At 39.2% G+C, this 1,153,433-nt stretch overlaps 20 protein-coding genes, 4 long non-coding RNA genes and 1 pseudogene across 56 annotated transcripts; 8 read left to right on the top strand and 17 right to left on the bottom strand.

Annotated features, from left to right (window-relative positions):
• Window positions 1-31,465: 31,465 nt before the first annotated feature.
• Window positions 31,466-137,963, bottom strand: SH2D4B (SH2 domain containing 4B). 3 transcript variants are annotated; one of them, XM_085064081.1, is made up of 9 exons: window positions 133,196-137,963; window positions 133,009-133,088; window positions 77,953-78,112; window positions 76,731-76,878; window positions 68,009-68,153; window positions 60,493-60,703; window positions 57,579-57,706; window positions 34,755-34,975; window positions 31,466-32,246 (listed from the first exon to the last, which is right to left on the bottom strand). In XM_085064081.1, exons 3-9 carry the CDS (start codon window positions 78,051-78,053, stop codon window positions 32,154-32,156), a joined length of 1,047 nt encoding a protein of 348 aa, XP_084920207.1. In that variant the 5' UTR covers window positions 78,054-78,112; window positions 133,009-133,088; window positions 133,196-137,963; the 3' UTR covers window positions 31,466-32,153. The 3 variants fall into 3 exon arrangements, with proteins under 3 accessions (XP_084920207.1, XP_084920208.1, XP_084920206.1); XM_085064082.1 differs by lacking the exon at window positions 133,009-133,088; XM_085064080.1 differs by lacking the exons at window positions 133,009-133,088; window positions 133,196-137,963 and adding an exon at window positions 90,587-102,797.
• LOC146435500 (rap1 GTPase-GDP dissociation stimulator 1-like) lies at window positions 122,194-142,136 on the top strand. The gene is made up of 13 exons (XM_085064758.1): window positions 122,194-122,320; window positions 123,893-124,003; window positions 124,838-124,960; window positions 125,121-125,246; window positions 126,820-126,948; window positions 128,095-128,220; window positions 128,925-129,068; window positions 133,033-133,167; window positions 134,749-134,874; window positions 137,949-138,088; window positions 138,959-139,085; window positions 140,105-140,233; window positions 141,445-142,136. The coding sequence occupies exons 1-13, from the start codon at window positions 122,194-122,196 to the stop codon at window positions 141,576-141,578; spliced, it is 1,677 nt and encodes a 558-aa protein (XP_084920884.1). The 3' UTR covers window positions 141,579-142,136.
• A 1,022-nt stretch (window positions 142,137-143,158) lies between these two features.
• Window positions 143,159-179,328, bottom strand: TSPAN14 (tetraspanin 14). Of its 2 annotated transcripts, none has more exons than XM_085064084.1 (9): window positions 179,229-179,328; window positions 163,886-163,983; window positions 156,800-156,850; window positions 152,128-152,274; window positions 151,121-151,291; window positions 150,417-150,542; window positions 149,165-149,209; window positions 148,479-148,598; window positions 143,159-146,779 (listed from the first exon to the last, which is right to left on the bottom strand). In XM_085064084.1, exons 2-9 carry the CDS (start codon window positions 163,964-163,966, stop codon window positions 146,708-146,710), a joined length of 813 nt encoding a protein of 270 aa, XP_084920210.1. In that variant the 5' UTR covers window positions 163,967-163,983; window positions 179,229-179,328; the 3' UTR covers window positions 143,159-146,707. The 2 variants fall into 2 exon arrangements, with proteins under 2 accessions (XP_084920210.1, XP_084920209.1); XM_085064083.1 differs by lacking the exon at window positions 179,229-179,328 and adding an exon at window positions 178,533-178,664.
• A 5,232-nt stretch (window positions 179,329-184,560) lies between these two features.
• On the bottom strand, window positions 184,561-194,548 carry PRXL2A (peroxiredoxin like 2A). Of its 5 annotated transcripts, none has more exons than XM_085064073.1 (6): window positions 194,359-194,548; window positions 188,173-188,352; window positions 187,711-187,802; window positions 186,121-186,261; window positions 185,199-185,363; window positions 184,561-185,042 (listed from the first exon to the last, which is right to left on the bottom strand). In XM_085064073.1, exons 2-6 carry the CDS (start codon window positions 188,348-188,350, stop codon window positions 184,944-184,946), a joined length of 675 nt encoding a protein of 224 aa, XP_084920199.1. In that variant the 5' UTR covers window positions 188,351-188,352; window positions 194,359-194,548; the 3' UTR covers window positions 184,561-184,943. The 5 variants fall into 5 exon arrangements, with proteins under 5 accessions (XP_084920199.1, XP_084920202.1, XP_084920200.1 ...); XM_085064076.1 differs by lacking the exon at window positions 194,359-194,548 and adding an exon at window positions 194,311-194,329; XM_085064074.1 differs by lacking the exon at window positions 194,359-194,548 and adding an exon at window positions 193,873-194,023.
• Window positions 194,549-201,550: 7,002 nt separating this feature from the next.
• Window positions 201,551-204,849, bottom strand: EXOSC3 (exosome component 3). The gene is made up of 4 exons (XM_085064071.1): window positions 204,546-204,849; window positions 204,295-204,444; window positions 203,285-203,436; window positions 201,551-201,847 (listed from the first exon to the last, which is right to left on the bottom strand). The coding sequence occupies exons 1-4, from the start codon at window positions 204,810-204,812 to the stop codon at window positions 201,646-201,648; spliced, it is 771 nt and encodes a 256-aa protein (XP_084920197.1). The 5' UTR covers window positions 204,813-204,849; the 3' UTR covers window positions 201,551-201,645.
• Window positions 204,850-207,412: 2,563 nt separating this feature from the next.
• On the top strand, window positions 207,413-211,458 carry LOC146435496 (uncharacterized; annotated as a pseudogene). Its single transcript, XR_014852965.1, has 5 exons — window positions 207,413-207,559; window positions 207,664-207,775; window positions 209,170-209,250; window positions 210,134-210,208; window positions 211,257-211,458. The product of XR_014852965.1 is annotated as an uncharacterized LOC146435496 (transcript).
• A 14,080-nt stretch (window positions 211,459-225,538) lies between these two features.
• On the top strand, window positions 225,539-242,938 carry MAT1A (methionine adenosyltransferase 1A). The gene is made up of 9 exons (XM_085064069.1): window positions 225,539-225,878; window positions 232,671-232,748; window positions 233,251-233,373; window positions 235,079-235,191; window positions 236,764-236,907; window positions 237,671-237,889; window positions 240,894-241,076; window positions 241,583-241,716; window positions 242,173-242,938. The coding sequence occupies exons 1-9, from the start codon at window positions 225,785-225,787 to the stop codon at window positions 242,273-242,275; spliced, it is 1,191 nt and encodes a 396-aa protein (XP_084920195.1). The 5' UTR covers window positions 225,539-225,784; the 3' UTR covers window positions 242,276-242,938.
• A 1,696-nt stretch (window positions 242,939-244,634) lies between these two features.
• Window positions 244,635-248,688, top strand: LOC146435494 (uncharacterized). The gene is made up of 6 exons (XM_085064077.1): window positions 244,635-244,832; window positions 245,149-245,228; window positions 245,645-245,759; window positions 246,318-246,424; window positions 246,651-246,765; window positions 247,576-248,688. Exons 1-6 carry the CDS (start codon window positions 244,769-244,771, stop codon window positions 247,761-247,763), a joined length of 669 nt encoding a protein of 222 aa, XP_084920203.1. The 5' UTR covers window positions 244,635-244,768; the 3' UTR covers window positions 247,764-248,688.
• Window positions 248,689-249,758: 1,070 nt separating this feature from the next.
• On the bottom strand, window positions 249,759-258,619 carry LOC146435493 (uncharacterized). Of its 2 annotated transcripts, XR_014852967.1 has the most exons (4): window positions 256,619-258,618; window positions 255,252-255,357; window positions 254,951-255,092; window positions 249,759-252,319 (listed from the first exon to the last, which is right to left on the bottom strand). It is a non-coding gene; the product is annotated as an uncharacterized LOC146435493 (long non-coding RNA). The 2 variants fall into 2 exon arrangements; XR_014852966.1 differs by having other exon boundaries at window positions 249,759-255,092; window positions 256,619-258,619.
• A 2,691-nt stretch (window positions 258,620-261,310) lies between these two features.
• On the bottom strand, window positions 261,311-264,094 carry LOC146435492 (pulmonary surfactant-associated protein A-like). Its single transcript, XM_085064078.1, has 4 exons — window positions 264,015-264,094; window positions 263,265-263,450; window positions 262,560-262,637; window positions 261,311-261,799 (listed from the first exon to the last, which is right to left on the bottom strand). Exons 2-4 carry the CDS (start codon window positions 263,401-263,403, stop codon window positions 261,423-261,425), a joined length of 594 nt encoding a protein of 197 aa, XP_084920204.1. The 5' UTR covers window positions 263,404-263,450; window positions 264,015-264,094; the 3' UTR covers window positions 261,311-261,422.
• A 5,690-nt stretch (window positions 264,095-269,784) lies between these two features.
• Window positions 269,785-557,549, bottom strand: LOC146435489 (pulmonary surfactant-associated protein A-like). 4 transcript variants are annotated; one of them, XM_085064065.1, is made up of 12 exons: window positions 557,423-557,549; window positions 485,511-485,599; window positions 337,780-337,877; window positions 309,829-310,032; window positions 309,084-309,142; window positions 287,431-287,541; window positions 282,898-282,952; window positions 278,359-278,669; window positions 277,983-278,108; window positions 272,435-272,570; window positions 271,061-271,138; window positions 269,785-270,339 (listed from the first exon to the last, which is right to left on the bottom strand). In XM_085064065.1, exons 10-12 carry the CDS (start codon window positions 272,553-272,555, stop codon window positions 269,963-269,965), a joined length of 576 nt encoding a protein of 191 aa, XP_084920191.1. In that variant the 5' UTR covers window positions 272,556-272,570; window positions 277,983-278,108; window positions 278,359-278,669; window positions 282,898-282,952; window positions 287,431-287,541; window positions 309,084-309,142; window positions 309,829-310,032; window positions 337,780-337,877; window positions 485,511-485,599; window positions 557,423-557,549; the 3' UTR covers window positions 269,785-269,962. The 4 variants fall into 4 exon arrangements, with proteins under 4 accessions (XP_084920191.1, XP_084920192.1, XP_084920193.1 ...); XM_085064066.1 differs by lacking the exon at window positions 277,983-278,108; XM_085064067.1 differs by lacking the exons at window positions 277,983-278,108; window positions 278,359-278,669.
• Window positions 284,783-288,073, bottom strand: LOC146435491 (mannose-binding protein-like). The gene is given in 3 exon segments (XM_085064757.1): window positions 284,783-285,333; window positions 285,805-285,927; window positions 287,890-288,073. Coding segments are annotated over 3 exon segments (519 nt in total). The 3' UTR covers window positions 284,783-285,121.
• RASGEF1A (RasGEF domain family member 1A) lies at window positions 398,762-552,957 on the top strand. 8 transcript variants are annotated; one of them, XM_085064059.1, is made up of 15 exons: window positions 398,762-399,314; window positions 457,625-457,728; window positions 499,919-500,033; window positions 529,145-529,324; window positions 534,849-534,977; window positions 540,443-540,580; window positions 543,887-544,108; window positions 544,391-544,465; window positions 544,690-544,782; window positions 546,366-546,468; window positions 546,747-546,826; window positions 547,458-547,649; window positions 548,822-548,945; window positions 549,202-549,274; window positions 550,305-552,957. In XM_085064059.1, the coding sequence occupies exons 3-15, from the start codon at window positions 499,992-499,994 to the stop codon at window positions 550,327-550,329; spliced, it is 1,476 nt and encodes a 491-aa protein (XP_084920185.1). In that variant the 5' UTR covers window positions 398,762-399,314; window positions 457,625-457,728; window positions 499,919-499,991; the 3' UTR covers window positions 550,330-552,957. The 8 variants fall into 8 exon arrangements, with proteins under 8 accessions (XP_084920185.1, XP_084920183.1, XP_084920184.1 ...); XM_085064057.1 differs by having other exon boundaries at window positions 457,621-457,728; XM_085064058.1 differs by lacking the exon at window positions 457,625-457,728.
• Window positions 557,550-560,378: 2,829 nt separating the features above from the next.
• Window positions 560,379-593,151, bottom strand: CSGALNACT2 (chondroitin sulfate N-acetylgalactosaminyltransferase 2). Its single transcript, XM_085064055.1, has 8 exons — window positions 592,996-593,151; window positions 576,139-577,386; window positions 568,592-568,808; window positions 567,949-568,050; window positions 566,377-566,555; window positions 564,658-564,752; window positions 563,519-563,600; window positions 560,379-562,353 (listed from the first exon to the last, which is right to left on the bottom strand). The coding sequence occupies exons 2-8, from the start codon at window positions 576,800-576,802 to the stop codon at window positions 562,061-562,063; spliced, it is 1,632 nt and encodes a 543-aa protein (XP_084920181.1). The 5' UTR covers window positions 576,803-577,386; window positions 592,996-593,151; the 3' UTR covers window positions 560,379-562,060.
• Window positions 593,152-605,675: 12,524 nt separating this feature from the next.
• RET (ret proto-oncogene) lies at window positions 605,676-790,451 on the bottom strand. Of its 5 annotated transcripts, XM_085064050.1 has the most exons (32): window positions 790,362-790,451; window positions 789,317-789,441; window positions 757,133-757,232; window positions 738,354-738,498; window positions 736,720-736,800; window positions 728,456-728,533; window positions 699,472-699,669; window positions 696,922-696,982; window positions 695,699-695,834; window positions 691,533-691,590; window positions 686,165-686,256; window positions 685,973-686,058; window positions 684,321-684,643; window positions 643,046-643,297; window positions 641,131-641,424; window positions 640,412-640,653; window positions 639,162-639,363; window positions 638,497-638,696; window positions 633,970-634,228; window positions 632,651-632,776; window positions 631,739-631,849; window positions 629,057-629,176; window positions 627,550-627,806; window positions 626,364-626,511; window positions 622,821-622,928; window positions 621,138-621,352; window positions 620,919-621,041; window positions 619,149-619,219; window positions 615,103-615,240; window positions 613,108-613,207; window positions 611,408-611,555; window positions 605,676-609,504 (listed from the first exon to the last, which is right to left on the bottom strand). In XM_085064050.1, the coding sequence occupies exons 13-32, from the start codon at window positions 684,364-684,366 to the stop codon at window positions 609,347-609,349; spliced, it is 3,318 nt and encodes a 1,105-aa protein (XP_084920176.1). In that variant the 5' UTR covers window positions 684,367-684,643; window positions 685,973-686,058; window positions 686,165-686,256; window positions 691,533-691,590; window positions 695,699-695,834; window positions 696,922-696,982; window positions 699,472-699,669; window positions 728,456-728,533; window positions 736,720-736,800; window positions 738,354-738,498; window positions 757,133-757,232; window positions 789,317-789,441; window positions 790,362-790,451; the 3' UTR covers window positions 605,676-609,346. The 5 variants fall into 5 exon arrangements, with proteins under 5 accessions (XP_084920176.1, XP_084920177.1, XP_084920178.1 ...); XM_085064051.1 differs by lacking the exons at window positions 695,699-695,834; window positions 696,922-696,982; window positions 699,472-699,669; ... (4 more) ...; window positions 789,317-789,441; window positions 790,362-790,451 and adding an exon at window positions 692,748-693,085; XM_085064052.1 differs by lacking the exons at window positions 691,533-691,590; window positions 695,699-695,834; window positions 696,922-696,982; ... (5 more) ...; window positions 789,317-789,441; window positions 790,362-790,451 and adding an exon at window positions 686,699-686,795.
• Window positions 790,452-871,391: 80,940 nt separating this feature from the next.
• Window positions 871,392-893,390, bottom strand: BMS1 (BMS1 ribosome biogenesis factor). 5 transcript variants are annotated; one of them, XM_085064044.1, is made up of 23 exons: window positions 893,357-893,390; window positions 892,610-892,849; window positions 892,077-892,267; window positions 891,634-891,713; window positions 890,026-890,214; window positions 889,409-889,551; window positions 888,022-888,143; window positions 887,087-887,283; window positions 886,243-886,379; window positions 884,939-885,765; window positions 884,505-884,606; window positions 883,413-883,570; window positions 882,801-882,882; window positions 881,784-881,860; window positions 880,573-880,755; window positions 878,980-879,168; window positions 878,190-878,370; window positions 877,624-877,682; window positions 875,466-875,588; window positions 874,334-874,481; window positions 873,283-873,458; window positions 872,625-872,786; window positions 871,392-871,913 (listed from the first exon to the last, which is right to left on the bottom strand). In XM_085064044.1, the coding sequence occupies exons 2-23, from the start codon at window positions 892,783-892,785 to the stop codon at window positions 871,677-871,679; spliced, it is 3,939 nt and encodes a 1,312-aa protein (XP_084920170.1). In that variant the 5' UTR covers window positions 892,786-892,849; window positions 893,357-893,390; the 3' UTR covers window positions 871,392-871,676. The 5 variants fall into 5 exon arrangements, with proteins under 5 accessions (XP_084920170.1, XP_084920172.1, XP_084920171.1 ...); XM_085064046.1 differs by having other exon boundaries at window positions 892,610-892,852; window positions 893,357-893,373; XM_085064045.1 differs by lacking the exon at window positions 893,357-893,390 and adding an exon at window positions 893,164-893,239.
• A 2,528-nt stretch (window positions 893,391-895,918) lies between these two features.
• LOC146435485 (uncharacterized) lies at window positions 895,919-899,495 on the bottom strand. The gene is made up of 3 exons (XM_085064755.1): window positions 899,417-899,495; window positions 898,348-898,817; window positions 895,919-898,206 (listed from the first exon to the last, which is right to left on the bottom strand). Exons 1-3 carry the CDS (start codon window positions 899,493-899,495, stop codon window positions 897,268-897,270), a joined length of 1,488 nt encoding a protein of 495 aa, XP_084920881.1. The 3' UTR covers window positions 895,919-897,267.
• A 1,707-nt stretch (window positions 899,496-901,202) lies between these two features.
• Window positions 901,203-909,028, bottom strand: LOC146435484 (uncharacterized). Its single transcript, XR_014852962.1, has 2 exons — window positions 902,898-909,028; window positions 901,203-902,164 (listed from the first exon to the last, which is right to left on the bottom strand). It is a non-coding gene; the product is annotated as an uncharacterized LOC146435484 (long non-coding RNA).
• A 1,182-nt stretch (window positions 909,029-910,210) lies between these two features.
• Window positions 910,211-912,326, bottom strand: LOC146435483 (uncharacterized). The gene is made up of 2 exons (XR_014852963.1): window positions 911,561-912,326; window positions 910,211-911,514 (listed from the first exon to the last, which is right to left on the bottom strand). It is a non-coding gene; the product is annotated as an uncharacterized LOC146435483 (long non-coding RNA).
• Window positions 911,071-917,908, top strand: TMEM254 (transmembrane protein 254). The gene is made up of 4 exons (XM_085064049.1): window positions 911,071-911,242; window positions 912,888-912,991; window positions 914,209-914,268; window positions 916,406-917,908. The coding sequence occupies exons 1-4, from the start codon at window positions 911,141-911,143 to the stop codon at window positions 916,524-916,526; spliced, it is 387 nt and encodes a 128-aa protein (XP_084920175.1). The 5' UTR covers window positions 911,071-911,140; the 3' UTR covers window positions 916,527-917,908.
• Window positions 917,909-923,792: 5,884 nt separating this feature from the next.
• LOC146435481 (uncharacterized) lies at window positions 923,793-954,611 on the bottom strand. Of its 4 annotated transcripts, none has more exons than XM_085064041.1 (12): window positions 954,408-954,611; window positions 949,404-949,430; window positions 945,819-946,161; window positions 941,545-941,661; window positions 940,412-940,653; window positions 936,147-936,312; window positions 935,597-935,693; window positions 934,628-934,703; window positions 933,818-933,943; window positions 932,428-932,595; window positions 932,063-932,120; window positions 923,793-924,458 (listed from the first exon to the last, which is right to left on the bottom strand). In XM_085064041.1, exons 1-12 carry the CDS (start codon window positions 954,506-954,508, stop codon window positions 924,360-924,362), a joined length of 1,620 nt encoding a protein of 539 aa, XP_084920167.1. In that variant the 5' UTR covers window positions 954,509-954,611; the 3' UTR covers window positions 923,793-924,359. The 4 variants fall into 4 exon arrangements, with proteins under 4 accessions (XP_084920167.1, XP_084920165.1, XP_084920168.1 ...); XM_085064039.1 differs by having other exon boundaries at window positions 954,214-954,569; XM_085064042.1 differs by lacking the exon at window positions 949,404-949,430.
• Window positions 954,612-965,517: 10,906 nt separating this feature from the next.
• Window positions 965,518-977,996, top strand: PLAC9 (placenta associated 9). Its single transcript, XM_085064037.1, has 4 exons — window positions 965,518-965,710; window positions 975,496-975,593; window positions 976,518-976,638; window positions 977,817-977,996. The coding sequence occupies exons 1-4, from the start codon at window positions 965,653-965,655 to the stop codon at window positions 977,825-977,827; spliced, it is 288 nt and encodes a 95-aa protein (XP_084920163.1). The 5' UTR covers window positions 965,518-965,652; the 3' UTR covers window positions 977,828-977,996.
• A 901-nt stretch (window positions 977,997-978,897) lies between these two features.
• ANXA11 (annexin A11) lies at window positions 978,898-999,565 on the bottom strand. 3 transcript variants are annotated; one of them, XM_085064033.1, is made up of 16 exons: window positions 999,412-999,565; window positions 992,876-993,006; window positions 990,870-990,930; window positions 989,659-989,771; window positions 988,124-988,498; window positions 987,470-987,557; window positions 986,993-987,087; window positions 986,424-986,537; window positions 986,108-986,198; window positions 985,912-985,991; window positions 985,681-985,737; window positions 984,687-984,780; window positions 983,910-984,005; window positions 981,319-981,377; window positions 980,626-980,748; window positions 978,898-979,641 (listed from the first exon to the last, which is right to left on the bottom strand). In XM_085064033.1, exons 2-16 carry the CDS (start codon window positions 992,936-992,938, stop codon window positions 979,582-979,584), a joined length of 1,569 nt encoding a protein of 522 aa, XP_084920159.1. In that variant the 5' UTR covers window positions 992,939-993,006; window positions 999,412-999,565; the 3' UTR covers window positions 978,898-979,581. The 3 variants fall into 3 exon arrangements, with proteins under 3 accessions (XP_084920159.1, XP_084920160.1, XP_084920161.1); XM_085064034.1 differs by having other exon boundaries at window positions 988,130-988,498; XM_085064035.1 differs by lacking the exon at window positions 992,876-993,006 and having other exon boundaries at window positions 999,412-999,564.
• A 5,070-nt stretch (window positions 999,566-1,004,635) lies between these two features.
• LOC146435478 (uncharacterized) lies at window positions 1,004,636-1,048,444 on the bottom strand. Its single transcript, XR_014852961.1, has 7 exons — window positions 1,048,400-1,048,444; window positions 1,047,866-1,048,008; window positions 1,037,188-1,037,365; window positions 1,008,198-1,008,298; window positions 1,005,384-1,005,436; window positions 1,004,915-1,005,047; window positions 1,004,636-1,004,717 (listed from the first exon to the last, which is right to left on the bottom strand). It is a non-coding gene; the product is annotated as an uncharacterized LOC146435478 (long non-coding RNA).
• On the top strand, window positions 1,035,266-1,143,582 carry ZCCHC24 (zinc finger CCHC-type containing 24). Its single transcript, XM_085064036.1, has 4 exons — window positions 1,035,266-1,035,861; window positions 1,052,118-1,052,318; window positions 1,128,266-1,128,430; window positions 1,137,083-1,143,582. Exons 1-4 carry the CDS (start codon window positions 1,035,622-1,035,624, stop codon window positions 1,137,194-1,137,196), a joined length of 720 nt encoding a protein of 239 aa, XP_084920162.1. The 5' UTR covers window positions 1,035,266-1,035,621; the 3' UTR covers window positions 1,137,197-1,143,582.
• Window positions 1,143,583-1,153,433: the final 9,851 nt, after the last annotated feature.

Genomic DNA, 1,153,433 nt, shown 5'->3' with positions numbered 1-1,153,433 from the left:
TTCCTCCTCATCCTCTCTTTTTCTAAGAGCACTGATTCTAAGAACACCTCTAAGAAAACACGACTTCATTGCTGAGGCTGGCAAACATCTCAACACACACACATAACCTGCCAAATTCCTGAAGCATGCATCGCACCTACAAACATGTCCTAGTTCTTTATCTCATTAAAGACATATCTTAAAAGAAGATAAATCACCCTCCCCTCCAAAAAACCCCACAGACAAAACAAATGGACAATACCATTTGTTTTGAAGTACACTTTATTTATACTTGTTACAGTCTGTTCGCTAATTTACATGCAGTCAAAATAAAGATGACCAAAAAAGGTGCTCTCTGCTCATGACTCCTCAAAACCAGAGAGCTAATACAGCCCTAAGCTCTGAAGAAGCATAGGCAGGGTGGCTACTCTGCTGGAAGCCTGACTGAATGAGAATTGCAATAAATCAAGCACTATGCTTACAAGGAGGATGTCGTGCATTTGCAAGGTCACCAGCAGACAAGCAGGAGCACAGGTTGACCAAATGTACAGTTTGAGACATTTTCATACCATAGGCATCAAGCTGGGCTTGCCACAGATCAGAGGTAGTTTGCAACAAGTGACAGATCACTAGAAGAGCTGTGCAGCCATGACAGCCTCCACTAGTAAAATAAAGTAGGCAAACCACTACATTCTTTACAAACCTACAGCCTCACAAAATTCTTGTGTCCTTGGAACTATACACAGTAAGCTTGTCTGAGCAGGGTAGATGTGTTTATGTACATGTTGATAAAGACACCCTGAATGACCTCCCCTCAGCAGCCAGGCTAATGTTTTTAGAAAACCAAGAACAAAATAATTTGCATGCATCCAGATGGCAATGTCATGTAAGCAATTCTCAAGAGCAGAGACTAAGCTCCACAGGGTACAAGATACACAGCTGTGCATTATGAGAGTGCTGATGTTATTCTATGCTGTGTTAGGAAACTATTTTGTCTAGAGGCATCATATGTCCTTTGAGCAACAAAGGTTTGGAGACATCCCTGAAACATGTCATGTTTCATACCTCTGGGCACCGTCTCTGCAGTTTGATTATTTCTTATTGGTCTTAAGAGAGGATAAATTCTGATATTCCAGTAGCATCTTCCCCATGATGAGTCATTTCAGATGCTGCAGAAACATCTGCTCTAAAATGCCTTTTGAATCTCCAGTTAGATGGAATACCTGCCTGGAAAGCTGCTAGTGTCTCAGAAGTGATGAGTAAAGAAACACTCTCTCTCATGAAGTGAAAAACCTAGAGAGTAACTGATTTCTGGATGGTTTCTGAAGAGAATATCAAGATCCTCACTAAAAGCAGCCAGTTATTCTAGTTGTCCATATACATTTTTAATGTGTCATGGCCACATCCATATTTTCAAGAAGCTCAGGGCAGACCACAGTAAGAGCTGCATGTACCATGCCTCTTAGTCACTTTTCACTTTTTACGTGCACAAATAAAGTCAAGCAAAACTGAACACATAATATGCAATGTGTTCTTGCTCCATATAATTGAGTATAGGAATATAGCTGATTTTTTTGTAAAAAAAGGTGCTAAAATAATGAGTAAGACACTATAGAGAATCCTGGAATTGTTTACATTTAAAAAGACCTTGAAGATCCTTGAGTCCAACCATTAACCCAATACAGCCACATCCACTAATAAACCCCTTCCCTATGTACTGCATTGGCACATCTTTTGAATACCTCAAGAGCTGGTGACACAACCACTACCCTGGACAGCTTGTTCCAGTACTTGGTCACCCTTTTGGTGAAGAAATTTTTTGTAATATCTGTTCTAAACTCTTTCAACTTTAGGCCATTTCCTCTCATCCTGTAACTTGGTACATGGTAGGAGACTGACCCTCACCTTGCCACAGCAAAGGCCAGTGGCGCCTGGCTTGTATGAGGAATAGTGTGGCCAGCAGGACCAGGACAGTGATCCTCCCCCTGTTCTTGGCACTGATGAGTCCACACCTTGAGTACAATATTCAGGTTTGGGTCCCTCACTACAAGAAAGGTATTAAGGTGCTGGAGCAGGTGCAGAGAAAAGAGATGAAGCTGGTGGAGGCTCTGGAGCACAAGTCCTGTGAGGAGCAGCTGAGGGAGCTGGCTGTGTTTAGCTGGACATAAGGTGGTTGAGGGGGACACCTCATTGCTCTCTACAACTTCTTGAAGGGGAGTTGTGGTAAGGTGGGAATCAGTCTCTTCTCCCAAGTATCAAGTGACAGGATGAGAGGAAATGACTTCAAGTTGCACAAAGCAAGGCTTAGATTAGGTATTACAACCCATCCAAGCCACAAGCAGCCAGTTTGTCCAGGAAAATACTCTGGGAAACAGAGCCAAAATCTTTGCTAAAATCCAGGCAGACAACATCCACAGCCACTCCCTCATCCGTAAAACACATCACCTTGTTGTAGATCAGGCTGGTCAAGCAGGACCTGCCTTTCTTAAACCCAAGCAGTCTGGGTGTGATCCCCTGGTTGTCCTGCACATGCCACATGAGGACACTGAAGAGGATCTACTCCATGGTATTTCTCGGCACTGAGGTCAGGCTGACAGGTCTGTAGTTCCCTGGATTCTCCTTCCAACCCTTTTTGTAGATGGGTGTCCCATTGGCTGATTTCCAGCCAACTGGGGCTTCCCTGATTAGCCAAGGGCTGCTGGTCAATGACAGAAAATGGCTTAGTAAGCAGTTCTACCAGCTCCCTCAGTACCCTTGGATAGATCTCATCTGGCTCAGTAGACTTGTATATGTCTCCAAGTGGTTCAGCAGAATGCTGACCATCTCCCCTGGATCAGGGGGCTTCATTCTGCTCTCCATCCCTGTCTTTCAGCTCAAGGGCTGGGTACCCAAAGAATAAATGGTAGTGCTGTTAAAGCCTGAGGCAAAGAATGCATTGTGCACAGGAATAATGTGAACACATTTGTGTGTTGTGTCATGGGAGAGTTTACCCCAGAGTGGATGTGATCAACATAAAAAAATAAGGGAGATAACCCCTGGGTGAGTTACACAGACATGTTTAATTGTCTTGTGGAACCTATTTTTACCTATCAGCTGTCAACACATAAATGAGGATGTATGCTATTATTTACCTGCTAAGAATACTAACATTCCAGTTGTGAGCACTTTTAAGACACAGTCTTTCTTCTTTCTTTTTTCGTCTTGAGTCTTAATGTAGACTATCTCCTACAAACTACACTGAGGAGCTGTTTGCAGGGGTATTTATTTTAGCTGTTGTTCCTGGTTCTTCTTATCCATCATCTCTCATTGGTGCTGCTCTTTTGAAGTAAGAAAAAGTACACAGCTCTGAATTAGCACACATTTAAATGGCAGAATGTAATTCAGACAGCAGCCACACAAGAACAAATCAGGAATTGTTATCTCCTTTAAACCCAAACCTTTCTCTAATACAAATCAACTTTAGCAGATTAGACCTTCATTATGTGCGGTTTTACATCAATGACAATCCTACGATCTCATCGCTTGTGAAGCAGCAGGGGTGAAATGTGAGCATTCAACCACTGGAAACTGGTTTGACAGGTGCAGGGAAGTTAAAAAATGCAACCACAATGTTCCTATTCTTAAAAGCATTTCATGCATTAATACTTCTGCAGGATGACATTGGCAGTATTAGCAATAGGATGCTTGGGAGGCAATTCCCTACAAGGCTGGGGCCAGCATTCATACAGGATGCATTTTGCATCTGGTCCACAGGCCAAGATGCTGGGAGGACTGAACCATCTTAAATTCTGTCCACAGCTGTTTGCTGTGCCATTATATATTTTGTCAAGATGCACGCAGTTTCTTGCAACTAAGGAAGAGAATTAGTCATTAAAAACATGATACAAGCAGGCTCTACTCAGAATCAGAACAGGTTGGATCCTGGTTGCAGAAAGAAATGGACTTTCAGCAGGAGAAATGTGCAAAACCTCGTTCCTGTGCAGTGTCTTTGCTGCCCTCTGCATTTGAATTGGTACAACACCACCCTGTCATGACTTGCAGTTTGACACACATGCGGAAGACATCACCATGATATTAAAAGAAAATAATTCATTAAAAAACGAGGGGGAGGGAGAAATCTGGTGCGGAAGCAGCTGTGCCAAGCTGATCAGCTCAAGAGTGCCACCTGCTGAGAACGAGTCCCAGGGCCGGTGGCTCGTTCACACAGACCGGCTCATTTACACTGCTCGTGGTGGGACCTTTCCCACTCCTGCCTTGTCTCACACACCGCAGGAAAGCTCCCTTCCCCCGGCCGGGTTTCATTCTCTTTTAGAGATGGTCAAACACAGCCACGGACAGCATCTGTCTGGCAGTTGTCTAGAAATCAGACTCGGCCTGAGTCCAAATGAACTGTGGACTTGGTGCCTATTACCCATCTCTCACTTCTTCAGGTTACAACAACGGGTTTAAAGGACGCGTCTTCAAATCATTCCATATTTATTCTTAATGTGGTCTCTTTCCTTAGCTTAATCAGCCTTTTGTCATCCTGTATTACTAAATGCTAGTAGCTTATGACATAGGAGCTCTTTTCCTTTGTTACAGCTAAGAGACAAACTATTTCAGAGAGAGAGATAAAACCACAGTGTGTATGAAGGAAGGAAAGGAAGCAGACAAAACATAGTTTCTACTGTCAAGCTCATAAAATTGAAGAAACTACAGATTTTCTGTAAGTGAATGCTTGTATTTTCACGTCAAAAAAATCTCAATCTGTGTCAACACTGCTCAGCTCCTACACCACACAACCTTCCCGTTAAACTTCAAAACAAAATTCTTATAAACAAGGTAAAGAACTGACAAAGGGCAAATACTGAGATGAAGATCTAAATCCTCTTTGGGACTGGATTTATTTCACCGTAGTGCCACAGCCACTCAGAAACAGGGAGGAGGATATTTTCAAGCACCTGAAAGCAGTCCAAGCAACAGAAATCTTACACCTCCAGGAGATTTAGACTATTGTTTGTAAGACATAACCTGTTATCCCTCTATACATAGACTCAGCATTACCATTCACATACAAGCCCTGAATCAAAGGGAAAATTCAGGAAACTAAAGCACATGAGTTTGCTTTTTCTTCCCTACAACATCTCGTGGCAGAGTAAAATGAGGAGAAAAACCACAAACCACATATCATCTTCCAAAGTAATGGAACCATCAAGAAGGAAAAGCCTATAGACAGAGTGATCTGTTTCATGGTTTGTAGACTGTGTTTCTTAGTGTGGAAATGAAGCCTACATGAATAATCTGTTAGCAAGTCTAATTCAGGGAGTGTTCTGAAGGGAAAAATCAAGTGCAGCTCTCAGAGTTTGTAGTGCACAGCCTCCAGAGGTATAGCAAGGAAGGATATCTTGACCCACACATTTTGAAGTGAAGCTCGTAAACTAAGTCAACTGCCAAGATTTATCATGTAATACACACCAGCAGAAAGCACCCAGTTTCCACTGCACTGAAGCCAGTAAATCAGATCTAAGGATTCTCCTTGAAATCTTTTAGGTATTTTAGGGGGAAAAAAATGAAGGACAGGAAGAGAGAGAGAAAATTCTGATCATTCAGGCTTACTTGTGACTCATATTTCCTTACAAAGGGTATTAATTGGAACACATGCAAGAAATCTGCCATAATTTTAAACAATCATAAAACTATAAAATTAAGTAGCCACAGGTGTTTTGATACCCTGTATTTGGTTTTATTTGAATTTTCTCTTCTAATCTTCATGATCTCTGAAAAAATGAAACCTGAACACTTCACCAAGCTTTGTCATAAAGGTGTTTCTCTGTAGCTGTAGTGGTTTTTTTCTTTCAGATGCTGTGTTCCAAGAAATCACAGCACCAAAACTGCTTGGTGCCCTTGCCCACCATGGCACTTTTAAATGGACATAGTTTACTCCACCATTCAGAGTAAAAGTAGTTCTTTCACATAAATATTCAGGTTTTAAAATGGCAGTGATATCCTCTAATGATGCATGTGATTACAAGTTCCTACATAACTTAACTACAGGAGGGTGCACTAGACTTGAAGATCTCTTCTCTTATTAATAATTTCCAGTGGGGGGAAGAGAGGGAGTTCTCTTTTTTTGGCTATGATGAAGAATGAATTGCAGTCTGAATAGCAAATGTCAACAGTGTGTTAATTATTTATGTCAACTCATGGGCAGACTGTCATAGAGCATTACAGTATTATCCTAGTCTTCCTTCCATTTTTTTTCCTTTGTGTAACTGAGACATGAACTTTCTGGGTACACATAGAAACACATGGTATATGGAAACTTTCATGTGTGACATGAAGAATTATTTTCACAAATATTTTAAATTTTATTATCTCTAGTAGGCCAGATAAGACATCCTGTTTACAAGCAAAGTCTTCCAAAGGAGAAAAAGGTCTTGTTTTACCATGGGTTTCTTGATTTCTTTTACCATATGCTAGCAAATGCAATGCTATTCTGGAGAAAGATTAATGTATTTGTCGGGTAGATTTACTTCATTTTCCTAAACATGTTTCAATCTGCACTAATTCTACCCTGATGACTATTCTGTCAAAATATAATTTTCCCTTTAAGTTCATATGGTGAGGAAATTTTCTTATAGTTATAAGCAGGATGACAGTGTTAGTCGACTTTAATTTTGCTTGTGTAAATCTGAGTGTACAAGTATATATGGAATATATGCATTGATGTGACCAGCTAGGCACATAACCACTAATGTCAGTGAAGTAATTTCTATAAAATGTAATCTTAAATAATAAACCAATATATCCATTAAGTTTCACATAGAGGCAACCAGAACTAGTGAATTCTATACTGCATAAATGTTGTGATGGAAAGGTAAAGGTAGAAGCCATTTCCCAGGTATTTCATACATATAAGCAGGCTGGAATGTGTTAAAGTTTCCTGACATACACCCAACCTTAAAAAATAAACTCAAATTCTAGCCTACACTTCAAGTCAGTGTTATTTTCCTTCAGGCTGTTTAGGCTTCTTCTGTAAGGCAGCTGCATACCTAAGACAGTGGAATTGTGGCATCATCAGTTTAGCTAAACTTGCTTTTTTATTCACTTAATAAGACCTTCAGACTTGCATAGTGCTATTCAGCCAGAACAGAAGGAGAGGGAAAAGGGAATTATATCCAAAACAATGAGGATAGATAGAATAACCTTAAATAGATAATCATATAAAATAATTCCTTAATAATCTCTTTTATTCATGACCTTGTTTTTCATTATGCTTCTAAAGGGGACAATATCAATTTGCTTGAGTTCAAATTCATTAAAACTTCAGACCTCATTAACTGCTAAAACAATATCAGAGTAAATGTTTTACATCTCTTGGTTTTGGAAAGCTGTTTCTGCTGAGGGGAATTTATGCAAAATTTTGCAAAGAAAAGCCTCACTCATTTTTCAGGATAACTTTTTTCTGCCTCTGGATGGTGCTGGCAGAAGGAATGAAAACCTTCCCTCTATGGAATTTCAGTGCTCTGTCTTGGTGAGGCATGTGAGCAGCCTGATGAAGAGCCAAGGGATGCCAGGGCTATTCACAGAATAACATTACAATGAAAAGCAGATAATGTTCTAATGCAGAACAGCATTCCCAGTCACAGCAACAGCCAGGAGGACTGTGCATCCAAAGCACACTCAGTATCAGCTTCCTTGGCCTGTCGCAGCATGTGCTGCCACCTGCTAGCATTAATCCCACTCTACAAACAGAGCCAAGCCACAGAACCCAGGTTATCTGACAGAGGTACCAAACCTTTGATAAGGCTGACCTTACTAAATTAGATTCCAGATAGATTTCATCACCTCAGGTCTCACACATTGCCTGTGCAAAGAAAAGCAAACAGACTTGTAGTATATAAGACTAGATAGTAAGAATATCCATTTTCTTTGGTAGTAAGAGCTTTCAAATGTGAGGTTTCCCTGTAGAACTTAGATAGAAACCTGTTTTTCTATTAAAATACTGTTTGCCTTATCCTTGGGATTTTATCTGAAACATTTATTCTTGTTGTAAAATTCTATATGAATCTTAATAAAATTTTGTCTAAGGCCTCAGGCACCAGCCTTACTGCTGTGTTTGTTCCATCACAATGAATGTTGCAAGACTCTGCTACAGGAAAACTTCCTGAATAATATTAGACTATAAAATAGCTTTCAAAACCGTGCTGGATAAATGAAATTAATATTTGATTGGAAAAAGCCAGAATGCTCTCAGAAGAGCACATTAAGAAGGATGTGAGCCTACACACTGTGTGTAGGAAATTGGCATGAATAGTAGTAAAGATGGGGAGATTGAATGAGGCAGGATAAGAGCACCACGATCTGTAGTCAGGATGACTCAGTGCTTTTACTTATGCATTTACACCAAGGGGACAGAACAGTAATAAAGTTCATGTCTTTCTAGGCCAAGATCTTAAAAAGAACCCACTAGGAATTCACATACATTCAACACACAATGTTCCACTGCACTTCCCAGTCAAGTACTTCTGCTATAATCTGATTTACCATCAACACTGCTTCCATGAATTCCACCTGTGTAATCTATTCTTCTGACAGACCTGCAATTTGCCCACACCTGTAACTTGCCCAACAGGAGTCACTGCTCAGCAGCTTTGCAGTACAACTGCTTTGGCATCGTGTAGAGGAGACATTGACCCTACCACTGTTATGCAACATTGTACCAAAGCACAAAATTTTTTGAGTTTTCCCATACTCAGTCTCATCATAGACCATCAGTCTTCCAAACTCCAAACTTTTCTTTGGAATTTTTTTTTCTAAATCTGAAGTCATCATGAAGGTTTAGGTTTTGTCCCTGTGTATGGGTGATAGGCATACTTTAATTGTTTACCAGATCTTTTTTAAAGATTGTCATTTGGTTCTTGTTGAGTGGCTAAAATAAACAGCTTTGTCTAACTGCTCTTAAGACTGGACTTTTCTGTGTGCCTACAAGATGTCTACTGAAGCACAACATTGGTTACCTAAAATGCACAAAAATATACCTGATTTGCTTTCAAATCTCCTGACCTCATTTTGCTGGGTGCCCAGAGAAATTCTTGATGGTAATAGAAGTAGGCAAGAGATTGCATGAATTCTCAGTGGAAGGGCTCAGGGCAGTGTGAAATCAGATACACAGGACTCCCAGAGAATTGATTAAAGGTCTTGACCCTTAACCATGGGGATTCAGAGCCAGATGAAATAGAGAAAACCAGCTTGATTACTCCACTCAAGTTCTAGTCACAGCAGAAGCAGCATGAAGCTCCCTCTCTATATGGCAACTCTGACACTGTACTAAGAACTTTATAATAGCTACTTGTAAGCATGTGCTCCAAAAAGAGGGGAATGGAAATACCCAGGTTCCATACAACTATTTCAACTATCAACAGCTTCATGGCACTAGAAGCTTCACGGGAAGTTTCAACTCCTAATGACTTTAGTATAAAACAAAAATAGGGTGAACTCCTTAAGGCATCCTTCTAAGTGATGTACAGTTTCATTCCAGGTTTTAATGTCAACTGAGCTAGCATAATTTATTTATTTTCTGAAGTTTCATGGTATGTTTTCACAACTTCCCAATTTGTCAACCAAAAAATTAACCAAAGAGGTCTTGAATGTTCTTAGTCTATATGTATCATTCTGAATGATTACTTGTTTGGGTTATTCTGAATAAATGTTTAGCAAGGTGTAAGTAAGCAAAATATCTAGTCTAGTTAGACTTATTGAAATAATTGAACTCCTATTTTTACATTACTATGAGGACTGTTGCACATACACCATTTCCTTTCTGTACTAGCTACCAACACCTTTCTCTTTTTTGAACATTCTCCTTCCCCTAGTTGGTTTTGTGATTAGGAGACACCAGTTTCACTTTGAGGCTTACATAATGTACCTTCCTCTTATAGATTAGTAGAATTAATAATTCCACATGTGTGTCTCCAACACATGCCACAGTTGTCGCTGCAGACTATGCATATTTATGTACAAGTTGTGCAAATATGTGTGTGCATAAGTCTAGAAATTGGAAAAAAAAAGAGAGAAAGAAAGGGTAGTAAGATAGAAGATCTTGGTGTTCCATCAAATCACTAGGGACAGAGAGTTTATTTAAATGTAGTCAATATAGTCCTTTCTGTCACAATGCTATTCCTTTTTCAGCTGATACTTGTCGTTTAAAGCAATTCAAAACTACAGCAAGACGAAAAAGTTACTTTGCTTTAATGGAGAATTTGTAGACAATTTGCTGCATAATGGAAAGTTTTATATCACTTTTTAAAATTTCTCCTTTTTTTACCTTCTTCATCTTGAGTACTTATAAAAATCAAAAGCAAATTTTAATTTAAAAACAAAACACCCCACAAGGCTTTTGTTGAATGCATCCAATACCTTTGAGGACACATGGCACCAATATTAATCAAGGGATAGTTAGATTCATAGTCATGAAAAATGAATTAATAACTCAAGTGTTCATAAAAGTAACAGCAATTACAATGATATTATTAAATTTTTTTGAAGTCCTTTCATAGTCCCGTGCCATCAAATCAGCGCCTAAAACACACTGATAGCATATCATTGAAATTAATGACAGGACTCTTGAGAATTTGGCTGATTCAGACACAGTTAATGTAACAAACCAGCACCAGAACTTCTCAGGTCTCACTCTCCATATTCTTATGAGGAAGAAATAAGTCATGCTGTAAAGTTGTAGTCACAAGGTTCCTACTAGAAGCTATAAAGGATGCATATAACAAGGTTTTCTGTCCCACATCTCCAACATGAAGGAGCTCCTTTAGAGAACATGTGGAAATTAATTATCATGTTGAGCTACTATCCCTAAAGCCATGTTAATGTTTTATTAAACAGCAGCTTTTGACTTAACTGAAAGAATGAACATATGTGATTTGTAACTCTCAGTGTTACTAAAACAAAACAAACAAACAAAAGCACTTTGTCTTCACTACAACTCTAGCTTTTATTGAGGCAAATCTTAGTAGAAGCACATTCAGTTTTACAAGAAACTTTAATTTCAAGGCCTAATGCACATGATGCAGTCTCAGGCAATAAAATGTATCACAGGTTGAATGTGTCATTCTTCCTTTTCACCACATAAAAAGATGTTTGCTCCTCAGCTATCAGACAAATGAACCCCCATGGGTTAGAAGAAACAGTTATTGCAACTGTAGGCATTTATTCTATTAAAGAATTTCTGAAATGTTGGAAAGACTTTTCTCAAAGTTAACAGTGTGATGAAAGACCACATGTTGGGAGAGTGGAATCAATTTTGGAATGCTGGAGTTGAAAAACCACAGGCTTAGGAAAAAGATTTTAAATCCTCAAAACATTCTCTACTCACTATTAAAAGCAGAAATGGAGTCTTTGATGTAGAAATCAGTATTTACAATTAAAATAATTATCTTACTTTCCTTAATTCAGTCCTTTTGACTTTTTTCTGAAAGAAAAATAACAACACAGTGTATCTGCGCTACTAGTGAAAGGCATGATTATCCACTTTTATGTTTACTTCAGTTGCTGCTTAATGTTCATTAATTATTTTCATGTTTAAAAGGCTTTTTCTCTCTCCCCTATAATACTGAAACTTAATTCCCAGATAAACTGTAGCTCCCAAAAAGGAAACCTGACATGCCAATTATATCTCACTGTCAATGCTTCTGTTGTTACAGCGCCATGGGAGAAAATCTCAGCTGGTCTACATGGCTACAATTCAACTGATCCTATGGAAGCTGGACAAGCTGCACTGATGGTTTGATATCTGATTATGAGAATTTGCAAATCTCTGTTCTGTTGTGAGATACAGAGTGCAATTCAGAAGAGAGTATTGACTACTTCTAGCTGCCTTCCTCTAAGCTGTTAATCGATGACTAATTAGTCATTTAGATTACCTCAAAATAAATCCTGCTTTAAGAGTATTTTCCCTAACCTCATAGCAGTCTCAGCCTCCCACAAAGATTCTCACTGAATGTGAGGCAGTTCCCAGAAATATCTCTGAAAAAAATATGGACAAAAGTCTGCCCCTTTTCCTTATAAACCAACATGCTTCACCTGCAATAGTCAAGCCACAGGGTTATCACCAGAGCTCATGAAGGGCACATGTTCTCATCATTCTGACATAATAATGCTCTTTGTAGTCTGAGCACATGAAGAAAAAGCTAATTTCAGCTGGTCACTAAGTTGAACTTGGTCAGCACAGAAAAACCTCAGGAACAGTGCTTTGACACCATTCAGCCAGAATTACCCTCTCCATCCATTGTAGAGCTTCCCTGAGTTCCTATGCAGGACCTCTATTTTGAAGTGTCCTTGCATGGAATTCAGAGATGTGCTTTATATACACTTAACAGCTTTGCCCTGACAAACCCTGAGGACTTAGATATGCTCTAATCAATTTCACCAAACAATTGCAGCAGACTGAAATATACTGAACTTTTTTTTTTATGCCTTTGCTCTCACTTTATTTGCTTGCACATGTCCAGTGATAATATCCAGGCTCTAACAGTGCAGGCATTATTGTTTCAATTCTTAAATAAACACTAGCAAATAACCACCCATGCAAGAGTGTTGATGCTCTGTTAATTTGAAAATTATGGAGCAAAGATACCTTTTGCAACTTACGTAACTCATGCTTTAGTATTTTGCTACCATTTTCCACCATCTCATTCAACTGGGGATTTCTTGTGACATATATTTCACTAAAAACATCTATTTTACCCATTGCCTTGTAACTTATAATCAAAGTACATGTATATACTAAGTATGATAACTAACATAATGCAGGCACACCTGTGTCCTTGCCCTCTCCCTGCCCCTCCATTATGGAACAGGCAAATTTTTTCATTGTTGAGGGGATTGGGGAGTACATTTGCCATTCCAAATTCATTTCTTCAGACTGGCTTAGTTTTGCTCAATAGTAAAAAAACCCCTTCTATAATTCAGGCTGAGACTATGGTTTTCCAGTACTAAGAGCCCTCAATTGTCTGCATGCCCTTATTCAGAAAAGGAGCTGCCTACCTGGTAGTCACAGCCATAGCTCACTTTTTTCTGAGACACTTATATTGATTTCCTTCCTAAGTTTAGGATGTGCAAATGAAGAAAATAATTACCCAATGTTCAGTACTTTCCATATTCACTTACATCTGTGTATAATGTGGCACCTAGGCAAGTACCACACCCATTCTACAGAGTACAAGTAAATTCCCATCTTTGAAAACATTCCTTTATGTATATTTTTTATCCTAATAGTGATATTGTGAGATAGGTTTTGAAAAAATTATATTGTTCTGTGGGCTCTAGCCTGCTTTTTCTGAACTCAGTTCTTTCATACAAAGACTCCTAAGAGTGCCTGAATATATGCATGCATGTGTGGATAGTGACAGCAGTGAAATTCAGTGAGCCTGTAAGGTGAGTAAAACTGCAGCTGGAAGGAGCTCCCCCTGAAACATGGTGCCTATACTTGTGCTGTGAGATCAGAAACTGATCCTGATGTGGAGGGAAGAGATGACCAAGATTGCAAAAGCAATCTATTTTTAAAAGAGTAAAGAAGTACCTGAGAATCACAGATCACCCAGCCATATGAGATATTTGGGCAGATCCTGGAAGACTTGCAGCATTCTGAGAGTAGTGATAAGTAAATAAAATTATCTCCTCCACAATGTAAACAAAACATCTTACTAGAGCAAGTGAATTTCCTTCTAGCTGGCTTAGTGAACAAGGTTAAGCAATAGATGTGCCACCCCTGAGATTTACTGAGGTATTTGACTCTGACAACACAATTAATTGGAAATATTTGCAGAATGGCCAGTAAAATAATAATCTTAAAAACTAATCATTTATGACTTGTTATTATACCACAAAACTTCAGGTGAGATCTTTCAGAGGTCTGTCCCATGGTTAATTTTTTTAACTATTCATGCCATAATACATGTGAATTATTTGATTAATTAAATAAACAAAGAAAATTCACACATCACATTATACTGGGATAATTTAAAAGCATTTTGAAGGAAAATATCAAAATTTGGAATAACCCTGGTAAGCCAGAAAAATGGTTTAAAGACAGTAAAATAAATTCAATTAGGACCAGATCAAAGCACTGCCCATAGTAAGGAGAAATAGAGAGCATAAATACAAAGAATGGAAAAACACCATCAGATTACATCAGGGAAAATTCTGGTTGTTAAAATTAAACCTGAATAAGAATCGACTTATTCTGAACTGTATTAAAAGGAATATTGCATATCTGAAATGGATAAATCTGAAAACCAAATTGCTTGGTTTTCACCATCCTGTTGAGAGCTCAGCTAGAACCCTGACTGTATTTTGGCTTGCATGCTTAAGACAGACAAAAGCAAATTACCAAATCCTGAAGAGAGCATTAAGAGTCAAAGGTTTAGTAATGTGAACTAAAAGGAAAGGCTGCAGGAATTCAGTGGGGTTAGTCTAGAGAACAGGGATCTCACAGGTAACATGACAACAGTTCTATAATGTGAAAGCTGGTAAAAGTGCTATAGCAATAAATTGTTCTCCAGTCTCACTGGGAGGAGGGAAAAGAGAAACAAACTTTGGCTGCTGAAGAGTTTTCTAATTCACAGTGATTCTGTGTCTGTCATTACAGTGTCCAGGGAAGTTGTGTCACTCTTAGACAGTGAAGGACAAAACATATGTCATTAATGCTATCACACCGAGAGGAGATGAGCTAGATAAAAAGGTACATTTCTAGTGCTGCATTTCTAAGATTTGTATGAATTCTTTTGCTAAAGACACAAAACAAAATACTGAAAAATATTGTACAATGCTGATATTTGCAGTTTCACAGTCAACATGTCAAGCTGGTTTTTCTCCATCTTAAAATAACTGAAAGCCCAGATGGTCCCTGAAGTGCTTAAATTGCATTGATCATCACCTGTTCTGCATAGTACATTCTTTTGCACATTCAAGCTGTGAGCACTCTACACATTTCATACAGCTTTACAGCGAGAATGACAGGTAATAGTAACTTTTCCCATGCTTATCTGTATGCCATCCCTGAATAGAAAATTTTATCATTAGTAGCTTGTTTGTTTTTCAAGCTTATTTTTAAGTCATTGAAAGAGTTTGAGTACAGCTAAGTTATTTTCTGCTATTCAAAACAAATATCTTAAATCTGCCTAGTGTTTTGTAGACAAAATGTGTTATAGAAGTATTCACAGTATTGTTCTTTTTTAAATCCCACTTCACAAGGTCCATTGCTATCATGTCTGAAGCCCATGGAATCTGTGTTGGTGCTGTTTTTCCCCTTATTTAATTACTTGCATTATGAGGACAACAACACTGTTTTTAATGCTGATTTCTCATGGAAATGCCAATACTATATAATTTCTCTCTAATGATATTTGGGGGAAACAGTGCAATTTTTTTAATTAGTAAATATGACTAATAATGCTATGCTTTTCAAGCCATTATGTCTGTAATTTAGCCTTGGCAGTGCTGTGGTGTATTAAAGCATATTCCCAAAATTTAGGACTCCTTAACAATCTTACTGTCTCTGCAAGTATTTGCCTAAGGCATGCAAACAAGCACGCAGACATATTTACCTGCTTTCTCCTGACTGCTTTCTGAGTTATTTCCATCACCCTCCATTGCCAATCATCCTCCACTTTCTCCCTTGATTAACTTCATGAGCTCAGTTTTTCTCAGTTAGGAACCTCTTGCTCAAGTTGTGGGAGAAAGAAACTCAGGAGAACACACCAGAATCTGAGAAACTCCCCCCCCACACTCCTCCCTCTCAAACAACAAATCTATATCTGGTGTCCTCATCCAGTGTTGGTGGCAGAACTAGAAGGCTACAAGGTACGTTAAGAAGATAAATTGTTTACACAAATTCAGTTTCTCTGAATACAGAAGTAAAGAAAAGGAAGAAAGGAACAGAGACAACACATTCAAAAGCCTGCAAATTATTTAAGCAGCAACCTGATGTAAGAGGCTGACATTCAAGTTCTTGATTTAAGCCACCTCTCAGCGGTATCCATGGATTGAACTATTTCCAATAGTCATCACAGCTGTGAAACTCTGGCTAATCTTCCTCCATACTAATGTTAAAATACCAAATTTAATTTGAGATATCTAAAGAAAAATCATAGTTTTAGTCCATCACGTTATTAATGAAAAAAAACAAAGTTTCCCAATAGCACTTACCTGGAGACCTTGAGAGCTCACACAGTCAGAAGGACATCTCCTAGCACAGATAATGTAGAAGAGAAGAAGCACTAGCAACAAATCATGAGAAAGGGACAGCCTGACTCCTAGATGAACTACTGCCTAGGGACTTGCTAGCAGGGATTTATTTTCTTTCCATTTCATTTCAGTCTCCAAGGCCTTTTCACCTTGTACTGAAGTTTCCCATGCATTCCCATCAAAGGGGAAAGAGAATGAGGAGATGTCCTAAGTTAACATGAACCAGTGGAGATCCCAGTGGTGGAGCAGAAGAGCAATGCTCATCACTCTCACCTGAGGGCCAGGGGCAGCTGCTGTCCTCCAGCTGCTCCACATCCACCTGAGAGTATGTGGAGGATGAGTCACCCAAAAGGGTGAAATATTTCTTATTATTCCTCTCCTTTACAGGCAAACACATTTCTGTTCCTGGAAAAACAAACTCTATACATCATTAGATCAGGAGCAGCAGTTTGTGTTTTGGCAAAACATCCCCATGTCTTCTCAAAAAGATGGTGGTGGGACAGATAAGACCTAAAACACTCTCTTAATTAGGCTGGGTTACAGGATTGCATCTGTGTACTATATTTAACACACATAAAAGGTACTCATCAATTGAGCATTCTTGTTGATAACCATATTCTAGACCCTTAATTTTCTTAGACGCTCTAATCAAGAACTGTTGAGAAGTATTTTATCAAATAACATTGAAAGAAATATTGTTCAAAACTGATTGATTTTAGATGCCTAAATTTTTTGCCCAAGTTCCTTTGGAAGGATGTGTTCTGCAGAGCACTAGTGAATATAAAGCCTTACAAAATGTCTCTAACAAAACAAGACAATGCAAAATTATTCATCTGGTTTGAAAAGCTGGGCCATAGTATATTCCCAAGACTGTGCTTGAAACTGAGATACAAATATATGAACTGCAGAGTGTTGCCAAAATGATCAACCCTGTCTGCTATACTTCTTGGAAGAGCATATTATCATCCTGGTCTGTATATGGCTACTGTTTCTACAAAACAAGTCAATTTTTGTCTTGCTCTCTGACTTTAATTTTAAAGGCATAACTCCACATGCAAGCCAAAGAACCAAATGCTATTAAAATATTTATTTTTACAGAAGGTTCTGTCTGCTTGTCTGCTAAGTAGAAGGGTGATGAGAAAGTGAATTCACTGATATTTCAGTACTCAGGCCTTTTGCAGTGACAGGGACACACTAGTTAAGGAGGATTTTATGTCTGTTCCAATTTTAGTGTGATCTGAAACATTTTAAATTGGCTGTGTCTGCCAAACCCTGAGCAAGGTTTAATTGTGAATGTCCAGACAAAACCAGAATGCAACCTACTTGACTCCATGCCTGTCAAAACTACCCTCATTATACATTTATGGTGAGTAATGAACCCTTGTCAAATCCTGGCACAATTTTGCAGCCAGAGGTTTCCTCTCCTACATGAAGAAAGATTCTATTCTAGTATAATTATTTATATAAATATATAATATATATATATATATAAAGCCAACTACAAGGGGATGCTACCAGTTACTCAAAGATCTCCTATTACACCTAGAACAAATGGGAAAAAAATTGATCTGGCTTTCCTCCTCCTTCAACTTTGGCCCATCAGGATTTTCCTGACTCCAGCATTATGAGTTATAGATGCTCGTCCATCTGAGCACCCAAATTTATGAGCTGGGCTTAGCAACTTGCCCACTCTCAGAGCTGAGTTCATACATACTCACTTGCTTCAGTGTTTAACAGCTTGACTCAGCACTGAGCTCACTACTTCAGATCTCTGAGCACAAGAGGAACACTTCCACGTCTGCTTGCAGCAGGAACATGCAAAGCGGAAGATTTCACTCACATCTGTGTGAATAACAGTATTTAGACTATATTCTCATTTTCAGATTCTGTACTCCAGGTTCAAAAGGAAAGAAATTAGGTATGCTGAACCTCTGAGAGAGTCAGTTTTTCAAAGCCTTTCCCTTTACATCAGTTTTAATGAGGTTTTAATTGCACTTTTCTTCCTTAGGCAGCACATACATAGCAAAAATTCGATGCACTGTTTGTGTAGCATTAAATACACCCTCCCAGCAAAGCAAACATTTGGTGTCGAACATTTTGCATTAAAGTATTTCAGGAACCACTAGGAAAGCTATGCAAGCACTTCAGGCTTTAGTGAAATCAACCAGAGGTCTACAAACTTTTCTAATGAGCATGTGAGTACCATGTTATAAAAAGGAATGTATATGTTTGAAACAGACCCTATTCATGAATTTGATTTTAAATTGGTTTGGTATTTTGAGAAAAACTTTGACACATTTGTGGCACTATTTTACTCAGACTGGATTATTTCTGGAAGTCAAATCTAGCCAGATTTTATTCAAAAACTTGAGAATTTTTCCTTTCAGAAACATCTCTATTTGGAGACCTTGTACTGCATGTTACTGGAAGAATGTTTACTGTAAGCAACTATATGTACAGATGCATTTTACAATATTATTTTCCTTGCTGTTTTCTTAGCAAAAATTTTATAGATCCACTTAGCTCCTGGAAAACTTTTTTTTTTGTTAATGAGTTATATTTTACAAGCTTCCTAATACTTCACGTATGTTTGACTGGCCAGCAGCTTGCAACCAGACACCTGGACTTGCCCTTGTGAGTCATTTATTCAAGGACAACTCAGTTCAGGCTGCTCACTTACAGATGTTAATGTAAGATGAGCTGTGTTACATTAATGGGTAAACAGCTACCTAATTAGCAGTCAGAAAACCTCAGCAGGTAAGTCAAGAATACAGAGTGAAATTCTGGCCATAAAATCTGCAGAAACAGGACGAATTTACAGTAACATGGTGCTGGAAGCCCAGCACTGTGGTTAAACAAGCTTGCACTCTGCAATGCAACACCAATGCCTATCACTGTGCTCACACTTTTTGCCTTGAACATCACCACATCATCACATTTTCTCTGATGGCATAAAACTTTCATACTATTTTTCCACTGACTTGGGTTTTTTCTCTGCTTCCTACAGAGGTCTAACTCCTCTGCCAATTAAGTCAATGGGATTTTTACAGTTGACCTACATCGAAGAAATACTGGCTTTAGGCCTATTGAGTTACAATTTCCACACAAGTAACACTAGAGAGGTGGTTTTTTCACTTCACACATGATAGACAGCTTTTAAGGAATATGAGTGAATGAACCAGGTAACTAAACACAAGTCAGAAGTCAAAACCCTCAACAAAATAATTAAGTAAAATCCAAGCTTGTATTGTGAGCATTGCAGTTTCATAAACAATAATAGACTCTTATCCAGAAAATGAGTGGTATCTGAACACACAAGAAAGGATTTTATATATATTGCAATGATGAAAGCTGATGACTTAAAAACAACTTTCAGTGGTTTCATTTAAAACACTACTAAAACCAAAGTTCTTTGTCCATCAGGAGTTTCTAAAACCTTTACTCTAGTTCATTAGGCATGCAAAAGCCCCAAAGATCCCTCTTGCATTAAACTACATGTTGCTTGGTGCTGGTGGGACTGCTACAAGAAAAAAGGCTTGTGAGGATGTGGATTTGAAGTATTACAAATTACTTTTTAACTGCATATCAGTGCCATTTTATTGATAATGAGGGATTTGCTGACTATTTACCACTGACATTTTGAGAAGCTGTTCTGTAATCCAAAATGATCTCCTATTCTACCACATTCATTTTTAAGCTAGGATCCAGAGGGGAAAAAAGTAGGCATTCAGCACAATATGACATTTTGCTGTATTGAAAGAGTTTTTAAAGGACTTATCATCCAAAATAGCACAATAGATTAAAAAATATGTATGGGCATTTTTATTGGAGATTAAATCTTCTCAGAAAGTTCAGATGCTTTTATATGAAGCATAAGAGTTCAGACCCTCATCTGAAAGTGTTTCATGAAATTGAGGTCTTTGGGATGCATCAAGATCATCTTTTGAGACTTCCCATTCTCTATATAGCTTCTTGTAACAGACATTTAACAAGTTGTAAAATGAAAATAAAGGCAAACTTGCACAGAGTTCCAGGAGTTTTGGATCAGGCAGGCACTCACAGAGCATCCTTTTAGCACTCAGATCAAAACTAGTGAGAACCAGGAACTTTATGAGACCCTAAAGGGAGACTGGAAGTGGAGGCACTGAACTATTCTTAAACTTCTAGAGAGTTCTGTTATGGCCACATATAAAACCAGAATGAATTCAGTTTGCCTGAAACTGTTTTGCTTTCTTTAACTAAATTGTTTATCCAAGGTTTTCTTCTCTTCTATTTCTACAGTAACTTTTCTACAACAACTGTTCTGGCATTGTTGCCAAAGAAATGTGTCAAGCACAGTTTAATGGTGCGCTGAAGTGACAATTACTGGCAAACACTAGATTATAATAAACAAAATAAAACAAAAAGGAGAAAAGGCAGGAGGTAGGAATCAAGAAGGGGATGTCTATATCTCTGAAAGAAGCAACATAGCAGAAGATCCTGGACCTGTAAAACTGAGAAACAAGAATGAAGTAGAAATAATGAAGAAAAAGTGAAGTAGTTCATAGGCTGAGTTGTGGAACAGTTATTAGCTGTTTATTGCCCCAGAAACACAACCCATTCCTTTTACAGCCTTAGGATTAGTATTGAGGAACTCTTATAATATGTGTCTAAATCCATTGAAGCATCACAACTTTCTGTGCCTCAACACAGGCTCAAAATTTACATTTTTAAATCTATATTGAAACGCAATTTTTCCAATATGTTAAATATACATTGTACATATAAAGTTGTGTAGAATATTTGAGACTTTTCAGTTTGGCCATTTCTATTGTGGTGCCAAAATGTGAATCTTGGAGCACAGCCCTTGACATGCAACTAAGACCTTTGGGTTTGAGTGTTTTTTTCAACATAGTATTGTGCAATAATGTGCATATTACCTTAGGAAGAGAAAGAATACAAGAAAACCAATAATCAAGTTGTTGATTCACACCACAAATTCCCTGCTGAAAGGAAAGCTCTCCATAAAGGAAGTTAGTAACACTGGTCTGCCAGCCTTCCTGAGACAGGACATCGTTCAGATGCTGGTACAAATTCATTGGCTGTACATGTATCTATTGCCATATTCATTCATTTTCCTGCTGTCAGTAGTGACCAATTGTTTCCTTACATTCTTTGGTTAGAAATGAGCTGCTTTTTCTTTTGCTTATATACCTCCCAACACCCCAGATACTTTATCAGTCACATCTGTAGCTGTTAGAGAACTCAGAGCAACAGCATTTTACTAGACATGCAACAACCACAATCACTGTAAAATATGAAGTTGAAAGAAGAAACTCCATGAGGCTTTCAACAAATCCTCTCAAATCCCATCACATAGGGTTTTTTTAAAATAAAACAAAACCAAAACCAATGATAACAACTGCAACAAAACCAGCAACTACTCCATTGCTCTATGGCTACATTAAGAATTTTAACACTGCAAAAGTAAAACACAGGCAAGAATTTCCCATTGGTTTATGCAAAATATTTGTCAGTCTCTTCAGTAGAACTTTTGCTCATATTCACACATAATGAAGTCCAGCATCTCCACTGTAATGTAAAACGAAAAGTTAAAAACAAAAATGGGTATAGCAAAAGCTCTACTGAAAGATGACCTCCAGAAATGACAGCCTCAAAGACATTCATAAAAATAAAAGGGCAGATGTGTTAGTTCAAACAATAAATTGGTCAACTATGGTCCTCCAGAGGGTGTAGTCACAAGAAAAATATTAAATTCTGGATGCTGAAAGATTAAAGGAAATTAAGCAAACTCCACACAAATCCAGGAGAAACCATCTTGAAATTTTAGTACAAACATGACTTCCAAAGGCCCCTTAAAACCTCAAATTATTCTAAGATTCTACAATTCATCCATTCTGAGTCAAAAGCAGCATCCTTTCTTTCATGCCATAAAGAGGTTCTTTACCTGAATTTTGTGCTGTGTAGAACAAGGACAGGAGAGTCTTCACCTTTTGCTTGCTGCTTCTCATCAACTACAATTACAGTGCTATAAGTCTACATTTTATTTTCTCTGGTGAACTCCTTGGTTTGTTAAAAATTAAACTACCATGAAAAGTACCCACAAAATATCAAATAAGCATAAACATATCAGCTGAACTACTTGAGAAACCATTAACTTTGTTTAGGTGCTCTCTAGCTTGTTCTATTGTAGTGAAAGGATGCATATAGACATTACTTTAGAAAAAGAAATCAAAACAGAATAATTTCATTGTGAAAACCAGGCAACATTGCATTCTTGATAGCCATTTACACTTCTTATTATGCAAAAGTTTTATTGCATTACATTTCTGAGCATTATTTCAGTATGTGTTAAACAGTCCCTGTTTTTGAAAGTTTATAGACTGTGTCAAAGCACTTCAAATCAACCAGAACATAGATGTTTGCCACTCTACTCTCTAGCACAACAATCCTGTTTTGGGCACTTCTTATTTTGACATTTTTAAGTCTTCAGACAGTTTTCCTTCTCCTGAAGGAAACTGTGTTTAGTGCTGTCTGGAGCAAGATGGCAGTGATAGTATTTAAATTTACAGTTTCAGAGACTGATAGAATTTACTTCATCAAATAGAAACAGTTCCATTAAGGGAAACACAAAGTGCCCTGATAATGTGTGCCCCAGCAGTGACTTTGAAGGTGAGAAGGCAGATTTATTTTCTTTTGCATTTCAGGCTTGACCCAAGACCCATTGGAATGATTGGAAAACAGTCTCATTTTTGTAAATACCCTTGATACTTAATTAATCTGTGATTTGCTTTTTGGGATTTATGGAGATACAAATGTGTTGGAAATTTCTTCCTTAAGATTTATTCTACTTCAGACTCAAAGTTTGGACTTGGTTAATAAATTTGGGCAGTGAACACTGACCTCCTTAGCAATCACTGGATGATTTTCCTATTTCAATAATCAGCTGGTACCTTCCCTTCATCCCAGCACTGTTACCCTGGCAATACAGGGAAGCTAAGCCAAAACACAAAAAAAAAAAAGCATCTTACTTACTGATCTGCCTCCATTGTGTTAATATTAGTGGAGAAGAAGGTTCCTTCCCTTGTGTTTGGAGACAATAGGGCAGCTTCTTTCCCTACACCTTCCCATTTCTGTTGTCCAGCCACGAGTAGCACAACTGGACAGTAAGTCCTCTTCAGCAACTGAAGGACAGTTTGGCATTTCCTACTGTCAGTTTCACCCTCCCAATCTGTAAATTACCTCCTGTGTTCAACCTGAGAGGAATCAATCCATGGGGCATAATTTTATCAGGCCTGCATTTCAGGTGCATTTCTGGTGCATTTTGGGTAGGGAAACAGGAGGCTTTTGGCTAAGGAAAACTGCTCGGGAAGTTTCGGCGAGCAAAGCTGTGAGATGACGCCTTCAGCCCCCGAGCGTCACTGCTGTCCGAGCTGAGTGGGACAGCTCCGTCCTGCATCCTCCTCCTCCGTGCGGCCACCAGCCCCTCCGGCAGAGCCACAGCATCCCGAGCCGAGCCCCGGCATGTCACGGGGTGGGTCAGCTTCGAAGGGACCGCAGTGGGGCATGCGATGCCACCTCCCTGCTCCAGCGGGCACAGGGCTGCATCCAGCCCCCCCAACACACACCACCACCCCCCCAACACACACCACCAGGCACAGCACTGCATCCAGCCGGCTCTGGGTGTCCCGGCTGAATGAGGCCCCACAGCCCCTCACGCTGCCCCTGGCTGGGCCGCGCCCAGCTCCCCGCTCCAGGTGCCCTCAGCGCCGGGACAAGGGCAGGAGCCGGACAAGGGCGGAGTGCGCCAGAACCGGCAGCATAAAGCAAAGCCAGGCAACGAATCCGGTTGGATTCAAATCCATGACAATAATTTTACCCCAGGAAAAGCGAGAAGCACTGTCTGACCGATCCCTGTCTCGACCATCCCGTGAGGGAGGCCGCGGCTGGGCGCTGCTGCCCGGCCTTGGAGCTGGCTGGGACTATCCTCACAGCAATACACCTTGCAAGGAAACTCAGTCCGTGACCTTGCTCTTCCCTGCGCCTGGTTAATTACCGCATTACCCTGGAGAGTTTTAAACCATTTCAGATTCTCCCTGAATCACCACATGCAGGAGTGAATGCACTCCCTGCCAGACTGCTGCAGTTTGTAAGGATGCAGCTATCAGCTTCTCACGCCTCGTTTTCCCATTGTCTCTAACAGCACAGTAAAACCAAGTTCATTAATCCCTTCAATCTTTATTGAAGCTGATTACAAAGATGCCACCATTCTGCAGAGACAAAGTTATCAAAGAAAAAAATCTGAAAAACTATTGTCTGTCTAGCCTTTGAGAACTTCACTTGATATTCAAACAGGTAAAGCAACATAATTCAGTCTCAAGTAGCCTCTCTGTTCCATTAAAATTTCATTGATTTGCTGCTGATAGAAAATGAACCACAAAAGACATTGATGAAAAAGCTTTATAAAGGGATATGGCAAGTGATCATCAATTACTGAAGTGTAACTTGAATTGAACTTTAGCACTTTGGGCAGGTGCAGACCCAGGATTACAAACAGATTTAGCCAGCAGGCAGGTTTCTCCTTGGTTGTTTTGAATTTGGTTCATTATTAATAAGTCTGGGGGAGGAAGACAGATTAAAAAAAGCCCCATGCCTCTTAATTTATCACCTTTATCTGTGGCCCAAAGTAAAAGCATCCAAGCCTTTTCAAGGCACCTTGACTGTCTCCTTGGCAGACAGAGTATTTTTAGCCCACTGGATCTGAGCTGCTCCCAAGAACAGATGGGTTAGCACTCCAAGCACTTCACGACTGTATGTGCACTGCTGTAGAACAGAATGAATAAAAAATGACCCGGCTGTGAAATCCTTATTCCCCACTTCTGTCTCATTGACTTCAACAAATTGTGTACATGTCTCCTCACCAACAGGAAAACAGTGTCTGCCAGTTTCACAGTGCTTCCTTTTTCCCCCATTACACACTGATTCTTGTCTAGGGTGGGGAAGGGAAGTACTTATTTTTTCTTTCATAGCAATATTTCAAGGTTTCAAACGTTTTCCCACTCTCTCCTGACCTATGTCTCCTCAAATAACCAGTGGTCTATGGCAGAGGAGCTGATACAACACTGATCTGGAACTCTGGATGAAACGCCCATTTCTAGTCCAGCCTGAGGAGAGCAACTGGAGTCCAAGCTATTCGTTTCTGCCACTCAGCAATGGCTGTTTTGTGGGATGTTTCACATTTGCAAGCAGCTGGTTCACTGCACATGTTCCCATTTGGTATTTGAATGTGTAGTCTGAACTTTGTATTTCTTAATCGGAAACCTTCGTCCAGGAGGAGACTTCTATTGTGATTCATCACAATGACAAGTTGGAAAATTAGATCCTTGTTTTCTGCAGGAGTTCATGAATAGGCTTGGTCTTTCACATAACCATTGATAAAATTAATCTTTTTCAGAGAAACTGGAATAGTAGGTCTAATTTCCATTACGTTATTTATTATTCCACTTAAATCAATTGTTTTTTGATGCGCAGATTTCTTAGTAGTGTATAAATGTAAATCATACTCTAAGGATCCAAGCATGTAACACAAATGTATTCAAAACTGTGGACAAGAGACATCCATTCTTTTTTCTGAACTCACTTTCCTAGCTTCATTTTTTTTCTGGAGAAAATTATCCGAGCTTATTTAAACCTTCACAAATTTATTTCAGTAATCAAATTAGATATTTAACAGGCTTGACATTTTGAATAACTGCTCCCTGGGTATTTCCATTCTCCCTTAAAAGAAAACTAGCATTAAGGGAGAGAATGGATACCTAATGAAATGTCAAAAACATTGAATAGCTGCATTGAATTTGGAGCCTAATGTACCTCACTTTCTTTTAGAGATGAATAAAAATATAAAAATTTTTGGTGTTAGATTTGAGCCTATCTTTCATATTTTCTGCAATTAAAAATGCCTTTAGATACTTTTATTCTTTTTCTTCTTCTTTTTTAATCTAAGGAATTGAAACAATATTATGAACCTTGGCATTTTGAAAACAGAACATTTCTCCATTAAAAAGTGTCAATGGAAGATTTTATAGTAGCTCTGGGGAAAGTGAAAAGTGATTTTAATAGGCAGTCCTAATAAAAAAATTTCATATTTATCAGCTAAGGATTGCCACATGAACTGCAGTGAATGTTGTGGGAGCTCAGCATTGGAATTCAGAGAACATTTTTATCCCACAGAACAGTTTGCTCACAGACATCTGTTTCTACTGTTTTCTTATTAAAAATATAGCATTTAGACCACTGAAATTCAAAATGAACAAACTAGCATTATGTGGGTATAGCATATAATATGTAACAAAATATCATCTAGAAGTCAGACCAGAACTTATCCATTGCTGTTAGAATTTTATTTTTTTCTGGGATTCCTTCAGACAAAATGTCAACAGTAAAAATGACAACGAAACATACACCTTAACACCCCTTCATTACATGGTGTTTGAATGACTTTCTAAAAATGTATTTCACATTAGCATCAGGCTATCACGAGCAAAAAGGCACAGAGAATCCAGAACAGACAAAAGTGCAACAGGCTGGCTGTCTTACTAATTGGAGTGCAGTGTTCACTGTTCAGCTCTCTGAAATGACTTGCTGTAGTCCATTATTAAGATTAAATTCCTGGACGAGAAAATATTTTCTTGTCTACAATACTGACATCTCCTACAGGACAGCAAAATAACCAGGGATACCTTTATTCTTCACTGAGTTTTTAAGTGCTATAAAAATTACATTGACAAGTTCATCATACTTTTTGTGGTAAGCAGTGCTTAGTTTCTGCATTTGTATATCCTGATATACATTATACATTTCACAATTTTCTGCCCCAAATAACCTGTAAGAATACTCAGTAACTTTTTTCTGAGACAACTATGTCTGATTTTCCTTTTAGGCAACCTATGCTCTATCAATTTATGGAATAGAAGGTGCATTACAATTGGCCACATCTTCACATGCATTGACCATTAATGATAAAAATTGTGCAATTAAAATAATTGACTCCTACCAAACAAGAATTTGCCACCACTCCCAGTCTACACACACAAAATATTTCTTTATTGTGTTCTTGATCCACACTACTTCTGTTTAATTCCTGAGGCACTGTAAAGTTACTTACTGAACAACTTTTGGGTGTTTTTCTCACCCAGCAAGAATTCCTTCCTGTTACTGTTGTGTGAGGGAAAAGTAGTGACCACAGGCCTCAGCTTACATCGTTTGCATGCTGAGCAGGAAAACCAGTGCCTCTCAGGAACTACTTAATCCAAGCTTTGCCTGCTGTTACAGGCAAATTTATATGGAATAAACCAGTCCTGCCTCCTCTCTTTTCTCTCAATGGCTTGTGAGCATATGACTTTCTCCCACCCACAGTTCTCAATAAAACTGAGAACAGGGGAGAAATGGCAGCTAAACTTTCAAGAAGTCATTACCATGCCAGGTGTTTTCTTTGTACATACATCAGGAGGTCACAAATAAAACCAAACTGAATCTCCAGTCACTTTTGAAGTTATTTCTCTTCCATAAGAAAAATCACTTATTGCTGTATAATAAAGATACCATAAAATGTTACCTTCATTTAAAACTACTGGAAGAAATTCCAAGAGAGAAGAAACCAAACCTATTGAAGATTCCAGCCTAGTAGGAAATTTGCATTAGCTACAGGCCATCATGTAAATATACAAGCTACAGGATTAATCACTAGCAGTAAACAAATATTTGAAGAGAAGGTTTCACTCAGCACTTGCACGGCAAGAAATTAGCTATAAAAATCAATTATGCATCATTATCATCTGACGGTATGTATCCAGGAGATTCATCTCAGGAAATACAAGCCAAGCATCTGGTCAAGTGCAAACACCTCATTCAGCAATTGACAGCATGGCCAGAGACACATTTCACAGAGGTCACTTACCCCATCCTCTTGGGAAGGCAAAAGGAATCTTAAAGCAAAGCCGTAATACAAAAGAAAGCCAATCCTTGAAAATCATTGAAAAATAAGCTCTGATCTGTAAATTATGAAAACAAATTTATTTATATAAAGAGAAAGGCTTCTCCCCACTGTGAACTATAACAGTGTACCTGAGACCAGGTTTGTGTTGTGGCTATATGTAAATGGAAGAATTTAAACTGCAGTGGAATGTGGTGTAAATCCATTAATGCTCTGTATTCAGGTTTGTGGTGACTCGAGGGAAGACTGAAGAGAAGTGGATCCCTAGTTCATACAAAACTAAATTTTTTTACTGTAGTCAGTGTATTAATACTGCCTCACCTCAGCCAAGAAATAGCTTTGTTTAATTTGATTCAAGGTAACTGAAATCTAGTGGAAATTCTCACTCTGGATCTGATTTTTGGAAAAAGTTTCTACTCAGTAAGCCTGAAAATAAATCTCTGTTATAAAAACAATTTTTAGGTATCTTTTTCTTGAGGCAGGTGTTATTCTATTTAGCTTAGCATTTGTTCAGAACAATAAGGATTTAGTAGTTAAAAGAATAGTCCAGGACATCTATTATAAAACTAATATGCAAACACACTATATCATTATTCCATTAATTACAAGACTGGCATCTATATTCCTTGAGTAGCTTGGAAATCTCATCCATGATTGCTGTCAATTTCTTTGCTTGGTTTGTGTTCTTTTTCAGAGAAGAGAGCAGTATTAAATTGGAGATGTCTATGTACAATAACAGATTAAAACAAAATTCAAGGGAACAGATGGCTCTGTGGATCCAGGAAGACGCAAGAATAAATCCTCAAGAGATGCCTTTTCTCAAACACACCTGTAAACAAGCTTGGGACCTTGTGTGCCATATTTTATTGGTGTGAAACACATATGAGAAAAATTCAATTCATTTCAAAGTTTAAAAGTTTACCTTACTGCTGTGGCATTTTTCCTTACAAAACACAATTACCATAGTAGGGCTCTCAGTGAATTCCTGGTGGTCTCTGCAGCACAGACCAGCCCAGCTTGTACACATTCAGGAGTGTCAAATCTACCTCCAAGGCAGACACAGCTCAAAGCTGAAATCTTGCAGACTTGCAGAGAGAAAAGGAGGTAGCAGTGCCAGTCTTCCTCCCAGAGCAGCAAAAATCCAAAATGCTTTCAAAACAACAGGATAAGCACATTATCCCCTTTCTTACCTTTTTAATTTTCCATATTTTCTCCAGTGGTTTACCTTCTGTTTTTCCTACTAAGTGGGCTACCTTCTCATAGTCCCCTTATTGTCTTCTTGCCCCCTCAGGCAACAAGAAGCACCTGTTAACTTAGAAAGCATCTCCATGCTTGTGCTTCACTCAAGTATATTGGCAACAGCTGCACATCTCTACAGAGGAAAGCTGTTCTGGGTTTCTGCTAGCTATGATTGCCTTTTGTTTCCTTCAAAACTTATATTCAGTTAAGTGCACTGTATTTCATTACTGCTGCTTCTGGTTATATATTGTTTAGATTTCTTTCCCAGTAACTATGAATTGGTTGGCTATTTTTCATTATTTCTGTGGGGCTGTGGGGAAAAAAAAAAGGCAATTCCTTTACTTGATAATTCTGCCATTTATTAGGATAATAAAACTCTCAGTAGAAATTGCAGTTTTCCAAGTAATATCATTTGCAGGGGAATTTACAAGGGCTTTATTTTAAAGCTAATCAAAACTTAGAGTGAGAAATGGATGGAATTCATTCAGAAAAATTTAGAAAATTAGAATTAGGAAATGGTCTCTGAAGTGACAGTGATGTTAATTACATCCCAAGAGGCCACATAAGCTGAAGAGCTATTATTTCCAAGCCTTCTTAATGGCTAAACAAAACACGAGTTGCTGGGAAGTGTGTCACGAGAAATAAACAGCTGTATTATTATCAGCTTCTGAATGTGAACTCCATGTGCAACAAGTTCTTCAATATTCTGTCTATAAACATTCACAGAATTGTGTGCCATGGGTTGAGTAATCTTCAAAAAACTTGGGAATCGGCATGTCTTCTAGCATGCCTAGCACCTTTTCCAAAGAGCAGGTGGCATTTCCTGGGGATTGTTTTGTTTTTCTTGGTTTGTTTGGGGTTATTTTCAGTGCATAAAGGCAAAAGGCCAGTCTGTAAAGATGCCTAGGTGTCTAATCCTATACAGGCAGCTACCGCTTTCTGACCTCAGAGGTAAGCCTATGGATACTTACATTATTTTAAAGTTTAAAGGTCCCTTTCCCTTCTCCCTTAAGTAGAGGTCCAGTTGTTCTATGACAAAACTGTGCAGCTGTAAATAACTTGACACTGAGGTGGTTCTTGAGATGCCTCTGATGGAGGGAGCAAGAGGAGAGCTGGTTTCTCAGAGAAAGCAGATCTTGCTCTTTGCATATTTGCTGTGTCCTGACTTGCTTTGTTCTGAAGTGCTAACAGTAACTATTTAAAACTTCCTGAGCCACTGTGCCAAGTGATTAGTACAGAAACTGTTCCACTGTCTCTGGGGGAAGTTTAGTAGAATTTTCTTTCTGTGGGTCACAAACACTGATGGATTAAATCACACAAAACCTAATGTTAACAGAAGAAAAGTTCCTGATCAACAATGAACAGTGTGTGACAAAATCTGTACTTTAATATGAGCTAGCCATAGAATTAGTTATTAGAAAAATACTGCAATCACTTCCACAAGTATTTATTGTTGTAGCACCTTAAATGTTTAGTGTGCTTTATTGGCTTGGACAAGAAAATTTCTTTTCCTGGATGATTTTACCATCTAGATCAGTCAGAGTACAGAAGGTAACAGTTAGTCAAGAGTTAAATGACTGTTTGAGGAGAAAGGGATTTACAGGGGGGTCAGGAGGGGTCTACATTAGGATTTGGAGGAGAACCCCATAGGGTTCAGAGACTGCCCAAAGCAATAGCTTATAGAAATATGCTCAATGTGCCTTTCCTATGTGTACTGTGATGAGATTTTATTAGTTTTATAGTACAAACACTAAGCAACTACTGCACACATCTAGGCTTCTGCTCTGTTTTCATGGGTATAATATATATAGCAGATAGATCAGGAAGACATTGTGTGTATCTTTTTTTGATGATAATGTAATCAGCTGTACCTTTCCTATGTATAAATATACCAGCCCCACCATCTCCCGTAACTCAGACAAGGAAAATACCCAGTCCTACAGCAAAGTAAAGCTAGAAATATCCAGTGTGTCTCTTGCACATCTGAAAGTGGAAAACATGACAAGGCCAGTGAGAGAATTGCAGCAAATCAAACTGTTTTCTTTAGAATAAACTGACCACTTACTGTACAGGAGTAAAGTTCCTTCCAAGGCTGTTGGACTGCATGAAAATGCAAATAAAATGTGTATGACCTTATTCTGTCTCTGCTGTGGGGAACTGTAGGCCTGAATTCAAAAGCATAATGGCAGGGTTTCAAGCTACACCCAATTATGTAAGCAATCACAAACTTCTCAGGGATATTTTAAAACTGCTTCTCTTGTTATCAAAAGTGCACCACTGAGTAATGAAATTGTCAACAGAAACTGTCTCAAACCTTGCTTTGGAACACAGAATCTCTTCACCAACATTGATACTTCATACAGTACTCTATGAATAGCTCCTGCCCATGCTTCTTGCTGTACAAAACATGAGAAAATTAAGACAGGAACTTAGCATTCAGTGCAATTGGCCACAACCCCTTGAAAATTTTCTGGAAGTAGTCCTCTTTTGCCATTTGCTGGTCATTTCTCACCTTTCGAGTGCTAGCAATATGAATAATGATGATAATTCAGATGCAAACCAGAAATATTTTAGGCCTCCTAACGAGGATACTTTTTGGCCACAAGACCAGTGGCTTTGAAAGTTGGATAACTACTTTCATTGTTTACTTTGGTAACTATCGATCACTACAGCTATCCAGAATGCATTCCTGTTAGTCCTGGATCAGTTATTCAAATAAAGGGCTGTAGTCTGGTGGATTCTTCTGCTGTCCACATGGCTCCAGTAGTAGCTCCCCACCTGAGGATGTGATGATTTCTTCCTGGAAAGATAAAACCAATTAAAATATCAAAGATCTAAGCCACACCTACCTTCTAAGAATAGCAATGAAGACCATCACTACACTGTAATTGGCAAGCAATTATGAATAAACACTTGATAAAATAATTACAGACCAGTAAAAGGATCTCATTGATTAATAATTTTCCTCATGCTTTGTTTACCTCATTCTTATGCTGGTACTAACTTGTGCTATTATCAAACAATGAAACCAGTGCACACAAGAGGCTCTGATTTGTACTACTTGGGAGTTGCTACACTACTTAGGAAACCAGCTACAGATGCCAATAAAGGGTGTTCTCATAGGTTAATTTACCAGACAGATGCCAGTTTTACTATGCTACTTCCCGCAGGCAGACTGAGCAAGAGCTCTGTGCTGAGTGCTCTCCCACAACATCAACAGCTTTCTGACTGATGACACGAAGGTGAAAAACATTACCCTTACTAGGGTAAAGGCAGTCTTTACACAGAGCACCTTTGCTCATTAATTTTTTTTTTTTTTTGCCAAGCATGTCATTCCAGTGACTGATTACCAAGACACTTACTGGAAAAGTGGAGGTGTTAGTCTTTGCATTTATTCCTATAGTAATGATAGTTCATTTTTGTTTTTGTAGAAGTTGAAGATTGATAGATGCACCAAAATGAGCTGGAATCCAGAATTATACTGACTAAAATAGCTATTCTTCATCTGAGAGTTTAGATCCAAGTTATAGATCTATATATGGGCCTAACATTTTCAAAACGTATCTAGTTTCTATTGAAATTCAGTGCAAATTTGGTGCTCGATTTCCTCAGAACACATGCAGGCTCCCAGTGGTTGTTCCCTCCCAGTCACTACATCAGACTGAGAATCAGTTCAGAAAGTTCCTTCCCAAGTTAAATGATTTTCAGAATCAAAGAGTCACAGAATCATTTCACATGGAAAAGACTTCTGGGATCACTGAGCCCAACCTTTGACCAATCACCACCGTGTCACCTAGACAAGAAGGTTGTGAAGAAGTAAACAAAATATTAGCAATGATCTTGGATATGGTATTACTGCTTTCCACACAGTATTTAAATGCAAATAATAAAAAGAGAAGATGCACACTCACACCATATTCTGTAAAGTTTGTTCTTCCAGCTAATGGTTACCACCCCCTTGTGTCTGCCAGCTGAGTTGCTTGAGGGACCTCTTAGGTTTTTTAATCAAAATGAAACAAGATTAAGTCAGTAAGTATAAGCAAGTAAAAAAATTAGTTATGCCAGCCCTGCTCATTTTGACTGAAAATGAACAGGCCTTCAAAGAAAAGTCCATGCAGCCTTTGGGGTGGAGAGGTATACTCTTGCCAAAGGTAGTCCTGATGAAAGCAGCACCTTCCTCAGACAATGTAGCAATAGCTGCAAGGTACAGTGTGCCCACAGCACAACCAGTCACATACCAATTGCCTGGCTGGTTACCAGGAGGCTTTGGGACACTTGACAAAGTACTTCACCAGAGAGGGCAGGCAGAAAAGCCTCCAAGAAATGCATGTGACAGACAGGATAACATTCCTCCTGAAGTGATTGCCAAAGAGACCAGTTTTAGAGCAGCTATAAGCTAGACAGGGAAAAGAGAATTATATGTTGGCATTAAAGGGGAACCAGATGTTGCAAAACAGGTGAAATAAAAGCAAGACTTAAAAGACAAGGAATTTAGAAGAAAAAATAACCTGAAACTGAGTACTTAAAAAATTAAAAACTGTGAAGAAAAGGAGGAGCAAAACATTTATATAGTTACTCTGAGACAAGTGTGAGAAAAGGATAAAATAGGAATGGGAACTAGAAAGAGAGGATGAAGAGGAATTATAAGGGTGGCTAAGAAAAAAGCGGAATTAAAACTGATGTAGATAGTGAGAGACACAAGAAGATGAAAACAACTTATGCTTTCAGAAACAGTGCTACTGTTTAGCTACAGTCTGGCAACAAGAAACAGAAGTTAGAGGTAAAGTAACTCAAACCCATCTGAAGTCCAATAGTAAATTACTCTTATAAGATTGTTTTGGGCAGTAAGGAGTGACCTGTAACACATCCCTAAAAGAGAACTCTCCCTGCTCCCTTCTTCACTGCAGGGTCACACTCTTGCTTTTGCACATTACAGCCCTCACATCAAAGGTAGAAAAATGCTGAAATTTCATTGAAAGACCTTTCTATGGTATTTGCAATCCAATTTTCCACAGCAAAAAGGCTCAGAAAGCATTACATCTGTCAGCCCTTATTAGTCCATTTGTAGCCAAGGAGAGCACACACTGTATAAGGGGACACAAGTACACACTGGAGCATTTGAAAGTAGGGGAAAAGCCTTCTGATCCACTGCAACAGAAGTATGACTGTTACAGCTAGGTTTAGTGTACAATATTGTTTCCCCCATTATGGTCATTACTATTTTCCAGTGTAGTTTCAAGTTACATAGCTCCTCTTTAAATTATTAATCCATTCCACTCACTATTGATCTCCACCTAGCAAGTGTTACCTTGTGAAAATCAATGAGATCTGTGAGTGTTGGGTGTCGGTTTGGATCTACCCCCAGGAAGCTGTAGAAATCCCCTGAAGCATCAACCAGGAAGTGCTTGAAGCCGTTTTGCTGGCGATAGGACAATGCGTAGCCCCAGATTTTCTCGCTGACTCGCACCAGGAATGCGCCTTCAGATTTATTCATCAACAACTCCTCTGCTTCCTGACGGCTGATAATGCCTGGCAAGAAAAAACTCCATGGTTATGCAGGAAACAGGTCTGTCAGAGGCAGTCAAATGCAGCAAATACTGAACAGACGTGAAACCACAAAGGTGTAACTTCCCAAGAGTTTACAGGAGTTGGAGCAATGGAGACAATGTTTGTGCTGTTTGCTTCTGAAGGATAGCTGTAGGAGTTTTGATAGAGTCTGGGGGGATAAGCCTTTTAATTTGATGATTAATAATTGCTTTTTCCCATCCTTACTGCTTTTTCAAAGGGAGTGCATAAATGCAACTGGCCTCTCAAACAAGCAAATTCTGAACAAGTGATCATTTAAACAGACTAGTGTGGCTTGGTACTCTAGTTTCAATTTGCAGTACATTGCTGATATTTGCAATTGTATTGCAGTTCTTCAGATTCTGTTACCTTATAACTATTTATAGGTCCCACAGAAGGAATGTAAAGCAAGAGCCAGGAGAAAAAGCATTTCTCTGCTTTTGTACATCCACACATATCCACATCCATAGATGCATATATGTAAATTGGAGGAAAAGGTTTAACAGGAGTAGAGTTTCAAGAACTTTCCCATTTTGTTCTTTTGAGTTGCAAAAATCTTCATCTCTCTTTTTCTTTCTGATTCTAGGGAACAACACTTAAGTAGCTGGCACTTCTGCTTGCATAGAGATTGTAACAGATAAACCCTATTCTGATCACAACCCACAAAAAGGTGTGATCAGAATTGCACTTGGCACTGAACCAGGTCTTCCCATCCACCCAGAGAGACTGGTTCCAGTCTGTCTGGTCGGCCTAGAGGACAGTCAGCTCATGTCTCAATTATCTGTGAAACACCAGATGCTCACTTTCATCAGGAACAGATGTTGAATTAGGCCATTCTGAATGTGAACATGGCACATACGTCAGTAAATAATGTATGTACATGTTCCAAAGTTACTCTCTGTGAGGATAACTTTCTCCAAACAAGGCATGTAATATTTAACAGAACTGCTTGCCATCACAGAATCCTACACATGTCCTAGTGAGAGGTCCATGGAGTCCTAGTATGGAAAAGTCCCATTGTTTAGGTTTAATAATAACCATAGCCCAGGGGTTATCAGTTTGTGCAAAGAAAGGCTTACCTGAAAGTTTGGAATGCTCTAATTAAGTCCACAAGGAAAATTATGCCTCTGGGAGACACAGGAAGGGACTGAGGAGGTCTGAGTACTAAAAGCAAGCACTGTGTGGTATTAGGAGAGGTAAAAAAGCACCTCCTTTCATTTTTTTGTCTACTTTAGGAATATTAATTTCTTTTACAGTTTTATTTGGTGCAATGATGAAGGGCTCCATTTCAATCTCACCCTCAGTACTAAGAAGAAACAAACACATATATAGTCTGCTGAATGACGTATGTTTCTCTTTGGTGGAGGATGTTGCATCATCTCTGCTCCAGACAAGAAAAACAGGCAGTACTCGTACAAACATAAGCATTTGTTTAGACACAGCAAGTAACTGTTCAGCAACAGTGTCAATTGATGCACTTTTCAAAATTAAAAACAGTTTTATTGGGGGTATTCCAACAGGAATTGTTAAAAATTTTTGAATTCCATTCACATAAAAAGATGGCACCAATATGAATCCATATGATACAGCATATTATGGGAAGCTGAACCACCACATCCCAATATCACGTACCCCAGAATTACACAAGAACTCATTCTGAAATCACATTATCTGTTAATCCAGTCTTCTCTCAAGCTGGCCTAATTTAAATATACAGGAAAGTTTTTATTAGTGATTATGATGGCTACTTCCTTGACAAATCTCTGCTGGAAATAAATATAGATGAGCCACACTAACAAGTCCAGAATGACAGGAAAGGATAAACTGTTCCATCACCAGCAAATACTACATTAATTACAATAAATCAGTATTTATACTGTAATTCTAGATTAAAGGCATGGTGATTAGTTTTGAGATAGGATCTGGGTGCTGTTGCAACTACCTCCTCTCCAGTGTCAGAACTGTTATGTAGCTCTGACAGGGCATGAGATGGCTTAGACAATTCAGCCTCGATGAACATGGAGTACTTGTAAAAAAAAGAGGCATAATATTATACAGTGAACACTATTCTTAGGATATTTCTACAGTTTGAATCACCATCAGGCATATAATATGAAATTCGTTCAGCATTGATTAGTTTAATGGCAAACAATCTATTCACCTGCTCTCAACTCCCACCAGTGGAGCTAAAACCCTGGAGGCTTCCGCAAGATGTTGTCTTCTTTGCCAGACCTTATTTTTGTTCTGTTCACTTTATATCACTGAGTAGGTGAGAAACACTACACAGCTCACAGCCAAGTTCTTTTTTGGTTTTAATTCTCTTTTCTGCTAAAGATGGTGTAATAAATTATCAGCCAGCCACCTTATTCCCTTTCATTGTCCTGATTCTGTTAATAGCTCATGAGAAGCCATCTCCTCCTTCTCCTTGTCTCCCAGTTATTTCATTTTTCTCTGATTCAATTCTTCAGAGTGTGGTTATTACAGCAATCAAAGTCTCCCTCTACCCTTTAAAAAACATGATCCTGTTCTCAAGGTAATTGGAAAAAGAGTGGCACTGTTCTCTCCTGAGATGGCTGGAGAGAGACATCTCTGAAACCCTACATTAAAAATTGTTTTAACAAAAATCAAGAAACTTTGGTTTCCTAAGGCTCCAGTAAGAGGTATAGAATCACAGATGCTCTTATTTGTGCTAGTTAGGATATTAATTATAAATATTATCTGGAATAGAAACCACTGATCCTTTGAAAACTAATTTTCCCCTCACTCTCATTCTTGCTAATCTCTTAAAAAGATTAAAAAAATGAAAAATGCAGTATCTTCACTTGGTGTAAAGAAACACTGTGTCAAGCTCATCCTTTCACATACGTCATTTAAGTAAATACCTCACAGTTAATTAATCTATCATTGGTACCATCATTTTAACTCATCATGTGGCCAAACCACAGCATATTTGGACAACAGTGAGCTACCCCACTGAAACTCACATCTCCTACCTGTCACACCAAAGCACTTCTCTCAGAGAATACAAACTGCTGTTTTCTGCCACAAACCCTAAATAAGCAGCAGGGGTTTGTCTGAGAGGCTCTCTCCTCAGAAGCACTTCAACCCACCCAGCAGCAGTGAGTTTTAGCTCTCTGCCCCCAGATTCACTGCATGCATCTATCCCAAACACACACATCTACTGCCCACTTGAAACAGTCTAGTTTTGCAATGCTTGTAGACATTACCATTTTGGCTTCTTAGCCAGAGAATAACATTTTCTAAGGCAGTTATTTCAAATCACAGAACACACATCATCAATTGACTTGTTCCTAACTAAGAAATTCATTTTTAACATAAAGAGCCTGTAATGGCAATTTGTAGATGACAGGGAAGTCTTAACTTTTTTTTTGTAATTATGTTATTTTTACTGCCACCAATCTTTCAAAAAGGAAAAAGAACATCCTAACATTTAGGATCTATCAAGCTCATGTGAGAAGAGGCAGGTTCATTATTAATTTAGTGAGCCCAGCTAAGAAATCTTAATGCTGTCTTCCAAGTTTACAGGAGCCTCAACAGCAGAAAGTGCTGTTCTGCAATATTACACAATGACACCTCAGCTTCCCACTCTACTTTCAGGATTATCCTACATACACCCTTGAGTGTGTAGGATAAAACTCAGGGTATGAAATACATATATATTTGTTACAGGAATGCCATACCAAGCACCAGTCCCAACTAGAAAGGCTGATACGCTTTGCCAACAAGGCAGCCTACGTACTTACTAGCAGTCTAGAACTATGTTTTCATTATTATACAGATAAAGTTACATCATGTCCATTGTTGTAATCTACCAAGGGTCTAAAGTACCACATGTAATAGTCGTGTCTATATATAAAGATAATTCAGCCTTTCATGGTCAATATATTTTTAATATAAAAGTACATTTTATAACATATGAATAATACAATCTATTTGCATATGTCAAGAGGCCAGCTAGGATTAGAGGGACAGCAGGTACAAACACAGCTCAGAAGCTTTCATTTAACCTTCTGCAATACAAGCTATTTGCTCAGCTGATGCTTTCTCTTTCCATATTTTTCCATTAGCTTGATCTCAAACACTCCAGTGCATGAGGTCTTACTCAGAAAAAGCGTTACAAATACTGGCATGAATAAATGAGAACAATGTAATGAAAGCATTCATGCCAAAAGTGCTTTCACAACCATTATGAAAAGCCTTCTGTTTCGTGCAAAATTGATTTGATGAACAATTATGAATATTCACATGTAATCACTGCAGAAGGAGATTCATCCTGTTTATAAAACTTAAGATATCTAACCAAGGAAGTGTGTGATGTAGGTCACTAATCAGGACCCAAAACAGAGAGAAGCCAATACCAGGATCTCCTTTGTTTTCACTAGGATTAAATCGAAGCCCAACTGAATACAAATATGCTTGGCAATCATTACAGGAATGATTCACATGCTAAAGGTTGTAAAAACACATTACACCTAGAGCAAGTGTAAACAATAAATAAATGAGTAAACACAAGGAATTATGAGGAATTAGTGGATAACTCCTGAATAATGTAAAGGAGTATATTTGTTCAATTATACGGGCAGATCTAATCAGTACTTTGAAAATGATAAAATGGCCATGGGAGGGAAGGATCAGTTTGCTAAGCATCAGCCAACCCCTTCCATTTTTTTAACTCAAAAACTGAGCTAGACTGACATACTACTCTAAATATATCATTTAGAAGAAAAAATTTCCCAGTGGAAAAAGAGCAAATTTTCTAGAAATTTCCAAATCAACTTCTTTCTTAAAGACTCAATTTGACAGTCAAAAGTTAGATTACATCTCACAATGAAAGGAAAAAAAAAAGCTCAAATAAATTTCAGGGTAAAAAAAAACCACTGTAGTAACTTGAAAATAACTTTGTATAAAGCAGATTTTAGGGTCTTGAGCATTTTGAATCAAAACAAAAAAGTTTTGAAAACCTCTCTGGTTTGATGAGAGGAAAATACATCATAGGTTTTTCTCCCCACTTCATTATCATTTAAAAAATCATGCAGTTGGAAGTAAAGATCAAACCTACTTGGGGCCAAAATCTGAAGAAAGGCAATCAGTTTTGACAGAAATAATCAGAAAAGTAAACAGAAATGCAGAAAGGATTGATCCAAGTGCAGGCAGCCTGGCTTCAGAGGAGCTGGCAGGCTGTGTCAGCATGGCAGCATTAACAGGAGCCACTGCCAGGAGCAGCAAGAACACATTCTGAGAACATGGAGGGGGCAGAGCTTTCAGAGCCCACAGAAAATGGAGATACACATGAGGAGCCAGCACAAGTTAAGAAGAAAACTGAAGCTGGGGAACTAAAGTTTAGAATAGATCTGACCTTTCTGAGATCCCACAATACGGTGGGACAGTGAAGGCTTGAAACAAATACTCAAATCATGACACTAGCAACCATAGCTGGTCTGGGAGAAGACAGAAAATCCAGCTCCTTCAACCACTCAAAGACCAAAAGCATAAAAGCAGGCAAGATGAAGTAACTGCTTCCCTGCAGTGCCAGAACTAGAGCAGCTGTAGTTTATACTCTCAAGGAGAAGCATCACTCAAAGCAAGTTTCCTGAGGTCGACTTTCCCAATTCTCTCCCACAGGTGCAAGTCTGTATGTGGACTCTTAAACTGACTGAACACAGTTCTGGGTGTTCATTGGCAAGGACACCATTAATCTACAGCAGGGTGATGTCTCCACTGAATACTTTATGTTATCCTTGAGCATGCCAATGTCACAATGGAGTTTAAAGAATGCTGTTATCAGAATGGTAGTTTATGGACTACGCTGTGACTGAAATAGTCAAAAGACAATGAACATATTTAAGTCATGCATTGTCATTTCTCTGGTAGCTCCAGCAGGAGCAGCATGCACAATTAAATACACACACAAATATTTGCAGCAACAGGATCTTACAGTGTGCTGCTATTAAAGAGGTTTCACCCTCTCCTTCCTGTTAGTCACAATACTTTTTTGAATAATGCCACAAAACAAATACTGAAAGAAGAGATCAATAGTACTGTGTGAGAAAAGCCATAGCTGACAATAACAATAGCTCTGCCTCTGCTATTTCAGAAGAGAAGCAATGAAGGCTAAAAAGCAAAGCAAGGGAGTAAATCAAAGACATCTGGTAATGGAAACAAAGCTGTTGAAGCTATTCACCATCTGCTGTTAAGGCAGAATAAACTCACATGGGACTAGATCTTCAAAAGAGTTCTGTTCCCATTTAGACATTGAAATAAATGGCCAGGCTCAGAAAAAAAACACCAACCAACAAAAATCCAATAAAAACCCAAACAAAAAAATGAGCACAATGACCGACAGGTTTGTTGGGGTTTAAGGGGGAATTCTGGGGTTTTTGTTTTGGTTTTTTGTTTGTTTGTTTTCCAAAATCTCCTGTCATGGCAGGAGCCCAAGACCCAAGTGCTGAATTCCTACGTAATTTACCTATTTACAGCTAGTAAGAATGCACCTATTTCATGCTGTGCTGCATGTTGGTAATGTAAATCCTAGTAAATAGTAGTATTTATGGATACTGATAAGAGAGAAAATATGGGCAATAGGTCACAAAAAGCAAAAGCAAAACCTAAAATATGAGTAAATAAAACCTGTCTCCATAGAACTGCAATGGAAGACAAAGCTGGGATGTATTTAGAAATCAACAGGTGAAATACACATTTGAAATGGATTGGCCATCTCACATATGAGTTATCTCAGTAAAAATAGGTAAAAATATATAGACCTCTTTTTGTTTGGGTAGTTTTTTTGGAGGTTTGTTTGTAGGGTTTTTTTGGCTGGTTGGTTGGTTGGTTTGGGGTTTTTTTTATAATGTGGATTCAGCTCTCTGTTTTGTCAGGGTACAACAGTTCTTAGAATAAAGCAAACTCAGTCCTCAGAAGATTTCTTAATACCCTAAGAATAAGATTCTCCAAAGCAATCAAAAACCTACTGAAATTCTGAAAGAAATGGGTGCCTTACACCTCTGGGAGTCTTCAAAATTCCCATCTAAACGAGTAATGCGGTTATAATGGATATTTTTCTTCAGGTCTACAGAAAATCAAGTGTGTTACATCCATTGTTGCCAGTGTGGCTCACAGTTAATTCCCTATGCACTCTGCAGAAAATACACCTCTTAATTATCTCCTTTGGAGTTCATTCTACATCCAACTATCAAACACTGTAAAAACCCTTTATACTCACTGTCAAAACATTTACACCTTACTCACGAGCAAGCAGTGCAGCACATAAAAGATAGGTGTGGGCATTACTTGTCTGAATATACCACTGTATAATAGAGCTGTAAATTTTCCTGTTAATGTCTCCTCAAAGCCTAGTGTTGGTTTCTTTCCTTCCTTCTTTTCAGAACAGCCTATAGAGTGCATTAGCTGGGAGGAAAACAATTTAACCTCTCTCTTTTCTTTGTACATTACTGTCACCTACCAGAAGAGAAAAGATAGCACAAAATACCTTTAACCTTTTATCTCATATATATAATATCTTTATTCTTTTTCTTTAGATAGAGGCTCTTCTGACCTGAAATCCCTGCATTAAATCTCTGCCATTACCCTTTAATTTTTGAGTTTTCTCTTCTAGCCTACATAGGTTCTGAAAACAAGCTTACATTAAAATTGGAACAGTTAACCACTCCATTTTCAGTGGTTTCTCAAACTAAATTCCTGTGTGTAGTTTACTATCTGTGATCAGTAAATTGACAGAAGTTATGGGTCAAGAATATTTCACTTTGTACTGTTTTCACTGTTGGAACACTGTTGTGTTTCAAAATCAGAAGCCTCAATGTTCTAGTGAAGTCACTGGAAGATCAATAATAGGAAGGCTGGGTGTTCAGTTTTGCTTTTATTTGGTTGGATTTTTAAATCAGCAAATACCTTCAGGTCTATATAAACATTCTAGATTCTATTAGAGATATCTGACATTTCCTCCAAGTAACATGGAAAATAAATATATGCATGAGGATGTCTTCAAACTTGATAAAATATCACTACACTAATCGAAGTTTGAAACTTTGTTACAAATATTATTCCTGTAGGATGCATTAGCCTCCTTACAGTACAGATGAGAATGAATTTTTATTTCTATTTTGTGCAAAAAAGATAGCAAACTATACAGACCATCAATAAACTTCTGTGATGGGTGCATGATGTGACACATGCAGAATAGATATTAAGTCCTTGCTGTATCTTCTGAAACATGAAAATTTGCTTAATCAGTAAAGCACACAGTAATATCTCACTAAAGCCTGACAGGGCTAGAAATTGTACAGTGGCATAATAAAAAGAGAGCAAAGAAAGAGAGCAAAGAAACTGATTTATGCTCTGATCCTGGCTCAGCAAACTAAAACACATCTGTTCTGGTACAATAGTCACTGATACTGTTTTGTGTGAGAATTGAAAAGTGTGGCATTTTTTTTTAGATGGTTAGTGGCCAGGATTCATCATTCTTTCTCCAGTCAGATAAAATGTTTGCATTCATTCAGTCTTGGTCTTGCAAGCAAGAGAAGAAAAAGAATGGGGAATTCCAGTGTGTGGGCATCTTTTGAAGTACTTTGCTTGTTTACATTACTCACCTTGTTACTTCTCATCTCAATTCTCAAATGTTACTGAATTTGAAAATGAAAGAGAAGAACCTTCCAGTATGCAAATTAGATCTAAATCAAGAAAAAATATGAGAAAGCTGATAGTGCAAGGAGAGGCAGGGAGAGGAAACCCCTTCCTGGGATCCATTTACGTCCTCATAACTCCAGCCATCATTAGGTTCTTGTTTCTCCTAAATACTTCTGAGGGCAAGACATGTAAGACTGAGTTTTAAAAAAACAAAACAAAGAAACCAAAGAAAGCCCACAGTGAGATTTTTGTTTAATTTGAGTTTCTGCAAAAAGGCAAATAAAAGAATTAATTAAAGCAGTCTCTTAGTAGAACCTTCCTGGCTTTGTACAACTCATTGCAAGGCAACACTGCCAGGTGTCATTCCAGGGGAGCACATGGAGCAAAGATCAGTGCATGGAACACACTACCACTAAATAGCCCTGGCTGGGATGATCTTCCAAAGAGCCCATTAATGCCTGATGGGCAGTTGCTGGGGGGGATTTGGGAGGTTCAGTTCTGAACACACAGAAACTGAGCAAAGTTTGTGAAGTTGGGGGTAATTCTTTCTGGAATCAAAGGCTCCTTTAAAAAAATAGTTTAAAGAAATATAGAAAAGCTGAAATTATTTGCAATTCAAAATCAGCAGAGGCTGAACACTTCAACCACTGAAGGCAATGCAATCAGTACTGAGTGCCAGCCCTCTGACTTGCCATGCAAGCTGCATTTGGAACTCTCCCCACTGCTCACTCAGTGTGTGGAAATGTTACCAATTCCCACTTTCTGCAAGTGGAAGACAAGGGTGAAAAATTGCAAGTGTTAAAACTACTGTCAGTCTCAGGGATTGTTTTCGAGAAAAACGTCTCCTCAGATTTTCATTAACTTGCAGTGTCTTCCTTCTTTCAAGTCTACATGCATATTTAACCACCAGGATTTTCTTTTAAAAACAGTGTCAGAGGAAATACTTGTACTTGCAAATCTACAGGTGTTTAATCTCAACAAGAAAGACAAGTCAAGCACAAAACTTCAACTGTGCAGTCTTTTAAAACAACTACATATTTTACTCTCTCTGAAATAAGTGTTATTGACTGAAGTGTGGAATACTTTACAGGACATGTAAATCCATAATCACTATTAAAAAAAATTAAATGCTAATATATATACATATATTTATTTACTTTAGCACCAAATTCTGCTTCTGCACTACACATTTTAATACATTGATGTTTCTTAATGAGTAAGATGCTTCCTTTTGACCTCAATTTTGACATAAGAAAAATACCATATGCTAAAACTAAATCTATATGTTTTCACTCACAGTCTTTCAGTATTGATATGTGAACTAGTTTTGATCCTTCTGAATTGTGAATACACAGATGCTTAGGCACACAAACATTCAAGTTTGCAATGCAGACTGGATCCTTTTGTAACCCGCCCCTGTTCTAAAAATATGGCCACATTGAAGGGTGTATAGAAAAGACAGTAAATAATGAACATTCTCTAAAAAAAAAGGTTGCTGTGGGTTGAGAAAAAGTGAACTCCATCTCAGCCAAAAGCAGGACATTACCCACCATTTGCATGCTCTATCATGAATATAGCACTTGTAGAGGAAAATGGGATTTAATTCAGCGCCCGTGAATTTCTTAACGTCTATGCTGTGACTGTGGTATTATACTGAATAAATTATATAATAAATCAGCATAAACTCTGGAAAAACAGTTAGGGCCTGATTAGATTTCATCTTGTATATAGCGCAGTTATTTATTCTGGGGCAGTTTTTGACCCATTATACCCATTTTTCTATCATGTAATTAAGTACAGAAAATACAGAGGAATTAAAAAATCAGGCCCACGTCCATACAGACTGGACTGAGACAATCAGCTGCCAAAAAGCTTTCTAATAATAATAGCAATAAATTACTTAGAATTGTAGCATGCTCTGATTTTTTATCAAAATGAGTAAGACAGAAAGGCATTAAGTCCTAGTGCAGTTCCCCGAGCCGCTATTGGCATAGCTGAAAATGGCTAGAACATGTAGTAACTGGATTTACTAAATGCAGAAAAGGAATGAATTGCTCAGGTAATAGGAAGCTACTGGCAAATTTCATCAAGCCAAGTGAAAAGCAGCAAATGGACAAGAATATTCTGAAATCCTGGTGGCTGCATGACACAGACTATAAAAAGGCAAACAAAAGCAAAGCAGATATATCTATAACACCACATTTTATGGGTATTCCTGCCTTATCAGATAATCTCCAAAAACCATAAAAACCTCACCAAAACAAAACAAAAAACCCACCCATCCACCCCAAACCAAAAAACCAACAAACAAAAACTGGAGGGAAAACCAGTGCATTCAATCATGAGGCAAATTTTAAAAAGCCTGCAATTCTTAATGGTTAAAACTCAGAGAAAACCAACAGTGTCACTTTCTCAAGCTCTAGAAAACAGAAAAATAATGTAAAAAAAAAAAGTTATTCTCAGTTATTTATTGTTTCATTGTTCACATTGCCATAAATCTTCTCCATATGTTTTGTATAAAAGCAATATATGCGTTCATTATAAAAAACTAAGTACATTGAAGAATATTTCTGATACATATTTCAGTTTTCCCCAGTTTTTTCTTTAACTAAGACAAATCCATAAACTTCAAATTTGGATTTAGAAATTGAACTTACTATTCTTATTAGAGGTTTGACATGTTTTACTTGGATGTAAGAACACAACCAAAGTATAGACTCTAGCTTCAGGCAAACAGGAAATATATCCTGCTTCTAAATAGTCCTACTTAGAAAAAAACTTTAAAAAAATAAATGAGATGTACTGAATGAAAGCACATTTTTGAACGTCTGAAGAACAATTATCATCTTAATGTTTATAAAAAGGAAGACAACTGCATTGGCTTTAGACAAGCAGATGGATTCAAATCATTTTCTGTATGATGCATCTCTGAATGAATACTTAAATTACTTTCCATAAAGGCAATTAATCTGCAGTTCTACCTAAAACAAACAAGCTTCACAATTACTTCAGTGAAAGAGTGAAGTAAAATGTTGACATGAGTAATGACTCTGAGATATTCAAAATCTGCTTGTGTGTAAACCAAAGCCCAAAGCTCTCCACAGACATCCATGCTTAGTAAGGTTTATTCAAATGCCAAATTGCTGTGAACAAATATCTTGAATAGTGCAATACAAAATGCATGACTGGGTAGGAAAGGTTTTGTAATTCTGGTTACCAACAGAGAAGTGATACCTATGCTGGCCATGTTTTGAGCATTATGAATGTTCAGAGCCTTTTTTGGGAGCCTTCCTGTTACACTGCTAGGTTAAATGGCTTTACTTATGCCAATACTGATTTGTCATTCAGTATACTGGGAATGCATTATGAATAAAACTTCATTAATTTAGTGGCCTCACTGACAAAGCATTTGTCCAATAAACAGACACTGAAATGTCTAGAAGATAACTGAGTTACATGTAAATATTATATTACAGCCTCTGACTAGGTGCTAATTTGCTAGAGCTGCTAATGTTTTCCACTGGCCTTTACATATTGATACTGATTTGTATTGATGTATCTCTGCCTTTTATCTGAGTACCTGGAAGTTAGCTTTTGATTCTTCATTGCATCCAACAAGATGCTTTACACCTCTAGTTTGACCTGCAGCACCAAGAGGTGACTTTTATATCCTGGGCTCCTTTCTCCTCGTGTTACATTTTGTGTGCCTCATGACACAGCTGAGGGTTGCTGAATGCCCCCAGGTGAAACTCTTAATTTCAGGAGGAACCCAGACTATGGCCAGAGATTTGGCCCTCAGTTTTTAGCCACTTTAACATAATATTATGAATACACTGAGCAGATACTAGCTGATAAAGGCAGTCACATAGTGCAACTGGCTCTGCAATCACCACAGCAAATTGTCACTATGAGGCAAGGAAACTTTCCAGGAGGCTTTAATGATAGTGTTCTTGACTGTGAATTAGACAGAAGTAGTGGAATGCATTGTCAGTTTGCTTTTAAATAATAAAAAAGCCCTCAGTTAAAAAAAAAAGTACAGTCCAAGATCAAAAGTGAATGATCAGCCCTTTTCCTTTCTGTAATTAAATTAATAGATCCAAAAAGTACAAAAGCCTGACATATATAAACACATTGACATGCTCACAATGGTCTTTAAAAGCACTCATATCTTACAGCTCACCTAGAACACTATAATCTCATGGGTGTTGAAGTTGTCAAGATACGTTTTCCATAAACCTAAATGACAGCTGTACTAGTAAATCACAGTGTCAGCAGAGCTCACTCAAAAGGAGAAGAAAAACAAAAGCCACAGTTAACATGGAGCCCTGGAAAATTCAGATTTTACAGCTGAATGTTTCAACAGATAACTAGGCAGAAAATATACTGTGTTCTTTGCTTTTCACACTCTTCTCTCAAGTGAAGGAAAATGGTTTTTTGCTTAAATATATTCCCTTTGTGTAAAGTTTATGAATGCATCTATTTTTTAGGTACATTAGCATCTGAAATCTAAAATCTATTTTCATCTGTGAGAAGCTTCCAGATGACATCACTGAGCTTGTAAGAAATCTTTCTACATATTTTTTTAATGAAGTAATTATTAGAACTTTTATTGCTAAAAGGGATACAAATTTAAATCATGGTATATCTGGAGAATGTTCCCATAGTCAAATTAAAACAGCAGGTCCAGGTAGATTTCTACAAATCATTTTCTGTAACTACTTAAACTGTATTTCTTTATCTAGCTCAAAGAAAAGTAAATCTAGGGATAATATTGGTAACTAATTTTTCTTCTCACACACTTGGCTAGATTTGGGAACTTCAGGCTAACTTTGTTAATTATAGAGCTTTCTAGCTGCTTGCAGCATTCTTGAATATTGATTTCGTGTCCTTTTCCTCAGGGGAAAAAGTTACCTTTAATCACTCAATAAAGTGAACCAGACACCAAAGAGCTGTTGAAAGTCAAATGAGAACAACACTGGGATAGTAAAAACTTCACACCTAACGAGTGGCAGTATAAGAACCATGTGCAGCTCTGACAGTGATCCAGTTCTGGACATCCTCTGGGGTCTGACACAGTTCTCAGTTAAGGCACTAAAAACCAGCCACTAAATTGCCTCATTTCCTACCAGCAGTGGAACTCAGGTAAGTGAGCTAGCAGGATAATCTGAATGAAGTGTTTAAAGACACTACTTAAGAACAGATATTATTTCAGTGGAGGAACCAACTTCACCTCAAGTTCTGAAAAGGTTCCAAACAGAATTAGACACAAATTTTTACTTGATTTTTTAATACAAAGTCTGGAATTAAGAGTCTTTCATTTCTGCTAAATTTCATGAACAAAACATGACAAAAGGAACTGAAGACAGACAGCTACCATGCAGAATAATTTGTTCCTACCACATCCTAATTCTCAAAGCTTCTGTCCCCACCCTGTAAACAACAGCATGGTTAAGAAAGACAACAGGAGAGGGAGTTCTCTCTCATGACTAATGAACTACTACTTACTTTCTTGTAGTTTGGATTAATTATCTATAAATGTTTGCAGTACACTTCAAGTAGAATAAATTCCTTTTATCAAACATATTGGAACAAATACGCAATAGCCCCATGCACTCTTGAAAGATCCATACTGTGTTTAACTGTGAGAAGCAGTGGTAACAGCAGTGGCAGAATGTTCCTTGGAATTACACATAATTTAGATCTCAGTCCTCTCCATCGTGGATTAAGCCCTCCTGTGTATTATATGATGGATGTTTATCTTGGATGGAGAGGTAGGGTTTGAAGCAGCCAGAGCCAACACTAATCAGTGTGCCAGCCTGCATAGCTCTTTTGGAGTTTTACCTCTTCAAATGAGTCATGAGTTTGTGATTTGACAATTCCATTCACTGCTAGGCCAGGAGAAGGAAGAACCAACCTTTCTGAAACTGAAGAGGGGAGGAAACTGTCATACCCTTAATATTTGCAAGGAAAAGCAAATTTCTGTTTCCTGCACTCCATCTCACTGCATGCCAGCAGCACACAGTGAAGTGACACATGCAGGTGAGTTGCCTGCAGTCACAGAAATTTCTTCCCTTTGTTTTCATGCCATTTCCTACTGTTTACCTCCTGTTGGGAAAGCAGTTTAAGTGTCAGGATCTGCTCCTAACTGGGTGAACTGGAATTAAGCTAAACTAGCAGCATAATTTCACACAGCCCCATGCTTTCCCCCCTGCATGACTACACACAATACCTGCTGGTACCCTGTTTGAGAGAGTTGTCTTTACTTAGCAGGAAAATAGTATTACTTCAAAGGAGCTGTCAAACTAATACCTTGTAATCTTTTCCCTTGAGGCTGGATCAATAGGACTGCAGGTTCAATACTTAGCAGAGCAAGAAGAAGGACCAATAAGGCATCCAGCTGCTGGGAAACCAGGGAAATTTACTGACCTTGGGTCTGCAAGTGTTTGCTGGGCTTTAAATAGATAAAATAATAAATATAACTTAGTCTGTCGTAAGATGAAGAAAATATATACAGAAGCCTGTGAAACAGAAAGCACATTCTTGTAAGTGTGCAGGCAAAGGAACAAAAGCTGGAGGCATGGCTGATAAACACTTACACATAGATAACAATAAGCAGGATAGGAGCAATTAATCCAAGACTAACAAAGCTCTACACAGGACACCTGTGGTATGCTGGAGGGCTGACCAGGAATCAAACAGATACAGCATTTAAAGGTGCACAGTGGGAGCTGAATGTCATGTGCTGGTAGTGACTGACACCCCTTGTGCATAGATAAACTCCAACTAACACACACACACACACAGTGCCACTGGAAGGAGAAAGTGTGATCCAGCAGGTAAGGACCAGAACACAATTCATGTAAAAGATAAAAGAGTACCATTGCTCAGATCAGGTTGCTGGACAGATGAACAAGGCCTTCTGCATTTGCTTTGGTCACTATCAACAAGCATTATGATTTCTTCCAGTCTTACCATAAACAACCTTTGTAGATGTCTGGGCTCTTTACTTGCATGTAACATTCCTTATTTTGTGTAAAAGTGTCACTTTTATGTCTTTACATACGATTTCTTCCAAATAGCTCTTGATCTTATATCGTGTGGTTTTTATAAATGATTCTTTATTTCCAAGCACTAACAGCAGAGCTTCCTGTTCAGACACACCTCTCCATTTTGTTTTATGTAATGTGATAAAAGCCTGAAGGAGCTGCAGTAATAGAGAAATGTACTCACAGACCAGTCCAAAACGGAGACAGAGCTGTAATGAAAAACTACAGGTAAATACAGTAAGCTACCATGATAGCTTACTAAAAAAAATTGTAATTGCTGACAATGGCATGCTCTGGCAGTAGCAGACAGGGAAGAAAATCTTACAAGTGTTTTAAATAAAGGGGGCAAGAAGTCTTCAAAATGTAAAGCAATTTGGTTTTCAATATTTTTAAGTAAATTCACCTGGGAGTAAACTCTCTGAAAAAGTTGTGGAATATTCCTCACAAATCCAAAGAACTGCCTGACCCAAACTAGAAAATACTTTTTTCTTTTAATTATTATTTTAAACTAACCCTGCATTGTATGGGCTCTGTATCTGATCAGTTTGCATCCATGAAACTGTTAACACATCACACCTGTTTCCCCTTTGTGGTCACATGTTCTTGATTATCTCTCAGTTTTCATGTCTTTAATACCTGCCAAGAAAAATTACTCCCTTCTATCTTTAGAACATGCCAAATCTTTAGAATATAGCTTCCAGTTAAAAAGCAGTCAAGAAAGACAGTGTATTGTAAAAGAATAAGAAAGCTCATTTCACATTAGCAATTAGCCTACTTGCATTAATTATTCAATTGCCTCATTCTACGATTTCCCTGCTGTTCTTTTGTGCTTCCTTTCTCCTTGCAGTGCGTTACAGCTCACATTACCTCACTTTGATACTTCCCTCCCTTCCAAGGGGAGCCATGAGTCTAAAACATTTATTTTGTTTGCTAATAACCTGTCTGTGTAGACACTTTGGAACTCTAATGGCATAAGAAAAACAATTCCAAAGCCTTGAAAAGAACCAACAGACTGAAACAATCATTATGACCTAAGTAGAATGAATTAGTGTGTGAAGGATCATCTTATTTCTCAGAAAACAGCAAAATATCTCTCATTTCTTAAAAAAACAACCTGAGAGCTGAATTGAAGCTGAGGAGGGATTTGCTTTTTGTCATGTTATGGATCTGACTTAAGACAAAAACAATCAAGTACCAGAATCCACCACAGATCCTTGACACTTAACTCCAAATACTGTGTGATCTTTGAAAAATACTCTCAGAATATGCAGTAAATGTTTGATAAGAATATGTTCAGGAAACAGACAAAAATAATGTTCTATCTCACAGCAAGTAAATATAATCATGACTCTAATTACTACTCTCATGCTTATATCCACCCATACAGAGAATTTATATAAAACTGCAAGGACAAACTGGTTCATGTATGGTGCCCCAATAAAACTTCTATATGTAGGTGATAAAAATTACTGCTTTCTAATTAAAATTACATTATTATTACTATTTAAAGGCAATGGTAAAAATCACAGGTGAGTCTATCCTCAGTCCTTCAAATGCAGGACAGATTTTCTAGCCTCCCCTCTGTATAACACACCAGAGGGCTCTCATTCATCCTGCATCACCATTGTGAGAGGGATATCATCATTCCATGCCTGAATTCAGCAGGGATGGAAAGCACAGGACTAAGCAGCCTTGAAAGCCCCTGTGCTCTGTGTAACCACAGGATGGGGACAATAGAGGTGACAGCAGAGCATGCCTTCCCACTCAGGCCTAACTGTACTTCTCAATCCATTTTCTAATGCAGGGTTACCTGATGAGAATGTAATTTGATGTCCAAAGTTACTCCATATCTTTTCTTCCTGCCAGCATTCCCAGTAAAGGTAACAGCCATTCCTTCTGAGAAAACCACACAGATTGGGGATTGTGATTGATACTGACTGTAGCATTACTCGTTTGACACAAAACCAACCAGGTGGGAAGCTAGTGTTGACCTGCAGCAGTCACAAGCCACAAAGCCTGTAGATACCTGAACTGCTGATCACAAATGTGTCAGTCCTCTCTGAGGCACTTTTGTGTCCCTTAAAAATATTACAATACAAGATATATATTTCCCACAGTTCAGCTATGTGAATATGTGTGGCTAGCACAGGTTTTTCCCACGAGAATTTTTCTTGTGTTTTATAAATAAAGATAAATTTTGGATGTTATTGGAACAGTGTCCCAGAACTTGGACAGTGCAGGCCTGGCCAGTCAGGCCTGGGGGAAGGCTTCTGACTGACCAATCTGGGTGACTTTTGAGAACTCTATATATGTGATGAAATCAAAACAATAAAGGTCATTCCTTCTTGCCACTGAGAACTGGTGTTTTCATTACTCTGCTAGCTGCTCAACAGCGACAAATATGTCCAGTGCCATCACTGCTGTTCAAGAACTCATCATTAATAGACTTCCAGAAATATTAAGTCTTGACTCCTTTACTGGGAACACCTGATTTGCAGAACCATTATCACTATTTTGGTGAGCTAGAGTTTCCTCTCGTAAACAAGTTTCTTCCTGAAAACAGCATTAGCCATCTAAAGTTAAAGCTTCATCTGTAAACATCTGCAACACATTCCTGTTAAATGGAAAATTTTCTTCCCTGGCTCCCTGACCTCAGAGATTACTCACCTTCTGCTTTTCTCACCATTCTTTTAATCCATCCTTTGATCTGCTCTGATCATCTCCTCCACAGTTCCCCACTCCCTCAACTGCACCACCACTCTGACTTCCCCTGTTAAAACAGTTCTCCACAATAGGATTCATGCTACTGCAATTACCTTTTAAAGGTACAACCTTTAGGGAAACTACCTCATGTTTCTAGGTCTGTGATATCAGCCTCTGAACCTTCCTTTGAACTGGAATGCCAGTGGAGATCTGCTAGTGCTTGGCAAATATGCTCACAGCCACCCACAGACAGGCAATGAATAAGTTCTGTGCTATGCTCTCTGCCCACCTGAGAGATCCCTGCTGTATTGTATATAAACAGCAACAACCAAAAAACACTGCTCTCAACTAAAGCTGGGGAAATATTTTCAGATCAATGCCCTCTGCAAAGACCAACACTCCTATATTCAAAATGGAAAACAACCAAATGCAGACCAAAGTATGTAAGCATGAAAAGTCTAACACATGAAGTTAAAAATTGCAAAACCTTCAAAGGTAACAGCTGACAAACTAGTTGGAATGGGTAACTTTCCCTTTATTGGCATGGATCCCAGAGAGGTTTGAAAAGAAAAATCCAGTTCAAAGCTAAACTTGGCCTAAACAATGAATGTGTCTACCTTTCCAGCCTGTTTGAGAGAAAGCTCTCCCATCCTGAGCACCAATTTACTTCCCTGCTTTCCCAGCAACTGGGATCTTGGCAAAGAATGCTCTTAATTCAGATTAGCAAAAACCTTTCATACAACTTGACACCACATTAGGATGCCTTTCTGGTTATCACACTGTACAGAATTTATCTTTAATTAAATTTAGACCATTTTGTTAGTTTTCATAGTCAAAAAAATGAATAATATTTCTTTTCACTCAAACATAAGGCAACTATTAAATAACAGAAAAGAAATAGACAATGATTACCTTAAATCCCAAGACACCTTAATCGCTTGCTATGGTTCTTCTTTGTTTTAACAATTTGAGAATTGAGCATAATTGCACTGTGGCCACAAAGTGGGCATAAGCTACCTTAAAAAAAAGGTTAATTGTTTTCCAACCCAAATGAAGATCATAAATCATATAATTGTATGACAAGACTAAAGATAGATTTAATTTATAAAAAAATCTGAAAATAGATACTACTTTTTTTTTCTTCATGTACTTTAATCATTCTAAATTGGAAGGGTGAATGAACTGGTTTTTGCCAGGGTTTCATTATTCAAATATAGCAAAAATAACTGAATTTATATCCAGAATTCTGCTCCCCATTACAGTTTCTATCCTTAGCATGTCAAATTTTTAATCAAGAACACAGTAAAAACTATTTAAAATAGATAAAAACATCTACTGGCATTTAGATAACTGATGACAATTTCAAGAAACAGAGATGCTGAAGTTGAAGCTGCTATTCATTAAAGAAGTAACTTTTTGTGAATAAAGAAAGAAGAGTTCTGATTTGAAAGACTTTTTGTTACTACAGATTTTATTACCCTGCTTCAAAAGAAACATTTTGTAGTGATTCTTCAAATGAAGACAAAAGGAAAACTTCAGGTACATTAAACATGCCATATGTTACCCTGTTTCATGTACCATGAAAATGCCCCAGACAATGCATATTTTTAAATAGAATCCAGATTGGTTTGATGACTTAAAGTGGAAAATAAGCCAAATATATGAGGATAAAGACATTTGCATTATTATTTGTACTTTGCTACTTTAGCTAAACACATCTGTCTCAAGGCTTCATCTCTGTGTAAGTAGAATATATTATATGTCCACAGTAAAATTTGAAGACAGTGAATCAGCTAATGCTTAGCTTCAGCTAAAAAGCTGAACAGCCCGACAGTCAAAGCAGGCAAGCCAAGGTCTATTGACCCTGGCAAAAACATATAATTCTGCAATAAACTGATATCTACTTTTTCAGCACTGCTGCAATTGCTCTCTTAGTGCACTGCATTCAAAAAGCCCTTGATATGAGGCAGAATAATAAACTTCCCCTTTATGGTCCAAAACTTAGATATAAGAAAATACAGAATTTGCTCAAGGATGTGAAGGACCTGATTATACCTGTTGAGGAGATGCTTGAGGTGGCCCCAGTGGCTCGAGTTGTCAGCTGCAATTCTTGGCTTTGAAGAATGGCTTTCTTTTGTAATGCCAGTTTCTTATACAAGTCAGATATATTCTGCTGTATTTTTGCTCACAAAAAAACCTCATTAAACAATTATATATAATGTCCTTGTTCCCTGAATACAAGACAACAGGAGGGCCAGGAGTTGGACTCAATAATCCTTGTGGGTCCCTTCCAACTCTGCGTAATCTGTGACTTAGCTTGGTTTCCATCAGTTTGTGTACATTACAAAATGTACACAGACACTACATACATAAAGCTACCAAACACTGATTATTGCACCTATAATAACCTCTTTAGACTCCACCACTGCAGAGGAGTTACAAGGCAGCTGAGCTGTTCACAATTTACAAATGAATCTGACCAGAGCTGCAGAAGACAAAAAAATTCATGCAGCAAACAGGTACCAAGGCAGCACTCACATAGGTCCCTGCAAAGAAAGAGCTTTAGGATGGGAGTGTATCTTAATTATCTTTGTCAGGCTCCTTGAGTGAGAGGAGGATAAATGAGGCACTTTACTCACTTTCATAAAAGTCACTGCAGTCACAGTTTCTCAACTGAACTGTTCTCAACTCATGAGCAGCACGATCTGAGAAACTAAAGAATGATCATGAATGTCTTGATTCTTGCAGTGATTAACAGACTAATCCAAAAGCCACCAAAATCAGTAGAAAGACTGCCCAGGCACTGGCTCAAGCCCAGACACCTCCTTAACTTTAAGCGTAAATTATGTTCATAACTACTCATGGCAATGTATACAGATGTGAACTTCCCACTCGCAGGAAAAGCATTTATCATTGGATCATACAGAAAGATCATGGTTGGAAGCACTTTTGGCAAATGTCCACAAATGAAATTTTAATCAGTTTGTCTCTCAGAATGCAACCACATCAAATGTCTTCTCTAAGAAAACAAACAGCATTGTCTGCATCATTGTTCATAAGAAATTAAAGTATTTAGCATTATACAAGCTATACATGAGTGACTTCAATGTCTTTGACTAATTAAGCCAATGAAAATAGCAGCTTGTTAAAGTCTTTTCACAAAAGGATTTGTGTATCACACAAAGAAATCTGAAGTACATGCAACACTAAACTTATTCAGAAATCTTCCTTGCCTGGTTCAGTTTGGAACACCCACACGTCTTCATCTTAGGCTTAGAGAATCATGAATCAGATGAGGGTCAGCTTAGTGCTTTGAACAAAGCAATAGACTCATCAAAAGCAGCAATGGAAAAAAAAATTTGAGACTTAACTTTAAAGTCTTGCTAGTCCTTCAATTATATCAGCTATTAAGCCAGAACTCCTTTTTCTTGATGTTTAAGAATACTGACTATAAAGACCATTGCTAATACCTATGAACATAAGATGTCTTACCTGTGAATTTGATATCAAAGATTCAGCTGCATAGCAAATGCTATACAAAGCAAAAGTCTCAGAGATGCTAGCAATCCAGCAGATAAGACAGCAAATTTTGGATCTGCACATTTCCCATTTCAGGAAAACTGCCTGAAATTATACACTCTCAGTTATTTTTGAGGAAAAAAGAGATCAAGAATTTTTGTTCGCAAAAGAACACGAGAAATAAAAAATGCTACTCTAGTTTATAAAGTATAACAAGGATTCAAAAGACACGAGTTCAAGTCATTCTTGCAAATCAGGTAACTCAAAAACTTGAATGTCAGTCATCCACATCCCATATCACTGCAGTATTTGCCAGTTAATTTTGGAGTACTTCTCACCCTATCTTGGTCTCAGTACTCTTGCTTGGCTTGCTCTTTTGCAGCAAGTATATTTTGGCTAAAATATTCCTGAAAAAAACTTTGGTGATAAGACTCCCAAATTAGTCTACTTAATCAGAGAAAAGAAAACAGGAAAATCATATGCTAATAGTAGGAAAGATGCAAAAGCCTTGTTTTAACAGGCACTCAGTTTCACCATGTCAGTAGATTTTGCTTTTTGGGCTCAGAGCTGGCAAGATTCATTTCCTGAGCAGATGCTCACAGCTCTGTTCTAGAGGAAATGAGGGGTGAGGGTATTACCATGGAACCAGGGAGCAATCCTGTTGGTGTTCCTCTCCAAGCCAGCCCGGCGGGGGATCTGCTCCTCCTTGAACCAGCGGATGATGACATCGCGGCAGAAGGGCCGGGAAGGACGCTCCCAGAGGGTACTGCATGAAGGACACAGGATTAGCAGTGTGTGAAAACAAGGGGCAATGTAAATGTTCATCTGGGTTTGCATATTTACAAAACATACAGCCCCACAGTGTACACAGTGTAACTTCTGTTCAGTAGAACTCACTGAACAACTTTAACTCTTTAAAATTTGTTAGGATTACTTTGTGTTTTTATGGAAACCGCAGTGTTGTCCTTTTCACACTTGCAATGGCACCTTAAACATGTTCTTACAGAACTTAAATTGAAAAACAATTTACCACAATGGACATTTCAGTCATCTACCTTTTCCCATCTCATTTTTATTCCAATATAAATATAGACAAGCGATTTTTTTCTTTTCACTGGCAAGAAACTCTAAATCAGAATCAGCTATAATACATTGTGTCCCCAAACACAAACCACTAAGCACAGGAGAGGGAATGTTTTGTTTAAACTTTTATGCTCCCCTTGCATTCTTTACTTGACAGCCTCCCTTACTCTTTCTACTACTTTCTATATGTTTTAGCTAGCAGCAGGCAAATCAGGTAAAATATGTGGAAAATCCAACCAACTACCCCAAATAAGGCCAAAGATATACCATATCAGATTCAAGTAGGATGATATGCAACTGAGTCCTTCTTCCAGCTTTATAATATTAGTGACACTAGTGATTGGTTCTGTTGTTATCAAGTGATAAAGCCAGAGTAAGTGCAGATAATTATTGCTGATTTACATGAATATGTGTGAGCAGCTCCATCAATACTCATTGTAAAATTTGAAGACATAACCATGACTGAGGGGAGAAAGTGAGAATTTCCTTATCGACAGACATTGAAAAAAGCAAAAAAGCCAAACAAACTACACATGTTTCTTATTCCTTGATTTTCAATATTTTCTATATGGAAACAAGAAATCCTTTGAATTCCAAGCCTCTACAATCCATTCTTGTTCATTACCTCATTTCTCTCTAATTCAGTTTAGTTTTGAACAACTGTTCCTGTATTTTTTTTCCATCCTAGGAAAAATCTCAAAATTACTGTGCCAATCTCTCTTCAGCAACTGTGCTTCAGCTTTTTCAGTAGGGGCCAGAAGAAATAAAGAACTACAACCACAAAAGTGAAAATGAAAAACCCACAATAGGCAAAAGGATAAAAGTGAACAGGCAAGCCAAAGAGTTTCATCAGGAAGAGAACACTCAGCAAAGTATGAAATACAGTAGGAAAAAAATCAAATGGTTTTCCATAAGCTATATAGACATTATAAGAGAGAGAGATCTCAAAAATACAAGAATACTATTTTCATGTGACTTTTTAAAAAAATCGCAAAGCAAGGTAAAAACTACAGGAGCTACACTTCAGAGACAAAACACTGAATCTGTATTCCCTGAGAGGCAAAACCAACTGTCTCACAGTTGTGGCAAACAAGAGCATTGCATCTTCTCCTTGACTTCTCAGGTCACTCAAAGTCAAATTTTAGATACACGTGTGCTCCTACTTTACCATACCAGAGTTAGGTGTGAGAAGTCAAATTACATAGATTTATGTATACTCACTATCAAGGCATTTGTTTAAAACTTTTATTTTTCTTGATATCATCACAATCAAGTAATGAACAGACAATGAAAAGTTGTAAGAAATAAAAATAAATACTGCCTCATTTTTGTAGAATAGACACAGTTTTGAAATACACAGATAGCATTGAAGATGAACTCCATAATGATCAGAATATTTTTCAGCTTTTTTTCAGGGCCTATCTGGAAAGGATTGTATTTAGCACCAAAAAATCCTGTAGTAAATAACTTCACAATAGCAGCTGAGAACTTCAGGTCAAAGTTATGGATTGTCTTTTCCAAAATTTGCCACTTTTACTAGTGTTTTTTTATCCTTTAACTTGAAATAGACTTTAAGCGGTTTGGAAAAACAATAAGAGCATTCCTTTGGCAAGTTGATTTGATGAGAACTTTAAAGATAATGCTCTGTCCAAGAGTGAAATTCTGATTCCTCCTCAAACTGAGAGTTTTAGTTGCTTTCATTGGGAGAGTTTCTGTGTTTCAACATGTAGAGCTAAGAATTTGTCAGAGCAAATGGAACTATGGTGCTATACTAACTGGTAAAGAGAAAGAATGTAATGGGAATCTTCCCTCTCTGAGCTTGGACATTGGTTGTTGGGATTATTTAGAGGGTTTTTTTTTTTAAGTATTTAATGTTACCATGCTGCCAGTGCTCACATTGCCTCCATCACCACATGAAGCCAAATTAATGTATAAAAAATAGCCAGTAAAAGAATAAAGTAACTAGCGAGCTTTCCAGCACTCATCTGCCTGTTTGGATTCTTTTCCTCTTCTGCAATTCACCATGCTCCCTAAATAGTCAAATGAAAATTTAACAAATACCAAAGGCACTTGGGCTTGCCTGAAAAACCCCACTAAAACCCCTGAAACTCTCTGTTTAAAAAAAAAAAAAGCTGTTAAGCAGCAGGCAGTATTAGGCGTGAGGCTTAAGACTTGCCTAGGAATTTGTCCATTTGACTTCTCTATATCACAGCCTCGCATACTGATCTCACACTGTCATTTCATGGACTCATCTCTGTGTGAACTCTAAGAAATCTGCCTGAAGAATAAATGGCATTTAGTTTTCAATAAATCTGTTTTCCTTTTCCTTTAAACATTCTTTTTCTGATCATCAGGAAATATCAAGATTGAGGACTCCCAAAAACTGAAGAACAGTTTGTTGAAATGGTGGGGATTGGAGAGGGAGCAATTCAACAGAAAAACTGTGACTTTGAAACAGCACAAACCGACCTGGACGCTGCAGACAGAGGCAGCAAAGGACTCGCACTGTTGTTGTTCAGCTTTATCTCCTGCTCATTGTTCAGGTTTGTCCCCTGGAACAAGTTGCTCAGGCCAGCCACTCTTCCCTTCTGGATGGCCCGCAGGGATTGCCGCCGGTACTCGTCGCGGGCTCTGCGCGCTTTGTGGCTCCTCTCCTCGTCAGCAGCCTTGGAGCGACGCACTGCGCGGAATGAACGGGAGCAGAGACTTTAGAAATACTAACAGCCATTTACCCCTTTGCTTACAGAGCAGCTTAGTGTCTTTGTTCCTATAGGATCTGATCTTAAGAATGTATAAATTATAACACATTATCGAATGCAGATAACTGGATGACTTCCCTGATTCTTCAAATATGGACCCACTGCTAGAAGAAGCCTAAAATTGTCAATGATCTGATCACTTCTGGCAATAACTGAGCCTCTACATATTGTGATTACATCTGATACTTCTTTTGGCTGCAATAAGAAAAAATTCTGCTTGGGGACATCTTTTCCCCTGGCAGTGCACCGAGTTCTGCTCCTAGAAAGGAAGTTAATTACTGCTTAAAATTAGGTCTGTGTTTAACAGAGTTCTTTGCCACCATGAACATAACTAGAATTGATGGGTCAACTCCCAAAATTTACAATTATAAAAACATGTAGGCTGCACTTCTGAAAGGCATATGCCATCTTTGTCATGTATTTCTAGTCACAGAAGTCCCCACCTTGAAAATTGTAGTCTAAAAAGGGTTTCAATAACAATGGATAAATTAATACCATTGAAAAGGGCATGCTGATGCTATGGATGTGTTTTCTCACACTTGAGTCTCTGAAATTGTATGTGAAGAACCAGAATTTTTATTGGAAGATTTAATACACACCAAACAATGGCACTGACCAGAGAGTTATCCATTTCTGCAACATGAAATGAGACTGCTGCTCTGGCCACTGCAGGTCAGGCATCTTTCACTAACGCTTCATTTTAAAATTAATGTTCCAACAATGCTGTCTTTGACATGGTATAACTTAAATGCACCAAGAATTCTACTGCAAATATTCGTCATCTATCAGCTCTTTTCTGGTGCCTCAAGCCCCATTTGGATGAAGTTTTTGAGTCACAAATAACCGCAGGCAGGCAAATTATTCCAGGGCAAAACAAACCTTGAACATCCAGTGAAGCAAATATTAAAGAACCCAGCTATTGCCTCCAGTAGCAATTATCAATCCTGCCATGACTATCCTGCCTTAGATCATATCCAGTTCATAAAGTGCACACACCATTTCCTACTTTTCTGTGAGGATACCTGTGACTAGGAATGCATGATATAATAACAGACAGCTGCATTTCATTAGGCTGCTTGCATCCCTCTGGTTTATAGTCCCAATTTAAAGCAAGCAGAAGTATAAATGGATTTGTCCAAATTCCAAGAAGGTTTAATAGAATCAAGAAATAAAAGCACTCAAAGCCAAATGAAATGAAATAAAACCTTGTGGGCAAATGAGGGAAAGAGAAAAAACCTTTAAGTTTAGAATTATATAATTTTATCATAAGCAGAAAGGCATGCAGGACTAAAAGCTCATCAAGATAGCATAATAAACGAGTCATAGATGCTTCATATGTACACAACTGGCAGGATTTCAGTTTCACTTAACTTCATACCCTGTAGTTTTGGCTAAACACAAAAACGTACAGTAACAAACAAATGTACAGCGCAGGAAACACAAGCAACAGACTTCACTATCTTATAAATCGTTATTTTTAAGGGTAGATAACGTCATTTATGTACACTGCTTCAACAGCTCCAGTATTTCTGTGATTTATCCCTTATACAGCCACTCAGTAATGGTCACTTTAAACATGAACTTCGTGTTTGTAGCACAAGGAGAGATTGCAAGGAACATGAGTGCAATGCAACTTTGCAAGACATCAAGAAACTCACAACTGTTTGTCACATCACCATATTCAGATTGAGGGCAGGCTGCCTGCAGCTTTCTGGGATTCTTTTCTACTGATGTACAGGCTGCCTGGCAATGAGAAAGGCAAGCTATCTTCATGCCCCACTTCCCTCACTCCTTTCAATAGACATTCCTACTCTATTTTTGCTAGCCAACAAACCTGTACCATGAGAAGTCAGTGACCCAGACTACGTTTTCCCAAACTATCAAACTTTAGTATTTCTTATCACAAAAGTATGGGGCGAGGTAGCATAGTTTGCAACTGTGAAATATCAACATTCAGAAAACCTTTTGAATGTATGTATGACATGCAGCCTTCCCCATGCATATATATATATATATGCACATGTATGTATGTGTGTTTACATTTATGTTCATACCCATACATGGGTAGATGTGTTTGTATACTCATAAGGATAGGGAAGGCTGCATAGAGATTTTCAGATTTTATATACAGAATCATCTTTTTCATGTTATGAAGAATTTTTATTGAAATTTCACAGCTGAGGTATCTGAAGAATTGCATGATTGACCATAGGGATGCATAGGATCTCTTAATCAATTTTTTTCTCATTACTGGAGTCCTGGTTTTCTCCCTATCCCCTTTCTTATAGTTATTGCCCAAAACATCCCTCTCTTTCCTCTACCTTTAGAAGTTGTCTAGTACAGCTTCAACTGTGGACCTGCATTCCTATGTTACCTTAAGTTTCTTTTAATCTCTTATTAGCCAAGGGGCTTAGTGGGCAATTAATCAAAGTCACTGGCACCAATAACCATGTTTTGTGACAGAAATAGTACTGAGGATAAAGCCATCACAGTCAGAAATCTACAGAAACGTTTTTCACTACACCCCAGACAAAATGGTATATATCACATGAGCCATCCTCCCATACTGACACTTCCCACCAATTTCTCTATCTTGAGAAAGTCACTCAAAGTCTGAAGGTAAAACTGGATGTATTCCTGCAGCAGGTTTTTCTTACAATAGAATTTCATGACTATTCATACTTCTCTCTGTGGCTTTGAACTATCTCACTTGGAAGAAAAACTTCATGTCTGGATCAAGTCTAGCACAAGTATTTTAAGATTAAAGAAGCCAAAATTCTACATTATCTGTATTTTGAGACACATTGTAGACTTTTTGGTAATAAGAAAGCAAAAGGAGACAGGACTTCTAGTACTGTCTTAAGTAGAAACAGATTATTTTCCTAAGCTGGCTGTCCTTTTACAGTAAATTTACTTCTGGCATGATCCCTGTGAAAAAGCACTAGTAGTCAGTCAATATTCTCAGTAGGCAGATTAAATATCTGGGAAAAAAACTTAAAAGCTCTGAATCACCACAACAGATCCCTATATCTACCATAAAGAATTACTACAAATAATAATATTCACATTCTTAGATATATTTATTTATTTTTCTTTTTTTTACACTATAATGTAAGGACTGACAAGATGGGGAAATAAGCAATTCTTTCTCTATGCTAACTTAAGCTGCCTTTTGCAAGACTGTCTTCTATATTTTCTTAGGATTGGGAAATCCCTATTTGCACTCCTGGCAAAGTTCTAATAACAAATAATTTGATATAGACGAGGATTAATTCATACTGTGCTACTGCTGAACTTCATCAAATCATTTGTCAAAGACCCTCCATTTTCTATAATCTACTTTGTGCTTTTGAAGAGCTTTGATTTACAGTCAGATAAGTGAAAGCAGAAAAAACCCCAAACTAGAATATGAACCATAATTATTAAATTATTTTGTTTTAGCTTTGCCCTTGTTAAAAATTCTTGGAAGCTTGTTATGAGCTATTCCAAATGACTACCTAATAGATAAAATTCAATCTTCAGATTTTCTGAGTGCACACACAAATCACACAGTGTTTTTTTCCCTTTTCCAATTGGAAAATAATTTTCCACAGATACTCTGCAATATGGCTGCAGTTCAGCAATCTTCTTATCTGAAAGCACGTGAAGAATCCCATTCCTATTCAACAATGCTCTATGAGACTGGAGTTCAGGGGGCACACACTTAAGGTTGAGCATTTGCTTAGTTATTGCATAGCTGAACTGGGGACCACTCACTTTAAAATCCAGCATTTTATCAAATGCTCCTGCTGGTAAACTCACTCGAATTTTTGGGGAAGATAAATACCAAATGAATTCCTTTTAAAGTCAGACAAAAATAAATTCATAGACATATTTGTAGAACATAGAAACATAACAATATAAAAGAAGCTATAATGAATCAGCCTGGTATCCTTCTTCCAAGAAAGACCAAAAGTAGGTGCTCAGGGAAAAGCATAAGAATAGATAAACTCACTCATCTCTGTCTACATTTTTACTGAAGTATTTTTCTTCTGGAGATGAATAAAGCTAGTCAGATGATATCTGAGCACTTCCCTGCCTGATACAGTTTGCAGGGGTTTGTTTGCAAGTGTATTAACAGAATGCCTTTTGCAATTTTCAATCAGATGAATATTCATTCTACAGTTTTTCCTGTTATGTTTCACAGATTTATTTTCTGTCTTCACAGAGAGAGGCCACACTTAAATACACTAGAAATCTAAAAAATGGGACAGCCCACCGAGAAGTCCAAAACTAATCAGAAAATGCACCCTCTGCTGTCCAAGCCTAGCCTTAGTTCTTGCTTCTCAGTTTCAAAAAATAGGTTTTGAACAGTAGACTCTCAGAATAAGTCCTTTCCACTATTCATCTTCTTATTTGCCAACCTGCTCCACTTATTAACTTACAACTGCCCTCTAAAATACCCCAACATATATCTATTACATTACATCAAAGTGTGTAATCGCTCTTACAACATCATTTTTCCCTTTTAGCATCAATTTCCCAAGTTATTCTACATTTGTTATTTAGTACACTAAAAAGCACTAAAATCATGTATTTCAATTAACACAGCAGTTCCATGAGCCATTATTGTTCTTTGGCAAATAGCAGAAGCAAAATGAACCGAACAACAGAAACTAATATTAGCAACACTTTGCTTATTGCCTTGGCAATAAACAGCTGAGGGATAATGTGATGAGGAGAGATGCATCCTCATCACATTCTGAATTCCATCCACTGAACAAGTCAGTAGTGTCATCAATATCATTGCTACATTTCTCTCTCCAATAGCTGCCCTAGCACTGCTGTTCCCCTGCAGCACTAACCCCCAGACCCATGGAACGGGGCTCACTACAATTAGATAAGACCCAAAGGAGTCTGGCCTTGTTCCTAATGGGAAAAATGATTCCCACTGCAGGTGTGTAGAGAAAAAAAATGTAAATATTACATGTGCTTGTAATTCTCTTATGCATTCATGCATTTATTTATTACTTAGAAAAGCTGACTAGTGGATAGCTTTGCCCAGCTTCACTAAATTTCCTCTCAGCATCCCATAGGAATACATGCAGACAAAATGGAAGGATTACAATAAAAAGAAAAAAAATATCTGAACCTAAAATAAAAAGTGAAAAATCTGGTGAACCTGAGATACTAATTCATTCCATAGCAATTTCAGATGTTCCTACTTCCAAATATTTGTTACTGACTGCTGCACCTTTCTGCTTCTGCAGTAAACTTAAGGAAATGGAAGATGTTAATATGCCTGAGGAAGCTCAATCCAAAGTTTGATAGCATGGTTCTAAACCAGCCAGGAAATGGTCTCAGATAAGGCACTAAACACTGCATCTTGGTATCTTCATTTGTCACACCCATTTGCTAATGGAGCACAGCTCTAAGCCCTCAAACCAACTGGGGTAAACCGAGACACTGAGATAAGCATAAGAGGATAAACAAGGATATGATACACTCTAGTCATTAGTCTGCAGTTAGTTTAATGCTAAATCAATTACTGATAACAGCATAACTCTGGCAACACAGAATGTATAGCTCTGCAAAGCCAGCTGTTGTGCCACCAGTGAGGCAGAAGGTGCTGAGATTTTGCTCTGCCACAGCAGCACTACTGTTGGTCACAAGCTCAGCTGAGCTGGGCTTGGTCACCCTTTGGCCAAGGGGACAAGTCTGCAGGGACTGAGGCACACAGACTGGAGGTGACAGAATTGCTTCAGAGCATGCAGAACACTCCAAAGCTTTCCCAAGATAAAAGTGGCAGACTATCCCCACCAGCATGGGATGCAGTCACGAGTGTTTTGACAGACCAAAAATGCCATTATAGAAATCATGGTCAAAACCTTTCACAGCTCATTCCTTTTCCCCTCTGCCTTCTCCCTTAATTATTCTACTGCATTTTTGATGTCCATCCCTGCACAAACAGCATTCCTCAAGAAAACAGAAGCAACAATTTAAAACATCAGTTACCTCATTAATGCAATAGTGAGAAAATGATGTCTGGTTTTAGTAGTTTTTGTAGTATTTTGTTTTATTGCCAATTTCAGTGTAAATGTAAGTTGGATTCATATTTTTCTTTTAACAACATGGTTGGAATGTTTTCTTTCTTTATATACCATCAAAGAAATGCTAAAGTACATAATACCATCCTCTATGCTGTGTTGCCAGCTGATGCTGATTTTCTGCAAAACTAAAGGGCTACTTTTTCCCCTACTCATTCTGCTCTTTAATACCCAAAACATAGAAAGTTAGTTTTTCTTTCCATAAAAGCATGGAAGTACACCTGGATTTAGATAATTCTCCAGGAAATAATTACCTTATCTTTATTGACAGTGTAATGTACAGAGGTTTTATTGATCAAAATTAACATACCCTGTTATGAGCTTGGAAAACAGCACAGTGTATAATATAGATTTAACTCCTCTTGCAGAAAATGATTCATTATCAGATCAATTCCAGGTAATAGCCCTTCAGTAATTAGTCCTCAGGAATTAATGAAGTGGTGACTAAAACCATAAAATAAACTCATTGTATATTTTGAAATTTATTCATAATGTGGACTTTACTTATCTACAGTATAAATATATACATCTACATAATAATGTAGTTGTTCTGTTCCTTATAAGCTTTTAAAAATCACCAAAAAATTAAATTAATCGCAATTATGATATGTATAAATAATTTTAGTCTATCTAAAAAGGAACAGCACCTCCATGGAATGAGATCATCATCATCCTCAGGAGGAATTTTTAGAGCAGCAATCTAAGTATGATTTACTGTAATCTTTTGAAATGAAGTGAGTTTCAGCACTGATATCATAGTTTCACCCCACTACCATATGGAAGCAATTAAAATACTGATCAAGACAGATTTTACCTCTTCAGAGATAGCTAAGGACAAGCTGTCAAAATAATTATGTCCTGAATTATTATTACTAAGCCAAAACTGTTAATTAAGTACATTGGATAAAGCCTACTGATTTCAGTCACTGTACACAAAAAATTTTGTACAAATTATTGACACAGATTCAGAAATATTAAACTTCTGTTTGCAGTTTTAACCTGGCAATTTCCACCAAAATAATACAGCATTTTGTATTGCTCTAGGTAGAAGACATTTTTGGGCACACCTTTTCCATTGTGCAAGTGTCCTTTTATTTGCTCTCAGAAACATATTAATGTTGTGAAGGTAATTCTACTCACACTGTTCTTCCCACTCCTGGTCATCGTCGCTGTGCTGACTGTGCTGCTGAGCTTGCTTGAGGCTCAGATAAAGCTCCTTCGCCCGGATTTCTTCCTGCTGCCTGATTAGTTCTTCACCCTTTTGTCTCTCCTCTTCTTCTCTTTTCTAGAGAAAATGAAGGAAGCCAGAAGTGACTAAGGAGGTAGAATATGCCAAAAGCTGAGACATTGCTTCAGTTTCTTCCTGTCACAGAGGAGCTACGTTACCTTGGGCAAATCACTCTCTTCTAACTTTGGGCTTCTCACCTATCACAAGCATCATTGACTTTTCCTACCTCTTTGGAATCTCTGAGGAGGGTGCATTTTGCAACCACAGGTATCACAGGAATGAGGAACATGTAAGCATCCAAGATCTGAAAACTCTACGGAAAACATTTTATCATCAGGTGGCACCAAAGGCTGTGCTGTCCTACAGCACAGAAGCAAAGCTTGGTTTAAGCCCATGTGTTCCCCCACTGAAGATCCTGCTGCCTTCAAGCACTATGCACATCATCCACAGAACCTTAGAATTTAGTCACTGATTTACTGCTGTTCTTAGTTTAGCAACTGTCCCAATGTGTCATCATAACCAAGACAGGGAATAATATTCTCCAAAAATCAAGATTGCTACATTCTGGAGGAAAAGGCAGATCCTTCAGCACACAACAGTCACTTTGCAAAATGTAGCTAAAAGTGCCACACCAAAAGACTCCCTTCCAAGAAAATTTTAAAAGAGGTGAAAATCTGATAAAGACTGCTTCTGCAGCTTGCCTCCCTCATATTATCAATAACACAGGAGCTCAATTAATGCAAAACTAGGAATCTGTTTTCTAATGAATGATCCCAAATCCCTTAGGTAGTGAAGAAGCAGATTTGAATCATGTAGTTTAGCAGAAGCCCACAAAACACTCCAAAACTGAACTTCATTAAGTGTTACTCATATTCTTGAAATAACTTGAATTTCAAATAACAGTTTTTATTTAATTTTATAATGGAACCAACACTATACCCTTATGGGTAACAAACATAAAGGTAAGAATTTTATTATAAAACCCTGAGTGAAATCACCCTGACTTACTACCCCAGTTACCTGACCTAAACTATGAATAAGGGAAGCCCAAACTAGATTGCTTCAAACGTTAATCCTCTGAAATTTCTAGGGTGAAGGTTTTGGGTCCAACCGTTAACATTATATGATTCAATGAACAATACATTAGGCTGCTCTTATTGTTTCTGAGAATGAAAAGCCTAGTACTGTTCTTCAGTCAATTCCAATAAAAGTATCTTGGATTATTTCTGGCATCATCCTTCCATTGTTATTTCCTGACTCCTAAAAACATGAGCTGAGTGGACAGTTCATTATTTTTGAAAAGCCAATGCTTTTAGACAACACTAATTTCAAAGCTAAGCAGCTTTCTCAGGAAAAAAAATCTTTTTAATATCTCTATAGAATTAGGGAATTGCACATTTTAGCTGCTAGTAAATGGCTCTATTCTCTTCTTGAAAAAGAAAAAAAGAGATCAGCTGTTCTTTATTCTTATGAGGAAAATATTTATTCACTTAGCTTCACTGGCTAAAAAAATTCAATACATCTAGGCTATCTTGGAGGAAGATTAACAGACACAGAAGCAATCCTGGGTTATCAGAATGTTTTCTATTCAACATCTTAAACCACAAGGTAAAACTTAAAATAGAGTAGGGGGAAAAAAAAAAAACAAACCATCAATCTCACAGCAGTTTCCCTGAATCACACAAGAGTTTTGTTGTAAGTTTGGGCTTGTTTTTTAATGTAGCTGTTGTTGAAGCACTGCTAGTAAAAAGATGAAAGTGTCTATGAAAAACAAACAAAAAGCCCACACACCAAAACCTAGAATTCAGGTAGAGTTTGAGCTCTTAATGGAAGGCAACAATGCCTACTAAGAAAATCCTACCTTTTTTACTGAGAGGGAGATTTACGTCAAAGAGGACACAGCAACAGAAATTTAACACTGGCCCTTTATTTTGAATTCACCAAAACCATTTCACATAATTTTTCTTTCTACAGAAAGAAGATATTTAACTTTTTATTAAATTAGCACAGGTATATTGCACAACTCCTTAAAGGTGTGTGTAAGAAGAAACAATCCTTGCTAGCATGACACAGGAAAGAACACTCATCCTTTTGTCAAGTATTACTAAACAGTGTGTGTTTGTATTTAAAATGAACAACCATTGAACTTTTCACATTGACTCCACTGGAAGAGCACAGCAAGCAGTTTATCTGCTTCTCCCATGAACCCAATCCTGCACACTGGAGCTGGGAGAGAAGAGTTTGTAGTAATAACTACAAACATTACCTTCTGCCTGACAGTTGAGAGAGATTGTGCTCTGTGCCTGTCCCTTTCAGCTCTTCCAGAATAATTAGGAAGGTGACAATTCAGTACAGAGTTGCAAATTGTTGAGAAATAGCAAGCTGCTGAAACAAATCACACTGGCAATTCAACAGGCAGCAGCAATCCTCTCTAGCTTTAAATCCACTGGAGAATTTGAACATGCTAAATGATCTTATCTATCCTCTGGCAATTGAGGATTTGCTACCAACTTGTTACTGTCTATGTGTGTCTCACCATGTTTGACAGCTTTTCTATGAGCAGCTCTAAATAATATTTAATATTAGCCATGGTTAAGTTCTGTTCTAGTCCAAGGCAGATAAGAGGAGATTAGGTCAGCATTTAGTTTTTGCTGCAGAAAGATTTAAAATATATACTGAGGAAAAGGCAAAACAGAGCAGTGGATTTTTTTAGAGAGGCAAACTGGGCTGCTGGCTGCCACAGTTCTTGAGGCCTTTCTGGGGAGTCTTATGGGATGCAGGACAGCTGAATGACCACCATCCTGCTCATGGCAAAACCCACAAGATCTATGTGTTACAACAGTCCTCTCCCTGAAGTAAATAATGCCTGGGGTTCCCTCAGTGCTTCCGGCTGGCAGGAAGTGAAAGTTGCAGGGAGCCAGCTGCACTCCAGCTGCAGTGAGCCTCCTGAGCCCACTCAGCAACCACCTGGGCCAGGGAGGACATTCAGGCTACCTAACACACAGCTGAGAGCCCTTAGGGACTCCCTGCTCCGGAGCAGGAAATCTGGAAACACCAGGGTCCTTGGCTGCAGGACAGGCTGATCTCAGCAAGGCTGACAGAGCCAGCCGAGTTCAGAGATCAGACTTCTCTGCAAACCCACCTGACAGGTCCAACAGAGCTCTGAGTAATGCCAGAAATATGCCCAACTCCTTCCCAGCCTTTTTCTGAGAAAATTGTCTCACTTGCATCAGAAAAGAAAGTGTTTGCAGAGGCATTATTTTCTTCTCTACTACCAGTGTCTCAAAAGGAACACAGGGTTTGCATCACTTCACTATGCATGTATTTGCACTGAGACAAATGTATGAAATGCAGTCATGCTTTATGCAGAAGCTATGAGATTTCAGCCCTGCTTCATGCAGAAGCTACTGTTTCAGCCACAGATGTGGCCCAGCACATGCAACTCACACATCTCATACAAGGAGGTAACAACATACTCCAATTCACAGACCCTGTTTTCCATGAGCTAGAAACAAAGCTAAGGACTGTTTCTGGTTGGGAGAGATGTGACATTTACTGCACATGCTAGAACAGAGTGTCCTTGAGTAATTTGCCCTAGATCCAGTGACCATCTACTTAAAGCTTGTCTCTGGATGTTAGAGACTCTTCACAGCTTGAATTCCTGTCAGCTACCCTCATTAGTGGCTCAGATTTTCCCATTTACCCACAGAAAACACCTGAGCTTTGCTAGTTTTTACCAGCATTTCAGAATAAAGATATTGGCTTCAGCAGCACAATCATTACCGATGTCACTGAGGAAGAGATTTTTCTTCAAAATTGGTTCCACAGTTACTCACAAGTAACAGAGAAAACCTGAAGACCCAATTCCCAACCAAAATTAACAGCTGCCTCATTTCCAACATTGTTCAAGAAACAACTACATAGCAAAAAAAGAATTACTTAACTATAGTGACATAAAAGAAAACAAAATTAAGTATGACTGAATTATTGTAATTGCCATTGAAATAACTAAGGCATTTGCAGAATGAACTGGGTGCCAAACCCCAGCAAGAAGCTGTTGTCATATTCCTAGATTCTAAATATGCTGTCTTTGGGAAAGAGTTCAATGTTTTCTTGGCACAGCAAAGCACAGAGCTGAACTTACAGCTTATTTGCACTTAGAGATAAGTCCCACTCAAGTGCTTGACGTTTACTTGGAGACAAGTTTTTTTCAGATGAAGACAGAATGCTCACTGCTATATCATAAGAAGCCCACAGTACTCCAAGTGGAGATGGTGACATTTCACTATATTCCTAAACTCTACATCTGGCAGCAATTGTCTGAAGAATCAGGTCCACAGCACTTTGGGGCACAGTAAAGCACTCAGACACATGTTGAAAGCTCATCCAAGCTCAATAGAAAATGTATTCTTTCTATTAAGCGTAAGTTTAATTAGATGTTTCCTGAACTGAAGCACTAATTATTCTGTTCTCTGAAGGTTGAGTCTCAACCTATCTTCTTTGATGAGACACATTTCATCTCCCAAGGAATTTTTAAGAAGCAATCTGTCAACTGTGCCTATATTATTAAATTTGGCAGGTATCTGATGTTGTCATAAGGACAGTAGTTTACTATTAATATTCTCTTGCTTAATGTAGACCACATGAAGAGTGAACTGAGAAATCTCTTGTATTTCTGAATGCAGCTGAAGGATACCCAGCCCTGGCTAGATGACACTCACACCTTTAATTTGCCTTAGCTTTGCACTTTGTTCAGACTCTTAATGACAGCGACTGATAACCGTAAAAAATTATGCCCATGGTCTCACAGCCTTTGTGAATTAGCAAAAAGATTAATGATAGTAATTGGCTCTCTTATTTGTCCTTTGCAATAGGTGCAAAAAAGAATAGCTGTCCTTAAACTGCAAAAATAGAGTAGTCAAGGTTTATATTCTAGCATCATAAATTAAAGGTATTTCTGCTTAAGAAACACCCAGGAAAGCAATACTTTTCTAATAGTGTTGGAAAAGGAAATAGGGAACATCATTCACTTTGCTATGTGAGATACCATTTATCTAGTGCAGACAGCCCTAATGTCCCATGATAGGTCAAGAGGAATAAAAGCATCTTAAAAAGGAGTATTGTGACACAAAATGGTTAGAAATTAAACATTTCAGCAGAAAGGAGAGAGTTTCAATTTCCCACATCAAACTGCTTCAAGAAGATGAAGCATTAGCAGACACTGAACTTTCCAAACCCCAGTCTGGAGAGCTGACCATGTTTAAACATGGTCTGGTCATCATCCCAGAAGGATGTTCCTTCTTACCAGTGCATTAAATATCTTAAAGCTGGTAAAGTGGGCTTGCCTACTGATCTGCACCAAATTCCACACCCTTTTCTTCATTATTTCAATTACTTCAGTCATACATCAGTAGATTCATTAATTCATCTTTTTCCCACTACCTTAGTTCTATTCCCTTTTTGTAGTTGGACATGAATGCCAGAAACACAACTTTTTTCTCCTGTCTAAGTACCTATCTACCCATCCAGCTTGTAAATATTTCATGTACTTCTTCCACTGCACCAGAGTCATTCTAAAGAGCAAAATGGGAAGGAGAAGGAAAGCCAAGTAAGCTTAAACAAACCAGTGGACAGCAGAGTTACTAACTCCCTCACATTAGCCTGTGAGATTCACCTGTGTTTTTTGAAGTAGTCCTACAGCACAATATGCAAGATCTGATCTTTCAAGACCAAGTCACAGATAACCTGCTTTTCTGAGTAGCAAAGGAGTGGTGTCAAAGTACCAGGAATCAATTGTACATTTGTATCTCTGCTGGTGGATCTCTACGGCAGTCCAAATCTCTCCTGACAGATCTCAAATTATAGACCTAATTGAAGAGCCAAGGGTGAAAGTGGAATTAGATTCTGTTGCTGGATTAGTACAGGAAATGCTGCAGGGAGAACTCAGTAATGGGTATTTGTGGAGGGGCGGCAGCCCGGTGCCGCCCATTGTGAGATCCCATTGACCGAGGTCAATGCGGCGGAGGCCGGAGCCGCCGAGGATGTGATTTCTTGGGGCTCAGTCGAGGATGAGCCTTGAGCCGCCCTCCCTCCTCCCACAACAAAGTTTTGTGTTACTCTATAGGTTAAAAGTTTGCTGTACCCCTCCCCTCTCCGCCCCCGTTGCCTCCCTGCTTCTAGCTTGTTCTGTTGCTGTGCTCCCCTGATTGGTTCTATGTATTCCCCTCCCTTGTTGTTGCTAATTTGCTCCCCCTGCTGCCTGTCATGTTTCCCCGGGCCTGATTGGCCCCACCCCTGCGTTCCCGCCCCGGGAAACCCCGGGGCTCCCTTTAACACCTCGGTGCCATCTTGCCCTCGTGGTCAGAGGTTTCGGACCCCAGACCCTGCCGGACCTCTGCCCGAGGACAACAACAGTTCCTTCCCCGCTTGCACTCCTGAATAAAGGACTGTTGCTGCTCCTCCACGCTTGGGACTGGTCTTGTTTCGTGGGGATCGCCGTCTCATTCTCCTGCCTGCCCGGACTGTTCCCCTACCCTGCAAAGGGTCCCCCCAAACCCAATCGGGGCACCCTGGGATTGGGTAAGCCGCCGTCGGGTGGCCGCAGCGAGGGTCGAGCCGCTGACCCTGGGGAGAAGCCCACCTGCTAGCCGGGTTCCCCCTGCCTCAAGGAGCCGGACAGCCGCAGCGTCCGAGGACTATTGCCCTCAACGAGGGCAACCTCGAAACGCCAAACCACCGCAGGTATTTAAAAGCACAATCAGTGCATTATATCTTGTTTCGAAATTAATTCTTTAAGCTAAAGAGTTCCTTTCAGCTGGGTCTTGTTTTAAAACTTTTGGTCCATTTATTTAAATTTTTGCAAATACAATCTTCAAATACTTGATTTCAGGGAAACCATTGGGCAAGAAAGGGATTCTGTTTCCCTGACAGAAGAAGAAATACACTGGCAATTTTAGGAACAGAGATAAAGAAATTCTGGCTGAAGTAAATTGTTTTAAATTTAAAGTAGAACCTAGACCATATTCTCATCCCACTTACAGCAGCATTCCTTGCTCCTACCAGGCACACAACTGGATGGAAGATACCTGCTCATGTCCTGGGAAACAGTGGAAACACAGATCACAGTGACATTATGAATCAATATTCCATCAATATGAAAATGAGCAGAATTTGGTGCCGTTCCTTTCAATTACATCAACAACTCAACAACTAGTTTTCCTTAATAGAAAACTATGAATACTGGCCACTAAAACTCTCAGAAGTTGCTCACTCTGCTTTTTGGAATAGTCTGTTAGAAACACAACAGTGCCAGTGAACCTGTGGACATTTACCCCACCAAGTGCCCTGTAAATCAACCACAGAGATGTAAGTGAACACTGTATCAGCCTTTGTTCAAGAGGGCTTTGCTTTCCGGAGAGCAGAGGAAAGAGTGTTTAATTAGTTGCTCTGCTCATTATTCATACATTAATAAAGCACTTGAAAGGTATAGTTTCATTACTCATTGACATCGAATTTCAAAGGCCCCATTCTCTCCTGTGAATTTAAATTAATTGTGCAAAGGTAAATCAGTAGCTGTGAGCAGAGGAGGCTGCAGGAACCGCCCTGGCTTTGTGCTCCACAAGCACCTCAAATCCCAGGCCCACAGGCTGCACAGTGATGAGTAATTTGCTGTTTGCAATCAAACCACAGAAACTTAACACTGAGTTTTCAGCATTCCTCCCATCACAGGAGAAAGTCTATCCCTGCTTTCCACACCTCAAATCATTGCACCAGGAAAGGAAAAAGAGACAAAGCTGTCAGCAGGGGAGAGGCATGGAGATGGAAGTTACTGGGTCCTAGCAGTCCCGTTTTCTCCAGGCTTTCTCCATGGAAACTCAGCCTTACCCATCCTGTGCAGTCCCAGCATGCACATCCCAGGCTCAGAGGACTGTGATAACTTCTCTGCACACTGAACCCATTCTATGTTACTTTCTTATTTTTAAACAAGTTTTTCTCTTTATCAAGTAATATGAAAAGGGTGGACAGAGACTTTTCCTATTTAGTTTTTAAATTGCTAATTTCAACTAGAAAATGTGAAAAAAATAGTATTTCAAACAAACATTAAAATACTGTAATTGGGCTCATGGAAAGTTCATTATGAAGTCAATAAAAATCAGGCAAATGAACTTCTCCCAGGAAAGCCAGCTGGACATTTCCCATATGTTCAGTAGGGGAAGGATCCATCCCTTATTATTTTGATGGAAGTAGTGACACAATTTTCACTTTCAACATGTGAACAAACTCATCCAAAATACAGAGAATATGTTCAAGCAAACTAACTTAAAATGAGATCTTTCCCAATTGTACAATTTTTTCCCCAGTATGACTCACCCAGCACAGCTGACTGAACAATTCAGTTAAAGTGTGAGCTGAATAACCAGTTTGATTGTTCTGGCACTTCTGAATGAGACCTGTAATTTTTTCTCATCGCTCACCCAGCTGTTCTGGTGAACACCATGTAGCTATCCATATATTCCAGAATCAAAAATTACAACTCTCTATTTTAATGCTTATTAATAAACATGCACTGAAGGTGACAAGAACTGTGAATCCATATAAAACACTATTAAAAAAATGAAATTACTCTATACAAACCTTCAGTTCCTCCTGAATTTTTTCTTCCTCCAATTTGGCTGCTTTCCGATCCTCCATTTCTATTTTCCATTTTTCTGCCACTATTCTGGCTTTTTCTTGAGCCATAGCATCACGGAATTTCTTTGTAATTTCAGCTTCCTTTTGTCTCCTTCAGAAAAAGTTGTTAAAATAAAAAGGTGAGGCACTGATTTTCTTAAATTAAGGACCAATATTTACTCACTGGTTGCAACAAATAAATAGCATAAGACTTCATGGACAGATGCAAGCAAAGAATTAAAATTCACTTAACAAGAGACCTACTGCAAATCAGATTCAAATAATTATCCAAAAAGCAGACAATTTACAATTTTTCATAAATTACTAATTAAAATAGCACCTTCTAAGTTAGACAAGTACTTCTCGGATGTCTTTAAGTCATACCTTATATTTTTCTAGCAATCTTGCAAAGCATGATTGGGAATTTATTGTCTTTCAAATATCAGTACAAATGTCTCTCAAATTCTTATGCTAGATTGTTTATTAGCACTGACAATGCAAAAGGAATTCAGAGCACAAGTTGAAGGTTTTAATCCCTGCTTAAATATGCAAACACTTGACGCAAAAACAATCTCACACAAAAAGGGATAACATAGAATAACTTGATATTTAAACTGCCACTTTTCAGTGCTGCACTACAAAGGGAAGTGTGTGAGGCAGGTGGCCTAATTCCTAACAATATCAAGCATCAAAATACTTTTGAATCTCCCCCAAAACTGCAAAAGGCTCTGCTAGAAACACCAGCATGGCACTTTGTATAATCAGTTTTTGAACCGCTGGAATAAGAATTAATACAAGCAAAATGCAAATAAAACCAATTTCAAAAAGGATTTTATGTACCAAATTCCCATTGTGGGCTCAGAACTGTGATATAACAAACATGTTTAATTTAATCATCTCAAAAACAGACTGCTTCATTTTTCTTTATTTACAGGCTGGTCAATGGTTTAGCTAAATTCCCAAAATAGTTGGCTCCACTTTTTTGTCAAAGAGGGTTTTTGGTTTTCAATATTCAACAAAAACAAAATTACATTTTTAACGTGCTGGAAAACTGACAAAACAGGTGAAAGCAAACATTCACAAAACATACTCACCAGTTTCACCCACCATTACCTGCCACCCTTCTACAAGGTCATGCCTCCCCGTATGCCAAGTGGACCCTGAACTCAGATTCTTAAATCCTCACCATAGCTCTTCTGCCTCCTTCTGTGCTTGCTGCCTGGCTCGCTCTGCTATGAGCTCCTCTGAGATCTGCTCGTAGGGTTTGTCACCAGGGGCTTCTCCCATCACCCAGACCCACACCTCACCGTCCTTCCCACGCAGCCACTGCACGTGTTTGCCATTGCCTGCAACGAACCAAAACATAAACACCGCCTCACATCCTCACAGAAACACAGGGGAAAAGATGGGAAATCTGCAGTAGAGAAACATTAAGCTTGCAAGTTACAAGTAAGAATAAAACATTGCTCAGAGGTTCAATGAAATCTTTAGATTTGACCACATCTGGTCAAATGCCGGGGAAAAAAAATGAAGGGGCTTGCATGCTGCAGATCACGCCATCTTTAAAGACTCACTGCCTCATGAAAATAAAAATTATTGATTCTGGAATGCACTTCCCAGAATTCCAGTATTATGATCCCTTTTTAATTGTGGTATTTTCTTACTTCACTCAGCCAGGGATGAATGAAGAGCATGGAAAAAGAGATGGGGATAAACAATAACCAGTGACATTATGTGACTAGCAATGCTTTGTCCACAGAGAATGTTGAGTGTTGAACATGTGGAGAGACTTCATGGGAACACCTTCAAAGAATCCAGGAATTTCCTGCTCCCACTGTGTGAAGCAGGAGTTTCAGGGAGCCTGAATACTTGGAGCACACCACTCAGTGCTGCAGAGCCTGTTCTGCTCATGAAGACAATTCAAAGGGATTAAATTTCTGGTTCAGTTTTCATGACACAAACTACACAAAAATCTATGGTTACGGTGTTGACAGAGTGATTTTAAGAACACCAAAAAAAGCCTGAGAGCTCTTTATAAAACACTTCATTTGGTGAACATTCATATACAATAACCAGCTACAGGACAACAAACATAAGATCCTATACGAATACATTTTAATAGTTATTTACACTACCTGACTTAGTGCCTAGGTTTGGTCTTTTCCTTCTGCTTTTATACATAGAACTCTCAAATATTATAAGCTTTTTAGGGGTTCATAATAAGACATTTGTAGAAACACCTCTTATGCATCCATTTTAATGTTTAATTTCTTGCAAATTTATTGAAACTGTTCTTCACAAAAGGAGATTCTGCCACAAAGACCACTGCCATGTTTGACAATGGATTTAAAGAATTCAGACTACAAGGCCCTAAAGGGTCAGGAGTTTGTATCATTCTCTGTATATTACAGTCCCCTAGATTTCATCCTCTCACCCAAACAGTGACATGAGAAAATTGTGCATCATGACATAGCATTTAAAAGGAATCTTGTCTCATTTGGAAACATAAAGAAGTGGACAGGGCAACGTTTTCCTAAGTAGTTTTTTCCCAGTGTTCCCATAAGAGCTAAAAAAAACCTGGTCCTATTTGAACAGTCAGACTTTGCTTCCACTTTTCCTACATCTTTCTCTGCTAGCATCAGCTGAGCTACTCTCACATTCAGCTACCACTTGTTTTGTGCAAGGACATATCCATTTAACCAGATTAAGTTTCCCAATGCACAATCAATAAAGTGTTTCTGACATGTCAGGCTGAAGGGAGAAAACTGCAGGAGGAAATGGAGTGGGGCTGTTGACAGCAGGCAGTGTCAGTGCCAGCCCACACTCACAAGTGTTGACAATCCAGACTGAAGGCAATGAACGGATCGGATCTCGCCATGAAAGCTAATATTCTATATCAAATTTGAAAATGTAATTTATACGAATCCCCAATGTTGGCCTAACGGTAGTAACTTCAAAGAGGAGTGGAAATTTAAGCTAATGGTGTTTTCCTTCAATAACTCTCAAAAGCATTTGCTCTTTCACAGTCTATCAGATTATGTCTCAGGTTATAAATGTGAATGTATTTCATTGCGGTTCATAGTCTGTACATTTCTGTGCTCCTGTCAACACAACATTTATGCTGTATTTTTTGGATACAGCATTAGAATACCATCTGCTGAGACCTGACTGGCCATATCAGTACTTGCCTGCAAGGTTTTCACCTACTGCATTTCATGGTGAAGTACCTTGAGAAGTATGGAATGATTTCCCAGAAGTACTGATCCCATATAACCAATGGCAGCTTTTGTTTTGAAAGCATTCCTTGTCATCTTTCCTGTGAGGAATCTGAATATCCTAGCTGCTCTCATCTATTAGTACTTTAAAGAAAACATTGCAAACAACATGCCTCCAATTAATTTATCTGTACCATAACTAGCAGATACAAAATATTACTCCTGTTCTGAGACAACTTCACTACTTCTGCTCATTTGTGAGCTTATCAGATGGAAACAGAAAAAAACCAAAAAACAAAACAAAAAAAACCCAAACTATCAAAAAAGAAGAAAAAAAACCACAAAAAAAACCCCAAAACTTTTCAGGTAAGCAGACAAATTTTATATTTCCTTCCCTCAAGGTTTTCTGTGCCAAAGATTTATTAATGTGTTTCTCAGAGGCACAACTTACCCATTGCAACCCAGCCCCATAAAACAAACAGCTGATTTGTAGACATGTCTTGAGAAATTGCTCTCTTTCTTCTTTTAAAACAATGGATCTTTTTTATTAAGTTCTAGACAGTATATGTATAAACTCTTTTGAAACTATCAGTATAATATATTGTTGGTTCAGCACTACCTCCTGCATATCACAGTACAGAACTCTACTGTATATACATACGTGTTCAAATATAGTTTAAACTGAAAGATCACAGCAGTATTAAAAAATGTAGCAATTTTAACTTTCATCATTAAACAGACAGACCTCCATATATATAATTTTAAAACAGTTCAACTTGTGCACATGTGCCTTAATTCAGGTTTTCTCTAGAAGAAGAGAAGGCCTCTTCACACCCAACCACTGATTTTACTTCAAGAAATGACTCCCATGCAAACCTTCCCTTAAACCTGTGCTCCCATAAAGCTGCAGCTGGGCTTTACTGTACAATCTGGCCATAAAACTTGTAGTTTCTTAGCACAAAGTCACATCAAAAATGAGTGTGCAGAAAAAAAAATAAGCACCTCAGGGAGAAAATCTGGCACTGTGAAAACAGAACTTCTGCCCCAGAAAAAGTCTTTGCAGCCTGCAGAATCACATTCACAGTGAGAGGGTCAGCTCTTCTAGGCTAATGATATTGGTCTTGTACTTTTAAACTGCAGAATCTATGGCAAGATCAAAGATGAAAGTACAGAATATTATTTTCCCTAGTACTTGTAGGAAACCAGTGTTGTCTGCTTTGCAAGCAGAGAATTGCCACTACTGAGGACTGATTGTAACAAAATAATTCCTGATTTAAAATGCCTCTCAACTATTAACAAAACATCTTATTTTTCACAAAAAAATTTAATACACTTTATTGCAAAATGAAACAAATTTTTAAAAAATTAAAAAATTCAACTAGATATAAAGAAAGCGATAGGTCCTAACTAAAGAAATTTGAAATGCAGCTGAGAAGAAGGCAAGACAACCTCGTGTTTGCTGTTCAGCAGCACGCTTCTGAGCCCAGTCACAAAGCCTAATGCAGAGTCAGGAAAAAAAAATGAAATCTCTTGAGCCCCAGTCTTGTGCCTTGACCACAAAAGTACTTTTCAGTTCCTGGAGAGACTGAGGCAGGCTGCAAATAACAACCCTTAGGAAGCAGTGAACATCAAAATTAGCCTGGATTGAAGAGTAGAAATGGAAGTGTTTTAGAAACAAGCACTGCTTTACCAGGAAAACTTACTGAATAATTTCTCAGGTCTTCTCCATCCCTACTCTTCAGATCAATGATTTACCAGCTTTAATATTCCTCTGTTTTTCACCTAAAACAACTCAGTGGCATCAGAAGAAGACAACATAAACTCTTGAAGTTCTTTTTACCTGAAGCCCATCCATTAATTAGTATCTCACACAGAGTTCCTCTAAACTTGCACCTATATGGCTTTGAGACCAGTAAATTGGCTTGTGGATATTGCTCCTTACTCCAGACAAATGCCAGGTCAGAAAATGCAAAATCAGGACTCTCAAATTTGCAGCACAGAGAGATCACAGCAAAAACTTTGTTGGAGACCTAAAGCCAGAACCAACAGCAACTCAAGCTTGCACATGTAAACACACAGAAAGACAAGACAAAATCATGTTTTCTATTTGTCTGTTATTTACACAGCAATTCTGTAACAGCAATGGAAGTGTAAAACATTGCCCTGGAGAGCAATAGGAAACTCAGGCTCTCACCAACAAGAATTACGAGGCTCTGCCAACAGAGGAGCTGAGCCACTCATTGGCTTTAGTAGTTTTATTGGTTCTTGGGCTCCATTTTTACATCTCCAATTAAAAGTGCTTTAGAAATAATGGTAATTAGAGCAAATAGAATACTGCTGGAGTCAGCTTCCTTTCTCCAAGCTTGTTCACCATTGCTTTAACAGTTAGAGAATTCCCAGCAACTCCCATCTGTGATCCATCCCCAGTGTTTACAAGGGAACCATTTCCAAGGACTGCTAGAGGGCTGACTTGGTGTCCAGATTCCGAGCTGTGCCATCACCCAGCCACAGTCTGCCTGCTCAGCCCAGCAAAATGATAGAGAGCACCAAGTACCCTACTGCCTTCCTGTGCTAGGGAATACCACAGGCTGTGCCAGGTGTAAATGCAGAAAATTAGGTGATCAGTGATTTATAACCTCAGAAACAGGGCAGCATTCAAGGTCTGCTGAATGTTTTATAAAAGAATCTGTTATTTCCATGAACAGCATTGTTTCTCTGAGGTTGGGCTTCCCACTGTAATTCTTCCAGCTTCCAGATTCTTCCAGAAGCTACAGATCTCTGAAATAGCAATTGACTGTCCTTCCTCACATGCTGGAAAGCTTTGAGGTCATACACAAGTATCTTTTGACTCTCTATAGAAAACATGTCTATTCTTTTCTCTCTCTGGGCTAGAATAAATCCCTGAAATTTATTATGCACTTGAAATAGGCTGCATGTGCATTCAAAACTGATCAGTCTGATTTACTTTTGCCATGGAGAGCTAAACCAAAGCTTGTAGAGTTTGCTGTGTTTGCAGGGTTCTGGGTTTTTGTTCTTCTGCAGTTCAGATGTCTGGTATACTCTGGTCTAAGCACAGTGTCTTTTACTTGATATTTCTTGGCTTTCCAAGCACGTTATTTTCATGGCTTGTCTAAAGCAGAAGCTTGAATTTTGATAGTCTGGAGGGTAGATGAGGTTCCATTCAGAGTTTCATAAGCTAGAGGACATGTGCTAGAAGCACATTGATTAGGATGAAAATGAGGATGTGAGCTTCAGGCTGTTCTCAGTTCCTTGAGCTTAGCCAGTACAAGTATTGAATTATCTTTTTTTTTTTTTTTTATACAAGCACACAAATAGGAACACATAATCTCACTTCTTTCTAAGGGGAAAACCTAGGAAATTACTGTGAATGTTTTCAAGAGACTATTCAAAGGACAGGATGCACTTCTCAAAGCATTAAGTGCTGTAAATTCATTAAAATATATATATAGAATAACTAGATGGTAATAGGAAAGTAATGAAAATAACACCAGCCCACAATAAACTGAAGATCTGCAATTATTAATTTGTGCTCTGCCCCTGCTAATAGTCATGAGAGCATAGAATCCCTCTCTTCCAAATATACATTCAAAAAACCCTTCATTTCAATTCTTAAAATAAGAAGAATGGGGGGAGTTATGCCCCTAACATTTCAATTTACACACCTTTGAATTTCAGCACTGTGTTATGTGCCTTTCTATTTAGGGGAGGATTTGCAATGGGAGAAAGGAATTCAGCTGATTACATTAATATATCAATAAGGGTTGCAGGATTTCAGCACTGCTGAAAAATCAGCCTTTTATGGTTCTCCAGCTGCTTCCTGATCATATAACAAACTCAATCTTCTGTTTATGGAATTACAGCCTGTTACCATGGAAATAATTATGCTGCAATATACCCCTGCAGGATCAAATAAAGGAAGAGTGACTGAAGAGAGCAAATATTAAGGGAGGAAACAGTTACTCAAATAAGGCTCTGGTAATTAACAAATGTAGCAGGGATAACTGTACACAACACTCAAAGGTAAGTGGGTTTGCACTAGGACATGGTATGTATTTATGCAACAGACACAGATAGATTTGCATGTTGTAAACCAGAAAGAAGAAGAAAAAAGAAACACAGAAATAAAGTATAATTTATGTGGTGTATATCCAGTATGTTCCAAATGGTTCCCTGGCCAAGGCACACTGTAACACTATTGTAATTGGAGCACTTTCAACCAGGAGACGACTTACAAAACTCTTTCTTAAAGATATTATTCTAACTCTTTGTACAATCTACAGGCAGCCTCTTGTCTGTCCATTTTAATGGCTTTCCCATTCACTGTAAACAGCACAAAAATAGAGGTAAACATCAGAGGAAAACTGAAGATTTTAAAATCATTCACATCAGTATCACTCATTTGAGATTTTTTTTCCTCCATTAAAATTGTCAAGAACAGCACCATATTTTCTGATTCCTCATCCAGACTGAATCTTCTAAAGAGTAAAAGCTATATACAGGGCTTGGTTTCTCACACAGACCTATCACAAAACCTCCAGGTTTTCCCTTTGAGAACAAAATAAAACCGAGTCTGCTTCAGGGTCTGCTTGAAACTCAAAGCAGAAGGATAAGGGTTCTGTGTCACAGAAAGAACAGAGAACTATGGATCATTTTCTGCACCAGGCTCTCCTACTTAATGCAGCGTGGCAGGTTTGCACTGACTCCTTTTGTCAGGAATACAGGATCACAGAAGCAGGGAGAACTATACCCTACAGTGAGACGTTTTAGCACCTCAGTAAATAAGTGGACTCAGAGGTTATTGAACTGCCATCAGTGTCTGGCTAAATCCACTGCTGACTTGAACACATTCGGTTTTCCTGCACCTTCCAAATCCTGCTCTCAAAACCTGGTTCCTTTGTCCCTGAATGTTTTAGTTATTTATGTTAAAAAATGGCCAGATCATCAAGAAAATATTGAATTAACTTGGGCAAATCCCATTCTCCCCTTGGCCGCAGTTCTGCCCTCTTTCCATATCAAGTATTCATGAGTTTGCAAACAGTCACAACCTCATATCATTACCAGGGCACAGTACATGGGAGAAAGTCTAACACCACTGTCTCCAGACAGGCAGGGGAGCACAGTGCTGCAGAGAAACACAGGAATGCCCTCTGTGCCAGGGGCTCCACCAACCCAGAAGCCTCTCTCAGAGTGGCTGATGCCAGATGTCTCAGGAAACAGGAGCACTGCAGCTTGCATGTGTGCAAGAGAACGCCCCAGGTGGGCAGCAATATTCTGCTGTCACTTTTCTGCAAAACACAGAAATCAGCTGCAGGCCAAGATACGAAACCAAAAAGCAGAGAACTCATGGCTGATCATAGGAGGTGAGAGGAGTCCCTCTGGATTTGTTCCATATGGTACACATCTAGGTTATACAGCAGCTGGAGGTCTCTAGCTAGCCCCAGGTCCAGAGAAATGAGCTTAGAAAATGCTGCCTAACCCTACCTCAGCCACACTGAGCACAGCCCTGAGCAGCTCAGCTCTGGCCCCAAGGTACAGAGTGCTGACAGAGCTGAAGCATTTCTCCAGCTGCTCTACATCGTGAATGTTACATTATAACTTGGGCAATTACTTCAAATTAGGGGGCTCAGTCCCCTAACTACAGTTATTTTAATGTTCTTGCTCATGGTCTCTTGTTACTTGTTCATCCCTATCTGAACAGGAAACAAAAGACAGGGCTCTACCTAATTCAAGACCACATAAGGCCAAAAATTTCAGAAAGAATGAACTCTTACGTCTCTGGTTAGGATTCCGTCCGATGATACAGAGAAAGAGACACTGAACACTGGCAGAGGCACATCTCCATAGGAGAAAAAAATCTTAGCTAAGTATTACCAGGGTCTTTAGAGGCTTCAGCATAAATGAGGAATATATTTCCAAGTTCAAAGTCAGAAAAAAATGTCACAGCATGTACACCCACAGAAACACACGCCCACTCACTGGCCTTCATCTGACACTGATGTATTCTCCAACCATCCACTTGGGATATTTGAAATACTTGCTTCCAAATAGCATCATCTATTCTCTAATGATTTTCTAACACAAATGTCATTTAGATAAATAAATAATATTCAAGCCATGCTGTGATAAGCCTACCCTATTTTCTCCCAGCTACTCTTGTTAAGGACAGGTAAATAAGAACATTTACAAATAGCTGCCATCTGAGCACCATGAGCTGCAGTTCACAATGAATAAATGTCAGAATTAACAGCAGCAGACCAGCACTGTCTCCCTTCCCAAGTGACTGTCCTTCAGCTACCTAATGCTCAATAGTTTTTGAGATCTCATTTTGGGAATGCTGACAGTTCTGGATACTGCATCAGTGTCAAAATCCAAATTGGCAGGGTCCTTTGCTTACTCCCAGCTCAGCTATAGAGGCTAAAGGCCTCCTGCCTAATCACATAAATATATTTCCTTGCAAATTGCAAAGCTGCCTGCCAGTCAACTCTCAAAAAATCCCAAAGGGATCTTGAAATTTTGAGGAGACTTCTCACAGTGATTTTAGCATAGTAGGAACAAGAAAACTGTTTTATTACAGTGAAGATATATTCCTGAAAGATCTGCCCAGGAGCAATTTGTAAGTGAACTGATGATGGGCCTCCAAGAAGGAAACTCACCTGTGATGCTATTCCAGCACCAGCAAGCAGTCATTATTTAATTAAAGCTACAAAATATTTGCTTTGCCTTGAATAAGCTCATTAAATGCTGTAATTTTGGGATGACCCACATGTTGCCCAATTTTTAATAATTTTAGGCAAGGTACAAATAGAAAAAAAAAGGGAACAATTTATTCAATATCTTCTAATGCAAATACTTCATTCTGAATTGATGTTTATACATTGTCCCCTTTCAGACATCAATCTGTGTTTTTTAAATGGCAAAGAAGTTAAAACTGTTGAATAATCTGAACACATTTCATTCACCCCCAAAGTGAAGTAATTCCTTCAACATTGACTCATTCTGATACTAATTTCAATTTTAACCTTTCCTCATGACATGTGGAAACAAACAATCCAAATACAGAAGCAGGCACAATTTAGCACTTACTGCAGGTGATTAATATTGTTTTCTTTAGAAATTAAGAAAAAGACTACACTATTTGGCTTGCCAAACACTCTTGACAACTTACATATTAGTTCATGGTTTGGACTTGTTTGTTTTCTAAGCAGCAAATTTTATAGTACTGAATAGGACATTTTTGGACAACCTGCACTCAGGGGCACTTCTGTTAAAATCAATGCAGATTTTGGGCCTTTAGTGGTTAGTTTCTAAACAATTAAGAAATTATCATGCTAATGAGCATTCCCTAAGCCTATTGCTGATTTTAACTCTAGCATAAGGCCTTTCTGACCTGTATATACCAACCTTTTTGCCCCCAGGTCTGCCCTTGTGGTTTCCATAGGACAACACACTTAAAACACAAGAACGCTTCATCCTGAAATCACCATAGCAAATCAAAACTGAACTCACAAGCACTGCTCTGGTTGGAAAAATCCACACCTTTTGCTGTGCTGCTGGGTGCACACATACACTGCAGCTAAGCTCTTGAACCGATGGGGAATTGTAGCAGCTGGGGTAGAGAACTCCAGATCGAGCAGAAAGCCCTTTTCAGAGCACTTTTAACTAGAGAAGTGTCCATTGTCATCAACTACTTTTGTTCAAACTCACCATATCCCATCCCAAAGAGGTAGGGAAGAAAGTTTTCATATGTGGTTATTCAAACTTTGAGGAAAACAGAAGGATTTGAAAGGCAGTGCTATAAAGATAATTCCAATTAAATTGGTATCAAATTATTTTATACAAATGTTATGTTGGATTCACAAACAACATCCACATTTTCCTGTCACCTATAAATTTTCAGAAACTCAGCACAACATTGGAGATATTGAAGTCTCACATCTATTCTAATCTGTCAGGCTACAAAAGTATCTATAAAGTCAGAGTAACTCCTGGCCTTCAGAAAATAGCATGAACATAAAACATGTCATGTATTAGAGTCAAAAACAAAACCTGCAGATGAAAGAGCTCAAATCCCTCAGTTTCAAAGGAAAAAAGAACATGTAACTGTGGTAGCTTTGCATTTTTTGGTAGCCACTAATTTAAAACAGGAATAAAACCACTACATTCCACACTGTGTAGCAGGGGAACAATGTTGGAAATTTCACTTTTATGTCAAGGGCAAATGAAAATTAGGCAGCTTCAAGGTTCAAAAAATAATGTCAAATGTCTTCCAGAAAAAAAAATAAGAAAGGATTACTGACATCTACTCTGACTCTTGAGTCATACAGGCAAGAATATTGCACAGTAATTACTATTTTATATCCATAATTTTTGCTTGGCTTTTTTCATCTTTTCTGTTTTAAGAAAGAAACCATCTTCACTGGGAGACCACTTAACATCACATTGGGGAACACAGTGTGCAGTAGTAATCAGTTACAAGTATCTGTACAGTCAGTGGCCAGCACACCTGAAACAAGTTGTATTTTGTAACTCTGGTGTACATCAGTTCATGAAAGTAAAAAAATATTTCCAGCAGAACTAGATGCCTGACTTGCAAATGTGATTCCAACAGTACTTCAGTACAGTTCTGAAGAAAGTTGAAATTTCCTAACAGTGGGCAAAAGTCAAACCTAAGCAATACCTTTAACTGGCAATTTAAGAAGGTAAAATGGAAATGGGCTATTGTGAAATTTAACTCAATATATATTTGTGACTACCTTTGTCAGAGTAAATATAATCTATAGGTTACTCTGCTGCTCTCCTTCCCCCTGTTCCTTATAAATCAGAAAACTAATTACCCAGAAAATGGTCTCCTGTAGTAGGAAGCTGAACAGGTTTAACGTATAATTTATATATGGAAATTTAGGTGTCAACATGGTAACAATTAATCAGATAAATATTTTTGCAGTTAGATTTTTCTGTATCTGTCTCCCTCAAAGAATGAGCTTGATATGGATTATCTCAATGATGTGATGTAGTTTTGGTTTGTGGAGCTGAACTGCATTTTTTATTTTTTCTCAGCTACAAATCAATCAAAACGAACAAGGCTTTTGTGCTGTATGAGAGAAGCTGTTCTGATGCCATCCCTCTCAGAGGGCCATTCACAGTGAGAGCACTAACATGAAGAAAATAGAAATTAAACAGAATGAGGTTTTCCAACATCCACCTTGCAATCTGTGAGGGGACATTTTAAACTCCTATTATGGCTGATTAGGGTGTTCTGAACATTCCCCCCTCATTTTAAGGCTACCATTGTTACTTCATCTAGTCATGTCATAAAGGTCTGTGCTTCAAGTGAGTCTTGGAAAATAGTTTTGCTTTGAAGCACATCTCTAACAATAGTCTCTGAATTGATAACTAAGGGGCACCTTGAAAGATTCAGAAGCTCTAGTTATTTCAAGTCTGACAGTTGAATCCAACAACATCTCTGTATTAGGGTGTTTTCTACTATGGGTGCATTCAAATAAGCAACACTTCACATGCTGATTGCAGTCCCATAACCATTAAAGAGCTTTCTCAAAATCACCTACCAAAAGTTACTAGAAATGTTGAGTATTCAAGCTTTAATAGATTTAAAGACAGGATAAGATCTTTGACAAGGAAATGAGTGTTTGAGGTATCTCTGTGGCATTTCCTTGTTGAGTGAGGAATCACTGCAGTTACATTTCCAAGATGAAAAGGCTTTCTGTTGTACACCAGCCTAACAGCTTCATCCTATGAATGGGGAAAGAGCTGGAAAGCCACTAAGAGAAAAGAGCAAGGAACTAAGTATTTCTGTTTATTTGAAACCACTTGGACCCCAGACCAAGCAGATGGAAATTACATTTGGAGAAATTCTCTTTTGATGTTTCTTCTATAATTTACTTATTTGCTTTTTAACACATTCAGCATTAATAGCAGCCTCTGGAAGGAGCTCCATATTTTAAGTACATATTGCATGCGAACATATTTCTGGTTTCTTCTTTCTGGTTTTGATTGTTGGCTTGCCACACTATTTTACTACTTCCTAGACATAATCTCTTGGAGACTATTTACTAATATAGTTGGAAATTTAATCTCATGCAGTATAGTGGTTTTGATATTACATGTTATTCACAAAGAGCCCTTCATAACAAGCTCAAATTCCTAAAGTTCTCTCCTACTCCAACCAGCTGGAAAAATTTAATGCCAAGCCAAGAAACTGCACAGGCTTTTGCCTGACCTAGAGTGAGGGGTGGGGAAGACAGGCGAAAGAAAAACCTCAGCAGGGGAGGGGTAACTTGGTCATGGTACATCTGCTAGCACTGACAGAACAGCAGCAGTGACTCCTGACTGAAACAGGCACTTCAAAGCAATTCCCCTTACTACATCACAAAGACATTCCCAAAAGAGAGAACTAGCCTTGACATACAAGGAGCAGGAACATGGTGCTTTTGCTGTCCCAGACTATCATTTTGCCCATGGGGTCAGCTGGCACTCCTGGTAATCTCTTTGAGATGCCTGCTGCACCACAGCTGGTTGCAAGCCCACCATCCCCAGTTCTGAAGTACAGAAGGTCCCAAATCTTACTCTGGTTGCGCCTTGCTGTCTTTCTCAGCACAGCCTCCTCCATTCGGGCTTTTTCTTCCCTTTCCCTCCAGCGCCTCAGCTGCTCTTCTCTCATCTTGTAGAACAAGATCTGCTTTTGCTCTTCATTCAGCTCTGCCAGGAGCTCAGGGTCAATATACATATCACGCAAGATTTGCTGCAGCATGATGACTCAAAAAAAAAAAAAAAAGAAAAAAAAAAAGGAGGAAAAACAAAAGAGAGAAAAACCTACTTCCAGTTATACTCACTACAGTGATAAAACCCCACTGATGGCACTCCAGAAAGCAAACTGCAGCAAAGGAGCTCTCCCACAACTGCCTGCCCAGGAGAGGTTTGATTCTTGCTCCGGCCCTTTTTGTGCAGGCATATTCTGCTCCTTGTCTTTACAGGAACAGAGTTCTTTGCTTAGCTCATCCTCCAAAGGTAGGGACAGGTGTCAAGTGAATTTAAGAAAAAGGAACAGAAAAGGATAAGGAAAAAAACCATAAAATGAAAAGGCTGGGAGAAAAAAGAAAAAGTCACTTCAGTGGTCTTGACTGCAAGCCAGTAAAAATAAGGGATTCCTGATTGAACCCAGCAGCTTTGCTCCCTTGAGCAGAAGGAAATTCAGCATAGTCTCAGACTTTCAGGTCAAGCAGTTCCCTTCAGCAGCAATACACTCCCAGGGATGTGAGCGTTGCCCAGGGGTTTAAAGTGATGTCATGGTTAAAGGTATCACCTACACCAACAATATCTATGTCACTTTGGGAACTGATCTCTCCTGATAAGAGAGGAGTTTGCATATTATTTCTCAGTCTAGCCTGTTAAGCAGTCTCAACAGAGAAAGTCATGTTAGAGGTCATAGTTACCTGGTGTTGACAACTACTGTCAAGCAGCAAATTGACTAAAATGCTTCTAAAATTAAAAGCAGATGTAACAAAAGCCACAAGAATCTTGTTATCACTTTATAAATAAATTAATATTAATTAAATGAGTTCTTAGCCCTTCACGCAGACTATGTGTGCCCTGATGTTAATTCATTTTCCTCTTGGTGACTAGAGAAAGTTACAATGCCGCTCTTCCAGGAGATTATGGCTTTTTACTATGTAACAATTTTATCAAAATCAGTAAAAAAATTATTTCAGCACCAGGGCCAACAGCCACTTAATTATGTAAAAGAAACCAAACCCAAACCCAGCACACTAAAAAGCCAACCCTCTGGGTTCTGGGAGCCTGTTTTCACTAGGCAGCGGCTCAGCTCCTCTGGGGAGGGATGGCACTTTGTGGGAAGAGGGCCACTTTCTGAGACAAACCAAGATGTGACCATGCAGGGGGGCATGAAGAAATACAGATGACATTTGTAGCCACATCCTACTGCTTGATGGTCACACATGAGGGAAGAGAAAGAGCAAGCCTATATTTCCTCATAAGAAACCTACTTTATAGATAAGGAGCTGTCAAACTCTTACATGACTTCCATGACCTCACATTCAAAAACATCCTGCTAATGCAGCTATTAATATATCCCTCTTTTGAGGTATGCAAAATGCTATTGTCCTAATTTGGGTAGAAAATAAAACTGATACAAACCAGAATTCCAGTGGAGACACTGTACCATCTGGAAGCACAATGCCAAAGATGCTTGAATGATGCCTTCAGCTGAAACAGGATTTCAGAACCCATCATATTTGGGTTCTAACGAGCATAGTCCACATGCTACTCTGCAATTCAGGATCTGTCTTATGTACAGATTTTGTCTCCTAAAACAAAATGCCTTTATTGTTACTATTTTTTAAAAAATACAGCTTGGCAAGAAAAAATTTCGAGAAAGAAAGATTTTGTTATGCCTCTTTATTTTACTTAGTCAGGTATAGAAAGCAGAGACCCTGAGGGGATTGGCTTTTGTTTCTCTGCTTTTATTCAATTATATTAGAGCTGTGGCTCTACATTTTGGCACTAATTGAAAAAGACTCGCCTTTGCAAAGGCTTCAGGGCAAGCAGTTTCACTGTTTTACTCATTTGTCATCATTCTTATTTTATTTTGCTTGACTTCACAGACCAGAAATTAAATCCTGATCAGAAGCTATCACAGTGCAAAGAACACACTCTTCATCACGGATTATGTGCATTTAAGCATGATAAGTAGCACCATTTCTGAACTGCATTCAGCTACAGAAGTAGCTCAGGATGGAGATACAAGATACAAGACAGAATACAAATAAATATTCAGGCAACTTGTAATGTTCAATGAGCAACCACACAAGAAAAACAGCATGAGCAAAGAGATGATGTGACACTTCATGAACAACCCATTGCCTAAAGATTATTCGCCAAAAATATTTGAGGATTACAACCAAATGATCAAGTGAAATTAATCAGGGTAGGAATTATTTTTTTCTTTAAAAAAATTAAAAAGTCACATGTGAAAGTGTTATCACCTAATTGCAGCAGCAAATCTGATCAACTTCCTTGTCATAGATTCTCTTTGAGTTGCAGCAATCCCAAAATAAAAACTGGAAATACAAAGAAGTAAGGAAGATAAAGAAATATCCCACCTGATGTAAGCCAACATCCAAGAGAAGTAGAAACAAGCATCAATTTTGCCATTAATTTCTTGTCCAAGATAACAAGACTCTGCCTCATAACACTTGGTCTTCAAACTATCATACGGATTGCAGTTTTTCATCATCTTTGCTTTCACTGGTAGCTAAGTTTGTTTCAAGACTTACTATTCCTTTATGGGATGGAAAACCCAGTGGATCAGTGGATAGAATCAAGTTCTTTCACCAGTCCCTTCTTTTCACTTTCTCAATAACACTGGATTTGATCTGATAGCAATCTGGAAATGGAATGAATGGAAGGAGATAGCTGTTAACCACCTGCAGATCCCAAAGGCATACAGAACCTCAGTCCTGTGAGTAAATACTAGGCATGCTTGAGAATCTGATGTTCCACTTATCAGGAAAGATTAATGGTGGATGATGTTCCCAGAAATACATGCTTTGAAATATTTTGGCTCTATGAGGTATTTTGCCCAAAACAGACTTAGGCTGTTGTCTTCAACAGGAGCTAAATCTCCCTCATTAAGACCTGGCAACACCCAACCTATCTATATAGAGCACCTTGCAGGATATGAAAGAATTTGACAGCAGGTTCAGCTTTCATATACCCTCACCAGAGCAGAAGCACTAAGAAGCAATAAATAATTCACACAATTAAGTTTAGTCACTAATCACCATTTCAGCACCTCAAATTTCTTCTGCATCTGACACAAATCCTTTCAGATTCACATTTCTCCTCTCTGAAGAAACACTCTCGAACTATTAGAAAATCCTTAATGGACCCCTTTAATACAGTCAGAATGACCCCAAACATGCACTGCAAGGAGTAAAGGAAGACTGACTACACAAAACTTACTCATATGCCCTCGTGTATTAACCATCATGAACTAGGTGGACTGCAGGAAAATTCTCCCTCTCACTCTTATTCCAGTCCAGTTTGTTTTCAAGCCTCTCCACTTGCTTTCCTGCCCGCTATGATGAAGCTTCTTAACAAGACAGCTTCCTCACTAGCAATCCAAATGTAAGAACCTTCCTGACTAGCTGTGATCCTTTATCTGGAATGAAGTATTTGTGTAAAAACATTCTATTTCTACACTGCTTGTCTTCCTTCTGTGGAGGCATCTGTTTAGATGTTACTTCACATCCTTCCTTTAGTGATTTTTTTAACAGCAGATTGTTTTTGAGCTCGCTCCCACACAGGGGTGTCACAGGCATCTGCACGGCTTTGCTTCCTGCTCACCCTCTTCACTAAGAGCAAGTCAGATACTCCATTTCTCTATGAAGAACCATCTCTAGAGTGATGTCAGGTATGAGATGTCTGACAATCAAAAATTCAAAGAAAACAACATAGTTGGAATCTAAAAATGAGAGGTCACAGATTTCCTTGCATAACTAAGAGCGGATCTTCTTACTGTGAACCTCTCCCATCAGAGGGAAAGGAAAAAACCAATTATTCTCTGCTTTGAAGACACAGTCCTGTTCAAGAGATAAAAGAACTGCTTCCCTGTTTGCTATCCCCGTGAATCTGTTGTCTGTATATGAAATGTTCCCAGCAGTATCCTATGCCAATTCAAAACTCGATTTTTAACCTTTTAGATACTGATTCTCATTACAGTTCATGTTTCCACAAATATTCCAAATACATATATTTGATGGAATCATCACAAAGAAATTATCATGATCTCTCTTGATTTCTCAGAAAATTAAGCAAATCTGTGATGTCCAAAACAACCTTGAAGAAACCTACTATAAAAACTCTTGCTATTTCTAGGTTTAGCTCATATTTTGTAAGCTTTGCAACTCCATCCAACACAGTCAGAAAGCCGAGGGATAAGAGATAACTCAGATATAACACAAAATAAAACTTTTATTGCAAAATGATTATTCTCTCTCTTTCCTTCCTGTCCCAGGCCTGACTAATATATAGATGAATTAATGACTAAGAAGACTAGGAAAATTTGAAGTAAGGATGCCTGCTTCCTGATTGTGGCCATCCATCACCTTTCCAGCCTTCCTGGGAAGCATTTTGAGTAGTTTAGAAGGACAGTGAGCTCTCCACTGCTTTTCCACCTTGGTTACCCCTAGTTCAATAGCTAAGCTAAAATCATTACAGAACCATTACAACTCAGCGGCCTATACACAAAATAAAAGTGACTATTAATGGAGTTCTTTGCTGGCAGTCATTACCTTACGATAATTGCCACACAACTTGATGCTCTAATTAGTAGCAGTCTCTGCAAGGAGCCCAGAGCTGTTTAAAATTTAAGTTTGGAGTTTCCTTTAATTGTAAATGGCATCTTCTGGGACTAGACATACTCTGTCCCACCTCTGCTATAGCATATTTCTGGCTAAGCACTCCTCAACACTGCCCTTAGAATTTGCCTGCTGGGGAAGGGGGAGACAGGGGACAAAAAAAGTACAGAAAAACATTTTAATTTCATTTTTTAAGAAAGGGGGAAGTGCTTTATTGGCTAAGGCCTGCAAATCTCTGCATCCATTTTCCTCTAAGCTTGTGCACCTTCCATTCCCTGAACTGAACAGCTCGCTGGCAAGGCTGATGATTGCTGAGCCAGCAGAACAGCATTTGTATTTGGATTTTATGACACAGCCATATAATCTACTTTAGCCATGTCATTTACATAGAAATATTGCGCTATAACCTACACGTTACAGGTGAAGAGAGGGCTGTAACACATTTTTCTCCTTAAAGAAAGGGATATGAAAAAGGAAAAAAAAAAATCCAGCAAACAGCAAACGTGGTGAACAGGTTTTCCCAACTGTGAACTCCATGGTCTTAATTTTTTGTGGTTTGTGTCTTTATATTTTTCGTTTTTCAAGAGGAAGCAGCATGCCGTATCTTAATTTTTTTCAAGGCCTGCTGTGTCAGCATCAAAAGGAGAACAGTAGAACCTGGAACTGAATGGTGCAGGAGGGAGGGAGCTGACCACACAAAAGGGGAAAGGTGAAGTTAACATTTGGTTGAGATCTCCTAAACCCTACAAATCTGTCACTACAAAAGCAAGTATGTTTTGGCACTCCTCATAGCAAACTAGTCTTGTGTCTGATTTGCAAGTTGCTGATAATTAAAAGCTAGCTAAAACCAAAACAAATTGAAAGCCATCCCTTCCCTACCTCCTCTATCAAAGATGGGTGTAGAAAAACCTGTCTGGTTTTACTCCATTTCCATAGTCAAGTCTGTGGCTCCCTCTAAGGGCTGAAATGAATTTCTCAGCAGCACCATCTGCAGCTGGATCAGAATGATTCTTTCCCTGAAGCTGCTATTCCATTACAAAGCACCACATAAAGCAAGAATGAGGGTATGCTTTTCCAGACCTTCCTTTTCCATAGACAGCTAGTATCAGTAAATCACACTACAGCATGTTTTGGAGCATGGGCAGGCTTTGCATGTTCATCATCTTCTCCGTACTGTACGAGATTGCAATTTTTACAAGGCATGGTGTTAATTTAAAAAAAGATAATTAAAAAATTAGATATGTATAGCAAAATAAGAATTGAGTAGATAAATTAAAACTTCATCTTAATGAAATGAAATGCAGCAAGAGAATGCAATCCAATAATACAAACCAATCCATGAGAAAAGATGTCTTACACTGTCAGTCACACAGCTGCAAGTGAAACAATGCTAACTGGGGATTTTAATGGTGCAGTGAAGATTTACAGTGGCAGGAGTCTCACCAGATAGATGGGTTTTAGTTGTTTTTATTTTAATTGAAATCTGTTATTCCTCAGTCCCACAAAGAAATTAGACAATCAAATACAGAGAGCACTGACAGTAGGAAAAGCAAAGGGATGGGAACTAACCCACAGAAAGTGGCTTTTCCAGGGTTGCAGAGAGTAGAGCCATTTGTCATTACTCCACTCTCACAAGGTTAATTCTGTACTCTGCAACACTACTTACCCTTCAGAAGAAGTCCCATCAGTGATTATTTTTGCCTGGCACTGTGGAAATCCTACCCAGCAAGATTACTTTGGGTCTATCCCTTTGAGTTCTGTGCCACAGCTGTCACACACACAAATTGCACTGGAGCCTGTGATGCCTTCAAGGTTCAGCACAATTTATTAGAGATTTGGGGAGCTGAGTGGAAAGGGCAGCCCTCCAACTTCTCTTCAAATTGATAACAGATATTTGAAATTCTGACCTGCCTTGCAAAGATCTGAGAAGTACATAGAACAATACATACATGATGTTTATTGCTATTAATACACTAACAATAGCGAGACACAACCAAGAGCTGGCAAGTCCCATCATAATTTTTCAAATGGAAAATGAAACATCCACTATTAAAATAATTCAGAGTGAAAGCTAATAAAGTAAACCAAACAGAAAAAAAGCCAAGATTCCTTGACAGAGTTCATCTGAGAAAACATGGCAGATAGACTTACAAGCAACAGATAGTGTTCCATAAGCCAGACACTGAAGAGAAAGACCTTGCAGGATAGGGGCAGAAGAAGATGACAAAACACTCCCATACATTGCAGTTAACTAAAACAGAGTGCTTGGTACTTCACCAACCTCTCCCTGGGATTGTGCTGTCTAATTCAGTTGGTGTATATCTCATTTACAAAGCAGTAATCAAGCTCTTCAGGTTGAACCCTTAACTACAAATGGGGTGTACTTGGTGGGCAGGCAGCAGGCTCTACTTAGGAAGCAATTACAGCTCACTAAATGTCTGGAGCAATCTAGCCTTAACAGACTAAAAGGCACACTGGTAACAGCCTCCAAGGACTTTCTTAGCTCAAAAAGATACGCAGGATGCACTGCTCCTGCTCTCCTATTTACACCTCCTTGCTCCTGTAAGGGCCTGATGTTACACTGCACTGTACAAAACACAGCACATGCTTACATTGCAGCCAGCTTTGTGCTGGTTAAGTACAAAATACATCAGTCCTTCTGTTTCTCAGCAGAAGTCTCCATGGCCAAAGCAGGCCATCCATGACCCTTCCAAGCAGAACTGGTTGCCTTTCAATTCTGGAGTGATAGGCTTTTCTTAAGACTCTACACACCTTGTCTTTTTATTGATTTACCTCCATCTGATCTTTATAATGATTTAACTGAGAAGGAAACTCTAAGTGCAGACAGCTACCTAAAGAATATTGCTGTGGTCTGCTCTTCTTTCCCTGACCCTCAGCACACACCTTTCCAAACCCAGCTGTCTGCATAATAAGAGGATATTTATCTTCAAGCAAGAATTCAGTTTTCTCCTTCATATGAATTATTCGCTTTGTGTATCTGCGAAGCCCAAGAGACCTTTCAATTCCATGACCTAATTGCTACATGAAATTATTCCAGCATTTGGTATGTTTTCAGTGAAGTTCATTACAATAAGCCACCCAAGAGATATCATGCTCTAAATTATGCAAGTTTCTTCTCTCAGATACATATTAACTTATGAAAATGCTCAGTAAGTTCACTTTTTTCCATCTCACCATAAGTGTATCAGAACATATCATGTGAGAGCTAATTTTCTTTAATATACTCCCCAGTACAATTTAGCTGCATTATACATAATGCAGCAGTCATAGGATATCAACTTCACACCAGATTAGACACTGCATTATGGCAGCTAAATTGATTACTTGTGTAATTGAAGGCCACCAATAGGAAAATTTTAATCATTTAAGTGACTCATCAGCTTTATATATAAAATGTCTTGCTTTAGCGGCACCATGCAAGTGACTTCCTTTTGGGACATAGCATTTTTGCTCATTTAAGCCACTTATTGTCATCCTTGTTGGCAAAACAATCCTACAGATTTACAAAAGACAGAGCATAATCTGAATGCTGACAATAAAGGATTTTTTTTTTAATTTTTTTTTTTTACTATCAGACTCCTGTTTGCAAGACCCGATCAAAATTCAGCAAGACAAAAGTAGTTTTGTTTCTGATGGGGAGTTTTCTGGGGTTTGTGGGTTTTATTCTGTTGCTCTTTTTAATTTTAATTTTTCACTCACTATAATAAGCCAGCCTTTCCTTTGTTTTTAAGGGTCAGATGGAAAAATCCACAAATACTTTTGGTATCATATTGTTCTTTTATCTTCAGCTTCACTTGCTGCCCACCTCCTAAGCAAAACCTCTGCTGCAAAAAAGTGCCTAACTTCCTGCTGCAGATCACATTCAGCACTTTCCATGTCTTGACACTGAGGTGCTGTTCAGAAGTTTAAAAAGCAATACCTGAAGGATTTTAAAAATCCTTCCCTTTTACTTCAAGTCTTATTAAGACCTTCTCCACTGCTGTCACATACTATGGAACAAAGATCAGCTCAGGACATTCCTGAAACTTACTTGATTTTCATTTTTTTTAATTCTAATCATCTTCACAGTTTCAAACCACAAAACCTAGATTAAGCCCACTGGCTCATTTTCACAATACAAGCCTTTGTAGCTTTGGCTTTCACGTCTGTGCTCCGTTCACCTGACAGAAAATATCCTCTTCAAAGCTCTTTGCAAAATTATGACAAATCTACGTTTCACAATAGGGATGTTCCCCTGTCAATCCCTTATGGCAGACTTACGTGGTAAGAGCAGCTCTATTTCATTCTCTCTGCCCTTGTCATATCCTGAGTCATGAGAGTCACCTCCTCATTCTTCTCCAACAGTGCCATGCACTGCACTTCTTCAGGCTTTTATTTTCCCCTAAGTTTCTACATTTTATGTTTCTGCTGTTGCTTCCTGCACTAAGCCTCTGCCCACTGCCAGCAAGTATTACCTGGGAAGGATGACCAGCTTAAGCAATTTCATCCCTGCTCCTCTCACTGCAACAGAGGACTGCAGTGTTTTTGTTTTCCCTTTCCCCTTTCCAACAGGGATATGAGCCCCTCTACAGTTCCCATGACCTAAACATGCAGAAGCAATACACTTAATTACATTAAATATATTATACAATATGCTCACAAAACAATCAAAGTTCTCAGAGGTGACTGAGGAATTTCTTCCTACAGAAACTCTTGGTGCACCATACAAGACAGTTCATGCTAAGAGACACATGACATATGTTGGGCAAATATCCTAGCCACTCCTGAGCTACAATGGACTCACGTAGGTTATGGCTACTGCTCCAGGTCTTTCTTTCCTCTTAGTGAGTCATCTTAAGCCACCACCATGACCTCAATTTAAAAAATAATATTATTTGTAATTGCAAAAGAAGCAAAATTTTTACATGTTCATCTTAGAATTCTTCAAGCACCTCCTTATTTTACCATGGGTTAATTAGTGAGCTGCCCAGAGGCTAGGTGATGAACCACTAGCACTGTTTTGTATTTTTCTGCTCTCACTGATACCTGTATGGATCACCAGCAGTGGGGATCTCTTCCATTCCCCACAAAGCATTTGAAGACAGAAACTGCTGTCAGCTGCCCTCAGAAATCTGAAGTAGGGCTCAGATTCAGCCACCAAAGTATGCTCCAGCCATGGGCATAGCCATGCCTGCAATGATTAGAGTCTCCAGCTGAAAGCCAGTCACAAGTGGCCGCAACTGCCTGTAGGTCCATTTCTATCACAGCTGGAATAACCTTGGAGTTTGTTAGCACATCACTGATTCAGCTCCTGTCATATTTTCAGGATTCTGATGTCTCATACCAAGGTTTATCACACTCCACACCAGTGGTTGCCTTCCTAATAGGCCCTGTCTTCTCTCCCACAGAGCACTTGCCCTGAGTGCACAACTAAAGAGCTCAGAGCTCTGCTTCACTCACACTGCCATGCACTCCGGAAGCCTTGAGCAAGTGTTCCGCTTCAAACTACAGAGCAGCTTACCGCTCTTTTCCCTCAGCCTTCTTTCAGTCCTCTCCTCATGACTCCAAAGGGCCAGGCTGGCACACAATCACAGCCTGTGGCCCAGCTCTCCGTGCTAGCCACAGATCCTCCACAGAATCTGGGTTGATGCTGCCCTGGAGTGTGCTGCTACCTCCCTGCTAAACCTGCTAAGTAGAAAAGATCATTTATTCCTCATGAGAGCAAGCAAGCAGGTCAGTTTCTGTAAGTAAAGGTGAGGCGCGGGGAATTCATCTCACAGTCAGCATGAACTGCACAGTGGCTCCAAGTGTGAACTATGGAGGAAGACCTGGTCCCACTGATCTGACTGGTAAAATGTGACTCATTTAGTAGAGGTGGGAGGTTTTACATTAATACTCTCAGGAGCTTCAATTCACTCATCCAGTAGGCTACATTTTATGGATACAAGCAGTTCCTTTGATTAAATTATACTGATAATCATTAGTCTCTCAGTAAGATGAGTCATACACTGACCTGGAGCAAGTTAGTGAGAACTTTTTAATTTTTCACTACTGGCACCACAAACAGTTCTTTGCAAACTAAATTAACCATCAATTCTGAGCCCTAGAGTGCTCCAGTGAACCACATGAAGCCACTCCATTTTCTTCTATGAAATTCGGAAAGGTAATAGATCTGTTATATTCAGCCTTAAAAACAAATGCTACAGGGATAACTGGGTAAAGCTATAATGGCTTGTGATGATCAGAATGATCCAATAGTCCCTGCTGGCTTATTTACTATGAATCTATAAACTCACCCAAGAGTGAGACAGACTGCTCCTAAGTGGAGCTGTCATCAAGCAGATCAAAGAAGTCAGCACATAAAAAGCATAAGTGCCAGAACACACTGGAGCAATGCAGGACTTGCACCGAATATTTTATTTTTAGTCTTTATTCATTTTAAGTAATAATACTTATAACCTTAATTATTACGGAAAACAAGAGTTTTCTATCCCTCTCTAAATTTCATTGGATTTGCCTACAGATTTGTCACCAGCAGAGACTCCCTACTTTGTTGGTCCATAGGGGACCAACATATAGACTGAAGCAAGCATTTAACTTCATGCTGCATAGTCAACTTTAGTAAAATCAATTGGATTAGCCAGACTGTGCAATATTACAGAGCTTTGTAGGTCACCAAAGAAATAGGATCAGACGATGCATCTTCCCTGAAAAAGCACAGTAACTACCAGGTACTGCTATGAGATATGCAGGAAAATAGGCTGACACAGGCCAAATTCTTATCCCAGATACAGCTCTTTGGAAGCCACAGGGAAGCTCACAAAACCAAGCAGACATTTGGCTGAAGGGCTGAAAATCTACAAAGACACTCTAGAACAGGGGGCTTGTTTGGAGAAAAGTTGCCACATCCAGGAGCCTTTGGCCAAGAAAAAGTAGGCAGAGCACTAAAACAACTGTGAGGCTTCTCTAGGCTACACAGGAGTTTGAACTGCCCCAACTCCACTCCAGGCCCTTCCCACAGACCCCAAGGCTATACAAAGAGTTTGGCTCAGCTAAACAGAAAACTGGTCCTGGAGATTGCATTTGACTGCACTTTCTCCCTTTCCATTTAGTCTCTTTTCCTACAATTCTACAGAAATACTCAGACCATATTTCTTTAGTTGTTGTTGTTCCATTACAAAAATGCTGCATTAAAACTTATTTTCTGGAAATAAAATCCATTTTACAGCAAGATGGTAAATATTTGCATTCTTGAGGAAGGGTACTACAGATATTCAGTATGTAGAACAGGGACTAAATGCCTATTTAGAGAAAAAAACAACCTGCAGGAGGATGCAGATGGTTGATAGAGGAAGTCAGTTTAAGGCCACAGCTGAATTTAAGGTCAGAGCTGAATTTAAAAAAAGGAGGAGAAAGGAAAACTGTTACAAACTAAAAATAAAATAATCAGACTACACTGTTTCAATAAAGCAAGATCCCATATTTTAACGACAAATATTTCATTGTCATCTACATCTTCAATCAGAAACTATGCTGGACATGGAAATTGCAAAAATGCAGCCAAGATCCAGATTTCCATGATGTTTGCCTCCCAGAAATTCACTACCTTCCAAACTTACAATGATCTATTTTTCATTATGAACAAATTCCCTATTTTTTAATTCAGCAGGGGGTTGAATACAAAGGTGGTTCTCTGCTACTGTAGATCACTGTATCTTGCAGCTCTTATATATCAATGAAATAGTTTGTACCATTAATAATGTGATCGCCTAGTGAGCAAAGATTTTGTGATTTTTTCAGATGTTCAATAAGCAAAATCATATAGAAGGATAAGTATAGGTATTTACACACTCATCACACAAGGATTGTAAAATTCATATATGCAACTCCACTCAGAAGAAAAAACCCTCATTTCACAACTTTTTATGTCTAATGATATATTGCCATCACTAATGTGGAATGAAGAAAAAGAAGAAGAAAATGAAAGCAGTTTTATAATACTATAAGCAAAATGCATGAGCACTTCTCTCTGAACAAAGAAGGTGCTGGATTGCTTTGCTGCTCTTCAGATATCTAATAATAGGCAATTTTCCACTCAAATGATGTAGAGGAATATTTAATTTCAGGAATCTGTCACAATGAACAAGCATGGCTGGGCTCTCTGTATCTTCCAGAGTCCCTCCAAAGGTCAGCTGGAATGACCTTCCAATATCCCTAAGTGAGGACTCCATTCATTTTTTATACAGCTCAGCTGTAGGACCTATCTGCTTCCTTCTCTTGATATTATAATTTTCACTGCCTCAGGAGACAGAGAGCTGGAAATAGAGCACCTCAAGTCAGAATTCAGTCAGTGGGCTTTGAATCTGTCTCTTGAGCATCAGCATGGCAACTGAAGGAGAACTGGCCTAAAAAAACCCCAGCTGTTAATGAAAACTATTGGAAGCAAACCCTCAAATACTCAAGAGGGCCTAAGAAAGAACTGACACCAAAAATTAATCTCAGCAGTGAAGAAGTTCCTCTGATCTCCATTATAAAATGAAAAAGAACAGCAGGATTTATATAACAATGGGTAATTAAAAAGTGGCATAGAAGATAGTGAATATTTCATTAATGTTAGTTCTTATAGCATTGTTTGAATTCTGCAGCCCAATACGAGTTCTCTGAGCCTGACAGAGATAAAGTACAAATAACTGACGCTAATGTCTGCTTCTAAGCCTTTTCCCTGAGCAATAAATCTACTAATTGCAGAAAGCAGGATCTAGCTTTCCTTTTGTGCTCTACATGTTGTCACACATGGATGGAAATAATTAGCATTTATCAGAATGGTTTTGGCTAAAAAAGGTTCAGTGAAAGCCTAAGTATTTTGGAGACTTATCAATAAACATTTCATTAAGAAAGGCTGGTTGGGGCTAGATCTATCTATGAAAGAGAGACATTCTCATTGCACTGGCTCTAATACTAAAATCCTGGATGCAGCTGAATGAATTCTAAAACTTACTCTCAGCAGGCAGTAGGCAGAACAGAGGCGTGTGCATTTATAGCCCATTCCCACACCAGCTTTATGAGCCTAGCTGGCTATCTCTGCAGTCTTCTAATTGAAATACCAGGGTTTCAATTCCAGAGATGACACCTCAGTACAGCTCTGGTGGTGGAAGCATAAAAATGAAGCTGAAATCTTCCCAATGTAGAAGAAAATGAAATGTCAAAACCTCAAAAAACTTTTCTGAAACCAAGCTGCTGTTGTGAAGCCAGCTTCTACTGTGACACATGTTATGAGGCAAATTATCTTTTTACTGAACCAGACAGGAAGAATGAAAAATCTATAGCTAATTTAAAATCTGCCTGGTGTACAAAATATCTAAAATATTTTCCAAATGCATAGTGGCAGAACAGTTCTCCTAAACAAGGGATTTGCCCAGTTGCCCTCCAGACCATCATTGATACTCCCTTAACCATTGCTTAGTCTCTAAAAAAGTTCATTAATTTTTCTCTCAGAAAGTTTCTTACCAAGATCCTGAGGGAAAAAAATTGATTTGAAAGTTTATGTAAGGATATGACCTCTCCCAGCCTCAACAAAAATAGGGAACCTGTAGAAAAGTTACTATCCTTTTTCTCCCTTTATTTTTTTAGTATGAATAAACTCTTACTGTTAACCTCAGAAAACCTAGGATTCCTACTATGCCATACATTACAGCCAGAGAAACAAGGAATGGAAATCTGGCCTGCACTCCTGATAAGAAAGGATTCCTAGGTAAAAAAGGGTTGCAATGGTTCACAATTATCCTTTGGCCACACAGATCCCCAGCTCTTGTTCCATGGAGCAGAGCTCAGGAACATGCACACTGAGATTGCATAGGCTTTACTGCCTTAATGCAACTCACAGATTTCTAATTCACTACAGGTACTCCCTACCTAATTACTAAGGCCTCAGTACTCCAGGGAGAAAGGGAAGGATTAACCTTGCTTTTAACCCCTTTAAGGAAAATCTGCAAAGAAATCAATCTTAGAACACAGCAGTTCAGACACAGCTCCATCTGTGCAAGCCTGTGCCATGGCCTTTCAAGCAGCCTGAGGACTTCCACAGGCAGCAGCATCTGCACAAAGCCACCAGACTGCATCCCAAGAACAGTGGGTGCTGGTCCACTAGGAGTGAAGTGCAAGACTGACAAATTAGAAGTGAAACTCAAGAGTGTGAATAACCTTCTGGACTGAAACCACAGAAACCATCTGTCCCAACAGCACTCCTTAAGATGTTGCAGAAGTGAAAGACAGTAAATCCAAATCCAGTGTGCACAGAAGAGTTATTCTTCAGCACAAGGTGATTTAGTCATCATCCTGAGACTAGTGGTGCTTATGCCTTAGAGCTAACCTGAACTTCTTCTGTGATACTGTTCCAGCACCAAACAAGACTGGGCATAGTGTTTTGAAAACTGAGACACATTAGCATGTGGGACCCATAAAAGTGACTCACATGAAGTAAGAAACCAAAGCATTGCAGCATTACCACCAACTCAAATCTTCACATGCAAGTTTCCAGACTAAAGTTAAATTCTGCCAGGATCACAAACTATCACATCTATTCCTGTTAGTCACTTCTTTGCTTTCCAAAAGCATCTCTTAGCAATGAGGACTGAGATGACTAATATTTTTCACCTGCCTTTTCTTGAAAAGGGTAGTTTCTTTCTGGTTCCAAAACTCACAGACTTCAATTCCATCAGGTCTGTCAGTCACAGGAATCTCCAGATAATCTCCAAATGCGAGTCAAGGGAAAGAGGATACGGTGGTGTTTTTTTCCTCAGCTGAAAATACTCAGGCTGACAGGCATCTGATGCTTTCCATTTGGTATTTTTATTCTGTACTAAAAAGCATAAAAATCTGTGGGTGTATGTATATTTTTATTGCACCAGCACCACAAAAAAAAACAGAAAGCAAGAAGTGGTGCATAAAAATTGCAGCAAGGGAGAATACAGATAGGCAAAACTACTGAAAAATAAATAGGCTTGAAGGATCCAGATACTTCATGGATGTATAGAAGAGGACACCTGAAGTACTGGTGACTGTCACTATTATAAGTACTACTGCTTTTAATTAATGAGCAATACAAAGCTAAGCCAGTCTGAAAGTGAAATAAGAGTGTTCCAATGAACCACTCCCTCCATTTTTGACAAAGCTATGACTTTTAATGTGTAGACAAGATTTTTGTCACCAGATTTTCACAATATTGAATATGTATTAAAAAAAAGGTTTATAAGAAATACCAGTGACAGCAGCAGTTCATACACTTACTGAACAAGTCTTCTTTCATCATCAGGAAATGTTTCACTCAATCTGAGAATATGACCATTGGGTATATCCCAAAAAAAACCCCTGATCAAACTTCCAGAACTCCAAACATGGTCCCTGGATACACATAAATTCTGTCTCTAGTATGTACATAGGGACCAGAGTGCGCCACAAACACAATGGCAATTTGTCCTGGATTTGGTGATATCTGTAGGCTACTCAACAGATATCTGGAGTTACAAGAGAATTGTAAAATACCAAGAAATACAGGACAAACAGCATGCTCATATCACATCCAACACACACAGGAACATGTAAAGTAAACCCAGTGCACAATAAACGTGTATGCTTCTTTTCAGGAAATCTTGGACAGAATTCTGGTAGCTGTAATTATGTGGCTTGACCTATAAGAACTATAAATAATTATTTTCATAATAATCATAAGTGTACCTTTAAACTCAATAATGGTATTTGCTTAAATGGATTCCCCATCAAAGTACTTCAGAGTAATCTGAATTGCAGAGAGCAATAAATCTTTGATGTCCTCCCTACAGCTCGAGCAGCATCGCAGCACACAAGGAGATGCAGCCACATCTCTGAGAGCACTGTGATGCTGTGCACTGCTCCCTGTGTGGTGATGGGAGCCCATGGAAAGGATGGCACTCACTGTGCATCTTAATGTGCTGCTGTACATCAGCTTATTCCCAATTCTTTCCCCAAAGCAGTCTACTGAAGCACGACCACTGGCTCCAGCTTCTCCTCTCAGATATACTCACCCTCTGCTCCAACTCCTCCACTCTCCCTTCTGTTCTGTTAGGTTTATTTTCATCACACTTACAAAAGTTTCGTGCTGAGCAAATAAAATGATAGCTCGTTTTCTAAAAATCTTTTTATGTTTCCCAAAATAACTGCATTTACTAGACCTGTGAACCAGACCAAAATACCCTTTCACTAGTATTCAAAGGCAGAGAAGATAAACAGTACTATATATGAAATCAGTGTACATTCCCCAGTGCAGAGTCCTTTCCAATATATCTCTTTCTGGTATTTTACTGCTCAGATCAACACAGGTACACACTCTCCACTTTTTTTTCCCCTACTGCAAAGAGGACAGTTTACTTGAAGCCACAATCAAATGAATCACATTTCCACCTTTTAAAAAATTAAAGCAGCAAATTAACCCTCAGATGAGACATACATCACACTGCAGAATATTAGATTAACTTAAAGCAATCCATCAACTAAGAAAGGAAGAAAGACTCATCCATTTATTCTAGGTAACTTCTGCTGAAAGGAAGTTTTTTCTTTGTATCTGCAGACAAAATAGTTTCTCCCTGTCTATCAGTCTTGGGACATGCCTAGAAGAAGGGCATAAATATAGATTCAGCTCAGGTCCCCCAGATGGAGGCCCAGCTTCACCTCAGAAGCTGTAGAAGCATGGGGTCTGCTCAGACCAGAGCACATTGTCCCTGTCAGCAGTGCTGAGCAGTTAGTGCTCCACCAGAGCTGAGCTTGTTCCCCACCCGAGGAGCAGGAACACTGCTGGCTCCTCTCACTGCCTCTGCCACTGACCCTCTACCAGGTTACTGATGAAATATCTTGATTTTTCAGTTTGGGTGTAAACTTTTCCAGTGCACAAATTGCTCCCTGTACATTTGTACAGCACCCAGCATAATCAGCACCCGATGCTGGTAAGAACCTTGTGCAGTGTCTCTCACAACACATTTGCAGGATTATGTGCAAACAGAAAGAGCATTTTAGTTTGACAGTGCTGTTCTATAGATTTGGATTCCCATGCCATGTTATTTTGTCATAATCTTTGAAACTGATTAGTTTGCATATAAAATCACAGTTCATTTGGCACAGGATTTCCATTCCATACCTGGCTGCTTGTCAGTGCTTTGTGCAGTGTTATGAACCTCTGTTTCCCCATTAGTATTCACTGCAGCAAGATGATGAATGACACTGAAGATGTGTTTATCTGATGTGATTTCTTACTTGTCTTCACCCATTTACTATATACCTCATTTTGTTTCCTTTGCTGTCTTCAATTCTTTACCAAGAAAAGATGCTAATTTTTTTTTTCATTAGTACCATTTTCTACATACCCACGAGCCTGATCCAGTTTCTTTGAAAAAATTCCTGTTGACTTCAAAACACACTGGAACTGGCCCCCATGGAGGATGAATGTAACACCACCTACTCGTCTCCTCTGGTTCTTCTCTCTTTTGGGGCTTCACACTTTACCAGCTCTGCCAATAAAATGCTAACATTTGCCCCCCTTGCTCGCATTTCAGAAATATCCCAACCTCTGGCCATGCTGACAGCGTGTGGCAATTCTGCCTAAGCCTCAATCTGCACTCTGACCTCAATAAACAGCAGTACCTTTGACGCCCAAAAGCCGACAAGAACCAGCTCATCTTGTCAATCTCTGAACCAGCAGGAAGCTCTCATCATTTTGTGACATGCAGCTTAATCCATGACTGATCTTCATCCCTTTTAAGCAGCCAAGCATACATGCTCTATTTGTCTAGCATCTGTAGAAAACATTTTTTCTGAATGTGACAGTGCAAACACATAATGCAACACACACAAGATTTTTTCCAATTACAGGATGTAAGGTAGCAATCTTTACCTTAGGACTTTTATTCTCCAATTCATACGCAACTTTGCAAAACATGTAATTTCAATTGAAAAAAAAAAGCCCTGCCAGAAAGAATTCAGCTCATCCTCCCTCTTCATAAGCCCAGCCATAGGGACCAGGTTTTTAATTATCAAGCAAGACAGTCAGTAAAACATCTCTACCTCCTTAACAGGATCCTCAGGCTCCAAACTCATTATCAGATTGCTTTTTAAGAGTCAGCAAATTGAACTCCCTCCAGCACTATAATCAGCACCATGATTATAATTCCATGGTGCAGTGAAGTTTTAGGACACTACAGACTTGGAGCCACTGTTACAACCACAGCCCCTGAAATACACAGCCCCCATCAAGCAGCACCACACTGGGAAGCTCAATCTGCTTACTGGAACAATCTTTAAATAGTATTAACCGGCAGACAGCACTTCCTCTCACTCAGGCTGCAGCAACACTAGGGGGTTGTAATGCATCCTGAATAGAACGCAGCACACGCTTCGTAAGCTGTCCTATAACTGGCTCTTACTTATTAGAGGTTCAACTCTCCCATAAAGTGCGCTTAGAAAGGCAACAGAAAAAAATCCCTGTACATTTTTTTCAAACTACTGCTTGAAAAACAGCATTGCTTTTTTATAATAACCATTAAAAAAAAAAAATAGAGAATATTTAAGAAAACATTCTACTTGATCAAAAAGAGTAAGGCAAAGATGACACCTTCAGGCTCCAAAGTTTCTTTTATAGAAAATAAACAATCCTTTTTTATATTTGGGCCACAAACTTGAAAGATATGAAGAAGAATAAGAAAAGTTTGGACCATGTTTTCTCAAGTGCTTAGCACCTGCCAGGTGAGGTCCAGGTGAGGATGAAATTTGGCTAGACTTTAGAATCAGCTTCTAGGAGCACTCGAATCTGGCTGTAAGTAGATGCCAATCGTAATTGTAGTCTCTCTTGGAATTCTGTCCTTTATTAGATTCAATAATCGCTCTTCTGACTGACAGCAGAGGGAAATTCAATATAAACTATTTTGAAGATCTGAAAGGTTCTCTCCCAGCATGATAATTACTATGTTTCCATTTCTGTTAATGACAGAACTGGAAACAAAAGCAGTGGTGGAGGATTAAGTAATTACGGAGTATTAGATGCATTTGAAGAGCAGGGTCACAGAAAAAGGCAGGAGGAGAAAAGAGAGTGAGCATGCTGTGGGCTGCTCATCAGCTTGAAAGCTGTAAAATATTCCCCCTTATTCACAGCTTGGTAGCTGTAAAGGACACAGACTTAAAGTACAGATCAGCTATTCTTTATTGTCCCCATTCTGGAGAGCTACAGCTTTTATGGGTAAGTAAAGCTCTTGTTAACTATAGATAGATACAATCTCTACTATGTGATTAATTTTCTCTCATCTAGAAATTGCAGATGTATGTGACAGAAATAGAGAACTAACTTAGGATCATTTAAATATACAAGTGTAGTTCTATGATAAATGCAGTACTATAGGTGACCTAAAATTTTTGTGTCTTCTAATTCAGACAATAATTAACACTTGCAGTCACATGAAAATTAAGGCTGGTTTAAAGAATACTAGCAAATTATGAGAATGGGAATGAAAAGTGAGCCTAAAGCACTGGAAAATGATGAGTTCTTATGAAATTTAAGTATCTGAAAGAGAACTAAAATTGATTCTTCTCTATTGACAGTATACCATGCCTCAAAGCAAATATGCTCACATGTGCCTCTGCATACATACTGTGCTTTGTGCAGCACTGCTGGAAGGACTGGAGCTGCATTTAAGTGGTCCAGCCTTTGAATGTGCTTCTTTATGACTCAACTCTCAGCATAGGTAAAGCTGGAGTATAAACCCTTAGCTACGATCTTTCTACGTGAAAGGAATGCCTTTCATACTGGATTTAAAATATACCTTTGAGATTTTAATTTCCATTAGTCTCCAGATCATTCCAAGGTATTTGTTAACTGGATCAAAGGGTTCAGCCTTCCACCTTCATTCACATGACGGGAACTCACGTCACAATCGGACCTAGTGACATCAGCAGAACTAATTTTAGTAATGCCCAATATGTTTAAGTGTGAAATAATCTCTTTTTAAGAGCAGTATGACAACTGGGCAGCCACTTAGAGTAATTACCTTCCTAGTCAATTAAATGATTTATCAAGTAAAGTTAAACATCTCAGTAGTTTTGGGACACTGATTAAAAAAAAGCAGGTCAAAATGTAATTTAAAAGCACCTTAAACAGTCAGAGAGGTGGGTACAAAATAGAAGTGGACTAAACCAATATTAGACAGGTATTGCTTCTGGCTAAACTACCTCCGTTTGTCCAAAGTCATTTCTGTAGGACTGACTTTCTATTGCAATTCAGGCAGAGACAGCTGAACTTGGTGGGCTGTTTCTTCTACTCCTACATCATTTATGTGTACCTGTCCTACTTTCTGACTGTTCTGCTCAGAAGGCTTATCCTTTTGATATATTTGCTAGTCATGGCTCAAAGTTTTTATTCCCACTTTTGTTCCTGCTCTTTACAGCCTGTTTTTGCTCACACAGCACTGTTTCTGCTGCTCAAGTACAAAACTTTGAGCAGGATAATGATAAATGACAAACAGAAATCCATACGCTTCTAAGTACAGGTTTGTTAAACTTACCTTTTCAAAATAAACATTCATTCATGTAAAACCATGTAACAATTCAGGTAATTTTTAGATGTAAGCTGTGTTACCTTCCTTACAACTAAAAACACTAAAGCCAGCCTGCACAGTATTACAAATTCCTTGTGTGTGCAGTTTTCAGCATTCCCCAGCACCTTACCACTTGCTTCAACAGCATTATAAACCCATAATACATCAATACCACAGGGAAATCCCACAGCTGCTGCTTTTAATTCAAACTTTTTTTTTCCCCTTCTAGATTTTAAAGCATTGTGTCAGATGCACTTAAATAAATTAGAGTCAACAAAGCTTGTTGCTGTCTAATGAAAATTCAGCCACTCTTATGTAGAGCTAGAAATAGACTGCACCAAAGTCAATAAAGCCATCCTGACCTGTACAGGCTGCAGGAGACACAGGGCCCCAAGAGCAGTTTTGAACTAACTCCTCAAAGGCGCTCAGCCTCATTTTCTGAGGTGCTTTGTCAAACAAAGCTCTTGCACTTCAGGAAGGATGAGACTGTGTCTGAAGGCCTATACCCTGTGTTTCCATCTTTCCTAACTCGTTTCTAAGAACTCATTTGCATCACAGGGTCACCAACAACCAAGAAAAAAAAAAAAAAAAAAGGAAAAACAAGTCCCCTCTTCTTGCTCTATGGCAATCCAAGTAACTTCTAATATCCATTCACCTAAAACTATCAGTCTTGTGCTTTGCGATCCCCTCCACATGCATTAAAAATCCTAAATTAAATAATAAAATACACTGCTGCTTGGAAAGAGCTGAATCATCTTTTCACTATTCTAATACCAAAATTCAGTTTTCAGGGGGAGCCTTTTTCTAATGGAGATACAATTTAAACTAAAATCTGCACAGAAAAAGTACTTCATCCAGGACCCAGACCAGGAAAGGACAGTGAAAATATACTCTTATTTATAAACTGGAATGGGGATTTTGCTACGGTCCTTTGTAGTTTAGAGTGCAAATCTATGTCCTGTTCAGTCTAAAAATATTTGGGACTAAAAGCAGCTCAGCTTTACTGAAAGATCTGTAGAAGTTCCTTCAAAAACACCAATTCCAGAAAGGAAAAACAAATACCCATTTAAAAGAAATTAGCCCACGTTACAAATTAGAGAATATTTTACGACTAAAAAAAATATCCGAATGTTCAATGCAAATGCTAAAACCTCTAGCATCCCAAAACTATTTTATCCAAATAATTTTATAATTCTTTAACTTATTTTTGCAAAAAAAGTAGAATAGGAAGGGATGTAGTCACAAAGTAACTCAGCCAAGATGCACAAACTCAGCACAGCAAAAGGATCTTATGACTTGTTCATTGACAGCCCCTCCTTCCCTTTATTAAACTTTTATTTTTCCTTTCCTCCAAAGTCCCTCCCATATACTTTGGTAATTTTGATATTAATAAAATAATTTAGATAATTTCTAATGACTGTAAGCATTTCTTCCAGACAAATAAAAGTGAGAGAACCTGCCAGGATTTTTGAACTTGATAGTACTAGGTACTCTCAAAAAGGCTTATACAGCATTACGTAAACATAAACTTGTCCATGAAACCCTTATTGCAATATTCAGCCTAGGAAAAGATACCCAAGATAGAAGTTCTTCACGTTATCTTACACAGCCTGTAGCTATTGTAAGCACGAGCCCTGTAAAATGCTTTACAAGTGACTGTGGGCTAACTGCCTCATTGACTCTGTTTCAGTGCTACAGCCAGGGCTTTCCCCAGATCTCAATCTGTGTAAGCCTGCTGCCTTTCCAAACCGTGTCTGATACAATCACCCTCTCACATTGCCAGCACACAACAGCTACTGGGAGGTCCCAGAAGCAAATCCTTGCAGAACTTGGGCTGCATTCCAGTCCTCCCAGCCTGTCCCCTCCTTCAATGCCCAGGCAACACCAACCACTTGTGCAACAGAGCTCAAACCTACTCACACAGCACAGGTAACCAGGTCAACTTAAGTTAACATAAACAAAATATTACCCAGAAAAAAAAAAAAAAAACCAACCAAAAAAACAACCAGATATTCAGAATTGTTAAGACGCCTGTGTCCACCTCCATACATTTAAAATCTGATCCTTCTTGCTCTGCTGAAACAAGCATAAAAGTAACACTTTCTAGATATTGATATAGTGATGCACCAGTAAGCAGATTCTCCAATTTGCATTTGGAGCAGAGCTCTAAATTATAGGTCATATCTTACAGCAGCATGTAACTTGTATTAAGCACCAACAGAGCTTATAAGGCCACAACTTTTAAAATGTGTGTCAGACTTGAGACTAATCTTTTTTTACAGTACAAAGTATCTATACTGCATAAAAATAGCCAAACACACACACCCACTAACCAAGAAAAAGTATTTCTGGCACATCCGTTATGCAACCAACTTCAATACTATCTTCCAAGGATCTTCTCCACATCTCTCTTCAGTTATAAAATGGGTCAAACGCACATGTCAGGATCAACATTATAATACTCAGCACTACAAAATTTCAGACAGTGCTGCAAAAAAATTCTACATTTAACATAATTTACACAAGCTCCCACTACTGTCTACTTTATTCTGGAGACCTCTGATATTAATAAGGCACCTCACTCCATGGGTCATGTGATACCCTTACCTTCAATAGTGCAGGAACAAAATCCTCCTCTCCCAATGGCTTTTTCCAGCTCTTGAGTGGAGTCATACAAGCAATTAGCAAGAACAAGGCAGGTGCAGGTGGAGGACAAGTTGCAGACAAAATATACCTTTTTTTTTTTTTTTTTGCATTGCACCAGAGAAGCAAAGGAGAAATGAATGCCTTTCAAAGCCAACAATATGTCTTTGTACTATAGCTCTTCAAACAACATTTGTCACACACAAGCAAAACAGACAAATGCTCAGGCCTATGAGCCTACTTGCATAGAAGCAATCATTAATTAAACCCTAGAAGTTCAGGAATTTTAATCTGGACAGTGGACCTTTGTGCTGTGCCTGTTTCGGGGGAGTCCAGGCACAAAGGGCCAATAATTGCATTTGCTTTGTTATCTGTCATCTCTCCATGTAGCTCTCCTACCACTGGAGCCCTGGTGGGGCCTCCTTGCTCTGCCAGCCGCGCCAGTGCTGGGTTTCCAGCCCTGTTCCCTGCACAATGCTTGGTGAGGCACTGCAGACACACATTGTGGCTTCAGCCTTGCAGCACCATGCTCTGGTGACACCTGCAGCCAGCCAGGGCTTTGCAACAAGTCCCTGTGGAGAACTGGATTGAACACACTGCCATGGCCAGGAATGAACATCCCTGCTTCCCTGCAGAGGCAGCAGACAGCTGGGGTCAGGGATGGAACATCTTCCCAGCTCTCCAGCCACCATTCTGCCCCCTGTGCCCAACACCTGTTGACATCCTTCCTTTGGACAGCACATGCTGGGGCTGAACACCACAGCTTTCTTGTCACTGTCCATAGTCTCCTACATCCAACTACACTCGCCATAGAGTGTTTAGCAGGGAGGGCTGAGGACTAAGCTTATGCTTCATATCAGCAAAAAGGCTTATTTTTTCACAGCTGTTCTTTCGCTTGGCTAAAACACTCCTTGTAGGAGTTGTAAGCCAAAGGAAATTAGTGTTTTGTCTGCCATGGAGTCTAATTGGATTTTCCTCCACTGACAGCTCTTCAAGATAAATTTAGGGAGCCAGAAAAATTAGGCTGAATGCTATTTGGCTGAAGACTATGGCCTACTTCCCATACACACACAATAACCATAGGGAAGGGTTCCTTTAATTCACTTTATGCTGCAAAACTTAAGATGTGTATTAACTGCGTGATCAAAGGTATCTTTAGAGACCAACATCACACTAACAAATGCAGAAAACTAGATCTCCAGTGAGCAAGCAAGACAGAGAGATTTCATTCATTTCCAGGAATGAATCATATTTATCCCCAGCTGTCACATTTTGTCTGACTGCTTATCTACTCACATGTAGCTTTGCTGTGCTGACAATTTACTCCTTTTTCAAAATTCATGATGAAATCAACACCTCCTGGAAATAAACAGCTATGAAAGAAGCTGAACTTTTATTTAAACCAGCAAGTTTCCTGATCTCATGTTTATATAAAAAAAAAAAAAAAATCACCTGAAAATATTACCCAAACACAAATTGTGCTGATGGTGCTTTACCCAATGCTTTTGAGCACAGCACATTTGTGGTTATTCCTGCAAGTATGACTTCCAGCCTTTGGATCTAGAATTTCCTTACCTTGCGTAAGGAATTGGAGCATCTGGGAGCTCAGGCTCAGCATTAGCCTATGAAGGTGGTGTGTCTCAGACATGTTCCCTAAGCACTAAGTCACAGTTAAATTATCACCTAAAAGGCACACACTGGTACACAAGTTTACAACATTTTGATATCCTTACACTAAAGTGAATTTTATTCCTATTCTTCTTCCTTCAAAAAAAATGAGTACTTGTAACAAAATGCAATTAAGCAGCTTTTCATGCTATAGGTCATCTCTCTGGCACATATGTTCATCCTGACTGCACTCAGGTGGCACTCTTTTGACTTATCTCACTGACCTGTTTTAGGTTATATTTTTCCTCTCATCTGTTTTCAGTCAGGCTTCTGCAGCCATTTTTTAGTTGACTCCACAGGGTGTAACATCAGCCACAAGCCAATGGGATCTGCTAGCCACCCACAGCTTGCCTCACAAAAACTCTCCCCGTACTCCCTCCTTGGTGGAATTCAATTACCCAACAACAAAGCCAAAAATTATAAAAATATACAGTTGCTTTGTGCCTCCCAAACAATCTCCATTTCACAATTAATTGCCATTTTTTTCCACCATAACAATGTATCAATTTGGCTTACCATAAGAGTATCACTTTTTACCAGGGCCTCTTCTGAGCCTGCATTTCTCTACTAGCTTTCTGAAAACAACTTCTGCCCATCTCAGTTTCTTACTGTTAACAAAGAAAAAAAGCCTTCATTTATGCACTTACAGCTTTGTACTCCAGCCACTCCACTGTGAAACTCTAACCTTTAACCATACAATTCCCACCCAAAACCCACAACATTTGTACATCTCCTTTCACTGCTTCCAAGTTCTTCATTCACTTCATTTTGCTCAAGTTGGAACTATGCACAGGTTCTCAAAGCCTTCCTCCAGGGCTCTGAAACCCTTTCCTCCATCAGCAAACTCTTCTTTTGAAATCTCTCTTTTAAGTGCTTTCTGCTCAGCACCCCTTTGCAGCACCCTTTGTCTGACAGTTGGTGGTCGTGCACTGAAAATCCAACACTGCAACCAGCCATGGCAACCAGATGATGACCCACTTATGTTCTATGGCTCTCTTCTTTTTCTGCTTTACTGCTAGGTGATTTCTTTACCTCACAGAAGAAAAAAAAAAAAAAAGGTGGCAAAAAAGTCATGCATGACACCATATTTGTAGCAGTCCTATCTGATTTGTGACAATTAAGAGAATTTTAGACATGGATTATAAAAAGCTTTTTTAGATCCTTGTGATTAACAGAGAACATTCATGTAAGTACTAGCCAGTCAGGCCCTAATTCCTGTCTTCAACATCCCTTTAAACTGTGGCTCAGGCTAAACAGTAAAAACCTTTAAACCTGCTGCTTTCTCATGTTTTGTGAATAGTAAAATGTCCAAAGGTCCATCCCATGGGATCACAGGTATTGAACAATGCTTTAAGGGGCTCAGGATGGGCCAATGCAGTCCAGAAAGGCTGCAAAAGCAATGGGCAAAGGCTAGCTTTTGGGGACAACACAGTGTGCTTTCCTCTATTTTCCAGCGCTTGGCAAGAGGTATTTTTAAAGCATGCTTAGAAACTGTTATGCATTTGGCCATTGAGAATAATTACCAATACTTAGACCAGAAGAAAAGAATAATGGGGAAAATATAGTCCTTTTCAGATTCTGAAAGTGGGTGGAAGGAGATATTTCACTTCCCACATAATGACAGGGCTCCAGCCTTCTAGGAAAAAAACTGTACTCATACATTCCTACTCCTTTCCTCCTTGAAGAGAATTGCTGAAGAATGCAGAGGAACAAGAGTTCAAAACCAGCCAGGTCAGGAGTTGTTCATAATTATATCCCTTTCATCCTCAGGATATTAGTTTTTAATTCTCTTCCCAGGTCCTTTTTAATCCTATGATTTTTCTCCTACATCTCATCACCCTTGAGTGCAGTGACAAAGACACAAAATGTATCTTTTAACATGGCTGTAAGTGGCTTTTCATGGAGACATAGATAATAGCTTATCTGATTTATAGGACAATTTTCTTGCCATGGGTTTGAAAGCCTGAAGAGATGGAGGATCTCTTCCTCCAATACTTTAATTCATGCAGCAAGATAAGATAGTTCTATTGGAAAGAACATGTCAGCCCAGTCCCAAAACAGTTGCATGACTTTCTAGAAATGAAATACAATAATTCACCACTGGAAAAATTAAAAAAAAAAAAAAAATCTTTCCTCAAATTGAATTGCACCTTTCTCCTCCCTTCCTTGGTAACAAAATCAAAAGCAGCAGCTTTTGCTACCCTTGGTTACAGCAAAATGCTATAATCATGTAGCTGCACCACTCACAGCCAGCAGGAATGTATTTGACCTTACAGGCTTTATTTGCTCTTAATACACATACACTTAACCAGCCCTCCTAGACTTCTCTATCTCAAATTTACACCTTTACAACTCACATGAAATAAATTTAATATCACATTCCCAGTCATGGAGACCTGGAGCTTTATTTTGACTATTATACAATAATTCCCCTCAGCATACAGGTACATTTATTATCATAGGTTTATACAGGACATGCCACAAACCACAATTTTTTTTTTTTTTTTTTATTTTAGGGGAGAGTGTTAAAAAAATACTGTGTGAGAATAGAGACTTACAGCTATATGAATTTTGCAGGCTGCCACACTGATGTGAATGCAGGTCAACTTTTCATTTTGCTTTGCTTTCAATTACATTGCTAGACAGATTCAACTGCTATTTTGCAGTATTATGAGTTGAAATTTTAGTTTCTTCAGGCCACATGTTATGCCTTTCAGCTACTCTTGACCTGCAGAACTCTAGCGGTTTCTCAACATGGACTCTCATCCCTCAGCTGTTACACAGGATATAACAAAATAGAGACTTGTGTTTCCTGTCCTGGTGATATAATACTTCTACAGAAAACTACAGTCAAGTGAAGGCCAGATGAGAATTTCAACAAGAAAAAACAATGAGTTGTTTTCTCTCTCAATACAAAATTACTTTGCGGCCCTTATCTCTTGTCCACGTTCTGCAAACAAAATTGCAAACAAATTCAACGTAAATACTGTAATGAATTTCAGTGCAATTAAACAAGGTGAAACTTCCAGCAAAGAAAATCCCTGTGCAGTTGATTACTGGAAGTTAAGAAAGTATACCTGGGAAAGGATACATAGTGTCTTCTTTTACTGTTCTTTAATAATCTATTACCAGAGACATTAGACAGAGCAAAATAAACCTCCATTGTGAAAAACTAACACATCTTTATATGCTGGAAAAACACATTACCTTGTTTTCCTGCTTTGAATAATGATTATGATGATGATAATGATAATAATCCATGGAAGAATCTTCTGAAGTGTACTAAAGTTAAGTGACAGAAGGATTAAATTTAGTATGTGAAATTACTGAAGGAAGAGGCAGTGAAACACAAGGCATTTGACTGGATTAAGTTGTTTCAAGCCCTCAAACAAATTGCATCACACTGCTCAGGGTCAAAACAATAATAAGTAATACCAAGTGTAGCATCTATATTGAAGGACAGAGCCTATTGTTTCCTCTAGAAAATGAGAGGAAAATTTCTACACATGTGAATGGCTAAAAAAAGAAAAAAAAAAATCAGAAGCCATTGCTGTTTTAGAGGGGGCATAATCAGTCGCTGAAAGAGAGAGATGTGTGGGATTCTTCTTTCTCATTCCCTGAGAACTTTGTAGGTCAAAACTAGCACTGACAATTGACACAGCAATGGTTCAAGGGATCCAAAGAGCTCACCCCTCATGGCTCTTTCCCCACTGCAGAAGCCAGATGAAATTGCTCTGCTACCGCATGTTTTCTGCACTAGTGTCTCTGCTCTCATTAGGATGATCAAAAACCAACTCCCACAGCAAAAGTCTGGTTCCTATGCCTCTTACTCAGTAACTTATGCACAGATTTATGTGTGAATTAATAATCCATGCCTTCAGCTCAGGAAGAAAGCCTTTTGTACCTCAGTCTCGAGAGATTTCTAAATTCAGACCCTGCAGGCAATGAGTGCCCATTTCCCCAGCTTCTACAGTGAATTACTAAAGCTGATGAGCAATATTCTGGCAAAAATGCTGATTCAGGAGAATGAGTAGTATTCCTTCAGAACATGTTTACTCTGCTAAAACCCTCCTCAGAGGCCAGGCAGGCAGGCACTCCCTGCTGTCTGACCAGCTGGCTGGCCCCCTTCCAGCCTGGCTCCCTGCTGGCCAGGCAGCACGCCAGGCAGCCCCTGGCTGGCCAAGAACCACTGCTGCCAAAAAACTGAAACAAATTGTTCTGCTTTGCTTGTAGTTTCCACCATGTCAACAATCTATTCCAGCACGGGATGAAACAAAATGTCAACACCCCAGAATTTTCCACAAAAGCAAAATACCTTTTTCTGGTCAATTTTAGTCACAATCTGTATATGTTCTACTGCCTTTTCACAAAAATAACTGTCTTACAGTGTCTGCTTCAATGCCCCTGCAGAAGCATGGATGTAAACTCAAAGAGTATTGAGGAGTAAGTTCCAAGCTGGTTAAGTTAATCAAGTTTTTATAAATAACAAGCACGATAAAATTCTGAGTCCCTGAGAAAAGGGATTAGTATTTTAACACAGTAATTTAAATGCTGCTTTCTCTGAGACTTTTAAAAGTAGCTCTTCAGTCAGCTACTGCTCATACCACTCATTTCAAAACACTACACACTGAAACCAGAGGATGTTTTGCAAGGACTTTGTCTGTCACCATGCATATATGGTGTTATTCTACTGATCTATTCCCCAGAGAAATAAAAAAGCATCTGGATTTCCAGTTACCACTGCACTGACCCAATGAGTGACCAGTATATACTGTCCCCTCCTATCTGTAAAACAACCTCCTCCACCTTCAGAAATCCAGTTGTCTTTCCATAGCTTTACAGATTCTAACTAGAAATGTATTTGCAAATATTACTATTGCTCTAATTAGAGAACACAGTCTTGGAAGTCAAATACCAAAACATTTTGGGTCTTGACAAGATAAAAAACAGAGTTCAGCAGACAACTCATTCCCACAGGCTCCTCATTTATTTCATATTGCTCAATCAGCAGCTGTAGCCTTCTGCCCACTCCCACTAGATCTAAGTTTAAGATCAAAGCTGATTAAACTATCAGGTTGCTCTGGTGTTTTTTTGGTTTTGGTGTTTTTTCTTGTTTTGGTGTTTTTTTGTGTAAAAAAACTGCATTCTGCTGTTTATACAAAATCATTTATTCAGCAAATTTTGGCAAGGAGAACTGGACCTGATGAATCCAGCCATCTTTCTAAAGATGGCAGCTTCTTTAAAGCACATAAGCCAAATTGTTGTTCTTAAATAACTGATTTTAATTTTTTAAGACAAACAAATGTTCTTCTTAATAGACAGTGACAGCCTTTAATTATGTTCCACTTCAACTCCCTTCATCCTCTCTTCAAAACAGCTCAGGACACTTTTAGTTCCTCAGAAACAAATTCCTGTATGCACTAAATTCATGCATTTTCATTTTAAAAACCCCTCACATTAACTAATGGATACATTAGGAATAGGTAACATAATGAGTTCATCAAACAACAAAAGTAAATGATAAATTATTAACCCTCATCATATAATTTCTAAGGCAAGACTCAGGAGTCATAATTTTCAATGAAACAGTTTGTAAGGCAGAAATACTATTTTACTACAGTTTTGGTAACATCCTACATTATAGACTACTATACGTTTACTTCAGTCACCAGATTTCTAGCAATGCTCCTTACATTAATTGCAGACACTTTAAGTCTTTTTGTTTTCAGAAATTAGATGGAAGAATCTTCATATTGAAAGGATAGATTTCAAACAAATCGGTATAATAAGCAGTAACCTCAATAAAATAATATCTGGATGCTATACTCCAGATCTTGTAAGGGATTAAAAAATAATTCATCAAATCATTAACTACGACATGCAGAATATCCTTCAGACCAACAACAGGATTAATAGCATGGAAAACAGTAAGAGTGGGACGAGTTTACAAAAACAGTTGCAAGGAGTGCAGGAAGTGAAAGTGCAGAAATCTGACCTCTGCACAGGTAAATTGTAGGATTATAGTAAAGCACAGTTACTAAACACAAACATGATAAAAAAGGATTAGTCTCTATGACTTTTGTGGAGGCAAGTAACGCTCAACCTGTCTCTTTAAACATATTTTTAAGGAGCTGGTAAGAAGGTCAAGAAAGGAGGTACTGTTAATGCATTTCAATTTCTACAAACCTTTCAATAACCTTTATCTAAGTTATCTTGGGATATGAAAGATTATTATCTGATGAAGTTTGAAGAGCTGAATAAAGACTGCTTTCACAATAGAAAGCCAAAATCATTAGAAGTTACCTTTGCTGGAACCTGTGTAATTCAAGATATGGAACCTGTGTAATTCACGATATTCATAATTGCCCAAGAAATAGCAGAAAGGTAAGGAGTTTTTTGATTATTTGGAGTACTCAAAATTGAAATTGTCTGCATAGAATTGCAGAAAAATTGTATCATCCTGTATGACTTGAGATAAAGAGGCACATCAAGGTCAGTGTCTGCAAATGCCTACAACCTACATGGGGAAAAGATGGCCAAATTATAAATTATGGTGGGGCTTAAGTTAACAGCCTCTGGCCAGAAGATAATGAGTCATCTTGATCAGCTGCACAAAAGCCATTCTCAAACAGACAAAGAATTAACAGAGTAGAGAAAGCAAAACATGACAATCTCTGTCTTAGTTCACCTGAGTCTTGATAATACTTTCAAATTCTAGATCCTCAACCAAAAAAAAGAATAAAAGTGCACTGGAAAAGGATTCAGGAAAATTACCAAAGTTTCTGTAAATACTATGCAAATTGGCAGAGGAATTACAAAGGAGGACTATAATAAAAATCCATCTGATTATAACAGGCATGGAAGAGCAGATAGTGAAGGGTAAATCCTTTCTCTTACTACAATAACTCAAAGGCCATCAACTTTTCCCTTTTTGGTAAATATTTTAAGACACAGGGAACTATCTTCCTCTTACAACAGTGAAACTCTGGAAATTAATGTCACAGTGTGATGCAGAAATAAAAAAATATGAATTAACTTATATAGGTTAAAAAAATTTAGAATAAAAGTCAATCAACATGTATTAAATACATACTGATGCAAATACTAGGTATGTTTCTAAAGTCCAAAGTTGCCAGAAACAAAGGGAGAAGTATTTTACCTCATCTGTTTCTTGCATTCTTTTGGGGCCTGCTACTGGCCGTTATCAGAGTAGATACTGAGTTGAGCTGCAAGTACTATATGTATGATAAACAGATATTTAGAAATGACAGGCTTGATTTGGGTCCTGTAATTATTTTTCTCTCCTCCGCACCTCAAATTCTGCCACACTTATTATATGCTAATTTCTGTTTCCAGATAGAATTTATCTCCGCATGTTTATACCTGCACAAGAGCTATGTGCTGTCTGAGAAGTGACCAAGCCTTTGACCTCGTGCTCTTGGATTAAATAAGCATATTTAGATCCTGACCCTTCAGGAAATGATTTTATAATCAGCCTTTAGTGTTGAAAAGAATTACCACAAGGAAACCAGAATTTTCCATGCTGGCTCACCAGTTTTCTCTCCCATTCTGTTTAGAAACCCTGAGTAAGCACCTGGAATACCTTGAGCTTTGTAGAGATGACACAGAAGCTGAAGAACAGATCCTTGAAAGTTTGAATGGGATTCTCCTGGCCCTTACTGAAGATAGTTAAGTATCACTCCAGATCACTAATTAACCATATGCACAATTTAAAAGCCTTCATTGCAGGTTTTGTCTATTGTGATAATTTGTATTTCAAGGAGTGATTGCTGCTGAAACTATAGCTGTATTGCTTTTTTTCTCTCTGTATAAAAATCACAAAATTACTTGTGACCAGATAAAATTATTAAAATGCCTAAAGCTCCAGAGAAATTCCGGATTTAATATTCTATTTACTACAAACTCCTACAATTAATTTAGGGTGACCCTATCGGGTCAGGCACTTAAAAGGAGTTTCTAGTCTACTTATAGTAAAGTCCCTAAAGCCTCAGCACATTGTCCTAAAATGACATAAACCTACATTTATTTGAATCTCCTGGCAGATGGTGATTTACTACCTTCAGGACAGCTAGCCGTACTTTTAATGAAAAAATGGTAAGGGAATTGTCTGTTCTAATTGCTAGTCTAATAAAAGATGCTGTGCCTACCTACAGAATTAATTGCTAAGCCATACCTCAGGAACAGCATCTTAATCCCTGACTTCCCGTGCCTTATGCAGGCATCCTTTTTTAGTCTGAGAAGATGAAACTGTTTTCCTCATTGCTGTGCCACCTACGCTTCAATTCAGCATAAAGCAGAGTAATCAGCTGGAACCACACTTGCTGCAATTCAAGCAGATGACTGTGCCCATCTATTCAGACCAAGACAGCCTTTAAGGACCTTGTTAAATCAGAGCCTTGGATCCCACTGATACCCACTCAGAACTCTAGGAAACAAAGGAGCATGTTAATAAAACAGCTGCAAACCTAGTGCAGGTATTGCTAACATTCTTATCACTGCAGAGCAGAGATCCTTCCGTCTACTCAGAGGGAGTGGGATCTTCCTAACTTTGGCAAAAATCCTGAAGGGCAATCCACGGTGTGCAGTCAAAGCAGCCCATGTGCTTTCCGAGATAGCCAAAAATGGTAAGTTGTGCTCAAGTATTACTACAAGGCATCTTACAGCACATGTATTGTTTTCACTCTTGAATTTTGTTTCACAGCTACCTGCTATTGCTATTGGTACTGCAATTGTTTTATTCCTAAATTGCAAAAGCCAGCAAGTCCCTCTCTTTTATCTATGCAGAGGAAATGAAGAAACCATGTATGGAAGCAGATTTAGTTCTAACACTGATACCTTTGCTGGAGAGCACAGACCAAGAAATGCTGCTTCACGCTGGGAGGGCTATTGGCCGTATCTGTTATGATAATCGTAAGTATCCACTGAAGAGCATCTCATCTTCCCTAGCTCTAAGGCATTACTTTAAAAGGCACTGTAACCTGTAACTCATAATAATTTTATGAGACCTGAGCACGTGATGCACTTCAGCCTCGTCAGACACACAGCTCACACAGCTCACAGACACCTGGCTGAATGAACTCCAAGCACCGCCTGAACTTTCCTGTATACTTTTCCCCTGTATATTTTTGACTTCAAGGTGGCACATCTCTGTCAGAACTGCATTGCAATTATAAGAGGACCAGAGCCTCATACATAACTTAATAAATTTTTGCCTTGGGCCCAAATGCTGAATGGCTTGGACTTCTTCCAAAGCAGTAAGAACATCTATAAAGCACTTGTTTAAAAAGTGTGTTAGAAAAAAAAACAGACCTTAAAATAATAAAAAATACTGTGATATATATCTGTGTAAGGAATAGGCTTCTCTGAGGACCACTGCTTGCATGCAGGAGATTTTTGTGCTCCAAACTGCCTGGACACCAGCTTGCCTGCTTGTCTCACAAAATTAACAATTTTCATTTACTTGCCCAAACAGTCTAGGATTTTTCTTTTAACTCCCAGACTGACCAAAACATTTAGTGTATACTGAAAGTAGTAAAGAAATTTTCAATTTTCAGTTATCTTCTATCCACAACCCACTGCCTTCAACCTATCTTCTCTTATCCTTCTAGTGTGGATCCTTGTTGCTTTACTTAGAAAGCTGTGAGTTTGCCTCCCTGCACTGTTCTTATGAAATCTAAGCATGATAGGTACCTGGCATCAATTCCACTAAGCTCCCTGCAAGTTATGTGCATCTGCCAAGGAATGACACAATAGTTTAAAAAAGCTTTTCCCTACAACTGCATTCAAGGCTCATGCAACTCCTGTAGACCAGCATTGCTACAGCATATGGCCATACTGCACATCTGCTTCCCTTCTGGCAGAGCACAGCCCCAGCACACATTTGCCAAGATGACTGTGATACAGTTTAATAAATTCTACCACTAACACAGCAATAAATACATCAAAGAGAAGAAAAACTAACTCCACCAATTCCCTGTCAGAATTTCAATTGCATGAGCTACAACAGCACCCAGATACTTTCTGGTGTATGCCATACACACTGTCACCCAAGAAGCAGCCCAGCTCTCAGCAAGACACTGCTGCAAAAGCTGTGCCATTGTACTGGTAAGTAACCATCACTGTCCAACTTGGTATCTTATAGTTCTTGGCATTCTCAAAATCATTTCAGATACTAAGCCTCCATTCATTACAAAACTACAAAATTAAAGAAAACAGTTACCAGTGCTTTCTTCAGCATGCACATGTGGATGGAGACACTGCCTTAATTCAAAGTAAAATCAGGAGGTTTAGCAAAAATCTGCCCAAACTTGCATTTCCTCCACACACTTATTAGCCTGAAGCTACCACACAAAAGCTTTACAAATCCTAACACTGTGAGAAAGAACCAGAATACCTTGCTGCTAAGCATCTCAATTGGACCCTTTTCACGGATTTAATTAGTTCCTAATTTAATCACCTTTAATATCTATGCTTCACTTACCAGGTGACCTTCAGGAAGAGCTGGTGAAGGTTGGAGTAATCCCATCACTGGTCCGAATATTAACTGACTATGCAGAGAGTGAACCACTTGTCCACGTTGCTCTACTGGCCTTGTACAATCTTGCAGACCTTGGTAAGGGCTTTTTTTAAAGTTTTTGCATCTTAGAACAAAATACCATCTCCAAATTGTCACTGCCTTTCCATGCCCACTGGTTTGTGGACTTTATTTTTTCTAGGGTTTTTTTTTTCTTTGTTTTTGGGGTGGGGCAGGGGTGGTGTTTGTTTGGGCTTTGTTTTTAAAACACTACTGATACCTAATCAGGAACTAACCACAGTATCTGGATTGGAGATATAACCATATAACCACTTTTTTATGGAGTACCAGCAATTACTGGTGTTACATTAAAACAATTAAGTTTTAACAGACAGCTTTTGACCCCAAATGAAAAGTAGAGATGGCATAACTTCATATGATAAATTGACAGTTTCAGCTACTTCCAATTTGGTACATTAAAGCTTGTTTATTAAAATTTCATTTCTAGTTAATTATTAAGTTTCTATACCTGACTGAAACAGCTTCCATTTTCATTTACACATTTTTCATGGCAAAAGCACCTCCACTAATTTAAAATATATTTGCCCTACTTTACACAAGCTGTGAGTAGTAATGGAAGAAAAAGATCAAGTAAAAAATTATTACCACTCTCTATATACCATCTAAAATTTGATCTACTGCTTCCTGCATTTAGGGGGAGAGACAGGAAAGGGGGCATGGTCACATTATTCTCTAAGGACATCTGTCCTTATTATGTCTGTAATATCATTTAATGCCATATTACATTGAAATGTACTCTATGTCAAACAGTGGCAGGTTTTGCTAACATACATCTTGAAGATGTTTAGGATCCCAGAAAGATTAGAACCATCTAATCAAGGCAAAAAATGTACTACTATAATAAATTGAGGTGTGCCAAGTTGTTATATAAAATAACCATACTACAGATGGATTTGTAAGAGTCAGTGAAATTGAGCCAGGATTAATTTGACACCTACAGGTGGTGGACGAGGTTTACAGGAATTACAGGAAAAGAGCTAAAGAACTTGGAGGGAGAAGGGATAGAGTTTTGCTGTCTCAGTGCTGTCCAAAACAGAGCAATCTACAGGAACAGAAAAAGCCTTCAAAAACAGTGCCTAATCACTTCAGATTATAGAGAGATATGCTTTAAACGTTTAATCAAATAAAGAAACATTCAAAATCCTGACTTTATCATATACACAGATTCAGCCAAGGAAGCTCTAAGCATGACAAAAGTTGCTGAACAGCTGGTCAAACAACTGAAGAGAGCAGAGAGCCATGAGAGGTTAGAAATTGTCTTTGAGGTCCTGCAAGCACTTGCAGAAAATGGTAAGGCTCCTCTCGGTCTGGGTGGAACAAGGGGAGACTGGGTATTGTATTGGTTTAAGCTCTGAGTTCCAAGTGTGCCACTGGATCCTGCTAATGGAATCAGCAACTCTTTCCAGGAGAAATAAGCCACAAGAACATGTGAGATCCTGGCCTGAACAGGACTTTAAGAGGTGAGACAACAAAGAAAGGAGGGAGAGAGTAGCATTCCACTCCATTTCAGTAGATCCAAAAGACAGCAGATTCAAACTTATTCTCAGTGGTGTCCAAGAGGAAAGAAGCAACACAGATTGTTTTTTTAATTTAATAAATGAGAACAACCAGGTACCAGTTCAATCCCTGTTTGGGCCATTTACTTGCTGTTCCTTGTAGGTCCCTTCCAGCTCAGAACATTCTGTGAATCTGTGAAGAAGTGTACTCTAAGCAACAGTGCAACATAGCTCCACTAACTAATTAGATACCTGACATAGATTTTAAAGAAAACTGATGACTGGCAACACAAGAAATGTCAAAGACCAATGCAGAAAGCTTTGCTCATTCTGCCTTGGTGTCATTCTAGCACCAGAAAGCTGTTACAAACAAAACCCAAACAGTGACTGCACCTGAACAAAAGAGTAGCTAAAGTTCAAGGATTTAGCTTTCTATTTTGAAATGCTTCCACAATGAGTCAAGAAGCTTTTAATGGGCTTTTACTGTGATCTCTACAGATGCTCTGAAAGTGCAGCTGGTGGAGGCAGGCGTGCCAGAGGTGCTGTCCGAGATCCTGCTGAGGCTCAAAGGCTGTTCACAAGCTGAAGATACATGCATTGTAAAGGCTGCATCGGATCTGATTGTCTCTCTGCTTCTCGGAGGTAAAAAACGGAATATTACAGGACAGATACATAAAGAATCAACATCCAGAAGTCCCTTTAGCAGAGGAGTTGCCATCTTCTTTCCTGCTTTCTTTTACTTAACATGGACCCCATGCACAATCTCTTTCATCATCCTCACAGGAATTCTCAGGCACCACACTTTTCATTTCTACAGCTTAGAGCCCAGTGCTTGTGCTGCCATGCTTCCCTTCAAGCGCATACATGTGTTGCCTCAGGTCATCTAAAACCACCGTGTCCCTGCACAGAACAGATAGGAACACGCACAGGAACCTGAGCTGTCGTAGCTGTACTGTGCCTACAAGGTCACACCCTGCTTCTGTAACTTTACTTCCAAAGCTGGCTTAAGAGCCAGTCTTAAATTCAAAGCTAACCATCATATTTAGTCACAGGGTATTAAACTACTCCCCCATTCCCTATTCCAAATCTGTTATGTACTTGGAATATCTGCATTAGCAAATGAAATGTACTAACTTCTTGCAGTAAGTTCTATCTATCATCTATCTATTAGGAACAAACTACACTTATTGCTGACCCAGATGTTTTACTAACACTTTAAGCTGATTTCAGGAACAACACAAAAAGGCTCAAGACCTAAGAGCAATTTACTTTGTGAGGCCCTGCTATGCTGTACTTTGGGCAAGACAAATTAAAGAACAAAACATCAAGAACTGGACACTTGCACTGCATCCCACCACTCTCAACCCCAAAGTAATAAACAACATAAAGGTCCTTAATTATTAACCTTAACAACAATCTAACTAATCACTAACTGACTGAACAGTTCAATTTCGAGCTAATTATAATCAGATACAAGATATTCTCTATTTCTCATAACACAAATAAGTAAGTAAATACAGAAGGTTTTTGCTAAGGGTCGTGCCATCATCTCTTAAAACATGGATACTTACACCACATCCAAACACTCGCAGCTAGCAAGACAGGGGCAATGCCTATTGCTAATTTTACAAAATAAGTGGTATGGTCGGTTGTTCTCTACCCTTCAAAGATGGAAAGCCACTGTCTGACTGCAGAGAAAACCAACACTATCACATTTCACTACTCCCTCCTTCTGAAAGTTACATTCTTTTCTGCAGACTAGAGACTTGCATACTTTCAAGTTACAGATACTAGTGATACTGAAGTAATTTGGGGGACATAATCATGAAAAATGGAGTGATCAGGTAGGCAAGCTTTTGCACTTTTCTTTTTCCTGAACCACATTTGATTAGAGGGGAGACTTTGGAAATATTTCATGGCAAATATATTTGTTAGAAATAAAGAAATAACAGTCAGTCATTGATGTTTTCTGTTTTAAATCACTTTTAGGAAGGGAGGGTTACTCAGACACATGGTGGAGGGGATAAATCTCAAGATAAGCCATTTTATCTTTCAATTCCTATTATAGAAAGCAATGAGCCTTTATACTCTGCAGAGAGAAACAGAGATACTCTTTTAAGAAGACTCCTGGAAGGCATGCTGTGCTCAGTCTATCAGCAAAAGACACCCACCACACTTCCTGTCCTTTCTGACTGATTTCACACAAAATTGCTCAACTTGCTGCACTAATAAGTACTTAATTATTATAAAAGATTCCTTCACATCTGTCTGAAGGTTGGTTTCGCCTTTTTTTTTTAAAGCAAGCTATCCTATACACATATCTGCACCTCCACCTCACAACCTTTCTAGACACCCTTTCCTCCTGTACCCTGTTCTGAATCAGCCATTGTGCATCATGGCTCTACAAAGGCCACAGAACTGCCCCTGGTGCCTTTAACTAGCTATTTCAATTTCCTCAACTGAATGGCTTGCTTTGTGACTTGCTCTTCTCCCTCCATCTTCCCCACAACACCATTAGATGTTTCATGTGGAAGAAGTGAATAATTCCTCTCATACCCCAGTATGTGCCACTGATGTATGCACAGCTTTTAAATCTAAGAAAAAAAAAACCTATGGAAATCTGATCTCAGCATCAAATGACTTCTAAGCAGTGAAAAGATGACAGACAGCTTTTGCAGCTATGAAAAGTGGCTCTTCCTATCAGACTTCAACTATGAGCCATTAAATTGAATGTTCTGCTGCTATCCAAGCAAGAACTCCATAGGAGAGAAAAGCAATTTGGAGCTCTGTGACTATCAAAGCAAGGCAACCGCTAATGAGCTTTGCCTATTTGCATTTTACTACAGGAGAAAAAAAAAAAAGCTCTGACATTATTCTGTTTGAGAGGTGGGGGGGAGGAGAGAAATTATGTTCAATTAAGGTTAGTCTATATGAAGATCAAAATATTTTCCCTGTAGAATTTTATCAGACGAAAAGAGGTGACCTATTTCTATAGAAACTCTTCCTAAAGAGGACTGGGCAATTTTCCTCATACTCTGATCTCCAAAGATTAGGACCAGACAAGAGAACACTTGAAGAATGACAAGCAAAACCATCAGCTTTTGAGAATGTATGCATAAAATGGTATCAAAATAGTATTTTCACATGAGTAGAATTTCAACTATTTCACAGACTAACAGTTCTCTCAGGAAAATATCCACTTACACTTTATAAGCATTTGACAAATTCTTACGTAACATATGTAGCAATACGGGGGGAAACAGGCTACTAAGTGAAATGTTAAGAGATTAGAAGAATAACAGGCAGTGGTTCAAAAGGCAACACAGAGGAGTGTCTATGACATCGAGGTGGAAATAACATCTATACCAGCAAAGGTGTTTAAATTACTATAGCCACTTTTACATGCTATACATACAAAAATTACAAGTCTGTACACTCAGTCTGTAAATGCAGTTAGAACCAAGAGAAGAACTAAAGCTACTTTTGGCCAGACCACGTATTTGCACAAGGTGTGTACAGTTCCATCGACAACTCTTTATTGCAGGTGGACATGTAGTCTTTCTATGTAGTATTCACACACCCTTGTGCCATTTTTTAACAAACAGCCTTCGCAAGGTAAGAGCACAGCAATAAGGAGATGTTGATGTGCATCAGGCACACACTTCTATTGAGGTATAACAAGCTGCATAAAGTAAAATACAGAAAATTATTTTCCAAATGGCACCTTCAAAATACCTCCTTCAGAAAAGATGCCACCTATGCATAGATGGATTCCTTTTGCTCTTTAGCATAACTTTCTCATTTCCTGACAAAGTGAGTTAAGCAGCTTATGATAACAAAGCTGCCACCTGTCCAGGGCAAGTTCTCAAAGACAGCAGACATACAGACTGCACTGACATAATGCATAGCATTGCTGGGCAAAGTGGTAGTTTCTTGGAATGTACAAATCTGCTCTTTTACCAGGATTAAATAAACCAGAACTGTCCAGTTCAACTCATATTTTCCTAGCTTCATATGAGTGTTGTCATTTCAGAAAGTGGGTTTCTCAAAAGTGGTAAGAAAAACCTAGCTCTGGCTCTTTTTCTCTCAAGGAGTAATTAAGGACAACTTATTTCATAGAAGACAAGGAATAACAGCAGTACAGAACTAGTAATCAGGTTTACCATTGGTGGATAAGATCTCTGGTTTCACAACAGTGTCTTAAATCAGTAGAATAGCAAAATTAAAGGAGTTTTAAGCTATCCTGGGGAGAAATGGAAAATGCCACTGGTATTCTACTACATATACACTGGAAAATACAGCAGCACTGAGGAAAAAAAAGACTGGAGAATCTATTTTTTTTTTAATTTGACAGTGATTGTCCCTTGAAAGCTCTCGAACTAAGCTTCACTGAAGTTTTTCTCAGCATCAGTTAACAGGTAGCTGATGCTCACTTCTCTCTAGAGAGATGAAGGTTACAAAAAACAATGCAAAAGCTACAAGTCTTGATCTTAGCAAGACATGAACATAATTAATGCAAAGACTCCCTGAAGTCTCAATTTGCATTATTAGTTTCTATCACTGTGTTTCTTACCTCTCTTACCTGTTTGGTTTCACCTTTCTTCAGATGGCAACTGTTTGCGATTGTTCCAGCTGGGAGTCATCCACCAGCTCCTGGATCTTCTGGAGAAACACGTACAGAGTGGGGACACCTCTGTCCAACAAGCTGCACTCAGTGCACTTCAGAACCTTGCTATACCAGGTACAGAGTTTGAAGACAACTGACTTACTGTGATTCTTTGTAATGATGGATCATCTGTGCAGCTCTGTCCAAGTCACCAATACCAGTCCCTTGTGTTTTGAGGGGCAGTTGACCTTTTCCCCCTCCCCTGCAGGAACATATATTTGAATAATTCATCGGGACTTCCCCATCTACAAAGAGTTTAAACATCTCAAAGTGTGATCTCACCACCAGCTGCTGAAATGGTTTTGTATTAATAGCATACAGCAGCTTAAGGTGAAATCTGGAAGGGTTTATAGCTTAAAATACAGAGTATGGAGTGGAGCTACCTGGTAGGGATGTCAAGCTTTTTCTTCTATAAAGCCAATATTCATTGTTACACACAGAAACAGTAAATCTTGATGTCCTTTGAAGCTGCACTTCAAAAAGCTCAACTGTGAATTACAAAATATCAATATATCAATACAGAGCATTTTGATTATCTGTTCTGTTCAAGTCTATTACAAACGATTTGAGACCTTTCCAAGTGTGTGGACATTTAAAATGCTCTTCCTAAACTCTACTTTTCCTCATCAATTCATAAAAATATCTCTATTTTATCTGTAATATTTGTTAGATATTCCCTAACAGAAATACATCACTTCTAGAAAGACAAACTATCACTTTCAACAACATAATCTGCTACCTGGAAAAAAAAAATACTGAGTGGAAATCCATAAACATGAATTAAATATGTAAACAGACACAGAAGAACTCTTCAATTCAAGTATTGATCTTAAAAGACAACAGATGCATATAAAAAATTGAAAAAGTCATTATGATCTAGTTAAAGGAGTTACTCTGTGCCACAGAATATTAAAAGCAAGTTACTTAATAGGGTCTGCTTCCCAATTTGCCCAATGAAAGGACAAAGGGATATAAACAGTTATCTCCCTAATTTCACTGTCCAATCTTCCTCACCACTCCCCCAAAAATGCATGCAGAAGATAGGAAAAAAATTGCTCTGGAGGAAGCAGCTTTTGGTAGCGCAATTAAGCAGTATTAAAACTCCTTCCAGACAAGCTTCTGATTATTACTAGGGATTACTGCATCAACCACTGGAGCAAAGAGACAAAACTAGGGGAGGAAAGCACATAAACAAAGGCAGGAACAACAGAGGATCAGTGAGCTCAAATACAAAAAGAAAAACCATTTTCAATAAATATGGCTGAGTAAATAATTTCTGCCCCCCCCCCAGTTCAGTTAAGATGAGCTAGCACAGAACAGGCTTTCTCACATGAGTGGGCAAATGGATGGATAATCTATTATGACTAGAAAAACAAAGAGGAACATCAACACTGTCTTATGTACTTTGTTCTGAGCAGGGCTAAGATCAAAAATAACCAAAATAACCTAAGAAGAGTTCCTAGGTAAGTTTTAGCTCAAAAGAGAAGTCTAAACAATCAGGTAAATCTGACTTAATTTCTGAACTCTCTAACAAGTTGGACCTTTTTCTAGAAGCATAACACAGCCCACAGTTCAGCAGAGTTATGTCATATATACATTTTCAGGTGTTTGTGTCATTACTGAGCTTCACATCAACATCTCTTTTCCATTTTCTAGTTGTGAGCAAGGTTCAAATGCTGGAGGAAGGTGTTGCAGAGCGGATTGAGGCACTTCTAAGGTCAGAGAGTCCTCCTGTGCAGTTTAAACTTCTTGGAACGTTACGGATGTTAGCAGATGGCCAAGGTAGGCAACTGCTAATGCTCACTGAGATCAATTACCAACTCCCCTCCTCCCTTAGCCCTGCAAAACAACGGATGGGCAAGACGACAGGCCAAGTGCCCTGCTAACCTAATTCCACTCAATCTGGAAAGCTTCCAGCAGACATTATTGCCCAAGGCTGCACACTTTCCAGACTGACCCAGTCAGCCTCAGAGGTAGTTGAAACACAAACCACACAGAAAGAATCTGCAGTAGTCACTAAGAATGGGCAAAGGCCTAAAAAGAAGATGTTTTTCACCAAAGATACAGCAGCAAGGCATGAGTATGATGAAAAAGAGCCAGGCTTTAGCATCAAATCACAGAACAGCAAATTAATAAAGGACTAGAGAAAATAAAAGGAATAAAGGGAGCTGGAAAGGAGAAAGGCAGGAGAAATTAATTTCTACCTGTCACGCAGTGTTTCTATACACATTGCCAGTTTTACCTTGCTTGTGAGGCTCAAATGTTGAATTTACTTTGCATGTTAATGTATTGGATTATCTACTTGCACTTCATTCAGTTTTACACAGAGGTGGGCATGCAAAAGCAGCAGTAATCTTGGTGCACATCATTGCATTTAGAGAAACAGACGCAATGTCAGAATTACATTAAGATCTACTACAATAACTTCATTTAACCTTAGGTTTACTTAGCTCTTACCAGAGCATGACACAAAAACAAGCATTGTGGGGTTTGGTATTGTCTTTCGTGTTGCCAGAGCAGCTGCTCTAGAGCACTAATCAGCAGTGATCACTTGGTAGGCAGGAATAACATGAGATAAGTCAAAACCAGAATCAGAACAGTTACGACCATTTTGTGATGGGAAGTGACAACTGACATGGAACAACTGCAGACACCATTTCATTATGGAAGATGATAAAACCTCAGCCTCCTACATTCCATACTGTACTCAATCACACCACTGCAGACACCATTTAATATGATAGCAACTTGCATCCTTTATCAAATTAAAATGCATGATGGAAAATTTAGATCTGGCCCTCACATTAATTTGCACTGCTTCCAGTCCAGTGAAAAGCTGATTTCATTTATATTTCACTGCCGTAGGAAATTAACATTGCAAGATACATAGAAACTTAGCATCTTCTTGCTCTGAGGCTTTGAAGAAGTCATTTTAAGTTCATTTCTCCGAAGTTATATCTGAATTGTGACGGGGGAAAGCATTTAACTTTTAAAATTGAGACATCACAGTAACACAGATCTAAATTATCAAACATTAAATTATCTTTTCCCATTTTATTTACCAGACCTAATACAAAATTGGAATTTGGCACAAGGTACAACTTCTGAAACAACATAATTATCAAAATGCAAAGTAGAATAAAATATGCAAGAGATTCAATGTTTATCCATTCTCACCTATGAACACACAATTCTCCCACTTTTAATTACTTTCTATTCTGTTTATCTATGAACTAACATTGCCCCTAATTAGCTCAGCCTGAAACTCTTACAAACACACATCTATGAAGAAGTCCACACTAAATTAGTTAATTGCCTTATCTAGTATAAATTCATTATTCTATCAGCAGGCATGCTGAGGTACAGACTAGAAGAGGTAGGTTTCTTCCTAACCACAGAAAACTGCAGGCAGAACTGTCAGCTTCATTACTCTGAAGAGATGCTAACTCCTGCTTCTTCCACCATATTGCTTCAGAGGGACAGGATAATTCGTGTGCTTCAACAGCCAAAGGTTTTCAGCACAACTGAAAGTTCAATCTTACACACAGTCTATTCAAAATTGTATTTTCTAAGTTATAAGATCTCTTCCTTTTAAGAACAACTAATTGGGGTTCATCTCAGAGAGCTCTATTGCCAGTAGACACCAAGCAGTCCCTGCCAAACTGAGTAAAGAACCTGCCTTCGGAACAAACCTCTCAAACTGGTTGCATCCTCCAGCCTCTCATTTCTTTCAGCTTTCTGTACTAAACTGGGTTACTGTGATCTCTGCAGACTAACAAGTAACATCTGACCTAGAAACAAAAGTCTTGTGTTACAGGAGGTAACATGCAGGTAGCTGTGCAATGCCCAGGAACTCTTATCTCAAAATAAATTATGTCAACCAGGCTGTAAGCTCCCTGATTCCCTGTGGGATTTTGACCTGTGGATTGTTCCTTAGTGTACCAGACAAACTAAAAAGGAAGTGTGTGTACTTTCCCATCTCCCTACCCCAAAACAGTATAGGCTGACTTAGAGCTTCTGGAAAATATCCAGAGTAGTCATGTGGTTTATTGACACTGCCCTTTTGGTGCATGCCCCATTTGATCCTTCCAGCAGATCTCAAAAGAAATGCAATACACAGAGAATGGGACAGGTGATGCCTCTATCAAACCTATCCTTTCTGTTACAAATGTTAACATAATTACAGTTCCACTCCTGTGGAAAAGTTATTTAGTGAGGTTTTTTCAAATGTCAACCACACAGACTAATATTTCTAGCAAGTCTTGAGATAGGGTTCCTGAAACACAGGAGAATGCAAATTAAAAGGCTCTTCCACACTCAAGGGGAATTTTTGATGATGCTTTATACATGGTTCAACACATATTCTTAAGAGTCAGGTCATCCAATTATCAACATGATGCAATTCTGCACTAAGACTTGGCTTCCCACACCACTAACAGTAATGAATTATCATTGAAACAGCACAAACAGGCTCCCAAGAGCCCATGGTTACATTTGTGCAGGGCTCAAAGTGCAAGTGCAAAAAGTCAAATGGGAAAGGGACAGGCCTCCTGAAGCAGCACAACAGAATATCTGCTTTCAAAGATAGAAAGTTGCTCATTTTAAGCCCTACTTCAGCTTCCTCTTTAAAAGGATAGGTCTATTGGAATAGCTTATTTTGTCCCTCCCCTGCATAATTCCTTTGGTCATATTTCCTCTGGTAAACATTTCCAAGATCCTTTGAAAATCCAATGCCTTAACTAGAGCTCTTAAAGGATGTTGAGAGCAGGTCCATGGCCCTAATTACTTCGACATTCACATTTCTGTGACAGACAGATCTGATTTTGAATGCCTTTTGATGATGCTTTTCTCTTCAGCTGATGCAGCTGAAATCCTGGGCCAAGACCCCTTGCTGCTCAACAGACTCGTGCAGTGGTGCAATGTGAGTGACCACAGCGGCCTTTGTGGAGAGGCAAACCGGCTGCTGGCATCGATCCTGCACCACAACAGATCCCAGGTATGAGAACTACTGGGCTGATACATTTCTACTTCACCCTTCTCAAACGTTTTTAAAGCTTGCTGACATAGCTAGGGATTAAACAGCACACTCAGTTTTACAATGAAAACCATGAATGTTCACAGTAAAAACCTCTCTAGTCTGCCTCAATACAAGTAAGGGGGAAGTGAGGGGGAAACATGAGCACCCCATAAGCACAGACACCTCACAGAAACGACCGTCACTTGTCAACTCTGACCCTGCTGCAGTAAGGCTTGACAGACCATAAGCAAGTAAAGCTTTTCTATAGCGATAAATATATTTCAAATTTCAAATTAAATTGGTAACAATAACCCAGGCAGGTCCTAAATGTCAGTCCTCCAGAAGCTCCAAAAAGCCCACTTACCCATGATGGATGAATCTGGCATGATTTTTATTTGCTGGCATTTTAGAATAGGTTTCTGTTTTTTGTAAATCATCTTATTGCACACAGGCATCCTAGGCCTGCTACACTTTCAGGTATTAAAGTAGATACTATCTTCACAGGCTTTGTCAAAAGCAAAACTAATCCTTGGTAGTTTGATGGCTTGAAATGAAAGAGTGGAATAAGAACAAACTGAAACAAGACAAATATTTATCTTACAGATATGCATTTACAATTAATTCCAAATATTGATATTCTAGGTAAATTACACCAGCCCTAAGCAGATATGTACGATCAGTGCCAAAAGCAATGCTACCCCTAGTTTTCGAATATTGTCAGTTTGCACTGCAGCAGACAAATAATTTCCATCTATTCAGAAACTGAAAAGTGCAATCTCATTTCCCTCCCTTTTCATTCTACTGTATTCCTATGTCAGGCTTCCATCTGTTTTACCTTTGCTTCAACAGGAAGTGGTCAAAGCCATCCAGGCAGCACAAGGAGTGAAGCATCTGGTTTCCATGGCAACAAGTGAACATGCTGCCATGCAGAATGAGGCTCTGAATGCTTTGGCAATAGCATCTGCCATCGATTTAGGTATTGTTCTCTTAAAAGCATTTATCTGTGCAAGATCCTCAACTGCTAAGAAACATTGTCATGCTGTTAATTCTAGGTAACATGTATGAAAAAGCATGTTTAGCTCTTCAGCATGAAATAAAGGTTGTCAGCCATTCAGATCATAAAATCAGTAGCCTTCGGGAATGGCCTGAAGATTTTTATTGAGGATAGAGCCAAATTATCATGCTGCATGGACAGGCACAAGCTATTTGAGTAGCATGATATGCTACTAGTATGCTAGAATGCTAGTAGTATGCTAGAAACATACACAAAAAAAGGGGAAGGTAAAGGTGATGAAGATGAAAAAAGGATTAAGCCTAAATGAACAACAAATTATATACTTGAATGAACAATGAAAACTGTAAGCAGAGGAAATAATCTTAAGACAGACATGAGGAAAGAATAAAGAAGAAGCATAAATAAAAAGGCATTGTAGAAGCTGCAAATGAAGCAAGTGAGAAAACTGTAAAATTCAAACTACTTTTCCTGAGCTAATTTTCAGAGAGCTACCCATACTTTTTTTCCAATTTTTCCTGCATAATTTAAAAATGGGCCCCAATTTCTTATGATACTACAGAAATCTACAAACATCAAAAGGTGAATTGAAATGAAAAAAACTTGCAATCTGTGATTTCCTGGTAAGACTGACCAATCCATTTTACTGATTGTCTACCAATTAAACTCCCAAACTTATTTGGCCAACTAATGTGAAGCAACATTTCCAGCACTGAACATTGCAGGTTTTAATCTATTATGAGGTTACTTTAGGACCAGTGTACTATAGATAGTATGTCTTCAAGAATGAGGCCAGTAAAGAAATTCTGTACAAAAAAAGAGCACAGAAATTCTTCAGTACTGAAGACAGATGCTCAAGACATCCCTGTATAACCAATTTGAAATGAAGCCAGTCTAGAATTTTTTTTTTTTTAATGCAAGGATATTCACTTTCTACTTTCTTTTCAGATAACAGCTCAGGTATTTGTTGACTTATTTTTCAGAAACCCTTGAAGAACCTTTTAAGGAATCACAGCTAGTTCAAAGCTTACACAAACTTCTAAGAGATGATAATACAACTCCTGAGGTGAAATACAATTCAATGGGCCTTTTGTGCAGACTTCTTAATTCAGGTAACTTAAAGTTGTCTGTGATGGAAGGATGGATAATTTGCAATGAAGACAAGTGTTTCCTGTTACCAAAATATACTGCCTGCAATCCTCCAGTGAATGAGTAAAGGATAGTAGAGGTTCATTCTTTATTGATCACCAAAAATCATAGTCAAGTAGTTTCCTTCTTTATGAAAAGCTGATTAAACCCTCAGTTGAGTAAAATAAAAAAGGCTTTATTCCAGTGAATCACTGACATAATCAAGTCCCAGAATAGCAAAGTTAGAGCCTTGGAGTAAAGGCATCTTTGTCCAACTTCACCATGCACAAATGCCTGGCAGTCCCAGATCATTTTCATGTCCAAAGAAACAGTCTGTACCATGTTCATAGGCAGGCATGCATTTGTAAACAAACCAGAAGCTGAGATAAAGCAGTCATTTTAGCAATGCTGCCTTCATACAGTAACTTTCAGTAAAGCATGTGAAGGACATTATTCCAGTTTCACCCCATGGTTAGGGAAGACTTAAAATGCTTCAGGCAAGACCAGACTATCCTGGATGTGCAGCACTAAATAAAAACCAGCACCTTGAAACCAGGAGCCCAAAGATCTTGTGGTGGTTTCTCACATCTTAGTATGAAAATCACATTAATGGAAAATGATGACTGTACTTAGTCATCCACTTAGGCATGGATTGACCACAAGGTGAGCTACCTTTCAAATCCTGGAGCCACCCTGTATTGACAGACAAGCTAGATTTTACAGCATACTGTATTTTTTCCATGTAGCCTCATAGATATTGGAACAGGGATAAAGCAGTTGCAGCTTTCAGTGCTACTATGCAGTATTGACATAACAGATATGATCTATACAACTTTTTTCCAGAGATGCATATACCTAGCATTTTGTAGACTAACTGTAACACTAAGAGTTGAGTCTTACTAATATGCAATGGTAACAAAAAGCATACAGACAAAAAAAGTGCTAGAAATTGTCCTGTATTATAATTTCAAAATTGGCTTTTTTCTGTCAGTCAGTACTTCAAAGTCAAACAGGAGAAAAAAAAATCTTAACCTGTCCAATACTCCCACAATGGCTGAAAGGGTATCTGTTGAAAAAAAGGTTGTAATTAAAGCAGCTCGTTTTGAACAGCAAGTACTCCAAACTTCATCTTACAATTGTTGGGAGCCACTATGTCATGGCAGGTAACTAAGTGAACATTTCCTCTCCCATTCAGGTGATCTGAGACAAGAAATAGAAAAGGACAAGATTAAAGACACCCTTGAACGACTCTGCAGTCACAGCAATGCAAACGTGGTGAAGGAAGCCATCATAACATTACAGGTTTTGAGAGGAGAGACACCCCACTAACCTCCCTTCTCCCACATGGCACCCCAGCACTGCTGCTGAGGCAGACAACACCAGCTTTGCAACCCTTGCATCTGTTGCACCACTGCTGCTCTTCACTGAGCCACTAACACACAGGAGTAGGAATAAGTCCTGTAAAGCAAGTGCTGTTAAATATCACAGGAGAAACATCAGTCACCACTCATTATACATTTTTCAGCTGCTTGGTTTTGTGAAATTAGGATACACACTTGCAAATTTTCTTGTATCAATGGGACTTTTAAATAACTATATATGAAGGTCTTAAGCTTTTACCATGCAACCTGGAACAAGCTAGATTAAAACTGTAGCTTAAACAACGCACAGGGCTAACGGGCACCAATTCAACCAACTGTGAGCCCAACTGTTAGGTGAACATGTTAAAATCAAAACCATCTTTAAACTAACTTCCCCTTCAATCTCCAATTTTAAAGCTCATCTCTGAAACTTTCTATATTCATAAGTTATATTTGTAAATACTTGGGCTACAGCCTTGCCCTAATTTCAGAGTTGCACCTGGAATGAGACTCTGCAGAAGCGAAGTTTATAAGAAACTGCAGTCAGTGAACACAGAGTGCTTGACAAGACACAAAAATAAAGCTAGTTAGAAATCACAGGTGAGCAGGGAGAAGATTTGGAGACAGCCAGTATTCTATTATCACCTTTAAGAGAATCTGGGTTTAACTTCAGATAATGAAAAACTGTAGCAAAACAAATGTCTCTGAACATTTCTGTGGAATTCTTTTGTATTTAAAAAAAGTCGTTAGATGAGAAAGTAACATTGTATTCCACAACTTCTTGTTATGGGAACTTTTTTGAAGCAATTAAAGGTACGTTGCAGAGTCATGTTGTCCACACCTAAGAGATGAAATTCAAAACCATGTAGTGGGTAGAGACTGAAAAGCTTGGGAGCAATTACTTTCTGTTCAACCAGCAAAAAAGCTATTGAGAAAATAAACAAGCACTGTTCTTCAGAAACCTGTAATAAAGAAGACTATATTTAGAAGTCAACAAGACCTCATGTTCACAAACAATTTGAGTACCACTGGCTTATGTCTGCAAACAAACATGACAACTTTGTTCCTGCAAAAGCTTTCCCACTTACAAAACCTAGTAACACTATTTACCCCACTACACTCACCATCAAACTCTCAGGAGTACTCTTGAGAAAGGGAATTCCACAAAACCACCCCAGACAAGTCACTTGGTGAGTAACACACAAGCAGGTTTTGCACATAAAACTGCTGTTTTTCTTTTCTCTTGTTCATTTCTTTGATGTCCAGAAATTTAACAGTTACTCTACGCCACTCTGCAGCTCTTCACTTGCTCATGGCTTTCCACTAACAATGCACAGAAAAGCATCAGTCTTATCTATTATTCAACAGCCCAAACTGAAAAGAAAAAATATCAAGAATTAGTTTCAGCAAAATATACGAACAAGCAGCCCTGGACCTTTACCATTTCTGAGTTATCCACAAACTGCAGTCTCAGTAGCCATTCTAAACCTTAGAGAACAAAATACTAGTGACTGGAAGCAACAAATCTTAGCAATCGAACTCCAAGAGTAGAAAATATTTAATTTTATTTAATCAAATTTAAGGCTTGAGAAAAAATATATTGAAAGTCACTCAGAAAAGCCATCTCAGAAGAGGAGATAGAAGCCCCCCTTCCAATGGCTGAACAATGTTCAAGCTGCATGGCAATGTACAAGCAGTAAGGAGAATAAAGTGGGAAAGATGGAATGGGGAGACAAAACCCAAGGCAATTCTACAATTAAATCAATGGCCACAGCAAGCTCAATGGACTGGAAGCACAAGTCTATCCACATGGCACTGCATGAGGTCACCAAAGCTAAAGACCTCTTGGGAAGAAACATTCAGAGTTTCACAAGGCGACCAAAGGTCCTTTGGTCACTGCACTGTTTTCAGCGTTTATATTCATCCTCCTCTTCATGTACAGGGAAACTACATCCAAATGCAGGTCTATTAATAGCAATAAAGAAGCAGTTGCACTGTCAAACAGACTGACAAACACATACACTGCTTAACGGAAATAAATTGTGCTCATTTCTGAGAAATAAAAGTGATCACATTTATGTTTCCTTCTTTCAGTCCAGTTCTTCAAGTCTGACCTCATTTGAGATCTTCATTAAAAACCTTGGTTCCATGGTAGTGTTTGTGAAGTTGTTCAAAATGCAACCACTGAAATCTCAACATCAACAATGTATCAAACCTCTTTGTGAGATCGCTGAATTACTTTTGCTTTGAGGCTTTAGAGGCAGGCTCACACCCAGCTGTTTTTGAAGACAAGACTTTTTTAGAGCATAACCTAAATCTTTAGCCATGAAGTCACTGCAGATCCACAGAGAAGGTGCTAAATAAAACTAAGTAGAAAGTACTCCCATTACAAGTCTGAAATTACACTAGCCATGTTATGGGGGTATGTCAAAACATATAGGGTCAAAACAACATACAGCTCCAGGATTTAAAAAATGATACTGAATAAGCACAGAGAAGTTTATCCACAGTGGCAAAAAAGGAAGTGAACCTCAACAAGTTGAACTTCTTTCCAATTCAGTTCCAAATAAGTGAAGCACTGATACAAAGCTGGTGTTAATATGGCCAACGCCATCAACAACAAACTTTGAGAAGACAACAGTTCAATTAAATTCCATTTTGCATACAAACAGTACTTCAAAAAGAACAAGTATTAATTTGTCTTCAGGCAACTTGGCAAGATTTGCAGACCCTAGAATCCTAATCCGCAATGCTGGCTCTTGTCAGCAGCTAATTTCAGTGCATGAACTCCACAGCCATCCTTGACACCAGGATGACTTTCCCCAAACTGCAGGAATTCCTTCCTAGCATTAGGAGCTGTCTGGGTCAAAAACTGGCAAAGGGAAATGTACTCCTTAGCTGTCATTTTCAATGCAATATATTATGAATCAAAATTCACAAACAGGTCATGAATAAAAAAGTTACAAATCCTTCTCCAATTTTACATATATCAGATTATTACACATAACCAAGTAAGTTGGTTGACAAGGCATTGCGGAGTTTCAAGCACCAGAATTTAAAGCAAAGTTTGCTGGACACTGCTCTGCTGCTTGCAAAGTCATAGTACAATCACACACTTCTGGCTGCTCCTGATGGATTAGATTCAACAAACAAGTAATACAGACCTCGAATTCAAGGCTTTACAGAAGAAATGCCTCTTGCTCTCCCCTCAGTGATCTACTGCTATTATTTTCTTGTTGTACACCAAAGTTTAAAAGTCACAGTGCACTTCTAGCCATTTTACTTTCAGGTTTTCAGATGAGTTAATAGCAGACTATCGTCTGCTACTGTAAGGAAATCAGCCATCCTTAGACAAGCTTCCTTTTCCTGTTGTGTCTCAATGACTGGCCAGAAAAAGAACTATGCAAGCTGAAGTACACATGAGCACCGTCTGAAGTGCTTCACAGATTAAAAGCTAGAAGGATGTCTGGACAATCCAGACACAAAGATTCTTACTGTTGATCAACTTTTGCCAGTGAAATGTTTGTTAATACATGCATAATAGAAAAGAATGGACATAATATATTTAAATTTTGGCTTTCAAAGAAAACCATATACTTTAGAAATACAAGTATTAAATCCTTCAGGCACACTACATATAGTAAAATATCATTATAAAAATATATACTTTTCTAAAATTTACACTGTGTTAGGCACTGTAAATAAACCTGCTCTCCCTGAAAAATCTGGTGTCACTGGAAGCAGTAAACGATGTTAGTCACATGGCCCACAGAAAAACTGACAGCTATAGCTACTTCCAAGAACTTTTCAGCCACATACATGTACCTTAAAACTAAGGATACAACACCAAAGTGTTCTAGAAAAGATTGGAACTCTTACTGAGCTACAGATCAATCTACTAAACCCCCACAAAGGGAGGACTGGAAGCAGAGTTTCATTTTCTCTTGATTAAAATAAAAACCCTGACATAAAAAAAGAGTAGTTCAGTTTCATGTAGAAAATTACTGCAAAGAAATAATTCTGGTTCACTGTACTTTGATTCACATTTGAACCATGAACCAGGCAGAACTGAAGATTTAACAGCTTTATCAAAGACTTAAAGATTCAACTTTTAATCTTCCACTAAATCTGTACTTCCTTATTTAAAAACTTATTTTAGTAAGAATTAGCACTGAATTTGTAAGTCTTTCAACAGTCCTAGTAGTGGTAATTAAGAAGATCAACATAGCAGCTGTGAGAGGAACTAGAGGAATAACAAAAGCCATCAACAGCTAGCACAGCATGTTTGCTACCTACTGAAACAGGCTGCATTTTGAAGTTTATGCAGACAGCATAAAGTTTATGCAGACTTTTAAAAGATATTACTGATCATTGAGGATAGCATTTTTAAAGAGGTTTTTCTTCTATAAAAAAAAATATTTACGTTTTTCTCAGACAGGAAACAGCATCAGGGCTTTACACCCTCTTGCCTGAAATGGAGATTTGTAACAATACTACACAGTCAGATTTTTCCCATCCTGGGAACTGGCTTGTGTTTTTCAAAGGAGTGTGGGGTTTGCACAACTGAAATTCAATTGGAGATCTAGACAGTTTGTGATTTTCTTTTTCCCCAATTTCCAATTATGGTTGCTGGGTATCTTGCCAAAAATGACTGGATAAGTCTACTGTAGAGATTAATGTGATTTCAAGATTCTGAAGAAATCAGCAAGCAACATTTGAAAAGATTACATTTTAAGACAGATGACAGGAGTGAAGACAAAATCTTCGTAGCAATCGTCCAAGGAAAGGGTTTACAGCAGTTTCATGTCTCCCTGCTACAGTCTTTAAAATCTGTTCGGCCAATAACTTGGAAATTCCATTTCTTCCTCAGAGATCAGCACTGGCGCATTGAGTTGTCTTGTTAGAAAATAGGCAGATACTGTGTGTTTGGTGATTTATGTTTTTGTAAGAGCTTCTAACAAAAAGCATGAGCCAGGAAAAAATCCACATAAGGCTTTTAACAACAAGAACATTTCATGGTCCGTGCATTTCTTCCATCTTGTGTCCAATCGATAATCTTAAAATATACTGTTTTGCAACATGTGTCTGCTTTTGTATTCAGAAGGCATTACTTGCCTTTACAGCTTCAATATCAGCAATCAATGTCCTGGCTAGGAAAATCCCAAAAATCTAAAAAGATAAAAAACATACCATTTGTGAGATGAAACACTTGTAATGCACCAGTCTGCAAGATGTTTGTTTGCAGGTTGAGATATCATTTCATAGCCAGGATCATCCATCAAAGCATAGCTATTACTAAAAGGTAATAAAGGCAACAGAATCTTGCAGGTAATAAAACCTGTGAGAAAGATGCTTTCATGTAAAACTTCTGGAGCATTCAAAATAATAAGCTTTCAGATGCCTTAGAGCTAGAAGAAATCCACTTAGCCAACTTTGAGTGTCATAAACACCCATGCTTACCTATTGCTAAAGCTACAAATCAGACATTTTCGTTCGTTCCACAACTTTGATTAACAATCCAGTCAGCTTTCAGATCAATTTTTTAAAATACAGACAGAATGTACAACTACCTATACTAAAATGAAATTCTTGTCACAGGCAGCAGTAAGAGAAGTCCCAGATTATTCAGAGACATCTAAATTTTAAATTTTAACATTCATACCAGTTCTCAGGGAAATCTTCCTTTACAAACTGAGGATTAATTCATGACTCAGCAAATTTCCTCAATCATTCTTAGAAATAATATAAAACTGGGGTGAAGTTTTGAAAAAGACAAAAGATTTCCTTTAAAAGTAGTCAGGTTATATCTAATTCTCAGTCCCACCATGAAATGCACAAGGAAGACCCAACTGGAAAATACAAGTAACTGAAAGTGGTCTCACAGAGACTTGGGACATGAACAAAGAACAACACTGTCAGGTTATTGTCAGTCAGAATCCTGCCAAAAGATTAAACTTCTGGTCTTGAACATCTTCCTAGCAAGAGGTGCTGTTCTTAGCATAGCATTTCTCAAACCCATGGAAGCACTACCATTCGATGGTGATAAAAATAATATCAAACCCTAAGCTACAGAGGGCAGTATCACCAGGGCTGGAGAAATGTATTTCGCTAGCACTCTATGCTCAACTATTGTCAATTACATGAAAAATCCTTTTTGTAGCAGATTAGCAAGTTTATTATTTCCCACTGAAGTAAAAGAATTTCACAGCATAGAAATTAAGGTAGAGTGCAAACAACTGCCAGAATGAAAGCAGGATCCACCTTGAAAGAAGCAATCTAACATCCTTTACTTAGCTCTCTCTTTGATGTCCAAGCACTGACAAGGTAACAGAAGTCACAACTCTTTCATCTGGTTCTGCTAACATCACATTTTCAGCCTGTTCACCTATTTCCCTGCCCTTGAATTCTCAACCTTTCTGAGCAGCATGGTACACCCACTTGCAGCTGGCTGAGATAATCTTAGCATGAAGGACAAGGCTGCATCTTAGTGATTTCAGGTTTGTGGTAGAAAGCTGGAATTCAGATCTACTGGAGCAGACAAATAGCAGGTTCCCCCTCCTTCATAACATTGAAGCACAAGCAATATTTTATATAATAATCATGTATTAACATATGACTATACTAATATTACAATATGTATCACAATTATCACACACTATTATTTACTGCACTGTATTTTTATAATGACCTTCACTGCTTTGAGCAACTTTCATTATAATTGGTGTTTGTGCCATATTCTTCTCATACCTAAAAAATCCACATTCAAAATATTAATTTTACCTCTGTTCATAACTACCTACTTTTACCTTCAGCAGGTCTGTGTCTGCAAACATGAACTGTTTTTCAAAGAATCATAGTAACAACTAACCTGGAGCAGTGAGATAGCTATGAAGACACCTGCAACAATGTAGATATTTCGGGGTAACCAAGCTTCAAGTGCATGAATACATCCTTTGACAAAAATCTGATCATCCCATTCACTTTTGCTCTGAATGTAGAAAGGAAGAATAAGAATATTACTTTTCTGCTCAAGTTTATTATATGATCAATCACATGAACTAGCTAAGCTAATGTTCTGTCATTTTTGCAATAAAGTTTTTAACCACCCTTCAAAATACATGTCTGAATCAGGGAATGTCAGACATTGATATTCATATCTTCCTGAAAATCCTGTTATCAGAACACTATAAAGTGTTCTGTATCTCACTGTAGCGATAATAAACTAGCAGATAAATGGTGGTCAAGTTAGCAGATAATAGATCAGTAGTTAGATGATTAGAACTAATAATTAAAATACACACACACACTTGAAATCCAAGTCCTACCCCTTCTGGAAACACACAATTCCCTTCACCTGTTTCATCATTTTTTTCCTCTACTCTCCCACAGTACAAGCTTACTTTAAACAAAGGACAATGTCTACCTTGTTCTAGTTGTAGTACCATGTAGCACAGTCTATTAGTTCCTAGAATTTTAAGCCAATATTCATCAGCAATCCCACCATTTTTATAGTTTTGTCTGTGCAGGCACTGAACATGACAGACAGCACCTTACCTTCTTTCTGATATCATACCCACACTGTGTATTCACAACTTTTTGCTGTAAAGAAAAAGAGATTTTAAATAAATCAATTGAATTTTACTCACTTCTGTTTGCAGCAGGTTTTTCTATCTTTTATATTTATAAACATATCAGGACTATCAGAGTTGACTATTTTAGGAAGCTTTTTTAGCAAAAAATGAGCAAAATCCTAGCAGAATACAAGAAAATTAATGACAAAGCAAAGGTGTGTATTAGCAAGATGATATCCTGCACCAGAAATCTCAGCTGCTTTTATCACTTGGCATTCAAGTAGTAACTTTTTAACATAAAAACTGCACTGCCAGCACACAGTGAAACATCTCCATTTACAAAATGCAGAAGGAGTTATGCTAAAATATTAGCAATAGAATCTCAGATTAAACAGATTTAAGCATCCTTTTGCCTCCTTAAATACAACACCAGCAACAGAAAAAATTGCAGTTGAACAGTACTGCTCCAAACGAAATTAGAAGATAATTACTGGAGAATCTGAACATGGAATATGTCCCGGACTGTCTTTCCTTGGCTGATTTCCAATACAATCAGAAGCCTACCAGGTATTAAATAGAACTTACCAATGGCTATCTGCTCAGCACAAGGATTGCTGGATGGATTTTGAGCTGTAACTATTCCCACCAACACCATAAAGCACTATGTTAGCTTCTACCTCCACATTTTAGCATCTGCTATAAGGCTCACAAAGTTTCATAAAGTTCAATAAACAAATCTAACCTATAAGCACCTAAAGCTTGCCAAAACCAAGGACTGACTCAGAAGCTTTAAACTTCTCACATGAGCACTTTACTAGTTACTGACAAACAACCAGCAAATGGAGTTACTGCTGCTTGTCTGGCAGAGGGGTGCTGCAACATTTATCATAACGGGGGCAAACACACTGCTTAGACAATGCTTTCAGGTCCTTACAAGCCAGGTAACAAAGGCCAGGGACCCAAGGAATAAAAATAATCTCAGCCACCACTACCTCAGATCCAAACCATACTAAAACAGCTTGAATTCCTGGTGACAATACATTTTCAGCTGTCTAACAGGTTGCCACATTTGGACTCTAAAAAGGATGGAACAAACACAAAACGGTTTGTCTGTGCAAGAGTAATTTTTGGTCATTTAGCACACCTCTTAAAGCCCTTCAACACCTTATTCAGGAAGTACTTCCTGTCATAACTTTAGACTCTCTGAGCAATAACAAAGCCAGGAAACAACTTACAGCAGGATCAGGTATACAACAGGAAAAAGGAACTCCGCACTTCTCACGACTTTTGCTTTCACTCTTGCAGTCAAAGTATATGTTGAAGTCCCAGTCTTCTGGACCTTGGGCACCACAGCAATGGTTCTGCAAGAAATAAATATCATTCCAGAAAGTTTGGTCAGTGGATAAATTATCTCTAAAATAATCCAAATAGTAAACGTTTGCTTATAAATCTTCACCATCCCTAAGTCTGTGCAGAATCAATGACAACAGCAGAGTAAAAAAGGAACGAGCAATCACTAACAGGGCTCTGAGAAATCAAAGCAATACATCTGGAATACTGCTCCTGGAAATAGCTGTCAGCATGTCAAGCAAAATCATAAAAATTATCACTTTAGATGTAATTGTCAGATACAATCAGTTCCATTGCAAAAAAATTTTAAGGGAATATTTTTTCTCAGGGAGCAAGGAAAAGGTGAGAAAATGAAGAAGATCAAAGGCAGATGGATGCCTGAGAGAGCTTCCACAATGGACATCAGAACAACCCTGGATCTCAGGATGTCTTTCCTCCCTGCGGCTTTCAGTACAGAAGGAAGAAAACCAGCACATCTGTAACACAGTACTATTAGCTACAAAATATTATCACTGTAACAAAAATTAAAACCTTTAAATCTACATATTCTCCTAGAAGGCATCAAAGATGTGACAGGATATGAACTTACAATTCTCTGCAGTGAATCAATGATGTTCTGGAGGTCAATGTCATCTCGGTAGGATTTAATGTTATTCTCAAAGAATTCTTTTACCCTGTCCCTCACCCAGTCCTGGAATAGGAAAGCCATAACTGCTACTGCCATCTCCAACAGGAATATAAACACTATTGTTCCACAGAACTGCAAAACGAAAAAAGTCCTCAATTAGAAAATATTAATTCATTTTGAATGCATCCCTATACCACTAGAAACAGACAAAGGAATTAGATTCAAATTTTGACTCAGTATAGACAGTGTGAGAGCACAGATTCTCAAATGAGCACAAAAGGTAAAGAAACCACCAAGAGGCAGAACTACCCTCTTCTTTTGGTCACCTGAACTTGACAGCACAAAGAGCATCAGACAGAGTCATTATGCACAGCAGTGAAAACATTAATAAATGAGAATGTGTAAAACACAGGGCTAAAGTAGTCTTGATATTTCCTCTTGGATTGTTTCTAATTTTATAATTACTTTTTTAAAATTTTTTTTTGTCCAGCTTAGCTGTTTTCAGATTTAAAGCAAAGAAAAAGCCTCAGTATAAAAATAACCATTTAAGAAATTTCACATCAGTCACTGAAGTCCCACAGTTTTGCACACCCAACACCCTTAAAAACTTAAAAGTTTTTAAGGGATTTTATTCCACTATACTATATTATCTCAGTAATTCCTAACTCACGAAGCATGTTCCCTAACATCACAATGTTAGATTCTGGTATACATACTATAACATCACTGCAGAGCAGAACAAATAAAAAAGAGAAGGAAGAACATGTTCCCCAAAGAGGAAAATACATAGGCTGGAACCACCACTGATTTCAATACCATTACTCAGAGGTTTGTCATGGCAGCAAGTTCACCATACGCTTTGCAACAAACTAAATTCTATAAAGCAATTATCTGGGTTTGCTCCCAGTCCTTCATCAACTGCAGCCTTCCCACAGACAGTGATTCACTCATATAATGATGTTACTTACAAACTTCAGAAGGCAGATGTTTTCTCTCAGTGCTCCTACACAACCAGCAAACCCCAAAGTAAACATCACTATTCCCACCACTAGGACAAGCACCACTGGGTCCAGACCATGAAGACCAGTCACCTTTGTCAGATCAGACAATACACCCTGGAAAAAAAAAAAACAGAACAGAATGTGACCACTATAAGCATGTTATTCACTTAGCATTCCTTCTGGATGATTTCCACGTGATACCAAATGAACTGTTTGCAAACCCTTGAACTTGCCCACACTGACACACACAGAAAAATTCCTGTTGTAAAATGGTTATTGACAACACCAGTTTTCTTGACCCCAGCACAGGAAGCATTAAAGTTATAGCTAACAATTCTTTTAAATAGTCAGTTTCTCAGATTACATCCTCCTAGGTCTATTTACCAAACAGAATTCCACAAGATGGTGCCAAAAGCTCAATACGATCACTGAATGTTCATTTAGTTTCAAGGCAAAAGAATTAATGTTTTGTATTAACTTGAAATGCATCAATCATCAGGTCTCCAATATCCAATATCATGGTGTAAAAAAAAAAAATTAGAAAACCATTTTTTTCAGTCCTAATGTCTGGCAGAAAGGGAGAGATATTGTAAGAACAAAGCACCTCATGGATGACATTTTAAGGAGAATAATCTTGTTTTGGTTTTCAAGGGACACAGATTTTTCCTCTCATTTTAGTTACAACCCTTCTAATGCCATATAGTGGTCCACCAAACTCTTTCAAAAATAGGAAAGTATAGTCTAAACACTCCCCTTTCACCCCTGATAAAAATTCTTACACCAAAAGGAGTTATCTATTCCCTACGTTTGCAATTTGCCTAATTCAGAAGTGGTATTTTCTTTGTTAACTATCCAGAAACCACTTATTTTGAAAATAATCTTTGCTATTAAGCCTGTTTGCATAGATTTCTAAGTCTATGTGAACGTACTGCTAACACAGTGAAATCCTTCCTTATAATTTCTGATTAGGTTTTAAAGAATTATTACACCAGCTACCATTAGAATTCCATCAAATACATATTACAGGATTCTCAAGAATCCTGCAAGAATAAGACAGAATGTGCAGAAGGGACAAACAACTGAAACTCTTTATGAGAATGGTTTGTAGGGACACCCAGGCAGCCTTGCAGTAGACTGAATGTTCATCATACACCCACCCAGCAACAATACACAGATCATTCTGAATAAGGAAATACTTCCACTTTCAAAACAAAGAAATAACAAGAATCAATACAGTACAATATCCCATCATCACATATTTACAATTTTTTTTCTTTATAAAGTATATTCTCAAGCTAACCATGTTCACTGTAAAAGAACAACATCAGACTTGCAATAAGCAGCCTAATTCTGTCAAGAGAATGTCAATTCTCATCTTGCTACCCACATACCTGCACAGGAGTTAAGTGCAAAGGATACACATCCTAAGACAACACCTTGGAAAAATCATATCACTTCCTATTCAACTGCTTACTTAACAAAAATAAAATCTTTTTATTTTTAAATAAACTGTTTAACAATACTACAGTGATACACAGGACTTCATCTTCTTGCACTTTGTGTTTCATAACAGATTCTGTCAGAGCTGTTAATCTGGCAACAGCAAGACAGTGGTGTTTTTATCAAAACTGGCTGATGGGATGAAAAGAAAAAAAATAATTGAACTGCAGAACTTGGAATTGCCTTGCAACAGCTGGTGACTAAGAGCTGAAATAGGCTATTAGAAAATGGACCTAGTTTGTTGACAACATGTTACCAGTCATTTCCATTCCTAAAATCTCTAAGACCTCACAGCTAACTAACAAACTTAGTCTACCTGGTTAATTATGAGAGTCCCACCTAATCAAACCTTGGCTCAGATCCCACAGTCAAACACATGCCTAGATTAGATGCTAATGCAGTGTCTTTGTAGAACCATCATGCTGTGAAACCAAACACTGTGTGACCAGGATGTTGAAACCTTCCTAATTATTGCCAGCCATCTCCTTCCCATCCCACACCCAAACTCAAGCTTTTTCTTTTCAGACAATCTCACTTGCTCAAGCAACATCTTTTGGAAGAAAACTTCCTCTGATCAAAGCATGTTATGAATAAAAGTTGGCAGGAACTGGGCTTTATTATTCAAGCTCAGATGTCACCAGTTCACAAGAGTTTCTTCGTGTTCACACTTAATGTTTACAATACACTTTTTAAAAGAAGGTTAAGGAGATTTTGCTTAAGAAAAGATGTTAAAAATCCTGAAGTAAGGGCACAAGTGAATTAATTCAGGAAACTCTGATCCCATCATACCCATTTCCCTGAAGGCACTTCTGCCTGTGCCCTCTGCACCTGGTGTACAAACTCCTCAAAGAACAGGCTACCCTTTACAAAACAGATTTCCTACAGCGACACAAGAATGAAGTCTGATACTCTAAGTCAGGGTCAGAACATCCCGTAACAAAACTCACACTAGGTCTTTCTTTCAGTCACGCAGAACCAATGAGTTCTCCATGCTCTTGAAGTCCCTCTAAACAACAGTCTTGATTTGAAGACTGACTGCTCCCTCTCCATTTGCTATTAGCCACGGACTTGCTAGAATGAAGTTAGGCTGACTAGCCTCTAGTTTCCAAGATCTTCCTTTATGTCCTTTTTGAAACCATTTTAACAACAAAAACTGTTTTTGTGATAAGAGGGCTCACTGTTATTCATCTTGTTTCTACCAACAGTTTACAATAATTCACTCTTGGTGATTTTTGCAGCATCTGGTGTGACAGATATTGACTCTTAAAATTTTATGTAAGTTAATTTTTACATGACTGTTCAGAATAACTAAAGCCAGGTACAAAATCACAAGGATTAGCCAATTAGATACACCAGTTAGAGAGACTGGATTTGACTCAAAGAAGTATTTTCAACAATTCTCACAAACCAGCAGTCTCATTTCAATATACAATTAGCTAAAATAGAATCACAAGATTTATAGCCAGAGAAGTGCTGAGGAAATAATCTGAAGTGTAGTCCTAATGCAAAAAGAAAAGAGACAAAACCAGACATATTAAATGTACCTAAAGTACTTCATGTTGTGGTAAGAAACAGGATGTTCAGAACTCTCCCACCACCTCTGGTGTATCTCTGGGTTTACCACTGCAGCACAGTTTCTGCAATGTTTTTCTCTTACTTCCCATCTATTGTTCACCAAGATGTTTATCTCTAAAATACAGGCACTATTGGCTGAAGAACAGCACTACTATGAAAGACTGAAAACATAGCACAGAACAACTGACGTAAAAAATAATGAAGAGATTTTGTGAGCCATTCAGAAGTTCAAAACCACAGGAAAGGCTTTGAAGCACTTATTTGCAAGATAAGAGAGCAGAAAGAGCTCAGGCAAAAATCTAAAAAATAAAAGACAGAAAGAATCTGTCTTTGCCTTCTGGTAACATCAGTGTATCATAATGCCAATTTGGCAAATGGAGATAAGTTGTGATGGAGATACTGGTCTCCAACCACACAGATCTTATGTCTACAAAACAGAAGGATGCCTGAACATCAGAGAACACAAGTTCAAGACAAGTTTAACATCCTCAAAGGGAAGAAAATTCTTTTGTAACAACAAAATAGGTGGTAAATGCATTTGTGTGTCGAGATAGGTTGCTTACTATACAGCAATGCCAGCACTTACCTAGTTACAAGAATGTGTGCACACACACAGGGAGCAGGGACGAGGGAGGAGGAGAACAAATACCTCAGAATTAAGATCATTGTAAAACTCACTTCCAAAAAGCAGCAGAATCTCAGAACCTCTCTGTATGTGGATAGCTGCTGTGTATAACCACTTCAATTAAGAAAAATCAAACATATGATGGTAATTGAAGTCTTACCACTTAGCAGCACAACCAAGCAGTGAGGGCACCTGCCCTCCACTCCTCATTGAGATGCAGATCAGTAAATCTAGTAAAGGTCACTTTTCCTACTGCTTGAATTAATTAAATCCATGCTTTTACATCCATTCAAGGGGTTGAACCATCCATTTCCATACTTGTATCATCCTCTTCTCTTGTTACAGGAGAACTGAGTACATGTCCACACAACTTCTTTCAAATGAGGAAGTTTCCTAGCTACAAGAGACCTATGCTAAAAATAAAGTTATTTGGCTACATCGTGTTCCCCAATTTTGTTCCTCTACCTGGGAATACAATCACTTAAGCACTCCATGGGGAATAAAGGGGACAACAGATGGCCAACAGACTGAGACCACCTTCCTGAAGTATTTCAAAGATGCACATTCAGATTTAATGGTGCTTTTTTAAATATAAAGAGCTCATACTCCTCACAAATATTTGTTTGTAATAAAAGGAGGTGGATAGAGAAACACATATTTTAGAAAACATGCTTTTGAAAGAGAACCTGTCTATAAAGGCTAAATTCTCCCGAGCATCCTACTCTTACAAGTTTATAAAATAGCTCTGAATATCAAAGGTCACAGCTTAACTCCTGATCAGGGACAAGAAGCAAATTCCAACTACTCTCAGTTTAGATTATCTGAACATGGTCCTGAGCTCAGATGGTACAGTGAACCTTTGCTGCTTCCTGAAGAAGTAGTTTTACTGGAGCAGGAGGGGGCAGCCACTGAAGAAAGACCAGTCATTTCTATCCTTACCTTTTCACTCCATGCCCACAGACCAGCGGCAAGGAAGGCCACACCAGCTAGCTAAAATTAAAAAAAAAAAAAAAATTAATTAGATGTACTAATCAACCACATTCTTAAAAAACTTAGCCAGAAGCACTACTGTGCAAGTAAACCAAATATTGCCTGTAATTTGAGACAATAATAATGGAACAATGCTCCCCATGAGTCACTCTTACAAAATTATTTGAAGGATATTTATTCCAAAGTATTTATGAATTTTATAAACTACTTTTTTTTAAAAAAGTATTTCAATTTGATTCTTCATGAATACTCAAGAAGCACATGGTACTTAACTGACAATCCCATCCAGAAGCATACAAGTGGGAGTTATCCTTGTCCCAATGACTTGCTATAAAATGTCTGCCTGCACACTGAACCTCTCTGTATGTGGATGAAGATGTCAGAATATTTAATGCATTTTGAGGTTACTCCCTATTTAACCATGTAGTAGCACCAATCCCATACAGTAGTCATGCTTGACTCCTTGTAACTTCTCAGTGTCAATGCTCACTATATTAGCATCTTCTCTGATTAGATACAGTTTGTTCTGTGAATCTTTACCCTGTTTAAGCCCATCTGAATCAAGGTAGATTAATGGTCCATTTGCTTACTTTCCATAAGCAATAAATCTGACAACATACAAACCTTCCACTAATTCGTATGGTTGTATAAACATTTCTGAATTATATTCACCCAAAGGAAGCAAGAGTTACTTGTTCTAATATTTTATTCCCTTTCTCCAGTGCTCAGGCATCTTAACACCTAATTTCAATAATCAAACTAAAATGACCTCTGCATAATCCAAGGGCAGCTCTTCCTCATTACTGAAAAGGCATTCAACCCTGCTTGTGTCAGGGGGGCCTCACAGCTCTGCAACTACCTGAAAGGTCGTTGCAGTAAGGTGGATATATCAGTTTCTTCCCCCACATAACAAGCAGCACCACAAGAGGAAATGCACAAGTTGCACCAGGGAAGTTTAAATCGGATATTAGGAAATACTTGTTCCCTGAAAGCGTTATCAAGCATTGGAGCAAGATGCCCGTGGAAGTGGTTTAGTCACCATTCCTAGACATATTTAAAAGACACACAGACATGGCTCTTAGGGACATGGACTACTTGGCAGTTTTGTTAATAGCTGAATTCGATCTTAGAGGTCTTTTCCAACCTAAATGATTTGTTTATCCTGTAGAAAGGGCTGAGGTTGCTTCCCCATTGCCAAACCTTACACACACTGACAACTAAATCCCAACAACTGAAAAAACACTTTGAAAAAGGAATCCTTTTCTACAGGAAATGCAGCACCTCCCATGAACTAAATGGGCATCACAGGCAAGAAGCAAAAATGGAACCCTCTTACAGTCACACAAGAAAACAGATGTGTAGGTTTTAAATACTGCTGGGCTCATGGGCTGCTTGCACTAAGCTCACTCAGGGCAAGTGAGGTTGCTCTGGATTTACTCTGCTTGCTGAGGAGAGTGGGAGAAAGCAAAGTCAAAAGGGGCTGCAAGCATCATTCATGTCATTCTGTAAAAATTACTCAAATTATGTTAGACACTTCTGACTCAGCAGAAATTATTATACACCGTATTTTGGAGTTTAAACACAGTTTAAGCAACCAAAACTGCCACTAATACATGGAGTTACAGCTGGACAAAGCAGTGCTACATAGATTTCCAGATGTTGCTTAATAAGTGACAGCACAATGACTACTCACCATGGACTCTGAATAGCCTAAGAACATCTAAAGTGAACATTTGGATCAAAGCACAACTTTAAAAATACTATTAAAAACCCCACCAATATAAACGGACTATTGACCCAGATTAACCATAGATCTTAACCCAGTGAACTTCAGATGAAAAAATGAGAGGAAAAGAGTCAGTAATCAAACTTGTATGCCATTAAGCTGCACAGTGCATGTAATTGATGCATCTTTCATCCTTTTCATTCCAAATGTTCCAGGGATGCCGGGAGACAGATAAAGACAGCTGGTATAATTTGCAGTAATCAAGGTAAATTACACAGTAGACAGCTGGATCTTTGGAAACTTTTTCTACAGAAAACAGGGTGGAAAAAATAATTGGAAAGACATATTCTACTCTCTGTATACAAACTGAAGGTATTAGAATGCTAATATTGTGATATTGAATTTGTAAATAGGGTGACCTCTTCAGACTGTCTGCCTTTCATTTTAATTACCTTCTTAATTAAATTGTAATGGATTCTTGATTAAGTGGATTTTTCACTATCATGCATTAGTCTCACCTTTGAAGACAAACTTTGCTCTCGTGTTTTTATAAAATGTTCAGTTTCAAGAAACTGTTCTATTTTTGTGAAGTTATTTACATAAACATCTAAGCAAACTATCCACAAGCAAAATAGAGTTTATCAGAAGAAAAAGAAAATCACATAAAATCAATGTAGGTAAATCCAAAACTTAATTCAGCTAAGACAAGCAACTCATAATTTTCACTAGAAGCGACCAAACCAGATACATTAAGTTCCTTTAGCAAAAATCCAGTAAAGTATGATGTGTCTGCAGAATAAACAAAGCCATCAGCCACTGCATTGACAGGTGCAATTACCGAGACAACCAATTTGCAACTAAGTAAAATAGTAGTGAAATGAAAAATCAAATTAAATCTTTTTGCTTTAAAGACTATGTGCAAGATACTTTAAAGTATCTCACTGAAAACTATTGTAAAGCACACCATGGTGATCAAACCACCTCAGAAGTTAGGGTGATTGAGCATGCCCAGAGTTCTACAGAGAATCAGCACTGCCCAAATTGAAGGCAAAGTTTTAACCTTCTTCAGCTCACTGAACTAAATGGCTGAGTGAATAGGACAACAGGCAGATGAGAAACAAGGATAACCAAAAGTGTTCCCAAGGTGCAAGTAGGCAAGTCAGGTATTTCAAAAAAGCATAACATTTTGAAACTTGCCTTTGGCCAGAATCTGAGTGACATGTAAACAAGAACCAACTGGACTACTCATTCACTACTGTGCTGGAGAGTCATTTAAACCATATACTGCAAGAAAGGTTAGATGGAAAACATACACAAAGCAGCTCAATTGTGCCCCTTTGAACTGGAAACTATAACACCATTTACCAGCATTTGGTTATTTCCTGCTTTTGAAATGAAAAATCCACTTTTTAACATATTGCATCAAACTGAAGGCTCTACTCAGATGTACAATACTGATGCCAACTCAGAGACACTGTGCCCAAGACCACTTTTAAGCATTATCCATTAATCCATTCCCAATCACACTTTCGACTGTGCTGTCAGAATCACACTACCAACTGAGAAAACAGAGATAATTTGTTTCTCAAATGTGGGCAGCAGCTAAACAATTCCTTCAAGACTACCCTTGCAAACAAACTGATTGTGGGTCAGTCTGCCCATAGGTCTGATCAGCAGTAACAGGAATTGCACTCAGCTCGTGTATACTCTTACAGAGAATACCCTTTCCACTCCCTGGATAATTCTATTTTACACTGCAGCTCCACCCACGCTTGAGCAATCAGCAGCCTGCAGCCCTTCCTTCCTATCCTTGTCTCTTCAGAGACTCTTCCTCTCACAGTCAGGAAGCCACCTGGTGGTAACACATTCTTTCCTCTTCCTGGCACAGCCTTGCTGTTTCAGAAGTTCCTGGAAAACAACATACACTGCAAAAGCCAAGAAAATCTTATGTAACCTGGGTCTTCTCTTACTTTTCAAAGAGATGAACTCTGAATTCTTTTCCAGAACTGAAGAGACATTTTTTCTCTTCATCACCATGTTCAGGGCAAAATGCCACATCTCCTACAGGATAAGCAAAAAGTTCTGGTTTTGTCTCCAGTAACCCTCAAGAGTCACACACAGAACTACAGACCTTTAGAAGATAAATCCAGATGACAGTAGATAAAAGCTATTTTACCCTCTCCTCTCAATTCCTGTGAGACAGTGAGCTCACATACAACCTAAAAGGCTTTGGCAGAGCACACATGCAATCCTTCACTTCACTTAAATAACCATGTCCTGGCTATTCTCAGACCACCCCAAAAAAAACCCTTTTAACTGGAGACAAAGCAGCAAGCACCAGAGACAAGTGTTGAGGCACTGCCTTTTATTCCCTGGGTTTTCCCAGGTTCAGGCTAGAAGGCCTATAACAGTGCTGCACCCCAACACAGGACACCCCTGTACTCCCTGCCTCCTTCCAAGCAGCAGGGCTTTCACAGAGGAACTTACTCAACTGCAGAATGACTCAGAAGAGAGAGGTGCCAAAACCAAGCTCTTCACTTGGCATTACTGCAGCCTTTAAATTGCACCATGACAAATGAAGTTATTTGACGAAAAAAGAAAGCTTTCAAACACAAAGGTTCAGCCTTATCTTGCTCTCTGCAGGGCTCTTAATGGTTGCAGCACTGCCTTATCACCACTCATTAACAAGAGTGTACTTGGACAAGCTAAGTCTTGCGAGCATGCTTAGAAAGCAAGATAAAAATAAAGTAATTGCACATCAAAATCATGCCTAGGAAGACAGAGCCTTCCTATGGCCTCCATTCCCTTTCTTAAAAGAATAGGGAAGTTTTATTACAAGCCAGTAGTACACAACTGAAAGCCAGAACCTTCTATTCTTAAGTTGTCCACCCAAAAAGAAACCTCCCAAAGAATGAAGACTTACTGATTTCTAATGGCTGATTACACTTAGTGTGCCATTAGTAGTCATATTTGCCCTCTGAGCTCAATATTTTATTTCATCCCAGTCCATGTAAGCTGTATTTGAAGCACAACACCACCTGCAGTAACCACTCACTGAAAAGTTAAATTCTAGAAATTACTATATCACCATGTGCTTTAACTTTCAAGTTTATACAGTCACTGATACTATCTTTAGAACTACAGTGCGAAAGTCAACATATACCTCTGGTAAGTATGACAGAAGAACAAATCCAACTATTTACATGCACATTACCTGGCTTGTGGGTATACTGTCCTGAGTTGAGACACAGTAGAGTTTTAACAGCTTATATGGACAAGATGCTTTCTGCACATCTATCCAAATCCATCCCTCATACATCTCTAGAGCAGCCACACTCACTAACAAATGCTCACAAACAAGCTCCCACAAGCACCTGTCCTCCAACCCAAGGAATGCAAATCAAGACCAACATTCCTGTCTTAAATCTTGCTTGTGAGTTAAGGTTACATTTCCCCTTCTGGTTTTGTAGTCCTTCCATTCTTTTAAGGCACACAGAAAATTTACTCTGTTCCACAAACGGTGAATTTGTAGTCATCCCAGCCAGCAGAATTTCACAGGCTCCTGAATCCTTGTGTCAGCTAAATTATTCATGAGTTGCCTATAGGGGTGTCTGCCTTCAACATTTACATAGCTTGTTCTACAACTAAAGGCGCCAAAAATCTTATCAAAAGAGCTGTAGCTGCACATCATTTACTAGGTCAGCCTGATAACTGCAGTAGAAGCCTCAGAACCTTTTGTTGAGAAAGCCAATTCTTCCATCCAACAGACCAGCTGAAACACACAAGTCGCATTATGAATTCTCCTCAATTTTTTGGCATCTCTTTGCAAGTTTTTCTTTAAAGAAGAGAAAAGCCTTTGGATCTTCATCATTCATTTCAAGAGAATTCCATAAAAAAAAGTGAAAAAATGTAATGACTGCAGAGAAGAAAAAAGATACAAAATTGATTCCTGTGAAAAAACAGAGGCAAAATCTTGAAAATCCTCCCCTTACAGTGAAGACAAAAAATGTCAGTTTTAGAAGGCAGTGGAAGCAGTCAGACTCCACTTCAGGAGACACTCACTGGAAAAAAGGCAGAAGTCTAAAAGAATCCTAATATCTTCATAAACAAGAGTGTTGATTTCTCACATATCCCACCACGAACTGCTGAAGAGCACCCACCCAGTTATGAAGTGATTTCTCTGCAAACCAGAACAGTTTGACAGGTACTCTCGTCGTCGTACCACACTCCACTACCAGCTACGTGGGAACTGTGCAATACCGAAGAAAGAGACCTGCAGAGCCTGTGGCTTGTAAACACAATTTTTGACCTATTAAAGGCATCCTCAATTGCAACACAGAAAATATCATCCCTAACAAACACCTGCACTATGCAATATTTTGGCAGATTAACCCTTAATGGAACAGAAGTTTCTATACATCCTCTCTGCCCTGTTATCTGTACAAGGATAACTCCCCTGTGGCTTAATGCTACAGTATCATGTTAAAACATTGCACAAGTAAGCAAGAGGTGGTGACAGCAGCAAAAACTCTGTGGTTTTCACCAACTGTACTGCTAGCACTGGACAAGTCACTGTATCTGACTTTTCCAGGGCTACTCATGGCTTTCCATGACTGCAGTTCCTATGACTTCTGGTGCAAACTCTTAACATTTGACCTGAAAGTTCCAAAAGGAATTAATGAGTTTACCTGAATTGCATCCTCACCTTTGACTCACTCACAGACATCTTAATTCTTTCTAGTGCAACACTGTGCACTAACCTTTAAAAAGCCTCTTTTTCCAAGGCAGGTGCTTCAGTGACCTTGACCATCATACACATCTAAAACAAATATCTGTTGTTGTAACCCTTTTCACATTCACAGTTCTAAACAAACATTATAGGCAAGTTAGTCCATAGTTAAGTTTTTCAAGACTGTATCAGACAATTCAGCTGCCCAGAGAGGATGACATAGACTGCCAGCTGTTGACACATCTCTGGGGCAGCTCCTTTTTCTCTTCTGCATAGTTTATGTACAGCTACACCACCCAATAAAGATCACAGATGATCGGAAAGTGGACATATTAAGAAAATTTTTTTTAATAGGGAAGCAACTTAACATGATAATATAGATACTGAGTTCCCACACTTTCAATAATAATTTATTTCTCATATGGGATAGGCTCCTTACATTAAAAAACATCTAGGGAATATTATCCATCAGTTTCCTGCTTTCAGGCAAGTATCGCAGTTTGTTCTCTTGAACAGTGTAATGAAGTTAATAAAACTGAGCTATGCCTAAACTATTTTAGTCTCTACATTTTGTACTCACCCAAAAGACAATGTTGTAGCTGAAGAGCAAATATTTGTACCAACAGCTGACTTCTGCATTAGAATATCGGTAATAGTGCATCTTCTAGAGCACAGCGTCTGCACAGAAAAGAAAGAATGAGAGGGATTAGGTAAAGCTTTCAAGAATTAAGAATTTTTTCCAGGTCTCTCTTACTCTGTTAAGAAATGGAGTACAGTAACCTTCACATAACCATATGCCATTCAGAGGTATTTTCAAAGTCAGCTCAAACTTCCACTGACCCTAAACTTCCTTTCAGTACTTTTTGCTCAATAATTCTATGTTTAAGCATCTTAATGTTGTAACACCCACAAAGGCAACTCACTAAACAGTTAGCCTAGGAAGATCTGCATCAGCAAGTTGACATTCATCTGCCTTCTCACTCTTTCAAAACCATTTTACTTCTGCAGACAGCTGCTTGGCATTATCCACAAACCCTGTGGATTGTACATCTAGCAGTCCAGTTAGCAAGATGTCCAAAGTGGTTACCTAAAATCTCAGTGTCTATAGATTGCTAAGTAGAAGACGTAGTTGTATCCAGCCTCTTCCATACTGGATTGTTCCTTTACCAAATCATATCCTGTAGGAGATTTTATTCTCAAGAACTGAAGTCTCACCATTTAAGAGCTGATCTGCTCTGTGGAATTTGGTTTGCTTCCTTACACACACTAGAGAGATAACATTCGGCTGCAACTCTTGCTCAAATATTTCAGAGAACTACAGCTGTTCTGAGTACCATAACCAAACCACCTCTGCAGAAATGCCATGCATAAGACAAACAGAGAACAAGCTGTTAAATTCAGAGCAGGAGTGAGCACTTGCACAGCCCTCACATTCTGGACAGCTGAGCTCTGCCTAACTGACAAGCAGCATTTCAACCCTTCACTTGCCTGAGGTAGATGTCAGTGAAAGGTTTGCAAAGGGAAGGAAGCAAGAACAGAGAATTTTCAACCTCCTAATTAAGAAAAAGTACTGTGCCACCCTGGTCATTCACAAACAGCATGCACAAACCAAGCCTACCAATTAAAGTCTGAAATCAAGACCATGGAATGGACAACTGAACTGCACCACACTCACAGCTATGAGAAGGCAAAGTTTTTTGTTTTTTTTTTTTAAAGCAATCTGCACCTGAGTATAAAAAACATTCCCACTTAAAGAAGAAACAGAAGTAAATACCTCTCAGCTTTGAGAATCCCATTCAATACAAAGAACAGCTTGCTTTATATCTTTCAAGTGAAATACCAATTCTGTTCCATTACAATTATGGACTACTACCACCAGCATTTTAATGAAGGAAGTTATTTTTTGAAATCTCAACACAACCATCTCAAGCCATACTTTCAACTTCTTTTCCCCCCCTGAAGTTAAAATAACTTAATATCTTAAAATAATAAGACCAAGAACACAAAACAGACATCTCCAGTCCACAAGACCATTAACAGATTCCATGCATTGATTTTTCCATCCAGAGGTCTTTTCATGCCAGGTTTTGCTTCCACCAGGAAGCACACTGAGAGTCCCTCCTTGGTCCAGACAAACTACCCATCCCTCTACACGTTCATTCAGGAAGTTTCTTTACTGCTCAACCAAATGAAAATAGTTTTTCAGAAACACCAAGACCATGCAGAAAAATCTAAGCAGGGTACATTTTGGTAGAATACTCCATAACCTTAAGCTGCTGTAGGAAAAAACCCAATTGGAAAGTCATGTGACCTAGCATAGCTAAGTAAGATTGCAAGACTTGTGGACAGAGAATAATTTATGGTTTTTTCATGCTAAAATGGCCTAGATGGGCACAAGAAAAATTTTCAGATCCCAGGGTTAGTTAGTAGTTATTGTACAAGACATACTGACCCACTTGATATGAAGTAGATTAATTTATACATAACAAAGCCTATATAGCCTTCATGCATGTGCTATCAATGCTATCTATTGCTTAATAGATACTACCCACAGGCAACTCTAGATTAGCGCATTTGAAGAGACACAGAAGCAACAAAAAAGCCCCAAAACATTAAAAGAAGAAATTTCTTCTCCTGATTCCATATGAGGAGGAACAAAATTGAGTTAAGTCAGAATTAAAACATTTCTTCCTCAACAGCTCCAGTAAAGGTTTCAGTGGAAAGGCAGAGTCTGGGAAAAGACTGAAGTTTACATTGCACATTGTTACAAAACAGTACCTGTGAAACTTTTCAGACTAGAGAGTAGGAATTAATACTTGAGCTTGATATTTCTGGAGTTCAGATGTTGATTTCCACATAAATTTAACCAAACACTGAAAACAAGTTTTCTTTCTTCACCTTATAACTTCTAATGTGCAGTTCATTTACAGCAAAAAATACTTCAATTTTATTAAAACAAAGCAAATTGTACTTTATGGCAGAATAAGCAGGGACTGGAGAGGACCTTCCTACAAGTGACAAGATACCATACAAAATGAATTTTGTAACATACATTCCTAAGAAGTGGCGAGCTTGATTTCCTCACGCCTCATGCACAGGGTTCAGCTTTAGTTACTGACCTTTTCAACCCATCCAATGTTACAGACAACATTTAGGAACCTTTACAACTGTTATGAATCATAGCAAAGAACACTTGTTTAAGCACCACTTTCCTGCTTATCTAAGACCACAACTGAGAAAATATAAGAGAAGAAACGAAGTTTGATTTTTCCCAAGTTAATTTCACTTTCCAGCTCCAAATGGCAATTTGTATTTCAACAATCAATACTCAAACACTTGTCCAAGTCAGTAAATCTGATGTGCCTGGGGAAGAAAGGAAAGGGAGGGTACAAGAGCAGAATCCCACTAATCTGAGCAGAGTCCAAGACGCCATTTGCATGAGTGTAATCCCATTTTACAGCAGTACATTGGCTGCCAGTGCAAATATATTCTCCAGATGCAGACACACTGCGGTCTCCACCACTGTTCTGCCTCCCTCCCTGTGAAAATCAAGAACCTGGCAAAAGACAGAAGCAGCAACCACAAAATGCATGTAAGGAACGCTGCTTTTAGTGCCACTGCATCTACAAAAGAGAAGGCAGTAGGTCGCATCTAGCTAGCACATGATTAAATTTCACAAACATGAGGCTCTGCTAGACAAAGGGGCTTAAAACATAACCTGAGGCAAAATGGCAAGCACATCATTTCAGGACCTAAAGTACAAACTGAAGACTTACTTTTTGTTAGGTTACCCTCCCATTGGAACTTACATCTAACTGTTCAGTCCCAGCTTCGCTGAAACTATTCGCAGGAATAAGAGCATTAAAAGTATCCTTATTGATAAGTACCACTCCCCACCCACCTCCGTGTTTTGACCACCAGCTTGTAAGACATTTCTCCACACTTCAAACAACTGCTAAGATGCCCCAGTCAATACCAGTCACAGTACTTTAACAGAATGAAAAAGCAAAATAATTTTTTCAACATACACACTGCTTAATGCTTGGAGATGATGGAGGGGAGTGTATTACCAGTACTAGCAAGAAGCTGTCCCTTAACAGCACACAGCTCCTCAGACAGATTTAAGCTTCCACAAAACCTGCCTGTCCTAAGAGCTGATTTGACTTGCTCTGTGCTTACTCTCATCAGAATTCTTTTAGTGGTTCTTGACAGACCACTGATCACTGTATGGCTGGTATGGGAGTGGCATAAGAAATCTGAAGTGCAGGTATCTGATTTTTTCCCCTAACCTACAAACAAATGAAGCAGTCCACTCAAGGCTACACAGCCACGTTCCCCATGTTTACACTAAAAGCAGTCATACTTCCTAACAGAGAAGGCATCTGTTACCAGTCTAGAAATCTGCTATGTCAGTAATTCACTTCATTCACAGCACAGGCTGCATAGCTATGGTAAGGCAAAACTAAAAACACTTGGAAGATTAAAGTAGTATGTGGGCAGCAGAGACTAATAATGTTCTTTGCTGTGTTTCAGACAAAGCAAGTCACATTGTGTCAGCTGACAGTTGTCACCCACTCACAGCAATAGGAATTTCTAAAAATTAAATACAGAGCACTGCTGCTTTGGTAGAATATAATTTTGTCTTGGTGTTTACAGCTTTAGTGAGGGGGGGGAAAATGCAGTCATTCATCAAGAGGTTACTGCCATTTCCAAAGCTTTTCTACATCCACAATTCTACTCTTACCTTCATAATGCTACAGCAGTGAATATTTCTAACTCTCATGAAACAGATTATGTGATCTATTAACAAATCTAATGTGAATATACAAACAAATCCTTACGGATGTTAAGTCCAGAACAACTGAAACTAAGTTTCTTGATTTAGGTCCACAAATTCTTTTAATCCTCTGGAGGCATTTACCTTACAAGGCAGACCTAAGTCACACTGAAGTCCCACAATCAGTCAATACTGCCACTATATACAGAGTACTGATCCCCTTCCCTGCCCCTCCTAAAATCCACAGCCATTAATCAACCTACTCAGTGGAGCAAACAACCACATGGCAAATCATGTAGCAAATCTTCAGATCAATTCTGTAATGTTGTACCTCACACCAAAAAGTAAACAGCTTTAAGGCTTCCAATCTACCTTTCCAGAGCATTTACAAATGCCAGTGTGGGGGCAGCCAGGAGGTGGCAGGAGAACAAAGATGGGAAAGCAAAAGCAGTGGTAGCTTGAGGGTGCTCATGGAAATGCAGCATCCCTCTGGTGCCAGTCGATAGCAGCACCACAGGTACACCTCACATGAAGCTAACACACCAAAAACAGATGAAGCTGAGGGAACAGGGGCACAACCAAGGCAAGAGGAAAAGAAAAAAAATTCATTTGTCAAGCTGTTTGCTGCTCCACCATTGTTCATCCATCTAAAGCATCACATCTATATGAAGCTGGTGGAGAAAATGAACAAAGTCAGAAGAAGAATATGCTGAGGAGCAAGAATTTTTAAAATACAGCAAGAGATGTATTTTGGCCTATGACTTGTTTTGATATGACTCCTGAATTCCATTACTCCATCAATACCAAATCTATACCAAAAAGCATCAGTTCAGTCAGTCATTAAAAACAATTGTCATTCTTTGAAGGTGCACAATCATTAGGGGTTTTTGTGAAGGTAAAACAAGGCCTTATCCCTGACTAGGAATAATTCAGAGATATTCTTAGGACCTTCTAAAAACAGAACAACTAAGTGGCACCCATAGACTGCTCTTGCCACATCCTAGACAGAAGTTGACCACCAAAGGCAACAATGTTCAGTAAAGTATCTGGGTGCTAGCCATCAACCCTTCACGTGTAGGGGCTGAGATGGCACAACAAAAAGGGAAGAAAAACTGAAAGGATATTATGTTCTTACAGACTAATCTGTTCCTGGAAGCAGAGACAGTAGTCCTGCTGATGATTCAGTAACTCCAAGCAAGCATACGTCATTTTGCAATTTTATCTCCAAGGAAATCAGACTAGAGCCTCAAAAAGAAAAGACAAGCTTCTCTTAGGGAATACAAATGTAGTTTATTTACTTCTGCTGCAGTCCACATGAACAGAGAAATATCTGCTCCTTCTTAGAAGAAACCTGAGGATTAATCAACAAAAGGGTGGTTTTCATAGCCTGAAAGGCTCATGATGAAAGACAGATGCCATTAATGTTTCACCAGAAAAATAATGGCAAGCAACAAATCTCAACGGAAAACATGGGCAAAGCCAGACAGAATTCTTAAGACATCAACTTTTGAAGCCCTCATTTTGTGCTGTACTGAAGACTCAAAGTCCTCAAAGCATTTGAAGAATATTTCAAGCACAAGTTACTCCAGTGTAAGCACTAAAAAATAATCCCTCAGAGAAGGACAAATCCCCAATCGATTGGGAAGGGTTTCATGTTTCAGTGACCAAGCTTTGCTCTATTACTACAGCACAAACTACAACTTAGAAAAGCTTGTCAGAAACATACACCAGTGTTTCCAAACCCCAAACAAGGAAGCAGCGATTCAGAGGAGCTCCACTTCAGGTCTCTCTATAACTCACACTCAAGTTATGTTGTGCTTTTGGCCAAGCCACTACTCTGTGTGGATGAGTTGCATCCAAAATACCATGTAAGTACTCTGAACTCAGAGCAACACTCACAAAATGGACATTCCAAATTCGAAGGAATAAGCTATGTGGTCATCAAGAACCTCCCCTTAACTCGCCACTTGACTAACATCACCAATCCTTTGGCACAAAGGCTGTACACTGCACAACTGTAATTCAAGGAGCTACTCAAACTATGATTCATGGAATATTTTCAGCTCCATTTGATGTCTTAAACTAACAGAACTACACTAAAGGAACACTTGAAAAAGGCAAGCAGAATTCAGTACTGTTCCCACCGCAACTTAAAAACAGAGAGAGGACAGCAGCAGTTTTAACAATGTCACTTTTCACTGTTCTTTATACAGAAGCTACAAAAGATATAGTTGGCTGGCCTTGATTCCCTGTATAGAAGTATTTATTCCTCTTCAGCAAAAAAAGCTACTACTAATGTTTAAAAAAAAAAAAAACCAGAAAACAAAAGAAGTTCCAAAGATTCCATATTTTCATTTATACAAACTGGTCAGAATGCAAGTCAATGACACTGTACAATGGAAGTCTTGACACTGTAAATTCAAACTGCAAATATTTTTTGTTATTGACACTGAGGAGGGGTACAACTCAATTATCCACAGAATTTTAGTACATTTATGCTAATTCTGCTCCACTGACCTCAGGTCCACTGAAGTAGTAACTGAACAGGTAAAATATTTTCTGCTTCAACATCCAGAGGTGCTTGGCAAAGGTACCAACTAAAAGTCAAGGATCTCTTACCTAGCCCAAGGAAAATCTGCTCAAAATAGCTGACTGCAAATAAAGCATATACTCCACATTCTGACTTAAAGCAAAAGAGAGCACAGGAAACACAAAAGGAAATGTTATATGTAAACTTCATCTAAAAGCCAGCAATTTTCCAAACATGAGGAGAGCACAGTAGAAGAGAGAAGGATCCTTTTGTAAGCTATCCATCTCTTTACTAGTATTTAAGAGAACAGCAGGAGCACAGGATGTAGGGCCTTCACTGACCTTATCCTCAAAAGCACTATTGAATAAACCTCTGGAGTTAAAACTCAGTTGTATTACATCAGAGTAAATGAAAACAACACTACATACTATCACTACAGTTAAAAAGATGCCTCGTTAACATTTTAGGAAAGTTTAGAAAAATCTTGCATGTGTATGAAAAATTTTCTTTAATAAAGCTATTGACCAGTTTCATCTGAGTAAGACCTTGCCTGTGCTGCAACTTATTCACTATACACAAGCCACAAGTCATACTTTCGTTTCACTTCACAGAAAGTTCAGATATTGGGAAACATATAGAAGTGAGTTAGCCATTCTGAGGAGGAATTTATTCACCCTAGGGTGCAAAACCTGTTACAACAGGCCAGAATAATCTTAGTTGACCCAAAGTCCTCAGCTGCTTTCTACTACACCTCATGAGAGCAGATACACACCCACTCCTTGTAACATCAACAGTTCAAGGCAAAACTCAGAGCCTTAATTTAAAAGAAGCATGTAATTTGATTTTTTTTTTCCTTCCAACACAAGGTTTTGGAACCCTTACAAAGTAAATATCTTATCTGAGGAGCCAGAACTTCCAGTCTGGGGAATAATTTTACTTCTATTTAGTAATCCAACAGTAACAGAACCTATTCCATACATTTTGTCTGCTCCCTCCCATACCCCCATATCATAAAAATAAGTCATAACTTAGAGGAAAAGACAGGAAGCCACCAACTTTCTTTGCTGACAAATACACTTTCTTTAGAGAACATCTTAAACTTTTATACATATTCTGACTTTCCTCCACTTCCAAGAATGCCACTTGTTCAGTCTCCAGTTACATTTCAGTCAAAAAGACTATACCTTCATTTTCTCTTTTCATAAGAAAAAACCCAAGAGACTGGTTATAGCAATACACAATAAAGAAGTGATGACCATATAATTTGCTTTGGGTTTTGTGGTTTGTTTTCTTAAAAATGTTCCTCACTTTGGATATAATGTGCAATCTGTTCACATCCACACCATATCTCTTAGCCTTCACACTGAATATTCCTCTATACAAATTTACATATATAAACATATAGATTACATATATTAATAGAGATATTTATTTTAACATTTTAAACCATATCAAGGTATTTCTTAGTTTAAAAAAATAATAAAATTTCTAGTGTTGAAATCTGATCTCCAGTAATGAGCATGCCAAGAAATGACTGCATGTATCTGTATATACTAGTTACATTCATCATGTGTTCTGTTTAAACAATGCTGTCTCCATGTCATGGAAACATGATGTGGAGTTCAACCCATAAAACCTCTTTTTTTTCCTCCCCTCCCACCCCAGTTAACAGGGCCTATGCCTTCACCACCAGAGGAACACTCATTCCAAATAAGCATCCTCCCAGTACCAGGGAGTGCTACTTATTGGGGAAATGCATGTAGGGTTTGGGAACAATGGGGGACAATGCTCTCAAAGCTTTTTTTTTTTGCTGTCCTCCACCTCCAGCAACTGCATTTAAAACTCAATCCAGACAGCCTTATTTTACTTGCCAAGGATGACAATCACCAGTTTACAAGCCACAAGACAAAATGGCTCTTTGTGGCCACGTAGACAGCTCAACCACCACGTATTTCATCTCTTTACCTACTTTCTGGAAAAGAAACACACTCATTTAACAAAATGAAACTTGCAAAATCCAACTAGCTCTCCAGCAGAATAAGTGTCTCGGCCAAAATAGCTATGAACAAGCTAATGCTTCAGGAGATACAGCAAGTAGGTTTGCAGAGCACCCTGCACACACTACCACATCACAGAGAAAATATTAAAAAGACAAAAATCAATGCTGCTTCAGGACAAGCCCGTGCATGAACAGCTCCAGCCCTTCCCCCAAAAGCCAGTGTTCTGGCAGGTCGTGAGAAAGCCTGGACTGTCTCGCCCAAAGTCTCTGCATCCGCCCCTGGGGAAGGAGGAAAAACAGGCTTTCCACCTCGCAAGATGATGCCAAGAACAACACTGTGCCATTTAGAGATCAGGGCAACAAAGGCTGTGAAGGTTCACAGCCAGTGCTCCTTCCAACGCAGACCTCACTCTCTGCAACAGGTAATTACAAACACACCAGCAGAATTAGAAGGTGCAGAACTCAGACACAAACACTTCTTAATCTGTGCCTTTAATAAAGCGAAAAACATACCTCCTGATGGAAAAAAATGTGCCAACACAGGAAACTGCCATCTGAACAGGCTGACAGTATGACTGTCACACAAGCACCACAGCTCAGATAAAACAACAAGGAACAGAACACCTTCCCTTATTTGCCCCAGCAGGACAAGACCTTCCAGTTGAACACCCTCTTGTTTTGCAGAAGCAGACCACTATGACCACTCTGCCAAAATACCCTTTGCAACCTCAGCACACTGGACACTTTGCAAAGAAAGCCGCCTTGCTGTCTTCCAAGAGTCATCTCACCACTTGCTTTCCAAGAGTCATCTCACTAATTGCCTCCATTAGTTTCAAGTCAGACAACTTTTTTGATGAACTTTCCTGCTCCACAGGCTTGCCATGCAGCCAAACGGAAGTAACTCAGTACTCAGGGCAGGGTAGAAAGCTTTGCTCTTCTGTACCCTTTAACAGATACAGCTATACCACTGTAGGCATATTTCACCCCCATGAAGTACTTCCCTGAGCACCATTTAGTAACAAATTGTTGAGGGAAAAGCCATGTGCATCAAAAGAATCAGCTCCATATCATGGCAGTCAGAAGCCACTGTCACATCAAGACCAAAGTCCAACCTCCCAGGTGTCTTCCTTCAGATTCAAGTTATTTGAGGCTATTCCCTTTCCTTTCTAGAAACTCCAGGAGTTTCTAGATCTCAGTGAACATATTTCAGCACCCATTTTATGCCCCAAAGCAAGAATACACCACTTGCCAAGCTGAACAAATGACATTTTTTAAAATATTGAAATTCACTGCATTCAGCTGCCTCCAAATACTATGCTTCATGCTGTAGCTGCAAGTGCAGTAACTCAAACACCTGACTTTGTTACCTTCAAGTCCATCAATTATTTAGAGAAAACTTCATTCAAGAGAGACTCAAGTATGAATTATTTAGTCTTTCAGCAGGAAACAAAAACCATTAGAAGAGGAAAGAAAGATTTCTGGAAAGGGCTGTTGGGCCACATGAAAACATACATGGGGTTTTACACTAACAGCCTGCCTGAAACAGAACGAGAATGTCAAAATAAAACAACCCCTCAAGCCAAAAGCTCACCAGGTGCCTGAGCCAATTAGTGCCAAAGAGCCCAACTACATCGGGGGTTTCAGAACAGACCTTCACAGGGAAGACTTTTATCAGTTTGGTGTAAATGTATGTTCTCTAGTCTGGGAGCATAAACCAGAGAGAAGCTTTTTCATAATACCACAGAAGCTCTTTCACAATACCAAGACAACATTCAACAACGCTTACTACAAAGATCACGGGGAAGCAGAGCCCTGTGTTTATTACACCTTTGCCTTTCCCACTCAGGTTCAGATTAAGGATGAAGACAGGCCTAAGAGTTTCAGCTTTTGCACTTCTAAAGACAATGACACAGAAAGAGCTCTGAGAAGAAACACATGTAAGCAGGAATCCCAGATAAGAACAGAAATTTTTCCACTCACACAGATCATACATAAGCTGTACCACAATGAAAAGGATAAAACACTGTTGCTTTGCTCCCAGAGAGTTGAAGAAAGACAGGAAACACTGAAACAAAACAAGTGCTGGTCCCCACTGCCAAACAGGGGCTGAGGCATACTTTGAACCAGAAAGGAAAATAAACTTATTTTTAAATCCAGCTAAGAGCCCTGGGTTTGGATATAGTTCCTATTGTGGCCAGCATATTTTATCTTCATTTGTTAAAGATTTTCTGCACAAGTGATAACAGAATTCACATGTGAATAATCAAGCAAAGTAGTACTTCTCTCTGAGGGTTACAATTCCAAGATTTAGACAAGATTGGTCAAAAAGGTTAGCAAAAGCCTGGCTATTCAAGGCAGTGGTTTTAACTGCAAACATCACAATCCCTTATACAGCCAATTTTTAAGGACTACCACTTTTGTAGGTGATCCTCAACACCTGCACTTTGCTGTTATCCTCACCTGTGACATTCCCAAAATAGAAGAATTTACCCCACAATGATTTTTCAGCCCACTGACCATCTGAAAGTAGATTTTATACAGGATAAAGTTGTTTTGCAATGCAGAAAAATTTCAAATATGAGACATTCAGCCATATTTAAGTAGTTAAATTATGGCTGCATTTAAAATTAAGTCATCAGAGCCTAGACATTTCAGCCCCTCCCTTTCTTTTTAGATTGCTAAATCAAAATTCAGATTTCTGCATTCTTGGGAGGAACCAAACTGTTACTCTTTAAAACACACACATATCTAACCTTGATAAGCTTTAGTCTGATTATTTCTTGACATCATTCTTAACCTCTAGGCTTTTGTCTGAGCACGAGTCAAAGGGTCAAGGAGAAGGCTCCTACTCCTGCCCAAACTGTGCCAGGGCTGAAGGGAACATCCCTACCTCCACCCAAGCCACTAACACCACAGCTTTGGAAGAGCCATGGACTTTAGGACTGGGCAATACCAGTGAGGAAGACACACAACCATCCTTGGGATGTACAATCAGATACCATCTAGAAATAACCGCTGCTTAATTCTGCTTTAGCAACAGCCTGCACCATTTACTGTTCGAAGGTCTAATTTACTTTATCTGAGCTACTTCAGCTTAAAGCAAAATGAGAACCACAGCACTTTCATGGATTTCTTTGAATTGCAGCCCTCAGCCTTAGAAACATACCACAGGTGGCAAAGTACGAAAGTCTATTCTTCCCAAAACCAGGAAGTTTTGACACGGGAAGGCACAGTGCAAAGCAGCATGGCACGAAGAGCCCACAAGTAAAGTGTCTGATATCCACACATTTTTCCATACCCCACCCAGGTGAAAGTTTTTGTAAAAGCAAAAAATTACATAAAGGGAGGATCTGTGGAACAGTTTTGAGAATAGCTCTGTGAACTCCACTTCCCCTCACATATACCCCAGTGAGAATTCTAAACTAACAAACACAGTGAGACTAAAACAAGAGTTTTCATTTATTCACACTTATCAGTGCTCAAACTGAGCCACACCTAATCCACATAGGAAACGACAGACTATGAGAAGTAATCGTTTTTCAGAAGAAAAATTACTCCCCCTCCCCCGCTTTTTACTGAACACCCGTTTACAGGTAATGGCACACTGGTAGCCACCCACTAAAACTTCACAAACTAAATATAAATATCCTCTAAGAAAATAAGAAGTCAGCCTCCAAACAAAGAAATCCAATGGATCAATATTACTCTGTTATTCGTTAGAAACAAGCATACAACTTAAACTTATTCCTCATCCAGATATAACCAAATTCATAAAACATCATGTCAACAATTTTCTTGCAACATCCAAGAAGAAGTTATGCCTTCAATACCAAAGAAAGTGTCCCAATTAAACAGCATCTTAGGGCTCAGAGCAAGGGCTTTTTATGGTCCTTCCATTAAGTATTACAAGGCCTAACGCTAGCAAAAGGTAGCCCAGAACACACCCCCTTGCAGTCCTGTTAGGTATGTTACCTATGTGAAAGCTCTGCACAGGCACTGCTCCTAGCAAAAGATCTTACCTTTTCCTTCTTTTCTGCCACCCTCCCACTCCCCAAAAGGAGGCAGGAAGGACAGGAAAGGGGCTTTAAACAGGAAACAGTAAGATTAATTTTTCTATAATACACTAAATGTCAGGCAAAGCCTGACCCCAGAAACAAAAACAAAACTCAATTAAGACTTAAGTGAGTTTTCCTCTGATTTGGGGACTGGAGATAACACTTCAACACAAAGGAAGCTAACTGGATCAACTTACGCTAAAAAAAAAAAAAAAAAAAAATCACAGATCCCACACCAACCAGAAAAGCAGCTTTCATGATTGCAATTTAGATCTAGACTGCACCTTTAACAAGTCCACCTGGGAGTAAAATCAGCAAAAATAAAACAAAATGCCAACCATGTCATTTATTTGCATATTGCATTTATATTGAAAAAACATTTCCAAACTTTTGGATAGCTATTTCTAAAAAAATTCCTGTTTCAGTGGCATTATAGTTTTGAACACGGCAATCTTCTAAGGAAAGGCAACAACACTATATTCTTCCCTCCCCACCCTCCAGAGCTAAAAGGACATAGATCACACCCTAAAAGTACTTTCTTCCAGTGTCACTAGCCAAGAAAAAAGAACACCATTCCACCAATATAAATGTCCTGAATTCCTTAAAAAAAAAACAAAAAAACAAACCTACACAAACAAAAAAACAAAAGCTGCAAAGTTGTTTCTGCCACAGCTCATTCCTACTTCACACCAATGACTAGACTTGAATTCCCACCTGATCCCTTCTCTCAGCACACAATTCTTCTGTCAAGCAGATAGTGCTAGCACCTCAACCTTCCACACCAAAGCATTTCAAGTTTCACACATTTATTGTGAGTATAAAGGGTCTCAGCACTGATGCCTTACTCCCTGCTAGAGCCAGAAAAGAGATAGATCATCTCACCAGAGAGCACTTAGGAGCACTTAAGCTACACCCTGTGCTTCCATTCTCTAGGAACTGCTTTCCTTCCATTTTATCCAGAGTTCTAGGTGACGAGGCTTATGTCGCTGTAACAAACAATCAAAAACCCAAGCAAATAAAAAAGCAGGAAGAATCTCGTCCTGCCAGTTATTTTAAAATATCCTTCCCTCCTCCACCACCACCTGCTTAGAAGACCTAGTATAGGAAGATCAAACAAGTAGCTTCTTTTACGGCATGGGTTAGGTTTCTTTGTGGGGGTTATTTATCTCTTTTTTTATTCAGAATGTCTCAAAATGAAACCGCTAAGTTTACAAAAAGTTCTGAAGGTAATGCAAGAGCCAAAACAAAACTGACCAGAGGTGGAGCATCCCCTCTGGTACCCCCGCAATCCACCGCCGGGCCTGTTCGGCAGGAGCCTGAAAGGGGGTCAGAGAGGTCACTCACTATCACAGCCTAGAGGCAATTAAAGTTAAAATATTTCTAAATTAAGTCACGGCCCTCAACCCTTACAGCCACTGTGCCGTCGCTCCCTCTGAACAGCTTGGGCTCAGGGCATGGTCTGGCGGCAGTGGCGGAGAACGGAGCAGTCAAACTCTGGCTGCAGCACTCCAAAAGGCCTTTCTCTATTATTTTCATTTATTTATTTTTATTTTTCTCCCTCACGGCACCTCAACCAGACAAGCTAGCGCGAACTCGCAGAGGAAGCCTCAGCCGGCCTCTGGGGCTTCCTTTAATGGCCAAGGACAATGGCAGGGGCTCGCCATAGCCCTGCGCTGCGGGGAAACTTGGGCAGCCTCAGGCTGCTCCCGCACGGCTCGGTGGCCGCCAGCCCCCAGGGGATGCTGCAGGGAGCAGCCGTGCTCCGGGGAAAAGGGGTGTCGGTGCTTCAAGACGGGGAGAGAGACAAAGGGGCACTGCGGACGGCGCGACCCCCGGGGCAGCCGGCGGGGACGGGCAGCGACTCACCGGGGCAGCAGCCTGCTCGCTAAGTTTCTCCGAGTTGGGCGGAGGGCGAGGCGGCGGTCGGCGCAAGCGGGGATCTCTCCGCTGCCTCGGCTAGTCCATGGACACGGCGGCGCGCCGGACCGTCCTCCCCGCGTCAGCTCGGCCGGTGCGCCAGGCGTCCCCGCCAGCCGTGCCCTTGCGCCAGCCGCTCTCCCGCCGGGCCGAGGCAGCACGGAAATGCAATGTCCCCGGCCACGCCCGCTCCGCACGCAGCCGTGCTCTACACAAAGAGGGCGTGTAGGAAACCTAGCTCTGCCTCCGGACCCCCCGGCTCTTGGCGGATTCGCCCGCTGTAACCCTCCTGGCAGACGTTCCCGGCGCACCCCCGGGGCCGGGCGGAGGCTGAGGGCGCCAGCGGTCCCCGCCCCGCGGCGGGCGGGAGCAGCCATCCCTCACGGTCCCTCCCCCGCTACCCTGGGGCGGCTCGGCAGCCGGGGGAGAGCTCGGCCCCTCGGCCTGGCCCGCGGCTTTGTTATCTCGGACTCGTCCCCGCCGCGGCCCTGCGGAAGGGGCTCAGCCCAGCCCGCATCGCCTCGGCTGAGGGAGCGCAGCACAGCCCTCAGCGGCGCCTCTTACCCCCTCAGGGCGTTCGGAACATGAACCGGCGTGTCACCGACAGCACACGCCGAGCAACACTGAACGCACGGTCGAGCCTACCTGGAAAGCCAGAAGGCGAAGGAGAAACGTAAAATAAAATGATCCCGAAGGGTGTTTTGAGTCTTCAGGCGTCCCAGGGGTTTTACACCTCCCCTGAGAGGTGCTGAGAGGAGGGAGGGGAAGGGAGGGCTGAGCTATTTAAACCCGTGTAGTTGGCAAGTGATAGCTTCCACCTGAGGCAGACACCGCCTTTCATGTGGGAAATGCTCCCCTTCCGTCTAGCTTGGTTCCCAACCTTCACACACTCCTGCTCCCCTTCCAAACCTTATGATCTCTCTTGACACAGGGAAACACTTCTGTCACCTTCAATCCCCTCCTCATATATAGAGCAAAACTAACGTCTTCAGTGCCTCACTAACCGCGAAAATACATCTGTGTGCAGGAAGGCAAGGCCAAGGGAGGTAGTGCAGCAGCACACCTTCTCTTGCAGGCCGCTCCATGTTGTCTGCGCTTCCTTCACCTGCTCCAGCCCAGGGACTTTGAGGGATTTCTTATTCCCCTGGATCAGGAAGGAGCCCGCTCACAAAGACAGCAGCAATCCCACTGAAGTGAAAGGAACTGTTGAGCAATCGAATGGTGTGGGCTCAGCACTTCTCTTGTGTGCTAATTCTCCATTCATCAAAGCTGACAACCAAAAGCATAAGTAAATGCACATTTCCCCTCAGCCGCACCCTTCAGATGTCTGGGAAAGCAGATGCACACCAGTGTGTCACCCACTCACCCGTCATATTATCAAGATTCCTTCTCATTTCCTATATGCAATTATTTAAATAAATGGGGGGTTGGGTTTGTTTTGGCCTTTTGTTTGGTTTTGTTGTTGTTTTTTTTTAAAGGAGGGGACGTATTTGCCAGCCTCCCCCAACCTTGCTCAAGACTTCTTAGAAACCAAAGTAAAATTGAACTGAGTGTTAAAGCTGATAGAAGATGCTAGAAGACATACATTAATTTTAGGCAGGATCTAAGACGGGAAGGGGAGCTAGGAAAGGTCACTGGATTATCAGATGGTAAAAAGAACTAGAAGAGATCCTTTCCCCGTCTCAGAAGTACTGAAGTAATCTCACAGAGCACTGAGTCACATCTTCAGAAAGTCCAGAGCCAAGGCAGAAAGCTCTAGTATGCTGATTGTGTAAGAGATAGGAAGGTGATGCAATAGTAGCTGCTAAGATTCAACAGGGAAAATGGGAAATTTCAGGGAAATTCAGCAGCGTTAGGATGTAAGGACTGTGAAATTAGGAAGGGCATTCGTCGATAAAATAAGGTTCTCTTGCAATTTACCATTTGTAAAATGGCTAGTGTTAGCAGTTCACAGCATAGTTGAATTGACTGTGTTCACTGTTAGCATGGAGATAGTTCAAACAACCTCTCTGTGTCCCATTTATTTGCCTTTGACATTATCTGTGCACAGTGCTTCACTGTGTTGCCAAGAAAATTAGAGTAAAAATCTCATCCATCACAGAAACCATTAACTAAGTGCTATGGCAAATTGCAACACTTTTAAAAGACAGTCACTCCAGCAGTAAGAGGGTGTAATAATCCTGCAGGGATGAAAATGGGAAATCTGATTTTTTACTGAACATATGCACGCCGATGTTCATGTATGGTTTGTCAATGCTGTTTTCCTCTGACTGCTGCAAAACATCTTCTGAAATCAATGAATTCATCATGAGGAGTAGCTGGTAGAAAATGGCCTGACCAGAGCTATTCAACAACCAAACACCATTTTTCAGTGTAAAAAAAGTCTATTTATGGAGGGAGGCTTTCGGAAATCAGAGTTACAGTTGGAATTGTCATGTGGTTTTGGTAATTATGAGGTTAAGAGAGAGGGGTGTGTAAGCAAACAAAGCCCCCAGAAGCTACTGAGAGACCTCAAGCAGCTTTAAATACAAAGAAATCAGTAGCTGGACCTAAAAGAGAAAGCAGAAATATTTTAGGGAAAGCCTTTATAACATGTTCGGGATCGATCAGAAGAATAATAAATTAGGATGGAACTAGTCAGATAGCCAATAAAACTCGAGGGGATGAGGCTGAATCAGTGATTTAAGTTTGCCCCCCGTGCCGCGGCGTTTCCCCACCTCCCCCTGCTGTTACCAGTGGCTATTGCACCTCTCCGCTCCGCTCCCCTCCATGGCCCCTGACAATCCTGCGACTAAGGCAGCCACGCACACACCGGCAGGATCGGAAATCAGTGTCAAAACCAGCACAGATCAACTTTTGTAAGTATTACAGTGAGTCTGTTAATAATTTATTCCCTCCACAAGCACTTAGAAATATCTATATACCATAGACTATGACAGACAGTACAGTATATCCTTCCTTCCTTCCTCCAAGTTTCTTATTCTTGAAAGGAAAACGTCTATACAGGTGAAAAGGACGCAGGAGTGTCTTTTCCAACAGCTTTCTTCCAGCCGAATCGGGCTCTACAGTAGCCTGTTCCTGGAATCTGTTAAGCATATCTTATACTGCAGAACCCCCTCGTGTTCATCGCTCACCTGCATTTCGGCTGGGTAGCAGTGACATCCAGCGGTGCGGAGAGAAGTAGAAACCAGCTCATTTTTTTTCTACCATAGTGCACCATAGGAAATGCGTTAGAAAATGGCAGGGATCCCTCGGCATTCGTGTCTGGTTGTGGATATTCACAAATGGCACCAAGAGCAGGCAATTTGACAGCCATCAGAACAGACAACCCACAGGGGGAAACAAAAACACAGAGCCAAAACCCCATCTTTCTAATGGCCTTAAAAGGACACTGCAAATAGAAAATGCAGTTGGTTCAAATAAAAAGCAATTTCTTATATTACACCTACACCATTGACTTCACAGCATTTTCATTCTTAAAATATTTTTATTAACCTGGGTTATGTGCTGTAAAAAAATATAAATGGGCTGACAAACAAGAAAAAGTTGATTGAAATTAGTACAACAGAGTTTTTTTTCTCAAGCCCTACCCTTGCACTTTGTGCACTTTCCTACTGTCATGATCCATCTCCAAACTCAAAGATGAAAATAGAGTATCATACTGCATAGGTGAAAAATGTACATATCAGAATAACAAACAAATTTTTAGTTAATAGAATTTCCAGTAACAAGCTGAGTGTTGAACTGTGATGTGATATTTGATGTACTGAGAAGTGATTTAGACTTAGGCTACATGTCATGTTAAAAGAAAATAACATCAAAACATTAAATGCATACAAGGAACTGGGCCAGCAGAGGTAGCTGTTAGCACAACAAAATCAACAACTGTAAATTTTTTTTCAGTGAACATTCTAAATTCAGTCTGCAGTACTGGAAATTGACTTCGATTTCATTTGTTCTTCCTTTACTGTTTTGCTGTAATTTTAGTTATTTTGGACTGCCTATTTCCGATGGTTATTAACTGTTCCTAGCTGATATGCACCACCTTATTTCCTACCCTTCCCATTTTTATTTTGTCAACATGTGGTTCAGAAAGAATGAGTCAACTCCAAATAATCCCAAGGTTGTCTTAAAAAATAATCAGATTTATCAGTAATAATTTTTCAGAACAATTTCAAATGTCATTTTGACCTTCCAGAGCTCTAAATTTTGACTCCATTTCTGAAATACAGGGTTAGAAAACTTTGAAATACAGGTAAGCTTGAGTAACTTTCAAATCAAGAAGTGCATGAACTGTTTACGGGAATTAATACTGTTTAGAGCAGGAAAAGACCTTGGCTGACGTGGTGACTGTATACATGCCTCTGGGGAACCTGCCAGAACAGAAAACTTTCAGTTTCCACGAGTACTTTAATAAACTCAAAACCACTTCATGGATCTTTGTAAAAATGTTTTTACACTACAGGAACACTTCAGCATGTTTAGCATTAGTGTTTTATATGTTTGACAGCCATTATACTGCCAATAAGTGTTCTAAATGCGGGACAACATAGCGTCCTGCTTCTGTTTCCAGTTCCTTTGGGTAGGCTAAGAGCAGGGCTGCAGTCCCATGGCATCCTTGTCAACACCTAGGACTTCCTACAGTCTGACTGAAAGAATGGGCAGCCAGGTCTGACAGGGTAGAATTCAGTTGCATGTACACAACATTGTAAGGAGATGCTCTCCAGATTCAGCAGGTTTTATAGGCACATCACTTCAACTTCTTGAAATTTATCTGGCTTCTATCCCATGCTCCAAGGACTGTTTATGCTTTTCACATTTCATGTTTATGTGAAATGCATAAACAGCCCTTGGGACAAGGCCTGAAATGCAGGTCTAAGATCAGTACCTCCTTTACTGGTCTTTGTGCAAGATCTATTCTCTGCAAATGGCAAAGCATTCTAGTTCCCACGAGAAAGAGCACTCAGAACTCTACAGAAGCCATGATCCAGAATACTCCTGTTGTAAGATCTTTGTTATTCATAGCATCTTGCAACTGTAAGAAACCATAGCTCACACCCATTTCTTTTAGCATCTCTTGTGTTTCCCACCACTTGCACTCCCAAGTATCCATGTATGCCTAGAGACACTTACACAATGCTTTGAACTGTTTAAGGGCCTTGTGTCAGGCAAGCACACAATACCAGTACTGCTTTTCAGCACTAAAACCCAGGAGAAGAATCCCTCAGGCACAATTCTTTACTTCATGGAACAGCTTTGGCAGCTGCCTGGCTGCTGTGGATGCCATTCCATAGAGCTCAACGCCAGCCAGGCATTCTATATCTTTGAGACTCCAAGAGTATTTATAGGCATGCTGACCTGAGCAGCTCTGAACATGGACAGAGACAATACATGGTGTTCTGCACCAGTCTGTGGCTCCAAGGAGAGCCTTTATAGAGGAATTCCCTATCACAGAGTCAATTTGCTGTAGATTTTGCTGCTGTACTCTCCAAATCCTGTTCCTTCCTCCATCCCCCAAAACAGTCAAACACAAATTTCGGCTGACAGTAGCATACGTGAGTCCAATTTCTATTTAGTTTCCAAGTGAAAATATGAATCACTCAAAATCCTCACTGCTAGTGTTTTCTCTGCGAACTGTGAAGAACAGACTTAGAAGAGCATATAAATTTTTTTGGTTAAAATCAGTTTTACCTGGACATAAATACTAAGAAAAAAAGTCAGGATTTCATTTAAAATGATGCAATTATTTTTCAAGAATCTTAAATACAAAAAGCAACTTGCACTCATGCCCCAATTATCTTCATTGCAGGGAATCACATGGAGTTAGAAGATCTAGAGCCAGTAGTTAACTAACAAGAAACTCACCGTGCAGACATAATGGCATGTCTTGAATGCAAAACCTCAGAATTAGACTGACAGGAGGTACTCTTCTAGAAAGACAGATGTGTTTACGTGTTAAGGAAAAAAAACAAAGGCATTTCATTTACATAAAGTTTTATTATCTTTTCCCCTCAGCTGGCATTCCATTACTCCAACCTTTGCAGAGTTTTGTATCCCTAGGTAGACAGATTTTCAACCGACTGTCTCTGACTGAAAACATCTAGGCTAGGTCAGATTTTAGACCCAGCCTTTCATTAATACAGTCAGATACAGAGGACCAGTTGAAATCCTGACCACCTGGAAGGCTGCAAAGGAACAAAAAACAATCCAAGAGGATTTTCATCATTTTCTATGTTTGAATAGAGAACCTTTCTTGTGCATTGATCACTAAACAGTTAAGCAATTAAACTGCACATTCAAGACATTGATGCATTCTACATTTCAAGCTGTAATCAGAAACATGTGCAACTGTTTTTCCACTTATGAAGCTTGTGGTTTTATCTTCTCAGCAGCTTCAAGGACAGACGGAAGGCTGACTTTGTCTCCAAATTCCTTCTCACGATGCTCCAGTAAAACACCCTAGTCAAAGACACAAGAGATAAATTCAGACACATCTCCTTACAAGAGAGAAATTCAGACACATCTCCTCAGAGGAGATCTAATACCCAACTGAACGATTCCAAGAAACAAACTTCTCATAGGAGACATAAAAGCCTCCTAGGTGGCCTGCAGTACCTGTTTTCCTGCCCCAATCACATATACACCTCCCAGGGTGAATCCTTCTCCTTCCAGATTTCCACTATATCCACTTCTCCAAGCACGGAAGAAATTTTGCCAAACTCCCAAGCGGAAAAATCCTGACAGCATCATTTTTCGTCTGCGAGGACCATAAAAGCCTTTCTGCAGGAGAACAGAAAGTACGTCAGCAAACAAAGTGAAAAAGGCTTTTCATTCATGTGGATTTTAAGCTCATCCACAAGTATTTAAGCCCCACGTACACCAATATCCCTATTGCTGACAACAGCGGTGCTTTGTGATAAACATATTTTTTGTTTGGCTAGTTGTTGGGGGTTTTTTTAATTCAGCCTGATTCTTTCACATAGGCGCGGGGGGGGGGGGTGGAGAAAAAACGAAGGGGTCTTCTAGTTGATTTTGAGTATTATATATTCTTTTTTCTTCAGAAGACAAATTATTTTTAAATGTGTCATCTGGTTTAAGGAGAAAGCAGGGCTGTGGTTTTGTAGGACATGAGACTGGCAATACAGCACATGCCAGCGTACCAGGACAAGCCATATCACTGCAATTTGGCCTGTACATCATGAATTAATTATAACTGCCACCTTCAAACCTTGATTCACACATCATAAACATCAGCAAGTCAAACAGCCAGTGGAAGAAAGGAATAAATATTAACAGGCCATATTGTTTACCTGTTAAAGGGGAATAATCCTGCAACAGCATGTTATCAGTGCATAGCTACACCGCAGTTTGTAAGCTCAGCAGGATGTATATATATAGAAAAACAAAGCCAATTAACTTCTTAAACTATTAAATCCTTTTTCATTCAGACTCCATTCTACTTATTTATACAACCTCTTCAAAGAGGACATTCATAGTCTTGTTTTTAAACAAAAGGAAAACACCAACTTCACTATACCTTTTCATCCAGAAAGATTTCTCCTTTGAAATAATGCTGAAAATCCTCCACTTCAGTCCCTATCTTCTCCTTCACAACAGCATAGAGAGGGACACCCAGCTTGGACAACTGGGGTTTCAGAGAGGAAAGCTCAGAAGCCTCCTAAGCAAAGGAAAAAACCCCGAATGTTTCAGTCAACAAATGGAAGTTGGAAAGCTTCACCTTGAATTTCAAGACCATCAGAAACACACAAATTCTAGCTTGAGAGCTTTCTTCAGAGACTTTCAGTATCCCAGAAGCAATACTGCTTTCTCTGGTGTGTAAGAGGATACAGTATCACCACTCATCTGCTGAGTTTTTTGTTCTCCTGAATGAACCTCGATTCCCACAGTATGTACAAAGATCTCTGAGGTATTGGATAGATCCGAGTGTGCACTGAATAATATGTTCCCTATCTCGCATGGACAAAGGTAATTTTTACTGGACAAAACTCCCACATAAAAACCCAACTCTACACTTTAAAAACACAGACACAGTTTGCATGATCACTCTCAGTCACCTAACTGAAATACCTTAACTGAAAGGCTCGCGGGACATCTCGAATTTACTGAGTACCAAGCAGCAAACAGATAGGAATGAACAGACAGGAAAATTTGAAATTTGCATTAATAATATTAATAATAATTTAAAAATCACTCATTGATTCCTGACTGACTGTATGGGAAAGTCACAGGGTCAGGCACATAAGTGCAGTCTCCTGCTGCCCACGCTACACCTTTTCAGAGAGCAAAGCACTTTAATCTCTAACCTTCCGTGAGTTCTACATGTACTTAAGCAGTTACTACTGCCGGGAGCAGATGCCTTAATGACGTGGTTACAGTATTAATTATTCCATGTTATAGAGTAATGAATAACAACATAATAACTATTTTTCCCTACAGCTATGAGAAACATAATGTCCACAGCGAAAGCTATGGCTGTTCCAAGGCACTTGGTACATTCAAATCATATTTTAGGTATCTCCTTGCACGAGGCTCCACCCAAGGAGCCTAATGTCAACTTAAGGATCAACCACCTTCTTATGGAACAATAACTCCTTATCTTCAGAGTCTGTACCTTCCTGGCTCCCATTCAGCACCCAGAAGAGAGAGGGACTCTCTCTGTGCACACTTCTTTTTTTGATGAGCTTTATCTGATGGCTTTTTTCCAATCCAGTCTTGGACTATATTTGACCAGAGACTACCTGGCTCACAGAGATTTATTTTGGACTACATATATATATATAACTAGCTTTTAAGACTTGTTACCAATAGGATTTTGTGCAATCTCCCTTTCTAATTAACATGGGCTAGGTCCCTGGCAGACATAAAAATCATGTAACCATGACCTTCAGAAGGAAAATGTTCAGAACCTGGACCATACAAACCAGCTGCAAAGGAAACTAAATATGCTGTTAGCTGGTCACCAGTTTAAACTAGGACACAAAACCTTTCAGCTGTTTTAGATGTATTTGATGACTGTCCTGTTCAGTCATCCCCTCCCTTTATTTACAGAAGATCTACGCAAATAGAACCCAACTCTTCTTAATTAATCCCCAGGCCCTGCAAGTACCTCTCTGCACAAAAATCATCCAGGTCTTCGTACAGCCATGATCACTGCACCATTCTCCTTCCACAGTTCACCTGCTTTGAATGTCCTTTGTTCTGTTTGTACAGGAAAAACAACATCAATAATAATATCAGCCATTCTTGTTTATAATGATTAATACTTTATGGACCTACACAAAACACTGCAGAGAATTCCACATTCAAATACAGTTCTAACAGAAAAAAAAAATCTATATGTGTAAGAGGCTATTACCGCATTATTGATTTTTAGAAGTGTGTCTTGTTTCATCCAGAAATAACAGTTTTGGTTGCTCTTCCTTCACCAGAAGTATTGGATATCAAGGACACTCAACTACATGTCATAAGTAGGAAAGACTAAGAAAACTGCTTCCAACCCTGGCCTTACAAAGGTTCTTTAAAAAGTCCTATTATTGAAGAACGTGGTCTGAAATAGCCAGAATCTTACCTGGTCCCAAAGTTTTTAGCTCTATCTCCTCTAAATACTCCATTGTAGCCTTTTCTGCCTTGGACAAAAATAGATCAGTGTTAGCAAGGACGATCCCCGTCACAGCTGCACCAATGGCTCCAAGGCCAACAGACCACATGCCCATGGTGAAGGTCCCCAAGTCAAGCAGGAAGGACATTTCTGGAAAGAGAAAGAAGAAACAGCTCTGACAATGAACATCAATGATGCCAGAGAATGAGAAATTGGATTGTAATAACTAAAAGCCCACAAGGTATTTTTGGTTTGATGAAGATGATCTGTATCTTTATTAATGTACTGAAATGGGTTTTAAAAGATAGAGATTACATTCCAGTTCTGTGCCTAACCCATATCAAAACTAGATATTAACAAGACATTCTTATCCCTCCCTGCCACCAGACTGACAAAAACATTTATTATTAAAGTGCTCAGATGCAATGAAGAGAAGGATGATTGAAATGTATGTGTACATTTCATGTTAAAGTTACATATGTGTACTCTAACAATATGACCTGTATGCTAGCCAGCAACCTAAATTATTACAGTAAGACAGCAGTTTCTTTCAAAAGAAAAAGCATTTGTAGATTAAACGTTTTACACACACTAATCTATATTAAAAAGTGAACTTTACAAATATACTATAGAAGACTTGGAAAAAAAATCTAAACCTGCTATATCTGGTTCATCATAACTGGTAACCACATTCCTTACAGTTCCCCACTAGAACCAAAGCAGGCACCAAGCCAAGCTTAGAGCTCATGCCTGCAGACAGCAAAAATGTAGACTTGCAACCATTTTATTACCCAGTGATCCAACACTGCAAACATGCCTGGGACAGCACCTTCTTTCCCTATGCTAACTCACTGCCACTCTTGCTAAAGCAGAAAGGACAGCAGGAACAAACAGCCTACACTCACACCCATCAGTCAGAACTGATAGCATTGCAATGGGAACCATTGCTTACGAATACTCGTGCGTAAAAGTACAAACCCTGCTTGTGGTTACCGGTGGCTCAAGTTAGGTGGCAATTTTGTTTAACCAGCCTCCATCCACAAACCCCCCACAGCCCAATCCTGACCCTTGGATGTGTTTCACAAGCCTGAAAGGGCTGACAGGCACCTTCCAGTGAGGCAGTAGCAGTGAATGAGGATGCTGGAAAGCACCCTTAGCCCTGCCTTGCGGACAAAGTTCAATATCCAGCTGTGAGTAATAACTGGTACAAGAGTCACTGGAGTTTTGGCAGTACAAGAAGTCACTCTACACTTGCATCACAAGGGCTGCAGATTTGCACTCACATAACTGTAGCATTACACATTATGGACAATCAATTTTTTTTTCCATAAAAACCCTCTTTCCTGATTGAGTATTTCAGTAAATATTGCTGTCTATTTATACTTTTGCATAGGCAAGGTTCCCACCCCCAATAAATATAAGTAAATATTACTCTTTTGAACTGTGACTGGCACTAAACCAGACATACACATCATCTTCATCCCCACAGCTAGCTGCTGCCAGAATACAGAAACAATTAGGAGTAGCTCCTCACTTTTCTGCCCAAAATCTTCTGTGAGTAAACCCTTTCCATCCTTAAACCCAGCTCCAAAATACTACTGACAAACAAACACAGCATTAGAGAAAAAAGATCACCTTGTTCTTTTAACAGCATACTTGATTCCAAGGAAGACAGTATCATGGTATCTAGAACTGTAAGTAAACCATGATCCCGAGCAAGAAACAAGGCCAGTTTACACAAACATCCTGCAGATAAGAGAACAGATCCTACTCTATTTCACCACTTATCTCTAGCCAGAGGAAAACTTCCTTGACCGTATCTGCTTTCTTTACATACTTCTTTCAAACATGAAGTCATGTTGTAATGACTTTTTATATCTGCCTCTGCACCTATCAGAGACCATCCTGACCCCAGTCTTTGGAATGACCCAAATGTAACTCAAGATGTAAGTAATGCAGCAATATCCTTGTGTTAAGGCTTAATATCTCTGTAACATACCCAAAAGGCTACAGCCCTGCTTCCTCCCAGAATCTGATTACCCAACTATTCTTTGGACTTCAATCTTCTCAAGTCAAGAAGTGTTTTCTTCTTGATTCATAGTTACAGGGGGGTGGAGGGGGACCCAAGTATTAGTGCCTTGTGCACATCATTTGTGTACAAAAATGTTGCCAAATTTGTGGCAAGTGATTAATGAGTAGTTCTCACGTAGCTTTTTATTTTTATTAGCATAAACAGCATCTCTAAAAGCCAGCTTCCAATCGGTAGTCATTGATCCAGGAGACCATTAAGCTTAGTAAACACACTTCTTTAGTGTGTTGAGTTTTAGTTGGACCCTTTGGTCTCCACACAGTGACAAAAAAACCACCCTCTTCAAATATGTGAATTTTTTGCCATTTATGTAAATAGGAGAAAGGAAAATGCAGCTCTACAGGGTGATACCTAAATTCCTCCCCTGCTAAGCAAACACCATAACGAGCCACTTTGAAAAATATGCATGGGAAGCAGCAGGCAGGATTATTAAAACATTTGCTAGCAAGACAGGCTGAGCCCTGACGCATCATGTCATTGAACCCCGAGTGGTGAGACTGACTGGAAAACAGCTGAGTATTCGCAACTAGCAGCTTCATTTCTGGTTAGCTGCTGTTTATTAAGGAAATCTGAAGCCCAGAAGGACTTCACAACCCTCCTCTCCACCTTAAAATACAGACACAACTGCTTTGTGTTCCAGCTCTGTGAGATATTTAACACTGATAGGCAATAAAAAGACTCAGGAAAGCGTCCTGTAAGGTATAATGCATGAGAAGAGACAGCAGAGCATCCCACAAAGCTTTAGCAGAGGAGCAGCACTCACCAGAACCCATTCAGGCTGCGTCACCATCGGCCACCAGCTGCTCCCCGAAGGCGAGCGCGGACAGGACAGGAGACAAGCTGCAGTGCCACGGGTGGCGAGGGGCAGGGCTGGGGAGGAGCCCAGCTCGGAGCCTCTGCCTTGCGGCCGGGACTGCGCTCTCCGGGCTCTGGCCGAGCCCTGCCAAGGCCACCCTGCGCTGCGAAAAGACAGCACGGCTGTCCAATCCAGGGCAAGGCTCTTTAAAGGTATCTTAATCACTCAATCTTCTTGGGTTTTTTTAAACTGAACACATGGTTACCCTTCTTATGGGGTGGGCAGGTACAGAGAACAGGAATTACAGGATGCTTTTATGAAGCTGGGAACACAGAACAAAACTTTAAGATCTGTATGCTAAGCCATGCTCTTCTGTAGAACTGGGCATTTTTCCAAGTAACATTTTGCCTGTTTCCCTATTCTACATCTAACCCCTTCACACATGCACACCATATACCAAAACCATACAATTGACTCTGGAAACAATTAAAAAGTCATCAAAATGCACAATATTAGGGGAAAATGTATTCGTATAGAGGCTGTACCAGTGAATTAACCAAGTGTTTCTATGGTCAGTTGCTTGCCCTAGTGGCAACATCCCTTTGCTAAAATGCATAATTTTCTCTGGGACTATCAGATCTTCAGACTCTCAACTCTGCTAAAATTTCCAGAAGATAATGAACACTTTACTTTAACGGTAGAGGCCAAAGAAAAGAAGAAAAACATCTTTTTGTGTGTACAATTTTGTGGTAAACACAAGAGATCTACAAAATAACAGTAAGTTATTTTATGGCCTGTCAGTTATCAGTTAGCCAGAATTTAAACAAGCTTAATCTTAATCCTGTTTTAAGTACCAGTGGATGGTCTTCACTTTTGTCAAGACCAGTTAAAACATGGTTTTCTAGATGTCTCATTTCCCTCCCACCCAAAACCAGAGAAAAATTTGTCATTCAGAGGACAGCTATCCTTAAACATTTATTTTAGCACTGTAAACAGGACCCATTGCAGCTGTGTCCAAAAAAAAGAGAAAGCCTCTGTTTTCAAGATGTCAATAAGACTCAGAGCAGCAAACAGATTTACTTACATACTTTTCCTAAAAAAAAAAAAAGTCTTACAAGTTGGACTGCACTAGCAAATACTCTCTAGCCTAAAACAGCTTTGACCATTGCTTGTTCTCCCTTTTTCTCCCACTCCAGCTTCCCCAAGACATTCCATATCAAGTCAAAAAATGTTTCAGAGCTTTGTCAGAACTTGCGTATCCCAAACAAGTTGAGCTGATTTTTATGAGACACTCCCCCTCCTCAAATGAGTCATGATTACAAATATCTTTGTAAGCGAACTGCTATAAAGAAAATTTACAATTCACAATAACCTGGTAACATACTCATCAAGATTTCATGAGCTTTTAAATACTATGGAGGATTACAAAATACAGCATCCTGACAGACCTTCGAACTTAGTCCTGCTTGAAGCAGGGATCTGACTGGAGAAACTTAGGAGGTCTCTTCTAACATAAACTGGCCTGTAAACAACAATATCAATGCTCAGAGAAGCCTCCTAATATTTCTGGTGGCATGGATGTAATTTTCACAACATGAAAGATTTGTTTTCCCTTTTTGCCATTGTAAAGACCTAAGAAACCACTCCTTGTGTCAAGAATAGCAATCATCTCCCTAGGTTTCTTCCCAATCTGCACATGGTTCACCATAGCTCTTGGCTATAGCTGTAGAGAAAGTTGCTGTGTCAAGCACGCAAACCGTACTCCTTCCTTTGAAAGGAAGTTAGTTGTTAGACCAAATAATCACTCCTATTCGCAGACTGTTTGAAAGAAGCCCAACATCTCAACAGGCCTTTTCTTTTGGGCAAAGAGCTCTGGCACACCACTTGGGAAACCTTCCAGTTTTCCTGGTGTATTGAGAGGGAACAGGCAGCTAGATGCTGTGTATGGGAAAACTCAAATCTCTGATCAGTCAGCAAATGGATAGCACAGAGATGGGAGACATTACATGGAGCACTGAACTGCAAAAAGTACCTATCTGAAGGTAACACAGGATGGCTTGCTGGTGATTCAGAGCAGGAAAGCTGTGCCCTCTATCAGTCTGCAGAGGTGGGGGAGGAAAGGGAATGCCAACAGACCCACTAATAATACAAATCAGCATTCACTGAAAGCACAGCAAGTGCCAAGCAGTAAGTCCTGTTCCGACCCACAGACTGAAGAACACTAAGTTCTGCAGATTCAAGCTTAAACTAAGATTTTCCCACCTTTTTGGGTTCTTAAGCCTTGCTTATATTTTAACTTTCACGTTTCTCAGACTATGCAATTCATAACTGCAAATTGTTACTATAAGCAAAGACGCAAGAAAACGGACTCTTTTCACCTGCACCCCTTAGGGCAGGGGGGCTCTATCCATGAACGAGGCTGTAACACATCGCCATACACCCACCCAGTGCAGAATAATTTCCCCACAGCCTTGTTTCCCCTTTCATTGCCTGCTATGAACCAGGTCTGATGGGAACACTGCCCCTGTGGTTGTAAAACAAAAGGCTGGGACAGCTCCTAGCTGGTCCTTCGAGCAGCTCAAAGGTCGATTTCTTAAGCTATACTCAAGGATTGCTCCCAAGACCCAACCAACGCATCACGAATGAAAAGAGAAACGAAGCACGGAGTCTCTTCGTCCTTCACGGATCTCGCTGTGCCTACTTACACACGCGGTATGTTTGCCAAGAAAGCAGGGATCTCTCAAAACGTTAAAGCACAAGGGCAGGCATAAGAAGGATTTCAAACCTCGGCGGCTCGGGGTGGCTAGCAGAGCTCCGGTGGCGAGAGCTGCGGGCCAAAGCGGGTCCCTCCGGGGCACAGCACCCCCGGGTGCTCAGCAGCCGGCCATCGCCGCCGCCTCCTCCCGCCGCACCAGCCCCGCCGGCGCACTGCGGCTGCGACCCGGGGACCAGCGGGAAGGGAAGGAGGGAAGGAGGGAAGGAGGGAGCACCCCCGTGCAGGGACAGCCCATGGGAGGGACAGCCCGCCCCCCGGCCGCCACAGCGCGGTCCCGCGGCCCTCCCGCCCGCTGGGCGCCGGCCCCGCAACTCGCACTTACAGCGCGGCCCCTGGGCCCCGCAACTCGCATTTACAGAGCGGCTCCGCACTCGCAGCGCGACCCCGCCTACCCCCAATGCGCCGCACTCGCACCGCGGCTCCTCGGCCGCGCACTCACACCGTGACCCCGCTCTCGCACCGCGGCCCCGCACTCGCACCCGGCCCCGCACTCACAGCGCCGCCGCTCCCGGCCCGCGGCCGCCAGCACCGCCCCCGGTGCCCTCCGCGCAAGCACCGCTGCCGGCAGCGCTCGGTGCCCTTCGGCCCGGCGGATCTGCGCCGGTGCGGCCAGCGGGATTATCCCCGCCGTTAGCGACTGGAACGGATAAAAGCCTTCTGTTCCCTCTCGGAACCCATTGTCCCCTCTCGGGGGCTACAGTAGCTTCTGGCTAAGCAAGGAAACTAAATACATCGCAGGATACGGGGCTTAAATATGCAAGGCAAAAAAACCACCCAGCTCATTATGACCCGAGTCCAAGAATGCAGGGAGCTTATCATTCAGGTAATCTGATTAATGGGGCACTTAAAACGTTTGCACATATATTGCATTCAAGAATATACTTGCTCAGATAAACCAGCCAATAACATGTCACAACATCCTTTAACAAACACGCTCTTCAGGTGCTTGTGGTCATTAGGCACCACTCCAACCACTAACTCAGAGGACTCGTCTTCACTGCCTTGGGACTATTTCCTGTTAAACTGGCACCAGAAATCCCAAAAAACAACCCAACAACAACCATAACAAAAAGAAGAAAAAAAAAAAAGGTAGTAATAATGACAGAACAGTCTGGTCAGTAAGACAACAGTACCTCAGGAGAATGAACATAACCCCTGTGATGGTACTGGAGTATCTATATTGCCACAACCATTGTTTTTCTTCATGTTCCAAACTTAGCTAGACAAAACGGCCTTTTCTTATCACTCTGCTCCTACAGCAGAGCACAGCGGCAGCCAAGTGCTGCCAGAAAGCCACATGGAACAGCCAGTTCTGCAAGACAGAGCCCATTGCAACATGTGTTGCACATGTCAGAAGGGCATGGGCTCAGGCACTTGCAGGGAAGAGATTTTGGGTCTTTTTGCCCACAATTGAGGTAGTTATGCTTTTATCTATACATGTTATTTTAGAAATTATAATTAATTATGAGAAGCACTAAAGTCACTCAGTCTTAGCACCAGTAAGAAAATAACCTAAGCAAACTACATGGCAGAAACAGCTTTACCAGACTGCCTGAAAGAAATGGGGAATTAGGAAGGATTGAGAATTTATGGCTGCTTTTTTCCTGGGATATATATGTAACAGTATCTCTGCTTTTTCTCCTTAATCAGTGTGGGAAGGTTCTCTATCAACACCAAACACAATACGCTGAAGTGACTTTCTCACTTTTTAAAAATGCAATCAGCATTAGAACATACGTATTTTTGCCATGGTGACAGAGCAATCTGGAAAAACATTATGACCAAATAAATGACTAGCAAATTCTGTCAGCCATCATCATATAATTAAAACCCTAATTTCTGCAGGATGACAACATTCCTTTCTTCTGAATTTTATCATGGTTGTGGACCCAGCTGTCAACATTTGGCAATGGTAGAATGGCAGCTCCATTATTTTTGTTGCCATGGTATACACACAAAATGAAATTTTTTCTTAATGATACGTTTGCACATTACACCTCTAACAACCTGGCAGCTGGCCTTCACAATTCCAAGGTAGCCAATATTGCTAAGGAGGCAAAAAAACCCCACTTATCACAAAATGAAAATATCTCTTTATTCTTTGCCCCAGGCAGGAGTCCGTGACAAGGCACCAGCCAAGAATAATAAGCAGTTAATCTCAGAAGTGACTCTGACTTCATGTGTCCCTGTTGTAAAAAGGCTACCAAAAATGCAGAGAAGTCTGAGCCTACACATCTGGATTCCACCCAAGAATACCTTCCTACTTTACAAAGCAGAGAAATCCTTAGAATGCATGCACACATCTAATAGACACAAAACTGAAAGAAATATGGGGTCATGAAAATACTGGAACCTAACCTTCCCTACCCACACCTCCAGAAAAGCTTGATTTCCTTGAAAAAAGGAATCCTGGGTTGCATCAAGTGGAGTTGGAGCAACAATTACTTTGTCCTTATTAGAATATCTTTGCCTTCATTGCTTCAGAAATGTAGTGAAATTTTGGCAGGAAAGCTGAATGGAAATTCAACTTCTTTGGTTTTCTGGTTTTCCGGTTTTCTCTCTTGATAAAATCATATTATGATTGATCTACCATAGTTTTCCATGCACTATTCAGATATTTTTCACATACATTTCCTCTTAAAGAAAGAGATTAATAAATTCTCTAACACACATACACGTACACTTCACAAAACAACAGACACCATTATTTAGTCTCCAAGTCCCCAGATTTTGAAGTGTTCTTAAAAAGCACATTCAGCCCTTCTCTTCCTGCCTTCATAGTTCAGTTTTATAGCAGTGAATGAGGAGTATCAGTCTATAAACTGCTTGTACATCAGTTAATTAAATTTCCCTGGCATGCCTGAAAGTCAGAATGCACTGTATCAGTAGCTATGCTAAAACATGATCTAGCATTATGAAACTTTCAATTCATGTACAGAATGACAAAGCTGTGTGCTATTTCAGGAGTTATTTCTTTTTCTTGTTGGATCATGCTTCTATAGATGAGCTTTAGACCAAGGGCATTGTTACACAAATGGCTTATATAAAACAAGCAGTTTTTTCTATGAGGAAACAGGAGATCTCTGAATCAACAAGGAAAGACAGTATTGGACTACGGCAGAATCTAGGCCCTAGGTCTGTAAAAGGACTTCCAGACCAATTAAGACTTTCAATACCAAGCCATTGAGATTAGATGTTAAAAAAAAAAAAAAAAATTTACAGCTTGAACTTTTCCCCTATGTGCTACTAAAGGCAAACCCACCCAGGTGCAGACTGATGTAGATCTCTGCTGGACCAGGCAAAAGCCATCTCTTGTTTGGAGGCTGTACAGTGACATGTACACATGTAGTGGTGCTCTCAACCTCATCCTGATTCTCAGGAAACACACGCACCAGTCTGCTTACAGTCAGCCTGGACACACAATCTTAGATTTATCTTAAGTAAGATCAGGGTGCAATAGTCACAGAAGAAACCAAAGGAAATACAGGTCTTTTGAAATTAGTTCATTCACATAAGCAGTTCACAGTAGGACACTAAGAAGAGATTGGTGCAATACCCTCCATGTGGACAAGAACAGGAAGAAAGAATTAGTAAGTCTTTTCAGCGGGTATACAGATACTTATAACAAATCTCTTTTGCAATAGCCTAATAAACACTGAATCACAGAAAAGCCTACCATTTACAAGACAAAAGATAACCAAGGCATTTGGAAAGTGCAGCTGAGGTCATTAGTCCTCCCACTGTCCTTCAGTCTTTAAATATTTTTGTGTCAGGTAAGTGTAATGACTAAATGTAAGCAAAATAGAATCTGTGGCCTAAAGTTTGCCTCTCTCCTGTTTACCGCAGTGCTACAAATAATATTACTGATTTTTTTAGCATTCTCATATTAGGTAGGACACTGATGGCCAGTAAAAAAGTTTTTTTTAATGACTATTCAAGCTACTAGAATAGTGATCAAGCCTCAGGCTCTATAAGCAAGACCACGCTCTTTAACATCCCAAATTACCCACAAAGATAGCACTGCAAAGGCAGTAAGTGCACTTCTGCAAAATCAGGACATCAGAGCAAAACAGTCCCTCTGCAGTGGTCCTTGTTAATCACCCGCAACTACTGTGTGGTCTCTATTAAAATCCAGGCACCCAACATGTTTCTAGACTATTTCTCTTACAAGTTGTTGTGATAAAACTGGCATGTTCCATTTTTTACTATAGACTTAAAGAGCAGCTTTGCATCTTACAATCTATAAGAAATCATTAGTAAGAAGGCTGCTTGTGTTATTAATACAACTAAAGTGCCCTACATTGTCCCCAAGACGAGTTTCTGTACTCAGTCAAATAATGTATCTCACCAAGGCAGCTGTATGTAGCTAGAAAATCTGATGTAAGTATTTTTTATGTAAGCATTGGAGATGATAATTTTTAAAGGTTTAGAACAACCTCTTGATTTTAGCTGTTACTCAGAAGTATTTGTCCAAGCTCTAAGGGAGAAAACTGGGCTTTCTCTTACAAATCTGACCTTCTCCAGTGGAAGATGAGCTGCTCTTAATATTTAAAATCTGGGAGAAAAATTCCACTACCTCTTTTGCTGAAAGAACATCCATGTTATAAAACCAAAATAACCCTGGTATTAGAAGTGTTGATGCCAATGTGGGTCATTTTGACAGAACTTGGCCAGGAATCAAATACACATGCCAGCAAGCCTCAATTCCAACTCCTGGTGGCAAGGTTGTAATGAGTAGTTAGGCACAGTAAACTTCTAATCTAGCAGAGCCACAGCCACACTCTAACCACAGCCTCAGAGTTAAGCTCTTAATCCTTTTATTACACTGAACTACTTGTCTGGTAACTTTCTTCTGCTAGAGCAAAACACAATATGTGTTACTATTAAAACTGAATTTCAACACTGCCTATCTGTATTTCGTGATAGCTTTTGTTCTTGGTCTTTACACAACATCAACCTAGGAAGGGCCACAAATTACACATTTCATGTTTTCAATGTATGTTTTATTCTTGGTGAACTTTCTTTTTAAGAGGTTGTGCTCACCTCTCATGGGCATATAGACAATCATTTTCATGTTGACATCTACCATTTTTACTTAATCACAACAGCTTGAAAGGAAAGTAATATAACAAAGCATCCAATGCATTATCACAGAGTATCTGAAATTACCAACCAAATAATGGCTTAAACTGAAAAAGGTGAACACCATAGAGAAATACAACAGAAAAGACATTCTACTTACTTAGCAAGGTGCATTTCAAGTCCACAGCATCCCTTCTGCAAGTCCTATTTCTGAAAACACATGGCTTTATGTCCCTTTAATGGCAATGTGAAAGACGTCCAGTGGAATACATAATTAAATCATGATTAGTCTTTCTTCCTAGAACCAAATTATACTCCATAGCCCTTCTTGGTGACAGGTTTAGCCACCAACCTAGAACTAAAAATTCACAAAGACATGATTTAGATTTTGCCTGAATATTTTGTTTGTCAAATAAAGCCTGTTAAAGCTAGTAATTGGTTTGAGGAATGTTGATAATTTTTGCCCAAGTGAAAAAAACAAAACAAAACATTTTCTGTTAGTAATGTATATAAGTGTACTTTCTTACAAGCATTTTTCCCCACATCCATTTTGTTCTATCCACTGTAATTTTTTTCTACTGCATAAACTGCCAAACAAGCTAAAGGTGTAGCACATACTTAAAATGATTGTGTAGGGGGTAAAACCCAAGAACTTCATTGTTATTCCATTTTGGTAAATTAATAACAAGCATAATTTTAATGCATTTTGTATCCTATTCTTGATTTAACTAAATTTGTATGTGGGTGATAAGCAGGTGGCAATGGGACAGAATGATGTGTGAGTATGAAATAGTGTCCTGATTGCTGAGGTACTTTCAAGATTGAGAATTTTCAAGATTGCCATTTGCTATGCTGCACTATTAAAGCAGCATTTTAACAGGGGTTGTTCAGTCGTATCAGGTTAAGCTTGAAACGCAGGCTTTTAGGAGGGAAAGCTAGTTGCTTTGGTAAAGGGGAGTGGTAAGGCTAATTCCATTTCAAGCCACAACTACCCAGGAAATGATCCATGTCATTGCCCATTCTTGTGGTTTTACTATTATGATCCAAGAACATTCACAGAAAGACAAGTTAGCACCCTGAGATGATTTGGCAAATGCTTTACTGCCTATGCCAGCTATTGTTCCAGTAACAGAAAACCTGCAGAGGCCTGGTTAGCTGAAATTGAAAAAACTCTAAGAGAACAATTATACAAATCCCTATTAATTTACAGCTTCTCATGTGTAGTAGGAGATAGATTACATATCCAAAAGGTTTGTGGGATACAAATGAAAGTAGTTCACCTGGGACATGACAGGTAAAAAAAGGTGACTAAAGATCTCCCAAGCCAGATGAGCAATGCCCTAGATGCTAAACAGGGAGACCAGTAAAATCCACAAAGAATTTTGAATGGTAGCCATTTGACTCACATGGAAACCATGAGAGTTGTGCTCTTGATGAACCACGGGAAGCCCTAGGTAAGCTTTAGCATATTAGAGATGACTCAGAGGAGTGGCTCTGAACTGAAGCAATTTCTTAACAGAGATGCCAAAGACAACCCTATCATCAAATGCCATGGGTTGAGCTTTGAATGAAATACAGAATAAACAAGAAAAATTATGTTTCCACATTAATTAAGATGGTATTCAGGCTTACCCTAATTAGTCAATTTTTAATAATTTCTTTTAACTATTGCTATTAAACTGTTCAGCTTATTAAGATCCACAAAATATCACAGATCTAAATGTCTGCCTAACAGCTGCAATGCGGTTCATTAACGTACCTACAATCAAGCTTTCCTCCCACAGGAAGGCGACACCAGTCAATAGACTTCCATTAATCCAGGCTTCTCTTTCCCTCTCAGAACAATAGCAAATTATCCACATACTAAAATTCACTGAGCTTACCCTTCCTAGGACAGCATCTCCTCTATATGCATCTGAGGGACTGCTACACAAAAAGCCGAACATAGCTTTTTTCAGAAATGCTGATTTTGTTAAACATTAGCAAAGCTCTGTTATTTTCCTGCCGTTACTAAAGAAAATAAATCAGTGTCTAGAATCAAGAAACACATGACTATTATTATGACATCCTAACCACTATGTCCTTAATACTAGTAGGAAGGTCACGTCTTGGGGAAAGTGATAGTATCACCGTGAACATATTTTTGGTCTTATCACATCTTTTGCCTTAACCACCCTATGATTCTTTTATGCTACACCCTGCAATTATTTTCTGGTATTCTCTACCTGCCTTTCTATTCCCAAATTTCATAATATATTAAATAATTACTTCACATCACTGTATAAATAGAGCACCTGACTGGAATTAATGACCCATGGGATTCTTTTTGCTACCCCACGTAAACATGTATTGTCTGAAATTTTAGTAACTATAAAAGCAAATAGATGTAGCTCACAAAATGACCAATTTTTAAAAGACCTAAGTAGTTACACTTCAAAATTCAGAGCTAATGAAAGCTTCTAGAGATGACCTTCACATCAGTCAGAAAATTCATGACCATAAACAGGGCTTCATAATCATAAAAGTGAGTCAAAACAAACTTCTTAACACAAAAACATGCTGAGTGGATAAAGAAGAGAAAGGAAGAATGACCCAAGTCTAGTACTTTATTTTAAAAAAGGCTTTTAATATAAATCTGAATACAAAAATAACCAAAACACCCTACAGTCTTCACAAACAAATCCTCAAGGTTTTCTCTTATCAGGTCCCTGACAGTTTGGCAAGCGCTTGTTTTCTCTGTTCTGCTGTCATATACTCACACGCTTCCAAAATATTTACTATAATTAAAGTCTGTTGAACTGTTTTTGCTTTTACCCATATTCTTCCATTCATTCCCAACACCAGCTCAAATGGGTACAATTGTGACAACTCCTGAATTATTTCACATTTGGGAGCCAAGAGCCTGTGAACAAGACCAAAAAAAGTCAGAGGAAGAAGTGCTCACTCGCACTTACAGACACATCATTATCAACTAGTAATTCCAGCAGCACTGCTGTTATGGGAGCTTTTTAAGAAACACCTAAAGGTAGGATGATCAAGTTGTATATGCACCCAAAATAGCAATAGAGTATCAGATTTTTTAGTCTCGTCTCATATAAAATATATGCACCTAAAAAATAAAAGTTGTAAATTTAGTTCTATTCTCATTCGATTCAGAAGTAATCCCTGACAAATTTAAAGTGAATTGATACTTTTACAAAAACAATGCTATGATCTAAAATATTCTAAAAGTACACTGTTTGACAAAATGACATTTTTAACGTGCTATTTAAAAAGCTGACACCCAAGGGGTATCTTTCAAAACAGGACTTCCCTTCTACTTCAGGAAACAATACTAACAGGAATAAACAGACTATTTTTATTAGATGACAGCATACTAAATACTGCAGTGTGTCTAGGATTAAATCAAGCTTGAACAAGTATTCATGCAAACTAAAAGCATATCAGGATTTAGCAGTTTACGTGTAATATACTGTTCTTTACTTGCATACAGACAAAATTTGGAAAACACGATGTCTGCAAAAGGTTTGTATGTCAGTTCACGTTGACTTCTGATAGGACACATAAATCAGACAATTATAGGTATGAAACATCTGCTCTACATCTCCAGATTCCTTTCCCAAAGAACAACAAAAACAAACAGGAAACCCCACCCAAAAAAGCAACAACAAAGTCTGACTATTGTTTATCCATGTAATCTGGTGTTCCCTGACAGTTGCCAAAAAAATCTTGTATTTACAGCAGCATAAGTAACTCCAAAATTCACACATTTAAAAGTTTATGAAACAGGTTCTAGATTAACATGTCATTTTTAAATTAAAATACTACATTTTTTTAAATGCATCTTTATTTCAATGTAATTTATTTTTCTTTGTAAGTCAGAAAATAACATGTACTGACACTGAAAGGGTGATTAGCTGTCAGCAAAACATATGCCCTCTACTACCACTAAGCAGAAAAAGGAAAATAAGCATTTCCAAGTTTTAAACTCCAAGGCAGTACATACATACCTGAAACACTATCCTGAATGTTTGATTTCCTCAGGTTATTAGTTTTATTTTCCACAATGCCTTGGCAGCCACATCACTTTTTTTAAACAGGTCATGCAACACCATACAAAAGAGCTTCTAAACCTCTTAAGCAGAAAAATAAACTTTCCTTCTAGGCCAATATCCATACTCTATTCAGTAAAACTGAATGTACTGCATAAATTTAAATGCACTGCAAGAATTACAGTCTGATTTACCAAACTGCCCACACTGCTCACAGGAAATAGTTGCAGGAATTCTACCCACCATATTACATGTGACAGTGACTACTTACATTTCTTATTACTTACTTTCTTATTAGACCTAAGGAAACTTTAAAGAGAAAGCCATCTTGTCCAATTATTCCCATTCCACTTGATCTTCCACTGCTGTCTATACAGACCATCTCAGGTTCCATGTCCTTATTTGCTACAAGGAACTGACCATAAATAAGATCTCCCACCTAAACAAAATGAAAACCAAAAGCGTCAAACCCCAAAAATAATAGAGGAGATCATAGTGCACATTTGTAACAACTGATACACATCCTCTAGAGTAAGGCCATAAAACAGTTTTAAAACAATGGTGATAGAAAAATAAACTGCTATACTAGGAATTTTAGTTTTCTCTTCTTCTACTAGAGACAGCATCCTCCACAAACAATTATATTGTACCACAACTGGAATTTGTAAGATAAAAGGACAGAATTTTATTAAATGGAGTTAAATAACTTCTCTATCTTCAGATGTCAAAGACATTAAAAGTCTAAGCAACCTGCTCTTACAATCGTTTAGCAGGACAACAAAGAAAATATCACACCAGCCTATTTTGTTTTTCTTTACATCTTATTTTACATTCTGGTGATGGCATCTCATCTGAGTGCAGAAACTGTGGCATGCACATGCCACACAACTGTTCATAATAGTGCTGTTAAAAAACTCCACACAACTAACATGTTCTACCAGTAACACATGGCAAAAAAGGCTGTTTTAAAATCTCAACTTCAGAGTGCCCTTCTAGATGCATATTACTCATGAACTGCATCTGCTGCTGGCACCACTATGCCCGAATGAAAACATGAGAGTGAAGCAGCCAGCCACCTGAGAGAGACCAAACCACGCTAGTTACAGTCCTCCTAAGAAACCTCAGAAAGCCAAATGGTGCAAAACCCTCCTGGCAGGGCCATAAGGCGAAATCATTGCAACTAGACCTCCTCTAACACGCGCCTTATAAAAAATGCCACTTCCAATAAGAAATACCACTGAAAGGCAGCAGGAGCGCCAGCCAAGGACGTGGCTAAAGCGTTCCCACCAGCACCCACCTGCACGTTCGGCCTGTTCCGCTTCGTGGCGCCTTCGAAGGCCAGGTAGGACAGGGAGGCGGGCTCGCTGCCGCCCACGTCCAGCCGGAACACGTCCCCCGCTTTGGCCGTCACGATCCCTATAACGTGGTCGCCCTTCACCGGCACGTACTGCAGCGGGGGAGGGGGACAGAGAGTCAGGGAGGCGCGGCCCACACGGGGGTTCATACACATGAACACACAGAGACAGCCCGGTCCCACCGCGCCCGTACCCGCTTCTGCTGCGAGTCCACCCAGAAGGCGCCGCCGCCGCCGGGCCGGTGCCGCAGCAGCCCGCACTTGGTCACCAGCAGCCCGGCCCCGCTGCGCCGCAGCCCCGGCCCGCACAGCAGCCGCCCCTGCGGCGCCGCGCCCGTGCTCAGCCGCAGCCGCTCGCCCTCCGCGTCCTCGTCGTAGTGCGCGGGGAGCAGCAGCAGGTCCCCGGGCAGCACCACCTGCCCCACCAGGGCCTCGGCCGCCGTGCCGCGCTCCGCCGCCATGGCCGCGCCGGCGCAGGGCCTCCGTGCCCGGGGCGGGCGGCTGCGCGCTGCGGCCCTGAGGGAAGCGTTCGCGGGGCGCCAGCGCCACCCCCCGGCCGGAACATCCCCGGCGGAACAGCCGGGCAGCGTCCCTTCGAGCCGCGAGCTGCCGGAGCCGCTGCGCACCGCCCCTGGCACCTCCGCCTGCCGCCTTCCCTTCAGGGGAGCAGCCCTTCTGCTGCTGTCCTTCCCTTTCTGCCGGGGGAGTTAGTGTTACTGCACTGAAGCTTCGGAGTTAATAAACACACGGAGTTAATTCTTCCATCTGCGGCTGTTTTCAGGGTTTTTTTAATCCCGATTAGACGTTGACAGTAAAACAATGCAAATTTGAGGTGAATGTCAGCCAAGGAGTTTGGCAGGGAGGAGAAAAGATCAGGTCTGTTGTGAGAAGAAACTGCTTACAGAGAGATGGCATTAAAACAGTTGGAAAGGATCAGTGGCTCATTTCGTCCATCCTCCCTGCTTAAGCAGGGTCATCCTAGAGCACGCTGGACAGAACTGCATCCTGACAGTTCTTTAATTTATCTGGAGAGGGAGATTCCACAACCTCTCTGGGTGAACTGCATCCAGACAGTTCTTTAATTTATCTGGAGAGGGAGATTCCACAACCTCTCTGGGTAATCTGCTCCAGTGTGTGGTCACCTGCACACAGCTAAACTCTGTCTCGTGTTTAGAGAGAACTTCTGTGCATCAGTCTCTGCCCATTGCCCGGTGCCCTAGTGGTTGGCACCACAGAGCAGAGCTTGGCTCCACCCTCTTGGCACCTCCACTTTAAATATTTATACACATTAATGAGGTCCCCTCTCAGTCATCTCCTCTCCAGGCTGAACAGGCTCAGCCCTGTCAGCCTCTCCTGGTAAGAGAGATGCTGCAGTTCCTCAATCCTTCATAGCCCTTTGCTGGACCCGCTCCAGGAGCTCCATGTCTCTCTCGTACTGGGGAGGCCAGAACTGGACACAGCACCACAGCTAGAGCCTCACCAGCACTGAGCAGCAGGGCAGGATCACTTTTTTGACCTGCTGGCAATGCTCTTCCTAATGCACCCCAGGATACCATTGGCCGTCCTGGCCACACGGGCATGCTGGTTCAGGGGCAGCTTGTTGCCCACCATGACCCTCAGCTCCTTCCCCGCAGAGCCGCTCTCCAGCAGCTGAGCCCCCAGCTTGTACTGCTGTACTGCTGCTGGGGGTTTTTCCTCCCCAGGTGCAGGACCCTGCATTTGCCCTCGCCCTCAGGTTCTTCTCTCCCCATCTCTCCAACCTGCCGAGGTCTCTCCCAAGCGCCCCACAACCCCCTGAGGTGTCGGCCGCTCCTCCCGGTGTGTGCCATCGGTGGCCTCACCGAGCAGGCCTTTTCCCTGCCATGCCCTGCTGCGCTCGCGGCGCTGTTGCGGGGCAACCCCGCGCGTTCGGGAGGTGCCTCAGCCCCAGGGCCGGGACAGGGACCGGGACAGGGACCGGGACAGGGACCGGGACCGCGCGGTAGGAGCGGAGCGGAGCGGGTCGGGGCTGGGGGGCTGCCGTGCCGGGACTCCGGGAATTGCTGACAGGAAGGAGCCGGAGCGGGGCCGCTCTCCCCGTGAAGGCAAGGGGATCCAGCTCAGTCCGCGGCGCCACAAGCCGGGCAGCGACAGCGCCCGGTGCTGGTGCCTGTCCGCGAAGCGAGGCAGGGTGATGTCCCAGGCCCTCCCAGGAAATCCCAACACCGGGCGTAGGGATGAGGAGCGGCCCGCGCCGCCTGGAGCGTAGGGGAAGGGGACAGGCGACAGGCCCAGGCTGTGTTTACATGGAGCCCGGGGGGCACAGGGGCAGGGTGGCGGCTCCGGGTTCAAAGGGTCGGCAGCGTTAAGGTCAGGCCGTGCCCGCGGGCCCCAGAGCCACCCTGAAGGCGGAGGATGGCACAGGATTCGCTGCTGTGCCGAATGCCCCCACTCTCTGCCCCCGCCGGGCACGGCTGCCCCACAGTGCTCAGGCCCCTTGACAGCAAAGGAAGGGTCGTGTGTACTTAAACTGGGCGGGCAAAACCTAGTGTGTGCACAGGAATCTGTGCCGTTCGTAAATGTAGAGTGAGTGCTTTGGGCCCTCATCTTGCATATGTATCTTAAAGATAGCTTTGCTAGTTCAAACTAAAAGCACTCCTTAATCGTTCTCAGAACTACTTGCCTGTTCTTAGAATATCTGTAGAAGCTTTCTGTGTCCTGTTGTGCTTTTCAGGTTTTTTTGTTTGGGTTTTTTTTTTGTTTGATTTTTGGTTTGGTTTTTTTTGTTATCATGCAGACTTAGAATCAGCAGCATGTTTCCAAGTAGTTTATGTGTTATACATGCCTAAACAGTAAGGTGGGCCTTGAGCATTTTTTCCTGCAGTGATTGGTATAACTGACCTGTCACTGGAGCTTTTAAGAACCAAACCACTATTAAATAACTTTCTCGTATAAATTGCAAGCTTAGTAAAAAGTAGTGTCATAGTCAGTGTTTGGCACCTGAAGCAAGACTTTTCAAACCCCCTAATTTAATTCTGACATTGATGTCTAATATCTGTCTGTCTATTGTCAGTAGGTTTGGATGGAGTCTGAATATCTGAAGCAATGCCTGGGAACTTGCTTGAAGAAGGGACTGGCAGAGGTTGTAGAGCATCGGCCAGCAGATCCGATAGAGTATCTTGCACATTGGATTTACAATTACAGAAGAAACTTAGATGAAGAAAAAAAGGTGGCTCCAACTTAAGCAAAAAAAGATTGCTATAATATAATTGATGCTATTTAATATATGTTTCATTATTTTGTGTAATTGATTCTCTGTTACCTCTGAAATAGAGAATGCTGGAGAGAGCTGAGCTGGAACAAGAAGGGGAGGCAGCTAGCAGAACTTGAAACGTAAAGCAAAGTGCAGGAAGAAGAGCAGCAGAAACTTGAAGAGCAACGTCTAGTTAATAACACTTAATAATAGATAATTCTAAGCAGCATATGGTGCTGTGGCATCTTGGAGCTCTTTGTGTATTTCTTATATGTGTGTCATGATTTTGATAAAGATGACATAAACCAAGTCTTTTGATCTCACTTTTCTGAGTAACTGAAATTATTAGTCAGCAGATGAACAGGAAAACCTACATACTGTGCAGTAAACTGTTACTAAAAAGATTAAGGCACTTAAGGTAAAAAGCAACCAATTCAAGACTTATGTGAGAAGTAACTGGTAATACTGTTTGGGCTTATAATATGAGAAACAAATACAATATCTAGCCACACTTTATAAAGGAGTTGTGAATTTGTTTACATGTGTAACAACTTCAGTGTTGCTGTGGTGATGTTGAGATGCTCTCACTGGTTTTTTTTTCCATGGCTGACTTTCATGATGTTAAAATCAAAAGCTTAATTTTAAATTTATGCAGACCACATTGAGCTCAGTTCTAGTGTAAGATGCATTCATTTTATTTCACTTGCAGTTTTAAAATTTGGAATTTACTGATTTGCAGGCCAAATGTAATGTGCTTAAGGGTTTTATGAGCGATGTAAAATAGTAAGTGAAAACGAGATTGTGTCTAGGGATAATTCACAGAGAATTAAATAAATAATTTCACATAAGCTGTGGGTAAGATGTTGAACAATACTAATGTTAGATGCATTTTTTTTTAACCTAACTTACAGTTTTGGCTGTAGTCAAATAGTCAGGTAAGTTTTGATTTTATGTACCAAAAAGCAATAGAAAACTATGACCATACTTGTAACTGCTCACAAAATGCAAGAGCAAACAGTATTCTCTAGTGTTGTTGAGTGTAAATACTTAGATTATGCAGTTTGTGAAGTTTTGATTTAATAGGACTTATGTTCACAATTAATAAACACTTCCTATTAGATATTTCCAATTGTAAATACCAAAGGTCACTGATGGGCATGATCAATGTCAATGACATTGCTTGCCAAATTTTTCTGTAGATTGGATTCTGTATTGATTCACCGATTGGTGCTAGATATTACACAAAGTATCAAAGAGCTTAATCCAAAGGATAGGAGATAACTAATACAGACTGATAAAGAGCATATGTAATGAGACAGTATCTGAAGTTTGTACACTAACTTCAGATAACTGTTTCTTCTTCCTCTTGGTAGTAAAGCATTTTTATTGACAAGAGTCTCAAACCTTTGAAAATGTTGAGCCAGATGATACTGAAAGGACTCTTATTTATATAATGAAGCAATGATGTTTTGAGTTTACTTTTTATTAATTATTTCAATTTTGAAATACTTTGTAATCAATATGGTGGAAAAGATGAATGTGGGGGTGTTTTCTTTCTAATTTGTCCTTTCTTAAACTGATTGCAGGCTCAGTTGGAGAAAGAACGTGTGGAGTTGGAACTGCAGAAGAAAGAAGCTGAAATGCAGTTGCAGCAGGAAGATCAAGAGGTTTAAGCCAATGCTTAGTTGGTGGTTTGAAAATACCATTAATCAGCCATTTTTTCCAGATGCAAGCATCAATTACAGAACACAAAGCAGAAGCCCATGGGTGTTGAACTAACACACAATTAAAGAAACAAGTGTGGATAGGGGAAAATGTCTGATATGGGTTCTGCAGTCTGGGTTTTATACTTGAATTTTGGTCAAAACATATCATAAATTTATTGCAAAAATCTAGCATAAGGTCAGCTTAGCTGAAGCTTCCACATTCCCTGATGGTATTTATTAGAAAGTTTTATAAAATAAGCAGGTCTAATTTATGCATTGAGACAGTAACATTTTACAGGGTGTTAGCACAAAGTCCATTTGCTGTACCTGGAAGAGGAGTTGTGGTTTGGAATTGCAATGCGTCTTGATTCAGATATCTTCCTGATGTATGCGAATTCATACTAGCAGAAGAATGTGTATACAGATAACCATTAGATGATCTTTTAATGCTGCTTCAGTAAAAACATACACAGATAATTGGCATGTTTTTCTCCCTAAAGGTTTTAAAAGTGCATATTTCTTAAATTTATGGGGAGCACATAGTATTTTAGAAATATTCAGTTTTTAGAGCACTCTTAAAATACTGACAAAACATACTTGTAGGAAGATTAGAATATGAAAGCGACAGAAAAAATGAATATGTAAAAATTTTAAATTGTTAATTAAAAAAAGATAAAAATAGGGTTAAGCATACAAAGACCATATTTCCATACTACTAAATTTTTATACCACTTTTGTCTAAAGTATTCTCTGTATATTAGTACATGATGTCATTTTAACACACCTGAAGTACTATTTCATGACATGAGACATTTTAACTGGAAACTGGTTTTCATTACCACAGGAAAATGAAAATACAGAAGCTGAACTTTCAGATACTGTATCCAAAGCTGAGCCAGATGAGAGTGGAGAGCTTCAGGTAAGTATTTAGAAAGAGATTATAAATGATTGATTCGTACAGATTTGATTTTCTGTGCTGACCCATCCAAAGGTTAAAACTGTTGGTGGCTCTCCCCTATGGTTTTAAGGGATGGTGTTTTGGCCACAGCCTCTAAATTGCCCATAGCTTCATTCTGGTACAAGTTAAGCCATTCTAAAAGACTCTATGGTGTTGATTGACTAAATTCCCAAGATTTAAAACACCCTTTTTTATTCAGATATATTAGTGATTAAAGCATGAATATACTCAGAGGGGAGACAGCCTTCCTGTGCCTTGTGAACAGTTATATACAACATGTATTAAATCACTTAATTTCTGGTATGAGTAGTGTAATTCTAGCTCAGGATTTATGCTGTGATATTAATATGCTTTATACTTTAGGTTACTTGAGTAACAGCCCATTTTATAAGTGTTCTCTGAATAGATTTATGAAAATGCTTATGACTGTTCTAAGGATCAGTTTTCACAGGTGTTTTTTCCACTGAGGTAAATGAGATGAGTATGCAAGATCTCATGTAGCCCCAATTTTTATAATTCTCAGATAATTATGTGTTAAAAAATATTCTTGAGGCTTCAGGCATATTTTATGAGTTCTTTAAAAAGCAAATTGCAAAACCAGAAGTGATAATGAGTAGTAAATGAACCTGCTGCTTCCTACATGTACCATCTTCCAAGTTTTCATGCCTAAAGGAGTTAGATTAAGTTGACTTTTGGCAATGTTATTTCAGGTTTCACAGTGATCTGTTCATAGTGATATGCTACAAATAAAGAATAGATTGATAAAATAAGGTGTATAGGCTTGTACTATTGATTCTGCCCTCAGAATCACAATGCTTCATCCAAATTCACTAGATGTTATAACAAAAGTCTGCTGATGACATTCATTGTATTCCACTGAATGGAAGAATACATGATTATATTGATAAATACCAACTTGTCTATCATGGGCAGTTTTTTCCTGATTTCATTTTTACAAAGTTCTGTCAATACTGGTAAGTGATAGAATTTTTTTGTTGTTGATTTTCAGAGTCAAACAGATCTCTCAACAGTAACAGAAGAAGAAGAAACTTCCAACTGACCTGAAAGCAGTAAATATATTTTCTACTCATTAATTGCTGATCATGAATTGTAGTATCTTGATTTGTGTTTTTTATAAATAGAATTGATTTATGTACTTGTTTCTCCAGTGTCTGTTTACAAGGTGTTTGAATAAAATCTGTTAATCTTGACACTGATTCTTCCTTTTTGTTCTTAAACCAATGTAGCTAGCATGGCTGACTTGAAGGAAGAAAACTGCAGTTGAAATGAAAGCAGCAACTATATTTTCTACTTTTTTGCATATCAAAGTAACCCTAACAAATACAATTATAGCTAATGTGTCAATATTATTTGAGGACAGATGCTACAATATGATAATCTGAATCAATATTAAAAGAATAAAATATTACTGAAAATTATTTTCCAAGAATTTGAATAGTTTCTGATAGAAAAAGGGAATGCTCTACAGATGAAAAGATGGAGAGAGTGTTCTAGACATCAAACTAGGTGCAAAAATCCTATCAAAAGATTTCCCAAATGTATTTGGAAGAGGTAAAGTTCACTCAGTATATACTCGGAGATCTTGTCACTTAGAAGTCATGAGGTGGTCTTTGTAACGCTAGGTGTTTGCTTTAGGCTTTATTATAACCTTTTTTGGGTATTGGGTGGTACTAGGTGAGCTGCAAGTGTCTGCATATCAGTTAACCATCTTATATAAGCATCCTTAAAATCAAAAGAGTAAAAATGTCACTTATCAGGTATAAATACTTAGAAATGTTTGTGTAACTTTTGGACTAATGAGAAATGGAACTACTTGTGTGACAAGGTGGTCAGGCTTTGCTAGCTACATTTATTCTGAGTGGCACAGGTTTGCAATTTCTATGCTGGTCAAGAACCTTTCCTGTGGCATGAATATACCCTTGTGGTTGATATTCCAGTAAACAGATTTTAACACAGTTTACAATTATATTTATTACTAACAGTTAAAATAGAATCATTTTAAGGACACACTTTGGTCCCACAGTACTTATTACACCTATTAACACTGTGTTCACAGCAGTTTCTTGTGCCATTCTCAAAGGGATGGAGTAACTGGATAAACAGATGGCATTTCTCTGTTGAACCAGTGTGTATAACTAATTCTTAATATTTAGATTACCATTTTCAAAAATTGATAGGTAACTCATGTCCACTTACATTTTATGTCCAATTATGGGGACTATGAAAATTTCAGCCTTCATACAGCCTTCAAAATGTAAGACACTATTTTAAAACATGGTAGAAAATAATTTTAATGATATGCTGATTTCATTTTTTAATATTTTCATACTATTTGTATCTTTGTTTGATTTTGTTATATGTGTGTCCACTAGAGTGCATCCTAAATAAACACACAGGGAGCTCTGTCAGTTATAGCCCATGAAAACTACAGCTTCTGTTTGTCGTTTTGTTTCATCTTATTTTTCAATATGACTTTTTCTTTGTGAACCTGCAGTCCATATTCCCCACTTTCTTTCAAGATAAGAGGAATTGGATGGAAACTTTTATCAGAAAATAACATAGCAAAAATAAAGTGGTAGATTCCAATTTACCTGTTTGTTTAGTGTTAGGTACAGAAAACATTTGTTGTTAAAGTGTTATTTATGGGAATTCCCTTTTTTTTTTCAGGATTTGGTATGCACAGAGCTGGTGCATTATTCCCCTTCTACAGCTTTTTAGGAATTCTTATCTTGGATATGGGACAAGAGGTAAACAGTTCTTGGCTCAGTGGTTTCCTGAGGTGCAAACCTGCCTGTAGGTAACTTGAAAATGTAGTTCACAACAAAGATGACTTCTCCTTGGGTGTCCAAACCTGCAGGGAAATTAAGGCATAAAATATTTTGTATATTTTAAAATAATTTTTGCCTTGTCTTTCTGGACTTTCACCTTCCTTGGAATATAGCAAGCTAGAGCCTGGAACAGGAGTAGAACAGATGACTATCTAAGTTACTGCACATGACGTGATTTCAGTAGTGTTACCACAATTTAACCTCTGCATAAAGTGTAACGTTTTGTGCTGGGGAGAGAAAAAAGAATTACTAAATGTAACTTCATCTGTGGCTTACAGTCCCTTTGAATACATTTTTATGGAATGAAGAAGATAGAATTCAGAGACAGATGATGGAAACTGTCACTGAAAATGAGGTGCTAAATACTGACAGAAGATTTATGAAATTGTCATTTTTCCTTTCTTCAGAGTAAGAGCAGTCTTGTTTAGGCTGCTATCAGGCCATGTACAGATCCTTCAGAGAACATGCTGATAGTAACATGCCCATTCACAGCTGTTCTCATTCCAGCAATACTGAAGGATAAGGATGAAAACAGATATGAAGCCCAGAATAGGACAAAATTATTCAGATTAACTATCAGTCTGCTCACAGAGGTGAAAACTCAGCTCTGCAGTGTGAGAACCTTCTCTTGCATAGAGAAGTATGTGTTGCAGCAAGCACATTTTAATGTTATCTTTTAGTAGAATAGGTTTTATTAAGTTTGCAGTCCCCTTTATGATGAATGGTTTTCCTTCACAGTCTAAAGGAACTAACTTATCTTTTTGTAAGCAAAAGCTTTATACAGTAATTTGCTAATGGTAATGGGACCCAGATTAATTAGTCTGGATTAAATGTAAAATTGAATTCCTCTGAACTTTGCTAATACAGTTTACTCATATGTGAAGTCAGCTATTAATTGCTTTACTTCTTTGAAGTTTTTCCTGTACTTAGGTTAGAAAAAGAGCAGTGTTGTCTATTGACTACTGCTAGAAAAGAGTCTAAACCTGTTGTTTGCTGATAAGGACTCATGTACTTTCTAAAATATCTTACCAGTACACTTGTTTGCTTTTTTGGTTTCATTTTTGAGGTGTTGGGGGTTTTTTGTTTTTGTTTTGCTTGGGTTTTTGGGGGGAGGGAGGTGTTTCTTTGCTTGGTTTTTCACTTTTGTTTGTTTTCTGGCACTGCCATGATAGACCTTCATGCAGTCATTGTGCTTCATAGTTGCATTTTTGTTGTCATTCATGCAATAGAATATAAATAAATACCCTGTAATTTGTATAGGTATTGGGCTAATAGTAATGAAAGAAAGGCCAGGTAGAGGAAGGTGCCATTTTTTGAGCTGGCACAGTGTAGCAGACTTTTTAAGAGGTTAAGCAGAAGACCTATTCCCAGAATTTGAGAGTTCTCAGATGTATATTCATCTTCAATACCATGGGTCTTCCCTGTTAACTTGTACCTCATAGAATCATTATCTTTAAGCAAAGTCAGTGTGTAACTTAGATCAGAATTTTTCTAATCTATATTTTTTATTTTAAATAAATTAGAATGTAATACATAATGAAAAATTATGTTTATTAGAGCCTGTCTGAAGATACTGAGTGCTCCCATTTTTTCATTAGTTGTGGGTCATCCAAAATCAATGCCCAAAAATTGAAACCATTTTATTATTAATACTGGGCATTTTTGTTTTATTACCTGAAAGTAAATGGACATTCATACTGTCAAGCAATGTAACAAGCAGACAAGGATGCCGTTTGGCTCTTGTTGATTAGTTGTTTGGCTTTTTCTTAGTTATCTGGTACAAATGTTTTATTGATGTTTCTGTACTGCTACAGAAATATATGCTTCACTAAAAATCAAAACTTTCCCCCACTACTTTGCATCTGGCATTATTTAAAATTTCAATGTACTTTAAATGATGTGAAGCTTGGATTTAATTTAGAAATAAAGATTTATATTTGGACATATAGCACCAAAATTATCTGAATAATTCTATCTTCCCCAAGGGCTAGGATTATTCAGCTAACTGTTTAAAAGGTTTAGGAATTTTTTAATGAACTCTCCAAGTTAATTTGACTATTTTCTCCATGTCATTAAAGGACTCAACAGAACTTGGTATCATAAAAGCTTAGGGTTTTTCTTCCCATAATCTTGGGACAGTAAATGTGAAAAATGAGACTTCAGTTTGATGCAAGAACCAACTGGTGTTTGAGTTCAGCAAATTATATTTTTCAGTGGTTCCTCTATAATTTTGATGGTGTCTTGCAGATTCCAGATAAAGAAATTGGCTTTTCCTGAGGGAGGAGTAGGAAGTATGTTTGAACTTGATCAGTATTTTGGTTAGTCTGTTTTTCTTAATGAACTGAGTCATATTTTCAGCTCCATTATAGAGCTAATTGTTGTTGCTTTGTTTAAAAAAAAAAAAATGAGGCAAACCCTTTTTTGGTGCACTGAAGATGTCTTCCAAGGATCTCAGTCTTGGTCTCATTGAAGCTGCTGAAAAAGTTGTGGTTGAAATCATAAGAGGATTGTGCTCTCAGCTAACACAAACCTGAGTTCCACCTCTGAGAAGCCATCTCCTAGTAATTAAACTTTTAATATACTTAAAACAGGAGAGAAATTATTGCCTCAAACTATATGCAGGGTAGATACCACAGAAATCAAGAGATTAATTGTGGGGAGAGTTGGAGAGAGGAAACATTCAGGTAATGAATCATTCCTGTTTCAGCAGAGGGGCACTGCAACTCTCTTTTGCTCTGTTTCGAGTCACATTCCTGGGAGTGTGTTAGGCTTCTCCAATCATTCTGCTTAATTTCTACTCCACCTCTTGGATGTACTTGCTTCCAGAAATGACTGGCTGCACACAGACACACCTGTATTTGGTTCATTATCTTAAGCAATTGCGGTTTTGCCGCTGATGTGTTTAGTAGATAAGTTTAAAAAATGCTATTTATTTAGCTGATAATTGTAACCCTGGAAACAGGAGCTGTTGTTTGTTTCATTGTAAGCCAGGCTGCACAGAAAAGTTACCCTTTGGCACTGACAGCTGAAAATTTCTAGGGCTGGGACTGTGGTGCAGTTCTGAGACAGCTGTTCTTCAACACGTTTTCAGTGGGCATATGTATCCAAGGGGAGCCCATAGCAAAAATGCACCAGTATTTTGTTTCTCACTTGGATTTGGGCTAAGTGTTATTGTTTTTGCTTGTATTTGGAAACTACTGAGTAGATTTATTGGCAAGTAGTATGAACTCTGCAAAAACTATGACTGATCATATACTAAAGCACTATACTGAAACACGGACTATTCTCTTATCTCAAAAGATCATGTGTTTGTAGGCACATATCTCTTAGTATCCTTAGGATAAATGATTTTGCTTCTGCTCACATGTAGGCTGCTGTTAACTCAATCATGTTTCCCTCTTATCTTTCTTATGCAATTTTTCCAGTTAATTTTTTTTTAAATAACTATCACTTGCAAACTCAGCACAGTTACAGTGCTCAAGCTTTGCATGGCACAAAAAATCAGGAAATACAGCCAGACCTATATATTTCTACTCCTATGTATTTGGGTTGTCTCTTGGCATAGAGTACTATAAAGGTAGGCTTCTTTATCTTGGTGCAGTTTCTTCAAATCTCTCCAGCAGCTACAACTCTCTCATTATTCTGTGACTACAAGAAAGTTGCCACTTTTGTGTGGGGTAAGCTCATGCAGCTGGCAGCAATACACCAATATTCTTTTTCATACTCCTTAAAGTCAAAGGACCATCTAACGTTTAGATAAAGATCCATTGACTTCTCTCAATTTCGCTTTGTTTGGCAGGATAAGTAAATTCCTGGTTTTAAGTAAGATAAATTGTTCTTGCTTATGGTATTTCATTGTTATAAACACCATAAAAATGAAACCTGCCAGTTTGAATAGGTTCAAATATTTGTGAACGCAAAAGCTGGAAATGGATTTCATATTTTAGTTTCTAAGGAGATCGGGTCTGTGCTTACTGAATTTGCTGGCAGGAATCCCACTTGAGTCCTAGTGAAACATTCATGCCAACTGTGTGGGAATATCTGTATGTGTCTTAAAAATAATCACACATTGGAATAACCCTGCTGACCTTGCCTCTACAGACTTAGAGAATCCCAGTGACATGTTTAATGGTACTGCAGAGGTGGAGAGAGAACAAACTAGAACAGATTACCCAAAACCTCTGACTGTTGCTTTTGGGATTCTAAGCCATTGGTAGCAATTGGGGAAAATTTAACAATAAGATGTAGTATAAACTTGCCATTAGTTTTCTCATTTGCCAAGATTTCTAAAAACACAGAAAAAAGGATACCTGAGAGGTGTTGGCTTATGCTAGGTGCCAATTTCAATGCCAATTTTCAAAAGCAGAAAATGGGATGTTTCACTTCACTGCCTAAGCTTTCTAATTTGTTTGAGTCAAATGCTTTTTCTTCTGAGAGTCAATAGGAATAGTTGATAGGTTTTGATTATGGCAGGTCTGCTCTGATCTCTCTTTTCTGGCTGACTTATCAAACTGTTGAGAGGCCAAAGGCAACACTGGTGTTTAATTACAAGCAACATTGATTGTGGACATAAGAAAGAAGCAGTAGCAGGAAACGTGTAAGCTGTCAACATCAGAAATGAGAAAGAATCTTCTGCATAGAAACAGAATCAGTGATTGGTATGAATGTAGGAAATTAAGGTGCTGGTTAAATTGATTAGTAGGAAAACCTGGAAGAGGGAAAAAGGAAAAAGAATCAAGGGGTAAGAAAATGGAGTAGTAGAAAGAGATTGAGATATTCCCTAAAAGCAGCTCTTCCACATGTTTAGCTATGAGCTGTTACCTGTGGGTAGCCTATGTAGGGTAGGGTTTAAGAAGGTGAAGAGAATAAGTCTGTCCTTCTCTTTCCCTGCCTAGTAGAGCTGCAGGCTTCAGTTTTCACTTAATTAAAACTGTGTCTTCTTACTTGAGATGATCTAGTGTTGCTGGTTCATTTTCTGGAGTACTGTGATTTTTGCATAAATTGTATACTCTTCATTGCAAAAATGAAGAAGTTATTGATCTTAAACCTAAATTTTGAAATTTCTAGTCTTAATTCACATTGCAAACACTGATCATATTCAGGAGTTTTTTTTGGTTTTTCCATTAGTTTGTTTCATGTTTTAGTGCAATAGGTAAGATGTAACATTCTTGGTCCTGATATTTCTCATTGCTAAAAGTGTTCTTGTTGCTAAGGGTCAAAGCAAGATTCTAACACATCACAAGTCTTGAGCCTTTTAGTTTGTTTCAGGGCAAAGAACTTGGAAAAAATAAAAAGAGGAAGAGTATCATAATGAAACTGAGATGGCAACTATGTCTATAAGCTGAAAGATCTTTTGGTGAGATTCATTTGCCATTCCATATTCTGTCTGTGAACAGGAATCTAAAAGTATTGATCTGGTCTGATTGTTGTATGAATTTTTGTATAGTAGTATTTATATACTTGTGTTAGTTGATCCTACATACCCTTCCTCCATTATCTAATATACCCTGTTTAGAGGGATATCTAAAAATATTTTTGGCTGTGTTTTATTTCAGACTTACTTATCTGAAACTGCTAAGTGACCAACTGTAGTGAAATCTTTCAGACATAGATGAAAGATAGTAATCTTTGCTGGTTGCTAATATATTTGCCCAGATGAAGTACATGAAATTGTTACTTAAGTGGAAATCTTCCCAGTCTGGATCAACTGTAGTAACAAGGTCAGGTTGGAGGGTTTCTGAAAGATGTGACCAATCAGTTGATTTAGTTAACAGTTTCCCACAGACCTCACAGTACCAGTAGAGCATTTGAGCTCTGTAGCAGTGACAGTGGGAGAATTTCTGAAAAGGCTGTAAATAACCTATGGATAGGAATCATGGCTAAAATGGATGTTGGATGTATGCTGTTTTTTTTCTCCTGATGGCCATACAAGCCCAATTCTGGAGCTCACAGCATTGTGTAGTTATTTTCAGTTATGCAAAATGCGTGTAAAATTATGCTATGCGTTATTTACTAGATTAGTGCTGAGTGTTTGAGTAGATGCTTGCCTGTTATCAAGCAGTTCAAGTTTGTAAATATTTTCATTGCAAGCATAGAAGAGGTACATCTACAAATATTGGTTATTGTTTCACATACACTGTGCATATAAGGAAGACATGTAAAAGGTTTTGGTCCAGAAAAGTAACTACAGTTTTATACCACATGAAGGAAAGTATCTTCTGGCATTATATCTTGGAAAAGTCAAAAGTGTCTGAATTTAACCTAATGTTCCTTGTCAGGAAGCCAGAATTAATGAATTCCACAACTGTTCTTGCAGACAGGTTTCTGAAGCCTGACTTCATGTACTAAAGTCAATATTTGTTTCAAAGTCCAAAGACCACCTGTACTGTAAACATGTATGAAACACTGCGGCAAAAACTCTTGGGTAATAGCTGTTAAATGCATCAGTCTATTTCCTAAGGTACTGAGGAAATCCTAATGGTTTACATATATACACTAATAATGTCACAAGACATGGGAGAGCAGAAGATCATACTGAGCCCAAGCTGCTGGAAGGCAGCTGAAGTTCCCTAGTCAAATTGTTTTTGAGATACAGATCTATGGCTGCAATGGGGTTTAGTCTGGGCAAGTGATCAGACCTTCATTAACAGTAAGGAGCCCCAACTACTCCCACAGAAAGGAACTGTGGCTGTGCATGGATCTCATGTGTGGTCACACCCCATGCAATTCAAATTGAGGGTTGTGCTTTGTTACATATCTTTCCCTAGCCAAACAACTGACCATAGCAACTGGAAAAAACATCCAGTATAATATATAGATGGCTTTTTGTAAGGTTAAAGTGAGACCATTTCTAATTGAAGACTTTTCCATACCTGTCTAAGACATAACTTTAGCAATGAATGGGATAATTTATTAAATTTACTATAATGGTTTATGAGCAAAATGCTAAATCTGTATGTTGTGCACTGTTATATTTGCAAACTGAAACTTTTAATTGTGTGAGGTGAATATGGAACAGGGCTCTATTCTTTCCCTTCTACCCTCTCATCATTATGAAGCATACAAAGAACTTGTGATTCTGTTGTAACAGGCCTTCACATAAGCATGGAACACAAACAAATGATTGTGCATTGCTCTGTAGAGCTTATAACTTACACAGGAGAACTGCCAAAGACTAAAGGCAGAACTAATTATATACCAGTATGGTTTAATGCTGTTTAAATGAAGCCATAGCAACCAATCAGCAAATGGAAAACTTTAAACTTTAACTAATCTTACTATTTTTGCACCTTTTCTGGTACAACAAGGTTTATTTATGAAGACTGATTAGAAAATAGACTTTTTAATTATCATTATCTCAGGGATGAGACATGAACTGCTAGTGCTTTTATTAGGTAAATAAACAGAAAATTATGTTGTATTCATTTCTGCTCAGTTCTACAGAAATAATGCTCCCAGTGAAATTAACACCAAGATACATTTTAATGAGGCCAATTTAGCGCAATGCACCTTTAATTACTTCCTAAGAAGCAAACTAAAAGTTTCCACTTCATGTATAAAGGCCTGGTACATGTTACTTTATAACACGGCCCTGAGCAATCTGTTCAAGTTGGTCCTGCATAGAGCAGAAGGTTGGAGTAGAGACTCTTCAGCCTCAAACATTCTGTGATTCAGTAATGTATTGGAATAGAGAATTTGAGATCAAACAGATGCAAAAAGGACAAGCACAGGGAGGGGAGAGAAGAAAAATTAATTATTTCCTCTGATATTAGCAATGGAAGAACCTGGAAAGACTTCTTAGGAAATGGCAGATTTCATTTCCTAAGATGCTGCAGAGGATCTCTCTGAAACTGAAGTTACTGTGGAATGAGTTACATAGAATTCACACCAAGAAATTGCTCTGACTGGAATTGGTATTTACTGAAGAAGTCATAAAAAACCTCCAGAAGGGAAGGGCTGAATTGCTTATGGTTGTGTGCAGGAGGTCCTGTAGTCCAGTCCAGAGAAGATGAAAGGTGCTAAGAAAGAATAAATGCTGGGTAATAAACATCCTTCTCAGGGCACACACTACCTTCTTTCCTTCTACAGTCACAACTTTTATTCTGCTCTGCAGTATTTATTTTACCCTGAATGTGTACGGGCCAGTGAAATTCTACACCTGCACATTTGAGAGGCCTTGAGCCACTCTCATTTTCAGATAATAATAGATAGAGGTGAGAGTTTTGAAGCAGGTGAGAAGCAAGTCTTGAATTCCTGATGTTCAAACTCTGTTGCTTTGGTCAGGTTTGTCATTCTTCACATAAAGAAAGTGAACACATCATCTTAACAAATCTTCCTTATGTTAACTCCAAAAAGAAAACAGAACAGTTACCTCTTCCTAACCAAAATGTATGGGCTAAGTCAAGGCTTTTCACCAATCAGCCAAAAAACTCTCAAGGATATCCCCTTTGAGGCTTGCATAATTTATTGCTTATTTCCAGTAGGAAATAAAGATGGACTGCAGTAACTCCTTGAAAAATACATTATTTGTATAATACAAACTACTAATAGTAAACAGCAAAAACAAAACTAATATTAGTTTTTGTAAACACCTAGAAAATTTTTTCGTTTCCGCAGGCATTAATTAGGAGTAAATTCCTTGCACAAGGTGAAGAATGTAAAATAAGAAATTTCAACTATTAGCCTGTTAAACAGTTACAGTTACTTGGTAAAATAATATCCGAAGACAAAGGTGACAGAAAAAAACAAGCATTTGGGAAAACACTTTCCTACATGTTATTTGTATTCATGAAGTATTCCCGTATGTTGCTACACTTGAGCATGTTTGGGTTCTTTAATGTAGTGGAATTGTAATTTTAAGTTACTGTAGTAAAAGTGTGTGATCTGTGCATATCAAGTCATTATCCTCAACATTTGAAAGCTGTGATGAGAGAGACAAATTACATGGTTTAACAAATTATTTTCCCATAACTGATTCTAGTAATGCAGAATTTTTTCTGAGTTCTTGATACCATTTACTCCTCAATTTGCAATTCACTCAAAAGAAGTGTCCTAAAAGTTACCATGGTGGTGAAACTGTATCAGTGAAAGAGCCTATGCTGCTTCCAGGAAAACATGATGTTTCTGCAGCTGAAATGAGGATGACCAAGTCTTAAAGATAACCTACTTTCTTCTCCCCGCTTCTGCTGCCATAGTTTTCTGACTGTAACTTATTAGCTCAAACTTATTTTCTCACTTCTACAGGTATCATTCACCCATGTAGGCTCCATTTTCAGTGGTTTATAATCTAAATGGGATATCAGTAGTGACAGGTAGGGAGATGGAAAGGAGTGAGTAAAAGGAAAAAAAAGCCAGAGAAAGGGATATGTGTTTTAACCAAATGGATCCAAGCAAGACAAAATGACAGAGGGAGAGAAAGGCAAATAAGTGTAGAAAAGGAGAAGATAGGCAATTGAAACAGCCTAATGAGAATGAGAGATCTGGGGTCAAGACAATTTATCAGTCATATCTTTCCAGAGAATCAGCACCACCAGTAGCAATCATTCATAAAATGTTTTGTCAGTCAAGTCTTGTTCACTTATTTTCAGGGCTTTCTCAAGGTTGTAGTGAACTGATGCCTTCTAGCAAGAGTTTGTTATGTGAACTGGAAGACAGGTGGTCTTGCAGAACTGCTGAGAGTAAAAGCAGCAAAACCATAGGATGGTGTCAAATATGAAGACTCACACTCAATAGAAACATTCACATTGCTATTCCAGTGGTTTCAATTGACATTATAGACAATACAGGGAAATACAAGAGGGGCACTGTGGTCTTTACATCATGTTTTTTCCTGTCTTTAGCCTCATTTCAAAGCACAGGAGTCCTACTGATTTGGAAGATTTTATCAGTAGGCATCTTCTGAATAAAGATCATAGAATGTGGTTGAAAGAGAATACAATGATGGGTAATATATGAATTATAAAGAGTTTTGCAGAGAAACTTTATTAGGGCTCAATCCAGGTGAGTATGGCAATAAAGTTACTAGAAAATTTGGAATCCTCTTACCTTGAGTGATGAGTCATTATCAATAAAATGGAATAGGGAAAAATGCTGACATCATTCTCTTAGTATCACCCCTTTTTTTTTTCCAAGACAGAAGTGCTATGCCAAAAAGACATGATGGTAAAGCACTATCATGCCTTTTTACAAATATTTGAAAAATCCAATTGTCTGGGAAGAGAAGCCAAATTAAACATTACATAACCCTGTAGTGCTTTAGCATTGGTCACGGACGTCCTAGAAGAGAACGTGCTGAGTTACTTCATGGCCATAAAGCAAACGTGTTGCTCTTGATAGTAAAAGCACAGCTGGAAGAAGTTCAAATGTCAGGTTTTACACAAGTTAATGTGAAATGCAGCTGGGCAACATTTCTAGAGTACTAGTACCAGAGAGGCTTTTTAATGAAGGGTGACCCTCCAAAGGTCTCAAGAGCCAATGCATTTAACTGGACAGAAGCAAGTCCAAAAGGAAGAGCTGTGAAAGCAAAATACGCAGTGGTCCTGCAAAGTCATCCTCATGTATGTCAAATACTTGTGCTCTTCAGCATTTTAAGAGCTTGTGGTTTTTAATTTTTATATGTGATAAGAGGATTATGTGAGAGACCTGCATTCTGCTTACGTATTACCTTGAAACCACGGATGCTGATTCACAAACTGCAATCTCTCTCCTTAAGTGACATTGAAAATCAAGAAGAAGCAAAACCAGATGCAAGAGGGAGTGGAGCTCACAGGGTGATGATATTCAGTATTGTCTGCTTTTGTTGGATGATTGTTTGTAGGATTAGAAAGAACACTCTTAATACGTACAAAAAGTGTTTTTGTCAGAGTTGTTTCATCCATTCCCATTGTGTCTTTTGGTGCCTCTATAAGGAAAAACCAAACATTTGCATTTAAGAATGAGCACTTATCACCAGTGTTATTTTACTTTAAAAGTTAATATAATTTTTGAATGTTACAGATTAACTAGGGTTGACATAGTTAGTTATTCTTTGGTCTTTTTTTTACGATTTTTTTTTCTGAGTGGTGTTAATGCGTCATTTGTTCGGGCTGGAATAATATCTTCATGTCAGTGAGGTGATCACAGTTTACTCCAGAAAAAGCTGTGCCTCATAATGTGTATCTGATGTGTGAATTTGTGCATTTTTTGAAGTGCAACCAATGCTCATCATTCCATAAGACGAATTCTGTAAAACGGAAAACCAAGAAAATGTATTTGAAATAAACAATTTCATGTCAATGATGATTTGAGAGGGGCCAATACTGCAGCAGATTGCTGGTGAATATTCACAGGCATTGGTTATTGTTTTCTGGAATGAAGGCAGAAAGTGAAAATTCTAATGAATTCTTACGTAAACATTTAGCCATGCAAAAATTTGAATCCAAGGAAGCATCTTAAGGGATCTTTTAATAGTAATGCTACTACTGGCTAAGGGTTTGAAGTAAAGTAAGTAAGTTTTTAAACTGTAGAGTGATAGGGATTTCATTTTTTGGGTAGACCAGTGCTTTGGTCAGAGATTGAGACTATAATGGTTTCTGTAAAGGAATTAAGGAAGCTTACACCAATTTATAATGGTGCAGTCATGGTGGGCATTTTGTGGATCTGTCCCATGGGTACATTTACTTGGGTTTTTATATACTAACTTAGACACAAATACCCACAAAATGCCCTCTGCCCTCATACCTGGCATGCCATCAGCATATTCCAGACACAAGCTGTCTGACTGGAAGAAATTCTCCGCAGCAGAACCAATCACTGAGTACTCAGATTTGGCAGTTATTGTATTTCCAAGGGTTGTAGAATATAATATGAGAATATGATAGAAAAATGTAATTCAAATGGACCTGAATTAATAGCAAAGAGGACAGAGGAAGAGAAAAGCAAAGGCTGAAGGACAAGGTCTGTGTAGCAGACTGTGAAGCAGCCGGGATGTTAGATCTTATCAGATGTTTCGTCTCTCAAACGTGCATGAAAAATGAATGAAAAAAAAGATCCCAAGAGAATTCTACTTTTCTAGAGATGAAAAAGTAAAAAGAAAATACAGTTACATGATGCAGAGCAAACTTCTCCCTGTCTTTTATTAGGAAAGATGTGCATTTACACATTTTGTATCTCTCCCTGTAAAACCACAACACAGAGTTGGAAGTTCACCATAGATCCCAGAATTAGGGGAGAGCCAAAGGGAAGAGCAGCTGACCTGAACTGTTGCTAGCACTCCTGCATTACTTCATGCTCCGTTGAGCTGCAAACATAGCCAGTCTTGCACAGGTTGAATCCAGAGAGTTTCCAAGAACTGAGTTAATTAGTGAAGTATCCTAAAGTTAACTAACTCCCCTGCCAAGAAATGGGCTCTTCCATTTTCCTCACATGATTATCTGGGCACTTTCACTTTTCCATATATAGGAGCAGCTCAGGGACTGACAGACCAGGCTAGGTAGGGATACAGACTCCAGGCACATGCATACTCCTTGCATCCAGGCACAGATGCAAGCACATGCTGCTTTCACACACTGAAATTCAGGTTAGCCTAAGAGCTAATAAGTGAAGACAGCGACAGTTCTGCTGATAAAGAGCCTTCTTAAACAGAAGGCACTAAAGGGTAGAGCTCTTCAACCACCGTTTATAATAATCCATCAGGAAAAGCAACACAGCCATGAATGGGCCAGTGGATGGTTTATGTGATTTCACGCTGGATGATGAAGGAGCTTTCATGTTCACATCGGAGTCAGTGGGAGAAGGACATCCAGGTAAGAAGCCAGCTCTTGTAAAAGTGTAAAATGTATAATATTTTCATTTCAGTGTTTTAAATGCCTAAAGAAGAAGTCATCTGCTGTTAATCTTGCTAGAGTAGTTATTTGTAACAGGGTGCTTTTTCTACTTTATTTCTACTGGACTTTGTCCATACAGACTATAGAACTGTTACAATTATGAGTGGTGCTTTTTCTACTTTATTTCTACTGGACTTTGTCCATACAGACTATAGAACTGTTATAACTAGAGTGGTGCTTTTTCTACTTTATTTCTACTGGACTTTGTCCATACAGACTATAGAACTGTTATAACTAGAGTGCTTCCAACAGGAGTTTACGTGCTTTTGCAGGGTGTGTGTGAGGAAGGCAGTGGTTGCTGCTCCTTCCTTTTCATCTAAATTTCTTTCAGTATTCCTGTGGAGACACTACTGTATCTCTGGCAGACTCAAGTTTCACATATGGATAAGAATGCATAGCTTGCTTCTCAAGTTCCATATCTTTATGGGCCCTGTGAAACTGTCCTGCACATATGAAGTGCTCAAAGACTGTCACCCATGACAGGAATATTCCTTAGTAGCCTATTTTAGAGCCTTTTTTTAGTGGTCCCAGCAGCTGTACATGGCAAAGTCACTGGTTTGCCCACAACCTCCCACCCCTTTCCATCATCTGATGCAATACATGGAATTGCTTAAGCAAATAGTGGACAGTTATTTGCTAAACTTTATGTATGGTCAGCAGAGATTAGTCCATTTTTATTGAAAACAAATATTCATCCACCATAAACATATACCTTATGTCAACAGCAACTGTTCCCTCAAATGAGGCCAGGGGGACAATGGGCTATTTGATGTCTTGAAAAGTGTATTTGTTTTAGAAGCTGATTTGGTGGCCTGTACTTTTTGCTGTAATAAGGCTTTTCAGGTCTGCATTCATGTTATGTGAGTAAATCATAAATGGGTGGAATAACACAGCAGAGGATAAAATGGTCAGCAATGAGAACTTTATGTCTATAGTTCTGCGACTCTTCTATATTATTACTGCAGATCAAATCCATGGCTGATGCAATTGAGTACATCTCCATCAATGTGAAGGCAACTACATCAGGTTTAACCAGTTGGGGTTCTTTCTGATGTAACACAGTCAGAAAGTGACAGCCACATTTTGTCTTTGGAACATAGGTCCCATGTCGAATGTATATATAATTACATCCAGTGTCTGTAGTGATATGTAGTTTCATTATACATATAATGTATATATATATATGTATATATTTGTATAATGTATACAAAATAGCATTATGCAGTGTGGTAATTTTACATGGATGATGTTATTTCAGAAGACAACAGGTGACAATTTACACTATTCTAATCATTATTTTCTAATCATCTTGGGGCATGATAGGGAAGTCTCAGAGCAGAAAGGGTTCACCCGAGTCCCTAAAAAGATTTAGCTTTGTCCCTTGGTTTCTTCACCTTACAAGTTCTCTTTTTATCTTATTTCTTGTTTTAAAATTTGGCCAATTTTTCAGTTCTTATTCACATTCGCTTTTTTATTTCCAAGCCCTCTATTGACCCTCAGTAGCTTTCTTTTAAGCCCCATGAATATTATTTTTCTCCTGCACTGAAATGCAGGGCAGACCCTGGAGAAACGCAGTTACCACTTGGATGTGTCTGCAGCCTCTCTTTTCCCTGGCAGAAGTTGCTGGGTCTCTGTGAGATGCAAAGTACCAACCTGGGAGGTTTGTTTTAGAGTGAATGCAAAACTGAAATTTACCTGGGTGTTTTCAAGGCTGTGATGCTTATACTTTCTTAAACAGCCTAGGTCTTCACGTAGGGTACTGAAAACCCAAACACCTATGGCAAAGGGAAGATACAGATTTTCCAGATCAAAGGAGGACAGGCTGGCAGTAAGTCTGGGCTGTCCTGCAAATTCTTGTTGCTGAACACCATTAATGTGTCTTAATAATCTCAGTAATAGCTCTGGTCCCTGACAGCAAACTGGTCACCCCTACATCCTGGCCAGCCTCCCCTTTCCCCCTCTGTGGTTTTGGACAAGAGGTGTAGACATGCCATTAGGATTTTATCACCCAGGAAAATCTTGGCTAGTTCTTAAAATGAGGCCCAGGGCCTGAGGCTGTAGTTGGGCTTCTGACGTTATCTGTAGCAACAGAATTTTATTGTGAGTTTTGATTTCCTCTGTTTATACAAAATGGATAATTTGCGTGTTCTTGATTATTTCTCTTCCGTATGTGATAGTATAATTTTGCTAGAGGGCATTGTGTGAAGTAAAGATCCTGCACCAGATATTTGTCTGGTGGAAATTTGAATTGTTCTGATTATATTAGCTGAGTATTGAATGTTTTAATGGAGACCTTCTTAATGCACAAAGCAGAAGAAATTACATGCTTGTTTATTTGAGTGTACAGAGAACTGCCTTATGTCTGGGCAGTGCCTAGAGCTGCGTGTCACTGAGAAGCCCAGATTCCACTGAAGCAAGTAGTAGCTGTCAATAATTAATGTACAGGTATTACCTGTGCTCCCCAAAGACATCATAGAAGACTGTTTATCCCATCTTCTCACTCCAGATCCTTCAAAATCCCTTGGGCACAACATTTAGGAATTCCTTTCAGGTCTTTAATCATGAGTCATTTAGTGGTGTAAATTCCAGACTCTCTGAGGACTTACACATGACTTCTTCCTTTCAATGTAATAATAAAACACACAGACAGCAGCATGAAAAAGAAAACTTTTTTTGGCAGCTGGTTTTTGTCACTGCTCCTTTTTCCTCAGTCCAGTGGTGTCTGTTGTGCTGCACAGGTTTCATGGTGCTTTGAAATGCATCATATGTTTCTGTGCCCCACAATATCTTACAGACATCAAACCACCAAGGAGTAATTCCTATCTGGTGTTGCTTCAGCTGGAATTGCCTGCAAACTGACTGCTGTTCAGTTTTCTAGAAAATAACAAGGAATCCTGTTAAAAATATAAGACCAAGCATCTTCTAAAAGCACCCTCATATATTCAACCATATTAAAAGCATATATTTATTTTCTAGATATTCAGAGGAAAAAAAAAATCACAGGAAAAAAAAAACCAAAAAATGAGCAAACCAGAAAAAGCAGATCTGTCCAGCAAGTTGATGCTTACACGTCTTATATCTAAGATTATATATAATTAATGATATGCATAATATTTCAATAAACTGTGCATTGAACAAAGAGAACAGATGTACAAGATATTTGAACACTGTAAATATTAAAGTACCACTGCAGTTATCAACCAGCACTCCTCAAGAGTTCTTTTAAATAGGAAAAATGTATAGCACAATTCAGCTATTTGAAGTCTTTCTACTAAAACTCATTGGGAAGCTGATTTTTTAATTAAATCTTTATGATAAATATCTGCATTTCTTCCCTGGTTTTAGTTCTTTTTATCAGAAAACAGAGAATTGCTCAGTTTGTCATATTTTGACTATAAAAATTCACATTCTAGTTTAATTTTTTTCTGTTGATATAAATAACATATCATTAAAAACACTGAATTTAATTTTGATCATCATAGGTTTTGAATAAAACCAACCTTGCCATTTCAAATGTTCAATGCTTATTATATTTACTGCACCACCAAAGCCAGAAATGTGACTGTACCTCTTCATTGTGCTTTTTGGAGCTTTTTTGAATTAAATTGTCAGGTTTTAGTGCTGTTCATAATCTTTTTCTGTGTGTGGTGAGTCTGTGAAATTGAATTCCTGGGAAGGTTCTGAGAACTTTTACTAAGCTCTTGCATACTCTCAATTCACATGACAAACTTATGTCTAACCACCTGAAAAACTGTGAAGCTCCTTCTAATTACTGGAGATCACTTTTGTTGTTGAATACCTTCTTTAGTTCCTAGTATTATGACTGGGATTTTGGCTGGGTTTATCATCAGCCTCCCTAGACTCATTTTATAGTTAGCAAGAGCTGCTTCATGGCTCATTGGCATCTCTGCCATGAGGCTGAGCCTGTGGGGTGATTGGATTTCATGAAAAGACTCGTAGTTGTCTGATACTTTCCTGCTCAGTCATTTTAGATACCCCTATTGCAATATTCATTCTATTGGATAGTAATTCACTACATGAAGGAATGCATGAACTGAATGCTGACATATTAAAAGCTTTTTTAAGATTATAGTGTCTCACCAGAGGTGTTCCATTATGTCTTCCCTGTTGCCAAAAAAGAAGGGAAATTAAGAGAGAAAAAAATGGACCAACTTAAACCCTCACCTTTAGCAGAGAATAAGATAAATGGGACAGTTGAGATAAGAAATTTAAACAACAGATTGAAGGGTGCACAAAGCCTGCTAAGCATTGCTAAAAATAGAATGCCTGGTATTATTTTACACCAGAGACCTTTACTAATAGGCATGCCTTTAATTTAATGCATTAATCAGTCAATCATCCAGCTGGATTTCTCTTTCCAGTCTTGATGGATATATCTGTATCTGGATTTGGATCAAGTTGCACTAGAACTGCTGGTTGTTGCACCAACAATCAGATATTACATGAATTATCAAACTGATTTGCCTCAAACGATTTTAATGTAAAGGTATGCTCTCAGTATAGTAAAATAAATTATTCTAATCTATTATTTTGATTTATTAGAGTCTCATATAGATTTTATTATTGAATTATTATTGAATTCTTCAAACAAGCTAGTCAATGAGAGTTGAAATTCAGACCTTCTAAAAAGATATCCAATTTTCACATAGAGATTTGAAGGGATGAGGAATCCTGAATACCTCAAGATTAATGGTTTCCATGGCTCTCACCCTTTTCAGATTTTCCTTTTTAAGTCTTTTCCTGTCTCTTTTTAACTTTAGTTTCTCAACTGTGGTTACATTATTTCCCATCAGAAAAAAAAAAAACCAAACCAAAAACCACCAACACTTTCATTGTTTTTAGGTTCTTAGGGACTGGGATCCCAGTGCCTATAGGAATTTCCTCTGGTAGGTTGCCTTTCCTTCAGCCTTTCAGAACTAGATTGAGTTTGGTTGATTTCATCCTGTAAGATAGACTTTTCTGATTTAGGGCATTCTTCTCACTCTGTCCTAAACCTTCCCAGAGCTTCTTAACACTCCTCTTGAATGTTTTGGAAATAATGCATTTAATATCCCTGTGTGTGCTGTGCAGGGAACTCAGACACACAGGACAGAAGCATCTAACACAGGTGGGACATGCTTCATGTGGAGCAAGGGCAGCAATAAAGGTTGTTCATAGAAACTCTGGGGGGTGGAAAAATTACTACAAAGCAGTCCCAGCCACTAGGAGTTTGCTGCTGGGTATTGGACCTGCACTGAGAAACCCATTCTAACCCCAGTTGCTCTGTTATCTCACCCAGGTAATAAAAAATTTCATATTGTCATCAATATTTTTTGCCTTTATGCTTATTCCTTACAAAAATGAAAACTTTGAACAGAGCAAGCAGAGATACATTTCAATCACTCATGCCACCTTTGTACTCAGGTTTGCTAAGCAAGGTTCAGTTGGACATCTAATTAAATTGTAAGAATGGAGTCTGATTCCTGTTTGGTAATTATTGTCCCAAATTTAGTAATGCATGTACAGGTCTTGCAAGGCTGAAAGTTCCAATGCAGCCTACATTTGCTATTGTCTTTTGTGTTCATTCTTTTTGTGTTGAAGTGGTGCGATGAGAGTGAATATGGGAAATAAGGGTGTCAGGATCCCATTAGTTCTCCAGTCTTTGATTTGTCCCCCTTAGCTAAATGTACACCTTCTTCAGAAAAATAAATGCGAATTTACTTTGATTTGAGCTTAAGTGTATTAAAAAGCCTCTAACGACAGACTCTTACAAAACACTTTTTTTTCCCACAGGTTGTGTTGCACTTGGCAAGGCAGGAGATTAACTTACTTTGCCACACAGCTTGTTATGGCAAAATCTAAAACCAATACTAGACCATTTTTTAAGAACAATAAAATTAAATTATATAAGAAAATTTACCATTTTCATGTGGAAGACATTGTTATTTTTGTGTCCATTAGATTAGCTACATTATTTAATTAAGATTCAATAGTTGTTCTAAAGATTAGAAAAGAAAGAAAAAGACAGAAGATTATTATGACAAACTTGAGCTGAAACCTTTGTATTTGGCATGTAACTAAAGATTTACCTCAGGCAAACTTCAGCTGGTGACCCTTTCTTGCTCCTGTGTGTGTATTCCCTCTGCTGCCTTAAGTGTGTTGCAGGGATTATTAGGAGGTGACAGTGCTGGATGGTAGGAATCAGTGACAAAAAGAAAACCAAAACCAAGGCCTTCACTGAGCTGGGCATTATTTCTGTTAATCTAAACACTTTCTCAGGCTTTACCACCGCTGTTAGTCAGGTACATTGTAACTCCATCTTGGGGCAATGGCAGCTGATGGTGGAATATCACCGTTCTGCTAGAACACCACTGGTTTGCAGTGCAGTGCAATTGGCTGGCGGTGCTAGAGAAGAAGGCTGGGAGTAAAACCTCTTAACCTCTCAGGTTATTCTGTGCATTGCATCCTTGTTTCACACCTAAGTGCAGAAAACTACAGGTAAAGTTATGGCTCGTTAGTTTATACCAGTAAGTAAATTGCCTGCTGTCTACTGAGTTTGCTTTAATATGTCTTTCTATTTGGCAAGCTTAAATATGCCAGTAATAACCAATAAAAGAATTCCTTTCTGAAATACCTACTGAAAGCGATGCAAAGAGTCCATGTTTTGTATTGAGTGCTGTGGTTTTGAATCACTGCTTTGATGTCTTGCAGATAAAATCTGTGATCAAATCAGCGATGCTGTACTAGACGCCCACCTCAAACAGGACCCGAATGCCAAGGTTGCTTGTGGTAAGTTGTTTGCTGCTCTGCTTGAAGCATCACACAGTCACATTCTTCTAGGTTTGCAAAGACCTAGCTCATTTCACTCTCAAAAAGTGGCATAAGAATTTCATTCTTCAAGAGAAAGAGAGATGAGAATAAACAATGAAAGTTTGTGTAAAGACTGAATCCTAAGCAGGCTGTAGAAGTGTAGAGTCTTTAATTTTGTGTGTGGTCTGAATTGTCCTGGAAGAAACAGATTTGCATGTCACTGAATCATGCTCAGTGTTTTGACTTTCCCATTTGTAAACTGCACATAGTGGCTTTTTCCTTGCTTTCAGACAGATGGTGTATATGAAAAGAATTTTGTTACAGATGGAGTTAAAATGCTAAAAATATAGATAGAAAGGATTTACACTATATACATCCAATAGACCTCTCAAAATCACCATCATCACAAACACAGTTTTATGTCTTAAAACTGGGCTGGCTTATTCTACTATTGTAATCCTGCTTTCATCTCTCTTTTCAGAGACAGTGTGTAAGACAGGAATGGTGTTACTCTGTGGGGAGATCACTTCTCGTGCTATTGTGGACTATCAGCGAGTTGTCCGAGATGCAATTAGACATATTGGCTATGATGATTCAGCTAAAGGTTGGTGGAAAAACTCGTGAAATTGTGGAAGAACAAGCAATAGGCAACTGCAAAACAGGTCTGTCACCAGTTCCATACATGGGCATTAGGGAGCCTGATAAAAACTGAATGTGCTGTGTGAAAGCTGCTTACATGATGCTACTTGATACATTTTCTGGCTTTACCCCAGTAAGTAAAAACCCGTCATTTATTAGTTAAAACTGAATTGGGAGTAGGCAGACTATACTTTGAACTGTGGTATTAGGCCACAGTAGTTAACTGCAACTTGAACCACAGAACCTACCACTCCTCCAAACTTGCAAGAACTTGACTCTTGGTTTTTCATTTGGCAAGCTGATTGTTGCATCTTGGTGCAAAAGAGAGAGAAGAAACCTAGTTCATTTCATTGTACTTTTGTATTTTTGTACTGCAATGGCACCTGGAATTTCTAGGTGTAAAGGTGGCTCTCACTGCAGGGTGTTCTGTTAGCTCTGAATAACTCCTTTAACACCAAGCAGTGTGTGGTCCAGACCTAGGCTCTGAGATGTGAAAATGATAAAAAAGATAAAATGCTCTCTGTACCAGACACATTTCACTTTCTGATTTGCATGTATTTGTTTAGTCAGTATAAATATTGCAAGTATTCTGTTACAGTGAAGTGTATTTTTTAAGAGCTTTTGGTTTAAAAGTTGTTTGCTGCAGTCTTTTAGTTGCTATTGAATTTGCAGGAGGTTGTAGTGGGAGAATATTACAGCAGCTCAGTTGCAGTTTACCTCCACCATCACAAAACAGCAGTGCTCTCATAAAACACAAACAACTCTAGTAGGTCATCAATCACCTTTTTATCCAAACTGCTAACCATAATGAGGGGAGATCCAGTCACCCAGTAAAAAACAATTTCTAGAAGTTAAAAGAAACCCTAAACCAAACAATTATGTACAGCAATATAATATTCTTCTCTACATAGCCTACTTAGAAGAGGATGAAGAGCATTCAAGTGGATCATATGCATATGGACATGTATATATATTGACTGGCTGAACATGAGTTTGGTCAGCAGCTGTCAGTAGCTACAATTCTAGGAAAGGTTGGATTTGGACAGAAGCAAATTACTATTAATATAGGAACAGGTGGGAAATTTTGCCACAATCTTCTGTAAGTCTTTCAATTTTTTTTAAAACATTACTTTTGTCTTTGAAAGTCATGTAAATTCCCATTTCCAGATTTGTTTTGAGGCCTGAATCTGGTGGTTTTTTGTTTGTGGTTCATGCAAAGTCCCGTGAGCGATTTCAGTATGGACACTGCTTTGTGTGTATTACAATTAATATATCAGAGAACAGAGTCTTCAGCTGATGAAAATCTCAGCTTCTGGGAATTTATGTGGAGGATTTTATTACTATTCATTTGGGAGAGGCTCATTATTTACCTTTTTGTCTACTTTTCTTCAGCTGACCACTCAATCTAAATTGGCTTGGCACAAGGAGCAAGTGAAAGAAAAAATTAACAGTAGCAAGCAAGAAAGGTAATCCTGTATATCCCACTGCATCCCAAAAAAGGTTTCAAGTGTGGTATTGACAAAAATTTGACTAAAACATAGTTAGGTTTTGAGTTCTAAATGTAGTATCCTTCAGAATAAAACTAAAACTATTTTGTCCTATGGTTCCTTGTTACTTTCCTTAATTGTGACAGAAAGAGCTAATTCACTGCTGTTCTTTTTTCCAAATAGGCTTTGACTACAAGACTTGCAATGTTTTAGTGGCACTGGAGCAGCAGTCACCTGATATTGCCCAAGGTGTTCATCTACACAGGAATGAAGAGGATGTTGGTGCTGGAGATCAGGTAGACATAGCATCACATCTAAAACACCAAAGCTGTTTTCATGGAAAAACTTTACTCCATCTTATTGCCCTGTTTTTTATGTCAAAACCCATGTCAAAATATTTCCACACTTCTATTTACCCCAGAATAAAACCCATATTTTTATTGAAACAGTTGGAGGTTCTGTGAGGGCAGACTTCTGCCTGGTGTTGTTTTGGCACTCCAGGCAAGTCAGAAGAGCTCTGGCAGTTTGTGGTAACTGAGGAGGTGCCCTTTAGAACTTAGCAAAGGTGTTTTGCTTATGTATTTCATGTTTTTGTTGTGTAGCTTTAGGTTCATCAGACCACTCACCTTGCACCCAGACTTGCCATGTAACGTGAAATAAACAAAGGATCTTTTCACATTCACAGAGCTCTTGAGATTTTGTGCAGAAAAAAAGTAGGTGATGTTTCATCTGCCCTCTGCATTGGTACAATGAATACCAGAGTACTTTTAATTCTCACTTGTTTCCCAGAGGCAGCTCTCATAATAAGTGTTCCATGTAATTAAGGCTGTCCAAACTGTGTTTCTGTGAGCTAGAGAACACATGTAGACATTTATGGTATGTTCCCAAGAGAAAAATAATAACATAAAAACTCCATAATGTGACTGATGCCCTTTAAGTGAATTTAACATGCACTGGTTATCATTAAAAGTAATATCTAATTTATACCAGTGCTGTTGAGAGCTGTAAGTGCAGGCATCATGGTCCAGGAGCCAAGCTAATATTGCTCAAAAATTCCCTTGAGGACTAAATTAAAATGCTTTGCTGCTGTCATGGGTACACAATACTACACAAGATGAAAAGAGATCTGACTTTCTTTGGCACTTTGATGGCCTCACATTCCATTTGATCAAAGTACCTTCCTGTCTTTTTTTTCCTTTTTTTTTTTCCCCCACAACATACACTGGATGAGGAGAAAGAAAATACTGCTAACTCTATTTAGCAAATCATAATCTGATGCAGGTAACATGAATGAATTATAAAAGTAATATACGACAGTATAAATATAAATATATAACAGTAGAAGCTGTAATTCTAAGCATGTGGCATTGAAAAATCTGAGGCAGGTGCCTTAAACTGTTGAAGGGTATGTCCTTCACGGAGTGCTTGCATCCCATTCCACTGAAATTTCAGATGTGAGCTGCAGTAAGTGTGTCTTTATCCATACATAAAAGCCTCTGGAACTTTCCCAGGCTACTGAAAACATCTTTCCTATGGCAGAATAGTACTGAAATGCTTTCTCCAGCAGATTTTTTTTTTCCTGTGGAAGAACCTCTTTCGTTTTTTCACAGAGACATCTTCCTTTTTGCCCAGGTTTCCAGCTCAACATGTAAGCCTTCAGGCTAGTGAAAAAAAATCTAGGAACATGGTTTGTTTTCCATTACACTGTAACATGTTGGAGCCTGATCTGAGTTTGACTTCTTGTACTGTGATATAAAATAGTAGAAAGTAAACCTGAGGATACTGCTGACTCTGCTTCAGATGAAATCTCATTGCCTTTGGCTGTGGTGCCTTTAACAGTGATTGAAGTATGTTTTCTCCTCCCATAGGGTTTGATGTTTGGTTATGCAACAGATGAGACAGAAGAATGTATGCCCCTAACAATTATTCTTGCCCATAAACTGAATGCCAGGTTAGCAGAGCTGAGGAGGAGTGGAGAACTCCCTTGGCTGAGGCCTGACTCTAAAACACAGGTAAATACTGCAATGGCTTCTCCAGAAAGTTGAAAATCAATGCTTTTTCTTTCCAGGAATACTGAACATTTTTGCAGACTGCAGTTGACATGTTCAGCCTATCAGGATAACCTACAAGTAGCAGATAAAGCTTTTCTGCTGCTTGTGACATTGTCTCCTTGGCTGTTGGGAAATGGTTAACTTGTATCAGAGCAATTCACCACTTGCTCCTGAAGAGATATTTAACCCTTCCGAACGAAGTGGTTTGTGCTCATTGGGAAAGTGACAGGACATCCAAAGGATTTATTTGTGTTTAGGGATTCAGGCTGACATTTTCAAGATGCACTGAGAATGAGAGTTTCTGAGGCTTGGGAGTTTTGAAGGAAATCCCACCTGAAAGACATATTTTGGATGATTTCATAGAGAATAACATTGTCCATATTGAGTCAGGGGTTTTTCTGACAGTTGGGGTTTTGGTTTTTTGTTTATTTGTTTGGGTTTTTTTGTTTGTTTGTTTTTGGTTTGGTTTGGGGTTTTTTTGTTGGTTTTAAAAAAAATTTTGGGGGTTTATTTTTGTTTGTTTTTCTTTTTTGTGGGGGTTTTTTGTTTGGTTTTTTGGGTGGTTTTTGTTGTTTGTTTTTTTTGGCATGACAAAAATGAAGTGAAGAGATAAAAACACTAACATTTTGCTATGGTTTTGCTTTTGGAATAGCCTACATGACACTTGATGAGCACCGGTAACACATTTTATAGTAACTTCCTTGTTTTTTCCCGTTGCCCTCAGGTGACAGTTCAGTACATCCAGAAGAACGGCGCCGTGATCCCTGTGCGTGTTCACACCATTGTGATCTCCGTGCAGCACGACGAGACCATTTCCCTGGAGAACATGCGCAGGACCCTGAAGGAACGCGTGATCCAAGTTGTTGTCCCTGCAAAATACTTGGATGACAAAACTGTTTATCACCTTCAGCCCAGTGGTCGCTTTGTTATTGGAGGGCCTCAGGTTTGTGCTGTGTTATTTTGGTGCTCTTATGAGCTTGCCTTTCACTATGTGTGTGTCTTCAATGCTCAGTGTTTTGGCACCTCTGTCCCAGGGTGTAAGGAGCAAGCTGCACAGTGGAAGATTTTCCTGCAGCTGGATGTGGAAGAAGGGCCCAGTGTTTCATGTGTCCTGTGCCAAAGTAACCTTTGAGGGCATGGTTACATTGTACATGTATTGTGACCAGGCAGGCAAGTCTCCACGCAATCTTCCATTGCAGGTAGGGTGTACAGCCCAGTTCTGGGTTTCCTCAAACCGTCTCAGGACCAGCTCCCAGTGAGGCCTGCAGTCCTTTCTCATGGGAAGCACTTCTGACAGAGAAATGGACAAGAGAAGCTTTACTTCTCTTAGAGTGAACCTGGTTTTCAGATCTGCATGGCTCTCACTGTTCTGCCTGACATCAGTCAGAGCTGAAGGTGTTCATCTGTCCTGAAAATCAGCCTCAGTAGGCTTCTTCTGGTGAGAAAATAAATGTTCCTTTTTCTTTAGGCAATGCAGGAGCTGGGCTTTGTAGTTGGATTCTGCACTCACAGAGGTCAGGCAGAACTTCCACTCTGTAGGATCAGCAGTTCTGAGATTCAGTTTTTGAAAACAAATTTACCATTACTAAAGTTTTAGTCTTCAGATCCCTTCAGAACTATCACAACAAAATTTCTAATGTCCTTACTGAAATTAGAGTCAATTACACAACAAATCCAAGTAGACAGTGTTTTTCCCTTGTTTTTCAAATTCATTCACTTGCTGGAATTTTCTAGAACTATTTCTAAGGCACTCCGTCTTTTTTACATTAGTGACATGTAACAGGTAGGAAGGTGCTGAGATACATCTTTATAATTAATAATTCTACAAAAAATGTATTTTTGTGCAGTTGAATCAGTTGTATCACTGTGATTTTCTGTATCATTGACATCCCAGACTATGCACAAAAGGAGAGTAAACTTGAGCTGTAATTTAGAGTGAATGAACCAAGCAGCACTCATAGCTACTTACAACAAGAAGGCTACACATGGGAAAATTTTTATGCGTGCAGTGAACTGCACTCATTGAAAATGTAAATCTTTCAGATGCATACTGAACTGCATTCATTTAAAAAATGTATCATAGTTCCATGTGATAAGCCAACAAGGAATACCCTTTCTATCTACTCTTGTGCTGGAGCTCTGTTGCATATGTTTGCACATAGAAACAGAGGCAAGTCACACTGTCCGTTTACAGCTTTTTAAACCTGGGCTAAGTTTACTTAGTATGGGTCAATCTGCCCAGGTGTCCATGACCTTACAACTGCTATCAACACTTGTGCAATTTACAATGGCATTGCAGCAACCAGAAAATAAGTATTTCTCTTCTTGACTTTTACAGCTTTAGATTTCTGCTTATTTTTCAGAAGAGTGTTGATCAGTTTTATTTTAACAAAGCTAGTTACAGGAGGCTGTCCTGCCTCTAGCTCAGTTCATCTAAGGAAGATACATGTATTTAACCTGGAATTTTCACCTTACGTTTTTGAGTGTGGTGGTACTTTGAATTCTGGCTATGGCAAAATGAGTAGGTTGGCTGCTGTCATCATTGTCCTGTGTGTGAGAAAACAGACATTACAGTTCATCACAACAGTGACTTCCACACTCTTTACAAGTGCATTTGTGCTTGTTCCTCACCTCTGAAACAAGGGGTGGTTTCCTTGCCTTTCAAATGTCCTCACTCAGTTCTGCAGTCAACTCATGGTGGCACACAAAGTGTTCTCATTGCAGCTCTTTGTGCCATCAAAAATTAAGCTTTGAGCCAAGCAGAAAAACCCAAGGACAGGATCCTTTAAGACAAGCTTAGCTATCTAAAATTCAGATTTACATCTCACTGCTTTCTTAGTAGAATGGAACAAACAGTGCCAAAGGTTTACCTCTGTGTATGTGCACAGTCTTCCAAAGAAAAACTTTGACTCCCCCACTTGTGTTTGCTGTGCAAACATTGCAGCAGTTGAATTTTAGTGACATGATGATCTGAGACAAAGAATTTCAAATCTGTCTGCACAGGTGATAGCTGAATTTAAAATTTGAACATGTTTCCATTCACACCAGAAGGCTTAAGGATTTAGTAAATTGCAGGGGTCAGACTGGTGCGGATCAGCTAACCCAGACCAAATGAAAATACAAAGTACTTGTTAGGAGCAGTCAGGATAGATGTAGGCAGCTAGAAGGTTATCTGCACTTCCTTATTAAATATTTTACAGTATTCAGATGTAAGTATTTGTTCTTAGAAAGAAGTAATCCTGTGTCAATTACCTATAACTGCCTAGTACTCCATCCCTGTTGTGTACAGTTTAAATTAGACTATACATATTTTGGGGTTGGAAATGTGGTTTGTAGTACATATATGACAGTCTCTGGTACTGCATTGGAAGGGCTGGGTGCCAGTGTCCCTGTAATGATGTATAAGGTACCAATGACACACCCTTGATGGTAAATAATAAATAAAAACAAAATCTAGTATTTTATATTCACCCAGCTTGGTATTTTGACTAAAATGTATGACATCCTGGGGGTCTTAAGGTTCAGGGGTTTTTTTTCCAATTTTTAAACAGTGAAATCTCTCAATGGTTCCTATATGGCATGTAGTTTTTTAACAATATTCCATAATTGGTTTGGATATTGAGTCGGGAATTTCTAAACCAACGTTTCCATATTGTCAGGGATGTTTACTTTTCAAACAGGCAATGCATGCTCTAGCTATCTGGATGTAAACCTGTTTGCTTGATTGACCAAACAAATTTGTGAATGGCTTGTCTTGAGAATGTGGCTTTAAAGAACAATTGCAGCCACTGTTGTGCCTTGGTGAGACAAGTTCATTCCCTCAGCTACCCCCCAGCAACCCCCGTGTGGTGAACTTACCCATCGCTGAAGTCTTCTGAAGGAATGCCTGGCCCTGTTTGAGACTGACAATAAAATGGATGTATAATGGACCACTTTCCCTGCCTCAGGGCGATGCAGGTGTGACTGGGCGGAAGATCATCGTGGACACCTATGGCGGCTGGGGAGCTCACGGCGGTGGCGCCTTTTCCGGCAAAGACTACACCAAGGTGGACAGGTCGGCGGCGTATGCTGCCCGCTGGGTGGCCAAGTCTCTGGTGAAAGCTGGGCTCTGCCGCCGTGTTCTGGTTCAGGTAAGGGCTGCTAAGGATGTTGCTTTTCTCAAAAGGATTTTCCCTTCTCGGATTTACTTTGGATGCCCATCTTACGAGACACCGCAGTAGAAGTGGTCTTGGTGATGGTTTTTTGATGAAAGGAGGACTTGATGTGCTTGGTTCAAGCACACAGTAGTGTCACTAATAGCCTGTTAGTTTCTTGAAACTGGAACTTTTCATTTAGCTTCCATTTTATTGGCTATTTTTCCAGACATTTGTTGAGCCCTCACACTCTGACACTTACTGTCATGGAAATAAGCATGGGGTGATTGGATAATGGGGGAGAAAGTTATCCAGAAGCCTCAGCAATTTCAAAGTTTTCTCTTCTTTTTATCTACAAATACAGGTTGTGCAAATATGAGAAGTGAAGGAGAGGCCTTAGTTTTCATAAGCTGATTCATAAATGAGTGCTTTCTTCTGCTACACTTCTGTTGCCCTGAGGCGCTGTGCTTATTGGCTGACTAAGGTACCTTTTTTCCCCACAGGTTTCTTATGCTATTGGGGTTGCTCAGCCACTGTCCATTTCACTGTTCACTTATGGAACTTCCCAAAAAACAGAGAAAGAGCTGCTGGACATTGTGCACAAAAACTTTGATCTTCGGCCTGGAGTCATTGTCAGGTAAAGAAACACACAGAAAGGAAAATATCTTGATAGTGACATCCAAGAAATTATTTCTTGCAACACCTTCAGCTGTTACTGAAGGTTTGGCCTTCTATAGTATATGAAATTCAAATAAAACAACATTTGTATTCAAAGAACTTAAAGTTACCTTGCTATGAAAAAAAGGTATGTTTTGGTTTACAAAGGGAATTGAAGGTTATTTAATCTTTTCCATTATAATTAATAATTCTCAATAATAATGTCTTCCCTTATAGCCTTCAAGTACATTAAAGACTTTTAAGTAATGCTGTCACTTTTACTGTGTCCATTAGATGTGTTCATTGGTATGCTTGCTTCTCCAGGATATGCTTGCTTGTCTGAGGGTGTGGGATGGATATCAGCATCAGAATTTTAATAGTAGTTATCATGAAGTATCATATGAAAAATTTTCAGTTCTTTTTATTATACACACAGGGATTTGGATCTGAAAAAGCCCATTTACCAGAAGACTGCATGTTATGGTCACTTTGGAAGACAGGAATTCTCATGGGAAGTGCCTAAAAAACTCGTATTTTGACATTAGTGACATGTCACCTTTTAAAAACAGAAAGGAAGAGAAGTCCACTAATGATGAGGATGCTTCTGAAAATCAAATTTGACAGCTTTATATTCAACAAAAGGAATTTTAGGTTTTAAATGGAAAGAAAGAAAAAGTTATTTTCTTGGAAATTTTTTTTTTTAACCCTGAGTGTCTTTCATTATCTAAGATATAAAGACAGAGTCTGTTTTTTTAATCAACATAAGACAACAAAATCCAGTTTACTTTTAACTGCTGCTCTGTCGGTTCTTTTGATAAAGACGAAGTGTGACTCAGGTACTCAAACCAATAGCTGAACCTCAAACCTTTGATGGGCAAAGGTGAAGACGACTTTCCCAACTCTGACTAAGGATCAGCAGATCTGTTGCTTCTAATTAGACAATGGGAAATTCTGGGGTCCAATTTCCTTACTGGAGTTAGCATTGCATACAGCTGGGGGCTGCTTTGATGGGAGAAGGCTGAATATCACATAACTGTATCTTGGTCTCTTTTATAAAAGACATTAACATATATGTAATATTTAAATCACCTTCACTGCATATGTGCTGTTACCGTTGTGTTTCAATTACCTGTGGTTTTGAGACATAAGTGCTCTCCTATGAAGCAACAATCACAGAATAAAAAGCTTTTTCCTACCATGTATGTAAAGGTGTCTCTTTTTCTATGTGTTTTTTGAATGTTGCTGTATAATGGTCCATCTCATCTCAGCTGCTTCAACTCTTGTAGGATTTTAGTTTACCAACGTAATTGAATTTTATTAGGTTTCGGAATTGTTATATGAATTTCCCTGTTAATATATGTGATCACTCTTTAGTCCTTGTGATTAATGGAAACTCAGTGAAAAGCCTTAGGTTTTTATCTGTAGCCACTAGGTTTGTGCTATATAGTATTTTTTCATAATTTTTCTCCCAAGCATCAGGTTTATTGCATGGCTTTCTATGTTGGGTATACTGTCCTCAACAGTGCCAAACTACTTTTTGCGAACAACTGTGGGTTAGGCGCAGGTTTGTTTAAACTGGGAGGGTCTGAGACCACGTTTATCTTCTGAGATCAGTACTGTTTGTCAGTAGGCAACAGCTTAATGCTGCAATGCATGAGTTGGCTGTGTATGGCCCCCAAGGGGGACTCACTGCTTTGTGGGTTAGCCAGCACTCGGTTAAATCTATGCTGGAGAAGTGCTGCCACCCCGTGTTTATCTCCTAAACAAATGTCTTTGTACAGTGCCTCCTGAACGGATGTGGTGGTGGAAAGAGAGTGCCTGACTGTGATGAACATTAAAGGAAAAGCTGCCATTTATTCCTTTCATAAACACAATTTCTGCCTAGTCAAACCAGAGGTCTCTCCACTTTATTAATCACGCTAATGTGCTCTATGTATAAGTTGAGATAAACAAGCTGCAGGTTTATGTGTGGCACCTCGTCTCCCAAGGACTTACTGCATTAATCAGTGGGCCTTGTTGGGTACCCAGCTGGGTACATTTTGGTAGGAAAATATCTTAGAGAGCACCTGCATCTTAAAGAATGAGTTGGCAAAGGACTCCCAGACACTTTTCCCTAGCTACATATTGCTAATCTTCCAAGGAATATGGAATATGTGTGTCTCATCCTCAGAAACTGTTTGGAGCCAGGTCCTATTGCCCTGCCTAGAAACATAAACTTTGATCTTTTATTAAAAACTTGTTTTGTTTATGCACTTTTACCTTTCTTTAATATATACAAAGGCATTTTGTTAATACTAAGGAAGCCACCATTCATGGTGACATAGAATGGCTTCATGGAAGCATTACAGTCCTGCACATACCTGTTTATCAAGATGTGCCATCTTGATATATATATATACAGCTTTTCCCATAAATGGATTTAAGCACGTGAGGTTCATGGATACGTTAAAAAAAAAAAAAAAGAGAGAAAGTTGTTAAACTCTGGATGCTACAGGACACAGACCATACTCCCTTGGTTCAAATCAGTCATCATTTGATGTTCTGAGCTTTCTCTTGGGGCATGACCGACAAGTTAAGGCATTATTATGTCTTCTTTATGAAAGTATATATGTGTGTGTGTGTGTGTGAGAGAGAGAGAGAGAGAGAGGGAGACAAACACAGACAGATGGGAAGGTGGTGAGAGAGCCAGAGCATGCAAGAATGTGCATACACTACACATGTTTACAGTAAACCAGTTAATCTGAAAATTTCCTGGTAGAGTTGGCAGCAGCACAGCCAGTCTGCCTCAGTGCCCTAATGAGAACATGCCCTTGCCCTCCCCTAAACTGTTCTGGCAAGCTCTCCTTGGGCTTCCCAGCAAGTGGGGCAATCTGTGCCTCCCCTAATCCCTGATCAGAGCACTGCTGTGGAGTGAGGCACATGGTAAACAACCAGCAACCCACAGGCACACAGCTCTGTGCCTCACTCCAGTGCTTTCACTCTCAGGCACCACGAGCAACAAGTAATAAGCCCTTGGTCTCCTGCAGAAAGCAATGTTCAGCTCCTGCCTCCCTTGGAAAATGTTATTTTTTCTAAGTTTAGCAGTGCTTCTTGCAGGTAAGGTATTGCCATTCTTGAATATGACTAAAAATTTTTTTAATTGGGCTGTCTTAGAGAAATGAAGAGCCTGCTGGCAAACCCAGCCCAGAGTGGCCACAAACAGCTGTTTAGATTGCTGTTTCCAATAAATCAGTATCTGCACAGATTATTCTCATTTGGGCCCTGATGACCTCAGGTGTACAAGCTAATGCTAGGACTACAGCACAGAAGCACAGTTCCTCTAAACAAGTGCTATTCCATGGTATTTGGGGTTTGTTCACATGTCAGGAGGGACTGTGACCTAGCTAAGTAGCTGCTTCTGCTTGTCTTTTAGATTTTACTGAAACTGGAGCTTTTGCTGGTCTAAGTGAATGCAAAAGTGTGACCGTAGATGATGTGAATGAGAGTCTTGAGGTAAGAGGCTGGCTGTCCCAGGGTCTGCTCTGCACCCACCTCCTGTGCTGGTGGGCTCCTGCCGTGTCTGCCTGCGCTGGCTGGGCAAGAAGAACTTGTATATTGCTTTGGCAATGTACAAAGTACGTGCTGGGGAGGGGAGCCACACTCGAGAGCAGAAAAACATTAGTGTAATCTGACTTACCACGGCTTTGGTCCTGCTATTGCTGGGCAAAAAAATGTCATTGTAGATATATTTTCCAGTTTGCCCTGCTCCAGATGTATAAAGTGGCTTGAACATAAGCAATATAGGTAGTTAAATAATAGCTACCTAAAAATACATGCTTCTTTATTTACCTATGCTCACAGATTGATTAGTTCTAAGGTTCCAAAGTCCTTCCTTTTCAACTTGAACTTTTTCTCTCCTAACTCCATAGAAATATTCAAAATGTTTGCCTGAAATGGTTGCCAAGGGTGAAAAAGCTTCAATCAATTCCCTGGTGTGGAGACTGCAAGAACCGCTTGACCTGCTGCGCCCTGCTCAAGAGCAGTGTGAGGCACCTCCTGAGCCAGTGCTCTCCTTTGCTGGCTGTTGGGCAAAGTGGCAGTGGAGAAGCATTAAGGAAACTTTTGTTTTCACCTACAGAGTGAACAATACGTCTGCATTTCTTTGGGGGAGAGGGAGGAGTGGAATAAGATAAAACACATCTGAGGAACAGAAAGCACGGGGCTGACAGGGACTGGGGAGGCACAGCTGCACAAACATGGGGGTCCTGCTGTCCCTGCAGCCCAGGCACCCCTGCTGAGCAGCAGCACAGTCACAGGGGCAGCAGGGCCTGCTCTGCCCTCCTGCCAGAGCCTCTGGGCTGGCATTTGTCACAGTGACAAGTGGGGGGCAAACTGGGTGGGTGTTGCCAAAATAAAAAAAAAAGAAAAAGAAAGGGGAGAAAAAGATTTTAAACAAGCAAAAATGCTTGCTTTCATGAAGCCAGCTAGTGGAGATGGTTCAATGAGCTTGCTTGGGAAGGGGAAACTTTTATACCCACTCTCACTCTGATAGATTGTTTTCTTGCTTTCTTTTTTTTTTTTTCTTTTTTATCCACCCAAAAGTTTGCAAGCAGCCACCTCCATGCCCACAGCCAGTGGCCCCAAGAAACGGGGGGCTGGTGTGTGTCACCATTGATAGTGTTCAGTACTGCAAACCCATGTGCAACAAGGTAACATTTCTGCTTTACTGCTGCTGTATTGCTGCATCTATTCCTTAATTTACTGCTTATTGAGTAAAGCCTAATTTTGCTTGCTATACTTTTTTTGTATCTCTCGGGGCTGGGAGAGGCTGTAGTGTTTGTATTTACCTGCACTGGCTGAACGTTTCTTCACCTTGCAGTTACCATGACGTACCCTAAGACAATGTCTGTTTTCTCCCCACTATTGTTTCCCAAGGGTTATGACTTCCAGTTCCTCAGAAGCAGCAGGCTTTATGAAATGTGTGGCAATGCCACTGGGTTTTCCTGGACCACCCAGTTTGTTGGGGGCAAGGAACTGGCTGTTTGCAACCGTGAGTACTTCTCAGACATATCGGTTCATAAGGATGTGAGGCTTCCTCTCTGTTGTTTAAAAAAAATAGGAAGAAAGAAAAGTTACTCTTTTCTTGACTTATTACAAAGCGATGAGTAAGAAAACACATCAGCTTTAAAAGCCTCATGAAGGCCTGAGCATTGCTATTTCATCTTGGAGTACCAAATATGACATGTATGCAAATGTTTGTGGGAAGATAGTTTGTTCTTTAAAATAACCCAGTAAATTGGTATCAACACAAACCCCACATTGCACAAGAGTTGTGTGACCACTGGACGAACAGCAGTAGATCATAAATTGGTTTATCTTGCAAAAATACTTGCAGAATCTCAGGAAAATTGGCCAACACCTGTGCTATTCGCTGTATGCACAGACAATGAAGCCCAGCAGCTGGCCCCCAGCCAGCAATGCTGACATTTTCATGGCAGCCCAAGGGCTTTAAAACTGTTCCCACTGTATCCATTGAGCAATCTGTGACCCAAAGCAGGCCATATGACTCTGTTATTGCCTTAATTTAAAAACAAATGTGCATATAGATACGCAAAAGGGCCACCTTACGTCTCCTATGGTTAATGGAAAATGTTTTACCATTAACAGCTCTTTGTTGCTAGAGCAGTTGTTTTCCAAGGCTTACTAAAAGCAGGCAATCATCTAGGCACTTTTATTTCAACTTGGAGACTTCAGTCTAGAAAATGGGTTTGCTGGCACTTGTTTAAATATAGGGACAAATCTAAGCTGAGAAATTCAGATGCCTTATTTATTTATTTATTGTCACCTCTGATCTTTCCAGCCTCCGAGATGGCTATCAGCGGGGCTAAATCTGCCTATTTCCCCAGCAACAGCACCTGTGTGCACACAGCAGCCTTCCCTGAAACCCAGGAAGAGCAGCTGAACATCTTCCTCCAAGAGCTTGCTGAGCAAGGCATCGATGGCTCCAGCCGGGACAAGGGGGCTGATTGTGTCATCTGTGGTTACTAGCACCAAGCAGCTGGTCCACAAACCAGCCAGCTGGCTGCACTTGGAGAAGAGATGCAGAGCAGTGAAATCATTGCTAACACGTGGAAACACACAGCTTTTATTTAGTTAAAGGACTGGGTTCATAGTCATCACCTCTGCTTTGGGGTATGGGATATATAGGCTAAATCTTATCACCAATAGCTCATGGCAGTAGTGTTTCAAAGAAGGAAGACCACTTTTATGGCTTAAATTTGTCTAGCTGGAATTAAATAAGAAGTAGAGTTGTTTAATGGATGCCTTCCTATTGGCTTAACTTCGTCAGGATCTCTGAAGATAGTGATAAGGCTAATCGCTATCAGAAATTGTCCTCTGTCAGGGGTCATCTTTACTGAGAAAGGACCATACTTCTACCTGCTTTTACAGTTGCCAATTAATTGCTATTGTTGCTCTGATGACAATTAAAACCATGTAAGTGACAACAGTTCCCAACTGTAAAGGTATAATACTTTATTCACTTGTTTGCTTGACTGGGGCTTAGAACAGCAGCAGAAAACCTGTGCATTGTCCAGCTGGCACTGAGGGAAAGTGAAGATCAAAGACAGCTTAGCACTGGTGGTCCAGTTTATTTGTAGAGCTGTAGCTTTCAAACAATGTGTAGTGAATCATTATGAAATAGAAACTAGAAACTTAGTTACTGCTTGCTTGGTTTTCAGTTGAATCTATGCTTGAGGTAATATTTTAATTTTCTTCTGTTGAGCAAACATTGAAGCTGTAGATCTGAAGACAAACAGCTCATCTGTTTGTTTCCTTTCCCTTTTTTACCTTTTCCCTATTTCTGTTGATCTCTCAGACACAGGCAGCATAGTTATGTGGTATGTGATGTATAATTGACCTTTACATAATTAATCAGATAAATTATTCAAATGTACATATTTACATACTTATACTTCAGACTCAGAATCCAGTCATTATAAATAAAAACCCCATAGTTGCTTTTGGGCCCAGAAGCAGACAGTCATAAGACAATGAGTGGAGCAGACAATTACACCAGCAAAGGGATGGGTTGGCTGCTTTGGCTGCTTATAAACCATGTGGAAATAACTGAAGTCAGTGTTGGAGACAAAAGTGCTGTAGTCTTAAAACGATGGGATTTTAATCACTGGAGGTTTTTTTTTTGTTAGGCTGGTTGGTTTTGGTTTTGTTTGTTTTTATTTTTAAAATTATTTTCTATTATTTCTGGCAAAAAACCAAAAACTATATCAAATAAAATAATAATGATTTTGAGTCTTTCCAGCTAATTCATTATCAGCTGATGCTCATACAAACTATCTGAAGTATTTTCCAGTATATTTTTTCTACTGGTGCTAAAGCCCATTTTTTCTCTCAATTATGTTAATCTGTACTAGTGACTTTCCAAACCAACCAACAAAAGTCACTCATATTTTATGAGGAAATCAAACCCATTGCACTTGTAAACTAACAGAAACTATTTAACCTGTGCATCAGAAATCCTCATAGTGAGTGTCACACAATGTGGAAGAATTAGGCTGGAAACCTTCAAATACATGAACTTGTCATGAACTTGATATTAAACTGGAGAGTGGGTTTCTGGGGTGTTTTTCAAAAACTCGCAGAGAACCAGTTTTGTTCTATTCCCACCACCTGAGCTATTATTTACATATGGGAAAGGAAAGTTTACTCAATAAACCCATATGTCACAGTTAAAAACTAAAGTAAACTTAATCATGTTATTTCCCAGAGTAAATTTGCATAATTTAATTCAGGTAAATGGTTGCTGTGTGTTTGCATTAACTTCTTGTTAGCATCTAGCCCAGCATGTCTGAGCATTGGACCATCCCTCGTGCTCCTGCTCTAGCCCTGGGATGGGGAAGGATTTGTGTTCTGGCACTAGGGGTTTGAGGAGAGAGGAAAATTCATGCAGAGGCAAAGAAAGTAATTAATCTATAAAGAAAGAATTTAAGAACACTCTAAGCCATTAAGTTTTCAGATCAGACATCAGAAGCAGAGGAAGTTTGTTTATTTTACCATTCTCTGATGCTTTTTTTTTTAGGTTTTACAATACAACCAGACTAAGCTATTGCCTCCCCAGAGTATCCTGCATGCTTTTGATAAGTCCACCTGCATGACTGTCAGTCAGCTAAAGGCTTTGGTAATATTTACAGTGTAACTATAGAGAGGGAGGCTTTCCTGATATTAATTAACAGAATACAATGCTGTATTATCCTTGCTTCTCTTTCAGTCCATTATAACACAAGAGAAGAACTCAGTCTAGGAACTGAGCCAACAACAGTAATTACAACCCAGCCGAAAAATGGAAGGCAAAGTGCTGAGAACTGCAGTTCACGAAGACAAAATCACACACATTCTCTTTTCACAGGAACTTAGTAGCAACAGACTGGTAAACCCACTGCTTCTGGGTGGATCACAGGTAGAGAGAGTGATCCTGAGAGATGTTTTCATTGTGAACCATCCTTTGAGAGCTGTCTCACACTGAGCCTTGCAGTGAGATCTGCGGCACACGCTTCATCCTCCAGATCACCACGGCAGCGGGAGGCAGGAGCATCAGGAAACTCATTATCAGCACTGCAGCAAAAATGACCAGCAGTATTTCCCATGGGGCCAGGATTGTTTCCACCATGATCTCCTCCACATCAAGAGTCTGAAGCAGTAAAGCAAAAAAAATGTTCTATTATTTACTCTCAAAGAGGTATTATGTCTGAATAGATGTGTTTGCTTTAGCCACCATAGGAGTATCAACCTCTTTGGCCTATTCTTTTGTCATTTTCTGGGCTGCAGACCCCAGGAGAGCTCCTGCTTTCTCTCTCTATGTCCCCTCCAGAGCCTCCATGGAGCATCATCCTACCTTTCCCCTTTGGCTCAGCAGCAGTTGCTGATGCTGGGGTAAGACACCGTGTCCACCCTGAAGCACTGTTCCTGACCCCTGAGTAAGCCTTTCTCTTTAAAATATTGATTTTTAAGGCCCTCCTCTCCCACTTAGAGCATCATTACACAAAATGATTATTACACTGTCATATATCAAAGCTAAGGCTGAAAATAAAAGAATATGACGTAAAGGAGAACTGGAATTTGAACTGCCATCAGAATGCATATTTTATCTTTTCTCATGTATAAAGCTTTAAAAAGAGCAGAGTGCTTAGGAAGGAGTTAAATGATGTTGATTTTGTTGAGTGTTACCAGGTGTGTCCCAGGGAATGCAGTGTTCAATGTAATTCCCTCCACAGGACCCACACCTGAAAGCTATAAGGGCTGCAAGTCCTTTGCAGGCCCCACACACCTGAAAGCTGTACAGAGGGTGAATAAAAGGAGGTGCCAGGGAGTGAGGAGGTTTTTTTCCTTCATAGCCACTTGGTTGTGTCCCAGTGGAGAGGAGCTTTCCTGAGGGGCTGCGGTGCTGCCTGGTGACGTGGGAATTTGGCCTACAGCTCGCTGGAGGAGTTCTCAGGTTTGTCCAAATGCATTGTTTATGGGGTTCTTGTTACTAAATCCTGACCTTCTTGTAAAGGAGAAGATGGAAACAGAGTTGACAGAACATGCATATTTCAGGAAAGTGAAAAATTTTAATAATTTCTAGCAATCATGTAGCTGGCAGTGTTAAAATTACCAGCAGCTTACTTTTTTTTTTTTGCTGTGGTTTTTGAGGAGATTCAGCATCTGACTGGTAACAAATCTTGGAGGATTTAGGCCATGATATCCCTTAATGAAGCCTATCTATCCATTAGCAGAGCTGTAATGGAGTTCTGCTTGGCTGCTGTGTCATTTTCTAGTTGGATTAATCTCAAATCTTACAAGCACAGAGCAATGACAGAGGATGAGGTGAAGCTGGCCTAGCTCAGGGTCTAGAACTCCCTACCAGTAAAGCCACATACCTGTGGCAGGAGGGTGGCTGGAGCTGGAATGCTGCCCACCAGGTTCATTCCCTGAAGTGGGCTGTGCTCTGTGTCTGTTTTCACCCAAACTCCAAACCAGCTGCTTGATTTTGTGTGGTTTTATTTGCTCTGACCTGTAGGTCTGCTGAGGTGGGCTGTGCTGTGGGCTCATCAGGCTGTGTGATATTCTGACCTTTGCTGTGGCACCCTTTGGTATTGTTCTTCTCTTCCCACTGGTTGAAGATAGGTGTGAGGCTGTTTTCAGCCTGGAGAGGCTGTGGGAGAGGGATTTTTTTGCTCGGGGAGCTCCCTTGTGCTGCTTCACTGCTGCCTACAGCTGCTGCACAGGGAATGTCACAGGTGTGCCTCCTGTCTGCTCATTTGAATGTCTTAGTCAGCTAACTCCTTTAATTATCTCAGTTTCTGACTTGCCTTGTGGTTTCTTTTTCCTGCCTTTTTCTCTGTCAGGCCTCTTCTGTTAAGCTCTTGCTGTTGCTACTTTTGCTTCAGTTTCCAGCTTTTGTTTCAAATCTTGCTGTTATTTCTTTCTCTTCCTTTTTCTCCTTTCAGTTTGTTGCAATTCCTTTTTTTTTAAATTTCAGTCATAGTTTCCATAGGAATTCCCTGGTCCTATTCTCTGCTTTATTGATTCCTCACCAGTGCCTGTCTCTGAAAAAGAAAAAAAGAATAAATCCAGTGAGAGCATCTGCTCTGCCAGCAGCCAGATGTGGTGAGGGGTGAGAGCAGAGCATTGCCCCTTTCCTTAAATCCTGACTGTGAGGGAAGCTCACACCAGTTAAACTTGCACAAAGCAAACTTCCAGTGATATTTCAGCTGAACTATATCCCATGCTGTGTAAGGAATAGAGATCCCAAGACACACTGGATGCAGAGGGTGAAGGAAGGCTCTGTTCTTTTGCTGTGCTGGAAAGCAAATGCTGCGGCTTGAGGTGGGGAAGGTGAGGTGTGTTTGAGCACACAGACAGGCATCCCTTGGTGGAGATGACATAAAGTATTGTTGTGCTTGGATAAGGAATTGCTGTCCTGAGAGTTGTACCACTGGCAGTGAAACAAGGGCTGGACAAAAAAGTCCTGCATGGGTCTGTGGGGGAAGCACTGCTGGGTTTGTCTGTCTTGGTGAGAATGATATTGCAGAAGCAATTGGGAAGTGATGGTTATAAAAGGTCTTGGGACTGCTCTATTAATGAGGTGTTTCTCACAGGAACAGTATTTGATCATGGGAGGGTATAAATGAATCAAAATAATGGTCAAACAAAACATAGCTCTGGAGATAGGAAGTCTTTCAGAATAAAAGCTGTCGCTGGAGCTTTGAGAGTTCTTTATCTCAACTAAAATCCTCGCCAGTGAATGTCATAAGCATGTCAAATCTGGTCTCTAAACCACAAAATATTTTATAATGAAGGATGTTCTAGATCTATCCCTAAATTTAACACATGGGTAGATGAGTGAGGACCTCTGCAAGGATTTGAGCTGAACACAATGAATGAACGCAATAAATGACTCCTTTAAAGACATATATGATAAAGAAGGCATTTGGGGAAGGAGAAATAAAAGAGCCCTGTTAGAGGTGTGATTTGTGATTGTACCTTCCATTTAAAGTGTTTCAATTAAGACTTTGCCTGAAGGCTATACAGATTAAAGGGGGGATTTTTCTATATTATAGTTGATGGAAGACCATTTTGGATGCTAAAGAAGGCTTAATCTTAGCCCAGTGGACAAAATATTTTTTTAGTGAAACCACAATTCTATCCTTAAACCCTCTAGAGAAAACAAGTATAAACATATTAAATAATTCTAGAAATGAAGCTGGTATTCTTCACTTGGTATTCTTCACTAATGTAATATACTTAATGCAATCTAAAGTAGGCCCTTGTAAAAATATGTGTCTTAGATTATGGATTGCTTTGCCTCTCCCCTCATCTTAGAAAAGATTCCTTTTTGAATTGCAATACTTTAAGCTCATGGCACACAGCTGCTGCAGAGGATGGTAGAAGCAGGAAACAAAATACTTGCTCTGTAGTGTTTTTAGCTGATGTAATTGCTTATAGCCTGTTGCAATATAGAAAAGCCAGAATATACTCCTTGACCATTTGATTTCAAGCCTTAGCTTTTGATTATTAGGAAACAAAGCAAAACCACATATAGGCAGACAGTGATTTACTCAGTGCTGTGCGGTGGATGGGCAGGATGCAGCTGAGACAGATGCCTTGGGGCCTCTGCCCTCCAAGGAACCTACTGCAATCCTTCCCACCATCTGACACTATTGAAGAGTGCTTTTCCTGCCTGCTGCATTGTATGTAATCTTTGCTAGCTGTAATGAATATAAGTTAAAAAGTCAGTTATTTTTCTCTTAATCTTTTTTCTTCCCCCTGCCTTCAAATGACACATGAATAGCTTGATTTTAGGGAGCTAACAGGACACAACTGAGAGGTGGGAATTATACTTCCTCAGTGTCCAATGAGGCCAAATGCTGAAGGTAGCAATACTGTCAGGAGAAAGAAAAGTAATATTTGCAACCTACAGAAAGAGTGTCAAGGTTCAAGGCAGCCCTCTGAAGCTTATAGTAACTTTAGTTATTGTAACTTGAGAAGTTCCCTGGAGCGAGATGCTTGTGGGAGGCAGTGACCTCCTAGTCTGTAAATGCTCTCAGCTGTGGTTTCTTTGAAAATGTTTTGCAGAGGCCTAAAGATGAACTGATGTCTCAGTTGGCACCTATTTATGTAGTTTATCAGCCTCCAAACTACAGAATTATTGGCTATCATGTAATAATTTTACTTTGTGCTTGGAATCACAGCTCTCGTACTACTGGTTAAACTCTGAGGACAGAAAACAAGTTTTAAAACTTTGGGAGCCCAGTAAATTTGTAAATGCAGCCACCAAAAGGCAGAATGGATGGATGTCTGCAAGACCTGTTTTATATCAGTGAATAGTTGTATTTTCTTTTGTTTATAGCAAGATAGCTACAGCACTTAATGTCAATAAAAGACTTTGTGAAATCAAGTGACAGTACTCAGTCCCTAGTTTGATGGAGATGAATGCAGTCAGATTGGATGAAAAAAACACAATCAACATTACAAAACAAAAACATGTATCTGAAGTGTTAGACGGATTATTAGTGGCATCTTTATACAATTGTTGATATTTCAGTAGGTAAACAATTCCACTAAATTCTGCTATTAAGTATGCCAGATAAAACCACATGAAACATATTGAATTTCCAATATCATCTACAAGCAGGGCTTCTAGCTGTTTCTGTGGGGAGGGGTTTTATTAGCCACACTTGAGGGCTGCTCAGTCAGATCCAGAGATGGGCTCCTACTTGCTTGAGCAGAGCTGGAGCTGTGGAACACTTGCTGTGCTGCACAGGTGTGACCACTCTTCTCCCAGGCACTCATTTATTTTAATGGAAGAACTGAAGGGAGCTGAAAGGGATAAACCAACAACAATGAACTTGTTCTGCTTCATTTTCCTCTCAGTCAATGATATAAATATTTACCCTTCAAGTGAGCAAAACAAGTGCTACAGCGTACTTGTTCTCTAACTTAACTGCCAGCTTCCTGTTAACACAGCAAGATAATTACCCATGACTGGTCTTCTGAAGAGGTCATTGCTGCTCTAGAGTCCTCAGGGTGCCTTGTAACCCTGTGCCACTGCAGGAAGGTGAATTCCTCTGCTGCTTCCGTGACTCTGTGTTACAAACAGAGGTAGCAAATGGTAGGAACAGGAAAAATTCTCAAACCTGGATGTCTGTCACAGAGATGGACTTGAAAAGAGGGTGATGGGTGAGAGATAACTATGCTGCAAGTTGAAAGTGTCACTTAAAACTCTTGTGAGAACCAGAAATCAAATTAATGAGTTTGGTACCTTAGAGAAAGGCTGCATTTCAACTATGTAAAACCTTAGATCTATTAATGCTGCTTTGGTCTTTAGGGGGCCAAACCTTTCAAGCCAAGAGTGTATGAAAACACTCTAAATCATTAAAATAGGAACAGAAATTTCACTGAATCTGTTTGTTATAAATATCTCCCTCTACAAGTAACTAAAGTGCTAATTATAAATATTTTAGTATTCATTTTTTAAAGGATTTCAGCCCTTATAAGGCATGAGGCAATTTAGTCTGAGTATTTTAAACTAAAATCTGTATATATTTAGCCTTCTGTGAGTAAAGTCATTGCAGAATAAAAACCTAGCTAAAATATCTTAAAGTGAGATTTGGGTACAGAAATGAAATATATGAAAGCTGGGAGAAGATTTTAAAAAAGAAAACTATGATGAAGGCAGAGAATATTTGATAGGTAAAACTAGTATAGCAAACTGTAGTGATTAAGTTGATTGTGCCTTTAGTTTCACCTCACTTCCAAAGGTATCAGGTGATTACAATGAAAGTTAAAAAGGCAAGAGAAGTTGCTCAGCTGTTATTTAAAGTATGTACAAATCACTCTTTTCTGGACACATAAATTCTGATTTTTGTATTTGATCTAAGAAGATTGCTTTATGTGTTATCATAGATAACACATTGTGGCGTACGTTTGTTAGATTTCTGATTCTTGAATGTGTAGCAGTGAGGAGGTACCTATACCTGAGTCACAGATATTTCCTGTTCTGAGATATCTAAACTTTAAACACTTTTGAATAAACTTACACAAGCTGGAGGTGTGCTAACTGTAAAAGGAGAATAAAGGATTACCTTATGCAGTTCACTTACAGACATAATTGTAATCATTCTAACCAACTCTTTTGCACTTAAAATTAATTATGGGGATAGGAGCTGTATATTCTTCTTCATACATCCCTGCTGACAACCTTTTTACCAAATTAGAGATAATTTAGTTTTCCCCTTATTTTTGTAGAAAGGCATTGAAGCAGATGAATTAGTGTTGAATCTTTTCCTGTTTCTCAGCTTCACCACCTGAAAGAAGTTATTGAGATGTTTTCTGTCCCCTCTTACCTGCTCAGGGTCCTTGATGTGTCTTGCCAGCCTTGCCCATAAACTCGAGCAGCTCTGTTTGGTTGCCCATCCTGCGCTGCCAGGCAGCAGGAGAGTGTGTCAGAGCAGCTGTTCCACCTGCAGAAGGAGAGGGAGGGCAGGGCAGGGTCCCCTCAGCTCTGTGAGGCTCAGGTGAGCGCAGCAGTGTGCTCAGGCACTTGTTTGTACAGTGGTGCCTCTATCACCTCCCACTTGGTGCTCTTAAAGTGGCACAAGCGTTCCCAAAGAAGTGAGGGAGCTGGTCTGCCTTGACCCCTGTTTGCTCAGGATCAGCAAAACAATAGCTGCTCAGCACACATGCACAGCCTGCTTTTGGAGAGGGCCCATTTTTCACCAGAAAACCACTTGGGCTTTCCTTGTAAATCATCTTGTTTGCTCAGAAGTGAGTAATCTGATTAAGTAACTCTTTCTGATGGACTGTTACGAATAGCATGTGCAGCCTTCAGAGTATGAAGGCTGCTGGCCGTGATTTTATTACAGATCCAAGGGGTTCATACACCCAACTCTCTTCCAACTATGTATGTACAACAACCTGCTGGCTACTTAACAACTTCGTTTTATTTAAGTATTTGAAAAACTATGCTCAGGCTGCTGCAGTATCTGTTATATAAAGAGCATGTAAAAACCTTTTCAGAGGCTGTGCTAAGCCAGCTCTGGCTCTGCTCTGTGCTGCAGTGGAGGTGGCACTACACTGTCCCTGAGAAATGGCCCTCCTGCCACTGCTGCATGTGGCCCTTGTCTCTGGGCAAAAGAAGATGTGCAGCCTGACTTAAAAACCCCATGGTGGGAACAATGAAGTCTGTGCAACTATCTGTGCTGGAATGGATACATCCACAGGGGTGTACAGAGCTTCAGATTGCAAGGATGTTCCTTTAGACCCCAAAGCCACACAGCTACCAATAGGTTTTTCAGTTTCTTACAAAGCAGAGAAAATATGAACTGGGGTATTTTCACAGAAAATAACAGCTGTTAGGAATAGTTTTTAATATGATGGATATTTTTATAGAATTAAAAACAATTTTCTGAATAATTCTTGGTGGGGTGAGTGTGTGTAGAATAGTTGTTTTCCACTACACAAGACAGAATCAAACACCTTTCCCCACAGAACTTGACAAGTGACTTCCATCTCTCTTGATATTTGACGTTAATATTTCATCCTTCTAAAATCAAATTCCTTGTTAGGTTTCTTTCCCCAAAACCTGTTTATCCTGTTCTTTCATAAACTCTTAAGATTAATACAATTTCAACTTTACTTAATCCTGGTGGTTGTACAGTTACTCCCGCAACTGAAAGTGGGAAAGTGTACACCATTGACTGAAAATTGAACATCACATAGTTTGGCTTGTCAGAATGCTGGGTGGTCCAGAATATCCACAAGTACTGGTAAATACATGGCAAATAGTGGCAGTTTTTAAAGGCACAAGAAATATTTTAAGTTAGGATAGGGTGGATTAAGCTTTTAAAATGAGTTCATGAATGTTTCAGAAAACAGCTTTGAAGTAAACAGTTGCTAGCCTTGTGGAGCCCTGTCTTTCTACAAACCAGAGGATGTGTATGGCCCTCTATCAGATTTAGGAAATAAATTCAGTGCCCAAATGCTGAACCAATCTGCTTTCAGGCCAAGGCTGCTGTTTCCAGACCTGCCTGCTTGTCAGCAGGGTTGTTGGAGGTGGCAGCTTCAGGCAGGGTGACAAACATTTGCTTTGAGGTTTTATGTCCTCATCCTGGTACCATGAGAATCTACAGTGTCTGAACAGGGCAGCTGGAACTGGGGAGTAACAGACAAAGTCCTAAAGTCCTTTACCTTCTTCCTTGGGAGCCCACAGGGGAAAAGCCCAAAAGTGGGGTGGTGGTGGAACATCTCTGCTGTGGCACATATTAATTAGACTAACACTGAAGGTAGCTGCTTTCTTTCACACAGCTGCAAATAGCTTTAATTTTGAGATAACGCTCTAACCCCTGGAGATAAGCAGGATGAAATAAAAGACTTACCATGGCTTTAAATGGCTGTTGGTGGTGGGCTGAGTGTCCAACTTCATTCTCAGGCCAATGCTAACCGTTGCAAATTTCTTAAAATCTGTTGGAGTATGATGAGTGGAAAACTACTGTATGAGGTGATGCTTGTGACCCTGTTTCCTTGTGCTTGTGGCAGAGTTAGTTTCACAACAGGAGTCATGCAAGGCTGAAGACTGGGCGGGTGAGCTGATGGGTGCAGGCAGATAGTAGTGAGCTGTAAAACATTTGTGAGTAAGAATAGAGTTTGAAAGTGAAACAGTGCCATATGGACTCCTGAGTCCTCATTTCCCCTCTACATACCTGTTTCAACTGGGTTAACAGAGCAGTCTACCTAGACCTTACAGGATAGAGGATTCAGTAGTTTATATTTTGGCTGTATTGTCCAGAAATCAGGCATGAGTTAACAGCTTGTAGATCTCCTTACATGCCAAAGAGGTGCATGGAAAAATTGACGACTTTGCTCACAAAAGTTTTATTTTTTCATATGTTGAGATAACTTTGTCTCTTGGAAAGAGGGTCCTACTCAGTTTGCATTGTGATAAAGGATTTGAATATTGCTGGAGTGAATAATTGAGTCTACCTGTGGAGGTAGACCCCCTGCAGCCATCAGGTTGTTCAAGCAGAAAGGTGTCTTGGTTTCACACTAGCCCTGTTGCATTAATTTTCCTAAGTAAATACCTAAAAGACAGTTCAGTTTGCAGACAGCACCAGAAAGAATGATGCACAGGCCCTGACATCCAGCAGAGGCTGAACAGAGGCCAGGAAGACCCATGCCTTGTCACAGAGCAGGTGCTAGACCATGCGCTCAAAATAATCCTGTAATTGAATTTAAGCCCGTGCAGGAATGTTGTGCATGGCAAGTTGCTGCTCTGGAATTACAGTACTTTGCACAGCTACAAGGTTCCAAACAGCCCCGTTGCTGGGCCCTGGGTTCACAGCAGCTGTGAGCACACCTCCCCTCCCCAGTCACCCTCATATTTTGATTCTGTCTCCCTGTCATGCAGAGGGTGAGAGGAGCTGATCTGGCTCCAGAGCTGGATGTGCTCTTGCTCAGGTTTCCATGACCAAGCCGGAATAACATAGTGGGAATGAGTGTGACTGATAGGCATTTGGCTTTATGGAGGCACCCCAGATGCTCAACCAGCCTTTGCACCATGTCATGAAGCTGATGCAGAGCCTTCATTGCCTCAGCTATGTTGAAATCCACTGCCCTGGAGAAAGCTAAAAACCCAAATCAGACATCTCTGAGTGTGCTGCTATACTGCACAGCTATGAATCTAAGCTGGGCAATACTCACCTTCAGGAGGTAAACAGACTAAAGCAGCAAAGTTGAGAAAGATTTCTCTTAATCCTTTAGCTCAAGTGGGTAGTGAACTCTGAGCATCTTCTGCAATGAGTGCTGAGTACAAGTTGCTTAGCATCCACCAAGAATAGCCCTGTGTGAACCCCAGTGGGGGTCTGACAAGCACCTTTGTGGTGCCCAAATTAGTTGTAGCTGAATCTCATGACTAGATAGCTTAAAAAATTGGCCTTGTCATGGCTCTGCTGATCTTCCCTAAACCACATGGGCACAGGAACTCCTGTTAGCTCCTGGCTACATCAGCCCAAGACCAAGGTCAGGAAAAGGATTCAGAGTTGCAAGAGAGGTGACTTCTGGTCACCACTTTTGAGGTGTATGAAGGTGAAAGACCTGCTGGCTCTGAAGTTTTCCAATGGGCAGTGTTAGGGGGTGGATCTGTGTCACCCAAGCACCACTGTTCATGTCTTCTTTCAGGGCACTAGCTGGGGCTGAATGTAGCAACGTGGGTTTTAGGATTCCATGTGCTCCTTTGTTCCTCTGCTCTGTATACCGTTGGTTCATTTTGAAATATGCTCTGCTGTACCTCAAAACCTATTGGTGTGTAACCCTCCTGCCCATCTTCCCTTTGTCCTCCTGGGACTGGCTCAGAGAGAGCCAGCCCCTGCCCCCTCTCCTTCCCCTTAAAAGGCAGAGCCTGGACCAGCTCGAGGTCTTTCCATCTCTGGGCTGCTAGCATCCCCTCCCTGCCTTGTGTCCCTTCCCCCTTCTCCTTCCCTGCACCCCTTTTCCCGTTACCCCAAATAAACATCCCTAGTAGAACAGAGATGCAGTCCAGTTCTTTCCTAGTCTCCTATATTCCTGCTGAATTGACGCGGTTAGAAGACTGCCGCCATGCCGCAGAACCTCGGGGGCTGCCCGCCCCAGATCCGGTGGGATTTACAAGAACCAGAGACCCGGTCCAGGGGGGCAGCCGGCCTGTGCCACCCTCCCGGACCGCGATACAACAGCTGAAGGAGGCCAAAGCAACCCAGGCTGAGCAACAGCAGAGTGTCTGTACAGGGAGTTTTGGTGAAGGAAAATTAAAGATACACACAACTTAGAGGCTCATGGGTAAAGGGGTGCTGGAAGATCTTGTGACTGCAAGTCTCTTTAGATATGCAGCCAACAACTCTAATTTCTGGTCTTGTAATAAATCATCAGGCTAACAGCAGTAGGAACCCATAGGCAGTAGTATTAAGACACTCTGTGGGCAAGGATTAACATAACAGATAAAATGGCCTGTGCTTTCATTTTACAGTTTCCTCTTTGTGGCAGACATTTGTTTAAAAGACAAATCAGACTGGGAAAGAGTGGATTTTATTTTTTCATGCTGCACTGTCTAAGTTCACTAGCTACAAATGAAGAGACAAGTGATTGGGAAGCATATTCCAGAGAGCAGCAAGGGAAACACTAAAACTGGCAGACAATAAGGTGATACTTGCTGCACTTTCTGTCATTCCAGGTGCCATCAGTGTACATCTCCACACATTCCTCCTCCCCTTTGCCAGAAGGCTCATTTGAATGCCAGTTAGTATAGCTCAGCTTTGCACCATCCAGGAGCTGGAATTTCCCTGGAATAAGAGATTCCTTTATCCCCAGGTAGGCGTAGGTGTTAAGACTTTTCACGAAGTACAGAATGGCATCATTCTCGCCAGGGTTCCTTGGAGCTGCAATAGACCCTTCAGCCTCTTTACATGTTTCCAGTGTAGTGTCAAAATCGGCTCTTTTCCCATTGGTAGCAAATATTTTTCCTCCAGACTCTGTTATCATCTTGTTCAAGCGAAGGACTGCAAGGTGAAGTAAAAGCTGTTAAACATTTATGCATTATTTTGTACTCACTTTGCTGCTAATTCTAACTCCTGCTATTTTGCTCCGTAACTTTTGATTAAACCCAGGAATGGGTAAAGGAGAGGGAAACTTGAAATGGAAGATTAAAAAAAAAAGAAAGGAAAAAAAATAGGACCTCCAAAAACCAGAAGAAATTTGAAAATTAGGAGGGGGAGAAAAGGGAAGAAACACATAAATACACAGACAATGAAACAGGAGAATCACAAAAGAGATTGGATAAGGAGGAAAGGAAATGAGGAATTCTACATTTGGGAAAAAGTATATGATTTTTTTTTTTGAGACTCTCCATAATACTCTGAGCTGGTTTGGAGTGTATAATGTCCTAGATCAAGTGGGATCTTAGAATTGATCTGATTGTGATTGTCTTGGTATGTTTTTAGTGTTCAGTTTTTCTGCTGGGAGCACAAGGTGTCCATGGAGCAGTTCTGCATAAACAGGGATTTTAATCTGGTACATTTCTGCCTTGCTTGCACTTATACTTCAGAGCTGTTACCTAGGTGTCTCCCAGTAGTTGTGAAAATCCAATTCCTATGTCCCCCCTTTGAAAGTTTTCACTCAATAATACACCTGTGAACAAGATATAAAAGGAGTGCAGTAAAACTGCAGAAAATTCTGCCTTTTCCCTGAGAAGCCATTTTTGCCCATTTGGTCTATCCCCACTAAGCCAGTAGCAGCAGAAAGTTAAGGCAGATAAAATACCTCCTTCCAGCCTGGAAATCCGATGTTCCAATTGGCGGATGATGTCCCCGTTTCCATTACCAGCCAGTGGTATCAAATCTGTGAACAAAACCAGCTATAATGCACTTTGCATTACAGTTTGAGTCGTGGCTTTCAAGTAAAGCAGACCTCATAGCATTAAATTAATATGTAGTTTTAAAATTTTTTGTTTGACAGGTTTTAGTTTACTGCTATGTTTTAAACAGAGGATATCTTCACACATTGATCTTTGTAAGGATGGGGGATATGTTCCTGGAAATTACCTGCAGAACAGGGATGTTTACAGAAAAGTGAAACTGGCAAACTAAATCAGTTTTCTCTCTAAGTGATTGAACCAGTCCAGGCAAAACACTGGCAGTTGTGCAGTAGGTTTATTTGATTTTTAACTGTGTCTGAGGACTGAATCCTTGAGAGAATCCTTCAGGTTGTCCAAGCAGTTGCTTACTGCTCCAACCTAGCACTCAGCAAACAATTTTCTCATGCTATGGAAAATTCTAAACTCTTCTCTGTGAATTGAACCACTGCATCATTAAATAGAGATTGAAGCATCTTACTTCATATAAGGAATTAATATAAGTCCTGATTTTATTTCAAGTAGAATACACATCAGATTATGCAACATAGCACTGAGTTTACAAAACATAAGAATAGAATATCACAGATAAAAATGGAGATAACTTCATGTACCTGGTGTTTCTCCTTCATTTCTTCCATCTTTAAAAAAAGGGAACCATGAAAAAAGTCCTGCAGGTTTACCTTGAGCACAGAATGGGAGCAGGAAAAAAGCTACTGCTAAGATTTTGTGCATTTGTGGAGACAGCATCATTTAAAGCCAAAGGTAAACCAGACTGGTTTACTCTCCAGTGTAGAGTCCTGCATTAAAAAAAAAGAGAATGTTTTCACATTATTCTGGCTGTGAAGTCTTATGTATGTTAAGTTTTGCCTGCAGTGACATGAATGTCATTGATGTAGTTGCAAAGTTACCTTATTTCAAACAATTAAAATATTTTTCCAAAAAACAATCTGCTAAGTCTACAAAAGTCTACAGAGCAAAAACCCAAAACATCCCCTTCAAAGCTCTTCTCTGTACAGCAGATACCATTATATGCCAATTTTCCCCATGCAAAAAATTATAGTTTCATTTTAAAGGAGAACGATAGACACCTGGCTGCTTTAGCAAGAGAAAGTTTAAGACAAAGTGGAACACGCTGTCTTGGTCAATTGGTTTAAGAGCAAAAAAAATTGCTAGTATTTATTCTTCTATCGTAGCATCCATTTGTTTAACATCTCATCACCTGAAGTGACATGGTCTATAAAAAGATGCGAAACTGTTATTAAAAATGCTGAGGAACACATCTAAATTGAAAAGTTTTGGCATACAGTTTACTAGCTTCAACATAGTTTTAGCAGAAACCTATCAAAAGATGCTCAACTTACCTAGCAGCTCCAGTGAGAATTAAGGCTCATTAAATGGTCCAATTTATAGGGCATGTAACTTGAGATTCATCTTCTTACGTACCGAAAGCACAAAGAACATGTCATATGATAGGAATTTGCATATGAATGGAAACTTAATGAACTTTAACTTGAATGACAGGGGGATTGTTTTCTTCAGGAGGTAAACATACTTAAAACATGAGGAAACTATTTGAAGGTACTCTTTTAATTTGTAGAAACACTTTCACACATTTTGAAACACCAATCCCGGAACACAACAAATTTCTCAATTCATATTTGAAATACCTAATATTTCCACAGAATCGCTGTGTAAATGTCACAGAAAACAAGCCAAACCAAGTTCACCTGAAATGTAATATACACCAGGAACACCATGGTAATTTTTGTTATAGACTGAGGACTTACCAGTGATAACGATTGAAGTCTCACAATTAAACAGAATCTCACAATTGTAGCAGCAAAGCCAAATGACAGTGGTACCTCTGCAGCAGATGTACAGGAGAGAGCTAGTGTGACACATACTTAAATAACTTCCAGAATACTCCAGGGGGAGTTTATATATCATAAACAACATTTTTTTCCAGCAGAGCAATGACCTTTCAGTGAAGGGAAAACTGCTTTATGCCAGTCCTGTAAGTACAGAAGCCCAAGATGAGGAGCATCACTGAAATGGAGGTGGCCTTACCAAGCATCTTACAGCAGTTCTCAGCTGAGAGTGGGCTCTATCTAGTGAAGGCTTTGAGGAAAGTTGTTTGAATCTGTGCTCCAGTTCAAACAAGTCACATGTGGCCACATCACACTTGTGGTGTCAGGCCAGCATCCTGATGTTGCAGCAAGGCCAGCAGCTAAGACAGTTGAGGAATGAGGTGCTTTGAGACTGGATGGGGAATGTCAGTAGTATATCCGTATTAGTCTAATGTGCTACTGGATCTAAGCAAGCCTAGAACTCCTCCACAGGCACTGTGGACCTGTGCCCTGCACTTAGTTCCATACCCACCTCAAAAACTGATGATGGTGGTATGCCTCACCACCTTTGTCCTTGGTGGTGTGCCCACAGATGCTGGATAATTCCTGCAGCATTATTCATTGAGTGCCCTTGAGTGCACCAGTCCTGTGAAAAATAAATAGGCAGCACCCAGTTGTATGCACCTGGACAGAAGGGGGCTGTTTTAAATTTGCATGAGTAACCTTTGTTTAAAGTTTCTTGTTGAAATTTCAAGTCTCTTAGCTTTCGAGTGTTTGATGTAATGCTTTCAACATCCTTCTGGGAGGGGCTTTTTAATTTGTTTTTCTGGAAAAAAACCCCACCAAAATCAAACAAAGAACACGAGACAAGCCATTTCCTGGGTTCTAGATGAGTCCTAGCAAAGGTCAGTGGCAGACCCTGGGCCTTGTCACCTGTGGTGAGAACAACTTTGCACCTGGAAGAAACCACAAGTTAGGCAAGTGTGAGAAGATGAGGTTTGGCCTGCAGCAGTTGCTTATCACATGCTGGCCTGGTAAACCAGGAGGGAGACAGAAGTTTTCTTGTGATACACTCCTGGGGAAAACTGATGTAGATTTGATAAATTATAAACTTCTCTTGTCTTGATTTTAATCAGCATATGAATAAGATAGAGCAAGTTAAATAAATATTCAAATACACCTTTATTTCTACTATGCTTGTTTATGATTGCTTAATAGAATATTTTATATAACTACCATAACTTGTAAACTATTTTCTGATCTTTCCTTGAGCCACATATCACAGAAGTCCAGCAAGATTCAAAGACGCAGATCTGTTACCTCAATACTCAAAAACATAATTTTTGAGTATTGAGGTAACTTTTTTTCTGTTTCCACATCTAGCAGTAAAAGGTTTCATACTTTCAGTGCCAGCGAAGCAAATGAAGGATATTCTGAGTAGGTTGTGTTGTGCAGAGTACGCAGGTAAATCTAAAACATGCTAAGGAGGTCAACACTGCTTTCTTAGCTGCTTTAAGAAATATGGACAGAGCAGAATAGTTGAATGGGTGTGTTCTCCTTCCATTGGCCTTTCCTTGGTATACTTAGTATCCTGAAAATTAAGTTTTTTCTTCCATAGTGCTATTCACATTTTAGATAACCTTAAAAATTGTTTTCTTATTTTCAGTTTGTATTCAAGTCCCCCCAACCCCACCCATATCTTCTGTTTAGATTGATTTTTTTGCTGTTCTGATGTTGCTTCCACCCTGCCTTGTTTCCAACTTGTCCTGTGCTTTTGGCATTTCCTTTTCTCTGCCAAATAATTGTCAGACTGTCCCCAGCAACTCCCTTATGCATGGGAACATCAGGAAGAGCACAGAGCATGGGGAGACATGAGGTCCCATTTCTCAGACGAGGGCTGAGGCTATTCTTGCTGGGCATTAAAACCAGGAAGCAATTCAGCAAGACATGGGCACCTGGCATGGCAGACTTTAACATGCATTTTTAAAATTAAATTATGAGCAGCATTTTAGAGCAGAAAGTCTTCATTTCACCTGTGATTAGTGCACATAAATGCTACTGCCATCTTCTCCCACTGACTTACGTGTGAAGGCTCCAATGTAGGTCTCTGGCTGTCTCTGATATGTCACTTGGTGCAACTCAGCTGAGAAAAAACACAGGAAAAAGTTGTCTAGCAAATAGAAAGCAAGACATTATCTCCTCTCTTCCATAGTTCCCATTGCCACAGCCTCCTCAAGGGTTAAGGTACCCTTCCTCTGCAGTGTTCAGCTCCTGAGCCACAAGGGCAGAGATTTCATTCCTGGCATCACACCTGGCTTATTGCCCTTGAGGCAAATTCTGCCAAATCCTGATTTCCTAACAGGGACTAAAAAGAAAACCAAAAACCTCCAAGTCCTCTTGACATTTTTAAGGTGCTTCTCTCATTTCCAAGAATCTTGCATCTATTGTGTTTTAAAATCAGCTATGTTTGTGTAACTGTGGGCTAATAGGATTTTATAACAGTAAGTTTTGACTTCTGATAATAAAACCACTTGCAATCTGATACTCTGAGACACAGCTCACAATTTATACAAGATAAGGTAGCCCTAACAGTTTGTGTCATATCCTGCCAGTTAGGTTCACAAAAGGTTGTTGTACTTAAACTCAGATTTCTCAAGAACCGTGGGGCTTGGCTCTCAAGAAAAGAGCCACAGAAAAATTTGTCTTTGCTGGAATCAAAGGTCAATCTCTTCACATGTGGTAGGGATTGATGGGCGATCGTGTGAGGTTTTCGAGTGCTCAAAATTGGTAATAGTATTTCTAAGCTGAAACAACTAATTAAGTCATACCATTATAAAAGAGGATATCACTCTAGACCAGAAACAATTATTTCTGAAATAAGTATCAATAATTTTTATGGCTGAAGTCTTACTTTTAAATATACTGTAATTAGTATATTCAATTTTTCTTATGTGAGCCATGATCCATTTGCATCAAAAAGGTTGGAATTTTTGTCATCTTTTTACTTGTACTAAGATCTCAATTCTTAAAATCAGATTCTATAGCATTTTGGGAGTAATTAATTTTCTGATTTAAAGATCCTACCTTTATGTTGCACTTCTGTATCAATTATAAATTAAGGAAAAAAGGACTAACCTGTATTTTTCCTGGTCTGGTCGTTATTGTTGCTCATTGCACTTTTAGGAAAAAATTTTATCAAAATTATTTATACTACCTTAACAGAACACAGAAACAATTTATTCTGTTTCTTTATATGCTCAACCTCTCATCCATTAAGAAAAAAAATCCATTAATACACAAATGGAGAATTCAAGTCTTTCACAAAAATATAGACTGAAATTCTTGTGTTTCAAACAGCATTTGAGGGAATAAATTGATAGGGTTATACACAAACACACCAAAAAAAAGGTCATATAACATTACAAAATAACTATTTCTGAGTACTTTTCCTCTGTGGAACTGCAAAGAATAATCAAGCAACATTCTGCTGAGCATGTACCTACACCAGGATTTTAATTACCGTGTGTGAAATCCATGAAATAGAAGCAGGTTCCAAGCTTGGCTGCAGAATATTGCTTTTAGAAGGGAATTTTATTTCTTCCACATGTAGTGGTTTACACTGGAATTTCTTTTTTCTCTGAAGCTCATAAAAGTTGAGCTAAAAGTCCATGCAAAAAGCCTGGACACAGTTTCTAAACAAGGAGAGCTGCTTCAGAACAGTAAAATGGTGAGGATAGTGTGGCAAGAGAAGAGCTGAGCAGGATGTTGTATGAACATATTGTAGGAACATAACTGAGGTGTTTCATCCACTTACCTGAAATGTTTCAGGTCATGTGTGAACCATAAAGGGGAAAGTACTGCCTAGCAGTTCTCTGACTGGATCTGAGGAGTTTTTATTTTTAGGCAACATGTATGTTTGATTTTTTTTTTTTTTCTCCTTTTTTCAATAGTAATGGCTAAAGCTGATAGAAATTTGACTCTCAAGCCTAGCCTAGATGCATTGCTTACTGATGTGAAATAAATAACAGCTTGTGATTGGAAAACAAAAATCCTATTTTTCTTAACTGGATGAAAAACACTCAGGCATCTTGAAGTCTAAATCTGTTTAGATATAGATATTGTATTGTGTTAAGCCATTTGTAAGATTCTACACATTAAGGATCTTAACAAGAGATCTCTATAGTCATTTTGTAAACCCCAATGTGCTAGAAATAAATTTTTCATTAACTAAAGGAATAGGATATACCAAAACTAGTTGGAGATCTGTGTAAATGAATATGCTTTTTTGGTTCAGAGAGTAAAAGATCAGGTTTGTAGTGATTTTTTGGGGAGGGTGTAGGGGGCTTTTTCTGCATCACTGTCCAGAGTCAAAGCCAGGCTCCCAGGGACTCCCTGCACAGAAACAGTTGTGGGGGAGGAGGATGTGCTTAATGCATGGATTTTAAAGCTAGTGCTTTCTGGTTTTGTTTTTTTTTCCCTGTGGTGTGAAAATGACAATGGATGAGCCCAGAACTTCCTCACTGCAAGGTATGTGAGGATTTGTTGTTCATGGTTCTCTGCTCAGCTTCCCAAACTGAGTAGCAGTGAAAATATCTTGTGAAAAGGTGCTTCTTGGTGCCATGAGATTTGAGTTGTGGTCTGTCTGTGTGGTTGCTTGGCATGACATTAAGAGAGATGTTTGTGTTTGAACTAATTGAACTTCTCCTCTTAGCTGCTTCCCAAAATATTATGTGGGAATATATTTTGGGAAAAGACAGGTGGTCTTCTAGCACTGCAATCTCTTAGTTTTTTGAGGGAATGTGCTGTTTTTGCAACAAAATGCAGTATTTAGCATTTTATATACATCTCTGTCTACTTGAATCTAGTGCAATGTTTATCTTTGTGTTTTATAGAGAGTAGCTTCAGAAACTAGAGGAATTAATTTGAATTGGTAGTATAAATATTTTTATAAAAGAAAAGTTCAATGTGGATATTGATGAATCAGTGAGTGGTTCAATAGGACACAAAACAGGCTCTATAATTGAAAGTGATGTCCAAAACCTGAAAGCATAATTGCTCCAGTGAAGTCAATCTCTGTGCATCTCTTTTAAGGCAGAAACTGTGAAGTACTTTAAAATGCTTCCACTATGAAGCCATAATCAATTTTAACTGCAGACTTTTCCAATATCCCAAGTCAAGCCTTGGAATTTTCCTCTAATCTTCATAAAGGTATGGAGACAGTCTGCCATGAACAATGAATTCTGACGTATTCTCAACCCCCCAAAAGAGAGAAACACATCACGTATCAGTTCAGGCACTATTTAATCATGTTAATCATCTAGCACATTTGGCATTTTCCTAAGGATAAAAAATATCATAATATGATTAATTTTACATTGTAGGATACAGAAAAATTGCAGAAATTTAATATACCTGAAATATTTCATTGTCTCCATACTCTGAGGTGGCTGAAAGGCCATTCTTTAAAATTCACAGATTGTGAGACGATACATGTTGCATTTTTGGTCATTCCAGGTCCCATCAGTGTACATCTCTACACATTTCTCTTTCCCTTTGCCATTAGGCTCATGTTGGTGCCAGTTGACATAATTCACAGGCATGCCATTTAAGTACTTAACCTGACCTGAAGTCTGCCCCGTTCTAATGCCCAAGTAAGCATAGTGGTTGTACTGTTTCACAATGTGCATAATAGCTTTATTCTCTTTCTCATTCTTGGGAGCTGCAAGAGTTCCTCCAGCCTCTTCACAGGATTGTAGTGCAGATACAAAGTCAACTCTTTCCCCAATGCTGGCAAGCACTTTCTCTCCCACTTTTCTTATTTTTCCATTCAAAGCAAGCACTGAAACATGAAAAGAGTTAGCTTGTAAAGTTTTCTATGGCATATTGAGGTAAAAGCAAAGAAAGAGAAATAAAGAGGTAGAGAAAATTTAAAAGTGCTAAGAAGAACAGAGGGAAAATTCTAGAGCAAAGGACAAAGTGGAATAAAGATCCTTAATTTTACCCATTCAGTAATCATTCACTAAATATATTATTTTGCCACTTGTGACCACCCATCCTTGTTTCCAAGACAAGGATGTCCCACCAACATCTGCCAGATATCAGCTCTGTTATATTTTGTGTACTTTCTAAATAAAGTGTTTGCTTCAAATTTGAGTAGGTGAAACAGAGAAATTATAATTTTTTGTGAATCCCTTTTCAGTATAAAACAATTTGTCACCTTTAACACTCAGGTTGCTGATAGATAAAAGTGCAAGCAATGTGGTACAAGACTGAGTTCCCATGATTCCATGTGGAAAGTGCAACATCTCAGTTAGTTGAAATATTTTTTAAAATAAATCCAATTTGAATAAGTGTGCATTACAATTTCCAAGAGAAAGCTACTTCTCTCCAGGGAAGCAGAGTCCTGACCTCCCCTGCTTTCAATGAGGAAATGGAGTTTTGGGATGTAGTACCATTTTCAAATGCAGTTTCTTTGGTTCAAGTTGTGATTCTGTAACTAACTTTGCCTATTGCACTTAAAATTTATTGTGAGCTGAAAAAGTAACGAGGGGAAGAATTACCAGCCTCCAGTCTGGAAAGTTGGTGCTCCAAATTTGCTAAAGCATTGCGCTGTTTCGTGTCCAGAGAAGCAGGTAGACCTATGCAGATAAAAAAAAAAGTTTTACAAAAAGAAAAACCAGGCTCTGCTGATAGGAACAATCCCCTGGATACAACCAATAATTTCCCATAACTAACTTGCAAATGTTTTAACATCAGCAGGGGTAAAATAAGTATTTTCCCAGTATTTTTTCACATTGTCGTTAATCTATATTAAAGCAAACTAACAAAAATCTTCAATCCTCTGCAATGCTGATAATTCCCCTTGGCACAAAAGACACAGAAGTTTCATAGGTTGAAGCCTTTTGCTTGTTATATCTGTGAAACTGGCCTTGCCAAAGAGAATTAGTTTCATTCTATTATTTAGTAATGAACAGGCAACAAGGGATACTTTGAGGAGGAAACAGTTTTTATGGCACCACACTATTTTCTTTTTAATTGTTGGGTGTATGTTTTGTGTTTATCTTACTTTAATGGAAGCCATAAACAGTGGTAGAGGAAGGTATCTGAATGGATAGGGTGAAATACAGTCCATCCAGCACTGCTTGCCAAAGATGGGAACCCACTGCAAAGGGAGATTCTTTTTCCCATACCCCTTGCCATAGGTAACAGAGGTCCTACACGTAGAACAAAGTCACTGATGTGCTCCTGTGATCATGATCCATTATTCACAACTGAAACAATAGCAATGTAGAAGCACAAAATATCGCTGCATTCTCAAGTTGCAACTTTGCAACTCTTACTGAACTTTACAATTCATTAAAAACCCCATATCTGACCTAATAAAGAGAGTCTGAATAATTTTTATAGTGCTTTAGCCTTTTCAGCAGACCTGGAGAAAACATTTCTACATAGAAGGGATAATTACACAGTGCAAAGTGTTCCTTCCCAGTGCACTTTTGCACATACCATCCTTGAACACCAGAGAAACATGCCAGAATTTTTTTAATCATATTTTTAAATATTGGAGTAACACTGTCTTGACACTTTAAGAGAAGGAAAAAGCTTCTCTTGTGAAAGAAGCAATTCCCCTCAGAAAGTCAGTGGAAAAGCACTGCAAAGACACACAGACACACATATATATATATATCTACAAACACACACAATATATGCTAGTGTTGATAACCTGTTCACTTCTCCTCTTCCCCCAGAAGAGAGGGAGGAGACCTGTCTTTTAGGAAAAAAAACCAACTAAACTGTCCATTTCCTCCATTCAGTTTTCCTTCCTCTGCTTAACACAGCTGCTTCCTTGAGAGCACATGTCCTCCTAGATTGTGTCATGCAGTCATGCAGCCTTTGTGACAAGGATCTCTTGCAAAAAAGACAAGTTTGCTTACCTTTCAGACCATCTCTTCCAGGGATATCAGGCAGCCTAGAAATTCCTGGATGTTTACTCAATGCATGGCAAGTCACTAACAAAGCAGCCAGTGCTATGAGTATGTAGGATGAGTAAGACATGATTTCTCAGGCCAGCTGTAAAAAACCCCACACATTTGTCAGGCAATGATTCTGTAAGAAATTGTAGTCATTGGTTTATACAATAGCACACTCCCCACCTACTTCATCCCTTCTTGAAATTTACATTATTTCCTTGTTTAAATAAAGTATATGGTTTAGATGTAAGAGATTTCCAAGATTTATTTTGCAACCATTGGTAATTTATATGAAAAATTGTTTCTAGACTAATGAATTTTGGAATGCTTATTACAGGATGATAGCCACAAGTTTGGGAGTAGTGAAGACAAATTATCCCTTTCACTGTCACAAAGTATTTGATGGTTTAATCCTTGAGAAATGATGGGTTCAGATGTAACTTACCGTACTTAAGCCATCAATTTCCTGCAAGGACTATAATCACTCAACGATGCAGATGATACTAACCTGAAAGGCACAATCTGTTGCAGTGGTTGTTGTAATGCTTTGGACCTTGTTAAAGCACAATACTAGCTGAGCACATTTATTTGGCATAAAGTGATACTGTTTTACACATGGGCAAAACTTTATAGCTCAATTGACATTCATATCCTGTTTTGAACAAAATTCCACAAGCTTGAAAATGTCAGAGTTAATCTTGCAGAAAATGCATTTTTGCTGGCTGGCAATAGGCTTATTAATCTTATTTTATCCTTACAAATAAAACAATAAGTAGGGTCATAATCTTAGTGCTGAGATATCATGACTAAAAAGCACTTTATACATTGTGGGTTTACAGCAGACAGAGGGGGTGTGCTGAGCATCTGTGGAACCTGAGGGACTAAAGGATACTATGGCACAGGGACACCTAGTTATTAACATCATTCAGTTAAAATAACAGGAGATAGATAGAAAAGTTCAAGAAGCCAGAATGGGTATTCATTTCTAATAAGGTAATCCTCAAACAATCAGAATTTACACATACCATGTTCTAAATCTAACTCCACTTAAAATTTTAAATAAAAACTTGATTGGCTTGAATGCTGTAAGATTATTAACACCCTGGTTCATCAGTGACAACAAGGTATTTGGTTCAAATTATATATGTCAAGCATCAGTCTAGTGTATTTTATTAAATGGGGTGAGCTTTTTAAAGAAAAAGCATTGCTTTCATCTTCCACATTGACTGTCATAGAAGACTTTGGAGATTATTCTTAATCTGCATCAATACCAACTTGTTTTTCTAGGGGAACATCTTATCAAAATCAATTTGATGGGACAAACCCTTGACTATAAGAATATTCAAATATGTCATAAATTTGCAGCATATAGAATCTGTTTAATTAATAGCATCTATTCCACATAGGCAAGAATTTCCACTTGAAAGAGTGTAAAATCAAATCCACCTGAGAATACATGTGCAGTGTTAAAGGTGGTGTTGAATTTTGAATCTGAAGCATCTCAAGTTGTCTACCCTTTATCATACTGAAGGCCAGCAGACACCTCTGAAAGCTCTGACCAGTGACTCAGGGAGAGCAGATGATTAAAGTCCCTAACAGAAACCTACCTTAGGTGGCTAGGAATACTTACATCCTTGAGATAAGGAAATGCAATTACAACATGTACCCTTTGCCTGGTGATGATCATTGAGGGAATTACATTTGAATGGACTGCTACATCCAGCTCATAATTGGATTATGATGCAGAGTCAGACTTCTGATCAGTTATACAGCAAAATGGAAAAAACACAGCTCTTCAGTTTTAATCCAGTTTTAATGACCTTCATCAGTCATTACTATCTCATGTCCTTCAGGCATCTCCTTATCTACTAAAATTGCTAGTATAAGCAAAGCAAAAAAAAAATTGGTAATAAAGGAAAATTTAATTTTAAAATGTAAATATGACCACAGAAATAAAAAGGAACAGGTTTGCCTTCTAGCTGAAATTCCTTGTGATTTATTAAAAGGAAATTCAACTTACCTTTCTGCTTCGAAGTGAAATGAAAAAGCAGTTCACACAAATCCCCTTTATATAGTGTCATGTTTGTTAAATGATATGGCTGAAGTGGAGACTGAATACTGAGGCCACGAATGAGCTTTATTAGTTTTGCTCACACACTTGTTATGCAAATACTGAGTTTAGTTTTAAGGGTTGAGAATTTTCTTTTGTTATAAAAGACAAAGAAAGCCAAAGTTGTAGAAAATACAACCTAGAACTAACAAATCATGCCAGATTTGTAGACACAAAGGTAAAGTAACTTTCGGCAAGTCTAGGTCCCATTGTAAAATTGTTTGTTGTTTGACAAAAGCAAAAAATGACAGATTACTACCAGTGGCTCTTGTAAAAGGAAAGATACTCCTCTGATTAATCTCGGGAAAGCTTGGTACCTTCCAGATAGTCTAACTTCTTAATCAGAACTCTAAACTTCGCTTCCCCTCTCTCCATCTGATGTACTTACCTTAATACAATTTCCTAGCTATATGCTAGAATGCTCACTGTTTCCATGAGCTTCTGGTCTCTCCTGCACATAGAGAACAACTGATCCTCTCTTGGTCAGAGATGGATCTTGGAAAAATCTGCATAAATGCACAAAATTGTCAAATGGATATCACTCTCAAGAAAAAAGCAACGAGAGGTGCTTTGTTCCTCTGGTTTCCCAGGAATAAATATTGGGATCTTGCAAGTAACTTCCTTCTGGGTTCTGATGCCTTCCACTCTAGGATGTTTGATCCTAGGTGGAGTTTGTTTCATAAACTTCAGCAAGCCAACAAATCAATGCCTCACCTATGAGATAGAAATAACTCAACTTTATGGCTTTTCTGTGTTTTTTCAGTTTATGCTATGGTCTCTTAAGCATAGGATGTTTTCTCTTTTTCATGTGCATTTTACTAAAACTAAGTTTTTTCATAATCCCTTAACTGCAGTGTTATTCTTACTATGCAGCAGGATTCACAGCTGCAAACTAACATCTTTCGGCTCCCTGTTCAGCAATCAGACATGCTTAATATCAACTGGCTTGAGTGCTTAAGATGTGGATTAGACAGCACCCAACAAATAAAATACTTTTTTCCAATTCCTGCTGCAGTTTGGGAATAGCACAAATACCAGATAATTCAGCACAATCAAAGACATTGATAATTCTGTTTCTGAATGGCAGCAGACCTCTGGGGTACTGAGGAAGTTTCTTCAGTTCCAGGGTAAGATGGAACTTAATGGATCCAGGTTTTGAGAAGCAATATTTTAAATTACTAGGTGTCCAATTCTTAGGAATGTAACTTACCAGGACACGATCTGAAACAGATCCAATTTCTAGGCAACTCTGCAACAGCTGTTAAGGATTAATTATTCTGCTGTATCATTGCCCATATACATTCTCTCCATGCATATACAAGTGATTTTAATACATGAACATGATAACTCTCTGTATATTTGTACTGTTTCTTTCACCTAACACAGTTTATAATATAAAAAATGAAATAAAGAATAGAAAACATTAACCAGGGAGATCAATAAAACCCCACCAGCTATTATCATTGTCCATTTATGAAAGTCTGTCATGAGCAAAACATGGCTCGTGATCTAGGAAAATCTTATCAAATATTATCTTTCACCAAAACTTTTGAAGAAACATACATTTGATAACAGCTGTTCTCCCATGAGTCAGATTATACTTACACAATGGAATCTGATAAGATACCTAAAACATAATCCAATGTGAGAGATTACTTAGTAATTAGATTTACTTTCTTTAGTTATGCAGCAGAGAATGAGGAAAAATACATACTCAAACAAAGAAGAATTAAAGTAAATATTTTTTCTGCAACCTAGCATCCCTGTAGAATAGCTACAAGGATGGGAATTCTGAAAAGTGCAGGTAAACCTGTGTGGTAATGGCTGAAGGCCTTTAGCTGTAAAATACCCATAAAATTCAGCCACAGAACTTCAATGGTTTCAGCGGACCCCAGGTACTGCATAACCCTTCTATCAAAAAGAAGATCCATAAGAATATTAGATATGCTGTGCTGCCTGTGAATTAAACCCAAACCCTGCAATGGCTTGCTCAACTACCAGCAAAGGACAACTGGGGGGAAAAAAAAAGGAATCTGATTTTCAAAGATGTCATGTACCCAGAAAGATTCTTTATATAACAGCTGTGCACGTTACCCTCAAAAAACTAACTGCCAAGGGCATTTCAAAACCAGAACTAATTTTATACCACCTTCAAACCTCTCATTTTCAGAACACAAGGTAAACTCTTCATTTTGCTGCTTTGAAGCAAGCTGATCACTAACCAATTATGATGACTTATCATATCCCGATCAGCACAAAGCTATGCCATGCTATTTCGCATAAAATAGTACTGGACAGCATTGCTAGTTTATTTTAACAATTTGTGAGACAATAATCTTAAATGTGTCACTGTGCTGTAAGGTCCTGATATTGACTCTCTGAGTGTGTCCTTGGCATAGCCTCTGTGTAGTAAGCAGGTGTGGTCAATTCTCCATGTTTACCTCATTCAAAACAACAGCCATTTTTTATATTTGTCCAGCATTTCCACTGTAATCTATTTGCTGAGCTTTAAACATACAGATTAAGTGTCTATAGTTAGTTTTAAGAGTGCTCATTGGCATCAGCTTAAGACTTCCTCAGAAATATAGGGCACTAAACATATGTGACCTCTTAGGTCATGAAACAATCCAGTAGGTCACGTGTTACCTCCTCCCCACCTGCAATTTAATTTTATTGACACAAACCCAAACAAAAATATGGGAAGTTCAACAGTCCCCCGCCTTTGGAAAATAAGAAACACTGATAAAATAGTTTGTATGCCAATTTACATAGCCCTGATGCAGTAATGGGATGAAAAAATGTAGCGAGTGTGGCATTTTACCACACTGCTAATACTGGAATACTTATGGGAATACTAAATAACAGTATGGGACATGATTCCTAATCTTTGTTCAACAACACAATGAAATTACTCATTGCAATATCAATTAGGTGTGTCATGGGGGAGTAAATATTGCCTTCTTTTACTGGAAACAGTGTACAGAGTAATGATGGAGGTGTCCTGTCACACTGGGTTCCCATAGAGATGAACTGGACTATTTATCTCCTATCAAAAATGGCAATAGGAAGCAATTTATGCTTGAACAGCCACTGGCCAACATTGCCTTGGAAACCTGTGCTTGCAATTCATATCTTGCCCTTATAAATAGCCACCTGGCTCTTGTTATCAATTCAAAATAATCTAGCCTGCTGATAGAGAAAAATATTCTGCCAAGCTCTTATTACGTTGTTATTGCTGGGAAATTGCCGCATGATGCCTCACTGATGAGTGTTAGAACATATGTATCCAAAAGCATTGGCAACGTTTTATTTGCAATTGAGATTCAAAGTCCTTGGGAGGAATTTGTTGTTGAAAACACATGGCAGAAAATACGGAGTAGCAAAAGAAAATAATAAACTCACCAAGCTGCTGTTAAGGTCTGATGGTCACAGTAAAATGAAGCTGCTTTTTATCTTACTGAAGGGACACAACCAATAATGGTTTTCCCAGGAAAAGCCACCTATTGTGCTTGTTATTGCTGTTATGAACTGAAAATTAAGATGACAGGTATTACAGAATTCCATTTTGCACTGAACTTTTCAGGAGACTGAACACAAAATTCTCTGTGTTGTTTGAAGGACATAGAGCTTAACATACTGAGTCTGCTTCTTTTGCAATGGCACATTTTTAGATTCCAATCCATGCAAAAGCAGAGGAACACTTTATAGCTCTTGGGTAGCAGACAGCTAGTAAGGCACTTATATTTCACTTCCCCTGAAAAGCAGAGATCCTGAGCACCTGGTGGGTTGGTGAGTCCCATCTCTGCATCCATCCAGCTCCTGCAGTTCCACATGGTGGTTCTGTGCTTCACCCCCAGAGTAGCAGCTCTCAGTGCTCAGGGCTGGGGGATCAGACAGCAGCAGCAAGAGGTGCTGCACTGAGCCATGCTGGGCTGGAGTGCTGACATGCAAAGCAAAAGCTGTAGACTGAAGCGCCCAAGGAAGCAGATTAATCTCCTTGCCTTTTATTGATACATCTGAGCTGACCTGAAACTGTATAAGGTGTAGTTATTGCAGAGTCTTCACTGCAGAAATATTCTTGGAAGATTCCTGCAAGGGTAAACGAGAAAAGCTCTATTTAAAGCCCCTTGAAGTTCATCTAAGAGATGAAAACAAGGAAGAGATGAAGACCCAAAGAAATAGAAATAAAACAAATGGGGATGAACAAAGTTCTACACCCTCAGATTCTCTCTCAAGAGATGGAAAGATCTTGAATGTTGCTTGAGGCCAAAATGATTCAAACTGAAATTGTTTAGTAGGTTATTAAAACACAGCAGACTTAACTTGAATGACAAATCAAAGAGAATGTTTAATAACTCTGAGAAATGTAATAATCATGAATGTCAACTACTTAACTAACAAAATATCACTTTGTTATTCCATGGGGGTAACCCCTCACAGCCTTTATGGTAGCTTTATGTGTAGTTTTGAAGATTAAACACTATTTTTTTTAGACAAGAAACTCAACACAATTAATAATCATTTCAGCTACCTACTCTAGTATGAAATATACCTTTTGTAGTATAATGAAGAATTTATTATATTTGTTTATAAATTAGTTTTGGCACACTGCTCAGATTTGAGGAATCATTCTAGGCAGACAGGAATATGCTTGTTTCTCAGAAGCAGGAATCTAAACAAGAACACTTCAAATATGCTTATTTTTCAAGTAGTCTCATTGCTTGGCTGCCTTACCAGACCATCCCAGGGATCCAAGCTAGAAAATAAGTGCAGTACAGGTTTTTCCCAGCGGTGCCTGTGTTCAGCCCTGGGCACAGCCCAGCATGCTGGGTGCAATCGAGTGCCTCTTTCACAAGGTCAGGCCATTTCCACTGTTCCTGTGGACAAGCCTCTAAAGCTGAAGTGGATTTTAAGTATTAACTTAAAAAATTTAGTTTTCAAAACTTGGAAAACAACTGTGCTTCTGAATGTTTTAGTATCACCATGCCAATAGTACATTGCATTTCTCTAGCATCTACTTTCCCACACAAATGGGGCCCAACTGTTTAATAACTGCCATCTTTTATGTTCTTTTACCTTTCCTGAGGAACACACTTTGTGACAGAGATAAATGATGTAAACTATTATACCTTTCAACAACTCACACAGTTTACTAGGATAAAGAACAAATTCAGAACTATTCTGAGAGTATTTGACAAAACTAAACATCAGGACTGCAGCATTCATAACCACTGGAGAGCTCCCAGTAACTCGAGACAGAGTGTAATATAAAATTTTCAGTGAAGTAATAGATATAATACGCTTAAGCACTGTAGACACATCTGAAATATTTCTTAAACAGCTTTTATAACTGCTGTTGTGTGATGAGCTGACAGCTTTTCTTGCCATCCAGTCCTGCCATATTGTTGCCAACACTTAATCCCCACTTATTAAAAATACAGGTTCTGCTTTGAGATAGAATTTAAAAGATGATGTTATAAAGAAAAGAACATTTTTACTTTGCTGGTAGAACTTGTCAATTGAAAGGCTTTTAACTTTTTTTCACCATTAGTCATGAAAGCTAGAAATGTATTCACTCATGAAAATGAAAGATGAGATTCTCCAGAGGGTGGCAATTGCAGCTTAAAGCTAAATATTGTGTGCTAGAAAACAACAGCCTGTAGAGGACAATTGCTTCAATATGTGCTCCACTAGTTTTTGATGCATAAATAAAGTATCAACTTAGCAGGCTTAGGAAGTACCAGAAATGCCCCCTTTTTCATTTTAGCTGCAGCTCTAGAATAAAAAGGTTAAAATATTTTAAAAGTGCATAGCTTCTTCCTCCTGTCTTTACCATGCTTCTGTGAAAACACAGAGCTGCTTAGGCAGGGTGGAGAAGGAGTAAGGGGATAGAGAAAATAAAAGATTGTGATCTGCAGGCAATGTAGTATTGATCAAACCACTTCTGAGTGGGACACCCTTACTGAGGTGTCATTAGATCCATAAAGTGCAGTCAAGAGAGTAAATAATGCATACGTCATGATTTTGCTTAAGAGGTTTCAGGATTTCCAGCTTAATTTGATGAAATGCTGTGTCCATCTCAGTTCAAGCAACTTGTATGGTTTAGCTTCTCTGATATCAAAAGGGAAGTTTGAATCATAAATGCACTTGAGAATAATTCTTGGGTCAGGATGGAAAGTTGCAGTTTTTTGTACACATCTGAAGCACAAGGCAAAGGTGGCCAAGGGCTGTATCACAACAGTGCAGATGGGAAGAAGGGAAAGATATTCTGTTCAGGATTCTCCCAAGTGAGTCCAGAAAGCCTGATGAGGAAAGGTGTGATGGAACACTGAAATTCAGGCTGCTGCACTTGTGAGCTGGTGCAGGTCTGTTTTGATGAAGTCAAACACAGCACACTCAAGAATCTGAAATCAGACACCTAAGTGTGGGTCAGCTCTCACATTCTGTGTATTTAGTCCAGCTGCTTGGAATTTTATCTGAATTTTAACACCCTGGAAGAGGATGCTGACCAGTTAGACACTGTAGAGTCTTCCTCCCACTGCAAAGCTGCCAGAAGCTTCTTGCAGGATTAATGCACAAGCTCAGCTCTGAGGCACAAACTGTGCCACTAGCTGAAGTCATAAACAAACCAGAGCTCACAGAAAGCCAGGAAAAAGCTCTTACAGCTGTCTACCCTGAAGCACTGATCTGAACAGCTCAAGCTACTGATGTCTGAAACTCCACTGGGGTCACAGGCCATAAAAAGAGATTTTAACTGCAGCTGCCTCAGGAAAAAGCCATTCCTACTAGAGAGAACATGGAGTATCCAGTCATGCTGCTAGAGTTGAAAGGTTTGGTAGAGAGCTTAAAAGAGATACGAGACTCTGCCTAGGTTTCCAGGTAATCCTGCATTATTTATTCCCCCAAGCATTACTGGCTCACCAAACTGCAACCCAGGAATCACTTTTCACTCCTTACATCTCCAGATGCAGCCACAGAGTAGAGCCATTTGGTAGTGCTAGTCACTGAATAGACCCCTGCATGTTTAACTCAAGAGTTTCATGCCTTCACAACAGGAAACAAACCACAGCAAAGAACACACTTTTTCTCTGCTCTAAGCATAAGTTAACCACCCATTCCCCCATATTTATGTAAGTAAAAAATAAAGCAGTAAGTACGAGTGGCTGCTGATTGAATGGCTTCCTGTTTGCACCTTGTAGTTTCCACTGAAAATTGCCACTTGAAAACTAAAGAGAAAGCAAAGAGCTTTTTCAGAGATTGTGTTTCTTCACGTGACAGGATAGTTCTTCCTGAGCCTGTACTTAACCTGAAATTGTGTTTTAGAAAGATGAACCCAGCAGCTGATTAACAAATGCTGCTTTCATCCTGAATTACTCAGAAGCTCTGTGGAGGTCATATTAGCATCATATGAGATGGTTCTAATCAGAGGTATAACAGCAAATACAGATTAGTTTATAATTAATGCAAAATTAAGTGGCCATCAGGGATGCTGATTTAAGCCTCTTGGAAGAAAATAGAACACAAACTTCAAACTCTTTCTTTTTAGCACCTGCTAAAGAAAGGTGTCCCTCAAGAAAGAAAAGGTGTCCCTTACACAAATGATGACAAAGGGTCAGAACTTGGGGCCCATCTGATAGTACCTTGCTGAATTGAAAAGTTTCAAGTAATATGACTTAGTAAGAGCACATTTTCTGTTTCCAGGTGTGGTTCCTGCCCTGTGGACTTTTGTCCAGCCTGAGATCAGCCTGTTCTCACGCAGTGGACTTCAAAGCTCTCAGATTCCAGCACCACTATTCTGCTCCTCTGAGCACTGCTTCAGGACTGGACAGTTTGCCAGGTAAGCTCAGATGTGCAGAGCTACACTTTCACTTGCACAGCTGCATTTCTTGGGTAACTCTAGAAGAGATGGATTTTCACCAATGTAATGACAAGCAGAGTTTTGTTTTCTCAGAAGGAAGGGAAGCTAGCAGCTTCCCTCCTGCACAGGAGGTCTTACAGCTGGGGGACCATTTCCCTCAAGATGGTTGACACCATGGTAAGCCTACAAGACAGGAAATGTTGGAAATGAGAAGTGACACCAGAGTGAAACCTAAAAGCTTAAGGACTGAGAGTTTATTTCAAGAAGATTCAAGAAGTGCAGGTCAGATTTTCTACTGACACAATCCTTGCTAGAGCCAAATACACCTTTCCTGTACACAGACTGGTAAAAAAGTTAGTTATCAGATAGATTTGGACTGTATGAAACTGAGCATACAAATAGGAATCCTGTTTTCGTGAACTTCCAATGTGCTTAACATAAGAATACTTTTGTACTTACCTGCAAGCCATTTTGTGGTTTGTATAGAGCCCATTTGAATGAAGCACAGTGCTCTCTGAAAATAAACATTAACATAAGGTTACAAGAAGCTTCATAACTTTCTCAACTCTGTTGGAGATCTGCTGGGCAAAATAATCTACAATCAGTCTAAATTACACTTCCGAGCTGAACTCTTGAGAAAGTGACTGACAAGGCAATTAGGAATAGTATTAAAAAAAAAACAAAAACAAAACAAAAAAAACAACCCAGTTGAAAGAAAATAACCATTCATATCTCCAAAATACTACTCCAGGGTTTTTTTTCTCAAACCAGTAATTTAGTCATTGTAACCTGCTGGCTGATGCATAGGGGGCAAAACATATCATTGCTCTTAGTCCAGCTCCAAATGAAATGGTCTCAAAACATTTCACAGTGTTTTTTCAATACAGTCTCAAAATAGACTTACATAATCATTCCAAATGAATGCATTGGAGACTGAATTATCTCTGATCCCTAAACCCAAACACATCTTTTAAATATTGCACAATTTTCTGTGGTTTTATATAATAAATACTAATTTAAAACTTCCAAGCAAAATTTTAAAAGTTCTGGTTTTCATAGCTGCAGGACACCAATTATTGCAGAAAAGGAATGCAGTTCACTTGAGAATTGCAAGGATACTTTGCCAGTAATGACAGGGAAGACATGGAGGAGATCAGCAGATAAATCATACTCTGGCAAATTCTTATCCTTTACCAATTTCAGCAATTGCTTTTTTTGCTGTACCTGTATAACCTAGTGCAGAGAAAAGAAATATCATTACTTATAAAGGTAGACAGGGAATTAGGCAATGAAAATAGCAGCTATAAAACAGATGAGGTGGGCATCAAATGCTCCTCTGTACAGACACATTCCTGTGTTCCCATGGGTCCATAACTTGCCAGTGGAGACACAATCCTTCTCTCTGTAGAGGCACTTAGCTTAGTCTTAAACTAAGTGGAAGACAAATTGAAAATCTATTCCTCCACAGTTAAACACTTAAAGCCTTCAAAGGAAACATTTTTCTTAATTGTCAAACTTGTAGTATTGGGCTTTGTTGTCATGATACTCTCCTATTCCTAGTTAATAGAGTCTGTAACTCTGTTTTTGTAGTTCACCTGAGGTGAAAGAAGCTCCCATCAAGAAAATCATAAAAGCCTGTAGGCTCACTTCTCTTGCATTAAAGACCTATTACATAAATAGGCACTTTTGCTTTTTTCCTGCATGAGCTACATTCCACTTGGAGAACATTTCACTAGCTAGCAGGCTTTTGTATTTAATTTAAGACAAAATTTTTCTGCTTTCCATTGCACCTAAATCTTGATTTATATCTCCTGCACCTCAGCTGATGCCTATAGATTGCCAAAAAAGTCATCTTGTTCTCTTGTGATTGTTCTACTGCACACAAAGCAACCTGGCTGACTGGTTTACTGTTTTGTTCCTCTTTGCAGTTACAGCACAATTCATTTTCCTATCACATGGAAAGAACAGCATGAAAATAGCTGAAACTTCAAAACCAAAATTATTTCCATATCAGTAGCTACTGCAGTGGACTTCTGTGCTCAGATGATAAATACCACTCTAGGCTCTAAGTGATCATTATCAGTCAATTTTAGGACTAGAATAAAAGTGCACTAGGAGCAAAGGCATCACTAAATACTGAAGAAACATAGGACTGTATGCATTGTCCATTATTTACATCATAAAAAAAACGTATCAGAAGCAGCATTTGGAGAGTAATCTCTCCAAATTTACCACTCAGCTCAAAGATGGAATAGAGACAAATTTTTCATTAGTTTCAAGATTATTAAAAAATTCATCCCTCACGCTGCATTTATGAGGAACTCAGGCAGAAAGACCCACCAGTCTGCTAAGCATGCCATAACTTATTACACTTATACCACGATGGTAAACACATTTTAATTCAAAACGATTGAAAAAAAAAATCTGTATTTTACTAGGAAATTCAAAACTCGAAGTCAAAGAGAGAACAATTATAAATACACCCTGTTTCTGGTTATTCCAGACCACCTTTATGGGAACAAATTGCAATATCAGCCACATAACTGAGAAAAACTTTGGGTTTTCCTAGATTCATTGACTCAAGAACTCATGAGCAATTAATGTCATTGAGTTTTCTCAGAGTCTTGTATTATTGCACAATTTTAATTTTTAGATTATTTGGTTCTCCATCATTTCAGTTCTTCTAAGTTACAGTCCTTTCATTCAGATACATGAACCTGCCTCCAGTCTGTTATTCAGATATCCCCATATAAGCCTGCTTTGAAGGTGTTACAAGGTCTTGTAAATCTGTGTTCTGAGCCTCTCTCCTAGAAAAGGCAAGTGGACTTCCAGCTTTTGCTAAAATGGATTTTCCTTCTTTTCCAGATGAGACAAATATGGTTTTTAGCAATAGTCCTGAAGTTCTTTAAATACAAAGCTAGAAACAAATGGGAACATAACTGTATTATATAAAAAATTGATTATGCTCTAGTTATTTATTCATGTCACAACTGTATTTCAGAAGCAGCTATATTTCAGAATCTACTGTATTTCAGATACCAACTATAAACAGACATTTTTGAAGTAGTAGGACAGAATCATATAGGAGTCAAACAAAACAGATACCTGGAAATACCAGTGCAACACTTAATGCATAAGTACCTGGAGAACAGTTGCTGATCCTTTAGTCCATGCAACATGGCCTGCCCTGTAAGTTGGCAAAGTGATCCTTAAAGTTTGGCAAGTCAGGAAGGATGTATTCAGTGAGAAATCATTTGATTAATGACCATCATCCATTAGCAACATGAGAAAAATTTGCAATGTTTGTTTCAACCTACTCTTTTTCATATTTTCTCCAGTACAAGGACATCTATCATTTCACCAGGCCAAAAAGTAAATTTACCAATGACTGGACCTTACCTTTTTTGTCTCTATTTAATTCAGCCTCCAAACCCTGTACTTTTGTTTCCAAAGCAGTTACTTGTCTCTGCAAGTCATCAGCTAATATAACTGGGAGTTAAGGCTGTTACTTAATAATTTATATTAAAATGACTGCACAACACCTGTCTCCAAGATGCTCAGCTCTCCTGTAATCTGATGCCACAGGAAAGAGATATTTGGTTTCCAGAGCAGAAATCACAGGCCACACTGCAGCTTTGTTCAGGGAATTTGTCCAACTGGGAGTGCCTTATCCCTGACTGAAGTGAATACTTGGATAGGCTTTGAATTCTCAGGGCTGCCAAAGTCATCTTCTGTTCAGAGGGAAAAGCTCAGTTCTCAAAGGTAGAACACACACGTGAACTTTGTAAATGAATTAAAGTTGGAGTAAAAAACACATGAACAGTCTAAGAATGAGAGAAGAAAAAATGCTTTTTATAACTTGAGATAGAGAGCTTGGTATTTCACTCACAGAAAACACAATAAGTTTTCTGTTGGACAACTCATCTCCTATGTAACAGATGGTTCATTTTTCTGCTCCTCATGCTCCTGGAAATCCCATCCCTCCTCAAATGATGCTATAGGAATACCAGACACTAACACAAATCTTTTTTTTGAGAATGAACTAAAAGGTTGAAAACCAGATTATAGAAACACAAGAAACTTATTTCTTACTTCCATATTCTAGTTTTATTCCTCTCTGTTCTTGTGGCCCTAGAGTTCCTTTTATTTCTGAAGGTCCCACTTTTCCAGAGAAGCTCTGTAGGCCTTTCAATTCTTTTCCTAGAGTTTAACTTAAAATTGTTCAAACGTTTCCTAAATTTTTCTCCCACTATGTTTTCTTAGTGCTTAAAGAGAGCAACAAACACTAACTCCTTCCCCCTTCCACCTGCCCACTCCCAGGAAAATAAAAACATCTTAGGAAAATTGAATTATTCCTTTGGAAAGCTTCATTTCCTAGGAAATGCATTACTTTGATGAAAAAGCCTTTACTGCACCTACTTATGTCACTGAAAATCCAGTGAAATAAATGTCCTCATGTTATTGCAGAGGTACACATGCTCTCAAACCAGAAAGCCAATCTACTTCAGCTGCAATCCAATCACACATCACAGTCTATGATCTAGAAAATGAGCTAAATCGAAACATCAAGGACTCCTCTCTGAAGCAGTTTGTTGAAAGATAGTTCTGGCTTTACTTATTTTAACCATGGAATTGCAGAGGGCAACTCTGAGGAGTATGTGGACCAGAAAATGTCTACACAGAGTATCAATATATGCCACTGAAATTTTATGTCATTGTTCATATCAAGTGATGCTGATAATGATGAGAATTTCCTTCGAGGTTGAAAAGCAAGTATCTAATTCCAAGGTGGGTGGTACACATGTGATAACACAGACAGGATATGGTAAGAAAATACACACTTTCATATATACTTATTAATGAGTTTGTACAGAAACTGATTTGGCAACTTGGGAGAGAGAGTGACTTGATTCTACCACATGACAGAAAGCATTTGTGGATCTATTTGCTGTTTGCAACAGTGCATGAAAAAGGCTACCTGACAAATCATACCTTGGGGGAATTCTGCTGTTGGGCCATAGAGAGTATGAAGCAATTAAGTTATGACCATCAGATTAGTAGGCAACTTTAGCAAGCATGATTTCTGGTTTTGAGAGCTGGCCCCTGGAAAGAAAAAACAGTAATAATTTAGTAGGATATAATAGGAAGTGATTCAAGGTACAAATGGTACGATCAGATTAAAACCTCATTACATCTCTATTTTATGTGCTGCTGTGAAAATGTATAATATTATTTTTTTATTTATTAAAAGCCAAGTATCTAGAGTAGCACTGTAAATGCAGAAAGCCTGTTCAGCTTCCTGAAATTGTGCAGAGCCTACAAAAGGCTAATGAGGCAGAAGAAAAGGAGAGAAGTAAAAAGATGAAAGCTTGAAGGAGATGTGAAACAAAAGTGAAGGGATGATAAGGAGTATCAAAATTACAGTATTGCTAAATGGTTATAGCTCTGTACCCAGTTCTCCCTCTGAACCTTTGGGATCAGCTCTGCCTGCTAAGACACTGACTGCAGGAGAGCTGCACTGAGTTTCTGGGCAGGAATAAATTTTCTTTTTGGGCTTCTCTGTGTTAACTGAACTTCTTACTGTCAGCAGTAAATGCCAAAGTACCAAGGCATTGAAAGGATGAAAAAGAATCATTGCTAAGTCCCCAGATCTGTGACAAATCAAACAGAGTATTTTCATAAATTTCTCCATTTACATAATTCTAAAAGGTTACCTGGGAAATATACTCCTGTCTTCAGGCAAAAGGGATAGTGCCTGAGCCATTTCATATAGCCCCTGATTGTATCTGTACATATTGAAACCTAAAAAAACCAACCAAGCTTGTAAGAGCCTGAAAGTCTCAAGGTGTAATGAAAATACCTAACAGAGCAATAGCCACCAATGTCACCATGCTGCAAATTAATTTCAACGTTTTGTTCATTGTATGTCTAAATTTACAGCATTTATCTTCATGCCAAATGAGTCATGCAATATTCCAGTTGAGGATGAATCCACAACAGCTCATTGTGTTTCTGCTGTGACTCTTCATACCTGTCAGGGTTGCTGTAATGCCTAAGCTCAAAGTGATTAAGTGCTTCTCTAATTAGAATCTCCACTGCTTACAAACACCCACAGCTTAAAGGACAAAAAGCTCAAGTGTGTTTAGGCAGCAATGATCTGAACATCTCCCCAATTTCTCCTTTCAGACCCTGTATATTAATAAGATACATTTCTCCTTAGTATTACATCTGAACTCCTTTTGGATTCCAAAAGATCTGCAGTCCTTTGCTGCCCTCTCTGAGCAGAACAGCAGTAACAGATAGTAACATCATAAGGTAAAGCTCTGACAAGCTGCACCACAGGGATTGCCCCTGTTTTCAATACGAGGGTCAAATGTGAGGCAATCAAATCTCATGTATTTTGTGTTTAACTGAAAAAAAATCAAAATTAAACAACTACAAACATGAGCTGACAAACTTTTATAGTAAATAAGTCACATACTAAAGTCAAGTGGCCTTAATTTCTCTTAACTTCTCCCAGTTCTACCAGTCAAAAAGAAGCCCAGGGAGGCACCATTTGGTTGACAGATTTGTGTAAGAGAGAAAAATCAAATCCAGCAAGAATTCTGCTACTCACCTCAATTATTTCTCTTTATTTTAAGCTTCAGGAAAGATTTCCCACAGAGAGCAGCTTCCCCTGTCAGATATCATCTGATAAAGTGTAATACAGAGTATAATCACTAGAATATTACTGTAAGAACATTATAATTAGGATAAAAAGTTAAGGAGCACCATTTTTCTATATACTTCTTTGTGCTTCCTCCATTAAGCTCCCACCAAACTCTGGAGCAATGGCACACACCAAAATAAAATAAGGGAGGTATTTAGCTAACCAGTATAACAACCTTGAATCCTGGTTTATATTTCTTATCCAATTTAATAGACTCCAGACAATTCTTAACAACCCTGTAACGATTCCCTTCTGCTGATTTTCTATACTGTTAATTATCCAATGCCAGGGGAGCTGACATTGCTGATGTCTCCCATGAAGGTAACAAGACAAAACTCAAAATAATGGCACAATAAAAGAAAACTTGAAAACAAAATGTTAGCCTTGAGATTCAACTCCACCCAAACCTCTCTGCTGGCTTCACCTGCCAGGAGCTGAAATCTATTTACCTCCACAGTTTTCCAGGATGACTGCTCCAATCCTTCATTCTAGAAGAGTCCAAGTACCTGTTTACCCTTTGACAAAATGGCAGCAGGGTTTCCAAGCAATTAAATCACTCTCCAAAGCAGCTGATGACAATTAGCACCAACAATGGCTTAGATTAAAAAAAAAAAAAAAGCACCAAATTTCTCACGAAAATTAAATAAATCTTAGGGAGCTGAAAGAGAAAAAACAGTTTTTGCAATCCATACTTATATTTATAGAAGGATAGAGAATTCCATGTGGAGAATCACATTGCATGGATTTAAAGACAGTCTTCAGATCCCAAGACTTACACAGTTTGAGATTTCTCAGCAGAAATCAGAATTAGGCTTTGAAAGCTGCCCTGAAACTTATATTTAGAAGGTATCTAGCTCAGGAAGTCTTTTTTGAAGACAGTGGTATCAGGCAATTCTTTTGTGCCTCCTTAAAACGTGCTTTAAGCCATGATGAACCCAATGCAGGTAACAGCAGAGAAGGGAACCTGGAAAAGGCAGCAGGAAGTCATTTTCCCAGACCTAGTCTTGGAGGTCATCAGCCCAAAAACCGAGACCCTGTATTTACACACAGGCTACTCAGGGACAGAATGCTGTTAGACTGTGAGATTCTATCCTCCTGGCAGTCCTCCTCCTCAGCTTGCTGGTATGCAGCCTACAAAAGTTCCTTCTAACCATCATGCCTGCGTCGACCTGCAAAGGCTGCATGGCCTCAGTACACTCAAACACTTATCCCAGCCAAGGGACTCTTTATTTGCCAACACTTTTACCAGACCTCTACACAGTGAAGCTTTGCTGCAGCACCAGCTTGCCTGGCAGTCAGCACAACAGAATGCTGTAGAGAAGTGAAACAGAAACCTGCTGAAGTTTTAGCATGAGGACAAGCCTGCCCAAAGAAAAAGGTATATCCTCTATGTTTCTACTAAAAGCTGTTGTTTTGTGCTTTGTTTTGGGAAGAGGTTGCTCACTGGCTTATCGCTGTCTTGCACAATCCTAATGATTGCCTACCTCAGTCTTCCCACCCCTATTTACAGGGGCTGCATATGACATTCTGGGAGTGAGCCCTTTGCTCTTTGCCTGGCCTTGGACAGACATTGGCTGTGTCACAGTACAAATGAACAACTAAAGAATCAGCACAACTGCAGGCACTGAGTTTTGACTGTAAGGTTTTTCCCCTTTTCTCAGTCAATGGACACATTTTTTAATAGCCTAGGAGAGGGAAGGCTCTTTGAGGGCTTTTTTACTGCAGTGACTGCCTTTCCTGCAATAGAGCTGGCACTGTCCAGCTGGCCAAGGTACCATTGTGTGGACATAGAAGTAGCAAGTACACAGTAGCAAGAACAGTGTGGGCTAGGTAGATAGCTCTGCAAAATGAATGACATAAAATTTAATTCTGAGGAAGAGATGTTTCAGCAATTTTGCTTGCAGAAAATTTCCCTGCCAAGAGTAAGGTCTGTTAGATATCTCCAGCTGCAAAAATTAAAGCTCCTCATCCCTGCTGCAGTGTCAGGAGTGGTTTTGTTCCCAGGATACCATTTCTGGGGCTATTGTTCTCTGTTGTGGTGGCATCAGAGAGAGATGTTATATGCTGTCAGGCTGCCTTGAATATTTCCTATTCAAGAGCTAGGATAAATTTAGTGTCTGTAAAAATATAATGAACACATCAATTCAGAGAAGTGCTACTTGTCAGACTTGATTTGATAAAACATTGTGGAGCCAACATTGTTAAAAAGAGATTTGTAATTAGAGATCTGTTGGGGTTTATTTAAATAGGAAGCTGAAATTTCCACGCTGACCTTTGCTGTTTTGGCCAAGCAGCAGACGTGGGATCTATATGCTGTCAACATAAGGCATCCAGGGCTCAGCTCATAACCTTGTAACCCACAGAAATGTCTGTTTTGTTGTATGATTGTTGAACTTCCCTGGAGGCCTCTTGCTTGCAAAAGCAGAAGTATGAAGCAGACAGGATTGTCAGCAATTTCTCCACTCCTAGGTTCTCACCGGGTCAAGACACCATCTTGCTGAAACATAGTTTTTCCACACAGCAGAAATTTTACTAAACTCTGTCAAATCCAGCATGTTTATATGAAGTACTAAACTTACAGGACTATTGTGTAAATATCTGCATTAAGTGACAAAAATCATAAGGGCAGGTGGCTTAGTATTCACTAACTATTAAATGTTTTTCTTCGCTGGATTTGTGATTTCTTTTTCTATCTGCTGATCTCTATGCAGCCTTCTCTTCCTCCAGAATTATTTGGTTCTCCTGATTCCATGTTTGCGTACAGAGTTCCTCACTACTGAGATCCTTGGATGTACCTTCTTCCTGTAAACCATTCATTTGAGGGAGTGGTCTTATGTCTGCATAGTCTTTGATATATAGCAAAACTCTGCAGTTTTCCTTGGAGAAGGAAGCAGCTCAGCTCAGGAGAACACTTGGCTTTTGAAGTTTCAAACTTGCCTTTGGAGCCATCAGTTTTGAGTATTCTTCACCAGCAGCAATATTATATGGGAATAACAGAAGTGGGAACTATATCCAATTATTTTCATCACAACATAGCAGGGTGACAGCTTCTAGACACTTGCAAAAGAATATATGGCTAAAGCACTGGATAGAAACGCACAGCTACCTCACTGATTCACTTTGATGTCAGACCATCAGAGTGCTTTTATTCTGAAACCAGGAGTTCACAAAGTGCTTCAAACTTTTCATTGAGACAATTAGAGGCAGGATTAAAGACTTTTGAAGAACAAAACTCTAGGAATAACCTTGTTTCAGAAAAAGCTCAGAGCAGGCATTGCAGAGCACGATTTTTAATAGCTGCTCATACAGTGAGAGCAATTAGAGCTCTTAGAAAAGTATAAAATGGAAGCTATCCCCATGCAGGACCATTTTCTTCTGAATTAGTAGAATTTCTTCTGATTTATCCCTTGCCTGTGTATCCTACCATGCATCCATGCTTCTGCACAATAAGGATGGAGCAGAGCTGAAGCTCTTTATCTATTTCTTCTGACTTGTCAGCCTGCCAAAGGGACTGTGCACATGAACAGTTGCCTTCTGTGTTGTTTTCTATCCTGAAGTAGTCAACCCTCATTAATGGTAAATGCTTTGAGTGTCCTGTGACTGCTTGGTGTATAAAGAGCAAGGTAAAAGTATCAACTGCTTGTGAGAGAGTAGGGAATTTCTGTAGAGGGACACACTGGGAACAATGCCACAGGAATAACACAGTTTGCAAGGCTGAGCATAATCTTTACAGAAGTTGCAAACAGAGTGAGACAGTTCTGAAGCAGACCAGACCAAAAAACCCCAACAACCTGCTTAACTCAGAGGAAGTCCTGTTAGAGAGTCAAAGCTGTGGATTCACACAGGGTCCCTCACTCAGGATACTGACTATTAAGGACATCTGTACTAAGCTTCTCCTCCTCTTCTGAAAATTTGCTGAGTTTCCTGTCATCTGAGGTAAAAGAGATGTGAGCTTTAAAAGCATAAATTTCTGAAAGAAGATAAATAACATTGGGATGCTATTCTTACTGTCCCTAGTCAGCTCTTCTATTTACTTACATTGTAAAAGTTTGACTATAAAGTCAAACAACTTCTCTCTTCACCTCCATGGAGCTTTAAGGGATCTTACCTCATACATTTGTTATGTATCTGCGTTTGGGACATCCATCAATCCATAAAGGTTTTTATCCAGCACCAGGCCACTTTTCACCCAGCTTTCTGTTTGAGTCCTGCAAAGAATGCATTGCTTAGGGCAACTGGAAAACTAAGCACAATGTAAAATTTTTGCATATTTATACCTTTATACGTGAGAATAGCTACAATTTTATCCCAGTATTAAAAGAATTGGGGAGCTAGAGAGACAGAATATGGCAGGTTTTTGTCTGCTCCAGTACACCCAAATACAAAGATAAATTACAGTGCTTAATGATAAAACCACAGTTTACACCTTGATATTTACTCAACTGAATAAAAAAAAAAAAAGTTGATGCTGACACACATGTATGCTATTGAACTGTTCAGCACTATATTGCTCTGAAAAAGAAGTGGTTAAATCTTGTTATGAAAAAGTAGCAAAACAAAAATAAATGCCATTCATACAAAGCTCAGATCACATTATCAAATTATTGGGCTAGTAATTCTACTATTGGGGAATTTCTGCCCTTCATTCAGCTTGGAGGGACAGGAATATTCTTACTCTTTCCCTTTGCTTTTCCTTCACTTTTCCTTCATCTACAGTAAATGAAATGTAAGGGGAGGGGTGTTCTGCTGAGAATTCTTCCAACACAGGCCATGATGAGGCCATCTTGATGCTTAAAGGCTCATAAAACACCATGTCTGATTTCCAGCTTTTCACTCTAGCTGCAATAGAAGATGCAGAATAGCAGCTTTTGCCAAAGCTGCATGAGTTGTTCACATGTGACAACTGATCTGTCAGATAAAGATTTCTCAAGGGTTTTCATCCTTTTGCAGCAAAAAGTTATGAAGCAGAAGCCTCCACTAGCATGCAACAGCTAACATCCGCATACAGCTGAAGTATCAGAAGCTGTAAACACATGTTGCCTCTCAGCTTATGTGCACATTGAGAAAGGTTTTGTGAAGACTGAGCAGATAAGAATCCAGATAAGAATCCCATGTAGATCCAGCAATACAGGGTAGAGTCGTCTCACACTCAAGATCCTTTAATATGCACAGCAAAACTTGTGAAGCATGGTATAGATTCTGAGATTACCTACCGAGGTTATGGGGCCAATAAAGTCCCTACAGTGCTTCATGATTTTTATTATGTTTCATCAGGATTTTTCCTTTTTGCTTCTTAATGATTCTAGAAAAGATTCAAAGTCATTAGCAGGGTCTTCAGGACCTGCACTTCAACAGCTGATCCAAAAGTACTCCATAGGGGAAAATCCCAGATGCTAACTAGGCAAGTGAAAGCACAGCCACCAATGAATAAAGTGGCCTCTAAGTGACCTCTGGTGGACAAGAACAGCGTTAAATTTCTTTGTATTTCTCAAGAGAGGACTTTATCCATTTAACTAGCTCACAGACATTCAGCTGAATGCTATCTAATATTATACAATAATCAAAACCATTTTCCACTTGAACAAAAAGAATTTAATGCAAAAAAAAAAGCCATGGAAACTAATACAGGAATGCTAAAATTTTGAATCATGTATTTTAAAAACATCTGAAACAAGGAGAATTCTTTATTGCTGTGTATATACCTTTAACATTATACAACTAACAAAGTGAAGCTAAGACAATCTTTCAGGCAATATAAAACTCACAAGCAATTTCAAAGGGAACAGAGTGGTCCTTTCAGGACATGTCCAAACACCATTTCCCAGCTGGGTGAGGTGGTGGAACCTGTTGTTTCCAGCACATGCAGTGACTGATCACAGCCTCTGTACTCAGTCATAAGAGCTTATATAGCTATTTATGACAGTGCAGAATATCCCCAAGGACCTTATCCTATTTCCAACTAAATATTTTTAAAAAGTATCATAAGCTTGGGAATTAATTTTGATCTCAGTGGCTTGAAGATGCTCCCATCTCTGGGCTTTGGGGCCTCTGTTTGCAGAGTGAATGCACAGTCTGACAGATCGTGTAGTCTGTGCAGATCCCTCTAGGACTGCAAATTCCCCATTGGTAACTGGAATTGTTTTCCCTTCCTACCATTTCCCAGTTTCCACATGGAGCTAAAACTCTGATAGCTTCTCACATGGGTATAACACCAGACATGGGAGATCATTTGCTGTACAGAAAAACCCCACTGAAATGGTTCCCAAGGAAAACCAGCATGTCTTGGCAACAGTTGTCCTGGCAACTGAGTCTCCTGGCAGAGGCTGATGGCCACTGATCTGTGGAATCCTATCCATGAGTCATTTTCTCTCAGAGACCTGAGTGGCTAGGGAATAGAATGGGAAAGCACCCAGCATTTGGTTTCCCCACATCCCTAGCATTGACAGGGAACTCTCGCCAGTCAAAGAGGCAAAGAGGTTATTGGAATGGTTATGGAATTCTGCCTCTTGAACGACATACTAATTACAAGGTATGTTAATAGGCAGCATCCTTTCAAATACCATTGTTTTTAATTTTTTAAATTTTTTAATCTAGCTAGTCATGTTAGGAACTGTCTTAACTTTCTACGAGGAAGGAAAATTGCACTGGAAAAATCACAGCACAATAGGTCAGCTCAGCCATAACAGTACTAAACAGAGCACAGATAAAAATGGCAAAGCACATTTTTGTCTAAGTAGCTTCTCAGAAGACTCTGAAAGCTTTGAAGGTCTGTATAGCTTTTGATTTCATGTTTTATGTGGAGTGTGGCACAGGTGCTCATCAGGGCTAGCAGAAAGACTGTGCTGCACTTGTAACTGCACAGCCCAGACCTGAGCCTAAATGAAGGCTCAAATGGTGGTCCTTGGCCCCAGACAGTGAGCCCGTGTTCAGCAATCCCTGATTGCCTGTTACAGCTTGATTGTTCTTTTTGCTAAAGTGGCCTCACTGCAAGCTACTCTCCTTTTGGGATAAAGCACACGCTCTATTCATTGCTGCTCCTGCTCTAAGGCATTTATTTGCCTGGCACTCATGGACTGAAATGGACAGAATCACAAAAGTGGAAATGCCTCCAGCCCAGCATCATTTGCACACACACACACACACCCCGGGTGAAAAAGCACAATGTGTGCAGTGTCACTTCCCAGCCAGAGCATGCTGTTCCCTCTTCACTTACACTCCCAGCTCTGAGAAGCCCAAGCACAGTTTGCTTCAACACCTCCTGGAAATGTCTGAAGTCTCCAAGAGGGTGAACCTCACTTGGGCACAGCCAGGGGTGTGTACACCCCTCCTGCTGGGACAGCAAATCTCCCTCACAGTGAGGACAAGCAGCCCTTTGGCGACAGAGCTGCTGGTTCCCAGGAAATCCTGTCACCTAGGAAAAGCACTGACATAGAAAAAAGCCATTTCTTTTTCATGGGCTTGTCATCCCTGAGCTGTCCCTTTCGGAGCATTTGTGTTACTGGAGTCTCTGGATGAATTAATGCACAGCACAAACTTAAGCTAGCACTATTTGGAATGGATCAGTTAACAGAAATGAGAAGTACCTGACTCCATCCCAGCTCAGAAGGGCCACTGTGAGACTGAGCAGGGCCACACCAGGACATTGGGGTCCAGAAACAGAAGCACTTCCAGCAGTCGCTCAGAAACTGATCTGAAAGAAACATTTCTTTCATATTTCAGAAAACATGACTTGGCAACAAAATTATTTCCTCTTGAAATATTTCTCAAGGTTTATTCTACTGCTTTAATCTGAATTATGCTAATCTATGCATACGATGATTCTATAAATATTCCATAAATATAAATATTCCATAAATATTTGGACACATACATTTTCACATGGGAGGAATGAAAAAGGGTTTAATAGATGATAGCACAACCATTGCATGAATTCAATATTTGCACAAGAAGCAGAGAAATGTTTTTCATCAGTTTACGCTTCTCTTTCCATTACCTGCACAGTAAACTCAAACACAATAAATGTTTCAGGATGCTATTAGGCAGGTGGACTCCCAGAGATTTTCAAGGAGATGGAAAAAAGCACCTCAAGCAGTAAATTATATACCTTGAAAACTGCATAGCAAACACTTGGAGACATATAAAATCCTACTTCTAACCTAAACAAGTAAACAACTTGAAAAAATGGGCTCAGACATAAAAATTATGAGCTGACTACAAATGATCTGCAAATACATTAAAGGCCTATATTTGTTCAAATGCATTATTCATAAGAAATAATTTGAGTTGTAGTTGTATGCAATTTATGTTGCATAAACTTAAGCAAATACTTGTAACCAAAAGCTGATTTAAAGAATTAATGAGCAATCTCTAAATAGAATTCTATTACTAAATAAATTCCTCCCTGATTTGCAAAGGCATATGCTTCCTTTAGCATATACTTTGCAATACTTCTGTTAAGAGCTGAGGCCTGGAATGCTGTGATAGAGACAGAGAGCTTAGGTCTGATCAAGCTCTTACTAAGCAGGACTGGTGTGAGGTAAACAAAAGGAGAAACCATTGCTTTTGACATGTTTTTAAAATATTTAGGATTCAACAGCAACACAAGCCAACTGAATGCTTGAGCTAAACAGCTACATTTCTTCCCCAGGATCAACATTTTTGAATTTTTAGTTAACAAATAAAGAGAAAGAGGAACATAAATTTTCACCTCTACCAAAACATTTCTACTGTCCGTTGCTGCTCTTCTTTGAACAGCGAATTTATCAGTGAATGTTTCAGGCTAAGAGGCACTGCAGTATAATGCAGCACATCTGCACAGTTTGAATTGCTGTACCACTGCTTGCTAGAGAAAATGACGAGAGGTGCCTTGACTTACATTAACTGCAGTTACTCCATACTCCTCTGTACTAACTCTGAACTAAACAAGTGCATTATGCTGTAGCAATATTGATATTATTATTCTGTAAATCCTCATATTATAGAGAAGCCTTAATAAATCAGATGCTTTTGCACAGTTGGAGATAATGGGGAATGTCTACAAATTAACACCTCCTCCAATTATTACCCTCCAAAATGATTCCCTAAATAGATGAAAGAACTAGTCTGGCTTCTGCAAATAGTTGTCTTTTAAATATGAATTCAATGAAAGTGCATAGGTTGCTTGACCAACAGTTGAGATACCACAAAGCTTTCCTCTGACTTTTTGGACTGTGAATTAGGCATGTATCAGGGATTATGCTGAACTAAATTAGAGAAAAAAAATTGAACATCTAACGTTCACAAACAAGTTAAATACTTACAATTACTCAAGCACAGTAGCTCATATCACCTACTTTCTACCAATATCTACCAGCCCTCCTATATTCACTTCGGCCAAAAACATTACTTGTACAGATAACTCCCTAGTGTGTCTTTGCTTACTCATCCTCTTCATTTCAAAACTACTTTTAAAGTTCTGAATAGTTCTGGAGTAACTTCCCAGCTCAGTCATGGGGCAGAGGCTGTTTTGCAGCCTGACCTCCCTTAGAGAAATGCTCCAAGCCTCTGCTGCTCCCACGCAGTGCATCCCTAGGCTGTTACACAGTGGATGGACAGGAATGCACAACAAGCTCTTTCTCCCCAGTGCCTCCTCTGGATCTGACTCTTTTGAATACAAGGACAACAGAGGTGAAGTTTTGCCTTTTGTAACTGTTGTGCACAAACTCCTCAAATTATGGACTAAACCAAAATGGACTCTAAAATTTGTTTGGTTTTAACCCACTCCCCTATAGTTTGCCTAATTTATGGAACTGACCAAACAGCTAGCTGTTGTCATTAACCTTGATAACATTGCTTCTCATTAGAAATCAAAGCTGTTGCATGTCTACATAACTTTCCACAAGATTCGTCTTGGTATCTGAAAAATATTAGGGAATGAATCCTAACTGCTCTTAAATTGTTGCTGCCAAAATTATGAAAGTCATGAAGATTTTCCAGACCCAGGATTTTGAAACATTAGATCTTTCCAAAGAGAGCAAGCCAAAATTATCTTGATGATGACAGAAATGCAAAAATGGGTTTGTTAATGTGTTCTGACAGCACCCCTGGGGTCTCCAATACCTCTCAGTCACATCCCATCTGACAGGAACTTTACAGCTCTGGTGCACTGACTGTGACTCTGTGAGTCACTTCTCTTGGACAGTCTGAATAATTTTTAAATGACCACTTTAAAATACGCTCTAGAACACCAGATGAGGTGTATAACAGAGCAGGGCCTTCTGGCACAGACTGCTTTTGTTAGGAATTGCTCCAGTATTATTGGGCAATAATTCTGTCTCTGGAGCACCTTTTTGCTACAACTGAAACACAGTTGCCATATTTTTCAAAAGTCTAGTGCCCCAAAGTTTTCAATGACCTCAATGAGAGCTGTGAGTTTTCAGAATTTTTGAAAGCATACCACATTTTTAAAATGAAAACTAATTTTAATATGTTAGATTAAATAGACAGAATTCTGAAAAATATGGAATAGATCACTAACAGCTTTCATACATACAAGAGAAGACCTAAAAAACAGTCATCATTTTCACACAACCTTTTCTAAGCTTATTTTAGATAACCATAAGCTGCATCACAGTTCTTCAGACATATGGGAATTGCCTAGAAAATGACACTTAACTAAGGTCATGGGAGGATTTACTGTCACTAATATCACCTTACAGTAAGAAGGAATGTTCATTTCCTTTCAGTGAGTCACTATCAAACAGAGTTTCTGTTTGTCTAAAAGTGATAAGAGCAGCATACAAGAAAGTTAATTTTCACTGATGACAGAGTGAATGAAGAGAGACTCATGTAGCTGACAAACTTCAATGTGAAATCCAAGCAGGAATGCTAAAGTAGTGAATTTGTTACTGAGATGCAGTGCAGCCATAATGGGAACATCATTTATGCAACATAATAAAAAATGTTCCACATGATATATAGCCAGCATATAAAACAACATGCACATTTATACCAAGTGACAACCAGGGACAGGTAGATTAGAGTCAGAAATTACCAGCAAGATCTATGTTGTCACTTACACCTTTGTCCAGTGTTCTCTCTTTACCACTCTATCTGTCTCTATTGATCTCCGTTTGAATATTAGCATTTTATGACCTACATGCTTAAGCATTTCTCCTGCCTGTACCTCATCCATTTCAGGTAATGGTTATACTGAGCTGCTATTTATTCTATAGCACTACTCTCTGCTGACTTCCTTAGAGAAGCAAGCAGCCCAGCAACTTGGTAATGAAGTGCTTTTGATGTCTCAGGTTACCTTCAAAAATATCACGTTTTAATAATTTTCCGCTTGCACTCCTGCCTTTTGGGAACATGAGAATGAGGAGGACCCAGAAACACAATACATCTAAATTACTTTCAGCCCAGCAGAGCAGAGTGGCAGCTTCTGGGAGCCTGCTGAGCAAGGCCACCTTATTTCCCTATGTGCCTCACGTGTGAGAATGCTGCATTCAAATGCATGGCTAATTTGCCAAATTAGTTTGATGTCAGTGTAGCTGGTACTGCTATTCCAAATGAAGAGTTTAAATGGATTTGTAGCTGTCTGAAAGATCTAGGGGGTTCAGGATCAAATGGGTCCTGGAACAAAAAACCCCATGAGATGGCCTTTGCGTCAGCACTGGTGTTATTAAGATCCTGAAGATTTACTTCTGTCAGATCTCTGAGAAAGCTGCAGTAACTCTGGGAATGTCACTTTTTCCTCGTAGGAATACTGCATTTCTTGTACACATTAATTTGCTGTTGTTCATGCCACTGTAGTCACTAGCAGGCATGCAACAGCTTGGCTATTTCCCTCAGCTGAGGGCAAAACAAAGCCAAATCACCAGCAAACCCAGGCTCAATCTGATTCAGCTTTCAAAAGGTAGCTGCATGAGGGAAGCATCTAACAGAAGCTGCTCTAGCTGTGCTACACCAGTTCCTCCTGTCTAAACAGGGACCTCATCTCAACCTGGAAAGGGCAAGTGGGCCTTTCTTCCCCACTTCTCTAACGCATTTGTTTACCTTACCTTGTCTGTCTACCCTTTTCATGGGCCTTTTGCTTCCTTTAAGAAAAGCTTGAACCCTGCCACCCAGCTCTTCTAATGTCTTTGACTGCAGTCCTTTTTGGTCCACACAGCCCATATTTTCTAAGGAGATCCTCAACACTTCATGACCCAAAGAGTTAAATCAGAGAAGCTGAAGAGAAACAGTGCAAATGAAGCAAACAATTAGTTTCACAACTTTGCAAACATTTGCAGCTTCCTCTTAAAACCACTAGACACAGATTGTAACTAGTAAAAGGAAACCTTAGTCTTCTACTACAAATGCAAATATATAAAAATATATACATATTATATATATATATATATATATATATATACATAAAAAATATTTGATCCTTATGGGTCTTACCTGGAGTTCCAGAACTGAATACACTCAAGAAGTTCAGACATTCACACTTAGATCCTGCTTGAATAAATTCCTATGATTGCTGAGTGGCCCTTTAAGCCTTCCTTTTGGCCTTAGTAAAATTATGTAAGTGCAAATGAGGCATCGCTTTCTGTGCAGTTTGCCTGGGCAGGTTTTGGAAGGCTACCTGACGGAAGGATCTAAAATAGTGAAAAGATTTCAGTGCCATGCAGTCAATTTTTTCTTTCATCACAGGATAATGCACACAGAAGTCAATTTTCCACATGCATCAAACAACTGCACTGACCTAGATATATTGGAAATACATAAATTATCATTTCAGAAGAAAATTCAGTCTCTCTTCTGAAATAAAATCAGCCCATAATACTGCATTTATTAAGAGGGGTTTCTGTGGTAAATAGCAGCTACTATGTGTCACTGTTTGGAACCACATATTTTAGTACATTATTTCAGAATGTACTGAGTTTATTGGAAAATGTGAAGTGATGATATTCTATTTATAGCTGTGCCGTGATGATGAAGTAGCACTACTGTAAGGTATAATTATGGTGAGTTAATATTGGCCTTATTAGAAAAATGTCTTAACTTTAGTCTCTATCACTAGCTATGCTTGGAGGCTCCTCTGACTGGAAAATAGCTGCTGTTTTATCTTGGTCTGCCTATCTTTATTATCCTCCTCACCATCTCTGCTGTTCTCAAGAATTCTGCAAAGTGCAAACATTTATTTCCTTTCTCCTTATATTTGCACAGAATGGCATTAGATGTTTTATCCAGTGACATTTCTAAAGAGGAAGACTGGGAAAGCAAGAAAAAAAATTACTTGAATACTTGTCTTGAGAAGATAAGGGCAGGATTAAGAATTGGGTGCAAGAATGGCATACTTGAAAGACATTTCTTCCATCCTCCCTAGGCTTAGAAGGAAACCACAAGTACTAATGCAAAGCCATAGATAAACTGAGGTAGAGTATATAATTATGAAAGACTTTTGGGAAGGACTAATGCAGTCACTGATTTGTGAGGCAGAAGGGCAAATTTGCCTCCTCTTCTGCCACTGCTAACTACAGTGGTGATGCACAAGGCTACTTGTCTGTGACCAGATATTGCAGATATCCCTCATCTTTCCCATGGCCCTCTCCAGCTGCCTGCCAGCATGGATGAACACATTTGCCACCATCAGCGTCAAAAAGCTGAGGAAGGGGTGGCAAGTCTTGCTTGAATCAGAAAGGTTTCAAGTTTTCTGCCTAACCAGCTTCAGTGGAGACATAAAGAACTCTAGGTGCTTTAAAGGCACTATTCTTCTAGCCTACCTTCAGGCAGAGAGATGGATTTTGTGACTTTTCACAACCCCTAGCAAACCTCTCTTCTACCCCTTTTTTTCATTGGTTTAATGCCTTAATAGTACTTTCTTGCAAGCAGCTTCATTTCATGGGTACTCAATCTCTTATGACACATCCATTTGAATTAGAGTTCTATTTTTTCCTCAACTTGGTAGTGGGAAAACTTCAGACTTCTCTGAAGTTAAATTTCTTTCTTCTAGCCCTCTAGGAACATAGGATTTCTGCAGGATTTAACAGGAATCAGAATGATGTTTTTGATGGGTCCAGAAAGATTTAGATTTTCTGATTAGCTTCTTTTGATTTTAACATAAGCATTTTAATTGCTTTAATCATGAGCAGAAATCCTTTAACTGTAGGTCATGTTGAGCATGCTTGGTGAGAATGTTGGCTGAGAATTCCCAGAGAGCTAATGAATTCCTCATTTTTAGTAATAATTTATAATAAAAAAGTTATTGAGTCTATAGAATTTCCCTTATTTTGGCCTTTCATTTCCTTCTAGCTTATATTCTAGAAAAAAAAAAATTACCTACTCGTACATAATTTCCACTCCAGGGTAAAATATTGAACTGGGCTATACATTATACAGCACAATGTTTTCCTTAGAAAAAGGAATGAAGGATTCACAAAAAACCTTCTGAAACAACAACACTAGTATCAGATTTAATTCACTACCAGACTAGAACACATGAAAAAAACCACAGAACAATAATTACCTGTGGATTATTCCACACTCAATTTGCATGCTGCTCTTATGTTCATCTAGTCTTTTACCACAGAATTGCATGAAATCAGAAAATTTTACAAACCTTCCAATCAGCTATGCTCACAAACCTTCTATCCATGCTTGGCAGGGTGAGGACTGCACTAAACACAATTTTAATGAAGAATAGTTGAACACAGTTACCAGTGAGACAAATTGTAGGAAAGCCACTTTACTGTACCTGGATCCATTTTTAGTCCCCATTTCCTTTCTGTTTCTGCTGTCTTTGCCTGGCTTGACATTCTGAGCAGGGCCACAGGCTGGTGTGTGTTTGCAGTGTCACTTGTTGCTGGGACTGAAGTGCTCAGCACTGGTGCAGCAGCATTGCTCGGTCTGGTCTGCAAGAGTTAATAACCGAGCTATTATCAGAGCTGATGGCTCTCTTTAGCTGCCCATGCTCCATAAGGTTATTATATTACATCAAAGTGGGTTGATCACCCCTTTTTATTTTGAATGGTTGCTTTTTAATACATGCCCTTTTCATTGTTTTACTCCTTAGCTATAAGTAATGCCCAATTGCATCTGAGCTCACAGTTGCTCTGGACTCAATGAGTTTGTTCAAACAGAACTGCACAAAAATCCAAATTTCTAAGCTTATGATTTTGTAAGTAGCAGCCCAAAACCATACTGACTGGATCTCTCAAATATAGATTCATCTTTCCAGCTGTGAAAAGAGGTAGATATGCACAGGTAAGCTGCTTTGTGTGAATGACTCCAGTGTATGTCAAGAACAGGATTTTAAACTCTCAATAATAAGACAATGAACATTAACATATCCTGTGCAAATCAGGACATCAGAAATATTACTTCAGACACACTTAATGGATGCCACCTATTCTGTTAAATTTAACATTATTACACTAGGTATGTCATCAGAATTTCATCTATATAAATACAGATTCTGAATTTAAAAAAAAACCAACACCTTTTTTGAATGCAGCTCTATTGAAAAAAGATGAAACAAAAACCAGAGGCAGAGAGTGCACTCAGCTATTTACTCCACAACTTTTGTTGCTTTGCAGAAGTTTTAAGCAGAACTAATTTTGGAGTTCAACCTCCCATTAGCCACTAAGCAATTAGTAGAACGATCTCAAATTCCTCCCCTATGCCGCTTTATTCTAGGTATATTTAACTAAGTAACCTAAACAAATAATCTAATCTTTTCATGGTAAATAAATGCATTGTACAAACAAAGGAACAACAGCTGATAACTAATTAACTGATATGCCTAATTAATAGCATAATGGAGACCAAATGTATTTCATAATCAGGCTTCCAGAGTAATTGAAAATACCAGAAACAATGCTTGTGAAAGTTCTGCCCACACACATTCCACATTTAGGAAGGATCAAAAGTGTAATAAAAGCAAGGAAAATCTTTCTGTGGGTTGCAAGAACTCTGCTCATACCTCTGTCAGAGTCAATTTGCATGACACTGAACTTAGCAGTAAACACAAAATCTGAAATACAAACTGAAAAGATTTTTCTTCTGCAATATATTCTCAAGTTCATGGTCTTCAGATCCCATCTGGAATTCCCAGCATTTTTTACCCACTCCCAGCTGTCATTTTATTATCTGTTGTATAAAGCAGATATTTAATTATGGGCTGCTGTGGAAGGCATTCAACAGAGATATCCCTACCTACAGCAGAGCAGTGAAAGAACAGATGATGCTTCTTTTCAGATTCATACACGATTTTTCCCTGATCAAAACATCAGGTTTTATGATTTCACTAATTGATAGGCCAGTACTCAGAAATATCAGAGCCATCAGAGCTGAATAATCAAAATATTATTAGGGCTTTATAAGGCTGTCTACCACAACTAATCATTAGAGACCTTTAGCTGTGTCTTCTGACTATTTCCACAAATGTCTAAATTGCAATGATTTAGTCCTTGAGCCCTGATTAACAAAAACAGGGTGTGCCAAGTTACTGACTCAGTTTCAGTTATTATGAGGCCTAAGACAAAGGTTTTTTGAAAAATGACAGAGAAGCTGATTTTTCTTAATGCAGTTAAAAACAAATAAAAATCTTGGCACTATACAAAGCCAGAACTACTCGAGCACTGAAAAATCAGGTCTTCTCATACTGTTTATCAGGAGAATATTGACCCCAACTCATTCCTGTGGCCTCAGGGGAGACAGTGCTTTACATTTTGCCCTCATATATCTGGTTACAGAGAATCTACAAACAATAGTTTCTACCTTCTAAAATCTGACAGAAATGACAAGCCAAAATTAATTTTTAACATGCTTGTTAGAATGAAGTGTAGATCACATCTTTACCTTCTTTTTCTTCCTTATATTACTCTCATATCTGATCTGGGTTCAAACTCATCTTCTCATCAAGGACAGTATTTTCAGGGAAACCCGGAGGGTTTCTAATTCTGCTTCAATGTGTTCAAAGACCTTGCAAGAGTAGGTTAGTGTTCTAATAAAAATGGCTCTGGATTTACCACCTCTGTTCTGCCACTTGTGAAGCCACTGACATTATAGAAACACTGAGCAGACTCTAGTCTAAAGAAATGTGCTTTGGCCTCTAAGCAGCTACAACACCACCATGATGACAAGGTTGAAGTCTAGTGATTGCTTTAGGTTTTTAGCAGGTTAGAAGACACTAAAACTCAGGCAGTGAGATTTACACTAGTCGGAAATTACTCTCAAATAAAAATCTGCAAATAATTTCCTGATGCAAAGAGGACTATTTATGATGATCAGATCAGAAATATGCCAGCAATGTATTTTACTATTTAAGTATTCTTGAGCAAAATATTTAAACAGGTTTATTGCACTGCATAATTTAAATAGCAATCCTTTGGATCATCCTAAAAAGTTAGAGCCATTAATAAACATAAAATGAATAATTGTATATCCAAATATATCTTTTATCCTTTAAAGCCACCCATCCCATGCCTTCATTAGTACACAAACATTGAGCTCCCTGAAAGTGTGAGCTAGATTAGGGCTGGCAGTTATCCTTCAGGGACAGGACCAGGACAGGAGGATGTGAAACTGGTGCTCTCAGCATCATTCAGCTGCTGCTTGCAATCAGGGTGTCTGGATACAGCATAAAGCACATGCGTGTTTCAAAATACCTAAGGGCAAGCCAAACAGCTACCCTAGGAATTATTTGCATACATACATACAAACAGAACTTTCAGCACTCATACAGCTTTTATGCTTTGGCCTTTCAGACAGGTCCTGTTAAATTCTCAGTGTTAGAACACTTCCTCATATTTTAACATTGTCACTTCATGTCTGTACAAAGAGTTACTTTGTTGGATTGGCCCTCTAAATCATTTATAATTTGTAGTAAAATGGCTGCATATTTTTAACACTGGAACATCCTACTCCTGTCCTGTCATTTCCATGGTACAGTGCTATTTGTACAACCACAGTCTTTAGGTAGGCAGTTATTTTAAGGAAATTAATTGCTGTATTTGTAGCCCCATGCACACACTTTAAAAACAAGATTTTTGCAATATTTATGCTTGGCAGTCACAATTGCATGCTTGTCCCATGGATAATTTTGTACCAGCTCTAACAGTCACTTGTGTCTAAAGTTTTCTGTTTTAATAGCAGAAATACAGGAAGGGAGAAGAATTAAAAACCAGTTCTATGGTTCAGAACAAGGTATGAGCACATACTGCAATGGCTGCACAGAAAAAGTTCCATGGTAAATATCTAAAATGCAAATGTTTTGAGAAACAAAACTTTGACAAACTAGGTACCATTTCACCTTTAAAAAACATAATCAAGTGAGAGATAAAAGACAAGTAATCTTAAAATTTTGTATTGGAAGATCCTCAAAATAACCACTTCCCTTAGAATCAGCTCTTCATTCATACCCATGTAGGTATACACTATGGATTTACACATTACAGATGAATTAATAGGAGCTTTGGTGTCAGATGTGCCAATTTACAGTAAGAAGGAATGGCACCTGCTATACTTGAAGTTATGACCACAGGAGAGACCAAAAATATGGAAAGTTTAGCATTGATGCAGCAAGGAAGAAAAAAGCACACTGCATTGATTGCTGCTTCCTGTGCTGCAGGTTGTTCTGTATATCACCTGGCTTTTCAGCAATGAAGAGCAATTATTCACAAAGGTCACAGAGTCTCCAAAAAATTGTCCTTAGTACAATGTACTTCAACTGGTGTGGGTTTGCTACTCATTCAAATCACTTTTGTTACTACTCTCCTTCTGCATAAAACATGGACTGCACTAGGACTCAATAGGGTGATCCCCTGACTGCCCCCCTGACTTCCCCTCACACTCTATTAGAAAGATCCACAAAGATGAAAAAAAGAAAATTTATGGATATATATGGATATGTATTTATATATACATAAATGCATACAGATAATACAGTAAGTTGCTAGAAGGCTGTGCTTTGACAGAATCTCATTACCCTGGGATATCACAAGGGCTGACCCTTAAGAACAGACTTTAACACTATTCTTGTCAAATGTTTCCCACTGGAACTGTTTCTATACTTTTCAGCCTCTGATAGCCTTTAAGAAGTCTTAATTCTATTGCTTTCCAGATAACAAACCAGGCTACAACCTGAACTTACTAGGAGCAGTAATTAGGAAGTGAGAAAGCTGAGTTTATGGTAACAGGAACTTTTTCAGAAGAAATCCAGGAGGACAAACACCGGTACAAAGAGTTAATCTTTGCAATCCAGCACCTTTCCCCAAACTCTGAGAGAAAGGCCACCCAATTTCTATTTCCAGTTACCAATTGATTTCAAATAGAGATTACAGGATTTTCGCTACCTCTTCTACAGAAAGGACACTACTTTTCAATTATTTATTTTTTCCTTACAGCAGTGATTGACAAAAGCAAAAAGATCACATAGGGCAACTAAAATAGTGCTTTTTCTTCCAGGCAGAGAATGAGAAAGAAAGAAAGAGAGAGATATCTGTGCAGGACAGTTGATATGACTGAAATAGCTCAACAATGCTGGCTCTCTGAGCTATATTGAGGCCAAGACCTTTTGGGCAGGCCCCTTATTCCTTGGGTCATTGACCAGCTTTACCTGCCATAGCTTATAAACTCTCACTTGATTCCCTCCTCTCCAATCAAGGCCTCTGACTCAGTAAAACCCTTTCCATCAAACTCTTTCCACCAAACTCTTTCCACTGTTTCTTTCCCCTCCCCTGCATTTGCCCAAAATTCTCCCTTACCCTATACAGCCTCCTCAGAGTGGGTATATTACAGTACTTTTTTTCAACCTCTTTCAAGTAATGCATATGATATTGCTGGCTTTAATCAAAATTACATGTACTGCTCAGTTACTCAATGAGGTCAAGCCTCCTACAGGTATTTTGGCAGTCAGTGAAACATTTGTTATGATTCAGTCCATTCTACCCTAAGGGGTTTTACTCACAGGATAGACATTTTTTCACTCAGTATTCCTATAGCACTATATCAGATGAATCCTTTTATCTGAAAAGAAAAAGGACAGAATTAATATTTTGAGCTATACATGTCATTTCTTTTTCCCATGGCTGCAAGTCAAGGAAAGTCCTAGCAGACCTAGATGGACCATTAACTATAAAAAGTCATCACCAGGGTTCCATTTCAAGCCAAAACTGAAAGATCAAGGGGATAAAGTAATCCCTCAGGTGAAACACTTCAATACAAATGAGGAGAAGCAGGGTATTCTGCTGCTCAAATATCTGATGACTGTAACTTCCATCTGTGCCTTGCTGAATTCCAGCAGCAGGCTGGATTGCTTAGTCTATTATTGCTCAGCCAGCAGGAAGACTTAGTTATGGCAGGAGATGTGGGACAGTTTCCTCAAATAAAGGCAGGTATCAGAGCAAATTTGTAACTGAAGAAACAGGACTTGAATGAGCTTATGACCTGCTTGTCTATAGGCAGACAAGGCATCAAACAGGGATTGGAGTAATTTGTGCTGTAGGATATTTAGATTTTGATTCAGTACATATCACTGCCTCTTCAATCAATTGTGGTTTCTTACCCTGATGTGCTGGGAAAATGAAGCCTTTTCTGTTTAATAATAAGGAGAGGTGTTTCTATTGCCATATAAAAAGAGTAGATGAATTAAACATTACCCCTTAAATGAAGTGTATTCCAGACAAAGCATAATGTAAGATACTCATGCTTACCTGGTATGTCATGAATCAGCAGCTGTAAATCCTTCTTTTGAAAATATTTGCTGGTACTTTGTTTCTTTGAGTGAAATATGTTTTTAGATGCAATTTAATGGTTGAAGAGTGTACATGTCCCTTCAGTATAAGCAAGCCAGAATTTCATTATTAAACTATGTCCTTTAATTATAGGATTAATCTTCAAAGCATTGTGGAGTACATCTGCAAAGTCACAGAGAGAATAAAAGGCTTATGGAGGATAAAAACCACACAGAGAATAATAGGTAGCAATGGTATATCATAAATGAGTGGTGATAATGAAAAGACACACATATGCTACAGCTATATTTATACACCAAGATTACAAGGCATATGAATGAAGGAACCTTGATTCTTTTGTGCCTTTACACTGGCAGAGCTGTGGCAGCTATCTCTACAAGGCTACTAGAGCATTTTACAATCAGCTCTTTCCTAAAATTGCATGCCATGCATCAGCTGGGATCATCCTCAGTGGGGGAGCTGTGATGTATTACATACCTTCTCGAGTACAGTCCTTTTTTCAATAGAATCAGAAGGCAGGAACTGATTTACAGTAGTGGACCCCACAACTATCTCAGATTATTAAGTTAAAATCCCATAATTTTCCTTCATGTTTCAATGAGTTGCCCCAGAGAAAACTCAGCCACCCTGAACCCTCCGACTCCTCCAGTGGAAGGAGGAACATATTACAAATTAATGTCAAAAATAGCTCAAAATGGTTTGGGCTTTGGTACAAAACTATGAGATGCTGGAATATTTGTTACAATATCTGTTGCCATTTTGCATAAAAAATAATACAATTAAAATCAACTGAACTTGTACTTGATGGACTAAGGAAAAAAACAAATCACCAATGGACTCTCTAAATTTCATATAATGAATAAATAATCTACCTTTAAAAGAAACAAAACAGTTATATCTTTATCAGAAAGGCTTTTCCATTGTCTGTCATAGTGCAGGTATTTCACGTCAACACCTGTGATTGCATTACATAGGATTTTTTAATGGTATTTTTTTTCTTTGTTAAAAAGCATAATCTGTCTCTTGACAAGGAATTTAACCTAGTGATATCAGGAACGCTGAGCATAAGTTATTTGAGGATATTGGTTAATTAGCCTCTGATGGAACTAATATCTGTGCAGGTAATTAGCATAAAATATATGCAATACTTATCTAAAATAAGTAGCTCATTGGCCATATGTCTAGCTATGTACCTCATCCAGGATTTAGTTTTGGACACTAGTATTTCTTTTATGTACACAAATAAATTCACTATTTTCCCTCTTAGGCATTAAAAAATGGTGACTAATGCCCAGAAGCTCATGGTATTATTTAAAAAATTTACACAATTTTCTACAGACAGAACAAAACAAAAAAACCCTTGGTTCATTTTCTGTAAACTGCCACAGTGCTCTGAAGTTCATTGTCATAGTTACATGCTTCATAAAACAGCAGAAATCCTGGGGGGGAAAAATCAGTGTAGGAGGACGAATGGATCCAAATAATTTGGTCAAACACCATGGGGAATTCAGAGAGGCAGCCAGGGGAGGCAGGTGAGAATGCCTGGCATTTAAAGCAACACTGCCTGTTTGCTTCATCTTAACACTAATGGAATATGGGGTTCCAACATCCTCATTTCTCCCCAAGCACAGCAGAAAGTTCCTGGCTGGAGCTCTGAGTCTCCTCATGGCTCTGCTGCAGCCTCCAAACGCCCTGAGGAGAGCAGTGACTACCCAGCAGTGACTACTGACCGAGCTGCTTGGTGCTACAGAGAGAAACCAAAATGTGCCTGATGTGTCCCTGCATCAGGCATCCCTGATGTATCCCTGCATCCCAGCACATTCCAGCTGCTCCAGTGTAAGGAGACACAATTGGATCAGAATGACATTTGTTAAAAACTGAAACCGACCAACCATCCTGCTGGGCAGGGAAACTAATCATGGAAGACAATAATTTTTATCCATTCAGGGAAATCCAAACCAACAGATCTGCCCTGACATTATTGTTATGCAGAATTTTCTGGCTGAAAAAATAATTCACTCACTAAAAGGCAGCTGGTGTCTTTGGAGACTTTGGAGACTGAACTGCCAGGGGAGACCTCTCATGAACTTCTCATGTTTTATATCAAGACCTAACAGGGGGCATGCAAGTTAGAAGAAGCCAAAAAGGCCACATTACTCACCCTTCTCATAGTAATTCCCTTAATAATTTCTTAATACTCTGTGTTTGTTTAAACACAAAAATAACATGTTCAGATTTTGACTAGTTCTTTGTTTTCTACATTCTCCTCCCAGTCTCGGTTTGCAATGAGGCAGCTCTTTGGAAGCTGTAGTCTCCAAAATCAAAGCATACAATTTTCCCTGGTTCCTGAGCATTTTTAAAGCCACAAAGTTGTGAGGTTATCATGGGTTTCTAGACCTGTCTTTTGCCCGAAATTATGGAGCCAGGAAAAAAAAAATGGTTGAAAACATTAGCTATCTCTCATCACAAATGTAATCTTTACCCTAATATCTGCTATCTTATTTTTTTCATTATCAGATGAAATAAAAACCTAAACACAAGTTTCTATGACTATGAGGACTCAAACAAAGAACTGTGTTAATTATATATTAGGTGGCATTTTATAAAATTCTAAGCACAGTTCAAATAATACCAATCTAACAGGAGAGCATTACACGGCCATAAAAGTAATATGAAACAAAATTTTACAATACAGTTTTCATTATTTTTAATATCAAAACCCAAAATTTCTAACTCAAACTGTCTCCCTTAGATGCATCTAGTTCACATGAGATTAAAGCAATTGTAGTTTAAATTACTATAATGCAATTATCATAGATTGTTACATACCACAAAAATAGCATTTGAATCGAATTTTAGATAGGTAGAGAAAGAAATGGTATTGCTGCTAAATTTTAAGCCTTATTCTAGCCATCTAGATAACAAAGACATCTATTACATAGTGCATTGTATTTAATAAAAACAATTAATTAAATAAAAACCCTCATAAACTGAAAACTCATAAAACTGAAGGGAAGAATATCTGAATGCCATGACACCCAGAAATGCATATACACATGAACTAACAAACTATCAAAGGACTGTGGATGACTTCACTTTGGAAAAAATATGCTTGCTTTGATCTGTTCTCTTAATCATCCTTGATGTTTAACCAAGAACACTCTGTACAGTTTCAAAAGACAACTAAGGAATTAAAATATTCTGATAAAAACAACAGAGTAATAGTACAGTATCACATTCATCCAAAAATCACTTCATTTTCTTGCTTCTATAGACAATTACCTAAAATTCTATGGAAACTATTTCTCCCTCCATTTGTGTTCTGTAGAACTCTCTACAGTTCTACTGTCTACAGTTCTGTGTAGACAGAAAACCAGAGTGGTGGCAAAAGTGAGAGGGGGTCTGAGCTGTAGCTCAGAAGGAATTTACCATCTGCTGACCTAGAATCACCTCCATCACTTTCATCAGAGCTCCTGAATAGCTCTAGAGGGAGACATTCATAGCCTGGCAGTGGTTTTGTGGCTTCCTCCTTATCTAACACACTATTTTTCTATAAAACTTGCCTTTGTGGTGCTTCTGTATTTTCTTACTGGTATGCAGAGATGATCATGGGCAGAAGAAATATCAAGATAACATTTTGTATTTCAGAGCCAAGGATATTTAAAGTACTAGCTCTGTGTCACTGTGAAAGGAGAAGGAGAAAATTAAATCCATAAAACAAATGTAAGTTATTATATTGATACAAAAGTCATTTAAAAGTAGTGACTAAGGTTCATGTCAAAACTGGATAAATGGTGAGATAAATATGGAAAACTTAAAATTTCTACATATAGAGTATCCTAAACACCAGTTGCTGACAGCAATTTAAAACATCTAACATAAAACATTTTTTGTGTGTGTGTGTGTGTTTTTGTTTGACTTGCCTTTGTTTTCCACTATTTCTTCATATGTACTCTCTTGGGGTATTGCCCACATTTTTCTGTAGTTTTCACCCCACACACCTTTCCATAAGCTTTTGCAGGATGCCATACTCTCCTGGGATGCTTTTAATGTCCGGCCATTAATATGAAACAAAAAATTATGTATCTGTCACTTTCCTCCCTTTAAATCAAATTATCTCACAGTTTTCCCCTGAGGACCAAAGGTACAGACAGTAATGCATACTAAATTAACATGAATTTTTGATATGCCAGTTTATGAGGTGGTTTTGGTTTGTTTTGTTTTGTTTTCCCCAATAGTATCTAATTGCCCTTTGAATTTAAATATGTATTTAAATAATGTACAAATTAACAACTACTTTATCAGAACAAGATTTTGACAACAAACTTCTCTACCACACTTATCACAATGCTCTTGGATTTGCTGCACTTTTTACATTCTTGCACAATCCAACGCGATAATGGTCTGAAATCACTTCTGTATGCCTGGTAAGGTGCTGAAAGAACAGATTTACATAGGTGCCATCACAGCCATCAAACAGTTAGCAGACATCCTACAGTACGAGTCTCCAGCGGCAGAAGATGAGGAGGATGAGGGAAGCCCAGCTGATCCGCTGGGCTGAGGCTGAAGCATCCCCTGAACGGGACCGGGCAGCAATAAAGCTCCTCAGGGCGTTCATTCCGCATGCAAGAGAAGGGCGAATTCCCGCATTCGGGCCTTGAAAAGTACCGGATTGGTTTCCTTCGTGCCTGCTGCTGCTGCCATCAGGCAGGACCGGGGCAAAGCGGGCTGGGCGAGCGAGCAGCTGACACTGCAATGCCCGCGCCGCTCACTGCGGAGCAGGAGGTGCGCCGAGCCGGAGCGCTCGGGGAGAGGCCGCGAGGGGGAGCGGCAGCCCCGCGGTTCCGCACCCTGCTCTGCCTGCCTGCCTGCCATCCATCCATCCATCCATCCATCCATCCATCCATCCATCCATCGCTCGGCCACAGCAGTCACCGCCCCGAGCGGCACACTGCGCCCTGCTCCTTCCTGCAGGCTGCTGTTTGGGCAGCCTGGGCCGTGCCGCTGCCATTCCCGGCTGGAAGTGCTGCTGTGCTGAACAGTGGGAGAAACCAGCGGTTCTCTGCAGTCTGGGCCGGGAGCAACAGGGCTGACAAAGGATCAATTGTCTGTGTGCGACCTGCTTCCCTGCCATGGGTGGTTATATATATGTTATACACAATATCATCCCTGTTGGCAGCTTCGGTGCTGCCGGCTTCAGCAACGGAGTCAGAAAAAACTGGGATTTCTCCCTCAGCTTGCTAATACTTTGATTGCTCAGCTCTAAATCATGCAGTGCTTTCTAACCTCAACAATACAGACTAAACTCATGAAACACCCACACTGCCATCCTGCCCTCACCGATGTTCCCTCAAACACAGTTACGCTGCTGTGGAATAAAGAAATTTATTCCAGAGGCACTTGTGAGAGTTACATGTCAGAGTTCAAGCGCAATGATGGGGACAGTGCAAAGCTTGTCGTCATTAGCACATCTCTGCTCTGTGGCTCAGCACATAGCAGTCTCCAGCACCACTGCTGATGAAATGTACTGCTGGTACACTTCAAATAGATTTTCACACAGAACATTATGGTCTCTCTGAAGGACTATTTTACATCTGAATCTCTAATCTGAACGTAACACACATTCTGTCATCCCCATTTCGTTTTGGGAACCAAATTTCACTAGGTTCCACACAAGCCTATTCTCTTGTGCACTGTGAATTTTCAACTCAAGCAGTGCAGAGTCATGAAACTGTAACTAAAGATGATGTTCCTTATGGCAACAAAGTGCGAGGGTATCAGATGACTCACACCCTTTCCTTCTCTTATGCTGTCTTTATATTATATTTAGTTGGTAATTAATTAGAAGATATGAATTAAAATGTCTTTCCTCTCTTAGCAATACTTCTGTATGAATTTTAATCATCATGCAGCACAGAGCTCCAAACTGTGCCTGACATGCAGCTGAACAAGGGTTATGTTGTTACATTTAAATCCTAATCCCTTTTCTGCTTAAGTACAGACAGATGTGTTTAATCTATTTAAATTTGCCTTAATTGTTTGAGTCCATAGAAAGCTGACTGTACTTTCTGATTTAATTTGGGCAATTCCAAGAAATTAATATGCACTAAGCTGCTTCCCCAGATATTGCAGACTTCTGTTAGCAGCTACAGTGACTAAGCAGATACAAAGTACATTCCCTGGTGATGTAAAGACACCCCACGGTGTTTGTCGCTGCCTGTTTTTACCTCGATATCCGAAGATGGATGAGGCTCTGTCATGGTCTTAGGTTGCAAGCAGCCATCTAACTCCTCTACTCCTCTCTGCCACTTATTCCCACTGATAGCAATTCCTTCTCAAGTGTGGAATCAATGCCAAGTTGCCTGCAGCTGATTATCAGTCTGGACACCACATGAGGAAAACTGGTTGTCCTTCCTTACACAGTTGCACTGAATAAAGTAATGATATTGTCGTGTGTCACCTGGACATTTCTACCTACCCACATAGCACTATGCTCAGCAAAATAACTGCATTCTGTACAAAAATACATCTAATGAAAATAAACGAAAGAAAATGCAAAATTGCCTACAAGGTAGCCAGATGGGCAGCCTACTTAATGTTCTCATTCAATCCTGCATATGAAAGATTTTTTATTTATGTCCTCTTGTATTTCCTTTAAACCAGAACTTTAACAATTTTTTTGGCCTTATTGCATATTACAAATAATTCCCAAGATAATTCTTTTTCCATCAAATTATTAGTTTTTCACTATGACTATACCCAGCTTAAAATTTAAACACCAAAGTCAGATACTGTTTCTGTTACCTAATTAACTGTGAAATATTTTAAATGGAGCATTAATGGAATAACATTCTTAAGTGTTTTCTGTAAATCTTCTGGGATTCAAAGTCTTAATAACAAATACATAAAGGCTATTAAAAAACTCTCATATAATAAATGTTCAAGACAAGCCACTGTGACCTGAGGTATCACTTCAGCCAAATTTGCAAAAAAGGTTTCCTATAATTCAAGTAATATTGCTCCTGGAACTGTAGCCAGTTTTGGAAGTTGACCCAAATTAGAAAGCTAAAGGCTACTGAACTCATATAAAGTTCTTACTGCGTAGCTCTGGTTCCCTCACCTCATGAAATCAACTTTTTTTGTCCTCCACTGCCAGAGAACTGTCATGATGAAATAAATAGATGAGAAGCTACTATTTTTTTCATTGCTGGCTACTGCACTTGTATACAGTACCCTGCAATTCAGTACAATTCTCTCACTTGGAGCACAGAGAAGATTTCCCAGACTGATTACCATTAGGTAAAAACTCACCTGCCAATGCAGGACAGTGGGAAAAGGAACAGAGCACATGACTTCCTCTGCCTTCCATTGTCACTAGGAAAAAAAGAACAGATTTGGGTCTGTCTAAACAATTGATCATGTCTCCTAAAGTTTTATGCATATTATTTTTATTGCCCCAAGCATTTTCTCTTCCCTTTTGACTGTCTCCCTCATCTGTGGAGTTTTGTTTTCAGGAGGAAAATGCAGAATTCAGGAAAGAGGGAAAACATAAGTTCTAATAAAGCTTGGGCTTGGTCCTATTTTCCTGATCTGTCAAACTGTCACCTCTGCTTGGTCAGGCATTCATGTGCATGATCCTGGTCTCAGTGCCATGAAAGAAATCTTTAACAATGTAACTTTCTTGGTGGAAATATCCTAGTATGTACAAATGTGAAAATAGAGTCAGAATCTAACCTAGAGTTCATGCTTTACCAGGTATTTGTATTTACCTCAGTTCAGTTACAGACTTCCCCCCCCCCTTCCCTACAACACTCCAAATATAATTTTTTGGAATAGGAATTTCCCAGTTTGAGTGAATGAGTTTTTTTAAGTGAGAAAAATCCATTTGGCTGTATTCCAGCTACATAAAACTAAAATAAAATCTTTACTGACTTTAAATTGTTTTTATGTATGCATTTCCTTTCACAGGTGTCATAAAGATTGCTTTTATTCATGAAATCTATCATGCAAAGAATATATGCTTAAGTTCAAACATACTGACACAATTACAAAAATTATATGTAAAAAATAGCTTTGCTTGCATGCATTTAGATAAGAATATATTCAAAATTGAGGAAAAATAAGTACCATCTCAAGAAATAAAAAAGCAAAAACATATTTTCATTTTCTGATCTCTCTACCTCACCCCATTTTTGAGCATCCTCATGGAGAAGGGGAAAAACTGTTACTGTTTTTTTGTCAGATGTCTTATAAAGGATCATTTCTAGTATGGGGTGGTTTTTATCCATTTCATTGGGAATGGGATCAGGTCCAAATTGTATTTTGCTTCTTTGATGACTGATGTGTATAAATATTCATGAGTCAACACCTGGGGTTGGGTATTTTCTAAAATCTGTATAACTGTTATTGCAGTTTTATCTGTGGACTGTGACATCTCATTTGAATTCATGAGACCTGTTAAAAATTTTAAATATATATGAAGTGATATTAAAATCTAATGAAGACCAAGAATCCCACCTGCTACCTGCAATTTAGTACTACCTGTATAAGAGGGAAACAGGAATCTAAGCAATGAAGATGGAAACTTGTTTGTTTATTAAAACTTCAAATTTGTTTTGATCATTCCTTCTAATCCCTGTTGATAAAAATCATGTTCCAAAGTGGCTCCTTTCCAGATTTCTGTAGAGATCTTGGAGTTTTAAGCCACTAAAAGTTTGGCAGAGCATCTAACTGCCATATTTTTCTTAAAGAAGAAAACTACTTAAATTCCCTGAGAGGAGTCTATTTTATAGGCAACTTTGCTCACATATCAGACTCTCTTGCATGCTCTCTTATTTCTGTAGACTGGAAGATAAATTTAATTTTGGGTTATCGACTTAGTTTTGTGTCACAAGAATTGCAGGTACAAAACCAATTTATTTGCACATTCATACCAGCTGTAAAGATGCAAGAAATTTGTCATGGTACCAAGCAATATATTTATTCTCACTTGTAAATACTTTTCAGACCTGTTTTTCCACCAAATTCCATCAAGAGCTATTTCTGAGCTCAGATACAGAGGAAGATTCAATCTCTCCAAGGTGACCACAGAGAGATTGTGAATATCAGGGCTTTAGAACATGACGGTATCCTTGCTATGATCCTGGTGTCCCCTGCCTAGGGATGATAGGACATCATAATATACCTTCAGAGTGCATTTTTTACTGCTCTTTAAGATTAGATTTGTGGTGAAGGGAGGCAAGTTCACCACTGATGGCAGCAAGGCTGGTGCTTCACAGTGTGGCATACAGCCCACAGACAACAGAACAAACAGAAGCATTTTCTCTGTGTGTATCCAACTCCAAACCTATCTGGAATCTGCTATCACCTCTCTGTATGAGAGCAAGCTTGTTAATGGGCTGTGACTAGATCAGTTCATAAGCACCACCATGTTCCCTGGAAAAGCATGAAAACACAGGGCTGAAGTCTGGTCCTTGGCTATTATCACTGTTCTCTTACAAGCATTTTCCATGCTTTTCAAACCAAAGGAAAAAGGAGAAAATACTTGAAAGATTGCTTTCTTTCCTTTCTTTTCTTTGTTCCTTCTTTCTTTCTCTGATGAGGAGAGGAAGGAAACAAGCAGAAATCTGTAACAAGATTACAGAGAAGTGCAGAAAAGCTGGGGTAACAGGGAGTTCGATAGTCAGACACAGATAACAGAAAGGTTTTTGTTTTTTGGGTTTTTTTTTCAATTCAGATTGAAAGCAGAATATCATAATGAGCCAAAAATCTTTGACTTTCCCCAGGCACATCAAGCTCCTTTACTAAAGACAATTATAAAATGTCAATATTGGCCCCTTGTGACAGCCTCCATCATGCACCATAATTAAAGAATTTCTGTCTCCATATCACTGAAAAATATGAAATCAGCTGCAGTATTTCCCTTGGCAGACACTTTTAAATGCTCCAGTGGTGCCACACACTGACTTCTACAACTTTCTCCCTGCAGCAACAGGAAGGCTACACCTCTCCAGAGGTGGGAAGAAGAGAGCAGCAAAGCTGACTTGCTACAGCTCCTGCCACTTGCACAGAAGAAAAATGTCTGCTCTGCTGATAGAAATCTGTGTGTTTTACAAATGGCACAACAGATGCTGTGCACTGATGAAAACAATATAGGCAGTGATGCTGCAAAAACTCTTCAGGCAGAAACAGGGTTGTCATGTACTGAACATCTCACACACACATTGCCACAGCAATGACTTTGGGAACGTCTGGCCATGCCCTAAGCTAAGCTCCTGCACTGTCTGAAGTATTCCTTGGGGTTTTCATTTCCAGATGGAGAAACAATAGCTCTGAGTTCATCATGTCATGTTCAGGATGACATCTTCCTCAGTGAAACACCCCCTGTCACCAAAAGACAGTGCCAAGCACGGGGTATGAGCCTAGTACATGAGGTGGACATGGAAACCACAGCCTTCTGCTGCAGAGACAGCAGCCAATAGTTGAGTCATCCCAAGACCTTCCCATAAATCCTTGTACACTGCTTTTTACATTAGAAAACTGATATTGATACAAATATGTGCTGCCAGGATGAGGTTATTCACATGGCAGGATGGGAGTAAAGAGAACAACCACAGAAATAAGCATCTAGATAATTTTCTAATGCAGTGTATGTTCTTTGAGCATTCCTGGAAGCTTACAAGACCATCAAAAATCTCAATTAAAACTGAACACAAAATAATATTCAGAATTAGAAATAAAAATCAATACTATCTGAAAGATAAATCAAGACCTTTCTTTGGCAAATAGGTTGCCAGAGGAATGACTGGCCAAGAATTCATTCAGAGCTAATCTGTGCTAGACATACTGTTTAGCTGCATGATCTGATGCTACCTCTTCTTCTGATTCAAGGTCTGCCTCATTTGTCAGGTCCTGTCCTTTAATCTCCCAACACAATGGCAAAGTGATTGCCAGTGATTTTAAGCTTTTCTGTGCCCAGGACAATGGGACTGCTCAACTGCCTGAAAGAGCTAATACATACTTTATGATAAGAAAGGAACAGACAGAGCCACCAAGGAACGGTGGGATTTTTTTTTCATTCTTCTATAACATCTTCAGCAGCAAATAGCATTTCCAATTCTACAGCTTTAAAGTGCCTGAGATTTCCTTAAAGCAGAAAAGCTTTGAGACAAAAAATTCTCAGACATTTAATCCAGTTAAAATATTCACGATTCATCCTGAATTGTATTAGTCCACTGTGATTCAAAATGTAAAATGCTTCATCAAACACTATCAGATAGAATGATTTCAGTAGCCATCTGTGACAATGAAAGTGAAGTAATTGCACAGTGGGCTTCTACAACAGCATATAATCTCCTGAAGACTTAAAGAGGGACCTGTTTGACACTTGCCAGGATTTTGCAGGCAGCTTCTGTGTCTGGGATGTTGCTGCCTTTCATACTTATTAGAAACTATCATAGCTCACTGTAATTAAAGGGAAGCCTTCTTACAGCAACAAGCTTCAAAAAGAAAAGAGGACATTTACAGAAAAAGAAATGAACTCAGAGAAAAGCAAAATGAAACCACTATTCCCAGAGAGCGCTAAAGACAGATGCACAAACCTGCAGTGCACCTGCATCTACTATCCTTCCAGGAGATACCTGCTGGTCAATGATTTCTGAGGGACAGTTTTAATAAAAAAAAAAATAAGAACAACTTTGTCTTCTCTGTCTCCCCTTTTGATTCAAAAGCTGTGGAATGTAATGGGTGAAATGCACTGCCATTAAAGCCAAAAGAAAACCTCCTGCTTATTTCAACATAAGCTTAATTTCACCTAGTGATTTCATATAATCATAACCTGATATAGGAAAATATCCTACTGTTAATTGCTCTTACTCATAATCCATTACCATTAATTCGCAAAACTCCCCCAGTATGAATTCTAGTTCATAGAAGTTTTGGCATCTTCACTATATTCACTGGGACAGTGAGCTTGATTTTTTTGTATCAATGATAAGCCAATCTAATCTTATTGAAAAGTGGTTGAAAATTAGTAAGAGATATCAAAAGATGTGTCCTGAGTGTATTCTGCCAGATGAAGAGAAATGAACATTGCCATCAGAATTGAAATAAAACCCTGTCTATTTGCTCAGATTTTATTGCAATGCATCTGCATGGTTGGTACTTTTCCATATCTCTCCTGTTCTACTACCAACCTTGCATTTTCATGGCTGGAAAGCAAATTCCTTCTCCTCTGGGAGCAGCTCACACTGTTTGCTGATGGTATTGAAGATCACGCTCTGCCACACGAAGAGGTTGCACGACTTCATTGATGTGATCAGCACTTGACCCTTGCAGTGGAATGGCCTGCACAATCCTTTAGCTGAAAATCCTGCAAAAGGCAGACATGGAATCAGTCAGCCTGGCAAGGGAGTGGGCCAGGCCAGGATCACCATCCACAGAGCATTGTTACACCTTCTGTGAGCTCTGCCCACTCGTACAGCTCTGCTTTTGGCCGCTGAGCTGTGGCACCTCACTGCCTCACACCAGAGAGCTTTCTACCAAATCATCGCCAACCTGCAGTGCCAGTGGGAGAAACACTAAAAGAAGACTTAAACTACTACAGGAAAAACTTAGAAACATGTGATCACAGCACACAGACATGTAGCTATAGGCTCTATTTATAATTTATGGTTTACAGATTTATAGTGTGAAGTTGTAGTATTATGCAGTATGATTTACAGTGTGAAACTGCTGTTCATACTGTCAAGTATGAAAAAAGCAAGTTTCTAGGTCTTTTTTTTCTTATTAAACAATGAATTTACATAAATGTCAACAGCATCTTCCAGAGTGAAACTAAAATTTTCATTTTGAATATGGGAATATTTAATAAGAGATGAATATACTTACTGTAGTTAATGAGAAATTCAGTCATATTCTGCTCCTAAAATATCAGCTTGAACTCCAGCTCTATTGCGATCAAATCCTACTTAATAGAAAATAAAATAGAGAGAAAAGAAAAGCAAAGAGCATACAGATTTACAAAAAGATTTAAAAAATAAATTGAGATACAGAAGAGTGAGGGAAAAAAGAGGATGGAGATACAGCATTTTACTGGAAAGTACATTATGTTTTCTCAAACTGAATTCTGTTAGAGTTGATGCAAAGTCTCCTTTGTTATACATAGGCTTTGCAGTGAGCCCTGTAAAAATGTAGAGTGAATTTAAACTAGTTAGTATTTTAGGATTCATCCTCCCCAATACATGGCTTAGAGAATGTGACTTTAAAATGAACTTCCCTTTGGCAGGGAAAAAAAAGAAAAAAGAAAAAAGATAGAGGCGAGAAAGAGGGAGGGAGAATAACCACTACAGAAAATAAAAAAGAGATTCAAGAGCTTCAGAGAAGTTGGCAAGTAATTCATGAAACCTCAGTTGCCACAGTAGAAATTACATCTCACACAAGTGTCCCTAGAATGATTTTAAGAATTGCTAGGATCACAGTAAGGCAGGTGTTTATCCTTTCATAGAACAGGGAGATCTGAAGCTAAAATGTTCAGTTCCAATCACAGTTATCTCAGCGTTTGTGCCAAGGCAAAAGGAAGTCAACTGTGACTCCAATATGTTTGGCTTCAAAATTCTGGTAAATTACCTGAAAGTGTACTGGCCTTCAGGAGTTTCTGGGCATGGACAGCCACACCTCACAAAAGAGGAAGTGACATTAAAAAACTCTTTCAATTAAAGAAATGTTTCCTGTGATCACTTTTGCACATGGACACTCCTGCTGTTATTACAGTGTGAGAGTCCACAGATGGATCTTTAGTATCAATTACTAGTTTTTCAGTTGCAAGAAACGCTGAAACCACATGGATTTTAAACTATAAATCAATATAAATCAAATATCTCATATTCCAAGTGGGCATCATTCACTTCCCTTGCAATGAATTATCTGTTTTCTAGAGTATCTCTTTTTCCTGCTGTTTCTTCTACTGCTTTGTGATTGTAGGTTTATTCACACTTGATGTAGTGGCACATTTGTGGCAAACAGATTCAATGATGTTTGTTGAGAGAGTCTGGCCATGGCAGTGCACACTGGGGGTGATCTCACATGGCTCAGATGACGGTGACGGTGAATAGTGTCCAGAGACTGTAATCAGAGTGATAGATATTTTTCCTCATAAATCTCAAAAGAAACAAAACTATGTGGAATTTTAGAGTATCTGGAAGAAAGAGAGCAAATGATTCATGGGAAGACATCATATTTGCAAGATCATGCTGTGGACAAACTCACTTCCAGCACCATTCACGGCAATGTTGTTCTTGGCTTAACCTTAATCTGCACAGTGTGTTCATCTTTCTGCTCAGCCTAACACCAGACATACAGCCAAGACACACCAATTATCTCACAACAGATGCTGAGATCAGATTGTCTGCAGCGTTCTGAGGATCAGATCACAAACACTGTCACCTTAGTGCAGCCCTGGATTTCCAGATCCTAAGCATTGTGCAAACACATTCCAGTTTTGTGTAACTTGGATTTCATGAGGAAAAAGGCCTTAACAAGGAGGTAGCAAAGAGCAATTGCAGCTGGGGAAGCAGGGGATGGAGCCAGCCTTTCCTGCCTCCAGCAGCCCACCACACCCTGGCCACAGGTCCTTTGCCAGGCTTAGTGGGTGCCCATTCCTCAAACAAGGCTTCAGGTTCCTCACATCAGAGCTCCTCTGTGGCTGGGTAAGGAATGCAGTGCAACCACACAGTAATTTGGACATCCCCACGTTCACTTTCTGAGCAGCTGCCTGCTTTCTGCTTAGTCATTTCACACTGCCAGCTCTGCTCTTGCACAGCCGTTCCCAAGGCAGGTATAAAATGAAGAGGGAGGCTCACAGCTGTTGGCATCCTGTACCTCAAGATATCAGATATCTTCCTCCCACAGACAGACTTTCCACACTCCAGCTATGCTAAGGTTGTTAAGCTTCAGAGGCAGGCTAAAAAGTGTAGGGAAAATTCTCTTTATCCCAGGTATAATGTGTTTTGCAGGACATGAACAAATAGTCTCTCCCTTGCAAAGCAACCCACAGAGCTGGTTTTTGTTCAGTCATCTCTGATGGGAAGCCACTCTGCACAAACCCTTGCAAAATAACTCTCCTGGGCCCAAGCCCCAGGCTGCAAGGTGGAGGAGGAGCTGCTGCTGCTGCTCAGGTGAGGCTCAGCACCTGGTGGGATGTGAAAAGATCCAGGCCAGGGCCAGAAGCAGCACTGATCCTCCCTTTGCTTACTTCAGCCTCCCAGTCCTTCCGGCAGCACTAAATGGTGACAGAAGTGAGCACAATTATTTTATCCACTGAAAAATAAAACCACTGCTCCTACCAATCCCTGTGCACTCTTATGAGAGAATGAGAAAATGCAACTAGAATCTAAGTTCTGCAAATAAAGCTCCATGAGAACTATTTACTTCCCCCCCACCTGCCTTCCAAAATCTATTTTGAGCAATCGGCATTTCACATATGTTTCCAATCGTTGCGTTGATCAGCTAACACACATCTCTGAAGGGGGAGATGAAATGCAGCAATATAATAAACAGTTCACAGGAATGGATGCATCACAGTTTTGTAACTCTCCTGTGAAATGATTGGATTCCTGTAAGCTTTTATTTAACAAACAAGTAGCATGAGTGTAGTGAAAAACTATACAAGCCTTTAATGATTTAAACATACTTCTGAAATACTAACACTACTCAAAATACTTCCTTTTCCCAACTGTTTTTCCTTGGTGAGCAGATTTAGATCAGGTGGATTACCTGGTTTAGCCGTGATTCTATTTCAAGCTGTTGTCAGCACGAAAAGCAGAAAATGCCCAGGATGACATTACTGCACAAAAGAAGTGCTGAGACAATAATGCCCAATCATTGTAATGGCCCATTAGTGCCGAAACATTACCCCTTCTGATGGCAATCAGCCTGTACCTGCTAATTACTGGCACATATGGATGTCATGTTGGCTTTTGCTACCTGATTTAGCTATATATGTGTGTATATATATATGGCTATGATGGGATCGTTAGAGGAAAATAGAAAAGGAGTAGGTAAAACTAAGGCAGTTTGTAAATATTATTTTTTTCTGGTATAGCTCATTGGTGTCACACAATTCTTGTGTGTGAAATACATATCAGAGGTGTCAAAAGAGGAGGCAAAACTAAAAACAAAGAGAAGCTTAATGCATTAAAATGGAGAAGAAAAAATAAGAGGAGTGAGAAATACTAGGTTTAGTTTCACTGTATTATGTCAATTTTGCCAGTTTTCTTCCCTTCACAGGGTATCATTCATAGCTGTAAAAGTCTTTGGTGAATAGTCCTACATTTATATAACAGAGAATCTATAAGTCACAGCATCCCTGCCTCAATTTCACACGTTTCCTGAATCATCAGACAAAAAGAACAAAACATTAAAAAAGTGTGAACCCTAACACAATAAGAAAATATCACAGGACCTCTAACACTACAATTATTACAGCTGCAACACTCGCTGCTGTCTGTTTACATCTGCAACAGACAAGGACAATAAAAAGGGATTTTTATGGGGCATAGGTGCTGTTCAGATTTAGGCATGAAGGCTTTTCAGCTGTCATCTCTATAGAAATGATATGTCCTAAAGACTGACAAATTTTGTTGGAATACAAGGCAGGCTGAGACTATTTATGTTTTCAGAGTGCCACAATCCCATGCTGACAGTAAAGCCATGCAGAAACGGTAATGTTAAATACAGCTTACTGCAAATGCAGGAAATATTTTTGGATTTTATTATCTATACCTCTGAGGATTTGTACCAGAAACCTACTGCTAGGAGAAGAGTAAAAAATTGCTGATGTATTACAGCATTAGGATTGTGTTAGTTTATGAAATGCATTTCGTAACCATGGGTACTAAACAATTTCATAAGGATTTCACATCATCTAAGAACTATAAATAGACTTGGAAACAAAGCAGGAGCTTAATGCAATATCCACAGGTTGGGGAGCAAAATATTCTTTGTAACGTAATTTATTTCTTTGTGTTCCAATGAGCATTTTTAAGGCATTTATGGAAATACTATAATTTCTTTTCTTGTGAATATCTTCTTTTCTAGCCTATCCTGACCATCTCTTGTGACTTGATCAATCTGAGCCTGGGTGATAATGAACCGGAGTGCAATAACAAGCTCTCACTCAATGTATTTAAATTTTAGAGGGAAGAGTGCAGAATAATGTATACTAGCCAATACTAAGGAAATTAAACCAGGTGAAAGATGCATGGAATAGAGTAAATGATAAGTGTTTGTTCCATGTTATAACTTTTGTTTTAAGCCCTGCACATTTACCTAAAAAAATGCAGAACTGAATTTCTCATGAAGACAAATGGACAAATATATTAGGCAGTTCACTACCCAAATTTTGGATGATTAACATAAAGACAATTCAGTTAATCAAATAATTAAACTCATGATTTAAAGCATTTCAAAACAAAGCTAACAATAAATTAATTTCAGCATTGCAGCTCCTGAAGAGAGCTTAGAAATTCACTGTAATACAGAGAGCTCTGCTTTAACAGAATAATGGCTGCTATAATTATAACTTCTATTCATATTTTAGCATTCTCCTTTATCACCCTCACCTCTCCTTTCAGTGTCTGTGCTTTGAGATGAAAAAGCACTTGTAGGTTTTTGGGGAGACTTCTCCCCAGTGTAAACAAAAAAAAGTAAAGCAAAATCTTGTTTCAGGGTTATTTAGACCCCACAAAGAAAACTCTTTAGCCTCACAAGCTGAATCTGTCGTCAACTTGGTGAATATTTCTGATGAGCTGCTTACTCACCTCTTTATTCAGCCTTCTTTCACTGCAGTATGGCAAAAGCCATACACCTGGATATTTTCTATAAATGAACTCCCATCCAATTACAGACACCTCAGACCTAATTTCAAGATATGCTTCAAGTCCAAACAAGCCAACCTAATGGGGTCTGTGGCATAATATTCAAACTCAACTGAGAATCAAAGCACTAGTGCACTGGGACTTCAACCACAAGCCACAGTTCGAGTTCTCATAATTCATCATCTGTTAATCAAATCACTCCAAGGCTGTGGCTAGGCTGGGTGAAATAGCTGGCAGCAACACTTGCTGTGAAGACAAAGGCTGGGAACACACAGAGCCAAATCCAAGCAAATGCTCCAGCAGTTCTTCCCTGTCAAACTAATTCATGTGTGCTCAGTTTTTAATGAGAAATTCTTGATGAATTTAACACAAATGGCTATTTTCTAAAGGCTAACTAGCATATGGATTTACACTCGTAAAGCTGGAGCTAATTATAGATGTTTTTTCATGTGTTTTGGCTACCCTTATCGTTAAAATGGAAAAATATGTACAACACAACATTAAGGCAAAGAAGTGTTTTTCTCATCCTAGCAAGACATTCCAGTTATTAGATTTCTTATTTTAAAATAAAACTCACCAGCAATCTTTTCTAGCACTGGCTGGCCACCGCCATCAGCGTAACATTTTAATTGTCTAAAGAGGATTTTCATTACTTACTTGTTAGTATTTTAAAAGTTTATATTTTTGAGGGCTTACTTGGACTGTGCAGTACAGGAGAAGGCCAGGAGCACCAGTGCCATCCCACTCCAGAGGTGACCAGGTCATTTCCCAGCCATTTTAGTGTTTCCCAGATGTGCCTGGGAATGCATTTTGGATCATTAGCCAGAAATTACTTTTTCATGCATCAATATCTTTGTGACCATAAAAAGAAAACTTCTGAGAACAAGGGGGTTTAAACAAAACTTAACAAATCCTTATTTTATTACAAAATTGTGCTTGGCTCAGTATTAATTAGTAGGCATCCTCATGGGCAACATTGACATTCAAGATATTATTGTAGTCTAATTAAGTTCCAGGACTGAAGTCCAGTGCATAGAGGGCTCCTACTTGCACACCTTTATGCAGAAATGTGTCCATTTAGGTAGGAATTTGCCTGAGGTTATGCTGAAATTCCTCTCCCACCTGCATCTCCCACAGACTTATGGAGCACTGCAGCCTTAGGGAGAAATTCAGGTTGGGGAAGTCTGTCCAGCTACCATGCTCATGCCCACACATATGGCTACAGATATTCTCTTAACCTTACTGCACACATACCTGATGAAAGACACTCCATCTCCACAATACCCATCTAAAAATCTGATTCCTTCTTTTCATTATTAGATACAAAATTGGTACACTGCAATTTTATGTTCTACAGGAAATAATATGGCCATCTCTTTTTAAAAATAAAACAAACTTTTAAATTATAATTTAAAATTTCAATATTTTTGAGGTAACTGATCTTTCTTTTGTGTGTAACAAAAAGCTATATTGGTTTTATTAGTTTCATCAAAAACAAAGCTAATAGAACTAAAAATAGTTTTTAATAATTTTTCTCTTCCTCCACCACCCTGATGCTGCCCAGAGGAATTCTGAGCAAAGGACAGGGGAAAGACAAGAGGATACATTGTGGATTTTGCCACTGACAGCCTCTTGGGTGTGACAGGCTATGCCTCTACTCCATGCCTCAGAACACAATTCCTTACACAACAACAAGTGCAGATTTTAAGTCTAACTTCAAAATGTGAATTACCATGACATCCAAACATTGTTTAAAAGGAAGCACATAAATAGCACAGCTTCCAGTACAGTATCATGAAAATCTGCATTTCACAGAGCTAAGCTAACAAACTGCAAAATGAAAGGAAAGTGATTCCTGTCTTAGCTCTTCTTAGAAAGCCATTTGCAGAGGTCCACGCAAGACATTAATCTCTGTGGAAACTTAGGGTTCTCTATTAAAATTTGGTTTCCTATTAAAATTCAAACTCAGTTTTCTCTTCCACATTGTCATCCTTGGGGACTGTTTTGACTGTTCCAAGGGACAAGCAGAATTTCCACCACTGCTCTGTTAAATTCCTGTTGCAAGGATGAATAACTCAAAAGGCTGAAGCCGCCTACTGTTACTGTGGTTACCAACGTTTCCTACTCACTGAATCTGTATATCAGTTCTGTTCCAGTCTGCATAATTCGAGCTTCTGTTACTGGCAAATGGTTTTTTGTTTTCTATCTTCTGGAATGCAAACAACAAAGTACTGTGTACCTTTAAAACAGTCTTTGAGTTCCATCCTCTGTCCAGTGTCCCAGGCTGCACCCCATTCTCACCTGTTATTCATTTCAGGTGTTTCCATTTATTCCCTCCTACTCTATAATTCCAAGCCCTACAGAAAGAAAACATTTCTTGCAGTGGAAGGAAATTAATTACATCAAACAGAGAACATGGAACATTTTCCAGTCACACATCCCCAAGGATGTATACTGTGTACCCTACAGGAACAACAGAGCAGAGAAGTCTGATATTCTGAGCAGGTACCTATTAATTGGGCAAAACCTATTCTGTCAGGCTAGTGCTTTCAAGGAGCACCAGACACTCTAAAAATAGATAATTAACTCTGAAATGGGCCCATTTTCCTCCTTCTAAAAATCCTTTTGGTGAACAGTAACACCAGCAGCAGGATGGCACTGCTCCTCTGCACTGTTTCGATAACAAAACTGGACATTGTTTTACAGAATTCAAATTGGCAGCTTTACTCCAGGCAAATGTGTGGTTGGACCAAGGTACAAAGAAGTTATTGATGCAAAGCCATATCATAAGTCATCCTATGTTACATTTCTCCACAGATGATAGCAAAACCAGTAGAGCAGGATTCTGATGAAACCAAATAGTGCCTTTGATACTGTATGTGCTTTGCAATTGCTCACGTTTGAAAAATGCACTGCTGGTCCCACTAGGAAACACACACAAATATCCACCTAATATAAAAGTGCAACAACTTGAAGACAAAATATTTGAGCAGCAGTTCCTTGCCTGCATTTCCTCTTGTATTTTTTTCTCCATAGAACATATACACTGTCTGAATCACTTTCTTGGGATCCTTTAATATTAGCAACCACTCTCCTGAGCCTTTAAAGTGAAGCAGACTCTTGAATCTTGTCAGGGTTTAATCAAAAGTCATCATACTTAATTTTAAAGTATTGGGTTTTAATTTTTCCTTTTAAATCAGCACTTTTTCTTTAAATTTAAGGTTTTATACCCACAGGATTTTGTTTAAATATTTTACGTAAATTAATTCAAAGGGAAATTGCTTGACCTTAGGTTTTTTAATTTGCCAGAGATGAAATAATTTTAACTGTCTTAATGCAAAACCTATGTAGATTAACTTTAGTCCAACATGTAGAGCTCAGGAAAATGCATTTCTGACTTTGGAACAGGGATAAAAACCCAAACCAAAACAAAAGAACCCCAAAAGACAGTCCAATAATAGGGATACATTTTCACCACAAAATTAGGGGGTCATTGAACACAGAAGCAAATCAAAGAATTGCTGAAGTCCTCTGTTTCCAGCACAGCTGCTACAATACAGAATGAACCTAGCTGGTAAACTCCCAGGAAACCTTCATTGGATGAATTAGAGCCTCCAGGGTTCAACGCCATATATAAATTAATGAGGTCTATAAACTGTGATGAAAGATTAGCCTCTGTTTGCCTCCTGGTTTAAGAAGCCACTGAGAAAGGAGCACATCAATGTTTTTGGGAACATATCACAGGGCATCAAAGCAGCCATTCTCAGCAGAGAGGAAGGAAAGCCCCTGCAGTGACAATGCTGCTGCCCGTGTGCCTGGGGACAATCACATCTATTTATTGCAGATCTCTCAAACCAGTGGGGCTTTTCAAAAGCTTGGCCTGGTGAATTTCTGCAAGCCTGTCCTTCCACATGATGTACTGCCAGGTTTTTGATATGAAGTTGAAACAACACTGTCATTTCCCTTGAATAACTTACACTCTAAATTGCAAAACCAAGATGGGCAAGAGCCACAAGGACTGGTGGCAGGCAGGGAGAGCAGCTGAGTGGGACAGAGAGCTCCTGTGCAGCAATGGTGCAAACACAGAGGGTGTTCCAGCATTCCTAAACTGCAAAGGCAATGGAGCACAAGGTGAAGGGAGATCTGATTTGGAAAATTACGCCTCTCTCATTAGACTACAAGGTAAGTCCATGGGATGCTCATCCCACCTGCCTCCCAGCCCTCTGGAGTATATAAATCTCTATCAATTTTAAAAAATACGTAGAAGAATTGCAAGAGTCAATAGTTATACAAAGAACAGGACAGACCAAACCCGGCTTTCCCAAATTTTCCTAATAAAGTCTTGATTAGATGCTCACTGTATTCAAGGAACAATTGTCTAATGAAAACTAACAATTTTTTATGCCATGTCTACCACTGTATGTTATTTCACTGTTGAAAAACCAATGTATTTAAGGTGATATTAGCAGCAGACTGATTTTTAATTTCTGTTTCAAAGAAAAATATGCAATTTTAATTCCATTTATTTTTGCAGTGCCTTTTTAGCTCAGCTCTGACAGAAAGGAAATCAGACATTTGGAGAAATGAGCTAGGTTGATTGAATATTGATAAGCCAATTTTTAATTTATCAAGGTTATCTAGAGGAGCTAACCCAATGCTGCATACTAACAAGAAATATCAACACACTAAGTGGTGTGTACAGTGAAATATTTCTTTGGGGAAAGAGCTCTGGAAGGACTGTGATTATTAAAATTAGAACCATACAATGGGGATAGGAAGGGACTTCCTAGGGGGAAATTAAAAGCAGGTGACAAGTGTGACAAAGAGACTGAGATGAATAGGTGGCAAATTTTGTATTTTGCACTGACTGCAACACAAAAACCACAACAAATGAGCCTGGATGAGAGAAACAGAACTACCTTTGTGAAAAGTAGAGGTAAAATGGCACAAATAATGCTAATGTTTCACTTCTCCAAAAATCCACAGCAAGCCAGGTAATCGTTACAGACCTTACAATACACACTCCACACTCAAAAACCTGCAAAGGCTTGGCAGCTCTCTACTAAAAACAGTGTCTGAACAGCTGAGAAGAAGAAAGATAGCATATTTTTCAGTACTGGGATTCAAAAAAGAGCAAAGTGTACAGCAGGAAGGATGTTGCCAGAGGAATATATAAGATTTTGGAAAACGGATTCCTCTTTGACTCATAGCAGAAATTTAATAAAATTACACTTTATAGCTATACTGGAGCAATATGAGATGTTTACACTTGTTCATTGGAGAGAAATAATTAGAATCCTTAATTTCATAGATTTATCAATCATTTAAAAGCAATGTGATACTCAAGTGAACATCACTGTGGGCAGGAAATACTTGATATAAAGCTTTTTCCAGGATTTCTTCCTCTTGTGAAGCTAAAAGTACTGAGGGCTTACTGAAGAACTTTGTGTTTTAGCTCCTGTCAGCAGTGGAACTGTGGTCCCTCACACTCCCCTGCCTGACCCCAGCCAGGGCAGGCACAGCTCAGGGTGTCTCCTCTCCACCCTGACTGCTGCAGCACTGAGCAGCAATTCTCCACCACAGCTACAGCAAGATCTGATTTCACAGATGACTTCCCTTACTGCTGTCCTGCATAAACCAAGAGTGTCTGATGGAAATTTCCTTTGTAAATACTCGCTTTTACATCTTTTCTTTCTGCAATCTTTCATCAGTACCCATAAAAGCATGGGGCATATGGACACAGATAGCATCCTCCAGACTTGGACTTTCTACTCCTTTCAAAAATTCCTCACATGTATTTCACTAACGTTCTCAGTTACATAGTTTGCAGCAGATTAATGCTGTAGCTGCTTTACATTTCAGAGACAGATGCAAAAAAGGTTATTAAAATTTTCCCCCATATAGGAACATCACTTGGGTAGGCTCAAGAGAACCTATGGATCTCCCAAACACATTCTGATATCAGAACAGGCTATTGAAAAGCTACTTTTGATTCTCTCTTAGCACCCATCTGCTATATTCAAAACTGGTGACAAGAGTTATAAATCCACTACTGTTTTTAAAAGCTTACCTTTACATTTGCATACAAAAAAATTGACTTTATTTTTTCTGAAAATACTGATATTTCAGATGGTCACAAAGGAATAATGGTGTGTTTCCTACCACAAGAGCCCTGAGCCCACCCCCAAAACACTAAAGCAAATATTTGTAATCAAAATCTCACATTTCAGCAAATAATTATTAAACAGGTTATTAATGGAGAGGGTCTAAAGCTACAAATTTGAGGCAGGTTACAATTTATTGCACTCAATGCATTACGAATATACCCATCACAGTAATGATAAATGACAAAGACACTATTATACCTTAAGAAAAGTAAAAAAATTCCAAATAAATAGTGTAAAAATACTTTAGATTCTGTAAACTATTTTATATCTTTATATCAAATTATTGGCATAAAATTTTTTTTGTGCTTGCATAGGATATATATTTTTAACTTTTCAGGTGAGAGACTTCACTGCTCTAAATTTGCATTGTTTCATGCCTTTCAGAGAGGATGCAATGAGCATAACGAAGCTGGAACTGATGGAGGTACAATTTGCATTTGATCTCTTCTGAATGACCCATAGAACTGCTGTGGTTCAATTCCTCTTATCTCTCAGACCACATTAATTGGAAATAGAAATCTGAAATATTAAATTGATAATGCACAGCTTTTAATTTCCTTCAGACATTATCATACAGCATCAATGTGCACAGCTCTGAGGATCTGAAGATCTCTGTGTGAATTAATGAGGCATCTCTGTATCTGCATGATAAAGATGGACGGCTGTGACAACGTTTACATCTGATACTATTAGAGCCTCTTCAATGATAATCATTAACAAGTCCATTAATGAGAGCATATTTCCCTGAGGCCCAATGGCCATTCGACACTGTAATCTAAATCTATACTCTCCAGAAACTCCATTAGAAAGCAATGAAGTAAGTCCCTGAACTATATAAAGGTTATCAGCCACATTATCTCACTGAGCAAAAAAAGATGAGGGAGACTTCATTCAATACTGGCAGTATAGAAGATTAAAGTGTGCAATGGTATTTTCTCCTAAGAAATAACTATGTTACAAATAAACTGGCTGAAAAAGCCACATTCCAGTGGCTTCAAGAAACTCATACTCAGACCCTTAACTTTCAGTAGATTGTATTCCACTGGAATCACATAGTTCAGAAACTCAACATACTGATTAATACAATCATCCTATAATAAGGTTAAAACTCAAATCCTGTTGGCTTGAAGTCTGTATCACAATTTACACAGATTTGATTGAAATAAGAGCTACTGCAACATGCAAGTCCTTATTCACCAGTAGGTAAAATGACACTTCAAGAAACAGAAGAATTACTTTCATTTCAAAATTATTCCATTATAAAAATACACTCATCTATCTCTTTTCTGTGAAACTGGTTTTACCTCAGGCCTAACAGTGATAATCATTCACCATACAACAGACATCTGAGGCAGCAGCTTCAGAGCAGCAAATATTGTGGACAAAAATAGACAGCTGTTCCCAAGTCCTAATTCTTATGACAAGAATGAAATGAGAGGGCATCACTGCTTCAATCTCTCCCTGAGCTAATCTGGGAGTAAGCACAATTTCAGACTCCTGGACCGTGTACTTGGTATCCTTCATCTGTGTCAAATCAAAACTTAGCTGGAGTTAACAAAATATGAAGTCCTCCTGTAAATGCACTTTTGAGGAGGAATGTTTTGTTTCTTAAACTGCCAAGAACCCTACTATTCTTTACTATTCTAAACTAATACTTTACTATTCATTATTATTATTTAAAGGTCTTTCATGAAGGCAAAATTTCCCAGAATGTCAGCATTATGTAATGCAAAATAAATTATGTCCAAAATAAAAAGAAGTACGGGTTGGTGTATGGAAGCCATGGGTAGATATTGCTGAGAAACAACCCTATAGCCTTCATGTTCTCTAATAAACTAGCCTCAATTTACCACAAATCTGCCCTGGCCATGGTGGATTTTGGTTTTGCAGATGAACATGCATTTATCTTAAAGCATTACAGAAGCTGAAAGATAAATGCCAATAAATGACTTGCATATATTGCAAAGCAAACATAAACACCTCAAGAGCTATCACTGATCATTCAATGTTTTTAGGATTATGTCTTTTTTTTTTTTTGCCCCAGCAATAAAAAAATCTATTGATATTTAGAAGTTATTTATATTGTTCCCTTTATGTTCCATGAGCAGATCTGACAGGAGACTGTTAGCACAGGTACTGAATACTAAAACCTCTTCATATTTGTGTCACACTCATAACAAGCTCTGTGCTTTCTTAGCAAAATGAAGTGAGAAATAAAATAAGATCTTTTTTGTCTTTTCAATGTTTCTGTTTTTCTTCTGTTTCTGTTAGAAACAGAAGAGTGAACTAGGTGAACACTCAGTTTAACCCCATATAGGAATTTCTGTCTGTAAAAGCATTATCTAATTTGGAAGAGCTTTGAACCTCTTCCCTTTCCTCTTAAGTCTCTCTCAGATGACCTGGGAGATGACATATAATATCTGTATCTCTGCTTAGTTTCCTTAGCCACATTACAATTTCAAGGCTTCCTAGAGGGAAAAATATACTTAAAAAAATTCCCTCATTTAAATACTGCTCCAAGCTGGGAAAAAACCCCATTTTGTAAACAGTCATGTGAAGAGTATATTAACTTCTGAGCTATTATTATTTTTTTAGAATTTAACATTTAGGAACAGAACTTGAAATTTCACATAATATGTTATAATTTACTCAGTGATCATCAAGGTCACTTCTAAGCAACTGCTCATGAAATATTATATACAGAAATGTAAAGCAAGTTCTGTGTTATAAAATACAATGAAGCATTTTAAATTCCAAATCCCTTCTCCCTCCCTCCAAGGGAACAAATTATTTTTTCCTGGAAACCAGCATGCTGCTAGATTCAGACTCTGTTTGCCAAATCTGAGTCTGAGTGAATGTTTCACAGCGAAGACATAATACCTTGGAAAGAGAAAACACACATAACGAACCTGACAAGAACAGCAGTGCACACAGGGCTTAGCCATGGGAACAAGTACTGTGCCAAAATTAATCACATCCAGAAAAGTACAACTCCTTCATGTTCATCTCTAGTGCTTGCCAATGGTGCTGACAACTTTGAACATGAAGCAGTATATTAAGAGCTTTTTTGAAAACCTGCAAAAACATTAAAGAATGGTGATAAGTCTCCTCAGACTCAGCTCAAGCAATAAATGGCAACGGATTTTCTGAGACACACTGAAAACCCTGTATCAGCACACAAAGTACTTGATCCATATTTGTGATAATTCGCAGGAAAGCTTGAATTCCAAGTCCTCAGTGAAACATACATTTCCCAGTATATTCAACCACCTGCAGAGTTCCAACAATGCCAGCTCATCCTTTATTGCACTGGCTGAGCAAAACGTCAGGCAGAGCTCTGCACCAGCACTTCTGCAAACCCAGTTGAATTCAAAGTCTTGACAAAAGCATTAAAAATCTCCAGCAAAAACAACCAAGAAAAAAAACAACCCAACTTACTACATTTCCACTATACATAGCATATAAAATTTTTGTGATATACTGAGCGGTATTTGCTTCTCTTGGTAAATCAACTTTTTTTTTTTTTTAGTGGCTCACAGGAGCCTCTGCAAACTGCCTGAAGCAACATTTTCCTATGTATAAACATCAGCTTGGGACTTTCAAATCTAGAAAGATCTATTGAATCATCATCACAAGACAATTTCTCTTGTATTTTACATGCACAATGGATCACTGCCTTCCAGTTCTATTGCAAGAAGGACATTAACTGTTGTCTGTTTTCAGGATCCATGACATTCTGCTCTGGAGTCTACTAATGCATGACTTGTACTACTGAACCATCTCCACGAGACTTGGCATCTTCTTAACAAGACTGTCCTTGGCAGGAATGTGGATTTCATGGTAATCAAATAACAGAGGTTTCTAATTACCTCTGGACAGTTAACCTCCATTGATTGTTCCATGACTCCACCACATCAGGGTTTCTGGAAATCACTCATCACAGGCAATCTCTCCAAATAGTATGACTCTGCAAGACAGGAAAGAAGCCCATTTCAGTGACTTAGCAATAATAACGAGAAATACACAAAGTGATGAAATGAGAAAGAATATATAATTATATACAGATTTGAAAGAAGGAAAATAGGAGAGAACAGAGAAAGTTAAAGTGGAAAGGCAAAACCAGGTAGAAAGCCCTGGGGCAAATGTAGGAATGACTATTCCCCTTGCTCATCTATAAGCAGAACAGTAGCATGCCAAATATCTAAAACTAGATATATACACAGGAAGTACTATGCAATACCCTGTTCTCTAGTCTTCAGGACCACTTCAGAAGTCAGGATGAGGCTTTTCCAGACTGCAAACCAGAGAGGAAACTAGGTTCCATAGACAATTGTTCCCTTAAGTGTGTAGATTTTACCAGAAAAGGGAAAAAACCCAAAACCCGAACTTAAATGCGATTCTCTAGATTAGCCTTTCTGGAGCTTCATGCACACTTGTGCAAATCACTTGGCAGTCTATTTTGGCTAGAGGAGTTAGCTGGTTTTGGCAGATCACAGTCTCAAAAAAGCTTTCAGTAACTTTTGTTAACCTCTCTGTATGTGCTTATAAATGAACCTTTTCTCCTCCTCTAAGTACCAGCAGTATGGGGGGCACGCAGAGCTTCAGACAGGATTATATTTATCAAGGCTGCGGCTACAAATAATATTTTTACAGTCTGAAATGTCATCTTAAAAATCTAAACACCTGCAAGTCTCTGATATGGTTACATCAATTGCAATTCGCTCAGACAATGATAAACTGTCAAATCTGTTGGGTTTGTGCTGTTTTCCCCTTATCTTCCCCTTTTTTAGAATCTCTGACAGCTTTACGGGAATGCATTATTCCTTAGGAAATGTAAGATCTGCACAGTCTTTCCAGTGAAAGACACTATTCACGAGTTCTATAGGCAGTAAAAAAGAGCTGTAAATGGACTGAGCAATTTTCTTCCCGGTTTCAATGTGAGGAACAGGTAACAGGAGATGTGCAGAGCTCCCTGCAGATCCCCTCCTGGTTTTGCTCCTGGCACACACTTGCTGCTTTGTACTGGGGAAATGAAAGTTGCATCATTTTGAGTGCCTGACGAAATCATGAGGCAAGAGTGATTTTATCTTTTGTGCTGGGCTTATTGTGGTATCTCCCAGCTCAGTGGTGGTCTGAAGCCACAGTTTCTGAGAACCTCCTGGCCACCACAGAGTGCATCTGAACTTTTAAATCTCAGAGCTGCTGCTATGTTTAAGCAAGTATTCCAGTTAAAATATTTGTCTTCACAATTAATTTTCACAATTTTTAAGGGAATTTTGGCTACTAATGAACATGCACCTTTCCAAGTCTGGCAGAGAAGAGAGATATCAGACAGCAGAAACCCTCCTTCCAGATGGTTAGGTATGAAAACTTGGAACAATTCTGACTTCTGATGCAAGACCTAAGCTGAGGTTTACTTTTGTCTGAAATTCAACCTTCCTGAAACTCTAGAACTAAATGAAGTACAAAGCCTATGTGAAAATCTCCTGAGATTTCCTGCAATTCTGAAATTTATAATGCAAGAGCGCTTCAGAGAAGGATTAGAGTACTAATCTGGATCTCAGAAGCACACTCCAAATACCAAGTAAAAAATCGTTATGCAGGCAGATGGCAAATTTTCTCATTCTCTTCCCATTTTTAATTATATAACTGATGCAAGAACTGACTCTCACACAGGACAAAAATGTTGTCCTACAGAAAAATATATTTTTTAAACCACCTCTACCCTTTTTTGATGTAATTGGATTTCAGAGGGTTTCTAAGATGGGAAATATCTTTTTTTAAAATGAGCTTAAGTTGTTGGTTTTTTAAAATTCAATATATGTCTAGAATTACTTGAAAATTAACCTTTGCCCTAAGGTTTTTTTAGGATGCAAAGAATTGCATCCTAAAAAAACCCTTCCTAGATAGGTAGCTTCTAATATTTCAAAAGAGCAACTACAATGTGGCATAATTGCAAGGGATAGTTCGATAGTATGCAGAATATAATTACATGGTATTTCGTATCTGAGTCATCCTAGGGATGGAAATGGAAGGAAGCAATAAAAATTACTCAATCACAAGCTTAAAATATTCTAGCCAATAAATTTAAACAGCCAACAACACACTTAACATGTATGTAGTACAGGCAGCTCCTGGTAAATAATGAAGCACCTGGCAAATAATGTTAATTCCTTTGCACCTAAGTTAATTGCAGATCCCAGCAAGCAATCAGATATGATTAAATTACATTTTTGGAAACTATCACATGGTTCAGACTGAAGGAAGATGGCTTAAAATAGACCTTCAAAAGGTAGCACTAATTAGGCAAAGTCTTAATTCAACTCTTCTCAGCTTCAAAATTGCAGGGACAAATTCTCCTTTCAGAACACCACGTGAAGAGCAGCAGCAATCACCAGGACTGTAGAGGTAAACTGAAAGCAGGATTTCAACCTCCCATGGAAAATTTCTTTTGACCTCATTTATGCTCCGGAAATTATTACATAAACAAGAAATCAAGATTTTTTTTTTTTTAAACTGGGTTTTCCCAGTGCCTTAGGGCACTGATCCTAATTCATTAAAAAGGCACTAACAGAGTGAGGGAATGCTGAAATACTCTGAAAAAAAGAGGCCTAAGAAAACAGCTAAGCAAGCAGCAGTACTTGAGAAGAGATAACAAGAAGGGAGAGCAAGGAGATGGGAGGTCAGGAATCATTTGGGAAGATTTTCACTAACACCAAATGCATGATGCTCTATTATGCCCATATCACAAATTGCTTTATCTCTCTCTCTTTCTGACATCTCCTCTAATCCAGGCCCTTTTCCCATTTGGGTTGAAGTAACCTGCTCCTCACTGACTTTCTTAACACTCATCTCATTCTTATTTAGTCTTGGAGCTCTCATAATTTAAATTTTTCATTGTCCCCCTTGGTCACCTCAGAGACCTCCCTCTACCTCCCATTTCCATTTCTAATCCCATTAGAGACCCCAGTAAACTACTGAGCTCAAAAAAGGCCATGGATTTCACCACGGGACCCTAACACACAGCAAAGCCTATCCTGAACTTGAAGGACCTCCTCCTTCTTCTGCTGTAAAAACTCAAGCTTCTGTATATACAACACCATAAAACTGAGTGAAAAAAGATCATAGGACAGCAAAAGTAGGTTTATGTCACTGAAAATCACAAAAGACAGCTTTGCACACCCAACCTAGACAGTGCAACCATGCTGTAAAAATCACTATTAATAATAACCACATTTTTTCCTGTTTGGTGCTCCAGGCCATTGCAGCCTACCTAAAGACAAGAGGCATGCACCTTAGGCAGAGAGAAATCTCAGTTCACACTCAGAGTCTACATAATGCCATGGGATCTTTCAGTCTTTTGTAATTGCCAGGAAAGAAAAGTATATATGAAACTTTCAAAAAATGTACAAATATATGTTATGATTAACAGTATTGTGTACATGCTGAACATTGAACAGTTAAAAAACTGTTGAACAGAACATTGAACAGAAAAAGCCAGGCATGTTTGTGTTTTTAATAATATACTAGTAATACCTTTCCCATTTTTCTTCTTCAACAGAATAAGTTTTACCACACCAATACTTTATCTTGAGTAAGAGTTCATATAGTTTAACAAAAAGAGCTGGGAAATGTTAAAAGAAAACTGAAAATCCCTGGTTTTGTGAGTGGTTCTAAAAGCTCAGGCACTTGGAAAGCAGCAGCAACCAACTCATTTACTCAGTATTATATTTTTCCTCCTGTAGCATATCATTTGTTCATCAAATTTGTATTACTGAACCCCAGAGTGGAATATTTCAGATGAAGAGAGAAAGGCCAAAGTGTGGGTGGATAGACACCAAGTGCTTGTACATGCCAGACTGCCTGATCAGTAAAAAAGGAATTACTCATAAATGGGACTTCTGAGACAAATATTAGGTACAACTGTGCTTCCTGTAAAAAAAGAGAGAGACAGCCTCCACTGCATTCCAGGTGGAACTAACCTTTTTTCTGGTTTCCATGACTCATCCAGCACTAGCAGAGGGCCTGATCTTGCCAGATATATTTTTAGCAGCTGTGAACTTCATCCTGACAGGTCACATGAAAAAGCACTGATACTCCTACATTAAGCAAGATCACTTACTTAATGTAATTGATATGCTGGAGGGGGATCTAGAGGAACTCCCACAGGTCCCTCATGAAAATTTATCCATCAGACTGAGGGAAGAATGGATGGTGTCCTTGACTTAGGGTGAATCAATTTCCTTTGGATGCTCCTGAATCTTTTCAGTACGAGGCACTTGGAAGTCCCATGGGTAAAAAAGTATTTCTGAAGACCTTACTGTTTGGGTTTTTTTAATGGACTGATATCATCAAACGCCAGTATTTATAAGGCAGTTGCCAGGAGAGAAAGATCTAGAATCCCACAGGGAAATATTTCATCATGTACCTGCCTTATCTGCTAGAGGTATAAATTCTGATTAGCCCAAATTTTGATACTAATGAGGAGCTTCCCTTCTCTAGCATAAACTGATGTACTACTACAAATATATGTTAACATGTGTCATACATTAATATATGCTAGCTGCCCTTCTTTAAAGTATATACAAATACAGACACCCCTGAAATGGTTACACATATGCAAAGATACAAATAAGTAGAGTAAATAGAGGGTCTCCTACGGTGATATCTGCAACTCTTCTGGATTATCTCTCTTTCACTCTTTGAAGCATTCTCATATAACTCATTGGCTCAACACAGAGTAAGTATTTTGAGCTTTGAAAGGTGTCCTGATCAGAACAACAGCAGTAGATGTGCAGTGGCATGAAAACCACCACCAAAGAGAAATTAATCAAAGTAAGAGTCTGAGGAATAAAATTGATGAAGAGATTTATTCAAATGACCTCTTTTTTTCAAATACCATCTCTCTACCTTCATAAGAAATACAGTATACATCCATCTGCATGTGCAAAATCATGGAAGGGTAAAGCATTTTCATATCTTGCTTTGAAGCCAAAATTCCCATGTTCATTTTGAAGAACACTATATATCAAAGTATTACATGACTTGACTGCGATATCTTCCAGAATGAGCACTTCTTTTCAGTTTACACACACAAAACACTATGAAAACTCAAAGAGAAACACTCAGAGAACATTGCAGCTGCCCCATGAACAGGCATGTGTGATGTGTGTGTCTCCTACAGAGCAAGTCAGAAATTACAGAAAACAAAGGTAATCTCCAGAAAAGTCTCCTACTCTTTGAAATGAAGTGTAGTGATAGTACAAGCATAAGATGCTTCTTACTCTATGACAGTGGCTTTTGAGCCCTTCATTGATAGCTAAACTTAAAATTCTGTGTCCAAGCCAGTGAATTGCCCTTAATGAACAAACCACACAAAATCAGCATAATTACAACACTGTCTCCAATAAAGACATGTCATAAGACACATAACTGCAATAGCAGATTACAGAGATGCACCAGAAACAGACTTAAAAAGACACATGTATATATAAATTATTGATCTTGTCATTCTGCACCATGGGCTCAATATTGCTCTGCTGCAACTTCCTACATTTTCCATCATAATCTTCTGTCACTCCCAGTACAATTTATCCAAGGAGTGTGCTTTTAAATGGGAAGTACTTGCTGTTCTTAAGCAAGAATCCTTCCAGGGACTAAAGAGATTGGAAAGTTTTACAGGTGAACCATCAGTACAAATCTAGATTAAATCAACTAATGGGATTTGGTTAGCAGGACTTTAGGGAAGCTGTGAGTTTCCCTAAAGTTGGGTCAGTCACACACATGCACACACACACCTGCAGACTGAACACATTTGTACCTGAAACCAGTGTGTTTGCTTTGCCAGAAAGGCTAGTAATTGGACAGGGATGAGAAACAGCTATTCTCATATTTGAATCTTTCCTTCAGCTTTATTTATGAAGAACAGAGGCACAACAAAGAGGAAAAACTTGAAAGGTTGGCTCCCGTTTTAAATCAGGTTGTGCAACAAAGCCTGTAGAATTGCTATTCCAGTGACTTGCCTGGACACTGAATCCTTGCTTTGAAAGCTAAGATCAGTATCTGTAGCTTGTAGCTTTTTTTGCAATTTGTATTCAATAGAGCAACCAGAAACCACTCCCTTGAACAATGCCTGGTCTTAAAAAAGGGGATAATTCATTTGACACTGGGCTATTCTCCAATAATTTTTCAGTTAATCACAGGGTTAGTCCGCCTTATTTATACGACAATATATGTGAATGATAAAGTAGGTCATACTAATTACAGCAAAAATAAATTAGTAAAAAAATCTATTTAAAACTAATGTCTAAAAAATGTAACAAAGTTGGAATTCAATAATATGTGAATTGTCTAGTCAAATACAACCTGCTCTCACTCATAAGTGTGTTTACATTGGCTTAATGCCATTTATTATGGACAAAATATCAAATATTACAACACTGAAAGCAATAATTTGATTAAAATAATAGCAAAAGAGAATTCTAAACTCTCCTGCATGGGTTCATTTAGAAGAATTTTATCCCTATTGTACAGGGGAATATTACCAGTACAGATTTTTTCTTAGGTAAATACTATCAGTTTCCTTGAAGGTCACTCAGGAACACCCCTGAATACATTTGGTTACAGAGGGGTTTGTAAGTAAACAAGAATGTGGAAAGGACTGCCTGGTGCTCCATGACAGAAAGGGGTTTTAACCCATAGAACTGGAGAGCACATTTCAGTTCCTTTGTAATGTGTGACATTGAAAAATAGCTTGGTTGTAGCAAAGCCGAGTTCCTTACCACCTGAAGAAAAAAAGTAACAAAATTATTTCATCTCTTATCCACCAATCTAAAAAATTACACTTCTAGAGAGAGTTCTAAATTTTTTTAAAGTAACTTAAAAAAAATACTCCAAAGCAACCCCTTAGAAATCCACCACTTTTGTCAGAGCAAGGTAAGAGATGAATAAAAATGTTAATCAGTATCAGACGCTGATTTATTTATGTAGCATCATACAAAAAAGGTATGAATCCCCTTAAATACACAGGTGCTGCTTCCTGAATTCCTCCTTGTTTGTACTGCCAAAGAAGAGATAAAACCAGCTGTTTGAATCTATGCCCCAGCATAGAACTAGGGAACCAGGTTTAAATCTATGCTTTCTTTCTAAAATATCTGCATATTGGCCCAGACTCCTTCGATTTGCTATCCAATTAATCAACAATAACATATCCAGCCACCAGAAACTGATGCTGAGAAAAATAACTTAATCTTTAGAATAAGCCCTTGAGTTAAAACATTTGTTAGCTAAATAGTACGATGCCATGACAACCCAAAACAAAATTGTGTGCAATTTCAAGCTCAGAAACTGAATTAATTTCAAAACAATGAAAAATTTTATGGTGAAGGACATTACAAAAGGCAGAAGATCCTGAAGGGTTGGTTTAAACCCCAAATATTTATCTTGCCTAAAATCAAAGTGAAACAAAAGATTTCTTGCCATATCCCACCATCCAGAATTTGCTGCCTCCACATGACAGCACTAAACTCAGGACAAAACACCCAACATCAGCGTGGTTAACAAATCAGCTGCACATCCACGCAGAGCCTGTGAAGCACACAGCCTGCTAGGCTTGGTGTCAGGAAGGTACAAATCAGTTCAGCACCCAAAGCAGCTGCAGGACTCTGGCAGCAGGCAGAGAGGTCTGTCCCTGCAGAGCGTGGCTGAGCCAGCAGCACACTCAGGGGTGACACGAGCCCTGGGAAGGGCAGCCACCCTGACACCTGATGCTGGCCTGGGCTTTTAACCTGCCCATCTGGCAGGTTTCCTTGGTGAAAGCGGTCTGCTGTCTCCACTAGCTCAGCTGCTATCTATGAATATTTTAACTCTCATAAAAAATACATTACCTCTACCCTGCACTCCTGACTCTGCGGGGCTGCCAGAGGCACGTGTACAAGCTACCTAATTTCTCTAAAGAATTGCAAGAAACACCGATTAAGAACCGACCTGTTTGGGTCATTTAATAGATAATTTTGGAATGTACTTGGTCATTCACTGAATGATAATGATAAGCTATGTCTTGCTGTAAATTTCATGTGATGACATCACTTTCTGGTGCTTTGCCATCTTTTCCCTCTGAAGAAGAGGTATCAAGACTAGGATTCTCCTGCGATTCCGAATCCAGACCCAACTGTCTCAGCCTTCCCCAATTCTTTGGAAAAAGGAAACCAATTTAATCTCTGACCTGGGACAAAAGTTCTTTAAAACATTTCTCATTCTCCACAACACCATCGCTTCCATTCACTCCAGCTCATCTCCTGCCTTATCACTGGCTCTCAAGGCTGCCTCCTGGATTTACCAAACCTTTAGCTGCTTTTCTCAGCCACCTTGTGCAGTCACTCCTTGACAGTGTGTTTATTACTGCTCATTAGTTTGAAGGGTTCTTGGGCTCTTTACCTAGAAAATTTCTGTATATGTAACTGTAGTTTTTTTTGTAACCCATACATCCTGGATTTTCAAAAAGGAAAAATTTGAGGCACACTATCCTGTATGAATGGCAGCTGCACTGTGCATTAATTCACTTACAGTGGGGTTCTTCAGAGATGAAAGCTAAATGCATAACTTAAGAAAAAATTTAGTAGTGAACACTATCAAGAAGATATGCTGTATTAAAAAGATGACACACATGCTCTAAGTTTAATGTATTAATTTTAAAATGCTGGTGATTATAGAAGACTTATTGCACAGCTCAAGAGTTGGAACATGCTATTAACATGGGGAAATTCCATTAAGAAAATAAACCAGAATCTTCAGTAATAGATATGTACTATACCACTTTTTTCCATTCCTTCACTTTTACATTAGCATCTACCCAATTGCTGCACCTCACAAGACAGGCAGAGTGTCAGATATTGTGCAAGTGAAAGCAATCTAATTTCAAAAGTGTCTGCTATTCCCTTAGGATTTTTTATTTCTCTTTTAGTCTTCTGGGATTAAAACAGCTTCATGCAATAAAATTGGCAGTCAGCATGCACAACCAGAGACAAATCACCTTTGTTATATCCTAACATGTTACAGAGGCACGACCAGTATTGAAATATACCAAAGCCATGGCATAGACACAACAGTCTGACTGAAACCTACCCAGTTCTTCAGCTGACTTTTTATCTAGGAATACACTTTATGTTATTAAGCTATTTTAGTCCTTTCTTTGGAATGTCAATGCTTGTTCTTAAGCAGCTTCATATGGAATGGGTTCCATAAAATATCACTGGTCTTGACTTTCCATTAACTTTGGTTCACAGCCCCTACTTTCTAGGACTGATAAATTCAACTTTTACTGCAGTGGTTGTTTCAGTCCAACCTGTGTAATAGCTCTATTTTTTTCCCCACAACTAGTTTTCTGGTTTTGGTATTTTTTCCTACTTTTGGAAGAGCACATGTTTTTCTAAAAATAACTTGTCAAAAATCATCAACCAAGAAATAATTTTAATTTGACAAGTTCTCCATTGCAAGCCAAACAATGAAAAGAAGTAGCTGTTATAACTGGTTGTATCTAAATTGTTTAAAAAATACAGAAGTGGGGAAATCCTAATAAAAAATGCAACATGTCGAGTGGAAAAGGCATGTGCCAAAGAGACCCTTGCAGGCGTTGACTCGCTAAGAAAAAGATTTCTGTCTTTCCCCTCTCCATACCCCCTAAAACACATTGCTATCCTTCCCAGCTTTATTCTCTCCTTAAATGATTTCCTTCTTCACTGTGGCCACCATGGACAGCTAGAGGGGAGTTGTTTTATTCCTTCACTGAGATCAGCAGGCTACAGAGGAAAATGAAGAGGAAAGGGGAGCCCTCTCCTCAAAATGGGGAGGAATAATTCCTCTCTGGCAGCAAGTCAAGGAAACAAAATGGGTAGGTTTAGGATGTGGAGTCTCCATCTGTACCTCTGGCAAAGTCCCAGCTTTACCAGCTCCTTCAGCAGGTAACATCAAACTATTAAGTTAGGACCACTGAGGGAGCTGATCACCCCAATCACAGGAGTGGAGAAGAAAGGGACAAGAATTCCACAGGCAATACAGAAAATTGTTCCCCAGGAAGAGGAGGAAACATTCATGACATATTGGCCTCCCCTCCTTCAGCCCATGGAAGATGTTTACCCAGTTAAATGCCAGCAGCCTCGCTCGCTTTGTGATTCAGTGAAACGTTGATGTCAATAGCTGGATTCTGAGTGTGAGAGAAATGTGTGCTCCTTAATAAGCCTGACTTTTTACAGCTGACCTACTGTAAGGTCCCACAGTGCTGTGCCCATTAGTCTGCAGACAACATGTTCAAAACACCTCTGCTGCCAGCAGAGAGCTCACAAATTTCCATCTAGTAATTTCAAAAGCAACACATTTATTCCTTGAAGCCAGCTGACAAAATCTAGTGCTTTGACCTCTAGAAAGCATGCAGCAAAAATTACCACAAAAACATGGCATAACTAGAAAGATGTAGCTAGAAAACTGATGTCTGGACTGCAGGGACAGCATGACCCTTGTCCCTCCTGGAACAGCCTGTGCTGTCCCTCTGCCCTTGGATGGTAAAGTGACAGCTATGTGTCTGCTTGTTCACAAATGCAGTCCCCGTGGCAACCATTGCTTCATATTGTATCACAGAAAAACGTTAAAAATATGAAAAATAGGAAAGGCAAAGAGGTTAGAAAGCGCTTTTGACAAAAACAGTTTCATACTAAAGCATAAACACATATCCTAGAGTGTAAATAACACAATGAATAATGGAAGATGCACTGTGGGGCAACAGCAGGGAAAAGGCTATTAGACACTTTGGCATGACTAACATAGCTCATGGTTTATACATGCTTTTTGCCCCCAGTGTCAAATGGGCAGGTATCCACATGCCCAAATTTTTAACAACTGTTCCTCATACGACTCCTCCTGGGCAGAATTAGGAATATGGCCAAAACCTAGATGAGCAGGAGGAAAAAAAGCTACATTTCTACTGCCAGAGGGGACCCAGAAAAGCACAAGGGTGGTTTGGGTAGTCGGGCCAGCTGAAGCCAGGAGCAGAGCAGGTGCTGCTCTCCTCACCAGCTGACAGCCACTCCCTCCAGGGCCCTCCGCCTGGCACCTCCAACAGACACCAGGGTCTCATGCTCAGAAATAACAATCACTGGACCATGAGCCTCTCTACCATGCTGAAGTGTTTTCCATGGTTCCCTTTCCCAATAATGGCAGCTAGGGCTGTCTAAGGCTCACAGCCATTGTGAGTTGGCAGCCCTGGATCCAGTGCTTGCTTCCTTCACATGAAGCTTTTTGAGAAATACTGGCAAGTGATGCCAAGAGAAGTTTGATTGGCACCTACCATATTAGCCTTTTGCTGAGTGTTAGAAAAAAGAGGAAATACAAAGTTCCAAAGACTCTTTCTATGCAAACCTCATTTTTCTATAACTTTTAATGAGTTTTAAATAAACCTGTTATCAACAGGCGTATTATACATGAATTACTGCGGAGCATTAGAATTAAACTCAAAATGTGTTCAAAAAGATAAAACACGGCAGCACTATTGGCTGTCACTTGTTACACTGAAGTGCTGCACTCCTTCTACAGTACCATCAAAGCTCATCTTCTCATTACCTTTTATTTGCTTTACTGCCCTGTAATACATTTACATAAAGAATAAAATGTCATAACTTCACACATTGTGAACGGGATCTGGATAACAAGGCAGGGAGAGTACCTCTGCACATTATAACGGAGAGCTCAAAAAAGATTGCTCTGAAGAGGAAAGTTTATCATTGCATTTATTCATCAAATTCAGGGAAAACATATCACATCTTATAGGAAGTGGGCAGTTCTGAAACATTTGTTGGGCTCTGGACTGTATTTTATCTTGCTCACTCTGATGAAATTCACAGCAAATCTATTTAACTAATTTTGTGTCACCTTACCCACAATCAAAATTTTGTTCAGAGGTACAAATTCCCCATCAAAATGTATTGATTTCTTTCCACTGAGATGTGACCTACCAAAGACGACACTAGACAAAGATGTCAAGTCCAGTACAATTCTTAGGTATGTCACCACACTGGCATCCAATTCAAATTCCTTCTCAAATGAAGATCCTCTCTTTCTCTTCCTAAAAATTTACTGATATACCAGGATCAATACACTAGGTACACAGAATTTTAAAAAATAATTATCAACAGCTTTCAATACCACTATAGCACATCACCTACATTTTCATTTGTAATTTTACAAGACAGTGAAAAAAACAGTGCCACCATTACCAATTCAAGACCACTTTTGCAAAGTGAACTGGACAATCCTCAGGTACCAATCAGTATCTTGGTTTGACACTAGAGATGAAAGACAATGGTACAAGTGGTCATAACCTGGTTTATGGATCACTAGTTCAGTTGTTCATTGAACAAAAGAACTCTATCCACCTGAATCACTCAACTTCCTCCCTGTAGGACAAGGATGTCCATTCTGGAAACATGGGAAACCAAATGCTACTTTACAGTCTTAGCCACAAGGAAATAAATGCTGATAAGAGTTTAATTTCACAACAGCATAAATCCTTAAAAATTCCACTGCCTCCAGCTGTAGAAAAGTGACTTGATAACAGAATCTTTTTAGCTTATTACAGAGCATCAGTGACAGAAGTCTTCAAAGATTAAAAGGGCTGCATTTTGTTATTACTTTGCTTGCACCATGTCTATGGACAGCACTGCCCTCTGCATCAGAAGAGATCTTGAGAAAAGCCTCCCCACTTTGAAGAGTTGCACGCAGTAGATGAATTACACACTAATTAACATTGTGACAGATGAGACACACACGAGGTTTGTTTGGTTTTCTCCACTTGTTCCTAAAAGCCACAATTAGCCACTCGTCAAACAGACCAGCACTAGACTGTACACTGCAATCGATGTACAGATATCAGCTCTCACCTGTGTTTTTAGGTTTGCTATTTCAGGCAGAGTTGTTTGGATTCCTTCTTTTTCCCAGTGGAGATATCAAGATGGTAAACCACGCCCAGTTTGGATTAGTAGTTAACGACTCACAAAATTATATCTGTACTTCCTATATATGCTAGAAGATCATTTGCGTGCATATGTTTTGAGGACGAAATACTCTTTTTCTACCTCCGAAACTATGTATTTCCAGGTCTGAGCTGCATACAAGAACAATTTCCCAGAGCCTGCAACTTCTCTTTTTTTGCTTCTTCTTCATTTAGACAGCCAAGCTCTCAGTGTTGACTGCCTTGTCAGACAATGAGCAATGGCTGCAGTTCTGGAGAGAACAATTATTTTGAACCAAGTTCACAGAAGTCAGCAGCCTGAGCTGACTACAGACAAATGAAATGAATGCTCTCATAAAGGTGGTGGTCTTCAAAACCTTCCCCATTCACAAGATGCAGTGCTGGCTGGCAAATACTCATGCCCCTACTTCATGGAAATATGTCAATTTTATACTTTAACTAGGAAAATATTTGTGGCCACAGCTCTGTAGACACATTTGGTAAAAGAAATTAAAACTGAATGCTTGTTTAGACAAAATTCTGTTATGCAAACCTTAAGTAAAATGTTGTTTCTCTTATAGCATAGAGATAATAAATGGCAGAAGACTAAAGGTGCTAAAGAACAGAACAGTCTTCAGGCCAACATATGTATCTATGCCACCAAATTCAAGAGGAGGAGATGGGATTAAAATAGTTCTAACCTCAATTATCTGAGCTGCAGGAAAATGAGTTGGTATGGCTAGTGTATTAGTCACTTCATTAAAAACATCTTCCTGAGCAAACACATTGGTAATTTTCAAGACCACATTCTCAGAAGCTTTGCTCATTTTCTTCTACTCTTGCTCCTTTAATTTCCAGCTAGCATAGACATTTTGTATCTACCACAAGGTGAACATTCAATTCACTAATGAGAGTTCAGCTTTAATGCATTACCCCTTGTGCCCCATTGCCAAATTTAAATCCCAGCTGGATATTCATATTCATGATGAGATTGCAATTTCATGATCTCTGCTGCACTAACATGAGAACTTCACTTTTAGCAATAAGCAAAGAGGTTGCAAATTCTCTCTATAAGCATCTAAGATAGTAAGGATCCAAAAAAATTTTGGATTTCTCAGGGATTTTATAAGGAATAGAAATCATTACATTAAATAGAAATCATATCTTAAATTTATAATTAATCAAAAAAACAGGATTTCTCAGGGCTTTTATAATGAATAGAACTGTTCAGATGAAGAACTTTTCTATACACAAGTCATTGTTTGTAATATTTTGTATGAGTATTGCTTTCCAGTGAAATTTCTACAACATTAACTTGCCGGGGTACCAATGAGTCAAAGATGCTGTGAAAGCTTTGCAATGGTAAATCCTATAGATTTAAATCTTATAGATTTCCTACTACATTATCCGAAAGGATAGCTGATATGCTACAGTTACTCTGGCTGATTGCTTTAAGTTACTAATGCATCAAATCTGAGTTGTGTTTTAATTTTCAGACCTCTCAAAGTTAATTGTAACTATAAATTGTAATTGGTAAATATTGAAATTTGGATGATTTATTAGACTGAGATTCTCAGACTGAGTAACTGAGTTTAGAACTCTGTGTCTAAATTACATTAGTGCTATGCCTTTTCTTCTTGAAAGAGCTAAAGTAGCCTGCAATCATTTATTTTGTGAACAAACTTAAATACCAAGTATTTATAATCATCCTGCATGAACTGAAGTCTGCAAAGAATCTCCCTTAATTATGCATGGAGCAGTCACTGGTAGGTAAGTAGCTTTTAATCAGAGATCTGATTGCCAGTTTTTTGTACCTGATCTCTAATGAATTACCCTGTTATATGTTATTCCCCTACACACTTATTGGAGGATATAGCATACTTTATACCAAGTATCTTTATGCTTCATTTTACAAAAAGGAGAATCACAGACAGGATTTGTTACATGTGATGAAAAACTGTGACATTTGTGTTTCATTATAGTACCCTTGTCAGAAGAGCAGATCTGGGAGCAGAAGTAGCCCAGCTATAAAAACACAGAGTAAATTCAGAGAGGGCAGCAGCAATTACTATGCATAACACAAGAGCCAGTGTCTTGTCAGAGCCATGGATGTAGGTGATAAATTACATTAGCAAAGGGTTGAAAAATTGCCTTTTTAAAATACAGTAGTAGCTAAAAAGGGAACTGATCCTAACTAGATTAGATCCAAACACAATGGTCTTCTTCAAATTAATGATTATGGCACAACACAACATTAAGCCTACCATGTAGGCCTTACTAGAAATTAAAATAGTCTGCCTTTTTGCTGTTTAAAATAGACAGCTACAAAATATATTTGATTTTCTCTGCCTAATATTTGCCTAGCCTCTTCAATATACTAGGGAGCTGAAAGGTTGCATCCAAGCTTGTTTCATCTTCCTCTTCCAAAATCCTCAGTTACAGAACACCCCATTTTTCTCCTCAAGATGCCACACACTCAAGATGCCACTGTAGCCTGTTGGGCTTGATAGGATGGCTTTCCTTCTTGTTAGAGAACCAGCAGCTCTTCTGTCCTGACTTTTTTTTTTTCCCCCTTTTTGCAGACTATGATTTGCATTTGGGCTGGTTACCAGGGTGATTCAGCAGAACATTTCTGCAGCATGTCCCCAGGTCTATTATATGAACTGATGTAATTTCCCATATATCCTTCTAGCAGAATCACCTGACAGCTCCAAGATGGGAAGATGGTGCTCAGTCATCTTTATAGAGTCCCTTACAGAGACAGACAGGTCCAAGCCAGAGTCCCCAGGTGCCTGGTGGAAAACACTGGGTTCACCTCCAGTATTAGAGCTGCAGAGTGTGACCATTCCCAACCCAAATGTGCCTTTAGCAAGTGCATGATTTTCTGACCAAGGAAATCTGCAACTGCTTTCCAAAAAGCTGCTTGCAATCTTTCAGGAATAGTTGTTCAGTACCACTATCACTCTATTAATAAGAAGAAAAGGATAACATTGATATTTAAAAAATATTATTTTTACCACTGAATGCTTAGTGAAAAGCACTGAATTTTCTTAGCAAATACAGAGTATTAGCATTACAGGACAACATTACTGGTAAATTATCAAAGAGAAAAAAATGTCTCCTAAATTCTGCTAACCCATCAAATTCCATCCAGTAGATAGCTAAACAAAAAAAGGTCTAAAAAATAGCACATGTCCACATGGCTACAGAGACTCCTTTCCTCCTCTGCCATCCACAGCTAATGTAAATCTGTCTGATAATGTGAAATTCCATTATTACAAACCAGTAACTGAAAGCAAATCAAAATAACAATCAAACTATTTACTTTGTGACGTGTGTGTGGGTAGGAAGGTTCCTTTTGACACTGAGCTACACAGTAGGATAGACGACTAAAATACTGTATTTTTTTCCTGGTCTTTTGGAGTTCTGTTTCAGTGTTCTGCACACTAATTCAACCTTCCACCCTTGAAGCTTTATCAAAGCAGTTGAATAAAACAGCATATTAAAGGGACATTCTCCAGCTTAAAATACTTATACAGTGCAAAATGTCCTGAAAATAGGAATGGTCATAACTTCTTCTTTTCTTAATTTTTATTAGGAAGTCAACTGTTCCTAAAGGAAAGTCTCCAAAGTACTGTTTTCTGAAATGGAGAGTGTAGAGCTTTGTGACCCTAATACAGTGAACAAAGTTCACAGAGACGGTTGTGATAAATTATATGGATTATAGCAGACAGAGGAAGCAATGAATCATTCAGTATCTTGGATCTTAGTCTCATTGTAGTCCTCTTTGCTATGTCCTTGTGAGATCCCAGTCCAGCAGATAACGTGGACAGTCCTAACGCTCCAACAAAACCTTTTTCTCAGTAGCCTTCACTTCCCCTTCCTGCTGCTTGCTCAATTATACTGAAAAACTATATCAAATCAGAGAGCATTGACAATCCGGAAAACTTGCAAAGTTTAACTTAGTTTAGTTAGACCAGCAAAACCAAAACTATTTTAGAGCCACACTATGACATGCAAACTAGTTTTAAAGAGAACAAACTTAATTACTTACTAAACCAAACAAATCAGCATTTAAATGGCATAGAGAGTAAGCAAATCAGACTTCTATGCAAGCTGAAGCATATTCCAACAAAAAAACAGTGCAGAAAATAAATGAGGTCACTCAAATCACTCTGACATCTTATCCCTACCACATGGGGTGAAGGAGACCCCAAAAAAAGCTGCATTGGTTTTTTAAACTCTGGCCATCCTCAAAAATATCAGGGAGTTGAGACGAAGTGTGGCAGAGAAGGGCACATTTGGGATTCATGGGGTAAGTCTCCATCAGTGCAGAGCAGGAGGAGTGGTTCTGGGAAACAAAACAGCTGCTGCTGAGTCCCATGGTCCATGAGCTGATGGGCCACTTGTGACAGGAGTACAGCTTTTAGCTCAGTTTCACCCCAAAGAAATACCTGTTTTGAGTTTGTGACTTCTCTGTGATCAGAATTAAAGTATGGTGAGGGGAAACTCACATCAAAATCCCAATATTTATCTCAGCTACTAACACTGACACACCCACATTGGTATAAAGAGAAAAAACCTTCATAGTTGTGGTGGAATCAAACAACAGCAAGTTCTCTTTCTATGCAGCTTCCTTCTCCCACTACTGTTTGGCAATAAATTTCACCAGATAAATTCTGCCCAGAGACACAGTTTTCTCAAGGGCAGGAGGCACCCACCTGATTTCCTTTCACAGTGGACAGCTATTTCAAACTGGCTAACAAGGAAGCGCAAAGAATTAAAATAGAACAACTATGTGAAAGAAAACCAATCACTCCTAATGAAAATTGGAACAATAACAAGGAGGCTATGCACAAATATTATAGATATTTTGATTATGAGCAGATATATACAAAGAGAGGAAAAAGACAAATTTTCCAATGCAGATAACCTCAAATAACTTTGATTTTCTTAATATTTTTGAGTTTGTGAGGGGGGTAAACTCTGAATGCCTCCAGTTTTGTCATGAATATTTCACACATTTCTAAGACTAACAACACTTACATACATCAGAGGGGTGTTATGAGACTTAATGTTTGCAAATCACTGTGAGACACGGATGAAAGGTGCTACAAAACAGCAATATCTGCTTGGTAAAACTTTCAAGAACAAATCTTCAGCTGGTGTTAATTGTCTGTTCCACTCTAAAGTCACTGAAGCTATCCAATTTATAAGCACCTGCTCCTCAAATCAAATGCGCTTTGTAAGAGGACAAATACCATTCTGATTAGAAAGTTATCTGCAGAATAAGACCAGTTTATCAATAGTGATGCAGTAGTGACTCTGAATTTTTAGATACATTTTACTCCTGAGAGCTGATTTTCTTAAACTGCAATAATGGTTTTTTCAACAAGTGCCTGACAACCTTAGAAATGAAATACTGTAGTTAGACAGATTCTGTCTTTTTTTTCTATATATCAAGAACAGACATAATGATCACCACGCAGAGCAGTGCAAGTCAAACGAAGGAGCTATTGACTTTGGTCTCTGCTCTCACAGCCTGCAGAGGGACACAGACCATGGGAGCAGCTGCCCTTGGCCATGCCCACCCAGCAGCAGGAATGCCAAAATAAAGCTCTTCTCTGTTCTCTCTGGCTTTGTCTACGAAGAATTTCTGATGCTCAGAAGACTACAAAAAAATCACCCTCCAATTCCTCAGCTCCTGTGACTCATTGCTGCAGGTGCAAGTGGTTACCAGGGTGACACATTCACAGGCTCCAGGCTCAGAATCCTGTGTGATTTCTTACCACATCTTGTGACAAGCTGCTGCACCAGAAGCCAGGATTCCTTCTGTGAGATCTCAAGCAATTAACCCAGGAGACATGCACAGAGAGAGCTTGTAATGGGAGTAAAGTATCAAAACCATGTTGGTTCCCTGCCTGTGTGTTTAATGCCATCTGTCAGTATTGGCTATTATGGTTGCTTTCTGAGGCCAGAGTGCTCTTAAAAAGTTGCAATTTTCTGAACAACAGGGAGCACTTCTTGCAAAGCTAATACAAGGATTTTTGTAAGGGCCAGCTTTTTAAGCATCTCACATGTATTTCTTGAAAACAATTTTTACATTCAGTTTCCCCCTCTCACCTGCCCCTCCCCAAAACAACAAAAACACAAGCTTTCTTTCAAGTAATTACTTTTAAAGCTTAAAAATCAAATATAACCCAAAGTGCATTTAAGACTAAAATACCAATCCTTGCACATTAAAAGATCAAATAATAAATGTAAGAAACCAGGTGAACAAAGCAGACCACCTTGCCATATTCATTCCTAAAGCTCTTTGAAGACCCTGTGCAGCTCTCCTCAGGGACTATATTTGAAATTCTGTCACAGATATTCTGTGATAGCTATCACTACACCTGAAACCCTAAATTTTGCCCAATTCCCCAAGAATTGCGGATTCAATACATCGTTATTACTGCTAATTAGAAAAATGTGTCTGTAATGTATTTTACCACACCTAAATGCTTCTAAACTGACACAATTTAGCAACACTCATGCACTTCAAAAGATTAAAATGATGAAAAAATAAATAAACACATTTATACACACCCTTCCTTAGGGGGTCCCCAAGCACTTAGTGAAGATATGACTTAACCTCACTGTGCCTCTCTGTGGTCCATTATTCTTATTTTATCAAAGGGGGAAATGCGTAAGAAGAATAAGGGCATTCCCTAAAGTAACTCAACAAGTCAGCTGCAGCACAGGGAGGTTAATTTACGAGCTCTGAATTCTAGTCAACAGCTCTGCTCCCCGAAATAACTCAACTCTTCAAGTTACACAGCACTATATGTTCCTACACCGCCTTGTACTTTTCACTTTTGTGCCATTTGGGAAAATACCATATATACATTTTGACTCATTACAGCACTGTTCTCAAATTCAAAGCATTTTGAGCATAATTAAGAAGTTTTCTTATGATGAAGGTAATTGCAACAAAATGCAATGCAGCCAGGAGCCACGGGACAAAAGTGATACCATTGTGTGGAGATTCTGCAGATAAAGAGACACATATAAAATCATGGTCATAAATGCAACTAATTCAAGAGAAGTACATTTACATTTGTCTCAAAAGACCATTATGCTAGAGGGACTGTCCTTTTGTGGAAGCCATCTTATCACCAGCTTATTTTTCCCTTGAGACACAAATGGTAAAAATCCCTCATTTCATACACGAAAAGATGCACAAGATGTTAAATACATAATCAATAGCCTCAATTATCACCAAAATAAATGCTTCCCTGCCCTCCAACTTACTAGCAGGAAACATGTTGTAAAAGCCTAGGACAAAAAAAAAACAAACCAAAAAACCAGGATAAGATGATAGCTGCATTTTTATTTAGACTTTGACAAGTGCTTAGCACAGATTGCTTGAATGATTCCTTCTGCTGAACAGGGACATATGCTGGCCAAGAGTCAGAGTGCCAAAAACACAGCCCTAAGAGGAGCAGACTTAGAAATTCTTGCTGTGCCTCATTCAAACTTGCAGTCTGTCTTTTTTTTTCCTTGCAGTCTTAAGTTCCTGTTTTCAATCCTGGCTTTTTAGGAGAAGTAAAAAGATGAGTTGTGTTGTGCAGCACACGCTGGGCTGAGGGCAATGAGATGGCTTCAGAGAGTTCATTCTACCATGCCATGTGAATGCACATGTCTAGAGACATGTGATACCACAAATAACATCCCACTTGGAGAGGGGAACCAATAAACCTTACCTAATGAATTCCAGATCAGCAAGGCTGCTTGAATTCGACTTTCATCGCAAAAAGATGAAAGTCAAGATAAGTCAAGTAAGATGGACATGGGAACATCGTTGTGGAAATCTGGGCAGATTTACTGAAAAACTTTTTTTTTTTTTTTTAAGCTTGGAGCAAATCTTAGCCAAGTTTTAAGCATCCTGGGGCCAGCCTGCAGCCCAGGATTGGAAACACAAAGTACTGGAGAATTGGGTAAACTTCTACTAGGAAAGGTTTCTCTGAGTAAGTAAAAGCATCATCAGAATGCAATTTTTTTCCTGTACAGTCCCCATTAACTTGAAAGGGATGAAGGGATCCATTTTATAAGAAGCCACAAGAAGAATATCAGAGTTTTAGGCAAACAGATGTCAACTTCTTTTGACTTATAAATTTCTTAACATGTTTCAGTTATGCTGGACTCCTGCATGGTAATCTTTCAGCCTACAGACAAGAAGCTTTACATTTTCCTTTAGGCTTCATTACCCTCTTAAAAATAGTCTGTGGATCTGGGCAGAAACTGCATGTTAAAATCAAAAATGCCACAAGCAAATTTAACAAACTCTTGTCTCCTGAGAAGATAACAAAGCAGCTCAAAGCAAAAACACAAAGAGAAGGCATAAACCATCAGGAATTTGGTCACAGAATTGAAAAGAGGACTTGGGAAAATTTACAGTGTGACTCAACAGGGCAGAGATTTCTCCTTGTGCATATAAAATTTTGCAAAGACTAACCAGTAAAGAACTTTATAAATGGGTGCCGCTCTCCTGAACAGGTTGGCATTGATGGACCCTGTGCACAATTTAACTGACTTATAGGACATAACACACCCCACCTAACAGAAGTTAAATCCCTAATAACTAATCAGTTCAGATAACATCTCCAATATGGCCCTGATTTTGCAAATCAGCTGGTGCACATACTTAACTTTAAATCCTGAAATTAAAAAATAAAGTTAATATATTAAACCCCCCGAGATCTTTACCTGCTGAAGCACATTGGTAGACTTAGAGCTTTATTGTGACTTACATGGGCCTTCTCATTTTTGTTTTTCACAAATATGTTTAGTATCAATGTCAAGAAAAAATATCCAAAACCCAAATCCACAAACCAGAAGAAATTTCCAGAAGAAAGCTAGTGAGATCTATAACATAACTGTGAAATAAATGCTACCAGACTACGTTCTGTATTTCTCATCAAAATATGAAGTCAAGTTATTCCACAGTAAATATTTTATCTATAAACAAATAGTTTGACATGTTTTGGAAAAAAACTTAATTCTTTCAAATTTGGGTTTTGTTAAAAAACAGATTGCCGTTGAAATTATGCAAGATTTGCCTCCAACATCTGTTGTTACTGATAACTTTTGAAAGGCTTGTTTAATGTCCTTGTTGCCAGTGTAGCATAACCTTATTGTTTGTTCTGTATTCAGATTGCTTTTTTCTGTAACTGAAAGCTAAAAGTAAGAACTGAATATTCTAAAAGCTTCAAGGAAAGCACTGGGCTCCTCCACAGCTTCTGGAAGCTTTATTTTTTTTTTGGATGAAAAAGGAATAAACACTATCCTTTTCAAACAGCACGACCTCATAATACCAGTTGGCATTACACATCTTGTTTTCTAACTTCATATTGTGGCAGTAGGGTGCCAGGCATTCTTTACACATATGAGAGAAAAAGTGCTTTTGTTACTTTGATTATATTTTTCTGGTTGGATTTTCTTTATTGCTGTAGCAGTCATTTGAATTATTTTTACAGGTGCAGAGACTTTCCAGGTATACTTTAAGCACCGTGCAACAGCCCTCCTACAGCAAATTCTTCTGTTTATACACTATATAAAATGCAGTTCATGGCACTACTGACTCATACAGTCAAGTTCAATTTGATGCTCACCCTAAACTACATCTTCCCTTCCATCAATTCTTCATTTCCATCTCCTAATCAGCACTCCCTGAGTTTACATTTATACACTTGATTAACTGGTCCCAATGGGACCACTATGGCATTTACTCTTTTTCAGCCTCATTATTCTGATTTGTCTACTACTCTCTACTTTTTCTAGGATTCTTTGTCTGCCTCAAAATTAGATAAGCCTCCCATTATTTGTGCCTCCAGTATATTTCAGCAGACTTCCCTGGAAAACTGCATGACACTGAAATAAGAATCTTTGAGCTGGCGTGTGAATTTTGCTCCTCACAAATTTTCATATTTGAAGATTTTTATTCAAGGTTTTCACTTTCGCACTCAACCATAGAGAATTCCTCTGTAAGAGGAAGCCAGACATCCAAATTTGGCCAACTTGTTTTATGCGAAAACAGATTTGCACAGTCTCTTCCTTCTTCCCAGAGAAGAGGAAGTCTCTTTTTCCATTATGAAACCACAGCTCATGAGAAATTATTCCCCATGAATAATACAAGACTATTAAAAACACTGAATTGCCACTTAGGAGGGGAATATTTTTCCCAGAAGTATCACTTTTCATAAGCGAAAATTGTTTACTTTCTTGCCACTGAAAGTACTTGTTTCTGTATATATTGTCCTAAATTTTCAACAATTCAGGACATACTGCAAATGTAAACGGGCTTATACAGGGATCTTTGGTTTACCAGTGATATTTACCACAGCAAAGGACATTGCTCTTTGTCTTTCAATAGCAAAGCTACAAGAAGTTTCAATTAAAATTGATCCATCTCTCTCTGCTTATCTGCTCCTATCTGTATAATGCTGGTGGGGTGGTTTTTTTCCCTCCTGCTTGCAGACAGGAAATAGGTGCAGTTACAGTTAATTGTAATATCTTGCTCCATTAGACAGATTCCAGAGCATGCCTGTTTAGCCAGTTTTATTACTCCCCCCAGGTTACCCACTTCTATCATCCACAGCTATCTATACCTGAATTTTTCACAGCAGAAGTATGAAATTCAGTAGCAAGCTGCATAGAGCAGATCTGACAGCATGTATTCTTCCCAGAATCAAGATTAAAGTTGTTTTGATGCCTAAAATGTGCCTTGGAATGTTCTCAGCATAAAGACACTAGCTAGGAGAATATGCAAACAGTGCAAAACTCTGCTGCCTGGCTTTGCTTGAGAAGGAAAGCAGAATTTTGAGGTTATATATCCATTTGATGTACAATCTCCCAAATGAGGAGCAATAGTAATCACAGAGGTGAAGCATATCCTACCTCCTTCTCCCCAGTTCTCCCCCTTCCTACCTAAAGAGGACATGAACCTCCTCATCAAACCTTAATGGTGCAGAAATTTCCCTGACTACAGCAGTCCTCAGCACTCTTTAATTTATTGCATTTAGGACTATAAACCCATGTTTTACTACTGAAATTAATTGCGCCTGACACTTCCATCACATTAACACACATTAGGCACCGTGACCTTTGGATGATCAAGGAAGACCTAATTTAATAATTTAGAAACAGTGTGATGTCTGAGTAGGCCCCAAAGGGGAAAGGAAAGTGCTATGAAAAATGATCCTATTTCACTAGTGGGGATATTTGCTTACTAAACCCCACAGATGAATTTTAGCTGCTACTTTACCATTTTATCTGTGGGCCAAACACAGCACTCTAAGTCCTCACAGTGCTCTATGTCCCTTCTAATGCTGGTCACATAATCCTCCATCAAATAGCCTCTAAAATCTTAGGGGAACAATACACTTTTGCCTGCAAGACTGCAAACTCACAACAGAAGTTTTTTAAACAGCAGCTGGAATAGCAAACAGGCTAACGACTGTAATTAAATAAAGGCAGCTATAATTCACGTGTCAAGCTTACAATACAAATCTGGCATCTTTAGAAAAACTTTTGCCAGAAACGGCAAAATCAAACACAGTCATCAATTATAGATGATTGATTTTAATCAGTGTGTCTCAATCTTCATGTGAAAGTAGATATAATGCAGTATGAATAGGCAAGTTGCAGAAAGCATAAGGGACTAAGAGATGAGCAGATAGACAATGTGGCCAATTCCATTCAACTTCAAAATCCTGAGACCCCAGAAAAACACTCCCCCTACAGCAAATACTCATTTTCCACAGGGTACAGGGGAGATAAAGAACATGAATTCATGGATGTTTACACACTGCATTTGAAGCAAAATGCTCTCCAGTATTAGTGCTTCAGTGACCTGCAAAAATAACTGCCAGTGCCTTGCAAGGGAAACTGGAAATCTACCTTCCTTCCACATTTCTTTTCTTATAGTTTTAGTATTATTCCTTTGTTATACTGGCTTTTAAAAATCCTAAATTCGAATATTATTTGAAACTCAGTCAGACAATTGTAGTACAGTAAACTCTTAAAAGGCTTTTTACTCAAGATTTAACAAGCACCTAACAGAGTGCAGACTGTAATCCATATGACTAGGAAAAAAAAAAGAAAACAGTCACAAAATAATTTGTGGAAATAGAATTTCATACTTGATAACATGTGTCAGATTAAGTGGAAAATTAAGTCTTATTTATAGACCTGATATCTGAGGCCACACAACTGTCATCAGACTGCAGTGGCAAAAAAATTCTTCCTTGTTTCTTAATTCTGTTTAGCTTTTCTTTTTCATGCCTGGACAATATTTTTAAAAATCTCATCACAGCACAAATGTTAAGTGTCACTTGTACTCAACTAGTTAGCTCTTGGGGTCTGAGGAGCTGCAGCTCTTACCTGTGGCCCCAGAGGAAACAGCTCCTCTTGCCAAGAGGGCAGCTGGGGTTACTCTGCTCCTGGCCCTGCTGCCGAGACCAGAATTTTAAATAGTGTAAATTGGTGCATCAGCTCCTGCCTAGCACGAGCTGATTTTCACAGCTGCTAATTGCCAAGCAGATACCAAAAAGGAAGCTTAGATCTGGAAGTGTGAGAGTAAGTCGGTTTTGTCTTTTTGTAGGTTTTTGTCATTTTCTTTGTAATTTTCTTTGAAATTAGTTTCTAACTCTTTTGCCATGAGGATTTTAAATGTGAAATTAGTAAAGTACAGAGCAAAATAATTTTTTTTTTGTATATAACAATGAGCTGTTCTAGTGTTTTAAATGTAAATTAATACAGGGGACCAGTATTAAAAACACAGTCAGTCTGTTTTCTCCCCTGGCAGTGAAGTCAACACTTTTGGGTCCCAATAAGGAAAACATGCTTTAAAAAAATCTATATAACAAAATAAGATTATACTTCCTCAGCTGGCATAATCTGCTATTAATCCACTTCATCTGGGTTGGGATAAAAGGATGAAAATGCACAAACAGGTAAAACACAAGGCTATTTTAGCTTCTGACTGTACCTTCATGGAGTTAATGAAGCACAAATATCTTGATAAACATATAGCCTGAGAACAGTAACTTGTTGATACAAGATATAATTTACCATATAAAATGAACAGTAAACACAGACAGATTAATTTTTTTTCTTGATGAAAGAATTAAGTTTTATTCTCAGGTACTAACAGGCATGTATTTACTTTCTGCCACAGCTGTAACATCAAGGTTCCTCTAAAGCAATTAGCAAGGCGACAAGAAAGCACTTACATTCACTTTACAAGCAGTAGATGGCATTTATACTTATGTCACTTTCACACCTTTGAGCAGAGTATCCTAGTTTTCTAATTTTCTTGCCTCTTCACACTATTTACAACTGTGTCATGCTTCTCCCTCTTCAATGCAAGCAATTTTGGTTTTGACACAGATTTACAGCCTTAGGCACTTAGAACACTTCCATGAACAATTTCTGTGCTGGTTAAACTCAAATTTCATGCAATTTCCTTCTAAACAAGTTGTCTTTGATCATGGTGCTTACTAAACTAGATTTGCTAAGAAATCTTCAGTTCTAAGCAGTAGTGTGCAGCACTGTGAGGTGACCCAGGACACACTGCCTGTCATCCTGTTCCTGAGCCCACCCCAGACCTGGAGAGTGAAGGATGTATTCACAGGCACAGGGTTTGTTTTGTGACACACCATCGTGGACATGCCATGTGCATGCTCCGCCTATTTCCCTTCCTTACTTCTGCCTTTTCCCAGCTGGGTGGGGATTATTTGACCATTTTTGCACACACTCATACTTCATAGAGAGAAAACAACTGTAAATCGAGATTTCTACCTCATGAAGTTCTATTTTCTGTCATGCTATGCCCATTGCCTCCGTGGTGTGAGACTCTCTGATATACAAAGGCTAGGGAGGAAGCAGCATGGAAGTGCAGCATCCTCTGCTGTGCACAGCATTTCCCATTGCTGCTCACATTAACTACTCCTGTTTTGACACATCGCAGGACAAGGGAAAAAGCTGCTGCACTTAGAAACTGAACTGTTTCTACAACCACAGACACTGCAGCAGTTGATTTTTATGCATCCACATCCTTGGTTTGCATGGTGAAACACGATGCTGTGGAATGATAAAAATACAGAGAGAATAGCCATAATTCTGTTATAAAAATTTAGTGAAGGATTTTGTTTAAAAACCCATTCCTTTTTCCCTCTTCCCTGCTATTCTTCTGAGAATTATATAATTAATTCAAATGAGGAACAGTTATTCTGTCATATAACTTTCTGCTTGGAATGCAAACATTAATCAAACTGAAGCATAAGGTTTCTCTGTACTACAAACTTCTGCTGCAGGCAACTTTTTTGGTGCCTCTGCTCTGTTTTTTTCTAATGGACACCTAATGTGAAGAGAAAGGTGACTAAAGTCTTATTCTCATCTTCTTCACTCATCCCACTAGAGGTGCTTCTATTCATTTTTTTCATCTAAGAACTCATCTCATCTTTACTGATCAAAAATTCATAATTCAATTAGCTCTATTGAACTATGAGCTATATCTCAACCTACTTCGTGATGAGTTTAAGAAAGAACATTAACATGCTAAAACCTAAATCAAAGGGGATGCTCCCTTTTCAGGTAGTTGACCTGGTTGCTTTGCTTTCAACATAACAACACAACATCAACACCCTATCAAAAACATGTAGCAAAACTCCAAACTCACCTGATGTGGCTTAACATACAGCACTTGCTATTGTATTATCACTGGTGTTGATTAGTGAAAGCACAGCATCTGTGTTTCAGTGTCCACTCAACTGTTTGCTTCTCTTTTGCTTTTAGATGTTCCCTTTGCTTTATCAGAGGGGAAATGATAAGACAGAGTGTACACCTTGAATCTGTGCCAAGTGCCCTTTGCTGCACAAGCACTCCCCACCCTTGGATATGAGGAGATTAATAAACATGTTTCTAAAGTTATGGGGCTTGCCAAGACCAAAACAAAATTTGCATCTACTTCAGTGAAAAGTCTGTTTACATGAGGCAGAAAATTATCAATATATGGTCATTACTGTTGGAGAGTAAAGAGGAAATAAAGTATATTTAAAATTTGAAGATATACCTCTGTCTCTTGAAGGGAAAATTTCATCTATAATTTAGACAAACCACTGAACAGAACAGTATCCTTCCTTGAAATTATTTTCGCATGCTCTAGTGCCTCACCTGCTTTTGATGTGATAACTCAGCTGAAAAGTGCTGATTATCCATCTAGAAAGCAATGAAAGGAACTTTGATTCTGCATAAGTTATACAGAACAATTTGAAGGGGAGGACAAAACTGAATGTGACATTTGGGACCATTTTGTATATTTGCAGAAGCAGACAGAAATATCTCATGGAAATTCTTCATATAAAATTGTGCAACATGAATTCTGGCTACATCACCAAACGCTAATTAACTGGGCTCTAAAAATGCTGATATCAAGCACTTGGGGGAGGAAGTGGGGAGAGGGAGAAGAGAGTAGGGGAAACAGAAAGGAAGGGCAAGAAACTTTGGAAGCAAAACTGTTTCCATAAATTCATCATTTTGGATTATTGCTTGAGATTTTATACAACTAAAAATAGACCAGAAAGCACTTCTGTCCTGCAGTACCACACAGCTCTTATAACACAAAAGCATCCTGTCTTGAAAAGATGCCAGCCAGCATAAATCCCTGAAAAGCCAAATAAAACCAAATGTGAGCTGCACTATGCCTTTCACCCATTCCTCTCATAAACACTTTTGTCTTCCAGGAGTACTGGCAAGACAGTTTCTGCAATATACTGCACCTTGACTACATCAGGTGTTTTCAGAAATTCCTTACTGTTGGTACACATGGATTTATATTTATTTCACATTGTGATCTTGTGATATGGATAGTAATGAGAGTTCTACAGAGAGCATTAAGACTTGACACTGGAGATTTGGAAATAAAAAAATGCTGTTCCATCTTCCAACCTCACTTTTTCAGACTTTACTCTTCATGAGGCAAAAATGTACAGGCAGTTGTCTTGCAATAAAGAAATGTTGCAATTTTTCATTGTATTTATTGTAAAAATGTAGAAAACCAAAAAAAGTTGGATATGTGCAAATATTTTCATTTTCCTCCCCACTCTGAAAAACATCTCCAGAATAGGAAAGCTTTATGCTTGTCCTTCTTGGGAAACAGGAATAAAGAAGAGACAGTCATGAAACAAGTATAAGCCCTTATAGTTTCCTTAATTTCAGCATGCAATAGCAGGGCTGATTCAGATTTCTGTAGACAGGAGGGATTCCTCCCATCTTGGGACAAATTCAATATCAAATTAAAACCTGAGGCTAAAGAAATTACCTTACCCATACGAGAAATCCTATGGGATTTCCCAGTCTGGATTTTTTGGTGTGTTATTTACACACAACATCAGCTCTAATCAAACATGCAGTCACTAAATCGTGAGATTTTTATTGAGTGAACTGGAAAATCAACAAGTTCAGCAGCTTGAGGCAGAGCCAAGGCTTGCCATGTTTGGAAAAGGTTGCCTAAGAAACCATCATGACCAGTTTTATGGAGAGACTTGGCTGAAGCTGTTTTTCCAGTGCTGCTGTACCACCCAGGGATGTTTCATTGGAGGCTCCTGGGCCTCCCAGACCACTTCCCATCAGATACGGTCATAAAGAAACCATCTGAATTTCACTGAAGTGACAACGCTTTGTGTAAACATACAGTCACAGAGAGGACAAGAAAATCCTTTTCCAGAATGACTAAGCAATGCAGGTGCATGAAATATGTTGCCAAGGAAATATTGTGTGCCACAAACCACCAGAGCTACCCTGTGCATGTATTGGAAGTCAAATACAGTACATGATAAAATTTAGATTCCAGTGTGAAATTCTGGAATCCAAGTCAGATGTACACCAAGCTCCTCTCCCTTTCTTACCACCCTCTACAGATCCTCCCTTGCCCTGTCCCCCTTTTTTTCTGTCTTTGATTTTTTAAATCATTTGATTCAATTTGCAGATGAATTCCACAGACTCATTTAAAATAATGACACTTCCTCCTTCAATGCTACTCATTTTTCTGGTAGCTTTCCAAGATGTTGTTTCCAAGTGTTCTAGTCATGTATGAGAGAGAAATGAGAGGAAAACAAGATAGAGGAGGAGGAAAAATGTTTTCTTTTAGCAGATGTTTGGAGTGACAGAAATGCAGGTGAAGACAAAGCAAGGCTGAACAGGGAGCAGGGAAGAGCAGGGAGAGGGAAGTCTCTCCCTGGGAAATATCTGGGGGTGGTGAAAAGGCAAGGACCACACCAAAGCCAGCCCAGCATGAACAAGAAGAGCTTTTCTCCATGGAAGTATTTTAAAGTGCTGCTTTGCTGCAGCCCTGCTCTTACACAAACATGCTCATGTAATCCTATTTACCTTGTGCTCCCACATGAGCCTGAAGCTCACAATAATTTTCTGAAAGTTTGTGAGGTTTCTGAAGTGGCTTTTATCACCAACCATGTGCCTGAACTATTCTCCTTCCTGAGCCAAACTGGTTTTGAGCTGGATGTGCTGCAGTTCAGTCAATGCATCCTGGACCAGCACTTAGAAACATGAAAAATACACCAATATAAAAACTAACTAGGAGATTTTCAGCTTTACCTGATTTTTTGTTTTGTTTATTGTTTTTTTGTTTGGGTGGTTTTTTTTTTTGTTTGTTTGTTTTGGTTTTGTTTTGTTTTATTTTTTTAACAGGAAACGTCAGTTTGTTGAAATCTTAAACTTTTAATAAGAAGTCATGAATTTGGAAAAAAAAACCCTTTCATGAAAGGAACTTCTCAGGACTCAGCTCCTGGGCGTTTGCACTGCAGTTTGCTGAACTGCTTTCATGTTTCAATTATTTTGCAAGCTGGAGCTCCTAGATTACACTAAGAAACTTACAGGCTTTGTTCTGGGAAAATTTGATATTCTGAAGACATCTGGAAATACAAAATCTTCTCTGATTCAGAAATGTTGGTCCATTTATAATATCTCAGAATATTTTGAGAAAAATTTCCTCCATGTGATCTCTCATGCCATTTGAACAGTTTCACTTCTGCCAAAGAATCTATTAGTTCAGTAAGTCTAATTACAAGTCTAAAATAAAAAAATACCAAAGTCCTCAGTGCTCTTAAAATCCCTGATGTGAATTTATACTGAACCAAACAAAGCATATAAACTCTTCAAATTTGGCATGCTAGTGCTAATACAATGGAAGGATTGCAAAAAAAAAAAAATATAGGAACAATTCTAAAAGTTTATTCTGTGTTCCACACCACCAAGAAACCAAGAACACCTCCAGAATAGCTACAACCATGAAAAGCCTGGCTGAAAAAGTCATTGAATACCCCATCTTAGAAATAATTACCTACCAAAAAGCTCCCATAATGGCCATGCTTAAAAAAATGTGATTGACATTACTCAGTACTAAAAGCATTTGCAAAACCAGACCCCAGTGATGTTTCTAATCTGGGGAAAGTCAGCATTGTTTATTAAAAGTTCTGTATTTTGGTATTGGCATAAAATGCATTACTGGACTTGAAGAATTTAAGGGAAATTTAAACCTGGACTCTGCCACGAGCTTTTCCCACTGCAAGAGGCTGATCCACATGGGGCTGCAGAAGAACAGTGGGCACAGACCATACTACAATAAAGAGTTTATTCACATGAGGAAAACATGAGCAAAAGAACACCTAGCTGTGGCTTTTCATTCAGAAAATTATCAGTTTATTTGCTATAAAGAAACCTGAAGAAATAAAGAACAGCAAGTTCAGTTTTGAAACAGGAAAAAGGAATGTCAAGCCATAAATTTAAATCTGTATTACTGTCAATTACCCACCAAGAAAAAATTCCCTGAGGGTTCCCTTTGGTATTAATGTAACTATTAAAATATTCATTGTTCTTTTCATATACAGCATGTTTTCTTTTGTACTTTTCTTCAAGAGAGTCACTGAGATAATTGCTTAATTACATAAGCAAGAACTTTAAATTCATAAGGGCTGTATTCTTGCAATGCTAATGCAAGAGATAATCTTGACTCTTTTGTCATAATATGGCACTATTTACTTACGAGCAGCTATTTTTTAATCAATTAATCAATTGTATTTTAATCTGTCACATCACTGGCTTACACTGTTTAATAAGATTCCCCATCACAGATCAACTAGTCACACAGCTCAAATGAGGAATCAGAGCAACAAAACTTAATCCATCTGTATATTCAGCAAAGCTAGAAATGCTATTAATGTAATCACAAACAGAAAGTAAAATGTCCAGAAAAGACTGCATTATAGTCACTCTTCACTTGAAGAAATTCCATTTATTCAAACAGGCTCAAGAGTTGTAATCTTCAATGGGAAAAATTTACATTTTCACCAGTTAAGCAGTTTACAAAAAATTAAATTTTAACATTTCTAAAATTTCGAACATTTACCAGATAAAGGGCTTTTCCTAATACTTATTCATGTGAGACCAATCCAATTAATTTTTTAAATAAATCCAATTTGCTGCAACGTGATTGATTAGGACTATGAAGTGCTTCAAAAGATGCACAGCAGGATGGCAGAAAATGTGCACCATCTTTACTGCAACATTTAGCACAATAAAAACAAGTCTGTTTTCCCTTCCATCTCCTCCCCAAGTAATGGTTCTCTTAATCCAAACAGCACACTCCAAACACCTCTGTCTCCCTGTGAGGTTCATCAGTATGCACCAACTTATTACCCTATAAATCCAGCAAGCTCCGAATGCATCACCAAATTGCAGTACATTGCAAGCCTCGTAATTGAATGTCTACTTAGAGGAGATTTGCTCTGTCCTAATATATCCTGGTAATGGGACAGAGAAGAGTCAGATAAAGGCAGGTTAGAACAGAATGATCTCGGAATTCAGTAATAAGGCCCCTGGACTTTCCCATGTGCAATGGGCTGTCTTTAGCTGCTGACAGACAATGTGGCTGCGTGGCAGAGGTGGCACAATTACCAGTGCAAGTCATCTACCTGCAAAGAGAGTCTTTTTCAGTTTTTGAGTGATCACCAACAGACTTTTGCAGCCGTGCAGAATGATGGTGCCCAGCAATACACCCAGGTCACACAGCATGGGCCTTGCCATGCTGTTCCTGCTCTTGAAATACAAACTGATGACATGCAGACATTTCACTAAGTAACTTCAGTAACACTGTTAAATGTCTTTATTTTAATATTTTCTGATATGTCTCACTTTACTTGAAGCTGTACAACCGAGATAAAAGTAACTGCGAGGCAATATCAGCTTCATTTAAAAGTGGAACTTTTTCCATTTAAAAGCGAGACTAGTGGTAAGGAAAGGTGTGTTCCAAGGGAAAACTAGAGAGCAAAAACAGAGCAAAGCTGACAGGTGCTATGAAGGAACAAGAAGAAAAGCCTGAAGTTTTTTAATTGTAGATTATTTTCAAGGCATCTAATGATACCTGTGTGAGACATTTTTCATCATACTCTCAGATAAAAAATGTCTTTTTTAAGGCTGATCATCCACTTTATCCCTAGGTAAAAGAAATTCTTGGAGACAAGAGGGGGCAAGGAAAAAAAGGCAAAGCCTGGGATGTTGCAGCACTGGCAAATATTCCCCTAACAAAAATAATACACACTTAATTTGCTGTCAATAAAAAGAGCACTATCTTCCCAAATCCCACTTTGTTTTTCTAGCATAAGCTATTTATTCGGCAATAAGAAAAGAGTTGCAAACCAGAAAGGCATGGAAGGACATAACATATGAGCATCCAGATAAACAGAGTAGGTTGAGAAAAGGAGATTTAGTGGTGGAACTCACTGACATCAAAAGCCTGCAGATAGAAATAGAAACAAACCAACCAGGGAAAAATATTTAAATGGACCATATTTGCAAAATCAGGCCTTGGGTGAGTTACCCTATCCATGGGAACACAGGCAAAACTGGAATGCTGCCCTGCACAGAGGTTTCTCTTCAAAATGTGTTGTGCATGACAGCCCTTTTCCCATCTTCCACCTTTATTCCAGAGGTGGCAGGGGCACCAGCTAAAGCACACACATTTCCCAGTGACACTACTGACCTGGCAGCAATGTCATGCAAGCAACTGCAAAGTCACCAAATTGCTTCCCTCAAAGTGAAGAAGGGACGAAAGATAAAATGTAGATTTGGACAGGCTTAAGAAATTGGCAAGTGAGGATGAATGGATTAGGCAATAACAGAATATGTTCTCTGCTCCATTAAAGCACACAATCCACAGATGATTATTTCAAGCTGAAATAGTCAAATAGCAGTTGGAAGCCATGGTAATATCTTGATATTAGTTTCAGCTACTGATTAAATTTCAGGAATACTGCACTCTTTAGAAAGACTGCAAGATCTTAACAATCAAAAGAGACAATGCTTCAATTCTTCTCACCCGAGCAGTCCAAGGGCAACTGATTTTATCTTGGGAGGGAGGAATGTGACTATATGCCCTGAGGGAATGGTCCAATATAGAACAGAACATTTCTTTGACAATCACATGAGCTAAAGAGGAACAGAATATGGGATATTTTAGCTTAAACAGATAACTACAAATTAGTGAAACGAAATTTAATATAGTTTAAAGTGCTGTTAGAGCTCTAAAGATAAAGCCACCATAGACTGATGCAGCTTTGCATGTATTCTGTATTTCTGATCTCCCCAGCATAGAAGACAGACGCAATCAGACATATATGTCGATTTTTCTTATTGCAAATGCCAGCTCAATATTGCAGCAGAATGCCAAATTGGATTATAATTTCCTTCAGTATCAGTAGCAGCTTCTGAAAACCAAATTATTGTTCTAAGTTTCAGCTCTCTAGCACAGCGTACCTTGCTGTTGCAATGGTATATTCTGCTGGCAGCAAACTGCCACAGCATTACTGAGCATGTAATTTGAAGCCATTACAGTTCATCAAGCATTGCACTGAAACATTATTAACACCTGAACTGGTAAATCATTATCACCAAGGCCTCTCTGGTTCACCTAACTCAAGGTCTGCTCATGCAGGGCTGACAGTCATACATTTCTTTTTAATGACCATTAGGGTGGATAATAATAATGATAGACTGAGGGGACAAGCACACCAGCTGAATTCACAGGTATTCAGGAGGATTCTCCCCTTTCCAGGATTCATCTTTTCTGTCACAATGCTTGCACCTAATGATAAGAAAAACATTCCATCTTTCATCAGGCCATAGAGAAAATCCTTCTCTGGGTATTAATGGCAAACCTTAAAAATCCTGTTCTCTTTTTAGGAGTAAGGCTTCTGCTGTGTACACTGTTTTAAAACACTGCATTCTTGAAAATAAGTCTGCTTCTTGTTACAATATTCCAGATTTAGTGAACTACCAGGTCTCATCCTTTTGCACTATAACTGCTCATAACTGCTCAGAAGGAGACATAAAGCAGTGAAAATCTGGCACATAAAGTGTTCTATTTGTAACTGATGGGATATTATTTAATTACCAGAAAAATAAGAGAATTATTATTAAATTAGAATATCCTTCAAGGTGGGAATATAATACCATGTTTTACATCACAATAAATCAGGATGTATTCTCTCATTTTGAATTAAAATTGATGGGCTTTTTATTAACTCCTATATCTCTCACAGCTCCAAGAGTTATTGCTGGTGTATCAATCTAGAAGTTTTATTAAAGGTGAAAGTGTGTGAATATTCTAAACCTAATCTTTATTTCCAAAACATAATTAACTCATTCCCCTGCTAAAAAATTTATCAGAGAACTGCATGTAGCAAGAAGGAATCATACTGATGAAAAAACAGATTCTTCCTTTATATCCTATCAATGTACGCAGCAGTCCTGTTTCAATACATTTCTGTCAGCAACAAACTCCTCTCTGAAACTTTTTTATGAAGTTCCTTTGAAAATTTTTAGTATTTTAAAATAGGGGCAGAGGGGAGGGGAAGCCCTCCACAGATGAGGCACAACTTCTTCCTTACAAAATCAAGAAAGGCAAGGTGAACCACTATCATTCTATGTCTGACTTCACTATTTCAATTCTTACCTGTCTTAAGTGATCACAGTCCTGGTCTACTAATCAGGAAGGGGTTTATTACATAATTATTTGCTTTGGCTTACATCCTTGGGCACAGCGTCTCCATTATCACGTTAATGTACGTTAAGATTTCATTGCAGAAGAGATAATGCAAAAACATAGAGCAATCTAGATGGTTAATGACTTCTCCTTAATATGCAGACTATGTGTCTCTAGTGACAAACACTGATAATTCACTTAGGAAAAGTGTGACAAGATGTAGGATGATTTAAGTCCAATATACCAACACAAATTGTCCTTGCTGTTAATCATCCGGCATCTTAATGCCTTACCATTTCCACACTGGTATTTCAGCAGCTCACTGAGATTGGCTGTAGGCAACCAGCACTTGCAGTCATCCCAAATATCCTTCCTACTGCTACAAATCTGTCTAAACACCCTCAACAGGGGATGTGCCTCTTCTTGTTAAAATATTTCAGTATTTAATTTATCTGATGTTTTACATCATGAGTAACAAAACCATGACCGACTAGAATATCACTAAAACTCCACAAGGAAAATGCTCATAGCAAAACCAGCTTTCAACACCACTGACCATCCTTCATTTTGAAATGTTAACCAAGCAGACATTTTTTTTAAAAATGAACACAGATTATCACTAATATCAAAAGACCCTTAACAGTATGATTTCAACAGCTATAGGTGTAAAAACAGCCTGCCACTCTAAATTCAGACCAGATTTACTCCTTTTCACAGGAACCTCATTTAGTATAAAAGAATAATCAGACACATGTATTTTGAAAAGAAACAGTTTGAGTCTCAGCAAGGAGCAAAGAAAATGCAGCACTTTCTGAAAACTTAGTTTTTTTAAAGCATTGCCTTCTATGACACGAGATGGAAGTCATCATGTTCACCAAAGACCTTTTAAACTCTTGCCCTTGAACATATAAAGACTCAGCTCCATTAAAATTCTTCTGCAGTCACAATCCTAACTAAAATTCTGTCAGCACAAGGAATGTTTAGGGCCTGCTGAACTTACTGTGCAGACATGATGAAGCTACTGCCTTTGTCAGTTTGCTCTGCTGAGGTTTGGTCCAATTTCCAGTGAAGGTTATTGTCTGCTGGCAGCACTTCACACAGCCACATTATATATGGGACTTCCCAAAGGTGTGCAGAGCATCCTACTGAAAACTGCAAAGCTCACTGCTGCTGGCTGGAGAACTTCCATCTCAGAGCTCAGCAACATAAGACCATGTAGGAACACCTTGCTATTGAATACTGTTCCTGAATAAATAGTCATTTATTTGATTTCCAGTACCACAAACCTTATGTGTTTTTATGAGGTAGAACATTTAAAAAAGAGTAAAAAAGAGGCATCTCTTCTGTCTAAGCAGAGAGGAATTATTCAAAGATTGGCATAGTGTTATGATAGGATTATTTTCTCCTGAGGTTTTTTCTAATTCATCTGGTCTACAGTGTAGTGTCTTCAAACTTCTCCACTTCTTTTTAGAACATCATCCATCCTAAAGGATATTTTCCCTGTAACCTGATATGTGCCCTCAAGCTAAGGAGTCAGAAAGTATTTCATCTAAAATATTCTTCTCAGTCATTTTTTCCTGCCAAATTGCACCACGTCTGGCAGTAGCATGACTCATATACTGAGCACTCTGCAGTCTGTGTTGTGCTGCTGCTGCTAAGACAATTACACAGCTGCAATATTTTGGATGGGACCATGCTAAGGTCAGGAGAGAAAACTTCTCTGGCATTACACACTAGATCACACTTGTCAGTGGCCACAAGATTCCCATACCAAAAAAAAAAAAAAAAAAAAAATTAACACAGTAGACGAGAAATTAAAACATTCTTTTGTTACAGGATTTCAGGATGACGATATTGACTGCATAACCCTCACATCTCTCTCATGAACATTATTTGATTTTGGGCATTTCCTGCTCAAAGCATCACCTCTCAATGTTGCAAAACAATTTGCTTTTTTTTCAGACTCTACTGTAGTATAGGAAATTGAACTGATCTAGGAGATTAAAACATTAAAAATCTGAATTGAAAGATCTGTGTAATGTTAAATACTGATTTAAATGGCATAATTTAAATAGCCTAGTCAAAAAGAAGCTAAAAGAGATCAAAAAGCAGCTGGATAGCAAAAACTTATTAATCAACTGTTGTTATTAAATTAATGGTGGATCACAAAAGGCTCTGGGACCTATGGTTGTTTTCGTGTTCTGCCCCTATTCCACAGTGGGGAAAAAAACTTATCCCAGCAACATGGCAATAAAGTGTTCTGTTTGAATTTAGGCTTCACTGTATCTGTCCAAACACTGATTCTGTGGCACCTTTTGAATGGTTTTCAAGTTCCACACTGGTTTAATAGAATTCATCATCAGAAACCATACAAACTCTTCTGATAACAGCTGTGCTGAGAGAAATGAGACAAATTGTGAATTTACAGAGAAATGGTGGAAGAGGAACTGAAGGTGACCATTGATTTGGTCTTGTCACTTGTGGCCAATACACTCATGCAGCAATTAGGAGCAACCTGGCTGCATCAGCGTTGGTCTTTGAGCTATGTGGAGAATTCAAAGGTTTTTCCCAAAAAGTTCCCACACGTCCACTTGAAAGAAAATTTAATTTTATACTGAAGGACAAAAAACACCATCTGTTTAGTTTAAAACCTTCCCATTTTCCTCAATTACCCTCCTATACATTTGCAAGCAATTAAGAGATGAACAGCCTCTTAATTTGAAGAATTTAAAGATGGAGGAGATCTAAGCTCTGCACATAGCAGTAAGGGAGATTGTTTGGATGTTGTGTCATCTGAGGACCAAACTTCTCTGAAAATTCTCAAGCTGAGGCCCTGCTACCCTCACATTCCACACATAAAACCAGGGAGTCACAACTGGCTGACATAAGCACGATATAGACAATAACCATTAATAAATAAATGACAATGTGCAATGTAGCAATAAACCTGCCACATGAGAAAGCTTAGACTCATGTTTTTTTGAAAAGTAGGGATATCTAAGAAATACTAAAGAGCTAAATTGCAAAGTCATAATTTAAAAGAAAGGCAGCAGATTCTTCTTTTCCATCCAATGCCTAAGCAGAGAAGAAAACCCCCCCACTCCAGGCATATCCTCAGCTGTAGTAAGATAAAATAGCTAGGGGAGCACTGACAAAGATCTAACATAATTTTTATTTTTGCCCATTGAGAATTTTGAATCCTCAAAGCTCACCCCTCTGTACCAATTACTAAGAGGCTTCCCACCAATGCTCTCTGGAGCATTCACAGCACAAAATATGCATCTAACATTTAATTCCTAAAGTTCTTTCAGCCCACAGGTGACTTCTGCAAAGGAAGCAGGAATGTGCAGGTCTTTCTTGAGTCTTGAGGTCTTTGAAAGAGCTTTCAGTCAACCACAGAAACAAAACTGGTCTAAATGACTGCCAGGAGGACCCTGACTGGACTGATCCAGCAAAAAGGATTCCTCCCTGACTGGGAAGGAAGTACATCTGCACAAAAAATGTCTAAATCCACATAAACACGACTTAACTTTTTCAGAGACCAAAGCACTGAGATCTGCAGGCAGCAAAGTGAAGCTCACAGGGGCCACAGAGAAAGCAATAATTCATGCACAAGCATGAAGTCTCTGCCTCTGTACCAGAAGAATGCCAGAGAGCTTCTCTCTCCTCTCAGGGCTTAGTGGAAAACGACACTGCTTCTGAACAAGCAACAGCTCTTCCTCTTTTTAATTGCTGACATTTGTTAGCATGGTTACAAGAGTTATATTTGACCGCATGGTTTTAAATTGCTGCGATTTTTCGTTTGAAAAATAGCACTGTAATGTTTCCCAAGAGCTGCAAAAAATAGAGCTCAAAATTTAAACGAAAGCCAAGTTCATGGATTTCTTCAGTATTTCCCTCACATAACAATTAAAGCAAAGCAGAAAACTGCTTGCCTCTTTAAGCAAACTGCTGCGGGGGAGGAAGGGAAGAGGAAGTCATGTAAACACTCTTTAAATGTTAATTCCAGAGTTTAATTGTAGCTCACTGCAAGCCTATTAAACCCTGACTAAGTGCACCTGACAGACTGACAACGGCATAATGCTAATGCATGCCAGTGAAGAGCAGTAATTAGCTTCTTTAAAAGGGTGAGATTTGGGGGAAACTGCTCACGGAACAAAAGAAAATGGGGGGAGGGAGAAGGAAAGGAACGATAAGTTTTTTCCCATTATACCTTTCTACATCTTATGTAAATCTCTGCAGAACTCAGGCAACTATCAGAACTGTGCTATGGGAGCTTAGGATATGGCAAAAAGATCTCAAAAAGTCTACTAGGCATGAGACAAGGGCTGTTTAGTTTTTATATCAGGATTTTTTGCATGGACTGTGTGAGCAAACTAAGGTAACACTGAAAGTGATTTTAAAAAAAGACCCAGAAAGAGGATGACTGGCTAGTCTGACATTTCTGCCAAATCCAGAGCACTGGAAACTTACTTAGTGAATACTCTTCTCCAGAGTAGTCTTTCTTTCTTGCTAGGTCTCCTGCATAAATATCAACAGACATAACTCCTTCGGCAGAATGGGAGGGAAGCAGAACTGGTTCATGTCAATCAATTAATATCTCATAGCAGGTAATCTCCTTTCCCTGGGTAGTTATATCACATTACATTTAATTGGACATCCAAGTTAAAAGCCAGTAACTGTGCTTTACAGTACAAGCTGATTGGTTTAATTCTAACCAAAGATCAGATCTCTTCTCCAATAAAATGCTCCAGAGGCTTGGAGTTTAAAGGGTTAAGTGTAGCTTAACTCTTTAAACCAAAAAAAATTAAAGGGTTAAGTGAAGCTTTCTTAAACCATATTGAAATATCTCTGGTTACCTGTATATTGCATCCAGCTACTGTAACACTGAAAACGTGGCAAATTCTAGAAGGTGTCTGAGCTAATCTTGTTAAATCATATGTTTCAGTAAAACTTTTCACTCTATATTTTTTGTTCCAAAAGATGAATGGAGACTTTCATATTATACGTATTTCTCTCAGACTCACCATTGCAGCCTCACTCTGAATGGATACACTCTCAGGATGTTTAACAATAACTAGCAAATAACAATCCAATAAAAATCCACACTGCTTCCAAGATTCCAAATGCAATAAGTCCTCTTGGTCCTGAGACTGTTTCAGGCTACAATAAAATCTTTCTCAAATCAGTACATGAGGGGTCTAAGAAAGACATCATCCTATTTTGGCAAAAAAGCTGTGACAGACATCTGTGGCAGTGAAGAAACTCCAAAAAGTCAACAAGCTGAGGCCAATGAGAACATCACCTGTCTTCCATTTACAGCAAACATTTTAAGACCCAGGAGCACATTTATGAAAAGCAGTTCCACTATCTTAAACCACAGTAGACACATGCATCTGCTTCCTTATTTGGCTACCTTAGTGGAATAAACTTAAACCATAGTTAAACTAAAACTAAAGATATTAGACTTCATGAACATTTCTATTTTTATGAACCTTGCTCTGAATTCTTGCACATATCAAAGCAAACTGCCAATGAAGTTTCAGTATCTCAAGTTATTGCTCTTCTTGACCATTGTCTCTTCCCTGGCCCTGAGGTTCAGAAGCAGAATGAAAGCAATTAGCTTGCATTTCCTTGGAAGAGTATTTTGTGCACCTGGTGGGAGACCTGTCTCTTAAATGGCTGCCCCAGGAAAGGGGGCAAGTCCAAGAATTAAAGTGCCTAAGTAGCAATAACTGCACAAGCTGTTCCACTGGCTCCGTGCTTGCTCTTTGTTAGATACAACCTTGCAAAGGAACAGAAGACAGCAGAACCCTAGGAAATTAAAAACAGTAAGGAAATAGAGAGCTGGATTGTGTTCTACAAGAGGGGATACTGACAGCCCATGAAGAGTTTTTTCTGGTTTTTTGGCGTTTTTTGGGTGGTTTTTTTTTTTCCAGTTTCCCACTCTATCTGTTCTTATTTCAATTTACTGTAGGATACATATTCCACATTGGAACATCAGTTTCTTAATTTGTGAATTCTTATACCAATGGATAATACATTTGTAGCTTTCTATGAGATATACTGCACACTGAAAGACACTGGGATTTTGTGGATCCATGCGCCTCTCTCTCAAGGCTGGTGGTAAAGCACATCTGTAAACAGGAACCAGAGGACTTAGGCTGCCTATTGTTGTTCCAAGGAAATTTCCTCTAAAACTGATTCTTTTACTGTTAGGCTCATTTTGTGTCTTTAATGACACACTGAAAATTGGAAGCTTTTGCTCCCAGCTGCCCCTGTCCCTGAATCTGGATCTCTTCCACCATCTCAGACACCTCGCAGGGGGCTGTGGTAATTCATTTGATCACGCCAGCTCCCTCACTGTGTGACCATGTGGCCATGGTAGAGCAGCCACTTTGCAGGCCTGGGGCTTCTCTCTTGGCTTTCCCAGTTATCATTTCAGCCACGTGGCAAATTGCCAGAAAGGTGAGAGGTTTAGCCTTGGGACAATCTCTCAGCACCAGGTGCTCTTTGGCATCCCTCACCTTCCTAAGAGAAGTGTGTGCAGCTGCCCTGGGGGACTGAAGGGCTCGCTAGAAACAGGTAGAGAAATTCCCAGTGGGATGGCAAGGCTGCCCACTGCTCCTTTTGTCCCTTGCTCTTATTCCTAGGCACGACTACCATAATCCTCCCCAGACAGCAGCATTCAGTGCCCCATTCAGAGAGCCAGTAACCAGCTTTTATTTGTCACAGCTAGAGGGTCTGATCAGCAGGGGCACCTAACACATCCAAACAGTATCTTTGCAGTAAATTACAGCTCACCACAGTAGATGCAGCCATCCTGCCAGATTTGTGAACAGAACTCCTGATCAAGTCAGCTGACTTTCACCCACCATGTGCTGTGCTCTCACTCAAAGCACCAAGCTGAGAAGTCTCACAATCTCTAATTTTCTATTTTATTTTCCCATGACACCTGGGAGGACAGCCAGAGAAATCTAGCCAACTTACTAGAACTGTACAGGAATAGCACTGAGGAGTACTGCAGCTCTCCAAAACATGTCTAAGGACAACATGTTACAGTTTTCTGAGCATGAAGAGCTTGGGAAGCTTAATCTTTTCTCTTCCTCTTCAAGGATTTCCCCATTTCCTTTTAAATAAGTTCATTCTTTTAGATAAGCTGTGACTTTTAGCCTTGGTCTTGTAATGAGACAAATCTCTTGCCAGGTTTTCTCATGTATACCACATATTTGTTCAACTTTGTACTTTAGAGACCAAGGGAGAATACTATTAAAAAGGAAAAAAAAAAGTACCTATGTAAAAATGAAGGCTATTATCCTGTTTAAGCATGAGATTTGATTTCTGATATCACAAAGTATAATATCCTCTGGGGACAACAGACAAGGTAGTTGATGAGAACATAGTCAGTTTGGGGAAAAATGTCTTCTAGAATTTTTTAATGAGCTCTCTCTTTTTAAAAATAACTTTATAATGCTCTGGTGCAATTTGCAGACAATACTAAATCAGAAAGAGTTGCGAATATCAGTCAGAACTGAGAAATGTTAGTGACAGAGCCAGAGGCACTAGTGGGCAGAAAATGACAGTGTGAGTTTCAATTTAGAAAAAAAACACATAAAAAACACCTAGGGACATAGAAATCAACGTGTGGCTGGCTATTCACTGAGTGGAAGAAATCTAGAAAATGCAACAAAAGAGAGGTGTGGGTGATAGAAACTCCCACGTTGCAGAAATACCAAAAAACAACACAGGCTTAGTGCAGTTGCAGACTAAAATCCATGAAGAAAATGCACTGCAGAAATGATAATTGCCTGACCTTTGGACAGTTTTTGGCATGAACACACTACAAAGAATTAATTCAGTGCAGGACATAATGTTAGCTGTAAGACTGACAAATTGCAGTGTGTTAAGAAAAGAGCAGCAGAACAGATTAGAGGATGGAAGAAATGATTTATGATGGAAAATTTATATAATTAAATATTTATCAACCTGGGTAGCTGAAAATGGAGACAGGATGGGAAGACATAACAGTCTGAAAGAGTATTAACATTGGAAAGAGAAGATGAATTACACACTCCCATTTTTGCAATATGCTGGCATGTGGGATTGGGTTCTAGTCTAAGTTTTGAATACTGAACCCTAGGCTGTTACTCAAAGAAATCCCTCATTCCTTGAACTCCCACCATTTTTGATCCCATCTCATGCCTCAAACTTCATCTAGAATATTCAGCCCTGTCCTGAGTTATTTTACTCTCCCTCAACTCCTTTGCTCCCAAATTCCCAAAGCTCAACTTGAACATTTCTGATATTACATGTCAATATCTCAAATTTTCAATCATTCTTACACTTAGGACTCTTCTGTGATAAATCAGATATACATTCTTAAGGTGTAAGACATATGACACTGAACTGCTAAACTGCAGCTGAGAGTCCCCTGCATTTACACATGTATATTGGAGATGTCCTAAAAGAATTAGATTTATTGAATAATCTATCCAAGGCTGATAATATTTGCCCAAGATCTACAAAATTTTCTGGGAGACTTAAATTTAATATCTGAGAAAATTAATGAGTGATGATTCTGTCTTCAAAAAGAGATTTCTTTTTCATACAAGAATTATAAAAAACCTGGCACTACTCAAAGAATTCTCATAATGTTAACAATTGCAAGTAACAAGCCCACTAATGACATATAAAGTACTCCTGATTATCTTGCTCACCATGTATGGGATAAATAATGTCCCAGATTGTCATTTCCATTTTTTAAAGGCCCCCCACAGACACATCCCTTGGCCATCTGTTCTCTGGACCTGCTGTAAATGGATGTGTGCACCATGCCCGACCTGCTGGGCTGAGGCAGACAGCTACCCCTGCCGTCATGGCACTGGGCTTGCCTCCCAACAAGGGCATTTTTCAAGGAATTAATGACTGGGAACTGCCACAGAAAGCTATAAAATTATGAATAATACCAAGAAAGAAAGTGGTAAATTAATATTTACCATTTCTCATCATACAAGACACATAGGCAAATCAGTGTTATTGTGAGGCAGCTGGCTGAAACAAACTAAAGAATGCACAAAAGAATGTTTTGAAGCTCCTGATTCAGATAGCACCAAGACCCAAAATACACAGTGATCCAAAATGGAAGAAGAATAACTAAAAAGGAAAACACATCCAACAACACCCAAAAAATTATTCATGTGCAGCTTCTGATTTGAGATGTCCCAAAATTACTTCCCAGGAGAAAAATATCCCTAAGACAGGTTTTCATATATGTGTGATGTTTCTCACCTTCACAGGTTGCAGTCACAAGCAGGATGCTGAACAAGGAGAACTTTTAATCAAACCCAGGATCCCAGCTATTATCTTTAGTTCGTTTTCAAAATTCTATACTTCAAAATGAAATGCAGTAACCATCAGTCCATCACCTCTAAAAAAAGCCACCTTTATCCTAGGAGTTAGAGTACTTTACTCTACAGTTACAAAAGTACCAAACACTAAACTGAAGCACTCTATTTTAGCCTATTTTTGAACAGTTTTGCTGGTAGTATCTGACTGATTTCCTCCCTTTGCAAGCATAACATCAAGAAGCTCTAACTTCCTTAGTCACACAGGCCACATTAATTACAATGTCCACACCTGAATTCACATCTGAATCCAGTACAGAACTACATTACTATTTCCAGACCTTCTCTACCTCTTGTTGTTTCACCTTAGATTTTGATTGTATCTTAGTTCTCCCTTGATGCACCACTACTCCCAGTTCTTTAGCATCTGAACCCTTTCCGCATTTAAAAATTTGTCTTTTGTTTAAGGTGAATACCCTGAAATTACCCAAGTTCAATCTCCTCCCTTATGCTTTCAGCCTACTGTTCCTATGCTTTAAAGAAATTTGGCCACTAGACAAATCAGTCTACTGAGGGTAAGAAATGAAAAGAATACTAATTCAGCAGAAAATATCACCTTATAAATCTAGTTGTCACTTGATAAAAATCATCTGGGGAAAAAAAAAAGCTGAAAACACCTTATTTTTTTCTAACAATACAAAAATTAATCCAAAGGATAATACCTACTGCAATTTATGAATTAGTATTATGTCAATCTAAAGTCAGGAATTATTTTTGAAGAATACCATTTTTATTAATTACCTTTTTTAATTTATTGTACATGTACTAATTATTAACTGTGCTTAATAAGTGATATCAAAATGACAACACCATCTATTTTTAAAAAAAGGTCAAATATAGTTTCTTGCCTACCACTAAAATTGCATTTTGCTTCACATATGGAGCTGTAAGAAAAAATTCTAAATTATGTTTTCCCATTAGCTGGAGATGCTGATAGATTAGCACTATCAAAACAAGAAATAAAGATGTCAGTGTTGCTAGACAACCACTTCTCTTTTTAACCCTACCAATGATGCCAGCTGTAAGAGGAAAGAGAAAAATTTGCTGTCATGCTTAGGAACCTCTGCAGTTATATTTATGGTATGACCTTTTTTTTTTTTAGTTTTTAAATGTAAAAACAAAGACTCATGGTCATCTTAAGTGACACCCCAGATTTGGCACTTACTGATAAAAACGTTACACATAAGGTTTCTGTGGTATAACAATTTTATTATGGTAATAAATTCATGCAGTACTAATTAAAATCTATGGGACTTAACAGTCAATTTAAATCTGTTTTTATTCAAACATATGTATGGGACTTGAAAACATGTATTCTGTATCTACCTGCATTATTTCTGATTAGCTGATCGGGAACTACTGATTTTTGCTAGTAGCTTCTTTTAGGAGATAGGGGAGCATGATGAATTCATAGATAAACAGAAATCCTGATGTTCTCCTAGGTCATCACATCTATTTATAGCTCCCCTAATAAAAACCCTGTTAATTGAGAAACCAACTGTTCAAGAGCCAAGAAATGTGAAAATTCCATTACAATAATTATTTTAACTCATCCCTGCTTGGGCTAAATGGCTACTAGTACTATACACTGTGTCATCATTTAAACAGTGGGGAATAGGCTGAGTAAACAAAGGGTCTCCTCTGAGAGAAAATGTTATATGTGATGTATTACTACAAAAGATGTAAGTGCAGGTATTTTGTTCTGTAGTATAGCTTTTTATACATCACTAGAAGTTGTCTAGAGTTACTCTGTTTGCTCCAGCCTCTATCAGCAGAGACTTGTCTGAAAAAGGTGTCCTAGATCACTAAACTTGTTTCCCTACCCCTCTTCCAGATTTACATAGATCAATAGCTGTAGGTATTGAAAAAATCCACTAACACTCCCATGCAGACACACAATGAAAATAATTATTTAGGAAACTCAAATGCTAATGTGGCCCAAGCAAACTTAAAAAAAAAGAACAGATTAAGCATTCAAAATCAAGTGATGCAGTAAATGTCTCACCAAGATTGACGAATTCTGTATTTCAGCCATTTATGATGGGAACAGAAAATGTTTGACACAGCCATCACTCAAGGTAAGCTGTACAGAATCAAACTGTTTGGCTTTTTCAGCTGCATTAGCTCTCTGTGCAGCTGAAGGGCAAGTAGCAATACAGAGGGACTCAGAGCAGTACTGAAAAAATGGAAGAAAAAAAATCCTAAAGGGTTCTTGGTTTCCTCCACCCCAACATTTGGTGGCAGTGCAGTGCACATTCCAACTAATGTGCAAAAGGGAAGATGAAAGACCATGTTACATGGAGCTCATGAAAAAATTAGACTTTGTACTTATGTTTCGTCTCGTACATTTTTCCCCCAGTCTCATTTTTGCATTGAGATTGGATTAATTTGGTGCAAGATTTTATCAGCTTGCCTCTCATCTATTTCATGAAAATACCGAACATTCACCTCTCCTGCTGCAGTATGTGAAATGACCTCAATAAACACTTAAGAAAAAAAGATAAAAATACATTTTCATCTTGAAACTGGCCAAGCAAAATCAATTCTGCATAGATCATGTTTATTAGATAGAGGGAAACTGACAGCCTGTGGATTTAATCTATGAAATTATACACACTCAAACATGCATCTCAGACAGTAAAGCAACTCAGCCAGGGTTCATAGCGAGATTTGCAAGTGCAGATGTTAAAGTTCTGTGTTTTTATCTTCTTCCAGAATATCAAAGAAAAGAACGTTTTCAAATTAAAATCCAAAAATCTATCAGTTTTATTTCCAGTCCATATGCAAGAGCTGTGGAAGTTTTTTCACAAGATCAGCTAGTTGGGTTTCAGTTTCCCTTTTGTGAAGACCCACATGCTCACTACTAATGAGTATGTAAAGACTCAAAAATTCATCCAGCTGAGACAGGCACACTAAAAAAGAGAGGTAAGCAGAATTCTGTAACAAAATAGTTCAGCTATTAAATTTCCAGGTTTTTTTTTCCTTTGTGGAAATAAGAGTGAAGCTTCGATTTCTCAGCACATAATTCAGAGATGCCTTTTCTCCACCTAAGTTCTGGTTCATCTGAGGTCACTGGAAGCTTTGCCAACAACTTTAATAAAAGCAAGCTGTCACCTTTCATGTTTAAACTGATCTAATAGTGATAGCTAATAAGGGTCATTTATTCAACTGCATGACTGGGAAAATTCACATTATAGCCTGTAGAAGGTTTAATCTCCTAAACACCAAATACAATTTTCTCACATATAAATTGCCCTTTCAGGCTGAAGAAAGGATCTAGATGTTAATTACTTACCTCAATATTTTTCATAAATCACAAAGCAAAAATTGTTAAGAAAAACAAATTCTCAAAACACAGGAAGATTTAATGCAGTCACCCCCAAGATGCAAGCCTCATCTGGGGAACTCTTTTGGGTAAATATTTGTGTGCAGTTGTATCCTGGCTGGGATATAATTAATTTTCTTCCTAGGAGCTGGTGCAGCTCTGTGTTTTGGATTCTCTATGGCAATAATGTGCATCACTTGTCTTTCTTGGGTTTATTTCTCTCTTTCTGATTGCTGCTATCATCATCATTATTATGTTTTAAATTGTTTCAACTATTAAAATCTCCTTATTTCCATGCATGAGTTTTTAATTTTTTTTCCCCCAATCCTCTGCCCCATCTCCCCAGGGAAGGGTGAGAGAGCAGCTGATGGTCCTTACTTGCCAGCTGGGGTTAAACTGCAACAGGTTGGAAATGTGCAACAAATAGAAGAGCAGAAATACTTATTGCAAACAGAAATCCCTAGCAATATATAAAAGACAGTAAATAGTTTCAGGAAGATTAGGTCGAGAATATTCTATTTTTTTAAAATCATCATATGTGAAAAAAGCAAATTTCCTTGAAACATTTCCCCAGTTTTCAAAAACCCATACTCAGATGTTTTATGCTGTTTTGCTGATGAAATGGAAGGTATACATTGTTGTGAAACACTAAAAAATGGTAGCTGATCCTTACAATATTTCAAAAAAATCCCTTTAGTTCATAAAACAGATACTGAAACAATCTAATTGATAAATAAGCAAACCAAAACTATTGTTATTTGCTGACATTACTAAAAAGGAATTGAGCATTCAGGTATTGGAAAGAAGCAGAGAGCAAAAGAGCAGTAATGTGGTGGGGATTCTTGAAACCTCTGATTCAAACAGGGAAAGAATATTGAAGCAGTAAAAAAAGCCCAACAGAAACCTCCCAGCCAAACTTGCTAATCAGTTAATTGAGAAATACTCACATAGGAAACAAATTAGTCCTTCTAATCAAACATCATTTACAGAAGAAATGAAATCGCATTTAACTGAAAAATGGCACAAAACCAGGTGAACAAATAGATAAATTTGAGATAATTGAAAAGATAACTGCAAAGTCACAGAAAAGAACACAGGTTTGAGGTCTAATTGGTTTCTTGGATGTTTTGAAGCATGGAAGAGTTGGCTCAAAAAATTAACATGCTAAGGTGGGGTACCTGGAGACTAAGATTGGTAAACTTTATATCAATTTTAAAGTTTCATGTATTTTTAATCCATACAGGTCTTATTTGGAAAAATAGAAAGCTATATTTATTGCACAGGAAAATATGCCCATATTCCCCTCTTTTCTTTAGAAAGACCATGTCTTTGAAGTCTCAAATACTGACATTGGAAAATAAATATTGGTGACATGTTTCATTTGCAAAACAAAATTTCTTGTAAGCAAACAGAATCAAAGTTTTGTTGTGTGCTGGAGAAATAGTAGCTATTTGGGAAATAAAAAAATGTTGCTTTCTGGGTGTAGCTCTTTCTATACATCAACTCTCCTGAACCTCTGCTGTCCAATTCCTGCAAATAAAGACCTGCTGACAACTGAACTTATCATCTTGGATAGCAATATATTTTCAGCCATAACCAGTCAAATTAATAACTACTATTTCTGAGTTATGTGCAAAATTAAAATATTACAAATCCAGCGCATGGACCTGTTGGAGCAAGTCCAGAGGAGGCCACAAAGACAATCAGAAGCTGAAGAACCTCTTCTATGAAGACAGGCTGAGAGAGTTGGGGTTGATTCAGCCTGGAGAAAAGAAAGCTCCAAGGAGACCTTATTGCAGCCTTTCAGTACTTAAAGCAGCCTATAAAAAAAGGAGAGTGACTTTTTACATGGGCAGATGGTGATAGGACACGGGAGAATGGTTTAAAACTAAAGATGAGGGATTTAGATTAGAAGTAACAGAAGAAGTTCTCTATCCATATGATGACGAGACACTGAAACAGGTTGCCCAGCAAAGCAGGGGATGCCCCAGCCCTGGAAGTGCTCAAGCCCAGGTTGGATAGGACTCAGTGAAGGTGTCCCTGCCCATGGCTGGGGGGTTGGAGGGACATGATGACTTTAAGGTCCTTTCCAACCCAAAACATTCTATCATTCTATAATCTGGAAAGAGCTCCAGGCTGGCCAGACAGAAGGACTCCTCAAATAGTTCCCAAAGCTGGACGGAAGTCCAAAGTTACTCGGTTTTAGTTATTGCTTCTTCCTGACCAGAATATAAAGAGGAAATGGGAAAGAGGCTGCTCCACTGCAAGTCTTGGATGTAAGAAGAGTTCTTCATAACATTATTATTATGATTGTTTTTCCACTACTTGAACTATTTTGGAAAGAAAATACAATGTTGTTGCAGAAATAGCAGACAGATGTTTGGGTGAATCTTCTAAGACACGTAAGTTTATATATATTACCAGCATTTACTTTTATAGTTTATTTTTCTGATCTTTATTTGCATGATCACCTCACTGCATGAAGGACAAGGACAAGACAGAATAAGAACTGCTGGATACCACCCCTGAAAAAAGTTTAAAATTGCTTTGTCCAGTTTTAACTGCTATATCAATACTAATGAAAAGAAGCATTTTTAAAATTATATCAACAAGGTCATGAACATAGAAATTCCAATCTCAAGTTGTGCTGATATCAGAATTAACACATGATCCAAGAAAACTCAACAGCTTTCTCCTTTTAGGGAAATTACCCAGATTATTTTAACTTTAAACTCTTACTATCCTTATTAAAGCATTGATTGCAGCTTCTGCATTGAAAAAAAATATATGCAAACTTACTCAGCAGTGAGGGGAAAATATTTCTGTCTAGCACCCAAATACACATGACAGGAATACAGCTGCACTTAAATATCTCTCAGCATTCAATTAGGTAACTGAAAGAAACAACCATGGTTTGTCTAACAGATATACAGGTCTGGCCTTCACAAGGTTGGAAAGACTCACACTACCGTGTCTTCTAGCTCAAATTTGTGAAAATTAAAAATGACATCCAAATGTCATAATTGGACAAGGCTAAGAAACAGCACACTCAGAACTGTCATCATTAATCCAACTGTCGCCCTCTTCACACCTCTCTCAATTTCTGTCATTATATAGAATTATATTCCTGATACTACAAACCATTTCTGACCAATGTGTGTAACAGTCTTGCATGAAAACTTTCAACAAGATTTCCCAATTCACAGTAAAAATAGATGCATTGCACTTGGTTTAGAGTTAACTGCACAGAATATTTTTAACTTTTGCTGTTAGTCGTATATTTAATAGGGTCATTGACTATTATATTACATTTTAGAGGAAAAAGATATTAGAAAGACAGAAAAAAGCTTTCCTCCAAATTCTCCATTATAAGACTCTTTTGACTTTACCAAATTCTGATCAGGTCAGCTGTGATTTTCTAGGCTGAGCACTTTTCTGATACAGAATTAGATTTGGGTGCACTCATGCATGTTCATATGCAAGGAAACAAAAAGGGAAATAGAGTTTTCCCTTATAAAAGGAAATAATATAACTTTGACATAAACATATTCAGGCATTTCCATTACTGAGTAGTGGTTTTGGTTTGGTTAATAACTCCATAAACATTAACCTTCTATAAACTTCAGTTTTTCTGTTAACACAGCTCAATTTAGGTTTGCAAGTGAACTTTCCTGAGGAAGTTTTTTCCAATTTATTAGTTTCAGATGGGGTTTACTACCATATAAATAAAACCTACAAGAAAGTGAACTATTCTAATTTGATAATTCCTTAATCCAGTTAGATTGTTCTTGAAAGATGTTTTAGGAGCACAGACAAGGACGTTCTCCCCTAACAGATAAGTTTATTTAAGTTTAGGAACAAACTGGTGAATTTGCAATGATTGAAATATGAAATTACTTTTACAAATATGAATAAAAATATGTAAAATATTACAAATATGATTTAATGTAGAAAAATATTATAATAGCTTTTAAAAACAGACAAGATCTCATAGATGTGTGACATTAAAGAGGTCAAGGGTTAGCATGCAGCTGTGGCCCTTCAAGTGCACCTGGACTGATGTCTGGCCATGTACTCCGTGGCCAGAAAAACTGAAGTTACACTGCTAAGAACACAGTGCTCACCACTGAAAGGGTTTAAGGCACCCCAAAATAGCTGGTGTGAGAGCAGAGAACAAGGTGACAGAAACAGAAGGTTGAGGATACACCCTGAAGGGCCAAACAGAGAGAGTGAAGAAATGTGTGTGCTGTGTGCAGGAAGAGATCAAGGGAGTGTAACAGAGCTGAACATGAGGAAGGAGGCAGCATTTCTGCTCGTAAAACCACAGTATGGATAAACCAGAGTCAATTTATACAATAGCCCTTTAGGGAGTGATTATATGGAGCTGGTTCTGGAGGAAAAGTGAGACAGTTTTACGTATCGTCAGGACAGAATATAAGCACATAGATATCTCTGTATTGAAACTAGAAACACAAAAAGAACCAAGATTCCTCTTCTAGAAGAATAATTTTCCAGGTGGGGAAGAAAAGAAAGAGAGAGGAAGAGAGGCGGGAAAAGAATTAACAATGATAATCCAGATATCTATCGATTTTGAAACTCACAAATACCTTTATTTTTTTAGACTGGCTTTGGAGAAGAGCTGTCTTGGACTGGAAAATATTGTTAAATGGAGCAACAGCAAGTTTGATTGGAAAAAAAGGAACAATGGTATACCTTGGATGTCAAAATACTATGTATTTTTTAAATTGCTACAGGAAAGATAATAATTGTTGAAAGTCAACCTAGTAAAAGTCTGGAAATTATACTGAAACAAGTATCAGTAGTCACACATTTGGAAGATGCTGAGGAAAAGTTATATAAATTCTTTGCCTTCTTTCCATACAAGACTGATGAAACAAACTGGAGCATCTGTACTGAAATGGAAACATCCACATTGATGTGGAAACAGAACTTAGGAAAGAAGCATGAGGGTAATGAGCCTGGATGACCTCTGGTCCAGATTGCAAAGGAACAAATATGTGAAATTATAACTGCATAAACCAGGTTTGCTAATAGCATTACCTAACCTGCTCTACAGGTCTCTAGCACAACTAGAGAAGAGAATAAATAGTAGACTATTTTAAAAGGACATGTTAGGAAACTGAGACTACATAGTCTGGCTTCAATAATATGTCATCTTCAGGGGAAAGCAGGTAGACTTAGAAGTAAATTGTAATTTAAAAGGGTGAAATATTTCAAACTAATATTTTACCCGAAACCCAAAAAACTTTGTATCACTGTGACTTCAACACATTTATACAGTAGGGTTGGGGAAAAAAAAAAAAAAATCACTCCTTTAATGAATACATGAAACCAAGATATCTCACACTCCAAGCAGATCTTTCTCAGTCCTCTGCTTCCTATTCAAAAATCAGATGATTTTAAGCAGATAAAACCAGAATCATCTGGCACTAAAAATTTTCCCTTAAATTTTACTTGCATTAAAAAGGATAGCCCTCGAGCCTGATGCCATGGTGACTAGGCTATGCTGTCACTATGATGCCTAATGTATCCAACAGGAAGGCAGCAAATCTTTAAAAGGCTGAGCCACTGGGAGGGATGGAGGACAGGGGAGAAAGAGAAAGAGAGTCAACAGAAAATAAATGAAGGACAGCCAAGAAAACCAATGTGAACTTTACCAAAATTTTAAAACAAAGTCACAGATAGTTTCCCTATTGTTACAAAGGACAGGTTTACTCAGAAATGACAGCTAGGCTCTAAACCACTCCTAGTGCTATAAAAATAGAATATCACTCTCCGCTGGTTGCCCTATTTCTGGATTTTATTTTTTTAAAACCAAACCCAATTGTTCTGTATTGCTGTGGCCTGAGAGGCCAGACTTCAGTCAAATCAGGCATCCCTGTGTGATTACTCAAGCTCTCCTCAAGTCTCATGCAATTAATAGCATCAATACAGACACACATTAATGACAAAAAGTTAATGCAAGGGCTAATTGAGACCATCTCCCTCACAGGCCATTTCACAACATTAATAGCACAGAAAGCAGCCGTTAATATGTAATTAAATTTCCGGGATGCATGGGCTATCAAAACCAAGTAGCTGGAACCCTACTTCACACTTTTTAACCTCTCATTACCCTCGAGCCCAAAATAGCCACTGTGCTTGGCCAGTCTGTGTTAATGCCTTCCCTTACAAAAGCAAACTGGCATGGCACCAAGCACCAATTCTGCCAGCAACAAAAGCCAGCTCAGTGGAGCAAGCTGCATTTTCTAAGATTTACCACTAACTGCTCTTTCTGGGGTAAAGGTAGGAAAATGTTTTGCTAACAGCAGATACCAACCACTCAGAATTTCAAGGCTCGGAATAACTTATTCTAAAATATAATGATATTCTTCTGATTGAAATTAACTGATTTCATTAACAAAACAAATCATTGCAATTTTACTTCTTTCTCAATTTTTTCCCACACTTGCATCAATCGAAAATGACTCAAAGTGAAAAATTGCTAGTCTGGGGTTTAAAGAGATGCTTCCACGGTGTTTTAGGGAGAACACTAAGATTTTGGGAGACAGGTCCTTGTGTATATCACCATTAGATCAAAAGGAAATCAGAGATACACTTTCCCATTTTGGGCACACAGTTTGAGCTACCTCAAGTTTCTGGAACAGTTAGCACCACCCAAATATCGGTCTGAGTGCTTCTCAGTAGGAGCACACTCACCACAGGGCCCTGTTAATGCTTTTGAATAAACAGCAAACAATCACTCATGCCAGCCCCTGATAAGAGTAAAGCTGAAGTTTACTGTTGAGAGAAGACATCCAGTTTATCCCTGAGCCCACATAAATACCCCTTCTTGAACTATCTGTTCCCCTGACAGCAGACTCCTTGGGCTTTTGGGGTTATTTTAAACTTAAAATTTATTTGCATTCTATGGCAATCTGAAATGAAAACCTTTTAGTATTCTGGAATAACAATTGACATGGCAGATTTCCCAACTCCTCTGCGTCAGGGACTAACTCTTTGTCATTCAATTTAAGGCATAAATTTAAAGTTGGCTTCCAGGAAGACTCTTAACTTCAAATACTGGCTGCATCTGAATCCATCATTGAGCTGAGGCAAATTTTCATTCATCTGGATGAACTATTTCAACTATTTCCAAAATGGGCACATTTCTGGTGAGAAAGGAGGAGGAAAAAAGTGCTAGCCCGGAATTTGAATGGATCATTTGGACCAGTAATTTTTCAGTGTAAAAAATATTTTGTAAAAGAATTTTCAGCCTTAAAATTTTGCATCATTCTCAATTCTAGGTAAATGTGGAGAGTTTTGGTTTTACAACCACATATTAATTGAACAGCAAAAGTCTTCTAAAAGAACCAAAGCCCAAAATATTTTTGTCCCAATTTACTAGAGAAAGCAAAAAATAAAATCAAGGCTCAAGTCCTTAAAAACAACTGAACCAAAGGGATCCCTTTTCTCAGGAATTCTTCAGACACCAAAATACTGTTTCACAATGGAAACTGCAACTGAACAAAGCTACTGTATTAAAAACATTTTATAAAATCTGTTTTCAAAGGCTCAGCATCCTTGTAAAATCAGGTGGTGCATGTTATATGTCAAGGGTATTGCTTCAGAAACCTGAGCTCATCTCCTTGATGCTGAGGGATACTGAGTCACTGGTGCAGCACTGCAGAATTAAGTTCACTTGACTACTGTGTGGGAAGACTCACCCCTCTGTTTTCTAAAGTATCCTGTCACAGGAGAGCAGAGTGAGAGGCAAATGTTTTGGGAGCTGGGTTGCCCACCTCACAAGCTGAGATGTGGGCAGACACAACAATTGCGTAAAAAGCTGCTGCAGGAACAGAAAAGAATTTATCAGCTCCCCTTAGTCATGATGAGGACAAACAGAGACAATCAAGGGATTTTGTCAGGATGATTTTGATGAGGCATTAAACTAGGGAAAGAAAACAACCAACCCCAAACTTCCTCATAATGTAAATACTAAACTACTGCAATAGGATGACAACTGCAACTCAGAAATCCATACCACTGGAGCATTCAGAGAGTGCAGGCAAAGCCCCAAAAAACATAGGCTGAGCTGCACTGTGGTATAGGAATGAAATCAATCCAATACAGTGCCTTTTTTCCTAAACTGTGATTTTTAAAAATCTTCATCTTTTCACAAAATGGAATTGGAAAAAACAAAGTACAATGTTCAGTTTTTCCACCAGCTTCAGGAATCATGAAATATTCTCCCCAGTTAACACTACAGCTTATTTATCTACAAGCAAAAAGTCCTTTCTTTTTTTAACATGGCCTTGTGTTCTGCCTTCATGCAGTTCTTCATATTTAAAAAGGAAACAGAAACACAAATATCTACAGAGGGCTAATGGCAGCTGCGTGCAGCCATGTTGTCAGCCAAACTAACCATTCATACCCTTTATTTAATTGGTTTTGAAAACATCATTTTTCATATTTGTAGGCATACGGACATAATAACTGCCATTCAAAAAAAACCCACTGGTATTACAGTAATTTCAGATTCTTGAATAGAAATACATTTATAACATCAAATGTAATGTTTTGGGCTGCAAACCCAAATAAAGAAAAGATACAACTTTTGTAGTGGTTTTGCATTCTGGGACTGTACTTTGTAAGTCGATGATTTCTGTACATGGCAGATCACCACTGGGGTGGGTTTGCCCTTAACAGTCTAGGTTAAAGTTTCTCTCAAGTCTGTCATACTTTCCAGAACTCAAATTCCATTACTTGAACCTCAAAATAATGCTTGAGAGAGAAGATATAGTAGGTCTAATGCTTGGAATTTGTTACTGGTACTTAAAATAATAAAATCTTATCACCTAAATTGAGCTGCACAATTTTAAGTTAAGTGTGGAGTCTTGACAGTGTCTAAACACAAAAGCGTATGTCTGCAGAAGAGAAAGGCAAAATAATAATGAAAAAATGCTTTATTCTCTCTTCATTTGAAACAAAAGACAAAGATGTGTGAAGGGATAAAATTCAGAAGGAGTAACAACATAGGTATGGAAGAGTAAGAAATAAATACATAGGTTCTATTGCTTCAGAAGAACTCAGGAAAAACCACTGTTTTCCAGAGACTTTGGTCATTACTTGGAAGATGCCCAGGCACTCAACAGATGAAACTAACCTGTCTGAAGTGTAATTCTACAATGAAGTGATTTTGTTGCATTCAACGAGGAAAAGGACCAGCTCTGACCTCATTCCATTTGTAAATTAAGTAACTACTTAGCACGTGAGAAAAAAAAAAAAAGAAAATCACAGCAGCCACGTTCCAAGTAAAAACACCTTTTTTTTTTTCCTGGATGCCCTCTTGTGTTTGTCTGAGATGGTTTTGAACACTGCAATGGTGCAGATGGCACAGCTTCCTCGGGCAGCCTGGGCTTTATGGCAGCCACAGACAAATGCAGTTGCACTACAAGTTTTTGTATGCAACACTGCCAACTTCTGCCTTACAATTCAATTTCATTCTTGACCTACTCATTATCTCTGCAGCAAAGGCTCAAAATTATTTTGGCAGTAAGTAACCTAAGGACTATTCTGGCATATGCAAATCCTCACTATCAGGTCTGAAGAAGGTCATCAATCAGCCCCTCCAGAAAATAATGTTCCTGTCATCAGCTAGAGCTTCTACCAAAAAAAGCCCCAAAAAACATCACAACCCTGGGTAACCAAATAAACAGACATCTGAGAGAGTTTTACTCATGCAGGTTTTATAATATGTAGCAATACAAGTGTAATTGGAATTAGACTTTACTACATATTTACTCTGACAAAAACAGTCATTGACAAAAAAATAGCAGCAATTCTCCCAGTTAAACTGGGGACAAACTGTACCTATTCTTCCTTAACTCTTGCATTGGGTCATATTTTAATGGAGAATGGAATTCGCAAAGCCCTAATAAAATATCCCCTCAGGAATTTAAAGAACAAGGCTAAAGAAAGAAAGATTTCAAGGGAGTCTTTCCTATTTTTAAAATGTTTGCATTTTCACTTTTATAATAATGTCTTGTTGATATGAACAGGAGTTGGTGATTTAGTGGCATTTCTGTCAATGTGAAAGGTAAAAAGAACTGTACTAAAGAACAAGCTATAAGGTCTGCTGTTCTCTGAATGTGCAAGAATGTCAGTCACACCCACTTTAGTTGCTCCACTCACTCCCATCCTGCCATGGAGAACACCCAGCTTCAGCCACTGTCACCTCAGAAAAATGTGTTAAAGAGTTTGGTTATATCCTCTCTCATTGATACCTGTCCCTTCATTGTCTGAATATTCCCCCTAGCCCAGGATCCTAAGGGACAATTCCAGTAGCAAACATAGTGTCAAAACAGAGTAGGCATCCTAAGGGACAATTCCAGTAGCAAACAGAGTGTCAAAAGCATAGTCTGTAACAGCAGTTATCCTCCATGGCACAAAATCTTTTCCTTCTCCTACCCAACCACTTTCCACCTGAGGTCTGTTACACCTTGAATTCACTTACAGTTCTGGTTGACTTCTCAGAGATCTGAATGAACCCTGTTCAGACATTTAAACTCAGTGGGTTATCCATGATGATGCACTTTTCCATGGTCACTACCCAGTGATGCCAAAGATCTATTTCTCTTGATGAATTTAAGTCCACAGAGAGTTCAGATTAAACACTCCTGTGGATATTCTTCATGCTGCTCACTCACAGGCTGAAGGAGAAATCTTCTTATACTCTACAGCAGCGTATGGCTCACAGGTATTTACTGTTCATGCCACCATGCAGTGTTAGATGTGGAAATTAAAGGGGTTTAAAAAAGGTTGCCATGTTGGTTAAAATTTTCAGGGGGAAAAAATACCCCAAAGTATGATTTTGCCTGCAATCAGCCTAAGGAAACATTTCCTAAGCTCTTGGATATGGGCTGCTGTTCTGTTTCATTATGAATTAGAGTCCAGTAAATCCCTAGTACCTTTAGCACAGTCAGAATTACATATATAATTAAACCAAATGTTAAAAAAAAAGATCTGAAGAACTCCTATCTCATTCTCTCAGGACCATCCTTATCCAATAAGACTAGAATAAAAAAAAGCATCATTTAGTACTCTGCAGAGAGAAACACAGGCAGAACACCTAATGGATATTTAACTGGGGCAATCATTTGGAGGGCTTGTGAAACTATCCTGCATTCAGTTTTCTAATCAAGAATGTATACCTGTCTTAACTCTTCCACCTCTTGTTGTAATTATTTCCCTAGTTTTCTTTAGGAATTTTGGGCCAATGAGTCAGGATTAAAGCCCTCCACACACATTCATGTTGTAGGAATATAAAATATGAAACACCACCACCCCTTTTAGATGCAGATAAATTTGGCAAATATTCAGAGCACCTGAGCATAGCTTGACACAGAGGTAGTACTAGAAATAATTTAATAAAGGCCATTCAAAAGCCCACAAAAGCCTTGCAGATTTAGCAAACTGGTTAGCAAACTGTGAGAACCTAAACTTTCCCAGTGGCACTTAAACTGCAGCCCTCACCAACTTCTCTGAAGCTGTCCTGTATTAGATTCCTTAAAACAATATTCATATAAACAAACTTTTGCATACAAAGAGTGTGAATGTAATGAATTGATTAAACCATACTTTGGAGACTTAGGGTCATTAGAAACTAGCAGTGTTTGCTCAATGAAATCTTTGCTGTGTAGTGCAATACTAGCCACTCCAACAGCTTCCTTTTTCCTCTCAAAAATTATTTTGGGAATCCCAGGAGGGGTTTTGTCTCTAGCACCGATTTCTGATCTGCAGACATGTCTTAAGATTATAAACCAGAGGCTCAGAAATAATTCCAACCTTGTTCTGTTAGTACTAACCAAGAAATGTTTCTCTCCCCAACTTATCTCGTGTACAGTTTTGTGGCTCCCACCATCTTTTCCTATTTTTTCCCCTCTGATGCCAGAATTACCGCCCTTGCCCTTGGTTTCCCACTCCCAGATAAACAGCCTATAAAATTGCTGCAAGAAGCCAAGTGCTGCTTTTCCCACAGCCACAGACAGATTTCCCTCACTGAGCACACTCTGTGCAGAGCATCCACGCCAGCTCCGAAGGAGAGAGATGATAACGCTATTGCCGAAATGCCGAAAAGTCCCTCCGAGCACAGACTAAAGAGAAGACAGAAGCAGGGAGGCTCTAAAACCGGAGAGTGCATCACATATTAAAAAGTAACTTTTGGGCAGCGCGTTGCGAGGCTGAGCCGCAGGCAGGGAAGGAAGGGGAGCACGCAGCCACATGGTATATTCCTGCCTCTGCCTCTCTCCTCTCTCTCTTTTGGTCCTTCTCTCCGGCTTTCTCTCCCACCTTGTCTCGCCGGCGCTGCCTTCCCCTCTCCCCCTGCCGCAGGCTGCAGAATGGGACACGCTTGTTCCCCAGCCAGCCGGCAGCTGTCACACAGCGGAGGCAGCCAGCAGCCGGTGCGAGGAGTGAGCCTACTCTGTCATTTAGGATGACTCACTGGAATCTGGCTTTAATTTCTCTTTTTCTGATAGTGGACGGAGAACAACCAAAAAGCTACACTGGACTAGACCAAGGTAAGAGATTTAAGTGTCTTTTTTACCCTACAGCCACCCGGCGCTCCGAGGGTGCCAAGCCCTGCACGGCAGCTGGCACTGGCACTATTTCGGTGGGTGTCGGAACACCTGGCATTACATGCCATCAGCGTGTCTTTCTGGTGTTAACCCCATGTGTACCACCCAGCTACCCCCGCGGGGAGAGATGGCAGGTCGAAATAGAACCTAGGGACTGCGTTTTCTCCCCTTAATGCAACTTTTACGGCTGCACTACCACCTGCTCCCGTGGATACAAGAAGCTTCTCAATATTGCTAAATGATGAGCCTTTTGTGCTGTGCTGCTGGGAATGGAGCATACCAGGCGTCTGTCATGGACTCCGTGTGGATTCATTCCCACAGCAGTTGTTTCATCACTTTAATGAGTTGAAATTCCACAGCCCCCAGAAACGCTTCCCTGCCATTCCCCCTCTCTCTGAGGGGTTCTCATATAGATGCGATCCATTTTCAGGCTTTTCAAAAGTAGTGCTCACTGAAAGCACCAGAACAAGTCTGCTGAAGCACAGGCAGTGCTGCACTACATATTCTGTCTGCATTCCTCTCCAGTTTTTCTGCTGTGAATCAAAAATCCAGCGTTGCAGGAGGATTTTTGCAAGGACAGTAAATGTCTCTGGCACAGCAATTTAAAGTAAAGGGAGAAGCTGCCTCTCCCCATTCTGAAATCCTGGCAAAATATTCTTCTTCCATTTTCTGAGGAGGGACAGTATTTCTAGCAGAGTTATCTAAGCAGGTTTCTGCTGAGGCTGATTGACAGTTTTTAGTTGTGATTTTAATGGAAATCTTTCACTGAATGTCTACAGCTTCATTTCTGTCAATCCAATGCTTTTTACCAAATGGCTTTCTTCAGAGGGTGACACCTTTAAAATTAACCCAGCATCATGCTTTTCTAGATCTGTAAACAGAGTATCAGACTAGCTAGTGCACATTGCAGAATCCCACAACCTTACCCTTGGATCTTTAATGCTGTAACTGCAGTGGAAGACATTTGGTTTGGTTTACAGGTTTTCTGTACTGTGGAAAGTGTCACAAGTGGAACTGAATTTATCTGTGTTTCTTATACATTATATGGCATTTTTCTGCACTATCTCACACATGCTATTTGTTCAGACCTTCTGTGGACTGGCACTAGGTTTGTTAAGGGTTGACTTTTAAACCCATAAAAAACTGCCCTGACATGACTGCCATGAGAAGGACTCTCTGCTCAAGGAAGATGACAGGTCCCACATTTAACACAGCCATGGAGGTGACCAAAGAGGTATCAGCAATTAACAAAAACACCACTCAGCTTCCCAGGAGCCACCAAGACCCACAGCCTGTTGACCCAGTAGGAATATTTTTGGAGTGAACTCAAACATGGCACCAATAAACACTCCCCTTAGCTGCTGCCCTCCAGGCACTCTTTAAAATAGATTAGGGGGAAAAAAGACTCTTCTTTCAGAGAATTTTCACGAATTTAGTACAGAGCTTCGGGAAGAGGTAGGACAACACCTTTATGTGTCAGCATGGATTCTACATCATTTTCCATCAGAATATGGTACAATTTTCCACTTGTAAGACTAGAAAGCATTTACCAACATTAGCCTTTAAGATTATTTCTAGTCACTTGGACAAGTGTAGAGACTTTGATCCTTTTTTTTTTAAATTTACTACTTTTTCTTAGCATTTAGATATGATACCTGACTGCAAGGGTATCATTATTTCCAGGGAAAGTAATTCTAAACTGCAATTCAGACAACAGACAACAGATCACTGTGATTCTGTCTTTAAGCAGTTGATAATATTCATGTAACTTATTTTTAAATTAGTACCTATTTATTGTACACAAGCTCTTAGTCACTTGCAAGTGAAGCACATATCCTAGTCTCTGGGGTCTCTGAACAGCTATTTTTGAGCCTGTCTGGCTAATGTCTAGAATACAAAATTATCCTGTTCACAAATTGGGTTTTTCTGTGTTATTTTCCTTTCTTCTGAGACATCAGTATATTATCAGTTCTCATCTAGGTGGCTCCTTTCAGGTGGAATCTTAGTCCATTTAAATGCAGACTATTTACTGTGATAACAGTTTATTGTAACTTAGCAACAAGAGCTAAAAAAACCCCACCAAGTTACATCCATCACACAAGCAAACCTTGTATTGTGCTGCCCTGTACTCAGCAAATTAAACCCCTGAGATAAATGACACTTTAGACCAGTCAGTTTAATATCATTAGCTGGGCTGGCCAGTTGTTCTAATTACAGAAGTCAAAGACTGCAGGAAGCAGCTGCAAAGTCAGCACATGTGCAAGGAGCTGTTTGTAAAGCAGAAACACATGCTTTGAGTCTTTTTTGTTGCAACATGAATTATTTAAGGGAACGTATGGCATTTAGTATCACTGACAGAAAAATGGTCTGGCTGTGGTCCAGGTGGCAAGACTTGTATGAGTGGCATGGGGTTATCACCGGCCCTTCTGTGGAGCTTCATTTCTGGTGTAATATTTTTACTAAAATATACAAGCAGGTATTTCCAATGCTATTTCTCTATGATCAGGCTCTTGGGTCATTCATTTACTGGTAAGCTGGGAGGACAGCATGAGGAAAATTGGCACAGTGCTACCTACTGTCCTGCCTATTTTACTCGAAATGGAGAACCCACTATTGATGAAACATGTTCAAGGAGCAGCCAGGTGCATAGCTGGTACACTGCAACTGGGAGGAAACATCCCTAAGACAGACACAGGCTAAATTCTGGAGCTCTGATTGAGCCTAAAAGATTAAACCAGTCACAAACCAGCTAAAAGTACACCCAGGCAGCTGCTCTGATGGGTGGCCAGGAACACCCTCAGCTCTGAGTTTCATATCTCTTGTGGCATTCAACCTTCACAAACTAAATTCGGGAGCGGCAGACGTTTTGCTGTGGTTAGTGAAGTGGATTCAGTCTACTAACCAATTTTATTTAGAAAAGAAAAATGTTCAGCCAAGATATTCCCCTCAAAAAAATCAACTTAAACAGAAGGTGCTTCACTTCAATTCCCCAGTATTTCTGTATGTTTCATTTGAACATAAAGCTCCACCCAAAGACAAAAAGCTCTAAAAAAATCAACAAGGTTTTACACATCCAGAACATGCCAGCTCTTGATTACAACCTCTAGAAATGTATCAAATTCATCCCAACTGCTTGATAAACCATGTTCTGCACAGAGGCCTGCAAAAATTCATAGTTTCATCTCCATTGCAACAAACACACTTAGCCACTTTCATAGTTCTCTATTATTGTCACAGTAACTCCAACAGCTGTAAATCTATTCCCTCCACCCTGAACAGAGTCAAGATTACCTCCTCCCGACTGCATAGTACTTTGTTATAAGGTAAGCAAACCGCCCCTACAAGTAACATTTTAAACAGTTCTATTAATCATCATTAAATGGTACTTCAAGTTGAATTTACACAGGCCCTACTTTTAGAACAGGGGACATTATGCACACTGTATATTGCTTTCCAGGACATCCGTGTAACATGTTCTCATCAATTCAGATCAAGTCTAATCTTACTCTGAGGATGTTTATAGGGGTGAAAAGTAAGGCATGTATGTGATGCAAAACTGGCATCCAACTCTTATGATTAGGGTTAAGAAACCTTTGGAGGAGAGCATTTTTCTTTAATCAGAGTAAAGAAGTCTTAGAATTATAAGATCATAGAATATTCTGAATTGGAAGGGAACCATCAGGATCACTGAGTCCAACTCCTGGCCGTGCACAGCACCCTCCCCAAGAGTCACACTGTGTGCCTGAGAGCTGTCCAAATACTTCTTGAGCTCAGCCAGCCTTGGTGCTGTGACCTCTGCCCTGGGAAGCCTGTCCCAGTGCCCAACCACCCTCTGGGTGAAAAACCTTTTCTGGTACCTTTCAAACACTCTGGAAGTTAGTGATGAATGTACTTGTTGGATAAGAACTACTGTTTCCTTTACCTTCAATTCTTGCATTTCTCAACAAACTTTATGACACTCTTCTAGCCTTTTCAGTCCAATAGAATTTGAAACTTTGATCACCTACACCAGTGGAGAGTACATCCAACTGAACCATAAAGGACTAATGTAACAAATGTGTAGTGTATCTCAGTATAGATGTGTGGAAATAGTGTCACAACCTAATACAGATACAAGGTAATATGTCCAATTTCAATCACAACGGAGTTTGAACGGACTCAAAAATAAAGTCAGGAATTTGAGGTTTCTGTTTAATTATTTTCTCAGGACTAACTGCTTTTCCATTAAAATCTGTATTATTTCTGTTTTTATTTAATACAGTGGTCTGTATTTTCTCTGAAATAAAACACAAATGATGCAGATTCCAAGGCACCATTTTAGTTCTTTCTTGCTAAAACAAAATAAAAACAATACTGTCTTCACCACAAAGCAGCTTTTCCCATACTCAAGCTTTGTCATTAATTTGGATTTGTGAAAACTGAACAACAGGAAAATACAGATTCAACAATTGAACTAACAGGAAAATACTCTTTTTTTCTTCTCATTCATTTAATTAACATGCAAAAAGTCTTTTCACTTAATATCAGCTTGTTTGTGTTTCTCTGATTGTATTTCAAATCGCAAAAATGAGGATGCCAAGTACGCTAGACATGTATTCTCTTTAGGTTTTGCGGAAATTTCATTGAGTTGTTGGCGAGTTTAGGAATGCTGTGTTAAAGACAATCTGTGTGAATAAACGAAGAACTGTCCAAAGGGAAACACTTCTGAGAGCAACGAGTACATTCTCTAGAGCAGTTCTCCTGAAAGACACATCTGAAATGGATGTTAGACATAATCTGAATTTTCAATTATACTCAGCAAGGTCTATATGGCTTTTTCTTCCTATTTCTCCTTGCGTCTTTCCCAGACTTTTCATGTTAATAGTGTGTGTTTGAGAAAAATGTTCTTATTTCTCAGGGCAGCAGCAATGTTGGGTAATGATTAGCCAAACGTGCATTATCCAAGTGATCTCTAGGTTACACAGAGGACAATACTATGATCCACATAGTGAAGCAATCAGAGTAAAAGCCAAGTAAAATGTTGATTTACAATGAAGCTTAGAGCCCAGAGCCACATGGTACTTGAAACCATATAGCAAATGATTTTGCATGTTGCAGAGATACTGGAGCTTTATGGGACAAGATCAGTGCATCAAGATGTACAAGGGCACAAAAAAAGTGAGTGGTGGAAACAGAATATGAGATACAGAATGCTCTGTTAAAGACTACTGTCCATCTTTTACAGTCAAAAGACTCAAGATTTTCCTAAATTGTAAACATTACAAATTCTGTCATGAAACTCACAAAGATAAAACACTCAAAAATCCTACGAAACTGTGTGCTGTATGCACGTACATGTGCATGTATGACACCATAAAAGTTCCAGATCCTAAGACGCAAAAGACCACCCATGAAACAGAAATACAACCATGGCTTCACAAATCACATTTGGTCATCTTTGAGGCAAGATTCCAGGATAATAATAAATGTAAATAGGCATTCTCACATAAATAGAAAAGAACATAGAAGCTTTGAGCAGAGTAGCCTTCTTTCAGTTCCTAAACACCTACAAACTCTGCCTTGCTTACAACCACATCCCCACAACTTTACAGTCACTACTGTGTCTAATATACTGAATTATATAGTAAACAAAAAATTATCCCATGAAACTCCAGGACTCATAAACACACAGGTCCCTGCCATGCCAGGACACAGTTCAGGCTTCCTTCCTGAGGACACCACTGGGCTGTGTGCAATAGAGCAATGCCACACCTTGCAAGGAGCCACCTGGAACTGTGCTTATCCCATCTACTGCTCCTGGAGAGCAAAACAGAACAGAACTGGGCCAGGACAGAACTAAAATAGACAACCTCTATATTGCCAGGAACTGCAGAAAGCACCTACCATGTTACAGTTGCTAACTTCTTCATAGCTGGTAACTGATTTGAGAGGAAAGGAAGCAATACAGAAAGCCTTGCACTTCTAAGAAAGCCAAATACTCCTACAGCTAGTTTCTTCACAAGGGAAATGAAAGAAAGAGTTAATTAAACCCACACTGCCTGTGGTTTGAAATATTAACCTGACATTGGTGTTTATCTTGTGTGAAACAGCTTTAATGATTCTATTTACACCTTTACATTTCTCTCATTGTTTTGCTCACTGTCCTCTGTTGCCACTAGTATTATTACACTTTCAGTATTAGTAATAAAACAATTACTGAGCCTCTCTGCTGTTTAATGGGTTTGAAACCTCAGGAGCTGAAAATAATTAAGTTGGATTTTTGTGCTTGCAGTGAAGTTTGATATTTGATGAAAAAAAAGGAAAAAAACCAACCCAAACCCCAAAAACAAAAACCAGCAGAAATCTATAAATATTAAAGTCAAATGGGACCACTGAATGAGTCTGACTTCCAGCATATCACAGCAACCCTGTAATTTCATCCAATTTTACCTGTATCAAACCTAGTATCTCTACAGGTAAGTCCATTATTATAAAAATAGCTTGAGATCTCAAAAATGATAATACAAGCTGCAAGTGCAGGACCTTACAGCTGCTGATCACAACAGAGTGGGATCATTCCTGTCTCTTCAAACCAGCTAACTCAAGGGCCCCTATCTTGCAACACATTCATCCTGTCTAAACATGGCAATTTAATCTCAAAAGGTGTTTCTCACAGAAAGCTAAGGAAAACTTTACAAAGAAAGGGAAAATGGTTAGAGGGCCTGAGCTAGAATTCAACAGAGATGACAGGTGCTTCTACCACTTGCTATTATAAAACCCCCCCCAAACTTATAACTTCAGAAGTCTCAGGAAAATTGCAACCACATCATATCACTAATTTTAGGGTTTTCCTGCCTGAATAATGTACTTTTTCCTCAGCATTGTTTCTTGGATAACATAATGGGGAAAGAGACATAACTGCTAGGTTTAACATTAATCAAAAGATTGTCAGTGCTGCAGTTCAAAAGGTAAATGTAAATGTTAACTCTCTGTGCAATTAATTGCAAAGCGAATATATAAAGTTCTCTGGAGCCAAATACATACATAAAAGAGGATTTAAAAAACAAATTGAAGGGTGGTTTTTATACAGTAGGAAAGAACAGGACAAGGAGAGACCACCCTGTGCAGCATTTTGGTAGGACTTACAGAGGAGAGTCCTCAGTTCCCTCAGCACTCCCTATAGCTACCTGAAAAATTTGTTTGCAGGATTGCTTCTGCTAATGAATAAAATGAACACAGCTGAGGCAGAAAAGCAGCAATAGAGCACACTGGAAAATGAAGGGAAGAAATGAGAGAAGGGAAAGGGAAGAAGAAAAGAAAAAGTATTTTTTCCCCTCATTACTCTCAACATTTGACACATATAGTAGACTTAGGGATCAATAAAGAAATAAGGACTAAGATACAAATAAATACAAAAGAAAAAGAAGAAAAATACATATCACAGCATCATTAAGGCTGGAAACGACCTCTAAAGTCATAAATTCCAACCTCTGGCTCAACACAACCTTGTCAAATAAACCACAGCACTGAGGCCCACATCCAGTCATTTCTTGAACACTTCCAGGGATAGAGAATCCACCCCTGCCTTGGGCAGCCCCTCCCAACCCCTGACCCCTTTTCAGTGAAGAAATCCTTCCTGATGTCCAAGGTGTAGCTTAAGGACATTTCCTCTCATGCTGTCGCTGGTTGCCTGGGAGAAGAAACCCATTCACACCTGGCTACACCCTCCTTTCAGGTGGTTTTAGAGAGAGGTAAGGTCTCCCCTGAGCCTCCTCCTCTCCAGGCTGAACACCCCCAGCTCCCTCAGCTGCTCCTCACAGGACTTGTGTTCCAGACCTTCCACCATCTGCTTTCCCCTTCTCTGGTCACACTCCAGCACCTCAAGTGTCCTTCTTGTAGTGAGGGGCCCAGAACTGGGCTCAAATGGAATGAAATAAACCTCCATCTAGGACACTTAGGTGATGTAGCAGATGTCCCCTCCCTGAAAGCCAGGGCTGTCCTATGGTTTGTTACCGAGGGCAGGAACTGGAATTTATGTCTTTAGACCTAAATCTTCTGCCAAGGCATCTGCACCTGCAGCTTGCAGTCCAATGGAAGCAGGGATCATGCCTGCTGGAGGAGAGCAGGGGTAGGGATGGGGCTGCTGCTGTTAGAGACCAGACACCAGAGCAAAACCTGCTTGTCACTCAGACATTAGTTTATTGCACACTACAAAATCAATTCAACATCTTCCATCATCCTACCAATCACATTGTGAAGCACTGCAGGACAAATGGATTTTCTCTGTGACTGTGGGATAGGGATCATGAATTCTGATCCTTCCGTTGGACAGTTCAGTACCCATGGATTGTCAAGACATCAGAAACCACGCTTCATTTTAGTCTCCCCTGCCAGTGCACATGGGTGTCCATCCAGAAGGAACAGATTATTGTGGATGGTGGAGGCATGGAACAGTGATTTTTGTGAGGCACAAAAGAAAGAAAAGGCCTAAGAACAGCCACTGAAATACAAGGAACAGGGTGCAAACACCTCCTTAAAAATACTGAAGTAGTATAGATCTATACCCTGCTGAAGAAAGAAACATTGCAGAGAAGAAATGTGGGTGCTAGTATACCACCAGTATAAAAGTTGAAAGCTGTAGAACTAAGTGGGGATTTGATTTTCACCTGTTGGGACTCAGAGCCATGCTAAATCATTACAACCTCTTTTCACTGAACAGCTGAGATTGCTGGGAATGTACTGTGATTCCAGCTGAGCATTTCAAGTAAGGAAAACCAGAAGAAAAATCAACAGAAAGGCAACCCATTATGTATTATTTAACCTATTGTCAATGTATAGTCACTAAATAACAGCATTGTTTTTATCTTCAGATCTGTAGTGTTAACTCACAGTGACTAATATCCCATTCATATAATGCCTCTTGATATGTTTTGACAGCCAGAAAATTGCTCCTCTGCCTGAACTTGGGAAACAATTTATTTTCTGAGGTGAAAATGTAAATACAACAAGGCACAGCAGAAATAGCCCAGTCATCCTCTGGTAAATACGAAAATTAGTGTTACAAACATATATCCCTCACTAAGAAACATAAAATCATACATGTTTGTGAGTACTAAACTGTTTAGAAAGTAGAGCCAAATATTGCTAAAATGTTATTACTGTTATGACAGCACAAGCAGGACAGGCACAGAAGAGAAGAATAAACAAAACTTTTCCAAATTACAGATGGTATGGGAATTGGCTCAGAGATGGGGTAGAAGTAGCAAGGAAATTAAGTTTAAGTTCCCCACTCTGAAATATATACTGATGTCCTGCAAGTGGTATCTCAGCTTTCTGCAGTGAGACTTGTGTAATTATATTTCCTGTAAATACTGTGCTTTCATGACCCACCCCCCCTCTGATCACTGCCCAGGGTGACTCCAAACTCAGCTCTTACCTAGGCCTCTGTGAACATAAATAACCAAATGTCTCCAATAGGCCAGGCAGCAGCTGACTCCAGGGTTTTTAAGGTCAATAATTTCTTTTTAAAAATCAATATATTTGTAACTGGTGTAAAAGCTTCCAGCCTAAAAATGTGCTTAAATGGACAATACAACAGGGCTTTTTTCCAAGCCACATGAATTTTAACAATGCTCACACGTGTCAGTTTTCAAATTGTCAGAAGGCCTTTTATAAGGGATAGGGAATTCTGAAGATTAATCCTGCTCCTTTCCAGGAAACCACCACCTCACCATCTCCTATTCCTAGTTTATCACAGACAACGGATACAATTCAACAGCGACAACTCAGGTACATTGAAGCAGGAAAAGTAAGCAATAACCAAACAATGGCATTTTGGTGTGTTGAAGGGAAGCAGGCATGGTGTGCTCAGCTTCCCTGAAAGGAGCACTTTCTTTTAGCTCATTCTGTTCTCCAGCTATTTCAGTAAGAGTCATCTCTGTTTCAAAAAAAGAAGGGATTGTCTGTAACCGAAGAGAAATGGTTCAAGTTAATGCCCTCCCCCTACCTGTATAAATGCTTGTGCAATAAATAAGGATCTAAGTGAGTGGAATCACTTGCCTTTCCTAGAAACTATTTGTCTGGTAAGCTACGATACATTTAATTTATTATTTATAGACCTAAGCTTTCACATCATAATGAGCCATATCAAGCAGACTTGAATAGTAGCGTTTGAAATAAGTGTGATTGAGAAACATATCAGACTGAAAGGAAGTCAGACAATTTGATTTCTTTTGTGCTGCATCTTCTACTGTGTCCACAAGCAGCAACAAATCAGAATAATTGCTACCTAAAGAAAGCCTTAAAGAAAGGTTACGTCAGGGCACAGCTCGTGCAAGTAACAAGTGTCTACATGAAAATAGCTGTAAGTGTTGCCTTTGGTCAAGATTTTTAGACTCCAAGACAAGCCTCATTGTAAGAGGGGCTGGCAGAAAATAGGCTAGGGAGTAACACAGGACCCACAGGAACCCAGTTTCCTAAAATTAGGTCAGCACTGGTATAAAATTAGATTCAATGTTCTGCTGACCGAACTGAAAAGAGGAGGAGTAATTTTTAATCACAAATTCTTGAGGGTAATGATATATCTTGCTGGAAGTCACCAAGTACAAGCTGAAAACTTGCAGAGTGGTGAGCTCCTTTCTCTTCCCAACACTGATAAAACTCATTTGAAGCCTGAACACAAGCAAAACTTATAAATTAACTATGAGGGACAAATTGTTGCAAGGTCAAAACATACAGCATTATTTAGACAAATGATTACACACTATACTTACACGGCATTCAGTATAAGAATTATTTATCTACTATAATTGATTTCTCAATTAAATTGATGAAATTGCTTTTATTGGGGGACACGGGGAGCTGTGAAACTAAACACAGGAAAAAAACCCAACACATGAAACCGTAAGGTACTTCAAATCACCCAAACATTACTAATAAATTAGTGAAGAGTGTAATTATAAAAAAGTAGGAAGTAGCAACCTTGGAACATACTGAACAATGATCTTGAACAGTAACTGTCTAAAATCAATTCTAACCATCTATTGTCTTACAAAGCAGCAGCTCTGAGGCTTAGAAATTAAACTCTGGGGAGAAAGAAACGCTGCTTTCTAGTAATGAATGAACTGACCTTGTAGTACAAAAACACCTGAGCAAAACAACTAGACTCATGCAATCAGAAAGGAGGCAACAGAAAAAACAATGCCCATTTCTACTTTACCAGTATTGCAGGACAATTTCAAAATATTTTATTATAAACTTGTTTGACCTACAGTAAGCATCATTCTGCTCTGCAGCAAACTGTATTCCTCCCCACCCCACTGGTGAGTCTCACTGAGGGCACATCCCCTGTGGATCCCTCTGCAGAGGGCTGGGTGCAGACAGATTCAGGGGGATCCTGCTGACTGCAGCCAGCAAATGCACAAATCCTGAAGGATGTCCAGTGAAGCACCTGCTCCTCAAAAAGCTCAGGAAAGCCATTTTGTGGATTGCAATAATGTGTAAGGAAACTGGAAACTGCCAAGGTCATAAAGCAGACTTTGACAACTCTGGGATAGCATTTCCCTGTGTACCTGGGGAATGGGCTAACAAGGGAAATGCAAGATCTTGTTGGTATGCAGACATAGTTACTCCAGAAGCTCAGTATGAAATAATCTAATCTTAACCTATCAAAGACTTGGACAAAAAAAAATTCCTCCAGCATCACAGCATGGCAAAAGAAAGGCCTACTCAGTATAGAAGTCTATAAATTACCTTCTCTCAGCCATCTAACATTGATACTAATTCACAGTTAATAAATGAGAGGTTGGGAAATAAGATCCTGGGCATCCTGGGATGGAGATTCTTAATACTATTGTAAAGACTGTTTACTGGAACTGTAAATTGCAAGGAGTGGGACTCCCACCCTGTGCAAAGCTTGTACAGCACATCAGAAGAAGGTTAATGAATTCCAGTGTGAGAAGCACTAATGAGATACTGAACAGAGCTTTGAAGAGATCTGGCTTTTTGCAACTAGAGAAACATACCTTCTTTTCATATGAGCACTGACTAGGAACTGGATTCCCAGCCAGGTCTCTGTTGGGATGCTCAGTTATGGAGAAACTCCTCTAGCCTGTGCTGCCATAGCTTTTGAGGTTTTACCATACAACTTCAGATTCAAATGAATAATCCCATTATCCCCCTTAGCATTCTCCAGGGGCAATATAATGGTTACTTGCAATGCTGATGCCTTTAAACTTTCCCAGCAAACTTCCCTGTGCAGGCTCATCCCCTGCTGCGCTCCAAATAGCATATGTGAAAGCAGGAACGAGCAATTACTTAGGGAAGGGACAGTAAGTGACAAAGGATGCCATCAGCAATCCATGCAATGAAGCAGCCTGCCAGGAACAGCACTATCTGTACGTGCATTTATTGCACGTGTGACAGCCTTAATGAGTAATGAACTGCTGAAATGCATGCTGCTTTGTCACCAACTGCTGGGAAGCATATTGTTCTCATACGTGCTGGGGATCTGAAGTGCCAGTTGTGCTTATTTTCTAAAACTTCTTGGATGAAGAGCTTGTCAATCTGCATGGGGTATTTTGTGGCTGATTAATTTTATAGATAGTGCTAGGTAAGAACTCTCTGAATTACTGAATCCAATATCAATTTTAATCAAACTCTAGTTGCTTGCTAATTTGGAGACACAGGGTGCCACTTTATTGGCTTCTATAGACCACTTGCTCTCCCTATATATAAGTAGTTCAGAGAAATCTTCTGGAATACTTGTTTCTTTCCAGAAGAATGGACATACACAAGTGTTTAACTGCAAACCTCAAGGTTTAATATAAAAAGCAATTTAAGAACAGTGCAGCTAATTGATTTATACTCTTATTTTTGTAACTTTCTAACATGATAGCACCTACAAAAACAAATTTCAAATCTGAAAACAATTTGTAAACTGAAAGACAAAATCCGAGAATGACAAAATATTACTTGTCTTATAGACCAGTGACCAGATTGTGGAGTGTTACAAACAATGCTGTCCCATGAGCAGCCAGCAAATAACTGCAAAATATGTGTGAACTTGTGCCTAACCCTTCAAGGAACTGTGGAACTGAATGTTGTACAGATATGACAATGCTTTAGAAGCATTAACTGATCTTCCCTCACAACTCGTCTAGCAGGGACAGCACAGAGTTTCCCATGCAAAGGCACAGATTGAGCCAGCTTGCAACATCCACCATTGAGGTTTTTAGTAATTTGTACTACAACTCCAGCAAAAGGCTGCAGGCGCTGAGAAGCTCAAATCCAGCTCTTTCAAATGGATTCACACTGTCTTAGCTATATTTTACTTTAAAAGCACAGGTACAAAATCAAGTCATCAAGCTAACGTGTATTTGCTGGCTTTATCTAAGCACTTGTTACACGTGCATTGCCTGTGATAAGCCAATTAGACTCTTTTGAGACCTGATACCATCTGTTGAAATCCCTGGCAGTCCAGCAGGTAGTAGGGTCTCAGTCTCTCAGTGGGTTTCACATTTTACCACTCAGAATTCCCAATTGCCCTTCCCAGTGCCAGAACGAGATAGAGAAAAGCTTTAGTATTTTTCTATTGTGAAATGAGGAATAAGAGACAAAGCATGCATTTGTGTATGTGTAAAGTCAGTTCTTGCATTTCCACACTCACTGCACTTCTGATCTTACCTTGTAGAAATGAAGGTTTTTAGTTGCCATAGCAACCATGTTAACAAATAGCAGCATAGCTTTTACACAAATGATGTGATTGTCAGGAGTTGGGGATAGTCTAGCAGGTTTTTATTAGATTCCCCCCAAAAAAACCATTTTTTAGCTGAAACAAATACATCACTTTTTTTCCTTATTGCATATTTCTCATTTCGTAATAGCAAAGGTTTTTGTTTAAGAGGATATACCTTTATCAAGAGCTTCTAAATTTGATTTACCTTATCTTTCATGCCTTAGGAAGGCATCACATGATTGCAGCATTCTTTAAAAGGCTTAAACTGATTTGCATTAATGTTTCTCTCAGTGAGCTAACTGGGGGGCTATAAATACAGTTCCTGTCTTCAGGATTACTTAGCAATTTTGCTGCTCTGAAGGGGAAAAATAAAAGCAAAGAAAAGGAAAATCTTCACCATCAGATGGAAAGGGGGAGAGAATGTTCTGTACATCATCCAAAAATTAATGATGAATCTGTTGCTTCCTTTGAAAAGCAAAGATTTTATAAAGGCTAAATTCTGCAGTCTTCAACATCTGAATATTTCCTTTGCGTGGGTTTAGAATAAATTACTGATAGTCCACTACAACAAATATTAACTTTGGCAGACTTTGTTTCTAGGGAGAGCAAATTTTGTTTTTAGCTGAAGTATAATAGCAATAACAGTTTGCACTTCTCCAGTCCCTTCCATCTTCATACTTCTTTCAAAGCACTTCAAGCATCAGTCAAAACTATTAATTGGAAATATGGCCCCATTTTAAGGATGACTAAGCTAAGATCCTACCTGAAGGGAATGAGAAAAGTCTGGGGCATAACAAACCACAGACCATGGTAAACAAGCAGAGGTGATTAACTATTCTGAACACCTAAGCACTTGCTCAGCCTTTTATAAGCTGAAGAAGACAGATAAAGTTTGCCAAACAATGTCATATTTAAAAATTTATGGATCTATTCAAATACAACCACAGTGTATGTGTACAGACATTTGCTTAAAAAACAGCCACAAACTTTAGCTGGCTGAAGTCTCTTTTTCAAATTCACATCTCATCTCCTCAGCCAAAGCAGCGACTTAGCTCCTGCATTAAATTTACCTTCCACTTCACACAGCTATTATACTAGCTTTAAAAAATGGCTTTCTTCCAAACTCTTAACTAACACCATGTCCAAAAGTGTTCAACAGAATTGCACTCTCATGACACCTGGCAGGCAGCATTCTAGATTCTGCAGTTATGCATTTCCACGTCACTGTCCATTCCTACCTGAGGAAGGTACTACAGTCCTGAGAATTATACAGTCGGTAAATTAAATTAAATTAAGTTCTGTTTTTACTTATTTTGTATCAAGCAAATACAGAGGGGAGGAAATTGAATACAATTTCTTTTTACCTCTGTGATAAATCCTGTCTCCACTGGGCACCTTCCATCTGTATCTGGTTAGTTTGGTAAAACTAACAAGTTATAAATAAACTTCTGTTCAGCTGTTTAAGCCCACTCTCCTTCTTTTTACACAAATACTACAGATCCAAGATTAAATAGATGCTGCTAGGAAGAGTAATTTCTGGGAGTTTTCTCATTCCATCCCCTAACAGCCTCCCAAGTCTCTGCAAAGGGTTAGAAAGATCAGCTTCAATGTTCTGAAAATTTTAGTAGCAAATATTCCTTGCCAACAAATAGCAAAGGAGCCACCAGGGCAAATTTCCTTTTTTTATGTCTTTGCAAGCTGTATCACCTTGCTAGGATAAGCAGATGCTTATCTCACCTCTCTTTAAAGCTGACTGAGCTCTTTATCTGTTTTATAGCTCTCTGGTAGGCAGCACCTTGGGGAGCCTGCAGGAGCCAACCACACTCTAAATTTATTTCCATTGGGATTTCTCTCCCAATATATTCTAATTATGTCTAAAACATTTATAGAACAGCTTCCATTTTAAAAAGAGCTCGCAACCTAATATACCATAGAGCAGATTCACTTCACCTACACTAGGCACTCAGAGCAGTTTGACAGCTTTCAATTCTACCACAATGCACATTTTGAGGATTACTGTGAATGAAAGAAAATATGCCCACCTGACATTTCAGAGAGAATTGAGATAGATATATATTAGGCTATGATTGTGTAGTATGGAGTGATATTCTGACTATAGGATTTAAAACTACCAAGGATGTAAAAAACTGTCAAATGGATGTTAAATGTCCATCAGCTAAAACAGTATTGATTTTACATCTTATTAACAGTAGCTTTCACAGACTAGCATTCTTCACCAGGATTGCAATGAGGTTTGGGGGTGGGAGTGGGGTATTTCCTTTGTTGCAAGAAACTGTAACTTCTCATAAGGCATTCAGCTGGGAAAGGCTGAACTTCTTCCAGTCAGAAACAAACATTTTGCTTTATAATAAAACATGCTCCACAATAATTAGTAGGCCAGGATACCTAAGTGGGACAGGCAAGTCCCTTTTTCAAAGCTCTAAGTATCTTTTTGAAACCACACTGCCTGTTTTCTGGAAAGTTCCCTTCATAATATGACAAGTGAGAGAGGTTTATTGCCATTGTCTCTCTGCTGCATGGTTCAGGTTTAACTGTACACTATTTGCAACACTTTCTCTGGTTTTCCTAGGAGTCCTAGATGATACACAGGCTAGTTTGCAGAAAAGCTGGGATAATTTTGGAGTGATGTGGCTCAAGGTTTTTCCATCTATTTACTTTACACATATTGAAATTGCAAGGCAATTTGCTGAAATAAAAGCTTACAAGGGCAGGGGGGCCAGACATATCCAACATATGCAATAAAAATGGTGTTGTGCAGCTGATTTTTCTTCCACACTTAACTGGTCACAGGCAAACAACCTCATGCCAGAGTTACAAGCAAGATCTAAATATCCGAGCTTTCAAAGTTCAAGCAGAATATCATACATTGAGTAACTCAGAGCTCTTGGCAGTAGAATATCAAAGCTAAACTACAAGAGGAATAAAAGCCTGGCTTGACAAACAGTTATTCTTTAGATGTACCATGCTCTGTCTGTGCCACACAGTGTAATGCTATGCAGGGACACCCAAACTAACCTAAGCATGCCAGCCAGGAAATTAGCAGAAGTGCCTTAATTACTTCTCCATTCAGGTTCATTTATCCTTTTGAGAGGCATCTTGTTAAAATGGCAAGTATAAGGCATTTTTACATGACACTGAATTATGTCCCAAAGATTCAGAGCACTAGGGAGCTTTGGCAGACTTCAGAGTTTTTTTTTTAAATGAAGAAAAATATAAGCACTTTGACTTTTGTAACATTACCAACTGCCCGCCCACTGCATCAAATCAAACCAAACTCTATATGAGAAGTCAGTTAGTATTATTTTTTTATTTGAGAAATGCTGTTTCAGTAATTAACTAAAAGTGCACATGTGGCATGTTCAAGGAATTTTTATTGTGCTTGAGAAAGAAGCCAGGCTAATACAACCATGGAAATTGAAGCACTCCATTAAAGCAGAGACAAGTCTAGCATGGATAGCAGCAGTGCAAGCTGCCTCCACTGCTCTGACAGCCAAATTACATCAATCACAGCCACAAGGGGATGGAGTTAAGCACAGGGGTAACACTGCACATCTCCAGCCACACAAAAGTTGGCCTTACTGAATGCTTGTTGGGAGCGCCAGCTGCATGGTGAGGGCAGCTGCCCACAAGTCATCAGGCAGACCCATCAGTTTGCTCAACACCGAGAGCCAAACAGATGACAGATCGTAACAAATTTTGGTCATAATAACCAGAGGGAAAAAGATTCTTCATGCCATTACTAATCTTGTGAGCCCTTTTCTCTCGTTACTTTAGCAGACACCCACGAGAGAGGCTGGCCTCCAGTTTCATAGTTTGTTGATGACATGTATGTGGAAAGTAGCATGTGATTGAACCATGCACAGCCCTAACTTCTGCTGCTGAGAACCTTTAAAAGACATTACCCCATTTCAATACTGCTACTGCCTAATTTTTACTGTTCTCATTTCTGTGCCAAGAAAAAGGAAACCACCATCAGTGTTGCATGGCTTCCTGCTATCTCAACAAGCACAGAATACAAGACCTGTTGAAGAGGACAGCCATAATAACAGCAGAGAGAAAACAGAAATACTAGATTCTTTGCCATACTAGCTCATGTTTCATACAACAGGTAATCCATTTAGAGTTTTTTAAACAGTGATGTTAAGCAGTGGAATAGGCTGCCCAGAGAGGTTCTGCAACTGCCCTCCTTCGAGGTTTTCAAGACCACATCAAATAAAGCTCTGAGTAACTTGGTTTGTTCTCACAGCTGACCCTGAGTTGAGCAGAAGTTTGAACTAGAGACCTTGTGAGTTCCCCTCCAATGTGATTTATCCTATGATCCTAGGATCTGCCAAAAATAACCCAGAGATATTTATAGAAAAACAATCCATGCATAGGAAAGATCAGTGAAAAATTCAGTCAAAGGGGAGAAGGCATCTATAAAACAGAGAGGAAAGCCTTACACGTAGCTCTTTCAGATGCATTTGGAGACATACTAACTTTGCTTTTGCAATGTAAAAAGTTTCTATTTGGAGAAGAAATGCTACCATACTTGTGAAGAAAAAAAATTACAATACCTTCTTATCAAAATTGTCCCACAACCAACTGCCTTACAAAGTAGAGTGTTTATGATTAATATAATTTTTACCAAGATCAGTTTTACTTCTTTCACAAGAGAGCAGCATTCATGTATTTTATTTCAGGGAATATTGACAACTTTCAAGACTAAACAAAATCAACAGTAGAAGTTTTCACCCTGTGTCAGCAAGGAGTAAAATCTAGGAAAACTTTTTCCTTTTCATTCCTTAAAAGTTTAGTAGCTATTCTCTCTCCTTACAATATTCACCAGCTCTTGTCTTCACTTTCTCCTTTTATCTGTCTCAGTCAGTGGGTAAAAGGCAAGTTGCACATTGTCGTCCTGTGATTCATCCTGAAAGCAAAACTACCCTTTTAGTATGACATGTGGTGTTAATCACCATCTTCCTGTCACTTGATGTCAGAGTTGGCAATTTTCTAGCATCTTCACTGTGTGGCCATGTGTACATAATTTCCCATTTCTTCTCTGCATCCAAGTCAGGGTAGCAAATGCAACCAAACTAATTTATTTCAAGGGATTTTTTTTTTACACATTTAGAATCTGCCTCATGTTTAGACAGTGTTAGATTGAATTACTCTCAATCCGAATGGATATAAATCAACACATTTTTTAATACATGGGTTTTCTGTTTGTTTTTCTTCATCCATGTCAGTGTACTCCTCTAAGCTATTTATTTATCTGAGGGGAAAGCCAAGTACATTTTTCCACCCCCTGCCAATAAGCTAATTGTTCTTTGGCTCAAGCTGCTCAATATATTCCAGACTAGAGCAGGGAAGTTACTTGTCCTCAACAGTTTGGCAGTGTTCTGATATGTTAAACAGATACTTGTGTTTTACACCCAATTCATAACTACTTATCCCTGGTGGACTTCAAGATCTTTTACTTTAGCTCTTCTTGACTCCCAGGGGCTAAGATGTGCATTTAAAACACCTCTTTTTTTTCTCCTCTGTGTTTGTGTTGTGTGCTAATTCTATTGGAAAACTTTGTTTAGCTGAAGCTGCAGCATTAGGATTTGCACGTGATTTTTGGAGCAGATCCTTGCAGGCCCCTAAGGTTTCACAGACAATAGCTCCTTGTACAGAATGTGTCAGGTCTCACCAGGAAAGGAAACTCAATGAGAGCTCTGAGAACTGCAAACAAGTAACAGCAATATATAATGAACCTGTAAAGGAAGTGCTCAGTCTCACAGAAGTGTTTAGTTTTTGGAAAACTTCTACAAAATGAAGAGTTCAAAATTCCCCTTGATAATTGCACAGCTAATATAGATCAGTCTCCCTGTAGCATAGGGTAAATGGAAAATCTGCTTTGGCTTCATAAATACTTTGCTAAAATAAACTCTAACTTCTAGAAGGATGTGTTGTTAGGTGTTAGCTATATGCCATCCTTTCACTCGTTCCCTAATTACTCAACTGCTCAACCACCTCACTGCACCCTCCACACCTACACTATGCATTTTAAACAATTTACACACCATTCACTCAAAATTAATAATAAATAAAATAGATACCCACAGCAGAACATTTCAGCCTAGAAAGTGATAAATTTACACAACACAGAACAATACAAACATGGAAAGGATTTGCATAAACACCAATGCACAGCTACTGTAATAAAGCATGCAGCATAACATGCAATAAAAAAGATATTTTTATTATGAGGGTTAGGTCAAAATCCCAACTGTTACAAAGTTACCTCCTATAGAGGAGTTTATATGGGAAATTGGGATTGTGGATATTGTTGATAATGAAGGAGTAGAGCAAAAAGATAATATGAAGGAGATTGAGGAGAAGAATGAAGCCACTAATAAAAAATGGTGTAACACCGCCAGACAAAACAATAAAAACATAAGCATTATTTGAATAGCATAAGAAAGGTATACTTGGTATTAAAAATCCACTATCTTTGAAAAAACAGCTATAGTTAAATTAGTATGATTGTGTAGAAAATTTTTTTCAAACTTAGTTATAATGCTGTATAGTATTATTCCTAGCAATGAAAACCCTGGTTTTAATAAGAACTAAAATTAAAGGGCAGTCAGATAAATGTGGATTTTTTTTCCATGCTTTCACACTAAACCTACTCAGCAAAATGAATCATAGAAGGTCAACGTACAAAGGAAAGAATAATCTAGGTCAAAAAATTTATTTGTAATATCCAATGAAAATACATCACGAGCAACAGAAAAATATTCACTGCTCTGGCAATATAATTGCATTCAATGGCACCCAGACAAAAGTTGTAGTAGGAACCTAAATAATAATCAAGGACATAAAGCAATGATGCATGAAACAAAGTTTTAGCAGACAAGTAGATAATCACATTAGTATTGAACAACACAGGTAATGTGAATAACGAAATAAAATGGTTTCCAGCAATATTTTTGGTTTGAAACTGATGCATAATTTGAGCATCGAGGTTGCTGTATCACAAGAAACTGCCCAATTTCTGTGTGGATTTGTGTGAGGTTGTTTCTGCAGGTGGCATGGGAAAAATATGTAACAAACATGTTACATGAGTGTTTTCCACCCCTCTGTGACGGGCCAGTCGTTTGGAAGGAGGTCAAGAGAGCAGGGCGGGAGGCACGAATTGATGGAACCTTGGATCCCCTCTTCTGTGTGCTAACAAGCACCTCTGCTCTGAGCAATTTTACAAGCATTCAATTGTTAAGGAAAGGAAAAAGATTTCTCCAAATATTTTTTTGAACAGTCAGAAGGTAGAGAGTTATCTTACATATTTGGAAAACTAAGTAGACTGAGATTGCACCGTCTGGTTTAGAAGTACATGGTGTGATTAAGGGATGATTTTACATTAGTCTATTAAACCTTAAGGAAACTTTAAGGAAGAATAAGGTCACCAGTGCTAATCTCTATGTAAAAATATGAGTAGAGTGTATCAGTTGAAATGATTAGTTAGTGAGTTAAAACAATGAGGTATTTCATTCAACCTGTCTAGACCCTGGAATTCACTGACACAGGACAGGGCAATTAAAAGGAAATAGAATTTTACACTGGATGACCACACTTTGCACATCTGTTACCCCCTCCATCCTGGCCTTACTGAACAAGTACAAAATAATTATTTTTAAAGAGATTAAAAACTCTGTTATTTCTACATGAACAACTTGGTTTTGAGGTCCCACCCACCATTTTTATTGTTCAGCTATGTGCCATATAACAGCCTATCATGTTCCTTTTGAGTTTACATTCAATCCAGAAGCCTTAATACCCATGAACACAAGATACTTAAACACAAAATTTTCTAAGAAGTCTTCATTCATTGGAGATGTATCAGCCTTGTGAGAAAAACAATACTGTTATGTTTTTTTAACATGTAACTCTGCTGTCCAGTAGGCCTGTTGAAAAACCACTGCCAGCTTTTCATTACTGCTATTTTCACGTCCTTCCATGGAAGCATAATCTCCTATTTTATAGCTGTCAAATGAGTTAAGAAAATAAGTAAAATTCTTGTTCGTACACGTTCATCTCTACATTTCAGTGCAGGCAGTGTGTTCCAATGAGATATATTTGACAAGGAATTATATTCTTTATATTTTTCAGGGGTTTCATTCATATGACACTTCCTTTAAAATGTATCTGCATACTGTTAGTTGTACATTGAAAAAATACGCAGAGAACCTACATTTACAGAGAAGTAGTAAGCTAATAATTAAATCCAAAACCAAAGGGCTTACATCAGATTTTGTATGCAAATAGCTTCAAACCTGCATATTTGCTGTTCCAAAAATATTATTTATGATGTCAGAAAAGGCTGTGTGGATCCAGGACTCAAAAGCTTCCATTAGCATTTGAATTTAGTCACAATTAAATTCAGCAAAGTTAATAATGCACCATGTTTCCAGCAATTCACGCTATTCCAGAAATCTAAACTACACAGGATTTATACTTTTATTCAGTTCCCTAATTTACTGCCTCTGCCTGCAACTAAACCATACCTCACTTTCACTTACCACACTTGCAACATAGCCAGGTTAAAATTGCTTCAGCATTAAGAAGCAGAAAACCAATTCCCATATTCAAGGAAAATGTAATTTGGGAAGATAATGAATCAGGGGTATCCTGGTTATCAAAATCCCTGAATAATTTCACAACTGTAGGTCACACACAACTAGATCAGGCAGTGTCCTGGCTCGACTGTAGTTTGGTTACCTCTGGCTTTCCCCTTTCCCAATTTTGTCTAAATTGGATACTTCCCCAGATAAAGCCACACTTGCTTTTTAAGCTGTCCTTGGTACCTCTTCGTTGCCAATTGCTTCCTAACCTATGTCTAGCCCTGTAATTTCCCACCAGCACTTCCATCACCTGGTACTCCACCAGAACCAGCAAGATTGGGAATGCTGACCCATGAAGAACACCATATGGCTGCAGATGTTCCTAAGTGCCACAATGTCCAACCCACCTTACGGTGAGCCAGATGCTGTTGTAATTAAAAGCTGGATACCATCCACAGGCTAGTGTACAGCATACTTCCTAGATTCTTCAATATGCAGAGATACTGTAATTGTATTAATAATTAACTATAGTAAAATAGACTTAATGAGAGTTACAGCAACAGAAACAAATATAAACTAGGATGAGCATTTACGGAGAGGACTATGGGTCATCCCCACAAACACATTGTTGGTCTCACTAATATATAGATATTCTCTAACCAGCTATAGTGCAGTGAACATTCATGAAGGTGCATTTATTTTCACTCATCTTTTACTCATTGAATTCTCTCTTTTTTGCCAAGAAGAAAGCTTAAAAAAAAATATCTCCACCAGTAGGAACATTTATGCATCATTGCACAAACATTAGGGCTAAACAATCCTCAAAGGGGAATGCCCTTTACCAAAGCAATCTCATTAAAAAATTCAAATGCATATTCAAAGGAAAACCTTCCCCAGTATCTCTCCCTTAGCTCTGGGAGCACAGAAGATGCATTATCCACAACTCTCGGTCAAGCATTTTTATGACCATCAAACTAAATGAAAAATACTGTAAAGTGGAAGATTCTGTACAACATCTTGCAGTACTGCCAAAAGTGCAATATACTCGCCAAACATTTTTTGCTTTCTTACAAAAGTCAAGACATATCTTCTTTGCATGCTCTAGAGAAAATATCCTTATTGATTATCAGTACATCTACTTGAAGATTAAAATTACTGAATGTTTCTTCATTACAGAACATTTTTATCTTCAACACCCTCAACAGATATCCTCAAAAAGGATGTGCTTACAAAGAGAGACAACAATTTTTTCTCTCTAAAGACAGGAAACATGCAGCAAATCTATAGAGGGTATTTGCATTTAACATCATTAGCTAACTGTGCCCACCCTTCATGACACATCAACATTAAAGCCAGGCTTTAAATGCCATTCTAGATTATGTGTTTGGACATAGCCACAGCAAAAGAAACATGGCCATGATGATCAGACTAGTTTTGATTTTACTGCTTATTTCACCTCTAGTCATTGCATAAACATTATAGCAAGCGGAACCTTCAGATGAAATTATCACCTAGATTATCTCACTAATTAATCAAACTTTGATCTCTTTTACTGATTTCCATAGAACCATGAAGTAACTCTTCAAAACTAGAAGTTATTTGTTCAAGGAAATACATGACAAGAGGAAAAGGGGAAGAAAGAAGTTCATAGGACCTATAGGCAAGTTTTTCTTGCAAGTTGTGGGAGGCCCACTTGTTCTAAGTACCTACCATAATTGGGAACAGATGAAATGGCTGTCCATAAGCCTTTGTCTTAACCTGATTTAATCAGTGTGCATTCCTCTGAGCTCACAGGCACTGTTTCATTCTTTTCAAAGTTTCTTTGTCTGGTCTGGGAATTTGGAGCCTGTCCAATCAGATTAGTTAATCAATAAAGATATAGAGAACAAAAGTCCTCTTCTACAAAAGAGTTTGCTATGCATTCAGCAGCTTCATTTATGTTACTATCCTTATGTTACTATCACCTTCCTGCAGGTCTCACTTAGGACTGATTTACTTCTGAGAGTATGAAAATATTATTTTATTTCTTTTTTATTTATTACAGGCATGCACCAGTAATGTTAATTAGAAATAAACACAACATGTCCCACTTAGGCCATAAGCTACTCAGAAAAGATATGGGCAAGGATAACTGAGTATTGTACTGTCAGTTTTCTAAAGAAAGAAACATCCCATTGGAGTCATCCCCTGGCCCTCTGGAGCCAACACCCTGCCACTGCCATTTCTCTGTGACTCAGGGCAAAGGCATAAGCATGGAGGAGACAAGTGCAGTTATGATATGAGCTGCTCAGATACTGTGGAAACAGAAACCAGGTAATTGTCCTAGGCAGAGACATTTGTCTGGATGGAAAATAATAATAATGTTCCCTAATATACAGTAGTATTTGTTAAAGAGAATATTAATTTAATTTAAAAATAATTTATCTCCCTTTGGACTAAAAGATTTAATAATTTACGAAGGAGTAGACATCTGCCTAGGAAGAGCAAAGTGACAGAGCATCAACTTTCCAATGTTAACACTGAAATTTGGCCATGGAAAATTCACACAACAATCCAAAACTGCAGCAATAAGAATAAAGAAGAGTCTTTCAGAGTTTTTTGGATCACAATTCACATGTGCAGATGAGGTCATGCCAGCCCTATGGTCTGTGGCAAGAGCATGACAGTAACGAAGACAACAGGACAAATGCTTCCTGCAAATTCCTCTTGTCAGAGTATGCAGAACATGGTGACCAGCGAATTCTTTCCTCCAGATAAAGCCCACTCATCTATCTTAACACGAGATCTCATTAAGACTAAAGCCTGTCTCAGCTAATCAACATGAATTCTTGCTTTATCATGCCCAGTTTTAGTCAGCTGGTGCATGGCTAGGGGCTCAAAGTGGGGAGCAAAGAATCTATAAGTTGTACCTCAACACTCAACAGAAGCCAGTCTAAAATTCCTTGTGGGAAACTGCACAGGGTAGAATACTTCTATAAGAATGGACCCTATAAGTATAGTGCCCTACCATTGATACTCCTCTGCTGCTCTACATTGTATTAACAGAGCACTTAAGCATAAACATTTATTCCTCTTTATTTGTCTTAGATCTAAATGCATACTTAAGTTCTCCAAGTTTGTGGATTAGCATTGCATTTGCAATTGGATACCTTCCTTATAGGAAAGGGTGAAAAACTCTTTGATATTAACCATTCTTGAACTCTAGCAACTCTAGCACAACCTGAACACATATCTGAACTTTGAAACAGTTTTCATTAAATTTCAGTGTACTTCTGCTCCTATTGTTTTCTAGGCAGTTGAATGCTTATTTGTACAAAACTTTCTGAGTTATGTTCATCATTACTTTGAGGTTCATGGCTGCTTTAGTTTCCCTGACAGCACCAGATTGAGTTTATTCTTCACATTCATTTGTTTTCCCATAAATAAATTTCTCAGGTCACATAAGTTCATTTCAAAAAGGTGTCTTCTTTTACTAAATATCATAACATGTCAGTCATCCAGACGTGCAATGGTCTTGAGCTCCCTAATTCTCTTTGGAGTGTCTCAGGACACACCTTCCCTTGGCACAGAGCCACAGGCTCAATCCAAAGCTTACTGCTGCCTTTTTTCTTTACAGCATCCTTTAGATGAGCTGAATTTTCTAACCTGAAGTTCTTGGTGCAAAAAATACTTATAATCAAAAAAGCTTGTCTGTTCTGGTAACCTCTCATTATCAAGTGCAAATTCTTCCCTTTTGAAGGTAGAGGTACCGTCTGGAGTCACAATAAAAATAATTTTAGTATTTTTTTTTTTTTAATACTGTTCTATTATCTCTCGCTTAATAAACTCCAGAGTCATAATAGGACATTTTTTAAGCAGAAGGGCTGCAAAAATCCACCCACCAAAATTTGCCACATGTAGTGCACTTAAAAGACACCATAAATTCAGGACTCAGTTCTTACTAGGATTTCTACATTTTATTGAACAAAATACCAAACTTCAATTTCTTCTATAAAAATCTGTTCCCTTTAGAGTAATTAAATTTCTCTACCAATAGCTAATTATTTCACAATACAAAATCTCGCAACTGAACTTACATATTTTTTGGTGAGAATTCATGTTTTGTTATGTCCTAAGCCACATCTACAATATGCTTTTGAGAACTTCTCAAATCTCTCAAGAATGTCTGTATTCTCATGGTAGGTTTTATGGAAGAAGTCTTATTAACATTTTATAATATGGTGAAGAGAAACAAATTTGAGGTTAACCAAGAGATATAGGGCATCCTCTGGGGAAATCCTATTGTTGCCATTGTAACTGCAGAGCTGTACTTTTCTGCTCCTTTTACTTAAAGATCAAATAAACTTTTAAATTTAAAAAAAAAAAAAAAAAGTAATGGGCATAGAGCATTGCAAGGTATTAGATAATTGTATCTTTGCAATTTTTGCCCTAATGGTGCGTTTAGAGAGATGTTACTCAGTTATGAACACTCACAGAAGTTGATTGGATGTTAAAGCAGAAATAGAGTGGGATTGTTCTTATTTACCAAGAAAGCTGTTGCTCATTTTAATTTTACAGTTTTTCCTCATACTCTTCCGCTGCATTGTGATTAAATTAAAAGGCCCAACAGGCAGACAAAATGTAAGAGGTTATTGCACTGATATAACCCATTCTGGGAATTGAAAAAGAGTAAGACTTCCCTAGCATGCTTCCAGCTTTCTTAAGAAAATCATCCACAGTTCCTTCTGTAATGACAATTAGCATATCAAACACTCATTAGTGGTGGGAAAGTGTTTACAGCAGGTCAAATCTATATCCTCTTTAATAGCCATTGAAAAAGTTAATTATAACATACTTACAAACAATTCAAAAATATTTTAATAAAGTACTTGCTTTGCAACAAGTACTTTGCTACTTGAAACTATTTAACAAATTTATCAAAGATTCCCAGCTTTCAGTGTGTGACTTTCAGCTTTTCCACAGACCTCATGCAGGATGAAAAACACACCTCTATACATGTTAAAGACTACAAAAATAGTCAAATGCCAGAGAGGATTTGAAGTAACCTAACTTTTAGAAGTTAAATATATTAGGAATTCTCAAAGAAAACAAATAAAATTTTTTAATATGCATAAAACATCTAAGAGAATCAACTGTCCCCTCCTTTCTCTTTTCAACACACTCTTCCCTAATGTATCCAAATTGTACCATTTCTAACCTATACCAATTTAACTATTGTATGCTGTTGATTAAGTCTGCATGCACATTCTTTTATTATGATATTGTAAGAGTTTCAATGTTGTCAACCATTTAAATAAGCTAAATTAAATTAAAGGGCATGGAAATAAATTTAGCCTGCCTCCACTAATGTTTCTTAAGGATACTCAAGCTATTAACAAATTTGCAAACATTTAAAACTAACAAGATCACATGCTCTTTTATGTTGTTAATAGAATCATCTTTCTTTTCTTGCATTAAAGATGAAATCATTAGACACCTAATTGTCAGACTGAATTTCCTTCTGCTTACTGCTTAAACTGACCCTTTCTAGTTGTTACTGCTGAAAGGCTCTAAATACAATCCTTAATACTGTCAGCCTTATTTCAGATTTCATAATGGGAAGTTCTAATTTTTATATTCTGAAATATAGAGATGCACCAAATATAAGATCTCCTCTACACATAGGATCAAAATGCCATTTATTAACATCCGCATAAAGAGACTGTGTGTATGGACGACTATAAATAAAAATATTTTATACTTGTATATATTTTACATGCACGTAGTCTTTACTTGGCACTTGTATACTAAGAAATATGTGTTTAATATTTTACCTCCATAACACCCAATTTACTGCCACTGAACCGTGTGGCACTAGCTAGATGCAGGCTGTCTCCAGACCAAGCACTGGCCATCACTGCCAGCAGTCATAACTACAGTTAGCACAAATGGCTTCCTTGTCACTGTAAGTACTATAAATTCACTATTTATCTTTTACCTGAAGCACTGAACAGATTACAGGGAGAGGGCAATAAGGAGTCTCTGAAGGCAGCCAACAGCCAGCGCAGCAGCATGGCACCCACAGCAGTAAATCATCCTTCCTTAACACGTGTATATACCCAACCACAATTCCACCTGCAAAGCACCGCTGGGACCTTTACAAAGCTCCACACCTTAACTGCACAATCTTTTCTGAAGAGACCTTCTGAGACAATCTGAGCTAGATTTGTCAGAGTAACAGCTCAGAATCTAAACACCAGAGCCAAGCTCAGCAGCCCTCATTCCTCCCAACAGTGGATTCTGCAGAGCTATGCTGGTTCCTTTTAGCCCTTCCTCTGCAGAGCCCACACTGTAGAAATACCTATGTGCAGAAAGCTTATAACAATTTAAAGACACCCCCCTCCCATGCTCATTGCTATCCCCTACTTTACCAAAAAGCAGAGAACCAAACAATTTGACCTAGCGATGAATTTCCTGCTAAAGCAGTGGTAAAGGGGAGTTAAAGAAAGGAATATTGTTTCTAGATTATATCAGTGTACAAATACTGACTCAGAATATTCTCTGCTTCTGAGACAACACATACAGCAATACACCTATCAGAATTGTTTCAAAACCTTTCAAAACCTCTTTGCTTTAGTCTTATTTTCTCCCAGGTAGCACAGGCATGTCAGGTATTTTGAAGTCTGGGATAACTACAGTTCACTTCAACAATCCCCTACCAGCACGCCATTACACGGGCTAATTGATGTGACAGAGCAGAGATTTTGGCAATAGCAAGTAGAACTTTTGACAAGAATTTTCTAGTAAAATAATTTCATTTTACACCTGTCATGGTTTAACCCCAGCCAGCAGCCAAGCCCCACGCAGGCACTCACTCACTTCCCCATCAGTGGGATCAGGGAGAGAATAAGAAGGGTAAAAGCCAGTGGGTTGAGATAAAGACAGCTTAATGGGGAAAGCAAGAGCTGCACACACAAGCAAAGCCCAACAAAGAATTAATTCACTGCTTCCCAAGGGCAGGCAGGTTCAGCCACCTCCAGGGCCTCATCATGCCTAATGGTGACTTAGGAGAACACTTTAACTCCAGATATTCCCCCCTTCCTCCTTCTTCCCTCTACTTTATCTCCAGAGCATGATGTCACACGGTGTGGAATCTCCCTTTGGTCACTCTTGGTCACCTGTCCCAGCTGTGTCTCCTCCCAGCCTCCCATGCACCCCCAGGCTCCTCACCAGTTTGTCAGTGCAAAAAGCAGAAAGGCCTTGGCTCTGTGCAAGCCATGCTCAGCAACAACAAAACCATCTCTGTGTTATCAACTCTGTGCTCTGCACAAATCCAAAACACAGCCCCATACCAGCCATTGTGGAGTGAATCAACTCTACCCCATCCAAAACCAGAAGAACAACATTGCCTGAAGTCCTCAAAAGCCCATAAACCCATAATACTTATTTCATTCAATGTTTTAGCAACCATTTTGCAGGTCTAGATGTAATTTTTCCCACATAATAACATTTTGAATCAATATGCCATTAGACTGTCAAAAATAGTTTAAGGATCAATGAGCTATAAAACTCACATTGCTGCAAAATCTTTATTTTTCAGTCAACTGTGAGCTGATCCCTTGCTTAATTTGTTTTACTTCTTGTCCTCCTACTCTAGGGCTTCCTCTGATATGCCACTCACTAATGGTCCAGAACAGACAGGAGTCTCTATGACAGATACAACAGATTAACTTAATAATCATTTGATCTTCTCTATTTGCTAGTTATTTACATCCCCATCCTGACTGTTCCCCCAGCTTTTTTAAAAATGCCATTAGTTAATATTTAAAAAGTCACCTTGCTTCCAAGCCCAGGCCTTAACAGTCTCTACCTCAAAAAGGGGGGGGGAAAAAAAGAAAAAAAAGAAAAAAAAAGAAAAAAAAAAAGAAAAAAAAAGAAAAAAAGAAAAAAAAGAAAAAAAAAAGAAAAAAAAGAAAAAAAAAGAAAAAAAAAAAAAAGAAAAAAAAAAAAGAAAAAAAAGGTCTTTGACACCAAGTGCTTGTGTTATTGCAGATGTTATTAACAGGGCTAACAGAGCTACCTGCTCATTGCCACAGGCTCTGCCTGTCTGAGGAACGCTGTGCACTGCTGCAAGATATGAATAAGAGTCGTGGAGGAGAATATTGCCATGGCAATACTTACAAATGCCTTCATTTCTGAGTCACACTACCACAGGGAGTTTCCGGCTTGCTGGGAATGACTCAAGTGTTTACTGCCCAGTTGCAAATTATATCCCAATTATGTCTGGATTCTGAAAGTATCCCCTTTTCTCATAATTTTCTCTCAAGTTGAGCTCTACAGCTCCTCCTCATGAAGCTACTGAAAAGAAAATAAATATAAGCCTTTCACCAAGCACCTTTTAATGCTAACAGGTGTCTAAAGAAATATCAGATTTTTTCAGAAATATTCCCAGTTCCTCAGCTTCAACGTGGACATTTACAATAAGACCTTCATGAGAAACTATCCACTTTCAATGTGTACACCAACTGCAGGGCAAAGGTGTGCAGCTCCACTTACTTCCATCACCCCTCCAGTGCAAATTTATCCTTTTGTTAGGACCTAAGTTAGGACTAGGTGGGATTTGAGAGTTATTTGTGTTTCTATGTGGAAAGATTCTCCAAAACTAATGCACACTTTTTGTATTTCCTCATCTAATATGCTGCCAATTTCTCGGTCTTTCTAAGTGGCCCAGGCTCAGTGGACACCAAGTATTAAATTTGAGTCTTATCATATGGATCTTTGTTTTCAAGTCTGTGAAATCTAAAATTTCTAATGGCTGTTCTGTGTTCAAAATGTAATATCCATCAAAATACCTTTGCTTACTTTAACTCTATCTACTCAGTGCTTTGAATAGCAAATGCAACAGAGGTCAGTATCTTACTCTTAACCTTTCCAATTATTTTGTCTTTGTTGGCATAGTTTCATGATTTTTTTTAAGTGTAGATGCTCTTCACTTTGTAAGAGCGACAATTGGCAAATAACCTTTTATATAATGAAGCAAGAATGACAATATAAAGGCTAATCATTTGCAGACAGCAATGAGTTGCAGTGCAGATTTGCAACTTAACTGTGGCTGTCAAGATATAATCAGAACTATATTATGAGTTGCTAAGCAGAGCCTACTCAGTCTGTCCCTTGGACAAGATCTAGTAAGTTACATCATTTGTAATAACTTCTCTAAGCAACAAAAAAAGTGTCAAGTCAAAGTTCAGTGGCCACCTTTCCAACGTTGTTTTGCATAAACCCTGCATCTCAATTTATCTCTGCACACTTCACTTCAACTTGGATTCCCTGGATGCTATCAAAGCAATTAAAATTGGAAGCACAGTAGTTGTCATTAGGAAAGGCAGAACTGCATGTTATTGATCCCCCCATGCCTTTGTCCTATCCCTTCACTGCCAACCTGTCCCCTTCTCCTAGGACGCTCTTGGTGATAAAATACTTGTTCACTTAATTATTTCAATAATGATGAACCTCAAGCTTCAAAACATGCAACAGAGACAAGACACTAATTAGGTATTGAATTGTCTTTATCAGATTAAGTTCAGCTAATCCATGATTGTTCCCATTTAATTATGTCAGAGAGTACATCCTTTCTTCTGAGATAGAATTACCATCCAATGAAAAGAGTAATCTTTTAGCCCCCGTATAGTCAGACATTTTATGATGACATCTTTGGGAGATGTGTAGAAGACATAAAAGTGAAATATTTTCAAGCCAATTCAGAGGGGCAATGAGACTAGAGTTTTCTCAAGAAATCTGAATCTCCCTCCAATTAAAATGAAAAGCACAGGTATACAGCAAAACATTACCTCTTTTAAAATCCAGTAATGTATTTCTGTCTTATATAATTATATAGCACTTACTGATATATTTCCTGACCTCTCTAGCTTGTTGGTCTTAACCACACTGCAAAACTGTGAAACCCTGATGTGCCAATTTCACTGCTGTGATGCTGTTGTCTCCACTTCCTTCTTCTACAGCGTTGCAAAGTTGTCTGTAGCACACCTCCTCCTTATAGCATTTGTAACACAACCAAAATGCTGAGAATTTCAGAAGCAAAGATACTCAGGTTCCAGCAAAATAAATCATTCTAAATAGCACCACAGCCTTGGAACAATGGATAAAACATCTTCCATGAGAAGTAAAAACATTCCCACTTAGTCCCTAAGCTCAGAAATATATTTCCTCTAATACCTACCCACTCACAGAATTCCCACTACTTCACAGATAATATTTTCCCTTGAAGGATAATTCACTGCAGGACTGCTCCCAGTAGAAAGCACAGGGCAGACCAGGCCAACTAATCCATTTGTCAAACCTATATTGTTCTCCAGATGCATCCTTCAAGCCTTGCACAGTTTAGATAACCTCGTGTCCTGAGGCATAAAACGCATACCCTTAAAAAAGTGACAAGATCAGCACTCTGGCAAGCCTAGAGCTCTCCCATTTTAAACACTTGGAATTTAAATAAAATTGTGATGATAATGAAGTCAGAAACACCACTAGAAAGCTAGACTGAGGTCTTTAGATCAGTCTAAGGGAACTGGATCTAAGCAGAGTGTGGGACAGCCTCCTGTGCCATCTGGCTAGGAGATCATTCCTTGAAGGAGTGTCACTTGTCAGTAAAGATGTGGGTTTGTTCCTGTGTCTGCTTGATGCTGTCCCTCACTTGAGGTTTTTTGTCTAACAGTAGCAAGGGAATTATAATATGACTATGAAGGAGGAATTAGATCAATGGCTCTTCTCCATACACAGATTTATGAATTAGCTGCAAGTCTGTCACCTATTGAAAACACCTTTTTTCCAATCAAATACATAGCACCAGACCTTGAAAAGCACCAGCTTTATAAGGCTCTACACAACTGATATACAATTAACAACCTTGTGCTTATAGTAAGGAATTGGAGTAGTACATGGTACTACATAAATATATTATGTGCAATCAAAATCTTAAAAATAAAAATGTAATCTCTGTTTAAAACCAACAGATACACCTTTCTGATATAATAGTCTCTACCAGACTAGGAAATAAGTCCCTTCATAAGAGTAGAGACCTAAATTACAATGGAAAGAGTTAACAAGAATAAAAACTTGTCATGTCTGACTAAGAAACAACTTTCACAATTAAAGACAAAAACACAAGCAAGGTATCAGTGAGGAAGACTCTAAAGCTCTTGGAATGACATCAGTATTTAAAAATCACCATTATATTTTTCCTCTGATAAAAGAGGAGCCCAATTAACTGAAAGACAGGAAGAAGTTACTCTCAGCGATAACACTTGCGTACAGCAATGGTCTCTGAGCGCTCTCAGCTCAAGTAGCACCAACCAGAGCAGATAAGCCACCAGTAAAACTAAGTGAGTTTAACATAAATTTCTTAAATTTCCTTGGATTAAGGGCAAATACATGACCAACTATCAGGCATCAGCTCACTTTAGTCCTTTATTTTCATGTCTGCACTTTATCCCACTGAATTACATAGATGGAAAACCTCCCAATTAATAACTATGATAGAAGCAGAAAAGCTTCCCTAGAGAAAAAAAAGAGGTTAATCAGTTGAAAATGCAGCATGGTTCCTACCACAGACTCATTTCAATATTGTATGTGCACTGCAGTGAAATGAGGCAGATAGAACTTCAATTCCTTACATTGTATTTTTCTTCTTAAATGTTGTAACTCTTCCTATCATGGAAATAGCTCTCTCTTCAGGGCCTGCCCTACTTTAGGCACAATATGTATATGTAGCTCTCTTGAAAACTGACACCACTTCCTTTACTGAAATTTGTTGCTATAAACCAACACATCAAACACCAGGTGAAATTTTTCATGAGGTAGAGTCCTTTGGGGTTTATTTGTACAATATCCTTTCACCTGTTCTGTTTTATAGTCATATTGCTGATAATTAATTCACCTTTTTGGCCTGACAACAACAGTGATTTATTAAAATTCATAAAATACAGACAAAAATCACCTCTTATCTGCAAACATTTTAGAAACCTTAATGGGTATTTTAATGGAAACAAAAAGAAAAGGTTTGTCAGTAAGTAACAGACATGTTGGAGGGTATGCCTCAAAAAGGCTGCCTACAACAATCTGAGTAAAGCTCCAGAGAGTTAAAAAACCAAAAAAAACATCTCCATACAAAAAAAGACATCCCTCTAAGAATTTGCTCATAATAAATATAGGCAGCAAATCAAAAAACTGAAAAAAGGATACAAATTAATTTTGTGTCTCACGACCCAAGATGCAGGGAACAGTTTACCAGAAATTCAAAGTCTGGTGAATAAGCCCCTAAAGGCTCACTTGGAAAAGCTTGAAAACTGACTGGCATTTTCCCATCAGGCATGGGATGAAAAGCAAACCTGAGAGCTGCCAATATTTATCTCTCTGCATTTGGAGACTGTGGTTTTTATCTGCAGAGGAAACCAGCTGGGGAAGGGAGAGGCAGAAAGGCTTTATGAAACCAGAACAAACACTTTACAGTTCCATTTTTTCCCCTCACGGAGATTTCCCTGCTGACATTAATTAAAATTTCTTTAAGGTTATGCACTTGGAGAATTTGGGAATTTTTTTTTGTTCTTAAATAGCTTATTCACCGTGTGACAGATTTTGTTCTGCACTGTGCATTAAATGCTGCAGGACCCAGCAGAGCTCCATCACCTTCAGAGCATGTTTGCACAAAGGAAAGGCTCTAACACAGCAGCTGCAGCACATCCTGCTGGAATCAGTTAAAACACTGCTACCCCAGACATCCTTCATGTTCCTTTGGCCTCTCGCACAGCAGCATCCCGAGAACAGGACATGCATAAATAACCATATGTCCCTCATTCACACCAAGTCAGCCACTCCTCACAGATGATCCTGCAGGCTGCTCTCCAAAAGCCACCCGCCACTGGCCCTGCACAACCGGCAGCACTATCAAGGCCTCCTTTTCTAGATTCCACGCACAAAATATTTCTGTTTACGCAACAGAATCAATGCTGATTAAAAAATATGAACTCTCACCATAGATGGGGAAGTTTGCTATCTGCCTACTCGGTGGGATATCTGGTTAGAAAAACTGGATGACTCTGGGTGTGTGCCAACCACCAACAGCTTAGACTGCTAAATGGAATACCTTGAACAGATCATGACACAAGGGATGTTTGGAATTGAAACTTTTTCAAAAACAACAAAAAAACCAATGTTACATTTCTCCAAGTTTTCCAAGTCTGCAGTACTTGGCAGCAAATCTTGTGAGAAAATATTAGTATTGCCATTTTACTTAATGAAAAGAGATTCATGAAATCCCTGTTCTGCTGCAAAGTGGAACCAACCACAACTTGCTAAAAGTGTCACCATACACATCACCACAGCATGCAACACACTAATTAAGGGTTCTCTGTATTGCTCTCTAAAATATGCTTTAATCAAACCAACACAGGTGGCAGAGGAGTGTTACTCTGTCCTAATTTACAACATGTCAACTGGAAAGACAATTTTCTGCTTATTGTTAATTGTGTCTGAACAGAGCTCACCAGAAACTGTCTCAAGACAAATGCCTCATTTGAAGACAGGGGTTTTGATTACTAATTAATTAATCAACATATACGTTGGAAGGGGTGTGACTGAACCCTCCAACATCTGGCTGATGAAAGGTATAATGGGGTTTTGCCAGACCCAAATCATAATCCATTGTAGCTCACAGAGTTAAATCTGGATTTCCCAGAGATTTTGCTATGCAAAACCCCATTTCGCTTAATGCTTAATGTTTTTATAAATAATTCTTCAATTTCTCAGATAAATGGTATCAGCTACAAACTATGTAATTTTTAATTGCATTTAACCTGGAACTTTTCAGGTATGCAAAAAACATTACTGAAAGACAGAAAATACTTTAAAGTCCTAACTGGGAGTACAACACCAAATTTAGTAGGAATATTTTTAGGCTGAATAATGGGTAAGAGGAATTTGGAGTTGAAAGAGGAGAAGGGTGGGGGTGAAGAAAAAAAAAATCTACAATTTACTTGATTTCTAGTGCTGTGTCAATGATCTGTGAATTAAATGCATAGGTTTACCTTTGGGATTTTTTATTTCAGATGAGGAGTTAAAAAAAAAAAAGAAAACAACCAAAAACCACAAAACCCAATTGTTACCAAAGATTGTTACCAAATTGAAAGTTACAGTCTTACAGTGGGAAACATCTTGCTCTGTAGAGACCAATTTTGGCTTTGAAAAATGAGTATCCCCATGCACTTTTCCAAATTACTTCACCCTTCACAATCTAGTGAACTAGACACTTAGACTGTGACACTGATGTGCCACAAAGTATTTGGGAATTCATTCATGGGTATTAACCTCTTCAGGAAAAAATAATCAAACAAAGAGAAATTAATATATTTTTTGACTGCATACATGCAACTTCAGTACCAACAACTTGCTTCTATCTGCCAGCACAGAGTGCAGAACTTAGCTGAAGTAATGAGCAAAAAGCCACTAAGCTTCTCATTCAGATGAGTTTACTATTGTAATCATAATACAAATGGGGTTAAAGCTGTAAATATTGTGAATATAATTATTTTGTGATATTGTGAAGATGCTGTAAGGCAGTCAGAGTTTACTTGTTTCTAGGCTTCAGCAATTTGATGCAGAAGGAATCCATTCTAGAGAGAAGTCAACTAGCGTTCCCTTATAAAAAGAATAGAAGAAAAGATGAAAACAAATTACTTTTTTAAAGGAGCCTAAAACAAATTCTAATCTTTCAGTTTGTACAGATGAATACTGAGAAGATTAAATACAAGTAAATAATTTTTTTAAAAGCCCTAAATTCAGAAATGTTCCCAAAGCACTTGTCTTTGACCAGCTGTTCTCTATGTTTCACAATAGCATGGTTTATAATTCACATTGAAAGAGCATTTAATTATAAGAAGTGATCTGTGAGTTTGCAACACAGTTGTCAGTGAAAAGACGTTTTGAGTAAATTAACAATCTCCTGGTTGTAATCAATCATGACCATGGGTTACACAAAATGTCAGTCACAGAAAGCAGTTATTGAGACCCCCACAAGATTGAAGTTGATTAGAAAAATGTTTTCAGCACATTCAACAGAAGTTTTGAACACTCAGCAACTCAAAGGGTCAAGCCTCAGCTTTATGGAGACTGCTTTTTCCATGTACATCACATTAACAGACGAACTGCACTGCAATTAGTGCAATCACTACAGACAAAAGAAAAAGGATATAACTAAGATTACGAAACACACTGGTTTTGCATAAAACTTTTTGTCAGTAATCTGCACCTGTTTGTTTTGTTCTTATTTCTTAACAGCTCCAAGTGGGAGTGGAGGAAAGTATCTCTTTAGTGAAGGCCACAGTCAAATCTGACTCCATGTGTAATAGAACCTTAGATAAGTTTATCTTCAGTACAGTCTGAAGGAAAAGATAAGAAGGACCTTGCTCCTCTCTGCTCACATTCCTGGTATATCACTACTTGTTTTGTGGAAATCAGCTCCTGGTTAGATAGCTGCAGAAACAGGCCCTAGCTCGTGGGACCACACGTTACAGGATGTGATTTGCATTCACATTGTTAGCACTTAACTTTTCCTCCAGGTCATCACAGGTAAAAAAAAAAATCAGCAGTAGGACAGTCTAATAAAATCCAACAAATCAACCCAATCAACTGTTTATGAATAGTGAGGCAACATTTCCTTTTCTTCTGAAAAGCCTTTCCCTATTCCTTCCTGCAGTCAGTAGAATTTATATTAGAACACAGATTATGCTGGCATTTCTGGGTTTTTCTCAAGTAAGAAAATCAAATTCAAATCATTCTTAGGACTTAGGTAAGCCTGGTTATTTTTAAATTTTAATTGCAATGTAAGACTCTGTAGAACTGACCTGTAATGATAACAGCATGGTTTTGAAGCATGAAGTTACATCCTCAGTCTCTAATACATTCAACACAGAAACATATGCTTGCAAGATTTCTTTCTCTAACCATGGGATTGGTTTCTCAGTGAAGAAAAATCTGGTACTGTGTAAATTAAATTAAGAGGTGCATAAATACCTCTTGTTTAAGTATTGATTTGGTCAAGGGGCTCTTTATTTATCTTTATTTTTTAAACAACTTCTAGCAGTGGCAGTAGAGGAAAATCTCAGCATACTTGGTTCAAGAAATAGAACTTTCAAACCTGCTGATTTCTTAAAATGTAAAAGTTTGTAGGAATAGAAAGAACATCCTGACATAAGTAAAATAGGAAACACTAATCCAAAAATTCCCTGCTTTGAAATACAAAACCAAAAGAAAAACCTCAAACCCAGCCCTCACACAAAGTCACTGAATCTATAATGGTAACCACAGCTCAGCACTGCCTCCACTGGTTCTAAGTTTTACATCGTGATCCTCTCCAGCAGTAAAAAGTTAAGTCTTGTAAATGCAGAAAAAATAACTCTATAACTGATCAGACTGAGATCTGTTTCCTCCTGATCTGTGAAACTGATATTCTCACTAATTTTATTGTCGGTGTTAACCCCACACTTGCTTGAACCTTTGATAGCTCTTCTGTTCCCTTCTCTTGCTCTCATCCCAGACACCTTTGTGCACAGTAAATACAAAAGATTAAGTGAGGTACTGTTAGTTATTCATCAATATTTCACGTCCATGGGTAATTAATTTCATGATCCTCTATAGTGGCAGCCAATTGCACGACTGCTTTGTATTAAATGTCAGTTTTGCTTCGGAAATGGTTTTATTTACAGGTCACTGTAAAATGAGTTTGTTTGTTCCTTGTGTTCCTACAGCACATTTGAAAGTTAATTAAAAGAAGACACTAAAACTAGTGAAACAATAATTCAGTGCTGTTGAACAAGGACGGGCCATTTGAGAAAAGGCATTTTCCAGCAAAGTGTGATCCATTAACATAATAGGAACCACAAAACCAAGGCAGTATTTGTCACCACAAATAAATCATATATTTACATTGGGAGATAATTCAAGTATGATGAGGACAAACCACAGTGAGTTTCTCAGCTAGGTTTAGAAAAGGTGAGCGATTTGTCAAATAATACACATTCACCTAATATTAGATTTTAACATAAATCATACTAACACCAGAGAAACATTTCCTGCAATATCCCACCCACAAAACTATATCCTTATGTCCAGAATGTAATGATGCAAAAAAGCTGCTTCAAGATGAAAGTATAAAATATGAATGCATGAAATGAAATATTCTAGAGACCTAAGAGTCTTGAGACTGTAAGTCTTAATTTGAGATTTAAAAGACATGGACTAAATTCCAAGCTTTTTTCTGCCTCTTTTTCAATGCTACCTTTAGAAAGAATATAAATCTATTGTCTGCTTAGATTATTGTATTTTCTGTCTAGGGATTGTCTCTTCCTACTGTATTAAATCTCCCAAGTATAGAAGATAAAAACTGAAGTCAAGGTAACTCAAGATAGCAATAAAATTAATGCATATCCTCAATGTCTACCAGTCTTGGGGTATTTGCAGAGTATCTCTCTACTTAGAAAATAGCTGGAAAAGCTTTTCTAGTCAGAGGAGAGAGATCCACCTCTGGGTGTTTAAGTGGCATGCACCATGAGGGTTTTTTCAGTTCCTTTTGCACCTGCTTTAGGAGATAATGCTATGCTGATAGGATGGTGATGCAAATGTTTTCCCACGTGGAATACACATTGCGACCTGAAGACAGCAAAGAGGAACCAGGTTGGTGGCAGTGGCACAAAGATGCCACACGAGTCTTTGCAGACCCTGAACTGGAAACAGCCTGGCAAGGGCTGAGCAGACAATTCAGTCTCATTTCCTACTTATTTAACTAAAATTTACTAAACATTTGCATACATAAATATGCTTGCATGCATGCTTACTTATGAGGGCATAGTTTAGAAGTTCAGTCAGCAAAATCGGATTAACATAGTAGAATGTTATACCAGATAGACAGAACAAAACCACTTTACATGGTATTGAAAAAAACCCACGTTTAACACTATTTCCAAAACAAAATCATGAAGGTAAATAAAGGAATTTGATATCTGGTGTTTTGAGAAATGAAACTTACAAAGGAAATTTACTGGACTACTGTAAAACTTTTCTCTTGATTCAGGCTTCAAAACTAGAGAAAGTGTGGAGTGCAGTTCCTTTTTGGGTATCTCTTACCTCAAGACTGATGGCAATAAGTGGGCCAAAAAAAGCTACTGCCAGCACTTCTTTGGCATGACGTGTGCATAAAATGTTCACAGTGTCTTCTTTGTGGGATTAACGTGTCAGGAAAGGGCAAAGGCACTTAATTTGCTAACCTCTTCATGACTGGAGTTCAAGAGACTCGGCTATCCAGGCCAATCACCCTGCATGCTTGGCTTTCAGCAAATGCTTGCTGGTTTTACACTGTTAAGGGATTAATATCCTGTAACTGTGGCAATGACATGACATGAGCCACTTAGCTTTATTCTTATCAGCTGCCTACAATGGTATATTCTTCACAGCTAAATGATTTCTCCCTTCTGACACTTTACAGGGGTTTATTTCATAGGGTATCATTTGTTGCTTTTCATCTCTCATGGGAAATGAGGTTCAGTAAAAATAAATAATGTCAGCCTTCTTTTCAATACTGTTGGAGAAGAAAAGAGAGGAAAAACAAACTCCAAGGACTGACAGCTCAGAACTTTAGCAAAATTAATTTATGGCAAGAAATTGCTGTCTACACAAAAATCCACCTTTTAAAATCATTGCATATTACAATGGAGTACATTGATTATGTGTTTTGAAAGAGCTACATGTCTCAAATATCTTCTAGCCTTTATTCACTGCTCATTCTGACATGCAAGCACATGGCTTAGTAATACGATTATATTTATATCAATCCTATTACATGATCCGATTACACTTCCTCATCCCAGGAATGCTTTTCAGCCCTAACAAGAATTTTACATCATGCAGCTTTAAGGACCAGCACTTTCTGTCAGTGAACATCCTAGCTTTGAAATATTTGCAGATACAAGAACGTACCGAATAAGGCAGCAGAGATGTATATTGCTTTCACATATACTTATAGTACTAATTTCATGAGTTCGGCTAATGTAATTCCTTTCTTTTATCTTGTTCCTCTGTTCTTATTAGTCAATTCAGGAAATTAAAAGTGACCTTTGGTCACACACTTTGGTGGGCTATGTTCCAAGAATAACAGACAGGGCACTTAAGAGATAGAGCCTACAGTATCTTGTCCAAGACTCTTCTATTGTGATAAAGAAAAATTTACCCCTTCTTCCTATATTTCAGTCTCCGCCTTGCAGACTTAGACTTTATATTGTCTCTACCTTAGAGAAGTTATCTTTTATCATGTCAAAATATGGTCTGAGTCCTTTTATGTCATTTAAACAGACATTTCTCAGAAGTATAAAAGTGTCAGTTCATGGAGTGAAGGGTGGTGAAAAAGGCCTTCACTATTTTAGACTGTACTTGAACACGTTCATTAAATTTTAAAACCTCAGTGCTATCAGGATTGTCTTGTCAAGATAGAACCAGTTTAATGCTCCTAATGTTTTACTGCTGTTTGGTTTTGCTCATCTCGACGGCACCACTTTGCTATAAGCATCCTATTAATCTTTCTGGAGAATTAATTTTTACAGTACTACAGTAGCATTCAGTCATGTGTTTACCTTGCATTGACAAGGGCTAAAGGAACAATTCAGCATGATTACCAGGATGGCTTTGCCTTTACAAACTAGTATTTCATTGCATTTACAGCGAAGGGAATGTACCCTGATGGTAAGAACAGGAAAGGATGTAGGCTGGTGATAAATCTCAGTGCTAGCCCATTCTGAGTCAGTATCAAAAATAGCCCTGAATTGAGGACAAAACTCTCATTATGCATCATGAAAAGACTCACAATTAATTATGAGCACTCATATTAACATCATGCCCATCCTTTCCTCTATGGCTCAGAGAGAAAGGTGGTACAAATCCTTTTCTCTTTAATTCCAACTTAGCCACTAAAAATGACCTAACATATTCTGGCAGACGCTCAGTCCGAACATAAAGAGGCATCAAGTACAATCTTCTATCTCAAAACAACAGAACTCCCTCAGCAATCTGTTACATATTCAATTGCACTTTGCAAGAATTTCAATCTCCACTAAGCAAAAAAACCTTTCATGTTTCAAAGGTACATCCATCAAGCAAGCTGAAAGACTTACGGTGAAGTTTCTTGCCTTTAAACACCAGAAATTTAGTCTTGTGGAGCTTATGATTCTAATTTTGATTCATTTAGTCTTTGATTTGGACTTTCACGAGATTCTTTACTTAGTAGTGAAGAAAATGATAATACCAAAATAAGTGTTACACAACTACCATTCAGGCATGTATTAAAAAATGTCTCTTTAATGCTAGCCACTTGACTAGTAATTCCTAGTTCTGCCTTACTGTGGATGTAGCAAGGGCTCAAAAGTAAAAAAGAAAGCAGTGGATATTTTTCTTCATTTAGGTGGATTTTTGGGGTTTTTTTGAAGGCATAAACAAAAATTTGTTTTGTTATTTAACACAAAGAGATAAACGGTTCACACATCAAAAGTATGGATGATCCACACAAGAAGAGCTTGGTTAAAAGTCTAGTGAAATAAAAATAAGATGAATCCAGAAAAGGATCATTTGCTTGTGAAAGCACTTCTCTCCCAGCTGAGAAAAAAATGGGACTGCAATTTCCCTTAGAGCAGTGTTCTGGCACTCCAGTTCATTGAATTTAGTCAACTTTTTCCGTAAATATTTAATCACAAAGTTCAGAATCCAGACTCTTTTAAATTCAGAATAATTCGTTTAAAAATAATCACACTGCTGATTACGTGTGGACAAAATTTGCAGTCACTGACAAATTTGGACATCTGATACTTACATTTTGCTTATTAAAAAAGAAAAAAACACCAAAAAGTTGGTGAGCTGAGAGATCTAATTGCCTGCACAGCAGTCTCAGCTTATGTCTGCATTCCAGAGTCGCAAACTCTGAGTTGGACATATGATGTACACAGCAAGGTAGTAACTATAACTTCAGAATTTAACAGCATAGGATCAGGTCAACACATTTTGGGGTAAAAACTGCTTAGAATGCAGAGCAGTGAGTAGCCATGATGACTTGCCAGATGTGATCCTGCTTGCTGCAACACATTCCCCATATCCGCACTTATTATTAATCAAATGTTACAGTAAGCTGCCTGCAACAGCATTCTGCAGCCATGATTAATTAACTAGTAGGTTATAAAGGGGAACACAAGTCACTTCTTCAGAGCCACAAGTCTCTAGGTTAAAAACATCTAAGTACAAATGTAGGACTGCAGCATGCCAGCTACTCAGCTGATTTTGTCCATCTTGAGTGGCAGAGGTGCATGTCAGGCAAATGAAATGTTCTTTCACTTCACATGCAGAAGCACAGTAGAGAAGCAGCACTACATGGTGCTGAATTACCTCTGGAGAGTCAAACAATGATAATGCTTGGTTTTCTGTAAAACACAGGCTCTCTAGTGAGAAGATAGAACCCAAACTTGATAACTAGTAGCAAATGTCTATAATTTAGACCAAGCTTTTAAGTAAAGTGCTTATCAGAAAGAAAAAAACATCTTAGGCCGACGTAAATGACAATTCTCTCTCCCTGAAGTCTGCATGAAAATCAAACGAGTATTTGACCTTAATACTTTGCTGAATAGTCATACCCTAGTGGAAAAAAATTAACAACTGAGCTATGTATTTTATAATTTAAGCAACACACATATTCTAAAAGCACTTCTTACTGATGAAGAAAAAAAAGGTAGGCCATATCCTGTCAACAATTAGCCATTCTAGTTCCACAAGTTAATCATATATCCAGTTTCACCAAAAATAATGATACTGCTACAAAATGACAGGGGTTTTCTGTGAACATTCTTGTTACATTCACAAATGGGAGGTTTTGGTTTCCAGATTGGCAGGTTCACCAATGCAGGAGAAGACACAACTCCTGGGGCTCTTTCATTCCAGTGCAGAGTGGGAATATTAAAGGCGTGTGAGTTGTTCCTGAAGTAGGATTACTTTTGGCACCTTTAGCAGCCATTGCCCAATCCCTGACACAGCATTATCATGTCTTCTTATGCAGCATCTGACAAGCACAAGAGCCACACTCAAAGTCATGGCTTGTAAGCCACAGGTACCCCCCAGTCCATTATTATTATAGTTTACAGAACTGTGGGCACTGCACTGCTAGATTTGGTACACATGTAATTCCTGTGTCTGTCAAATACTCTCAGGGATGTGTCTCCGTTTCCCTGCTATGAATAATACCTTCTGTCCCATATTTTAATCTCTTATCCTATTATATTCATTTGTGTAATACATCATTACTTAAAGATTTTAATATGCGTATACCAATATTTAGCCAAGCCCAAGGACCTAGATGGTGGTAAGGGTTTCCAGGACTAGTTTCTTCAAGTCTGTATGAGGTTCAAGCCCAACATCCCAAAGAAAGCAGTCGAGTAGGAACCACCACCAATGAGCTTATGCACTACATTATTATGGTAACATATTAAATAAATAGAGATATGAGTAATCATTGGTGGCAAAAAGGGAATATATGGTATCAGGAGCACAGGCACAATATAGTAATGTTAATTCCTTTTCTACCAAGCATACAAGTGATAGAGTAGCAAATACAGCAGCCATAGGAATGATTAATTGTTTGAATGCTCACGTTCCTTTAACAAGCCCCTGAACTAAGGAGATGGTCCTGATTGTACTGAAGGAAAGCACATAGTGGTTCTGAACACATGTTAAAAAAGGAGTAAATTAAGTTTGCTTTGTAGCAACAGTGCCAAGCTGTATATGTTAAGCCTTGTCAAGGAAAGAAACCCAATAGGAAGCACAAGACAATCTCTGTAAGCACAATTTAAACCACCAGTGGTTTAAAGAGTATTTCTTCTTTGAGTTTCTTGATAAGAGCTGTTTCTAAACTGTCAGACACCAATTACAACTCACACTGGCGTTACACAAAGTAATATACTTGCTATTTGCAAGTGCAGAAACTTTATCTGTAAGCACAGACTATATGGTATAAAATTACTTTGTAAAACATGTAGCAGTCTACATAGGTCCTATTTACCAGCTTGGAAATAACCAACAGCAACCAGAAGAACAGAAACCTATAATGGACTACATACTTATGTTTTCAAATTTAAGATTTCAGGCTTATACTCTGTCCCATGGATAGTGATCTAATTTTCATACCTCTTTCAGTACTAGCTCAAAGAATCCTTCAAGATCCATCTCTCTAATTATCACAATTTAGGCAATAATGAACCATTCTGACTCTGATTCACTTCTCTATTTACTGCTTTGTATTCCTGGGTCTTTTACCAACTATCTTCTTGTTCCTTATATCTACGTGGACATATATTTATACTTCTCAGAGTCCAAAAGCATTTTCACAAATTAGAGGTGCCCAAAAACTGTGAGAGAAGGAAAAAGGCAAGAAAGATGTCTTTGCCTGCATCTAATACTGGTGTACAGATACCAATAATACCCTCAATAATCATATTCAGATACCTATCTGTAAATGTAACAGCAACATTAATTTTGGCAGCTGGCCTCTAGTCCAGAAAATGGAATCAAGCTCATAGTGCACAGCCTGAATATTAGCCTTTCTACCCCTGGGCAATACATAACACCATAACCAACCTCACTGACCTTAGTGACAGTGTCTCACTGATTGCTCAAAGCATTTGAAAAATCAAACCAATTAAGATTTGGAGCCACCAAGAACTCAGAATTTTTATTTTTTTTTTTAAGAAATTCTGACAATTCAGAAGTACTTTTGCAGTCACATGGTAACACACCAAAATTCTCAGAAACCTTTTCTTATCACAGACTAAAAATCCCTTTCCCCTATTCTTTGTTTCACAAAAACAGTTTCAAATGTTATTGTGACCTTACTACCTTGCACCATAGCAGTGCATCATATGACATATCAGGAAGGACATCCATTACCATGGTATGACACTGAGCATATTTCATATTTCTTTCATTTCCTAATAAAATAATGACATGGATATGTATACGCATATCGTATTTTCATGATTCAAGTGTTTTACTTTGTACCTGAATAAAAGACCTCAACAACAAAAACCTGATATCTACACCAGTAAAAATATCAGTGCCGACTAGGCCTTGATTAGAAATTTGGTTCATTAATAGTTCATTTTCATGGGCAGGAATGAAATCAAAACCCTGTTGTAAGAGAAAGAGAGCATGCTGAAAGTTTTCCCTTTTGTCTGTTCATTTTCCATGGGTGTGTTATTTTTATACCCACTCCAAAGATCCTTAAATTACTGTTAACACTGTCATGTGCTCAGGGGGCAAGACAGGAGTGTTTGGGACAGAAAAACACAGCAGGGGCAGAGCTCTTAGGGGATGCATTTTACAGAAACTGCTTAGTGTGGGCTCTTCCAAGCTCTGCCCAAGCAGCCATGGCAGTTAGCATAGTTCCTAAAAGATAATAAAAATAATGATGCAACAATACCTGCAAACCAAATATTAATCAACCTGAACATAGTAACAGCTATTGTGAACACTGCCCAAAAAAAACCCTAAATCCACATACTGAAGTCCCACTTTCCATCCAATATGCCCCCAGCTGGTTGCCAGGCAACCAAAAACTATCATTGTGCATGTGAATTAGGCAGGGGTAAAGAAAACACAAAGACGCAAACAAAATGTTTTTTTGCCTGAATGGTTCCTAGGACGTAGGTGAGCTACACTGGCAGCCTGGTAGTCCCAGGCAGGTGACAGCCCTGTCACACAGCAGCCCACAGGCCTGAGTCCCCAGCAGCTCTGCTGCAAATGCTTTACAAGGAGCTCATTAAAACACAACGTGGATCAGGCAGCTCAGTCCAGTGATGTGGCCAAGCTGTTGAACATGATTAAGGGGGTGTGGTGGTGCTTTTCAGGGGAAAAGAGCAACCATGGGAGGTCAGATACAATCCGGTTTCTTTCACTCGGGCCACCAGCACTTGCAATTTCTCTGCTCTGGAATGGGATCAATCTAGTGAAAATGAGTGCTGGTGGACTTGGAACACTGCATCAGGACCTGTATTATGCCCAGGAACCAATGTCACATGGGTACTGCACATGCACACATACACATCTCATATTTTTACCAAAGGAAATTCTCTACTGTGGGAAAAACCCTGCCTGCCAATCTACTGAGTGATCACAGGTCAGAACTGAATTTCAGCATGCAGTTAGAAAGGATACCACCATGGCAGCAAGCTGAAAATGTAGCTCCTGACAGACATAGGCGAGAAAATGGCACTGATAGCAGAGTACCTGTCTGTCTTGACTGTCATGATGAGGGGTGGGAGGTACAGAGGCAGAGAAAACTTTTTGTCTCTTCTCTAACAGCACAAGCCCTGCAGTTAAGTTATTCCAAGATGTCCATCACATAAATGTAACACTTTGGAATAGCAAGGTTTACCACAAAATAGTAGGAATATTATTTGGAAGCAACTGCTGGTGGTCATGAAATGCAGCCTGCTGGTCAATATGGGGCTGTAGGTCAAATCAGCCACAGCTCTGAGGCTTGCATACTTCCAGGGATGAGAGTCCACAGCCACAGCAGGAAGCCTCTTCCCGTGCCGAATCATCCATCCGAGGAAGAAACACATCTCCCTGTAAAAGGTGTCCTATTACTTGTCTCCAGAGACACTGATTTTCCCTAGTTTGATGTAGTGATGTTATTATATATTCATTTATAGTTGGTGAATTAAAAACTCTGACTTACAAAAATCCGTCGCTTAACAGCAATACTTCTAGAAACTGACACTATTTGTCATGATTGAGGTATTTATGATTATCACTGAAATTGGCTTAATTTCCAGTTAGATTGAAGAGAGTTTTATTTGCATCTCTTATTCACCTTTTCTTACAAATATGTTGAGTCTGAAGACAGATTCTGATGATAGAGATCTCAGATATGCATTTATGTAAGTAAGCTGAAAATGGATTCACATTTTGAAACAGGCCAGGCAAAATCAGTTCTTTATAGATCATGTTTTTAGGCACAGGAAAACGAAAGCCTGTGGGTTTAATCTGTGAAATTCTGCACACTTGAACATGCACCTCACATAGTAAAATAACCCTGCAGAACAGCAATTTTGATTGGAAAACATTAATCCACTGTTCTTAACACAGAAGTGAAAAAAGGATAGAGAGGAATGATATTGTTATCACTCAATGGTCAGTGCTTCAAGGACAGCACTTGTTTCATTCCTGAGCATAAGAGAAACAATAAAAAAGTAAAGTACTACATGGAAATATCTACACTGATCTTCATCTTCAGACTTCCATTCTTTTTGTCTTTGTGTGAATCCATTTGGTGAGGAATCAACTCAGCATTTTCATGGACTCATTCCCAGAGAGCTACAGAATTATTACAGTTCCTTTCTACATCATCCATTAGCAGCACAGGGCTCACACAGTCTGGGAGCAATTACATTCCTGTCTTTCAAACTCAAGACAATCAGACCACTGCAGATACTTCCAACTAAAACTCAACTCTACAAAGACCTAATCAATCTTCCATATTATACCATTGTCCATGCAAAAAAAGGAAAAAATATTGCTTTTTTTTTTTTATAATGACAATATTTAGACCCCAGAAAATCCATGGGTTTTGGGCCTATTTTGGGATTGGGGTTCTTTTACCCCTAAAAGAAACCATGGCACTTTAGGAGAATAAACTGTAGATTTTCCCAGGAGGTTAGAATCATGTCATGAGTACGGGAGATTATGTGCAAAGATAATTACTTCCCACAGACAAAAGCATTTGCACGATTTTTTTAAAACATGGTGTGGCAAGCACTTAACACCTATTAGATGCACATCAGTTCTACCCAATCTAATACCTACAACTTCTTTGCTTAACCACTAATTAGCCTTTCAAAAGGCACTGTTGGCCTCAGCCTTGCTACTCTATATCCAGTGATTTGTCATACCAGAAGCTAATATCCAACATATACTTCCCATATCGATGTCTCTACCTGACACCTACAAAAACCTACATGGCAAATGTCCTTTTTTCTGCATGCAGTAGATTTCCTAGCAGCATTACTTCCTCTCTTTTCACAGACTTTCCACTGGGACTATTAAAAATATGTGGCATTGCCACCAGACTCAAATCCAGTTCAAGGTGATAGTTTAACAAAGGCTGGACTGTGTCCAAATAATGGCAATGAAGTGTGAAGGGTCTAGAAAACAAAACTTATGAGGAGCAGCTGAAGAAACTGGAGTGGTTTAGTCTGGAGGAAAAGATGCTCAGGAAGATCTTATAGATCTCTACAAGTACCTGAAAGGAGGTGGCAGCAAGGGCAGGGGTCATTGGTCTCTTCTCCCAAGTAACGAGTGAGAGGACAAGAGTTGCATTGGGGAGGTTTAGACTGTGTATTAGGAAAAAGTTCTTAATGGAAGGATTTATCAAACACTGTAACAAGCTGCCCAGTGAAGTGATTGAGTCACTATGTGTAGCTGTGACACTCAGGGACACCGTTAGGGGTGGACTTGGCAGTGCTGGGTTGACAGTTGGCCTCTGTGATCTTAAAGGTCTTTTCCAAGCTAAAGGATTCCATGACATCAACACCATATTTACCTTTAAATCAGAGGACACATTCCAGCTGAGGACATTGCTACCCCAAGCCCACCAGTCTCCAGTCTAGTCAGCTTCCAACACAGGCAGCAGCTTCTGCTTCCAGACCTTAATCAATTATTAAAAGAGCCTGAGGCTCTTGTACACTCATGAGATATAGGGAACACTTATTCCTTTCCTAAACATTTCCCAAATAATTTTCACTAACACTTCCTCCCACAACTGTAACATCTCTCAGCACACACCACAAATAGCCTACACTGGTTTTTCAGCCACCCCTCTGGAATAAGCCTGCAGTCAGTTCTCACCTTCTTCTGCTACTGCTGAAACAAGAATCCCCTCCTCAACTCTGTTATCAGTCTATTCTACTGCCAACAGCACCTTGAGTGTTTTCAAGGTAATCTACTCAAGAGAAAAGTAATTTGCCATGCACACTGACTGACATTTAGCTCTCACCACACAGGCAAGAAAATCATCAAGGCAAAAAGCGTCTGATGTAGAACAGATAAAATAAAGCATGTCAAGTGAAGAATAAATTGTATGCCAAAATGTTGAGAGAGACAGACGTTTTTTTCTTTCTAAGACATCTGCAAGGGAAACCTGGTATCAACTGAATCAAACTTCCTAGGTTAGGACATAATAAGGAAATAAGTTTATATATAGCACAGTGCTCTCAATGTACCAGAATTGTCCATGTGCTAAACAAGCCTACAAAAGCCTCATTTGCTTCTTTTACTACCACACAGGGCTAGAAGTCTGAAAGGAATAATAATAAGAGAGCTCTCCCTCCAGACACTGCTTTGCAGATTAATTTGCATTTAGTATTTTCCCAATAAAAGAGGTGTGCTAGTTGGTAACATGACCAAGGAAAGGGTTTAAGAAGTAATTTCCAGAATAGCATCATGCATTTCAGGACTGTGGTGTTTGCTCTGACAGGAAAGACCTTTACTTAGAAGTACAAAGGCATGTTTCAATATAGCTTGACAACTTTTGTTTCTGTTCTTCCAGGAATTTGCTGGTAAATTCGTAATTAAAAAGTTTCTACTTTATTTAGCGAGGAGTAATAAACTATTTCCCTCAAATAACACAAACAGCTTGGGGGAAATAGGACAAGATACCCTCCTCCACAGGGAATTGCAAATCCACATCCAGTAGTGACTGGATCATACAGACAGGTTGCCAAATGAGTTTGGGGACTCACAAGAGCAGAATCTACCACTCTGCAATGAATCACTTGAGAGCTAGTGAGTTTATAAGCAAGGGGCAGCTCGCCTTGGCAAGTGTGAGACAGCCCCTCTTTCAAAGAGCAAGCAGTGGGTATGAGTCCAGGAAAACCATTATGCGCTAAAAATCTTCTTAAAAATTAAAGTAAATATCTGTCTTCTTAAATACATCTACCTTGAAAGAAGTGAAGCAAAACTAACCTAGAGTTTATAAGGCCTTTTAAAACCTACAGAGCAATAACATTTTAAATCCTACTAATCTGGTATTTATACCAATATAAATAGCTACCACATCCCTGTTCATGCACAGGCATGATTCATTTTACTTCTTGCACTCCCCCTTCCTTTCTCCTCTCCCCACAGGCATCTACTTTATTTCTAAGTGTAAGTGTAAAGGGACAAGAAAAAAAGCCAGAGAAAATGTAGAACTAAAATACTAGTTATGTAACAGAAAATGCAAACAAAAGGTGGAAAAATCCCAGGATAAGAATAAAATTGTAGGCTTTGACCAAGGTTAAAATTCAATTCTGCAACAGTATTGCAAAGACTGAGGACTACAAAACTGTAGTACATTATATGCAGGATTGGTCATGGCTGCTTCCAATAGATGTGTTCTACTGCTTCTCTTAAAGCATCAGTTCTGCAAAACTCTTGGGCATGCAATTAACATTAAGTATATGCTTAAATCATGCTGATTTTAAAGCATTTTAGACCCACTGAGTATTTGCAGAATCAGACACATCAGAGCCTGACTGTCAGCTGCCTGCACCGTTTCAAGTCAGGCTCTGCATACTTCGGATGAAGATCTGCATTTCACTCTTCAGTTCTGAACCACTGCATCAAGGAAAGCTTCTATTAACATTGTCTTGCACCAAAGGCAACCCACGAGCTTAAAAAGATACACCTCATGCATTCTTCTCTCATCCTTCCACAGAGTAAATGCAGGAAAACCTATGTCCAAGAATAATCAAGGTTTGACCAACACATTAAGGAAAACAAGTAACTAAGACTTTATTCCAACAAGATGTAAAATACTAACATTCCCAAAGGCAAAAACGTAATTTTGCCCTCATTTTATTTTGAAATTGGTAAAAAAGCATTTATTGTGCTTTTGAGTTGTGGTGGGCTTTTACTTTTTTAAAAATTTGTGGTGTTTAGTGGTGGGGTTTTTACATTTTTCTATCCATATTACCACTTTTTAGGACACTTTGGTGCAGACTACACCTGTAGCATTGCTAATATACACACTACTGTTTAATACAGAGAAATAAAGGAAATTATAGACCAAAAAGTGGAAATTACAGAGGACAATGTGCATTTTTTCCAGGCATAACTAATATAAACTTGTATAAGGTAAATGCATACTATATATAGAGAGAGAGAAAGAGAAAGATAATATAGGCGTATATGATTAGCTGGATTGCTGTTAGTGTTAGAAGAGATTTATTACAGGAGATGGAGAATAAGGGACAAATAACACCTTTGCAATTTGGTAGCCAAATCACTCCAGTCACAGAACTGAGAGAAAGAGTCAAAAAGAACCAGAATATATGGAGTAAATATTTTCAAGTCTCTTACACCAGGACAAACTGTACCTGAAATAAACCAAAAAGTTGCCAGCCTTGCCAAACATTTGTTCCCAGGCATGCCATTAGCTTTCAAGACACGCTGCCAGTGCCTTGCTGAGAGTGCTATCAGTGGAGGCTGCAATGCCAAGCCAAGGTTCTGGGTTAAGTGGCTGTTAAAGGGAAGTTATTAATAGAGCACTCATTCTGTATATTATCGCTGCCATATCAATTACATCACTTGAATGTCACAGAAAGCAGGGCATGCTGAGATATCCTACCCTGAACCAAGTCCAGAATCTGCCCCTACTTTTGTTGCTTCAGAGAGATTATGCTGAATACTGAGCTTCCCCAGCTGTGCCATACATTTGAAACATCTTTGCACAGAGGATCAATTTACATCCAAAAAGCAAAAATGTGCTGCCTTTAATACTTGGGGTTTCTGCATGGCATTACTGTTGTCAGCATCACTGCAGCACGAAAAATAAGGAAAGGTTTCCTTACTCCTGAAGAAATGCTGCATAGCTAATCCATGACGAAGTGAAAGCCTCCCACCAGCCAGGGGAATTGCTCTGTCCTGGAAGAGCTTGAGGAGCAAGGACAATCTCCCCTTGCAAAGCCCAGGAAGAGGGGGTGGTGTCGCGGCGGGGAGATGCTGAGAGGATTTGGACAGCTCTGACTCAAGACAGTAACAGGAGGTGGCGATTTTCCAACAGAGGCCGCTGCAGTTCTGTGGCACAGCCCCGAAAATCGGAGGTGGACAGGCAAAAGCTGGGGATGCCTGCATGGTGCTCACCACAGTGTGCTCCCAGGAGCAGGAGCTGTGCCACCTGGGTTTTCTGAAGCAACCATACCTCACCAGTCAGGCACTCCAAGAGGAAATTCAGGGTTTATTAGTCTCTGCAGAGGACTCCTCAATGAAGCTATTCCCAGTGTGACAACCTTGCACTGTCCTCTGCAATCTACACATGGCAATGTTGCACAAATATACCCTGTGTACTGCATTTACCCTGCTTTTGTCTCTTAGATATCTGTGCTCCTTAACTTTCCAGGCAGTATGCATTTTTACTGATGTGAAAATCTCTTATATTTTAATCATCATCCAGAAAGGTAATTTTAAATCCTACTATATTAGTAGTCATTCCCAGGTGTGTAGTCATGACTAAATGTGAACAGTCAGAAACATTTTCGATGACTGCTGCAAAAACTAAATCCAGTATAAACACAGCTAATATGTTCACAGTCACATCCACATCAATAATAGAAAAAAAAGTCAATTTTGTAAAATGCAGATGAATGAAGAATGCAGCCACATATATTCACTCTCTTCAGTCATTCAAACTGATTTTGTCACAGCAAGTGGCACATCCTTCTCATTTAGTCATAGCTACAACTGTATTTTCTGCTACAATCCTTGTGTAGAGAAGAGTTCTGGTCTTTTCAGAATAACAGAAAAATATATGGGGCTGATACTGACTTAACTGAGGTGGTCCCCAATGGAAATGCAGTAAAACTAGATTTTAACTGAAAATGCAGGAAAGGACTTCTACTTAAGAGCCTTCGTAATCAGTGAAGACATTCCCTAAATACAATGGGTGGAAATCCTTGCTTCCCTTGCTCCCCAGTATCTGAGCACAGATGTGGTTGTGCGGAGAGCGAGCCCAGCCGAGGCCCCGTTTCCTCTCCACATGTTCCTTCCTCCAAAGGACAATGACAGGCGGATCAGCAGGCCAGGTTACAGGGGCAGAGCACACAGAAAACCCATTCCCTCTAGCAGAGGTGGGGAGAACATCACAATCCAGGACTGCACTGCTGCTGCAGCCAACCTTCCAGAGAGCTCACCTGGGTGTGCACCAGCACTGCCCCAGGGGCTCAGAAAAACCACCATGTGGAGGTCTCTTTACATGTTTTACAGCAAACAACATTGATTTGAGAGAAAGCCAGTAAGGATGTGCTCTTTTCTGGGCTCCCTCCTACTGTTTCCATCATGCAAAGGAATTACTATGGTGCAGAATACTGCAGATTATCTTAACGCAGTGTTTTGGGGCTTGGGATGAGGCAGGGAATATCCTATGATTACTATTAACTGTCTCGCCAAACACACTAATTTCAAGCAACATGGGAAATGAGATTAAGTGCACTGTACATAGAAATTTTCTGCAAGCATTTTTTGACTTTTCATTCAACAATTTACACCGAATTAAAATTACTTTGAATGGTAACAGCAATGCTAAACAGTAATAGTGAGACTCAAGAGAACCAAAATAACACAGACAATGTTCTAAAACTGCACCTTACATGATCTTATAATAAAATTTCAAAATACAGTTCAAGTGTATTAAAACACTGAAATCCATGGTTTGCACATGAAAACATCACTTTGTAATAACACTTGGTAAATGAGACATAGACACCATATTTTGGATCTTATTCATCAGTTAGCACTTGCAAACTCCAAGATGCAAACCTGGAATCATCAGTGATGATTGAACATTTATCATTGAACTGATTGCAGAGAATTCATAGGGAGAAATATCCATAACTTTGACACTCCAACTCTTGCCTTGTAGGATAAAGCTAGAAATTAAATCAGAGAAAGAATGGAATAACCTGAGAAATAAGCACAGCTATTTGTCAAGTCTTTGATACAGAGGTAGAAGGTGCAATAGAAATACTTCTATATATGTCTGTTTCAGGAAAGCATGCATATCAAGATGTCTAAAGTTTCATTAATGGATCATTAATAGTTTGACTAATGGACAGCTAAATCATGCTCAGGAGGATTTAATTTGCCTGCCTGATCATGGCCTTTTTTTGCATACACACAGAAGGGTATATAGTACCTGGGCCTGCAATGTCAAAAGACTGGGGTTGGTCTACATCAACTGTTTCAAATAAAAAAATAAACATTTTAGAGAACACTGGGAGTCATTTAGATTTGGATTGGGTAGCAATTTCGAATATAGATGATGGGGTAAAATCTGAATATAATAGAGATGCCAAGATCTGAAGGAGTATGTCTGAAAGCACACCAACTACCCCCTAGATTTTGTTCTTCTAATTTTTTGTTATTCTAATGATTTTCTTACTAAAGGACAAGATTTAAAATTCTAAACAAGAGAAACTCCATACTTTAAACAAATTATCAATATATATTAAAAGCTTGTACTATTAAAAAGGTTGTACTATTGTCTGGGTCATTTTGTAAGAAATACTTGCAAACACCCATGTTTTCTTCCCTGATTAAGGTTAAAAAGGCAAGGTTTTCAGGAAATGAAATTATATGCTGACTGCTCTTGGCACAAAAACACTGCCAGTGTTTCCAAGGGGTTAAGTTTGAAAATGAGTGATAATGAAACTAAATGTATATCTTGCACATGAAAACATTAATTATGATTTCTCAAATGAACACAGAAAAAGCCACACATCTTTTAAAGAACCATATGCTATTGCTTTTAAAATGAAAACAAATTAAAATATCCACAGGAGCTTTTATAGTGATTAAAATCTGCCAACCAACTGAGCTGAGTAAGTTAATTAGCACCAAAGAAGCCTCAAGTGATCTGCAGTTTTAGTCACAATTCCTTTGTCTTAAATTTAGATGACTAAGATTACTTTATATGTGGAAAAGGTTTATGCAGCATGGTGCAAAATACGCAGAGCAATGTTGGAATGATTTCCACCCAATTTCTTTTCTACTGTGTTTCCTGTGCTTTGGGTACAGCACAGAGCTCCTATCAGATAATAGCAGCCATTTCACAATCATCACTTTACCAAATGCAAATGCCCACGAGGAGGAAGTTTACTATTTAGCCAAAGTTAAAAGGAAAGATCTGAGAGATGTAAATTCCTAACCACAGACAAATTTTAAATGAACACAAAAAAGTGCCCTTTTTGGTGCCCTTTTTAGCCTCAAACTGTTTGAAGCTCTTTGTAGTATTTTAAAACTATCATCTAAACCAGCTGGTATTACAACTTTTTCCCAAACAACTAGCAAGCTATATCGAAAATAAATCCCTGACATTTGCTAGTTTCTCTCTGACAGTGACCAAGAGCATACTCATAACATCCGTTGCACCAGTTGTAATATCATGAACAAGGAAAATAATTTTTATTTTACTACTGCAAGTAGTTCTGCAAAAATACTGAAAACTATTTTCTATGAATACTGGTAGAAATTTTAAATTAATCTCCATTGTATGTATGAGCATCTGTGTTTATTTTCTCTGAATAGTCTATTTACTGGCAGCATTTCTAAATGAGTGAATAAAGTTACTGGCAGCACAATTCACGTAAACAGAATTCACTTCTTGCAAGTATTCACACCAAACCAAATTAAGCAAGGAGATCTTCCAGTGAAGCAACAAAAATAATAAATGCAGAGGAAAAAACCATGGTGGAAGTTAATAAAACACCTCCTATATCAAAACAGGATCTCGGACCATGCAGCTGGGACAGAACATTCAGCCAGTTTTCCCATATCAAATATACACAATTGCTTGTAAATGATCCGATGAAATTATTTGATAAATTCTCTGTGCAGCACATTTGGTAAAAAATTCATCCAGCAGTAATGGTTCGAAGATATATAAAAAAAGAAGAAATTAGTCAAATAACGACTACCAAATTACAAATAAACAATGAATTTAGACAAGCGCTTCAAATGACCAGTGTGCACAAACAAAGAACATTCATAACAGCTGTAGAAATGCAGTTTCTGTGCATTCTACAGGTGCAGAGAATCAAATGGTTTCTTTGCACACAGATCTGGAGTTTTCCTTGCAATTTAGGAAAAAAAAAAAAAAAAAAAAAGTGTTTTCATCTATACCTTCCACCCACAAAAGAAACAGGGGTGAAAGTGCCACTGCAGCCCAGTGCCCTCAGAACTGCTCTTGAGCTGAAGGAGGCTATGATGGAGCCCTCAGAGCTCCTGCCAGGCATGCTCGAGGTGTCTCACTTCATACCATGTTTTCCAGGCTGATGTCTCATCTCACACAACAATCAAAATACTTTGGCCAACTGTTGCATAACATTTCAACAGTTTTTGTAACTTCTCCTGCCGCCAAAATTTGTCAACTACCTACTTCAGCACCCTGACACAAAGCCTGTTTTTCTTAAGAAAATAGTATTATACCATCACATCCCAACTGGTAGAACAAGCTGTTTTTTCACTCTCATTACTATAACACCATGAGGGAAGAACATATTTCTAATTTTGCCAGTATCATCAAACTCCTTTTTCAGGGTTGCTTTTGCATTTTTACAAGATCAACTTCTCCTTTAGTCAAGTGGTATCTGAGCAGTGTAACATCTCATAGTTCAGATGAAAGATCAAAGATAAGAGCAAGATTCATAATTATCAAACCTAGTCAGGACAATAGCAGCTCAACAATTATGTCATTAAATCTGTGGGGAAAAGTGACAAAACTAATACTTTACTAACTCCTACACATTTCTGATGGCACATTTGTTTTCAGCCAGAAAGCCTCAACAGCCCTTTGTGAGAAAAGCTTCATCTTCACTGAATGATCTGAAGTTGGGGAGCTCTAAGATACTTCCAGAATCCTTACTGTGTCATAAACTGGGTGAGTCTTGCACTCTTCACAGGCTACTATGAATATTATTTACTGAAAAAACTGAGTCATTTAGTTGGGAGCACAGAGCATGGAAAAAAGAGTACAGCAAATGCAGAGTCTTCTTTTCCTAAGTTGAGCCTGAGATGTTGGCTCAGAGAGGCACCTCCCTATGAGAATGTGCCAAGTCCTCTGACCCCTGAGAATTAGGGATTTTAGTGTGGTTATCCACAAAAGGAAATGATAATGCATTTGGAAAACCTGACTGTAATGGGAGTTTCCTTCATCTCACTGAGATTAGAGTAAAGTAAACAGTCTGCTACTGTACTAGAAGTCACTAGCGTGTTTACAACTGAAAGAATTCAAGAAGGTGTAATAAAGATAGATCTCTACTGATGGATGGTCATCTCATTTAATTTTTCCCCCCCACCATATAGTTTGTGCAAAAAAAAAAAAAAATTAAGTTAGACCATCTGATACAGATGAGAAAAACAGAGAAGTTTTGTGAAGCAGTAACTTTAACTGTCAGCTGCATTTAATTATACTTTTAGTTTTACTTGATTTTGCTAAACCACTGATTTGATAGAGAATAGGGAGTAGCACATGGATATAACATGGAAACCATTTTTAACCTCTTACATTTGATGCTTTCTTGAATCACTGTACAGTAGGGCAGACAAAGCTTTCCCAAGCACAGCAAAACCTTGTAAGACAAAGCTTCTAGTTTAGTTCATGGATTATTAGTAAATTGAAAAGAAAATATTCATGGGCATTAATTTGCATTACCATTCCAGAAAATATTGCCATACTTTCAGGTCTCAAAATAACCCTTTACAACCACCTGTGAATCACACACATCTAAACTTTTTTCCTGCATTGCCTTCAGCCATCAATATGAGCTATCCAGCAGCAATATTCTTATTAGATTGCAAATTAACAGGCATTGATGGAATTTTTCTGCTAATAACTAAGCCTTTTTCTTACATTGAATACAATACATTAAAAAGGGGTCCTGATGCATCCTCTCCCATAATGATTGCTGCGATTAATATTTTTTAATTTTCCTTCGTAAACATGCATCACTTTTCTATTTAAATAAAAGTTCCTACCTTTGTGCTGCAATATGTATGTGCTGCAAAAGTTTAAATTTTAAGCAGATATAATCCTATGTACCAAACTCAAAATTTAATAGAAAACATAAAACAAGTTGCATGTATATTTAGTTAACAGTTGCAGTAGGGTTCACCTGCAAAAGTATGTAGTAATGAGAAAAAAGAAAAGTAGAGTTGCTATCAAGAGGGTAACATCATTAAAAGTTTAGTGAAATAAATAACTTTTTTTCTGAGCTGTTATTGTAAATTATCAAAAATCATCATTTTCTGCAAGTTTCATTTATGGATGCCACAAACTTTCACTACTTTATTCAGAAAATGGCGAAGTAAATGTATTTGTACAATTTCCTCCTCTGTTCTGGGCTAAATTCAAGAACTGACACCCAATAAAGACCTAAAACTATATATATATTTATTTATATACTTTTTTTAATATGTACACACACACACACACATATATATAGATATATATATATAATTTTATGACAAGTTCCAAAAGCAGAGAAATTATTCTTTCTTTATTTTGTGTAATTGGGCATTGTGTGCTGTTACAGCAGATTTTCTGATGTAATTACTTTTCCAGTAGAAAAAGAGAGGAGCAATTAATCTCAACTAATACTTTGAGTTTCTCCAGCATTCACAAAACATTGGCAAGTAACTTGGTCCTTTACAAGATTGACTTCCCAAGGACCTTTTGCTATACTTTAGTTGCCAAAAAATAAAATCAAATGCTGCATGTCAAGTGGAATTGCAATCTGAACAGCAGTTTTAGGTACCTTCTTTTGTACGTATGGAAGAGAGCCATTCCTATCAGAATAAATAATGCAGTCAATCTTTTAAAGATCACAGAAATGTAGCAAGACACAGCTGGAAGGGAAAGGTGAAGAGAGGATCTAAGCTAACTGCTGCTTTGAATTAGTATCCTTTCAGAATAGCCATCTAATCAATTTTTAAACACTTCCAAGGAAAGCTAGTTTGCAGTCTCCTAAGGAGACAGGACTACAGTTTACTTCTTGATCTACAAGTCTTGCATTCTTAATTTTTTACTTAAATCTCCCTTGCTGCAATTAAAGAACTTAGCTTTAGTCTTGCCCTTGGTGAGAATACTTCTCTCCTTATAACAATATTTTTCAGATTTTTAAAACTCTGCTCTTTTCTCTAAACTCAACAAAACAGCTCCTCAAACCCTCACAAATCACATTTTCTAAGTATTTCTGTCACTCTCTTGCAGTTCCTTGCACTCTTTCCTCTTGCTCTGCATTCCCTTATAGGCAGTGCCCATGGTCAGGCCAGCCTTGCCCCCTGCACACCCTGGCAGGACCAGAGGGAAATGATTGCTTCCCATGATTTACACACTCTGACCTTGCTGATTGCACCCAGAGCTGGTCTGCCATATCGACAAACCATCACACCATCAGCTCAAATTTACTTTGCTGTCCATCATAAAATTCCATACTCTTATTCAGCATTGCAACCTGAGTGTCATCTTGGCCTGAGGCCACCTCTTCAGGTACCAGACTCTGGTCTCCACCCTGCCAGTTCCCTTCCCTCACCTTGGTGTCACCTGAAGGGTTTTTCTAATCCCTGCTACAATGCCTAAAATTTATGGGAAGTACAAACAGATCAGGAATTGCTTCAGAGAAAACAGATAACTTTATCTCTCCTTTGATGAATTTTACTGATAACTATTTTGAAGTACTTCACAGCCACTTGTTAACTCTCTTCATGGTAAGTTTACTGATCCTTCAAACTACAGACCTGAATAACATAATAAACCACTTTCTGCCCAGCCACAAGTAATTCCATTTATCTATTTAAAGTATATGAGATGCAGCTCATGAAGTATCACAGTTAGACAACAGACTAGCAGAGCTCTGATTTACCTTTTCTTCCTGTTCATGTGTCCAAGTGCTGCATTTGCACTTTGGATGGTTGGGGTACTGTCCCTCTTTGCCACAGAAACGGTCACCAATGTTTAGCAACCACTGTCATAGTTCTTTATATAATCTCAAATTAACTAACTCAGAATGCTTTCATTGTATAACACTAGTGATTATTTTGTTTATTGCAATTTTTAATGGGCAATGTGCTGTCTTCCCCACTCTCCCCAGTGATCACATGAAGTACCTGACCACTTTCTTAGTAGAAAAAAGAAGCCATTTGGTGCTTCAGCCTCAAAAACTGCAATGAGACTGAGCTGAGCTTTCACAAAGACAGACCTGAACCAAGGGTTTGTGAGATTTTTAACAACTCTTCGAACTAAGGTCACTTATACATATTAGCCTTGAACCCTCTAGACCAAGTCTGAAATCTGTAAATCAAATTTAACAGCAGGTTTTATTCTATTATTTTAATCTGGTTTTTGTCCTTAAATTATACAATCCCAAATACTCATTATTATAGTAGTCACATTTTTTCCAAAAGGTTCAGTTTTATAGACAAGATAATAACATCCTTTCACAAGCCAACCTCAAGCTGAGGCTTTGAAAGTTTCCTACTATTGAAAGACGTATTTGTATTTAACATTTATCAAAAAGTTTATTTCTTTAGACAGAGAGCCCAAGGAAACCACACACACTGCTATGCATTAATTTTAATCTAAGGCAACATAGGAGTGCGATACTGAACAATCTTGGCAGCATTGTGTCGTGAGCTGACTGCAAACAAAGTCATTTACTGCAAACAACCCAGCAAATACAGACATATTTCCCTGCGTGCCCTTCATTCACACTGAAGATCTGCTTACATGATAATGGGAGCAGAAGAGGAACCTTACCAACATGGCAATAAGTTATTTAACTGCTTTCTGGCACTCTAAGCCTTCCTCAAGCAGTAATTAATGAACAAGAAAATGTTAAAACATATAGAACAGTAACTCCAATATTTAGCTATTATAAATGCTGGAATCAGAATTAGGGTTCAAGCATCAGCTTTTTTCATAAATCTTACTGAAGTGTTGCAGTTTATCCAGATTATTTTATTCCAAGTGTACTTCTCACTAGATTTGTCACATTCTACTTTTGGTTCATTGAAGAGAGCATTGCAAAAGAGTTTGTGCTTTTTTTGCTGTGCTCCTGTTGTCTTTTATGATTCCTTCTTCCTACTCATTCTAAAAGTTATGAAGGTACTAAGGATGGAGAGCAAGATACAAACACAGAAGATATTCTTTTAGAATGGGTCTTTGATCATCCAGTCACTGCTATAAACACCAATTTGGCAGGTACCATTAATGACAAGTAAGTTGAGTTATACACAGCTTCTAGCAAATATTTTGTCCCAGAGACCAGCCCTTCAAAAGACTATCATTTTGTGTAAGTACTTAGCTAGAAACTAATTGCAATGTACTTGTGTTCAAAATAAATGCTATAAAACAAGACAGTCTTTATGACGCCACTGACTGAGTTGACCAAAATGGTGTAAGGCATTGGGATGAATTTCTTTGCCCAGCCAGGCTGCAGATCATTGCAGTGAGTGGCAAATGATGGTGTCACTGTGGGGTACAACAGAAGGAGGCAGAAACCCCTGTGCTTTGCACATCTAACGAAACAGATTGCTCCAAACCAGAAATGAGTTCTCTGCAATTCATCTGTTAAATTTGTAGCCAAGAAGCATTTTCCATGTGGAAAACCAAAAGCAATGAAAGCAGAAGCGTAACTGTGACAGAATATTTTCTCCTGTAAGTAGCTTCTTTTGGTAGATATTTCTGGAATTTAGTAACAATCAAAATTGATTCTGGGCAAATATAGAAGGCAAATTCTAACAAGGGAACTCAATCTACATCTCTTCAATTTCACACAATCATAATCATTCACGTGGAAAAATAAGGCCTATACCTCACAACTGACAGTCTTTTGACTGATTTAAAGGCTCAGGTTTTGTTCAGTGGGTGTAATTTCTATTTAGAAGTGAATGCTTTAGATAGGAAGTCAGAAACACAGCTGTGGAAATGGCATTTTGAGTAGCACAGAAGAACACAAAACAAAACAGGAGAAGCTATCATGAATAGGAGCAGGGAGATCTGCACTGTCCAGCCTGGGACATTCCACCATTAACTTCTCCCACTGGAGGGTGACACATTTCAAACACTGTGTGCATATAGAATTAGAGAGACACCAGAAGACACAGAAAGCGTCAGGAGCCCTTGTATGAGACTTGGTCTATGCCTTAAATGAAAACACACATTAAAGGAAAGATAACATAATTTGATAAAACTCAACATGCTCCAAAATAATTGCTTTTTCAGAAATACATTTATGAAACAAAGATAACAGCTTCTGAGGAAAATAATGGAGTAATGATATCAAGCTCTAAAAAGAATGGACTGACAAAGGAGATGGAGTGCACCAGACTTGAAAATGAACGTCCTTACTTTTCCTCAGTAGCTAAGCATCTAACATGCTGCATTAACTGACACATCTAATGGTGTCACCATGCCACCACAAACACATCCCAAAGTTATCATCACTTTAGCATATCTAAGAACTCTAAACCAAGAACTTCAAAGTACTTCCCTTGCTGCTTTGGATCTCACTGCCATATAAAAACATTGAGGCATGTTTATATCTGGGAATTCGAGTTGGTCTGTCTTCCCACTAACCACAACGTATTCAGAGAGGTTCTGACTGTGACTCATTTCTCAAATGTACATAAAGGGTCAGTTTGAGCTAAAAGCTGGTGCATCCTGTTCCTGATTACAAAAATAAAGGGGCCAATTTAAGTCCCTTTTCTTTTCTTTAAAGTGATTGCTGTACAAGTGAAAGATGCCAAAATGACAGCTCCATAAGATAAACCTCAGCATTAATCACAGGGTGGAAACAGTTCAGCACAAAAGTCAGCAGAGCAGACTACAGAAGCAGCTGTGGTAGTTCATTTCTTACTGTTCTGCCACTGCATCTGAGCCAGCAGTAATTCCCCAAGCAATTGCCTTCCTTGCTTTGTCTTCTTAGCTGATATTCTCACTTATGCAAACTATGGTTTGGTTTGGTTGTTAGCTGTTTTGCTTTGTTTCCCAAAGGTGGAAGGACATTTCACTAACACAAATACATAGCATATGTAGCCCCAAAGTCATAAGCCATTTCATGTAGCTTAATCAGATAACAACCCATAATGTTTGCCTAATTTCCTATTAAAATCCTTATTGCACACCTATTTTCAGCTCTTGAACTGATTTCAAGGCAGCGTTTCTAGGGTAGTGTGCTAAACCAACTTGCAATCAGTAATAGATTCATAAATTAAACTTTTAACAATGCTCATGTTATTAAAATGGGTTAGTTATGGAAAGAACAGTTTGCTGATTTATTCACCTTTCATGGATTTCTCTGTAGCAAATTAGCATTGAAATTTCAACCTAATTTTTAGCATCCCAAATGACAGAAGTTTGGAAAGCTACTGAAGGCGTCAGAGCTCCAAAAGAAGTCTTATGATCTGGTAACAGACAGGAAATCTAGAACTACATGGGATGCAAAATAACATTAAATTCCAATCATTCTCTAAAGAAAATATATAAAGTAAAATGTTAAACCACAATCCATAGCAAATTTGTCAAAATGATGACCAGTTCCAGGCCAGTAGCAGTAGACTTCAAGATTCTTTCTGCTCAAAAAAATGAAAAGAGACAAAACAAAAATGGAAAGGAACAAAAGCTGCAAATATTAAGAATTGAAAGCAACACACAGTTAAAAGCATATGAGTGTTTACACCTTTTTAATGCCACCTAAGAAAAGAATGTCTTAGGAGGCATTAGCTAGATAATATTAATGAAGACTCATGACAGAGGAGCTATAAAGCCATAGAATTTCTCTGTCTGGACCCAATAGTTACCCCAAACAAAAATTCTGCTTGCCCTGAATTCAGAAACATTTGCAAATCTTTGTCCAGATCCACAGGTAACAGCAAACACATTAATTTCTTGATATTAGAATACAGAAACTTAAAGCAAGCTGCCTGGTGAGACCCCCTAAATACAAGATAATGGATATTACTTAGATTTCAAGAAAGGCAGCAGCTTGTCTGTGTTTGAAACCCAAATCCCAGACAGCTGGTATAGAGTAGCTGCTTACTCGTGGTGTGGGAGCTGTCAAGGGCAGTGAGATGCACAGAGCTCAGCAGAGAGAGGGCAGCTCCTAATGGTGCAGAGCTGGAACCTCAGACACATGGGTGGACATGAGGTGGAGGGAAGGGCATTAGAATTGCAGCACAGCCTGTGAAGGGGCTTAGACTGTGGAAGGACAAGAGGTTTTTAAAATTCCCCAAGAACAAAGCAGTAATGCCAATTATTTAGCTGAACCTCACTGGCCTGCTCAAACGATGCCCTAGCAACATTGTCTATTCATCTGCTTCTCCTCACCATCTAAAAGGCACCTGGATAACATGAACATAGAAACAGTAAGCTTTAGCCAGACTTTCCCTCTGTTACATATGAAGGGAACCCTGTCAGGATTAGCCCAAATTCCTGTTTCACATTCTCCCATTCCTCTTACTAAACCATGCAACAGAGCCCTGTCTACTTACTTTTCATTTTTACCAAACAACAGCTGCATTTCAAGGATGCTTCACAAATACATTCTTGGCCTGTAAAGCCCTTTGAGTGAAGTGCCTTGTGTGTGGATGTACAATACACCACGAGTATTGTCAAGGCAACACAGGTTCAGAGAAACACAGCAGTTGCTAGGGAACACCACAGCAAAGAGAAATGGGGAGTTGCTTACTGACACATATTTGAAACATTAATTATTGTTATTTGGAGATTTGAATCACAAACCATACCTGTATGTTTGCAATTATTAATTCTAATTTGAATTCTGTTAGTGAAAGAATCCACGTGTATTTCAGCATTGCTGAATTAAATTCCTGTAAGCTCTAGTACCATAAAGAAACTACAACTCCTGAACTTCTATAGAATCAGTTGATGGTTTTGGAACATTTTTTAGGAAACAGGACTCCACCATGCTAAGTACAGCTCACCACCATCCCAGAAACCTTACTGAGCTGCAGGACTTTGTTTCCATTCTACATGGGTTCCAGCAGAGTTTTTATCAAGCCGTTTGAGACAGATGTTTAAAAAAAAAACAAAAAACTTTTCATTTACTTTCAGACAGGGGGATTATTTGCATAGTTGTTTGGACAAAGGACATAGAAGAAACATTCCTGAAGCTTTTGCAAGCAACAAGCAGCACAAAAATAAGCCATAAAGTATTATGTAAGCTAGTCAGGTTAACAAAAAAAAAATGTCAGAGCAAACAATCTCATTCTCTAACTTTATTGCAAAATGGGAAGAATTTCCTCAATGTAACTGAGACAAATAGTAAATGAGATTTAAGTGGCAAAAACAGAAAAAAAAAGAAGGATATAAAAATTTTTATAAGTGCAGTCATTCAGTCGTACATTATAGGCAACAACAGGAAAAAACATGTTAGGAAAACTTTGCTAAAGTTGCCAAGTCAAACAGTAGGAAGGTGGAACATAATACAAACAAAACAAAACTCTACAGCCCTTCCATCTGCTTTTTTTTTTACACATATATCATGATAACATCTGGCATAAAGACATCAAAAACCTCTTTTCCAAGAGGGTATTCAACAGCTTAAGATGAACTTCTTTCATGAACTTATTCTTCCAAAAAGGTAACAATCCAAAATTTCACAAAATAGTCATGTTTACAAAGGAGAGCTACCCTACACTTAAATGAATCAAAGAACCCAGAGAAGAAAGTGCTACAGTAACTAAAAAGTATTAACAATATGCCTGTAAAAGAAACAGAAGTTGCCAAAGCTATTAAGCCATAAAAGTAACATTAAAACGGAAGGTCTCAATTTATCAACGCTTGACACTGCAAATGTAATAATGTGTATAATACAGGCTTCATACACAGAACAAATAGGAAAAAACTCCACCTTTTAACGTGCCACACTGTACTGAAATCAGTGTCAGCAGCAGTGAACTAGTTTGTTAAAAATTTTGATAACTCACTCACATTGTAAAACTCCATAGAAACAAATCAATTTCAACAACCTCTCATTCAATACAAAACAAAATAAAAAAAATTTAAAAAGAAAATCCACAGGAGTCATTCCAGTAAGATGAAATTTCTTTCTCGAAAGTTCATTTTTAGACTGCAATTTATATCAAAGAAAGCAAAGCAAACATCCACCTGTGAATAAAGCTTTTTGATTTTGATGAAGAACAGAGGGTTCTGTCTGACAAAGACAGCCGTAGCTGCTATCACTCTTTCTAGGGGATAAAAACATAACTTAGCTGGACTCAGAGATGGCCCTGAATAGGTTGAGGTAGGGTAGGGATCATTTGGATTAGCACAAGCCCAACACACATTTATATTCCCCATTGCAGAGCCTCAGTGCTTCCTGGGCTTGGCCAGCTCACTGAGCACAGGGTATGCAGCCCACCTGTACTTCCACCTGGAAAATCCACCAGAAACAGAATGTCAACCCTCTTCTAACTGCATTATAGAGACCTGCTACAAAGTACACTGACATTATTTGAGGAAACAGCCACTTGAATATATTATCACAAGAAAAATCCTGCATTTCTGCTACTGAATTTATTACCAGAAATAGCTGAATTAAAACAAAACAATGTTCAAGTATATCCATAACAATCATCACAAGCTGAGAAACTGTCCATCCGTAAGCACACAGAGAACCAATTTCAAAAACCCTCCTTGCCAGATTTTGAGGTTTTGATGTCATCATAAGTGGAATTACATTAAGAAAATTGTCATGAACCCAATTGTTATTCCATTCCATGTCCATTTTCAACAGCAAATTAAAATGAAAAAAACCAAATTTTTCATTGTAAGTTTTTTATAGGCTTGATTCTTCCTCATTATTTTGTGATTATCTGCACATAGAGATTGTACACTGAAAATGTTGCTTTCAGTATTGGTAGTCATAAAAAGTGGGTACAAATAATAGGATCCTGAATAGCAGGGGAAAGATTCATTACATCTGTTGGGGACAGATAAGCATTCACAAACAGATTTGTGAAGTACAGATGAGTTCCAAGGAGCATGATCTGTCAATCACCCTAGTGGCTTTGGGAGACAAGTCTGTTGAATGGGCACGTTATCTTCCAAATAACCCATTAAAAAAAGTAAGTGCTCTTAATCCGGCTCTATTGGAATTCACAGGGTAAAACCAGGATAATTTTAACCCCCCGCCAAGGTTCTACAAAGGAAAAAAAATGGAGATCTACAATATAAAATTTACTTCTCTCACTTTACAGTCATTACCCAAACAGTAAACTAGCACATCAGCTAAGAACAAGCATGTCCTTCTGTGAACCACTTAAAATTTCCACCCCAGAGCACAAGCCAAACTTGGGGAAAGAAATGAGTGATTTTGGTCTGCTGTCAAATAGCAAAAGAAGTTTCCTGCTCAAGGCAGGAACATGGAGAAGCTTCTAGTCAAGAATGCAGGCAAAAGCTTTGTGTAAAGTTTAGAGATGTATCTGCATTTTGGAACTCTTCCCCAAATAAACATGCATATTTATTAACACATCTGAACATTTTCATCATTACTTGCCTTCTTAGTAAAAAGATATAAATCAAGGGTATTTTAGAGTTTAAAATGTGTTAAAGGAGGTAACAGTTTTTAGGGAGCAACTTTCTCCTTTTGCCTCAAAGTGATTTGTATCAATTCTGGTAGCCTTGACTTGAATCTTAAAAAAACTACATAGGCATATGATATGCATTCATCAGAGACTGAAATTAGGATATTGACGTAATTTGAGTGTATGATGGGTGGTAGGTGGAAAATAAAACATACCAATATAAAACCAATAAAAATTAAATACAGAAGTAAATCAAATCGTGAGCTACACATTAGAGAATGTCACGTTCCAGAAATTAAGGTCACACGCTATTTAAAGACCACTTACTGATACCTAACAATATACAAGCAGAAGTATTGTTCCCCTTTGTGTATTTATCTTTGCATCACCGAGCAAAAGAGAATATACAAGATAGATGGTACATCAGGTGTCAGTTTTGTGACAATTGCTTCAAAAATATGAAACCTTGAGTGTCCAATATTATCTCCCCAGCAACTTTCTTACAGCTATAATTTACTGATAGGAGCTATATGGAAGCAATATATTATCATGTCTCCATCAAGCAGTGTTGCTTTAAAAATATTTCCTTCCTGAGATCATCTAGAGGATTTCAGCTTCCCCCAAACATTCCACAGCAGGCAGAGCTGTAAAATTTGTACTATATATCACCAGCAATTTGATCATTTGATCATCTCTGTCAGCCAGCATCAACTCTACTCCAGGGCTCACTCCTGCAATGCAGTTCCTCTCAGTGCTGCAGCTGCCTGAGACGGACCAGAATTCATTCCTACAGAACTGTCCTACAAGTCAGAGAGCTAATACACAAGTCAGTGAAACCCATGGCTGCCCACAGATCACCTGTTGGCTCCTTGCAAGTTGAACGTGCAGTGCAACCTTACCAGAGCTCAGCATTTCCCAAATCAGATAAATGTACCTTACCACATTTAACAGTGTCAATAGGAAGGCTAGATCAGAAAAATGTAGTTTTCTTCACAGACAGAAAAATGTGCTTCATATTTATGAATATTATGATTGAGCACTTAAATACTACAATTCTTGAACTGGAATCATCACTGGAATTGTGATGGACCACTTGAGTCAGAATTCTGATTTTGCCAGGCACTGCAGTTATTGCCATCCAGGCTTACAGAAAATGTTTCCAATCACTCAGCTAATTGTTTGGTGCCAAACACAATTTATATAGATTAACAATAGTGTGCAGATTTAAAGAAATATTGCTTATCTTGGCTCCCACGAGGATTCATGGACTTGCCCACCATTTAGATGATGCATTCAATACTCTTGTATTAGTCCTCTGTTGAAATAGAAAGGGAAGCACAGAAAACCTGGAGCAGCTATGTGAAACCAAACAAGAATTCTAGCAAAGCAAAAAAATGAAACAAATGTACAGAAGGGTTGTCTGAGGTCCCTTTTATCTTGAGCATTCTATAATCCTTCATTCCTGGTCTTCTGCTTGCTGTACTTGTCCTGTGCCTTACACCATTATAGGAAACCTAACTGCAGGTTCTGTTTTCCTCAAAAAGCCCAGATACTGAGCCCTACTTCTCAGTCACATACTGTTTTAGGCTAATACCGAATTCAAATCTCAAAGAAAGAACAAAATTTCAGCGATTAGCTTCAACGCTCCCACTCACTGCTGCTTTATTTCACAGCAGTCACCTCTTTTGCAGTATTTTACTTGTACCTCACTGCAGCACTAACAGGCCAGCTGAGGCTGAAGTTTGTTTTGCTAACTCGCAAGGGTAAAATATCCAACAAACAAACAATACATGCAGAGGGATTTGCTGAGCAGAAGATGCAGAAAAAGAGGATTTGTTATTTCTATTTTGCAAATGTTCTTATTCAGAGAAGAAGTGACATTGAAGCAATAACCTCCTCCAGGTCTGACAAGTCCACACCAAAGAGCATCCAGCACACACTGCTCTGCTAGCAAGTGATTCTCACTCTTTTTCTCATTAAGGCTCTTCAAGTAAAATAATCTCTGGCTTCTTAAACTCACATTGGCCAGGATGAACATAATGTCTGTCACCAATTTTGGCTTTCAGACTTTATTAGTCATACATTTAATCTGCTGTCCAAGGCTTCAGCTAGTGACTTTGTTCTTTCATTTTATGGGTCAGACATGATATCTGCTATGAAGAATGATTACTGTAGCTATTTTTCAGGGGGCTCTTTATTTAATACACATATAAATTCTCAGTTCAACATCTAAAGGAGGTATATGTTTGTGGGATGAACTAACAGCTCAGGAAGGAGAATTATGGGCTGCTACATAAATAAATTCACACTCTAAGTCATCTATTCACCTATTCAAATTATTGAGGTATTTCAGGTCAATACAATATAACCATGCACTAAAATATTTTGAGAAGACAAACAGGCATTCTTCTCAGCAAAATAACCAACTTCTTAGCAAGATCCTAACAAAGACTAAACATAAAATTTTTCTTAAGTAGACCAAGCTAAAGCCCTAAGATGTGCAAACGCTTGTATATACGTAAAGTTATATTTAATTTACACAGTGAGCAATTCCTTGTACATTTAGTATCTTGAGCTGCTACTCAGAGGGCAGGAAGGGCAGGAAATGTTTGCAGAACAGCTGTGGGGGAACAATCAGAGGAAGAAGTGGCGTGCAGGTGTCAACCCTGCGGGACATCCCTATTGTGTCACACCTTCCCTGGGGTCCAAAGGACATGGGAGGAGGCCAGTGGAAGCCTTTGAATGAGAGGACAAGTTGTGCATTCCTTCAGAGATCACTTGTGCCTTACAGACTTGGGCAAATGAACAGTGGCACTCCACCCTGGCCATGGCCTGAGCCCATCCTGAGCCTTGCATGTGAAAGGTTTCAGATGTGAACAGAGCAGTTTTGTCTCCTAGGGAGGGAGGAGGAAATACAGCCAGTAGATAGCACTAGCTTGTTTCATGACTTGTATTGGTCTAAGTCTTCTGTCAGCTCAGGAAAACATTTTTCCTACCGTGTGTACTGCTGTTACCTCCAAGTGTGTTTATTCCTGTGCTCAGAAACAGGCTCTTTCCCATACACACAACCAGTGCAGAAGCATGGGACAGCATGAGCAACGGCAATTTTAGATGACAAGACGCTTTGCTGGCACAATAAGCAGAGAGCCAGCAATCTGCAGGGCTGGGATCAGGACGTGCACACAACTATCTTAACTACCAACAAGCAACATTATACAAAGAGGTCTTTTCATCTGTTGCCTTCAGCATGCTTTATAAATATTTTTAACCATCATGATTCCTAGGTGACAGATGCTTAACAATCTTAGAGAAGTTACCTGGCATTTTGCAGACAGTTGCCATGAATTTAGCACTGCTTTCATACACATTTTGGAGGCACCCATTAAATAAAAATCGGGGCTGGGAGGAAGCTAAGTAAGCTGTTTGATGTCATTCACGCACATTTCACTTTATGGTAGCAATGTTCAAGCAAAAAAGCAGCTCTCCACATATTTCAGCAGCTGATGACTTCTTAGACCCTAAAATTGTTCTTGATAGAAATACAAATGATAGTGCAACGACAGGAAATGTTTTAGACATAAGTGCACACACAGCCACAGAAATCACTGAAGAGTAAAAATTGATTCCATTTGCTAAGAAAAAGCAAACACTTTGAAAAGATTAGACTGGGTTATTCCATTAGAAAGCTGATGGAGTTTAAAGCTCTGTGGAGGCATTCAGATTAGTCCTATGAAGAGCTAGTTCTGACAGAAACATGCTGACTAAGAAAAATCCCCTTCTATATTTAAAAATTGTAGCAGATGGTGCTAGCAGTAGGATGTTGCATCAAGTTGCTATGACTGTGGGCACTGTCATCTATCACTGAAAGTCTCAAAATGCCATCACTCTACCGCAGGTCTCAACCTGAGCTCTGCAAAATGCTGCAAGCACTAACATGATTTATTTGGTACCAGTGGCCCTGGGTCAGGCTTCTCTGGAAAAGCTTCAAAGGTTACATTCCTATGGCTTAGGAGGACTTGGGATGTTTTTAAAATAGTCAGGATATTGGAGACCTGTACCCTGTATTCAAAACAAGGTATTCAAATACCCTAAGGAAAAATGTTGCCCCATTTCCAGCACAAAGCCCAGAGCTCTCGAAAATTTCGTGTATTTGTACACAGCATAACACAGGGATATTCAGGGCTGCTAGGGTGGCAGAAGGGGTGTGAGCTGGAGCCTGGTGCAGAGGGTACAGCTCATGTCTTTGAGAGATGGCAACTGAGAGGTGCTATCTGCAGCCTTCCTGGGAGCCAGGTGGGCTCAGGGACCCTTCCCTGAAAGTGAGGCTGCACAAGCAAAGGCTTTCAGCTGCATCACCAACAATCCCATCCCCCTCAAAAACCGTGCTTTCCCCACCTCTCCTCCTCCGCACGGAGGAGGCACCAGGGGCTGGAGCAGCCCTGTCCTCCCACGCCACTCCGGCTGCTGGGAGCATCCCTGCTCCATCCCACCTGCCTCCACAGCCAGGGAAGCAGCCTCCTTTCACACCCACGGCAAAGCTAAAAACCACACCATGGCATAACTACCCCTCCGAGTCACCTCTGCCCTCAGCAGTGTGTGCAATCAGCTCAACAGGATGAGGCAGAGCAGCGGAGAAATTCCCTCGCAGCCTTTTGAAAAAATCCACAGTATTTTTTATGAGTTATTAAGCACACAGCCCTGCTGAGCGATGATTTTGGAATTATAAAGGTATTCGCTGCAGGAATTTTTTATTCTTTTTCTCTCTTGCCATGGCAACCAGAGTATGGAAGTACTTCAGAGGAAGACAGCGCCTCACAGTATAAAATGTGTTTGCAGCACATCTTTTTTATAATGAGTGAAGCATTTTTAAAGCTCTCTTGGAAAAACTGGTTGAATAAAACAAAACCTACACAGCACGATTTTTTTTCTGCCTGCTTTTACTGAAGGATGTGGATATAGTCTGCACTTCAGAGAATTAGGAGCCCAGGATTCTAAGAAAGAGCAAAGACTGCAAAACAGGACCTAGTTTGTTTTCTTACAGTTAGAAGGCACACCTAATAGAACTGGCAAAAATACCAGGAAGAAAAAAAAAACAAAAAAGCAAAAGTAATTTGTCTTTTAAAGACCAGCTTGTGAGGATTTGTAGAAATGCATTAATTTATATTTTTTTTTGTCAGCTCTCAAAAATCAGGATCCTGCTTCTGCATATCTTATCTGCATGTCAGTAGCTGATGTCTTCTGTCAGTTGTAAAAGACAACAAAGAAACATAGGGGAAAATTAACATTACTGAAATAACACGTTTGTAGAGGGAAGGAACTGATAGCTGAAGGACTCCTTTACGCCAAGACAGTAGCATTTATCCCAATCACAATGACTCAGGATATATTCTCATTCCTAAAATAGCTAGAATTATCACTATGCCATTAGGAATTTTAAACGCCTTTTGGGATCATGACACAATCAGTATACATGCAATAGTAATGATGAACTTCTTCAATTAAACAACAATTCTTTAAAAGAGTTGTCAAAAATCAGACTGATTTCCATATAAAAACAGCACTTCCTTAGCAAGAACTGTCTTGCCTTCCTCTTCTTATCCTTGTTGAGGCAACCAGAATTGTCTCCCTAATGCTTATTCAAACACAGATAAATTACTTGCCTTAGGTAATATCTGATGACAGCAATTTCAGCCAGTTAGCTACAGCAACAAAATTGTTTATGTATACTTGCATTTTTATCCATTTATTCTCATCCTGTAGAGCACAGAAAATGGGAAGAATGAAATACCTTTCCCCATTTTTGCAAGTCCGAAACCTAGTACAGCCAACAGACTACTAATGGAGAATAAGAATACATCTCTCCTCGCATCCTTCTGTCAGTATTTTTAAAAAGATAGATTAAAAAAAAAAAAAGGTGAAAAAATATAACCCTTAAGAACTGTCTGAAAACAGCTTTAGGCTTACTAACCAGTGTGACAGAAAATCAGGGAAGGAATTTTATTCCCAGATGTTAATAAATAGAATTTCCAAGAATGAAAAGATGCCCTAATGAACACTTCCCAAACACTTTCGCACTTGCATTGATTCTGCTATCCATTTGCTGAAGAACAACAGCCGTCTACTCCTACTGAAAATAAAAACCAGAAGGAAGAGCAAATAACCCATGTCTATATGAATTATTACAGAATTTTTAGCTACCTTTAGGTTCCTATTCTTTAGTTGGTATAAAATATCCAAAAGTTATTATATTATTCTATTGGATAACATAAGCACAATTGAAATCCAGGGGGAACAAAGTCCCACTTTTTTCCAAAGTATTCGAAACAGATTTCTTGGACACTGATTTTATGAAATGAATTCCAATGTTCCAAACTCAAATTCTGCCCTTGTTTACCAAATGAGTTTTGGAAAGTGTTCAAAGACATCTGATAATCATGTTATTGCTCATTGTAGAACAAATGCAGTTTTTCTATCCAACCCCAGTATCTTATTTCAATATCCTAAAAACCATTTATTATTGCCTACTTCTCAAGTAAGTTCATTTACTTTTTCCCTTTTTCTTTTTTTTCTATGCCTTATTAGCAGCCCACAATGCACAATAGGAAGGAGGCTTATTTTTCTGAAGAGCAGTATTTCCATGGCAATCCACGTCACGCACAGCAACAATCTCTTATCTTTTCCCAACACCTACGACTGCTGGAGCTTAGCTTAATGTTATATAATAAAACACAGTGCAAAGAACATAGTCTCAATGGAGATTTTAGTGCTTCCCCTATGTATCTTAGATATTCTTGGTTTTATAAGAGCCTTTAGGTCATAATGTTTCTTAGGCAACTAGAAGCTCTTTAATTAGAAGCAGGTGCACACAATGTTGGCACACATTTCCCCAGATAAACTCACCTGCACAGACTCTTAATGAAGTAACAAAGAGTGGATGACAACAGCTATGAGACCAGATGTTTGCTCTTGCTTCTGTAGCAAATAATCAGATGCAAAAATTTTACTTTTGCAAAACCACTAGAAGTATTGGGTTTGATTTTTTCACTTTGTTGGGGGGCAGGGGGTGGTTGTTTGTTTTATTGTTGGTTTGAATTTTTTTTTTTAAATTCAAAGTGGCTGCCAAGCAAAGTCACATAGGAGGACACACAGCAGCACTATTTGCTTGTACCTTTATAAATGTCATTACATTAGTAAAGATAATGTCAATAAACTCATCTTTAGTCTGACATACCAAGCAGATTTACTGATCTGTCTCCAAAACAGGCAACTGTCCAAGTCAATTAGACCTGTTGCGTCTGAGCATTTGAAGTTAACACTGAAATAACAATTCTGGTCAAACTCTGTAGTATAGTTGGTATAGATATGTGAATATCACTGAAAAAATAAAGATAAGTAGGAACAGAATATTTGCATCCTGATTAGTCTCTGCTTTAGTGAGGTGTGCTTACAATTTTTACCAATGCCAAGCTTTCAGCCTTAATACCAGCACAGCAGCCATAGTTAGCAATATTTCTCCTAACTCCCCTGTCCACAAGGCAAAATAACCAACTGCAAGGAAAGGGTTGAAGTTTGATTATTGTGCTGTTGCTATTAAACCCAGAGCCAGTTTTCACTGTACCAGAAAGACAGCACGATTGACATAAAAATGAAGATATTTTGACATGCAAACTGATTATTTTGTTTCTAACCCTCACTGATAATTATCCAACTTTCAATCTGATCCAGCTAAGTGGGAACACAAAAGCCTATTATAAACTCAAGCATATGGCATTGATCAAAGGAATTTAACTTTCTTTTCCAGGCAAAAATTACTTTCTTTAGTAAAACCAAAAACCCAGCATTGATCTGCTGCTTTCCTCTTCATGTTTCATTTCAGCAAGATAGCAGGAACTCAACAGCATTATCAACAATGGACATTATCTTCTAGATGAGTGACTTCAGTCCTACTACTCATTTAATAACAATACTGTTTTCTTTAGTAGGAAGAAGGCTGGATGATTGCTTATGTGCAAGCAACAATTAAATTTGAGAAAAAGACTGCTTTTGTAATAATAATCTGGAAAGGCATTATATCGTTCCCTGAAAAATGAGTAGTTAACGGATAGAGTGCCTCAAGAAAGAGTTGGCATCAACAAGACTAGAATTTAAATTGCATAAAGTGAAACTAAAATTCCAAATCACTCTCAATAACAGCTCCTACAAAAGAAACATCTGGTCCAAAAGAAAATTCAATGATTTGGCATTGCAGTACTGCATTAAATATTGATACTGATGTTGAAATGACTGAGCTGCCTAACGCAAGAACATCACATGTTGGGGTCATTCTAAATGGTGAATGGTTGGGGTCATTCTAAATTTCATTCACACTGAAAAGAGGCTCGGCCTTGTTGCTGAATTGTCATTTTAGGCTTTGCAATGGCATTCAGGAACAGTCACGGCCCTAAGTGAAGTCTTGTTGAGAAAATCCGGCAACGGTTTAGTGTGTGAGCAAGGAGAGGAGAGGACAGGGATTCAATCTAAATTAGGCAGCAATAATACCACTTTCTCCAATACCATTGTGCACATACTGATCAGCCCACTAGTGGAGAGATTTCTCAACTTCCTTGCATAAATCCACATCTACACATCAAATACTTCAGCAAATGCTACAGCAGTGGCAACTGCTGTAATATATTCATAGATCTTCAGTCTTCTGATCTGGAAAATACTCTGATTGCAACACTACATAGTAAGAACTAGAAAGCTTTTCTCATCCCTTGCTGCAGTCTGGATTTTTAGAGTATAATACAATATTTCCCTGTCTTTTCTTAAAATAAGCATCTTTGCAGTGGTGTTTCTCAGCAGCCCAACAGCAGTGGCTAGTGAAGAAAGGTTCCATGCTTTTGCATTTACATTGTCTCTTATATTTGCTTGGTTCCTCTGAGAACACAGAGCTAAGAGGACAAATATAACTTCATTGCAGCACATTGCAGCTCCAAAGAAAGACTTATCTACTACTTCTCCCCTCAAAAATCGCCTTTTGAGAACATCACACAAGCAAATAAGTCCCTTTACTCCTATGCAACTGCATATGAGATAATGTCCTGTTATTGGTCAATAAAGAAGCTCCAATCCAGATATCAGAAACTACAGGAAATACTAAGTCTAAGCTCACAGTCTTACTTACAAATTACAATGCTTGAGCATGACAGCAACCTAGTCTTCAAGCTGTTCAGAGAGCTGTTTCCATAGCAGATTTTGTGTAGCGTTTGGCTTAGCATTAAAAGTCTCTGTGTTAAATTGCTGGAAGAGGAACACTGCATCAGTAAGGACTGTTATCATGCATTTCTATTTTTTTTGCGGGCAATGTCAAACAAAATAAACCATTAAACAAACTGCAGCATTGTGGAAGATAAAGACATCACACAGACTGATGGTGCATGCCAAAAACTCTCTTCCCCTGAAAAATGTGAGGAATTTGCATTGATAGCTTGAAGAGTTTACATATGGTTCAGTGATATTTTTCATTCCATAGTGAGCAAAAATTGTTGGGTGGAGGGGAAGAAGGGAGAAATAAAAAGACAAATAGCTAAATATAAAAACTGAAATAATAAATATTAAAGAGTTGGGGGTTTTTTTGATAACTTATGCATGCAAACTCATACCTGAAACAGAGAAAAAACAAAATATATACAAATAATTTGAGTCTTCCACTTGTGTACTGTGGGTCATGGTTCCCAGATTGCTTTATTTTTTCTCATTTAATTAGACTGAGAAATCTGGAACAAACTGCCACTAAGCAAAACCCTATCTCTTCCTACATGAAGACGGGAGAAAATATAAAATCATAATTAAATGAGTATGCTAAAGAAAAGGTTCTTAAGGCTGCAGAATGATTGCAGCAATCATTGCACATGCAAGTAAAGTGTTCCAAAGCTAGTGAAAATCTCACATGCTGACCAAAGATATAATGACAAATTACATCCTAACCAATCACTGCTTTAGGACAGGAGCCTGCCTGCCAAAACTTTCGCTCAGTGCCAAGTGCTTCACCAGGAGTCTCTACTACACCTTTTATGGAGGAGGAGCTATTCTCTCCTCTTCACAGCTGTGAAGTTTCTTACTCAGCATTGAACTTTGGAGTGCAACTTCAAGACTCAGTGTAGAAAATCCCATAAACCCATTTCCATCAGACTAGCAGCAGCCATCTAAAACACCTTCCAAACAAAAAGCATGTTTCTAGTTGAAGATGTCCAGTTCTAAAACCAAGCAGCTTCATCCCCAACTTTTTACACAATCTTTGTAGAATCAGAGACATTGAAACAAATCTGAACTTGCATGACACAATAAATCCTCTGATTCTCTCAAAATCCTCCTGTCTCAGTCATTTTCTTCAAAGCTGGTCTTTCTCTTGCTGGGCTAGAACCAAAAAGACCTTATTGGTCTCGCAGAACGAATCAACAGTTTCTCTTTATTTCCCCATAGGTTTGGAGCAACTTTTCTTCTCTCCTATTCTGAAAGACTTGGTAATACTCATGTATTTTCCATATGGTTTTTAATGCAGCAAGAATCAAGGGGGAAAAAGAAAACATTGGCCCATTATATAAGCATCTGAAGGCACTAGTTTAAATTCCTTCTTTTGCCAAGTATTTCAATCAAATGATTTTGACTTATTTTAAAAATAGAAATAATTTCTCCCTGTGACAAAAAAAAAAAATTGACAAGTCATTCAGATTAAAGGAACTGAATTTGAACTGCACAAGACTTCTTTAAAGATGAATATCCCAGCTTTTTTACAAAATTAAATTGTGTGGACCCAAACATTCAAAGTACTGCTGAGAAATTAAGAGTAATGCAACAGCTCACTCAGAAGTTAGGGTCAGTTATAGGGAAGATAGAGTGAATCTTACTCAGCTCATTTTTTTAAAATGTTTTGTTACAGAAACTTTTGAATTATTTTTTATAAAAAGAACAACAAAAATATTACTAACAAGAGAAAGGTAACATTCTTGAGAAACACCAAACTCCCTCTTTTGACATCTATCCTTCCTTTTCAGTGACAACATAGAATGTGCCTAACTTTTCCAAGAGATTAAAAGAACTGCAAAAAATAACTTGGTTATGTATTCATGTATTTTAAAGTAAAAAAAGGCATAATTTTCAAGTGAATGGTACAAAAAGTAATTTTAAACAAGGTTGTTATCCAAATCTGTGTTTCCTAGTGAGAAAATATTTGGGCAAGACTCCTCTAGAAACTTATTCTGATGCTTTTTTAAAAATGAGGTAGGGCTGCTGCATTTTTAACCAGGTGACTAGTTAAAATAATTATATTTTGGTACTAGATTGCAACCAGGCCATTTAGCTGACATGGCTACTGGAATTGAGTAAGCAGTGGCTTCTCCTTTCTTAGTGCACATTACAGCAGTTTAACTCTATGCATGTTGAACCCAGGACAGCATCATCTGCAGGCTGTTTTCCTAAACCAGGTTTGCTCAGATCTTGGAGGAACTCTTGCAAATGCAGACTTTTCTCCTAGAGATGACTTGACACATTAAGAGACATATTTCTCCAGCATGAACAGACAATAAAGGGAATAAAACCATACCAGCTAGCACAGCAAAAGCATCTGTAATAGGAGGGGAGAAAACAAACATTTAAAATAAGCAGTTGAGACAGAAACTCAGAGTTTGAGCCCTCAGACTAGAATGATTCTTCAGCGGTCCCAGTCCAGTCCTCCAGTGCATCTACTGGTCTTGAAGGCAGCACATTTTACATCTTTCTTTGTTAAAATCTCAGAACTACTTTAAAAATATTTCGATATTGGAAGCTAAGGGAAGATATGTTTACATAGCTGATATTGTGAAATGATAGGGATTTCTCTAGTGTAAAATTATCCAAGAGATTTTACTCCTCAGGCAGGAAATACAGTTACTCTAACCAAGACAAATTATGGTTTACTAATGGAGACAGACACTAAAGAGACAAACCAAAATAGTTTAACACAAAAGTCACTGGCTGATATCCTAGGCCATGTAACTTCTGGGCAAGTGAATATTTCAAGGAAAAGTAAGCAACAAGATTACACACATTTTAGGACCAATTTTCATAGTGATTTCAGCAGCAAATTTAATCAAGTGGTTGCTAATGTAACATATTCAGCAGTAGCTTATAAACCTCAAAAAATTTTGAAAACCTACTAGCCCTTTTTTTCCCCCTGCAACTGCAATGAAGCTGAAGTTGTGTACATTAGACATTAAGAAATGCAAGGGAAAATAAAAAAGGACATCTGCTTGTACTGTTGCTACTAATAAGAATTTCCTAACGAGAGCAATAGGTCAGACGTACTAGGGCAGCAACTGAGATACATGAGGTACTTTGTTAAACAAACGTGGCTGAGCTAAAGTGAATCAACTTTGTAAATTATGACAGAACTCAGTTTTCAAGGTCAATATAATCTTTGCCTCCTCTGCCTAATCCTACGATAAGGATGATGGTTTTGACAACCTGTGGAACTCCTGGCCTTTCAAACTGAGTTGAAGCAACTATTTACACACTTTACATCAGTAATAAGACTTTGTCATTTCTATACTTGGCCTACAAGCAAGTGCTGTGAACGTGGAAAAATGTCATTCCTCAGCCACAACTGGCTCTTCACAGCAACTTGGCTGACCTCATACTCACTTATACCTTTGCCTTGAACAGCAAGGAGAGAGTTACATTTACTTTACCACACAGCTTAAAATTAACCACCTTCAGCATCAGTACTTACAAGTAGTTTCCCAAGGAAGACTAGCACATATCACGAGATGCATCTTTAATATCTGAGTTTTCCAAAACATAGCTGGGATGTGGAGAGCACCACAAAAGTAAAGCCACTGGATTAAAGGAGAGAATAGGTTTTTTTTTTTATGGTGGAGGAGGAGAACTTGTCAGCCTACACTGCAGCACTGCTGAAAACTACCAGAGTGCTGATATGAATCACAGTTGAGTCAATTATGTAACACTGCAGAAAAAATAAAAGTGATCCTGGTGGGTAATGACAGGAATACTACATGCAAGATTGGAGAGGCAATCAACCCTTTCCTGTTGATGCATTCAAAGGGGATACTGGGCTCAAACTGTAGTTCTTTACAGCAGAAAGGACACAGACCACACACAGTGCCCAGGAGAGAGAAGCAGATAATAAAGTTATTTTTTGGGAAATGTAGATAGATCGCTTCATTTAAAGAGCACCAAATTTTATTTCCCGATAAGGAAAATATTTCTGTAAAAAAGACAACATTGATTGTTCTGAATGGCCACATGTACATTCAGGGTTAGGAAGGGAAAGGAAAAGAAGGCTGCAAAGAAAAGATCTCTTTTTGCAGCAAGAAGCTTTAAGATTATGTATTGTTAAAGTGTTGGCCCATTCATGAACAGAGCAGGTATTGATGTAATCTTGGTCTGATAAAACAGTACAAACTTGGCAGAAGTGAACCTACCACTGGACATTAAAAAGCAGAAAAGGGATATGGAATGGGAAGAGGCTCCTTACAGAAAATACACCCTTGTTACATGACAATGGTAAAGAAATTTCTTAGAAAAGTTCTTTCTTGGTATTTGGGGGGAAAAAAAAAAAAAAAAAAAGCAGAAAACATTGCAGGCAAATTTGATCTTCCTCTGTGTAGGGTGCTGAACTAGTTAATGTCCTGAGAAGAAAGAAGTCTTCCTTTCTATTATTAGATGCAAGGGGAAAAAATCATTTTTGATAGTAAATTACAGGATCTAAAACACAACTTTAACTGAGATTACTGGGAAGAGACTAATGAGACTCAACTTCTAATGAAACTTGCTATAACATGGACACCTTAATGGAGTTTTAGGTTGGTTTATTTTCTTCTGAAACATAAATGTATTTCAGTGATAAGACATTCAAGCAGCAACAATGGTCAACATCTGTGCTGTTCACAGGGCTTAAATTTTGCTCCTTACCTTGAACAAAAACGATCAGCTAAAGATTTTAAACAAAAAGGGAGCCAGTTTATTAGTTTAACCTGGGCTTGATGGAAAATTTAGGGTGCTTCCAATTTTCCAATATTTTTTTAGCACAGAAATATTGAAAGATGTCAAAGAGATGGCAATTAAGTTGTTTTCCAGCGGGTGTGTTTGCTAAGGACTCCCTTCTGCTGTGCAGCATTTCAGAGGCACCACAATCAAATCCCATTATAATTATCACAGTAGTGCACTGCCTGTCAGCCATGACCTTGTCACCTCAGCAAAGTGCAGGACAGTATTTCAGCAATCCTTGATGGCCTCCTGTCTAATGTCTTTAGGAGTTTGGACAAGTGGAGAAGCAGAGCACTTGCTCATGGCTACTAACGCATGTTGCTTGCTTCAGCTTCTAAATTAACCAGTTATACCTTTCCTACATGAAAATATCTCTACAGTGTGAATCTGGACGTGGTGCATTCCCTTATTTCCTGTGCAGGAACCCTAGATGGTAATGGTAATACACCTATCACTGCCTCTCCTATATTCCTGAAATGGTTATTTTCCATTCCAATGAATGAATGGATAGCATCCCTTTCATTTTATTTTATTTTTTCCAGAAAAACACTTTTTCAATGATTTGATAAAGCTCTGAGAGGAATAAGTATTCCAGGAATAATGCTACTGTTTGATTTACCAGAGAGTACCCATTATGAGGAGTCTTGTGCAACTTTCAGCAACTCATCACTGATGAATTGCTCAACACTCTGTGGGTGTTTGAAATAGTTTTCTAATAAACTCTGACACTAAAAGTTATAACAACTGTATGTACCACTGGGAGTTCTCTCACCATATCTTTTAGAACATGAAGTTTCAAGTACTGTGTGTTATTGTACATATTTTACTCTACAGCTGCTATTTTTAAACAGGTCACTGCAGAAAGTTTCTGTGAGCATGTTTTCAAGATTTAACATATTTACTTGAAAAAACTGCATTAGATTTAACATATATTTTACACCTTCCCATTTTGGTTTTCTTTTCAAAAGAATAAACTACATAAGAGACAACAAGAGAAGCCCAAAATACAGACACAGTAATTTTATGTAGATGTTTGGCTGCTGTTCATGCTTTCTGAGATTTATGATTTCCACCCTATCTCCGATTTCCAATCACTGCTGTGTGTGCAACTTGCAGAGTACTTGCTATGCTTTATCACTGGGTATGGTTCCAAGTTCAATGAATTCATCTGTAAGGTTTTGAGTCAAAGCATTGGTGTTGGGAGTAACAGGGAAGATTCAGTTATAGATTTTTAAGGACCTCCCACATCGCACAAATTCACATAACCTTTATTTACCACAGAGTGCCCCGCATGCAGATGTGAAATGCTTTGTGGGGGAAAACCATTTACTAGACCACAGCAAATTCATGTCATTAGAGATGCATTTATAATGGGATTTGACTTAATGGAGATGGAGGCCCACAGACACTGTGTTAATGCTTTACAGCAGTGAGCTCGTAGCAAGCTTTTAGCACAACATAATGATTCACCAGGCTAAAATTATACACTGAGCAGTGCTTGGTTGAACCAGCACATTATGTTTTCAGTACATACTTGCACAACTTGGCAAAACACAGCTCCTTCAAATTGCAAACATGATTTATAATAATTGGCACTATCTTCCAATTGTGCTCACATTACACGTTCTCGAAGAAAAAAAGGGTTAAACTTTCCAAGCACCATCAATGGGCAACTAGTTTTATGGCTCCCTTCACAGGGCTTAAAATTAAAACCCTTGATGCCATTGTTTATGGAAAATTCATAATGCATAAAAGCTAAGTACAATGGTGTTTTCAGCAAGAGACTGTTTACAGACTAGGTTCTTATCAGCCCTGTACAAAATCCTTTTATATGACCTTGTGGAATGCCTTTGTAGAGCAAACACCAAAAATTACCATAAGATTTTTAGCAGAGTTTACTCCATATTTCCTAGAAATTTTCACTAAATGCAGTACATGAAATTATCAGGAAGGTTCTATGGCATATAAGATGTTCTTGCCGTTTTCTTCCTTTTTCACACAGGATGCAAAACCACATCTCTGTGAATTACAGGAGTTTAACCGGGAGTAGCTAGAAAAACTAGCTACAAAATGGAACATTGGGAAAGACTTAGAAATATCAATATTCATTGACAACATTTCCATACTACAGTCTTACTGCACCAGAAGTTACATCCAGATGAACATGTACAGGGACAGTACTGAAGGCAAGTTAGAGATTGGGATGTATCATTAAATCCCACTGTCCCCAGGTGACATGTGATTTTTATCACAGGTGACATTAATGACAGATGATGACTAGAAAAAGACCTGAGAAAGCCTCTCAAAGATATTTGGTCATCAGACACATATCAAACTGACAAATTTTATGGAATACTCAACTTTCTGGCAAGCCTTACAGTATTAACTTTGTCAAAACGCATTTTTATGTGAGATCCTCCTTTGCTAGTATGTTCATTAACAGAATTTGTAGAATACTTCTTTGCCAGCTGAAGACAAAAAAAAAAAAATCCATCTCATCTACAAACAATACAAAACTGGAAGAGATTGCTTCTAGTCTTTTGTAAATTTCTAAATAGGAGCAAAACCAGCAAGAAAAGCACAGCAGCTCTCCTGCAGCCTGCAAATGAGCTTCTGCTCATGATCCTGTATAGCTTTTCCAGTACAATTTAATCGAGCATCCCAGGCCAAAACCAAGCAGAGTTCTCTGAATTTAAGCTACAAGAACTAGAGGTGATTTTTCATTTTGGAAACCAAATTTCAGAGAGAGCCTGGGGCAGTCACTGAGGCTGCAGTTCCACGGCAGACTAACTCTGTCTGATTGCCATCCCCTCCAGTGCAGCTTCTGCACCTACTCTCTCCTGGCCATATATTTCAAGCTTCCTTTCACATTGACTCCCATCAGTGATCCCATTTTTTTCAAAGCCATTTTAACATACAAAGTCAGTGGGAAGCTCATCAAACGAGCAAAAGCAAATAGTTTTCTCACAACATTTAGTGATGGCAACAAATGCTGAATAGATGACAATAAGCCTGGAATTGCTGCTGGGGATTTCCTCCCTGCTGTCCACCCAACAGCAACCAGAGGAAAGAGGCCGAAATTGTACTTACTTTTCGAAGCAGATCTAACTGGAGGCTTCTTAGGCGTGAAGGCAAGTAGAGAGTGGAGGTTTGTCCTTTGGCATTGTCCAGAGTATGAACTGTAAGAACAAGGCAATATGTTTTTACCAATTTTATCTCCTGAATCAGCACCAAGAGCAAGTAAATGCCCATTTAGCAACAGCTACCATTTGCTATTTGCCACAAAATATCAAAACACGCACTGTAGCAATACATTTCAAAGAACCAAACTACTTGCACGCTGAAAAGAAATTTTCCTGGATATGTTGCAAGACAAAAGCACATATTTCTTAGCTTTGCTCTTGAAATATACAGACTAACAGAGCAAACTGACTGAATTTGCACTCTATATGTCTATTACATGGAGTATCAGATTATCAGTTTTGCTTTGGAAGACAGGGAAAGAAAACTTGAAGACAACCATCATTCCAGAAACAAACTACATACTTTTGGAAGAGGAGTTTACCAAGTCAGACAGAATGAGTAAAAAAACCCACCACCACCAACAAAACAAAAAACAAATGAAAAACCAGACAAACAAGCAAAACTTTTTTTTTTTAATGCAAATATGATTGGCCCTGTTCTTGACTAATCCAACGCAAATTCTGGATGCAGATTTTTTTTCCCCTGTATCACTTGAAGAATTCATTGATTCTTTGCATTACTATTTGTGGCAGAGAAGATTTCATATATTCAACTTCAGATTTCTGTGACAGAAATCTTACAATCAGACACTGCTAACAGCAGCGCCACAGTATGATAGCCCTGAAAAGACAAATAAGATCAGCTTCAAAGGCACTTATCTTTCCTCTCTCTGTGACTTTTTATACTCCCCAGCCTGCAACAAGGCTGCACTTCTTCCCACAGACCATCTGTGACCAAACCATAAAGCTGAGGCCTCTCCTCCCTGACGCCAGTGGGGGAAAAGCAAATCAACAAAAAGCTGATATTTATTTCAGTGCTCAATAGTGTATAGTCCTACAAGATTAGTTTATTGCTAAATATTTCTATAACTGTTACTATGTTCCTCTCAAGTCATATTTCTGAGTGACTATGGGATTAAGAACTACTTTTTGGTGGTTATTTTATCTTACTCTTTTCTTCATCTATATTGTGAACACCATAAGTATTTCACATGTAAAACCATGAAATGTTTTTAAAAGTATTTCACTCATGTAAAACTAAGTAATCCAAATAGGATTATAGCAATCACTGTGCAGTTTTTAAAATAATGCAATAATGTATATATGTACACACACAAAAAATCAACCTCCATAGAATTTTAATGAAGCAGTTAAACTTTAACACCAGCCCATCACACACAGCACATCGGCCCTATTCAACGGGCTGGCCAACCTCTGGCGAAATAACAAAGCTGGGGTCAAGACATTTCTTTTGATTTCTTCAGTGGGTTATGAACAATGAAAAAACAACAAAATTGCTGAGTGACCAAAGAAAATACTACTCTGCCTATATTAAAAACCAAATCAAAATAAAAACTGAAAGAAACAAACAAGAAACCAAAACCACATACAATCCAAACCAAACCCAAGGAACTCAAAATCCATCTTGAGCTAATCACTTTTACCTTTAAAGATCCTTATTACTACAGTACAGAGAAAGGTTTACAGCCAATTTAAAAACTGAAAACTCAACATTATCAAATAAAATTTTCTGAAACAGAATATAAAAGTAATTTCCAGCAAGAATAGCATTTAAATGAATGGAGACAAAAGAGAGTGCAAGCCTGTCCAAATGAAGAATGTTTCTTTCCCAAGCTGATGGGAAGAAAAAAAAATAAGAGAAGAGACATTTAACTATATAGTTACAAAAAACCTTTATCACACAAACAAATGCATCTAGGTCTGAAGACATAAAAAGGTATGTTCAGAATTGATTGTGAGTTAAAGCAATGCTCCAAGAGGTCAGAGAATATGAATTTGCACTCTAAAAGTCAAAGCTTGTTTTTAATACAAAGCAGAGAATTCCTCTCTTTACACACAATATTTTAAGTAGTACCTCTGCAAGTTCAGCAAGTTTCTGTAGGTTACCTTACCTTGAACATTTTGTGCAGGACCTTCCCAGAACTGGGAATAACACACAGTGGTATTTTTGGTTCCTAACATTCTTATAATTATTTTCAGAGCAGTGTGATTAATAATACACATTTTTCTCTTAACACTGAAAAATAAATTCACAGCCTGATAAGCTTCCCTAACTATCATTCTCTGCTCTCCAGAAATTGGAGTAATATTATAAAATCCCTGCTCACAATTCCTCATACATATTATTAATGGTTCTGTTCATTACCCCTGCATAGGTATATGCTGATCACCAGAACAGAGGTTGTCTGTGATGAGCACACACTAACAGCTCCATTTATTCTGGGCTGAGTGCATCTAGGTGATCTTGGGCCCATGATTGATTTTCCCTTGATATCAATAGAAATCCACCTTCCAACTTCGAAAGGAGATCAAATCCAGGAAAGCCAAATCCAAACCCAAGAGGCAAAAGCACAAAATAACTCCTTAACGTTTCTGAATTACATGTTTTGCTTTTACGCTTTGTTATATGCAGCTCTGGAAGCAAGAGGCCTTGTCTCCTTGGCTGACAGAGAATCCCTAAAGATACAAGTTCTCTAGGATAAATTTCGTTTGTCTTTACTTGGGACAAGCTCTTTCATAGCAGGCTTGTGAGGTGCTAGGAAGAAAGCTGATAGCGATGGTCTAAAAAGTCAGTTCTAAAACAGAGTTGACATTAAATGGCACAAATTAATTCTTTCTACAAATATAACCCAAACAACTTGCTTCTAGAGAATATCTTGATGATTTTAGTGCAACTAATGCAGTCAGAGAGCTATTTATCATAAACTTTAGTCCTAAAATAAATGAACACTGGCATTTTTGAGGGTTAAAAAGGCAGGTGAGCATTACAAGAGGATCTACAGTTCATGAAACAGGATATCATGGATGGGTGTAAAAAGACTCATAGGATTTCACTCTTTTAAATGCTGCCGCAGTTGAATTAGTGATAAGTCACAAGAGATATAGTATATTTCCTGGAAGCACATTCCTGCAACTCCTTGTCAGTATGTTTCTTGCTAAGCTTGGGAATAATCTCTTCAACTTGAATGAAACAACAAATGTTAAGTGACTACATGCATTCTTTATAAATAAGGACTTGAGGAAGGAGACAACATAAAAATGTGGGCTTTGCACAGACGATGCAAATACAGAAAAGAACTAAACCCCTGATTATGAAACTTTGAGTTACAGCCCTATTTTACTCTACTATTCATAGACCTTTAGGCCTTAGAAATGCAAATAGATCAGCATCAGTTTTTGTTGTTAGTCATTTTTGTCAGACACTAGGACTTATTTAAGCAATGGCTATTCAGGTGGATTGCAGATATGCTTCTTCCAGGAGCTGGTGAACAGGCTGAAGCACACATTTGGAACAGGGCAGCTCAGCATGGGAGCCTATGTTGGGGCAAAACCAGCAGAAGCTCTCCTGGAAACCAAATGTTTTATAGCCAGGATTTGTTGGTGTTGGAGTTCGTGTGAAAAATCACACCAAATATAGCATTGTCCATGATGTAAATCTGAAATTCAGTTAACTGTAAACATTTGATGTTTGCTCAGCCAATTAATCCTCTAATAGCTGTAGTATTCAGAGGAGAAGTTCATGAGAATAGGTATGCAATTATTTTTCCAATATTCCATTTGTGCCAATTCCATAAGACTGTTTTGCAACCAGGAAAGAGCATAGAATGGGAGATCCCAGATTACTGGAGAAAGATAAGCAGAGCATTTTCCTTGGTGGAAGCAGGAGGGATCACTGTGTTACATCAAGGGATGCCAAATGCAATGCTCAGGAAAACACAGGAAGGAGAACTACTTATTTATAAACCCTCAGAGCGCAATAAATCAATGAGAAATTTCCAATGCAACCTTGTCAAGTTGAGGACAGATCATTTCAAAGCAGTCCAACTCCCTTCTCAGCCAGGATAACTGGCCTAGCAACAAGGATTCAGCAGTAGGATTGACATCTCTAAAGTATCCTCAAGCCATTTGGTTTGTCCCAAGGACATTCTCAAATGGACTCCACAAAAGATTCTCCCACAGATAAACAGCATAAACAGGATCCACAATCAGCTGAAGAATCATAATGGGGCCATAGTTACCATGACCTGCTCCTGTGCCAGCAAGCTGTCTCCAGTGGGATTGTAAGGTGTCTAACTGCATTCTGCCCAGTTCAGTAGTTTAGCATCATCAAAAATTGTGTAAATTATGCATGAGAATTTTAGGAATATTACCAAAGCAGGAAGAGATGTACTTGGGAAGGCAGGATTTAAATTCAAAGGGTTCCTGGCAAATGAATTTAAAAACTACAGGACAAAGTTCATCACATGCACGGTGAGCCCAGAGAGCTGCTCACAAACACACTCACAAAAAGAGAGGAACTCAGTAAGCAGGAGGTGCAGCAGATCACAGTACGAACCAGCAGTGTAACTCAGTGTGATTGTTAAAACATGATTTTAGGAGATGAAAGGAATGCTATATGCAAGCAGTAGTGGTAACTAATCCACTCTTTTTAATGCTAGTGTCTCTCAGCTGGAATAGAGTACCCAAACTTGAGCTTCAAACTACAAAAATACAGGAAGCATCCAGAAAAAAGCAAGCGAGATGAAAAACACCAGAAAATGTTCTACAAAGAAAGACTTAATTTTTTTGCAACATGCACAAACAAATCTTTTATTAAAACTTTTCAGGGGCCATTTCAAAGCTATGTGCCGTGAATATTGCATACCTTAGGGTAGATTTCAAGTAATATCTCAGGTCACTTCCAGACCCCATTCTTATGATGCTTTTTCTGAAACATTTCCAACAAGCCAGACCCAATTACAGCACTGCTTTCATTGTATAAAATAGATGTAAAAGAATAAAGGCTAAGACTTGCAAAAGATGTAACTAAATTACATAACCTCTATAGTAAAAAATAGTAAGTAAAAAATTATAAATATACCTAATCTAAAATTAAACTGTGTAACATTTTTCCCCAGAGGAGCACACCAAGTTAAAGAACTTAAGAAAGAAATCACTCCTAGTGTCCCCACATGCTACAGCAATCAGAAAAATTAAAGAAGATGAGAAAGGAATGTTACTTTCAATTCAGATTGACTTCCAGTAGTTGGAGGAAAACTCCTTTTACAGTTGCAGAAAAAATGAAAATAATAGTAATACCTGGCTTCCAAATCAACCAAGATGTGTAGTATCATGTAATTATAATGAAGGGCTTAAGAAGATTCAGAAAAAAAAAACATGTAAAAATATTTTGACACTCTGGCACTGACCTTGGCAGATGGAATTGCATTAGGCTTGTTAAATGCCAGCTAAATCAAGCTTTCCACAGGAGATCACGTGCCTACCTTAACTATCTGTAAGAAACTGAAACTCACTTTCACAGTGCTATGATTAATTATGAATAAGCTTTACAATACAATTTTAAATGAAATCTCTTTTCAGTTCAGTGAAAGCTAAGAGATGCTTGAAATGACTTTGCTTGTACAAACTATAGATTATCTCTACTTTAAAACTGCATGAAAGAGTTTTCCCCCATGTACCTACAAAAGAGCAATGAAAGGTAAAGAGAGACAGTATTGCTATGGGTTACTTTGGAGGTTTTGTACCAATAAATGAACCGAGTGGGTCACAGCACTGGATGCCACGAGGGCTGGATGGTTTGCCTGGCTTTGTCGTTAACTCAGAACAGCATCAGACTAAAATCACTGAACAGAGAACCCATTCCGATCTTTGAAAAATAAAGTTAGTGGCACTCCTTATTGTTTTCTGAATCCTTCCTTATCTGTGAAGTAAAAGTACTATTTTTAAGTACCTCATTTTAAGTAACTCATTCACCATCCCGTAGCCAACAAACCTAGCTGTTCAAAAATAACCAAACGAAGTCCAGTTGCCCCAGGAAATATGAATTTGTTACTGTTTGTAGCATGCTTTAGTGTCCTAAGACAAAAGATGCCTCACAGATGGTAAGCACTGATTTCAGGAACAAAACATTTACACAAAGCATTCATTTTAGCACATAAGAACTAAAGGGAACATCTGCAAATGAAAGGATTGGTAGAGTCCCTGATGATATGACCAAAAGGTGGGGTAAAAGCAGCCTAAATCTGTGTAAGCAAGGCCAAGTGTCTCTTAGGCAGTTGGGTGTTGGCAACTGCCTCCTGCAGTGAGCAAAGCAGAAGTGTTAGAGCAAGATGGCACTTGGCCTGTGCCATCTGTCCCTCTGTGGCCTCAGCAGCAGAGCAGAATTCTTCAAGACTGGATACCTACATCATGTTGTATGGCCCTGAGCCTCATTTTCAGCTGGTATAATGATTTTAATGGAATTAAGAATTAATTCAGCTGAGAACCTCGTATATTGTCACTACCTTGAACCTCAAAGTTCAGATAAAATCTGACTAATGGTGACTCTGAAGCTTATAGTTATAAAAGTTGGCATTTAGATATGCTTGCTTTAGTCCTGATTCATTCCAGGGACTACAGCAATAGCCAGAAGTATGTTATATACTTGGTACATCAGCTCATGCATTCATAAATCACTTGGATGATACGTTTTTGGTGGCCAGATCATTGTGCCCATCAAAATCAGCTGATTAGGTTTAATCAATTTCACCTAAGGAACAAAGCTGGTTTTTGAAGCAGTGTTAACAGGTCCAGTTCAGGATATTCTGTGATTCTGTAAAGAACACACATACCTTTGTCATAAACCAGCACACAGACTTATAAAAATAAATGCCTAAAAAAATGAAGCAGGAGAGAAATGGTATTTCTCACCTTTCCTGCTCACCAGTTCAACATATGTTTATTCATTTCACTTGTGCACTCTTGAAGCACAGACAAAAGTATGACAGAGCAGGTATTATTCTCTGTTAAACAAGCTCAATGACACCTAGCAGGGTGCCTGGTCACTTCTGAGCTTCACCATTTCACTCAGATTGAGGCTGACTCCCTTGAGGTTACCTATAAAATGGAAGGATGGAAGGGCATGTCTGCATGGAGGTAGTCCTGAGAAACCCCAGATGACATTACTTTGCACAGTTGGAAAAACATAAATGCAAAGAACTACTAGCAGGAGCTGGTGACAGATGCATAAAATAATTGCTAAAACAGAGGAGGAACTTTGAAGCACAGGTCTTGATAATTTTTAGCATGGAATACTGATTTTCTTTTATTTTTTTTTCTGTGTCTCTTTGTGATGATGACTGTGTCATTTCTGTAATTACCAAAGGTGTCTGTCTTGGTCATGTTTTTCACATCACAGTAAGGGTGTAGTGCTAATGAGCTTTCCTAAGAAACAGAAATATACACTGGCAGTTTTTCAAATTGTAAACTGGAATGAAGACTTTTCTGTTGTGAGAAAATCTCAGCGCCAAATCATAATCCACCCTGTCACCCACTGGTTATGAGAAAAGAAGAGTAGAGAGATGCAGAGCTACTTAAGGAAAGGTTACTGTTGGTTTTGGCTTTTCTTTTTCTAGAAATAACTTTTCTAAATTATTTCATTTAACTTGTCAATAAAATCCCTAAGCTGTCTATAATAGCTTGTGACAGTAGTATCCATTACATTTTGAAACACTGTGGACAAAACAGGAAAAAACCTTCTCATGAAATTAATTTAAAAGCAAGCTGTTGTTTAAAACAAAACGACGAGTAGGAATAAGTAACTTTCCAATACCTTGAATCAGCAATACTTTATTAATGATAGCACACCATGTGATACAGTTCTCATAAGCTGCAGGCTATGCTCAGCACAGCATTAGTTGCCAATATTTTTCTCACTCTTTTATCTGGCCTAATCTGGGGTGCAATATGGGGGAACATGGAATTTCTAATTCTCTCCAGTTTTTCACTTTGTGTGATATTTTGCTCTCAAAACGATAGAGCACAACCTAATACTCACTGTTTGAAATAAATAAATAGATAAAAGCCCCACAAGGCAGTGTGGAAGACTAAACCCAAAGAAGGAGATGCTTAGCAAACAAATCTTCATCCCAAAACAAACCGTAAGACATAGGGAATGCTTCTACCCAAATTATGTGACAAAGAAATGCCAAAGCATACACCTGTAAAATATGCTCAAACAAATTCTCAATAAAGCAAGGATATGACCAAAAAAATTAACCCCTAAGTATTTTTGATGCCACCTTAGCCTGCTGTAAAGAGAACTGTGTTCTCTCCTGCACATGGCACATAGCCATAAAGTAAGAATCCCCTGGCTGAGGCTTTCCTGGTGAATATCCTTTACAGCGTACGGAACTGCAACCAAGTTGTGGCTCTTGTTTTCCTCTGATCTCATTGGTCACAGCAACCTTTATTTATTCTTTCAAGTCAATCTTCCACAGAGTAGCCTTTTGTATCTACCAGGGAAACAACGTGTCACTCAGACAAACAACAACATCTGATTCACGCTGGAAGCAGAGTTCACTGTCTGCTGGCCCTCAGCCCAGGTCCTGGAGTGCCCACACTCATTTTGTAAGCCTGCATTACCATAAAAGTAATGTTTTATTAGCAGAGAATCTCAAACTCCTAATGTATGTCCGGCTTTTTATGGCTGCATAACGTGTGCAAAATTCAAGTTTTTCTTCGCTTCCTTTTCAATTCAAGTCAATGAAACACATCCTGGCTGCAACACCAGCCCCTCTTCTTTCCAGAAGTATTCTGGCACCCTCTTTGATATTGTCTTTTTTGTTGGAATAAGGCCTACTTCTCAAACCTGTTCACCTTATTCCACACTATCACTTTCAAACAGCTTTTAGAACTATTTTCATATCGTGACCATATAAACCATGCTGAGATCAGAGAATTCTGAGCTGTCTGTAAACAAGAAAAATGCTGAAGATTTACGTGGGAAATTGTCCGGTGCTTTCCAACCTGGATTTTTTTCACTTGAGTTTCTGGGTATTTCCTTTCAGAACTAGGGAGAGTTGCTTTTTCCACAGCTTCTGCTTTGGTCACATGAGGTGGCCGCCTGAGGCATCACACTCTTGGGAGGATCCTCATTCTATTCTGGGACATCAGAAAAGACAAGACTGTGGCCACAGAGAATAGCTGAAAGCACAACCTCAATACAGGGAGCTTTCACTGAACCCTCAAGCTATAGAGAACCACCTGAAGGTAAATAAAGCAAAATACAGCCCCCAAAACACAATCAAACTACCAACTCCTCCCCATGTTATGCAACTTGTCCATTTTTAGTAAGAGACAAATAACGGTTCATCATTAATGCAAATATCAAGTGATTCACCAAATGACACTTGTTTTTAGAGGAAATCAATGTTCCTTTGAGATGTGACCATACATATTTGTGCTAAAAAAAAAAATGATTAAAAGTGGATATAGGGCCCAGGAATGGAGATAGGCCAAGAAAAACCTGGCTGAAAACTTGCAAACATTGAGCCAATGCCAAGTAATCTGCTTAACCAAGAAAAACCCCAGTAAATAGCCTATTTCCTGAAAAGTGTACAGCAGTTCTACAGCCAGAAGTTACCCTTCTGACTTGCAAATCTAAATGGTTCTCAACAACAGCAACAAAAAGGACTTAGTGCAAGTAATTTGAGTGCCTAATTCAGCGTCGTCAAGAGTTTTATACAAAAAAGCCAGTAATGCATAGGACAGATAGCCTTGCCAATTAGTTGCCATTTTTCAGTTTTTAATACCGAAATAAAAGTGCTCATGGTTGGAGATGATTAAGAAATAGACAAATATACAATTCCACCTTCCACTTTCATGCTTCAGAAAAACAAAAAGAGTCAAAGCCAATATAGCTGAGTATCAAACCAGAAACAAGGGAGCTAAAATACAGCTCACAAAGGAATCTACAACAACTGGACTTGGTCCCAGCTTGTGCCTTCAGACACTCCCAGGATTACACTGTTTTAATCAGATTTATAGTAACATTATACAGCTAAACTGTCAGAGAACACGTGTGCCATACTGTTCTATAATTATTATGGGTAGCAAAACATTGCATTTCTTTGTAAATGACCAACATTCTGCTGGGATCTGTTACACCTGAAGAACAGGGGATTGTAGTCTTTGCAGCAATGCCAACATGGGCAAAACTCTGCCATCAGTAACACAGAGCTGTTCCCTACTCAAGTGACCAAAACATTTACTGCCACCCTGAAAAGTTCCCGCAAACAGCCATGCTTGGCTCTTGGCTGGTGACTCCTGGCAGTGATAGGATCATGCAGTTTGTGGTCTAAGATCTGCATCTTTATTTTACATGCAGTATTTCTTAGAAGCATTAAGAAGTATAATGTAATAAAGACATTTAACACTATCTAGATTGGTGTGACAAGAATACCTCCAACAAATTGCAGAAAAAAAACAATGGAAATCACTTAACTCACAGTGCCTGCTTAACAACAAAAGAAAAGAGGTCATAGGAAAACCACTATGGAGGAACACATTTCTCTTTGTGTCGCTCCATGCTTTTTAAAAATTGGGCACATAAGCACACAGGTGTCACAAGGAGGAACAAGCGCTGGAAATCTAAGAGCAGCTTTTTGCAGGAAACAAGCTGTATATAAAGCCTGGGGTTAAAATACAACATCCCAGGGTCGCTTTCCAAAGCATCACCTAAAAAAGCAGGGTCATTCCATCACATAAATTAACAATTGAAGTGTTTTGCCCAGCATGTTTTGTCCATTTTTAAAAGGCCTAAGTGTTGCAATTAGCTCTCCAGCCCAGGTCCCACTCGGTGGTGTGAAGCCTTGGGCTGATGCTGCTGTTCCACTCCCATGGCTCAGCAAGGGCTCCTGGCAGCACTGAGCTGTCCCACGGGTGGGCAGGACTCAAAGCAGCACAGCCAGGGGCACCTGCACCACAGGGAAGTTGGGCTCACACACACTTGGGAGGAATTATCAATTTTCACTTCCTCTGCTACACATTAACCCATGATCATTGTACTGGAGATAGACAAAGGGAAATTTATCTCCATTAAAAAAGAAAAATTTAAGATAGTATCAGTCAATCTATATGTTTTCCTGGCACATTTCCACATGTGTCATATTTTTAAAGTTTAAAATAATAAACTTTATTTACAAACATAATGAAATCTGGCTTTTGCCCTATTGTCATTACCAGGGAAAAAAAAAGGCTTTTAATTTTTTTTCAACCAGAGAAACTGTTCTTGAAACCATCTTCCCTTTCTCACTAGCACTCTCAAACAAGTTCTATTAGGCAATCAAAGACAATCTTCAGAAAGCCACAAATCAGACATCATGACATTATATTCTGGGTATTTTTCTATTCTGGGCTTCCTCTTTCCTATTTAAAATAAAACTGAAAGGGAACACAGTTTTATTCACCCAAGAACTATTTCCTAAAAATTTTCACTACTTGTGAAATGGTTTTGAATTTAAAAAATGTAAAAATTTCCACATATATAAAAGCCATGACTATTTTTTTTCACTTTTGTTTTAACTACTCCAAGTTTATATTAAAAATAAAAGTTTCAACATGAAATAATGCTTAGTTCCTACAATCCCTGTAAATCCCTTACCAGAGTAATAGTATCAATAATCACCTTTCCAAGGCCAGATTACTGCACATCCTGTATCAGACCATGCCACTTGGTACTCCCTTTTGGCAGAAAGTAATTAAAATCCAGTAACAGTTCCCTGTTCTAGGTCAGAATCAATGGCACTGACAAATGATAACAAACCAATGCCAAGCAGGAGGAGACACCAAGGTAACTTCTAGCATCACAATGAAGTGCAAGTCAAAATATAGCCACCATACAGTTACAAAAAAAAAAAAAAAAAAGAAAGAAATTAAATCCATATTCATATGTTGCAGCAGCCTCACCAGAACTCAGCAAAAATGCACAGCACAACTAAACTGCAGTAGTAACATTCAGAAACTGACTCTGTTGCTAAACGTTTGCAGCCAATCTTTACATATCAAAAACAGAGGGGGAATATATGACTTATTCCAGTCAGTGACTTTCAGTGGCAAAAGAAGACTAGGGCTGCATTCACAATAAGAAGTATGAATTACAATCTAATCACATAAGACCCATCTTTCGTTCAACAGCACTCTCACAGCTTTCTAGGGAAGTATAGTGCTTCTAATTTGAAGCCTGCAGCATGAATGAGTTTTTATATTAGGAAAAAACAAAACCATTTAAGTTCACCAGTAAACAGCCCTTAAATAGTGAAAAAATATATTTGGGACATCATTGGTATTATCATAATATTTCTACAAGGAAGATGCAGAAAAGACATAAATGCTATGTCCTCTAAAACCAAGTTTTACAAAAATATCCTCCAAAATTCTGTAATTTCCATGGGGTTTTATTAGCTTTTTCTCTTTTCTTCCAAATCACTGTATACTAGTAACTGGGTGAACGATGAAAAAACCCCATGAGAACTTTTTTACTCCCACAGTAGTTCCCCACTTCTCCACAAATAAACACACCATTATGTTTTTACACTTGCTGCAGGTTCCACTACATAACATTCTGAGAGGGGTGGGGGTTTCCACTGCACAGGCTCACTGCAGTATCAGGGCTAGCAGGAAGCTGCTCTCTTTACAGAAAAAGGGAAGCTGCCTGTCTGCAGTGCTTTGAAGCCACAGCCTACTTTAACCCTATTTGGGCACATCCGCCTTCCCCCCAAGCCAAGTGTGGTACATGCAAGAAGCCAAACAAGAAAAGAGAGTAAGTGTTCATTGCATTCATACCTGTGCCTAACACAACTCAGCAACTAAAAGCACATCAAACCCCCAAAATTTTGACTTCAGTTCCAGCATGAAGTGAAGCAGCATTTCTTCAATGACATTATTAGCATGTAAAAAACTTGCATCACATGAATGTAACAGAAAAATGTGCATCCAACTCAAAAAGGTATTTTTGATATATCTTGCCTACATCCTATCTTTCCTTCTGTTTGGATGATGAAGATCAAAGAAATAAGATTTTGCTTTGAAAACATTTAATTTTGAATTAAAATTAACTCAGAGCTTAATTGAGAACACAGGGACCCTAAAAGTTATCTAAAAGTTGGTTTAAGCTAAGTGCTTGCAGAAAACAAATTCATTGATAACACTGAAACACCTTGGATAATTCAGACTTAAAGGCATACAAAGTATACAAAGTATTAATTAGTCCTTAATTCCTCATGGCCACAAAACCACTATCACTCTCTTAACTGACACCTACCCTACTTGATGTAAATATTTATATGTTCAGTCACATACTGTGCTTTTGGGCAAATAAGTGTCATGTTTTAGTCTGACTTTCAAGGCAAATGAGTTTTGTTTGCTTATTCCACTTGTGTGTCAAGTTGCCCCTATATTTAATTCCAGAAAGTAATTCAAATTTGTAAAAGGTAGAAGTCTCAGTGCTAAAGAAATATCTGCTCAGAGAAAAACAGCTCAGGTTAGGGCTATAACTGAAGTCAGGGAGCTTCAGCTGTAACAGTCCTGTGTGGCTGTGTCAGCCAGGACGCTTACAGCTCTGGTTTTATTTTTTTAAAAAAAAAAAAAAAAAGCGCCTTGAAACTACAAGGCTTACTAAAATCTACAAGGCTTACTAAAATCAGCAGTACTAATCCAACATAAAGTTGAGCTTAGTAATACAGCAACAGTGAATTTCCCAAAGAAAAAGTAGAAAAAAAAGCAGGTCCTACTAAAAACCTACAAGATTGTTTTTAAGTTGTTCTGTGGTGAATAATCTCTGTGTTTACAGTAACTACAATGTGTCTTTGAACAGCTCACACCTGGATCCTCTTCTATCCATTTTATCTTAGGTGTCAACAGAATGGCTGCCAGTTTCTCTATATTCTTTATTTTTATATCACATTTAAACATACATTGTTAAGGATGTATCCATCATCCTGATGAGATATGATTGTGCTGTCACTTTTCTTTATGCTGTGATAGTACTTCTCTGGAAGGAAAAAAAAAGATTTCATATTCCTCCATGATCATAACTGCACTAAGGAATAAAATTATCAACTCCAAGGTTTTCGTGAAACAGTGTAATAACTAGTCAATTTAGCAATATAAATATTGGGATTTTACTGGAAATAACTTCCTAATGACTATTACAAAACTGCAGTCTCTGGTGGATTTGACTTTGGAGGTGTTTAACCCTTCCAACTCTTCCTATTGCCTTTCTATTGGCACCTAGTATTTAAAATTCTGCCTTTTCCCCTTGCCTTTTTTGTATTCCATAATTTGTGCTATTTCCTTCTTATGATCCTCCCCCCTCTAAAACAATGTATGTCAAATTTTATTCTGACACTACAATGCATTTTCAGTGCATAATTGCAGTGTGTTGTGATAGTAATCCATTGCACCCCTCATTTCAAGGGGAAGGAGGCAAGACACATGACAAAAATCATAGAGTGAAATAGCTGCAAGTCCACCAACTGGGAAAGGCTGGATGGCAGAACCACTGTGCAATGCTGCTGTAAAGAAATGCAAAGTAAGTATTATTTTACTTTATATGAGTCTTACATAAAAGGTTTTTTTTCTATTTGAAAGCACCAGTGTAGGATAATTTATAGTTAGAGATTTATAGTGCTTAGAAATCACACTGGTTCAGATATTAGAGAGCAGAGGAATGCATCCTGGGACTATTTGAAGCCAAACTGAGCACTAGGAAATGCAGACAAGGACACTGCAATAACAGTTCATTGGAGAATTCAATATTGTTGATATTTGCTTTCAAAACACACTCCCCTGCTTGCCATCCTTTCCTTCCCTCACTGCCAACAAATCTCTGGTTATAGGACTCATTCTGTGCTCCTCAGTCATCCACTTCTCAAATCTCGTTTTAACATGCTCCTCACTTCTAAGAGTCAAACCACTTTTATCCATCACCAGTGTTCATTGCAGAAACCTCATCTCTGCAAGCCTAAATTAAGTGTATTGCACTAACCTCTTCCAAAAGGATTCTACTAACATATAATCACATTCTCTATCTGCTTACCTTCCCTTTCTAAGCTATTGCTTCACATTTCCCGTACAGAAATGCCAGTTCCCTTTCCATAAAGTTATGTCATTGTCTTTATGTCATTGTCTTTTGCCATCACCTGTGCTTTCTTCCTCATTCTTTGCCAACTACTGCTGCCCCAGTCTCCTTACTTCTACATCCTTATTAAAACTTCTATACCTTTACACAAAACAAAACCCACCTCACCACTAACATGATGTCTTCAGCAACTGCAAACTAAATTACCTACACAGAATATTGCTTTCACTATTTACTGATTTGCCTCTTCTTGGAAGATTTTATACTGTAGACATACATGGAATGGAGAGAGTTTCTCATTTCTTATTATTACTGATTCAGGTCTCCAAACAGAATGCATCTAAAATTCTTTCTGTATTATTAAAGTGAGCTTTCAAAGAATGTATTGTATACATTGGGCATAACTATGCAAAAATCAAGTACGTAGAATGATCAAATAAAAGTTGTTTCAAAAAAAAAAAAAAATCAACAAGCTAAATTCCAGCACCTAGCGGTCAGATTTCCATAGAATATATTGTACACAGTTTCTAGGAAATTTTGTAAGAATTTTATATTAAAAAAGAAAACAAAACTGCCAAAAAGTCCAAACCAACAAAAAACCCCAGAAAACAACAAATTAAAACATACAACACTGAAACAGGAGTTTTGGAGACATTTTAGCAGCAATGATATAAGAAAGCAGCCAGTTAGAAATGCATGCCCAAAATCTGCTTCCTTTCCTTCTGCACACTGGTATCACTAGCATGTCAATTCCTATAACCCCAAACACAGTGGGAACAGCAGCACAGCCCTGGTTTCACTGCAGCTTTCATACGGCAGGAATGGAAGTTCCCAGTGAGTGCCCAGCACATGACACCTACGTAATGGAAGGCTAAGACTCAGAATTTCCTCTGGTGCAGCACCTCCCACAGTGCTTTCGTTTTTTCTGGGTGTAATGATAAGGGAAAGCAGGGGCTGGCCACACTCCCTGCACACTCTGCCTGAGCACAGACAGAGGAGAGGCACAGCAGCTCTTGGCTTCCGTGGCAGCACAGAGCAGGGACAGCTGCAGGTGCCCTAGCCGGGAGGGGACATGGTCCTGGAGAGCCAGGTAAGTCTGCACAGTGTTGTTCTGGCTGCTGCTCCATGTTCTGCTGGTGTTTTAGGAGCCACCTATGGCTCTAGGAATGCTACAGTGACAGTAACTCTGGGCTGGGTATGGCAGAGTTCAGCCACCCACACACAGCCATGCGTGACAAAGAAATTTAAGGCTATGCTACAGAGAAAGCATGTTTAAAATCATGATGCAGATTATAAATTTGCTGGTTGTTCTGTGAATTATGTCATGATTAGGTCACTTTTAATGAATTGATGCTACCCAGAAGAAAGGTTACATGGTGGTAGCTTTATGTGATGGTGATGTGGAGAAATGGAAACAGAGGTTACTACTTCATATTATTGTGGCACATGAACCTTTTCTTGCTCTTGAGTGGAATAACAGCAAAGACAGAAACAGATTTGAATGAATATTCACCAAGTGAGATGGCAGGATTAAAGTGATGCAGTACACTGCATCATAAACACAGAATCCAAGTTTCCCTGCAGAGATGCTTGAATTTGTCTTCTGGAGTCAACCCATCCCAAACTCAGGTGATGATTTCCAGAACATCAGCAATCAAACATCAGATATATGCATCAAAGATGGGTATTTTTTCTCAGAGATTTCTCTCAGTCCCTTTTTCCAAGTTAAGCAGCAATTCTGAGATGTCAAGAGTAATATCTGAATGGCAACATATACCTTCTGTTACCTTATGTAACAGAATAAAAAAGATTTTCTGCAAGATGAAAAAATAGGTTTCATTTTCAAAAAATTGTGAAGGGGTATTTTAATTTTAACTTCTGTTACTTCAAAAATACTATCATGGTACTTTACAGGGAAATTATGGTTTTTATTGCAACAAATAAGATCCAACTGTGGACTAAGTTTCTCTGTGTGGTGAATTTAAGCTTTAAGTGGATTGGTAGGGGCCTGATGCACATAAGTCATGCAATCCCTTGAGAAAAGGTTTGCAAATTAACTAATAAGATATTGCATTGCGTACAGCTTATTAGAAAGAAACACTGAGCAGCAACAGCACACAGCTACTATGCCTGGGATTTAAAAGCTGGATTTAGCTGTCATGTCCATAATTCTTAGTGCATTCGTTATGTAAAGGAGTAGGTGAGAGGAGGGTTTAGCTTCATATTAAGGAAAGTAAAAAGGCTCTACAGAATGTAATTGAAGGATTAGTAAAAAGTGTAAGGCAGCTTTGCTCCACTATTTACATAGCAAGGCAATTTATGGAAATCCTCATATAGAAAACTTGAATAATTGAAAATGAGATGGAGAAAAAACTTTCTCTTACATTAAAGGAAAAAATATCTTTTTTCATATTAAACAATGTGTATGTGTAAATAAGAACTGGGTACATTTTCACAGAAAACTTTAAAGGTTAGCTCCCCAATGAGATGGAATAACATTCAAGAGCTTTTTGACCAACACTAATAGCTACTTTAGTAATATCTGCACTTTCCAGATATCCAAGTGCTCTACATGCCACAGGATTTCTAGGCATGAGAATATTCTGACAGTAATTGCCATTCATCTTGAGGGGGAAAGTTAAAGGTAAAGAGACAAAGCAAGAAAATGCCTTGAGAATAACTTTTTAGAGGGAACATCACAGAATGGGGACAACACTTAAGAGCAGAGAAACTATAAATGTAACAGACGGGGTGAGCAGTTGAACCTAGCTGGGTAGAGGAAGAGGAATCATAAAAATTAAGGGTGAAAACTTGCCAGTTTTGGTAATGTATACAATTCTGACCAGATAAAATAAAGTCAGCATAAAAACAACCTTTGGCAAAGCTGCCATATCAAAACTAGAAGGACGCAAAAATTTGACGTTGCACATCAGGAATGCATAGTGAACTCTACCAAGGTAGCACTAAACTTAGGATAAAGAAGTACTAAGGGAGGAAATCACAGGGCAAAAGTTATCATTGACTTTAGCCTCACAGAGAAGCCACATATGGGTGGACAAGTGATCTTATTGTGTGTGATTGCAAAAGGGGGGCAATTCAAAATGAAATAAACCATTACAGACAACTCAGGTGAAAGTGCTTTGCTTGGAATACGTAAAGACAGTGACTCCTGCTTTCTCATTTGTGAAATCAACCTTATAACTTTCCCATTGAAACAGAACAAGTTACCATTTTTTTAACGCAGATGAATTATTAGAGGAACTGAAAATATAATAAATGCATAAACCAGTCACTTGGACATGAAGGTTATTAGAATATCTATTTAATGCTTTGACATGAAAGGACCTGTGGTTTCAGTCTTTAGCTGCAATTGTCATGGACTTAGATTACCCTTTGTCACACAGCCATCCTTGCACCAGCCCTTGCACAACTTCTGTCCTGTCCTAAGGAGACTCAGGTCAGCCTTGCTGTCACATCCCATTAGGAGCAAAGCTGATAAAATGCACTGGGATTCCAAGGTGACATCGCTTCTTTCATTACGTTTGTCACAATATTGATTAGATTAGGTCTGAAGCCCATCTTTGGCCTGCTACTGACCCATCACATCTCCTGGGAAATTCTGCAGAGTAGGAAACAAAATTGAAAGTGACTGGAACAATAGAGTTGTGCAAGATGGTTATAGCTCATGGGACTCACACAGATGTGACAAGTACTGATTTTTACTAACTACACCTCCTAATACATTAATCCCAAACTCGACAACTACATATTACATTATCTCCTTCACAGTAGTTACCCTTCAGGAGCTTAATGGCATGAAAATAACCCACCAAGGATTTTAATTCTTTAACTGGAGTAAATAGTAACATGGTCAAAGTGCTACCTAGCTAATTTTACCTGTCAAAAGTTTAAAGAGTAAATAAAGAGCAGCTTGGTTTGCTGTGTGTGTAGCAAACCCTGTATCAATTGTCTCCTGTGGCACGTTTAGCTGTAGATGTTTCACTCATGCAGGACAGCTGAAGCTTCAGTTCAGAGAGCTGCACAGCTGAGCCATATGGCATCCACATAATCGGAGCAGTTAATTGCTAAAGACCCCTACACCTGCTCTAATGTTTTCAACAGGCTTTGCTTACTGGCATTAAACACTTCTAATATAATACATGCTCTTTGTTGATATAGGCTTTGTATGTGACAGGTCTGACAGTTCCGAGGGCAAAAAGGACTACTCTGAATTCCCAAATATGTTTTTAGATTCAGGCAGAATGAAAGGAATGAAAGCTGGAGATTGCTTTTTCCTTTTTTTTTTTTTTTAACCTTTTTAATTATTAGGTCAGTTTTCCCTCCCTCACATGTGGGCTGCTTTACAAATACCATCAGTAGGCACAGCTGAACTGCAAGGAGCCTGAGCAATAAGTTCAGTAAATGTCACTCCTTTTACCTACACCTTTACCTCCCACATGTAACACCCACTCCCTCTGACAGCACCAAACCTAGGGTTTGAATTTTTCTAAGTGTTCCTTCCTTCTCCTTATCTTCACACAGCTCTGCAAAATAGGAGAGCTAAGCAATTAGCATTCCATGAGTAAAATAAGCATTCCTGTTTGCAGTAGGGAAGCTGTAGCACATCTGTCCCACTCCTGGCAGAAGATGACACACAGTGTGATAGCCTGGGAGCCTCAGGATCTCATGAAACAAAAGCTTCCAAATTTGATTCTTGTATGCTTCAAAGGATAAAGCAACACGAAGCAGAACAAGCACTGTGTATTTCACTCTAGTTTAGCATGCCAGGACACTGCATCTAGATGCTTGTTTTATTTCCATGTGAGTAGAAAAATCATCAAGGGGAGGGGAAAAAAGGACATCCAAGATTTTCTTCTATATAAAGCATTATTTCTTAACAATACCTGTGAAAATACATATTCCAGGTTGCTGCTTTGATCCTTTTCACAGCTGCTAAGATTCCTTTAAGTCCTAGAAATCTTTTCACCCTGTTCCTAAACTGCCCATTGTACTTTTTGTTCAGGAAATGAGTAGAGTTTCTCTATAAATAGTCCCAGCTATTTTTTTAAATAAAAACTTGTTGTATATTACTGAAAAATTTAACAGGTAATTAACATTCCATTGAAAAAGACTGCAAAAATTGAAGACAAGCAGAGAAAGAAAAATACATTATTATGGATTTAGTTTAAATTAATGTGCTTTAAATACATTCTGGGATACTTACATTGAATAAGATTCATCTATCTATACCCATAAATATTACTCCAAGCCTCAATAAACTCAAACCATGTATCTTCATGCTCTGCGGGTCTTACCTTTAGGAAATTACTGGGCAGACTTCAATTAAGATGCAATAACAGCTTTTACATCAAAAAACTAGGGTTTGCACCTTGAGAATGTAAAAGAACCAATATTCTAAGGATTGCTCAGGAATAATGGATCAATTTTTTTATGCTTCGAGGGATAAAAATTGTGGGAGGAGGTTTCAGCCAGAAGTCTTTTCTTTTGGAAGGGTACAGTTCATCTCCCAAATAAAAATGTTCAGCAGATCCCTTCCTGCATTATCAAATAAGATTCTCTAATTATGTTACACTTATGCCCTTGCTTAAACCATTAAAATCCAAGTGGTACAACAGCTGCACTCTTCACATATTATAAAATAATGAAATCCTGGGCACAGACCAAACAGGAAAAGTAAACATTTCCCAACATATAATATACAATTTAAAAAATGTTTAGATTTTTTTGTTGCACACAGATATTTTTGTTTACAAAACCCCCACAACCATATATTTTTGCCCTGAATAGATGATACACATCAAAGAGGACATTCGCATTGAAACACTTCATTCTTATTAACATGGGAAGCACCTTTCCTTCCTCAGAGAAAGTAATGTGCAGTACACCTGTGTGGAGAAAATAACTTTTCAGAAGTTTTAAATAGCTTTAATGTCAAAGATTGCTGCATACTCTATTTGGCCTTGTCCCACTTCTGTGCTCCTACTTCTTCACCCTCTTTTCTGCATTCCCTCCTTACATGTACTAATTTCCCAGCTCACCCACACCTCCTGCTGTTGCCCCCAGCAGGTTCATGTGCTCTGCCCTGATCCCTTCTCCCTGCTAATCCAGTAAGTGGCCCAGCTGTCTTCGGCAGCGTTAACTACATTCCTCTCCTCCTGTCCTATCAATTGCCTCTCCATTGCCCCTGCTGGGTTTGGTTACCAGGAAGAGGATTTATTTCCATTCCCCACTTCCCTTCACTCCCCATCATCTTCTGCTCTAACTGAAGAGATGCACTGCACTTGAGCCTTAGCAAATCTCCAGCTCTGCCACCTGGTACTTTGCAACCCAGAAAGAAGAAACTTTAGTTGAAGGCTGAGAGTTCTTGCTCTGTGCAGATCACAGACTGTGACGGAAATGAACATGACACCACTGCTTTTGTTTGATGGTTACTAATGTGTCTTCCCACTAGAGGAACAGAAAGCTAAGACATCCTAAAGCTGGCTCTCAGCTGTATGAGTCTGATACTTTGCAAACTTCAGAAGGAAGCGGGTGAAGATGCAAAAAGCTTTATCAGTCATTTGGACTACGCACAGCTTGCTTGTGTCAGGGTGCTTTGCCCTCCCTGGTGATTGTTTTAGCCAGAGTCTAAGGTATAAATGTGCTCCCTGCCCACACACCCTCTCACCTGCAGAGAAAGCGCTTCCAAGTCAAGTTTGAAAAGCACTATAGAGCATGTCAAAAGAAGTGTACAGGAATCCACTTCTTTGAAATTGCTGACATTTTGGAGGATGAAAGAAGCTTCGAATCTCCAGGGCTGCAGCCTTACAGGCACTAAAAAAAAATTAAATCCCTTAAAAAGAAACAGAAGGAAAAAAACTGCATCTGTATTTAGAAGTTCATAGATTTAAATCCCTTGAGGAAGGAAATAGTTTGGGAGACTGGCAGTGAAAAATAGAAGACTGAAAATAAATTATTTTTCTGATATAAGTATTAATTTCTTTTAATGAGAAACAAGGCTGTAAAATGAAGTAAGTATAATCTGCAAAAGGGATAGCAATACAATTTATCCACCATCAGGCAAGAGGTTAGGAAAACACAGGCTAGAAAGAGTCTGGCCAAAATCTAATGTGTTTATGGGGACTGCCCATGTTTATCACCAGCAATAGTCATCCCATTACTGGTTTTGCCACCAACCAATAACAGAAGTGCATGTTGCTTCTTTTTTTTTATTCAAGTAATACCCAGCCCTAAAAGACAGAGTAACTGAATCCCAAAACTGTAAATCTCAGTAACACATGCAACCATTTTAGCCAAACTGGGTGTTTGAAAGTAAACTCCAACAGCCCTAACACACTGAGGATAGATTTATCTCACCCACTGGTGTCTGCAGACATGGGGCTGAAAAAAGTCTATCACTGGCTTTGACAGTGGCTTGAAATGGGAAGAGCAATGCTGCACTACTTGCAGTAGATGGGCAAGTTAGGAAAACAAAGCTACAGAAACACACCAAGCTGAGGTGGGGTAGGACCAGACCCAAGTTGCTTCTGCATCGTACCCAGGTCAATGGGCACAGACTGTGGACAGATTAAAGCAATTGCTAAGTTTCTCTGACTTGTGCTGTGGGGCATCCGTATGGATTTTGGGACTAAGACCAGACAGCAGTACTGAACACTTACAAGTTATAACCAGAATCTAGTTTGGACACATTATTTTATGTTATATTCTCTCACATCTTTTGACCTTGCTTTTACCACAGGAAAAAAAGCTCTGAAAACCATGTTTGCATACTTAAATGAGTAAAGGAACTGCTAGATCCTCATATTTTTCATTTCTGAAGGTCTTAAGGGAGGAGTGAGAACACACAGTAAATAAATAGCTTAACAGACTGTAAACAACGAAAGCTTTGCCTCTTGCAAAACGCTAGTCCCTGTGATTAATGTTTCAGGAATTATATTAAAGTGCAATAGCTTTCCCTGTAGACTGGTGATACCCGGGAGAAAAGATTCTCTGCCTTCAATAAGACCATGAAATTTGATTTGTGTATTCTAAAGAAAGAAATAACGATCTCTTAATTGAGATGGATTTCTTAAACAAAAGCAGCATCTTCCTGTTTTGATCACAAATTAAACAATAAAAATAAAGAAGTCAGGCTGAGTACATGCAAGAAAGGGAGAATCTGCATGAAGTAGTCCTCTCTTGTAATTAATAATAACAAATTTTCAGGCATTACATCTACCCTGCACCTTCCAGTGTCATGACTCAGAACTGCACTGTAAAAGCTGTTCACACTGCTAACAGCTCCTTTCTTTAAACTTGTGAACTGAGTAAAGAGGAATTTAGGACTTTAGTCATGCTGGACCAAGACAGCATCTCAGAAACTTCAGGGGTTCTGGAGTTTGCCCTTACTCCTTGGTACGTTCTCACCACTCAGACCAATAACGAGGCATGTGATGACTGACCTGAACTTTTAGGAAACAGACTCTAGCAGACTTGTTAAAGGATAGAGGAAAATCCATAAATTAAGACTAAACGCAGCACACACACACAGATGTAATCAGCACTAAACCACTGCTCCAGGCTGAGGTGCCCTTACCAGGCTCTCCCCCAGCCAGGTAAGGCTGGCTCTTCCCAAATGCTGCATTCCCCACTCTGTTCCCATGACAGCAAGCTCAAATTTCACCACAGGTTTAGCAACTCTGTTCTGCACCATAGTCACTGATTAATGCCATGACCATTGACTCATTAATCTCACCAGTAACAAAACAGAAGGCTCTGGGCTTACGGCCCCAAATTTTAAATTGGTTTAAGGATGGTCCTTCCTGTAGGGCAACAGTGGGGCTTGCAGAGATGTTTTGTATGAATAAACAGAGATCATTTTTACCTCTCTTAGCCTTTTCTGAAATTTAGTACCAAGAGAAAAGTAAACAGGTAACTGTTCCAGCACAGCCTTAAATAATCCAAAGGATCACACTCTTTGCCTACCTGAAAAATTCAGAGCAGGCCCTGTAACAGTAAACAAGTTTTTAATCAATTCTAAAATCATAAGAGCACATGAGATAGATGATACTAAAACTTATTTTCTATTTGGCAGAATTTAATAGAGGCTGAATTCTTCCCCCTTAGAAAACTGAAATAGGAACACAAGTTTTAAATAAACTTCTTCTGGGCCCATCTGCAGGGAACAGTTCACAATCAAGCAGTCCTTGAAAATTCTCATGCCATTTGCTGCTACAGCAATGCACAAGTTTTAATCACTGCAAGGAGCTTCAGCTGTGCCTAGGAGTTTTGCTCTTCTTAGTGATCCTAACTGGAAAAATCCTGAAAAAAGCAGGTCATTGCACCACGGGGACTTAAACAATCCCTGTGCTTCCAGAGGGGTGAGGCCAAGAAATGCTGCAAAATGGAAGTCAAATGTTCAGAAGAAACCAGTGACAGGTCCAGTGACCAAGAATTCACCCAGTGCATGACCCAGCACAGCTCCTTCCACCTCTGCCTTCCCCAGGTTCCCCAAATGCCACACCGAGTTTGGGGGCTGCAGCCAAGACCCCCTTGCTGCCTGCTGTGGCACAATGGACCCAAGGCACTCCTGGAGCACACGGACATGCAGATCCCTCAGGACAGGCGAGTTGGGAGTGTTAACTCAGAGTCTCATCAGCGTCCTTGAACTACCACGGAACACTGCCTACATTTCAAAGCAACACTAGTACTGAGCAAAGAGAGAAGGGTAGTCTTATACTTTAAAACTTTGAATTCTTAATTTTTCAAAGGGCAAATAGTAGCCAGACAGACTGTGAGGTGGTAGAGCCATCTGGGGAGCACCAGAATGTGAGGCTGGGCAGGGAGGCTGAGCTTCCCAGGCAGGTGAGAGAGGTCAGTGGCCAGCCAGGTCCCAGGAGCAGAGAGCACAGCCCGAGCACAGTGCATCCTGGCAGGCAGCAGCTCCCTTCTATGCCCTGAAATGATGTCAAGGAGATAAAAGCTTGCTAGTACAAAGACCAGCCCAGAGAGGAGAAGCAAACTCTTCCCCTCTAGTGCCTGGGCTGCTCTGGAGCCTGCCAGCAGGCACTGCCACCAAACAGCTGGAAGAGCACAAACACTCAGCCTTCAGGATATTCACCACTCGTCTGTCAGTGTGCCAGCGGCTGAGTCACAACAAGCTGACACTGTTGGGCACATTTCACAGTCGCCTGCTGCACTGATGTCCTCTGGATGCATCAGCAGTTTCATGCACTGCTGCAGCACTACTGCTCCTGAGACCTTCATCCCTGTGTTCTGACCTAATTGTTTCCAATCTTCAATTAAGTTTCTTAAGGCATGAAAAATAACCAACAACCAAGTGGAAACATTGTTGGTTGCGCCCATAATCTTAGAGCTATATCTCTAATTCCAATCACAGAATATTCTTTTACATGATTGTCAGGCACAGAAAGCTGCTGCCAGCATTTCCTACCCTGGTTTTGAGCACACACAATATCTGTTTAAATTAGCAAGCAATCAGCACCCACAGCAATTAACATCCCATACACAGTATTCCAGTTGTACATTCTCTCCTTGTTCTTTTCTGCCATGGAAATCTTTATCACACAGGGCTTGTTCTGACAAGATATCTCTTTTTTATTCAAGAATTCTATGTACTTTTCAGTCAGATTTTCAGTCAGTCAGTCACTATATCCTCAAGCTGTGTGTAACCTCAACATGAAATAGCAAACAGAACTCAACAATCAAAACTATTTTCTCTTTCTTAGTAGAAAAAAAATCATACTACATGGCTCCACCAGGGAGATTAACAGGAAAATGTTCACTATCAGTTATACATTAATAGAAAATTATAACTCTTGAAGTGAAATGGATCTAAAGACCAAAAGAAATCTGAATTTGGCTATTCAGTCTGAATTTTGAGCACAATATAGCCGTGTCTATGTAAGAATGAGAACTGAAACCGCCTCGTGTCAAAAGCACTATCAAAACCTAAACCAATGCTCAGCTACGCTGCATCTATAAAACACCCATTTCTAATCAATTCCCATTCCTTTGCAATTCATGTTCCTACCTACAATGCATCTTCCCCCATACTTTTAACAAGAAAAGTAATTTATATTTACCTATGTGATCACAGCAGTAATGCTACCCAAATGTTTTTTCCCAGACCAAAGTATTAAGACCATCCAGAGAATAACAACTGGATACTTGTTCTGTGCAAGCTGAGACGCATCTGACAGAAATCATATATGATGTCTTCCCCCACTGCTTTATTCTCTCATTGATAGTAACTCTTCCTTTCACATCATGGACAGCACAGATACAGATGCAGTAAAAAAATATATTTTTTAAATAATGACAAAGAATGGCTTTCTATTTCTGACAATGTGTGAAATGAAATTATACACCTCCTGACGTGGTAAACTGTTGAGGTCATATTCATATTTATGATATAGAATTAGTCAAAAAATGAGTTAATAAATGAGCTAATAAAATGTTCCCAAACAAAGCAGGTACCATGCTAGGTTTATGAGGTTTGCACCAAACCCAAGCTAAGTTTCAAGAGGTAAGGATGATTTTAGCATCTGAGGTGGTGATGTAGTTTGGAACAAAAGAGAGGACAGCAGCTGCTCCAGTTGAGCTTCGCATTTGAATTTCCAGGGTTCACTGTAACCCCTATAAACTCAAGACAAAACTCAATTGGTGTGAACCGAAACAAGATGTTTGAGTGAAAAAACTGCCAGGGGAAACCACAGAGCCTGAGAATCAAAACCAGTGTTTGGACCTGCACTGCACAGATGCCTGGCGAGCCTGATGCAAATATCATGTTTTCTTGCATATAATTCTAAGCCTAACTATTTTTTTTCACTGAATTCAAGGGTTTGGGGGCCAGGGAAAGAAATTAACTTGAAATGGCATCTCCTAATAAGCAAAGAAAGATCACGGACGCAGCAAGAGCAGGGAAATCATCTTTGCATGTTTAGTTTTCAAGAGATGGAGGAGGGAGAGAGAGAGACATGGAACTGTGGTCACAGTAGGGAAATTTATGAGAAATGCAAGTTGTGTGGTTCAGGCAGCTTGAGGAGAGTGGAAAGATTTCAGAAGGTGAACAGATTCCTTTCTCATTAATGAAGGGGCCCTGACTCCAGATCCGCTGCACTCACTCTCAGTGGAAGGCTATTCAGCTCTCTCCTTTGATTGAAAGCATGAGTCTGTTACTTATGAGCTCTCAGCAGCTTTCCTTTTAATAGCAAGTGGGGGAAGGGGGAAGAAGATGGCTGAAGGAGGGGAAGGAAAAGATGGGTAGCAAAAAATGCTGGTAGCTGAACATGGGACTTCAAGGGATTTGCAGGACAGACCTTTGGGGAAAGGTTAAAAGCTTATAAGGTGAGTGATGCCTTTCCTGGGCTGATTTTTCTTTCCTTATTGTCCCCATATTAAGAAGTAAACTCCTCTGCATCTTCAGTCCACCCTCACCCTCTTATTTTCTCATAGTCTTACCAAATTATTTTTATTTTATTTACTTTCATGGTAGCAGAATAAATAATTGCTGATTTTCCCTGGTAGATATCAGCTGTATTTGAATAATGCAAAAAAAGAAACCCTAAATAAACCAAATCCCGACCATCTTCCCTGCTGCAACAGGGAACAGGCAGCCTGCTGTTCCAAATTGTAGACAGTCACGAGCTCTCGTCAGACTTTGTGTGGGCTTGAAATGTTCTTTTAGTCCTTTGCAGCTGAAAACTGAGCACAAATTATCACTAAAAGGGTATGAAAAATTATGCTGGGACATTTGCCATAGCTGTACAGGAATGCTTCTCAAAGCAATCAGATAAGTGAGCAGATTACTTAGCCAGCTCAGGTTTGAGGACTGTATTGACAGCTAGCTGTTTCTAACAAGGGTTACTTTTTCATATGGGTAGAAAAAAAAAATAAATAAAAGGAAAAGACAGACAAAACCTCACAGACTTCTCGAAAGAAATCCACATGTATTGCCAATGCCCAAGAGAGGTCCTTGCTTGTGGGTAAAAGACAACGCAGCAACAGTGTGTCTCAAGCCTTTTGTACTTAAAAGGGACAGAATCTAAACTCCTGTTCATACACTTTGAGCATAAATGCCTTTAGTGAATTTAAGGATATTTAAGCATGAAAAAAGCTAGACTAAAAATAACGTGAAATATCATTATAGTTACTGTAACAGCAGTGTAAGCATGCTTGCTTTGTAATGTGAATGGTAAACCATCAAATTTTAAAGACCTGATCCATGATTTTAAAAGATAGAATATCATTAGCAGTTAAATTACTATTTCAATCTTTTTAAAATATTTTTAAATCAACACAGTTACAGAAAATGCTTTAAATTCATCCACTTGTAGCCAAAGCAAGAAGACTTCAACTGTTGTAGTGTTTGGACTCATCCACAGCTGTAACTTCTGGAAACAGCTATTTTGTTCCTCAAAGGCAAACTCCAGATTATTTAATTCTACTGCAATATTCCAGACCACTTCTCAGACCAGAGTTCAAACACCCAACTGAGGGTACAAGTTTATTTCTATACAAAAAGTCAGCCATGAATTTACCTGTAAGCTCACTGATAAGCATATAACAGCAAACAAAGTCACAGAAAAGTTCAAGCTATCAAGCTTCAAAACTATATTTTGGAGCATTTGGGCATAATAGACTTCTTAAGCATCTTTCCCTTTTTAAGTACTTCAATATTTCAAATTGTAATTTAGTCAAAATACAAAATGTCAGTAATCAAAAAAGAACAAAGCAAGACAATAATAATTTCTGAAAACAAGTAGGTGACTTTAAAGTAAACTACCTGACTGCCCAACGGAATGGTATAAATTATTCTTTGGGAGGAAGAAAAAAAAAAATTTTAATCAACATCTTGTACTATTTATTAGTTGACAATACGAAAAGGAGAATTGCAAGGTGCAAACAAGAACTATGGTCCCTTTTTATAAAACAAGAGACTAGATTTTCAGTTATAGGTACTGTTGCCTGCAAATGCTGAATCCAGTTCAAACTGTATTTTTAATCTCCTGCCAATGAAGATACATCAACCACTTCCAGTCTGTAAAAACTTTGGTTGTCTTCTAAAGTGACCAGAGATCTTGGCAGAAAATCCAATGGGCAACTTTAAGATAAATCTGAGTGTGTGTAAGAGAGTAAATTCCTGTATGCATCAACCTGGGATGTAACTTCAGTGCTGTAACATTTGGAGTGCTGTGCTCAATTCAGTGGAGCTCCTAAGTGTGTAGAATATTAGAAGTCACTTTTTCAGAGATAGTATATTCCGAGTTTAAAAAAAAAAAAAAAAATTAGCAAAATCTTTGAATTTTTGCTCTTGGTGTGGCAATTTTTATCTGCATTTAAAACACAAAATATATGCAGAACCAGACTTTGAACGAAGTGTATCAATACAATATAGAGGAAGGAAAAATAAGGAACAATAGTAACAAAAAGATGAGACCATTTGGCTCAGTAATGAAAATAGTGACTTGTGATTTTAGATAAAAAGCAACATGCTTTATTGTAAATTACACATCAAAGCACTTCAGCGTTTAACACGATAATCCCCAAAAAAGTTTTCAGCACTTCGTACACTGCAAATATCTGCAAGCACATGCTAGTGAGAGGCTGTAACTGCAACTGGGCTGCAGGAATAAAAGGCACTGCCACATTTGTGAGGTTCCGTGAAGGTTCGAACAACCGTAGTTACTGTGGGATATTTGTAAAATTTCAAGCAGGAATTCAGCATGTGATGTGCTGGAGCCTCGAAGTTTCCTTCGTTTAATGTGGTCAGATTCAAACCAGCTGAAATGCAAAGCAGTTCAAGCAGCAATCTTCAGCACAAATCTAAACCCTGTTCTCCTCAGCTGTATCAAAGCCTCAGGTACTCAGCACATCCCTTATTTGTGCCGAATCTCTGTATCTTGCCACACTGTCAGTGTCCTAGGAAACAGGTGTCATTTCAAGCCATAAACTTGCTGCGCATCAAAGGCTAATTCAGCACAGCAGGACCATGCACACTGCAGCCCTCCAGGGATCACCCAGCAAATCCCACTGCTGGAACAGCAAGAATCTTCTCATTTTCCCTTCCTTTCCAGTTTCATCTGAATTTGAGTGGAGTTTGGGGGTGGGAAAGGACAAAACAGACATAAGAAAAGCAAATAAAGGGTACCTAGAATACCTGCAAGTGTTGACAATTTCTGCATAACTGTCTTGCAGTACCAAAGGCAAAGGAGGGATTAAGTAACAGTGAACATTAAACACTATTTGGGGCTTTATCTAAAACCTACTGAAGTTACTTAGATGAGTTCTGTTGCCTGTAACAAGTTTTGTACTAATACTCAGATCTGCAGCATTTGGCATGATAACCTATGGCACCTCTTCCCTATGATTACAAATTCATTACCATTTATTTTTGAAAGAAGAAAGTGGAATATCCCAGTATCACTAACAAAAAAATATTTCTTCACTCTTTAAAACATGCACATAGATATACCACAAGAACAATGCTAACTTTTGACTTGATGTTCTTTGATGTGTGAACATATAAGACAATTGGAGACGTTCCAATTATCTCCAGTTCAAAGTTAGGGCAAAATTAGAAGCAGTTATGAATAATGGATTAGGTTTTAGTAGAAATAGCAGTGCTGTGCAGAATAAAGATGAGAGTTGAGCTTAGCTGTGAATACATGAACCAGGTGAGCCACAGTGCTTCCTTAAACAGACACACTGGAATTGCACATCCTCAGAAGTTCAATTAACAAAACATATATCAAAACAGAGTTCTGTGGCAGATTATAAATTGTTTTCAGATGCAATTCCGACATTTTAATGATAAAATTAGAGGCCAAAGTTCATTGTGAAGCTTCTTCAGGAGGGTTTTTTAAGAACTAACCACACCAAAACTCTTGTCATTTACCATAGCACCCTAGGAGTCAATACCCAGTCAAAAGATGTATCTTGGAAGGTTCATTAGCCAACATGGAGATCAACACCAGCTCAGATCAAAGGGTGCCTAAGCAGTCTATTTCCATTCGTTGGGATATTTTCCTGACAATCCAGCATTTTAATTAAAGAATAAAAAACTTCCAGGTAGTAATGCTTTCAGCTGGATAAGCTGTTTTTCTTAGATATCTCTGCTACATTACAGGAAAAGATATGGGGTGAGTGTTGCACTGTTGCCTTGTATTTCTGCGATTCTTCTTTGTGGATTTTGTGAAGATTGGAGCTCAGATGATCACCATGATAGAGCAGATTGTACGAATGAGAAGATATATATAGCTACTTCTTTGGCTTTTACCAAAGTATCAGAGACCTGTTTTCCTTGACTTATTTTGCTGTCTCCAGTTCTGTGTAAGTGTGGGCAGTGCCAAGTTAGGCAGTGGTTGGCACTCAGGCTCAGTGCCTTGTTATTCACAGTTTTGACAAGGGTAACAGACAACAGGCCAGAGATTATTTTTTGTGCTTTGTGCCTGGGTTTCTGTATGGTTATTTACAGATGCCCTTGCTGGAATCCTGTGTTGCCTTCCTTCACCAGCCTCAGTTGAAGTTTGCTAGGATTTTGCAAACCATAAAAATGAAGCAATTACATCAAACAATCAATGGTTTCTAGATTTTTAGTAGCAGTAAACAAGCTTTAGCAATCTAGTAAAAAAAATTATTTCACTCAATAGATTCACTGGGAACTGCAAAACAAATCAGCCATTTCAACAAATTCACAGAACATTTATTACAAAAGTTAATTAATATATTAGCTAATATGAATTGTTTTCTTACATATCACGCAATGCTAGGGCAATTTAAGGATTCCATTTACTTTAAAAAATAACCACTAATAAAAATCAGTAGCATATTCAATGCTTTTCATCTTTTGCCTTAAAATTACAATTCCAGTTCTAGAACCAACTGCTCCACTTGAACAAACCCTTTTTCACTTCAATAGACGTAGGTGTCAGAGGGGGTAGGTGTTTAACTGCATGTACCAAGGGCATGCAGCAAGATTGTGCTCAATTTACAGCACAGGTGTTTAAAATGCCAATACTTGAATACCTCTGTAGTCTCAAACTTCTCCAGCAACACCGACTTTTTTTACCAAAGAAACAGCAGATCCAATAAGGAACATGGAAATAGCAACAGTGTGATATACCCCTTTTCCTGGAGTGGTTTTGCACTAAGTATAATATGACAAGAAATTCCTCAGCCTACTTACCAGAGTGATTTGATGCAGGCTGGTGGGTAATCATGGCAGAATTTTGTCTATAATGTTTTATATTATGGTCCTAATTATTATTAGAACAATGTAAGATGATAGAATAGAGTACCTTAGAAAACGGTCATGATATGTAAATCTATAAAACATTTATGCTGAAAACACACAACAGAGCATTTTAGATCTCCCTAATTGAAATTAGGCTAGATTTTATTAAAGAATTTGCAAAGATAACTGTTTAAAGAACATAATGCATTTGCAACACTTCATGTGAAACAAGCTGTGTTTACTTCAGTGTTCTCAGGTCTGAACTAACTCCCAGTGGGATGTCTTGTAAGTTTAGGATTTCTAGCTCGTCTTTGACATACACACATTCTGTGGGAGTCACAAATGAGAAAAGGGGAAATTATAAAATGCTCATAAGGAACAAGTCTCCTACACACAAGAAAAACAATCTGATTTTCAATGAACTTTACCAAGATAACAATCAGTACTGCAACACTGTTAAGCCACTCTTGAGCAGCATTTGGGGGCAAGGCACTTCGAAGCTTTTTTTCACACATTCAGATCTCAAAGAAGTGTGAGAGTACTACCTGGCCAAAAGTAACTAGGAAATTTAAAGGCATTATGAATGAACTGCCCAGGAAATCTGCCAAGACATGCAAAGCTTTTATCTTTAAACCAGCAGGTCAAATATCAGTCAAACAGTAGGTAACTATCAGTTCAGGACACACAGGACAGAATGCAGGGAAATCAAATAAATTTTAAAAACTGCTTTCATTCTTGCTATCCAAAATAATTGAACTATGTTAGATATTTTAGTTTTTATACAATGTGTGTGCACATATAAGTCTTACATAACATTTTACAGTTTGCATGTAGAGCATTAGCTTTTGAGACTTTACAGAAATAAAACTAAATAATAGAGTTGACTATATTTTCCTGAGCAAGTGGAGAACACACTTCTGAACACCTTTTAATAATTCTTCATTACATTTATTGCAGCCATTTCTTACAGACAGCTACATCCTTTCATAAATGCAGCATATTTCTCTCTACAGCTTCTCTCCTCAGCTATGTCTACTATCTGGATCCATTTCTAACTTGTCTAGCTCTAGAGAACAAAAGGTAGTTAGGAAAGCAAGAAATACAGGGAAAATAGCATCAACCACTAGAGCACTTTCTGATTTCTATAGGGATTACAGATTTCTAGTTCTAAAAAAATCTTATACTAACATGACCATGGATTTTAGGAAGTTTTGGTATCCCTGCACAAACGAAAATAAAATAATAAAAACCAACAACAAAAACCCAAACGAAACCCCAAAAGAAACAACCCAGAACAGGAAAATCCAATGACAAATAACCTTAGAAGAAGTCTCTAAACCTGAACTAAACCAGGCTGTGCCATGGCAAGCACAGCTTTTGCAGACCCGAGAACAGACTCTGATGAGGAACACAAGTGAGAAACAGAAGGAACAAACTTCCCCTGGGGAAGAGTATCAGCTTTAATTTCCCCACATGCTCATGCCTAGGGAATCCCCTTTGAAGTTGCTGGCTGACATGACATCTGTTTCATGCCACAGCAGCAGCTGTAGGGTTGAAATCCAGACTCATCTAAACATGTGGGGCTCTCAAATTCACTGTATTTGTTTGATACCACTTGATTCTTCCTCTGGTAAGAAGATGCAAGTATATAAATTGTAAAATTAAAAAAAAAAAAAACCTCCCTAAATTATTTTTAATACTGGCACAATGAACTTGAAAATGGCAGAGAAAAGGGTGAAAAATTCAATAATATCCTACTGACAAAATATAAGTGCTCCTCCTGCCTCTAAAAAAATATTCAACTAGAAATTATTGAAGCTTGTTATCCTATGACATACCCAGCTTTCAGGTGAGTGCCAGTCCTAAATGACAAAGCAAACAGGTTCAATGAGCACATTGTTTCTTTCATCATCAGCTATTTGAATTGTGGCTTGACCAGTGCAGACCATAGAGGAAATAAAAGCTCCAGGAAGACACTAAATCTTTTTTTATTTGTAGTACTCTTACGTTTATGTCCTTAGAAAGACATTTTCATAAAGGGTTGGGCAAAAGTAGCTCAGTCATGAGAATTCTGTGACTCGTTTATGTCAAGATGCTTTAGCAGAACAGAGGACTAATTGTTCAGTTAATATCACTAACACACAGCTAGATCACAATTTTTTTTATTTTTTACTTTCAACATTTAGACATCTATAGCAAGGGGTTTGTTCACCTGCAGAACAGTCCTCAGCTTAACCCAGTGCAAATTTGTCCACACAAGGCCATACTATTTTAGAGCTGTACATTCAATAATTTATGCTTGAATAGTCTGATGCTGTGTCAGAGGATTTGTAACAAAGGATAAAAATACATATATATTAAATAATAACCTATGTTCTGCACTACTCAGCATCAATCCAAGATACAGTCTGTGATGTGAGAGTGCAAGTCCTTCCCAGGTAGCTCAAACTATGCTGAAAGACACTGCAGGTGATAGCAAAGTGCTTATAGATGAGAAAAAATAGGCTTGGGAGCTCATCCATTTGTTCACTAGGTCTTGTCATTCATCAAAATGCTTTCTTAAAAACTCATTTTGGAATAGTTAATTTGGTGACAGCTTCTTGCTAAAATTATACCATATTTAACTATTTTCTCAATACTTCTCCATGCATTTTCTTCAAGATATTGTCAATCACACCTTGATTCTATTCCAAATAAAGCCATTAGACTGAAACCAACAGCAGTTAACAGCCCTGCAAAATGAGTAGACTTCAGACTACTCTGAAAGTCCCCCAGAATTGCTGACAAACTTCTTGGCAGTGTCAGCAAAAGGAGTCCAAGCGATAGATGTTCATGGGAACTGAATTACTTGCAGTAATTCAGGTAAGACAAGATACATCACATGTTTAATAGAAATGTTTTTATACTAATATAGCTGCAGGTGAGTTACTGCAAATGAGCTCATCAGACCAGAATTCCTTTCCATCAGCTGAAAAATTAAATTTGTAGAACCAAAAATAATGAAAATTGGGGGGGGGAAAAAAAGTGGATCCTATAACTGATCTTAATGAATATTCCAAAATACCTGTGGGAATGCTAACAATGTCACTGTCACAGTTTCTGCTAAAGCAAACAGAAGGTTGACTAATCCAACTGGCAATTTTGATCTGCTAATTGTGATGCCCTGAAGCTTATAACACTAAAAATAAACTTATTTTTTGTTGAGCTAGTTAAAAGAAATAGCAACCCACGTGCATTTACAAAAATACCATATCAAGAAGATTGACATCAGCAGACATGCAGATTTTTCTTCTCCTGGGCACCAAATTGCTGAAGTATGTACATGCTCCCTTCTTGGCATAATTGATTTTTCCTTTCTGCTCGGTGGCACAGTCTTGGAATTGCTGGTGTCACAAGAATGAACATGCAAGTAAAGGACACACTAGCTAGGATAAGTCCAGAACTCCTTCATCTAGAACCCAAACTTGAGCCAAATATAAAATAGAATATCAGCTGTTTTAAAATATGCAACTTTAAAAGGTTTGAAATAAAATAATTATAGAGAGTGCATATTACATTAACATGCCTCTGTTATTCGTTTCTGGAGTCAAAATCAGACTGAATGACAGACACTAAAAACAGCTAAATAGGTTTTGTGTAACTTTTCTGCCCTTTCTGTAAAAACAGTGAGAAGGCTCCACCACCTCCTGAGCATGTATAAATTGCCATTTATGAATGACAGGTTGTAGCAGCTCCTTTAGGCTGCTACAGGCCCAGCCTACGTCTTTTTCTGAGCTCTTTCCTTAAGTTCACTCTCTGACTAACTCTCTCCTCTGCCTTTAAATGCGCTGATGTTCTCAGACTGCTGAAAGGGATCTCTTGTTACATCCTCAATGCAAACTGGAAGTATCACCCCTTTATACTTATTTTTTCTTTAATCAAAGCTGATTGATCCACGCCAATCAAGAATATGATAGACATTCATGATATATTACAGCTCATTTCCCAAGTGAATGTACCTTAAATCTTAACCAGCAGGCAAGATAATTCCTGAAACCTACAAATTTCTATGGCTAGAGTAACTATGAAAACCAGAAATCAAACGGACTATTAGCTAAATTCTTTTGGCAGCAGTGCCAAAATAACCATTAAAAGCTCAGTCATTAATTAACAGCCACACACCAGTATCACAGGCAACTCGTGCCAGGTTCGGTTAAACCTGTTATTTTGGCAGAAGCACAAAAAACTGGGGCTTAACACCATGTCTTCTCTAAATCCTGGGGAAGACCTCTCCTTTCAGTCCAAGGGGGAGCTACAGTACTGAGCATCAGTGAAAAATCTGTTTCACGTTGCCCAGCAAGGAGTTATTCTCCATGGTGTCACAGAGCTAACCTTATGGCAGTGAACACACAGTTTGCTCCGCTGATACAGAACAGAATTTTCTCAACTGCTTTTCCCTTACAGGTAGAACTAAAAACAGACATAGCAACAAACCACATCTTAAATTGCTCCTGCATTTTCATCTTGGTTTGCTCTTAGAATTGCTGGATACCTAAGGAGTAGAGCTGGTCAGGACCACTTCAGCAAAACACTTTCAGAATGGAAAATGCCATTTTCAAATTACAATACCCAGTAACTCTGACAAAACTATCATGTGGAAAGATTGACCATGTCCCAGATCAGAGAGAGGGAGACAAAGGCACGGTCAGTAACAACCACAGACTGCTGGCTAGCACGTTCTACCTTGCTTCAAGCTTATAAAGCTTTGCTTGTTTCAGAACCACTATTAGCAACTCTTTCCTCCCACTCCCATCTGCTACCAAGTTATTAATGTGCCATCAAGCTATTCTCCAGCATGAATCTCTGAAATTTTGAAGTTTTCATATTCATCTAGAAGTGGTTGAAGAACAGCTTCTAAATCTTAAAATTTGTATACAAGGAAAATTTTAATGCCTGTGCAGCCCTTACAGATAAGGCCAGAAACCATATGTTTGCTGAAGACAGCCACCTGAGTCTTTCAAGCTCTACCTACATTCTACTCCTTAAGTTATAAAGTCCTACAAATGGTCCACACTAAATGTGTCTGTGTAAAAGCCCTATCTAAGGCCATTGCTGTCACTGCTTGTAGAGTTTAATGACATTTCCCGGACAAATTCCCTGTCTCAAGTCCAGATAAAACAGATCAGTCTACAACCAAGGCCCATCAATCCATAAAACCGATGAATATAATGCACATTTTTAATACATCATTCTTTTTTCTAATTCCAAATGACAATATGGGGCTGTCTGCTTTAAAGCCTTCCAAAATGGCAAGCAGCAGAATGCACTGCTGTCACGATACCTTCATAGATAAAGGGGGTGGGCAGACAGCAGGGTTTCCATGCTGCTCTGTGGGTATAATGTACTAGGTGCAAGAGAATATAACATGTTCTTATTATGTTCGCTTGCAAGGCCTGTAGAGCTCTGGGTAACAGTTCAGACTCACCCTCCAAGCAACAAACAAGGCATGCATTAAAGCCAGCAGTGCTTCAAAGACCTAAGCCATGTGCTGTGTTCATCCTACTTTGTAGGTAAAAGGGGAGGAACTGACAGATGATGACTTGATCCCATGTTGGTATTTAATCACCACTATGAACAATGCCTTACACAATTACAGTCTTTTTCAATGCCAATTTCTCTGGCATTATCCCTCTTTGCTTCCTCCAATGCAGATGCTGGGGCTTTAAAGCATCTTGACAAGCTTTAAAGCATGTTGACATATTCTGTTGAACGAAACCAAATGTTTATTATTAACAGACTCCTGTGGAAGGTGACCAAGTGAGTGACTCGAGTAGCTTAACAATGAAAGCTCCAAGCACAGCATTTCTAGGAGAGTCCCTTTGAGTTTATAGCCTCAGATCAGGATTAACATTTGTAATGACTGACTTTTCTTAAGTACAATTATACTAAGTGTAACAAAGTAAGTTGTTTCCAAAATGCTGTTTTCTACGACAAGTGGAAAAAACTCAAGTTTCTTCCTTCCTGACTCTCACATATAATTTTATAATCTTCACTCTCAAATTGATCTTTCCTTCATTTTCATCCATTTTTCTTTGCTAATGTTCTTTGTTTTTACCAAGCTGTTGACCAGCAATTTTCCACTCAAAAGGAGACGTAACTCCACTAGTAATCTGTGTTCCAACACAATGAAGCAAAAACTTAGTGCCCAAATATAAGAACATACAATGTAAATGCAACAGTGTGAAAATACCCTTATCAGCATCTCACAGATGAATACTGAGAGCACGGTAGGATTAAAAAATTTGTCAGTCAAGTGTCCATAGCACAAGCAGGAATAGGACCCAAATAGTGCAAGGGTCAATCCAGGTCATTAATCATGACATAATGGAAGGTGTTAGGGTGATGTTAGCCAGTGTGAGAGAGGCTGAAGCAACCTTCAAGGTTGAGACAGTCACAGCAAGACTGCTGCTGACTCACTCTGCAGCAAGATGCTGCTCTGCCCAGCTGAAGTGAACCACAGCAGCGTTGCCTCAAAAGCGAGCTAGGGAATGAGTATGGGCCCTGCTGATTAAACTTGCTCTAGGGTCCACCCACCAGGAACACGAGGCAATGCCTGATGAAAACATCTCCCAGATACAAGCAATTTGCTGAGGAACAGAACTTACATAACTACAAAAACAATTACACCTTAGAGAGTTTCTGTATCAACAGATTTCAACACTCAGAATACAGATAACTAAAGGTCATCATCCACACTTTACAGAAGGAGAAATGAAATAAAATGATAACATGATTCATCTCTTACATGCTGTATGAGCTGAATTTAGGCCTTCAGCTCCTCTGATTTGTAAAAACCACCTTTTTAACAAGAGTGCACAATACACTGCCCTCAAAACCAAGCACCATGTAAACTAGGAAAGGAAAAAGTGACATTTCACTGAACTTGCATCCTAACACACCCCTCAACATTTGTGTACATATACCTATGTATAAACAAGAAATACACACACACACTCCTTTACATATTCATACCAAAAAAAAAATCTAAAGAGACTAGTCTAGATTTGCTGGACTACTGAATGGAGGAATATAGGAAAACACTATAGATGTATGACTGAGAGAAGACAGCATGCCTAGTTTTTCTTAATTCTATTAGAAAGTTTCTTAATTCCTACATTTCTTAGTTCCAGTGACAGGACAGATCTAGTTTCTGATGTCAATAAAACCAACAAAATCCCAAACAAACAAAAAGATCAGGGGTTGTTTTTACAACAGATTGAATCTGTGACTAGAGCTCAATTAACTATGTATGTTTTGCTAAGATTAATGGACATATTCTTCTACAAGTCTCAGCAAATGTTTGTGTAAGGTGGGAAAACAGATTAGCACAGAAACAGAATGAAATCCAATACCTGTTTTCCATGCATACTTATTTGCAGGTTTGCTGGTGTTTTTCTCAGCCATAAATACTAGAAGTATTACAAGATATTTATAGCATTCAGAAAGAAATATTATCATGTTATACAGTTATAGCCTACAAATGCTTGCCTTCTGCTTTCAAAAACATATATAAAGAACTTCAAGCTGTTTGAACAAGACTTAACAAAACTTGTCCCTCACCCTCCTGGGGCATTACACAGCAAGGTTCTAATGTGGCAGTGCAGCAGGTCAGACCACTGGATTCAAACCTGGAACGGCTGCCTGGAACTCGCTCAGTGTCCAAGGCAGGCAGTGGGCTGAAACTGAGGAGAGCCTCAGCATAAACAGGCATCAGATCTGCTACAGCACCTGCACACTCTAAAGGTTGTGCAATACAGCTAAGAGATGGGATTGAGACTAACAGCAAAGCAGACTTGGCAGCGAGGAAAAAATCATGACTTTTCAAGTTGTTATTTAAAAGAAAAACCTCATTTTAAACAAGAAAATTAATCTCTCTAGCAGATCTTTTAGAATTTGGAAAGCAAGAAGGAGTTTAGTAGGCAAGCAGTAAAGATGACAAGTAGCTACACATCCTTCTAAAATTAATGTGTTTAGGATGGATGACAGTCCTTGTCCTCAAATTGTGAGCAATTGTGAATTTATTCCTTCCACTCCTGAGTACGTGCATGTGCCCAAATTCATTTGCCGTGCCCACCTACCTAGAGTGGCATGCCTTCTTCAAAAAGGCTTTTCCTACCTTAATCACCATGGAAACCAGTGAAGGCTTCTGCTACCTATTGAAACATAGCAATTAAATAATTATAATAATAAAAATAAAATTAATTAATGCCTACAGACAACATATCAACTTCTAAACCATCCCAATTCAAGTAAAACGAGAAACAGGGTGGGAAAGGTTTGTTAGTGCCAAGCTGGCAGCGCTCAGCTGCCCCTGGGTACAGGTGAGGGGCTTGGTGGGGCGGCGGGATGCACCTTTGCCACGGGAGATCAGACCGCAGCCAGGCACCGTGCCTCGTGTGACACATCGGGGGCTGGCCCCGCGCCAGCCTACGGCTTGGGACCAGCTCAGGGCTGTCAGCCGACCGGCTCAGGCAACTTGAAAAGAGAAACAACTCGGGCTGAAAGAAGAATAACAATTATCAGCGGGGAGGGCTGGGCGGCCGCGATTGCGGAGCGGCTCTGCCTGCGGACGGGCCCCGCCGGGAGCGCTCCCCGCGCACTGCCGGGGCGCAGATACACCCGCGGGCTGGCGGCTTAAAACACGGAGATCTGGGGAAAAAATAAACACAGAAAAGGAAAAAAACAAACGACAGAAAAGGGAGGGGAGGGGGAAAACAATCAGTCAGAAAAGGCAACAACAAGCAGAAAGATGCAACGCTGCCTAGAGCAGAGGCGCCCCGGCTGCCCCGCTCCCCTCAGGGATCCCGGCCGGGCGCGCCGCCCCGCGCGGCTCCGTTTGAACAGGCCCCGCTCCGCGCAGCCAACGGCGCGCCGCCGCCGCCCTGACGTCACGCGCGGCGGGAGCGGGCGGCAGCGCTGTCAGAGCCGCCAGAGCCGCGGGGCTGCTGCCCGCGCCGCCGGCCGAGCGCGGCGCCCAGGAAGATGAGGGTAAGCGCCGCGCCGGGGCGGTCACTGCGGCGGCCACCTGCGGGCTCCTAGGGGACAGAGCGCCGGGAAAGCGCCGAGCGGGAACCCCCATGAAGGTGGAAGGGAGGGGTGGGCTCGGCGCGGAGCTGCCCCTGCGGCAGAGCCGAGGACGCTGACGAGCGAGTCCCGCTGGCGGCGCGGCGGTGTCCGGGGCGGGCGGCAGGTGCTGGCGGGGCTTGGCCGCAGCGCTCCCGCCCGAGGCGCGGGCAGCACGGGGAGCGGCACGGGGAGCGCTGGCTGTGCCCGCTGCCCTCCCCGCGGGGACACCCGGCCGGGCGCGACCCGCGATGAGCGGCACAGGCTGCGCCCCAGAGGAGCTTTAAAAACAAAACTGATGCAACAGCGAGCGCCTTAAAGGAGCTTAAAAGGCTTGATGGCAAACGCAGGGTACGTTTCCCGCTAAAGCATCGTTTCAGAGGGGTTTTGCTTGATGGTTAGCTTTCCTTAAAAGCCCTGTGCAACTTCACGTTGTTAGCCAAAAGTGCTCAGCACAGCCAGACCATCCTGAAAGCAGCTCTGGGCTGTATTGCTGTGGACCTTAAAAGGGAAAAAAGCAAATTACTGGCGAGTTACATAGTACAGATAGCAAAGCCGTTAGCTTCAGCGTATGCTCCAGTGGTTTCTCAGAGCCTGGTGTACTGCAAAGCTTTGGCCTAACAGATAAACCTGGGAAATACTGATTAACCTCAATGCCGTTTTATGCAGAACTGTCACTTTTTTTTTTTTGATATGACATTAGATCCTGCATTTTCTGTTTTATTTGACTCTATGTCCTGAACTTCTGAAACTGAACTCCACTCCTCAGTGTGGTCTCCCTGGCGGCTATTAAACCGCTGCAATATTTTAACTTACAGGGAATCACACTTCCCTTATATCTCTATCACGTATGTACGCAAAGGTCTTTTGGTAAAAGCCACAAAACTGTTCCACTTATCAGTTTCACACGTAAGTAAATCTGTCACCTTGATTAACAAGTTCAGTTAATACCGGTATTTTTTCCTTACAATGCACCTAGCATTCACCTGAGCTTAAGAAGAGAAAAAATATACTGTATTCCAGCTGTAAACATGAATGATTGACTTCAGAGAGTTTGAGAGGAAAAATGTGCCTTGCATTAAAAAATTGCTCAGGGACTTAAGTGTGAGAGATGAGCGCAGTTAGAAACAGCTGTCAGGTTCAAGGTACCAGTAATGGCCTAATCCTTTTCATCTACATAAGTGCTTTTCATCTATGTCAATATCTTGTCTCTTTCAGAGACAGCAAGACAGCAGCTCAAGAGTTAACGCTGCCTTCTTTTCACTTGATATCCTAAACAGCCTTGGCTGTTTCAGCAGCCAGGGGGAACTGTTTTGATGCTGAATAGTATTTTCAACCTTTACATAAAGTAGCAGGATGTTTTGTTTAGCCTTTTGCATAGATTTAAGCGGTAGCCAGTTTAAAACAAACAAAAAAACCCCTTCAGTTTCCTCAAAGACTGCGGTAGAGTGATACAGATGTAGCCAAGGGAGGGGAGGTGCAAACCCCAAACCTCCCTGTGGTTTTTCAATTGCGACAACAGGTTTGCTTCCTAAGCAAGTATCTCCGAAGACACTGTTTAAATTAGGCTTGTATATGACAGTATATGTCACAGTTCCACCCAGTTTGTGGTTTCATGTACATGGTCCAATTAAAAAAAAAAAAAAGAATTTTGTTCAGATTGGATATCCCCCACTGTTTCCAGTGATAGACATGTGCAGAAGATGCACTTGTGCTGAGACCTGGATTACATCTAGCTACAGAAAGGGTGAAGGTTTTATCATCACAAGTGAAGTATTTTGGCCAAAGATCTGACTTGAAAAATAGTAGAAAGAGGAACATTAAGGCTCAGTATATTTTTGTTTGCTCAGTAAGGCACCACTTCAGTCTCTTGGAAATTCAGAAAGCGTTCTGTATTTTCATCTCTGTCTAGTTTTGTGCATAAAGAATCAGGGAAAAACTGGGGAGAACGAAGAAATCAAGTGCAGTGAGGAAAATTCTTACAGCAAAGTGCATCTACAGCCTTACAGACATGAAGTGCATTTCAGATGCCAAAGCCAGCTTGCAGATGTGTGACTGCTTGGATTCAGAACTCAGCTTGAATGCTAAGGCTGCCTTCACTCAAATATGTAATTGTGTTTAATGTATGCCTCTGTAAAACCCACACATCAGACATCCTGCAAGAAAGCTTAACCCTCTCTCCGTTTCTTTGCTGCTTCTGCAGGAAACTATGCCCCAGACGCCAATATTTTCCAGCATGCTTGGTTCCAGTTGTAGTGGGCAAGTGCAGCCAGACATGGGAGAGAGATGTGTGGACCCTGTTTATCAGGATGGGAACCTTGTTTCTGGATCACTGGAGGCCTTGATAGAGCGCCTGGTGCCCACCATGGACTATTACCCAGATGTAAGTAGCCTCTTACTTACATTTTTTTTTTCCCTTCCCATGGTTTTACTGCATTAGTATCTGTATTGGTGCTCTCTCATGACATTCTACCTCTGTCTGATTCAAGATTGAGATGTAGGCTGATGATGCATTTATTTTACTTGCAATATTCATTCACTAAAGATGTTGCTCAATAGGGATATTCTCTGTTTTAAATGAGAGCACTTGTTAGAAAGATAAAGCCATCTTGAACTCAAATGGATGCCTTAAGAACCAATTAAAAGCAGCATTAGCCACAGAATTTTCATACTTCTGAGCTGCTTTAGCTCTAATGCAGCCAAGATTAACTAACCAGCTCCTACCTATGGAAGCAGACCTAAAAACAGCTCTAGTATTTTTTCCCTTCATTTTCTATGCATATCCCAGTTAGGCCATCAGAAAAAAAGAACCAAAAACCACAACCCAAAATAGATTTTAATCAAAACGCTCACTTTCTCAAGACATGTTAATGGGCCAGTGCTGTAATAATGTATGTTCTGGAGCCTTAAATGATTTTGCAACTGGTTGAACATCCTCAGCGCACTCCTCAAAGTGAATACTACTGATAACTCTAGGGTATGCAGTAAGCATCTGAACCTAGGATATTATTAAGGTATCACTTATGACTTAAAATTACTCCTTGTGCCCATGAACGAAAGATACTATTGAAACAAATGACCAAAGATCAGAGAGGCTATATAATATATATTCTATTTGAGCTCTGAAAAAGCAGCAGCTATGACAGAAGTATCCCAGCACTTCATAAAAACCAACAAGGGAGCAGGAAACTGCAATCACTATTAACTTGTATGTCAAACTTAATGTTTGTTGTCATGGGCCATGCTATATCTTAGATGTTTCTCAGTCTAATTTGTGTAGAACATTTTATTGTGGTCTCATTTAAATAACAGTGAAGTCCCTCCAAGCTCCCACATACACACCCCACATCCTCACCATCATCATCCACAGAAAAGGGACTCTCCATGTGAGAGTTCAGTGGGAATATGCAGCAGAATTACCATCAATCATCAGTACAGGATTAAAAAAGCAAAACCAGCATGGTTTACTATTCCAGTTCAAAAGTAATCCTAAACCTTATATTTAAATATGGCTAACATACAATTGTGCTGCCAGTACCAAATCCTTTATAAGACTCAGAAGTATAACCATTGTTAGACATTAAATCTCTATTCCACACCCCCAAGTACATATTGCAGAACAGAAGCACAGATGTAAGCAGTGGGTAGAGCTTGTGTGATATAACACTGGAATAGCTTCAGGCTACTCCAAGGAGTGAGTTCCTTGTCTTTTCTGGAATATGGTTACTTGTTACTTGGATTCCTGGACTGTAGCTAAGTTTCTTAAGTAGCTGCTAATACACATCCCATATTGTACCTTGTAGCACAAGATCTATTTATAGCACAGCTACTCTGAAAATGTTTCCATGAGGTATTACTTCAGGGGTCTACAACTTATTTTTGAATGCAGCTAGTTTCCATGGTGCTATCCCTTCATATCCCACGCAAGAGTGCATTACAAACCAAGCAGTCATGGACCCCACCCTGCAAGCTGCAGTTTAAATAGACAGCAAGATCACAGCTGAACATCCAACAGAAACAGTCAGGGGAAGCTCCAGGGAAAGAGAAATGGACAACAGCATTAAACCAAGCTCATCTCCTCTACAGCACAGCACATACACCTTTAGTTAAACCAGATTCCCCAGTTTAACTGAAAAGATTAATTGTAATATGAGTAGATAAATAAGCTCTGAATAACATCAAGAAGGAGCTGTATTTGAGTCATCTTCAAATCCAAGTCTTCTGTTTCACTTCAGTTACATGTTTATACTCCATTTCATGCTCATTTGTGGTTTTAGGGGAGTTGCCTCAGAGGGTTAGTGATAGCCATTTAGGCTGATATCCTGTCAGAAGAGTAGCTAATCCTGGATATTCAACAGAAAAGTATCAACACCTCTCAGTCTCATGTCTCTGTCTACTCATGCCAAGAAAGGCAGCAAGGTATCACCAATTCGTTCTCACCAAGACAAGCTATTGGTAACATTAGCAGAGGTTACCTTAGTTTCACAGTGACACATTGTAAATTGCAGCACTCATCTGAGTTTTGTGATTACCCCATCTGAGCGCAATGCTCAGAAGGCATTCCCGCCTGTGTGCCCATTGAGCTTATGATCACAGTAACCTTCGGGACAGAAAAAAAGGGAGTGGGGGAGACAGCAAACACAAAGTATCTTTCTGTGCTGGTTAAAGAGGCAAAACAAAAATGTATTTGCCATGTTGGCAGAACACAAGACAGGCAAGGGAGGACAGGAAAGATAAGCGCCTACATTTGTGTACTGCTCTTTTGAGTCTTGTTTGTGTATGGGGACTTGCTCAGCACATAGAAAAATGTATACTCATGAGACAGAGGAGTTCAGGAGGTTAGGAATGGAATGTACCAGTCTGCAACCCTTGTGCCCAAGCAAGAAAATATTTGAAGAAAATATTTCACAAACACAAAGTTCCAGAATGAGCAGTGAGTGCACACAGAGAAATTTTATTTTTTTTCCCCTCCTCAAGAAGTCATCAGTGCATTCTTGGGTCAGAGAATAACAATTCCTTCTTTAGTCTTGTGCACTCACACTCGTCTTTTTTTTTTTTTTTTAATATAATTCAGCTCATCTCTTAGCAACAACTTTAGGCACTAAAGGAATCTGGCTTCTTATTCTCTTGCAAAGCACAAGCCCCTTTTGTGTCAACGTATGTTCTTCCAAGTGCAGAAAGGACTTTTTTTTTTTTTGCCTCTCCTCCCAAATACCTGTCACTTTCAGGATAAATAGAGCTTAACTTTCACTCTTATGGCTTATGGAAGCATTTTAAAATCATTCTTTATCAAACCAGCTAGCTTCAGAGCTAAGTTTCCTTCTTCAAACCATCCTCTTCATGACAGAGGACTGCCTGAGAGACTGTAGGTTTTTACGCTGTTATGACATTTAACCTATATGTGTACAGTAGTGCAGATGCAGCAAATCACATAAACCCTTGATCTAGATAAGGCATATGGCATTAGTATGAAATCTTTACTATCTAAAACAACTGGGTTCCTAGCCCCTGTCACCAGTAAGCTGAAATGCATGGCTTAGTTCAGTCTGAAACTTATTGGATAAGGAATGGCTACTAGCAGAGAAGCACGGAGATGAGGGGTCAGTATTGCTGTCATTTTTAATTTGGTTCTTAATTGTAATCCTTGTCTGTGTTAGTAATAAAATTATCAAAAACCCCCCAATTAGATACCAGTATAGTATAAACCAGCATATCTTGATTGACCACAATGGAACAATTTTGTTTTCCAAAGTGATGAACCTAACCTTAGTTCCAATTAAGAGACTTTAAAAAATTAAATAAAAATACAGCAGATGGGTTCCAGAAGGAATAATAATTTGTTTCTGGAATCTAAAAGTCCAGTGCTGTGTGAAAAAGCATTGCATGGGTACATTACAGCTATTAGCAATTACAGAGACACATCAGCAAGCCCAAAATGAAAAGTACACACTGTCATAGCCTGCATCTTCCTGCATCTTGCCAGTTCCAAACTTCTGTGAGCATCCTATAAACCACTATCAAAGAAACCAAATAAAAGCACAGGTCATCTGTGTCACACTTTTCTTGCTGTGTAACAGCAGGGAAACAATGCTGTGAGTGTCCCTTTCTCAGAGTCACTCTGGATGAACACTGTGCCACATCACACAGGCTTCCACCAAGGGGACCAACACTAGAATTACTATGAGAAGCAAAATTACATCTTTGCTTAAAAGAATGTTTTCCAGCTTATGAGAGCAAAGGTCACTGCCAGGGCAGTGTGGCTTAAGTTGTGTTTCTCTGCTACTTACACATGCAGACATCTTTCAGACAGGCCTAAAAACTCCCAAAACAAGAATGTGAGGAAGGGATCAAAGGGTCACATGCTTTTTTTTTTTGCCCCACCCATCTCATCTCTCAAATACAAAATACAGTAAAAGTGAGGGCTGCTTCAGGTCTTCAGTGCAAAAGTTTTCACACAGCCTAGTGACACACCCAACAGCTAAATTCCTGTTCCACATAGTCCAGACTCACAGTTTTAAGTCCAGGGACAACAATGACAGCAATGAACACATAAGATAGCTACAAAATATAACAGGGGATAACTAGGCATAGTTAAACACACACCTCCGACCCCAAATCTCACAACCCAACACTATTCTTCAGTAGTTAGTGCTAAATCTGTATTATAGGGCACACTAAGTACTAGAGAAGTGAAAACATCTTTCAGTAATAGCACACTTTATTATGATGAGAGAGAGAAACCCCATAACCTCTTTGGGCTCATAAAGATACTATTCTTGTTTAACTACAAGTGTGTTTTACAGACTGCAAGGAGCAGAATTTGGTAGCTGATAGCAGAGATACCATATTGTAGACAACTGGCCCTAAGATTTCAGCTATCTCAATTTACTTGCCCAGTCCAAGGTGGTGCATGCTCATATTGACTATTGAAATGCACTTGGCTGCGTCCTGCCAACTCACATTACTAAGGCCTGGTCAAAGTAACAGTGCACATTTCAAACATAACAAAGGTTAATTGAAATACTTTGTCAGGGAGATCCCCTATAATTTCCCAACTCCAAATTTTGTCAAAAAGCGTAAGGGAAAAATGGAAGTATTCATGAGATGCTACTGTTATTAGTCAGGTAATTACAGTGCAATACAGAAGCCTGGTTTCAAGCACTGGACCAAGACTAGGACACAAACACATCCTCGCTTCAATTCAACTATCCAGAATATGATACAATGGATACATGTCCAGAGTGCCACACAATGAGTCACAGCTTTTGAAATACAAGTGGAGAGGCTGTTTTTAATGAGACATCATCATTGTTGGTATTGATTAGCAGTGTTCATATTCAAAAGACTCTGAAACAAACCTCAAACAAGTAAAGTCAGGCTTAAAACTAAAATATTGTCACAGCTTCCCAATCTAAGTGAAAACTTATCAGTGATTGTGGGGAAAAAGGAACAAAAATCCCTATATATGAAGAAATTACAGCTGTGGTTTGAAATACACATGAAGCAGTTTCCTGCAGCTCAGTGAAAAACAATCACTCCTAAGGAAACAAAGCATCATTAAGTTGTGGTGTTTAAGACACCACAGTTTAACACCCTACATTTAGACATATATCGCTTGTGGTTTTGGTAAGCAATGACTAATTAGGCACACTAAGTTTGGCATTTTAAAAGGAAATGATTTGATGACTGGAAAACCCCACAGTTAACAGCCTTGAAGCCTATAGCATTTCCTTTTAACAGAGCTAGAAAAGACCAACATTTCTCTGGAGACAGGAAAAATTATAGAAATTTAAACGAAGGAAAGTTACATTTGTAGTTTACGGAATAGTTTTTCCAAGGAAGACAGATCAGTTTTGCTAAAGTTTAACTTGTTTTGTTGTTTCTCTTTCCTTTTTCTCCTTCCACAGAGAACTTACATCTTCACTTTCTTACTGAGCTCACGAGTCTTCATTCACCCACACGAGCTCCTGGCCAAAGTGGGGCAGATCTGCATTAAACAGAAGCAGCAGCTGGAAACGGGGACTGAGGCAGAAAAGGTAAATGGACCATTATGTCCTTCAGTTAGTTGAGCTACTGTCATTTATTTTCCACTCTCTCCTTGCACAGTAAAGCTAAATAAGCTTATAAAGAATAAAAGGAAATTGTAATTGGCATTTGTTGCTGGATGGACTTTAAATTGGGTCTTTTTCCTTGAAGTACCTTTACTTCATTTGCTACAGAGGTTATGTCCCACCTGACCAGTCAGCTGCAGGTCAGTGCTGGGCATGGAACAATGTGGATCTGCCCTGAAACCTGCCCAGCAAGCTGGTTTGCACTTCTGAGCTTTCACCAAATAGGTTTCTCTGGCATCTGATCTTCCTTTTCTCCCATCAGCCTCACCATCCTATTAGAGTTAATAACAACCTCTGCTGTAGGTTCCTGTTGGGGTATTTTAAGTCAGTGTAACAGTAAATTGGAAAGTCACCTCTCACAAAAATTAAGAGATGCATTTAATTTAAAATGGTAACCTGCACTGACATATTTTACTACAATCAATTAAATCAAACTTAGATCTGTCTAAGTGTCACCATTTGCAAAGTGTGTACTGAAGGACTTTTGACTGAAACTGAAGTTCCAGAAAAGCCCAAGCTGGGAAGCAAATAAGAGTGACAGAAGGAGGATGGTACTAACAAGTATTTAAAAACCAAAATTGCAGTGCAAGTCCTGGGCATGTTTTGGAACCTTTCTTCTCTGAAACAAACTACATGCTCACATTCCTAATCTTCAGCACATTAATAGTCCCATTTTGCTTTTTCCTTGATGTATCAGCACTCTGAGTGAGGAGCACAAAAGGCAACTCTGGTTTGTCAAGAGAGAGTTTTTGACAGCAATACTGCCCTAAGGGCTTCTTTGTCCCCTCTATTCCTGATGTGCAGCCTCTTATTAATGTCACAAAATTGCCTCACAGGACAAACTAACCATGGTGCAAAATAACTTTCATCCAGGTCAGTCCCCTGATCTACTTTCCAAATATCTGCATAGCCCATCCTGTAGGTGCTGGGGAAACCAAGGGGTCAGGGAAAGAAGGTGCCAGAATGACTGCATCCAGTTTTGTACTCAGAGGTGATAATTGTCCCCAGCACCACTGCCAAACTTAATTTGTGACTGAGCAAACCCTGCTCTCTAAGTTGTAATGGTTCCTCAGCAACATGGAACTAAACAACAGAGATGGGAACTTCTAAAAGATGCCAGGACCATCTGAAATATGGAATGAGTCAATCTTAGCTGTAGACATCTAAACGGAAAGACTTCTGTGAGTAGAAAGTGTCCAAATACATCTGTGAAATACTTGGATTTAAAATGAATGGGATATAAGATGAAACCTTTGTGAACAACAATGCACTTCAGAGATTTTCAAACAAAAGTTGTCTCTGGGGACTAAATCAGCTGGCTGTTTGGAGATACAATGCTAATTTTAAAGTAGTATAAATGTGGCTTCTCTGCAGATGTGCTAAAAAGTCATGGCTTCCAAACAGAAATGAAATAGCATTACATGGTAACAACAGGATGTCCAACAGAGCAGCTCATGTTCCAAACACCCACACTCTTACACCTTCTGCTGACAATTTGGAAATGGGCCTACAGCAAAACCAGCAACCAGCAGAGTGACAATAAAACACTTTTGGGAGGTGGCTTTAATTTACATGCTTTTCTGGTTGCTCTTTTTACTATGCCCTCGATCCCTTCCTACTTCCTTAATATAAGCTGTAATTTTTTCCTGCCTTCTAAATACAGACTTCTTGGAAAACACTACCTAAACTTCTGACATTCATCTCAAATTACTACTTTACTGCCCTCTACTGCAAGCACCTGTATGTTTTACAGAACAGTTTGGCCACTAGCATTTGCAAACATTTGTTTTTCTATGTGGCAACAAATCAAATCTCATTTCACGCACAGCATACAAACTCTTGACTCAAGACACCTTAATGGATTATGACTGTGAATACTTAAGAGTATCATCAGCTACCAGCACCTTCTAATTAAGTGGCTGCCTAGCAGGAAATAGCTGACAAAAGCAGTTAAAGCATCTCTGATCATTTCTGATAGAGTTTGCTTATGCAAATCTCTTAAGACAAGCTGGGCAACTAGGTGCCTGGATAGCATGTGAGCTGAAAAAGTGGCAAGAAACCAGGTTTTGAGGTTACACACCACAATATTTATCATTCTGTTGGTTTTGACATTACTGGCTAGCCAAAGAGTTCTACAGAAATACAACCCAGAGAAATGTGGATTGAAAAGAAAAACACTCTGGGGTGTCTTGGAGCCTGCTTAGAGTCCTTTTAACTACTCAAAAAAAGGAAGAACTTCACAGTTCAAGACATCAATTTTAACATACAAGTCAGTAGTTAAGCTTGACCATAAAGGAAAAAAAATTAACTCTCCATAAGTACATTAGATTGGAAAGTCTCAAACAAGATTATCAGAAAAAAATCACTTGTATAGTATTCTTGAATGGAAAAAAACCCGTTGTTAAAACTGTGGTGCGTTTTTTTCTACAGGTTGAGAGTATTTTGTATATCTAAAGTTAAAGAAGTAATAAATGAAAGTAAAAGTTAGTTTCTATTACATTTGTTTTTCCTGCCTTGGAATATATAAGTGCTTTCAAAAAGGACTATTTCTCCTGGGTTTTGTTGCCAGTGCTCCTTTTTTATTTAAAATTAAAATTTAAAAATAAAATTTAATTTTATTAAAATTAAAAAATACTCATAACCAGGTCATTGCCATTAAATCTTTCCTACAAGCCCTGCTATTGCCCTCCTTTCTAACTGGAGTTGTTTTTCAGTCCTGTCTTGTCTCATGCATAACAGGGCCAATCCACAGTACTTAGATTAATAGAATTATTTCTCTTATGAAAGAAATATTTATGGGAGAAGTATTCCCATGGACTCCAGAGAACTCTGTCAAGCCTCACAAGGGGAGGCTCATGTCTAGAGAAAGACTACACGAAAGTAGGTTGGTAGGTTTACTGCAGCCATGACAGAAAGGAAACTCTGCTGCTACCCACAGCTCTGTGGGATTTCCATCTGGGTTACCACATGCATCCAGCCTGTCACGCTGCTTTGGGCTTCAGCAGAGGGCACAGGAAACAAATCCCATCTTCTGCTAAACTGAGCTCTTTTAGCATTGTTCTCCAAGTGAACACTTCTTTTTGTGAGTGTTAAAAAGCATCTGGTGTAAGATTAAGATGTTTTAGACCTGAAGAGTGACACAGTTTGTAGTTTGTCCTGCAATATGCTTGGCTTTACATAGAAGGAGCCAAACCATAATAACTCGAGAGTAGATACAAGAGATAAAAAGTCAGTGCTCATAATTCACTGTGTTTTAAGCTGTGCATGGTGTATAATTTGGGGTAATTTGGCTAAGTCCTACAAGTGAGGCACAAAGCTTCATTTTGCTCCTTCAAATCTCTTCCTTCTATATCCTAAAAAAATTGGTGAAATACAGCCTGGTGTTACACTGCACCTAATTCAAATCAAGACAGCTAATGCTACCCCTTGAGTGGGCTCCTGCTCTTTAAGGAGCAATCTTAAACACACCAGCATTAAAAAAGTGTCAGCTGTGACTGCTTTAGTCTCTTCTACTGCTGGGGTCAGTCTAGACAAACCATAAATTCTTTATGAGCTGAGTGTTCATATGGAGACCCTTGCCATGGCCTAAGGTGGGATTTTGAAACCCTTCTGCCCTCACCCCTCCTTTTTCAGTTCCAAAAATTAAAAAGAAAAGATAGTCAGGATGATTAATACTAAAAAACAGCTCTGTAGCAGCTTTTGGTAAACAGAAGTGGAGTAGGCACATACCTATTAACTTTAATTGAATGGAAGTGCACTCCCTGGCTAATTAATTGTCTATTACCACCTACAGATTATTCTTTTAATAATGTCAGGCTCCATGCATTTCCTGGCAAATAAGTATAAATTGTCTTTTCCCCAAGGCAGATGACAGTGGGAGTTTGGAGGACAGACAGCTATAATCTGGAACTCTGTCCCATACTGCTGAGAAATACCTTGAAGCTCCACACGAGGGGCACTGACAGGCACTGCTGGCAAAAAGAATGGTGATGGTTTCTTTTTGCCCTCCCTATCCAGCTATTCTGTGCTTCTCTCCTTAGCAGTGCCAATTAAATGCTGTCAATAACAATAGGGAGGAAGTGTGTGCTAGTAGATGGCCGTTTGCAGGTCTTAAAAGAACCAAAACCAAACAACCCCGAGAAAATCCCCTCTAGACTTACAAGGACTACTGGCTTATTGTCAGATTGAGGATTCAAGGCTGCATGGCTTAACTTTGAAGTTTTACCAATAATTACTAATAGTCTCACTGACTATATAATAGTGACATGTAAGGAAAAAAAAAACAAGCAAAACCAGCTTTATTTAGTTGACCTTTGGTTTCGATTAAATAAACTGGGATATTCCACGATGAGATGACGTTTTGGGAGGAGGTTCTACCATTACTGGGAAGACATTCTCTGTCCTACAGCAGTTTCCTGCAGTGACACTCACATGCTCAGTGTCCAGTGAGGGAAGGGCTGTGCTGTGCCTGGGGAGAGGGAACTGCTGCCTGTGGGGACTTGTGCACTCACACAAGTGGGGAGGGAACACACAGGAAAGCTTCCTTTTTCCTCAGTGCATCACAAGTTGGGTAGGAGAATAAACACAACCTGAATTCAGGTTTGATTCTTCTTGTTCATTAAAAGTGCTCTTAGCACTCACACTCCCAATTTTACAAAAGTGCTCCCTTGGATGCACTGATGCTGCTGTCCACTGATACAATGGAGAGTGGAGAGTAATTGGCATCCAATTCAGGTCTAACTGATGAAAAGCCTTAGAAGATTCACAGGTAACAAAAATTAGAAGTGTACTCTCCCTGCCCATTCTGTGGTTGATAGCTTTTTGAGCAAAAGCCAATAGTTTTGCCACTATTTGCCAAAGTCTGTTTTGATTTAGACTTCATGGAGAGAACACACACATCTTTCCTGTCATTCATTTATTTAATATACAGCTCAGTCTGGACAGACTAATAAATTCTATAGAACAGAAATGTCTTTGTGAGTGTTTCTCACAGAAGACAGTTGCTAGAGTGCTGTGGTTTGTAGACATTTGGATTCAAACACTAAGGTACTGCTGCCTCAAATGGCATAAATCAGCCTAAATCCCATGGACTTCAGTTAAATAAGTCACTTGAACTATTCTGTCTCTTCCTGGTTTTATACAACTAACCTTGAAAATATCTTCAAAGCGTTGAGTAAGAGACATTACCAAGCTATCATGAAAGGAGGCTAAATGATACTATTTAGGAATCTAGCTCACAGTTAAACACATTCTTTTTTTGTTCCCATCACCTGCCATTAATGCAAAGTATTTTCAAGGGTGTCTCTGGATTTCTGTGAACTTTTATCATCTAATTTAATCTACAGTCAGACAGGTCTACAGTCAGTAATCAACTCACTGTTTCTTTCTAGGCAAAACTAAAATCCTTCGCTGCCAAAATCATTCAGCTCCTGAAGGAATGGACTGAAACTTTCCCCTATGATTTCCAAGATGAAAAATCCATGAAAGAGTTGAAGGAGATTGCTCACAGGATCACACAATGTGATGAGGTAGGGGTGGGAGGGAAAAAAAAAAGTGCTAAAGCAGCATTTGTCAACTGTTACATGAACTGTGCCATATTCTATACAATCCTGCAGGCAGTATTTTCTAAATGAACTCCAGCAGCAGTTGCTCAGCTGTCAGGGTAACCACAGGACATGGGCTGCCTGAGGGACTTAATGGTCCATTAGCAGAAACTGTCTATGTCTAATCACCACGTGGAAGAAGAGACAAAACAGTCATGACAATATGAAAAATGACTGTGGTGCAGAAGAAGAAAGACCAGAAACTATAAAAACTATAAAAAAGGATGGTTTAATAATGAGTTACATACCATCCTTTGTACATTGTTACTGCTCTGTGTGTCTAAATTCTGCAAGATTTACCAACTAGTTACATCAAAGGGACTCTTGGCCAAGGTGAAGATGTTTGTAATCTAGTAGCTCATTCCCAGCTTCTGACAATAATTAGCAGGTGGTTTATTGCCATATTTCAGGTGACAGGCATGGTATTTCCACAAAGCAAGTCATCTTTCCGCTCTGCAGGCTAGTCCATCACCAGTCTCAACAGCTCTGAGTTTCTAGCCTGTGAAGAAAACTAGACCTTGACAAAGACTCCTAAAGCAACTAGATAAAGCAAATTAGAATCCAACATGGGATGCTGGTTTTGGGGGCAGAGCAAGGGGGCCAGAGGAGGGGGGATGTTGGGGTTTTTTGTTTGTTTTGGCTTTTTACCAACAATGACAAAGCCCACATTGTTTGTTCATTGAGAAAATCACTGTTAGCAACCCATAAACGGAAGAGTATAATCAAGAACTGCAAGAGCATTAGTTGTAAAGTGTTTATAGGAACTTGAAGTCTTACTTCTATAGAAGTGGAAGCTTCTCATTGTTTTTAAACCCACAACTTCAAGATATTTTTGAGAACAATTAGGAGGAACTGGGAAGACAGTTGTATTATGTGTTTTTGTTGATTCAAGTACAGAGACAATGAAGAACAACAGGTTTGACAGCACAGCACAAATCAGAGGTAGGACAATACTGTGAGGTGTTACGAAGCCGTCAGAAGGAATTGCGTCGGTTTTGTTGCATCAGCAAAGATGTTTACGTGGGTGCTATATGAGAATTTCAGTGCCTCACTAGGAGGGGAAGAGGAAATAGGACTAAATGCCTTCTCTTCTCTTTGCAGACAAGGGCAAAGGGGTGTATATTTGCAGAGACAGTACTGTGAAAGGGGACTTGGCAGAGGCTTTATTTTGGATCTCTATCTTAGTATTTAATTTGTCTGTTACTTTGAACTAGAAAAAAGTTGTGCCCCTTCTTTCCCCCTTCCTTCCCAAACGAATAATTGTCATTTGAGAAAAACCCATCCTCATGGAATGGCTCAGTGCTGTGGTGTCCAAGGCATCTGATGACATCCATTAATTACAGCACCTCCATATTTACCCCCTTAACAAGGCTAACAGCCAAGTGTCATCAAGAGCTATGCCCCATCTGACCCCTAGGAAATACTCATTTGACACTGACAAAAAGCAGCTCTAGCTCTAAGTTTTTGTTACCACATCAAATTAGCCCCCATGCTAATTCCATTGTGGAATTATGGTAAAGGCTGGGGGTTTCTCTCGTATTTTAAAGTTTTTCAAATCCCCTTAGGACACTATACTTTATACATAAGGTAGCAAGTCAGGTGTTGTCCTAGTAGTATCAGACAGCATACCAAATAGCTAAAGCTACAGCCAGGATTGCACCCCAAAGTTAGTAAAAATGAATTCAAACAAGTACAAATCATTGTACAGTCATTGACTTATTTTCCAAAGTTGTAGGGGAAATTAGGGTAAAACTAGTAATGAAAGGAAACTGCTAAAACACTTAAGGACATTTGTCTAAGCATTAAGATGCTAATAAATTCATAATAGCTGAAGTAAGCCATAGCTTTTCATGTCACTGAGTTTCTTTGTTCACTTTTACATAAAACCCTCAACACTCTCACCTATCTTCAAGTTTCATTTCCTGCAATCCTTATCCAGAAAGCACTTCCTCCCTGACACATGGGCAAGCCAGGCATAGTGGCTGAAGACCAACTATTTACAGAGGAAAGCTCAGCATCCCAAGAGCAGAATTCATGCTTTGTTTCAGTCCCCTCCACCAGGCTCCCTTGGCATTTCTCAGCACTTGTAGCACAGTATCACAAATGACTCCAGACAGCTGCTGTTCAGCAGTAATCCAGCCTCAAGATGAGCTACACTGCCTTCAGCTTTTCATTTGATTTCACTTGGGAGTCAGATTATTGCCTTGTAAAGCACTATTCTGACACCATTATTGCTTAATTATAACATGCAATATACAAGTATTTGGTAGTCATAATCTCTCACATCTGCTACATAATTTCAGTTGTCGCTGCACATTAGTGGCTCCTCTGAATGGCCACAGATTCATCGCAGCTCTTTTAGCATGTCCCATGGTGACATACTAGAAAGTGAACCTTGTGGTCAACTTCAAGAAAAGTAATTTGCATGAAAGCAAGAGAACAATTCTGCGAGGAAAAGAAGGACTATCTTTGGTTGAATTAATTTTCCTAGCAGCAGAAGAAACCTGGGTCACTTAAAGCAGTGACAGACAGGATGGAGGGGTAGAAAAGCAATCAAGTTAGCTCTTTGGGGTTGATCTCAGAGAAATATCTATAGGACACAATGGCAGAAAAGAAAAATCACCCAGCAGATGGATTATGTTTGTGTGGCTTTACTTTTCAGTGTATCCTTACAAATCTTATGTTGAAAACCTGCACATGATAAACAGGAAAGGCATTTTAGTTGTCCAAGAACATGATGTACATTGTCCTCTTACATAAATATTTGTATGCTGTAGTGTTCAAAGCCAAGTCAGGATATTTTAGGGGTATATTCCTGGACATAATGTGAATTCCCTGGATTGTGCTTGGGCTAGGCAGACAGGATTAATCAGTGGTTCTGATCAGAATTTGGCACTTGGTACGCAGAAGTTCCAAGAAGCCTTGTGCAAGCAGCTGGAGCACCTTTTGCTGTGCCCACTGCAGCTGCTCACACGGATCATTTGAAATGGGGCACTACCCAAAGGAGCAGACCAGCCAAGCAGAGCTGGGAAGGCAGGCAGGCAGAACAGTGTCATTATGGAGTTGTGTGGCTATGTAGGACAAGGTCATTTGTCACAGAATGATCAGCTCGGAAAAGATGAAAGAAAATGGATAATAGGCATTTATTTTTCCCAGTCAGAAATTCTCTGGTGATCCATGTCTGCAGAAGCTAAAGGTTTTTAGCAGTTGTTGTTTCTGCCTTTTGCTTAGGAAAATGGAACAGTGAAAAAGATCATTAGCCAGATGACACAGAATCTCCTGATGGCCCTCTCTGCACGGAGCCAGTACCAGGAAATCAGAGAGAAATTCCGGCAACCTGTGACTGACAAGGGCACCATCCTCAAAACCAAGCCCCAGTCAACTCAGAAGGACATCCTGAGTGTGTGCTGTGACCCTCTGATCCTGGCACAGCAGCTGACCTACATCGAACTGGTGAGACACTGGTTGGGGTGAAGTATTCTGTTTTCCATTTACCAAATATTAATACACCAATCAATAGGAATATTGCTGTGGTTTCACTGAAAGCCTCCAGTGCTCTAATAAAAAAATACCAAGTCAAGTAATGAACAAGACAAATTAGATACATTGATAAAAGCACCTTACACATCTACACCGTAGGAAGATAAAGTTACCAAAATGTTCTCCTCAATTTGATTTTTTTCACAAAACTCTGTTTGTCTGTACAGTGACAATGTCTCCTCTCTCCAAACACAGGAAAGGGTGAGCAACATTTACCCAGAGGATCTGATGCAGATTGTCAGCCACATGGACTCCCTGGATAATCACAAGGTACAAAAAGGTGTACAGAGGGAAAAAGAAAAAACAGCTAACCAGAGTAAAGAATAACACTCCTTATTTGAGTATATGTGCAAGAAAGACTGACGTTTTCTAACCTTCTTTAGGCTCATGCCTTAAAACACATTCAACAAGATAAGAAAAGAAAGTTTCTCCTTTGGTATGTTGACTTTACCATGATGCAGGAGAGGTTTTACATGTGACCTGTTCTCTTACAGTGCCGAAGTGATGTGACCAAAACCTATAATTTGGAGGCCTATGACAATTGGTTCAATTGTCTCAGCATGCTGGTGGCCACAGAGATTTGTCGGGTAGGTACTCCCAGAAAACAAGATAGCAAAGGGATCCTGGCCTTAAGGACAAGAGGCAGGCAGTGGTCTAAATGAGATTTAAACATTAGCAGTGCAATTAAAGATAATAGCATTATTCAAGCATTAAATTATTTGTATGCTCATATGATTAAGAGTTCAAGGCTATGTTTAACTTTGCATATATTCTCTAGTTTTGTGCAGCTGCATTAGTCATGCAGCGAAATAGAACTCGTGTGGACTGAGTTAGGAGCTCTTCTGGATTTATCTTTTTTTAGATACATCAAAAGATTCTTAAAAATAGTCATCTTTAAATGCAGATTTACCAATAAACAGCTGTCCTTTTACTACATGTAGATAGCATTAGCACTGTCATATATTCACTCATTCTATTCATACAATATTCATTGCAGAAAAATCAAGAATAAGCTTTATTTAAAGTTTGAAAAGAAGGCAGACTACTGGAAATGTTAAAAAAAAGAGGAAGAATAACCTTATTAGAGGTTAAAGTAACTTCTATCAGATAATAAGCAAAGAAATGGAAGGTGTAGTGCCCCAGAAACCTTTTCTTTATTTGCATATGTGTTCTCTTTGTAGCTTATTAGCTTGTTCTTTTTAGATTTCTATTAATTCCAATTCTAGCAAATGGAATTTTTTTCCCCTTACTCCTGCTTGGTCAGTAGCCCTTCTGTGGAAATCCCAATGCCTGCTGCATTTTCATGAAGATCCTAATCTCTCAAGATTTCCTGCCCTCAAATTTATTGCAAAGGCACACCAAGACACTTCCAGAGCTGGCTGGTAGGGCTCATACATTTAGTAAACCATCAAAGAAAGGTTTTAGCACACTGAGGGCTAAGCCAGGCCTTCGACTACTGAACCATTTTCTTTTGATGTGACAGAAACTAAAGTACTTAGGTCATCTGCAGTCAGTGCTTAGGAGCCTTTTTATGTAAAGCCAGACAGAACTTTTAGGTCTAAACAGGAGAAATATTTTCAGGAATGAATGCAATCCAGGCAATAATTAATTTTGCTTTGCCGTTTATCAAAGAATTTGCAAAACAGATGTTCAGCATCACTTGCTTCATCCTAAGCATATTTGCATGAGTGGAAATTTGTATATTTGCTCATTATCACTACCTGCTCTCAACAGGCCATTTAGGAGTACATGCAGCCGAACAAGAACAGCAGGATGTGGCAGTTGCTTTCTCTCACATTTAGGTTCCATGCCCCGATCTTAAATCTCTCCAATACCTTCTCCTCTTCTTGGGAGGTTAAAATGTTTTGCATTTATCCTTCCTGATAGCAGTGACATGTTATCTTCCTTTTCCAGTAACAGGAAATTGCTGAAAGTGTCTAGCTTGCTTATGCAAAATTGCCTAAGACATGGACTTTTTTGTATAAACAAAAGCTGTACTCCCCCAAAACTACACAAGTAATTGGTACTCACCCCAAATATTTCTGCTGTTTTATTAAAAATTAATCTTAACAAAATACCCTGAGGCCTATATTATAATATTTGGCTGGACACCCTCTCCAAAATTCAGACCACTCCTTCCTTCTTAACAGACCTTGGTATTTTTTCCCAGGTTGTAAAGAAAAAGCAGCGTACAAGAATGGTGGAATTTTTCATTGATGTGGCAAGAGAATGCTTCAACATTGGCAATTTCAACTCCATGATGGCTATTATCTGTGAGTATCCTTAACACAGATGAGAAAAGGCACTCCATTTTACAGCCTGACTGGCAAGACTGTGCTCATCCTTGCCCCAAACTGGCCAACTACATTAGCATGCACACTTCCACAGGGACAGATTAACATGTGGGTGGGTGAGCTGTAGCTACAGCTTCTGATTGCCAAGCTGAAATACCTTCCAGAATGTGTGGTGCTGATATAGAAGCCAAGTTATATTAGCCCTGTGGTTTTTTTCAACTCAGTTGTTTCTTTGTCTCCTCTCTCTCTGCATTCAGCTGGCATGAACTTGAGTCCTGTGGCACGGCTAAAGAAAACCTGGTCCAAGGTCAAAACGGCCAAATTTGATGTTTTAGAGGTATGTATGAATTTTTTGCTTTATATAAAAATCTACCAAATAGCCTCATCCAAGCCTCTGCTAATTACTGTGTCAGAGATCAGAGCCACAGCTCTATCAGTGGTCACCAGCACACAGACATTATGAGAGCATTTCCTCCATTTCAAACTCTGTGCTGGTCTGCAAGGAAAAGCTCTCTTTAGATGATTTCTTCCTAGCGTATTTGTGCCCATTTAACTGCAAGGCAGTTTCCACTTCAGTGAATGCTGCCCTTAAAATTAATTAGAGGACTCCACCTAGTGGACACTTCCATGGAAACAAAACCGATTGGAAATTGTCTTAAGAAAGAGGTGACAGCAAATGAGAATTTTGGGGCTTTCCCCAGAGAGTCGTTTATTACTTCCTTTCAGTCTGCTTTGCTTCAATGGTTAATGGAATAGGTGCAAAGCCAGCACAGAACCCTCCTTGCAAATAAGGCAGAAGTCAAAAATACCAGTACCCAGACCTGTGTAGTATAAAGGTACTCTATCTTCAAAGTTTAAAAAGTGGCCAGATGAAGTTATGAAAAATGAACTCCAGTGGTTAGAGAAAACCTTTTTATTTTTAGGAAACACGTATAACTTGGCTGCCTTTTTCACCCCTATAAAACCAGCATCACATGGACCCATCCAGCAACTTCTGCAATTACCGCACAGCGCTGCAAGGAGCAGCTCAGCGCTCACAGACTGCCAACAGCAACCGCGAGAAGATCGTCATCCCGGTGTTCAACCTCTTTATCAAAGACATCTACTTCCTGCACAAGATACACACCAACCGCCTGCCCAACGGGCAGATCAACTTCAAGGTAGGACTGTGCTGCTGCACAATCTGTGCTGCCACTTCAACCTGCTGCACTGCAAGCATTTGCCTCCTAAGGACTTCTGGCTCCTTTCTATTACCAATTCCTTTACAGTCAGTGTGATCCAGACAAAGTGGTGTCATTATCTAGGGGAGATGATTTGAACCAAATTTCTGGGAAAGCCAGTGCGTGCTTTTTTGTGGCAGCAAGCCATGATAGCTGATCAAATTTAATAGGTAACTTCAGCCTAAGTCATGAGTTGAGCTGATTTCACCTCACCAGTTTGGCTAGCTATAAACACTGCACACAACCAGCAAATAGTGATTATCAGATCTGCAAGGGAGGTTCTACAGCTTCTGGGTTCTCCCTCCCCAGTTAGTGAACATATATGTCCAAAAGAACACAGCCTGTCAAAAGTACTTCTTGACAAAATTTGTCATTAGTAAGGCTGTGTAAGGGGAGGGAGGCACACAGAATACACAGGACAAACCCTAAGTAATTATGCATTTATTAACATCCTAGGAAGGAAAGGATATCTAAAGTTCCTACATGTTATTTTGATTATTTTCTTAATTTAAAGAGTGCTTTATGAAAAAAATCAGATATGCCACATTTCAATTGAAGTTTGGAAATGTAAAAAGTAAAGCAAATAAAAACTATTTACTGTCCAGTTCCAGTCACAGGCTAATTTAGACACAAAACACAGAAAATACACATTATAATATATGAAGAAAATATTGATGATGAAAAAATAAAAGCGGAAAGATGAGATGGTTAGCAGAGATATGCTATTCTAAACTTGAGGCTGACAGCAGATGAGGAGCTAGCAGCAAGAGGGGGAGGTGAAGGGAGCAGTTAGAGGAAAGGATATGAAAGAATCCCAGAAGATGCTGAGTTGGGACCAGCAATGATCACTGAGTCCAGCTCCTGGCCCTGCACAACACCACCCCAAGAGTCACCACCCCCTGTGCCTGAGAGCATTGTCCAAATGCTTCTTGAGCTCTGCCAGCCTTGGGGCTGTGACCAATTCCTTAGGGAGCCTGCAAGTCTCAGGAAAGGACAACAAGAGAAGCAGCATGAGTAAGAATAAGGCTGAAAGACTCTGAAATTGAAATGAACTAGTATTTGTTTTCTTTCAAATACTATTTTAATAGTACTCTTTTAATTACTTCATGCAGAAGTTCTGGGAAATTTCAAGACAGATTCATGATTTCCTGACATGGAAGCAGGTTGAGTGTCCTTTTGAAAAAGACAAGAAAATCCAGAGCTATCTACTCACAGCACCTATTTATAGTGAAGAAGGTAAAATCCCTTATTGAACATTATAGTGAGTCTTTCTACATGTTAAAATACAGACAAAATATGTAGATGAAAAATATTAATGTGCAAAACCATATTTGATTAGTAATTTGCTAAATATTACCACTTCCATATTGGCTTTTGATGAGAATAAACTTCATAATGAAGACTGACAAATTACATCTACTATATTGTAACCTTTAGATTTTTTTCAGGTAAAGAACTCGTATCTAATTGTTCTTTTTTTTTTTTTAACCAGCTCTGTTCATTGCATCCTTTGAAAGTGAAGGTCCAGAAAACCACATGGAAAAAGACAGCTGGAAAACACTCAGGTATGAAGCTTCCCCAGAACATGAGACTTTCTGCAGACAGAGAGGCATGTGACCATCAGCTTCTTCTGTCCTATTTGCATACCCGCATACCCAACTTCAAGCCATAATATACTTCTTTTTCCTTAAAAATTTAAATTTAAAAAAAAAACTCAAGTGGGGCTTGCATTTTGATAGAGTTTTTCCAGCCAGATCTGTTGAGGCTGCAAGATCACTGCTGGGACTATGAAAGAGAATGTCCTTTGTTTAGGCTATCAAAGACAGTAAAATAATCTACATTTGTAGCAGTGTTCAGGCATGATTTTCTCAGGGGAACAAAATGTATAGAGATAGTAAGAAAGTGCTCTCATCATAGCTAGGCACTTACAAATCATATAAAAGGATAGAAATTGCTAGGAACACACTAATTGTCAGCCTACCCTAAGGGATGATGTCTCAATGACTCCTCACCCTCCTGAGAACGGGAAGCACCACTTTTGTGTGCAAGGTGAGATCAATTAATGAGAATTTTTCCAATACTGAAGCCAAGATGAAGAGATTTGTAATTCATGAAGATTTAACCTATCTGTACCAGATAGGGAATGAGCAAAGAAGTCTGTATGCCCTAAGCTCTGTCCAGGTGCACTAAGACTATATTGTCCTAGACAAGACAATTTCCCATTGATCCCAGCAATTCTTAGGATGTCTGTGTGAGCTTTTCACTTATGACCCCATGCAATGCACCTTGTATTAAACCCAGCACTGTTGATCATGCAATAGCTGAACAGTGAGGAACAACAGAGGAACATATGTTAATATGCCTGAGCTCATCCTAAGGGCCTGAGGTAATGTTAGGCAAGTTAAATTTTCATCTTGTTTAATGTCAGCATCTCTAGTGAAATGCAAAGATTTATTCCAGTTTCTCGCAGTTGAAAAATCTAGCCCTTGAAGAGAGGCTTTCAGCTAATGATGCAAGATAGATCTACTGCCAAATCTCAAAAACTTTTTGTTGTGATAGAAAAGATAATTTTTTTTTAATTGTTTCATCTTTTAGGACAACTCTCCTTAATAGAGCCTGAGATTTTTGGATCCGACTTGCAGACTTTGAAGCACATCTAACGAATATGTTTTTACAACCCGAATGAAAGACTTGGACTGAGCTAAGAAAGACCTCACTGGATGAGGTCTGTTTTGTATATACAGTAACTTTTATGAAACAAAATGTGGTAAATATTTCACATGTCAACCTTAAGGCACTTACTGAAGGGTTTTGGTTTTTTATTTTAAATATAAGGGCAGGGCCCTGTTCTCAGAGATGAAATGTATCATGGGAGATGGTATCTTATTCTATCAGCATCCAAATTTTTATTTTTTATTACTTCCACCAAAATGAATACAAATTAGAACACCCATCCTAACTGAAGCCAGTGTTCAGGTTAAACACCCCATTGGAACAGTATCCTACAGAACACTCAGTATGTCTCCCTAGCTCTGAAATGAAGGCTCCCCTTCAGATCAGCAGAATTGTTCACAGATGTTCACAAGTGTTTGTTCCTCTCCTCCATCAGCAAATAGTGCCTTACAAGGTACTGAGCTTGTGTAGTTGTACCTTCTGACGCTGGGCTGGAAGTAAGGGAAATAAAAATATGGATGTCTCGAAACCAGCTACAATGTACTTTTTAAATAAAGCAGAGAATTATGGCACATGAAGTAGAGTATACCTGCCTGTAACACTGACGGTGCAGCAAACCTATTTTTGTTACATGATTTAAAGAGTTAAGATGGGGTAACTGCTGGGTCTGTGCGTTTGTGTGTGAGTATGTGTGTGTGCACATGTGGTGATGCACACATGTCTAAGTCTTAATACTTCTGGGAACTATCCTTTAAATTCTGGCTGTCAGAATAGTTTGTGTTTTCCTTTTGAAAAATCAGGGAATCTTTTTGTTTCAAGAGAAGAATGTCTAACCTAGATTACTAGCTCTGCAAAACAGCCCTAATATGCTTTTGTAAAAAAGAATTTTTGGAAAATAAAAAATCATCGTGGGCCAAGGAAAGGGAAGTAAACTCAGATGTCCAATTTGAAGTTAAGGCTAAAGTTTCCAAAGAAGCTTAAAAGAGTTCATCAAAATGACTTGGTCATTTAATTCCATTGGTTCCTTTGGAAAGTCCAGTCTGCGCTTACAATTAAAACAAAAACCAACTTAGAATGTAAGTTTTGTCTAGTCTTTTGCAAGCCATAATTAACTGTCTGAGACAGAACCCATTGAAATCTAAGGGTAAACACTCTTCAGAAATTAGTCAAACCTTTGAGCAGGTCATTACCAAAATCAGAGGTAACCTGCAAACCCATTGATGCTTGCCATTTCTACGTTCTCCTTTTAGTATGGAGTTTACGTCTAATTCAACTAAGTACCTGAAGAGCTTATGTTAAGATTCAAGGTATTCATTTCCCAGGGGAAAAAAAATATAGTTAGGACTTTCTCATCTGGTCTCTGAGTTAAGGCAGAAAAAAAACCAGGCTTAGATTAAGAACTGTTTTGTCTAATAAACAAATTACCCACAAATACCTACTTGTCTTTTCCAGTAATTTTTCTCTGAAGGCTTGAGGGCTGAATATAAGATAATAAGATAATAACTCAAGCCAGATAAATAGACTGGGTTTTTCTTTTTTTTTTTTCCCTATTCTAAAAGAAACCCAAAAACAGTCCCTCTAAAGTTGACAGTGGTTACAGCCTCCCTAATAGAGCCTCGCAGAGGAGCTCTGCAAGGACTTCTTTAAAAATGACCAGCTCTAAGTAGATGGTGTTTATCTTGTTCTGCCTTCTGTTGAAGAAGGGGCAAGACTTGCTGGACTGAGGGTCTGGTTTATTCCAGTCCAGCAGACTCTTCTTGCTTGAGTACCTACAGCCAAGAGCAGTGCCGCAGTTTGATGTTGCATCTGCAAGCACTTAGCAGAAACTTGCTGCATTGGCCCTGGAGTACGGTGAAAAATTTAAAAGAGCTTTCCCTCTTTCACTTCCCTCTTGACAAATGCTTAAAATTAGAGGAGTAAGCTGAGGTAAGGAAGGGAGACAAATCACCATTTCACTATTCCCATAGCATTGGCATCAAGGAGAAACAAAAGCAAGTTACAGCATGAGGAAGAAAGAAGTAGAATACTAACTGTTAACAAGAACAACCCAGGAAAGGGGAAGGGATAATTCTTATGACCTGCTGCTATTTTTCCTGTGCTGAAGTACCGGCCTTCAGCCCTGGATTCCAGTAAGAATATTTATACTGTATTATTACAGTGTTTTGCACTTTCAGAGATGTTCTAGCTAGTAACATTGTCAGACACTATAAGAGGGATTGTATATCAGCTTCGTTTATGTAATTGAAGTTTAAAAGGGATGCTTAAAATTTAAGAAAAAAAATATATATTTGAAATGCAATTTTAGAACACTTTCTGTAAATGTATAAAAGAGCTTTCACATGAATGTGCACTTCACCGGTCAATCAGTCCAAGTATATACTTGAAATCCATGCAGTATCTACATTGGTTCCCTTTTATTTTTCCTCCCTAAGTTTGATACGTTCCTTAAATACTGTGTTTTGCTATTCTGAGCTGAAATGCTAAATATAAAGCTGTACCATAAAGCAGGATATTCTGTGTTTGACTGGATGTGCTTGCATTAATAAAAAAAAAAAAGAAATTGCTTCAACCATGATTAATTTTTCTATAGTTGTTTTTCACTTGCAAATGTATCAAACCACAACCCAGAAGCTGAGTGAGGTGAACCAGCTGTGGAAAGCAATATGATCACAGTGAACCAACGGGTTACTTTTTGACTTGAAAAGCTATAGTGGGAAATATTTGGGTATCTCCAACAAAGGCAAGAGCAACACTAAGCCAACAATATGCTGCCACTTCTAATCTTCTCTCTATAATAGTATTTTATAGATTTGATAGTGTCTGTGCTACAGAATAATTTTGTTCTCTCAATGGAAGTGTTTAACAGTTCCGCTGTGTAAAAACATTGTGTCCTAAGAGCTGAATTTCATTTTTTCCTCCCCTGTATTTGTCCTCTGAACAGCAAAGCACAGGAACACTTGCTGGCTGCAGCAGACTGCAGGGTTTCCTGTGGCAAGGTTCCGTTGCCATTTCAACACCCCAGCACCTTGGGCTGCAGCCACTACCCTTTTTCATGCCCTGCTGTACAGAAGCAAAGCCACTTCTCCAAAGTCACACAGAGAACAGACAAACACAGAGCTGTGAGCAGAATCCAGCTTTTCTGCCCCAGTAACACCTCCTTTCTCAGGGATATAAGCCTTGGAAAAAAAAAAAATTACATCTTGGAAATGCAGGTGCTCTGAAAGTCCCGCAAGCAGTTTTAATCTGTTGGAAACTCTCTAGGGAGATGGTTTTGGTAACCAGACATCCACAGCAGACTCACAGACTTGAACAGTGCTGTGCTCAGTCATCACAGCTCATTAGAAAAGATAATGATGTTTACCAGCATTAAGAGGATCAAGTAGATAAGAGTCTTCTGATGGCCAGTTCACACTCATAATTAATATGAATATTACATTCTTGAAAACTCACTTCCAATTATGTCCCATCCAGTCATTAGGACAAATTAGCTATTTACACAGACATAAAAGTCAACAATAAAATTGCTTTCCAGGCCCTTCACTGCCATTAGAGCACAACACAGTGTGACAAGCAGTAGTTCAATGCCAGTAAGGTATCCTTAGTTACATTAAGAGCAATTTGATTTATCATGTTAATAATTCCCAAGAAACAGCTTTCTTTTAGCAAATAACTCATGAGGCAAAATTCGGCTGAGCAGTTAGCTGACAACTGATATTAGTACATCTTGTGGAGAGAAATCAGTAATTCTTCTGAGGACATGCTGACAGATCTTCCCTCTTCAGCCTTCAATGTATATAATTTCATCAGGGCAGCCCTAGTTTCCCAGCTAACCAGAAAAGCCTATTAGTGTGTGGAAGCATAATTTTGACCTTGTTCCATGCAGCAATTAAATAAGGCTATATGGACAATGAAATACTTCTAAAAAATTTTTTTAAAAAATCAAATTGCAGAAAGAACTCATCTGCAACTGTTAATGCATGTTATCAAGGAAGTTTCCAGACCAGTAAGGATGCAGATATTAGCAATAGCTTCTTTCAAATACTACTTTTCATGCTGGTCCCTGGCAAGGCAGGGATAACTAGGACGGTTTTGAGGTTCCAGCACATTTCTGTGGGTTCTGACAGAGGTTTACTGACCTTCACTGCTTCCCAAGGGGGATCATGGGCTTTGGAAGAGTGAGAAACCACATCTGGGGGTATAGCTCTGCAGTAACTTGAAATACAACAAATTACAACCATCTCTCTAATACTGTAACAATTGGAGAATGAATGCATTTGTAGTGTTTTCAATGTTATAAGCCATCTTTGATACCATCATTTTTATGGCTTCCTGATGGCACATTCAGCTTTTGCACAGAAAATGGATGCAATTGATTGCTGTAAGATAACTTCGGGATATTGTTTATTTTTATAATGAAATACTAAAAAGCAATCAAGTTCTGTGTCAAGCAGGGAGTGCTGCTACAGTCTGGGACATGTTCTGCCCTCTCCTTCAGAGGTGTGATGAGGAAAAAACTCAAACCTAGAAATGCAGCAGCAAATAAATACACTGTTTCTGATATATGAAGATGCACACTTTATAATATTGGTTACTTAGGCCCCTGACAACCAACAATAAAAAGCACTTACATGGAGAAGTCCTGCAAGAAACAGTGTTTGGCAAAAACAGTACACATTTACTTGAAACTATTAATAGCATCTACCAGGAAACCAAACCTACCAAACAAACCAAAGCTAAACACACAAACAAAAAAGCCAAAACCCAGGTCTGCTGCCACACAGAGAAGTCCTGTTTACGACTCTACTTCAGCACTAAGCCTGCAGACCATTTTACAGGATTGATAGAAAGCTGGAAGTGAACACAAACCAAAGCACCACCTTCAAACATCTTCACCTACTACAGGACAGAAAAAGGAGAAACTTGAAATTTAGCAGAAATTTGCTTCTAGTATTTCTAATCTTATCTGGCTTCTTCAGATTAAGCAGCAATCTTGAAAGTAATGTAATTCTGTTTGGGGGCAGAAGTCAAATGAGTTCCAGCAGAATCTCATTACACAGAAAACTACTTAACATCTTTTTAATCCCTATCACATGAGCACACTGTGGCCTCTTCTGATTCCCAGGCATATTAAATTCAAGGCATCTTGCTTTCCATCAGTGTCAACATTGAAAGTTTCCTTTAAAATATTTACACAACATTCATTTGTTTGCATTCAATTCAAAGAACATACTGCTAACAACAGTCCACCTCCACAAATATGTCACCAGTGGCAGCAACAGAGCACTGGGGGACTCAACAGACACAGTTGTAAGGCATGAAGTTGACTGAAGTCTTGGATGTTTACAGCACAGCCAGAATTCAATGAAATAGTCAACTATTCTTGTCTGTGGACATAATAGCTCCCTGTTGAAGAATTCGTCTCAGTTTGGGAAAAAAAAAATCACTCCTAAAATATTTCAAAAACATAAAATCCAAGCAAGCAACGAATAAATTCACAGATGCAAGCAAATCCATTTTCTTTTCTTATACACCTCTTTCTACTTAAAAATTTCAGAGTATCCAAATATTCCAAAAAGAATTTCACAAGAACCCAGCAGCCAAAAAAAATCACGTTGACAAGATTTTTAAGAGCAAACACACACAGAACCCCCCCATCATCTGCTCTGTGGACTGCATTTACAGCCAAAACACCCTCCCAGCTGCTCCTCAGGAACTTCATGGCCCAGGAAAAGCTGTGACTTGCAAACCTGAGAGGAGCCAAAGCTGTCTCAGGGCTCCTCTCCAAAGCACTCCTGAGCACCAAGCAATCACAAAGGATTTTATTTTTAACTCAGACTATCCCTTTAACATGATCATTTTCCCCATGGATTGTAATGAAGTCAGCAAGAAGCCACTTAAGTCTGCATTAGGCTGCAGGAAATCTGCAAAGAGCTCAGGCTCTCCCAGGGCCAAAGCCATGCTGTGCCTGTGAGCTGGTGTTTGCACAGCTCTGCTCAGCTTCCCCTCCTGTCCTCCACATCCATCACACTGGGAGAAGAGCATTTTCCCCTGCTTCTCACAGGAGGAGCTCTCCAGTTGTTTCACAGCTGTGACTTTGCTGCCTGGGCACATTTGCCACTGCCTTCAACAGGAGCCAGATCAAACACCACACCTGGGAAGGCTGGTTGATGACCCCCACATTATATTTCATTTCACTCCAGAGATACATCCCTTTTTTAAAACAGCACTTCTACCCAAAGTCAGAGAATGCTCCAGCACTGTCAAAGAGCACATGCTCCCACCCTGGACATGCAAATGGCAAAGCAATTGATAAAAATCCCCCAAACCAAAGAGCAACCAAACAAAATCAAACCAACACAAATATAGATGAAATTTTCAAGATCAAACACCACCAGAATCATAAACACAAGATCATCTTACACTAGCATAGCAAATGGCAAGAATGAGTTAATATCCTCTTTCACCTGCAAGTTAAATACAAATGCAAAGTATTCTGCCTATGAAAGAAAATTATAAAGCCCTTTGCTAAGTCGACTTGCATCAGCAAAGCATTTTTACACCTTTTACAGCATAAGACTAGAGAACATGGGTCAAGATATTTAAGTCATACATTACATGCAAGTCCTGTAGTTGCAAGGCAACTTTGAAACTGTTTGAACTAAAAATGCTCCAGAAAAACTCACCATACCACATCTAAACTTAGAGCAGCTCAAACAAACCAGCTAAATGACCACAAACTTCAGGTTCAGAGGCACCCCTACCTTACCCTGGAATAGACTAAGCTAACCAAAACAGAGCTGTGTTTTAATAAAACCTTATGCAAACATCAAGACTTAAATATAAAAGGGATTTTTCACATTCTACCTGTAGGTGAGAAGTACTTTTGCTGCATGGCACTTCCATACAGTTCCCAGCTCCAATGCCTACTCTTCAAAGCCAGCAAAACACAGCCTTTACAGAAACAAATAAGGTCTCCTAATAAAAAGGTGGAAGCAATTCCCTTCGCAGCACAATCTCAAAAATAACAATGAAACATTTACCTTACTCAAACCCAGGAGAGAGCCCACAGAGATTGGGAAAGGAGAACCTTATTCTGCCAGCTCCTGGTCCCAAGTGAGGGGAGGCTGCTCTTCCCCAGGGCTAATTAATCCCAGCTGCCCTCATTATTGCAAACACCTGGGGCAGAAGCAGCCCCTGAGGGGCTCCCACTGCTCTGCCCCTCCTCAGAGGAGGGCTGGGCTCATCTCCAGCTGGGACCAACTCCGCACGGCCTGAAGGCAATCGTGATGATAAATTCACACCAGCTGGGAGCCTGGGCCACGGGCAGCCAGGGCAGAGGGGCACTGGGGGTGTGTGGGTGCTTGCACAGCTCCCAGCTGTGTCCCCAACAGCCACCCCACACAAAGGCACTGCTCAGTGCCAGGCATTAGCAAAACCATGCTACAGTATATGCTGTGCCACAAAGGCAGGGTCTGCAGAGCCACTGAACCACACAAGCATAAAACAACCCCAGTGTTTTAGCATGGTCTCCTTTCCTGTAAAGCTTTTGCAGTGAAAACAGGTGGAGTCCTTTAGTTTGCAATCAGTCAGGCCGAACAAGGAACAGGTGAGCATGGTTGGGGCATGAACCAAACACTGCTTAAGCTCATTAGCCTCATGTTCCTTCACAGCTGAGCACAGTTTGAATAATTCTCTCCTTAGGATGTATGTGGGAGTCCCACACAGCAAGAGCACCTCAGGCAAATGAAAGGTACACCCACCTCAGATACACAGGAAGCTTTTAGCACTACACTGATGCATCAATAAATTACTGATTTATGCTGAAACACCATTTTAAAGGTTATTTGAAGTTCTTTTCTTTCATTCACTGATCTGACAAAGCAGAAATTTTGTTCTAGTTTATATTTTGGCATGAACTAAAAGCATCTAAATGTCTGCCTTCAGATACAAGTGGTTAGGGCTTACCTACCACTTCTCTTTCCCTCCTTATGTAATTCTCTTCTTGGAACACAATTTCCAAAAAAGTTTTGATTTTCATAGGCGTGTGTATCTCAGAGTCCAAAGGCTTTTATGAAATTTAAAAAACCCACTAAGTATTTTCTTCAGGATGCAGGAGACCCAGAACTATTTCTCTAAGTTTTACTGCTTTTCTATCTGTATTTTCTGGTTCTCCAAACCACTATCTACTCCTCACATTGAGTAACATATTTTTAAACAAATGCACAACCCACATTCTTGCCTGCAAAGGGTCTCAAGTAAAAGTGCATCCTGAGCTAATCTCATCTTGACCTCCCCTAATGAAGAACACTTCCCCTTCCCTCCAGGACAGACTACAGATTGTAAATTCCTTGGAAAATGTTACAATTTATGTGGCTAGCGCACAACAGAAAAAAAAATTACTTCACAATCCAGTGGAGCATGTTCCTATTTAAATAAGTGTTACTATATTTACTACTCTAGCACTAAAATGCAGTGATTCCTCCAGGAAAACACTTGGACCACAGCTCAAAAAAAGTGTGTTACATAAACAGCATCTGTCAAAACAGGAGGACAAGGCCCAGCACTTGGCCATGTAACCCAAGCACTGACCCCGGGCACAGATTGTGATTCCAAAGCCTGATCCTGTCACTTTTCTTTGCAGCACCCCTGCAGCATCCTGAGCTGCACAGCGTGGGGTTTGCTCTTCCTCTGCAGGCAGAGCACACCCTGGGGAAGCCAAGAGCAGGTATTGCTCTCAAACAAGAGGTTTTTATATTTGAAGCATGACTAATTTCCTCCCTTTCTTGGACGAAGTTAGGAAATACAACCAAAGAAGTAACCCATCTTACTGGGAAAGAGCACACCTGCCCTGCATGACAGCTCAGAGCAGCAAAACAGCAACAGTGCTGCTCACAAACACAGGCTGGTGTTACAGTGTGCCTGTGCCCAGCTGCAGCAGAGGCTCCATACACTCAGGTAACTGAAATCACTTCATAATTAAGGCATATCCCACTAGTTCTGTTCTAGCTCCATTACACAGCAAAAGCAGTGGTGTGCACTCAAACCCTGGGTGTACAGAGCTGCTGAGCTGGTGTGTGCCACAGCAACATCTCACACAGGTGGGTACTGCAGGGAGCTGAACTGAGACAAGAGAAGCCCCAGGCCTCCATCTCCTGAACTCACAGGAGCCCTCAGTTCAGGAGCCCTGTGGAATACATGTGTCAATGCCAAACACACACATTATTTCCAAGAGTTCTGACTTCCGTGTAACTCCAGTGCATTCACTTCCACCTTCTGGGATGATGAACAGAAAAAAGTTTCCAAAAGTGGTTCCTGGTGACTACACTCAGCTCCAGACTTCCCCAAACACCTTCCAGCATTGACACTGTGGACTGTTTTCCATGACACAGATGGGGACAGCTGACACTGTTGCTGATAAGCACAACCACGAAGTGGAAAACAGCAGAACTGGAGACACCTGGATATCAGCACTCTGCTGTGTTTCCAAAACATGAGAACTGGCCCAACTGGATCCTCCTGAGGCAGCATCTGAGTGCTGAGGTGCAGCAATGCTGGACACCTGTGCACTACCTCCATACCCATCCCAGGGTGTGTCAAGCAGTGGTGGAATCAGTGAGACGCATTTTTGGATGCTTCTTGTGCAGCAGATCCAGAACAGCAGCAGCAGCTGAAGTTTTAAAGGCTGGAGTCTCAGCAGAACGCCCCACTTGTATCTTTACCCCAAGTCATAATACCAATGTATTTAATCTTTTCCTCACCAGTATCTTACAATTTTTGTTAGCAACCATCAAGATATCCAAGGTAACATCTGGTCTAAGTTAAGTTGTCTAACAAACAAACTCAGCACTTTCATATCTGGTCTGAGTAGATATCTGAGATGCAAAATTGAGCTGGTTGAACTTCTCACTGCAAATATTATTTTTATTTGAATCCACTGTGTTATGCTCTGTACAATATTATTGTAAAAATGTATTTCAAAGAAACAGCCTAAAACAGTTTCTAAAATGCAGAAATTCCATTTATTATATTGAGAATATCAGTTGCAAGAAGTCTTGCAATGCATTCTCTTCACTCTAAGTACAATACAGTACACTGTTCTCCACAATAAGTTACATAAAGGCAAATTTTATGTACATATAAAAAAGGATCAGTGCCCAGAACTATTTGCACAGCATATCTGCTATTCAGAAATCAATCATTTAAATCTTTAGTTGCCTTCAGAATTCTTGATCAAAATAAATCCATAAACAGATCTTAATTACCTGGTTTGAGAAAGGTTTTCAACTAGTATCTAAATTCAGCAGAAACCACACAAATGGTTTAACCACTGAATTAGCATTCTCTGCATTCATTCTATAAACAAATGTATTAAAAAACGAGGCATGCCATATGGTATCATATAAGACAACATGGAGAGAAATGACCTGCCTGCATTTGAACTGAACCAAAACACCCAAAAGGGAAGTAACAAAGTAGTAGTGCCAGTGTACAAGGCACTGATGAGACCACAGCGTAATTCCGCTTAAACATGCTCAAAAACCCCAATAAGCAAAAAAGACCCAGAGGAAAAAAAACCCAACACCCTAAAACATCCTCAAACTGAAAAAGTGAAGAATAAGGCTACTAGGATAATCAGTGGAATGAAGTGCATTGTATAAAAAAAGACGGTAATAGCACTTGCTTTTTCAGTCACTGAAACAACTAAGAGTATATGACACCTTAGGAAAACATGGCAGGAAAATGCCCAAAAGAGAAAGAATGCACAAGGACAATACTGGCATAATAGCAAACAGGCCTCTAATAAATTCACATGGGAATGAAAAGATGGTTCCTCAACTTAAAGGATGAGATACATAGGCAGGACCTTGGAATAAGGAGGAGTGGGGTCAAAAATATTTAAACCAACAAGTTTAATAGCATAGCTCAGTTTATAGAAGGGATGTGGCATCCACTGTGGGAATAGACCAGGCCCAGAAACATCTAGCTGGAATGTTCCCAACTTGTCTGATCCATCACTGAGATAAGAAGGTGGTGTCTCCTTTGCAGTGTGAACTTACGTTGTATGCTCTAAAATTCCACTTAAAAGGATTTTCATTCCCACCCCCCCAAAATTACTCTATATTAAACTGTGTCAATGTCTGTTAATACAGCAAATGCAGCACCAAGCCCTTGCTGTGGAATCAGCACCCAGCTCAGCTGCTGTACTGGTCAGCACATCCATGTACCTTTCACAATGAGATTATTTTTCCACACCTTACTCTTGTTTCTACAATGGAGTCTAAGTATAGTATCCTTCTAAAGTCACAGTGCAGTGAGCCATACAGACTGAAAATATTCAAGACACAAAAGATTATTTCATTTAATTCTCAAAAGAATGCAAATATAAAAACAGAAATGTACCACATGGAAAAGTGTTGAATTGTACATTCCACAGATTTTTGCAGTCAATACTGAAGACACCTTCCTTGAACTACATATGCTGTCCAATTTAGCTGAGGTGCTTGAACTCGCAAGATATGTAGGGAAGAGCGTATCAGTCAAAGGATTACTTGGGAAACAAATACAAGAACCAAAAACCCTCTAGACTCTTCTTCACTGAAAAAGAGAGGCACTGCATTTGTAAGCTGAATTAAGGCTGTAAAATGATGCTGGTTCCCTGTGAATTGGAAGCCATCCCGTCACCCCACGGGCTCGCTGTTAGTCCTGTAGGCCTGCTTGCGGAGGTGCGTCTCGATCTCCTCGCGGAACACCAGCATGCCCAGGTGCGAGTGCGACGCCTCGTTCATGGCTTTGGACTGGATGCACATGCGGTACTGCTCCGGGGTCAGCTCGTCCGCACAGTGCTTCTCGTGCCACAGGTGGAAGAGCCCAGGCACCGGGGTCCTGATCACCATGAGCTCCCCGTGCAGGTACTTCCTGTAAAGGTGAACATCCTCGCCGCCCCAGCCTTTCACTTCCAAGTCAAAACCCCCTACAAGAACAGTATCAGAAACTGTTATTTGGGCACACAGGCAAGAGGAGCAATGCTTTATGTGTAACGTGTTACCAGATCTGGTACAACATTCCAGAAATTCTGTAGCAACTAACTAGGTTTTCCATGCCATAGCATGCCAATTTGAGGGACAGGAGCTTCAAGAATACCACATCCTTTGTGGTGGAAACTGCCCAGGACACAGATCTGCTGACTTCAGAAAGTCTCTTAGAGCAGTGTCTCCAAATTGCATTATGCATGACATGCCATGTGACAGCTGCAGAAAACTGTAGGCAAACCTCACTGGCTATGCTTTTGGATTATTTTTAGGAAGCGTAATGGATTTTAGCAGCTGGAAAATGATGCAGTCATGCACCATATGAGAAATCCTCTCTAAAAATGCCAGCAATTACTCCACAGGTCACAATTCAAAAGGCTGGATTAAGGAAAGGAACAAGGTTCACCATTTTAAGCTCTCTTGTTTTTCCAGGACCACAGTGAAGATCAAGCCAGGCTCTTGTAAAATTTCAAAACTCCAGAATGATGAAGTCTTCATTTAGCAAGTACCATACAGATGGCAATCTGACTGCTATTAGCAATCAGCCTGCATTCAAGCCATCAGACAGCACACAGGGCTGTATCATTACATCTCCTGGCACATTTACATCTTCTGGCAGACTATCTTCACAACCATCTTCCACATTTAAGCACATCAAGCTGTTCTCAGTTTTAGGAACATGCCACAAGGGGGGGCAAAGCCCATTGCTAAAGCCTCCAACAACTGTACTCAACTTCTCAAGGCTCTTTAAAAGAAAGGATTTGAATGCTTCTTGTCTAAGTGAGTGGTTTATTTGAGTGACATGTTTCTTAAACTTGATTCATTTGCTTCACCAGACACAAAGTAAAAAAAAAAAAAGCAATCTTTTTAAAAGTTCTAGAGTGAAATGTTTCTACTAAAACTATTGTGTCTTTTAAAACACTGAACAGATGGGACATCAAAATCTTGAAAAACTAATCTATCTCATTGGTCAAACTTGTCAAGAAAGTCTGACTGCTGGGCTTGGGAAAATAATACAAGAAATAAATACATCACTTTCCTGTCATTGGATAAGACCAGAGAATCACGTTTTAAACACACAATTTTTTTTCTTTAGTCTCATCTTACCAACAGTCAGAAAGTCTGTCCGATATTGACAAGTCATCCCAAAGCCAAAATCCCTCCAGAAACCAGAATCCTTCTTGTGTACCTGCAATTTTAAACCAGTGTCATTTTGAAATGTAAAATACAACAAATGAGGTACATTGCACTGGGTTTTGCAGAAAGCTAAGCTCTTCCAATCATTTGCTCAGTGAAGGATAGAGCGTAACAACACTTCTGGTATTTCTGTGTCATGCACTCATGTGGGGCTTCCTAGTGCCCTGCTGTTCACTTCACCCTCTGCCTTCCAGTTCCAAACACTCACCCTCACTGCAGTTCCCACATTTATCTTTCTGCTGCACCACCTCTGTTTTCTATATATCTGCCCAGACCAAGCAGTAAATTAGTCCACTGCTAATACTCTGATTCCTATCCATTTTTATGGCCATATCTGTCTCTTGATCTGATATGACAAGAAAATTAAGATTTGTGATTGAAGTCAGCACCCATAATACTGTAAGCTCAAAAGAGTGAACAGCAGAGCTGTCAGGCAGATGCTCACTCCTCTCTCAGATGTGACTACCTGAGGCCATATGCAAAACCTTCTCTCCAACCTTCAGTAGGATCCTTGCAAACAATGTAAGGAACAAGGACTACTATGTTTTTGTTTTAATACAGCCGTGCTTTGAACTACTGTTTTCTTTTCCTCCTCCAAACCTGTCCACAACCAAAGTCTCAGCTACAAAACACAATTTCATCTATGCAGTCTCTTGAAAGAGAGTCAGACTGAACAATTATCATTCAGAAGTTTTTTGCCTTTCACTTATTCTTTGTTTGCTGGAATGTACAATAGCCATGTCACGCCACCATCCTCCTAAAATACTGGCTTTCCAAGCCAGAATAAGCAACAGATCAGAACTACCAACTTCACTGATTAATAGCAATTATTTCTTTTAAACTAAGCGGAATTGCAAGTTTATCAAAGAAAAAGTTTTGTATTGCTTGACAAGAGTTTGTTCCAAGTGCTTTGCCCACAATGGAGAAAACCGTTTAGATATGCACTGCCAAAGGTCTCAGATAGCCCAAACAGACTATTAAGTTACACTTAATTTTGTTTTAATGCAAAGCACACCTAATTTCTATCCAGAATAAATCATGCTGCTTACCAATTGCTGCTCCACAGGAGGTGGTATATCTTGGTTGGCATAGACAATAGCAGGATTGTAAAGGCTGAATACCACAGGATAGAAAACCTTTTTCCCTGCAAGTCAAAAGGTAATTGTTACTCACTGTGGCATGCTTTCTGAAGGCTAAAAGAAACCAGAAACACTCTTTTAATGGAAAATATTACCTATTAGGCATCTAGTGGAAACAAATAAACACAAGGCCTAGCTGCTAAGATTTCCCACCTAGGAAGCCTGTAACATCTAGTGGGGCAGAGCCCATAAAATTAAAAAAAAAACCCAAACATGTATGCATGTTTACAAGAACATACATGTTATATATACAATACATATTACACTATTGATCTACATTTATATATAGTTATATATGCTTATGTAAAATATTATATATATTTTAGTATCACATTAGGTGACAGAGAAAAATTCCTGCAATAATGACATGCAGTAAAACTAAAAAAATAATCAAATCCAAGTAACACATTACATTGTTGAGTTTTATGAATTTGTCTCTTTCCACAAACATGTAAAAGCAGGTACATCCAGGACATCCTGCAAGGGCATCAAGCATCATGAGCATCCTGACTATGCTGAAAACACCAGTTCTATTACAGAAGCCAGATTAATATTTTTCCACAAATGTCTTGCATTACCAATGCAGCAAAGGTATTGACAAGAGTCCTAAAGAATATTCAGTACCCTGATCTGGGCGTGAACTGAGTGAGCAGCATTTTCAGATCTCACTTGAAGCAAAGGTGACAAACAAATGAATTGTAAAGCAGTATCTTGAGCTCTCTTCCTTGTAAAAGCTCATGATAATCCTCTACAAAATTTTTCCAAGTATTTATACAACTTGTTTCATGAAGTGCAGAGACAGACAGAAATGAAAGAAAAAGCAAGAAGCAGAACCCAAATATCTGGTTTCTAAAGAATTTTCCTGCCTGTTTATTAGGTGAAGAAAAAGAATCTATTGATTCCAAATTGACATTTGGAGAAAATGGTTTCTGGCTGCAACAAATTTGGAATAAGAGTAAACATTAAAAAAAGAACCCAAACACACATTTGACAGGAGGAGGCCTTCAGCAGCATGCTTCTTAACTCCAGAAAGCTTTATCCTTCTTGGCAGAAGCTTGTAGAACAAGCAAGCCTCATACTAACTTAAGAAAAGTAATCAGAATATTTCAGAGCTTGGAGTGTAAGTGTGGAACATTAACTCAGTCTCCATAAGGAGCATATTGTAGCTCTACTGAAAGCCATTTGCATGTGATGTGTCTTGGCCATACATATGTGAGAAGAGATAAACCAAACTTGTTCAGAGATTTCAGCATAACAAAAATCATCTTCCACTGTGGAGCGTTACACTGAGTTTTGTTATACAAACTTACATGCAGTTTAATTGTTAAAGCAATTAAAAGGTCCAGCTTTCTTTTAGACAGCTAAATCTCAAGAAAACATGAAAATCGTACATGTTGTACAAAAAAGACAATGTGTTCTTAAAACAAGCTACACTAAGGCAAAAATCATTTCTCAGTCTAAATATTATTGCCTTTTGTGCAGAGTGTGATTCATTTTCCAGGGTGTGTGGTACTGAATGAGCTCCACCATTCAAGTGAAGTGCTCTTTGTTTTCTGTATGCTCAGCACAGGTCAGTTGAAGTCAAACACAGTGACAAGGCTCTGTTCCAGCAACACTAAGGGAACATACCGGGCTCAGCATTTAAGCGACAACTGTTGAGGAATTCGGCTGTGAAATAAACATCAACATCACAGAAGAACATCAGGACCTCGCCCTTTTCCCAGGCTCTGGCACCCATGTCAAGTCCTCGGCCTCGGTTAAATTCCTCATTGAGAGAGACAAGCGTGTAATTGTGGAAGTCAGTTTCTCTACAAGAAAAACACAGCCAAACCCATAATAAATCTGTGGGGAGGGGTAGAGGGACCATTTGTAGGTTTCCAGCATTTTACAGGAATTTAATTCCAGAAATTCAAAAAGAAAAACAGTGATCAGAATGAGGAAAAAAAAGGAACTGTTACAATTAATTGTCTATTTTATCAAATAATAGATACCAGTCTTATTTTGTAACTTCACTTTGTGTTTAATCCTTCAGTCAGATTAAAAGGCCTTTTGTCAACTGACATGAATTAAAATAGTCTCTTGAATTACAGTGGTATCTAAAATTTGTCCCCACAAACTAAGAAGTCCTGACTAACAGAGCAGTATCTGTCTTCACCAGCTCACAGAAGAGAGTGAGGAGGAGCCAGTCCTGGCACCACCAAACTCATGTGGCAAAGGCCATCTGTGTGGTGGTGCCACCATAACCCAGTCACTTTGCTTCTCCTCCCTATTTACCAGCAGCACACAGGCCTGTACTCATGGCAGAAAAGGGAAGGAGCAGCAAACGGAGACTGCAAACACACCCAGAGAATATCTTCAAGCAAAGTTGTGTCTACTTCAGACACATTTCAGAGGAAAATGCTTGAAGATAACAGAGTGAAGATACTCAACAGCAGCACCACCAAAAAGACAAAAAAACAGCTAAATGCCCAGTGAGTCTGCAGGACTCACTCAGTGCTCTGAGGGACATCTCACAAGGAGCAGGGCAGGGAGCAGAGGCCTCAAAAATGGAGGGGTCCAGCACACAGCAGGTGCTAGGGAGACTGCAGCAAAAAAGGCAGAAATTCTCTCCTCTCTTCCTACAAGATGCCTGTGCACGTCACAAGCTGGTGACAAAGTAGCCTGTGTCTAATCTCTGTGACTGAGAAGAGCTCGGCCAGCATGGTGAGACAGGGACCACATGAGAGCTCCAGGGTAACTGGCTCCCAGTTCAGGGATGAGCACAAGGGCTCAGGTAGTGAAGGAGCCCTTTGGCTATAGGGTAAAGGGTGCCACTACCTGTGCCTACTTTGTAAATTGTCTCTCCAGTGAAGTCACTATTGAAATGTACATCCCAGTTTCAAAGAACTTAATCTCTGACGAATCTGTTAGCATGACTGAACATCCACTGCAAAACTCACCCCTGATGGTTTTTGGACTGTCAGATAGAAACCTCAAAGTCTTTTCCGGCTATAACTTGATTTTTAGTAGTCTTCAGGAAACTTTTGCAAACTAAGCTGTAAAATGCCAACCATACCATAGTGTACAGTAAATAAAGCTCACATTTCCTAGTAACCTGCAACAGAGTATTAATTTATTGGGTTTTTTTTCATTATCTTTACAACTATTTAAAATGCCAATTAATATTGTTTGTAATAACTGATGTTGGATTGATACACTTACCTAGCTACAGATTCCAGGATGCTTTTTACTTCTGATAGACCATCTTGTCCAAAGTACACCACTGTCAGGTGAACACGCTTATCCTGATGAATACACACATCCCTATAATCACAAAAATAAGCTGATATTAATAATTACTTGCAACACAACAAAAAACTTCAGGTACTTAAAAAGCTACTGCATTAAAAAGTATTAGCAGATTTAAGTATTCTGGTTAGACATCAAATGGCTTCAAAGAAAACAAGGAAAGACGTTTTTCCCTCTTCTCTCCCCATCTTTCTCATTTGAATCAAAATGTTCCAATACTGTGTGTCACATTCCAATACTTTATTTTATAAACAGGCACTCTACAACTCATGTAAATACAAAAATTATGTTTGAGATTGTCTGTGTCCAGGTTCACAATGACCCTGGCATTTGGTCAAAAAGGGGTTTTGTTGCAATTTGAGAATCTCTTAAATCCTCTTAGAAGGAATGTTTTCTCCATACAGTAGGTTCAATTACAAACATCTCAAGGCAGTTGCACACAATGTTGGAACCGTTGGTTCTGTTGCAAATCAACCACAACAGGAATTCATTTTGAAAAGGAAACAAAATACTGAAAATCAGCAACATAGCTCACTATACAATCTCAGGCACCTACCTAAAGTTTTGCATAAATTGTGCAAATGCCTCAGTTCTTCCAGCAAGAGGAACAATAATGTTAATGATCGATCTAGAAATATCGACCGTTTCACTCTTCACTTTCATGAGGGGTCCAAAAGGTCGGAACAAGGTGACATGCCTGTACTCCATGCCATCCATCTTCTTATAAAACAGCTCATACTGTGTCCCCTTATCTCTTTCTGTACGATAGTAACCTGAAGAATAAGTCACACAAGCAATATGTGAAGTCAAAGATCCCAGCAATTGTATTTCAGAAACACTGATTTCCTAAGAACTAAAGAAGTGAGGGCAAAACTTCTGGGCTTCTCTTAAAAACATACAAAATTTCCACAAACTGAAATCAATCACAGCCACCCTTCTATCACTCTAGGTCAGACCTGAAAAACAATCCCAAACAAATGCCAGGTTCCTCTGCTTCTTAGAGACAACAGGTTTCATGGTCCTATGACAACTTCTCAGACAGAATTAGCATTGGGTCTTCCCAACAAAAAGGGAATTCAGCTATTTACTATGGAAAAGGATGGCTGAAATCTAATATCGCTTGCTCTTAAGCCCTTCAGTAAGAATCCAGCACTGAGCTAGTCCACAGTAAAATCTGAGATCATCTGGCCAGTAATCAGCACAACAAAGTACAATTTGTTCTGTGGGCAGAACGAATGACAGTAACTTCCTTGACAAAGTCTGCAAAATCTGACATGTGGCATCTAAACAAGAAAACCTGTGTGATAACGCTGGAATGCTTTAAAAGTGTTTTCACTGTTGACCAGTAGTTAGTGCTTTCCATCTGGTAAACAAGGCAGTGGTGTTTCACATTTTCTATGTGGCTGTAACATGTTAAGACTATTTGTTGAGAGATATTTTACTCCTAATGGGTAGGAAAAATCTGTCCCATTCAGAACATGGTTCTTTAATTTGAGGACCATCAAGGAAGCAAGTTAAACCAACACTGCAATTTTACACCACACAGGAAAGGACTGAGTCTCATCTCTAGTTTTGGCCAAACTAACCTCTGTGTTGCTAATTCAATATCTATACTAACCTGAGAGTAAGAAAGGATGACAGGAAAAATCCTTCAACAAAAATGCCTTATGTTCATCCCATCTCTGCTCTCCTCTCAGCAGCAAGGAAAAGATGTATTATCCAGAAGGAACACAAACTATGCCATGAATTGGCGTTACATTGCAGTTAACTGGCCACCCAGACCACTGAGAAAGTTACAAACAGCTGCATATTCCCAAGTGTGATGAACACCCCTGTCCTCACATGACGTATTTCCATTCACCTGGCTGGCCTGAACTTCCCCTTCTCCAAGCCAGTCTCCACTGCTCCAGTCTCCACAGCAGCTGAAATCCCCCCAGGCCTCCCACCCAGAAAGCAGGTGGTGGCAGGGCATAGAGCAGACAAGCCATACTGATGACACAAAGGGCTATCTTTTGTACCCAGCACTGATATTGTCCTTTTTGTTGTTGTCTTTTTTGCAACTGAAATAAACATTGGACAAAGTATGTCACAGGAGCAGCTCTCAGCCTTAGAGCAGCTTGGGTTTGACTGTCTCAGGAACCAGAAAGAAGTTTGATAAAGCTTTGTGTCTCTCCCTATCCCCAGGCCAAGTATTCCTCCATGTTCCCTTCCCTTTCAATACAAGAAGCAAAGCAATGTGCACACAACCTTGACCTTACTTCCTTCTCTACATCCCAGATTCCATTTCCAAAGAAACCTTTCCCTAAATCTACATGACTCTGTGTTCCTCTGCTCCAGCCTCCATCCCCAAACCAAACCCAGATGCATTCACTGCTGTTCCCTCCTGCTGCCCAGCAGTCTCTCTTTTACAGGAAGCTCCTCATGCCCCTCCCATACTCAGCTCCATAATCCACTCTTTCTTGTGGACAAGCATGTGCACTGTCAGACACAAGAGGAAATGTGGATGACCAGCACAGAGGGTATGTGGGGCACATGGTGTAGCAGAACAAGCTGCTCCACCACGCTGGAAGCCAATGGTGACTGACCCTTTAACTGAGATGCTTTTACCCTTTGAACAAAATTCTGCAGTGTTCTCCTTGAAAAGATGGAAATTCACATTTACCCTTTTGTCAGCACAGAGATGCATAAAGTATGCACCATATTTTAATGCTTATTTTTAAATCATTATTAATTACAAGTACTGAAAATGGTATTTCAAAGGAAGTCCACAATGCTGACTGTCAGAAGCAGCAAAAGATTTTAAATCCCTCTCAATCCTTTTCCATTCCACCCCTTTGTTTTGCATAGTCCAGCACTGTAGCTTGAAAACAGCATCTTGGTTAATGAAGCAGCTGATGCACCACAATGCTTTCAGGTAATATACTGCACATACTTTGCACCAGTACTTCCAGGGAAATTAACATTCAGTATTTTGTATTTTATTCTTTTCTCTAATATCCCATAGCTATTTACAGATAAAAATACAATTTACAACATAAGTGAAGTTTTTAAAAAGCATGTGAGCTGCCAATAGCTTACCTTTAATCAAAGGATAAGCTTAGATGTCAGTCTACAACAAAAAGCTGGAGTACAGAATAAAAAATTCTAGATTAATTTTAAAAAAAACTAAGAGCAAAACCCACTGCTTTAACTTTATCAAGACCTTAATATGCAAATTCAAATCTGAATAGCGCCTTGCAAACATGCAATTGTTGAAATACAAGATTACAAACTTCTGCATCTCAACATGCTACACTTCCTTTAAATAGTAAGTATATACTCCTCGAGTTATTCTCCTTACTATGAGCTAACTTCTGCTGCTAATCTACTAATTTGAATACTTTTAGGGGACTAAAGTTTCTATACACAGAAGCCAGATTTGAGAACAGCCAGAAAAAGAACCCACATCTGGTTTACTTCTTAGTATATTCAGGTTTTTAACACTTGGAACTGACTCATTTAATAAAACCTGTTATCTCACCTTCCAACTAGCATACACTGGGCTGCCATCCAAACTAGAACTCCACAAGCAAAGAGGTAAAAAGCAGCAGAAATAATTTAACGGCTGCTATTCCTGGTCCATGAAGCTTTACTCCCTTTGCAGAAATTGTTTCTCACCAAACAAATTAAACACAGGAATCCTGGGGATCAGTTACTATCAAAGCCAAAAAGCTGTTCCTCAATTGCCTTGAATACTATTACTTGTTTTACAACTACCAGGAAAGTGTTTGGTCTATGGAATGTAAGATGTATGACCTATTTTTTTGGTGAATTCTCCACTGAAGCTCCCAGGGCAGTGGCCAGTTTCTGGTCTTATGCAGCACACACAAAAGGACACTGTGTCCTATGGATGGCAAGGACTTTGGAAGAGTTTTGACCTTAAGCTTGCAGCATGGGAAAAGGATTTTTACATGCCAAGGATGGGTGGGGTCTTCCCTTTAGACGTAGACCCAAAGAAAGTTTCTAGACTTTGCCCAGTTCCAACTGGCAACACATAAACAGGAGAGATGGACCCAAACAGCACTGCTAGACATTCAATGACAAGACCTTTATTAGTGATTAGCTAATTGCTAAATAGCTTTTGAAAACATGCTAATGCTTCTGTTTTTTTAAAGGTTAATTTTAAATGTTTGTGCAATGGAAGAGCTCTTAATCTCTTGACAGAAAAAGCCAGTTTCACTGATAAATGTAAACCCAATAAGCCAGTTACACTGATAGTAAAGTACAGATGTCCATGAAGGCTTCTCAAGGCTCCTCTATCACCATTTAAGATTTAATGTCCCTGGCTTCTGGAGAAAGGGAACAGACAAAGGTAATACTATTATCTCCTCTCAACTACCCTCCCTTTCTCAGCATTATCAAATACTGATCTAAAAGAAACCTATTTTTAATTGAGGACTACCTTAGAATGTACAGTTCAGCAATTAGGTCCATTGTTTGTAATCCTAAATCCATTCATTTGTAAAAATATGTAAAATTGCATCTTTTATCCTCTCTAGAGATACTCTTCATCCACAGGGAATAGGATACTCTTGTTTCTCATACACTTAGATGTAATGGAAACACTAGGAAAAAAAAAACAACTTCAAAGTGTTTCTCAAACAGCAACCACAGAACAAGAGCTTTTTTCAGGTCAGATTTTTATTCGGTTAATCTTAGAATTCTGGAAGTTTCATTATGGGTTGCTGCAAAGGAAAACAGGTACAGCAAGCAGAGCTGAGAAATTTGCTGGTTTTCTCTTCATCAGCAAAACAAGTCAATTGAGCTTTGTGAAAAAATAATTCAAATTTTTCAGAAAGTATCTTTCTAATTGTAATGTATACTTAGAATTTTTTTTTTTTACACAGTGTTATTGCTCAAAGCCTGCACATAACCATGATGTGGCTGTGGCAGCTCTGCCTTACCACAATTCCAAAACAGATTTGGATCATCACTTTGTCTTGCAACACTAAGTAACATCATTTCAGAAAGCACTTGGACAGGTGGCTCCCTGTTGTGGATACAGCCTCCTTGCACCACTGGTAGGAGACAGAATTATCTTCATGCAGAGACCACAGAGGATGAGCATGCAGCAAGGCAGCTGCATGAACAGTTAAACTGAGGACACAGAGCAAAATACAAGGTGGCAACAAGAAAGTTCACATCCATCAGCATGTATTTGGAACTTTTTTTGCCTATGCAATATTAAGAGTAATAAAATCAGTAGATTCAGACTACCATGAGTATCATTGACTAATCAAGTGTACTTTTTCAGAAGAAAGTTTATTTAGGAAAGTTCTATTTATAAAAGAGAAAGCAGATAAATTTTAAATTCAAGTTATTAGTATTTGTTGTCTCAAGTTACTCTAATACAGGTAGGTCCCAAAACACAGTAAAAAGTAAAATTCTTGACCTTTTTTCAAATGAAGAAAGTGGTATTTCACTGACTAGGCATCAGAGGCAACAAAAACTCTGGGAAAGAATTTCAGACGTATTCAGCAGACATTAAAAGACACCATTAAGTAAAACTCTCTATAAGAAAATATATTCTAAACTTATTTAAATCATCACTAAATTCTCTAAGGTGAGAGTACCTTAAAGTGTGTATCACCAAAAAATTACATAGTTCAAAGTTTAGTCTACTATTTCACCAGTCTAGGAAAAGAGCAGACATAATTCCCAGAAACAAATACTAATAGAAAAATTTAACCTGTTGAGGTAAGAAGCTAGACACTTTAGAATAAAAATGCCTATTTATTGTAGCACAGTTTTTGTGGGTAAGTTTTTGAAGATAGATATGTAGAAGTTTGAGAACAAAAATCCTGCAAGTCAGAAGATAAAATCAGCTTATCTATACTGACATAAAATATGATGGTTATGTATTAACTAATGCAGTACCATGTTTTCTCTTTTGTCCCAGAATGGAAAAAAAAATGAACCACACATCAAGTTTCTCAGCCTCCAGTTTCAAATTGCACACTATTCTAGTCTTAGCCACAAACCACTTATTACAAAATAATTATCAACTGAAGAGGATGCAGAACTTAAATTATTTTTCACTTGAGCTAGCTTTAAAAAGACTATTTCTCTACATGAGCAACACTAGTCCAGCAACAATTTAGATGTGCTCTTAGGACAGTTATGGGACCTGTCCTGACTTCAGCTGATACACCAAGTCTGCTATGCAATTTAAACCTACCAGCTTGTGACAGCTTAAGGGAGCAGTATTTTATAAACAGAAAGGCATCAGCTTTCCACATGGACTTCCATCAAAAGAGGATGCCCAGGCCATGGAGGCAGAGTGCCAGCGCCCACTCAGGAGGCTGCAGGGCACGGGACTTGCATGTACCAATACAGGCTGGGTCTACTTCTTACCTCTGAGTTTTGGAAAAACAGGGATGGGGAAAAACATATTATCATTGAGAAGTTGCCTTTTTGCTGGCTAAATTAACCGGTAGTGTTTGCACATAAAAAACCCACAGAATACCCACACAGCCCACAACTTCTGTCTGAAGAAAGATACAAATAGATATAGATAACACTATGGCACCCACATGCAGCATAAAATAATTGTCTTTCCCTATAGTTCCTGTAACCCTGAGATTAAAGCTGCTATCTTTACAGCAAAAGAAAATTAGGTTGATTTCCAAAAACAAATACTGGTGTGAATAGAGGCAGAAGTATTAAATATAATTCTAAGGCCCTAAAACTATTTGCTTTCTTGAAAGTCTGTCATTAAAGGCAGGACACTAAAAAAATCAACAGCTATTTCAGTCATGGTAAAATAAAAATCCACTAGAGTACAAGCAGTACCTAAACAGCAATGGAAAAGCAGCTGAATACCTAATGTAGAAATAAAACAATTAAAAGAGTGCAGGAGTGACTACCCCTGGACAAAATGATAGGCTTTTAAAGAGAACTGTACCAAGAGCCTAACACAGCACTGGCTGTGTTGCACTGACCCAGCTGAGTGGATTCCATGCCCTGCTCCACCTTCTGGAATGAAGCAGAGTACTTGCATCAAACTTTAAACACAGTAGCTGTTAAAAGTAGAGACTTTTTGCATTACAGGCCAATTACATCATCTGAGACTGAAAGAACCCTTTATTTCAAGGCCAGTGGTACCTTTCTCCAGCATGTTTGCTTAATAGAGCAGACATCAGTTGAGATCCAGAATCCCTTCTACAGTAATGATCTTATAACATGGTCCACCCTTTGGTTATTTTATGGCAGCATGAACTGTATTTAATACTCTAAGTATAAAGAAGAGGTACTAGGGCAGTTTTTGATAATACTTATCTCCATCAGGATGAGACCTTACCTTGAAAACCACGTTATGGGATTTGTCACTACTGCATCTTTTAAGGGCCTTACTAGGTGTTGGAAGTTTAACTACTACATATGCCTTTACAATAGTGTGTGTTCTGAAATTAAACTTACAGGCACTGAGACAAAACTGAAGAGAGGACAACAGAACACTTCAAGGCTGCACAGCTTAGCAGACCCCATTATTAGTGTATCATGAAAGGTCTATTCAGGACACCAAGTTCTTCAGCTGACAGGATCAGCACACACCCTACCAATGCTCTCCCTCCAGTATGAGTATGCCAGCTTTAAGAGAGTCAAATGCATGAATACTAACTACAAGTGGCATAGAGACGGGCGAAGAAAACCCATGTAGCTTCATGCTGGATTGCTTAATTAGTCAGGAACAAGAGAGATGAATCAATTTCTCCCTCCCACTGCCATCAGTTTCCCTGGAAGTCCTTCAGTCATTTAGTACCATAAGCAGCTGTGTCACACTGACTGTAGCTACAATCAATTACGAATGCATCAGTACTTTAAGCAGATACAGCTTCCCCCGTACACCTCTTGTGGTGAGCCATTCTGAAATGCATTTGTTACTCCACTAGAAACACAAGATAATGAAGCAGTAATATTCTCATAATCAGAAATAAAGGTTGTTATTGCGTAATCACTCTTCAAGACTCTGTTCAAGTAGGTAAAACACCTAAAACTCCAAACACCATTTAATGCCTGTTGTGATATTCTGCTAATGGGCTGGGAAGCATGAAATAAACATACCTTCTATAAAATCATTTTCACTATATAGCTGCCTGTCTCCTACTCCATCATCTTCATCTTGTCCATCTTCTTCATCTGGATTATTGATAACTTCTAGGCCAGCCTCGATAACTTCCACCAATTCATCTCGTTTGTCCTTTCTAACAGGTTTCTCCTCTGGATGCCGTGTGAGCCCCATCTCCAACTGGAACACCTTCATGGATGTAAAGCTTTCAAAAGGAATGACTCCATACTCGCTAGGCAGTTTGGCCCCCACGCTCACCTCAGCTTTGTCAATCTGGGAATGAAGAAACTCTAGGAGATCATTGGATGTTTGTTCTTTGGTGCCCTGGTAGTTCATACCATTGACCTTTGGGGTCTTTTTTTCCTGCAGGGACTTCAATTTGTCACTCATTTCCTGAAGCTCTTGCTTTAACTGGGCAATCTGACGTTTCAGACTGGTAGCTCGGTTTTGATAATGCTCTTCTTGCTCCTGCAAGAGAGCTTGATAGTATTCTTTACCCATGCTTTCGCCTACGACACCAGGCAGAGATCCATTACCATCTGTTTGTGGAGCACACTCCAGCAAATACATGAGCAAGACTAAACTGAATAGCAAAGCAAGGCCCACCAATAGCCAACGAGTCCTGGCTTGAATTACTAAGCCTCTTCTGGGCATTCTCATATTATTTCTGTTTCCAATCCTAAAAGATGACTTATCTGCTCTTGCTTTCCAGGGACCATCACCCCAGACTTTAAGTCTTAGAAAAAGAGAGAAAACACAACTGTAATAGCTACTGCAAGTTCTGGTACATAGCTGATGAGCAGTTTTCAAGCTTTGCCTTAATCAGGTGTCATTGCAGAGATGTAAATCTGAAGTTCCTATGTCATCCATAACCATCAACTGTAAGTCTGGCTGACGCCATACAATTTGTTCAGGATTTCCTACCCCAAACAAAAAAAACCTGCAGAGGGGGAGGAAGACGGCAGACACGAGCAAGGAATCATATTTCCATTTCCTAATTCAGCCCTAGTTGAAGTGGTTTAGCTTATTTGAAGCTTTTGTGAGAGAAATCTGCAAAAGTAATTTTGCAAGCTTTCAACAGACAGCAATTTTTTCCCCCCACTATGTGTGAGAGCAATCTAGACTTTAGTAACAGTAATTTTCATTGGCTAGTCTTGCTTTTCCTCTCGCACTTGAGTATTTTATTCCACTTCCCCTCCTCTCCTCGGAATCTGTGGTTTGAGTCAGCAAATTGAAGACAGAACCTAAAATTAAAAGAAAGGTGCATATTAGAACTACAAAGTAGGCAGTCATTTAGAAAACACATTAACAAAGTTCTAACACATGCATGCGAAAGTCTGCTGGTGGAAGGACTGAGAAAGTAAAAGCATTTCTTTCCTTTGCATTACCCGTCAGCAACTCCCTTTGACACAGTGTCTGGAAAATAGTAATATGGACAATCCAATAAAATGCCTTTGTCACACAGCTAGCCAAAGCAGTAAAGGTTGTTCTAGTCTCATCACATTTTATTTCACATTTGTTTTAACTCCCCCATTCCTTCTTGGGCTTTTTGTTTTATTTTACTCTGTGGGAGGAAAAAAAAAACCAACAAAACCCAGGCCCTTCCTACTCATCTAAACTAAAAACAAAACAACAAAAAAAAAAAAACCAACCCAAACCAAACCAAACAAAAACCCCACCAAAAAAAAAAAAAAAAAAAAATCACAAAAACCCCCCAAAAACTACAACAAAACCCAAAAAACCCTCCATGAACTATTTTGAAGCAGCAGAAGCTTGCAATTTCAGTTGCTTTTACTTCAAGTAAATATCTTTCAGGGTATAATTATTCACTCATTAATAAAGTATTGTAGATTTAAATATCAAAGTTTACAGAAACTACATTTCAGATTAAGTCATATCCAACAGAAATTAAAATTCAAACGCCAATGCTTGATTGATGAAAGGGATCCTCAGACTATGCATCCACTAACATTGCCATCTTTCCATATGGTTAGGTTAGTGTGAAGGGCAGTGATCATTTGCATGGGTCACACACTGGCACAACTGACCAAACCAGCCTGGAGGAAAAGACCAGAGAAACAGACCACAGTTATGCAAGAGGGTGATACCAAACATCCTACTCAGCAAAGACAGTCAGCTAAACATTCATGGGCCTCCTCAATGAGAGCATAAAAAGCTAAGAAGTAGGCCCAATGTATGTTAGTCTACTTCCTAACATTAATAAAATACTTTCATTTAAAATTTGGTTGTATAAAATAAGTGAAGCTCATTAAAATTTATCCAGGGACCTATTAGCTCTACATCCATTTTGACTGTGTTATGCAATTATGGTTTGGGGGAAGTTCTGGGACTCCCAGTGTAGTTTCAGTATGCTTATGAGACTAGAAAAAACTTGCTCATTCCCATATTCCTACATGGGTTAGACAGACACTGCCAGCTGCCACACAGCCCATCTTCTGCTGGCTCTGCCAGTCAGCCAGGGTGCCACAATGCACTCCATGTGCTCACAACAAACAGCTGGCACCGTGTCTCCCCAGGTATGTCTTTGTGACACTTCTCCCTTCACATTCAGCTTCCAGCAGCAAGATACTGCTCCAGTGTAAATCCCCTTATCAGTGCCATCATGATGCTGAGCATCTTCACTTGCAAGAAAGCTCCAATTACAAGGCCTGAAAGATTAAGTGACTTATTCACACCACCACCAGCAATGCCTGCCACAGCTGACCCAAAGTTTGTAGGCATGTCATGCACACCAAGTTTGGCAAGAGCTGCACACCTTGGAGTTGTCCAGTGAAGTCTAAACTGCTTGAAGTAGTTTTTAGTGTTTCTAGTGCTAAAGTTAATGAATAATTTAGAGAGATTATGTAGAAATTCTTAACACAGCAGATTAAAGGCAATTAGTCATCTGAAACTGAAGCTTTTGGAACTGATGGAAAGCTACTGGAGACTTTGATCCAAAATAAGTAACAGTTTTATCAACTGAATACTAAATAACATCCTTTCAAGTCCAGACAAGACAGAAGTTAGTCACTCCTCACCGCACAAACCCAATATTATATAAATGCAAGTTAAATGTCTATAAAGAGTGATCAACACCAGATGTATCCTCAGACTATTGACTGGTGTCCAGATGTGGTGAATCAAGGGAGACAGAAGAAAAAAATCTACAGGATAAAACCAGTTCACAGAAATGACACAATATGATCCCAAGCTTTCTTTAGCACAAAGATGACCATACGATGTTTCTTTACTTTTCTCACTGAATTCTTGTTCTGTTAGACTGCAAGACATGAAGTCACAATTAATAGCATAAAGAACCACAAGATTCTTTAAACCTCAGGAAACAGAAGACAGTACTAAAGCTACTCCATGTAGAAGATGACACATCTTCAATCAGTAAAGGCATATTGAAAAATGACCAAACTACCTAACTTGCATAAGATATCAGTAAATCAAGCCCAAACTATTCTACCTGTTGTTAACTGACAAGAGGATACCCCTAAAGCAGGGGCATTAGTCTAGTAGGCCTTTGCAGTCAATTCTTGCTCCACCAATAAACTGGCCTCTGTTCAGCTTGGTGAGTCACTAAGTTTCTTTAGGTCTCATTCAAGTCTTAGAAGAAAGTGACAACAGATCTCCTGCTGTGTGTCAAGAGGACACAATGTACCAGGAGATTAAGATTCCCTCAGAGAATAGCAGGGGGCAGTGAGAGAACTCTGCTCTTCATACCTTCCCCAGCCACGGCCAAACAGACATCATTATGGTAAGCATGGATTAGATTAGAGAAGTCAACACACCTCTGGCAGGGACTTGCTGCTGGCAGCGCATCACCAATATCAGAACAAAAGATTATGGATATCTGCAGATTTCTGAGCCTTCCCGTTGGCACTTCACCTATTTACAGTAGAGGGCTGTTTGGGGGAGCCCTGGCCTGAGGGATGCTCAGGGGAGAGATACAATAAGCCATTTCTGAATCAATGAGAACCACACAAGTAGGGCCGTAAACAGCTCACTGGTCTTTTTCCTTCTAGGCTCTAATTACTCCTTCATTAGCTGAAATCCTTTATCTAGTAGGCTAGTGACAGTCTTATTTAACAAGACAGCCTTTTTACAGAGATAGGCATTGACTATTTATGTGACCATTTTTCTTGCAACACCATAAAGAACACACATTTTTCTCACTATAGCTTCACTGTGGCCTTTAAAGGCAAGCAATGTTTGTGCAACCAGTTATGTCAAACATTAAAATTTTAAATTGCACATGGAGAGCTGAATGGGTAAGTTAGCTTGCTAAAGCACTGGGGACTGAGCCAATTGACATCCCTTTTTTTTCCTTCAGTATTACTTCTGCTGAGGAAAGTCATCATAAAGGAGTAAGACATATTTCATCTTGAATACTTCAAAGAGTGAGCGAAGGCAGTAAGACTCTTCCTTCCTTCCTTCTTATCCCGTTGCAAAAAGACGGCTTACAAGCACTCTGTTTCACTATCTTCCCTTTCCAGAAAAAAAAAGAAAGCCCTGTTTTTGCATATTTACAAGTCAAATTTGATATGAATTTGGTCTGGCACAGCCCTATTTTAGGAATTCCAGTAACTAGGCTGTAGAATATGATTACAAGAGAAAGCCAGCTGTGAAACCCCAGAACAAGCAAAAGCACAGGGGATCCCAAAAATCACAATAGGGAAACTAATTGGGTTACATGGAACATTCTGAAGTTTATAAAAAAGAACAGTAAGATTAGCTGGAAATAAGTAATCACACAAAAGACCCTGGAATTTCAGTGTTTAAATTCCAAAACTTTAAATTGTGCATGCTGGTATTTCACTTCATATCAATTCTTCAGAACAAGTCTATTTGCAGTAGTCTGTATGATCTCCACAGAATGAGACATCTGAGATTTATACAATGCTTATAAAGATCTGCAGGTTTTCCAGAGGCAACTGGTTGTTAATTCTTTCTGCATTTCCAGGGTCTTCTGTATATTCAACTATGGAAATGTTCTGTTCCTTAGAAAAAACTTCATTGATTCTCTAAGCACAAGGGAACAGACCAGCATGCTAATTGAAAATGCTTTACATTTTTTTTATTATATTAGCATTCTGGTTTTGCTCCTTGTTGCAAAGGACAAGCACATCTTACTGAAGTGGGGAAACATTCACACTTAAAGCAGTTACCTAATTCAGTATGCACTTGGCTTCATGCCAGACCGTGGGGACATTCCTTGTGTGAGCATGTTTTACTTTAGACATGTCCTTTTCATTCAGCATGCCCTAGACGGTCACTGTTTAGCTGCTCATGAAATTCCAGCTGAGAGCTATTTTATTGTTCATAATTTTACCCAGATGCCACAGATACTCACTGTCTTACGCCTCCTCCACACACATATTTCTCTTCATGGCAAGTTATACAATGAAAACATAAGGTCCAATCTCATCCCTTACATATTCTGAAGAACAGTGCCACTGAGAACAGAATAGCTTGAAATGTTAGAGGAACACTGGGCACACCATTATCCTCTCCACTTGCTGAAACCAAACACAAAGCAAGTTTGGCATCTGCTGTTGCAGACAATCTTTGCATAAACCCTGGAGTGAAAAACCTCAAACCATACCTTAGGCACACAAAAATACATCATCTCTGCTTAGACAGCCTGCTGAGGTAAAGCCTCAGAAAAAACAAAGCAATTTGTCCAGGGTTTTACTACACAGTTCTAGTTGAGCCAGTCCCAAAGTCAGATTTTTCAGCTCTGAAGAAAAGCAAAGAGAAAAAAAAAACCCACGAGAATTAATTGCCAAAGTTCTCACTCTCCACAGAAAACTAGTCAAGAATCTCACCCTCTTTAGTGACTGCTAAAAACACCTTTTATCACAATTCTGCCTTCTGATTTGCTTTCAGCTATAGCTCTGCCTCCCAAGTGCATGTACACATGCACTGCTGGACTGGGGAAAAGTTAAAAGCCACTATCAATTTATGGAGAGATGACCTGCATCCAATAAAACCAGTAGGAAAGTGAAAATAATCCCAAACTATTTTAGACCTTAGCAGTTTCATACTGAATTCTGAAAAATTGGAAAGTTTTGCTTGTACATATTGCAGCACTACCCACAGTAAATCAATCACATCAAGTATACAGAGAAGCTTATTTTCAACTTTTTGAAAGTTTAGAGCATGATGCACTGTTCCAACTCATCACAACACTCCCTTCTAGTTGGTAAGCACAGAACTTCAGCTTTGCTGCTCACCTTACCTGGCTGACACCAAAGGGAATTAATTCTTCTTCCAGCTACCTCTTTTGATTTTGATCAGTTTCCTTAAGTCCTCTTTCTCAGTTAGAAGCTCCCACTGGTACAATACTGCCAAAGTCAGAGCTCCACAGAGAGGGCCAGGGGGATAATAATGACTGCACACTGATCACTGAGCATCTTCATTTTTAATTAGGGACATCAGGGAAAAAATATGTACAGTGCTGAACTGTACACATAATGAACCGCCTGTGATGAATTTTAAAGTGCTTGAGCATATCTGCATAGGTAACTTCAGACATTTCTTTAGTTCCTAAATGGGAAGGGAAAAAAAAAATCATGCCTTTGGCACAAGGACCATTCCAGAACTCACAGTACACAAGGAATAAGTAGTTCAGGCACAGGATCCATAGGAAAAAGTTACTTCAATGATGGGTGCAACAATCAGAGGATTTATTACTCAAAAAATAATATTTCCCATGCAAATGGTTTCTCTTATAAAAAGCAACATTGTTGTTTTGCCAGCAGAAATGCTGTGCTCCGACATAAAATTATGACCAAACCTCCACAAGTTTCCAGTGCCCCATTAGAGACTGCAGTACACAGGGAAGATGTATCTTGTCTCCCTTGTTTCATGGTATAGATCAACTCACTCTCAACACCAGGGAGGGATAAAATCAACAAAAACCCCTGCCTTTTCCAAGGACCAGATCCTGCTTATTAATGACATCTTTTCAGGCTAAGCAACTGAAGCAACACACTTTGTACTAACACTTAAAACCCAGAAACATAGAAAAGAGTAGGGTTTCATTTTAATAGTGGTGTTCAATCATCTTAAAAATCAAGAACAATCAAGCAGGTCACGCTTTCCCAAACCCTCTCTTGCAATTTCTGCCTCAGTTTCAAGTTCCCTGGAATGTGTTTTTACAACAGCAACACAGACCGTGGGGGCTGCAGGAAGGAGCCATCCTGCTCATGTACCACACACCCCTTCCCTGCCCTACATGGCCAAAAAATAAATCAGCATGCCAAGCTGACAGAATAGGAAATACTGTGGGGTCTATTGCCTCTGCTCTCAGAGAAAGCAAGCAGAAGGTGATATCCAAAAACTTAGAAATGGTGGTATTTTTGCCACGACAATACCTGGAAAAAGCAGTCATGCTGTCATCCTCAAATGAAGGAAATACTAACTGTACTGTAGCGGTTTAAATGCAATTCTTTCATAATCCACTGTGGAATAACAAGGAAAAAGAAAACCTTTTGCTGAAGCAGTTTTATCTCCTGTAAGTGAGAGAAGCAAGCAAGTTATTGCTTGTCCTGGCATTTGTTGTTCCTAAACAAAACTAAATCCATTACATAGTTAAGTGGACAAATGAAAGAACAGCATTATTCACATTATTTACTTTATACCTAATCCAAAGTAAGCAATGAGCTTATGAATAGAAGCCCTGCTTTGGCTTCAGTGAATCCAAAGCAAGTCCATTTGTCTGGAAAATGCCGAATTAAAATTGGAACTTGAAACCCAATCAGCTATACCTTAACCACACTGGACTGTATTATCCCATTTCAGATAAGCCAGGAAATAAAAGTCAGCTCACAGTCACTTTGACATCTGCTTGGCAAGAACAACTGGGTAAAATGTCCTAGGTAGGACCAGGCGAAGGAGTTTTGTTTGCTTGCTTGCTTTAAAACTACCATTGAATAGCTATCATGAAAGGCTCTTCTACCTTCAGCTTTCACATGACAGTAGCTTTTCTGTATTATACAGCTTTTCCTAGTTTATCATATACAGCTTGTGGCTTTCTGCACTGCTGTGGGTGCTATTCCTCTTTTTAAATTTGGCAAGAAAACCACAAACTCCAAGTTTGGAGAAGCATGTTTTCTTCCCTTATTGACAGGGAATTAAAGAAACAGCAGTATTATATGATTACACCTATTATGGCTACTCTGTTGGTTGTGAGAGTTCAACCTAGAAATGGGAACAGAAGTACAAGCAGCTACCACAGCACAGTCATCAGAGAAGATCTTTCTCCTGGTACTCCTAACGTCTTGTAAGTAATGCTGTGTTTCACATGAGCATTAGACAAGAACCCAGCCTTGCTTTTACAGCATGCTTTGTTAAACGCTTATTGAGGACACAGTCCCCATGAGGGGCTGCACAAATTGTAACACAGCAGCATTTGATTCCTGGGACAGGCACAACACCTGAGCAACCACACCCAGCTTATGGCAGTCTGGCCACTGAAGGGCTTCCCAACAGCCTGCTAACCCAATCAAGGGCAAAAGGACTCTGGAGGACAGCTTAAGTAAAACGAAATCACACTTCTTACAGCAACTGAAGTTTGCCTTCAAGGATGTGCAGTAGTGTCTATCAGAGCATGTGCTGCGAGGTGTTTATACTTCTTTCTGTAGGACAGAGCAACAGCTGCAGCAAGGAGAAATTAAACTTAAGATGCCCAGTAGTCTTCAAAAACATAATGCTGTAATAGGGCCTTTCTGCATAGGAAACCAGCCTGCTTTAGAAGGATAGAAAGAACAGTCACCCTTAGAGATCACCTTGAATCAAAGTGAATGAGCACAAGTGAAATATTCTTTAGGCACCTGAAGTATCTAAACAATTTAAAAGGCCCCAGCTAAATATTTCCTCCACAGAAGATGGGAATTCTCCCTCAAATGCAACAGCACAGTAAAAGGTAACTGGTGATCCCAGCTCCTGTGCACAGCACACCTACATTTGCACTGATGCCATGTTCTATTTATTAAATCCAATCACTGAGAATGCCTGCAATCACCCACTGTGGAATGGCAGCTGGCAAAACCAAAGAGGTAAGAATAATGTGGTTTTCTCGCAATTGCTTCACCTAAGTTCCACATCTAACTACATTCTAAGAATCAAGCTGTCTTCTGTTTTCTCAGATCTCTCTGTCATCTCCTTCTCTCTATATGGAGATTGAGATAACACAGCTACTGTAACCTAAGCACAGTGAAAATACAAATGCCAATCTATGTAAACTCTTGAGCTGTTTTTAAAGAATAATTGTCATTCAAGTTCATACACGGAGCCGGTGGAAGACTTCCCAATGTGGGTGGTAAGAATAAAAGTCATGCATCCATTCCCTTTTACTGCAAAGCAAATCTGAAAATGCTGTAGAGCAAAACAGATTCCCTTTGAGGCTCTCACAGGTACCTAGCAGATGGTTATCACATGGAGATTTATTTTTCTTAAGTTATGAGAAGAGATGGAAAAGGACAGTCCTTACCCAGAGTATTCTTTCTAACAGTTGCACAGCAAATTAACCAGAATTTAAAAACAACTTAGAGACTTAATTACGTGGAGGAGTTACAGTATTTTTTTCTTCCTTTTTTTGGAGCTTTTTCTATGGTAAGAGTGACACCGTTTTCAGGGACGTAACAATCCAGACTATGATCCAGCTGTAGCAGTTGAAGTTATAACAGAGAGAAGCTAAATTCTCAAGTGCATCCAACTTTCTTAAAAAGACTTTCAAACTTGTATTAATATCTGCTTTAAAAACAGAAATGTATATAGGAAACTGTTCTAATAAAAAAGTTTCATTGGACAACTACGCACCTTAGCAACATTCTCACTGAAGTTATCATTTATTGACGAATTTTTTGAGGGTTACCTTGGACCAGGGAATATTTGAGGAGCCAGAAGTTTCCTCAGTGCAAGTCTGAAGTCTCCTAAAGTGACCACTGGAAGACACTTCTTTGCATTTTGTCCAAGTGGTAGTTTGGCCCAAGAGCTCTAAAATAACTAAAACCAGTTTAAAATACTATTTGATACAGAAATCCTGAGAAAATGCTGCCTTGAAAATCAATCACTCTCAAGTTTTTCTTAAATAAACTGAATCAGCTAGCTTAAGTTCACATGTGGTTTTCAAAACTGTGTTTACTTGGCTATTCTTCAGTCCACAATCTAAGATGGAAGGCAGAACACTAACTACAAATGTTTTTAGAAAGGCTAAAAATCAGCATAGTGGTTCAGGTTCTGCTTTCAGCACAACGAATCAGCCATGAATATGTCACCAGCCATAAAAGCTGGATGCCAAACAATTGAGAAACATCTGGTGCATTCCAGAAGCACAGCTTATGTCATCTGTAATTTTTCAATTTGACATTATAACTAAGCATTAACTTACTCTTAAAGGACTAGCAATACCAAGCTTCACCGGAAGCAGAAAAGCCAGCAGCTTGTCAGAACCATCTATCTTGATATTTCCTTGCATTGAAAAAGTTGCCAGTATGAACAAACAGAAACATCAAACACTGAACACTCTGCATTACACTGCTTCACCTCTCTTGTTTTGTTTTTAAAGTCCCTGAAGTCAGTCTTTGAACCACTTGAACCACCCTTCCTCCTCTTTTCTTCAGGAAGAGAACATCATGGTTTGAAGGGAAAAGAAGCCAAGGGTTTTTGCAAACCTCTGCTACATTTTTGCAGGTTCCTTGCACTGTTCTTTCATTGTGTTCATATTTCACTGCCTTTTTTTTTTTTCTAATTTTTTTATTGTTGTTTTGCTTCACAGCAGGGACATACAGGTTGTTAGCACAGACACTTGTCAGAAGTGCCACATTTAACACACAGCTCTACCAGCAACAACTTCTATTGCACTGTTTGACTACTGGTTTAAAGGTTTTAGGTTTTTTTTCCTTCCTTTCTCGTCCCTTCACACTGTTGATTTAAATCCCTATCACTTCCACCTGTCCATCTAATAGAAGCTCAGAACCTTAAACCAAGGATGAATTCTGACGAGTTAAATGCAACAGAACTCAAAAACACTGGATTATGTCCAAAATCTGATTTAAAAAAAAAACAAACATGCATAGCAGCACTTAATAGCAGAATCTAATACAGTATTTTGAATGTTAAAACCCAGTCCTTTGCAAAACACTGGGGTCACTGGGGCAAAGTTTGCCCTGCAGAAACATCTTACATTGACTGTGCTGAGACCGGCCAGCCTCTGTCCAGCCAGCACCAGCTGCACCAATACTCATCCTCCTACTTCACAAATTGTGTGTCTCTTCTTCAGAAGACTTCTCTGTGTATCAGGAGCTCACAGAGCACATGAAAGATGGACTAAACACAGCAGTCCTAATTTTCACTCTGCCAGAGCAGAGTGAAAGACATGCAAGTCATATGCTGCCCCTGGGGCTGTGAGTAGCATCAACAGTCCTGACAAGTGCCATCCTTTTTGACACCACTGCTTGAGGAAACTTTTAAGAGACAGCAGAAGTGCTACCACAAGTCATCTGAAAGCTGTCACCCAGAACACTTTTACAAGACAGATTTTATTTCACTTAGAAACTTATGGCTTAGCCTCTGATTGCAGGTTCACTCGGAACTGTGCTCAAGAATAGCATTTTGTGTTTTCACAGTGTGCTTCAAAACACAACCTCATTTAGATCATTTCCTCTGCTTTAATTCAGCAGTGTTCCCAACAAGCTTCAATTGCTTCCTGTGCATCACTGCTCAACACCTGCCCTTGCAGCAGCAACACGAACTCCACCCTGAACTCTCTAAGTATTATTTCTGCTGTTTCTATGGAGAAGATGCACACACATGCAAACATCCGACATGAACACTGGAGTAACAGAAAATCTCTCTGGTTACCTACCTGGCTGCAATTGACTGTCACAAGACACACGCACAACATCTACAAAGACAATTAGCTCAAGGCCTCTGTGCCAGCAGCACCTCAGCCATCAGCTTTAAATTTTCATGTCTTTCTGCAATTACACACCTGAAAGCCAGAAACTGTCCTTCCATGCTCCTGGCAACTGGCGTTGGAAAAACCACTAGGGCCCTTTTCCTTACACAATTAACTGGGACCAGTCAATACAAAGCTACTGTAGGTTCATCTACAACTTTTTGGAGAACTCATGTCCTATAATTCTTGTCTTTAATGAAAGCACTGATCTGTTGTCTTGACAAGAGGCACAATTGACAGTGCAGACATATTAACCTCATTTTGTGGTTGATGTTCATTTGGTCACAGTTAAATACAAGCAGCAGGCATCTGTATAAGAATAAAAGAACCTTATCTGTTCAGCAATTTTACTTGGAAATGCACTAATATCAAGTATTGTATTTCTAAGCTACCTTTCACACCTACCTGTTCTGCATTGTATTGTTTTAACTCTGAACATGTGAGAACCAGCCTGGAGCTACGTTCAGCAGAGACGACTGCTGCCAGTGACAGCCATTGAAAGTATGCAGGTAGGACCCAACTCCAGAGGATTTGTTAGCCATGACAGAATTTTACTTCTGTTCTACAGCTGGCAGATTTGTTTCTTGAAGAGAACTTCTCTACAGTATGCCAGAGAAGAGTAAAATTAATTTCCCTAGTCTTTGGGAGAACAAGTGCCAAAAGTGTCTGCCGACCTAACTCTCCCCCAGCACCAGCCTAGCCATCCCTACGCTGCTGAGGCAGCTACCCCACTTCCATTCTGCACACACTTCCTTTAGGTGCCAACTGTGTCCTTGTACTCAGGCTTCCACAGACAAACATTCTTACACCTCCATCTATTGGGGAAATGCATTTATGGACACTTTGGGTCATTTCTGGCTGATGGAAAGCCTCACTTTTGATAGCAGGACACATGGAGTGGCTGTCGGGTGCTGATCCATGCTTTCCAGGAAGCTGCCCCAAGTGCTATCCCCACCAGAAGGATCCTCTTCAGGAGCCACTTCACCACTGAAAAACCACCATTTAGCACAGGGGAAGAAAAAAGGGTAAGACCAAAAGCCAGCCAGACCTGCCCTTTACCACCCACTCACTCCACCAGTGAAAGAACTAAAGCGGGGAGAAGGCTCTAGTAAAACACAGGCAGCCCTGCCCATGCTGTCACCCACCAACACAGCTGCCAACAGCACTCTCCTCAAACAAACCTACTAAGGGCACGTGCTCACCCTCCAGTGCAGGCTGGACAGGAAGATGGGCTCCAGACCAACACCTTGCCAGGACCACAGGAAGCGCTAAAGGAAGCAATTAGACCCAAGAGCACAATGCTGGAAGGCACCTATACTGCAGGCAGACACAAATCAGTGAACAGACCAGTCACTACAGTCACTTTTCATTATAGTTGGAGATGATTGTCAGGAAATGGTTAGATTAAAAAAGTACATAGAAGGTTTCCTCACATCATCTGATATGGATTCTCTGAACTTCACTTTGCAATATCAACACTCTGTTGATGCTCTTTCCAGCACTCACAGCCTGACATGGTTTGCCAATTTTATCAACTTGCTAATGAGAGTTTTAGAGGATTTGGTTTGTGAATGGAAAGAGGCTCTAAAACAGGTAAGGTACAGCAGAGATAGTTCCAAGATATTATTCCACCACACCCCATTCTGAAATAACTGTGGAGCAAGAGGCTCCTGCCAGTGTTAGCCCAGAGCACAGCTGCAGCACAGACAGCCCACTGCCAGCAGAGAGAGTGCAAGCTGCTCTCAAGTATTTTAGTGTGCCACGTTTTCACATGCAGCACCTTCAAGGATTAGGGGGAAAATAAAGCCATTTTCCTTTTTCATTAAATCTCTGATCTTTAGTGACTACATACAGATTACAATGATTACCTTGTTACTCTCTTTAAAAAAAAGCTTCTCAGCTTGCAGTGACCATCAGAATCACCAATTTAGACTACACACACCACCAAGTACCCAAGAAGTATGAGGCTGAATAACTTGCCTGTCTGCATTTTTAGGTATAGACAAAATACCTGCAGCCTTACAATAATTTTTTTTTTAAAGGCTTGGGTAAAAGCAGAAACTAGCTGCACCTAGAAAGGGCCCCAGACCCTCCTGTTCAACTCCTTTTGCACCAAAAGGCACTCATGACTGGAGGGCTTCAACTTGCAGAATTTTTCCTGCCCTCAAAAAAAAAAATTTAAAAGAGCTCCATAAAAAAGAAATTAAAGATATTAAGTAGTTGCACACTTTCAGGGTTTTTTTTATGAACTATAATATTAATGGATGTGCTGGGCTTTTCTAATCATCATTCAGAATGAAACTGTTCTGGCAGACAGTAAAAAGTGCCCTTCCACAAATTCTTCTTACAAGCTGTAGTTCTAATTCAGAAATAAAACTATATTTCCATTCCCTTCAAAAAGTATTATACTTCTTTTATAAACATTTTATGAAATCTGGTCTCACTTCCCCATTTCCAGCATTAAGCTTGAAAGAACATAATTAGATGCATAGATAAAGCACAGTTATTTGTGGTTTGGTCTTTATTCTAAAAACAATATGCTCATGAAAACATTTTTTTCCCATTGTGCCTCTTGAGAATGATTTTTTTTTTAAGAAAGTCTTGTACTTTTGAAACCCCCGCCTTTTTTCCCAGAAGCAAAATTATTTTGGCCTTTTCGCACACTTTTATTCTGGAGGGCTGATCCCTTCGAGGTTCAATGAGCTAACAAAAAGCCAAGGACATGATCAGTTCCAGCACTTATCCAAAGCCTGACTTTCATCCCACCTCTGTGATCCTGTTTCCGCATTATTTAAGGAGAAAATACTGCAAGTCATGAAGCTTGCTTCATAATGACAGGCTGCTTCAGAGACAAGAAAAATATTGTGCAATTTGTTTTCTGCAGTGAAAAAAACTGACCTCATATTTCTCCTACCCTCCCTCCTGGGAGCTGAGTTTTATCTCTTTTAAAAGTTCAGGTGATTCTGGTGGATTCTTTTTTTAAAAAGGTCCACAGAACACTTCTGGCAAGCATGAAGTAGCAGACTGTGATGCAGGGGTTGAAATTCTTGTGCCAGATATGCGTGTGGGTTTTCTTGGCAACAAACCACAGCTACTTATCATTTAACTATGCCCTCAGATGATGTCCCTCACTGACTTAGGAAGACCCATATCCTGGGGTTGGAACATAAAAGCAGAGACTTTAAACTCAAGAGTAATTTGGTGCAACTTCTTCCACAATGCAGCAGCTGTACTGGCAGGTTTAGGGGCTTCTCTTTTCCCTTTAGTCCCTCCTTCCTTAAGCCTGAGAAAGACACTAAAACAAAGTCAGGGGAGCAAGAAGGGGTAGAACTATTCAAGAAAACTAATCTTGATCACACTGAAGATTTCATGTGTTTTCTCCAGCAACAGACAAGCTAAAGAACATCTATTTGGGCCGTACAGTCGTGTACTGCAACAATCACTGTTCTTCTATGTACAGCTACTGGTGGTTTAGGACAGCAGTGCTGTAGCAACACTCAGGGTGGGTCTCCCGATACTTCTGATAAGGACTTACTGGCAGAGTCTCCCATAAAAGCCTCAAGCTGCAACTAAGGCTCACAGCTAACGCCCTCCGCAGAACCCATCTACCTCCACTGACAGCTACTGGGAATATTTCCAAACTGCTGCCTTTGGTGCTCTTTGGGGACCCACTATCTAGCTAATAAATACAGGGAAGCCAGAAGTTTCCTTCAAACACACTAAAGGAAGATAGGAACTCACAGCTAGTGCATGCCGGAAAAGAAGAAACTGTCCTATGAGGCCTAGAATTACAGCCTCCAAGGAAAACAAAAGGGGCAAAAAAAAGGTGTTTTTTACAGTTTGACCTTAACTTGAGGGATACTGACTCAGTGTTGAAACAACCTTTCTTTTCTGCAGTTTTCCTGATCTACCCGTGAGAATAGTTAGTCCTTATCCATCATCTACAAGTTTAGCAGAAGGGATCAGTGTCGCAATTTCCACCTGGCAGAAGGACTTGAAGAGGAAAAAATACCACAAACAAACAACAAAACCACAGAATAAAGTAAACGCTGATTACACTTCACTGCAAACATGTACTATCAAGTTTAAATTTCTACATCGTTAGGTTTAAAAACGGTCTTGAAAACTGCAACACCCCCTGCACCCCCCCGCGTTTCTGCTTTAACATTTCTGAATTAACTGGCTTGTGACAATTACACAATTTATTTTTATGTTCAATATCAAAACGTTCCAACTCTCACAGTTTAAGAGAGCACAGAATTCACCGAGCAGGACCGTGCCCGACAAAAACGAGCAGATGTAAACCACAGTTTAAACAAGGCTCAGTATTCCACTGAGAATAACGCAGCACCCTCTCATCCCCATGGCCCCGATGCCAGGGGCTGGCGGCAGCACTGTGGGTCTCTGGCGGCCGCACAGCCCGGCCGGGCGGTGACAGTGACACCGAGCCTGCCCAGCGCTGTGCCGTGCCAGGGGCTGCCGCTGCATCCCGCTGCCTGCGGCTGCACTAACGCGCTCCCAGCACGCCTACGGCCAGCGAACACAATGGAAACGCAGCCGTAAGGGACACATTCATTTTATTGTTGAGACAGCGCTACGGTACACCCGAGCGGCCCGCCGTGCCAGGCCGGTGCAGGGCGGCGGGAGCAGCCCCGGCTGCGCGGACACACGGCGGCCCGGGGCGCTCGGAGCGGGAGCGGCAGCCCCTCCGGCCGGGACACGGGGCCGGGCCCGCCGCCCGCGGCCGGGAGGGCTCCGGAGCGCCGCACGGCACCTTCCGCCGGCAGCGGGCAGGGAGGGGCGGCGAGCCGGCCGAGAGCGGCGGGCAGGCGAGGGGCGCGGGGCCGGGGAGGGCGGAGGGGCGCGGTGCCGCCGTACTCACCGCGCGGGCCGGCGCGGAGCCGCGGCCGCACTTCCTGCGTGCTCGGAAATGAGCGGGCGGGACCCTCCGCCGCGCCGCTAAAGGGGACGGGCCGGCCGCCCCCGACCGCCCCCGGGGCGGGACCGGGTCCCCCGCGCAGACCGCGGGGAAAGCGGGGCCAACGCGGCCGAGCGGCGGCAGGGAGGGGCCGCGGGATCTCCCTCGCTCCCTCACTCAGTCCCTCCGCCCCGCGGCGCCTTCGCTCCCCGCTCTCCTGAGGCGGGGGCGCGCCGCGCTCCGGTGCGCGCCGGGAGAGGCGAGGAGCCCGCGGCTGAGGGCGGCAGATCAGCGCACCCTCCGCAGCTGTGCCGACAGCGCGCCGGGCGAGCCCTCAGCGCCCCAGCCGAGCCCCTCAGCGCCCCGGCCAGCCCCTCAGCGCCCCAGCCGAGCCCCTCAGCGCCCCGGCCAGCCCCTCAGCGCCCCAGCCGAGCCCCTCAGCGCTCCGGCCAGCCCCTCAGCGCCCCAGCCGAGCCCCTCAGCGCCCCGGCCACACCGAGCGCTCCCACGGCCCGTGTGCTCCCCGCCCGCCCCGCTGCCCGCCCGGACAGTGCCCTGCCCTGCCCAAACACACAGCACACGCTGCCCTGCCGGCCCTGGAGCTCCGTGGCTCGCAGAGGTCCAGCAGCAGCACAGTGATGCTGATTTCTCAAATGTTGGCAAAAACCCCGGACTGTGATGTAGCCTTTCAGCGGGTAGCAACAAGCAGAATTTACCAATAATTATTTTCTTCTTTTCCAAGTATTTATGTACAGTTCTGTATTTCCAGAAAAACATTTCATGACACTATTTTTTTTCATTGTTATTATTAGTTTTCTGCAGGGCTTGACCTGCAAGTACTCCTGCAGGTTCCAGCCATGGTCATGAACGGTGGCCTGTAACAGTTAAAAAGGGTAAAGCTCAGGAAGCAGCTATGGTAGTAATGTTCTTCCACAACCACGTATGAAATGTTTTTGGTCCCGCTTACCAGAAACAGAGTCAGAGAAAGCCAGTAAAGGCTTATTCTGTAAAGACCTGCACCCCCTAACTTGACATCGCTCTGCTGGATCGCCTGTGACTGCTTCCCTGCCTGAAGGGTGGGCACTGAGGGCTTTCCAGAATAGAGTTCCCAATGGTCTGAGCAGCACAGGCTGCATCCTCTGTCACACTATTGCTCTGTCGAGGTCTGCACCCCATTTAGCACAGAACAGCCCTTTGTCTTCAGGCAGACGGAAACCCATTTGTTCATAAATAGCTACACCACACAGGGTGGGAGGGGGCTGGGTGTCCAAGGACCCGATCTGTTCAGTATAGATTTCAAGCCCTCAGGCAGCAAAGGTCTTTCTAGGGAATATTTTAAACACGTGGCTGGTGTGACCAGCCATCCATCCATCCAGGCACTTTCCCATCCATTGAAACTTGTCACAATGCCAGATCATCATTTTAGGTATCCATAAAAAATATACTTGAAAAGTATATTCATAGAAGAGAGTTATGTGAAGGTTTTAAATATTCACGTGTGTACTCCTCAAACTAGGTAAATGTGGTTTCATTACTCTTTTAAAACAGTATGCAAATAAACTATTTTAAACCTGACCTTATGCAAGTTTCAGTATTGCATGTTACAGACGACTGTTCACTCTCCCTCAGCACCTGCTTGTCTTCTTTGTTGTGGATAACAGGAAGGAGTTTAGTACACATCTGTGTTATTTTACTGACACTGGAGACTGCAGTCTTCTGTAGACATAATATTATTTGGGAGTACAAGAAGATAATGGAATGGAAATAATTGAAATTACTGATTTTGTTAACTAATCTTACAATGTAGATCTGAAACAAACTCTGGCAACCCTGCAGCACCCACTGGTTGGTCTACAGAGAGCAACCAGCTTTGAATTTTGTCCTTCAGGCTTCCCAGGTATCACCTTTCTGCACAAGAGCTTGTTGCTGCTATGTGGGGAGATCTCTACAGGGCCTTCCAGGAAATTATACACAGAATAACTTTTCTTCTTCTCTAAGTGCCAGTTTCCTCTGTTTACCAGAATTTCTTCACTACCAGAAAGGTTGTTTTTTTCCCAGATTAAGAGAAGGAAAAAATAGATTTCTTAACCTCTACTAGGAACAACAGGGGTATTCATAGTCATCTCTGTATAAAAGGTCTACCATGACAGGAAAAATGATGGGTTTGCAGTGATGTTGTGTATAATTTCCTGATTCTTGTATCAGAATAAGCAGTTCTAAGATTAGATATTCCTTCATAACTCAGACTTATATTTATGCTGACAGATGTTATAGTTCCTATTTGGTGTTAATCTTACAGGCCTACAGAGAAATTCCCATGTCATTTGAGAATAAAGCAGGCAATAAAACATTTAGGAAATGTCTGTGTTTTAAGATACAATTCATTTCAGCCTGGGGATTTTTCTTAGACAGGTAGTTGCAGACCTCCTAGCATCTGAGAGCAATAATGTCTGTGTGTGTGTGACACAGCTTTGAATTTTCCCAAAATATTATGATAGGATGGTTATTTAAGAGACAGACTTTAAAAATGTTTCACTAAACTTTGTTGAACACTGTTCTTAAATTGGTACAGTTAGGGGAAAGGAAGTGGCTGGCTGGCAATAGCTTATTCAAAAAAGTTTTCCAGAACAGCATTAGCTCCAGCCTTTAGTGGTTTTGGTTTTCTTTTTCTTTTTTGTGCTTTTTTTTTTTTTTTCTTTTAAGCATATGTGTGGGCTGGAGGGGAAGAAACAAAAGAAAAAGAGACAGAAGAGCTGATCTGAGAACATGATACCAAAGTGAAGGAGTAATGTAAATGAGGCCAAAGGAGAAAAGAAAAAAAGCAATCCTTCAACAAAGGATATTTTTGTTCTATTAACCTCTTGAGCCAAAATGAAACGTTCATGTAGAAAAAGAAAAATAGTCCATTATTTTGACTGAAAATTCTGAGCTTTAATTGTCAAACAATAGTCATTAGTTTGCCTTGACACAAGGCTTTTTGTCAAATACCACAGCTCAGCTTTACTGATGGCACGATTCCAGCATGATCCCATGTGAAGCCACTTTCTTTTTCCTTATGTGTTGCAAATTATTTATAACAGATACTGAACAATGCAACCGAAATCATGAAGAATTTTTAACAGCCTGAAGTCCACCCTCCTACAGTATTTTAATCATCTTGATTTCTATCCCTCAAACCCCTCAATCTGAGCTTCTTACTGAGTTCTGCTCCACAACCCTTTGTCACTGGTCCTGTCCCAGTGCCTCCTGTTGCTGTGGGCAGTGAAACAAAGGCTCTTGGGAGAGGCTGTGTGCTACAGTAGAATAAATTCACGTCTGCCTTGGGCCATGCCAGGCTGACCTCAGGCTCTGCTGGCACTGCTGCAGTGTCAGCACCAGCTGGGTCACTGACAGCCCAGCCCAGAGCTTGTTCTGTACCTCTGCAAGGACACAGGACACTGCCTCACTGTCATCATGGGGCATCGACCATGCCTGTTAAAGGGGTTTGGAATGTTGGGATACTTTACCTCGCTGCTTTCAGAGACTGAAATAATCTCTTAACTTACCATACATTTAGGAGAGACAGTGCATATGTAAAATTAGTTTGTACTGACATACTATGCAAAAATCTTCCTGTATTGTTACTGTGCCCTTTATTTTGCATTGAGCAACATTTTCTTTTTGTTAATGCCTAGACTTTTGGCCTCTATGTCTTTGAGTGCTGAAGGACTACATTTCTTCATGTAGTGTTTTAGGATCAAATAAGTAGTAATTATTTGGTATTATAATGTACTAAATTTTGGACTCAGAAGCATATAATTTATATAATGTTTGGGAAATGAACTGCTGTGGATTGCTCTTTTCCTGTTGTTTTGGGATCACAGTTGCTAAATTACTTCTTTTCAAAAATTGTCATTAGAAAACAGTATCAACTGACTTTAAATTTATGTAGAGACCTTTCATACATTAAAGCAGACTCAGTAATCATAGTACTAATTCATGAAAGTAGAAGACATTCCTTATCATTAAAAAAAAATCAATACAGTCACAGCTGTAAGTGAATGCAAGTAAGATTTAATTTTATCTACTGTCTGAAAACACTTTCTTCTGATAACAGAAGTGCTTATTCTAGTCCACTTTTTCCTCTGAATAGTGATAGTTTAACTTTAGCAGCGGTAAAAGCATCTGGAAAAGTCTATGGAAGGATGTATCAGAATTTTTGGATGCAATCTCTTCAAATAACTTTTTAATTTTGAAACCAATATATAGTTGCTGTTAGCAACAAGTGTTTGCCAAGCTCTGTGACAGTAGCAAATGGATTGTGGAAACATTCCTGTGGCACAAGTACGGTGTTGCTCTGGCCGGTACCATGGGGGAACAGGAACACCAACGGGGACAAGCAGGGAGCTGCATGAGGTGCCTGGGCTCTGCTGCTGCTCCAGCTGAGAGCAGCAGGCAATAGTCTGCAGTGATGGCTGATCATTTTTCCTGGCCACATGGCCTTGTTTTTCCTGGCAGGAACAATGGGTTGTGTGCCCAGGGTTCCACTGCTCCTTGCAGCTGCACCAGGGTATCACATCAGACTGAGCAGAACAACATATATGGAAAGTAATCCATGTAGGTAGTGCTAGAATTCCATATTGGCTTATTTCTGACTATTCCAAAATACCTTTATAGCTTCTGTCTAAAGGGACCAAGAAGTGCTGTAGGCATTTTTCTAGAAAAAAATAAAATTTTGTCATGCATATATTGACTGCAAAGCAGCTCTGAAACAAAGTCCAAGCAACCATATTCTGTGCCTAGAATGGAAAACAAATAGGAGGGTCCTGACTGGAAGAGTCAGTGTTATGCAAAACATACTGAAAAATACACATTCCTTTTTTTGTTTTTTCCTCCAGTACTGCAGAACAGTAACCTATGAAAACCATAAAGTAATATATTTTAAATCAATCCTATTAAAATAATTTTTAAACTGTAGACTTGACTACCTGTGATGCAGCAAGAGAAGTTAAAACATTCTATATATGAGATTTAAGCCAGACAATATTTCATGAACACTCCTTGTCTGATGACATAACAATATAAATTATCAGAGTCTTTTGGTTGGTTATCTAGTTGGGCTTTTTTCTCTGCTTGAAAGCCTCATGCACCAAAGTTCCAGTTATACAGATAAATATCTTCAGTAAATGCAGTATCTATAGAGGGAAATAGTTGGGCTTCCTTAGTCTGAGGGGCTTCATGTTTTATGCAAAAAACTCAGTATATCAGTATTTAATATGTGTTACTGCACAATCAGGTGTACCCACTGAGCCTGTCCAACCATCAGTAAAACCACCACCACCTTCCACGTAAAATAGGAACAGGACTGTAGAAAGACACAACACAGAGATGCTCATCCATGCTGATAGCTTAGCAAATAGTACAAAGCCAGTGTTCATTTCTTCATTCAATAGACAGGACCAGAGACTAAGAAACTTCTCTTGTTCATTGTCTGTACTGTGCTGGTCCATTGTTTCCAATATTTATCTACTCCAGTTTAAGGTTTGGGGTTTTTTGCTAGTGTTAACTAAGGCTTGTATGTCAATGCCCAAAAAACCCTCCCTCCCTTTGAGTGAAAATCCCAGCCAGTTCATAAAATAACTTGTTTGTTACTCTTGTTTCTGGAACCATTCATTGTTGTGTATACATCATTCAAATGCTCTTAAGTGCAACGTTTTTCATATTTTTTAACTCCTCCCATAAAATGGCATGGAAATAGTATCACCTAACTACTTTGGTTTTATTAGTAGTACTTTACCAATAACTGAAAAACTCTCACAGGGTTGAAACAGTGTAAGACAGGGCAAAAAGGAAGGTGGAACGAACACTATTCCCTTGTCGAGAGAGAACCTTCCTGGGAACCATAGAATATCAACAGACAACCAGAAAAAAATACCATACCTCAGATCAGCAGTTGAAAATATTTTGTTTAGATTTTCATGGAAATTGGCCTCTGTTCCTGTGGTGCATAAAAGCAGTGGCTGATTTTGGAAGCGTGTTAAGTATGCTATTGGGACTTCACTATTACCATTATAAAACCAATTGGTAAAGGTGAACTGATTTGCAAAGTCAGGATTAAATGTCATTGCACTGCCTTCCTAGCAGTCTCACAAGCTTCTCTTTAATTGGTGACTTGTAATGATTGTTTTATCTTCGTTGGGAAAAAATTTTGCTAATGAGCATCTTACAATGACTCACATCTGTTGGTAAAATGAAACTCCAAATTAAATTAATTCAAAGCAAGATTTTACATTAGAGATGCAACCACAGGAGAGCTGAACAGCAAGATACTTTGAAAATCACTTGAATTTGTTCCCACTCCTTCTCAAGAGCAAGGAAAATGTGTTCTTGCTTCTCCTTTCCTGTCCCTATTTTTAGAACTAGAATGAGAAAGACCTGATCTGGCAGCCTGCACCCCATTTAAATTATGGAATATCAGATTCAGAAGTATTTACTAGATGGAATTGAATAGTTACAAATGACATTTCTATTCCAGCTTCATCCTCTTTTTAATTTAAATTTAAAGAATGTCAGTTACCAGTTCTGGCACTGTGCTAGACAAGCAAGGATTTGCACTATTTAAAAAAAAAAATCATATCTATGACATGATAAGCAAGGAGATAAAAAGTTTTTTAAATTGACTTTCTCTGCAACTCAAGCATCTTAGAAGCTGAGTGCAAGCTATGATTAAGTCACTGATGTACTCTCACAACATGAAGATGTTCACTATGAGTGCAGACAAATGCAAATTGTAAAATTTGGCCATGTGTAGGAGGTGAAAAAAATAGCTTAACTTGTGAATGCTAAAATGCTGCTGATAATTTTGTCTATGTTTTCTGCTCCCCTGAGCTATGCTTATATCTCGTATGACAAGGTCTTTACTGTAGATATGATGCCCTTTATAGCAATAAAGGTAATATGTGCTATTCATATCACTACATTTCAAGGTTTAATACCCTTCAGTAGTGTTCTATGATGTGTTGCCTAGTAAATATCATTATCATTTGAAATGGTAACAATTAGAGGCAATCTCTAGTTTAAGGTCTAGCATTTCAAAACATGCATTTCACGTTTTCTAACATGAGTAAACCATAATGGAGACTCAGCAAGCAAACAGAATTGATTCCATAAACATTATGGTGAAAAAGTTGTCTCTGATGGTAACTTGTTGCAACCTAATTTGATTGCTTACTTTATCTTTGTGCATGTAAAAATGGTGATAAATATTCTGCAGTATAAACTAAAATATTCTCAGTAGTATTTTTACAAAAACTCACATCACTTGTTTTTCCTCAGTATTTAACAGACTGTCACAGTTCATTTTAACAAATGATCCTGGAAGAAAAACACTGGGTGAGACCTCCAACAGCACTGTTTTAAAATTAAAATCCTTATAGTCAGCATAAACTTTATGCCTTTCTGTTTGCTGTCTGGACGAGGCCCCTGTTCAGAAAGCCTCTGCACAGGAAAAACAGTGAAGTAAGCATTTGAATGATTTCCTGGCTCAATGCTAAAATCTCCCTCAATTATTTATACCCTGTACCAGAAAGAATAATTCTTGTCTTCTGCTGTCAGTTCAATCACTAACACTCTTGACCACACAAAAACTATCCTGGAGAACAGTTAACTCTGCTTGTTTCTCACCGGCTGGTTCTTGAAGCTCTGTACACATTTAAAAAAATATACTAGGAATCTGGTACTGATCTCCTGGAGCTTTTCACAGACTTTTCCCACATTTTAGTCCTTACAACACTCTCCCAAGCTTTTTAATCCTCTGAAGATGAACCCATGGTAAGCTTTCTCTGGGAATGAGATCAGCCCTCGCTCTCAGCCTCCTCATCTGTCCCATCAACCATCCCTTACTTGGGATTCCACCCGCTTGACATGTGCTTTCCCAACAGACATAAGGCTGTAAAGAATTGATTCCAAATCTCTTCCCTTCTTCTGTGAAATACTCTTGAATAAAGGGATACTATTCTTGCTATTGGCAACAAACAAGGATCAGTGATTCCTATTGGTTTATTGATTTGCACTGGGCTCTAGCTTATGCCACATTACATCTCTGAAAGAGTAAGTAGAGCTGGTTTGGGTTTTTCTCTGAAATAATTAAAAAATATACCTAAATATAGGCAAGCAAGATTCTTTGCAAACCAAATGCTTAAAATACATATTCATTTGATTTAGTTTTATCAAAAAATTTAAAATACTTCCATCTTCAAGCACAGTAAATTCAGACAGGAAATTGCACTGGCAGGCAGCTATGAAAATGGCACATGTTGCAAATGAAAATCAGTGCTCACATCAAACTGTTTAGCTCATGATCATGTCAGGAGGGAAAGCCCTGAACAGCTGAAAAATTATGTATGGGTTTTAACAATTATTTATGTGACCTGCTGAGTGCAGAAAAATCAGACCAGGAACTGCAATGGTTGATTGCTATCTAGATTGAGGCTGAGTCCTACAGAATTTCAAATCTATGGTTTAGCTACAACTGCAATGCTCTTAAACTGTTCATACTATTTACTCTATAATCCATAGGAAACTGCTTTCAGATGATATGAAGCTGCATTTTTATGAATTGTACCTTATTAACCCAAATAAGGAGCTAATTATTTCTGATGAGCTAAAGGGAAGGTGTACTTGTCTATCCTCAAGCAAGCAAAATGTTTTTACTTAACTTCAAAACAGTATCAGCAAAATGAACTTTGATAATGGCTCAAAGAAATAAATTTTAGCAAGAAGTTTGTTGTGCTGAGATACATGTAACACTTTAAAAGATCAGGTAAAGCCAAAAAACACACCATAAAAAGAGAGGAACTACTCATTTTCTCAGAATGCATTCAGATGATATATCTTTCTGTTATAAATGGAAGACACAGGTTGCTGCCCTGATGTTTGGAAATGAGAAACAAATACAAAACACAGCTTACATGAACAACTCACCTTTACTGAAGAACTTGATAAATACCAAAAAAATATTCCATTCACTGTCTCTTCTAGGTATAAATTAAAACTATATTTGTGCTTACCTGTCCTCTAGTATCTAGTGGTATTTCTACAGACTGCTTCCCAACAGGCAAGTTACAATGTTGTGCTAGGGATCGGTACACAAAAGCTATTGCTACATTGTCCACATTTTGATAATATCCTTTGTAATTGTGCTAGCTGACTCTTGGGATATTGGATTGTAGACCAGCAAATGTTTAGGAATAATATTTTTATGAATGATCCCACTAATTTCAGAGGGGCTACCTACATTTTATGAAGTTAGATACAGTGGACCTGAACAGCTTATATTTTCTTACCAGGATTTTAAATACTCATGTACACCTTTAGGGAATGATTAGTTTCTTTTTCAGTAAGTTTGCTTGCTGGAAAGGTCAAACCATTCATTGCACTATGGACCATCTGCAGTGTTCATGGGGAGTATTGCCTGCTGCTGCTTGAGGGCTGGTGCTCTTTAATAAAATTTCCAGTATTTTGTTATAAATTTACCATTGAACCTACACTGAGAAACAACACTTATCAGGTAAGCTTTGAAACAAAGTATTCCAAAATTATAAGCAATGTTTTTTTGAACTTTCAAAAGTTAAGAGTAAAAATATTTAGATGTATTTTGAAGCTTGTATTATGCATATAAGATTGATACTAAACCAGTAAGGAATATAAACTTGCTTTTACTCAATGTTTTTGAGAATTGCTGAGGTCAGGTTGCGTGTACCATAGAGATTCATGCACAATTTGCATGACAAATTGTAGATAAAACCCCCATGATTTAAATATTATGTACCTCATGTTCATGGGACAGTATTTTTAAGAATTTCTACTACTTGAAGCAGGCTAATTTCTGCAAATTCAAATTTGCAAGCTCACAGTAGATTTTCTGAGTATCCTACCTCTGTAAAAGTTTGTGGAAACCAATACTGCAATAATTTCTTTGTGCTGCTCTAAGGCCCATACTGACACATAAGATTCATGCTCTCCACCATCTGTCACCACTCAAAGCACAGATCAGGTAAAGCATGTCATTTCTGCAGATATTTAGAAAAGGTTGGCAGAAATTTTTAGAAAGTTATTCCCTCCAACCTGTGTATTTAGGTGAGTCATTTGTTCCCTTCGAATTCACTTTCCCCAGGGCAGCCAAGTGCATAAGTATTTCTGGCACCAATGGAAATAATCATCTGCTGTATCACTTTTTTCCCATGTGGGAAGTACATTTACTCTCCAAAGAGGAACTGAAACAAAATTCTCACCATTTTGACTAGTGGCAACACAGAACAAACAGGAAACACTTCAAGGGAAATATTTACAAAAATAGCATACACAGAAGACATAAGAAGCTTTCATTGAACACTTAAAAGCAATAATCTATTTCTTGCCAACATTCATGAGCAGGAAGGGAGTCAAAATTAACTGGATTAGGAAACACTTAAATATTTTTCATTAAACTGCACTTCAGGCAGGTAATTGTGTATGGAAGCTGTAATTATGGGCTGTGGATGTATTTTAAACGCAGGATCTCTGTCCAGTAAGATAGGTGGCAATAACTATCAGTGAAATTTTTCACACAAATTAATGGTTGAAACAACGTTGATTTAGCTGAAAGTCTGAAGTACACACTACTCCCTGCATCCACTGGTTATTTCAGCATCACTTACTGTCCCACTCACCTGCCGTACAGCAAGGTCGTCACAGGGCTTGTTGAGTTAGGAATTGGGTGTTTCATGTCTCTCAGTTACATATGGTTGCTGAAGACACTGGATAAAAATACATTCTTCATTTAAGGAAGAGAAAAACCCAAACAAAACCAGAAGTCTTGATACCTTGGTTGCTCATGGCAAGTGAAGAATTCCCATTTACAGACATAAAATATAGGAAAATAACTGGACAAAGCAGAAAGTTACCACAAGTGTCATTTTTCTCTCCTTTTTCGTAGGTCTCTCAATAGAAAAAGCAGCCCATATAATGGGTTTAATTTTCAGTGCCCTTTGTTTTACAAGGATGCCCTCTGACAGTCGTGTCACACCAGAGATCACCATTGTATCACAGCAGAACCCCTCCTGCAGAGTTGTGTGTTTGCTGTGCATAAGCATTACTCACCATGGCAAATGTCTGTGCAAAGGAAAAGCTGCTGTGCTTACTGCTTGTCCGAAACCACAATAGGATCAAGTATGCAACCCAACAGTGAAGTTCTTTAAACTCCAACACACCACTTCATATCCCACTTTTTACAAAATGAAAATCTGTGTTCAGGTTTCGCCAGTCTGACTCAAGACCATGTTTCTGAAATCACAGACTTTAATGGAAACATAAAGTTGATACACAAAACAACATCTGAAAACAGATCTGAAACATCTAAATTGGATTGTGACAGGAGCAAGCTTTGGTAGAATTGGATTATTTAGAATAACCGTCACGACGCTAACAACGAGTCACCCGGGATTTATGTCCCAACATTTGTAGCAAATGAAAGGTTACCTTCTAACCATGGTAGATTACAAATAAAGACAAAAGTAGTGCTGATCATTTGCTCTTCCACATAGAACATGACTCACAGTCTGATTGTTCTCCCAAATATCAAGTCACTGTTCCGAGCACAACATTTTTATATTTCGCCTTAACAAATTCCAATGACATTTTCCTTGTATAGTTTCAACAGCGGAGTTTTAGATCAATTTTGCTGTGCAAGTGTTATTTATTTATTTGTGACTTTCAAAGTAATAGGTTTATTTGGAATTATGTTGTGGCAGTGTCCTATGCTTGGCAGTATATCCAAATTGGAGCTGAGAGGAGGTCTCCAACCCACTTAACAAGACTGCTAACAAAATCTCTGTACTTGAATATCTGCAAAAGGTGTGCTGAGGCAGAGGACCTCCCGTGGCAGAGCTGCAGGAGGCGGTGAGAAGGCTACTACATAAGTTCAGGAAGGCTGTGAAGGAGTTAGATGGCTGGCTCCAAGGGCAGCCTGCAGTAAACCCACAGCCAAAGAGGCAAAAATGCCCCCCCCCCATGCACACACAGAAGGGAGTACAGGGGGTCAGTAAGGCAGAAGAATAGATACTTGAAATGGCAAGGACTTGCAGGAGGAAGATACTTCCCTGAAGCTTGAGGTGCCCCTGCAGAACCACTTCACCACCCTGCAGGCAGGAGAAGGACCCATCATATCGGAGAGAGGCTGGGGCTGAGTAAGGCAGCCCCATCTGCTCCCTGTGTAACAACCAGCACAGCTAAGCAAAGGGGACACGTGAGAGGAGCAGGTGACTCTCCTCCGAGAGGCACAGAGGGACCAACTCGCCAACCTGACTGATTACCAGAGAGCTGTACCAGGGATGTCACCCAGAGCCTTGTACCAAGCCTTGTAAAGTCCCCTGACCATTGTCTGCTGCAGCTGTTTCACGTGGGCACCAGGGATACAGCCAGGAGTGGTCTGAGGACCAAGGTGACTACAGATCCCTGGGAGTGGCAGTAAGGGACTCAAGGGCAGGCAGCTTTTTCATCAGTCCTCCCTGTCAAAGGGAAGGGGTTTGAATGGGCCAGGTGAATGGCGAATCAGCAAGTGGTTGGGGGTCTAGTGGCAGCCAGAGGTCTTAGCTGCTCTTGGGGACTCAGGCTGATAAACCTGGGGGGCCATCTGCCAGAAAACAAGCAGAGCATCTCTGGTCACAGGCTTGCCAAGCTGGTGAAGAACGCTTTACATTGAAATTGCTGGGAGAGGGATTCCTCAATCCATTCCATTCCTACTAGCTGGATGTCAGCACCAGCAAGAGATGCCCAAAGCCTGAAGATTGCAGATCAGCAAGAGAGAACCTGATTCCAGCCATTCCCGACATCAAGTCTGCTCCATCAGGGGCCCAACTTAAACGCCTTTATGCAAACACATGTAGCACGGGGGATAAACAAGAGCAGTAGGAGACTGTGCACCTGCAGGGCTGTGATCTTACTGGCATCAGATATGTGGTAGAATGGCTCCTTTGACTGGAGTGTTGGCGTGGAAGGATACAGGTTTTTGAGGAAGAACAGGCAGGGCACAGGAGAAAGGGATGTTGTCCTCTATGCCCATGCCCACCTGGAGTGCTTGGAGCTGTGCCTGGGGATGGATGAGGAGCTTATGGGTGAGGATTAAAGGGAGGGCAAGGACAGGTGACATTATACTGGGGCTCTACTAAGGCCACCCAACCAGAAAGACCAAGCAGATGAGATCCTCTACAGACAGACACAAGCTGCCTCACATTCACAAGCCCTGGTCCTCACAGGGGAGATCAACTACCACAATACCAATTGGAAGGACAACACAGCAGGGCATGAGCAATCCAGGAGGTTCGTGGAATGTGTGGATAACTTGCTTTGCCAAGTGAGAGAGGAGTAAACAAGGAGAGTTGCTATGCTGGACCTTGCTCTTTCCAACAAGGAGGGGCTGGTGGGGAATGTGAATCTCAAGGGCAGCCTTGGCTGCAATGACCATTCATGGTGGACTTCAAGATCCTCAAGCCAGCAAGGAGGCACACAGCAAGCTCACTAACCTGGACATCAGGAGGGCACACCTTGGCCTCTTCAGGGATCTTCTGGGTAGAGTACCATGGGATAAAGCCCTGGAGGGAAGAGTGACCCAAGAAACGTGGTTAATATTCAAGGATCACCTCTTGCAAGGTCAAGAGCGATGCAACAAAGAGGAAGTCAGGCAAAAACGTCAGGAGACCTGCATGGATGAACAAGGAGCTCCTAGACAAACTCAAACAGACAATGGAAGCCTACACTTCCCCCACAGAAAAAGGGTGAAAGCAAGGACAGATAGCCTGAGAGGAACACAGAGAAATTGTCCAAGCAGCCAGGGATCAGGTTAGGAAAAGTAAAGCCCTGATAGAATTCTATCTGGCCAGAGACATCACGGGCAACAAAAAGAGCGTCTACAGGTATATCAGTGAAAATGTGAGCCCTCTCCAGAAAGAAATTGGAGACTTGGTTACCTGGGACATGGAGAAGGCTGAGGTACTCGACATTTTTGACTCGGTTTTCACCAGCAAGTTCTTCAGCCACTGAGGCCCAAGTTTGCATGAGCCCCTTTGCTGAGGTGGCACAGGCAGGAACTGTGAGAATAAAGAACCACCCACCATAGGGGAAGATCAGATTTTGAACCATCTAATGAACCTGAGGGTGCACAAGTCCATGGAACCTGATGACAAAATATGGAAAATAAGGTGATTGGCAGCAGCCAACATGGCATTACTAAGGGAAAACCCTACAAATATCCTTCCATGACAGGATTACAGTGCTGGTGGATGAGGGAAGAGTGATTGATGTCATCTACCTGGACTTGTGCAGAGCATTTGACACTGTCTTACATGACATCCTTGTCTTGAAACTGGAGAGGCATGGATTTGATGGATGGACCATGTGGTTGATAAGTACTTGGCTGGATGTTCACACTCAAGAGTTGCTGTCAACAGTTCAATGTCCAAGTGGAGACCAGTGACGAGTACTGTTCCTCAGGGGTCGGTATTGGGACCAGCACTGTTTGACCTTTGTCGGCAACATCAACAGTGGCATCAACAAGATTTTCAACGACACCAAGCTGTGTGGTGCAGCTGACACACTGGAGAGAAGGGATGGCAAACACACAAACCTTGACAGGCTCGACAGGTTAGCCCATGCAAACCTCATGAAGTTCAACAAGGCCAAGACAAGGTCCTGCACCTGGGTGAGGGCAATCCCAAGCACAAACACAGGCTGGGTGGAGAATGGATTGAGAGCAGCCCTGGGGAAAAGGACTTGGGGATGTTGATTGGTAAAAAGCTCAGTATGACCAGGCAATGTGTTTTTACAGCCCAAAAAGCCAACTGTATGCCAGGCTACATCAAAAGCAGCATGGGCAGTAGGTCAAGGAAGTGTTTCTCCCATCTGCACTATTTTTGTGAGCCCCCACCCGGAGTGCTGCATCAGCTCTGGGGTCCCCAGCATAACAAAGTCATGGACCTGTCAGACTGAGTCCAGACGAGGGTTACACACACCATCAGAGAGGGCTGAGCACCTCTCCTATGAAGACAGGCTGAGAGAGTTTGGGCTATTCAGCCTAGAGAAGAGATGGCTCTGGAGAGACCTTAGAGCAGCTTTTCAGTACCTAAAGGGAGCTTACAGGAGAGCTGGACAGGGAGGTTTTTACACAAGCATGTAGTGTTGGGATAAGGGAAATAGCTTTAAATTGAAAGAAGACAGGTTTAGATTAGATACCAAGAAATTATTTACTGTGAGGGTGGTGAGGCACTGGAACAGGTTGTCCAGAGAAGTTGTGGATGCCACATCCCTGGCAGTGTTCAAGTCCAGGTTGGATGGGGATATGAGCAACCTGATTTAGTGGAAGGTGTCCCTCTCCATGGTGGAGAAGCAGACGGGGGACAGAGAGTTGGATCTAGATGATCTCCAAGTTCCCTTCCAACCCAAACCATTCTATGATGTTACTATTCTATTCTATGAATTCCATCTAAAAATCCTGTATAGCCCATTTTTAACTCATAAAAGAAATTATGATTGTACGAGATTGTATGTTTTAACACTACTAATATGTGGGTGATGGAAAGTAAATGTGTCAGATGAACACTCTTGATTGCCATCAATCTATACAGCTTATCTTGTATCAAATTTATCTCCATTGTGCTAAAGGTAAGAGAAGTTAAGACTAATAAAACAAATTCTCTTCTCATTAAGACAAGACAATACATTTTACAAGACTTCAAATGTTGAATCTCAAGTCCTCTATTGAGTTACTAAGTGTTTGCTTCCAAACTAAGATACTGGCTTTGTTAGTGCCAACATCATCCTAACACTTGTCATTTGATAGCAAGCTCAGTAATCTGGGAGCCTGTTTCCCTTCTCCCTTCTATATATTGCTTGTGCTTCCTGCTTAGATCAAGTGGTTGTATACTAACAGCCACTATAAAAGTAGCAGTTCAAGTACATTTTACCATCCCAGAAAGCTGTAACACAGGATGGTTAGTCTAGAAAACACTGAGGATGAAGTGCAAGGCCCTTTGCACTAAGAAGTTGCCCAGTGGAGCCATATGCAAAATGGCAACCTAGAAAGAAGTACTAGAACTACAGCTCTTATCCAGCGTGATATGTTTTCTGAAAGGGGAGAGTACCAATTATAGTCTTCAGCATAAATAACACACTTTAAAAACTACTAATAAAGGGATTTGCCAATTTAAAAGTTAGTTGTTGACAGTACAAAGAAGGAGCCAATGGACTTCCCACTCTTTGCCTCCTTGTTCTCCTCAGGAGTCCATTACCTTTCACAAAGAAAATTTTAGCTATCAAACTTGTCCATAAATTTTGCCGCTGAGTGTGAAACCATCCAGTTAGCATAAACACTATCATTTGCATATCTTGAAAACACAGAGTTAGTGCCATCGAATCTTGTGAGTGGAACGGGGCTCTCCTCAGGCCAGTTCGGGTATGACATGCCTAAAAATGAAAACAGATAATTTTTTCTGCACTGAAGAACCATAACTTCATGTGCAGACAGTAAGGCCCTTGGCAAAACTCCCTTCAATACTTTAAGCCAGTCCACTGGATTTTGTCCCAAATCAATTCATATAAATGATGTTTTGAAATCCCTGAAGCACAAATTCAGATGCAGGCAAAAACCCTGGAAAAATTAAAGTGCTTACTCGATAAAAAATGGTGTGCATGCATGCACATGTGCATAATAAAAAGCTAAGAATTGTTCTCAGAAGCCTCCAACTTTCCATAATTTTATATTTTAACAATCATGTAGCAATATATTGCTTTGCAAGAGGAAGTTCTTGCTGTACAGGAAATGCTCCAAGAATTAATAAACCTATTTGGGACAGGATCCAAAGTCCATTTCAATGATAGAGTATTTCCATTTACTTAAATGGGTGCTTTTCCTTTGGCTTCAGTGAGGTTCTGGGGACACACCCTCACCAGGGATCCCCTGCTTAATTTCAGGAAATCCCCAAAACTGAGTAAAACCCAACAAAGTGCTAAGCACTCCTGTCTTGATTCAGCATTTAAAGTTGTATTTCAGGCCTGTAATTATTTGCATTGAGTCCAGTAATTGTTTATGTGGTTAGGCACAAGTGATCTCCAAAATGGATGCAGAGTGTTTAGCACCATGTTGATTCAGCTGTGCAAGCACAGAACCATAGCAGGGTAGAGATTTTCAAAAACAGAAATCTGATTCTGTTGCTTATTAAGCATTCAGGATCTGCCATCAACCTTGTGGCAACTTTTTTCTGCTACTTCATTCTTTTAACCATCTGACCACTAAGTGCCCCAAAATCAACGTGAGCTGGGAAAACCTAATGAAGAAAATAATAGCTAAGGCATAGATCAAAAATAGACCCAAAGCCATATATTAATGGCAACTTTTAAACTAAAAGATCCAACTTTTCAAAAGTCGTACTGCTTGAAGAATGAAAAAAGTATCTGTGATGTTAGTAAGTATCTAAAACCATGTAGAATACTTAATCAGAAGACAAAATATAGGAGTTTTGGCAAGAACCATTTTTACTGTCCATCTCACCATCACAATATGAAAGCATATGCTCTTTTTAAAAACACTTGCTACATCATTCAGTCGAGCTTTAGTACTAACATGTTCATAACAAATCAAAGGACGTGAAAACAGCTGAGTGCATTTTCAAAATGCCCATTGTTAATTAAATTTTCAAAGGATTTTACATGTCAGTTTAGTCTGTATATAATATTTATATACAGTATTTCTACCTTCTGTATATAATAATCTGTTTTCATCCTATGATACATTAAATACATTTCAGCTTATGGATCCAAAATGTATTAATAGCAGCTGAAAGTTAGAAATCCTTCTTTATAGATGAAAAATGTTGCAGATGAGTCCTATCACTGAGTTACGGCAAAAAAACAGTATTAAAAAAAATAAGTCTATTGCTTAAATTAGAGGTGCAGAATCTACCATATTTTAAATGTTCTAGCCTCCCCCAACAGGATAGTAGAATTAGATACTCATTAGCATTTTATATTTCCCCTGAGAATACTTCCCTGATCTTTTTTTTTTTCTTTTACTGTATGATATCTAGTCATTTTACTTATTTTCACATCCTTTTAAAAACATTTATTTTAGACATAGCTGCAAAATGACTAAAGGATGATCCTGATGCAAACTTTGACATTTACCAAAAGAAAAAAACAAACAAACAAAAAAAAAACAAAAAACCCAAAAGAAGCTTCCAAGCAAATTTCGATTGGCTTCATTCAGACAAGAAACACTGTAATGGGGTTACAGAGTCTGAGAACAGTGCAGAAGAAAAATCAACTTTTTTTGTGTGTTGCTAGAATCTAGTAAATGCATGTGAAATTCTACCATAGAGTTTGTTTTCAATCCATGTGGAAGGGAGGGTTCGAGGGAGGGGAGCATTATTACAGTCCACGAGAGGTGTCTCCTCTTCGGAGAGCCCATCATCGTACAGTAAGGAGTCGGACGGTGTGGAAGCCGCAAGGTCTAAGTAGTCCTGAGAAATGAACACACAAAAAGCAGGGTTAATGCACCTGGTTGTGCTGCTGTTCAGGCATAAAGGATAAATGTGCACCTGCTTCCTTTACAAGGAACTACAGACCCACTGCATTTGTCTTTCTCTAGAACTGCTGGCACCTGAGGAGGCCCTGGAAGCACCTGATTTATCTGAACATTTCCCCTACTTAATTCTGCACATCAGCAAAACACCCAAGAAATTGAAGTGCTGTCCTAACTGATTTGTTTGACCTTCAGCTTCTGGTATGCCTGATCCATCTGAATGCCTGAAATATGTATATATGGAGATACATATGCATGCTTAAAGGACGAGGTACTCAGCTCTCATCATCATTTTACAAAGGCTATTGCACAACAATGCATAAAATAACTATGTAAATACTGCCAAATAAAGCTTTTATTGCTGTTCTGAAACTAAATATTGAGGTCACTGATAAGAATTCATCGGGTTTTATTTATGTTGCTGAACGGCTTTGATGCAAAAAAATGAATGTGAAGCATTTTTAACTAATTTAAAATGCAGTTTTTGCTTTCAAAATGGCTTTATTTTGTAAATTCACTGAAACAGAACTTTAAAAAGGTACAATTACTCGATTTTATAAATGGAAAAATCTTCAGAATTTTTCATCCAGAAAGAAAAATTACTAACTTGTCAAGCTCTATTCTGGATTGATTTTAATTATGATGCTAACTTCAGAAGCCTCTCCCCTCTGTTACAAGTCTGTCTCTGGACATGCCAGTCTTTTGCATACAAATTCTCAGCAGCTATAAATTAGTGGTTGACAAGTCACAGTGATTTAATGTACACCCTAGACAGACCTTTCACCTTGCCATTTTTAATTTAGAACTTATTTTTACATTCACATTCTGAACACAATTGTCCCCATTTGTTTATTAGCCCAATGTAAATGCCACCACATTCTCAAATCTGATGATAACAGTTGCAGTTATTTCCTCTGTTTTTCATTTGTAACTGTCCTCCTTCCCATAAAGACTACATTTAAAAAAAAATAAGATTTTAGGTGCAAGTAGGTATGTATACATTTTATAAATGAAGCAATTTGGGCTTGTATTTTTAGACCCCAGCATCCATTCATTCAAATAAACTCTGTACAGGATTATAATAGTTTTACAGCAACTTAAAGTGGTGGAATTATACCGCTTTCAGATCTCTGATTGCATGAAATACTACATTCTTTAAGTTCTGGCTCTCTAAGATTATTTATTCAGAAGTGGAACTTAGGAGTAACCTTTCACAGTAATTTTTAATTTATTACTATTATTTAAAGCAAATAGATGATAGATTAAGGATAATCCACCCACATTTTGGGTTGAAGTCACCAAAGCCATTATAAGAGGTAGTACTACTTTCAAAAAGCTGTATGTATGTGGAAGAAACTAGATATGCAAACGCTTCAAGATTTGATGAAAAATAAGTTACTTTGCTTCAAAATAAAATAAAAAGCAATTATTTCTGCACATTCAGACTCAGATGACCACAGAAACTCAAAATCCATGCTTTTCACACTTACCCTACTCTTCACCATCATTTTCTCTAGCTCCTTGCTGATCTCAGTAAATGTTGGTCTTTTATCAGGTTCTTGCTTCCAACAGCGCAACATGAGGTTGTACCTGGGACCAGTCACAGAGTGAAAAAAACCCAAAATTGTTAGAAATAGGTCATGCTTCTGCTCTAATGATTTATGGTACTGAAGTTAACTATGGCACGAAGGCCATCCACAAGTACATCAATCTCTGTTGTGAGCTCAGTTAAATGTTCCCTTGAATTAATAACTGACATTCACAACAATGGGCTTTTATTTTCAAGAGTCTTTATGAGTTTAAATGATGATGCATTTGACTGTCCTTGCAGGACTGTAGTCTTAGGTTTCTTCATTTTCACTTTCTCAAAGGACTACCTCCAGCATAAGGCAGCACACCAGACTTCTAATTCACTTTGTTTGTATATGAAACTGAAGAAATTTGTATATGAACCTGAAAAACTCTGCTGTTATACCAGAAAGTAGAATTTCGTTCTTCATTTGTTCAAATTTTTAAGTTTCTGTAAACTTTTCTCCAAAGTGAAGCCTAGCCTAAGACTATTTGTACAAACTAATGTTCTTTTGATTACTTCTATTATTGTTATTTTGATTACTTCTGTTTGTATTCTGTCTTTGCGTTCTACAGCATGGAGTGTGGAAAGGAAAAGGAACAGAATTAAGGTTTTATAGCTGAGTGACTATCAGATAGACATTGGCCAAGTTCTGGAAATGTAACTCTCCAGCCTGTGCCATTCATGGTGCTTTTCTAGCTCAGGTGCTCTCAGAACTGAGTGATCTGTCCACACAAGCACCCTAATAGTAGAAATAGCAGGCTATGAAAACTACAGGAAGCTATTGAAAAGGACTGCCTTTTATGCCTTCATCCACAATCTCTCTCTTACTTGACTGAGTATAGGAGAGAATGCAGTTTAAGAAAAAATGGTCCTTAAAGTGGGCTTTCACAGGCTGTCAGAAATATTTCTGAGTAAAACAGAAAAAAGTCTGAAAAAAGTCAGAAAGCAGTGTTTTAGCTTCAATAAAACTCAGGTATGGTCACCTTGCCTAAACTATTAATTATCAATTATACAATATGTTTGAGGGATGAGTACTTGCCATTAGGATGAAAAAAAGGAAAAATCAGTATTATACATTTCTTCGACAATATTTGCCAATTATCATCGTAAACTTCTACACTTCCCTAAATTTGGAAATACTTGATGTTTTTCTCTGTAGGTTAAAAAAAAAAGATTTATTATTTAGCTGTATTTTCTCAGCTCAGATGTGGCCTAAGCATCATTCCAATGGAAAATTAGTCAAAAGAGTGGTCACAGTAATTAAAGCCTGGGAACTTTCAAAAAACCATGACCATGATCAAATTTGCAGGCTGAACATAAAATCATGCCTCATCTCCAAATGCCATGGAAGATCACAGACAGAAGATATTTCATACTGAAAGTGTTTTAATAAATCAGCCAACAAATTATGAACTGCCTCCAAAGCCACAGGCTTATCAAGTCACAGAAAATTTTTATCTTCTAGGGTGTAGATTTCTGGGCCAAGGAATCATTTTTCCTCTGTAATGCCATGACAACTAATAGACAATGACTGAGGAGGGAACACTTGTCTCATTTGCAAAAACGTACTCAGACATTTCCTTGAATATTTCAGCTACCACTGTGTTTTATAGAACTTTCCTCCTTCCCCCACCCACCTCAAAAGTTTTGAATGCACAAACTCTTTTAATTGTTTGGCAAGCATTTTAGTCAACATCCTACAAATAGTTTGGATATAGCTGTAGGCATTCTGTGGGCAATTTCCCCCCCTCTTTACTGTTCACTAATTTAATGACATTCTTTAAAGCACTACATATTTTGACTGTACCTCTGAGATAAACAGAATAGTATTTATGAGGTATTTATTTGAACCTTTTTTCTTAAGTGCATTTATTACAGAAATGTGAATCTCATCAGATCAAGAGTTACTTACATTTCTTCACTGCAGTTTTCTGGTCTCTCCATTCTATAGCCTGTTTTCAGGAGGTTAAAGAGTCTTTCAGGAGCAATACCTGGGTAAGGATTACCTCCCAAAGTAACAATCTCCCATAGCAGAACTCCAAATGACCACCTGAAAAAGACAAAATGAGCTTTTATGTAGAGTGGTAAATTTCAGGAGCTTAGTGTGGCATTTACACCACAGAGATATCCTCCTAGTATTTTCAGAAGCTAAAAATCAAGACACCTCAAGATAGAGAGGCTGTATTATACAGATGCAAGTAGGTTCATCCTTGTTCCCAAATACTGCTCATTGAAAAGGTTAGCAATCAAGTAGAGAAAACAGATACCCCTCTTTTATTGATTGACAAAAGTTAACTATGTCCTGGGAAGGTCCATCTTCTCTAGACAGCAGAAAGTCCTTCCTCTGGTGGCCCAGCCCAAAGATTTGTTCCTCTTCTGCATGGCGCTCCTGCACCAGTCTAACCTCCCTAATTAGCCCTTGTATACAGAAATAACTCTAAGTTAAATTTACACAGTTACCACAGGACTGTTTGCTGTCTCGACTATGAGACAGTACAATGCGTTCACTTCAATCGTAAGTAACACCTTTGATTTCAGCTGCTCTGTTGGGCCATTTTGGTGATTCAGGACTTAATTTTCTTCTTAGAGTTGACAAAAGAAGAGGAAGGAATTTCCTGTTTTAATACCAAATGCCTAAAATGAAGTTTGACATAGAACAGAAGAAACTATTTTCTAAAGTGAACAGAAGAAATAGTGAATTTTTAAACCTACTTTACTGCTGAGCTCAAACAAAAAGACATTGCGCAATGGGTTAGAAATATTTAGACAAATTAGTTCATTTCTGGAGAGCAAGCCAGGAGAAAAGAGGCAAAAATGTTTTTCTTTTCTTAGTGAAAGGCTTTTTGAGACACAAAGAAGCTACAAATCACTCTGAATCTGCTCAACTGACAACTGACAAAATCTGGATGTTCGAAAGGAAGGAAACCAGCCAACACTGGGACTGCTCAATGGGATGCATCTGGAAGCAAAATTGCATACAGTTTATGAAAAATGCTAGCTTTAGGCAATTCCTCTGTAAACTCCATTTTTAAGAAAATTCTAGGAAGTGTTAGACACCTACTGCCAAACCAAACAGCCATGTCTAATTCCCGATGAAAATTCCATCTCAAAATGTTAGCCAAATACCTCACCTCCTGCCTGACTCCATTCCACCTGTGCTTCTCACGTTTTACAGAACAGTAACCCCAAAAGTACAGCAGTAAAACTTCCAGAACGGTCAGAGAAGTCAAAGTGACTCTCACATGGTCCCAAGTGGTATGCTGCCATTCTTCTCCCTAATGCCATTCATTGAATTAATTTTTAATCACTCTGCACATTCTTGAAAGCTTATGAATATTTATAGCATTTTCATATACTTTATTGGTATTTCTCCTCATACCCTTTTTGAAGCCAATTATGCTCTGCCATCAGGTTATAATGCTGTCCATGATTAATTCAAATAAACTTTGGAGCATGGCAGGTTTTATTTTTAAAATCCACTTCTGCTCAAGAGGAGTTTTACAGAATATGGAAGGAGGGATCAGATTAACAATTTCTTAGCTAAAGTTTTTAGTAAGTGAATATATTAGAATAGAATGCTGTAGAATGCTGCAGTACTTTCAGATTGTTATAAAAATTAAGTACTATGGGAGGAGAAGTGAGAGATGAAATATTTCCCACTGTGTAATGTTTACTGCTGAATAAAAATATGATCACAAAAAGTGAAGAAAAAGAAGTATGTGAAGAGGAAGATAGTAGGTTAGCTTTACACTGATGTCATCGACATCTGAAGCAAAAATGGGGCTTTTGTAACTGCTGGCAAGTGGTACTACTATTAAGCTCTGCTAACCACTAGCTATACAGAACAGCTTTAGAAGGAAGAGGGTGGAAAACAGAAACACAGAATATCAGAAAAAAGAGCATATTGGAATGGTTGTTGAGTAATATGTCCACCTAAAATGTAACTGCATCACCACAAAAAAAAAGAATATCCATAAAATACAATTTTCAGTGAGTGCAATTATCTAAAAATATCAATCAATGCTGCAAAAGGAGTACTTCATTGATCAGTCTGCTGCTGCTGAAACACCATTGTGGAATCTGGTGCTGGAGAGGACTTGCTCTGCAAGTGTGTGTGTGTGTCTCTCGGTTCTGCTCTGGAGGAACCTGGCAAAATCAGGAGCTTTTATGCAGCACCCTTAGATTATTTCATGTGCAATGCCACAGCAGAGGTGACCCAGCAGTGAGTCAAAGGCACCGTGTAAGCACAGCAGACACTCAGACCCTTTCTGCCTGGAGCAGAGCTGCACAGCACAATGCCCTGCTCCTTAAGAATGCCTGAGGCATCTCCAGGAAAGCTGGTAAATCCCCACAGCTCCACAGGGAGGTATTGATCCAGCCCTGGGAAGCAGGGAAGCTACCCAGCACCAGCACATTGCAGTGCCCAGGGCTCTGAGCTGGCTTGCTTGACGCCAGCTGGGCAATCTCTGCGTGGTGTTGGATCCCAAGGACAAGAAACAAGATCCCAAGGCTTACTTAATAGCAGCCCATCGGGACAACAAAATGGGAGGAATGCTGGTGGATCCAGATGATCAGTCAGCAATCAAAGAAGAAGCAATTACATGGCAACGCAATCTGTTCTGGCCCCAAACCATAGCGATAAAACTGTTTTGAAGAAAATGAAGGAATTAGAAATATGCTAAGAAGTTTTTAAAGGAATTTTAATGATTCTTTGGGAAAAGTAACTTTAGAGAAGCAAGTCAGTACAATGGGTGCTCTGAGGAAGATAAAAAGAGACCCAGAAAAACCTGTAAGCTGACCTAAGTAAAAGTGACATTCTCCCAAGAATTATCCCAATTTTTTTCCTTTTCTTACTCCAACAGAAACGAAGTAAGGAAAAACATTTTGGAAATTCATTTTGTAAGGAACTTCCAAGGCATGCAAAATATCTTGTTTCACTAAAACTGCTCTGACCTGCTGAGAGAAGAGTAAAAAGTGAACTGTAGTAATTTTAGAAGTACAAATCTAAAAGTGCATATTTCGACATACTGCCATTACCAAGTGTGTTCCCCTCAAAGTGCAATGCCACCAAAATTGGCGTTTTATTCCATTTGAGTGTAACAGAAACATTACTTTAGTCAGATGCTCTCTTTCAAGGCAAAATTACATGGTATCAAGATGCTACCTAGCAGAAAATCAGCCCTAAGTACTGCTGCTTTTACAGTCCTTTAGAGGTTTTTCTCCTGAATAAATAATACTTAGTTTTAGTGTCTGCCTGGTGACTAGTAACAAGCATCATTCACCCCACAGAGAAAGAAAGGAAAGTATCTGATTTGGAACTAAAAATGTCTACAAACACTCCTGCCTGGCTCCATGCTTATTAGACATAAGAACAGCTTAGCTGTGGTTGCTTTGTCACCTCTTCATCACAGATGGAGATTCCAGCATATCCATCTTTGGGGTCTCTGTTTCCCTAATTGTGAAAATGAACTTGTATCTTGGCACTGAAACTGGACTGAGCTGACTGGCATTAAATTTGAGTTCTGTCATTGGTTTCAACAGGACACAAATCAGGCATTAAATTCTCCTTCCTTTCTTCCACTCCACCCCTCACCTGCCACTCAGTGCTCCAGACAAGTGATGAACAGAACTGAGAAGCTCAGGTACGACCATTATCTGTACCAAATTCTACTAACTTATGTCTACATATTCAAAGTCAGTTGTGTCACATGAACAGATCCAACCTGTGCTGATTTCAACGGGAACCATGTATATAAATACCTCTGATAATCTTTTATTCAGATTTAATTTAACAGCAAAAATCTTGGGTATCATTGCCAGTTGATGATGCCATCCAGACTTCCTTCATGTCTCTTTGCAAGAGTAACAGCTTTGGCTCCTACATACCTTGCTGTGCTTCCTCCCCCAGCTCCATAAATAAGCACATAAACCAGAAAGTATTCAAGAATTTACACTTACACATCACTTTGTGTTGTATAAATATGGTCAAATAGGGACTCTATGGCCATCCATTTCACAGGGATTCGACCCTAGGAGGTAAAAAAGCAGTAATGCAATTACTGGTCAGAAAATTAAGTTTCTAAGTGAGAAAACAAGGTATTTATCTTCAATATGGTAAAACACATTTTTGCGGTGCTGTAGTATCCATACTACGGCATTTTCCAGCGGACTTAATGATTTGGCATTTCATAAGAAAAACAGTGAGGAGAGTAATTGCAAGTGTTTTTAAAATCACTCGTTCATGTCTTTTCACACACTTCAGCAACCTAGTTATGTGCAATAAGCTGGTGGAGCTTTTTGCAGGTGGTCACCAGTCTAGGTCAGATAAATTCAATTCTTCTCTTAAAGAACTTTAAAAGTGTGCAAACACAAAAAGGATGGGGAATGATGATTAAAGAGGAGGAGATATTTCATGCTGACCAGGGATGATGCATAAATGGAAGCACCCAGATGTTACAGATACCTTTGTTTGCAGAACTGAACCTGGACAGTCATATTTGGTTACTAGTTTCTAAATGGAATCTACAAGTTGCTACTTTTCACTGGCAGAAATTCCCTGAGAAAATCTGAGAAATCCACTCCAAATATCCATGAAAATCTAGGTTTGTAAAATTTCCAAGATGTTTCATAACCTTCACAATATGACTAGCATTCATATGCCTTACTTCTCATTCTCATGAAATTCATATATATCCATGCAAAAACTATTTCAGTAGGATTTGAAACAACTTCTTCCTTCTCAAATTCTTCTTTTCCATTTCCCCATCCAAGCAGACAGATGCTTGTTAGGCTCTAAATAATACTAAAGTGATAACTGTCTCAGAAGTAAAGAGCAAATATCCAATCAGTACATCATGCCTCACCAAATGAAACTAAAGTGCCCAACTGCCTTTATGTAAGTGGATTACTCTTAAAATATGGAGCAACTGGTATAAATGAATGGATTTATACACATTAAAACACATCCATCAGAAGATAGCTAAATGAACATGGCAATGCCATTTTACAGAAGATCATGTCTTTAAAAGTGGTTTTTTTCTTCACAACTTATTTTGACTTATGAAACATTCACACAAACTGGCCTTTAAAAAACAGGGAAAGCTAAACTCAAAATTCACAGTACTTATGGAAATCTTCTCATAAAAATTTAAAATTTTCACACACAAAAAAAATTCTGTTGGCAACTCTTTCATTTTAAGCCATAGAGGGAACTGAACCACCAGTGCTCGTTTGACTAAGTCAGTAGAAAGCTGTGCTCATGAACATCCCAGTCCAGCCCAGGACTGATTTGTGGAAGTTCAGCTGATGTCAGCGACAGGTGGGTGCAAACAGGCAGAAAGGATTTACCTTTTTTAAATATAAATAGGAAGAGAGAAAGAGAAAGAAAAAGGATAGGGTTTTTTGTTTGCATTTTCATACAGTTTGATACAGAACTGGATAAACAAGGAGTGGAATGAGAGAACTGGATAAATGAATCGGACTGGGTAAATGAGGAGTGGAAGAGCTAATAGTTACTTAAACATGATACATACTTTACATCTATATATTTCTATCCCACTGATTAAGCTCATAATTTTGCTTAATTGTAATTTTTGTTACCTTAAAATAATTATGTTAAGTTAATAAAAATATCTATTATCCTTTTCATCCATGCTCAAGTCCTACAGTATAAATTCATTTTCTTGATTAGGCAATAATTTCCACTACTGCTTTTAATATGCACCATACCTTGCTCCTCTTTACATAAGAATCTTCTTCATATACATCACGCGAGAGGCCAAAATCAGAAATCTTCATTTTGCGCCCTTCTGCCACCAACACATTCCTGGCTGCTAAATCTCGATGCACAAGCTTTGGAAGAAAACAACAGGAGTGTTTATGCTTCTTGTGGGAGAACCAGCTGCTCCTCGTCTATCACATGCTGAGATCACCACCGCCCTGCCCTACCTTCATCTCTGCAAGGTACTGCATCCCTCGGGATATCTGCCACGCGAACGATATCAGGTCTCCCATGGTTAAGGCTCTCTCATCGGGGTTATCCAAATAACTGGAATTCCTGTTGCCATCGCTGCCCACGTAGCTCGGACCTACTTTCCGACTTTCCCTGAGGAAACTGCGCAAGGAGCCGTACTTGGCGTATTCCACAATTAAATACAGTGGGCCTGAAAGAAACAAACACACAGGTCAGTAAACAATTAATAGATAACAGCTTTAGGGGTCTTAAAAAAAAAATCTCTTCTAATCAGCACCTTGTTTTGAACAGTCAGAGGCTCCAGACACCTCTGCCCTTTATGTAAAAAGCAGTGAGTCAGCCATGAAATAAGAATATTTTTAGCTTATATCCTCTATGCAAAGTGAATGAGTTTCAGGCTAAATCAAAGCAGAATGCTGACTCTTGCCTATATTCCCTCATCTAGATAATGTGAGACCCAAAAATCAGACAACCTTCTCACAAATTGGATCTGTGAAACACCCTAAAACTTACAGAAACTTTAAAATAAAAATAATCTTCCTGAGCTTGTGATCTGAGCTCAAATCATCTGCTAATTCCAGCACTGTGTTTAAGGTGCCTTTTGAGAGCACTTAAAAACATTCAGGCATTACAATCCATTAATTTCTCCTCCCCATTACCCACATGAATAATACCTACTCAGTGCTGTAATGCTAAATACATGTCTGCTGTATCAAAGCCCTCCTACCTCGTACGCTAATGAATTAACTTGATATTTATTAAAAGCTTGTGACTCAGAAACATTTCATTTCCTTTGGGATGAAAAAACACATTGTACTGAAAAGAAAAAAAACATAACCCACCCCACTGGTTCATTACCTTACTAAGACTCAGAGATGACTCACTCCTGAATTACATTCTCTGTCTACAACTAAAAGTGACAATTGCAACAGAAATGGGTGAGCAAAGAAGGCAGGCCTTTGCCCGAGGTTGCAGAATCCATGCTGTGATTTTAGGCTGCACAACTGCGATGCAAAAGGAAGAGAATGTTGTCATGCCACTTGTTTAAAATGAGCAATTCCTATGCACAACAAAATTTGCTTCATTGGCAATTTATGATATATGTGTCTGCAGATTTCTCTCCTTGCAATATACCTGTTGGTGACTGTGGCTTTTAGGAACCATTTCGTAACAAGAGGGAGGCAATAGTTTTATGACAGTGGAGAAAAACTGAGTATCAACCTATCCAGCTCTATTTGTCTATATATATCTGTAATTGTATTTTTACATTGTTGTAGTATAAATAATAACAACAATAATTGAAAACTCAATTAAACTTGAAATATAGCCCATATTTGAAAACACTTACTGATTATTAACATAATATAAAAATATATATTGATTTTTAAGAAAATTCTTAGGAGACTTGTTAATTTAAAATAGCTTCAGAATAAAAATGTGCATTGAAGAACACCACAGCAATAATGCTTAGTTACACTGAATTAGTATTTCCCCTTCCTTTCAAACACTGGTTTTTTATGTATCCCTCTTTTTTTAAGCCAATAACACATCTAAAAGGTGCTCAGCAATTATTAAGCAGTGGCTGCAATCCATCAACAAACTGCTCTTTGTTTCCTTTCTTGATGGTTTCATCTTAATAACAAGCTCTTAATATTTACCATCTTGACTGCAGGCTCCATAAAGTTTGATGACATGAGGATGGTTGACTTGTTTCAAAAGGTTGAACTCTGACAGGAGATCTCGCAGCTCACTCTGGGAAGCATTTTCTGCAGAAAGTGATCGAACATACAGTTTTGGTTAGTAAAGCATCACTCAAGAGTTCTCCGTGTATCACCCAAAGTATGAGAACTACCATCTCTCCCAGAGTTACCAAGAGGTTGGAAAACTCTGTACTTTCCCACAGGAGAGAAATATTCCCATCTCCAGAGTCCTGCAGTCATTCACATCAGAAACTAGTGAACTGCTGCTGCTCTGGCTTGGTAGAAGTTTGCTCTAAGCATTGTTCTGCCCTTATAAAAGTGACTACAGAACAAGGAGGTCAGGCAAGAAACAGGACCAGAGTCTGTGACGTCTTACAGATGCCATGAAATTATTACAGACCTTTTCTATTGCTCTAAAGAGACTTCTTAGGGTGAATCAGTGCAATAAAAGTTTCAGAACTTTATTCTGATTAATAAAATGATGATTCATATGAAAGCCAAGATGTCACGTTGATCAAACGAAAAAAGACTAACTCCTTCTCCTCAATACATTTTCCAACAGAGTAAAAATCCACTAATCTACTGGCTCACCCTTGTAACATACACCCAGATTTAGAGTTTGGAAGCTAAATGTACAGTTCAGACTGATTTTACCAGGAGACATGTATGAAGATTTCACTGATGCCAGTGAGAATCATGTGGCAACATATGGCCCCTAGAGGCTTCCTTAGCCTTTCAAGTGTTTTGGCTTTTTGCAGAATTCTTCAGGCTGACAAGCTTCCTCTTTGAGTGCACTGAGGCTTGAAGGAGATCCCTAGTCATAAAGACACCATAGGTCAGAGATAACTCTTCTTCCTCATCCTTAATCTCTCTGACACACAGAACTGGACTGGATAGTTCCTCCAGTGACATTACTGGGCATTGACATCCTTATTTGCTCTTTGGTACTGTACTGTATGTTTTTTTCATAAAGGCTGTGAGCACCAAAGGATTTACTTGCCTATTCATGTATGATCAGTTTGCCCTGGTTATAAAAATTGCTATTCTGTTCTACTGTATCTTTGTATCAGAACTGTATGTTTGTATCTGCATTATATTTTCTTGTAGTCTGAATCTCCACTCAGAGTAAAGAATCTTCTACCCCAGGGAGCACAATATCAGTTGGTCTCTCACTACTGATAAAGACTACCAAAAAAAAGGTATTTATGTGAAACAAAAATTAAGAACGTCAACTTAATGACTATGAGAAATGTCGCTGTTGAGCAGCTAGCAGAGTAATGAATGCATCGGTTCTCAGTAGCAAGAAGGAATGACCTTTATTGTTTTGATTTCATCACATTTATAGAGTTCTCAAAAGTCACCCAGATTGGTCAGTCAGAAGCCTTCCCCCAGGCCTGATTGGCCAGGCCTGCACTGTCCAAGTTCTGGGACACTGTTCCAAAACATCCAAACTTTATCTTTATTTACAAAAACACAAGAAAGCTTCCCATGGGAAAAACTGTGCTAGCCACAGAGAAAGGTCCTATTTTTGTAGTTCTGGAGCTGTGTGATGTGAACAAAGAACAGAACAAAGTTTCCCATTGCCATGCCTGTTTGTCTGATGGAAAAACTAACTTCAAATGAAGACATTTAGCTCTAAAGCTTTATGCCCTTTGTTTTAACAAATTGTGAATAATCTGTATTTATGTATTGGTTGGTGTTTTCCCCTTTAGTTTTATTGTAATGAGGGCACTCACATCAGGCAGGAGATCAAATTTAATTCATATGAGAGAAGTGGTAATAATGGGCTGAAAAATAATTATCCATCCATTTTTTAAACCTCCATCAATAGTCCAAAACTATTCTGGCTCAGCTAATTACTCCCTGCTCCCTCTCCAGTACATAATGCCAAGTTGTCACAGTAGGGAGAGTCCTACCCTGGTCTGTTCTTAACCAGATTGTGCACATCTACACAGCTCAGGCAGGAGATATTTTTTATGGAATAAGAGGCTTCCCCATTAACATACCATCATTGCCTTTTAAATATCAGTCAGTGTATAACAGTCCTTAGCACTTGGACAAATGACCTGCTTTGCATCTGTTACAGGGAAAGCAATGGGTGGTGTTGGGCTAATCCAAAATAACTGTCCTTTGTACTTCCTGGCAGCATTGCAAAGGCCACTGAAAGCTAATGCATTGGTCCTTATGCTTTGATTGCCATGTGTGAACAGCAAAGTTAAGCCAGTAACAGCACATAAATATTTGCAGAATGACTCATGTTCTCCACAGCCAAGCTGGAAAAGGGAATTTCAGGTAACTATCTTCAATTTAATTTACATTACAGAGGGATTCATTAGAGCCTGCAGTATTACTGTGAATGTCAGATCAATTTATTAAAATAAGGTGCTTAAAATAAAGGTTTACTCCTTCGCATTGTCAATTCTGTCAATTCCTTCTTTCATAATAATTAGGGAAAACTGAATGTCAAACTATCTGCAAGTAAAAGCAACATTTTTACCACTGTGCCTTGGAACTCAGTCACACGTTGGTGAAAACGTGCTAGAAAAAGCAGTGTCACTATGTGCACAAATAAACATGAGATGAAATGGTGACTATTGTATTGACAATGATTCAATACAGGTCATTACTTGAGTATTACAAGTAGTAGTTAAGTAACCTTCACTTCTGGAAAATCTTACTTCCTAGTCTTCCTCCATATGACCTATCCTGCACAGAACCTCTTGCAATGAAGGCAAGCATGCATAATGCATTTATTTCTTAGGTAAAGTGGTGGGATATGCAGCATCTTTCCTCTCAAGGAGTAGCAAAGATGGTTTGAATAGAACAGAAATGGTAATAAGAAGTATAACATTTTCCTACAATGACATGCTTTTACTTATAAGCAGCAGTGACTGGTTCAGTGCAAGGTCTCATATTATCATCTTAATATTATCTGGGCATTGCTTCCCCCAGGTTTTAAACTTTATGTCTTAGGGAAAACTGAAGACAGCAGGAGACAGCACTGGGTTATTCAAGCCATTTTGACAGAGCTCCTAGTGATTGAAAAGCAGATCAGGAAGTATAAAAGCTGATGGAATTCTCAATCAGAAGAGTAACTTAATAGGTCTGTTCTGTCTCTTCACATGACTATAACTTGATTTACTTAAAAAAGTTTTGTCCAAGAAAACCAGATAGAGGAAAAAAATCAGAAAGCTTTAACAGACCCTTGCAATATTTCCATCAAAGCCAAACAAAATTAAATACATCTGCTAAGTTAAGACAGAGGTTCCTTGCACATCATGTTTTAGAATTACTTACTTGGATCAATGTGATGCTAGTTCCTAAAGTCACAAATCTGCAGATTGTGACTGTCAGAATATATCAGAATGCTGGAAGAAATAGAGGCTGTGACACTACTGGGTTTTTAGCTGACCTTTGCTTTCACACTAGCCCCTCTTAAAATCCATTCAGAGGTTACCACAAATGGTTTGCAAATCATTTCAAACCCAGATGGGAAGGTACCTTTTAACATTTTCACTGCTACAGTGGTATAGCCAGCCCTTCCCTTGAGTCGGAATGCTGTTGCCTTGACGACCTTTCCGAATTCTCCTTCTCCAAGAGTCTTGCCCAGAACTAGGTTCTTCCGAGGGAATTCCCACTTTGGATCTTCCTGCAGGAGAGAAAAGAAACCCTGTGAGATGAAGCAAGGGAAGGAGTGGCTATTCCTCAGGAACAGATGCACTTCACTGTACAGTGTTTGGTTGCTCTTTTTATCAGTATCAGTGCATTCCTACAAAAGCTTCTGGATATGGAGATGTTTTGCAACTGTATTTTCCATTACCTGAAAACACCTCCTTCAAAACAGGCTGTACATGTAGTCTATAGATAATGGATTATATTTACAGGTCTGGGAAATTGGGTACAAATGAAAAATGAAGTGATACAGGATAAATGCTTGCTTTCAGAATAACTACAAATACATGACTTTCATGAAGAAGTACATTAGTTTTACTCAGAGAGTAACACTTTCCCTTAAGAATTCAACAGAGACAAGTATCATCCTCTTATGAAATTAGTGCTAATAAGCCTTAAGGTTGCAAAACGATGACAGATGTACAAAAGAGACAAGAAACTAAAGCAAACAGCACAAGGTCTGTGAAGACCTCAATACCTAACATTCAAATAGATTTGATGTTGCCATATAAAGTGTCAGTGTTTCTCTATCACATTGATTCATGAAAACATCCCATGTGGCAGGAATTCTGGGTAGTGTGTGATTCAATGCAGGAGGGATTTTTTTTGTTATATTTTTAACTTAGCCTTTTTTTTAGTACTTTGGAGCATCATAAAGATAATGATCAACATGCTGATCATTAGTACTTAGCTGGACAATATTAAAAGTAAAAGTAAAAAAGTAAAAGGACTGTCAAATGCAGTCAACATTGGTAAAAATCATCGCTTCAAATTAGATCTAAAATATTACAATATATTAAAGCATAACAAAAATGGAAGAACATATTGGCCTTATAGAGCAAATAAAAATGTTTATCTAACTACTCATGAACTGTCTTCAGTACCTGTGATTTTCAATGCTGTTACTTGAAGGCAATGGGTATTTCCATGAATAGACTGCATTTCTGTAACATTGTCTGCATGCATAAACAAGGCTGACATCAATAGAGAGCATGCAAAATGACATCAGCCTTACTGGTATTTTAAAGGTGTCTACAGACACCTGGTTCTCCATGGAATCCAGGGAAGGCCGGCGGACATTACTGGAAGAGTAGCTGATGGGGTAGGACTGCGCCGGGCGCCGGAATGTCATTTCCGCGGAGGCAATGGGTGGCTTCGGGGAATTCTTGTGGTAACGGTGGATGAAATAGTAAGAAACCAGCACGGAGATGACAAAGCACAGCAGCAGTGCCCCTGTGATCACAGTCTTGCACACGTCATCACACAGTGGCTCTGCGGACCAAGAAGAGCTTCTTAGAACTTTTCTTGTGGTCTACTTCTGATTTGCAGGGCATATAACCCACACAGGTATGACAGCAGCACAGCTCAACATAATTTAAAAACCTAGAGAAAAACTTAATAGCTATTATTCAATATAACTTAAGAAGTTGCAAATATGTCCACTGCACCTACCACTTGTTTTTATTTTGGATACCTGCAGGTAACTATCTGCCTAAGTGTCTGCGTAAAGGTGAGGACAGCGAGCTTGACCCCATGTTCATCTTTACAGACATTGGCTACTTCTGACATCCGTCTTTAAACCTCAGCCTAAGCTCATTCTTTAGAAACTAAGTTGCTTTAAGTCTGTGTGCCCCTAGACCACATCCCCAGAGGGTCACTTCTCCCAAAACAATTCTGAGATCCAAAATACTGTCACTGTTGTATCTAAAGTCAGGATTATCCAGTTTCAGATATGTAATTAAATTATCTACATCTGCATGCTGTACTTCAAAAATAAATGAAATGGTGCACTGCCTTTCTAGAATGGAAAAAGAATATTAATAAAAAGAAAAATGATACAGCAAGAAGCTTTATGCTTCCCTTTCTCCTCATGCCTACTGAAAATTTACTCTATAGATATTCTAAATAATTCCGTTTTAAAGACGCAAATTATTTCACGCTATCATTATTATTAGCCATAATAAAAAATTAAAATATCCTACTAATTTTATTTAAATATCCTAATAATATTATCTGTTTCAAACAGCTGCACAAGGCTTTTCTGTTTAAACAAAGGTCAATGAAAAAAGTAATGCATTCCTCCTCCTAACATCATGAGTGCTGGTTATGTCTGACATTTTGAAGCTGAGATTTTTCAGAAATTATCAGGAAACTGGAATTACTTGAAAGTAATAAAAATCATTATTCTAATTCTCCTAGCTGCCTCTGCAAATATCAGGTAAGTCTCACTGAAATGCAAATGCTGCTGAAAATCAAAGGATGACCAACTTGTTTGTCATGTAGTAATGAATTAAAAAAGAAAATAAAAAAGAAACCTTAGCCAAGGCTATAAATAACCCATTCTGGAAATTTTCAGGCTCCACAGTAGACGTCAAGGTGCCTGTTCTTGATTAGTTATATACTAGCAGTCTCTAACCAAAGATACTGCTTATTAACACAGCCCCAAGTGTAGGCTGCTGTACATACACATGGTATATCCAAACAGAGAAAAAGATTACTACGAGAACAGCAGGTAGACTTACCCTTGATATCATCTTTCTCACAGTAACAGTTCTGTCTTGGGAAGCAGTAACAAATCCCATGCCCTGACTTAATTCCAAGATTTCCAATGCCCTTCCCATGGCCACCAATAATGTTTCCACCTAATCAAATACAGACACAGGTTAAGGTTCTTACAAATAGTTCAAGAGAAAAGTCTCAGTTTTCCATGGGTTTACCCCCAATATGAATCTAAAATTTGACCAGGAAGCACAGTGCAGTGATAATGACAGTGACCCCTGAGAGTGATGGAAGACACTAAATTCTGAAATTTTTGAAATCCTGAAATATGGGGACCTTGCACTGTTTAAACATCAGTCCCCATCAGCAGTTACTGGGGTCTGTTCCTGGCTCTGATGCCAATTTCCTGTTACCTTGGAAAAATCAGCCTACTGTTCTAGGTACTATTTGTTCCACTCTGAAACAGAGATAACAACACTCAACCACCTCTGTAAAATGCTATGGGACAGTCTAGTCAAAGCACCAGAAGTAAATGCCACGTGTAAGTGATTAAAAAATTATTATCATTATCTAAAAATGCATTGCTTAAAATGAGGAAAAAGGTGCAGAAACTCATACTCTTGATTTCAAGTAGGAGTTATTCATGCAGAGCAACAACTTGTATTTCCAAGTAAATATTTTTTTTGTATATGTTACAAAAATGACCATTAGTAGTGACATTTTTTATCTCTAAACTGCCCTTAATCACAAACAGCATTTTACAGACAGTTCAGCTGGTTAATTTTGGAAGAGATTGCGCTGAGTCACCGCTCTCTGAGATGACACTTAAAAGCACTGGCGCTCCCAAAAACTCCTCATTATCATCCCCACCTCTCCCCAGCCAACTTTCTCCATCATCAAGAGGTGATGAAATAAAGTTTCCATTTGTCACAGAAAATCAGATGTATTTATCTATATCTGCCTGTGCTTGAAGACCTGGAAGAAGAGGGAAGCAGGGAATGAGCCAGTCCTACCAAACCTGTTCTTGAGCAGCTGCTTACTGCATAAAAGTCTCTTGCCCAGAATGCAATTAGGTTGCCTCTATTTGATAGGCAAAGCCACAGCACCAGCTTTTTCAGCTGAGTGCCCTTGAATATAATATTCACGGAGTTACTGTGAGAAAGCAATTTTGGGACTCAAGGAAATGGCCATCATAATGACAAATGAACTACAAAAATAAGTATTTTCACAACTGTCTGTACTTAAAGAATATCCTTGATCTTAACACATCTTGGCCTTTCTATTTATTGCTTGCCATTCCCAAAGAAATGTTCCCTGCCGGTAAAAGCTGATAAAATGGTACTGCTGCAGCTCTGAGCTCCCAGAGCACAGTCATTGTTTTGTCTGTAAGTATACTGCTTTTGGGCACCAGCCCAGGTTCTGAATTGTGTCAACTCATGTACACAATTATTCAACTCAGGCGTTAAAAGGGCATGCATAACATCCTGAAAACTTGTCTTGCTCGCCTGCTTATTATATAGTAAGACAGTATTTCTTTCAGGCTACTGTTGAGCAAAACATTTGATGCTGCATATGTTGCACATTACATGTTTTAGCATTGCAGCTCCTGGCACAAATATTTTCACTTTTAAAATGACAAATTATTGCAATTATTACCAATGAAGAATTCTTTCAGATGATTAGAGAAACTACTTGCTTTTCCTTCAAGCATTTCTGCCACTTTAGTGATGGTCTTTATGCACTCTAATGAAATAATTATCTTTGTGATAATACTAATTTACAATACACAATCCATTCTTGCATGTAAGAAATACAAAGAAGCCTCTTTAGTAATCAATTTTATAAAGGAACATTAAGTCCCAGTCTGTAAGAAAATGCTAGTTCTTTTAAGACTCCATTTTAAAATCTAAATTTGGAGTATATGATGTCAGAGTGAGAAGAAGCATTCAATAAACATCTATGTCTCCATGAGTTAGACTGCTGGATAAAAAGATCCACTTAAAAATTATCATGTCACAGAAGATGGAAACTCTTCAGGAGAATTGCACTATTTTTTCTACCCTTTATGTCTTCAGGGTGATTGTGAATGGCAGGTATTCACAGGTCTATGAGTGGAGTGTAGAAATGTATGCTGAAGTAAAAAAGACAACACAAATGCATTTCAATTCTTCCAGAATAAATTCTGTTCATATAACTCTCTGCCTGAATCTTCAAATAGGTAAGGTTCTGGATCATTCTGATGGCCACCAGTCAAAAAAGGGCAGGTGCATCTCCCCAGATGATCCTTTCTAAACGCATTTATTTTAAATGGAAATTTGGTTCTTATTTATTTAACCAGGAGTTCAAATAGGCACGACTCCTATCACGCTGTACTAAAGTTAGGAAGTAGGGCATTAACATCCCTAAAACCTATACCTCTTCCAGCAAGTACCTCCACTGAAAAGCACCACCTGTGAATGAACAGGGAGCAGAATGGGAATTACTGAGAAATCCTTATCCCTCCATCAGTTAGCCAATGGGTGTCACCTGCCTTCCTCAAAAAAGGTCAAGATTAATCCCCATAACCTTAACTAGCTTGTATGATCCAAATGCAAGCGTGACAATGCACAGATGCTGAGCTTGTAGAAGTATCTGTGCTCAGGAAAGTGAAATTTGAGAAGCGGTCAGTGGTGACACAGAAAAGCCCATCCTAAAACATTCCCTACTTGTGCAGTCTTGGGGACACACAGCTGGGTCTTTGCCCTCCACCACATCACAGATGCCATCCGGACAAGTCTTGATGCTCGGGGTGCACGTGGAATAGTTTGTGGTGATCCCTGTTAAGAGAGAAACAGCTGCACTAATACCACGAGGAAGGAAAGTTCATTGCGTCTTCTTAGTGCACACTGACACTCCAAAGCACAAGTTATGGTAGCTTCTAAAATGAACACCTATGCTGATAAACTCCTGCTAAAGTAACAGGCAAGACAACAGATAAGAGCAACAGGAAGAAACATGGTTTTTGCCATCTTTTCTGCTTTTTACAGCCCTCTGGTCATGTCACTTGCAGTTACAGTAAGTATTGCTTGAAAAAGAACTGGCTGACCACTTTGAGACTGAAGAGCAGCTTTCACAACTGAAGATTCTCTACGCAATTTCAGCCATTTGTATATGAGAGTTACAAGCGGTTGTAGAGAACGTATGACACTTGTGCAGTTTGAAGGGATCAAGCACTGACACACAGCCATTGCTCTGGAAGAGTCGAGTGCTGTCACCCATCAGATCTGTGCTGCAGACAACAGAAAAGAGACACTGCCTTGTGCTCACTGTCTGCTGGGTGCACCTGCTCAGCACCTGCTCCAGTTGCACTGCTGCAAGATCAGTTTTCTGGGGTTTTATGTATCATGTTCAGCATCGTCAGGGACAAGATCAAGAATGACCATTCAATTCCACCTTCACCTCATTTTCCTTCCTAGTGCAAGCCTCATATGACTATTATGATTACTTCTTTTAGCTCCACCTTCTGTGTAGCTTACCGTGTCATGTTTGCCAGACAGAATAAATCAGTTTATATCTATGGAAGTCAAATGCACAATTTTAACTAAACAGGAGTTTGACTTCACACAACATAAATGTACCTTTTCCACTCCCCTGTCTCCACTGGCATCTTCCAGTTAGCACTCCCAGGCCACCACACTCTTCACATTCAGCACGGTGCTTACTTATAGCACAAGAGTCAGGGCAGTCCTCCTCTTTTTTTAAAACTGTTGGGAAAAATTCAGGACAAAGGAAATGAACACACAAGCAGGTCTGTTCAAATCAGAAAAACTCTGTTTTTACAGATAGGTAAGAAGGAAAGAATGATGAAGAAAGCAGTGAGAGACTGAAAACTGACTGATCTAATTATCAGTAAACTTAAATAATCAATTTTAATTCAATCTTACATAATCGTTAAAGAAAAGTCCATGTGTTTCTTTTCTGTGAAACAAAAGATAAACAGCAAGATCATGAAGGCATGGTTATGTCTGCTTGATAGCATACTGTCACTATCATAATACATTGTCTAGAATTATAGGTATGTGCAAACATACTGATAACAGAAGAATAAAGACCACATATACTTGCAGCTTCATACAGATCTTTTGATTAAGGGAAAATACTTAGTTCTTGGGCTAACACAGTAGTAGCCCAAGGAGCACCAGCTAGAAATGGATGTTTTCAGACAGTATGAGGCTTGTACAAAAAGAAAAGTCCACTGCAAGTTTTTGTGTCTATTCCTTCAACCCATTTGCTCTTGGCATAGGAGTTCTGATCTGATAGAATGTAACAGAGGTGATTATCAAGTAGAATTGTAAGGTTTTGCATAAAATGCAATATAGTTTGCAGAGTAATGATTATGTTTCCAGTGAAATCCTCTGTGGCAGTTACAGGATATTTCTAACTTCCTTCCCCTTAAAGCTGGGCTGTCACACTGCCCTTAAGAACTTGAATTCAGTGTGATTGCTGTAAGAACGCTAAGGAAACTATTTTAAAAAATTGTAGAGAGTAGGGGGGAGAAAAATCATTGACAAATATATTTAGGCCAGATAGCTCTTTTTTCATATATATATATATACACACACACACACACACATATACATATAGACACCTTTTCTTTTTCCACAGGAATATGTGAAATACAAAATAAAGGTCACACACACACTGAAGATTCTTCTAAATCAAAGGTCATCATGAACATTATGAATTACATATAATATACCACCATTCTGTGCATCAGTACTTCAAGCAAATATCTACTACAGGAAGGTCTGAATCAAAGCTCAAAATCCAAACTCTGTGATCCATATCTTGTAGCTCAGACTACATCAATGCCATAATTTTACATTTTACTGCTAATGCATCACCCAATACCAGTAACACTCGTTAAGAGATAAATAATTCTGACTGGGGTACTTACGAGTCCCTTCCAGTACAACAGTGAGGAGGGTTTTGGTGTGTTTCCTGCTCTGCCTGTCTGTGGCTTGCACAATGTATTGTATTTCCTTGCACTCAGGTCTGTGCAGCACAGAGGAATCATTCACATAGAGGCTCCCATATTTGCCCTCTCGGCCTTGCAGGATGCTGACAGGATAGCAGCTCCCATTGGGGGACAGCAACTTGTAGGTGATGTTCACACCACGGAATTTCATGCAGTTTTCAATGCAGATCTTTCCTATCTAGGCTCAAACACCAACAAAGAAATCACAGATGGGAACAAAAGTGTACACAAAAAATATTTAGTGCTTCTCAAAAATATCTGAAATAAAATGGAGCACACTGTACTTTGTCAAATTCAGCATTTATTTGGGGTTTACAGATTTGTTATTTTCCTACAAATGCAGTATGTAAATACTTTAAAGGTGATTTATTCTCAATAAAAATGAGAGGTAAAGCATTATTGTTGTCTTCAGACTAGCAGTGAAAATGCAAAAAGCCTTCACACAGAGACTCAGTGGTATTTGGTGCCTACTGCTCATGGTCACCACTGTTGAGTGGGAACAAGACCCTCTGATTTGGGAAAGTCTGAGCTCAATCCCTGCTCTGTCCCAGGCTGATGAGTGAAAAAAAAGTTCGTGGTCTTTGAGAAATCAAAGAGCTCAGCATGAACAAAGCTGAGACTCTTTTCAAATAACATAGAAATTGCTATTACATAATTTTCATAATATTACAGTCAAAAAGTTTCTGTCCAGCAGAGCTCTCTGAAAGCCTTAAAAGGAATAAGAACCTCATTGTTTCCCATTTGCAATTTTAAAACATTTTAATCTAAAACTGAAAATATGTTGGTTTGCCATATTTGAACCTCTGCGTGCCAGAGTATCTAGGCTAGAACACTCCTCAGTCTGCAACACATCATCTAAGAAGCACAGGAATGTAAAGCCCCATCTCCTGTCCAGCTCCTATAGGAACTGATCCAAAGCTCACTTTAGCTTTTCCATTTACAAGAGTGGGATTTCAATCAGGCCCAGAGGCATTGGCTTTCTTTGCAGAGAAAACCACAATGTGAAGGGTGGGGCGCTATTGAAGGGAACTTGGTGATGGATTAGTTTCAAATGCTGCAGTTAAGAAATGTTTTCAAAAAACACCACTGCTGGTAAAAGCATATCTGTACATCTTGGTTTCAGCATTCTTATGAAAGAATGTTAAAAAGTAATAATTTTTTTGTACTAAGACCTCTTCCCATGAACCTGGGCTATTCAAAGTCAGAGAGGAAGCCTCTGCAATTCCAGAAGCATACTTTGTTATAGGATGATCCCACTTCATCTAACTTATTCCCATTCACATCACTGATGGGTCATTTGGCACCATTCCTGTCAGGTTTTTTAGGTGGCAGGATAACATAGAAAGACTATTAAAGCCATCAGAAGCAAGGCCATTTCTTTCTGGCTGTCTCCTCTCCACAACATGCTGGGACTGGCAGGAAGAAGAAGAGGAAGACAAGATTTCCAGTGTTCACAAACTCTGTCTAGACACAAGGTCTAGACATGTCCCTTCCAGAACCACGTCACTGCAGCCTCGGTGCTGCACTGCAACTGGCAGCAGTTTGCAACTCCTTGGATGGTGCTCCTTTGAGGCAGGAGGAGAGCACAGTGGCATTCCATGGCATCAACCTTTACACAGACCACATTAAACTGCCCTTTCTGCCCACTCTGTCATAACTGCTGTTTCCAGGCACCGTTTTGATCACAGCAATCTCCTTCAATAGGGATGGAGGAGACCCCATAAATGCAGGGTCCCTGAAGAGCAGATTATCTTTAGAATAGCACATTGGGCAGTTTTGCTTTCTCTGTATAATATGAGAAGGTAAAAAGGCATACCTAAAGAAATTTCTGCAAGAAAGACTTTCTCGTTTTGGCTGATTCCACTAAGGAAAGCCCAGCCTTGTAACTTTGCTCTGTTCCACAAGTTCTGGAGTCAGCTCAGCTCTCAGGTGCAGCAGAGCACAACTCCAGGGGAAAAAGGTAAAAGCAGCCACTTCCCCTTTCTCGTGAGGGTAAAAAATCAAGTAATCAGGGTAAAGGGCAGTCAGGTTTAACATGAACTTACAGGGGAGGAACCTACAAAGGTGAAATTTGCAAGACTCTGAACAGTTAACACAGAAATACCATTATGAGAAATAGGAACAGAAAAATCCATCTTTGGAGTTCCAACGTTTAATAAAGTCTGGATAATGATAACATTCCTCTTCACTGAATTCCAGGGACATTTGGACATATAACCTCTCTAAAAATCTCAGCCAATGTTATTCATCATTTGTCTCAGTAAATGTCAATAGAGCTTTAAGTCCTTTGATAAGTTAAATGCCACTGGGCAAGCCTGCACCGTCAGGCCGTGCTTCTGTTATTCAATTCATTTAGCTGCTCAAATAGACAAATGGCATCAGCCCAGCAGTTAATAATTTCTTCACGCTCCTGTGTTTTCCTTAGGGCAAGAGACAGTTCAGCCTTCATATTGATTTGGCCCAGTACTTTCCCTGACTACTCTGGCACATCAAGGCTAATTATGCAGCCAACTTTAATAATGTGAACTGCTGGGGACTAAGCGGCTTACACTGACTTGCGCTCCAAGCTGAGCACACTGTAAATTCAAACCCAGTTTCAGAAATAAGTGGATGACACTTTAACTGACTGAGAACACCATCGCCAGAGCCAGGATGAGTTTTGCACTTCACTGCTCAAGAATCAGAACAAAATCTCTTTGTGAGCTTGTGTTTAGGCAGCACAAAGGAAAAGATCTCTTCCCAGAGACTTGGAGTTCTTGCCAGGAACAGTTTTCCCTGCTACTACTGCCACCCAGTGAAACTGCACAATTAGTGGGAAATGCCACTGTTTCCAAAGATAACTAAAATTCTTTCTCAGATGTCTGACTCTCAAGACAACATTCAAAACCAGAAGCTTTAAAAGTCAGCCAGCTTTTTTTGGTTTTGCACTCTGACACTAAAAAATCCAATACTCCCAGATTTTAAAACTAAAGTGTTCAAGCAATCTAGGGTATGCATAGATAAACATGGTTGTCCAAGCTTAATGTAGAACTCATTCAATCGCAATAATATTGTATGCATACACCTATATATAAAACATGCACACAGTAAAAAGCCCAACCAATTCGTTAATCTAAATTCATACATACCTAATAGCTAGGTGTTCAGGCTTGCTACAATTACAGTTATGTTGTGACACAGATAGAGCTGAGGCACATTTCTAGATGCTAAGAGTTAAACTGTGAGTACCTCACATACCTGTGTTATTATTTCTTTCAGGGGAAAACCCACAGGTTTCACCCTATCCCCAGGCAACAAGCAAGGGTAAAGCTTTCAGAGTCCGGCGCTACAAAAACCTCAAACCTGACATAAAAAAATAATTTGATCTCCACAGAAAGAACAGAGTATCCTCTGAAGTTTCTAACAGACTGCAAATTGAAAAGTTGCAGCCACAAGGCATCACAAAATGTCACAAAGGAGTAGCTTTTTTTGTAGTGAGGCTGCTACATGAGCACACTTGGTACCTTTCTCTTATTTAGGATATTCACTGAAGACTATGGACAAAACGTCCCTTGTCAGAGCAGGAGAATTTTTATTGGTCATGTACAGTCTGTTCTGTACTATGAAGAGCTAACAAGCTACAGTGCATTTAATCAGATTAAATATAAGAAAATGCAATATATATAACTTCCCTTTTTCTTTCTTTTTATAATTAGCCAGAGGCTTAAAGATTAATAAACCTTAATCCTTCCTTAGAAGTCTTCTAATGAATTGGTTTTCTCTGCAATTGGGATGACCATATTTTAGTCTCAGTCCTCTTCCCTGCTACAATAGTTACAAGGCATGCTTTCCAGCAGCTCTCCCAAAAAAGCTCATCACTGATGTTTTTAAGATTCACTTTGATAACATTAATTATATTGAGTTAGTTCCTTATTAATTAATGTACATGTTCCTTAGGAATTACATTGTAATTTTCACCTGATTAATGTCAACCTGTTAGAAAGTGTCTCTGGAAAGCATTATTAATGGCAATGGTGGTGATTAAGCTAAAACGAGGGTTAAATTAGGAAACACATTAATTACTAACTAGCCATTACCTAAAGAAAAGCCATTAATATACTGAGACTCCAATAGCTGGACAAATTTCTTTTTTTTTTTGCCCTTGACATTGTTCCAGTTTTTCATGCCTAAGCCACTTATGACTGCAAGTCCTCCTGTCCACAACATGTCCTTTCTCTCCATTAGCACTTCCATGGGTGGCCCCTCCTCTGTGATTTCATGGTGGGAGAGGTAGTGCCGTGCCTACCTGCTACCTCCTACCTCCAGCACCACTCATACTGATAGTCCATTTTTCACTAATTCTGCTTAAAACAGTCAGAACCAATGAGCACTTTAATGCATCTCACCCAAATGATCCAGCTATTTAGCTCCATCAGAAAGTGGATGTATAATTAACATGGTTCTTACTTGTGCAAAGCGTTCAGCATTTCTGTTCACTGTGAACTGGTAAGTTATGTTTGAAAACTGAATGCTGACAGGGAGGATGGAGACATTGAAATGAAGCATCACCGATCTTTCTGGGCCATGGAATTCTGTGTCGTTCACCAAAACATCCAGCTGGAAGGAGCGATGTTCTGTTACTGAAATGCTTTTATTCAGTACTAGTTCTGTGAAGGAAAAGATTAGTCTGTTACCAATCCACATTATCTGTAAATGTGTATTTTAATGCTGCAAGCCAAACAAAAATAGACATACCAAATTTACATATACATGTCCAAGTTTCCTAACAGGAAACAGAAGGTGAGTTAAACATGAAATACATTCTTAGGTAGTTACGTTCTCTGCCATTCAAGATGTTTGGGAAGCCTTTTCCCTTCTACCTACCATGCTGAGAATCTTGCAATCTAAACCTTTTCCTTATCAGTTTACACAACATAATTCCATACACTGCCTATCCCACAGAGGCACAAGCTCCATTTTTTCAGTATGTATTTAAGACTCAGTGTTTTCTTGACTTGCAACTTCTCAGCTTTCTTTGGCTCAATTGTTACAAAATGCTCAGAAAAGTTCAAGAGCTTATTGGTCAATTACTAACAAGCAACTTCTCCTTTATTTGAAGAAAGAATCCTTACTGTACTCATGTCGAGTCCCCCTCACTTGGCTGCCATTTGGGCTGAAGTGGATTTCATCAAAGATGTGTTCTACAAGAAATGTTTCACTTATCCAGGGATCGTCAGTGATAATGGTTCCTGTGTATTTCTTTCTGCTGCTTTCAAGGGGATAAATAGGTGTGGTGTCTGCATCGTACACGGTCAGCGTGGCAAGAACAGAGCCCTGGAAGGAAACAATAAATGGCATTGCTGAAGGACCTGAAGCTTTCTTCTTCTATATCTGTTTCAGAGACTGAAATATTGGTCAAACAAGATCTTACAACTTTCACTGAAACCCAGGCAAATGTATTCATAGGTGTCTTGTCAAGACTTATTCTAGTCAGGAGATGGCAGCAGACTCCCAAAATCAGTCTTTTCCCTTCCAGACACAAGTATCATCAAAACGTACTTTGAAGAGAAAGTTGGCTACCAAAAGAGATCTTGGTGTTTGGAAACAGAAGTTCTCTGATGAAAAACACAACATTTATGCCCCAAGAGAAATGTCTTCTCTATACCATTGACTTAAAAAGGCTTATTTCTCCCATGGAGGAGCCAAAGAGCCCACCTGTGTACTTCTCTACTGAAGCAAGAGGTGTATGTGGGCAGAGGCACCAAAGACACCCAGGGATGCAGACCTCTTGAAAGAGCAGCTTGGCATGGTAAGGGAAACGTGGGATGACCCCATTAAAACAAGTTCCTGGAGCCTTCCACTAACAGCCTGGCCCTGGAAGCTTCTCAGGTGCAACATTTGTCTGTAGAAGTCAGCCACTACCTCTACAGCATCCCAATAAATGTTCTGGACATAGTTCTGATATCTGAAATAGATTTTCTTGTATGGGACAGGTACACACATACACCTGCTCTGACAAGACTCCATTTTAATCACCTCGAGGAAGCAACCTTGTAACGAAACAAAGCAGAACTCAGTATGGAGGGATCCAGTGATCCTGACCACAGACTCGGAACTGGCCATGCTGACCTTGGAAACTGCTCCAGTTTCTTCACACTGTTTAATTACTAACCCAAACTCTTTTTTCTTTGGGATTTGAATAAGACATAACTTGGGGGAGAGGAATCCTACTAACAGCATTTTAAAATCACAGGTCTGTAGAACATGGTGTGGTGATGGGCTCATTACCAAGATCCATCACTCAGACAGAACATGATGCTTCCCAGGAATCATGCCTCCCACTGCTGTGCTCAAACTGCAGGGACTAGAGAAAGAACATTACCTCTTTCCTGTTGAACTCCACAACAGCATCTGCAGTGTCAGTGCCATTGGGAAGGAAGGGAGGAGAGTCATCTTCATCTAACACATTCACCAGGAAGGGCACCTCAACCTGCATTTCCCTGAACCCCTCTCTGACGGTGCACTTGGCAATGAGCTCGTATCTCTCTCTCTCCTCCCGATCCAGGCGCTGTGTCACCCGCACGGTGCTGGTGTTCTCGTTGTAGCGAAAGGGAACACCTTCAGCTGGAAGACAGCCACAACATACACAGGGACAATCACTTCCCAGCATAGGGCTCTGATGCTTTAATACTCATTTGCAGTCTGGTAAATCCATTTGGACATCATGACTGCACAATAAAAGACAGACTCAGAAGTGAAGCAAAAGGAACTTGTGTGGTTATATTAGGGTAGGGAGAAAATGTGGAATAGGTGGGAAGATTCTACAGTTTTGAAGCAGCCCAATTTAAAGCTCAAGATATTACCAGTCTACTTTTAGCAGATACAACATTCTAAAAAGGATCTTTTATTTAGGGAAGGAGACAGTCCTCCTTCCCATTTCCTCTGTAAGTCTCTAAGGCAAAATCTTCAGGCTCAGTTTAGGTTTGCAATGGAACTTCCTTTATAGAATCAAATCTTGAGGATCCACTACAAAAAAAATCTTAAACAGTGCAGCTGTTTGCATCTATTGCTAGTATGTGAGCAGCTCAGATCCAGTTTTACCTGCTAGCAATTTGTAGGAAATGCTGAGATTCTGACACAGATGATGAACTGAGGGTAACTGGAGCTGATGAAATATGCCAGGTGGTTTATTCTCCTTGATGTGAAAGGAGAGATCCATTTCTGTGAAGCAAAGCTGCCTTGCTGTCAGGGAATCGCAAGCTGGTGCAGTAGCATTGATCAAAGAGAGGAAAACTGTGATGCGTGTAGCAGAGTCACATTCCTTCTCTTGGAAAGGGTGGGATGAAAGGAAGACATACAGCATCACCTTGGATAATGGCATCCAGTTTCCTACAGCTTCAGGGGGAAGAAATCACCATAAGAAATATTTTCCAGAAGACAAGCCAACACTTCTTTTCCTCATTTTCTACCCTAGTCCATTATTCCATAAATGATCATTTAATCCTATTATATGGCAAAACAATTCTTCAATACACTATATGCCAGTGACAAGACCTTAAACCTTAATGATCCAAATAAACGAAAAACTATAGGGCTTGGCACCAATTTTGCATTATAGAATCTCAAAAGCAATATCAGCACTCTGTCTGTAAGACACTGGCATAAAACAAGTCACTAACAGTAATCAGCTCTTTGACACGACTGCTTTTTGAAGGGACTAGAGCAGAGGGGGGTGGAAATGGGAAAAATAATGCACAAGATGGCAACAGATACCCAGGACAAACCCAAGCCTACTATCATTTCAGCCACAGAACTCCAATAGTTTATTCCAAATTAGGATATGGACCAAATTGTTTAGGTTCAGAGAACAGTTTGCACCATAGTTTTGAAATATAAAGAGGTGGACAAAAGATAAAATGGAAGTTAAAATCAACCTGTGGCATCTACTAATACATCCTCAAGCCTTATTTTGATTCCCTTGGTTTGAGTACACACAGCATAGTAATATCTCCGTGACAGATCTAATTCACTTGCAAAGATGTTCTAGGTCACTTTGATCTGTGTGAACAAAACAAGGCTCTCGAGTTTTGAGTAGCTATTCATTCCTCCTTTGTTCAGCACAAATATTTGATATAAATGAACACTAAGTACCAAAAATGGATGACATATCAAACACTCAGCACTTAAAAAATAAAGCTTTAAGTGTCTGAAGTTGAAAATTTCAACATCAAGGCACCTAAGTCTGAAGGTAGTTTTGATGTACGGTTCTTACAAACTGAAGACAGTTACTACAGACGCTCTCCAACAGTAAAATTTCTACAACTGATCACAGTGGTACGCCATTAACTCCTCACCCATCTCCTCCTCCACCATCTAATGATACCTAATTTCCTCATAGACCAAAATCACCAAAACCAATTTACTGCTAGAGCATAAAAGAAAAGAAAAAAACCTGTGCTAATTAATTTTTGTAGTTCAACAGTAAGCTTCTCTAACAAAGCCAAATCTCAAGAGAGGGAGAGAGCTACAATTAACCATTTCTTCTAAGAACTATTTGGTGTTACATGTAAACATACTTAGTGAATCCAGGTTACCAGAATTCAAGGACCACTTATGTAAGAGTTTGAACCACTCTCACAGCATTGGTCTGGACACTAAGCACCCACTGTTAACACAATGCAATTGGTCTCACTTGCATGAGTAGATGAACAAACTGCAAATCTCAGTGTAATGCTGGGACCTATATAGCTGTGAAATGCAGAAAAAATATTTCCAGTAATGCAGCTTTCCCACCCTACTGGAGTTCACAGTGTGAGCAACAGGATCTGTCCCAGATCAGCATCTGCTTTGGCATACTGGTGTGAGTTTCATTCGGTCTGGTTCCTCATTTTAAAAGGGCAGATGTGTTTTTCCCAAATTTGATGGTCATCCTCAGATAGAGAAATCTCATCATCTGAATGTATTTTCCTTTAATAACAGATGCCTCAACAAGAAAAGCTGGTCTTCTCATACTTACACAGCATATTAAAGTCTTCTCCATCCAGGCTTTTGCTGAGGTAGAGAAGTCCTGTTTTTTCTCTGATTTGAAACCAGTTATTTTCATGTGATCTTGCTCGGGAAATGATGAGATTCTGGCACAGATGAAAGTGGGCCACTTCCTCATGTGAATCCTTCAAGGCATGGATGCGCAGGAGCGGCATTCCCGCTGGCTCGTCAATGTAGACATTCTCCAAGTACTCTTTCCTGGGGAAGTAGAGACCCAAGGCCGCTGTAAAGGAAGGCACAAGAGAGAAGAGGTAGGCTCAGTTAGATTATTTTTGCACTGGGGTTTTCTTAATAGATGTGTTTCCAAAGTACCAAAGGCTTCATTCTCTAAGAAGTAAAGAAGCATTAAAAAAGATGTGGAAAAAGGCAGATCCTCATCTGGTGTAAATAAATACAGTTTTACTGCACTGAAGCCAAGGACACATTCACCAAAAACATGGCCTACAGCTCATGTTCAAGTTTCAAAATCATCTGCTTTTTCAAAGCATAATTGCTTTGCTGTAGACAAGGCCCACTTTAAGCTGAACACTTAAGGACGCTCTGCTTGCCAAATTTTATTTAAGTTCGTAAATGGTGCTCTCAGTTGTAATTCCACTATCTCACAGATGACATTCAATGAAGGAAAAAAAAATTTTGATGAAATCACATACTTTAAAAGCCTTTAAAGCATGCTCTCTGTAGAAAGAAAACACAAAAATTCATCAATGGCTCACACACTTCTCCTCAGATTATATAAAACCCCTCTTATAGAGGAGTCTTTTTGGGCTCCATGATACTTTTCATACAGAAAATGGGAGTTGTTTAAAAAAAACTGGTATGAAAGTCTTTGAAATATTTGAAATACGACAGATGGAAAAGCTGAGAAGTGACTGAGAAGAAACATACATTTCTTTTTAGTACAGTGACTGGGACTGACCTGATCATCTCCCATCCTGGCACTGCAGACATTTATATTTAGTAGGGCTCAACTGCCCCTTGGTGCCTGCTTCTTCAGCTGATCTCACCTTACCAGCTGCAATGGCCTCTCTACCTGTATCCAGAGCTTCCCTTCCAATGTCACCTCTTGCAAATGTGATCACAGTGGAATGCTTGATGAGCAAGGAGGGGACAAAGCGATGCTGACTGCACTCAGACTGAAATACAGGAACTGTCACTCTTGCATTTTACATGCACTGACAGTCAGTACTCATTCCCACCCAAAAGAATAGTTGAAAACTGCAGAATTTTGCATCATTTAATCCAGTTTGATAAGGAGTCAGGCCCATAAAAAGCTCACACATCTGCTGAACAAATGTAAACAATAACAACTTCCATATGTTACTGATACAAAGCTCTCTCAGCTTAAGTCAAGCCAGAGACAACTGGAAATTATGGTAATGCAGCAGTAAAATTAGGCATATAATGCCAAAACATCTTCACAATAGCATCAGGCTATAGCACATATTTATTTTGTATTACTATTGGATCCATACGCTGTTCTACTGAATGGAGTGCACCGCAAACAAATTGTAAACAAGAGACCTCTAATTTCATTTAGAAATACCACAGAAACCATTGTACCTTGCAACGATTCATGACATCATCTGTATCCCTGGATGCAATTACATCCATCAGGTTTTCAGAGGCCCATTATTTTTTTTCTACATATACTTTGCAATATATGAATAAAGTGGTAAAGCAATATGGTAGGTGAATTTGTTCCAAAGGAATTAATTCAAAGAGAAGCCAACAAGAGTCTTTTTGAGAGTTTTAGAAAAGCATTAACTCCTGACATCCTCTGGAAGAAAATTATTACTTTTGATTCTGGTGCTATCAACTCTCCTCTTTTGTAAGTCAGATTCCTGAATTGTAAAAAATTGTATTAAATTTCAAATATTACTTTCAGTCTCTCCATGTTTTTTGAAGTGCAGAAAAACCTGGGGAATATGTGCTCCTAGGACTCCTAACAAATGGATTCAACACCAAGAGGAATAAGGTGTTACCCAAATAGCAAGCCCAGTCCCAGTGCATGTCAATAGACTCGAGATATTTTGTATAAAAACTCGATTTTAAAACAATAAAAACTTCCTCACAAGAAATTCAACACTGAAAATTCACTACTCAAGGCTAAAAATCTACTTTCAGCTCACACATGCAAATGAGGCTTACACAACACTAGTTACAGGATAGAGCAGTAATTATTATTTCCTTATGTCCAAGACTGGGGTGAACAGTCCTGGGTGCTCACATCATGCAGCACAAGAACCAGCACCACAGCAGAGCCATGAAACCACCTCCAGCAGAAGGAACATACATAAAACAGAGTATATATAAACAATATCAGTGTGGAACACGTGAAATCAGAAAAAGAGAAATATGGAAAATTTTGAGTTGCGATTGTTTCCTCATCTCAAACAAGCGTGCTGATTTTTATATACTTTGCTCTACAAACAGGGTTCACACTGCAGGCAGGTATAGTAGTGTTTAATCAAGCACATAAATAATTATGACACACGTGGCCACTTAAATGCCTGAAACCTGGCATGCAACTACATCTCAGCAGAGGTCAGCATCCCAACTGCTCTGCATTTGGAAGAAAAAGTTAATATTGATGCTGCAGACTCTCTGAAGTTCTTTGGCATCAGTTCACAGGAGGAGTCTTCTCCACTGTCACAAAGAAAGGGAAAAATCCTGTAATACAAAAATCTGATTTCTCTGTAAAGAACAGAAATGCAAAACAATGCTTTGTATTTTGAAGAGAGGAGGATTCCTCCATAAAAACAGCATTTGCACACTAATTAACTAGAAATGTATTTCACAAGTTTAAAAGCCACTTCAAGAAATTAGGAAAAGCCGCTGTAAGAGATTTAAGTAGAAATGTGATCTTTTTCTAACTGTTTCAAACCTAAAAGTGATGAAGCTAAATTCTATCAATCAAAAGTGTTAGTTTTTAGTACAGAGCAGACTTCTCTGTTGAGGACAATACCCAAGGATAGTTTTACATGACACCAATGAACATGTAAAATTTTCATATTTTACTTAGAAAACAAGTATTTTAAGTAAAGAGACTTTACAACACTGTAAAATAAATAAAATATATACATATAAAATTTGATTTAGCCATGCAACAAGAGTCACCCAATGTTGTGAAATAAAGTGGTTTGTGTCACCCTGACTCCATTTCAAGCACTGAAAGACATGAGAGAGATGTAACAGACTGCCCAGGTCACAACCACACTCTGCATATAAATCTTTGGGGGCTAATTTTAAAGGAGACCTTTGAAGTAGAAATGTAGCACCAACTTCTCAGAGCTGTGTTCATTCCTTTAAGCCCTAGTCAGTTAAAACCAGATTCAATAAACTTGCCATCTGGCAAGTATGCTGCAGGAGGAAGAGGTTCTAATCCTGGCCACAGTTCCTTGTGTCCTGAAAAAAAAAATAATCCATTTCCCAGGACTTGTGCAAGCTTCCTATGGAAGCCAGATGGAGTTTTTAATGAATCTGCCATTTAAATAAAGAGGAATTGAGATGGTTACATTCAAAACTGATGGTTAAAGCGCTTTTGCTTAGGAATTAAAAGCAGAGAAAAATTTCACGCTACAAGCTTGAAATACATCACAAGAAGGTTGTGCTCTGTAACATCACAGAATCATTGAAATATTCTGAGATCTCTGGGATCCTTTTTATAGAGGATGCTTCAGCTCCCCATACTACAATCAGCAGAAGAAGCATGGCAACATCTGATGGATGAGCAATATTATGGGATAATAGCATATCAGTAACACACAGAAGAGAAAAGTGATCACGTTTAAGCGGATGTAATGCTACTAACTAATAGCTCCTACAGGAAATAGATACAGTTATGACAGCAGTTTTCCAGTTCAGGGAGAGAAAGCAGGTAAAATGAGAGTAGAGAAATGAGATTATATGTACTTTGAAGCCTTCATGATTGCCTTTTGAAATAAGGCAATTTTTCATGTGGCTTTTTTCAGTCATCAGTGATTAGGTAAATAATGCCTTTCTTGATACAAATTGATTTTTTTTTCTGTACACAATTTGCTGTAAAAAACTTAACATGTTTTTAGGGCTTTTTATGCTTGCCACTATTGTCTTGAGTAGCATTCAGGGATGGCTCTTGATGAAAATGGTTAAACTGACTGTAGCAACATTATATTCTTAATATCAACCTCGATGACAGGAAACACAGTTAAACTTTTTAGCCACAAAATGAAGCAGCAGGAATTTTTTTTTTTTAGATATAGAGGAAGGCTTCACTGTAAGACATTCTCCCAAACAATGTCTGTAACCATCTTTCAAGGTACAAATATAGACTTCAAACAAACTGTTTTGAAGTGAATTATCCAAGTCACAAGATTTGCTCTGGGAAAGGACATGTTTAGATAATTGGAAAACCATCTCAGGTCTGGGTGGATCACCTGCAGAGTCTCAAAGAACATTAGAGATGGAGATAAGAGAGGACAACCAGCACCCAGTGGGGTCACTGGTCAGGAGTACCCTGTTAACCTGGTCCACAAGACAAAAGACCTATCCCCAACATCCTCTCTGGAAGAGAAGCTGGTGCCAAGTTGTAGCAGCCAATGAGCTCCTGGTGAGTAAAATGCAGCAGCTCCTTCCCTCTTGAACCCAGGATCCAGAACCTAAGAGCCAAACCCACACACACAGGGAATGCAATTCACTGTTCAGATTCAGGGCTCTGCACCTGGCCAAACCATTCGCCTCAAGCTAAGCAGCAGAAGTCTTATTTAGGTCATAGTCAAAATTCAAAGTCTTAGTCATAATTAAATGACCACTGCTTGGTTTAAGTCTCACCATGTATTTGAACAAAAGGCTCACTGTGATTTAAAAACTACAAATGGCTGAAATACATTACTCTCTAAAGCTATTCTGTGTTTCATTACTCATGTAATTGAAAATTGTCTCTTGAGCCTGAGTGTCTGTTACCTTCCAACTTCTTTTCACTAGTTTGTAAGTTACACTTTTGTCCAGTAAATGAAACTCTTCACAGATCTCAAGGTGCCTGCTGGATGAACATGCATTTAAAAACACTAGGACCAGTGTGCGTTTTTAAAAAGACATAAGGGAAAAAAAATCAGCAAAATGGAAACAATAATTGTTTTGCATTCAGCAAGTACTGTACACCTATGTGTACAGTACACACCCAACAAAATTTACTCAGAGCTTCTCAGCATTTTGGAGGACGACACAACAATTTATTTACAACAGAACAGCCCTGTGCAATCAAAATCCTTAATCCAGAATTGACATGCATCTCCAAGAAAAGGGAGATGCTTTTAATGCAATGATAGCCCTGTCATTGTAACATACAGGACTTAATGACGTAACAGATGAACATGGGAGTCTGTTGTTAATAATCCTCCACTTGTTGCATAGCATCAGATTTCAACAGGCAATTATCTGTCAAGGTTAGTTTTGTGTTCCTGAAATAATTATCTTTACTTCTGACAAGCAGCCATTATGTTCCATTACTAGTATTAATCTACCTAATGTTCGATTCATCAGAGAACAAGGCCAGTAATATACTTTTGTATTTTAAATTAAAGGACTTGCCCACTTAATTCCCTTCTAGTCTCTACACAATTGAGAAATAAAGTTGTCCTCATAAACCAAAATGTCTATAATTTAGGAAAAAACCCGTCACTTAAAAGAAAAGTAGTATGAAACGGCAGAGCTAGAAACACCACTTTGGATTCAACCATCAGCTGAGCAGGTGCTCAGGCACAAGCCAGCTTGTGCCAGCTGGGGACACAGCAGTGGTGGCACAGGGACCCTGGGGCCACTGAGCTGCCTTAAATGCTGGCCCAGCCAGGCACCAGGGTGAGCAGCCTCCCAACCACCACCAGGGCAGGCTGCTTCTTGCACAAGTGCAAGCCATGAAAACTTCTCCTGGCTTTATACAGAGAACTCCAATCAACTTCTGCCACCAGCTCGTTGAGTTGAGGCTGCAGCATTCCTGCCTGGCTGTAACTCCTGATGGGTTTGAGAGTCACTAGAGCAGGGGCAAAGAGAACAAGTGACATTCTCCTAATTGACTAGCAAGCCATTAACACAGCTCAGCAGCATGACATTATTTACTTTTAGATGTGTTACTTTCAAGCTGATCACTACAGAAATTGTAACAGATGTGATACGATCCCAAGAACATAAGAAACTGTATTAAAGTGAAAATGAACTTTTTTTCCCTTTTTTTCACAAAGCTTCCCCTCTGGAGCCTAGATTAGAGTAGACTGGGCAAAGATCACTGTAGAGATTTGTACCAGAATTTTCTTACATACACTCAAACTTAGGGAGCTGAATAATTGCTAAATTTCACCTGTTGTGTAGATTTACATATAACACAATTGTTAGAGAACAACAAAATAAATTCCAGTAACAGCAGAATCAGTGAAATACATGTGTTTCACAGAACATGATACCTCCAGGGAGAATGGGTCCTTATGAAGTGATGGTAAGCAGAAACAGTACTTAACTAGAATATACTCCAGACCTGTTAAACTGGTCTGCTTTAGGTTAATTGCCTCTCTTGCGATTTTCTTTACCAGATTCCCATGCTCAGATTGAAAACAATGGTGAATTTCAGACTGAAAATATTGAAATTTAGTTGAAAGAAATAGTATGTATGATATAGTATATTATATTTATATATATAAAAAGACAGTGTTATGTAACACATAATTAGATAAAATATGTAATTAGATAGAATATTAAATATTCCACTAGCCAGCAAAATGAGAAAGATTTTCGGGTATATGAATAATGAATTTTTTTAATGCCCTGATCAAAAACAGACCCCAATTTTATATTAAAAAAAAAATTGATTTGTGAGAACTGCCAAGATTTTCATTTTTGTCTCAATTCAAGACTGGAAAATCTGTGCAGCTCAGGATCTACCAGAGACCAGGACAGCACCTCTACTGAAGCTTCTCTTGTGAGTTCAGATCGAGGTCAAACCTCTGCCTGCACTCTCTCCTTCCAGAGCCTGTACCTCTAGGTAAGGTTGAGAAAACTGTTCTTGAATTTTAAGTGCCACAAAGGCTAGAAGCTTCCTTGCACTTGCATTCTTATGATTTGTTGTTTGTTTTGGGGTTTTTTATCACTTTAGCAAAAAGACAAGTTTTTGATGCTTCAAAATACCAGTGTTAGTAGAACTTAAAACTATCCCTTGTAGAAATTAATATGCATGGAAAGCTTCTGTGAATGATTGCAGTGGTTTCTGAAAATTCTTCAGATCCTGATTCTGCCACTTTTCCTTATTTGTGTGATTAAATACTTCTACTTTAAAGAAGTTTGATAAGTTATCCTCTGAGAATACCTGGATGTAATTTTGCTCTGTAGTAGTATAGAGCTGAAATGTAAGACAAGGAAGCTCTCTACTGTATTGCAGCACAAATTATATTAATAAATATTTAATTAAATTTATTTACTTTGTGTATGAACTCTATGTGCCTTCTAGAATGTGTTCATGTATTATGTGTACATAAAGATTGTGATAATGAGAAGCTAGAGAAGACCAGTGACTTGTGTCTTACGTGTGTCAGTGCCAAAACTGACACACTATTTGTATCAGAACCATAAAATCCTCAATTAATAATGTAGTGACATACAAGTGCTCTAAATCCTCGTTATACTTTAATTAGCTTTCACATATATTTACTCTAATAGTGCTGGGCTCATACAGAAGGTAAACATTATGGCAGCAATTTAAAGAACAAAGTACTGACAACCAAATATATTTGTTTCACAAAAACATAAAAATAAATCACAGGACACTTATCTGCAGAAATTGTTCAGCATACTTGATAAGATGAAAGGATCCTTAAAGGCAAAGACAAATAAGTTTAAATTAATTATCTCAGTTAAAAGGATATCAGCATCACAATATATTTCCTACATTAAGATACTGATCTTGTTCACTGTGTCGATTCTTTAATAAATATAGAGTACTACATTTTCACAATCCCAAGTCATGAAAATGAATAAAAACCAATTAACTGCTGATTTATGACAAAGATTTATATTTGCACAAACTCCTGCATTCCATTACTACTTAAGCTCAAATTTCCCCATTTCTTTTCCTCCAGCTGCACTTGATTCTGCATCATCAAAATGAACACAAGTCTTCCTGTCAATTATAAATAGATGAAGTCAGACATGTGGGATCACTTTCTGACAGCTCACTGCAGTTCACAAACACCTCCATCCATTTCCTCTGCCTAAGCCATCTTCAGAGAGAAAACACACTCAGGTGAAATAAGTACCAATATTTGTCACAAATAGTTTCTTTTCCCCCTCAGCATCACTGAACTGTAACAATTAACAGAACCTTCCCCCAGCAGTAACAGTACCAATTTGGGATAATTGCACAATGTCTAATTCCTCTTGATCAACACCAGTGACCCTGTACCTGGGTCGTGGCAAGAGGAGTCTCATTTTCAGAGAAAAGTTGCATGCAATACCTTCTCATTTTCTAGGGAGCGGATGACTTAACAGCACCTGGATTGAATTTTTACTTTGGATTCTCCACTGTTGCACTGGAAAACCTATTTTCTATATTTAGTGCAGATGTGTAAAAATTAGCCTGCTCGACCTCATGTAGTAACAGAGGAAATAGCTCAGCCTAAATCTTGTTTTATCCGTACCTAATGTCTCTAGCTTCCCTTATTTTTTCCAATTCCTGCAATTCACGAAAGAGAGAGACAGAGCAGTATAATTACTGCCTTACAGCAGGAGGCAATCAATGAAAACTTTTGCTGCTGGTGGTTGAAAAGTTGCCAGAAAAATAGTAATGACATGAACGTCCACCTCTCACAGCAAAGTGCTTAGTTATTAAGAGCTGCTATTCTCTTTCCAAACACTCAAGGGAGCTATGAGCCTGCAGTTCAGTTTTTCAATCCAGGAAGTGAAATCTCACTGCAACTGTGAGCTTATTTGTATATTGATTTATTTAAAGTTTTGTCTTGAATTAACAGAGCATTTTGGTTTAATTGCTATATTTTAGATTTAGATTACTGTATTTTAGGTAAACTATGAAATGAAATGCATAACATGAGTTCTTATTCTATTGTTTCCTATTGTTGTTTTTTAATTTTTATTATCTCATTCTAATACATACACATATAAGAACTAAAATACTTGCAAGACACTCCTGCACTTGAATCTCTAATTCTTTAAGACACCCTGGCAGAGAATTCATTTTCTTAAGTGCTCTTACAAGGCAAACCTGCTTCTAAAATAGTTTCATAAAAATCTATAATACATCTGCCAACATAAAAAAAAAAAAAGAAAAGGACAAGAACCCCCACTATCCCAACTGTGAACATCCCTGTTTAATAAAACAGAACTTGTCCTTTGGGGACTTTCAGTCATTACCACACAGTAGCTACTCATTATGCTGTTGTCTTATAGCATAAACGTTGTCAGCAACAGGGCAGAAATTGTATTGACAAGGCTTGGAAAGAGGCCGACAGACCACTAACGATATGTGCTGGGCACTGCTGCCTGCTCCAGACAGCTCTCCTCGACTGCCTTTGAGACAGTCACGAACAACACTGTATCCTGGACAAGCTACAGGAGTGAGCCAAAGGAGTCTAAAAGAAAGAATAGGAAAAGCAGCAGTAAAATCTGGAATAGCAAGGGCCTTTACAGGATTTTACAACAGCTTTAAAGTGAACTTCTGGGTTCCAGTCCCTTGCTAGAGGGCATGCCAAACCACCACAGACTGCCAAGCTAGCACATGCACAAAACAATCCTCTTCTGATTAATAAAGACTCAATTCGCTCAATGTATTTCATAACTATTTCAATGCCTTTTTTACTTTACAAACATCTTTACTGTAACAGCTAAAACTCTGCCCCATGTTTGTACCCTCCACTACCAACAGAAGAGAAGCAACTCTTTGTATCTCACAGTCACTTTCAATAAAGAATTTACTAATGATGTTATGCTGCAGTTTCTCTGTTGGATAACTTCTGATCACTTACTGTCTTTAATTATTAGCTGTTTCTTCTACATCAAGGTCTGCACTGAGTCCTGGCTTGCACTGATGCCCACAGATAGTCCTTGATGCTGACATTTATTCTGAACTCAGACGACCAGAGTAGTCATTCTGATCACACGTTTTTGATGTATAAACAAACTGTAAGTGACAGACCCAGAGTCAAAGGAAGTGCTGTCATCCTTCAGCGATTAGCTCCTGGGCAGCCCGACCCAAAAGGAATACTGAAATACAAAGTTTATACATTTACATTTTTCTCAGATGGTGAAACTGATGCTTTCTGCTCTGTTTATGAGCTGAAAACACCTCCAGTGGCATCTCCCGTCACAAAGAAGTAATCAGGTCTTGTTCCAGCACAGTATCTCCATGCACATTTTATCAAGGCATTTTGGTTTTTCAACTCCTCTGCAAAGATGCTTGTTGCACTATTTCATCAAGAGCTCATGTTTTAAATTTAAGTGTCAGTAAAAAAACCTCATTTCCTCTGCTTCCCCTCTTTCCTGATCAAGCCAGCAATATTCACAGACTAGAAGACTGTAACATATAATGAAAACACAAGTTCAGATTTCAACTGAATACCACAGAAATGTAAATTAAAAACTGCAGGTTGGGTCACTCTGCTAAGAAAGTGCTTTTCTTTACCTGTGCCTTAAACACCCCCCACACACTACAAACATTGTCATCTACAAACCAAGCTGGGTTTTAAAATCATGGTACGTGACTCAAATACATTGACTTTTCCATGAATGCTTCTCATGGATCAGAGTTTCCCTGCATCAGGAATAAAAAGCTGCCTGGCTTGATGCTTTTTACTGTAAAAATTTAATAAAGCTTAAGTTTATGGCATACTCTTATCTATTCCCATTTTATCATTAATGACAAATGTTACATTTCATGCCAAAAGGAGATGACAACATACAAACCTTTACAACTTACAGATTTCTTTCTATGCTACAGCTATCAATAACATGCTCGCAGTAGGGTGGACTCTTCCTTTCATAAATCTCCTCTGCCAACAAATTCAGAACTCAAGGCTGAAGCTAAATGTCCACAGAACTTGTGAATTCAGCGTGACAAAAAGAAAAAAAAATGGAAAAAACAACCTGCTGGACTAAACTCCTGGGATTCTCATGCTCCACGGGATTAAAAAGAGCTGGTTTAGGAAATTTCAGATCAAAATTTCATCTTGCAGGTGCAATTACAAAAATTGAGAAAGAAATACAGCATGATCTCTATAACATAATTAAATATCCATAACAAAATATTATGTGCGCAGATCTTTATATTCAAAAACTCACTTTGTTTTAACATGAATCCACGTTGATTCTAGACTCTACCACTACGTGTATAACACAAAATGCACACAATAACCAAGCCAGATACCTAGGAAATTTTTTGAATAGTTTCAGGCTACAGAATAAAAGGTCCATTGTATAAATCAACTTTCAGGTCCCAGGGGTCCCCTGATGAGCATTAAAGCTACTTCCCAAAGCACTACCCAACCACAGTTGTCCATTTTCACATTTTTGGTGCACATTTCTTTTGCTGATGCACTAATATTTTTCTGAGGACAGTAAAATACACTGGGCAACTGCCCACTTTGCTAACGACTTCAGTGTGAGAAAAGCGAGGGCAGAGTTGCTTAAAAGTATTTTGTGGCTTTCCAATTGCTCTACTCTGGAATGAACATTGACAAGTTCTGCTGGCCCTCACTGGGAGTTCCCACACACCGGCTGGCAGAGATGAAAGCAGTCGGAAGGAAAATAAATGTCAGTCCTTTCCATATTTCTCTAATTTAAAGCAATTATCAATTTAATAAACACTAATTTCAAGGAAAGAGATAAGATTCTGGCTTTCAGCTTGCATGAATCATTTTGAAGGCAATGCTGTTTCCAGTGACTACTCCCTAGTTTTTATACGTTATTAGAAAGGGCTTAACCTCCCATATTTTTCCATGCACAGGAGAAAACTGTGCTCAGCTAGCTAAACAAATTGCTTATGGATTTGGAACACAACGTAGAATTAAAAAAAAAGAATCACAGCAGGCTCAAAAGCTTCCTTAAATGCTTCAAGTTTTAAGGATCAGGAGTTTTTCACCAGTAGTCTTGTCCCTTAGATTGACAACAGCTTAGGAAGAGCTGGGCAGGAAACATGGGCGAATTGGCTGGAAATTTCACCTCAACGTGAGGAAGAGCTTCTTTCCATTGAGGGTGTCAGAGCACTGGAACAGGCAGCCCAGGGAGGTCATGGAGTGTCCCTCTCTGCAGACAATCAAAACCCTGCTCCAGGTGACGCTGCCTTGGCAGGAGGGTGGGACTGGATGATGTCCAGAGGTCCCTTCCAGCCCTACCAGTTCTGTGATACCTCAGCTGGGCCCGCTGTGTCAAGCCTGCCCACACTCACAGAGCACCTGGACATGCAGCACCTCCAGCTCTCCCCGGAGAGCACAGATAAAGAGCTCATGAACCATAGTTCACACTACTGTATAAGCAGTGCTGAGCCGGCACCAGGCTACAGACTCAGAACAACTGACAAGTGCAGGCACATCTCACAAAAATACCTATTTTTAATACAATCACTGCCTCATCCAAACTTGCTGAGGTCAAGAACCCTGCAAGACTTCACCAGCTTTGAGACTAGAGGCAACATTTTGCAAATACTTGCAGACAGGATAAGAAGACAAATTTTAGCATATCCACAGTGACACTAATGTGTGAGAGTATGGGTTACACCTAAGGAGAAAAGATGCATGCTTGGGGACTATTGCATAAAAATGTTTAGTCAAAAAGAATGACAAAGTGCTACGTTTTAAGAACTTACACAAAGGAAAACATATTTAAAAGACTCAGCTACAATTCCCTGGATAATGGTGTATGTTTTTTAAATTTATTTCTCCAGAATTTAAGTTCAAAATAGTATTTGGACAATTAGCACTATTCTAAGAGTTTAATGTGGTTTTCTGTAGCTTTAATTCAGCAATATTTTGTTTTTAAGGTTGGACAATATTCCCTTTTAAACCAAAATTAATGTAGCACATCAATTGTAATTTTTCAATGATCCCCATCCATTTGAATGAATGCTACTTTACCAAAAAGCCCAGTGGAGTCAGTCAGTCTATATATCATTAAAGCCACTATTTTTTATTGGATGCCATAAGGACTTTGTGGACCTACTCAACTCAAAGCTTTTTGGCTGACCCAATTTTTGCTGAAATATGACTTTTTATAAAGATCACGTTGCTCTGACTCTGCAAATAGGAATGCCTAGCTGCAGATATTTTGTTTTGTCTTTGCACATTTGATTGGCAAACCTCAGAAAGGATCTCACATGTTGCTGCAGTGAAGATCAACAATGTAATTTTAAAATTAGATTTATTCATTATGGGTTTAATCCACTTTTCTCTGAAAAAAGGCAGAGCAAATCAACTTATACAGCTATATGAGCAAAATATAACTTTCTTCTGGAGCAGGAGACAGAGAGTAGAGTTATACATCAGGCCTCTGTGGTTGAAAGGCTGAGGTCTAGAACGGACTGGGCAACCTCCATGGACATATGTCTTGGATCCATTTTAAATTAGCTGCTCACCTGCAGACAGCATTTCCGTTTCCTCAGCACTACCCTAGTCGTGGGAGGTTGGTTCATTTTTGAGACACCTTGGCCATCCCTCTAGCACATATAGTTATCAGTACCTTTTCCACTTCTAAAGGAAAATTGAGAAGGCACAAACAGATGGCACTTGATCAGAAACAGTGGTCTCGTGCGATAGATTTTTTTAAAAACAACATATCACAGAATCACAGAATCCTTGAGTTTGGCAGGGACCTCCAGTGATCATCTGATCCAACACACCTACTCAATCAACACCACCTAAAGCCACTTTCCTGTTACAGAAGATAACCTTTTTTACACCAAGCCCAAATGTACGCCAGCCAAAAGACATTTTGATCACACAGAGACACAGTCATAATACTACTTTCATACATTTCACCTTTGATTCAAGAAAATTAAGTTGTACACAAGTGAAAGATGACCTTCCTAGAAATGTTTCCTTTCACAAAATGAGAACCATCTGCCTAGGATTTAGCACAATGATAAAAGATTAAAAGTAGCTGCATTAAAAAATTGCTATGGATTTGATATTTATAAAAGCAAACACATATGCATAAAATCCACAGTTAATAAATATATATGCCAATAAAAACTGCACTGCCTAGATCTTAATTATAATCACAAAAAAAATTCCAATTGCTTCTTTAACTTGTAATCATGTTTTTTTCTGGAGCAATTAGGATTAAATCTGTCTCTTCTTAAGTATGCAGAATACCCTGTTTTCTAAAACAATTCATTTACCCCACAAAGCTCATAAATGAAGCTGTTAGCTAACATTCAGCATATCTTCATTACACAGTCCAACATTTCAAATACAGAAACAATGCAAGAACAAGATTAATACTGCTCATATTTCTCTTCTGATTTAAACCATTTACATATCAACACTTAAATTTCATATTGGTTACACTCAGACTAGACTATGTACTAGTATATATTCATAAACGTGAATACACACCTGTGAAAATCATATGAAAATAGTAATACAGATACACACAGACTTTGAACCCTAATATTTTGGGCAATCAAGAACTATTCCGCATAACTGCTCATATGCTTTTTTTCTAGATAGCATATTGTGTACACATTTTATATCTGAATACATTACTACTTCCAGTAGACATCGTAAAACTGCAATTAGTTTTCCCTGTGTTAACTTACAGAAGCCTGTTTGTTCTTATAGTTTCACACCCCTCCTAACCTCCTGCACAGCTCTATCTCCAAGTTTTCCTTCAATTGTCACACGACTGGCACCCACAGCCCTCCAGCAAACAGAAAGCCTTCTTTTTATCAGCTTCTAGCTATCGAGAGATAAAAGTGAGTGAAACTGGATTGTTTCCTAAAACAAAGTACCACAAGGAAGTTTCCAGTCCTGGAAATAGAGTTCGTGTGGCTGTGTATAAGCACATGAGTGGTTCTTGTGAAGCAAAGATACTCATATGGTCTGCACCGAGTTTGTGCCTCGAGGCTCTGGGACCTTCATGCCACAACTTTGCTGTTATCGGCAATGCACGCAGATGCTGTTCTCACACACATTTGGTCTTTTCCTCTCCAACCCCATTGCCTCAGCTGTGCCACTCCCTGTGGAACCGTGTGTGACTAAAGGAGTGAGCTGTGCTTAAACCAACTGTGCCCAGAAGGAAGGATGCACAGACAACCCAGCACGTGGGGCCTTGGCCCATCCAAAGACTTTCCAGAGCAAAGAACCAGAGTGGTTCCCATCCCTTCTCTTCTCCCTTCCTCTCTGACAGAGGTTGTCAGCCAAAACAAAACTTAACTGCTGTTTAAAAGCTGCTGTTTACAATCCAATTACAATTAACCAAAATATCCTCACTTGAAGATGATGCTTTAAAGGGATTTTCCAGAATTTTTTCACTTGCCCTCAAGGTGCCACATGTTCCCTGAGGGAGGAAGGGCTGGCAGCCAGTGGACACAGAGAGAACACTACAAGGCACTGTCAACTGAGAGTTAAAGCTTTAGGCTTTCACTAGATCAAGCTCTGTGAATAGAACCTCACAGAGACTGCAACCAAGGGACTCCAATTCACTGGCACAACCAAGAGGATTTGTGAGATAGCAGCACTGAGATATTTGCTTGGGAGAGATGCGTGACTTGTCCATCTGCATGAAAAACGTATGCTAAGGTCTTTTAGTGAGACATGCAATGTCTGATAAGAGAACAGATTGCTGCATTACCTCTTCCACCATAATCCAGACAGATTGTCAAGCAGACTGGGCCAGTCACCATGTGTTTTTATTTTTCTTTTTTTTGCAATTCCCCAGAAAACTGACAAAAGAAAAACAGCAAAACCCCAATGAAAGAGTTGACGGCTTTTGTATTTTGGCATTACTTTACTCTGCCTTTGGGATGATAAACTTTCTCACACATTTGATTGATGTAACTAGTTTAACTGATTAATCACTTTGCCTCCTAGCAGTTCCTTCCTGCTTATATCCAAGGAAACAGTCAATTAAGACTATAATTAATTCTTCCTTTCATGATGGGGTAAATTTGGAAGGTTGTGACCACATGAATGCAGGCAGTGCAGCTGGTTAATCTGCAACCCTGAACCTCATGCTCCTAATGAACAAACTACAGCTCTTATACTTTAAACAACAGACAAAACACCCAAATCCTCTACAGTCCATTTGGGTATCTACAAAATTGTACATGAAGGAAACATATTTAACGGGGCAGTTGCACTGAAAAATCTATGAATGTGATTTCACGTTAAAGACAAAACCATCAAAAACTACAAAACAAGAAAATGGAAACTAGTAAACCAAGATTAAGCACATCCAACAACTGTGTGGGCACAGCTAGCAAAACAGATTTTTATCACAAACAATGGAAAACCTCATCTGGATATAATGAAGATTTCTTCATCATGTTTTAACAAATAAACTAGTTGTTCTTCTAAAATGAACTCCACCATGACAACAGACCTTGAGAGGCAGAAATTAAATCAGGGAAAGTGCATCTACAGGCCATTTAAAAGTCAGTCTACACAGCTACTTCACACCTTTCTCACCTTAAGGCAGCAGTTTTCAGCAAATATCAAAGGATGAATTCAGAGAGTATTAGTAGCTTGACTGCACTCTTCCAAGTTTCATCCTTTTATCTGCATTACATTTCAATAACACTGACTCCAGAAAATACAGAGATCTCCTTCTCCAAGGTACCATGAGTTTGGAGATTGTTAGGTTACTTTTATGAAGTAGTTTTTGAAAACATGTTCTAAGCATCTAAAAAATATTCTGGCTGGTCACACTATGTAATTATTTTAATGATTTAATGTATCTTTATATTGAGCATCATTTGCTACATAAATCTGGTAAAAGCAAGAGACAGAGGCAGATGAGCAAACTAGTGGGAATAAGCTTCTGAAATTACAAGTGAGCCTAAAAAGATGCCTTAATTAAAAATTTTTTGAATGAGTGAAGAGGTGATACTGAGTTCCATGTATACAAATTTGCTCTCACAGCTAAAGATCTGGATCAGACTTCAGATGGAGAAGTTTGGTTTCCTGCCCAGATCAGCTGCAGAGTAATTTCATGAAATTATCACAATTCAATAGAAAGACATTAAAAAAACCTTAACCCCTATTTTACTTCAGCCTTGAAAATTGCTGAATTCACATACAGTTTAATTTGGGTCTGTACTTTGCTCCTCTGAACATTGCAAATAGAAATATCATTATTAACTTAATCCAAATCAGCATTACCTTCAGATACAGCTCCTACCCCACTACCTCCTGTTTTTGGGGTTTCTTTTGTAAGCCACATCAAAAGGAAAAATTGCTAATGAACATGCTAAGTAATGTAGCAGTTGCCTATTGGTCATCATTATTTACATGGAAAGAGAAAATGGGTACTTATAATAGTAGTCAGTTGGTAATGTGATCACAGATTCCAGATGATTTCCAATGTTTAAGGCATTAACCACAAAAAAGTTTATTATTACACTTTTTCTACTTATTCTTCCACGAATGGAATAAAACTGTGTCAGAAAGGAGCAGCTAAGTAAGACAATAATTTTTTTACTCTGCATGTACATAAACGTGCACCTAGAAAAGCACTGAATATACTCTTAATTAAAATCCAAAATATTTATTTTCAATCAAATAATATTTGAAAGAACCACTCTGAAAAAAAAAACCAAAAAAACAAGCTAACATGATGCCAGTTTGTTTTCTTTTTCAAATAACCAAACAGATGTCCCAATGAAATTTCCCATTATTCTTTCCAGGAGGAGAGCCTCCATGACTTTTCCAGTAACTTTAACAAAATTCACTCCAATTCTGTTTTCCTGGACAACCTAGTAGGAAAAAGTGGGAAATTCATTTTCTGAACTCTTCTTATGAGGAAAATACCATTAAATCAATCTTCATTGATACTAAAACACCAGACTGAGCACGAAAGTGCTATATTCTGCACACTATTCTACTCAATTTGGGTTTTGCACTTCTTTTGCACACCTTTGTGTGATTGCAAAGAGTACAGTTTTAGCAATGCATCATACAGAAGATCCTTATGTATAGTTAGGTGGCCACATCTACTACTTCTGTGTAACTGGTGCCTGATTCTTCTGTCTGTATTTTCTTATACATTCCTAAAACCATGAGAAGCATAGTGCTGAACTCCCTTTTAACAGGGTTTGCTCTCTGAACTATTTGCAATGACTACGAATTTGCCTGTTTTCCAAGTAAGGACAACTGCTGCAGCTGCTCAAAGACCTAGGGGGAAACACTTCAAAACAAAACAAAAGCAAGCAACCAACCACGGAACTGAAGTATTAAGACAATTTGTTGGTATTGGCCAGGTATTACTCATGAGAGAAAAAAAGAGGGTCAAAGAAAATGAATAGTTCATTAGAACTTTTGTCACTAATATATGTGAGGTGCACTGGAGACGTCTAGCTAGCATCAACCTACGCACCTCAGAAAACAATGGTATCCTGCTAATACACAGATGGCATGGATGTAGACTGGGAGCCTAGCAATTGAGTTCTGATTTTATCAACACTTAAAAATAATAGAAGTCTACCTCCTGTCAGGAAACCATGCAAATGAGAAGCCTGCTGCACTGATCACTGATCCAAGTCACTGATCTGACAGGAAAGGCTTCAATGGCTCAGGAAGCAAAGCCTCGACTGGGAGCTCAAACAACTGGCTGAAAAAGCAGCCACTTAGAGTGGCCTCCTGGATCACACCACCGTCAGCTACATCAGTTCTGTGTACACTGTCAAGTGGTTGGAAAGGCAAACCTGATCTTTAATGTTGTTCCATCCCCTGTAAGTACTCAGTATGTTAGTTCTGCTCTCAAAGTAACATCCACTGAAAGATGACTAAGTTTACTGAAAAATTAAGGTTATTGAGAAGTGTCTGATGGGAACTGCTGCTGTGAGGATCAAAATGTCCACAAAGAATCTCAATGTCCAAGGCCTCCCAGTCCAAATCCCCTCCTGCCCAAACCACAACAGCATAAAATGATGGAATACCTTTTGTGCTGTCTGGCTAAGTACTCATTTGGTTTAAAAATCACATAAACAGGGAGAAAAAAGAAGTAATGTTTGTTTAGATACTCATGGTTGTTTGCTGGTATAAACAAAGTTTTTGAATCATCATCGTATTTCTTTCATCCTTTTCACAGACTTTATGCTCTTTTCACAGCATCTGACTTAGGACAAGAAAAAGAAGTTCCAACACTAAGGTGAGAAATATTTACTTGCCCAAACAGAAAAGCACAGGACAGTTTGAATGTGTAGGTGTACAACAGCTCAAAGCTATTATAAGATGCAAAAGATTTCTTCTTTGCAGAAGGTTTTCACAGAATAATCGACACAAATTTGCGGTGTAGCTTCTGTGTGGATAAGTGTTGCCAAGCCCTTAAAAACAGAAATGTGAAATAGTATCTCCTCATTACAGAATCCCTCCCCATCACAGTAGAACTAAGTGGTCTCACTCTATTTAATGTATTTCCATTTCTTCTTTGAGTTGTCAACAATCTCATTCCTGTTTTACACCTGGGAACATGGTGCACAGAAAGGTTAAGGATATATCTAAATAGCAAAACTAGGTCCATCAGGTAAAATCTCTAACACAGATATGTTTTCAGTACAGACCTAATCTGCCTATAATCTGCTTTTAAGGACACAATTTCCTTTGCAAAAAGAAGCTGGAAGTAGTAAGGGGGGTTATGTCCAAATACAAAGTTCCTCTCTAAGAGTGCTTTGCACTGACAGTTCTAAGACCGCATACCAAAGGACCCAGGGGACTCAACCAAAACCGTGCACCCTGCTTTGTCACAGGCACCTCATTTAACTGAGATCTAATAAATAATAGATTAAAGCCCTGCCTACGATATCACCTCTTCTCTTGCTGTGATTCTTGTAAAAGTGTACAACAAGGACTTTAAAAAATAACTTTAAAAAAAGCCAGAAGGTCTCTTTATGAAGGCAGCTACAAAGATTTAAAAATGACAACAAAAAATCAAAGCGTTAGAGTAGGACTTTGCTCAGATGACATCTGCTGATGGCCAAGGCATGCTCCCCATCCAGCGCCGTAGGCATGTCCTGAGCAGCTGGAGATGTGAATACCCAACACCCACACAGCACATGGAACTAATCCGGGCTCTGCAGGGTGCTGAGGGACTCCAGAGCCTCCTCTGGGCTAAGGGACATGAGCCCAGGGCTGCAGCACGGGATACTCAAGGACAAGGACTGCAGGGAATACCGCCACAAACTCCCTGTCTGAGGGAAATTCATTCAATGTTGGCTTAAATTTACTGGATTAAGGCAATGCAATGGTAGTATTACTGAAATGGCTTTGATTTTGGCTCTTAGGTGTCCTTGAGTTCCAAGACTTTAACTGATGCTTAACTTATTCTGATGCTTATCCACCAAAATAAGAAGGGCCTGATAGGAAATGATCACAAACATCAGCAGCTGCTATGCATAGATGCTACTGATAGAGACAGCTGGGTACACACTTCTGCGGTCATTTCCTTGATGAATAGAGTGCACTGTTGCACATAAAAATGGCATTGTCAGCCTCTCCCAAAACACTATAGGTTCAGTCCTGATCTGAATGACTAAGACTTGTCTTTAAGCGACAGAAAGACTCCAAAATCTGTCAGTCCTTGTCCTGCTGGCATTCCACACTTAGGAGGACAATAGCTTTCACCAGCAACTCTCAAACCTGCAAGACATGCATCTGATTCTGCAAAAGGTTACAACGGACATGTCACTTAAGTGCACAGAGAACAGAGATTTTAAAAAGGATACTCATTCAGTCAGCTAGGTTCATGCTCCAGCAGGAGCCAGAAAAACATGTCACCAACGCCTCTGGGGAAACAGAACTAAGTGCTCCAGGCAGGCAACCCAGGACAGTTGGCAAAACAATGTACGAGAGAAAGAGGAAATCTCTTCAAAGGCTAACAGGGGAAGGGGCAAAACATGGGCATGTTGAAGCCTGCTCCTAAATGTCATTATTCAAGGGGAAGCTAATGACTCTTCCCCTCATACACAGGATGTGCTCTTCCCCCATAAGCTATCATTTAAAGAATCAACTAGTACTAACTAAGCATGCTATTAGCTGTTGATATTTAATAATACAAGAACAGAAGCTACAGTTCTGGCCTTGCCAGGCCTCTTGATTAAGGGCAGCATTGTAACTAACAGTGCCTTTGGCACTTTGACAGGTTCAGGAGGTTAGAGCAAATTTCTGACAGGATTTGCACATCAGTGCTTTACTGAATCACTCACTGAACAACCTTTCTGGACAAAAAAAAAAAAAACAAAAAAAAAAAATTAGAAAAATCTTGTGGCTTTAGAAAAAAATCCAGAAAAAATATGAAATTTTTTCACAAGGTATTACTCCAGACCTTCAGATGTGGTAAAGAGCAGAGCAGCATCTGCAAATCTTGGGCAGTAGAATTTCTCCATTGTATCAGCAAAATGATTATTCAGTAATTGATATACTGGTGCCCCTGTAAAAAAAAGTGCGCAAGAGTGACTGATACCCCAGTACCTCAGGGAATGAAGAAGGAAATTGCCAATACTACAGACCACTGATCAAGAAAAACTCTGAGGTATTTCTAAATTAAATGAAGCTAGATCATTAAATAGAAAAATCTCAGAGCAAGGACATAGCAACTTATTTCTGTGGAATCCACATTCACACTCTGAATACTTGAATCAGTCGTGGATGTCTTGGCCTCCAGAAAATAAATCAAAACACAAAAAACTCCATCTGCCAGCCAAAAAAACTGCACCAAAATCCCCCAAAACTCCCAAACCCAAGCGAAAAAAGAAACAAAGAAACAAATAAAAAAGAAAAAGTAGGAAAAAACCCCAACAAAACACAAGACCACAGAAACACATGCACACCAAAAAACTCCATGTGCAACCCTACTAAACCATTTCCACAAAAGCAGCAATCCAAGCTAAACAAATTTTGGAAGAAGATACTATCTGCATTAACCAGCTACAGCGCTTTAAAAGGCTATAAAAATACAAGAGCCAATATACAAGGAAATATATAAGAAATGCAAAAACAAGACCAAAACCTAGGAAAATCATTTTCCAAGCTTCCTTCTAATGAGATGAATGGAACAGTCCCCATTGCTCGGGCAGGCTGAAGTTGGACAGAACACTGGAAATGCATACTGCAGGGAAACTTGGAAGCCAGACACTTTCAAACGTCCTTTCCATCTTTAGCCTTTCTTGCTCTACAACCTGCAGCTCTAAACTGTTACACAGTTACAGAGTTTCCACGTTTTCACTAAAACAAGGATGGGATATTTGTCATTGCAAAGCTGCCTCAAACAGGCAAGCCACAGTTGCTCAAAGGAACGAGATAAAACAGAGAGGTCAGAGCTCTCCTGCTGAGTGCTTTAGTCCGAGTGCTCAGTTTAGCAACATGAAGATGTTTATGCTGCCTGCAAGAGGACTTCAAATGGCATGTCTACAGAAATTACTTTAGAGGAATATTATACATGACATCATCCAACTACATTAAGTCAGTTCAATTACTGGTAATCAACTTAGAATATATCTGTGTAGTTATTTTTAGAGGTTTTACTGAGGTTTATTAGGAGAACATATTCTAGCACTCCCTTTATTAAGATGCCATAACGCTCAGCTATTTTGGAAAAGGACAATTTTATTTTTATGCCTTTTGTGTAACATTTAGGGTTTTGAACAGTTTTATCCTTTCTTACACTCCCCAGAGTTAGTTACTTCTGAGGACAAATGTCCATTGATTAACAATGAAAACACACAGGTTGCAGAGAATTTAATTAAGGGATAGACTACAGAGTGCCAGGTCTAACTATCCAGGAATTTGCTTCTCCCTTCTCAATGAAGCTCAAGCAAAACACTCGAAATCCTGACAGCCTCCAAAGTTACATTTCTCGTTTTCAGAGTTCAAAATAACACACAGAATGCAAAGGACAGTAGAGTTTCCAATAAATACACTGGGATAGTCAGTTTTACATTTTGCATGCTGGATGCTGCTGGGATGCAGTAACTCAGTGGCAGGGGGGCTCTGCAGCCCTACCCGTGCAGCGGGGCTATGCCACAATTGGCTACTTAATCAAAAGGAGTTTCAGCAGCATACCATAAGGCAGGCTTTCCTGTCTTACACCACCCCACAGGGAAACTTCTCATTCCTCTGGGAGCTGGGAAAGGGAGTACAAATATTTTAATATCATCTTCTGCTTACCTATTACACGTGGTCTTACCTCTCATGCCATGATAAATCAGGACAGAATCCACAAAAAAATATTAAGTTAACGTGAGTGCAGTGAGGATAAGTTAAAGAGAAGGCAAGTTAAAAAAACTCCCACTCTCTATTTCCACCCTGTCTTTAGAGTAGCTTTTATTACTTGACCAACATTTTTTAAGGGTCTGTTTTATTTTCTATACACATGTAACTCCCATTACTGTCAGTCGAAATTATGTATACACATCAGTAGCAAACCAGACTGCAGGATATTTAGCTCTCTAAGGTATCCATGTCCCTGTTACAGTCATGTTTCAGGAGAAAAGCCAACAAATTTATTTGGAATTCTGCCTTTAAACAAACACTATATTACAACAGGCAAAAGTACTGCCTGATTCTTCCAAATGGAGGCAATACCCAAGAGAGAATCCTACTTAAACCAATGAAAGAGTGGATTAACAGCATTTATCTTTTCCCATCATTCCCACAATGCTGCAGTGCCTCATGATGAAATTGATAAGAAATATCTCTGTAGGGAAACAAAGACAGGTTTTTTCACTAACCTTTATACTGAAATAGTTAAAAAATTACATCAATACTTGAGAAGAGCAAACAAGAAGACTGTAATATTTCGTTACTAGAACTAAGAGTACTTTTCCATTCACAGACCACAAAGAGCTTTTTACAATATTGGATCTCCATTGCCATAAATTGGAGGAGGAAATAACGGATGAAGTGGAAGAAATTTGGCCAAGAACTGCAATGACAAGGAAACCATTTTTCCTAACTCCTCATCTGACATTTTGTCCTCTGCAGCCTGTCAAACACCTCTTGACAAGCCAGTGTGCTGCCCTCTCAGAAGCCAAAATCCCATGAGATCATGGAGGTTACTCTTTTCCACATAAAGAATCCTGACATGCAAAAGCTCTGACAATAACCTGTTCATTCAACTTGCCATAATTCTCCCAAGTATGAACAAACCTCCCTTCAGATACCTACACCAGTTTTCTTCCTCAGCCTTTTATATTCACGGCCTCTTCAGTGTTCCTCAACTTCTAAGGCTAAGAGTGAAAAACACGCATTAGCAGCAGCATATTCATCACTGTGTGCCTTAAAATCAGAGGAAGGCACTTGATTTCCAGTAAGAGCATGTCTTTTCATTCCACCACTAATCATCTCACTGCAATGTTTTCCCTAAACCACATTTAATGTTTTTATTGAGAAATTAAATCTAATCATGAATGCAGGGGTATGAAATACAGTGTTTCTGGGCACAAACACTTGTCCTGCCAGGCTACACACCACCAGACTGTAAAAGGAATCACGTTTTTTAAAACTCTGTATTTCTTCAATGAACTCATTGCTCTTTCTGTGCCAAATGAAATTCTGACAGGGTCTCAAAACCAACACAAAAGGTGAAATGAAACTTAATGAGACTACTGCAGCTGAAATCCACGAAGCTTGATCCTATCCAAAGTTATTTCACTTCTGTCACAGGAGGAAAACTCATAATAGACCTTAAGCTCCCTCTGAACACCTCTGTTTGAAAAAACAGACCCGTATTAGCAGTGTATTAAGCAGTCACAAATGCTAGTCTAGACATTACAGCTACAGCCTCCTTCTTTAATCCTCTCTGGCTCATATATATCTGCATGCACTTGGTTGTGTTCATCCACATGGTTTTCTTGGCAATTTGGATCTCTCAAGGACCTTGGCCTGAATATTGCTCTAGAAATATCCAGTGCATCAGTTTTACTTATAAAAGTGATTAATTGAAAACTCTAAGCTGTTACTACCTTGAATAGGAAATAAAATGTCACTCAGCAAGCCATAAATCATGAAAGCTGCCAATAAAAGCACCTGAACCGTACAAGTCAGAATCATGCAAGCTTACTATCTGGAAAAAAAGTACATCTTTGCAACAAAATAATACCAATTACTTGTTTTATTAAACAGCTGTAAACTTTTCAGACAATAGCTAACTTTGTGCAAAATATCCTTCACTGAATTATCATGGATAATAAGCTTGTGGATGCAAACATTCAGGCATTTTTAATTTTCTTTTTCTTAAGGGTGTGAGTCAGGGATTGATTCAAGCCCTCTGAAGGCAGTAGGGCTTGTCAGTGTTTGGACAAAATTTAAACTCCTTTTGGTGGATGCCTGTCTTATCTCCTACTAGTTCATTTATTTACTTTTTTTCCCCCTTAATTATTTAACACATTGACAGCAAAGAACTGCTTTATTCTCAAGTAACATATTGACTTTGTAAAGAGTAAATGAAACAAATTAATTCATTTAGTAAAACTCACTTGTAGTAAAAATACATCTATCATAACAAGAATAATTTTATCAAGTACACTGTCTATTAGTTTGTAAAGAAATACTGTAAAATAAAAGCAGTCTTGCTGGCACATTGCATTGTCTTCCATAAGGTGTTTGTTAAACACTGTAGCTATATTGTGATAGTAGCTTTCACTGTAAATCTGCGTCTCTCATCAGTGCTGTTTTCTCTGTTTGCATGTGGCAGCATAGGAAGAAAAAGCATTTCAGTAAGGCAACTCCTACTCTCCTTTACAATGATTGTGGAGAGATGGCATTGAGTATTTGTTTTACTTATGTCTGACAGATCTTATATAGAAATGCACAAGTATGTATCATGTATAAATATATACTGTATGTAGCATGCTAAAATGTGCAGCAACAAGTTAACACAATTAAGCTACCATGCTTCCAGTTTTTCACAGCAGGGATGGTACACAACAATCACTAACAGAATCTGCACTACATGGATCTTGCAGTTTTCTAATAAATCAAACGGCCTGGTGAAGAAAGATGTCTTAAGTTGCATTGTTCTCAGGAAATTAAAAATACTTCTCAGTACATGACACCTATCAAGAGTTGTGAATAATTATAATTGTAGTCCAACAAAACCAATCTACTCCATAATTTTTTACAGTGTTTTTGACTGCCATACCTAAATGCTGCCTCAGTAAATTATTTCTATGCTCCAAGATTAAGAGTGGCTGTAACAGAAGATTCTGGTCGTTTCCCCCCATCTCCAAACAGAGCCTCTCAGAGCACAGGGCTGTCTTTAAATTTGTGTTGGACTCAGTGTGTACTAAGAGCATTTAAAAAATGGGTTGCTCCTGTTTCAACGCAGCCTTTTCACTGTCTATGTTTCCCCATAGCAAATAGTCTGATCCTGAATTTTCATGAGTTTCACTCAAGGTCTTATGGAGTGCCTTGCTCCAGAAGAACACAGTAAATTAACTTAGCAGGAATGTTTTCTTGATCCCACCCCTCCAGCTGCAGAAAATAATGTCATTTCTTTGAAGCAGACAATGACAGGAGCAACAATCTGGCTCAACCACAACAGCAACACTTTGCATAGCAGAAGCAACCCTAGGTGATGAACAGGAAGTATGGATGGAACTGCCTCATGAAGAGAGCTAGATACAGCTTATTTCTGGAAAAAGTAACTCTCTAAAATATCCTTCCACGGCTTGTTATTCCATTAGATTTTTCTTGTTCTTTTGTTGCAGCTGTCTCTAACAAGAAACTTTTTAAAAAGCAAACACGGGTGTTTACTCAAGGATCAATTCACCTGCTGTTCCTCTGCTCCACCTGTCCCTCACTACCCGGGCCAGCCGTACAGCTGGGATGACTCATCTCTGCACGAGTACATTTTCAAATGATCTATTTCCAGGGGTTTGGTTCTGCAAAAGGAGAAGGAAGGATAAAGACCCTTCTTTAATACCACATCATCTATCTACTTTGCATCTCTCTTTTACTTTTTTTTTAACAGCAAAAGCAGAGTGGCTGAAACCTCCAGGCTCCTGAATGCCAGGCTAATGTGCAATTCACCCCTTTGTAATGAAAGGCATCATAATTCACAGGCATCTGCATCATCCTCCCCCAGACAACAATTTACTGAAGCAGCGAAAAGGAGAGAGCTTTCCAAGTTGGTTGCAAAATTTCAGATCCATGTTTGAATGGAGTTGATGGATTTCCAGAAGCAGAGTGGAGTGCTCTGCTTTGAATTAGCCATTATCTTTTACATCCCTCCATGTTTCCTGTCATCACAAAAGAAGATGAGTTACCCTTTAACTTACTGTAGAATAATCTCTGACTACCAGCAAAGGGGTAGTTAATGCTATTGGCAGGGATGATTTAGGAGACAATTTCAAAGTTCAGCTAACTATAAAAACAGAAGTCATACTAAAACAGCCTCATTCATTCTGCATACTGAGTGTAATGGAAGCAGGGCTCAATACCGCAAGGGCTCGGAGATGTGACAGTATGATGCAAAACGGTAGTTTCTCACTTTGTCCCTTGACAAATGTATCCAGCTTTGCTGACAGGAATAGGTGTTCATCAGCCACTGCTAAAGTATAATATATTAAGTGTGACATCAGTGCCCAGACTAGATCTGACAGGCCTAAGTGTATGAAGAGGAAATCCTTACCTTACAGATACAGCAGAATAATCCTTACTTTACAACTTTCATATGTAAACAAACCAAGTAACCTGACAGCCACAGACAGGATATATTCTGACAAAGGCTTGATTCTAAACTTATTTTTAAACATATTTTCAAGCCTCCTATAATGAAAACTTCCATTGTTTCAGAGAGTTACGAGTCCTTTTCTGTGCCTTAAGAACAGCAGCAAATGCCCTCAAGTTATTTGACAGTCAGAAGCCTTTTAGCTTCGACTTTTTTCTTCAACTTGTATGTTTCTCAATCTTAATCCTCTTTTTATGACCAAATGTATGTTTATCATCAAGGCTTTAACTGCAAGCACTACTTAAACAGTTTAATAAGGCTTCTCAGATCTTTCCTACGTTCTTTACTGACAGTCCATCAGAAACTTACAGTTCAAGAACCAGTGTTTAAAAGGCAAAACATTTTCCCATGGACATTCAGCTGCCAGAGGGATAACACAGAAACACTGATATCAAAACCAAGACCACCAACATCTGTCAATCATGTACTGAAGCAAACCATAGTTTGAGAAGTACCAATCCAGAGAAAGTAAACCCAAATAAACTTGTGTATTTATCTGTGTACTTGACAATAAGTTGACTCTTAACTTTATAATGAGAAACACAGACTCCTGAAAATGCACAGTGCCTTAAACGCACCTGATTCTCCACTAGCATTTGCAAAATAACAGGAACGTTATCTAGGGAGATAAAATCAGAAAAACAGTCCATGTAGCCTATTTAATTTCTAATGTACTCATTTTATGTCACTCTGCAACTCCACACTTCATATATCACCATACAATATCTTGTTATTAAAAACCAACCATAGATACTTTAAAACAGAGAGCCCATACAACATTTCTGTGTGATACTCTATTGGTAGGACTGCTAGGTGATCTTTGCCTAGGGCTTGAAGACCCTGTTAAATACTGACCTAACTCAGGCAGTGCTCATGATTGTTCCCACAACAATCCAAATGGGTAACTTGTTTACCCAGACAGCTCTACAAAAATATCAGCAATGAGAAAGTTGCCAATGACCACACTTAAATTACTTTAAGACTTCAGTGTTAATGTCTCATTGAGATAAATGGAACAATCCCTCACTTTTACAGTTTTTCTTCCAAAGGGATTTGCAAACTCTGGAAGTTCTCAACCAAATGTGTCTTTCATAACTTCATGTTGGGAAAAGTTATCATGGCAAAAGGAACAGACACTAAGTCCCACTGTGCTCTCCAGAACCAAGTACAGAATCTTTAAAAGAAAAATAAAACTATTAGTGACAACTTCGTTCCTGTTTTTTATTATTTTACAGTCTACAAGTTACCTGAAATGTAGGTGAAAAACACGTCTCAAGTAATGCTAAAAAAAAAAAACCATGATCCCATTAAACACACACATGAACCATTATACAAAACCTTGCCCATTCTGCTTTTGACAGTACTCTTGCATTGACAGTTTCCTGGCTTTTCCTAAGCTTCAATCTGTTTTCCCTCATTCAGTAGAAGTGGTATTAGGAACAAAAAAGAAACAAGCATTTTAACATCAACTTTGTTGAAATTTCCTCAGGCAAGTAAAACAGGTAATGAAGCTGGAGTGTAGCACCTAAATTAATTTCACGGTGTTTTTTTATTATTTTAATTTCTTCTCTCATTGAAAATTTTTTAAGTCCACTTTTTCTAAACAGGGTTATATTTTGGAAGTCTGGTCAACTCTAAATCCATGTGGACATTTACCAAAAAAATGTACAGGCAGTCCTTTGCACAAAACGTTTCAGTGTTCTTATCATTTTGGCAATATTCTCCCTGATCCAGGGATGCATCTACACCTATTATCCCATAGTATCTAAGGGCAGTCACAATTAAAGCTATTGGAAAGAGAAAAGGGGAAGATGAGGCGTTCTGCAGTTTCCCCAAATCACCTCTGTGACAATAATGCTCCATCCTGTCTTTTTAATGAATGTAGAAAGAGCTAAGGCTCAAGGTTTTCATTCTATTGCAAGACTGATTAGACTCACAAGCTATTCAAAAGTTAAATGTGGAAAAAAATTGAGAAAAAAAAACATTTCTCCCAGACAAAATCATGTCTAAACAATCACAGCTGCTGTGACAGTGTCTGCACTCTCTATGGGGACATTTGGAAAGGTAATCACGTACCCAGTGCAATTTCATTTTCAATGGCAGTTCCACACATTTGCAGGTTTCTATCCAAATACCAGAAAAGGTGACAAGGTAACAATTCCGCTTCAAATCAAGACTAGCTAGGATTGAGTTCAGTCCTTGGAAAGGAGGAACAATAGTCTTCTTCTTCATAGTGATTTCCTGTGTCTTTCTTGCATTCAGAGTGGGATAAAAGCTATTGTTATGTCACGCTGGTACATACAGAGTAAACAAAATCTTCTAAGTATAGGAAATAGGATAACATTATAGGATTGCAGCACATTCCCCTGGAGTTTAGTAAAACACCTTATCATCAGTTCCTTCCATGAGACCAGTGCTGCCAACCACCAGCAGTTAAGTAGCTCATGCCTCAAACCCTATTTTAAATTAAGCACATTTAAACATAAACATTTAAATTGAAAATGTTAAACTATAATGAATGTAGTGGAAGATGCCAACTGTGAAACAACCAGTAGTGGAAAAATACAAGCTGCAGCTCTTCAAAGATTAAAATCTAAAAAAGCATTACCTTGATAAAAGGGAGAGTTCTCAGTAGCAGAAGTCAAAGACAGACAAATGGTCCTGGCAGTGGCAATTTAGGACTCAGGGTGGAAAATATTGACAGTAGAGTTATAATCCCAGTGTTAATTTTTTTCATGGTCTCTCTGCTATCATTAAATCCTCATTTAACAAGAACTATCTACCAAACCATAAATCCAGTTTAACTCTTAAGAAAATGGATTTTCAAATCCTATGTCTACTTCAACAAACATCATCACTCCAATGCATTTCATTTTTTTATCTGAAGAAAACGGCACTCTTTATTCTTCTGGGTGACAAGGTTAGGCCATATGTATACAGACTTTTTCAAGGCCTTAATTGGAAATGCTCAGTGCCAGTGTGAGGTCCCCAACTCATTGCCTGGGATTTGAGAATGCTGAGCACGGAATTAGAAATTGATTTTTGAGAAGACAAAGACCATCACAGATCAAATATATCCCTGGGGATATTCTGAAAACCAGAAACTCCAGAAGCTTGTCTTGACATCAAAGGCATCTAACTCCTGTCTATTCAGCTGTTGATGATTAACAATATAAGTATTTTGGTATCAACTCTCAAATTGCATTAACTGCAGACTAAGTTACCATGATCTCCTAAGGAGCCCTGATTGACCAAACACCAGACATCAACCTCAGCAGACATACAAAGGCTGCATTTGTCCTGTTTCTTACACTCTAAGCACAAAACAGTAAGAACCTGAAGTTAAGTTTCCAAGAGAGGTCATTTAACTCATCCAAGATAGGACTGATTATACATAACCAACATCAACACATTGCTATCCCACCTGTTCTTAAGATACTCCCAATTAACAGAAACCCCACAATGTCTGCAGACAACAGATCCTTGTAGCTCCCTGCTACCAAAATGTTTCCCTTATATCACCTGCTATGTCCCAAGTGTTTTGTTTCCACCATTACTCAATTTCTATCAGTACATCCATCTTTATACTTCTGCATAAAATGAAAAATTTGAACTCTGTGCTTTTTAAGTTGTCTTTGTGGATAAATACTGCCACTCATTTCTATTTTTCTCCAAAAACAGCATTTCCTGAAGTTCTTGTTATTATCCTTTGCATTCCAAGAAGGATGAAGACCAAAACGCACCATTCAAAACTGGATACTGCCACGCATCATCAGGAAATAAACTACTGTGCCAGGTATGACTCTAGGTAGTCATTGTCACATTATCTTACATACCATTACCAAGGTTTACCAGGGAAAGGAGGAAAAATCTTTTGTCATAAGGATTCTTTAGCAACAAAACATTTTAGAAAATAAGTCCTTGCTACCAGTCTTATTACACTGACAAACGTAACTACTATATTCATACTAAACTGAGTTTGTGATGACCAATCTAAATATTTAAATAATGTACATTTCCTTTGTTGTCTCCTGGAAGTCATGCTGTGGACAAACACATTCTGAAAGGCCAAAGCAGAGACTTGTGCAGATTCTTCTCCTCTGCTTTCTAATTGTCAGGTACTCAAGATGGCTCTGCCATGATGCCAAAGTGGCCCGTGCAAAGACAGAGGACAATAAACTAAAAAACTGACACCTAACTGCATGATGCCAGGAAGACAAGAATTTAAGAAATTATTGGGGAAATTATAAAAAACCCAACAAAAATAGTCTGTGGTAGCTAGACTGAAAAAAAAAATAAAAAGGTGTGTGGGAGGGGAGCTTCAAAAAAGACAATTAAAACCTTGGGCTTTCTATTATTGCTTGTTTTCTTTAAGCATTTACTGCCCTAAAACCTTTGGTCCAATTTTCATTTTAAATTTTATTATACTAGACTCTAAGAAAATATATACTTCAAAAAGACCCTTTTTCCAACAACAGGCTTACTTCAGTATTTCAGTAAGAAAAAACAATACTATAAACGTTTCTGGTTTTTACAAAGCTTTTAAGAGTGATCAATTTCAGTCTCTTAAGATGACCCTGTTTGTTGTTAAATCTACAGAAACTAAGTTTTAAAGGTTTGGGTTTTGTCTTACTTTTTAAGCAAAAAAAATTTGGAAAATATATGTTATGAACTCTCTTACTAGCCAAAAAGTCCTTAGCAAAGCAATTGAGGACAACTTTTCTTAACTTCACAAAGGCAAAAGTTTACCAAAACAATAAAACTGTTTAAAATGCCTTCTCATCTAGAGCATGTCAGCAATGCTGAATTGAAATGTGCAATAAAATTTATATTACAGCCATATTGTTTCCCCTTCATTACTTTAAAATGTGTATGTTCAAACCCAAAATCTAAACACTCCCATTGTTTTTTTCATTGCATAATTGCAGTTGGGATGAGCCATTTTACAGAAATCAACTTCCTCAGTCCTTTTTACTTCACTGACATCCACAAACTCTACTAGAGAAAGCTGTACCCAGAACTGCTGAAAAGCAGTAACAGACAGTAATTTTTTTTTTTAGTATTTGTTTCTGTATTTCTCTTCAAAGACACTGTGACCCTCAAAACACAAATGGGGCACCCAATACATAATTCAGAGTTCAAAGGTGGCACAAATGGGCCAAGGTAGCACCAGAAACCATCGCCAAACATCTATAATCCAGGGGAGCTATGGTCCTCCAGAAAGGTTTAAGGGCATCTCCCCTGGTCTAACTGAGGGAAGTTAGACTATTAAGGCTACTCATTAAAACTATCCAAATAAATCACCCTCTCTATATACAAACACAGAGAACTTTGTTTACGCTGTCAGGGAAAAGTATCTCAAATGTGCCCTTCATCTTGAGGAAGCAGTCAGGAACATTGTACCTAAACCTCAGATGACAAGAGGATGAAGACATCCAAACCAGCCCTAAACAAACTAGCCTTGATATCATAAACTAAGGCAATACAGAGTTCTGTGCAAGCCAGCCTCACCTACATGCCCCAGTAATACCATGTGCAGCAGCTTCCAAAAGTGACGAATCTGTATTCTGCACACAGCAAAAGAATTAGAGGCATTATTCTGATTTGTAATGTGCTGGTCCCACAACAGGAAAACCTGCACCATGGACCCATTTCAATTTTTAGCCAGCACACATCAGGAAAAGGGCATTTGACATCAAATGAGAGCAAAGAGAAATCTGGCACCTGAATGCACTGCCACAGTTTTAACTTTGGGAACTGCTGTGCAATTCTTTACAGGGCTTTGATGCAGCAGTGCCAGCATACTTTGCTGATATGGGATAAAACTAAGCATATGCCTAAGTACTTCAGAGATGTCAGAAGGCTCCGCTCAAGTGCTTCAGAAAATTATGACTTCTCACTGCAGGTGCCAAAGCAGCACTTTGTTGTTGTTATTAATCAGCATTGGATACTTTCTCCAAAGGTCCTGTCAGAACTTCCCAGTCATCACAGTGTAATTTCACACGACAGCCAATGCCCTCTACCTAAATCCACTCTCATTCCACTACTCCCAACTTGAATTTTTGATAGGTTTTTTGGGGTTTTTTTCCCTGGAAAATAAACGTATTTTCCTAGTAAAATCAAAACTTTTTCCTGATGAGAGTTCTTTGGATTCTTTCCTTTCCCCTCGCTGTTATTCAGATTTCATGAAGAGCACACTTTTGACTTACAGTCTTGCACACCACAATCTGGCAACATAAATGTGTTCATGTAATTTCCCAATGTCTGCTTTTATTCTGTGTTAAAAAAGCCTGATTGCTGCCCTAGAGTATATATACATTTCAAACCCTCTGGTCTTCTGAGATGACTGACTGCCATAAACATATGCATTAATCATTCTATACTGGGCATTTCCATCCAAATAGACATAAATAATCTAAAATATTTTTAAATCAGCTTTTTAAAGTCATGGACTGTTATGGCATAAATTTCAGTAAAGAACAGCTTCTCTTTTACTTTATGTTACATTTTATTTGCAATAATCCAAATTATTACTCCCCTTCTTGACCAAACAGCAGGAACACAGGCAGTCAGTACCTTCCTTCCAAATGCACAGCAGCAACACAGAGCTACTTTTAACATGAAAGGTAATTTTTAAGCAATACTTTTCAATTTTTAAGAAATACTTTTCAGTGTCTCCTTTTAGATAATAGCATATGGAAGGGCACCTTATCAACAAAGACAGTAAAATTCCAGAAGCCAAGCGGTGTAGAAATATCACCTCTTAAGGGATTTAAAGGCAAGTGCTCTGCATCATCCTTGTTAGGGGCCAAAGTACCACTTCTTTATGCAGGAATGGTAAAGAACTACCCACAATTATGCTTCTACTCTTCCCAAACTCAAAGAAACCATTACTTTTGTCTTTAAGCCACTGGGAAATTTAAGTCTCATCTCCAAGACACCTTTGGAATGGCACTGACAGTATTACAGGATGTCTGCTCTATTTCAATGGCAAAACTAGTCTTTAAGGGGCTTCAGAGACACATGAAATTCTGGTCTACTGATGTCAGTATGAGTTTTTCCATTTCACAAGTGAAAAGAGCCGATAATGGAATTGCCCATATCAGAAAACTTGGTGTCTCTGAATTAGGAGAAAAAAAGCTAGATTTAATTTTATTATCTGAGATTGAAATTTGTCTCACTTTGAAAAAAGCCATAATGGACACTAAAAAAAAAACAACAAAACCCAACCACCCATTACAGCAACACAAGCAACTTTGTTATATCAGTTAAATATATTGTTTAATTAGTTTTCTAAATGCATACACTGAAAAGCCATTAGACAGCCATTAGGAGTAATACATCCATTTTCTTTTTACAATCACCTGATTTACAATCAGCCAAATTTCGAAAGTAATTCAGTCAAACAACATTTCTGGCACTATTACCCCAGCAAAGTTTCCAATTCCCTTTTTTGACTGCAATCACTGTAATTTCCCCTTAGGCTTTAAGCGCTGATGATCATCTTCGTTTCAGCAGATTTACAGAGTATCTCTGAGGTTAAAATGTGCCTAGTATGTTTATGGTCTCATTTCAAGATCCAGAAATCTGAAACTATTTAGCTATTTTTATGAAGTAATCTTCACGAAAACTAGTTCTGTGTTCTCCTCATGAGGGGAAAAAAGAGATCATTTTAGATAAATTTTAAAATAACTCTGAGCTCCCAAAGTAGCAAAATTCATCTGATTATTCACACCTCAGCTGACTTACTGTTTTATTAACAAAAACTTTCTTAATAACCTTATTAACTAGCAACATATCTACATGAAAACCTGTCAAAAGGCTCATAATGACTCTGCCAAAACATTGTGGAATACCTCAGTATATGTCACCAATGAAAAAAAACCACATTGTAAAAATAAAGCCTTTGAATAGATTTTATTCTACAGTTTCTCTGATGCTGTTTTTCATTGATGCATTATCACCCCAGAGATTCTGTAAGGTTTCCCATTGTGTTTTCCCTACTTTGCATCAGCTCCAGTATACCCCAGTTTGAAACTGTGTTAATCAATCAACAATGCATGATATTTTAAGGATAAAGTAATTGATGGTGGTACTTTACAGAAAACTAAGAGAGTGTGAGACAACAAGCAAATGTGTAGCACAGCTGTTAACCGAACTTGAATCCTGATCTAACCAAACTAATATGCAAACCTCAAATCTATCCTCCCGCAGTAATTGCTGTATTTATCCTTGCAATGCTTCAGTTGCTTGCTTTCCAAAATATAAGACAGTTTAAAAAAAAATAAAAATCTGATCATAAACAATTCCAAAGTTAACTCACTTTATTCACATTTATTCACGTTTTGGTGAATTTTTAAGCTTTGCTTCTGCCAAACCAAACAAAAGTAGAAAGTAAGAGCTAAGAACAGACAGCAGCATGACTGTGCCTCAATACTGAAACAAGATGCTCTTAATGCCCAGCCTGCTCTCATAGGGAACCACCACCTGTGTTTAGGTGAGTTTTGCAACGTTCCTGATATAAACACCCACACCCAATAAGCACTGTCAGGCAGTTTTCTACATTTCAAAAGCGAGAGTCAATTGCAGTCCATCACCAGCTGGCACCACTTACGGCTCTGCCGGAAAGCTGAAGGATGCCAATGTCTGAACAAAGCAAACCCTCTGCTCACCGCAGACAGGCTCTAAATGACCTTTACACAACACGGCTCTCCAGAAAACACCAAGCTTCTATAGTATGGATTTTTTCCAACCCATGGCATATTTGTGTTTGCTAGTTTGCATTATGGGAGAGAAAGCAGCCTGGAGGAGCGGGACCAGCAGTGCCAAGCCAAGCATGAAAGTACAGCAACAAGTGAACAAATCCCTTCCCTCCTGCCAGGGGACAAATTGGGGGAAAAGGGAAGAAATTAAAATTAACAAAATACATGTGTTTTCACTAGTTGCATCTGTCATTTCAGTAAAAAAAATAAATAAATTAAGAGACTACAACATGACATGCAGATGGAAAACTGATGGTGGGCATGCTACTGAATATGCATCTTACATTCAGGTGCTGAACCCACACTGTCATACAGACGGACTGCTAATGTTAATGCTACAAGAAATCTTGTCTGTTAATCAAAGACTAACAAATGAGCTTTAAGTATTAAAATGCTGGCTTTTTGTTATCTTCGTATTCATTTCCTTTATACTGTCTCTATGATAGTAACAAAACCCTTGAATGAAGCCAAAGACCAAGACTCCCAACAAACTGACTGGCAGAAATAATCAAGCCAATACCACATACTGCCCTGACTGATGCCCTGAGAAGGTGGCACGTAACAATGAGAAGGGAACTAAATATAATCCACACAAATATGGATCCTATTAGCATGAATTAAAAAAAAACCCAACCTAGTAAATTACCTTCTATGAAATGGAAAAATGCTGCAGGAGGTGAACTTCACCGCAAAATTTAATTTGTAAAGAAACTGGAAGGTGAAGGACCTGAGAATGGGAATAAGATGAGGGAAGACACGAAGCCTAGAGGGCCACAGAGGGCCCAGGCACCTTCCCTGGTAGCTCGCAGGAGCACTGGGATGAACCCTGGTGAGTGCTGTGTGAGAGAAGCAGCAGTTTCACTCTCCAATGCAGGCAGCAGCAGGTGACCAGAGAGAGGACAAGTGCCACCAGTGGGCTGTCTGGTGCCTGAGGAAGAGCCAGCAGGTAAGGTGATGAACCTCCGGGCAGAGAAACATAATGAAGGAGGAAGGAACTAAAATGTCATGATTAATACTCTTTTTCCTATCAAAAAGAGCAGCAAGGTTTGAAATTCCCACATACCTGTTTGATCCTCCCCAGTTAAGACACCTAAAATCTAATGAAGTGCCCCTTATGGTTCTCCACAGATTCCCCTTTGCCCTTTCCCCACAGTCAAGGTTATTATAAAACAAAATAATTTTTACTTTACAATGTAAAGTCCAGATCATATATTGTTTTGACCAGATCACTGCTTAAAAAAAAAAAAACAACAAAAAAACAGGCACAAAAATTATGTCTGTCTTAGCTCAGTTCCTCACTCAAGTCCACGTTGTGATGTTGCGCTCCACCATTTGTGCTCCAGCACTGGTTTGATCTAAAGGCATGAGTGCACAGGAGATCTTTTTTTGGCAGAATCACATAGGTGCTCTTTTCCTAGAGAAAGTATCCATTTATCTATCATTAAATACAAATATTACGTGCAATATCCACACTTCAGGAAGAAGAATGTCGATATTTGCAGTTGGTTTCTGCAGTTGGTCTGTCCTTGATCTGGATGCATGAGTTGAACCTGGACTTGCTATAAATTGTAACCAGCCAAAATATTAACAGCAATCCTAGCAGCATGGAAATGTACTGTAAGAATAAATCCCAAAAAGTCCATAAATGAGTACCAGAACTAGTAAATTGAGCAGTAGTTTTATATCACAGTCAATAAAATAGAAAAGAAGTTTGAATAACCTGCATTCAAGAGCACATTGTTCAAGTTGGATCCCTATTATTTCCATGAGCAGGCTTCCCTTCCAATTTTATAAAATATGCATAATGCAATGCTGATAAACTTTGTTTTATTCACTGAAAAGAAATCTCTTCAAAATTCCCTTTAATAACAAAAATTTCCAGACAAGACAATCCTACCAAGTCCTTCCCCAGAGGTATTCTTTTCTACATTTAACTGAACAAGGTCCTTTCCTGATATCAGTGAGCTTTCAGAAATGAATCGAAATTTCAGCACCAAACATCCAGGCAAGTAAACACCCTGAAGCCCTACAACTGACAAGATGTAAAACTTTTGAAAAACATATGTGCACACTCCGTAACAGAACCCTGCATTTCTTTTAACTGGTAAAAGAGACAGAAGCCTTAATTTGGGAAGAAACATTCCTTTTATTTTTGCTATTTCTAGACTACTGCATGTTAAGAACACTGCCTGCAGGAGACTCACGTGTTGCCTGTGGTGCAAAAGTGCCCAGGCTGCGCCTTTCTGCTTCAGAACAAATGCTCCAGTGTGCTTCTTGAAGCCCGCCAATACAAAATAACCAAATCTAATCCTTTCAACTAACAGGACGCTCACCAGGTTGATTACCCCAGCTCACTCAGTAAAATGCCTTTGGGTTTGTTGTGAGCACGTTTTAAGAACTACGGCAGTTTTAAGTTTTCCAAAATCTCACATTTAGATAAACCAAAGATGTAACAACAGCATTTGAACGCAAGGGTATCACTGCATGTTAACTTCGGGTGGGAATCCTCTGTGATGAGGTCTTGCCCAGGTGGGAGAGATTCCTTCTCAACACCTGGCAAGAGCACGACAGTTACCACTGAAGAATCCCTGGCTTTCCCCGAGGATGGAGCCCACTGAAGTTCCACTGCATTCCCCCATCTGAGAGGATTGCATCATCACTCTTTAGAGAACTCTGTTTCTAAACTGTGTCTCTGAGCATGCAGGGATTTTACTGGGACCTCCAGCACATAACGCCTCGTCTTACCCCTGTTGTGAACTTAGCTTTTATTACATAAAAGCTAATTAGTGTCACACACCTAAACAATGTTAAACAGTGCTTCTCCACCAACAGACACCCATACAACTGCTAATACACTGGATTTCTTGAAATAATTGTGAATACAATTACCCTAAAGCATGAGCATAAATGTACACAACTTCTCTTCCCAATAGTTTTAGTAGAAACTAAGGGGAATCAAGTATTAAGCCTCAGCAGTCAAAGCCGAAAGTATAAACAAAATATTTGCAATTATAAGTATAAGCAAGCAGTATACAAAAAAAGTCTACTTGGCAGCCTACCCTACTCAAATAAATTAGCTCCTATAATATTCCTCCAAATTATGGGCATATCCAAAAGTTAACAATTTATGGCTACACTTAATAATAAAAAGTCTTGAAACTATTTCCATCTGCTGAGGTCTGATATTTAGAAAGGTTTAGGTATCTATCTTGAGTGGAAAGAACATCTTTCCCATTTTAGAGTTTCAGAATGAAATTCATGTAAAGTTGTACAACTAAAAGTAAAATCAAAAGGTAGTAGAACTCTAAAGGAAATTATGCAGAAAAAACAAAAGCCATTTGAGAAAGCAGTTCCGGAGTTTCAAACACCAGCTAGCTCAGGATGTGCAATAATCTGGGGTATCACAGCATGAATCAAAGTAAGCTCATCTGCCCAGCTTAAACCAAAATCACTGAAAATCATCTTCAAGCAAATGCATGTGAATCATTTTGGCTAATGAAAACATACCCCTCAAGCTGAAGAACTTACGTAAATTACATTTCTCCTAATTCTGCCAAAAACATTAAAGAAAATGGATTTGCCAAAGATAAAAGCAAAGTAGGCATGATAGATCATCCATTAGCAATACAAGTACGGCTAATTCTTCTTGACAGTGAAATGTCTTGGGATACAACCCACTTTATTATTTTTACTAAGTGTTTGGATGCAGTATATCCTACACATTTTATCCCCATACATCCTAGATTTCACTACCAGTGAGATTTTACAAAGATCAGGCCTTAACAATAATGTATTAAGAAGAGAAAAAATAGGGGCAACTTAAAATATTTTAGCACACTAAAGAAAAAAAGCTACAAAAATTAAATAAGAGCTTTATAATCTCTGCAATTACAGAAAGCAGTTTAAAATGGTGCAAACTAATACAGTTAATCTGAAATAATAACAAGAAGGAAGAAGTGACACACTTATGGGGAATCACAAGGGCAGAATTAATATTGCACTCTACTCACTGTTAGACCAACTAGTGAACTACTGTGCTGGTTTGGACTTTACTTTTTTTCATAAATGCATTTTTGGTGTGAAAGGTTGTATTGCATTCTCTAGCATACAACTTTATTTATTCATGTAAACGTCAGAAATCCATCAGCAAACAGAGCCATATGGAAGAAAAAGAGATATAATGGATTTTCTGTTTGCTTTAGAAACTTGACATCTGTGGATAGCATCATCTAAGTTACAATCCAATCCCTTCTCATATCCTGGTCATTTTCATTTACCAATCCAAAACGCATTTTATCTGATAATACAAAAGGAGAATAAAAGAGAATAAATCATGTTTTAAAAACTTAAAATGGTAATATACTTTAATATTTCCCTTTTCACATCATAAATTTAGAGAAAAGAGAACTCACATCTGTTCTAACTTAGCTCTTAAAAACCGAAGAAAACGTATTAGCATTATTTATATCTTGTCAGTATTTGTGGCAAGATTTTCGGAGCCGGACCGAGCCACTGGCGGCACCCATTACCTGAGCTCCGCAAAGTTCCCGGGAGGCAGAGCTCGGCGGTACTCACCCCCGCAGAGCAGGAGGAACCCGGCCGTCCGCGCCGCCGAGCGCATCTTCCCCGCGCTGCTGCGGCCCCGCCTCGGCGCTCCGGGCAGCACCAGCCGGGCTGCCGGACGGTCCGCGGGCTCTCAGTCGGGCCGGCCCATGGCCCGGGCCGGCAGCAGCGGGCCGCGATGGGACGCACGGAGCCGGGCAGGGACGGGACGGCCCGCGCCGGGATGCCGCTCCGCCGGTCCTTCCCTCGGTCCTCCCGAGTGCGGTGCCGCCCCGCCGCCAGCGGCCAGGGAAAAAGCGTCTCGTCCCCTCAGCGGTGCCGGCGCCTCTCGCGCTCTGCGGGGAGAAGCGAAGTCAGGAGCGAAGCCCCCGCTCCGCCGCGCCTGCCGCCGAGCCCCCCGCGCTGCCCGGGCGGCGGCACCGCCCGGCTCCGGCCAGCCCCCGGCCCCTCCTCCGCGGCCGCCGGGCCGCTCTGCCCGGGCCGCCCCGCCCGGCGGGCAGCCCCCGCCCCGCCCCACCCGCGGAGCCTCCGCCGAGGGGCGCGCAGCGGCGGCCCCGCCCCGCGCATCCCCGCGAGCAAGGTGCGGGGCCGGGCGGCGGCGGCACCGGGGCGTCCCCGGGCACCCGCCCGAGTCCCTCGGCCCCGCGGGCAGCAGCGGGGCGCGGGCGGGAGGAGCGGGAGGCGGCGGCTTGAGGGGAGGAAGATGGGCGAGCGGCGCAAACACACCAGGTGCGAGACAAAGCGGGGACAGGCGCTGCGGCACCAGGATGTACCCGAGTGGCCGCCTTCCCCGTCAGCCGAAACACATTAAACGTGTTGAATAATTAATCCTTGGGAGAGGAGACAATTTTTGCTTGATGGCAGGACGATGCTGTAAAAGATGTGCGCTACCTGGCAGGCAACCAAAGTAACCCGGAACGCACGCGTCCCGCTGAGCGGCGAAACGCCACTTTTAAACCGCAAGCGGGAGTGGGGGTGGGAAATCTAACCGAGCCAAAGCAGAAATACGCTTTAACGGGTCGGGCTCGCCGAGAAAAGCACTCCGAAAAAGCCGCCGCTCACAAACACCGCCCAGAGCACCCGCTGCGCCGCTGCCGGCGCTGCCTCCGCCCGGCGGCCCCGCCGCAGCGCCCGGTCCGCCCTCGCCCTGCCCCGGCTGCCGCAGCCGCGCCGGACCCGCGGGGAGCCCCGGGACGGGGCGGGCACAGCCCCACAACGCCCGCGGGCACCACGCCCGCGCAGGCTCTGGAGGGGCCACAGCGACTCCCGGCTGAAAAAAACCCTGCCCCTCTCCCTGCTCCTCTCCTGTCAGGGCATCTTCAACCTGCTGGGGAAATATCTTCCACTCCGCTCCCGAAAGCTGATGTTGCTTTCACACAGCCGCGCTGCTCCAGAGATCTGGTCGTCAGGACACAGATCAGCAGCTACAGCGCTCGTCTTCCCCAGCCTTCACACTCTGAAACGCCCAAGCAAGGTCAAGTGGGCACACGCAGTGGATTGATACTCAGTGCCATCGCACCTAGCAAGAATTGCTATAGATTATTTGAATAGAAGTCATATAGGAAATTCTCTCTCTAGACTAGTAAGGGCTCTGCTTACGATACCCAGCACTTTAAGAGGCAAAGTATGAGAAATTATCCTATAGGAATAGTAAAAGAACTAACCTATTTTAACTTTTCCATTAGATCTTCATCGAGCATTCCCATGGTATTCTTAAGGCTTGGAAAAACAATAAACCAAGTCCAACCACCTGGAAGGGTAATAATGAATTTGAGATGAGCACTGATGACTACCATTAATTAATTGCTTTTGAAGCTGCCTATCAGATTGTATAAATTAAACTTTTGAATACTTACTCATGTGTCAAGTGTTTGTGGGGCTTTTGCAAGTGCCTGAAAGAAGGAACTGAGAAGCATACTTGGGAAGTATCCACAAACCAAAGGAAAGTCTATAGCAAAGAAAGCAACACATAAAACATTAACATTAAATCAATGTTTTGTGGAGAAACGTCTTACGTTAAGCTAAGCTTTATCTTAAATCATATTTAAAAGCTCATGCAGTATACAAATCAATATTGATGCCATCTAAAATACACCACTATCATCTGCACTGATAAATGCCAGTTTTCTTCCAGGACAAAGTGACTTCTTGGAAGAATTTCAAGGACTTACAATCTCTTCTGGCATCTCAGCAACTGAAGCCAAAGCTATACTCTTCTGCCAGCTTCAGGCTCTGCTCCAGCACACTAAAACTGGTTTTAGATGCCATCATGTTCGTCATACAAGGAACAGAAGTAAGGTCACCAGTATAATTTTTTCATTTGATTTCCAGGCTTTTAAGCTAAGCAGTTTTATGTGTTTTCAGAGGATTGTAGCTCACTCACAGCACACCTGGAAAAACCTGGCCAACTTGGATGAGAACAGGACTAATTATGGGTGTCTATGTTGCAGCTACTGTGATCACCTCTCTCATGTTAATATAGTCACCATTCTTCCTGCAGCTGTTCTTCTTTATGGTCAACATGGAAAAGCAATGGTAAATTGAGGAAACACAGTTCATCCAGAAAACATAGCCTACCACATGGAAGACAAAAATAGCATAACTGGAGCATCTCTCAAACCCTGCAAAAGCCTATCAATATGGAGGCATTTTAAATTTTCCACTTGGAATTCAAGCGTCAGGAGGAAAAACTTCAACCCTTCCTGCCCACATCCCTAAAGAGGCCCAACACAGGCTGTGAACCATCTGCCCTTAAGTTTACATAAAGAATACAAGCCTACAGCAACCATCTCCTTCCAACAGCTAACTTCTGCTCCACTATGCGTGAAACACACATTCACGTCATTCACTTGGTTTCTTTGTCTGAAGGCCTTTTGAAAACTGAATGAAAATCAGTGCTTGTAAATGGAGAATGAAAAAGCGAGGTGTCCTTAATTTCCCAGAGAAGCTCAAGCTTTATAGTGAAATCTCCCATCACTCTCCTAGCAGAAATACTTTGGAAGTAAATCAACACTTTCCTGCAGGTTAGTGCAATTGTGAAACTATGGCTCATACTCTTTTTTTTTTCCCCTGCTTTGACTCATTTATTTGGCACAGCAGGCTGAGCTATTAAATTATTGTAGGTTTTTCTTTTATAAAGGCACCCTGAGATTTCTCGATACAATAATGCTTCCTGAAACTGATGCTAATTGATAATTATTTCTTGGTTTCATCTGAAATCTTAGGTCATGTTCATTTGGCATCAGGGCAGGACACTTGAGGACTGTTCCACCTTTCCATGTGTTCCAAACACTCACTCATGAACACTGAAATATTTTCAGGCAAAACTCCTCCAAGAATATTGTGTTTAAAATCCAATTCTTGATCAGTTCAGGACTTAAATACTTTTTTCTCCCCCATGCTATGAGGTTGGTTAGTGTAGAAACTCAGAGTCTGAGGCACTGCTGTTGATCAATTTAGAAAAAAACTATTTTAAAATTACAAAAAGTGGTTATTAACATTCAACACTACTTTGTGATCAAAATGTCAAGTCTTTCATAAAGTTGCAACTAGTTGCATTGAACAGATATTCTTCCTGAGGTAGATCTAACAGTAAAGGAACAGATCAAATTTTGATCCTGACAGTGACAAAGAATTTATCTGCATGTCATACTTAATTCAAATTCTTAAATATGTGTTTTTCCACAATCCCTGGGCTTTATTTTCCTATCCTGTCTGTTTCTTTCTTCTCTACTTGTTACATACAGCTAACATTTAAACTGCACAGTATCCACATCATCTATTTAAATTTTGTCCACTTGAGAGCACTGAAAGAGCTAAAAGCAGTTTGTTTTCCCAAAATACTCATCCAAAAGTGCTATGATTTGGGCAGAAACACCAGCCATCATGAGGAAGCAGCAAACCTGTGCTGGGAGATGTCTCCATCTTGGCACCTAGAGAAGGCAATCAAGAAGTTATTTCTTTCAAGTCAGGAGGAAATAAATCATTCTTGTGGAGAAAGTGCTACAGACTGTCCTGATAGTAAGTTCAAGCAAGGGCTCAGGATTGTCCAATAAAGAGATTTCAAGGCAAAACCAGGATTCTTGTGAAAACAGTAGCAAGGGTCTGGCACAAGTGAAGATACTGTGTGAGGGAAAGCTGAACATGGGTCAGGACCATGACCAGGAAGAACCAATGTCCTTTGGTGACCTGACGAAGCTATTCCTCCTGAGGGCTGGCTGTACCAGGACTGCCCTCATCTGACCTCACTGCTGCTTCTTGGCAATAAGATTCTAAGTTCCTTCAACAATTTGTGTCACTGTAAATGTAATATAGTGTTTTTGAAAATACATTAATCCACAAAAATTGCCTGTTTCCTGGCCATCATATTGTTTCACTGAAAGCATAAGCTTAACTATCAAAATCATCATGAAATCATAAATCACAGCCTCAATATCTGGCCATCAGAAGTCAGTAACAAAATAGTTCTCTAACCATTTATTTAGCTGAAATTTTCATCTGCTTGCCTTTATTGCTGCAGATTTCCATGAAGCTCAGGATGACTTTGGCGGAGCATTTCCATGTGAAGAGGAAAAAAGTTCTCCCAGTATTTGCAAACAATGGGTGTTTTCTTGTTTCAGTTCCACTCAGAATCTCATGTCATCTTGCATCTGTCTGTTACAGTAGTCCTCTAAACTGACAGAAAAGGAAAGCTCGGTTTTCATATCATTGTTCTAAGGATTGTGTGGGAGTGCCATGGATGTACCTATTATGTCAAAAAAAAGGCATATGGAATGAGGCTCACTGTGATATACGCTGGCACTAGACTGTTGTACTTTGAATAATGTAAGTTCCAAAACTCATTGAAATCCAAAGTCACATTTTCAGTACTCTTGGGCCAGCAGGATTACCAGAGTGTGAGCGAATGAGGATGTAAACCTCTTGCTGTGATGATGAGCACTGCCTCGGGTGAGAGAGCCCCCAGCTCTGATGTGCCTGTAGCAGGACATCCAGCAGAGCTGTGCCGGCAGCTGTCATTCCATCGCCGCAGGAATATCCCCAGCAAGTATCAGGGACAGCAACAGGGCTGATGATTCATCATTATCTCATTTACAGAGACAATCCTTTTTGCTTGGAACCAGACTATAACATAAACCCAAGAGTTGTAACCCACAGGCACCTTGGCATTGAGGTTCAACATTTACCCCGCTATTCGAGAGGCATTAATTTCCCCAAGGTATTAACAAATATTGGCATGATAAATCTCTCCACATCAGTATGACCAGTAATGTTCTTCTGAACTTTGAAGACTGGATTTTTCTAGCTTTTAAACAAACATTTTGGATCTGCCTGGAAATGTTATGAACACGCACATTCACACACAAGGACATTCACACATCCCCCATCAGAATTTGAATGGTAGGGGGTAGATATTTTTCCAACAACTAGTTAGAGAAATATATTGAAACTGGCAGCTGATAAATTAAAAACAGCTAACAAAATAGAAAACATCCTTTGTTGACTCTTCTCCAGGTCCATTTCCAGCAGATAATACACTACTATGGTCATAACAATAAAAAGATTATTTTCATCCTAGTTCCTTAGAATTTGGTGTCAAATATAACAGCCCACATGAGAGATGTGTAACCTCAATTCCCTACTTGTTGATAAAGTTCATAAAGAACTTACAGCCTGGGTTATGACCAAGGCAGGTTCCTGCTCACTGCCAGCTGAAGCACCCCTGCAGTGATCTGAGGGAGGTGAATGTGTTGGAGAGTGATTCTGTCCAAGGTACAGTCAGATTTACCCACCACAACTATTTCTGAAGTTTGTAGATGACCCTAAAAATACTCCATTACCAACTTATTTAAAAATAGTAACAGCCAGATAAAGCTGTGATACATCTGAAATGGCCAGTAAATATTTGTGCAGCTGAGATTTCATTTTAGTTTTTCATTCCTTAATACACTTGGCTGCAGAGAACTTGAAAACATAACTGCACTATACCCCAGAGGTTTCAAACTTGAAAAGCAAATGTTAGAAGTTTCAAATATCATAAGTTTAAAAATAACTAATAAGGTAGAGAAACTAACTCAAAATTTACAAATATTTGGGTTTTGGTATGAAAAGTAGTTAAATTGGACTGACAGAAGTACATCTTCCTTGAGCAGTATAAAATCTGGTATGCTTTCAGTTCAACAACAAAGCTCTGAAATCTTTTCAGGTCTAACTCAGAAGAGGCACAGCTTTGCCTGAAGGAGCTGAGAGAGACTTCACAGCCATACTACCCTTCCTGCCAGTTCCTGCCACCCACAGTAAGGTTCAGTTCATGCCACAGTGACAATGACAGGGCCTCGGTTGTTTTAAACCTTCATGGGGTCAGAATAGAGACACTATAACTCATGTTACTGGTGGGTTAGCCCAAATACCATCAGGGGAGATGGTGCCCTGATAGTTTTCAGTCTCCTAAATCATCAGGTTAAATTATGTCAGGAAAGAGCTGACAAAATCATGATCATTATTCAGTTATGAATATAAGCACATAATATAATAATATAATATATTATAATAATATAATATATATAATAATATAGTAATAATATAAGCACATAATATAATATAAGAAAAGGCACACCAAAGTTAATCAAGAAAAGATCACATTCAATGGAATAACAATTAATTTTTTCATTATAGGAATTAATATAAAAATATCAGAATCAGAACTTATAAGGGACTTCACCTCTAAGTTAACCTGTATTGGGTTAAATTATCTACATAATCTGATTTACTTTCAGCACTATATGTTACTAAATTGTAATCACTAGAAACCAAGAAATATGATCCTAGGCTAATTCAAGAGATTTGGATTCACACTAAACTGTATCTTTAAATATATGGTATCATGGCCATAAAAGAGAGCACTCAGATAGTCAGGTCACACATCTTCATTTGCGCCATGGTTTATGGAGGCACGTTTGCCCCTGTATCCTATCGATCTAACAGGATGTGTTTTTCTATTACACATGCACACAGTCTCTACATTTAAAGAGCATTACATTAAAAATGAAATCAAGAGCTTGCCTGTGAGGAAATGTGAGGACCAAGATTGCCCCATGCATTTTTTATTTGCTCACTGATATGCTTCACAAGTCTCATTCAGGAACAGCTAGAAATGAGTGTCAGAACTAGTGCTGGAACTTGTAAATTCCTGGGCTTCAGCCCCAAGATGCAACTTCAAAAACATACCCGAGACTCATGAAGGACTCCTCTTTGTTTTTCCTGTGCGTTGAGTAAGCCCAGAGTCCTGTAAATGCAAGAATATACAATTACATGTACAAGTACCGTGAACAAAGGGGGTGAATGAGATTGAAAAGGTAAACCTCATTCCTGTTTTGATTGCCTAATACTTTGGTACTGTTCTTTAATGTAGACTTTTCAAGTATGTAATTTCCTAAAACTTTTTAAAACTAAAAATTCAGAATTATACCACATGGAGCCACACTGAGCGCTGCATAAGTTACCACAAGATTTTAAATGGCTGGAAACAACCATTTAAAAGGAAAACAGTTTGTTGGACTACTTCTTGTAGGTAGCCGTGACCAAGATGCCAAGCATACTAGTGCAACCCAGTTTTCCTAAAAAAAAACCCCACAAAAAAAAAGCAAACCCCTAAATAAGAACAACATGCAGCAGAAAAAAAATGGCATGCCTCCTATCTGTTCATGAACTTTGGAATTTGATCATAATTTGAACTTTAAAAGAACTAGAAAGTTCTCAAAATCATCATGGCAAATAAAAAGAAAAGAAGAATTCTAAGTCTTGGCCAGCCCAGTAGGGATTCACACTGCAACACGAGGTCCCTGACCCTCTAATATCCTGCATGGCCCTAAGGCACTGTACAGTGCTGTGGTCAAATGGACCACTCTGGAGTTTTAGCAGGAAGTCTTCAGAAAATGCTGAGGGTGCAAGTTCCTTTAGTTAGAGGTTTAACACAGGCATATGTGGATTGATTTTTCAAGGAAATGGGAACAACCCTCTTCCCTTAGGTCTCTGTTCAAAATGCCATGTCATGACAGCTTTCCAAAGTATACACTGACACCATTTCTGTTATATATTTTATCTATATGAAAGTGCAAAATCTTACATAAGGTTTATCTGGGGAGAAGAGACAGGATCTCTGTCCAGTTACTTATTATGTAGCATGAGGCTCTGACTGCACTTGCTCTAGTAAAAACAGCAAAACCAGCACGAGATAACAGTAAACTCAACTCTACCTGTAAAAAACATGTATTTAAAAGATAATAAAAGCAAGGGTTTTTTTTTCTGTCTTGGTGTTGCAAATCAAATAACTGAGGACAGTTTCATATTTATTTTTCTCATTTTCAGATAGGAGGAAAAATAGATTTCTGTTTTAGAGAAATTATGCCTACCTTTACACACATGAATAGAAATAATACAAACCCTTAGAAGCTCATTCTACTATTCCTTTGTGCCTTGACTTCCATGAACTTAAAGAGCAGGAATCAGAGCTCAAGGGAAAAAGACAAGAGAAACTTTAAGTGCCTAAAGCAGATCACGAAAAGTAGGTTACCATCGTATTTTTAATTTATGCATATTACGAGATGAGCTGACAGTCATATATGTCTCCTATTATCAACGGCTAGGTAGCTTCTCTTTTAAGTTATCATGGTCACTTCAGCTACTTGGAGTCTATTTCTATTTGTTTGGGTTGTGGAGCATCCTGTATTTTAGCTCAGAGAAATTTGTCTTCCTTGGAATTTCTCTGAAGTGGCAAATATGAAGGAAACAGCTTCTTGTTTCTAACTCATGGCAACTCAGAGGAATTCAACACAGCTGTTTCAGTTTTGCTAGCAGAGACAGCAGCATTTAACTAAAACTAACAGCTCAGTGAATACAAGCAAGTCCACTCAAAGTAGTGTTTGATGCAGGGCAGTAGTTGTGGAGCAGGTTCACTACTCAATAATTGGAAGAGAAAACTTTGAAATATTTGTTTTTGTCCCTTAGATTCTGACAAACTAAATTAATGACATACAACCTGAAATGGCCTTTTTTCCATTACACTTTCTACACTGAAACACTGGTCAGTTAACACCTGGGAGAAGCTGGTTTGACTGATCCAGGTAAACAGAAATCAGGTGAATCAATGCTCTATCAACCTGCAATCATCATATTTACAGCTTCAATATTTCTAAGTCAAACCACACCTTTTCAGCCCTCCTATATCACAGCTCATGTAAACTAGGCACAGCTGGTCTCTCCACCAATAAATCAACCATTGAAGGAGTAACAAAATATATACAATGAAGGCACAGACAGGACAAAAGATTGTGATTGAAAGAGAAACCGTGCAGTGAACCTAAGAAGTCAATTTAGAGAGTCTTGACATATTTCATCAACATGTACTGAGGAAGTGCTCCCGTGGGGAAGGTGGTTTTGTCTTAAGTTTTTTATACTGGTTGCGCAGCAAATGCTTTGCATAAGCTATCTCTGAATGAAAGGGATGTCTGGTATATTAAAAAGCTGCAATGCTTCTAACTAATGATGATGGAGACTGTAAGAAATAAAGTCCTGTAGCAGAGAGTTGTCGGGACATGGACATACAAGATGTTGACTTGTGCAGTCAATGTAGTCCCCAGCCATGCTGGCAGGCTCGGTCTCCTGAAGGTGCCCCCACAATTTGTGGCGGTTTCACAGAAACAGCCTCAATTGATAAGGGCTCCCTGTATAATACAGTTTGACAAACCACCCCCCCCCCTTCCCCCATGTAACAGTAATTATTGTTTTGCAGGGAATTTTATCTGCACTCTGCTGACCACAATCCCAGCCCTATTGGGATCTATTGTAGAAGTGTTGTACGCATTTTTCAGAGGCTGCTCTATGTCTACATGGAAAAGATGCTTAATGTCAAATCAAATTAAACAAAAAATTGCCTGTCTGAAACAAACCATACATAGCTTTCTATGCCACTAGCCAGAAAACAGAGAAAAGCATAGTTTAAATGTACCTGTGACTGGCTCAATAGAGTCTTCCAAGAAGCTAAGCGGGTATGCCCTTGGTGAATCCACTTTATTTTGCATGCCTAACACAATAATTCTTAACAAGATTCCACAGATTAGAGAACGTGAAATTAAGCAGTCTATATTGAAATACAATGTTAGACATTAAGCTGACAGTCCTCAATACCCACCACCTAAGATGCTGGTGGGAAACAGCATCAGAATAGCAAGACACTCACAAGAAAGGAAATTTGCATAAATTAAGTCCTTTGAACCTTGTTAACTATATTAAGGAAACACTGGTTGTCACCTGCTGACATCTTGTTCTGTAGAAGACTGGAAACAAGAATGCCTGCTCTGTCAGAACTGATTTCCAAGTCACTGGGGACGTGAAGAAGTTTAAATAGACAGAGAATGACAAGAGGCTCTAGCACAAACCAACTGGAACCACATTATCAAAGCGTGAAGTTAAGAGTAATAGCTTCTTCTAAGCTATTAAACAAAAAAAAACCTCAAATCACAACCCAGAAGTAATCTTAAAGCACCTACTGCCTTCAACATCTCCCATTTTGGGTTTCAAAGTTTTAACCTTTCCTAAGTGTCCTACAGATCCCAAATTTGTGGCTGTTATCTTAGGAGTCTTGCTCAACAGTATTAATCTAACTATTTTTACTGGATATTTTCAGAAAAAGTTATTTTGCTCTGTGCACTCATTGTGAATCTAATCCAGTCTTTTTAAATACATCCTGAAATGCCATTGTACCAGTGTCAGCAATACACCTATCCCATTCAAACTTCCTGTGATTACCCATGAGAGAGAGCTCCTGAAAATAGTTTTCCCTCCAGCAAATGCTTGAAATAAGACTGAAAACAAGTTTTTATTGATTATTGCCATAAGAAACCTGCAGTGACTTCATAAAGATGACTCAGATCTTAACTTAAGCAGGGTGACTTAATGTCACTACACAATCCTACATGAGTTGGAATTGAAAATGTCTCCACTATGTGATCACACTAAAGATTTGTCCTCTGAATTTTTTTTTTTGTTTGTACTTCCAAATTCCTCTATGAACTTTGAGGTATGTGTTCTGCTTGTCTACATCTTATTGTACTTCTCAGTATAATTTCTTTCTACTAAGGAGCCTTTTGCAACCAAGTGTTCAAGTGCTTCTCTGAAGACTGTATAATACAGACATAAAACCACTCAGGCTGGAATGAGGCACACTGAAGGGACCTGAACTAAGGACATACATTATCACATGGGAGCAGTGAATGCTATGCAGGAGGATGCCCTCAGGGCAGGACAAGCTCAGTCCTTGTCAATGTCCTGTCCAAGAGCCACCTTTCCAGCACAAAAGTTAAGTGAAATGTCAGGACTGATGTGAAATGTCTTACCTGTATAGGGCTCACCATGATCTGTTTCCTGAGGAAATAAGGGTCTCAGGCCCATGCTGTTTCTAGATTTTGGTACTGGGTGCTACAGACTGGCTGCAAGCCACAGAGCAGAATGGCAGGCAGAGTGGCCCAAAGCCTGTTGACAGAGCCCACAAGAGTGGCCTTATTGCCCCAAGCTGTGCAACGAACCTGGGAAAGTTGCTTTGCTGCCATCCATGACCCAGTACAAATCAGCAAGCAGCTCACATATGGCTCAGCCTGCAATCTCCTTGGTCAGCATCTAAAGCCAGTCCCGAGTGTTACAGCTGGCAACATTTGGGGCAGGACTCTTGACCAAGTTTAAAGGCGAAGGCAACACAGGAAATTTCTTTCTCAAATAGAATGTGTCACCTGTTGAATGTTTTTTAATCTGCAGAGTGTGAAAATACTGACTGCTGGTAGTAGAAAGGTTTCATCAGCTGCACTGGGCTCCAGTGAATAAAGCCAGCAATTTTGTCACCAGCCAGTTTAGCTCAGAGCCTGGCTGAGGCAGCTGCTCACTGTCTCCACTGTGTGAGTGGACATGCTCTGAAACACAAGATCTGGCAGTGACAGTTTTCCCTTTCGCACATCATCTGCTTCACTGCTTTTGCATAAGGGTGATCTAAAGCTTAGCAAAGACTTGTAGCTGGAAATATTGCACACATATTAGAATTACGGTAATGCTCTCCATTTGCAGAAAGCAATTCATTAGTTACTGGCTCAAGAACCTGTGGCTAACAATAGGCATTTAAACCATCAGGTACCAAAAAGCAAACATGGAGTATTTCTTATTTACATAGTTGCTGCAGCAAAAGCACTTCTACTACTTCCTATCTGGATGCCAGAAAAAGAGTTCACTACAAGTATTAGAACAACACAGTTTGCTTTTGTTGCTCCAGTGCAAAATAAGCTTACAATTTGTCTTTCTGTAATACAAATACAGTGTTGTTCATGGAAATAACTCATGTCTGCTGCTTTTAGTGTTGCATGAACGTTAACCACATGCTCTCCATTATCATCATTATTATTCCTCTCAAAAGGGAGTCAGTGAAAAACACATTTGCTATTAGAGACCCCAATGGTGGACTGTGATATAAAGTGAGTTGCCCAGAGTCACTAGCTGGGAACAGAGTTCAGAGTCAGTACATACAGACCCAGACCACAGTATTTGACAGACACGAAGAGACAAAGCAAAGGTTTACCTGTATGCTGGAAGTTGGCAGGGAGTCCCAGGTAAGCTTAGCTGTGTACATTCCTCATTCCCTGCAATGTACAGTCATCACGAAACATGAGCTGGTTGAAAATCAGTTATTATCTTGAGTCAGTTTGATGTTGTCTCATTAAATCTCCATCCATTGAAAATCATGAACATGTAACTCACTCTGATCCTGCAGGTGTTAGTCAGACTTCTAGGCATGTAGATGAACCCTCAACAGTCTTTGGAGGACTTCAATCACATTACTGTGTGGGTCCTCTGGGTCACTAGTCTAATAAAATGCATTTTTCAAGACAGAAGCAAGCGAACAGGAACATTTTCTCAATAACGGGAAACAGCCAACATGGTCAACGACAGACACTGGAACATAAAGTTGTTCAATGCTAGAACAGTATAAAGCCACTGAGATGAAGAAAAATAAAACTGGATCCTGGTCCATATGCCAGGAAATTGCTGTGCTTAGACTCTTATTCAAGGCTCACACTTTCAAGCCTAGCATTCCACAGTCCTACAATCCAACATGTATTATACAACTCAGACCATTTCCCCAGAAGGCTTGGTGTAACAATTTACTTAAGATGCTCTTCCAGTGTTTCCAGGCATGCTACAAACTCATTTCTGTGATACATACACCATATTTGCCACTCCATAGATACTATCACAAGCTGTAATTACATACATATGTGGATTAGGATCTCATGAGCCAAGTCAAGGCCACCATTTGTTAACTGCGATGGGATGTGCCAACTACAGCAAAGTTTGCCTCAGGCTTATGGTGAGCAAATCCATATGCACATAACTACCCATGATAAGAGTTTGCCTTTTCAAGAGCTCAAGTAGGATTTGGACAATGCTCTCAGGCACATGGTGTGACTCTTGGGGATGCTCCTGTTCAGGGCTAAGGGTTGAATTTGATGATCCTTGTGGGTTCCTTCCAATTCAGGATAGCCTATGATTCTATGATGTGTATATATATATATATATATGTACAACTGTGTTGGAGCTGAGGCATTAAGAAAACTGTAAATAAGCATTAGATTTATTGTTCAGTAAATATAAGAGTATTTAGAGATTATGCAGTCAACATTATCACAAAGCATAGGAGAAGTGTTATAATATTTATAATATTAAACCAAATCCCTTTCATCACTGAAAAAAGGTTGATTTTTTGCAAATGGCAGTAGACTTCAAAAAATGTGGAGACCCTCACAACTATTTCACAGGGCCTTCAGATATTTTTTATCAGCCTAACACTGATCGGTAGTACCTTTAATATCTTTTTTCCTGACAGATGTCAGTATTCCTTCCCCTCTGCACTCTTTTACTCCTCCACTCCCTCAGAAGTGATAAAAACCTTCTGCACTTTGATAATAAAGTATTTAGTTCAAATGAAAAATCACCTTGTAATAAAGTTATTGTGATAATGGCTGCAAGTTCCCCACACCCTTTTCTTAACGACTGTACTTGTCACCTATTGTCCTGCCTTCCCTACTCCACATAGTCCTAGCCACGCCCCCAGTTTTCCCTATTGGTTCCTGTACCCTAACCCCATGTGGCCCTGGCCACTCCCTCAGGTTTCCCCTATTGGTTCCTGTACTCCTAACTCCGCTCCTGTACCTCCCCTGTACCCAGAGGTCACTGGGCCTGTGTGCTGTCCCTGCCCCTCTCTGTTTCCCTATAAAACCCCTTACCCTCCGCCATCTTGCTGTCTATGCTCCACGTGTGTCTATGCTCCACATGTGGCTGTGCATGGGAGGCCTTCGCCCTCGAGGCATCTCTGCCTCAGGGAGGTCGTTGGCCTCTGCTGCACCATGCGAATAAACATCTTCCATGGACACAACGCATAGACCCTCCTCGCCTCCTTTATCACCGCCGGTTGTGGAAGCAGACGACCAGAGCTAGCCTTATGGCTCCCCGGCCGGTGAGAGCGCAGTGTCCAGCCCTGGGACAGAGGGTTTGGAGCACTGAGGCGCTGAACCGGGCTGGGTAGAGAAGCTCTAGGGTAAAGTCTGCTGTAACATCCTCCAAAACCGCAACATAAAGTAAGTGCAAACCAGATTTAAAAAAATCAATTAATCAGGGAGGATTTTTTTTTAGTCAATGATGTTACTAATTAAAACCACTGATTGATAAACAACACAGCAACAAAGTTATCTTACTCCTAACCCAGCAAAGTGGTCTGCCTGCTGCACATGCAGATAGTACGGGATGACCTGCTTAAAGATAAGTCTGCAACTGCTGACCAATCTATTTTTACTTAGTGGTAGTATTTCCCCAGCTCAGCAGTTCTGACAGATCACAGCTTTGAGTCTGAGACATTTGTGAACCATCTCTTTGTTAGTCACAAACAGCAAAGTGCACATCAATAAATCACACTCTTTGTCTCTTTCTTTTCCCTCCCCCCACACAGTTGCTGCTTTTTTCTTGTGAAACCAGCCCAGGCTGAACACTATTAACCTGGAAGAAATTGTAAAGAACAGATCCTATGTAATAGAAAATGACCTCAAATAATTAACATTTTTGAAGTGGTTTTTACCTGAATTTTGTCCAAGGTACATAAATCATCATTCAACTTTCCTCTTCCTGGCAGTGCACTTAGACATAGCAAGCCCTAAAATGATGACATCACCATCCCATGATCCTTCATTATAAGCAATTAAAGCAGTAATATGGCTTCTCTCATGTACTAGTCATCAAGCAGACTTACTCACATGAAATCCCAGGCATAGTGCACCTGAGGTGAAACAAAAGAGCACAGGACTCAATGTTTTTGGTGAACTGCTGGTACCTTTGTGTGAATTTATTGCTGCTGAGAGAGTGGTGCATGTTAACATGCAGGGAGACTAAATTCTGCTATTAATCCATGAGACAGGCACTGCAGAGGTAATAATAGGTTTCCTATTCATGTACAGTATCAAGGCCATAAAAAGGAAGGAAGGGAGGACTTAGTTTAGTCTGTGCCTCTTCAGATTTTGGCCTTTCTCATAAACACACTGGCAAAGCTATCAACGTTAATGTCTGGATAATATGTTCAGTAACAGGGACAGTACCCAACAGGAACTCTGTCAGACACTCAAACACCTTTCTGCAAAGACTAATGATGATGAAAACTTTCTTAGGCTTTGGTCCAAAATCAGTAAGCCAAATCAGCTACCCAACAGCAGTTCACCTGTCTAACCATGTAGGCGTTATTGCATGAATTCCAGACTGTTATTTTAACTCATTGCAAAGTTTCGAAATATACACTATTTTCTACATAGCAAACAATAAAGCATTTGTCTTCCATGGGCAATTACAACACAATGTATCACATTATATTTTAGCTCACATCCCACTTGGTGTTCTCTTCTATGTCTTTTCCTTTAATAGACTCAGCAAAATATGGTCCAGTTTAGGAGGCTACTTAGAAAGTCCCATTCCAGACTTAACTGCTTCCAGGTAGAATGCAGTTGATAGTCTCCATTACGGCTGTTCTCTGTATTTGTTTTCTCTGTCCCATTCTGGATTCCACTGTCCTGGCATAATCAACACTATTTACACTGCTGAGCTTAGTTAGACTGTCATGCAAAACCCAAAATTTTTTGCAAATATACCGACCTGCAGTGATCATGCAATAGGCATGATAGATATGCAACAAAAAAAGGCTTCTCGGAAAGGACAAGAGCACTTGAAAAGAATTCTTCTTTATCTATAGTTTTGCTTGTGACAAACAAATAATTCTGGATTACAATTATGTGTTTTTATTGCTTCCAAAGTTTACTAGATTGAATGATGCTCACTATTCAAGAAATCTTGGAGGATGCTATTCCAAACCTGATAATCTAGAATAACACCTTCATTTCTTTGGCTGTGGTGATTCAAACTACCTGCACACCTGCCCCACACCCACTTTTGTCTTTCAAGCCAGTTTTCTGCCTCTACCAATACTGAATCCACTTGATGGCACTACACTACACCTGTGTCAAAAAACTCCAAAAAAACATAGCTCAGAGCTGAGCATATAAAAGAGAAGCCTTGCCAAAACAAGATGTCAGTTAGAATTAACCTTGCATTACTAAATATAAATCTTCTTTTTAACCTTATCTCCAGCTGGGGCAATGTAAATAGAAGCAAATCTGAGAGCACAGGGAGGACCCAGAAGATGTGGTCATGGTTCTGCATCTATGATCAACTTTGACAAGATCCACAGAATGATAGAATCTAGGAAACCCTGTTCTATTTCATCTGGAAACAATGAAAAGAAAGAAGGAAACAAAACCCGCAGAAACCATTTCATACAGTGAAAAATGATGAAGTGCATACTGACTTTCTCATCAGTCTTTTTAGATAGGTGATGCATGATTCCTTCTACACTCATTCTTCTGCAAAGGTTACACAGTCAATCCCCAGTTCCAGGGAAAGATCAGACATGACTGTCATTCCTAATATTTATTGAACTATTTCTTGAAAAAAAAAAATTACAGAGTCTGGACAGGCTTTTTGTTCCAATGCTTCATCTCTTCAATATTAGAGAGTGGGTGTTTTTCCGTATACCAAATGTAAATTTTGCTTGCTGCAATTTAATCCATCTTGCTTTACCAACTGTATTCCCCCCTATCTGCAGTGTACAAAACACATGGTTTTCCTGTCTTTCAATCTACATTCCAGTGATTTGGATATCTGTCATAATATTAACCTTATTTTGCAGGTAATCAAGCCCAAAGAAAATTTACTGTAGTATTTTAAGAGTAGAGAGAGAAGTGTTATAAGAAGAGCAAGCAAACAAACTGGTCTGTCAGCTGGTTTTCGTATTATTTAAAAAATAATCTTCACAAAAAACAACACACATAAACCTCCCCCAGCCCCTTCTAGAACAATATCATAGGAATTATACTAAATGGAAAAATAATTAGTTATATTTAATATAGAATTCAGGATACAATAGTGGGATCTTTTAAACCCAGGTATTATTAGTCACCATTCTCATCATCCAGTATTCAGAAAAATATATTTCCATGGATAGCTGTATTTCACCATCACCTGCAAGAAAAGATTGGCTGAAGAGCATTTTATGTTTCTGACCAAAAATATAAATGATTGACCTTTTGCCTTTATACAAAAATGATCATCTTTTCTTTCATATCATTATAATCTCTCAATTAAACCTATACAAAGAGTTGCTTAATTAGTTAATTCTTCTATTTACTTACTCTGTTTACCAAGAAAAAAAATCATTAAAAAATGAGTACTGCAGGCCTTAAAGTATGATCATCTCTGTAAGATAAATATGTAATATATGTTCAGTTGTGTTATGAAATATACAGGTAGTTCTAAAATATACATTTTCTAATTAGAATTCTAATCCATTTTCTCTCTGTGTGAAGAACATTAATAAAAAAAGGGTTTATATTTCTTTGTTTGAATGAACATTCAGTTACAATTCTGGTTTATTTGTTCAGACTGCTGACATTTTCATGGTCTTTTATTAAAGACCTGATTAACCTGCAGAAAGAGCACGATGTTTGTACAGAGCTTATGTTCTCTAAGCCAACTTCACACCCACATATTGCCTTCTGTTAGGGGAGCACTGGTAATGTCAGCATCCCCTATCATATGACAGCACCTTCAGAGGACTGACCCCTCTGTCAATGCAATGGGATTTATAAAGCAAGGAACCAGAATATGAGTAACATCAGAGTGTTCACCTGAGCCTTTGGCCAGCAGAAGTGCTGCTCCTGCACTCTGGGCATGGAGAAAATACCTGGCCATGCTGTCTGCTAACACCTCTATCCACATTGCTGTCCACTGGCATCCACTTGCCATAATAATCAACTTTCTCACAGTAGGTTTACTATTTCTAGACAAAAGTATTGGCTTAAAATAACTGAGGCCCTCTGCATGTGACTCTTCTAGATATGCTGAGGATTTTATTCTTCACAAGCTGAACACTCTTTCCCAGGTTCAGGAGTCTTGGAAAGCTAAAGCACTGCCTGCACAGACATTAAATGAAAACAACTAAGAAAATTTACCTATGTGCATTTTACAGTAAGCCATCTGAAAGTTCTTGCATCAAACAATAAAAAAAAATCCCAGTGATATCTAAGATGTTTATTGAAACCAAATTCTTTACAGCCTCAGTATCTGTTTCCCTGTTACCTGCTGACTCAGATTATGACATTCAAAAACAACCAACAGATCAGAAATGCCACTTTTTTGTATCAAACAGTTAGACATTCTAAATTTGAAGGGAATTTATGGACATTACAGAGTATCATGAGGTCCACATTAGAGATGCAAAATGGAGAACAGGTTATAAAATGCAAGATATGACCCTACCAAAGACATTATCAACTGATTTAAGATATGACATTGTGACACTGAGGGAAATAAAGTAATTGTGAGAGGATGAGATGTGTAGAAAGGATCCTGCATTATGTAATTACTGAGTCAAAGGCAATTGCAAACCCAAACTAATCAAGCTTTTGGTGAACAACAACTTTTCAATTTATTGATCTGTTTGGCACAGACTGAACCACTTCAAATAGCTCCTAATTTTAAAAAGTTATCCCAGTCATGAGTTTGATATTTCTGGATTAGCTGCATACTGTTTTTCTTTTGAGTATGATGCTTATATTATTTTCCAACTTCCTATATTTTCTAACAAAATGAAGCTGACTACATTCTCAAACCCAAAGAAAAATTTACAGATGAAAATGTACATACCTAGGTTTATGTTTCTCTGTGCAACTTCTCTCAGCACTTCCATGTACACACACAAACTTTAATAGTCAGTAACTTAGCCATGTAGACAAGGAAGGCGTGGAATTGCATACTTTGTGCAAGTCTTCCCTGTGTTAGGAATCTGCTGAATGCAATAAAATCTCTATGAAAATCTCTCTTATGCAATGGGAATATAAATATTAAATTCCATTTGTATATCCATGCCTACCCTTTCAGGTACACTACAAATTCATGCTCCAGTAAACTGGCTCTTTTTTGACTCAGATAAATCAACATTACGCCTCAACTCTTCCTAGAGAGCTATAGGCTCCACTAAAGGGCCTGCCAAGTCTGTGCAGCAAAGGCTCCATGCGACACAAATATATGACTTGGAGGGTGATATTTTCATGCATTTTCTGTCTCTCTCTCCATTTCCTCTTTAAACTCTTTGCTTCATATTTCCTCTGTGTCTGTGAGTGCTTCAGCTCAGCCTGCTTCCTGAGCGTTAGCACTCCCAGGAGACTGGAGACAGCATTTTCCAACCAGCAAGGTACATATTGACAATCTGAACCTCCAGAGTGTTCCCAGTGTGAAGATCATACACACAGAAAATATCAGGGTGGAAGGAGGAGGTTTGTCTTTCAGGATCAGCAGGATAGCAACCTGTAATACCATGCAGTTGTTTACAGACTAGCAAATGTTGGAGTAGTTTGGAACCGAGTTTTTAAAGGTATTGTAAAAGTTTTCAACTGACAGTAAATACATACACCTGACTCCATTTCAAAAGCTGGTGCCTAGATCTTCAAGAGTACACAACACCAAAACAAAAGGGTTAGTGAAAATTACATACCATTTTTTTAAAGCTTTAACCGAGAAAATGCTAGATGTAAGATAAATCAGATATTAAACCAGAGCTAAATTCGATCTTAGCCAAAAGGGCATTTGCCTGTGTTCAGTTTTGAGTAACATCTATATCAGATTGGCACACATAGCCCAAACAATGACCTTTTTAAAATTCAATTTTAACATTTGGTTTTATATAAGCAGGAGAAAACTTCGGCCCAGATGCTGCCTTTGAAGGAGTGCATTTGTACTACAGAAAGGAGGAAGACCTCCTCACAAGACCTAGCAGTTATACCAAAGAAAACAGAGCATCTATGTTATTCATAAGGTATTAGAAGTCTCTCTAGGATATCAAAAGCAAGTTCTCTTCACAGAGAATTAACCTTAAAGAAACAGCTGGATGCAAACTAGGACATCATGTTATGTTGCATAAATGCAGAATTTGGGATTAAAACGTAGTTTAGTAGAGTTATTTACTGAAAATGTTTTTATTTTTATTACAGAAAGAACATGTGTTCCTAATCCTGGCTGGCAACTGAAAAGTAAAGAAATAGCAGAGCAGCTATCACTGATGTGTAGAATAGGGCAGAATATTTTGTGGCATGTTGAAAATGCTTTTCTTGCCCAGCTGGTTTTTAACGATACCAGCTACAAAGTCCTCTGGACTTTAATCATTCCAGCCAAGGAGAGAGGGTTGGAAGAGCTTAATACCTAACTCTTAATCTGGTTGCTCTCTGTTCTAAGGATGCAGTGAAATGGCTATTTCAATCTAATAACTTTTTCATTTCTGAATTCTGCCTCTCAGAGCAACAAAACAACAGCGCTGTTTGGCTCAGTCACAAAATGAGACTTAAAGAAATGCACCAGCAGATCTTGGAGGGCGAATATTAAAGCTACCATCTTGTCTGTACAGCCAGAGCTGCAGCCAAATGCACGAGTTCTGCTGACAGTGCCTTCATGCTGGCTCTAAGTGACAGCAAGCGAAATAACAGAAGAAATATCTGTAGGCTTGTCATGTACTAATACCCTTTTGATAATGCAGACTGTTAATCCTAACCCAGGTAAAGAGAAGAAAAGAAATTGGGTTCTTATCTTAAAGAGTCCACATTGGCCAGATGAACACTTCAAGGTCATTCAGTATCGCTATAAACAAAACAAATGTATCGGCTCTATTATGTTGCTAAAATCCCATCTGACTGACAACATTTTCGCCAAACATAGCCAATTTATTTTTGTTTAAAGCTTTAATTAAGTGTTATAGATTGGAGTGAAGTAATTAATAACTTTAAAATACACTGACCCACAGAGAGCAAATACCTCAATCAGGTGAAGCCTGGGGAAAGGAAATGCATGAACTAAAATAAAACAATTCTGTCCCCTCAGTCTCTCCTAGTAAATCAAAGAAAGGAATTTTTATATTAATTGGCAATGAGTCTATGTCTAGTCTGACTACTGACACAGTTAGTCATAATAATAAAAAACATGTCTGTGGGAAGTGAAAATGCAGTTTGAATGTTAATAATGTCTTCATTTTCTGTTCTGATTGATTAGTTTGAATAAAATTCAAGCAGCAATGTCCCTGCCCCAATTTCTTATCTTGGGAAAATCACAAAAATCAGGTAACGTGAGTTAGTAATTCATATAAGTGACTGCCTGTATAGGGAGTTCCATTTCAGAGACAGTTCTCAAAAAACATAATGATGATTAGGCGGGAAATCACTGCAGAACAAGTTTCAAATTCTGAGTATTTTTCCATCCCTCACTGGTTACATTTAGCACAGGTAGAATTTGCTTAGCAAACACAGTATGGAAAACACTACTTGGAACAATGTGGATGGTAAAATTAAAATTACTTGCCCTATGTCCTACAAAACTTAAGTATTCAGACGAATTTTAAAAGAATAAACAGATTGCATATTGTAAGTCTTTTCCCAAACCAACCCTCAAAACCTCAAGAGAGTAAGCATAAAGCTAAATGTCTCCAAAATCTGATTCAGCTTGGTGATACATACAAAAGCCAGTGTTGGTGAACCAAGCCTGTGTATTAGGTTTGCATTCCATTGTAACACTATTCACAACACCTTTAATGTTTTACGTATTTACATATCCATTTTCTAAATGGCTGAGGAGATACACTGTTATTAAAAACAGCATTTTTAATCTTCTGATATCGGAAACTCCAATTTCAATGTTTTTGTCATATGCTAAATGTGAATGACTGCTCCTTATGAAGTTCAGGGCATTAAATTACGCTTATACATTTAGTTAAAGATCTCACTGGTCATTTGATTTCTTACTAATATGGAAAAAAGAGCTTAACATCATCCATAAACCATTAATAATTCCAGTTTTAATACCTGTTATTGTTCACAGATAACAAATATCTTCAAACACCAAAGTTCAAGAGGCAAAATAAATCATTGGCTATTTGCTGTTTTTGGCTTTTTGAAGAAGTAGTTCTTCGAAATATAACTGCATCTGAGAGAGATATACCCAGTAGGTTTGAAAAAGGAACTGAATATTTCAACTTTGGAAATTTCATTTCCTAGTCAAAAGAGAAGTAGATGCCCCAAAATGACATCATTCATACCATAAAACTATAAAAATCAAACATATTTCTCTTTCTTAGGATTAAGTAATACTGCATATGCAAACTAATAGATGAATGATCTGGAAGAAAAAATCTTTAGAAGTGGAACATGAAAGGATGGCATGCAGCAATATGCAGAAAAAGCCCTATTTCCCATAAAGGAAAAGAGGACTAAAGAGGGAAGCAATCCTTGTTGTGAAAGATATAAAAACTCATAGTTTATTTACATTTTCCTTTGCTGAAATCAGTCCTGGAAATCAGATTCACATATTTTTCCCTCCCCCTCTCTTGGGGCTGAGCATCAACAGCACACTGCTGTGTACTCAGAACGTTGAATTATGACCTACTGCAGAAACAGTATATTTGGCATCACAACTTCATAAATTACAAATTTATTTCCATGAAGCAGAGTTTTTTCCAAATGTGTCCAGGGGAGATTTTGAATTAAGCAAAAATGAGAATAAAAAATGATCCCTGATTTCCCTTGGAGATATACACCCTATTTTCTGAGTGGTTCATGTTAATAAGCACTTAAAATGCATCAGAGAACAATCTTTTACATATTTGGATGGATATCATAGCATATTAGATGAAGAACAGGGGTATATTCACACAGCAGTTACTTTTCACTAAGATATACTGTTTTGGGAAGAAGCTTATAGTCCTCACTGCTGAGCAGCTCCTGCACAATTCCTTTACTTCAGCAACAGAGTAATGATTTAGTTTCAGCGTCCTCCCTGAGATAAATGGAGCACTGGCCTCTCTGCCAGTTCTTCAAATCAACAACACATAAAATTACTCTCCGAAGGACAGAAAAGAAACAAATCACTGCAGTCACAGAAGGCAGAGATGTGACAAATAAAAAGCCTCCATCAGACTGAGGGTGGAGAATGTTGAAAGTCACATTTAGATTTACACTTCCCACTGCAGGAGAGAAAAGTGCAGAAAACAATGACAGTGCACAGTAGCAATATCTTGGTTCATTGACACTGAAAAGAGCAGCAAAATGCATGGAACTCGATCTTTGAGCAGATGTACCACAGCATTGCTGCAGTTGGGCAAATAAAGTTGTGTGGCTTTCCCACTGGCTGAGAAGTTTTCCTTGGAACTAAATGCTTCATCTTCAGGAAAAACTACCCAGCTAGCTTTAACCTGTGCCATTAAAAAAAGACCAGCGAGGCAAATATAAGCACCAAAATTCAGGAAGCTATTTGAAGAAAGTGGATTTTCAGGCAATAGGAGTTAGACGTATGCCATGCTAATGGAAATGCCATGAGCAGAAATATTCATACAACTTTACTAGAAACAGAAATATTCAAAATATTTGAATTGCTTAATTCAGATTCCCAAATTTGAATCGCTTAATTCAGATTCCCAAAAGAAAGTGATATAAAGGGTTCCAAACACATTGTAAAAGACATCCTGCCAATTCGAATGCCTATTTCAACCATACCAGCTCTTTCAGATCTTGTTAAATCCATGATTTTAAAAAACACTCACAAGAAAACAAACATAACAGTGAAGACTTCAATGCATTAAAGTTTAGATAGAATTTTAAGCATCCAGCAAAGACAGAAGGGCAACAAGAACAGCTTGAGTCTTCCTGACTGTCATGCAGGATTAATGTGTTTGACTCAGAAGTACCACAGTATTGGAAAGACATAGCTGAAATAGCAGCTGGCCATTTTGTAATACCATCATCTTAGTTTAAAGGTCTTACACTGGATTGTTCTGAGCAATAAATTTTAAAAAACAAAAACCAAACAGAAACAACAAACCACCCCAAAAAATAAACAAAACCAACCAAAAACTTCCAGCATTTTAAACTGGGGTTTGTATAATAAAAGTACTCTGGACAAAGCACAGTTTTGGGTGACATTTTGGAGACATCAGGCCAGAAAGACTGGAGTCTTTAGTACTCTCTGAGGTCATGGGGCAGTAAATGACCTACAAGGATTAAAAAAGATGCCAAGGTGTGACCCTGGATGTGATCTCAGGCATTTTACACCACCTGGGCGTTTTTTCTTTTTCCTTTGCATACTGAAGACTGCTTGCTGAAAGATTTTTTTTTTTTTCTGGGTGAAGATCTATGTGTGAAATCATGCAATCTTTAGAAAGTTACAATTACCTAAAAATGAGATATTAAAACTGTTCTGAACAATTAAATGAGAGCAGCTGAAATTGCTTATGTTGCAATGAAGTGTCAATTTTCATTATGATTTTAATTAAAATGACATTCAGTCCCACTTTTTTCCCCACTACTGTGATATTCATAGTTATAAAATATAGAAATAGGTAAACAGCAAAAACATTTAGCTGTTACATTTTCATAAAAGTGAACACATTTACTTTCTCTGCTTATCATTCTTCTAGTTAACAGTCAGAAGGTTCAGCTGGGATTCACTTCTCTAGGAATCAAAGCAAGATGCATATTCTCAAGATCACCGCTTCCCATACTTATACTGTTTTTTGACTCGAATTCTAATATTTTTCCTCAGATTTTCTAGCTATTTTAAACTTAAATGTTGTCATTACCAGAATGTACAGGACTTCCTTCAATGAAAATTAATGCTTGGTATTGTAAGCAGTGCTTGATTTATCATCTTAGTTTGTCAATGGACTTGAGGAATAAAGAAGCAAGGGCAGAGAAAGAGCAATTGCCCACCTAACAGCATACATTCACTCCAAGTTACAGAGAAAGAGCAGCAGGTATGAGGACCCTAAGAGCTTTCTGATGGCAATTTCTAGCAACTAGTTGAGGGATAAATGGTCATTTTAATAACTGGTTTGACTGACACAGACCAGACTGTCTCCAGCATTATATTCATCCTCAGAACACATGCTAAAAGACAGGAAAAACTCAATAAGGCAACTATCAGATGCTCCCCAAAAATAAGAACCTGGGAGTTTGGCAGACCTTTAGTTATACAGTCCAGACACAGGTGTGAGGACAAATGATCATTTGAAGTTCTCCAAAGGATAGCCCAAGAACTTCCTAGAAGCCAGCCTTCCCAGAAAACCTAGAAATTGGACAGAAGTATTTGTCTTTTCCATCTGGAATTACTATTTCAGCCCCACTCAGTGCTTGGAACATCTGAAGGCTAGATCATTGTCACTACTCTGTTTTAGAAAGCTGAATAAATAGCCAGGTATACAATGAATTATTTTCTTGAGGCATAAGGAGTAGGTACTTAAAACTCTTACACCTCACCACATCCTTTCTTTAGTACAACCAATAACTTATTCATGCCTTCACCACTCATAAGTATAATGCAGTTATCCAGGACACATGCCAATACAATCCTTGTAGCATACACTTAAGAAGCTATGATTCACAAAATACTTCAAATCTTTTACACTGAAATATTTACAACATGTGAAATACTTCTTTGTATACAGACATTTAAATTCAACACAATTTAAAAAACTCTGTTATTCTTTTAATATACCATGTGGAAATGAAGCCTCTTTAAAAGTGTCAGTTTTGTAGTGGAGGAAGGCTGCATTTCACACAAATAGAGCACATCAGCTCCTTGCCTTTTCCTCTGAAGCAGTTATTGCTAAGAATTGGTTTGCAAAGTATTTGAACACAGTAAATTACTCAAGCAGGCTCTTGTCAACATGCATTAACACCTTTTACAGCTCTGTTTATAAGAGGCATTTCCCCACTCTCCCTCCACAGCATTTGTATTGAAGTTCATTGTTCTACAAGTTGTATTGATGTTGCTGTGCAAAGTTCAGACTTAGCAAAGCTGCTTATCTGCATACTGCAATACCCTAAGTAGCTGCCTATTGATTTTTCCTTCTCCTTTAAAACCATCATGGCTTCTTCCAATATTTTCCTTAACATCCAGTGTAAAGGACTGATAGGAAAGATAGTAGATGGTACTTCAAAGAAACTCGTAAAGTCTTAAGACTAGTTAACTCTCCATCAGGAGAAATACATTTCCTTGTGTTTCATGGAAAGTATTAAATAAATTAAATATCGTCAATTAAATTCCCTTTATTCATTAAAGAAATAAAAATTCAGAAGAACACCGTGAATTAATATATCATGTTATAATCAATATCACATTAAAATAGTTGATTTTTTTTTCACATTTAAGGAACTTCAGAACTGTAGTAGCCTTAGTACAATTTCTGGGCATAAGCATTTTAGAAGGCACATATTAGAGCCATTCAATTATGGAGACAGACAGCAGTATTTTTAACAAGACCTTTCTAGGAAGTCATTTAAGATATATTACACATAGGTGCCCAGAGTCCTGTCATATATCTTGAGCACGGACAATATGTCTGCAAGAATGCTGTAGTCTCATGACAGTTTCACAAATTCTATTCACGGGTTTAATAATCTCCCCATTTTTAAACTATATCAGCTATTTTGGCCTTCAGAGACCTGTCATTTTCTTTAAAAGTTAATTTTTAAAAATGGCAGCATAGCTCTTAGCAGAGAGAAGTCTTTAGAATTATGCTTTCTTTAATGCTCCTATCAATACTGATCAAAAAGTCATGAATGTTTAGATGGAGGAACTCTAGCCTTTATGGCTTCTGCTAATTCTATAGGTAGGCAGTTCTCCAACACAAAACATCAAGCTGCTGGCTTCTTTTGGTTAGCAGACAACTACTCATGGTTCAATAGCTTATGGTGCATTTATTATCTTCTCAGAGACTAGATACCTTTTGTCAGTATAAGATCGGTGCTGTGTTTGCTTAACTTTCTGAAAGTTTTTAATCTAGCTGCCAAAATCCTAATTTTGAGCACCACAAGGTGACTTGTTCTGTCCAAAAAAAAAAAAAAAAAGACCAATGGTGAACATTATTAGCCTTTTGTTCCATTATCAGCAGGCAAAATTCATGTCCGTCTGGTGACAGCATGACTAAGTTGTGATTGGACTTTTGGCCAGTTGCTCATGCATGCTTTTGGAAAAGAACTGTACAAATTGTTTGTAATGAAATCCAAACCTGTTGACAGGTTTTATTATGAAACCTCTATTTGCGCCCTTTAAAAACTTTCTCCATGATCCTAGGCTGAGTGACTGTGAGCAAATTTATGATTTCAGGTTGAAATTATGCTGAACGCAGAGGTTTTGTATCATTTAACGTGAAACCAAGCAAATCTTAGCAATTTGGGATTAATTTTATTATGTACTCTTCCAAAGGTTCAAACATGAAATTCAATGAGAAGCCAGGAAGAGTCAAATGAGATGAGATCACATGCATCTGTGGACACAAAGTGGTTGTATTTTTGACAAACAAGTAGAAAGATTCACAAAACAGTAATATTCAAGAGCTGCCAACACTATGTAGTTCAGAATTTTCGCAGCATTTACTCTTGATTTTGGTTAGAGGGTGGTTTTGCTCATTATCTGTTCATCTGCTTCAAATAACCAAAATACTCACTGCATTGTTGTTATTGATGTGATGCCTGGAGTCCTTTTGCTTAAGTGCAGCATGCTTACAGCCGAGGCAAGCACACAGAAGAATATTACTATTTCAGATGGCTACAGACCATTAAAGCTTTACTTTTCTTGGGAAACATGATGGTCCCTTCACCAGTGATATATAACCAGCTATGGAATTAAAAAGCCTGACACAGGAGATGAAATTTTTTGAAGGCAGAAGGAAAATGTAGTGATCACACAGTGCAGAGGCAAATACTGAAGAGAAAGGATATGGGCATAAAATGCAGAAGGAGTCAGAAGACAGCCATAAGGAGTATGAGAGTCACGAAAATTCTAGGAGTAGAAAAAGGACTCTACCTGGTTGGTAAGCATGCTTAAAAATGGTTATTGTAAAGAGATAAGTAATGCTAGAAAAGGCAAACTAGAGAGTTCAAATAGTGATCTTGGCTTCACTTCAGAGGAGTCTGGCAAGAAAGGTGCATAGTATGTACACATTGTGTCATTTACTTCATCTTGGGAGATATTACCATGACCAAGGTCTTAATCTGTTACCTAATGAGATGTTAGCCCACATGAATGAGTAGTGATTTCAAGTATTTTCTGATTCTCACTAATATTCCCTGCACTGATTCTAGAAATTTTTCTTAGCTATGGTCTAGTCTTCTGCTGGAATAGCTACACTAATATTCTTTTTTTTAACTAGGAGCAATTTATTATTCTTTTCCAATCAAACAGCAAGTAGTGAACTCAACAGAGAAATCTTTGAAGGTGTTTTTTTTCTCTATAAGCTCCTCTAGCAGTTTAGTGTAAAAAAAAAAGGAATCTGTAAACATGTCTAACAGAGACAATTTTGATTTGTTCACAAAATGTCTCAACATTATTTTGTGTAGTGTAAGTAAAGATAAATCAAATTTTTCTTAGCTACTTCTCTCTTTTGCTGGCTAGGGCCAATAACATGTTTCCCGCCACTGCTTCATTAAGCAGATCATGTCCAGTTTGATCAAGATATCTCAGATTACTACTAATTGGAAAAGAATATTAATAATAAAGTAATAAAATATTATGCTTGTTACTGACCAAAGGATAATAATAGACCAAAGGACTATTTTTAAATACCAATTTGTTAGACTTGTGATGAATCAGCTTGTTGTCTGTGAACTGCGTGATCTCCCAGGTTCAGACATGTTTCTCTAATTTAAAAAATGGATATGAAAGTCAAACATTCTGCATTGACAAGAGGGGATGATTTTTTGTTAGCTTCTCATCAATGTCGAGAGAAACCATATGGAGATCAGACTTCTGATTGAGAAGCAGTTCATTTTCACTTCCTAGACAAACCACAGTTCAGCCTGGAAGTGATGCAGGTGCTAGTTTTCAAGCTGAACATTAGCAAGAAGAAAAAAAGGAAAAAGTAAAACTGACAAAAACTTTAAACACTGCCCTGAAGGAATCTGCCAAACATGATATGTTCATAAAAATCAACACTTCATTCAACATTAATAGGAGAAATTTCTGGGTAAACACAGTATTTTCTGCTATATTTCCCCATAACTACCAACTCACAGGATGTTGCTTCAGATTTGAAAGCACTTACCAGAGATTTCTTTTATAAGCCCCACAGTAAGAAGAACCAGGACATAGGTCTATGACAAGCAATATCTACTGTAGGAATCACAGAAAACAAAGAGTGCAGTGGAGTAAGGCATCAGCATCCATGCCAAGCTGTTTGTACTGACTGGAAAACCAAAAGGTGAATTGCTCAATAACAACTGCAGTTAATCGGTGCAGTAGTGGCAGAGAACTCTGATTTTAGACATGGGTCTGTCGCAATGTGAAAATTACACAAATTTTTGGTGGGGCAAGGGGGAAGAAGAATTTTATTAACTCAGATAAACTATAATGATGAAGAAAGCAAATCTGATTTGATTGTGACACAAATACGCACTTTTAGCTATAGACATAATGTAAAAAATTGGAAATGTATATTATTACAAAAATAGACCTTCTGTGTAATTTATTCGTAGCTGATGATTCTGTACTACTGAACAAGTTGTGCTGTTTTCTCCCTCTCATGTCCACCTTTCGATTAATAAACTTCCAAAAAGTCAAAGTGAGTTATCTCAATGACATTCTCAATTCCTAATTACCCTGATTGCTTCTGAAATTACAATGTAGTTCCTACACTGTTTTGACTAATTTTTTTCCCCCAAACTACCACATGATGACTCCTTTTATGATTATCTAACACAGGAAAACTTACTGGTTTGTTCCTCAATTTTGTTTGTTAAATGCTGCTTAGAGTTCTAGGGTCACAATCCTAATTCTAGCACTGTGGAAGCAAGTCTAGGTTCTGTAATAATGTTTTTCCCTTTGTACTGATTTTATCCAATATTGTGAAATTAGAACAGCCAACAGAACTTCAAAGCTTTCAGATGAAGCACATGCATTTTAACAGAGCTTTTATTTTACAGTTTTGCTACTAGCAAAAACCAGTTTATTTCTGTGGTCTCATTCCACAGAAATAAGGTATGTTCTTAGTAAATGTTCATTTATAGGAAAATAGAACAGCAAAATACAGTTTAAAAGGTTAGGTATTTTTCAGGGCTATGAAAAACAATGCAAGACAAATGAAAATGAAACACAGAAGATATTTCCATCATCTCTGGCTCATAAAACAAGGTACAAAAAAGATGCTCAGACCACTTCCCTGTACACATTTTAATAAATATCCAGTCTTTTTTGATTGTTTTCATTCTAGCTTCCACCAAAAATAATTGATTTTGTTTCCTTATATATGAGAATCAGTGAATTCTTACGGCTTATAACTGCAGCATGATCAATACTACAAAATAAAGTGTTACAAATGTAGATATTTTACATAGACTCAGTTAAACTGTGCTTGGCATTTTACTGAGTTTCACTCGGCATAGCCCTTGCTCCCATTTAAAGTGAGCACTGGAGAAATATTACGACAAAAAATTTTGAAACTGTGACTTCCTCTGGTTTCTCAGAGTTATGTCCAGCCAGCCAAGAAGTGTAATTAAACTTTGTCATTCTGTCTCATGTACACACACACGTAAATGTATATCAGAATATCTTAAACTGGGAATAGTTCTGTCCATTAACTTATCTCACCTGTTTGATATGAAGTTTTTCAGCACAGAGACCATGACTTCCAATGTCTGCAAACAGCTGCTGCCAAAACCTGTGCCCTAATTTCCCCATATCTGCATTATATACTAGCATTAGATAAATGTTCTATGATTATTGAAACCATCACAGGAAAGCATCCCTTATTTTTGCAACCAGCATGACACCAAATCACAAAAGTGGATTTGTAATGCTACTGATTTTATTTATTAGCACCTATAGACTTCATTGTTCTACAGAAACAAAGTCACACAGTGCAGTCTACACCATTTCAAAATTCTATCCAAGAAGGGCATTAAAGAAGCATATTCTTAAAATTGCTAACACCCCAAGTAACTATCTGGCCCCAGGTGCATCCATTCTACCCGAAACATTGTGCACATTCAGGAGTCACTAGAGATACACCAGTGTGACAGATATTTTTTTGCTGGAGGAACTTTATGGATGTTTTAACTCTACCATCATAACACTGCACTAGCAGAGCACTGTTAGTTAAGCAGCTCTAGGTCCATTCAGCTATTTCGAACTCTACCTTGGCTGCAGCTTGAAAAGCACAAGGGAGGACACAGTGAGGCGGAGGATACTCAAAATAAATCTTGGCTGGTGTGGTGGCTGAGGAAAGAGTTACACCACTTTATCACATACCCTTTGTACAATGTTAAATCTAAATTAATTAAATAAATCAGTTGATGAAATCACCCTATAAATGTGACAGCACATCATAATTCACTGCAGCTGCAAGATCAGGGAGCAGATGGAAGACGCTGGATTTTTCTCTGAGCTGAAGTGCCATTTTGCTGGTCCCATTCTATTTCTTTTAAGCTTACCACCAGTGCATGTGTACAAAGGGCCTGATTCTGCAGCTGCTTCTTGCACAGTACTTCACTGTCAGGAAACTTTCCACAGAAACAAAGCAGCTGCAGAGCTATACCTTTCATATTTTGTTCACTCACAGGAGGAAAATCCTGGTCTCTGTTACACTGGTGAAAATGAGGACAAAAGTTTGCTTTAAGTTTAATTGTAGTCCATTAAGTAGTGAAATGATCCTCCCTGTTGTCCTCTCATTACGCACTGTACATTAAACAGAGTTCTTTTAACAAGGGTAATTGTTTCCTCTAAAGTTCAAGCTTCAGTACTAACAAGCAATCTGGATTTTTCTCATGACAAGCAGTACCTCAAACAGAAGACAACATGCTTTTGGCTGGCTGGAGCTTTATATTCTTAATTCACCTTTACACCATGCAAAGAGATCAAGACGGAAGGGAAAAATATAAAAATATTTTTGAAGATGAGAAATTAGGATTAACAGTGGTTAATATAGTAAACATTCTCGTGAACATCTGCCCAAACAGAAACTACTAAAGAGAAGTTAAACAAAGACAGAGAAAACTCCCTTTGTTTTACTGAGAGCTTTGCTTGGTGGTGGTGATGTGCATGGACAGAGCTTAAGCTGTAGGGGGAAGAGATGGGCATTTCTTTCCCCCCTGAGGTGCCTGGGCACAGTAACTAAATGGTGCTTTTCAGTTTCCCAGTCTTAATCATAATGTCCCTGCAGACAGAAGCCTGCAAAGAGAGGCAATGCATCTATCCTGAGGTGAATACTTATGCTAAGAGTCAGTCTTAAAATTTAAGGGTTTCCAAAAGCCAGTCTAATAGAACAGGGCCAGTACAGAACTTCACAAGTTACATCATGTTACTCTACATTCACATTTCCTCATCTATCATAAAGTTTATTTTGGAAGTTTAAGGGCTCTGTAGACCATTACACCTGCCACTTGGAGTACCATTCCTTCTTCCTACTCAGTTATTTTTTAGCATATTTGAAAGCTTAAACTTATAAAAGCAATCCTTAGAGATCAAGAATGCCTTTTGATCAACGCTATCATTACAAGTCCAGAATGACAAACCACAGATCCAGAACATTTTTTAATATAAATTTTCAGCTCTCAAACTTACTAGGTAGTTACAGCCTTTTTATATTAGAAGCTAAATAGTTATCTTGTTTGTCTTTAATCATGGTAGTCAATAACCTATTTCACAAGACTATAGGACATTCAAGAGAAAATGAAACTGCTTAACAAGAGTACCTTTTTCATGGTCTAGATAAAAGGTTTTGATGATTGCTTCTATAAGAGAATTCTAACCTTTATGAGTTCCAAAACAACACAATGAAAATTTTCCCAGATTTTTTTTTCTTTTTAGTGGAGGGTTGAGACTAATGCTAGGTTTTTTTACAGCAATAACCTGAAAACAAGAAGGGGTTGGGATTGAAATAGTTAATACTGGCCTATCAAAATGATACTCTTTCATGTTCTGATAATGGTTACAAAGGTTTTGAAATCAAATCTTTGGTTGAGGTATGACAGAAACAAAGGATGGAAATGCTGTAATGAAAGAATGAACAGAAACAATTACTTCCAACAGTTCATTTCAGCCACAAACTGCAAATGAGAAGGCACAAAATGATGGAATACAAAAGTGCCTAACTTAATAAAGAGGAAAAATTAGGGGCTTTGTTGCTGTTGAGATGATATTGGGTATTTGTTTTGGGGGCGGGGGGGATTGTTTGTAGAGTTTTTTGGTGTGGTGGTTTTCTTTGGGGTATTTTTTTATTTGCTTGCTTGCTTGCTTGTTTATTTGTTGGAGTTTTTGCTTGCCTTTTTGTGTGTGTTTGTGTTTGTTGTGTGTCAGCTGACCCATTCATGTGCCAAACCATTCCATATTTGGGTAAGAAGTAGAGATAATAAACAAAAAACCAAAATGAACCATACAAATAATAGTACATGCAATCAATAAAGTCATCATAGACAAGGAAAAAAAAGCAGCCAAAATGGATCTGTTTCCATTAGAGAATAATCCAAGCAGCCTAATTTAGGTTTGAGTTCAAGACTAGTCCTCAAAAAGCACCAGTGAAATAATATGGAGATTCAGATTTAATTTGGCTATATTGTCCAAAGTGCTTAATGCAAACAAAGCTGTCATGCAGCATGTGAGAGCAAGTTTTCCACAGAAAAAGCAAGTCTTTCCCATGTCAATTAATTACTGAAAAGTTGATGGCTAGCTGTGATTGTAGGATCATGGGAGATTTTGCTCATTTTTAACTCTCTGTCCTTCTCTATACTATAACATGGTAATTCACCTATTGATGATAGGAGACTTCAGAAATTAATAAACTGCCTTGGGAACTAGGGGATAAATTCCTTTTATCACATTTCAATGATGATTTTATCAAAGGTGATAGGATATCTTTCTCTTTAAACCTTTCAGTTGCTTATGTTGCCATTGTGACACATGGTAATCATAGAGCAATCCGTCTTTCTTTTACAAGAGTGCTGAAAAAATAACTGAAGTGAACTGATAAATCCTGTGCATGATTTTAGTTCCAGAGCTGTCCTCCTACTCTGGTGTAGAAAAGCTTTATAGTCGGCTTCCTTCATGATTCATAGTATTGACTTTACTTTTTTAAATATCTAATCCAACAGATTCAAATTAAGCAAAGAACACTCCACCTGATTTGTGAACTATCTTAATATGATGAATAGCAGGAAATCTCTTGCTTGGACCATTTAGATAAACTCCAAGCTTTACACATCGCAGCTTGAAATCTTTCTCCCCTATCACTGCTAGAAAGGCTATCTTATTAACATTACATACATCTACTCATCATTGTGACAGAAAAACAACATGATCATATTTACAGCAAGAGTCACAGCTGTGGGTGTCCCTTACAAAATGAAATTAGTTTTGATTTTGTGTCATGACAATGTTCATTAATGACATGGACTCTAAGAGGGCAAGATCAGACAGAATGATGAATCATTCCAACAACAATAAATGAATATCTTAGCCAGGGTCCACATGCCTGTCTCCTTCATCTGACATATATTAGATGGTCTTCATGTAGGGCTGTTGGAATTTGACTCTCTGCCCTTCAAGGACGAAACTCATGGATTACAAGGATGGAACAATAAAAGCATATATAAAAGCATCAAAAAAGGCTCAACAGGCCCTGCTGACCACCTGAATAAAAGTGGTATACCAATGGATAACATAATAACAACTAAAATACACCAAAAAAAGCTCCACATGGCCCTGTGAGTCCCCCTTTTTGACCTCATGCTAGAAATAATCCTACTATCAGAAATCAGATAGCTCTGAGAAAGTCTTTAGCTGAATTTGCAAGACAAGTTTGAAATGTTTTATTTTGGAAAAATTATTTCAGTATTTTCTGAGGAGGTTAAAACTGAAAACAAAGTAGCCTAAGTTATAAAGTATTTGAGGCAAGGAGCAGTTTTGCTCTGCATCTGCATAATGTCTGATATGTTATTGGGAAAGGGATAAATAATAGAAATCAGTATTACTGCTTAACTTCTCAAGCAAAACTGAACATTTTAAAATCCAGGCAAATCTACTTATTTATATGAGGCTAATAACAAAAATGATGTAATTTATGAAGAACATAATTTGCTACGTGAAGCAGCAATACTGAAACACTGAGATAGCATTAAAATTAATATTTATAGAAGCACTGAAGACTATGGGCTACAGACGTGCACAAATAAGCTTCAGGTTGGCTGCATATATAAGAAAAGTTCAAAGATGAAGTTTAAATAAAATAATTACAAGGAACTCCATTGGTATCTTGTTGATTTTCTATCTAGATTATAATTGCAGTAAATATCTTTATGTTTGGAAGCACAACTTTTCTCCCTTCACGCGCCACAGAGTATGAGTACTGCTGGTACACAATGAGGGAAATGTCACAACGTTCCTCACCAAAGGTTCTTTCTCCTATTACTTATCCTTAATTTAATATGTATTAAAAGTTCACTAGTTGAATGATTAAGTGTATTTAGAGGCTATCTCATTGACATTTTTCTTCTCCATTTTCAATAAATTTAATAACTTTAATTAAACAGCAATATTTGCTCTTCAGAGCAAACTTTAGACACAAATTGGATTGGTCTTATTCTTGTGAAACTGGTTTTAATGTGCTTTGGATAAGCAATAAAGTGGGACATTAGGTCATAACTTTCTAGATTTTTCTAGTTAATTAGTTTGCTGCCAAGAATACAGAATATTTAAAGGACTTCCATTTAAAAACACCTGCCCTCAGCAATCAAAAGTGAGGAAACTCAGATGGTAGGAAAAGCCATATATGCTAATGGTCTGATTCACTTTTTAATTCTTACCAAAATAGCAACAGAGTTCATTAGTTTTCATTTTACATTAGCAACTCGTTAAACCACCAGGTGACTTTAAACTGTAGTTTGTTTCTCATCTCAGAGACAAATGGAAGGTCTTGAACTGTACTTTCTTCTCAAATCTGTGTAAAAGGTAACAGGCCCTACAGGAATGATCTGCTTACTCTTCTGTGAGGGTCATGGAAAATCTTCCATTTTAAATACCCTGTGCAATTACCATTAGTGACACTAAACACGAAGTAAAGGTGAAGTTTTTTTTCCTTAAGAGGCAGATGCTACTAAATAGTTTGTGAAACATAGGTTCATATTTATTTCATATCTAGGAATACAAACACTTCTCAAATTGTGTATAGCTTAAAAAAGAAAACCTATAGGTAGGGTTCATCAATTCAATTGTGTGCTGAAAAAAATAAAATTGTTGAATTTTGTACACTAAAAGGCTTTGGCAGAAGACTGGCACATAGCAGAAAAGATAATCTCCCAAGTTTGAAGAGGATTGCAAATGCTAAAATGCAATCAATGCCCAAACAGCCTTTCCTTCTCCTCCTCCACAGGTAGAGATGGCAATATTCCAGTTTCTGAATAGCTAATGTGCTCTTCATACCTAATAAGACAAAAAGCTTCATGCAAGAGATAATTGCTACTGCTCAGTAGGAGTGGATGAACTAAACAAGAAGGTGTCTGTGCTGAAAGGTGCTGTTCCAGCCTAGCTACCTTATTTCATATATTCTTCTGGCAAATGAGACAGAAAAATCCATTCACAGAATGAGAAACTACTTCAAGCAGGCATGCTGCAGATTCCAAAAAACTTTTCACAGCCACTAGGAAACCTCTGTTAGGAATTACAGAACTGGTGCAGTAATAACCCACCAAAAAGAGGGGGAAATGAGGAAAGCGGAATATGTGATGACTCTAGGATGGTTTCACAGACATGCTAATCAGAAATAATTCCACTGAAGACAAGAGATATTTGTAAGCATAGTAAGAAAGTAAATAGGAAGAGATTAGACTTCTTCTAAGGCTGCCGTTACACATTCATTTAGCTTGGTGACAATGCATGTTAAACAAGTCTCTGCACACTTTCTTGTCCTGCCAGGAGTTTGGATCTACCATCCAGAAGTATAATGCAAAATGCTACCTTGAGTTTGCCTTTGAAAAACATTTATGTGAACAGCTATGAATGCATATGTACTCACACAAAGCTATGTGACATGAGAGAGAAGCTGGTCTACTAAAATGATTTTTAAAAGGAAAAATTACAATCTTTATCAGTAGGAAAAAATTTGAAAAAACCAAAACAAAACAGCCAACAAAAAACTCTTCACCAAAACAAACAATCAACCCCCCCAAATAACAACAACAAACAACCAAACCCCCCTCTAAACAGTCTTCAGAAAAAAGAAATAAAGAATGTTTTCTATTGAACAATGGCTAAGGGTACTGGGTTTTTTTAGATAATCTAAAAATATATGGCTAGCTTCTTCTGACAGGCTACATTTCCAATTTCACACATTATGTGGGTTCGTGGATCAATGGCTCAGAAATTTCCCTGTTCACTCCAGTCAATTGTGCCCTGCAGCCTCTTTATGCTACGGCTGGGCAGGCACCCAATTCCCAGCTTGCCACCTCCCTGACAGATGTTATTTCCCAGGATGCTGATAGCTTCTAAAGAAAATGTCAAATTAAAAGCACTCAGTAATGGTCATCTTGCCCAAGAGAAGTTTGAAGGAATTGGAAACTGAAGTGATCCAGCAGTCAACCCACAACCAAGAAAGCCCATGAGAGCAGGGAGAAATGCTTTCCTGGCACCCAGGGTGGGTGAGAGACATCCTAGAGAGCCCTTGTCCTACAGGGTGCTCCTCAGCAGCAGCTCCTTCCCTCTCTTTGGAGCCATGGATCCCTCCCCAGCCCAGGGACCATTTAAAAGAGAGAGGACCTCCAAGCAAAATTACAGCTTCCTTCTTGCTCCAGATAGCTGTGCCAAGGGAGGGAGCCCTCAGCCTGGGGCCCTGAAAGCACATGAGGCTTTCAGGTAAAAGATGAGTACTTGTGACGAGTATGACAGAATCCTGGGAGGCTGAGCCATTCACTGGTACTCCAGAATTTTATACCACTGTGCTTGTAAATCACTGATGAATAGAAACAATAAGGATACCATTTTCTGAAGAAAAAATAGCAACTAATTCATATAAAGAACCAAACACAACTTAATTATAAAACTGGAATTTAAAATGAACCCAAGGGCCAAACAGGTTTAGGATTTTTATTCCCTTTTGTTAAAGTCACCATGAATTAGGCTTTTACTTTGAAGTAACCAAGATTGTTATGACAAATGATTGGTATTCAACTGATTTTTTAAAATTGATACATTGATTAATTGGATGCCCTTTTACTAAATTACCTGAAAGGCATTGTCATCCTCCTGACGAATCATCTCAAGTTCAGGAGGAAAAGCTTTTTAAAAGTTCATCGTCTCTGTGACACCAATGAGGGAAGGAAAGTCAATTTTTCAAACAAGGAGGTAGAACAGAATCTCTAGCATGGCAATGAAAACATAGAGTCATATAGTGGATCACGTGCTGAGGAGGAGCCACACTTTGCCATTTTAAATCCAGAATCAGAAGCCCACTCTGAGACACTTTCTGATACCACTGGAAACCTTGCTGAATTAAGCAAATTCTTCAGACTGTGGTTGGCAAGTCACTTCAAACACAGTACACAAATGCAGCACCGAAGACCTGAACAGTGGCAGCAGAGACAATACAACAGCTGGTTTTGGAGATACAACCAGAGTTACAGGCTCTTCAAAACTTCTTTCGGATTCTGTCCAGCAGAGACACAGGCTCACTGCATGTGCCAGTTTTTGTCTTTTTTTCTGCTGAGGTGGCTCCTATGTTTGCCAGCTTGCAAAGATGCAGTGAAATTGATTTTAGTTTCATGCTTAATGGCTGTGACGCAAGTGGCACCTGCAGACTGAGGAGCAGAGCTCCCCCAGAACTGACCTTTGGCCACAGCACTCACGGCTCTAAATGGATCTTGGCAACCTACTATTTTGTGGAACGGATTATTACATGATTACTATGGAAATACAGGACACTAGCAGAATATTAGCAAAATAAAATATAAGCCAATAAATACAGCAGTTGCTTGTTGAAATATAATTTCCAGTCAGGCAACTATGTGGCAGTGCAAACAAAACAAAACCTAGGCAGTTTCTATCCCTATTAAATTTTTAGCCATTGAATCTTCTGGAAAGTTACATTAGTGCTTTTGGATTTAGGTTTTTGGTACTTTTTTTCCCCCCCTAGAATATTGCTAGCTCCTTTCCCCCCTGAACCACTCCAGGCTCAATGCTCTTATTTCTTCTCCCTGACAGTCTACTAGCTGAAATCAAACAATCAGTGTTGATTAAGTTTATAAAAATGGAGTTCCTCATCTTCTAATCAATATTTTTGTTGAATTGCAACACTATAAATTTTCTAGGCCATTTACTTTAGCCCCCTTCCCATAAGAAGTAACCCTTCCCAACTAGTAGTTAGGGATGTAACCTATTCATACATTAAAATGATCTATTACCCAAGTCCCCAGGGTGCTGTTTTCTGTAATAGATGTTTAAGTACCATACCTTATATGCACACACACATGCATATGGAAAGATAAATCACTGAAATCTTTTTGAGGTTCATCCCATGGAAACTGCACTTACCCCTTAATCCCTTCCAAAATATTGACCTTTAATTAACCTGAGACACAAATGAACATGCAAATCTGTATTTAAATTGCTTCTGAAATAAAGATGAACATAAAATCACCTCAGCATCTGAAAGCCTGGAAGAAAAAAAATGCAGAAGCAGAGGAATGGGAAAATAGTCATGCACTGAACATCCTTTCTCTGATTAATATACATTTTTGTCTCTACTCTTTTTCTAGTATTTTTTTCTGTTCACAATACAGAACGAAATTTTATAAAACTTCACCTTGCCATGACTTTATTCAGCTGTGATATGAATGGGAATGCCGCAGAACTCACTGTGTTGCTATTTTCCTAGCAGGATGCATCACATGCAGTACTAAAATTTTAATTATTCTTCCTACTCCTCCCTCCACCACATAAATGAACTCCAGTCCATATTCCATATCAACAGCCTTCCTTACAAATGCAGGATTTCAGTTGTGCTCACAAGAGCATGTCTGCGCATTGTGAAGTGCAAGACAGGGAATGACATATCTAGTCTTGATTACTGTGACAAGTACATCAACAGGCCACCAGTTTTAGCACATGGGTAACTGGACAAAGATTGATTCAGCAAATGTCTTTTGTCCTATGCCAAACCTATACTTCAAAGATGCTTATCTTGCTGTCCTCATTGCCACATCTGCCCAGTGCCATGACCTCTTTGTAACTACATCAGTCAGGAAAAGTTATATTAACTCTTCTTCTGAACATGCTTTAAGATCCATATATTAAAAATGAAATTAAAAAAAAAAATCAAGTATTTGTCTTACACAGCTACAACAAAAACAAGTTCTCACAAAAAGAGAAAAAATTCAGTGAGAACCTACTGGCTTTTGTGTTGACTCCATTTGATTCATTCACCTGGGCAACATGTACTAAGGAACCCCCTGATGGAGGGCCAAGAGTCAGAAGCATCAGCTATTGCAGAAAACACTACTGACTACCAGTGGCAAAACCCCTTTTTTGACCTACAAGTGAAATTCTACTCTCCTAGGATATCACTACAGAGAAGATTCTGTTTTTACACTTATTAGAAGCCTCATAGGTTTCCTCTATCACAGAAGTCACCTCACATCCCATCAGCAGAGTAAAAGGAGAAATGAGAGGGAAGGACTCCATGTGTATGCAACTACTGAAATCAGGATTAAAAGGCTAAGGTTTGGGCCCTGTGGTACTTGTTATATCTTTAAGTATTTACAATATACTCTCTTCATCCTCACAGACTCCTCGCCCCACCAAAAAAAATTTTGGAAGGATTTTGATATCTTTTGATTAGTTTGGGTGTGTATACAATAAATCAGAAACAGCTTAGTTAAAATACACAGTACAGTATAAGGAATATGTTGGGAATATGCAAAAGAGGTGTTTAAAGAGCTTAGACAAAATCATGAATCAGCTTTTACAGGGAAAGTCTTTCACTTAGCACTCTTGATTATTCTGGTTTTAAAGTATTGAGTGTTAAGATTAATTCACACACAAGCAACTATAATTTTCTAAATTACAGACTACAATCACATGAGAAAGCACCATATTTCATTTCTATGGATGAAGAAAGTACTCTAAAATACATGTAACACTAAAATTCTTATCATCACAGGACTCAGTCCCTAAAAAACACCTGTAACACTTGTGATAACAGAGTAACTGTAAGCGCTGGAGAACTTATTATTGCAAAGAATGTTTTCTACCACATGGGAAGGCATTCTTAAGAACTTTATAAATCCTTTAAAATGTTCCAAAACAGGAGGTGGTGGGAGGCACAGAAACAGGTGCCTTCAGATATATTTCCATACATTTTTCTTCTTGAGACCTGCCTAATTTAGTCTGTGGGTGTGTTAGATTGGACAGAATGCTTCCTAAGAAGAAACAGAATGGAGAAACTTTGTGAAGAAAGAATTGAATGTGCCTTGATTAAAGATTCTGCATGTTTCAGTTTTAAACTACTTTCTGCTTTGCACTCCACACACGTATACTGACCACACATACGACTGTCATGGAAGTAAACATAACAACATGGTGATACAGTTACTTGCACTTCAGTTCCCATTAGGGTACTGGTCACTTTAGTTATATGTTTTTAAGCTCCCTTATGATAGAGTATTACTGAAAACTGCATCTGCTTCAGAATATACACTCGAGGAAATATGGGACTCAAAACTAACAAAATAGCCTGTCAGAGTGAAAAACACAGAAATTGCATATTTAAGAGATGGCATTCAAAAGTGTCATCAGGAGAGCAGAGCCAAGGAAAGTTAGACTGTTCTGAGTTTATACATTCATTGCCAAGAAAAATATATGGATGACCAGCTACAATACATAAGTAAAAGAGTTAAGAATCAGAATTATATTTAAATTCAAAATATGGCCCTAGAGTCGCATCAATTAAGCTACAAAAGAATTATTTAGAAAGATGTGGTATTGAGCGTGTCCTTGCTGACCTCATTGTTCAGGCTGACTTCCATACGCAGGCAACAAGAGTAGACTTCTCCCAGTAATCTCCTCAGAAAGGCTTCTGATTTATATATACAAACACTCACGTGCATAAATATGTGTGCAAACACCTACCCAACATGCACGTGCTTATGAAACACACCATGAAGGTAAGACTTCTGTTGCTGCCATAAACTTGGACAGATACAGAGATATTGAATACTTCCAAGTCATGAATGTTTGAACTAGAACCACATTATCATCCTGGAAAGTACATCTGATGGAGGTTGCTATTGCATGATTTACTAGTGTCTGCAGGGAAGCAAAACTATTATTCTCAACCATAGCACAGTTACTGTATTTTTATTAATGTAAGGGAAGAGAAGGATGATGTGCAGAGCCTTTGAATGGGCAGCCACAATAAAACAATACCCCAGCAAATTAAGAAAGTGCATTTTTGTTGCTCTCTCCAAAGCTGTAAAATCCCTTCTCTGGAAGACATGAAAGCAAGACTAACTCTACTTTTGCTTTTAGCACTGCATTCACAAAGCAGCAATACCAACTTGAGGGAAATCAGAACATTGAGGCATATATGGCTTTGTAGCTGTCAGACAAACCCTGAAGGAGCAGAGCAGATACTTACAGGATGAAAAGAAACCACCACGGAATGGTATTTGCTCTATTTGTATCCATGGCCATGAATACTTAGTTTACAAGCCAAAAGGAGCCAGCAAAAACCATGGCCCAGAGCATTGGTCTTCAGTCTCTCTGCACTGTGACCGGAAAATTCAATGGCAGTTTCAGAGCTATTTAAAGCATACAGTCCATAAAAATAAAAGACAAACAGCATTTCAACATAGCAGGTGGTCCACTATCAACTCTGATATATAACTGTTTCAACACAGCTGCTTATTGCTTATTTGTAAAGAAATACCTTATTAATAAAGAGAGAATGAAAATAATAGATAAAGATATGTATATAAATTTAGCCTACATAGAGCTAGCTTGCTACAATTTAAAACTGCATTTGATGTAATTTAATTAGAAATATTGATTAAAATGAACCCAGCTCACTGGAAGGATGACGATAATAGGCTAATAATAACAATTGATTTTGCTTTGATAAATGAACCAAAAAGCAAGCTGAAGGTACTTAGATTTTGACCTATTTAAGGCCCACATTCCCTTTTCTTCTTCGCTTTATTGAATTTCTGAGATTTGTTCAAAATATTATTAGAATGATACATCTGAAAAACACGTAATTCACAGAAAGATTTGACAACTGCTGCTTCTATGATGGCCTATTTTGAAACGCAGAGTTGTTAGGTCCCCCCCTCACTCCACTCCAGCTTTACTGAATTACATGTAGTGTGTGAGCAGCAGCAATAGTAATTAAAAATAATGAGGCCTGCTAGGTCTCCTAATTCTATTATCTTTATAGCATCAGGCTTCAAGCAACTCACCAGCAAAACAGCCCAGATGAGAAATCTCTTCAGAAGGTTCAATGGTTGTTTACAATGCAAGAGGTTAATCTTTTCAGCCTGGAAATAAATAAACAAAATCAGAAAATAAAGTCTAAAACAGACATTAGTGGCCACGATTCAAGAAAAAGTAAGGGTTAAGTAATTCATACTTGGCATAAAAGTACTCTTTTTTTTTTCTTCCCACAAGAAAACCTGAGGTAACTGAATAAGGTGCTGTAACATTAATTTCATTTTCTTATTTCTCTGCAGAAACTCTTATTTGTTCACAGAATAAAATGAAGAGCAAAATTTTGTATATGCTGACTTTCTGTTACCCTATTAATTCCATGTAAAACCCACAAAAGCTACCATCAGTTTCAGTGGAACTGACAGCATTATTCTAACTTGCACGATGCTGAAAAGGGGAACTGAAACATAGGTCTAAACTAGGACTGTAACACAGTAGGTCCTTTGTCCCTCCAGAACTATTAAACACAGAACTGTGTTTTATTGCTGCTACACTCTGATACTGTCTCTGAGCAGTAGGAGATGTGTTTTGCAGCTCACTAACACTTAATTCCTTACATGAAAAATGAGGCAGCAGAATTTTGGTTCCTAGGTTAAACATTTGCAAAACAACTTTCAGAAGATGATTAAACGTTGTGCAATCTTCCTGTTTCTGCAGGCAATCAAAACCAATAGCCTCCTGGAAAACTGGGAACAGGCATCCTCCAACTCCAGAGTCTCATTCAACAGCTCATTTGTGCTCACTCCATCACCAGCTCTCAACTAACATCTTTCTCCACTGAGACTGAAGGCACATTTACAGTATTAGAGGTGAAATGCTCACTTGTGTGTGCACACAGGGGGCTGTGGTGAAGAGCTTAAAGTGTCAATATTTTTTCAGTCCTGTATCACTTGACCTCACTACAAGCATCCTCAAATCTCCTTTGAATGGCAAAGGTGACCAATGTCACCAAGACATGAAAAAAGTATCTATTTAAGTTGATGATCACAGTGAGTCACAGTTTGAGCCCATGGAAACCACTCATTATTTCCCTAAATGTTTCCCAAAAACTTGATCCTGTTGCAGCAGAGTTTAGAAGGTAATCCAAACTGGCAGGCACTGTTGTAGCAGATATTACTTGCAGACTTGGGATGGGTAATAAAATTCAAATTAAAAACATTGAAGAAATAGAATCTGTATTTTGCATGAAAATCTAAGTCTAATTTTTTTAAAAATTTACTTATTTTAAATGGAACTGAGAATAAAAATACACAAAGCTAATTTCTTTCACATATATATTCATGTTTTGGAACGTTATACAAAACAATGCCATTGATACTAAATAACATTTTTTTTTGCAATTTAAATGGCAAAATAAAAACCTCAAAATGTACTGCAAAACAGATGGGATTTTTTCTAATTTTGTAACAACGTTCTTATTTATTTGCAATATTTCAACCAGCTTCAGGTCTTTCCACAAATTACTCTAAAAATATTTTAGGATTTTGGGTTCTTTAAAGATTTATTTCTTAACAATAAGGAGTTTGTAGATTAATATTTTTTATGCTTTTTTCCTAAGCTTTTTTTTTAAGATAATAACACATCTTAATGTTATATTAACATAACATTACCTAACAATTCTGAAAAACACACACTTACTTCAACAGCCAAAAATATAGAGAACTTATTTTTCAGGGGCATATTTGTAGTTCTGGATCAAGAAGATATGCAGCTATATTGGGTATGAGGTGACTTAATTAAGGGATTAGTAACAATTAAATGACTGCAATCCTATTCATTTCAACACAATAGAAAAGGTAAAAGAAACAAAAATAAGATAAATGTAAAGCTCTGTATGAGAAATAAAGAAAAAAAAAAAAGAAAACCACACACTTAACTATTCAACATACAATTTTTCCCACATTTCGCTTTCGTATTTCTCACAGCAACAGAAATATTCAAATAATAATGCAAAATATATTTCTTTTAATAAACAATGGCCTTTGCATTACTTATTTTCTCCATGATTTGCTACTATTCTTTTGATGTGTATACCTTATAATCCCAGTATTTCTCTAAAATCAGCAAATTCTATACCAAATCTGTTTGGCACATACAGCACATGCACAGTCTCTTCAGAAAATGTGCCTATCTACCTCGGTTGTGTTGCCTTCTGCCTGTGGACTCCTCATGAAAAGGTAACAGCAAGAGCAGAGGTCAGAGACCAACAAAAGTTGAGAAACCTGTCTTACATATTCCTATAAAATAGGTAAGAGCAATCACGAAATTCAGCACAAATGGAAGCAAAGCAAGAAGGAGTACTGCCTATCTGAAGTTAGTAATTGATCCTCTGGGATTTGTTCATCCCTTGCTAGAAAGAGCTGGAGCTGAGGGGGACCTGCAGGAGATGCTCACAAATAACTTTGGCATCCAGCAAACACAGTATCATGAGACGTCCAAAAACCTGGACTCTTGACCTCCCTTTTTCAGAAGTGCAAAACCATGGATTCCTGCCATGGGCAGAAATCCACTACCCCTTCTATCTTGTACTCCCTGTTATCAAATGTGGATGTTATTTTAGGACATATTCACACAAGAATCTTCTCCACGCATCTTTATATAAACGTAGATTTTGTTTCCATCTGTTGGGGAAAAAAACAGGCTGGCCTTGGTTGACATGTGCAAAAGAGCAAAGACAACTCAGTGCTATGTGTTTCAAATATCTTAGCACAGTGAGCCAAGTTCAAACACAGACTTAATAAACAAAGAATAGAGATCAAAGCATTGGACATGCAAGCAGAATTCTCAATGATTTTAATGGCAGTTTTGAAGAGAGTCTAAGTTGAGACCTCCTATGCATTTGGTTTAGCAGTGGTTGTTTTTTACCATCTCAATTTTTCATCCTCAATACCCTCTTCCAGCTGTCTCATATATCATGCTCATAATTGCTGTGGATTGGAGAACACCATTCTGTGGACTGAGTGGAAATGGAAAGCTCATGAGGAAAGTCACAGATAATTACACTGGTTAACATTAGTCAGAGTCCAGGGTAGTGCTGGCAGAGAAATGCAAGGAAATATGAAATTGTTTTTCAGCCGAATGCTGGAGAGTTGCTGTATGGAATCACAGGGAAGACACTCAGGGAAAAATGTATTAAAAAAACAAGCAGCATGTTCTGAAGAGAAGCAGCCCATCCCTGCTTCCTTTCTGGGATTCACAACGGAGCACTGGAACTCCTAAAGGAAAAATTCAGTAACTTCAGATACAACCACTGAATAAACACATAAACAACCTCAATGGAATTAAAAAAAGGGGGTGGAGGGGCAGGATCGGGGGAGAAGCAATAGACCCATCTGAATATGTGGATTTAAGCACCAGAAGCAATCAAATCTCACCAGTGCAAGAAAAGAGCATGAAGGAAAGGTATTACTCCAGAGAAACAGATCATATATCCACTCTCACTGGGAACTTTCAAAGCAATCACCTGCATCATTGTTACTTTTAATTAAATGCACATTAGCACAATGATAATAAAAGGCTTGTGTGAGACAGAAGCAAAACGACATCTTAGAGCACTCAAGATTGTTAGTATTTAAAGAAAATGTAAAAGTAATGACTAGGAAGTTGATTATAAAGTTATCTTAACCAAACATCATTATCAGCTGCCATGCAGAGTGTGGCCTTACAATCTGCTCCAGTTCTTTGCTCCTACCTTGGGCTGAAACTAAAGACCACACCACCATAACGTGGCTGGACCAGGAGCCTGATTCAATCAAAAACTGGCCAAGTAAGAAGGATTGGTTGTCAGGCTGGATGAGGTGCCTTGTTCTACGTTCAGACCATGATCACACAGACACTTACTTACTCAAGAACACAGGAGGAATGGGGTGAGCAGCTGGCAGCGATAGAGAGGGAGTGTTGGACTGTCTCTTGCAAAAATACTGCAGAATACCAAATGGAGCTGGCAGTGTAAACAAGTAACCTCAGCCTGGGCACCTGGTCTTCTCCAAGGTACAACCAGACAAAGAGCACTGTGAAATAGGTCCTGATGGAAAGAACATGCTCAAACATACATGAATCAACTGTACATCCTAAAGCACTTCTTAAACCCCCAGGGACAACTACTTTTGTCTCTATCAGCAGAAAAGGCAAAACCAGTCTTTTCAAATTTGTGATAGAATTATAGAGAGAGGAAATGGCTAGACAAGAACAATTAATGCATTTCTCAATTATGCCTTGATAGAAGTTCATTCCCTCCACACGCTATCTACTTACTTTCCAGATGGAAATAGATTAAATTAATTGGGTTAAGCATGTTTTGCTAATGGCAGTACAGAAAGGGTATCCACAGACATAAAGTGAACAGGTACAGAAGCAACGCAAGTGAACCACCTTGGCAAAGAACTACAGAAAGGCCCATTTTTATAGACACAGATTACTTACCGCTCTTGCAGGTAAAGAACAGAGAGGGAATATTTTGTTAAATGGCAACAGCTTCCCAAAATCTCATGATTTACACTCTATCCAACCTTTTTCCACTATTATCAGCCTCACAAAGTTACAATTTGTTGCTTTGATATAGAGAGTCTCAGCCTTGCAAACAGACTGCTATTATAATTGTTTTCTGGCTCTTATTAGTGGAAATTTTAATTTGCTGAGATTACATATGCCAGAAATGGTCATTCTTCTAAAAGTTATTGTATCCATATTGCCCAAATCCTATGCTAATAGATAGCTCAGAAATATATGCAGTTATGGGAGTCCTACTGAAGATAGAGAGAACAACCAGACTCCAGTTTAGCCTCCATAATTGCCCAAAAATATTTTGGAGGATCCTTTTAAGTGGGTCATCAGGAGGCATTCATAAAGTGGAAAACATCAAAATACCATTGACAAGTGTTTGCTATTGGCTCTAAGACTAGGACCAGGATTTCTCTGAACATGTGCCTAAAATGTTTTCTTTTGATGCTAAGAAGATTGGAATTGGTTTCTTTACATGTGGCGGGTGTATCTGCATGTCTCAAAGTTTGAGAGCTGTTTAACAGAATTAAAGCTTATTTGTTTAATCTAAATTACTATCTTGCTGAAGCCACTGAGAAAAGCAGATGCTGGAACTGGCCCTTCTAAACTCAAGGCAAAGTTTGCCATGAAATATAATAATGACTATATTGTCTTGTCTTTGTATTCTATTGTCCTAAATCTATACTATTTGCAAAAAAAGAAAAAAAAAGTAGTATCACAAATATATTTGCTATACTACTTGATAAAAATTACTTGCTGTATCTCACACTAAACACTTTAATCTGTCTTCAACATAAACTTGGAAATCGTAAAAACCTCTACTCATGTCCTTTACCTTAGCATACCTTTCAGAACTTACAGAGTCTTACAAGATTTCATATCTGAAAAAGTAGAACAAACACTGCCATTAACGTACAGTGTGCTACCAGAAGATGAGAGATGAAAGCGCTGATGAAGGTCAGCTGCACAAATGACAAAAATCCCCCTGTTCACCCTGGTGAGTGTGCACTGCTGAGGGCACTGTTCTGGCCTTGGCTTGGTATGACCAGGTCCTGACTATGCCAGTCATTTCCTCCTCCCTCCTCTTCAGTCTTTTTTCCCATTTGTTGTCAGTGGCACACACACATAACCATGCCAAGAACCCGATTCAGCTGGAAATATTGCTGGGGAGGAAGAGAAGCAGGGATGATGAGGGTCAACGTGAGCTGCCTGCAATTAGATTGGCTTAAACTAATCTTGAAACAACACCCGTAGAACCCAAAGAGGCTATTCTTCTTTCTATCTATCAAGATGTGCAGAGAGTCAGCTACCCCATTTAATTGCATAGGCGTAGCTAAAAGCTATGAATGAGAAAGGAAGGAGATAGCCTTGTCTGAAACTTTATAATGCAACCTGGTGCACTGTAGACATAATAAAATTATTTGCTAAGCCAGTCCACACATTAGAAGACCAGCTGCCTAGTGTCTAACTATGAAATTACTCTGCAAATGAAAAGCAGGAATAAAGAGTAGCCAAATGGAAAAATACTTCCTGACCCAGCCAAAGAAAATAATTTACAACAGTTTCCCAGCATGGAGAAAGAAAAAAGGGTACATGCAGAGCACAAGGATGTAGAAACTGAACTTCAGGGTAGTCAGCAAAATAATCAGATATTTGAATGGATGTTTCAAAGATCCACCCAAAGTTATCTGGGGGAAATAGAACAAGACCTATTGGATGATATAGTTTAATGACATAAGATATTCAGTATCTAAAGTCTGACACGTAAGAACAAGCAACTGATATATTATCAATATTTATATGAAAGTGAAATCATCTCTTATATATCATCTCTCCATATCTCTTTTCATTCAGTGATCAAGTTCTTTACATATCATGTGTAACTGTTGCAAACCAAGGTTATTTCTCTAAAGTCAGTAAAAGGACTATTTCTTAATGTTAGTCCAGCCTTAAATGTAACTTGGAGCATTTTACAGGCATGGAAATAGCTGCAGATTTGCTCCATTGCGATCAAAGAGAAACCCTAAGGTATCATTCCTTCCCCAGTGAAACAAATCACACAAAAGCGTGTTGGACTTCACTCATGTTTTTCACCATAGGAGTTAGATTCTCAGCAAGTTTAAATTACCTTAACTTCAATTAACTTAATAGATCTATATCAATTTATTCTCTCAAATAATGTACCTTGAGTATTCTGGTGTACCATTCAGCTGTAACTAGGGGAATTCAAATCTGATTATTACTCTCCTTTTTTTTTTCCCCCAAAAAAGTTCCATACTTTTGCCCACAGTGGCTGTGGGGCTATGGTAAGCAAAAGGAAGTGCCTGCCTTCTTAATCTTGTCATCACATGGCTAATTAAAAACATATATCCTTTTTGGAGGCCCAGGCCCAGGAAAAACACAAGTTTTGGCAGCCTCGTTCTGCTTGCTAGTATATGTTTCTTTCATGTTATGCAGTTTTGGATTGAAAGTGTTCTGCACACAAGAGGACCAAGAGGCATATTTTCTGCAGATACACAGAGAGAGCTGAGAGTGTAATTTGCACTGTACTGCCTGCACTGTGCTCCTAATAAGACAAATGCTCTTAATATAAAAATTTTATACCTAGCTACCATCAGGTTTTTTCTTTATATTTTTTCAAAAATTTTATGAATTTAATAGAAGCCTTATTCCTTCAGATACACCCTAAATATATATATATATAGATTGACATAAACAGATTAGGGACCACATATGTCTTGTGACTCACTGGTTCTCTGGGATACTGCAACTGAAATAAATATTATTGAACATCATCCCAGAGTCACCAGGAGAAGTCAAGAAAAAATGTCAATATTTTAAGATTACAGCAGAGGTGACAATGGAAGACAATTCCCCCTATCTTCCATTCCACATCTCAAACTTTGGAGGGAGCTGTGTAGTTTTAAAAAGAGATGTGGAGTTTCAAAAGAATGGTTACACTGGAATTGGTGATCACTTCTTCAGCTAAGGATCCAGCTCTCTCTAGCTTTCAGGTACTGGATTTGTCAGGCTTTTTCATTGCTTAAGCTTCATGAGATGTGTAAAGCTTTTAATATGAGCACTGAAAACTTTATACCTGTGAGCAAGGTGATTTCAGTCACTTGGTAGATGGTAATATTTTCTCTGGTACAATCCATACAGAATTTCATTCACAAAAATAAAAATAAAGGGTTTTACTACATTTTAAATGTGATAAAGAAAAATACAAGCACATTGAAGTATTAAACTCATTCTTACTTGTTCCTATTCTGTCAGAATAAGAGTGCTAAGCCCTCTTATCTACACAAATTACAGGATTGTAGAATTTGTGTGTGACAGTTACACACCACCTATCATCTTGCAACATAAACCAATTCAGCAGGTTATTTGGATTTTCTGTGTAACAAAAAAATTATGTCAGAGCACTCTTGGTAATGAAATAGCTAGTATTATCAAAGACTATGACAGTGCATATGAAGGAACATGCTCCCAGGACTAGACAGAACAGAATAGTGAGAAGCAATAAAAGAGATATTTAGAGGCCAGTGATAAAAATTGCTTTATATTTGCTAATGCAAGCAGGTGATATCCATTTCCCATGGCATATAGTGTTTCTTTTCCCTCTTCCACTTATAAGCCAGGGAAAACATTGTCCAAAAAAAAAAGTGCAGCTGTGCACAAGAAAAATACATTCTTACACATATGTATGGATATTTATATATATTGAGACATTCACCTTTTGACTACTTGAGATGCCTTCCTGAACATTTGGTAACCACATCTACTGTGAATCAGGAAACAGAGACAAAATCTTTTCCTACAAAGTGAAATGGAATGAAAATGAGTTCTCTAAGCTCAGTTGCAGGTTGCATAACCCAAAACTGACTCATTTTACTTCTACATTTAACAAATTTCATCAACACCCTGTCACCAACTGACTTTTTGAGAAGAATTCTGAGATTTAATGAGCTCAACTTAAAACTGTTATTGGACAATATGGACGTGGGAATTAGTCAAGACTTCTGCAAAACAAAATATTACAGAAAACAGTGTTTGGCAAAAATTGAACTCAAATTAATCTTGAAATATGATGCTGTCTGAATAGGAATAGGAAGCAACAAAGAAAACATTAAATTTTGCCAGTCCTACTGAAAAACTGCCAAATACAGATATTAATGTAAATAATTAACATAAGTTCTAAAGGAAAAATTATATATATATGAATTTATTCCTTAATTTCTACCCATATTCTCTAAAATTCTAGAGAACACAAATGAATTTGCAGACAAAAATGGGCATTTTATCCAAAAAGATCAGAGGAGAGGTGGAGGGAACTTTACAAACAAATTTATAGCTGTCTTCTTAGGAACATATTTTTACATACCAGCAATGTTCTACTTCACTCGTTAATGAACTCAGAATTTAAAGTTTACTGAAATGTTTCCGAGTACATCACATTTTTTGCAATGTTGATTCAAAATAATAATGAATTCTTGTTATTTTTAGTCAGAGAAAAGACAGAATATAATATTTAAGAAGATTCCATTCTTAACAAATACAACAACTGAAAAATGCAACCATAGGATATTTCCTTCAGGACATTTTTACTGGGATAGAAGTGGTTATGGCCCTTCAACAGGAAGATAATTCATGTTATAAATTATAGAGAAATTTAAAGAAAAGAGCCCACGAAATTGAAATGAGGATAACTGATGTAGAATAAAATATCCAATTTACAAGTGAAAAAATAAGAAATGTGACTACTTTAAGAGGTACTTAAACCTCCTTGAGTTGCCACAGCATGTCCAATTACGAAACCAACCATGATAGAAAATGGGTAAACTCTAAGTAAAGGAAGAGTCACCTAGCCAGAGTTTTCAGTGTGAGCAGAAGAAGATAGGAACAGGACCAACATAGAGCTCTAAGGCATTTCAGTACTCTCATGCTTTCTAGAAGAAATTATTACAGTAATAATTGGTTGTTTTGTTTGATATTACTGAATGAAATTTTGCAGTACTTGGTTAATTTTTAGTCATCTGAGCTGCCAACAGCCTGTATGGTAGTGATTCAGTATTAATGCAGTTTTGGCCCAGGAGTTTATTTTCTGAATTTCTATTTGGATAGTCTCAGATGTGGTGAGAATGTCAGTATGCTAAAATTTCTGTTGAAAGGCTTTTTATACAACTTTATGGGAGCTTGAGTGTTTGTGACTTCAAGCAGTGCCACAATGACATAGATAAAATGCATGACTTGAAAAGTTGAGATTTTTTTTCCCCCTTATCTGTTAGCAATGCAAAACATTAACACAGGGTTCATAATTCTGGAAAAACTCTCATTAAAGCCAACAGGCAGAACTACAGCATCACCCACCTCTGTCCAGCAGGCAGTGGCCTGGCTCTTGCCACTCCCCACCGCAGTGGGAGCACAGGGGCCAGCTTGTCCCTGTGTGCTGAGCTCCTCTGAAGGCCAAACTCCAAGTCATCAGTCAGTAGGAGCCTTTTGGCACTCTGGAAAGCTGTAAGCAGGAATCAATACAGCTGTTAGGCTCTGTTTAATAGGCTTTTTAGTACAACGGTGGTGAATGACAGTTTTCAGCCTGCTTTCACCTCCTCTCCCCCACTTTCCACATCTCCTAGAAAAAGGAACCAGAAGAAAAAGAGGAAAACAGTAAGGTTCAGCCCACGGTAATTGATATTCCACCACTGACACGAAACTGGGCCTTCAAAATAGTGCCTCTGTTTTATAACTGCAAAGTCCCTCCAAAACTGCTAAGGCATAAAATTAATGCCAACCTGAAAATCAACATTTTCCCCTTCCTTTTCTAATTCACAACAACTACTAAACCAAGCTTCATGTGGAATTATGAGATCAGAAGTGTGCAAACTGCATCTATGTGTTAAGGAGTTTGCACTGGCACAGAGTTATGGGCATGAAACCCCAAGATTTTGACAAACACATTAAAATCTCCACCAGTAAGATCCAAAGGCTTTTTATCCAGCTATGTAATAGTCCTGCACATTCACCTACAAGAGCAGCTTTTGTTTAGAAAGGCTCTCTTTTGAAAACAAATTGTCACTTTATTGAATGTATCCTAAGCATCGCAATATCTTTGAGAGATTGGTTACAGGTTAATTCTGCTGACCAGTTTAAAGCACACATTCCCAAATACTGCCAACAAACATTCCAATAACTTGATTCAGGAGAGCAAAACCTGTGTATTCTATACACCAAAATTGATGCTTCCAAGAAAACAAAAGAAAGAGGCGGCTTTGTTTTAAACAGTAGAAAACTTCATCCTGCGGGCTCTTTTCTGCAGATATTAGGCAACAGATTTTCCTTTTAGAGCTCATGATAATTTATATCTCGTTGGCATTGTAAAGGAAAAATCACCACTAAAACAAATCCACACCAACGGTCAGCAAGAGGAGACTGTTTTAATCCTTTCTTGGTTTGTTTTTCCATTGCTCTACAGTTTCTATGCACCCTCCATGTAACGCTGAAAGAAATCATTAAATTCCAAGTGAGGGCATTAACTGTTTTCCGTTTTCAAGGTGAATATGTTGGTTGAGAAAGCAATTGAGAGGATTTAAAGGCTTGCTCTAAACTGCAGAACTGGTGAAGGACTAGTGGCCAGAGGCAGATACAAACTCAGCTAGTCGGGTAGGAGCAGGCACAGCTCAGAAATCTGGCAAGTTGTGCAAGTGACAGGGACATGGCTCCTGTTCCTGGGTCTACAGAAGACTTGTGCTTTTCCAGAGAGGTTGTTTCACAGTTCCCCAACCACAGAGTAAATTTTTCAGTTGCATTTTTTTTCAAATACTGTGCGATTGCCATGAAAATGACTGATATTTCTTCCTTGCATCTGTAAAAAATGAGTTTGCATTATTTACACAAAAATAGTGATTGGACACAAAAAGACCAAATGAGAATAAAAATGTGAACAAATACGTACTATGTGCAGGCTCAGAATTCATTATCTGACACTTCAGATGACTAAGATTTTAACACAGGACTTAATATCTTCCTAAAATTCCAAAAAGAGACCTTGTAAATATACATGGTACAGATGGATTGGAAAACAGAGCCAGTCTGATGGCCTGCAAGCAAGTCAGAAACCAGTCAGAAATAAAATAAGTACACAGTGAAATTACTTTAGGAGAAAGCTTAATAGATTTATTATTTACTCACTCAACATGAGGCTGAGCATTGTCCAAAGGAAACAAGGCAGAGGCATAAACTGCTGCTTCAATTTAAGTGGAAATCCCAACCACCCCTCTGGCTAAGGCTTTGCACATATGTTGATGTCAATAACAAATTTCAAAACAAATCCTCTGTTGAGTTACAAAAATGCTGTGAAGACAGTACACAATCAGCTGTTCTTCCTACTGGAGCACCAAAATCAGAAACAGTGACTGAACTAATTTAAAATCACACTCAACACTATAATGCTCATACATACAACCAGATGCATTTGGTTGTTTTTAAACAACTGTGACTAAACAAGGCAACATTAAAAGATATTGGGACAGGAAGCCCTTTCTCAAAAATGGACCCACAAAATAATTTCAAATCACATTAATATCAGTTTCAAAATTTTAAATAAAATTAATTTTAATTCAAAGTTAAATAATTAAAATATCAAACCAATTGGCCAAATCATAGCAACCAGTAACTTAATTCAAAATAATTGTTGCAGAAACAGTCCAGAATTATAAAGATTCATGAATAACTTCAATATTTACCATGAAAAATAAACAAATCAAAAAGGAAGCAACTTGAGTAAATAAACAAGATGAGGAATAAAAGGCTGAAAAAACCTTCCTTAAAAAAGTGAAACAGTGACACTCCAGGCTTGCTACTTTTCTACTCTGAAGGAACAAAAACAGTTTCCCTACTCAGACGTTTTAGGAGAAGTTATTTTTCTTTCTCAAATGAAAGAGATGGGCAAAACAGGATACTTAACACTTCAGAGATAATTCATCACCGTGGTAGAGCCAATGCTGAAAGTTCAGAAATGTTTTCATTAAATCAAAGTTAAAAAACACCCTTCTACTGGTATTCAAAGTGTGGACTCTTCAAAGTGTGGACAAACACCTCTGTATTACAACTGCATTGCCTCAAAAAGTGTTACTGCATGGCTGCAGTGTTTAATAAAATCCGTAGAAGAAACAGATTTCTTAATAAATTCTTTAAAAGTTCTGAAAAAAAATGGCAGGTTTCTGTCCTAATGATGCCATAGTGTGCAGCTTAGAGACTCTTATCAGACTCTGTTTTTCCAAATGGAGCAGATACACATGAATCAATCACATCCAGTCCAAAACAGAAGCATTCTTCCTTGTGTCCTCTACTAAAATTAATACTGCACTGTTAATGGCCATGAACAATGCTTACAAGCACCTGCAGTAGGGTGTAAAGTCAATTTTAAATGTGTGTCTCTGGTTCCTTATCAGTGAGTTGCAGAGGGCAACTGGTGCTTAATGTCTCATCTCCCAATGACAGCTCAGCATGAGCTGTATCAGAGCCACTGCAAAACTGCTTATCATTAAACCATCATGCTCCAATCTCAGCCTACAAAATAGATGTGTTCTTCCATACAGGGAGAAGGAAAACAGAAAAATATTGGCAACACTGGTAGGTCCTTTAACACATAAGGATGAAAGAAAACACTCATTTAAAATGAGTTCTAAAAAATTAATCCAGTTGGCTGAAGACATAACACCAAAAAAGAAAAAGAATTTTAGGGAGTAAACAAATTTCCACTAGAGCAAGCTCTGGATAGCTTTGCTTTAAAGCTGATTTGTCCTAGTAATCTTATGCTAAGCTTTCCCTTGGTGGTTAGCATAAATGTCTAAAGCACTGGAAAGAAGCATGAAGCCATAAGTAAGGGATATTTAACCAATAAGATGACATGCAAATAATTTCTGGACCATTAATGAATGTCTCAGGTGTATTGTAAAGCATGGGGCCAAAGGTCTAGATTGCCTTATCTCTCTCATAAAACAGGAATCATGAAAAATGCGAGGAAGACATCAGGGAAAAGTCATACTCCTGTGTTTCCAGATGGATGCCATGGTTAAAATATGGCTCACAGCCAAGATGAGAGCTGTATTTTTGGTCAAAGACTAATGAATTTCTTGGATAGGAAAGGACACTGTATCTTGGGTTAGGTTTAAATGTAAAGGTTTACCTTTCAATCAGTCACTAAATTAATTTATAACTTACACAGTCTGGCAGGGGAATTTGAAAGCTTTCCACCCTCAAATTTACCAACAAACCAGAGAGCAACCCAGACTATTGGCAGAGACATCTATGGGAGCTAGGAACTGACAACCTTTTACAAAGCTATGCCGAGTTGTTTGGGATAACAAGGAGCAGGAAGATGCCAGTGTCCAACAGCAGAACTTTCTGGAGCCCCATGAAGCATTTTGAATAACTCTATAGTCAACTATCTGCATCTTTTTCTCAATAGTCATCTGTCACTGAGTTTTGTAAGCTGCTCTTTTTTGTTCTTGTACTTACCAAGAGCATGTCCCCTCTGCATGCTCACTACCTGCAGGGACAACTTTCACACCTCTCCCTTGGAGTTAAAGCACAAAGGCAGGGTGTTTGCATTACAGCAGCTAGCAACTTCAACATTACAATCAAGATCTAAAAGAGACCTTAAAACAATCCTCCAGTTTCTAAAACCCCAGGCAGATTGAGTCTTATTTCAGTGGTGCAAATTAACAGTAAGTGCAGAGAGAAAAAAAAGGATTTTGTCCTTTTATCTGAGCAACATAAGTTTTCGCATCTTGATGTTCATATTACAAAGTAACAATGTTACACAATTTTTATATTTACCATTCTACCACAGATAGTGATAGAAATAGCACATGATCAGAATTATCAATTTGCCTTTAAAACAAAAAAATAATAACAGATTTGACTAAATTTTTAACTTTAAAAAAATAGAGAATTTTATATATAATTCAGTCCTCAGAGCATTCAAATTCCTGAGATGCTCTGTTAGTCAGAGTGCTACCATGATGTTCACTGTATATAGAAGGTAATTTAGTTTGACAGCAATAATGTTTAATTTCTGGTAAGTGACTTGTTTCTCCTAACTGTGTAGCTGTAAAGAGCCATGAGAAACCCTGAAAGTAAAAGATATTCTTACATGTTTTTCTTTCATTGCAGGTGCAACAAACTACCCAAAGGATTTTATCTGACACTTTAATCTCAGTATTGATTAGGGGAGATGAAGGAATTTGTTGAACTTGTTGGTTTTTAATTGATTTTCTACAACATGGACATTATGACTTCCCATTTGTTGGCTGTCACAGATACAAATCAACAAAAGAATACTTAGATGTAATGAACCAACCTCCACAGGCACAGGGAAAAATCCAGAAAGTTAGCCTCAGTCCTCAGACAATTCTCAGGGTAACCTGTAAGCACTATTTAATAGAGGACTGAAAAAAGAGGTGAAAAATTCTTATGCTGATCTCTTTGTGGATAGAAACTCTTGTATTATTAAACATACCTATTCCAGACAAGAAGAAAACAAAAAAACCCACATCTAGTGAACAACTGTGTTCTTTCAATTCCACATTTCCTTAAATTTCCCATTGAAGTAATAGTTTCCTACTAACCAGTAACTCAGGTTCACATAAAATATTACTAGAGTATCTTGGAGAGTATCACACTGGTAGAGCAACTTGGAAAAATGTTACATTCATCACAGGTTTTTTCATCTACTAAATCAATATTTTATATTTCCAAACAAATATTTTCTAGTCTTTAAAGCAAAAAAAATAGTTAAAAGTGAAGCACTGACACCAGGCTGGACTAAGAAATTTCCAGCAAATCACCCAGCAAAAGTCTGCAGGGATTTGTAGCACACCATGATGTCACAGCACAGCAGCTGTACGGAAGGGAGCTCTGCTGAAAGGCCACTGACAACACACGAGACACACTGGGGAGAAGGTTTTTTCTGACTTGCTTGCTAATCCTCCTTCTCACAGCTGACAGCCTCGACACCTCAGACAAGGCTGAAAATTAACTGTCCTTATAAAATGAATGAACAAGAGTCTCATAAAGTTGAACAGACTTGGAGCTAATGAATTCTGCTGGCAACCCATCTTTGAGTAACAGTCTCCTAAGAACTTTTCTTAAAACACAGCTTTTCGAAGAACTTGTGTCCTTTTTTTGAGTTTTTCAACAGAGGTTACAGGTCTTTTGTTTCCCATTCTCATGAAACTAGTCATCTGTTAAACAGCTTAGGTCTTAAAATGCTTGAAAGCAGAATGAACACACACACTTTTCTTCTAAAAGTCCCAACTCATTTTAGGATTATTTTAATTAGGGTTGAATTTTCCCATTTTGATTAAAAAAAAATATTTCTAACCAGTGTTCACAGACTGAAAGTAACTGTGTCATTGCCAGAGTCTTACAAAATAAAAACAACAGAAACAGCAGAAGTCTGGGTAGTTAAGGGACCTCGTAAGAAGGGTTGCTGGATACTATTCTGCCACAGAACAAAGGGAACACATGTTTTGTAAGAAATGTGTTTTTACAAATTGCATGGAAGTTGTCCTGGAGGTACCAGAGGGCAGAGGAAAGGGACTGCTGGCTAATGAACCATGGAATTATGAAAGGTTAAAATGAAAGAGGCATATCAGATTAATAACCAATTGTGCAATAGCTGGACAGAGTTACCATTTTTCTGACATTTTTCTCAGACTGTTTTAAATGTCTGAACCTAGTGGGCTCCTATGTCTTCCCTTGAGATTCAGTTCCACTGTCTAATAAAACTTCCTGTCAGGAAACCTTTCATAATGTTCTGTCTAAATTTCTCTTTTCTGAACAGCAATACATTATTGCAGGTTATAAACTCTTCTTTTACAAGAAGATAAATTATTCTTAATTTTTAATGTTTATCCTTCACAAAAAGTTATTAACCATTATGTTCTTAACTCTCTGTCAGTTGGCCAAGCTTTAAACATAGAGATCCCATAAATTAGATACAGTGCTAATTTTTTTTTCTCTGCAGTCCCTGAAATTACATTACACTATTTAATGCTGAGATTCCCATACAAGGGAGCAGGTAAGCAGGTGTCTTGTAGACTGCTTTCCCCCCAAATAATATTATTTGTTCCTTAAGCAAAAATTGATGTTTGGCTTAAAAAAAGAAAAAGAAATTCACAGCTGCTCTATCAGGATTCTCGTTTCTCAGTTCTGCTTTAAACCTAAGAAATATTCAACTTCCTCCTAGTTTATAGCAACAATTAAATTACAATGGCCCTTCCACTGGATGACATAAATAGCAATTGCCTGCTAGCATTTCAGTCTTTAGTCCTTCTGAGCTTTCCTAGTGTTGCTGGCATAACTGGAATACCAATAGCTGTAGCATGTTGCATGTGTGTACAGTGCATAAACAGTCAAAACAACCACTATTACTCTATTAGACTTATATACAAGTCTTGGCAGGGGCTAAAAATCCACTACCCAAATACAGGCTTAATGGAAAATCTTTCAGAACCGATCCACCACTGCAAGTGTATTTTCATGGGACTAGATGTCTGTATATTTGTATGTTCTTTCCCAATATTCGTTCAAACCCAAATTCAAATCATATTCTATCAAAATATTTAAGTGCCTAATTCCTGACATAATTTGGGCCCAGGCTGAGATGCATAATTTTGAAGAAACAAATAAAAATGTATTTAATTTGCAAAACAATTTTTCTTCACCAGTTTCATTAATATCTTTGAAAGAGACAGATAGATACCCTGCTTTTTTATGGTTTTCTTCTCATATATCTGGTGAGAGTCAAGACAAAGGGAAAAAAAACACCAGCAAAACCTGTACGCATTTATGATTGCTCAATAATAAACAGCTATCCACACAGAAGATCCATAAACAAAAATTTGGAACAAGTTTGACCCAGCTGGAAAGGGAGAGGATCTTTGCTCTACAGGCCAGGTGCATTGCAGGCTGGCTGTGGGATATATTTTTTTTTAATGCTGCAAACAGGATACTTAGCTATCGGTATTTTTCAGTATGACTCTATGACTGTTTTCCAAATCTTTACCTTATTTCCCAGTAGACTTTCTGTATTACATAGCAATGTCATATTGCATGTAGGGCTATGGAAGTAATGAAAGAACAAGCAGCACTGCAATTACCTAAAAAAGGGTTATGAATAGGAGTAACAATGAGAAAGCTAATGGGTTCCTTCACCTGCCATGAAAACTAACTTGACTCTGCCTAAAACACTTGCAGGGTCAAAAGGCTCTGCAGTTTTAGTTCCCACCATGAGGAAGACAAAAAGCACACTGCTTGCATGAAGTCAAAACAACAATGGATTTGCAGTGGAAATCTGAAACAATGACAAAAGAAGACATTAGGAAATATTTAATTCAGTCACCTTTACAAGAGAAATCTGTATACAGACTTACAATGAACAGAATTAAGTGAAAGCTTATTTAAGGTCTCTTTCTATCAACACCGTTGCCTCAACATATACTTTCCTTTTTCTTCACTCTTCTATCTCTCATACTAATTTCACTACTTTACTGGGACCCAAACACATTCTAATTTACATTTAGCTAATGTTAACTTTTAATGGATGGGATTGTTTGCTTACCAGATTACATGTACATGAAGAAACTGTGAAAATCAGTAATAGAATACCAAGGTCATGTTTACTATATTTTTTCAACAGACCTGTAGGGACCCATTTCTTGCCGGGCTCAGGCCAAGGCTGAATGCTGGCCATCCTATAACTGCACCCTTAGAAACAAGGCAAGCTCGCAGTCAGCAAAAGTTCACAAAATTATAGGACACACAAAGGTCAAGTTTCTCCTTCTCAGGACGAGTAAAGTCACTGCTGTGGTTGGATGTTAGTGTACCAGTGACTACCACTCCCCTTTCAAATTAGAACACACTCGCAAGAATTATCTCAGACAAATGTCTGAAGAGTAAAGCAGGGGCCAAAAAAATAATTCTGTTCATGCTTAACCCTAAATCCAATAGGAATTAAGACCTAACTCTGGGGTTTTTTCCTTCTTTTTGGCACAGTCTATTGACTAATATTCATCTTCATGGCTCACTGAAAGGACTCAGTAGGCTGCTGAGTAAAACTGGAAGACCATTATTTGCTTCTCGTCCTGCAGCTTCCAAAGTGTCATTGTACACAGTTAAAAGTTATACGCTGCTATTTTTTGCTTTGGAGAATACAATACAAAGGCCTGCTCCAAACCCCATTGTACTTTCTGGATTTGTATTCATTTGACATTACACTACTTTTGAATCAGGCTTTACATTCATAAATATCAGAAAGCATTGCTGAAGAAGTAATGCATGTCAAGTGGCCTGCAATCCTTGAACAAAGCAGACCTTGCTCCCCCCATCATCATTATTCACCAGACATGGCAGAATGAAAGGCTGAAAGGATCAAAGAGCAGAGCACCAGCAGTATCTACAAATAATTGACAGTGTAAGCAACACCACTAATCAAGCCAAAATACAGGACATCATAAAGGACAGACATTCAGGTTCTCTGGCTTAGCTGACATCATTTAAACTGGGAGCAGCTGAGCAAAATGAAAGAAAGTACTTTAAATATAAGGAAAGTTTTAAGTAAAATAAGCAAGAGCAAAATTGCACCTGATAAAATTAAAAATAATACTAAACATGAATCAACTACAGCTAACATCAGGCTCTACTGAACTTTTCTGATCCTTCTTACATAGTAGATAACTATTACTTATACATAGGAATACATAGTTTGAGCAAATTAACAAAGCCTTCTAATTTAACATTTTAGATTTTTGCATTCTTTATGTTTCCTTTAAGTACAATATGACAAAGTAGCACCCCTCATCTCCCCAGAAAAGATAGGAAGAAGATTTAAAAAAAAAATCCACTGATACTGTCCTAAATTGTCAAAGAAAATGGTTGAGAGAAAAAGCTCTGGCTGCTGTCCTAACCAGTACTGACTTTCATAACCTTTTTCCAGAACTTATATGTGCTTGTCAATTCAAGCATTTCTACAGAAGCAAAATCTCACTACATTTTACCTTCTAATTATTTTAAACCCTATGACAAAAATTCATTTACTTTCATTGTAGTCAACATTCATCACCCTTAATGCTAAACAAAGAAAACAGCAGTCCAGGTGACCAGGACTGTCTGTCTAAATAGTGAAAGTAAGGCAACTGTGAAAAGCTGTGTTCTCTTTTTCCAAGAAACAAGCAAGTCATTTAGATATACCAACATTCTTTGAACTTGACCCAGAAAGTTTAGCTCTAGCACAGAAACAATTTAGTTTCACCAGCTCATTCAAGCAGTGACTTTTCTACTTGAAGTGCCAAGAATCTTTCCCAATATTGAGTGCTAGGCTGGTCAGTTACACAGTGTGAACCTTGTGTTTTCTGCCCACCAACTAATGCACAGAGGTTGGCAAAGAACTGTATACTGAGTAAAGCCTTTAACCATCATCAAAATACCCCCATTTTGCAGTAAACCTTCTGAATAACAGTCCATTTTCCATGACTACAACCAGTGTCCCCAAAGTCAGTTCTCACAACTTCAAAGCTCTTGCAGATACAATTCAAGCATTTTTACTAAATCAAGTACAGTGCAATAGTTTGCTATTCTGAAAAGCACTTCAAAGGAATTTCAGGTGAATGAACTAAAGAAAAATATTCCATGTTCTCAGTTTCAACCATACTCTAGTATTTAATAATTTTGAACAAATAAAACATAATTAAAGTTGCAAATATCTGAAGTCTTTAAAACTACTGTTTTTCACAGCCAAGGACAAAAGACAGAGAACAATCTGTCATTTCCATGGTTGACCTTAAGCCTTTGTAGGAAGCTGTGTTATGTTCTCAAGCTTAGCTGAGATCAATAATTGTTTATAATTATTCTACGCAATATTCCTAATAGTTGAAAACACTCTGTTACAAAAAATCTCCTGTAAAACAGAAGACAGTGAAAATAGTTTAGACAAAAGCAGAACTGCCTGTTTCAAATGAACCTGCCAGAAAAGCTTTGACCTGATAGCAACAGGAAGTATAAACCATCAAGGACTACCTTAGAATTAAATATTTAGAATGATAAATGAATTATCATAATAAACACTTAGCATTCAGGTAGAAAATGACTAAGAAAACCACTTTTGCCCATTTGTGGTTTTTTGAAATAAGGTCAGCTTCTCTTTCAATGTAAGGCAAAACTCATTCTTTATATAATTCATTATCCATTGACAAAGAGGTTGGTTGCATCAGAAATAAATGTGACCCATTTCCTTCAGAATCCCTCCAACTCCTTTGCTTTTTTGTTCAGAATACAACAGCTATTCAGAATACAAGGCTATAATCAACAGAACAGCCTTCCAAGCAGAAAAATGGAACCAGTAGTGATACAATTTTACTAATTAGGGATCTCTTTCAAATGAAAGGATTGTCACAAAAGTATGTGTTTCTCTGAGTAAACATCACAGCATTAGTAACAAACATTTTTGTGTTTCTACTTCTTCAATAGGATCTGTGAAATCAAAGACAATTTAATCCCTTTCCTTATAATTCTAAGGCTATCCAAGTCATTGATGTATAATCAGTGTTAATTGTAGCAGTTAACATTATATCCTCAAACTACTTTCCTGACAGACTTGGTCAAGTGAATTCCTAGTATTCTGTTTGCTCAGCCAGACAGTAGTTTACAATGAAAAACTACTTCACTTTGCATTGTTATACCTAAAGTTTTTAATGCAATTTAGGGAAAACTGTATCACTCATGACAGCAGCTTTGGATCAAATGAAACAGAATGAAGTATACATGCTCAATTTGGTTTTGTGGCCCTTTTGCTATTTCTTTTGCAAAATAAGCAAAAATGAGAAGGTAACATTTTTATATTTTGTTACTGTTCTTTTCATGATAGTGTGCCTGACATATCTGGTAAATGACCTAAGAAGTTTTACTATAACAACAGGTACTTTCCTAAAAATTAGAGGTAGAATAAATCACATCTTGTAATGCTCACAATCAGATAATTCCTTCCACAGCCACCTGCCCTTCGCACAAGGCAGTAGTAGATACTGTCACCTGCAACCTGCTGCTTCTCCTGCACGATTGATTTATTTTCCATCATCTCTTCACATCCCAAGTAACTTCTGAGCAAATCAAACGAAATTAATTTCACTTGCTGGGTTCCATCTCCTAACCTATTTTGTTACATCGTCATACTGATATTTTGGCGGGAAAGAATTATCTAGAACAAGCAGCTTTGTTTGCCATTCATGTTACTACTTAATAGTAATACATTACTATTTTGTGCAATACCCAGCCTGATGATAAAAGAACCAGAAAAAGTCCTTTGTTTGGTTATGTTTGATCTTCCACTCCAACTGAATTTAATTTAAAAGTATAATAAGCCAACAGAAAATATTTTTCCCTAATTGAGATGTACCATCTGCTCCAGTAATCAGCAAAACACATCTCAACTCATTTGGATGTTTGATGCACTGCTTTTGTACAACTGACAACAGGAAATATGAACATGATTAGAATACAAAGTAATTTTTTGTCCCAGCAATATTTATTTTACACATGCACTCACAGTGAAGCTGCTTTTGTGAAAGATAGCTGGTCCTCCTGTTCTCCTACCCTAAATAAATCTTATAGGTATTGCATTCTCACAGTGTCTAAAATAGTGATTTCATCTGCTAGCCACTGACAAAAATGGATTTAAATGCATTTTATACTGGGAAATACCTGAAACCAGTTATTTTTCACACATAATTGTCACACAGATAATCTCTGCTGATGATTTACAGAAAACTCCGTTCTAAATTACCCCCCTGTAGTTTGAAACTTCTTCCAGTTTTTATAAACTCAAATGCTATGATTCAGTAAAATATCTAAAATTTGGAAGTGAATTTGATAGTTTGAAATTGGATTCACTCGATGTACTAAACCAAATGTGGTTCAAAGATGTGAATTTGATGTCCACACTATTTTAGCTTATATTTAGCCCGTTAATATTGAGAGTATTTTGGTCCATGTACTGCACAGGACTTGTTCCAGAAAGAATGTCTGCAGCCTGGTGTGTTACTTGTAAGAGGACCAAGTTTACAGAACAACCTGCATTTAAGATAGACAGGGACTTCTCTACCAGGGAGTCTTTTTAAAACTTAAGGCAAACCAACAGAAAGAATAACATTAAAGAAGCAACTGTACCTAAATAAATCTTCCTTTGTTGGGGGATTAACCTGCAGTGAATCAATGACATTTTGTCTTAATCCCTTTGTGTAGCACTTACAAGAAAAGGATTCTGTCTTGTAGGACAAGGATAAGACAGAGATACTTAAATGTCATACAAAGAGAGTTTTCCCTTTGATGCTGAACTGCACATGGAAATTCCTCTTAAAAAATTCAGGATCACCATCGATCAAGACAATCAATAGGGATTTTCTGGTTTATAAGACAGTTATAAAGCTTAAGGCTACTTTCTCTGGGAAACAGACATTTTAGCTCAATTTATTCATTTAATTATTTGAACTAGTTTGAGCATTAACTTCTTATTTTGAATGTACTTTCACTTCATGTGAGACTGTTCCAGATTTATATTGAAAAAGGCACCAAAGTCTGACACTATTATAAGGTTGAAAAGTGAATAAAAAATTGTTTTTGAAGCACCAGAAAAGCTACATAATGACAAAATTTATGTTTTAATTCTATAACAAAAGATAATCAAGAGCAAGTTAAAACCTTATGCTCCCATTTCCTTTTTGTCACGTTTTAGAATCTGTGCAAAGGAAATACAACTTCAGAGCTCTGTTCCCTTAAGTTCTCACCTCCCTTCTCTGCCAAAACCCAGTGTTCTTTTTTATTTAAATTATCATAATTATAATAAGTGGTTTTTGTTTTATTTAAGAGCTATTAATAAGTTGGTTTGATTTTGTTTTCTTTAAGAGAGATATGTAGAAAAAAATGAGTAAGTCCTCAAGAGGAAATAAGATGGTGTGAGAAGACCTGAGGAGGTACAAAAAGGCTCCTCTATTCTTGTAATATCTTAGCATCTTTCAGTAATAATAATTCTCAGTACTGTCCTTTTTCATCTCAGAGCTCAAATCTGGTTGAAAAATTCCATCTGTTTTAGACACAGCAAAAGTACTAAAAGCAGAGCAGTTATGTAGGATCAGGGCTCAAAAGAGAGTCAAGTGGTTCCCTTGTCCCACTGAGTAGTCCATCAAATTGCTCCAGTTAACATTAATGAAATGTAGTTAGTTGCTAAGATAAATACTATGAGTCAAACATCTTTCAGTTCATCAAGTGATCGATTTCATACGTTTCATATCTTAACTGACAATACTGCTGTAAAGTTCAACATCTACCAAGACACTTTCAGTTTCATTTTAGTTTTGTTTATATTAATATAGTTCATCTTTTCAATCTTGAAGTGAACATGTACTGAAATTTCAGATTTATGTAAATTGTCTCCTCTGCTTCGTATTATTTAGCTGTGAACATCTAGTATTTTTAATTGATTTTTGGAGAACGATAATATTTTTATTGAACTCAAGACCAAATTCTTAACTTCAGAAATATAATGGCTAAAAAAACCCAAGCAAACAATGTTTGCTACATTTCAGTATTTTGAATCTGTTTGAAAGAAATTAATCTCATATGTTGCAAGTTTTTCACAAACTCCAAGTTCTAGTGCAAAGGCATACAACTAAACTTGTATCAGAAGGAAACATTTTGTTTCTCAATTCTCTATTTTAATTGAAAGAAAGCAAAGATGTTTCCTATTAACTTGATGTTTATATGAAAATCAACAATAACAACAAAAAATTAATTGCAAAACAAATATCTGATATTTGGACCTCTTCTGTATTTCCATTAGTGAAACTATTAGTGTGTTGGCTGTGCATAAACCCTCGCACATTGTCATCACATGAGGTTTTCGATTTTCCTTAAAACAAGGCTATTAATTTTCTTCCACCATTGAGGTAAATCTTTTAGAGAGACTAAGACATCTTAATCTTGTTCCTAGTTATGCAATTCAAAATGCTCATAGATTATGAATATATTTATCTCACACTTTTTGATCTACTGTTCTCAGTCTGGATTTTTTCAATATTTAAATATGGGAAGAAAGACTTAAATGAATATTTTGTTAGAGCTTATATGTGGTCTTACATCATACATGCCTCTCATATGAAAAAGCACATTTTCTGAGTCAGTAAACCTGGGCAAAAGAAGAATCAGAAGAGAAAGAGATACAATAATGATGTCTCATGCATGAGCATCAGCCTCAGCTTTAAGATTTTCTGTGCAAGCATGGAAATCTAACCATACAACACTCAATATTCCCAGTTCCATACTTACATAGGTTATGGGAGTTTAAATAATGCATGTTAGCTTAACCATACACAGACATCATATCTTCCATAATTTTCTTATTAATCTTTACATGTAAGTAACAAGCAGGCTACAAATGTTCTGTATTTGCAGTATGTTGAGTTCTCAGCTGTCTCCCCAGAAAATGTGTGAATACAGGCTATGCAAAAGTCATTGTCACCCCCAGGGATGCGAGTGCTAGCCTTCTTTTCAGCATTTCAGGGTCCTAACTTAGGGTCTATTAGCAAGAAGGCAGACTGCTTTATTATTTGAAAAGCTGTTCACTGTGATTTATGGCCTTGTATTAGCCTCCTCATCTTGAGATATTAGACAATCATACTTTGTCATAGACAATCTGAGGTGGGGAAAACACAGAGCATTCATCTTCTCTTGCCATCCAGGACACTTCTTTTCATCTATTGTTTTTTCCTCTGGCATATCATTTCCTTGCAATCAATTTAAATTGAAAACTTTAATGACTTTCCCTGAGCATTACACAGTCTTTTCACCTACTCTGAGGGGTTTTCTGCAAAGAAATTAAAACCCCAAAGCATTTTAAAGTTTGCAGCATTTTCCCTACCAAAAAAGCATACAAGTCTCATTCATGATTATGAAAGGATTTTAGCTAATTACCAATTAGGTAGACCCAAAATACCCAGTGTAAATATTTCCACATTTTAAGTCATTGTTGTGGTTTAACCTCAGTTGGCAAATAAGCACCATATAGCCACTCAGTCAACCCCCCTTTCCCACCCAGGGGAATGGGGAGTAGAACTGGAAAAAGGTAAAACCCATGAGCTAAGAATAGTTGAACAATTGAAATAAAGTAAAATTTAGTAATAATAATAATAATAAATGTTATGAAAAGGAGAGACAGAGAGAAATAAACCCCAGGAAAGACAAGTGACGCAGAATAAAATTGGTCATCACCAGCTGACAAAAGCCCAGTCCTTCCCTGAGTACTGATTGACACCTCCAGGCCAACTCCCCCAGTTTGCATCCTGGGCATGCCACTCTGTGGTGTGGAATATCCCTTTGAGCTGTTCAAGACAGCTGCTCTGGCTGTGCTCCCTCCCAGCTTCCTGTACATCTCCTCACTAGCAGAGCAGTGGAAACTGGAAAGTCCTTGACTTAAGCGTAAACACTGCTAAGCCACTACTAAAATAGTGTGTTATCAACGTTATCCTCACAGTTAATTCAAAACACAGCCCTGTACCAGCTACGAGGAAGAAAATTAATCCTATCCCAGCCAAAACCAGGACAGTATCCGCCCCTTATTCCATACCATTTATGCCATGCCTAGATCTCACATTTTGCAATACATCCCAGTTAACCACCATCACTCTTCTCGGTCCTTTGATATACACACACACACACATATATATAGGTATCATTCCCTGAGGCTATGCACTATACCTGTGAGAGTCCACTGAGTTAATTTATTCCATGACTTCGGGCTCCACCTGTCATAATAGTTGTTCAGGGCAGAAAAAGTGGCGTGGTTTTGGGTTGCTGCATCATGAAGCCAGTTCTGGTCCCATCACTGCTGTGCTCGTCCCATTCATTTTTCATTAATCTGTGTGATTTTTGCTATAGTATTCTTGGTATGGTCTACAGTCACCTTAGAAGTGATTATATGCAGTTAACATAGCAATTAACACCATCCAATTTATTTCATTAGCTAGCATCACCTAAAATCAAATCCCCTTGAAGTACTCATCAGACTTCCCCATCTCCATCTAAGCTAACAAACAACATGCCAAATATGTGCAGAATGAGAACAGATACTGACACTTAGAACCATTGTGCCACAAAGCAACTGCATACCTTAGGCAGTGTCTACTGCAGGTCATTTGAAATGATAAACCAAAAGGTCACAGAGGATATAATAACTGATCTTTACCACTGCCTTTCTGAAGGATGCATCACCTGAGGACACGCACAAAATTGTTCAATGGCATTAGTGGAGTCACAGCAATGCAAACTCAATGAAAAAGTGATGTTGGAATACAAAAGTATAAAGACATTATAGGCGTTTTTATGAAACCTTGGAAATAAAAGAGTTTGGCTTTTCTCTGGAGGGGTTGAATGGACATGGCTGAATCTTTTGTCTCTTTACCCTTAAAGTGCAACAGGCCTTTTACTGGGAACCCATTGTATTCCTTCATACTAGGAGGAGAATAGCAGGGAAAAAAGCTGGTATTTATGGATTAATAAATAAATAAATAAAACAAAAAAACCCCCTACCCCACTACTATAAAAAACCAAGGACATTTTTTCATGCCCCCCCACTCGCAAACAAGAAAAAGAGAACAAAAACAATCTGTCACAGAAACAGACACCAAATCAAGTGTTTTGTGATGAAAATCTTACCCCACAAGAGTAGGAAAGCTGTGCTGGGCTGCTTGCCTCGAGGAAGAGCATCTGATTGAACTGAGGACTCCCACTGCCTCACAAGTGTCCTAATACCAGGCCACCAAAAACTCCAAAGTGCCCCCATTTATTTTCAGAAGAATTTCCCTGTTGATACCTCAGAAACCTCTCCAACAGTATCTGAAGGCAAGTATCAATTTTTCCAAAAAAATTTACATTTCAAGCACTCTCAACCATACTAACTCTGCATGGGATCAGGACTTAAGTTCTCACATCTAAAATACCTGAATTCAGAACAAAGGAGGGAAATGATACTGAGCATTCAAGTGTCCTGGAAGTTCAAGTACCACTGATTAAGGAAACCTGGGCATTTAGAACCTAAAGTCTGAGTGAAATATCAGTACTATTTAAGTCTCAATGTACCATTGATACTTTTGAAATTATGCTTCTGTTTTTTTGCCCTTGGTTTTGCCAGTCATACCAAACAGCACTGAATCATGTAGCACATCTTCAAGCTGTGTTAAACAGCAACACATGAAGCTGTCAAATTTACTCCAAAGACCAAAAAAGCTACATCAAAAGAGCATGCAAATTTAACCAGCTGATTGATAAAGCTTCTATTTGCATTATTAATTTGGGTTATGACATACATGTAATAAATGATTTGGTGAAATGATTATACCAGAAAAAATTGTCAACAATTCTATGAGTATGTTATTTTTGGAAACAAGGTGAAAACTCCTAACCCCTTTAGTAGTTTTGAGACTGCTACTTCTCATCAGCCAAAAGGTGCCATGTAAATTGTGCCATTATAGATATCCTTACATCATCATAAATTTTTCTGCAGAGGGAGACAGATAAAAAGATTACTTCTGAGATATGCTCTTCTGTTCACAGTAAATCATTGCCACTGAAGTCTTGGATACAGAAATAGCCTCTCTCTTGTCCTGTCTGTTAACCCTTTGAATGTTTAAAAAATGTCTTTATATCAAAAAGCCTTCAGATGGCTGTCTTGCTGAAATCACATGGTTAGAGCTGGACAATCTGAGAGGAGGAAGTATGGATAATGCGTTTACACAAAACAGTCCAGGGCTGACAAACATGGTAGTGGATCCAAGTTAACACAAAAAAAAAATTTAAGTCTATATTTTCTAGTTGAAAAACCTTAAAAGAACCCCTAGATGTAAAACTTATATAAACTTCAAACATTTTGATGATTCATTTTGCTTCAATGAACTTGAAAAACTGAGTTGCTGGGTATCTTTATAGTTTAAAAATAAAGTACTTCCGCCTGGCTCAAGTGAAATAGTTCATCAACCAAAGACTGAACAAAACAAAAAGAGGGAAAAATATGTATTCATTCTAGTTTTATGTTAGTGACATACCTGAACATTCAGCTGCCTGCAGGGAGGACATCAGGCATTCACACTGCCTAGGGAACAGCAATGGTCAGGAGGGATCGTGTGCTGGACGGGAACCCAGTGGCTGCCAATTAGAAAAAACACAACACACATTATCAGAAGAGTAGTTGAAGAGGTCCATCTGGGCACTTTATGATGCCTTCACATACACATAAATATTTAAAACATTGTCTTCTTTCATGCGAATCAGCAGGAAAATCTGTTTTAGCCAGACTACAGACAGTCTGAGAAAGCAGCAATTAAAATCTGTTATCCACATCCTATCACTTTCACTTCAGGGATTTCTCTTCCTCCCACTCTCCACAAAACTAACAGCAGTGCAAGGTTTTGCCTTTATGATTTAACACTGCAGGGAGCAAAGAGCAGACTGTCAGTTGTCAGTATTATCACAGAATCACAGGATGGTTGGGTTGGAGAGAAACTCCGGAGGTCTTCGAGTCCAAGGCCCCTGCTAAAGGAGGATCACCTAGATAGAGCAGGTTGCACAGGATCACATCCAGGCAGATTTTTAATATCTCCAGAAAAGGACACTTTAAAGCCTCTCTGGGCAGCCCGTTCCAGTCACCCTCAAAGTAAAAAAGGATCTCCTTATATTCAGATAGAATTTCCCATGTTTCTGTTCATGCCCGTTGCCCCTTGTCATGTTGCTAGTCTTCACTGAAAAGTGTCTGCCACCATCCTCCTGAGGATCACTCTTAAAACACTAAGATATCATGGCTGCAGTTAGGTCAGGGTTATAGGTATAGCTTGAGGGTATAGTTAAACAATTCTGTGTTGGGACAGTTTCAAGCTTGCATATACACAGGTTCACAGCACAGTACTCGAAGTTATGGGGATGAATGGAAACCTGCAGAATCTCTATCCTCTCTCTCTGTCACCTTGGCCCTGTGAGGCTGCCAAAGAAATTATGGACACATCATATTGATGAATCACTCAGCCATGGGTGTAGAGGCTCTAACGACAAAACTCAGAAGATGAACAGCAACAGGAGGAGCCCCAGCGCAGTGAGCCAGTGGCAGTGCAAACCATCACAAAGTGTATGGAGAAGAGTGCTGACAACCACACAGCTAACCTGGAATTTACAGTTGAAGCCAAAGGACAACTGATTTAAATCATGTCTGTATGTGGGTACAGCACACAGGCTAAGATCCCACTGCCCCAGCCTAGAAAGCTGTTGACACAATGCTGTACCTAAAGTAATATATGTGTGTTCCAGAGAGACCACAATTATTTTAGCAAAGAGCTGCTCTAGCACGAAGAGGGAACTAGTTTGTGCCCTAGCAGGCAGTCAAGAGATGGACATATGCCCCTGTAAAATACTACCCAGCTTAATGTCCCAGCACTCTACAGAGCTGGCTGATATCCTCTAAGAAATATGCTGTTGAAGAAACCCAACTGCTGAGCTAGTCGAATGTCTCCAATTTGAAAATCTTTTAGAAAATCAATAACAAATTTCTGAAGAATTTTAGTTAACATTTGCAGGCTTCTTTGTCTGAATACTTTCCTACTAATACAATAAGCACAGCTCCCAAGGAAAAAAAATATAGGTTATTGATCCAAGTGCTTTGAGACAAAGCTGATTATTAACAGGAGGCAGTAAGAAATATTACCCTTTGGTCCAGTGCAGTGTAATTAAGGATATTAATCAAGTCCAGGTTTTCTTGTACAGATTCTTGCCTTTGCTATGAATAGTAGCCTGGGATTCAAAAGGGTAATGAATACCAGAGCTAGCATAGTAATAACTACATAGTATGTGTAAAAATACAGCCATCAAGTATCAAATATTGGTCAGGCCAATCATTTCATTTTCTTTAAAAAAACCCTATTTACCTTCTGAAGACAAACTGTCAGCATTAGAAATGGCAATAGTAAAAAGCAAAGGAGGTTTGTAGCTAACAGTATATCTGCAGATGAACACAAATTGCTAGAAAGTCTTTGACAAATTGCATATCTAAGCAGTGAACCAGTGTCACACAGAAATCAGAGACAAAGGGACACTTCTTATCCAAAACTATTCTCTCCTTAGAGGAAGAAACAAACACTGAAAACCAAATTGCACTTCTCAGAGGAAAAGAAAGGAAAAAAAAAAAAAAAAAAGGGGGGGTGGTAGGGAATAAAAGCAGCTCACAGACTCTGGAAGAAGATCCCCAGCAAAACGAAAAGGATAAAGCTACTTTTTTTGGCCCAGCTTTGTTCCTGTGTTCCCAAAACTTCACAGGAAGTGCATCAGGGAGAAAGGCTTTCTTAGCAGCTCTCCTCAAATGCCTGGAAATTATTCAAACCTCAGTACATCCTGGTGCTTGTCAATTCCCTACCTGCAAATACACACCTCTTGATAAATCTTTATTGCATAAAAGCTACCATCACTTTCAAACTAGCTTCCTAGACTTTAAAGTGCATACAGTGTTACATACGAGAATCTAAGGATTAATCACAGGCTTCATAGCCTTAAGTGTTGGGCTTCATCCAGGCTGTGTTGTCCACTTTGAAAGTATTCCCATCAGTACATTACTGCCATTTATTCCTAACACACTCTTACACTTTTGTTGTGCAAGCATAAAGGGGACAGAGACAGATGAGGATGATCTTTCAGAGCATTGTGCTTTCTAGTTCTTCCCCATACAGAAGAATCTGTGTGCATAAAACACAGAGTAATCATGTTAACATTATCTGACTGGTCAAGAAATATTACTTATAACATATAACCCAGGTTTCCCCTATTATTTTATTGGCAGCTTTTCCCTCAAGTATTCATTTTCTTATGGTAGAAAATCCCCTTCAGATTTTACCTGGAACATTAAATTAGGTTTTTGTGTGAAAAGATATGCCAGTGTTTTGGTACAAAAGAAATTAAAATGCCACCATCATTTGCACATAATTTTGTTGTTCCTGTGCAAAACACCTGATATTTCAGTCACAATTGATGAGCTGAAATATGTGCAGGCAGCTCCAGTTTCTCTGCCTGTGATCTGTGAGAAGCTGACATCTGATCTCCATCATCCATTCACCGGGACTTCTCTCTCAGTGTCCTGCAGGCCAGGGCAGCAGGTGACCTGCTGTCAGCACTGGTTGGATTCCTCTTGCGTGTGGCCCTTGCGTAAATCTCTGCAGCACAGGATCCAAGGCAGATGGATGATATGCAGCTAGCTGCAGTCTCAACTATATGTAGGTTTTATCTTATCTCGCCCAGTCAAACATAAATGGAGAAATACTTCTTTATCCACATGACCTCAGTGTAGTCTAATTTTAAATGAAACAGAACAAAAAAAAAAACAAAAACAAAAAAAATCCCCAAAACCACCACAACAACAACAAAACAACAATAACAAAAAACCAAACCAAAAACAAAAAAACAACCAATCAAATCCCCCCCTAAGGTCTGAACACCCTTAGGGTTCTCTTCCCTACAGATGACTCAGATGACATCTTAAATTTCTTAATCTCATCAGATAAAGAAGAAGGAAGAAACTTCTTCAGAAAATGCCTGCAATTCAACACAGATCTTCACCACAGCTCCACAGTTTCTCCCTCACTAGCTTACTTCAGAACGTTCACAATACTATTTCCACCTGGCTTTTTCAGGAGTTTTTATGGACTCCTTATTAGCCTAATGATAAACAAGAATAATTTGAGGTAGTCATGCATCTGAAACAAGCTGGTATTCTGTATCACCGCAGATCACTTTCTTGTAGAAGCTGAAATTGGATTCTTCTGTGGACTTCTTTTAACCATAACTATGCAGAAACACCAGTTACAGATATTTGGAGAGTATAGAGATCATCATTATAGATATATCTGGATTTAACACACAGAGTATTCTGAAAAGCTGTAAAATACCTTCTGATAGGTCTGTCGGTTACATATACTGTGAAAACAGTATCATTCTACATATTTGTTTCTTCTCCCAAAGCAGAAAGCACATCTGAGAAGTAACATGAGCATTAAAAACAACATGATCAACAAGCATGGCTCAAGGCATTGATTCTGTAACATACATCTTCTTCAAAATAAGGAAGTGAGTAATCCAGATACATCACAGCATAAGATGACTAACTCCCATTGCATTATGAAATTTCTGTTACAATGTGTTGGGATGTCATTACATTAGCATTTTTTTTGGGAACCTGATATTCAACAGTGTCTCTTGGGAACATGCTCAGGATGAAAGGACTAAAAGTGAAACATTTTTTTTCTGGTCCATCAAGCTCCTTTTAAACCAAATTCAGGAACCTGAAAAGAATATGTAAGAAAGGTCCCATGCCATACCAGTGCCATAATATTTCAATATTTGGCATGCTTACCTCATTTATGTACTTTCCTTTTCACTACGGGGGTTTCACTAGCTCTCCTTAACACAATTTATTTTCAGATGTCTGACTTTCCTTTAAGTCTGCATTGGTACACTGGCTCTTTGACACTTCACTGGTAGAATAATGCTTCTGTGTCTATACATACTACCATTCACCAGGGGTTCACAACTTCATTGTGCCAAAGAATTCTAAATGACTAATTTCACCCTGATTTTCCCCAGTGGCAGCTATTGCCTATGTGTCAGCTACTGGCCAGCTGGCAGCTTACTCAGAGGAGAAGGTCTTTTCCAGGACATGCTAATAGTACAGATTAGACCAAAGAAAAAGGACTAGCAGGGAAATAGAGCCTAACTGAATCTGTAGGGCAAGAACTTCTACTTACCCACGTATCATACAGCAAACTCTACAAGAGAGGAACTTAGTGTGCTAAGTCTACAGAGGCGAAACACCCCAAGTGGCCATTGCTTCAGGGAATTCCATCCATGGAAGTCCTGAATCCCTGGAAAAATGTTCAACATCCTTAATTCTCCAAGGCAAGCCTAATTTAGTTGGTGTTCTAAATGACATTTAATAGCGTGTGAATATTAGAAGCAAGCACTTGAACTGTGCTGTGTGCTACCTACTCCTCTGGAAATTCATAATAATGCCAGACAACACTTTGATTTTTTTTATCAACATCTACTTATACAAGTTTCCAAATTGAGTATTGAAGCTGAGTCAGGAAGAGCTGGGTTTGACTCTTGGTGAGTTAGATTTGTCTGTAGGTTTATGAAGGAGGCATGTGTATATGCATGCTCTTTTTTGCTTCTGCAATCCAGCCTCAAAAACACACATAAGAATATATGTTTATCTGAAAATATCAGAATCTTTAATATCAGTAAATTTAACTGAAATGTCTAACAAAAAGTATAACTCAGAGTACTTATAGAGTAATTTGTTTTGTCTCCAATACTGATGAACATTTTCACTACAAAACACATTACCTATAAATAAGCTTAGTCTTTGTCAGAACTATAACTGTAATTCAACAAAATCTAAACATGTTTTGGGTGAAAATTGTATCCCAGAAAACAGCAACCCAGTTAGCAAGGTCTGAGCTATGCATATTGTGTGTACTTTACCTGTATGTGATTCAGCAGTATCATGAACACTGACACTTTTTCCTAAAACTAGCACTTCCTCCTCTTACCTGTGAGCACCATAATGCACAGCAGGGAGAAGAAAAAGTAAATTGGGTGGTTTTCGTACGTTTTTGACATCCCTCGCTCCCACAGTTTAAACTGGAATATGTGAAACATGATCAATCCAAGACTTCCTTATATGAGAGCCCTACAAAGCCTGGATTTTGCTCTTCAGACGCAGATTCTCAATACAAATTAATTGAGGCTTGAGATATCTGTGTATTTCTTTGCAACTCCATGTCATACACGGTACCATTTCACATGGATCTTTCAGAGAATACCACACATGGCAAAAGATAAGGCAAGAAGGATGGTTCAGCCAAGTACTCTCCTCTTTCCCATCGCCTTGCAGAGTGCACTTGCCACAACACTTCATCTATGTTCCTTGAACACAGTTAATCTAGCTACTAATTAGGCCCTTTGTAACCTTACTTTGCACTAATTAGGAGGTTTTGAACCTGACTGTACATTTGTTACCTTATCACTAACTCAAGACACCATCCTTCCTTCCTTTGGACAAGAGACTATCTATTCATTCCTCACAAAGAAAAAATATGTACTGTCTTCTTGCATGCATATTCATAGCTGGCTTCATGGCATTGCTCTAGAGAAACTAGGGTGGGACATACCAATACCTCAGCATTAACTCACTCCACCTCAAAACATTCTCACATTGCTTTTTGAGGGACACCTAGGAAAGCTGAATTTTTGAGACTTCCTACCAGGTTTGTGCAAATGCAATCTGGCACATTGCTTGAATACTTTAGCCATTACCTTTCCCCTTGGTAGGTACCAGAGGTATCTGATGACAATCCTGGCCAAAATTATGCTCTCAGCTACAATTTACTACAACCTACTAATTTGTGCATAAGTGCTACAAGGCCATTTGCCTCCTGTTTATGTCAGAAGCTCTGTGGTTTACATCTTACCCTAGTTATGTTCTTTCATTTCCTTTTCATAGAAAGAGCTGTTTTGTCTGGTCTGAACAACAAAAACTGAGCAAAACAGCAAACAAAAGAAATTATTCAGTAGATACACGAAACACTAGCATTAGCAACACCACATATATTGGTTTCCTAAAACAGCTTCCACGCCTAAAGCCTTTGCCATGGGGCGGCAGAAATGATACCATAATGACAACCATAACTGTTCTTTCTGAAAGTCTCCAGACCTGATTAGTGGCACTAAAATATCACCATGTTTTACTAAACAGAATTAGTAAGCTATTCTTGCTGGGAGCAGCAAAGTGCTAATAGTTTGTTGTTACGACATTCAGCACTCTAAATGCCTGGGCTTTCACAGACCTGCTATGCTGCTGGTAAATCCTGCCCACTGACCACTGAAGCATATGGCGATTCACAGAGGAAAAATGGTGATTATGAATTTGCCTAAAAGAATACTTAGCAAAATGCCAAGATTTTAATAACATCTATGTGTGTGGCTAAACTTTTCCATTCCTTTAAAATATCAGCATTGGAGGCTCTCTAGTAAGCAGCAATATCTCAGCCACAATGTAAAGAAAAATAGTTTTAAGTTACTGCAAAAACAAAAACCAAAGCCACAGTTTACTGAAATGCAAAGGAACACATTCTCTTGGCAAGCCTGCCTACCAGGTCAAAACCCCACAGTTTTGAACTCTAGAATGGTAAGATTCCTGTGCCCAAAGAAACATTATAGCAAAATTGATTTGGCTTGAAGGAATAGATGCAAAATCACAGACCTGATATGCAAGGAAAAATATTGCCCAGACCTACATGTTTAATCTATGTTTTCACTGTACCAGCTGAGTAATCTTGGATTTCTCAGTAAAACTTCCTTTCCCCTCATGGTAGGCCTCACCAAAGTGCATAGAAAAAGTGAAATGAAAATTTTGACAGAAAATAGCATTTTTCCAGGTTCATGAGACACCCTCATAAACCCTAAGTCCTTTTGAATGCAAAACCTTATTTTGCTTGGTTTTGACGTCATCATTACAGTTTGATAGAGCTAAGCTTGATAATGCTGAACCGTCAGCATAAAGTGATCAAAGAACTAACTAGAGATGGATAGGAATGTACTTTTTTACTAACAATTACCTTTGAGGTGTTAGTTTTACCTCTTTACGTCACATTAAAACCAAGATAATTTGAATTTTCAGAAAGGTAAAGGTCAAGGCAATTATATAAAATTAACTTTACAAAATCAATATTAATCCAACAAAAATAGTCTGTTGAATACTCCCAGCAAACTTAATTCAAATCTCTTTTGAGCAGCATAAGATTTAAATAGGTCAAGTAATATAAAAACATTTATTCACCCCTGCACCAACATTCCTCTTTACCATTTCAGCTCATTTCTACTCACATTCCACTTACTGATGAGCAATATCATTCATAAGACATGAAGCAATTCAGTCATATCAAATCCCACTCTCCTTTCCAAAGCTTCAAGTTGAGTAAAACAAACATGAACCCACAACAATTCAAACCAATTAAGATAAAATTAAAATAATTTAAAAATAAAATTAAAATCCCACATACTGCACTGGATGCATGACTATTTACCTTTGTTAAAAACTGTCAGTAATGACTTGCTTGTTCTTATTTTAAATGTTTACTTTACAGCAATTCAAACCATACCTGTTTAATGGCTAACAACTAGTTTTGCTGCTTCTTTGTGATTACTTTTACTACTAGTAGTACAGCTTTGCACCATTGTAAAGCACCATTCTCAGCTTGTAGAAAAATGTCTCATTTATAGCTATATCTGTTGGCATGAATCGTTCCATCCCTGGAGAGAGATGAGGGAATAGAGTGTGAAAGGGAAACATGGGAAGAGAGTATTGCATGCTATGCAGGCTTTATGGTTTGGTCTGGCACAGCCAGCCAGGCATCCAGACAGAGATGGAGGTGATGAGGAATACAGTGCTTCAGAAGAACCAACATAAACATGATAAAAGGTTTTCTTCCTCCCTCTTATAACCTGGGGGGAAAAAATATGGAAAGACAAAAGAAAAAGACAGCTTGGAAACCACATCACTGAAGCAGTGGACACACAGTAATGCATTGTGTATAAAGGACTCTGCTGGGGCCTCCTGCATGGAATTGACTTTACAATTCTTACAGCTGCATAGTCTGGGTCACTCTGCCTCCCATTTTTTCCTCACAGATGTTATGATGGATATAGAAGGCAAATATGATCCAGCTTACAAATTCTGCACCACTCGAGTCTGGTCCTGATGGACATCCAGTTCCTCCTCAGACAGCCAAAAAGCACATTCTCCTGACATGCCACAGTCACTGAGGAGATAAGTGTTTCCTGGCAAGCAGTCAGGTCACCTGTAAATGCCTTTGAGTCAGAGCAACTCAGGCAGATAGGAATGCCAGGCAGAAATGATGGCATGAAGCTTCACAGGCTCTGTGCCAAATGGAAATAGGCCTGTAGCACAGCCTTGTCCAGCCTGGAAATGTTCAAGTGGCTGGCAGTACAAACCTCCACAGACCACCCGACATCAAAGGCAGAGGTACAACAGCCTGATCTGTGCCCGGAAGCACTACAGAAGAGAAGCAATTGATCCTGCTAAAGAGCTGCTTCCAGCCCGGAGACAGGGAAAACGATGGTGACACAAACACTGTGGTATGAGCACAGCAAGAGAAGCCTCTGTGCACATTGCCCCCAAGACCTAATGCCTGTTCACTGCTCCGATGAAGAGGTGCTGCAGGCGTTTCTGTAGGGCATTCATTACCTTTTCACCATCCCGAATACAGCACACAGATGCAATATTCTCACATTTACAGCAAGGCCCACTGTCACATGTCACCCTTAAGTTTCAGTACCTCCTACAAAAGCTGGGCAGGCAACAGAGCAGGTACTAAGTGCATGACCACCAGCAAAATCTGTCAGGCTGGTGCTAGAGGCAGCTGCTGGATGAACTCAGTGATGAAGTGCACATTACACAGGGCAGTCCCAGCACTCACACATGAAGCATGTCTGTCACCAGTGCAATATTAACTACAGGTGAGGATGCATGCAGTCACTCCAGGACAGATGGGATTTTAGAAACAAAGAGGACCAGACCTAGATCTTCCCTTCTAACTCACCTTACTCTCCAGGTGACTTTGGAGGCAAACATGACCACAGATTCTCTCAGAAGCTTGCATCTGACAATTTATATAGAAATTAAGCAGGAAAATAAATCTAAGGCAATGTAGAATATCAGACAATATACCTTAAAGGTATGTTGGCATCTAGCTAAGGCAGTTGAAACAAGAAAGGAGCTGATCACATAACACCTTGCATTGGATGAAAAACTAATCCAGCAGATAATATAGGTACATCTAGATTGATAATATAGATACATCTAGATTCTGCATAATTGTTCAGGAGACTAAAGCCAAAAGTCTGTTAGCTCCTTCCTTTGACATCACCAGTTAAAGGGCACTAGAGAGCCCAAGAGAATATTCTCCTAACTTTGTGGCATAACATCCTATGTAAACTGCCCTAGAATTTACCAGTTAACACTCAGGCTACTCAATGAGCATGAGTGGTTTGCCACACAACATGCTTAGCCATCCACATCCATTAATTTATGTGACTGCCATAAGCATCCACAATTTCATCAGCTAGGAGTAAAGACAGAAGCTTTCAATACATATGCTACAGGGCATATGCTGATCATAGGCTGGTGTCAACAAAGAACATACCCTCCTGGCACACTATTATACAATTACAGGTAAACGTATTATCGGGATTTATATCTTCATTTGAAGTATCTGGTATAAATCAACATTGTGGGCAGGATACAAGATTGGAAGGGTCATTGGGTCTTTCCTGATACAGCAAATAATTTGCTCTGTATCAAGCAAAGTCTTTTTTTTCTCCTTCCCTAATTCCAGTAACTTCATTCAACAGCTTCAATTTCCCTTGAATTGCTTTCTTGCAACCTCCTCAGTGTGTCAATCACATAGCATAAGCTAATCATCCAAAAATGTCTTTTCCACTTCCCCAAATGTCTATTAGATAGGATTCAGGCAAAGAGATTAAAAAGCTAAACTCAGCAACTTGTTCTGACTCTCCCCATTGCATTCCAGTCACCAAGGGGGTAATTTTTTTCCTTCAAATATAAAAAAACATTTATAATGGAGTTTATTTAGACCTTCTTGCTTTAAGTAAGCAAGTTTTTAATCTATCACATACATTCCTGTAATGTAGGTTTGATGTTAATGGGTTGTAAAGTGGGTAATAATTTTCTAACTGACCTCTTCAATCAGATTAGATCATGTTATTGACCATGCTGTTTGTTTTATAACCACAATCATATTGTGGAAGAACATCTCTTGCAAGTAGCACATTTGTAAGTGCCCATTAAGGCAAAGGATGACAGGTCTGCATGTTTGGCACTTTTTTAATATTTCTTTTTACCTTGCTGGCAGTATCCCCATCAGCATCCTAAAGCTATCCATTTGTATTTTTCTGGGTTCCTGCCTGCGGGTTTTTGTTTTCTTTTGAAAGATAATGTAAAAGGGACAAAATAAAAAATATGCAAACACTGTAACTTTTAGAAAAGAGCACCCAAATCCACCAGCCTTTCCTCCATTTTTTTTGAATGGTTCTTTTGGTCACTGCAACCTTCCTTCTTGAGAGTAAACTGAAAGTTTTTTCTTAGTGACACAACAGGAATTTTTCAAACATTTGCAAGAAAATTACCATTAAGGAGCTCTTTTCAACACCCACTTATGCATTCAATAGCTGCATTTAGCTGAGGTTTTTGAGCTCCTTATCCCTCCTAAACAGGAATGATAGCTCATGGTCAGGCACTGGACTGGGACTGAGATTGACACATTAAATTCTCAAGCCCTCAGGGCCACTGTCAACCCAAGAATGTTTCAAACCAAGTTTCTCAGACAATGGTTTTACTTTCCTTTATCACAGTTCGATGTGTCTTCTGTGGGTGCTACTGCAACTTATTTTGATGACTTGTAAGCAGACAAATAGTCTAAGTACAAAATACAAATCTGAAAAACAGCAGCGGAGAAAAGCAAACAAACAAAACACACTGGGAACTGCCTTAGCTGCTAGAGGAAACAGAGTATTAATTTTTTTGTCATCCAGCCCTGCAGTGTGGCTTTGGCAGAAACACTTTTCTCCTAATGTGCCAATTGTTCCTCTTTAAAATGAGGATAATATTTTCCCTCACTACCCTCACTTGTTAATTTGTTCATCAAGTCTTAAGGTTTTCCAAGGCAAGATTTATATTCATATGCTGTTCAACATAATAGAATCCTAATACTAATTTTGGATATTAAAAACCTTCCCAAAAAGATTTTAGTTTGATGATATGAGGATTCCAAGTAAAACAGCTGAAGTATTTATGACAGGCAAGCAAGGGAAAAAGAGTCCTGTCTTCCATTTTCATTTTATTGCACTTGACTGAGCCTCCAAATTGTGTTTCAGAGTTGCAATTGAAATGATAAGCACAGAAAACTAAAGGCAAACGCCAGAAGGAACAGAAGTGGTGTCAGCTACACATTATTCTTTTCTAGCTGTTATTTCTAGCAGTGAACTAAGCTGTTTTCCTCCAGTTCAGTGAATATAAATATCCAGATATTCTCTCCCTCCCTAAAATTGAGAGATTTTCCAAGTAGGTTCGCTATGAAACAGCACTAACTGAAGCTGCGTTGCTAGCTTTTTATTACAAAAAGTGTCTTTTTGTGTCTTCTCTCTATATGATATAAAGATTTCTCCTACTGCAGTTGAAGTAACTTCTCCAGAACTGCCAACAAAAAATTATATTCTTTCTAACTGTTGCTAAATCTGCTACTAAATCCCTACTGAACTTAAATGCAGAGTAATTTGAGTAATCTTTTACCCTGCAGTAACTTCTTCATTAGGCTAAATTTTTATTGCACCTAAATTACCCAATATAATTTGGATTTGTGGAAAGTATTGCTTCACTATGTACACAGAGATTATTCAGTCTTTAGTCAGGAAAACATCAATTAAGTGTTAAACTGAAGAACTGGAATTCAGCCCAACAACTGCTCCTTGTTGTCTGTTTAAATTCCACTGCAACAGAGTTTTTTGGTAAACGCATACACAGTACAAAATCCAGATAGAAGCTCTAAAACTGTGAATTTCTGGCCCATCACAGCAGACATGGCTGAGTAAGCTGTCAGTCATGTCCATAGAATCACAGAATGATTTAGGCTGGAAAAGATCCTTTTGCTACAATGAGAGTGTTGAAACACTAGTATAGGTTGCCCAGAGAGGTAGTAGATGCCTCATCCTTAAAAACATTCCAAGTCAGGTTGGGCGAGACACTGAGCAACCTGATGTAGTTGAAGATGTCCATGCTTACTGCAGGAGGGTTGGGGTTGATGACCTTTAAATATCCCTTACAACCTAAACTATTCTATGATCATTGTGTCCAACCACAAACCTAACACTGCGAAGTCCAAGGCTGAACCATATCCCTAAGCACCATGTCTACACACCTTTTAAATTTCTCTAGGGATGGTGACTCAACACTTGATTAGCCAGAATCTACCCCATAAACAGTGCATCTCCATTCACTGTTCCCTTGTATGCCTCTCAGATATGAGCTTAATTGTAGATTAAAAGAAACCAAAGCCAAAGAATACTATTTCTCCCCATCAAAACTTCTTTAAGGTCTCCTTGAGAGCACCTCATGCCCACTCAGTGCTAGTCTTCAGATGACTAAAAAATTACTCATGTCTGTACTGCAGAACTGATTTTAGAAGGTTCTACAGCTCAGTTAAAACAAAGCAGTGTGCTATATTAACTATAAATGTAGGAAACAATAAGGAACTTCCACTTGAATTTAACAATTATGGGAAGATAAAAGTTTTAATCTGTACATTCAACTATCACACCAACGCTTAAACCTTCCTGTGTTACATTCTGTAAAGCTGCTTTGAATTGTTTAGACAGAAACAGAGATTTCTGTCAAAAGACATTTGACTTTTCAAAGAAATTGTTTAAACTAACTTTTGATTTGAATTTTTAATTTAAAAATAGATACATTTAAAAATTTTCTTTTCAAAACTACTGATTTTAAAAACATCATTAAATATTCAGATTCCCTATCTTTTCCTTCTTTTCCCATGCCTTTGAATGCAGTAGTGTTGTGTGATTGTTAGAGACTCTTTTCTCTCTCTCTTTTCCAAAATCTTCTAATGAAAGAATAGCCAGATCAGATATTTCAAAACTTACAAAGTAGCTGAGACTGTTGCATTTTACCAGTTGAAATCTACTCATGAAAGTAGCAGGATTAAAGAACAGATGTATGTGGTTTTCCAAGATTAAAATATATATGTAATTAAACTGTATGTTATTAAGATGGTGGTTTATAATCAGAATAAATTGATTTGCAAGTCTGAAGTACAGCAAGAAGCAATTATTGTACTTGGCATCTGACTTACTCATTTAACAGACAGCTCTATACCAGGAACCATAGTTATATGTTGCTGAGACTTTTGGTGATGGTAACTTGATCTTAAAAGCCTCTCTTTAGCTCTCACACATCAATACACTCTTTTGAAAAGAAAAGATCAGCAAAACTAGGTGGTTACAAGCCTTGCTCAAATGTAAAGGCAGTTTTCATAGACAACACACCAAGACTATAAAAGTAAAGAATGAACTCCAGCTAAATAAAGTAATGGTCCTCCAGTGGAAAGACAAAACACAATTAGAATTCACATACTTATTTCAAGATCAATATTCTTCTACTGATTTGCTGAGGAGGCTTTTATGAAATTTAAGCATAGTTCACTTTTAAATACTCTTACCGCCAAAGGGTATGGGAGGCTGTATTAATTCCTTTCCTTTTATAAATCAATAATTAGATTGCCAATTTGCTTAAAGTGCTTTGGAAAAAAAGAAAGGAATATGGAAGCTATATTTTACCATTCTACATCCCGTGTTGAAAGGCTCAGTAACTCATTCCATCACACTTCATGAAGATTATGACACTCAGAAACAACATGGAAAGGAATCAAAACCAAGTATAAAACCTTTTCTCTGAAAGTTTCAATAAATAAGTAAATAAATAGATCAGTGTTCAGCACGACAGACAGCACCCAGAAACAAATACAATTCTTGGGCTAAGACCATCTTCCCAGTGTAACTTGTGCACCATAAGTGTGTAGATGCAAGCCTATAAACTGAAGCAAAAAGATATTAGGAATATCTTTTGATGAGGGCATCTGCTTGAGTGTTGAAATGTACCACCACAATTTTGTTAGCTAGAGGTAAGGAAGAAACCTTACCTCTCCTCCTTTAAGGAGAACAGAAGTTACCCAGCAACCATACAGATGAAAAAGTTATGTTTGTACATGAAACTGCTCAGTACCATCCTGTCTGATTCAGCAGGGGGAAATCCAAAATGAGTGCTACAGGATAAGCAGGAGCGAATTCCCTTCCAGAGAAAGGTTGTGACTTGCAGAAAGAGTATAACAGTGGAAATCGTCTGTACTTGATACTGAATTAGATGGGCCTTCGTGTGTGATACACTCATGGAATAAGACTGAAAATAAGATAAAAATATCAACTTTTATGCAAAAAAACCCCAACCAAACAACAACAACAAAAACCCTCAAAGGAACACTGCAAGTTAGTGTTTTGTATCAGAGCTAAAGTTGCCATCTGAGAAGTTCTATAGTCTACAATTTCAAATAAGGATATTCTCTTAAAAAAAAGTGAAGGTGAACATTGACGTTCTTCTGTGAATCACAAATTTCGCACTCTAAATTAATTCTGAAAAAGAACAGTGGAATGATAAAGGAGTAATTGTTTGAAGGACAACAGGAAGAACGCTGAAAAGACCTATATTTGGTTAATAATTATTTACATCATTAATGCACACAATATTTGAATTCCATGTTAACTAATACCTAGTTAATACAAAAAAAAAATCAGCACTTTAATAATAATTCAAAACAATAATAGCATAAGTTAATGTCTAGACAGTCAAGCTAATGATATTTTTTATTCTTTCATTAGTGATCAAAAAACATAATTATAATTCAGCATAAACTTAATACTCAGTGTGGTAGGTCCCTATACAATCGCCTGCATCCTATATGGGGAAACATATCCATTTCTTTTGAAACATCCTGGCACAGCAGACACTGCCTTGAGGCAAGAGCCTGTTGTCCTGTGTCAGTGGGCCCATTTGATTCCAAAAACTCTGAATTGCCTCAAAGAAGCACAAGTCAATCATAGATGGCCAGGGAAACATCTTATGATACACCACTGTGTGCTCTGGCTTCTTTCCTCCATTCCACTATGTCCAAATAAGTTTTGATCCAATAAGAAAATGCTATTACTTTGCTTCACCTGGTACTCACAGAGATTTAGCCTTCTAGGAACATATAAGTGCCCCAAAACTGCCTTAATTGTTGGCCTACAGCAAAGTCTGACATTGGAGTATCTCTAATATGACACAAGAATGTATGAATGGAAGGTCCTGGGCTGTGGGTCCCTTCAGCTTCCTTGCATTCTAGCAGCAATATGTCTAACCTTTGCTGACAGAGAGCAGCAGAAACAAAAACCCAGTTAGTAATAAGCAGCATTCTGAAAGAAGAGATAACAATAATCAAGGAAATTGATAATTTTGCAGGTTTTGTTTAGGAAGGAGGCACCATCCACAGTTTAGTTTTAATCTGCTTTAGAGAAAAAACTATATTGCTTTTGGCATCAGATAAATACAAGAGACAGAGGAGATTAATTAGTTTTAGTTTACTGAGTGCCCTTCATTATTATTGTTGAAAAAATGCACTTAGGCACATAATAAGGAAAGTATTTTAACTCTAATGGACATAAACATTGTATTAGGTTTTGGCATTAGAAAATGGAAACAGAGTTGTCTTAAGGCTGGCTGACATATTAAATACTATCTTCTTTTCTTTCACATTAGAAATGTTAATTGAACACAAAAGACATCAATATACCAGTGAAGTTCTCCTCAAGTATTAGCAACTTTCCCTGGTGACCTGACAATACTGGATAGGTGAACTGCTGCTCAGGAGTGCAACCATTATGAATTTTATTCCATTTAATAGCAGATGCAGGAAATGGAAGGTTATATTACAGATCAATACACAGGCTAAGGGAACCTGACAACCTTTGGTTAGAATCAGAAGAATAAATGGCATTAATTAATCTGCAGAGTTGTTGAAAAAAAATACTATTTTTCTGTAACTGAGAAAGAAGAGAAATGCTCTGCTGTGAAACAGAATATTGATTAAAGTGAAAAGCAGCCTCTGTTATAAGTATCCTGCCATTGTAGAACTTGTAAATTCTGTTTAGGCTGCCACTTGAAGAAATCTTAACTATTTCTTTTGATCCTCAAACATTTAGGTGACAGGATAGTACCTAGTTGTACTGAATATACTTTCTAGTTTAATAATAATGACACTTTAATGACAATTAAAAACTTTATTTCATAGATTATTCCCCTGTATTTATAACCCACTAACTCTGAAACTCTGATCTTGAATGTCAACAGCATGTGTAAAATTACAGCTACAAACTCCATTTATAATTGTAGGGTTTTTAAGCTTATCACAATATGAAGAATTGTATAAGAGAAGTGTGACACACTAAAATGTCCCTCAGAGGGCTTTAGTCTCTGGATGCATTCAAAGGATGTATGTAAAAGGTTATTTCTGTAACAAGGGTACGCACACATCAACTTCAGGGTGCAACACAAAGGATGTGATTTATTAGAGGGTCCATCACAAATGGCACATATTGAGTCTAAAAGTGGAAGTTACTTTTAGGGGAAAAGAGGGAAGGAGGGAGGGAGGGAAAGTTTGGAGCACTTTTGATGAGGAGCAGCTGCCACATAGCTGATTGACAGTAAACTCTGTACATGCAAATTATTAGATCCCCTACTGCAAAACAAAAGCTACAATCAAGTGGTAGAAAAAGGGGTACAAAGCAGTGACTTGAGCATCAGTGTGAGAATCTGGCATAACAGCAGTATCGGAGCAACAGCAGAAGAACTACAAGGGAAAAATACTGTTCTTTTGCCAGATTTAGGATTTTGAGTGACTTAATCAATCCTTTTATTTGGAAAAACAAAGAGGGGAAAGCTAAACTGTTTAGACTATACAATCCAAGAGAAAATGTCATATCACAAGACTATCACTTAGGCTGACAGAAAAGCTTCTATCTCCATTCCTCAATATGTATGTTAATAAATCCTAGGCTTCTATTTTAACTGAACATTTCCGGCACGTTCTCGTAGAGCATTGTTCAATCCTTGCCCCCAGACCCTTCCCAGAGTACACCAGAGTCTTCTAGATAACCAGATTTTAGCTTCCAGGAATTCCCTGCTAACAGAGGTGACCCAGGAAGATGTTTTGCATCTCTGCATAGCACTTGATATCTGACTATCAAAACCATACCCCAAAAAAGCGTGAGCTAGGGAGAACAAGAAAATGAAAGGATTCACTTCATTAAGCTAGTTCTTGGTGAAACTTGTCCTGCTGTTGCTACTGATCTGTCTTTTCAAGGTGAGTGAGAACCAATCCTATTTTCTGTGTCCTCAGTGGACAGAGATAACATCGCTTATTCCTGGGGATAGGTGGCCTCTCTACCTGGATCTAAATAGTCCCAAGCTGGGGCAGTCAGCCTAAACGGACATAAAAGACAAATCAAGCAAAGGAAATATCCTGGCTTGATCTTTGCAAATTGCTTGGGGAATTCTCTCTATGCTAAATATGAACAACACCATTAATGCTTTACTGTTATCATCGGTGCAACACCATTCTCAGAAAACCTGCATAAATTCTGTGCATACACCTTGCACTAAGAGAAGGGACATGAAATCACTGGCAGTTTAGTTCATACCCCTTACATTCAGCTTACTGGCTCTTAGATTTTCACTGTCTTGCAGCAATGACTAAGGCTACTTGTCATAAAGTGCAGACCACATAATCAAAAAAAGCTCCATGAATGCATGGGGGAAATCTGCATGGGAAAAATCTCCATGGCTTTGTTTTCTGCACCTCTCTCCTCCAAGCATGAGCACCTAGGGTTGTTGATTGCCTTCTCCTGAACAGACCAAAGCAAAAAGCTCTCCATTCCAGGCACACTGGGGCAGGATGGGAAAGAAACAATTTCACAATATCTTCTCTTCCAGGACAACAATCATGCACAACTATTTACAATTTGTAAACAAAGCCTGATGCAACTTGTTTTACATCCCCTTCTCACTGAGCTGGCATTTTAGCCTGTTAGAGACCTTTTTTCCTATAGCTGTCTTCAGTTCACATACTCTTTGCAGCTCCTGCCCTACAAATGTAACTGGGCCATGAACTATTTACTATTTGCTCCACTGCTTGATTCCTTCCTCTCCAAGTTCCCTTTCTCCTGTGTTCTCCTTCCTCCTACTCATATTCCTATGGTGTTAGAGATATGCCTTTTGAGCACATGTGAAGGCAATATCACCTTCATACTAAAGGCAGAGAAGGTGAGTGATGAAGTGGAGAGCTGACTCAAGAACCAGGTATAGGAGAATGCCCTTTAAATCCTCCTGGCAGAGCAAAATCATTTGTGGCTGAATATCACCTGGAATCTCTGACCATCTTTAGCATTAGAGTCCTCATACATACTTAGAAAATTATCCAAATGTAGACACAAAACATAAAAGAAGTGACAGTCTAGATGCGAATGCTGGCAGACCATTATTTTGAACTCTAAAAGGGATTCTGCTATACTGATCTTCCATCTTTTCTCTATGAACATCCGACTCAAAAATTGTTCCAGCATATCCTCTTGGGGATCTGCAGGAGGATGACCATCCAATTAAAATTCATGGCTAGTATTCCCAAAAGCCTGGCACAGTAATGTCCTGTAACTGTTAAGCAGCAGATCCTGCATCTGGAAGGAGTCATTCAACAGTCCTTCCATAACCATAAGTTTCCTGTAATTTTTGCCAGGTTTTCCAGACTTGCCTTTGATTTTATCAGGAGTCCTCTGGTAATTGTATTTTCAAGCTGCATATTTAGTTAGATAAAGGGGGTTTAATGTTATTATTACTGCCTGTAGCCCAAGATGTCTTCCTGTCGCTCTAGTAAAAGAATTCTTGTAGAGGTGGCCATGGACTTCAAAAACCTCCATATAATTTTACCAGTTGTGGAAATCAGTGGCAGTTATCTTTTTGAACTACAAATTCTACTACTTTAGGTCAATAGCTCATATTCTGAAGACCTTTCTGAATAACTTTTAGTAAAGATATCATCTTCTAGCCATGTAATACAATGGATTTAGATTTGTTCTTCAAATTAGATAGTACAACAGCAACAGCTACAAATTCATAGAGGCTGCCAGGAAAAATGCGTTAATCCAAAATAATTGTCAGTGGCACCTAAATACCTCTGCCCTGTCCTCAGCAACCTGCAAGTTATCAGCATTAGGAAGAGCATTGCCAGAAGGTCAAGAGAACTGATCCCGCCCCTCTACTCAGCCATGTGGGGCTTCACCTGGAGTGTTGTGTAGTTCTGGGCTCCCAGTAGAAGAGTGACATGGAGCTCCTGGAGCATGTCCAATGGAGGACAATGAGGATGATTAAGGGACTGGAGCATCTCTCCCAAAAGGAAAGGATGAGGGAGCTGGCCCTGTTCAGCCTCAAGAGGAAATGACCAAGAAATGACCAATTATCAATGTCTATCAGTACCCGAAGGGAAGTCGCCACAAGAATGGACCAGGCTCTGCTCACTGGTGCCAAGCCATAGACAAGAGGCAACAGTCAGAAACTGACACACAGGAGGTACTACCTGAACATGTGAAAAAGCTCTGCTATGTAGGCAACTGAGCACTGGAACAGGTTGGCCAGGAGATGTCAGAGTCTCCCTCATTGGAAATCTAAAAAAGTTGCCCAGGCATAGTCCTGACTACTGTGTTCCTGGGGACTCTGAGGTTGTACTGGATGACCTCCAGGCGTCCCTTCCAACTTTACCATTCTGTGATCATTTCATATTCACCCACCTCATTGTTAAATCTCCAAGAGGTCAGAAATGGACTTCACCAGCACAACAAACTCTCCTCACCAGCCATATGAAACTACTCCCAGGAGTTGCCAAATCAGGAATGCACCTGGTTTGAAGGATGTACCCTCTCGAGTAATATTACAGCCTTCAGCACAGTGCTCTTTAAATCTGCAAAATTATGTAGCTTAAAATAAACACTTTTGATACAGTAATCTTCTGGAAAGTGACAGAAGTATACAATTCAGCCAAGTTACCTCCCCCATGTTAGAGCTATGGAATCATTTTGGTTTGGGTTTTCATGTGACCTTGAATCAGTCTGATTATACTCAGTTTGTAACCATATTAGTAGGAGTTTTTTTGCTATTAAGCAAAAAATTGTGATAGACTGAATCACTTAAAGTGAATCCATAAAGCAAATACACATTAGACACAATTCTCACAGCTTGTATTGCTATTATGCTACATGTCACAGTGATAACCATGTGATATATTGAAAAACACGTAATTAATGTGTTTTCCATCCTCTTTTTGTCTACTCTGCCTTTCTGCCCTCTGAAGTATTTTCCATAGGACTCAAACTATTTTACCCTTCAGCAGCTTTAGACAGTTGCAAACTTTTAACAATAATCACTTAGTCCCAACACTGCATTTCTTCAATCTACTCCCAGAAGTGGTTGCCTTACAAATACTCCCTTAGACCTCAAATGCATGAACTTCAGTCATGCAGCAATGTCATTGTTTTGTCACCTTACAGGTTACTTAGGCATATCTTAAGATATCAAAACATAAGCTTTGCACTTTCTTAGAGAGAAGAGAGTAAATTTCTCAGACTTTTGCTTTTAACCAGAAAAATCCTCAGAATAATAAGCTCAATAAACTATGACACTTTTGGTATTCATACACTATAATTTGTTTCTATATTGCTCCCTGCAGGCTTTAAATTAGGGTAATGAACAAATGAAGTATACACCGGTTTCAGCTAGTAATTTCTTCAAAATGCTTCTTCCTCCTGCAATACACATAATACATTACACTGTAGCATTCTGCTGAACAGTTTGGCATGATATTGACACCTATAACTCATTTGTCGTAACTCGTTTGCCCAGAGAAACCCCGAAGAAATACAATATGTGTAAAATCTTCAGGGCCATGCCCCTGCCATTAAAAGTCATGCCTTTCATCTATTAATCTATTTTGAACATTACTGAAACTATGAATAGTATGAATGTGATGATATATAAGCTACTCAAATGTTGTTTTAATTGTTAGGAGAAAAAACATCTGTAGAGAAACACAGGTCTAGGCTGCAGTGATTTTTGTGGGAATTATAAGCCCAAGTCTGAATAGTTAAAATCTGACAAGTTTCTTGTGCAAAGGTAGATTACATCTTGCTGGAAAGAATATCAGAAAGGAGAGGAGTCTCTCTCTCTCTCTCTCTCACTTGGGCTGCTGATGCACACAGAGCTGGCCTTAAACAGGTTGTTCTAGGAGATACCATATCCTTCTCCTCAAGCCTTTCTGTCTATTTCTCCCTTGAAAGGAAAAAATGTAGTACTGGCAACATTTACAGTAGCACTAAATAAACCCTGAAGTTAGCACTTCCAAAGGTCTCCAGACTGTTCCGATCACTGGTATTCCTCAACACTTTCAGACAGAAACTCTGCTTCTTTCATTTTGAAAATGAAATCAAACCACACCATTACAACTTACATGCCAATGAACCAGATTTTTCTAAGTGCAGAATTGTACACCAAAGGGGGAAAAGTACCACACTGATGGTTTAATCCACCCTTTTACCAAGGTGAAGAAAAGATAACTTTAAGTGAATCAAAACTTCCAAATACTAGTATTCTGCTTTGCCAAAATATATGTGTTGCAGAGCCACTATTCATTAAGTGCACAGCACAGAAACATTTATACAGGAATAGATGCCTACATTTTCTTTGACTCAGCATAGTTTAACAGGAAATGAGAAGGTTTCTACAGGCCAAACCATACTTCATTTATACAGATTTTTATATGGCTACCACTAAACCCTGGCTTTATAGGCACTGTCACACCTAGGTATACCATTTAAAATGTAATACTAAGGTATGCAATTGCAACTAAATGCCCTTGACATCTAGATGAATTTCCTATCAGGCATTATCACCGCATACAGTTTCAGAATGACCTTCACACGCTGTGTAGGATTGCTCAACAATGACTATCACAACCTGGTTTGTAAGTAATGAGAATTACATTGCTAACCGTTCAGAACTAATACGCTTCAGATCTATTGCTATCATTTCACTATAAATGGTAAATAACATTCATTGTAACAATACGGGTATAGAAACACACAATTTCATTTCAGCAGGTATGCTGCAATTTTCAACAGCCAAAGATAAACCCCTGCTTTTAGTACACAGATGATACAGTTTTATTGATTCCAACTGAAATTTTTCTCGTAATTCTACTAGCTGCATTCTAATTTTTGGCACCTCTCCCTATTTTAATTTTTCAGATATTCCTCCCTTTCAAAATCAACCTGTGATCTCCAACAAATTATTATTATACACACTGTGTCTCTTTTTCAAAAGCATTTAACATTTCATTTAGAAGCCAGTTTGCCAGAATTGTATCTCATATTGTCCTTTTCTAATTCAAGAGACATATTGTCCCACGCACAAGAAACATAAAAAAAAATATTTGTATCGGTGTTAACCTGGTACCATAACATTTACATATAGAAGTGTGATTTTTATATTGCAATTAGCAAGTATTTTTCAAGCTTTTGGGGACTTTTACTAACAAAAGTCAGTTTGAAGATAAATAAGTTAGAAGAGAAATAAGTTCTCTTATGGAAGGTAGAACAGCAAAGAGGGGGAAAAAAACCACAATGGAAAAACCCTCAATGGTGCAGAATTTATTAAAACCTCCACCATGAGAAGGCAATCTCACATCATTTTCTGGTGAAGTGGCCTTACACAAGTGAACCAAGTTAGACTGTTTTGGTCAGACAACCATCTACCATGAAGTTCAATAATTTCAAGGGCTTAAGAGTTCTCGTCCTAGGGCCCAAAATTAAGTGTTTTAGTAAAGTCATTTGTACAATCATTGCTTTAGTTTCTTCTCTTTCAAAATGTTTACCAAGCTGTAAAAATCCTTGTCAATAACTTCATATGCAACTTGTCAATACTTAAGTAATTAGTGGTGGCACTAGAAAGTTTTCTCATGGCACTAGAAAGTTTTCAGTAAAACCATTGAACTAATCCTTTTTTGGCAAAGTCTAATCTTGTCTCATGGAAAACAGAACCACCGTTTGAGATATTAAAAAAAGCAATTTATTTTTAATGGCTCAAGTTCTAAATTTTCAAAATATATTTGGTTGAGAAATTCACTAATTTTGGAAAAAAATTTCTTTCCAGCAATATTTTTAAAAACCAAGCCAAACAACATTTGTCATTTGTTTCATTCTGTATGATGCTATAAAGTCATAAATTGCATATATTCTCAGATTATTTTGCCCAATTATGTGTACTAATAGAGGAATAAAGAAAAAGCAAACAAGCTATGCTATTATGTTCTGTGATATTTCTAACACCTCTCTTTTTCTACACTCTAAGTACTGCTCATTCTGCCACTTCCCATTTCTCCCCAGCCTTTGCCTTCAGGGTACACTGCACACATATCAAAAAGATAGGAAAAGTAAACAAGATGCTGCAGGAGAAAGGCCTCAAGTAACTAAATCCTTCATTTTGATTGGTGATTGCACAAGCTTAAATCTATGCTTCTGAGATGTGAATTTTGCACTGTCATGTTGTATAGTGACAATTATTTAATTTTATCTTTAAGAGCCTATATATTAGACATGGATCAGGTCAGAAGCAAAGTACACAAAGTGCACTCTTCCTTTCTTCTCAGTAAGAATTGTAACTTCCTCGGACCCTAGTTCTGACTCTTTTCCAATAGAGAAATAACATATTAAATATTCCAATTTTTCCTTTTTTCATTGGTGGGGGGGAAACAGTGCAAATTGGAAAGTACAGAGTCTGAACGTTATTTAAAAGACCCTATCATGGTCAGCAGTGATAAACATCAGGTCAAGGGAACCTATTAAACTCTATTCAGAACTCCTATGACTATTTTATAAAAATCCCCCCTTTTTATCATAGGGTCCAGGTTCATTAAGAACCTTGAGGTCCAGCAAGTGAAGGAGCAAAAAAGTAGGGTTTTTTGGGTTTTGTCTAAAAATGTAATTCAGGATACTTTATAGTGTATGATCTAATTCTTAACTCTTTACTGATTCAATATAGATCGGTGATAAGATTCCATCAAACACATTATTCTAAATCCCAGTAGAATAGCCGTTGCCATTTCCAGATTATATCGCAAATTATTATACATGCACTTCTGTATTAATGAACTTAAGTATGACATTATTAGGTTTTACAGTCCAAACTGGAAGACTTAGAAGCATGAAACAGTACCAAAAAAAAAAAAAAAGTGAAAATTGAACTTAAAGTAAGGAAGTAATTTTTGGATATATTTTACTAACACCACATTTTAGTCTTTCAGCATCATGATACCCCAGCAATTTAAAAAAGCTTTAGGCCCTCCACTTGCTGCCTATATGCACCCAGTTACAATTATGTCCATTAGTTGCCTTAGCAACAGAGGCAGAGGTTAAGTCATTTTCTAGAAGAGGTCCAGTGCAAATTATGGCATTATACCAACTTATTGCCAATCGTTTTAATTAAAACATTTCTCTTTCAACTCAGCTAACAGCAGAGATCAGTAAACAGGGCAGATCAAATTACTGATATTTAAACTCTCCTGCTTTTGGAAAGGCCCACTGTAGCTTAATTACTGTTGGGTAGGACTGATGGCAAAGAGCAAAGAACCGAGATCATGCCAGAGTGGCTCAACATATGAAAAATACAATATCATAATTCTAAACATGTGCAACACCAAATAAAACTGATAGAATTTCTAGGCACTTACCACCGTGCTATGGACACATCTATGATACTGGCAACAAGAGTACTTTTTTCTCTAATGTTCCTCTGCCACTTTTCCATTTCTTTCTATGATGCTGTTGAAGAGGCAGAAGACTCTTGCACCATTTTGCCTTTATGATGGTGAAAACTAATTTTTCATTTCCACAAAATGTGCTAGAGCACAAGAAAACAAGCATATCCAGGCTCATCCACCTGGCGACTAAGGGAATACCTTGAGTCTACACAGGACAAGAGAGGATCTTGCACAGGCAACAGATTTTAAAGAGAACAGAGGGCATGCAGTACAAGTCAAGAAACAGGGAAACAGACCAGGAGACTCTGGGAGCAAGTCTCAGCACAGGCAGAAAGCAGAAAAGGAACATGTCCACCATGCAGGCATTACTGTGGGATAGTCAAAGTTGACAGCACTTGACAGCCAATACAGAATGAATCACTAACCACTTCTTTCAATGCAGCCCAGGATGCAAGGGCTGATCTTTAGTGTTCACGTTGAGTTTCTCATCCACCAACACCCCCAAGTCCTTTTCCTCAGGGTTGCTCTATGTATTTTTGGTTTAAAATCATGTGAAGGTAGTAATGGAAACATAAAAAAATTCTGCATCTCCAGTCAACCTCTTGGCTTTTATTGCAATTTTACTTTTAAGCAGATGGGTTATTTTGTTGATATAAATTATGCTGCAGTACTATACTAGGCTCTATCTGTTCCTTCTCCACTGGAAAGCTGGCCCAAACCTATTTAAACACTATTATAATATAGAACAGAATATTTTTCTTGTGTCAGCAAACAAATTGCAAAAGAAATTATACGGCCAGTTCACCTTCTCCTAGCTCCTAAATAGACCAATCATTCTTTCCAACCAAAAATCTTAGGGGTCTATATTTTTACCATTAAAACACAGCTATAAATTTTATTGCTAATTTATTGCAAACTAACACAGGTTGGTTTTCTTTTTTTGTGGTTTAGTTTGGTTGGTTGGTTTTCTGGGGTTTTTTGGGTTTGTTTTGTTGGGGTTTTTTTGTTTGTGTTTTTGGGTTGTTTTTTTTTTTTGAGTGAATAAAATTCTGGACATATAATAATAGTAACTCCTTCACGTTCTGATAGATTTCTAAAATGCACTAGCATATACCTTAAGCTACTCTTTTATTGTACAACCCACTGCAATGAAGAAGTACATTCAAAAGAAGAGGGTTAAATTGAAGTAAGAAGAAAATATCCATTAAGAAAAAGCCATTATTCTTCAGCTAATTGCAAAAGTTAATGAGAATAATTAACCTAAGAGGAATCATAAAAAGACACCTACTCTCTAAAACATACAAACGTATGCAAAAAATCTGGGGCTATTTTTACTGATGGCCTTCTAAATTGCTAAGATAACTACTGTAGCACCTTCATGCAAACAGAGCACTGGTAATTTGTAAAGGGAAAATAGGCAGAAAGAACACAAGTCTCTTCATAAAAGCTAAGTCTTCAATGTGCTGCAAGCCAGGAAACATTTTAATACTTTCTTTGCTCTTCCTCTGCTAATCACCTATTTAGTTCCATACACAGCAAGATGAATTTGTATGATTATTTTGAAACCCTGAGAAGTTTGCCACACGTTTTTGAGAAATAAAAATAGATGGTAGATATGTAGAGTTCCGTCGCTGATTTCACAGATTACGAGCTGAGCAGAACCCAATGATAACAACATAAAACCAAGACTTTATCTTTAAAGAATATAGCATTTCATATGATAAATCAAAAATCTTTTTCCTAGCCAAAAAAAAAATTTATAATACAAGCCCCTGGCAAGCTTCCACCTAGCACTGCAAGTGCTTTAAAGTCTTAGATTCTGAAGTTATGTTAAAAGAACTCTTGCAGGAATAGGACCTTTTTCTCAAAAAAGGCTATTTTTAATCTTCCTGTCTGTCCAGAAAACTGTAAATGTAACTCTAATACATTAACTCAAAAGCCTAATGTAAAAAAATATCACCTCTATTTTGGGTTTTATTCTTATTATTTCCAGATTGATAAATTGCTATGAGAATTTGAGAAAGCTGATGTAACAAAATCAGAGGATTGTCACATTCTTTTATATGCTGGATTCATTTGCATTAGTATTAGTTTAAGGAGAAATTTTGATTTACACCAAATATTTATTTGAAAAAAACTGTTTGATACTGTCACTTGCTCAAAATACAAACAAATATAGCACAGTGAAATGTTGGGGTGTGTGCTATAATGATTTTTGATTATTGGGGGGAGGGTTTGATGTTTCTTGATTCCCTTTAAATAAAGGAATTTTTTCTTAGAATAAAAGTATTTACTTCCTCCCAGCTCTGCAACAGGCTGGCAAATTAAACTTTCCTCATACCACACCCACTTCAATTCAAGACAAGTTTTTAATTATTTTGCTAATTCAGGGCCTTGCATACAACAATGTGTTTTTTTCAACCAATGAATACTTTGGAAATATAGGTTTCATACATCCAGTCCAAACTTTGTTAATGGTTCCTCTTCTATTCCAAATATGTGAGAATAGTTTGATGAGTCAAGTACTACTTTGTTGAGTCTTTTATGCTACTGATTTGATTGATTGCAAGGTTTGAAGAAATTACAGGAAAACTATTATGTGTAAAGCCTGATAAGGAACAGTTAAAATTGAATTTCATCACAATAAAGATGCTCTTAAACCTACTGCATGCTGTTCCAAACTACATTTGATATTTGAATTCAGAACAAATGTGTATCACAAAAAAAAAAATCTACTTTTAAGTGACTCATAATTAAGGTTTAACTTCTTTTTAGAAGCAAATGCAAACATTTGTAAATTGTATCACATTTAGCACTTCAGAAAAAACACAGGAGTAAAAAAAAAATATTGACAAAGTTTATATTCTTTCAAACCCACCCTTTCACATATGCCTAACTTTTAGTTATATTTTGGTAGCTAAAATATAAAATCACAGTTCCTTGGAAAAACTTATTTTACTAATGATTTAAATTATTTACAAGAGTCAAATGGATTGATGCTTAATCTCTTGAAACAAGGCAAAGCTTTTAATGGGGAAGAATTGCAAAACACAGGCCCAATCAACCTCCACCCACACTCCCACCACTGGTGCTCTTTAGGGCAACAAGAGGCATTCTGTAAATTAATCTCATCCCAGCTTCTTCACCACTAGGCATTCTGACTTATACAGGAACTTTGTACACTAATAAACATACATACTATAGACATACCCACGCTCTAGTTTGCTTCTCTCCATTAAGAAATTCATTGTAACGCTAAAAACTCAAGAAGCCTCAGCTTTGGGCCAGCTTTCCGGTGGAGAAAGAATAGGTAGGACCTAGTATAGTACTGCAAGACAATTTATATCGACAAAATAAGAGAACATATATTTAAAAGTAATATTGCAACAAAAACCAAGAGGTAGACTGGAGATGCAGATTTTTTTTTTATATTTCCATGACTGCCTTCACATGACTTCAACCAAAAATATGAAGAGCAACCCTGAGGAAAAGGGATTGAGGTTGTTGGTGGATAAGAAACTCAACATGAACACTAAAGATGAGCACTTACCTCCTGGGCTGTGTCCAAAGCAGTGTGGCCAGCAGGGCAAGGGAGGGGATTTTGCTTCTCTGCTCCACTCTCACAAGACCCCTGCTGGAGCACTGCATCAGCTCTGGGGCTCCCAACATGAGGGCATGGACCTGTTGGAGCAAGTCCAGAAGAGGCCACCAAGATGATCAGAGGTTGGAGCACCTTTCCTATGGAGACAGGCTGAGAGAGGTTGTCCAGCCTGGAGAAGAGAAGGCTGTGGGAGACCTTAGAGAACCTTCCAGTATCTAAGGGGCTACAAGAAATCTGGACAGGGAGTTTTACAAGGGCATGTAATGACAGGAAAAGGGGGAATGGATTCAAACTGAAAAAGAACAGGTTTGGATTAGGTATTAGAAAGGAATTCTGTACTGTGGGGATGAAACACGTAAACAGGTTGCCCAGAGAAGCTGCGGATGCTCCATCCTTGGAAGTGTTCAAGACCAGGCTGGATGGGACTTTGAGCAACCTGATCTAGAGGAAGGGTCCCTGCCCATGGCAGGAGGGTGGGATATTGATGATCATTAATGTCTCTTCCAACACAAACCATTCTGTATTCTATGATGTAGTGTCTTCATAGAAAACAGAAGCTTTGAAAACTGATTCTTGCAGATTTCCTTCAGTTCCAAAACACCTAGTTCCCACAAATTATGCCAGATTTCCACTTCAGCCACCAAACCCTCGATCACCTCCCCTCTGAAATCTATCATCTCTTCCCTGAAATCTGTATTTAACATCACCTTTCTTTCAGACATGTGATGTGTTCTAAGGTTGGAGGTCTCCTTTTCATCATGGCTATCTGGGTCTTGGTTGAAATACCGAACCCAACTTCCTCAATGCAATGATTTTGCACTTTTATATGCTGATATTTTACAGTCTTCCTTTAGACTGAGAAATTAGTAAATGTAATTGTGTGTACTGAGATTGTTTTGGTTTGCATTTGCTTATAACTTTTCCTCATGCAAAGCCCCTAACCCAAGGTAGCACAGACTGACAACAAACAATATGTCATTCAAATGAAATATTTGGGGTATAGTATTTTATATAGACTAAGAACACCAGGCCACACAAACACATTGCTTGGGGGTGGTGCACTCCTCAGACCAGAAGAGCTCTGAAAATGCTAAAATCCTGAATCAACCTATTAGAGAAATCAAAACCAACCAACAAGTACATAAAACTGCTCAAACACTATTAAGGCAGTTCAGTCTCCTAAGACAACATTATATGAGCATAAAACAAAGACACTCTGGTAGTATAGACATACATGTTACTATGAAAATCACATCTTTGAGGTAAGAGTTTTTACATTGAGACAATTTTTTGAGTTACATTGACAACACATACCTCATGCTGGCCCTGAAAAACTATGATGTTATTTTTTTCACTTATTTAGAAGATTGAAAAATAATCCATTAACACAAATTCTAGGTGGATTAAGAATTCTCTTGTGTTTTGCAATTTTTCAGTGGGATAGGGAAGAAATACAAAGCAAATGAGTCTCTTGGGGAAGGCCCTGTACACTACCCTACCTCTCTCCCTCCCATTGACTCAATATGTCAATGTGGATATAAATGAGAATAACCTCAAGCCTAAGACATGCAGCATGCAAGAGAGTACAAACATTACATGGACAAGCAACAGGAGATGTAAATTCACCTTGCTACCCTTAGAGAATCAGAGAATGGGTCTGAGCTCCTATTTCAGTAACTATGGATGAACCAAGACTGATTGGGCTTTACAGCATTTGATTTCTACCCACAAGAAAATAAAGACATCTGCTACTAATACCAATGGACCACCTGCCAATAAGAAACCTTGTAGTAAATTATACAACAAACGATCAAGAAACCATCCTCAGGACCACTCAGACTCTCCACAAAGGCTAAGTCTTTTCACACCTCGATCAGGTGCAAGAATTGCAAGAATGACCCATTCTGTCATTTACAGTTTCTTCCCTGAATACCTGCATACTTCTATTGCTTACTTCTCCTTACTGCCCCTTTGGGAGCAATACCTGTTAATTGAAATGGCCCCCCTTTGTAACACTCAGCAGCGGGTTTGATTACTGTATTCCAATAAATAATACGGCTGTATTAATTCAGACAGAGCAATTAACACACAGGCCAGACATTTTTACTGTGCCACTTTTATTGTATACTACCAATTAGGTGTTTCTATCTGAAATACTATCCCCTATTGAAAGCCAAATAAATTCAGCTGCATATTGATGTTTCCAACAATTGTGTCCCCCATTAAGTAGCATCTGACAGCACCTTTCAAACCATACACATTGATCCTCCCTGCCCCAAACCTGCATCTGGATTCAAGCTCAATCCTTTCTATCTGCCTTTTATTTTTAAGCAGCAAAAATTAATGCTGATACTTTGAATCATATATTTAAAACTTTCATTGGGAAATTAAATCCATGTTCTGCTTTCTGCTATTTAGATTCATCACAAGTATTATTCACATAGAAAATAAAATTTAGTCTCTGGAAAAAATAATATTCTATCAAAAAATGCTAAGATTTAGCAGATTTGGAAATGCAGGGGAGAAAATGTGGTATTTGTAAAGCACCATAATATTTGCATAAAAACATCTCATCTTCTGTCAAGGATGTTGCATGACTTCTCAGAAATTTAGTTTTCAAGGAACACAAAGAAAGCAGTACTTTCATAAGTTATGTATGCTGATAGGGATAGTGAAGGGATTACATGATAGGTTTTATTCACTGCAAGAAGTTTTCTTAGTCAGAGATAAGTTTGAAAATGCTGTATCCTCCTTATGGATAAACCATAGACGTAATTAAGTTTTTTTTGTTCTTTTAATTGTTGTGCATTATGTGGGGTATATTATTACAATATTTTGTATGTGTTTAAGTAGTTTAAAAATTCTTTGTATCCATATTTGTCACATGATAAAAAGGCTTTACAGTTCTTTGCTTGGACAATTTCTGGTGTTTTTCAAAAAGCCAATGCTATTAGCCTAATTTAGACAGACATCAAGGTGTCACAAGAGCATATAGAACACAGAAACTAAAGCTCTATTTGCATTTAAGGATATTTCATGCTTACCAATCTTGCATTGTCTCTAGGCTGCAACTCTAAAACTGAAGGAAGGGTTATCATTCTCTGTTTTTTCCCATCTCGTCATGTTCACTTGAATCCTAGTCTAAACGGCTTCAGGAACAATTATTTTCCTGTTAATAAGTAAAAGAAAAATCAACACCATTAGGAATATTCTGAATGCAGGCTAAAGGGAACATGAATGAAATGCTTGAGAATGAGTCCTTGATTGAGAGAAGCATGTTACATATTTTCTTATCTGTTAGTCTGGAGTAAACCTTCATAGTGCAATCTTTTGTTCTGGCTTATAAAATAAACATTGAAGTTTGTTATTAAAGCTATTAAATAGAACAAGAAGGAGGTAATACTATAGGAGGAGTAATAGAAGGAAGTACAGACCCACTGCTATCTGACATTTGGGATCTCCTGTAAACTCCTTGATCAAGCATAAGCTAATGTAGGTGTGCATTGCAATTCCTTGAGAAATCAGTGCAACCTTCTTGCACAAGTCAATTGGTCTTTATCATCTTGCTGTCACCTGATTTGTTAATTAGTGAAGATATAAACCCCCCATTGTTCCTATGCAAACTAATGCTGATCTCAGATATTAAGAAAATGTAGTAAGCTTGATGTTATTTTAAAACCAGATGGAGCTGCTGACAAAGTGAACATTGACCCCTCCAAGCACAAAGCTCAGGAGCAGGAGTTCCTGAGCTGAAGCTGTCAGGAGCATACCACATTGCTACTAAGGCAAAACACAATTCACTGGGAAGTAAGTAAGTTAGAGGGTAATCCTTAAATACCTGGTTTAGGAAACTTCTGGAGTTTTCAAAACCTGTCTCTGATCTACGTAAAACTACCTACTCTTACAGACTAGATAAAAGGAAGTCAGGGCAAAAGGGGAATGATGCAAATCTCCAAAAGCATTTTCTTCCCTTCAAGGAGTCCCCTAAAAACAGTCTATAAGTGCTGCCTACTGTACAGTATAGCCACCTTGGCATATGAAGAGATAGAAAAATGGAAGCTCTCCAAAACTCACTCACATAAAACATACCTTAAAGCATGGATGATTGCAGAGCAGCATGAAGTATTATAGTAAGGTTTATTTCACATTGCATAAAGTTATCATTACCTTCAACTCCTCTGTAAAATAGACAACAGAAATCAATAACCCAAAGAACAAAGTGTTCTGGATAGAAACACTATTGTAACTAAAAGGTAAATAAATCCCAGTGAACAAGCAGCAGCCATAACTGTTGAAGGAGAAGTCTCCCTTCCAGTGAAAGGTAAGTGACTCATAACTGCATGACTCAGTTCAATGATGCACAAAACACAGGGAAGTCATCTCAAAGTTCTTGAGTTTACTCAGCAAATATTAAAAACAATTATCAGCTCAATTTGACAAATTAAACTTAGATTCTGACTCAGCTGCACTTCTGTAGGCAGCACTAGAGCTGGTCATTACTTGGAAAAGCTGTGAATTTTCTCTTGTAATGCCTCTGTCTCTCCTACTGCTTCTCTAATCTGTTTGGAGAGCATCCATAATGACAGAGCCAGAGCTCCATCACCAGCTTTCCTTATGTTCTGTCTCTCCAAATGTGGATAAAAAGTATTAGCTGCAGACTTTCTACACCTCTGAGGGCTGCCATCATATTCCTTTTTAGCCTAAGGACTTCAAATTCCATCCTTCTCAACAGATTTCTTATTTACAGCAGTGCTCTTCTCTGTATTTCCAATCAGGCCATCTTTCCTTGAAACTGTGGGCCATATAAAGACAGATCCCTACTGATGCCTCACCAATGCCAAGCAGGGCAAGGCTACTTCATGTGTCATGCAGATTCTACATCTGTTTATAAACCCCTGTTCAGTATTCATAACAGCATGAAACTGCTGACTCAAATTCAATTTCTGATCAACTAAAACCCTAAATCCTTTTATGCAGAAACTGTTGGTTAGCCTGTTTACATCTGCTCTTTAAAAATTATTCAACATGGCTGTTAGCAATTTTTTTTTGTCAGAGCAATTCTGACAAAGTAAATATGCCTACTGCAAACATATTAACCAGAAGCATCTGAATTTCATAAGTTACATGGGCCACAACTTAATACAGAGGCACTGGCAGCTCAGAATAGAACATGATATTGTATGGCCTAACTCCTTTTTTGTTTCCAAGAACACTGTCTCTGTATCATAAACAGTGGCACAACAAATAGAGCCATTTGTTATGTGGAAGAGAAGCACAGGGGAACTGTACAGTATGTATAGTACCTTCTAATATGATGGAGCCTTTAGTAGGAAAGATGTAAATCCAAGGCAGCAAGACCTTACCTCTAGAACCACTACAACTCACCAAGTGCATATGGCTGGGTTTGTCTCTTTGTTGGCAGTGATATTTTTGTTCACCTAAAGCTCAGTATTAAAATGTCTTTTGAATCTGTGAAAGTTTTGCAATGGGTGATAATTTTATAGGAGACCTCTAATGTAGAATAAATTTACTATGGCTGATTTATGCATTGAGTCAAGCTTTCAGGACCAAATTTTAATCTCTGCTAATTTAGTTTTACTGCATTAAGTTTATAATGTGTAACTTCATTCCATTTAGTAAGATTCAGACCTATGCAGAATATCAAAAGAGAAAATCATTGTATTCTGTTAAGTTGTACCTGGCAGCTCTACCCATCCCTGAATGAGTTAAAAATTTACAAAGTGAGATAGTACTACAGTACCTCCACAGCTCAGACAGGGGAAGACAGCAGAACAAAATAAAGGTGGAATCACCAAAAAACCCACAAAAACTAAAGTGCTAATGACTACTCTCTTGACTTAGTGCTGATCCAGAAAAAGGAACATTAAAACACATGAGATTTTTACTGATATTTCCTCCCCTATAACAACTGGCATCCTCAAACCAAAGCTTCTATTACCTTTGTCAGTATAGCAATATCATGGAATAAAGCACTTCCCAATCAGCCTTGTTACTCTTTGCATTATAAACACAAGAAACTCACACCATAAAATACTGTTTAAAACATGCAATAAATAGCACCCAAGAGCCATTTTTGACACGTAATCAGTCTTGACAAGCTTTGGGCTGACTTTGCTGGCCTTTTGACCCTGCCTATAGGCAAAGCATGTCTCTTTGCCACAGCTAATCTTTTCTGGACACCCCTGTCACAGTGCAGCTCCATTTGAAACAGCTGAAAAGGTCAACGACTGTCTCTCCACTTTCAGACTGAATTCAAGTCAATTCATATCTAGGCATCCAAAGTGCTGTGATTCACTACAGGATCTCTGCACATGCACTCTGTTCTTCTGCCATTCCTTTCCCCCATGGCTCCATCCACCACTTGCTTAAAGCATCTTTGGCTTGTTCATAAAATTACAAAATTGTGAACTAAAGATCTCACTCCTGCATTTCATAAAGCTACACATGCCTTGCAGATTGCAACCAAGTACAGATTCAGAGATTAGGCTCTTTTTATTCATCTTTCACCCAGACACAAAATACAGAACTGTGTATTGCCTCTGGACTCCCACTTTCCCAGTCTGGACTCTTATGGCCTTTGCAGTCACTGGAGTAATTTCCAGAGGTTACAGCAGTAGCTTGGCACCTGCTGAAGTGGAAGTGAGAAGAGATTCACTGTTCAAAGAAACTGTCATTCAAATAACTCTACTGACTGTCTCTCACAGCTGGGATAATGTCTTTAAGATGTTTTTGCTGGGTTCCTGAAAGCCAGAGAAGTTATTTCCTGCTGCTTCCAATTGCTTGCCACTAAGAGGAAGAGAGCAAAACCAACTCCTGCTTATGCTACAAGAGCCATCCAGTAGTACAGCACTCATTACATACTTGTAGTACATTGCCTACAGGAAAGAACTGAAAGCTAAAACTTGTCTTGAATGCCCAATTTAGAAATAACTGGAAGAGCAAGGTGAAGAACAACGTAAACTGTGAAAACAGCATGTATTTGCCAAAGTATCTAATAGATTGTTTAGTTAATCTTATTTCCAAGTCAAATCTTACAGGTGATCTTTCAAATCAGATTGCCATTAAAGGACCTGTTTTGCCATGGAAGCAGCAGCAAAATTGCCTTTGACTTAAAAGCAGACATAAGCCATTGAAGTATAAATGAACCTGTGATCAATATAAAATGCAGTATGGGAAACAGGTGATTTTTTGTCTCTTCTTGATCAATTATTGCTTTCTCATGTTTTTCCTCCACCATAAAAATTAAAGATTACAAGATATACATTTTTTCAAAAACTGAGAAAAAAAATTATTTTAGCTTAAGTTGTACATACTGGATTTCCAAAAAATAAAGAATTTTGAGGCAACAAAATGAAAAGCAGTAGTGATCCCCAACTCCAACCTTGATTAGAGTAAAACAAATGCTATTTTCTAGTGTATAAGACAGTAAAACACACTTTAACTTCCTATTCTTTAAAATATAACAGGATTACTTCCAAAGTCACAAGGCAACTGCGACTGGCAAGTATTTTAATTATCTGAGAAGATAGCAGGTGCAAGGACTATAAAATTGGCCTCAAAAAAGTTAAAGGATATCTCACTTCTAATTCTGCTACTTTTCCTCCCCAAGCCCAGTCTCCAAAACTGAATCACACTCTTCTGCTTAGCTTTGACCCGAAGCTCACGTGTCAATGGAAAGGTACTTGGCTTGTCCATTTCTCATAGGCACTTTTATCTCTGTTGCCAAAAGTCATGTACAAACAGCAATATCAACAGAGAAGTAGCTTTCTGATGAACACAGTGCTCCCCTCCCCCAAATACACTGCAACAAAGTTCATTTGTGAAAAAAATATTCCTTCCCTGAGATTATAATTCAATCAGCACAATTACCACACTCTCCAAGAAGATGGCTCCTGTAGCAGGGTCATTTTAAGCCTACCATCTCCCAAGCACATGCTAATAACTTGATCCAAGTTGGCCACAAAATTGTCTGGTGTCATCAGTGGAAACAAGGTGTAATACCTTGCTTGTAAGCAGTGATAGCAAAAGCAATCAATACTATATGAACATAAACTACTCAAAGGTAAAATTCCCCTTTCAAATCTGTGAGGTAGATTTTACTTTAAAAAAAGCCTTAACTTGTCCCTGCAAAGGCAACACACAAAGAAAGATGAAGAAAAAATAATGAGGCAAGATGGAAGGTCTTTTATTTGTGTGGATTCTGTTTCTGGAATCTGAGAGGAAAAAGAATACCAAGTCTCTTACGCACATTTCACTTGTTTTCTCTTTTCATATTCCCTAAAAATAATTTCTAAATAATTTCTGGGTTTCCCCTCTCCAAAGTTCTTGAAGGAACAATCAGACAAGCAGGTTTTAACATGCACAGAATGGGCCTGGGCCCAGGACTGCTCCCAGTGCTGCTCCCAGTGCTGCTGCTATACAACAGAGAATGACACCTATGAATAAAAGTTATGCTATCTTGCAATTTCCTGCTGTCACAAAATAATGAAGCAACTTTTAAAATGATGGTTCTGCTCCAGTGGATATATTCCCTTCTATCTGCAGCACACACAATGAATAATAAGGTATAATAATACATACACACATGACACTAAACCTTGGTTCAACATGAAGAATTTGAACTGGCAACCTCCAGACTTACACATCTGTCCTGTTTCGGTCTGAGTTTAGAGCCAAGCAGCTGAAAATTAGCATATTCACTGGAGATTTACACAAAGTAGACTTAGCACCCATTTACCGGGATCACACAAAAACTACCTTTTACTACCAAAAATGTGTTTATTTGATCTAGAGCCTTGTTTCATACTTGAAAATAAATTAAAACACAGATGTGGGGTTTTTTTATCACAGATGTGATATGCTTACAGTCAGCTCCAGAGCAGGTCCAAAGTCTAGAGAATAGGCTTACTATTATGGTTCTTTCAGATTGCTCTTATCTTCCAAAGATTTTACACTGATGTATCCCCTGTGATTTTTGGAAATCTAAAGTCCTGAGTTTGGCTGGAATGGAGCTAATTTCCTTCCTAGTAGCTTAGTACAGAGCTGTGGTTTGGATTCCCATTTGAGAACAATGTTGATAACACACTGGTGGGTGTTTGGCTGTTGCTGAGCAGTGCTGACCCTAAGTCAAGGACTTTGCAGTTTCCCATGCTCTGCCAGTGAGCAGGTGCACAACTATTAAATTGTTCTTATCTCGACCCAGGGGTTTGCTCACTTTCACCCTTCTGGTTCTCTCCCCCACCCCCCCAGGGGGAGTAAGTGAGCAAACGGGTGGTGCTAACTAGCTGGCTGGGATTGAAACACACCAGAAAAAAAAGTACTTGTATTTAGCTGTAAACACATTTTCTATGAGAAATTCTGTATTTACCAAAAATCTACACTTGCCACAATGTCAAGTTAGCACAAATATGATAGTGTATTATCAACTGCAGGTGCTATACAAATACTTTATATATACTAATTAAACAACTAAAAAGAAACACAACACAGAAAAAAAAAAAAGGCAAAACCACACCAAAACTCTGAAACACCACCTACCACATAAACCCACATTAATAATTTGCAGTTTTCTGTGATGGTGTAGGTGAGTTTCCAGAGTGTTGGCTCACAGTGGGTTTCCAAAGAGTTAACATAGTGCAGCCAGAGCCCTCTCCGCCAGCAACTGCTTTTCTGTTTAGTTCTATAAATGAAATTTATTAAAACCATTACATGCACAGTGATGCCACAATATCCAGAGCAAAGTTACTAAATCTAAAAGAGCTTTTATTTAATCAGGAGATAGCTAACAGATGTAATGACTGGGGGATGAGGCGGAACCTGGTTTTACATTCAGACTCTGACAACATGGTTTTATCACTTTCAATAATGTGGATTCCTTATTTCTCTAAATCTATTACATTAAATAAAACATGATCATTCTAAAAATTTCCCATTTATTACACTCAAACCTTTCTGCTCAGATGTCCATTGGAACCAAATATTTTCTTGTCTTCCAAAAACCTACGCTGGTCATTTTTTTTAAAAAAGCAGCTCTATCTCCCCATCCATCTTGTCTGCACAAAGAAGGGATAACCTGCAGCTGAATTACAGAAAGCCAATTCTCCCAGTGGGATCTGAGATAAGATAGACTGCATTAACCCTAAGATTCATTTCCCAGCTAGGAATTCTCCCTAACTCTTTTAAGAAGATCACAGGAAACAGGCTGGATAATGGTAAGAGGTCTATTGAGTGCACTTTCATCACCAGCTTTCATGGAGAGAGAAATGGTAATCAGGTCACAGAAGCCTGAAATGCTGTGGGTGGCTAGAAGACATTTCTCTAAGCACACCAGCATTTCAGTCATGATATACAATGCAACATAGGCCACAACTATCCAGGCATCTGTGACACTTTCTCCATATAAGATGAGTTTCAGATGAAAATTCTAACCGATTCATCTAGTTTGCTGATCCTCCCCAGACAGTTTGCTCTCTAAAAGGACTCAGTAAAAAATGACTATCTACATAGAATCTTTTTTAACTAATGGCCATTTTCAAGACAGTTTTTTGAAAATTTTTAAACATTTATGCAAGCATTGACGTTCTTCCCTGTCATCTGGTACAGAGCCATCCTCTAAGCCAGAAAAATCAACCAAGTATTTTGCACCATATTGTCAGTTTCCAAAAGTTCCCAAATACTTTCCACACATTAAAAAAAATCCCACACAAGTCTTAACTTGGAACAAAGTGATTTAAAAACCATACTTTGCCTCTGTAAGTTCTACCAAAATACAAAGAAAGATCAGTATACAGCAGTGTAATGCAAAACTCTGCAGTTTAGAAAGTTGTCCTGCCCTCCCCCTTTGCTCCCTAAACCCATATATCCCATATGAGAACACAGGCCAGAAACACTTATTTCCACGTAGCCCACAAGCCAAGCTTACTGTATGTTCAATGAATTTACTCACCCCAACACAATACACTCTCTCCACATTTGACATTACAATGAGAACATCAAACCGCAAAGCCATTCAACTTCTTGCTTCTCTTTCCCTGATCCAGCAGCTTGGTGAAATCTCAGAACAGATGGAAACCATTACTTCGAGAAAAGATCTCCATTTTGAAAGTGAATAGAGGGTGAAGTAATTTCCTCATTATTGTCTCTTTTGTAGTCATAACCAGCCACCGTGTTCTGAAAGTAAAGCCCGTTCTTTGACAGACATTTGGGTCAATCCAGTGCATTGAATTGGCTCATTTATTTCCCTAAGCCTGGATGCTAAGATACACAAGGAAGCAGAGCTTCCAACAAATAATAATATGAGAAGGTTTTAATCTCGTATTATTCAAAATATAAATAGCTATTGAAAATATAGTTTATATTAAAAAATAAACAACCTCATTTTGTTACAGCACAGAATTCAGAAAAGGATTTAAAAACCTACTTTGCAAATACTGCTTGCACCTAATTTTTATAACCAGTTACATGACAGGGCTGAGATATTGGGTTATGGTTATTCTGAGCCATTCCTTCTCTCATCGTGTCCAGCTGGATTGGACAGAATCATGGGAGCAAAATTATACCTAGCTCACTCAACCAATTTTACAGTATATTTAAAGGCTCATCTTCATGTTCAGGTCTTTTAAGAGCAACATAAACCAGATATTTCAGTTGTGTACTCATTAGATAATTCTCTAGGTTTGCTCGTCTGTTTGAGTATACAACAAAGTAGTTTAAATTATCTCAAGCTTGAAGCTAATGATTTTGATTATCACAGTCCTTACATCTGCTTTGCAGCTGTCTTTTCTAAAAATCGATAGCACAACTGATTTAGTGCCCTCTAGGACAGCTTCAGAGAATTCTTCTACAGTTAATGTAGATGCAATTTTTCTTTGCTCTGCTCCTGCCTGAGAACACAGGAAAGGTGCAATGTCAGGACAAATCCTCTAATTCTCAGTCAGGTTGACCTCTATAAAGCCAACAGGAATCAGAGCAGCCACTCTGAGCTGTGTGATGTGTGGCAGGCTGTGCACGGAGGGAGCCCAGCTCTGTCGCACTGCATGTGTAGCACAGCCCTCGCCTCATCTGCAAAGGGAGGGAACAGCAAAAGGTCTGCAGAAATGCTGGGGCAAATATTGCTCCCCCACCACTGAGAAGCATTTGCTGGCTTTGTGGAAGTTTTATAGCAGTATTGTGCTAATAAATAGGAATTATGTAGTGAATGAAGAGTTCTGGTCTCAAAAATTCTATCTTCTGTTCCCTCTTAAGCCATCATATAAGGGACATGTTTTATTTTAATAAATACAGGAAAACAAGAGCACCAAAGTGAGTGTGTGCTCTAGTTTTGTTCCTATCTTGATAAAGGAAAAAATAATTTTCTAGGAATTAGCCCTGTTGCAATTTGCACATGTCTTTAAGCTCGGGTGGCCCTCCTCTTATTTGCTTCACTGTCCACTTCAATAAGTGGAATATATAATCTTTCACAACTTAAAACAAATAACAATCAGCTTCACATCATCCTAGTAACACTCATTCGTTTGGTGAAAGTGAGGTTAAAAAATTCCAACTTTGCCAATGGCTAAATACTATCAAATAATTATAATATAACTAATGTTGTATTCCTGTATTAATGGGACGTTACGGTTTTCTTTTGGGAATATTTTTAATAAATATGCAAGAGAAAAACTCACCAATGAGGAAAGATTAGAGCACCAGACTCTCTCCCCTCTCTTAGGAATTGTAGTTTGAAAGCAATTCAAAATATTATGTGGACTAGCTTTGGCAGGCAGATCCTGATAAAACATATCATGTTCTTGCCATGCAATCTGACACACTGTACTTGGCAATGTCTGCCTGGCAATGGACAAGAAATAAATTAGCACAGAGGCTGAATGACCCCAATCTCACTCAAGAAATTTAGTTCCTTCAAATGTGGGTTGAGGTTATTGGCAGAAATATTAGCACTCAAAATCTGCATCCAACCAACGATGTATATTATTTATGTGTGTTCTAGATATTGCAAAAGAAAACATCCTCTCCCAATAAAATCAGTTACTAATTCCTAATTCTGCATTTATGACAAGATACATTAATAACCCATTCTTTAATAACACTTAAAGAAACCACCCAAACCACATCCCACCACAAAAAAAAACAAATCCAACAGAATGAAACTCCCAATTTATCTACTGTTTATTGTGTAAAATCCCTTACAAAAACGTGATTTTTATTCCTTTATTTTCAGACAAAGTTATCACATCACAAATCTTTACTCCCCGACTGGTTAGTTCAAGATGATAGGTAATGCTAATCCCCACTTTTGTTTCTTTTTTCAAACAACTAATGCCATTGAAAAATAGACATAATTTTTGCACTCTGTCTTATATCATCATTTCCAATCCCTGTGTTAAAAAGCACCAAACAAGTCAGACAATTGGCTGGGCTATGGACCAACATAGTTCAGAAAAGACAGTATTGCTTTATAGGCCTGATCTGCAGGTACATGGTAGGTCCAATGTCTTCTGAAGACAGGATTACAGATAGGCACTGAGTAGTCCAGTGCTGCAATAGATTTTACATACCCTAATTTTGCTGGACTGCTGCTCACAGAGTTGTAAACATTGGCAAAGATACTTTTACAATAATTTTGCCATTAGCACCCTTCTATCAATGTTTGCCATGCTTCATTTAAAGGATTAAAAAAACCCCACACCCAAGCTGTTGTCATTTAGCTAGTTATTGACAAGCCTGACACCTGCTCTCACAACTAATTCCACATGGCCACCTTTGCACAGGAGATTCTTTAGAAGTACCATCAGAAGGGGGGAAAGGGGAGGGAAGCTTATCTTCTCTGCTACAGCCAGTCCTTTTGTTGTGAAGATTTTGACACAGATAAGGACTTCACTAACTCTAGCGGGAATTAAACAAATTGACTCTAATAGGTTTTAATGTATAATGATTAGCTCATTTATAAAAGATTCTACAAAATCCTCAATTATTCAGATATGGGTCAAGATCAAGGGAGTACATCAAAACAAATCCTGCACCTGCAGAAGAATTCAGATGTTAGTTAAATGAGAAACAGATCGATGGACTCTAAGCTCATACAATGGTGTAGGGAGAAGTGAATTAGAATTCAGGAGAGCTGGGATATCAGCACTCCATGTAACACTATTTAAAGTAGTATCAACTACTCATAAAGGGCATGCTGCTTTTTCCTTTGCCAGGCTGCACTAAATAGAATCATGAATCATGATCCATGGTTCACAATCTGTCACAGGTGAGTGCCATTTTACTCTCAAGAAAACATTAATATGAGCAGTTGAGTTATAGATTAATAAATGCATCTTGAGCAGAAAAAATGGAAAGAAAATTAACCATATCATTGAATCACGTGACATGTCATTAGGCTGAAATTCACATGCTAGATTAAGCTTCAGGTTCAGCATGCAAGAAACAGCTCAGCAAGTCAGAGTTTATTGGCCTTGTATTAGTCTTTCACTCACTGATGGAAGTAAAGTAATATATTTTAAATGGGAGACTATAAATCTTGAACACAAGAAACAAAAGGGATATCAGTTTAACAATACTGAAGACTTGATCTTGTTTGGTTTCTTGATAACTAAGAACATTAACCCTGGGATGCAATTTCACCATCCATCTGGATGGTGAAGGAAGTCTGCGCTTCCTCTCCTTCAGCTATTTGTTTTCATTTAGAAAGGACCAAATTAAGGACTCTTATTTTTCTCATAAGAGGTGCACAATCTAAAATCTGCATTGTCTTTCCATTTCAAAAAAAGGGGAAAAAAATTCCATTGATTCTGATGTTGTTGCCCAATACTCTTAAAATATCTCAACAGAATATGAAATAAGCTGTTAAAATGTGTAAATAAAGTTATATATAAGTTAGTTATGACTCTTTTGCAAGTCACAAGCCATCCTTCTCTGGGCATCTGACTTGTTTATGGTTAATGTTAATAATTGACATAATTATTAATCTCAAAGGACATTGTCACATTTTTTAGCATCTCTATAGCAAGGCTGGGGCAGAAAAGTGAAAAAAAATATTGAACAATGAGCATCACAAGCAGTTATACATCCTAAGTTGCCCATGTACTTTTTGGAGCTTCTAGAGATTGATGAAGAACATGTATTGATGTGAAAGAAGCATGGCTCCTAGCTCAGGTGAGTGAGTAAAATCTGCCATCCCACACATGCTCACACCCCCAAGTCAGCTGACATTCACCAAGCATGTATTCCTTGTGGGATTTCTGAGAACCACAGTCATGAAGCCAAATGGAATTTCAGGAAATTGTCTTCTTTTTCCCCTAGTCTTGTTTCATAGCAATGAGCAGCTTTTCAAGCAGTATTTTCCATACTCAGTTTCTCAGTTGAGTAAATGTTTACTCAGATGTTATTTTCAACTGGGATGGTACTTTAACTGTGATACATCTCAGATTTAATACTTCAGTAATGACAGGATTAGCCCTGCGCATCCTGAAGTGAAACAGAATGATATATGCATCTCTGAAAATGCAATTAAGCCTCAGTGAGGCATTAGACTTTCCTAAATCATGGTTTTTTCCTTCATGTTTTACAAAAGAGGATCATTGTTCCTATCGAGAGCAGACTTGTATCTCTATCGACCCAGCAGGCCTGCACAAGAAACCTAAATTGCCTCATAACCAGCTCATGACCTCAGTGCCTTTTAATTATGTGGGTTTCCCTGTGGCCTTTAGTTAATGTAGACATGTTGGGCAGGAAAGGGGGAGTTTACACCCCACATAAAGAAATACAGACTGTGTATTCAAATGTACAGATCTTGGATCTTACTTCTGAAATGTGTACCCTACATAAATTCAATAGTGCTTATTTTCAAACTGCAGTGCTCTGGTTGCCAGCCAAGAACAGCCTAATTGCACCACCCCTGCTGTGGCTACAGCATTCTGCACACACACCTAAGCACACTTGAGCCTAGGTAGATCACACAGTAGCAGCAGCAGGGAAAGAAACACCTGAAAGGAAGGTATGTGGGCAACTAGTTGAACCAGCTCACGCTGAGCACTCTGGTGCTGCAGCATAGCCAGGATGCATGGCCAAATCCCACCTAAGTCTTCAGAAAGTCATTTAAAGTCTCTCCAACTACTTTATTTCCTCATAGAAGGTGTTGGTATTTCTTTTCACTCTTAGATTCAGACTGAACTAGTTTATATATGAGGGTGAATGAATGGATAGATAAGCCCAAACAAAGCACTGTATTCAGTATGTACTCACTAGCCACAGAAGGTTTTCTGCTGAAGTAGGGTTGTTTATGGCAAGTTTCACCTTGCTTCTCTCATTATTAAGACACCTTACAAGGTATTTATTTTTGCTGTTTACAAATCTATTATTTTCTCCCTCTGTATTTACAAAGTAACACAGAGGCAAACACCAAATTAACATTTTCACTTTCCACAGCACTCCTCTGACAAGAGTTCTGATTGTTTACTGACTATTCTAGTCCAGTTTCTTTGATATATCTTTCCTTCCTCCTGGAATATTAAAGGAGAAACTTAAGAATCTAGTTTTTTGCTTTTAAATTGACCTCATCAGCATAATTCAAGAATATGCTTGAAAAATCAAATAAGTCTACCAAAGTCTACAGGTAACAGCCTTAAAACCAAATTGGCATCAGAATTTCTCCTTCATGGCTCCTGTTTACCTTTTTTACAATGACTGAAATGTTACTCTGACACTTTCTGTTAGTTTGTTGGCTGTTGTGTGTATCTGCATTTAACAAATGTTTTGTTTGGGCAAAAATATTAATAAATATATTTAGCGCTCTAAGAGGTCAAATATTGCCCATTGGCCCCTTAGGTTTATGGGAATAGTGTCTGTTATATTCATCAAAATCACTGAAATACTTTTCACTCGTGGGGTTTTTTGCTTCCTTATCCTGTGTACCACATAACTCTTGAGAGTGACTTCGGTCCCCCTGCTTTGTTTCCTGACTGGAGGATGTTTTGCCAACCATGGATAGATAGCCCCCTCTGCCAGCAAGTGGTAGAAACTCTCCCTGCATTTGAAAAAAAATTTGCAAAATCCACCCCTACTTTCTTAAATTATTTTTGAAACAAACATCAATTCTCTCAATCTTTTGTGGAGATCCTTCATTCCCCAAAAGTTCTAAAACATTTTGATTGCCCCCATTTTCCAAACTGTGGCAACTACTCTTCTGAAAACACACTTAGAGGATTTCAGCTGTTTGTGCAAGGCAAGGTGGCTATCACAGAGCACCAGTGGTGAAAGAATTCTTATAACTTTCCCTGGTCCCAAATGCAGGCATAATATTTAAACAAAGCTGCAGACACATCAATAATGAAAATCTGGTGAACCACTTACTCTTGACTCACAGGAATGTTGAATGCAGAATATCCATTAGTTTCCTGACAACATGGATTATTTATAGGCAATTCTGATAGCACCACCTATTATTAAGGTTGCTCAATACTTCCTATTCTGTGACCCCTGGTTTCAGTCTTTTTATACCTTTGCCACCTGGGATGAATTTTGCATACTGATGCCTGTCTCCAACAATCCTTGTTGAAAGTTCAACCCTTTCAGGAGCAAGATTATTAAGAAACACAATGTTTTGTTCATGTTTTACAGGAATCTGGAAACCTCACTGAAATTTTTCATTATCTCTTATTCTGCAAGAACTTGAACTCCAGCTGAACAGAGCACATTTTTTTGTTTGCATGTAAGAAAATCTCTCAAATATGGCAAATTTATGAGCACATGAAGGGGGAGGAAAATAAAACCACCAACAAAAAAAAGAACACATTTTTCATACAAACAGAAAAAAGAATACCAAAAAAATCCAAACTACTGAAGACTCCACTACCAGTGAAGAGTTGCTATCTATATATGAAACATTACTTCCTAATAGGCATACATGTTCTAGCCCAAGGCTATGGAGAATGGGGAAAGGCTTGGTTTTCCCTCCTGGATTGGCTGTTCTTTGGGGTCCAAAAGAAACAAGTTAAAGTAGTCCTGCACTTGAGCCCATTGCCTGAGACCAGAAGCAGCATGGCAGTACTAACGCTGTGCCACTGTTTTCAGTGGTGATGTCAATTTATCTACTGACAGTGAAAAGCCTCTGTGTTATCTGCTGCTTGTACACTTCTGGGCTTTGGGTTAATTAACACATTCTTTCAGCCTGGAACAATTATACAATTGTTGGTTTCAACTACAATAAGGAATGAAAGTGCCAACAGTAACCTGAGACATTTTTCTTATCCTACACTGAAGAGGGTACACTAAAAATGTTGCAGATTTGACATACAAAACATGTTCATGCTTAGAATCTACTGATGACAAGCAAGTCTCATTCGGCCGGGTTTGCATGTCAGGCATATGTAGAAACATAAGAAATAGTTCCTGGCATAAACACTGTAGAGGGCAAAACAACTAAAAGATCCAATCCATCTGGGGAAGCAAAAGGGAATGAGTTGTGATTCCTTACGCAGTGTTTTGATAATGTGAATCAAAGTTCCAGTGCAATCACAGCTCTGCTGCCTTTGACACCTGGCAGGAAAAAGTGATCTGTACACACACACTCCCCATAGGAAATGCTAAGTGTCAAACACCACAGCTCTCTAACATTGACTTCAAATTGCAAAAGCTATCTCCAAGGGAAACTCCAGCAAAGAAAAATAATTAAGCAGTTTTCCTTTAAGTTGCTATCTCTTGCTTTGTTTCCAAGAGACGGGCAAATAGACTTAACTAGAGGAATTATACAGAAAACCACTACAGCCCCAAACATACCAAACTTCTGGGTAACTTAGTCAGTACATGACTTTACAGGCATGAGCAGTATGGAATAAAACCAGGGATGCAAAGGCAAGTCAAGTGCTTTCTATATCCCGTCAGGCTGACATGAATCTACAGAGGAAAGACCAGCCTGCTGTCCCCGTTCAGGAGAATAATCAGGACACTTTTGCAAAGCCTTTACTGGCCTCCTGCCTATGCTGGAGTCATCCAGCTGTCAGAGCATCATGCTGCTCCTGCTACAGCCTTTCATGGCTGCCAACTCCCGAATTACTTGGAAAATTACTTGGCAAAATTGCATGGGGATAAAAGAGAGAATCCCAGAACTTCCCCATCACAGATGAAAAGGAATATTCCATTGCTATCTGTGTTCTCTGCTAAAGAAATTAAATTAACTAACATTACCTCATTTGTGTATCAGTTTTTAATAGCTCTTATGCTATTAAAAAGATGAAAAAAGGAAATTGCTGAAGACTGCCACAAGTGAGCTAAAGAAACATGAAGTTTGCACAAAATGTGTACACTACTGTGCTGCACTTTATTGCTTGTGCTGTTTTCCCATCCAGTTTCATTCCAAGTGGAAACTCAGCTTTCAAAATTTCCCAAGGATCTGGGAAACTAGCAGAGGTTAAAGTAGGGAATGGAACACATGCCTCAGGCAATCCAGCCTGAACTTAGCTTTTGTAAAAAATCTCCTCAGCAAAGTTAGGTTATTGAACTCAAATGGCCCAAAGAGAGATTTGTTGAGTTAGTTTGGTTTAAGGCTGTGCACCAATACTGAACTCCTGTGGAAAATGAACAATTAAGTGGTCTTTCTCTTAAGAATGCACAACTCTAAGAAGATTCTACCAGCCTAAGATTTCAGCCAAATCATCCCCTTTTTACAAGGTGCTTACAACTTCTTTCATCAGGGGTGTTGTTTTTAAAGCATTTCTACTCTACTATGTGTCATTATTTCCACTGCACTGCTATGGAACATTTTTTAATGTTTTAGCATCTTTAATGACTTGTTATGTCTTCATCTTTAAACTTTCTTGTACAGTTAACAAATGCAAGAGCCCTGATAATAAGTTTAACCTTCTAAAAGGGTCCACATGAGGAAATCACATGTTTAGGCTCCTATTCCTTGGTTGATTTCTTACCAGATCCTGAGCAAGAGAAACATACTCATTTTACTATTCTTCAGAAAGATTTCTATGTTTTTAACAGTTTTACTGAGAAAGACCACTGTCCTTTTGTGACATGCTAGATAGATATGAGAGACAGCTTCCACCAGAGAACTTATAATCAAAACACCAGGAATGACACAAACAAGAGTGGAAGAGAAGCAAGGCAGAATGAAAAATAAAGCCATTGAAGTCAGACGAAAGTATTTTTGGTCAATTATTTTTTTCATGAGCCATTTTAGGAGAAAATATTAAATGCTGTATTTTAATAACAGTACCTCTAGTCTCTAAAGTAAATGTGTATCTTAAATATATTAATAATTACACCAGCACTGCACAACAGGTATGAAACAGCATTCCAGGAAGAGGAATAGGGCAGGGTAAAAAATTATGCTGAGCTGAGGAATTCCAAGTTCCTCCTTTATGAACACATTATATTGCATCTTTACCTATCATATCTTACATATATGCATGCTCTCAGTGTAACCTCGAAGTATTTTATCAAGCTGGGAACACACACATAAAGTTTAACAAAACAAACAAACCAAAAAAACCCCAACCCAAACAAAAAAAAGCCCCAATCAGAATGTCTGGGTAGTCTTATTACAGACCACATTCATCTAGTACAGAAAACATGAAGTTCATTCCCCAGACAAAAATATATAAAGAAAATGGTCATAACAAAAAAAATCAATGAGGTCATAAGCAGATTTTTCAAATCTTCCAAGTTACTGGCAGCCCAGAGAAGTTTTTCAGAAGCTCTAAGTGACACTTCTATTTTCAGGAATATGCCTAGGCACAGGGTAGGAATTCAGCCAGGATCTCTGAAGTGGCATGGAAAAATAGAAAGGCAGCTGTGAAAGCCTACAGAGAGTGTGAAGATGAATCCAATAGAAGAAGAGTTTCAGATTTAGAATACCTTGAGAGGTAACTTCTGTCAGATAGAATATGCCTTTTTATCTTTTATATACATAGGAAGTTTACATATTAATGTTTGCATGATGGTAAATCAGAGGACTGCTTCATTAGATTTGAAGGAGTACTTCTCCTCAGGCCAGGCCTCTGGTTTGACTCAGATTGAATTACAAAGCTAAACAGAACAGGAAGGATCTGTGGTCCTAATTCTGCTTGATAGATCACTTTGTCATTTTCAGATGCCAGATTGAAGATAGCCGCCTCTCCCTTGGCAGAGAACAGCGCTTTTAAGCTCTAGGCTATCAGAGAGAGCAAGCGCCCACAGTACGTGCACAGACTGACAGTTGCATTAAGATGTTTCCTGCTGCTTCTTTAAAAACTTATGGCAACCTGCTCATTATTAGCCTTCTGTACTTGGAGAGAGTTAAATTGGGTGAGATGAAGTGGAAGTCACAGCTGAAGGTGCTCTGGGCTGTAACACAGCAGAGTAACCACACACCTCTGCAGATGTGCTGGCTGGGGAATCATCCTATGAGAATAGGAAGAAGGTTTAGCAGAGATTATGCAGAATGAATGAGAAAAGTCCTCAGGAAATTAGTTTTTTCCATTCTCTCTGAATCTGAGGGGATCCAAAGGCACTTCATTATCATAACTGTTTCATGTTCAGCTATGGCTGTTGAAAGCTCTTCTCTTAATTTGCTGTACAACACTCAAATTGCTGATTAGGAAAAAACTGACAAAATACAGAGGCAGATCTGAGAACATGTGGAGCCCATTAATGGAACAAATTCATGGCTTGTTTTCACTTATCCATATTCAGTATTTTTAGGGGGCTTTTGCTTTCTGCAATTTATCAGGTGCAAGCTGAAAGTATATAAACCAGACTTTAGCCAACATATGTCTACACACAAAGCTATCAGCTAAAGTAATGCAACACCAGCCCCAATATTGAACTACTGCACCTCAGACATACAGCAAAAAGCCTGCAAATTCTCCCCCCTACATTCTGTCTTCTAGTATACTAAGCCACCAAAAAAAAAAAAAAAAAAAAAAAAAAAAAAGAGTAAAAATAATAAAGGCAGAAGGTTTCAGGAGTATTCAGGCAGTTGGTAACAGGCTGCTATTCTGCTATAACTTCTTGAGCAATATAGCAATAAGCAGTGCAAAGAAGCCTCAGATAATTCTGATACACTGCTACAATAACAACTTGTTGCTCTTGCACAGGACCTTTCCCGTGTGACAAATACACAAAAGAGAGGAAATAGTAAACTGCACAGGCCCTCTAGAGGTAAGGTCAGTGTTACTCACATTTGACAAGTTTTGTATAACCTAAAAGTTATTGAAATAATCATATCTAATCCTCACTGAGGAATTTTCAAGCATCTCAAAACACTTCAGAGACAAAGTCTGGTATTTCTGTAGAGAGACATAAGCAGTTTTCCCAGGCTAAAGCTGAGAATCTAGTTATGACCACCTCCCACCCTTGTTCAATTTTTTAATCTCTATCCTTGATAAATCTTATTATAAGTAAATTTATTGACTATGTCTTAATAAAGCCTTAATTTCCCCAAATATATTTTTAATTCCTTAAGATAATTATCATGCAACAATCAGACTGTTAACCAGGAATCAGATTGGGAATTTGCAGCTGGGGGGCAGAGGGAACACAGTATGAAAATCTTGCTGATTTGAAATACATTACTGTCTCCTGAAATGCCTTAGGAACAGCTGGAACATGCAACTGCTCCAGTTTAAGACTGGAAAGGAGATTTTATCCCTAACAGTGGATAGACATGAGTGGATAAACATGAAGCAGGGTGCATGAACTAGACAAAAAGAGAAAAAGATCAAATCTACTTTCTTCTATTCCCACTTTTTTTGGATTCTCACCATTGCAATTGGAGCTCAGACAGCTGCTCACAATCCTGGTGGAGCCACATCAGCCACGAGAGGCTCAGCAGACAGAGCTCACACAATGGCCAAGCTTTGAGACTAAGTGTGGAAGCACAGGAGAGCAACACTGGCTGGGTGATCTCCAAAGGAAGAAAAAGATGGCCTTGTGCTCTGCAGAGTAATTTTATTTAATGACTTCTTAATCCTTTCTTAGACTTTGGACAATTTGGGGAGGAGGTTGTTGAGGGATTTTATGGTAAAGTGTAAAGGAGAATATTAATGGAAATTCAACCTTTCCTTACTTTAAATCATTCAGTCATTTCAAATGAGGCTAGTTTTATAAGCTAGAAAAACTGATCTGAATGAAAAAATGTGTTCTGCCCTAATCCATCTGTGATGATTTCAACTCTTGAAATACACAATTTCATCTTCAAGAAAAAAATCCTTCAATGAGGTCAGTCAGCATCCTCTACAGGATCCTGAACCTGTGATAAAACATCTGAGATAAAACACATCAAAAGAAGTCCCAAGTTTCAACCTTACACTTAGCTAGACCTCTTTAAGCCCCACAGTGCAGATAAGTTGGTTTTTCTGGGTTTTTTCTTCTTTTGTTTTAATTAGCTTCTCTGGATGGGTTTTGTAGTACAGATGAACATGTGGCCACACACATGTTGTTTCTAGCACGAAGGAGGGAATATGTAGCCAGAAGCAGGAGAATAGATACAGGCAAAGAATTATTAGTTTTCAGAAAAGCAATATCTGTTTACATATTCCAGAGATTTGTTTTGACTTAAAATGCATATGGGAAATTTTTAGACATGTATTTTACTGAGAGATTCTGGCAATTCACACAAACAGAAAGCAAAAGGCAGCATCATTTCACAGATTGAGACTAGTCTGAGCATCTGATAGACAAGTGTATGACATTGGTCCCTAGGGAAGACCAGTAAGGACTCCTAACACTTTACACAACATGGTAAAAGACAGCAATTGTGTTTATTTTCCTAGTCCCCATATTTATTCAGATCATATTATCCAAAAGCAAGAGGAATCTTACATCTGTCATTAAAAATGCTATTCAATTATATTCAACTAAAATATAACCATTTTTAACAACAGAGCTATATTAACAAATTAACAGAGCAAATTAACAACAGTGTATTTGCTGAAGGGCCAAGAAATGGAACAACCATAAGTCCTACAGTAATCACAGTCCTACAGTAATATATCACAAGAAAGTAGGAATTCATTGGCTGTAATATTGTAATATTTTCAATAATTTGGTTATCTGTTCTGCAAAGAGATTCACTGAGTACTTCAGTGGAAAAGTACACATCTTTATTACAAGTTTTCTGTAATGCGCTAGTGCACTGGGACTTGGCATGCCTGTCTTTCTGCATCTAATTTAAAAAAAAAAAGAAAAAAAAAAAAGAGATGATTCATTGATAATGGAAATGATTCCTAAAGTAAACTGCATGCTCTGCTCTGCTTTGGTATTTGTAAGCAGTAACGGGAAACTTGCATTTTTGCCATGAAAGAAGATAATACCAGCATTTTATCTGAAATATGTCCACAGCACATCAGTGTTAGTGAGGGCCTCCATGATAGATGCACAAGCAAACACTGGACTCAAAGGTAATTATTGTTCTGCTGAAGCTGGTCACAGCACTGTACTGTGCCCAAAAGGCAAGAAAATGCAACGTCCCACAAGAAGAAAGTTATCACTGGTAAAGGAAGAAAGCTTGAATGGTCACAAAGGTTGTCTTCACCTTTATTTGTCTCCATTTTGGTTTCCAGATCAATCCTTGGAACAAATTCCAGGGTTTGTCTATTGCTTACAGTACTAGTGTTAAAGACTTCAAGAGAGAAATTAGAAAACCAGTTCACTGTATTAAATGGAAGACATTAATTTGACTAAGTGTAAGTGAAACAGCACTTGGCAGCAGGAGGAAGACAACTCCTGCGCTGTCAGATGCCACAAGAGAATCCTCTGCCAAAACCCTCCAAAATATAATATATTAAAAGCACTGTATCACCAAAAGCTCACACTGGCAAATCATCACCCCTCCTTGAACCATCTCTGTCCCCAGGACACCTTCTACCCATGAAAGCTGTAGGTCTGTGTGTGTTAACCCCTTCACAAACATCACATATTAAGCAGGAAACACAGATATTTCATAATGGGACATGACATACCCTTTACTTCTAGATCGTGCTTTTCTTGAATGAGCTTCATTTAAAAACACACAAAATGATAGGTTTACAATCAGTGCAACCCCAAAATATACACAGCTTACTCATTTATTTGTGCTGAAGTTGGATCAGCATAAACAGACTAGACTTGTTGAGATAAAACCTGATCCAACAGCTAAGGTTTATGAGTGATATTTTTTATGTGTCTTAAATAGAAGAATGAATCATAATTCTTGACCAGTCTGCATCTGGATTTGAATTTCACGCATCCTTTAGAGTTCCAAAACAAAGCTAATGGATGCTGCTGTGACTCATATTACCAATCACATTGCATTAAAAAAATTCCATTCAAGATGGAGTGCTTGAGCTAGAGGGCAAACTGCATCCCCTGTAAATTCAATTCCTTCTTCTCTTGATGAATGTTATCACTTTCTTTATTTCAGTTTTATATCATTATATTGACCTGATCAACTGAAGCTCATTTTAAACCAGATCAAAACTGTGATCCATTCTCCTTATGAAACTGTGAGAATGAACATTATGAATTAAATTCAGGCTGCATCACACTTTAAAAATCACCCAAACACTCAAATCCTGTTGTTCTCATTACCTTTCTCCTTTTCTTTCCAAGCAGTATGTTCATGAAACATGGTTTATCATAAACCAGCAGCTTGGCATACCCCGAATTGCCCCAAATGAGAAAGTGCAGTAACCTTTTCCTGAATATAACGTATTTTTGCATTAGCAGGTGTGGACAGCAGTTGCTGAACAGTGTGAGAGACACACAAGGCTTACCCAAAACAAAAGGCTGAGCCTCCTGATCAACCTGAATACTTGGGATTCTCTTGTCTTTAACATTTATTTAATGAAAATAAGGTCTCAATTTAAATATCTATTATATACAGATGTGTAATTATATATATACATGGCTTTTTCTGTTTCGCTTGAAATTATTTGTGATGTCCACCAAATGAAAGCAATGAGGTACAAAAGGTCTCCTGTATGACCATGTTAGCACCATGAAGAGAGAAAAAGAAAAACTGATGTCATGGAAGTCAGCCCCTTGAAATGCAGGGTCAGAGAAGAATTAAGACTGGAGAAGGCTCCTGTCTGGTGAAGTTCTGAGTGTCTCAGTGGATGGAGGCTCTACCACCTCTGTGGACACTGGCTTGTTGCCCGGCTATTTTTTTCTTTGCTATCTCATAGAATTTTCCCTCATTGCCATTATGTCTGTTGTCCCTCATCTGGCTCCATCTTGCCCCTGCACTCTCCTGCTGGTTAGATGCAGCCCTGTCAAGGGGCTGGAATAATGCTACACAGCCAGGCTGTCCACACCACCTGCATGGTTTAATGCATCCTACAGCAATGCAGCAGTGGCTATGAAACATACCATGAGTCAAATACTCTTCTGCCTCTTTACATTTTCTTTTATAGAGAGTCCTCACTGTCAGCACCCAACCTGGTTATAGATATGTGAATATATTAACCTTGTAGCAGTAAGAAGAATTTATCTGGCACATGCCCAGAAGTTCAAGCATATATCAGCTTCTGAACCTGAACCATTTGTCTGTACTGACACTTTTAACAAGATTTAAACTATGAAATTGGACTCCCTCCTAAGTAACCCATAAGCAGTTTTTTTTCTGATATCAGCCCTAGAACAAAGAGGCTATGATATACATTGGCAGAAGTATGCCAAAAATTAGACCAAATATTTCCAAACCTTTGAGAAAACATTTTATTAAAAACCTCAATTTCAAAAATTATTTAATAAAATCCATATTTATTTACCATTCTTTTTCCGGTTAGAGGGTCAGCTCTGACATTTTCTCTGAACTGCCTTTCTTATTTCTACCTCAAAGTTCATTATATCACAAGAGGCCAGATTAAGACCCGATGTTACCAGGCAAAAATCAACAGACTCCTTCAGTGAAGAAGTTACGCCTGTTTTCTAGAGGACTGAATTTAGCTCCACAGGCTCTCCCTGGCAAAAAAAAAAAAAAAAAAAAAAAAAAAGACGGTGCCGTCTGCCCATTGCAGCCAGACAGAACTGTCCTACTGAGGAGACACCAAGAAACATCATATTTCCCACAGTGGGAGCAATCTCCCCTGAACCTCCACATGGTCGGCAGTGTGCCATTAAAGCCACTTAAGATAACAAGCCCTGTATAAACAGATTATCCAACATAAATTTTTTGTCAATATTGCTTCACTTTCTACAATATTCAAATGCTGGTTTAGTACTGCAGGAAGAGAATTAAAATCTAGAAGCAGCAAATCTAAAATATTGGCATAAATAATGTTTATTATGGAAAATAATATTTCAATACTTAACTAAGCTTTTGTAACTGTGACAGTATTTCATAGGTCTGGTATTTGGCAGTGAGAGAAGCATTAGGTATACGAAAATGTCTCCATAACCTAAGTGAAGATTATTGTACAACAGGAATTCCTATGACTTTTTTAGAGCAGAAAGAAGGAAGTTACAGCTTTCCATATGCTCCCGTTGAACTGAGCTAACCCTTCCAACATGCCCTCCTGAAAACAAACTCAATTGCTCAACATCTGTACTGCAGCTTTCATTAATACAATTACCAAAGTCAGTTGTACTGTATTATTTATCAGCATCTGCACAACACCTCACTGGGAAACACAGGGCTGTCTGCATTTCCTAAAACACACCCTCCTTAATCCACTTGGTGGGAGACAGTGAGGGAGATGCTCTCTCCTGGCAGGCTGTGGGGCTCCCCATGGCCCAACTACTGCTCCCACACCAGCTCCAGCGCCCTCAGTGGGGCTAACCAAGTCTCACCCATCCCTCTGCTGACCCCATCTGCACCACCACAGGGTTTCTGGGTTGCAAAGGACTGCAAAGCTAACAAAATAAACCTCTTTGAAAGCAAACAACTACGAAGGTAGCAAACTGCTGAGTGCTGGCAGGAAAATTGGCTGAGAAGTAGGAGGGTAGGATTTTTCCTTTTGCACCTGAAAAAATGTAGGCAAATCAATGTCTTCATGCTCTCTAAGGCAACCACACCCAGTGCAACAAAAAGAGGTTAAACCACACTCATATTACTGACACACCAGAGAAGAAATCCATCTGCAGCCAGTAAAAAGCACAAAACCCAAGTGTACCCTGTGTTCAAAAAACAACATATCTGAACTAAAGCCTTAACATTCTGAAAGCGATAAAATTAAAAAACAGAAAAAAAAGCTAAAAACAGAAACACAGAATTAAAATTATGAGCTAGATTTAATTATATTTAGAATTATTGTCTTCTTAAATAGATCACTTCAAGTACTAGTAACTTAAATATACATTGTCATGTTCATTGTAGGCTATAAAGCCATGTCATTGAAAGTTTTTTAAGAAATTTAGGTGCTCAAATAAATGCAGATTAGTTTTTCATCAGAAGAAAAAACCTATTTTTATCAGCATATTTCAAATTTGCAACCACTCTGGCAAATTTTTTTATTCAAAAAGGGAAGAAAAAAGGAGATGTCATCAAACTATTACTGCAATATTTTTAAAATAAAAAACATGCATTGTTTTGAAGCCAATTTTGCTTCAGTTTTAACACCTGAAAATTAATGTAAAATATTCTGCTTTTGATTAAATATTTGAAATAAATATCCTATTGATTTCATTGCGTTTTAAATCCTTTCATGTCAATGTAAAAAACATTTCACTGGTAAAGAGGGAAGCTCCCAAGTGATTATTTCCAAACATAAGGAAGGTTTATTTCCTGTACACTTGACTGATCATTTTTCTTTATCCTTTCTCCCTCCCCCATCATTCAACTTCCTTTGTACTCAGATGATTTCTGATGCACACCACCAAAAATACAGAAAACACCTTATATTAATCCAAGTACAATCTGGGTAGCAAAGCATAACAAAACTAACAGAAACAGAGGAAGCATAAAAGACTCTCAGATGCATTCAGCACTTTTACTACACTACACAATGACAGCAAGGCCCAGGTCTATCAGCTCTCATCCAGATGATGTTCTCAAATCAAGGGCAATTTTTTTTCTTTAATTTCAACAGGAACAAGCCTAGAGCAGAACAAAATTAGAAATTATGGACTTCATGTAGATAAAATTATCTAGCAGCTGTTCTGTCGAAAACCATAACAGATTATTGCAGTGGTACCTACTGGCCTTAAAACACTTGCATTTATTAAAACATTATCAAGAGATAAGAATTGCAGTCAAGGTCTTGGAAATTAAATTTAGGCACAGCAAACATACACTTCTTAGATGGCCTAAATGGCCAAAGCTTCACACAAGCTGAAGAAACCACACTCAGGTACACAACCAGCATATACACTTTTCATTTGGCAATGCGATACGAAAGATATAGCTATATAATGCACACTTATATATACATTTGTGTGTTTTATATATATATGTATAATGCTATGTAATGCTTTTTTGAATGTTTTCCATTTTAATGAAAAGGTTCAGTACAAGGCACTGTGTTCTGTAAGATATCGTAAATCAACTAAGTTTTGCCCTGTTTTATTAGTCAGTATGAAGAAGAAATGTGCTATAAAAAAATTAAAAATTAATTGAATTTTAAAAGAAATTAGAGTAGAATTCATACATGTCCTACAAATAAAAATATAGGACAAAAGAGCCCTATCACTGCTCATATTTCTATAAATACCTAATAATGAGACCTCAAACAAATTATTTGTGTGTTCTGCCACTCAAAGTAGAAAACCCCATTTTGCCACCCGGGCCACTGTGGGGTATTCATCCACGTGGCAAACACATTTTCAACCACTGCTGCTGAAACTCACTAAACCTGCCAGTCCTATGTTCACAGTATGGAAAACATGGAAGAAATGTTTTTTCATAGGCCATCTGCATGAATTAAAAATCCTTAATGGAAGGCTTTCTTTCAGAGTCTCTCTCTATGAAAAAATCTGTTCACATAATAGGATCAGGCCTGCAGGACCATCCAGGGCTTCTGGGCATCAAACTGTGACTACTAAGATAAGGTGTGGTTACATTAATCTTCCTCATTTCAAGTAATAAATGCAGGGTCCTGATTGACTGGACATGGGTGCTGCAAGTTCCCATGAGCCGAGTGCAGTTCTTTGACAAAAAACCTGTAGGAAACAAAGCCAAGCATGTGCAAAGCCAACATAACAGCTAACACCTAATCAAAAATTTACCAGAAATATTACAGAGAAAACTATTCAAAGCCTGTTTAATCCAAATAGTAATCTTTCCTAGGATTAGTCCAGGCCCTTACTATCTTACATAATTTCACTGTTACCTGCCTTTTTTCTGTTCATTTCTGTCACTATCAAGGGCAGAAGCCATGTGGCACCACTGTCATTGCCACATCATTATCTGTTGCAGCAGAAACACAGCAATAAGCAAACAAACAAACATCCCTCTTTTTTTTTTTTTTTTTCTGACACCACCACTACAGGGGAAAGCAAAAAAAAACCCAGAAGAGTCCCAAAGCAATTTAGTCCATGAATATGACTGCTATCAGTTACCACACTAGAAACGTTGTGGGAGTTTTCTTGGCCTGTTTGTAGATGTGTGTGCTTGTTTATACAAGGTTCTCCACCAAGAACAAAACACCAGCAAGCCTTGTGTCTCCTGTGGAGTTGATTATATTAGATCATTTTATCTTACTGACAGAGGGGAGAGACAGGCTGGGTGTGATGAATGGCTATTGTTATAGCCTACCTGACCACCCTGGCGCCCACCCAGGCACGCAGCCTGATGGCAATCAGGTAGCCTGACTCATGTGATATTTGACAAAGGATAGGTCAAGATCCTCCCCATCTGTTATCAGGAAAAGCCTTCTGTCTACTTGCAGCAATACTGCAGTGTTACATTTACCACTGAAAAAATGCGTGGAAATAAGAAGTGCAGTTTGCCTGTTTCCCTACTATTGTATTTATCCAATTAAAAAGGAAAATTAAGCACTTGGATTGGAATAAATGGCATCTCTCTTCCGTCAGCACAGCCTAGCAAATGCATATGCTTAAAACAGACCATGTTCTTGAGCATCCCCAACACAGCGAAGTGTGAGCATCTACAGTTAGGCACCCTCATCCAGCTCCACTGACTAAATTATGAGCCTGCTATAAAACTTGTGTAGAACTGACTCACAGAGAAAATTTTAGAAGATACCACAGACATTAATACAAATACAAGTGTTTGACTGTCTGATATATGCAGCTGCAGCTTGAAAACTCAGAAATAGGAGCACTTCGGTTGTGAGAGAAGCAATTCCAGGAACTGCAATATGGAACAGCACACAGGGAATTACTAATACATTAAAGTAAAAACCTTCTTCTGCCTCTAATGACATGAAATAAAATATAGAATGATGAGCAGTAAGTGCATCTGTAAAACCAAGCAACATTGTAATTTTGTACCACTTAACCTGAATATCCAGAGACATCTAAGTTTTTCTACTGCAACTACAATCCTGCACCTTTGTGGAAGAAGCACTGTAGTACCAGACTAGATGATGCATTTCCATTCAGTCACATAACCTGTGATATAAACTAATTATAAAAAGAACACCTTTTACATCCAGGGGTAGAGTCACGTCTAGCTCATGTGTCTTATTGCAGTACATTAATCCTACTCAATATGGGAAGTGATTGCTTCTAGGCAACTTTTCTTGCCTTCACCATAAAATTAGATAAACTTTTTGCTACTCTTTCTGTATAGGGTTCAGCACTTGTCAATGTGCCAATATTAACAGCAAGCAACTTACTACAATAATTAATATCCCTTAATAATTTATTACTAAGGATTGAAATTATTTCTTTTTTCTGAGTTAATCCTGACAGATTAGGCAGGCACATACTTTCCTACTCTTAAAGTCAGCCTTGTTGCTAAGCAGCAAACAAAAACATCACACACTTTGGAAGATCTCACCAAATAAACTATCTTTCTTTTCTTTGTTTTGACCAGAGCCCAATACTGATATTTTTCTATTTCATAGTTTGGTGAGTGTTTTGGACTTAGCTCATCTATAATTAGAGGTTCTTATTTTCTTTTCATTCAAGAAAGTTGTATGGAACTACTTCCTGCAGGCTGAGGACAAAGATAATCAGCTGTGGAGTTTTCTTGCTAGCAAGCTCAGTCAAAAAGCAAAGCCTCTTCATCAACTGCATCATGCACAAGCACATAATGTCACTGGACAACTTTTAGCAAAGCTAAAATCCCCCGTGACGTATGGTAGCCAGCAGGCTGAAGGGCACAGGACCCTGAGCACAAAGTTTGTTTCTTACAGAATCCCTGGATTGCCAAGTTTCCAATTTTCAGCACTTACAGCACCAACAGATGAATTTATTAAAAGCTGGGGTTGAAGACTGGAGCTTACTTCAGTCTATAATTGCACAGATGCTTCCAAAGTTACATGTTGTAATTTTACCACCCTATGTGATGTAGGTGCTTATGTATGTTTTAGCAGCAGCCTGGGTATTATATTATAGCAGCACTCCAGTATGACAAGTGGAGTATATCATCTCTAGCATGGAACTATAACACGTCACAGCCACAGAGTTCTCCAACACAGCTTTATCGCCCTTTATAAATTATTAGACAGTTAAGAGACAAATACTTTTGGCAAAATCCATAGTGATAGACTGAATGGCAATGAATTTCCTTGTCATTTGCTACTGATTGTCGTGCAGTTTGGCTCTATGAGAGTAGCAGACTTAAACGAAGACCTTGAACAAATGCACTGCCTTGAACTGGGGTTTTCTTTCTTTCATTTCTGCAGCTAAAGCTGAAGCAACTCCCTGTCCTACAGAAACAGGAACAGCAACATACTATGGAAAGAACTTGCCCTTTTCCATGGAATGCAACAGTGTGGTTTGGTGTCACCTCAGAATACTGGACATCAGCAGGTTTTGAACATTGGTGAAACTCTTTGCATTCGTGCTGAGTGGACTATAGGTCCTTCAGCTCTAAGTAGGAATGTCTTACACCTACTTTGCACTTTGTAGGGGAATGCAAATACACAGAGCCTGAGGCAATGGAGCAGTGCAAACTCATATAGCTGGTAAACTTACAAGATCTAAGAAACTTAGAGAGGTATGATGCTGAACTCCATGACAATGGGTAAAACAGCTCTTGTCAATCCAAATGACTTAATATCAAAAAGATTTTTTGTTATGCAATTAAAATTCATGCACAATCCAAAAAATCTGCTCTTGATGACCGCAATACTATGAAAAGGCAATAAAGACTCATGACACAAACCTTTCTCCTAATATTTTCTACTACAACAAAAATTTAGGGCCCATGTTACATATTTTGTAAATTATATGTGTCACTTTACAAACATCCTCACAATGCAGTAAAACTGCATTCAGTACAGCCATTTCTGCAGTTAGGTACAGAAAATCACCATTTTTCAAATTAGAAACTGAGGTAATAGGATTTCCAATTCATTATTATATAGAAAATAGGTAATTACAACAAACCAGGGAACTAAACAATAGTCCCCTAATGCACAGAATTTTATCATCAAAATCTATATCAATCTAGAACATCATCTTTTTTTTTTTCTTTCTGGAAAATAACTGTTGATGGCTTTTTCCTAGAATTGAGCTGCATTCACATTAAAGTGGAAAAATGAAGTGTTCATATTTATTTTTGCTCAAAATCATGTCTCTTGCAATGTCAGTCTTGATCCAGAATTCAGAAAATGCTGAAGTCAAGTACAGAGCTGCAGGATCAGGTTTATATTTCAAGTTTACTGTTATATCTTGGGACACTTCCCACAAGACAAAAAGGTTTCTAATCATAGTCTCAACTACGAATCACACATCCTCTGCCTCTGGAGTGCTTTTGGCTTTGCATTGATAGTCTGTGTCCCAAGGGAGAATCACAGATAACTTCCATCACACACAACCAAATGCTTTGCAATCACCACATCATGATGCAGCCAAAGCAAGGGCCATCAAGTAGCTCATGAGACACACAGATGGACACAGCCATAGCCAATGACAACATAGGTAAATGTGTAAGCTCTTTTCCTTAAGTAATCAGTGTATGTTCAACTATATTGCTCATTGCAGGTTTATGTTTACACTCAGCTTTTGAGGAGGCATGTGATAATCTTGCTACTCAAAGTACTAACTTATTCATATTCTATCCATATTGAGCAGATCAAAACTTGTGTGCCACTGCAAATGCATATTTACAATAAGCTTTGTAAACATTAATATCTAAATTAACACATCTCTAAAATCCCTCATTAAGAAAAATGACTTCAAAATCTCCACACAGATTGCTTGTAGTCTAAGTTACTCATTGCAGGTGAAAAATGATCATTCATTTACGGTCCTGTGTCACCACAAAAAGTTTTAAAGCCAGTGACATTCACAGGCCTAAAATCTTCTGTTTCAGCAGATCGAAGAACTGTCTAAATTCCTAGGAGAACACTTATGTGCTAATGAAAACAACACTACAATAAATTAGAAATGAACTAGTAAATCCAGCATTGACAGGAAATAAGTGCACATGCAAATGGTTAGATCTCTTAAAAATTAGTCTGTGTGCCATTCCTATTCCACAGCTAATGAGCAAGGGCTTTATGCCTTTGGTTGATATGACTCTTACTAATGCTTAAAAGCATGCTTCCTACTTCATCTAGAAAATTTAATTTGTGAGGTATTTGATAACACAAAGCACAGGATAACAAAAATGTACTATTTGTATCTTCTTTTCTGGATATATTATACTTAGGGAAAAAATTATTTCAAGACTAAAATCTACACAATGCTGGTTGTAACCAAATATTCCCTTTGAGGAATTTACAGGAAGAGGCATGCTTTTGAAAAAATCATATGTATAATTAGTTAGCATACATGTGATGGCATAATATTTTGCCTCATCATTTTCCATTAATTAGTTTAAGAATCCAAATTTCTACAGGGAAAAGACAAAACTGGGGAAAAAAACCCCATCCTTTAAATTACACATTTTGATTCAATTTAACTTAAAGGCAAAGGGGAAAAATGGAAAAAGATGCAACCATAGAAAGACTTCTTCTGCAGGACAAGATTGTTTGATTCAGCCTGCTCACACTACATAGCATCTGATGACAGGCTCCTTAACAGAGCTATAAAACATGCTAACAGTGCTATTAAGATTACTTATACCATCTCCTAACACAGGCATAAAGGCTCTTGGCACAGTCACATTTTGTACCCGCCTATGCCAAATTTCAAAGAAGCTGCAGATAAGACACAAGAAATAGAGAGATATTTGTTTGCAGCCTGGAAAAATCCAGGTGGATCCCCTTCCATTAAGGAAAGACATCACCAAGTAAGGTCATAAGGCACAAAGACATGTCAGCCTGTAAAAGAAACAGTGCTCCTCCAAGAATGTCAGGTAGGTACTGAAATAATGGGTAGAGTTAGAGGATAATTCCTCAAAAAACATTCTAAAGATAACTGGAGAGCTACAGGATAACTGGTATTGTACAGTTACCAGAGGTTGAAAAACAAGGAGGAAATACATGGTGAAATCCCATCCAAGCAACAGTGGTTGATTTTTGACTATGAACCACAGAAGCAAGCAGAGGACACTGTTTAAATCAGAAAAGCCTCAAGGAGCTCAGAAGGACTAACTAGAGACTCATAAGCAAAATGTACCATTGGCCTATGCCCAGCTGCCAGAACTGAGAGGACACCAGCTCTTTTCCAAGTCCAGGTACCTTACTGGTTTCTACTTTAACTTCCAGAAGAAGTGACATAGCACAGAATGATAGCTCAGCAAAAACCTTTCTTCTGCATCCAGAGATAAAAAAATATAGTAAGCAATATTACAAATCAGAAAATAAGACTAGAATATCAAGTTTGAGGGAATGGAAAATTGTTGTTGTTATTATTATTATTATTATTATTATTATTATTATTATTGTCTCCTAACACTAAGTCCTCATGTTCCTTCCATAGATTTCTGGCATGCCTTAGTCAAGGTAACTGCAAATATTAGTCTATGCATTTCATAGCACTTGTTCAGGAACAAAAAAACCCATTCAATAAAACTGAAAATATAGCAAGAAATATTTCTCTGAAAACTCCAAATAAATCCAGAGACCCCACTGATAAAAAAAATCAGCTGACCAAAAAATTAAAAGGAACTGAAAGTTGAACTTCAGGATCTTCTAGAATTATTATGTTTATCTGAGGAGTGTCTATTTAACAATATACTCCCCACCAAAGCCTTAACAAATACAAATTTTTCAGTGTACTTCATGCCTCAGACATAAGTAAAAAGTAGTTCTAGAGCATTATTGCTATTTCTTAATGGAAATTAGTTTTTCAATCACTTTAAATTAGCTCCAATTAAAAATATAAGCTTATCAGGTTTCAACAAACCTAGATGTCTGAAAATTCTACTGGTTCAAAAGAAAACAAAACAAACAAAATAAAAACAACAAAAAACTCCACCAAACCAACAAAAAGCCCAAAGGAACACTGAATTCGCAGCATTTATCTCATTTTCTCCTTTCCTTATTTTACACAGGCTCTGTGTAGAATTTAAAGGGATTAAAATGCATCCCAAATCTTCTCCTTTGAATAATTCCCATGGCCAAAATGTTCTAGGTTACATTCATGTATTCCCTAATCCTTTGTGATTCTATTTTGTCCCAGCAGAGTGCAGCTGTTTTACTGAGATCTACTTCAAACAGATCCCACAAAATACACTACATACCATAATAAGTAACTCAATATAACAAGAAAATGCATATAACACATTATAAGACCCATTGCAGACAATATCCAAGCCCAGATTTAACCTTTTATATGAAGATTATACAGTGACTGTGTACTCAACCAGGAAGTACACTTTAACCTTGAAATAAGTATCTTAAACTTGTCCACCTGCTTTCTTTGACTCACTCTCTGCAAATATCAGTTCCTGATAAAAATGAAAACACACTTTTGCTACATGACTTCCAGGAGAGTCTCTAGATCAATTAGCATTGGTATTATCATTGCAGGAAGTGATATATAACCCTGGCCACTTTCTGAGCTATCTCTTGGAGAGCCTCTTATCCCTCTGTCAACTCACATTTGTCTGCTCATGAAGTTACTGGAAAGAATGACTCAACATTAATTTCAATTAGAGCAGAGTGAAAGTCCATTCATAAATATTGCCTCTGACAGACTTCACTTTGCTTCTTAAACTGACCTTGATTAACCAATACACACGCTATATGCCAAAGAAAAAGTAATGAGAACTTGCAACATTGCTTTAACTCAATACACAGCATTTCAGGAGGGAAAAAAGTTCACATTAAGAAAATTAAAACAAGATTTCAGCATATTAAAGCAATTTCCAGCAATCATGCCATCTTAATAACATCCTTTACTGTAATCACCTAAGGAGTACTGGAGACGCACTAAAGGCTAGATGCGTCTCAGAATGAATGAAATCTTATTGAATCAAAGTACCCGTATCAGGGTTTTTTCCTTTGTGAATGCCTGCAGAAATGTATTGGATCAGGTTTCAAGTATTTACAAGTTATTCATAATATAAACATAGCCTGATGGAGGTCCAGTTGTTCTAAGAATCAGTTTGAAGGTGTACAATGTACCACACCCCAAAATATAAAAGAATTCTGAGAAGCACATATGTATACAGCACGTGTTATATAGACAGAAGATTCCCAGAAAATGAACAAATAATCTTTCTGTGTGAGATATGGGACAGCAGATGGTGAGGTCTTTCTGTAGCATTAGCATCTTTTCCCTGATTGTCACAGTGCCTCAGGGTCCTTTGAGCATTTAACAACCCAGTAAGATAAGGTGAGGAACAAACACAAGGAGAGACTAAAGTCCAAACCTGAAAGTACCTAGGAGCATAAGGTTTATTGGTGACTAAAGTCATGGGGGTTCAGGCTTTTGTTCTTTTGAGAATCAGGCCTAAATGATTATCCAAAGTGGCAAGGAAAGTTTGAAGGAATGAACTTCCACCTCTGTCTTTGGTGCCAGCCTGCACAATCACCCCTTAGTTTCCTGCTTTATTTTGCCTTCATGTTTTGAAATGCTGCAGCTGCCAAAAGATTATGAGGCCATGTGCATCTCTTCCCAACAAAAAAATTGTGAAGACAGCTTTGGTGGAACCTTCAGCTACAAAATTCACTTGACTCTGTCCTAGTGTACGGGGCAGCATAAATACTGTTCAAATGATCTATAAAAGTCAGCTAAAAAAACCAAAAAAGAGCCATCAACTTTGAAGAGGCATCCACTTTTTAAACAAGACCTTACATAGCATGCTGTCTTCATGGTTTGGCATTTCGAGTTTATGCATGTCACAGTTAGTTATCTGAATTGGATTATGTATTGTAAACCCATCTGGTATAGCCAGATTATAAGAATGGGCTTTTAATGCCAACCATGAAACAATCTCATCTGCAGTCATAGTGATACTGTAGCATGCTTACTTTCTACCTAAAATGTTCACAGATACCTTGCAGCTGTTAAGTCCATATCAAAATAATATATTGGTTAATTTAATTAAAACTTCAATGCAAGATGTTCTCAGGAGACTATATGAAAACACAAACACTAGAGGACAAGGACAATACGATACCGAGCTAATTGCAAATAGATCTAAAAGGCCCTTTATCCTAATTTAGTGATAAAATCTATTTCCCAAGCTTCTTTCACTCAGGTGATATTTTCTGCTGAGATATGCCCCCTGTGTAAAGCCAATATTCACTAAAGCAATTCCTGGTGTTGCTGGAGCAGGCATTGAGGAGCAGTGGGAGAGCCTGCTCAGCCTGGTTCAGACTCTCTCTCTGTCGTGGCACTGGGTGATTGCTCTGGAGGGGATTACACCCCACTGCTGCCAGTGGGCTGAAGCTCAGGGCATGTTTTGCCTCCAGCAGCAGAGAGCAGCTGTCTACCAGAAACATTTAAGAAAACTGGTGATTCCAATACTTAAACAGCAAATTAAGCCACAAGATTGAACACAATCCTCCACAAAATAAAGGATTTAGCAGCACGGGCCCTGCAGGCCCCTGGAGCAGTTTCCATGGCTCCACTGTCACTGCTCCTCAGAGAGCTCCCACCCCTGCCCCCTCCTGCCCTCACGGCTCAGCCGTGCTGACACATCCATCCTTCCCGGCCTCTCTCCTTGACAGCGTCCTGACACCAGGAAGGCCAGCAGCCCAACAGTGACCTGCCATGACAGGGCCCCGCCCATGCTGCACCTTGTCACCTTTCTGCCGGCGCTTCCACACCAGTGTCCCCACACTGGGCACCGCGACCGGGCTGTAGAAGTGGCAGCAGAGGCGCAGAGCCTGCCCGGAGCGGAGCTGGGAGCAGCCTCCCCTCACGCTGGCTGTGGCGGGAAACACCCAAGGAGGTGATTGCTGTGACAGGCCGTGGTGTTTCCCTTCCAGCTTTCGTGAGGGCTTCGTTTGGCTGGGTTGTGGGATAAGCACACAGGGGGTGCCCCACTGTGAGATTTTCCTGCCTAATACCCACCATTCCCTATCATGCAGTCTCCTCCACCACCTTCTCCCAGTCTGAAAATCGGCACTACTACTCTGCAAACAAACTCATTTTCTTACAGCCTAGAATGTAGCCAACTGAACAGTGATTTCCATTTCTAAACAGCATGTGAATGGCCTTGAGGAAAGCACCTTTCACTTAAGGCAGTTTGTGATCCAGCTGTCACAGGATGCCAGGATGCCATTTGTTTTCCAGCATTCCTCATGCTCCTAAAATGCCTACTTTATCAAGGCAGCACCCATCCCCTTAAGGCGTTTTAGTTCATCTGCCCTTATAATATTCATAGGCAATAAGGTACAACTTAACTTTCTGTAAATACCTATTTTATTATTTTTAAACTCCTAACACAATTCCTTGCTGATTTCCCACATTATGACAATGATCTTTTCCTGCATCTATTTTAGATCCATTGTGTATTCTGCTTTTTGTAGGAAGCAGAGATACTAATATCCTTAACATATTTCTCTTTCCAATTTTCATGGTCTTTGACTCTAATTGGCTTTCTACCCATCAGCAGCCATACCTCAAGAACAGACTTTTTACCATGAAGTATCTCAATTGACTTTAGGTAATTCAACTGGACAATATAAATGCCTCTTTGAACAATTCAGCAGCTACCATGTAAATATCTTAATTAGTGAGTCAATGGAGGATTTTCCTTCACTTCAAGGGACTGCATTGGAAGGTGAATCTCTTAGGCAATGTTTTAAAAGCACTGGTTACTGAGTCACAATGTTGTCTTCCCAAGCAATACAGAGTGATGCACACGATACAATTGCTTGGCCATACCCTTGAAGAAAAAGCTATGAAGCAACTGAATATTGTAATTTTCCTCTCCTCTTTCCCTATATTCATGCATGTCACTTCTAGGAAAGTCCAGATCTCATCCCATGCAACACTGGCCTTAAGAAAACCACACCAATTCAGACACTTGTTTGACTTTAATTTCTGACTGGTAAAAAACAGAAACTGTATTAGCACTTCTTAGAGCCTTGCTGAAGCTTACCAGCATTCAGCCTTATTCAGGAATTTATCCAACAGAAAAGCTCCCAGCGTCTAACAGAAGAAACATTTCACAGATGTTAGTCAATTGATTAACTATGCAGTTGCAATGTAATAACCCCATACATGTGATTGGGGAATTGTAACTTGCAGCTCTTCAGCTGTTTGACACCGTTTATTGATTAGGAAAACAGATTGCCATTCTCAGAATTGTAACATAATATTTTAATTACTGCCATATATAACATCTGACTTTCAGCCCATTAGGATAAAATTATCCATATAGTGACTAAGTCCTCCTCTCACCCACAGCTCCCAAAAGCTGATTTATCAAAGATGCCTAGTCAACCATGATTCTGCAGAGTTTCCCCCATCAAATAAATTTCATCTTTATCTAATTTTGCTATGAGAAGACTCAATCAAAGATGTTTATAAGAAGGAAAGCAGTTTCATGCTTTTTATTTCACATCTTTGTAGAAAGTTATAGAAAATGGAATAAAATACCTATAACACAAATACTTTTGAGGAAGTAAGCCCTACATAACTAGATTATCCCTTTTTTATGTTACTTACAAGAATCTGGCAATGCTGTTCAGCCCACAGGATCTGATCCTGTTTGCTACAGAAAGTAGAAATTATTAATCTGCCAGTAGGTTTCAACAGTTACTAGCAATTCCATGCACAAAAGACTCTGCAAGAGAAAGGGTTTGGAGTTTGCTTTTTCAACATTTTATTGACTTTTCTTCCTCCTCCTCCCCCAGGATTGTTTAATGATCTGTGTGGGGAGAACTGATAAGCGAAATTTTAACACGGAGAACAATGGACCTAATACCTCTAAGGAAGCTCTCCATGTCTTAAAGTGACACTTGTGCAGAATCCAATAACCCAGAACAATCCCAACAATAGTGTTAGTCATTAGATTGTGTTATAAAGGCAACATAATAAACACCCTTATACAATACCCATATCTTTCTACAGGAAATACACACGCAAAGGGAATAGGTATTATTTCAACATTAAACTTGTATCTTGCATTTAAGTTTCTTTTCTGTGACTAATCCTTCTGTTTAAGTAAAGAGATCAAGCCCAGATATGTGAAAGACAGCTTTTTCTTCTGCACGGGGAAGGCACACAGCAAGCTGAGCTATCAGAAACAATGGTTTTCTAGCAACAAATACCTAAAAAACTAATTCCTATCATTCAGAAGGAGCAAAGACTAAAGAAAAAGAGCAAAAAGGCATCAGTGTGAGACTGGTTTCTAGGAATATAACTATTTTCAGCGCGCGTGTGTGTGTGTGTGTGTGTAACACCCCGTGAAAAATAAAAGTGTGTACTGTAACTGTGCAATTCACATCACAGAGGACTTTTAAATAACCAGACATTAAGAGAGAACATTGTCCAGTGCTGTAGTGTACCAGTAGTCAAGCAGAAACCTATCTAAAATTTAATCTCTAAAACACAGGGTGGACTATCACCATTTAATTCCCCAAAGGAGGTGCTGGCATATGGACAACCTGTGTGAGAGGTTTCAAGGCAGCACAGTTGTACAAGTGTTACAATTCCATATGCTGTGTATGAATAAGACATTTAAACAGTAAAGCTGATTTAAGCACAAGAATCTGAAGAGAATCTCAATTATGTTTCATGTGCTAATTCCAAAAGTCATTCTCATTTGAGTTTACCATGGAAGTCCATTCTCCTACTGGAAAAGTAATTTTTAGACTGATACTGCTCTGAACATAATCTCATGTGGCACATTTCTCTGCATGTGATGTCACCCATCTTCCCATTTGTCTTTCAGACAATCCATTCAACACACCAATTGCCCCAGGCTCTGGTGGATATTCTCTCCTTGTTAACTGAGCAACCAGTCGGTGTTGTCTTAAGACATCATAAAGGAGACTGTAGCCTGTGTTTTTAACCACTAATGTTGTTCTGTACACTTGTATTCCCCCATCCTCATCCTCGTATTTGTAATCCCACAACAGCCACAATGACAAAAGATGAGAATCTGGAAACTGAGGAGAAGTCAAGGAAACCAAGAAATACACACATTTCATATCAGTTTGCACTCTTCATAGCAAGGGAACTGAGCAGAGAGGTTTTAGAACCAGATACCAGAAATTGCAAAGCCTCCTGTCTATCTCTCTTCACACTGAAAAAACCCCCAAACTTAACAAAAACATATTAAAGCAGTGTTTCTAACCTTGGTGCATTTCTGCATCAAAAAGTTAAAAGTTTCCACGTTTGTGGGGGTTTTTTGCCTTATAATTTATAAAACACAAAATTGCCTCCCTGGGCACTCCTATTATGCAGAGAAAATGCCCTCAAAACCAGATTTTTCTTTAGTGGCACTCTTGATCAAAAATAGAATGGGGGGAGTTACTTTGCTTTCTTGAAGAGTATCATGAATTTTACTGGTAAAGGAATCTGTTACAAGCTCTTGGATTGAAGTGTATATCCCACGGGTGTATAGAAATCAGAAAGTGGGCAATGCTCAGTGACCATGGGATGAGAACAGAGCTTAAGAAGCATACAAAGGCTGTTATATAATCTATTAATTCAATGGCTTTACAGCATTTTCTGCTCTGTTGGGTACAAATGAAAGGAAAAATTACCTATTCCAAGCCTATAAGACTCGCAATCCCTAAAACGGGCTGGCAGAGTCTATTCTGGGAGATAGTGTTCATGTAACCAAGGGGGATAGTTCTCTGCTGAAAATTCTAGCTGGAATTGAAATGGAGAAATAATTCTGTTCTTTCTGGAACCAAGCTCTGCTCTACAATGACAAATTTTCAGCCACTCTCTGTGTAATTTTTGCTCACTAGAAAATTAAACTCATCAGCAGAAACTCTGCTTTTGTCACTGAGATTGATTTCAGGCTGGACTCTGCCTTAGCAAAGGAGGAACCTTGCAAGTCTTTGGACTTATGGTCTGTCTTCATAGAAGGCAGATGAGAAGTAACATCACAGGCAGTTTTATTCCCAGTAAAGAGAAGGAGCCTAGAAATAACTAAATAAATACAGAGAAGAACCAAACTAAGTGTTCTGACCTACAATGCTGTGCTTAGTTGATCACTAAATCTTTTGTCATTAGGATAAAGAGCACCACAATTACCACTCAAAAGTTTGTCCTGGTTTTGGCTGGGATAGGTTTGATTTTCTTCCCAGTAGCTGGTACAGCACTTTGTTTTGCCTTCAGTGTAAGAGTAATGCTGATAACACACTGATGTTTTAATTGTTGCTAAGTGGTGCTGGCCCAAATCAAGGACATCTCAGCTTCCCCTGCTTTCCACTGAGGAGGTGCACAAGACACTGGGAGGCAGCACAGCTGACATGAACTGAGTTCTATTTTCTTATCTTTCCTGATTCTCCTCCCCATCCCATTGGTGGGCAAAAGGGGAAGGGAGCGAGTAGCTGTGTGGCACTTATTTGCTGGCTGGGGTTAAACCAAAACAAGAATCAGTGAAAGAAGTGCTTAATAAAGGACTGGAAATCAGAACAGGTTATTGTCAAATGGCTTCAGAGTTCGCGCTTATAAAGAGTAAAACATGCTTGCAACTAGAGGAATTGAAACAAGTCAGTAAATTCAGGATTAAAAGGTATACATAAAACATATTCTCCTTGTGAAAACACATCTGTGTTATCAAGTGGCATATTTTGTTCTCGTTCAGAACAGAACTTCTTCAGAATATCCAGTCTCATACACTATAGTAAGTGCATTAAACATAGGTAATTCAGTGAAAATATTCTATATGTCTTTATGAGAGATACACATTTAAATAATTATTAGGAGATCCATCCTATAAAATTACATTATATAACAAAGTTCATCACTGGACAATTTTACTTAAATAAAAGGTATCTTTAAAAAGGCTTGCTAGCATTAAAGATTTATTAAAATGTGTGGTTTTTTAAAAGTCACAAACAATAACAATTTGTTGAATTTCAGACTATTCTAGAAAAAGAATAGTGACATTTGCTTCCTTATCTGTATTGAGGGTACAATTTGCCAACTTGTTAACTAGCCATGTCTAGAAACAAATTTAATAAATTTTGCAATCAAAAGAAAATTACTATGCCCTTTTAACACAGACTACAATCTAGGCCCTAGCAAGTGTGAGCTCATTGCAAAAAGTGACTCCCCCTTTTTTTTTAAATCAGACGAGAGCAAAAAAGCCTTTTTTATTGAAATGTCCGTCTCTGCAACACTTTTTCTAGGAGGGCAAGGTGATACCTGCACTATACGAGTTTCATCATGACTTAGATGTGACTTAAACAAAACCTTTACGGTTCACAGTAGCGCAGAAGCCACAGTCTGCCACATTTCACAGGCTTACATATTTTGCGCCTGCTAGCTAAGGTAATAAAATGCTTCCTAATTCCCGAACAGGAGTTCACAAATCACATCATGTGAACAAACAGAGAGCTTCCCTGGGTGACTGAGCACACCAGGTATGACAGGAACCATTTCTGCAACAAACTCCACAGCATCTCTCGAACAAAGCATGTCAGGAATCATTGCCTAAAGTTACCCTACAGACTTCTCAACACTCAGAAAGTTTATACACACACACATATATATTCCGTTTAAACATTTTCAGGATCAAGAAAGAAAATTACAAACACAAAAAATAAAACCAAAACCTAAGCAAAATCCACAACTCAGGCTCCAAAATGCTCACGTCTGTACCTGACAACTTGATTCCTACAATCAGTATGTGAAGAGATAGAGCAGTGTCTGGAAATTCAGAGAAATGCACCTTACAAATGCTTTCTACATTACATGTAAGTTAATATTTTGAAAACTTAATTCAGCCATGCCATTAACAACATAAAATAATTTTAGTTACTTTTACTTCAACTTTCACAATTAGTCTGATCAGGTAGCACGCAGGCACACTTGTTACAGAAGCACACTCCTTCATTTCAAGAAGTAATTGCCAACACATTCCCCTACTCCATCAATAAAGCTTTTCTTTTTTTCAGGCTCAATCCCTGCAGTGAAATGGCACAGAGATGACAGCACTCAATTAAGTTCAGAATTAATGTAGCATGAAAGCACAGTCTTACTGAGAAGGCCAAGTGAAATTGAACAGGAGGATTGCAGGTATTTCCACCATATTTTACTGCAAATGATCACTCATTTTTCCTGCCATGGAACAGGTCAGAAGGGCAATAGTCAATAAAGAGGACCTTTGGAAAGCAAGGGGTTGCCTTGAACTCTTTACCATATTCATTCAGCTCTAATTCTTAATATGCACCAATAGCAGAGTTGATCTATACACCTGTGATATATTTGACAACTGTGATGTTGTCAAATAAGTTATTTCTGAGAGGAAGTTTCATTTTCCAGCCACCTCTGTGGGTTATTGGACAACATTCTAAACTATTTGTGATTAATTCCAATAACTAAATTTATGAAACCAATCTCTTTCATTGCATGATGAGCTCTCTGGTAATTTATGCACATATGTACATATTTAAAAGCATATTTACAATATATGCATAGTTATGATATATTTTTTGGTGGATCAGTTAACAGAGATGGCTTCAGACACTGACGTTGTCAAAGAACTAAATTGTAAATTCTGTTGGCTGGACGTTATTATTCCTATCAAAAAAACTGAACAGGGGTTGGAAGGGGGAGTCAATGATCAAAACAGTAGAATTAAATCTTAAAAAAATGAAACCAAAAATTTAAAAAAAGAAATCCTTAAAATTGTCCTGGATAATTTTGACTCAATTTTTTTAAACATATGTATCTTACGTTTTTTAAACAATTCCGTATGGACCACTGGGTATATGAATATATTTTATGAATATGAAACTAGGTACATTTAAAATTAAATAAATACAGGAATAACATTTCAGCTATGAGAAGTGTTTTGAAAAATGTGATATTCAAAACAATCCTTTTTTTTCCCTGTGAAGTTTCAGGTCTAACTATTCCCATTCCTCCCCCAAAAAAGGCTTCATTCTTTTCTTTTCAGTCAACAAATGAGTATCTAACAATCATCTGGCAAATCTGCAATCAGACCAGACTTGACAGCCATTACTCCTCCACAGACAAGTAAGTAGTAAATAGAATAACTAGAACTTCAATACAAATTACACACAATTCTCCTTGATTTGAATGTACATAGGAAAATTACAGAATGTAATTTGGAGATGCTAGCATCTCCAAAACCCATGAAAAAACTTCTCTCACCCCACAGTGTGTTCTGCACAACCAGTGCACTGACTTTGATTTAAAAGCAGATATATTTCTCAGATTTCTCATCTTCTCAAGGAAAAAGCTAAAATCTTCAAGGGCTCTTCTAAAGTTCATGTTCTCCACCTTGTTTTCCTTAGCACCCACTCTTTTTTTTTTCAACTGCAGGGCTGTTTGGTATCTGATATCAGCTCTGACACCTTCCTGAAGGCATTTATATGACCTTTGAATTTCAAGTTGTACCGGGAACCTCTCTTCCTCAAGTCATGGCACCATTACTTATTTTTGTCCCCAGGGGTAAAAGGAAAATCAGTGATACCGAAAGGGAGTAAAATATTTAAGAGCGCTATTGAAATTTTTCAGACAGGAGCTTGTTTATCTTCACTAAAATTCCAGAGGCAAGATAATTTGAAGCCTGGTGTGGTGAATCAGAGACTGACAGGTTAAAATAATTGAAAAGGAGCTCGAGTTTTTGTGTTAATTGCCTGCTGCAGTAGAAGTCCCGTGCTGGGCCATGCATCGAATCAGCGAGCAGAGACCCAATATTTACTATCAATCAACATTACAAGCGTTTAATGAAAAGTTTCATAATGGAAAGGTTGAGTGAGCTGAGACAGATCATTTCCATTAACCAACTCCTCTCCACAACCTACAACTAGCAGCAGTCTCCAATCCTTTTAAAGCTCAGTTTCCTCATATTAAAAACATCTTCTACAGCACATAAAAAAACCCCACAAAAAGCAAACTTTCTTGCAGCTTCAGTAAGGTACAAGAAGTGAATTGGGACAAAAGGGGTTCTTTTGTGTGTATGTTTTAACAAGGGTGACCTGGAAAAGAGCTGATAAAGGTACAAGGGAAAAAATGTCATAAAACACTTGAACCTGTCAAGCTAGATATGATTGACAATAAATTTTAAATTAGTCTAAGTAAAACTCCTGAGCACAAGACCTATATTCCTATAAAAACCATTTCCTTGGCAGAAGAATTTACCTCTGGGTTGTTTGCCTGGCAAAGGGAGTAATAACGGGCCTCCTAATCATTATATACCTGCTTGCTTTCTGAGATAGGAATATGTGAAGTTTTCAAATGCAAAATGAATGTGAATCATGCAACTGAACTTACCCCTTCCTAGAAACCTTCAAACTTATTTGAGGACATGCAGGAAAATAGAAAGCCTTCAAAGCAATCTAATGTACAACAGAGATGTGTCAAGTACCTACTAACTTCGTCTTTCACAGCAGACTGCTAGTGCCAGGCCCTGAGTCTGCGCTCAGCTAGATGTGTCTGGAAGTTATCCATAGCCACACGTTATAGACAACCTACACTCACAGTATGTATGTACACATTCATGGTACACATCTCTTTCCCAGAAACTCACATTTTCTTACTCATATCCTCCATTTATTCGCGGGTATATTAAATAAGAAAAGGGTCCTTGGGTATAAAGTGAAGACTGTTGGAAGGTGAGAACATAATCCAGAGTACAGAAGGGGAAGTGTATAAGTACCTAGAGAAAGCCAAAACACAAGCAGCAGCTCATGTCCACAACCAAGATTAACTGTGCATCAGCTATCCTGTCTGCATTACAAATTAAATGTTTGCCTAAGCTATCTAGACCACAGAAGTTCTTGAATTATTGTCATCATATATTTTCCTCACTTTTTTGGCAAGAGAAAAGAAACATTTGAAGGACTCACACAGGCATTAGTCAAAAGATTAATACTGTCTGCTCTTGGCAAGAATTTATGCAATGAGATTAGAAAGAATTTTTAGAAACTTGTCTGGCATTAAGATGAATAATCAAGTGGTTAAATTTATCATTTAAATGCTAGTCTATACTTAAAAATACAATGTTATTATTACATGTATTTGAAACAAAACTAATACAGGTCCATAGAGACTATATTAGCAAAAATGCCATAACCTAACCATCATGGAGTTTTCTAGGGACATCACTGTAATCCCTGAAATAATGTCAATGAAATGAGTGAGCTACGAAAAGACGAATTGGGGTCAGTCTTTGCCAGATATTTATTTTTCTTCATTTATTACAGAAGGACACTCATGTAGTTCAGTCATATTTAGGACTGCTTTAGAAGAAAATAAACAGGGAGAATGATTTTTCAAAATATAAATGCTTAGGGTGTATTTTCATTTTCATTAAGTGTGTCATTAAGGGGAATGAAAAGAAAGATAGATGTACTAGTCCAGGAGAATCAAAGGGAAGGAAAAGGACAATTCTGCTTACTAGCCCAGTAAGTCTAGAGGTAGAGCAAATTAGTTAATTAACATTTCAATTTTTTTAAATGTTATTAGAAATGCAGAAGAACAGTTAAAAACAATTTTATAAAGTTTACTGATATATTTATTTTCACAAATATTGGATATTTGTATAAAATAGGCCCAAACCCTTAATAAATAATTGAAAATGATAGCTTTTGGTAGTTGCATCAAATATCTAATAAAAATTAATGTACTGAAAGAAGGGAGGGTGGCAGGGAGAAGGCAAGCAAATAATATCAGACACCTGCAATTGCCTGGGTTCTTACTTGCAACTTTTCAACTATCATTTTCTTTCTACCACAGCCCTTCTGTGGGGATCCTGGGCATGCTGATGGGGCTCACCAACTAACTTCATCCCTTTGTTTTACTTGTGAAGAAAATTACACTGATTAAAATACCATTATTTCACATACAATGAGACCAACTTCAGCAACCATCTAAAACTTGATCTGATATAGTGACATCTTTACAACCAGAAAAATTATGTCTCTATCTCAAAGATAGTAAGAATGGTACAAAACCCAAACACTGGATTTCACTTCACTGCTCCTCTCCATCCTTTGAGATCAAGGCAACCAACCAGAAGGTCTGATATAGCTGTTCTAGGTGATGGTTTCCTCTCTAATAGCCTCAACAGTGCATTTTCTACTGCATTTTCAGGAGCACAGTAAATGAACTTGATCTCTGGACAGTTACCCACGTTTTCTGTAACAAGGGTGTTTTCAAAGCTAACAGCCAGCAGGCAGCTGCAAGGACAAAATTGGTCTGTCTGAAGCTCCTTCCAGCTCTCTAGTGGCAAATGTGAAATACTATAATTCCTCCCTGTACATTTCTGGCCATTGTTTTTATTGGACTAGTTATAGCTGTGTCCCAAGAAAAATAGGGCTCATCAGGTTAACAGAAACCAGGGAAAAGAAGTAATAATTTCTAGCAAACCCTGGGCATTAATCTTGACGTTACTCCATGTTTTGTACTGCACTGCTATTTCTGCTTTAAGAAAAGCAAAGCACTGTGAACCTGAAGAGACTCACCCACAAGCTGCAACTTTCCAAAGCAGACAATTCATATTGGAAGATGAAGGGGAGTGGCAGGTGCAAACTAATTGAAAATAAAAATTCCAAAATGGTGGTACCTTTAAAATATTTTTGTTAAAAATACTTACATGTGCATGGGAAAGGTGGGAGTGGCTTTATGATGATTCTGCCTGAACTGGTATCGGGTTCTGTGTTAAGTGCAGACAGTTACAGCATCTCTTAGAAACAAAACAAAAACAAATGTTTCTACAATTTCTTCAGCTTTGCTTTGTAACAGCACATCTACATCAGTTTCCAAGTACTACATGTCCTCAGCTTTTAAATGTGGTACTTTCTTATGTTTCTAATCAAAAAAGGTCTTTGACAGCCATGAATCCCTAAAGATTGTTTAAAAAAAAAAAAAGTGTCTTTTTCTACACTAGGCAAGAAGGTTTCACAATTCATCCATCTTTATCACCATATGGTCAACTTTTTCAATGCATTCTAATTAAAACTACATCCTAATTAGATCTATATCTTCAGCAGTGATTATTGTGCAGTAGGTCTGCTCACCAAGACAGCTCTCCCCAGTTTGTTTTCAGAGGAAGCTCTAAGTGCTCAGGCTGAGAAATGTGTATTTCATCAGCCGAATATTTTTGAGCATTTTTCTGGTCAATTGCCTGAAGAGAAACCAGATGCAAATCAGGGTAAAATGATACTTGGCTTTCTGAGGTCTTAACATGTTGTAGGGTGTGATTAGAAGTAGTGCAGTAGAATACAAGTTGTTTCTAGAAATTTTCTTTTCTGAAAGCACTGTCCTCCCTTCCTGCACACATAGAAATAATGAGCTTTCCCAGAAGACTCTCATATAAAGTCCAGACCTGTCTCCAAGGAACTATACCTTCCTGCTTGCTCATTGCTCTGAGTTTTGAATTCATCCATTTGGTTGGTGGATGGAAAGACAAAAATCAGGAGTAAAGAGAAAAAACAAAGAAAAACAGACATGTAGGAAAATTACAACATTTAAGTCTATTCTTCACCCCTGCTCAGCTGCATCTACACCACCTGTGAAACTGGAGCTAACAAATCCAAGCAGAAAAGCAAGCTGCATCACTGCTAAAGCAAGAAAATTCAGATGATAGTCTCTAGGCAAAGTGCTCAGCTACTCAGACCTGGTTTCTAGGATGAATGCAGTGCTCCTGCAACAACCCAGCAACAGTAATCTAGTTCTGGAGCATCAACAATACATGACAAAGCACACCAACAAAGCCTAAGTGCAGGCATGCCTCTCAGCTTCCCACAGAGATTTTCCAGTTCTGTAGAAAGCCCACAGTTGCCTTATGATCTAGCATTCAGTGCTGATCCTCAGCACCAGGAAGTCAGCAGTAATGGAAACAAAGCAATCAGATGTGGAGAGAGGCTGGTGCTGCATTTACAGAGCACCCCGAGCAGATTTCATGACTGATCTTAGCCTGCCACTTCCCTTGCCAGTGCCTGGTTTTCTCGCAAAAAATAAGTGGATAATAAGTAAAAATATGCATGTATTTTGTGGTAGAACAGTATTTGTAATCCTACTAAACTTATTAGCATTACTGTTGGATTTTATGGGCAAACACACTCAAAATTGTGTTATAAATGATGGGGGGTTGAATTTTTGGTAGGATTGTTTAGTTGGCTTGTCATGGCTGGGGTTTTTTCAAATTTACAGTGTTTCCTTTGCTTTCCACCCCCACACCTTTGTCTAAAGTTCTTAAGTGCCATAAGGAGTATTCACATACCTTCAAATGAACTATACATTTCACGCTGCAATATTTAATTTTCCATGATATTGAGAAAATGCACTCTGGTCTTTGAAGGTAGCAGTATATCTCACATGTTATTACTAGAAAAGGTCATGAAAAGATCAATACATGCCTTGTGCTTACATATCTTACTAGAGAAAATTGTCCTTTACAAGCAATATTTAAAAACCTCCCCTAGAAAGAAGCAGAATCATAAGGAATAAAAATGGTAATTAACAGCAGGCAGATGGAATGCCTTGAACTTTCAAGGTTTGATCCTGTTCAGCCTAAGAGGATATAACAGCCAGAAGAGATGCTTAACACCAAGCACAGATGTAAGCAGAGCTAACTAAGAACAGTGAGGGGGGTGATGATCTGCATGGTTACTTACTGAGAAGAGGATGAGAATATAAGCAGCAGATTAAGCAAAATTGCTTCCTCCTGATGCCCCACCCATGCATTTTTTTCCTAATAATGGCATAATTCCCTGCTCCTTCTAAGGAACTGCATCTCAGAGCCAGTGAAGATTTTATTCAATCACAAAGGAACCAGATAACAAATATAATTTAAAGTTGTGTTGCAAGTCACCAGTTGGTCCAAAGTTTATTTTAATGATGTGTTGCTACTGCTGTAGTTCCATTACTTCATTTTGGGTTTGGGGTGGGTGAGCATAATAGAATCAACCATTCCCCATTGTATCCAAGGTCTTGCAAAGATTTGCCATTATAGATAACATTTAAAATCCATTCCTTTCCATCATTTAAAATTTTTCAGCCAAAATGTTTATACTTAGCACAGCTTCCTTGCATGGTTTGACCACCATGAAATCTGCATCATTCTTGTCCTCTTCATGAGCAGAAAACTGAGGTACAAAACAAATAATGTCTGAGATCCAAGGGGGATTTTTGTTTTGAAAGTTGGAGTTACTGCAATGTAGGAACCTAAGCCAAAATTATAATCATAGGCTCGTGTTCACTTACTGCCTAAACTCCTTCTATACATTGGTTTTCAACATTTCAAATTGCCCATCTGCTTACAGCTTGGCTTCTGGACATGCACATCAGGTAGGTGAGGAAGGCTGAAGAATCCAGAACGTAGCATTTCTATCTTGTTAAAACATATAAAGCAAAGTACTTTGAGATATTTTAACTGAGGTCCTGGCCTAGCAGACATTGCCACAGTACACTGAACAAGTTTAACTCAGTAATATAAGTAAGGTTTATTTATCAACTTCAACCCCAGTGACATTGGTCCATTCATTCACTTTTAGGATATCCTAGTCATGAGAGCAGTCACCCAAAAAAGAAAAAAGTTCTTGTTCTGAATATATTCAGAAGTGACTTTATGAGACTCATAAGTACAAGAACAGATTTCCTCCTACAGCACATGAAATGCCCCCATTCCTATTCCATTTACTGTATTTGAATCTCAGAAAAGACACCAAGGTCAGCAGCAGTGATGGGCAATACCTCCATACAAAACAGCCTCCAATCACACACAACACAGCTCCAGTGAGAATGGGGGGCAGAGAACATGCCAGACAGAGGCAAGGAAGACAACACTAGCCACCTGCATATTGTGCACATGACTAGTCCATCCCGTTCCACAAAAGAAAATCATTAAATAACTTAGTATTTTGATATAGTGGTGTGGGGTTTTATTAGGGTTTCTTGGGTGGTTGGTTGGTTGTGTTTGGGGGGTTGTTTATTTGGGGTTTTTAATTATTATTATTATTATTATTATTATTATTATTAAAACCACTGAAAGATTTCCAGTCCAAAAAACTCAAATTTAGGGCATCTTCTGGGATAGAAATAAGTTTTAGTGTTTATTTGTGCAGCTCATTTGGCTTGCTAACTCCCTTCATAGAGTAGCTCAGTAGGTATTCATCTCCATCTGTTGAATTTTGTGTCTTGCTGAGAAACCAAGGTCTCTTCTGGAAGCTTGCATGAAATGGTTTGGACTCTCAATTTTCCTGGTAGGAAAAGAAGGGCCAAAGCAACTTGTTTAATTCTTACCTCTTATTTGCTCTCAGTAACTTGTTTATCTCCTCTCACAAAGACACTGGGCCTGCGATCTGCATGCACACATGCAAGACAAGGACAGCTTTCAAAACTGCATATTCAAGCTTGTATACGGATTTTCAGGCATTTCCTCAGAGTACTATTTTTCTGCTCTTTCTGTGGTAGATTCTTATACATTTTGTTGCAGATAAGTGTATCCACCTTGCCATATTCCAAGCAAGAGTCTCTTACCAGTTTGAGAACCAATTCACCATACCCAGCTGTCACAGTTTTACTTCAACTCCTCATCCCAATATTTAAGCAAAGAAATGGTGTTAAAATAACTGCCTCCACCTGGAAGCAGATCTGCAAAACTGCAGAAGGTAGAGGCCAAACACAGGCTTGTGAAGGTGGCAAACACCCTTGATCCCAGCCCTGTACCTTTCGAGAATTAAAAGGATTTTTATCTCTAATTGTTTTCAAAGGAAGGTCACTTTCCATACATTGTCTACAATAGATTGTTCTGCCTTTTTTATGGCTCACAACATTTAGCTAACTAAATAACAGGGCATTTTCCACAGGGTGTCATTCATATCCTATTACTACCAAGTGACCAATTGCCAGCATGCAGCCCTGTTTACTTAAGCCGTTGCCTAGAAACTACTGTGCTTTTCCATTTGAAGCTCAGCTATATTGCAACACAGACAAACAATGAGATATAAGCATGTGGGCAAATAAGCAGCAGCCTGCCTTTGGTAGTTTACACCTATTGTTTCACTTCTCATAAGCATTTATTTTTGTTAGTAAAATAATTCTGGCACAAGACATCCTGTATTGTGACTAAAAATCAATCTATTTTTTTCAAGATTCTCTAGGAAAACATTGTATAACTTCTTTTGTCTTTTCTCTTGGAACCCATAGTCCTGAGCTGTTTTATTATTACAGGCTTGAGGTTTTGTTGTTCAAGTTTAAACGCAGAGACACCTGAGCCAATATTGTGTTTAAGATTAGGTATCTCTGTAAGAACTGTTCTGTGAGAACAGATACAGAGTCAGTTCTTATTCTTCATTGTTCCTTTACTCTGGAAGGAGTCTAAGTGCCCCAAAATACAGGTTACATTTTAGCCTTTTCCTAATAATTATCTACATACATCAAGTCATAAATTAAAGCCTTTGGCATTACTAACTAGTTGTATTGTAACTACTAACTTCACCTCATGGTTATCAAAACCAAATAGTCAGTACAAACTGATGGGAAAAGTTAAAGTGAGCAACCCCTCCTGATGGGAGAACAGTCCCTTCATTCACTTCAGTGATTCAGAGGAAGCAGGGGGAATTTAGATTAAGCAAAATATTGATTTTTAACTTCCATTATTTCTTAGTCTTGGTAGCAACTCAATGCACCTTAGACACGGATTTTCTCAGGCAGTGAACAGGCAGAAACAATTGCCCTTTTTGTGTTCCTCACCTTAGCACATCAGACACTGAAAGCACTACAGAATCAATAACAACTGCATATAACTTTCCTGCTGAACATAGGCAACCCACACACACATGCCTGGGTTGGAGGCTTCCTTCTGATCCAAGTGTCAGGCTGAGACCTTCGCCTATGCAAAGATCTGAAACTGCCCAACACTTTGAAATGCAATCTTCCTACCAGAGACTAATGACAGAGAGGTTGCAATGACTATGCCCCAGGCTTGGTTGTCTGAGACTAGTCTAGATAGTCTCCATTTTATTATGTATAGATATGGACAGATATGGGCAAAATACTTTCCTCCTAAACCTCATTAAATAGATTTTATAAAGTTTTCTTCATCTGTCCTAGGTTACAAATTTCAGTCTCTATTTTTATGCAATTTCAGGCTGCTAGGAACAAAGATTTGGTGGAGATGAACTTTCCTTGCATCTGCATTGGACCTCTCCAGTCACTCAGTAACTTTTCCATTTGCTCCAGTTACGTAACTCTCTTGAAATAACATATGGATTTACTATAGAAATGCAGTTGCTCACACTGACTCTGTTTTAAAGTGAACACAATCACTGACCTTGAAATACCTCAGCAATAATTTTAGCTAGTTCTCTAAGAGGTGAAAATAAATATTCTACCAAGATATGGTCACTAAAACAACTCGTATACCTAAGCCTACACCTTGGCTTAGAATTACATTGCCTAACAAAGCTGTTTAGGGTGTACATGGAATAGTTGTGCCTAAAATGAGTCCATATATGTTATTACACTCCATACAGGTGCCTTAAACTATGTGAGAGTGTGTTTTAGTGTGCAAATTAGATTGTCTTTTTCTCAGAGCAAGTTTATGCTGTTAAACCAGCACATCCGGTCAATATTTAATTTAGAGCAGACAACAATACAGAGCAGACTGATTACTTGCCCAGTGGTTGTAGGCAAATTATGTACCAAACAGCACAGCATGAAGACAGTGGAAAAAAAATAAAAATATCACCTCTTTAAAAACAGATAGTTTCATTACTTCCTTGTCTGACTGAACAACTAACCAAAAATATTTAAAAATCAATACATGCAAAGAAAAATGACCAAACCGTGAACAAGCACTATCTCCAGTGTTTGCTAAAAATGTCTGCAGCTATACTAAGCTTACATTACATGCAACTTCAAGTATGTGGATCTCAAAGAAAATATCTGTGAAAATATCATCTGAATTACTTTAGTTAAGGTATGCAAAAGCTATATCTTTTTGTTTTCAAAAATAACCTCCAGTTCTGTTTGCATCTAAAAAATATTGAGAAATTCACATTGAATGTTCCCAGTATTCCATACAGATTAGTCAGCAAGACTGAGAGTAAGCCCCAGAGTAACATGAACGAGGCACTTTGCAGGAAAGTCCAACAAATACATTAGCAAATATTTTAATGATTATTTCACTAATGGGTCAGGAAAGCATGGTAAAATGGCTTTTGAAATATTCTACTGATATTCCTTGAAAACACAGCCCTAAGAAAAGAAGTTTTGTTTTTCAAAGTTTGTCCATTGACATCTCTTTCTTCCCCTCATTTATCCCCCTAGTTGTCTACCCATCAATTTTTTTCCCAGAAGAGTCCTCTTGATCTCTATGCATTGTACTTTCTTTCCCAGACACACTCCCACACCCTCTCTCCCTCCACTTGTTCTGAGACACAAAGAACAGCCTGCATATTGCCCAAATTTATCAGCTTAGAGCGAATAAGTTTTGACTGGTATAAAAAACCAAGTTCTGTAAAGTGGCAGAATATGCAGACTAATTCAAGGTTAAGATATTTTAAATGGGCCCACCAAGAGATACAGAATAACAAAAATCCAGATATTTCAACTTCTAAGAAATCTTCATTTTCCCCATTGTCTTCCATTACATATTTTGCAACCAAAATTTGTCAGGTTTAACATGCTCCCTCCACCCCCAACACAAGACAACTTTACTTAAGAATCCAATTTGTCTGCCATTCATCAATGCCCTCCACGTGAACCTCATGGCATCACAGAGACATTTCTATCCCCTGCATTCACAGTGCTGGAGTCTCTTGAGCCAACAAACTGTCAAATTAGTGCCAACTCATGACAGCTTTATGATATGTAATCTTGTTCACCAGCAAATGGTCTGAGACCCCCTGCTTGCTACTGCTGTCATACAAGAAATGGTTTTTTGTGTGTCTCTGATATATTTATATTTTGAAGGCAGATCCCAGCTGGGAGAGTAGTGGTTTTGCCTCACAAAAATCTTTCATAAGCACACTTAACTGCTCTCACCATGTGTTACTCAAAAAGCAGCTTTTAGAATTTTGCTTGAAAGATTATGTTAGGGAATAGGAAATTAATTAAAAATTAATTTAAAATGTACTTTATCCTGCTGATGCAATATACTTACTCACCTAGCAAGTAAAAAAATCCTTACTCCTTCAACATTCAGTCACAACTGACTCAGTGGAAAAAAAAAAATCTTGTAAGGTCTGTGTGGGCTGTAAAGTCTACATATCAGAAACTGAGGTGCAGATAAATCAAGTTTATTCAAACATATTCACAAAGAGGAAAATTCCCAGGGAAACATGTCTTAAGGTTTCAAGATGATAAAGAGTGGACAACAGAACAACGTGGAGACGTTAGGAAAATAGCATACACCCCCCTTACACAGTTCCTTGAGACAGGAAATTAGTCTTTCCTTTACATAACTTTATAATAACCTTGTTCTAGTCGTTACAATACAAAACAACATCAACACACTAGCTGATTTTTTTAAACGTATCCTGAAATAATCAGCTTTTACATCCCTCTTTGTATAAGTGACAGTTGCTGCCTGCTTTTATTTCTTAATTGGTGGCAGAATTAACCACAAGAATTAGCCAAAGGGAAAAACTAGCGTGTGAGAAATGCTTAAAAGCAAGAATGCTATTTTCAATTTGCTTCATTTATAATTCAAAAGATATAAAGTGTGCAATTCTGCAAAGTTCCCATACAGAACACCATAGCAAAGTCAGTGGAAACACAAAGATTTACTGGAACAAACCCTATAAACAGGATAAAAAACCCAAACAAACAAACAAAAAACAAAACAAAACAAAAAACCAAACCAACCAACCAACCAAACAAACCCAAAAACAAAATGAAAAACAAAATCCAAGGGGACACATGCACAGAGAAATGGGATTTTAGGGAAATATCAGTAATGACTTTCACTTGAAAAAATTAGTTCTACAGTCTTACCTTCAAAAACTCCAAGTGTAATACAACTGTGATAGAAAACAGACTAATTTTCTTCTACTGCCTGTTCCTCTGCTCTAGAGAACACCAGAAAACATTAGTGCTTTTGCTCAAGAGAATCTATTCATAGGTGCAGTATGCATTTCTAGGCTTGAGCTGATAGGTGTTAACTAACAGAACACTCAGCCATATCTTCACGTGGAGTCTATCCAGTAGTACACCCTGATTACTCACATAAGAAACAATCAATGGACAAACTCTCCCCATCATCCAATTAATCTAGCCATGTTAGGACTGGCAGAGACTACAAGGCCATGAAAAACATTCTTGTCCTTCATCAAAAGCCTAACTCAGGACCTTGGGCACCAGGGTAACCCGAGCACTGCATCTCCTCACAAGGCAGTGGGTAACTAGGACACATTCCTGCCACTCAGCTCTTCACTCTCTATACCCTAGAGAGGAAAACCCAGCCCCTCTCATCTCATGGATGAGGATTCTGTAGCTTTAAGATCAAAAATCATTGCAGATATTCATCTGCTATTTTATAATTGAAGCTAAAAACCTTATTTCTTTGGGGGATGGGGGGAGGTGTAGTACTTTCTTATATGGCTACTATTAAAGCCCAGCAATTAACAGAAGAGAAGAATCTGCAGCTTATCCCATTTCAGCTTTAGTTTATTAGAAAATGTTGTTGTTCCTGTACTCTGGCCAGCTAGTGCTATGTCACACAGTCTGATAGCAGCTTGGTATCAACTGAAAATGACAGCACAAGCAAGCAAGTTTTCATACTCTATCTAGCCATACAAATTAACCAATTCAAAAATACAAAGTCCACAGTTCTTCCATTCTTGCTCTTTCAGGAAGTGAAAATATCCATATGAATAATGATAGAATTTTGCAAAATAATTTGTTCGCTGGAGTTTCAACTAGAAAAACCATTGCAAGGTAATAGTTGGAAAGACAGAACCTCAGAAGGTGTTTATGCTACTTAAGTGCTTAACACATTTTATGTCTTCAGATAAGAATTTTTAGACCATGAAGAAAAGAACATTATATTGCCTATGTAGTTGTCAATATGAATATGACTTTAAACTATTTGAATTAATTTTGTTAAGTAAAATCTCAAATTCATTTGGATTCATATATCCAGGGACTTCAATGCAAGTAGGAATTTGCCATGTTGTAAGAATCACAAGCAATATGCCCTAACCCAGGCAATATAGTCAGTGGCTCTGCATATACATATGCCTGCCTTCCAAGCAGCTAAGAAATGCTACTTGGTCTTTCCTGTCACACACGAACAATCCATCTTTCCCATTTACCTGCCATCTAATCAGAAACAGAGAAGTGACCTTTCCACTTGCAAGTTAACAAGTTAGAATTGCTGCTCACTTCACAGAAGGACAGCCAGAGACTTGAGCAAATGTGATCTACAAATGCATTTCAATGATGCAAGGCATAAAGTCAAGCAGAATGATGGGGGTTTTAGTCTTTTTTTTTTTTTGGTCAGAGAAGTCTTATGTTGCAAACGACATAAATCCCTGTCTCTCCTTCCTCAGTATTAGAACACAGAAAGGCATCTTTCCTCCTTAGTGCCAGTTTTCAGTCTGAACAGTGATGAGGAAGGGAGCTCCTTGACACAATAAAAAGGGAAAGCCAGTTTCTGGTGTTCCCGCGGAGATGTATCCTTTCACCCTCACTGTGTGTCCAAAACAGATAAAAAGGCTAGAGGTATTGCAGTGTATTCAATATATAGTACAGCTTGTATTTATAAATAATAAATATACTCAAGTATACCTATAAAATATGCTTATTCATTGTGGTCTATGATCCTTCCATGAATGCTGCTGCTACAGAGTTGAATAAAGAGACATCTGAGTACACACAGTAGCAATGAACATCTCTATTATGTATAGCCAAGCTTGCACCTTTCTGTGCATGATCTCAGGTTGATGAAGTTACATGATCACAAGGTGGTAAACTTGTGTTTTTCCTTGACTACAAACTGCACAGACCTCAGCATGACATTTACTCAACTTTTAATGCTCACTACAGTTATAAACAGTGACATTCACAACTGACACTGTTGACTGACAAATTCTTAAAAGGAATGGATCATTTTGGCAGATTTTGAATAAAAGTACTCTAGAAACCCTTCAAATCCCAGTCCGCTACAGACACGTGGTAATCACAATATGGTGTGCTTGTGCTTTGGAGCCACCTGAGAATAACTCCTGAGAACAACTCCTGAGAACAATCTGTATTTACCACAATTGCCAGACTCAATTATACTTCAGGTCTGTATGCCTTGGGTCCTGAGAACAGGTAGATTGCTTTCATGGAGAAATCAGTTCTGCAGGGAAATCAGATCAATAAATCTCTCCAAATGTACACAGTTTCTTGCTAATTTTTCATTGCTTACTACTCAATAGAGGAGCATTAGCCAGGCAGCCTTTCCCTGATCAAGCATGTCATTAACTGCCCCCAAAAGAAGGGATCTGCTGTGCTGTACCAGACACGCTGTCCTCTAGAGGATCAGAAAGAGCCAGTGTTCCAGGCAGTGCTTCACCACTTAGGATTGAATTGGCGTTCAGGCTTCACATAAAGCAAGAACTGAAAATATTCCTTCTAAATAAAGAAGAGCATGACTCTAATTCATACTTTGTTTCATGGAAGGGCATTAAAATTAATTCTCACCACAGTGCTAAATCTTCACATTCATTTTCAAAAAGTACTGTTCAATATGAATAACAGATACTCTATCCAACTAATCTTTCACATATCCTGTCCTTTGTTTTGGCTTTCAAGCTTGCTGTCCTTAATGGATTCTTTTTCCAAATAATGCACATTGTCATAGATGCTGTATCATTGCAACAGACAGATGTGTCTCTCCTCCCCCACACACACACATTTTCTGATGTGCCTTTCCAACCTGCTACCATACAGTGTTAAAAACCATATACACACAAATATCTTACTCAAACCACAATGTAGTGTACCCATAGGTGAACTGTGAGTTAAAAATGAGCATCATTTCATAGGTAAGATATTAGAACAAGATACACAAGACACACTGCATTTAATTGTAGGCTCAGCCACGATTCCCTACAGCCTTAGGTAAAATCCATAATCCTTAAGATAGACCTTTCTGATCTGTAAGATGAGAATAGTTACATTGTCCATATTTTTTATTTTTGAGCAATTTTGAGGCTTACTGTTCTGTACTTTCCGATGTTCAATATTTAACATCTCAGAACACCGATAGGGATCTCTGAACATTTCAAGGAAGAATAGGAAGAAAAGCAGAAAATAATCCTCAAGTCAGGCGGGTTTTTTTTCATGCATATATATTTATAGAAAAACTAACAGTTTTCATTCTTTCTTTGCCAGAAACAGGATACAAACTCCTTGACACAATTAGATAGGAAGAATCAAAGCACATCTGACAGTTCCCTTCATGAAAAGATTAGAGCCATGGCTGGAGGCAGAATCATCTCTCCTTCTCCTTTCCACTGACAAAATCTGTGATAAATTACTATATAAAACTCATTCTCTCTCTGTGAGCAATTATATAGGTGTTGTTTGATTTTATATAGCTATATATATAGCTATAGGTATCTATATAGATATATAAAAAGCAGATTCCAGCAAAACATGCCACCAATGCTTGGCAGAATTCATGAAGATGACTTTTGTAATATCAAAACACCATTCTGCTTCATAACACAAATTGTAAAGCACAAGTAGTGAAGCAGAATTGAGCTAATATAGAAATAAAAATATATATATTAAAAAATTTCTGATATAGGTATGCACACACACAAATATACTCCCACACAGAGAATGTACAGCCATATATAGAGAAAAATGTCTGTTTCAAGGTCCAGAGCAGGATTTCCCATTCACTAAGTAATAGCAATGTTAGGTTTAATCACTGCTGTCTTAATATAAGTTAGCAAAAGTACCAATAAAATGCCCAAGGAAGAGAAATTTTCCATCATCAGAAGTTATAGTCAGTGCAACAACATCATAAATTATCTACATGCATATCCTGTCCCTTAGTGATTCCTTTGAGTTACATTGTTTCAGGAAGATGGTATACAATCTTCGTGCTATATTGCAATCATCAATAAACTGATGGGTTTGTAGTGCCTATACATTTATACATACATGTGCTCCACAGAAATTACTCTGGCACCATTCTGTATAATTCCTGTTCATCATATGAACCATGGCATGTGTTTAATTTAAATTCTGTGGTTGAAGTTAAATGTGGGTTTGTGTCCTTCATCCAGGCAGTTTAAATAGCACAGGGAAATAAGAATTTTGCTTGATCTTGATTTGGACTGGACTTCTACAGGTTCTGTGCACAACCAATCACATACTATGAACTCTTTCACCTCCTTAAAAATGGGTTTGAGATTGGAAGATAGAATTTTAAAAATTAAAAAAAAAAAAAAAAGAAAGAAATTTGAAAACCCAACATACATCACTAGCAAGAGCACACACACACATAAAAGACTTGAGTGTCACTGGCAATTGTATGCCATTTTCTATGCATTTCACAGTCACCAAGTTAAAGGCATCTGAATAAGACAGGGTTTAAGTTTTTGATAGTTATACATTTTTGATAGTTTATACATCACTAACCATTGACATTTTACATCGTTTAACATGTAATGCCTTGAGGAGAGGCAGCAGCAAAACAGACACATGCACATTGCCCTTACTCAGTCCAGTTTCCAGGGCACCCAGAATCCTGAATTTCTGATGAACTTCCCAATTCTGGTGCCCTCTGAGGTAGGCGAGACAAAGGTTAAGAGACACAGCACACTAATAAAGAGACAGCTGAGACTGCCAAGTTTCCTGTTCCTGCAAGCACTGGCATTGCTCCTGGAACAGAGGGGAGAGCACTCTGCTAAAGTACTACTGTATCCAATAGCTCAAATGCCTGCAGAAGTGAAAGGATTTACTCTTCTTTCACCTCTCCTTTCTCCCAGCTTCTCAGCTGCTTACAACTACAGACCCTTGCAATACCTTCCATACTCCATAATGCAATACTGACTTGAATCTCACAGCACACAGTCCCACTTTAATTTCATTTAGCTCATAACACTAAGCTTCTGTAGCAGCTTTTCAAAGCATTATACAAAGAACTCTTACAAAAAAGGAAATTTTTTTTTTATCCCAAGGAGTAAGGAAAAGCATCCACATAATATTTTATTACATGTGACTAGTTTTCAGGGTTGCAATTAAAGCTTTGGAGAAGGCTACAGAATATAAAATCAAAGTCCCAAATGGTTTAAGGTGATCCAGAGTTAAGCTGAAAATATCTAACACACATTTCCATTGAAAGTTTTGTCATATGCAATTGAGAACAATAAGACAGAGTCTTTTCTATATTTGCCTAACTAATGCATTACACTGGGAAAAGATTTGTGTCTAAGATTTTAAAAGATTGTTTTAAAAATATAGGTAGGACTTCATCCAGAAACATACAGGATTCATCTTTTGTGAATAATGATGTGTGCTGAAACAACTTCTCAACTCTCCACAGAATTATTTGTTGAAGAATTGGAAGCGTGGAAGTAAATAAATATAATGAAAGTCTAATTTAAATAGTTCTAAACTAGTGTGTTATCTGAAGCGAGATTTAAGTGTAATCTAGCTTGTTACCAAATGGCATTGAACTCATGTTCTGAGCTCTTATTGTAGTGAGGTATATTTGCTCTCTTCTGAGAGCACATACACCTCCATTTCTTAGCCATTAGAACTAAAACTAGTACGCAAAAGTTGGAACAATGTGGCATGTGAAAAGGTTAGTCCTCATATGGGACTAATTTAAGTAGATCAAGAATGGCTATTTACCTAAAACAAATACATTCAACCACATATTATATGCTCAATGAAGAAATCACAGGATGAAGTTCTTTATCACTGACTTCTACAGCAGACTAGACCATAATGGTCCCTGCTGCCCTCAATATCTACTCCTCAAAATTAAAAACAAACAACAAAGGACCCACAACAAAACCACCACCCCGCAAAAACTAGATACACACAAATAAAAACATCACCAAAACCACACACACTCCCCACACCTGACTCATTTTCCCATTCTGTAGTTCTATATAAGAGTTTAGTTGGCTTAGGAGGGGGAGTGAACATCATCTTTGTTATAATAAATTGAGTTGTCATCTTGGGTAACTTTTAAAGCATATTATCTACAGCATTCAGACATGAAAACTGTCTAGCACACATGCCCTGACTGTATTAGATGTGCTTTCCAAGCTTAGATATAAGAGTTTAGTCCCTCTCCTTGTTTCTCAGGTCAGAAAGGGCTAACAGTACTTCAAAAGATAGCGCATACTCTCAGCTGGATAAGTTTTTCACTGTGGGGGGAATTACAGTCCCAAAGGAAGCTCCTTTCTTCTATTAAAAGGAGAAATTTTGGCTGCTGAGGGAGGCAGAGCTGTTGGAGACGGTTTTTAATGAACTTAAGTAGAAATTGAGTGAATTAACAGCTGCGTCACTGGACCAGGAGTCAGGAGATATGTGCTCTATTCCTGGCTTTGTGACCTCAGGCAGATCAGTTTTACTTAACACTTAACGCACTACAACTAATTGGTAGCCAAAAACTCATGTAATGCAATACTCACACAGTACTGTTAGGCATTTTATGTTGCTTTCAGTTTAGTAGCAAATGAGACAGAAGATGCCTCAGACCTTCTGAAAATATAAAGTGGAAAGAGAAGACTAAACCCTGAACCTGGTTTGCAGAGTGCCACATATGTGCACAGCGTAGAGAAAAACTGAGGGGGTGGACAGCAAGAGAGAAAGACATCCAACAAATATGATTTCCCTAGACCTACTGGCCAAGCAAGGAGGAACATCCAGATCATCCTGTCTTCAGGCATTTCCCCTTTCACTGGATGAGGTAGCCCTCTTCATCCGGTGCTCTTTCTGTGGCATCACAACTGATGCACTGTGTGATTCACTTTCTGTTTAATACTTTGACAGGCAGCAACTACCATCCCCTCTGACTCAGTCCTTTCAAAAAGAAGTCATCAGTACTGCAAAAACTGGAATAGTTGCACATTTTTAAAAGTAAATAAATAAATAGAAATAACCTAGAAATCATCAAGCATTTTAACACACAAGCTCAATAAATAAAGTTACAGAATTGTCTAGGACTTGGCTGGTCACAATGCCAAGCATATTTAAAGAAACCAATGAAATACAACAAATTGTACAATAGGCCATAGGTTGGCTTCTGAAAGCAACATAGATGGCTTAAAGTTTGTAAGGGTAAGAGGATTATTAATCCTCTAAACACTCTTTTATTACAAGACTGTAAATCACTTTGCTACGTATTATAAAATAAAGACTATATCCCAAAGACAAATACATTTTAAAAAGGCATTATGCATCCTCTTCCCTTCTGGTTTTACAGAGTCTTTCCCAATTTGGTATTAACCCAGACAACTTGTCTTTTCACATTAATTTCAAGCTGCTTCTAAATTTTCAGTGCACCATGGGTATGAGATTTCTGTTCTCAATCTGCACCTTAACCAGTAAAATTTCTAGTTATACTGTCAATATTTTCCCTGGGTCAGGTCAATATTTGATCTCTTGGCTTTCTTCATAAATTAAATTAATACTGCAGAAAGAAAAAGCCCTCTGAGTTTTACCAGTTTTGAAACATAAGCTCAAAAAGGAAACCTCAGGTGTCTTTTGAAAGTGGAAGAAAAATATCCCAGCTATGAACTTTAGACAACGACTGTAGTTTTTATTATCTACCTATACTTACAAATAAAAAAATTATTTTATCTAATATTCTGCAGAAAGCTACCCATAAGTATTAGGATACATTAATCTAATTTGCTGCATATGGAAAGATTATATATATATTTGTGTTTTCTTTCCCCTTGATGCAATAATGCATAAATATATGCATTAATGCAAAATAATGCAAAATATTGTTACAGCATAAATTCTTCATCAGAAGAACTACCCCAAGGCAGCATTCCCTGTTGTAGCTGACATTCAGCTGCATTAACAGGTGTTACTGCAGTGTTTGTGTACAGTGTCCAGTTTGCCACAGCAAAAATAAAAATGGAGAACAAAAAGTCCACACAGCGTTTTCAACTCTAACTTTGTTGTGCTGAAAAAGGTGAAATGTCCTGCTGTGGGGTTTCAGAGCTGTGCAGCTCATCCTCAGTGGACAAGAATGGCCTCAGATATGATGAGCTATGACTTGGCAAGCACAGCTCAAACGGGGTGTCTCAGCACTGTGACAGCACACACACTCAGAACAGCTTGGCTCTGTGAACCCCAAAATCAAAGGCAAAAACCTCGTGGTCTGGAACCCACTTCTCTAGAAACACATCATCAGCTTCAACACCTACAAAACATTAGCTTAAATCCAGCAGCACAGGCAGAATACCTTTGTAAAAGTCTTTTCAGCTCCAGCCCACTAATATCAGATCGCTCAGCTAAATTAAAAGCTGGATTTTTTTATACCATTCAGGAACAATTACACTTATAATTTACTCAAACCATGCATTCGTAGAAATCTCATATTTGGTTGCCAGTGCATCAGATCTTTTTTCCGTTCCTTCTGTAGTATTTATCACCAACACACAACCATACTACATAAAAAATTATTGAAAAAAAATTAAAACAAAGAGTACGTTTAGAAGAGATATTTTATTTCTACAATCAAGTAGCATTATAATGGAATGTCTAAAAACTGAAATATTCCAATTATTATTTTGTGGGCATGAATATAAAGGGTTTTGTACTTTTTCTGTATTTCCTGCCTATATTTGCATGAACTTTGTTGAAAGAAACCAGTCTTGGTTTTTTTTACATGCCAGAAAGATTAAAACCTATCCCAATAAGAAAATAAACACACTAAGAACATGCTAGAACTGATGGATCACATGTGCTTTCTTACTATTTTAAGTGTAACACCAGCATGTTTTAGACAATGGAAGTTCTCTGATCCCGTACTACTCCAGTAGTATTTGCAAGAATTATGTAAACCTTTGCTGCTTCTGCAGTCACATGATAAAAATGAACCAAAATCAATAAAACACAGCATGCTGGTACAGTGACCCAAGTGAGAGCAAACATCACCAGGGGGAAGCCAGGCACAGCCAGGAAAGCCCCACACCAAAGGGTTTGCCAGTGGCATAAGCCAGGCTCAGTTGCCCTTCCTGCCTCTGACCATTTTTCACATCTACCATTGTCATTTCATACCATGAGATTACTTCCTAGAGGACAGAATAAAAAGATGACCTCTGTTGGCCCTTTTTGCACTTTAATCCTGCTGACCAGGGACACACTTTGGCAGGTAGATATTCTGAGCTTATTATTGCTGCTCTTTGTTTTGCTTACTTGTGAAGCATGAAACCAGCATTCAGTTATACATCATAGAAAAAAAACCACTTGGCTCAACTGCCTGCTCAAGTATTAGTCAAAATATAAATTACTAGTATAGAACCTCTGCAAGGAGTATTTCTAGATCTACTTCTCAGTGCCCAGCAGGTAACAACACACTTTCCACAGAAAATCCAGTCTAACTTCTCTGGTTGCTTTGAGGAAGGCTGGATCACAGGACAAGGAAACAGCAGCCACAAAAAGTCCCCTAACGGTCTGTCTGTTGCAGGCAAGAGCTAAAGCCATGCTGAGGACTGAGCAGCAGGAGTAAACCTCTCTAGGCAATACCCCATGTGCAGCAGCAGCCAAGGAGCCTCTGGTTATCCTGGGCTGCCAGCAGCTCCTGCTCCAGGATGGGCAGCAACTGGACGATGCCTCCTCGGACACCAGAGAAGGAAAGTTCCCGTAACAGCAGTATCTGAGGGAAGAAATAGTCTACTAAGTGTGTACAAACCCAATTTTCTTCCTGATGTCCTGTCCTTTCCTCCCTTCAATAAGGTACCACTTTATTATGTAACTTGGCAAACACAAGGGTAATTAGTTTAAATTTTTCTGTATAGGAGCTTAAAGCAGTATTTGTACATGACCTCTAAAGGGTCCTTGTTGCTGTCAATAGCATCCTGACAGGAAGTTAAAGGTTCAGTGCAGTAACAAGCAAACCACTGCTGCTTGCTTACCGTATATACATCTAGTGACCAGACAGTTACTGCTCCCAGTTGCAGGGAAACAGACACCTGGGACTTCTGCTGCCAATTCAAAAAAATCAGCAAAATTTCCCCCCTTTCTTAATACACAGATGAGAAAAGGCACACTCACTTTGTCAAAGCAGTCCTCCTCTATGTCCTCAGATCAAGAAAGCAGCCTGGGATTACAGTAAGACTAGCAATTACTGAACTACTGCTCTCAAAAATATAGGCCCTTTGCCTCTAGGGGCCCTGTTCTTGTGCTTCCAACAGAAGAATTTCTAACAGGAGGTCCAACGTCTTAATTTCTTTCCATTAATGAAATACTGCTAAGGGTAAATGCCTTTTAACAGAAATTATCTGTTATCACCAGCATGACTGAGTTTCATGGACAAAGCCTAATACTCTGTCCTGTAGCAAGCCATGGATTTTAGCTCTATCATATCTATTTGTGCTACCTTGTAATGGAGATAATTTAGGAAGAGAGAGAGGATTTAAAACAGTTTGCACAAAAATCTAGCAAAGTAACTATCAGTAATAAACCAGCTGTAAACCAGATCTCAAGATTTTTCTAGGGAATGTGTAAAACCAGTTGAGGATTTCAGTCTATTTCACAGAAAAATACTCCCCAGGCAAGTTCAGATGCTTAACCAGGGCTTTGCTCAAAAGCCAGAGAGCAGAACAGGAGGTTGCTGAAGCCTGGAACACATGGAAGCAAACTGCTTCCATGCAGCTGCATGGAAAAAAAAACTGCAACAGAGACAATGAAGGGTGTCGAGGTAAAAAGAATGGTTTATAACAGACATCCCTTAAAAAAATATTTTAGCAAACCTTTACTGTCCATCTAAATACACATAGTTCCTTAAACAGAGCTAGTACATAGCATGAATGGGCTCAGCCATGTCAACCTACTCAGCCAAAACTGATTGCTGAAGTCAGAGCCATTTCTCCAAGTATTTGACAAAAACACCTCTCTTCCACTCTCCTCTCCTGGGCAGCTCACTCTGGAGTCCCTGACTTGGCTCTGCTCTCACTCTTCTTAACCCATTCAGGAGCTGATTCTCCAGGCCAGCCATCACTCCACAAACACCATTTCCCAAGAGGCAACAAATGAGTGTACACTGGCCTGTTTCCACCTCAGATTTATTGCACCCTAGGAAGAATAAATCTTAATATCTAAGGAAAAAAACAATGTAAACTTACCACAAATGCAGTTTATGAACTTATTTTTAAAAGTTAGTCAAGTATCAAGGTTTTTCTGAGTTTTCTTCCCTTTTTTGACCTGTGATGTGACTAACAGGAAGTCAGAGAAGATAGTAAGAGCTAGTTTTAAAAGTACCTCCTTCTTCCTGACTTCAAAGCAAACTATTCCCAGGATCTTGAAAAAAAAATACCAGTATTATTTTATACTAACAAAAGAGTTACATTTATTTGCTATTTATTAGTAACAATAATCTCTCCAAATATTCATGGACTTAGATATACAGCTAAAATTGCAACATTGGTACTGATGGAAGAACAAAAATAAGCCTTTGCTTTTCCTTTATACTTCACATAGCATATCAGGTATGCCTCAACACTCAGGCAAGAAGCAACAGCCACCCCATGCTGCTGCTCAGGGATCACCAGAGTTTTGGTGAGGGAAAGGGGACCTCAATCAGCTAAAGAAGAGAGGAGAAAACCCCAGATATTTGAGGTCTGTCTGCCTGCTCTCACATCTCCAGGACTGCCAAGCCACCTCCTCACATTTCACATCTCTGAGAACAGTTACTGCTCCTGGGCCCGTTATTCTAGATTTTCCTCCTAACAATCATCCCTTTGCCATCTATTTACCTAAGGCAAATGCAGCAAATTCTGCACCAAAAATTGCTTCAGATCTGCATTATATATTGTAAATGTCAAGGATGAATATTTCCTTTTTGTCTGTTTTACAAATGTCTTACACTATATAATACCAAACCAAGAGGCTTGGGGAGGTGGGGGTGTGTACCCTTCTGTTTGTAAAATTTATTTTATTCAGTGCATAGCATTTTCTACAGCTGCAGCACCATATTCTTCAGGAAGAAATGCAGTACAAGTATTCTCAACCTCCAAGGAAGCTGAAGCTAAAGAGCCCTCTACTGAAAGTTGTGTTTTCTCACAAGTTTCCTACACTATGTAACATCTGTTTCTCCTCTACATGTCTCAGAACAGTTGCATTCATCACTCAAGCAATAATAGCATAACCTCCCTCCATAGCCAATGCTGTCAAACAGTCAAATCCTGGAGATATTCACTGTGTTTATTAAAAATGCTTTCTCATTCTGCTGATAGCAACGGTGCTCACTAAGACTGAACTTTTAATTGCCCTATATAATCAAAGAACAGTCTTCAAGGTCTACATTTAGCCAACTAAGTTTACAAATTTGCATGCATCCAAATGTTCTTCAGGCAAAGAAGAAGAATATGCAGTTCTTCCTCCAAAACATTTACAGCATAACTTTTTTTCACTTTATTTAGGAAAAAAAGGTTATGGAGTAAGTAGAAGAGTGTTGATGATTCCAGATTTTACAGAATATCTATTTAATTCCTTTTCAGTACAAAACTCAATGTAAAAAGAGAAAAATATGAGAAATTATAAAGCAAATTACATCAAACTTTCCACTGATGGCAACTGGAGCACAAAACACACAGTTATCTGACACAGAGAAGGTTAAGAGGACAAAAGAATGAATTGGGTGGACATGAAAAATTGAAGGAAAGACAAATTCGGAACTAATGTCAGGCCACACATTTTAATTGCGGAACTGAATGCCAGACATTAACACAGAGCTGGGGTCATCCAGAGAACGATCAAAGGGCACTTGGGGGACATTGGGCACTGGGGTGCAGCAAATTTCTACAGAAAATCTTACTGGTCTTTACTTACTTGCACTGTAGCTGTGTTGCGTGAAATAGCTAACATCAACTGGGGTGCTCCTTCAAGCCAAGAAAAAAAACCCAGAAAGAAAGAAAATAGTCATACCACTGAGGTTGTCAATCATAAGCAAAAGAAAACTCCAGCCATTCAAAATAAACTGCCCCTTTGGAGCTGAGGTCACCTTGTCAATATCAATCTTCTCATTTTGATGTACATTAAGAGCTATTGGAGTGTCCCCTTTCATCCTATGACTGTGAATTGACCTTACTGACACTACTGAATACAATATGGTCATTTAGGGATGTGGTAATTATTGGTAACTGCACTAACAAAGTTAGTAGCACACAGGGCATCATTGCTCTGCCTTGTATTGCCACCTGGCCTTTATTTTAAGAGATTTGTTCTAATTTCATATGCCTTGACACAAACTACATACACATCAGTCCCTTATTTATAGTTATTTTCCATGGCATTCCCATGACAGCTTCCACTAAAAAAAGAGCATTTTCAGCTGAAAAAAAACAAAACAAAACAAAAACCCTGTCACTTAAAAAGTCTGAATTGAGCCTATAAAAAGTCATACTGCACAAACACAAGTACTCTTCCAACCTTATCATAGCACCATTCTGTATTCCCTATCTTCTGCCAAAATACAACAGCTGGGTCAAGAGTGAGACCTCCTGCCATGTGTTGCACAATGTCACTACAGAGATGACAGAACACACACACCCCAACACCTGATTCACACCAGCCCATCAGCAGCAAACACCACCAAACTGCACCTCACTCTCCCCAGGATTACACTCCACTTCCAAAATGAATCAAAAGGTAAAATTGTCTCCAAAACTCGAGATGGGAAGGGCAGGTGCCTAAAATCTGTATACATACTCCTTTTTGCACTGCTCCTGAGCAGCTGCAGCCTTGTGGGCCCGAGAGGCAGCCATGCTGGGGGAGCAGTGGCCAGCCCAGGCACACGCACCAGCTGCTGCACTGCTGCCAGAGATAAGCCACAGTGCTTCCTCAGGCAGCAGCTTCCTTCGCTCTGAAATTGCCTTTACTGATTTACTGACGAAGATATATAATGTGATCACCGTAGAGATGACTTTTTTGTTAAAAGGAAGGAGAAATAATCAATAGTAGCTTGGGCTGGAAAGGGACCTTGGAATTGATTTGGAGATGACATGCTGGGCTTAGGCCCAAAGCAGAGATCCTGGCCAAGCAGAGTCTAATGCTTTTAGAGTTCATTTAAAGATGACCCCAAATTAAATTTCCAATTGTAGGGGGCTAATTCACTCCAGATTGTTTAGAAACTCTGCTAAGAAAAAAGAAAAATCCCAACACAAATACCCTTCTGAGGTTTTGGAGTTCAGCTTAATAAATTTTTAATCAAACCTTGCATTTTATCCTATGCTTGTTCACTTTTGTTGCTATAGGCTGTCACATTCTGCTAACCCGGAAGATCAATCAGGAGGCAAGTTTGTCCGACAGCTTGCAAACACGACTGGTTTTTTCACACTGTTTCTATTCAGTGCTACTTCTGCCATAGATATACCCGCATTTTAAAAGCTTTTTTTTTCCCCCTTAAGATAGATATAAAATGCACTAGCAAGGAGAGGGCACAATACTCCACCTATTGAAACTAAACACTCAAAAATATTTCACCTCATTTTGCCATATCACAAGACTTGAGAAATTACCTGGCTTTAGAGATTGCCACACATTCATCCCTCCAGACTGCAGCAGTCCCGTCACATCAGATTCATCTGCAGTGCAGTCTTACCTGCCAACTGTGCCAGCAGCATTTGCTTCACAACTGAGAGAAAAGAGAGAATAAACCCCATGCTGATGACCCTGCAAAAGGTCACTGAATCTCACTCCGCTGTGAAATGCCACTATAGACATCCAGAAAAAAATCCAGAGCACCAGAAATGCAGCAGTGACAGAAAACCTGTCATCTGCTACTCAGAGTATTTCAGTAGCTCCAGCAGCCTGAGCAGTACTTTTGCAGAGTCGTCAGTGCCAAAGCCCTGGTGTTTATCTAAAGAAAGCATCACTCTATAAAGACAAGGGAGATGGGGTGAACGTGGTGGAAGGAAGAGGGGAAATAGAGGTGAAAAACACTTCTTTCAAGTGAGTCATACTCACTTCGACTGTTTCTTCAGCTATGTCTTGACAAACAATTAATACTAGATTTTCACACTACCACTCATTTGGCAGAAGATATGTAAGTCAATACAAAACACAGATCGGATTTCAAATTAGCAAGATCACCAATGAATTATATGATGAGAATGATAGCAAGCCTGTGCTGGCACCAGGCTTCAGCATGCCACCTGGTATTCCAGATTGCACTGATCCCAGCCTGTGCTGGTCCCCACCACCTGGTGCATTGCAAAATGCCTCTTCTGCAATACTGCAAGGCTTTCTGAGCAGCCCTCTTGGAGGGAGGGCCCTTCTGTTTCCAAGGTCACCCACACGTCCAAGAAACAGTCTTACAGAAAGGCTGCTCAGCTCCTTCAGACCTTTATTTGCACTGTAAGAACTATATACCACTTCAGCCTGCTGGCTGACCAGTGATCCCATCACTGCACTCCTCCTCATGACCAGGACTACTTTCTCATGCCAGTTATGCTCACTGAAGGCAGCTGCACTCCTCCTCGACATGATCCACAGTGAGCAACCCCACTCCAAAAGGGTGTGCATGCTTCTACCCAAATCAGCTTCTCCTTGCTGCCATAACTTTATGGACCAGCTCTCTTTCTCCCCTGTTGAGCCAGTTTGATAACAGCTCATGCCCACTTCTGGGTCACAGCTGGGGCCAGACCACAAAGTGAAGCTTGCCCAGATGAGCCCAGAGCAACCTCAGAAAGCCCTGCTGTTTCCGGGTAGAGGGCATTTTGTGCTGTATCATCTGACCAGGAAGCAGAACCTCTTAAATGCACACAAATTCCTTATTCCAGAAACTACCCAGGGAGGGATCTGTTGCTATATTTAGCAAGAGATAATTTTGTTAGTCCAAACAATAATGAAATAATCAACTGTAGAGCAGGAGAGGTCACATGCCTAATCTACATTGATGAGCAGAGAGAAGTCGCAGCAGGGTCCAGACCAGATTCCCCACTGAAACCTCACTTCTAGCAGGAGCAAGTCACCACTATTGTTGCACACAGGCAGCTCTGTATTGCTATTTATCTTCTTTAAAACTGACAGCAAAAAACTCCAGGGGCGACGGCTGAAGAAAAATCGACAGAGAGTGCAAGTCTTGGCCAGGGCCTCTCTAGGAGGGCTCACAAGGGCACAGCAGAGTACCCGGTACTCTAGCCCTTGCCACCCCCAGGGATACACAAGCAGCTGGACCCCATGCCAGAACACAATGTTCAGAAAGCAGCACAACCTAAAAAACATCAGCTAAGCCCAGCCCCTTGCACTACATATAGCAAGTAACAGGACTGATAGAAAATTCATAGAAACAGCAACATACTTGGCTTACAAAATTACTTCCTTACATTAGTCAGTGGCTTCTAAGAAGATTTCCAGCAATGCTAAGGAATCAATAGTGTAAAAGATCCATCCTCCTTACCTGGTTCAACCACCTTATTCCAAGTACATCAGCTTTCCTGACTGTGTTCAACCTTTATACGAGCCAACTTCAGCCACTTGGCATTGAAGACTTGATGTTGAAACACCTGCAAAACAAAGTGTAGAAGATAAGTTATCATGCACCTTAATCAGAAATACCTGTGTGTCATCTGCTAGATCACAGAACCCTAGCAAAGTTTCTGGGATCTAACTAGCAGGCCAGTGGGGAGAGGAGCCAAGGGACTGCTGGGGACACACAGAGCTTGCCTGGGGGAGGTGCAGTGCAGGTGCTACAGCTGAGATCCCTGGGGAAAAAAGTACAGGAGAGCTAGTAAGTGACTTCACAGAATCACAGAATATTCTGAGTTGGAAGGATCAGCAAGGACCCAAAAGGATCATCAACCAACTTGCTTAAGTGAATGACCCATACAGGGTTCATCCTAAACCAATGTCCTTCACGTTATTAGCTCAGTGCTCTGACCAACTGAGGCAATAAAAGATTGGTGGAAAATCTGGTTGCATATTAGGATGGGGGGGGGGAAGATACATGAACTGGAATAAAACCTGCCAAAACGAAGTTAAATTTTTTTTTTTTTTTTTAATCCCACATTTTCACTTACTGGATAAAGATGTATGGAATCAGTGCTTTGTGACTCACAGCTACAATGTTCTAAATCCAGCACCAGGAACACTAAAGGACATTTGCCACGCCATTGCTCTGTTTCCCACCTTGGCAAAAGCAGATAATTTATGACCTGTCTGCTATCAAAGTAGCTTAGAGGCTTCTTACACTTACATGAGTAAAAACCGTTGAGACTGTTAGAGTAGATGTAGAATAAAAATGCAAAATACATCAACTCTCCATATTAGCTATAGCTGGAAGGAAAATAGGAGGCTCAGCAGATTAATTGCTTTACTCATTATAGCAAATTATCCATTCCAAAAGGCAACTAGTGGCAGGAAAATAATATGTGTATGTTAGAGGACATTAGCAGAAGTGTAAGAATTCCCTACCATTAACAGTGCTAGTTTATGTTTTTAATTTTACAATAAATTAGCCATACATTACTAAAGCTTCTCAACAGCTCTCTCATTAGAAATTAAAGCTTGAGCTCACAAATATTGACATCCCTGTCTTTTCATAAAAACAAACCTTAAATTAGATAAATTAATACTTTTCTGCAGTGGTTAGGAAAAAAACACTGATTCAAATAATGCAAGAGTAGCTTCAAAGGCAAAAGTCCACTTATCCTTTCTTCATCTAATACATGCTAATTTGTTTCAGTGAGAACATTAACATTTAAGAGCAGCCAGATCTGCTTCACCAGCTCTGGTGTGGCAGAGAGGCTGCTTTGGAGTGACAGCTGAAAGCCCAGTGGCAGAGGCTGCCCTCAGCAGGGCATGCTGTGTGCATCCCCCAGCCCAGAGCCCCATTCGTGTCAGCAAAGTGAAAGAGCAAGGGAGCACCTCAGAGAATGTCTCACAGGTTGGAATGGAGTAAGTTACTTGATACTGTGAAAGTCAAAGAGAAATCAGTTCTGGGCTGGGAGAGCAAGAGGCTAGGGCAGTTCTGCTTTACAAAATTAGGCACAGTTGAATGAAAGGCACATTTCCCTAATGAGCCCTTTTACCCCAACAAAAACAGGATGAATTGTGTCCAATATATATTCCTGTTCATTTCTTGAGAAGATGAAAGTGGCATCTTTTAGTTTTCCAGAAGTGAAAGGCTAGATCACTATCTTTCCCATTCACAAGCCTCAGGGACTAACAGGCATCACTCCATCTGGGAGACAAAAATCTGCCCTTCCAGCTGAGACCATAACCCAAGAGTATTGATGAAACGTCCACCTCCCTTCCACATAATAGAATTTCCCGGTGAGCTAATTGTTTTTCTTTCTTTCATCTCCATAAATGAGGTCAATGGCAAGGGCAAAGAAGAGAGAATTAGCTCTAAGTGTTCTTGGCTTCAAAGCAAGAGGAGACAGAGCTTCCAGATTTTGGAGAGTGTTCTACAGGGTTTATAAAGTACCATGGGACCTTCCAAATATCTGAATGTAGAATTGCTTCAGCTTAGGACAAGGCTTGGCTGCACTGCCCAAAGATTTATGCTTTTCTACACCTGCTGTTACAGTTTGGCAATGCCACTTGTAGGTCACTGATGGCCTTCATGCAGTCCCTCCAACAGTGACCAGCTCTCATCCAGAGCTCCTAAAGCCTTTTGAAAAAATGCTTAAAGCTTCACACCAGATGTGGAAGCAGGCACGTAGCACCGTGCATCTCCATGCCTTGTCCTCTTTACCTTCTGCCTGCAGTGACAGAGCTGAGCAGCACCACCTGCCCTGCAGCCCCATGGTGTGAGGGCAAGTGAGGCAAAGCAGAGTTGTGACAATGCAGGTTTTGTGCATGCAGATACACACCCACAGGATTACAGAAAGGAAAACTCAAACACCAGCTAAGATGCCAATGACGGAATTAAAACCTGACTCCTGAGAGAAAAGTAGGTATTTTGGCTTTTTCTTCCAAAGCAGCAATGATTCTCTAAGGTCTGGCCGTTAGCCCTCCTCACATTCCACCCCCTTCCCCCCAAAACATTCCCTTGCACAGTACAAAAACCCTACAGGACTCATTAGTATCTCAGGTAGATTTAATAGCAAGAATCAGGAATGATGGCCAGAGACAGGCAGCTGCAGACTTCTGCTTCTGTGGGTAGTGAAGCAATTAATTTGCTGCTGAACTCTTCACAGAGTGTTTCCCATTATTTTGGGAAATGCTAGAATTGAAAAGTTACACTGGTTGTACAAACAGCAAGTTCACCAACAGAAAGATTAAAAAAAATAAAATCAACCTACCTCAACAAGCCTATCCTGTACTTTTTCATGTCTGAGTCCCAGCGCTATCAGACTAACAGCCTGAATGCTGGTTGTGTGTGGTGAAGCTTCTGGCACACTCAGGGCTATTGCAGCATCTGCTTTACAATCCTTAGACTACAACAGAGTCAAAACTGTCCAAGTACAAGGCAAGATAGCACAGCCAGAGCAGAGTGTGTGAGAAGTAACAGGACAGTTAAGGCCTCACCAGAACCTTGCTCCCACCAGTCACCACCTCTGCAGCACAGGTGGGAGGAGGGCTCTCATCTGCTGGGCAGCCAACCAAACAGTCACAGGTGAAACAGTTTTACACTCTCCCAATCAGGGCAAGGCAAAACTCAGTGGTGAAATTCCCAGGTGTTTGCTGTTCCTTCATTAACACAGGTGCTGAAGTTATAGAAAACATTTTTGCATTCTGGAAAGATGCCTTTTAAGTCAAGCTCTGAGTTTTGTGGGGTTTGCAGAGACCACCTGTCAAGAGACAGAACAGACCTGGCAGATGTTATCGGTCTTACAACACACAAGGTACCCCATCCTGAGGGACCAACCCTCATAAACCAAAAGCTACAACACAAGCAAGGTCAATAGTAACACCATGTCCAACATTTGTAAATGGAATTCTGCAAAGCAAAAATTTTATTGGAATGTTCCTGACACATTTACATATGTTTTCACCACATTTTTGCCAGAAAGGACCCCTTACAGAATAGAAAACTAGCCAAAAACATATGCAGTTCAACTCTGGGAATAATTTTTGAAAGTCTGTTCCTTCCTGGATGTAAGCAAAGGTTATTAAGTGTCTAGAATAGATACTGTCTAGACAGATGGAGCATCATGGGGGGAGGAGGGCTGAACTCACGATCTGTTTGTTTCCTGAAGAGCCTTTTGTAATGAACTTTGTAAAAAGACTTTTTGTAAATCCAAGTGAATTAAATTGCTTTATATAGCACTGGGATAAAGTTATTGGCAATTAGATTTTTTTAATTGCTTAAGCAATGAATCTTGGAAACACGTGAACAAGGAGAAAAAGTTGAATAAAATAATTTTAAAATGCACACCTGTCAGTAGGCTGGAAATTAATCCTCTTCCAAAAATGAGTTTCTCATTTAAATCATACAAGCAATCCCATCAAAAGCCAGGGTTTTATTATTTTCAGGAATAAAGATCTGTATCTTTCTTTTCAAGCTATGACCAGGCTCAGATCACAGAATCATCTATCAAGATTCTCAATAATCCATCTTGTTCCCTGTGTTGTTACTGTCTGTAATGAAAAATGTGCCCTAGAAACTATCACATGATCCGAAGACCTCTGAATCTTTAACAGGATGCAGTCTTGTAAGATTTGAGGCCTCTACTGATAATTTTTGAAAGAGCATACAACACTACAAACACATGCTGAAAATTTGAGCATAAAGGAGAATTCTTAAAACACAGTGGCATTTTTCTTTGGCATCAGATATGTATTACTCAAAAAACCCCAACAAACACAAAAAAGCAGAGCCCAAACAAGGAACTTATGATCTTAAGCCCAAACTGAGAAAGAGAAGACCTGAGACAATCTTAGCAGGCCTCATGAGACTTGAAGTGATTTTCAGCTACAGCTAATGTTGTTTTAACCTATCTTTGCCTGTATCACTTAACCCTGTTGTGGTCCAAAATTCTTGTTCTTACTCAGGCACTGAAATGCCAGAGGGAAAATACAAGCACATTTCAGTTCAGTCCCAACCATGATACATCCACTTCCTAGCCTGCTTCATCTTTGGCACAGTGGGTTTATTCTTTTCCCCATTCCTGCGGAAGGAACAATGCAGATTAAAGGGTTCCTGATCACTCTTCTCTCTTTCCCTCAGCATGGTGGTGGGACTTCTGTCTCCAGGTCCTACTGACTGTTCCTCTCATGGGAGAACAAGACAAATATTTGCTGAGGAAATTCAAAGTAAAAACCTACTCCAAATATACAATTTGTCTTTGAGTTAACTTTTGAGTAAGCCAGTTTTACCTAGTTTTGCTTACATTCAGGCTATAGTCTTCTACTTCTTAAAAAAACTTGAGAACTCCTTCACAGATATTATCCACAGATAATTTGAAATTAGGCTTAAAATGGCAACCTGTTTATACCACAAAAGGTGAAGTTAGTAAATGGGTGATACTGTAAAAAATTCAACTAACTTTTAATATTGAATTTCTATGGATCATAGGTTTGTTTCATAGTTCCTATGAAACCTGACCTTAAGAGTAAGCAAAAAATAATTACAATAGCATTTTTCAAATATGTTTCAAGCATATTTCAATGGTGACTGCACTGAGCAGGAGGGGCTACAGCAGAAAAGTAGGAGAAGCAAAAACTGGCTAAAGACTTTTCCCCCTCCTCTGCCTCCCCATGAGTTTTTGCCAAAGCAGATGACACACCAAACTGTGCCACATGGCAAACTGGAGCAGAGAATTGATCAGAGTCAAAAGTACCTCCCCTGTTTTCTTTCTTTAGACACCACCGACAAAGGAAACTGGCAGCATTCACTCGGGATTACTATCCAAATGCCCATCTCCTTAGGCCATACTCTGAAACCCGGATTTTTCACTCAGGAAACCTGGCATTTAGCAACAGAAATTCAAAGCCAAAGAGCCAGTTGCTCCAGACTGCATCGTCACAGATGATCCATCTCAGGTTCACTGCTAAGTTATCTTGCTGCCAAATAACTTTTCAATACAACAGTCTTCCAGTGTAGGAATTTAAGAACCTCAAAAAGAGGAAAATACAACCCAGAAAGAAAGAAGGTGGGGCAGGAGGAAGTGAAGACAAAATAAATTCAACTACAACCAGCAACATCTTGGAAAAAGAAATGAATGAAGGAAAAAGTTGTGGATAGCTCTTTATCTGATTTTATACAGTCAGCATAGAAATGCTTTATCATCCCCTACAATATAAGCAACCCAACATTTTTAGTACTGTATAGAAACATATCTTTTTTGTACTGAAGAGAGTTAATTTTCATCTATTTCCTCCATTCAGGCAACTACTTAGTACATTGATCTTCCATGCATTTCCATTTTCTCCACCAATACATTTCTTATAATTGGAATGAGCTGCTCTATTAAGCTTCTTAATAGATTCCATGTTCTCAAAACCCAATAACTTCAGGACAATACATTAAAATAGACAACAAATTAAGCTTGGTGTTTGTGAATGTGAGACCCCATCAACAGTGACCTTTAAAGTTACGGCAAGGACGCTGTTCAGAATTGGTTGCAGAGAAACCAGTATCTGATATGTGTAATTGCATTCATTTGTGCCAATGCTAAACACCCTGAGACTCTTCTTGGTGGCCAGGAACAAATTACAGTCCTGATATGAAGCAGCAATGGACATGTGTAGATGTCAATGAATTCACTTAGAGCTGTGGGTCCAAAGTGGTTGTGGAAAAAACAGGACCTCTGTATTTAGCTGCATCACCCAGCACAGAAACAGCCTAGTTGGAGTGATGGAGTCTGGTCTTAGGTTTGTATATGCAAGCAGTGTTGAGCATTACAAACAGTTCATATGTATTTTGAGAGCTTAATGTATTTATTTTAATCATATCAATTGAATCCAATAGCTATGCCACAATATCACATTAACTTAGTTTGAAATACAATGTGAATGCAGTTCTTATTTGCAAACCATTACAAAAATGTAATTCCATTTAAAAATAGCAAACAGTATAAAATTATTCTCTCAAAGCTGGTTAGCCCTGGTATCATTTCTGCCTCCCCTCACAGCTATAGTTATGTTCACATCCATTTTTATATCACTTCTTAAGTCAGTCAGAGGGGTTTTCTGCCACAGCTGAAGAACAAGGTGACCTGACACTGTGGAGGGTAAACACCTGAAACACACTGAGCAGCTGGAGCCAGGTGAGTGGGATGCCTGACACTGCAAACTCCTGGCATGGGTATTTGCTAGATACCCACGCCACAACCCAGCTTCTAGGACAGGGCAGGAGACATCTGCAGGTGTATCACCAGTTCCAGCCTGAAAGCAGATTGAAACGACACTGAGAGTTAACAGGAATGAGGCCTGGTAAAGTGAATCTGGGTACATAGCCCAAAATGGAAGATTTCCTAGGAAGCATAAAGCTAGATGAAGACAGAGTTTTGTTTGAAAGTGAGCTCCCAGCTGCCCTTCACCTGGCATTAGCCTTTGCTAACCACTTGCACAAACAGCTCCATGGGTAACATCAGCAACACAGCTGCCCTCCTGGCTGCTAATCGACCCCTCACATCTCTTATCTATTTTTAATTCCAATGCCTGTTTCCTTGCAGTTTCTGTTTCTCTTCCAAGTTACACATTCCTGCAGCCTCACAGGCTGAACTGTTGCCGTTGAAATCCCCCTGCTCACAGGCAATTAGTCAGCATACACTTCCATGTGAAATACTTTGGCATACAGCTCATTTCACATTACCCTGCCTGGACGGCCTGTATGGCATCCTCTAGCGGCACTTTACTTTTTTTAACATGGAAATCATTGTACAAACGACTTTGCTTTTGTTACAGTTTTTCATATTTGCCTCAGGCTTGGTCGTGAACACAACTGCTAATTATTTGCACCTCCCACAGCGCTGACTGGATTTATCCAAGATAAGAACAGTTCAGCTCCTCATTCCACCACCTGCCAGCCCAGAACTGTTGCCAGCGATTCCCTCTGATAACCCAGGCTGTTTTAGCAGCTGAGGAGGAGCAGTAATTATTGTTTGTTTTCCTAGGGCAGTTTTACTTGGAGGCTGTGGTGAGGGATGTGGAGCCCGGGGTGGGAGCACAGCTGAAACATTCCACACTAAAACCAGGCCAAAAGCCCTGGGAGAGATTGCTGTTACGGCTAAAACCAAGACTTATTTAGTGTTTGGAGACAAAAACCAAGTACCTTTGTTAGCAGGCACGTGGTCGCTCTCCTCAAAAAGCAGCGTTAACATCTCTCCCAGCCATGCAGGGGCTGTAGCTGTTTTCAGCCTGGCAGAGCAGCAATTCCAACATCCTTGCTGTGCAGGGCTGCCGGGCACTGGAGCAGAGGCTGCACAGGGCCTTCCCGGAAAAAAGACTGGACGTGGCACTCAGTGCCATGGTTTAGTCCATGAAGTGGTGTTAGATCATAAGGTTGGACTTAAAAGTCCTTTCCAACCTAGTTAATTCTGTGATTGTGTGATTGTAGATCCAGGAGCAGGAGCAGCCAGCAGAGGTAGGCCGCACCCTGGCTCCCTGTGCCACTGCCTTCCTCTCACAACACACACTGCCTCCCATCAACAACCTGCTGCTTATTAAACTGGTCATTCCAAAAAAAAACGTACCTAGTTTTCTCTCCCACTGAAGAAGACTACCCAAACAGGACAAAAAAGGAAGTATAAAGGTATAATCCAAAACAAGTATCTTCTACCATCTTCTGAGGTGAAACATTTTCATACTCAGTTGGCTCTCTGAGTGCTTCTCTCCACGATGAAAACAAGACTGAACTCCACCATTTCCCTCATCTTTGTCTCTAGCAGAGCTATTAGGGATAAACTAGATCTAAGTTATTTTTCATTACATACAAATAGCAAATACGAAAACCTAAAGTCAATTGTTGCAGTGGTAACTCCCCAGGCACTCAAAAAAACAACTGCTTGTCACATGTGAATGCATGGAGGATGCAAACAACAGCACCTAAGGTTGAAGTTTGCTCACAACAGCATCAAAAGAGGTAATAGAAAACACTTCCTTGATGGCTTAGATTAGACCTGGCCTAGCATGGCAGGACAGAAGGAGAAACCCTGCAGAAACAAAGTCATGGCAAACCATCCTCTACTATTCCGTGGGGCAAAATGCCAACAATTTTGTTGTAAAATCTCTGAAGGCAGCAGTTGTCTGTTCAGCAGAGACTCTTCAATTATTCAAATATAAATCATGTTTTCATATTCACGTGACCTCATCTGAATCTCACAGGGGAAAAAAAATTACTGACAAATTAATTTGAGTCAGGCATCAGCCTAATATCATATAGACAAAGATGGATGCATTAGAATTTCAACATCAGTAAACCGAACATTATGAGATTAATTAAGAAAATCCCAAAATATTAAATGTTTACAAAAAAAATCTAGACCAATTCAACCAAAAGCTTTTGTGTGAGGCAGCCTGATCCCACATGGGATCTTACATCTGAGATAGCAAATATTACTACAGTGTAATAATAATGAATTTCAGCTTGATGACAAAGAGTAAACTTATTCAAGAAGGAGGCCAAGAAATTACTGATATTATCTGCCCCACTGCCTGTTTGAGAATGAAGTATTAAAAATAGGTATATCATAGCAACTACTTGATGCCATATATGGCATAAAAAATAAATTCTGCTGCTCTTCCAACAGAATGATTTTTCAAAGCCTTCTGTCATGCAGAGAAAGACTTCAAGTCTCTGTTAATTTAAAAGACCATCTACCACCTCTTCTCTCTGTTAATTTTAAGTCTAACAATGCACCATGAAACCAAGCTGGCTGGACACAGGAAGAGGTTCCCAAAGGAAGCAAATTACCCTCTTGGTGTTTACCCCACAGAAAATCAAAGAGTAGCTACACACATTTGTAGAGCTATTAGGGATAAACCAGATCTAAGTTATTTTTCATTACATACAAATAGCAAATACAAAAACCTAAAGTCAATTGTTGCAGTGGTAACTTCCCAGGCACTCAAAAAAACAACTGCTAGTCACATGTGAATGCAAAAGCTTGACTGCAGCTACCATTTGCCCAGAAAGCTGCAGTCAGTGAGGGATCTACTGACAGTCTCAGGGTACCAAAACTGGCCAAGTAACACAAGACCTGGATGCAACACCATTTTGAAGATCTGCTTAATAACCTAGTGAGAAGTGGAAAAAACTGAGATTCTTTATGCAGGGCCACATGATCTAAACACAGGAGCAAGCTACTCTGATGCCAGCACATCAAAGAGAGAGAATTTCCAAAACTCCTACCCAGTAACAGCTGATCTTCACACCTTTTAAAAGATTTTGCAAGGACAAACTTCAGGCAATAGCTCAAAGTAAGAAACATATTTGGAGACATTCAGAGGGGTTTTCTTCCACTGAAGTCCACTAAGTACTAAGACAAAACACAAACAAACAATATTCTGTAATTGACATTAAAATACTTTATTGGGTAGACAGAATATGCAGTGTGCATAGAAATATACTGAAATACAAAGTCCTCCAGAATACTCCTGTATAAAAACCACAATCCATACTTCTACATCTTATTTATATACATTGCCAAATGCATTCAAGAGCATGAATAAATTCCTATTTCCATTTCTTTCTTCTCCTGAAAGCACATATGGTGTAGTCCAAGGCCTTTTTGTTTCTTCAAGAGAAAATTGCACAGCTACCCTACTTCCACTTTGGGCCTGAAATTTGATGACATTTTACCCACTCTTCTCTCCCTTGCCAGATCCTTTCAAGCTTGACTTCTGCCTCTTCTTCTCCCTTTGTCCCAGTATGCGATAGACTTTTTTCTTAGCCTCCTTTTGCCTCTTGAATTTCTGTTCATCCTCCTTCTGCTTAACTTTGAGATATTCTTTAAGCTGTTCCCGATGTTTTACTTTGGCTTTCTTTATCTTGTAATTATTCACTGTACTCAAAGCACTGAGTAAGGCTGATATCTGAAACAGAAAACAGACAATCAATACACATGCAGCTCAGTTTTGGTGAGCAAGAAACAGTTTAACCTCGGCAGAGACACACATAATGAATCAGAGATTCAAGGCAAGTTCCTAATTATCTCTGCACCTGTTACCCAATTTCTAAAATGGTTTAATTATTTATCCCGTTAAGAAGTTAATCAAAGCTTTAATTTTTGTGAACTCTGATTTGGTTAGATAGCTTTTAAAAGGCTATGCCTAATTGCTACTATAGAACACTTAAACTGCAGTTTGGATCTTCTTGCCTCTGCAAGCACTCTAATTCTCAATTTTGGAAGCAGAGTATTTGCTTCAAATCCTGTCTGTGTTAATAATGCATGGCAATGACAAGTCAAATAAAAAACTGCAGCTGCCAATTTAAGTCACCCATAATATGAGAGCACTAAATCCAAGTGAAATACCTTGGAAGTGCTGTGACAAGGACAAAAGTCATATTTAGGCTTGAGGTGACCTACTAGTCTAAAAAATAGACACCATCCACTCAGTGACAGCTCCATATACATACTGTGTGCCAAACAGGAACAAAACAAATTGCAAGTGATCATTTTTCACTAGGAACGTATATATCTTTAGCATTAGCAGTAGATTCAAGTGCCAAAACAATAGTTAGAAAAGCTTTCAACAACACATTTACCCTTCAGGAGTCCTTGCTTCAGAGTAAGTGATAATTACCTTCTTTTCATGAGGCTCCCTGATAACAGCTGGTCTCCACTGGTCTTTTGGAGTCTTGCCTTTCTTCTCAAGATTCTTAGGCTTGTTCTTAAAAGGCAGTGCCTTCTGCAGTGCTTTAGGAATGTGGAGCTTATTGAAATGCCTCTTCTCCCTCACAATAGGCTAGAAGAATGAATATAGAACGCATATAAGACTCATGTACTTAAAATTTTTTATTTAATTTTTCATCTTTCAGTGGGGAAAAAAAACCCCACATAACACCCCAAAACAAAAAGGAAATACACACCCCTCAAAAAAAAACCCAAACCGAACAAACCACAAAAAACACAAACCAAAAGTCAAAAAACAACATTCTCTGACATCCTTGGACTGAACTGTAAATGTTATGTTCACCCCAAATACTACAGCAGAAGTCTCAGCTTCTGGAGAAGACTTCTACCCTGCTGATTACTTTATAAACTTTAAGTTTCCCACAACAATCTGCTCTCAACTGTTTTATTCCCATCTCATGCCAGAACTGTGCCTTGTGGATAAAAATTTGAAGTCACATATGCATGTGTATGAACATGAATTTCTACTGCTCTCAGTCTGCACAGGTTTGAGACACAGTGCAAATCTGACTGGTTTATAAAAACAAAATGAGAAAACAGAAATATACCTTATAGAGAGAATCCTTGTTTTGTTTCAGCTTGATGCCTCGCTCAAACCTCAGCTGGCCTGTTGTCTTCATTCCACTCCAGCTATCTTTCTCACCCGCTGGTTTCAGCAAGGATGTTACAGGGTTATAAAACGTTGGGATAGAAACAGGATACCAAGTCCTCACGAAAACAATATCTGAAAGAAAAGGGAATGTTGCTTCTCTAAAACAAGTGTTCATCACATCCACACTAAGCAAGGATTGCCTGAACAGATACTATACTACACCACATGTTAGTACTGTGTTTGGCATATTGACCAAATGTCTTCAGCTTTTGGTAACAGCAATGCAAAACCCCATAAAGGCATGAAGAGCACACATTCCTGAAGGGCAGGCAGCTGAATACCATCCTATTCATCATTCATATTCAAGAACAAGCAACAGAGTTCATATATGTACATGTGCCTATATATTACTGACAAAACCAGTTTTCTTTTCCTTTGCCTATTTTTATAAAAGAACTAACTTGCTTTTATTTTGCACTATCCATAATTTTGGTGGGTTTAGGAAAACAAAATATAAACCCAAATAAGTATAAATTCATATTCTCAACATCACAGCAACACTCAGCAAACATAGGAGACAACTATCCTCTGCATAATTTCCCCAAAAGGGTATGGAAAAAAGTTCACTGGAGTTACAATGCCAGTCCTTGGATTTCTCAGGAAAGTGTCCTTCTAGCACTTGCACCAATAAATTCAATCTATCATGTTCAAGGAGAAAGGCTGTGAAAAACACTAAAACCATGCTGTGTAAAACACTAAAACACTTGAAGATACAGGTCTTCAATTCAAGCCTTTTCATCTGCATACTATATGACTTCTCAGTGTAACTGAAAGAAGTCCAACATAAAATACACTTCTTTTAAATTTCACTCTGCATCTCACAAGGTATTTCTTACTCCATGAATTCACATCTCAATTATCAGATTCCAGAATTCTGAGACACAGCTTTGCAATCTGTGAAGAAGGATCAAAGTTGTGTGACAACTTACATGGAAAGTGCAACTTACCACTCATCAGCAACTTGTCTTCAAATGTTGCTCTGAAAGCACCCACAGGAGTTCGGAGGGCCTTTTTGATCTGCCCTCGGATGCCACTCACACTGCGGATCGCTGCACCTTCGAATTTAGCCACTTCCAACTGGGAGTTAAACATTCCCTGAAAATGTGAATTACCCACCATCACTCAAGATGCTAAGTCTCTCTCTGTGACCTACGCAAGCCACAAAAACATACTTCCGACAAGCACACAGTATAAAGAAACAGGAGGAGCGTAACATTGTCTTTAGACTAGAAGTGCTGATCATACCAAAAACCAACTGAGCTACTGAAAGCCATCTACTTAGTCATACATCCCAGGCAAGGTTTTTGAGCATTAAATACATACATTTAAAATTGCAAAACAGAGCATATCTACACAAGCTTTACAGCTCTCCTTTGAAGCAATTTGCTGGAACACAGAATACCTTAAAAGGAAGCAAGCTGCCTTAAGTTGCTAGCTGTGACATTCTAATACAATACAGTTCTTCAAGGTTTGTGCTTTTTTCATCTATCACAAGAAAATCAAGAAAAAACCCCCGTCTATTCCTAGTGCAAATACTTGAGGGTTTCACTGTTGGGATCACTGCTTAGCTGCTTGCTGCCTCCCCAGCTAAGCACAGTGTGAAGGTCCCTGAGCATTCACTTCTGCAACACTTCCTACCCCAAACACTTTTGAAACTGTAACTGAGAAGTCTTGAGCAATGCTAGAAGTCTCCTTTGACTACAGAGCTGAAATTTAGTGGGATCAAACTGATACCTGCCAGGCACAGGTTCATGTCCTCCAAAGGTGTCTGCCACTGCTAATCAGTGGGTTTTAGGAAGGATGTAGGGGGTGGGAAGGAAAAAACTCCCACTGAACATGAACGAGGGGACTATTCCAGATTATTTGTATAGTTAACAATAATTAATATTCCTTGGCTAATAATCAGTACCTTTAGAGTGCACATGGAAGGGAGCTCAAAAAACCACAAGCAGCTCCTTAGATCCAGTACAGCGTGCAACAGTAACTGAGAACTTCTGCCTCAGAAAAGACAATCCAAGGTTGCATTCCTTTCTAACATCACTACATCTGGTTTTACAGTATACATACCTACAAACTTACCTTAATGAAACAAGTGTTCTTAAAAATTTTGAATGGGAAACCGGTTAGTTTTAATTTCTTTACAATAGTTATGGATTTATCTAAATCAAGCACAACTCCTGTCGCAGCAATCCGGAAGTCAGGCTGAAATATCAGAGATGAAAGACTGCTGAACATGTGTTTCTCAAACAGTTTACCATTTAGAATCACAGAATCATAAAAAAGTTTGGATTAGAAAGTCACCCAGATGACTTCACCCCCTGCAGTGAGCACGGACATTTTCTACTAGATCAGATTGCTAAGAGCCCCATCCAATCTGACCCTGAATACTTCCAGGGATGGGGTATCCATTCAACCTCTCTCATCAACCCATTGGGGTTTTACAATCCTTGTTGTAAAAAACTTCTTCCTCATATCTAGTCTAAGTGAACCCTCTTAGTTTAAAACCATTCCCTCTCATCCGTTCCCAGCAGGCCCTCCTAAGTTTATCCCCATCTTTGTTATAAGCCCCCTTTAACTACTGAAAGGCTGCAATGAGGTCTCCCCAGAGCTTTCTCTCCTCTGATGAACAACCCCAATTCTCTCAGTCTTCCTACACAGGAGACGTGCTCCATCCCTCCAATCACTTTGTGGCCACCCTCTGGACCTGTTCCAACAGGTCCCTGTCTTTCCTGTGCCAAGGGCCCCAAGGCTGGACAGGGTACTCCAGTTGGGGTTTCACCAGAGAAGAGGGGCAGAATCCCCTCCCTTGCTCTGCTGTTCACACTGCCCTTGCAGCCCAGGATGTGATTTGCTCTCTGGGCTGTAAGGTCCCATGGTCATGGAACATCCAGCCTCTCATCTATCAGAATCCACAAGTCCTTCTTAGCAGGTGCTCTCAACCCCTTCATTGCACAGCCTGTACTGGCCCTGAGGGTTGCCCCAGCTCCGGTGTAGGACCTTGCCCTTGGCCTTGTTGAACCTTATGGGGTTCCCACAGGACCACTTCTCAAGGTCCCCCTGGATAGCATTCCATTCCTCAGGCATGTCTGCACACCACTCAGCTTGGTGGTGTCTGCAAACTTGCTGAGGGTGCACTCAAATCCACTGCCCAGAAGGACACCACTTGTCACCACTGCACATCAGGACACTGAGCTGTTGACCACTACCCTCCAGATGTGGCCATTCAACCAACTCCTCATCCACTAAACAGTCAACCCATTGAACAGAAATCTTTTCAACTTAGAGAGGAGGATGTTCTGTGGCACCTGTACTCCACATTTCACTTTAAAGAGTTCAGCATTTCTAACCTTTACAGAAGTACAGCAGCATGAAAAATGCAGATTGACTAGTACAGACTAGTGGAGGTGCTGCTGACATAACATTCCTACCATTCACTAATAAGATTTTCAGAACTGCCATTCTAATTACCTTGGACACAATCTAAAAGTCCTTGTGATCATTATGTTCTCTTTATGAAACAGAATCTTACTCAGACAGAGAGTCTCAAAGGAGAAGTGCTTTGTGCACTGCTCTAAGTCACTATATTATGCTAGGGACACACGAGGAAAATAGCCTTTTAACACATGTAAAGACAACTGTGCAATAGGACTTGAAGGCAGATTTTAGGAAGGAAATAATAATCACCACTCTGGTTACTATCAAGCTCATTACAATGCCATGCAAAGCTTTTGTTATCAATTGACTACAAACATGAATCTACCTTTGATTAATATATGTCTAACAAAGATAATATCTGATAAATACTGCTTTAACACTATCTAAATTAGAATAATGGAATGGTTTGGTTTTGAAAGAACCTCAAAGATCATCTAGTTCCAACACCTCTGCCATGGGCACCACCTTCCACTAGACAAGGCTGCTCAGGGCCCCATGCAACCTGGACTTGAATCCTTCCAGGGATGGAGCAGCCACAGCTTCTCTGGGCAACCTAATCCAGTGCCTCACCACCCTCACACTAAACAATTTCTTCCTGAAATTTAAAAAATAAAATTAAAAAAAAAATTTTTTTTAAAATTCTCCATACACAATACACCTTTCAAAAGCTTGAGTCCAGCTACTTTCTCAATTCCTACAACTACACTGCTTTGCCATATGTAAACCTTCTTCCCAAAATATATATATTTTACTCAAATATCATGGAAAGCATTAATCAAAATTTCTGTGGTAACAAACCTACCGTTGTGCCACTGACAGACTGAACTGCCAAAAATCCTGTCCCCTGAGGAGTGATGGGCCCTAAAAGAAAATTCAATTTAAAAATTTCTGAAAAGTTTTACTACACAATATTTAGCCCCTATTTCAATTCCAAAAGCTTAGAAATACATGACAAATATAGTCAATGAAGAAAACCAAAGTTTAAAGCACTCAACCTATTACTCCCATATAAAGCCCCGTGAAAGTCAAAGGAATGGTTAACAAGAAGTTACTCATGCAGGGGCTGGGCCCATAATGTGTGCAAAGTCTCTGCATACAGCCAACAAATCAGGTTCCTCTTTGATATGGTACAACTTAGCAGAATGCTCAGAATTTGATTAAAATACAAGCAATTCACAAATCATTTATATAATTCACAAATATTAGACAACTACCTATTTTCCCATACTATTAGATGTTATTTTACGTTACACGGGGAAACTTAAAGACTTCTCATTCCAAAAGCTGCATTTCCTGACACATCCTGCAAAGCTTGAGACTTTTACACTGCCTGAGTGATCCAGGACAGGAGCTCCAGAATGCCCTCACCCCAGAAAGTGGCTCCGCAGTGCATGTGCTGCGGCGTGTACTTCAGCAGCCTGTGGCGCCCGTTGTGGTCCTCGATGTAGAACATGGGGATGGTCTGGAAGCGCCGCCAGCCCAACGAGAGGATTAAGGGATCGCGGGTCTTCAGGATCTTCTTGTACCACCGGTGCTTCTTCAGCCGCAGCTAATTACAAGAGAAGGTGAGCAGTGCTACCACAGGATAGCAACAGGGATTCTGAAATTCCAGCCTTAGTTTTTCAGGAATGATTGAATGCAACTTTTATCTACACTAGAATTTTTTATACACTTGCTTTATCTTTGTTTATCTTCAAACATTCTCACTAATATTGGGTTGACTGAAAAGATTCATCAGCATTTCACTCACTTTGCAGTCATGTTTGTATGCATACAAGCAAGTATTATATTGAAAAATACATCTACATATGTGCTAGTAACTTTGCTGTAGTCACTCGTACATAGATAATGAAGGTCAGAGTACAATTAATGTTTGCAATTTAGCAATCACAGTATCAGACCTTAATCCTGAGCCACCTCTGCAGCTGAACATTAAACAACAGTAACCTTTTCTGGTTATTCAATTAAGCCTGTAAAGATCCAGAATCTGCCATTGTAGAATTATAGTTTGTGTCAAAAGCAAATCCCCTATCCAAAGACAAGGATGGAAGTTTCTCTCAGTGTTTAATGTATTTCAGTAAACAGAGAACAGTAACTCCAGACACTCTGAAGCACACCCATACCGACATAAAATGCATTCACCCCTTTGGCTACATACCTGTACATAGCCCACATTTCCTTCACTGTTGCCTAAGCCACCCAGGATGATAGGATAATGAGGATCAAAATTCAGGACAAATTCACACGGCACATTCTCAATCTCGATTCGAACATACATGCCAGGCCTGAATCCCTCATACTGCACTCTGGTCTCATCATCTTGATCTTCAAATTCCGCTCGATTAAGCTATGTGACAAAGAGAAAGCCACCATATGTTTCACAAAATTCAAGTATTAACAACTCGTTCATGAAGGGCCAGTTCTATTTAAAACATGCTAACATCTATATAAATCTTTCTGGGAAAGATCTAATAGGTTTTGTGACTTTTTATTCAGAGCAAGATCTCTACCACCACAAAGCCTTTCCAATTTGAAATCCCAAGTGGGCCTATTAAGTCTACTTGAAAGACAAGTACCCAAGAAAAGCAAATGACTCAGTGACTTCTGATACACCTTTCACAATGGTGACTTTGGATTTTAAAAATACAACTGTCAAATGTACATTTTTGATTTAGGAGCCCAAGTACCTTTTAAAGTTAACATCCTGATCTTTAAGGTGTCACTTTATGAGGATGCTGGGCTTCTGTCTTACTCAGCAGCTTAAAAGTATTTTTGTGCATCCTCACACTGTATATCATCAAAAGCTCTTTGTACCATATGGTAAGAATGTAGATATTGTGAAAATATGTAAGATATCCTCATGAATAACAGAAGCCTCACCCTCCTGTTCTAGCTCTGATGTTTAGCTACCCATAAGACTCTGATACTTTTACTGGAGTGTCCTTCTTTACCCTTTAAGTGCTCTTAGTACATCAGCACACCAGAGATCATGATCCTTTATGACAGAGGCTAATACAAATAGGTAAGGATTAATTTAGAACTATCTAGGGCAAAATTTTGTCAGAAGACAAGACAGTGAAGCTGTTAGCAATGTAAGGCAATGTTCTCCCAAGTCAGTCAAAGAAAGAAGCTACTTTTAAGCTTACAAGTTGTCATGTAAAAAACATAGGCCTGGAATAAAATCAACACCTCAAATTCTGGATACAGTGATGCTGAAGACTTCTACTACACGTACAGAGCAATGGTCATCAATTTTTTTTTCCTGAAAATAACTTCACAGTTGGATGAAAAATATTGTCACACAGAATTTACTGATTCATTAATAACACTGCAAAATTCACACCAAAAATAATACTGGGATAATATATGGCACAAATTAATATGAGAAAGATTTTCACCTTCCTACACATAAAAGGGTGCCTTTTCTATTTGAAAACTTTTTAAGTACTTGATACATTCTGGCTTATTCAGTGATTTAAAGTATGGTTAACCACTGCACTCAGTTTAAATTAAGTTTTCTTTTTTTTTTTTTTTTTTTTTTTTTGACTTGTTTGCTTGTTTTCCTTTCCAGCTAACAGAATCAAAAAGTTCAAGCATAAAAAAAAACACAGGCATGTTTTTCTTTGTGTGTCCTTCCTGAAACAGCTCCTGAGCATCACCTGTGTCTCCAGGAAAAGAATCTTTGGGGGAGCAAACTGGAGTATTTTTGACGACATATAGCCAGATAAATTGTTAAATTAACAGATTGTACCTGTGCTTGTTTATGCATTTCTTCTTTAAGATCATCAAAGTATGTGGCGTCCCCTTCATCATATTCTGCATCAAACATTTCTTTCAGTTTTCTCTTCTTGTCCATGCGTTCCTTTTTCTTTTCCTCCTCCTCAGGTTCTGGTTTGGACATTTTTTCATCTTCCTCCTCTTCTTCACTTCCAGACTAATCAACAGTAAGTTGTCAAACATGTAAAGTGGTCCACTGAAAACAACCCATTCTAATCAACAGTTTAATAGATATTATTGAACAATACTTTTGTGCCAATTATTAGACACTTGAAAAATATTTCAATTTTAGACAGATTAGTAAGCTATTCATACAAGGAGACATAACTTCAGCAGTGACCAAAAGATCTCATGATCTGATCATACTCCTTTCCACTGAGAAAACTTTTTTGACTAAACATTCATTTTAATGTAAGGGAACAGACCCTAGAACTAACCTACCTGTTATTCTACAGCTAATATAAGCATACATAATACAGGAGGGAAAAAAAAAAAGTAGTTGTTGGAAGCATTGAGCAATACTGTGCTGGAAGGCAGCACTCCAGAGGCCAGAGAGGAGGAAGTCTGTTTACAGACCATTTGAAAACTGACAAAATTATGCCTCAATTTTATAACAAAATGCAAAGCCATCAAGTTGCTCAGTCCAAAAAATATTGATTTCCTCAGTTTGCACTGTAACAGACAACTACAGCTCTGCTCTTGGAAGGTATCCAAGCCACAGCATAAAACTGCTTCCACCAGCCTCCTTCATGCAGATAAGAGGAATGAAATAGAAAACTGTGTCAAGTTTCCACGATCTGTTGTGTTTAAACAGAGTGCTATAATCTTCTGCATCAGATGAGATGACATAGTACAAACAGTTATGATTACATTTGGTTTTAAAATACTTCTCTCATGCCTCCAGATCCTCCAGCTCTTGATTAAGCCTGACACCTACTGTTAAATAAGTGAGGTGACTTCTACATAATTAACTTCAAACAAAAATTCAATCAGACTAAAAATAAGCCATTCTAGATATCCATAAATTCCAAGGCCAGTAATACACATACCTTTTCTTCCTAGTTCCCACTGATTTCCTTCCCATCAATTCTATGAACACTGAATTGATTACACAGTATGCCTATCACTCAATCACAAACTCATACACACATATGTTGCTAAAGAACATAAAAATGCAGATCAGACCTCCTCTCCATCAGCAGCAGCCTTTCCTTTGTGAACAACTCCAGTTTCCAGATCTTCAAAATCTCCATACAGCTCTTCTGCAGCAAGAAGCACCCAAGACATGTGACCATTAGTTAACCATTCTGCTGTATTGCTCCGTAACATTTCTCACATGCTCAGTAATGTGCATTTCTCGGTACTGCTGTGTAGATTAGCTTCAGTCCAAATATCTTTTCTTCCCATCAAGTTTTATAAGTTTGTTCTGCCCTATCTGCAGTTTCAGCTGAAAACTCTCAGCTAAGCTCCAGCAGCTCCTCCTTTATCCTTTCAATACCTTTATGATTTAAAAAATGTAAATTAAATTTAGACCAATCCAAAGGACTGCCAGTACATTAGTCTGCACTCTAACGACACAAGACACTAGCAGAGCAATTGAATTCTTATGTTTAATTTTAAAAAAATTAAATATAGCTGGCAATTTTAAAGTTAAAAACAAATGCTTATAGAAGCCAGTCAAATCACAATCATGACACATGTCAGATACAGCCACATTATCAAAATTTTTAAAGTATTTCCTAATTTCAAAAAAAACCAAAAACAACACCTCCAAAACATCTGAAAATAAATGGTTCAGCCAAACATGAGTGGCAAGTTTGTCTTCCCATTAAAGAATAGTTTCTGTTTATTTCTACCGTGACTATCTAAAAGAATAAACCATACATGATGAAGAACTGAACTCAGTTACATAATTTAAAGCTGGCATGTCCAAGTGTTGACTAAGGACTCCATTTCATAATTGAAATTACATACTCTTGTTTTTCAGGAAGTAAATTTCCAAAATGTGGTATTTGCCTACTGTTTCTACAGTACATTTGCAGCAGTGTGTATTTGTATAATATCTGTATAATAATTTATACAACAGTTTGAAAAAAATTGGAAGTATAACACTAAGGCAAAATATTCTACATACGTAACTAAAAAGTCACTTTTCTTAAAATTCCTGTATACATGAATCATTTTTAGAGGTCTTACACATACCATCTTCCTCTAACAGCTTTGCTGCATCTTTATCATCTTCCCACTTTCCAGTAACAAAGCAGTCTCGAATGCTGCTCATAACCTGCAAAATAGTAGTGTCATTGCCTTACACATCTATAGCTTATCATCAACAGAAACGTTCCCCAAGACATTCCCCACTCCCCCATCAGATACCATCTCAGAGACAATTCTCACATGCAGCTCCACATCAAGACACCATTATCAAAACTACACAATGCCTCACCAAAAGTAGCAATGTGAACCCAACTTAACTCCTGCCCAAAGGTCTTTATATTACCAAGGTCTCTACCCTACCTTGTATTTTCACTGGAGTCTCCCCTGCTTTTTACTTTTTGGTAAATAAAGAGCAAACTGTTATCCACCAGATATTCAAAAGAACAAAGCACTTAAAGGATTTACTGTAACTTGCCACTGTTCAAAGAGCAAACCTTGGAATCTGTTACTTATATTGACAGCAAGTGGCAGAATTTTAAGACACTCTGGCCATAGCTGCCACAGGTCTGTTTCAACAACAAATCAGTTGTACTGTATGAGACATAGGCAGGACAGAACCAGACAGGATATCCAGAAGCAATTATCCAACGGCATTACCTCTTCTAAATCCCAATCCTGAGGCTTTTCTATCAGAAATTTGGAGCAGTCAAGAGCATTAGCCTTCTGTTTGGATGCTTTGTCTGGACGGCTGACACGAAACAAACCTCCAAGTTCATCATCTGCATCCTCATTCTCCTGGTCCTCATCCTCGACAGCTAAACCAAACACACAGGCTGTGATGATTCCCCCCACAGTACATGCATGAAATTCATTAACTCTTATGTTTCACAATAGCTGCAGCAGTTTGTGAAAATAAAAGAACCAAACTGGAATGGTTTTAAATGTAAAAGCCTGAAGTTACATTGATCCAGTTTTTGCATAACTGGAATCATCTAAAAAAATATATTGCCCAATAAGTAAACACAGTGTGCTTATTCAATACCATAAAAAGGAACCATACCAAAATGATCTGTGAACAGTTACAACACTAAGCTTGTTTGTAAATTAAGAATACCAGACTGGAGAACTTTGCAGAAAATCTTCCCACACCTGCACTGTGGAAGGTTTACAAAAGCCAAATTCTCATTGTGTTCCACAAAAGTTTTTGCATGATGAGGTTTGTACACACAGACAACCATTGGAAAAGTTGTGAATCAAACAGGACAAATTACAGAGTACATAGCAATTTCATCTTCCTTTTTAGCCAGCTATTTTTTTCTTGACTAACACCTGATACTAATTCATGTCTAAGAGACTACTCCACAATCACTGTGAGACAGAAATTCCTGAAAACAGCCAACAGACAACATCCCTTTATGAAGCACAATTACCACAATGCATTTGCATAATATCTACCAGATGATTACATAAATGACCAAGCTTTAAATGTTTGGGGGAAATAACTGTACCAGAAAATATGAGTAAACACTGAGTAGTCTGGAAAATGAACTCTAAATGCTTTTTATTGGAAAAGTTGAAACAGTCTTCTTGTTACAATTATTAGTGAAAATGAGCATCAGCGATTAAGAAGTCAATTAACTCTCCTCAAGCCTCCCACCAAAAGACAGTGCTCAAATATTCAGACTTGAAAATCTGGTAATAGCTAAAAAGCCACCATATATTGAGACAAGTTTCCAAACAGATTAGTACCTGTTCCGTAGACAAGTTTACGAAGATTGGGGGTTGATCGCTGCTGTCTTAGAAAGGCCTCAGCTGCTTTCTGTGTGAGGTCCTCTTTCCACTTAAGTGCACCTGGAAAGGGAAAAAATTTGCATTCTGTCTCCAGAAAAGAACAAAAATCAGGAACTACAAAATAATTTAAATAAGGACATGACAAGAGTCTTAGGAAGTGTAGATACAACCCACAGCTTCTTTTTCTCATACTCCATATATACACAGAAACATAAACAGTGGATAACAAATCATACCACTAATTCTTTTTTTTAGTGCAAAATTTTAAGAACTTATTAACAACAGTAACAGATTTGATCATGTTCATGATGATATTTGTCTCCACAGACTCGCAGAATGGGTAAGGCTGGGAACGACTTCTGGACAGTAAAAGTTAATTATTTATAGTTTACCTGTGGTGTCAGCAGAAAGATCTATTTTTTCTTTATACTCCTCTTCCTCTTTGAGTAGATTCTCCACATCATCATCCTCAGTATCTACAGTTTTAAGTTCAGTCTGTCTAACACTACTAGTTTTCTTTGCTTGACTGTGCTGAAATCCATTCCTATTTGACTCTTCAGCTTCTAATTCCTCATGTGATTCTCCTTCATCATCACCCTCCTCAAGGGAAGAGTTCTCATCCTCAGATTCTGATGCCTCTTCCGCAGTGCAGTTTCCCGAATCTGTAGTGAGCACTGCTTTTCTTTTTGGACTATGATCTGAGGTTTGTGATTTCGTTTCTGTACGTTCACTGTTCGTATCATACTGCTTAGATTGAGCTCTTTGGTTTGCAGCCTCAAATTCACTATCTGAGCTTTCACCTTTGCAAGTCCTTTGTGCATCCTCCTCCTCCACTTCCTCCTCCTCATCTTCCTCCATCTCACTGTCTTCAGGGGCAGTTTCTCCTTCTTCTTCAGAGCTCATCTCCAGATCATCATCACTGTCTGCAAATGCTGGTAGCTCATTCACAGCTTCTTCCTGAGCCACCTCTGTTTTCACACGTTTGGCTCTCCTAACAGTCATCTCTTCCCTTAAAAGCTCTCTCTCACTTTCTTCCTCAGGATCATTTTCATCATCGCCATCACTTCCATCTTCAGACACTGCTGCTTCTTCTTCTTCATCATCTTCCTCATCACTTACTACATCATCATTTTCCTTCTCCTCATCTTCAAATACAGCCTTCCGACGAACTCTTCCAGTCTTCAAATCCATCTGCCTCTCTTCTTTTGGCATCACAACCCTGTTTTCCCAAAGACCATATTTGGGTAAGATGGTAAAGTACAAGAAAATTTCGATGAAACAATGCAACTTCATGTTAATATTTTTAAACAAATTTACTCATTTTTTTTCAAACAAAGCAAGATTATTGAGAACATCAGAAAGGCACTGCCACTCTTTAATGCCTCTTAATTCAAGAATATAGAATGTTATAGCCAAAAATAATACCAAGAAATTGCTTCATTTTCCATGGAACGAATTAAAACAGAAATGTTACTTGGGTTGTATCAGCAAGAAATTCCTGGAAGGCAGGACTACACTGCTTGCAAAACTTTCTAGTACCAACTATTTCTATCCCAAAATACAGTGTGGCATATGAGTAATCTCAGAAGGGGGAGAACCAGACAGTATGTCATTCTACTAACTGTGCTCTATTGAGAATTTCTCCTAAATTAGAGGTTCATTCATGCTCTAACACTGCTCAGCATTCAAAACTTACTCTTGTCCCACATCTTCTGAACCCAGGGGTGTAGAGTCCATGAAGAGAGAGACCTTGCTTGATGCCATCTTAACATCGATGGCTGAGTGTGTGGAGATGAGGCTCTGAACAAGCTCATGATTTGGTCTCACTTCCTCCTGGAAAGACAAGATTTTTCACTTTTCAATTGAATTGAATAAACAAACGTCTAATGAACAGCCATCAGTCTAAACCAGCAGAAATATGCATAAGCAAGAAAAAATTGTATAGCATTTAAAAGAAACATTTTCTCAGAATAGCAAGGTCTCCCTTCCCCTCTTCACATTTCAAGAATACATATAATAACAACCCATGAAAAATTAGAGGGACTCCTTCACAGTATGCAACCACTATAGTAAATACCAGCAAGCACACATTATCACAGACCCAAAGGTATTTAACATTTAGCACAGTACAGGGGAAAAAAAAAAACTGAATTAAATTTGTTTGTAGGCAAATCTTTTTTCTCTCCCTCTGACCAGTCAAATCCTTTAAGAGTTCTCCCAACAATCACTATGCCCTACAAAATAAGAGTAATAACAGTCCAGCACAAGGAGTTGTCATAAATCTTAGGTCAATGTTTGGGACGTTATTACAGAAATTTTAGGTACTTATTATTAACTGATCTTCCAATGTTTTGCACAATAGCAGATAACAGAAATATCCATTCTCTAAAATCCCTGAAGGAGAAAAGAAGTAATTACCCACTATGGATAGATAAGGATTGATTATTTTACAGAAGCTTACTTTTAAACACTTCTTTTGGCTCTAAGGACAAAAACTACATTTTCCAAGAGAATTCAAATCACCCACAGCATTCTCTTACCTCTTCTTTTTCATGAGCATGGCTTCCACCAAGGTCAATGTAAACAGCATCTTTATCATACACAATGCCCCCCACTCCTGAAAGAGGGGCATAGACGAGTTTCTCTTTCTCATTTAAGGAACGCTTCTTCTGCTGCTCGGGGAGAGCACAGGGGTCTGGCAGGAAACTCACATCACTGACAGTGAAGTCTCCTACGCCTGGGGTGACAGACAAAGGAAGCAACAAGGTTTGCACAAAGCTTTGATTCTGAAATTTGTGCAATTCGCCAAGAAGAGATTTAAAAAAAACAAACAAAAAACCCCAAACCCAAACACTGTGGCATTCAGTGATTCATCAACAGCAAGCTCTGTACCAAACATCCAGTTCCTCTGCCTTACCACTGAACTTAGAGAAGTATATATAAATTCACCACAATCCTGCAAAGCTTTGTGATTGTTTCATTGCTTGTTTTTAAATAAGATAAACAGCAACTCACTTTTCTGAGTAGCCCTGTAAATTTATTATTGAAGTATTTCTTAATTTAAACTCTTGCACTTAATTTAAACTCTTGCTCTTAATTTAAAATCATGCACTTAAATATTCAATTATTCAATGAGCATAAGAAATATATTACATAAACCAAATTTACATTTCATTATTAGGGCTGGTAAGTTTTGCACTTTAAGCACCTTTTAAAGTGATACAGCTTTGAAACACTTAAAATACTGTGAATATTGTGTTCATCAGTGCAACAAAACTGCACAATTAAAAACGAAACTAATTTATAACAAGATTTATTTTTACAAAAATGTGCATTATGAAAAATATTTTCCAAAAACTAACAGGTATTTACAAAAATCTATCGCATAACATACATTTTAAAAATACTAATCATTTCAGCTATGTTGCTTTTCATGGATCAGTACAGAAAGAGTTTTAAGAATCTCATAAATTACCTGGCATATGAATTTGACTTTTGTTTTTTAGGTGTGCTCCTCTCAAGTATCCATACAGTGATATCTTCCTGTCACATTTGGGATTGATTCGAACATCCTCTGGGTTTGTCAGCTCTTCCATTCTACCCAACATTTAAAATGACAGTTAACATACCCAGCAGTCCCAAGGGTAACTTTTGAGAAAAGGTAATTTAAGAAAAGACAACATCACTGCTGCCACTGCATGCTCAGCAGATTCTAATAATCAAAACTGAATTATCATAAGAAAAAAAATATCCATGGCAAAAAAAAAGATCTTCTAAAAACATTTTAAAATTGTATTTTAAAAGCTGCATAATTGTGTTCAACAATGCATTTATAAAAGGTTTACTGACATTTCACCGAACACATGCTGCTTTCTTAGCACATTTTAACTACTGTTTACAGGCTTTGCACACACAACCCTCCTCAAATCATTTTTGCCATTAGAGGGCAAGCAGCTGAATGTCACATTCCCTGCAGCCACACAACACCTTCTTTTCCCTAAGAACAGCAGTGAGCAACACAAAAGCTACCACAGAAAAAAGACGGGCTTTTTGCAGGGGGAGGAGGGGGAAAACTCCTTTCTACACTGCACATGGGAGGCAGCACAAACACAGAGGCCATGAAGAGAATGGGACACATGTCCTGGCTGCAGATCAGCTTAAAGCTCACCCAACAATCACAGTAACTGCAACGGTTCCAGCAACCTGAAACAATGGTGCTGAAAAACTATAGAATATGGGGTTTGCACTTTGCCTCTCTTTGCTTTGTGTATTTTGCAGGACTTTGCATGATGCTTATCTACTTCTCTGACAATTTTTCCTGAAGAATTAGAGCTGAAGAAGAGGCTCATTCAAGGCACCTTGGATTACTGTGGGAGTTTAGTCATAAATGTAAGCATTCTGGCAATAAAATATGAAAGGTCAGGTAATTTCTCAAGTCGGCACAGCTGCCATCAAGATTACTTTCATGTTTGAAAGAGACTGTGAATCAAATGCTATACAGGGAGATGGAGCAGAAGGGATATTCCAGGGAGCTCAGAGGACTAATTCACCAGATGTTGTTTAATCACTGCAATGCTGTTTCTTTTCCACAGAAACTCAGTACAACAACAACAACCAGGATTATTGTCATTATTCTGTGTTTTAAAAGTATTTACAATATACAGAGGTATGTACATGATCTGACACAAGTGAAAACTGAATGGATGGATGGCACAAACCTGCAGAGGCACTTTCCCTTCCCAAAGCCACCCAGGGACACCAAACACACATTCACACACAGCACTGAGGGCTAATATTGCAGCCTTTTCAAATAACAAGGTGCTATCTACGCTGAGATTGAAGAACAGAGAGAAAACACACACCTGTCTGCAAGAACATATGGGTGAGAGGTTTGCCAAGTGAGAGGCCGGAATTTCATAACCGAGATAAAACGCCCCAAATTGTGAATTTCCTGCTTTTGATATTCGCCGTGAACCATCCCAGACAAATAAAACAACTTAGCACCCTAAACACAATTAAAAAGACATAAAAACATTAAACATCAATTTAATACCCATAAAACTAAAAAAAAAGAAAAAAATAGTCATGCAATTCTAATTTGTAAATCTTAACTGAAAATTGCACATTTCAATTGGTTCTGAAACATCAAACTAGCCAGTTCACTTCAACATGAAAATTGCCCCCTAAATCTTAAAGGAAAACCATTCATATCCTGAAGACCTCACACAGACCTACAAGCAGATCCTCCTTGCATAGCACCTGCATAACAGACCTACTAGCACGTTTCAGTAGCTTATCACAGCTTATCACCAGTATTTTAGCAAATAGAAGAAAATTACATAATCTAATATAGTATCAGCATTGTTCACTTGTCTATGTAAAAGATCTAAGAACATAATAAACACTTAAGTATTTACCCACTTTTAATTTAGCTTCCATAAAGCAAAACGAAAGAAAAAATTAATGTTGAAAGTCATACCGGATATACTTCAGTCCAGAATCTGTGCTTTAACTTCTTTTTAGTCTTTTTCAGTTGTTTGTTGTTCTTGAATGTGTCCAAGTGGGTAAGAACTCCCATAATTTTGGGAAAGCCATGTACCTGGCAAATGTTCAGGAATTCAAATGTCTCCATCTCAAATCCAAAGCTGGCATCAATGAGCATTAGAACCTGAAAACACAATATCCACATTTGACTACAGCAAGAACACAGTGTCCACCTGACCAAATTTCAAAGACACCTTTAAAGTCATAAGCTTCTCAGAAGCCAAAATTTTGCAAAAGGTTCTGTGCTTTATTTTCATATAACCTGAAAACCAACTTTGGCTTTTTCATAAAGTATGGAACTTAGCTGCTAAAGAAGTTCTAGATGCTCTAGGAATGCAGTAACATTCAGTATTATAATAAGATGTGAACAAGTGTTTACTTGGTGAATTTAAATATCTTCCAATGTTTTCAGGAACATCTTAGAAAATTAATAAAGCTCTTATATCTGTGGTTTGTATACACTAATGCCTCTAAGGCCAAGTCTTTCAGTAAAATGAGACAAATTTATTTCACTTGTTGCAATTGCTGTTATTCATCAGTAAAATGCACTGACACAGGAAAACAGCAGCCAACAGTCACAGGAAAATGGAAGCAAAGTTGGGTTTGGGTCTCAAAAATAAAGAACTTAAAGCACACAGGAACTGATGACAGATCTTAAAGCTCTAATGTAATCTCTGTCCCCTAACAATAAACCCAAACAGGTTATGAGCACCACCATGTGCACACAGAATCTGCAACATCCACCACATCCACTAGCAGAGGTATTTGTATTGTTTAGTACATCTCCCTTAGTCAGCAGAAAACATGCAAGCAGAAGAATACCTAGATCAGTGCACACATGTATTTAGGTATTTATATAGTTAATACTTAGACAAGGATCCAAATCCCTAATCAGCTGTGAATAATATACTCCAAATCCACATGTAAAGTAAAATTCTGAACAGACAAATGGATCATGCGTTAGACCCCCATGATCAGTCGATGTAATCCCCTGATTCAAAAGCTGCAAGTAAATTTCAACAGTCACCACATTCCACTAAAGTCAGTTGTATTATTACAATATGTTCTTCATACAAGGAGACCTCAGAGTGCATAGAAGAACCCAACTAATAAACTAATACATATTTCTACTTTGAACATTAGTTGCAAACTTCTTGACTAAACATCATTTTCAGATTTTATATGGTTGAACCAATTTCCTTAATGAGAAGTCACTGTGTCACGTTGGCTTGTTATAACATTTTCCAGTAAAAAGTTTACCAGGCGCATTAGCAATGAAGCTCAGTAGCATTTCCCTTCTTTCACATCCTCACCACCACCACACACTTTACCTTCCCTCTCCCCCAGGATGAGGAAAGTCCTGGGGTTGTTCTAGAACATGAGGTGTGTCAAAGAGCTTAGGTCCTGTTCTTTCTGAAACCAAAGGCAGTTTTGCCTTTGATAGCAAAAAATGTGTAGAGAAATCAGACACTGCTGCAGTCCAAACAAAAGTACTATTTTCAATATAAACTATAGTAGAAATCACATTCCATTTTTAACTTACCAAATCAGCAACTTTAGCCAGGTCGATCATGGTGTTAATGTCACATCCACATTCAATAATGGTCAGCCGGCGTTTTTTACCTGAAAACAGAATTCAGGATCAAAAACTGAAACAGAGGGGGAAACCATTTAGTACAGTTTTCAGGTCACATTCCTGGAATTCCTCCAAGGTATCTGGGACTCAGATTCTGGTCTAGCATGTAAATCATCCAACATGCACCACTGTAGATGTGTCTGTTTTTACCTGTTTATAATTCTGCTAAAATATATTTTAATTTAAAATTATCAGATCTTCTTTTACTGTAAATATGCCAGATCACACACCCAAATTATTTCTTCAAAATGAACAAAAATTTTGAGAACATTACCACATCCCAGCCCTCAAAACAAGATAAATAAAGAGTGCAAGATAAGCATTTCTATTTCTCTTATCTTTGTTCTCACCTGAAACAATTGTAACAGGACCCCGGATTTCAACCAGCTTTTGCCTCGTGAAGTTCTTAATGAGACACTTTATCACAGTGCTCTTCCCAACCTTGGGAGGGCCAACCACAACCACCACCACAGGAGGTGGCTCCAAAGGAGTCCGGTCAACCACAGGAATGTGATGTTTTTTAGTCTTCAAATCCTGAGTTCTGAGAAGAAATGTTTAATAAATAAATTTGCAAAAGCTTGAACACAAAGGTTGAGCACAAGCACAGATACCAACATGTATGTGGAACTCCCACTGAGTCTAAGGAGCTACACAGGTTTTTCCCAATGATTAACACAGTGTACAATGTAACAGAGAAGCACAAACCATCACACTTCTGACACACACCTAAACGACAATGTGGCCTGGTGAAGGATGAAAGCTATGCAGACCTACCAGTGAAAAGTATACTCTTTGTATTTCTACACAAAGTAACAAAGAAACCCAACCAACACCCTCCCTCCGGCCGACTCAGCGCGCTCTATGGCCAATTCACACTTCCTACCGATGGAAAGTCCTGGCCATCCGCACAGCAGACTGCACTGTGAAGGCTTTGGGGTTTCTCTTCCGTGCATTCTCCTCATCTCCTATTCCCAGCTCATTGAGATAACGCTTCCTTTTCTTCTCTGCCTTTGGCCCGCTATGCTTTGCACGATGCTTCTTCTTTTCTTTTTCCTCCATCTTACTCTTTCACCAGTTATTTACAATCAGTAAGATGCAGAGTTGCTCCGTGCGACACCGGGCGCTGCTGGCACAGGAAGAGAGCACAGTTAGCACACAGAGCACAAGTACACAGCACACCAGCTGGAGAACACCGTGCAGCCACTGCCTGACCACCCCAGGCAGCTCACTCACGCCCTGCCCGGCCGCACGCAGGCACACGGCAGCCCCAGGCCCCGGGCAGGCCGGCAGTGCCCCGGCGCACGGCCGGCGCTGGGACGCGCCCGGTAACATACCACAGGCAAAGCTCCCGCGGCGGGGAGCTGCCGGGCACTCCGCGGGCCTCAGCTCGGGAGTGGATCCTCCCGCGGGGCCGCTCCCCACGAGCAGCCCACACACCTGTGCTGTGCCGTGCCCTGCCGTGGGGCCTGTGCCGCCCGGTCCTGCGCCGTGCCCCCGGTCCGGTGCTGCCCCCTGTCCGGCGCTGTCCTCCCTGTCCGGCGCTGTCCCCCTGTCCGGCGCTGTCCCCCTGTCCGGCGCTGTCCCCCTGTCCGGCGCTGTCCCCCCGGCCCGCTCGGGCCACCCGACCCACGTGTGTCCCACCGACCGCTCCGTGGCAAAACCGCCCCCCCGGAAACAGCAGCTGCGCGCGGAGTTCCGGGCGCGGCGGGCGCGGCGGAGCGCTATTGCCGGCGCACACCGTGTCCCACAGCGGGCCGGTAGTGAGGGTCCTGCGCTGCCGGCACCGGGAGCCGGGAACGGGAACCGGGAACGGGAGCCGGGAGCCGGGAGCCGGGAACGGGAGCCGGGAGTCGGCCCCTGTGCGCGTGTCTGGGAGTACAAGGCTTTCCCGCAAGCTCTGTGGCAGCCCGCGGTAGCTGCCCGGCGGGGCGGGCCGTCAGCAGCGGAGCGGAGGAGGCGTGGGGCCTCCAGCTGCCCCGGGTTCGGGGCTGGCCCCGTACGAGCTGGCTGTGGCCCCAGTAATCAGTGTGAGACAGATAAAAAATTAATCCTTGCCAAGGAGTATAGGAGGACGAGCGAGCCAGAGCGTAAAAGCCTGTGAAGGGCTTTTCAGTGCAGTGCACTCGGACGGAATCACGGAAAGGATTGGGATTTCAGCCCCCTGAGCCCCCTGGGGTGATGGAGCCCGGCCTGTGACCGAGCAGCACCGTGACAGCCAGACTGGCTCTGAGTGTGACCGAGCAGCACCGTGACAGCCAGACTGCCTCTGAGTGTGACCGAACAGCACCGTGACAGCCAGACTGGCTCTGAGTGTGACCGAACAGCACCGTGACAGCCAGACTGCCTCTGAGTGTGACCGAACAGCACCGTGACAGCCAGATTGGCTCTGAGTGCCATGCTGCCTTAAGCCTGCTGGGACGGTGACTCTACCACCTCCCTGGGCAGCCCATTCCAGTGTCTAATCACTTTTTCTGTGAAGAAATTCTTCCTGATTTCCAACTGAAACCCCCCTGGTGCAGCTTAACGCTATGTGCTCTCCTCCTGTTTCTAATACAACTTAGGTGGGGGAATTTTGCAGGTACCAGGCCTTGCACCCACGGGGACATGACCGGGCATGCAGCAGGGAAGGTACCCGAGGTGAGAAGTGAGACATTATTTTATCTCAGGTCTGTGCCCATGCCTGAAGGTCAGTCCCCCTGAAGTTCATTATTGGTGCAGGTCCTGCTTAATGAAGCGAAGAGCTCTCTTGTTTGGGCTAATTAGCCTTTTGGCATGAGCCATCGAGGGGCAGGGCTGCTAAAGAGGTGTCCAGGTCGTGAACTGCTCCCTCTGTGCTGCTGGCCCCATCCTGCCTCCCAGGCCGGTGGCTTCCAGTGAGGACTTGCAGCTGCAGGGGCTGTGGCTGTCACACTGCTCTGCTGCTGGAGGAGGTGGCTGTGAAGAAAGGAATGTGAATTTCAGGCTCCCACATAATGAAGAGCTCAAGACACCCGTGTAGTGGAGTAGGTCCAGGCTGACAGGTGACAGTGGTGAATTTGGGTTCTCTTTGACAAGTTATGTGGAAGAAAATACATTTTTCAATATTTAGCATGCAAAATCCTCCCTTCTTCTATAAACAGCAGCATTTTACAGGCAGTAGAAGAGTGGCCCAAGTACTGAACACATTTGATTCATGCCCCAGTCCTTCCTCAGCATCACCTACTTACATGACAGCAGAGATGCTGTTGGCATGGAAAGGCAGGGCAGACTATAATATCACTGTGGAAGTACTTCCTACATATTGAATAAGCATTCAGTTTGTGCTCTGACCTTCTCCACCTCATAGCAAGGACAAATTGTATACAGAAATGTCACAGCAGTGTTGCATCCAAGAGCTCCGCACAGATTTTATTTCTTTGTGAAATATATGCTGGGTAGGTGTGTTAAAAGCAACTTGTAACAAAGAAAAACAATAATTTACAGAAGAGCTCTGTACAGAAGAGCAGTAGGTAGCTCAGTAATGGGAATTCTTTTTCCTTGTAGTTGCTCACAAGAAATATTCAGAGCATATTTGACTTCAGTGTTGGAAACAGCACACAGTTGGTTTGCTAATAAGGGAACTGTTCTCAAGACTGAATGAAGGGGTTATAATGGAATACCCAGTGTTGTTAGAGCAGCCAGGACTGACAGCTCAACACCCAACACCAAACACAGCTGCCTCAGTACAGCTCTGACACAATGGGATGTCTACAGGGTGATGGAGGAACAAGGGATCAGCCTCACTTGAGACCTGTAACAGAGACCTTCCCCTCGTTTGCCTCACACCCCTCCAGGACAAGGGGTTCTGGTTACCACAGTGAGAGCAGCAGGGAGGATACCCCAGGAAGGCCCTGTGCTACCTGCCAGGTGCCCACGGACTCCAGGGAGGAAGCAAAGCCCATCTTTGTTGGTTAGTGGTGTGTGCTATTATTTCAATGTCCCTTTTTTCTCTTCCTGTTTAACTCACTCTTTATGAAGCAAGGCTGTTTTGCTACACACTTTTTAGCACCATTTCCTTGTCTTTTTCGTGGATAGAATTATACTTGTTCTCTCTGTGCCTAGGAACAAGTCTCACTTCTCATTAAGGAAGTATTATGAAGGGGAGGGTATATGTAAATAAAGAAATAACTCTCAATCACTTTTTTTTCCAAAAATTTACTAAAGGAGTCATATATACAATCATAAATACAACCATCTCTTTGTCCTTCACTCCCAAATACAAATTCTTGTGTTCAAAGTGCCTTGCAGCTATTGTCTGAAGCCACGGTTCTTCTGCAATACATGGGTTTGTTGCAATTCTTTAGGTCAAGGCAGAAAAATTACAGCCACAGCTGAAAATTACTGACAAAAATCAGGACTAATTTTCTGGATTTCTTGTATACACCTCTCCATGGACAGTTTCTTCAGGGATATAAACTTTATTAATAAAATAATGGTCTGTGATTAAGTTTTATTCTCATTGTTTCTCTTGTTCTATAAACAAAATAATTAATAACAAATGTATTACAATCTAAGCATACGGAAAATATTCCAGACCCACATTTTAAACATAAAAAATGATTTGCATGTAGAGTTTTCAGCATCCTAGGCCTAATACTGCTTTAACACACAATCATGGCAGTTCTCTAGAGGTACACATGGAGAACCCTTCAATGATTATTGTGTTCTTCCAGACAGCCATGGATCTTGAGAATTCTAAAAATAGGCTCAATGTGCAAATGCAAAGATAAAACATATTTTTATCTCCTCTGAGTGCAATTCTACAAGTTCATGAAAGTGGAAATCCTTAATTTGTCAAATAGAAAATAACAATTAAAAAATACAATTTGCAAACTAATTACACAAAAGGAAATAAAAAAAATATTGCCTTTTAAAAAGCTACATGCGTAGTCATTTTTAAATGAAAACACTATCTATTAAGTACCCAGGAAAAACCATCAGTGTTCTTTATCAGGAACACACCTAAAATGCCAACACACCCAGTGAGATGTCCCCTGCCACCACCAAGGCTGCTTTTCCCATGCTTGTACCCCTCTTGTGTTAATGCCTTCTCAACTAAAAGCTATAAATGTCTGTTATCTAAGATTTCTGAAGGTAAAGTAAGTAAATTATGACCAGAATGGAAACAAAACTCAGTGCAGTAAGGCCAAAAAAGGAACACCATAGTCCTAAACCTCCCATCAGAATTAATCCAGCACAGTCTGAACACAGAAAACTCTTGAGTGCTGACATACTCATGAAGATCAGCCTGTGCACGCAGGTTAACGTGAGGCTCCCCATAACCAAACGTGCAGGAATACTGCAAGCAGCTGGTGACAGATCCCCTGGGGTGGGGAGGCAGCTCATATTCAGCAGTAGCCCTAACACGGTTTGTCTTTCTTTCCCTTCCAGACAGGGCACAAAATTCGGAGCAAGCACTCTGCACTTCAGCCTGCAAAACCTCTAGCCACTTCAGACACCACTGCCAATTGAGAAAAAAAATCATATTCATCTCTCACCAGGCAAGAAGACCCATTGCCAGTTTCATGTCTGACCCAAATGACAGACTGAATTCTGGCCACCACAAGCAGAAAGGTAACTTTTTGTCTGACCTTGCTCCATATTTTTCTCATTCTCAAATAGCAAATCTAACTCTGTTCCCAAAATGTCATTTCTCATGCCCAGCCAATGAGGGTCATAGTCATTTAATGTCTCCAGCAGCTGCTGCCCATATGACGGGGCTGGAGTGGCAAGTGTCCCCTGATACCCCCCATCATGCTTTGGAAGTACCGAAGGAGGACTAACATTAGTAGCTGCAAGCAGAGGTGAACCGTGCCTCATCTGCTCGGGTTCAAGCTTAGGCTCCCCTCCATCATAATTGAAAGTGGAGCCCTTCCCAAAGGGAGAAATGCTTGATTTGGCATACAAACAGTTCTCAACACCCAGGCCCTGGTTAGCATTGAAGTAATTTAAGACAGGCTTCCTGTATATGTTCTCTTTAGCTGCTGGATACTGGTGATTTGTACAAGGCTGGAAAACATCTGCATCTGAGCAGAAGCTTTCAGGGAAAGGTTTCTTCAGGTGCGGATACTCCTGTGCCTGCTGCACAGGGAGCGAGAACTGCGGGGCATTCCCCACGCTTCCCGCACCTAGTGGCACCCCTCTTCCCCAACAGTCCAAACCGCAGTCAGCCGGGGTCTGACCCAGGGCTCCGAAAGCGTTATCCAAGCTCCTGAAATGCATGTCGAACCTTGAGTACAGCTGCCCCGAGTAGGACGGCGGCTGAGCACAGAAACTCTGGCTCCCTCCTGGCAGGCCTGGCTGTTGGCAGAGGAGGCTCCGCTCTGTGCCCGGACCCTGCTGGGCTCGGGACCGCTCCGGACCGACGCACCGGGGCGGCTTCGGCTTGCTCGGCCTGGGGTAGGCGGCGGCTTCGCTCTTTTTGTGGTTCAGCTGCCGGGCTCTCCTGTTCTGGAACCACACCTGCGGGACCGACAGAGACTGAGCACCCGTGCCGCCGGGGAAGCCGCTCCGCCACCCGCCCGTCCGTCTCCCCTCCCGTCCGTCTCCCCTCCCGTCCGTCCTCCCTCCCGTCCGTCCTCCCTCCCGGACCGCCCGTCTCACCTGGATCCGGGACTCGGGGATGTCGGTGAGGCCGGAGAGCTGCTCCCGCAGGGCGATGCCGGGGTACGGCTCCTTCTCGAAGGCGCGGACCAGCAGCTCCAGCTGCGCCTTGCTGAAGGTGGTTCGTTTGCGCCGGCCGCCCTCCCGTCCCGAGCCGGGGCCGGCGGGACGCGCCCGGGGCTCGCCTGCGGGGAAAGAACGAGGCACGGCGGTCAGCGGGGCTGGGCGGCATCCTCCTGCCCCAGCACGGCCAACGCCAATGCCAACACAGCCACCAACACAGCCACCAACACAGCCACCAACACAGCCACCAACACAACTACCGACATAGCCGCCACGACCACAGCCACCAACATAGCCACCAACACAGCCACCAACACAGCTACCAACACAACTACCGACATAGCCACCACCACAGCCACCAACATAGCCACCGCCACCGACACTAAGAGCCTCGGCACCAGCCCGCCCTGCGCATCCCGGCGCGGCTCACCGGCGGCTCCAGGGCTGGGGGCAAGGCTGGAGGGGGCCAGGCTGGCGGAGGGGAGGCTGGCAGAGACCAGGCTGGCGGGAGGCAGACTGGCGAGCTCCATGCGGGCCGAGGTCCACTGGCGGTGGGGCGGCCCTGGCTGCTCCGTGCCTTAAGAGCCCTCCACCCCTGCCCTTAGTGACCCCCACCCACTCGGCCCGGCCCCGCCGGAGCTCCGAGGGTGACTCAGAGCCGTCTCCCACACCTCCATTGTCATCCCATCACCAAAATACACATAACGAGGGCTCGCCCCATCCAAGGAGCCAAAGTGTCTCCCAGCGAAGCCCCCGCTGCTGCCACCAACACATCCACCTTTCTTTAATTCAAATGGAGAATGGATAATTTAATGAATAAATATTCCACCTTTGCTTCAGCCCTCTGAGGGGGCTCACCTCTCTGCACTGCACGCCTGGACCTCTGCTGGAAACCCTGTGCTCCCCCAATGCAAGGAAGCCTCTATTCCACCCTTTTCCCAAAGAGAAGCCATCCCAGCTCTTACTGCACCCAGGTGACAAGTCCTTAGCTTCTCCCTTTGGTTACCTTGCTCATATCCCATCCATGGAACATTTCTCATCAACTTTACTGCAGTAAATAAAATGCCGGTGGCTTTACTAGACATTGCATCAACACCCACTGTTCAGAGGAAAGGACAGAGCCTCCCCCAGCACAGTGAGGTCACCCAGGTGAGACAGAGCATCTCCCTCCCGAGTGCATGCTGAAGAGCTCAGCACAAAGTCTTCCTTTCCTAGGGCAGCTTTTTTCCCCCTCCAGACAGCACTGCTCATCCAAGTCAGGTACAGAACAAACAAGGTCTGTGTTATCAGCCCAAGGTGAAATCATGAAGAACACATTAATCCAAAAGAGAGGCCAGAAATATCATTTAAGAGTGCCAAGAGTGACATAAGGGACTTATAGGGAACAAGGGCTGCAATGCTGAAAAGGATTAGATGTTCGAAGAGAAGCAAATCAATTAGTCAGTGTAATGATTTGTCAGATGAGGCCATTAATGGCTATCACTGAAGGTGTTCAAGAACAGTAGCATCATTACATCATGTGTTTTTCATCTCAAAATGTCCTCATTCATTTTTCAAATTTGGGACCTACTCCAACTTGCTGTGAAGCTGAAGGGTACAGGGACAAAGTGTGTGTGAGCTGCTACACTCTGCATTCTGTAGGGATCAGTGCAACCACCATCCATGCAGCCACTTTTGGGTTGAGCTGAATGAGGATTTTAACATTACACACACCATCACAGTGGTTCAGTAGAAAAAATTAATGCCCTTCCACACAGGGATGACAATCAGCTCCTGTGAGTCTAGTGCTCCAGAAACTGGATTCCTTTAGCAGCTGTGTCCATAAGGCAGGGTAAATGCCCTCAGAAACCACTTCACCTAAATAATATTTTCAAACAGAAGTGCATATGAAGGCAGTGAGAATTTCAGAGGATGACAGCAGCAAGTAGTCCAAAACACCTGGAAACAAGAACTTGAAGCAATTTCTCAGTACTTCTCCCATTTCTTCTACCTTAGCATCCCCATAAGCCTGAACTGTCATAGCACAAAAAGCACATCCCACAAAACTTCTTTTCTCCTCCATAGCTCCAGGATAGTTTGGAGTTTTTTCTGTCCAAGTAAACAGTAAAATTTGTATTTAGACAAGAATTGCCCTGGGAGAAAGGGAAAAATATGTCAGGTGGTAAGTGATTTAGCAGTTCTAGGTAGAGTCAAAGGGTGTTTCTAGCCCTTCAGGTTTATTTCACTTGTATTATTCAATACATATGAAGGTAGGGGTGGATGAAGGTTCAGATGCAATAAGCAGACAGTTTATTATTAGTTTAGAAGACAGTTTAATAATAGTTATATTGACAGTGTTCACTGCAGCAAACTCAGCTTCAGCTATTGATTCTTGTTCTAAGCATGCAGGGTTCAGCTCTAGCTGCCTTGAAGTCCCCACCGGGCTTTGTACACAGTTGTGCACATGCCATCTCCAGTGCACACTTGGCTAGAAAAGCTCATGCAGCTTCTCCTTTAAAATAAAAAACCCCAAAACCAAACTGATCACTTTTTTCTTTTGGCCAGTTTAGGTTTTGGCAAGCTTAATTAAAGCATCAGCACAGGACAGGGATGCACAGGGGCACAGGGTAAGAGAGAATTGGGGAGCCTCAATTTGAACGGCACAATAAAGTATGGAATTGCATATGACCTTTCCATCTCTCTGGAATTCCAATGCATCTGTCCATGGGGTACATGATACACTGGGTCAAGGACACCAAGGACATTCGCAGGGTACAAAGAGAGATTACTCATTCAGTCTGGACAGTGGGAAGGCTAGAACAAATGCTTAAATTTTTATTTCTGGATTTCCAGTTTTCATGGCAGAAAACATCATCTCATGGGACTAACTACAACAGAAAGCTGCCCCTGGAGGCTGCCTCCAATACTGATCTCAAAAGAACAGGGAAACCACCTCCTCCAACACACACATACACACCTTATAGACACTGCCGGTGCAGAAGAGATAAGAAGGAGCCAGCAGAGGCTTGCACAGACTTGCACTGCTTGCTAATAGTGACTGTCCATCACTGCTAGCTCGGGTCAAATAGAACAGGCTTTTGTCAACATCCCCTAGCTATAGAGAGAGCAGTTCACACTTCCCGGAGTTATTGTTTGAGGCACTCTGCCAGGCAGCCTCTTTACACCCGTCATTTTCAGAGATTTTCTTTGCAATGCTAATTGATAGAGATTGCGAGTTTTGTTTTTAAGTCAGATTCCAGGAAAGAAGATGGCAATCGTTGCCTCCCCCTCCTTTTCCTCCTTTTCTCCTGAGACATATGGACTTGGCCTAATATAAGAGCTAATTTCTGCCAAGCTGCAGTTTGACCATGCACCAATACATCAAGACCACTGACCAGCCCTTGCTGGCCCTATTCTCTTGGCATCATCATGCTGTTGCATGTCAGGGATAATCAAAACAACTGTTTATGAGCTCCTGCATCTCCTCTCTAAATTCTTTCAGGAAAATAGTGCTCTGACCCCGACTTTTGATTCATTCCACAAATAAGGACATGGGAAGAGTGTGGGAAAAGAAGCAGGAATACCCAACACAGCATGCTTAACAAAACCAGTCTCTCTTTGGTTCATAGATTGTCTTCAGACTGCCACAAAAATCCATGGAATTTTGCTATAGATTTAAGTAAAGTCCAGATGTGGAAACCCACTCTACCAAGGTTCCTTTATGCCAGTTGTACAAGTGCATTTACAGAGGAATCCAAATCACATGTGGCATATGCTGAAAATAGAATAGAAATTAAAGATATGTAAATAAAGTGCATTTAGGAAAGACAACATAATTGTTAGACAAGGACTAGCCACAGAGTTCTTTAAAATGGTTCTCAAGAAAAGGTTTGCACCTATCCTGTGCAGGGCATTTGAAGCACCTCTATTCTCCCCCTCCAGAGCAACCCCCATGTTAGGAGTTGCAAAGGTGGCCCCAAAATCATGCTAGCATGAATGGTATGCTGAATTACCCAGTGCAGCAGTGCTCTGTCACCAGGCGCCTGCCTGGGCAGGCTTAGGACAAACACCCTTCAGAAATCCCTACATCAAACATTTTCCAGGGCAGTACAATGCTATTGATGTTTGAGCAGAACTTTCATCCTGAAGGAGGCAAGATCAATTTCACTAGTTGGTCTTCAGACATTAACACCTCATAAAAAGGATGCTTATGCCCCGCTTATCTGGAATGTGTCTTTAATTATCTTTTGGTACACCTTTTGCAGCCCATTACTTACCAGTCAACACTGCTTTAATTATGGGCTTGGCAGTAACAAGCAGCTCTTACATCACTAAAATAAAAATGCTACAAAGCAGCCCTGGAGAATTGCAATGAGATTCCATGTTCAAATGGAAAACAGTGGAATTCAGCAAAGTAACATGGATTCTCATCCACCAAGATCTCATGGCCAGGGGCGCCCAGGAACCCTCCAGAGAACATGAGCAGACAAGTGATGTTGTGCTCTCACCTGTTCCTCAGAGAAAGGAGCATCTACAGCAGCCCCTCTTGCTTGGAAAACAGTTCACTGTCCAGACATGTTCGATTCCATGGTGTGTAGTCAGGGCAAGCAGGAGGGAGGCACGTTTTTCACCTTGAGAAAAAAAAAGTGTGAAATATAAGATAATCCTTGCTTTTCAAGAGTATTCATTCCCTAGTCCAGAACTGGCTCTTGAGAGACCTGTCATCTGCACTGAAAAAAGAAGATAGAGTGACTCTCACAATTTAAGATGTAGAGGAATCATGGTGTTTTAATGATTATGAAGGTAGTGTGCAGATTTGTTTCCAGTGCTTTCCTAATAGCTCCTAACATTTGTTTTGTCTTTTTGACCCTCATTGAGCTTGCATTCTCATAGAATTATCTATCAGATTCCAAGATCTCATTTCTGAGTTGTAATGGTAATCTGCTGTGAAACCTCAAAACTGTCCCTTACTTGTACTGTCACCATGCTGCCTATTGGTGAGTTTTTGAGTCCTGTGGCAATCTTGAAAGAAATTGTCATCCCTGTCAAAGAGAAGGCTGCCATAAATTTTAAAGGAAGTAAGACCCCAGGTAAAACTGAAGCCAAAGTATTTGTAAACCTTGTGTCTTTTATTAAGCTGTAGCCTAGTAGTGCCCGGCACGATTTTTTTTTTTTAGGCAGTAGAAAAAAAGTCTTAGAGGATGGATGTAGGATAGCTGGGAAAGTGCTGATTAGTGCTCCCAGTCTCGTGGAGTACAACATCTCCTGTTCTGTTGGGAGAAAATCTATGTTTTGTGGGGCAGACCTGCCTCCCACAGCCACACAGAACACTAATCTGCAATTTGGACAGCCTGAGCCTGGCCCTGTGATCACAGGGAAGGACAAATTAGGAGAACAGAGTCCCCACCAATTCAGGAATGGGCTGGAGTGGGATTTTCCTATTTAATAAGCCTAATGAATAGATTATCAGTATTCTTGACCTCTTTGAACACACAGTAGAAAAGCCACACTGGAACTCATGCAGTAGTCATTGCATGTGGTCATGTGGTCCCTAAAATCCTGCCTGAGGAAACAAACAAAAAATTGTGGATAAAATATCCTCCAGAAATCCAGCCTGGGCCTCCAGAGGATTACTGAGTACAGTTCAGTCTGGCAAGGCCTCGCTTGCTGCAGCACCACTGAAATAAATACGATTTCCTTTAAATGTAGTGGTATTTCATGTCCAGTACAGTCAGGCTCACAGGCTACATTTCTTCATGGTAATTCTTTTCCTTGTACTCTGTGCTGTCTCCTTCCCTGTCTCCTTTCCTTTGTAAGAAAGTGTCTGTCATCGTCCTCACCCGTGCTGTTTGTTTAACTGCAGATATACCCTGTGACTGATCAGCTCCAGAAACACTACTGGACTCTTAGCACCTGAGAGGATCAGGACCTCTGAGCTGCAGACGCTTTAGGAAAAGGACTATCTTTTTCTTGTGCTGACAGAATACAAGCACACCCACGTGATACTATACATATACAACAGCTCTCAACATCATAGTCTGCTGAACTTGATTATGATAACCAGTCACCTAAAGATGAGTGAATTTGGCCTTAAGGCTAGTCTGCTGGGACTGGAGACAAGTTGTCTGCAGTCTTCTCCTCCCTGTTAAAAGAACTATTGCTCTAACCTCCCTTGTCAGTCCTATTCCTCCTCATCTCCCAAACAACACCTCCACCCATGTGACTGTAGTGAAATATGCTTCCCACCCATCTCCCCTATCTGCTAGTGAGTGACCCCATTTCTTTGCTAGATCTATGCTTACTTTTTTGCACTGCACTTAGCTTGTCCATCACAATATTCCTATTCCAGACACATAGGAAAAAAGACTCAGGACTTGAAAACTGTCAAGTGACATGACTTGTTCATTAACTGAGAAGCACAAAAAAGGTCCATTAGTTGGTTCCAATGCTCCCTCAAAAACTTAGAACTAATATTTTCCTTTTTCCCAACACTGCACTCTGTGTTTGCTACCATACCACTTTGGCAACATAAGTCAGAGTCTTTCAAAATAAGAAGCAGTTAGGAATTCCTCCAGAGAGAAAGAAGTAATAGTGTCAGATACCAAACACTATGTATTAAAATACACATGCACTGTCATGAACTGGTTAAACTACAGAAAAAGGCATCAAAATGCTGAGGGTTTGCTGGAGATTTACTCCTTCATCCTGTTATAAGCACTGTGTATGCAGTAGGATGCTGGCCATGGCCCTGTAAATGTATGAAATACACTTCTGGATAGTCCACGCAACTCAGGTTTTTCCAGCATGACAAATATGAATAAGGCTGTCTGGTCACAATTAATTCCTGCAAAGTACATTCAGTTTTATTAAATACCCTCCCCAAATGACATAAAATCTTTTTTTGCTCCCATACCTTCAAAAAAATCTTGTCAAATACTTGTAGTTCATACCCACTTTTTAAAATTCCACCAAATCCTTGTAGCATAAATCTAACATTTATAAACTGAGATTTCAAATGGATATTACTTGTTAATATTTCACTTTTTAAAGCTACCTCACATAATAAAAAAATATACATCAGAGATGCCCACAAAATACTTTCAGTAGGACTCAAGTTACTGACTTCCAGCAGATATGGGTAAAAACAAATACAGAACTGTAAAGTGCACAGCTGTGATCAAAGTTGAAGTTCTCTGTACAACCTGGACTTCAAACTGGTGGGCCTTGGTTGTCTCTTTACAAAGGTTTATTAAGGCAATGTTGGCTGAAGCACATCATGATAAAGGCTGCTGTTTCACCTTCCTTTTCCTTTTTAATAACAATATCCCCACAGTGATATTAAGATGAGCATATGGAACTCTGACATAAATTCACCTCTAAAATGCACAAACTGAATTTGTAGTAAAATCAAAGAGAATTTAATATATTTATAACTTAGAGTTGTTACCTAGTTCTTGGTCTTTACAAAGAATAAAGTATTTGGCTGGGATCTTTATAGCTGACAATTTCCAAGACTTGAATTATGCTCATAATTGTGTTTGAAATGAGATTGATGAGAATTAGTTTGATCAAACATCCAAGGAATCCAATGACAAATGAGAAGGATACAGCAGATATATGCAAAGGTTTACTCGCTCCGAGTTGCTATTCATAACAGCAGCAAGCAGAATTACTATACCACATTGTTTCTTCTTATGCACATCTCATTACACTTAACATTTTCTATAAGTATGGGAATCTGCTGAAAATCTTGACCATTGACCTCAAAAATGTAATGCCTGTCAAACTGCAACATTAAATATTTTTAAAGACTGTATTTTTCCCTGGCTTCTCTAGTCTTAGAGACTAAGATTAAGGTGATAGAATTCTGAGTCCCCATTAAAAATTAAAAATGACAGGGGAATAGTCAGGTTAACCAGCTACATTAGGAATCAGACATTGCTTGCAGTGGTTTCATTATAGCATCTGATTAAAAAATAAAAAAGTCCTGTTGATAATTCTATTTCCTTAGGTAACTTTCCCTGGATGCATCTCATCTCTTTTATACCAGCTTCAAATCTAGTTTATTTCCAAGTAACTTCCTAAGAAAAGCCCAATCCCTAAATCCTTACTTATACAGAAAGTTGTTGTTTAAACAAGTCACATTACTGACTCTAGCATGGTGACTCACGCCATAAAATTTGTTCTGAATTTGACTAATCCTTCCTCCCCCTCCTCCTCTTTTTTTTTTTCCCCAGGAATTTTAAAAGAAACAGAAGAGCCAACGTGTCTCTATCTGTTCTCTGGCATCCACCGAGAACACCAAACAAAAGAGGCCGACTACCTGGCAAATACCCTTTGTACTTCCCGATGGAAGTGAGATAGTCAATATCTCTAAGTTAGAGATAGCAAATGTTTCTAAACTGACGAGGGAACCATTTGCTCCACTAGTAGGTGCAACAGACAGTTTAATATTTGAAAATGGAAGAAAGTAATGTATTGATATAAACAGCATTTGAAACGAGCCAGCTATGTCTCAGGGGTTTAGCAGAAAGAATGCACAGGTCTGTCTGGTTGTTTCAGTAGAACCAACCCATCTCAGTGTACACACCCAGTCACCATGGAGACTTTGGGACCCCCTGGACACAGTTTTGGGGAAAAAAAAATTAAAATTAATGTAGCTGTCTTTGAAATCTCAGAGAGGATTCTATGTCCCATTCTCACAGTACTATGTGGTTTACCTTACATGTTGATCTCATAAAGAATATCTCTTTCAATTTTAGATTCTTAATTAGTGTTTGAGGCTTCAATATCAAACTAATTTGAAATCTAAATCAAGTAATGCAAATGCAAGAAAAAAGGTTTGTATGCAATTATGAGGGAATATGCTTTTTTTGCTTTCCAACTTTTTTTTTTTTATATTATGCTTTCCTCCTTTTCTACAGCCTTGACTGCTACCAAAACAGACTCAGTTTAGCAATCTGTGCAGCCTGCAGCAGGGTTAAGCTAGGCTAGCTCACCTTCTCCAAGTGCTTACAGAGCCCTGTCATGGGGGTGGCACTTGTGTTGATTGCTACTTTCCAATATCTGCATGTTCTCTAGCACAGGGAAAGGCCTGAGAAAGGACAGGGAGCTGTGGCAATCCTGTCACAAGTGACGTGTGTGTTCCAAACTACAAATCTAAATCTGCTTTCTGCTAAGCACGGCCAGAGCTGCCTGCTGTCTGCACTCAGCCTTGGTGGCGTTCTGGGGTGCAGCCAGCTGTTGAGAGCTGCCAGTTCATAACAGCATGCTATTCACTCACTTTTTGGCACTGATTAGGATAAAAGGAAAGGAAATCAAAGTAGAAATCTCAGAAGTTAAGGTGAAATAGTTCTATTTCCTGTAAACTTAGCAAAGTTAATTTGTTTTGCATTTCCGTAATTCACGTAACAGTGTTTGGGATTTGTAGTTTCCAGTTTAGATTATACCTGTCAATACATGCAATTCACTGACAAATAACATTTCCAGCGTTGAAGCCACAAAGATAGCTAGTCTGTCAAAAATATGAGGGCAAAATTACAAACCTTTGCAAAGTATGATAAAGCAAGATTTTTAGCTGCTCTGGGTAATGACTCCCTCAAAATTAGTTGTTAGGTATATCTAACAACACAAGAAAGATTAATCACTGAAAGCAGTGAACTTTCTGTTTTATGACCTTCAGAGAAAGACAAAATGCTGCTTGAAAAGTATCCTTTAAGTAGGTGCAAGTCACTGACCTCTATTCAGAGAAACAAGGTAATATTTAATGGCCTCTACTGCCAGACTATGTGATGCTACAAGTCTCCTGGCTTTAAATTATTGAAGCTGGAACTCTATTCATCTTCTTAAATATTCTAAAGACTCCTCTTTTTTTCAAGAGAATTAGCCTTTTTTAAAAAGTCAGGTCAAAGACACTGTCCCGGGTTAGAAATGGAACCTCTGAAAGTCCAGCCCCCACAAAAGGTGTGAGCAGGGAGTTGTCTTCATGAGCTGTTTCACATTCAAGTCCATGGCTGTTGAGATGCCCAGAGCTGGTAGAGCTACCCGTGTCAGTCAACAGGGCTGGCAGCCAGTGGGGGTTACTGCCACACATGAAAATGGAAGAATATCACTTAATAAAAAGATAAATCAATTATTTTTGGCAACAGAGAAAGAAAGGCAAGACAGCTTCCTGCCCTCTGCCCACAGTGTGACAGTGCGGACGGTCCTCACTCGAGTGGGGCAGCACGGGTGACATGACACCGTCTCTGACCTCACCTGGCCACTTCTGGCCGCCAAAGCCAGCCTAAGGCGGCAAATGCTGCAGCAGCGCCGTGTTGCTGGCTGGCGGTGCCTTTGCTGTGCATCCAGTGCCCTCTGCAGTCACCGCCGCGCAGCAGCACATCCATCCCTACAGCCCGAGAGCAGCTTCTGGACTAATTCTAAATCACTGGCCTTGCTGTGGCCTTAGGTGAGGCTCCTGCTGCGTGGGCAAGGTGGGCTCTCCTGGGGCTGGGCAGTCCCAAGCACTCCCACCTCAAAGCTCGGCCCATCGCAGGATCTCAGCACCACCTTCACACAGGGCATTACAGGCAGGCAGAAGCAATGGTGTAGAATGTTCTAAGGAGGAAGAATTTTAGTAATGGGCTACAAAAAAAAAAAAAAAAAAAACCCTTCACAAACAATCAACATAACCGCCCACTCCCGAAAAAAACAAAAGAGTTGAATTTTAGAAAGTCTTCCCAGATACTAAGACATAAATGGTGCCACACACTATTCTCTCCTGCAAAGCAACCCAGGGAAATTTATTAAGCAGGTGTAATTCTACATAGCCATCCCTGCTAGGTTTGTAGATGGGTTCCCAGCAACAGTTTTACCACTGCAGGAATTTTTTAACCAAACTCTCCTGTAATCTCCAAAGAACGCCCCAGAAAAAGGAGGATAGAAAACAAAACAAAACAAAACAAAAAAGGCACAGTGCCTTGGACAGGAATAGACGGGAATTAAATAGAGACAGGGAAACAAACCAGTCCCAGGACAGAACAAAGACACGCAAAGTCAATCCCCTCTATAGTGACCATTTTCTGCAACACAAGGCTCATGCTAGGGAAATGTCAGGATTTGCTGCATTAGTTGTTGCAGAGATCAACAGCTTTGCAGGCACGTCGTTAACACATAATTAACAGAGCAGCATGTAACAGGCAAGGAGAGCGAAGAGCACAGTCAACATTTCTCACTGTGTCTCCACTGTGTCTCCCTGACAAAGTCATGCCAAGCAAACAGGTAGCAAAGCTCAAAGGACAGCATGAACCCGCCCATGCCACCCCCGGGGTTTCTACCCCTGAGCACCTTTCCCAAGGCCCTGCTGACTCATCACCGACACCACAGTCCCAAAAGGGCACAGACTAGAAAATGCTGGATTTAATACGCTTTAAATCGGTAGTTTTCAAAAGGGAAGGCACTATTTTCCATAACGACTGAACTGCTCAGTGGTAGGAAGAGCAGTAGCTATTTATTTTCCGCCAGTAGCGAACGCTGCTGCAGTGTGTGGCCGCGGGTGTGCTGCGGCAGGGACACTGCGTGTCGCAGGGACAATCCCGCTCCCTGCCGGCACCGGGGACATTGCCGCAGCCCCGCAGCCCCGCTCGGTGCCACAGGAGGGCGCTGCTGTGCCGGCGGCCCGGGCTGGGGAGCAGCGTGCCCTGGCGCGGCGGGAGCATCCCGGGCCACACCCGCTGCCACTGTCACAGTCCCTGCATTTCCTACAGCCCCAAGCAGAGCGCCGCCGTGAAGTGGCAAGGAGTCGAGGTGGAAAGGTCACTCCATCTTCTGTGCTGTTCCCTGCTGCGTTTGGTACGGAATCATAGAATCAATTAGGTTGGAAAAGACCTCTGAGATCATCAAGTCCAACCTATGACCGAACACAACCTTGTCAACTAGACCATGGCACTGAGTGCCACATCCATTCTTTTCTTAAATACCCCCAGGGATGGTGACTCCACCACCTCCCTGGACAGCACATTCCAATGTCTGATCACCCGAAATCTCCCCTGGTGCAGTTTTAGACTATGTCCTCTTGTCCTGTCACTAGCTGCGTGCGACAAGAGACCAATTGCCACTTGGTTACACCCTCCTTTCAGGTGGTTATAGACTGATACGGTCCTTCCTGAGCCTCCTTTTCTCCAGGCTGAACACCCCCAGCTCCCTCCCTGCTCCTCGCAGGACTCGTGTTCCAGACGCTTCCCCAGCTCCGTTGCCCTTCTCAGGACACTAGAGCTGCAGCAGGTCGCAGTGTTCCGTGCAGTGCGGGGCTCAGAGCTGCACACAGCACTCGAGGCGCAGCTTCACCATGCCGAGTACAGGGGGTTCATTTCTCCCCTGGTCCTGTTGGCCACACTATTGCTGATACAGGCCAGAGTGGCATCGGCCTTCGTGGCCACACGGGCACACTGCTGGTTCACGTTCAGCCAGTGTGGACCTGCACCTCCAGTCCTTCTCGGCCGGGCCACCTTCCACCCCTCTGCCCGGGCCGGCAGAGGCCAAAGCGCAAGAGCAGCACCAGTAACGCCGCGGCTCTGGCAGCCCCGGGCACGGCGGTGCCGGCCGCGCCCCTCGCCGCTCGGGGCAGTGCCCGCCCAGGGCTGGGCGAGGCCACCCGCCCCGGTCCCCCGGCTCGGTTGCACAGCCCGGCCCCGCCCCGCCCCGGCCCGCCCCCCCGAGCCCGGCCTTAGCGGCGGCGGCGCGGCCCGGGCACACAGCGTGGCCCGGCGGGATGGCGGCGGCGGCGGATCGCGGCTGCGATGGCAGCTGCCACTTCCAGCGCTCCCGGCTCATCTGGATGGTCGCCATCATCTTCGGCATGATCGTCCTCGGCGTAAGGAGCGCCGCGGGGAGGGAGCGAGGGAGGGAGGGAAGTCGCTCGGGAGACGCGGGGTGCGCGGAGCAGGCTCCCTGAAGCGTCCCGGTGCCCGCGGGAACGCCGCTCCCTAAAATAAACCGGGAGGGAAGGGAAAGTAGAGGTGCTGCTTTGCCCAGGCAGGGAGGAGGCTGGACAGAGCCGTGCAGCAAGGCCAGGGTGAGTGCAAAGCCGCTCGGCCTGCGGAGGAAGCGAGGCCGTGGCGCTGAGTGCCGGGCGGTGGGAGCATCCTGGGCGCGACACCGAGCGGGGGTTCGGGGCAGGTGCCCTGGGAACGGGGCTGCGGCACCGAGCGGGGGTTCGGGGCAGGTGCCCTGGGAACGGGGCTGCGGCATTCCCAAACTGGAACTGAGGCGTTCAGCATCGGCACAGCTCGCTCCGGGACAGCTGCGGGGCGTGTCAGTCTGTACTATGGTGCATTTACAGGTAGGCTTTAGGCACAGGCTGTACGAACTGGTGCTGGTGCAGAACAAACGAGTTCACTCACCACGTTGTCTTAATTTCTAAAAAAAAGACTTCCGCTAAAATACGTTTGATAATTGCAGCAGGGATATAAATGGCAGTTTTGATGTATCTGAAAAGTTTATGGAAGTGATCCACTGACTTTCACAGGTTGCGATTTTCCTTCTATTTGCACGGATTTTCTAAATTTAAGAACCACCACTGAAAAAGTGATGGTCAAGGCAGGCCAAGCAGCTCACAAAACGGCTTTTGGACTGTTTCAAGAAACAGAATGAGCTCGAAGCAGATTCTCTGTTTAAACCCATCATCTTGCCCCATCTTTGGCATGGCTAAATTTATGTATAGTGAGGAACTGCAGCGTTGATAGCAGAAACGAGATCAGGCAGTGTGACCTTTGGCCTGGTGTGGCGTTCACCTTCTGTCCCCAGTGGGCTCTGAAGTGCACAGCTCATCACTGCCTGCTTCTCCTCCCCGGCTGGTGGAAACCAGGGTGCACAGAGGGAAACACTGTGGACAGCTCCGTGACAGGACAGAAACCTGGGAGGAAGCTTGCATCTCTGGTCTTGGCAGGCATGCTCAGTTATCTTCTGTGCCCTGTTAAAAATGAACAAAACAAACAAAAAAAAAAAAAAAAACCCAAAAACACCCTCAAAAAATTTCTTTTTTAAGGAACAAAGTAAGAAAGATTGACTGATCCCCTAGTTTTAGATAAGTAGGTATTCCTCCTAAATGATGTATTCATTGTTTGGCTTCTTCCCGTCCCTTGCCTCAGATTAACTTCTTTAGGACAAAGACAATGTGTTTTTTGCAGCTTCCATGTCTAATAGCTAATGAGCTTACAACTTAAATGCCAGTTAACATGCAGATGCACTCTTGGTACCCAGACAGCAACCTTAAACTTATCACCTTGGCATCTGGTATGTCAAGGAATAGAAATTTCATAGTTGGAATCTTTCAAAGGTTACTAGAAGAATATGGGTCTTGGACAAGGTTAATGGAATGAAAGAATTTAAGTACGATGAATAAGTGAGCCCTAAACCATGGACATGGGGGGTGAGGGAGCAAAAACAAAGTTATTTTAAAGGTTAAATTGATAGTACTTTCACCTTGAAGTAAGCTAACTAATTTTTTTTTTTTTTAGTGGGTAACACTTTGGCCTTCAACTATACCTTATAGTTATTTGGGATTATTTGGTACCTTCCTTAATTATTTAGTGGAACACCACCACAAATGGGTCTGCTACGGGTAAGTTGACTGTGTAATTATTTTGCCCCTCTCTGACTCTTATACTTTGTGCTAACGAGCTTTCCTGTAACCCAGTTGTTAATTAGATTTAAAGAGCTCTCCTTTCAAGCTCATTATGATTAAGGGTGTGGGGTAATAAGTATGTAGAAGACTAGACAGGCTAAGACCAGTTTGATAGTTTAAAAATTCAACTTAGAATTCGGCATCAAATTCTAAGTGATGTTTTAGCAAGAGAGGGAAAAATGGTAAGAAATTGCTTTTGGTGCCAGTTATTAGTCCAAAGTTATACTTGTACCACCTACTGAAAGTGGTTTTTTCTTCAAGTTATTACTTGAGCAGTCCAGTTCTTTCTTTAGGAATCTTCTTCCAGCTTCAATTAAAGAACATTTTCTACTCTGGTACTCACCCTCATCCTGTCCACATGAGAAATAACCTGCTGAACAAACTGCATAGTGCTAAATTTTATTGGGTTACAAAACTTAGGTTTTGTGACTTAACAAAAGAGCTGGAAAATATTTCCTTGAGCTCAGTGACTTCCTGTAAAGACAAATCAGAAAATACTGTAAAGAAATCAGTAGGGCTTTCTTATTTTACTATGCATCATGTAGAACCCTTATCTCTTCTCAGAGCATCCTTTGCTTTAGCAAGGTATTGAGTTGATCCTGACTGAATATCCTGCATAACTTTTTTGGTTTGTTTGGTTTTTTTTTTTCTTACAAAAGCTTCTAATATAGAAATTTCTAGGCCAGGCATGGCTTGTCAAGTGACATTGTATATTCTGAATCTATACACACAGTTGTTTCCATAGAACTAAATCTGTAAAAACTTAAGTAGCTCCTTAGGACCACTAAAAATACTTGTGTAAGTAAAAGGATAGATTTTGCATGCTTAACTAAGATTAACTTGTGCTGCTTTCACTAAGCATTTGGCTTTTTGGCTTAATCTAAGTGCTGAAAGTTTTGGAAGTACTTAGTGGCTGCTTCAAATAGCAGGTCAAAGCATATTGCACAAGTTACAGTTGCTCTGATTTTCTCAGTGGACTTAATTTTTTTTGAAGTGAACACATATGGGGTTTTTTAAGATAAAAAATACCCCTCCCTTTCTAGGTTAAAATGTCACTTCAGTGCTTCCAGTTTTATATTCTCTGCATAATGCATCTTGGATACAAGTCTTCTCCCTGATTTTCAACAACATAAACCATGTTTTCTTTCCACCAGGTTCTGGGTGTCCTGGTTGATTCACATTGTGGAAGCCCTCTACGGTATTAAGTTATGCCAGTAAGTTGTTCCCTCCTCTCACTCCCATGTAGGCTCTCTGAAAAGGATTTTTCAATCAAGTGACATAAGCTACAGACTGATTTTGGTGGCTCTCAGCAGCCGTATGAATTCAGAGGATACTGATGAAATTCTTGCTATAGTGCTAGTTGCTGTCCTCCACAATTGCATGCTGCCAATTGTTCCAGTGGTTACTGTTGTGCAGGGCAGCAAAACCAAGGGCTGGCAACTTGCAGAACTGGCAGCAGCAAGGTTTGCCAGAGCTTGTTTGGCTGCCTCTGAACTCCCTGTTCACTGGGTGACACTGCTGCTCAGGAGGCAGAGGGAGCAATAGATATTGTAGAAATATTCTGATAACTTCAGGTTTTATACTTTTATCAGATCTTACCTCATCAGGATTTCAGTACTGCTAATTACATGCTTAAACAATTGCATCCATATTGTGAGAATTCAATTGGACACTTTCATTTGGGGACTGTTTAAGATCTACTTGTATCTACAGGTTTGTGGGATGAAATACTTGAGCTAATCAGACTGTACAAGCAAGGCCAACTAAGTCTTACATTAGGATAACAATTTACCTGGAAAGGTGTGCTGTCCAAACACATGAGCCTTCTGTTCATTTGGCTTGTGGTTGCAGTAATTGAGAAGAATGTAGATACTGGTTCTCATGCTCTGCAGAGTAGGTGGCCAATGTGTTTGCTATCATAAAAATGATGGGTTTCCACTTGATTTGGGTCATTCACTGCAGTCTGTCCCAGGCTACTCAGGTAACAGCTCCTGGAAGCAACAGGATTTTGTTTCATGAAATACTGTATAAGGGGTTTTTTCCCAGATAGTAGAATATGGATGAATAATTTCTGCCTTCAGAATGAGGGTAATAATTTTGTTTTTATCAGGCTCACATTTCAAGTTATGTAGCTTTAAACTTAAAACTTAGAGTGTGCAGATAGGTATCTGGGCTTAAGGTGATTCTTTTAAGTATGAGGAAACTTGACTACCAGTGAACATATCAAATGAGTGTGTTGTAATTAACTAATGAAGTTCTACAGAACAGTGTTAAAGCACACAAAAAAGAGCACAGATGGCCTGCACATCATCATCTCATCAGGAGTGCTGCTTTAGATTACTTAACTGTTGTACTTCTATGAGCACCAAACACCATTTATTTTTACTGATGTAAAAGTGATGTCTACTTGGCAGCATCACAAAGGAGGCACAAGGAAAAACTGTGAGGAGTCAGATACAAATTCGTTAATCAGCAGTAGTACTGTCATTGGCTGTAGGCCTGTATTGCTGCATATGGTCTGTTCATTAAGCTTGCTTTGTAGCCACAGGTAAATTTCTTAAGCCCTTGTTTTTCAGTTTCTGTGCTAATATGATAGCACTGCAGCTGGGATAATATATTATAAACAAACAAACACAGCTATGCCTGATGGAATTGTTTATTGGAAATGTGAAATCTCTTGGATTTGCTGTCATGTTTATACTTGTTCCTTTGAGTGGGAGTACTTCTCAAGAACAATGAAGTGGAGGAAAAAAAGACATTTTCTTTAATATACGGAAAAAGTCACATATGTTCAATTAAAACTAACATAGAAAGGTGTCTTCATAAATTAGTGCCTTCAGCCCTGTTCCCTGTCTTTGTCTAGCCACAAATTCAGGTACCAGTGCTTCTCCATCCCTCACCACACAGTAACTGGCAGGGCTCTGCCCTGCCAGCATACAGTCTACCTTGACTAACACAGTCAACAAGAAATTATATGCAGACTTGTGTATTAAGATCAGTATTAAGCTACTCCAATTTCTTGGTTCTTTGTACACAAACTTCTAGGATGAGTAATTTTAAATAGCATAGTCTGAGATTGCAATTTATATACTGTTGAGGAAATTGTATGCATAGAGTGTCTGAAAGAACTTTTGTTCTGTAGGTAGCCTAAAATCCTAAAACCACAAGAACTGGTATATTTAGTTAGCACAGGAAATGTCTCAGTAGATGAAAGTTAATGATGCTAAGATGAAATGTTCTAATCTGAATATCAAGGATGGGTAGGTGATCTAGCCTTGCTTTATAAGTACCAGTTTAGCCTGCAGAAACATAAGTTTTTTAACACATTTTATGTTTTTGTTACTGTTACAGAGCTAAAGGAATCACTGACCCAGCAGTTCAGTTTCAATGGTTCGTTCAGACCCTTTTATTTGGATATGCTTCCTTTGGTCTCCTGGTCTCTTACAAGCCTTCAACCAAGAAGCAGTACTAGAAGATAATGAAAGAAGTCACTTCGCACATTCTTCATCCTCATTTTTCTGAAAAGATCCCCACATACATGTCTAGGTGCTGTAATTAGCTAAATGACATTCCTGCTGCATGATGCAGTGCCCTTCTACCCAAGCAGCTCTCCTCTTACTAAGCAACACAATTAACAATTCACAGGGCCCTGTGGATAGTTGGGTAGGAAATCAGCCCTTCAGTCTCAGCACTGCCAAATTTTAATCCTATTTATTATGCAAGAAGCCACAAGTTGCTCCTCTGCAGATTTTGGCATGTCTACTCTGTCACTGACAGCTGCTAGTAGTGATTGATAAATTACCTTTTCACGAGGAGAATTGTTCTACAACAGGGAGGGTTATTGACCCAAGGCAGCTTTCACCTGTTGTGTAATAGGATTTAAATTTACCTAGATTTTCTCTACGGGACTGGCATTGTTGTTGTTAAAGCCTGGTCTTTGTACTTTGTTTTGTCTGTTTATTTTGTTCCACAAAGGACAGACCACTGTATTGCTGCAGGCACATTGCAAAGACCATGTCTCAGCTCAGGTTGAGGTGCAGTGAGCTTGGATACATAAAGCACTTTAACTTGGTTTAATACAAGTGCCTTAAAATTCATGCAGCATGACCTCATATTTTGAATGAAGATTTTAAGTTATGAGTTATTATAGTATAAAGTAGCTTTGAGGGCAGCTTTTTTGAGAATAATTTATTGTCCAAAGAAAAAAAAATCGTTCAAAAATCTAACTGAAAAGTTGATATTTGGGAATGAAATTAGATGTGCTTAATAAACATATACCACTGTTTCCGAAATGCTGGTCTTCTGAAAGCTAAGGCTGAGAGACCATCATAAGCACCCCTCAGAGTATGTGTAGTGAGTCTTCCATCAGAATGTCTTCTGAGTATTTGGACAATATTTAGCCTGTGTAGTTTTAACACTTTTAAAAGGAATAACTATTTAAAATACTAACTGGTGTGGGGAGAAGTTTTGCCATGCCACTTGCCATGCTACTGTTCTGGAAGAAAGGATAAGAAGAGGTTGTTCTTTCTGTAACCTCTAAGAGCTCCACAAGGTGTTAACAAATAACCTTGTGCAGTACTTACAGACCATAACACTTGTGATGTGAGAAGCCTTTTTCAAGCATAGGTACATAAAGCTTTTGATTTCAGTGGGTACTAAAAGCATGGAGAACTGAAGGGTTTGAAATGGTGGCTTGTTTGTGGTTTGGGTTTTTGTTGTTGTTGTTGTTTAATGGCAAACTGTAACTTTAACATTTTATAGAGAAGTAGAAACTCAGTGGCTAGAAATCCAACAAGAACGTCAAGAGCCTGAGATGTTTTACTGTGTAACCTTTTGTCTTAGTCTGTTACTCTGTCTGGAATAAAGATTTTAAAAAAGTGAGGGAGTTGTTTCTAATTTATCCTAGAAATAAAATGCCCATACAAAATACACAGACATCTTTACACCAGTGTCAGTGTTCACACTTGGAACATGCAGAGTCAGCTTCCCAGAGTAAGTCCCATCACTGATACTGCGCTGCCTTCCCCTCCCATGGCCAGTCTGCACTCCCAGCCCTTGTCAGGTCACCCTCACAGCCCTTCCACTGGGCTTTGGAGTGGCTACAGGTAAATCACAGCTCTGAGAAATGAACCACATCCTGTCAGACTCCACCTAATCTGATGGGCTTCCTTTTGGACCGGCAATGGCAAAAGCTGTGCAGCCCAAGGAAGCCACAATAGAAAGCTATAGGAAGCTATAGTAGAAAAAGAGTACGTACTGCCTTGGTTAAAAAATACGACCGAATTAGAGCAAGCTTTAGCCAGACACTGGCACCAGCAGCAGTTTTTGAAGCCTCTGAGATTTTTGTTTAGCAGGACAGATTTCAGCAGCTTTCTGCCTGGAGGTTGTTGGGCATCGCTTATCAAAGTTTTTAGAAATGCAACTACCAGGTATTCATCAACCTTCAAACACTGGCTCTCCCCAACCCTTGCTTGGCAGCAATTCAGTTTTAACACCTGTTTAAAAAAATCCACAAAAAAGCCAAAAAAGAAAAATCCAAACAAAAACTAACCACAGTTTGCTGTCAGCCTCTGTCCCAAAGCTGTAAACTGCACAGATGCCTGTTCCCTGAAGTTTTTGAGACTTCACAAAGAGATCCCAACTGAAAACCTGAGGAGCATGGGATAGGCAGTGCTGACTGGCCTTGAGGAAAAGGAAGAAACCCACAGCATGTCAAGACTGAAAATAATGATACTATTTGTGAATAAGCATTTATAGTGTCCCTAATGTCACAGTAAGAAAAACATACCCTAATACTTTACAAAATTTGTAAATTTGTAATTTGTAAAAGCCAGCAGAAGCGTGAGTCCAGGTCAGCACCTCACTCAGCTGACAAAGACTCACATTCCTGGCTACAACAGTCTCTTTGGAAACATTGCTGGTTACACCAGGCATAAGCATTTCTCTAGGCTATTCCAATAGCAACAATAAAGGATTACTCTTAATCACTTAGAGCAACTCTTTCCACTGCAATCAAAATGCCTTTTCCACAACAGAAGGGCAGAGCACCAGAACTGTACCCTGTGTTCCCAAAGGCTGGGCTGGCTAGCAAACCATCAACACCCAACCCGCCCTACTTGCCAAAGGAAAACACTTGCAAATTGAAGTAATTCACTAACAAAATATTTCAAAATATCTCTTCCCATTGAAAGGAAACCCCAATGAAACATACAAAAGAGCTTTTACTTTTGAAAACGACCACTAAATAACAAGGTAAATCACCAAGAAAGCTAAGCTGACATTAATAAAGGTTTTTCAGCATGGATATTTCTGCCAACTAGGCTGTTGGGAGCACTGAAAAATAAATGCTCTTTAGATATCCATTTCAAATTGGAAATAAGAGAAAAAAAACCAACCCTTGTTCTGAAAGCCTGTGTGGAAGACTGGGTATGCATTAATTATTAACAATGTAAAGTAGATACCAAGAAAATTTAAAGCAACCATGCCTGATTTTGCAGACATATTAAAAAGCACCCCATTCGTTATTTATTTGACCTGCATTGGTGATCAAAAGAAATTATTTCCCACAAGTCACAAACAAAGGTCACTTAAAACAGTGCTTTTATGCTGTAATTGCTTGCTAGCTTTGTTGCAGAAGAAAACAAAACTACCCAGATCCATTGTCACCCTTAAATCATAATAAATGGAAATGGGTGTAATTTACTCCTTACAGGCAAGTAATCCAGATCAGCATGTTTGGCAAATCACTGCTCAAATCAAGCTCTGTTGAGGAGATCTGGATATGCAGCATCAGCTCAGAAACACTGCTGAGCCTGAGCAGAGGCAGTGAGATGTCTCCCACCCATTTTCAAGAGCTACTTCAAAAGCCTTCAGGGCTGTAGCTCATTTTTGTGAGGGAGGGAGTGATGAAAAACTTTTCTCAGAATCTCAGTGTGTTGTCTTGCTTTGCCTCTTTTTCATGCTGACCTAGATTTTTCTGAACACAACAGGAGTCAACTGAGCCAGCCTTTGGAAATACCCCAGTGTTGGTTAATTAAGGACATTTAATTGGCTCTGGGGCCAGGCAGCTGGTGCCCTGAAGAGCCACAGAGCCTGGGTAAAGCTGGGGGAATGGCCTTCATGGTCACTGCCATGGAGTTTGCAGTAAATTTGACCACTCCAGGCAAGGTCTCTGAGGTCACACGCTGTTGGTTGTGGGCATTCTGGTACAGTCTCTGTATGCAAGAGATCCAGGAACAGCTCAAGAAATTTCCATAGTTGAAAGCAAAAGAAAACAAAAAAATCCCTCTGTATTTCCTTCACTCCTGCTCCTCAGAAAAGTAATGATATGGCACAATCCACATACTGTACTAGACCTTACATGGCCCCTGCAACTCCAAACATACCTGCAGCACATGCATGACGGGGAAGGAGGGGAGAAGAGGGAAGAGAGGTGTAAGGAACATTATTGTAGCATTTCTCAGCATTTGTTGAGACCATTTTCACACAGGAAAACCACTCAGATGCCCCTTGAGGGAATACACAGGGTGACCAATTTAACAACTTTAGAAATCACACAAGTTAAAATGTCCTTCTAAAGATGTTCTAGACCTTTTATCAAAAAGAAAACTAGATCCTTCTCCAAAATTTCAAAAATGTAAAGGATGAGGTTTTTTCATTGTAATCTGTCTCCAGAATGCCCACACCAGGCAAGAAAAGCAGAAATAAATGAGAGTACCTGCATTTAGAGGAGCTTTCAGACATCAGCACAAGCCCCTCATATCCTTTCAGGACAAGCCCCTCGTATCCTTTGTGTGGATGCACTCAGGTGTGATTGATCTGGCTCTCCCTCTTAAGGACTCTTCCTTTCTTCAGACTGACAAGTTGTGTGGGCTTAGCTGTATGGGATGTTGATCGTTATTGACATACTTCAATACATTCCTATTTTATTAGAATATTTTCCTTTTGCCACCAGTTTTTGCTGCAGCTTTTTAAAAAATAAATAAGTGCTTTTGAACAATGGGAAATGCATCAGCTCAGGAGGGCACAATGTACAGAATGATTCCTCCTCCTCCTTTGGGATACAGCAAAAGGTTGGGAGCACATGAAGGCAAAGGTTTGTAATAGAAGAAAACTCTACAAACTTCAATACCCTATACATGGCAGACTGCTTACAGTTACACAGACAGCAGACAAAGGGACTGGAGAACCAAGGCCATCAAATAAATGACTGGCAGGAATTACAGCCCAACCCCAGAGTGTTGCAGTTTGCTTTCCCACTCAGTAAACCACATGCCTATGTTTGGGTCTAGCAAAAGTTTAACAGTAACCTGTCAAATGCACTTACTGCATTGTTGGGTGGCGAGTTTGTGAATCTCCCAAAAGCAGTAGGCAGGTGCTGCCTGCGAGGACATGCCACCTGCATGGGGAGATGAGCTGCTCCTGATGCTGCAAAAACATGTACTGGCAGAGCTTTAGATTAATCCCAAGCTAACAGGATCTGGTTGAAAAAATTATGGAATCAGTGTGGGAAGAGGTTGTGTTTCAGTTAAAGATACACCTTGTTTGCATCAGTCCTAGGAAGAAGTTGTGCCCCTGACAAGCACTGTGTGCCTAGCACTGCTCCCAAAGCCAAGTGGCTTAGCCCCAGGGGAACTGCCTGGGTCAAGGCATCTTCTGCCACTGGAGACAAGAATGTGCATTTTAGCTGGAGGTTTGCTGCACCTGGGATTGAAGGACTGTTCACCAAAGCTCATGACAATTGTGACGAGCATCCCTGAGATGATATCAGCAGATATCATGGACTTCACTGCCCCACATGAGCCCAGGCCAGGACTGCCTGCACCCAGACCCTGCCCACTGCCCAGGAACACAGCCAGGACAGCCAAGGCCGAGAGCAAGAACAATACTTCTTCCTAAACCAGTGGGGAGAGTCCCTGCTGGGCTTGCACTGTGCTGGGGAGCAGTCCAGAGGGCCAGAGCAGCCATCCTGCCCAGCTGCACTCTCCTCCCTGGCAGCACAGAGCTCCTCCCTTGCAAAAATGATGTGGATTTTGAGTCAATGTCAATGACAGATAAAGGAATAAAAATCTGATTTTTAAAGTGAGGCTGCTATCAGTATTACATAAGCTACACAAGAGAATGACAAATTTTTCATTGCTGAGGTGGCGTAGCATAATTTTAATTATTTTTCAAATAAATACAATGCTTAGATTTATATTTTGCTTATTCAACAATTTCTGAAATTTTTAAAGATGATAATTTAAGTTATTTTTCAAGGTACATAAGAACACTCTATATAAAAATACTTCTTTAAATGAAACATTAAAACCCATGTTATTAGATCTTTGAAATGCCATAGATCTTATTATACTTCATAATTCAAACAGGAAAATATTAGCAGCACAGGTATTTCATTAATCTTTCCAATTGCAGACATTCACTTATATGTTTAATTTTGAGGTTTTTTTCCCTTGGAAGATCTTAATTTTATCTTTTAAGCCAATGGGACTTGAATAAAGGCAGTATAGAATAAAAAAAACCCTCTGGTATTATTTTATTCACATGTAAAGTGTTTATCACTGAAGAGTGATTTACACTTTAAAGTATGCTTATACTTAAAACAATAAAAATAAAACCAAACTGCAAATATCATGTTTGACATTTTAAGTACTTTCTGGACATTACCTTTCTTTCCCCCACCCCAAACACATTTCCAAAGTCATATAGTGATTTTCAAGTGCACTGATTTTTGGTTGCTCTACCTTCTCGCATGTTCGCTGCTCTCCTCATCCCACCTTGCCTGTACAAGTTGAGCTACAGAGATGGATCACAGAACCATAGAATGGCTTGGCCTGGAAGGGACCTTAAAGACCTTTCAGTTCCAACCTCCCTGTCGTAGGACCTTTTACAAGACCAGATTGCTCAGAGCACTATCCAACCTGCCCTTGAATCCTTCCAGGGATGGGGCATCCACAACTTTTCTGGGCAACCTGTTGTGGTGCCTCACCACCCACACAGTAAAGATTCTTAATACCTAATCTAAACCTGTCCTGTCTCACTTTAAAGCCATTGCCCCTTGTCCCATGCCTCCATGCAGCTTTCCTGTAGGCCCCCTTTAGGTACTGGAAAGTGCTGTAAGATCTTGCTGGGGCTTAAATTAAATTCTGCCCAAATGAAAAGGCACAACTGCATTATGTGCACATTCAGAAGAGGGCCTGAATTCCTCTTACCTTTCTTGCCATCCCACTCTGTTATACTATTAGTTGGCCTCTGCCTGTAGTGATAAAAATGGTATTTAGGTCAATGTGTTCTTTGTTAATTGCATTAGCCATGTGCCTAGGACTTAGGCTTCCTCTTCTCCCTGCACTGCCTTTGGTTATTACCATGTGGTCTTTAAATATATGTCACCATTAACAGTGTACTTAATCTGTCAGGTGAGATGGATAGAGTCTGTTTTAGACAGACTAAGATGATCAGTGGAATGCTAATTACAAAATTCACATGGGTGGGAAGACCCCTTTTTATACAGAAACATAAGCCAGTTCATATGCTACATTTTATACTGAGTCTCCAAAAGCAAAGGGAAGAAATAAATTTGTATTCTGTGTATGAGGTACAATAGTATTCAGAAAACAGGCTTTTTAATTTTTACAAAATATTTTGGAATTTTATTTTGCAATTAGGATCATTTTCCCTTGGGGAAAAAAAATGTTATTGGCTTTTATCTTCCAAGGGTTTAGGGGGTTTTTTGTTGTTGTTTAAGTCATGTTCTATTAGCATAAGTTTTCCTCACATAGTAGCAAAGATCAGAACAGAAGTGTGTTCAAACCCACACACATGCACATATCTCCTGAAGCAGATTTAGCAAGCAGAAAACTGCTTCTGGCATGAAAATAGACAATTTCTGTACTTGTAGTGTGGCAAAGTCCACCAGAAGGAGCAGCATTACTTTAACAAGGGGTATCAAAATCAAAAGACCTTTGAGAGGTCTATATTCAGATGTAAAGAGAAATGCCTTCTCCTTGTTTGTTTGTGGAATATCATTGGATTCTACAAACTAGCTAAAATCCAGGCAGCCAGCTGACAATGAATTATGGAATTCCAACACCAGCAGAGACTACGAGCTTCCCTTCGCTAAACTAAAGTTTTGAGTTTAACTTCTTTCCCAAAGACATTTACTACATTTTGAGCAGGAAATAAATATCCTGAAGCTATTTGCTAACTGTTCAGCTTTGCAAGGTAATATTTGTTCCGAAAGCCTCCAGGCTGGGGCTCTGCAGAATCCTTGAGAGAGGCCCTGGTTCCCCCCGCCGCGCTGTGCCCGTCACCGCTCGGTCCAGCCGGTTGTGGGGTAGCGTTCCAAGAGAGCATTCCTCAGCTGGGCTGTGTGGATCTTGTCTCTGGTCTCCACAGTGCAGGTGACCTGGAAAAAGAATTAGGTCCATTCCTGATGGCATGGCAGCAACGTCAGACAAAGTCATTTCCAACTTAATCCTAAAATACGCTCATAAAAACAATCAGTTCAATATAAAAACTCTGGACCTCACATCCCCTGTCTGTGCAGGTAAGAAAAGTGACATTGCAGACATCTGGGGCTTTTCCAGCCGTTCTGCATGAAGGGCTGGAAAAAAAAAAACCTTGCAAAGCCTTCCAAAAGCCCTAATTTATTGCCTTCAAAGTTTAAATAAGACAGGCTGATCCTTTGCTGGCTCCTGGGCAAGGTACTTCTCTGTTCTTGGCCTCCCTGAAGACATCTGTTTGTAACTTCTTAACTTCTCTTTTCCATTCCCTGGGGTATGTACGTGGCACTGCTGCCACCTCACCCACCTCTGACTCTTACCTCACCACATTTCTGTATTTCTAGCAAGTGTTTGTTCCTGTACCTCCATCCTTCAAACTTTTTATATTCTTATTCTTTTCTCTCTCATGGAGCTGTCCCCCAATTATTTATCATCTCTGCAGTATTTTGGCTGGTTTCACTTCTCACACACCTTCTTGCTTTATTCTGGTTTTTGTTTGCTTATTGCAACACTTATAGCTTTCTCCTATGGTTGTTCTGCTGCTAAATAAAACAACTTGGGCAGAACTAATCTTGATGGGGTTTTTTTATCCTTCACTTGCTTCCACAAGTACAATTGAAATCCTGTCATGTAGCCACTGAAGATAATAACTTCAATGCCATTTTTTCAATTTTTCTATGATCTCTCCCTTTTGCACACTCACATCTCTGCCCCATCACTTGAAACTCTGGGCACAAGCAAAGATGAGGCACCAATGTGAAGGTGCAGAAGGAAAATTATGCTTCACAATTTTAGACTCCTAACTCCCATCACTGCTGGCCCTCCTGGAATTATCACTGGTGTTGAAAGTGCCACATGAAAAAAAGACCTCACAGAAACATGGAAATCTAGCAAGGAAAGGACCCAAGATGAGTCATGGTGCAACTACAGAGTGCTCATTGTAACAGGCGAAGCCACAGAGAGCAGAGAAATAACAAGCCATGATAACCTGATGGTGGGACTGCTCCAGACATGTCCTGTTAAAATGTTCCTATCAGAGCTGCATCCTTTGCAGAAAGAAGCAGGGCAAAAAATACTCAAATATGTCTACAAGGACATTTTTAAATAAGAACTTTGAATTCATGTTTTCTGGAACTGTCTTAAAAGAACAATAAACCTTCAGCAAACCTGTTGAAAGAAAATATAAAACATTAACACTCCAAGTTATTCTAAATAGCCATAAGCTCACTCAATTAGAAAACTGGCTACTCAAATATCCATCACTAAATAAGCCACATTTCTGATCTGGTCTTGTAATTCTTTGCATCTTGTGCTAAACATAGTCCTATTTGTTTGGTTCTTTGGAATGCAAATTAGAGACTAATTTCTTTCTTCTTCAAAAAAGTGGGATTTAGTCTCAATAGAAGGATGGTCATAGAGGACAATAATAATGAGGAAAGGGAAGTGAACACAATGATTGGGAAAAGTATCTAAGAGCACCAATGTACCAAACACCCATTATCCATTCCCTGGTTCATATAAAATCCCTAAAGCTCTGCAATCATATCTTCAAGAACACACACTCCTCTCTCATGGAGTCTGTAATTTAAAAAAGCAACATTTTCCCCTTTCCATAGCAATCATGCCTGGTTTGTCCTGAGTAAATAAATCAATTGCTGCTCTTGGAACCAGTCTGGACTTGTCAGATTCAGCCTTGAATGTCTGGCAGCAAGCAGTTGCTCTGCCCTGGGAGCAAGCATGGGAAAGCATTTTGATTTATAGCTAAATATCCCCTCTGTGCTTTCCTTTCTGCTCATGATTGAAGCCAGACAGACCTCACTAGACTGGAGCCAGAGAACTTGTGAACAGGTTGGATAAGCACTGTCTTTTTGTTCTGGGCATGCACCACATCCAACAGCTGATAAGGAGATAATACACTGTAGCGCATCATAAAAGTAGTAACAGCAGCGATAACTAACAACTTCAGAAATTTACCTGATTTTTCACACCTGACAAAGAAAGGAATAGAGAACATTTGCTCCCATCAGGAGGGAAAGGAGAACCACACAACACCTCAGGGCAGCTACAGGTCTCAACAGTAAGGAAGGGAAGAATTTACTTCCTTGCTTGGATTGAGCCAATTTACACTGCAGTTTTACTTTCACAAACTGCTCTCGCTTGCTTGCTTTGCCTGGGAAGTATATTGACATGAGTGTCCAACAGGGTACTCCTCACGTTCTTGGGGAGGTTTATGAGGTTATTTTTATGTAGGATGAAGAAGCACCCCAATACTACTCGCTATAGGAGGTTGTATAACTATCGATGACCTAAGAGTAAGTGCTGCAAAATGGTCTTATTTAAGAAAAAAAACCAGAACCTATTGCCTGATGTTTCTTGTACACCACACAAGATAACACAGGACAACTAGAGAAAAATTTACTTTAAATTTATTTCATACTGATAAGCCCTCAGAACTATGCATGGGATTTTTGATCCTGCAGAGCTCTCATTGGCTGCAGGGTCACATATGCACAGCACACCTTGCTTTCCTGTGTATCAAAAAAACCCACAAAACCAACAACACAGCACATTTTATTAATTTCTCTCCCACATCATATCCTTGCTGGATTAAACAAATAAATAGCCAGCCAGATGGATCTTTTACTGTATTTAAAGTCTCACTCCCTGTGGCAGGTATTTTAAGATAGATTCCAGCCAAAGGGTTTAGTCAGACTGTAAGTTTTTTTCAGAGCAGGCCTACACTTAATTATAGACAAAAGGGATTTCACTGAATATTGATGGATTTTGGGCTTTATTTAATGGCTGGAAATAATTGAGGGAGCAGGACAAAGGCTAAAAAACAAAAATAAAGGAAAAAATTGATTACAAGTTATTACTGGGCAACAGCAAAATCCAGATGCATAAATTCAAATACTCATAGGGATTACATTGATTTCAGTGAGAGAAAATTTCATAACTTCACCAAAGGAAGAAGTTTGTAAAGTTCTGTGCTGAATAGGGAGGACACCTCTATTCCATTTTAACTGCAAGTCATGGAGGCACTTCATCTTTTAGATCACATTTTCCTAGATTTTAAAAATAAATTTGGTCATCAGCTCCTGATGCCTATTATCTGTAGGCTATGTGTGCAAATAAAAGGAGAGGGTGGACATGCTGAGCCAACGTTTGAGAGTAGAGGAAATGTGACTAGTACTGCTGAATCAAGAGATTTCAGTCTTTTGTGCTTTTCCAGGCTCCATGTAAAGCTAATCCTAAGTAACTAGTGAAGTTCTTTATATCTGTGACTCATTCACTGAACCTTTGTATCCTGCTTCTTTAATTCTGGAAATCATATACATCATCTTTACCTAAGATGATGTTGTTGGATTCACATAACTTAATATTCATGATACAACCTTATTAATTTACACTGGCTTCAGTTCAATATTTAAAACAACAGGTTTAATTTCTATTTAAAAAATCAACAACAGGGCAATTTCCTGAATTATTCAGTAAACACCCAATGTAGATTACTGTGCATTACAGATTATTTGGTAACAGCAGCTCAGTTGATGGTTTGGGGATCAGCTGCCAGATCGTCCCCAAGGCCAGAGCAGTGGAATGCTTGAGAAAGAGTGCAGCAGCTGTCAGCTGGTTGTGCAACCTGTGCCCTTATCTTTTGGCAATTGGAGCATTCAGGTCAGTGAGCACGAGCACAGACAAGCTACCGCCACGTTACATAAGTCAGGTAATAATCCAGCAGGAACACTTGTACCCTCCCCAGAGCCAGGCTCTAATTCTCCAGCTGGGGCAGGCCATTCTGTCCCATAGTCTGCCATGGAATGCCACTAAAGAACATGACCGAATTCTTTTGGAGGGCCTCAGAAGAAATGGAGTGTTGAGCTTCCCACTCGCAGTGTCTCCACTTTGCAGTTGGGGAATGCAACATGGAAACAGAGCCTTGCCCAGGGTCATGCAGGAAATGCTTTAGCAATGATAGCATCCTTCTGCAGGTCTCAGCTGTACAGCTGCCTGCTCCTCTCTATTTGCTTCACAGAACAATAACAGGGAATATGTTGGCAACTGGGGACACTAACCCAAAATATTCCCTTCCAGCCTTTACAAAATGCAAGTTGGCCCAAATGAATTTATTCAAATTGACCAGAGTAGACTAAAATAATTTAGTGAGTTCTGGCCTGAGGTGAATGAACTGTATGTGGAAAAAAGGTATTACACCATACAAAGCCAGGAATTCCAGCACCACTGGGAGAATGTGTAATGTTACTGAAAAGAAAAGGAAACATTTGATTTATGACTTTGCATTTTCTTGCGCAGACAAGAGGGAGAAGTAATGTAGTGGATGTTCTTTTTACAGCTGGTCTCTTGCAAGTTCTGTGAAACCACAGCATAGTGAAGCTCTCAGGAGGTTTGAAGTGAACAGACCAGACAACCCATAATGTCAGACAGGAGTGAGGTCAGAGGGAACGCTGCCACCACTGCAGTGAAAAAGCCACCTACTGATAAGCTGCCTGTGCCATTCAAGACCTTGCAGAACCCTCCTGGACCTGCCAGTCTGGTTATTCTGTAGTTTCAGTGGTGAGAAGAAGACTTTCCTGGAAAATTGATGAGATGAGCTCAAAGACATTTTTTTCTTACTAGGTTGCCTGAGTCCAAAAATTAGATACTTATTAAGCAGGCGAGCTGCTATCTATTTCATAGCAAAGAATGCCCTTACCTTATTAAATTGCTTATTGATTTTGCTCATTGACTTCTCTCTGAGTCATTAACAATATGAAATTAAAGGGCCTTAAATGGTTTTAAAGAGGTTTACAGATGGAAGCAATTTAAGTGATAAATTGTCCCAATTGAATCTGAGGAATATTACTGAGAGAGAATAGAGAAAGTTCACAGAAGCAAGTTGCAGCTTCCTCCCATGAACTGGGCAGTCTTTAGATCTCTGTATCCAGTTACCTGGATTATTTTTTTTCATTAGCTCAGATCTTTTCTATTCTGTGTAGATATTCCCAGTCATCTAATCTCCTTCAATAGCTGTAAAACATGAAGCCTACTAGACCGGTTATTTGTCTGATTTGCTAAGAGTTATCTATTTCAATACAGGGATTTTGGAAGTCGTTTCCTAACTACTCAGGTAAGAGTGAATTAGGGTGTAATCCTCTGCAAAAAGAAATCCAGAATGAGTCACAAGGGAAGACAATCTAAACTGGAGGGATGAGCAGGTAGAATCCCAAAGAAACTCCCATATTGTTCCAAGGAACACAAGCAGCTGATCCTTCTAGATAAGACACTTCTTAATATAATATAGACACATTCCTTCCTTTTTTTAGTAAAAAAAAAATCTCTTATTTTTGCCAGTAAAATGTTCCAAATGTTGGGTTTGGTTTTTTTTTTTTTTTTTTCCTCCAGAAGTGTAGTTTGAACATAAAATTTCATTCTACAAAGTCCTTATTATTTCATGATATCAGATTATCAGCAAGGATCTTCCCACAGAGTGTTCCAAGTGTGGACTAGATGAATACACACTAATCCAGACAGGCATTTCACGAGAATGAAAAAAACCAAAACAACAAAGCAGCTCTATCATTCTGATAAGCAGTGACTAGTTTATCTTCTTTGGAAATAAATGGGTAAATCTAAAAGGATGACTAAATACTGAGGCAATAATCCTAACAGGACAGATTTAGTGTTTCAAATAAGCATATACACTCACTGCTCAAACATTTAATCTATATCCACAGTCAAAAGTACACATTAAAGTAAAAATGAAATGGGTATAGCTGCCGTGCCTTTCTTATTACCACGAGTTTGCACATGGTGGTAACAAATGCTTAAAATGTTTTTATGACACAGGTCTTTGGCTCTTAGAAACAACAGAGAAAAAAGCAAAACATCCCTCACATGTGTTAGCTTTACTATGACAATATGTATTTTTTCCTATATCTGGATATACCAAATTAATTTTGATGCTTAGAGATAAACCCTGTATTTTACCCTTCTTAATTACGTGTTTTAATTTTCAAAGAAAAGCTTCACAATTTACTAGGTGTTACCAGCTAAAGCTGCCTGCAAAGACACTGAGGTCTGTACGTCTGGGTCACTACTTTGTACTTCACATCTAATTATCCAATAGCCTCTCCCAGACTGATTAAAAGCCATCATGCAAATCCAACATCCAATTAAATTATTCAGGGATTCAAATTCTTCCCTTCAACCTTCTTGTAGTACAACACTGTCAGACTCTTGAAGTGGACAGTCAATGAAAATACATCGTGTTTAAAGTGCAAAGAATAGCACATGACACTGTTTTCATTGAGGGCCTGTATTTACTAAAAACTACGAAACACCCCCAACACCTAGTACAGTAGAGTTCATTTAATTTGCTTAATGATCTTGATAAAAACTGCAAGCCTCACTCCATGAAAACGGCATTGAAAATTTTAGAAGGTTTACAGGGTTTGTTGAATCTAGCCTTCAGTGAAAAGGGTTTCCAGAGTTAAGTTAGTCACTCAGTCAGAGGGATTTCTCCACCTCGTGCAGTGAGTGTCATGCTATCTCCAAGTCACCCAAAGCAGTGAGCTGGCCTATCATTATGGCACACTGCAGAACAATGTGGGTTTAGTCCTAGATGCTTGGGAGAACTGATGTTATCATGTTCTGAAAGATGTTCATGAACCTTATTGTACTATAGTGATCTTCAATCTACCACTTCTTTATATCTGCAAGTGAAAACATTGAGGAGCTTTTTGCATCCAGGTGGGAAATTGAAGGCCAAAATCGAAGAACTTGCTTACCCAGTAACACTTCTGCACCCCAGTTATGGGCCTGTTTAGCAAAGATCCCTAATCTGTCTTCCACCTGTGGTTTCACAAACTGAGTCAGGTTGGACTTGGACAGCGATAGCATGAAATCAGTAGGACCACACCTTTGCCAAACCAGCTGAATCAAGAGATACACCATGAGACAAATGGTCCTTTTAAGAGACACCATCAAATGGTAACACCTCTTCACTGTTACTGCATCCAATACTCAGCAAAGGAATAACGACTTTCCTCTGTGCTCTTGGTGGATAAGAAACAAAACTGAGGCCCTAGTTAAAAAGGAGGATTCCTTAAGAGTAAGGGTGTTCTCTACATTGCTTTAAGGCAAACCTGTCAGACAATTACAGGCAGCCTACACAGCTGGCTCTTCAAGTTCTGGACGGGTGCTGCAGCTTGCTCACCCCCTCCAGTGCCCTGCCACGCACGTCAGGAGGGTTCACAGCAGCAACAGCTCAATGCAACACCTGGAGTATTTCACCAGGGTGTTGCAACAGCAGGTAAAACTGGTCCTGTGTTATTTATATGCCTGCTAAGTGTTTGGCAAGATGCTGTGTAACACAGAGGAAATAATCTCTCACTCTGTGCACACTCTGTTGGACTTCTTCAACATAGGCATAAAGAGACACAGGAAAACAGAATAAACCAGGGGAGGCCAGTACTACCAGAGAAACTAAAATTGCATCTCATCTTACCTCGACAGTGAACAGCTCTGACGTCACAAATGTGCGTTCTTGTTTGATATCCAAAACTCTAGATCAAATAAGGGACAAATTAGAGATCACAGCAATCCCCTGTCACTGCAAAACAGTTTCTTGTAGGTGTTTGGAGGCTATTTTGACTTCTTTTTGAACTAGACACAATTCTATGCTACAAAGGTGCTTTCAGATTGGGAAAAAAATGAAGGAAAAAAACTTTTCTGCAATATAACAAGAAAAAAACCTTTGATTAATTAATTACTTAGAGACTTGGCTCCAGAGAAATTTGGAAACATTTCCCAATCTTTAATAATCTTTCTGCTATTCTGTGATTATATTTCCTGAAAGTTAATCTGATTTACCTTGCTTCTTCCCGAGCCAAAATCTCCAGTAGCTTTGACATGTCCCCTGGGCAGTCAGAAATCACAAGGGAAAATCTGCACACTCTGTTGTCAAGGGTCAGGGCACGAGCTATGCACTGTTGCAGTAAATGTAACTCCAGGTTTCCACTGCATATAACAACTGCCACTCTAAAAGCAGAGAAAAGAAAGAGTTTTGATTAGCACTTGCCTCTGTAAAGGAACCATAAATCATAAATACTGTATCAATATCAAGGTCTGTTGGAACCTCCCCGCAATAAGAGTTACATGTCAGAGGGCTCCAGGCTCTCAATGTCCATTGTGAGCAGGCAGGGGAGGCCTAGGAGCTGGCTGCATTTGATGGTCTGAAATGTTGTTTTCATTTTGCATTTCCTGGAGATAAGAGTTTTGTTAGAGATACCTAGCTGGAGAATTGTAGGTCTAGGTTTCAAGTTTTAAAATTTGACATAATTCTCCTCTGGAAGTTCTCTGTTTCAGTCTCTTACTGATCAGACAATATGTGTGTTCAAGGCTTTCTGAAACCATTAATTAAATTCATCTCAACCCTGAGAAATGAGTGCAGAAATGTTTGAAAAGCAAGTGAAGCACCATATGATTAGTCTCTGAAGATCTCTTTGCAGAGTCAAACCTAACCTCCTTAAAACCAAACCTTTGCATTTTCCCTTTTATTTTAGCTATACTGAAACGTATTGCTGCACTGTGTGTACTCTGTCAGCCTCTTCTGAAGAATTGCCTCAGCAGTATTTTAGTGTACAGTGCTGTGCACTGGAAATTTTATTTTGTCTTGAGGGCATGTATGCTTAAATACATTCTGGACTATGACCTGAGCCAAGGCTCAATCCACTTAAGTGCTGAGTCCTCAAGCTGAGAGGCAAGACAGCACTTAGCCACACGTTCAACAGTAAGCACAAGGATAATCCCTCAGACTGTGTGGACAGTCCTCAGGATGGAGAGGCAGGTGGCACTGGCTGACTGCAGTAGACAACATAGCTCCTGTCCCACCATAGACAGGGCTGCGTTCCACAAGTGGAATGAGAGGAGACAACAGGCTGGCAAGAGCAGGATACTGTCCTGGCAGGTGTGACCATGCCTCATGGAGCTATAACTGCCTTTCCCCCAAATATTTGAGAATCAGGGAAAGGGACAAGATTTGTCAGGTCTCCAGGCTGCCATTTGTTTTGCTCAACACAATCTTACCACCTGTGACTGGTCTATTCAGTCTGAAGATTTTGCCACCGATGAGCCATTGCCAGGTCAGGGGCAGAAACTGCCATGTCACCCATAGAACAAGCAGATTTTCACCATTTCCTGGGACCAAGGTGCTCAGTCCCATGCTTTTGCCACAGTTTCCTGTTTGCAATAGCTGCTCTACCTTTTACCCTTCAACTCAGGCAGCTTCCCTGCCACCAGTGCTGCAAGTCCAATGGCCCCTTCTGCATCAATCGTAGCTCGCTCATACTCCAGCAATCTCAGCATTGAAATGAGGATGTCCTCCTCCCTGAAAGCAAGAGACTTAGGTCAAAACAAATGAAATCAAAAGAGCTCCTGAGAGCAAAAGATAATACATTTATGTGTAACTGGGTTCTTGCCATCCTCCCAGACACATATGACCCCAAGATGGTGTTACAGAATGCTCTGCTGGGGGGGTGGGGGGATATACCCATTGTTAACTGAAAGACAGGATGGCTTTTTTTACTAGAAATATTACCTAAATCCTAGAAGTAAGTATATTCCACAAGTCTGGCCTTTTTGTGAAGATTTAGAAGAAGTTTGTCAAGGGCTAACTTCAAGTGTTGTAGAACAGAACAAGTTTTATACCTAGAGCACAACCAGGTAGTGGTGGCAGGTGAAGTTTTGGCCAAAGGGTCAGTCTGGATGACACTTTTAGTTATATCATCAGCTCCTGCAAGGAGCAGGGAGTTGGACTTGATGATCCTTCATGGGTGTCCTCCAATTTTGGATGTTCTGTGATTCTATGATGTGTGGGTCTGCATTCAATGTCTTCAGTGTCCCTCTTGGAAGGAAAGGGACCTCATCCCCATGCTCCCACAGTCTCTGCTTGATGGCAGCTCCTGCTCTCCACTGCACATGCAGAACCACCATACCCCGGTGGCACAGCATATTTTTCATATACAGCCTTGTTCATGCAGTATTATTCATTTCACTGTTTTTCTTCACCTACCTCACAGCAACAACTTTATCCACAAGTTTCCCAGTCAGCTGCAAGGAATTGCTGCCAAAGCAAACTCCACTCACATCTGCAGATTTAAAAAGACAAAAATATTAAGTTGGCTGCTTTAGACATATTCAACATTTTTTAGAATACTGGCTGGTTTGTGTCCTTAATGAGTGCAGCACACTGCTGTTACATGACCTTAAGTTGCTTGATTTTTTCATTTGACAGAAATGTGTTTAGTAACAAGAGATCAGATCTCACAGGAAGATTTTGTCATGTTGGAGCCCTTCAAGAAAATTCTGATACTTCACTGGCACTGCTGCACTGTGAGAGTGACCCTGCGGCCCAATGCTTTTCACTGTTCAACTAGGCTTGAAGGAGAGGAGATCCAAGCACTGGGCTTGTTAGCTACAGCAGGACAGTTGGCCAAGAGTGCAGACACAAGCAGAGCTTACCCAGAGAAATTAGAAGTTTCTTACAAACTCCCATTTAACCCAAAACTTCCAGAGATTTGAACATCAGGCAAACAAGATGTTCTTAAATTGCTTAACATTTGAGGCTTTTTGAGCAAATGGTATGGAAACAACTGTGCCATTTATAAACACAGTTGTTCTGAGAACAGTTTTGTGTCTAAATATTTAAGTACTGCATAATTTTCCTGCCTTTTTACAAATTAGTCTTTTACATAAGAGCTTTCCCATTGAGTTCACTGGTTTATATGCTGCTTGTGAGCACAATGTTCAGATAAATACTCTCATATTTCTAAGTATTCTTGTGCACTGGAAATAGTATTGTACCCCAAGAGGGTGGTGGGGGAAAATGTGGCAGAAGTTGCTCTTAAGCTTGAACTAAATTCTGACTCTTCAGAGAATTCCCTTAAAATATGTTTGAACTGAAATAATAAGTAAATTATGTAGTTGGAGAAATCTCTTATAACCTTTATTTTACCTCCAAAAGAATAATGCATTTTCTCACCTCCATAGAAGTGATGATTGTTGCATGCCTGGTCTTCAGTTGGGTGGCCAGCTTTTAAAGACTGTTGCAATACCGGGAAACTTTCAGATTCAACCCCCTGAGGAAGAGAGACGTTGCCACTTTTCCATTAAACCAGTTACAACAGAATTTACCACCAACGTAGAAAGCAAAACCTACCGGAAGTTTCCTCTTCAAATTAACAATTAATTTCAAGTTGCAAAAGAACCGTGTTACCAGTGAACTTATTCTGTGGTTTACTTAGGACTAAATTTTTCTGGTAAGAACTTATTTCAAAACACAGAACTGGATTTCATTTGCTTTAGAAAAGTCTTCTCACATTTTTCTCTTAAATCCAGCCAAGCAGCCAAGGGACAGGAACTTCCCTGGTTCTTACAGGTTCTTCTCTGAGACAAAGCCCACAGGATCAGACAGTTCCTGTCCCCAGCATATGCAGTCTCTGCAAGCCTATCACTAGATACCAGTGTCTTTTGTAAACAGCTCTGGTGAAAGCCACCCAAATGCAACACTTAATAGGTGAAAGGCAACTTACAATTACAGAAATATGTGGGTTGAGGTGTTTGAGTGCAGCAGCTGACCCTGCCAGCAAGCCACAGTGGCCTCCTGCAGGGAAAATCACTGCGTCCAGCTTTGGCACCTGCTCGTATATCTCCAGCCCCATGGTTCCCAGGCCTGACAGGTAGACAGCACTATCCTCCCTGTGGGAAGCAAGGGCACAGATCAGCAGGGGTTACAGTTGTCAATGCAGCAATAATTCAATCTACTACTTTCAAGACATTGTTCAGCAAAAAAAGATAAATCTGAGAGCAAATCAGCAGCATATGAGGGGAGGAGGTAATGCAACAGGACAGTGCCATCAGATGGACCACTGCATGCTGCTACCTGCTGGGAGAAAACTTGTGCTGTTGACAAGCCCCTCAAAGAGTCTTCAGACTGAACAGCACTTAACTCCTATCGTTATCAGGTGTTTACAGAGCTGGCAGGGAGAAGTCATGTTTCCATTGCCATTACTTCCTTCAGGTTCATAAATTTTAAATGCTGCAGTCCAAACTAAAAGCAAAGCCTCAAAAGAAATCTCCATCTCTTTACTTATCAGTGGATTTAGTGTTTGTCATGAATGGAAATTTTCATGAGATTTAAGCAGTGTGTTCAACCTCACAAATACCAAACAGATTGCTAGAGTTGTCTTTCCACAGTCCAGGGCCAATGTCTGATACCTTCATACTGCTCTGGAAGACTCTGGAAGGGTAAGTGAAGCATTTAGTCAGGCCAAAATGCTCACTGGTAAAATACTTTCAGGCAAATGTAATATAAAGAATAGGGACAAACAGTGAAAAAATTGAAGAAAACTCCACTATACAATCACATGACTGACTTGGATCTATTTCTAAAAGCTGGTTTGCATTTTATTTACAAGTTAGCAATGACGTAAATGTAGAACTATATATAAAAAAGAAATATGAGCTGTCTGTATGTTCTGCTTTTTCTGGCAAACAGAATTATAGATCCAATGACTTTACTTGATTCATTGACCCAAGGATGTTTGGGTACTAGGAAAGTTTTTATTACTGTTAGACATACACAGAGAGGCTCAGTTTAGGAGCACAGAATGCCTACAAGATGGAGAAGTTACCACATGTATACATCAAGACACAAAATTCCTCAAGGTAAGAGTGTATATAACTACATAAGAAAGGATGGAATTAATGAACTTCCACTCCTGTAGTACAGTTAAAGACAAAGGCAAGAAATCATAGTGGGATGGGTAACTGACCCCTTGTATTTATTGTATTTATCAAGATACTGAAGGAGCTCTCTCCTCCTTCTTATTTGTGACAAAATATATCACTGGCCTTCTGAACAATTCTAGAGCCTTATTCCTAAATAAGATTCAGATCTGAGTTTGTGGAGCTACCACTGCCATGGTTACATGGGAAACCACATGGACCTGCAAAAATGAATGAGGATTTGGGATATTCAGTGTAGGAATAAAGCTTCTCTAACAACTGAAAACTGTCCAACTGAGACTGCTCTGGGCATGGAGAGCTGTTAGCAATTTGAATCAATATTTCAGATAATCATGTTTTCCATGCTAACATCCAGCTGAAACATCAGTTCACTGATCAAGCTTCAGCTTTTACAATAAAATGGGTGGTTTTCTTTGCATTGTAACTGATAGCTTTTGCTTTATGAAAGCAAACAGATCACTGAGTATCATACGCCATTGAGGCAAAATGAAGGAACTAGGCAGATAAATCTATAGACTGTAGACTGAAACAAGCATTTTTGAGCCAAAGCTAGAAACTTGGATATTTGCCTTCTGAAATGTGTGATACATCAGCAATCAAAGGTGGGCTGTCAGGTTTCAGTATCCCAATGAAATTTTGGTGTGGCAGTTAGAAAGTTCTGTTCCTATCTGTTCCAAATAAAGGGTTCAGATGCTGTTGGATAGAGTAACAGACTAACCAGATCACAAATGATCAGATTTGATCAGCACATAGATGTGGAATTACACAAGAAAAAAAGGGGCTTTCAAAGAAGAAAGATGTGTAATTCAATCTGCAGCACTCTTTCCTCTCTGATCAACAAAGGAATTTTTCTCACCTCATCACAGAGGTACTGAGTTAGTTACTGGCAATAGTCACATTGCATTTATAATGAGGTCCTGAGCACCTATAGTTAGTAAAAATTTCATGGCACCTAGGCAGCAATTAGTCAGACTAAATGATTGAATTCCAATTTGAAAAATCACATTTCCTTCCTGGGATTTCCCCGGAAGTTGCAGGTGGATAAAAGGTGCCCTTCCTCCATCCGGATTGTCGCATGGTCATTTTCATGACACAGTATTTTAATTGCAGTCAAGAAACGGGAAGAACTGACGATGACACACCCAGCTGCAGGGCATTGACCGTGCACGTACAGCCAAAGGCAGTCACGTAATGTCTGCTTCAGGGAGGGGAGAATCAATTACTGGGTAAGGAGACCCAGAGACCAAATTGCTAGGGATTTTATGCAAGCTAGAATTAAATTGAAATGACATTTCAGAAGTTCCATTCTAACACTTGGGAGATCAGCTGGTATTTTACAAACAGCTTTGGCAAGTGGCAAAGAATGTGTGTCAGACCCACACTGGAGAAGACTGTCTGTCCATAAAGACATACATTACTCTGGGAAATCTCTCCCAGTCTACAGCTAACAAAATATGTTTTAGACATCCCATTATGAAAAGGCTCACAATTGCAGTGGTTTGGGGGTTTTTTTATCCTTTTTTCTTTTTCAGTGAAAAATTGCATCTGTGAGGTTTTAATTAAACATACTCACAGAGTGAATAACTCTGTTTCTTGTAACCTGAAACCTGGAATAAATCAGAGTGCTTTAATATTACTAATGGTAGCATGTTCATTTAGAGTTCCTCAGTATTGGATGCTGAAGTCCTACACATGCATTGTCCCTGGAGCTTCATGAACCTGGAGAATATCTACCTTATGTAACATAAATCATTATTTGGGGAGGAAGGGAAGGTTAAATATCAAATTACAATAAAATAATTTAGTTCTTATGGGTGAATGTGATAGCTGATGAAAGCCAGCTGGAAGTTAACATATCAAATGAAAAAGCTGACAGAAATTTGGAAATCACAAAGTTATGGAAAACTGTGGTTTTCAAAGGAGCGTAAAGGGTTTAAAATTCTTTGGGATTTAGGGTACATCATTCCCCACCAAAAATCCCAGTCTGGGACAAAACTGTGCCCATGGTGATAGACAAGGCACACGAACCAGCCCTGTGTGTCACTGGCTGCCGGCAGAGCTAACAGAGGAGTTGAACAGTACAGTTTTAATATTGCCATCCCAATACACCAGCTGGGAATGAAGAGAGGACTTCCTCTGTTCTGCTCATCTGAGATCTCCTTTCCCAGCAACATCACTCATTATTACTGTGTGTAAGGCAGCAATGCCTGGGAGCTGGAGGGGAACAGGCTCTCACTGAAGAGATGCCATACAAACATCAAGAGCAGGATGAAGCCTGCACAGAAGCAGCAATGGTCAGGGGAGAGCAACATTTTAGCTCAGCTCATCAGAGGGACCACTGTTAATGATTCACCCCGCTGTGCTTTTGGAAATGTTGCTTGTAGAAAGGTTAAAAAAAAAAAGGGGGGTGGAGGAAAGGCATAAGACGCTACAGAGATTAAAGAGAAAATGTATCAGTTCTGGGTATTTTTCCCTGTCTTACTAATGGTTTTGTTAGATCTGCCTTGTCCAGTGACCTGAAATACTTCAAACTTAGATTTATGCTCGTCCTTAACTACTTTAAATATACATGTGAAGTAGCTTATTAATAAGCTTTTTTTCCAAGGTAGTATCAGTTTTGTTCTTCACACCAGATATGTGAAAATCTTAGAGCATTAATCTTCTTTTGCTCCACATTATCCCGCTGAATTCTCTGTGTTAAAGATTAACTTCTACCCACCTAACTCCAGAGAGACTGAAAATAAACACTAGTCTTAATGCTTTCTGACAGAGCTCCTAAAGAATTAACAGATAGCCATTATCATACTAGCCCATAGAAAACCCTAATCACAAAGTTTGCCTAATTTGTGGGAAGAGTATTTCATTTTGTTTTCCATCCCCAGCTCTTACAGAAGGACATGAATTGTGTGTGGGAACAGGTAACTGTCCATATTCCAGGTAAGAGCAGTGTTTTGATAACCCGTGATAACATTTTAATGAAACTAACTGTTTTTGCAGAGCTGTGCAAGCATGTAATCAGATCTTTCTAATGAGCCTGGCTTTCACTTACTCTTCGAGGTAGAGGTAACCATTCTCCTGTGCCAGCCTCCTCGCATGCACCTGGGAATCCTTGGCTGTGGTGCCATAGGATATAACCATGGCTCCGTACTCGCGGCACATTTTCACCCTGGCCGGAGCCGTGCTGGTTGACATAATGACAAACACGGGGATCCGGAGCTCTGAGGCGTGGTAAGCAACAGCCATGGAAAAGTTACTGTCCGAAGCCACGATCACCCCTTTTCTTTGCTGGTCCTAAAAAACAGGGTTGCTTTATTGCACATTATATAGTGTCACATAGTTGTCCCATATGATCCTGGATCATTCTAAGGATCTGACTTCCTTTTTTCCTTTTTACCAGCTGATTGAATCATGACATTATGGTACAACATACACATCTCTAGATCTCAGGATTTACACACAAAGCTAAAACAGCACAAGATCAATCCCTGTGCCTGTGCTCCTCTGGGTTCAATTCTTGTTCCATTGGAAAGAGCTGCAAAACTCCAGCTGATCACAGAAGAGCTAATATCTGGTCCCTCAGAGCTGATATCTCTGCTCTGCCTGCATGAAATTATTTCATTTTAGGCTTCCTTTTAATAGAAGATTTAATTTATGTCATTAGGAAAAGCAGGAATAACCACTGCTCTGGGCTGCTGTCTCATGCCTATTATAGTAATTATTGCTGCAGAGACTCAATAACCTCCTATGACAAATGATAAACAAGCTATTCCTGTAAGAATACTGAAATTCATTACAAAATCAATTGGTGATCGAGATCCTTGTCATCACTCATTGTAACTCAATTTCATCATCACTCATGAGTTTGGTAGTTTCAACATATCAGAACCACAGTACATATAAAAACACTTGCATCTAAATGCCACAGGAAAATTCTGACATTTCCATTTTGCAAGCTTTTGTTTCAAACATTTTTAAGAGTTTCACCAGCAGGTCAGCCAATTGGAAATAAAGTAGTATTTTACATTTAGACCTGTATTCACATCCTGTGTTCAGTACAATGGTTCTAAAGACAAGAAACACTGTGATTCCATGGAGATTAGAGTGAATTTATCTTCAACTCTGCTGCATTTTTCTGAAGCAGAACTAATCTAGTCCTTAGTGAACATTGACATTTTGCTATACCTGAGGCAATGACATCAGAAGGTAAAGTACACCTCGTTCCTTCACAGATCCTGTGTACTGGAGGAACTCCTTCTTCAGATAGATGTCCATTCCAAACTGCTTGGATAGCCTAGAATACTGGAGTAGATAAATGATATTATGGCAATATATCTACTATTAAGAAAAATCTTCCACACCCCATCAGCTGCCTGTTGAGGCATGAATTCCACTGCTATTCATGAGCTCTAAAAAGTAAAATTCATCTTCTATTTCTTTATAAATACACGACAGTCTGTTGTTACCTACCAGATTCTTCTGGTTTATTGAAGTCATTTTTAAACTCACAGCAGAGAAATATGGACAATATGCCATTAAGAATTCTTAAAATAGCACTTGTTTGGGTCTTACTGCTCAAATACAGGCATTAAAAGTAATATTTTCAATTGTCTCAAAACCTGTGCTTCCAGCACTTGCCAGAACTGGATATTGAATACCCAAAAAATAAGGTCATCATGTAATAGATAAAAAAGCCATCAGAAAATTCCTCCTTGAGCTCCATTATGGCTCTGTTATGGTTTCTGCTGCTGATTCACTACTGAATGTTATTTTGCATCCTAAGGCCAGTACACCATTAGTAAAGACATTTCTTACTCAAAAAATGATGGAAATAATAAAAAACTATTTCCCAGGACTGCAAGTGTAAGCAGCAGCTGTTTGGAAAAGCTTAGTGTTTGGAATAGAGAGGATGCCTGAGCAGAGGGAAATTAGCAAGCACATAATATGTGATTCAGTGCCCAAGTACATGATTTCAAAATTTTTTAATGGCAAATATTTGTTAGGTTTTATAATAAGACACTCCCAGCATGCAGCAACATATTAATTCCCTATTACCATATTCACTTAACCAAGTGTTTTACACAAGATAACTTATGAAACAGAGCTGCAGTAAGCCTGTGGATGCCACTCTCCAGGCTTACTGCAGCTCTATTTCAGAATTGGCTCCATTTCCTCTATTGGCTGCCAAAGCAAATGAGGCCCTGGCGATTTAGGGGCTCAAGTCCTTATTTAAGATAAGTCACAAAGAGAGACAGATTAAAAAAACAGTATGACAAAATATTTATCTCAAGCAATATCTGGCGGTGTCACAGATATAATGTATAGTGGACACTGTAATATGTACTGACACGTTTTTCAGACGGTGGGACTTTCCAAGTGAATTTAAATAAATCAAATATATCTGAAACAGACACTTACTTTAAAGTACACAGTTAAACTACATGTTTCAGGTGAATGTTTCAAGGCTTTTTAGTGGATTTACAAGTATGTTAAGTTCCTCACCCATAGGTGGGGCCAGATTCTCTATTTTGCTTCTGAAAATCCTGACTTAAGAGCTACCACTTGCTGCTCCTTTGCAAATCTGGCTGCAGAACTGAAACAATGGAAAGTGCTTAGTACACTAATAGGATAATAGTTTATATCCTAAACATCCTAATCTATGGAGAATGCCTGTGCAAAATAGAACAAGAACACTATACAAGAAACACTACTAGCTCTTCACAAACAATACTTGTTTTTGCAGAGAATTTTGGATTCTAGAGTGAACAAACAGAAAAAGGATTTAAGGGGATGAATCCCGTGAATAATAAAGTTGCTAAGTCTCTTACATTTAAAAATCTGTCCTTAAGTCACTCTTCACCACAGGGGTGCTGTACTTGAGATTGATACTTTTCTTTCATTTTGAAACTCAATATGTTAATTATTTAGGTTATTCTTGTCTGCTTCCCTTAACTGAGGCTTTTATCATATAGCCTGAATATAGCAACTGCTTCTAGCAAAGCAGGTGTCAGTGCTATTTTCAGCTGTTCTGACCTGATGTGTGACCTTGTAAGACTCATTGAACCAGCCTGAAAGATTTTCCTTTAGTCACTGTGATCTAATCTGAGGACTACAGATACTGCATCTAATGTACAACACACAGCACAGGCTCCCTCTGGCACCCACAAAGCTAACACAAACCACCTTTACAGCTCCTTCATCAGTAGCCAAACCAGGTGTCCAATTTAATGCCAATTCCTTGTTTTCTTATGCTCTCTGCCTCTTTGACATGTTACAACTCATTCATGATGCCATATCTCAGCTCCAAGGCAAACTCCTGCCTGAGGAACCAGGATCTCCATCCATGGTCTTACTTGCAAACTATGAATCACCCTGCAAAGTGTTTCTCCCTTTAGTTAACTGAATGGATTATAGTCATGCTCACTTTTTTAATCTAAACAGATGTCCTTGAAATGGGCTCCTACCTCTCAATGATGAGTTAAAATAAAGGTTATCTGTGTTTTTCTTGACACCATTCTGTGTTTTTGAATCAATGCATGAAATGCACTAATGACTTCTTCAGGAACATTACTTTGAATAACAACAGTCATAGGCTATTTTCACACTAGAACATACAGGTTCTTTTACAGATACAGGTTTTCTACCATTCAGCTAATTTTAAAAGCATAGTCTGTAGAAAGAGATTAAAGCAAGTGAGACATTTAGCCTGACACAGTAAATGCAGAAAGGGGATACAACTGGGTTGCATAAATCTGCCAGGGACACCCAGCAGAAAGGAACTATTTAAGCTGAGGGGTGTCATACTTTTACCTCAGCTGGCAACTAAACATCATCCTGCCACTTGCTCATTTCCCTCTCCTCTGGGGGAGATGAGAAATGCAAGGGTAAAAGTGAGAAATGTCATGGGTTGAGATAAGAAGAGTTAATAATAATAATAAACAAAATAATAACAACAATGTAATTAAAAGGAAAACAATGAAGAGAGATAAATAAGACTCAAGAAAGACAATTTATGTAATTGAAAACAATTGCTCACCACCAACCAGCTGATGAGCAGCCAGATGCTGAGCCACAGGCCCCCCAGACGACTTTGCCCCTAATTTTATTGCTAAGCAAGGTATCATATGGTATAGGATGCCCCTTGAGTCAGTTGGGGTCAGCAGCTCCCCTCCCAACTCCTTGTACATACCCAGTCTTCTCTCTGGTGGGGTGGAGTGGGGAACAGAAAAGGCCTTGACTCTGTGTAAGAGCTGCTCAGCAGTAACAAAAACATCTCTGTATTATCAACAATATTTTCATCACAAATCCAAAACACAGCCCCATACCAGCTACTAGAAAGAAAATTAACTCTACCCTAGTCAAAACATCCCTGCATTCCAACCAAATTTTTGAGCCACCTTACAGCCCCAAACTCTCTTTTACCACATCTTTTGACATAAGACACACTTCTTCAGTAATATGCTACAAAAAGCACAGTTATCCTTATTTTAGGAATTCTAGGCTAAAAAAACCCCACACTGGAAGTAGTTATGATGTCTCTGGATCAGCAGGCATCTGCTGAGGACAACTGCTGCACCTGGAGGGCCCAACCACTTCACTCCAGGGACTGCTAACCCCAAGCAGGGACTGCCATTGCAAGGTCCTTTCCCTGTGCATGCCTGAAAAACAATCCACAGGAATTCACTGAGGGCGCTATTTGGGGCTGCTGCCAGGAACTGCCATTTTGCAAAGACATTATTTTCACCCACCAAAAGGAAAAGAGGAGATTAGCCACAGAGTGCTCAAAGTAGCCTTCTTGAAGAGCTCCCAACAGTAGACACACACTATGAAAAAGTGTGGAAATAGAGTACAGCTTGCCACTGTACTTCTCTTTTGATTTAGCAGATGCTTGTACATTGGTGGGAGTGCCTCAGTCATTTCTATACCTAGACTGATCGACATGAGCACATGTTTTTGCACGTGAGGGTCTCTCTTAACATCCTTATTTTGCTGAAGACATGTAGCAAGAACACCTGGTTACAGAACATATCCAGCCCTTCCTGGTTGGTCTGACTGAGAAGGGAAATCTGTACCTTCTAAGTCTCCAAATATGAGGGCTGGTTCCAAACCATACCCTCCCACAAGAGTGCTTACCCAAACACTGCTAGTCTGCCACCTCCAACTCAGGCTCCTTATAGCAGGAGTTTTTCACTGGGACCATAACACCACAGTGCATTAAGTCTATGCCTAATGTGGTTTATCCTTTGTTTACAGGTCACTGCAATCATTGAGGATTTAGGTTAGTGTAAACAAGTAGGAAGAAAATTATTATTGACAGTTAAATACAAATAATAGAACATGAGTCTTACACAGATCTATCTGCTGCAATTCACACATACTCTTCCTTCATTTCTGATGAACTTTCATAAGGAAAAAGAAAAGAAACATTGAGAGAATGTAAAACCATAAAGAGTCCCTACCATGCAGGGGGTTTTTTGAACACCATACTGGATTTTGAAGGCTGCTGCACTAATGTCTTCAAATCGAATCAGCTTATTACAGCTTGCCAGGCTGGTCCTACTGCTTGGCTGAGGGAGGCAGGAAAGTGCATCCCTAAGTAACTCCTCATTTCGGCTCACTATCTTCATTTCCCAGGTCTTCACATCACCATTCAGGTAATCCTCCTCACCAAAATCCTTCAGTCTCTCGGGGTTGATAGAGGGTGGCTTCTGCCCAATAAGGCCATTTCTTATGGGCACATCCTTACAGCAGTGAAGATCACAAAGTGCTGGGATATCTTGTTTCTTTATTTTATTGTCATCCCTGAAAACAAATAAAAGAAACTTGTTAGAAAAGCTTGGATGATTAAAAGCTTGACATTTAGCATTTAAGAAGGATGCACATCTCAGCTGCTCTTTGCAAGCCTTGAACAGGCAGATTGAGTTACTACTGTCATATTACCTATCTGTAGGTGCACTGAAAGCTACTGTAACCTTCCAGCTGTTAGAAAAGCCACAAATAACCTGACGTGGACAAACTTGGAAACTGTCCTACCCAAGAAAATAAGAAATATGTAATTTGTGTTGTCTGGACAGCCAGACTTTCCTTAGTACTCAGTATTCAACCAGAAATTATCCTTATTTAGTGCTTCCAAAACTTTTGGAATAACTGGAATTGTATTTTCTTTATGCAATTCTATCTTTTTCAAAAAAAGGTAAGTATCTACTGCAGACCATTCCCATAAACTATTAATAGGAGTAACAAATGTCACTACATTGCACACAAGAGGTCTGCTCTCTGCCCTTGCATACTTGCAAAGCATACTCTTGACAGCCATCAACTGCCTCATGACAGGAAGGAAATTACTTTGATAAGGGACAACAATTATATCCTCCTACAGAGCTAAAGAATTAGGTCTCCTGATCTAACATTAGAGTTAGCATTTCATCGGTAAATACATGTGCAGATATGACAGAAATGTGGTGGCACAAAAACCATCTTCCCCAAGGAACTTAGGAGAGACAACACAGCTACAAAAATTTGCCATTTTTCCTACCTTCAACTGCCTGACTCTATGCTCCACATCACTCAGTTCACAAGGAACAATGTACTGTAGTGAAGGATTTTGCACTCCTATTAATAGATAAATACAAAACTTCTCAGAATTCTTGGAATTTAGAGAGTATTATGGGGGCAAAGGAGCATTAAGCAGAAGACCAGTGATTTGGAAAAGAGCTGATATCACCCCTGGTCTGTGGCTATGATTATACAGACAGTATAAGCTCCTCCACATGACTCACTATTAATCTATTTCACAGAAATAGTTTTCTAAAAACAAACATGTTAAATTATGTCAGAGATTTCAGCATTATCTCCAACAAAAAATATTTATCTTTTTCCTAAAATAATTTGGGTCTAAGTTATGCAGTTATTCATCAGCAGGGCTGGCTAAAGCACATGTTTAACAGCAGTGATCAGCACTGTAATATGCTTTGTAATAATTTCCAAAAAGAATTTTTAAATATTTAGAAACATCTGGTTTTTGAGTAATTGCCCCAGTTTGGGAAGCATCATCAATTTCCTTAATGGTATCAATAATCTGTGCCAGTAGCTCTGCTCCCTACTACATTTCCAATTTTTCCACTGAGGAATTCACATAACAATGTGGGCACCATAAAATGTTTTATTATTAGAATCAAGCAATATACCAGTAACATCAATCATTCTGTATATCTTCACAGGAGACAATTTTTGTAGCAAGGTCTTCTCTCTCCAAAATTAATGAGAACATTAATTTTCTAAGATAAATAAGTACAATATATACACACTTGAAACCTGTTTATGTTGAAGCTTGTGATTTAAAATACTTTCCCAACACTGTATCTTAAAGCTGATACAGTCTCACAGCAGGTATTCTGCTTTCAAATCAAATAAACTTATCAAATAGCTCTATTCTATACTTTTCTGCATTTCTGCTCCATTGGGGTTAGACAGCTGGAACACTTCACAAAGATGCTAAACTTCCAGTATTAGTTTGGTTGCACATTAGTCTGCTTAATGCAAAGCTGCGAACCAGATCAGACTGCCTCCCTGTGAACTTGTCAGAGCACAGCCCCCAGCAAAAACAAAACCAGCAGCATCTAAGAGGCTGTTAGAGTTCATTCTGTACCAATCCCTTCTGAAAAAATACCTTCCATATCACAGATGTCCATAACCACTCCAAAAGGAAGAACAGATATGTCTTATTTCTGAACATACTATCTAAAATGTTTAGCAAGCATTAGCAATGAATTATATTTCTTACACTGGAAGTGGGTTAAAAGGGTATATGTTGCGCAAAAAAAATAGGCAGATCAAAAATTTGTAATTTTTTTGGGTCAAATTGTTTAGCTGACTGGAATTTGAGATGGAAGAAAAATTTTCATTTTTCATTGCATCTGTTGCAATCAACTACAAGAAGTCCATAAAAAAACCCAGCCAAAGATGACCACAAGAAGTTTATTGATGAAGCAGGATTCTGTAAGAAAGTGCAAGTGCATGGTAAAGCCTCACCACACTAATGCCATCAAATATTTGCATCTGCAAACAGAAAGACCGAAAGGGTATATTGATTTTTTTCCCTAGTCTTAGGTTTCCCTTTTTTTGGCAGGAAAAAAAAGGAGAGAAGTAAATCAGATTCTCAGTCCTTGATCTGCAGCACCACTCTCATGAGCAGTGAATATCTGCTCAGGACCCTGATGGAGACAACACCTTGGGATCATTGGAAAAGAGGGAAAAAAGTTAAATAGCTGTAAAATACATATATGCTTTTCAAGCATGATCTGGGTTTAAAGCACATTTTAAATACTACCATCTCAATACTTGATATGAAAACTAACATACATTTGCATCTGAAAGGTCTGCAGCCTCTTCACCAAGGGGATATCATCATTCTATTGTATATATATACATACTGTATGTATTTATTTCAGAATAATTTCAATTCTCCTTCTACAGCCACGTTTCATTTACATTAGCAAATGACATTTTCCCATATTGAGCCCACCTGGGTGTGCCACAGACCGTCCTGGAGCTCTCAAACTCCCAAGCTAAACAGTGGGCTGAGGTTTGATCACATATCACAAATGGGCAACTAACGACCCTGTTGGGCCAAAAGTATTTCTTGCCTCAAAAGCATTCCACATGCTTGGCAGAGATCTGTAAGGATTTCTTTTGCAGGAACAGCCAAAGCAGGCAGCAAAGCATGCAAGTGCTCACAAAAACACAGCAACGTGACTTCTCATGCACAGTAACAAAATACAGTCCCTATTCCACCAATCATGTCCACCAGATGAAGATCTGAGCCAATATAAATACAAACCCCAGGATTATAAAACACTGTTCTTTTCAAATGGAGCTTCTCCTTTTTTGGAGTTTTTAAAAAGTTTTCATTAAAAGGTCTGTTTATTTCCAGCCATAAAACAAATACCCAGCTGGCAAGCTTTGTTATATGGTTATAAATTACAGCATTTTACCTTTAAAGGGATTAGTAAAAGCAAACATGAAAATACAGTTTATAAACCTACTTTTTCAAGAACAGCTGCTCAGCATAACTGGAAAAAAAAAAAAAAAGAGAAGATCCGTATGCAGACATTCCATAAATAATTAAGGCATGGGGGAAAAAAATTGTTTAAGCAAATAGCTTTACATATTTTAAAATCTCAAAGTCAATGCAAAGACAGTGTATACTGAAACGCACTCCTAGGATAACAAAAGGCAACAACTTGGAATGAATAATTTTTCTATTTCTAGTTTGGTTTTTTGAACATTCTGATTATTTTCATCAAGTTAAACAGCACAAGGGAAACAAATTCTCAGAAATAATAATATTAACAAACTGAGAAAATATAAAAACCATCAAAAATAATTTGGGGAAGATAAAAAGCAGTAATGCATACTATACCTAAAGACTACAACTGTTGCTTTCGTTAGACAGAGAAAGAAATGTCCAAGCAGTTATCCTGCCATGATGGACACATCCCCATCAGGTGAAGCCCATGTAGATTGCCTCCCTTAGGATCCACGAAACACACTAAACAGATTAAACTGATGCACTGGATCTCCTCAGCTCCTAAAACTGAGGAAGCAAAATCTGCAAAACCATGGATGTCCAGGGAATAGCAAATTGTGAAAGAATAGTCATTTTACCCAGTATAAATGTTGGGGCAGATCATGTAGCAGGTAGAAAATTTAAAGGTTGTCTTCTTAGAGAAAATAATTAGCTGGCAGAACTCATTGCCAGAGTAGTCTATGAAGAACAAGAATTTAAACAGTCTCCTAAAAAAATTGCTCAACTAGATGGAAGTAGTGACCAGTACACACATCATTCAATAATTAATCTTTGATTCAGGAAGCCCCTGAGCACTTACTTGGCAAACTCCATGAAAGCATGTGAGAGAAAGTATCTTAGGTGGCTTTTATTTTTCTCCCAGCTCCTCTTACTGACCACCACCAGAGAGTGGACACAGAGGAGGACTGCTCTTTGGCCTGGCCAGTTGTTGCCATTTTGATTGCAAATGTTCCCAAAGTCAGAAGTTGGCCAATTTGGCAGTTTTTACACTTTCCGAACAAGTCACAACAATGTGTTTTGAGGCAGACATGAAGTTGGAATTTTGGAAACACATTTCCTTATTACTGTACTGCTTCACAGGTGGAAGTTCATTTATCACAAGAGGAAACAAATTTTAGTATAAGAACAAAACTCAGCACTTCTTTGTAATTTCTACAGCAACTTTTATAATCTTCATTCACAGTGATACAAATTCACTATTAAGAGGGACTGACAGAGTTGTAAAATGTGGAGATGTAAAAATTTTCTTAAGAAAGGATGCTCTTTGATGTTTGATCTTTGTATACTTTCAAGCCTAATCAACAAGAAGAGAGATTTGACCTGTGAAAGAAATAGCAGCTAACAAGCTCTAAGCAATGTCCATGTGTTAGAAAAGCAAATTATTTGTCGGTAGAATTGCCTCGGTAAGGCTTAGGGCTTGACATGCTTCAATGTTTTCAGACTTCAGAGGAGGTAAACAAAGCTTGGGGAGAAGGATGTGACACTGATAGTGGACACAAAAAAATGCAGAATTTATGGGCCCCAAGGACATTTGGCAGAATTCCCAAGATAAGGAAGAAACTAACAAAGCCAACTCAGCAACTGTGCTGAATTCAGCACTCTGGGTAAAAGGGGTTTCTGGCAGGGACAGATCACGACCACCAGCCCAAGAAACCATTGACCCAAAAGGATACTGAGCATGAGGAATAATTAGCATGAGAAACAAGAGAATCATTAACCAATAGAAGATAGGTGCTAATTGATGAGAGAACTTGTAGTAAATGAAAGCTAATTCCTTTGTTTGTTAAAATGCATAGATAGTAAAAAGCACTGATAGTTGGTGTGCTTGCATTGTGGAATACACCACACACCCAGGCTTGTTCAACTCCCAAGTATAATGCATGGCTCTCTCGAGTGTGTTATCATTGGCTTGTCGCACACCAGGTAAGGAATCTGATTTTTGTGGGCAACAACCGTATAGCACAAGTTCTGTTGAATACTTTGGTATCCTTAAAGGCCTTTGCCATGACAAGAAGCTCCAACTCCAACGCCCAGTGGCAAAATATTAAGCTTGAATATCACTTCAAACTTATATGCACATGTTCTCTACATGTGGATTTTAAATTTTGTCCTTTTTTAATGTTTTGGGTGTAGGGTTTTTTTAAGCTCATACTTATGTGCTGCCATCATCTTCAGGCTCCCTGAAGACTTAACTGGAGCACACTGACCAACAGATGCTGGTAAGATACAGTTTTAGAGCTATTTGTCATCTGCTTTCAGGTAACTAGGATCAGATCTTATGCCTGCAAGTTCAGAATACTTATTAAAGCAAAAAGTGACCCCTTTAAAGTCACTTCTGCCTCTTTCCTCAAAGTGGTGAGCAGAGATGGGTCATGTACAGAGGGCAAGGCATGGGGAGTAGCCTGCTCCAGGCAGCAGTCTGCTCAGCTTATGACTGCAATGTGACTGGGGCTGGGATCTCCTCTCATAGGAATGAGAAAGAGGCAATCCCAGGATATGACAGAGAGGGCCCTTTCCCTCATCCAAATCCCTTTTACCCAGAACCTCTCCAGCTCCATTAATCCTTCTAATTCCATGTCCCAGCACTGACCCTCCTGGATGAGCCTCCCAGACCTCTCTGATACTTTCCTCATTTGTTGCAATCCCATTTCCCAATTACTCCTAAACATTCCTGTTCCATCTCAACTCCTCTTCTACTTTTTTACCCATCCCTAAACACGTCCAAATATTGCAATAGTGGCAATTCTTTAAAGGGTCTCAGCAACTTGTGTAAGCGGGACTTTATGAAAGACAAATGGTAGAAAAATAGAAGCTTGCTGAGATAAAATCGGCAAGAAACATCATAATAGATGTCATCTTCAGAGCCAGGAATTCCAGGTTATCCACTGTATGGATTCTGAGTGCCCTGCACACCACTACAGGGTGAAAAGTAAACTCCTGCAGGCACAGGGAAGGAACACACTAGAGCTCTCTTTGAGAACACATCCAAAACATATCAAAGACAATACTGCACTCAAAAGTGACTGTCTTGAATTATCACTGTTTTGTATCATTCTAGTACTTAGAAACACCCATTCGAGACAGTATCACTCCAACTAGTGGCACATACAGGATAAAAATATAAAATGCACATCTGACATTTATATACCCAAACCCTACACAAAGTGATTGTTCCTAAATCCCACAGGAAATCACCAACACCTTCCCCCAAACAGAAAGACAAGTTCAGCAAATATTAGCTCAACTTTATTGATAGAAACTGGGACACAGACAGATCCAGTAGCTTGCCTAAGACTTCCGCAGGGCTATTTATCAGAGTGTCTTAAAGACAAAGAGATCAGGGCTTAGTAACCAGCCTGTTAAAAGGGTAAGCACTGTGACCATCCAGCACAGATAGGTACATAATAACCCAGCCTTGAGACTGAGCAGGCCTTTTTCACTTGATTCACCATACACAGGTCTGACAAACCCATGTGGTGCCACACCAGCAAAAAAGAAAGCTCAAGCTCATGCAGGAAAGAGCCAAGCTGTATTACCACCTCTGATAAAATCTCTCCTTACTTTTAGTAAGTCAGATTTAGCAGAGCCTGAGCCCAGCACTATATCTGTGTTCATCTTGGTCATAATCTATTACCATTTTTCTGCACACATTATGCACATGCAATTGCTTACTGCTGGCAATGGCAACTGGGTGTCAGCTGCTAAATAGATAACACTAGAAAAACCAATCTGAAAGCAAGAAGAACTCACAAGGCCACCCATCCACCCATCATGGAAGTGTTGAAGCAGAGGTAACCAACTGTTCCTCAAACAAACCTATCTCTCTCAAAAGTCTTTATAACACACTCACAGCAGTGAATGGCAAATGATCACTATCCAACACTTCACACAGCTTGGCAGATGAAACTCTTCAAGCAATTAAACTTTTTTCCTAAGTTGAATGTATTCTGAGTCTAGAGGTTTTCTGGTGACTACACATCTCCATAATTCACTTGTAATCAGGAACAAATAGCATGACTCAACTTAGAGGAAAGAGTGGTCCTGGGCTGAAAGGAGATTCACAGTGCACTGCAGAACACGTCACATCACAGGTGACTTTGGGCAAGCCATTTTTGCAGTGCCAAGCTGGGACATTGTCTTCCCTTTTAATAACAGCATCAGGCCCACTGAAACAATTCATTTTAAATGTTAGCAACATCTGCAACAAGGAGATGCAGGAAATGAGAATTGTCCCTTGTTTGTACCACATCTGGCAAAGCCAGAGCATGATCTCACTAGTGGTGTCCAGATAATAAAACGGAGGGAGAAAAAAAACTATGGAAAAGGTTAAGAATGAGGTTGCACAACACCACCATGCCATGTGTGTGCGCAGCCTCAGCTCATGGTACACAAGGGCTACACTAGATGACTCTTAAATTCCATCTGCACCATCCAAGACTGAAAACAGGAATTCAAGATCACCATAAGCACCATAACAAAGACAACCACAGAACTGTAATAACAGGACCTGACATGGGCTATCCCAAGATAAATTTTCAGCAGTCCATTGGCCTGTCTAGGGTTTTTTCTGATACCGTACTCATGAAGAAATAAAAAAGCTGAACTCTGTGGGCTAAAAATGTTCAAATCTCCACTTCTTCTAGTGCATAATTCCAAGAGCAACTCATACTCATAAAACCCTGGGAGATTATGGAAAATTACAAACAATTTCCTAGGTTTTGTTTAATTTCTTTAAGAAAGTAAGGAAAGGAAAAAGGTAGCATTACCTATATAGTACAGCGACTAAATAAACAACGAGGTGAAGCAAAACTCCAACTACGACACCATAAGGAGGCAGGAGGGGTCCAGGGGTTGTCATGTCCGTGGGCCTGGCCCTGGGTAGACCCCGAGGGCTGACCATGACCCCTGAGGGGGATAAAGAAGCGCTCTAGCTCTAAGTCAGACAGCAATATTCTCCAACCTTTGCCAGAAAGGGTCGTAGTCTTCATCTTCCCTGTAGCGGTCCCTGGGACTTCTGTTTTTTAACACCCTGAAGTAAATAAACTGTGCTGCAAAATTCATTGTAATTCCTGGTGCAAAGCAAAGCTGGGAGACTGCTGGCAGGGGACACACTTGCCTGTGAAAAGTGTCAGCCCTGCACTGCCTGGGTGGGAAATAGCAGGTGACGTGCTGTAAGCAGCTCTCAGCACTGGCTGGGGGGGGAAGTGCCTTTGAAAGAGCTGGCTGCTGCTATTTAAAGAGATTATTTCAGAGCCCAACCTGTCCTTGCCAATTTGAGTCAGGGCCTGGATTATGCTTGGGTGACGCTCTGTTAGCAGGACACTTGAAGCTTTAGTTACTTACTGCTTAGCTGTGGAGAATGATCCCAACCTGCCGCAGGGCCCAGGGCTGAGCAGCAGGACACTGGTAGGAAGAGCAGCAGCAAAGGGATGCCAGGTTTGGGGTGGCTGAGTCACTGCAGGGATCCTTTAAGGCAGCACCAAGGCACCCAGGTCCTTATGACTGAGGCACAGAGAAGACTGCTCAATTTGTTCAGGTCTTCTCTTGGCACAAGTCCTTGTAGCAGAAAAATACAGGTGTCTAGATCATAAAGAAAAGATCATCCAGGGGAAAGACTATAGCAACAGTTACCTATAGATAGATAGATATATGTTATATGTATCTATGGGGTTTATATATGCATGTGTATATATACATATAAACTCCATCTAAATCTTTCTTTGCCCTGAGAGAGCACTAACAAAGGCAGAGTCACAGTTCCAGATGCAGAATGGCTGTGCAGCGGGGACATGGTACCTCTCCTCTAGAATATATTTCTGATTGAGCGCAGTCTCCAGGCTGCTTGGAGATGGACCAGGTGTCCATTTCCAAGTATAAGTGGTCCCGCAGTAACCTCTGCTTTCTACTGGAATCATAGAAAATCTTGATCTCCAAGACAGAGAACAGACACATCATAAAATCTAACCCAAGCTGTGACCTAACCCTCCCCATTGGATATTGTGAGAAATACTATAAACTGATTTATATGGGAGAGTCACAATAAATGATCAAATAGTCTTTTGGGATCTCTGGGAAAGTCTGAGCTGGGCTGGTGGAGCCTTCCCTACACTGGTGTGGCAGGCAGGCCCATGTACTCTTGACTTCATCAGTACTGATGAAGCTCCAGATTCACCATTTTTTCCAGTTTCTCATACACAAACCCCTTTTATTCTTCCCTTTCCTGGTGGTGAATGTGCAGGTTGTGGTGGTGCCATGTGCTACAAGTGGCCACAGCCCAGCAGCATGCCACTCCTGCCACCAGGAGTGATGAGACAAAATGCACTCAGCTACTGCCAGCACTTGCAGCCCTGCAATCAAGTTACCTTCAGGCCAACTTCACTGGTGCCTTGAAGCGCTGAGAGAAGGGAAGTGAATTTACTAGCTTGTTCACTACACATCTGAACTGCAATGGTGGGCTGGAAATTAAACATTAAAGGGTGTCTGGGGTTCCAAACTGATGCACTCAAATCATGACATTAATTCAGCTCCTCACAAATGAGGCTCTGATCTGTGATTGATACTTGCAGATCATGCAGAATGAGTAAAAGGACTTTTGGGACCATTTGGTCAAGGAGTTGGAAAAAAATTCACCAAGATGCTGCAGGACAGAAGCACATGAAGCACTGAATTGCTATCCTAAAACACTCCCAAACAAGCAGTTCACTAGGGAAAAAGGATCTTTGGAAATTTCTACTGTAGATTTCAGCCCATGTCAAACATTCTTTCCAAGCCCTTGCCGCTTTCAAACTTGTCCAGAGTGCTTTGAAAAACACCACAATTACTGCAGGAAGGAAAAACTACCTTTCAGCTTTGTTTTTTTCTTTTATGTGGGTAGAAGGAAGGGATAAGTAAGATATAATTGCACTCCTGGTATGGTCAAGTGATATATAACACAATTGCCATGAAACTGTCAAGGACAACACTAAGTTACAGGTCACCCCAGAAGACATTTCTTTTCGAATCTAGAGTTTCTTACTTCCTTCCCAGGTGCTCTTTGTGGGTCCTGAGGGAAGAGAGCCTCAGTGTTGTATAGCTTTCCACAGGTTTCATTTACAACTTTCGCTGCCACCACTCACACTTCATCTGTTTGTGCAAGGAAATCATCGTTCATACCTGCACAGCTTCAGGTACACCTAACTGAGACCTCAATAAAAGCAACCTCAGTCAGAGGCACTCTATACATCTGAAATGGAAGTTACTGGGAAGTGTTTTCATCTACATCATGATAAAATATTATCTTGTACTAAAATAATTTTGAGTCCAAAGAGAGAAATAAAGTACACACTTTAAGCAATGGACAGAACTGAAATGCAGTGCTAACATGCTGGTGTGTAAGAACAAGCAATGATTAGGACTGGAAATAATTGGAAAGTCCAAGTCTCAAAATAATAGTTTTACACTCACCAGGTCATATGCAACTGCCAGCCTTCCTCCCTCAGTCCCTGGTTCAAAACCCATTAAAAATAGCATAATGTGACGAGTAACAGCTGCTTCTTTTTCTAGAAAACCTTTTAAAAAAGGTTATGCTGCACTTTTCCTGAACTGAAAAATAAAATAGAACCATTTTGCTGTCAAAAGGGAAAACAATGCTTCATTCTCTTGTAACCAGAGAGAACTCCATTTGGACAGCACTGAGAAAAAGAGCTATGGCCATTGTAAATAAGGACTTTATTGAATTACAGGACTTGAAAGATTGTTTTGAAGGGTTAGCCAAGCTTTTCCCTACACTAAATAAAATTTAAAACATTTCCAACCTCAGTGAGAACAGCATGGGTGGGAAGCGATAGTCTATCCAAAGCAGAGAATTCTTTACAGAATTTGATCATTTGCAGAAGGAAAAAGGGTGGAGGCAGCCTACAGTTAAGCCAAGAAAAACAACAAAAGTTTCTCAGAGAATAGCAACTCAGAAAACCAAAATGATCATTGAGGATTATGCAATATATTGATGCAAATGTGGTGGTAAACCACTGTGATAATCAGTATGGATAATGAAATAGACAACTCACAAAGAACTGTCAATTTAAAAAAATAGGCACCAGAAAGCTTCCCATTTCCTTCTAATTAACAATACTAATTTAACTCCAATCTCAGATTCTTCATAAATCAATATTTATAGAGCAGACCAGGGTTTATACTTGTCAGATAGCAGCTGACCCATGGCAGTAAAATGTCACATTCCCATTTGTTATCTTTAGGGAGTTCAGAAAAAGTAGATTGAAATCAGTGGAAACAGATTTAGTCTCCTCAAGCTATATTTCACAGTGCCTGAAAGAAAGGGCAGGCATCAATTCCAAGAACATATTTGGAGTAAGAGGCAACAGGGAAGCCTGGATATGCTTTGTCTAAAGTTATAGGACAGACTGTATCTGTTTAATATAAACAGTTTGCAGAAAGGATGAGATATTTCTCAAGACAAAGAGCAAAAGTTTACATTAGACTCCAAAAATTATCTCCTCAAAATAGTATGTATATCTGTAAGAGGTCTAATATTAAGCTGCTGGCTGGAGCCAATGGCATCAGATGAGGAAAAACTGGGAACTCCAGCACAAGGCTTGTGCCTTGCTGTTACAAAAAAATGTACATTCTCCACTACTGAGACTAAATAACTGATAAGAACCAGCAAAATACTTTGTGCTGCTATTTGGGATACTTAATACATCCTGCTTATCTCAGTTTCAAGTGGTAGGATAACATTTCTAATACATGCAGAGGCAGTGGATTGGCATTGCAGATTCATGACAGTCCTCAGTAGTCTATTCTAAGTCACCTCAAAAATTCTATTAATGAACAAAGACTGTATCCAGTAATCTTTGAATAGCATGAGATCCCTTATGTTATCACTGACTCTAGGGGTCTTGTCCATCTGGGTCTCAAGCACTGGCCATGCAGTTATGTTCACACAGAGTGGAAGTGTACCAGCTGGAAGTCATGCAGGGAATCGCTGAAAATCCACATTTGATTGTCTGTGCAGAGCACAGCAACTGCAACAGCAGCTTCACTTCAGCTCTTCCAGACGCGTTAGAACATCACGGTGGCACCGTATCATTTCAAAGCACTACTGCAATAATTTATTCTCACTAACAGAGATCACCAGGTATTCAAATGGCAAGTGAACGTGAGCTGAAACACAATTAGTTTTGGGGGTTTTTAACAGACTTACTCCCAAAGGGATTCTGGTTTGCCACAGCCTATAGAAAAGTACTACATGATGCTTTCAGAGGCTTAAAAAGCCTTCGGAGGTGTTTGCCGTGGCCCTGCTTAGCACTGAAGAACAGACAGATGCTGTTTTTTGCTGCAGGTAAATCAATGCTTTGCCGGGGTGCCACCCTCCGGCCCCCTCAGCATCGGCACCGACTGAACTCTGCTTCCCCAGCAGCCTGAGCACGCTCAAGGTCAAGTACGGAACAGTCGGGGGCAGTTCCTTTGTCCGAGACACTGATCCAAATCCTCTTCCCTCCCCTCCCGCTGTGTCTAATTAAAACGCTGAACTCTCGGTTGCAGTTCACGCTGCGCTGGAGATCAGCTCACCTGGGCTCTGCCCGGCGCTATTATGGGAGGAAGAGAAGGAAGAAGCCGCCTGAGCCAAAGAGGAGGGCAGGAGACGAAGCGGCTCCTGGGGCAACCTGGTGGCCCGAAATAGGTCACCTCAGTGCTACCCGTGAGGCAGCTCCCCAGCTGCCAGGGGCCATTCACACGTGTTTGCCAGCCGCTCCCCACGGCCCTTCCCCTGCCCTTCGGCTGGGCTGCGCCCCCAGCTCGCCTCGCCTCCGCCTGCTCCCCCACGCGCTCCTTCCAGCACCTCCATCACAGCTGTGCAGCCGAGTCACTCCCAAAGTCACACTTTGTGCATCCTGCACTGCTATAATTTCTTCTAAATTCAAACCACAGGCTTTTGCCCTATCAGCTTCTCCTAATTCACTTTCCTAATGATAAAGAGATTACTCTAGAATTATTTATAGCATCCTGATGATTCAATTGGCTCTTGTCCTCACCTCTGATGCTTCTTATTCCTCGAACACATGCAATGAGCCCTCCATTTCCCTTCCATGTTTTTTATCCTCTAATCTTCTAGTTCCTCTTTTCCCAGAGTTAACGAGAAGAAACGTTAGATCATCACCACTGTGAAACAAAGTCAATTCTTCATTATTGGGAGGGTGGCAAAAAGAGATATTCAAGAAGAGAAAAACAGCCCAGAAATAAAAATACAGAATTACATAGGCTAATATCTGCATTAAGACATAATATTTCTATTATTCTTACAATGAGTTCCAGTGGTGGGTCTGAATTAAAGGACAGTTGGGACAGATAATCTAAAGCATTTTACTGCATCTGGACAGACTATTGTAACAGATCTTTCAACTTACTTTGAGCCAACTGGTCTCTTAAGGCAAGGAAGGATGTCCTAAAATCTGACATCGGAAACATCAGCCATGCTATCCTGATTTCCTACATGGATGCTGCTTCAGGTGATAATTCTCACTCCCACTTCTTTCATCTTTAACACCATCTAAACTATGCATGCAGATACAGCAAACTAATAGCAAGTGTAGCCACCATCAGCCTCCCCCCTAAACACATATGGAACCCATTGCACGTTAATGAAGTCATTAGAAAAAAATTATTTTAAAGGGTGGAGTACAACAGTGGAGTTCACATCTGTTTTCCAACAATTGGAGTTAATGTCCTGCTTGCAGAGTTTGTGGAGTGTGCTGATCTGTTCATTTGTTATATGCTGACAAGGTTTTTCATGCCTTGGATCAACTTTTGATAGAAATTTTTTCATGGGCACTCCTCATCCTTCTTATGGTTACACTATTTCCCTAAGGCAACTACCACAAATTCTCCTGTTAAGCAGTGGCATTATGAAAGTATTTAAGTTGTCTTTTAATGCAGTTTTGCAGCTGGAATTAAAGAGGTGAGAAGCCAATACCATCCAGTAATAACTAGCTGTACTGTTGGGGAATCTTGTTGGACAGGATCCATCATGTGATTAACTAGAAAGGCAGCAGGATGAAAAAATTAATACACATTCTTGTTCACTCTCTGCCTGGCAACATCTATCGGAAGCATGTTTGAAGAAAAATTGCAGCTAAAGATGTGAGTGATCTGTAATAACAAAGGAACTACTATCATCCTGCTACAGTATTGTATATTCACCCACACACATATTTTAAAAATAATTTTAACCAGAGATTTTTACTGCATTGGCTTTAAAATTATACTCATACTGTAAATTTTCAGAGGAATGGCAGTGGAGTGATTAGCTTGGCTTCTCTCTCTGGCGAGTCATTTTTCCCCTTCCAAGTCTCCATGACCTTGTGGTAATTAAGAGGAAAGGAGACTAGGCCGAGTAGCAAACAAAAATAGGATTTATTTCCAGCTGTTTCTCTCTTTTCTCAGGTATCTCCACTCACACAGGAAATATTACCTATATTCAAAGGCTTCACATACATGGCTGATGCCTTCCCTAATGCAGAAAGACACACAGCTGTTAAGTAACAGACCTTTGCTATACTGCTGATTGTCATGACTTGTGTTCAGCAAGGTGCTATTCAACCCATGAATAGCTTCTCAGATATTAGTTGTTACTCCATGGCATGAAATTGTGGCTTCAGTTTCAAGTAATTATCTCATTTAATTGGTGTGGTTTACAATACTGATCTGCTAAAGACACTGGCTGAGTAATCCTAATTTGGGAATAATCAAGTACTTCCCCCATGAATATTATTTTCCCCGAATATTATCCACCACAGACTCACAGATCTATTTCTCATTTTTATGTGATGCAAATGGGTCAGTGTAAAGTCACAAGAGCAAAGGGCCACAACCTTCTGTAATAAAAAAATATAGCAAATATCAGGTCACCATGTGTGCAATACTAGACTGAGAGTCAGGAGTCTATTCCTGAGTCACCAATTTAGCTGGGAATATAGTTAATCCAATTTTCTAAAGAAAAAGGTTTCTTTTCATTAAAATGGGTGGGCACACTGCATATCATATTTCATAGGGTTCCTGAGGCACGGCCAGGTTTCATAAAATGCCTGAAATCTGTGAAATGAAAGGACGTAACTAGTTAAAAATACAAAACAAACAACATAATTCACTAGTATTCCATGTGACCCACCTTTCCCTTCAGCTTTCTGATTCAGTTTCCTTGCAAATCATTGCTCAGGAAGCTGAAGCCACAGACTGGAAACAGCCTGAAGCCATTAGATGCTTACCTAATGCTGGCAAACAGAATCCAGCCTGGTGTGCTGGCACCAAGATGACACCAGAGAGTCAATTCCTGCAGCTGACTCACTGCTGGCTTTAGGCGTAGCACAGAATGTATTGTTTTGGAGAAGGCTGGATCAGAGAAGTCTGCTCCATGACGCATACGTTTGTTAACCTCTCCAGGGAGGGCAGAGACAGAGCTGATCTTCACAGTGCTTCACGCTATGAACCATGTGATATGGTTTTTTAACAGTATCAAAGACTATGCTTTTGTGGCAATAGCAGGAGAACTTGACACTTTTTGATGTCCCCTGCAAATCGAGATAATAAACACTAGTGCAAGTTGATATACGACAGACCAGAGAGGGGCTTTCACTGGCACAGAACATAAAGGTACTCACACATTGAAGGCTGCAGCCATAAGATCTGTAATTCCAACAGAAGCTGCTCCAAGAAAAACAGAGGCATGGAGGCTCTGTGGAGACTGCCAGAGATGTGGTGCTAAGAATCAATACTATCAAAAGCTTTAAATGGCAATGTCTACTTCATTCTAATGAAATCACCACTGCAAGAGGCCCTTCTTCTGTTCACCAAAGGGATGTACTGTTGCAGAGCAAGCTTCTGCTTCCCTGAGAAGCAGCCCAAAAGCTGTATACCTGCTCTTCTCTGCTCTGAGGTATTACCTCTCCAGGTAATAAAATTCTGCTTCTGCATCTGTTCAACAGCTGTTTCAACCCGGCAGTCAGAAACTGAGTGAATTAAGAGAGTGAAAAATAATCGACCTCTCTAAATGGATCATGAAACAAGTCTCAGTTTACATAAGGTGTTCAACAGCTTCCAAGTAGCAAGAACTTCTGGTCATGAGCAGCTGACAGAAGTTAAGCCTGTGATGAGAGCCCAAGGTACCTCCACAGTCTCTAATGGACACAAATCTTCTCTCAGGAGCAGGTAGGCAGACCACACAAAACTTGCACTGATTTCAACATCCACCAGTGTCAAATCCAGGGTGGAGATTATACTCTTTCAATTCCTTCTCTTCAGGGTAAGGCACTTTCCCTACAAGGATTGGTTATCTACTGTATTTTTGCTTCCTGAAGTAATGTCCACTTAATTTTCTCTGGGTCTCACATAAAATGCAATTTTCCCCAAGTGTTTGCTCAGCTATGCCCATGCTGCAAGATTTCATGCCCAACAATGTGATTCTTTCACATGGCACATATGTCCTCTGTTGACACATACCGTTTATTTATTCCATTCCTTCTCCCTATGCACTCTGTGGGATCACTTGCACTTATTCATTGCTTTTGCCAAGCATTTAACTAATCCAACAAAGAGATACAGAAAGACTGTACCAAAAAAACAAAACAAAAAAAACATCTCCCAAAATAGACTTAATCCTTATGTTTGCACTCCCTTTCACCAAACTGCTTGCTGGCAAAAATTCATATCCCTGTTCACTGGTATGCTTTTTTTGGCTGCTGGTATCTTGGGAACATCTCAACAGCTGGATTTCGTGCAAACCTATATTCATATGATCTCATGGTGTTCTCACATATGGCCATTTCCAAGATGAATGTGCTAAAGAATGCTTTCTCTGATGGTAATCAGTTACTGACTAACTTTTCAGAACACAAACACGTTTACATCATATTTTTTCTTCTGCTCTCAAATCCTCTGTCTTCCAAAAAATCTACTTTACAATTTGATGGATATTGCCACACCTCCCAGATTTTTTGTACTTTTGTTGCCAGTTAAGTTGTCCAAACTGGCAGCTTCCTTCTGAGTATTTATAAATAACAGAAGTAATCTGAGGTAATTAACCAAGATGACCAAAAATCTCAGGACAGGTAGTCCTACTGAAAAGCAAAATCCCACTTGGCAGAAATATTCCTTCTGGCTGCACTTCTGCACAGTGGAAAAAACTTCTCTCTGATTACAGAAACAACCCCTGGAGGATAAAACAAGAGAAAACCCACACTATTTTGTTTAGTTCTCCATGGCTATCAGACCAGCACCTCACTATAGTCAAACATAACACAGTACGCAAAAATATGCAGCAAGTGCCTTAGAGGGGCTGAACTGTTCCAGGAGCCTGAGGTCAACTCAAGAGGAACCTCAAGGAAATGTGCTGTAAATGGGGTGAGTGGCCTCAGCAAAGGTGGTCTGGAATGGAAATTGCCATATTTTTTACAGTATGTTGGAGGGAAAACTGTTTCAATGAATGTTCATCACTTTTTAATGTGAGACATAGAGGATGGCAGAGAGAGTTTGCAGACATCATCCATGAACAGGCTGTCTTTGCAGCACAGAGAACGCATTGGGTGATTCTGCTTAAAAAAGGACACAGGAAAAGGACAAACACGTTCAGCAAAGGGCAGCCAACTGTTCATAAATACTCTTCTTCTGCTCCCTAGTCCTCTATCTTCAAAGCACAAAGAACACATAGATAATATCTCACTTCAAAAATCACAGCCTACCACATCAGCATCTCATATTCAAACACGGGGTAAAACCGAGGGTCCCTTTTGTAGTTCCCCTCTCAAGACCCGTTTATAACAAAATTAAGATTTATGTAAGTTTTCAACAGGCATAATCAAATTTATTTTCAAAACAAGAATTTGTAAGAATTGCACTATGCTACATAGAGATGAAAAACACTGGCACTCCAATTTTCATAGCTAATTTACTCTTTATTACATAAAAATGTTAACTTATTCAAATCAACCCTGAGGGCTTTATAAGCACTGAGGTTGTTCTATGCCTCATGAAAGTTACCAGCTAAATTCCAGTCACAGAATCTCTTTTACTGAGGCTATTTTTGCCTTGCAACTGAGCTTACAACATAACTTGATATGGAAGTCACTGAGGATGATTATACTTTGAACTCTGAGCTAGCATCTCTACAGGCTCACTTTCAGATATTCAAATCACTTAAGTTTTTGACTTCTAGGGAGGAAGTAAATCTGTTCTAGTTTGCAGGGGTTTATCTTCCATGGTTAAGACACTATCTCTCCAGGACCACAGTCTTTAGGATTTAGTAGGATGTCTCTGCAGCCTTTCACTTTTTTCTTGCAATAGTTTGAAAAAAGGTAACTCAAATGAATATGAGGAACAATACCAGGAAGGAGATATCTTTAGTCTTTGAACACCAGCCTAGAGGGGTCAAAGACTGATGCTTATCCAGTCAACACCCAGAAACCTGCAAGACAAACAATGTTCAACCAAGATTCTGCTAAAAATCACACACGTTGCCAGGCTACCATGAGTAGTGCTATTTTTGCACATGATGTTACAAAGCCAAACCAATTTTAAAAAGCTGCCAAACTGAGAAGAGCTCAGATGGCTCCTCAGGAAGCCCTATGGTCCTGTCCAAGCATAAGGCACCACAGATAGTTGCCACCTCCTACAACACTGCCTGCCACACATTGTACTGTCCACTAAAGATGTTTCCGCACTCTTCAAAAAGAGCATATAATGAGAAAAGCCCTATAAGCTCACAAGATCTAAAGATACTGTGTTTTCCAATGCTCCTGCTTTGCCTGCCCTAGATGAAATTATACAGGGAAAGAAACATCCACCACCCCTTCCTCCTCCTTTCTCCCTTTCCTTGCCCCACTTGTGTATTTACAGGATCCAAAGCTTTTCATCACATTCCATTGTAGTCTGTGTAAATAAATACAAGGGTAAAAAAAAAAACCCTTTGGGAAGCCTGGGCCACTTCCAGCTTGCCTGAGTTGCTGGGCTCTGCATGGAGCTGGAAGAGTGCTTTTTAAAAGGAGGGAAGCAGAAGAGAACAGCTTAAGAATCTTGGCTCAGCCTAGGCATATTTCCGCCTAACTCTGGCTAAACCTCAGCTCGAAGGGCTGGACGAGGAGTTGATGTGAAGCCGAGGAGGGAGGGAGGCTGCGGGGTTCTCCAGCACAACTGCAGCAGAGCCTGGACAGGCTGAAACCATGCTTTTCCTTTGGGCAGCGGCATTTGTTCTAGTCCTGCAGGAACAAGATCTTTTAGGTAAGTGACTCTGAACTTGCAAAGCAGAAACTTCAGCTTAATTGTAGTGCAGTCAAAGCCTTTGCATGGGGTGGGAGGGGGAAGCAAACAATTGCTTACTCTATGGATTTCATGTGAAGGTGGCACAGGTATGTGTCAAAATTCTGTGGGCATGTTTTTTTTAACATGAAAAACTCCGTTTTTGTGGCATTAAAGTCTGTCCTGTAGGCATATTTTTTTGGTAGATATTTTTTATTTCTTACAGGAGATACTATCACTCTATCTTCAGAAATTTAGAACCACATTGAGGTGCTGCAGACAGTGCCCTGAATTTCCATAATTACTGTTCTGGCAGCTGTATTAATATCACACTAATCCACTCAGAAATGAGACTGAAGTTCAAGGTGATTAGAGAAAGATTCTTCTTCATTCAAAGCCTTCTTTTTAAAATTTCCTGGTAACAGCATCACGTTTTTATTTCTTCTGCTTTGGATTGCTTATTCCTGAGATTTTGAGGTACATAATGCCTTCTCCAAAAGCCTTGGGAGTACAAAGCATAAATGGAGTACATCTGATAAGCCTGCATCTGAATTCTACTTTCATTAACAAGAGGTTAGTGCTGAATAACCTGTAATCACATTGTAGTGTGACTGAAAGCTATTCAGTTTGGCTAGTTCAAGGGTTTATAGTCCCCGTGTAACCACAAACCTGGCTTCCCAGCCTGTTTGTACTACATCTTTTCTGCTAGCTGAGGCTCAGCTTTATTTTCCCTCTGGTCCTACTTTCTTGACAACACAATAGTTGTATTTCATGGCAGGGTAGTAAGATCCCATTACATTTGAAACATTTCCTGAAAAACTGTTAGCCCCTTCTGCCCCCAAGTCCTAGTCACTCTGCCTTGCCCTGACTCCCTTCAACTTAACTAGCTCTGTGATGTTTATCACAGTGATGAACTGAAATATCAATGCAAGAACACTCTAACTTGTTTTCACTCCACAAGAATTCAGTATCCTCTTTTGAGTTTTGCCAGCTTCACCAAAATAAATGTGACGTTAAAGAAAAATAAAAAAAGGCTTTGTCTATTCCCCAAAACATTATGGTTTTAACCTCAAGTCATTAGCAAACTCAGATAAAATCCAGTTAAATAGAACAGCACTTGAATAGCAACTGCAGTGAAGACTAGTACCCAGTATGATGCCAGGTGGTAGCTACTCAGTGAATCATGTTTATTGTCTTAATGGCATATATTATGCAAGATAAGAAATTTTATGTCTGTCATGGCCAGGGGAGTAACCTGCCTGACTGACAGGCTTAAGAAAGCAATCCCTACTTTCCCTTTGCTACTCTTAAGCTGGGGAATCTCACTTTTGATTCCCTTGCAGATCCCCCCCATCCTAACTCCTGTGGGTTCCTCTTAAAAATTATTCAGCCAGACTTTACCTTTCAATCCAGCCATTTATACAAACGATCTGATATTCAAAAGCTCAGCCTCCAAATCATTCAGGAGGAGAGGATGGCATGGGGCCCCTTGTGGATGCAACCATGTGCTCCTGCCTCAGTTTATAGTGCTTTGCTGCTGGTGCTGGATTAATTTGTGGGATGCTGCTCAAATGCAGCACACAACGTAGCCTGGAGCACAATACCTGCCCCATTTAAACAAGTTTCCATTCCTACAGAAACATCCAGGCAAATAATCTGAGGGGTGTGGCTCCCCAACAGCAAAGATTTTGCTCCATGTTTATGCGTGGCAGGGAGGTGACCTGGAGTTCTTGGACAAACAAGTACCTGGCAAGCAGGCTGGCCCCCTGACGTGTGCCATTAGCTGAGCACACCAAACGCTGAGCGTTCTACCAGGGAGAGCTTCCAGTGGAGGCACTGCTGCTCAAAACTCCACACTGTGGCGTGATTTGCTTTTAAACAGCAGAAGTTTCATTCGGTTTTAACTACAAGTTAAAGTAGACCAAGTGTATGAATGTTTTTTTTTCATTCAGCTAACATGTTTTGACTTCTCAGAATCTTTTGAATTCTCTGATACTCACATGCAATATCAAAGCTGGGAAGATCTATAAGCTAAACCATTGCTTAGAAACTGGAAAGAAAAACCCCTTTCAGATCTGCCAGATTTTGCTCAAAATCGACCATTTGTGTTCTCACGGAGGAACATTTTTTCTCTAGGAGATTAAACCAGTGCATTGTAGAATTAAAGCCACAATAAAAATTTATGATAGACATCCTATCTTAGACCAGACCTGGACTCATATTTCTCTGCTAACAATGGTTTATTATAATGGTTTAACCTGTATTCCATGTTATAGGTATTTTCTGTCCTTATAGAAACCTATCCACAGTATTGTCTTTAATGCAAGGATTACAGTCTTTGCAAAACCCACCTCTGAGCTCCAACAAGGAAGGAGAAATAAAGTTTGTAACAACAAAGTGTACCCAGAAATAAGTGCGTTTCTTAAGATTGTGAGGCATCTAGAAATCAGGGTTTAGTACAGAAATTAGCCTTTTATAAAGAGATTTTATATATCTGTAAAGCCCTATGTTTTCTTATGTTTAGTTAAAAGGAATTTAAGTTGTGTGGACTTAGTAACCCCCAAGTTTGAAGCAAAAGTTAGTATCAACTCCCCCCAAAAAATCAGTAGTTTAGAAATATAGGACTCCTGTTTTTCATCTGCAAGATGTAGCTCTATTCATAAATGCAACTGATCTGCTCTGCTTGAAGCAGTTGTGAGTCCTGGCCCTGAATGTCAGGATCTACTATGTATTTAGGTATGCATGTATATGTATGTGTATCTCCCCTTCTCTCACTATTCTATTTCCTGAGTTGTTGCAGTTGTTGTCTATTTCCTAGTTGTTGCCAAGAGAAAATATATCTTCAAACAAGTTCTTAGATTTGTTTAGGTATTAGAAAAAACCCTAAAATTATAGTCTTTCATTGGACTTATTTCTTTCTACTTTCATGACTTAGATATGTGAAAACTACACAATCACAGAGCTCACTAATAAGTCACAGACTCACCTCACCCACTGCTCATGACCACAGGTTCTATTACTAAACACAGACTAAAAGCCATGCCCTCGGAAAATTGAAAAACTCTCTATCCTGATACCAGCGGTTATCCTCAAATTGATGGCAGCATCCGTTATTTATGTATCTCACATCCTCCACTTTCAAGCCAGCCTTAAACTCACTAATTCAGCACAACTTGTATTCTTTATGTATACTAAGACACAGCTCCTCTACTTCGTAAACAGCTTCCCCTTATCTACACACAAGTATGTCCTATACAGCTTTTAGCTATAATCCTCCTAACACTTAGCCTTAGTTTCCATAACAGATACACAGTCACACAAAAAACCTACATAATAAAGACAAACTTTTCTGCAGCCCAAAGCATCATTGTAAGATATAGCATGAATTAGAATAACGCACCTGCAATTATGTAGCTTGTGTCTCTTATCAGTCCAATTCCCTGTAGTCATTTTCCATTGCAGCAGCAAGTGCAAGAGGATATTCTCTAGCTGCTTGTTCAGAAGACCAGAATGCTGAAAACATGCTCCAAGTCAACAGCTCCCTCATGGGAACATTTAATTGCTATCCTTCTTCCTTTGAATGAAAATACACAAAACTTAAGTGCTTCTTACAATCATAAATGTGGTCAAAGAGCAGAAAAAGGAAAGTAGTTTTTCAAGTAGCAATTTTGCTTCTGGCGCATAGCCATGGCAGGGGACCAGATTTTTCTGTGCAAGCATGAATTATCCCTGGCCTTGTGTACTTGGTCTCCACTGCTGGGTGAGAGATGGATCTCCTTATGAAATGAGAATTACATGGATCACAATAGCAAAAACTCCCTGCAAATGAAGTAGTTTTACACAGAAATACATGCTAACCATCTAGTCAGGGACAATTTCTATGAGATCCCCTTTCTAGTTTTGCACATCTCACAAGCACAAGTGATGCATGGTCAGACCAGAACACACTGTGACACAATGTCCCACACAGAGGTGGGTAGGACAGACTAGGCAGAGATGTGTTACCTGACCCACCTTCATTAATACATTTCACAACCCACAAGATCTCCTCTCTACTCCTTCTCTTTCAGATAAAAAAGAACTAAAACAAGTACAATCTTAACTGATGTAGAATCTGAAATAGTAGCATGTTCTACACCTTGAGAAACAGAGTATGAACCAGGTCTGCAGTTTTGGAAGTTGACTTTCTGATATGGTTATTTAGCTTCTAAAATTAATGTTTTAATGGAAGAAACTTACTTCAGGATGTTTCCCTTACCAGAGGCTCATAAATCTTGAATACCAGAGAAATTCTTTGGATTTTGTTCCATGTTTGAAATCTTTCCAAGACTTGACATTTAGGCAGCAGTTGAAGTATTCAGTGAATGTATATATTGCAGATCAATACCTAATCAGGCATTAAAAACTCTCTATGTACCTTCTTGAAATAAAAACAAAACCGAAAACCAACAAAAAGCTGATACAAACCAATCTTGCCAAAACCCTAAAATTTCACATCTTCCTGCACTGTTAGTTTGCTCTCTAATACACAATGCCTGCTTTCCATCTCCCACTTTGGATAGATCATATTTACCATGTAAGAAATTTGCCTTGTCATTCTGCGATAAAAGCTAGAGCCTAATAAAGGTGTGTGTACATTTAAATATTTACATGTATATGTGTATGTGTATATTTGCATGTAAATATAAGCAAATCCATGCAGTTGCTTCCAGTGTGAAGCAAAATAACCTGACAGTGTGTAAGTTGCTAAGAAATTTTGTATATTTATTACAATTTTACCAGTCTTTATTGCATTCACTAAAGGTAAGAATTCCCTTATCTTTAAGAAAATAGAGATTAAACTCTTAAAAGTGGTTCAGAGGTGTCTAAATGCTAAGCATTAGCATTGTATGGATTACAGCCAGAAAGATGCCCTATGTCCAGTTACATATACACTTCTGAGTGGCTAAGAACTTGAAGGGAATCTGCGCCTTAAAAAGCATTTTCAACAGAACACTTGCTATCCAAATCAATTATTTTTGATGTCCTAACAATAAAATTTGATATGGCTTGAGTTATATATGACAGCTTAAAATGAATTTGGGCACACTTATGATAATGAAACTGGTAGTGATACAGAAAGTTAATTCAGTACTTCCATATCCAAAGATGCCAATGTAATTAATTAAGGGCTGACATAACTGGAAACTAGCTTTGATGCCTTGAAGAACAGCCCTCAAAATTACATATGACTAACAGTCTTAGCTTAACATAGTCTTTGGTCTGAAAGCACTAGTACCAATAGTTATTAGTATCGCTTCTGGTTCAAAGCAATTGAAGCTTTCCTGAATTCATCTGCAAGTTATCTTCACCAACCACTTTTGAAAACCATGTGATTTCTTGATCTAGTATTTCGAAGTTACATGCAAATTTTTAAGTGGAATCCAGCACTTATATTTAGAGAAAAAATAATTTAAGCAAGGATCAGCAAATCCATTCAGAGGTATGTTGCATTCCTCCCAAACTGGTTAGTGGATTCACTATTTGAACATGATCCTTCAGTTCATGACCTTTTTCCTGTTGGAACTTAAATCATTACTACCCCCAATCATTTTCTAATTGAAAGGTATCTGGACACCTTATGCTATATGCCCCAGGAATAAAATGATACTGCCAAACCTAAGGCAGTACAAACAAAAACACACAGCACAGCATGTTTTCTTGAAGAGTTAGACATGTTCTCCTTTATTCTCCTCACTCACATGTTTTCAGGCTTCCTTATTTGCCATCTGTTTCCTGTTTCAATCTCACATGTCTTTCACTTGGCTTGTGGCCTGCTTTGTTTTACCCCTCCCACCCTACTGAGCACAAGAACTCTCAGTCAACTTTCCAAACTGCGCTGATTGTTGAATGAGGCAAAAGGGATTTTACAGGTTTTTTAAGACCAATGGGGAACATTGTGGTCACTCACCTTGACCTTCTCTGTAATGCAGACCAAAGAACTCAACCCAGCAATTTCTAGATCAAGGCTGTAACTTCATTTGAACCAGCAGTGTGTCATTAGGAAGGATACTTACAAAGACCTACCAGCTCTGTGTGGTCACATACTTCAGTTCTGTCAGTCCTAGTAACAGCAGGAAATGACAGCAAAGATGCAGTTGCTCAGGTTTATTCTGATACTTACCATCAGCAAATACTTGGATGATCAAAAGGAGCCATTTAACAGCATCTGGATAGAAAGAACTCTGACAGTTCTAGAAGGGAATTTCTTCAGGAAGCACAGAGAAGCAACATCTTGTGGGGTTGGGAGAATATGTACAGGAGGCAGAAAAGCTTAATTGAGAGATATTCTTAATCTAAGGCCTCTACTCTTAATCTGTTTAGTAAGGCTGTTTTGATTCTTACTTCATTGCTCTTCCTCTCCCTTGCTATAAGATCAAGTTTTGTACAGTCAGGCTGTCCATAATACACAGATGTTACTCTTCATCATGCTGCTTCTTTCAAACTTTAAGCATGTTCTTCTATTAAACAGAATCTTGTTAGCAACCAGTTCAGAGATGCTCCATTTCCCTGCTGGTGTCTGACTGCATCACAGCACAGGATGGTTAGAACTACCCAGATTTATGGGCACCATCAATGTAGCACAGAGGACTGAATCAGAGGGAAAAAGGCATGAGCTGTTTTCTTACATTGAACATGAGTGTTCTGGTTCTTGATGGAAAATAACCACCCTGTATATAAAATAAAATGGATTTCAAGAATTTAACTTAGTATCTCACTTGCAAGAAGCATCAGGTGGAAATTTGCAGATGGAACATTAAGTGAAAGGTAATGGTCTCTCTGCCATACTGAAATGCTATGAGTGTCTGCATGAAATAATCTATTAAGTTTCAAATGAGAGATTTAAGACATTGAAATATGCCTCCTACACACTTGCCCAAGCTGTCAGAAGTTGCAAACACCCACACATTTTAAACATGTAATTTATATGGCATACAAAAACCACTTCACTTTTAAAAGTAGTTAGCTTCAAAACTTACTACCAAAGTTTTCTGTATTTGTGTATATGCTTTGAAACACAGACAAGTAAAAATTCCAATTTATGTTTAAAAAATGTTTTTCAGTAACTTCACAAAGCAAGTACCTGGAATTATCCTAAAAGGCCATTATTCTTTTGCTTACATGGTTTGCAGCCTTCCATTCTTTACTTCCTTTACAGAGTGACTGTCATTACTACATGAAAGTAGAGATGCTGCTGGAGTAAGGTCAGTGCCAAAGGCCGATGGTGTCCCTTTCTTTCACCAGCTGCAATACAGAGAAGGGCAGCACTCATAAGCAACATTCCATGTGCTCTGTTTGAGCAGATGGGAATTACTGCTTTGGCTGAATTTTCTGACCACAGTGACCCAGATATGTGCCGTATTTACAAGGGACTGGATGTGTCCTGTGAACAGCCCATCCCAGAGATAATGCTCTGGCTTGCAAGCTAAACCCAGACAACAATGTAACAGTGAGTGTTTTGGGCAGCCAAAGCCTCAAGCCAGGACTCAGAAAACAGAAGACATCTACACTACTGACAAAGCACTGGCTGCCCAGCCAACAGCAGCAACCACCCACCTGAAATACCCTGCTCTTGTGTGGTGGTGAAGGGGCAAATCTCAAGAGCAGTGCTGTTCTGCTATGAAGGTCACTAACGAGACACGGATATGCAGGTCCTGAGAGGGTTTCTGCTAGCTCAGCCCTCAGGCACTCCATACTGTGAGGTCTATGACTAGACACGCTTTGGCTTAGACTAACCCTTAGCCTAGCTAACATCAGCTGTCAGGTGCTTCCTGAGACACTTGGGTTTGGCCTGTTTGTCAAGTTTTTAGGCACTGCACTAATTCTGTGGTTCTGAGTGACATCTTATAGCCCTGCCAAACTAGGAGGAGATACTTTGTCCTCCTTCAGTATGCCCATGACAGCTGATAATGCATCAATGTGCTTCGAGTGGTGGAAAGCTGTCTCCCTCTGTCACAAGAGGAGCAAACCACCCCAAGGAACCAAGAATTACTGAGTCCTGCACCTCATAGCAACCCCTTTGCCTTGTTCTCAAGATGCACACAAAGCTGTGCAGTGTTTTGCTAAGCTCACAGTGAGGTACAACAACCTTGCATTGGCTATACATACCTATAATAGCACACCTGCTTTGAACAAATGTCAGTCATGCATCATATCTAACCTTCCCACCTACAAGCACCTGCTTAGAGAATCAGCCAGCACAATTGCAGTATCTCCACACTATTCCAGTCATGATGGAAAAAAACCACATAAGCAAAAATTTTGAGAAATAGCATGGTTCACTTGACGACTAAGACAGTAACAATACTCATAAACCACTACCACTAACAGCAAAGAGGAAAAAAGGGCAACTGCGAAGCAGCTGATGTTGGAAGTACCTGCTGCATTTCAGCACTCTTCTGTAAAAAGGAAGATGAAGGCTTTGGGATTCTGTCCTAGCAGCACCACCTTCTGGTGAATGCACTAAAAAACCCCCAACCAAATCTCTGTCAAACCAATTTCCAAATAATGCCCAGTAAGTCAGGTCACATTGTAATCCCTCCTCCTCTCCATTCTCCAATTCCAAGGATGCCATTCCAACTTAGAGTACATCTCTCACCCACCTCAAACTGCAGTGATCCTTACTGACACATTTGCCATCACCCAATGCCTACACTCTAGAAATCTTGGCACAGGCTTGAGATAAAGCACTGCAGCAGTTCCAAACTACTGCTCTGGCATAGCAGCACTGAAAAGTACTTACTGCTCTTGTGTGTCTTACTGTCCATTATAACACATGCTCACAGTTTTCTCTTTGTTACAATCAAACAATGACAGAATGAGTTACTGCTGCTTCTTCATTATCATAGCTGCTTCAAGCCCCCAACAAGAGCAAGACCTAACTTTACATGGAGCAAGATACATTATCACTTTAGCACAGTTTAAAATATTTCTGCTACAGTTCTCTGCAGGTGTATTAAAATTTAAATGTTGCTGAATGCTGCACAGAAATTATGAAATTGCCTCCACTAAAGCATGGACACCAGCAGCTACTGACCTTTCATGGAGCACAGCCAGCAGAATGAAACATTCAAAGAGCAAGAGCTCCTAAGTACTGAGAGGTAAACACAGATATCGGACAGAGATACATGACTTTGTATACAGCAGCATACACAAGAGGTTTGGTTAGCAAATGACATCAGCTGTAGACACTTTCATTGTTTCTCTTCCCATTGCAAAGTCAGGCTGTCAGGGACAACTTTCTGGCACAGAGGAATCATCAGCCATCATCAGCATCCATTTGGAAAGCAGAGCAGCTTACCTACTCTTCAAAGTTTTACCATACCAGCTGCTTCTGAAGAAAGTCTAAGAACTGTTGTGTAAGGCATACCTTCCCAAAAGTTAAGTTTTACACTTAGAAACCCAAGACTTACAGCCTATAAACTTACCTACACAGGTAGGAAAAAACAGATTGTGTAAAACAAACACACACGTAAGCCAAACAAAAAAAAAACCACCCATGGCAAGAGAAAACACCCCGTGCCAACCAATGTGATGCGTGCAGGCAAGGAGACATAGGAAACATTCACAGCACTGGGGCACAGCTGTAGTTATTGGAAATGAGGTTCAATTCCTACATTTGGCTCATAAACAATTCTGTGTAGCATGTGAAACACCACTTCAGAAACCAGAAAGACAAGGACTGCTATTAAAAATCTCTTGCTAATTAACTGTGTCTGTTTTTCCAGCTGCTGCAGATCCTGTCAGTATGGTACCTGGAAGTTTGGAAAGAGAAAACTGGTGTAATGAACATATGATCCACGAACGCTTAGATATTATTGAAGAGGTAAGAGGGATTGTGCTGGCTCCTGAACCTCACCAGACCTCTGCCCTATCCTTTGATCAAAGAAAAACAAGAATGTTTCTAGACAGTGTCCCTTCTTTACTGTATTCTAGACAAGACTGGACTACTTTTTTCAGATGTCATAGTTTGTAACTATCCATAAAGCCATTATCACCAGAAATATATAATCTCAACAAATTCAAAAAAACTGATCAATCAATCCTTATTATATACCAGCCTTTTCTGAAATGTTTACAACCGTGCCTTTAATCTAACAATCTCAAAATTTATATTTGTAGTTTGACACTGGCTTATGGCTAGATATGAGGTCTGCAGGTGACTCCAAGACTAATGTAGTTTCTGCTCACCCCTGTTGACATTTAAGAGCTAAATGAGCTCTATAACTGGGATTCTAGGAAAGTTGCAAAGTTTGAATTTTTTTTTCCCTGGTGTTCTAAGTACTCACAAGATAGTTGTGAACTATTCTCAGCTGGGGAGTTCCCAAACTCCATGCTGTGGTTCTCAAATGGCAACACTACCTCTCTTCTGCTCTAGTCCCAGCCACCTTCTTTCCACCCCATTAGCTCCTGTCATCTTCCATGCAGATTCTTTTATTGGATGTAATGGTGGCTCAGGAATGAGAAAGAATTAAAAATAAATTAATGCAAAGCTCCCTTCAAGAAGTCAAATGACAAGTTGTTCTTTATACAGGTGCTGTAAATGTAACTCTCGCAAAACGAAGCGCTAATACTTGGTGCCACTAGAGGCCAGCAGAACACCAGGGATGTTTAACCCTGCAATGCGCAATATGGACTAAATTAGTTGTTAGCATTATAGGACAGTAGGTTTGCATTTCTGCAAACACATCTGGTGCAATTTCTTTCACCTGACCCTTTGACTACCTCCTTTCTCCCTTGTTTCCATTAGAAGGTAATAAAAACAGTGGAGCACCTAGAATCAGAAGTCAAATCGCTCCTCGACATCATCAGTGAGACAACATCGAATATCCCCACTGTTCCAGGAACTCCACTTATAGACATTTTTGATGGTCAGTATCTGGTTGGTTATAACCTAAGTTGAAAAAAGTGTTATATGTATTATTACCAAATATGCCTTCTTTTCTCCCCCAGGATGTGAACTAATTCCTTTATTCAGCTCAAAGTAGTTAAGGCCTCAGAACTGGGGGCCCTCAGGACTCCAATTCTGGGTCCAGTTTGGAAAATCAGGTTTCAACAACCACTAAAGAGAGAGCTGGGAGAAAAGAAAGCAACCCATCTTAGAATGGCAGAATAGATGAAGTTATCTCAAGGTCCCTTTCAGTTTTAAGATGCTGTAATTCTTTAGCTTCATGTGTAACAAAGTACAGGAGGGCAATAAAATTTTTTAAAAATTGGAGGCATTACCATTTTGATCTTAAATCCAAATTCGACATGTAAGCCCCTCACACAACATGTGCTCCTGGATAAATGTTTTTGGAACAAATTAAACCACAACAGAAATTAGTTGGATGAGACCACCTATTCTACACACTTTCTTATAATGCTCTATGCTCTTCATTCTCTGCCCAAATATTAGTAGTGCTTTTAACAAGGTGAGACACTCCCAGTGGAAAATAAACCACTTGTGGAAAGATATAAGTATCCACAGATATGTTTATAAAGTCAGTTTTGCCAGTGCTGGGCTGCTTGTTCGTTTAAGACAGCTGTATACTGCACACTACAGTGCACTTACATGATGGAAGCGGGCTCAAAGCAGACAGCAGTAGAGTTTATGCTGGTTTTTGATTCTTGCAGTTGGCTGTATGGATCTGGTCACCATGACTGACAATGTCCTCACCAACCGTGTTATCCATTGAAGTTTCCAGTTTTCTCTGCGGGGCAGTTAACAGGTTAACAATTAAGTTACACCCCTGCAATGGAAGGGGGTATTCCAGTAAAAGTGAAAAGTATTCTAGTAAAGCATTGCAGTGAATTTAAAACAGAAATCCCGAGTCAACCTCAGTACATTTGCAGCACATCTATATCAAGTACTACTCAGCTAGATCTTGCAACAACTGCCAAATTGCTCACGAATTACAGACTGGACCTTCCTTATATGATTTAATGAATGAAACTGACAATTCCCCACTTCAGAGTGGCAGGATTCATGTTTTAAATGAGATTTATCCACAAAGATTGATCCTTATCTCATAACAAAAAATAATTACATTAGCTCTTCTCCACACAGATACCAGCTGAGCACTGAAGACAGAAGACAGCTGAATGTAACAGTGTGGTTGTCATAAAGTTGCACTTCTGATCATTTAATAAGCTTGTGTTTCCAGACTTCATGCAGAGATGAACAATCCTCAGCTGTAGTTTGTCTTCTGTGTTGCTGTGCTTTATAATAAAATGGTATTTGCTTTTAGACACTGTTTCAAACTTTGTATTCGAAATCTTTCAGCAGCCCTACTTTATCAAAACTGCATTTCAAATACAGCATTGTCAGTAAGAAAACAAGATCAGGTGGAGTCTGAGACTAAAGCACAGCTAACAAACTTCCCTTAATTCAAAAGCTTCCTCCTTCCCTGGCAAAGAAATGAACTCTTGCTATTGGTTTCAGCCAATGAAGATACACTTCCAGCTGCAAATTCCTCTCAAGACATGCTCAGATTGAGACAGAAATGAGTGTATGGTCTACCTTTGGACACAGGACACCTTGCTGCCATTGACCAAAATGGGAGTCCTGTCAGCAAGCCCCAGTCAGAATTCATCATTTGAACACACAGCTACCATATTCTGTAATCTTTACATTCCTCTCCCCTGCCATGGTGACAGTGCAATCCAGAATTAAATCCAGGACATTGCCATTTTCTTTCAAGACAATAAAACTTCTAGGAAAAAGGACCTGCCTGCCCCTTACACAACAGAAGGAGCACACTTATATGTGTGTGAAGAAAGAGGAATTTGCACCTTCTTGATTAACAAGCAGTCTATTTCCACTGGCCTAGTTAGAAAACCCTCCCCCTCTTTGTACTTTTCACCTTTACATGTTTTTATTTTGACAACAGCAAGCTGAAGAGATGTCATCTATGCCAGCAGGAAATAAAAATTCAGAGTTCCAAGAGTAACAGAAATTACAACATGCAAAATGAAAATACTGAGCAGTAACTGCAGATTACACATTATGTACAGACATTTGCTAATCAACAGCACACAACTCCCAAACTCTCATCAATGCAATAACTTCTGAATAATCCTGTGGAAGAGAACTTCCATGGAAAAACTAAGCCATCACTCACACATACATCAACACGAACACCAAAAAGCACAATCTGCAAAGACTTAGCTTTAATTTCATAATCTCTTCTCACATACATATATTTAAGGCACAATCCAAAACCTTTAAACATTAACGACAGAATCTTTACTACTGTCAACGTTACTACTGCCTTGTGACAGTAGCAAGAATGAAATGTTAAACACCTCTTCCTTGAAAAGAATCAAGGAAAGAAAACAGAACTTGACAAAACTTCTTTAAAACAGTCTTAACTAGAGACAAACCTTCAAGGCTGCTATCTCCACATATCAGGAAGTGGGCTAGCCCAAATCCAACTCTGCATACAATAGATATAAAACTTGCATTAAAATGGCACTCAATGTTTATACAAAATACCAACTTAAATCATACAACTGTGATTTTTGTTTCATAAAACAAACATTATTTCAGCATGATATAAGCAGAAAAGAAACAATGACCTGTCATTCACAGACTGCTGAGGGTGCTATACAGAATCCTGAGCAGATGGCAAATAAACTTGGTATTTTGGGGGGTTTTGGCATTTATTATTGAACTACTATTTTTGAACTGAAGATATAAGCAGTATTATCTTTTAAAATGCAATTGCTTTCGAAGAAACAGGTCATTACATGTTTACTTATGGAGAAAAAAAGATGCTTTGCAGCAAATACATGAAAATAGCAGCTTTTTTAAGAAAAGCTCAATGCTCCATTTAGTCATTTCCACCACACAACTTGAGTAGGATTTTCCGGTAGTCTCCTGAAGTATCACCCTGAAAAGGAACCCAGAAAAAGGAAAGTTGAAGAATGACCAAAAGAGATGAAGCCACAGATAAGGAAATCTCTTTCCAGGGATGTTTTTGGCTCTACTTCTACAGAAATACACAGCACAGTTTACATACACCTAACTGTGCACATGCATGCCCCATATTTACTGAAGCCAAGTTTTGACCAAGTCAGTCCATTAAAACAAGTATGGCCTGTTCTATTTCTGAATGCTAAATTTTAATGCCAGCTCAAAAGAGGAATGGGGAAAGGAAGCGATACAGAGCTTTTCCACCAATGTCTCACTGCTTTTTACTCATACATTGGTGGTTACAGGGCATGCAGCTACCACAGAGGAAACATTTGGCACATACTATCCTTCAGAATCTTTACAGGATTCTTTCCAAACACCATCAAGTTACAGCCCCTCAATGTCCACAGCAAAAGGAATAAGCAGGGGCTTAACAGCTTTGGCACCCTCATTAAAAGGTAAAAAAGTGGCACCACTCACTCTCCTCCAACTCCTATTTACCCTACCACTGGCCAGGCATAGCAATAGGAGGATGGATTAACTGCTGAAGAATCTGAAGTTTAGTCTACTTGCAGAAACTTGTACTTTCAAGAAAAAGAGGAGGCAATCCTTTAGAAGATTTTTACAAGCTTTATAGTCTTCCAACACACGCATAAAGTAGAGCACCACTGTTACTTAACCAGAGGACTGAGTGGTTACCACAAGATCATATAAAGAGATTGGGATAGAGGGGTCTCTGAAACCCCTCTGGACCAATTTCCCTCCCCTCCCCATCTCTAGCTCCCATGCAAACCCAAATGTTGTCAATCCTCTGGCCCATCAGCCTCCACACCCTAGCAAATACAGCAATGCAACAGAGCCAGCTACACTCAGTGCAAGTAACAGCTGTTCAGCACAAGGGTCTGTGTTCTGCCAGCATAAGGGGTATCGTGGTAGGGAAGATAAAATCTCCAGGTCTTACAGTGATATCTGAGTAGAGAGATCTGCCATACATCCTCTTGTACTCTGCACGGATGTCCAGCAGGTCAACCTCGCTGCGCGATACCATGATCCGGATCAGAGTCCTGTCCTTCGTTCCCGCTCCCTGAAACAAACAAAGCAGCAGTATAATGTATTGAAAAGCTGTATGATACAGCACTAGGGAAAAAATAAAATGCCTGTTTACTAGCATAATCCCACCAGTTTCAATAAGCTTGAACACAATTTGGCCTATCATGCTTCCAGAAATTAAATTTAGTGGTAGGCCAATATGTAATTCCTCTGCACAAGGACAGCTCAAAAAAAAAAAAAAAAAAAAAGGGATTGACAGAGCTACAGGGGGTCAAGAGAATTTGGCGAGTTTACTGGTCTACTTATTTATTTCTGCTAGACTTCCCTACTTTAAAAAGTATCAATTTCAATGAGTTTTAAGCATATATGTGTTTTACCAAGTGAAGACTTTTGTTTTATGTATGATTGTATTCATTTCTCTGTTAAGTTGGATCAATTTAGCTAGATTTTTCCAGCCTTTCATAATAATGACTGCATCCTGTTAGTCATCTGCCCACTGACAAATGTAATCCCTTCAGCTGAACAGTTCCTTCTCAAGAGCTCTACTAGCATTTAAAAAAAAACACCACGCTGTAAGTTTATGTAACTTGTCACAGATACCTACCTTCATTGCTTTCTGTAATCTCTCTGCAAAAAAAGCTGGTGTGTTCTTCAGACACTTAACTGCAAAAAGGAACAGTATTACAGAAATCAGGCATTCCTCCTCAATCAGAACTCAACAATTTTTTGAGCTTATCCTACATAGCCACATGCTTTAATTTTACATAAACATATACTTGATACAATGCAGCTTCCACTCCTTCCATTAGTCACTGAAATTATTTTTAATCCAAACAGCAGCTCCAATACAGCTAAAGAACCGACACTTCATGGCTCAAAGCAAATGTTTCTGCTGCTAGAAACCATCTAGCAAAAAGCAGCCATAATGAATCTTTGAATTCTAATGACCAGATTCTTGTTTATGAAGTGAAAAGAGGGAGCGGGGAGGGGGCAGAAAACTTGACAGAGCATACAGGTAGTGGTACTCCTGGCTTCTTAATTCCAAATTTTTAGGCCATGCATCTGCAAGGTGTGACATATTCAAGTCCTGCCCTAGTACAAATTGGGAAACCACCTATGATAGCAGAGAATCTAAGGTGCTTCCTTCTCCTTCAGGGTGAGTCATCACAGCCCTTATTTTAGCCACAAAATTAATCCAGACTCCTGAAAAATTTTTACATGCTCATTTAGTAATGACTGGATGTTATATTTAATTAGTCTAGTTCATTAGAAATCTAAAAGTGCAAAATCTAAATCAAATTACTGTCACATCAGGATAATGAAAGAATCCTCCATCACTGATCAGAATTAAAATCTATATATTGATGCAATCTTGGTTACAAGTAAACAATCATGCAAACTGTGGCAAACTACAGAGAAAACAGACCATACTTGACATTTAATAGTACAGTAAGGTATCAAAACCAATCACACAGAATCAATACAGAACTAAAAGTGTAAACCTAGATATATAATTCATAACAACACACATTCTGTATAGGAGGAAGCACTTTTCTGAGTAGGAAAATGTAGATGAGAGAGAGCAGTTCACCACACAACTGTCAATGATATGTACAATACTATTGAAAAACAAATGACAAAATGAAATGCATGTTTCGGTATCACTGTAGTTAACACAACACACTTGCATTCTAAGATGTTTAAAGATATTACTGTAAGTTACCAGTTGTACAATCCAGAAAGCTTTAAAGAAAGCAAAATTAAATATTTTCAATTAGAAAACCCCATTTTTCCTGCAAAAAAGGTTCACAGAACAAATGATGTTAACATCATTGACTCTTGTAAGTGTATATACATACAAATAAAAAACCCAACAGAACCTATTTAATAAAGGGAGTTATTCAGTGAGTATTAATGACAAGCCTTGCTCAAAAGGCTATTGACTTGTTTGCAAGCTACAGTCTCAGTTTTGAATCTGGATCTACATGGAGACCTGTCAAGTCACTATGAAACTCCATGAAGTCAAATGGCTTCCAGACTCTGAGTAGTTTCTTTACCAAGGCAATCTTTTTCCACAAACACTGGAATATATCTCTTTTCCTTAAGCTTGGTTTTCTAACAACACTTTCTGAGGTGGAAAGTTTGAATCCTGGAAAAGGTCTGCAAACAAATCAGACACAGTGAGCTAGATCCAGTTTGGGTCATTGAAAGATCAGCAGAGTGACAGTGTGGCCATGTAGAATAAGAACAATAGTTACATGGTTCACATATGCACAAGAAAGGAGTGAAAAAATGAAGCTTTTGTATATCAATTTCATTTTGCAAGGTTTTGTGACAAACTTCAGTGAAAAAAATCTTGTGGTTGAACCAAATATCCTCTCCTATCTCATTTCCAAGTGATACAAAGTTCATTTTTCCTCTTTTTGTAGGAGTTTTTTGAGTTTTGTGTATGCTGTTGTTGGAGGGGGTTTTTTTTGTTACTTCACTACCATATTCAAAACCAAAGAACAACACTTTTAAAGCAAGAGCTCTAGATACCACAGTATATTTACAGTAATACACAGAAAAAGAAATGGAGATGTAAAGACAAAAGACAGAAAAGCAGTTCACAATTATATCTATAATATAGCATTTTAAATGAAACTACTGCACAGCAACTTGAGGCATTGTCTCAACCTCATGGAAATTAATGACTGCCTCTGAAGGGACAACAGTAGACCCTGAGGTAAGAGTTCTCACTCCTCAGAAGTACTGGGGCAATAAAAACCAAAGATTTAACAAAACTGTAAAATCAAATTTTTCTTTCTAGTAAATAGAGGTAACTAATTAGAGGGTTCATGCCTGTATTTTGCTGGATTTCCAAAATTGTCCCAAATACTCCATTCTCACTGACCCAGCAGTTGGTACAAGTTCACTTCTTAAAACAGTGCCAATTACAGTTAATAATTCTCTCCCCATTTTAACATGTGAAATTTAAATTCTGCAATTGCCTGAAATAAAAAAGCTTCATCTGTCATTTTGAGGTGAATTAAGTGCCCCACTTTACTAATCACAAGTGACTTCACAGAAAGCTCAACATAAAAAGCAGAAAACTGGAATTATTTCTAATAAGAACACCCTTAGCTGGAGTCACAGACTCCATCTGAGCCAGAAGTAGCAGAATAGCAGGAATGAACTTGCTAAGGTAGAACTTACCTACTGCCAGCATGCCCCTTTCCAGGTCTCCAGACATTTCACGACAGATGCTGCTTTCAATGTCCCGGTTACACATCCTCTGGTACTCGCTGAAGACTGTTAATGGAAAAGAAAGATTTTAGGAGTCAGCTCTGCAGAAAGAGGTGGTGCTGGAATGTGCTGGATGGCTTCATTTCAATGGCACTTCTCAGCTGGATACTACAGTGTACTCACACAAGTTTTAACGTCTCAAGGATTAATACTGTGTTATCAACTGTTTACATATTATCATTCTCCTTCTAGCTTGTCTAGATCTGTCCTTTTCAGTAAAGGGCTAGACCAAGAAACTACTGCAAGGGAAAGCTTTGGGTCTCAATAAAATTTAAAAGAAAATATTCAGAAAAACACCCTTTTCCTCCGTACAAGTACCGTGTACCCCAATAGCACATTGTAAAAGTTCTATGTAGTTATTAAAACATTTCCACCATGACAGACTGATGTAACACCTTACACTAGCAAGAAAAAGGAGAAGGAGTGCAAGCATCTTGCACACACAAGTATGCAAATTCTAGTTTTTCAGCTCTTTCATCAGAGGAGCATTTAACCAAGTATAATTTTTACCTGCTACTTAAACAAGATGACTTTCCTTTTTGTGTCAGCATCATTCACCCTATTTTTCATTGATATCACATTGGGCTCATTTTACAGATGGAGGAAATTCAGGCACAGAGCAGTGCTGTACATTTTCATCAGTACACACAACAGAATCAAGTTACTGTTTATGTAGGACACCATTACCTGCTCTAAGGTGGGCCCTGCTCCTTGCACACAGAATGGCATTGAATTTGGATTCATCAGTGCCTAGACGGTTCTCTCCAGCTGCATACAACTCCTGAACACGGAAGAGAATTCACACTTCATTACTCAGAAAAGTAGGCTGACCTGCTGAGTAACAGCCTTGCTTCCTTAACAGCCTCTCCTCCTTTTATAATTATTTCTTAGCTTATGTACTACTGCAAAACAGGAGCAAGCAATAAATAGCAATTAGTTCAAACCTTCCTATAATATGTTATGCTTGCAGTCTTTGTAGCTTGCAGATGCACAAGTGCACAAACACAAGAGCTCCAAATAACTAAAGGAGGGGTTATAGTTCAAAAAGTACCTGAACATTGTTTTTCCTAACAGTGCTCACATCTAGCTTTTTTTTTCTACATTCTAGGTGTGTTCTGCCCCATTCCTCTTTTGGCCAAGGCATATTATGTAGAAAGCTAATTACATTACTCTTTAAATTACACTAGTATGTTAAAACAATCCAGGGTTTTACCCTATGTAATGAAATGGAACATGCAGAAAAAGAAATGGGGCAAGCATTACTAAGTCCAAGTACCTTATTTGCTGCAAAAATCCAGACTTAGACAACATGCAAAGGCTAATATAGGTGTTGAATACATTAAAATTTAATCCACAAACATATAATCTCAAATGTCTGGAAAATTTCCTTACTAAGCAGCACAATGGAGTCACCCAACACCTGGAAAAGCCAAAGACCTGACAGAATGAGAGGTAAAATATCCTATGGACTGCATTCCCAAGAGCTTTATCTCTGTATTGCACCTACATGGCTCTAATGGTCTGTCACAGCTTTTTGTATCACTTCCATCCACTGAAACATAAGCACTACACCAGAAGAAGTCACAAGGTGTTCAAAAGTAACAGCAAGCAGAATCCACACAGTCAAATTTCAGCATATTGAGTTGACTATACTTAGAAATGATGAAGCATTTCTACTGACCTGCACATCTCTTTGGACAAGAGACATGTCAACGTTTGTACTTTCATCTCTGTTTCCCTGAAAGAATTAGAAGATCCAGAAGTGTTACTGATGGGTTTTGATGGGCTTTTATAATTTTTTTAAAAAACCAACCAAAAACCAACCAAACAAAAATAAAACAAACAAACAAACAAATCCACACCACCAACAAACACCCAAAAACCAAATTCCAAAATCCCAGCAAGCAAGCACCTGAGCAAGTGAAATTAAAAGCCTCTGAAAGTGTCCAGATGTGTCACTTTTTATTGCTTCCTCCAGAGTTTTCTTAAATTCTGGGAAAGAGAAACAGTCATGAATCCTCATACAACCCTGCTCATTTCCTAAATTCATACTATCAGTCAGTGATTAAGTAAGAAAAGGAAGAAAATTTTGATGTAACAAATCTAACCTGCTTTATAGACCCTGCTGAGTTCCTGAATATGCTCGTTACTGCGGGAAGCTAAGATTTCAATGAGACAATTTTCATCTGTGCCAACACCCTAAAACAAGCAAAGGAGAAACAGATTTCAGATTCTTGTCTTGTTTCTACAACCTAGTATAAAAGAAATGAAATTAAATTATATAGGAAAAAGTTCAGAATAGAACCTTGTATAGGAAGTCAAAGCAAGTAATCCCAAGTAAGTCCAAACTTTTAAATGACAACCAAATATTTTATCAGCTGAACCATTTCCTCTATCTTATAAATTTTTATCTCCTACACAAACCTTTATAGCTTCCTTGATTTCATAAGCATCAAACATGACAGGTGTCTTCATCATTGCCAAGATTGTCCTCTCAAAGTTACCTGATAGCTCAGACTTGAGATCCTTGATCAAATCCTAATGAGAAGGAAAAACAAGGGAAAAATGCATGAAGACCAAACTTGACAAAAGCAAGCATCAAAAATATGCATTTTACTTAAAATTCTTTATGCATAAGCACTGGCAATACAAAGTAATGTACGTTCCAAGTAAAGCTATTCCACTTAATACTAACACCAGCATAACGGAATGTGTACACTGAGGTCATTAAGATCTAGTTAAATAGACTGCACAGATCAAAGAGTCAAAGTAAGTATTTAGCAGAGAAACTGTTTTACAGGTTTCATCTGAAACACCGCATAAAGAAGTCAAGCATGGGTTAACAGGTATAACCCTGAATTGGCTGTGACTTAAGAACCATCTTCCCCTAAAGCACCTTCCAAGCTTTTTTCCCTACCACCAAGTTTTCTGACTTCCATTGAAGGAATGTATGCTTTTATTTCTTCTTCCTTGTGTTCTCATGATGTATTTACCTTTCCATAAGCTGTTTTGAAGGACAGCATTATCTGTTGCCTTTGCTTGTTGGAACGACTTCCAAGACAATCGATGATCGCCTGCTCATCGGTTCCTGTACATGCACACAGACACCACAGAATGAGCATCACATCAGTGAGCATTCAGCTTTCTGTCTCCATTTCATCCTATCTCTTTTAAACCCAGCAGAAAGATATCTGTGATTGTAATTCATCTACAGTATCTACTCTTGCATACAACCACAGAACTCTGAGCTCTACTCCCAGTCACAAACAACAGTAAGAATACAAAGAAAACCTAAACCAAACTCATGACGTTGTTTATGCCTACATGAACTTCCAGTAATACTTCTGATAATCAAGGACAAACAGATGTGAACTATCCCACTCAGTATACATAAGCAACAGGAAAAGATTAGTGCTGAACTGAGATGCAATTCTACTTTTAACTTAAATATAAATCCTCAGGCTGCTCACCGAATCCCTTCATGGCCTTCCTTAAGACTTCTGCATCCTTCAGAGGGTCAAAACCTGGTGCATCAGTGATCGTACCACGGTTTCCGTGCTAACATGAGATCAATAGTGTTAAACACTACTAGTGTTAACAGCTTATTAGTGTTAAACAGTACAATACTGGCATTTACTACTTAGGAAACATGATCGCTGTTACCAATTTTCTTTTTGTTAGGAAAGTAATAGAGAAAACTCAAACCAACCCTGCCTTAAGCAATTTGTTCATTTCTAAACGCAAACTACAAGAAAATGCTAGGTCAAGAAGGTTTGCTGATATTAAATCTGCTTTCCAATTAATTAAAGTTTGATGATACTGTATATACAACTGGCAATACTTGCTAAAGTTAGGAAAGGCAAGATTCACGAATTTGAATTAATGTCAAATCTTTTTTCTTGGATACCATGGTAAAACATAGCTTGTTTCCGGACATATGAGTGACATACTCATATGAGACATACTGCTTGCATTTGAAAAGGTTCCACCTCTCTCTTCACTCAAACTTCTTTTCATAACTTTCTGTTCAATTTTATGATCGTTTTACACTAATACACACAAAGAAAATACAGAGGAACATGTATACAGTCACACCTCGAAACAAAAGCAGTGAATGCTCTTACTGTTACAGGAGTGACTGCAGGCCCTGTAGTTCCTGGGTAAGACGGCATAGACGGATTCACAGCTGGACCTGGTGGATAATTTGGCATAGGCTGCTGCCCTGGGTAAGTTGCTGGAGGTCCTGGATAGTTCATAGGCTGCTGACCAGGCGGTGGTGTGGGCTGGCCTGGTGCAGGACCACCTGGGTATGCTGGGTAAGCTGGCATTCCTGATGGTGGATTTCCTCCTGGTGGAGGATACCCTCCAAAAGAGGGCTGTTGTCCTGGTGGAGGTTGCCCAAAGCCACCTGGAGGAACTGGTGGGTAACCCCCAGGTGTGGAAGGATACATGCTTTGTGGTAGACCTGATCCTCCAAAGGTCCCTGCCAGGTTGGACGCCTGCAATGACCGCAATAAAGCAAGAGACAGGAAAGGGTACAAACAGCTGAGTTTCAGTAATATGCTTAACATACAACCTTCCTCCCTGCCAACAAGATAGACAGCTCCTCATCTACAAAAGATAGCAGCAGGATGGAAAAATCTACCTGAAACCTTACAACAATTAATCCCTTCTTTGTCCATAGTTGCCTTGTGTGATCCCAGCATCACCTGGGTGCATGGATTTTACTGTGAGCAACCTTCGACTGTTTTATGATGTGTTAGTAGGTTACAACTAGCAGGAGGTCCTGGACTACATTTGGAAAGATTTCTGCAGAAACTGCAACAAAGACACTCCACATCAAAATCTTACCACTCAAAACCCTCTTCCACAAAGGAGCCAGAAGTGCCATCTGATGATTGCAGCAGCACTATCAGAAACTGGTTGCTGTGGATATTGCTATGTGTACCATAGACAGTTTTTTGCTCAATTTGCCTGCTGGCTGCCAAATCACTTCATTTAATCACTGCCTCAGAAAGACATCTATAATGCAAATATATTCCTACAAACTGCATTCGTTATGCAGTATAACAGATTTCTGAAAACTGAAGTTGTCAGAAGTGTCACTCACTTCTGCTCTATGAAAAAAAAAAATCACATTGGAAATGTCTACATTTTCTTCAGTCAAGGTAAAAGGTTTTCACTTCCATCTGTTAAACATCAGTGTTTGTAAGAGACTTTTGATCCCATATTCTCTTCAAGGACAAATCATTGATACTTCTAATTACACAGACTTTTTCCTTACTCTGATTCATCAAAATTCAGCTAATAGGCAAAGTCCAGACTGTGTTTGCCCATGTGAATACATTAACAATGGACAGTCGGTGTTAATAGCTCCCTATTCCTCTACACAGCAAATAGCAAGGCATATTAGTTTTATGTCCGCAACTTTTGAAGTTAGACTGTTAACAACATTTAACTAGTGCTCTGTTTTCCTAAAACAAGAAATAGCTTGCAGTAACCATTTTCTTCAATAGGCAACATTGAATGCTCAACACCTGAACAGATTAGACATAAAGCCACAGAATCCAAGTGAAGAACCTCTCAGTGATAACGCCAGAAACACAACTTTGCACTTAAGGACATCACAATGAAACACATTAAATGAAAGCACACTCACCATTCCAGCCATTTGGTTGGGATTGAACTGGTTGGCATAGCCAGACACATTTTCCAGACCTATTGGAGGTGGATTTGAAGGTGGATAGGCAGCACCACCCCAAGGATTGCTACCTGAAATCGAACACAGATGTGCTGAAATAAGAAACTATGCTTTCTGAAGTTCTTACTACTTAAAATTTCTAATGTAATATATTTTCAACGCTACCAGGAAAATCAACTGAAGAGGTGCAGGGTAGCAGTGCAATTACTATAAAAAAAGAAGCCTCATTGGATATTTCTAATCATGTTAGTTATCACTGAATCTGTAAGTTCTCACTTAAAGTAACTGTAAACCTATTTAAAGGTTAGCACTCAAGACTGTAAACACCATATTTTGACTTGAGAGTACTTGAAGTACAAAGTTGTCTGGGTATTCCAGTAGGAAGATATTATTAATTCCACTTACTTTACTAATTTGAGAGATGTCCACAGAGCACAACAGTACGTTCACACACCCAAGTCATAAAACCTATCTGCACACAGCAGTATAGTATAACTTAAGCCATAATACTCTGCTGAGAAATAGGTTTTATGCTCCTGGCTAGTTAGGCTTCTCACTGTACATCGCTTCCCCTTCCTGAGTTAGCCTGCCTAACTCCATATTTCACCATATCTGCATGACTCCAGTCCCTTCTTTCTACCTTTCAACATTCAACTTGATAACCCAGCAGTGACAACGTATTTCATCAGCTTTATATCATTATAACTGCTACCCTTTTTAACAGCCCTCTCTCTTCTGTATGGAACCACCTGCCGAAAAATAGCGAATAAGGATAATTTCATAATTCATTGTGGGACATGGTTTTAAGCTGTATGACTGATTTCTCCCAGGACTCATTTGTCTCATCACCCACTTTGAAGACTCAGTATTGACCAGACACTGATCCTTGTCATATAATGGATTTGGTCAAATTAGGACCATCTCCTAATGCTCTGTGCTTTATTTGAGATGAATGAAAGTGGACCTCATTATATGAACACATGGCAGAGCACACATATTAGACAAATCAGAATCCCAAGCCCAGATGAAACAAGGGCTTAACAAGAGAGTACAGAAAGCTTTAGTGATTCAAGGACAGCCTCTGCAGTCTTGTTCTTCATCCATGCCACCTCTCCACTTCAGATAGGACCACCACTGCATTTAAAGTTTATTTCATCTGAACAACTTACCTGGGGCGGCTGGTGGATATCCACCTGCTGGGGGATAGCCCGGGTAACTCATTGCAAAGACCTGAAAAGTATGTGTGACACAGTTATTTTCTGAATTGCTTCACTCATTACACCTCATAACACTAAGAGGCAACATGCATGCAGTAGCCAGTTACCAAAATTTAGACAAACTGCACATTTTCCCCAGGCTTTTCCCTGAGAAACCTCTTTCCATTTCCATTTGCTGGACTAATAAACATGTTCAGATAGCTAAGCAGTAGCAGAGTCACTCCTAACGCTCTTTTTCTTAGTTGCTCCAGCTGCTACTGACTGCTTACATTGTCTATTATATTATTAGGGATGTATTACTTGAACATGCTTCCTTTACTGTCCTATTAAAACGTCTTGAAGTTTCCAGCCTATACAGAACTGTCTTATCAATCAAGAGTAAAAAATCATCTGACAAAGAATCTACATCTTCAAGTGAGTAACTATGAGAAATTGATAGAAGGCACCTAAATGCAAACGTCTGCAGAAGTGCAAGGTCAGAGTAAGAAGCAGAAGGGATACACCTTCATGCTTACAGCATTGCCATAAAATATGAAGGGTTTACTGATAGGATAAGATCACTAGAACAAATTTGATCTCTCAAAATGGATAGTGCCTCTGTCAGCACAGAAGTGCACAAAGTCATTAGCTATCCAAAACAGAAGTGGAGGTCAAAATGGAAGAATAGCTAAACGAAGGACACAATGAAAGCTGGCATCCAGAGTATAAAGGCCTTATTTTAAACAGACGAAGAACCAGGAAGAATGGCAAAAGTAACTATGAAGAAAATATTCATACTGAGTGTTAACTTTTTGAAGTTTATTTTTAATTACAAATCCCAGTCTAATTTTAGAACCGCTGTGTAAATTATCTACTTCTTAGTTTTCCCCCTCTTTCCCCTAAAGCACTACCTTTTGCATCTGGCATGTTTTGCTGTGTTTTGGATTTCAGGTGTGGAATTTTGTTTTGGATTTGGTTTGAGTTGGCAGGGGTGCTGTCCTTGTTTTCATTTTGCATGATCACATTAACTTCCTCTTCTGGTTTGCATGGCTCCTTTGCGTAGCAACAGTGAAATGGAGAAACATCTTTTTTGTGGTTTGGTTTTTTTAATAAGAAAATACAACTATTACCATGTCACTCAAAAACCAAGCAAAAAAACCCCCACAACCTAGATTCTTAGCATGCATAACATCAATGCATACATTTTTACATACAAATTATTACAGCACTGAAATGAATTTCACTTCTTCAGTTGCAACCATAATTACATTTTTATTAATTTTTAAGCTTCACATGTTATTACAATAAAGACAGGGTATTCAAAAATATTGTAAAATGCCTTTTCAATAAAGCTTTAGGTATAAATTTAAGGCAAAAAGCAGTTTTTTGTGGTAGAAAGTGAGAAGCTATGGGATAGGTCTTGTTTTTCTTAGCAGGGTTGTTTGCTTGGTTTTAATCCCATATAGAACATTCATTTCAAATTCGAGAGAAAAAAAAAAAAGATTAAAAGAGCCTTTTGGCAATGAAAGCTGAGGTTGAGAAAAAACAGCTAACTTCATCAGCAATCTGAAAATAAATGTTACTTTCTATATAAAAATGTTCCACTTGCTTCTTTTGAACACTGTATTTATCCAGGGCTTTTCCAAGGGGAAATTTTCCCAGACTGGTTTGATTCCAGGCAAACTAGATCTACAAACACACCAACTTCTCGCGTTCAGAAACTTCCCTGTCACCACCTTTTCTGCAGTTCATTCGAGCCTCTGTTGGCCGGTTCCCTAATTTAGAAATATTACCACAGAAAGTTCACTTTCCCAACCATTTCCACAATCTAGCCTCCATTTCATATTCTAATCTCATCTTCCACACTTACTTCTGCTAAATCCACATTATCTTACTAAAATTGTTTGTGCTGAGCAGCACTAGCCTGCTGACAACAAAGGAGTCACACAGGCCAGGGAACAGAAGATATGGAAACCCACCCTGCTGTACAAATACTGCGTGGGAGGATACAGGAACAGCAAGGTCTCTGTTTGCTCAGCCATAAAAAATGTACTGCAGAAGACGAGGGAAAAATCCAAACAACCAAACCACACACGGAAAGAGGGAGTGCCTTGAAGAAATTACAGAACAAATACTGTCAAGGTCCTCTACCCATTCCCTGTGTTCAATCCTAGAGGCCCACCTCAGAACTCTAAATAAAGACCCGAGGTTTTACTCCCACAGTGAACATCGCTATCAAGCTTCACACTGCAAGCTATTGCATTGAGGCTCTTGAGCATTTTCCTGCTGCCTGGCAAAGCTAAAAGGGAACAAACCTGTTCATAAGAGATTACATCTGTGATAGACTTTCAACAGGAATCTCGAAAATATGCTCCTCTAAGATACAGCACAGTAGAAAAGGACTACAACTCAAGAAATTTATAACAAAAATACAAATTACTTAATGATGGCAGAAGTGAAGAAAACTTCAAGGCCAGAAAACTTCCATTTCAAGGTACAATAGCAATAAACTCATCCACTGCATTCATACCCATGTGTGGAATTGATTTAGTGGCTGCTGGTCAGGCTCCAGCTATACCATGGTACAATAATTTGAGGACAAAAAAGGATGAAAACCCCATGACCTTTATTTGTTCAAAATAATTTGTTTAATTACGCCCATTTCACAGAGAACACTGAGAAAGTTAAACCCTTGGCCTTGACTCCTCCACAAGGTTAATTACCAGGATATAGTAGACAAAGCAGCCTGAAGCTATAAATTACAGTACCTGCTCTGAGACTGATCCCTGATTGTGAAACCAGCAGAACAGAATTTATCACCTTACAACATGCTGTCGTTTTTCATCAGATATGAGCTGAGGCATCCACCACTGTGCTTTTCCAAGACAAGGACAAACCACAGTCAGCATCAAACTAGCTAACTGCTATTTTACCAGCCTGAGCAAGATTTATCTTTGACTCATGCACTGCAGCACACAAGTTATTCTCTCCTGTACCAGTTGTAATATTTTTCATCCTGACAGGTAAGAAGTCCTGCAATTTTGGTTTTTCATTAAGTCTTCTGTGTATGTGACTCCCTGTCTAGCCTTCCCTTTACCATGAAAAAACCTAATTTAGTAGAACGGGGTCATCTTCCAACAGGGCTGAGTTCATGCCACCCAAAACTCAGCAAACCTCTTTCACACAGATCTTATCACTCATTGTTCACCTTTCCAAACCTTTACTGGACTTCATCCAACAATGTATATTTAAAGAGCACTAACATATCATCCACTTCCTACAAAAAAAAGTTTCCTTAAAAAATACCCAAACCAACTCACAGCTCTGAACAGGTGGTGGAACAGAAACAAACTCAAATATGAGAGTTTTTTAAAAAACTATCCATTTGAATTGCTTGCTAGTATTACAACTGAGGACCTCTGCCAGTTTTGATGATCCTTCCAATTCAATATCATCATAATCTTTACTACTACAGAAAACAATCTTGCACTTTTTTACCTGCTGGGGCAAGGCGGGGGGGGGAGAGCATCAGAAAGGTAGCACTTGCAAGCTTTAGTCAAAATAAAATAGAAGTGAAAAGAGATGCCATGTCCAACAAAGAAAAGCTGAATGGAAAGACACACCCATAAGCCACAACCGAGCTGTAAAATTATCACTAAGAACATTCATGTAACTTTTCCAGTTACAGAAGCCCTACACATATATTCAGGGCAACAAAATCCAAAGCACTTAGTTGAGCTGCAAGGACTTTCAAGATCTATGTGCAGAAAAAACCTGAGGTAATTCCAAGAGGTCAATTTCACTTTGGATCCCTACTCTGCCCTGATCCAAGTGCTTCTTTTTGCAGCACACTTCTTCAACACTCTCTGTCAAATATATAAAACACAGTCAAAACATTTATGATAATACAGATAAACACTTTGCAAACAACAAAACAAGCAAGAAAAAACCCAAATTAAGTTTATGCAATGTTTGAAGAAGTAATGGAATGAGGCTGCTCTATTTCAAACTCATAATTTGTCATACAAAATAATTTGCTGGAAAAAAAAAACCTATAAATAGTCTGAACTATGTTTTCAACTGACTAATGCCTAAGGGATTTATACTCCTCTATTTTAAGTTCCACCACGAAAGAATAAACTTTTACATCATTAGTGGAAGTCAGAATAGGTAAATGCCAATTACTCCATGAACTAAAGCAATAGTGGAATATTCAGTACTCTAAAATAGTTAGTCAAAAAACATCTGATTGTTCATTTCACACCAGCAGTTTTTAATTAGTTGCTGTGCCCCAGCCTGAAATGCAGAGCCAGGGAGTGGCCCCAGTGCAAAAGAAGAAGCAACAGGAACAAAAGGATGACAAAAGGTTTCCATTAGGACTGCAGCTGTTTGGGCTGCAGAGGAGGCTAAATGACAGCAAGCTGTTCAAGTGACAATTCCCCAAAGTCAGGCACACTGGCAGGAGCTGCATGGGACCTTAGCTAAGCTCTGCATGGACATACTCCACACTGCGACAAAACCTCTCTGCTGACAGCATTGGGATTCCCCAGATGAATAAGAGGTGCAAATACATAAACTTTTTCTTAAAGGTGATGGCTTTCATACTTTCTGGACAGAAAAGGCTTACACATTCAGCTGTCCAGCAACACTAGGAAAATTAGCACTCCTCAGTGAGCAAATGGACACACCTTCATTCATTCCAGACTACAAAGAATTATTCATTTTCATCTGATTGATTCTTTCCAGGTACAGAATTCATCAAGAATCAATTCAGAGTAGTAAACTAGAAAGACAGGTATTTCAAAACAACCATAAATAAGGAATGTAAAAAGAAAGCAAGGCTATAGTCTTCAAATCTAGTCTGCACCTGAGAGCAGCAAACTTTAGTACTTAAAGCTCACTACTGAAAAATAAGTAATTCCCTACTAAATCCTAACATTTATAAGATGCATTTATTCTCCTACCTAACAGAAAACCAAGTTTTTTTAAAACACTGCCAAGCACACCCAATAACCAGTTACTTGGACTACAGATAAGTACACTGTTTATAAAACAAGTGCAAATTCCCAAGCTCAAAGTTGTTATCTCTAGCAATAATAAAAGGATGTTCAACCTGTCTGCTCCAGGCAACTTAAACACCTAATTTAGAGCAACTTGCTAGGCCAACGTTCAAAATCAAATATGCTTTTTTACTCAAGCCAGAAGTCTTTGGGATGCAGGAGTTAGTCACAGTGACTATCACTCATCATCAACGTTGACTATATGGCTATAGCGAAGTTTAGCACAAAAAAGAAACATGCAGAAGCATTAAAACTCATTTGGATCTTTCATATGGGACTGATGCACTTGACAGCTCTTAAGCCAGCCAGAAGTTCAGATCCTAAAGCCTGAATTGGAAGCTCACTTCTCCTGCTGGTGAATACTTTTCCAACGTCCTCACAAAAAACCCTCCCCACTCACAATATGCAGTAAAAGAAAAAAAAAAGCCCAACACAATCAAAACAAAAAAACCAAAATAACCTTTTAACCTTCCCTTACCAAGTAAGACAGTATATTCTCTCTGAAACAGACAATGCATTAGGAAAAAAAGGAGGGAACATCTAGGAAGAACTTGTTTCCCTTTTTTTGGAGATCTTAGACAAGAATAATGCTACTGATCAGACCACACAGTAACACTCTGTACAGGGAACAGCCAGGTAGTAGGGCTGTGTGGGGCTGTGTTTGTTTTATTCAGTTGCCACAATCTAATGACTGGCACTGGTTCATATTCAGAATCTGTGACAACTGAATAGTATGGATACAATTTCTCACATACAAACAAAAAACTAGCATGCCACACAAGAATATGACAGAATTGTCTCTTAAAAGGACACCACTGAGTCTCAACTCTGACCCATAACTGACTCCAGGTTTACCCCTTACAGGATCTAACCCCTTATCAAGGTTTTCTAGTGAGCTCTGATAAAACCTGAAACAAACATGGAGCAACAACAGAAGCAATACACAGTAAATACCTATTGCTGCCCTGCCCTTTGGTTTGCTTATCTACTTTACACTTCCCAGCTGGGGAAACTGCCTGAGGGAAATTCATCATTTACATCAAACACACCTACTTTCAAATAAACTGGCAAAAGGAAAGGGACATCTTTAGGTTCAGTGCGTGACAACTCAAGTTTCAAATAGGTGAAAGTGCTGCTCGCTGAGGGGTAAACATGCAGCCTTCTCCTTTCCTTTTTTTTTTTTTTTGAAGTCTTTTGCTACCTTCAAGAGAAACTCAAAACAAAACTCACTACATACAGCTGACAAGTCCCTGTCCTTATTTCCAATAGTTTACATAATACACTTTTCAAATATATCCAATAACAAACACGGTTCAAGTTAGTAAACATAAATGCATTAAATAAACAAATGAAATTACATTGGTGCCATTATTCAGTTGTATATTTAATGTAAGAAGCCTCCAACTGCAATTTGAAGCTGACACAGAAGTTTCTACAAATGATTACATAGTGACTTGGCTAAAAATAAATGAAACTTTCAGTTTGTTCAAAAGTCCTGCTATTTCTGTAGTCACAATTAAACCATATGCTGTTTGAAATCATATATCTGCTTTAACTACAGCTGCTTTTTTTTTTTTTTTTCAATCCCTACATTGCTACCACAGAACTAGAACTAGGTCAGCTCTGTCTTGGCTCTGATTAATGCAGTGTTATTGAACAGACCCTATGGAAGCTCCATCTTCCAAAACTTGCTAGAGGTCTAGGAAACAGCATCTCCTCTAACCTTCAAATCAGACAGCCTTCTTGGCTTGACTTTTTGTAGCAAATCAGGCTATATATTTTAAGTTGTTACTTAACATCACGTCTTTACAGTTTTGACTACGTAAATGTCCCCATGAAATACCTCCATTTCCACTGCTGGTTTTGTTATGTGTTTTAGTGGCTTTTGACACTTCACTGAGTTTTCAGTCTAACAATTCAAAACTTCTAGGGACTACAGAGAACAAGCTAAAGAAGTGACAAGGCATATGAATGAATGTGATGACAAGTCCAAAAATTTTAAGTAGAAACATTTTGGCCTCTGACCTCATACTAAGATCAGGCAAGAGAAAGGAACATAACTATCACAAATACTGTTGACATAAAATCATTAGACCTTGAAAATTTTGCTGAATCTTTATTGCATTCTATACAACATGCTCCTTACAGTGCTTTGGAAGCAGGGGGAAAAGAAGCCACAAGAGTAGCTATAAAGGCACTTTCAGGAAGAAAAAACTCAGCAGAAATGCAGTGGGGACAGGGCCACAAGCAAACACGGAAGCAGTGCTCAGTACAAGTTATCTGCTGCATCAGTGGGAGGTGAGTGGTCCACATGACTCTTAGAACAACTTAAAAAACAGGAAATTATAGAAATAGCCAAGCTGCAGGGAAAGCATTCATACAGTCAAGCTTTACAGCAGCTATACACTCCCACTAGTTTTGTATTGTTTCTGACGTTACTATGGGTGTTCCAGTAAAGCACTGACTCACTCAACAGAAAATAACTGTGTGCTGGGGAAGGCGTCAGGGAAAGAACCTCCCACCTCCTACAGCAGCCACGCTTTCCAGGTGCATAACCCTCATCATCAGCTCCTTCATCAAAACACAGAGCACCAGCACTTTCTTCATTCTCGCCAGTCTGTTTTCTCTCCACACCTTTGCCTCCACACTTTCTGCCCCAGTGCATCTGTCCCTGTTCTACACTGAGCTGCCTTCTGTGCTTCTGCCACTCCCTTCAGAGCCTTATCTCTCGACTGTTCCTCCGTAAAAGCAAGAAGCTTCCAGGAACTACTATTAATCTATTAGAAAAGAAAATTAAATTCCACAAAAATGCTCTCTTAGTGCCCAGAAAAAGAATGGAGACAGGAAGGAACTGCTTTTCTGTACATGGAGATGTTCGTACTGTTTTCTGTCACACATATAGCTACAGCATAGCAAGAGTTTGAAGAGCTTGGGTTTTAAGACAACTAAAGTGACTTGAAAAACACTTAGACCCTTAAGTGTCTTAAAGTCTAAAGACGTTTGAAGTACATATGGTGTAAGGAGAAGTAAAGTATGGTACGAGCAGTTTACGGAAAGGGGCCTTCGGGGGGAAAAAAGCACTGCGTAATGGCTAACCTACCATCTTAGGCTGTGTACAACTGTACACATCAAAATCACAAGCTCAAGATAAACTACGGGCACAGGCAGAGGACCGAACTGCAACTACAACAGCAAAACACGCCCTCTCCTCCGAAACCACATTTCTCCAGGAAACAGGAGTTGTTTCCTCCCAACCGCGGAGCTGCCGCAGGCCCCGACCTCCCCTCCGCAAGCCCTTGAGCCGCTGCCTGTCACCCCGCGGGCGCCCTGGCTCCCGCCGCCCCGGGATCCCCCCGAGAACACTGCCCGGCCCACAGCCCCACGGCACCGCCCGGCCCCGCCGCACCCGGTCGCCCTGGCCCCTGACCCCGTCCCGTCCCGGGGGTCGCGCCTACCGGGGGTCCCGTGGAGCCCCTGCGGCCGCCGCCCGTCCCAGGTGCTCGCTAGCGCTGCGAGGCGGCGCCGGGAGCGGCAGGAGGAGGAGCCGTGAGGCCCCGGCTCCCTCGGCCCGGCCCCGGCCCTTCCTTGCAGCGAGGCCGCGGCGGGCCGGGCGGTGCCAAACCTGCCGGGGGCGGGCCGGGCCGGCGGAGCGCGGTGAACTCCGGAGGAACGGCGGGCACCGGCCTGGGCCGGCCGCGGGTGGAAACCGCGGAACGGGTTTGACTAAGAGGCGGCTTTGGCCAGAGGCCCTTTTATAAAAAACAAAACACACCGCAAAAGGGGTAACTCCACCCGTCACGCGAGCAGCTCGGGCATTCCCCAAGGGCACGGCATCGCTGAGGGACCGACCGGGTCACACGGGCACGGCAAAACCAACTCCTGGAAGATACCGTTCGAGTCGAGGTTGTAAGCGCTCAGCGCAACACCGGATTGAAACCCAAAACTCCCGATTGTTCTCACCAGGAAATTTTAGAAAACGTGCTTTCCCCACAAGTTGTACAAAAACTCCCATTTTGTATATGACATACTTTTCCTTAAGTAAAACTCCACAAAAACAATCAAGGAGTTTGTTCATGTGGACCTTTTCTGGTACAAGCAGTAATAGCTAAAGGCTGCAATAAACATCGGGTTTTTTTCCTACATGCATTCTTTAAAGATGAGTGAAGCTGCTCACATGGAAGCATTTAGAGAGACAAACCAAGATAATAAAAAGGAAAAAAAAAAATTTAATTTTCCAATTAAATTTCGTTTGCCAAGACTCTGATCAAAACAGCAAACACAGCATTATCTAACTGACTCACAGCATTATACAACTTGGGTGGGGAATGAACTTGACTTTGCAGCTGGGATTTTTGTGAACGGGGTCCAGAACCTCCTTTCCAGCTCTTGCTTCCCTAATATATTTGCTTTGTAACAGGCAATTTCATTTAGATGAAACTAATTTGGATAGATGTATTCACACTTCTTAAAGCATCCTGTTCAACCACCAACAGCTTTCAGTGGAGGGGCTGGGTTTTTTCTCCTAGATACAACTTTTACATACGAAAATGGCCAATCATTGAAATACAACAGCTGTGACTGAACTAAAGAAAAGAAATTGCCATTTTTTCCCCCTCCCTCATCAAAATTTTAATTGGCACTGCAGAGGCTGCACTCCTGGGAGAAAGCTACACTTAAAGTAGTGCAAAGCAGGTGAATAGGTATATTTGAATATAAGAATGTCTGTGTTAGTCTAACCCCAGCCAGCAGCCAAGCCCCACACAGCCTCGCTCCCTCCCTGGCCAGCAAGATCAGGGAGAGAATGAGAAAGATAAAAACGAGAAAACTTGTGGGTTGAGATAAAGACAATCTAATAGAAAAGCAAAAGCCATGCACACACGCAGAGAAATACAAGGAATTAATTCTCCATTTCCCAGGGGCAGGCAGATATTCAGCCATCTCCAGGAGGGCAGGACTCCATCACACATAACAGTTACATGGAAATATAAATGCCATCACTCCAAAAGTCCCACCTGCTTTCATATACTGAGCACAATGTCATATGGTTGGGAATATTCCTTGGAATCAGCTGTCCTGGCTGTGTCCCTGCCTAACTTCTTGTGTACCCCCAGCCTCCTCACTGGTGGGGTGAGAAGCAGAAAGGCCTCAGCTCTATGCAAGCCCTGCTCAGCAATAACATAAACATCTCTGTATTATCACCACTGTGCTCAGCACAAATCCAAAACATAGACTCGTACTAGCCACTGTTAAGAAGATAACCTCCACCTCAGCCAAAACCAGCACATTAGCTTATTGTGATTTAGCACAAATTATAAATTTATACCCACATTATCTTAAGCCTCACTGATAAAGGCATTTGTGATTAATAGGCAAAGCTAAGCCTCAACACAGGTTCTGATGCAGTGTAGCCTGATGTTCACTATGCAGGCAGATGGAGAAATGAAGATGTGCCCAGGTAGTTCACATGGAAACAAGGCCAGGGATCTGTGTCCCCTGTCTGCTGGTATTGCTTCTCTTGGCAGTTGAACTCCTTTCACCTGTGTCAACCAAAAGGGGCCACATTAGCTCTAACACAAGTTCTGTTAACCACTGTAACTGACTGAAATGGATTAGGAGCCATGCAGAGGAGCTGCTATTCCCATCAGATGAAGACACAGGGACTTCTACATAGCATTATTTCTTCTTCCAGCAGGATTTGAAAAAAACCAAACTCCTATTTCTACAACTTCAGCACTTCTATTTTTTCATGTAAAAAAGCCCTTTGAGTATCATGCCTAGGCTGGAAGGGATGTAAAAGGAAGCCTGTACTGCTGCAACCAGCCTGGTATTCATTCCAGACTAGGCTGTGCTCACTTTGAAGTCAATTGCAATGTTCCGTGGGTTTAACCAAAGTCTAGATTTGGCTCACTTCTATGAATCCCTCTTTTTATCCAGCCTCAGTGACTGGAAGTCCCACACCTTTGATGCTGCATTAATAAACAGAAAACTGGACTAGCTATGGCAGCATATGGAATATTCTTCTGACAAAGAAATCATTGTATAGAAACCTCACTACCTGCCATTTTCAGACAGACAGGGACTGAGACATTTGATTAACATATTTTACTTCGGGAAATTTTTCCACAGGAATGATAACCCCTGAGCCCATGCTTTTTGGGACCTCTAGCTGGACCGAATCCTGTTTCCTTCAAAAACTGTTATGGGCAGCATATGTACTTGTCAGCATCCACTTAAAATTCCAGGGAGCCTACTACCAGCAAGTTTTAATATCTGTGTTTTTTTCCCAGCCTCTTGGGTTCTAATATTTAAGCTGGTATTTAAACAGGATAGAACCTCCAAGCACCATGTGGTGTACAATTGAACAGAGGTTTACTTTTACTCATATAAAAAACCCCTGTCATTCTGTATTGGGATTTCAAACCAAATACATACAGACAATGATGCCACAGTCAGATATGAAGCAGAAATGAGGCCCAGAATCCATTGTGTTGGGATAGGTGAGAGTTTGCCTGTCATCTCAAGCACAGTCATACTGCTTTCTGACATTGTGCCAATACTGACCCAGGACCAGTTGAAACAGAGAAGCCTTTGTGGGAGAACTCACAAAAATCACAACAGCATTTCCTGCAAGCACTGCATTTTCCTAGTGGTCCTTCCAAGCTTACAAGTTCCAGCCTTGGAGTTTTCCAAGTGGATTTGTACCATTATAACACACAAACCAGAACCAAGTGGTGGAAACTAGTACAACAAAACATCCACACTCCTGATTTCACAGATACTGTCTTCTTCATTTTTCCATATTCATTTTACAGCATTTCATTTCCATCACTAAAATATTCCATTGTTGAAAAGTCAAAAAGAAAAACCTAAGTGTTTACACAGTAAAAGCATGAAGAAAATACTAAAGAAAACATAAAATAAGATCTGCAAGCATTGTAACACGGTCTTTCAGACAGTTTAGCAACTTCAAGTTACCAGTCAGTGTGTGGTATATTTTTGGGAGTTCTAGTCTGGAACACAAATGGTCTAGGTTACCCCACAGATTTCCTGCATGAACTTGATCAGGTTCAGATCTCTGAAGATACACATGCATAAAGCCTACATTCATTTTGAGCCCTAAAGAACCAATATGCATAATTAGTCAACTCACTCTCTAATGAGAAAGGGGATTCTCTCACTGTCATGCTGGGTTGTAGATCACTTTTTTGCAGTCCTGTTAATTTATGGCGATTTTAGAAAGACATTTGCCCAAATGCTTTCACTCTGCTTTAGCCACAAAAGACATTTATCTACCTCCTTGGTTTTTAACTACTCCTGAGCATTCTATAGGTTTTATACTTACTTTCTTTTGCATGTGGTTTCTAACTCCATCAGCTTGCAACTCTCCTGCACCTGTTTTCCTTCTTCATAACTGGGCCTTCAGTTAAACCAGATCTTTATGAGACAATATCATGTACTTGGATTTGTCTTGTCTGCATGTTCCTCCACAGGTTCTTTTTATCTGCCAGCATATTAGTATTGATGATATTTAGGTAACAGCATCATCCTCAATCTTTGTTACATTCCTGAGAAAATTTTACTGTTCAAAATCCATTGCTCAGAGGCAGGCTTAGTTGAACTGACTGCCGTCCAGCTTCATTTCTCTGGTGCATTTGTGTTGCAATAGGAGACTGCAATGTTTAATGTCTCTGCACTGCCACTAGTCTGGAATAAAGGTAATAGAGCCTATGGTTCAACTTGCTGTATGCTGAGGAATGCAAAACTACAGCCATTTCATAAATCGGCCAGAACTTGTGATGGACTGTACAAACTACCTTATCTGCCTTCGACCTGAGTAGGTCTTTAGCATAACAGATTTTTGGTGAAATAATTTTCTTGCATATATCTTGCATTTTCCCCCAAACCATCATGCTGTGAGCTTTGATCTGTGAGGCTGTCAATCTGAGCATCTGCCATTGTTACTAAAGGCATTCAAATTAAGGGAAGAGTGGATTGGAGTGTTGAGCATGCATTTGTATGTAAACCCTTAACACGCAGCAGAATATAGCCTTGAAATAAACATTTTCATCAAGAAGTAACAGATGGAAGTGCTTTAGTTTCCATTTTGCATTAACAAACTTCTCATTAAACTCTTGAAGCATTCCAATTGCATAGCTCTGTGTTTTACTGCTTGGCAGGCATAGCCCAGCTGACTTTGGTGGGCTGACACTTTGCCCCACACACTTATAGAAATCACTAGTTCACCCCTCTACAGATCAGATTTTCTACCATTTGTTTAGATTTTCTGCTTTGGGTTGTACCTTGTGTAAAACTGAATTCTGTACTCCAATCAACATTTAATTCTAAGTAATATAATTAGCCAACAGGGAAAGAAATGCCCAGAAAAACTGAGCTGGCCCTGGCGCGCCCACACTCCACCTACAACTGCAGAGTCTAACTTCCCAGTATGGGGAAATAGATAAATATCTGCTAGTATTTTTAAGTACTGCTGAATGCAATTCAGTTGCTTGACTGGGAACCTCATCTGAATGGGTTCTGGATGAGCCATTTATCCCTGTGTGTCAGCTGTGGCAATTTGTAATACCATTCTGAGCTGTTTGCTTCATTATTATAAATGACGCTCCAGCCCTACAAAGTTTCTGGGTGGAACTTATGACGTAAACACAAATACCTACCCACCTACTTCTTTTTTTTTTTCTCTCCTGCAGGAAGTAGAGAGTAAAGCCACTCAGGCATTCAGCAGTATCAAAGAGTTTTCAAGCTAATAAGACAAGTCATTAATAAAACCTTTTGGTTAACCCTACAATAAATAGTGATTTAATGATGATGTTTAAACATCATTAAATGTATTAAACAATGCCAACAAGGTGGTCACACACTCTACTACTTACCACACTACCAATAATTAAGCTAGTTTGTGTACAGTATGCTTTAGATCGAACATAAAATGTCACTTACCTTGTTGTAGATACCAGATGCCAGGTAAGGGATCTCTTGACCACAAGGAGTGGCCTTGGGAGGCACCCCTGCTCAAGGGGAGATCACCACTGTGCAGCCACTGCCGTGCAGAAGAGCTCAACAGGCTCTGGAGCTGCAGATATTTGTAGTGTAAAGTGATTAAATTCTTGTCAAACTCCTCGTCAAACTCCTCCCTGGTGGCAGCCACAGAAGTTTTAGATTTTTCTGATCCCAGTTCAGGCTGGTCCAGTTAACTCCCAATAAGACCTAAATTCTTTAGGTTCCTGCAAAGATACAGCTTAGTATAATTTCTCAAGGTTTGCACAGCAGGGCTGGCTTCAGCCAAGCCCATTTGTTGGTGATGCCAACAAATGGTGTACCACTGACTCAAAGCAGGTGTGCCCATTACACCATAAAGTTTGGGAAAGAATTTTGGAAAAGAAATATCTCAGTTCTTATATCCCCTCACCTCTGATGTAACTGTTCATACTTCCGTCTTACAGCAATGTTTCTGTTGTACTCCTAATAGAAAAAGATGGGATTTGGAGTCACTTACTCACAAAGCTCCATTTAACCTTGATTCTGGCTTTGACACCCGTTACCTCCGCCCATCAGGACGTGAATCTACAACTTTCCGCCTTTGCTATCCTATTCACTAGAACTGAACCCTCTCCTGTATGTTCAGTTCTGCTCTCCTCACCTTTAAATACTATGTCCGAATAGACTGTACTGAATTATTCTTCTTTTCCCACATCTACTATATGGTCCTCTTTCATATTTGTGTGGTAATTCTGTGGGGAAAGGGGTGCCTATAGCTTATACCTATATTAAGTATGTCAAAACAATCATGGAGCTGGAAATATGACTACTCAGTAAACATCAAGATCTGGGTAACTTTAGTTTACTCTAGGCCTAGTATGTAACTTTAGCCTGTCCATTCTTCAAATTTCTTTCCCTAACACTGGAGATAAATACCATTAATTTATCCTCAGTGTGATGATAAAAACCAAGAGGACTACATAGATAAATATCCTACATGTACAATATTTCTGTGTAATTAGTCAAAATTGTAAGGCTTAATAAAAAATTCTCAAGACTACAAAAACGCAGTTCAAACTGTAGTTAGAAGTGTAACTTGTCAGATGTCTGTGGAGGTCATCTGGGCACAGCAAGTTCTGAGGGACTTCTTCACCTCACTGATGATAAGGGTCAGCACCTCCTCAAACCATGCCTCCAGCTGCTGCAGCGTCCTGCTGTGGCAAAACAGTTTTTTTGGGCATAACTCTTGGAACATAATAAACTAGGTCTCATACAAAGAAGTAGCATAATCGTCCCATGACTCAGCCCTGACTCACCAGCAGCCTTTCCCACATTTAGGGAAAACCATGTCATTCAAGCCATCTTTAGCACAGATGACCTTTTAAGCAAGATTGCTGAAAATATTTTGCAACTCTTAAGAAAAGCAAGCACTGAAAGATTGCCTTTCATAGGTGTCCCAGCCCAGCCTTGCAGGTAAGCACCTTAACCACACACTAGGGACCAGATCCTGAGAGAGCTGGATGACACAATATTTAACTGACACTGAATAAAGACAGGTTTGTGTTCTTGGTATTGACAGCAATGAGGCAGCATTTGTGTAAAAGGAAGCAGGTAAATTCAAACCCGAGTAAGCGTTTTTCCAACAAGCAAAGCCTACTTAGCTGATACTTTGAATCAGCACATATTTCTTCCCCTGCCTTCCAGTCGCAGGGAGCTAGAGTCTCCTGGTGGCTGGGAGTGCACAGCGGTGCAGCCTTGGGTGGCCTCCTGGCACAGGTCCCCCTGCACCCCGCACCACAACAGCCTCCATTCCCAGCAGTTCTGCAAAACACGGGCTCAGCTGTGATGCTCATCCACTCTTGCCAAGGAACTCTCTTTCCTTCTCTCTCCAACTCAGTCCTAGGTGATTACAGTAGGCCTCAAATGTTTTTAAGTTTGCTTATGATTTTTTTGTTTTGTACCCCTTATCCTTATTTTGAACTTTGCAAACCTTTTTTGATTGAAGTTTTAAGGGAGAGAGCCTCATTGCATCCTGAACTAGACATTCATTTTCATATTTAGAAGCAATAAAAAAAAAAAGAAATTGTTGTTTTCTACAAAGCAGCTGCCATCAGCAAAGCCTGTTATCTGAGGTGGCTCAAAGCACAAAGGAGTGACAGCTCAGTGCTAACATTTGAGATTCAGAATTTCAGTCTATTTTAATACATTCCATGATGAGTCAGAGCCCTCTCCTAGAAGTATGGAAAGGCATTTTTTCTTTTCTTTAAATAGTTGTGCTATTTCACCTCAGAAATACTTAACACCCGTAAATATGGGCCTCTCACATTCCTGCTTTCTCCAATTTTAATTTGCTTACACAGCAGGGAGCACAAAAATGCATTAAGAGAAAAGATTTAACAACGATGCTCAGATGTAAATAGACCCAAATTATGCAAGTATCTGAGTTTACAGTTCAGCTGCAGATTGTGGCGAGTTGGTTTTGTTTGTTTTTTTAATCGCAACATCATTAATCGAATTGCTGAGATTTCACAAAATTCAACTATCCCAGGAAAATACATGCACACAGTAATTCTTATTTGTCTGAGTTACCCATAGGTTTGCCAACAGAGGGAGTCCTTTTACTGTCTATCAAAGCTTTGTCGAAGCGATGGTGTCCCTGCTGTGCAGCTATCATCGTGCTAATAGCAAGGATGAAAAAGACTTGCAAAATAGAGTCACCTCAGGGCATTTAGCAAATCAAAACGTGGGGTAATATCAGACATCCAATCACTACAAGTGCACTGGAGGATTCAAGTGGCCGTTTGTGTTATTACAGCAATTATATATATGGGCAGAGCTATGAAATATCTATGAGAGTAATTACTCTTAAATCCATTGAGAAGAATTATGCCAGATAAACATATAGTTCCCCTACGTCTGCAAGTCAATGTTTAACTGTAAAATTCCTTTGAGTTCTTCCCTGTTGTTGTAGTTACAGCTTGTCAAATAGCAGCTACTCAGGCTGTGGTTTTTAGGAAACAAAATAATTTTTAAAAAAGAAATGGAAAAAAAAAAATCTTTCCTCTACATTCGTAAAGTATCACGTAATTTTAATCCCAAGCAAACTAACTTGCATACAGTAAGACCCTCAGAATTTCACTTGCTTTTTCATCACAGCATAAACCAAACTTTCTTGTGAGCTATGAAAATGTCAATTTAGTATTTTGCAGCCACTGTTTGGATAACTATGGTTTCTGCTGCTTACCCCTTATGCGAAATGGCAAGTTCCCTTCTGACTTGATGAAAGGATTTCAACAGCTAATCTGATGATAGGAATCACGTTCCAGTTCAGTTTGGACTCAGCATCTTAGTGCATTTAAGGAAAAAAAAAAAAGCACAAATAACATTATACTTACTACATCAAAGCAAACACTTTACAACTACAATGTATTGCCAGGACTAACAAAGTTTAGTGGAATATTAAATAACCAAACCAAGAACTGAGCAGCAATCATGTTTACTTGTCTAGAGGTTTGGTGATTTACTAGCAGTGGCATAAGGACAAAAATGTGAGGTTACAGTCACATCTGTGTGACAGCAGCTCCTCCCTTCTCACAGAAATTACCGTTTTTATGGTAGTCAAGACTAAAACGCTCATGAAGTAACTCCTAAACTTCTGGGGTTGTTTCAGCTTAATATATACCAGCGAGTCTTTTAGAAGAATAAAAATACAAACCCATATTACCTGCATCAGTTCCACCCCCTCACCTTCTTTTACTGGGACCCGGACTTACACTGAGATTCCAGCAGCAGTCCTCACCTCAACCAATTATCTTCTGAAATGAGTTCAGGATAACAATTGCCAAGTAAACCAGTGCCAAGAAAATTCAGAACTGCAACAAAATTGAGCCTAATCGTTGATGGGAGTCAAATTGAGATTTTTTCCTCCTTCATTTTCAAATGAGTTCAAAGTTCTTTGTTTTCTACTTCTTGTTGAAGCACTGCAAACAGATCAGCTTTGCAAGTTTTGGATGTCTGGCCATTTTAGATAAACATTCCAACCTTTTAAGTGTTTACAGACTAAACTGTAGAGCTAAATGTTTATGTTGCACTGAATAACTTCATCTTTGTATTTAACAGAAAGACTGCTAAAGTAATATTGTTTCAATCAGTAGGTGAAGACACATGCTACTGCAATAACCAAAATTTTAAAGGAAGATGTTAATACTAGTGTGTCCATAAATATTTAATACATCCCTATGTAGTAGGCTTTATAGTTGGAATATATAAATCTGCCACAGTTTAGTGTTTCTAATTTGAAACCTATTCTCAGACCCTTTGAAAAGAATTTTTATCGCTTTTAGCTTCTATGAAAACTAGAATGTAGATTTTTGGGTTTCAAATAGTATGTTCCTCCCCTAATTATAGTTTAATATCAAATAAATCCTTGGCCATGTATTTCAAGGAACATGGCCTCGGATACTGCTGGTATCAGGGTTTGGATCCTATTATTGTACTTGTGCAGGGCAATAGTTTACCTTGACACATGCAAAACTACATAGAGCAGAGAACTTCTCTGGTCCAGAAAAGAGAATTTCTTGACCAATATATCTGTTCTCAATCAAATTTCTTCTCAGTTTTAAATAAGCATCTAGCTTTCGTCTACTGAGATTAATTTGAATCATGTCTCTCTCTCTTTGGTATTTACATTTTTCTTACTCTTTGGGGACAGCAACAATATCTAATAGTGTGTAAATCTGAAAGTATGTCATTCACTCCAAAATACCACTTTGCTTGCAAAATGTAAACAAGCTGGGGTACAATATTGCTTCTAAGAAGAAAAACATGAAAAGAGTTGCACAGTGGCATCAGCATGCAGGCTGTCTTATTTATTTCTCAGCTTCTCACGTAGAAACTTTCCACGTTAAAGCAATACAATGCAGATGAGGGTATTTCTTAACTTCTGTGGTTAACTTGTATGTTTCCATTTCACTGAGAGTTTCGGCTGGATGTGTTTTCCACAAAGTCAGAAGAGTTTGCCCTGGATCGGCTCCTCTGGGGATCATACCATTACACGTTTCCTGTTTTGCACATGACAACACAGTAAGCTTTTTCAAAGACCCAAGCTGTGTGTATAAGCCTTCTCAGCAGAGTTATTACTGTACTATTGCAAGAGTCACGCAGTACAAAGGAAAGAACTCTGGACTGAAACCTTTCCCATCTTTCTATTGAGACTTTCAGAACCTGAATTCAAGCACACTGCTCAAACAAGTTTGAATTCAAAGAGCGACCACCTCAGGATTTAAACTGGGTTTTCAAATCCCTAAGTGTAAAGTAATCAAATGTAGCATTTAAGTTTTGTCTTTTGTCCATTGCTTATGCAAGTCAATTTTCACTGTGTCAGAGTAGTTGCATTAGTACTCGTCAAGTCTGGTAACATGAAGTTACCTGAGGCTCAGAACAGATGCACCCTTCCTAATGAACCCAGAGGTAATCAGGCAGGAGTTCCTGGGCCAGCTGATAAAAACTGGCATCACTGTTCCTTTTTCACAAACTGCTTCACCTATGCTTAAAATAGCTCCTTAGCCCAAACAATTTTCTGAAAGTTCCCAGTTATTTAGAGGTTGAACCACGTCAAGTGATTTACAGTAACTATGCTGTATTGAAGATACATTTAGTGTTGTCAAAGGAACTAACATCTGCAAGAGTTTTCTGTTAATATGTTATATTGTATAAGGATCTTTTTAAAGATATGACAACAGCAAAAGCATGGAAATTACAAAGGAAAGTGTAAAGGAAATTAGTATCAAGAAATTTTTAACCCACAATTTTGGGGTTTTCCTAATCAGTTGAAGTGGAGATGCAATATAGACATCCATGTGAAAGTCCTGGTGATTATCTATGAAACTGACGAGAGGGCTATAATTTTAAGATGGTTTCTATCAGCTAGGTAAGGCTGACGTTATACCTGAAGACTTTACGTAGATCTCACTTTTTCCAAGACTGTTGGAATCAGAGTTCAAACCAGAAAAATGCATCCCTTATGCACATTTCTGTTGCTGTCTGGCCACAAAGCAACTTTGGAGCATCTCAAAGATAAGAAAGAAATTGTCTGAAATGGTCAGGTTTGTCCTGACATGATCTTGAAAGAACTCTGTTCTCCATACATGAAACAAATATATAGGAGGACTTTTGGCTAAACAATAGAGTCCGATAGTCCTCAAAATTGGGACTGTTAGTCATAGTTCACAAAACTTTCCTGTGAGAAAATGCTTGCAGTATGTGGGACAGAACAGCAGGAGGGGATCAAGGCAGCCTTCGTTTTGGGGAGCTTCAGCCAGCAGGGAATCCCAGGCATACCAGGACTGGGATAGAGGCTGCTGTGTCCTCCCTCCCTTCCTCCCAGTGATTTCTGCATTATTTTCACCCCAAAGGAAGCTCTGCCTTGGAGGAGCCTGGCTTGCCTGTTCCTGCAATCAGGAAAGGAAAGCATTGACAAAGATGAGCCAGAAACAGTGCACTGTCCTATAGGATATCAGTATCTAAACTTAACATTTGGGAAAACAATTCAAAAGAAGAATTTAAGAAAATACATAGAAACATCATCATTTCTTTCTGGTGTTTCTAAGGATCCTGGCAACATAGTATTTCATCAGTAAGCCAGTAACCTGTTCCAGACTCAAAGATGGACCATCCCACTTCACACACAATGAAAAACAGGTATAGAGAACAATCTAAAGCCTGCTTGAATCCCTCAGCGAGCTCTGTGCAGGCAGATCCATAAACTGTGCAGGGGATGCTTGTATGAAATTCAGTACAGCACTGGAGCTGAATTCTCTGTTCTGTCAGCTGTTGGTAGCGTTCAAGACACCAGCTAGTGAGCTCAAATCAAGCCTCAACAGGCACATGCTCACCTCTTAAAATAGTACAGTCTGGCAATAGATTGTAAAAAGGCAAAGATATACATGCTATACACCCTAATTACCATTGCAGCCTGTGTCATGGCCTACCATCGCACTCAGGGTAAAGGAGGAGCTTAATCCAGGACTCTGACAGCTCAGCATGGTGGCTTTCCACCCCTGGAGTACACTGAAAAAGTACATCAAAGGAAGGATTTCTATCTATTTTCCTATAATGAAATATTTTTGAAGGAGTGAGATTATAGATGCTATAAATGGGAAAGACATACCATTGATTCATCTAGTTGTATTTCATACCTAAACAAAGCTGGTCTCAACTGGTGCATTTATGCATGCTCCAGCCAAACTACTCTGTATGTGAAAAAAATATTCTGCTTTCATGTAGTCTCATAGTGTTCACAATCAACAGAGTAAAGGAGTTTCTCTTTCCTGACTACAACCTGATAATCTCTGTTATACCACTGGGTAATTACTCACTTCACTCACCAATGTTTGAGTTCACCAAGTATTTGCTGGCATTTACCTTGAATTCTCTGCAGGAGGACCTCAATTCTTTGAGGGTTTGAAAAAAGCTACATTCGCTATTCATGGCTCTACTAATGTACTATATGACGTGCTAACTCTGCATATATTTTCTAGTCTGTCCATATTTTTCAAGTATAATAACTGGGTACTGAATATCAATTCAATGGACAGTTTTGATCACTACCTTCTGCACCTACAAACCCAAGCTTGCATTATATGTATTTCCTTGCCAGAACATTGAATAAACCTGTGTATGCTATGACATTATTGCCACCCTCCCATATTTTTTTGTTTCTAACTATCCTTCCATAAAATAATGACAACATATAAACTGCATTATCTATGGCAAAGCAATTTTGTTTATTTCTTATTCAGGGATCCCATTTCCACAGTTATTTCTCAGCCCATTCTAACATTTACAGTTCCGCTTAATCTGGTATTATCTGAAAATGTTACTAATATGCTGCTCCTACTTTTTTTTACAATAGGTTCATGATGTACTTTCAATTCATTTATTTAAATCAGTAGTTCATCTATGTACATGAGAGTAAAAAAACCAGAATAAGCATTTGTTCCGTGTTATCTCCCACCATACCTTGCATTTGCAATCTATTGCTTCCAACCTGGAGTTCAACTCTAAATTCATTATACTCTAGGCTTTTAATATTAGTTTGAAGCTTATCAATTGAAACTCTACAGTCCTAGTGGTGGAAGCTTAAGAAATGGTTTCCTGACCATCTGTGTCAAATTAGACTCTCACTTCTACCTCTATGATAACAAATAGAAGAACTGAGCAATGTCATTTTTAAAATCTTTCTTCCAGGACTTGGGGAAAGGTCGAGGGAAGGCTTTAGTAGTGCAGCCACTTTACTAGATACAAGTTATTAACAGGAATTACGTACCTTCTTATAGGTATATTAGGAGTAAGATGTGATTTATTTTTAAAGTAATCTAGTATTCACATTAGCTACTAGCGTCTAACAGATTGACATGAGCAAATCACACAAAACCTACATGGGTAAGAGTACTTCCTTCAGAATATTCCACAAAACACTGCCTGATCTGTTTGAAGAAAGTTGACATTCAAAATCCATTTGGATTTTTAGTCAGGAAACGCCCAGTGAAGTAGGGCAGCTCACCCCTCAAGATAACCCTTTAACAGGCTCTCCCTTGGAAGCTGAATATGCAGAAGGATAGGAATAGAGTGGCAGAGAATGCCTGCTTAGAACAAGAGAAAATAGCAGCTGCTACTATAACTGCAATGCACTTGTGCTTGCAGGACAGCTTGAAAGTTGCAAGGGACTAGCAAGCCCTACTAACTTAAGAAAAATAAGAATAAAACCTCTAATTCAGTATCTAATGTTCTGTGTTTAAGTTCTGCTGAATGACCAACTGAACACAATGAAACAAGGGCAGGCTAAAGAGAAGTCACAGAAGATTTAGACAGGGTTTTGAGCAAGGTTTTAACTCCACTCCCAAAGTCAAGTGAACTCTTACTAATCCTGTCCTTAATAAATTATCATTTAATTGACACAACTACTGATCCTGTTACTGGTTAAGTACAAAAGCCACTCTATATGTGTAATAATTCCAACAGCACTGAAGTTTCCATTCAACAGCCCATCTGATGTCTGCAGTTCAAGACTAGGGCACAGCACTTTTGGCAGAAAAAAAATTAAATAAAATATTCTCAGTCTTCAGTGTAATTGCAATAAATTGATAATTAACTGCTTACTATGATGTGTAATGAAAGGTCGAGGGTAAGGTGAAAGAGATGACTTTCACCTCTGCTACAGTTCGATAGCAGGAAGATGCCTTTAAAACCTACAGATTTATGTGGGTTGTTGGTTGAAAAGGAAACATTGTGTGGATTTCTATGAGGCTTCTGTGAGAGGCAACAAAAGTTGTCCTTTCTGAGAAATGTACCCAGAATGAGAATATCTCCTGCTGGACAGCTTGGACAAAGAGCTAGGACTGCAAAAAGCGGGGGAAAGTTGCCAAAGAACAAGGAAGAAAATTAGGCAACAGAAAAGTGCTAACATTTTATCCAAAAAATCTTTAGGGTAGGGAAAGGCAAACTTAAAAATACCAACAGTCACTGTACATGAACACCCTGAAACAGGAAAGAGCAGAAATTCCAGCTGGGGAGCATAATAAAAGATTTTGCACAGGAAAAGGGGAGATCTCATTTCCATCAACATTCAAAAGGTTGATTTTCAGAGAGGGCCCAGATAGACAATAAAGCAAACAGTTACAGTCCTATAACTGCTTTTAATACTATGAATAGTAAAAAATATAACATCTAACCTGCAAGAACTCCTATGGATCACCACGTGCAAACAGCAGGAAATAGTCACACTCTTCACTTATTAAATAGGGATGCAGGCACATCAGACTACAGACATTTTCAGGTAACATTTCACTGACATTCACTAACATCTGAGCTTTGTTCAATCATTTCCTCCGTTAGAATGAAATTTGTATCACTTGTTGCATAAAAATGATTAGGCTAAGCAACTAAAACTCCTGTGGAGGATTACAATCTTGCAGACACACAATTGTTATAATTATGACTTCAAAAGTAAACCCAAATTTTTTCCTCCATATCCAAGGTGAGTAGAAAAACCTCAGGAAACCTTCACCAGCACATTTCCAGAAAATACAACCAACGACATAGCACTGGTGAAGCAAGAGACTATTTAAGTTCCATCTTCAAATTAACTGTGATTTTTCTTCACTCCAGCAAGCATTCTCACATATGCTTTTACATGAGTTTGGGAAGGAATCTCAAAGGAATATCTACAGGGGTTTTTCTGCTCTCATGTAATCAGGCCTGACTTTAACAAGAAGTTACACCTGACTGTGGAAACTGAGCTGCTGCATTACTGCCATGGAGAGATTAGATATTACTAAAATTAAGAACGTGGAGCCACATGTCATGCTTTGCAGCATAGTTACTTCTCTCATTACAATCTTTAGCATATACTTCTTCAGTAATATGAAATTCACTGTAGTTACACAGAGTATGTGTCTATGTATTTCTATATGCATTCTATGTTCCAAACAAATGTGGCTGTTACCATATTTACCTGCTATTTGAGTTATTATTTTAGCATTAGCTGCACATGACTAAGAGTATCCGGCTTTATTATTTGGAAGATGTATATAAAATAATAAGAAAAAGTGGCACTGACTTGTTTGCATGATTAGTGAAAGCAGTCCTGTGTAAGGATCTCTTGATTACCTCAGACTGTATAAATTTCAATTAAAAAAACATTCAGTAGCTGGCACTGAACTCTACGTGGCAGTAATGTACCAGCTCAGTCTGTAGAGCCAAGGCTTAAAATAGGTAGGGGATTACATGACGCAGGTGTAAATTAGGAAGATATTAGGACTTGACCCTGTGATGCATGAAAAAAAGAAACAACCTGTAAAACAAATTTAAAGAATTCATGATTTATCACAATTTAAGGAAGGCATGTCCCTCTCTGTCCCACACAACTAGCAAAAATTCCCCGTCGTCTTTCTGAGAACCTATTCATGGCTGGTACAGTCTTAAAATCTACTTATATTTTTTGTGGTCATCCTGTCTGGCTTTGTAGGATCTTTTGGAAGAGAGCTCTACAATTTTCCACCCTAAGATATCTGATAGCTGCACTAAAAATAGCCCCATGGCAATTCCTCTGTTGAAGATACACCTACTGGTATGTGTCGTGCTGATCATAGTTTAGAATCCTCTTGGACACTCCAACTACTGCTGATGCCCCAGGGGCTGTAACAGAATGAGTCTCAGTGTGCTCTTTAAACAATCATTAATAACTTATGCCCATAATAAACCACATGAGAAGTGTATCTATTTTCTGCACATCATGTATATCAAACTTAGTGTTCTCTGACCACATGAGGGGAGGAGGGGGGTGCAAATCAGTGAGGAGAGGGTATGAAGAACATCCTAGCATTGTTTGCACAGCTGTGGTGTCATGTTTTCCCCCTGCATTACATTTTCCAGTACTCCTGTCCCAACCAGTTAAATACTCCACAAATACCAAACAACTTACCTCTGATAATTCATTAAGAACCAATATTACAAGAGCTAGGCAAAGTCCTGTTTCTATGGATATCGTCTCAGACAGCTTAGAGAAATGTGAACTAGTCTCTCACTAGGGTTTTTCCTGAAAACCACCTCACCAAGGCTGCTAGGATGTACAGTAGTACCCCAGGTACCTCCATAGCTCCCTTATAGCATTTAGCAGCAGTGAGTGCTGTCACAGCAGGAATGCTTCCTGACACATTTTGCTTTGTAGTTTTGTCATATACATCAAATAATTGCATTCTGTGTGTAAGCAGCATCGAAGATTATAACATAAGAATTAAAAGGCTTTAAAAAGACTTAGTGCAGCTTTAAAACTTACCCTAACTTCTCCTTTAAGGAAGCTTTATAATATCTAGGTGTTATTCTGACTCAAACATCTCTTCTATCAAATTCAGGAGAGTATAGGCCTACATTTCTGCACTTTCTAGTTTATTACTTGAAAACACATTCCTGCTTTTTCTCAGCTAATAAAATGGAATTTGTGGAGCAAATAAATTGAATTTAAAAAGAAGACAGAATTAAAAAAAAAATGAGTCTTTGTTATTCTATATTCAAACATTCAAATTAGTCACTAGATATCTGTGGTCTTGCTTTTGTTTTATGTTTTTTAGCAGCATAATTGTTGCATAGATGAACTTTCCAAATGGAAACCTACAAAACAACAGTCAGGCTTGGAAAAGTCTAGCCCGTTTTCTTCTTGCAAACAGAAATTTGTAAAAATGTCTTATTTGAAAAACAGGGAAACTGAGGCCACCTCAAAATTTGAGCAAGGACCAAGCTAATGATACTGCTCATGAGCTAAATTGCCATGAAAAGTAATATGCACCAAAGGCAAAGAGAGGAATGGAGTAGGTAGGGTGAGGGGGAAGCATCTTGAAAAGTGAGAATGTGTTTGATAGGATCTTCCCTCAAGGGGTAGAATATCACTCTTCTACCCTGGGAGCCTTTCATTACTGCTTTCCAACTGCTGGCTTCAACCTCAAGTCCTGTTACCCATGGTACAATGTTGGCCAATTTATTCTCTAAGAGTTGCCCCAATTCAACTTCTATAAACATAACAATGTTATAAACACAACAACTATTATAAACATAACAATCCCAAATGTTAACAACTGCATGTACTGCAGTACATCATTCACCTTCCCAGAGTTCCACTCACTTCTTGCCAGTGTGGAATTCAACACATATTATTACCACCTGGCCTTAAACTGGTAACATGGAGAAGGTCTGTCCTCAGGTTTGAGAGAATGGGTGCAGGGAAACAGGAAAGAGAAAGAAGTCATTATGGAAGTCATTAAATTATTCCGGTTCTAAAGACTTGAAGTTTTACTTTAAGTTGGGGGTTTTTTTGAGAAGGTAGATGATAAAAATCCTTTAATTACCTGTAGAAAAAACCCCACACTTCTGCAAGTTCAAAAAGGTACACAAAATATAATATCCAAAAGCAAGGAATGCAGCTGCAATTCATATTAAAAGGAGTTTGGAACAACCATTATCCTTCCATGTGCTCCAGGCAATCAAATTTCTTGGATATACAAACAAAAGCAGATGTGTTGATTTTTAGCGGAAAAATGATTTATCTCTCTATATGGTATCAGTACTAGAATACTGTGTACAGATGACATCCACATTTTCATAAGACTAGAAGAAGATAGGAGAGCAGGGTAGCAGGAAGAAAACACTTCAAAAATTAAAATAAAAACATATTTTGAATTAATTTTTTACTTGGTAATAAAGGGCCCCAAACAATTTAATCGAGCAAAACAAAAAGGCAATATGATTATGGAATAAAAGAACCTCCATAGAAATAGAGCACCATGTAATTTTAAAAACACAAACATATCTGCCTGAAGGGTGGCAGGGTGGCAGCAGGAAAAAAAAATAAAAAAACCCCTAAAAATCTGATAACTAGCAACTGAGAACAACTTTAATTTGGAGAATGATTAAGCACTGGAGTTGATGCCCTTTCTGTTGCAGGGATGTTTTTCAGATCAAGAAGGTATTTTTAGCCAAAGATACTAGAAAGATTATACAATTCTTGGCAAAACACGCTATCTTGCTTACGAGGGTTGGTCAGAATAAACCTTTCCATAGCCTTTTCCAGCTTTAAATTCTGTGAAGAGTTTGACCTTCTTGAAAACATTTTGAGGCGAAGGCTTTTACTCATTTTTCTACACAAACTCCTGCCATCCACTAAGGTATCTAGTAACATCAACTGTATTTTTAACAAGGTTGCTACTTCACAGCAGTAGAAGGGAAGAAATATGAGCACACACAACAAAGCTGTTAAACCCAGTGCTAAAATGCAAGCTCAAGGGAACCAAGCCATGTTCCAGCCATGTCTGTTGGGCTGAGTAGTCAACTAATTAGGTAAGTCTTTTTGTAGACAACTGGTAGCAATATAACAGGGATTTTTTTTTTCCTATTCCATTCCACGAAAAAAATTGAGTAAATTGGATGGGAATAAATCACATATAAATCAATAAAATACACCAGAAAACACTCATGAGAAAACTCACTATTGAAACCTTGATCAGCAGGTTTTCTGTGCCTGCACAAAATGACGTACTACTGCAGACATAGAGCAAAATAAAAGAAAAAATTAAGAGTATGTATTTGAGATTGCAACTAGGCAGAATTCCATCATGAAACCTTTTTACAGGCTTAAAGGCTCTTCTCTAAGAAATTGAAGAGACAAATAAGAAGCAAGAAAGAGATACGTGGCTGATGGCCACCTCCTGAACACCTACATTTGACTACCAAAATACCTACATCTGTGTTTTCTGGGTACAATACATAACATTCCATTTTTCTTTTGCTCACCATATTTTTATAGTTACTATTTCTGACCTTGATTCTTCTATTTTTTGGCTAGGGGGATTTATTTGGTTTTGGGTTTTTTCCAAGGAGAACTTTCGACGTTTTTGTGCTTTCCACCATAGATTTTGTTTTTCAAACACCATGAACTTACTCAGCAACATTTATCAAGTCAAGGAATTAACCTGAAAATATTTAAAAGAGCATATAATTTTTGCCTTCTATCCTTCTGCAGTACAACCAATATAACAGTGAGGAAAACCTATTAGCCTGCTTTTCATATCACAACTTTTCTTACTCATGATCCCACTAGCAAATGTCTGCTGCAAGTACTGCAGATGAGAAGAATCCCCATAGCTAAGTTGTTGTTGCTCTTTTGTTTTTTTGGTTTTTTTTTGTAAAAAAGTATTTGCAATCCACATGGCAGAGCTAGAGGACAAAGGAAGTGCACAGAAAGAAGTGAAGGGTTTTTCTAATGCCAAGTAATAGGAATACAGTTCTTCCCAAGTCCCCTCTATTGCCCTAACCAGAAGATGTGTTGCTGCATACCAGTGATCATTCTATGAGATCAAGACTTTACTGTGTATTGATTCACTATTTAGAAGCTGAAAACAGACAAACAGTTCAGAAATGTAGTAAGAAATCAATAGATCACTGTTAATTTCCTTCCCAGTATCCATTGTTTGCTATGAGATGCTTCCACACAGCATTTATGGGAGCTCTCTAAACAACAATGCAGCCCTTCTTAATCCAAGCAGTAACATACTTTTCAAAGTTTCATTTCCAAGAAGATACTTCAGCAGTTAAAAGGTTTAAAATGTCTTAGTTTGCCAAGATCTTTAAGGGGGCTGGAGGGAACAAAAGATTGGTAAGTGCAGCAGTGAAAATAAATTCCCCAGAGAAGAGAAGAAGTTTGGACACTGAATAATAAGTGCAAAAATGGTCAAAATATCAGTTGTGAAAACTCAGACTTCTATAAATGTTCCTACAAGATCTCACATTCATTTACAGAAAGTAACACGTCTATAGTTACAGCAGTCTTCTGAAACAGGTAAAGATAGTATTTTCCCTGCAGATTAGTTATCCAAGGCACAAAGAAGGTAATGGTAACATTCCCAAAGTCTGACTTGCTGCAAAACTAATAAAGCCAGGTCACATATTTTCTGGTCTTGATGTGGAACTCATTCAAAACAGGAGGCTTTACTAACAGAAAATGCTTTAAAACACCCTGCAGAGGAGCAAAGGGTTTGGGTTTTTTTTTCTATGGCAGCCATTTAGAAACACTGACAGTTATTTATCAGAGGCCCATTGTAGTAGTAATGACACCAAAATTCAGTTCTCAACATATAACTATTGATTTATACTCACCCTGGTTTTGCTTATGAACATAATTTGCATTTCTACAGCAAAGTAAAAAGTAAGAGAAATTTCTTCTTTCTTAGATAAAGGACACATCAGCAATTCATAACAGGTAATTACAAGAAGGTTACACTGCATCAAGAACATTCTGTTTTACACAGTGTGCTTAACAGGTGTAGAGAATAAGATATAAGCAAACTATTCAAATGTAGAAATTTGTTGACTATTTTCTTCCATAGCTAAGGTTAAGAACAGATATTTTAAGAAAAGTGGTCAGAACTCCAAAAGACAAGTGCTCAAGCATTCATCTGGTTCAGTCATACTGCAGGCTGTACAAATGCTGCTTGACAAACACTGTTAGAATTACATTATTTTCTCTTTAGACTGGAAAAGTGTGGTCCTGTAGAGTAAGACTAAGGTTTGTGGCTTACTGATGGGAAAGATCTGCTGTGTCACTGTCTATATAAGCTGCATTGCGGTCAACCCTTGGCCAAAGGATAAATATATATGGTTTTCTATTCTGCCAAGACATAGCCTCTATTGACATGTACACTTGAAAGGCTAAATTAAACTCATCCCCTTCATCTTAAAAGCCATGCAATTTAGCAACATCTCAAATCTATAGCTAAAATTTCAGGCTTTTGTGTAGCACTGAGGAGCTTTAACCAAGCTTTTTCAAGACAGCAGAGCAAGACCTGCAAATAAAAAAAAATTAGTTCATGCACAGTCATGTGAATAATGAATTCTCTTATGTATCCCTTGGCATCCCCAGGTTAACAGTTACTGCAGGGGGTTTGAACAAATTCTGTCGGACAATCTAGCTAAAGCTAAATCTCAAAAATATAAGAGGCATCAGATATTGGACAAGGTTGCCAAAGAAGAATATAAAAGAAATTTGTCCCTGACAAGGTACTATTTTTCTCCATGTAGAGCAAGCAACAATCACTGGGTCTTGATTAACCAGTGGTTAAAATAAACAACAGGGAAGCTCCATTCCAATAGCCACTTTTAAAGCCTGAAAACAAATAAATTGATAAATATAATAATTGCTGCTGGAAAAAGTCTGAGTGATTGTCACTTTATCCTTAAGCCAGGTACAGCCTCAAGCAGGAGGCAGCAAATTTCAAGTATTTCAAAATATACATCTCCAAAGCAGAAGGTACTCTGTAAGATTTTAAAGAAAGCAAATAACAATTTAAAAAACCCCAAAACTCTGCTAAAACTGCACATTAAAATTTAGTAGCTGCTTTAAATTTTTAATTGGCAAATTTTTCATGAAGCATCATGAAATAAATGTTGGCATCCTATATGTTTCATTTTGTTAAATTTAGAATAATCAAATGCGGTTTTTTATCAAGTGGTGATTGAAACATTTACCCCACACCAAACTCTTCTTTCTCCATATTCCTTCTGTGTTAAAAAGAAAAAAAAAAAAAAGAAAAAGAAAAAAAAAGATAGATGTGGGAAGTCTGCTTGGAGAAAGTTTGCCAGAGCTATAGCTTCAGCCAATTCAAAGAATTAAAGTGTATAATACTTGAAAAAGTTCTCTCTAACCACACTCTATAATAAATAATTCCTTTTTAATAATCATAAAAATTTTACTGGGAAACTAGTGAAAAGGTATTGAAGACAGCATAGTCCACCATTGAGATAAAAAGCAATAGCTGCTCAGTCAAAGCAGTGTGGTCTCTTTAAAGAAAATCTGTTCCCTCCTTCAACAATTTGACTACACTAATAAGTTAAGAGAATAGACAATAATACAGTTTTATGTGTTTTTTCACAAGGCATTGTGAAGAGTTGTCTCACAAATATTAACAAGGAAAATAAAGAGCTGTGAGCACACATATATGTAACCAGAGACATCCATGTCTCTTCCTGCTAGGGAAGAAATTTTGTAAATCTGTTCTTCAACAGAGAAGGAAAAACTAATACTGGAAAAACCCAATCTCTATTTGTTAATTGTATTATTGATACATTTATTAAAGATTGGAAAGCAGACAAGAGTCAGGAAATGAAGGTGCTCTGAATAAATAGGCAAAGGAACACTTATCTAAAGAGAAGTAGAAGAATAAGGGGGATCAAGAGGAAAAGTACATTCTGTGTTGTCTTACACTGAAATACACTACAAATACTTAAAATTTCATTATGCAGAAAGACAGAGCTTAGTATTATTAAACAAATTATTGTAAAATATGATTTTTCAAGAAAAATGTTAATGGGTATCAAGTGTAGAGTCAAAACCAAATAACTTCACTTTATATGCCAGTGAGAACCGTTAAGTCTTGAACATTTATACAGGTATATTTGAGAAACTAAATCTTTGAGAAAGTATTTATAACATTGAAAACTACGCACTGTGGTTTGCAGAGCAGACACTGGACTCCTCCCAGGAGGCAGAAGTATTCCAGGTACAGCCAGGATGCTAGGAGCGATTATGACAGACTCAGAGCTCTCCTCTTGTCAGAAATTAGTGGCTTATTAGTTCTGGGAATCACAATCAGCCAGTGGAAAAAAAGGGAGCTGGAGATATTCCAGGTAACATGGAGGAAAAGTGGTTTTTAAACAAAGTACTCATTGCAAGCTAGAGGTTTATTTTTGGGTTTTGGTTTGTATTAATTCTAGACAATGTCCTCCAGAAACACCAATATCCCAGTTTATCCTGTACCTATCTTGCTGTATGAGTAGAAATTAAACAGTAACAGTAGAACTTCAGGTGAAAAAAATGTTTAAAGTGCAAAGCTCATAATAAATTCTTAGCTTACACTTGAAACTTCAGGGCCTGGGCAGGCACTTAAAAGCCACAAACACACAGTGGCCAAACAAACCCTGACTGCTGCAGGGAGCCAAAGCCACCACTGGAATTTGGGGTTTCATTGCCTTCACTAGGCGATCAATTTAGCTTGAAGGGATATCAGCAGTAGTGACATTGTGTGGTAAAGTGTTTGTAACAGACAAAACTGATCATGTGAAGAAGGAAAAAACCATTATTTTTGTTTCCCACAAGTATTCCACAGGCAGTGGGTGGGGTTGACGTTTAAAGTCTTTTCCAGCCCGAATGCCGAGGTGCCAAAAGGCAGACAGGAGCTTTAAAGTCACTGCTTTGCGGTGCGGCTGTTTGCCTTAACAGTGGTGCAATTTTACAGCACTGTCTGAGTGGTGTGAAAAGAAAGGAATAAGTTAAATGAAGGCTTTTAGAGTTCCCCAGTAGCTTCTGTCACTCAAAACACAGCCATGCTTAATCCCTGTTCCAATAAACAGTGGAAACCACTCCCCTGAAATTCAGGTTGCAAAGCAGCCTAAAAGGAAAGGTTCAGACGACCTCCTTGGTCTCACGTCCTGGGGGATGCCAGCAGCTTTAGTAGCCAAGTCAGCTCATTAGCCAAGGCAGAAACTAGTTAAAAGGTAAACAAAATTAAGAAATAAAAGAGAAATATTTCCTTCATGGGTCCAGATTTTAGTCAGCCCTGTCAAAAGGACTGGAATTCAGTGGGACAAAAATTCTGAAAGCAGACTACCCGACTAGGATTTTTTTTTTAACTGAAATTTTTTCTCATGTCAGAGGAAAAAGCAAGATAAGACTTTGCATCCCAAATATAGACCCTTTTTTTCAAGGAAGGGGATATATTTCAAGAACACCCACTGTTAAAGAACACTCATCAAGTCCCTGCTATGTGGGTTAGTGACTGGAGTTAAAAATTAGAGGTCAGGGCTTTGGCTGTCTCTTCCTGTGAGGGGTTCACATTTATGCACATTCAAATCAGTTCCTTGGTCCAAGTTTATATACCTACAGAGTATATTTTAATGACACTTATCAAATGGATGCACTAACCCTCATTTAATATTGATAAAGGACTTAGCAATTCAAGAGTACCATTAAGTTGAGGGTCGCTGAAGAAAATCATTATTTTAGAACCTGAAAAAAATTATACAGGGGCATTTTCTTTTTCTCTTGATGTCTGAAACTTGACTCACATCACTGACAAAATCCTGACTTAATGGCTGTTTGGTGTCCTGTGACAAATAACTAATGGTTTTGATTCCATTCCAAGAAAATAAATGATCATCAGTACTACACTGGATCACTAAGCCGCACAGAAAGGATAAATAGGCTATGTAATGAAAGAAACATAAAAATAGCACAAGTACAGACAAACTATTCAAGGTATCACAGCATGAAAACATTTTGTGATTCCAGAAATGCCAATATAGCAAGCTTTCATGTAATATTCTGTGCTCTTCAGAAACACAGAGGGGGGTCATCTTACCATTTTGAAACTCTTGCTAACAAAAATGCTTGGTTGAGAGCCTTCTTTCATGCCTCTACAGAAGAGAGAGCAAAAAGCTGTATAACTGGGTGAGGAAAACAACAACAACAACAAAAACCCAAACAAAACCCCCACAAACAAACAAACCCCCCTCAAACAGAGAGCTAAAACAAAGAAACCCAGCAACAACTACACCCCACACAAGGGGGAGAACTACTATAATCCATCCTAAGTGGATGAGAAGGGGAAAAGCAGGAATTTGCTTTCAGTCACAGAAGCAGCACAGAAGTAACAGAAATATATTTCATCTTCTCTTAAGGGCAGGAAGAAAGCCAGAGCAACAGTGTAGTTCATGCTCTGGTCTCAGGTAGGCTCACCAAGAGAACATTATGTCAATGTCCAGACCAGGAGCAGGCTCCAGTCATAAATATTGTTAGGGCTGTTTTCCTCACTTATTTTTATTCACATCTCAGAGCACCCATAGCATGCTCTAAACAAATCTGTGCTCTGACTGCTGAAGGGCATTTGGTCTAGATGGCAAGACTATAGTCTTGCCTTAAGGAGAAAAAACAGAAAGATATGTAGACTGGGGATGGCAGATCCATTGATTCTCCTCTAAAAAAACCCTAAATCACTAAGACAGATATAACCCTATATGCTATCCACCACTTTGGATGGACTGTTATTTCTCCAAATAGACTTTCAAAACAATAAGCACCCAAACTATTACAGGCCAAGAAAAAGAACTAAAAATTTACTCATATAGAATAATTCAGTAAGGAAAAGTGGATGATTAGAGAAGCAGGTTGAAAAGAATTAGGCTTTTCCCCAACCTTTGAGAATTAGTACAAGCCAAAAATTGAAGACACCTAGGCAGGATGACTCTTTCAATTTCTACTGAGTTATAACTGAGTGATTTTCAAGCTTTCAATGGAATATGCAGGTACCACAGAGCCACATCAGCCCGATTAAAAATGCATTATAGAGCCCAAGGAGGCTATACCCTATCTCTGGTAACTAAGTGGAATTTATTAGTCCTTGCAGACTGGCTGCTATTATGATCAAGTGCAATTATTGATGTTAAAAGTGTGACTGTCAATTTAAAAATGTCCCAATGTAACCCAAGTCTCCTGCTGCCATACAGCCACCAAGCCATCCAGAAAGCAGATCTTTAGGGGGTACAGCATCAATTATCCATTTATTGGTCTTCTAGAGCCATTCTTTATGAAAGAATTACAATCGGATAGCTATGATGGTGGAAAGAAAAAGAGAATCTTTAAAGTGTACAAACAGTACAAGATAAAGATATTTTAAGATAGAGAATAGAACCAAATCTGAACCCCGTTCAAACTGTCCAAATACAGCTGTAAATTAATTATGATTTTGGAAGTACTTCTGCAAATTGCTACTCCAGCTGACACCCCAGCCACAGTTAACCACAAATCAAAGCCAAACCACAACATTTTAGTGGGGATATTAGTTGTCACTGTCAGCTCTTCTCGAAAGACTTTTTAAAGAGAATCATAATTTTGGCAATAATTGCAACACAGTCATATTTTCAGTTCAGCAAGGGGAAATTTTAAAAGGAGTTAATTAAAGGATTTTATTTCTAATGTATTGTTGAATTCTTTACTAAATTTAGGTAAGCTTAAGACAAGTGAAACTTTTTGGTAACACTCAGTTTGCCAAGGGTTGCCTGATATTCTTCTGCTAACACAATAAAAGCCACAATACAGATAAGTGGTTGCACTTTTTTTTCATAGCTGCATGAATCCTCTTATCTCACCCCAAGACATCTGGCAAAATAGGGAAACAGATGCAGGATACTGACATCTTCATGCAAGTCATTGATGACCTAGAAAGAAACAGGCTGAAAAGTGTGATCCTTTCTTCTGCTGTACCTTCTTTTGGATGTTACTATTTGTCATCCCCACTTTGCTATATTTTGATACAGTCAAAACACACATGCTTACACTAGAGAGAAAATGACAAGTATGCATAGCATTACACCAGCCATAAAGCAGAACATGAATTTTTTTCTGCAGAGCCTTCAGTCATGCGCTGGACCCTTCTGGCTGTTGCTAACGAGGGGCAACACCCTCCACCCCAACTTTCAGACCAAAAAAACAACTTGCATCTGCTTCTTTGGAAGTAATCTCTACACGACAGTGTTCTAATTCTTAAAATGGTAGGTAATAACCCATTTCTAACATTTGAAGGGTTTTAAAAATTAATTCTCCGTTCCTTTGAACCTAAGACAGCAAAGATGAACACAGACTAGCAGTTGAACTACCAGTCACTGCCATGTGCTTGATTCAAAATACATTACCAACTAAGCAAAAACAAGCTAGACTTACAGAGAGAAGGTTCAACAATTTCATATGTTCAATAATTTAATCTGTGCCACTAGAAGTGGTAGTAAACAAACTGCATATTGCACAAATGTAAAATAAATGCATAATTGCTATCTAAAATGTCAACTTTTCCTTTTTTTTCTTGTAAAATCTAGCTGGTTTGGGGACCCACAGACCCAGCAGGTTTGATTTTCATTTAGGTCTTTCTCTGAAAGTATTATCAAGGATCAGAGTATTTTTAGTAGAAATTTCACTAATTCAAAAACAATGTAACAAAACCAGCTCAGTTCACTCAAGTACTGTCCCATTTCCACGCAGAACTGGATATATTCTTGCTGAATATAGTTTCATTGTAGCATTTTTAAGTTAAACTGTTCAGGGATGGAAACGTATTTTTGGTGAATGCAATACATAACTCTGCCTTTAGAATAGCTGAAATTTGGCAATGACAGGAACACACAGTACCTTTGACATCACTGGTGTTTGTCCTGGTGAGCTGAAGACACTTACCTGAAAGATGTTTCACCTGAAGGCATGAAAGGCAACCAGCATAGGAGTAGCCATCAAGAAAAGATTCAACTATGATTTTCTATACTTACCCTTTATAATTCCCAGGGTAAAAATGTGCAAGACCTTTTGCTATGGTTTGCAAGGTGAGAACTAAGATTATAGTGGGACATCCACCCATTCCTTCATGTCCTCATCTACCTAGCAATTCAGTTTTGACACACTTTCAAGGAATGTTGCTGACAGTGTTGCTGGGATGAATGTTTTTCACTCACTGACAGACATACTGTGGCAGAAACAGTGAGGTGAGCACACATCAACTGGAATATGTGTTTCTGTGGCTACGCAGTCTCACATGCTCTGTAGCTGGCCCTGGCCTACAGTTTGGGCTGAGACAAGTGAAAGAAAACAAGGTGCAACCAATCTTAGAGGCGGGAAAATAAATGCTACACTTTTTTTCACTTGTTCATCAATAAACATATTATCTGTTCACTAGCTGTCTACATTTCTGAGCAAATATGACATTCCATAAGGTAGAAATATTGGAAAGTTAATTTTGGAGCAATTACACCCTTGCAGACTTCCTCAGCTTTCCTTTTTATTTTTCATTCAACAAGTTATTAGTGTTAATGATACCCTTGGCTAATTCCATCCTCACAGGGCCAGGTGGTACATGTTAACACTTCCAAATTAACAGCTATGTTTGAGATGGAGACACTGGTAGGCTTGTTCAGCCCTTTACAGGAGAAGAAGTTACTTGTCTCACTACGTGGGAAAGGGTCAGGCTAGCACTTGCAGGCTGGCACCAGTCTTAACTTGAGAGGTTCATTGTAAGGGTCTGCAGTAGTGCCTAGGCCAACATGGAGAGCAAAAATAAAGTTTCAGGTTAGCAGGCAAGAAAAATTCCCACAAGGATGATATGGTTCAGAATAATCCAGTTTTACACCAAGAAGTGTAATATATTTTTCCCTAAGGCATGCTGCATATACCCTTCTGGTTAATTTATTTACTGGAATCCTCACTGTAACTTCATCCTTTTTATTTAGGATTGTACTGAAGAAACAAAGAAAATGTCTTGCTAGAAATTCATGTTTTGCCTTCAGTTGAATTAAACTGGGCTGACATGAATGGGGATTTGAGCAGGGACAAGCAACTTTATACCAAGAACTGTTTTACACAGGCTTTAGAAGAACACTTTATTTCCTTGTGAATGTTTCCTTTTTCTTTGTGAGTGAGAACGCAGTGCTTCTACTGAACAAGATATGTATGAGAAAGAGTTACGTCTGTCAATTGTATTAATTGAGGTGAAAAAAAGGCCTGGATTAAAAAGGATGAGGACAGGTTTAATGTTTTAAAGTAGGGTTTCTAGTGTTCCTTTAGCAGTGCTAACTTACGTAATATCACTGTGATTTTTATCTATGATCGACATAAAGAAGGGGGTTTTGTACTAGAATTGTTTAGTCCATATTTGTGTCTGCACCAATATAATTGGCCTCAGAAAACTATACACCAGGACTGATGTAGTTAATCTAATCCAAAACCTGTGCAGCAGATATGTGTTATAAAAGCTGATGACTTTTAGGCCCTTGGTGGGATGGTAGCAGGCAACAGCTCCTTCCCATACAGAGCTGTAAATGGATCAGTACTTACCATCATTTCACTGCCTGCATCAGACAGCTCAAAAGCAGATGGTCCTGGCAAATTTTGTAGGAGTGTGAGGTGTGCTGACTGAGGCAAGAATTGAGCCCTTTGGTGAGACAGAGGTCCAAGTTTTGGAAAATAAAAACCTTGTGTCTTCAGTCATCTGCAGTTCATTCCTTTTATGTAAAGAATTGCCTAAAACCTGCATGGAGAGTTTCTAAGTCTGATATTAATATTATGTTTACTCAAAGTACCTAGGAAACAAACTTCCCTGCAACAGGGTTAGTGCCAATTAAAACTGGCAACTAATTCTAGGCTACTCTAGAATTAAAATGGCAGCTTAGCATGGATAAGATGTATATACTAATGAAAAAATTAGATAGTCATTCTGTTATCCAGCCTAACAGAAAGAAAGGATAAAACCCAAAAAGCAAACCCACAGACAATCCTGAGTATGTAAAGAAAGTACTAAGAACAAATTAGTGATAGTGCAATGCTGAACCAGGCAGTAGCAGTATCCTCTGTGATGACTGGGGTACCAGCAGATTCCCATTCCATAAATTAAATAATGCTTCCAGACCTTTTCTGACTTAAGGACAATCACAAAAAGCAGTCAAATACTACATGAATCAAAAGATAATTGTAGATACAATCCCAGCTTCCAATCCCACAACAGCCACTCTGTTTACAAGTCTCAACAGTTCCCTCTTGTCGTCTTCATCTCCTATTAACCACTACAGTCTGTGCCATCCACTAATCACCACTTCATCTACCTTTATCTCTGTCATTCTTGTCTCCTGCTGTTCTAACTCAAACACTTGTTCTACCTCAGCAAGTAGGGTTTATAGTTATTGGAAGAGCAAATCTGGTGGAGCTCCTAGGGAAGAGGAGAGAAGTGGCAAACAATTAGGCACTGTGTCTGTCTCCTGGAGCTTGCTGTACCATGGATTTGATGAAAGAAGTAGATGGGCAGAGATACTATATGCAGTAAAAGCACACGCAAGAAAATGCAAATGAAACCCTCCATACATTTCTAAAAAGATCAAATGAAGAGTTCTCCTGTACCTCCTTGGGTAGTTGCTTGAGGATTTTTATTGCATTCTTTAAGACCAAGATCTTTAAGGGGCTCCATAAACAGCACCTAACTTCTTTAGCTGGGAACCAGTTACAAAGTATTGAGGCCATTTAACCCTCAGTGAAGGGTCTCGCACAGCATAAGGTAGGTTAGAGGGATTCTCAGGTGACAGAAAATCCCTGGCCCTCCCCACTTGCCTGCCATTTCTCTGGCTGGAGAAGCAAGCATCAGCAAGCTGTTCCAATGCAGACACTTCCAGGTAAGGCAGGTGGGCTCCCCTGTGCCTACATCCCCCTGACAGCTATTGCTCTGCTCCTCTGCTCTTTTCCTTGGACTCTTTCTCTTGGATTCCTGGATCAAGCAAGCAAAAGGGGTTAGGATGGGCTGAGTAAAAAGAACAAGATGCCTCAGCTACTGTTTTGGACATGGATGCTGAAGATCAGTACTAGAAACAAGGTAAGTACTGCCTTTTAAAACTGAAATAATGGAACAATTTAGACACCTGTGCTGCAGCTGAAGAGCATACAGGAAGCTTTGCAAAACAATAGAAAAAACCCAACAAAACCAAACCAGTATTTCTCACACAGCTACTCAGATCCAGGGCGTATTTCATGCAATTACTCAGCAATGCACTGACATCTTAACATAAAGTAAGTGAGGAGGCCCCAAGACTTGAAACCACAAACTGTCCAGGTGCAAAATCTGCATGCTACAAGAGGATCTGTTACACCAATTACCTACTTGTTGTTTTGAGACAGTCTTGCAGGAATCGCATTTCACTATCCACAGCAAATCGTTACTGCATATGGCACGTATTTATTAGCATTCTACATATGGATGAGCTATATGTACATATCCATATATTTCCAGAATTTTCTGTCAAAGCTGTAAGAGGAAGAGTAGCTTAGAGGAAGAAAACAGGAATTTTTACTTTTGTAGCTAAGCACTGGGTTGCAGTCGATTCTTTAGATAAGGTGCAAAAATCCATGGTGTAACATACCCAAGCACATTCATCTCCTAGACTTACTTTCACTAGCTTTGGTTTATGCTATGTTTCATTGCTGGCAGTGGAACTGTTGTACCTACACAGCGAGCACAAGTGGTTGTAACACCCATAACTCACAAATGTCTCATGCAGATGTACTTTTCCAGTTTACAACTCTGCTGAAATGCCTTCTCATAATTCCAAGAGTGCTTACACACTGTTTCCACCGCATAACAAAATTATTTCATAGTAAGATAAGAATCTCTGCTGCAGCAGATGAAAAACATTCATTTGGAATATTCCAGCTACACTGCAGATGAATGGCCTGTTGCATTATGTATATACTGATTACAGAAACTGGAGAATACAGTGCTGGGTTCAAGTTACCCATGTTCTCTAGTCTTATTGGCAGTTTTGGGTATTCATTCTATTTTCCTGCTGGAGCTCAATCTAATCTAGAAGATGACTAAGAGAGCAATTCAGACCAAGACACATTTAAAAGCACAAGAATCCAGGATATTTGTAGTAGGGCATATTAATTTTTAAAATATGGAGAACCATAAACATTTTCTTTTAAAAAAGTTTAAATTACATGTATAGTTTAGAGGCTGATGTCATTTAAAGGTACGAACAATACAAGCAAGAACATAAATACATTAGATTATGAAACAAGTCCTGGCCAGAAGTGGAAACTTACATTCCTCACTCTTGCAAAGATGCTGTGGGAAAGGTGCAGCCACAAGACGTCCAGATCACTAAGGGGACAGGCTGAGTGAGCAGTTTTAAGGAGATTTTGGATAAATTACATGATCACCCACTACTTAAGGAATAGGACTGATGCAGCTGAATCCTATCTCTGTGTTTGCCTTTGCTTCAAAGCTTCTACTTTCCAAGTCACTGAAGTCATTCAGTTTATTTGAAGTTTGATGTTGGAATTCCAGTTGGGTTTTTATTTCATTAGCAGTACTCATTAACAAAACCAAAAGGATTCATAGATGTTTTGGCACCGTAAGGCTGACGTAAAATCCATGTAGTTGTTGTCACTTATACTCCATCCCAAAACAATCAATAGGAAAATATTGTGCATGTCTGGAAGATACTTCACAGCCACCAGACTGCCTTGTTGGGCACTTTTGTCTCAAGTATTTCTGAGAAGAATATATGCAATTGACCTTAACACCTTTTTCTCTACTGTCATGTATGTGCTAAACAGACCATTTGTATCCATCTTCTCACTTATCTATGACTCCTAGAGGTGAAGAGGGGACTTCCAATGAAAAAATTGCTATCTTGAACTTAAGTGGACTGTAACAAGGGTGACAGTAGATTTTTGCTAAGCTAAGAGCAGCATTAAATCCAGAAACGGTGAGGGACTGCCTGAAACTTTTCCCGAAGAAACTTCACAGGAGACCAGAATGACAACTGAACCTCAAAATGTGGGTGCTTTTCAGTTAAGCTCCTCATAATGAATGCAAACAAAGCATCTATTCAATGTATTCATTCCCCTGCATGGTTGCTAGAAGCCACCAGGGCTACTGTCAAGGGGCAATGACAGGCAAAAGCTTTCTGTGTTCAAATGCATCTGGTGAAGCACATGGTGCCAATCCCATCATAAGAGGTTGCTACATTTATGAATGCAGTTGCTGCAATAAACGCATTCTAACTCTGCCTTCTCTTGCCCCACTGCAGTCTCTGCTGTGTTGTCTAACTAACACCATCCAACCACCTACAATGAGAGCTATATTCAGTTTAGGTGGGGAAAAATGATCAAAATATACTAAAAACTCTTCATCCAAAACATTTCATCACCTTGACCACTCTTTATTTTGACCTCTGCTTTTGACCTCTATTGCTACAAGAACCCTGTTGTGTTATCTTTTTTGCCTGTCCAGAAATACCATTTTCTTCACAGCACCTTACTAAATAGAGTGAACAGTGGAGCTGCCAAATAAAAATATATATATTTCAGTTTAACTTATCAAGTAAAAGAGAGAAGTGATAAGAATAGAAATTGCCTTTAAGGAAGGAATTAGCATGCCTACAAAAAGCCCCAAACAACTCCACAACAACAAAACAAGCAGCTTCAGACTAGTTCCCCCTTCTAGACTTTCTACTATATCCTGACTTTCTTAATACCATCTGCCAGAAAGGCAAGTTCCTCAGATGTGATATCTGACTCTTGGGGTTTTTTCTTCATTTACCAGCAAATCATAGAAAATCCTTCCTCACAATTTATTAAGTCACTAAGCTTCATCCACCTTTTTTCTTCTTTAAAACATTATGCAACTGTTTGAGTTTGGGATGCAATTTGATTGAATTCTTCTGTTATGATCTATGTTGTAGACAGAATATAAAAGACCTTTTACACTGATGCAAGTTTGTTCCATCTCATGCTGATGCACATACATTTAGATGTGCCCCAAAGGGCTTCTAAACCAAGACAGTTTACAAAAGAGCAAACTAAATTTGTGCAGCAAGGACTTTGTCACAGGAAAAGAAAGAAAAAAAAAAAAAAAAAAAAAAAAGTTAGCCTCACTGAAGGAGTTCCAGTTTGATTCAGCTGTTCCAAACTTCACCTTGCAGCTCTGGAAAGCTAGAAGCCTCACCCACACCACCCACACTTAAATTCCTTCAAGCAGATAGCTCTGCTGCCCAAACTAGCTGCTCTCAAAAGTTGAATGCATCCATCTTTGGTGTTTGCAGCTGACAATTGAACAGCATTTTCTACTGAGTGTATGCTGACCCTCATTTGCTGTTGCTTGTAACCATGCCTTTTCAGAACAGCAACTTTTCTTCCAGCTTGGCAGAAGACATATGTCTTATTACAGCAAACCAAGATATCAACTTTGATGTTTCAAAGGTCAGATTTTTTTCTGTTATCAAAGGAAGGCATTTTTTCCCCAAAACCATACTGGGAAGACACATTAGTTTTTACCCTTTTGTCACGCAGGAAAGGGCACAAGAAACTATGCTCGAGTTTTAAAGTTACCTCCTGGGAGCTCCTTTGAAAACTCCTAGTTTGATTGCTATGGTGTTTGTACCAAAGCGAGAAATAGCTGCCCTGTTCCACTCATCGTAGGGAAGGCAGCAGGGAAGAGTTTATGAACTGTAATTACCCGCTTACCCACTCAGGCTCCTTCCTAAAACAGGAATCATTCATCATCCTCTTTTGTGCTACCGACTCCTTAAAAGGCCTACTCAGCGTTAACTCCCGGGTATCCCACCACAGCCAGGCTCCCCAAGAGCCGCGCCAGGGCTACCTAGATGGATTTCAAAGGGAACATCGCGCCGATTGCCTGCCTTATTTGGAAAACCCTAACTCTGCACGGCTTGGCACAACCTCAGCGGCCGCGCAGGGCTTCGTAAACCTGGAGCTCTGACAGAGATTTAACGGGAGGGCACCTCAGATCGCAATGAACTCCCAGCACCGGCAAGAAACAGAAATGAGAGTGAAAAGAGAGGGCGGGCTAACGAAAGCCGAGCGAGATTTGTTGCGTTATAAACAAGCCCAAAAGGGCCCAGCGAGGAGCCCTCGGGAGGGCTTTGCGCGTGTTTGACGCAAAAATCTTCAGGAAGGAGGAAAAGGAAGGCCAGGGAGCGAGCGAGGGAGCCGGCGCGACCCAGGCGGGCGACTGGCCAGCGGTCCGGGGACACCCGCGGGCAGCGGTCCGGGGACCTCCGCGGCACACGCTCCTCTCGCCGCGCTCGGGCGGGCAGGGCGGGGGCGGAGCGGCGCCGGGACGCCCCTGCACCCCCGCGGCGGCCGGGAGGCCTATGGGGGCGCGGCGCCGCCGCCGGAGTGCCGGCAGCCCCTCCCCGCCGCTGCCTGCGGGAGTGGGAATAAAGACAGATAGCGGGGCAGGCACCGGCCGGGCGGGCGGGACGGAGCGCGCACAAAGTTTCCTGCGGAGCCCGCGGGCGGCGGCAGCGATGTCCGTGCTGCGCGGAGCGCTGGGGCTGCGCGGGCGCCGCCGGCCTTAGGGGAGCGAGAGCGGCGCGGGGCGCGGCAGCGAGCCCCCGGCCCGTCCTCTCCTCCGGGCGGCCAGGAGGAAGCGCCCCGGGCAGAGACGGGAGAGCGGCGCTGCCGGAGCGCGGGGAGGGGGAACGGCACCGCGGGGCCAGCCGCGCCGGCAGAGCCGGGGGGAAAGATGAGCTTGTTGTCAACCATCGACACCAGCGCCGCGTCCGTGTACCAGCCCGCCCAGCTCCTCAACTGGGTCTATCTCTCGCTGCAAGACACGCACCAGGCCAGCGCCTTCGATGCCTTCAGACCCGAGCCCTCCTCGTCCCAGCACCCCGACCTCAGCTACACTAAGAGTACCCCGGAGCTGGGCTCCTCGATCAGCTCCAGCTATCTCAACAGCTTCTTCCAGCTGCAGCGGAGCGAGGTGAGTCCGCCGCGCCGCCCGGCGCGGAGCCCCCGGCCCCCCCGGGCCACAACCGCCATGATGCCTCGGCAGCCTCCTGCCCCCTTTCCCCGGGCCGGGACCGAACCCGCCCGAAGCGGGGCAGCCCCGCTCCCCGCCGCGCACGCCGGGGCGGCTCGGCCGCTGCGCAGGCTCCTTCTCCCGCCCGGCCGGCCCCTTCCCGCCGGGCGCTCCCTCGCTGCCCGTCCCGCTAACGGGGCCGGGGCGAGGCGCCGCCGCGGCATTGGCGCAGCCGCCGCCTCCTCCCGCCGTCCGCCAGCGGCGCGGGGCGCCCGTGTTGACAGTCTGGTGAATGGTTACACCGATTTCCCGTGCGCGGCCGGAGGGACGGGGGGCAGGAGACGCAAAAAGTGCTACATCCGTCATAACGTGCAAAAATACCACCACCGCCGCCGCTACCAACGCTTCCCACCCCCCCCACCCAAAACCTTACTTAAAAAGCTTGGTACAAGAATACATATGGCTTACGAGAGATCAAAGGCAGGCAGTATTTGAAAGGAAGAGATATAAACAGGAACGTGACAAAAACAGCGAAAAAAGTTTTGTGCACGTTTCATAACTCAAGAACAAGACTAAATGCAACCAAAGGGAAGGAAGCTAAAAAACTAGGGTATGCAAAGACAATTCGCTGTGGAACTCCCTGTCACAGGAAGTTGTTGAGGTCAAGCACTTCTGCATTGAAGGGATTTCACATGTGTGGAGACACTGCAAGGTGGCACCTCACACACCACAGCTCCCAGCCTCTCCAGAAAAGATCCAACTACAATTTGGCACCCTACTATGGGACTCTTGCCGGAGGCATTCGACAGCGGTTCTGTTTGATGGGAGTTAGATGGACTATACATCCCAACCTGCTCTGACACTTCCCACAGAATGACATTTCAAAGTCCTTCCAGCACCTTTTATGTTAAACATTCACTTAAAAGGTATTCTCAGTCAAAATACACTTGCCTGTTCTATCAGAAAATTTATGGAGTTATTAATTAAAACCAAATCAAATTCCCCAACTGCTCTCACATTATAGCTGCTGTTAAAAGCCAGAGTTATCTAGACACATGCTTTCCCCCTTAATTAGAAATTCTTTCTCCTTTAAGAATTTAACAAAGCACATACAGTGTCAAAATAGGCACTGTTTTTGAGAGTATGTAGTTGAAACCACGTTCGACCTGATTGAGTGATGTTAAGCATGACATGACATAGGCAGTTTAACAACATATAGATCTAATAAGCACATTGATTTTGCAAAAAGATTAGCAGGCAGTGCAATTTAAACTATTAGCTACCTACCTGTTGGTGACAAATTGTAGACTTTGCCCCTTTCTGCTTGGCTTACAAGCTTTTTGGTACCCAGGTAGCAGCAAGACTCCAGGAGTTTGGCCTGCATGGGCTCCAGACTGGGACTCTGTTCAGGCCCATGTTTGTTCAAGTCAGGATACATTCTGCTCACAGCAGGTCCTTTTTCTTTCTGGGAGAAAAAGGAAGAAACACGTAAATGGAGACTGCATTCAGGAAGCCTTTAAAACAGTCTCTGAGAAACAGTTTTCTTTTCCTGACAGTTCCCTGAGTTCATTTTCAGCTTCTGCTATACTCTATGCAAGTAGGGGCTAATCCTTTTGTCACACTCCCTTTCCACTTGGCTCATAGTTCTTTCCATTTTTTTCCCCCCAACTTTTCTTCTTTCTTCTGGAAAATCATTTCCCTGGTATGCCAGACCTTCCTCAGGCCCGTGTCTCTGCCCCAGCTCCAAGCAGTCAGCCCCTGTGCAGCCTCCCCCCAGCTGTGCTGTTTTCAGATCCCAGAAGTCAGCCTCACTGCATTTCTGTGTAGATTCCTATCATCCACAAGCTGTAACTTTATTCTGCTCTTTTTAACCTCCTTAGTTTCCTGAGGCACATGAACAGCAACAGCAACTGAGAATGCCAGCTCTGTAGAAAGCCAAGAGCATTCACCATTCAGGAAATAAGAAGCCATTTCATTCTATACACATATTTTAACATTTTTAAAAGATCAAGCATGTTAGTTTGTTCCCATTCATTTTCCAGCCTGTGATGATTGCATTGACTGTGTGGCTGATGGAGACACTTCTATGTTTCCAGTATTTACCTGAACTATGTCTTAGTATGTGGTAACCTGAAAAGAAGGAAAGGAGCACAGCCATTTCATATGTCATGGGAATGCATTTACTCTGCTGGATATACCCTGAAGGAAGTAGGGAACCCTTTAATTCCCCAGGTTAACACTACCTGCTTATACAGCAGTTTTCATTCAAGGGTTTGGAAGGTGCTAGAGAAACTGTTGCTCAGGAAAAGTTCTGTCAATATGTTAGATGCTTTGTTCTTGCCAGAAACTGGAAACTAGGCTGCTTTTTGGCAGGAGTCGCCCGAGAGTTTCCGACAATGTCATGCTCCTAATTCTTGAGATTCTAACATCTGTTTATTTGCAGATGCCATTGGGTATATACTACATATTTCAACTGCGTAAAATTATTTTGGAGAGCATTAGTACTGTATGCTGTTTCTGCAGCAAGTGGGCTTATGCTATCTTTGGAACAACACATAGCTTTCCACAGTTAAACTGTTGACTGTTTTCTGCACAGTGCTTGCTTTGGTTGGCATTTTTTTTTTCCTCCCGGTTTTGTCCTGGGTTGGCTTAGCTTGGAGCCGAGCTGTGACAATGATTGACACATAGCTGTACACAATATTTGGAAAGTGACCTAATGAGGGTCCAAAATAGCAACAGATTGAGAAATGATAGGATCACAGGGTGTAAAATAGTTGTGTGTCCTGTATGTTGCCTTGCAATTGAAAATTTCTGGAGAAGAACACTTGGAATAAGAGACAGCACTTGTGAAAAGTTGCTATTATACAGGGTTTTCAAGTCTGCATGGCAGTGCCTGTGTATGTGACTTGCATACTGACCAAAGGAACAGGACAGAAAAAAAATGAAAGTGCCAGCACCCACAGAGTAGTCTTGTACTTCAAGATTTTTGTCCTCCAGACTTCTTCCACTACAATGGATGCCTTCTAAATAAACATGATGAACACAGCTGTTTGGTGCATAAAAGCCCATTGTACCAAGAAAAAAAAGCAATAATAAAGGTTTAAACAGTAAAGCAACAATGAGTGTTTTGTTCTGTATGCAAGACTCATTTTGCAAAACAGACCTGCTTTAAACCAAACTTTATGGCAGCATTTGCTGTCCTAGATATGAAATAAAAGCATGTTAGACCATTAAGATGCAATAAATTGGCCATTGAACTGAGCTCCACCCTCATTATAACACCATCCATCAGAGCCAAGTATTTAAGGCTTTTTTGTGGGGCTGGTTACATGGAATTTAATGCCTTTGAGACACAGCCAGGTATCTGTGGCTTTGTCATGGAGGGGTGTAATTGAAAAACCTAGACTAAAGGGGCAAGAGACCCATAAGTTATTTTTCCTATACTAACAGGAAGCATCCAAGCAGGTCAATGCTGTCTTTGGTCAGAAAGAGAGACAGAAAGAGATAGAAGAGAGAAGAAGAGACAGCAAGCATTAACTAGAAATTATCATATTACTATAGTTAAACTTTTTTCTCTACTCTGTGTGTCTTTCAAGAGCAAAATTCCTTCTAGAAACCTCTATGGCAGCCACTTTCTGGATCTAAACCAGATTTTATTTAAGCACAAATAACTTCATATACTAGATGAGAAAATAATCACCATTTTTACGTTTCTGACTCAGGGACTTCCAGATCCAGCCCTTGTAGGCAAGAGGAGAACTAACTGGAAATGAAAGAATACAATCTAGTTAGGTTTGCTACAGTAAAGTATGGATCACTTGCTTGGAAAGAAAAATGTGTGGAGTCAAAAAATGTTCATGGTGTGCTGAGGAAAATAACCTTCAAGTCCCCGTGAAACAGGAGAAGGTGTGCAGCACTGGGGTAGATTAGATAGCTCCCCAAATAAGACAGTAACATTCATAAGTTAACAACAAAAACTGATGAAACACTGGAAGAACAAAAATGTAGGGAAAGAAATTGGCAGTTCTACAGAAAATATATTTTACATCAGACAAACTTGTTATCTGTCTGCCTTTCATAGAATTAAAGGGATACACACTAGCCTGATACTTGATGAAGAAAGATCTGTTATTTGGCCTAGATGAATTAATTTCCACAATAATTATAAGATTAAAAAAATCTCCATTCTCATAGTATCAGAAGAATACAAGGATTGCTATACTAGATCAGGGTATTGACCCACTAAATTAAGTGTAATATCTCTAAGAACAGCCATGATTAAAAGATTTAAAAGAGAGAACAAAATGCCTTTTAGGAGGCTGCTCACAGCCAGTATGGTCGGAGGGCAAACACAACAGAGATGCAGGTTTATCAGAAATTGCCACATGCTCCAAAACACATCCTATTTGTTTAATTTTGTATAACATTATTAGCTATTCTAACACAGAGCATGTTTTTGATCCACAGGGTGCTTAATGTGCTATGAACTCAAGTGAGGACTTCTTGCTTTCTCAGCTACAGGCTAAACAACCACAGTATTATCTCCTTTTATTCAGCATAGTTACTGACAGAGTAGCACAGTCTACAGTACCTGAAAGTATCCTTTAATCATAGCCATTATGATTTGATTGATTTCCTAATTCTAATTTTTTCTCACTATTCTTTGTGTAAGTACCAACATTTGAGTGCCCTTATCCTTCTCCACATTTTATTGAAAAGGCACTAGCACAACAATTCATGTGTTGCAGGAACTTGTGCTCTCTGCCTCAGGATGACTGTACAGATATTTTATGGCTACTTAAAGTGCCAGTCAAGTAATTTCAAACTGCTTTTTAGGAAGTTAAATGTCAGTTCTCACATTGGTCCTCGTAAGAGATTCCAGGGAGCTGAATCTTTTATATTAATCAGAGGACAACATGCATTTGGAGATCTTGGCAACACCAGCCTCCTCCATCCTCCCACACTGCCAGCTCCACAGCCCTTTTGATGATGCTGCCTCAGCACACGAAGTGCAGCTTTCACAGCCCACTGTAAACTGGTCTCAAAATCTTAGATCCTATTACAGGTATTTGAGCTAACAAATATTCTGTTCCCAGTTCCAATTGGACATATGCTTTAAAATGCAAAAATTCAGGGGTTCATGTGTACAAACATTTTTTTTGCTCCCTGTTCTTATCTCTGCAGCCGTGGCCTCCTGCTTTGCTGCTTCTGTAGTCTTTGGAAAGCACCCACATTTGCCAGGGAAATAAAAACCCCATGTGTGAATGTACTATAGGAAGCAGAGTGTGAAAATAAGATCTATATCTTGTATAAAAAGCAGGAAACTCAAATTATCATCCAAATTACACTGTTCCATTTGTATCACCTAGGTATGGCTTTAGGCTTCTCTGTTGTCCAGGATTAAGTGTTTTGTTTGTGTATGTTTTTTTAAGTGCATGGTACTGCACATAGCAGATGCTTGTCTTACTCTTGACACTTAGGCTGAATTACCTAATAGCAAGTTGATTGCAGGAGGAAATTCACAGGAGCTAAATTTGGTTCACTAAAGAAAGAGTTCTAAAGATAATTATGTTGCTTTTACTCTGGATTCCTTACCTGACTAAGAACAGCAGAAAGTTCCCAGAAGTAAGAAGAAAATAAGTTGAAATTTACTCCAGCAGCCAGAGCTTCTTGTGTTGCTTCCTTACTCACAAACTGCCCCTGCCCCCCGCAAATGCTGCTGTAGCTCTCCAGCACACCTGCCCTACCTCGAGCTGTAACTAATTCAAACATGACTTACACCTGGGCTTTAGTTCATTCACAGTAAGAGTATTAACCACCATAATAATCTGCAGCTACTTGCTTTCACATCAAAATCAGAACCACGGTTGGAAAGCTGGCAAGAGCTAAAATGTTAATTGCTGAAAGAAAATCAAGTCTTCAAGAAGAGGGATATGTGTTTTCTGCTTTACTATTGTCTTATTTTCTATAGGTTGAAAAGAAAAATAAAATCTAGCAATAGAAGATAGACCAATTATAGTTATTATTCCTGATTAGCTGAAAATCATTGCCAACTCTTTTAAATCACTTGGGATTTTGTATTTATGTGAACTCCTCATTGAGAGAAGCGCTGGCATGCATTTTCTGCCTCACAAATACATTCACATCTTGAAAAAACTTGTCAGGCAGTATATTAAAAGAAAAACAGCCCAACCTATAATTGGAGGCAAAAGCATGTAGAATTCTTGTCACAATTATATTTTATACACAGAGCTTTCTTTTACAGTTATTTTATGCGTTTACAGTGTCTTCCATGCCAAAGCACCCAAACAAAGGGGTGATGTAACTGTGTGTTGGGTAATGATTTTTCATCCACTCCTCTTTTGCTCTGCAGACACAGACTCAGTTATTCAGAACAGAAAAAAAAATCTTTCTCCAGTGAACTGCACAAATGATCAGACAACCAAGTATGACTTAAACCAATATATTAATTTATGAAGTGTTTGGAATGAATTGGATAACTAAGATGTGTACTAAACTGCTTTCATCCCAAAGCAAATCCCCCTCTTCCCCCCCACCCGGGCCTTTTTTGTTTTGTTTGGGAGATTTTCCATACTTGTACAAGATGGATAACAAACAACTTCTAGCAATAGTCCTGTTACTTTGGTAACTGACAACAAGAAGAAAATATTGCATTTTACTGACAGATGCTAGGTGAGGATTAATGCAGAGGAAAATTTTCTAGATCAGAGTTTAAGTGAATAAGAGGACTCTGAAACACAATTTAAGTGAAATTGGAATCTAAGATCAGAGGATCTTTTCCATGCTACTTTAAGAAGCATGAAAAATAATGACACAGTGCAGTTGAAAAAAGTTGCAGGCACAGATATTACGACAAATCATACAATACTGATAAAATGTATTTGCGTAGAAACAAAAGCAACTGCGTCCTGTTACCCAAATTAGATGTGTACATAGAAATGCTACCCAAAAAGTGATACTGAGTAATACCTTCCAGTTTCTGAACACATTAATGAAATGCCACAATTAACATAACACCTGTACCTCTCTCCAGTTTCTTTTTCCCAGAAAAATTGCCAACAGCCTGATGCCCATTTTGCTACCCTTTAAAACTGCTCTTCCTCTTTTAGAAAGCCATAATGAAGTTATTAAATTAAATAGGGAGAATATAAGTCTTTTCCTCGTGATTTACTTAGGTTCTGTGTGGGTTCCAGAGCAATTTTAATAGATCAAAGCAACTAATTAAATTTTAAAAAGCTATTCAATTCTTACAGTAATGCTGATATAATTCAACAGACAGCATTTCATAAGTGTAAAAACTCAGATCACCTCATTTTTCCTGCAGGTCAGTTCATATTCTCAGAACCATAGCAAACAGTTTGTGATGTACTAAAAGTAGAATCTAAAATTATAGACAGATTCACTTGAGGAGAGCAGAATAAATGCAAGGTTACAAGTCCTGGGCTTTCTCCATGTCCTTCATTGTCTAGCCAGGCCAGCACAGCTGTGGGGAGTTTTGGTGGGTTTTCGGTTTTAGCATATCACAAGCCTAGCCCATCACTTTCTGTGATATATCTTGGTGCATACAAATAGTAACAAGTCCAATACTTTGACAAAGAGGAGTTTTAAGGAGCCTTTTTCTTAGGTCTTTCAACTGCTGCTCATGGGAAAACTGCCTGGTCTTCCAAACCTGTGGAAGACAAGTGTGTTTCGACAAATTTAGTTTGAAGATTAGCAAATACCCTCATGATCCAGGACTTGAGCTCACATGTGAAGCAGAAATAAATTCCTGCTATATTAAATGGCCACCCACACCTACTCCCTGCATGTGGCAGGATTTGGAGTGTCTTTTTAATGAAGAAAAGATACCTTCTATATATCACCCTACACAGAAGGATTGTGGTTACCTGCAAACCTGTATTTACATCTCATCCAGCTGACTGCCAACCAAGCAAACACTTTAAGGGGATCAGCTTACTCTCATAGATTTCTCTTGCTGCAAGGAGTTCCAGGTATCTCAGTGATTTTTGCAGGGCAGTTGCAGCCTATATTTCTTGACATTTAAGAGAGCCTGCTAGGCAACTATTTGTAAGAAGTCATTAGGGCTGTGGATACTTGTGGTTGAAAGGAAAGCAAAGGATCTATTGCACAGTCATTGCATCCTAAAAATGGAGGACTAGCAAGAGTTTTTAAGAGGGTTTGAGCATCAGTGATCCTTGAAATACAGAGGTGTGCTTACGTAACCATCTTTCTCCAACATACATTACAACTGAAATCAGTAGAATAATAGATTCATTCCTCTAACAGTCCCAGCTTAGGGAGAAAACAAAAAAAAGCCTCCAATCTACTTAGAAACCAGATTACTCAATTGTTATTTTATAATTTATCTGAAGCAGATTGTGATGTTTTAGGTTTGCTTGCTCAAATCACACCTCAAGTTGTGCTGTATCACAGTTGATTAAGAGGGTAGCTTTAAGTGTAGATAAAACTATCTAAAAGCTGGAGTCACAAAACGAACTTCCAGCCTGTCATTTAGCACATAGAAATAATTTATTTTCCTCACTCTATTCAATTTAATACAAGTTTTTGTCTTGCTGTGAGTGCAGGAACTGAGGCCCTCAGCGCATTGCGAGGGGCCCGTTCTGGGCAGATGATGTATTGTTTCTACCTCTGACAGCGACCTTAGCTTTGCCTCTTTTAAACTTTGGCAGCCATCGCAGGAGTTCTGTGCCAAGAAGGCATTACTGAATGTAAATGATATAAACAAAACCGTCTCAGACTTAGGGTTCTGTTTAACCCAAAATGGACATTTCTTAGCAAAATCTTTCATCATGCAAGAGCTGCACAGGAGGTAAATGCTTTCCTAAGTGTGTCTTGAACAGGCACATATCTATTTCCGGGTGTTATTTTTCTTACGTTTGGAGTGTCAAAAGACCTACCAAATGAGAGGAAACCTGACTCTTGTTTTTCAGACTGCAGGTCAGATTGAGACAAGATTTCCTGCAGGAAGCAGAGATGTTAACAGAAAGTGCAGGGATCAAAACATGTCCATCCGTTTCTTCCCTCACTTCATGCTATACAGCCTTCATAACCTCCTCCTCACCAGAGAACCCTGTCTCAACCAAAGGGATGTGTTTTGGGGCAGTGCGAGGCAGCAATGGGATGGAGGGGCCTGGCAGGAGCCCTCCTTCCAAAGGTCAGGGAGGTTGGTGGCTGGGGGAGACCTGGCTGCAGGCAGGCAGGGGACAGCTAGGGAATCCAGGGCTCCTGCAGGGATGAGTTAAAGTAATTTGCAACGTGAATGGCCTCGGTTGTCCCTAATATAGTGCTCATGTGTTAGAGCTTCTCTTTAACATAAATGGGCAGTTGTTGGGCATTCAGCAGATGAAAAGGAACCCTGCAGAGCTTGGTGCGAGATGTAGAAAGTTCCTTCAAGACTGCACACCTCTGACCAGAGCAAATCTTTGTCCTCCTTTGTCTGCCTTTAAAGACCTTTGGCGACATCCCTGTCTGTACATTGTGTAAAATGAGTGCCCTCACTGATATCCACAGCAAACCCTTCCCTGAGGCTGTAGTAAGGAGGATCACACTACTAGCAGAAAGCCAAAAGGCCTACCTGAGCTCCAGCAAGCCTGGAGGTGGTGACTGAGAAATTCCTGAGCTGCCAACGTAACTTTACCACTATATAGTACACAGGGAGTGGGACTTTTATAAGATCTGAAGATCTATGAAACTCGTTGAAAGCTTTGGATCCAAGTTTAAATACCAGCAGATCTAAAGCAAGGCAAGTTGGTGGCCGATGTTGCTCTCCAGCCTTGCTTTGAATTGAAGGTACACACCAGTCATGCACAGAGGAGCGTGTTGCACCCACTTGCTCTTCTGCAGAGTCCCAGCAATTACAACCTGAGAAGCCACAGCCAGCTGAGCTGTCAGATTTGGAATAACTAGATTAGAGAGATCTATCTGCTGGATTAAAGATTCATCACCCTTCAATGACTCGCTTCACAACCACTCACAGGTCACATTGCATTCCTAGTTGTCCTCTTAAGATACTGTTGTTAAGTGCCATCTATCTGAAAATATTTAGAAGTAGGCATTAGTGTTAGCAGTTTAACATAAACATGTATTTTTCTAAAACCCACCACAGAAGAAGGATGAACTAAGGTATACTTGGCTAGTCTAACTAGCCAGGAATGCATTAAGTTTTACTTGGCTAATCTACATTTATCTGTGCTTTTATATGAGAACTTGAGTAATTCAGATTTTACTAAAGTCAGGCCAAAGACCAGATTTTTTGACAGCTGACATAAAAGTTGACTTCAGAAGAAAACAGAGACTCAAGTCCTTTTTTTTTCCTTCCTCTAGGTAAACATTTTACTCACTGAGTGATGAGCTTGGCTTTCAGTTTTCCAGTGATAAAATGTAACTGAACAAACTCATAAGCTGTTTTTTTGTAAAAATATCCAATTTATCAGAGGAGCTAAAGCAGACACAAGCCATACAGGAGCAGTTTTTGAGGTTTTCCAGTTCAGCCTTGGTAATTAAACTTCTCTATTTCTTCTGGCTCAAATTAATACAACTAAATTTATTACAGTGTTTTAATTTAATCCTTCTGTTTTCAGAAGGCTTTGGGGTTGGCCATAAACATTGATGATGATCTTAAAGGTCTTTTCCAATCTAAACAATTCCATGATTCTATTATATGATTTTGCATTGGATGTTTTCTTTGGGGACAAAAACAGGGACCTGTTTTGACCACTTACAAAGAGCTGAAACACAGAGAAGTCACAGATTTTAAGTGCCCTTCTCCAAACGTGGTTCTCTTCTGGTGCAACTGTTGCACTTTCACACATATTGCATGGCACTGCAGATAAAGCCCACATCAAAAGCAAGCCATAGGACACTAGCAAAGAAGGCAGCTATAGGCCCTCAGGTTTTGTATATTACACATACAAGCCACTGAATTACTGTTTGGGTAGCTCAGATTTCCCTATCCTCTCAACACAAAAATAGCAACTGAGTGAGGGCAATGACTTGTCTATCTCACAGTTTTATCCATGACACAGCATGGGGACCACTGAGTTCTTATCTTTGTGAAAATCCAAGCTGATAACTTTAGCACCTTTTGCTATTTCGGTTCAGGGCTAATAATTCACATAGCTAGTCTAGTTACCATCATACAGGCAGGAAAACATTTAAAATTTACAGTATATGGAAACCTTACCTTTTCCACACTGATGAGAGGGCAACCCAACTCCCTTTTCCTAGAAACTTCAAACAGCTATAGCATCTGTTGACTTAAACTTAACTCTGTCTGTTAAGACTGCTTTATTTTTGTTTGCTTTATGAGGTCAGCAGCATGCTAAAGCAAAAATAAGTAATCAAAACTCCTTTGCTCATAGTTTTTCAATTACAGACTATTTCATGTTGTGGAAGCATTGATGACTAGAGTAGGTTTTAGGAATATTGAAGTGTTACAGGACCTCACTTCAGTATGTGCAATTACAATACATGTGGAGAGAGCCATGAGTACAAATCATACTAACTTCTAGAGCATCAAACAGATGTACTGGCCACATACAGCCCCCATCAACCAGCACAAGTCATTCTAGCTTCAGGGAACTGGTGGATATGTATCCCTTTATCACTGCTGTAAGTGTCCAGCAGCCACAAACTGAACTTGAGGCAGAAATTGGTTTTTCCAGATATGCCTCTGCTTTTCCAGTCCATACCTAAAAGCTTTGCTTCTTAAATCCTAATAAGAAGATACCATTCTCACATAGACAGGTTGCCATTGCTTATTAACAACAGCTGGTCTGGTAGATGCTCAGAATTAAATGTGATAATTGAGAGGCTCTTGTGCTCTCTGTGCTTTCTGGTCCCTGTTAAAAAAAAATACCTTTACAGGTAAAGCAGTAGCCATACATACCAAAGGGAAATTTGGAAAGTAAGATTTACCACTTACTTGCTTAAATGTTTCATTGCATATTCCCAACAGTTATCTTTTTTTCAACATTATACCATTGGTAAAAAAAGAAGTTGAAGAGACAAAGCCAGTGTTTTGGTGTTTCCTTTTCTGCCTCTTGACACATCAATCTCAAAATGTTTCTGAAAGGCAGAAAGCCAAGGGAATCAAGAGCATTTGCCAATCATTCACTTAACTAAGAATTTCTTAGAGGTGAATTAGATACTGGAACTCTTGAGTCACTCACGTATGTTACCTAACTGGAAATCAGAGTGAGGAAACTATAGAAGACAATAGCTGCCTCTTGCACAAAGGAGCACACTGCAACCTTACAGATTACATGCCCTTTAACTGGAAACAGTGAGCAAACAAAAAACAAAGGAAATTTTGCTTCCCAACATCACCAACAGACACAGTTTAAAGATCTAGCCAGCAGAGACGTTACCTTTGGAAAATACAACATAGGATTTTCAGTTTGGTTCAATTAAATCAGTAAGTTTGATAGGAAGGAAAAAAACAAACAGACAAACTTACATTATCAGCTTGAACCTCCCATCGAGGCAGTTTCTAAGTTTTACCACCATCCCCCCACTAAGGCAAGATAAGGAAATCCCGAATTCATTGCAGCTGGGCTGATGAGCCTTGTAATTAGGACATGCGGTGTGGTCTTTCGGCGCCTTTAGAGTATTAACCCTTTCACTGCCAAATCATTATATCCTGTTTGAGCTCGAACTGAGACTATTTCAGAGGTACTATTGTCTACCTTTTAAAGAAATAGGTTGGCTTTCCTAGTGGTGCATTGTGAACACAGAACAGTCACTGTTTTTGGTGGAATTCATGAGAGGAGCAGTCTCCCTGCCACCTCCCAGATGAGTACTAATACACTTGAGGCCAGAGTGAGTCAGAATGCATTTCTTTCTTCCTCTCTATTTCTGACCAAGACCATCAACATTCTCCCTAGCACTCTAATCACCCCCTCCAGACATCCCCTTTTGGTGTGAAGTTCATTCAAAGTTTTTATTCAAAACCCTTCTTAAAATCCCCTTTGCAGGAGTGCAAACACTTAGTAAGGGCTGAATTGCTGTTCTGCTCAATTGAGTGTCCCAGAAAGAAAAAAAAAACAAACCAACCAAAACTGTTTTATGTATCTCAGCAATATTCATTCACCCCTTGTCTTTTACAATGACAAAATGGAGTCAATCACCATTTCATCATATTCATTACAAGCCCTAAGCTTTCACTGTTTGATTCCAGGGGCCAGGATGAACTTTCCCATTACCAACCTTATTATATAACTTGGCTTTTGGGAATGGCTTATTTCCTCATCTCCTTCTGAAGAACTGGAGATTGCCAGAGCTAGAAAGAGGATGTAGCACCATTTGTGCTGGTGCTCTTTATAGCAACTTTCAAGTGCCAGGTTGATGTGTTTTTCACATTGACTCGAAGTCAAACAGATTTAAGACCATTTTCCAGGTCAGATTGGCAGGAACTGCTGAATTGGTTCACCTGGCTATACCCAGAGGGATCAGCTGCATCTTGAGATCGTCTAGGCATTTCCAAAGGAATGCATTGTTCTTTAAAGTACCAATGACATCAGCAATGTCCATTTTCTCCTTTACTGTCATCTTCTGGGATGTTATATTTGTTTCTTCCTTTTTTAAACTCTGGGCCTCAAGATGATTATAGGGAAGTGTTTCACGGTGCTGTGTGTAGACTGGATGTTTTGCTGTGTCCAGCTGTGGCATGTATTGCACAAATGCCCTGCCAGCTGAACCGGGTGGACGCTTTTAGAGCCCTGTGCCACACTTGGGCCACAGAACCACAGGTGGCTGCTAAGGTTATGATTTAGTGCCAGTGCAGCACACAGTCCGATGGGATACTAACCTTTGACACAGCTTCTGGCTGCCACGGTTGAAACAAAAGTTTGTGGAAGTTGCTGCCAGAGTGAGCCACCTTGTTTTTCAGTGTTGTCCTGAAAGGTGCCAGGAAGGGTTGGTGGAGGAGTGAGTTACATAATATCCAGCTGTGGTTCCACATTGCTCCATTTTAATGAGGGCAATAGCTCAGTGTAAAGGATGTGTAGGAAAGAAAACTCTCACGACTGCGTGCCATATATCCAATTCAAAGCCCACTGTAGGCAGCAGATAGATATGTTTTGGTTTGTTACTGAGTTGGCCCTGGGGGCAAAAATAGCAGCCTCCTGATGGGCAGGAGTTATTCTACATCCCCAAAAGATATTCCAGATTCTGGCAATAGGTAAAGAATTTGTGACTTCACACATTCTGTGTCCATACTTTCACCCTTCTATAAAATCAGATAATAAGGAATTTGCAAAGTTACTGATGGGTGTAATGCAGGTGAAGTACGTTAAGAATCTCTTGGCAAGAGGATCTCGTAAAAAGAAAGACTTTTATATTTTTCCAAGTGTATATAAGAGAAAGTGGCTCATAGGGAGACAAGAACTTCTTGAAGACCCTTAATTAATACTGTTTTGGCATCCACAGCACTTCCCCTTCCTTTTAAAAATGTGTTGCCAAGAATTTCTCATTTCAATAGCATCCAATAAATCCTAGAAAATAAATTCCAGTGACCATTGGAGGTGTCTTTGGTTGCTTGATGGCTAAAGCAGCTAAAATCTTTTTATTACTTTTTGAAATATCTTTTCCTTTTAAAATCATTGGCTTTAACCTCTGAAAAAAAGTGGCTGATTCTCCTCTCAGCTACATTATCTTGCACCAGCACAGAGCTATGCTACACAGGATGTTTAAGTGCCAGGATGTATGTGAAATCCCCTGTGAGATCAGATTCAACTCTGGGGCCCCTTGAATTGATCCTGCTGCTGTGCACCAGCTTCAGCTTTGCAAAAGGGGTCAGTGGAGCTCAGCATGTTGTGTTTGACTATAGTGCAAGTGGGCAAAGCAGATTATTAGGCTGAATTTTTCTGCACAGTGTACACCATCTGTGGTGGGATGGGACTCAGGGATAGTTGTGACTCACCCAAGTACTTGTGCCTAGAGCTTCAATATGACTTTTTTGGTATGTGATTGTCACCCAGAAAACACTCCCTGTGCTGACATCCTGAATGTTTGAGATCTCTGAAATAAATTTCACTTCAATTTCAGAATTATTTCACACACTCTAAATGAATTGCAGTAAATGTCTTCAAAACATACATAACATGTATAAACATATGAAAACATGTATAAGGTCTCTATTGAAATATTTGAATTCAATAGAATTAAAGCACAGAGGCACAGATTGGATCTCTTCTTACCTCATTTTCCCATAAGCCATCAGTAATTCTCTGATGCCAGGAGAATTACATGAGCATAGCATTGCAGAGCTAAGGTGGAAACACCATGTGAAATGGGTCCCATCATGTGAGGATGGAAAGGACAGTCAATAGTTGGTCCTGTTTCTATAGCGATTCATTATTATGTTAATTTTTTACGAGTTTTTATTTACTTTTTAAACTCCACTACGAAGTTTCTTTTGAATGTCAAAAGGTTGAAGCCAAATTAATCCTTGTTATCTCCATTAGGGAGAATACCTATTTAGGTGTTGATGGGTTTCCTGCTGTTCTAAAACTACTGAATAGCAAATTAGGAGCTACTGATTTTGATTTGCAAATTGAGAGAGTGAAGATCCTATTGAGGTGAAGTAGAAAACCTAACTATTTACTGTTTATCAGGAAATGTTTAAATCACAGCAGGCTCCCCCATAGAAAATCCAAACCAGATGTAGATCTTAATGCTTCTTGTTATTATTTGAACATGGGACTCTGTATTGGCTGTCTGATTAACCAGATTGGAAATTAAAAGTTACTTTGCATTTTTCTTGGCTTTCTTTTCCTTTCCCTGACTTCAATATCCTTTGTGTAAGTAGTTCTGGACACAAAGGGGTTCTGTTTTGTGAGTTGTTCTTTCAGCTTTTTGCCTGCATAATCTAGCTGTACTATGAATGCATTATGGTCAAACACAAGAAAGCAATCATTGCTTTGTGGAAAGGTTGGACTGAGAGAACCATGGCAAGCTCAATAGTTTCCTCAGCAGTGGGGGGACCAGCTCCATTGCACTGCCTTCATGAAACATCTTTATTAATAGCCTGAATATTGCTCCCTTCAAATATGCAGCTGTGTTCCTAAGGAAAAAATAAATCACTTTTTTTCCCTGCAATTTTTATCCATCCCGTATTCAGAACAATCCTTAATACCGTACTATGTTGCATGTGACTTAGCTGTTTTCTTTTGCAGGCTCTGAGCAGCAGTCTCTACAAGAGTGCATCACCTTATGGCTCTCTTAATAACATTGTGGATGGGTTAAGCTCCCTCACTGAGCATTTCTCTGACCTATCCCTTTCTTCAGAAGCCAGAAAACCCAGCAAGAGGCCACCTCCTAACTACCTGTGCCATCTCTGCTTTAACAAGGGACACTACATCAAAGACTGCCCCCAGGTAAGGAATATATAATATTCTGAGAAAATCTTCATCAAAATTTTTCCCATTCCTCGATTAAGCAACGCAGAATTTGACTAAAATACTTTCGAGTGAGTAACACTGAAGAAGTATCTAGACAAAGTGCCAAGCTAGCCATGTGTTCTTTTAATCTATTCTTTATCACAATGCCGATGGAAAAAGTACAATGTTTTATTTGCCTCATGAGTATTACAGAGGACATTAATCTGGGCACACAAGCATGTAGTCTGGTAACTTTGAAAATGGTTACTCTCTAATTTTCTATCAGGCAGAGCTCTGTGTAGTCAGTTTGGCAATGGCACTTAACAATAATATAACAAGTTACATATGCTAAAGGAGAAGATGTTACATTCATAGAGGACTGTGAATCAGTATTACAGTAACACAGGCTCTGGGTATTTCGGTTGCAAAATCTTTTTTGTCTCACAGAAGAGCCTTGCTATACTTTGCAAAATGTGATGGTCTTTGACTTCTAGAACTTTTCTGGAGTGACAAAGCTGGCAATATTTATTTCCTTCAAAAAGTGGTATAAACCACTGTGCACTAAAACTACTTGCCAATCTGCAATTTATTATTATTTTTTCTTGAGGCTCCCAAGCCACACTATACCACGTTTCTTAATTTTCTCAAGTTTCAGCTGGATGCAGTTGTGTTGCTGGCTTAAACTTTCACAATTTCAACAACATCCTATGTGGAGTCCCAAGGAAATTAAAATGCTGCCAATATTCTAAAAACACAGATGTGGACATTACCAGCATCCATTTCATTATGACTTTAACCTCCTATCCTCTTATTGTGTGACTTCCAGCAGAATTAATCTGCGTAAAATTAACTACAGTTAATTAGCTGTTGAGGATGTCATACATTTATAAACCAAAACACAGGCAGAAAAGCATCTGCCAGCAGAGCAATGTCAGTGTGAAATCAAGTCTAACATCAGATGATCTTTAACTGAGTGTATTCCTTAAGCTGTTATGCATAGACTAACTATTACTTTCGCTGTATGTCTTTCATTAATTCTAATGAAAGCTCTGTAATTAAAGTACATTTGCAGTCTTGGGTGTGGCACTTGAAAATATTTTTACTTGTTCTTTTTTCGATATAGATTGAGTAAGAATTTTCTTTAAGAGAAAGCTATGAAGTTTTCTTTGCTAGGAGATCAAAAGTACTCTGGTTTATATAGTTCTGTGTTTACCTAATTTAGCATGTTACAGAAAAATGTAAAGATAGGACCAGGTAATAGCAAACATTACTTAACACGAGGATTGAAACTCCAACTACTAAATATGTGTCAGAGTGACAAACTGCTGGACTGGGGGTGGATGGCTGTGCTTTGCTGCGCTGTGTGAGAAACCAAATTAATGCAACAGGTCTCCTGACAATCAGTATGTGCAAGCTGCAGCTCATGCAAATGGTCCCAAGTGAATTTGTCAGTATTGGAGCAGTAATGCATCGTTTATTTCATAGGTATTTTTATGGCTTGAGGCACTAGCGATTAAACATATTAGTGAAAATTGAAGACACACAGAGAAATCCAGGAGATATCAACAATTAAGGGTTGTGTAGGAATTCTCTGAAATTGCACATCCTGTATAATTTTTTTCAGATTTCATTTGTAAAGTCTTCAATTTCTCTGTGAAGCAGGAAATGGAAAGACTTCCTACTGGCATACTCTGTGACTGTCCTACGAGCTCGGGAGAAATGAGTAAAGGCCCACAGGACAGGGAAACATCTGCTCGCTCACCACATGCAGTCTATGGTTACAGGCAGCCATATCATATAGCCCCTTTTGGAAAGTGATCGTGTTTTACTTGCGAAGCATTTCAGTATTTTACCTTGCTGCTGCTGGTGTGGGAAGCTGCTTCAGGATCTCAGTCGTCTCCTAACTAGAAATCCTCCAATTTCTGGGATGAGAGTAACTCATGGCCACTTTATAGTCATTTGTTCTTCGGCCAACATTGTCCTCCACTGAAATAGCTCTTATCCCTCCCTGGTGTTTATCTCAGGATATATTAATAGACTGCAATCATATCCTCTCTCAGCATTCAGTCTGTAGGACTAACCAAGCCAGGTTTTCTCAGTCTCTTCACAAAAATATACAGACCCTCTATTCCCCTGTCCTTTTCATGGCTGTGCTCCTGTGCTTTTCATCTCCTTGCACATGCATCACTACATGTGCATGTGGCATCCCAGAACAGAGCTTGGCAGGGCCTTCTGCTGTGTGTGCGTGTTTGTTTATGTTAAGGAACAGTTGATATGAAATTGATTCTGGTTAACTGGAGAGTTCTTCTAACACAAGCAAGTACTTTATGGTCTAATCAGCACGTGGTTTAGAGTTAAGCATTTACAGAGACATACACACTTTCCTTCTGTTATCTAAGTTTGAGGACAGTTCTTAACAGAGTGACCCTGTGTACACAAATTATGTTCAAAACCTTGAAAACACTGTGCTCAAGAAGGCAGCACCAATGGCAGGGTCAGGCTTTTGTCATAAAGTCCCCATTTGTTACCACTGCTTTTGAGAATAACTGATTTCCTAATTTGAGCATTATATGCACTGCTTAATATCTTAGGTTTTGATGCTTAGTTTTGCTAGTGCTGTCCAAAATAAAAGTTGTTTAGCAAATCCTATAAAAAAAAAAGGGCTGTAGCTATGTGTTTTTGAAGTACTTAAACCTGGATAGAGAAAAGAGAAGTTAATCTGATCTGGACAAAATGCATATCAGTAAATCATACAGTATTTTTCTTTTGTTTTTATGAAGCTGCCTAATAAGAAACACATTATGAAGTTTTTCCTGCATAGCAAAGAAATTGTGTAACAACTTTAGGACTTAATATCCTCTCTTAATTTTGCCAGTTATTACCACTGAAAAGATAAGTTCTTTCTCTGTTGTTGTAAAAGTTGATGAAAATGCATGTATCAGTTCAGATTTATATCTTAAGGATGATCATATTCCAGGAGGTTAAATAATTACAAACAAAAATTTTTAACTTTTGTATTTAAGTACCTCAGGTATCTGCAATTTGTCTAATATTGTGTCCACAATTATCTGTTTAAAAAATTTAATGGAATTTATCAAACTTCTATTATTTTAACATGTAGTTTGTGTCATATAGAGTGAAAGTGGTTTTTTCCTGTTTAAGATGCTACCAAAAATAAGAGCAATGTTATGACTGCGATTCATCATTTCCCATTTGCCGACATTTGCAAAAAGCTGTTTGTTGCAATAATTATGTCTATATAAAACCCAGAACTTATCTTTAGTATCATCTTTACAGCATACTTACATTTTTTCCAAAACTAATTTGTGAGTTTCGGTGGCTTAGACAATAACATCTTACTCATACCTCTCTGATGTTGTTGCACATACAGAATTCTCATTGACGTGAATGAACTGAAAAATGTGTAGAGAATAAAGGTTAAAAGCAGTGTTCTTAATATAGCAGTGCTCTTAAATTATCATTGACAGTGCCATAAAAAATAAACGAGATATTTCTCTTTAAATAGCAAGGAAGGTAAGGAATGAGAGTACTTTTCCTATCTGGTTTACTAGTGGTTGATTGCAGGACATATAAATATATATGTATCTAGATCTGTCAAAACTTTGCATACTTATTTGTGTACTCAAAGATACTGTACATTTGCATGGTAACAACAGGGGGTTTTTTGCCTTATCAGGACAAAACCCAATGAGTTCTGGGCCAGTAATATTAAAGATATATGGTTCTTTATGTTATTTTTTCATATAGGGGTAGAAATTATTAGAAGACCTTTTAAAAGAAGTTACATTGTCTCTTTTCACCCATTATCACTGTATGTTTTTTTTTAAATCCTACAAAATATAAACAGTGAGTTCCTTTGTATCAAGTGTGGCCTATACAAAATGCTATGAATCTTGCTCCTTTCAATTGTAAGAATGTTATATACATGACTGCTCTTCCATGATGTCATCAACCTAAACTCAGACCTATCATATAAATTTAATAGGCAGAAAGTATAGAGTAATGGGGTATGGTGTTAGATACAGTCTATACGGACATTTGTAAATAAAATGCCTAGTTCACATTCTAAGATGTTGCTGAGTGATTGAACCTCTGCCATTTTTCAAAAATCTTCTTGGAAGAGTAAATACACAGATCCTAGAAGTCATTTATTGCTTATCTCATTCCTGTTGTTAATTTGGGCAGAAAAGGCAGCAACAGAAGTCTAAGTTCAGAGCTCCAGCAAAGCATCTCAGTATTCAGAATTTTCAAACTGCTCTACCTGATGTTTCTGCCAAGCACCAGTTCCATCTACTGGTGTCTCTGTCGTAACTGTACTCAAATACTGTGCCAGTGCCAAGATAATTGAAAAAAGCTTTCTGACAATTCCTGTAAATTTCTGCACAAGCAAGGAACCCTTACCTCATGGTGACTTGGTGGGGAAATAAAATGGGCAAATAACCACTGCTCTGCAGTCAAATTCCTGTGCACTGCCACTATTTATCCCAGTTTCTGGGAGACAGGGAAATGTTGCACAGCGTGTTTCCTAACTTTACATTGTACTTACAGAGGAAAATGCATGTGCATGTTCACAGAAATGCAGACATACTATTGCAGACATATAGGTAATGGGAAACTATTAGTCTCTTTTTGCACTGCATGTTTAAATCTGTGACTGAAATGCATGGCATATTAATGTGGTCAACAGTGGGAGTCTTTCCACTGCCAACAGTGATCTTTGAAGCAAATCCTGTAAAACTGAAGTGCCTTGAGAACACATATTCAAGTCAATGGGAGCAGTAGGTAATTGCTGTGGCTGCTTGAGTTCGCATAGATTTGCTTTTGTGGTTTCGTGCAGGATGTGGAGAAATCAGTGTCAAGCTGAGCTTAGTCCTTTCTTCTTAGTCCATAGCTTGGTCTGCCAGATCATGCTGCCCTGAAGCTGTCCCTCCCTGTGGTCAGATATAGTGGATCTTTGGCAGTAGAGCTGGCTCAGCAGGCAGCTATTTGGCTGCAAGATCGGAGCAACTCTCATGCCTGAAACATTCATCTGATTTGTCTTGTGCCTTTTGGTTGTGCAAGAGCTCAGAGGTGCATAACATTCAAGGAATTCACAGCTGTGATTTCTTCAGGTACCAAAGGCTGGCTAAGATGGCAGTGAGGAACAAGCTAGCATCTCTACAAAGATGGAAAAAAAAATTACCTTTCTGCTTTTAGCTTAGAAATATTTAAATTTTTTTTTTCAAAGCAAAACAAACACAAACCTCTTGAAATTTATATTTCTTTTAAAGTAAAAGAGATGTTTCAACAAGCTCTGGAATTAAAGGAGATCACAGACTGTGGCTAGCACAGGTCTTTCCCATGAGAATTTTCTCCTGTGTTTTATAAACAAAGATAAAGTTTGGATGTTATTAAAACAGTGTCTTGAGATTTGGACAGTTCAGGCCTGGCCAGTCAGGCCTAGGGGGAGGTTTCTGACTGACCAATCTGGGTGACCTCTGAAAAGTCTATATAAGTTGGAATCAAAATAATAGAACTCTCTTTTCTATGCCACACTGAGAATCTGGGTCTTTTTCTCTGCTAGTGGCTCAACAATGACAACAGACCTTAGAAAATCTTAAAATTCAGTCTGAAAATAAGAGTTTTTGACAGCTGCTACATTTTACACTAGGTTTTTTGATATTGTGTGATGGCCTCCAGATAAATGTGTCTTTTTTCTATTGAACTGAGTGAAATATCCTTATTGTTACTCAGTTCCAGGATGAGAGGTTAATCTCCCCATTCTTGGAGGAATCTGACACTCTATGGGCTCAGTTTTTCAGGTTCCATGATAGTTTTTTGATCATAGTATACTTGCTGGCATTTAATCTGGCGCTGTACAGGCCTCTCCTGTTGATGCTCCAATTCTGTTGGCCTAGAGAGTTACTAAAGTCCTGACAGTGTTATCCCTGATATGAATAAAGCAGTATTTGAATCACCAAAATTAGTGTTCTTCTTGCAGAGGTAAAGATGCAAATATGGGACACATAATAAAAGGAAACAACAGCAAAACTTACATCTGGTGCAGTAGCACTGACGTTAGTAAGATGAGTGCTGAGAGAGAAGCTGTTAGCCTGAATTACAAGGAGGAAAAAGGTGTTAAATGCCTGCTATACATAATTGTTTCCAAACCATGTGTGGCACTCCAGAAAAAAAACCCCTATATATCCAGTCCCTTCATTCTCTAGCTTTGAAATACATCTAGATACATTACTCCATTTTGTATAGTGCACTTTTCTTCACCTACATATAGTTCAGTAAGAAATTGTAGTTTTTAGGTGTTCATTCTGCAAATACTTATGTAAATACTAAAATTCCATATTACAAGATACTGGAAGAATGTGAGGCTCTCAAAAGTCCTATTTATACACAACATACTACTTTAATTTATTCCTATTTTTCGATTCAGAATCTGCATTAAATTATTGTACATTATTTGGACTTGGCTAAGATTTTTAATTTTTTTTCTCACATGGAGCCACTTTGACAACTCCACGATATCAAATATACTACAAAATTTATTGCAGGCTGTTATTTTTTATTCTCATATGCTTGAACTGAGCTCTGCCAAGTTTTCTCAGCATTTCTGAGATTAGCTGAATATATTTTCACAGATAATTTCTAGTTTTATTGTGAGGACTTGCAGAAATCCTGTAACCAAAGTATAATGGGCTATAATTTGGTCATATCCATCTTACCTCTAGAAATGTAAACTGTTTAAGAGTCCGAAAAGATCAAAAAATACCCATTTTGCACTGTTTTGGAAATTCTCAATAAGCTGTGCATATCATGGATTCAAACCATTTATCAGAGGCAAATAACTCAGGCAGCTGTACGTGAGTAGAGGGGATCCAAAGAGCTCTGTTTTGAGAGCATGTTCCCAAAGTTCTTGTTTTAAAGCTGTGTCTATAGTATGTGGCATTTATGTCCAGTTGTGTGATAAACTGAGTGCTTGAAAAGAAGATCCAAACCCTAACATACCAAAGTAAGAGCAGTTAGATAGTGAAAAGGAAAACAGAAAACACCTAGTAAACTGTGTCTGTGTCCCTTTCCTGTCTAGCACAGTACTTCACATTACATTCCCAAAAGTCTGGAAGACCAGCCAAAAACCAAACTCCTCCTTCAGGCCCATGACTAAGCTGTTACGACTGCGGCTCAGTCTTTCTATACTAATACAAGTTCAAACAATTTTTTTTTAATCCCTGTGGGAAATACAATGCAAACAGAGGTGATAAAGGCAAATACTGTAAGAGGGCAATGCTTGCTTGGTCTTTGCAGTGGCCTTGGAGTGGAGTCCCAGGTCCTGTGTGATTATTACCAATGGGCTGTGTGACAGGTGTTGGGTCATCCACCACAGAATGTGATTTAATTTCTTTGAGGTTTTCCAACTACTTTTTATTCACATTTGAATCTTATTTGCATCTTCACTATCTAGATAATTTCAAGCCAACTGGCAACTGGCAACAAGGTGGATAGCAGGAAAAGAATACTGTTTAAATGCAAAACCATAAGGATACCTTGCCTTTAAACTGAATAAGGTTTCAGCACTGATAAAGCCTCATCTGGCTCCAGGTTGGGCACAGAAATTCAGGGTAAAGTGGAGAGGAGAAAAATAAATTTGGGGTCCCTGAAACATGACTTATGTTGAAAGATTGAAGAACCAGTGTTGTTTGTTCCCACATAAAGTCACATTAAAAACTCACAAATATGTAGAAAGCCTCACATGAAGGGCACAGTTTGTTTTCTATATCCTCAGCTGATGAGTCCAGTACTGGGCTTCAGCTAGGCTGCTCTAACTGTGAAGCCTTGAAGTAGAGTGCCTGGGAAGGCTCTTGATGATTGGAAGGCTTTCAGGATAGTGTACATAAACGTACATCAAGATTTGCACTGGTGATCCTGTCCAGGCACAAGTGAGGAGAACATCCCAAAGCACCTACTAGCCTTATGTTTCTGCTATTGCATATCTGTATGCTAATATTACAATTCACTGTCTTAAACACGCATAATTTATATTTAAAAACCATGCACAACAAATCAGATCCAAATCCTGTGCAAGTCACTGACAGACTTTTATAAACTCCTTTGAAGTAGACTGAACATAGCTATTGCATTGGTCTAAATCTGAACTCTGTTTACTAACAATTTGGTATTTGCATAGTTTGAAGTAAAACTCCTGATAAACCTTAATTAGGTCTTTAACTTGGAAATTAGTACTGAGAGCATTCCTCTTCAGGGGGAAAGTAAGGTCTGGTTTCCAGCCCTCCACAAGCAGATTTATAGATAAGGTAAAGAGAGAACTAGCAGGCCAAACCACGCTGGTTTATCAGCTCCTCATTCGCACTGATAAGAAGCGAATAATGGAAAATTAAGTGAATCATGTTTTCTCACTTCATAAAAGTATGTTGGTTTAGTGTGAAATATAGGTTGTGGAATTTCTATTTATGCTTGGAAGCGTTCAAGATGTGACAGGACAAAGTCATAACAAACCTAACCTGAACTCACTGTTGGTCCTGCTTTCAGCAGGAGGTTGGACTTGGTGACTTCCCAATGTCCCTATCAAATTTAATCCTAATGTGATTTATGAAAACTAAGTTTTCATGCTCTGCAATAAGAGATCACTGTTTTTCAAGATCTCTGTCTCCCAGCTCTAATATCTACCATAATCCTTCCTCATTGTGGTTTTAAATAAAATACTGTTGCAAAATACAGTACTGTGAAAACATAAAAGTAGAAGCAAGCAGGCATTTATTATATCAAATACAGAAAAAGGCCCCCCTAAACATACCACCTGTCAAAATGTCCAAATGCAAAAACACTTTTTGTAAAAAGGTAGCTTCATTTAATCTATATTTTAAAAAAAGAATCAAATAACTTTTTTCCCCCGGAATAGTCTCTAGGAAAATACGTTTCAACAAGCCATTCAGCTGAAAAAGCAAAAGTTGAAGCAAGCACCTGAAGTGGATGCTTTTCACTTTGCAATAGTTTGAATGTATTTTGCAAGAATTTGTTTGGAAATGTTTCAAAAGCTTGATTTACCCAAAATGAACATTTATATCTTGGTGTTTCTGGTTTGAAATGATAAAAATTTTCACATCTGCCAAATGTATCAATATTTCAAGTCTCTTTCCCGGTTTTAACAGAATCTTGTTTCCCTGTTTCTCAAAAATGGAAATACATTTTCTGATAAACCACATGCTGAATTACAGAGGGCCTTCAAGGTCTGAGCAGAGGCTGGGATGGTGTCATGGAAATAGGAAACACTCTGGCTATTGAGGAGAAAGTGACTGTCAGCGGTGTGAACTGCCTTGTCTCTCCGTCCCTTTTCCCTTTAAATTACTGTACAGAGGAGGAAGCTGGCAAAGAGCAAAAGCAGTGAATAAGAGCAAATGGCTAAAGGCAGATCAGCAGTTTCTGCTGGCAGCAGCCAACAGTGGCAGCTCAGCCCCTCCTTGCTTTCCTGGTTGTCTTAGGACAGTCAGTAGATTGTGAGGGCACAAATCCAAGCCAGCGGGCCCCTCTCATTTTCCTGCTGTCAGTATGTACCAGTCAGTCCTGCCTGTCCCTCCCATTGTATCAATTCTCTCAAGAAATTAAGATTCTAAATGGAAGTTAATTCCTATTTCATTTCCCTGGTATAGCACAAATACTGGTGGTATTCTACTGTATCTAGCTTCTATCAAGAAATGTAGAAGAGCCTTATGTAATTGGATATGGCTCCTTTCATAGCTATAGAAAGGTCTACTGTGAGATGTGAAGAGAGTTTCTCAGGTAACTATTGTCATCTATGCCTGGTAGGATTGTAGATATCCTTCAGACTGGCCAAGAGAGAGACAGAAGCAGGAGAGAAGGATCAGGAACACAACTCTGTGCTATAGTGATACAGGGAATGTCAACCTCATTACCATCAAGCTTGGGGTAAACTTAGTGTAAGCTTCATTCCTTAACATGTTATATTTCATACTACAAATGATCAGTCATGTTACTGATAGAAGCTTGTTATTTAAGGAGGCATTTCCCAGGTTTGTAGAAGCTTGTTTTTTCAAGATGAAAAATATTGAGAAGAAAGGTTTTAAGACAATTTTCTTCCAAAGGTCCTTCAATTGGCGGGAAAGCTAAAATGTTTGTATAGTAATTAGAGAAAACGGAGAAAAAGCCTTTTATTTCAGAGCTTGGTCAGTGCCAAATTATTAGCTAAAGCAATAAAGCCCACATACGGGTACATAAGTTAAAACATTTGGGGATTTTAGCAGCAACAGGAAACATTTTGGAAATGACATAATCTTGGTAACTAGTTTATCCTCAGATTTGTGACTGATTTTCCACAAGAATCTTGCTGCTCTTTGTTTCTAACTCATTCCCTGACTGTGCAGAAATGTGCATAGTACACCAGCACCTTTTGAGATCTTCCATATTATTGAGCCCTGTAAATAAATATTTTTTCATTCTGCAGAGAAATAACACATTTCAGCTAGTCTTTGACACCATCTCAAGCTATAATCTTGGACATGAGTTCAGAGTTAACCCTGAACATTTCCCAGGTTCAAAGGTTGCAGATACAAAATACTGGTTTCAAGTCCATTTCTAACTTGAAACCACATTGCAGGTGTGCAACTATAGTTAAAACTCTGCAACAGCCCAGGCAAATCAATACTTGCACCTGAGCCAGGCTGCCCACACCATCTGGCAACCAAGAACACCCAGCCCAAGTGCACACTCAGCCCTCCCAAATGCTGCCCTGTCAGTCCTATGTGGGTAGTTTAAGGAAAGGAGACCCTCAGAAGGCTTCATGAGAGCAGAGGTCGATTCTGAGATGATTTTGTATAGAAGTTATGTTTGTCTTATACCCAAACTCCTGATTACACAGTTGAAGAAATTAGGAGAGCAAAAAGTGGGGAAGAGAAAGGCTTCTTTCAAATAAATGGCAAACAAAAAGGCTTTCCTAGAAAATCAAAGGAGATTCAGCATTTAAGTAGAAAGATGGCTTTGGTTTAAATTGTTTTAAAACACAAAATGTAATAGTAGTCATTCTAGATCTGCATTTTGTATTTCTTCATTTTTCTATTTATTTTACAGCAAGTTAAAGCTCTGCTAGTTAAAACAGATTTTGGTGAAGTCCAGTTAAGGAGGTTTAATAGATTAGAGCAAAAACCTCACTGCTGTCTTCATAAGTTTTCTCAAAAATCATGACAAAAATCCTCCTGTTATGTCAGGTGTCTCCAGGCCAGAATCTTTGTACACTTCATGTGAGGACAAACCAGCACCAAAATGGCTGCAATGGCTTTTGTGCTGCACTTGCCACTAGTCAAAGTGTTTGCACAAAACACGAGAAAGTGGAAAATCAAATCAAGCCCATGAATTTTCCAGTTTCTTTGAAAATAATTACTTGTATAAAGGGCCTCATCCCTATCGTGAGGTGTGTGATGGGAAATACATAGTTAGCTGCATATCACCTGCCACAGCCATGTACCTTTCTCAGGAAAGGTGGTATCCATATCTCCTGAGGTAGCATAGTGTGCTGTTACACATATGAAACTAACCAGATTGCGGTTTTACAGCATGCTAGTCATTTTTGCATTGGTGACTCAAAATTTCTATCAATTTTTGGCTAATTTAAGTATATTACACAGTTGTATCCTATGTGATACCGTGTGGTCCTCAAATGTGTAGGTGAAGCCCTCAAGAGAGAACAGAGATCTCTCTCCATGCTGTTTGAAGTATTCTTGAGATGACTTGCAGGGGAGTGTCAAAGCTTGACTTCCATGTTTTTCTCCAGCTTTTTTTCTTTCAGCTTTTCTCCAGTATCTGTAATTAAACTGCCCTCTCAGCTTTTTACTGTTTTGTAATTTTGCTAGATTCCTTATCCTAGACTCATCTGATGTTCTAAAACATGGCCAAAAGCTTCTTCTTGATCCCTCTTTCCCTCTGTGTGACCCAGAAACAAATGATACTTTGAATCTCCTCATTCTCTTAGAGCCCATAGAAGCCCATGTCCGACTAGATAGTATGGCACTCGAGGTCTGGGAGCCAGATGTCCTTCTGCACTGGGAGGGAGAAGAAGGGTAAAGTGGGTTGTGAAGGTGGATATTGTCTGCCAGCAACTATCAGCCTTAGCAAATAAGATGAGCTCTCTCAGTCATCCAGAGGTTGTTAGCACAGCACTGTGTACAGCACTGACACCAAGTTACAGCTTGTATTACTATTTCTGCTGTTCTGCAGTGAAAGCTATGCTGATTAGTAACAGTCTGACTTTTCAGCCACTGCTAACACTCCTGTTAAACTTAAAAGAAGTGGTCTGTCTTGCTGCTATTGTTTACAGAAGTCTCCTAAGCAGCAAGTCAACTGTAATTTTATGGTTGGTTTGTGATAAATTATTTCCTTTCATACTATACTGACTTTTTAAATATAGAATACAAGAGACACTTACTACAAGCCTGCAAAGTAGCGGTATTAACATGAAACTACTGGAAAGGTTTTGTTGGGTTCTTTTTACATATTGACATCTATAAGTAGATAATACAATGTTCTCCTCTATTGCTGCTTGAGGTGCAATATATCCAGTATTACTGGGTACAGCTAATATGGCTGTAGTGTTTATGCGGAGACTTTACATGACTCACATGTTGTGTTTGTTTGCAAAGTTGGAGAAGAGAAGGGGGCATTTTATTTTAGCATTAACGTAATTTTAACTCTCATCTGCTTTCTTCTGAGCTCCCATTCCTGATTCAGCACGCATGAGTATGTTAATGAAATCCAGATGTCAGACGAAAAAACAATAAGCTCTCCCACCCTTCTGGTGGATCGGGTTTCTCAGAGAATGGAAAAAAAAGAATCAGGAAAGATTCCTAGAATGTCTGAAACTTTAGATTTCAGTGTGTTTTCAGAGAGCAGAGGGCAGCAGGGGGATGGTTTGAAGGTAAAATTGATAGTAAGTCAAGATTCTTGGTGGAAAAGTTAGAAGTAATTGAGTGATTATGTTATCAGTTACTCTGAGCCTTAAACAGATCTAGTATATCCCAAAATCTGTGGTGCTACTGAAGAATTACTGAATAATGAAATAATTAATTAATAACAAATAATTAAAAGTGGTGTCTTCTGTACTTCCAATAACAGTAGGATTCATCAGCATTTGTTTTGAGTCCAAGAGGCATCTTTCCATAGGCATATGTGAGGCATTGCAGGCTTTCCTCATTTCAACTATATTTGACTAAAGCCAAGTCACAAAGTGCTGCTTTACTGCAAGAAGTTTCATTTTTGACTGAAAGAAGAGTGGTCGACAGAAGTCTCTTCCCAGCAGCTGCACCTCTCCCTGATCTGTCTGACCATGGTGCTTGCAGACATGGGCAAGTTCTGCCTCTGCTGCAGGCCACTGACTAGGCTATTTCTGATGCAAAAGTTCTGTAACCCTACTTGCTGAGATGCAATCTGTGGATTTAGGATTTTTAAATGCCACAGCTTCACATCTTTCAGTATTGCACTCTTTTCCATGGAACACTGTGATTAGACCTATTATGATGGAGGTAAATCTTGCAGCTGTCAATTGGCAGTTACTCATGGATGCTGCTCAGTAGTAGTTCTGCATCTGCACAGGCTCCAGAGCTCTCTGCTGTCAGACTGAACAGAGCTGTTGAAATTTGTGCCTCCTACAGAGGGAACTGCTCTAACTACAGACACTTCAAAGTACACATTCACTACTATGTATTTGGCCCAGGTTATCAAGCTGTTCATTATTCATGAGCTGCTCTTATCTGAACTGCAGCTCACAGTGGTCATAACTTGTGATGATAGATGGTTAAGAGTTGGGTGCAGTGTGCAGACTTTGCATTAGAGCCTGTGTTATTTTAACCAGTTCCTCTGGTAGTTGTACACAGAGATTCAACAGGAAGACTGTGCACAGAAACCACAGTGGGGACCAGTGGCAGAGCTGTAATCAGTCACTGCTCTTGAGGGGGGCAGGCTAAATGATCCTTTCCATGAACGATGCAAACCACCTCAGTGCAATCCCTTGGACCTTGCCATTCTTTTACATGAGGAAGAGCTGTATCTTATGAAAGCATCACTCTTCATAAACATTTCTTATCATGTCTTTTCTTTCTGCCTCATAGTCTTCTCTGTTACAAGCTCCTGATACATTTGATGTCTGATAAGGGCCAAAAGCAGAAGCTAGTAGAGATAAGAGCCAGGGAAGTGAGAGAAGTGAGAAGACAGCTGTTGCCTGAAGACTACCAGCTGTTGAAAAATAATCAGAGGGCACTGTACAGCATCACACTAAGGTTACTTAAATAATGACTTTAACTCCCATCTCTGTCTGTGTAGAAAACCTACTTGTTTCAGTAGGAACTAAAGAGAGGTACAAGCAACTCTGGATGGTCAGCCTTTAGAAACAGGCTGTTGCCTCACTCCAGCAGAATTATCAGAGTACATATAGAGGGTCTGACCCTGCTGACCCCACGTTCTGCATCATGTCATACCTTCTCTTTATCTCAGCTCCATTCTTGAGATTCTTTCCCAATCAATTCTTCTCCTTATCCAGCTGCTAAAGTTAAATCCCTCATTTATTTTCCAGAGTATCTAAGATCAATATTTTGACCCATTCAGTCTCCTTTCCAAGGTGCCTTCTATTGGTGTGAGAGAATTAAGGCTGAAGAATGGATATTTAGCACACCATAACAGATGTAATGGGGAATGGAAAGCACAGCTCTTGTATTCCTTGTGTACAGTTCTCAGAAACACAGGCCTTATCTAGCTTTTCCAAACTCGACCTTTTTTCTATTATTTTCTCTTTTAATCTCCAGTGGCTGTCATGTCATTCATCACTGCCATTTTATTAATCACTCTAGAAAAGATGTTGTTTATCTGCTTAGCACATCTTGCAAGTTTAGACACAGTGGTTTCTTCTCTGGATATTTTAGCATACCTTGGGTGGTTATGTTACAGCAAGGAACATAGCCAAACTGCAGTGAGCATAACTAGTTAAATATACAGAATCAGATCTATGAAAAAGCAATTTGAAGTTCTTGAAAAATTCCAGACTAGGTTTTAGTAAGACTCCATGTCAGACTTAGTCAGCAGTTGAATAACCAGCAGTAAATATTCACTGCCTCCTTGTAAAGTTGATTTATTTCAAACTGATTCTTAAAAAAAATTCCCGATTCCTTCTTACTTAAAGTAGAGATAAATAACTGAATTTGGACACTGTGAAAAGTATCATACTGTATATGTCCAGAAGACAGATCATCTGTCAGCTGATTTTTCTTTCAAGCCCTACCTGTTTCCCTCGTTTTCTGTTGGAGAAAATTATGCAGACTGATCAGATAAACATCCTACAGAATACAGAACTGGAGAACTTGTGTACCACTACATATAAGCTGAGCTTTTTCTGCTAATGTAGTCTCACTTTATAAAGGTAGAACTAGACATCTAGCCTATAGAACAATATATCTATTTTAATTTCATTTATGATTTGTGGGAAAGGAGTCTGGTTTTAGTCGGATCTGAACAGTCTGGTACAGTTTTAACCTCCAGCTGGGTTACCAGTATTCTGACATCCAGGCTTTTTGCTTAACTCTGGCTGGTTACTAAATTCACATGATACAGTTCTTTACAACAAAAATAGCATTTTTATTGTAATATGGGACCAGGAAATATGTTTGCTCAAATTTTTGTAAAAAGTGAAGACAGCTGAAGACAATTCACTCAAGATCAGTAGATATTTAAAGAAGAAATTGTCATGCACTCAGTACTCTTCAAAATCTAGTCTAATGTACATTTGCATTCATAAATAAATCAAGAAATGAGGTGCTCAGCACATCCATATTAAACTTCTAAATTTGAAAAACCCTTGGTGTTTGCAAACCTCTCCACACTCTTCATAATAAATACCACTTTTCTTCTCCCTGTTACACTTCAAAACACAGGTATGTTACAGGAAACTTTCCACGACTCTGAAATATCAAATCACAAAAGCAACAAACCTGCAGAGGTTGGCAGGGATCTGGGAAGATCAGCTAATCCAACCCCCTGCTCAATACTACTCAGGTGCTGACTATCTCCAGAGATAAAGAAACCACAACCCCTTTGGCCATGCTCAGCCACCCTCACCCTAAAACAGCTCTTATATTTAAAGGGAATTTCTGGTATTTCGATTTGTGACCATTGCTTTTTAGATCTCATCACCTCTGCCACTGAAAACCAGTGAAAAGTGTCTAACTCTGTCTTCTTCAATCTCTCCCATGCTACATATCAGCTACACAAGACAGAATCTGGGGAGCCTTTTGAATTCAGTATTAGTTACGCTGAACATGTTTTCAGTGAGTGGAAAGATGGGGTAGCCACCTTTTTGCCATCTGAGATCAAAAGTCTGACAAGGTGGATGCTAAAATATCTGATTCATAGGATGTTAGAAGTCACTTGGACCTAAACTCTGGCTGTACTTAAAACAGTTGCACTTTCCACAACACAGTGCACTGTCATGTAGAGAATTAGGGTTGCATGCATTGCAGCAGGCAATTTCCACTTCTGGAAGTAGCTTCTTCAGAGCTACCACCCTACCAGTCCCATAAAATAGAAGTAAGCGGAATAGTCGTGACAGATAATCAGCAGTATTTTTTTCCTCAAATGCACTTTGGAAAAAAAACAGTCAAGTCAATGAATTGAGAGAATTTTGCCCATGTAAGTAGTTGACATGGAAACTTCTCTTGAGGCAGGCAAGTGCATTTCAAATGCTGGGGGCGATGAAGCTCTGTATGCATTGGATTAACACATGCAGAAACAATGAGACAGAGTACACATTTTGACCACCTCAAATGTCTTTTTCTCTGTCCCAATTTAATATGAGAGAATGGAAAGAAAGAAAAACTAAAGCAGAACTCCATTTAAAGCCAGAATATCTGCTCTAGCTTTAGTGTTTTCATCAACTTCTTGACAGAGAATGTTCTTTGTACGGCAGATTTTATGTTACAGTTAGACAGTTTGCTATTAGTTTTCCATTTTAAACATAACTACAGGACCAGGATTTTCAAGATCTTCACTCTCTCTTCTCCATCTTTGCTGGGTTTTACCTCACCACCTCCCATGAACTTGCAGCAGTGTTTTGTGTGTTAGGCATTAAAGGTCAAGGCAGGCAAGCCTAACATGGTCAGCGCTCAAAGACAAATGAGTATGGTTCTGTTCAAGTCTGTTAGGATGCATCTGTTTGTAAAATCAGATTATCTGGTCCACAGTCTCAAACAGGAAAAGATACTGTTAGCTGAGAATTTCAGCTGGTGTGGCACTCTGACTTTATACAGCTGTCATGTTCACGTGATGGAAAGAACTCAAAATCACAATGATTATGCCAATCTTGAGTCATCAGAAGTGGCAAGTCAATTTCCTTGAACAATTACTATACCTTGTACTTCTACTTGCATTTCTACATAAACCAAACATTTCTCCCTTTGTTCAGTGCTACTCCCTAGAAACCTATCTGCTTCTTTCTGATCCAAGGCTGGTGATACAAGCTTTGAATACCTGCATCTCAGCTGACACCAAGACCCTTGGCTCAGATGTCAGGCAGTGCTGCAGAGCTGGGCTGAGGCAGATGCATGCTCTGTTCCCAGCATTTTACTACCCACTTAGATCCTTGGAAGTAGTAAACTTTCTGCTTGTTTCTGCACAGCTGACCTAATTGCTCAGAGAACTAAATTAGAATAGGCTTTTCTTTTTCTTTTTAATGACTAGCCTTGATTAAAAACAACCAAACCAAAAAATCCAGTGCTGTAATGCACAAGATCATCAGTGATGAAGCAAAAGGTTAATTATTTTCATAGTGTCATACTAGAAACTCAAAGTTTAGCTGGTTCTGAATGGCTCTCCTGAGGAGAAACCTCTACTTACAGTAACAAGTTGTAGCCCTTAAGTGTTATATTTGCCTATGGTAAAACATGGTCCTATGCCACTTCCGCAGTGATTGAGATCATTGTATCAGTTAGCTGATCTCTTCATTATTTACCATATCCCAGGCACTCCACACACTTTATTAATCCTTATCACCTACATTCCTCTATTTGGCTAAAAATCCAGATAGTAATATCTAAGTGAAATGAAAGAAAGGTTTGCATCAGCTTCTATATTTTAAAAACAACGAGTTCAGATTCAACTCACCCCTACACTGCTTTTGGCACTGAAAAGTACTCGTTACACCCAATTCAACTATGGGGATGATTCAGGGAATGGTGAATTTGTGACACTGAATTACTAAGTCATCACTATGAGTAAGAGTCAATGCTGTTGTAGTGTTTTTCCAAAATATAAAAGCCTTTCTAGTTTTGAATGTTTGGCTTTGAACTGTATCTATACAATTGTTTGCATTGTGTAATTATAATTCTACTTATGGTCCCTTGCCCTGTAGGAATATTGTACAATTACAAGCAGGTAATATCACATCTTAAATGTTTATCTATAAAGACTAATAGATAAAAATCCTTGAAAACCTCTGCAGAAAAGGCTTTAGAAGAAAAGCACTTCTAAGTTACATTTGATGAAAAATTACGAATTTTTCGTGTCCCGATGAAAATCACAAAACATTAAAAAACAGGTTGAAACAGCATAGCTTCTTATGTTATCAAACTAATAGAAGCTTATCAATAAACTCAAATATTATTTTCTGAACTTTTAAAATTAATTCAGATAGTTTTGGAGACAAGTTATTTAACTGGCTTTCATGATTGCCCAATAATGTTTGAACTTGTGATGCTAATCATTTTGCTATTCTGGTACAGAAGTTTCTCTGAAATATATTTTCTCTCTCCCCATTTGCTTCTGACACTTTCAATCACACTTTGTGGGCTTGCTCTAAGGCCACTCACTCATTTTTAAGGCCTACAAATCAATCCTGAACACCTTCTACATGCATGAATATACATCATCGCTCAAACTAATGGTTTCTAAATGCCAGCATAAGTTGTTGTCACTGTTCTGATTTCTGTCTCACTATTAAATCAACCCAGTATTGATTTCCCTTTTAACTTTATATTTTCAGAGCTGTGGCTTAAGCTAGTCATCACAGGAACTAAGAACTAGAAAAGAATAAGAACTAGTTACACTGAACATCCATGCTTTTGGCATATCATTTTAGTGAGAGAGTTGTATCATGGTGGTGATTCCTTCCAGAGCCATTTATAAGAGCATTTATGTCTATCATCTTCTCACCTTTAACTAACACTGTTTCACTCTGGAGAAGGCTACCCAAGAAGGAGAAGTTAAACGCATAGCAAATAGTAGTTGTTTTAGCGGTGATCATGTTGTTTTAGTTAATGGTGAACTTCTGAAAAGAAAACCAGCACAGCTAGCAGATAACTTTGATGGGTCTATGGAAAATATTCCTCAATCAAAACTCTGCTTGTTCAGAGAATGTGTGCTTAAAGCACTTGGGGATGGTTAACCAACAGAGAAGTTCTGGGAGGCAATGGTTTGTTATTTTGCAATCAAAGTTAGATCTTAATTTGTTACTTCTTTGGAGGAAAATTGTAATTCTCAGGCACTAGATGAAATGAAAAACATAGTGGTACCCTGAGGAAGGAATGCATTGGTCACCTAACAAAATCTAATTACCCTTTTTTTTTCTTTTCTAACAAGTTGCAGCCACTATCTGCTTTTATTTAGAAGTGAAGGAAGACTATTAGTAATTTATAGTATGGTCACTTGTCTTGGATTCACTCCAGTAGGCATTGTTCTTCTACATAGTCACAAAGGTGCCTAGTCCCACAGGAATGGAAAAACTAGAAAGTGAGTTTTCTTGACTACTGTGTATTAACTAATATTAATAGTGGAAGAGACAGCAACTTTATACAAAATAAACACAGCAAAAGAAGTTGGAAACCTCTGTAAAGTATATGAGGTTTTCCATGATACGCTCTGGTCTTTCTCATAGCATCTTGCATGCAACATCCACTAGTAATGCTTTGTCTTTGTACCATATCAGTGTGAAGCTTTGCATCACAGCATCTTTAAGCCAAGTAATGGACTACTTCTAAATACTTTTGGTCCAGAAGCTGCTCTTTGATACTGCTTCATGTATTAAATCCCAGACAGTTCAATTCTGCTAAGTTATAAAAATATGATAAACCAAAAGAAAATCCTATGCACTGTTCAGTGAGGAATGAGCTGTCCCATCTGCTATTGTCTTCTGCAGTACCACATACTCACCACAGAAATACAACAGAGAGATTGTGTGCAGACCTCCCCAGTTTAGCTGCAGTGTGCACTATACTCAGGAATTTCAATCACAAAGAAGATCCTTTTTTACAAGAAGGCGGTAATGTGCCCTTAGAATTCATTCGTATCATGTAAAACAGAACTGTGTTTGTTCTGCCTAATGGACTTTGCTTGGGGCATCTTTCTAGCACAGTCAGAAATATATTCCTTGGCTCTACCAGTCTGCCCTGAGGCACTGCAGAACCCCACAGATTCTGCCCAGGGAATTCATGCTTTTCGAAATCCTAGCCGAATCCTCTTTGGTAAATGTGTGTGTCCCTGGACCTTCAGTGCAGGGACATTGCTATTGGCTACATGTCATAACTATAAAGTATAGATTTAAAACAGCATGGGGCTTTTGTCTCATTTCTTTAATATAAAGAGAAACTGGACTGTGTGCCTGTAGTTCATTGAAATCAATCATATTGCTTTTTCGATGGAGGAAAGGGATTGTTTAATGAGAAGTACATTCTTATTTCAATTACATTGTAGCAACTAAAATAGCAATCTCTAAAGTGAGCAAAAGTACATGGCTTTGAGTAACTGACACTACATTAATGGAAAAATTCCTCGTGAACTTGATTCCACAGAGGCTTGCTGAGTCAGCAAGCTCTCCCAGCTTTCTTTCCTTTAGTGACAGTACTCAACTTTACAGTCATGTATTCTCTAAATCATGAATTTTAAAAAAGTATCTTTTTCTTCTGTAGGTCGTCTTTAGTTTTACTAGTTTCAGAATGTGGTAGTTAGATTTTTTTTCTTTATTTCAGTAAGCACAGATGTTGTGCATATTGACCTTAAAATCAGTTCTGCTTATTGTCTACTACAGGCACAATAGAACATACAGACTTACATGGTCAGAGTCAGGCTGACTGTGAACTCACTGAGGCAACAGACTGAATCCCAGCCAGTTTCCTGCACAACATGCTTTTCAGATATTTTTGTTTGCATTTAGACTTCTTGTAATGTGTAACAAATTAATTTGGAAGTGAGTGAATGGTCTTGTGGTTTAAGATCTGGACTGAGATTCAAAAACATGTAGGTTGAATTCTGACTAGTTGTATACACTTGGATTAGTGATACTAGCAATACTATATATCTGTGTTTTATACGTGAGGAACTGTGGCAAAACCCCACCTTACCCACTAGAACCAGTTCTTGTGGCCAAAGTATTTTTCTGTCATTTTGTGTAGCTCCTACTGCAATAGACTCAGGATCGCCACTTAGTAATAAATGATAAATAATTTTTAGACAAGGTTTGGAAAACACTTAATGTCTGCTGATCTGCACCAGTCTGGGGATCAGTGTGTCAAGTCAGCACAGCTGACATACCACAGGTTTACAGAGTACTATTTACAAAAGACATGAGAAACCAAAGAAGAATTTAAATATGGTTCAAAACCAAGTGGAACCTGGTTTAGCCTCCTGGACGTGCCAAGCAGGCTGGAAAGCAAACGAGAACAGTCTTTCATGAGATTTTCCTACTTCTGGTCAGGCCAGAAATTTTGCAAGAGCAGCTTTTCTCATGATATTTTGGCACTTTTTCTTCTGGTCTTGCCTGAAGCCTGGAGGCAGAGCCATAAGAAAATACTGATGAAAAAAGCAACTTCTCTCATTGCATTTGATCTTCAGCTACAGCCTGAAAGATTCATGTTCTCATACTTTATCTCTGTCCAGCTGTTACTTTCAGGTTTAAATGTTTTTTAACTCATGCCTCCTTCTTTTGCTGCTGTAAATTTGCAGCCTCACATACAGCTTAATCCTTCTTCACAAGAAGAAACCAAAAGCATAAGATGAAGTCTCATTCTTAGAGAAGATGACTTTGAATTAAGGAGAAAAATGTGCTGTCCTTGAAGCCAACCTTCAAACTACCTTAACACCACTGTCTACTTTACCTGAGAACCTCCCCACTTGATGTCAGAGCAGTGTGGCTCACTTTGGTGGGGACTTGATGTAGCCATTGTAGTCATTAACAAGCAAGACTACAAGAGCTGCTAGAACGTACTCCACATAACCTCAACCCAAAAGTAATCCTACGTTGTTTTCCGATCCTCAGTCTATGTCATCATCTAGAGGATAAACACATTGGGGCAGAGACTGCCTCTATACATGAGTTTCTACATGAGGTGTGTTGTGACAGACAATGTCTTACAAATAGTGGATAATACTATTAATACCAGACCTTCTTCTTTGGAGTATTTATTCTCCATATAGTGTAGTGAATCATGGAATACACAAGGGTTAATAGCAAAGTATCTCTCTAGCCCTTTTACCAAGAAGCTTTGCTTCTACCCAAATGAACAGAGGGTCTCTACAGCCTCCCTTTGACAAAGGAGATGATCATGACTACAGATAGCAATCAGAAAAAATGTTAAATTCACGCTTCTCCCTCCCCTCAATTTTTCAGAAGACACTATTCCAATGAACTCCTTAGCTGATCTGTTTATGGCTATCTGCAGCTTTACTCTAAATACAGAGTCATTTGTGCCAGCATGCCTGCCTGGTTTCTCTCACCCTGTTTACCTGCAAACACTTTTTCAATGTAAACACCTGCCAAAACCAAAATCTGAAATTTGGGGGATTTGTAGTAAGATACCTTGTGTTTTTTTCTAGAGTGGAGAACGGGAGGGAATAGGAGATTAATAAACTGAGCCTTTCAGTCTTTCTTCAATGTGGCTCAGAGTGTTGTCCTCACCTAATCAATCTCACCCCAGAACACATGTATGTGTATTAGGACCTATGGCATGTGTTCTTGAACTGTGTTCTGGAGACAGGTGATAACCATACTCTGGACCACTGAAATTTCATTCACCCTGCAATTTATTTCTTGATTCAACTACAGCTGTTTCTCAGATGACAAAAACTGGCTCCTGTGCTAGTGCTTTTGCTGCCTATTTTGATTAAAACAAGATGCACAACAAGATCCTGTTCTGATCCATATGATCCAGCATAAGGGAATGGTGAAACAAAGTTTTCTTTCTAGCAAAGTTATGGAGGAAAGGGAGAGGAAAATGAGCAAGCAAGAAACAGACAACTAATTCCCGTTTAGTTGCAAATTGCACCGGGTAGGAACACAACACTGCCATCTTCTTAGCACCTCAATTTGTTGTGTACATATTAGTAGAAGAAAGGTACTTGCCATGATTAAACCATTAACCCAGGTGAAGTCAACAGCTGCTTGTTCCTGTGACAAGCACAGAATAATACGGCATAGTTCTTGATCGCTGTCAGCATGCCAAAGGAGGAATTAAGGATTGGAATCAGGTCTGGGCAGCAGTTACCAGAAAAGTGACCACTGTGTTGGGCTTCAGATAGACTCACCAAAGCAGTCACTTTCAACTGATGCAAATGGTAGTGTTCTCAAAGTCTGTGCTTCTCTCAAATATTGCACCAAGCAAGAGTAAAAGAATTTCCACGCATTCAGAGCCAGCTTCAGAATGGATAGAACTGGAATGGAGTAGGATGGAGAAAAGTTCCATAGTTTGGTACTGCACTGTAACAAGAGTTAAGTCTGGACAGAAATGGTGGTGAACCCAGCCTGAAGAGTACATAATATCACCTACCCTCAGAGCAGAGCCAAATACTCTTTACAGTGCCCTCTTAGTTCAGTACGGATGAATTTCCTTTGCAAACAAAATATCCTTACAGGCCTTTTTGCACTGTTTTAGAAACCTTGCATTAATACCTTCAAAAGAAAATGTTGAAACTAAGATTTCAGATGATTTTTAGTTCCACTAGCAGTACTATACTTGATCTCAAATATCTCTATCTAGTACAGGTGTTACTCTCTTTAAGAGGTCATTAGAGTGGTCTTTAATCTAGATATATCCAATTCACTTTAGCAGACCTGTAATGTTTTTGATAGGAATCCAAACCTAGAAAAGTTAATCTGAAACGCTGAGAATTCTGCCATTATCAAAGAGGATTAGAAAAGAGAAATAATGTAGCCCAGATCAAAGTGAAGAATATCAGGTTAACTACTAGCCCTGAATGGGCTTAACCAAAAGTTTCTTGGATCCTTACTCTAGAAAAGAAAATGGCTTGGATTGTGTGGAAAGGAATTATACTAAATGCCCAGAGCCCCTTGATAGGATACAACAGAAAAAAGAAAATCAAAGAAAAAAGCCACACAACTCCCACCACCCCACAGTGTTGCTTCTCTATCCTACATGTCTTTGTAATTGGAGATCTTTGATCATGGAGCACCTGTTGTCCTTTAGAATCAAACATGCAATATTGGAAAGAATGGAACACTTTATTAAATTATTTACTTATGGCCTTTGTGAAAGCATTTCATAGTTCAGCTGCCTGGATTGTTTTCTGCCATAATCTGGCACAGCTTTATCTCACAGCAAAAGGTGCTAAATCATCAAGTGTGTTCAGGCACATCTGTGATGTCATACCATATGCAGTAACAATGAATTTATTATGTGATGTGGTGTGCATCTGTCCTAGTAGGTCATTCTTATCACTGTCTTCATCAGCAACACGCATTTTTTTTTTCTTTATGTGTGCAATGTTTTGTTTTACTTTGAGAGCACAGGCAGCCTTGGCAAGGACTCAGCTTTAAAAGTTAGCAGTTGCATGGACCTAACTGGACAAGAGAGTATATCAAAACCAGGAGATAACAGTATATATTTATAGGGAGATATGTTTATGGAAACCTATGGGAAAGGCCAGCTTCCTTTTCAGAGAAGACAGAGGTTGTGCATACTCATTACAGCTTTAGAAAGTTTTCCTTTTACCATTTTTCTTTATATTCTGAGTGAAAATTAATTGCAAATAAATTCCTGCTACTCCTGTCAGCTCTAATGCTCTATTAAGCTTCACTTTAATACTTTGTTGCTCCAAAATCTTTGGGACAAATTATCTCCTGGCTTAACTCCACCAAATGTGGTGAAGCTACATTAGAATGGATTTGGCCCTACAGTTTATCTTTTTTTTTCCCAGTGCTGCTTTTGCTTGACACTGTACGTGACCAGAATATAAAGACAGCAAGCTTACATTAGAAACAAGTCACTAGAGAAACCAAGAAATCTTTCTAAGCGATCAAATGTCTTTTCATGGGGTGTAAATGACTGCACAGTTCCTTTCCTTCCTTTTCAATATCTTCTGGCAGGAGGACAGTGCTAACTGTCATGTAAACATCAAGTTCTACAACAGAATTCTCAAAAGTAAGTAAAATAGTAGTTTGCATTGCTTGGTTCCTTTTTCCCATTGTTTATAAACAAACTAGAAATTCTTATTCCAGAATTACAAATAATTGCAACCCCCAAAAAGGTTTCATTTCAGAGGATGTAATCTGTTTCAACATATTCATGGTTCAGCTGATACAACAGCCTCCTGGGTTTACTGCTGCTCTGCTATGCAGCAGACCTCTAGAAATTCTGCCAGAGAACACCTCAGTCGTCTAGATTATCTCTGCTTTCCTGAAAGCAGTGTTTTCCATCTCTTGCTGTCCCATTTTACATGACTCAGCAATGAAGTTTCACACTGAAGACAATTCCAGATTCTAATTGATGGTTTGCTTTTTTTATTACTGTTTCTTTTCAGGGTTGAAAGAGAACTGCTTTTGTAGCCTTAAGGCACGTGGCAGGAGGAGATGGAAACATTTCTTTCATAACATCTTGCTGATTATAGAGCCCTTTGATCCTAGAAGATTTACATTCAACTGAAATAAAAACTGAGTCAAAACAACCATTTGTAATCACTGGTCACTAGTACAATTTGGAGTATCTTATCAGCCAGTCTAATAACAAATTGGCATAACCTCTCACATACATGAATATCCATCTACAGTATTGTTTAAAAAAACACAGTGGAGGAGAAAAAACATTTTCAAGGTTTTGGCTAAATCTGTTTGAAAGAGAGTCTTATCCTATTAGTACAGAAGAATCTTAGGATAATGGAGATTGAAGCACCAGGAGAGCAGTGGTCTTCTTCCTGTAGTGCACTGGGCCAGCAAATTCTTTGCTGAAGATGACACTGTGGCAAAGTGTGGCAAAGCACTGCCTAGGCACCTAAGAAGCCATGAGTAAACTTACCTGAAATGCTATTGGCAGCATCAGTGGTCCATTTTACTTGGCCACAGACCTAAATCCCACCTAACCTGCGCATCTGTGCCAAGATGGTTTGCTCCTCTCCGATGCTGAACCTTCTGACTTGGAAACTGAAGCACAGCTATATAGCTTGTCCAGCTAGGGACATGAGCAGGATTGCTGTGTCATCTTTGGCAATTCTTTGTCTATTCTGACTGGAAAATGAAGAAATCAGAAAGTAGAGACACGTGAAATCTCACACTAGTTGACTGTAGTAGATATTTCTGCTAGTTCTAGCTACAAGTGAAAGTATGAGCAGATGGAGAGGAAGGGTAGTGTTGGAAGCTTGGAGGATGCAACAATCACAACCCAAAATGGAACAGCCTGCTGAGTGAACCTTGTAATTTCCTCAGCTGATGCTGCATTTCAGGCTGTAAATTCTCAAGTGTTCTCCGCAGTGTGACTCCAAATAGCTGAAACAGTGGAGTGTCTGCCACTTCCTAATCTGACAGCTATACCTTACTGCTAGAATTTTCTTCTTCCTATACTGAATTTCTTCTTCCTATACTGAATTTCTTCTTCCTATACTGAATTTTCTTCTTAGACATTTAAACTGAAGTCTCCCATCTAATACTAGGAAGAAGATGAGCAGCAACACCTACCACCACTTTATAACAGCCTGACAATCTTCACTTAAAACTGCTCACAGTAATTCTTTACTCCCTTGTAATTTGTGTTTGATGCATCTACAGAAGTGTCATTCTGCTTCTGAAATCTATAGGATATTTACTAGCAAAACATCATCTAGATTGGGATTTTGCCACAAAATCTTACTGCAATTTTATGAAGCTGAGTACTTGATAAATCAAGGTTCCTTTAGAAAACCTGGTAAGTTTGGTTTCTTCCTTATGGATTATTTTCCCAAGTTTTATTTGTTACTTTATAAAAATAACTTTTTGCTTACATCCTAATCTATGCTAATACAAACATAAATCACCTCAGCAAGCTAGGATTCCCATGATCTGAAATCCTAATCTCCAGCATTTTAAAAACACCATGCAGCACTTCAAAGCCACCTCATCCAGTCAGGCACTCTGCTTTGATGACCTTGAGGAGGTACTGCTTGTTTTAAATGTCAGCTACCAGATTTCCGAATCAGCCATCAATAATCTATATTTCTAGCTGTGAAAGCACCTTTTTTACCCAACACTTGATTGCCTAAGCACTTTTAGCATTTGCTAGATTCTTGGCTTGAAAGATGAAAACAAAACCTAATTTTGACTGACACTTGTGGAACTTTCCCATCCTGCCAGGGAAGCCTAAATACAAGCAGATTGGAGCAGAACAGGAACAAAGAAGCCATGCTGGAGGAACTTTGCTCTAAAAACACAGCTGAGCATGCTGAGTTCCCAGTGCTCCAGAGACGCAAACAATAATGTAAAGTGAGGATGGAAGTTCTTGCTGTGAAATCTCTTGTTGTCGTGCATCTCTGAGAATATGTGCAGCCCAGAAGGTTTTACATGAAGATGGGTGTGAGGCTGCACAGCACGGAGGTACAGCCAGAGCATGCAACTCTGCATAAAGCCCTTTGTGTTTACGAGGGGCCAGTCTCTTGCTCAGGGAGCCATGTCTTTTTGTTTACCCACGGGGTGCTGCCTGCTGCTCCTTATTAGGGCCCCTGGCTCTACAGGCATTTCTTGGTACAGTCAGTGCAAGCATTTTTTAACTATTACTTACAAAATGGCAGTGGCTTCCCCAAGGCCATATCTTTGTTTCTTTGTACAATGCTGTGATTGTGTAAATTGTCTTGCGTAAGCACATCAGCCCACTCTGGAATTCATTTTTCCCCCCTTACGGCCTTTCATTGTTGTTCTTTTATGGTGGGATTTGTTCTTTTGCCATCTTGTCACAAATCCATTCCTGTGGCTATGTCACTTTTAAGAAACAGCATGGCTAAGTCTGGCCTTTCAATTTGTAGAGGTCTGGGGAGCAGCTACTTCTGCTGAGAGCACTGTTGAAGCAGAAGTTGCCTGTTCAGCAAACTGAACAGGCTTCCTTGCACTGTCATACAAAACTACAGAGTCCCCACAACCATGAAGCCCAAAGCAGCCACTTGTGTTCTTATATCATAATCCTTTCCTGCGTGTAGCTCAACAGACTACCTTCTAAGTCTAGTGATGTGACTTGTAATATCAAAGCTGGGGGTAAGAGAGAGCTTCCTCTCTTCAGGATGGTCAGGCAAACAAGTCCTTGGATCTTGAATGCAGACACTGCAAGCCCCAGCATCGTGTACAGATATTTTTTATTTCATTGGTATAAAGAGCAAACCACAAGTGAAAACCAAAGTCTGTGAGGAACTTGCAGTTTCAAGATAGTACAGCATCTGGGAGCATCTTTGTTTGCACCTGTCTCCTCCTTAGCTGTAATTCCACTTCAAGATCTATGTTAGCAGGGTTCAAGGATCCCTCCCTGGATCATGGATCTAACCACTATTTCTTCAACTACTAATATAAATCTGGTAAGTTATAAAAGGGTGATGTAAAAGCACATTCCCCTCTTTCTTTTGCTACAAACAGAAGAGGGCTGCCTGGCCACTGGGTTTTACTGGCTCAACATGTGCAAGAGCCCATCAGGAAGTGTCTATATGCGGGGGATGCTGCTACAAGACAGACCCTCAGGGTTTGTTAGAGGCCATGTCTGCAGAAACCATCCCAGCTGACCCTGATAGCATTGCACAGGTTGTCAGCTATGCAGTAGCCCCATTTGGAGCTCAGGAATACAATAGTCAGTTTGAGATAAGCCAGGAAAGTGTTAACTATCAGGCTTTCTGGGAAGAAAGAAAAATTGCACTTAATTAGCTTGTGCCACCTAGACGGACTGTGACTATTTATGTTTTTAGCCAAAGACCCATTCTAAAGAAACAAATCAGGATCAGTATTGTTGATTTACCAGAAAGGATGTAATCCAAATCCCTATTATCCTAAATCTGTTGGTTTGTCATTATAAAGCAGTACCCATGGAGTTTACTTCTTACCCTGTGTACAAACGTAGTCACATACTCCTCTAAATGACCAGTAATGAATAGGCCAAGTCTAACTGAGGGCAAAGGAAATCCCATTGTCTTCCACCAAGCTTTGAAATGAGCCTAAATGGGCCAGACATACTAAATTTTTGCATCTGTGTTTGTTATAATACAGTCATACTTTGGTGAACAGTGTTGCAAGATCTAAAATATTATGTTCAAATAGTCTAAGCTAAGTACATAAAATGAATTACTTCTATTCATCATGTTAGCCCTTACAAATCTATTGTTTTAGCCACATTAAAAAAGAATCAATATTCTTAAGGCTTGAATTCTATAAAGGATCAGATCAGATATCACAGACAAACCTCACTAAAAAAAAAAAAAAGTGAGAAATTACCTTCCTTTAAATAAAGTCCATCATCTTCAACACAATAATTTAGAAAGAGTTTACCTTGTAATGTTAAGTTATATGTTATCTAAAAACGATACTGTGTGAATGATGCTAGATAAATACAGGTTTCTGCTGCTGTGGTTGAAAGAAGTTCAGGAGCTTGATGTGGGTTAGAAGTACTTTCTTTGTCTTTGAATGGCATGATCATGATATCATCCCAAGCCTAACATTAGTTTTTATTGTAATAAAGTCAATTAGCATGTAACAAAAATGCTGCAGATAAAGTGGAAGCTGCCCTTGTAACAGTGATTCTCCAGGTATGCCTCACTCCCTATTCTCCCACTAAATGCACACTAAACTGCTTGTGTGGATTTCTGGTGAGCTGAAAGATCTACAATCTACATTTCTGAGAACAACTTATGGAAGACTGTGAGTTTCAGTGATTCAGAATGAAATACACTTTTGCCAGCATAGTGAAGAACAACCTGACCAGCTTTTTATCTTGACATGTGTTGGCCTCATGGTTCATTTATAAATATCAGAGCTAAATGTTTTCAATTCAGAATTGGATCTGAAGCCCCAGCTGAGTGAAGAGATGTTTTATACAGGCTAAGACATCATTACTGTACCCTGGACTATGCTTCTGAGGCTGTGTTTGGCATGTGTCCTTGAATAAAATGCTTCACGTTTACTGCTATCAGTATTATTCATGTTCATGCTGCTTATTTGTCCCAGCACACCTGAACCCTGAATTTCAAAGGAAACTGTAAGCAGAACTATGGTGTTAGCTGCCAGCTAAAGCTGCCAGCACCTGCCTTTAAACACTGCTGTTGCACTCCCCCTGCTAGCACTGGAGCACAGTCTTTTCATCATGGCTGGACTTCTCTGCTAACACTAACAAGAGTTGGTTTAAAAACATTTAGATCAATCTGTACCTCTGCCTTTGTTTGACGCTTGGCCTAGCAAACACAAGAGCAAGATTTCTGTTGTGTTAAGGATGGAAAATTCTGAAAAGCAATAAAAATGGGAAATAGGCCTTTTGGAAATTACCTGATTGGTCCTATTGTTTATCCCATAATCTTAGGAACCTTGGAAATGCTCATTGTGTTTATACTTTGGCTTCAGCTACAGCAGAAAGTATTGGTTTTACTGTTCATCTTGGTCTAAGCAAGTAATAATGAGAACAAGTTTATTTGCAAAACTAAAACACATGGAGGTACCAGGAGATAAGACCTGCTTTTTGTGTTTTTCTTGAAGAAAATCCTGAAATATGGGTTAGCATGATGAGGCCTCAAGAGAAGACGTGGAGATGATCAACTGCAGAGATTGTGTATATGTTGAGAGATAGAAAGCAAAAATCACCAGAAAGGTACAAGATCACTGGCTATATGCAGAATATAGCAAGGGGGAGAATTAAACCCTTATTAATCATAGGCTTCAGTGTACTAAAAACAATTTATAAAAAGATGTATAGCTTTGTCCTCCAGCAATAGTGTCCTCCCTGCCTGCCCAGCTCAGTGCCATGCCAGGCTGACCAAGCCAGTGACTGATGGAGCTCTGCACCATTTGATGTGCTGAGCATACAGGGAGGCAGCAGGCTGGCCAGCAGCTGGATGGACACTAAGGGAAAAGCAAGCATTAATCCAGGGAAAGATGCTTTTGGGATGAATCTAGCACTATTTTTATATTACTGATTAAAGGGGTTCAGATGGCTTGTGTTACATGGAAAGAGATGAGTAGCAAGGGGTTTTCTATAAAGGTGAGATTGTAGACCTTTGTTTTCTTCCTGGCAAACAGGCAAAACAGACTTGTGTGTTTCTTGCCAGGAAAACTAAAAAAGAATTAAACTGTAAAGCAAGCCCTCATTTTCCAGGGTACTCAATGAAGATATTATCCTTGAAATTCCCAAGAAGTAACATTTTTAAATTTTCAGATGGTGTTTCTGACATTGTATATAAAGAAATCGGAATCAGACATAGCATAACAATGGCCCAAGTATGTAAAGTCTTCAGATAGTCACCGCTCTTTTCTGTTTTCTTCCATTTCTGTTTTTTATGAGATTGTCCTTTAAACAAATATTTCTGTCCTCTTCAAACTGAATGCTAAGGACTCCAAAGTTAGCAGGAAGAGATAATCACCATACAGACCAGAATAACAAAAGCTGCTGTTGAGGGTCATTGAACTAAACTAAGAACAATTTCAGCAATCAGGCTTACACACTGCTGAGCCTGTTTAGAAACACCATCTCAAAACTGTTTACTTACACATGATGTAACTAAGTACTGAAAATGTAGGGTAGGTGCTTAGTTCATTGAAGTAACTATTAATTGATTGTTGCTATATATTCCCTTCCCAAAATACACTACCTGAAAGTCAGAGTTCTGCTAGGAAATCCAGGTGCATTCAAAGAACTGATTGAAAAGCCATCAACCCAATCACCTATCCCACAGAAGATGCCTGCAAGGAACTTCTGCTTTTTGTGGAATTGCCTGACTTTGGAAGAATGACAAAGGGTAGAAGGTCATGATGGGGATGTCATACAAACACAAACCTAAGTTTCCAAAAGGTGTTTCTTATTTTGGAAAACAAAGCTCAGACACATCCCCTTCATGTCTTCTTCGGCACTAAGTTCTTTAAAGGATCATCGAGAGGAGACAGGAGTTCAGTTCACTTGTACAGAAAAGGAAGTGGAGATCCTTTAGGTTGCAGTTTTGAAAATACCAATATAATAGCTTGATAATAACAGGGTAGATTTTTACTTCTCAGAGCTGATATGATACAAATGTGGGCTAGTTGGAGGCAGAGATTTTCTGCCCTCCATGTCCCATTTATTTCTGCTTTTGAACAGAGAAATGTGAGCATGGAGGTATGTAGATTCCTGCAGACAGCTCAGGACTGAGCACAGTTTTGCAGACTCTGCTACCAACATCATACCCCTTTTGCTCTAGAGCAGGGTGCCAGTGGGGAGTGATAAAACAGAATAACATGCAGACATGGTTTTTAAAACAGAGTTTTCAAAACTGTTACAGTTCCTAAATGTTGATAGGACCAGTTACCAAGCATGCACTCACCCACAAGAAACAAAAAAATTCAATTCTTTGAAGTGGTTTAGAGTGAGAAACTGACCTGTACCTGTGCATATAGTTGACAAAAATGAATACATAAAGCTGACAGTTTTCTCTATGTCCTCAGCATAAAGTGCAGCCAAAGGAGCTACACCTTCTGTTCATACACAGGTGACGATTGCTCAGTGTCACACTCTCCTTTCACAAGGTTCATTCAGTAACTTCACGCCAGCTTTTCTCCAGCATCTGCGTCAGCAAAACTAACAGAGCAGAGAGGAGCTCAGAGCTGGACTAAAGGAGACTCCAGTTGTCCTGAGAACTTTTCACAGACACAAATCTTGGCCTGGCAACAGTGCAAAGAAGGCTGTGGGAAAAATAGTCTGTGGCAGGGACAGTGTGCTGCCCACCTCAGGCAGGGGCTGTGATGAAGGTCAACACAGATGGAGGGTTTGACTGTTTATCTTGGAAAATGAAAGGTTATTGGAAGGAAGTCTGGACTCAGAAGAGGAGAAAGAGGGGGAAAAAAGTTTTAGATCACAATTTCAAATTGATCTCATTAGCACCTCTAAGTGAGCAGCTCTCCAAGTCATGGCAGTGACAGACCATAAGACATGTCAGGTCTGCCTGGCCCTCCATCTTTATATATATCATACATAGAAATATGTCATACATAGAAATATATATATCATACATAGACATATATTATCCATTAAAGGTATAACCCAAGTGGAAAATGAATAATGATATATTTCTTCTAAAGAGATCAAACTGATACCAACAGATCTTTTGATAAGCCTGAAATGAATGTGAGGGTCCCACTAACCCCAGCCAAGCTGAAGCACAGGGCTTTCCATCTGTGTTGACCTTCATCACAGCCCCTGCCTGAGGTGGGCAGCACACTGCCCCTGCCAAAGACTATTACATGGCATGCAGAGGAGTAAGGCATGAACGGAGAAAAGCTAAATTCAGTCCCAGGCATCTCTCAGGAAGGCAGCTCTCCCCAGCCCTGTCCTCAACCGCATGGCTTTTGCCCCTGAATGATCTCCCTGTGTACACGCTTCAGTGTAAAAAAACAGCATTTGAAATTAATATCTCAGAAGCTTCTGTTCTTTGAAAATTACATCTGATATCAGCCTACTGGCAAAACACATCAAGCGCAGGCAAGGGAGAAGGGGAATACAAAGCAGAGGATGTGAACTTCCACAGAGCTCAATAGAAAAACTGTTGTTATCGTTGGCCTGGGTATTGTGGCTTTAAATTACAAATTACTTTAAATTGTAAAAACATCCATAGCAAGCCCTGGAGAAGAATCCCCAGAATGGCAGTAAATAAAGAGCATCCTGTCCCTGTTTATGCCACTGCTAATGTGGGACGTAATCTAAAATCCTAGCTTGGCAAGTGCTACATGTCGGAGTTGATGAGTTGAAAGGATGTGCATGTACAGAGACCCAAACAAAGAACTTCTAACACACAGAAAAATTACTGCAGTTAGTGGCCTTAGATGTTGAGCAGTGCAACAACCTTTGCTGTTATATTTTGGACTAGTTGCCCTGAATTTTTCCACAGGCTCCTATTACCTTGGGAGTGGCAGGTGGCTTTGCAGGGATCCTTGGGGGCTGGTGTCATAGGGGAAAGTTAAGCTCACAAAGTACTTCCTTGTCAGATCCCTCACCACCCTGGGAAGAGGACGGATTTCTCTTTCTGTTTTGTCCCGGGTCTGGAGTCTTTGCCTGGGAGTCCCACCTGCTCCTGCAGCTCACATCCTCTGAAACCAGACCCCATCCAGCAGCTGCATAAATCATTGGGAACAGGGCTGCAGCGGGGTGTCGAGCAGTTGGGAGCACATGGGGGAGTGACTCCCTCCTCCCTTTCATGCCTCCATCTTCCCCTAAAGTAAACAACAGCAGTCCCCACTGTGAACCCAGTTGCGAAACCTCATGGCTCTGAACTTTAACTCTGTGATGAACAGCCCTTGCAGGGGCTGTGCAGCCAAGAGTGCCTCTGGTCTGTGTTTTTCTGCTGCCTTCCAGGCTGCTGCCAGCCAGGGAATTCTTTCCATAGCTCGTGTGGACGCCCTAGGAAAGGAAGCCTGCTTGCAAACGTGCAGATGAACGTGGTGGCATGGGCAGCTTAATGCCTCATTTTTCTGGGGCTGGGTCAAGACTGAAAGCACATTTAAATAAATTGCTAATACCAACTTACATACAGTTAGCTCCATCAACATTTATCTCATGTCAGGTATCTTTTATTTCTCGTAGAAGTTGTTAGCATATAAAAGCAGCACAAAAAGCAGTCCAGTCAAGTTGTAAAGTTCAGTCACAGATCAGAGGAATAACTCCCCTCTGACTGGATAACGCAAATGATTTTTGGATCAGACATAATTATTACAACATGTTGTAGATGCTGATGTGAGTTTTTTTCTAAGATGGAATTCCAAAACTAGCAAAAGCTACCACATCACAAATGAGGAAACCACTCCCTCGGTGAAGAGAAGATGGTACAACATTAAATCAGGGGAAAAGAAAACCCTCAAAAAGCCAATAGATGCATTGAAGCTATCCATATGCAGAAGTGGTGGTCCAGGGATCTGAACAGTAATGCTGTGCAGATGCCTTGCAATCCAAGTCATGTTTAAAGAAATCCTTAAAGTCTCACCCACACATGAGATTCTGGTTTGAAGCCAGCTCCAGGAAACAGCATTCTACAATGTCTCTTTCATATAATGAGGACTTTCCTGGGTTCTATTTTATCATTATAATTACAGCAGTCACATAAAGCATTGGAACCGAGACCTCTGCATTATGAGACCAAGTTTGTATCTTCCTCTCCAAAGATTTCTCTCCTATTGATATTTTGGTTAGACAAATTTATCTTTTATACTGTATCATGAGGAAATATACTGTCTTGAATTTTTTTTAAACTCTCTGTAAGCATGGAACCTCCACTCAATTTTTTCATATTAGTTCTTACAAAATTTCCTTTATAAATTTTCTAGCTTAAGGATCTCATTATTAATGGCTAAACCACTGTTTTGGTTGAAATTGAGCTTTCAAGATGGATTTGGGTTTTATTACTTGGGCCTTTTCTTTCCTGTCTATCTAAAGATACAGATATGACTGTGTATTCCCAGGCATTAAGGAGTAAATCTAATCTGTGTATATCAAGGGGGAGAACCTGACAGGAAGAAAAAGAGGGCACTAATTGTAACTAGAACTGGAAATGTATTAAAACCAGGAGAGAAAGAAAGAGCTTCAGAAGAGCAGGTCCTTGTTCAGTGCACAGGCTCTAAGTCTCACTGTAGCTTACCCAGGCTCAGGTTTCAGAGCCCTGGAAGATCAGCAGTCTAAGCCTGGCGAGATGTGCTGTTCACAATGTGTTCCTTGGACCCTTGGGAGAGGCATCTCAGTTTAGTCTTGTGTTTGTAGAAGGCTTTTAGCCTTTTCCCATCACTTTGGATGCGGAAATATGTAAGTTTATTACAAAGGTAAACTGAATTGGGCTCTCTTTTTGTGGCAGAGGGGAAAGTGTGAGACAGCAAACAACATGCTATGGGTACAGAGACAAACAAAATGACTGAGTGGAATTTGAAGTGACTCACTGTTTTAGTGTGTTTTGTAAGCCATGTTCCAAACTGCCAGCTGTTATAATGTGTGTAACCCTCCTGTAACTGTAGTCGAGCTTCTTGCTGCTCACTATCTGAAATATTATAACTGCCATCATGCCAGTGTTGTTCTACCAGACACAGCTTTGCTCCATCTTTTTATTTGTTCTTCTGTTGTACCTTCTATTGTAAGGGATGGGGAGGCATTAGATGTCCTTGAACTACACTTCACCACTCTCTTCCCTAAAATCCACAACCTTCCCCTGAGCATCTGCTCCTGCCTGTACTTTCCTACCAATTCCAGAGAAAATTGTTTCATCCTACACGTATCATCCAGAGAGAGAAGGAAAAAGGAAGAGAGATTTCCTCTCTCTCTTCCTTCCTTTCCACAGCATGGAAAATAACTGGGATGGGTTATTTTTTGGAAAGTTTTGGGGCCTCCCTTGTGCAAAGACACCTTAGCTAACTATTCTTTGAGCAGCTGCATAGCCCTGACTTATGTCAGCAAGGTGGCTGGCATCTTCAGCTAAAATGCGTCTTTACTGGAGTATTTTTTTTTGCCGCGTTCATTATGTGTCTTCTTTCAGTTAGATATACTCCAAAGAAGTACAAATCTGTTGGATATATTCCAACAGAAGAACACTCTCCTTTTGCAGTCTAGCTGAAACCCTGGTTAGCACAGGATTATGTACTTTCAATGCACACCTTTCTCTAGCTTATAATATATCATAAAAAAATATAAATCAAGCTCTTTCTGGAACATAAGCTGGTGCCAGAGGTTATAGTAAATTCTAGCAAGTGGACAGAAAGTTTCCTCCCTAATTTTGTTTTCCTCAGGGAGTTGTGGTTTCCACGTAAAGACTTCTATGACCAGGCCCTTTGAGACATGCCTGGAAGGATATATGTTCTGCCTAACACATATCCACCGTATCTTAGCAGCTAAGAAAAATAATTCTGCGGTCTCACAACACTTCACCACTATCACCTCAGCCTGGCTAAGCTAAAAATTAGAATAAAGACCAAAGAAATGTAGGTATGTTGAGAGAAAGCCATGGCTCATAATGGCTGGTATGTTGTTTCTGGATTTTGTCCCGTCTATTCTGCTAGGTTTCTAGCTTCAGGAAATAGTGTTTGAAACCATGAATTATGGTACGTAAGGATAGAGAAAACATAACATGATACTCACTCATTTCTCACTGCTGCATGGAGCAGTAAGCAGCACCAGCCCTTGACATCCAGAGAATTTGCTCTAAAATTTAGATCTTTGTTTCAAAACATACAAAGGACTTTTTTCTTCTCTGTTTTTATGTAGGGTCTGATACACGTTGCCTTAATATAGAAGATCCCCTTTGATGTCCATTCAGATTTCATAAGCAATGAGCAAAATAGTTAGGACCTTGAAGGACAAGGGGAAAAACATGTAAATGTTAAGTTATTCTTGGAAATAATTTGGATCCCAGCTCCAGACCAGAGAATCTTTGAACCTGCCTGAGCAAACTGTTCAGTGTCTGAGCCCAGCCCAACACTGGATTTGCAGCTGTGAAAGGGACAGAATCCAAACCATGGACCTGGATGCTTCTAAACTCCTAAACATTCTGTATTTCTGGATTCTTTTTTTTATCCTGAACCCTCTCCTAATTATACAAAACATCTCTGAATCTTTTGGTTTGTTTGGTTGGCTTTTTTCTCACATGCACTTACTTAAAATGCCAGAATGCTATTAAATATTTGTAATGCCTACTAAGCAAAGTTGTGAGTAGTGAGTCTGGATCAGAGCACCCAGAGATGCCCTCCACAAATTCCAAGTGCAGGCTCAAAAAAAAAAAAAAAAAGGCAGTTCTGGGACTTAAAATTAGAGAATGCTTATATTTAAAACATGCACCTCCAGTATACAGGTTCTGAATTCATTTTGCACAAAATCATTGAGATTCTTCCCTCTCAGCAAAATAACAGTTCTTTATCCCAGTGGAACAAAGTGGGAGGCAAACAGAGCAGAAGAGTATGTGAGTGTATGTGGAAGGGCTTGAACTCTGGTCACTTGGTGACTCAAGGACTGCAAAATAGAAACTGAAGCTTAGTATGACAGGAACAGAAAAGCTTCATGTTCAAGGAGTGAGATTTCAAGAGAGTTGTGGGGATTTTTTTCCCCCTTCAAACAAGGCATTTATTTTCTAGTTAAGTCCAATTCCCTCATGGAAACCCAAGCCCTAAAGCAGCTAAAATAGCCTTTTCTCTCTCTCTTGTCAGTGCCTGCTTCATGGCTTCTTGAAAAAAAGGAATTTTGAGCAGGAAGTCATGTTGGTTAATGGCACAGGGCAGAGCTTCCAGAGGAAACTTCACCTACGGCCATTTATAAAGTTGATAATGATGTGGTTTGGGGCCCTTCCTTTCTTCCCCTAGACAACAACACTGCAAAACAGATCCTGATCCAAATCCCGTAGCTCTTGGTTTTTAGACACCTGAGCACTCTTTTCCCCACAAAGCCTCGAAGAGGTGCTGGGTCTCAGAATGAGTACACGAATGCAATAAACTTTCCATTCTTCGCTAAAATTCAAAGGAACTTTAGGAAACTGGACTCTGGAGTTCCACTATTTCTGACAAAGCTTGTCTTGCTTTCAGCTTGCAGTTCTTTTGGTTTACATGGCATGCCACATCTGTGTCTTATTCTTTATGTTCACCAATACCGCTTGGTTTTCTAGTACTGCGCTATTCCTACTAGCAACCAAAAAAACAGTACATGTGGTTTTGCAGTTGCTTCTGATTTTATATCAGAACCTTGTAGTTCTGGATAGTATTGCAATAAATTGCAGAACTTTAAAGAGGTAGGGTAGAGTGGAATGTTAACACACCAACTGGCCCCTTACCAGTAAACTTAGGTTTTTTTTCTAGGTGCCGATCAGTAAACAGCCAGCTCAATAGCCATAAACTTCTGTTTTCAAGCAGTGATGTATCCTGCTGGGTAACAACCCTTTTGATACTAAAGATATCTCCTGCCATGTATTCTCCACTGCCAAGCAGTGATTGTTGACATAAGTGTTTCATTTAATAAATATTACCAGTGTGCATGAGTGTGAGGGGATGATTCAGCAGTGTCAGGGGCCCCATGGCAGCAGCCCTAACAGGAAGACAGAAGTGATTGCTTCATAGCAAATAAATCAGTCCCCAAACCTAAGACACTTAGAGAAACATCCTTTTTGCACTAAATTGTCATGCCTCAGGGTTGGTTGCATTAAAAATGACAACATATGCATAAGCAGCAACTTTTTTCTCATCTGTAATGCTGGCATCATGGCATTCACCTCTCTAAAACCTGTGGGTCTCTGTAAACTCATTATAACACTAAACAAAAAACCTTTCCATGCACCATCCTCTCAGCCATACCTTTCTAAAGCATTTCATCAGAATAAAAATTATTGAAACTGAGTAACTGCTACTTAGAGCTGACTTGCCTTGGCAGCCAGTTAAATGCATTAAGCTTGTGACCAAAAACTCACAGCCAGTGTTGAGGAACTGCCTGTGATCCTAGTATCTCATTTTATTTTTTATGTTGAAAATTGATAGCAGACTTCCATGGTTAAATTCATAAAATCTGCTCATCTTTGAACTGCTATGCCTTAAAAAATCACCCTTTTATAGCAAGAGTTCAACATGTGTAAATAGCAAGTTACACAAATAGAAGTTTGCACTACTGTTCCTTTGGTAGCCAAGAATTTTAATTCATCTGTTAGGCTGTCATAGCATCTTATATAACACACAAAGTTTCTGTGAAGTATAAGAAAATAAAATGGAATGACCAGTTATCTAGGTATCCACAGATGAAGATAAATGCTGAGACATGTATTCACTCAGGAAGACCACATGCTCAAAATATAACTGCATTTGCATCCTTGTGGTTATTCATGAATGAAAACATTCAGTGAGAGGAATAAACGTTCACAAAAGTTCCCTGAAGAAATCCAAACGTTCCAAGATTTGCTTGTCAGTAACAGATTGATTTCTGGTAAGTCTCAAACTCATGAAAGGCAAGTTTGCCACATTACTTGGCAATGGACTGGATGAATTCCAATGAACCTTAATTTGAGACTGGTTGAAGAATTAAGTTGTACTTTAATTATTAAACACCTGTGTAAATCTAGTGTAAATTATAAATCCTGTCTGTTCCACATAATTTTTGAATAAACTTGGGTTATAGTTTCCATTATGTGTCTTGAATAGGTGTTGCACTGTTAAGTGCTGTGCAAAGTGCCCTTTCTGTTACCTGACTCAGGCAGGACTGACCCCACTGCAGACCTCAAATCTATGAACATTGAATCTGTCCTGTGTAGGAACAGAGCATTAGCAAACAGCAGAGCCTAGTTAGACCTGCAGGATTACTGTGTGCTCTTGCTGGATGAAAATGCGCTTTTTTTTTAATTGACTCTGAAATAAATATTTAGCTATATGCCTTTGAGATTCATGGTTTGTTTGGGTTTATCTTCCACAGCATCATGTCACAGTATTTAGTAATTCACATCCCTTGGGGTGGCTTCCTACTTAGAGCATTACACAAAGAATGCATTTTCAGGCTAGATTTCCAGTAAATAACCCTGCAGTTTCAGAAGATTGACTAAAATAGCAGCACGCCTGCAGCACAACACCACTTAAGTTCAGATCTCTCCCTTATTCTGATTCTGTCCCCCTCTGTCTCACCCCCAACACTAGCATAATTGTCAGAGTCCTCTTCCTGTGAGCATCATGGTTTTCACCAAGCCCTTCACTAGCTCCTCTTTGCAGCTATGCTCTCATGGCATCCTGCACTCTTGATTCATGTTTCCAACCCTCTCCACAGAGGCATCATCTTCCACCATCAGAGAAAAAATGGCTGTGTAAGTTCTGCCAATACTGCCAAGAGTCTGGAGATACCCAGCACCTTTTCTCAGACTATTAGACAGAAATGGCCTCAAAGAAGAGATCACTCTTAGTAAAACGCAGTGACTAAACAGATACTTCTAGAAATTTTAAAAAACCTTCTAATGGATGTAAAATGTTTAAGTGTATCTTTGTCACATTCTTTTATGAGTTGCAGTTGCCACATGTCCTGATAAATACCATTTTTTATTAATTGCAGATGACTTTTTACCATGCCTAACTGATTGTTCTCACTCTTTATAAATCCTTGATTCTGGTTTTGAATGCAGTTCAGTTCCCAGTCTCAGTGAGTGCCAAGGATTGGAACTATGCATTATATGATGCCTATTTCCTTTAAATCTTTTCAGTGTGCTATTTTCTAATTCAGTTTAATATCCTAATCTGTAAAAGACCTAGGAGAACTTCCGGTTTACCCACACTGCACTTCTATTGTGTTCCTCCTTCACTTGCGGTGTATAAACGGGAATTGTTTGAAGAGAGGCTGATCAGCCTTTCTTTTCACAGATTACCCTTTTGACCTCCTCACAGCCCAAATCTAAACAGGTAGCAGGGTCTTTACAGGACTTACGTACACAGGCAGAATAACCAAGGCAGATTTTAGCCCTCTCAGAATGAAGTGGCCAGAAATATATTGCCAGATTAGAGGAAAATCTGTGCTGGACAACTCAGTCAGTCATACATCTGAAGGAACGTTAGTTACATTTGTTTAACTTGTAGACCAGATGAGCTCCTGAAGGTGACCTTAGAGTTTTGCATACAGACACCATGCTTGGTTCAGTCATTCCTAAAATGCATTGCTCTCCTCTTTTTGTCAGCTAGCATACTGCAGGACAGGGTGCCAGCTGGCTGGCTGACATATCAGGGTGAGTTGGCAATGTGTTGTGAGAAATGTAAGAAAAAAACCCTGAATGCTGACAAAACTATTTTTGTTCTTTTTTTCATAGTGGTTTTTGCAGTCCCTCACTTGCCACTTGACTTCGTTCTCTTTCCTCCTTATTTTCCTTTCAGTCCTGAGCATTTCTTGTCCTCTCTTTCCCTGGCCTACATTGGCAGGAGGTATCACTGAGCAGAAGAGAAGCCTCTCTCTCACATCTGTATAGCTTTACTACTACTCGCTTTTCTGGGCAGTACTTTCACTTACCCCATATTTCACTCTGCAATGACAGCTTGGCCAGAGCTGTCATTGGCACATTTTCCAGTCACAGATGTTGCTATCAGATTCATGCCTGCTTCTTGGAGACATGGCAGAAGGAATCTTTTTTGTTGGACTTCAGCTGATACAAATGATCCCAAGCCAATATACAGCAAATTTCTTTATCCTCTTTTTGTCTTTCTGAACATATGTGTTTGCTTCAGTACTTACATGAGGAAAGGCTGATACTTAATTCTAATTTAAAAATAAATAGATATTCAATTAAGGATAAATGACTGAATTTTTAATATGCTCCCTTTCAAATAGCAAGACATTTGACTACAGCTCAAGTCTTAGAGTAAGTGGCAAAACATATAAAATCTTGAATTTTCAGTCAGATACTTGGTTGTATAAAGATTTTCCTTAAACTTCAGGGAATTTCTAGCTGTGTCACAGGTCATCCTGCATGAATCTAGTTGTAAGACTGGAACCTAAGATTATTATTTTTTCCACACAAAAACTCTAGCTGACTGATTTTAACTTCTGTAAGAGAATACGGTTCCATCACAGAATCTAAGAACTCTTCAAAAAAATGTGTGCAGATCTATTGCCAAGAAAAGAAAAGAAAAAAATCCCCAAACTATGAAGAGAAGTACAAGGTATTAATAAGGTGCTATTTAAAACACTGTTTTCTCAGAACTAGTTACTGAACCGGTCCCTGCTAGGGATGGAATATTCTCATGCAGACACTGACAGCAAGTCACAGCACAGTAGCTCAGTGCACATCAATGCAGCCAGATAGTGTGTTTGCACACCTACACTTTCATGCATTTTTTAATGCATGGATTTTAAATACAATGGGAAAAATCAGTTGCTTAGTCTGATCATATCAACTTCCTTGGTCTTTTATTTTATTCCTGTCTTTCACTTTCCTTCTCTACACCTCTGCTGTACAATGAAAGAGGTGGAGGGGGAGGAGGAAGAGAAGAAAAGAGAAAGGAGGAGCATATTTCCTTGGCTAGTCCAATGAGGTGCATTCTAAAAGTTCTTCTGGCTAATCTTGCATACAAGGTTTTACCTCTAGTCAGAATCCAGAAAGCAATGTCCTAGTGCTCCCCAGTAAAAGGGTAAATGTCACTTGGAAACAGGTTTTCTGTACTTGCTGTTATTTCTTCACAGTTGAAGAAATAAGATAACGTAGAAAAGCAAATTGGCCAGTTTTTGCACAGGCACTGCTTCCGGAGAGCAGTGCTCCCAAGGAAGAGCAGCGGCTGCATTAGAGGACAACCCACAGTTGGCATCAGGGTGCTGTGTAGGCCAAAAATGGGATGTCTGCCAGTTCTCAAACTGAATGGGAGCAAAGCCATAGGTATACAGTCTGTAACTTCCACAGCTGCCAGGAACGTTTGTGTTACATCAGTAATTCCATAGGTCTCCTACGACCATTCATCCTAGTCTGTATCGCAGCTCTGGCTTTAACTGCAACTGAAGTTAACTCAGCAGAAAAACATCTTTGTCCTGAGTGATAGACAACTGTTTACTTCCATTTTTATGGAACCCTGTATCATCACCAGAAGAAAAGGAGAACACCCACCCTCACCAATCAGTCTTTTCTTGTAGTGTAAATATGAGCAAGCGTTATAAAGCACTGCATCAAAAACTGTCACAAATTCTTAGTTTCAATCATAGAGCGTAGGAAATAGCCATTTTCATGTTTATTTGCTGCATGTTTGTTTACATCTATCTGACTTTAATGGATAACCCAAAGGATTTTTTTTTCAAATGTATTTTTAATGTATATATAAAAGACAGGATTATCCATTCCTAGCACAGTTTGACTGCAAAAAAATTACTCTCTGTGGCATCTTACATCACTCCTGGCAGCTGTACAGCTGTCCTACATGGGAATATAGATGCATGTTTGTCTTGAGAGCTCCCAAATCCCTGCATTCTCCATAAGAAAGAACAGGAAATTTCTGGGTTACTGGGCTCTTTGGCGCAGATGTCTCTTTTGCTTTCACACGTATTTCCACAGCAAGAAGAGAGCCATCCCAAGCAACAGACACAGAGTCTCATTCAGCAATGGTTCTTTTCTTTTTTTGTCTGCTCTAAAATAGTCTGAGTGTTAGGAAGAGTAACAAGCACTGAACTTTTCCCCACATACATTACTCACACAGAGGAGTGAAACTGGGTTGAGATAAGAATACTTTTTTCCTAAGAAAAAACCCAGGTAAAGTTCAGGCTCCTTCAAATTAAGTTTACTATTGCAATCCTAAATCCACAATCCAGCAAAATTTACCTGATTTCAGTATAATTTTTCATGTGCTTTTAAAGTTAAACATGTATTTAAGAACTTGCTTGCTTAGGTGATTAGGCTTGTGACAGAAGATGCAGGCAAACACCTAAATTTGGGGGATTCTGTTATCTCAGTTTTCATGCTGAGAGCTTTAAGTATCAAGTGCCAAAGACCCAGCCTTTACATTCTCAACTATTTTGCCATATTCTGCAGTCCTTAATCCTTAAGTTCAAAGAGGGCTTTTCTTGATCAGTAGTAAAACTTGATCTATTTTCCCTCTTACACACTTTTTATTCTGTTTGAGCCACATTGTTATAACAGGAAGAGTCTAAAATTATTAACTTTGCCTTGCCATGTTCCTTTTAGGGAAGAGTAACTAGTAATAGATGGGGATGTGTGAGGAATAAGAAGGGCAACCATATGTCCTATGTGGCATTTGGAATTAAACCCTCTTCCCCCTGAGGTCCTGTTCTAGATCTGGAAAAGTTGTTTTCCCCTTAACACAGGTTCTCCTTCAGTCATATTTTGTGCTTTATCTCCAAAAACTACAGGTAGGCAGAGGCTTACTGTGAGAACCAGAAAATTATGCCTACTCAGTATTTTGTGTAAATATTTTCTTAGTAGAAGTTTTGGTTTTTGTTTTGTGATATAATCTGAGCAACAATAGTGGCTTGCTATTCCTATAGCATATACAAAAACAAAAGAAAGAGGCAGCCAAAGTGCTCAAGATGTAACAAGACCACAGGCACAACTTTTCTGGAGGGTCTAAAACTTGGACTCTTCTGTGGGGTTCCACCCAAGCAACTGCAGTGCATCAGCTGTGTATTCTCCTTCCTGGCAGCAGCCAGCATCTTAAAAATGTACAGGGACCAAAATTTCCCAGTGATTATTGCAAAGTGACCTGCTGTATACATATTTAAGGTGGACTGGGGAAAAATGCTCAGTGATTTCCAAAAAATAATCTGGCTTATTGTGGGGGCTGAAAACAGGGTGCCTAGGAGGTAAGGCACTGGCATCCAGGCTTATTCCAGTGTGCACAGGCGAATTGGGAATTCAAAGTGATACCTGTATAGCACTTCTAGGAAAGCACAATAACAACAAATGCAAAATATTTCTGGCTGTCATAAGTTCTGCATCAGTTATGAGGCTTCACTAAAATAAATTTTAAAACTCACAATTTTTTAGCACTTCATATTCAAATCTCAAACCAGACACCAATTGCAAGTGAAAAAATGTTACCACTCCTCTATTTACATTAATCTCAATAGTGACTGTGTCTTATTCCCAGTGACTTCAGCACAACTTCTCCTGCCATTTATTAAGCCCAGTTTGAAACCACAGGGGTCATTCAGTGCTGTGCTACCTGATTTTCCTGTGCATTATGAGCAGCAGGTTTTGCCTGTACCATAATATGTTCACACATTCTGACAAGAAAATGCATGCACAAAATGCCTATAGCAGAAAGCACTACTTTAGGCCTAAACCTAAAAAAAAGCCAACAAAAAATCTCCAAAACCCAAAACCCCAAACAAACAAACAAAAAACCAAAAAACAAACAAACAAACAAAAAAACCCCCAAAAACCTAAACCAATCCAAAACCCCCAAAACATTAAAGAGCTGCAGCAGAAATAGCCAATGTCCGTATTTTGTACAGAAACAAGATAGTATCAATGTGGAATATTTTAGAGCAATATAACCAGCTTAAAACTGCTCAAATTTTAACTGATGACATTTTGACCACAGCATACAATCCCCAGATATGCAATTTACTGAGTATAAACAAGCCAGAAGAAGAAGGGAGAAAATTCTATGGAGTCTGCTACACTTGAGACCCACAAGCACTGCAGAAATCTGCTGATAATCCCCTCTTCAGTTTGTGTTTGCAGCTAAATCTACTACATTTCCTCTGATACTGAACATTATGCAGTCCTTTGAGGTCCTCCACTAGCCATAAATCCCAGGCAGGAAACAGTCTTCAAGTCTAAGGAGGAAAGACAGCATTTCATTTTCTAAAGCCAGCCCAGAGTAACCAGGTCAAACAAAGTTTGGAACTGAAGCTCTTGAAACTCAGGATATAATTGTGTATGTTTTTCTGCTTGTTTTGTTACCGGTTAACCGGATGCAACAAATAAAACCATTTTTCTTTCTTATTTTTTTCTCTCTGACTGCCTCATTGGGAGCTCCTCTTTGGGAGCCAACCTCTCCATGAGCCAGTGCTTGAGGTCATAGCTCCCTAACTTCAAGACATCTGCTAGATCAGACATACTTGAAGAGAATCAGCTGCTTGCAACCCGCACATTATTAGCACACTGGAGTCACAGACAAATGCTGAGGGTCTCTTTTTCCATCTCTCTAACAAATGCAGAATCACACATATCCATATATTGTATTTAAATTTTCTTGTCTTGATCAGAGATCTAGTTCCAATGCCAATACAGAGCATTAGTTCGAGCTCTTAAATGTCTGAATAATCAGCTAGAATAATTATAGAAAAAAATCACAAAACAAACTACTCTCTTCACTTCTGGTGCTAGGTATTTCATTTGCCCTGTACTGTAAACTTTCTGAAAAATCATAGAAGATACCAAAAAGCCCCTAATTTACTGTGTGGAATAGCTGAAAAATAGATTGATGAGCTATACTTCATGAAAATAAAACTCCTTTTGCTGTCTGAAACTCAGCATTGAAATCCAGAGACTCTCCAAAGCATTAGCTGGATATAAGGCAGTTGGTGCCCCTTGTTATATTCATTATTTAAAACATTTCAGTTATTTCAGTAACAGATGTAAGAAAAAGGCAAATAAATATTCAGTATTAGCATTCATCTCTCCAATATAAAAAATGTGTATACATAAAAAATGTAGTTAATAAGAAATTGTTTCTTCTTTTTAAGTCAGCAAAGGCTTACCCTAGAGCTCCTTCAAGCCACCTTTTATGCCCTAAATGAAGTGTTATTCGGAAATAGAACAGTCAGTTTACAGTAAGGAAAAAAATCTGTCTGGAAAAAAAATACACCAGGCTTGATTCAAAACTTGCACACTGGAGTGCCAGGTTGGCAGCAGTTGAAAGTGCAATGGAATTGAAAGGTTTCCATCTTGCTGCTAAGCTTTAACACAGCATGTTAGATATTCACAGTGCTTTGGCACAGACCTGCAGCCCCAAGCATACTAATTTCTATCAAGCTTTTGAAACTCTCATTCAGGTGCCTGAAAAAGCAGAAGGTACAAGGAAATTGGTAACATATCCCTCAGGGAACACCTAAAAGTATACCAGTCAAAATTGCAGGACCTTTATCTAGGGAATTGCAGTAAAAATCCTATACAGCTCATCTCTATAACAGACTTTAGGAGGGAGTTGCTAGGAGCTGGATTCACAGCTAGTATAAAGCCACCAAGCAGCATTTATCCATATATTGGTATCTGTTTAGCTAAGGTTCAGTCGTTGCCCATCTCCACCAAATCTAGTCTTATGAAAATAAACAGGAAAAATCATCATATATTAACAGCCCTTTTAAGTTCTGTCCACTTTACCCTCTGTCATCTAATACACTTTATTCTTTCCATGTATACCAAGAACTAATTTCAGTTTTGCACTTATTCTTTTCAAGTCTGCTGTCAGAAGACATTAAGGAGGGAATGTATACTCAGAGATTGATGCAGGCTCTCTACAAGTCTGTGTCCTTTGCAGTAAACCAAGTCTTGGAAGAAAAGTAATGATACTTTCCATCTCAAAGTAATTCCCCCATGTTTTAGCTGTTTACATCATAGTAACAACATAAAAAATTGGTTGAGGTTTAAATTTTCATGGGACAGCCCCAGGGGAAAGCTCTTCTGCAGAGACCATGCAATCCCCAGCTGAGAAAAAGTGCAGGGGAGCCAGTGCAAACTGTCAGCCTTGTCTGCAGTTCTCTCTCTGCTCTTGTAAGATCAGCACACAGGAAGAGCGTGGGGTAATGGCTTTGGTCTGCAGGAGTTTGTCTTTCAGGAACTAGACTGAAAAACATATTTTGATAGGTCCAACACAAGCACCGTGTTTGAACCAAGACACTTCAACAGAGAAAACAGAGCCTTTTATAAAAACACTCTTGCTAATCTATTTGATACCACTTGAGCCTCCAAAAAGTGCCAGGCTGAAAACAAGCATATCTTTCATATGCTGACTGTAAGTAATTTTGATTCTGTGTTTTTCAAGTTAGAAGAAAAGTGTGGGGAACATACAGCATTTGACAGTATCATTGTTCATCATCTCCATTCAAAATAAGAAATGTGGAACATTTAGTCTCTTACGATTTCTTCAGTGGAAGTAAATTATGATCTGACACTGCCACTTGGTTAGCACATTCATGACATGGTTATTAACTTATTCTTTTATAAGCTATGCTCTATCAGGTACAGTACTTTTGGATTATATTTCTGAGCAGCAGGATCAGAACAGAGTTTGGGTAAAGATACCACCACTAGCTCAGGGCATCCCTCAATTGCAAATTGGTGGAGTCTGGAGGAGCTTACTGGTGTAAAACCATTTTATGCCTAGCTTGGTGTTGTAGTCTCCCCTGACATGCATGGCTGGACCTACCAAGGACTGGGGTAGCACTTTGTCTGGCTCAGTACAGCCATTCTGGCATGCTGTATTAACATGTATCAACATGCCTATATTAAATGATACTGTTCAGTGAAGGAAATAACCACATGTAGTTACAATAAAAATAAAAAAGGTCCAACTTCAAGGACAGCAATGCAATTACAATAGCAACTATTAGATCTTCATTTATAAAATATTAAAGTATTGGTCATGCTATACAATAAAACAAAATTGTGACATAGAACCACCTGACTGCTGATGTCAGGCACCATTCAGGATGTAATTCAAGTACTAGATAGTAACAACCTTAAAAATTCATTTCAGTTTGGGGAGAGGGAAATAGGCTTGCAGCTCATTTATTCCATATTATTTGGGAACAAGGAAAGAGGGAATCTTTTATTTTCAAATACAGATTAGATTTTATTGCTTTTTTAAAGAGGTAAAAAATTAAGGTTAAGTCTGTGCTTCATCACTTTAAGGATGATAAAAATGTTGCATTGTTATAGCCTTCAGCATGGTCTGATCTGGTTTTGGAGTTAGAAAGTGGCACAAATTAGAAATTCTGTGTCAAAATAATACGGTTAATATTTCTAGCATGTCATCAAACAGATAGATAAACATCGTGCCTCATTTTGTCTCTGACTGGATTTACCAGGTGTGTGCATTGAGCTGCATGTCAGCAGTGTCCTTTATTTGTCCAACATACAGAATGTCTGGGCATGTACAGGGCAATGTACAAACATACCCTGCATTCGCTTTCTGAAGTATTGGCTCACACTGAAAGTCCTGTTTACAGCATCTGATGAGAAGTCTTTCTTAAGGACTTTTTAATTTCAGTGCTGTCTGACTTCAGCTCTTCTGTGTTAATGCTAATACATACAGTAAGAAAAAGATAGGAGTAATTTAGCATTAAAAGTCTTTTAAATGTACACTAGAAACAAACCAATGCTCCTCTCTGAATGATGCATTTTTATCAGTCCTACATACACACACTACTAAACCACAGAGGGAAGGGGCAAGAGAGCTCTGTGAGCCTGTCCAGGAGACAGGAAGGAGAAAAAGCAAAGGCACTTGTGTCCTTTCATCATGCCTTCGAACATCAGGTTTCAGCATCACTGGGTTTGGTGAGAGGCTTCTTGAGAGACAATGAATAAGCAGAAGAAGGCCATGTCAGAGGGTCTGAAATCTGGCCAGCAGGTTGTCTAAGGTTCTCAGTATAGGTGAATTTTGAGCTATGATGTAAGTAGATTTTAGACTTCATAGTGAATCTAGAATCAAGCTTATTGTTTGCTTCTTCTTGAACAGCAGATTTTGCTGAAGTTTAATTGTAGCAAACTAAACTCTACCAAGACTACTTCAGAGGAGGACTTTTTGTCTACAAAACACCCATTCACCCCTCTCAGGAGACATGAAGACTGCAGCAAAGAAATTACTATAGCAGATATCCTTCAAGAAAAGAAAAGGCAAGGCACAACCTGGTATTTCTCATGAGTGAACAGGAGAACTATCTCATCTACCACATTTTGATGGCAACAACAGGAACTCTTTTGTAAATTTCCAGAGTCTCAGCCTAACCCCAAGTACATACATACACGTAGGTGCAATGTAGAAACTTGCTCTAACTGAGAGTGCTGGCAGCCAAACTACACCAAAATAGAGGCCTTCAAACACTGAAGTCCTGCTCTTGGACCTCATCCTTCCGGAAGAATGAATTACTAGGAGGGGTTTGTGACTTTTTTCCTTATTTTACATTCCCTTGCTCTTCTCTGCTTTCTGGCTTTGCTGGTGAAAGTGTGTACTGCTCTCCCATGCTTGCTCCCCTTCCCTAATATCCCTGGTTCAGATGTTTGAAAATACTTTGTAGAATTCTGCAAGCTTCGTCCACCTATGCCAAAGCAAACTTGAACTCTCAGCCTTCTGAGGCTTTCCCATCACTGCTGACACTCTCTTGGTGATCTGCCTGCTATGAAGTTTTTGCTAGTGTTTTCTGACCATTTTTGCACATCCAGTGTGGAACAGCTAAATGAGCTATGAATGCCAAGGAAAAAAAACCCCAAACCCTACATTGCTTTCCCTTGGTTAGTTACAGAGCTGCTTAAACGCAAAAACAACAACAAAAAAAACCCTCCCCCCCCAAAAAAAAAAAAAAACAAACAAGAAAGAAAAACAGATGGAGAAGAAGAGGGCAGAAAAAGAGAGAAGCAGTGCAGGCATGTGTATTTGAGGCAGCAAGGAAAAGAAGCTTTTCTTTTTGCTAAGTACTGTCTCTTTAAAAATAAAATTTAAAAAATACCCTCAATGTTTTCTTTAGTCTTTTTCATTCTTTGGCAGCATCCCAAAGATTTCACTGTCCTTGTCTCCAGCATCTGGAAACCATCAGGGTAAACAATAGAGTGCTAGGAACTGGAACCCCTGCCTCAGCTCCCGTGGGACTTCACTCTGGAGAACATGAGAACACAAACCATTGGACACCATGTGGTCAATTACTTCAAACTAACAAATCTGTGTGCCTTCCTATTTTCTGTTTTCCTTGGCACCACATGACCCTTTCACAATGGAACCCAGCTGTTGAAAAAGCCAGACGTTTTCTTTTTTAACCTCTTGCTTACTTTTGTTCTTGCTTTCCGCAGCAAGCTTAGGGTTGGCACGTACCCTAGGTAGAAGTGTCCTGCTTATTAAAATCCTGGCTGGCTGTAATGTTTGCCTGTATTAGTCAGCAGAGAGGCTCGAGAGTATTAACTTAACAGGATCATACTGCAGTGAGGACTCCACAGGTGGTCCTGTGTTTTCTGGGTTTCCTGACATTGCACGCCAGTACTTAAAGCAGATACACCAGGACACTTTTATAGCCTGCCTGTTTTGTGCAATCAGTAATTGCATGTGCAGTTGTGACCTACTTTTTAAAATTTGTTCCTGGTGCAGGTGCTGTATTGGCAATTGCAAAGAGCTAAAGTCATCTCAAAGCCCAAGGCAGTTAAGGGGGCCACCCCCTTCCAGTGCTGCGAAATAAACTTTGCTCTGGATTAGCCATACTTGTTCCACCACTAAAGCTAGTGGTCACAAAGCAGAGGCTGACATGTTCCTGTTCTTCCCAGCCTTCTGTTTCAGAAGACAATCTTTGAACTGTGTGAAACAGTTCAGTATTACTGACCACACACAAGCCAAGACTTCTATACTATATTTAGTACTATATATACTATATTTAGGTGCATTGACTTATATGTGGGGTTTACTTACATTAACTTTCTCCAATGAGTGAGGATGTTGAATGGAATGGACTTGTGTAAGAGATTTAGGACTTTACCTTTAAGTCACCTTTGAAGTTGCTGAACACCCCTAGCACATACTGAAGAAAAGCAGCTGACATTCATGTATAAATAATCAATCATACATGCTCCTAGACTGACTGTTTTATATCTGGAAGAAAGATAGGTATATATGCAATGCTATGCCTAGAAGACAGGAAAAAACAAGGACGGGCCATGCAGTTGGATCTTCACAGCTGGCAGTGCACTCAGAGATGGGGCTTTACCTGTGTTCTGAGACTCAGCTTCAGCATCTTTCACCTCAAATAGGTGATTGCTTATCTGCTGTGCAAAGGCAGCTCAGTCAGTTTGCAAAGGTCAGGGAGTTGGCACCAGTGGAGTCAGGAGCCTTGTACAGGGTAACCAGATTCACAGTGGCAGCTACGTCCATCAGATCCATATCCCAGAGTGACTGGGTCCAGACTTTCTCCACAGGCTGCTTGTTGAGGCTGGCCTTGCCTCCTGATACAGGAGGGCTTTTCTAGGCCTTCACTGTTTAAGTCCCGACATCTTGGTTGTACACTGAGCACTACACGCCTTATTCATTACCAGGATGCTGCATGGAACTGCACTGCCTAATTAAGGTTACAGAAAGCTGTAGAATCTTAAGGCCCTGCCAGGTTATTTCCGTTTAGAGCTAACAGTGGAGCTCCTTTATAATATTTTTTTTCAGCCTCTTTGGATTTATATATAAAACTTTTTCACTGTAATGACCTCACATTAAAACACAACCCAACTAACACAAACAAAATGAAACAGAATTATAATATATATGTATCTGCTGTGAGTTACAAACACCAACAACAATCATGAAAGCTGAAAATTTTAAACCTAAAAGGTAGACAAACCAGGAGACTGCTTGGATACGCTGAACACAAGGAATGCTTTAAAACCTTACCTACCAGCTTGTTAAAGATATGCTGCTGAGCCTAAAACTAATGAGATAGGTGCGTGGAATTGGTGCAATCTTGTTTGTCCCCTTTCCATAAAGTGCAATATGTATTTTATGTACACTTTTATAGTTATATTTCTTTTAAAAGAGATGAAGATGAGTCATTAAATGGATTAGCTGAAGGAATTTCTGCTGCAGGACCCAGAGATTAAGCCATTTTGTAGCCAGTATTTATTTATTTTTTTTAAATCCCAGGTCCAGCCTATAGCTCAGCAGTAATACTAGGGAAGCTTTTTTCCCTTTTCTGCCGGTACTTTTTGATCCCAAGTGTCTGTGAAACTGATGAACATGATACTGAAAGGGCAGAGGTAGTAAAGGAAAAGGAAAGGACTGGTTAAATGTATGGCAAAAGTTTAAATCAATTTACTACTTCCCTATGTGAGCATCTTGGACAGCTTCTTGTCTGGCTGACAGATATTCATGAAAGTATTGGTGCAGCTCTTGGAAGGAAAGTTCTGCCTGGAGCAATAAAATATGTCCTACAAGAGTTAAGGGAGCCTACCTTAATTAACTGAAGCAGTCCCAGTACAACTTGAATGCAAGCCAGGACACAAATGAAACCACTATAATGGCACTGATGGATGACCTCATTCTGGTAATGAGGAGACATCACATCCATTCTCTTCATCCTGCACCTCTTTAGCATTTGACACTACTGTCCACAAGATACAGATGTTCCACCAGGAAGAGGTGACAGACAACCAGAGTGATGTGTTAAGATAGTTTCAGCCTTTTTCAACAAGAACAGCACTTCCAATATTTGTCCCCCTTCCCTATCTCAGTTCTGTGACATTCCACAAGAATCAGTTTCCGTCTGGTCTCTTGCAGTATTTATGTGTTTGCATTTGCTAGGCAGGGAAGTTGCATTTAAATGCCAGCAATATGTCTGTGTGACACACACAGCACTAAGTGGTTTTTACTGCCTGCAACTGTATCACTTCTATGTAGCGAGCCCACGTTCAGTGGGGTGAATTGACTACATGGATGAAAAACAGCTGCCTGAAGGTGAACAAGAGCCAGAGCTGACACTGGCAGCCAAAGGACAGAGCTTTTGGAAATGTTTTAGGATTAGTGCAATCTGAAGATTGATCAAATTCAGTCACTCTTTTAGGGCTGTTGTGGTATTACTCCCGAAGTCTAACTTGTCCTAATTCTCAAGGAACGTTTTTCTGTCTCTCCAAAATACTGCAGTTATCCACTCTTTGCTGAGGCTGCTTTACTAGCATTTTCCTCACCTCACTGCTTGAGTGCTATCCTGTGTACCCGACTATGATGCCTACACCTCTTAGGAAGATTAAGGTATTCAAGTATAGTGCAGCATGTATCTCCAGAAATTCAAGAGTCAGCTGTAAGCTTTCCACAAAACAGAAGTACAGGCTGAATCACATACTGAGAGCCTACAGACATTTGCACTGAGTTCATGGGTTATTCTAAACATCTTTGATTATTTGGTCCACAAAATCCTCATCTTTGAGGATGAACAGGGACATGAACGGGGACATATTACCTGAGGGTACCCACCTATTAGTATCACCAAGAATTTAATGAGCACCTGTCACCAAGGGCAAAAACCTTTTCAATGGAAAGTTCCCTTTATCTTCAGGAACAAGGGCAGCTCAAGAGCTGAGGATTCCCACAAGGCTCCCCAAGTACACAGTGTGCACATTTTCAGCTTAAGTTCAAATAAACATGTATTGAAATATATATGATTACAATGTAGTAAAAAATTACAAGTCCTGTTTAGAGCAAGATTTCCACTGCACTAAATGAGAGGGAGAGAGATGTACCACTGGAAGTGCTTTGGTCTTAAAGGTGATTATACTGGAATAGAAAACTTTTTTGGGATACTTTCTTCCATCTTTCTGGCCATTTAAAGAATGCATATCTTATTGCCAGTTTTGAATCAGCACAACATGCAAAACACTTCAGGTCCTGTGGTGTCTTTACATGTATTAAGTAACATATTTAAAAGGAGTTAATGTTTGTCTGTGGTTGCGCTGTACTCGAAGGAACCTCTTTTTCCATCAGTCAAAACATTTTTATTTCCAGTCAAGTGTGAGGACACAATTGCAATTCTGACATTGTACTGGAGATAAAAAGGTCAATTTTCAAGTTTCCAGAAAATTGTTAGAATTAAAACAAAAAACATCATCTATGCTCATTTTTGGTTTGACATCCAGAAGAACCCAAGCCAATGTGCAATATTGTTCCATCTCTTCCAGTTTCTACACTCTGTTGTGATCTTCTTCTTATTTTTAAACGGAACTGGTAAATCATTAAGTGAAAACAGTTTACTAGTGCAATTTTCTGTATAAAAATAATTTGCAAGTTGCATACAGTCAGATTTCTGTGAGTTTTTTCATTAATTGCTACAGCTTGTGCATCTGTTTCTACAATAGATTTTAATAAATAGGTCCATAAGCCGCATTTCCTGCAACTCCTTACAGTGCAGTCCTACATATCACCACTTCTGACAGATCACAGACTATAAAGCTATATTTCTGCCTCATGGGGCTGAGTTATTACTAACCACCAAGCTCCACAGAGATGAGTCTGTTTATCATAATGTGACTAAAAAGAGCAAATAGTCAGGGTGGAAAAGAGTGCTGAGGAGGGAGAGGTGTAACTGGAAAGAAAGCTTAATTTGTAGATGACGGAGCACTGCTTTTCTGCAGAGAGGAATGACTTGGAGGAGATTTTACACATCCTGTTTTTCCCCCACTGTTCAAGTTTTTAAACATTAGTAACACTGATCCTAAGAAAACAGAAGAAGAACAGAAGAAGATAATACAGAAGAACATGAAAGTTACAGCTGAAAAGAAAAAAAAAAAGGAAAATAGAGTACTCTGTTGATTATCTACCAGTTAGTTCAGACTCTGTAATGGTCATTTCACCTCACTCTCCTGTGTTCTGGAAGAGAACTGACTACAGGCAGCTGATCATCAAGACGAATATGTGTGTAGGCAAGGCTGAAAGAACTGATTGTATTGCTCACACTGTCTCTGCTGAGAGGATACAAGGCACCAAAGTCATACCTGCCATCAGCACTAGTCAGCATTTCAGAACCTGATTCTCAGTCAGATGTAATACATGACCGTTTTTACTTCCATTTAACTGACCAAATTTTCCACAGTTTACAAGTGTACGTTTTGCGTCTATTTTGTGACATCAGGTCTGCAACACAAGTTTTCAGAGTATTTCTTTCAAAATCTGATGATGAACACTACAATTTCTAATAGGAAGGGACCAAAGAACACATTGTATGTAATATGGGAGGAAATGGCATTCAGTTTGCTGCTTCTGTAGTCAGGTAGCACAAGATACTGGAATTTAGGGTTTAGACAGTGCCACTTGGTAACTCTGGTTCAGCTAACACCTGGGCTTGTTTGCTTTCAAGTACCTGTTTACGTGACTAAGCACTTGGCTTAGGGAAAGCACATGTGCAAACAGTACAGATGGTTCAAAGGGAAGTTCATCTTCACACTGGCCAAAATGGCCACAGACCCTTTCCTCTTACCCTATATCTTGCTATGGTAGTACACCATTAGTCCAGGAATTTCAAGCCAGCCACAGGACGTCAGTATGCCTTGGGTTTTTACTTTCTTTTGCAAACTCTACCTTGGATCATATAAGGGAATTAAAATATCCTTTTCTTTATGGGAATATTAGTCTCTATCTGAATGGTCTGAAGATAATTACAATATTCAAATTAGTGCAAAATTCAGCGCTCTAAGGCTTTTATTTATTTATTGCAGCAAACAGTTTTGTGAATAGTCTCTATTTCCTGGACAAAAGAAAAGTTCTCCATTCTTTATTTATATGCCCTTTTACTGGCAAGATCCAGCCTTTTCCTTTTGTCCTTCCTATTTACTAGTGCAAATACTAAAACAACCTGCTCCCAGCTGTTGGAAACCCCACACTGTCCCCTTCCCCCTGCCAGGAACCAACAGCTGTTACTGTGTACAACACAGGCACTGCAGGATCAAATGCAGGCAATCTCCATATCTGCTTTTCTAGGGAGACATTTTGAACTGTGGTTTGAAAAACTCACTGCTGAGAAGGAGCTTCATATGCAATTCTACTACTTTTCTTTGTTCATCCATAATTCTGGTTAACAGAAGAGTCATTACATGTTTTCTTTTTGTTAAACACTTGTAGTATAACCTACTTTTTTCTGAATTAATTATTTGAAAGAGGGAAATGCAAATCCTAAATTGGCCCCACACACTTCAGCAGACTATTGCTATGTTGCAGTTGAAAGCAATTTCTTCTGCAAGTTTACCAAACTGACTTTGCTGTAACATCACTACCTTACGTTTTCAGCACATCTCTCCATATATAGTGTTAAATGTATGCTTGAACAAACATACAGTTCCAAAACAGCTCCTAGTGAATATAGATAGTGAGAATGTTTTCCAAAGCACCATCCTAACCAAAAAGGGGGAAGTTATGATTTTGTTAGCCAGGGCCGACCACCCAGCTTTTATAACATCACTTGAGGATGCCACAGCCCACAGCAGTCATCTGAGCAGAAGCTGCAGAGGCGTCTCCAGCAGCGTGTGCTCCTGCCGTGTGCCTGGCACCCAACAAAGCTGGGCCTCTCTCTGCACCCCCAAGGTGATGGGGCCATATCCAGGGACATGTCAGGACCTGCAGTCTAGGCAGACAGATACCTGCGAGTTATCTGTGACAGATTTCTGTGGACACCTAACAGCAGCACCCCTAATCTTGTGTCCTCCACACTACCCTTATGCACCACGCCAGTCCTGGTGAGCCCTTCTGCCTGCAGAGCCGTGCTTCCTGCTGACAGTGTCTGTGCAGCCTGCAGAGATCACACTTGTAAAGTCTAATAATTTTAAACAGCTCTTCTGCTTGGTCAAAAAAGTCCTGTTAAATGCAGATCCATCTACACCCTGAGATGGCTGCAAATAGCTGCAACTTTTCTACTAACAGGTATGAATACTGACATTGGAAGTGCTCCAGTTGTTTGCAGGCACTGTGAAACAAAGCAGTTCAGTTAAAACACAGAGTTCAAAGGCAGAAAAGATTTTTGCAGCTGTTGTTCTGCCCTGGAATTTGTTGTGCATATCTCCTTTTTGGAAACACTTCTTTGCTTCATGGAGCCTTCAAAAATATACTGTCATCACAACCTTCTTGCCAAGTACCACTCCAAGCTGGTTATTCACTGCTGCCCTTTTCCCAAGTCAAACTATGCATTTCTAAAACATTTCTCATATTAATGAGGAGCAACATGCTCAGTCTCAGGCCAGCCTGTGAGGTAATCAGCTGACCTTCATTTCCTCGATATGAAGCAATGAAACAACAGTCTCATAAGAGAACTGAAAGAGAGTCCCTGTGCGGTTACAGTTTTCTGGTATCAAGAGGTTTTTTTAACACCTCTGGTTTTACAAATTTACTAATAAAATATAATTTAATTGGCACAAACTGCAAGATGTCACAGATAGAAATTAATTGGGAGACAATCCCAATTTAAGGACTCAATTTTTTAAAATAAAAAGTTCAGGTAGAGTTCTTTTGTATTTCTCTACCTACCCCTACTTACAGGAAATAGTTACATGTTTTACACTTTATATGTTTTATATAAAATAACACTGTGTTGAATAATTTGATAAAGCCTGAGGAAAATAGCAGAAGGACAGGATAGGCATAGTGAAAAATGAGCTCCACTCCACTTCCCATGCATCTACCTTGATATTCTGAATCGGCTACTAGATCATGAACTTAAATTGGATAACATTGTGTTATCACTGATGGCTGGAGGCTGTTCTTAAAGTTTTTCAGAAGTATTAATATGTTTAAGTTTACTAATATCACATGATACAACACAACGAATTTTTTGCCATTTCACAAATTAAACAGAAAAAGCAGAAAATTAAAACCACACACACAGACATCACAACTGCTGTTTTTACTTTAAAACACTGTTGTCTCACCCCCTGTTCTAGAGAAGACAACTATTTTAATATGTAGCATTTTAAGAATATATTGCCCACTGAAAAAAAAATAGTGAAAGAGCTGGAAACTGTTTTGGTTGTTGGAGAAGCTGCTGAGATAGCACAGGTATGAAATTCTGACTGCTGGGCACATCTATGTCTGTGCAAGTTTATTTGGTATTAACACTACACTTCCTTGGCACACTGCAAATTACAGTGAATGTGTAATTCCACACTTTTTTCTCACATCTCTCTCCTTCATAGCACACTGTTATGTTTCTGTTTTAGTTCATTGTGTCTGTTCACTACAGATTATGTTTATTACAGATTATGTTTATAGTCTTTAAATTGTCTGCCCACACACTCTGAAGACTTCTCTTTACCCATTCTTGACATATTTCTAAGCAGAAAAATATCTTGTCCACTGTTGTACACCTAGTGGGGAATAAAGGACAGGCAAGGTAAGGGATTCTTAAATACTCCTTTAGCTGATGTTAAAGACATTACTTTAGTTCGTGCTGTTTAAACTCAAGTCCTAAGAGATGATTTATGAATAAGGCAATTATCAACAGATAATTTAGGGAAATTCTCTTTCTACTGCTTTTTCAGATAACAAGAATGAGGAGGCCTTTCCTGTTTATATCCCAATTTCATGTGCAGAACCACATCCTTAAAAAGAAGTGGGTGGTGGGCAGTCTCTAAAATTATTTCTTGCACATGTTTGTTTCCCTGATTGCATCCTGGCAGCACAGAATGTGCTGCCCACAGCCCAGTCCAACAGCTGTAGCATCTTGTTGTACAACCTAAGCACCCCCCAACAACTATCAGAATGGATTAATAGTGATATGCTTGACATGTATTTCTTCCTTTTATTTTCAAGAAGGAAGTGGAATGTCTTAGAACACAATTCCTCCTCCAAAGCTGGCTTGGCTGCTCCAGCATTTAGGAAGGGGTCACCTGAGGCACTATCCCAGTCTTGTCTGTCAATTTCCATTAAATCTCAGTATTATGGTGCTTTACAGATGAGCCACCTAACAACATTATGTCAAAGTGAATGGTTACATTCACCATTATAAGGAAAATTACCTATATTTTCTGAGTGAATAGTATACCTTATGCTAGATGTACATAACACATACTCTTGTTTCTGTTCACCCATGGAAGTTAAATCCCTAATGAGTATTCTTCTCTTTCCACATCTTTTTCTTATTGCTGCTGTTATTAACCCCACATTTAGAGTAATTGTGTATGACGATTAAATTGTTTCAGTTTCTCAAAACTGATTCAAACCCTATTGTCTTTTCCAATACCTCACATATTGGAAGCTATTTGGTAGTTTCTCTTCCTGAAGACCTACTGAGTGTACCCCATGCTCTCACACAGAAGATTTACTACACTGAAAAGTTAGCAAACTGCAAAGCACAGGTTGGTACTGGTTTCCACCCCAAAGGCAGCTGCATCTCCACACCAGCAGATATACTCTATTATTTTAGAGTGCTCTGTAATGGTAGCAAGTGGGAAATAGCCCAGGGCATGTTTTTAATGGCCCACAAAATTAGTTTAACGTTTCACTAAAACACAGCGATTTCTTTTGTGAGGTATGTTTTACCAGTCTCATTAGAGGACAGTTTAAAATAGAAAAATAAGATTGCCTGAAATCAAGCCTTCCCAGATCTGCATTGTAGTTGTCTTCATAACACAAATACCCCAGGGTTAATCACCTCTGTGGATTGCCCCCAGTATAGAGAGTTTTAAGTGAGCTCAGTGCTTGTGTTCAGATAGTGGTATTTACGGTATTTACAAAACCAGTGGATCTGTTTTCAATAAAGTGGAATGTTCTTGATTACATCATGCTACCCTGAGCCATCTACTTTAACTCAACAGTAAGGGCAAGAGGAACCAATGCTGTTTGTGAGGAGTCTGCTGACTCATTGAGCAAACTGTCAAAAGGGCTCTATCTCTTCCATCATAGGTTGTTGATGTATTTGTCACCAGTGGAAATGTCTACTGTCCCTCAGCATATATCAGGGCTTACTAGGATGTCCAAGGAAGAGAATGCTTCCCCTCTTTTATATTGCTGCCTTTCACTGGTACCTTTTGGGAAGCTCAAGTGTCCCCTGGGGCTGGCAAGAACCTTTTATTTCTAAGTGTTGCACAGGAGATAAATGCATCTATTATTAGAGTAGATGCATCTATGTGTAAAGTAAGAGTGAAGATAAATCCATTTCTTGTAGGTTTAATTTTGTCCAGGAGTGAACAGAGCTGAACAAAGTAGATTGTACAATTGTTAAAGATGGCACTGCCTCAGAAGAAAGGCCATTTGTTGCTAGTCAGCTGTCCTAAAAACTAAACCTGAACTTGCCCCGCAACCCCAGCTGAAGATGTGGTTAACACAAGACAGCCCTTTCTCCAGTTCTGCCAGACCTGAAGACAAACAACAGCTCCTGTAGAGTTCAAAGTTTGACAGAAGACCATTTTCTGTACCCTCGAAGGGCTTTTCCTGGGGCCCTTTGCCTGTCTCCTGCTCAATGAATGCTGTCTTTGTACCCACCAAGTTGACAAATGCCAGCACTGCAGAATAAGGATGACATTTCTGCCGTGGTATTATGGCTGAGAAAGGGGATTATTCCGGGCAGTTTGGGCCAGGATGCAGCGCACAAGGGAGGCTGCGCGACGCCGTTGTTTGTGCTGCGACAAGGAGGCCCTTGAAGGCTGTGGCCAAGAGCGAACACAAGACCTGTGTGTGGGGAGACGTGCGCGCACAGCCGGGGCAGTGTCCCCAGCCAAGTCCCCGGCCTCGTGGCACACCTGTGTCAGCTTCCTCCTGAGCCCTGCTCATTATGCCCGAGCGCACAAAGAGCCAGCTGCGCCGGGCCGGGAGCTCGCCGTGCTGGCCCAGCCACGGCCACCGGAAACCAGGACCAGCCACCTCTTTTGTTGCCTTTTCAAAATTGAGGGCTTGTTTGGAGCCTGCGGAGGATAATGAGCCTCTCACCAGGCACACACTGAACTGCACATCCCCCCGAAATGCAGAGCGGATAAAATTAACTGGTCCTTGGAAAGACTGAAAAAAATCAATCAAGGGGCTGAAAGACTTTTGCTGTTGTGCCAGTCTCCTCATAAGAGTCTGAATCTGTGGCTTACCAGAGCAGCACAACCTTAACAATACTCCTTGATTTGGAAAAATAACACTCAGAGACCTTATTATACGTCAGGTGTTTCTGACTTGTTTCTGTTTGTGTTCTATTTTACCACTCCACATTGAAATTTATTTTCTTAAATCAGTAACACTGCTAAAATAATTCCATGTAACAGAGAAGAGTGCCTTAATATGAAAAAAAAAAATCAAGGACTCCTGATAAGGTTTTCTCAATGGTTTAAAATTTTTTCCCCTCCAAGATCAAGGCAAATTCACTTGTACTACATCCCTGCAAGCAAAGCAGGCATGAATCTATCCTTAGACTAGCATCTGGCAATGGAAAGAGTTATCAGGGTGAAACAGGAAAGGGGAAACAGTTGCAAATGGGATAAAGAACTGCACATCTCCCTTCCCCAAATCTTCATCCAACCTCTCCAATCATCTTCTACAGCAAACATCATGACAAGCACTTTACACCAGATGCTTGTTGCACAATACCTTTTCTAAAATGAATAGTTTCTTAGCCTTGAGCAAACAACAGTGAGACAGCATCAGGTAAAGATATTTTGTGTGTTCACTGTCTGTGTCAGGAAGACTGCCTTAGACTTTAGAAACACTGAAGAGGGCCTTGGTCACAAACATGTTCCCTTGATAAGCACTGAACATAGCACAAAGCCTTGCCATGCCTTCTGTGCCCTCCAGCCCTTTGGTGGTCCTCTGCTCACATGAGATTTCAATTAGAACATGTACTCTTCCTCTCTATTGTTTAATAATGAGCTTTTCACTTCACTGGCCTGTGGATATTGAAATTATCTGCTAGAAAAGTAGAAAAGTGGAATCAGATATTTTGAACAGGATGATGAATTTCTAAAATAGAACTAGAACCTTAGGAAAAAACAGCTCCTAGACATGTACACTAGCTGAACAGCCATCATTCCCATGTGCTTTCTGGTGCAGTGTGTTATTTGCTAGTAAAAGAGATACCTAACTTGGTACTGGGGTACGGTGTTGGCTAGTTTATTCTTGAAAATAAATTCTTCCTCTGGGAAGAAAGATTTACTCTGTAAGGTGTGTTCATGTGCCAATTCCTGTCAAAGAATACAGAACTACCAGTTGGCCTCAGGCCACTCCCCTATTTTGGTTCAGCTGCTAGCAACAGGTCTGGGGTACTGCCAACATCGTATGCTCCAAGCTGCCCAGTGTGAAATTATGGTGAAATGTGTCCTATGGTAGCAGCTACTTCTGTGTACACAGGCAAGAAAGTGTTGACTTTCAGGAAGTGAGATTTTAGGTATCCATGATAAGAAAATGCTGTGTGCGTCTTTGACAATAAATTCTTAAATATAGGAAATACCACTGGGGCCACGGGACAAACATATTGTGAAGGTTGCAAATGGTTGATTAATTTTGCTTTTTAAAGAAGGAATGGGCAAAGAGGTAATAAAAAAAATTAGAAAAGAAATGTCATCTACTTGCATGCAAGGAAAAGGCAATTACAGCTCACTTGTTTAGACAGCTCCCATTTTGTTCAGTTTTCTGACTATATTCTGGTCAAAACAGTTTCTGCTCAAAATTTTTAACAGCAATGATTACCTATACAGAATTGACCTAAAACATAGGTGTTCAAAAGACTTAATTTCTGACTGTACAGCCAGGCAGCCTGAGGAGTCAGATACGAGTTTCCTATTTCAACACAGAGAAGATTTTATTTCTCTCAAAAAGTCACACAACATCCATGGCCTGATATAACCTATGACCTTTTTGTTACCCAGGCAGTTTCAGATAAATGTCCTCCTGGCTTATTTTATGACAATAGAAAAACAAAATAATTATTTATGAAAAGACAAAGAGTCAGTTAACTAGCAGAAGGCAGAATCTGAATAGTTGAAACAGCTAAAAATTTTATTCCTTTTTGTTGTGTAACAGTCACCTTCTAAATGTCACTTTTCTCCATTCATTCTAGCAAAAACTCTGATGTGAGAGTGCTCTTCACCTGACACTGCCTATATTGTTCCCTTACTCTTCACATACCTGTTAGTATTCTCACTCTGTACTTACTGATTGCAGTCCATCCTTCCTCACTTTCAGGGTACTATATATTTCTGTATGTGACTAAGAAAGACATTACAGAGGGAACTAGTTTGCTTTAGCTTGCTTTCATGAGAATTTCAGTAAAATGCTCACAGTTCTTGTAACACTACAAACATGAACTTTGAATCTTACAGAATGGTTAATGAAGTCTGGCAGATGCTGATGCTGTTCTTGGGGAATGACAAAGTGATTCTTAAGATGGTTCAAGTTAGCTTTGCATAGAGTAGGAAAAAAAAACAGTCAAGGAACCCAGTGGAAAATACAAATACAACTGCAGGAACAGGATGGACTGAGAAGGGAAGGATGGAAGAGATTAGAGGTGCAGATTCCTACTGTATTATCACAAACTGCACAGCAAAGGATGGCTGCCTTTGGGTCATCTGAAAAGTATGGGTGAATATACCAATAGGCTTTCTGCAAACTCATGGCTATATGTAAAACACTGAGACCTTTCTGATGCATTTCAATTAAGATGTTAAAAGCTTGCTCTTTCATCATGGGGAGAACAAGCCTAACATAGAAGAAAACTACCTGGGAGTTCCTCCCCACACCTCTACAGACACAGGTGGCCAGAGCAAGCAAGAAGCACTCAAGCAGTGTCACACACATGAACTAAGTCAGGTAGCTGGAATTTGATGGCTCTTGTGGTAGATGAACAAACACATGGCTGCTCTGGGCAGAAAGGGTGGGTTTCTAAAACTTTCTTCTATGCAATATGCTCATGTATGGCCTGGCACAATATTTCTAGAGGAAAGAATACTGGGACAAGAAAAAAGTCCCCTTCACATTTATGCAGTTTACATATCAGCATCTGAAGTCATGTTTCATTTTTGGGCTATGCGTAGCATGTCTTTTTCCAGGCTCAAAAGGAATGCTGTAATTAAAGGAGGTTGACTCAATTGGTGTTTTGTTTGTCATCTTGTAGTCAGCGTGGTGGGGGGGGAAGGTGGAGGGGAGGAGGCTGAGGTGGAGAAAAGGAGGGTGGTTGCTCATCTGGTCTTTATTTCCTTTCCCTGTTTCTTAATAGTTCAAGCAAAGGGCTCATTCCAGCCAGAAGCAATGACACTCTTGCTGTGGTATTTCATCTTGCAGGAGGACAGGCCACAGGCTGCCCTGGGTGCTGGTGTCCTGAGAGCCTGCACCCGCTCTGGGCTGGGAAGGTTCCAGGGGGCAGGTAGTCCTTACGCTGGTACAGGGGGAAGATTTCTAGGAGGGCCCAATCTTCATCATTTGCATAAAGAATTTCTTAGCTGGAAATCCTTTTAACAACTCTGTATTGTACTTGCCTTACCTTCTGTTGATTTTGTTTACTTTTTTTTAATAATGTATTCATGAAGATGCCACAAGCAGTTAATTGAACATAACAATTCTGACTACTTTAACCGATCAGGTTGTAGGGAAAACAAACTCTATGAACAGAAACATCCATAAGCAGAGACTTTATAAAAAGTGGCTTAAAGGGGTGAGGCCAGGGTCACCAGTGACAGGCTCATAGCACTCCTTGTTCAAAACCCTGCCTGAGAATTGTATCACAAGATTCATGCATACTGCTCACTTTTGCAGTAACAAACATTGATTAAATTCCCAGAATGTGAGCTACACTAGCACTGCCTATACTCTAGATAAAAAATTCAAACATGGAGAGATCAAGTAACTTGTCCACAAACCAACAGAAAGAGCCTGTAGTCAAGCCAGGAATGAAACCCTGGGCTTGCTGAGGCCCAGTCCTGTGCCTTAACCACAAGATCACATTACTCTCATGATCCTGCACTCTCCTGCTGGAATCTTCTTGCTGTAGTTATACCTATTCTCAAACAGCGTGTGGAATATGCCATGAACCAGGTCTTGAATCCTTAAGGATTTAGTGGGTAGTTAAAAGAAATCCTGTTCCTTTCAGAACAGAAGGAAGGAAGAAGGCTGAGTTCTCCTAGAAACATCCTTTCCCCTGAAATTTGCCCTTATCATCTTAACAATATTTCCTTTACTTTCCAAGAGTTGTTTTGAAGAGATAAAACCTTTACATAAGCAAAAGCATTTCTAATTCAGGCCAAAAGAAATCCAGCATTATAATAATTTATACACAAGTGAATGGAACAAAAAAAAAGTGTGCCAGTGCAGAGGGTGCAACAAGCAACATAAAAAAATCAGAGCAAAACAAGCCATTTCCTGAGTGGTAACATTGCTGAAGTTGCATTTAATATTGCACTGAATTAAAATATTCTCTGCTTTTTCACTTCCTTCTCCTTCCCACCTCCCAATGCAATGCTTTCCCCTGCACACTCCTCACCCAGCCTGTAGAGTACAAAGCACTCATCTTTTGGTCACTGCCAGAGCTGAGGACAATGGCTATTCAGGAAACTGCATACAAACTGGATATAGTTCTTAAATTTTTTTTATCAATTAAGGATATTAAAGTATCTGTTGTATGAGGTTAAACTTATGGGCTACAAATTGTTAGTATGGGAAAAATAATGTTTTGGGATAACAGTTTCATTTAAAAACTAAGCAAACAATGTTATTTTTAAATATATGAACATCAAAGACTCTAAATGTAATTAAATTCTTATTTATTGTAATGTCCTTGTTAATGTCATCCAAGTCTTACAAACTACCATACCTCAAATGAAGAAGTACCTTAGCACAAAGCAGTCTTCTCCCCTGATATCCTTAGACATCAACACCCTATGTTTCTAAAGAGAACAAGCCAAAGTAGCAGATTCCCAAGCTGACATTTCTTCTTAAGATCAGTGACATATTAAAGTCACTCCCCGAGGAATTCCAGCAAGTGTAACCCAGCAGATATTTTGCTTGGAGGAAAGCCGCAACAGGTCTAGATTTACAAAAAGATAAAGGCACCAAAAGCTATGGCTTGTCATAAAGCAGGATTTTACAGTGCCACTCGAGAAGCAGAGAAACATATTTCCCCATAGCACCTGCAGACCTCTTTACTACAGGCCTTTTCTCTACACCCCTCTCTAAACTGACCCCAAAGTTATATCAAGCTGCACCCAGTATAAAACTAAGCTACAGTAGTTCATGAAGAGCAATTACTAAATGTTTTGCAAATTGCCGTGTCTGCAATTAAAGTTCCAATGTAGCTTTCAAATAGTTCAAATAGTAAGAACAACACAATCATTCTGCATATAGTTGGAAGAGAGAAAAGACCCAGATTCTCAGCTGTAACATACCAAAAAGCAGCATAAGCTCTATGGTCACCCCATAAATTGGAAAATTTTCTGATCCAAATACTCTTGAAAATTTGCTTTGACCAAATAGTGGCGTACCCACTCTAGCCTGGGCAGAGTCTTCTTGTGCAGTTTCTTGACCTGGTCACTTAATAAGGAAAGAAATACCACCACAGAACCAACTGGTTATCTGTAGCTTTATCTCAGCATCGTAATTTAATCCAGATCTTTTCTTCAGGTAGAAACTTTGCATAAACACATCTCAGAACAGCAATGAAGCAGAAAGCAGCATCCCAGGTGTTGAATTTGGCTCCAAAAGCACCTGTTACTCACTTAGATTTGGAATAGAATTACCTTCAGTGACATCTGTCTGCCTTCCCATCTGTTCCGAAGTGTCTCATGACCTATGGGGAGGCAATGAGTCTATCAGAATTACTCCACTGCTTTGCAAAGAACAGGTCATAATCCTTAGACCTGTCAGGTTCTCACTAGATCACTGCCCCAGCTGTGCCATATTAGCCTTAGGAGAGTTGTGAAATCTGCATGAAGGCATCTGAGGTGAAACAATTAAACAAGTCCAAAAATATGAGTCTTGACCTCAGCTTGAAAGAGGTAATGCTTGATTATAATAAGGGTTTGACCCTCCCTTCTCCAAAACCCTGATTCCAGCTACTAAACAAATATGAACATATTAAATACAGTGTGCTACCAGAGGGGGAGGGGGAGAAGGAAGAGTATTGCCATTGTATGTTCTCAAGCAATGGATGAAGAAGGACAAAAGAGTCCAAACATCAGGAAACTATTTAAATGAATACATTCCTAGTTTCTTCATAATTAATTCAGCATGTCCAATTTTGTATCTGAGAAGGGAAAGGAAAGATTTTGACCACTTCCTTTTATCTCAAGCTGTTTGGAAGAATATGATCTTGTAATGCTGAAAAGAAGTGCCTCACTGCATGCCAGCAGGCGAGTGTAATTTTAACTCTTCCACATGCCTAATTTGATATGCAAATCCCTATTTTCTGTATGACATACAATTCTTAAATTATACAGCAAAGACCCAGGTTTGCTTAGGCACACTCCATCCCCACTTTCTAGCTCCATCCCCTTTTTTACTTTGTCCTGCATTAAACAATACCTTGAAAACAGTTTTCACTATGCAGTTTCCTTAGCGAGTTTTATTCAGTACGCTAGCATTGTTGCACAAGTTAACATTTAGTTCAGATTTTAAGGGCTACCTTCACATGCATAAGGACCTGTTCTTGAAACTTTAGGTTCTGGGTTAGACTGAGTTATGCAATACTTTCAAAAGAAGATTCATTAGGCAGCTATTTATATGCTCAAGTAATTTCATTGTTTTCAAGGTCCTACGGGAACAAGCAAGTTAAAGCTATGATTGGCTGCAAGATAGACAGCCCATTTGGGAGCTCTTTCATGGGCATTCAATAAGCAAAGGGTAGCATGTGCAGGTAAAATGAATCCTTGAAGTACAGTTAACCAAGATAATTATTTGCAGCTTTCCTTAAGAAAGAAGATTTGGGTAGGGTTGGCAGAGTTCCGTGACTCTGAAAATCTACCAAACCCATTAAACACTTGATCACTGCCTGTTGCCCTGTATATAACATATGCTAAATATGTAAGCATACCTGGAAAATTCCTGTGAGCATTCACGAAAAGCAGACGTATATCTGAGATTAGTTAGAATTGTGAATGCAAGGGGAATTTAACCTTCTATTAAGGCTCCACTAACAAGCTTCATCTAGGGAGAACACATTTCTGTGAAATTCAGTATGCACTCAAATGTTCTTCTGTGAAAAGGATTGACTGAAAATTGAGTGATGTTTGGTTTTTTCATAACAGTGCTTAGATAGCTGAGATGAAGTTCAAGGTTGCACTATGGTATACAAGCTACATTACCACAGGTAGCCGCAAGTGATTTTTACAATGCCACAAGGACTGCAGAAGTGGCAGGAAACAGCAAAAGGACCTTTCCCCACTACAAATGAAGAGCTGAGGTACAATCTGACCAGCAACAGAGAGAAAATTTCTTAGGGCTATATACTCAGTCCAGGTGCTGGAAGTCCAACACCTGTCCAACGCCATGTTACCATTCTACCAAATACTTTTGTCTTCTACTGCTTGCTTGCATCAATATGTCCATCAATAGGTCAGTATGTTTTTATCTGGACAGAGGCCTGTGAAAGCAGCATGCTATTCACAGATTTGTTTACTCAGACTAGATGGCACTAAGCTTTGACATGTTTCCTATCTCTGTACTAGCTGTGGAATGATGACTAGGACTGGCAAAGAAAACCCATACTATCAACTTCTCAGACCATTCAGTGTTGAGTAATTGACACATCAGGTAATTGCAGAATTGCCAATTAGCAACTATTCTGCTTCCAACTAACTTAGCATAGTAATGATATCATATCTTTGACCCAAGGGTGGTTCTAATGATCAGCTCAAATAGGCATTTTGTAGCAGAAGGAAAGCCTTTGCTCCTAACAGCATGGCTAGGACTCTGAAAAATCTGCAAAACCAGATTTTTATTTAACTGTTGGAATGTTTGCCAAGCCAGCTTCTTGGACTTCCAGACTTTGATCCACATGTCCATGACAACTATGCCTATTGATTTAATCATCATCAGAAACCATATTGTGTGTTATTAGTAACAAATACTGCTAAATCTTAACTCTTGTGTTTTTTTGGGGGATACTAGATCAAAATCACAGTTAACATACACAACACAGTTGACAACACTGATTTTTCAAAGCAACCAAGAGATATGTACTCAAAATGACAAACATAAAACTGGGCTTCTGCCATATCAAAATTTACCTGTAAAATTTCATTGACACAGTTTAATCAATACGCTTTTAAATGTTTCCCAAAGATTAGGACTTGGGGACTGAAAATGTTTGTAACAGCAGAAATAGGGTATTTCTTCAAGCAAAATAAAAAAACTATGCTGTTTTGTATTGCACACTGCACAAACTTGCATGTTTTCTTAATGCTCTGCTCATGGAGAATTGAATTCCATTCTGAACATCACCCTGAAGATACTGACAGCAGGGCCAAGAAAGTAGAGCGCTATATTTACACTCAGTAGTGGTACATGTATAAAGGCAAAATAAATGGGAAAGGAGCAAACTTCTCTATGTACTTGCCTGTGAAATTATTGTCCACATAAGGTGACAGAATATACTAATCGCAAGAGCACACTATATGACACCCCTAGGGTCAGGACTAGAATATCCCAACACTCAGTACACTAAATCAGTCCTTATGTTTTCTTTTTCATTTTCCAATTGAATCTTTTGAGTATGTGTTATCATAATGTCTTTATTAAAACTATGCATGTACAGTAGTACAAAGTAAGAGTGCTAGGGCTTTTTTAATGCTATCATACAGCTCTGACCCTCCCATTCCCACAAACCACTTGAGACCCAGTCAGCACATCGAGCTGTTTGCTGTTATTACTTTTCTCTTCATTTGATGAAGCATGTGTACAAGCAGACCCTCACAGAGTTCTTCTATGAAGGGGATCCACCTACCAATGTTACGGTGATTTCATCTTTTCCTGTACTGTACAGAGAGGCCTTTCAGCTGGGTAAAATAAACTTGAGAGGGGATGAGGAGAAGAAAAGCATTAAATACATTGTGCCTCTGCATTTTGCTTTGAGGAAACTCAGTCTCATGTTGTTTATAATGAATCTAGTTTTAAGCAGGGCATGTTAGGGGAGGGGAGCATGTTTTATTTTTGCTGACTCTGCAAACTGATACTTTGAGGGAATTGTTTAGGGAAAGCAGAGACTCCTTTATTATGTACATCACTGCCAAGTGATTTGGCAGATCCCTCCATGAGATGCACTCTCTGATAGGTTGAGAGAGAGCTGGACTGGCCAGTTACCAGCAGAAAAGCTCAAACACTTTTAAAATCTTATGATGGCAAATTTGTGGTTTTGGCTCAAGAAAGAAAGAGGATGAAAAATAGAGACAGCTGGGTGTCAGTGAAGGATGGAATATTGAGGTAATTTTTCTTACTGTGCCACACAAAATTCGTTGGCTTTGTAGATTGGCTGGATCCAGCTAAGGCAAACACGCACACTGACTAGGTACACCTGCAAAGGTCATGTCAGTTGTTTCAGTGCTTGTCCAGAGTCAGAACATCGCAAATGATCCATTCCCTAATACCTAGATTGTGACATTGAGACACACTTCAAGTAATGTCTAGTTTCTGGTCCTTGTAGAAAAATCTGGTTTTGATCCTCCCCAAAGCCCTACCTGTCCAGGATGCAACAAATCCTTGAAACATCTGAATGAAGACACACCAAGCTTTTGCAGCCAAGGATAGAAACAAGGCCAAAGACTACCTCGACTTACAGGCAATGGGACGGTGTATGTTAATATGGTAACAACAAAATATTGTGCCATTATGAATAAGAGCCTAACTTTTCCAGATTAACTCTGGATATAAATAAATCCCTATCTGCAGAAAGAGTAAGAAGAGAACACTCATTGCAGGAATTGCTGGACCCAAACACCAACCAAAGCCTATTATTAAGCACCATTCAAATGTAGTTGGGGTGGGGAGAGAATTAGGAGTCTAATGGTTTAAAGGTAAATCCCACATTCTGTAAAGCAGTGGTTTTTAGGTTAATATTGAATGACAAAATGTGTCTTCTTGCTCTTTTTTGGCACTCAGTTAAGGAAAAACCTCTGGTGAAAACAGTTCTTGCCCTCCAGCTGAATGCGCACTGAGATACCTCTGTTGCAGAGTGACCGGGTGCTTGAGCACCCTGTGGGCAGGGCTGGCTGCTTCTGTGCCAAGGAGCAGGCTGTTTCTTGGAAATGTTTATGCAATTCAGCTGTGTTCCTGCTGGAGCCAGACACTTTAAATTAAAAAAAAAACCAACAAAACCCAACAACAACAAAAAATCCTCCCCCAACAACAAAACACCCAGTCTCAGATCTCTCAGGCAATTAGTGTATCTCGCTCAGGTTTCGCCTTCTACCAAATGCTGTCAAATATTTGTTTTGTTTGGTTCTGCAGGGTGGAGGGAGTTGGAGGGTTGCCTTCACTGCTGTCAGTGGTTCCCAATGATGTTTCTCACTACAGAAAATGAGCTTGCTTGTTTCCGAATCCAAATTCCCTGTGGGGCACAGTTTGGGAAACTGAAGATATGGGAAGGAAAATAATATCTGTTAGGACAACACATAAACATCCATAAAGCAGAATAGCAAAACACCTACATAGAATGTTGTAACTTTGCCAGCAAACTAATTAGAGTCACTGACTGAGGAGGGAGCTGTGACAGTTGAAAAGTTAAATAAAAATAAATCAAAAGTGTAGTCTAGCAATTATAACAGGAAATTACCAACAGAGTCAGAGCTCCTACATTCTTTTCCTGGTTCTGCTTCCGATTTACTGAAAAAGTTGGAGAAACCAGATTTTAAAAGTAGCTTCTAAATTGGAAAGCTTCCATTTGTGATGCCTAGCTGTACACACAGAGAACTCCACAGACCAGCATCTTCAGTGCCTCCCTGTGCATTTGTGAGGGCAGAGCATTTCAGGGCATTGGTGTCTGTAAAGTCACCTATGTGACCTGGACAAACCCATAGTCACTGGCTGCCCACAGTGGCCCTCTCTGAAAGCTTCCTGTCTGGGAATTGTGGTTGGCGCAACATATTGCTGTGGGAGTCTGATGTTTAAATGCTCTTTATGGCTGGCATAACATATTGCTGTGGGAGTGTTATGTTTAAATACTCTTTGTAAACATTTAGAAGACTTCCAAGACACACTCTGTCTCCAAAGTCAGTGCTGTTACTTTTGGAAATAATGAATCCTGTGGCCTGACTGTTTTCTGAAAGGACCACTGCTTAGGAGGGGTGTTGAGCTGCATTTTCAAGTCTGGCTGCAAAAGAAGTTTAAGTAGAGGGTGACTCAATCAGAGAATCAAAAATAACTTGTCCTCCATGCAATAACAGCCCTCCAACAGAAACTGCAAATAAAACAATCTGTGATGCCTCAGGAGGAGAGAGGGAATGTCTCTCAATCACAGGAGCTCTCTGGACACAGGGTTTCTACTCAATTCCATGAGAATTTCTAAACAAAGAGAGCATGTGGCTCCTTCTTACACTGAGTTGTGCTACGAACTCCTCAGAGGCAGAACCAAATTAAGTATCTAGAATAAGGATGTCTCTATAAATTGACATTTTCCTGCACTATATTCAGTTGCAATCTCTCATCCTTATCAAGGGGCACCCTGGGTCAGAGAGCTACACTCTGGGTGCCTGCCAGTACTCATTTAGTTGTGGAAGCCTCAAAGTTTCTCACTATACCAATGCACTTTTTTTTTTCTTCTGTACAATAGTACTGTAAATATGTGTGTCCTGGTCAGTTTCATCTTTGCTATGAGCCAGAATATTTACAGTGGCTTGTCAGGAGCAAATTATTATAGATGTTTGCCTATTTGTAATGGGGGTTGCTAATGATTTGATCTTCTAAAGAATATTGTTATGCTGAGGAATAAACATAGAAAAAGCAGAGAACGTTGTTTACTGACACTACAGAAAGAAAAAAAAGACTGGAGTAGGTTTGGTGTCCCCTGCTCTTCCACCCACAGCATGCGGGGAAGAGCGCACTCAGTGTTCCTTTCCCTCTTGCTTCCACATGCGACCCAGGAGGTAACACAGTGTTCACCATCTCCATTGGCCACTGGAGCCTGAGTCTCAGAGCTCCTGCCAAGCTCAGGTCTTCTGCCAACCACCTGCTTTTGCAACCCCTGTTTTCACATAGAAAGCTATTTGGACCTATACACTGAGAAATCACATAAGCTCCCAAAGCAAAAACAAATCCCTTCCCAGCATGATGGCTCATTTCACTTTTGTAAACTTTATCTGGAAGCCTTAAAAAAGAAAAGCTGCTTAGGCCTGACATGTAAGTAAGTGACAAAGAACCCTTTGATAGGTGATCATACTATTCTGCCACTATGCAGGCAAAGTACTTCCCTCTAGGCAACAATAAACTAAACACAGTGAATAAATACATGGACAGTGTTTCAACACCTGCTAGGGACTCTGGGAAAATGGCTTTATCTTTACAGCTCTCCTACCACAGCTGGATGTAATACCCTCATCTTCACATACCTTACCATATTTTGTTAAGTACAACACACAGTTTTAGTGAGTGAACGTATGCACAAAAAATAAACCTGGTATTTGCGTACAGTCATTGTCAACTCTACTGGCTTCCTGAGATAAAAAGGCTTTCTTTAAGGGACATTTAACATTCAGACATCACAACACACCATTTCAGAATCCTTTCCTATTTCTTTCAAAAGGCAGAAATCAGTGAAACCATTCATCCAGAGCAAGAAACCAGAATTAGTTAATAAAATTAATATTTCTGCTACTCACAATGTCTTTCCTTCATACTCAATGCCAGTTTGTGCACTCCCATATGACAGTACATATCTAATATCACTGAATAATGAATACTAATGAAGTGCCAGTATTTAATTCTTTATAGGCTGCAAAAAGCAGAATTATTTAAAATCTTCTTAATTATAGGTTTTAGTGGAAAATAGACTAGATTTCTTAACTGGCATTTCTAGTTAAAAAGTATTCCTTTATTACTAATGAGCTACTCCTCCTAATGCTATATATGTATTACCAGCAATGTGTACTCAATACAGATGACTTTATCATAATGAAACAAACATTACAACTATTTATTCAAAAAGTGCACAGGCATATTTCTAAATACTGTGTTCAGTGTCACTAACAAACATTACAAGTTTTCTTGAGCTTTTGAATACTTCTTACAGAAACAACTCCCAGTACTGTTAAACTCTAGCTTCAACATATGAACTCTTCATCAAGGGGATATGACCTTCATGTCTGCCTCCAGTATCTTCTGCCCATTTCCTAATTTTAAAAAATCTTTACTTTTATACTATACACACACACACATTTTCAGTCATTCATTGCTACTTCCCTTTGTTTTGTAGGCTCGTCCAAAAGGAGAAGGCCTGACACCCTACCAGGGCAAGAAACGCTGCTTTGGTGAATATAAGTGCCCCAAATGCAAGAGAAAATGGATGAGTGGAAACTCCTGGGCTAACATGGGACAAGAATGTATCAAGTGCCACATTAATGTTTATCCTCACAAACAGGTAGGAGAAGTGCAGACCTGATGGCAACAGGCTTGGAACTAGGAATGCTCTTGACTTTATAAAGCATGGGTAAGACTTTAAGAGAATGTGACATGGGCTACAGCACACCAGAGAGAATGGTTTCCCAGCTCAGCTGTCTGAGTCCTGGAAATCTGGATAGATGTCATAAGAGTTGCAAAATTTAAATGTTCGTTCTTTCAATATAAATATCTCAAACCCAAAATCTTTACCTGTCTTTCTCATAGAAGCAGGCTGTGGGGCTTTTTCTTCTGAGATAGAGTAAAAAAAGTTCAGCAATAGCAATGGGCCTCCTAGTTCTTCTGAGTCTCTTCATATTTACACCGATTTATTGTTTCATTCTACTGGTGTGAACAGAGTTATTTCCCACGTGTACTGCTTTTTTCACTTGTTGGATTTGCTCAAGGGGCTATCTCTGCTTACAAAGAGTAGTGATAAAGCAGAACAATACTTAAGATAACTCCTGCCTACAAAATTCCTTGGTTAATGACAATAACTTAACATGAGAATATCGAAATTTCCAAGGCCTCTTATTCCTTACCTCTGTTTAGACAGCTTGTCTAAAAAATCCAAAATCCAGGCTGAGTCACTTATAACATGTGTGGAAGTACAGTCTTTAGGGTGAGAGAAATTACAAGACCATTGATTTATAACACAAGTTTATAAATATTCACCTTCTTCTTCAAAATTCTTTCCATCATTTATGGTGATATTCAAAGGGTCAAAAAATCATTAAGAAGTATTCCATCCACACTGTACAGGAGGCATTATAGACTTAGACAAGTACATTTTTGTAGTAAAGTTTTGCAAGTAGTCTACTGTGCAGAGTTGCCCCTCATGGCAGGGCTAGAGGAGTCCAATCTGCACAGTAGTGCTAAAGTCAGAGACACACTGTGGGAGGGTTGCAATCTACAGAGCTTCTGTAAGCTGTGCTTGCCATCAAGCCACGTACATGATATTTGCTGGGGAATAATCACAGCATATGCAGTGCAGCTTTCCGTGGTTGACCCCTATCAGTGTTCCCATGCTATTCCCTAAGGACACCACACGTCATCGATGTGGAAGAGCTTTGCTCTTCCTGTCTATCCATATGTTCATGTCCCAGAAGCAGGTATTGCAGTTAATTTGAGATTTTCAGGACAAGAATGCGTTTCAACCAGGCCTCCCGGTATAAATAACTTGCAGCCAGTCACTAGTGCTCTTCCCCAAAATATGGGGGAACTTTGAACCTCAAGCTGAAAGATTCTACATCCTTCTATCACTGCCTCATCTCCTTCTGCTTCTATTTCTCAGTGTTACTATTGTCATCCTTTCTAGTCCTTTTCATTCTTCCAGAGGTGCCCTGTGCTACTTCTGATTAAGTGTAACATCAATAGGCAGACTGTGAAGGGAACAGCATCAGTTCATGCACAGAGCCAGCTGCAGAGGAGAGCTAAGAGGCTGCAGGAGGTCCATGCTGCATCGTGACAACAGCTTCCTGTCTGCTGTCCCATACATGCTTTTTGTTGAAGCATCCAGCCCCACACCAGACTCTAAACATTTATCAGCATTTATCAGTGGGGTGCTATTCTGCACCATTTTGGACGATATGCTATACCCAATCACCAGTACTCTTATAGTAAGAACTATATTTTGTAAAAGCACAGTGAAAGATTTAAGTAAAAGTCCAGTATTTCTAGTTTGAGAGCTAGAGGACAAAAAAGTCTTCTTGTGCACATTATGGTTTTAGTATTTTTTTACATAGCACTGCTACACCACCTTAACATTTTATATATATTTCCTGTTTATTCTTTAGGTTTTCATTATTTTGTTGGCACTTAGCACAGCAGTCCTCATTGATGTTTGATTTCCTATGCATTTCTAGAAGTTTTTAAGCCCTCACTTCCCTCTCGGAGGATGTCCTCAGCCAATTACATTCTCCTTCTGCATTTATTATATGGGATCAGAGTATTTGCACTCTTATGTGAGTCATCCATTGGACAGTTTTTCCGATTTAAATAATTCACCTAAGAAAATATCTTGCCTCCCCCTACACACCATGATTCTCTTGTGTCATTTTAAGTCCATTCAAGAAAAGGAATGTGTTGCAGTGAAAGAATAGACACTACAAAATAGCAAAGTCACCACAATATGTGATGTGACCATCGTACAAATAATCAATACATTGATTTTTTTTCTTCAGTTTAACAAAAACCAGATGAACTGGAGAAGTCTGACCTCCTTTCAAGATGATACAGTACTTACTTTCAGTGAAATAAATTATTTCTACTTTCAAACAACCTTGTCAATATTTCTCTTCAGCGATGTGTTGGAAATCATCATCTCCTGTTCTTACTCCATGCCCTACCATTTGGTATACATACAATTGTAACCTAACAGGAAAAAAGATATCCTGGAGCATTATTTTAAAAAAAACCAGTCATTTTATCAGCAGATGAAAATCACTGCTGGTCCCTCAACATGAACTAAACTTTTGTCAAGTTACAAGACTTCCAAAACTATAAAAACAGGTAAAATCTCAGCCCATATCTAAAACAGTTGGGCCACATTTCCTTGGTGAGAGCATATTATAGAAAGTTTCTATTCACCATAGTATATACATCATGAAAACTCATGCCAGGTCAAGCCAACCTCCCCTTTCCACACCTGGTCCTAAACAGTGGAGGACACTTACAGAAAGATGTGTATATAGACAAGACACAGCAATCACCTCCAAGGATACTTTCCCATCCTCTTGTATGACCTAGTGAATATCTCTGCATTCTCCTGGTTTGACACCAAACAGAGCAAACCTTGTAGACTCTATTAAATAGCTGAAATCCAGCCACATGGGCCACCAAGCCTTGCTGTGTCATCCTCACTGTTGGAAAGTAGGATGCTTGTGCCCCATTTAGGACAAAAAAATAATTGAAATCCTTATTTCAGGACTGCTCAATACTCATTACAGTTAAATAGGAATTTCTTCTCAATTGCCAGGCTTGCCCTTTTCTCATCTCCATAGCTGAATTTCATCCTCATCCATAGCTGAATTTCATCTTCCCCTGTTGCTTTCCCAATCCATGGACTTCCCAGTACTGTAGGGTTTGTCCATGTCTCTCAAAGGGATGGTTTGGTGCTGAAGTACTCCCATGTAACTCGCTCAGGCAATAATATCAGAGTACTGAAGATAATAATCTCCGCTCTGGGTAGCCATTCAAGCACATGTCAGCTCTGTGAATGGCTTGTGCAGCTATGCTCAAATCCTGATTTCCTATGCATACCTTTCATTAGTGAGTCCCTGGAGAGGAGAGCAGCCACACTTTCCTGCCACCTGCTCATTGTTCCTGGAGGCTCGTTTCACTCCAGGAAACTATCCTGTGCCAATTCCCCACAAGGAATGTCTCAATTCAGCCCTATGCTGTTAGTCCACATGGCCTATCTGTGAGAATGAGCTTTTAAACTCTCTGGGGCAGGAAAAGTCTTCTCAGCACTTTCACAGCTGTGTGTATACTTTAGAGTGCTCTATAAATACAGGTCTAAATCTCTGCATTTAAAAGAGATGATGGAGCATGTATTACAAGAAGTAACACAAAGGCCTGCTGGCAGGGCTGCTGCCATTCATTCCCCAACTCATCCACCGAGAATGGAGTCAGGTGGCTGTCACACCTGAGCTGCAAAACTGCTCCTCAAGGAAGCTTTGCTAAATTGTTCCACTGTGTTCCTCCTTTTGCATTTTCACCACTCCCTCAAGTGACAAACCTTCCCATGGGAGTGCTTACAGGAATGCACAGAACATGGGGCAAAAGCTATAGGCCCATTGAGCTCCAGCCTTACTGAAGGCTAAAGAACTATCCTGACAAAGCTGCTCTATGAAATTTAGCGGCTCTAAATTTCAGAAATAGTTTCCTGGGCAGTTACTTTAGTTACTCTAAACATAAATGGGAATCTCAGATGAGACTTAAACCTCTCTCTTCCAAGGAATTTGGATTTTGTGATTGTTTATACTTCTTCTTACTCTGCTCCAGCAATGGAGCCAGTTCTTATTTACCAGCATTCTTGGCAGTGTAACAGCCCAGATGCCCAGCTCTGAATTCTCATTTTCTTCTCCTACATACTGTAGCAGCAACATCTGCGCCCGTGGTTACTTCCTGGCTGGCCTCTTATCAAGGCTTCTTCTCTGACTTCGTGGCTAACGCCAGTGCTGTTTGTGATGACAGCTGTTGCACTGGTGCAGAACCAGCCATCTGGTGACTGACTTGTCCTCTTGGACACTATTTTCTTCCAGCTGTCAGGAATTTACTGTTGAACTGGAAATAATTTGGTATGTAAATACATACTTCATGATGTGCAAGTTATTACTTTCATAGGCAATTCAATGGTCTCATCATAATTCCCATATCTGAGTGCAACCACAGCCACTTCCCTCAGTATGGGGAGGAGTGGGTATGGTCACTCATGCCCAATAAACTTTTCAACAGTTTCAAGCCTACAAGTATGATCTTTTGACTCTTTAGATTTAATAAATCCTCTCCAGCATGCCCATACTTGTGTACTCCAGCTATGGGAATACAGTTCACCCCAGACTCCTGCTTTTCTGAACTCTAAAAAGAGAAGTTCACCATTTACCTCATGCTGTTATCATTCATTCCTAGCTGGCCTGTCCCAGAGGCATGCTGCTGACAGAGGCTGCTTGCTCTCTCCAAGCATCATGCCTCTGATCTGCAGCCTTCTTATCACTGCCTCTTGGATTCACGGCGACAGCCCAGGGCCTTGTTAATATCCCTCTTCCCCCAGGCAGACAGAAAAGCAGAGGGTCTGCTGCTCAAGAATGTACAATGCATTTAATCTTTTTTTCCCCAGTGCATAATTTTTTAATTGGACTAAAAATTTACAAATTCATGATAGCATGTGTTTCTTGAAGGAAGCATGGCTCCTTAGGACGGTTAGCATAGCAATTATCCTGCCAGCAATAGCTGCAGAATCTTTCTGTTCACATCTCTAATCTGACATTTAATCATCTTATTTGCTGCATTAAAACTTGATGCAAATGAGTCCAGAAAATTATTTTAAACTGTTTTCTCACATTTGAATTCTGATCCTCTATCCATCAGTGGTGCTGTAGAATTTTTCCATTCTACAGCAGAAAAAAGTCAGTCTTCTAATACAAACATAAACAGGCACGTTATTCCATTCTACATCTTAGTGGAAGCAGTTTCCCTCAAGATGTCCTAGTGATGCATTCTTTAACACCTAACACTTCATAAGGGTGAGCTTTTTTGTTTGAGGGGTTTGGGGTTTCAGCTGACTGTTGGGGAATGCAGAGGTCATTCAGTACATGTAGATTGAGACAGCAATAATTCACAATCAAAAGTTAATTTGCAGGTCAGGAATTGATATATAAATTTAAATTTGTTTCAGCTTTATTCCCCTGAGGCAATAGCTTTATTCACCACCACCAAATGCTTTCCTGGTGGAGCTGCACAAAATTATTTCCACCCTGTGAACTATCAGGAGAAAATTAAAGAAAGATGCACAAAAATGAAGTCCAGAAGAATGCCATTGTGGATGCTTGCATTAAAAAAAAAAAAAATGACAAAATTGAACCATTAAGTTAAACTCTCCATTTAATGGAAAGAAAGCATACCTTTCCTCTGAGGAACACGGCAGGACTTACTGCTGTTCTACAAGCCCCATTTCACCTCTTTCTAAATAAAGGAATTAACTTTTCAGCCAAATAGCCTGTCCCCTTCTCCACACCCTCTCCAAATTCATGGCTGAGTCCTCAGCAGCAGCACAGAGCTCTTGCAGCCTCCTCAGTTATTAGTATCTGCTGCAGAATTCAGGCAGTCCCCAGAGCTAACACAGCTTGCCACAGCCTGACCCTCCACACCCCTCTTGTGCCAATGTCTTCTTTTCCTCTGCTTCCACCACACCAGAGGTGGGGAGAATTGCCCAGCCTATTCCAAGGAGTCCAGCCTTGATGGACACACAGCTCTTTGACCAACATCCTACACTTCTAGCATGGTGTAAGAAAGGTTCCAAGGGTATAAGGTTATTACTTTCAAGTTCTCCTCAATAAGCAACAGACAGCCCCAGGACAAGAACACTCGCTACCCAGGGTGATAGAAGGGTTCTTTTTTGCCTTCACAAGAAACCCATGAAGAGAAAATGGCAAACAGAGATAAGCTAGGATTTAATTTTATGCACAAGTGGGGTTGAAGTGGTTTTGAGACACAAACCGTGCAAGCACACCACCAATTTCAAAGCCTCAGCCCTCCACCACCTCACCAGAAATGCAGTCTGGGCTCTGCATGGCTTTGTTCCTTCCAGCTGACCCTTGGCAACCTGCTTTCCTGCATTTGTAACCCCTCTCTCCCCAGCCTGTGTCGTAACACACTGGTAACAATAACATTTCTGAAACCAAAATGCTTTGCGGGCCAAAAAGCTGAGCTCAATCAACGCAGGGGGAAAGCAAACCATGGAGAGCTATTGTTTCTGAAAACCATCCAAAAACTCTTGGCGCTTCAAGGCATTCCCAATGTCCTTTGCACTATTTCCAGGAAAAATGATTCCCAAGGCCTTGCATATTAAAAAAAAAAATCTGGCTTATATCAATAAACATGATAACTGCTGTATTTTTCTCTTTAATCAGAGCACAGCTAGCATGTAGAAGCAATCAGAGCTGAGTCAAATAGCCTGCTTTTAGTGTAGCATTTCAAAACTCTCATTCACTGTTGAAGAGTGTAAATTAACCCCTGGGGTTCCTGAACCTGGGCTTCATCTTTGTATATTTATGTAATGTGAATTCTTGAAGAATATTTGTGGGCAGATGTTGGTGGAATAAGTGGTAGATGAGGCAGAAAGGCAGTGTTTCTGACTAAACACATTTATTCAACTTGCCTGTCTTGTGGCAGATGCAGTATCTGCACCAGTGCTTGGACTGCAAGCCTAGAAACAGAATTGCTGGTTCTGATCTCAAATCTCAACATAGTGACAGCCAACAAGTCATTTAAAGCTCAATGGGGTTGCAGGGCCTTTGGAGATGAAGAGTCCATCTACCTTCCTTATTTGAGACAGGAAATCCAATTTGTAGTTGAAATGTAAATGAAGTTAGACTCGAAGACAAATGTGGTGCAGGACAATATCATGGTTCAAAACACTGAATCAGAAACAAACCATTGACTGTCACTACTGAATTGCTCCTATATATTGTTTTGACTAGCTGTGCAACATGATAAGAGTGTTGCACTTATAATCCAGTAAAATCAAGCAAGAATTTACAGACATCCCTTGTTCAGGATGATAGAATATATTTTGTGTCATTTTAGCTATTCAGAGAGCTGAGAAACCCTTCTGCTTCCTGGTTTATGAGCAGTTCTTCCAGTATTACATAGCAAAAATAAAAAGCTTTAAATAGCTCTGTTCCTATCCACAGAGTCTCAGGTAGGTGGCTTGATGAACAACTTCTAAATGAAATCTTAGACGATCAGGTGTACTTTAAGATTTTACAGATAAAGAAAAGTCTTTAACACTAAGAATGGTGTTAAGAGATAAATGGCCAAGATGGTGTAATTTATATTTACCACTCACTGCTCCAAGAATCACATTTTGAAGATGTAAGCAAGAGTCTAATATCCCTCTAAAAACAGTGAGAAGCTTATGGCTAGTTTTCAGATCCCACACCACATGCTGTGTCTACCACAGTCCCATGAAAGAACTGCTGCCTTCATGGCACTGCGCGATGAAACAGTCTTTTGGATCCATTTCATGAAAATAGATAAATTATGGCTCAGAGAACTTGGGGTTTTTTGCCAAGAAAATGGTGCACTTTATTAAGTTCTACCTCACATCTCTATCACCTGCCTACCTATTAGGTTTTCTAAACATTTAACTTTGTTGTAATATTTTATTTTCAGAAGGACTGTAAAGCCTTTTATGTGCCATGGAAAATGAAAGCACAAATATCTACTAACAACAAATCAGCTTCATTTCCTCCAACCCTGTGATTTCACAAATATTATTAAAAATACATACTTATTACTCAGATTCAGGGCAAAGGATTGTGTGATGAAGTTGGATTTTGTTTTGGTTTTGTATTAGTTTGAAATTGTTTTTATTTTATGATTAGCTTTGCAGCTGCTCTTCTTCAAAAATTTCAGCCTCAAAACATGGGTCTGCATATCGGGAAAACACCATTTAGCTATGTAGTATCTGTGCATAGTTAAAACAGTTTTCTTCATGTAGCAGCTAATCCTAACATTGGTAATCCCTGCTGGCATTGCTGGGTAAATGGGATTCCCATGCTTGAGGTGTTAATGCCTTTGGGACATCTAAGTTACTGGAGCAAAGCAAATGAACTCTTTTGTGTTACTGCTTTTATAAAAGAAGTCCTCAATTCAGTATTTTTGTAATTTGTCCACAACAAAGTTAACACCACCTTTATGAATAACATTAAATTCTAAGGCCACTCTGAACCAATGTAGGTAGAGCTGAAAAGCTGAAAAAGCACTGCATACCTTCAGGAAAGAAACATAGTAACTTTTTAATCACCAGGAGAAAGCTCATTAAGGGTGTAAAAGTTAACTTCACATGCTTAATAAATGGTAACAAGGATAAAATCTTGGATCTAATCTGATTTCCTTCCCTCCACTGCAGAGACCGCTGGAAAAGCCGGATGGCCTGGATGTTTCAGATCAGAGCAAAGAACATCCTCAGCACCTGTGTGAGAAGTGCAAAGTTTTGGGCTACTACTGCCGCCGTGTGCAATAAACCTTCAAAGTGGCCTCTTCCCATTCCCGTCATCCTTAAAGATTCTCTGGCAGCACGCGATCAACAGCACCACAACAGATCAACATAAAAGCTAAAATAATTGCCAATATTGCCTATCTAATAATATGCCTTACCATTAATAGAATGTAACATTTCTCCTTTGCATGTGCATGCATGCAATAGGTATTTACAGGACTATGATTTGTATACATATATATGCAAATTTATATATGTACACACAAAGTGTTACTAATGGTGTTCACAACAGAACTACAGTTACAGGTTCTGCTGATTGTTTACACAGACCCTATGTCACACCCAGGTGAAATGAAGTACTATTCAAAAGGCAAGGAATAATATTCACAAGGAATATATATTATATGTATGGCTTTTGCAGAGGTTCAGTAACTGTGGGGCCATTAATTGCAAGCACTCACCCACAACACGAACACTGTTCTTTTTATATGACAAGACAAAGGAAGACGAAACAAGCCACAGCATAAAAGGAGAATTACTGCTTTCCCAGTTTTAGAAAGTCTTAAGAGTTGTGCTGCTGATTTGACTTTTTCTATTTGTTACCATCTCTTGGGCAGGGCTTAGGCAAAATAATTTTTGCAGGACTTGGCAAAAAAAGTGAATAATTGTTTGAGGGTGTGGGTTGGGTAGAAAGGGAATGCCATAATGGGACCCAGATCGTCAGAAAGGATTCCAAGAGGTTTTTGGAGGAGACAAAATTGGCTCGCTTATGCAACTAACAGATCCTTCTCTTGTCATATAATCCCACTGACATGGCCCCTGTATGTACATGGTGTGTTCATTAGGCCGCAAGCACACTATATTTACTATGAATAAGGGGATAAGAACACTTTAAAATGACCCCAAAACCCTTAATTAAAAGATTAGCCAAACTTACTATTTATAGTAGTTTTATAGCCACTTCCTGGAAATATTTTTATGTCCAGTTTTTTAGTATAGAAATTTGTTACAATATGAAACTTGTTAGCCATAGGGGTGTTTTGAGGCATGGAGAACACTCTATATAACCCTCTTTCTTTATGTTTTCCTGAAGCACCTACATACCTGGGGAGAAATGTAGGAGTTATATCTCATTATCCCATTTCAGGTAGAACTTTGCACAGGGACACCCTGCTGCAAAGAAAATCTCATCAGGGATTGGCAAATATGAACTGAAAGTACCTTGAGACAGGTACATCTGTTTGTACGTCTATGTAAGAGTACATTGGCAAAAGGACACAACAAGCAATTCATTTGTAGCATTCACTAAAAAAATTACAGGGATAATGTTTGAGGTTGGGCTTTTTTTACACCAACAATTTATATTTTTATGAAGTTTCCTTTGGGGAGATTCATTTGTGTGAATGATACTTAGAGAAAATACTTTAAATCCTAAATAACTTGATGTAAACTAAATTTGTTCTGAGGACTAGTTCCATAATGCAAAGACAGCGGGTTTTTTATGCCAAGTGATAGCAGGATGTTACCAGTATGTCAAGACAAGCTCTTATAAAGCAAGTTGAAAACTTATCATGAGCATTCACATATGAAATGCAAAGCTCTTGACAAATTTGCTCCAGGGTGAATCTTGCCATTTCCCTGCTTTGCTATAGGCAGGGCAAAATTGCATGTGCTTGCTCAGTGGGAGTTGGCATGTACGTATCTTGCAAACTCCATTATTTATGGGCAGCCCAAGTGACCCAGCCTGCTGGTCGGAGCCATGGATAAGCATCCTGACTCCTGGCTTCTGACCACAGCTCTTCCATTAGCTCCTGATTTTGGGCAAGTCACAAGATCCTTCTAGACCTCAGTTTCCCCAGCTGCAAAATGGGGGTAATAATACTTTAGTGTACCTACCTCACAGGAGAGTTGTGAGGTTTACTTAATATCTCTTAAGTGTTTTGGCATCACTGGATGAAAAGTGCTATATAATGCTAAAATAGAATTAACTAAATTAATCACTTGGAAACTACTTTTCCCCAGTTGGCAACTCCAACTAAAATAGCTGAAAATAATATTATTGAAAGTAACACTAATAAACAGTTCAGTTGCCTCAGTGAAGATAGCCGTTTTAGCATTTTCAAATGCAAACACATTCTTTTGCACAGATTCACAAATTACCTTAGAGACAAATTCTCTCAACAAAGATACTAATCTGTCTATACAAATAAGAAAATACACAAGCAAATCTAGGGGTGGATTTTCTAAGCTTGACCTCTAGGATTAATCTCAATAGTTTGTTTCAAGCATGAGTAATTTTGAAAGAGCAGCATTCTAAACCAGATTTATTTTTTCCTCTTGAGCACTTAATAGTTCATGAACAAAAAAAATCACCTAGATGATTCACATTTAGCTAAAGAACATGTAGAGAAACCCCTTAGATAAAGATAAGGGAAAACGTTATTTTATTTTCTTCTTGAAACTAAAATGTTGCTATCAAACATTTTGTTCTGTATTGAAATAATCTCCATGTTATGATAACCACTAAATCAGTAAAATAGCACAACTCTTGGTATAGTTGTATCACTATATCACACACCACCAGGTTCTGACAAAAAGCTGACTACAAGATGCCATTATAAGCATTGGTATTTTCATGACAGTGCCCTATTAAGAATTGTTTATCCAGATTCAACACTGCAAGGCAATGCCTTTAGCTTATGGATTTTTAGATTGTACTAAAAATACATGTGATCTACTTTAACACAATTAATGTCTATAGATGTAGCATAATAATTCTTAAGAGCATACTTACGAGAGTTCAGTATTTATATTATTGATGTGTTCCTAGGCAGAAGACGTATAAAGTATTTAAGTAATACTTAGCATATTTGTAATAAAGAGGAGAGCAGATTTCCCCCTGCGCTCACACTGGGGAAAAGCAGATGAAGAACACAATGTGTGGAACAGCAAGAAGCAACACTGCCGTAGTTTGTACTGCCTAAGCCAGAGGCCACAGATCCACGCCAGTGCAGGATGCAGATGGCATCAGGCGCTGGGCACCTCCTCCCTCCACAGGGCTGAAACCTGTCTCCCTAAAAGCTGGGGCCTGGGGAAGGCAGGAGCACCAAGCTCGGGCAAAGGGAGGATTCCTCTGTCCCTCCCTGCATGCCTTTGCTCATAGGATTGGAGCGCTGGCCTGAGGCGTTTGCTCCACACTCGAGTCTGTGCAGTTGGAGTTGCTGCAAAAACACATCCACATCAGTAATGTATAGCAGCTTATGACCATTGGCTTTTAGTTAGTGACACAGAAGGGACATTTCTGAATTTTTATTTCAAAGGAAAGAAAGGAAGATTGATTACAAAGTGTAGATTTCTTCTATTCCCTCACTCCCCACACAAAGGTAATTCACATCTAGATGTAACCAACTCTTTCCAAATCAGGAAAAAAAATAAATGTGCAGATTTTTTACTGGAAAAATGAGGAATTTATTTATCTTTTAAATTTTTGTGACTGCTTTCTGATGTTCTTTAACTAGCTCTGCATTTAGAGCATCAGCTAGCAATCCTTGAAGGCATTAGTAGATAGTATTGGCAGAAGTGAAGCAAGCATCAAGAAAAAGATTTTTAAATCTATGTAGGCCTCCCTAAACCAAGTATTCTTTAGGAGTGTACCTGAGAGCAGTTTGTCTCTGTGCATTTATTTGGCAAACTGGATTTTTAAGCTCAGATGCTTGCCATTGACAGCCTACCAATATATCCAGCACACACTATTTTTTTTTCATTTTCTCACCCTTTTGGGGATTCTTTAAACTTCCATTTGTTTTGTGAAAAACAACAGACTAACAAAAAAACACCCCACAATTTGTTTCATGAGTTGGTCATAACATTTCATATCAAATTTGGCATTGGCACTGCTCTGGAAAAATGTTTGAGTAATTTGACATGTATGTTTGTAGGTTTTTAGCTGCTTAATGAGGCTACAATGGAGTTAATACAAATATTTCACTTAAAGGTGATGAAGAAAAATCCTAGTAGTTTAAAGGATGGCCCCATTTTAGCCAGTTTCTACTGCTGCTACCACAGATGTAAAATCATGCCACAAAAGCAAAGTTTGAGGCCTTTTTGTCTCAAAGTTGCTATTTAATTTCAGATAAATACACAAGAGTATATATTATTTCTGAAAATAGGTGTATTTTGAAGTTCCCCATTATATGGGACTTAGTTTTTAAACTAAAAATGTGAAGTTACTGATGTCTGAGAGAAGCCTTATACCTAGAAGTATTATCTACATTTCACATTTTTGTATAATGTGAAATTTAGATTATGCAGGGGTTGTATACCTGTGACACTCTAGCATTTTTAAAAAACAGAAACCTACTTAAAAGATTCAAAGTTTAGAGCTTTTGGAAATGTCAGACTTCATAGATTAGTGCTCTTTGTCCTGCAGTCACATAGAAGATTTTTTTTCCTATTCTGGATCCTAAGAGTTGTCCACTGAACAATAAGCAATAAATCATCAACACGTGTTTTTCAAGTTAAGTAGATGGACATATATTTTCCACTTGCCTTTGCCAACATACTTTAAAATGTGATGGAACTATCCCCATAGAAAAATCATTCTTTCAGATATCACTCCACTCCCAACTGGGCTTCAACCCATATCTCTTTCTTATCTGCAAAACCAGTGCTGTCCATTCAGTTTGCTATATCGCTCAAGTGCTCAGAGGGCTGTTTGAGATCTTAGACATAGGGATGATGGATTGTGTTTCTAGGATGAATTTCAAAGGGACAATCGTGTGCAGTTACTAGCTATAGATGATTGATATAAATGTTTACCCCTGTATGAAGTATTTTACAGTTTTACTTGCAGATGTGTATTTATCTTGAGTTATACTTGACATAGAGTTTCTTTCAATTTTTTTTTAATACTATGTGTGTATTTTGGAAACCTTTTTAGATGTTAAAATTTTTGAATGGCTACAAATATTTCTTATAATACTGAATTGTTATCTGGAAACTCTTTGCAGTAACTTTTTTGTATATATTTGAGGGCCTTTTTAAAAAAGTATTGTTTGTTTTTTGGGCAAAGTTTTTACAATTGGGAAGCTTTCAGAAGGGCCTTCCTCTCAACTAGGATACTAACAGAGGTAAGAGTTTTCTTAAGTATTTTGCAGTATTTTGCAGAACTAAGGATGTATCCTCAAGAAAATATTTATGGAAATAATTTACTTTTTTTTTTTACAATGCTTTTGTCTGTATAAAGTATGCAACAGAACTACATTAAGAAGGAAATATTGTCTACATAAAATATTATATGAAAGTTGGTACATAATTCTGACAAAAAACCTTGCAATTCTTTAAGCCATATTGTTTTTGTTATCCTTGGATGAAAATATCAGTATTAAGTAACCAGTATATTATTCAAGTGCTTAGACTTATATGAAAATGCTTATACGGTTTATTTATGTGTATTTGGGGAAGGAGTGCTAGAAAAGCTATCACTAGACATGTAGCAAGTGAGGAGCAAATAACAGTATACTGTCACTTTATGGCCTTGTGAGAGACACACAAGATGTTGAAAGCACCGTGGAGACTCGTCTTTCAGAAACTCCGAAGCACAAGTGGTGGGTTTCAAATGGTGGTTCTTTCCTTCCCTATAACTAGAGGGGAAGAAAGTTGGTTGGGACGTTGTTTAACTTGACTTTCACAACTCTTTGCAGACTGTGAGCTCAGCTATGCAGTATCATCTACAGCAATAATATCAATCAAAGGATGTAAGAGAAAAGGATTGAAGTAGATTATTGTAGGGGTTTATGTTTATTTTAATTAGAACTCATAGCAATATAGAATATGCATGTGCACGTATTCAAAACATTTTACACTTTACATTTCATGTAGTTTGATTATATTATGAAGGATTGAGTTTTTAGTTTGATATGTTACCATGCTAAAAATGGGAAGTCTGCCCAACCCTATACTGGATTCTTGTTTCCTTTAAAAGGTTATTTAGTACAGCACTCACTGCATTGTGTAATAGTGCTAAAACTAACACTATCTTATGAATTTCTTCAGCTTTAAAAAAATTAACCTAACAATTATTATATTTGTTTAGCTGTACCCACTGACCTTGTCAGATTCAGTTGGCAATTTGTATAATTTCTTTTTCTGTAACTGTTAATAAACTTGTACAGCTAAAACAAACAAAACCTATGGACAAAGGCCTCAGGGGTACCGGTTCTGTTTCAGCAATCAAGATGACAGCTTGCTCATCTGGTGACTGTGTTGCTAAAGAGACTGTAAAACCTCTGTTGTGGATTGTCCATAAAATGGCATTCCGACATGTGCCTTATTTGCTGGATAGTATACAGCTTTCCTCTAGTATTCTAGCATTTTAATGCTGTATTAAAGTATTGCAAAAAAACCAACAAGAGAGTGGCATGGTTTTCTTGAACATTCCTCCCTTTGACAATTTACTCCCAGCTGCAGTGGGTTCCTGGTTATGGCCTGGCCAGCCAGAGTCTGGTGCTCGCAGAGCAAACCTGCCCTACCACAGCCATGACCCAGACCATGGGAAGAAGAGTTTCTCCACTGCAGTGAGTTCCTGTGCTGCAATGAGCCTGATGACATCCAGGGTGACAGCTCTTCACTGCTAGTGGGACACCTTGGGTTAATGGTGTCAGCTCCTAGTTTTTAACAGCCTGGTGTTGGCTAACATTCCTTCTCAATGAAAACCTTCTTTAATCAAAGTACACTTGCAGCCTTTGGTTGGATAGGAAAGCTTAGGTGTCAGAAGGTTGCTATAATGAAAAATAAGATTTATCATTCTTTGAAAACACTAGAAGCCGCAAGAACTAAACCTGCAAAATACTTGTGTATTAGCAATGCTCTTCTTACATTCCCAGTCAAAGTTGAGTGGCATGTCATTTTTCTACTGAGACTGACAATACTGTAGTGATTGGAAGTTAAAATAGGGGTGTCAAGAAATTAACTTTGGATTTTAGATATCCTGCCTCTAGCACAAGAGATGATCTTCATTTAAAACAAGCAGAAAACATTTATCAGACATTACAGCACTCAGTTTTTTCTATGCCTCATCATCCCTACTAACACAGTGCATATTTGCCACTTGGAGATCTTTACCACATTGACACCATTTGTCTCACAGAGCAAGTCTGACTTCTGGAAATATTTGAGTCCTTATTCAGTCCACATGAGAGAGATCAAAACCACATCCACACGTTTGTGCATTGGTATGAAATGGTGGAAGAAGAGGTTGACAAGGAATTGTACAGTTCTGAAGCCTTGAAAACAGTGACTGTTTGTGAAATGATGAAAGACACCCCCAGCCAAGCCCCATGGAAAGGGAAAGCATATATTCAGAATCAGCTGATAAATTTTTGTTTGAAAAACAAAACATATGGCTCTTCATTTTAAATTTGGCTACAGCACTGTTCCCATAGCAAATAGAAGCCACAAAGCCAAGCTCAGAACTGAAATACATCTTTCTTTTTTACAGAAGGCCGAGGGCTTCCTGAAAAACCCACAAACACCTCAGATTTAGCACTCAACTGAGACAAGAAAACATGCCGAGTAGAACAACTGCAAAGTCCTAGTTCCCTATTACCACATTTTCTATGATTCCTCAAAGAAATAACTTTTCCATATTTAAAACAAAAATAGAGTAACACAAACAACATGGTATCAACAAAAACAATCAAACTTCCCTCATTTTTCATTGCCAAGCACTTTGCCTTCCAGCTCAGTATGAATGAGGCCAAGAGACAATGGAGCAACCCACTTGAAATAGAAGGGCCAAATGATTCCCACTACAGGAAAAATAATAGGGCTTTCATAAAAGGGATTTCATATAACACTGATACTTGGAAATAAAAAGCTGTTTCATTACTCTTAAATGAAAACCAATTTGAACAGCATGCCAAGGCTACTGCTCCACAAGTTAGTCACATCACACCATAAGCCCCTCCTTGGATCCTCCCACTGTATAGCAGGCATACAAACAAGACCTTAAATCCCAGCTAGGAAGGGGAAACAGTCTGCATGTTACACTTGTGTAATCTCACTCAGGACCCTCAGACATGGAATATTCACTGCCTTATAACACAGTCAAATGTTAAGAGGGCTGCTCCTGTCGCCATACCCCTCTGAAAAAGTCCATAAATGAGAGACACTGGCAAAGAAACAGGAACCTAAAACACCAAGGGTTGAATGTTCACAGTCAGGTCTTTCCTCGAAGAACTAAAGAAACTTCTTAACTAAAACATATAAAATCTTTATTCTTGATAAGTATGTAGTTTGTGATCCTGAAGAAATAGAATGCAACATTCAGCTTTGCTTTTCTCCAGTGTTCACCTTCTGGATTTAGAGAAGCAGATCATTTGTCACCTCCTGTGTGGGGACAACCAGCTCTGGTACCCACTCCTATTCACTGAGCACTTTTGTTTTACTGAAAGTAATGCAATTGCTCTTCCTCACCATCTGTATCTCAAACACATTTCAGATAACCAAACCTAGAAAACTGGTCATGATACCAAAACTGCAAAACTTCATTCAAATAACACAGATTAATACCTCTCATAATCCTTTTGCAAACTTCATGAGACATTTTTAGTAACTGAACGTGCTGAGAAACACCTACCTCAGTCAGCCTTTATTGGGTCTTTGTCCAAAGGGCCAAAAAGGAAGTGGAGGCAATCACAGCTGTGAGGTGTTAGAGCATCACTGACACGCAGCCCAGGGTGGCAGAGACAGCCAGCACTGCTGTGCAAGAGAACAAAGCACCGTGAGCTAGACAGTAGTAAAGCACTGCCCAGGCACATGGCTCCATGGCCATCAGGAGACCAGGAGCAGAAGGAGACCAGGGCATTCTTTAAAGACTTTATTTCAATACCATGAACTTGATTAAATAAAAATACAGTCATGGTTAACTTTTTTCCTTTTTTATTAGTAAGAAGTAAAAATGGACCCTTGCATGCCCAGCTAACCTAACCAAACCCCATGCCTGCAGAGAAAGCAAATCATAGCCAAAAACTTTATGTTTTAAGGAGAGTAGGGTGTAAGAAGGTCTCTTCATCAGCTGAGACCAGAAAAGAGAATGCCAGAACACCATAAGAAAGCTTTCTCTTACACAATTTCTGAATACATCAAAGCAGCAGGTATGGAAAATCTAACACTAGCGGGCTTTCATGGAAATTTCCTTACAGTTTCGCAACATAAGGAGACACAACTCAAAGAATTTTCAAGGAGCCAGACATACTTATGCCCCATTTGATTTCACCCAGCAAAACTTGCAGGAATAATGCAGGAAACCACAGCAGAAGTAATAGGAAGCAAGACCTCAAAACTCCCTCCTTGCAAATAAAACAATGATAAACAGACAAATACTACTGGCATAGGAAAAAAAAAATAACTTTGCTGCATAGCCTCAGATCAAAATTCAGAGAGTGGAAATCCACAGCCCCTAGAAAGGGCCTCCTTTTTCTCTGCCTCACTTAAATTGGCTACTGGCCCTGATTCTGAGGGCTCCATCTGTGCTGGCCAGCTGTGTGGGGGGTGAGAAGGAGATGGAGGGGAATAGGGGGTGGGCACCAGCTCCTCCACAGGTGCAGTGACTTCCTGCCTGTCTGTGCCTGCTGCAGCACAAAGCTCACAGCCTTGTCCAACAGTGCTACAAGAAAAAAGAGCACAGATATCAGTGCCACAAACAGGACTCTTCAAAGGCTGCTGGGAGGCAAAGGATAGGACAGTTTGCATCTAGGAGAGGTGAATAACTCTAATTTTAATGTTCACAGTAACTGAAAGATCAACACAGTTAAAACTTCAGCAGCTGTAGAAATTTCACTAAGGGATATATGCAAGTAAACTTCACTGGACAGAAGCTTAAATAGCACACATTGAAATCAACCAATTAAAACTGCCTTCCAACATAGCCTGCTAAAGTTTCTGAATGTCTTGGACCATTTTTGAATACAAAACAATTACACATAGCAACTAATACCTTGCCCAGCTACTACGGTGTGGTTACTTCTTTGGATACTTGGCTAGCGAAAGTTTTTGCATTTCTTCAATTAAACTGAAGTAAATGTTTCTGAGTTAAATAAAGCCAACCACTCACACCAGCATGTTCCACGATTTGAAGAAATGAAACCAGGTTTATTATGTTGGGAGGTAAACAGTAATGCACTGATTCAGAGTAGCAAAAGCAAAACCAAACACAAGTAGCAGCTGACAGAGTCCCTGATGCTCAGTGAAAGACACCCACAATGGTGTATACTGAGTAACAGATTTTAAATTAGCTAGTCATAATCAGGAATAAGTACATTGCGTAATTTTGGACTGTTCAACTCAATGTCATAATAGTTTCAAAAAAGAGACAAACAGAGGATTTGGAAGTAGGAACAAGAAACTAAAGAGAAAACATAGTTAAATGATCCTTATTAATTTAAAAGGAAAATCAGAAATAAAAAAAATTCAGGAATGATGAAATGAAAGAAATTATTTCCCTGTGAAAGGACAATGTGCACTGGGCCTCCATCTTCTGGAAGAGAGATCATTAAGGGCAGATATGTTAGTATCCCATAATGTAATAAATGACACAAATAAAGGAAGAAATATTAATTGCTTCTACAATGCTGTCCTGGAAGAAGGGAGTTTTGGATAGAAACATCTGAGGTAATATGATTAAAACAAAAATTTCACCCAGCAGACTGAAATGCATAGTCATAGGATATTCTAGCTGTCAAAAGAAGAAATGAGATCAAAAGCAACTACAAAACCACATTTAAAAAATAAAATTAGACTCTGCAAGGGTTATTAACCACGAAGCTGTGACCCTGCTCAGGAAGTCCCAAAGCACAGAAGCTGCCAGCAGTGAGAGATAACACCAACAGAAGGTTGACTGCCTGTGGTTCATATCTTTTGCCTCACTAACTGCTGTAGGAAAGAAGATACCTGAGTAGGTGCTACTCTGATTGTTGTCCTGGCCCAAGGACTATTTTTTGTGTGACACCAGAAGCTGCAGTATGTGAATGTAAAATTACTTCAGCCCTGTATGTAAGGAAATAGTGGCACCCAATGGGCACCTGAGAACTGCTGGGCAAGACTCAAACAGACATGCCCAGGGAAATACCCTTTAGTTCCCCAGCATTCATGCTTTAGAAGAAGACCTAGCAACTCACCTATGCTCATGCTTGGTTGGGCTAATTGGTAGGAAACTAACTGAAACACCACCAGAATTTGTAGTCTCCAACAGAATATTGCACTACTGTGACAATTTTTTTAGTTTGGGTTTAATTTTTTTTTAATTCCTTGCATATACTTTTGTTTAAAAAGCTGTTCCTAATTAGCTATGTTTAAAGTTATTTTAAATGCTACTATACACTGCATTACTGTTTGCTGGGCCACACTGCCCACTCTTGCTCTGCAAATGGCACGACAGGGTTTAGCCCTTGGTTAGCCTTACCATATGGTTTTCTGGGGTCACAAAGGAATTTACTGAGTCAAGGAAAAATTCTAAGAGGTGTTTAAGCACCTCTTGGAATCCAAAAGGTCCAGTAAATGGAGTTCATAACAATGAGGTTATAGGCTCTGGCTGAGCCACGCACCATGTCACAATGGGAGGCAGCCAAGCTGTGTTGAGCTTCCATAGTGGTTTCAGCTGTGCTGTGCTAAGCCCTTCTGGCCAGCACTGAGCCACAGCCAAGGACACCCTGAATTAAAATGGAGGCTAGTTAGCCTGCACCCATGTCTCCCCATCTACTGATTTTAAATAGATTTTTTTACTCTAAGGGCGCAGCTTCACACACAGGAGCTCCAGGGAAGGCACGAGACATGCATTTCTGGATTGAGAAACACTTTCTCTTTTCTGCTATAAAAATCTCTGTCCATCTCTCTCTGAGTGGAAGAAAAGTTAGTCTGAGGTAGACAGAAATATTCAGACCAAAGAAGGATACATCAGGAGGCTTTTATGAAATAAATGTAGCCAAGAGAAGAAAGTGACCTTTTTCTCCCCTGATTTTCTTCTTGCACTGAGCCCTGTGCACCACTTTGCAAGAATTTAACACAACAGGAGAAACAATACGGTCTCAAATAAGGCTTTACAGTCCCTCCAAAGGTGAAGTTCAGCCTGAGGTATGTGTAATTTACTCTCTCAAGGATTGTATGTGTGAAGTAAATATTGGATTTTTTTTTAATGAGAATTCAATACACTTCATAAACATGATCTTCCCTTCAACACCTTACCAGCAAATCTGGCTGATTTTGAACAGCTTTCTAAATATGAAAAATAGGGGAAAACTGTCACCTGGGTTTTTTTGTAAAGGTAGACAATACAGTGGGTAGTGATGGGCATGTAAACCTCACTTTCACCGCTGGCACGTATCCTGGTTTTCTTAAGAGTTACAAATGGCTTTTTTTTCTTAGCGCAGGTACTGTCTGGTCTCCAGCATAAAACCAATCCCTTTCAGGAATACCTAAGAAAAAAAAGAAAAAGACAACTGCTACTAATTCACTCCAAGGCTGTGTCCTGTTACCCAGAACAAGCAAGCAAACAAACAAAAAAAATCCCCAAAACTAATTTCCTAAAAACCCAGCTGATTAAAATCTGTTTGGTGGCTGGAATGAGACATGTATGTTTAGATTATGAAGTTGGTGAACTTCATCAGAGGCTCCTTCACCTATAGATGTAGTTTGGAAGTGATTGTGCCTAAAATAACTGGAATTGTACATTTCAAGTCCCTCTGTGCCTCCTACCTCCCTATTTTCTCTTGCCTCTCTCAACTCCTCCCCACTGCCTGTACTTTACAGTTGTTGCTCATTTCAAGTCTAAAATTGTATTATGTGCTTTGCACTGCTCCTGGTATTTCAAAAGCATATTTGGGATTACAATAACATGCTGTCCACTCCAAACATCCTCAATTGTGTTGCCACACACATTCTGCCAGCCCTTGCCGCACACCACCTGTGGCACAGGCAAACACCCTGTTGCTCTCCATGGCCAGTCATTCTCTTAAGAAACATATTTGTTCTGCAGAAGGATGCAAGTGACCACAGCCATTTCCCTGCCCTCACAGGAAGCAAATCAAGGTCTCTGTATTCCAGCCACAATTATGGTTTCTGGTCTTTCTCATACACTCCCAGTCACTGGCTTAGCAGAGAGCCAAAAAAGCCTCAGATGAGGCAGACAGCACTGCTTTCTAAGGGGTGTGAGCTGAGTTCTTGCTTGCTCCATTAGTCCCCAGGTGTGGCCAATTGCAGCTGGATTACAGCCAAATAGCCCTGGCATTTTCTTCTTCCCAAAGCTCCTTCTGTCAATCCTCAGTGCATTTGGATGGAATTCCCATCAGGCATGAATCTGATTTTTCTATCCCACGAATGGCCTGGTTGAAGCCTCTTTGCTTGTTTCGGTGGAGCCACTGCACAGCTCCTTGGGGTGGAACACACACTGCTGGGGGAGCACTTTTTCTCCCCTCAGCATTAGGGAAGACAAGCGACACAGTGCAGTGGTTTAACAGCACAGCAAAAATCATCCCAACCAGAGAAGGCTGGGTATGAAAATGATCTTCTTGATTTCTCCTTTTCGCACATTTTGTTGCCTAGTGAGAAGGAGGCCGAGATGGAAGGAGCAGACGGGTCTGCAGGATCGGTGCTGGCAAACGTGGAAACTTTTACAGCTTCTGGCTCCAACCCCAGCTTGTCCCCACTTTCCACGAATGCCTAATTGAGACTGTCTGGCTTTTTCCGCAGACGTGGGAGCCAGTTTCCAGGCAGGGCATATGGGTGTATTCTGTAAGTCTTTGCCTTGTAAAGTTTTAGCACCCAAAAAATCCTCCTGTCTCCAGGATGATTCAGTTGGCTGGCGAGGGAGTGGCTGCCAGGCAGGTATGAGGGTTGTTACTGTTGACAGGAAAAAAACAGAGGGTAGAAGAGGGGACAGAGAAGCTTTCTTGTAAAGAAACGATGTCATAGCAATCACCTCATTTTGTATGGGGCATGGACCCCATTCAGGGTACTAAACTAAATTCAATGCAAGACAGAAGACACATCTAATAGCTGCAGCACAGGTGTGTCAGGCAGCAGCATGAGGGTGTAGCCATTGTGGATATTCATCCCTTGATGACACCTGAGGTGCTTCTGGTGTGATCCATGAGCAGGGCACTGTCAGCTGTCCCATCCCCCAGCATAGCATGTGCCAGAGACCACCTATAGCAGTCATGGGACTCACCTGGCCCTGCACCTTCACCTCAGCCTCAGGACCACAGCAACTCTTGCAGCTGCAGTGCTGCGCTGTGAGTTCCAAAAGAAGTGTGCCTGCTTGTCACTGAGGATGGCAGCAGCTCCCACAACAAAACTAGCCCAAGCTGCTGTTTCCATATGCAGACCAGCAAAGAGCCATGCAACACCATGGCTCACCATCCAGAGCAGGATGGGGCTGTCTGTGCCATGGGCTTTGCCCCTCACTTGTTTCCTGTAGGTGCCTGAGTGAATATTAACTCACATCCAGCCTAGATAGGGAGCAATCAGATAACTCGCAGTTAGGAAGCTGTCTGGACTCCCCAGCAGGCCGTGTTCACACTATTCCTTTCTCAGTGGGACAGACCCTGCACCTGCCAAACATAACGTGGATGATGGAGTGGCCTGGCCTATCATGGATGTTGGGGGTTTATATTAATCACATGGAAATAATTTTGGACAATTAAGCATACAGATGAAAGGCCAACTGGCTGCATACATTCTGTGGGGCATGACCTAAAAGCAGATCCAGTCATTGAAATGATGTAGTGTGAAAGCTGGATTAAACAGGTCAAGTAAATTTGGAGCAGCTAAAATAAACTGAACTCTCTTCCAAAACATATGTTGTGCTTGCCACATAATATTGCTGTACCGTGGTAGCATGTCCCACACATGCCAAAATTGTGATGCGCTTGTTCCAGGGTCACAGTGCCAGAGGGAGAGAGCGAGGATGGTTACTTTGGAAAAAAGCCGGTCAGAAAGTAGTTCTGAAAAAGTCATAAGCACTTCTGAATGAGCTGCCTGATAAGGCTTTGCACATCTTTCTTGCAGCCTACCTGCCCAAATAGCCCGAGACCAAGGAAGGGATTCAGTCTCACACTGAGCAATCAAACATGAATGAATGTTCTGGCCTTTTGGTTCCCTCTATAAACATTTTCCAGCTAGTGGTAAGCTGTTCTGAAAACCCCCAGCAGCTTGGCTGGGAGCTGGAGACATTTTACAACATCTGGTAACAATTCTTGAATCACTTCCTTGCATACACCTGTATTGAGCTCAATTTGCAGCCAGTTTGCTGTGGAAAGCCAGCCTCCACTGCCTACTTAGGGCCAGGGCTAGGAGGGCATCAGCACTGGCTAGAATGGCCAACTCCTCCGAGCAGGGTTGGCAGGGACCTGCAGGTGTGGCTGACAGTGTGAACTGCTCACCATTCCCTTGTGCTGACCTCGCCTTGAGCATTCACCATTAACACACAGAGGGTAAAATGATATTTTGGAGTGTATGGCCACAAAGGAAAAGAAAACAGTCCTCAGCCACTCACAGGCAGATTAACAAAGCTGGGCATTAATCATACTGGGAACAGGGAACCCAAAGTGAGTTACAAAAGGGCTTGGATCAGCTGCGCCCTTTCTCCCTCACATGGTCCTAAACGTCAACCCTTGCCCAGGCCAGTGCTACTCAGCTTTCCACACTGCTCTTATCTTATTTTCCTATCATTTAATTGCCATATGCTTTGTATTATCTTTGTTTTTACTTTGTCCTGGTCATCTTAATTCTTCACTACACCAGATAATCAAGAGCTGACAGCACTAAGCCATTAGATAGTAAAACACAGCATTTGAAAGATAGGAAATGTTAAGGTTGACTCTTCAAATTCTTCCTTGTTGGGAGCCCTGCAACATGTGAAGTTTTTATCCATCTTGAACTCATCACTAGAAAAGTGCTTTTAGCCTATATGTGTGGTTCTAGTAATGTTCTTTTGAATGGCTGTATTTTAGTTTTGTTACTAGTTGCCAAAGCTCTGCCGTATTTGTGGGGCCCTGATGAAGAGTGCACGTGGCATGATGTTCCCAGAGCTAGAGAAGATGATAAGGGCATCCTGCCCCAGAGACAGCTGGACAACACACTCCTTTTTTTTTTGTTTTGTTTCTCCTCAATGAGAATTTACAAATGTACAAAAGTTCATGAGTTTACAATTAATATTCTATAAATGAAACCTATAAATCTATGGAAAACTCTATGAAGGAAGAGCAAC

This window comes from Lichenostomus cassidix, chromosome 6, assembly GCF_008360975.1.
Source record: "Lichenostomus cassidix isolate B80296 chromosome 6, HeHo_3.0, whole genome shotgun sequence".
NCBI lineage: Eukaryota > Metazoa > Chordata > Aves > Passeriformes > Meliphagidae > Lichenostomus > Lichenostomus cassidix.
Note: the sequence above shows the minus strand (reverse complement) of the source record. Positions and strands in the feature narration are given on the sequence as shown.

Coding starts and splice junctions, on each gene's coding strand:
- TSPAN14 (XM_085064084.1), bottom strand. CDS start 163,966: ATGCACTATTACCGATATTCTAATGCAGAAGTCAGCTGTTGGTACAAA. Junction 150,543..151,120: donor TTGATTCACTGCAGAGAATT/GTAAGTTCATAT, acceptor TATTTCTTGCAG/AACCATTGCTGTGGTGCCCA. Junction 146,780..148,478: donor TAGCTATCTCACTGCTCCAG/GTTAGTTGTTAC, acceptor TTATCTTTTTAG/ATTTTTGGGATTTTCCTAGC.
- EXOSC3 (XM_085064071.1), bottom strand. CDS start 204,812: ATGGCGGCGGAGCGCGGCACGGCGGCCGAGGCCCTGGTGGGGCAGGTG. Junction 203,437..204,294: donor GGAACAGGCCGAACGTGCAG/GTGGGTGCTGGT, acceptor CATTTTGTTTAG/GTGGGAGATCTTATTTATGG. Junction 201,848..203,284: donor TCCTTAGGTCTAATAAGAAA/GTAAGTAATAAG, acceptor TCTTGTTCACAG/GCTCTTGGCTCCCAAATGTG.
- BMS1 (XM_085064044.1), bottom strand. CDS start 892,785: ATGGAGGAAAAAGAAAAGAAGAAGCATCGTGCAAAGCATAGCGGGCCA. Junction 891,714..892,076: donor TCCTGTTACAATTGTTTCAG/GTGAGAACAAAG, acceptor TTCTGTTTTCAG/GTAAAAAACGCCGGCTGACC. Junction 883,571..884,504: donor TAAACTTGTCTACGGAACAG/GTACTAATCTGT, acceptor TGTTTGGTTTAG/CTGTCGAGGATGAGGACCAG.
- ANXA11 (XM_085064033.1), bottom strand. CDS start 992,938: ATGGCTGAGCAAACAGAGACCTTGCTGTTCCTGTATCCTCCCACGCAG. Junction 987,558..988,123: donor CTGCAGTCACTCCTGTAACA/GTAAGAGCATTC, acceptor ATCTCATGTTAG/CACGGAAACCGTGGTACGAT. Junction 980,749..981,318: donor GATTACAGAAAGCAATGAAG/GTAGGTATCTGT, acceptor TGTTTGTTTCAG/GGAGCGGGAACGAAGGACAG.
- LOC146435494 (XM_085064077.1), top strand. CDS start 244,769: ATGTTCAGCTCCTGCCTCCCTTGGAAAATGTTATTTTTTCTAAGTTTA. Junction 244,833..245,148: donor TTTAGCAGTGCTTCTTGCAG/GTAAGGTATTGC, acceptor CTTGTCTTTTAG/ATTTTACTGAAACTGGAGCT. Junction 245,760..246,317: donor GCGCCCTGCTCAAGAGCAGT/GTGAGGCACCTC, acceptor TCCACCCAAAAG/TTTGCAAGCAGCCACCTCCA.
- CSGALNACT2 (XM_085064055.1), bottom strand. CDS start 576,802: ATGAGAATGCCCAGAAGAGGCTTAGTAATTCAAGCCAGGACTCGTTGG. Junction 566,556..567,948: donor ATCCTGGAATCTGTAGCTAG/GTAAGTGTATCA, acceptor TTTTTCTTGTAG/AGAAACTGACTTCCACAATT. Junction 562,354..563,518: donor GACAGACTTTCTGACTGTTG/GTAAGATGAGAC, acceptor CTGTTCTTGTAG/GGGGTTTTGACTTGGAAGTG.
- TMEM254 (XM_085064049.1), top strand. CDS start 911,141: ATGGCGGCGGCGGCGGATCGCGGCTGCGATGGCAGCTGCCACTTCCAG. Junction 911,243..912,887: donor TCGGCATGATCGTCCTCGGC/GTAAGGAGCGCC, acceptor TTTTTTTTTTAG/TGGGTAACACTTTGGCCTTC. Junction 912,992..914,208: donor CACAAATGGGTCTGCTACGG/GTAAGTTGACTG, acceptor TCTTTCCACCAG/GTTCTGGGTGTCCTGGTTGA.
- LOC146435489 (XM_085064065.1), bottom strand. CDS start 272,555: ATGTCTTACTCATCCTACATACTCATAGCACTGGCTGCTTTGTTAGTG. Junction 271,139..272,434: donor TGGAAGAGATGGTCTGAAAG/GTAAGCAAACTT, acceptor TTATCTGCATAG/GTCTACCTGCTTCTCTGGAC. Junction 270,340..271,060: donor ACTTTCCAGACTGGAGGCTG/GTAATTCTTCCC, acceptor TTCATGTTTCAG/TGCTTGCTTTGAATGGAAAA.
- ZCCHC24 (XM_085064036.1), top strand. CDS start 1,035,622: ATGAGCTTGTTGTCAACCATCGACACCAGCGCCGCGTCCGTGTACCAG. Junction 1,035,862..1,052,117: donor TCCAGCTGCAGCGGAGCGAG/GTGAGTCCGCCG, acceptor TTTCTTTTGCAG/GCTCTGAGCAGCAGTCTCTA. Junction 1,052,319..1,128,265: donor ACATCAAAGACTGCCCCCAG/GTAAGGAATATA, acceptor TTTGTTTTGTAG/GCTCGTCCAAAAGGAGAAGG.
- LOC146435485 (XM_085064755.1), bottom strand. CDS start 899,495: ATGTCTAGTAAAGCCACCGGCATTTTATTTACTGCAGTAAAGTTGATG. Junction 898,818..899,416: donor ATGGATGGGATATGAGCAAG/GTAACCAAAGGG, acceptor CGGGATGCGCAG/GGCGGGCTGGTGCCGAGGCT. Junction 898,207..898,347: donor TCCCCGAGTCCCGGATCCAG/GTGAGACGGGCG, acceptor TCGGTCCCGCAG/GTGTGGTTCCAGAACAGGAG.
- MAT1A (XM_085064069.1), top strand. CDS start 225,785: ATGAATGGGCCAGTGGATGGTTTATGTGATTTCACGCTGGATGATGAA. Junction 232,749..233,250: donor GAATGCCAAGGTTGCTTGTG/GTAAGTTGTTTG, acceptor CTCTCTTTTCAG/AGACAGTGTGTAAGACAGGA. Junction 237,890..240,893: donor TTGTTATTGGAGGGCCTCAG/GTTTGTGCTGTG, acceptor TCCCTGCCTCAG/GGCGATGCAGGTGTGACTGG.
- RET (XM_085064050.1), bottom strand. CDS start 684,366: ATGCGCTCGGCGGCGCGGACGGCCGGGTTCCTCCTGCTCTGCGGGG. Junction 641,425..643,045: donor AGAAGACTTTAATATGCTGT/GTAAGTATGAGA, acceptor TTCCCCCTGAAG/CTGTAGGAAACTGGATGCCA. Junction 611,556..613,107: donor AAATGATGGTGAAGAGTAGG/GTAAGTGTGAAA, acceptor TTCATTTCTCAG/GACTACTTAGACCTTGCGGC.
- LOC146435492 (XM_085064078.1), bottom strand. CDS start 263,403: ATGATGCTGTCTCCACAAATGCACAAAATCTTAGCAGTAGCTTTTTTC. Junction 262,638..263,264: donor AAATGAAGGAGAAACACCAG/GTACATGAAGTT, acceptor TTTTGTTCACAG/ATTTGATACCACTGGCTGGT. Junction 261,800..262,559: donor GATTTCCAGGCTGGAAGGAG/GTATTTTATCTG, acceptor TTCACCTTGCAG/TCCTTCGCTTGAACAAGATG.
- LOC146435481 (XM_085064039.1), bottom strand. CDS start 954,347: ATGGTCAGCCCTCGGGGTCTACCCAGGGCCAGGCCCACGGACATGACA. Junction 946,162..949,403: donor GAGCAGCTGTTCTTGAAAAA/GTAGGTTTATAA, acceptor ATTTGTTTTCAG/GGATGACAATAAAATAAAGA. Junction 940,654..941,544: donor TTCTGATGTCATTGCCTCAG/GTATAGCAAAAT, acceptor CCTGTTTTTTAG/GACCAGCAAAGAAAAGGGGT.
- SH2D4B (XM_085064080.1), bottom strand. CDS start 90,770: ATGCTGCAGCAAATCTTGCGTGATATGTATATTGACCCTGAGCTCCTG. Junction 60,704..68,008: donor CCAGGAGTGGGAAGAACAGT/GTGAGTAGAATT, acceptor CATTCCGCGCAG/TGCGTCGCTCCAAGGCTGCT. Junction 32,247..34,754: donor ATCTCATTGATTTTCACAAG/GTAACACTTGCT, acceptor TTATCTTTCCAG/GAAGAAATCATCACATCCTC.
- LOC146435500 (XM_085064758.1), top strand. CDS start 122,194: ATGCAGAATATCCTTCAGACCAACAACAGGATTAATAGCATGGAAAAC. Junction 134,875..137,948: donor GATGTTAGCAGATGGCCAAG/GTAGGCAACTGC, acceptor TTTTCTCTTCAG/CTGATGCAGCTGAAATCCTG. Junction 140,234..141,444: donor GTGCAGACTTCTTAATTCAG/GTAACTTAAAGT, acceptor TCTCCCATTCAG/GTGATCTGAGACAAGAAATA.
- RASGEF1A (XM_085064058.1), top strand. CDS start 499,992: ATGGCAGAACCACTGTGCAATGCTGCTGTAAAGAAATGCAAA. Junction 500,034..529,144: donor CTGCTGTAAAGAAATGCAAA/GTAAGTATTATT, acceptor CTGCTTCTGCAG/GAAACTATGCCCCAGACGCC. Junction 546,469..546,746: donor CTCCATGATGGCTATTATCT/GTGAGTATCCTT, acceptor CTCTGCATTCAG/CTGGCATGAACTTGAGTCCT.
- PLAC9 (XM_085064037.1), top strand. CDS start 965,653: ATGCTTTTCCTTTGGGCAGCGGCATTTGTTCTAGTCCTGCAGGAACAA. Junction 965,711..975,495: donor GCAGGAACAAGATCTTTTAG/GTAAGTGACTCT, acceptor CTGTTTTTCCAG/CTGCTGCAGATCCTGTCAGT. Junction 975,594..976,517: donor GCTTAGATATTATTGAAGAG/GTAAGAGGGATT, acceptor TGTTTCCATTAG/AAGGTAATAAAAACAGTGGA.